The 1103323-nt window shown below is 37.2% G+C and overlaps 40 protein-coding genes and 10 long non-coding RNA genes across 102 annotated transcripts; 24 read left to right on the top strand and 26 right to left on the bottom strand.

The window, feature by feature from the left end:
• Positions 1 to 5298: 5298 nt before the first annotated feature.
• On the top strand, positions 5299 to 8025 carry LOC123871649. The gene is made up of 2 exons (XM_045915562.1): positions 5299 to 5536; positions 7548 to 8025. Exons 1-2 carry the CDS (start codon positions 5528 to 5530, stop codon positions 7986 to 7988), a joined length of 450 nt encoding a protein of 149 aa, XP_045771518.1. The 5' UTR covers positions 5299 to 5527; the 3' UTR covers positions 7989 to 8025.
• Positions 8026 to 76705: 68680 nt separating this feature from the next.
• On the top strand, positions 76706 to 103360 carry LOC123871783. Its single transcript, XR_006797346.1, has 4 exons — positions 76706 to 76716; positions 91272 to 91275; positions 92248 to 92254; positions 103203 to 103360. It is a non-coding gene; the product is annotated as an uncharacterized LOC123871783 (long non-coding RNA).
• On the bottom strand, positions 95732 to 130749 carry LOC123871782 (protein eva-1 homolog C-like). The gene is made up of 8 exons (XM_045915723.1): positions 130288 to 130749; positions 115968 to 116179; positions 112005 to 112143; positions 103577 to 103729; positions 100604 to 100747; positions 98835 to 98939; positions 98173 to 98271; positions 95732 to 96519 (listed from the first exon to the last, which is right to left on the bottom strand). The coding sequence occupies exons 1-8, from the start codon at positions 130376 to 130378 to the stop codon at positions 96038 to 96040; spliced, it is 1425 nt and encodes a 474-aa protein (XP_045771679.1). The 5' UTR covers positions 130379 to 130749; the 3' UTR covers positions 95732 to 96037.
• Positions 130750 to 186536: 55787 nt separating this feature from the next.
• Positions 186537 to 187858, bottom strand: LOC123871647 (serine protease inhibitor 77Ba-like). Its single transcript, XM_045915561.1, has one exon. The coding sequence runs from the start codon at positions 187831 to 187833 to the stop codon at positions 186652 to 186654; it is 1182 nt and encodes a 393-aa protein (XP_045771517.1). The 5' UTR covers positions 187834 to 187858; the 3' UTR covers positions 186537 to 186651.
• A 25777-nt stretch (positions 187859 to 213635) lies between these two features.
• Positions 213636 to 788819, bottom strand: LOC123871914. Its single transcript, XR_006797372.1, has 3 exons — positions 788770 to 788819; positions 603859 to 603863; positions 213636 to 213745 (listed from the first exon to the last, which is right to left on the bottom strand). It is a non-coding gene; the product is annotated as an uncharacterized LOC123871914 (long non-coding RNA).
• LOC123871910 lies at positions 219813 to 220708 on the bottom strand. The gene is made up of 2 exons (XM_045915962.1): positions 220574 to 220708; positions 219813 to 220046 (listed from the first exon to the last, which is right to left on the bottom strand). Exons 1-2 carry the CDS (start codon positions 220643 to 220645, stop codon positions 219822 to 219824), a joined length of 297 nt encoding a protein of 98 aa, XP_045771918.1. The 5' UTR covers positions 220646 to 220708; the 3' UTR covers positions 219813 to 219821.
• LOC123871902 (deoxyhypusine hydroxylase) lies at positions 220797 to 225005 on the bottom strand. Of its 2 annotated transcripts, none has more exons than XM_045915947.1 (6): positions 224632 to 225005; positions 223787 to 223963; positions 223102 to 223248; positions 222542 to 222731; positions 221634 to 221786; positions 220797 to 221602 (listed from the first exon to the last, which is right to left on the bottom strand). In XM_045915947.1, the coding sequence occupies exons 1-5, from the start codon at positions 224909 to 224911 to the stop codon at positions 221666 to 221668; spliced, it is 915 nt and encodes a 304-aa protein (XP_045771903.1). In that variant the 5' UTR covers positions 224912 to 225005; the 3' UTR covers positions 220797 to 221602; positions 221634 to 221665. The 2 variants fall into 2 exon arrangements, with proteins under 2 accessions (XP_045771903.1, XP_045771905.1); XM_045915949.1 differs by having other exon boundaries at positions 220797 to 221626; positions 221658 to 221786.
• Positions 226933 to 236206, top strand: LOC123871907 (myoglobin-like). Of its 2 annotated transcripts, none has more exons than XM_045915959.1 (4): positions 226933 to 227082; positions 232620 to 232780; positions 234439 to 234664; positions 235714 to 236206. In XM_045915959.1, the coding sequence occupies exons 2-4, from the start codon at positions 232626 to 232628 to the stop codon at positions 235852 to 235854; spliced, it is 522 nt and encodes a 173-aa protein (XP_045771915.1). In that variant the 5' UTR covers positions 226933 to 227082; positions 232620 to 232625; the 3' UTR covers positions 235855 to 236206. The 2 variants fall into 2 exon arrangements, with proteins under 2 accessions (XP_045771915.1, XP_045771914.1); XM_045915958.1 differs by lacking the exon at positions 226933 to 227082 and adding an exon at positions 231747 to 231854.
• Positions 244007 to 276087, top strand: LOC123871906 (globin-like). 3 transcript variants are annotated; one of them, XR_006797368.1, is made up of 5 exons: positions 255644 to 255783; positions 257239 to 257399; positions 257930 to 258155; positions 259364 to 260337; positions 276077 to 276087. XR_006797368.1 is itself a non-coding variant. In XM_045915957.1 (4 exons), the coding sequence occupies exons 2-4, from the start codon at positions 257245 to 257247 to the stop codon at positions 259499 to 259501; spliced, it is 519 nt and encodes a 172-aa protein (XP_045771913.1). In that variant the 5' UTR covers positions 244007 to 244305; positions 257239 to 257244; the 3' UTR covers positions 259502 to 260765. The 3 variants fall into 3 exon arrangements, 2 of the variants coding, with proteins under 2 accessions (XP_045771913.1, XP_045771911.1); XM_045915957.1 differs by lacking the exons at positions 255644 to 255783; positions 276077 to 276087 and adding an exon at positions 244007 to 244305 and having other exon boundaries at positions 259364 to 260765; XM_045915955.1 differs by lacking the exon at positions 276077 to 276087 and having other exon boundaries at positions 259364 to 260765.
• On the bottom strand, positions 269379 to 299299 carry LOC123871878 (protein Gawky). Of its 9 annotated transcripts, none has more exons than XM_045915890.1 (18): positions 298994 to 299299; positions 296617 to 296716; positions 294260 to 295270; positions 292890 to 292991; positions 291701 to 291826; positions 290070 to 290236; positions 288051 to 288623; positions 286709 to 287151; positions 285800 to 286054; positions 282576 to 282732; positions 279822 to 279944; positions 278991 to 279128; positions 278097 to 278251; positions 277659 to 277803; positions 276655 to 276987; positions 275904 to 276023; positions 275447 to 275590; positions 269379 to 274890 (listed from the first exon to the last, which is right to left on the bottom strand). In XM_045915890.1, the coding sequence occupies exons 3-18, from the start codon at positions 295053 to 295055 to the stop codon at positions 274774 to 274776; spliced, it is 3894 nt and encodes a 1297-aa protein (XP_045771846.1). In that variant the 5' UTR covers positions 295056 to 295270; positions 296617 to 296716; positions 298994 to 299299; the 3' UTR covers positions 269379 to 274773. The 9 variants fall into 9 exon arrangements, with proteins under 9 accessions (XP_045771846.1, XP_045771845.1, XP_045771849.1 ...); XM_045915889.1 differs by lacking the exon at positions 298994 to 299299 and adding an exon at positions 298122 to 298232; XM_045915893.1 differs by lacking the exon at positions 298994 to 299299 and adding an exon at positions 297933 to 297969.
• On the top strand, positions 301362 to 306175 carry LOC123871890 (transmembrane protein 104 homolog). The gene is made up of 5 exons (XM_045915931.1): positions 301362 to 301682; positions 302165 to 302377; positions 303302 to 303555; positions 304335 to 304540; positions 305222 to 306175. The coding sequence occupies exons 1-5, from the start codon at positions 301605 to 301607 to the stop codon at positions 305980 to 305982; spliced, it is 1512 nt and encodes a 503-aa protein (XP_045771887.1). The 5' UTR covers positions 301362 to 301604; the 3' UTR covers positions 305983 to 306175.
• LOC123871876 ((E3-independent) E2 ubiquitin-conjugating enzyme) lies at positions 309934 to 342617 on the bottom strand. Of its 11 annotated transcripts, none has more exons than XM_045915875.1 (25): positions 342286 to 342617; positions 340171 to 340410; positions 338771 to 339013; positions 337688 to 337802; positions 337153 to 337284; positions 336413 to 336555; positions 335809 to 335999; positions 334719 to 334865; positions 333908 to 334115; positions 332736 to 332861; positions 331274 to 331374; positions 330559 to 330694; positions 330257 to 330343; positions 329519 to 329684; positions 327685 to 327848; positions 327390 to 327479; positions 326248 to 326457; positions 325222 to 325327; positions 324419 to 324527; positions 322809 to 322898; positions 318753 to 318874; positions 317633 to 317868; positions 316847 to 317044; positions 316293 to 316443; positions 309934 to 315857 (listed from the first exon to the last, which is right to left on the bottom strand). In XM_045915875.1, exons 1-25 carry the CDS (start codon positions 342508 to 342510, stop codon positions 315529 to 315531), a joined length of 4065 nt encoding a protein of 1354 aa, XP_045771831.1. In that variant the 5' UTR covers positions 342511 to 342617; the 3' UTR covers positions 309934 to 315528. The 11 variants fall into 11 exon arrangements, with proteins under 11 accessions (XP_045771831.1, XP_045771833.1, XP_045771838.1 ...); XM_045915877.1 differs by having other exon boundaries at positions 329519 to 329675; XM_045915882.1 differs by having other exon boundaries at positions 334719 to 334838.
• On the top strand, positions 349867 to 360292 carry LOC123871885 (TBC1 domain family member 16). Of its 3 annotated transcripts, XR_006797363.1 has the most exons (8): positions 350304 to 351187; positions 353294 to 353490; positions 355509 to 356019; positions 356366 to 356510; positions 357838 to 357944; positions 358235 to 358416; positions 358717 to 359957; positions 359988 to 360292. XR_006797363.1 is itself a non-coding variant. In XM_045915917.1 (7 exons), the coding sequence occupies exons 1-7, from the start codon at positions 350316 to 350318 to the stop codon at positions 358908 to 358910; spliced, it is 2208 nt and encodes a 735-aa protein (XP_045771873.1). In that variant the 5' UTR covers positions 349867 to 350315; the 3' UTR covers positions 358911 to 360292. The 3 variants fall into 3 exon arrangements, 2 of the variants coding, with proteins under 2 accessions (XP_045771873.1, XP_045771872.1); XM_045915917.1 differs by having other exon boundaries at positions 349867 to 351187; positions 358717 to 360292; XM_045915916.1 differs by having other exon boundaries at positions 355518 to 356019; positions 358717 to 360292.
• On the top strand, positions 365031 to 366603 carry LOC123871896 (zinc-type alcohol dehydrogenase-like protein SERP1785). The gene has a single exon (XM_045915939.1). The coding sequence runs from the start codon at positions 365327 to 365329 to the stop codon at positions 366485 to 366487; it is 1161 nt and encodes a 386-aa protein (XP_045771895.1). The 5' UTR covers positions 365031 to 365326; the 3' UTR covers positions 366488 to 366603.
• Positions 366485 to 368845, bottom strand: LOC123871901 (nudC domain-containing protein 3). The gene is made up of 5 exons (XM_045915946.1): positions 368549 to 368845; positions 368038 to 368471; positions 367520 to 367705; positions 366899 to 367014; positions 366485 to 366750 (listed from the first exon to the last, which is right to left on the bottom strand). The coding sequence occupies exons 1-5, from the start codon at positions 368659 to 368661 to the stop codon at positions 366595 to 366597; spliced, it is 1005 nt and encodes a 334-aa protein (XP_045771902.1). The 5' UTR covers positions 368662 to 368845; the 3' UTR covers positions 366485 to 366594.
• LOC123871903 lies at positions 369193 to 437080 on the top strand. 2 transcript variants are annotated; one of them, XM_045915951.1, is made up of 7 exons: positions 369193 to 369605; positions 408753 to 408882; positions 430991 to 431096; positions 432431 to 432573; positions 433270 to 433367; positions 433921 to 434086; positions 436824 to 437080. In XM_045915951.1, exons 1-7 carry the CDS (start codon positions 369480 to 369482, stop codon positions 436925 to 436927), a joined length of 873 nt encoding a protein of 290 aa, XP_045771907.1. In that variant the 5' UTR covers positions 369193 to 369479; the 3' UTR covers positions 436928 to 437080. The 2 variants fall into 2 exon arrangements, with proteins under 2 accessions (XP_045771907.1, XP_045771906.1); XM_045915950.1 differs by lacking the exon at positions 433921 to 434086 and adding an exon at positions 435742 to 435907 and having other exon boundaries at positions 369196 to 369605.
• On the bottom strand, positions 440136 to 463254 carry LOC123871891 (Usher syndrome type-1G protein homolog). Of its 3 annotated transcripts, none has more exons than XR_006797366.1 (10): positions 462802 to 463254; positions 448177 to 448320; positions 446325 to 446546; positions 445344 to 445570; positions 444180 to 444340; positions 443471 to 443637; positions 442789 to 442911; positions 442375 to 442496; positions 440911 to 441719; positions 440136 to 440545 (listed from the first exon to the last, which is right to left on the bottom strand). XR_006797366.1 is itself a non-coding variant. In XM_045915934.1 (10 exons), the coding sequence occupies exons 1-9, from the start codon at positions 462822 to 462824 to the stop codon at positions 441448 to 441450; spliced, it is 1461 nt and encodes a 486-aa protein (XP_045771890.1). In that variant the 5' UTR covers positions 462825 to 463254; the 3' UTR covers positions 440780 to 441022; positions 441435 to 441447. The 3 variants fall into 3 exon arrangements, 2 of the variants coding, with proteins under 2 accessions (XP_045771889.1, XP_045771890.1); XM_045915934.1 differs by lacking the exon at positions 440136 to 440545 and having other exon boundaries at positions 440780 to 441022; positions 441435 to 441719; XM_045915933.1 differs by lacking the exon at positions 440136 to 440545 and having other exon boundaries at positions 440778 to 441719.
• LOC123871879 (uncharacterized protein K02A2.6-like) lies at positions 452615 to 457155 on the top strand. 4 transcript variants are annotated; one of them, XM_045915900.1, is made up of 3 exons: positions 452616 to 453643; positions 454216 to 454864; positions 455630 to 457155. In XM_045915900.1, the coding sequence occupies exons 1-3, from the start codon at positions 453611 to 453613 to the stop codon at positions 456934 to 456936; spliced, it is 1989 nt and encodes a 662-aa protein (XP_045771856.1). In that variant the 5' UTR covers positions 452616 to 453610; the 3' UTR covers positions 456937 to 457155. The 4 variants fall into 4 exon arrangements, with proteins under 4 accessions (XP_045771857.1, XP_045771856.1, XP_045771855.1 ...); XM_045915902.1 differs by lacking the exon at positions 452616 to 453643 and having other exon boundaries at positions 454368 to 454419; positions 454665 to 454864; XM_045915901.1 differs by lacking the exon at positions 455630 to 457155 and having other exon boundaries at positions 452615 to 454419; positions 454665 to 454753.
• Positions 480151 to 482476, bottom strand: LOC123871908. The gene is made up of 5 exons (XM_045915960.1): positions 482302 to 482476; positions 481786 to 482029; positions 481277 to 481324; positions 480888 to 480975; positions 480151 to 480276 (listed from the first exon to the last, which is right to left on the bottom strand). Exons 1-5 carry the CDS (start codon positions 482372 to 482374, stop codon positions 480253 to 480255), a joined length of 477 nt encoding a protein of 158 aa, XP_045771916.1. The 5' UTR covers positions 482375 to 482476; the 3' UTR covers positions 480151 to 480252.
• On the top strand, positions 516274 to 518471 carry LOC123871886. The gene is made up of 2 exons (XM_045915918.1): positions 516274 to 516713; positions 516745 to 518471. The coding sequence occupies exons 1-2, from the start codon at positions 516311 to 516313 to the stop codon at positions 518319 to 518321; spliced, it is 1980 nt and encodes a 659-aa protein (XP_045771874.1). The 5' UTR covers positions 516274 to 516310; the 3' UTR covers positions 518322 to 518471.
• LOC123871900 (homeobox protein unc-4) lies at positions 525980 to 582951 on the top strand. Its single transcript, XM_045915945.1, has 4 exons — positions 525980 to 526495; positions 569681 to 569853; positions 580167 to 580306; positions 581220 to 582951. Exons 1-4 carry the CDS (start codon positions 526282 to 526284, stop codon positions 581728 to 581730), a joined length of 1038 nt encoding a protein of 345 aa, XP_045771901.1. The 5' UTR covers positions 525980 to 526281; the 3' UTR covers positions 581731 to 582951.
• On the top strand, positions 657271 to 675276 carry LOC123871883. The gene is made up of 17 exons (XM_045915913.1): positions 657271 to 657413; positions 657499 to 657619; positions 658155 to 658284; positions 658900 to 659223; positions 660514 to 660661; positions 661301 to 661442; positions 662005 to 662139; positions 663106 to 663194; positions 663772 to 663860; positions 664753 to 664848; positions 665167 to 665519; positions 666079 to 666190; positions 671095 to 671238; positions 671846 to 671955; positions 672833 to 672937; positions 673191 to 673399; positions 674083 to 675276. Coding segments are annotated over exons 1-17 (2460 nt in total). The 5' UTR covers positions 657271 to 657411; the 3' UTR covers positions 674234 to 675276.
• LOC123871895 (protein FAM234A) lies at positions 682164 to 683800 on the bottom strand. Its single transcript, XM_045915938.1, has one exon. The coding sequence runs from the start codon at positions 683638 to 683640 to the stop codon at positions 682312 to 682314; it is 1329 nt and encodes a 442-aa protein (XP_045771894.1). The 5' UTR covers positions 683641 to 683800; the 3' UTR covers positions 682164 to 682311.
• LOC123871904 (suppressor of cytokine signaling 2-like) lies at positions 684691 to 767024 on the bottom strand. Of its 2 annotated transcripts, none has more exons than XM_045915953.1 (4): positions 766646 to 767024; positions 692665 to 692960; positions 691603 to 691748; positions 684691 to 688251 (listed from the first exon to the last, which is right to left on the bottom strand). In XM_045915953.1, exons 1-4 carry the CDS (start codon positions 766662 to 766664, stop codon positions 687924 to 687926), a joined length of 789 nt encoding a protein of 262 aa, XP_045771909.1. In that variant the 5' UTR covers positions 766665 to 767024; the 3' UTR covers positions 684691 to 687923. The 2 variants fall into 2 exon arrangements, with proteins under 2 accessions (XP_045771909.1, XP_045771908.1); XM_045915952.1 differs by lacking the exon at positions 766646 to 767024 and adding an exon at positions 694583 to 695262.
• LOC123871916 lies at positions 758322 to 772815 on the top strand. Its single transcript, XR_006797374.1, has 4 exons — positions 758322 to 758637; positions 762703 to 762705; positions 764001 to 764006; positions 772805 to 772815. It is a non-coding gene; the product is annotated as an uncharacterized LOC123871916 (long non-coding RNA).
• Positions 788820 to 799480: 10661 nt separating the features above from the next.
• Positions 799481 to 802372, bottom strand: LOC123871918. Its single transcript, XR_006797376.1, has 3 exons — positions 802315 to 802372; positions 802232 to 802234; positions 799481 to 799512 (listed from the first exon to the last, which is right to left on the bottom strand). It is a non-coding gene; the product is annotated as an uncharacterized LOC123871918 (long non-coding RNA).
• An 18077-nt stretch (positions 802373 to 820449) lies between these two features.
• On the bottom strand, positions 820450 to 821765 carry LOC123871913. Its single transcript, XR_006797371.1, has 2 exons — positions 821627 to 821765; positions 820450 to 820899 (listed from the first exon to the last, which is right to left on the bottom strand). It is a non-coding gene; the product is annotated as an uncharacterized LOC123871913 (long non-coding RNA).
• Positions 821766 to 821856: 91 nt separating this feature from the next.
• Positions 821857 to 822963, top strand: LOC123871911 (keratin-associated protein 5-4-like). The gene is made up of 2 exons (XM_045915963.1): positions 821857 to 822211; positions 822795 to 822963. Exons 1-2 carry the CDS (start codon positions 822051 to 822053, stop codon positions 822898 to 822900), a joined length of 267 nt encoding a protein of 88 aa, XP_045771919.1. The 5' UTR covers positions 821857 to 822050; the 3' UTR covers positions 822901 to 822963.
• Positions 822964 to 823796: 833 nt separating this feature from the next.
• Positions 823797 to 861658, bottom strand: LOC123871877 (Fanconi anemia group I protein homolog). Of its 2 annotated transcripts, XM_045915888.1 has the most exons (27): positions 861654 to 861658; positions 861461 to 861465; positions 840577 to 840683; positions 840028 to 840123; positions 839608 to 839780; positions 838772 to 838939; positions 838092 to 838202; positions 837243 to 837373; positions 836520 to 836719; positions 835082 to 835209; positions 834359 to 834570; positions 833621 to 833822; positions 832758 to 832925; positions 832229 to 832332; positions 831828 to 831985; positions 831211 to 831387; positions 830603 to 830788; positions 829586 to 829824; positions 828980 to 829156; positions 828126 to 828253; positions 827529 to 827725; positions 827115 to 827273; positions 826739 to 826934; positions 826100 to 826289; positions 825288 to 825489; positions 824565 to 824688; positions 823797 to 823995 (listed from the first exon to the last, which is right to left on the bottom strand). In XM_045915888.1, exons 3-27 carry the CDS (start codon positions 840676 to 840678, stop codon positions 823877 to 823879), a joined length of 4047 nt encoding a protein of 1348 aa, XP_045771844.1. In that variant the 5' UTR covers positions 840679 to 840683; positions 861461 to 861465; positions 861654 to 861658; the 3' UTR covers positions 823797 to 823876. The 2 variants fall into 2 exon arrangements, with proteins under 2 accessions (XP_045771844.1, XP_045771843.1); XM_045915887.1 differs by lacking the exons at positions 861461 to 861465; positions 861654 to 861658 and having other exon boundaries at positions 840577 to 840819.
• Positions 841482 to 875151, top strand: LOC123871884. The gene is made up of 12 exons (XM_045915914.1): positions 841482 to 842033; positions 844482 to 844650; positions 857805 to 857938; positions 859572 to 859727; positions 864211 to 864409; positions 865682 to 865874; positions 865978 to 866084; positions 866419 to 866542; positions 872001 to 872609; positions 873413 to 873583; positions 874371 to 874483; positions 874799 to 875151. The coding sequence occupies exons 1-12, from the start codon at positions 841876 to 841878 to the stop codon at positions 875075 to 875077; spliced, it is 2412 nt and encodes an 803-aa protein (XP_045771870.1). The 5' UTR covers positions 841482 to 841875; the 3' UTR covers positions 875078 to 875151.
• A 5790-nt stretch (positions 875152 to 880941) lies between these two features.
• LOC123871898 (actin-5C) lies at positions 880942 to 883770 on the bottom strand. 2 transcript variants are annotated; one of them, XM_045915943.1, is made up of 2 exons: positions 883664 to 883770; positions 880942 to 882406 (listed from the first exon to the last, which is right to left on the bottom strand). In XM_045915943.1, the coding sequence occupies exon 2, from the start codon at positions 882393 to 882395 to the stop codon at positions 881265 to 881267; it is 1131 nt and encodes a 376-aa protein (XP_045771899.1). In that variant the 5' UTR covers positions 882396 to 882406; positions 883664 to 883770; the 3' UTR covers positions 880942 to 881264. The 2 variants fall into 2 exon arrangements, with proteins under 2 accessions (XP_045771899.1, XP_045771898.1); XM_045915942.1 differs by lacking the exon at positions 883664 to 883770 and adding an exon at positions 882922 to 883066.
• A 13984-nt stretch (positions 883771 to 897754) lies between these two features.
• LOC123871897 (actin, cytoplasmic A3a) lies at positions 897755 to 899704 on the bottom strand. The gene is made up of 2 exons (XM_045915941.1): positions 899550 to 899704; positions 897755 to 899124 (listed from the first exon to the last, which is right to left on the bottom strand). Exon 2 carries the CDS (start codon positions 899111 to 899113, stop codon positions 897983 to 897985), a length of 1131 nt encoding a protein of 376 aa, XP_045771897.1. The 5' UTR covers positions 899114 to 899124; positions 899550 to 899704; the 3' UTR covers positions 897755 to 897982.
• Positions 899705 to 900280: 576 nt separating this feature from the next.
• Positions 900281 to 908866, top strand: LOC123871917. The gene is made up of 3 exons (XR_006797375.1): positions 900281 to 900290; positions 902162 to 902163; positions 908549 to 908866. It is a non-coding gene; the product is annotated as an uncharacterized LOC123871917 (long non-coding RNA).
• A 12676-nt stretch (positions 908867 to 921542) lies between these two features.
• LOC123871905 lies at positions 921543 to 924286 on the bottom strand. Its single transcript, XM_045915954.1, has 3 exons — positions 923628 to 924286; positions 922866 to 923049; positions 921543 to 922067 (listed from the first exon to the last, which is right to left on the bottom strand). The coding sequence occupies exons 1-3, from the start codon at positions 923696 to 923698 to the stop codon at positions 921687 to 921689; spliced, it is 636 nt and encodes a 211-aa protein (XP_045771910.1). The 5' UTR covers positions 923699 to 924286; the 3' UTR covers positions 921543 to 921686.
• Positions 924287 to 924415: 129 nt separating this feature from the next.
• Positions 924416 to 925101, top strand: LOC123871909. Its single transcript, XM_045915961.1, has 2 exons — positions 924416 to 924641; positions 924731 to 925101. The coding sequence occupies exons 1-2, from the start codon at positions 924526 to 924528 to the stop codon at positions 925029 to 925031; spliced, it is 417 nt and encodes a 138-aa protein (XP_045771917.1). The 5' UTR covers positions 924416 to 924525; the 3' UTR covers positions 925032 to 925101.
• Positions 925102 to 925286: 185 nt separating this feature from the next.
• Positions 925287 to 942766, top strand: LOC123871887 (zinc finger protein 853-like). Of its 9 annotated transcripts, none has more exons than XR_006797364.1 (16): positions 925539 to 925777; positions 927906 to 928044; positions 930539 to 930668; positions 931435 to 931539; positions 931956 to 932039; positions 932492 to 932512; positions 933480 to 933580; positions 934701 to 934823; positions 935438 to 935536; positions 936238 to 936415; positions 936539 to 936770; positions 937398 to 937564; positions 938581 to 938753; positions 939210 to 939416; positions 939872 to 941454; positions 941491 to 942766. XR_006797364.1 is itself a non-coding variant. In XM_045915922.1 (15 exons), the coding sequence occupies exons 2-14, from the start codon at positions 927922 to 927924 to the stop codon at positions 939384 to 939386; spliced, it is 1713 nt and encodes a 570-aa protein (XP_045771878.1). In that variant the 5' UTR covers positions 925287 to 925459; positions 927906 to 927921; the 3' UTR covers positions 939387 to 939416; positions 939872 to 942766. The 9 variants fall into 9 exon arrangements, 7 of the variants coding, with proteins under 7 accessions (XP_045771878.1, XP_045771881.1, XP_045771877.1 ...); XR_006797365.1 differs by having other exon boundaries at positions 939872 to 941664; positions 941875 to 942766; XM_045915922.1 differs by lacking the exon at positions 925539 to 925777 and adding an exon at positions 925287 to 925459 and having other exon boundaries at positions 939872 to 942766.
• LOC123871915 lies at positions 933913 to 940467 on the bottom strand. The gene is made up of 3 exons (XR_006797373.1): positions 940454 to 940467; positions 939060 to 939065; positions 933913 to 933988 (listed from the first exon to the last, which is right to left on the bottom strand). It is a non-coding gene; the product is annotated as an uncharacterized LOC123871915 (long non-coding RNA).
• A 3400-nt stretch (positions 942767 to 946166) lies between the features above and the next one.
• On the bottom strand, positions 946167 to 948833 carry LOC123871919. The gene is made up of 3 exons (XR_006797377.1): positions 948621 to 948833; positions 947027 to 947030; positions 946167 to 946178 (listed from the first exon to the last, which is right to left on the bottom strand). It is a non-coding gene; the product is annotated as an uncharacterized LOC123871919 (long non-coding RNA).
• LOC123871892 (chorion transcription factor Cf2-like) lies at positions 946773 to 956120 on the top strand. The gene is made up of 10 exons (XM_045915935.1): positions 946773 to 947021; positions 947914 to 948205; positions 948840 to 949034; positions 949710 to 949853; positions 950989 to 951182; positions 951874 to 952066; positions 952810 to 952906; positions 953781 to 953974; positions 954541 to 954644; positions 955187 to 956120. Exons 2-10 carry the CDS (start codon positions 947926 to 947928, stop codon positions 955220 to 955222), a joined length of 1437 nt encoding a protein of 478 aa, XP_045771891.1. The 5' UTR covers positions 946773 to 947021; positions 947914 to 947925; the 3' UTR covers positions 955223 to 956120.
• Positions 956121 to 956937: 817 nt separating this feature from the next.
• LOC123871889 (gastrula zinc finger protein XlCGF57.1-like) lies at positions 956938 to 979887 on the bottom strand. 2 transcript variants are annotated; one of them, XM_045915930.1, is made up of 12 exons: positions 979260 to 979887; positions 978838 to 979036; positions 978197 to 978363; positions 977518 to 977711; positions 973918 to 974104; positions 961995 to 962122; positions 961475 to 961634; positions 960203 to 960354; positions 959559 to 959739; positions 959216 to 959367; positions 958336 to 958479; positions 956938 to 958152 (listed from the first exon to the last, which is right to left on the bottom strand). In XM_045915930.1, exons 1-11 carry the CDS (start codon positions 979282 to 979284, stop codon positions 958345 to 958347), a joined length of 1680 nt encoding a protein of 559 aa, XP_045771886.1. In that variant the 5' UTR covers positions 979285 to 979887; the 3' UTR covers positions 956938 to 958152; positions 958336 to 958344. The 2 variants fall into 2 exon arrangements, with proteins under 2 accessions (XP_045771886.1, XP_045771885.1); XM_045915929.1 differs by having other exon boundaries at positions 956938 to 958479.
• A 1163-nt stretch (positions 979888 to 981050) lies between these two features.
• LOC123871893 (uridine 5'-monophosphate synthase) lies at positions 981051 to 984167 on the top strand. Its single transcript, XM_045915936.1, has 4 exons — positions 981051 to 981338; positions 981611 to 982085; positions 982610 to 983079; positions 983537 to 984167. The coding sequence occupies exons 1-4, from the start codon at positions 981192 to 981194 to the stop codon at positions 983867 to 983869; spliced, it is 1425 nt and encodes a 474-aa protein (XP_045771892.1). The 5' UTR covers positions 981051 to 981191; the 3' UTR covers positions 983870 to 984167.
• A 3003-nt stretch (positions 984168 to 987170) lies between these two features.
• LOC123871875 (WD repeat-containing protein 81) lies at positions 987171 to 1004147 on the top strand. The gene is made up of 19 exons (XM_045915874.1): positions 987171 to 987423; positions 987500 to 988391; positions 989279 to 989438; positions 989828 to 989987; positions 991310 to 991434; positions 991953 to 992131; positions 992955 to 995456; positions 995988 to 996163; positions 996714 to 996901; positions 997265 to 997340; positions 997413 to 997586; positions 998079 to 998239; positions 998648 to 998914; positions 999517 to 999724; positions 1000176 to 1000331; positions 1000768 to 1000902; positions 1001263 to 1001412; positions 1002371 to 1002477; positions 1002917 to 1004147. The coding sequence occupies exons 1-19, from the start codon at positions 987217 to 987219 to the stop codon at positions 1003146 to 1003148; spliced, it is 6255 nt and encodes a 2084-aa protein (XP_045771830.1). The 5' UTR covers positions 987171 to 987216; the 3' UTR covers positions 1003149 to 1004147.
• Positions 1004148 to 1013106: 8959 nt separating this feature from the next.
• On the top strand, positions 1013107 to 1015047 carry LOC123872064 (cuticle protein 7-like). Its single transcript, XM_045916195.1, has 4 exons — positions 1013107 to 1013118; positions 1013682 to 1013852; positions 1014397 to 1014627; positions 1014757 to 1015047. Exons 1-4 carry the CDS (start codon positions 1013107 to 1013109, stop codon positions 1014856 to 1014858), a joined length of 516 nt encoding a protein of 171 aa, XP_045772151.1. The 3' UTR covers positions 1014859 to 1015047.
• Positions 1015048 to 1017959: 2912 nt separating this feature from the next.
• Positions 1017960 to 1025003, bottom strand: LOC123871888 (intraflagellar transport protein 56). Of its 2 annotated transcripts, XM_045915927.1 has the most exons (13): positions 1024804 to 1025003; positions 1023994 to 1024122; positions 1023273 to 1023456; positions 1022966 to 1023021; positions 1022445 to 1022620; positions 1022171 to 1022230; positions 1021695 to 1021841; positions 1021062 to 1021185; positions 1020404 to 1020583; positions 1019570 to 1019767; positions 1019106 to 1019261; positions 1018695 to 1018801; positions 1017960 to 1018196 (listed from the first exon to the last, which is right to left on the bottom strand). In XM_045915927.1, exons 1-13 carry the CDS (start codon positions 1024804 to 1024806, stop codon positions 1017992 to 1017994), a joined length of 1725 nt encoding a protein of 574 aa, XP_045771883.1. In that variant the 5' UTR covers positions 1024807 to 1025003; the 3' UTR covers positions 1017960 to 1017991. The 2 variants fall into 2 exon arrangements, with proteins under 2 accessions (XP_045771883.1, XP_045771884.1); XM_045915928.1 differs by lacking the exon at positions 1022171 to 1022230.
• A 358-nt stretch (positions 1025004 to 1025361) lies between these two features.
• LOC123871882 (coiled-coil domain-containing protein 40) lies at positions 1025362 to 1037762 on the top strand. 5 transcript variants are annotated; one of them, XM_045915909.1, is made up of 19 exons: positions 1025362 to 1025449; positions 1025708 to 1025917; positions 1026262 to 1026374; positions 1026564 to 1026702; positions 1027046 to 1027132; positions 1027845 to 1027977; positions 1028831 to 1028988; positions 1029400 to 1029513; positions 1029698 to 1029828; positions 1030311 to 1030453; positions 1031021 to 1031121; positions 1031264 to 1031446; positions 1031887 to 1032132; positions 1032497 to 1032665; positions 1033283 to 1033491; positions 1033900 to 1034115; positions 1034542 to 1034745; positions 1035161 to 1035319; positions 1037278 to 1037762. In XM_045915909.1, the coding sequence occupies exons 2-19, from the start codon at positions 1025765 to 1025767 to the stop codon at positions 1037650 to 1037652; spliced, it is 3033 nt and encodes a 1010-aa protein (XP_045771865.1). In that variant the 5' UTR covers positions 1025362 to 1025449; positions 1025708 to 1025764; the 3' UTR covers positions 1037653 to 1037762. The 5 variants fall into 5 exon arrangements, with proteins under 5 accessions (XP_045771865.1, XP_045771868.1, XP_045771867.1 ...); XM_045915912.1 differs by having other exon boundaries at positions 1025380 to 1025449; positions 1025747 to 1025917; XM_045915911.1 differs by having other exon boundaries at positions 1025380 to 1025449; positions 1025731 to 1025917.
• On the bottom strand, positions 1031458 to 1045875 carry LOC123871920. Its single transcript, XR_006797378.1, has 3 exons — positions 1045865 to 1045875; positions 1043853 to 1044015; positions 1031458 to 1031468 (listed from the first exon to the last, which is right to left on the bottom strand). It is a non-coding gene; the product is annotated as an uncharacterized LOC123871920 (long non-coding RNA).
• Positions 1038304 to 1043635, bottom strand: LOC123871894 (zinc finger protein 723-like). The gene is made up of 7 exons (XM_045915937.1): positions 1043416 to 1043635; positions 1042095 to 1042440; positions 1041407 to 1041685; positions 1040927 to 1041125; positions 1040236 to 1040325; positions 1039594 to 1039740; positions 1038304 to 1039111 (listed from the first exon to the last, which is right to left on the bottom strand). Exons 1-7 carry the CDS (start codon positions 1043545 to 1043547, stop codon positions 1038919 to 1038921), a joined length of 1386 nt encoding a protein of 461 aa, XP_045771893.1. The 5' UTR covers positions 1043548 to 1043635; the 3' UTR covers positions 1038304 to 1038918.
• Positions 1045876 to 1047943: 2068 nt separating the features above from the next.
• LOC123871881 (lethal(2) giant larvae protein) lies at positions 1047944 to 1101127 on the bottom strand. 5 transcript variants are annotated; one of them, XM_045915904.1, is made up of 26 exons: positions 1100992 to 1101127; positions 1100456 to 1100548; positions 1074408 to 1074585; positions 1072661 to 1072907; positions 1072009 to 1072196; positions 1071503 to 1071682; positions 1071192 to 1071280; positions 1070314 to 1070433; positions 1069698 to 1069860; positions 1068985 to 1069174; positions 1061566 to 1061683; positions 1060778 to 1060879; positions 1060360 to 1060464; positions 1059563 to 1059722; positions 1059080 to 1059222; positions 1058686 to 1058830; positions 1058186 to 1058286; positions 1057854 to 1057958; positions 1057521 to 1057661; positions 1056774 to 1056937; positions 1056145 to 1056238; positions 1055546 to 1055641; positions 1054943 to 1055059; positions 1054343 to 1054472; positions 1052278 to 1052321; positions 1047944 to 1050172 (listed from the first exon to the last, which is right to left on the bottom strand). In XM_045915904.1, the coding sequence occupies exons 2-26, from the start codon at positions 1100537 to 1100539 to the stop codon at positions 1050065 to 1050067; spliced, it is 3312 nt and encodes a 1103-aa protein (XP_045771860.1). In that variant the 5' UTR covers positions 1100540 to 1100548; positions 1100992 to 1101127; the 3' UTR covers positions 1047944 to 1050064. The 5 variants fall into 5 exon arrangements, 4 of the variants coding, with proteins under 4 accessions (XP_045771860.1, XP_045771859.1, XP_045771861.1 ...); XM_045915903.1 differs by lacking the exon at positions 1100992 to 1101127 and adding an exon at positions 1100616 to 1100729; XM_045915905.1 differs by lacking the exons at positions 1052278 to 1052321; positions 1100992 to 1101127 and adding an exon at positions 1100616 to 1100729 and having other exon boundaries at positions 1047944 to 1050267.
• Positions 1048096 to 1062819, top strand: LOC123871912. Its single transcript, XR_006797370.1, has 4 exons — positions 1048096 to 1048108; positions 1058444 to 1058447; positions 1059799 to 1059808; positions 1062613 to 1062819. It is a non-coding gene; the product is annotated as an uncharacterized LOC123871912 (long non-coding RNA).
• LOC123871899 lies at positions 1062599 to 1068279 on the bottom strand. Of its 2 annotated transcripts, none has more exons than XR_006797367.1 (2): positions 1068036 to 1068279; positions 1062599 to 1062800 (listed from the first exon to the last, which is right to left on the bottom strand). XR_006797367.1 is itself a non-coding variant. In XM_045915944.1 (2 exons), exon 2 carries the CDS (start codon positions 1067660 to 1067662, stop codon positions 1066541 to 1066543), a length of 1122 nt encoding a protein of 373 aa, XP_045771900.1. In that variant the 5' UTR covers positions 1067663 to 1067706; positions 1068036 to 1068146; the 3' UTR covers positions 1064806 to 1066540. The 2 variants fall into 2 exon arrangements, 1 of the variants encoding a protein (XP_045771900.1); XM_045915944.1 differs by lacking the exon at positions 1062599 to 1062800 and adding an exon at positions 1064806 to 1067706 and having other exon boundaries at positions 1068036 to 1068146.
• Positions 1101128 to 1103323: the final 2196 nt, after the last annotated feature.

Raw genomic sequence — 1103323 nt, 5'->3', positions numbered from 1 at the left:
AACTTTCAAACGGCTGTACCGATTTTCTTAGATTATAGCTAAGACACTCTCGGTCAAGCCACCTTTCAAACAAAAAAAAACTAAATTAAAGTCGGTTGATTACTTTAGGAGCTACGATGCCACAGACAGGTACACAGATACACAGATACACACGACAAACTTATAACACCCCTCTTTTTGGGTCGGGGGTTAAAAATTGACATTAATTGCATTTGCTTTACCGTTTTGTTCATTAAGTACCTAGCAGAGAAGGTTCAGTTGTTTTGTAAAATTAAAATAAGCGTCGCTTTTCTTTTACTGCACAATGTGCCTGGAGCCTAACAAACTTAAGAACATCGTTTAAAAATAACTGTCCCGCTTAGTTATAAATCATATCTGTACACAGCATTACTTCAACACTAGAGTTACAAATGGGAGTTGTATTTACTTCTTTTGTTAAAGTTACCTACCCCTCGCTAAAGTGAGTTTTAAATGAGCTCATTTAATGAGCCCTTGCTGTCTCAACGTGTACATAACTAGCGTATTCCCGCGACTTCAGCCGCGTGGATCACACAAATTTCAACCCCCTATTTTACCCCCTTAGGGTGCGAATTTTCAAAAATCCTTTCTTAGTGGATGTTTACGTCATAATAGCTATGTTCATGCCAAATTCCAGATCGATCTGTCTAGTGGATTGAGCTGTGCGTTGATAGACAGTCAATCAGTCAGTTTTTCCTTATTATGTACCTAGATATTTAATGTTGGAATTCGTAGATCCTTTCTTTATTTCAGTAAACTTTTACCTAATATTTGACTACACTTATTACTTAAATGTTAGCTCATGTTTATTCAATCGAATGTTCATTGAAACAATTAAAGTTTTGCCAATATAAAATTCAATACAAATTCGCTACAATTCTGTAGCGAGGTTCAATATTAGCATACGCTCATGATCTAGTTTAGCAATGTGCAGAATATTAATATGATAAAATTGATAAAATCACGATAAACCCCAGAATTCGAGGATTATTTTCATCCACGACATTTAGTCCATAATGTCAAATGCACGTATGCATAAAAGCTTTTATATTCATGTGTTAGAATTTTTAAAGTGCACGGTTCATGCATATTTTATGAACACGCCATAAACTACTGCCATTTGTTTTTATGGTATAATACTTACCATTTTAATAAAATAATATGAGAATTACTCGTTATTACTATGGTGATTATCGTCACAACTGTTATTGGTCATCTTAGAAATTGAAATCCATTAAAAGCATCGTAGGACCGTGCCGCTTGGTCAGCATGGATTTAGGGTTTTAAAAATTCCGTGAAGCCCTTTCGTTTTCCTGTATAAAAAATAGGCTATGTCACTGCAAAAACTCTATTTATATCAAAACAATCGCGTCAATCCGTTGCTCTGTTCTGGCGTGATTAAAGAACAAAACAATAAACAAACACAATTTCTTATTAATACAAAGGTAGTTCAAGAGAGCAAAAAAGTACGGAAGGAGGAAGAAATATAAAAATTTAAAATTACTAATTAAAACGGAATTACAAATGAAATTAAAGTGACGCCATAATAATATCATTTTATTATAGGCTATAATGATAAATTACGACTATATTTTGGCATACATTTTCAACTATTGAAAATAATCGCTTGTATGGTACCTAACATAAGAGACAAAATAACCTAATTAACTTTGAAACATTTTAATTGCAAGTATTAACGGAACGCAAAAACGGAATTACAAATGAAATTAAAGTGACGCCATAATAATATCATTTTATTATAGCCTGAATGTTAAATTACGACTATATTTTGGCATACATTTTCAACTATTGAAAATAATCGCTTGTATGGTACCTAACATAAGAGACAAAAGAACCTAATTAACTTTGAAACATTTTAATTGCAAGTATTATTTTTGGTATTCGCTGGACGCCAAATTAACGTAAGGGTGCGGCCACACATAGTGTTAGTTTGCGGCTATTATTTTATCAATTTGTGTGTGTTTCTTTTCTTACTCTAAATCTTTTTTTTTAATATACCTACCTCTGTGTTTCTTACATAAGCTACTAATTTTAAGTTCTGTCGTACGACATACTTATCCGTCTAAAGCATGCTGGTTAGCCGCTTGTAAATGGAATTGGAATTCCATTTAAAGGTGACTTTGATGAAATTGAATTAAACGGAATATGCTGACCTAGCACCTAACTTAAATATTGCAAAAAAATTGTACAATTCTGTTGGTGGTTCAGTAAAATAAAAATAAAATCAGTCGCTAAAACTTGGTGACACCGCTATTAAGGACTAGATATTTTTTCTAATAATTTATTTAGAATTCTACGGTAGCTTCTAATTTACAGTTCAGAGTTAGCTAGCAAATATTCAGCCGCAAACGCCACCACGAGTCAGAATGAGCCTTAAGGTAATTACAGTAAAATTCACCCTGATTCCCCAAAAAAGGCCACATTTTAAAGATACTGTACCTTTTTTGTTTAACGCGGGGTATAAATTTTGCGGGGTGCGATGTCGACCCTTATCTCCAGTTCTCCCGAACGTAAGGGACAGTGCACACAAGAATTATGTCGGATTATGTCGTTTTTTCTGTTTTACAAGATATATAGGGCGAATATTGGGTTCGTCTGTTACGAATAATCAGTTTTTCCTACAACTTTGGGTCATTTTTAACCCCCGACCCAAAAAGAGGGGTGTTATAAGTTTGACGTGTGTATCCGTGTATCTGTCTGGGGCATCGTAGCTCCTAAACTAATGAACCGATTTTAATTTAGTTTTTCTTGTTTGAAAGGTGGCTTGATCGAGAGTGTTCTTAGCTGTAATCCAAGAAAATCGGTTCAGCCGTTTGAAAGCTCTTTTATTCAGCTTCTATTTCTAGTTACTGTAACCTTCACTTGTCTTACAGATAGCTATTGTGACGTAGACATTCGCTAAAAAAGGATTTTTCAAAATTCATCTCCTAAAGGGGTAAAATAGGGGTTTTAAAATTTGTGTAGTCTGTGGGGACAAAGTGGCGGGCTTTACTTTCATAATATTATTTTGATACAATATTCAGTTCGCTGAATATTCACGATTAACTATATATAACAATTATTACTAGCCCAACATTGTCCGAACATAATATTAATATAGAGAAGTTCCTCTTAGTAAGTGGTGACATTGTAAATCAATTGATAGTCGATAATTGGATTAACGATCGAACTTTATCAAAAGCAAGCTAAACTAGTGGCTCTGGATATTATTACTATGACATCTGGCGAGATCCTACTGGATCTCGTTGATTAATATTATTAATTTTACCACTACACTTTGTTGGTTTGTTGCTTTGTTGGTTTTTTGGTTTGTCCTTCAATCACGTCGCAATGGAGCAACGGACTGACGTGATACATAGGCTACTTTTTATCCCAGAAAATCAAAGAATTTCCACGGGATTTTTCAAAACCTGAATTCACGCGAACAAAGTCGCGGACATCATCTAGTAACTATAAAAATTTGTAATTTCTTAAAGCTTTTATTAGTTTGATCCGCTTGTATTTGCCATTCCGTCGAAATCGGTACATTACCTGACTGGGTTTTGGCTACTTCCAACTACCATTTGTTGTCTTATTGAGCTGAGCTTTTGCAGACACGTGTGGTTAGGATGACAGTAGATGATAACTGTATCATTATTGAACGTCTCTGATGATGGACGTGAAAAAAGGCTACTGAAACTTCCTAAAGGCATGTGGCCGGGCAGTTATGTTAGGATTAGATTTGTTGCAAATGTACACCAAATAAAACATCTGACTGACGCTAGAGGGCAACGAACGTTGCGTAGACAGATGCCACGGGTTGTCTGGTTGACCCCGAGTTTTGCCCACATTACAGGTTTGAAAAATAGTAAATCGCTAAATTATTTGTTATTGGTATTGGATTGTGTTAAGGTAGTATAAAAAAGCGCTAAGTTTCGTTCTAATTACACCCTATATAATATTAAGTTTTTATGACTAAGTTTGTTAAAAACTGTTTTACTTTTAAATTACCTATTTCATGTGTACGGTGCTTAATTGTTAGGTACATGCTATGTCCAAGATACAAATTACCCACAATTTTTAATTATAATTATGAGGAATTACTCCAATGTCTATCCATGCCTTAAAACCCCATTTCGCTCCATACGTTCGCTCTAATGAGTAAAAATATTAATAGCCATGTTATTAATTACAATAGCGAAAGTAATTTATTACATTACCGAAGCTTAATCGCCCTGTAGGAACAAGCTGGAGTCTGTACGGAGACCCAAAATACTGATTTATTTGTGAGTGGGAAAGTAACCTGTATTGCCATTGAAAAACGGGCTAAAATACCTGACACATAATATGTACATACTACATATTCACTGTGATACTAATAGTTCTTAGAATAAAAGCACTGTTATAGTTTGTAAATATAAGAGCTATATTTTGTATCTATCTATACAATTTAGCTTATCATATCAAGGACTTACGTGGTCAAATCAGAAATTAGGAGGTCAAAAGAACAATAAAGACAATTCTATCGAATTAGATAATAATATTATCAAATGTAATGTCTCGTTATAATAACCATTTTTCTAATATTTGACATGAAATACCTATATTTGTTACATTTTTATACTGTACCGTATATTGTTACAGTTTTAGGAGTTTTATATTTTATCTTATTGAGTAATTCATTTGAAATCAGCAAGCCCCTGATTTAGGCCCTAGACAAAGTCATGATTGGCTTGAAAATGAGTAATTTCAGTACGAATTGCTTTAATTCCGGAATCACCCATTGACTTCAATTTATCCGGATTTCAGGCCGGACTTTAATCGTTAAATTATTGAGGCCATTTAGTGGCATTAGGAGTCTATGGACAGGCCGAACTATACCGATGTGTGACTCTATGTATCTTCATCATCTCAAGCCATCATCGGCCCAATACTAGCACGGATCTCCTCTCAGAATGGTGGTCTTAGGCCACAGTCCACCACTAGTAAGCCATCACTATGCATCCAATTTCATTTTTTTCAGTCAATTAATCAATCAATTTATTTATTCGTATCGTTATTTATTTATATCGTTAAAATCAGTTAAACGGATGGGCCGTGAAAACGTTGCAAACAGACAGACAGCATCGCATGTATAACATTGAACATGGATTTTTAAAATGGCTGTAACATGCAGACAGACGGACTGGATGAAACTGTAAACGTTCCTTGGCTCACTATGGAACCCTAAGAATTACTGGTAAATTAAAGTTAAAACGAACACAGGCTGAGAGCAAACAATCGAAGGCAAACGCATTTACGTGCGCCGCATTCGATACGATAAAAATTGGAAAATTGTTGAACGCATTAAATTTTTAGAGCCTCGTAAAATACAGTCAAAGTTATTGGCCGATTTTTTATTTGGCGCAAAGTTGGGTGTTGAATATTCATACGTGGTTTGATGCAGGGATCAACAATCGCCGCTGTCCGAAATAATAGTTGTCAAAAGTTAATATAATATTGTAACGTCATGAATTGGGTATGTCCGCGTTCGTATTTTGTGTGATTCTCGATACACGGTTATTGGAAAACTTTATTAATGTAGTCTGTGTATTACAGACTAGCTCTTGCTCACAACTTCATCCACGTGATATAATTTATAGCGACTGCAGCACTCGGGGATAATATGGAGCCTATCTATCAGTAAAAAAAAAATCAGAATTACATGGTTTCGGAGATTACCCCTTCATACAAACCCACAAACTAATTTACCTATTTGTAATATCCTAGATAGTATAGAAGCTTACATAGAATTATGGATGAACTAGCTGACTCAATCCTACTTTGCTCTAGGCTCTAGTGAACTGAAAATATAAACATGTACTTACCTACTTGGAATTTTTTCTGCGAGAAACACTTTCTTTCGTGTAAAACTTGAATAAAATCCGTCCAGAACTTTTTAAGTTTAGCGCTTTAAAACAAATACCCGAGCTTAAAAGCCTTCACTACAGAAAACTTTATACATATTAATAAATACTTGATTATATTAAAAAAATTGATATCGTTAAATTGTATTGAACTATAATAATCAAAAATCCCGTGGGATATCTTTGATTTTCTCGGAATAAAAAGTTGCATATAAGTATTTAACTATATTCAATGGAAAAATCACATCGATCCGTTGCGGCGTAATTGAAGGACAAAGTACCAACAAACAAACACACTTTCGCATATACAATATAGGTATCGATGACTAAATATTGTACATTTAAATATAGCTAAGTGTGATGTATAATTATTGAAATCCGGAAAATGCTAGGTAATAGAAAAAAAAATCTAAAAAGAACCAACCTGTAGGTAAGGTTAGGTCACGGTAATATTATGTATAGATAATATTACCGTGGTTAGGTACTTGTTTCCATTCCAAACATGATTTTAGAATGGAACGTTTTACAAAGCGTTTTCAAAATTCTCAAGTGAACTTTATGTCAATATTTGAGATCTCGGAATATAATTACAAAACCAAATGGACATGATTTATTCTTAAAATTACGTATTACATGATCTACCGCCATTTGGCAAAGTTCCCGGAAGATATAAAATTACTATGAGCTCCTATAACGGTTTGAGGGAAATTGGAATTTGTAAATGCACTGCCTAATAGATATTGCATCATCACTAGAGATATTTGATCTGAAAGATATACTTAATCCATCCCACGGAAATGTACTTCAACTGTATCCCTACAACTTGAATTTTTGGATTTTTTGCTTTTTACAAATTAATAGATGATAATAATATTGATAGTAATCACTTAAATAGTTTAACAAAGAGTCAATAATTTAATAGTCATCACTTAAAAAAGAAGTGATGATAAGTATCTAATAATAATCTATACTAATAAATAAAATTGGAGTGTCTGTCTGTAATTTCGAAATAACTACCTCATATTAAGCTCATATGGTTATTTGAACGATACCATAACTGAATCACACGTTTTTAAAATTTTTGTCTGTCTGTCTGTCTGTCTGTCTGTCTGTCTGTCTGTCTGTTTGAAAAGGCTAATCTTTGGAACGGCTGAACCGATTTTGACGGGACTTTCACAGGCAAGTAGAGGATTGACCAGGGCGTAAAATAGGCTACTTTTTTAACCGACTTTTAAAAAGGGAGTTGTGTTTTTCTACCTATGTACACCGAAATCTCCGAGATTTCTGAACCGATTTGCGTCATTTCTTTTTTAATCGATAGAGGAACTTTGCGACATTGTTTCATAAAAAATTTGGAGTCCAACTCCTCAATCCTGATGCTGCAGGGGATCTGACCAATCCACGCGGGCGAAGCTGCGGGCATCAGCTAGTTTTATAATAATAGTACATTATTGCAAAGGCCGGGAAATAGGCAATTGCAGGTCGAGTATGAATTTGAAGGCCGAGCCATAGGCGAGAACTTCACTAAATACGAGACAGGCAATTGCCATTTCTTGCGTGTTCTTTTTTCGAAAATAATGACGATATTTCCATGCATGTTTGAGAAAAATATTTTAATTACAGGAAACCTATCTCCCAGTTTTAATACTCCTTTTTGGGATGAACGATGCAGTGAGATTGCATAAGCTATTCCAATTTTTGGATGGATTCAAATCTGAACACGACTTACAAGGATTCTTACATGTCGGTGAGGATTACGCCGTTTTTCTCCAGAAACCCAAACCCCACGATAAATTCCTAGTATACGAACTATATGAAGCTAAAAACGTTGAAGAAAATACTAGACCTAGATTACTTGCGATATCTAAAGTACCTGTTGAGTATATTAAAGAACAACTAAAAAAGTTTAGAGAGGAGTTATACGCAGCAAAGTATGTTGATAATAATATTGTACCGGGAACTGAGGTGCAAACTTTAAGGGAATGGCAGATAGATAGGGCGGTGGATCTACAAGATGGACGGATTGGTGAGCAGCCGAATATATTAAGGACTGTAGTACTGTGATATTAAAGAAAATAAAAATGAAAAATAGTGATTTTGGGATCAGATCTTTTAATGCGATACAAATAACTACTCTTCCCTGTCCCACATCCATACTAACTATACGCATTCTAATATAACATTACACGTATGCAAAAGTATGTCTGCCTGCCTGTCTACTAGCTTTTGACCAAAAGTAAAGTTTACCAAAAGTAGACCAAAGGTAACTAGCATCCCGGGTATGTTTGCCAGGTGTTTTCTTTTCATCCCGGAAAATTATAGAGTTGCTACGGGATTTTTAAAAACCTAAACCCACACGGACGAAATCGTAAGCCTCATCTAGTATATTATAATAATAATATATCAGTAAGACAAGATTTTTATGGTATGTTAGTAAAAAAGATGCCCACTAAAAAATAGTGCAGTCTAAGCCAGTTTGGTGAAAATATTATACTCTATAGAATGTTTATACGCCCCGTGAGCCACACTGTATTATGATTCACAGATGTAAGACATTTAAATATGAAGTTTTATGAGCCACCTTTGGTTCACACAACATAAGTATAAATTATAGGGTTTACGAATTCGTAACAAAGAAGTTATGCTATTAATTACGTAATGCAAGTCATCTTGATGAAATCAGTTCGCAATTACCCACTAATTATCCCTTTCTTACTGGAACACACAATTATCAAACCGACGCCGACCACGGCCGATGGGGCAGACGTGTTTTGGAGTCAAGACCTGGAAGCGAAGTGTAGACGGACCTCTAGCGCGCTCGACCGATATCCTGAAGAAGGTGGCGGGTGGATGGGAAAGGCTTATGTCCTACGAGGCATAAAGGCTGATGGAATGTAACACAATTTTTTTTATTTTATCAGATACAAGTTAGCCCTTGACTGCAATTTCACCTGGTGGTAAGTGATGATGCAGTATAAGATGGAAGCGGGCTAACCTGAAATGGGTATGGCAGTTTTATTAAACCCATACCGCTTTGGTTTCTACACGGCATCGTGCCAGAACGCTAGATCGCTTGGCGGCACGACTTTGCCGGTATAGTGGTAACTAGACCAGACCAGAGATTTAGAAATAATAAAATTCCATACCCCTGCCGGTAATCAAATCCAGGACCTCTCACTAATAAGATTGCAGTGCTTGCCACTGCGCCAGGGACAATTATCACAAACAAGATGATATTAATATATCACGTTAACCTGTTGGATCAATTTGCTATCAGCAGATTCATGAATACTAAACCAACATTCTAAGCTCCAATACAACGGGTCGGTTTACTATCACGAATGCATTTACGTACAGAATACATTTTATATCCCCTATACGTGCGGTAACACGTAGCTCGCTGATTCACTTATTCTTTGTAAAATACAAGTATTTCTTATAGGTCGACAACTTTATACCATTTTTTTTTTTAAATATTTGTACCAGGAAGTTGTGATAAAAAAGCAAAAAAGAAAGAAAAAGTGGTCAGGGAAGCAGCTACCAGTGACCCTTGGCACTGCTAGAGGTTGTTAAGGGGTTAGAATAACAACAAAGATAAAAAGTATTCACATTTATTTATCTTATATTGCAATAGGTTCACAAAAGCATACATACTTAATTACATAAATAAATAATTATATATAATTAAAATAAAATTAGTATTATTACTATAATTAAATATATAATTACAGTAATAAATATAATTATTTGGTATGTCAACAAGTTTTTTATACTAGGTATAGGCGACTGCTATTCAGTTCACTAATATTACCTATACCCTATACACAAAATTGGTCTATCCGAGTCGTCTTCTCTAATGTCAAGTCGAATATTGGAACCCACGCTAATTTTATACAGCCAAAATAGGGCTGCCAACTGTACACTAAATAAAATAGAAAAAACATTGTTCTGTTTAATGTGGGTGTACTGTACTTACTTTGCAATCAGTAGACTGAACGAAATGGACTATATTTTAAAAAATAGTCGTTTTTGGTCATAAGTGGGAGAGAAAAGAACAACATCTCTTCACTGAAATTGATCAAAAATAAGCTCCTGATCTATATGAACTTAGAATTAGATTGTTAATGGAATGTATATGGTATTACCTATACTTATTTTTGAAACAAGGCATTTTTTATGTCCTACTTTAAAAAATACAAAAAATCTGTTTTTATCAAAATAAAAATAAGTAATCTTTTTTATAAGTCTGTGCCCTCTCTGAAGGCATACTTTATTGCTTCTAAAAAAAGTTAGCAACCCTAGGTAAAAGATGGGTAAAACTATTTTTGGAAACAAATTTTGTACCAATAGACGTTTCATATTCAGCTGTACAGACTACAGGTGTTGCTTGGAAAAGGAATATACGAGCTCAATATACGGCTTGATTCATTCCTGAGTGGCCTATATGCAACATTTGATAACTTCATAGAATTTATATGAAATTGACAATATAAGATTCTATATTGATCGTATAGACAGAGAAATCATATCACTTTACGAAAATACTATGTACTTTGATACCTCCTTTCGTCTCGTTTCGTATCACGCGAAGATTAGCGCTGGGGAGGCTGTGAGGTCTATTCCCAGTAGGGATCGATTTTTTTAAAATTCTATATTGGCTCTGGTCTGGTGTGGTCTGGCTGGTTGGAGGATTCGGCCTAGGCTAGTTATGCCCCTACAAGAAAAAATGATGACTATTTGAAATCACATTATCGATACAGTTGCTTACTTCACATTTACATTTTATAATTTAGTAAACTTAACTTTACATTTTTAAGGAACGAGGTGTTGAGTTAAAACGAATGGACAAAGAGCAGCGAGTGCCAGAACTTCGTTATTTTTTAAAAGCTGAAAGTTTATCGTATTGTGCCCAACACAGGGAGGAACGTTCAATGACTATGAATTTTGGATCATGGTGGCTTCGGGAGACAACAGGTAACAAAGGTGTAAAAAATCTTACGTCAAAGTCTAATTATTTTATATTTTCGTCAGATTACAATTAGAAGACACGTGATGCATTGCCGGACACTCAGTGTCGTGGCAACCCCTGTCCAGAGGCCCTTAAAGTTTATGACTGTCTGGCAGTGGGTTCTCCCAAAGCCACCATAATCCAAACTTCATAGTTGCTGATCGTTCCTCCCTGTGTTGATAACAATACGCAGAGAAACTTTCTTTTTTATAAAATAACGAAGGTCTTGCGCTCACTGGCTTTCTCTCTATAATGTCGATTATTGAATAAGCAAAGCCCGACTTTACAAAGGACTTGTTAACAGTCATTTTCAAAAGAAGAACTCAAATAATTCACAGTTTATCGCTGCTATCCCTAGTATGAGTTTTTATAGTTCTCAAAAACGAATGTTAATAGATTGTATATATAATAGATTGTATAATAGATATTAGATTGTAGGGTATATACGATTATTTTTATGATTTTAATAGAGATATGTACCCATTATCTACATTATAATAAGTGGTTGTTTTTAGATTAGATTCGATTAGAGCTCAAGTTCATTTTACTCTGGCACCATTATATCAAAACCAAGAAAATCTAACGAAATTTTTGAGATTCACAATCTCAAAACAATGTACAGAAAAGCATGAAGGGTATAACGAGGTAATTTATATTTTGCTTAGTGTCTGACCAGTGGCTTTTCGATCTAATTCAATTAGCAAAGAGAATATAAAATCGATAGTGTCGTGGGGGAGTTTCATCGCTCTTTTATTATTCCTACCGTGTTCCTACCATTTAATGACAACGGCTGCTGAAAAAAAAAATTTAGAGGTAGGCTTTAATAATAATAATAAAATGGCAGCCATTATCAGATAAAAAATGATCTCATACCTATCTCATACAAATAGGTCACCTCTTTTAAGCTTTAGATCCGTTTCTACACCGACATTAAAATATTTATCAACGAAACGAGAACCATCAAAGTTTTCGAAATTTGCAATCTCTTACTAAGGGTATTGTACAGAAATTACAGACATGAAGCGTGTAACGAGGCAATTTATCTTTTGCTTAGTGTCCGACCAGTGGCTTTTCGATCTAATTCAATTAGCAAAGCGAATATCATAAAATCGATGGTGTCTTGGGGGAGTTTCATCGCATTATTATTTTATCATACTTTGGATGCGCTAAGTTTTTGGTAGAGTCCATAGACGTCTGGCAACACTATATATAAATAACTTGCTTATGCCCGCGACTTCATCTGCCTATAGACTATACAAAAACCTCCTATTTTATCAATTTAGGGATTAGGTAAAAATCTTTACGAAATTCGGAAACAGCGTTTACACATTGGCCAGCATTTGCCCAACGTATTGGGTCAATATGTATTGGAGAATCTTGACTCTCAACTATCAAAATCGTGAAATTATGCTTTCCATATCATTTAATAGTTTTAATGGAAGTCATTTAATTCGCGTCGGTATATAATTAAGCGGGTCTGTTTCAGCTCATATAATTATAATTTAACGTATTATGATGCTGCGAATGTCGTTTTGTCGCTCGCACACTTCAAAACGATATTGCCTCGTGTATTAAACTCGCAAATGGGGATGCAAAAGTTCATTAAATTCACACTATATTATTGCGAAAATTACGCGCGCTATCATGCTATTTTATGAATTGGTTTTAAAAACTTTTTGAAATTGAAATAATTATATTGATTAATCACAATTTATTTTTGTACGTTATTATCGTAGTAAAGCAATACATTATATTATTATTATTCTATAGGGAATCGGTAATCATTATTTGACCGCCAAGGTTGCACAGTTCGGTATTCGTACTTTCATAATTAAGGATAAAGGTAAATTAATTTGATAGTAAGTACAGGATTAGCATTTAACAAGCTGAAATGGCAATAGGCAGGTCATGTCTGTCGCAGAACCGACGGCCGGTGGATTAGACGTGTTCTGAAATGGAGATCACGTACCGGTGAGAGCAGTGTGGGACGACCTCCAGCCCGCTGGACCGATGACCTGAAGAAGGTGGCGGGGAGCGGGTGGATGGGAAGGCGGAGGACCGTGTTTGGTGGCGCGCTCTTGGAAGGCCTATGTCCAGCAGTGGACGCATACAGACTGATGAAATGGAATGGAAATAGTTACCAAATCCTAACTTGTGCAACTCATTAGACTTTAATTGACGGTCAAATTTTAACGGTAGCATAGTGTAACTTTAAATACTTGTCATGCAACTGGGCCTTAGTTTGGAAGTGCAAACGTCTTGGCTTTAACTTAACAGCTCTTGCGTCTCCATTTACTATCGCCGTCGTAATTCTATTAATTTAATTTAGTTCAGAGATTGTGTACAACAAACCTAATTGGCCACATTATCTTACTTTTTTTTTTCTCTCTCGTCTGGCACGCCCGCCAGCTAACACCAACACAGACGAAGTCCATTATCTTACTTTGTGGAACAAAAATAATAAAACAGTCAAGTGCGAGTTATGCCTCGCTTTTTTAGGGTTCCGTACATAATTATGAACATCATATTTTGGGTGTGTGAAATATTTTTTTTCCGAGCTAGAACATCGCAGTAAACCGTAAAAGAAACCCCAAACTATTTTATAAATCGTTGTTTTCAGTATTTCTTGTTTAAATATAGTACCTACATGGTACATGATATACTGAAATTTCATATTCCTAACTAGTTTCGTTTTTGAGCTAGCCCCCGTCACAGAAATGGTCTAAAACTGACAACTTTGAAGCCCTAGCATGTTTGTTATAGAGCTATAACAAGCTACCTCTTGATCACCAACTAAGAGACCACCACCTAACAAGTACCATGGGACCTATTCCACGTATTTATGCACCTTACTCACAACCTGCACGGGGAAGCTGGAAGAAATCTCTGTTTAGAGATAAGCATTTCCTTTGTACATAGATTAATTTATCATAACTTTGTAACTACAATTTTGGTACATGAAAAATAAATATTAATATAAGATAGTAAGTGATGATGTATAATAACCATAGCCCTAAATCCTAATCGCTTTCCACATTGTAGCGAAACGCAAAATACATCCTATCTATACTTGAAATTATTAATGAGCTATCATTATGCTATCATTCTATCGATAACAGCTAGCTCATAGTAGATTACTGCAAAATCACGGTGGAGCAATAATTTAAAGCTAATCCATTTAATTACAGTCAACAATTACTAATCATCAATATGAAAGCAATATCGTTCGCAAATTAGACTAGGTACGGTTGGTCATGCCTAGAATAAACATGTTATGTACATTAAATTAAGCTACATACATACATTTTGTTATGAGAAGTTAAAAAACTCAACTATTCTATTTTACTGAAACTGCCAGCAGGAATACACGTATAATGATTTACCTTATAAGGCAGTTAGTTAGGTTCGAGTCTAGCTCGTAAAAGCTAATTATAACAAGATAGGTTAAAAACTAAAACTACAACTGTTCTTAAAAACTTGTATTCAATATAAGTACATACCTCTTATCATCATCAGAATAAAAAAAATATCTTCCTTTGAAAATAGGTGCGCTAATAAGATTCCTTTATGAAAATGTTCTGTTTTTCCTTGTAAAAATTTAATTTTCTTCAAGATATCAATGATAAAATCCCATGCGCCTACTTAGCTTAATTAAATCTAAAACAGGCGCCTTATTTAATGCTCTCATAAAATTCAAGTCACGAAGACGTATTGCTGAACACACCTTACCTATTTCCCAATATCGTTAGAATCATCGTTAAACAATCATACAGTTGCTCTGTTTGATTAAATATTTGTATCCATTATTCATTCCCCATTTTAGAGCAACGAATGAACAATGCACGAACTTGAGAAATATTGTTTTAAAGTCTTGTCAAAGTTGATACCTGATGCAGTTATTCGAATATGTGTTTGTGATTAGTTGCGTTATCTGCCCGAAATCAAAACTAAGTAGGTAAAACCACCACTATTTATAAAGGTATTTTTATGTCTCTCATTAATTTATTTAGCACATTTTACCCTATTTTTAAAATTTTTTCAAAAATAACAGAAATAACAAAAAATTAAATAACAGAAACAACAAACAATAAAATAACAAAAACAATAAAAAAAATAACAGAAACACAGAAAGAACAAAAAATAAAATAACAGCAACAACAAAATCAATAAATAACAGAAACAAACGAGAAATAAAATAACAGAAACAACAGAAAACTAAAGTAACGGAAAAAAAATTGGATAAAAATACGGTAAAATGGGTCCCACTAGCAGCGGGGTGGGTTGGTATTTTATTATTAAGTAGATACTTCTTCGCTGGGTTTTTGTTTGTAGTTAGGTATTCTGGTTAAGTGGTTTTGAAGTGGCTGTGGATTAAAATTAAGAGTTAAAAACAAATGCTTTTTACAATAAAATAAAATAAAGCACAGAAATGTTTTAATAAATTTTATAACAATTACCATAATGTACAAGAATTCAAGTGAAATTATTGAAGCGATTAACAAAATATTATGTTTCGACTAATCCCTGTGTAGAACACAATAACAATCGGGTTTCAAATATTTTTACCGACTATAGGCGATCGCAATTAACGTCTTTCTCGCCCAACTGTATTATAGCTAAACAGTTGTAGTTAGAATGGTAAGTCATTATATTTCCTTTCTTTCACGCTTCAGGATATTACTTCCGGTCATGCCATACTGAATTATCATTTTATCGCGTTAATAAAATTAATAGTGCCCAACCTTCCCCACAGAATTAGCTGTAAGAATTAATGGTTTATGTGTATCAAAGTAATATTTTTTCGGCTAATATTATTGGCAAACGTTTCTTATAAACCTGAATTCACATTAAGTATGCGCCGCACGCGCCAATGGCAAGCTATTTTGAGGCATACATTCAAAACTGCTGCATATTATACTGGTAAGAATATTTTGCCTCGACCGAGGGTTGTGCGCTTACCTTTGTCGTGATCACAGATCGTGATACGTACAATGCACAGTGCACACTAGCTTCGGCTATGGAAAATACACTTGGTCGATTTTTTCCATTAATTATTTATTAATTGGTATGTTCAAGAAATACGACTCTTCCTGCAAGATATGCGATCAGCTTTGATCACAGTTATTGTTGTGATCATCACTTTGTTGCTAATAGAAGTACGAACACGTTTTTTACTATTACTAGTGATTTTAGGCTTATTTCGTGGTTTTACGACATAATAATATAAAGTAACGGTATTCACTAATTAAAATTACAAAGTTATTACATATATTTTCGTAGAACGGGCAAAATAATAACTATTGTAATAAATAAAACTACATTAATAAAGGCCTCTAAAGTACTCTAAACTAATCTCATACTTTAATTAACTTCACTCGACCCAGTAGGAGCCTTGAGCCTAAAATAATAATAAGAGACTTCGGACTATTGCGTATTATTTTCGCAATATAAATAAATGTTACTGTTCACACTTAGATGTAAATTATTATATTACATCTAAGTGTGAATAGTGACATTTAAAAGTAGGGTGAGCGATATTTATATATTATATTATATTTCCGTAGTTTGAAGGCAACTTTAGGGTTAACGTTACAGTCGCGTATAGAAATATTTGAAAAACAAGATCATCAGACGAACTTTGGTAAAATTTTCGTAATTCTTTTGGCTCTCCAGATCTTTGATAATTTCTCGACGACAGATCTAGCGTGGTTTCTTAACGGACGCTTAACTACTGTTATCTGAACAGGGCCCTAAAGCTACAACTAAACAGAAAGGGGAGCTAATTTTGTCCCAGAAAGTGATACCCAAACAGGTCGGATTTTTCCCGACAAATAATTAAGACGTGAAACGTAACGAAAGCTTCTAACGTTGTAATAAATTACTGTGGGTTGAGTGATGACACTCTATATAGCGGCGATATATTATTACGTGGACACACTTTGTTCCGCCAATGACAGAGGACACCTGTGTTTTCAGATGTGGGATAAAATACTATCTGTAAAGAAAGCATTCATTTTTCTCAAATGGAGTGTGCGGGGCGTCCCCCCCTGCACGACTCACCTCATACCCCGATTTCCATCTCGACCTGTCGCATACTATACATAAAAAATAATGGAACTCATTAAAAAGGAACGGGAAAGAAAAATATTATGAAAACGCTGTTTGTCTACTTACTTAAGGCCGCCCCGAACGCGAAAACATCCATTGAATAAAGATTCTCAGAGATAAACCCTGAATGAGATGCATCCGCGTCGTTCATTTTAAAGAGTAAATGAGAAAAATATTCAAAAAACACTTCTGCTTTCGGAGTTCCTTCCCTCATAATAGAAAACCGACACTTAGGCGTCTATTAGACGATAGTTTCCACATCTGTAAATCATAAGTGATAAATGATTGAAAAAACAGACAATTATCTAGATATTTGTCACTCAAACATCAGTCACTCTCATCATCAGTTTCCCTCTCCACTTTTAATATAGGTACCTTCAAGTCAAGAGCGAATAGTCATCTTCTGGGTAAGCGCGCTGCATCATTCCTTGCCAGCAGGTCTAATTGCAGCCAAGCACTAGTCTACAAGTAGTAGTAAGTGTAAAAAAAACATTGCATTAGACGCTTGGTTAGCCGTCATTCAGTCAGAGTAGTTATTTAGGTATAATACAAGTGTAAATTAAAAATTTATAACACCCCCGACAAGTGAAAGTTACCGTAACTAGAAAAGAGCTGATAACTTTCAAACGGCTGAACTGATTTTCTAGGATTATAGCTATCCAAAGTATCTGAGTTTTCCAAAACATCATTTTCAAATAAATAATTATGTATGGTAGGCAACGTCCATCTTGACAGCTTGACATTTGTCAATTGACATAATATTATGAACCTAACGGTTAGTTAACCTTCTTTTCTACAAGAAAACTAGAAAAGAGCTGATAACTTTTAAACGGCTGAACCAATTTTTTTGGATTATAGCTAAGAACACTCTCGATCAAGCCACCTTTCAAACAAAAAAAACTAAATTAAAATCGGTTCATTCGTTTAGGCGTTACGATGCCACAGACAGATACACAGATACACAGACACACAGATACACAGATACACACGTCAAACTTATAACACCCCTCTTTTTGGGTCGGGGGTTAAAAACTGATCGAAAAACTTTCAAATCGAATGAGAATCTTCAAGACAAGCACGCTTCACTTTAGATAGCATCATCACTTGCCAGCACGTTTGATTTCAGCCAAGCGCTAAAAAACCATCAAATGGATGCCCTGATCACTTTGTGGTGACCATTTTACTATTTTAATACGCCAGCGCTTGCGAAATGATAATGATATGATTTGTCACAATATGTATAAATAAATTTATATAGTATATACCTGGACAGCAAATAAACCGGGCCACCCGCTACCTTGGAAGTCTGATTCGATTTTCTCAAAAAGTACAAAACTTACAACTATAAAAAATGTACCTGCTGAAAGTGCATTTTATGATGATTATAATTAATGGAAAATCATTGGGATTAATCAATTAATTAAGTGTTTACTAAGCATTTTAGAAGTTTTCCAGCCATGTTAATCGTTAGTAATCATGAAATGAAAACAAAAATTAAAGCCAGAAACAAAATGTATTTTACGGAACCCTATTAAGACATTAAGTTCTACTCGTATTTGACCATTTCTTTTATGCTCATTGTTATCTTAGTTTAAAAGGTGCAAGTGCATTAATGTATAATCGTATTTTTAGTGTTAAAATTTACACTTTTGGAATTACCAGTACATAACTTATTATACGTATAAATTTGCTTATAACCGACTTTTATTATGAAGTACTGGTAATCTCTTCAACTATATTTAAAATTTTGCTAGAGTCGATTAATTTGAAATCTTTCATCGCGCCTTTTGAGTTGGAAAATTAATTTTCCTTGCAAAATTTTCCCTTTTGAGATTAGGAAGTGTAAATAAATTAAAAATCCATTGAATTATGCTTTGAACGTAATTATATATTTTTTATTACAAATTGCATAAAAGCTCTCTTTTATGGTTCCGTATCATTACTAAGTCTCCACTGCACATCCGTCTGTTCGTCTATCTGTCAGCGGGCTGTATCTCGTAAAGCGTAGGTACCTAACAGGTAGAGAGTTGATATTTTCACAGAATTTGTATTTCTATTGACGCTATAACAACAAAATATAAAGCATATTTATGTAAAGTTTCCTTTACGAAGTACTTAATCTGACATACCTACGGGCACGGAAGCTTCACACGGTTATCAAGTGCGGATAATGGATGATGTACGAGCTCGGATAAACTTTGTGCGGATACATGACTTGTTTATTTTATCCTGTTACTAATTTTTGGTAGACTAATGGTTTTGTCTCACTAGCTGATTCGTACTGGCTTCGCACTATACTGAAATATATTATAGCTGAAATATCCTTTAATAGCACATATTACAAGTGTAAATTGAAAATTTATGACACACCCGACAACTGAAGGTTACAAGTAACTAGAAAAGAGCTGATAACTTTCAAACGGCTGAACCGATTTTCTTGGATAGCTAAGAACACTCTCAATCAAGCCACCTTTCAAACAAAAAAAAACTAAATTAAAATCGGTTCATTAGTTAAGGAGACAGATACACAGATACACACGTCAAACTTATAACACCCCTCTTTTTGGGTCGGGGGTTAATAATATAAAATTACCTTTAGGAGATAGGTACTTTAACTGACATACTTATATAGGAACGGAAGCTTCACACGGTTATCAAGTGCGGATAATGGATGATGTACGAGCTCGGATAAACTTTGTGCGGATACATTACTTGTTTATTTTATCCTTGAAAAAATTTTCTGTAGACGAATATTTTGTTTTACCCTGGCTTCGCACGGATTTGCGTATTATATAAACCTAATTATATGTTATGTTATAGATACTTCGTTAAATGTTTTAAATGATTGTGAAACCCCTGTTTAAAAGTTCCGCAATCCGTAATTACAGGGGAGTCCAAGCTTCAAACCTAGAGTGAATAGGCATCTTCTAGGTAAGCATGCTCCAACCTATCATTGCTTCATCATTGCTTTTTCAAGCATCATTGTCGTCGAGCGTAAGCCTATCACGCAATAGAAAAACACAGATAACTCAGAAAAGATTTTGTATTTACTAATAAGAGAGGAGTAATAAATATATAGAGAGGAGAAAGCAGGTTCTGTAAATGAAATATTCGTTGTTTATTTTATGTGATAGAAAATTTATGGTAGGTAAGCCCATAATATAAACATTATTTTGATTTGAGGTTTTTCGGAATTTCCAGAATTTTTCCTTTACTTGTGCAGTGTGCTATAAGACCTAAGTACCTACTTAGCTGCCAAATTTCAGGATTCTAGGTCAACGGGAGGTAGGTATAGGTCCTCTTGACAGCCACTACGGACAGACAGACAGAAAATAGAGTGATCCTATAAGGATTCCGTTTTTCCTTTTGATGTACGGAACCCTAAAAAATTAAAATGTGTTCATGTACAAATAATTATTATTTTCAACTTTTAAAGTAAGATTATTAATATACAAATAGGGTATCATATGAAAGGGCTTTACATTCTAAAAGATATTTTTTTATGTATAATGGTTTTTGATTTATCGTGCAAAGTGTCGAAAAAATACAACTTTAGTACGGAACTCTCGGTGCGCGAGTCTGACTCGCACTTGTTTTTACTGTTTTGGTTTTGTAAATTATTAACAAAATAATATACCTATATATGTTAGTGATAAGATAATTGGATCGACAGCATAAACATGCTCTCCGAGGAACGGAAAATTTCGTAACCAAATAATTGTATTCACCAAAAACATTTTCTTACGAAATCCTTTAGAATTGTTATCATCCGCGCAAAACCTCGAAAATGTACCCGGGCTAAGAAACAGAAAATTAACAAAAGCAACACCTGTAATAATTACTTTGCAAACATCACGGCACAATGGTGGCTTTGTATCGTTGGTTCCTCGGCAACCAGACCTTTGTGTTCTGAGTTCATTGCTCCATCTATCTGCTATTCCCTTAATGTTTTCACCTGAATTCTTGGCACAAAATTATCCAAATACCTTCGGTTTGAATAACTTGCCTCAGTGCTGTTATTCTCGAATACTCTGTATTCGTCGTTGAGTACGCCATCGAGTTCCTTGTGCCATATTTAGTAGAAATAGAAGATGCCCGCGATTTCGTCAGCGTGGATTTAGTTAGTGAAAATATTGAGATTAAATAGGTGTAAAAAATAACGTCAATCCGTTGCTTCGACGTGGCGTTATCGACGGACAAACCAACAAATAAACACACACATTTTCAGTACCAGTTTTTTTGACAATATGGAATCAACTTTTTCATATACATTTTTATCTTTTAAGCACGCTCTACATAAATCTATTTACTATTAAGATGTCACGGTAAAATGTGTTTCATATTTTTGTCCCTGCGTAAACGTCGAAAGCTAAGCTGCCTATTTATAGAATAGCAGTTTTAAGCATTTTAAGTTGATCTTTTATTTACGCAACAGGTAAAGTTTATTTTGATGAGCAATCAAGCGAGCAAGCAAGTAATCTTGGCTAGTACAGTACAGGGCCATAATTTTTTTTTTTTTTTCAAAATATGTTTCATAATTTGAGTATGTTACATAAGGTGTATTTAAAGAAAAGTTTAAAAATCAAGGGATGAGGCAGCAGGCAGTATGGTTTACAAATTTCACTTGAAACAGCAGGTGAAAAGAGGAAAATTTCTCTTCAAAATCACTTTGGTATCCTTGCGATAAGTTGTGATCTAAAATATAAAAAGAAAAGTCCTGACTCATTGCCTCATCAACCCCCAGTCCAAACCGTTCGACTTAGATATTAAAATTTAGCGCAGAGCTTTGCTTTAAAATAAAAAAAGTTAGGAAAGGCCACATTTTTTATAATTCTCACTAAAAGCGAAGCAGTGAGCGGTCGATGAAATTTACTACAGATGAATAAATAAATAAATGACATTAATTAAGAATCTACGTACGAGTAAGTAACGCGCTTTGACTATCGTAGGTATAGTGACGCGCTTTGACTATCGTAGGTATAGTAACGCGCTTTGACTATCGTAGGTATAGTAACGCGCTTTGACTATCGTAGGTATAGTAACGCGCTTTGACTATCGTAGGTATAGTAACGCGCTTTGAGTATCGTAGGTATCGTAAGTACTTAGTTTGTATCTAAAAATTGGAGCAACTTGTGCAGTCTTGCTGCATCACTCTGCCTGAAAAGGAATATTAAATCAGCTGTGTGGGTTCGTTTCCTTCAGGAATAATTTATTCATTCACTTGCTTTTTCACTTCGTCGATTTTATGTTACCGTTATGAGCGCTAGACTTTAGAATTTTGCGTTATTTCGACTAATTATATTTATCTTTTACCAGCTGACGCCCTCGATTTTGACCACGTGGATATAAATTGTTAAAATTCTCGTGGAAATTCTTTGATTTTCCGGGATAAAAATTAGCCTATGTCATTATTCAACCTATTATATTATACCTATATCCATGTAAAAAAATTGCGTCGATCCGATGCTACGGAGCAATTGGTCAACGAGGAGTCTTTTTTGGATTGAAGACGTGATTCTAACTCGTGGCTCTCACTCATCATCATCATTATCTCAACCCGTCTCCGGGACACTACTGAGAACAGGCCTCTTCTTAGAATGAGAAGGGTATACGGCTTTACGCTATTGGATTACGGATTATGGATTGGATCCAGCTTGGATTGCGTGGTAAGTATAATACTTACCATACAGGCTAAGTGATAAGTATAATACTTACCACGCAGGCTAAGTGCGAATTGGCATAATTCGCACATTATTGACAACATTATGGATAACTCGCATGCATGCAGGTTTCTTCAGGATATTTTACTGCACCGTTAAAGCAAGTGATAAAAATATGATTGCATAGAACGCACACTTTTAAGAACATTATGTAAAATTCTTAGACTTGCAAAATTTTTCACGATATTTCCCATCTCCGTTAAAGCAAATGATAAATGAGTTGCTTAAAACTCATATATTTTAAATAACAGAAGTCTTTATAAACCTCAACATAACTTAAAATTCGTATAGTAAAAATCATGCCGTTTCCACGATATCATATTAACTTTTGACAAATATTATTTCAGGCTTTGTGAATTCGTTGAGCCGTGCATCAAACCGCGTATAAATATTCAACGTTCAACTTTGTTTGAAATAAATGTCAATTTTTTGTTGTGTCCACAAACCTTTAAAAGTTTAACGTATCGAAAATCGACAAGTTTTTGTCACAACTAGTTAAATACATGTACAGAATAACCGACATACTTTAGCTCAACGAGATGAGAACGATAGGCAGGGCAAGTAGTTCGAAAAACCGCTACACGTTGGGGTCGCAAGGTGCTAGTATGGTGATTTTGCAATTGAATTTTTGGAAGACCCTAGGACTAGGTGGACAGATAATATCAAACGAGTCGCAGGGAGCCGCTGGATTCAGGCGGCGCAAGACCGTGCCTTTTGGAAGTCCCTGATGTCTTTCGGTTTATAATGATGATGATGAATACACATGTCATCAGCAACGGTCACTATATCCTACCTACTAATGTGTGATCGACGTTTATGTGTCAAAAACAGCTGCATGTTAGAAACTGAAACTTGTGTATAGTTCCAGTTATATCCTGTTATTCCTGTACTTGAACAACAAATACAAAAATTAAATAAACATTATGAAGAAACGAAATTGTTTAATTTTTAATGAGCATTAGAAAATTAAAAAATTCTAAAGATGATTCCAGAAATGATGGCGCTTTTAAAATTACTGTGAAGCACTCCACATTCAACCATCTCCAATAACTCTTTAGCTCTTTTTGCGTCTAATGTTAAAAGTTAACTATTAAAATATATTCTTATGACTATCTTATAGGAATTAAGTATAGATCGATGGATTTACGGTAGGTATATCGCGAGGTCTTAGTTCGTGGCGAACCATTAGTAGTTTGGAGTCTTAATGTAAAACCAAAAAATTACGAGACATTTCACCGCGTTCAATAGCCTCATCGGGTGACAGAAGGGCTGGCTCATTTTTTGCGAAACGGATCAGCCTGGCTGTCCACCGCTGAAATGCAGCCAGTATTCTTGGCACCATTCCACGCGGGCATGATTTGTAAAGTAATTAGATAAGGCTAGCTTTAAGTTTTATTGTAATATTTTAATAAATACACTATCATACAGTTCAGTAGTTTTATTACATCATAATATCTTCGATACAACAGCTAAAACCATTGAAATCGAAACTACCCATTGCTAAAACAAATCCTTCAAGCCGTCCGCCGAGGAAATATGGCATAGCAGAATAAATATCGCTGGCACACAAACGCTATCAATCCTACTGAAGCTAATGCAGTGAGAAAGGTTCTTACGATTAATTTTATTAAACACGATAAAACACTTACTATTTTTATACTAGCTGATGTCCACTACTTTGATTAAAAAAAGAAAAGTTTTCATTTTTTTTTTAAATACAAATCGTCAATTCATTCTATATCACTTGTCTGCGTGTATTTAGATTTTGAAAATAATGTGATTATTTGATAAAACACTCTGATTTTCCGGGATAAAAAGTCTACGTCCTTCTCCAGGATACAAGCTCTCTGTGCCAAATCTTGCCAACATCATATCACTGCCTGGTAACAGACAGATCTATGCATAAGTCTATACCTACTAATCGTATGGATATTAAAAATATGAAACTGTGTGTGATCTCTTACCTTTTCCTGACCCATTCATTTAGATGATTTTGACGTAATTTGGTACAAAGATAGTTTTCATTTCGGCATCTGACGCAAACTATTGTTTTATTTTGGAAAATCAAACAGTTTCCACGAGATTTTTAAAAACCTAAATACACGCGGATGAAATCTCGGGTCTCTAGTAAAATATAAGAGGTATGGATGCCAAGCCCTGTAGGGGTTATGTATTATTTTATTAATAAGTATTGCGGAATTCGTGGGGCGTGGATGGTGACAGATGATTGATAGAAGCCGGCGTTACTTTGCGGAACTCCAAGTTATTTGATACGAGTAATTATAGTATCAGGAAAAACGAATATATTTTGGCTATAACCACGAGTATATTCCTAGTGTTACGTGAAACAAGTAAGATAATGACTTCTCTGGCGCATTTCTAAATTTTCTCTGGTCTGGGTCTGGTGGGAGGCTTCCGCCGTGGCTAGCAACCACCTTACTGGCATAGCCGTGCCGTCAAGCGATTTAGCGTTCCGGTACGATTCCGTATAATAACAAAAGGGGTATGGGTTTAGTAAAAACTGCCATACTTCTTCCAGGTTAGTTCGCTTCCATCTTCGACAGCATCATCATTTACCACCAGGTGAGATTGCAGTCAAGGGCTAACTTGTGTCTGAATAAAAAAAATGTGTGACTTCCCGGGTTTGATTTTCGACAAGTTTCGTTGATACGGTGATAAATAAAACCATAGATCAAAATATGATGCCTTACCATGGTAATAATCGTCCAATATTATACAAAAAAAGCATATAAAACAAGCGATGATCCTGTTAATGATAAAAAAAACATGGATTTGACTCGCTTCAGCAATAAATGGGACTGCAGTTATTTAAGTAGGTAAGTAAATAAGTAACTCAGGGTTTAATTTTGTTGTTTGAAGTTTTGAAAATGGCAACTGCTGAGTTTCTTGCTGGCATTTTTTCGGTAAATAGAACATTCCTTACCAGTGTGCAGAGGTAGATTTACTTGACTACCTATTCGAAGGGATATTCTAAAATTTTACCTACTTGAATAAAAAACATAACTTTTTCTATTTCAATAGGTAAGTAAATTTTCTTATTTGGCCACTGAAGTATTGATTTCTGTATTGTTTCCGGCCTGAACTTCGCATCTGTTTTGATCATACGTTAATGGGAAATCGTAACACGATATCCGCCCATAATTCAATAGGTATAACCTATAACATCCAATAACAGGACGTGGGGTCACCCAACGCGTGTTATTACGATCTCAGGTGTCCGTAAGCTTAGGGGTATTTGAATTATTGGAGTATCCTTTGCGTGAATACATACGGTAACAATCTGATAAACGTATGAATGAATGCAAAAGGGTGTTAATTCGGATGCATGAAACTTTTAAGTTGTATGAAAGTTTCTAGAATATGTCTGCAAAATTTCATGGACTTTGGTTGCATAATATTCAAATGAAATTGGAACTACGATTGTATGGAGTAAGTGACGGAGAGAGCCCTGTTAAAATGAATCAATAAATAATCGAGAAACTTGAGGTTTAATACAATTACCGCCGACCGAGAAGCGACTAGCTATCGACTATTTTCTTGTTCGAAAAATTTACAATCGAGGAGTCAAGAAAAGAAATAAATATATTACATAGTTGATCGCTAACTGAGACTGCCATACCGGCAAGAATGCTTTCCCTCCACTAGTTTGTCCCAGCGACAAGAGTTATCCCCTAAAAATCCCTTAGGAGCGCTTAAGGGAAGGGGATATAATATGTTAATTATTGGCATGTATAGAATAAACAATACATATTGTGAATAAATAGCAAACTGCATTTTTATGATGCGAATTTATATATTTATGTTTAAAAAATAAATAAAATCTTTACAAAGTATAATATACTGTAATTAATTATTCATCCACTATCGTTCCAAATTTGGTACGTTGAATTCGCACACTCGCTCATAACCCAGCGACAAACTACCCCAACTACACACTCGCTTCTCGTTGCTCGCCAACTTGTTTCTAGTTTTTAGCTCAACCCGTTTCTCGCTAATCATCTTCACTTTAGCTTAGCAACCGAGCTACAACGGTTACTCTGGGTTTCCTACGGATCTCCTCATTTCTGATTTTCTCTCCATCGTCGCCCGTTGAGTGGCTCTGAGCTTTCTAATGAGGCCCATAGTTAGCGACCATGTCAAGTTATACCTAAGTACACAATACATAAACAAAAAACACCCATCTTTTAACTGAAATAGATATTCACTTTCAAAACTGTAGGTACAATGTATGGATAGACAGGCGTTAATTATAGACAGGCTTCCCAAATAGGGGAGCTAAATTTATTACAAAATCTGACGCTCAACTGAGAGCGGAGCTTTTTGTTGTAAATTGATAGAAATAATTAAGCTTTAAGACTAAGCTAAGCTAACATAGCTTCGCATAAGCCACTAGAGAGATGACGTGACGTACTGATTGTACTCGGGCGGCTGCTGTGGGCATTAAGCTTCATTTACGCCAGAGCAACATAGTTCAACATTGGGGCACGACATATGACCGCATTTTGCGATCTGAATAAATAAATAAATTGTTGCTTTGTGTATAAGTTCGTATACGTATGCCATAATAAAAGCCTGCATGTTGGCATTTTATGCGACACAATACTTCATGCTTGAGCGACAAATATCTTCACTGAAACATTTACATTCACACTGTATATATAATATACCTGATTATTAAATAGATATTTAAAGCATACCTATATACATAAAGCTGATAAGACCTGGTTTTTATTGGAGTGTAGAGGAATGTTAATAAAATTGTACCTACTCGTGCTTTAAAAAAAAAATTAAGTGAGTGTCGTTGTTCAACTAATAGAAAAAGATTTTTCACCTTTAAAAAAATGTTTATTGAATGGTTGAGACAAGCGTTAATTATAGAGACACAGCTAAAAAGAGGGTTGCTAAATTTAACACAAAATCTGATGCTTAAACGAGTCGGGGTTTTTCTAGCAAGCACTTATAACGAGTTTGCGTACATCGACAACGTTTATAGATTTCGAGAATCAAAAAAAACTATTACATCACAGTAAAATTAACGACTATAAAACCAATAGTTTATCTAGTATTCACTACTGATTTATATTCTAAAAAATTATCACTTTTGGTGCTGGATGTAGATCATTCATGAACCGACTAAAAAAAATTCTTAAAACCGATTAATTCTCGACGTAAAGTTATTTTAAAGTTACGGTAAACAACGCGCGGGTTTAAAATTTAACGGATTAACGCTTCTTTAAATCGCGTCTAAAGTTTTTGTGATAGCCAATATAAATTATTCTTAACTTAACCCAGCCGGAAATCAAACCCAGAACCTTCCGGAAATACCACCACAGCACTCACCACTGTGCCATAGAAGTTATTAAAAACTCGAAATCTATCAACGTTTTCGAGAAGTGTAGTCATACTAATGAAAACTAAACAGAAATAATTAAGACACGAGACGAAGCGAAGCTGCTTTGACTGTAATAAAACACTCGAGGGTGACTGATGACACTCACTAAGTCGCCCATACATCACTCGAAGACATAAAATATTCAAGTCTTTCTCGCGTTTATTTGTTCCTGGTTCGTTAGTGCTGTGACTTTGTTACTTAATTTGCGTCAGAAAACCACCTTACCTCTTTCATCCACCTCCTTGATCGTATAAGATGGAAATGGATTGCTTGCAAATGTTATTATTTAGTCAATTTTAATTAGTTATCAGAATTAGGTTAGTAACATAATTAATCAGAATAGTTAAATAATACTAGTTTAAATTCCTACGTTGGAATCGCTAACTACCTAATGTACCGGAGATAGTAATTCAAGCTATCTGACTTCCGCAGTCATGTTTGAATATTTATATCACTAACTAACCGGGCTGATTCACCTTAAACTAACCATTTGCATAATTACATGTGACAGGTCGAGCAGTGCATATTATGATATTGGGTGCAATGTATAAAGCTGAGGTCACACCTGCGCGTCATGAACGCAGGGCGCAACGCGGGAGTGCCCATGACGCGAATATGTGAGTGCACTGCACACCTACGCGACTATTTTGTAGTCACGTACTTAGGTGTGCATGGCGTCATATACGGTATGGTATATCGCATCTGACATTCCCGCTTCGTACTCGCTTTGGTCACACAGATTTGAATGAAGTTTTAGGCGATTTAACATTTTCTAGCAACAGTATGGCACCACCACATCGGCAAGGCGACACTAACAGTGCAGATGAAGTGCAGTGTAACAGATGAAGGCGTTTCCTATACCTACTTTGACAGTACCTACGGCAATATTCTGTAGCGAGAGGTCAAGAAGCCGGCCACACAGGCCGCGTATGCGTCGCGTAAGCGTAAACGTAGCGCGTACCTTTGCGTCGTAATGTATGGAACTGTATGAAACCATGGTCTGTATGCATACCGCTTGCGTGGCGTGAACGTTCTCGTAGACGTAATGCGTGCAGTATTGTCTACGGATTCACGCGCGTCACAAGTGCATGTCACGTGTACGTGCTTGGTGTGAATCGGCTTTAAATGTATGAAAATCACTACTAACGGATCTACAGGATTTCCGTATGTAGTTAAACACCTGGAGAATATCATTGCGACGTGATTGGAGGACAAACCAACAAAAACCACACTTGCATTTATAATATGGGTAGTAGATAATAAAATGACAACGCTTAAAACCATAACCGGAAGTGACATCATATTTTTGCATACGGGCAAAATTAGTTAATTTCAGAGGTGTCGTCGGTTACGCTTTCCATCACGATCAAGTTTACCGTCAACTTTACGGCACCTTTCAGCAAACTTAACGTTAAACTTGATCGAGATAACTAGCGTTAGATTTATGCATATCTGATCCATAAGACTGGGCGATTACGCACTGCATACGATCCGAATCCGTGAACATCCGTTCCGAAGTAGTCATAGAACTATTTGTATGGTACCTTACGCACTAGCTGCGACTTCCATCATTCGAGTGCAATCTGTCATCCGTGAGATTATTTCGGATGTACCTCTGATTCAAATCTGACATTCCTTTCAACATGAATTCCTTTACATGTTTTTGTGTGCAATAAAGACTTCTATCTACGAGTATCTATCTGACATACGTAGTATATAATGATGTAGATATGTCAAAGATGTCCACTTAATAGCTTGATTTGGATTATCGAACGTATCAATGCGTAAGCAATATCAGAGTTCGGTCCGAGTTTTTTATATGCGTATTTTCACGGACTCGAATCGAATGAGAACGTAACCACTCTTTTTTCATCGGATCTCGGACTATGGTCCGTACTTAATAAATTAAGAACTATTCAAAGCTATTTTTTCTGCTATCACTTTCATATTGTCTATGTATTAACAGAAGTAAGTATATAAATAAGACGTATAAGTGATAGAGGCAGTATCTTAGGAGTACTTAGTAAGTTCTTAATATAACGTGATATGTCACGTGCGAACTCATTGATATCGGAGGAATATACTCGCGAACCCACTCAAGCTCTTGCTTGTCATCAAAAAATTGCAAAACATCACATATACAGGTACAAAATAAATAGCACATCGCAGTACATCCTCGAAGCAGTATTTTTCATCGTTTTATGTGACATATCTTTTCATATTTACAAGCCAATAAAACGTTTCCGTGGCCGTTAAAGCGACGCGAAAAGAAAAATGGCGCTTAAATAAACCGCCTTATAGATTTAAGAAATCCTTGGTCGCGTAATGGATTTTCGATGTTGCGTTCCTGAAAATGTGTTATTAATTGTTCTACCTGCCCATGGATTTGTATTACCCACTTAAAAACAGGAGAAGGTTATTCGTAGCACACTTCAAAAAAACATAGTTTTGCTTTGTGTAGATACTTTTTTTTTTAAATAGCGAGTTAACGAGCTGTAGGCGGGTCACCTGATGTTAGGTGATTACCGCCGCCCATGAAAATTTGCAGCACCAGAGGAACCGCCGATGCGTTGCCGGCCTTTCACGAATTTGTTAGTTCGCTACTTGAATAACCTATTGTTGTAATCAAGTGGGAACACCGCCGATGGGAGATGATTCCAGAGTTTGTATGGGCTTATATTCTTTTTATATTTTGTTCTTTTAATCCCAGGAAAAGAAAAGGTTTCCTTGAAGAGATTTTAAAGAAAACTTTCGACGGACCAAGTCGTAAGTAAAAGCCAGCCTAAAAATGAGAAAGTTTGTATGTTTAAAAGTTTGTTACTCCTTCACGCAACAAAGATTGAACCAATTTATGTAGTTGTTTGGAATTACATATAAATAGACTACTTTTTATACCGGAATATCAAAGAGTTTCTATGATTTAATTATATTCACGCGGATGAAGTCGCGAAATGATCTGGTTTCTAAATAAAAACTGCTTTATATTTTTAAAAGTATCATATAAAGTAAAGAGCGTGATAATATTTGCAAACGTTTCAGGACAGGGGACAGAAAAAACTATGCTAATCCGTTGAGCAAAAAGTTGTAACGGTTTTAAGCGGGCATAAAATGAATCTGAGCGGACTGGAGATATAGCGGATATAAGATTACTCTTCCGTACTCGGTTCCACTCTCTGTTTAAGTTCATTTCTCGATGAAAAATTTACTAACTGTTGGTTTAAAAATGGAATTTTATGCTAGCTACAGATGTAGCGGAATTTCGCGAGCAAAAACTTGAGTGGGATTCTGCTGCAATGTGGCGTTGAAATGTTGGGAGAGCCTCTTATTATTATAAAGCGCCGACACATGAAATTACGCAAAATTTTTGCTCAGCTATAGAAGTAAAGTAGAATAAAAACTGTTTAATCTATTGAACAAAAGTAGTTTAGTTAGTGAAAAAAGTTGAACGATTTAAGATGAATTGAACGACCCACTGATAGAGCAGGTACTTAAATTAAATTATCTTCTCTCTCAGATCCAGTCTTTTTTAACCCCCGACCCAAAAAGAGGGGTGTTATAAGTTTGACGTGTGTATCTGTGTATCGGTGTATCTGTGTATCTGTCTGTGGCATCGTAGCTCCTAAACTAATGAACCGATTGTAATTTAGTTTTTTTTTGTTTGAAAGGTGGCTTAATCGAGAGTGTTCTTAGCTATAATTCAAGAAAATCGGTTCAGCCGTTTGAAAGTTACCAGCTATTTTCTAGTTGTTTCTGTAACCTTCGCTTCGTCGGGGGTGTTATAAATTTTTAATTTACACTTGTTGTAATTCATTTCTCGTGTGATAATTAGTAGCAATCGTTCGTTTAAGAATGCAATTTTAGCTAGAGACTAATCTTGCGAAATTTCAAATTTCATAAGCAGAAAATCGTTCGCGGAATTCACAGAAAGGTTAGTTAGAAGGTGTTTATAATGACACTAAAACCAGACCGTTAAATTGTAAGAAATGAAGTCGATTGACTATCTACCGTTTAGTCATAATATCACTAGTGAGATTGTAATATCACGGCTTTGACAATATATCTGCGACATTTACACTACGCTTGATGCGTAGCGCGTTTTTTCGCGGGTCTGGAATCATCTCTATCTATTGACTACATAGCATACCTACTATATGAGTATATATGTAGTAGGTATGCTATGCTATGCATTTTTTAATTTTAATATTTCGTATTTAGGGTTGCTGGAAGAAACCTCTCTAGTAAAGACAAACTGTCGTTTTTGCGCGTTTTTTTTTCAGTATACATGTTTCAGTTTTAAGTTATAATAAATAGATAAAAACAATTTATTCATGGACTTTTAAACAAGATGTTGTATTAAAAACCATAAGTTTAATTTCTTAATACAGAATACTTACAACTTAATATAGATCGAACCCCTTACAATTCACCCTTTAGTTACATCAAAGACAAACTCGCCCGCTAGTTAGTGACAGAAGGAAGAGCGTAAGATCAAAGCGTGACCTTCTCCTATTGAATTTTGAGCATCGTTATTTAGTTGCTAAACTAAGCTTTAAAACTAATTCAAATAAAGTTAAACAGCACAACCCAACTACTTACTTCCCTTGAACTGCCGATAGGTAGCGGTTAGAGATTAGCCGAGTACCGAGTTTACTACTCGGTACTCGGCCTACATGCTCGGCAATTTTTTAACTACTCGTACTCGGCCGATTAACTCGGTTTGAATGCCGAGTATGCCGAGTATGTACCTATACCATTTTTGACTGACTTTATTAAGAAAGTAAAAATGATACTATCCACTGTACAAAGCTCACAGCTTAGGAAAGCTGTTTAAGTTTGATTTAACACTTGAACGAAACAATTGTTCATGAACGTACTAAGGTACAATAGATATATTATCATATAACACTAATATTAACTCGAAAATCGAAAATCAGCTAAGTACAGTAAACATGAATAGAGTCATCACTGATACCTATTCGTAATTTAGCAGCTCAGGCAAGAGTTTAGGAATACTCAGTCCTCTGCCCTGACTGGTAATAATCTGTTCTTTTTCTCATACACATAGCTCCTAAAAGGTATGGATGCATGTCTGTGATCGAATCCTGGACTTCCCGAGACTAACGTATTAACTTATAGACTATCACCGCTTCAGCCAAAAAAAAGATAGATGTCGGGTAAAAAAAGATAGATAATCTTTATTATTCAACCATTCATTGATATCAAATACCTAGTATTACTTATTATTAGCCAGTCTCAATTTAATTTAGAATCGATGAATTCTTCTTAGATACTACCTTAAGTAAAACTCACGAACACACATACTATAAATTTTCTAACCGAAAAACCTAATTCTGTAATTTATGTACCTACTCCTTTGAGGCGCAAAATATACAGATGAGGGTAGACAGCAAAATGGCATATTAAATTATGTGTGACGCCGAAGGTAAAGAGGGATAATCCTCAAAACTTCCCCTACTTTATTCGCCACACAGCCCATTTTTTCAAGATTTTTTCCAGATACCGCTATGAGCCTTAAAGTTTGATCGGGCAACGATTACCTACCTAGTTAACATTTTCATTTAAATTATTTCTATGTGAAAAATTTGTTAAAATTATTTTTTATGGTGGGCTACCACAATAAAAATTGTGGATTTTATACGTCCATTCAAAATAACAACCATAAAATTGCTCTAGCATCCATCAGTACAAATAAATATTTAATAAAATTACCTCCTTGCGCGTACACATACTACTCGTAGTACATAAACAGTCATAATAGGTAATACAACTTAGCATAAAATATGTTCTATCGTTATACATATAAAATCAGCACCGTGTTACTGATAGACAACGCATAGTCTAAATCTGGAGATTTGAAAAGACTCCTTGTGTGCCTAGACTGTAAAGCGGTTTTTTTTAATCCTAACAGAATCTTTACAAAACCGAAGTCCAAAAAGTCCAGTGAAAAGGCAAATTTTCATAATCTTTAGACTATTTTCCTGAGCTCTTAATTAAGTATCTAGATTGTAAATTAATAAAACGACATAGGTACCTATCTACCAAGTAAGAGGTAAATCCACTTTAATCCAATAAATCATTCTTTTTTCGACATTCGAAAATACGTTACAGTTATAAAAAGTTCATTTAAAGGTAAAATATTAAGTCAACTTTTCATATAAATTTCATTGAACCGCGCTAGCTAAGTTCAGCTCTTGTAATAATTACAATTAATGCTCACTAATGATCTCGCGGCGCTGCAGGTGCGCTAGATAAATGGTTCTCATCGCCGCCACTGCCATGTACCTGTGTATCTCTTTTAACCCCAGATAGCTAACGTTCGGGCATACCCTATTAAAGCTAACTATTAGATTCACTCCCATTCAATTCAAATATCTTTATGGCAAATATGGGTAATTGTAAATTAATAAAAGAACGTAGGTATACCCAAGTAGGAGGTTAAGCACTTTAACCAATAAATCATTCTTTTTCGACATTCGAAAATACGTTACAGTTACAAAAAATTCATTTAAAGGTAAAATATTAAGTTAACTTTTCATATAAACATTGAACCGCGCTAGCTAAGTTCAGCTCTTGTAATAATTACAATTAATGCTCACTAATGATCTCGCGGCGCTGCAGGTGCGCTGGATAAATGGTTCTCATCGCCGCCACTGCCATGTACCTGTGTATCTCTTTTAACCCCAGATAGCTAACGTTCGGGCTAACCCTATTAAAGCTTACTATTAGATTCACTCCCATTTAATTCAAATATATCTTTATGGCGAATAAAAGCCATGTTAATAATGAATGATATTATAGATAGATATAAACATAGATTTCATATAATACGCAAGCTGCTAAGCTGAGCTCTTGTAATAATTATTACAAAGCATCATTAGTGAGCTTCACCTGCGGATGCAAGTGCGCTAGACAAAATGTGGTCCTTATCGCTTCTCTTAGCATGTACATAATAGCACATAATAAATGATAAAAGCGCATAAGTTATTATGCTTTAATTAATTATTAATATGTTTATTGTTTATAGTAGCTTTAGGAAATAGCTCTTAGGCGATATGGCGATGGTTCGGGCATATTCCGCGAAAAGATGAAGATAACGCTGCTCAAGTGGCGTTTCATTGGCAGCCTGGCGGTCGAAGGAGACCTGCTCGACCAACCAACACCTGCCCGGCTAGCATAGGCAGTAGATAAAAAATATATCTCCGATTATATCCACTGATTTGTATGACATCAGTGGATATAATCGGGGGATATAATTTGTATCTACTGCCCATGCTAGCCGGGCTGGAGGAGACCATTGAAGTAAACCTAAAAAGAGTGGGACTCCATGGAACCATGCCAAGGTAGCAGCCAAAGATAGGGAGACATGGAAAACAACTGCTGCAGCCTTAAGCTCCACGAAGGAATAAAAGGATTCCATCATCGTCATCATCATCCTCATGTTTATATTATTATTATTGTTAGCCCAAACTGTCCCAATGCTGGGCAAAGGCCTCCCTTTCTTCTTTCCACCTGTCTCTGTCTAGGGATATTTACGGCCAGGCCGACATATGGGCATCGATTTCGTCTCGCCAGTATATAATAATTTAAATTTAATAATATACCGACTATATACCTACTGAAAGAGTACTAAAATAAATCTATTAAAAATACTTAAATTGTTTATCTTTACTCTAACCTAGTCATACAAATTTAAAATTAAGTATCCTCAACTGAAAATAAACTTAATCTCTTGCTAACTCTACGAATACTGCTAAAATCAGTTACTTACTAATTTTATATTCAAATTAGGTACGAGTATTCGTTTAAGCGCGTATTGGGGAGAATGTTTCAGCCAATTCCAATATATTAATGATCTCAAAGCTGCTATTAATCTCGTCGAGACCACATCCAGTCAATTAATCGTTAGAGATTCACCAATCGGAAGACGCTATTTGTAGAATTAAGTACAAGTAAAATCGCATGTTCCAGCGCTTTCCCACGAATGATTTAAATATCTCTCCGAATATATTTTAAACTAGCCGATTAATCCCGCGACTTCACCCGCGTGGATTTAGGTTTTTTGAAATCCCGTGGGAACTCTTTGATTTTCCGGGATAAAAAGTAGCTTATGTGCTAATCCAGGATATTATCTATCTCCATTTCAAATTTCAGCCAAATCCGTCAAGTAGTTTTTGCGTGAAGGAGTAACAAAAATACACACACACACACACACACACACACATACAAACTTTCGCCTTTATAATATTAGTGTGAAGTGTGATAGAATCGTTAAACATTTTATGTATAGCTGAGTTTTTTGTGGGCTCTTCTCAGGCCTGGGTGCGTTTGGAACCCTCGTAGTTTTAGTTTTGAGTTTACGTAATTAATTATCACCACTGTATCATCTTACAAATCTAGCAATTCTGACCATCAAAAGGTTTACAATAGTGAATAAATGATTTTGAGTTTGAGTTTATACGATGCAGGAAATAAAGGCTTTGTGGGAAGCTGAAAGTTCAGCCGTTTGCTTCCACGCAACTTTATAACGATGAGTCTCTATCAGCCCCTTTATTTATATCTTCTTTTCGAATAATATAACCTTTCAAAAGTTCACTGTATTACATTTTATGAAAAACAAACACGTAATACTTGTCGCAGCGAAATGGCATAAGCCGGGAATTAGTCAACTCCGTTAGGGAAATGTCTAACGCCCGGGAGATGTTAAAACGAAAACTCAATTAGACCATTTCAATAAAAAAATCTAGTGATATCATAAAATACTATTTGATAATATTACCCGATAGAACCTAAGGGCACATGAATGTCAAAAGTCTACAAAGGCTAAAGTTAGTTTAAATTAGATTAGAACATCACATTCACGTGGGCAGCGCAGTGGTTTTTAACCCCCGACCCAAAAAGAGGGGTGTTATAAGTTTTACGTGTGTATCTGTGTATCTATGTATCTGTCTGTGGCATTGTAGCTCCGAAACTAATGAACCGATTTTAATTTAGTTTTTTTTTGTCTGGTGGCTTAATTGAGAGTGTTCTTAGCTATAATCTAAGAAAATCGGTTCAGCCGTTTGAAAGTTATCAGCTCTTTTCTAGTTACTGTAACCTATATTTGTCGGTGTGTTATACATTTTTTATTTACACTTGTAACATCTCCAGGGCGTTAGCCATATCCCTAAGAGAGTTGGCTAACTCCCGGTTCATGCCATTTCGCTGCGACATACAATAAAAATAGATTGTATTAACACCATACAAACTGCTAACGACAGAAAAGTCCGCCGGGTGTTCGTGTTGGAAGTTGGAGCAAGATTAATTAGCTCAGTGAATGGCATCCATCAAGTGTTTAGGTGTGAACAGCGTAAATATATACAGTGAGACGACGTTCTTTTTGTTCGAGGACGAGTCGGCTTTATAGCACCTACTTATGGAATCGAACGAAAGCCCCACTGAGCAAAATAACTAATTAGTTCTGCTTACTTCTACCGGTCGTCATAATTCGTCCTCGTCTCATCTGAGACCAGTGGCGGACTTAATCCCCTTTTCAAAGGGGGGCTTAAAGTTTACAGGGGCCTCCAAATCTTGAGACTCATATTCCAAATCAGCCCAAAATATACTCAGTAAGTAGATAAAAGTTATTTGCAGGCCCCTAAGGATCGTTTTATGAAAATTTTGCACTCACTTCGCTCGCGCTTTTAATAACTGTGTTAGTAATATTTTCTGGTTCTTTTGCGGATCTAGAAAGCATTTCTACAGAAAAGCTCGCTCAATTCGCTTACTTTTGATGGTCACTTGTTGAATTTGTAAGATAATGATGTAATATTCCAAACGCGCCTGGGATAGAATATGGTCTGAGAAGAGTCATCAACAAACTCAGCCGAAGTATTACTATGTATAGACTTTTTCATTGACCGACTGTATCTCTTTAGGCTATGGTTAGAGTGAGAACAGCGGGCTTGCCCTTCCTAGCCATTACAGTTCCACTTTGTTTCAGTGGTGTCAGCTTTCAGCTTTTAAAACAATGGCTTCATATAGAATGTATTGAATGAAAATTATAAAAGCTGTCCCTGGACTAGCAAGATGCTGCTTGTACATTTTAAAATATGAAACCAAGTACGAAGATGTCACGTGAGTCATTTGGTGATTCAGATATACGTAAAAAATATTATGTATAATATATTATATGCAAAGAAGATTATGTTTTATACATATCTAAAGTAAAGACATTTAGTTTTACATTTGTAGAGCGCTGTCTCTTCTACTTTAATGCGTTTTTATCACTCATATATATATATTAATCATCGCCAAGTTCGAATTATATACATCATGTAATATGAACGACACATTGTATAGGATATAATATCATTTGTGATGATATGCATAATAGTTCCTTAATCTAAGATCACAACTCGCACCACTAGTTTCAATCGCCACGCGTCAGTGATAACAGGAGAGAGGGCCAATTTCTCGTATAATTGGAAAGAAGAATGGTAGGTAGTATTTGATCTATCTTATTTAAGGTAGATATTGACAGAGGGATGAAAGTTAACAGCTACTCCAAATCCGTGGGATCTTTTTCATTTTTATGTGCCAATCATTTCGTATTTGCTGGTCAAAACATTCTAAAATAAGCTTTTCAAGCATCAGCAGGAATGTCCAATATTATATTGTTATAAACGTTTATCCATAAACGTTTTCCACTTTTACAACATAAATCATGCATTTGTCACAGATTGAAATGTGTTTTCGTTTGAAGTTTTAAAGTAAAGGACGTGCAATATATCAAGCTTCTTATCGCCTACTAATAGCGTAGCTTTCTCAATCGAGTCTGATATATTATTACTAAAAGGTTTACACAAAAAAATCGTATCGTACCGGATGTAGACAAGTGCAAATTCACTCAAGTAGAGAGTGAATTCGCATGAAATAAAGGTTGCCTGTCCATCGTTATTCTATAGGATATGTTTCGGAGAGTGTGCCCAAGAACTTTTTGGCCTTGTTCCTCCTTACCGCAAGGTATCGTCAAGGTAGTTGAAATTAACACACGTACGAAGCGAACTGCCTCCTCGTTTCTATTTCTTACAACTAGGATGGAACGCTCTTCAGTTTTCCCCTCCACTTTTAATATTTACGTTTAGGTACCTTTAAGTTAAGAGTTAACAGACATATTCTAGACAAACGCGCTCTATCTTAGGCCGCATCATCACTTGCCAATAGGTCTGACTGCAGACAAACACAAATAAAAAAAAAATTATGAAAATTGGTTCAACTGTTTAAGGATTATCTATTGATGTTGACATTTTTGTATGGAACATGTTTTTTTTTCATAGAATATAGTTTATAACAATAATCACCGATGTATAACCGAAACATAATTAATAGGTACTCATATACCGTTATTTGCTTCACTCAAAATATTTGGTACAGGTATTAATACCAACAGGGAGCGCGGGGCGACCGCATTCCACCTTTACGGTGAATTCAATTTGCCATACACCGGGTGGGTGCATATTTTTGTGGCTCGCGAAAGTACGCATAAATTCCTCCATTTTAAAGCATTTTCGGCCGCTCGGTGAAAGCTTATGAAAAAATATTATGCCATTATTTTTATTTATTTTGTTATCTTAAATATTTGCACACTATTAATTTAGTAGAAAGTTAAGGCCTCTAATTATAAATTTCCATCTTACTTGTACTAACTTTCTGGCAAATAAATTATCTTATCTTATCTTATCTTAAGGTTCCATATCTTTGTCCGAAACCTAAAAATCTGGGCGGTGAAGCTGAAGTGACAACGGACAGGGCACATAATTCGAGAGCACGTTGGAGTTCCAACATACTACAATGGTAACCTTGCACCAGAAAGCGTAGGTTGGGAGTATATATATAGTTATTATATAGTAGTATATTGTATATAGTAGTATATCGGTTGGTACCTAATGATGATGATAATGTAGCTGCAGGTACGTCTGAATAAAAAAAAATGGACCTCAGGATCACTCATGTGTCTGTCCGTCTGCCACAGCTAGGTGGTACAAAGGCCGGAAATCTTAACGCAAGAGTCGACGACAACTGTATAAATGTAAAAAAAAATATCACGGCTGAATTTTTTTTTTTTTTAACAACTTTATTGCTTAAAACTATGACAAAGAATAAAATACAGGAAAGATTTACAAACAAAGGGCAACCTTATCACTATAGTGATCTCTTTCAGGCAACCCATTTTATGTAGGTAATACTAGCCGATGTCCGCGACTTCGCCTGCGTGGATTTAGGTTTTCGAAATCCTGTGGGAACTCTTTGATTTTCCGAGATAAAATGTAGCCTATGTGCTAATCCAGGATATTATCTATCTCCATTCCAAATTTCAGCCAAATCCGTGGAGTAGTTATGGCGTGAAGGAGTAACAAACATACACACATACACACAAACACAGACAAACTTTCGCATTTATAATATTAGTGTGAAGTATGATAATCTAAGATATAATAATGTCTAAATTCCTCACGAGAAATCTTTTCGTGACGTGTTTCCAAATCCGAAGCTCTTATTGTCGCCTTCGTCACCTGCGCCATTGTCAAAAGGTGGGAAATGGCAATCTGTCAGAGATGTTACCGCAAAATCAATAGCTGAATGTGGCTAAATATTTGCAAGGAAACCTTGAAAAATGTAACAAATACAGCGCTGGTATCCAACTAAGCAGAACGGAGGAATAATCAAGTGTAAATTACTTTTTGCAGTTAGCCAATTTTTAGCAAAAGGACGGTTTATTAGACGTTTTGTATACTTAGTACAAGTTTGCAATCAAAACACTATAATGCCCAAATAAATAGCCATATTACATTTTAGTTTATAAAACTGTAAAAGAATGCCAGCCATAATTTTATGATACAATTTGAGTTGAAATTAAAATTTAAAAGTTGAAGGGACGTGTTAAGCCTGACCCGTAGGCAAGGGGTTTTACCAATATTATTAATAATAAATAATAAAATAGTCCAAATATTCAGTTCGGTCTTAACATTTGCAAGACTTAATTAATTTTTAATGTTATTTAATGTTTTTAAATAAAATAACAATAGTGGTAGCTTTTATGAAAACCGTCGTTTTATCATCGTTTTATAGACAACAAAAGTTTCCAATGGGTACCTACTTCGATCTACTTACATTGTTGTTAAATTCTCGGAGATAAAATGAAGCCCAAATTATCAGAATCTGTAAATCTGCAAATGGCGTATTTTGTGAATAAAATATTCAAGATTAATTGAGTGAAGTTGGTTTCGCAAAGATTGATAGCCATTTTGAGATCATTAATAAATAATTATTACAACATTTGGATGGGGATTTTCAATTTAAATAATACTAATTAGTACCTATTTCATAAGTAAGTACCTACTTAGTGGGTAGAGTCTAACCTTTTGCTACAATAAGAAACGTTATATGTATTTTACTTCCATTGGGTGCAGAAATAGCTTCCTCGATTTGAATAAGCAAATTCATTCAAGCAAATTCGAATGTGACGCAACCACACGAGTAGATAATATACGCAACTTTAACAGGGCTCTCTCCGTCACTCGTTTCATACAATCGTAGTTCCAATTTCATTTGATTATTAAGCAACCAAAGGCCATGAAATTTTGCAGAAATATTCTAGAAACTAATATCTGTGTCTGTGGTGTTTTAGATTTTTCTAAAAATATGTAGTTTTAAAATTACAGGGGCTCAAAGATTTGCATGAAAATTTTTAAGACCACGTAACTTTGAAACCAAATATTTTAACAGAAATCTGGAAAACACAGACATAGATATTAGTTTCTAGAATATGTCTGCAAAATTTCATGGACTTTGGTTGCTTAATATTCAAATGAAATTGGAACTACGATTGTATGAAACGAATGACGGAGAGAGCCCTCTTAAGCATTTATACTATGTTCTATGAAGCTTGCTCGTCGAGACTCGAGAGTCTGGTATTGAGCTTCAATATATGTAATTAATACTAATGTTCACTTTAAAAAAATTGCATATTGAACCAGAACGCTCGAAAAAATCGGTGTAAAACGAAAGCCGGTTAAAAATAAATACATAATAATAGACTTAGTGCAATTTTTAATAGACTAAAAAAGAGCAAGTTTAATTCAACGCATATTTTTATTATTTTTATTTTTGAACGTTAATGGATTTAACAACGAAATATATGGCAGCAATTTTTTATCATATCTTCTTGTCAAATACAGTGAAATCTTATTAAATAAATAAAAAATTGGACAGCCCCACTTTTTTATGTAACATCCGTTAAGTCAATTTTTTCGTATAAAATAATATAGCCTATGTCATCCGGACCTGTACAACGAATCAATTGACACCTCATTCATCAAAATCGGCCCAGAAGTTTAACCGCTACGGTAGAACACACAGAATCTGGACATACAAACATACATAGAAACATAGACTGCCCGAAAATCATAACACTTCCTTTTGGCTTTGCCGTAGTCGGGTAAAAAACACCGGAATTAATACCTGGCATAGGGTTGGATTTGAAATTTAACAATTTTAAAACTTCCCTTATACGTAGGAAGTATCTAATACTTGTTAGTTTAAATAAAGCGAATTACAGAACTCTTCTTCCATTTCCTCTTCATATTAGTCAATCGTGTGTATGTATATTCGTATACCTTAGCAATCAAAATATTGCAAAGAAAGCTTTATTTCTATGTCGGTAAGAACTATAACATTTCCATAAATTTGTAGCCAAATATACATACACCTACATATTTCTCAGAAGCCTTTGAATAAATTTGAATAATGGTGATTCCGCATTCAAGAATATACGGTAGTTGCATGTAGGTAATTTCACTTGAATTGTCTTGACATATTATTCAAAAAATATTTTCGTCATTGTATTTTAGATTCAAAAATATATTTTTATATTCTTTAAGCTTAGCATTGGTATCTAGGTGTTTTTTAACCCCCGACCCAAAAAGAGGGGTGTTATACGTGTGACGTGTGTATCTGTGTATCTGTCTGTGGCATCGTAGCGCCTAAACGAATGAACCGATTTTAATTTAGTTTTTTTTTTTTGTGATTATAAAACATAATTGCAAGAAGCTTTAACATAGTCAATAGTAAGTTATTGAAACTATGTTTCAAAGTATGTAATATTAGTAGTAATAATGTCAATACCTATTTCGTCGCTTAGTAAACTGAAAATTGAAATCCTGAAAATTTATTTGAGATATTTGAGTCAAGGACCTTAAATGGATGGATGATGGATTGATTCATTCAACCGCAAACTGAAAGCAATATTAATAATAATAAACTATTTAAATTAAATTAATTTTAATTATACCATTGGAATAATAAGTACATAAAACTAGCAATTTGTATAATGAATCAATATTGACCCCGACTGGTGGTGAAACGAGCAATTTGTTTAATGAAAGGTTTATTTGGTACCTACTTTATAATTTTTGGACTATCAAAATAATCTGGCTGTATGCAGTATGACCACATGAGTGGATATCTATTCTGTGGTATGACCCTTTACGGTTAAAAATATAATAAAAAAGCAGCCAAGTGCGAGTCAGACTCGCCCATGAAAGGTTCCGTAGCAGCAAATAACATCATATAAAAGTTCTTGTAGTTCGTTGTAACTTTGATCGATGTTTTAATAATAGTGTATTTATTTTAATTAAGTGATTGATAAGTAAACATTATAATGAAAGGTAGATTGCGGTTAAACAATTTATGACGTATTAAAAAACTGCACCCATTACGTCTACGCGAACATTCACGCCACGCAAGCGATATGCCATGTCCTTAGCCATGTCTCATACAGTTCCATACATTACAACACAATGGTACGCGCTACGTCTACGCTTATACGCGACGCATACGCGGCCTGTGTGGCCGGCGCTTTAAGGGTGCAGTTCACTAATTTCACAAGCTACAGCTATGTACTCGTAAATATATAAACCAATAAAAAATCCAAATTACCTGCAAAAAGTTTGGCTTTCCCGAAAGCGGGGCGCACGTAACCGCTTCGCCTGAATAAATCAATGACATTTCATTTAGAGCAAAACGTGACTTCTTTTCAATATTCACAATTCATTGCAGAAAGGTAATTTCATCGTTATAATAGCCAAATATTTGAATAGGTAATTATAGTTCAGTGAAGTCTTGGTAAAAGCACGATCTAGTGAACTGCATAGCTATTTAAGTAGCTTAGACAGGTATATTGCTTAGACTTATTCACACGAATACATAAGTAATACTTATATTTATAAATGTTAATGTGAATTTTTCTATTCCAACCGTTTAACCGATTTTGATAAAATTTGATACAAAACTTTTTATTACGGAAAATCAAAGAGTTCCCACGGGATTCTTATTAAAGACCCATCTGTTTAACAGATTTTTATGCAATTTGGTGCAGAGATAGCTTGCATCCCAGAAACAGACATAGGCTATTTTTATCCCGAAAAATCAAAGGGTTACTAAATACATACCTATAGTCGACCAAAATCATAATCTTTCCTTTTGGCTTTGCCGTGGTCGGGTAAAGAAAATTGTGCCCTGAAACTATTTATCAATTTTTCTAAAAAAAATGTTAAAGTAAAGTTAATTTTATCTTTTAAAAAATAGTTTTTTTTATCTTTATTTATTTTATCTTTTAAAAAATAGCGTGGTAAGTGATCATTATGTTAAAAGCCAGCGTATTCAGTAGGATTAAAAGTTTATACGTCTCTCAATATTGAATTGAGCTCAAGTTCTACATTGTTAAAAGTTGTGACCCCCGACTGGTGGTCTACGATTTTTTGCTCTTTGCTACGATGCTTGGCGATATACCTACTTGCGAAATGTTAAACGTTTTACAACTTTGGCTTTTAAAAGTTTAATAATGATAGAGTTGCATTGTACTAGCACCTAGTGAAGCTAGCCCAGTGGTTCAGACGTCCGCCTCCTGATCGGAGGTCGGGCATTCGATCCCCGGCACGCACCTCTAACTTTTTGGAGAAAATGTTAAAATCCATCCAAGTTATAAATAATTAAATAAAACATCGTGAGAAAATCTGCATGCCTAAGGGTGAGATCTATAGAGCGCGCTCTGCCTTTGCTTAGACTTAAGAAAGAGTTAAAACGAGACAGAGCTATATCTCTCACATAAATCTGTCTCGTTTTAACTCAATCTTAAGTCAGAGCAAAGTCAAAGTGCGCTTTATAGATTTCAGCCTAAGAGTTCACCATAATGATCTCAAAGGTGTGTGAAGTCTGCCAATCCGCGCTTGGCCAGCGTGGGAGACTATGGCTAAACCCCTTCTCATTCTGAGAGGGTCCCGTGCTCTGTAGTGAGCCGGCCATGGGATGATGATGATGATTGTACTTGTGTATAGCAGAAACTCTACATTCCAGCGTAGAGTTTCTTAGCTGAGAATTGCGATGGCTATTAAAGCAATTGTACCGGTTAAGCAACGTTGACTCAAGTCGGTTACTTTGGAAATACTTATACCTAAGTTTTTTATCCGTTACAAGTTAGCCCTTAATTAAAGTCTCACCTGGTGATAAGTGTATAGAGTCTTAGATAGAAGCAGGCTTACTTGGAAGGAGTACTGAAATTTTATTAGTAAACCTATACTATACAAATACCCTTGATTTATCGGTTTCTATATGCGGTATCGTATACTGGAACGTTAAAGAGCTTGGCGGAACGGCTTTACCGGAAGTGTGGTATATAGCTACGGTCACAACCTACCACCAGATTAGACCAGGGACAATTTAGAAATTATTAAGTCGCCCTTACCGGGAATGAAACCTGAGGTCTCCCACTTATAAATCCAAAGAAATCACCACTGCGCCACGGAGGCCGTCACTTGGTTTTTATCGTTCCTTGAAAAGGTGAAAAGGGAAATGTTGCCAAAATTTTAAAAATAGTCGGCATTATAAAATGAGCGTGACGAATATAAACCAAAGACGTTTTACGTCTGTCGCATGTATACAATGGATACACGCACACATTTTTTATATAATTTCAGTTTACTTATAAAGAAAAATATAGAATGAAAATTTAAATTTGAAATTTAGATAAATAAATGAATGAATATAGAATGATTTTAGTTGAGTTATAATTTCAAAGTATTTATTTTTCTTTAATTAAATCTAAGTTTTATGAAAATTTTCACTTGATCTTGTTCAGAATAAAATTACAACTCAAAATTTAAAAAACCCCCGACACAAAAACCTCTATAAGAAAACTAGAAAAGATCTGATAACTATCAAACGTCTGAACCGATTTTTTTCATTAATAATTCGATAGATTAATATTTCGATAGATTAAAATCGGTTCATTCATTTAGGAGCTTCGATGCCACAGACAGATACACAGATACACACGTTAAAAATGTATGTTTCGTGCATACATACGTGACACTGTAATAACATATTGTCTCAAGAATAACATTCCTTATCTGAAGCGTATTGCAAACGCTTGGAAACTGCACTTCTGAACGGATCGCTTTTGCGCCTTATGAAAGGGAAACAAAGTTATAACAAGACATAACAAAGTAAAAGACGAAACCTCATGTGTTTCGTTATAATGGGTATACTTTTCCCAATGGCAAAATTTACGCCATGGCCGAAATCGATAGTGCAGAAGGTAAGTTATGGAAAATTATGGAAAATAGAAAAGCTTATAGGATTGTTTGTCTGTCTGTCGTATCTGTCAAGAAAAACCGTCTTCTATTTAAAGACCTGAAGAATGACATAGGCTACTTTTTATTCCCACGGGATTTTCAAAAACCTAAATCCACGCAAACGAAGTCGTGGGCATCAGCTATTTAGTAAAATTATGGTTTAACTCATTAATTTACCTATTATTATTAAGTACTCGATACAAATTATTAGTGCAATTAATATTAATGATTCAGGCTGGAATAAATTAACCTCTCAGTGATATTCAATTAAATATTTGCCGTCTCAGTTCGTTTGTAAGTAGTTACTAGTTCGTATATTTTGGTGATAGCCATGATAACCTAGTGGTTAACGTCCACTTCCTATTCGGAAGGGTGGGGGTTCGATCCTAGGTAGGTACGCACTACGCACCTCTAACTTTTCGGAGCTATGTGAGTTTTTAACCCCCGACCCAAAAAGAGGGGTGTTATAAGTTTGACGTGTGTATCTGTGTATCTGGCTGTGGCATCGTAGCTCCTAAACTAATGAACCAATTTTAATTTAGTTTTTTTTTGTATCAAAGGTGGCTTGATCGAGAGTGTTCTTAGCTATAATCCAAGAAAATCGGTTCAGCCGCTAGAAAATCATCAGCTCTTTTCTAGTTACTGTAACCTTCACTTGTCGGGGCTGTTTTCAATTTTTAATTTACACTTTGTAAGAATTTAAATATCACTCGCTCGGAAAACATCGTGAGAAAACCTGCATGCCTGAGAGTTCTGCATAATGTTCTCAAAGACGTGTGAATTCTGCTAATCCGAAATTGGCCAGCGTGGTGGAATGTGACCTGACTGACTGACCTGACTGTGGGTATGAGAAGGTTTGGTACAATTAACATTTTCTTATCTACCTTTCAGTGCTTTCGACAAATTCAACCATCATTTACTACAAAATAGGATAATTATTCATCCACATACAGGTAAGTACCTACTTCGACCAGGTAAATGACATAATATTTTTGAATAAGTTATCCAAGTAGCAAAACTCCGCACGTTGCAAGCGGCGAAGTTTGAGATTGGTTACCTGGAATTTAAACTAACGACTACCGGAATTATGGGAAAAGTTTGGACGACTCTCGATTTTTTTTACATTTTCTAACATCGATCACCTTGTTTGTATACTGCAGGGTAGAAGCGATAAGTATGCTCAGAGGATTTTTTAAGACCTCATCAATGCTTTTTATCAAGCACTAGCGCTTGTAAGCGAAAAAAGACCTTGTTTTTTTTACGATGTACAAACTATATTTCAGCTAAAGGCGGCTTAGCATACCAAATAAGGGTGTATACCATAGCTATACTTAATTGTTGTGGTCGATGTTACAATATCAATTTCTGCAAATCACTAAAAAGTAAGTAGAACTTGCAAGAATTTACTTGCTGCAAGTTTCTATAGTCTAGACTTACTAGAAGTCAAAATTGACTACTGCAAAGAAGGGTCTCTCCGTCACTCGCTCCATACAAACGTAGTTCGTCTTTCATTTGAATACTAACCAATCATACTCAATGGAATTTTGTAGAAACGTTCCGGGAACTAATTAATATCTATGCCTGTGGTGTTCCAGATGTCCGTTAAAATATTCGCTTTCAAAGTTACGCGGTCTTAAAAATTCACATACAAATCTTTGAGCCCCTGTAATTTTAAAACTACATATTTTTAGAAAAATCTAAAAAACCACAGGCACAGATATTAGTTTCTAGAATATGTCTGCAAAATTTCATGGACTTTTGTTGCTTAATATTCAAATGAAATTGGGACTACGATTGTATGGAGTAAGTGGCGGAGAGAGCCCTGTCACAGTATTGCCGGAACTGCAAAATGAAATTCAGTTATTCGTGAAACCAATGTACGCAATGATCTTATTATATGAAAAAGAAAAATACAAAACAATGACTGGTTAATTGGCTGAATGCAATAATTCGGGTTCCGCTATGGCAACAAAAACAATAGCTTTTGGGAGGCGATTGGCCTTATCAATCATTCTCTCCCCTTTCGGACGATCCTGTTTAACCGACGACAAGAGTCCGACACGATTACGTCACTGTTATATTACTATTTTCGTTGATCATTCGTTTTACAGTTCCAGTGGAGTCAATAAAGCCGTAAAATAGCCATTCTTAGGAAGTCCTCAGAAACTGCTCCGATTTTGATGGTTTTTTTTTTTCAAATTTTTGTTTTTATATATTATTTAAAATCAGAAACGTTTTGAAGCGGGGTGATAATTTTAATATTTTTTAATCCATATGTATGATATTTATACATGAAGTTCAGTCATACGTTACCTTCTCTTTGACAAATGACTTCTAAACACCTATGGGGAAAAGGGCCCGTTTTAAGAAAAAATACGTATTTGTTTCTTCAAAAATTTATTTAAAAAAAAGTAAGATATTGTGCCAACTTTTTACTAAGTTTCTAAGTGGCAGATGTCTTTTTAATTAATAAAATTGTTTTGTACTGACATAAAATATTCCTCATAGGTTCTCCAGTAAAGATTGCGAAACTGTACCAGTTTCATAATTTCTATATGGCTTTGACTTATCACTATATCGCAACTTCGTGCAGCTTTCATAGATATGTACGACTTTCATACAATCACTACCATTTTACGCTCTTAAGGGAGGAATATTGTAAAATTATTTCCTAGCTAACGCATTTAAACTTTAGAAGAAACCTAACTTACAAATTTCAAGTTAATATAGTCGGAAAATATTATTTTCTCATTCAAACTTTTATCTCCTATTTAATCAGCCCTAAATGGAGATTTTCAAGGAAAAATACACAAGGTTTTTATCATTTAATAAATCTATATTGTATGATTATGTATATGTGGTCTCTAATTTCAAAAATGTAGGACTTACATATAAAACTTACCTTCCTTCAAACAGGTACGTTTGACAGTGGTGACGGTGGATGTCAAAAATCAAGTTGACCCTGAATTAAGAATGTGGAAACACTTACTGTACCTATATCCACTTTACTTACAATTATATTTTATGGTGTCGTAACGATATGTCGTGTAGTATAAAAAGCGTTCGGCTTTTGTTGGAATATACTAAAAAGTGTCAGGTTAATAGAATTAATAAATGTCAGTCCAGTAAAGTTGCCTTGCGTTGTAAATCCACATAGACTAGGAGCCAGCGCGTGCCAGACCTTCGTTATTTTATAAAAGCTGAAAGTTTCTCTGCGTATTGTTCCCAACACACAGACGAACGATCAGCGACTATGAAGCTTGGATCATGATGGCTTTGGGAGATAACAGACCCTTGTCACGCAGACCAGCAGACAGACAGACTGACGGCAGAGTGACATTAAAAAAATCGGCCAAGTGCGAGTCAGACTTGCGCACTGAGGGTTCCGTACTCGGATATTTTTTCCAACATTTTACACGATAAATCAAAAACTATTATATATAAAAATCTGTTTTAGAATGTACAGGTAAAGCCCTTTCATATGATACCCCACTTGGTATAGTTATCTTGTTTTGAATATTGAAACACATTTTAATTTTTTTTTAAATGTTGTAACCACAAATTCACGGTTTTCAGATTTATTTCTGTACTTGTGCTATAAGACCTATCTACCTACCAAATTTCATGATTCTAGGTCAACGGGAAGTACCCTATAGGTTTCTTGACAGACACTACGGACAGACAGACAGACAGACAACAAAGTGATCCTATAAGGGTTCCGTTTTTCCTTTTGAGGTAAGGAACCCTAAAAAATGGGACACTAAATCGATAATTCACAAATAAAAAATTCTTCCTTAAAAATACCTACTTGATTTTATCTCGCTTTCATTTCGATCAAGTGTACTGGAGTACTCATCCCGGGATAAGGCTTGAGTGGCGTGAATTTATTGGGAACGGCAAACATTCAATAGTGGGAAGGAAAATTGTTACGAGTATGTGTGTGGTTGCTGAGGAAGAATATTTTATTTGGAACATACTTTTTACTGGGAAATCATAAAACTAGGTATTTGTGAAGCAGATCGTTTTACAATAATTTTGTGTAATATTAGGCTCAAAATGTAACTCAAGAGTAAAATGTTCTTTAAAATAAAGTCGATTAAATCTATCCCGCCTTATCCTAAAGATTTGAAAAAAAAAAACGATGTACAGTAAATAATTTTTTCTTCGCATCAATTTTTTTTCGTGGGGTGTGTTTTACAAAAATTAATTAAAAATATTAATCCTACTATTGTTTACAAAACTGATTTACAAGACGATTTCTACTGAACAATTCCTTTGGTAAAAAATATTTCCTGAAATAAATTATTTGAACTTGAGCTATTGCATAGGTATAATACAACAACCTGATTATTACTACCCATATCATAAAATGAAAGTGTGTTTGTTTGTATTGATATAGTTAAAGACCACGAGAATACCATAGGCTGCTTTTCATCCCGGATAATAATAGTCACAGTTACCACGGGATTTTACAAACCTAAACCCAAAGTCGCGGGTTTCAGCTAGTTCATAATATTTTACATACTATAAGCACACATATTACTCATGTCACATGTGATATAAATAAATTTTGTTGATTGGATACTCGTTTGCTATATTTACTTAACAATTAAAATCGCTACTCGATAATAATTACTGCTAATATACGAGTCTATCTAATGTTGAACGAGATCGTGCAACGTCCGCTTGGATTTTGGGGTCAATGATTGATTGTGGGCCCTTAATTAATCTTAGTGACGGCCCACTTGATTATAGCTCCACAATCAAACATGGGTACCTACTTATCGGGAAAACCTACATATAGAACCTGTAACTACATGTAGAACCAAGATTTTATAACGTACATTATTCCTGTTTACACTTTACCTCATCGAAGCGATTAACTCGTTGGTAGATGGATCCTTGCTGTTTCTACAGATGGCAAGAAGCAACGTTATTTTGCCGAGCCTAGGCCGAGACCGCAGTCAAGACTCAAGGGTTAACTTGTAATCGAATGCAAAAATTAAACCCTGATTCCTTTGTCCCATTTAGGTAAGATCTGCTCCAAAACTTATTTCACAAAACTATTAAATTACTTTTATTTAAAATTAAACTTTATACAAAAACCGACCTCCAGACATCATCTCTCATAGTTTATTATTATCAAGGGTCGATAGCATTGGGTTATTATCAGCGAGTTATTGTACTATTCGTCTAAATTTCGATATTAGATTGTCCCTGAATACATTACTGAATCGAAGGGTAGCGCAGACTCGAGACAAGTTAGTCGCTTGGGATGGCTTCAAAGTCGGAGAGTAGTGCTTCTTCTTTGGTTACCTCGCCAGTCTCCACCTATGAATATTTTTCTGCAAACTTCGAACATTCCTGTCTATTCTTTGCGACACGAATTAGTTCAATGGGCCTCGTAATTCCCATCCACTCTCGGATGTTGCGTAGCCGAGGCTTTTTCTGAGGCCAAACGGGCCTTCTTCCAGCACCTTTCCTCATCATATAAATAAATACTTATTAACGTTATATTAAAAAATTAATGTGGCCCTGTCTACTGTGAAAGTAAAAACTGGCTTACAGGAGACAGTGTCTTGAAAACCATCATATTGTAGGAGCTCATGTCTCCTCCATCCACAACATATGTATTATAGAAGCATCTGCCGTATTCATGCTAAAAGCCAAAAGGCGTATTTTTCAGGACTAAAAGTGCAAGAATAGAATAGAATAGAATAGAATAGAATAGATTTTTATTCAAATAAACTTATACAAGTGCTTTTGAATCGTCAAATAATTTACCAAGTTATATAGCAGCATCGAGCGCAGCATAAAATTGTGTGAGTACTAAGTAGAGCTCACGTGCTGACGTGAGCTCTACTTAGTACTTTTATCCTACTGTCAAAAACAGAGGTTGGCGCTGGCCAACCTCTGTTTTTGACAGTAGGATTTATTCCATACCCCTAAGGCGACAGAATCTTGCTGCATTTTCATTCAACAAGTGTAAATTAAAAATTTATAACACCCCCGACGATCCAAAGTATTTGAGTTTTCCAAAACATCATTTTCAAATAAATAATTATGTATTTAGGCAACGTCCATCTTGACAGCTTGACATTTGTCTATTGACATAATATTATGAACCTAACGGTTATCTAACCTTCTTTTCTACAAGAAAACTAGAAAAGAGCTGATAACTCTTAAACGGCTGAACCAATTTTTTTAGATTATAGCTAAGAACACTCTCGATCAAGCCACCTTTCAAACAAAAAAAAACTAAATTAAAATCGGTTCATTCGTTTAGGCGCTACGATGCCACAGACAGATACACAGATACACAGATACACAGATACACAGATACACAGATACACAGACACACAGATACACAGATACACACGTCAAACTTATAACACCCCTCTTTTTGGGTCGGGGGTTAAAAATGCAACTTTGGAGGTTTTTGCACCTCTTGAAGTTTTAAATGTTTTGACTGATGTCTGAGTTGACACTAAACGCATAAATTAGCCCATGATCAAATCGAATATGGCCCGTAGGTATGCAATCTGAACTAAGCATACCTAGGATTATTGCTATCAGCGTGAATTTAATTAATTTATTTGAAATCACCTATTATGTGCCTAATAAAACTACTTTTATTATTTTAGATTGCGAAAATTTTGTTTTCATTGAAGTTGTTAGCCAACTTCAAAAAAGGAGGAGGTTCTCAATTCGTCGGAATCTTTTTTTTTTAATATTTTTATGTATGTTCCCCGATTACTCAAAGACCCCTGGACCGATTTGGATTTTTTTTTGAAAGGTATACTGTGCAGGTGGTCCCATATAAATTTGGTGAAGATTTGATGAAAATCTTCGGAGATGGAGAACAGAACTCCTCAATGAATAAGAGCAAATTGCTCGCGATCAGTGTACAAGCTTAGTAGACTAGTTAGGGTTTTAACTCGGCATAGCATATTATAGTACAGTGGGGCCACTAAAATTTGTAAAAACAAAAATAAAACCGACTTCAAAAACCACAAACTTTTATTTTTGTTTTGAAAAAAATTTTTCATGTGATTATGTGATGTTATGTTTTGTTATGTGTAATTAGACTGTAACTAAATGTTAGTGATGAGACATCTGTTAACACAGTATCATAAAGGATTCCATTTGACATAAAGTGCCAAATTTTAATTCCTGGTGGGGCGCTTCGAATCAGAACAAAAAATAACTGTTCTACTTATATACTCCATTTTAGTGGCTAGACATATAAGAAATCCGATATTGGTAACACCAAAGGGTAACACTCAAAAGATACTATTACGGAAACTGTACACACTTTCAAGGGCGCGCCACAGCTTTCTTTGTTATGTCGAAGTCGATCCATTGTGTTCCAAGATCCTTGTTTGCAAAGATTTGTGTGTGATCAACACATTATGTAAACACCTTTTGTGTTACGCCTTTGTATCGAATGTCCTTCCATTTGTAAGAAAAGCTTGACCAAAATATAAATGGAAAGCAGCGATGAAGTTTTTTCCAGAAACCCCCTGATATTTCAGACTCGTTGAATCGAATGAAGTTTATAGCTGTTTAGAGTTGTGATCCCTATTCTCTGTTCTCAAACATCTAACTTTTCGGAATTATGTGCAATTCGAACAATTAAATAAGTGGTCAAGGAAAACTCTAAACTATACTAGATTGTCAGACCCAAATCTAATATGTAAGTAGTGTTATCATTTTCTGCAGTGAGCAATACTTGTAGACCTGCCATTTTAGTTAAGAGATTGTGTACAATTGTAAGTAAAGCAGAATTAGGCACAATAATGTTCACCTTGTCAAACTTTATCCACGGGCTAAGTGCTTGAAGCTGTGAAAATTTTATTGTCAAAGTGCGTCCATTACCAGTTATTTAACTTTGTCCGTTAAACTTTTGGAGTAAATTTACAGAACCATTTAACTTCCGGCAAGGTAAGGGTGTGTCTACACTGTATCGGTTCATAAGAAAGCTCAGAGCCCCTCCACAGGCGATGGAGAGAGCTACGCTTGGTGTTTCTTTACGTGATCAAATCAGAAATGAGGAGATGCGTAGAGAACCAGAGTATCTGACATAGCTTAACGGGTTGCAAAGCAGGTGGCAATGGGCTCATATTTCGAAAATCTGATTGACCTTAGGGTTCCAAAGTGCTGGAATGGCAACTTTACACTGGAAAGCGCAGCATTGGAAGACCGCCGACTAAGTGGACAGACGAAATCAAACTAGTCACAGGGAGCTGCTGGATTTAGGCGGCGCAAGATCGTGGCCTGTGGAAGTCCCTACAAGAGACTTATTTATGTACTGTAGTGGAGATCTATGGTTGATAATGATGATGATGATGAATGATTTCTCTAATGCTGAAAATGTTGACAAAACAATATAAGCAACACAAAATCAGCCTAAGTACGCGTAAGTATAATATATTTTCTCGTGGCTTTGTTATCGACAAAGACGTGGTAAAGCATAATCCAAACCTGTGTAGTGTGTAACCAAAGCACTACGAAGCGAGAATGTTAGGCGCGTGGCGGTCGCCTCTCGCGATAGTTATACAACAATAAACAAGGTAGATTATTTCGTTTGAATTTCACATATTGCTCTTTCTCAGATTCCCCGATATCCCGAAAAACTAAATCTTTTAAAACCAGATAGGTACTTATCGCTATTTTTGGCACGGATTTTATTAGTTAAATTTCACCTTTTTATATTTTTCCCTCGTATTTTTGTTGGGAGTGGATTATTACTGCCCACGCCGCTGGAAGTTTCCAATATTTCAAAGAACTTTATCTCACTTAAATCTTTTCTCGCGTCCGCGATTTGGTCACGATCTCTTTACCATGATATCTCTGATAATGTCATATTGCTTGAGTTGATAATATTCATTAAATTATATACCCATTTAAGGTATCAATAAAACCTGTGTATAGTCATATAATATAATTTTTCATTAGACCTTTTCAGGTGAAGTTGCAAATTATACTTAAGTATTTTCTTGACAGCTTGTTTCTTTAAATGTGGATTATTTCTACAATGCATGCTCTATTAAACGAGTAGGTATATATGTATTTTCATTGATCAATAGTATTCAGAGTACACAAATTTGATTGCTTATATTGTACACAGATATATACACACCTACACACATACAAACACACCCACACACATCAATACAAACAAAACAAAGAAACATTATGAATGACTAAAATGCTGGCGATTTCTATACAATAATGGCAGTTCATGACTAGGTTTTCGACCGACTTTATCTTACCTGTAGGGAGTTCTTGTATGCCATATTGTATATCGCCTGAGTTTACAACCAATGATAATCCATAGTTATGAGTGTGTTTGTCTGTCTGTTAGCTGTTCACGGCCCATCCGTTTATCCGATTTAAACGAAATTTGTTAAAAAGATAGCTTCAGCTTGCATTTCGGGGGAGGACATAATCATTTTGCCCATAGTTCCATCTTGTTTGACTGAAATCAGAGCCCAGCTTTTACACCAGTTTAGGAAAAAATTGTTGCATAGAAACACTTTTCGGCTCTGCAGTTCGAACTTTGAATTTGTGCCACCTTCCAAATTCATACCAAACATCTTATATCACCCATAGATGCTTGGCATTCTTCCACTTCCTGTTTTGCCCGATCATTTATTCCGCGTCCGTGCAAAATATGGAATCAACTTCCTTCTACAGTGTGCCCACAAAAGCTATGATAAAATATATCCCATATTCAAAGGGTGAATAAACATATTCTTTTAAAATTTCCAAAGTATTTGTAGTTCATCTGATTGAGTAGTACCTATTATATATCTACCTACTATGAGTTTTAATTAAGTCTGCTGAACACATTTTGTATATAAAAAATTATACAGTGCATCTAGTGGATTTGTAGGGAACTACAATTTGTCATGTTGTCGTTTTACGTCGACGCCAAATTGCCATCAAAATGTTTGTAGTACCTAATAAATGAAAATGACTACATGCATGATATATACATGTTTAGGTAGTATAATAATAACCCAAAATTTTTGCTAGCGTTCTGGTCACATCTTGTATATTTTAAAAACTTTTTGATCTATAAGTAACTCCGGCAAATCTGAACCGAAATCGATAATAATTTTATCCTCAATTTGGATTATTGATGTAAGAAGATGAAGTAAGAAAATTTTCAATGGACCAGAGCAAGTCACTCAGTAGTCGGGAACAATAATAAAATTTAGTAAACAGTAGACTTTAAACTATAAATTGTACCTACAGGTACTACTAGTTCTCAGAGGTGTGTGAAGACTGCTAATCTGCACTTGGCCAGCATGGTGGACTTTGGCCCAAACTCTTCTCATTCTGAGAGGAAATTCGTGCTAAGTAAGGCGGGCCTGATGGATTGATGGTGGTGGTATTATGATGATGATAATATAATTGAATCTGTATTCTTTGGGAAGTTAATTTATCTATAGCTGTGATTAATATTGTAAAGAGACAAAATTTGTAAGATTGTTTGTAGTAAGTAATCTCTGAAATTACTGAACCAATTTTAAAAATTCTTTCATCAATAAAAAGCTACAATATTCCCAAGTGATATAAACTAGGTATATTTTTTTAAAGTATATAGACTATATTCTTTTTTAAGTAGAAATGAAATCCCTGCGAAAATTGTAATAAGCTACCCATGAGGGCGGATTGCTAGTGCCTAATACACTTACTCCCGTGTAACTTATGTCTTTAATTCGCGTCTTCTGAGATTTCTATCTATTAAGCAATCCGACGCTTAAGGCGGTCTTAAATAGATCCCTCCATTCCAACCGAGTCATGTTTCTGTATTTGTTAACGAAAACGGATTGCTCAGCAAACGTATCGCGCGGACCTACAACCAATTTCCATAGGCCTGGGAGATTTTAAGGAGTTTCACCTATTCACTCTATTGTCATACAGAACGGGAGGGGAAGGTGGTGTCTTCTAAGAATGGTCGTGCAATTCATTCCAGCATACTAATCCTGGGTAAATTGAAATCTAACGCCGAAGCCTGATGTGAACTGGAATACGCTGGTTAATAATTTGTTGCGCAAATCGTCGCCTTTTTATTTTTCATTTTCACATAAATTTTTCTTGCTAATTTCCGTTCCCTTGTTTCACTTTTGTATACGAGTATAACCGCATACTTATTGGGTATATGCTTTTTTAATAATAACCAGCCTTTTTCGTGACATTGTCCGGGTTGTCTTAGGTATTTTATAGATCCCGTTGTTTGTTAAAATGCTTTCTACGATACAGTATTTAGTTAAGGCTAGTTTTAAGTCTATTGTAATATTTTCAAGATAAAGTAGGTATAACATTATTCTGGCGGGAGTGCGGTGAATACTACCTTAGTGATACCCGCGCAACCGCCAGTCCGTTGAGGAACAAACACAGGTTTTAGTGGGTGCAAGCCCCACATAACCTCTCCGTTTCCCCTGACGGAAGGGTATGCGTTAGGCATTTCCTGTGTATAAAAAAAGGTATAACATTATTAGGTCATTAACGAAAAATTTACAAATTCACAGTTTCTAACGTGCTGGGATAATTTATGAATGACCAATGTTTTTGCATAAACCAGACTTTATGGATCTGCTGAGACCGTCATTAAAATATCTACATACAAAGACATAAATTACTTTGACAAAAAGAGACAACGTCTACAGTTTTAAATGCACACATTTTGGAATACACCAAGAAATCTGAGACATTTATTTTTGTACTAGTTACAGGGCATAAAGTTGTAAGCAAAATGAGTACTGTTGCAATCTGCATTGTTCGAAACCTCCTGTTTATTTTTATTTTTTAAATTATATAGACTAGCGCTTGACTGCAATCAGACCTGCTAGCAAGTGATGATGCAGCCTAAGATGGAGCGCGCTTGCCTAGAAGTTGCCTATTCACTCTTGACTTGAAGGTTCCCATATTATAGGTGGAAGTGAAAACTGATGCCGGAAGGGCGTTCCATATCCTGTGGTAGGTACCTAGGTACTACAGTCGTGATAATACAGTCAGCAACCAAGCTAGGTTTGCACCTATCCATAGTCGCTTTTACTAGCGGGTGCAAAGCTAGCTTTGTTGCTGACTGTACAGCCCTCTACCTCCAAATGGCCCCACCAATATCTTGGTTATATAAGCCGAATTGTGGGTGGTACTTGCTCTTGACAGGGTTCCCGGAGGCGCCTTCTTGACTCCCACAAGGTTTATCTCTGTTCCTTGAGTCTTTCTCCCCTTTCTGGGGCAAACGTTCACATCACGCCGATTCCCACATGCCCAGCGGTCTGGATTCTCTCTCAAACACCTGCCCCCCGATTGTGTAAGAAAAACGTATTCATCGTTATCGTTACGTCAACAAATTCTGCTCTTTGATTGGCTGTGAAAAAAGGTAAACAGCGAATGAACCAATCAAAGGGCAGAATTTCTTGATGATAACGATAACGATGAATACGTTTTTCTTACACAATTGGGGGGCTGGTCTATGATCACGGTGCCAAGCAAGTCAAGATAGTACACTGTACAGGTACATACTATTGGACCTCTTCCAGTAGATAACGCATATCCCTGTCCCAGTGATTGATGACGTGGCATGAAGACAAGTGACGCCGGATCATCGCGGTGGTGATTGATTGCTTCGGCGTCGGCTTCTCGACGGCTCCTTGTGTTTCAGTTAATGCGCTATACGATCGATGTTCAGCCCCGTTCAGCTCTTCGCTTCAGTGTGCTTAGTATGAGATTTCACATCACACCAACATTGATAAAACAAGAGTCGAAATAAAATGTCAAAGTAAAATGAACCTAAAGGTGCTTAATTTAAAGTCTAAAACTCAGTATCATCAATTTTAATTTCACAACGTTTCTGCTTCGAGCACTGGCTGTTGATATGTGGACAAACTTGTACATTAAGCAGTTAAAGTCCATTTTACGTTAACGCTAAAGTTTCGACGCTCGAGTTCTATCAACGTTGGTGAAATCTTAAACTAAGCCTACTGACACAGAGGAAAACGGGAAAAAAATTAGTAATCTGTAATAGAAAAAAATCTGGGCTGAAACCAAACCTATGATTATGTATGTATGTATATTGTATATACATTATTGCACCACAAAACACAAATGAAACATTATGTGAGTTGAGCACAACAGCTTCGTTCTAGCGTGCCTATAGTACACGACAGGTCGAGATGGCAATCAGTCGCGTACTATACCTACTTGTGTACCTATATCTACAAGCAAAGTACTTGTGTACCTATCTAAAGCAAAGATTATATCGTGACGTCATAATAATACCATAAAAGCGTCATAATATAGTATGTGTGTATGTGTGTGTATGTTTGTTACTCCTTCACGCAAAAACTACTGGGCGGATTTGGCTGAAATTTGGAATGGAGATAGATAATATCCAGGATTAGCACATAGGCTACTTTTTATCCCGGAAAATCAAAGAGTTCCCCCGGGATTTCGAAAAACCTAAATCCACGCGGACGAAGTCGCGGGCATCATCTAGTAGTAGATAATTATGTAAATATCTTCGCTTTATCGTTAGGTATATCTATATCGTTTATGTAGATATTGCCATGATTTCCTTCCGTGTTCATAATTCGTTCGGATCCAAATATCAAAGATAAACTCCCCGAAGTCGTTCACTTAGCTTAATTAAATCTAAAATCGCCGCCCAATTTAATAGCGATCCTTATGAAATTCGGGTCACGAAGACTTAGGGCGCCTTTCCATGAGAGACGTGCGGAGTAGCTAAGACGGTGCGAGAAAACGAAGTTGTGACTTGTGACCACTAAATTTAAGTCTCAATAGCTCAACGGTTATAGGAGTGGACTGAATTCCGAAAGGTCGGCGGTTCAAACCCCAGCCGTTGCACTATTGTCGTACCCACTCCTAGTACAAGCTAGAGGGGAAAGGGGAATGTTAGTCATGATTAAAATGGCTAATATTCTTTAAAAAAAAATTTGGAGTTCTGTGCTTGTGACATATTATAACTCCGAAAAGTTAGAGGTGCGCGCCCAGGATCGACGTCGCAACCATTAGACTAATACAGAATGAACTTGAAATGAAGCCTTAATAATAGCTGTACCTTATGATGTTTTTATACCTCCACCACTCACATACCTTGCTTCAGTGAAATACTGTACACTTAGCCCTAATTGGCACGAGCGTTAAAAAAGCGTTGACGTGTGAACAGATACTTGGGAATGCATTTGTTCTATTTGAACGCTTTTTAACGGACGTTAAAAAGCTCTCGTGCGAATGAGGCCTTAGGTTGAATAGTTAACATAACTATATCCGTTTAGTACTTTTTTTATATAAAAATCTCTTATACTCGCCGATCCGGTTGATCTCGCATCTAGAGTGTGGTTGGCTGGCCAGAGTAGTGGCGATGGGGCCTTACATAATATAATATGCAAGGGACGAACAACGTCGAAGAAAAAAAAGAAAACCAATTTTCCACCCAAACTGAAATAAACTGAGCTATGACAATTAAGCAGACCAAGTATAGACCTTCGCTAAAAAATTGGTTGTCTGTAAAGTCGGTTTACTGACGATAGTTGAACGATAGTGACAACAAAGGCCGCGCTCTCGCTTGCACTTCAAGCCTTAGATGGAACGCCTCAGAGCGAGGTAACGCCGCATGAGTCATGTTTTTTCGTGCGTGCAGCCGGTTCTATCGAATTATAAGACGTTGTCACGTCAAAAACCTTCTCTTCAAATACTCGCACATCCCTGGTAGACGAGCCTTAACGCCGGACGCACCTCGCAAATTTTTCCAATATCATTGAAATAATGGCAGCTCATTATATTCCTTTTGTTTCACGCCTCAAGATATTACTTCCGGTCATGCCATATTGAAATATTATTATCATTTTATCGCACATTAATAGCGGCAGGGACTAATTGGTTGAGGGTTGATAATAGTATAGGTTGGTAGTAATAACTATTTACAATTTTAGGGTTCCGTACCTATCTCAAAAGGAAAAAGGAACCCTTATAGGATAACTTCTTTGTCTGTCTGTCTGTCGTATCCGTCAAGACTCTTCAAGGGATTCAAAACCTAGATGATACTTACTTTAAATATCTAGAATCATGAAATTTGGCGGCAAGCAACGTCAAAGTGAAAAATTTGAATTTGTAGTTACATCACAAAAAAAAAGTGTTATTTATTTACGATGGTACGAAATTTAAGGGATTGCTAAGCAAGTATAATAATACCAAACGTCATAAAAATGCGATATTAAAATTGCAAGGCCTATTGCAGATTTAATACCAAACAATGCAGCAATTTTTGATATTAGGTAGTAACTTTTGGGTAAGGTCTGACGAAATCACAAACACAATCTTTATGATAAATTATTATACTTTTATTACATATTTAAATTTATTAACTTTTACATTTGTGTCAAATAAATGTTGTTCCTCTTACGTTAGTATATTTCCGAATGTCGTCGTTTTAAAACCACTCTTACAGGTAACCTCTCCACGTTTATTAGCCACTCCCCTTTTTATCTTATCGTTATCGGCCAATCCAAATTGTACAATGAATAAACTTAGTGACTAATATACAAATCATCAAGCTCGTTTAACAAATCATCTAAGTAATAAAGATGTTTTCATCTTATATATTGATTACAAATATTATCCTTTATTATGCTACAATTCATCAACTAAAAACTATAAGAATTTTATATACAGTACGTTTATCGATCAGATGTTGAACAACTTCAGCCAATCAATGACGCCTTCTAATATGATGTTATGATTTGTTATGATTTGAGTGGCGCCAACTATCTAATCAGTAACTTCTATACGTTTATAGATAATTAAGATGGGCCAAGCTTACAGCTCGGCCATCCTGTTTTAAGCGAGTCTCATCGCTTTTAAAAAAAAAATTAAAACTTAAGTAACATGTAAACTTCACAACCAAAATGACAAAGACTTAGTTCAACAAAACAAAAAAAAATTAAGATAGTAATTAATTAAATTAATATTCTTGCTAACCTTAACTAGAAGGAATATACAGTTTTATTGATACATTGGTATTGATTATGATTGCAACTTAATTTTAGAGCACTCGCAGCAACCCTTTCCATCCGATATAATTAGAAAATAGCAGATAAACTCAATTCAATTCCAAACTATTTACCCTCGCAACTTTACCTGCCAGTCTACAGTAGCACTCAAATTTAGCCTTTAATCTAAAATTCATTTTTCTGTTCTCTTCCGCTAATATTAAAATAAAAAGATGCAGACACTCTAAATTTATAAATAATTTTTCAAAAATCATAAAGATATCAAAAATTGCGAGACCAGTAGCAACTAAAGGAGGCCTCCATTTAATCAAAGAAGGTAGGTACATGCATAAAGTCCGAAGTATCAATTATAACTCACAAGCCAATATTTTACAGGAACACTCAATAGAGATTTGGGGATGAGCATGTAAAACTAATTACTAAAAACTACTTTAAAGGGTTTCAAGTATCTCAAAATAAATTGTTAAAAGTTCTGTTCCAACTAGACTCTCCTTCCCACTAAAGAATTATATAAGAAAACTGATGAACTATATTATATAAGTCAATTATACAAATTCAAAATATGTCTATTTGTTAGGAAAATACTATTAAAGTCCGTACATACACGCATCACTTTAAAGCTAAATCTCATAAATATGGTACACAAAACGAACATACCTATTATGCTACAATTACATAAAGCTAGGACTAATTATGGTATGTAAACTACCTAGCTCTACTACATAATGTACTTGCCGAAACTCATACTGGAGGAAAAATCTTTTACAAAGTTTAAAGTTTAATCAAACAGTGTCAAACACCATAGATATCTTAGCTAGATGTAGGTATAGTTTGTTAACGAATATAACGTGTTTTGACTTTTTATATTATTGTATAGTCACCATACCTTTAAAGATTATGTTTTCTTCTATATTTATATTTAGAATCGGGAGCGATTCTTAATATGAATATGTGTAAGTGAACTTCTTGTCCTTTTGATAAAATAAACTCTCTAAACTTAAAGTTAATCGCCGCCAGTTCTCGATTTAAATCACAAAACATTTTCATACACTTTCAACGCAATAGTTTTACGCACATATTTTCTTCTTCCCTTCTTATTGGAAAATCGCGGATTCCGAGCCTTGGCGCGTCTCTCTTCTACCGGGATACATATATGATTGTCCTTATTTCCCTCCAGATCCAAATTTTTAATGACCCTTATCCTAGGGTCTTTTCCCTCCAGATCCAAATTTTTAATGACCCTTATCCTAGGGTCCACCTCCTTCCTCCTATAGGACTTTTTGTCCATAGCCCGTAACCTCGGGGCTTTTCCATCCTTTCCTTCCTTGGGACTTTGTGTCCCTGACCCATACCTAGTTTTGGGTCATCCTTTCCCTCATTTCTTCATTTCCAACATCCTTGGATCCTGCAAACATAAAACACTTTGAGTAGACCGTTCATTTAATTTTGTTTCATAAGCATCCATCATAATACAATCCGACCTAAGAGAAGTAATTTTACTTGGTAACCTAGAAAACCTATTATCACTATTATAATTTAGTTTTCTCCAGTTCCGTACCCCTCGAAGGGTGCCTACGAGACCCTATTTTCTAAACCTCTGCTCTCCGTCCGTCTGTCCGTCTGCACGTGCGTCACGGCCCGAACCGCGAACGGCGTATCGTGAACCGTGATAGATAGAGAGTTGAAAGGAACGTGATTACGGATGTATGAAAATCCTATGCCTGGTTGCTTCCAATTCAAACTTTTTCTTTTAATGCAGATTACGCTTCCCATATTTCTTACAATTACCTATTGTTTTTTTTTCTAGCAAAATCCACATTCTGAAGTACTAATGGACAATGTTAAACAAAACGCCAGGGTACAGTAGTTGCGTCACTTGTGCCTCTTAACCATATAATATCTACATGCAAAAAGAATCTTTGATTTATAATTTCACATGATACTTATATATTTTATTTTAGCCATAATATGCACCATATGGCGTACTTTGTCGTTTCGAGTAACATAAGCAGAACTACCAAATTCGACCCTGGGAACGACACAGTCGCGACTCGCCGCCGAATGATACCTATTAGTTTATCATTAATTCCTTTTCATAGAGAAAAGCGATATCAACATAATAGCAGGAAAAAATGAAATAAATATTCCGTTCGATACATCTCTATTCTCTACGACATCAAAATCTCTATCACAAGCTGATCGATCATAAAGATTAGAAGAAAGTAGGTACCTTATACATTATTTTATATGTTAACCGTAATGACCCGCATCTGTTCGATTTCCCTTTATTCGTTTCGTAAAAGATTCATCCTCGTACGTCCATCATCATCATCATCGTCATCTACATCGTCATCATCATAAGGTCACTGTTGAACATAAACCTTCCCTAGTAAGCACCACACGTACTGTCCTCAGCCTTCCTCATTCAACCCCTGGTTCCTATTGATACAAACCACTAAACCCCCCCCCATCAAATGTGTACCTATCTACATCCATCCATCATACCCAAATGCCGTGCTGGTTGATGTGATGAGCGACAAAGTGTTAACCTCTTCAATACGTCATGGAACTGTAGGAATAGCCATGGAAGACCTCCAAACCGAACGTTGATATTTTGTGTAAGTGGTCCCACGAGTCAAAAAAAATATTCTTGTCCATAAAGGAACAAGCCACGATATAGATTCTTCTATCGGAACTTAAATATTCCAATCACTGCATGTATTCCAACTAATCAGTTTGCTACCGTATATTTGAAGTTGATAATAAATAAAAATGTTAGCTTAATTAAATTCCTATGATAATTCGATTTTTGGTGCATCAACCAGCTTCACCTATTATGTAAAATTAAATATATATATTTTTTTTTAAATTACCGGCTGTACATTTTAAACTAACCTAAGCAAAATATATTTTCTTACTAATAACTTAATCTTAAAAATTTTCAAGAGGATCCTTCCGCCTCAAATTAACTCAATGATAAAAATGAACAGGAAACTTTAAATGTTGTAAAATCCAGCCAATGCTTCGTACCTTGCCTTATTAATCCAATAGGTACTTCTTTGGATTTTGTCAAAACAAAATACTTTTACTTGTTGAGTGTATAATAAATAAATAATGTAATAAATCAATTAACTGTTAAAGCTAATAACTTTTACAGAAAGCGAACCTCATGATATCTCTTATGAGTTTTAAGCGTAAAATTACCACGCCGAAAACAAAACATGAGCTGACAGTATTCTTATTTGATATACGTAATCCAGTAATACTATATCTATCTACATAATTCGTAAATATGTATGTATAGTTTGTAAGTTACTATTTCACTTTATGCTGTTTCAATGCTTTAAGTTATTATTTTTATCTTTGTCTCATTTTTTTAGTTTAGCCTCATTCTATTTTTAAACTTACTATTTCGCTATAATATTTACAAGTAACCTCATCGAAGACTACACGGTCTTCTGATAACCCAACAAGCATTTATCCAACAGCTATCGCTTTCACCCGAACGGAGGTTCCCTGAAATATACTGAGATAACAATACCTAGTCGACACATGGATGTACAAGAGCGGCAACAAGCTATGACCTCCTCTAGTCATAACTATATCTTTATGATTGTAACATTTCAAACAGTGAAAGGATGTATAAACGATTTCGTCCATAGGACATGCGCTCTAAAGAATGTTAATATAATTATCAGCAACTAAAAGCTTGAAGAAACTAATAGGTACAACTTGTCTTTGAAGTATGAAAATATGCACATTTATCAAGTATACCAGTCCATCAAACATTAAAGTACGCATTTATAAAATGATAACTCACTTATTAATCAAGATAACTACCTGTTTATCAAACCTACCCTACCAAATATAAATAACTACTCACCAAATGTAATACTTTATAACTTAAGTAAAAATATGAAACAAATGTGCATCAACCACATACATACACTCTTCAAATTCATCCATTTATCAAAATGTTATATAACATAACCATTCACCAAATCCATTATATACTTAGTTCATTAAATCGTTTAGTCAAACTTTACTCCACTTGCCACGATTGCAAATTTTCCAAAATAATCAGCCGCAAACATTGCAGCTCATCTCACTTGATAATGCATCCCTCCCTCAGAAAAACAGGCATTAGGAATGTCTTTCCAAGACGCGCGAGAGACAGCCACCGTGGCTTTTCGCGAGATTTAATCCAAATTGAACTAATGCCTAAATAAATGATTTAATTAGAGGGCGATTGCTTTTGCAACCTCTAACCGTCCAATCAAACACCGAAAGTATTCAATAATCCGAGACGTAAATAAAAACCCGTCAGAACACCGTATTTATAAAAACAGAGACAAGAAAAAGATTCCTCCTCGCAATAGATCGCGTGACATCCAACAAGTGAATTATCGACTTTATTACACAACTTATCCTCAACATGTTTTACATCATTTCCTACAATTGAAATCTTTCTATTTTAAATACCCTAACTACAACTTCATAATCCAACCAAAAATCAAACTAGATTTATCCCTCGGTCCCACATCTTTAATGCTTTTTTTTTTCTGTTTGGGTAACTAAAACAAAAAAAAATATATACTCATGTTATAAAACGTTGTCAAAGCTTTCCTGAACGCGCTAAATAAGCAAAAACATAAAATCAGGCGAAATGCCAGACCAGCCGAAAACCCTTCAATGCTTAATCATCCTAAAAAAAATTATGATCAATATTCATATTATTATCATGAGATACTACCGGCGCTCCTAAGCGAAATTTATAAGGCACCGCATTTCGATTTTATCAAATAGACTGATCAATTTCGAGAGCACAACAAACGTGGTTTCCTGAGAGTTTTGTTAACTAAATGCATATCGAAACTGAACTATCGCGAAGCGAGTCAAGCGAGCGTGAATTTTTTTTTAAAATATATTTCTGGGATAATGTCATGCCACAAACGCGAGCGTAGTGCAAAGATATTTGCCTAAAATTTCTTGCGTACAACAAAGAAAATAGTATTTTGGTAGTAGGTACTTATTATCGCGCCCTGCCCTAAGGGCAGTACTGTAGGTATATTACCATTAAAAAAAAACTTACTCTAATTTTAATAGAACATTTGCCAGGAATTTAACCCTGGTCACTATTACTTTATTACAACGGATCACCTTCATTTTTATCAATTAACATTTTATATCCCCAATCACTCAGTAACCATTACAAGTAGAGGCGGATTATTTCACTGGCAGGCGTAAAACGAAAAGCTATTTCATGTAACTTTTTCTACCTTATCCCAAAGCGGTTTACAAAAAATAATAATTTCACAAAACAACATTCAAGATGCCCAATGAGTGCTGTGTGATAATATCGCGTCACTGTGTGCTAGAAAAAGGAAAACATCTATCTATACAATGAATGCAGCAAACGATTGAACCTAAATCCAGAAATTCACCTTCCGTAAAACAAAACCACTAGGTATGTGAAAATAAATCCCTATCGTAACTCTTAACCAAACTAATTCGGCACACGATTACAAGTGTGAAGATTGAAATACCACGTTCCGTGAGATATTCACCTGTGAAATCATTTAATGAGAAATAAAACCCCGGCAGGACATAGTAGATACATCCTGAAAACTATTTAAAAGTAACAATAACGCCCATCATTAAGTAAACCACACTTTTTATATTGTTTAACACTATGTTCACTATCTATTCCATTGTACCCACGATACAGGATAACCTAGTGCGGGTACCACCAGAAACAGGAAAATTGTACAAGACTGTATTTTGTAAATAAACATTTTTCATTTTTCATTGTAAAATAAGCCTTCTAAATACCTCAATGTTATTTAAACCACAATTTGAAGGTCGATCGCATTTGTATAACCAATATACAAGATGAATTATAAACATGTGGGTAATTCTAGGTATCATAACGTTATATAATTTCCATTCCAACTCGGAGCAAAGCTTTTTAATAAAATGATAACTAAATGTAGAACAAACAAAACGAAAACCCACACAAATAAAAATAAAAAAAAAATTACCATTAATAGCTATCAATAAAAATAAAATCATGGAAAGATCCTACCCGTTTATCCAGAAATCCTTTGATGCCATGACTAGGTACTTTGATATATTGAGGCCCAAATATTGGCCTTGTGCTCCAAAATGTCTGTGGTCTACTAGACCTCCACTTCTTTCTCGTTCCTCTGTATATTTCCACTTGTTTCTCTGAGTCGTGAGCGTGACAAGAAAATATTATATTTTCTTGATGTCCCTCTTCTGACCTTTTGGGTAAGGTCTGACGAAATCACAAACACAATCTTTATGATAAATTATTATACTTTTATTACATATTTAAATTTATTAACTTTTACATTTGTGTCAAATAAATGTTGTTCCTCTTACGTTAGTATATTTCCGAATGTCGTCGTTTTAAAACCACTCTTACAGGTAACCTCTCCACGTTTATTAGCCACTCCCCTTTTTATCTTATCGTTATCGGCCAATCCAAATTGTACAATGAATAAACTTAGTGACTAATATACAAATCATCAAGCTCGTTTAACAAATCATCTAAGTAATAAAGATGTTTTCATCTTATATATTGATTACAAATATTATCCTTTATTATGCTACAATTCATCAACTAAAAACTATAAGAATTTTATATACAGTACGTTTATCGATCAGATGTTGAACAACTTCAGCCAATCAATGACGCCTTCTAATATGATGTTATGATTTGTTATGATTTGAGTGGCGCCAACTATCTAATCAGTAACTTCTATACGTTTATAGATAATTAAGATGGGCCAAGCTTACATAACGTAGTAACATAACAAACACATTACTATTCGCTCATCTGTTAACACGCTGTCTCTCGCAATGGGTAATGTAAATCAGATATTGTGGTTTGTCATCTATGGCCAGTGAGCCTTACCTATGACAGGACATGCTCTGAACACGCCCGGGCAGATGTCACGCTGTCATTGTAACATTAAACACTGCATGTTGTATTGCTATGTAACTATGTTGACGGAGTATGATTATATGAATTTCAAATGCAACGGATTGTTAAGTTAGTGCAATAAACCTAAAGTCATATTATAGGGATTATAGGGATAGTATAATTTAATGGTAAATTCCAGATTTTATACCAAACAATGCGGCAATTTTTGATATACAATAACACAGCAAACACATTAAGCCACTCAGCTGTTAACACGCTGCCTCTAGTAATGGGTGATGTATATCAGATATTGTGGTTTGTCATCTATGACCAGTGAGCATTACCTATGACAGGACATGCTCTGAACACGCCAGGGCAGATGTCACGCTGTAATTGCAACATTAAACACGGCGGGTTGCATTACTGTTTAATAATTTTTGGGGTATTATTATAATCTATCCATCTTGCTTTAACGGTGAAGGAAAACATCGTGAGGAACTGAGAGCTCTTCATAATATCTAAATGGTAAGTATGAAGTCTGCCGATCTGCACTTGGCCAGAGCGTGGTAAACTATCATAGCCAACCACTTCACTTTGGAAAGTTGTTCGAAAATTCCACTCGAAAGAAGCCGGGGTGGATAGCTAGTATTTTTATAATAAAAATGAGTAGGAACACGTTTGTTTAACCAAGGTTATTGTAAAAATTTATGATTTTTATGATGACTAAATTGCACGGAATTAGTCATCACAGATAGAACAATGTTTTGGTTATATTGATTAACTCGCAAATAAGATTTTTTGATTGAAAAAGTACCTATAGTTATATTGAATACCAATAAAGCAGTATATACTTAGTATCTATCTACAACCATGAATAATTACGAGAAAGGTTAAAACTCAAACCTCTTTCTGCGCTTTTACAGACCAAAATGCAAGTCGTGTGACAGGCCACACGACTTGCATTTCTACTTGTTGTTTGCATCGTCTTGTTTTTGTTTTTTGTATCAAATTTTCAGAAACCTTCTTCAAAGTAATGTATAATTCATTTTCATCACAGATTTCCATAATATACTTTCACATTAAATGCAAATTTATCGGAAGTTTTTAACTTATGGACTTTAAAAACTCCCGCAAAAGCAAAACTTGGGAAGTGTCAAACTTCAAGATGCCCTCGTCGATTTCCTATACAAAAACTCGTGCAAGTCATCTAAAAACGCTGATCATCTTTTAGTTGTAACGTAGAAATGAGATGATGTCAAAACATGCTTTTTGAAATTGTATTCTGGAGTCTGAGATTCTTTTTTTATAGAGTAGCGCTTAGCTGCAATCACACCAACTGGTCAAGCAATGACTGAATGAATGGTCAACTTTTAAGGTGGAGCGCGTTACCTAGAAGATGCCTATCACTCTTGACTTGAAGAACGTGGACGAAGTCGCGGACATCGTCTATTTTGTAAAAATAGCTTGAATCTCGGTCACTGATATCTGTGACCGGGACATCGTCTATTTTTATATAAGTATACTTTTTTATCCCAGAATATCGAAGAGTTCCCACGGTAAACACCTATGCGGAGGAAGTTGTGGGCATCACCTAATATTACAAGTGTAAATTAAAAATTTATAACACCCCCGACAAGTGAAGGTTACAGTCACTAGAAAAGAGCTGATAACTTTCAATCGGCTGAACCGATTTTCTTGGATTATAGCTAAGAACACTCTCGATCAAGCCACTTTTCAAACAAAAAAAAACCAAATTCAAATCGGTTCATTAATTTGGGAGCTACGATGCCACAGACAGATACACAGATACGCACGTCAAACTTATAACACCCTTCTTTTTGGGTCGGGGGTTAAAAAGAATATTAGCCATGATTTCAGTCCCTTTCCTTTAAACGTTCAGTTATTGAGGCTTATATTATTATTGGCGTGTAATCTCTCGCCTCTTTCAGACAGGTTCCGTATTTACATAAACTCATCAAGTAAAGTAATGCGGACATTCGGAGCGAGCAATAAATATGATGCAGCACCTGCAGTGCAGAATATTAAGCTAATAAATAAATTATAGCGTGACTTACTGTGACTCCATCCGGTTGGAATACGGAATAATTCCCGTAGTAAAATAATTCTATAGCTTGACCATACAATACCATATACCATACCATTCCATCACACTAATATTATAAAGGCGAAAGTTTGTATGTGTGTGTGTGTGTATGTGTGTGTGTGTGTGTGTGTGTGTGTGTGTGTGTGTGTGTGTGTATGTTTGTTACTCTTTCACGCAGAAACTACTACAGGGATTTGGCTGAAATTTGGAACGGAGATAGATAATATCCTGTATTAGCACATAGGCTACTTTTTATCCTGGAAAATCAAAGAGTTCCCACGGGATTTCAAAAAACCTAAATCCACGCGGGCGAAGTCGCGGGCATCGGCTAGTATACTAATAGGACTCTGACAACCTCCCTGGCGCAGTGGTGACCGTTGCATTTCAGTTAAAGAATTGGCAAGATTTAGCTTCGATTCATGCTAGTTTCAATTTTAAGATTTCTAAGGTCAGGTCTTGGTTCGGCAGTGGTTATTATTCTACCAGCAAGCCGTGCCACCGGTACTCATTCATTTTTTACACAACTGCCCAGAAAAAGGTGTTTAAAGTATGATGCATCAGTGTGTATGAGCATAATATGTGAGTTTTTGTTCCACCATAACTTTTAAATCTCTGAACAGATTTGGATGTAAGAGGTGTCGTTGAGATCCTTACATTATCCAGAGTGACACTAGCTATATTTTATTTTGCAGAAGAGCTATATTTTGTGACAGGGCAGCTGTGATTTTTTATATATATTTTTTAATTTAAGTACGCCTCTGTGTAGCGGCAATTTTCGTACTCAATTTCGACCTTACAACTAACTGTAACAGTATATTTTCCAAATGGTAGTGAGTTGTGACACACAGACAGACAATAGGACAAATGAACAGATGGAAAGAAAAACTTTACGGAATTATAACGAATACTCGTTTTATTATAAATCTCTAAAAAGTATCAAGCTATTTTAAACTTTGTTACCGAACGTCGCCTGCCGCATCATAAAACGCACAGCATCCCAAATCGAGTTAAAGTTCGTCCCTAATTATACGTCTGACCGATTCCGATTGTCCTTATACTCCTAGCTATCCAATAAGGAAAGTTATATTGCTTTTGTTCTCAGCGCCCTGATTAGTAGGTATTGATATTCTGAAAACATTTGGAGATTTCCTATTTGAACTTTAGCTATTATTGTATTCAAAAATGAGAACAAAAACTGAATAAAAGCTTCTAAAGTACAGACGCTGTAAAAAGCGAACTAAACTTGAAAGCATAGAATCCCGAAAGGTTACACTGGTTCTTTATTAAATAATCGACCAGCCCACTGATTCACTTACTAAGCCTGAGATTTATAGAGCAGACTTTAACTTTACTCAAACTTAAAATCAGTTAAAACGAGACAGATGTGACAACTTTTAAGTAAATCTATCTCGTTTTAACACTCTCTATAATAGATCTCAACTTTAGTGTCTAGCACTGAATGATAGCAACCAACCTAATTTTACGTGTATTTTTAATTCATTGAAAGTTTTCTATGTAAAATTGTTTTTAATACCACTCAGTGCAATGTGCAATGTGGAACCAATCAATGTCAAATGAGCACCGTGGCTATCACTCAGTGTGATACTGAGTTAGTTTTGTTTTTTTAATTTATTAATTAACAGACACAAAAAAATCCTTATAAAATATGTCTCGCCAAACTGCATCACAGTTTGTTCGCGAGTTAGCGCTTAATAATTATATCCTAAGTCGTGCCTTTAACCTCTAATGTCTAGTGAATCTTTAATTACGAATTTAAGAAAGAAAAAGAACGATAACTCTAATACTGAAGACATTCTTGATTTTTCTTAAACTTGTATGGAGATTCATAGACGTGGAAAAGGCGTTCAAGTGTTTATCATATCTGAATTTTTCTAAAGGCGCATATACGCAATATTTGGATCAGAAATATATACCAGAATAAGAAATATTTAAGAAATATTCGCCTTTTATCAAAGTTTCTATTCGAGCGTGCCATAAAACCATCGATACTGAAACTCTCTCATCTTCAGCGTGTCCGATAATGGCGATCACAACTGAATCAGTTCCCGAAGGCCTACGTCCACGTCTCAGATACAAGGGGTTCTCGGATCACGTTATAGAGTGGTTCGTGCGACGGACACTTTATTATCAGTTCACGATTGGAGGCTACGTGATACCATATCGGAGCTGGACATTTATAACGCTCAAGATTTATAAGTTTAAATGAGAGAATAACCGAGTGGACTCATACTGCTGTACATCAAAATCAATTACATCTTCTGGTGGGAGGCTTCGGCTGTGGCTAGTTACCTACCTACCGGAACAGCCGTGCCGCCAAGCGATTTAGCGTTCCGGTACGATGCCGTGTGGATACATATAGTATAAACCTAACTAGTATTTCACAAGATAATGGTGGAAACCACATTGAACTAGACTTAAAATACTTAAATATCGATTTATGATACTTACAAACAAGAAACCCTAAAGTTTGTTTTCTTGTAATTAAAATAATACATTATGGTTAGCAATATTGTTACGAGCTGGGGGTCGGGATTGGAAGTAACACATAAGAATATTATGATGTGGGCATACAAATATACCTATCACACTTCACACTATCACACTAATATTATAAAGGAGAAAGTTTGTATGTATGTATGTATATGCGTGTGTATGTTTGTTACTCCTTCATGCAAAAACTACTTGACGGATTTGGCTGAAATTTGGAATGTAGATAGCTAATATCGTAGATTAGCACATAGTCTACTTTTTATCCCGGAAAATCAAAGAGTTCCCACGGGATTTCAAAAAAACTTAAATCCACGCGGACGAAGTCGCGGGCATCAGCTAGTAAATAATAAATGTGAATTTACTAGGCACATAATATTATTACAAACATAGGTCTTAAAATGCTTTAAAGTCGAACTGTAACTAGGCGAATATACCTGTATACTAAAAGTTTGTAACTTTTGAATTTGTGTTCTCGCAATCGTGACTCTAAACTAAAGCAAGCGATAATAAATAATCTGTCTCAATAATGAATGGATTTCACGAACTCTAAACACTGAAAAATATCACACTTCACACTAATATTATAAAGGCGAAAGTTTGTGTGTATGTGTGCACATAGGCTACTTTTTATCCCGGAAAATCAAAGAGTTCCCACGGGATTTCGAAAAACTTAAATCCACGCGGACGAATTCGCGGGCGTCAGCTAGTTTCAAATAAATAAAATCAAGATGACCCAGTTTTTCAAAAGTATTTTTCAGTGATCATGAATAATAATTTTATATTTTTCAACTGAAACCAATAGTGAGGGTACTAAATCTAAGCCCAGGTCTGAAACTTGGCTTTCAATTTAAATGAAAAAAAAAAAAATAAGGATACGATGAATGGAACGAACGAACTGGTTGGAACGACAGAATGGATACAATAACAATAAATAATGATAGAGGACCGGATCAGCAGCGCCGGCCGATCATTATTCTGTTCTACTGTGAAATTGAGCGTCTCAATAAATGTATGGGGGATATCGCTTCCGTAGTATCGTAATAATATTGAGTTATTAAAGTCGTATTAAAGAGCGACACGTTACATTAATGACTCCATTAATATGGAGACACATGCCTGTTTGCGACTGCAATGTGGTATTTCAACAAGTCTAAATTAAAAATTTATAACACTCCCGACAAGTGAAGGTTACAGTAACTAGAGCTGATAACTTTCAAACGGCTGAACCGACTTTCTTGGATTATAGCTAAGAACACTCTCGATCACTTACCTTTCAAACAAAAAAAACTAAATTGAAATCGGTTTATTAGTTTAGGAGCTACGATGCCACAGACAGATACACACGTCAAACTTATAACAACCCTCTTTTTGGGTCGGGGGTTAAAACTCAGTTTTTAAGAAAAAAGATTTCTACTGAGTTTAGAAATATAGTGTGTTCTGCTGAGTTATGTCAGTTACTCTGGTTGAAATCCATAATTGTTTCCCTTGTCTACGTTTTAGTTAGTTAGTTAAATTCTAAGAATAACTTGTCGGGCACTATTTGTTTGTTAGTTGTTACTTTTATCTAACATATATTTACGATAATAGAGGCCACTAGAGAGCCTAAATCAAATAGATGAGCCTGACCCGCCTCCGAAGTGAAATGAACCGGAATCATCGCATTCCTTTTCAGATGGCCGAGATCCTAGCGTAGGTATATGTAGGTATATGCATATTGCATATACCTACAAAATAATCTTTTATAAAAAGAAAAGGTGACTGACTGACCAATCGAATAACTGACTGACTGACTGATTTATGCACACTCAAACCACTAAACGGCTCGGGCTGTTTGGCTTGCAGACAGGGGCGCCGGGTTTTTAAAATTCCCGTGGGTGCTCCAGCTTTTAATGACATACCTAGCTACTGATATTTTATTTATTTATTTCAGTACTGTACACATACTTTTGTTTTAAAATATTCAATTCAAAATAAATGAAATTGCGCGTCATTTATCTCATTAAAAGTCTTTAACTTTGATATAGAATTATTTAGATATGGTAAGTATATTATTTAGATCGCGTTTGTTAAAAGATGAGAAATATTTTAGATATTTATAGTCGTGGGTGCTGGAGCACCCGAGCACCCACGGAGTCGGCGCCCCCTGCTTGCAGATAACTGTTATGATGTATTCATCTGCTAAGAAAGGATTTTTGAAAATTCACTAAGGGGAAGTTAATATAGGGAGTTGAAATTTGTGTAGTCCACGCGAACGAAGTCGCAGGCATAAACTACATGGGTCATACTAATATTATTAATTGCAAAAGTGTGTCGGTCTGTCTCAAAAGGTAAGTCAATCAGCCTGTTTGTGTCCAATGCTGTAATAGGCCTTCCCGAGAACACGCCACCTTTCCTGTCAGTCCAGAGGGTTGGAGCTCATCTCATATTGCGCTTGCTGGTACTTGGTCTCTATTCTAGCACAAGTCTTTCCCAGCGATGTGAAATTCGGTACAGCGTTAGCTTAAATCCCTAGGAAGGACATAGGCTAGTTTTTATCCCGGAAAATCAAAGAGTTCCCACGGGATTCTTAAAGGCCCATCCATTTAACCGAATTATATGAAATTTGGTACATAGGTGCCTAAGTACCTTGCATCCCGAAAATTGACATAGGCAACTTTCATCCCAGAAAATCAAAGAGTTCCCACAGGATTTTTAAAAACCTAAATCTACGCGGACGCAGTCGTGGGCGTCATCTAGTTACCTTATAGCACTAAGAATCACTTATCATACTTCGACCTGACTCCCCGACAATATTAGTAGGATAGTCACGTTTTTGTATGAATTCAGACAAAGGTAGCCATAGCCCGCCCCCCATTTACGCTGACTGTAAATCGCGATATATATACGAGTACACGGAATTTATGTAAGTATTTATGCCCGTGTACTGGGGAGTGGGTTGAAGAGGCGTAGTAAAATTCTTTACATGTGGTTTTTTTTTTACTATTCTACTAGAAGATGTCCGAAAGATCGTCCGCATGGATTTGGTTTTTTTTTTGATTATGAGGAACTCTTTAAAGAAAGAGTCCCGAAAAAAGTTCCGGGATAAAAAGGAACCGTTATCCGTCTCCAACATGCAAGCTAGATGGTATTTTGAAAAATCTTTTCCTAGTTTTTCTACGAACTAACAGTAAGACTCACAAATACTTATAAATAGGTTATTTGAGAGTCTATGCTCGTTTTTCTTCTTTACTAGCAGCCCTGGTAACAGGCCGCCATTTTTTGAAGCACACTCGAAGGTGTCAAACGGTTCATACTATCTCTATGGTTCGTACACTCCGTGCCACACACACACAAATGCGTACAAAGTCTTCACTTTTTAAAATACAATTGAATGATTTTTGTCTATATAATGGACTTTTATAATATCTGTGTTTACTAGAAAAAATAAAAAAATCTCTCATATTGTTTTTCAAACGTTCTTATATCACTGTAGAACAAAATAAATGTCGGCTAGTGCTAGCGATCCGTTTCTTCATCAATATTTATTGTTATTGTATACATTCGGGCGCTGTGACCAGTTTATTCGCTCCATTCATGCCCGCCTTATTTTCGTTAAGGCTTTGGTGTTTGACATTTATTCTGGCGCTCGAGGTTCATTTTACTGTTGGCAATATAAAGGGAGACTGCATACGGCAAGTTGCAGCCTCAGAATAATCACTGTAACAACGAATCGAAATCAGGCGTGAGGCAGGTAGACCAACCAGGCTTTATAAACTTTTCCGAAACACTGGTAGGACCCCCATGCAAGAGACATGCAAACTCTGGAACTAGCTCCCACTCGCTGTGTTCCTCTAAAACTAGGATATGGAGCCATTCAAAGGTTCTGAGTTCAGTAAAGAAATCCTCAATAGTTGGAAGGAACGCATCGGTTCCTTCGCTGCTGCAAGTATTAATAGATGGTGGTTATCACTTATATATTTTAAGCATTTTCAGCATTATATCGCACGTCAATAGCATCAGTCGCGGTGAAAAATTAAGTTGCAAAGGCCATATCAGCGCTGACCTCCAGAATCATCAATGCGATAAGACTTTGGCTATAGATCGGTATAAAAATTATATTTTTGCTGGGTGAAACCGTGGGTTGTTGCTAGTAACTTTTATTTTAAATTTTTCAGAACAGTCAATGAAAGTCACCAGAGTATTGTAGAATATTGTCAAAAATATGCATATTGCCTTTTGTCTGTATTCAGAAACTCGTCTCACTGAGCCATAGAGAAACCTTAACATCAGAAACGTTTACTAAAAGGGTAGGTATACTCTAATAGTCCACCCGTCGGCCTTTGCCCTCACCATATCCCAAAATATCCACAAGCTCATAAAGCCTATACAGACGTGCCAAATTTCCTCTTCCAACTTAAGTTCCAACTTAGTAACTTACTGACCCTCGTATTTCTTATAACAGTTCACTAAACAAACACCTTTTCGTTATAGGTGTTACCGACAGTCCTCTGTGCAGGGCCTGCATGGAGGAAGATGCTACACAAAAAAAACTGCCATCCCCCTTCCAAGCTAGCCGGCTTCCATCTTTGACTGCATCATCACTTACCACCAGGTGAGATTGCAATCAAGGACTTACTTGTATCTGAATAAAAAAAAAACTTAGGATGAAATTTTACGCCGCACCAACATTGATTCTACTGTTTTTAATGGAAAGTTGGTTCTGTCTGTAGAACCTCATAAAGGTATACACATTAGGCTTTTATCACTCGCCTAATAACCCTTATTACGATGCTAGTAAGAGTCACAGGTGTGGTTCTTCCGCCTACAATGGCATATTAGCTGTGCTATTAGTATACGCGTCACGTTTTTCTACGAAATCTGGTCAACGTAACCAGCGATCTTCCGCATTGCCTATTCTGAAAGCATAAATACTAGATGATACCTGCGACTTCGTCCGAGTGGATTTTTTAGAACGAATGATGAGACTCGTGATCGCTATGGGCCTCATAAGAAAGCTCGGAGTCACTCGGCGTTGATGAAGAGAGCTATGTTTGGAGTTTCTGTACGTAATCATATCAGTAATGAGGGATCTTTATGGGATCCAAAATAACTGACATACCGCAGCGGCTTGTAAAGCTGAAATGGCAATGGGCAGGGCTCAAATTCGAAAAACCGATATACGTTGGGGTCCAGAAGTGCTCGAGTGGCGACCTCCCACTGGAAAGCACAGCGTTGTAAGACCCTCGAAGGTGGACAAACGACATCATACGTCGTAGGAAGCCGCAGGATACAGTCAAACTTTCGCATTTATACGATTAGACACGAAATACGGAATGCAGTTGTTTCTGTTTGATTTTGTCAACAAAATATACAAAATAAATAAATAATAATGGCTTTATTGTTTACTTAGTCTAATAAACTACATAACGCCCTATTAAATCACTATGACATCGATTAGGTATACCAATATCAGCGGACGCCAACATTTCTGAGCCACCTAAATCAAATAGATTCAGCTCAACCCATCTCCGGGGTGAAATGAGCCGGAATCGAATCCCTTTTCAGATGAGCTCAGCAATCGACGGGTACGAATACAAGGCGTTCGACGAATATTATTCCCTATGTATTTCCCGTACCGTACCGTACATTCATGTTTACCGTACATATACTAACGTACCATGTGGAATGTGAATTAATATAATACAAGATGATGTTACCCATGACTTCATCCACATGGGTGTAGGTTTTTAAAAATCCCGTGGGAACTCTTTGATTTTTTGGGATAAAAAGTTGCATTTGTCTGTTTCCAGGGTGCAAGCTATCCCTGTACCTAATAAGTTATGCCTGAAAATTCTTCCATAAAAATAAGAGAGGAATCCCTCTGATTTTTATTTTCATTCTGAATCTTACAGTTGTTTTCTGATGTTAATAATAATAACCGCGATGGCGAAACGAAAATATCACACGTCACCCATCCAGTTACCGTTTTAATTTAATGTTGCTTATCACGTATAGGTACAATCAATTGTTACTCGTATAATATTCGTAAAGAGGGACTTTCTTTAGGAGACAATTATAATTCAAACGACATGTGTCCCCTATCTTGATGCTTGACTATGAATATTCTAGTGTAGATTCTTATGAATTACTACTGTTTAACACTATAAAATTACAATTAATCTCGTAACATAAAATAACTATAAATTGAAACATGATAACTTTTTCCAGTGAATTACGCTCTCTCATTCGAATATTTGAAACAATTACATATAACAAAATAAAGCTACGTGTGTATTAATTTTGGCGGTTATTAAATACGTTTTTGTTCAAATAATACCAATAATGTAACGAATTTCATTATTCCGTTAACACCGAAATTCTCTCGTCGAAACATTTCTGGTCTATCGGGAAATAACCAAGTATTAATTTTAACAAATTAGCTCGATGTTTACTGAAAATGTGAAATGTTATATTTCGATTTGAATTCATGTCATGTAAATTATAATTGGTAGAATAGTAATTAGTTATTCTCTCTATGTATTGTTTTTGAAAATATATTGTGCAATCTTGATCATTTAATTTTCCGAATATCATTTTGACCCATTCGGTATCGAGACCCTTGGTCCCTGGGGTCCCAGCTCATAAGACTTTTTAAGGAAATAGCAAAAAGGTTAGTCGACATCACAGGAGACCGAAGAGCTGGCATTTACCTTGGACAAAGAATTAGTCTAGCTGTTCAAAGGGGGAACGCTGCCAGTATCTTCGGAGCCTTGCCTAAAGGGACTCCTTTTAATCATATATTTTAGTTATCATATTATATTTTTTAAGGTTTTTATTAAATTAAATTTATTATTAAATTTTTTTGTTATTCAATTTTATTATTTTATTATTAAATTTTCAAAACGCGTGGATTTTCAGCATTCAAATAAAGATGGATTTAGTTTACACATTTCACGGGCCTTGCCTAAGATCAGTAATATAGTTTTGTAACTAAGTAATTTCATGCTGTAATAAGAATGCTAGACCTTACCGTTTGGATGTTTTAAAAAAAAACAGCTAGTAAACAAGCTGGTCACCTGATGATTAGTGATAACCGCTGACCATGAACATTTACAGCACCAGAGGAACCGTCAATGCGTTGTCGGCTTTTAAAAAATTTGACAAATTATCCAGCAATGGTGGTCTTCAGGTTAATGGACCCAATGGCCACAGGTATTACAACATTCGGGGGAAGGGAAGGGATGGAACTGACCCTCCAGCTCGCAGCTGGAATACATGGGATGCTTTGCGTCTGGTTACGACTGGTGTGGTCGCTAGCTAGGCAGATTTGAGATAGCATCCTACGACGTAACAAACATGACATACCTCGGAGATTATGCCATGCGACACAAACACAGCTACTTATAAATATGTGGGAGTGTCAGACCCTCGTTTGCAAATCGCAGGGTGCACCACGGGCAGGTGTCGTTGACCTTGGTCACTAAAATGGACTTTGGACCACTTGCATCCCAGGTAATTTTATGTACCTAGCACAAAACTACCAGGAAGCTTTTTCATTCAGATTCACAGGTTCAAAAGCTCTTGTAAAGGCTTATTTGAATAAAAATTATTTCTATTTATTTTTCTACTAGATGATGCCCGCGACTTCGACCGCGTGGATTTATTTTTTTAAATATCCAGTGGGAACTGTTTGATTTTCCGGGATAAAAAATTGCCTATGTCAATTACAGGGACGCAAGCTACCTCGGTACCAAATTTCATATAAAAAGGGGTTTTTTTTTACCTAACATAAGTTAAAATGTACACATAATGCTACAAAAACAAAGCAGAGTTACGTATAAAAATAATCCGAAACTACGGTGTCGCCCTAAACCTATCACGGCCCTTGAGATTTTCAGCGCTATTGGCCGTGTTTGGTTCCATATTGTATCCCTGAATACATTATGCTAAACAGGACCTCAATCCGCTTGCAAGTTAAGTGGACAAATATTTTCACAACACGTTACTTCAAAACCATGTTATAAAATGTAAAAACCACACGTGGATTTAGGTCACCTCAGGAAAATTATTCTCTCATAATATTTTTGTTGAAACTTAATTTTCCATTTAATTTTGTTTTAGAATAAAAAATTATTAAATGCAAAATACGCGAAACACAAAATATAGGTGATTATAGTTTCCAATCACAGTTCAAATTACTACAATGGTGGTAGCTACATGAAGTTAGCAAGAATACAATATAAAACAAGTCGTAATTAAAGCCCCTTAAAAATATTAGAATAAAAAAAAAGTCGTAATTTAAAAATAACATGACACACTGCGCCACACGACCGCCATTTTTTTTTTAATTTTTGTTACTATGATACCCATTGAAAATACTAATAAATTAATTGTTTTTGCGATTTAGGTAACTACAAATTCACGGGTTTCGGATTTTTCCCTTTACTTGTGCTATAAGACCTACCTACCTGCCAAATTTCATGATTCTAGTCTAGGTCAACGGGAAGTACCCTATAGGTTTTCTTGACAGATACGACAGATAGACAGACAGACGGACAGACGGACCGACAGATAACAAAGTCATCTTACGGGTTCCGTTTTTCCTATTTCAGGTACGGAAGTCTAAAAAGTAGTTAAGACCTGAAATAAAATCTCACAGTAGCCTAACCAGGATTCGAATGCACTTTGATGGGTATCATAACTCTACACTTTTCCTACCTATCAGGAATAATTGAGTGATAAGTAGGTACCTACTGACAATCCCTTGCGTATGAATAGCTATCCCCTCGATGAAGAATATCCTACATTCCTTTGTTCAGATAGAATGCTTTGTGCTATCTCAGTGGCTATTATCGAATAACAAGTTCCTTATATCCTGTCTAGTTGTATTGTACCTATTGTCTGAGTCGATTTTCAGTTATGTACCTCTTTCGAAGCCATACTGACAGAATCGCAATATAATATTTTAAGAGTTACGAATATGGTGTAGTCTTTCTAAAATTGAAGTATGGTATGGATGAAGTTTCGTATGGATGAAGTTTACCATTACAGAAGACCTCATTTATTTAATACAGAAATAGCTTGCCTTCTGGAGACGAATATAGATTACTTTCACATCCCTCATAGTTAAGGAAAATAAAAGAGTTCCCACAGTATTTTTAAAAAACTGAATTCACGCAGACGCATCCTCCAGTAATTTCTATTTTTATAAATGCTATAATACTCATTTTCCTCATTTTACTGCCAGCATTGACAGCCAATATAACAGAAAATCAGTACACAAACAAAACAAAGATTCATGCAAACTTCGTAGATCCCAGCAATTTCTCCTGTAAGAAATGTAGGTATTTTCTTGTTCCACTCATTTCCATAAAGAAAAAATAAATAAAACGATCCCGCATCCGACGTTCCTTGAACTTGCCAAAATTTATTGCATCTTTTTACGTGATTACGTAAAAGGCTTCTCTGACTGACTGACCAAATCAAGGTTTAGCCAAAGTATGCTCCAGTTTCTAGATACGAAGAGCTAAGTATATTATATTGCAAAACTTAAGATAAAAAAATCTATTTCGATTAATCTCTAAGTCTAGATGTTAACATACCTATAAAAACACTACCTATTTAATAACACCTTACGTAAAGAGAAATAATCCATTGAAAAATATCAAAACATTTATTTACGCTTTCAAACAGGAAAATAAGACTTCAATTTAAACTTTACTTATTTTTGTTTATTCAAATCCTTTCCAAAAAGTTTTTGAAAAAAAAAACAAGTTTTTCAAAAAAGGTTTTCCTTCTTGTATTTAATATTTTGCTGAACACTCATTACGGCATCCCAATGGTCTGCCAAAGATTTCAAGCAATTTGAAATTATTATTAGGTTCAAAACTAAGTCTGGCTGGAGGCCAGACAATCAAACTGGAAGATATAGTTTTGGTAACTGCATGTGAATATTACGTGCTCCGTTAAGCACATTTTCCTGTCTTGTTAATGCTTTCGGAACTAATTATGCCGTGTGCCAAGTCTATGGGAACTTTTTGAGTAACTTCCAAAGGAACTTGTAAATGCTTGTATAACTTGAAACACTCTCTTCACTGGATAATCTTATAATATAGGATGTATTGAACTAAGAGCCCGGAAGGGCCAGACCTTAGTTATTTTATAAAAGCTGAAACTTTTTTTTTTTAAAGAATATTAGCCATGCTAATCACGACTAATACTCCCCTTTCCCCTCCAATTAAGCGTAAAGCTTGTGCCAGGAGTGGGTAGTGGTAGTGCAACGGGTGGGGTTTGAACCGCCGACCTTTCGGAATGCAGTCCGCTCCTCAACCGTTGAGCTATCGAGGCTCTAAATTCTCTAAAGGCTCTAAGAGACTAAATCTGCGCATTGTCCCCAATACAAGAAGGAACGATCGATCAGCAACTATGAAGTTTGGATTATGGTGGCTTTTACAGATAACAGGAAACAAAGAAGTTAAAAATTTTTCGTCAAAGTCTATTTTTTAACCCCCGACCCAAAAAGAGTAGTGTTATAAGTTTGACGTGTGTATCTGTGTGTTTGTGTATCTATCTGTGGCATCGTAGCTCCTATACAAATGAATCGATTTCAATTTAGTTTTTTTTGTTTGAAAGGTGGCTTGATCGAGAGTGTCCAAATCCAAAAAAATTGGTTCAGCCGTTTGAAAGTTATTTACTTTTTAGAAAGTTATGTATCGGGGGTTTTTTAATTTTGAATTTATGTTTTTTATATTTTCTTCGGAATCACGTCATGCATTGCCAGACAGCCAGATAGTGGGAACCCCCTGCCAGACAAGCTTAAAGTTTAATTAATTGTTAAAGTAAATCTACTACACCTAACTATAACTCTTCACCTACAGAAATCTACTATTTCAAAGCCTTTAAGGTTGTCTGGAAGAAATCGTTCTTATTCGATGACGATCTACTCTTTACAATTTTAATAACTTTTCGTAGTCTGTTCATTGTCCTTCTGTGCTGTGCTATAAAATGACCTTACTCTTAGCTGCGAAGCTAAAATGGCACCTCATGGGTGGGGCACAGATGTTGCCAGCATAAATTACTTCATACGGTATCATACTAGAATTCTTTCAACCATACTTACCCTGTCTGAACATCAGCACATAAGATGTGATAAAGGCCGGGACCGACGACACCTAGATCTTATAAAACACAAAAATGTGTCTATCTCTGTCCGTTATAGACTGAAATAATCCAACAGGTGTGCCTCAAAACCGGTTTCGTTAAAAGGGCAATAATGCGAGGTTTTTATGGGTATCTGCCAGTAGGTATATTTTATAGAAGGTATGTCAGTGGTATGTCACTATCAAACCGTCTCCAAAGCTAATATACTATAATACTATAATATACATCATATTATTGTGTAAAAATATTCCATATTTAATTTAAAATGAAATACAAGTAAGTACCTACATTATTTTATGTATGAGGCCAGTTACTTTACTAATGGACTTGTCGGGTTCGCGTATTCTTCGCCCCTAGTGAATAATGTCAACCCATTTACACACTTGCAGCATAATGCAAAACACACCATTTATGCTGTACATCTGGTACGCACTAACGGGCAATTTATGGAATACATTACATAGAAAAGTTTTAGATTACCTACTATGTTGTGCTTTACACGTATTCTACTAATATCATAAATACGAAAGTGTGTTTGTTTATTGGCTTATCCTTCACGCTGCAATGGAGCAACGGATGGATGCAATTTTTTGCATAAGTTGTAGAAAACCCTGGAGAGTGACATTCAAGTTACTTTTTACCTTAGATTAGAGTTCCGTCGTAATATTTAAAAACCTAAATGCACGAGGATGGAGTCGCGGGCATTAAACTCAATATTATAAAGAGGAAAGATATGTTTGTTTGTTTCTAACTGCTAAACTCTGAAACTACAGAGAAATAATATACGTACATATATCTAGGTATATCGAATTTCACTCAAGCGAAGCCGGGCGAATTATCTAATTAACTATACCTATTGGAAATCTATAAGGACAACTAATTATGGTGGTATCTATAAGTACGAAAACACTACAGTCTTTCCGTCGTATTTCTCTTGCTGAAGAGTATGAGTTTTCTTATAGTATAATAAAGCGTTGGGTTCCCAGACCCTTCCATATACGACTTAATTAAGGAGTACGATTGCAAGGCTTACGATTAATATCAGACTCATAATAACCGGGGCCGAAGTGTTCAGCCACCGAGGAAACGAAAGGCCAAATCATGTACAAACTAATATGGGATATGGGTTTAATAAAATACCCTACCCCTTCCAAGTTAAGGTGCCCACGCACTCGACCTGAACTGCAGCTGAACTGCGCGTCGCGTCAGCGCCCCGCACGATATTATTCTCTTCACGAGAATATCGTGTGGGGCGCTGACGCGACGCGCAGTTCAGTTGCAGTTCAGTTCAAGTGCGTGGGCACCTTTAGCCCGCTTCCATCTTAGACTAGGGCTAACTTATAAAAGATTTTTAAATATATTTAAAAAATCGGACTTTCTTAATAAGGGTTCCATTTTTCCTTTTGAGGTACGGACCCTAAAAAGGTTAAAACATAAAAGTCGTACCACTAAAAATCTTCCTAAACCTGTATCATGTCCCTGCAGATTTTCAGCGCTATTGACCGTTTTTGGTTTGCATATTGGATCCCTGAATATATTATGCTAAACAAGACCTCAACCCGCTTGCAAGTGAGCAAATTTTAAATACATATTATAACATGATAAAATAAAATATAAAATATGTAAATAAAAGCCTCAATAGCTCAACGGTTATAGTCAGCAGACTGAAAACTGAAAGGTCGGAGGTTCAAACCCCACCCGTTGCACTATCGTCGTACCCACTCCTAGCACAAGCTCAACGCTTAGTTGGAGGGGAAAGAGGAATGTTAGTCATGATTAAAATGAATAATATTCTTTAAAAAAGAAAAGCATATTATAATACCAAAATAAATACGTAAAAAGACATGAAAAATATTAAAAGTTTCGGTCACCTGGCATTATGACAAAATATTTAGTTACTTACATTTTTTTTAATATACAGACTAGCGCTTGACTGCAATCAGACTTGCTAGCAAGTAATGATGCAGCCTAAGATGGAGCGCGCTTGCCAAGTTGCCTATTCACTCTTGACTTGAAGGTACCCATATAAAAAGTGGAAGGGAAAACATTTGCAAGTTGGTCCGCACCTTGCGAACTTTTCAATCCTCTGTCAAATATATTGGATATACAGACCCCAGAGTGATAAGGTCACGTACCTGTTAATGTACTACTTACAGCAATTTCGTTTACTAACATAATCGTATGGATATAATTTTGGTGTTTAGACTATCCAATCCAATCCATAGACCTTTATTCATATCATTATGAATATCACTTATTCAATTTCGCTTTATTATAACTGCAAACTAAACTTTACTTTACTAGGCTCGTCGTCCATGAAACTTCTTAAATCGAATGGAAGTGGTAATTGGAAAAATTTCAACATCCAAAAGTTACGACGAAAACCGCTGACGCCTTACGATGTTTTGACCCTTTTTTGTCGAACTTACACAAAAGATCGGCAACCTTGTCGGCGGAACTTTGTTACGAACTTTCGGTAAGCCTTACTTGACTTTTTTAACTTAACACCCGACAAGTGGCATAAATCCATGTTAGTTTAAATAGAATTCCCCAAAATATAAACACAAAAATTTATTAGTCTATGCTAAAACGTAAAAACATAATGGTATCCTACTAATACTTAGTATAAACGTGAAAGTATGTATGTACGGACGTATCGATGTTTGTTACTGTAAATCAAATCTGTTTAAAGGCTATCAAATAACGGGGATATCAATTCCACCCCGTTTTCCCAAACCACACATCAGTTTCGGATACTGTGTAATTTATTACAGGACAACACATCATTAGAGAACACCGTCCAAAGAGATTATAGTACAGGATATCCAGTTAAGTGCTCTGTATCACCTAAGTGGCCATTATCGGATGCCTTGAGTTCCGTAGGTGTAATAGTATAAGAGTCATAGGAAATTTTATGAAGGTGCTTGATAACAATAATAGTTTTTACATCCACGTAGTTTTAAAACTTTCAATAGGTTCTCTGGTCAATCTATCTTCTATTGAAACGCGTGCTGTCTTAAAGACCACAATATTATTATCACTTTTCATCAAGTGTGATAGTAATCAAGCGTGTGCATATATTAGTATCAAACTATAATTATTCTATAATATTTTAAATGAGCGATCTTATAGATAATTAGTTTTTCAAAAACATTAATAACGGTTTGGATGAGATTTTGTATGTGGGTGTTTTGTACTTATTGAAATATTTTCCAAAGTTATCCAGATAGGTGTTATACCTAAGTTCCTACGGGAATTCAGGAATAAGATAAGTAAAGATGCTTGTGCGTGTTCCTGGATTTTTTTTTCCATTAAGACGTTCGTCCTGTGACAAGTAACACCTTTCTTTGTAACGGTAATACATTAATGTAACACAATCAAATTGTAAAAAAACCCTATGTTAGGCACATGCTATGCTAATAATGCTATATAATTAATAATCCTAGAATTACTATATTACAGTAATTCTATGACAAGCACCTTATTAAAAATCCCTATGACCTCTCAGTACATTAGTCGAATAGTATTGTATAACTGAAGTATCTAGCTCGGTGTCAAAGCGACACAGTTAGTATTGCCCGATATTACACTGGCACCCATTGAACTCATATGGACGGTTTGAAAACTAGATACTTGATAGAATTCGTTTGATATACTAGTACAAAGTACCTAGTCATTGAGATCAGACTTAGCATTAACAGTGTGCTTTGCAGGCTTTACAAGTGTAAATTAAAAAATAAACCCCCGACAAGTGAAGGTTACAGTAACTAGAAAAGAGCTGATAACTATCAAACGGCTGAACCGATTTTCTTGGAATATAGCCAAGAACACTCTCGATCAAGCCACCTTTCAAACAAAAAAAAAACTAAATTAAAATCGGTTCATTAGTTCAGGAGGTACGATGCCACAGACAGATACACAGATACACAAATACACACGTCAAACTTATAACACCCCTCTTTTTGGGTCGGTGGTTAAAAATGGAATTCGTTTGATATACTAGTATAACTAAATCACCCAATGACTAGTATAACTAATGATCTCAATGACTAGGTATACACCTTATCATTGAGATCAGACTTAACATTAACAGTGGGCTTTGTTTTAAGCTATTCAAAAGGTCGATTCACACGGATACATAATCGAATCGTACCTAACGAAGTCTGAAATTCTTCACAACCGCGGATTCGCGCGTAGTTGGTTACATATTTTGTGCGAAATATTTTTACTTACGTTTTAAACAAACATTTATATTTTGTACTAGGTAAATTATAATCTCATCCGTATCCATTGTGTATACAAATCTAATGCAACTCCCATGTCTTACAGGCTTCTTTTTAGTGGTGGTTTGGCTCAGTTACCTATACTCTGTTAAATTTTAGATTGATGGCTCGATTCGCTTCGACTTTGTGCCAATATGAATCGACCCTTAGTTTATTGACCTATTAGGAGGCTTTGCTCGGATGGAAACTCGGAAAATCAAAGGATTTCCCGAATGTGGTTGGAAATGTGGTTGGGTTAAAGGGAAACATGCACGATATTTTGAACCCCGCATTTTGTGTAATACATTTGAATTAGAATACGGTGTTTTAATTTGATATCGGGTCTCCCTAGAACAAAATTGAGATTTATATGCTGAAAATGAAAAAACATACTACTGCTTATGAACTTAAACTACAAAACACAAAAATACGTATAAATTCATGATCAAATGGCTTGTAGTATTGTTAAAGAAAAAAATCCTGACACCTCGACGTAATCAAAATCACAAAGAACGCAAATGGGAGCGCTCTGACATTATCACACCTAAATCTTTAGGGCAGCCTCTCTCAACGACGATTCCCCGGCCATTTTGTTGACTCAACCTCCTTACCTTAAATACCTTCCCAATCACTTATGCTAACAGTTCCACGTTCAGAAAACTCTTGCGGGATGTAAACTGAAAAAGAGTCACTCTAGTGCGAGTCGGATTTGCACACGAAGGGTTCCGTACCGTCATACAAGATTATTTTTAATTTTCATGGCAGCCATTTTGGAATTTTTATTATTTGTTGTTATAGCAGCAATAATAATAGAATTACACACTTTGTGAAAATTACAATGCCCCCAAGGAGAAAGAATGGACATAAGGGACAAGGAGGAGATATAAATAATTTGAAGGGAATCAAGAAGACGCCCCGTTAAAATGTCAAGAGCAAGTACCGAACCTCTCCAGCGATTCAGCCCATGTAACTGAGAGGTTCGTGGGTCTATGGGAGGGCGAGAAATGTCTCATGTTCATGAGATATACCACGCTGTCGACAGATAGACGGACAGACAGACGGACAGCGGAGGCTTAGTAGTACGGTCCCGTTAGCATCCTTCAGAACCCTAAAAAAGGATCTCGAACGGCGCCATAACAATAAATAACTTCCTCTAACGACATGGAAACAGTCCAAATGGTCTGGATTTTGAATCGATTGTTTGGGTAACGCAGTTGACTACGGTCTTCCACGACTGTCTTTAGCTTTTAAATTATTACCAAAGTCGGAAGTAAATCTAGGTAACTGCACAATCGTATGTGAATATCCTCCTTAGGTATATTTTCTCTATCAAATAAGTACTCCGCAAACGGGCTTCTTAAAGTTCAAGTTATTTTAATACATATTGTTATTGAGCCATGTTCAAGATTCCTTTGTCAATAGATAGATAGATAGATAGAAAGACTTTACTGCACACAAAAAAACACATCTAAAGGAACACAACACAGAAAGAAGAAAAACAGAAAAAACAATTGTGTGCAAAGGCGGCCTTATTGCTTAGAGCAATCTCTACCAGGCAACCTATGCATGCGTTTTTGTTGATGTCTTTATGAAGACACCAACAAAAACGCATGCAAAACTCAGTCACATCTCACTATTTGGACTAAGTAAAGATAATTAATGTAAATTACTGCAAGCCAATTAACCCACACTTAAAATTAACTTTATTGAAATAAGTAATATTCTCACAAATTCTTGTGCATCGTTAGTTCTTGAATAATAATTATTTTCCATTAGTGCGTGGAGTGATAACTGATTCATCAATTTAAAATTAAAGCTTCAAGAGTTCCAAACACGCTTTGAATTGAAAAAGCCCGTAATAAATATCAGTCGGTATTAATTTTAATTAATTTTAATGTATCTAGGTAGGTATAATATGTTTTACCGTATTGGCTGTCCATTATAATAATTCCCTTGAGTGTCTTTTTGGCTACCGTTATTTTTCCCCTAGTTTATTTATATAATGATGTTTGTTCACGCAATCATTCCTTTATCCATACTAATATTATAAACGCGAAAGTTTGTATGTGTGTGTGTGTGTGTATGTTTGTTACTCCTTCACGCAAAAACTACTGGACGATTTTGGCTGAAATTCGGAATGGAGATAGATAATATGCTGGATTAGCATATAGGCTGCTTTTTATCCCGGAAAATCAAGGAGTTCCTGCGGGATTTAAAAAACCGAAATCCAGGCGGGCGAAGCCGCGGGCATCTAGTACTTAATATTTTATTCATTCGCTGCTTGTAGAGTGTAGACCCACGCTACGCCAAGCTCTTGCCAAGTTGAATGTCGAGCTGATTTTTCCAAACTTTCTAAGCAGATCTTGCAAAGCTAAACAGTTTAGGCATCAATCAACCCAACAGTTCATCATCAACCCGTCCGCGCCGGCTCACTACTAAGTACGGGTCTCCTCTCAGAATGAGAAAGGTTTGGCAATAGTCTACCACGCTAGTTCGTATGGGTTAGCAACTTCATACACCCTTGAGAACGGAGAAGAGAAAAAGAGTTCCTACGGGATTCTTGAAATCTGAACCCAGTAGATGAAGCTGCGGGCATCATCTCTTTTCCTGAAAACGAACGTAGGGTACGTTGTTACCGGATATTCAAATACCTAGGTCCCATAGGATTTTTATGAAACCTAAACCCACGCGGACGAAGTAAGTAAGCATCAACTTATGTAAGTATTACCTACTACAGATATATTATAGATGATGCTTACGTCTTAATCTAGGTGGATTTAGGATTCTATAATACCGTGGTCACTCTTTGATTTTCCGGGTTAAAAAGTAGCCTATGTTACGATCCACGTCGATTTAGGATTCTAAAATCCCCTGGTAACTCTTTGAGTTCCCGGGTCAATTTGCCTATGTTACTTCTCTAGGTCTTTGGCCTATACCTATTCATGCAAAAAAAATCTCGCCGATCCGTTGTTGCATTGCGGCGTTCATCCATCCATTGAAGAACCAACCAATAAACAAACACACTTTTTCATTTATACGAGTATTATGAGTAGTGATATGGACTGAGCGTGCCTATACGCTCAGGTGTCCACTGAGTGCCCAAGCTTAACGATGATGATTTAAATAAAACACAATTTGTAAAATATTTTATTTCAAATAGTTTATAAAAATGTTACATCTTCCATTCATCCATTCTAACAAATATGGGCTTAGCAACTATAAACAAGTGGATATACGAATATATTTAAATAAAATTACAAATAACATTAAATTATAATTAAGTAGGTTAAGTAGGTATCTCTTTAATTGGTAAAACGTGGGTGGATTAAAACTAAGTGCATTAATATTTGATTTACACTTAAGGCCATCAATATACCTAGTAGACTCTCTAATTTTTAATCAAAGCTTATAGCAGACAACTGATAATAAATAATTCAATAGGTAATCGATCCGACGAAAGTCGGAGAAATTGAATACAGAACTCTCTCTCTCTCTCTGTATCCAACACATAAACGTTGCTCATTGCTGACGGTCGTGACCCCTTTCCATTAATAACATAATACCTAGTAGAAGTTTATTTGCCATAATAATGCGGTGGGTTCTGGTAACCCTTCCACATAACATGACTCGACTAAGCATACAATTACCACCGACGATTAGCGAGAAACGTGTTGAGCTGAAAACTAGAAACGAGTTGGCGAGCAATGAAAAGCGAGTGTTTAGTTAAGATAGTTTTGTCGCTGGGCTATGAGGGAGTGTGCGTTTATCGGACGTACTCGCACGTCCGGTTGCCGAAATATACTCATGTTGTAATACCGCGCAAACTGCGCAAGTATTTCGACCGCCAAGAGAGCGGCGCTGAATGAGTTTTAGGGGTCTGAACCCGAAGGGGGCTAAAAAGGATTCACTAAGCCTCCGCTCTCCGTCCGTCCGTCTGTCTGTCAGCGGGCTGTATCTCGTGTACCGTAATAGGTAGAGATTTGAAATTTTCTCAGAACGTGTATATCTATTGCCGCTATAATAAGAAATATTAAAAATTTAAAAATGGCCGCCATAAACATTGAAGTGTTATTTCTTCTTTATATCTAAGTGTGGTACGGAACCCTTGATGTGCGAGTCCGACTCGCACTTGACCGATTTTTTCTTTGATAGCTCTTCTTACTGCAACAAACTAGTGATGAAAGAGTTCTCGCCGATAGCATACACAGCCTATCAACTATTAGTAGGTTAGTATATTTATCTATTTTATTAACACGGGCTATTGGAAATAGTCAATAGCTAAAGTCGCTTCCTCTCAGATAAAACAGCCAGACTCCGGTTTCAGATTAAAAAATCGGTCAAGTGCGAGTCTGACTTACACATGAAGGATATAATTTTTTTTTAATTCTCATTGCAAGTCTCTACCTATTACGGTTCACGAGATACAGTCCGCTGACAGACGGACGGATGGATAGCGGAGGCTTGATAATAGGGTCCCGTTGGCACCATTCATACGGAATCCTTAAAACGCTCTTCTGTCTTAGCTCAAATATTATAGCTTTAGTTTTACGAAGTGCATTTTATCTGAAAAGATTTTTGTGACAGAAAAATCAAATACGAATTACAGTGAAAATATGTTTAAATATGTTTATAATTTTAGCTCTTTGGATATTGTGAGTTAAGCAATTAAAAGTGCACATTCACTGATCACTATATGTATAAATAAATCATTATTTTTATTTAATAATCTTTTCGAATTCTTTTAATCTATTGATAGACAAATTTTTCCTTAAAATACTACTTAGAAATATATACCTACGTCCTACATCGACTAGACGTATTTTACAAAAATATTAAAAATCATTCATAATAAACTAAATATGCTTAGATTTTTTTTTTTTCAAATAAGGCAGCTTTACTGATATTTTATTATAAAAAATATGTATTAATTTATACACTTAAATATACGTGTGGTTATGGAACTTAAATAATATATAAGGTTCTAATGACTGAAGTTAATATTATAAATAATCAATCTATCTGTAATAATATGTCGATAAGTTACATAATCAACATTGCTATTCGTTATACAAGACCATTTTGTACTTGACAAAATATCGATATATTACAGATTCTATTGATTTGTTAATTTCATCCGTAAATTATTAGGTACTGAATCAGTAAATTACATTGCCTATTTGCTTAGAGTCTATTCAGATGGGCCACGCCACAGCTACAAAAATGTTGCCACGCATGTACTGCAGATACCTGAAATCGTGTTGTTACAGCAACAAATGACTAAGAATGGTAAGCTGGTCAGCCTTTGTGGCCACGACGTCCTCGGTACTAACCACAATGTTCGCACAGCTGATAAACACGACTACAAAATTATTTGACAAATTAACAAATTGTTTCAACGAAGAGAACTTTACGTTAATAACGCATACAATTTTTTTCTTGACAACATGTTTTTTTGCTGTGGGTGTGACGTCTGAAAGGACCCTTAGGATACAATTTAATTTAGTGTTTAGCTTGATCGACGATAGTAATTAATTTTAGATTAATGCAAAAAATGTACATTTAGTGCAGTTAGGTAAAAAATCTTACCGTATATCTCATTTCACTAGATTCTTGATAAATCGTACTTTTCTGGACTTTGTCCTCGTTTTGAACGCATACAAACAAACATTATTTAGACTAGTATTAATATGTTATACTTCATCAATTTGACCATTAAATAACTAAGACTAGTATAACTCTTCACGTTTAAGAACGTGTCTTATTTACCAGTTTGGTCGATAATATTATTTAAAAAAAAAAAGATTCCGATGAATTGAGAACCTCCTCCTTTTTTTGAAGTCGGTTAATGAATAAATAGTACTGGATAAAACATCTGGTTTAATACTTGATATTATTCACTATTTATAACTTTTCAAAGTAGAAAATAAATAAAGTAAAAAAATGAAGGTTATAATAACTATTGTAACCAAATTGTTTGCATTTTATATCAGTGCTTTTTATACTGTTCGTACAATTATTACAAGTGATAACATTTCTTTATAAGTATAATAGATATTCTTTGGCTTTATAAGCATCGAATTTTATGTATGTAATATAATCGTCAAAATGTCCAGTTAAAAGCAATAGTTCCTAGAGGCTTCATCACCTCTTTGCTCTTGTTGTCACCCGTAGTAGAACTGTGAGTTTGTATAACCACTCAAGCTCTTTGGACTCATCATTATGTCTGAATCAGGTTCTTTATTACCAAATCTGGTGCTTGCATCTCTTGAATGAGTCGGTATGTAATCTACATTACCGTACATACTAGCTCCAGCACATGGATATATAGTATTCAAAGGCCTCATTGCCCTCAGCGTTGCTTTGTTCACCCCATCTCTATATAGAATCATATCTGGATGCACTGGATCATAGAAAGTTCCAGATATATGACTGACATCTACATCGTTGTCTAAATCTGATGCTGCATCGTTAAAAACGTTTGGAGCTTCTGTAGTAAACATGTCACCGTTTTTGGAGCTGCTTGATCTCTTTTTCTTTTTGTAGTATCGCACCCCGACGAAGATTGCTGCTAATATGATAACAATTATGGTCGCTATGCTTATGTAGATTAGAAATTTCAGATTTGATGATTTTGTTGACGAATCTGTAACAAATGTTTTTTTTTATTATTGGTATAATATGGTATTCTATTTGGTTCTTATGAATACAACGAATTCAGTGTTTTCTTTCTTTCTTAAAATGCGTTATAAATCTTTCTGGCAGCCCATTTCATTGAGAGAAATCATTTTCTCCTTCTCAAATAGTAGGTAGGTACTAGGTACCTATACTTTTAAAACGGAGAACTTTTCTTTTCCAGGAATTTCGCAGTTTGTAATCGGAAAAAGAAAAGTTCTCTCTATTGGAAGGAAAAAATCATAAGAAAATTTCTCGCAAAGATGCTTAATTCTACTGCTTAAATATGACATAGGCAGCTTTTTCGCGGCTTTTTGACAGTTCGTCGATGCAAAAACCACGAGATAGCATTGCTACACAGATTAGATAATATGCTTAGATCACAGATTATGAGGGTTTTACTCGTAGTGCGCACCAATCGAACGTAGTTTGGCTCTAATTTGAATCAAACTCAATTAAATTTTGTATGTAGGAACTAATATATCTATGGTTTTCCAGATTTCCGTTAAAATATTGAGTTTTAAAGTAACATGGTCTCTAGAATTCATCAGTTCCAAAGTAACACGGCCTCAAGAATTGAGAAACTTTAAAACTAGATATTTTTACGGAAATCTAGCAAATCACAGACATAGATATCAGTTTTTAAAATGTGTGACTTACAAAATCACATCGAATTTGATTGGTTAATATTTAAATGAGAACCAAACTACGTATGTGTGGAGCAAGTGATGGAGAGACTGCCGCTAAATGACACATTTCACACATTTACCTCCTCATTCATACAACAGACCTAATCTGTTATAATTTCACATAAGCAACGAACAAAATGTATCCCAATTATGATTCGCTACACAACTTTTGGATATTAAGTTCTTAAATTTTGCCAATTACACTATTGCTTTCAAAATAGTGTAATTAATTAGTAAACAATTTGTATGAACAACAATTTCTATTTACATGGCAAACTGTAAACCAAATTAGGTTTCAATCATCGGGATACAATAATTAAATTTGAATATAACATGCGGCTAACCACATCAGACCTGAATGAAAGGGCATATAACTACAATATTCAGAGAGAGGCTATTCACTAGAGATCGTGATGTCTTGCAAAATGGCCACAAAAGGTAAACAATGCTGTATGTAATTCAGTAATTAATTGGACTGCCTTTACACTGTTTATCAAAAGAGTACCCCGACAGCTCATTTGCACGATAAATCAAAAACTGTTATGCATAAAAATAAATAAAAATCTGTTTTTGAATAAACAGGTAAAGCTCTTTCATATGATATCCCACATGGTATAGTTATCTTATGTTGAAAATTAAAACACATTTTATTTTATTTTTTCGGCGATGTAACCACAAATTCACGATTTTCGGATTTATTCCTTTACTCATGCTATAAGACCTACCTACCTGCCAAATTTCATGATTCTAGGTCTACGGGAAGTACCCTATAGGTTTTCTTGAGGGACACGACGGACGGACGGACGGACCGACGGATGGACAGACAGACAGACAACAAAGTGATCCTATAAGAGTTTGTTTTTCCTTTTGAGGTACGGAACCCTAAAAAAACAAAATGAATATAAAAAACTGAACAAAAATTATTGATAACTCACCTTTATACTTTAGCCCATTCAGATTGCTCGTGGAATGTATGATCGTGGTTTGTGGAATTATATCAGTTTTCGTAGGCTTGTTCCATTTCACGACAATGTCTGAAATAAAATTCATGTAAATCGGGGATTATGAAATAAAGATCGATTTTTTACTATTACCCGAATTAAAAATAGAAATCTAGTAGATTTTACGTTAAACACCTATTGGTTTTATCACATACCCAAGAACTTATTCTAAAAAACTGGAAAGAATAATTTTATATTTATTTGTACTTTCGCCCACGTATTCTTCCGCGTGAAAGTTTTCATAAAGATCCCCTAGGAATATTTTGTCATCCTAAGTTAAAATTATCTCAGAATAGGATAGTCTCTGTGCCTTTCTTCAACATCAATTCAGCGGTTGAACCATAAAAAGGTAACAAACATCAACATACACATGGATTTATCTAGCAAATACCTTGATTAGATATATTATTTTTATTATTTTTATGATAGTGTTTTTTTACCTACACTTCAAGGAAATTTCTGAATAATTTTTAAATATCTATCAAAAATTGCAAAAAAGCCAGGATTTGATCCTGCGCCCGGGTTAGCGCCCGACGATGTATGTTCAGTCAGTACTGAAGCGACTGTTAATGCCATCTAGTAGCGATCAACTATACCTGGAGGGTCGAAATGTTCCCCAGCTTTATTTACATCATAGCGATTCGTCACCTTATCCTCTTCAGAAGCGTTTTCGTACCTGTCTGTGAGGACCCCAAGAGGAACTGTAGAAAAAAATTATCGTTAAACGCTCTCATGGAATTTTGGTCAGTATGAATCAGACCGAAAACCACATATTTTGTTTCGAACGAGTTACCTATAGTATGCGAAAGCGGAGACGAGCGGGACCAGCGGCGGTGGGGTGATTCGCTATCTCAGTGTTCAATACTGAAGATAGCCACCGAGCTCATATTTTGACACTTATTTTTAATCCAATGAAGGTTTTCTACGAAAAAACATTTTAATGTCGCTAAGTGAAGCAGCAATGTAGAATCACCCAGTAACTTGGTGGCTATTATTCAGTTTGGAACGCTGACTTAGCAGGAATGCATCATTCAAAGCATTCACATATGTCGTGATAATGTTATCACGTCATCTCTCTATAATTTGATTGGTCTGTTTCTGCATGTCTCGGCTCCGCTTGTCTTCGCTCACCCGTCATTAGCTCTCGTCGTGACAAAGCTCAAAACTAACTATCCACTGCCCATTGTTTGCTTCCTGGTCAATAGGCTCGTTTGAATTCTGAAATTAAACTATTGTTCTCTCTCTTCTCGATTGTTGTGCCGATGAAATCTACACGCATCCTATAGACACTAAGGCAGCCTTTGGAGTCGCAAATAATACCAATTAAATAATATTGAGTCACGAGTAATAATTGTTATTATATTCTAAACGGTCAGCAGGTCAATTCCGGAAAAGCACCATCAATCATTTTATTACAATATCTATTGTTATGATTGGCTGAGTTTCTGGTATTCTTGTTGCATGGTGGCAATATAGTGTGCGAGTGTCGGCCAATCAGAGGTGATTGCGATCGTCACACTGAAACTGTCAAACCACCACAGTAGAACCCTAGCTTTAGAGTGTTTGTGCACTCATTTGTATTCAATTCTTATTCATTTACGTAAAAATACGAAATCCATCAAATACGAATCGTAAAAATACGAATGAGTGCATACGCGTACGTTCATTTTGTATGGCAGCCACTTTGAATCGTATTTTTACGAAAATGAATACGAATTGAATACGAATGAGCGCCCAAACGCCCTTAGAATATAATAATTATTCACTCAGTCATCCTTAACCAAACATGGTAAAGCTGCAGTCACATCATCCAAATCTATTTAGAACTAGCTGATGCCCGCAGCTTCGCCCGCGTGGATTGGTCAGATCCCCTGCAGCATCAGGATTGAGGAGTTGGACTCCAAATTTTTTATGAAACAATGTCGCAAAGTTCCTCTATCGATTAAAAAAGAAATGACGCAAATCGGTTCAGAAATCTCGGAGATTTCGGTGTACAGAGGTAGAAAAACACAACTCCCTTTTTAAAAGTCGGTTAAAAAAGTAGCCTATTTTACGCCCTGGTCAATCCTCTACTTGCCTGTGAAAGTCCCGTCAAAATCGGTTCAGCCGTTCCAAAGATTAGCCTTTTCAAACAGACAGACAGACAGACAGACAGACAGACAGACAGACAGACAGACAGACAGACAAAAATTTTAAAAACGTGTGATTCAGTTATGGTATCGTTCAAATAACCATATGAGCTTAATATGAGGTAGTTTTCGAAATTACAGACAGACACTCCAATTTTATTTATTAGTATAGAAAATCAGCACACCCTGGGCAAATTCCAAGAATATGCAACAGAGATCTGTTTCTAAATGCATACCACAAGTGTGCAGGACTCTTAGATAGGCCCTGGTGTCTGGTCTACAGGGAGATCCGAAGGTCTTGCTGTCCGCCACAATTTGGCACTGCTGCTTGCCGTGGCAAATCTGCATCGTTGTCTTTAGCGCGTATGGTGCTGAGCATGCTGGAAAAGAATACTTTATCAGTCTACATTGATAACAACTTACACTCAACTTTAAACACGTAGGCATACGGTTGAAATTGGTATATTGAAAATAAAAATATGAAGGAGATTCTAAGGACACGCGGTGCCTGGGCAAGCCGCTTTATTTTTTTTAAAGCTGGCATCTTTATGTCAAAGTAAGTAAAGGTTAGCCTGTTATCAAGAAAGGCCCGAGCCGAAGTGCGGCCGCTTCAGCTCACTCCACTCTGCCGGTGTGCATGGCGCCTTAAGTGCTAAACGGATGCGCCGATTGAAAATCCAACAAACACTACAATTTTAATTAATAACAACGTTGCAACGTATCTATTCGATAGATTAAATTATACAGATAAATTAATCATGAATTTTGGCCGTAGGTATGTGCATAGCAACCGTAAAAATTTTCACGCACACTGAGGAAACTTATTAAAACCTCTCCAAACCGCAGTATCTTTAGGTTCTTTTTAAAACCTCATTAAGGGAGTTTCAGCAATTTATCACGTGCTTCAGACACGGTGTTAGTCGCAACGATTCAACGCTTACTTGAAAACTATGATATTTTATGCAGTCCCATTTAAACGCTGTAAGCTGTGCTTAATTACAGCGTTTTAATTCAGTCATTACATTAATTTAAAACGTATTTATGCGTTTGCGTGAATGCAATATGATTTTTAGGGGTTCGTATGTACGAACAATTAAACAGAACCCTTATAGGATCACATGTGTGTCTGTCTGTCTTTTACCGTTAACATCTAATAATAATTTTAGCAGACCTCGTATCTTCCACAGCTCAATGAGGCCTATGAGGCTCATTGTACCATATCATAACCTCAGATTGCGGGGATGATATTCACTACTTGTAGATTGGAGTAATTAGTAGGTATACGGTCTACTATGAGACATTAAACGGTAAGTTATTTTAGAATTTCAGTGACAACCGATTTAGCTAAGATTTAGAACGGAGATAACTTACATAATACCCTCAATTTTCACATACTTTTGAAAAGCTACAGTTTCCGTAGAATTACAGAACCTATACATATCTAGATACACAGGAACCACCTAGTAGCTAAATAAAAAACATAACCTTTCGGATTTCTTTCTAACAGAGTTATTCTGTCAAATCTATACATATAATAAAATTGTAGAAAAGTGGTGTCTGTACAATGGAAATATATAAAAAAAAAGTAGCAGGGGTTGTTATTATATCGATGCCGAACCCGAAATTGTAATTAATTTTTTTTTGTCTGTTTGTCTGTTTGTCTGTTTGTCTGTGTGTTTGTGCACGCTAATCTCAGAAACGGCTTATTCGATTTAGATACGGTTTTCACTAATATATTGTAGTAAGCTTCACTTAGGATTTAGTGTTTATTTCATGTCAATCGGTTCATAAATAAAAAAGTTATGTCAATTTAAAGAATCACGGCGCCTCGCGCCTGAGCGTCCGTGGCTATATAAAGCGCGAAAAGTCACTATTCCACGCGAACGAAGTCGCGGGCACAGCTAGTACACAATATAGGGCTTTGCTAAATCACTGCAGTTAGCCAGTTTGAGACATTTTTGTCAACATAATACGTAGATAATACCTACTATCTGTTATGTAACGTCCTATAAGTAGCTCTAATTGGCTTCTAATATAAGGCATCGTATTGGAACGCTAAGCCGATTGGTGAAACGGTCAGTAATTAGCCGACAGTCAAGGATTCGGACAAGACAACTAGACCAATAACCTTTTAATGAGCTTTTCCTATATTGATTGAACAAGGCATATCAGTTCAATCTTTTTGGTCCAGTGATAGATCCCTAGCCCAGACAATACAGGCTTATAACTTTTTATTTCAGAAAATCAAAGAGTTTCCACGGGATAACCTAAATCCGCACAAATCACAAAGTCATTACCGGACGGGCATTACGCGACAGATTGAGATGGCAATCGGGGTGTGAGGCGGGGGACGCCCCCGCACACAGCGCGTCACCCGTGCTCGCCCGCATCGGGTTAGCGCGGGGGCTGTGCGGGTGTGCGGGGCGTTCCCTCCCCGATGCCATCAATTGTCATCTCAACCTGTCGTACACTACAAACAGTGCCCGCGACTTACGTGATCTGCAGACTGTACCCTCAGTACGAGATTTTACTTCTCACCAATTTTGATAGCTTTCGAGAGTCGAAACAAAATAACGTCATAGTAAAATGGACCTTAATATTCTTGATTTAAAGTCAAAAATTAAAAACCATTGGTTTTAATTTAGCAACGCTTGGAGCGCCTATAAATATATGTACAAACTTGAGCATTAAAACAAGGCCGTTAAGGGCTATTTTACTTTAACGCTAAAGTGTTTCACTCTCAAATACTATCAACGTCGGTGAGAAGTAAAATCTGTGTGGATTTAGGTTTTTCCTGCGTACTATATTCACTCATTATTTATTATATACTTATAGATTGGCTTTATATACGAAGAATGTGTACTGTGCGGCAATACGTATCCATAACCATCTACCGTCACACAGTTATGCAATGAGCCTTACTTCTTTTAGATGTTATTTATTTAAATTTTTATTAAACAAAGGTTATTATGATGTTAATGAATTTTTGAATGACAAATTTGAAATAGTGAATGCAATATAATTAATAATAATTTGACATGTTTGTTACATTAAATGAATTCAATAAATTTTGCACGCCATGCTTGGCAGAATATGCGGTTCCACATAATATTTAAGACCAATGTACTTGTATATTATACCATATTCTAGCAAATAAACACTTCTTATTCTTATTCATAATCACAATCAGTGTGAAACCTTAAACTTACTGTCATCCACAGCTCCGGGCGGCAGTGCACAAACTATGGGCGACTGGTGCGCAATCCGGCCATACTGCGCGTCGTAGATCACCAGCCTGGAGTTAGGGTTGCAGGAGAACTCGACGGTTTCACCTTCGCATACTGTGCGACTGTGAAATTCATCTGCAAAGATAACATTCATGAGAATTTGTTGCTATACTGGAATTTATAGCTCAACAGGTTGTGAAGCTGAAGTGGCAATGGGCAAGACACATAGTCTATACTAGCTGTGCCCGCGAATTCGTTCGCGTGGAATAGTGACTTTTCGGGCAGCATATACTCTCTGTACGTTAAAAATGTTCGCCGTGATTCTTTAAATTGACATAACTTTTTTATTTATGAACCGATTGACAGGAAATAAACACTAAATATTAAGTGAAACTTACTACAATATATTAATGAAAACCGTATCTAAATCGAATAAGCCGTTTCTGATATTAGCGTGCACAAACACACAGATAAACAGACAAAAAAATAATTAATTACAATTTCGGGTTCGGCATCGATATAATAACAACCCCTGCTACTTTTTTTTATATATTTCCATTGTACAGACACCACTTTTCCACAATTTTATTATATGTATAGATACTTAGTCATACCGCTGGATTCAGGCATGGTGTGTGGAAGTCCCTACTAAAGACCGCCCAGCTATGGACTTCTATTACTTGACAATGATAACGATCATGATGATGTAAAGTATGATTACTCTGGTTTCGTAATCCATATAAATAAAAATGAATTGCCGAAATGTACGCGCATAACTTCCGAACGATTGCACCAAATTCGTTAATTCTTTTTTTTGTAATTGTAAGGACAAGGTTTGTATGAAAGAAAATTTGTGGAAAATCCACGGGAAAAGACAATTACGGCAGGACGCGGACGAACTCGCGGGTTACAGCTAGTACGTTTATAAATAGAAATAATTAGCCATATATTTAGCCATAAATATCATAAACCTCTCTCAAGCGACGCATGTAGGTAATAGTTTTTATGCAGGCTCTAATGGCCTAGGCTAATGACTAAACCATTAAACCCCTTTCCAACTGCTAATAAATAATTTTGTCGGTAAGATTGTAACTACCCGCGACTGCTGTCTACCAAAATCTAGTCTGATTTCCAAAATACATCGCTTACCAAAACTACTTAACCTTGAACCAAAAAACCAAAGCTAACAGCGCATTGCAAAAAACCAACAGAAGGGCTATTCTTCAAATTACTTTTGTAGTTTCCTAAATGCCTAAGGGTCAGTTACATTATGTTTTAAATATCTCTTCAATTTAATATAAGTACATTACAAAAACATGAAACTGCCCTATTCAAGAGTTCATTTACTCGCCCTTTTTCGTTTTATTGTTGAAAAATGTGATACGTCATCCACTCTACCACAATAGTAATCTCATTAATCAAGTTTTTCTATTGCTGACAGTTTTGCGTCTGACCACGGCCTAAGATTATGGTAAATGACGATGCAATCTTCGAAATGGGATGGACGAAAAAGTTTGGCAGCCTTAAAACTCTTAAATGGCTTCAACCCGCCATCAGAATATATAGGAATACTAAGTCAGAAGCACATTTTTTAACCCCCGACCCAAAAAGAAGTGTGTTATAAGTTTGACGTGTGTATCTATGCATCTGTGTATCTGTATATCTGTGGCTTGGTAGCTCCTAAATTAATAAACCGATTTTAATTTACTTTTTTTTGTTTGAAAGGTGGCTTGATCGAAAGTGTTCTTAGCTATAATCCAAGAAAATCGGTTCAGCCGTTTGAAAGTTATCAGCTCTTTTCTAGTTACTGTAACCTTCACTTGTTGGGGGTGTTATAAATTTTTAATTTACACTTGTTTCTGTTGATATAGTGGGCTCAAAGCACGTCGTTCAATCTGAAATTTGAAAGTAAGAATATGAGAGTTTAGGCCGGGCTTCTGTTTATAAATAAAAGTCAGTTTCATCAAACAGCTCTTGGAAATCCATGCTGAATATACCGAATATTTTGAATTGACGGCTAATTTCAATACAAATCTCTTGCTGAAAATTATTGGCAAGCAATGTGTACTGATGTGTACTTATTTTTTCTTTAAATATTTCTTAAAAAGTAATACTGTCACACTTGTTTTCAACAATGTACGACGTCTCGCGGGAATCTTTTCGTGTTACCTCTCATAAGATACATTATTTAAATATTTCGAAAGCTGGCTCACCCGAATGTGAAAGTGCATTGGGGTTGGAGGGGAGTATTTTGAAAAGCTATAAATAAACTTTTTTCGAATTCCGACTATTTTTGATTTCACTAAGTAACTTTTTTTAATGAATATTAGCCATGCTATCATGACTAATACTCCCCTTTCCCCTCCAATTAAGCGTAAAGCTTGTGCCAGGAGTGGGTACCACTATTGTGGTATTGCAACGGGTGGGGTTTGAACCGCCGACCTTTCGGCATTCAGTCCGCTCCTCAACCGTTGAGCTATCGAGGCTTCAAACTTTGGAACATCCCACGTACTTTTTATTTTTGTGGCTCATAAAAAGTTTATTTATCTTAGTTTTTGGCTTATAAAACGAATTTAGTGTCAATACAAAACCGTGTATGTACTGAAAACTGTAAATATTAGTTTAGTAGCCAGTATCTACTCGTTGCAAGTAAATTAGCAATATCAATTGCGGTGTAGACGACCTCAACCCTTCCGCTCCATTAGGAATACTACACCGCCAATACGTTAAAAGCACCAGGGGCATTCGTTTATCAATTACTAGACGTCTGACCGCTTTTTATTTGTGGATACCGTTCACTATTGTATTATTGAAATTAATATAATATATACGGGCGGTTAAAAGCGTTTATTTTAAAGGGAACAAACGTTGCGGCTCTTTTTCGTTGTATCTGTATGTTTTAGTTTTAATTTATTGGTGTATGAATAAATAAAAATAAATACACTTTTTGAAAGTAAGTAATACTTATCAGATTTAATTATGAAGAAATATTATATATATTATATATTGTAACAAATCCACTATTTTTTTCATATTTTTGTCCAATTTATTGTATTTTTTTTTATTTCAAGTTGTTCTGTGCTATTCAATTACCTAAATCTACAATCATAGTAAATAGGAATTTAGCTGTCTGTAAGTTTGGCTCGGGTTATGCATCTTTATGCCAAAGATGTATTAAACAACTATAGCTCCTAAGGTCAGGTGTTCCAGAAAGGCTGGCTCATTTTTTGCGAAGGGGATCAGCTTGTTTGTTCAGCGCAGATATGCAGCAAGTATTCTTCGCATCAGTCCATGCAGGCATGATTTGTACAGTAATTAGAATATATTGTTATCTAACCATAAGTTTCATTACAAAATTTTCAATTAAAATATTTTTTAAATAATTACTTTTAATTAAAATTGCATTAAAGTTACTTTATTCATTCAATTGCATTAAAATTAATTCATTCTACTTAATACCTCGCAATTAAATATCGGTTAGTGCCAAGAAAACGCAGCGTTTAACCGCCCGTCTGCTCTACAACCTATAATGAGGGCCGCACCTAGCCTCACCTACGACTTGCCTACGCCGCACCCGGGGCAGCAACCCCTATCCAGAATTTAATAACCCCGCATAAATCACAACCCTACACTCTAGTCTAACTACCCTTAACTACTAACCATCGTAAGTCAATGTTTAGTGAATCTTCCCCTTTTTTATTACTAAAAAATACTTTTCATTTTTCATGGTGATGAAAATAACGTTTTTTTATTTATCCAATGACGTCAGTCGTATCAACGTTTTTGAAAAATGCCCTAAGAATAAATCTTCGCCAAAAAATGTGAGCATTTCCCAAAACGTGTTTCTAGAAAAATACAACGAAGGACCAAGGTTTCAGTTTTTTTTTTTAAATTTTGTTACTTACTAAACATTTTTAGAAACATCAGTTTTTTTTTAAATTCTCATGTTTCTTGATGATGACTCGCAAACTAAGTTTTTAACTAACATAACCGCTTTTTAGCAAAAGGATGGCAGAAAATCGGTCACCTAAAAGATACGTGATTGGCTTGATTCCTGTTTGATAAAACTACAAAAATTGAAAAATTGCGTCAAGTCTTCAATTCGTTGACACCCCAAAGTCTAAACTAGAAAATATTACTCAAATGTCTATTAATTGAGGAAGGAAAGGCGCTATTTTCAACCTAATATCAGCAGTGTAATATTACTAATGGAACAAAAGGGTTGAAACCGTTTGCGTAGAAATTAATAATACTAATTTACTTGGAAACAACAGACTCTAATTTCTAAACCAATATTTGGTAATTACACAGAACAAGTTTGATATTACTCTACGACTGTACGCGCTCTGGTTTTATGGAGTAATGTAATATTTGAACGAGTTTTGTACGTAAACAGGAATTTAACTTGATTTTTCTTAGCGCTATTAAAACAAGCTTGCCTTTTCTACCAAAGATGTTGTACGTATTGCCTATAATGGGACGTGACTGAAACAAAAGATTTTTTAGCTCTCGTCAAAAAGGTTTCAATAGCTAAGAAGGAAGGACCTCCTATTGGAAGGTACCAAACTCATCCATCGATACACATCGTTACGCATTCATGTTATAAAGGCAATTTTAATCCAACAAACCAATAAAGATGCATTTAATAAATGCATGCATTATGTATGGTATTAATAGAATTTATACTTCCATACTAATATTATAAATACGAAAGTTTGTCTGTTCATCTTTTTCTCTGTCTATCTACGAGATTTTCAGGGCCCAGCCGTTTAACTGATTCTAACGAAAGGTTAGTTACATCCTCCGACCTGATAAGTTTTCATTCAATCCACGCAGAAAATTTTATGTTAAAAATAAATAAAACTCATGATTTTTTTATTTAATTATTCTCTTCAATAATTAATTCTAGCCCCATAAGCTACCGCTATACAAAACATCAAATCATTTTATTACTACGGCCCAAGATCCTTAATTTATCGTCTTCATAATTTGCAACTTCCTGAATATACAAGAAGGTTCAAACATCCATCAAGAGCAAACTTCAGTTTACAGCGCCTTTTCGAATTCCGCCAAATTATACAGCGCCGTCGAAGTTCCTATAATCGGATTTTTATGAGAGAACTTAGCACCTAAAGGCTGCAAAGTTCATGAATAAATAAATCGCAAATATACCATACGGTAGCGAAGAGCAGTAGAACTCTGTAGTAGTTTATAGGATTCAGGACCCTATTACTAAGACTCCGCTGTCGTCCGTCCGTCTGTCTGTCTGCTAGTGGGCTGTATCTTGTGAACCGTAATAGGAAGAGAGTTGAAATTTTCACAGAATGTTTATTTCTATTGCCGCTATAACAACAAATACTATTTCAAAATGGCCGCCACGAAAATTAAAAAAAATTAAAAGCGTTATTTCTTATACGGTGGTACGGGATCCTGCCTGTACGAGTCCGATTCGCAATTGGCTGATTTTTAGCAGCTAGTAATTGTTTACAACTTTGTTCAAGCTAATTTGTGAATCCGTTCACACATACGCAAATACAGAATAAACTTTTCTCTTCAAACTAGCGACCCCCGGCCTCTTCGTAAAATCTATAAAAGCCATCTATCTATAATCTTCTTCAAACTATAAAGGTTCCTTATTTTCTTACAGAACTCTAAGAAAAATGGAAACTCAAGACCGGGCGTAGTGTACGAGAAAATGCAGGAAAGCGAACTCCGCCTAGGTGGAATAACGCTGACTCGAAGAATAATACAGAATAAAGTTAATAAAATAAATAAAATCTTTGTCAACTAACACAAAAGAAAGAGAAGAGTGAGCTAATTTGTTTATACCTTTATTTTATTCAAAAATAAAATTAAAAACAAGTGCTGCGGGGGTCTCGATGAGGTTTTAGATGTAATTTAATTTATTTCAGGTTTTAATTTTATTATTATTATTTTTAGTTTTAATTTAGATTTAAGTTTATTTAATGAAATTTAAAATTGTTATTATACGTAATTTTGTACATTAAGTACCTAAATTTCTTTATTACATTAGGTATTTTATTTTTTATATTAGAATCTAAATTTTTATTTTAGATTTTACCTTTGTAATATTAAGGGTGTGCAGGTTGCTTGAAATGAACATTTATTTATTTATTAATTAATAACCTACCCATTTATCTAACAAACAAAGTGTCCTTGCTCATGACAACCAATCCGCGTGCGGTTTTAACGCGTCAGACACCGCACGCGAAAATGTCGCCATATACCTACGTACATGGATAAAGAGCTTGAAACTATTCCCTTTATGTTTGGCTACAAATTAACTACACTAGCTGATGCCCGCGAAAAACGTATCTCTTATAGGCTCACTTTGTTGTCTGTCTGTCTGTCTGTCCATAGAGTATCGTATGAAAGGGCTATAGCTAAAATAGATTTTCATTTATTTTAATGCATAATAGTTTTCGATTTATCGTGCAAAATGTCAGGAAAAATACCCGAGTACGGAACCGTTGATGCGCGAGTCTAACTGATATTTGGCCGGTTTTTTTTTGAAAGGTTAACAGAGCACCTCAATATTTTTGATAATGGCCTCAATGTAGGTCATGTAGGATTCATTCACATAAAAGGAAAATATCATCGCACTCACTCAACGTTAGGGTTTCTTTGGAAGAGAAATTGCGGTATTATTTAATACAGTTCCAGCATAAGAAATATCGGACGTTATACGATATGATAGAAGGAACATTTATTTTTATTCAATGTAATACTTTACGTATTAATGTCTTTGATCTCAAAGCTATCTTAGTCAGCCGTTTTTCATCTAAAGGGCCAGTTGCATATCAAACGGTTTCTTATGAATTTTCTCCTAACCGAAATAAAAATAAATAAAAATTTCAGTAGAATAATTTTACATGGAACATAGAAATTGGGACCATCCCAGTAAGTGACTAGTAATCACACTAATAATATAAAGGCGAAAGTTTGTATGTGTGTGTGTGAGTGTGTGTGTGTGAGTGTGTGTGTGTGTGTGTGTGTGTGTGTAGGTTTGTTACTCCTTCACGCAAAAACTACGGATTGAACTGAAATTTAGGATGGAGATAGATTATACCCTGGATTAGCACATAGGCTACTTTTTATCCCGGAAAATGAAAGAGTACCCACGGGATATCAGACCCTAAATCCACGCGGGCGAAGCTGCGGGCATCAGCTAGTATTAATAATTTTAGAGTTACAGTTATATAAAGTTCTACTAGTAAAGGACTAATAGCAACGTTGCTAAGTAACTTATCAACAGATTACAGATATAAATTTTGGATATACCAGCTATACTCATATAATATCCAAAACTTATTATATGGAAATAACTCACTATAGTTTAACCATTAAGATTACAGATGGATTAATTATTCAGCCGTAAAACGGCATTCCATTATGGATCACACTTATCACACTAATATTATAAAGGTTAAAGTTTGTGTGTGTATGTTTGTTACTCCTTCATGCAAAAACTACTGGACGGATTTGCCTGAAAGTAATGGAGATATTTAAATTGTACCCTGGATTAGCACATAGACTACTTTTTATCCCGGGATATCATAGAGTTCCCATTTAAAAAAAAACAGATATTTTTAAAAAACTTACATCCACGCGAACGAAGTCGCTGGCATTAGCTAGTCATAAATAATATTCGTCACTAAAAGGAATTTGCGTGTAATATGGGACCAAGTGGACATTCATAGGGACATAAGTGTCGTTTTATACGGGCCTACGGGTCGGCATTTGAATAATTCGATAAACTTTCCGGCTTGTGGTCAGAGATCAACAAAAAAGCAGGGATACTACTTTGATAATCCTTCTGAACTTAGTTTGGGGGATCTTTTGACAAGCTTTGACAACGGTTTATCGAAACGATCACTATGTAAACAACATACCTAAATGAGTTAGAAAGACTCACTAACCTACGTATTCGACTTTATTTAAAAGTCCAAGCACAATCAGTGTGACAACCATTTCGCATGTCTTTCGCAACTCTTTGTCGATACATAACTGTTAAGCTTTAGAAAGCGTTGTTCTATCCATAAACAGTTTGTACACGGCATTGTACCGTAATGCTAATCGCTTCCAATAGATCTTTATAGGAGAGCAGCAACTAGCCACGACCGAAGCCTACTAATTTGCCCTTGGGAATCGAACCCAGCACATAAGACCACAATGCCCCTCAATCAATCAATTCTTAACTACTAGGCTACATCAACGAATTTAAAGTAAGATCATAATAATTTCTAATACTTAACCAGCATAAAGATGCAGATTCTGAGCCAAAAGTGAAAGCAGGCAAATTCTAACCGAAAAGTGGTGCTTAAGTGCTATTCATGGGCAAAATATATCCGTGTTATAAAAGTAGGGATGAGTTTGAAGGGGTACTTACGTGGTCGACATTTGTAAGCCACTTCGACTATCTTCCCGACTTGAGGGCAGGGATCGATTATGCCCGGCTTGGTTTTCGTGCTGAATTCACACTGGGGCTTCTTTTGACAGGCTTCCACGACAGTTTGTAGAAGTGAATACTGTGCGAAAAATAGGTCATTAACAAAATCATTAACTAACTCAAACATTAAGTGATAACAATTATTTTTAGTTTTTTTAGTTTGCTTCCTCCGAACCGCTAGGATATGGAACGCCCTTCCAGCATCAGTTTTCCCCTCCACTTTTGATACGGGTACCTTCAAGTCAAGAGTGAATAGGCATCTTCTAAGCAAGCACGCTCCATCTTAGGCTGCATCATCACTTGTTTGATTGCAGCCATGCGCTGGTTTATAAAAAAAAATTGGCCTATAATTTTCAGCTTGGTATGAATAAGCTTCGATAAACTCTCAATATAAGGGACGTGTGGCCTAAGTAGTTATATTATCAGCGCATTTCAAACCATCCCAATTGTTATGCTACTTTAACTGGATGGGAGACTAAATCTGGACATCCGAATTTGGTTTTTACTTGAAATTGATGGGCCGTGAAAAACTAGCAGACAGATAGACACACTTTTACATTGATAATTTTAAACTGCAGCCCAAGAGCATCATCAGTGCGACAAAGCCGTACAAAGCGATAGAGATATGTCGCACGGTTTGTGTTCGGATTGCTGACCCTGCGTCATAGGCGATTATTTTCTAGTGAAACAATAATAAAATAACACGTCTACGGACACTTATCATTTTCACCCTGGATAATCTTAGATCCTGTTATCAATAAAAATATCGACCTACGAAGGCTGTTTCAAAAGGATCAGCCATGTGCTTAAGGTTTCTTTCAAATTGAAGGGTGTACTACGCTCGCTTCAATATGAAGGCAGCCAGGCCTAAATTGGGGGAGATATTGTTGTGGCAGCGCATATCGGTCGATTGCGAATATTAAGCAACGTTGATCCAAGTCGGTGATTGGATGGGTAGCCGAATTTAGATATCTAAAGGAGATCATTCTGGCTCCATACATTTTTGAGCCTTTTCTGAAAGTGCCGGCCAACGAAAAAAAATGGTACGGATCGTTAGAACTAGCCATTTGGAGTTATAGTTAATATGGCAGAAAAGTTGTAGGATTGTTCTGAACCAAGATATACAGGGTCGAAGATTCGTCATTTTCATACATTTTATTGATTTCTAAAAGTGCTGGGAAACATAAAATAATGTTAGATATTGCTAGAACTAATAATTTGAAGCAATTGTTAATATGAACCGAAGGCTGTGGGGCCATTATATGTCGTGTTATACAAGTTATACAAAAAATGAATATAGTTTGTATAATTAATTGTAACCGATTTTATGATTTTGTTATTGTTTTATACGAATTTGAATACACGTACAATTATTTTGACTCCCACGAAGTGCTGGATCAGCTGCAATGTGGACAAAATTAGTTTATACATACCTGGATTGTATGCGGCCTTGTAATACTAGGTGATCTCATCCAGCCATCTCCCAAACTTCTGCCACTGGGATATCTCCGGCGAGCTCTGTGATGAATGCACCATTTCGCTATAAGTACTGTTCACCATAGTAACTACGGGCTTGCTTCAGTCGATAGCTGCCCAAAGCAACCTGCGTCAATTCTTCTGTGAATCTAGGAAAGTCATTGAACGGATGATGTTGGCTTCCATAGCCTGGAAATGAGCTCTCCTTCTATTATAATTACATATTGTTTGTGATAACAAGTTCTGCTGAACTGTTTTGCTCACTGACCGTTCATGGATTACGTCAAGAAAATCTATCAGAACATGATAGCCGTTCAGCAATGCTGACAAAATCCTGAAATTATCGATCATGTTACTTAATGTCCGGATACAAATCCTGAATAACCCTGAGTAAACAAAAATCTCTTCCAAAGCGGTCGTTTATCATTTACATTATCCAGCAGCAAATGGTAAAAAGTCTATATTTATTGGCTTGGTCAGTAGTTAGCTGGGTTTTTATTGATGTTTTGTTACTGGCATTTGTGCCACATAACCGCACACCTCAAGAAATAAAGATTACCTCAAGATTGTTTATGGTATCTCTAAAACCATGGACTAAGATAAAAATCCATTAAAAATCTTCTATATCATTTAAGGTATCATTTAAAATCTGGGCATTGGAAGTTGCTGCAGCGTGTAGATTGCAACAAATATAAAGGCTTTTAGTGGTTTCGGAACTTGTGGTTAGGGTATGATTTTCACTGGAAAAAGTAATTAGTGATTTTCTGAAGATATATGTACATGCCTATATCTGTCTGTACATGCCCTTTATAGATAGCCTTTATTTCTTGAAGCATGCGGTTATGTAACACAAATGCTAGAAACTAGAAACAAAACATTTAAATGAAACCCAGCTAATTACTGACCAAACCAATAAATCTAAGCTTGTTAACATTTGCCGCTGGATGGTGGAAGTGATGAACAATTGCTTTAAAAGAGATTTTCGTTAGCTCAGGATTGATCAGAGTGACCGGGCATTAAGTAACGTGATCGATTATTTCAGGATCGCGGTAACATCGCTAAACAGCTATCATGTTCTGATAGACAATAACGTGTACTACAGACGTGATTTCCTTGACAAAATCCATGAACTGGTCAATGCGCAAAACAATTTAGCAGAACTTGTTATCACACACAATAATTATAATAGAAGAAGATTTCTAGGCAATGGAAGCCGACATCCTCCGTTCAATGACTTTCCTAGATTCACAGAAGAATCGACGCAGGTTGCTTTGGGCAGCTATCGACTGAAGCAAGCCCGTAGTTACTATGGTGAACAGTACTTATAGCGAAATGGTGCATTCATCACAGAGCTCGCCGGAGATATCCCAGTGGCAGAAGTTTGGGAGATGGCTGGATGAAATCACCTAGTATTACAAGGCCGCATATAATCCAGGTATGTATAAACGAATTTTGTCCACATTGCAGCTGATCCAGCACTTCGTGCGAGTCAAAATAATTGTACGTGTATTCAAATTCGTATAAAACAATCAGAACAGTAACAAAATCATAAAATCGGTTACAATTAATTATACAAAGTATATTCATTTTTTGTATAACTTGTATAACACAACATATAATGGCCCCACAGCCTTCGGGTCATAATGACAATTGCTTCACATCATTAGTTCTAGCAATATCTAACATTATTTTATGTTTACCAGCACTTTTAGAAATCAATAAAATGTATGAAAATGACGAATCTTCGACCTTGTATAACTTGGTTCAGAACAATCCTACAACTTTTCTGCCATATTAACTATTACTCCAAATGGCTAGTTCTAACGATCCGTACCATTTTTTTTCGTTGGCCGGCACTTTCAGAAAAGGCCCAAAAATAATGATCTCCTTTGGGCGTTTAGTTGTAGTTCCGTGCCTCGGAGAGCATGTCAAGCCTTCTTGCCCGGTTATTATCATTAACATCTGATGAGCTAAGGATACAAAATAGTCCCTGCTTATTTTGGCAGCGACAAACTTACGCGTTGCCGTGGGTTATGGGTACAGTCACCATAGCAATTGCAATATTTCGAATAATTTTTTTGTTAGTTTTGTCTTCTAAATATATAAAAGGGAAAGCTGACTGACTGATCTATCAACACACAGCTCAAACTATTGGATGGCTCGGGCTGAAATTTACCATGCTGATAGCTATTATGACGTAGGTAAGCATCCGTTAAATTTTGTTTTTTAATTCAACCCCTAAGGGGGTAAAAAGGGGTTTGAAATTTGCGTAGTTGACACGGATGTAAGCTAGTTATTGTATGATTTTGCTCAAAATCGGCGACACTGCATTGTCCCAACTCCCAATGATAGAAGAATAAATAATAATTATTATATTAAACAGTAGGTAAATAGCATCTTAATTAGAGTTCTGTGGTTTTCACTAACCTGCATAGTATTTGGTCTCAAACACTCCTTTTCTCCCTCTTGGTCCATGTTTAGTAATGGAACCGCCCCAGCCACACAGCCATGGCCCTCAGGCATGTTCCCATACTTGGCCACTTGAATACTGATGTAGGTTCCTATTGGACATGACAAGGAGACTATCTCGTCATCACACGCTGCTCGCTGTCTCGTTCTTAGTGTACCAGCCAGCAACTCTGTAACAATGACAGTATGATTTATAATAGAGCGAGACCCTAGGACCACCAGAGGTTCATTTTTTTGAGAAAAAATATACCCTAGTAGAGTAGCGTTTGTGTAAATTTTTAACATACGCATATCTGTTAGATTGTGACAGCGACCAATTAATATAATAGTTTTAACTTGCAACTCGCTCCAGCAATGCGCGGTACTGCAATTACTTTTATACATGGCATAATAATATTAAGTATTGTAAATTGGATCTTTGAAAACAGCAATCGCCGAGTTTCCTGCTGATTCTGCTCGGTAGAAAAGGTATTCCGAAGCAGTGGTTGATGCATTTCACTATTCAGAAATAGGTGTCTGTGAAGGTTTATCCAATAGTAGCTTATATGAAACTCTCCAGGTCTTTAATTATATCCATGCAAAAAATTATGTCGATCTTTTGCTCCTGATTATAAAGACAAACCAATAAACAAACACACTTATAATATGGATAGCTATAATAGAGTAGTAATATAAGCAAGCAATAGATGTAGAGTGTAAACCCATGTGATTAGATACCCGAGCCGTAGCCGAGGATTTTAGTAGCAGCACACACACACACCCACCCCTACAGTATTAAAATCTACAACTGAAATGAACCCCTACACTTACATAAGTCTGTACCATATTATTCCTATGAAACACTTCGCTTTATTATCCCCATCTCATAAATCTTGGCGTACTCTGCAAACACCTTTTATTCACATTATCACCCACTATTGTTTCACACGATTCCTCTTATGACTCCATTTGTTTTATCGAACGCCATGTTCTTTTGTCTCCCTAATGATGACGACGCGTGATAACTGATAAGCTTATGGTGTCTACTTTATTGACACTTGGAACCATATTATCTCGGAGTTTACTTTACGACAGTTATTGTTGTGTGAAAGTATTTTGTTACAATCTGTTCAATGAGCCGTTTTATGAGGAGTTTTGAAAGTGATTGCTTACACAACAATGTTTTTAACCCCCGACCCAAAAAGAGGGGTGTTATAAGTTTGACGTGTATATCTGTGAATCTGTGGCATTGTAGCTCCTAAACTAGTCCTACCTACTCCTAGCACAAGCCTGACGCTTAGTGAGAGAGGAAAGGGGAATATTAGTCATTTAACATGGCTAATATTCTATTAAAAAAACAAAACTAATGAACCGATTTTAATTTAGTTTTTTTTTTTGTTTGAATGGTGGCTTGATAGAGAGTGTTCTTAGCTATAATCCAAGAAAATCGGTTCATCCGTTTGAAAGTTATCAGCTCTTTTCTAGTTACTGTAACCTTCACTTGTCGGGGTGTTATAAATTTTTAATTTACACTTGTTAAATATAGTACTTGTTGGTGCCATTTTGAAAGTTCGCACGGTGTGAAAATATGTAAAGATTGGATAGTGATATAAATAATTATTACATGTAAATCGCTCGGCTATATTTCCGAGCCGTAGCGAAGAGTGTTAGAGCAACACCTACGAGTATGTACGCTTTTTAACTTTTAACTACATTTGTAACTAAAACCCCCAAAACAGCATTAAAATCAACAATTCTTTTATAAGCCCTTACACTTACATAAGTCTGCACCATATTATTACCATGCAGCGATGAGCAAAACGGTGCTGGAGAAATACCTTATCACAAAATATGTATTTCCATATTAGCTTCTTAATATAGTGTCTAAAAACACTTTTCCTTTCTATCCCAGAAACTTTTATACCTTACGGAATAAGGTTGGTCTTTATATCCGAAAATCATATTATTATAGTTTCTCTTGCTATTTTTTAAACACCCTTAACACCCTTTGTCTTCTCGACACAAATTGTAGTTGCCTGTTTATATTCAAATGACTTATAATAATATGGCTTGCATGTACTCGTGTCGCAATAAAATATAATTTCCTTCTAAAATATGAGTCCTGTTCCACGGAGGTAATTTCGAGGGAGCACTAGCCTCAGGGCAACGTGGTTTGCAGCGCTATACAGGCGTCCATCTATTTTCACTATCTAAGTTAGGCATCAATTTGATTTTATGAGGGGTACAATGCAGCACTTTGGTAGTTACGTAACACAAATTCGACTTAAGAATTCACTTTGCCAGAGTTGCAAGTAATTGTAAAACCATGTAAGTATATCTACAAGTTTTCAGCTGATGTGTTGTTTTTGAAACCCCTTGACTAGCCAGACTGTGCCCACTTTGTATTTAGCGGTGCCAGTGGGCATGTTATGTAGAAAACCTTAGTTTTTTCCATTGGTCCATTTCTCATACTCTTCTATCAAAACATGATCGAAGAGTATGTGAAAGTGGCTTAGGTATTTGCTTAAGTGTCGTGGAAGTGTTCATAAAGTAACGACGTGGTATAGGATTTTATTATCAGAAAATATGTTTTGTCAACGTGACTAACTAGACCGCGTCCACTTTCTATTTAGCGGTGCTAATGGGCATGTTAGGTAGAAAACCTTAGTTTTGTCCACTTTAATTACTCGTGCATGATCGAAGAATGTGAGAAAGCAGTTCAGGTATCTGCTTGAGTATTGTAGAAGTGGTCATAAAGTAACGACGTGGTAGGAGATTTTTATATCAGAAAATATGTTTTGTCAACGTGACTAGCTAGACCGCGCCCACTTTCTATTTAGCGGTGCTAATGGGCATGTTAGGTAGAAAAACTTAGTTTTGTCCATTTTAATTACTCGTGCATAATCGAAGAATGTGAGAAAGCAGTTCAGGTATCTGCTTGAGTATTGTAAAAGTGTTCATAAAGTAACGGGGTAGAGGACTTTAGTATCAGAAAATATGTTTTGTCAACGTGACTAGCTAGACCGCGCCCACTTTCTATTTAGCGGTGCTAATGGGCATGTTATGTAGGTCACGTACATTTTAGTAATTACGGTAAGTCGCTCGTTTAATAATCATAAGCATAACCCCTACGGCGAAACATACCTACACTTTTATTAAGGCTATATTTTCTTTGAAATATCCATTTTACTAACGAGTTTATGTATTTGCAACTGCGAGAAAAACGTTTTATATAAATGTAGCTCTAATTTTAATAGAACTAATTAGAATTTAAATTATTTTGAAGTTCTTTAGAGTTATATGTGTTTATAAAGTTTTATAAAAAAATGCGAACTACTTGCTGTTGATTTAACTAAAACTCGAACTCAAACTATCATGTATTCAAATTGGGCCTAAATCCTTCTCATTATAAGACCTGTGCTCAGTAGTGGGCCAGCGATGGGTTGATATTGACTAATTTCAGCACCATATGGCTTTCAAAATACGGATAAATTATTTATTTTTGTGGCTCAAAAATGAAATTTGTAGGTACATATTAGTACTTTACTTAAAAGATTCTGACATTGTTTCCATATCCATTCAAAATCACTAAATGCAAGCATTGTATTTTTCAATGTTTGCTTTCATAGTCCAGGAGCAAGAGACAAGGTTAATAAAACAGCCGTAGCAGTTAACTCAAAATACATTATTACTTGATGACGTGCCTAGGAGTTGTCCGGCGCGTTGCTTCGGTCAAACGTATGCTCCATATTAGATTTTACACTTACTACAACGTTGATCAAATTCAAACCTAGTAACACAATAACGTCAGAATAATACTTAAGGTCATTTATTCAAAGATGAAAATTCAGTACCATTGATATTTATTTCACAAGGCTACCACTGAAAGCGTTGCTGTATATTATGTATGGATGAACTTTAGTTTTAATTCGACAATACCAAGACCCATTTTACCGCGGAATCCGAAAAACATCCACCATCGCGAGGTCATGCGCACGATATTTTGAACACGGCTCACCAAACTTTGCTTTTATAGTCCAGGAGCAAAACACAAGTTTAAAAGAACTGTCTAAAAAAGGTATCTGTTTGAAGTGAAACTTTGTTAGTTTGGGACGGGTGTCTGAAGGCTAAAAGCGAATCTTCAAGCGAAATGAAGCTGAATTGCAATGGTATGGACTGAGTAGCGCGTATTTTTGTCCATACGAGTGAACTAGACGAAATAGAAAAATAAATCGATTATTTTCCATACATAAATGATTTTTATTTGAATCGAATATGTAATAGCTGAGGAACACGTATTTTTGGCTATAAGCAAGAGTACTGCTTATATACTGTTAAGCTTCACTCCTGTCGGGTGTCTCATGACAACACGACTTTTTATACATAAAATATCCAATACAAGATTAAGAAACATTGGAAAGATAAGTATATACAAGTGTAAATTAAAAATTTAGAACACCCCCGACAAGTGAAGGTAACTAGAAAAGAGCTGATAACTTTCAAACGGCTGAACCGATTTTCTTGGATTATAGCTAAGAACACTCACGATCAAGCCACCTTTCCAACAAAAAAAATAATTAAAATCGGTTCATTAGTTTAGGAGCTACTATGCCACCGACAGATACACAGATACACACGTCAAACTTATAACACCCCTCTTTTTGGGTCGGGGGTTAAAAAGTATCTGAAATAGATAAAAGTTCCCGGAGTTAGGTTAATGGAAATATATCCTATTTAAAAGTTGAGTGGTGACCCGCGTCACGTAACATACCTACCGAACTTTCCAAAGTTTTCGGACGTTATCGAAGCCCCGTTATCTACTTATACGCATATCCTACATCCCTTATCCTGATTACTAATGACTTTTGTAATGTCCTTTTCTTTTATAAATGAAAAATAAATTTGGACATTTTTAGGATTCGATAGTTGAACAAAAAATATGATACAAACGAATTAATGACTTTATAAAACTTAATACACCTAATTCGTCTTATTATATGTTTTCCAATATTAAACAATTCGTGTATTCCTTGAGTTATTTTTTTAATATCAAACTCAAGGTTGAGTGAAATTTCACATAGTTAAATCTTTTTCTGTTTTAAGTAATTGGCCTTCTCTATTTTTATTAAACAAAGATATTTTTTTTATAAAAATCTAGTTTTATATTTATTACTTCACATCCTGAAACTCTCTTGAGTTTGTATAGAAAACTCCAACCAGACAAAGCTCATATATTAATATTTTAAAACGTGATGACTACTTCGTACGCTTGTATGTGTAACACGCATGCGCGTAGCGATACTGACTACATACGAGTAGGTACTGGTGCGGCGTTTACGCACCTCTGGGTACAACGACACCTATTATGAACATCATAACTTAAAATTAAAAAAAACCCCCGACACAAAAACCTCTATAAGAAAACTAGAAAAGAGCTGATAGCTTTAAAACGGCTGAACCGATTTTCTTCGATTCTAGCTAAGAACACTCTCGATCAAGCCACCTTTCAAACAAAAAACTAAATTAAAATCGGTTCATTCGTTTGGGAGCTACGATGCCACTGACAGATACACAGATAGACACGTCAAACTTATAACACCCCTCTTTTTGGGTCGGGGGTAAAAAACATGGCAGCTCGTTATAAAAAAAGTCTATCGAATCGTTGATATTAAGTTTCATTACATCTAAAAAAGAATTTATCTGTAAACTAATTTGTCCTTTCCTAAAACTTTTGTAGTCAATATTTAATCGGAAAAGTTTTGCTAGTCCCCGGACACGTAGAGATTTGCCAAGTTGTACGATAATAATTATCAGTTGCTGTCTATCCGGTTATCTTTTGTCCTGTCCACTAATGATTTTTAGCTTCCAGTTTTCTATGAAAGATTTATTTTCTGTTATTCAGTAGTATTCTCAGCTTGAAGGCTTTCACAAAAAATAAACCATCACAATCACAAAAAAATCACGCTAGCTTACAGCATTCATGGTGACAAAAAATTTAAAAACTGAATACTTTTGAATTCGATTTTTTTCACTTAGGTAACTAATTTTTCATATATTCATTGGTCTTGCAAATTTTTATATAATTATGTTCTTATTGATTTTGAAATTTCCTTCAAGTTATTAAAACTATGAAGTACTGATAGTTGTTTCACATTCTTTACGCAAAAATTGATTGATTGATAAAATATTGGCTGTTAGTGTACAGTGTACACAATTTTTAACCTACAGATTTAAAACTACATTAAATTTCGTTTTTCTATTTTTGAAACCCCTATTATATACCTACTACTGTACCTACTATCTTAGCAGATAGCCCGTACGATACCCCGTAGCCCGTACGGTAGCCCGTAGGATGTCGGATAAACGAATACAATTTATCACCGGTCGAACGAAAAACTATCACGAAACCAACGTAGATTGTTCTGCTCAGTAATTTTTTCAACAACTCCTAATCTAGTTTCTACGTATAACTAAATAATGTATAGTATCCTGCAGGTATTTCAACAGTAATTTTCATCATTAAAATAATTTCTCTAAGTTTCAAATTCTATTCGAAAGCTGAAAACCGGTCTGGAAAAGTTTAAAACATATTTTCTTTTTATGAGTGGATAGGTATATATTCCAGACTAGAAAATGTAGCCATATTTTTTTTATTTAGATTTTGAAATTAATAATTACTTATACATTATATTTGTGTTCTTGTTGTAGAGTAATGCTTTATTCATTAAAAAGTTATATTCATTGGATGAATACATTTTAATGCAGACTTAAAAGTACCGCATTTGGGTCACATTCATAGTTATATCTCTCTATTCTCTTTTACCCTCGTGCGTTTCGTATCTTCTGTCTTACTCATCAGTGAAAACGAATTTTATATGCCATGTTATGAACAAAATATACGAGATCATTAAAATAATTAAGCTTATAGCATTTTTAGAAATTGCCTCCAATCGTATTGTGAAATATAATAGGCACGAAATAAGCCGCCCGTATTTCCTTCAACTTAAACCTCGTTCAGGAAAGTGAGTCTACTACCCAGTACGTACACTTCAGAGGGCACTAAACTTGTTTACGTCGCGCTTTCAATACTTCATACTGAACCTCTACGAATATGTTGACAGAAACTAAAGCTCTAAACAGATAAACTACTATTTTGATATAAGTAACCCTACTAAGATTTCCAGACCTTTGACGCTAAACTTCACATTTCAATGGAAATTTGACAGACCACAGCCAAATATATTATTTGAAGAACATAAGGATCTACAAAATTTTATTGAGTTTCATTGGTTAATAAAATCAAATGAGAACCAAACTACGTTTGTAGCAAAAGGATTAAAAATTCTTCATATTGTTTTTTTTTTAGTTCTCACATATTTTAAACATACTTATTACAATTTAATCTAGCAACAATTACATATTTTTAAATTACTTAACACAAAGACCGCTCAAATCGCGATCTTTATGGATTGAGCGCAAGTTTATCGATTGAAATTTTACGATTAGGAACGTATATTCCGTAGAAAATATTGATGAGGATTTTAACCAAATAGACATACAAATACATTTATTTTTTAAGTAAGTAAAACTTCTTTATGTAAAACGACTTTCGCACGGGAAGGCTCTCTGTTAAGTGGACAGATGACGTCAAAAGAGTCGCAAGAAATCGCTGGATCAGCGGCGCAAGACCACGGCGTTGAAGTCTGTACAAAGAAAGAGACCTTTGTCTTTCTCTTACTTTGTTCTTTTCTGTTGGCGTCTATTGGATGACTAGATTTTTTTAACTGGTTTCAACCGAGAGTTTAAGCCTTAAATACAGCCAGTCTGCTTAAGCCCTTAGCACACTCCATGTTGGCTCGAGTTAAAGGCGCACACAAATTATTGACAAGACGTGGCGGAGCGTACAGCCATAAGTCGAGTCGGCGAAAAGAAGGTTTTTTTTAGCTTAATGTTAGTTGCTCACACAGGATTTTGTATATTTCCATGAAATGTATGAATACAACTTGAATGTTAACGGCTTTGCTGACGCAACCATGCAAGAAATAACCAAGAATACCTTAACTTTTTTTGAGAAAATTTGAGAAATTATTTATTTTGTCTAGATTGGTCCAGTTTACTTGATAATATTAAAACCGTTTCTAATGAGGTTTTTCTATAAGTTACTTGACGTTTTCGTGAAGCAATGCAAGCGCAGTGAGCTCAATTATTTCATATGAAAGCAGAAAATTTTAAAGTATTTGTGTTAACACATTATATGCACGTACGTAAAAATCTATTCCATTCTATTCTATTCTATTCAATAGGTACAATAAAATGTGAAAAGACGTATCTAATATCATGAATATGAAAGACTCGTAGGTCTTGCGTAGCTATACATTGATGAGTGTGTAGCGCATTCGAAAAACTCCCGCGTAGCTCCAACGTAGCTACACTATACATCGATAAGCGTAACGCATTCGAAAGACTCACGCGTAGCTCCAACGTAGCTACACTATACATCGATAAGCGTAGCGCATTCGAAAGACTCACGCGTAGCTCCAACGTAGCTACACTATACATCGATAAGCGTAGCGCATTCGAAAGACTCACGCATAGCTCCAACGTAGCTACACTATACATCGATAAGCGTAGCGCATTCGAAAGACTCACGCGTAGCTCCAACGTAGCTACACTATACATCGATAAGCGTAGCGCATTCGAAAGACTCACGGTTAGCTATACTTACATCGATGAGCGTATTGCATTTTGAAAGACTCACGCGTAGCTCTAGCGTAGCTTCACATCAATGAGCGTTAGTGCGTTCCTATTCAGATAAATGTGCCGTCATTTACCACACCCGAATAGAGTCAACACTAAAACGTAGTCTATTTAACCAAGATGGCGTAATTCTAGGCTTTTCGGCACTAACGTCAGTGTTTAAAATGCTCTTTTTGATATGATGGCTAGCATGCGGGAAAAATTAGATAGAAAAGTTTTATATTTAGATAAACTTTCTAATCGTCATGTGAATCTAGAATGCCTTTATACTTAAAGATTATTAATATAATACAATTACATTATATGTATAAAATAGTTATTACATTACAGTTTACCAAGAAACCAGAGCTTCTAAAAATTACAAGCAATTTTTCTACAACAGAATACGGCAATACAGTCTCCTGTCAGATCTAAGTAACAATAATAAATAACCTTTGTCCAAGCCCCGATAAATTGCCGGTTGAAAGAAAAACACCACTCAGCCCTTAAGAGGGGTCTCTCCGTCACCCGCTCCATACAAACGTAGTTCGTCTCTCATTGGACTACTAACCAATCATACTCAATGGAATTTTGTAGAAACGTTCCGGAAACTAATATCTATGCCTGTGGTTTTCCAGATTTCCGTTAAAACATTCGGTTTCAAAGTTACGCGGTCTTAAAAATTTAGATACAAATCTTTGAGCCCCTGTAATTTTAAAACTACATATTTTTAGAAAAATCTAAAACACTACAGGCAGATATTAGTTTCTAGAATATGTCTGCAAAACATGGACTTTGGTTGCTTTATATTCAAATGAAATCGGAACTACGATTGTATGGAGTAAGTGACGGAGAGAGCCCTGTGTTATGTCTCCATAAAAACGTGTTTTCATGCATTCTTTCAACACGGCCATGACATAAAGGGCTAAATTCGCGGTTGTCACGATTTTAATTAATTTACGAGAGGGCGCGGCCCCACGCCTATTTGTTTCGTGTGTATGAAGTTCCGTCCGTTATTATTAGCCATGTTACTGTGCTATATTTTACTAAAATAAAGGAATAATTTTAAAAAAAAGTTTATACTTGTGGTTTACCCCGAACCAATACCTCGTACCCTATAAATTCTGGCCACCTGTTTTGTGTTAATATGTTAACAGTCCAAGCACCACAACTATTGACGGTGAAATATTCTAACTTTTATATGAAATGTGTTAAAAATAGATTAAAAAGTATGTACAGTATTTAATTTAACTGTTAGGTGCTTTCCGTATTTTTTTTTAGTATTAAGTACATAAAATTAGATTTCATATACCTACTTTTAATAAAAACTACTTTTATATACCTACTTATTTATATTATGTTAATTTATGAAATTAATTAAAGCAATACATATCCTCCTCTCTCCCTAAATAATAATAAACCTAGGAATATTAATAAATTAGTACAGCGTCAAAAGTGAAACTTAATATACCCAACCCAAATTATCGTTCCTATTTTGGCTGTTCTAGTAAATTCACTTAAGTAAAATTTTCCGTCAATTTACCCAAAAATGCGAAATGAAAATTCAAGAACCCACCAAAATAACATAAAAATAATGAGATTGCTATAATTACTTTTATTCAGCTTAACATAATAATTATTCAAGTGCCGTAACAACACCTTTACATTTTTCAACAATTTAGGGCTAGCGCAACAGACGGAGTGGAGCTGTGGAGTAATTTTTTGATTATTATTGAAACTCAACCTTAATGTGCTTTGACATACAGTCGAAATTAGTATACTGAAAACAAGACATGGAATATGCGCAACATCACCTTTATACCAGAGTAAATAAAGCTCAGTTTGAGTTGCTATCAACAAAGATGCTACGTCTCGGCTCCACCGGTGTGCGTTGCTCTTAAAATATTTTTACATAAACATAAATAGCAAGAAAACGAGTAGGTGGGGTCATAAGTGATGAGGAATGCGTCGCCGAGTTTTCAGGAATTTGTTGATCCACCCCTTGAATAACCCCATGTTGAAATCTAGTAGGAACATCACCGTTGGATATGAAGTAATTAATATAAAATTATAAATTACTTTTGGTAGCATTAATTATTATGATATTAATGTTTTGTTTACTTGGACAAAATCCAGGGTTTTGAAAGTCCTAGTGTTTAATTAAATCAAAATAGATAGGTATATATCAAACTCAATATCCTACTAGAATTTCTAGTTTATTTACCTGTAAATACAGCCACTATTACAAGATTTCCGTATCCCCTAAAGACGTTCGTGTCCAGAATAAAGTGTTGACCGTTAGAGCCAAAATACAAACGATACTTTTAAAATCGGCGACAAGCGGTTTTGTAAAAACATCGCATCTTGGTGGCTCCTATCGAATCAAAATCGCGCAATTTAGCGATCGCTTTGAATCTGAATTGCTTATTGCATTTGATATAGTATCAACATGGTAAACCAACTAGGATGATTGTATGAGATAAATCAAGATACAAAGCAAATTGGCATAACAGATTGGAAAACGAGCGTAAGTACCTAATAGAGACAAATAGAGCAATCTTCTGAAGAAGGTCCAGGCCCAAAAAAGCTGTAGTGCCAATGATGATGATAGTCAAAATGACAATCTACAAAAATCGCTACAGTTACATTATTGAATGAGTGTGAAGTGACTAAGTAACTACTCATCTTGCGATACTACATGTTCAAAGTTACAATCTCTAGTTTGAGCTTTTGTGGGGTTAGTACGAGATTTTATACCTCACCAACGTTGACAGAATTTGAACAACGAAATAATAATAATGTCAAAGTAAAATGGACCTAATGGACCTTGATTCAAAGTCGTAATTTCAGTAACATCTATTTTAATTTCTCAAGGTTTCTGCTTGGAGTTCTGGCTGTAGAAGTGATTTAACCTGATTGAATTTGAGTTTTAAACAAGACAGTTAAGGTTAATTTTACCTTACCGCGAAAATTTTGACGTTTGAATTCTTTTATCGTTTGTGGGATGAAAATATAGCAACAGTACTGAATAGCCATGAAATCGTCAGTCGCCGATACTAAAAGTGTATCGTGTGTTCAGGCCTTTACACATCATTCTGTTACCCACTCACGTACATTCTGGACTTCATTTATATTTAACTTAATGGGCGAAATTTTACAAACTACTCGTATATAACTTTTTATGACGATTTTAAAACTTTCAAAACTCCAGTTTGACGTGACGTTGCTTTTGTACTCCCCACTATAAACCCTTTGTTTGAAACATTGTTGGTACAAATTCAGCTGCTGTATGACTTACTGAATGAATGAAACAATGAACGAATATTTTTACGTATTCTATATCTACGCATAGGTATTATTCTACATATATGTTTCACACGTTTCAATAAATTATTATTCATGATAAGACCGTTTGACACTGAAAAATGAAAATTAATGTAAAAATGAATGTATTAATAAATGTTTTAATTGAACAATTGACTTGAGATAATATCGCAAGACGAGCCATTATAAACAATTTTACTATTTTTGGACTTAAATGGATTAGTGACTTAACAAGTTAGTGAATGAATGAACGAATGACCAAATGAATCCACCATCACACTAATATTGTAAAGACGAAAATTTGTGTGTATGTGTATGTTTGTTGCTCATTTACGCAAAAACTACGAGACGGATTTAGCTGAAATTTGGAATGAATACCCTGGATTAACACATAGGCTATTTTTTATCCCGGAAAACCAATGAATTCCTATGGGATTTTGCAAAACGCGGGATTTTCCTGCGCGGAAGAAGTCTTGAGCATCCGCTAGTTAATAATAATTTCAAAAATCTAAATCGCGAATGAAGTCGCAGGCCAAAACTAGTGGGTAGTAGGTGTATACGTGACTCGTGAGTGAACAACAGAGTGGCGTGTAATGCCTGCAGTATATCTTATTCCGGACACGGGCCCGTGTAAGGGAAGGACTCGTTAATGGTGGCCATGTTTACAGGTAAATAAAGACTTTTGCTCGAAGGAAACTCCTATTTTTAGTGAAAGTCTTCTGCAGTAAAAATACAGAATTCCTTTCGCAATAAATCACACTGATATTATAAATGCATTATGTTAAGTTTTAACAGTACATCTGCTTAACTGGTTTTGATGAAAGCTACTGGAAATGAAGGCTATTATTGATCCCGGAAATCGAAGTTTCTATGGGATTAAAAAAACTAAATCCACGTGGATGAAGTCGCAGGCATCATCTAGTCTAGATTATATAAAATTTCATTGGTCACTGAAGGGTTATTTCGAATTGAGGGGATTCTGTCATTTATTTTCTAAAAGTAAAAAAAAAATGCTGAACCGATTTCGATAATACTCCTGTCAAATAGTCAAAACCAAGCATCATGTTTCATCTATGAGATGAATGATATCTAGCGTAAGAAAATACTACTTAGGCGCAAGGCACGCCAGCAGAACTGAGGCGCGGCCTCTTTCTTGATGACAAGCCAAACTAAGCTTTATTTACTTCTCCATAAGAGCGACGGCGAGTGGCAAGCCCAGTCCCGCCAAAGAGCAGCGCGTGTCTTCCATGAGTTGTTTTCAATATACCAATTTCAACCCTATATCAAAGCAAGAGATGCTTAATTGCTTAAAACGCATGTAACTCCAAAAAGTTAAAAGTGTGCCGGTATCAAACCCTGGATCTCCAACTAGGAGGCCGACGTTTTAACCACTAGACTATTACCGCTTCTATATAATAAACCAATCCAATTACAGTAATAGATAACCATAAAGGGCAAAACTATTAGGTACAGTCATTAACTTCCCATAATTATCCACAACACCAATAATGTGGGTAACGTATTGACTGACCCAGATTGTCCGAGTTTGTATCTACAAGAAGACCGGAATAAAACCAGCTGTTGCCAAATTATCTATGACTTACAAGGCTGTATGGACTATGATCTTTGCCTGTATCAAAGAGAATAATTTGAACAACTATTTAAATAAATATTGTTCAGTATTAGTAGGTACTAATACTGAAGAATATTTACAAAAAATCTTTTGTAGAAACGGATCGAACCGATTGCGATGATGTTCGAACTTCGATGTCATACGGGTTTAATTAAACTGCCATACCCATAGAAAGATAATCCGCTTCCATTTTAGAATGCATCAATACTATTACTTACCACTTACCAGAACCTACCACCAGCTGAGATGCAGTCAAAGGCTGAATTGTATCAGAATAAAAAAAATATAAAAGCCTATTGAAGTTTAAAAAATATATATATACACTAGCACGGCATATCATATCTATTGCAGATTTAATAAAATAATAAAACCAACAATCAGCGTCGCGAAACAACGAACACTCTAATAAAAAAAAACAGTTGAAACTTTTTTAGTAAGTAAACAGAGTGTATCTATATACAAAGTCCAAACATTCAAACAAAACGTCAGTATGTATAGGTAGGTAGCTACAAAAGCTATCATTGTCAATATAAAGCTTCATTTTCGGCCATTCATTGGAACAAAACTAACTTAACTAACAATAATGAAGGCAATAAATTAACTGACCTAGATTGTCCGAGTTGATACAAGGCCCGGGCAACACCAGGATGCCAAAAACGAACAACGCCACCGTATTCATAGTCCCTAAAAAGTCCATTACGCAATCAAAATCACTATTCCTTCACATTATCACAAAAAATACCTATACTTAAAGTAAAAAAAAGTCAAATTACATAACAATTCATCATAATATCGAATGTTTATGGTTAAAAAAAAAAACTAATTCCACGCCGATTAAACGAACACTTCAAATTAAATTAAAAACAAAAACAACTGCGACAATATCCGAGCGTTCAAAAAAAGAACGTTGTCAGTACGCGTATCCGGACGCTAGGTACATTCCGAAAGCTATCAATCGCTTTTATAAAGCTTATCGCACATTTGCAGCCGTTTATTAGGGCTAGTGCGCACGCGACAGGCGTCAGTCACGTGGTTTTATTTATATTTGGACTGCGAACGTGTGTCCACTATGACTACAGACGTCCAACTGACGCGAGCCCCATTCACTGGTCAGCCCATCAATTCTGCCTGACGTTTGAATGAAACCTTTCTTTCCCTGGTGGGCAATTAGGGAGCAGTAATTAATGAATGCTTGAACTCTAAAGGATTGCTAAAGATGTAAGGTATTTTTTCTTACGAGAAATAATATTCCGTGAATTCTTCCGTTCGTGTTACGAAAATTACTTTCGGTACTTACTTACCGGATTTTCGTTAAATTAGAATTTTCCTATGGAAAAATATTTATTTTGCTAAGGAGTAAACATTGTGAAGCTTTCAATTAAAGTCCCCGCCTAAATCGAACTCCATTCTGCGCTCTTTTTTTTACAAAACATTATTAATATCGATAGAGATAATTGGAATGTTTGTAAAATTTGCATACCTTAATAAATACAATTAGAACACATAGTATAAGTTTACATTCAATATAAATTTAAAATACGATGTTTTAAGTATAGAACAGTATAGAGTAAGTAGTACCTAAGTAATTAGTAATAGCTCTTGGTTTGAATTTGTTATTTCTATAATATACATTATAGACATTTTATTTTTTATTTAACTAAAGTAACAAGGCCCCAAAAATTTTTCGCGGCCTACGAACAAACCTAATCTCAATTTCTACCTTATCCAATTAAATTACAAAAAGTACCTAAGTAGTCTTGAGAAAAATAAGAATATACATGACAAAACTTTTGAAGATTTATTGGGCACAGGGGTGTAAATCTTATAAATTAAGGTCAAGGTTAAGTTAACGATAACTTTGCGTTAATATGTTATTTAGTATAGCAGAGAAAAAGTGTTGTGATTTAACATAAACTTTCTGATTTGCGCTCGCTCAATCAATTTTTTTGATTAAAAGCTGTGATAATCTAGTGGTTAAGACGCCTCCTAGTCGAAGGGTCCAGAGATCCATCTCGGACACGCACCTCTTAATTTTCAGAGTTATACCTATGCGGAAAAAATCGTGAGGAAACCTGCATGCCTGAGACTTCTCCATATTGTTCTCAAAGGTATGTGAAGTCTGCCAATGTGCACTGTGTGCACTTTGCCAGCATGGTAGATAAACCATTCTAAGAGGAGACCCGTGCTCAGTAGTGTGCCGGCGATGGGTTGAATATTTCTGATTTATGATACATATGTCACGTTTTACATGAAAAGTTACACGAAAAATTACGGACAGTCTGTCTGTATGGAGATTAAATTCTGCGGAAACGTCATAAACTTTTACAATTGTAACAGATACTCCCAGTTAACGTTAACTTTAAAAGTAACTAAGGGCTAAACTCAGAAACCTAGACTTTTGGCTTCGGATAGGCGCCTATATAACTTCTTCTGCATAAAAAACTCGTTAGTCAAATTATGCGAATACACAAGCAAATAAAACGGTATTTAACTTCGTCATTGGATTGTTTCCAATCCATTATCATTTCAAATTGTATAATTTATCCTTTGGTCGCTTTATCGCCCACGCACTGCGGAAATCATAGTGATAATTATTATTCTAGTTATTCCTGTAAAATTTTCCCTTCAAATCGTTATTGGCGAATTCTAACCTACGAGTATCATTCTATCCTGCTTATATCATCAACTCATCGCTAGACCACTACTACAAGGGTCTCAGAATAAGAAGGAGCTATCAGAGTCCACCACGCTGGCCAAGTGCAGATTGACACACTTCACTACCTTTGAGAACTTTATGGAGAACTCTCAAGCATGCAGATTTTCCCCAAGATGTTTTCCTTCACCGTTAAAACAAAAAAGCCTAAGGCCTCATTCGCACGAGAGCTTTTTAACGTCCGTTAAAAAAGCGTTCAAATAGAACAAATGCATTCCCAAGCATCTGTTCACACGTCAACGCTTTTTTAACGCGCGCTTTGTATTTTCAGCGCAACGCCGGGTTTTAAGGCAACGTTTTAACGCTCGTGCGAATTAGGGCTTAATCCACGCAAACGATGTTGCGGGCATTTAGTGAAAAATAAGAGTCTCATAATTTTTGTAAGTTATATTTTCTATAATAGCTACTTACTTGATATGTGTTCTAGTTCAATTTGTTTTTTTGCAGCCTGAGGATACGAATTGGGTTTTTTTTAATCAATAAAGAATAAATATTATATTAATATCCCATATAACTAACTAACTAGTACAAAAAAATTCTTTGAAAACATATTTTTTATTGAAGCCTAACTCTCGATAATATTTAAGAAACATTCCTATTTATTTATTAAAGCTCCATATTGTACAACTTTGTTAGAAAAAATTGCGCATTACCTACGCTAGAAAAAATAAGCTTTTGCCATTCAACTTCCTCCGAAAAAGTTCTAATAGTTTCAATAGCAAACAATTCTAGAGAATAAGCGATGTAATATCGCACAAAAAGTTGAATTCCTTTTGCATAAAAAAGTTCCTTGATAAATTATGACAAATTGCGGAGAATAAAGATAACCCCGCAAATAAAAAGAGTATTTCGCTTCGTTATACGATGTTTCCAAGCTAATATTTATCATTTTTATTGGTTTAATACGTAACTGTTATTAATATTATTAAAGCTTAAGACGGTTCCTGAATCCTGATTGAGTATCAGCTTTGTTAGCTTAGTTCCTTAGCTGTGCATAGAGGTGACATTTTTTAAATAGGTAAAGATTTTGGAACCTGCATGATGCAAACTTTGTCTCTCTGGGAAATGCCCGGGAAATTTTCGAAATGTATTTTAAAAAACCGGCCAAGTGCGAGTCAGATTCGCGCACCGACGATTACACCGATACACCGTAACTCGGGTATTTTTTCCGACATTTTGCACGATAAATCAAAAACTATTATGCATAAAAATAATTGAAAATCTGTTTTAGAATGTACAGGTAAAGCCGTTTCATTAGATACCCCACTTGGTATAGTTAGTTGCCTTAGTTTTAAAACTGAAAACACCTACTAATTATTATTTGTTCATGAACACATTTTTTTGGGATGTAACCACAAATTCACGTTTTTGCGGATTTTTCTTTGTGTGCTATAAGACCTACCTACCGGACGGACAAACGGACAAACGTATAGATGGACAGACAGACAGCAAAGTGATCCTATGAGGGTTCCGTTTTTTCCTTTTGAGGTACGGACCCCTAAAAATGTTTAAAAATTTCTTCAAAGTGTACTACTTTGTTACAAAATTATAACAAGCTTAAAGCCATTCCCAGTATGACAAAAGTGCAAAGGATATAAAATCCGCACTACCATACAGTTTTCCATCCGTATCTTAACATGTGTAAATAAGGTGTAAATTAAAAATTTTCAACACCCCCGACAAGTGAAGGTTACAGTAACTAGAAAAGAGCTGATAACTTTCAAACGGCTGAACCGATTTTATTGGACTATTCCGCGCCTACGATCCAAAGTATCTGAGTTTTCCAAAACATCATTTTCAAATAAATAATTATTTATCTAGGCAACGTCCATCTTGACAGCTTGACATTTGTCAATTGACACTTGAATATTTTGAACCTAAGGATTTTCTAGTTCTAAAAAATTCTAGTTTTCTTGTAGAAAAGAAGGTTAGATACCTTCTTTTCTACAAGAAAACTAGATTTTTTTTTTGGGTTATAGCTAAGAACACTCTCGATCAAGCCACCTTTCAAACCAAAAAAAAGTAAATTAAAATCGGTTCATTCGTTTAGGCGCTACGATGCCACAGACAGACACACAGATACACAGATACACACGTCAAACTTATAACACCCCTCTTTTTGGGTCGGGGGTTAAAAATAGAGCTTTGACTTCCTTCTAACAATGTCATACTAGAATTTTTTCACCTTGCCCCTACTGTCCCTCGTCTAAAATAAATCAGAGCGTACGATACAAAGTTCAGCTCAAATTCGGGAGCAATTGGTCTCTCAGGTGACCGTTAAACTTTAAACAAATTGGAGCTGTTATTCCATGTTTCAGTTACTTTTGGAGTAAAAAAAATGATTAATTTTTTTTTTGACATCTTTCCAATAATGTATAAAATTTTATCAACCTTGCCCCTACTGTCCGAAATGAATCAAACCTTAGTACGAAGTTCAGCTCAAATTCAGAAGCAATTAGTCTCTCCGGTGACCGTTTAACCAAATTGAAGCTATTATTCCCTGTTTCAGTTAGTTTTGTTATTTTAAGGAGTAGGATGAAAATTGCTTGCTTTACCATTACACAACTTGCATGAATGCTTACTTGTACTTAACTATAAAGACTGATTTGACTTCCCGGCTTCTTCTTCAACTTAGGGCCGGTGCATACAGACGGAGTAGAGCTGAGTCTTTTGTACAATAGCTTACACTCAGTTTTATGGATTTCGATATACGGTTGAAATTACTATGATTAATATTTTTTTTTAATATTTATCTTTAATAGTAGTGAACTATCACTTTGACTTAGAAGAATATTTTAGTTAAAAACGTTAATTTAAAAAGTTACACTAGGGATTCAAAACAGGGAGATTTAAAGCAGCTTTCTGAAATAATTAGTATAAGAATCGAGTTTAGTGAAGAAATGTATCATTTAAAACATACCTACTAAATGCAAGATTAATTCAACCACTGAAGCATTCTTGATCAGATAGACATTTTCTCTGCATAAACTAATACAGAGAGCCAGTGTGTGCCAGACCTTCGTTGTTTTATAAAAGCTGGCACGTTTGGTACGCACTGGCTCTTAGTCTATAATAGTACGGGAGGCAGCGCTATAGTTGAGCGAGTCATTTTATACCGGCTGAAAATCATAATAATAATAGTTTTCCCCCAACACATAACAGCTCTGAACGTCAGCTGCTCCGATAGCGGTGGAGACAGCTGTACCGTATGTTTGTATGTTTGTACCCTATAGGCGGCTAAACCACTGATCAGATTGTGATGAAACTTTGGTAGGGTGTTCTGAGGACGCCCAAGACGGTTCCCAGTACAAAAAAAAAAAAACTATATATGTATGAATAAAAAAAACATGTTTGTTTACGTTTGTTGTATGTTTTTCGAAAGTTCGTATCAAATATTTCGTTTTCAAAGAAACTTTTTGCTTTAGTGATTGAAACAATAATTTAATACATTTTTGATCGGTCTAAAAATCATCGGAGCAGATTTTTTTTTTAAACTTTTTCATGTTGTCTCCTTTAACTCCACCGCTAGTGCGACAACAAAAATTCATTCGGCATAAAATTTCTAGAAAAAATGCAACCGGGAGGTAGTCCCGGACCATAAGCAAATTTTAGGCAGTGTCAAAACTGAAACCCGGAGTACATAGTGTTATAGGTTAGGTTCGATGTTTAAATATACTAATGGTTCCTTACATCCAATAGGATTCAAACATGTATGAAAATATTAAATAAACGAAAAATTCAACTACACTTTACAAGTAAGCTCTTGAATAATAAAACGAGTAATAACTGCTTTCTCCTGGAACAGCTGTATTTCACTCCAGCTCCAACCACTCACCATTAATAACTAGGGAACTGCCTCGGGCATTTGCTGCCCGCACCTCGGAAATGAAATTAATTGAAACTTCGAAACTTCTGAGACAATACTTGTTTTAAAGGAGAACTTAAGAAAAATCCAAGTTGCTTGTATAAAAACTTGGGTTAAGTTTACAGTTGCTTGCACATTGCTGCTGCATTGCTATACAAATCCTACTCTTTCATTGGATAGAGAAATAAAAAATTCGAGTCTGTCTCATTATTGAAAATGGGTAAACATAAAATTAATTAACATTTCTACATACTTATGTACCAATGTAATTTCTTTTTCACTTAAAACCATGAGTTACTTACAGCTAAAATTTTACAGGAAGTAGATAAATTAGAGAAGAAAATATAGGTAAGTAGCTCATTACAAGTTTTGATACCAAAAAAAGAAATCTAGTACCTACCAAAAATCCTATACATATTCCTAACTAAATACTAGGGTAGCATGGCTTCAAACAATTTCCTTTTATTTTTACAATATAAGTAGTGTAGTAGTTGGGATTTGGAAGTACGTTTTCCATGTAACTGTCGTAATATTGCTTGATCACGTCGAGAAAATTACGAAGAAGTTACAAGAAAACTCCTCGAAACCGTTCTCATCGACAATATTGCTGATTCATTTGGACGAGCGTGACTTTTTATTGATATGAAGAAATCTTGAATTGTGCTCTGCGGCTGTTTTTCTGACTGTGTTGTTTTTGGATATTGAGGCCAAATGATTTAGTTTTCCGATGGCTTGTATTAAATAAGACAATAATTGGTATAAGGGTTTATAAGTAATAAATAATATCTATTGTTACCATCTATATCTATCTTACTTAGCCGATCTAAGGTTGAAATCTATAGAGCGCACTTTGACTTTGCTTAGACTTAACAGGGCTCTCTCTGTCACTTACTCCATACAATCGTAGCCCCAATTTCATTTGAATACTAAGCAACCCCAAAGTCCATGAAATTTTGCAGACATATTCTAGAAACTAAAATCTGTGCCTGTGGTGTTTTAGATTTTTCTAAAAATATGTAGTTTTAAAATTACAGGGGTTCAAAGATTTGTATGTGAATTTTTAAGACTACGTAACTTTGAAACCGAATATTTTAACAGAAAACTGGAAAACCATAGGCATAGATATTAGGACTTTGGTTGCTTAATATTCAAATGAAATTGAAACTACGTTTGTATGGAGCGAGTGACGGAGAGAACCCTCTTAAGTCTGAGCAAAGTCAAGGTGCGCTCTATAGATCTCAGGCTGGATTCAGGCCGTGGCGTGTGGAAGTCCCTACAAGAGACCATCCCCAGCTGTGGACGCCTATCGGCTGTGATGATGATGATGATAATGATTTTGTTAAAGTCCAAAGACTTGCCTCAAGGGCAATAAAATACAAAATTCTAAAAGTGTGTAAAAAAATTCTTTCGTATTGTTTTTGCGTAGGTACACGGTAATGGTTTTTTTTTTCTCAGCAATCCTTTTCGGACTGAAGTTACGAGTAATACGAATTCAGTCGGCGTCTCGGGGATATTTATTCGGAGACCTTTTCGTCACAGTCTATACTAGAGTTATTTTCGTGAAAAAGAAATTTATACCTACTTGAAAACAGTGCGTAGGACTACGTGATTGGTAAACAGAGAAATGGCAACTATTCGAATTATATTTTTAACCCCCGACCCAAAAAGAGGGGTGTTATAAGTTTGACGTATGTATCTGTGTATCTGTGTATCTGTCTATGGCATCGTAGCTCCTAAAGTAATGACCCTATTTTAATTTAGTTTTTTTTTTTGTTTGAAAGGTGGCCTGATCGAGAGTGTTCTTAGCTATAATCCAAGAAAATCGGTTCAGCCGTTTGAAAGTTATCAGCTCTTTTCTAGTTACTGTAACCTTCACTTGTCGGGGGTGTTATAAAATTTTAATTTACACTTGTACGTTATGCACTGAAATGGATAGGTATATTATACAAGTATGATGGAAGAGATGTGCAATGTAAAATGACGGTTATTTTTTATGCCGATTCAAAAGCCCCACCGGTCACCGAGTTTATCGGGAATGAAAATTGACACTAAAAGCCGATTCACACCAAGCACGTACACGTGACACGCGCGTCATTACAAGTACCTAATCCGTAGGCAAAACTGCACGCATTACGTCTACGCGAACGTTCACGCCACGCAAGCGGTATGCCATATCTCATACAGTTCCATACATTACAACGCAATGGTACGCGCTACATCTACGCTTACGCGACGCATACGCGGCCTGTGTGGCCGGCGCTTTAGTATCAAATCTTCTTCTTATTAACACAGTGTTGAAGTGTTGATAGAGTCTCAACACTCAACACTCATTTAATTCCGAGTACGTTCAAAATGACGCTTATGCTGCAGTGCCAAAATGGCGAAAATCAAGTTCAAGAACAGATATCGGCCATCGCAGATCCAGCGTATTTGTATTAGTATAGAGGTCAGTGATTTTAGGTAGGTATATTAGGATTCACATAATATCAATATAGGTACTAGTAGGACCGATAGGTCTAAAACATGACATTTTGCGTAAAGAGTATTTTATACATAAATTATACGTCACGTGGGGAAAAGATGGTTTTTCGAAAACCTTAATCCGAGCGGTCGGAGTCGGGAGTAAAAGCTAATATTTTTATATATTTTGGCTAACCAATAACCATATTAAACATTCTTATTATTCCGTATAATAATATGTATTATAACATTACTCTTATAGAGCTTCAAGCTTGTAAGTAGTCTAATTTGGTGCTTGGGATTAGGAAGACGTATAAATTAAACCAAATATGAAGCTATTTAGCTCACTAGAAATCCTAAATTGGCCATTAGGGTATTGCAGCTGGGCACGGAATTGTATAGAAATATGGATTAGATTAATCTCATTCGCACCAGCTATTACTCGGTATAGCCTATTTTGAAATGTTTGGATCACAATATATCGTGGTGGTAGAAAATGTTATTATTGGATATCATGGAAAATGAGCTAAGTAAATCTCTATTAATATACTAATAATAATTTAAAGAGGTACAGTTTGTAAGTTTGTTGGTAGGAAGTAATCTCTGGAACTACTGAACCAATTTTGAAAATCCTTTCGTGAGTAGAAAGCTACATTATTCCTGAGTGACTATATTTTCAAAAAAATTAAACTTACTACGAAAATTGTAATAAGCTACCCGCGAGTAGCCGGGGCGAGTTGCTAGTAGTTTAATAAGTAGATGAATTCAATTCAAGCAACATCATAATTTTTTCTTTGGTGAAGAATTTCTCTGCCTACATCGTGTAGCCACGTAGCCATAATGTAGCAATATAGCTACGAGTGGGTACGTAGCATAGGTAATATTAGGGATAGGCAGCAAAATACTCACGTAACCTTAAACGTAACAATCTTTAACAGGTCTCTCTCCGTCACTTATTCCATACAATCGTAGTTCCAATTTTATTTGAATATTAAGCAACCAAAGTCCATGAAATTTTGCAGACATAATCTAGAAACTAATATCTGAGCCTGTGGTGTTTTAGATTTCTCTAAAAATATGTAGTTTTAAAATTAAAGGGGCTCAAAGATTTGTATGTGAATTTTTAGGACCGCATAACTTTGAAGCCGAATATTTTAACAGAAATCTGGAAAACCACAGGCATAGATATTAGTTTCTAGAATATGTCTTCAAAATTTCATGGACTTTGGTTGCTTGATATTCAAATGAAATTGGAACTACGTTTGTATGGAACGAGTGACGGAGAGACCCCTCTTAATTCGACGTAGTCCAAAGTGTAGCAAGGTGGCGCGTGGCGTAGATACCTATATAGTACGTATGCTCCCTGCTGTGTATTTTGCTATACTATTGTAAAATAGAAGCGTACAAGTGTAAAAATAAAGAAGAAACATCTTAATTTAATTAACGAGGTAAATATATAAAAAAAAATTAAAACCCCTGACATATTTTTATTAGATTTTTTTTTGGCTGGACACTAATTTGTATTGGTCGGATAGTAATAACCGGTCTAATAAAAAAACTAGAAAGGAGCTTATAACTTTCAAACGGCTGAACCGATTTTCTTGGATTATAAGTAAGAACACTCTTCATTAAGCGACCTTGCAAACAAAAACTAAATTAAAATCGATTCATTCGTTTTGGACCTACGATGCCACAGACAAATACACAAACACACAGATACACACGTCAAACTTATAACACCTCTTTTTGGGTCGGGGGTTAAAATTATGAATGCGAAAGAGGGTCTGTCTGTCTGCTACGTTTTCACATTCATTTAAGCGATTTTGCGGAAAATTTGTACAAATAAACCTTGCTTCCCAGGGACGGACATACGTGGGCGGTCCCAAAATGAATTGGCCTGATATAGTTCTAAGCAACATATCGATACATGTTATGTTATATCGGACAGTACGTTTATCGTGTTACTTTATATACTAAAATGCATCGACATGAAAAGCGTAGTCTCAGCTCAGCAGTGGTTTGAACATCAAGATTCGCGTGTTTTTTGGAAATGTCGAAAACCGAATATCGAAGCGTCACAAGTTTCTGTTTAATGAAGACTTATCTCCCGCCCAAATAAAAGAACGATTAGATGATGAGTACAAGGAGTCTTTCCCCTCGTATAGCACAGTAAGAAACTGGGTGAAAGAGTTTCGCTTCGGGAGAGAAACGGTCGAAGGCTTCGGCCATGACGGTCGACCGGTGAAAGTGTTCTCTCCTGAAACTATTGCTGTAATCGAAGAGGAGGTTTTAAGTGACCGCCGTTTGAAGATTAGAGTAATTGCAGCTAGACTTAGGCTCTCTAAAAGTACCATTCATCGTGCAATCCATGACCATCTTCGTATGAAAAAAGTTAGTGCAAGATGAGTTCCGAAACTTCTTTCAGCTGTCCAAAGACAGGAGCGAGTGCGCTGTGCAACCGAGTTTTTAGGTCTTTGGGACGAAAACACAAAGAATGTAATCGAGCGGCTACTTACTGGTGATGAAACTATGGTCTTATATCATGATCCAGAAAGCAAGCGCGAGTCAATGGAATGGTGTTACAAGGGTGAAAAGCCATCTAGAAAGGCAAAGGTGCAAAAATCCACCAAAAATGTCTTGTGTACAATCTATTGGGATTCTCAAGGGATTTTGATGGTAGAATTTAAAAAACGTAATACAATCGTAAACGGCGAATATTATGCTTCATTACTATATAAACTGCGAGACACGATTAAGGAGAAGCGCAGAGGCAAGTTGTCTTAAAGCGTCCTGTTGCTCCACGACAACGCACCCGTTCACACTGCCGGTGTTCCGAAGGCTGCAGTTTGTGAATGCGGGTTCACGGAACTGGAACATCCACCGTATAGTCCAGGCCTGGCCCCGTCAGACTATTATTTGTTCCCAAATTTAAACCGGGGCTTAAGAGGAAGGAAATTTTCAAACGATGAAGAATTGCAGGCGGCCGCCTTTAGTCATTTTGAAGACAAAGATTGAAGTCACTTTTATGAAGGTTTAGAGATGTTAGTTCTCAGAAGTCAAAAGTGTGTTTATATTAGTGGAGATTACATAGAAAAATAAAATTGGTTTCATCTCATTTTGTTGACTATTTCATAGCTAGGCCAATTCATTATGGGACCGCCTAGGTAGGTTATTTTTGTGCCGTTAGAGACTTCCCTCGGGATTTTTAAGAAACCTAAAGCCACGCGGATGAAGACGCGGGCATCATCTAAAATTTTAATGAAACCTAAATGAATGTTTTGAAATTTTCATTATCAAAAATTTTTTTTCCTAAAAGCATACAATATTAAAATAATTATTGTTATAAACATTTAAAAAGGTGAAATATTTTATTTTGTTTTGGGCGCGCATTTGTAGAACTTTTGACCTTTAAAATTCCGAGCGTGTTATGTTTGAATTTTAATAAAAAGTCAACAATTTTTTTTTCTCAAAGTATACACAGCTATTTTCAATGGCTAAATTTGTTCAGCTTCATAACTAAATGTGAGTTTAAATAATTGGTTTCGTTTTTGCCGTCGCTACCGTTTAGGCGAACGTTAATTGCATTCGTTATGCTTGCTTAAGTACTGAGTAAACTCCTTTGCGAGTATGAATTTTGTATTTACTGCAGTTCGCCTGCTCAAGCAAAATCTGGGACACTCTGAGACACTCGATTTTAAAGCAAAATTTATTTCCTGTTTTTTTTTTTTTGCTGTCGCTGTTCTTGGGAAAACAAGCTGATTATAATTAGCCCGTTAAACTATGTTCAGATATCAAAAATGTTACGCGCGATTTTAAATCGCTCGACACATTTTTATTTATTTATCCATTATCGCACGATACATTTTTATTTATTTATTCATTGTAGGCATAGCTCTTGACCATAATCACACCTGATGGAAAGTGCCTAAGATGGGATGCGTTTACCTAGAAGATGCCTATTCACTCTTCTTTTAAAGGTACCCGGATTTTAAATTGGTGAGAAACACAGATCGCGGAAGAGTATTCCAAACCTTAGCCATGCGTATGAGGAATGATGACGCAAAACGTGTCGTGCGTGTAGATAGAAGTAGCAAGCGGTTTTAGCGTGTGTACACAGTCGTCTGTAATGCAGTGTGGTTGCGGAATCGTTACTCGTTTTCAAAAATCTGTTTTGAAATCTAAGCCTCTAATCTCAGGTATTTCATATAATACCCCACTTGGCATAGTTTAGTAAAATTTAAACACATTTTCAAATTTTTTATGATGTAACCACAAATTCATGGTTTTTGGATTTATTCCTTTACTTGTGCTAAGACCTACCTACCTGCCAAATTTCATAATTCTAGGTCAACGTGAAGTACCCTATAGGTTTACTTGACAGACACGACGGACGGACAGACAGATAGACAACAAAGCGATCCATTTTTCCTTTTGAAGTACGGAACCCTAAAAACAAAACGTGCGAAAAGTGCTTATCTGTCTGAACTTAGCCCTAAAGTCCTTTTTATAACAGTATCTATTGGAACAATGGGCTAAGAGTGCGCGTAATTAGAACAGACTTTACGTTCAACAGCTTACAGGCACCCGCTAATAGGCTAGAATCCGAAAATCGACTATTCAGACCTCACTTGTTGCACTATTTCGTCATGACCTAGCACAAGCCTTAAAGCTTAGTTGGCGGGAAAAGGGGGAATATTAGTAAACATATTACCGCATTAAAAAATTACAAAATTTTACTTTTTAGGGTTCAGTACCGCAAAAGGAAAAAGGAACCATAATGGGATCACTTCGTTGTCTGTCTGTCTGTCTGTTTTCTGAAGTGTGTGTTAAAACAGTTATTAATCAGTTCATTAGTTTAGGAGCTACGATGCCACAGACAGATACACAGATACACAGATAAACAGATACACACGTCAAACTTATAACACCCCTCTTTTTGTGTTGTGGGTTAATTATTTCTATCGCTTACCCATAATATTAAAGTAAAGCTCATCACAGAGCATTATTAATATGCGCTAATACTATTTACACTTTAAGACATTTTCAACTCCCGCATAACATTATACAATGAATTTTAAGCTATTGTAAATAATTCAGCGTTGATTCAACGCCTTGTCAGAGCGCCATTTTCTTTGAACGCTCTCCGTGAAACCCTTTTTTCATAACACCTATTTTAATTTGGCTTTCAGAAAACTCGGAAGGATTTCTTTATTTTTCCAAATTAACATCTTAACTCAACAGTGTACCCATTATGAATTCCATCAATTTTATTTTAACACTGCCTAAGAAAAGAGTTATTTTAAATTTTATGATCTTTGCAAAATTTCTCCTTTGGCATCCTCCTTCAAAAACTTCTCTTTTGGCATCCTTATTTTTAAGATATTTGTTAGTAATTTTCCAACATTCTTTTCTTCAAAATATGTTTGACTAGCCGATGCCCGCGACTTCGCCCGCGTGGATTTAGATTTTTTGAAATCCCGTGGGAACTCTTTGATTTTCCGGGATAAAAAGTAGCCTATGTGCTAATCCAGGATATTATCTATCTCCATTCCAAATTTCAGCCAAATCCGTTCAGCAGTTTTTGCGTGAAGGAGTAACAAACATACACACACACACACACACACACACACACACATACAAACTTTCGCCTTTATAATATTAGTGTGATTTAAGGCACTGTTTATCTTCCCATCTAAGCGTCATTCAATAAAATCTCATTCCGTTTCTGGACTGCATCGGTGACATCAGCTGAGCTTTTGCTTTGTTTATCATCATCATCATCGACGGCCCACTACTGAGCACAGATTTCCTCTCAGAATGAGAAGAATTGAGGCTATAGTCCACTACAAAAAGCTGTATTGCGTGTTCTGAAAGAAAGCAATTGCATAGGTGAGCCAACTGTCAGGAGTCCAAACCTAAGCGTAAGGTTAGTTTAGCTAGAAAAAGAAATCTGGCTAATTTAATTTCAAAATGAAATAATAAAAAATTACTGATAGGATTAGAATTTTTATGCTTTAAGCTATTAAAACTCTAAAATACAGGAAAATACCTTATACTTTCGAAAAACAATTACTAACTCTGAAAGAGTTTTCGTTTCATAATTCGGCATTTCAGGTGAGTGGGTGCAGGGAAAATGTGTTGCTTCAGCTTTATTATTGGATCCATCCATCAATGTGAGGTCAGCCCGAGCCTTTCACTGAACTAGAAAAATATGGGAGCACGTCTTTTGTTCTCGTAATAAATGAATGTTATTAATGGGTACGGGATTTTTCTCAGCTATGATATGTTAATAGGTACAATACGTCCTGCATTTTACCTTAGTAGCTATTGTGAATCAGATATACTAAGGAAATGGTTTGCTATTGTTCACTGAAGCCAACGGGAATTTATTATAATTTATATTTCAGCCCTTACAATTGCCATTTAAAAACTGGTGCCGACAGGAGGTTTTTCATTGTGAGGCGAGTGAGGCAAGCGTTAGGCGACAATCATCACACTAATATTATAAAGGAGAAAGTTTGTATGTGTGTGTGTGTGTGTATGTTTGTTACTCCTTCACGCAAAAACTACTGGACGGATTGGGCTGAAATTTAGAATGGAGATAGATTATACCCTGGATTAGCTCAAAGGCTACTTTTTATCCCGGAAAATCAAAGAGTTCCCACGGGAATTTTAAAAAACCTACATCCACGCGAACGAAGTCGCGGGTATCAGCTAGTGCCTAATAAAAAGCAATGATGAGGTTTAAGGTTCAAGCGCGCGCGTTCATAGCTGTCTAGAAGCTGCCTGGCGATTCTCTCTTACCTTGAAGGTCTTTAAATTAAACTTGGCAGGAAACATGGACGCGGGAAGGTTGACAGAATTAAATTAAGTATCACATGCATTTTTTATTTATTTATTTTTTCATATTCAAATAGAGCTGCAGTAAGTAGTTTTTTTATCTAATAAAACAATGATTTCTTGCTAAATTTACGGTGACTTGTCTTCTTACTGTAAAGTTAAAATTTTATTAGTTCCAATTTAATCCAATTCTTTTTCTAAATGAAACACGTTTTTGTAACAAAGCAAACATTGTTCACGAAAATCTCATCTTTTATGGACTTTGAATGTTCAAACTGACTCAGCGTTGTTGCTATTTTTAAAGCTATTAAAGAGACGCCAAGGCCTACATAAGTCAAATCTTTATCTCGGAACTCTTTTACTGGATCGTTTTTAATCTCTTTCAACTGTTCTTTTCTGAAACAATTTCACTTAACTTTTCTAAAGAATTTTCCTTTCTCAATTTAATGGAAGTAGCAGTCCATGGATCTACCAGATGGTTGAATGTACAACTACTTGGGAGTTGGGAATGATTCTTATATTTTTATCAAACTTTGTGTAGTGATTTAGTTACTAAAATCGTAGTTTAGCCGTGTAACATAAAACCCCGATAGTCTTCAATTACTCAATGAAAATCCATAACAGCTTAGGCTTCGCTCACCAAAAATGTAACAGAATCGTAATATTTATATCTAGCTGGAAAAGTTCTAAGTAATCTGTATGCTCCACTCCCTAGCACTTGGCTGTAATCGGACCTGCTGCCAAGTCATGGTGCAGACATGGTGGTAAGATGGAGCGCGCTTGCCTAGAAGATGCCTACTCACTCTTGACTTAAAGGCACCCATAATGCCGCTAATGCTGTTCAATGACGAATTAATCTGATGAATCCGTGTTTTAATAAAGATCTCGTCGTTCTTGGTCGTATTTTTAAATATATTCTTAGAAAAAAATGTTCTTTGGAGTTGTATAGTTAAAAATAGTAAATTAAGTATATGAAAAAATAGCTAACTAGGTATTGTAGCACCTAATTATACTATATATAGCTCGATTACCACTCACTGACTCATTGACATAATTGTTCTCCTAGAAGGAGACGGAAAATGATATAATGATGTAGGGGAGTTGTGTTTGGTTTCCAAAACCCTCTGGGGAAAAATTATGACATTTCGGAAAAACAAGATGGCGGCCGATGTGATTTTTGCAGCTCCTTTGTTTTTTAAGGGACTCCGTTCAAACTCGCAATTATCAAAGGATGTAGTAAACGGTTAAGAGAATATGTGAAAAAAATTGGAAAAACAAGATGGCGGCCGAGCCGTAGCGTTTTAAAATTTTTGATTTTTCGACCCCGAACCGCGGCGCCACAGATCCGATACGGAGTGATCGAGGATAATTATTTTTTTTTTGTTTCGCCCATGATTATCCTGTATTTTGACAGAACGGGAGTGGTTTTTAAAAATTCAAGATGGCGACTGTCATGGCGGCCGTTTTGTTCGAGGTACGAAAAAACGCAATTTTAAAAGTTAAATATCTCAAAGTTGGCAACATCGGAGCGATTCGGCTTCTATCAAGCGATTATACGTATAGGCTCGAGGTATAGATTGGAGGAAAAAAATTACCCCATTTTTAGGGAAATTTCGAGATTTTCGGGAAATTGTAAAAAATTGAAATACGGACTTTTCGCAAAATTCGAGTATGAGCGATTATGTGTTATGCTTGTACAAATGACTTTTGGGTATTTTTGTTGCCGGAGACTGGCAACACTAGAATTTATCAAAGAAAAAGTGATTTTCGACATGGTCTTTTTCACGGTATCCCCTTTCGCGTGGGTGCAAGCAAGAGGAAAGATTGAAACGTCATCGGGAGCGGTATATTCTGTAGTTAATAGGAAAATTATGAAACCGTGTAAAATCTTTCTGTGAAACGAGTTGGCGGCCATTTTGTATTTTTTTTAATTTTTTGAAATTTTGATCACGTTTTTGAGGCAGTTGGCAACATTTTGGAAAGTCAGAATGTATGAATCGATTGTGTATCTCGGCTTGCAGTATGGAGATATGCAACCGGTGTTGCCACTTTTGGGGAGATTTTCGAGATTTTCAACTAGAAAACTCCTGTAAAATTTTGTATGAAAATTTTTTTTTTCACTGATGGTGTCAGATAGAAAACAAAAACTTAGTAAGCCAAAATTATGGAGAGAGCTGATGATTGAGGGTTTCGGAGACGGGTGAAGGGCCCGCTTAAGGTATTGAAGATAGGTGGAGGGTGCTCGAGCAAATGTCATTCATGACATCATCCAATTGCCAAAAAGCTGAAAAAAAATTCAAAATGACGAAGAAAAGATGGCCGCCATACAAATTTCGCCGGTGTCCAGCTCGGAGGGTATAAAAGATGGAAGTGTGGTTTCTTGGCAAGAGATGATCAGGGTCCGAAGGTCTACTCGATGAATAGAAAAAAAATTCAAAATGGCGGAATTTATTTTCCCATACATTTTGTATGGCGAATATTGAATGTCTCATTCTCCTAGAAAGAGACAGAAAACGATACATTGATGTAAGGGAGATATGTTTGGATGCGTGATATGAGTAGGGGAAAATTATGACATTTCAGAAAAACAAGATGGCGGCCTATATGATTTTTGCAACTCTTTTATTTTCCAACCGATTTCGTTGAAACTCGCAATCTTTGAAGAGTGTTGTAAACGATTGATAGACAAATTGGAATAATTTGGAAAAACAAGATGGCCGCTGTACAAATTTCGTCGGTGTCTATCTCGGAGGCTATAAAAGATGGAAAAGTCGTTTCTTGGAAAAAGATGATCAGGATCAGAAGGTCTTCTCGGTGAAAGAATCTCTGCATGCTCGCGGACCACTTTAGTGGTCCGCGCACCCACGCACCCTACTTTATTAACCTCGACTACCCCGTATTTACAAAAAATGATATGGATGTCGTTTTTAGAGTTTTCCAGGGTGCTGGTTTTGATAACGACATTCCTTTTCAAATTCAAGATGGCGAACATGCACTTTTAAGAAAAAATCTGATATGGGTGTCGTTTTATAGGTATTGCAGAGTGAATTGCGTATCTTAATAAATAAATTCTGTTTAATACAATATAGTAAAACCTAACCACGTCACGCGAGCTGCTTTAGCAGCTCGCGCACCGAGCAAAACACTAGTTATTATACTATATATAGCTCAATTACCACTCACTCACTCACTCACTCATTGACATAATTGTTCTCCTAGAAAGAGAAGGAAAATGATATAGTGATGTAGGGGAGATGTGGTCGGATTCGCGAACCCTCTGGGGAAAAATTATGACATTTCAGAAAAACAAGATGGCGGCCGATGTGATTTTTGCAGCTCCGTTGTTTTCCAACCGATTTTGTTGAGTTTTGCAAACTTTGAAGAAAGTAGTAAATGATTAATAAAAAAAGTAGAAAAAATTGGAAAAACAAGATGGCGGCCGAGCCGTAGCGTCTTCAAAATTTTGATTTTTCGACCCCGAACCGCGGTGCCACAGATCCGAAACGGGGTAATCGAGGATAATTATTTTTTCTGGTTTCGCCCACGATTATCCTGTATTTTGACAGAACGAGAGTGGTTTTTAAAAATTCAAGATGGCGACTGTCATGGCGGCCGTTTTGTTCGAGGTACGAAAAAACGCAATTTTAAAAGTTAAATATCTCAATGTTAGCAACATCGGAGCGATTCGGTTTCTATCAAGCCGTTGTACGTACACGCTCGAGGTATAGATTGGAGGAAAAAAATTACCCCATTTTTCGGGAAATTTCGAGATTTTCGGGAAATTGTAAAAAATCGAAATACGCACTTTTAGCAAAATTCGAGTATGAGTGATTACGTGTTTTGCTCGTACAAATGACATTTGGGTATTTTTGTCACCGGAGACTGGCAACACTGGAATTTATCAAAGTAAAAGTGATTTTTGACACGGTCTTTTTCACGGTATCCCCTTTCGCGTGGGTGCGAGCGAGAGGAAAGATTGAAACGTCATCAGGACCGGTATATCCTGTAGTTAATAGGAAAAATATGAAACCGTGTAAAATCTTTCTGTGAAACGAGCTGGCGGCCATTTTGTATTTTTTTTAATTTTTCGAAATTTCGATCACGTTTTTGAGGCAGTTGGCAACATTTTGGAAAGTCAATATGTATGAATCGATTGTGTATCTCGGCTGGCAGTATGGAGATATGCAACCGGTGTTGCCACTTTTGGGGAGATTTTCGAGATTTTTAACTAAGAAACTCTTGTAAAATTTTGTATGAAAAATTTTTTTTTCACTGATGGTGTCGTATAGAAAACAAAAACTTAGTAAGCCAAAATTATGGAGAGAGCTGATGATTGAGGATATCGGAGACGGGTGAAGGGCCCGCTTAAGGTATTGAAGATAGGTGGGGGGTGCTCGAGCAAATGTCATTCATGACGTCATCCAATTGCCAAAAAGCTGAAAAAAATTTCAAAATGGCGAAAAAAAGATGGCCGCCATACAAATTTCGCCGGCGTCCAGCTCGGAGGGTATAAAAGATGGAGGTGCGGTTTCTTGGCAAAAGAGGATTAGGATTCAAAGGTTTACTCGATAAATAGAAAAAAAATTCAAAATGGCGGAATTTAATTTTCCATACATTTTGTATGGCGAATATTGAATGCCTCATTCTCCTAGAAAGAGACAAGAAACGATACGATGATGTTTGGAAGATATGTTTGGGTGCGGGATGGGAGTCGGGAAAAATTATGACATTTCAATAAAACAAGATGGCGGCCTATATGATTTTTGTAACTCTTTTGTTTTCCAACCAATTTCGCTCAAACTCACAATCTTTGAAGAATGTAGTAAATGATTAATAGAAAAAGTGGAAAATTTTGAAAAACAAGATGGCCGCCGTAAAAATTTCGTCGGTGTCTATCTCGGAGGCTATAAAAGATGCAAGAGTGGTTTCTTGGCAAAAGATGATCAGGGTCCGAAGGTCTACTCGGTGGAACAAACTCTGCATGCTCGCGGACCACTTTAGTGGTCCGCGCACCCACGCACCCTACTAAATTATTATCCTAATCTACAAAAAATAATATGGATGTCGTTTTCAGGGTTTTCCAGGGTGCTGATTTTGATAATGACATTTATTTTGAAATCCAAGATGGCGGACTTACATTTTCTACAAAAAAATAGAAATGCCTGTCATTTTATGGGTTTTTTCGGGGTGAATATCTTAATAAATAAATTTGTTTTTATATAATAAAGTTAACCTAACCACGTCACGCGAGCTGCTTTAGCAGCTCGCGCACCGAGCGAAACACTAGTTATACTATATATAGCTCGATTACCACTGACTCACTGACTCACTCATTGACATAATTGTTCTCCTAGAAAGAGAAGGAAAATGATATAGTGATGTAGGGGAGTTGTGTTCGGTTTCGGGAACCCTCTGGGGAAAAATTATGACATTTCGGAAAAACAAGATGGCGGCCGAGGTGATTTTTGCAGCTCCGTTGTTTTCCAACCGATTTTGTCGAATTTCGCAATCTTTGAAGAAAGTAGTAAACGGTTAATAGAAAATGTGAAAAAAATTGGAAAAACAAGATGGTGGCCGAGCTGGAGCGTTTTCAAAATTTTCATTTTTCGATTCCTAACCGCGGCGCCACTGATCCAAGACGGAGAAGTCGAGGATAATTATTTTTTCGTGTTTCGCCCATGATTATCCTGTATTTTGACAGAACGGGAGTTGTTTCTAAAAATTCAAGATGGCGGCTGTCATGGCGGCCGTTTTGTTCGAGGTACGAAAAAACGCAATTTTAAAATTCGAATATCTCAAAGTTGGCAACATCGGAGCGATTCGGCTTCTATGAAGCGATTGTACGTATAGACTCGGGGTATAGATTGGAGGAAAAAAATTACCCCACTTTTAGGGAAATTTCAAGATTTTCGGGAAATTGTAAAAAATAGAAATACGCACTTTAAGCAAAATCCGAGTATGAGTGATTACGTGTTTTGCTCGTACAAATGACATTTGGGTATTTTTGTCACCGGAGACTGGCAACACTGGAATTTATCAAAGTAAAAGTGATTTTCGACACGGTCTTTTTCACGGTATCCCCTTTCGCGTGGGTGCGAGCGAGAGGAGAGATTGAAACGTCATCGGGCGCGGTATATCCTGTAGTTAATAGGAAAATTATGAAACCGTGTAAAATTTTTCTGTGAAACGAGTTGGCGGCCATTTTGTATTTTTTTTCATTTTTCGAAATTTTGACCACGTTTTTGAGGCAGTTGGCAACATTTTGGAAAGTCAATATGTATGAATCGATTGTGTATCTCGGCTGGCAGTATCGAGATATGCAACCGGTGTTGCCACTTTTGGGGAGATTTTCGAGATTTTCGACTAAGAAACTCCTGTAAAATTTTGTATGAAAAATTTTTTTTTCACTGATGGTGTTATATAGAAAACAAAAACTTAGTAAGCCAAAATTATGGAGAGAGCTGATGATTGAGGATATCGGAGACGGGTGAAGGGCCCGCTTAAGGTATTGAAGATAGGTGGGGGGTGCTCGAGCAAATGTCATTCATGACATCATCCAATTGCCAAAAAGCTGAAAAAAAATTCAAAATGGCGAAGAAAAGATGGCCGCCATACAAATTTCGCCGGTGTCCAGCTCTAAGGGTATAAAAGATGGAAATGGGGTTTCTTGGAAGAAGATGATCAGGATCTAAAGGTCTACTCGATGAATAGAAAAAAAATCAAAATGGCGGATTTTTTTTTCCCTTAGAAAATGTATGACGAATATTGGATGTCTCATTCTACTGGAAAGAGACAAAAAACGATACAATAATGTAGAGGAGATGTGTTTGGGTGGGGGAGGCGAGTAGGGAAAAATTACGACATTTCAGAAAAACAAGATGGCGGCCTATATGATTTTTGCAACTCTATTGTTTTTCGACCGATTTCGTTGAAACTCACAATCTTTGAAGAAACGACCAACCAAACGATTAATAGAAAAAGTGGAAAATTTTGGAAAAACAAGATGGCCGCCGTACAAATTTTGTCGGTGTCTATCTCGGAGGCTATAAAAGATGGAAGAGTGGTTTCTTGGCAAAAGATGATCAGGGTCTGAAGGTCTACTCGGTGGAACAAACTCTGCATGCTCGCGGACCACTTTAGTGGTCCGCGCACCCACGCACCCTACTTTATTAACCTCAACTACCCCGTTTTTACAAAAAATGATAGGGATGTCGTTTTCAGAGGTTTCCAGAGCGCTAATTTTGATAATGACATTTATTTTGAAATCCAAGATGGCGGGCATGCACTTTTTAAGAAAAAAATTGATATAGGTGTCGTTTTATGGGGTTTTCGGGGTAATTTGTGTATCTTAATAAAAAAAATCGGTTTAATACAACTCATAAACCTAACTACGTCACGAGAGCTGCTTTAGCAGCTCGCGCACCGAGCAAAACACTAGTTATACTATATATAGCTCGATTACCACTCACTGACTCACTGACTCATTGATACAATTGTTCTCCTAGAAAGAGACAGAAAATGATATAGTGATGTTGGGGAAATGTGTTTGGGTGAGGAAGATGACTGGGGAAAAATTATGACATTTCGGAAAAACAAGATGGCGGCTGACGTGATTTTTGCAGCTCTTTTGTTTTCCAACCGATTTTGTTTAAACTCGTAACTATTTAGGAAAGTAGTAAACGGTTAATGGAAAAGGTAGAAAAAATTGCAAAAACAAGATGGCGGCCGAGCTGGAGCGTTTTCAAAATTTTCATTTTTCGACCCCTAACCGCGGCGCCACAGATCCGAGACGGGATAGTCGAGAATAATTATTTTTTCACGTTTCGCCCACGATTATCCTGTATTTTGACAAAACGGGAGTGGTTTTTAAAAATTCAAGATGGCGGCTGTCATGGCGGCCGCTAAGTTAGAGGTACGAAAAAACGCAATTTTAAAAGTTAAATATCTCAAAGTTGGCAACATCGGAGCGACTCGGCTTCTATCAAGCGATTGTACGTATGAAATTGAGGTATAGATTGGTGGGGAAAAATTACCCCATTTTTCGGGAAATTTCAAGATTTTTGCGAAAATGTAAAAAATCGAAATACGGACTTTTCGCAAAATCCGAGTATGAGCGATTATGCGTTTTGCTCGTACAAATGACATTTGCTTATTTTTGTCGCCGAAGACTGGCAACACTGGAATTTATCAAAAAAAAAGTGATTTTCGACATTGTCTTTTTTCAGGGACGATCATTTCGCGTGGGTGCGAGCGAGAGGAGAGATTGAAACGTCATCGGGAGCGGTATATCCTGTAGTTAATAGGAAAGTTGTAAAATTATCTAATTTGCTTCTGCAAAAAGAGTTGGTGGCCATTTTGTATTTTCTTCAAATTTTCCGAAATTTTGATCACGTTTTTGAGGCAGTTGGCAACATTTTGGAAAGTCGACATGTATCAATCGATTGTGTGACTCAACCGGCAGTATCTAAATATGTAAACAGTGTTGCCACATTTGGGGAGATTTTCGAGATTTTCCCCAAAAACTCCTCCTGTAAAATTTTGTATGAATTTTTTTTTTTCACTGATGGTTTCGTATAGAAAACAAAAAAAAAATCGAGGAAAAATTTGGAAATAGCTGATGATCGAGGATGTCGGAGACGGGTGAAGGGTCCGCTCAAGGTATTGAAGATAGGTGGGGGGTGCTCGACCAAATGTCATTCATGACATCATCCAATTGCCAAAAAGCTGAAAAAAAATTCAAAATGGCGAAGAAAAGATGGCCGCCATACAAATTTCGCCGGCGTCCAGCTCGGAGGGTATAAAAGATGGAGGTGTGGTTTCTTAACAAAAGAGGATCAGGATCCAAAGGTCTACTCGATGAATAGAAAAACAATTCAAAATGGCGGAATTTATTTTCCCATACATTTTGTATGGCGAATATTGAATGTCTCATTCTCCTAGAAAGAGACGGAAAACGATACAATAATGTAGGAAAAATGTGTTCGGGTGGGGGAGGCGAGTAGGGAAAAAATTATGACATTTCAGAAAAACAAGATGGCGACCGACGTGATTTTTGCAACTCTTTTGTTTTCCAACCAATTTCGTTGAAACTCGCAATCTTAGAAGAATGTAGTAAACGATTAATAGAAAAAGTGGAAAATTTTGGAAAAACAAGATGGCCGCCGCACAAATTTCGTCGGTGTCTATCTCGGAGGCTATAAAAGATGGCAGAGTGGTTTCTTGGCAAAAGATGATCAGGGTCCGAAAGTCTACTCAGTGGTACAAACTCTGCATGCTCGCGGACCACTTTAGTGGTCCGCGCACCCACGCACCCTACTTTATTAACCTCAACTACCCCGTTTTTACAAAAAACAATATCGATGTCAATTTCAGGGTTTTCCAGGGTGCTGATTTTGGTAATGACATTCATTTCGAAATCCAAGATGGCGGACTTACATTTTCTACAAAAAATTGAAATGGGTGTAATTTTATGGGTTTTTCGGGGTGAATTGTGTATCTTAATAAATAAATTTGGTTTTATATAATAAAGTTAACCTAACCACGTCACGCGAGCTGCTTTAGCAGCTCGCGCACCGAGCGAAACACTAGTTATACTATATATAGCTCGATTACCACTCACTGACTCACTCATTGACATAATTGTTCTCCTAGAAAGAGAAGGAAAATGATATAGTGATGTAGGGGAGATGTATTCGGATTCGGGAACCCTCTGGGGAAAAATTATGACATTTCAGAAAAACAAGATGGCGGCTGATGTGATTTTTGCAGCTCCTTTGTTTTTTAAGGGACTCCGTTCAAACTCGCAATTATCAAAGAATGTAGTAAACGGTTAAGAGAATATGTGAAAAAAATTGGAAAAACAAGATGGCGGCCGAGCCGTAGCGTTTTAAAATTTTTGATTTTTCGACCCCGAACCGCGGCGCCACAGATCCGATACGGGGTGATCGAGGATAATTTTTTTTTTTTGTTTCGCCCATGATTATCCTGTATTTTGACAGAACGGGAGTGGTTTTTAAAAATTCAAGATGGCGACTGTCATGGCGGCCGTTTTGTTCGAGGTACGAAAAAACGCAATTTTAAAAGTTAAATATCTCAAAGTTGGCAACATCGGAGCGATTCGGCTTCTATCAAGCGATTATACGTATAGGCTCGAGGTATAGATTGGAGTAAAAAAATTACCCCATTTTTAGGGAAATTTCAAGATTTTCGGGAAATTGTAAAAAATCGAAATACGCACTTTTAGCAAAATCCGAGTATGAGTGATTACGTGTTTTGCTCGTACAAATGACATTTGGGTATTTTTGTCACCGGAGACTGGCAACACTGGAATTTATCAAAGTAAAAGTGATTTTCGACACGGTCTTTTTCACGGTATCCCCTTTCGTGTGGGTGCGAGCGAGAGGAAAGATTGAAACGTCATCGGGCGCGGTATATCCTGTAGTTAATAGGAAAATTATGAAACCGTGTAAAATCTTTCTGTGAAACGAGTTGGCGGCCATTTTGTATTTTTTTTTATTTTTCGATATTTTGACCACGTTTTTGAGGCAGTTGGCAACATTTTGGAAAGTCAGTATGTATGAATCGATTGTGTATCTCGGCTGGCAGTATGGAGATATGCAACCGGTGCTGCCACTTTTGGAGAGATTTTCGAGATTTTCAACTAAGAAACTCCTGTAAAATTTTGTATGAAAATTTTTTTTTTTACTGATGGCGTCAGATAGAAAACAAAAACTTAGTAAGCCAAAATTATGGAGAGAGCTGATGATTGAGGGTTTCGGAGACGGGTGAAGGGCCCGCTTAAGGTATTGAAGATAGGCGGGGGGTGCTCGAGCAAATGTCATTCATGACGTCATCCAATTGCCAAAAAGCTGGAAAAAAATTCAAAATGGCGAAGAAAAGATGGCCGCCATACAAATTTCGCCGGTGTCCAGCTCGGAGGGTATAAAAGATGGAAGTGTGGTTTCATGGCAAGAGATGATCAGGGTCCGAAGGTCTACTCGATGAATAGAAAAAAAATTAAAAATGGCGGATTTTTTTTCCCCATAGAAAATGTATGGCGAATATTGAATGTCTCATTCTCCTAGAAAGAGACGGAAAACGATACGATAATGTAGGACAGATGTGTTTGGCTGGTGGAAGCAAGTAGGGAAAAATTATGACTTTTCAGAAAAACAAGATGGCGACCGACGTGATTTTTGCAACTCTTTTGTTTTCCAACCGATTTCGTTGAAACTCACAATCTTTGAAGAAAGTAGTAAACGATTGATAGAAAAAGTGGAATTTTTTGGAAAAACAAGATGGCCGCCGTAAAAATTTCGACGGTGTCTATCTCGGAGGCTATAAAAGATGGAAGAGTGGTTTATTGGCAAAAGATGATCAGGATCTGAATGTCTATCGGTGAAATAATCTCTGCATGCTCGCGGACCACTTTAGTGGTCCGCGCACCCACGCACCCTACTTTATTAACCCTAACTACCCCGTTTTTACATAAAATAATATGGATGTCGTTTTCAGGGTTTTCCAGGGTGCTAATTTTGATAACGACATTTATTTTAAAATCCAAGATGGCGGACATGCACTTTTTAAGAAAAAATTTATATGGGTGTCGTTTTGTGGGTTTTTTGGGGTGAATTGTGTATCTTAATAAATAAATTTGGTTTAGTATAATAAAATTAACCCAACCACGTCACGCGAGCTGCTTTAGCAGCTCGCGCACCGAGCAAAACACTAGTTATACTATATATAGCTCGATTACCACTCACTGACTCACTGACTCACTCATTGACATAATTGTTCTCCTAGAAAGAGACGGAAAATGATATAATGATGTAGGAGAGATGTGTTCGGATTCGGGAACCCTCTGGGGAAAAATTATGACATTTTAGAAAAACAAGATGGCGGCCGACGTGATTTTTGCAGCTCCGTTGTTTTTTAAGGGACTCCGTTCAAATTCGCAACTATTAAAGAATGTAGTAAACGGTTAACAGAAAATGTGAAAAAAATTGGAAAAACAAGATGGCGGCCGAACCGTAGCGTTTTGAAAATTTTGAATTTTCGACCCCAAACCGCGGCGGCACAGATCCCAAACGGGAAATTGAAACTTATAATTTTTTTCTGGTTTCGTCTACGATTATCCTTAATTTTGACGGAATGGGAGTGGTTTTTAAAAATTCAAGATGGCGGCTGTCGTGGCGGCCATTATGTTAGAGGTACGAAAAAACGCAATTTTAAAAGTTAAATATCTGAAAGTTGGCAACATCGGAGTGGTTCGGCTTCTATGAAGCGATTGTACGTGTAGGCTCGGGGTATAGATCGGTGGGAAAAAATTACCCCATTTTTAGGGAAATTTCAAGATTTTCGGGAAATTGTAAAAAATCGAAATACGGACTTTTCGCAAAATACGAGTATGAGCGATTATGTGTTTTGCTCGTACAAATGACATTTGGGTATTTTTGTCGCCGGAGACTGGCAACACTGGAATTTATCAAAGTAAAAGTGATTTTCGACACGGTCTTTTTCACGGTATCCCCTTTCGCGTGGGTGCGAGCGAGAGGAAAGATTGAAACGTCATCGGAAGCGGTATATCCTGTAGTTAATAGGAAAATTATGAAACCGTGTAAAATCTTTCTGTGAAACGAGTTGGCGGCCATTTTGTATTTTTCTTTACTTTTCGAAATTTTGATCACGTTTTTGAGGCAGTTGGCAACATTTTGGAAAGTCAGAATGTATGAATCGATTGTGTATCTCGGCTGGCAGTATGAAGATATGCAACCGGTGTTGCCACTTTTGGGGAGATTTTCGAGATTTTCAACTAAGAAACTCCTGTAAAATTTTGTATGAAAAATTTTTTTTTCACTGATGGTGTCGTATAGAAAACAAAAACTTAGTAAGCCAAAATTATGGAGAGAGCTGATGATTGAGGATATCGGAGACGGGTGAAGGGCCCGCTTAAGGTATTGAGGATAGGTGGGGGGTGCTCGAGCAAATGTCATTCATGACATCATCCAATTGCCAAAAAGCTGAAAAAAATTTCAAAATGGCGAAGAAAAGATGGCCGCCATACAAATTTCGCCGGTGTCCAGCTCGGAGGGTATAAAAGATGGAAGTGTGGTTTCTGGGAAGAAGATGATCAGGATCTGAAGGTCTACTCGATAATTAGAAAAAAAAATCAAAATGGCGGATTTTTTTTTTCCCATAGAAAATGTATGGCGAATATTGAATGTCTCATTCTCCTAGAAAGAGCCGGAAAACGATACAATAATGTAGGGGAGATGTGTTCGGGTAGGGGAGGCGAGTAGGGAAAAATTATGACATTTCAGAAAAACAAGATGGCGACCGACGTGATTTTTGCAACTCTTTTGTTTTCCAACCGATTTCGTTGAAACTCGCAACCTTTGAAGAAAGTAGTAAACGATTAATAAAAAAAGTGGAAAATTTTGGATAAACAAGATGGCCGCCGTACAAATTTCGTCGTTGTCTATCTCGGAGGCTATAAAAGATGGAAGAGTGGTTTCTTGGCAAAAGATAATCAGGGTCCGAAGGTCTACTCGGTGGAACAAACTCTGCATGCTCGCGGACCACTTTAGTGGTCCGCGCACCCACGCACCCTACTAAATTATTATCCTAATCTACAAAAAATAAAATGGATGTCGTTTTCAGGGTTTTCCAGGGTGCTGATTTTGATAATGACATTTATTTTTAAATCCAAGATGGCGGACTTACATTTTCTACAAAAAATAGAAATGCCTGTCATTTTATGGGTTTTTTCGGGGTGAATTATGTATCTTAATAAATCAATTTGGTTTTATAAAATAAAGTTAACCTTACCACGTCACGCGAGCTGCTTTAGCAGCTCGCGCACCGAGCAAAAGCTAGTTATACTATATATAGCTCGATTACCACTCACTGACTCACTGACTCATTGATACAATTGTTCTCCTAGAAAGAGACAGAAAATGATATAGTGATGTAGGGGAAATGTGTTTGGGTGAGGAAGATGACTGGGGAAAAATTATGACATTTCGGAAAAACAAGATGGCGGCTGACGTGATTTTTGCAGCTCTTTTGTTTTCCAACCGATTTTGTTTAAACTCGCAACTATTTAGGAAAGTAGTAAACGGTTAATGGAAAAGGTAGAAAAAATTGCAAAAACAAGATGGCGGCCGAGCTGGAGCGTTTTCAAAATTTTCATTTTTCGACCCCTAACCGCGGCGCCACAGATCCGAGACGGGATAGTCGAGAATAATTATTTTTTCACGTTTCGCCCACGATTATCCTGTATTTTGACAAAACGGGAGTGGTTTTTAAAAATTCAAGATGGCGGCTGTCATGGCGGCCGCTAAGTTAGAGGTACGAAAAAACGCAATTTTAAAAGTTAAATATCTCAAAGTTGGCAACATCGGAGCGACTCGGCTTCTATCAAGCGATTGTACGTATGAAATTGAGGTATAGATTGGTGGGGAAAAATTACCCCATTTTCCGGGAAATTTCAAGATTTTTGCGAAAATGTAAAAATTATACTATATATAGCTCGATTACCACTCACTGACTCACTGACTCATTGATACAATTGTTCTCCTAGAAAGAGACAGAAAATGATATAGTGATGTAGGGGAAATGTGTTTGGGTGAGGAAGATGACTGGGGAAAAATTATGACATTTCGGAAAAACAAGATGGCGGCTGACGTGATTTTTGCAGCTCTTTTGTTTTCCAACCGATTTTGTTTAAACTCGCAACTATTTAGGAAAGTAGTAAACGGTTAATGGAAAAGGTAGAAAAAATTGCAAAAACAAGATGGCGGCCGAGCTGGAGCGTTTTCAAAATTTTCATTTTTCGACCCCTAACCGCGGCGCCACAGATCCGAGACGGGATAGTCGAGAATAATTATTTTTTCACGTTTCGCCCACGATTATCCTGTATTTTGACAAAACGGGAGTGGTTTTTAAAAATTCAAGATGGCGGCTGTCATGGCGGCCGCTAAGTTAGAGGTACGAAAAAACGCAATTTTAAAAGTTAAATATCTCAAAGTTGGCAACATCGGAGCGACTCGGCTTCTATCAAGCGATTGTACGTATGAAATTGAGGTATAGATTGGTGGGGAAAAATTACCCCATTTTCCGGGAAATTTCAAGATTTTTGCGAAAATGTAAAAAATCGAAATACGGACTTTTCGCAAAATCCGAGTATGAGCGATTATGCGTTTTGCACGTACAAATGACATTTGCTTATTTTTGTCGCCGGAGACTGGCAACACTGGAATTTATCAAAAAAAAAAGTGATTTTCGACATTGTCTTTTTTCAGGGACGATCATTTCGCGTGGGTGCGAGCGAGAGGAGAGATTGAAACGTCATCGGGAGCGGTATATCCTGTAGTTAATAGGAAAGTTGTAAAATTATCTAATTTGCTTCTGCAAAAAGAGTTGGTGGCCATTTTGTATTTTCTTCAAATTTTCCGAAATTTTGATCACGTTTTTGAGGCAGTTGGCAACATTTTGGAAAGTCGACATGTATCAATCGATTGTGTGACTCAACCGGCAGTATCTAAATATGTAAACAGTGTTGCCACATTTGGGGAGATTTTCGAGATTTTCCCCAAAAAATCCTCCTGTAAAATTTTGTATGAAATTTTTTTTTTTCACTGATGGTTTCGTATAGAAAACAAAAAAAAAATCGAGGAAAAATTTGGAAATAGCTGATGATCGAGGATGTCGGAGACGGGTGAAGGGTCCGCTCAAGGTATTGAAGATAGGTGGGGGGTGCTCGACCAAATGTCATTCATGACATCATCCAATTGCCAAAAAGCTGAAAAAAAATTCAAAATGGCGAAGAAAAGATGGCCGCCATACAAATTTCGCCGGCGTCCAGCTCGGAGGGTATAAAAGATGGAGGTGTGGTTTCTTAACAAAAGAGGATCAGGATCCAAAGGTCTACTCGATGAATAGAAAAACAATTCAAAATGGCGGAATTTATTTTCCCATACATTTTGTATGGCGAATATTGAATGTCTCATTCTCCTAGAAAGAGACGGAAAACGATACGATAATGTAGGAGAGATGTGTTCGGGTGGGGGAGGCGAGTAGGGAAAAATTATGACATTTCAGAAAAACAAGATGGCGACCGACGTGATTTTTGCAACTCTTTTGTTTTCCAACCAATTTCGTTGAAACTCGCAATCTTAGAAGAATGTAGTAAACGATTAATAGAAAAAGTGGAAAATTTTGGAAAAACAAGATGGCCGCCGCACAAATTTCGTCGGTGTCTATCTCGGAGGCTATAAAAGATGGAAGAGTGGTTTCTTGGCAAAAGATGATCAGGGTCCGAAAGTCTACTCAGTGGTACAAACTCTGCATGCTCGCGGACCACTTTAGTGGTCCGCGCACCCACGCACCCTACTTTATTAACCTCAACTACCCCGTTTTTACAAAAAACAATATCGATGTCAATTTCAGGGTTTTCCAGGGTGCTGATTTTGGTAATGACATTCATTTCGAAATCCAAGATGGCGGACTTACATTTTCTACAAAAAATTAAAATGGGTGTAATTTTATGGGTTTTTCGGGGTGAATTGTGTATCTTAATAAATAAATTTGGTTTTGTTCGTGATTTTTAAATTTGTTTGTTTGTGATGTAGGAGAGTTGTGTTCGGTTTCGGGAACCCTCTGGGGAAAAATTATGACATTTCAGAAAAACAAGATGGCGGCCGCGGTGATTTTTGCAGCTCCGTTGTTTTGCAACAGATTTCGTTGACTTTTGCAAACTTTGAAGAAAGTAGGAAACGATTAATGGAAAATGTGGAAAAAATCTGAAAATCAAGATGGCGGTCGAACCGTAGCGTTTTGAAAATTTTGAATTTTCGACCCCGAACCGCGGCGCCACAGATCCAAGACGGGGTAGTCGAGGATAATTATTTTTTCGTGTTTCGCCCACGATTATCCTGTATTTTGACAGAACGGGAGTGGTTTTTAAAAATTCAAGATGGCGGCTGTCATGGCGGCCGTTAAGTTAGAGGTACCAAAAATCCCAATTTTAAAACTCGAATATCTCAAAGTTAGCAACATCGGAGCGATTCGGCTTCTATGAAGCGATTGTACGTATAGGCTCGAGGTAAAGATTGGAGGAAAAAAATTACCCCATTTTTAGGGAAATTTCAAGATTTTCGGGAAATTGTAAAAAATAGGAATACATACTTTTCCCAAAATCCCAGTATAAGCGATTATGTGTTTTGCTCGTACAAATGAAATTTGGGTATTTTTGTTGCTGGAAACTGGCAACACTGGAATTCATCAAAGAAAAAGTGATTTTCGACATGGTCTTTTTTCAGGGACGATAGCTTCGCGTGGGTGCGAGCGAGATGAGAGATTGAAACGTCATCGGGAGCGGTATATCCTGTAGTTAATGGGAAAGTTGTAAAATTATCGAATTTGCTTCTGCGAAAAAAGTTGGTGGCCATTTTGTATTTTCTTCAAATTTTCCGAAATTTTGATCACGTTTTTGAGGCAGTTGGCAACATTTTGGAAAGTCGACATGTATCAATCGATTGTGTGACTCAACCAGCAGTATCGAAATATGTAAACAGTGTTGCCACATTTGGGGAGATTTTCGAGATTTTCCCCAAAAACTCCTCCTGTAAAATTTTGTATGAAATTTTTTTTTTCACTGATGGTTTCGTATAGAAAACAAAAAAAAAATCGAGGAAAAATTTGGAAATAGCTGATGATCGAGGATGTCGGAGACGGGTGAAGGATCCGCTCAAAGTATTGGAGATAGGTGGGGGGTGCTCGAGCAAATGTCATTCATGACGTCATCCAATTGCCAAAAAGCTGAAAAAAAATTCAAAATGGCGAAGAAAAGATGGCCGCCATACAAATTTCACCGGCGTCCAGCTCGGAGGGTATAAAAGATGGAAGTATGGTTTTGTGGCAAGAGATGATCAGGATCCGAAGGTCTACTTGTTGAATAAAAAAAAAATTCAAAATGGCGGAATATTTTTTTCTATACATTTTGTATGGCGAATTTTGAATGTCTCATTCTCCTAGAAAGAGACAGAAAACGATACATTGATGTATGGGAGATATGTTTGGATACGTGATATGAGTAGGGAAAAATTATGGCATTTCAGAAAAACAAGATGGCGACCGACGTGATTTTTGCAACTCTTTTGTTTTCCAACCGATTTCGTTGAAACTCGCAATCTTTGAAGAATGTAGTAAACGATTAATAGAAAAAGTGGAAAATTTTGGAAAAACAAGATGGCCGCCGTACAAATTTCGTCGGTGTCTATCTCGGAGGCTATAAAAGATGGAAGAGTGGTTTCTTGGCAACAGATGATCAGGGTCCGAAGGTCTACTCGGTGGAACAAACCCTGCATGCTCGCGGACCACTTTAGTGGTCCGCGCACCCACGCACCCTACTTTATTAACCTCAACTTTACCCCGTTTTTACAAAAAATGATATGGATGTCGTTTTCAGAGTTTTCCAGGGTGCTGATTTTGATAACGACATTTATTTTGAAATCCAAGATGGCGGGCGTGCACTTTTTAAGAAAAAAATTGATATAGGTGTCGTTTTATGGGGTTTTCGGGGTGAATTGTGTATCCTAATAAATAAATTCAACAAAACCACGTCACGCGAGCTGCTTTAGCAGCTCGCGCACCGAGCGAAACACTAGTCATTATATAATAATTGTATTATATTATCATAGCATCTATACAATGCGTTAGGACAAATTTTGTAGATTTCATTTTTCATATAAAAATATAACAATTATATTATTCCATCCTTTCCTTACGGTGGTCGTTCATTATGGAAACCTATACTTTAGACAAAAACTTTAGACTGGTTGCTTTTGTTGAACCACTGATGCAGTTTCTTCAGCCCTTTTTCGTCCCACCTCCACCTACCCTGTATCTTGTTTTTCATAATTAGTACCTACTGTTGTATCAGTACAGTACCCGACAGAATGAAAGAGATAATCAGCAGGTTTGGCTTCGTAGAGCGTCGTCCCTATCACTCAAACCTTTGTCGCTTAATTGTCAGCCTCAACAACAGAGAAGATGCTCTTAATCATACTTAGGAACACGAAGTTTACACGACTTGGATATTTTTTTTTTACTGATAGACAAATCTCCCGTTTTCCCCCCAACGATTTCCAAAATTAACATTAGCATTTTTCTGTACATCCACATTTCAAACGCCTCCAGCTTTTTACCGAAACGTCCATTGTCCAAGCTAAAATAATAATATTAGACAAGTATTTCCATAATAACGCGCAATTTTAATCTCAACAATGTTCGCGTTTCAGCAGCGTTTGAATAATTAAAGAACAAAGTTGCTATATCGTTTCAGGAACTAGTTTACAGCGATCCCGACAGACAAATTTATTATAATATACGTGTAATTCAAGGCGGAATATCCGACACCTAAATTACTTGCAGTTTAAGACATGAAGGCACTGGGCGAAATACTTACATACTTTATGAAACACTTAGGTAGTTAAGATTTCAAGGAGACCTGGATATCTCGGGAGAAAATTTATGAGCAAACCACCAATGCCGTAGTAGAGCAGCGTGAAACTACATGACTTTCTCTCTCCCTCTCGAAAAGATGGGTACACCACTTTGTACTGATATTCATATTTTATTATCCATCCATACTCAATATTATAAATGCGAAAGTGTGTCTGTCTGTCTCTCTATCTATCTGTCCGTCTGTCTGCTACCTTTTCACGGCCAAACAGTGTAACCGATTCTGACGAAAGGTACAGGATTAGCTTAAATCTCAGGGCCGGACATAGGCTACTTTTTATCCCGGAAAATCAAAGAGTTCCCACAGGATTCCTAAAGACCCATCCACTTAATCGATTTGTATCAAATTTGGTACCAAAGTAGCTTGCGTCCCATATATACTCGTACATAAATACATACATAGACTGCTAAAATCATAACCCTTCCTTTTGACTTTGCCGCAGTCGGGTAAAAATAGTAAGAATATGCTGTTGTTTTGGTCCTACACAGCTATTTTCATAATATCGAGCGATGAATACCTATCGGTTATTTTGTAAATTTATTAACTTTTCGCATTTCATATTTTGAAAAATAAATTGAATGCAATTCTTCGCGCTCGAGTCCTAGCTACAGAAAACACCCAGGAGCCTGACATAAGCCGTTGCAACGCTCGTTCCAAGTGAAATCTCTGACTAGGGTGACCATGGCAAAAAAGTTTGTCCTAAGGCCCCTTTACTGTAAAGCTTTCAAAATTTGCCTTTTTGTGGATTTATCAAACACATAAACATTGTCCACATAAAATGACAGATTTACCTTTATACCGATTTACGTTTTTTTTTTATTTTACGAATTTGTTATTTCTGAATTAAAATTTTAATTAGTATCAATATTCAACATCGCCCCTTGTTTCATTGTATTATTTTAACAAATAATTATTTTGACAATATAAAAACAATACAAAATCAGTGTTTTATTTATCGAGTCTATTAAATAAAGCTTCACAGCTACAGTATGAAGAGGTGTCAAATTTTAAGTGACACAATTCATTTCAGTTTAGTTCAATGCACCAACTATGGCGTGCTATCGCTACCTAGGTACCAACCAACCATAGGTACCTAGAAGAGCCAAGCGTAGATAAGAAAAAAGCTCTAGAGAAAGCTTATTCTACACATTGTAAGACAAATTGCTTTAAATTAATTAGCATGACAGCTACAATAAAAACTAACCACGCGTTGGCCTCAATATTAACTGTTTTTGATAATTCAATTTATGTATCGAAATATTAACAACTAGCCGATGCCCGCGACTTCGCCCGCGTGGATTTAGGTTTTTTGAAATCCCGTGGGAACTCTTTGATTTTCCGGGATTAAAAGTAGCCTATGTGCTAATCCAGGATATTATCTATCTCCATTCTAATTTCAGCCAAATCCGTCTGGTAGTTTTTGCGTGAAGGAGTAACAAACATACACACACACACACACACATACAAACTTTCGCCTTTATAATATTAGCGTGAAGTGTGAAATTTGAATCTGTAATTCAATTCATGACGTCCGTAGGTCAATTAAAACTCATGGTTAGCCCATCTTAGAGAAAAAACTTGGCTCATCCGTCGCGAAGCCGACAAATCGTTTTCTATATTTTCCACACGTCTCTGATACACATTCAATGTTTTCCTACAGAGATTAGGAAAAAGGATTCGTCGGCAAAAATCTTACCGTCACCACTATCATCGACAACGGGAACTGTAAATAATAAAACCTGTAAGAATTTAAGACACTGAAAGGTTATTACGGCTACCTATATTACGTACAATAAGAAATAATAATTCATTTTAAAATCTTTATGGAACGATTAACATACTTAGAGTTAATAATGAAATATTTACAAAACAATCTATATTAGAAACAGTAATACGTACTAATTGTATTCTTTAATAACCCTTCCTTTCGGCTTTGCCGTAGTCGGGTAAAAATCAGTTAACAGGGCTCTCTCCGTCACTTACTCCATACAATCGTAGTTCCAATTTCATTTGAATATCTAACTAGAAACTAATATCTGTGCCTGTGGTGTTTTAGATTTTTCTAAAAATATGTAATTTTAAAATTACAGGGGTTAAAATATTTGTATGTGAATTTTTAAGACCGCGTAACTTTGAAACCGAATATTTTAACAGAAATCTTTGTAGAAAATGTCTGCAAAATTTCATGGACTTTGGTTGCTTAGTATTCAAATGAAATTGGAACTACGTTTGTATGGAGCGAGTGACGGAGTGACCCCTCTTAATTATTATTTAAAAAATAGTAATAACAAGGAACGGAGGAGGAAGGAATTCAGAAGGCATGGCGCGGGACCGTGTCGTGGTAAGTCCCTATAAGAGATTTATCTCCAGTAGTGGACGTCTATCGTTTAACGATTGAAGAAAACGATCTTTAAAATTATTTCAAACAGCAAGTGCACGGAAGACAATGCTTGTATAAAATAAAAAACTTTTTTAACATTTTTTTTATTTTTTTCAATCCGTATGAACAACTACATACCCTGCCAAAGATTTAATGTAATTTTTCATTTGGAATGTATCCAATCTAATGTATTGGCTTCTTAGAATACTAGGATGCCGAATTTCACGACTCCATGAACAAACTGAAAGCGGTTTTTGAAGTCGAAACCTGCTTACTATTTAACTAAGCTTGTTTATTTTAGGGCACTGTATAAATTGACTGACTTTCTTTTATTACTTACTAGAGGATGCCCGCGACTACGTCCGCGTGGATTTAGGTTTTTAAGGATCCCGTGGGAACTGTTTGATTTTCCGGGATAAAAGTTGCCTATGTCAATTACGGGGACGCAAGCTATCTCGGTATCAAATTTCATACAAATTGGTTAAGCGGATGAATCTTTAAGAATCCCGTGGGAACTCTTTGATTTTCCGGGATAAAAAGTAGCCTATGTCCTTCCCCGGGATATAAGCTAACCCTGTACCCGTCAAAATCGGTTAAACTGTTGGGCCGTGAAAAGGTAGCAGACAGACAGACACACTTTCGCATTTATAATATTAAGTATGGATAGTAGGTAAGTAAGTGAAGTAAGTAAGTAAAAGAAAGACAGTCAATTTATACAGTGCTATCATTATCTAAATTAAGTTGCGATGCAAACTTAAATTTATTTTGTGTCCATTACTGTCCACAGCTGGGCATGGCCTTGTCCAGAGCACGCCACCACTTCTTTTACTTCATCATTGAGCCAAATTATGTCATCTTCTTCAGATAATACATGCATCGAAGGTAAAGTCATCCCCTGCCGCTTTATTCCAAGAACATATCTGTACCAGCGGCCATCATTTGAGCGACAAGCATACTGCTATGTTCTTTGTAGATATTTTATAATCTATCATGTCTATATTTAGTGACTCAACCCATTGAAATTATTAAGAATACTTTTACTGATAACTCAAAATTTAAAAAACGCCCGACACAAAACTAGAAAAGAGCTGATAAGTTTCAAATGGCTGAAACGATTTTCTTCAATTATAGCTAAGAACACTCTCGATCAAGCCACCTTTCAAACAAAAACAAACTAAATTAAAATCGGTTCATTCGTTTAGGAGCTACGTTGCCATAGACAGATACACAGATACACACGTCAAACATATAGCACCCCTCATTTTGGGTCGGGGGTTAAAAAGGGGCATGTGTGAAGACAAAGCCGTTTGTATAAATAGCGACTCTTGTTACGACGCAATAAAATACAGTTCAGCTTGCACAGCACTGCGGTCTAAAATGTAACAAATGCGTCCTTTTCTAGCGCGTAAACTCTTATCTCACTATTCTCTCTCTTTCTCTCTTATGAGATCGAAGAGAATCGAGAGCCACCGCAGGTATCTCGGGTTATCAAGTGAGCCCGATATCGCAATAGGTCACCGATGCGTCAGAAAGCCAGGTAGTAAGTCAGGAAGATGAATAGGCACCTTGTTTTATTCAAGGTATCCAAAAACTAACAAATCGTTCCATTTGCCAGCAATATTTCATCCTTAGTTACAACAAACCGCCTCAAGATTTATACAACTTGGGATCAACTTCAGCCTCTTGTATTGCCTTGAATTAATCTCGACCCAGCGCTTGCTGGCCGGAGATTTATCCCCGTGAAAATGCATTCAAAACCCTAAGACGTGTAATAAGACTGTTTTGAATTGTTCAAATATTTCAAGGCACACCTTTACTATTTTATGTCTTTTGGTGAATAAAAACTATGTGTATATATGTAGTTTGTTGTGGGCTTCTTATTAGACCATAACGCCTTTGGTACCCCTGCAGTATAATTTCATGTAATAAAAAATATGTTTTACTAACTGATGTCTCCGACTTCGTCCGTGTGGATTTAGGTTTTCGAAAACCTGAATGATCTCTTTGATTTTCCGAAATAAAAAGAAGCGGTCTTTTTACATGTATTTAACTAAATCCATGCAAAAATCACGCTAATCCTTGCTTTGTACGGCTTGGTTGAAGTACATACAAATGAAAAATATCTTAGTATAAAATCATAACAACTTATAACTTTACTAAACAAGAGAAATTATTTTCTATTTGGGTATATTATTTTTAACCCCCGACCCAAAAGAGGGGTGTTATAAGTTTGACGTTTGTATCAGTGCGTCTGTGTATCTGTGTATCTGTCTGTGGCATCGTAGCTCCTAAACGAATGAATCGATTTTAACTTAGTTTTTTTTGTTTGAAAGGTGGCTTGATCGAAAGTGTTCTTAGCCGAGTGTTAGATCGGTGATAGCCGTTTGAAAGTCTGAAAATCAGATCTTTTCTAGTTTTCTTATAGAGGTTTTTGTCGGGGGGTTTTTTAAATTTTGAGTTATGTTAATTTAAGAATTCCTTCTCTTTCTTTTAGTATTTAGATTACAATATGGCTGACACATACATATCTATCATACCCCTACATAAAAGCAGAATATAACCACCTCATAAAAAGTCTAACAATACAAAGTAAAAAAAAAAAGTTCTCTGTAAGCAAGTTCATTAGCTGTACCTATACAATGTTCTGAAAACTTTTGAAATTTGAGAACGGGTATTTTCCTATCTCTTATTTTATTTAGTAACGAATTTAACAAACAAAAGCGAGATGAAAAGAGAAGATTTAACACAAAAAGCCATAGAAATCCAATACGTCAATTAAAATGAAAAGTATTACAGATTTTCTTTTACATGGCAGCTTTGATAGAGAATTTCCCACCTAACGAGGGAACAGCGGCTTACGTCTGGTCTTTCTACAAAATATTATTTTTTGGCTTTCGATTTTAGGTATTACTTTTCAGGCTGCCTCAGTGGCTAGCTTATTTGACTGCAAATCGTAAGGTCCCAGATCAAGTCAAAAAAGGTCAAAAAGTGATATTTTTTTTTTATTTATTGAATTATTTTTAACCCCCGATCCAAAAAGAGGGGTGTTATAAGTTATCTGTGTTATTAAGATGTGTATCTGTGTATCTGTGTATCTGTGTATCTGTCTGTGGCATCGTAGCGCCTAAACGAATGAACCGATTTTAATTTAGTTTTTTTTGTTTGAAAGGTGGCTTGATCGAGAGTGTTCTTAGCTATAATCCAAAAAAATTGGTTCAGCCGTTTAAGAGTTATCAGCTCTTTTCTAGTTTTCTTGTAGAAAAGAAGGTTAGATAACCGTTAGGTTCATAATATTATGTCAATTGACAAATGTCAAGCTGTCAAGATGGACGTTGCCTAGATACATAATTATTTATTTGAAAATGATGTTTTGGAAAACTCACTCAGATACTTTGGATCGTAGGCGCGGAATAGTCCAAGAAAATCGGTTCAGCCGTTTGAAAGTTATCAGGTCTTTTTTAGTTACAGTAACCTTCACTTGTCGGGGGTGTTATAAATTTTTAATTTACACTTGTTTTTTAATGTCCCAGACACATTAACGGCCAAGAACGCGATGTTCAACGGTTACAAATGCGAACATTATCTCTGTGTTACTTGTACGGTTCAGCTAGTAACTAAAATAAAATCGAAGAATAGATTTCAACTTTGAAGTTGTTAGCAAAATAAATATAAGTATAAGTAATAAAATAAATAAGTTATTTTTATTTGCCAAATTGTGGGTACACAACAAGTTAACAATAAGTTAGCAGGTACAATCCCTTACACAATCGACTGTCACCGACGGTGTGCAAATATTTAAATTGAAATCCATACTAATATTATAAACGCGAAAGTGTGTCTGTCTGTCTGTCTGGCTGCTACGTTTTCATGGCTCGACCGCTGATCCGATTTTAATGAATTTGGTACAGAGTTAGCTTACATCCCGGAGACGGACATAGGCTACTTTTTATCCCGGAAATCAAAGAGTTCCTACGGGATTCTTAAGGGTCAATCGATTTAACCGATTAATATGAAATTTGGTACAGATTTAGCTTACGGTATTTTAAAAAAAAACCTAAATCCTATGTTATCCATACCTAAACCTAGAAAAGTTAAGTTACTAATTAAATATATGATTCAAGCTAGTCAAAAGCTAGTGTGTAACAAAACACAAACAACAGTGATAACACGTAGTCATCACGATTCACGGCACCATGTCGTAGACAGTTTATTGGTAAAATATTTGCTCTCCCTAACCACATGTTTGCTTAGGATGACTAGTTTCCAAAGTCAGCCGTTTCCCAAACTATCTTCAATGATCTAACCCCGTCACTATGTAGTTACGCCCATAGACCTAAGATTTTTCGCTTCGTACATACTAAATTTATGGTTACGCCTGTTTACTATTAACAGGGCTCTCTCCGGCACTCGTTTCTGCTCGTTTCATACAATCGTTGTTCCAATTTCATTTGAATATTAAGCAACCAAAGTCCATGAAATTTTGCAGACATATTCTAGAAACTAATATCTGTGTCTGTGGTGTTTTATATTTTTCTAAAAATATGTAGTTTTAAAATTACAGGGGCTTAAAGATTTGTATGAAAATTTTAAGACCGCGTAACTTTGAAACCGAATATTCTAACAGAAATCTGGAAAACCACAGAGATAGATATTAGTTTCTAGAAAATGTCTGCAAAATTTCATGGACTTTGGTTGCTTAATATTCAAATGAAATTGGAACTACGATTGTATGAAACGACTGACGGAGAGAGCCCTCTTAAAAGCCTTGTACACATTAGCTCGACGCTCTTGGCTAATTCATTTGGCGAATTCGATACGTAGGTATATAAGAATTCCATTGGTGACTATTTTACGCGTGCAACCAACGCTGGCTCTTTTGCGGTCATTATGCATGCTTTTCAAAAACTATCTTATCCTAGTAAAAATAAAAACTCAAAATCAAAGTTATTTTTATTTTTTTAGATGTTCCAATATTAACTATAGTAAGTAGTATAGGAGTTTGAGAAATTCAATTAACGTAAAGCTGCCAATTTGGCGTTCATTTTTTTTTTGTAAAAAAAGTCTTAAACATGTGGCAGTGTTACCGCTGTACCAAAAATCTTAGCAGCTCTTGTTCTTTATTTCCAAATGGCTTCTTTTAAAATAGCTGTGAAAAACGGAGATACGACTGGAAACTATAAGGATTCCTTGTTTTAATAAACGGAACCCTAAAAATAAATAAGGATCCCTTTGAAATCAACAAATACCGTTTACACACTTACCAGCACTCGCTAAAAAGATTAGGCTAATGTGTACTAGAGCCATAAAAGCTACGCTTATAAATTGTAGTGTGAATTCGTTTGAATACTAAACTAACTCGTAGTTAGTAGCAAGATAGGTGCAAGAACCAAAACAATATAGCAAGGTCAGCAGAAAACAGTCAGTCGCATCCGGCTCATCGAAGGAATACCGAGCACTGGGCAGAGATAAAAATTATCGCGCATGCTTACATGTCCTATCCTGCTGAATGCACTATTTTATTATACCTCTTATACCTCTTGTAGTTTCCATTTGATATGCGACCAACTGAACAAGGCTAAAAGTAAGTCTTGATGCTGATGACTTAATTCTGATGGAAAATGCATGACTCCATTCGAATTCTTGCTGAAAAATGTACCTGTCAGCTCAGCACCTCCTACGGATTGCTTCCAATAGCATTTTTCAGTGGCATTTTTTGTATTCCATACCGTAGAAACGGAAAGTCAATTTAGTAGGCTCTACGGCTTTACCAACGCCTAAGGCCTAACTAGTCGCGGTTGAAACCTGTCACCAGACAAACAGAACTGCGCCAATTTAGGAAACACAGTACCATAGATTGCTCCCGGATACAAACCCAGCACTTTTGCCGAATACCGTATATTCGTAAAAGTGTCCCATTCTGTCACCAGAGAAAACCTAGGCCTAAGCCAATTTAGGAAACATTGTTCGATAGATTGGCGCGGGATACAAACTCGACCTCCTTGCTATATTTCGTCGCAAAGGTCATCCAAACCATCCAAGGTAGATTTTTTCAGCCAATTCCTAAAACTATAAAATATGTCCTCTCTGCTATAAAATATGATCATAGGAAGCGATAAATATAATCAATTATTAGATATTTATTCTATCTGTAATCTGCCGATAAGTTACTTGGGAAAATGGTAATATTTTGTCGAAAATTGTCTACACTAATATTATAAAGACCTAAATTTTTAAGTTTATATGTAGAGGATAATCTTTAGAACTAATGATCCGTTTCTGAAAATTCTTTCACGGATAGATAGATATATCGAGAGATTACAGATAGATTGAACCGTGTATCTATGTCAGGTAACCTGCCTGCTATTCAAGCTAAAAAAAAATGGAATCTTGCGAAATCATACTAATGAAGTAGGTTTGTCATGATACGTACGGCAAAATATACCTTCCCTTCCGGAATTTTATATTGAGCTTGATTTGATTTTGGTTGGAATGTCAGGTAGCCAAATCCTTCCTGAATTGTGCAATTCCTAAAAAGGTTTACGAAACATTCACACTTGTCTGTATAAGTAACTCTCATACCGTATTTTGCAACACTTTGTTGATAAAATGCACCCTGAGAAAACATTATGCTTAGACTGCTGAATGCAAAGCCAAAAGGTAGAATCATTTCTCTAAACTTAATTCTATAATTTCAAAACAATGCGTCTCTAAGCAGTATCATAAAAATCCGATTTGTCGCGGAATAAGAAAAATGACGCCGTCAACAATTTTATCGCCTCTCATAAAACAAAATGCGTCGGCAACGCGCGCTCTGTACATTTTATTTAAATGGCCGACAATAGAATGACTCAATTTGCTGGAATAAATGTTAATTCCTTGCTTTATACAATACAAATTAACTCCCGCTCCTACGTAACGATACGGTTTTATTTTACGTAATTACGTAATTTGACTTTGTTGCGGATTTAATTGTATAATTTATATTGCAAAAATAATGGAATATAATAAACCAAAGTATCAGAGAGCTTTTAGACATCAAAGACTATAAACATAGTCGGACGGCTTGTTAATTAAGTAATTTGAAAACTAGATGATGCCTACGACTTCATCCGCATAAGTTTTAGTATTTTTATCAAATCCCGTAGAGATTCTTTGATTTTCCGGGAAATATGTAGATTATGGCCGTCCCCAGGGATCAAGCTAATTCTTTGCTTTATACAATACAAATTAACTCCCGCTCCTACGTAACGATACGGTTTTATTTTACGTAATTACGTAATTTGACTTTGTTGCGGATTTAATTGTATAATTTATATTGCAAAAATAATGGAATATAATAAACCAAAGTATCAGAGAGTTCTTAGACATCAAAGACTACCGGACGGTTTATTAATTAAGTAATTTAAAGACTAGATGATGCCCATGATTTCATCTGCATAAGTTTTGGTATTTTTATCAAACCCCGAGGGGATTCTTTGATTTTCCGGGAAAAACGTAGCCTATGGCCGTCCCCAGGGATCAAGCTAACTCAAATTTTGGCAAAATCAGAAGGGCCGTGAAAGCTAGCGGACAGACAAACAGATACGCTTTCATATTTAGCATGGATATACCATGACGTATACATAAATTATATTTCACTGGTAACTAACTGCCTACAGAACTAAACTAAACGTTGCCACCATGTTACCTATCCCACTAATATTATAATCGTCCAAGTTTGTGTGTATGTTTGTTACTCCTTCATGCAAAAACTACTGAACGGATTTGGTTGTTTGGGATGGAGGTACTTAGCTTAAACCCTTTTTTCCACGCTGAAAAATGCGTTTACGCATCCCTCCCGGAAACAGGTAGAGTATGTGGGACTCGGCGACCGGAGTACCCACTAAAACCCAACTTATACCCTGCCATAGGCTACATTTTATCCCGAAAAATCAATGACTAATGAATGATTAAAAACTTATATCCACGCGGACGAAGTCGCGAGTATCATCTAGTATGTAATAAAGGTTGTTCAAATTTCTATTTTTTGAAGTTGCATTGTAGGCCAAACCACTCTTAAATAGCGGAAATCTATAAAGTATAATAAATCTTCACCTAAAAATAAATTAGCATAATTTATAGAACAATGCTTCCCAGAATTTCAAAGCTATCACTCGGAGATGTTAATGCCTAATGGCGTGCGAAGAATTATGGCCGCCATAAACTCGAAGAAGTTTTAAACGCGTCGTTACACGGTTTAAAGCGTAGTTAAACTTGCTTATTGTTGGAAGCTTAGGGGATCCATTTGGTTCACAAATCATAACATATTATTATATTGAATTTATTATCTAAACTAGGTTTCCTGCCCTAACTTTTCTCGGGGGTATTAGTGAAAGCGTTTTCTTATTGGGGGTCCACGTTGTAAAAAAAAACCGGCCGAGTGCGAGTCAGCCTCGCGCACCGAGGGTTCCGTACTTGGGTTTTTTGCGACATTTTGCACGATAAATCAAAAACTATTATGCATAAAAAACTGTTTTTGAATGTACAATTATGATACTCCACTTGGAATAAGTTATCTTACTCTGAAAGTTTGAAATACTAATTTTATTTGTGATGTAACACACAAATTCACGATTTTTGGTTTTTTTCCATTACTTGTGCTATAAGACTTCCTACCTTTCATGGTTCTAGATCAACGGGAAGTACCTACCCTATAGGTTGTATTGACTGGCACGAGAAACGGATAGACAGACGAACAGATAGACAACAAAGTGATCCTATGAGGGTTTCGTTTTTTCTTTTGAGGCACGAAACCCTAAAAATCTATATGCAAAACTTATTTCAATGAACGGGTTAGCCCATTGGTTAAGACTTCGGTCTTCTATTCGCGGGGCACGGGTTTCAATCCCAAGACAGAAAGTTAGAGGTGTACCCGAGGGCCCACTTTTAACTTTTTCGTCTTCTAAGAATGATTCCTGAAAGGATTGTTTGTCCTGATCTGGAATTCGAAGTAACGATCTTATGATCCGCAGCCAAATAATCTACCCACCACTCCACTAGACCATATATGCACGCTGACAAGAATATTTCGCTATAAATTGTAAGTGTATAGACAGTTTACGACGCACAGATGTTGCAAGCACATTAACGTCCCATGAATATTACATACAGAGCTGAACATTCAACAAAAGGTGCCGTAAACGAACCATTGGAATCTGTATTAATAATGAAAAGACCATTTGTTTTGGACGAGAGCTTCCTTTCCGTAGGCTTATTAATATAAACTGCCTTAAACGTGATCGCATACCAATATTGCCAGGTCTGAAACAGCCAAGCGCTAGTCTATAAAAATTTAAAAAAAAAAAAATTATGACCTGCTATCGTATAGAAGCAATGGCCCAGTAAATACACAGATAGATAAACAAACAGTGACAGATAGATAAACAGTTTTTAGTCGACTCTTCCTATTCATATCGTCATCATCATTATCAACAGATGGTCGTCCACAGCTGGACATAGATCTCTTGTAGTGACTTTCCACACGGTACGCTCTTGCCCCGCCTGAATCCAGTAAATCCCTACGAAGCGCTAGATGTTGTCCGTCCACCTAGAAGGGAGGTCTTCCAACGCTGCGCTTCCGTGTATGGTCGCCATTGTAGTATCTTAGGAACCCGATGTCTATCGTTTTTTTCGAGCTATCAGCTGTGTGCCCTAAATTGAAACGTTTCCTTCGCAACCGTTTCGCTACGTCGCGTCGGTTACATTGGTTCTCCTACGGATCTCTTTTCTCCTTTGATCACGTGGAGAAACTCCAAGCATAGTTCTCTCCTTCGCCTGCTGAGTGGCTCTGAGCTTTCTTATCAGGCCCATAGTTAGCAATCATGTTTCGCATCCATAATATGTCATTACTGGCAACACGCTCTATTCGAAGACCTATTCACATACGTATATTTAACATCCAACTCGACAGAAATCATGATAGAACAACCAGTAAATGTATAGTCGCCGATAAATTCATCGGATCTCATTAATATAGTGTTACTTATATTATTTACGTACGAAAATATACTTCCAACTTATCGGGGCCGTAAAAGTATATTTGTCCGATATAATATGAACTAGCTCTTATGGCTTGTAACTTGCAGCTGGTCTCTTAGTATGCGGTTACCTTTACAAATCTTGAAGTTTGTCTTAGTGGCACTACAATTGACTAAGAAATTCGCTTTCTTTCGATTCGAGCTATAATTTGCCGAGCATCGGAGTACCTTAACATTATTTTCTATTAGTACAAATGAAACCTGTCTAACAAACACTTCAGCCTTGCATTCCCCCACAAACAAGCGAAAAGAAAATTAAGGAAAAGTAAAACAAATTTGTCACGACGTACAAGCAGAGGCATGTAAGTAACAATATTATTAACGCCGTGACAAGCGTCACGGTGCTAAATTATGACCCTTTCTCGTTCCAGCACTTAATAGGGTCGCAGAAAATAGTATTACTTTGGGCCGCTATCGTCACTGACACGTGTAGGCGTCTTCACACTGTCAGCGTGACACGCTACTAATTACATATCGGTTACATTAGTGATTTGTGAAAGACAAGAGTAAGTAACAAATTATTAACTCCATGACAAGCGTCACGGTGCTAAATTATAACCCTTTCTCGTTCCAGCACTTAATGGAGTCGCAGAAAATAGTATTACTTTGGGCCGCTATCGTCACTGACACGTGTAGGCGTCTTCACACTGTCAGCGTGACACGCTACTAATTAGAATTATCTAATGTACTGACCTTGCTCTTCAGGAGATCGGCGGTTCGAACCCGAGCACGCACGTCTAACATTTCGAAGTTATGTGCATAAAAAATATCACTTTCATTAACACTGGAGCAAAATATCTGCATCGTGAGGATACCTGAGAGTTAGTTATCCATAATATTCTGACAGGTGCGTGAAATCTGCCAAATCGCACTTAAACTAACTTGGCCTACACTGTTCTCATTCTTAGAGGAGACTTTGTGTTCAGTAGTGGGCTGGTGATGGGTTGATCACGATGAATGTACCGATATAACAGGTTACATCAAGTAAAGAGTAATTGGAGTTAAACATGAAACGGAAATTCAGGTCGGAATCAAGTTTATATCAAGACGTCTTAAAAACGCTTTCCATGTGTTAAGACCTTATTTTTGGGGTCTTTTAGACCGCTTTCGTGTAACAGTAAATGTTGGTTCCCGCTTAAATTTAGAAAAGGACCGTAATTTGTATGTCACTTAAGTACCACAAATTTTCAGTTTAATGATACTATAGAACCAAAAAGCCTTATTTATACTGCTCCTTATCGTGTTCATTGAAAATGTAAGACTATAAATTTTATAATTTGTAACTTAGCCTCCCTATGTAAATGCTTTTTTTAAGGTTCCATATTTCCAGAAAAAAAGGAACCCATAAAGGATCACTTCATTCTGTCTGTCTGTATTTATTACCAATTACCAAGTAACCAGTTATAGACGTCGACCGCTGGACATAATTTGTCTCTTATAAGGACTTCAAAACTCAAACGAAGCCTACAACTAGATACACTATTATTGAGGTACCTACTCATCAAAGTTACGGTAAGGAAAATATCTTACGTCGCGGTAAATCCAGAATATCTTGAATTTAGCATTAAGTACATACGTATTCGTAGAATTTACTCCTAAAATCTTCACGATATTGTTACCATATCAGTACTTATTGTACCATAAAGTGTAGCAGGTTAGTAAATAATAAATTAACGTCAAAGCTCCACCGCAGCGCTGTCTTAACATCGTTTAGACGTCTATAAAATATAATACGTGAGTTCAGCGCACCCTCAATATACCTAGTCACGGTATTTGTACCTAGGTGCGGTGGTAACAGACTTTATAGTCCAAGAGAGACGTGCAATTAAGACAAAGCTATTGACGTGTGATAACCTTTTTGAACCCTTGCTGCAGGCTACACTGGAGTTGTAAAGTATATTCTGTCAATTTTATTTTGGATAATTTGTGTTGTCAAATGTAACTTTTGTCCACCCACAAAAATGGCAGACTTATAACAACTGTAATCAATCTAAAATTATAAATGAGAAAGTGTGTCAATCTGTCTGTGTGTTACGTTTCCAGGGCCCATTTTCATGGAAACGTAACACACAGACAGCTTAGCCGATTTTGTGGAAAATTGGTGCAGGGATGGTTGATTCTTAATGACAGACATAAGCTACTTTTTATTCCGGAAAATATTAGAGTTATGGGATTTTATATCTCTTAATCTACTATGTATTGAACAAGTATAGCAACTAAGTTTTTCTATCTTAAGTATTTTATTTGAAAACTTATACCCACTGTACCACCTTCCTAAGTTATATTTCTTATTTGAGTTTTAAAAGATGTAAATATTGTGTCTTTTTACAGACATCTCACAATGCAACATCTTAATTTAAAAAAAATTATTATTATTATAAGCTAATTTGATGGAATCCATTGTCAATCAAATAAATCCCCAATCTCTAAGACTACGTACTATATTAAATTCCAGTCGTAAAAGGTGTGTTTTGCGAATCCATTAGGAAATTGAACAAGTAATGTTCGTTCGCCGTAATTTCTAATAGAGTTTTACTGTCGACTGTCTGCTGCAGAATGAATTTTAAACCGTAGCGCTCGGATCTACGAGTAAATCGCACGACTTCCACAATAAACCTCTTAGAATAAAGATTGATTGCTTTTGTTAAGAAAGCATTGCATTCCTTCCATACTAATAAGTTAGATAAGGTTTTGTATGATCACGTATATGAGAAGATTTTAGATTAGATTTATTTAATCTCTGTGCCATTACTGGCGTAGGTACAGTCAGCAACAATGCTGGGTTTCCACTTTGCACCCGCCAGTACAAGCGACTATGGACGGGTGCAAACCTAGCTTTGTCGCTGACTGTACACTTGGGTACAACATTTTAGATATTACGCAAATCTTTACTCGTACGAACTATTTTTTGCACCTCAAATATAAAATAGGGCCTCAACACACTACTAGTTATCTAGACACCGAGTGGCGCAAGTATACAAAATTTTCAAAAAAAAAACCGACTTCAATAAAAATAAAAAAAAACCTACTGTTTACTTTGATCGCGAGCAATAATAATTATACTTATCCATTGTGTTACGCTGGACGACTTCCATCATCAGCGAAACGTGCCGAGAGAGTCAAATAACACCATATACAGAATGCAGACTACACTCGAAGCCTTCGTTACCTAGCATCGGTGCGAAACGGACGTACACACCTATTTTTATTTTACTTATTATGTACAATTTCATGTAAACCGATTGATTAAACCATTTTCACCACCAAAAAGGATTTCTATTTTCTCTACCAGCTCTGGACAGTAGTCCTTATGTAACTATTGAGGAGTTCTAATCTGTTTTCCATCTCTGAAGATATTCGTCAGATCTTCACTTTATATGGTACCACCCTCGAATCGAAGTATACTCTTCCAAACAAAAATATATTTCCAAATCGGTCCAAGCATCTTTTAAGTAATCCGGGAACATACATAAAAAAAAAGTTTCCGACGAACTGAGAACCTCCACCTTTTTTGAAGTCGGTTAATAAATACGGTTTGCGAAGGAACTGATTTATGAATAAAATGAAATTTAAGTGGTTCATTTAATTTAATCACTAACATAGTTCATAAGACCCTGTTACTAACACTATATGGATGAAATAGTCCGAAATAAATGTTTATTATTATTATTATTATTATTATTAAATCTCTGATGCTGCCAGAATCTATCAAAATAATACCTACTCATCTTATCTGATCACATCTCTATATGTGAATAACACTCGAGTTGCGGGGAGCCGCTGGATGCAGGCGGCGCTGGATTATGGCGTACTTATGTGGCGTAAAGTCCCTATAAGAGACCTTGTCCAGCTGTGGACATGTATAGGTTGATAATGATGATGATTACTCACGGTAGCTTAAACAATAAAATGAATAAATACCATTTGCAATTTCTAAAGATACAAGTGTAAATTAAAAATTTATAACACCCCCGACAAGTGAAGGTTACAGTAACTAGAAAAGAGCTAATAACTTTCAAACGGCTGAACCGATTTTCTTCTATTATAGCTAAGAACACTCTCGATTAAGCCACCTTCCAAACAAAAAAAACTAAATTAAAATCGCTTCATTAGTTTAGGAGCTACTATGCCACAGACAGATACACAGATACACAGACACACAAATACACACGTCAAACTCATAACACCCCTCTTTTTTGGGTCGGGGGTTAAAAATGAATATTACTATTTGCAATTTCTGAAGATGAAATTGGAACTAAAGATAATAAATGAATGAGGTTGATACAAACACATAATGCAATACTAAATAATTATTCTGAGAGTAATTATTTCAAGACCACTAAGATTAGAAAGACCTGAATTAAAAGAAATAAATAAAGTAAAGAGCACGCTCAAACATAAAACTTTTACGGCAAAATCGTTAGCTCAAGGCAGCGAAATAAACAGACAAAACATGAAAACCGATCATAAAACTAGTCCACTGCTTAAAATTTTAAATTTCCTCGAGATTTTTAAGTATTTCGAGAATATTTATCCCGTGAAACTAGTTTTAATACCGTAATAATGCGTCCGAGCGAAGTTTCCTCGTCGTAAAAGAACCGTATTTTACTATTTTTGCAATTCAAAAACTTAAGACACCGCAAAACCTTCGAAACTAGAGCTTTTTATAAAGTTTTTAAACCTCCTTATTATGGTAATTGGGCCCGAATACGAGTCGCCCTATTGTCTTTGTTTTCGTGGTGTTAATAAAACCTCGATTGTTGTTGGGGCCATAGAGGAAGGAAGAATATTATAGACCATAATCTGAAGTAAGAATAAAAAGTTGATCAGTCTTCTGGCGCTGACTAGCGTTATCTTTATATCCACGACTGAATAGAGACGGTATTATTTTATGCTAATTCCGTGAGAGCATGGATATAACGCACACCACGTTTAAAAAACTCTGTGGTAAGAGGTTGTATCTATTTAGGTATTTAGTGTTTGTGTTTTAACAATGTCTATGTTACCACTTTCGTCAAAACTAACTGTCCAATTTCGATGCGATATTTCCTATCTTGGTACCTAGACATATTAATTTATGGTTTTAGGCCGATTTGTTTTCCTCCTGATTTCTGCATAGGTTTTGTTTATAATACCTATGTACAATACAAGTATCTCCTCAGAACAGCTATTTGGACATGTAAATTGTCTCACAATGATTAGCCACCAAATCACATGAAGTAGAAATAATATATCCATACTAATGCGAAAGTGTGTCTGTCTGTCTATTTGTCTGTCTGCCGTCTGCTAGCTTTTCACGGTACGACCGTTCAACCGATTTGGATGAAATTTGGTACGAAGTAAGCTTACCTACATCCCGAGGATGGACATAGGCTACTTTATATCCCGGAAAATCAAAGAGTTCCCACAGGATTTTAAAAGACCTAAATCCACGCGGACGCAGTCACGGGTATCATCTAGTTTTCTATAAAAGGCCTAAGCCAATTTTTTTTTTAAACTGCTGTACCGTTTTTGGTGCTATTTTCGCATTACATACATTGACAGACCAGGTTTACATTTCGTGTACTATGGCTGTTTCGGTGAACAATTATTAGTACATTCTACATCGACGTACGGCCGACTGTGAGCTTAATCCAACCTTTATTTTTAGATTACGTGCAACAATTTTTGCGTGATGAACATTTATTAAAGTAATTATAAAATGGAAAATATTTTCTCTCTCAAAAAATGCAATTTTATTTTTAAAATCTGCCGCCAGCATGGAGCGTAGTGTTAATTAATCACGCCACGACCTCGGGGACATCATTGCATCACATTATTTTCGAAATAAATTATTTGAAAAGTACACGGATCGGCAGTCATAAAGTTAACGAGAATCCTCAACTTAGAGGGCTGTATACAATTTATATTTTTAGGGTTCCGTATCCGAAGGGTGCTGACGGGACCCCATTACCAAGTCTCCGCTGTCTATCCGTCTGTCTATCTGTCTGTCAGCGGGCTGTATCTTATAAACTTCGAAAAAAAATCAAAATAGCTGCCATACAAATAAATAATTAATCAAATGAAGTACATACATAGTTTAGTATTTTGTACGATAGTACGGAACCCTTCGTGTGGGAGTCCAACTCGCACTTGACTGATTTTTTATTTACTACCGCTACACGACAAATATTACATGCGAGTATTATGGAACGGCACCTAAACAAAAGTGGCATAACCTTAAAAATATAATTGCTCGGGAAACGGATTTTTTCCTTAAATTTCTTTCTTACTTTATCTTTAATTTATTTTGTAAGTCACTTATGCTTCCTGTATACAGTAAAAAATAAATTTAGTGCACGAAATTCATCTTCGGCGCTTTGTGGGCTCGAACGTAACAATTCGAGAATCGTCCCGAGTGGTTGTCATGCTTAAGGCCCAGCTGGTCCGACCGTTGTATCTTAGAACTTATAGATTTCTAAGATTATCACTTCGTAAGCGTAATTCAGGCTTCATAGTAAAGGATTGAAGATACCTGTGGTGCCATCTTATAAGATCGGTGAAAGTTGCTTGAAAAGTTTAAATCACGTGATTGCTGTATTATCCTTTCGTATGGTTGTGAAAACTATGGACCTCATAAGAAAGCTTAGAGTCACTCAGCGACCGATGGAGATACTATACGTGTTGGAGTTACTATACGTGATCAAATAAAAATGAGGAGATCCATAAGAGAACCAAAGTAACGGATACAGCTCAGTGGGTGGCGAAGCTGAAGGGGCAATGGGCAGGGCACATAGTTAACAAAACCTATCGACGTTGGGGTCCCAAGGTGCTGGAATGGCGACCTTGCACCGGAAAGCGCAGCGTTGGAAGACCCCCCACCAGTAGGTGGATGGACGTCATTAGGCAAGTCGCAGGAAGCCGCTGGATTCAGGCGGCGCAAGGCCGTGGCGTGTGGAAGTCCCTTCAAGAGACTTATAATATATTTAGACGTCTATTTGTTCTTGAAGATCATGATGGATGTGAGAAGCGTCATCTAGTGTCAAAATGTAGTGGCCTCCACAAATATTTATATAGGAAACGGACAAGGGCTTAATTTTTCTTCTCAAAAACATAAGAATCCCGGCTTAGACTACGTTTGCAGTAGAGAGCTTCATATATTTTCTAGGTAAATAATAATTCAATATAGATTTATTCGTTATCCTTATAACATCAAACCATGATCAGACCCAATTATTAATGTTTGCCTTGAGCTGACAAATATAATATTTTGTCAGATATTATAAGGTTATATTTTGATATTGATATAGAATCCTTCATCGAAGTTATAGAGTGAGATTATTTTTATATTCTGGATATTAACAGGGCTCTCACCGTCACTTAATCCGTACAATCGTAGTTCCAATTTCATTTGAATATTAAGCAACCAAAGTCTATGAAATTTTGAATATATATTGAACACATATTCTAGAAACTAATATCTGTGCCTGTGGTATTTTAGATTTTTCTAAAAATATGTAGTTTTAAAATTACACGGGCTCAAAGATTTGTATGTGAATTTTTAAGACCGCGTAACTTTGAAACCGAATATTTTAACAGAAATCTGGAAAACCACAGACGTAGATATTAGTTTCTAGAATATGTCTGCAAAATTTCATGGACTTTGGTTGCTTAATATTCAAATGAAATTGGAAATACGTTTGTATGGAGCGAGTGACGGAGAGACCCCTTTTAATGTCTTTCCGTCAAATATATATTGGATCATGGGACAGCCTATTTTACGTTTTACCACAGCGCCACATTATATAATATATTATATAACGAACTATATCATATTATAATGACGTATTAGGTAAAACTAATCCAGTATAAAAATGGTATATTTTAACACGAAAATGATTTCGAAGAATACGCCGGCGTGTTTGGGGAAAACTATAATTAATTAAATCCACAGAAACACCCACATTCTCAGGTGAATTGCTAGCAAATCTATACTTATAATAAAACTGTAACTAGACGATTTCTGTACACTAGAAATATATTGTTTAGAAGTAGGTAGATTCTAATAGGTTTAACATATTGGGGCGCCAGCCAGGTAACCTCCCAGTGTGCCTGGATGCTGCTGGTCCCTTTTGGATGCGTCCGAGGGGAAGAGCAGTGTTCGGGCCGGTGCGCCCCGGTAACATGGCTAATAATTTCTCTTCGGAGATATTGTTGGCTATGGCTAATGACCTGGCAGGGGGGGAGGTTTCTCCGCGTGTCCCTCTGACTAGCAGAGGGCACAGTGGACGAAGCGGCGGATGGGACACGGGCGACGTGCGCGTCCCAAGGTCGGGGGACGCACTTCGTTGGTGCGTCACGGAGGTGCGGTGTTGGGGACCGAGCAGGTCCCCGGTGGAGGGTCTGCCTCGGCAGACGTCGCTGGCTGGGTCGCGGTTGTTTGCTTCGGCCGATCCCGTGACCCAGTCGCCAGGCGACGCGCAGTAGCGCCGCTGGGGTTTAGTGGGTATTCCGGTCGCCTCTCGGCCGGCGAGTCCCACATACCCTCCCTCAGCTGGCTGGCTGCCTCACGGCTGGCTGGCTAGCTTCCGGGGGGGATGCGTAAATGCATTCCCCAGCGTCAACAAAAAAAAAAAAAAAAGGTATAACATATTAATTTTTTATTCTATCGTTTCCGATAACAAAAAAAAACGAACATTACTTGCGAGTACGCTAGTTGAGTCAGTTTTTCGTTTAGATAGTAATTATAAAGTTTTAGAAGTTTTTTACATCCACGTGGATTTGAATTCATTTGCCGTGGTTATTCTGAAATTTGACGAAATAAAATCAAAACGAGAAAAATAATATTCATTTCAAAATTAAATAATAAATTATTTAGGTACATTATTCACAGAGACGAAATATCGATTGAAGTCGCAAGATACATAGAATATATACTACTCTGGAAGTTAACGTTAAGTAAATGTAGTCGCCAGTGTAGAGTCCACTACTGCACCAATTGTTGCCTTTTCACCAGAGATACACGAAGATATTCGGTGAGCCCATCAAAAGGATTGCGTCGCTCGTTCAACAGTCAACACACTTTAGGTAACAAAACAAGTATTTGCCCCCGGCTTCGTTGTGATAAATTCTCTAAAATAAATCGATTTTGGAATATGATCCGCCAAAGAGTACAGTAGCAGAAGACTTCTCTATTATAAAGAAAATAAACGGCTCTTTCACAGGAATCCGCTTCACTGGACCTCTTGTGTTGAGCCCATACGCCGGTGTAGTGGTGTGCACTATCGTCTCGGACTCCGTAATGACGATGGTCACTCTGTGCGCAATTTCACCAATGTATATTTTGTCTTCAGCAAAATTGTTGAAATTAGCGAAATTCCTGTCGAAAACATCCGAAAGTCCCATATTAAACAACGGCATGTTTAAAATAACCCTTGAATTGGTCGCATACCGCGGCAACTTTACCTCCACCTCCCTCAGGCCGAGCTCGGTGGCTTCCTGTTGCAGCGTGTCGAGGACATCCTTCAACGAGACTCCTCTGAGGCTTTCGAGGACATGTCTGACGTCATATCCGCTGTAAGGTCGCACAAGAAGCATGCAGTATTTACCGTCACCCCTGTAGGGCAATTCCGTGACGGAGGCGTGCAGCGACTCAAAGTTCGAGGAACGAAGCCGAGTTTTCATATACATCATGTTCGCTTTTCCCATCTCGTTGCCATCTCTATATTGATCTTGCGACGTGTCCGAAACGTTAAAGGGCTTCAACCATCGCGCAGTGAATGATAAATAATTGCACATGATCATCGTCGAATCTACGAAATCTTCGGTTCTTATCAATGTCCTGAGAGGTACGTCGTATGAGCGTAGGGTGCGCATCGCCGACCCCGCCGCTTGCTGAGGCACTTCGAAGTAGAGACGCTGAGTTATGAAGCGAAAATCATCCTCTAATCTCCTTATACTATCAGAATAAACTTTGAAATGTTCGTCATAAAAAAGGAAATTTAATAAATTTATAGCCGCGCCTTCGTTCACGAGCACTGACGTTCTCAGTTTCATGAACTCTTCCACGATTTCGCTTCGGTCCTCCGTCAGTAAAAACACCTTCGAAACTTCTTCCCAGGTCATTCCCGCCGTTTCGTACGCCATACTTATAAGCAAAGACCAAACGATATAAGGTGATATCACAACATCTCGATCTGAACCTTGCAGGGTGTGATAGAAAAGTTCGACACTAAAATTTCTAGTCTTAGAATTAAAATCTAAATCACCGAACGACGCAGAGATGAAAAATAGTAAAAATATGACCACACGCATCGTGCGTCGCCCAACTCCGCGATAAGCACGAAACCGACTGACCTCTCGTTATCGAGAGTAATAAAAAGTAAAAAGACTATCTATACTAATAAATAAAATTGAAGTGTCTGTCTGTAATTTCGAAATAACTACTGAACTATTATACTGATTTGAACTGTTATAACTGAATCTCACGTTTTTTAAATTTTAGTCTGTCTGTCCGTTTGAAGGGCCTAATCTTCGGAACAGCTGCACCTATTTTGACGGGACTTTCACTGACAAGTAGAGGATTAACCAAGGAGTAACATTTTAAGAGACTTTCAAAAATGGAGGAGTTGTGCTTTTCTACCATGTACACCGATATCTCCGAGATTTCTTTCCGTGGTACAGAAACAAGTTGCATCCCGGGGGCAGGCAATTACGGATAGGCTACTCTTGTCCTGGGAAATCAAAAGTTCCCACGGGCTTTTTAAAAACCTAAAACCATGCGGGCACAGCTGCGGGCATCAGCTAGTCGTCAAATATACCTAATACCTTCAAGTTTTATCTCTGGGATTGCCCGAACAGGAGGAAATGTTACATTTTACAAAATGGAGATCAGCAACGGCGATCGCTTTCAGGTTCACCATTTCTGGAGCTGGAGGCGGAGCAGAGCGCTGAGGACCTGGAGGTGTGGTGGAAACTGCTGCACGAGAAAATTCTTAGTGGTAAAAAGAAACCATTAACCATTGTTTTGCGTCATCATTCCTCATACGCAAGGCTAAGGTTTGGAATACTTTTCCGTGTGTTTCCTACCAATCACAATACGCGTTCTATCTTAGGCCACATCATCGCTTTCCATCAGGTGTGATTGTGGTCAAGCGCTTGCCTATACTTAATGAATAAAAAAACCTGTTTTTAGTTTTCTTTTACTTTCTTCATTAGCTACTAACTTAATTGAATTAAAAAATCAATTAAGTTAGTAGCTAATGAAGAAAGTAACAAAATGTTAATACCACATTGGCAACACATCGTTATTCCAGCGCCGTGCGATACTAAGTAGTTTTTAATCTATTTTATGCGCAACTTGTAAAAGAATTGGCCGAGAAAATTCCTAGTCGGAGCCAACTCCTCTAATTAGGGAATCTCTCATGTTCCGACCTAGATTCAGCGAAAGCATCGAAACAAAAGTGGAACTCGCGAACAAATGAAAGGTTAATGCCGAGGAGTCGCAAACTTCGGAGTTACAAAGAATCATAATTATACGAGTTACTTCATAATATAACGCTTTTACACGTTGCGGTTTACCAATTTTCTTAGGATAAAATCAGCTAATCTTCTTGGGCTCTGACTTGATTTTAGGGATCCTTGTAACTTTATCTACGTCTATTAATTCACCTAACCAGTGCTAAATTCACTTGATTTGAAAAGCACTTGTAAAAATTTATTTGAATTAAAAAAAACTATTTCTACAGTTTAAGCATCTGTATTATTACTTTCTGATAAATAAACAAGCATATCACTAATTTAAAAAAAAACATCAAAGAAACGTTTTGGCAAACCGCGATATCTAAACGAGGCTTAACGCTTTTCATAAAACTATTTATGCAAACTTGATCAAATATTAATACAGAAACCTAATTGCTTCTTTTGTTACAAAGTTGTTCACGTTTAAATTAGATATACTTCATCCCTAAAGTTTTATTAAGGATTTTGATGATTTTGGTAACGCAAGACGGATTGATAGAAGAGATTATTTTTAAAATAAAAATAGTGAGCAAACAAGCAGGCGGGTCATCGGATGTTAAGTGATTACCGCAGATCAATGAAGTGTATTTTTTTTATATTTATTTCGAAATAGTATTAAGAAAGAAAGAAAAAAAGAAGATTCATGTATTCATCTTGTTAGTAGGTTAGTAGTTTTTAATAATTGCTTAGTAATAATCGAAAAACTTCCTGTATCACGTCATGCTGCATGCATTACCAGTCACTTCTAAGAGTCGTGTGGCGTGCCAACCCTGTTTTGTACACCTTTATTACCTGTTATATCCCAAAACCATCATGATCCAAACTTCATAGTCGCTGATAGTTTCTCCCTGTGTCAGGCAGAGAAACTTTCAGCTTTTATAAAATAACGAAGGTCTGGCATGTGCTGGCTCTTAGTCTATCATGTCTGTAAGTATGCTACTCTACATTTATGCTGGGTACAGTCAGCAACAAAGCTATGGACGGACTATGCACGGGTGCAAACGTAGCTTTGTTGCTGACTGTACCTATCTGAATTTAAAGTGGTAGGTACTTATAAAAATAGAAATGCAATATTTCAAAAATTACTTACATTAGTCTAGATACACATTTAGTACTAAGTATGTTTTGCTATAGTAAACACAAACAGGGCCTTGACATAAGCTGCTGCATCCCTCGTTCCGAGTAAAATCTCTTGCTAGCAGATTATAATAATCTGGACAAATACTACCAATTTTTTTTTAGTACGTTAGTCACAAAAAAAATTGGTAGTATTTGTCCAGATTAGAAAGCAATTTATTTTGTTTTATTCATTGACAATATTCACAAATACTATAAATACTTAAATGCAAAAATTACGAAACGAAAATGTCACCCAGAACGCTGGCTGCGTTACTTCGTTGAATGGCCAGACTAATATGCTAAACAAGGTAACTCCGGTCACCCGAAGTGTCATGTCAAACAAGGAAGGAAGAATTAAGCTTTTACAAGTGCTTTTGAATCGTCAAAATAATCTACCACTGGTTCGGAATGCCGTTCTTACCGAGTAGAACCAGCAAGAAACTCGGCGGTTGCGCTTTTCAAGTCTTCTTTCAGACTCTTTTCAAGTTAAGTTTAGCACTTGTCCCATATTTCTCATGAAAGTTTTGTAACCCTACTTTGAAACAAAAAGTTGACTCGTTTGTCGCGACGCAGACAAATCGTTTTCTATATTTTCCCCACGTCGCTGATACACATTCAATGTTTCCCTACAGGGATTACGGGGAAGGATTCGCCGGCGCAAATCTCCGCCAATATTTCCCTCACGCCCGTTTCGCTCAACACTGTGTTTTCGTAAGCCTTTCTGGAGTTATGACTGTTCAAAAAATATTGACAGTAGAACAACAAACAAAATCGTGAAAGAAAACCCGATAGTTGTTTAATCAAATCTTTATGTATTTGCTAATTGTAGGTAGCATAATAGCTGAATTGTTACAATAATGGTTGGTTACAAGCCACAATCTGCCATACTTTGGCGTGCAATATTGGAATTTAAGTATTATCTTAGAATTAATACACAAATAATACAAATAGTGATTAGTAATGGCACTGCACCACATTCATTATTAAGACATTATTATCATCAACACATCATTATATTAATTTTCTAAATCAAAGCTTAGTAACTAGAGAAAAAAAAATTAATTCACTCATGGACATACCGAAGACGAGGTGAGGTACCCCTACCTACGTAAGGACCAGACTTTCATTTTTAAAATAATAAATTAATCTATTAGAATACAATAAATTACGGTTCTGCTATTATTATCCTATTGCAGCTTAAAATATTCAGAGATGTCTGTTCCTGTAATAAATAATATAAAATAAAATAAAAATGTTTCAGAGGTGACGATAGTGTTGTAACACAAGTTTTCTTAGTAGAGACTAGTGTCAAACATTTTTGTGCATGTATCAAAGAATCATATTTTCGTCTAGTTTTTAAGGAGCTTTTAATTATAAGAATATTTTTGTAGAAATAAATTGAATTGAATTACCCAGGCGTTACCTCATAACTGACTTTGGCTACCAAGCCTATTATATTTTGCATTCTTAGCTGCCCTAGTTGTTGGCTCTTGTACCGCCAGACAAAGTTGCCGGCTGTCAGCTTGCAATATTCTTACTTGCTGGACTATGCCATCAGGCTGGCTTTGGTGTAGCTAGACGGGTATGTTGTACTAGCAACCGCACGGGCTTCAATCGGCGAAAATATTTTCTTTACTCTTTATCCCGTTGAATTTCGACAAGTACGGCCTTATCTAGGTGCAAAGTACAAGGTAATGGGAATCTCTGTACAAAATTCCTTTTTTCTAGGTCCAAGAGTTTGAGGTCTGTTAGTGAGTCAGGAATTTTCTCAATACCTATTTAGATTCAATTACTGCATGCGGAACTTAGAAATCGGAACTTAGAATTCTAGTGCCCGAAAGTATGCTAACAAGAAAGAACGATAAGGTATATAGACATTTAAACAGAAAAAGGTAGTTATCTAAATATATTTTTTTAAAGAATATTTGCCATGACTAATACTACCCTTTCCCCTCTAATCAAGCGTAAAACTTGTGCTAAGAATAAGTACGACAATAGTGCAACGGGTAGGGTTTGAACCGCCGACCTTTCGGAATTCAGTTCGCTCCTCAACCGTTGAGCTATCGAGGGTCTGAAAGTATTTTCTAGTATCAACCACTATTTTTTTTTATCATCACTCGGAGAGTAAAAAAAAGAATAGATTATTTAAATCTCTATTTATTGTAATCTCGGTTGGAAATTAAAAGAAACTCCTACAGGCTCTTACTGTAATTAAAAACCTTACTGACCCGCAAGCTAAAGTAACTGTTAGAAAATTCTTATAGCAATCATTTTCTCAAGGGAAAACTAATTAATTACAAATGGCTGTTTTAGTAATAAAAAATGTAGCTAAACTTGAGTAGCAAGAACAGTGAAATGTTTCTTTTATCATCCCCCATCGAATAAAGAGGGGTGTTATAAGTTTGACCGCTTTATCTGTTTACAGCATCTTAGCGCACAAACGGATGGACCAGTTTGAATGTTGTTTTTTTTATTCGAAGACGGATTTAATCAGGTCTTAGCTTCTCACCTATGGTTGATGAAAATCCGAATGAATTAACTAAATAACAGAATTATTTAGAACTAAACTTTTATGTTCCTTTCACCTGCACACACATGATAATAAAACAAATCTATATTGATGTCCATGACCTTATATGCGGGATTTTCGCTTTGATTTTCTAGGATAAAAACCCTGTCTATATTCGTCTCCAGGATGCAAGATATCTCAGATCAGTACCAAATTTCGCCGAAATCAGTTAAACGGATGGCCTGTAAAATGTTAACAGAAGTAGACAAACAGACAGACATATGGTCTTTATTCATAATTCGTAATTCAAATACTTAGTATCACACTAATATTATAAAGGCGAAAGTTTGTATGTGTGTGTGTGTGTGTGTGTGTGTATGTTTGTTACTCCTTCACGTAAAAACTACGGGACGGATTTGGCTGAAATTTAGAATGGAGATAGATAATATCCTGGATTAGCACATAGGCTACTTTTTATCCCGGAAAATCAAAGAGTTCCCACGGGATTTCGAAAAACCTAAATCCACGCGGGCGAAGTCGCGGGCATCGGCTAGTGGATGATATAAATACAGCTTTACAATGCGGCATAAAATCTGCAAGATAACTATTTATCTGAGCACGTTTTCTACAACGTCGCACGAAACTAATAAAGCTTAACGAAGTTTTGTAGCAGTGTACTTTAAGTTGAACTACAATACTTAATGGCGTCGACTTGAGACTTCAGAAAGTAGATCAATAAGAGTTTGCAGTTATGCTGACTTGGGCCGTAGTTCGAATTGACCCTTTCCCCGACCCCGCTGACTACTTTGATTTCAGTTTTCTCTGTTAACTTCGGTATAAGAAAATAGGCCGAAGGAAAAAGTATGGAATAAGTATGGAACTGCTTTGTATACAGTTTTTGTGTTGAATTTTATTAGATTCATCAATAAAAAACCGGCCAAGTGCGAGTCAGACTCGCGCACCGAGGGTTCCGTACTCGGGTATTTTTTCCGACATTTTGCACGATAAATCAAAAACTATAATGCATAAAATTAAATAAAAATCTGTTTTAGAATATACCTATAGGTACCCTTTCATATGATACCCCACTCGGTATAGTTTGAAAATCTTACTTTGAAAATTGAAAATATTGATTTATTTGTACATGAACACATTTTTTGTGATGTAGCCACAAATTCACTATTTTCGTATTTTTTTCTTTACTTGTGCTCTAAGACCTACCTGCCTGCCAAATTTCATGATTCTAGGTCAGCAGGAACTACCCTATAGATTTTCTTGACAGACGCGACAGACGGACAGACAGACAGACAGACAAAAAAGTGATCCTATAAGTGTTGATCCTAATTTTGAGGTACGGAACCCTAAAAAGAAGAAGCGCTGGTAGGCTTTTTCACTTTACTATTCTTGAAGAGTACAGAGTTACGAAAAGATTATTTATCAGATTGTATACTTCCATTTCTGGACATAGTTTTTTTGAGAAGTAGTTGATGAGAAGGGGTGTAGATCAAGAAGACCAAGCACCGTGTGTGGTGGCGTACTCTACAAAAGGCATATAGTCCAGTAGTTACAGGTACTAAAAGTTAAAAGTATTTCTTACTTCGAGGTAAGTATATACTGAGAAAATTCGCAAATCACACACAAACATAACAAGAATTATTAACTTTTACAGGTACCGCCTAAATACGCTAGTTGAAATTTCAGGCGGTGCTTGAATAATGTAAGAACGAAGTTGGTACATAATTCCCCGAACTAGTTCCCGCAGGCCAAATTTATTGTTACTGGGAAATTGCTACATCTAAATTACCCGTGGTTTAAGATATGATTTTGTAAACAAAGTAATTTAAATCTTGGGTCAGTTTGCAGAGAAATTTTAGAGCTAAAGTGGGTGTAACCAATCTGTAATACCTACGTAGTAGGTTTGGAAGAGAGCGTTGTATTTCAAACTAGCTGATGCCCGCAGCTTCGCCCGCGTGAATTGGTCAGATCCCCTGCAGCATCAGGATTGAGGAGTTGGAATCCAATTTTTTTATGAAACAATGTCGCAAAGTTCCTCTATCGATTAAAAAAAAATTACGCAAATCGGTTCAGAAATCTCAGAGATTTCGGTGTACATAGGTAGAAAAACACAACTCCCTTTTTGAAAGTCGGTTAAAAATGTAGCCTATGTTACACCCTGGTCAATCCTCTACTCGTCTGTGAAAATCCCGTCAAAATCGGTTCAGCCGTTCCAAAGATTAGCCTTTTCAAACAGACAGACAGACAGACAGACAGACAAAAATTTTAAAAACGTGTGATTCAGTTAAGGTATCGTTCAAATAACCCTATGAGCTTAGTATGAGGTAGTTATTTCGAAATTACAGACAGACACTCCAATTTTATTTATTAGTATAGATAGTGTGGGATGAGCTTTTTTAGCCCCCGACCCAAAAAGAGGGGTGTTATAAGTTTGACGTGTGTATCTGTGTATCTGTCTGTGGCATCGTAGCTCCTAAACTAATGAACCGATTTTTATTTAAGTACTTTTTTTTTTTTTGTTTGAAAGGTGGCTTGATCGAGGGTGTTCTTAGCTATAATATATAATCCAAGAAAATCGGTTCAGCCGTTTGAAAGTTCTCATCTCTTTTCTAGTTACTGTAATCTTCACTTGTCGGGGGTGTTATAAAGTATATATGTGTTTAGATTATTCAGAAGGGGAATGAGATAAACTTTTTAAGCTAGAATTGAAATTATGAATTTCTCAATCGATCCAAACCTAGGCCCTTATAATTAAAACTACAGGTCTTTTGACTGCCATGTTATTAGTTATTACACAGCAACGACGCAAATGCTTCAAGTTGTTGATAAGTACTGCAGTTTTATACCATCTAATGTTAGGAACTCTTCAAAAGATATCAAAATATCTAGACCCGGATTCTTAAAGTCTTCAATATGCAAATGCCCTTAGCATGGGTACTTAGAGTGGCCGGGTGAATGGAGGCTTCAGATACGTGTTTCTTACAAACAAGTCTTAACGGTATTGGTAAGAACTTAGGGTGTTTGCTGTGCACGTGCAATCACTAAAACGGGCGAAGATACTACGATATTCAGTGCTGTGAGCCACAAAACATGGTGTAGTAAGTATATACTATAGATCAGCAGTCGTAAAATCGCTGTTACTAAAAGGATTGAGTAGGTATGCTAGTGCCTTTAGCCAATTATATCGTAGGCCAGTTTGTTTAATGGAACTTTAGGAAACGGCTGACATAGGACCTAGGTAAGTACTTGTCCTAAGTAAACGTGTGGTTAGGAACCTTAAATATTGTATGAACCGGTTCTTTGACCGGAATGTTCGACATAATATGGCGAATAATATGTTAGATCCAGCACTTTAATGTATTTACATGGGACGTGGCAACACGAAAGTTGAAGCAGTAACTTTTTTTATTTGTACCAGAAAGTTGTAACAATATAGAGAATAAGAAAGAAATGTGGACAGGGAAGCACTTATCTTAATAAGAGATCTCTTACCAGTGGCTCTTGGCAATGGGAGAGGTTGTAAAGGAAGTAGAATAGGTTTAGAGTTCAGTAAGAACAGTTACTTTAAAGGCACCTTAAGTGTGTAGGTAATGTTTATAGGTACCTACTACCGATTCAGAAAGCAGGACCTGCCGATACCGGCATGAAGCTCAGCATACCCTTTTCATAAAAAAAAAAAAAAAACATTTAAAATGATTTATAAAACAATAGTACATCTTTAGTTAACCCCCGCCCCAAAAAGAGGGGGGGTTATAAGTTTGACGTGTGTATCTGTGTATCTGTCTGTGGCATCATAGCTCCTAAACGAATGGACCGATTTTAATGTAATTTTTTTTGTTTGAAAGGTGGCTTGATCGAGAGTGTTCTTGGCTATAATCCAAGAAAATCGGTTCAGCCGTTTGAAAGTTATCAGCTCTTTTCTAGTTTACTTATAGAGGTTTCTGTGTCCGGGGTTTTTTAAATTTTAAGTTATTCTATATCGTGGGCAGCTCAATGGAAACCAGATAATTTCCGTGCATCTTTGTCATGAAAAAATTATTTAGTAACTAGCTGACGCCCGCGACTTCGTTCGCGTGGATTTAGATTTTTTGAAATCCCGTGGGAACTTTTTGATTTTCCGGGATAATAAGTAGCCTATGTGCTAATCTATCTCCATTCTGAATTTCAGCCAAATCCGTCCAGTGGTTTTTGCGTGAAGGAGTAACAAACATACACACACACACACACACATACAAACTTTAGCCTTTATAATATTAGTGTGATAAGCACCTACTAAGTTAGGGCAATGGCAGATCCAAGGTCTCTGTAAAGAAAAGGCAAAAATAAAATTATACCTACATAGCTATGTTGGTGACTTCTTTCAAAACTTAACATTTATAACTTTGATCTTAATGAGGTAAGTCTTTTGCCTTTTCACTGTCATTGAAAAGTTGAAAAGCAAGACTGCTTTAGAAGTTGCTCCACATAAAGAACTTTTAAAAGTAGAGAGGAAAAATTCTAAAAAGTAAGTTGACATGTTACTTCTCATAAATGGAACGGTACTTTTATTTTGGCTTTGTATTTAAATTTTATTTCCATAAAAAATATCACACTATCACACTTCACACTAATATTATAAATATGTATTTGTGTGTGTGTGTGTATGTTTGTTACTCCTTCACGCAAAAACTACTGGATGGATTGGGCTGAGAATGGCAATAGATTATACCCTGGATTGGCACATAGGCTACTTTTTATCCCGGAAAATCAAAGAGTTCCCACGTGAATTTTAAAAAACCTACATCCACGCGAACAAAGTCGCGGGTATCAGCTAGTAATCCATAAATGATATTATAGGTATAATACCTATAATATTCGTTCATTCCTCCCTGCGGTTTTCTGTGACTTGTTGGATGTCTCGGACCGTAAATAAATGTAGTAGGTACTACGTTATAAAATTTAGTAATACGTTTTTATTATTTCTTACTGAGTTTGTTCCGGGCTGTTCTCAGACCTGGGCGCGTTTGAAACCCTCGTAGCTTTAGTTTTAAGTTTACGTAATTAACTACATATATCATCCTACTAATCTAACAATTCTGACCAACTAAAGGAGTACAATAATTATAGTACCTAGGTATTTACTTTGAATAAATGATTTGAGTTTTTTTCTTTATTTTGATATAAGAAGAATTTATCAAGGCCTTTTGTAACCCAAAATACCTACTTAGATTCAGAGAAATAATCTCTCTTACAAATCCAGGACACTGTGTCAACAGTTATATGGTTATTTTTATTGATATTATAAAGAACGGTGAAGGAAAACATCGTGAGGAAACCTGCATGCCTGAGAGTTCTCCATGTTCCCTTTCTCCATGTTCTAAACCCTTCTCATTCTGAGAGGAGACCCGTACTCAGTAGTGGGGCGGAAATGGGTTGAGCATGATATTTTTAGCTCTAACTTATTTCACCAGTTGTATAAAAATATCTACAGTAATATAACTTGGTTCGAGTCCCTGACGTAGATCCCTTGAAACACAAACTTATAATTAGTGAAATGCCAATCGCTTGCCAATAAAACTTTTATAGTGCTGCTTTCAGTGACGTAAACAAATAGTACAACTTGAAACGATCAGTAACGAAGCTATAAAATCCATATTTTCTTACTGGAAGGGACACCTAAAGGCCGCTCATCACGCACGCCGCGAAAGCCTGCGAACCCTGCCAAACTAATATAAAAACGAATATAAAATGTAAATAGTTAAAAAAAAAAAAACAATAACTACGAGTAGTGCCGCAGTTTCGCGTTCACACTTCGTAACTTATTGGTATCGGTTTTGGGTTTTGGGTTTCCGGTATCGGTTTTGGTTTCGGTTTTTCGTGACAAAGGGACTCTTGCGCTTGTCATATCAAGATAATTTTATGTCTATATTTATTATGCTAAAACTGACCCAATCATAAAGTTGAAGATTAAATTAGATATTTACTGTAATATTTTTACGGAAACGTTACTATTCCACTACTGGATCCAATGTCAATGTACTGCTTAATATTAACAATTGTAGTTAAGTCCGGTATTTAGGAATAAGATAATATGTAAAATATTATGATGCAAATTATCAATACATATCATTAATTATTTATTGTAAAATAAATACTGTCAATATACTAAGATTGACATGATACTGGATTTAACATATAACATACAGTAGTCAATAGTTATTATGTAAAATAAGGAATAAGAGAATGTCTAAAATATTATGATGTTAATTATCAATACATGTCACTAATTATTAATTGTAAATTAAATACTGTCACTATACTAGGGTTGACATTATACTGCCGGATGTAATATACAGTTGTCAAGTTATTATGTGAAATAATATGTAAACCTTCCATTTATTATATCATTAATTATTGTTGTCAAATTAATAATATGTAATCCGTAAATACAATGTAACTAGTGATATTATTAATGTTAATTAAATATTGTCAACATACTGTTAGGTTGGTAGTTGGTACATTGTTGATACAATGTACCAACCTTCAAATAAATATTAAGATCACGTGACTGACGACTCCCGCCGTTGTTTGCGATGACGGTAATTATAAAAGTACCCTACCTCGACAGAGGAGGCTCATTCTAGTCTTATAATTCAAACAGTAAGCACAGTCTTGTATATAATCCAAAACGGTGAAGTCCTTCACTTCAGAGCAAACAAGGGCGGCAGGCTATACCAAAGTTAAGTATTCTTATATTTTATTATAATTAATATAATTAACAAATATCTACTATTTATTGTATGTTGTAATGGTTTTTAAAGGACGTGTGTCGTGGAGTTTCTTTGCCCTTTCTTCTCCACGACTAAACACCTTTGCGAAACGGGCGGTAGATTCATTTTTAAATAAATAGATCTATGCTGAACAATATAACAAAATACAGATAGATCTATAAAGATTAAAGTAAGAAAGATATCTGAATAAACGACAAATTATTTATTATTCTTGGTTATTTTACTTATATGTTTACTACCTACCCTCTCTTGGTAATTAATTAACTTTATCTATTGAAATAAAAGTATAGGTTAGGTTATTAATTTATTCTATTTTAGAAACCAGTCTATGATTCTTACTTTACAAAATAATACAGTAGTTGCTATGCTTGATTTTAATTGTTAAATGATTTAATATTTAGGCTTTACCTGACAAAATCATAGCTACCTACAATTTTAAATAAAGGATGGATGATAACTTTTACTAATCATCATCATTTAAGCCCACTCTGTAACCCAAAATCTAACACGCTCATCCAAAGTAATTCAATATGTATATAATGTGTATGTGAAAATAATTCAGTATGAAGTTCAAGCATAACCTTTTCTTATTTGATAAAAAGTTTATGAATCTGTATCTAGCATTACCTTTAGTACAAGACATAACTTTCCCACTTCTAATGCCATATTACATAAGTTTATTGCAAGAAGAAGTGACTTTAGACAATAGACTTACTATATCTATGAAGTATATAGTGATTGACATTAAGATGACTTGAGCTTATGGTTACATTACACATTATAACGACGACTTTATACAACAAACTTTAACTTTATCTTTAGTACAAGATTGCATACAGCAATATCGTCGATGGCTTCAACCAGCTCAGACCAATTAACACTTTCCAAGACTCAAAACAAAAAGGGAAACTAGAGTAGTACTTAAATGGGAACTATTTAGGAGCTTTATAGCATTGGCGTCGTTATAGTTTAACCATTTCGTTAAAGTTGGGGCTATACAATCGTGACCGCGAGGGGCGTTGGAAAACCACACAAACAATCTGCTTACTACTCACTAGCCGAGGCTTATGACCTCGTCTGTTTATTATTAAACTAGCTGATGCCCGCGACTTCGTTCCTGTGGATTTAAGTTTTCCTTGGAAACTCATTGATTTTCCGGGATAAATAGTAGCCTATGTGTTAATCCAGGGTATAATCTATTTTTATTCTCAGCCAAATCCATCCAGTAGTTTTTGCGTAAACATCCATGCATGTAAAATGGGTTGATCATGATGGCACCTTTGAGTTTTTTTTTAAGAATATTAGCCATGTGAATCATGACTAACATTCCCCTTTCCCCTCCAACTAAGCGTAAAGCTTGTGCTAGGAGTGGGAACGACAATTATAGTGCAACGGGTGGGGTTTGAACCGCCGACCATTCGGATTTCAGTCCGCTCCTATAACCGTTGAGCTATTGAGACTTGACAACTGAGAAGATTATGAAGAACTCTCAGGTTTACAGATTTCCTCACAATATTTTGCTAGCATGGGCAGGAGATAAAAATTATATCCCTCGATTATATCCACTGCTGTCATAGAAATCAGTGGATATAATCGGGGATATAATTTTTATCTACTGCCCATGCTAGCCGGGCAGGTTTGTAGATTTCCTCACAATATTTTACCACACCGTAAAAGCAAGTGATATTTAGTCACTTAAAACGCAAATAACTCCGAAGACATGGACTCTATGACTCGATTTTTGATCCATTTTTTTTTTGGGTTATCATACTTCATAGCCAGCTAGGTTTACAGCAATTTGCAATGTTTATAGCCCGTTTACTGGCGATTTACAGAAGAGATAAGCCAATATGTTGCGTCATGTCAATACGATTGATGATACCCGGCCAATATAATTAATGTTGTCATTAATTATTACGGGTGCGAGATTGTACAGTTCACACCGAATATTATGGGTGTCTCTCTGAACTATGATAGGGATATATTTCCTATCAATCAGGGTGACTGTTTGTACTGCTGGACATAAGTGCGCCAGCATACACGGCCCGCCGGTTTCTTCATCAGTCATCCACCCTTTTCCCGCTACCTTCTTAAGGTCGTCAGTTCAGCGGCCTGGAGATCGTCCAACCCTGCGCTTTTTTTTATTCAGATACAAGTTAGCCCTTGACTGCAAAACTGGTGGTAACTGATGATGCAGTCTAAGATGGAAGCGGGCTAACCTGGAAGGGGTATGGCAGTTTTACACGCCAAGCTCTTAGATTTCTACACGGCATGGTACCTGAACGCCAAATGGCTTGGCGGCACGGCTTTGTCGGTAGGGTGGTAACTTGCCAAGGCCGAAGCTTCCCACCAGGTAAATAGGTACTCGTACATTAAAGATAGGTGTCCTAGATGACTTTTGGTTAAGTGAATGAGTACATATTCACAGTATGCAGTATACACTGTATACACATAGTAGGTATACAAGATTATTTTAATAGTCTATCCAAAAACACAATTGCATTTTATTATGATGTTATAGGAGTGATCTCCTTGCCTTTTTGCAACTTGGTCTCATCATAAAAAAACCACCACACTCACCACAATAAAAATTCTAAACCCCTGGTGGGAATCGAACCCGAGAGCTCCCACTAATAAGACCACAGCGCTTACCACTCCACTTACCGCGCCAGGGAGGTCGCTTGCTAAGGCAGTTTCCACTCCAGAACACATTTGCCCCAAGTACCATTGGTTCTGTGACGGACATGGCCTACCTGCTACTGCTTCGGCTTTTTAATTCGTTAAGCTATATCCATATAGCTATATCGGCCAAATATATCTGATGCTGACTGTACACTTGCCCGCTTGTTGTTTAATTAAAATGTGGTTTGCACGTTAATTTTACATCTCGTATATTTTCAGTTTCAAATAGAATTTTATATTTTAATTTCAACTTTACGAGATCCAGAGGGCCTAATTTTGATTCCTGAAATTAGCTAAATTTGACGCAGGGCCCTGGGTGAAATTGGGTACGAATCCCGAAATTTGGGTCAGACTGGACAGATTGGGTCTTAGATTTATGACAGCTTGTGTTGGATTTGACTGGAAAATGTAGCTTTGGGTCATGTGGGCAAACTTATTTGAAATAAAAAAAGAAGATTAATTTATTCATCTTGTGCATAAAGTATATACAAACTTAAAATGAATTGATGATGAATGAACTACAAAGTTCTTTTTAGAGTTAAGAGGTAGGTATACTTACCAAAATGCTGATTTTGTGTTAGTTTTCGAAGTTGCACCTAAACTAAGTATGCAGTTTAGATAGCTTCGCCTTTACACATATGCAATTACCATCGAGATAAAATCACATTAAAAAAACCGGCCCAGTGCGAGTCACACTCGCGCACTGAGGGTTCCGTACTCTCATAAACTCAAAAACTATTATACACTAGCGACCCGCCCCGGCTTCGCACGGGTGGACATTTATTTTTTCTATTTTCCGGGATAAAATATAGCCTATACGGATTCGGAAGAATCCCTCTAAGTAATGGTAAAAGAAATTTTGAAATCGGTCCAGTAGTTTTTGAGCCTATTCAATACAAACATACAAAAATACAAAGGTTTCCTCTTTATAATATTAGTATAGATAAAAATAATTAAAATCTGTTTTAGAATGTACAGGTAAAGCCCTTTCACATGATACACCACTTGGTATAGAACTTATCTTACTTTGAAAACTGAGACATTTTAATTTTTTTTAAATGATGTCACCACAAATTCGCGGTTTTCAGATTTATTCCTGTACCTGTGCTTAAAACCTACCTACCTGCCAAATTTCATGATTCTAGGTCAACGGGAAGTACCTACCCTATAGGTTTTCTTGACAGACACGACGGACGGACAGACAGACAGACAACAAAGTGATCCTATTGAGATTCCATTTTTCCTTTCGAGCTACGGAACCCTAATAATTAAAAACATAATCATAATGCTTTCAAAATGCGTAAATAATAAAGTATGCGTAATAAAACTCGAAGGACAAAGCTAAAAAAAAATTATGGCTCACGCTTTTTCTGTTCAGAGGGTAGTTACCCTGAAAATATTTATTTTGCTTTCCTTCTGCATATGTTTATATACCTAACTATTGTATTTTTCAACCTTACCACTCACAAAGATTATATTTTTAAATGTGTGACACACAGACGGACAGGCGGACTGGACGAACCTGTAAGAGTTCCTTGTTTTACTGCGGATACCCTAAAACTTACATAGAAACTGCACAAAGAGTGCAATTGCATGAAAATACCTATGTTTGTTTTGAATTTTCTAGATGCTAATTAAATTAAGCTTTTATTATGCAGGGACACGTTTATGCAGCTCATTAGGCTGTCCTTAATACGGGTACTACACTGTTAGAAAGCCATTTTTTAGGGTTCCGTACTCGAAGAGTGCCAATTGGACCCTATTACTAAACCTATGTCTGTCTGTATGTCAGCGGGCTGTACCTGAGCCGTAATAAGTAAGATGAAATTTTCACAGAATAACTCTATTGCCGCTATAAAAAACAAATAATAAAAAAAATCAAGATGGCTGTCATTTAAAAAAATGTTAAAAAAAAACTTAATCTTGTATGATGGTACGGAAACCTTAATGCGCGAGTTCTATTCGCACTTGACTGGTTTTTTTGTTTACTTGAGACTTTGTTTAGATATCAGTATAGTTACTCGTTTAATTAGGTCTTCACAAACACTTGCCTCCGGACTTCGTCCACTTTGGACGAAGTACGCGAATAATTTACTATAATACTTGTAACGCCACGCCGCCTCAGCCAATCGCAACGCGCCAACGCCAACCAGACTATCCGAGTCAAGCCGAGCTGGCCAATCACCGCCTGTTACAGCCGATAACCGCCAAGACGGCCAATCATAGCCTACTGCCGCCGTGACAGCCAATCAACGCCAGCGCCATTGACAGCCGAACGCAACTCCGCCACCACTGCCGAATCCCTTCGGTGGGGATAACGCCATATAAAGCTATGCGAGCTCATTTTTATGATTATTGTTCTATCGTACGCATTGTAAGCTGAAACTATGTCTATTTGTGTAAACAAGTGTAAATTATATAAATAGTAACAAAGTAACAATAGTAATAAAGCAATGAGTGATTTGTATTAGTGTGTTTAGTGAAGTGATATAATAAATTTGGGCGATTATACTGATTTGCTCTTTTTATTTAAACCCACTGTTTCATCTCAGAAGTGGGATTAATAAAGAAAGTTATGATGCATAATCGCGCCAATTAACGAGTCGGCAAAGACATGCCATCTACTTTGTTCATCCGCAAGGATGAAACGAATCATCGTGTAAAAATCAAGCGACAATGAAGATCGTCCACTTCTGGGGCCCGGAAGGTCCTTAGAAGAGTTTTGAACCGGAGGTACATTCATCTGCAGCGTGCATGGTTTCTACGCCCGATGGCAACCTACCCTCAACTTCTACGCGTAATAACTGAGGTATGATCCATCCATTATTCCATTTCAAATAATCCCGTTTTTAATGATATTGATGCATAGTGTAATGAGGTTGATCGTGTTTGTAACCTCTACTGACCCCACCACCCTGTTGTAACACCCTGTTTGAGGTTATGAAATTAGTATTAGAGCACGCGGGTTATGATAGGTGGTCATTATACGCTCGCGGATAGTGAATGGTTTGAGTGATAGCTGAAGATAAATATAACTGTAATTTGTGGCATATCTGACCGTCAAATAAAGGTTTAGGTTTAAAGATGTTTAATTCTCATAAAAACAAAAAAGTCATTTACATAAGAACTTAATTCTAAGAAAATAAAGTTTACAATATTCGCCATTTAATTAAGTACTCATTCAGCGCATTTGTTGAAGTAATTCGCATTACTCATAGTGTGAGCAGCTAATTCAGTTTTAAATGGATTGAATGAGTGTACATTTTTTATGTGTGCAGGTATTTTGATGTACAGTTTAGCTCCTTCATAGATAAGGGTTTTTCTGCCGTAAATTGTTCTAGTTTTGGGTAAGGCAAGGTAACTAGCTCGACGAGTTTTAGTTTTAATTTTTGTAAATGTGATATTTGTGTGTATTGTTTTATTTATAGTTTTCCTAACAAAAATACACGTATTGTATATATATAACTGATAAAATAATGGCGGTGAATACTAATGCTAAAATTGCAACCGATTGATTTAGTCAACTTTTTATCGAATCAGGTAAAAACCCGCTCAACCATCCACTTTTCACGTTGCATCTCGCCGAGATACCCGCAATTTGAATTCGCAGTTTAATTCTAGAAAACGTACTTAGTGGGTTAGTAGTAGTGCTTTCCAGTATGTGGAAATTATGACCAAGTGCTACCGGTACGAAAAAGTTAACAAGTAATTCAATAAGTTAAATAATAAAAAATAAAAACTCCCGACTGCAGTTTGCGCTGCATATTTTTCGGCTCTTACATTAAATCGTATAAAATCCACCACATTGATTGTTTAAAGAATTTTATATATCCATTGACACACACGCCATCAAGACGAATGACGTATCATTTATCAAAATCGGTTAAAATTGTTGAGTGGTTATGAACTGACACAAATACATACTGATCAGGAATTAATTAAAAAAAAAAGATCTAGTATATCGGATGGTAACAATAGTTCTCAGACTACCCGCAAATTTCAACCAGAAGTTTTCCAGAAACAAGCTTTGACGCTATTAGTGTTTTTATTTGCACAAGGCTCAGTTATAGTATAAGGTTCTATAAACCTTTAAGGTTATTTTTTTCGCGTCGTCGGTGATATTCCCGCTGCAGTCATACAGACAACACGGGGTACGTGTGGGGTACCTGTAAATTATTTTTAAGGGTACAATAATATCATTTACGTCAGAATCGGTTGATGAACACTTTCAGTGTGCTCAAACCCAGTTTTGCATATAGCATGGCGATCGCAATTTGAATGTAAAATCGAATTGTTTTATGATGTTCACTTTTGAGTTTCTTGTGAAATTGATTTTCATGTGGTTATATGATTGTTATGTAATATGAATATAGATCTTCATAATTGGGGCAGACGTACTTTATAAATCGACTGGGAGCTACTTGTAGTCAAACAATAATATTGTGTTTATCTTTCTTTTCTCGGAATTTTTGGTGAGTTCGTGAAGTGCAAACGTCATCGCCTACGATGGTCACCACTGATGCTTTGCTGTGTGCTGTGTGCCTGATGCCGAGCGCGTCACTGCGAGGCACCACATCGTGGCGCGTTAACGATGCAGGGTTGCAGCCAATGGGTATCTATAAGCCGCCGCATTGTTGCCTATTTGGGGTGACATAAGCGCTGTTAAGCGTTTATGCTGTATGGTATGACTGTTCTTTTATTTTTACTAAAAGTTAGTGTTTGTGAAGTCTGTACGTGTTGTAACTTGTAGTTTAAATCACATTCTTTGAATGATTGAGAGCATAGTAAGTAGATCTTACTCACGGCTTTGGAACTGTCTCGTATAATATACAAGCCAGTGGCACAGCGTATGAGTAAATACAAATAGGTAGTGTAATGTAGGCAGAATTGGGCACTTGGAGGAAACGTAATAATAACTATTACCAGTTAGATATCCTTATGATTTTGATAATGCTTTTGTCATTTTAGAAAAAAAGTAGTGCTTGTAGGCAGCATGTATGTTACGTACTTTTGCCAACAAGCTTTCAATCGAGTCAATTTCATCATTCTACCTTAAGATTGTCGGTCCAATCATAATGTAAGTAGAAAGTTCAAGTGGCACTTTTAATTATAACCATGATATAGCTTTGTGCCGTTCATTGTTAGTCAGGTGGACCGGACGTACCGTAAGAGTTTTCACTAAGCCGACTAGACTGACGTTTTACATAATATCTTGAGTTCAGTTGGTGTTAGTATGCCTGCCTGGTTATGTAGCTTACATAGTAGGGAATAGGAATGGAATAGAAAACTGTTATTTGACTGATGATCCTGTATTACCTAAATTCAATCGTGAACTGTTTTCGGAATTACATAGATGCCGAAGTGAAGACAGTAGCCAAGTCTTACGTTCTGCAGCCAAGTCTTACTTTCTGCAGCCAAGTCTTACTTTCTGCAGCCAAGTCTTACTTTCTGCAGCCAAGTCTTACTTTCTGCAGCCAGGTCTTACTTTCTGCAGCCAGGTCTTACTTTCTGCAGCCAGGTCTTACTTTCTGCTGCCAAGTCTTACTTTCTGCTGCCAAGTCTTACTTTCTGCTGCCAAGTCTTACTTTCTGCAGCCAAGTCTTACTTTCTGCAGCCAGGTCTTACTTTCGGTAGCCAAGTCTTACTTTCGGTAGCCAAGTTTTACTTTCGGTAGCCAAATTTTACTTTCGGTAGCCAAGTTTTACTTTCGGTAGCCAAGTTTTACTTTCGGTAGCCAAGTTTTACTTTCGGTAGCCAAGTTTTACTTTCGGTAGCCAAGTTTTACTTTCGGTAGCCAAGTTTTACTTTCGGTAGCCAAGTTTTACTTTCAATAGCCAAGTTTTACTTTCGGTAGCCAAGTTTTACTTTCGGTAGCCAATTTTTACTTTCGGTAGCCAATTTTTACTTTCGAAAGCCAAGTTTTACTTTCGATAGGAGTACTTTCATCTCGTTGCTTGTTGAGAGATCTCCCTGCAAGGATTTAAGTGAGATTCCTTTTCAAGTCAGAGTAATAGCATTCACAGCTTCACGAGAAGCTATTTACAAGCTATTTTCCTTTCTACAAGCCAGTCTGTGACGGTTTTTCTTTCAAAAATGTCTCTAAAGTAAAACGTGGAAAAACAGTACAACTGAAAACGATAATAATTTATAAATTAAATAATGTTCTTTTGTTTCGTCTTGGTTTTAAAGTAGATAAGATTGCAGTTTAGATCACAGACCAATGGCATTGGATTAAAATTTTGTAGAGTTCATACTGACCACATTTTGTAAAACCATTTTGTAAGACAGCGAAAGGATATCGCTCATCAGTAGTGTAGGTACAATTTGATTATTACAGATGCTTTTGCAAAATTTGTTATTAGCCGAAAAAGATCAGTTTCGTAGAATATTATACATAATTTGCCTTATTTGGACATCCTAGTAAACTTATAAAGTGAGCATAAGAATGCTTTTACTAGTAGACATTTTAGAGTTTCCGAGTGTCGACTGATTAATAGTTAGGTATGTTTTGACCTCCATGATACTACCACGAGTCAAGTGCCTAGTCAAGCCAATCCAAGCACTAACCAGACCATGTTAAACGCGTTGTGCCACAGGTCCTAGCGAAACTGCGAATAAAATGATTGGACAAACTGTTAACTGATATTATTTGGACTACTGACAATACTCTCAATGAATGTGATATCCATAATTTGGTATTTACCTAGGTCACGATGCCATGTTACTATTAATGTAAAATTAGCGAACTCGGGATGGTTATGCGTAACAAGGCAAATGCTCGGTAAAGGATAGCAAGCGATAGGATAAAGCTAACTAATGTAACTGACAAAATTAATATTTCATTTAATTATAACAAAGGAATTTAGTTATTTAGTGGCAAGTTCCCACAAGCATTGCGATAGAAGTAAACACTGATAGCATTTACTCAGGTTCATTTTCGTAACCAAGCTGGTAGGCATTAAGAGAACTCGAAGTGTTAAGGGGTTTCGAGGCTACGAAGCTTGTACATGCCTGAGCAGACTCTTTAAAGCCATATCACAGCGCCTACGGCTCTTATATCCAACAGTGCTAACTGTTCCGATAAATAACTTGAAACCGAAGACCTTGTTGATCTATTGTCTACCAGAAAGCTAACCAAGCATTTTCCCATTGCGGGAGCAATTCATTGTTTCAGGACGGCCGAATGTAACGCCACGCCGCCTCAGCCAATCGCAACGCGCCAACGCCAACCAGACTATCCGAGTCAAGCCGAGCTGGCCAATCACCGCCTGTTACAGCCGATAACCGCCAAGACGGCCAATCATAGCCTACTGCCGCCGTGACAGCCAATCAACGCCAGCGCCATTGACAGCCGAACGCAACTCCGCCACCACTGCCGAATCCCTTCGGTGGGGATAACGCCATATAAAGCTATGCGAGCTCATTTTTATGATTATTGTTCTATCGTACGCATTGTAAGCTGAAACTATGTCTATTTGTGTAAACAAGTGTAAATTATATAAATAGTAACAAAGTAACAATAGTAATAAAGCAATGAGTGATTTGTATTAGTGTGTTTAGTGAAGTGATATAATAAATTTGGGCGATTATACTGATTTGCTCTTTTTATTTAAACCCACTGTTTCATACTACACTTAAAACTTGCCCGTAAAATGTTCGGAATGAGGAAAAACGTCAATAAGTTTTTCACTATTACCTATGGTAGGGAACTCCCCTATCGGCCAATAAAAAAAATGTTATTCGAGTTCAGTGTTTGGCACTCAACAAATCAACAAACAGAGATAACTTACATTCCGGGGAAGGACATAGGCTACTTTTTATACCGGAAAATCAAGGAGTTAGAATCTTATCAGCCACATAATTCGCCATACGAATGATTTGCCGAAATCCGATAGTGGAGCCGAAGTGGAGGTGATAGTGAAGGTAGGTGTTCATAACACAATTATTTACTAGTTTTATATTTCGAGAAAAGAAGAATGTCTTAAGGCGATAAATTTCTTACAACAGATATCATTAAACTAGACACTGGTATTAATACCTAGGTCTAGAATCTAGATCGTCTAATAAAAGAAACAATTCTAAGAGCTAAAGCAGATTTTTTGTTTGAGATCGATTGTTATCAGCCAGAGGCTGGGTACAGTAGGTATTTATCGGTCGTCAACGATAGGCGAAATTAAATTTGACGCTCGAAATTCTAACTTTTCGTTATTTATGTTACTCAGCGACCTATTTAAATAGGACGTCTTTCATCATGCAAAATGATCAAAGTCAGATAAAAAGCTAATAATTTGCTTAGGGACAAATTATTTGCGCATCGCAGTCCCCTGGGCAACCCAAAGAGACGTACATTTATCCCTCGCCGCATTAATTTATTCACGCACGTAGTCTCTTGGATGAAATATCCAATCGAAATGAAATGAAAATCGTAGAAAGGTAGAAAAATAACATCATTGAATTTTTAGTGAAAGCCAAAGCCGTAAGCCAGAAATTGATTTCGGGAGGGCGGATTATTAGGGCTAGAATTTTATACGAATAAAAACTTGCCTGACTGGATAAGGTACCTGGTCAGTGGAATTTTAGCTTTCAATCTATACATATAATAAAAGTGTAGAAAAGTGGTGTCTGTACAATGGAAATATATAAAAAAAAGTAGCAGGGGTTGTTATTATATCGATGCCGAACCCGAAATTGTAATTAATTTTTTTTTGTCTGTTTGTCTGTTTGTCTGTGTGTTTGTGCACGCTAATATCAGAAACGGCTTATTCGATTTAGAAACGGTTTTCACTAATATATTGTAGTAAGCTTCACTTAACATTTAGTGTTTATTTCATGTCAATCGGTTCATAAATAAAAAAGTTATGTCAATTTAAAGAATCACGGCGAACATTTTTAACGCACAGAGTATATGCTGCCCGAAAAGTCACTATTCCACGCGAACGAAGTCGCGGGCACAGCTAGTTTGACAATAAATCTATGGTTAACAGGAGCGCCAGCTCATTTTTTTTTTTGTACTGATACAGTGAAAGAGAAACGAACTCATTTTGAGATATTTTTATTATAAAATGAGAAAAGTAGGTATAGTTAAGTATATTAAGTACATATCCATACTTATATGTATCATAAATGCGCTAGTGTGTCTGTTTTTCTGTCTATAAGTATGTTGCTCAGAAAAAGCCTGAAATTTTAAAAATCTAGCTTAAAGTAGCAGCCATATAAAATCATATATAAATGTTTCAGGAAAACAGAGTAGGTCATATATTATAAAAGTTTTAAGAATAAGCTACAACTCATACCAATTATTTTATTAGATTTTAGGTTTTTGTGATCTTTGAATTTGGAATTTGGAGGGTGCAAGTTTTCAAATACCTTCTTTAGTGCACTCCTAAAGTACTCAAGGAATATTATTTCCTGCAAACTAAATCTCTGGGTCCACCGGTTAAGGCTATACATTTTCTGCCAGTCAGTCAATATGGGGCAAATTCGAAGATTGGTCTCGTAGTATTAACAAGCTTGATTGCTTTTGCAGAACATAAATGGTACCAATATATTGAATAAACCTATTATTTTGATAGGAATTCCCAAAATCACAGTAACAAATGCAGCGAAATTCGCCAGATTCGAGTCGCACAGGTGCTACTCGCTAACGAGCGGGCGATCTGTATTCCGTAACGATACGATACGAACGATGTACCTACTTGCCAATCGAGTGCGAACTCGTAGTCCTGCAACACTTTGCGAAAAGAGATTATTTATTCACCGACTTCCAAAAAGGAAATGGGCTCTTAATTCGGCCATTTTTTTTTATGTGTACACTGATTTTTCCGAGATTTTTGCGGGATAGCCTCTAAAAAGTTTTGGTTGCATTTTTGACAACCACCTCTCGAACTCGTATTCCTGCAACAATTTGCGAAAGGAGATTATTTTTTATTCTTGTATTTTTGACGATCTTCTGAGGCTGTGCTAATAAACAGTAAAGTAACAAATTGAAAAAAATGCGCTCCAATTGCGAACCATGATCATAGCCAATTTTTATGGATAATTTATAAACGTCGGACTTTCATGCAAACTCCATCTCCTATTTAAGAGGGCTCTCTCCGTCACTCGTTTCATACAATCGTAGTTCCAATTTCATTTGAATATTAAGCAACCAAAGTAATATCTATCTAGAAACTAATATCTATGTCTGTGGTTTTCCAGATTTCTGTTAAAATATTCGGTTTCAAAGTTACGCGGTCTTAAAAATTTTCATACAAATCTTGGAGCCCCTGTTATTTTAAAACTACATATTTTTAGAAAAATCTAAAACACCACAGACACAGATATTAGTTTCTAGAATATGTCTGCAAAATTTCATAGATTTTGGTTGCTTAATATTCAAATGAAATTGGAACTACGATTGTATGAAACGAGTGGAAACGAGTGACGGAGAGAGCCCTGTTAACCCTCTTACGGATGGTTTTTCCAAAAAACTTAGTGACAACATGTGTAAACAAAATTTGAATTTTCTGACTAACTAAACTAACAACTGAATCAGCCAATATGGACAAGTCTTTTTATATTGAAGATTGTATGGCCCACACTTTATAGATACGAGTAGATATCTCATGCTTATAGGTACTAAAGAAATTTCTTAGACACATCTTATCTTATAATTAGGCACAGTCCTTAAACGCATCTTAGAAACCTCTGCATTCGTGTGATAGGGCTCCTATCATACATTATTAGTTATTACATCGCTCTACAAGATTACTTCGGGCAAAACGTCTCATTAGGGCGGCCATTGTAATCTATTTGTATTTTACTCGTCTCCTTTCCCACCTCATTATTATTACGAGTACAACGCCGTCCCCCGGAAACTTTCGAGAAAATTCGATAAGAGATTAACAGGGCTATTGTGTCCTCAGAGGTGCGAAAAGAAACGTCTATAAGGGAAGTAAGAAAATAAATTAAATCTCGTCAGGTGCAGAACAAGATATTAAGACTGAGAGACGCCTTGGTGCCTTGTGTATAGGTACCCAATATCGATTGTGTCAGATCTTTTTAATCCACGCACATGCAAATTGTGGAACCAAATCCCTTCGGCGGTGTTCCCATTAGATTTCAACATGGAGTTTTTCAAATGAATTCCTAACAAGTGTAAATTAAAAATTTATAACACCCCCGACAAGTGAAGGTTACAGTAACTAGAAAAGAGCTGATAACTTTCAAACGGCTGAACCGATTTTCTTGGATTATAGCTAAGAACACTCTCGATCAAGCCACCTTTCAAACAAAAAAAACTAAATTAAAATCGGTTCATTAGTTTAGGAGCTACGATACACACGTCAAACTTATAACACCCCTCTTTTTGGGTCGGAGGTTAAAAAGCATGCAACGCATAGGGGCTTCTTCTGCTGTTGCAAGTGTTCATGGGCGGCGATAATAACCACTTCAGGTAACACGTCTGCTCGTTTGATCGCTATTCATCGAATTTGAAACTTGTAGGAATGTTTTTAACACAGTGAACGATAAAGCATAGAAGGCGCGTTTCTAACAATTGTCATTCGAAAATAACCACGGACCAAGAACTCACGTCTGTTTAAATCGGTTCAGGGGCATGATTAGTTCGTACCTACTGTGTGTCATGCGATACTGGCTTTTACCATGATTGGCCAAAGTGACAGTTACGGAGATTGCGATAGATGTTCACTGTCCACCACGGTAAAGATTTCGTTACGATAATGTAGCGTACGGAATATTTCTATGCCTTGTTCGTTCGCTGACTTACCATTCCATTATACTAATAAAGTTTTATCATTTCAAATCGTAAATGTCATCGTCTAACTGCCTCAACCAGCCTAAACGCTATGAAATTGAATTTTAACACACTATTATATTACCTTTATGCCGTAGGCTTAACCCATATAAAGTTACGAGCCGCTATAATTAAACTTAACGGCTTAAGTAGTGTTCATTGAATGTATTGTGAATGGGGTGAATAAATTGTACCTATGTATTCAAATTTTAGGCCTAGTTAACCCGCCGACAAAGCTGTATCGGCAAGTTTCACATTTCTATATCACCTATGTCGTTTAAATAAATATAATAATTATATCCATACTAATATTATAAATGCGAAAGGTCTGTCTGTCTGCTACGTTTTCACGGCCGCTGAACCGATTTTGATAAAAATTGGTACAGACATGGGCTAAATCCTGGGGAAGAATATAGGCTACTTTTTATCCCGGAAAATCAAAGAGTTCCTGCGGGATTTTAAAAAACTGAAATCCACGCGGGCGAAGCCGCGGGCATCCTCTAGTTTTAAATATATTAGCCATATTCCACTTGTAATCTTGCTAATCTTGGGTACGACGGTACCCAACGTACGGTACGGTTGAGTACGGTAGGAAAACTTATTTGTTATATTCTACTAATTTTCATGAAGCAGCGGCAAATCATTTAGTTTGTCGTTCAATCACGCCACAACAGAGCAAAGGATTGACGTGATTTTGCATGGAAAAAACTGGAGAGAGACATAAGGCTTACTAATGATTCCGGAAAATCGAAGAGTTGTCATTGGTTTAAAAAAATCTAGATCCACGTGAATGAAGTCGCGAGCATAAGTAATAAGAATAGGTACCTAATAAAAGCGTTATGATAATATTGTTCAAGTTAAAGCCGCTTCACACTACGCACGTACACGTGACACGTGCGTAGTCACGCGCGTAAACCCACACAGGGTTACGCATACGTCCACGCTTTACGCAAGCGGTGTGCCATGTTTCACACAGTTCCATACATTACAACGCAATGGCACGCGCTACGTGTCTACGCTTACGCAGCCTGTGTGAACGAGCTATTATTGTCAGTACCGTACAGAGAAGTACCTACTGTTGCTATAAAAAGCGAAGAGGTACACGAAAAAGGCATAGCTAACACCATTAGCAGGGGTCGTTACGCCATCGATATGCAGATCGCTCGCTCGTTAGTCTCGCTTTAAGCACCACCTGTGCCGCTGATAGTAGGTATACCTACAAAACTTTGTTACTTCACTGTTTACTGAAGCCACTGTCTTCTTTGTCTGTGTGATATGTCTCCAAGCGAGACCTTAATAAATTTTGTGATTCCATCCGTAATTAAATAGCCCTTTATTCCTCGGGACAGAACTAACCAACCCTAAGATTGTAAGCACTTGTATTTGACACAATTTGGGTCAGCCTTATTTGTAATTTTAGGTTCTCCTAGCAATAAACTAATAGCTAATAGATCTAACCTATCTATTTACGTAAGTTTTTTACCATTCCGTACGTCAAAAGGAAAAACGGAACCCTTATAGGATCACTTTGTTGTCTGTCTGTCTGTCTGTCAGTCCGTCCGTCCGTCTGCCCGTCCATCCGTCGTGTCTGTCAAGAAAACCTATAAGGTACCTACTTGCCGCTGACCTAGAATCATGAAATTTGGCAGGTACGTAGGTTTTATAACACAAGTAAAGGAATAAATCCGAAAACCGTGAATTTGTGGTTATATCATTTAAAAAAAAATTAAAATGCGTTTCAATTTTCAAAATAAGATAACTATACCAAGGGTATCATATGAAAGGGCTTTCTTTACCTGTACATTCTAAAACAGATTTTTATTTATTTTTATGCATTAGTTTTTGATTTATCGTGCAAAATGTCGGAAAAAATATCCGAGTACGAAACCCTCGGTGCTAATAAGAAATACTGGCATTTGACGTCACAATGATTTGACGTGCTTTTTTAGTTAAATCGATAATTTAAAATGGTTATTACACTTACAACTAACAAAGGACTTGGATTTTACGTATTTTGGAAGACCCTCTATTTAATTAATCACTTTAATACCGTATCAACTTTGTACTATAGGCTATTTTGCACAGATTTATTTTGCTACAAGTTTTTAAAACTTTTAAGTGAGTTTTTAAGTTTTTTTTTTTTTAAGTTTTTATCTAGGTAGGTAGGTACTTATAGCTAGTTTTGTATGAGTTAAAAAACTGCTTGCTATTATGCTTCTTAATAATATTCAAAGTTGGTAAAATGGCATAATAACTCTTCGTGACATGGGTATGACCGTAAATTATATCCACATGTAAGGGTGCAATATTAACTGGGATTGGTAGTCTCTCGAGGACACATTGAGAAAATAAACGGCATTCAATTATTTTACACGTCGCATCCTTATCTGGACCAAACATTCAATAATTACAAGCTAGCTTTCTGAATCAGCTCAGAAAACTTTTCAGTCTTTTCAGGATTCCATGCCTCATAATGAAAAAATGGAACTCTTTTTTGGGGTTGGTCAGTCTGTTCGTCCTATTTGTCAAATTGATTTTCATGAACTAGCCACTCGCCCCGGCTTCGCACGGATAAGTTAACCTATTCAAATATACCTATTTATTATAGTCCACGATAGGTTGAGATTTTTTTTTAAAAGAATATTAGCCATGCTAATCATGACTAATACTCCCCTTTCCCCTCCAATTAAGCGTAAAGCTTGTGCCAGGAATGGGTACGACAATAGTGCAACGGGTGGGGTTTGAACCGCCAACCTTTCGGAATTCAGGCCGCTCCTCAACCGTTGAGCTATCGAGGCTCTCAATTTGAGATGGCACTCGGGGTATGAGGCGGGGGGATGCCCCGCATACTTGCACGTCTCCCGCGCTTTCCTACATCGGGTGAGCGCGGGGGTGTGCGGGGCGTTCCCTCCGCGGTTGCCATTTCAACCTGTCGTATATTGTATACCTACCTACTTTCGTATAACTTTGCCACGGCAACATCGTACCGGTAGTTGTACAAAATATTCATAAATATAACAGCTAAGTATAGATATATCTATATACCTACTATGCACTCTTGCATACCTACGGGCAACAGCTATTTCGTAGAAGCTATTTTTGTGTAAATAAAAGATGATATTACAAGCAATCGCCTGTTAACTTCGCGAAAACAACTCTGTATCGAAAGTGTGCTATAAAATCGGGATTTTCTCTCCAAGACGGCATCTTAGATTGGGGTCGTGAATTAAGGATTTTGTGTTTTGATTAAATCTGTTCTATTTCAAATAACGTCGAAATTTTCCCGCTTTCAATATTTTGTACAGATTAAATTCGGAAAGATCGAGAAAAATTGGATGTTGAACGAACTTAAGCCTTTGTTCTTAATGATTTTATAATTTCTCTGCAAAGAAATTCAATGGTATCCCGAGCACAAAGCACCAATAGTAGGTACAATTTACTGGTTTTGATGCTACTACGCATGCCTAGTAGATACTTAGGCATAGCCCCTATACCCTATGGGGTAACACGTAGGTCATCGCCTATAATAGTTACCAATGTGACATACTCGTAGCAACGCTGCTGGTTCAAGTAAATGGCGAGCGTGTCTTGCAAAGTAGGGGATATCGAAAGAGCATTCTACGTGCTACGCAAGCGATATGATTTGCGTAGCACGGTGAGGCCCCGCGTAGCAAGGCAACGCTAGCTCTTTTTTTCAGATACAAGTTAGTAGAGTAGGTAGAGTGCTGCACTCCTGCGAACAGAGCGGACACCAGGCCTACAGTTTTTTTATTTTGTTGAGACATTCGGAGGAAATTCCGAACGTCTCAATGGTCCTTACAGAAGCGCTATTTGGTATAAAGAAGCTTTAGCTTTACATGAGAGTTTAAAGTATAAGCTAAAGCTTCTTTACATCGTTTAAAAACGCTGTAAACATAGACGCTATGGTTGCTAGAGTCTAAACGCTCAGGCCATTAGTCGCCAATATACCTCGCTCTACATATATTAGCTATATAGCTACACTAGTTGACCCGCCCCGGTTTCGCGCGGTTGCAGTTACCTATTCGGCATGATGCGCGCACAGATAAATAAAGACACAAAATTAAAAAAACATATTTTAGGCTCTATATCAAAAACAATAACGCTTCAGCCGATTATAATTTTAAAGAAATCGTCCAGTTTTATCATAAACACGAGTAGGCAACTATAGATATCTCAAGTTTCGAGGAGAAAATTATGAAAGTTTCCTTACAATTAATTAAGAGAACAAGCCTCTGTAATAATATTCGCATCTCACGTACCCATATCCTTATAAAATTTCAAGCGAGATATGTCAATTTACGGAGCGCGCCAAGAAAGTTATGCGTGACGAATTTTAATCCACTTCAAAATAATACCTACCTGCTTAGACCAACCAGCTAAGGAACGGAAACTGCAGTGGGCTTTTATTATACTCCAGTATCGTCCAGTAACTCAAATTACACCTTAAAATCGACTAAGTATTGGGTAGGCTTTTAAACGTTCCACGCATTATACCTAAGATGATTATGATGAATAAGTAAAATTGTGTGCACTTTCATGACTCCGTATACCTTATGGCTTATACTCACCTAACATAGTAAATACCTCGGTGCGGTGGAGAATACCGCAGAGCAGACCCTAGGTACTTCGTTCACGCACACCACAAAAGAATCTTTCAAGGCGGGGCAGTGCAGTGCATACGTTTTAGATAGTAGCATAGTTTTAAAAACATATGTAATTTGTTGCAATGATTTAATAGTTGTCATACTGCTCTGAACTGCTGCCTCGAGCTGCACGACCAATTCCACAGTGCTGCTGCTTAGAACCACAAGCCGCGTGAAGCAGCGAACGAGGACTGCTTTATTATAACTTAGTATTTTACCGTACATCGTAGCTCAAAATGATGTCTTAGACTATTGGATAGGCTTAATCGTTTTACACATTACCTATACTATAAATGATGCAGATGAGAAAGATAAGATAGTCTGTACTTGTATCGCCCCGCATTCCTTACTCGCCATACGTACATAGCTAAGTATTAGTAAATTCTTCGGTGAAGAATAGCACAAACACCCTACTTCGTTCGCGCACACCTCAAAAGAATCCGGCCGGGTATTAAGGCCGGGAGCAAAATGTAAGGTCGACATGACAATCGGGGTATGAGGCGGGGGGACGCCCCGCGTAGGATTAGCGCGGGGGCTGTGCGGGTGCTCCGCCGATTGCCATCTCGACTCGCGTACTATGCATACCTACCTATTTTCGTATAACTTTGCCACGGCAACTACCTACACTAACTATATGTTTTAGGTAGGTAACATACTATTTTTAACCCCCGACCCAAAAAGAGGGGTGTTATAAGTTTGACGTGTGTATCTGTGTGTCTGTGTATCTGTGTATGTGTGTATCTGTCTGTGGCATCGTAGCGCCTAAACGAATGAACCGATTTTAATTTAGTTTTTTTTGTTTGAAAGGTGGCTTGATCGAGAGTGTTCTTAGCTATAATCCAAAAAAATTGGTGCAGCCGTTTAAGAGTTTCAGCTCTTTTCTAGTTTTCTTGTAGAAAAGAAGGTTACATAACCGTTAGGTTCATAATATTATGTCAATAGACAAATGTCAAGCTGTCAAGATGGACGTTGCCTTGATACATAATTATTTATTTGAAAATGATGTTTTGGAAAACTCTGATACTTTGGATCGTAGGCGCGGAATAGTCCAAGAAAATCGGTTCAGCCGTTTGAAAGTTATCAGGTATTTTCGGTCTTTTCTAGTTACTGTAACCTTCACTTGTCGGGGGTGTTATAAATTTTTAATTTACACTTGTGTTATGATGGAGCCAGGCATGCACAAAAGTGTTTGGTTATTAAATAACTGCAGGTAATTTTGTAGCAATAATTTAATAGTCGTCATAGATAGAGTCCCCGCGGTTGGCCCTGCGGCTGCGGCCCGCGAAGGGCGTGTCGTACGACTTGAAGTATCGCCTGACGCGTCGGTCGCCGCGCGCGTGTTGCCGCACTGCCGCCTCGAGCTGCGCGACCAGTTCCACCGTACTGCTGCTCAGAGACACAGGCTGCGATAGGCCGAGGAATGAAGACTGTTCAGATTCCAATACATTCGATGACTATAAAAGAAATGTTTTCTGTTCAAAACTCTATCACCAGGTTTCTCATCAAGTCGAGAGCATAAAGCTGAAAGTAATATTTAGTAGTGTAGTAAGCTGAAGTGTTTAAAGATTTTCCAAAATATATTTTTTGGTTGAATCTATCAACCTACCTGTTTTAACTCTACAAAGTCTACAACTCGTAAAGTGTTGACTCGTAAGAACGTTCACTGTTTTAATTGTGAGTACCTAGCTACTGTCAACAAGAGTTTATTTTTGATCGCGTTGCCAAAACACCAATCGTTGTAAAATTTTGATAAAATTAAAATCGATTAATCCGAATATTACATAAATCATTACGAATTTTAGGATTAAATAGAAATTTTAGAAAAAGTTCAATGCTTGAGTTTTAAATTTTTGAAAACTCGTTGGTTTTTCACTGATTTTATCAACTTAGATATACCTACATTATAAGTTGTTGCTTGATACCTATTTTTACAGTCGTATTAATGCCACATACTTTTAGTATTAATTTTAATTTTACTTACCACTAAATTAAATACAAAACTAATCATAATATAAACACAAAAGTTCAGTAGATCCATTTCACTAAACTTCATATTCTTATAACATCATTTATTTTGCTATGAAATGTTGTGAAAAATAAACTGGAACATGTCCGTAACAAGACATCCATACCTATTAACTAAGTACTTCAAGAGGTTTTTACAGAAAAAATGAGGTAGAAAAATAAAATAGGTATACTTACCATAAAACTTGCATACAATTTTTATTGCATATTGAAATAAGTATATTGAACTTAAAAAAAATATAACATAAATAAAACCAAACTTCAATAAAATACGAAATGAATAATCGGAATGCTACATAATAATAATGTGATACGTGTGTATGTGTATGTACGAACATGGTACGACCAATCAAGAGCTTGTTGCGATTTACTCTAAAGGCTGATTCACCCCAATTGCGTACACGCGACACGTGCGTAGCGATGCGCGTAAACCCCTAACAAACCGGGTTACGCATACGTCTACGCTTTACGCAAGCGGTGTGCCATGTTTCGTACAGTTCCATACATTACATAGCAATGGTACGCGCTACGTCTACGCTTACGCAACAACGCAGCCTGTGTGAACGAACTATTATAATTGGTTGAAGTTACGTGTTTAACGGACATGAGTTTGTGGCCCCTATTTGGCTGACAATTGTGGAAAACGCGCCTTTTGTGCTTTGTCATTCATTGGATTGTAGTCAAAGAAAGTACTACAATATGCTTTGACACGTGTGGTGTTGCGTCGCGGAGTGAACTAGAGTGAGGAAACTCTATGTTTGATCCTGAAATCGACACTGCCAAATAGGCTAGAGGTGACGTGAAATCAAAGACACCTAGTCGTTTGATAGCCTACATAGCGTCAAATGTAGGTAGCATTTGACGCTTACCAGTGTAGGTGAAGCCTAGACGTTTGTTGCAGTGGTTGTGTTGAGAGGCGTATTGAGTATGCTTCTTGTCTTATACACCTTCAATTTTGATATTGTTAAGCGAATTATAGTGTTATATACTACACAAATAGTACTATTTTTTGTTATATACAACAGAATTAATACTATTACTGCGTGTATCAACTGTGAACTGTAAGCAGGGTATTAGCATATTGGAACTCTGGGCTGTTTTCATATTCTGACATATCCAGCGCCACCTCGCAACTTTCGCGCACCACGGGTCTCGGGTCATTTAAATACCTGAAATAATTAAAACATTCATTATTTGTGTATTATTATATTAAATATATTTTTATGACTGCAGAAAAGAAAAGAATGAAACAAGCAGAAGTCCAAAATTTTAAACTGGGTTCTCTCTCTTACGTAATTCCATGCAAATGATAGAGAGAAAAATCTCAGTGGGCGTCAACTATTTTTAGACACCAATTAATCACAACGGTGATTTCAAAAAATATTCGAAATTCAATTCGACGTTCAAAATTCAATTAGAATACATAGATTCGTTTATGATTGGTTGATGACGCAAAATGACCGTCTACTATCACCTTCAAGATAATGAAAACCTACTTTTAATTGAGGTGATACTTTTCTGTATGATTGCGCAGAAACCGTCGACAATGTCCTCCGCAAACAAAGGGGACGCACTACAGTGTCAAGGCAGTCCCAACATTACTATGAAGATGTTGTTAAATATCACGTCGATCCGGCTCTATTGCGACGTGATTGAAGGACAAACCACTTTTGCATATACAATATGGGTAGTCATTGTGATTATATTACACTAGCGACCCGCCCCGGCTTCGCACGAGTGGACATTTATTTTTTCTATTTTCCGGGATAAAATATAGCCTATACGGATTCGGAAGAATCCCTATAAGTAATGGTAAAAGAAATTTTGAAATTGGTCCCGTAGTTTTTGAGCCTATTCAATACAAACATACAAAAATACAAAGGTTTCCTCTTTATAATATTAGTATAGAAGAAGAAAATAGTACCTCTTCAATACTTCAGTGCATTCCTCAGTAGCTATAGAGCCCAATGCCTCGGCAGCCTCGTGCCGAACCATCTCATGTTCCTCTGTATCTTCCAGAGTCTTTATCAGGAATGGCACACTGCGCTCATCCTGCATCTGACCAAAGATGAACGCCACTTCATGGCGGAAAAGCGCACTGCTGGCTTTAAAACCTGAAAGTTATGAAAAGAATGTACAGTACTACAACTTTTATCGGCATCGGCAAAATTCGTTTGCGAGGAAAAGTGTTACCTAACGCCGACTAAAACTGAACATACAACAATGAAATACGGCCTTTATTGCATGACGTTAAGATTTTAAACACAAGAACAACAGAGACCCTATATCACGTCCATAATTTGCGCGTACAAAATATGGCGCGTAGGCAACATTTAATAGCAGACGGAAGCGCGGTGTGGTGCCCTATGTATCCTTAGGAAGTACCCTATAGGTTTTCACGACGGATGGAAGGACTGACTGACGGACGGACGTACGGACGGACAGACTGACAGGTACGGAACCCTAAAAATAAAGAAATCTCACCTTCACCCAAAGCATTAATACTCTCCATTGTACCCAAATTACGTAAACTAAACATAGCTCTATATCTTTCAAATAATGATTTTCTTTCATCCAGCATAGTCTTTTTAAGCTCTTCAATATTAACTTCCTTGCTTGGAGGTGCAGGATCTATGGTAAAACACAAAATCTTCATTTAATATTATGCAATACATAAGCCCAAAACAGGCAATAATGCTAATTTTGCTATACACTTACTATGCTATACACTATATTGCTATCCCTTTCACAATGCTTGACATGGAAATGGATAGCAATACATGCAGACTTGTAATTTTAATTTAGAGATGATGTACAATGCATTATTAGCCACAGCTTACATGCCTAAATATATTTTATTTAAAATCATTTTGGTACGTAATTATAATTTTGAATTCATTCATTATGAATCCATGCTTCTGTACAAATATCATAAATGCAAAAGTATCTTTGTTCTGTCTGCTAGATTTTCACAGCCCATCTGTTAAACCGATTTTGAGGATATTTGTAAAGAGATAACTTGCATCCATGGTAAGATATAGGGATACATTTTCTTCCAGAGTTCATGGGGGATCATAAAAACCTAAATTCACACAAATAATGTTGCAGGCATAAATTATACTAGATAGTATAATTTATGGGAGTTTATTATAAAAATGTATACAATTACCTATAGATGCATATCGACTTTGTGATAATTTGCTATTGTTTGTACTTTCATCCTTTATCCATTTCAGTCTTTGCAATGCTATTTGACAAGTTTCTGCGACTTCTACTGCTGGGTCGTGTTGGTACTTCTCTAACAATGACTGGAGCTCTGTATCACCGATCGCACCGAGAGCTTCACCTGTAATTCATAAGATAGAAAGTGAATTTCACATTTACAAACAGCAATTTATACCTTATTTGCTTAAATTTTTTGACTTGCAAACAAACCATGCAATTTTGCATGTAAACTTCCAAGCCTATGTTTGCACCAGATCTTATAAACTAGTTTCTTTATCACTTGTATGCAAAGATTGTTGAGCATTTTGCTTGCAAGTTACTACCTACTACATGCAAACTGCAGTTAACATGCAGGTTAACATTTCTTCTAGGTACTGAAGTTCCAAGTTACTTGCATAATTTAAATGTGGTGAATTTAAGTACTCCTTAAGTCAGCGATCATTACATCGGTGCATGGAACCTGCAGCTAACATGCAAGTTAACCTTTCTACTAAGTGCTTACTCATGCTGCTTACATGCCTAGTGTAACTGTGGTAAAATTTAAGCAAGCCTTAAGTCAGTGCTCATTGCATTGGTATGTGTGTACTAATGGATAGAGTAAGAGCCATGTCTAATAAGTGTTAAGTATGTAAAATATATCACACAATGTTAAGACAACTGGCACAATTTTGTGCTGCTTGTATCCAGCAGTTCCAGTGACTTGTTCGTGATCGTCCGGAAACGTAGATGGAGGAGGGCTCTCCCAAAGGGTTTCCAGAAAGCAAATAGAGGGATAACAGAGGAACTCACCAGCTTCATGTCTAACAATCGGGTCTTGATTTTTATCCTCCAACACACTTATCAGCACTGGTACTGCGTTCTTATCCTGCATCTGACCTAGACAGTAAGCTAGTTCGTGTTTTAAAAGCACTGATTCATCCTTAAAGCATTCGCTGATGCATTTTATAGCGCTTTCTCCGCCTAGGTTGCGAAGGGTAAAGAGTGCCCGAAAACGCTCTTTCATAGGGCGGTTTGGATCGTTTAACACTTTTCCGATGCTTTTTACGGCATCGTCACTTATTTTAACCATTTTAATGGAATATATTATTGTACCCAACCCAAATAAACTTTAAAATAAGAACAACGTGCACCATCAAATCAAATTTTTACCGAAATGTCAAATGTCAAAACAAGGTAAGTCATTACTCATTAGTCAACTGTCAATAAATTGCCCAACGATGGATGACAGTGATATTTGCTGTAATTTGACATATTATAGATGAATAATATAAATCCAGTAGACACGGGTAACATTAATATAGTAGTGGGGATTTTTTTTAGAAAAGATAAAAATTGGACTTTATACAATTTTGGGTAGCTTTGTGAATGTAAAATTTTAGACGGTACCTTTGTAAATAAAGTTTTTTCCTTTAACTATTGAAAAAAATTAATAAATCACTTTTTTTAATACTGTAATGTATCTTTTTTTCCTTAACCATAATAATAAAAAACCTGAAATATCATATAGAGTGAGTTTCTCGTGAATTCAAAAAAACATAATTTTGGCGAAGAAATTCGAAGAATAGTTATTATGGGGATATATTTTCATTTTGTATTTTGTTTGTTAATTAACTGTTATCTAAATTGAATAGCAGCACGTCAATCAGACCAACCGCAGAGATCATGAGAAAGTTTTTTTGTTTATTTTCCTTTCCTGTTTACAATATTATACTTTTATATAGTTTGATATGGAGCTACCTATATATTTTTTTGCTCAAATGCGTAAGAATGATTTGCAATATTTTTGTCAATAACAATTCAACACTTAACTACCTATAACTACTTATGCATCATTTTTATACATATCACAAAAGATCTCCAGATAGACAAAACTCATACTTACGATTTTTTAAAAGTGAAGACAAATATCTATACATATAATAAAATTGTAGAAAAGTATAGTAATTAGATAAGGCTAGCTTTAAGTTTTATATATATATAGTTAGTAGTTATATTTTCAATAAAAAAAAGAAAAGTGGTGTCTGTACAATGGAAATATATAAAAAAAAAGTAGCAGGGGTTGTTATTATATCGATGCCGAACCCGAAATTGCAATTAATTTTTTTTGTCTGTTTGTCTGTGTGTTTGTGCACGCTAATATCAGAAACGGCTTATTCGATTTAGATACGGTTTTCACTAATATATTGTAGTACGCTTCACTTAACATTTAGTGTTTATTTCATGTCAATCGGTTCACAAATAAAAAAGTTATGTCAATTTAAAGAAGCCCGAAAAGTCACTATTCCACGCGAACGAAGTCGCGGGCACAGCTAGTTAATAATATGCTTGTGTGTGCGACACGCATGCGCATAGGGGCACAGGTCTACTACTGGTGGCCCAGTAGACAGCTGTAGTAGACTGTACTGAGCCCAGGCCCCAAGTCTGGGCCGCATTGTTAACGCACTAAAAAAACCGGCCAAGTGCGAGTCGGACTCGCGTACCGAGAGTTCCGCACTCGGGTATTTTTTTCGAAATTTTGCCCGATAAATCAAAAACTACTGTGCGTAAAAATAAATAAAAATTTGCTTTAGAATGTACAGGCAAAGTCCTTTCATATGATACCCCACTTGATATAGTCATCTTACTTTGAATATTTAAACACATTTTAATTTTTTTTTTAGTGATGTACCCACAAATTCACGGTTTTTGAATTTATTCCTTTACTTGTGCTATAAAACCAACCTACCTGCCGAATTACATGATTCTAGGTCAACGGGAAGTACCCTATATGTTTTCTTGACAGACACGACGAACGGACGGACAGATAGACAGACAGACAACAAAGTGATCCTATAAGGGTTCCGTTTTTCCTTCTGAGGTACGGAACCCTAAAAATTAAGTAAATACTAGCTGTTTTAGAGTTTAGACACTCTTGCGTTGCCCGATTTGATGCACACATCACTGTCCTTGCACACTTTGGCTGAATGTAGGTACAAAAGAGCTGGTAGAGCTGCCGCAGAAGGTTTGATTTTCTTCCATTTTCTTTCTTGTGCACCCAGCTTTATAGTTTATACCATATCTCAATACATAACAAATAAACTGCTAATATGAAAGCAAGATTATCAGCTATTATGATTCAATATGCCTCGTTAGTTTCGCGACAAACTCGTACTGGATAACACGCGCCGAACCACGTGTGTCGGAAAAAACACGTGTCTATTGACCATACGAAAGTTGACATACTGACTGGATACACAAACGGTAGGTACGCTGATTTCTATATTTTTAACCCCGACCCAAAAAGAGGGGTGTTATAAGTTTGACGTGTGTATCTGTCTGTGGCATCGTAGCTCCTAAACTAATGAACTGATTTTAATTTAGTTTTTTTTGTTTGAAAGGTGGCTTAAGCCGATCGAGAGTGTTCTTAGCTATAATCCAAGAAAATCGGTTAAGCCGTTTGAAAGTTATCAGCTCTTTTCTAGTCACTTGTCGGGGGTGTTATAAATTTTTAATTTACAAGTAATCCTGACTGCAGTTGCGCTGCAGATAGCCAAAACCGGCTCAATATTGACACTGTAAAGGCAGTTACAAGTTAATAGATGTACTTACCTAATTTAATTTTTTTTTACAATAATATTTGCTTCACAAAATTAAACTGTTTCTTCAAACAATAAAAATAAATATCTTCAAAAAGCCCTGCTGTTTTCTCCCATAAAAAAATCAGACCCATGTTTTTGATGTAACGTAAATCAAGAAGTCGCAGAAGATATTTGAACTTAAGTACAAATTATTAACTCTTACTAATCCATACTGTACCAGCAATATTATGATACGAAATACTACATAATTATATTACATAATACGAAAGTGTGTCTGTCTGTCTGCTGGCTTTTTATTACCCTCCTGCTTGACAGATTTTGACGAAATCTGGTTCAGAGATAGCTTGCAACTCAGGGAAGAACAATATAAACTACTTGAAAAACTGTAAATTACGCGGTCGAAGTCGCGGGCAACGTCTAGTTTTGATCTTTTAGTATTTCCATATCTGTCTTAAAAAACTCGCGGCCGGTAACTTCCTTTACTTTACGGTTAAACTTCGACTCTCAATAATAAATAGCAAAATGGGTTACACAAATCACGATAAGTAAGTAGATAATATTAATGTTAAGTTTAGACTTAACGTTATTTAAGTTAAAACTTTAGCTAGCATAACGATAGAGGTATAATACTAAATTACTATTAAGTACTTTATATATAGATACTTTTCATTGGTGGTCGAAGTTTAACGCTCACCGTAACCTAACTTTAACCGCCCAAATACCTATCATGCAAATGAACCAAAAAAAAATTATAGTACACTCGGAAAAATAATTCGCTTGGCAGAGCATACTAATGCGCGCGTATGTATAACACACAAAGATACGACCCGATGCTATCCGATAATAGATACACTCACACTTACTACACTCACTCACACTTCTAGATAACCTTACCAGTCGTATAGGGTTGCAAATTTCACATTCGTCAACATAGTTCTGATGGCCGAGTGGTAATAGTGTTGAAGTTCTTAAATATGGCGTGAGTTCTAATCCTAGTGGGGGATTGCTTTTTTATTTTTGCAATTATTTATTTTGTCTTCTTTATACAGTCAAAATTATCATACTTTCAAACAATATAATTATAAGCAAGAAAAAACAAAAATAATAACACTTTTCTATTTTAGAAGTTATTTATTTGTCTTTTGTGCAGTTCATAAATTATTATAATAAGCAAGAAATAAATAAGACGCTTGTCAAAAAATTAACACATCAAGTTAACAGAAGGTATACAAAAGAGGAAAAAAAATTGACATACTTTATCTACTCCTATTACTCCTATAGTAATTTAAAACCAATATCGATGTGAAGTATGCTAAAAGTCGGTCAAGTATGAACGTAATGTTTTATTTACGTTTTGGGTTACTTTTAGGTTTGTGAGATGAATCAACATGTTAATTACTTAGTTAGAAATCAAAATCAATTATAACTTCTAACTGCAATAACAATAATATCACTCACAAATAGAATTAAATTAATTACCTATACTTTATTTAATAATGTATAAAGGTAGGCCACCCTCGTAAGCTATTACTTTTTGTAATCGACTCGTCATGTTAGTAACCATATTCCAGCAAGTCTATGCTGCCCCACAGAGACTCCCAGGTTGAAGTTACCACTTTATTCAAAGTATAATATATCGTTTACCTGTTGTTCTATTATTATAGTATTTTACGTCCATCCTTGTCCGACTCAAAAGATTTTTCATTATTAAAAATAACAACGTAATTACATCAGTCAAAGTTTATATATTTCATTGCAAAATGAAAGTCTATGGTCCTGGTGCAAACCATTCGTAATATTTTCTTCGTAATGTATTCCGGCCGCACGCAAATGCTTCCGCACAGTTTGTAGAACTACATTGTGCTTGGTCGCTGTCAACCAAATTTTTAAAAAGGAATCCACGCTATGCATTGCAACGATTTCTTGGTGGTGATGTGACTCCATCTTATAAGCTGATGGTTTGGGCCCAGGTCAACAATTGTCTACATGCCCCGTTTCTCCGTAGTGACAGACCCACAAGCGCACGGTATTCATCTGTAAATGATTATATCCTGGATTAATACAAAGGTTACTTTTTATCCCGGAAAATTAATGAGTTCCACGGGATTTTTAATAACCTATATACACGGGAATGAAGTCGCGGGCATCAACTAGTATTTAGTATATTGGTTACATTGTTATATTATAATGCGTCTGATTAAAAGTATTAAATGGACTAAAAACATTACGCTAACATTTAGAAAATACTAAATGCACATAAGTAAAACCATAAACATAATTTCAATACGAGTAGGTTATATTTGTTTACTTACCGATATCATCGATTTCGGTTATCGAAATATTCCGCTCAAATAACAATCTCTGCTTTTTAAACAAAGATAAATAAATGTTCCATGGTGGTGAGAAGTTCAGTAGTTATTCAGTGTGAAAAATAACACAATACACCATAAATGAATTCACTACTAGGATCTATTAATCCGCGTGCTCAAGTTCTATTTGACAATAATTTATAAAATAGGTAGGGTAGATTTAAAAAATGGGACATCAACTTGATATTGCCATTCTGTAATCTATAGGTATACCTACACCGCATAATTTATCGTTTTGTGGGTTCGAAACATTTCAGTGATGAATAGACCTTAACTGTCTTGTTTTAAAGCTTAAATTCGTCCACATATCTACAGCCAGCACTGTAAGTGAAAACTGCTAATTAAAGTCGTGAATTTTAGACGTTATCTCAAGGTGGTTTAAGGCCATTTTACTCTGACATAATTGTGCTTCGACGATCGGATTCTATCAGCGTGGGTAAGCGGCAATACTACCTAGTGCCTGCTGTGGGGAAATCAGCGAAATATGTAATTTGTAATTATTGCAAGTAGGTATGGTGAAAGGAGACCGACAATTCATTAAAGAGAGATAGGTGTAAAATAATAAGTAAACGAGTTATGCACACACATAATGCTTCGTTGTGTTGCCTGCTTACCGATTTGTTTTGCTTTGTGTACGTAATATGACTGATGTTTAATTTTTTTTAAATATGCATTTCTTAACTCACTCATATTAAATCTGAATAAAATCCATACCAATTACTGATTGCAGATGGCCTAGAAATATTAAAAAAAAAAAAAATTGGTAGCTACCTAGGTAAGTAAGTAGGTAATTAAGATTAACCGTATTTTTCTATCTCGACAAAGATTTCATTTAATTAATTTTTATTTAATAGCTATAATAATAATTAATAGGTAGGTATGTTGAAAATTGAATTAATGCTCTACATTTTACAAATGATATTTCTAATTGTGTTTTTAAATTAATTTATAAGTAATTTGTAAGCAATTTAAATGACAACTTTTATTAACAAAACACCCCCGAAAAGTGAAGGTTACAGTAACTAGAAAAGAGCTGATAACTTTCAAACGGCTAAACCGATTTTCTTGGATTATAGCTAAGAACACTCTCAATCAAGCCACCTTTCAAACAATAGTTTAGGAGCTAATCCACAGACAGATACACACGTCAAACTTATAACACCCCTCTTTTTGAGTCGGGGGTTAAAAATTAAAATAGATCTGACCACCTAGCATAATTTATCAAAGTAACTACAACGTCTGAAAAGAGATTTTGTGTGGAGGTTTTCTCTGTAAAGTAGACTTCTTTTTCCCACCGAAAGGATGTTCGTAAATTTCACTCGATTGAATTCATTGATATTAAGTATAGAGTATATTTTATTATTATTTCTCATGCAATAATTTACACAAAAACGACTTTAAGCAACTAAAACCGGCCAAGTGCGAGTCAGACTCACACACGAAGGTCCCGTAACCACGTTCAGATAGACAGACAACGAAGTAACTTTTGCATGATTCCCTAACGAAAGATTTTAAAATAACGAAAGAATAGAACATAGTGTTTAAATATACTCTATATATGTTTCTTAGCCCTCGGCTGCGATCTCACCTCGTGTTGCATACAAGATGGAAGAGGGTTAACCGGGGTATAGCAGTTTTTAATAAACCCATCTAAGGTTTCTGCTGGATTCATTCTAGAACACCGCTTTGCTATGTACAAACAAGTCCATTTTTCTAGCCAACAGGTCGGTTTAACCAGTATTTTCAGGAGACTGTTCAATATGTAGTATAAAGTTTTTATCGTCTTTCAGGGGCACTTCAGTGAATTTTCATAGTTGTGACTTTTGTTATTACCTATGTCTAAGTTTTAGTTAATAATAAAAATAATCGCCAGATGGTTAGGTATTCGAGCTTGTATCAAGCTTGTATCATTAACTATATCTCTAATAAGGTCATAATGTCAGCACGTCGATCATCAAAACAACTTTGAATAAATTGCCATTTTATCTATTGGTACCAATAGTTTAATATCAATACTGGTAGTATATCAACGTGTGTGACACTACTTGGAAGACAAATTAATCAAGTAAGTCCAAAATCTTGAGTCGTAAAAAATAAAATGTTTATTTTTCTTCTACCGTCGTATCTTTAACTTACGTGTGGACCTAGTGGGTCCACACGGACCCGGACTTAATGAAACCTATAAGAGGCTTGACTGGACCCGAAATCTATGCTATGTAAATATACATGGTGGCACCAGAACGCTAGCAAAAACTTAAGGTTATTATTATACTACCTAAACACAATCCAATGTCAATAACCTTAGTAAATAAATTACCTGATTTAGTAGTTTTAGTGAATTAGTATTTTTTAAACCCGCAATGTATAGCGTGCAAAATTCGAGTCAATACCCCACCTACGACGCGGCTTGACTCCGAGTGGCTTACCAACGTTCGTTGACCTCTAGCGTCAGTCAGATGTTTTATTTGCAATACATAATATATTGTGGACTTTTAAGAAATACAGGATTTTTTTTATTTTTTTTGTTTGGGGTTTTTTTGGTGGTATCTTATCAGTAATCATCAGTACTATCACCTGTCTTCGTTTTTGGTAGCGTTCTGGTTTCTTGTATATCACTTTAATCCTGTTTAGTTTTGACTATTTAGTGTTCAACATCTTTTAACTGACCTTTTCCTTTGGCTATGTGGTATTTCCACTTGTGGTGGACCGGTGACCTAAGCATCGTGAACTTGGTATCATGATCAGGGCGACCCAACCCCAAGTTTATGTCTGTTTAGTTTAGTGTTAAGCTGAATCAGTGGTAGCTTTTAACTGGCCCTTTTTCCTCTAGCGTCAAATGGGTGGAATGCTAAGCCAGCTGTGGTGGAGTGGAAACCCCGATGTTGTGAACCCAGAGTCAGGGTTGACCCGACGTGAAATCTATGCCGTGCAGAAATCATGGATTCCAGTATACGCCAATAATGTTGCTGTTGGCTCAGAACTTTTAAAAAGGTAAGATTTTCCTTTCGATTATTCGAGAAAACAGATAGATTAGTACCTATGATATAATTGGTACCCACCCAATTAATAGCAGCCGGCATTTTGACTCCTCGTCATCTTATTTTATTTGATTTTAATTTCTCCTATGCCCTTAACTCTGTAACTACTATTGCATCCACCAAAAGAGGCCTAGATGTATATCGATACTAGATAGCTGGCTCCCGCGACTTCATCCGCGTGAATTTAGATTTTTAAAAATTCCGAGAGAGCTCTTTGATTTTCCAGGATAAAAAGTAACTCTCCAATCCTTTCACTATGCCCATATACACATATACAAAAATATACATCGATCCGTTGCTTCATTGCGACGTGATTGAAGGACAAACCAAAAGATAACCACATTTTCACTTTAATAAAGTTAATGATTATTTCTAAGTTTTAACAATGAGTTGCCATTACATGGTGTCACTTTTTCTGTTATCCATGTGGTGGACTTCGTTCCTATTTAAATGTTGATTGTGCCCAATTCACAATAACACCAAATGAATCTCAGCAAGTGGCACACAATACCTACCTACTGTACACTGATTCAATTACATTTTATTGCTTTGGTTACAACTCACAATGGAATGTGCTACTTTAGTGCTACTATTGTAAACATTCGTCCTGCCCTATACCTAATTAATATTATAATAGGTAAATATATAATACGTTTAGAGCTATTGTAATCTCAACATCATTATTATCAACCGATATAATCCCCACTGCTGGATATAGGTTAACTTTAGAGGATCACTTTGTTGTATGTCTGTCTGTCTGTGCGTCTGTCCGTCTGTCGTGTCTGTCAAGAAAACCTATATGGTATTTCCCGTTATCCTAGAATCATGAAAGACAGGAAGGTAGGTCTTATAGGACAAGTAAAGGAAAAATCTGAAAACCGTGAATTTGTGGTTACGTCATCACAAAAAAAAAAAATGTGTTCATGAAGAAATAATTAGTATTTTCAAATTTCAAAGTAAGATACCAAGTGGGGTATCATATGAAAGAAAACAGATTTTCATTTATTTTTATGCATGATAGTTTTTGATTTATCGCTCAAAATGTCGAAAAAAATACCCGAGTACGGAACCTTCGGTGCGCGAGTCCGACTCGCACTTGGCTAGTTTTATAATATAGAAATGCCAAAACAAACACACCCGTGGGTATTCGTTTCACAGATTAGGTAACGATTTCCAATCCGAAATAAAACTTTTGGAAAGAATCCAATCTAATTCTGATTCATTTATAGAAAAAATAAACTGCAAAGATAAAGGATCCAATAGTAAATTGGTTCTGTAAAATAAGACCCTCTCATTTCCTTCGATCTTCAAAGACAATGTAGGTTTAAAATACAGCTACATTCACATATAAATCTTGAAAGACAACATGTAGGTACCACCTGGCACACACTTGACCAACTTAACTATTCATGAAACTATGTTTCCTACCAATTACAATCCGGGTATCTTTAAAACAAGAGTGAATACGCATCTTCTAGGTAAACGCGTCCCATCTTAGATCACATCATCACTTTCCATCAAGTGTGATTGTGGTCAAGCGCTTGCTTATAGTGATTAAAAAAAAACTGCCAAAAATCTTGGAAAAAACTAAACCAAATGTTTGTTCCTCAGATACTTCCGCGCGTACCCAGAAGGAAAACAATTCTTCCGAATGATAAAGGATTTAAACGAAGAACAATATGATAGCAACATACAGTTCAGAGCACACGTCATAAGCTTAATGACTTCCCTCAACCTTGCCGTTAACACCCTCAACCAACCAGAGGTAGTGGCGGTTCTGATGAAGAAACTTGGTGAATCGCATGCGAAAAGAAAGATACAGAAGAAAGATTTTCAAGTAAGTTCATTTTCATCTAGAAATATCTTTCCAGCATAAAGAGCGATTGCTAACTAAGGTATGTAATCTAGAAATGAGTAGTAGAGACCTGGTTGGTCTAGCGGTTAGCTTATTCGGCTGCAATCCCAGGACGAGCCAACGATTTCATTTTGTTTTTCTGTTACGAAATTTTCAGTAGGTATAACACAGAGTAAAGATGGATAAATAATAGTACAAGTGTAAATTAAAAATTTATAACACCCCTGACAAGTGAAGGTTACAGTAACTAGAAAAGAGCTGATAACTTTCAAACGGCTAAACCGATTTTCTTGGATTATAGCTAAGAACACTCACGATCAAGCCACCTTTCAAACAAAAAAAAACTAAATTAAAATTGTTTCATTAGTTTAGGAGCTACGATGCCACAGATAGATACACAGATATACAGATACACACATCAAACTTATAACACCCCTGTTTTTGGGTCGGGGGTTAAAAATTTACCCGAATTTGAAAGAGGCGGCTTTAAATAGAGAAGCTTTTCGGATGATGATCACGAACTTCGTTTCGAAGAAGGCACGCGATGATGATGATGACGAAAGATAGAGCGGAGGAGGAGAGGTTTTTAATCCGTAGCCCGTTGGGCATCCCCAACAGTTTCGAGTACATAGAGCAACTATTATCTGCAGTAGTAGTCCACGTAGCGGACGTCTATCAGGAAATAGGATGAACAGTATGCGCAAGCATAAGTAAAGAGCAAACAAACAGACATTTAAAAACACTATAATAAAAATTATAAACAAACGCAAATTTTTATATTAATGATTTCAGGTACCTATTATTATCATTTATATACTAAGCAACTTTCACTGATGCGTCTATATCAGAAGTGCATCAAGTTTTCCGAACGTTTGTCCAATCTATTCTTGAACTGGTTAACAGAGCTTGACCTCCTACATCCTTGGGTAATTTATTCCATATATGAATAACTCTGTTGATCAGAAAGTGTTTTAATGGATTTGACCTAATATACCTATCTTGAAAAAGTTAGTAATTAATTTCTTTCACAGGATTTAAAAGGCGTCATTGTGAAGATGTTCATTGAAGTGCTGAAACTTGATGACGCAACACTCGGCGCTTGGGTGAAGACTATCGAGTTCTGGTACAAGAACATCTTCGAAACATTAACAACTGCAGAAAGCCAGAGTTGATAACTGAATCTATACATAATATAATATGTATATTTACATATTTTAATATTTAGACTATCGTGGGCTATTTCCATTATAAGATAGGTTGTTCGGCTGTACTCACGTATTTAGTCGATTTAAACTAGACTAGTACTACTTAGACTAGTTTCGAACCGGGGTCCGTTTTCATAGGGACTCAGGACGATGTGCGTCGCGGTTGAGACTTGAGACATCGACTAAATACGTAAGTATAGTTGTAACAACCTATACTTATATCTATTTACTACATTTTTTTTTGTAAATGAACATAGAGAAGTAGGTATAGTAGGTAAGTACTTTAGTTTTTCTTAGATGACCTAAAAGACAAACTGCAGAAAACTTCTCGGAGAAACGCGTACAAGTGGGGCGCTTTATAGACCTACTGGCAATCATCGATGTATATGGATGGGCCCTTCGAAGATAAAAAACGCGCTCAAAAAGTCAAGAGAATTTGCAAAAGTCTCTTGACTTTGTCAATGACGATGACGTAAGATTCAAGCGTATTTTTGCGGACGGAATTGTATGGGAAAGGCTAATCCATATACATCGATGCTGGCAATAGGTTTTCACTCTTATCATGTTTTCATTGTCAGTTTATGTAGCCAGGTCCCATCGATTTCCTCTTAAACGGAATGTGGACGACAAAAAAATTCGTAATGAATCATGAAATTAGACGTTTACACGTGCAATTGATAGTGCAATTAATGTCGTGAAACTAATTTCGTGCCACTAATTTCGTAATGTAAATTCCGCTTTACGCATTTCAGCGAGAAGTTACTTGTTAACCGACTTCAAAAAAAGGAGGAGGTTATTACATTTCAAGTCAGTTAAAGGAAAATAGATTATAAGTAGTTTTTAAGTTATATAAGATATTAATGAAATACTAAGTACAAAAAATCAAGCAGCGTGTATAGAATAATATTATATTTATCAACATTGTGTTTTGTACTTGACCGCAATGGTCAAGTGCAAATCATGATGTTATCAAGCTAATGATAATTGATAATAATGAACCGTTAAAAATACTTGTCTTTAGCGAGTTACAGTAGCAGCAGCTACATAATTAAAAATATATATGTAAAGATATTTATAAGAATATACGATTGACTGAATTATATAATTCAATATTAAGAGGGCTCTCTCCGTCACTCGTTTCATACAATCGTAGTTCCAATTTCATTTAAATATTAAGCAACCAAAGTCCATGAAATTTTGCAGACATATTCTAGAAACTAATATCTATGTCTGTGGTTTTCCAGATTTCTGTTAAAATATTCGGTTTCAAAGTTACGCGGTCTTAAAAATTTTCATACAAATCTTTGAACCCCTGTAATTTTAAACTACATATTTTTAGAAAAATCTAAAACACCACATACACAGATATTAGTTTCTAAAATATGTCTGCAAAATTTCATGGACTTTGGTTGCTTAATATTCAAATGAAATTGGAACTACGATTGTATGAAATGAGTGACGGAGAGAGCCCTGTTAAAGTTGATTTAATCAATTGACCACTTGGACGGTAAATTGAGATAAGTATATATTTTTTGTAAATAAGTATTTATTTTAGTGGTACCTACCGAAGTATGTTTTACGTACTTAAATAATATTTTTCTATGTATTGATCAATAATTTATGTAGGTCTATACGTTTATGAACCTAAATTAATATTGTAATTAAATATATAAAATAATTTGAATTAATTGTCTGAATGGATGGAGACTATAAGTTACTATGAATATATATAAAAAAAAACTGCTGTGGAGACGTTATGATTATATAATTACGGGTTTTATATTAAATACCTACATACTTACTAATTCAATTTTATTTTTAACTTTCTATTTGCTTGGTTTATAAAAACAAAGTGGTTTTTGAAATTATTAGCAAGTCAGCAAACTACTTCTGAGTAGGTAGGTACTATATGTAGGTATATAGCAACATACATAGTATATATAATATTTCTTCAGACCCATTTTATATTTCTGACAAGTAATTCTTAAAAATTTGCATGATTATTGTTATTTGGTCAAATTGTTCAATTTACAACAATTGGTGTTTTTTTTACAATAATAATGACGAAGTTATATACTACGCAGAATCAGTGGTGCATATATAATTGTACATACCAAAATACTCAGACACGTTATTCGATCATAGTAGGTAATTTGCACTTTTTACTACAGAATGCCACTGCGCCATAAATTGATTACTCAATTATTTTCATTCTAAAAGGGATATAGTTTAGAGTTCCTTAAATCAATCTTTAATTCAAAATATTTATGATTTTGGCGTCATTTTTATGATTTTATTATTATTTTTGACTGGACTGTAATTCTAGATTTAAATAATATTACCATGTTCAACACTGCATACTAATCCTTCATCATCTTATTTATCTCCGCGTACGTACCTACCTAACTACGTACATAATGTATTCCCAAAGATTAAATATAATAGGTATAATGTTGAGACTAAAATCCAGTTGCATGCAGAACACCAATAAAAACCATTTTACTTTACGTTTAACAGATAGCTAATCATAACGTAACTTTAACCGTCTGTCATGCAACTAGACCTAAGTTACATTTAGTTAAACTATTTTTTAAATAAAAATAGAACTTAAGCATATTGTTAAGAATCATTTATTATTTTGTTAAGTAAATGACTATACATCTAACTATAATAGAGTTGTAAATAAATAGAGTGATGCAATTTTATATTTTGTCGTAAAATTAAATACCTAAAGTCTTTAAAAAAAAGTGTTTTATTTACATACCTACCTATGTATTTGTAACAACTTTTATACGCTCTAGAATAGTCTAGAAGCTGTTACTGTACTGTAAACAATAAGCACTGTGATCTTTTAGTTGGAGGTCCAGGGTTCGATTCCCGGCAGGGGGTTAGAATTTTATAATTTCTAAATTTTTGATCTGGTCTGGTGGAAGGATTTGGCTGTGGTTAGTTACCTACCGGTAAAGCCATGCCGCCAAGCGATAAAGCGTTACGATATGATGCCATGTAGAACTAGAAACCAAAGGTGGTATGGCTTCCAGGTTAGCCTTTTGAAACTGAATTTGTACATTGACAACATTGACCTGTAACAATCAGAACGCATTCGGCCAATGTGTACTAAACATACTACCTCCTTATATAATAAAAAACGGCTATGTGTACTAATCGTACTACCTACCTATATAATAAAATAAAATTGATAATTATAAAAAGTTTTTATTGTCAGGCATTAAAAACCCATATACAAATAAAAAGTTACAATAAAAAATATACGTTACTTTAAAAAGCATACACATATTACATTAAGTTAACTTAAGACTAACTGAAATGGAATGAAAAAACTCACTTCAGATGTCACATTTACAGGTAAGTATATAATCTAGATCTAGGACTAGCACCTTTCAATCAACACGTAAACTCTTGAAATGAACTCTCGACACCGACGATCCCAGCGTACTGTAGATACCTACCTATTTAGGAAATATAACCACGTTAAACATTCATGACTGCTGAATTTCGTGTCACGCTCAATTTCACCGACCTACATATTTTATTACGTGCAAAATGAGTCAGTCCTTTGAAGATTAATACATGGATTGCTCTTTGATGTTTGCTGTGTTGTAACTTATACATCTACTTAGGTATCCATGAATGCCAATGCTTTCCATTCGCATTTTCAGCGGGTACTGAAAAAGCGATACGTTTGGCGGCGCATATTTTGCGCTCTACCAAAACTTACCTACAGTTTAGACTAACTACTAATAATTTTATTTACTAAATTAGAGTTTTAGTAGAGATGTCCTAATCCATAAAATATCTAAATGCGAAAGTGTGTATCTGTCTGCTAGAACCTCTTTTTTATTCAGATACAAGTTAGCCTTTAACTACAGTCTCACCTGGTGGTAAGTGATCATTCAATCTCAGATGGAAACGGGTTAACCTGAAAATGGTATGGCAGTTTTTATTAAACTTATACCCCTTTGGTTTCAACACGGCATCGTACCGGATCGCTGGAACAATAATGAAAGTGTTTTTAAAAGGTATATTAATTTTAATAAATAATAAAATATAAGTAGTTATGTTAGGTATACAGTGTGTTTGGTAATTAGTATATAATAAAGACTACACGTACCCATGCTACTTTGATCTGGTAAATACAATGCTGAAGTAAAATGACGAAATAAAATTATAAAAATTTCCATACAAAATTTTAATTTTTTTTTATGTCCAAGTTTTCATGGCTCTAACTTGCCCTAACTTACTGAGATCGTTGGCCTTTGCCTATCTAAAGATGGCCAACGATCTCGGTGAGTTAGGGCACGTTAGGGTCATGAAAACTTTGACATAATTTTTTTTTAAAATTTTGCATGGAAATTTTTATAATTTTATTTCGTCATTATACTTCAGTATTGTATTTATCAGATCAAAGTAGCATGGGTACGTGTCGTCTTTATATACTAATTATCAAACACCCTGTATATTATGTAACTATTTGTATTAACTACCTACCTATATTGTTTGGATAACCTTGGCTTAAAGTCTATTCCCCTATGAATAAAAGATAAGTGTCGTCTATGGGACACTCCATCGATCCACAATAGCTAGACTTGACAGTTGACCACTTGGCCTCCGGCATTTTATGTACCTGTATAGACTTTATAGGGACCTGTAGAATTGAGAAAATAGGTACAGACCTACCTATATTAACCGACTTCCAAAAAGGAGGTTCTCAATTCAGTGCGTTTTTTCTATGTATGTTTTCTATTTATTTCTATTCTATTGTATGTAGATGCCTACACTGATTTCTCCGAGATTTCTGAACCGATTAACATTTTTTTACCATACCTGGTTTACAACCGTATGAGTGAGTATTCATTTTGTACCAAAAATTAAAAATAAAACATTAAAAGATGCAGAAGGGCAACATATCTCTTTAAGAGGTTATTTCTAATTTTTTTTAAATTCTAGCAGAAAAATGAATGTGAGAACATAGAAAATTATAGAAATATTAAAAACCTACTTTTAAAATTAATAAGATGTACAGCAATGGCGTGCCTAGGGTCCTAAGCCAGGATAGGCGTAAGTTCCTCTCATTACGTCTCTATATTACCTGCACACCACTAATAAAATTTATTGAAAAATAAGCATTGCGCTAGTTCAATTAATGTAAGCAGTGTTTTTATGCTTCTATGATTGGCACGCCTGTGACAATACATAAATATCTACATAGTACATTAATATCTACATAGGCCTTCTATCTACATAACTCCAAGGTAGGTTTACTAAACCGATTTTAATAATTCTTTCAGTATTAATAAACTACTTTATCCAAAAGTAGCAAAGGTTATTTTCATATGTACCTACTCCAGACCAAGACGCGGGCAAAAATTTAGTGAGTAATAAAGTTTAAAGTATAACATAGTTACCAAAATGTTTGGAACCAAACTCACTATTTTTAGATCTACATAGAACTTAGCTATAGACTTAGAACTTAGTTTTAAAATTGCACCTACGATTAGTATTCTAGTCTTTATCTGGAATTCAACACACGGCTCAGTACAATGGGTCGTTATGGATAGTTATCATCGATTAGCCAACGGCTTTGCACTTCGAATACTATAGGGGGTTATTGTTTATTGCTTGTATTGTCTAGGTACGATCTAAATTAGTGATTGTATCGCGTGCGAATATGCAGTGCAGTATGCAATTGCAATTAAAGGAATGGTCTTGTGATCGGTTTAGGCTTGCACGGGTACTGCAGGTAATGGTCAAGGATGTATGTAACAGGTGCTCTACGTTTGTAGTTCTATTGACGCAAAACAACAGTGCGAATAGGGATTGTCTTCAGACTTCATTGTTGCAATCAACGATTGATATTGACTACGCATTAGACTTCTCATTACAACCAAAAATGTTTCTGAAGCTGTTTTTCGTTTCGTAGAACACAATTTTTGTTTGGAATAGCCGTTCCATACATTCAATTCAGTGCTTGCAAAGACTACCCGTATGTTTTACTGTTATCTGTACAGGTTTTAAATAGCAGCCATAGCGTGAAAAGAAGAAACTCAAGTTTCTCTACGCATATTTTCTACTCCTTATCGCTGTGAAATGCTCCAATGTGCTCGTACGGCTGTCGTCGGCCACTCAACCGCCTGAGCGGTTGCCGACTAAAAAAATTCTAAAAATTTCTAAAAACTAAAAAATTATATTAAAGTAGGTACCCGGCTAAGCGTCGTCCTTGTCCCTCATAGCAGTGACGTTTTATCGGTCTCAACGACAAGAACCCTCTACGAAACCGTTATCTCTTTCTAAAGTTCGACAGGCAATATAAGTAGGTGAACATAAAACGAACAATAATAAAAATAAAGGGAATTGGTGTCATTCTGATCATCAAAGCATTTCAAAATTGTTTATTTATACTTCAGTGGATTTAATATTGCAGCAGTTTGAAAAGATCTCTAATGCTCGCTCTTCACTTCCACCTGAAAGTCCCTGAACATTGATTGATTTACCAAACCTCACGGATGTCGCATGCTGCATGCACCGCCCGCCCTCCCACTGATAAACTTGCAGGAAAAGCCAGCCACCAAGCAAGCCATACACCACTACGCAGTACCACTCAAATCCCAACACCACTCGAACGCCCCGATACCGGAGCATCCTCAAGAGACCTTACCAACTTACCAACCTTACAATGCCTAATTGCAATTCGACTTTGAACCTCTGAAATCTGAACCGTCCGTAAACTGTGGGACACACTCATCCACTCCGACGTGTTCGCGCCGCGTTCCTGCTCATTTTGCGCACCAGTGAAGAGCGGGTATTACAGCGTTTAATATAAAACGGGTGGCGCGGGCGCCTACACTATTAATAAAAAAACAATAAAGATTCTGATACCACTGTCGCATACCGCAATTAATTTGGACGCTTTTTGGGTCAGTAAAAGATCTTCCGTTTGCCAAGGCTTGGACAAACACAACGCGCGGTGTAGTGTCCATCGCTACTCTTAGGAGTTGTATGAGACTCTATGAAAAAAGCAATCGCTGAGTTTTGCTGGTTCTTTTCGGTAGGAAAGGCATTTCGCACCAGTGATAGATGCATTTGACGATTCAAAAGTACTTGTACATGTCCAATTGAATAAAAATGTTTTTATTTGTTTATTTAAATCATTCTCTCGCGAAGCGCGCGAAGAAACTGCGCTGCAGCGGTCGCCCATTATCGTTGTTCGGCAGTCTATCACAGGTAATATTAAATGTATTTTTCGCTACCGTCATACAGATAGCTCGCGTCATGTTGCATTTATCCAATCCCTAAACTATAAAGAATTTACAAAGGGACAGCATAGTTCGTAAAAAACGAAGGGAACTTTTGATTCAAGTAAAGAAGCCTGAAAAGGTATTGTTTTATTTACTTCAGCAATTCTTGTTGCTAAGGTAAAAAGTAGAGTCGCCATACGTTTAGGTAGTTAATGTCGAACTATCTCATCCAGATTTAAACCTGTTCGACAGGTTCTTTTTATTCTTTTACTTTTACTTTTCATAGCTTTCTATATGAGTATAAAAGTTACCTGTAGGTAGTTTTAGGGACTCTATTTATAATTGAAAGAGCTCAATTAGGCACAACTTACAAACTAGTGAAAACCCAGTAGGTGTTAAAAAAAATTACTATTTGTAGACATGCATTTTTATTGTTTTGAAACAAAATATATATTATTCTATGTCTATAATACGGGCTGTCCTAGTTTAGGGGCCAGCACTCCACGAAACGCATATATATATATACATACATTACATTTGATAAATAAATTTTCATTTCATTTCCATTGTCATGTTTTTATCAATCTAAAAGAGTGAAAACGCTACAAATATTCTAAGTAAATCTCTATCTATCTATCCAGTAGGTAAAAAGTTGTTATCTTAGTTGTAAAAAAAGGAAAAAATTGTTATGTAAATTCAGGAAAGGCATAGCCACCCTAACTTTATGTAAAAGGCACAAAATAACTTTCAGCTCACGTAACGTTTCTAATAAACTATTCCGGCACTACACTAAGGCAGGAGATTAGGCATTTGTACGCGCCCTAGCGAAGGGCGGGCGGGGGCAACGTAAACAACTGAAAACCCGACGACAGTGCTCGTCCCGCCTTCGCATTCGAAACACGTGTCACGCCGAATTTCGGCGCCACGGCCGTCCTGACATCGGCTACGCGCGAAAACTTTCCCAAAAACGCATAAAACACCAGAAATTGTGTCAAAAATCAACTAAAAAACATTGATTTCGGCTTTATTCTCACGCGGGTGGTAGGAAAAGGACGGTACTGCCGCTAGTAGTGAATATGTGGTGTTTATGTATGCAATACGTGTGAGGAATATTAGCGCCGGTCGCACTATTAAGTGACATTAGACGGCGCATATGTAAAAGGTACTAAGTACTTATATCTAGTTCTCTACTATCGTCTATCACGCTCTACTGAAGGGTGCGGAAATTGCTTGTAGCAATCAGACCGCATGCCTATAAACATTGAGCTAGACTAGTTCCTATACAAGGGCTATTTCGAACAAAAAGCTATCAAAATTAGTATGACACTGGACTTAGCTAATATAATCATTTCTATCTGTACTCTGTCGATAGGTTAGATAATACTTAGCAACTTTGTAATTTTTCAAAAGTTGTAAGGTATTTTTTTAATAAGCAAGTTTTCTATAAGTAGGTAATAGAATTTTTAAAATCGATTCAGTAGTTTTTGAGCCTATCCATTACAAACAAACAAATCCTTTATAATATTAGTATAGAGAGTATAGAAGTGCCTAATAGAGAGTATAGAAGTATAGAAGTGCCTATAGACAAACCTAGAGTCCGTGAGAGTCAGCTACGGCCATAATAACGATAAATTGAATAAATAAGGAAATAGGTATTGGCTTGTTGCAATTGTTTGCAATTTTCCACACCTGGGTACAACGTATTCCACTCGATTGATGTCGAATCGCGATAAGATTAAGTACAACTAATTTGCAGTAACATATCGATAACGCTGCTAACGATTCAGTGATTTAAACAATAGGTACGTATTTTTCCTTCCCGTAATAAAATCGTTCGGGATTTTACAATGAAACGAAACAATATTACAAAGTAAATTTCCTTGGGTACTATACTAGATTGCATAGCAGACATACCTACCATAGTCACTATATAATAAGAAATCAAAATACATCATGGGCATGGTCATAACCCGCGGCAAGGAAGGTTACCTACGACGGAAAAAGACACGTAGGTATATCTAGATAGGTAGGTACACACACTCCAAACCTCAACATGTTTCAGTTAGAATTCGAGTTTTGAAAGTCTCACACAAATTCAAATAAAACTTCCAAATTCTAAGCGGCGCGGGCGGCGACCCGAAAATTTTCCGGTCACAAAGTTTTCCGTACCCGCAGACTTTAACGCGGCGGTCTCCGTTTTCGTCGATACTAAAGTTTACTAAAATGGAATTAAGTTAGGAACGCATGGATCGAAAAATTTGAAATTAATATATAATATTTTTCATTATATCCCCTTGGATTTGGTCCGATTAAAACATGATTGGACAAACTTTCCTCGATAGAAAAAAAATCAGAAGTTTGGTCTAAAACCTTAGACTTTTGGGTTTTTCTCTTTAATGACAAAGCTCTTAAAGACGTAACTTTCACCATAGGTGTAAAACAATCAAATAAATAATTCGGTCCGATCATTTCACAGTAAGTGCTATATTTCAAATTATATTCTAAATTATTTGATTTCACGCTTCCTCGCTTATTCTTTTCAAATCGCGTACAGAGCGAGTACAAAGAATTTTCGACCCTATTGTTGAGTCTTATGGGCCGTAATTACGTTATCTTGTCAGTCATACCCGTCGCCTCAGCGCGGCAGGACCTGTTTCGGGTTTCATAAGCATTTTGTCATACTGTAATTGTACAGAATGCCATAGAGTAGTAAATTCAGTACTATGTTATAGAGTATTTTTATTTAGGATTTTCTAGATTTTAAGATAAGTTTATATTGTGCATTTATTACATTAAAAAAGTAATTATTTTAAAAAGAATGCAGTAAACAGTACATTGCAGTGTAGTGAAGCTAATATTAGGTCAATATAGACCAGGACTTATAATTTGAAAATAAAAATTAATTAATCTGAGTGCTCTATCCCGGTAGCTCAAAGATCAAAAACCAAACTTGTAAAATGCATAAGTATTAGAAGATAAGATGGAAAAAAAACTTTATTGATATCAATTTAAAGGTTTTTAGGGGAAAGTACTAATTATTATGAAAATAGGATGAGAGGAGACCGCGTATAAGCAAGCGTAGTGTAGGACGTCCTCCAGCACGATGGACTGATGATATAAAGCGGCTGGCGCTCTTTAGGGAAGGCCCATGTCCAACAGTGGACATCCACGGACTCATAATGATGATGATGATGATCATGATTATTATGAAAATGACATCCACTTTCAAGTCCGAGATGTTTATCCAAGGTGTTATAATTTTTAGTTTCTTCACTTGCTATGCAATGATATCATTTATTAGGGTTCCGTACCTCAAAAAGAAAAGCGGAACGCTTATAGGATCAATTTGCTGTCTGTTTGTCTGTCTATCTAACTGTATGTCTGTCTATCTGTCCGCCTGTCAGTCTGTTTTGTCCGTGTGTGTTGTGTCTGTCAGGAAAACCTATAGGGTACTTCCCGTTGACCTAGAATCATGAAATTTGGCAAAAACCATGAATTTATGGGTTCATTAAAAAACAATGTGTTTCAATTTTGAAAGTAAGATAACTATACCAAGTGGGGTATCTTATAAAAGGGTTTTACCTGAACATTCTAAAACTGATTTTAATTTATTTTTAAGCATAATAGTTTTTGATTTATCTTGCAAAATGTCGGAAAAATACCTGAGTACGGATACGGAAACTTGGTGCGCGAGTCTGACTCGCACTTGGCTGGTTTTTTTATGTATATACGTCACTAAGTAGTCAATAATAAGTTTGACTAAAAATTGCAGTGTCATAAATGTTTTATAGATCAAAAAAATAATCATACTATTAAATATTCCTTCAACTTAGACCTTATTGTCACAGTTTAAAAGTTGAAAATGTGCAAAACAAAATTTCATACGTACTTAATACTTTTTCTCATAAAACTAGTTCAATTTACAAGAAATGAAAGATCCTATTGTGTTTGCCTTTGTCAATACAAAGGATCTTTGTGGCTTTTGTGTTCTCACTCACGTATACTAACATTAAAATATCGATGTTAAAATATTCGTTGTAAAACTTACCTTATGCAGTTATTCTTAAAGTATACATTAAATTGTTATTAGGACGAGAGTTGCTTCGTTTTGGAATGCCAAATCAGTGTATCAATTTTTCTTGTTTTGAATCGAAAGGTAAGAACAGTAATAAAATGTAACTACTGAAATCGTTTGTTCGTAGCTTTTATAGGTTCGTGAGAAGTAGTATTGTTGTATGATAATTTGGTCAATTTACAGATCAAATTTCTCAAAATCCTGTCTTAGTGCGGGTCTACGTTATATAGAGAACCAACTGCACCTTTTCAAACTTCAAAATCCCATCAGGACCAGTCCTGGCACAATTGTTAGTTAGTGGTAGTACCTTTTCACCCCCACTTTTTTTCATATTACATCCGTTAGGTCAATTTTTTTCGTATAAAATGTAGCCTATGTTACCCGGATCTTTACGACAAATCGATTTACACCTCATTCATCAAAAGCAGCCCAGTAGTTTCGGCGCTACGGTGGAACACACAGAATCTGGATACAAACACACACACATACATATACAGACTGCTAAAATCATAACTCTTCCTTTAGGCTTTGCCGCAATGGGGTAAAAAAACAGGCTGAATTGAGAACCACCTTCTTTTTGGAAGTTGGTTAAAAATTAAAAAAGGAGCAAGCAACAGACCATTTAGACTATTTACTTTTCCAGACGTTTTAGATACTATCTCATTCAGCGTTTATGTCATCCAACTATGTAATTTGACGTCTGGCTAATGAGGTGTTCTAATCATACAGACTATTCACAATTCCAGACGTTTTGCTACTTGTGCATTCTGTTTTTATGGCGTACAGCTAAGTTGACTCTCTGCTGACTGGGTAATCTGCTTTGATGTCATCTAGCTGAATTGTCTATTGGCTTACTAGGCACTTTGCTTTCATGTCAGTCAACGTAAAATTGTCTTTTAGCGAAAAGGTAATGACCTCTTTTTCTGGATGCCTAATGATAGGCATCCAGAAAAAGAGCTCAGCTTCTGAATTAGAGAAAATAATTACTACAAATTTAAAATTTGAATCAATGGCCCGAATCTGAATATAACAAAAAAGCTATAAAATATTTTAATCTCTGTCTTGACTTTGTTCAGTATCATATAAAAACATTTCTCCAGCGCTTTGACTTTGAACCTTAACGTAAACAGTTAAGTTAGCGTATTGAATGTGTACATACCTACTTATGCTCTTTTGGAATATTTCACCTAATTAGTTAACTTTTATGGTTATTAGCTCCGAGCGGGCCGGTTTGACTGTAACCATATTGAATAAACAAAAACAAGGATTATAAACAAAACAGCTTTTTATACAACACGAAATATATTATAATGTTATCCTGTTATGGCTGCAGGTGCATATAATCTCTTTCAGGTGTTTTTGCACGCCTAGCGCGTGTGATATTTTTTTACTGTAAACGTTTTGATAATATGAAAAAATAGGATTTTACGATCTCGGTAATTAGTGAAATGCAATAAATAGTTACTTGTGTAATGTCCGTGCTAACTATATTTTCATTGAATTTCAGTTGAGTGTAATTTCTATAATCTCAGCATCTATAATAGCAATAAGATATAGAAAATATAAGATTTACCTATAAATGTAAGTAATTAGGAATGACAGTATTATCATTATCAATAAGTGAAAATTTCAGAAACTTGGACTTGTCCATGCTATAATCTTTTATCCATGTGAAGTATCTTCTTTCAAGGCCAAATGTAATGGTCACCACAGTAATGACCAAAACTGGCAGATAGGGGTTTATAATGAGAACGTTAACGTAAAATAGACCTTAACCGCCTTGTTTTATAGCTCAAATTAATCCATTCATGTATAGCCAGTCAGACAGAACCAGAAATTAAAATCGGTGTAATTGAATTTAGGACCTTAAGTCAAGGTTATTTAGGCCCATTTTAATTTAATGTTACTGTGTGTGTGTGATCTCATTCTATGAAAGTTGGTGAAATGTTAAATCTCCTACTATAATAAGCATACAGGTTGAAAAAGACACCTATTAGCATGATTGTAAATAGATCTCATTCATTATTTCTCGTTGTTGACAAAACAATAAAAGTACATTATAATATTGTTGTTTTTTTTTTTATCAGTGACTGTTTACTAACTAATGATAGTAACTTGGCAACAGTGTGCATTAAAATCCATACTAATATTATAAATGCGAAAGTGTGTCTGTCTGTCTGCTACGTTTTCACGACCCAACCACTGAACCGATTTTAATGAAATTTGGTACAGACTTGGGATACATCCCGGAGAAGGACATAGGCTACTTTTTATCCCGGAAAAATGAAGAGTTCCTACGGGATTCAAAAAAACCGAAATCAACGCAGGCGAAGCCGCAGGGATCCTCTAGTAGTATATAAAACAATATTTAACTTGTACACATATTTTTATAGATACGCAATGTTATATATTACAATAAAGTAACCCAGCGAAGTCGAATGTAATCGATTCTGATGATACCTACAGATTAATTTTTTTAAATAAATTTTTAATTATTTCATAATAAATATTTTTTATCACTATAACTTTGAATTTTAAACTTATACATAACTTGACTTTTTACTCCATCGTAAACACTGAAGTGGGGTGACGTAATGATTAAATGCAGGAGCGATGTGAAAATAATAATCTACACTGTGGCGATGCGCAACCGGTTCAGGGGCGTCTAAGAGAGATGCCGATACAATGTGTATCGCCATCTCTAGATTTGAAATTATACCTGGAATATACCGTCCCCTTAATAAGCGGCTGAACTTCCTCGTGAATATTTATGGGGTCAAGTTCGCTATGAAGCGGTCAAGAGGGTGTGTTTCCCACTCTACATAATGTAGACTACCTTACCTAGCAATGTGTAATTTTATAAGCTTGATATTAATAAGCCTGACACCCATAGCTGTTTATACAAAATCTATCAATTATAAATGACCATCACTTGAGAAAGGCTCGACCGATTTGGCTGATTTTTTTTTCATACTGTCAGGACAAGGTTTGTATGAAAGGAATTTTGTAGAAAATCCATAGAAAAAGTCGAACAGGATGGTATTTTTGTATGAAAATCGCAATAGAAATAAGAATTTCCTGCATTAGTAAATTGCACCCTTGCAAAGCCGAGGCCAGTCGCTTGTGTGAAACAAATACCGTAGTTTTCATTTTTTGGCAAAAGTCTAAACATTTGAGAAGAGGAAGGGAGGGGAGAGGTGAAAGCCGGCATCGTAGGGGTGGGAAAGAATACTACCCAAATTTATTATACTGACTAATATTCCCATTTCCCCTCCAATTAAGCGTAAAGCTTGTGCTAGGAGTAGGTACGACAATAGTGCAACGGGTGGGGTTTGAACCGGCTTTCGGTTTTCAGTCAGGTAACCGTTGAGCTATCGAGGCTATTTTTTGAGAAGATACATCTAAGAGCCTAAGTAATAAACTAAAATTATAAATGTAAAATTATATGTATCTGTCTCTCACCTTATTTGCGGCTCCAGCACTTGCCCAAACACAGACATATAACTTATGCAACCCAGAGAAGGACATAATATTAATATTATGTAGAATATTTCTCCTAACCGTTTGATTATTACCTAATCAAACGGTTAAAAATTTAAGTCCACGCGGAAGAAATCGCAGTTAACAGTTAGTCTGAAATATTTTCAGTAAACAAACACAGTTTCATTTCAATTTATATTTAGTGAACTATTGTATTGATTGCGTTGGATTGAGTCCAAAATTTCAATATCGGTTCGGAAGTATTGTTTAACCCATACATTTTGCGACAACTTGTTTTGGCACGACTTGGATATTTCATAGTAGCTAACTCGTCCCAGCTTCGCGCGGATATTGAAAATATTATATAGGGAATCTATACTTACTTATAATAAAACTGTAACTGGACGATTTCTGTACATTTAATATATTTTGGAATTTTAATCGGGGGAAACATAATTATCGATATAGACCCAAAAGATTTTTTTTTAGAATTTTTGTCTGTCTGTCTGTCTGTGCCCGCATCACGCAAAAACTACTGAATGAATTTAAATGAAATTTGGTGCAGTGGTAGCTGATAGTCTGAGTTAAAATATAGGGTAGTTTTATCCCGAAAAAAATTAGGGGTTCTTCGGGATACGGGATCAAATTTTTTATCGATTTTATCAAATCTAAACCGATTTTCACAATTCGTTTTCCTTTACAAAGATTGTACTCTCAGGTTGCTACCATGTAAGTTTGGAGAAGAAATGATGACCAGTTTCGGAAACAGATGTAGAAACTCCTCAATTGGTAATAGCATATTATACATTTTACTCTATGGAGTTATTTGAATCGCTTATCACAATTTCTTCGGGTACGGAACCCTAAATTTTCGGGTACGGGCGGTCATTGCGCATTTTGAAGTATTGATGACTTTCAGTGTATCTGTGAATATCTGAATATCTGAATTCAGATATTCAGTATCTCTGTGAATATCTGAATATCTGAATAAATTTTTGAATCGGAAATCTAGACCTGATAGATAGGTAAATATCTGCCTAAATATTTTTTAAAGAATTTATATGCATGTTTAAAATTACTGTTTATTACTTAATACTCTTAATAGTCCTCTATCCAACTGAGTAAATTCATTATTTGTCCACTAGAGCTGCAAGCCGCAAAAACCCCGAAATTTTCTCTTTCAAAATCTCTAGGTTCTGTACTTTAACAGTGACGGCCGGACAGACATTTCCGTCGAAAGATTTTATTATGCTTAAATATAAATATAGACTTCCATGATGGCGCCATAATATTTACTTTATAACACATCCAGTGTTTACCTAACATTGTCAAAAAAATTATTACATTTAGCGTAAAAGTGAAAATTACCAGTTTAAACTATGAGATAGGTGCTAAGTTTATTCTGTTTTTTCAAGTTACTGATGCTGAAAACTGTAGGCGGTCTACTAATTGAGTTAACAATAGTAAATTTTTAAATTACGTAAAGAAAAAGATGGTAAAATAAACTCACTATTACATAGAAACTATTTATTTAATGTAGGTAAAATGATGATTATAATTATGATAATATTATGATGGTAGATGATGGTGCATTGGTTCGGTGCAGGAGTTAAAAGTCGTACGAATATGATGTAAGCGTTGTCACATGGATTAAGATTTTTCAAAAATCCCGTTGGTTGGAACTTTTTGATGTTCCTGGAAAAAGTAGCCTATACCTGCGTCTCCAGGATACAAGCCATCTTTGTACAAAACTTCGTCAAAATCGATTGAACAAATTGACTGTGAAAAAAACACATACCTACAGACTTCCACATACCACATATTTTTAACTGCTGACCCAAAAAGAGGGGTGTTATAATATGAGTATATGAGTTTTAAAAAATATTTTCATTCGTCAATGCTTAACCTATCGCTTTTCTAGGGTTACGTAACTTTGAAGCCAGCCTATAGATACCTCTGTATATAATACTGTTGATCCGCCCGGCTTCGCTCGGGTCATATTTATATTTGATACTTCTGGATAAAGTAGCTTTCTAATCCATACCTAATATTATAAATGCGAAAGTGTGTCTGTCTGTCTATCTGTCTGCTACATTTTCACGGTCCAACCGCTGAACCGATTTTAATGAAATTTGGTATAAACTCGGGATACATCTCGGGGAAGGACATAGGCTACTTTTTATCCCGGAAAATCAAAGAGTTCCTATGGGATTTAAAAAAACTGAAATCCACGTGGGCGAAGCCGCGGGCATCCTCTAGTGGTGAAATAAGTAGTTATTAAAATTGGTTCAGAGTGTTCTGTTTATCGATTACGAACAAACAAATCTTTCCTATTTAATAATATAGATATAAATGACCTACAATGAAATTAAATGATAGCTAGGCATATTTTATACATGAGTATGTTAGTGCCACTATGAAAGGTGCCGCCTCGATTAGGGCGGGTTAACGCAATTAGCACGGCTCAATTTAGTTAACGTGCGGCCCATATATTACTTTACATTAACTTAATTATTATTACTACTGCTTTAGAAAAATATTTATTCTAAGTAGGTAGGTAAAGTAAAGGCAATACTTATCCTACTGAGTGTATTAATTTATTATTAAAGCGAAAGTATGTTTGTATGTTGGTTTGTCTCCAATCACGCAGTGCTATACGTATCGTCGTGATTTTTTTGAACGGATATAGGCAAAAGAAAAACAAAGAAAAGAAAGAGGGAGTAAAATAATACAACTTTTTTTCAAGTCTCATTTTTCATGTTCGGTAGATAGCCTGATTTTTTTTTGATTCATCCATACTAATATTATAAATGCGAAAGTGTGTCTGTCTGTCTTTCTGTCTGTCTGCTACCTTTTCACGGCCCAACAGTTTAACCGATTCTGACGAAATTTGGTACAGGGTTGGCTTATATCCCGGGGACGGACATAGGCTACTTTTTATCCCGGAAAATGAAAGAGTTCCCACGGGATCTTTAAAACCCTAAGTCCACGCGGTCGAAGTCGCGGGCATCCTCTAGTAGACTAAAAAGTTTCTTTGTAAAATGGCAGATGGACAGAGGAACTGGACGAAACCATAAGGGTTCCATATTTTACGACGGATCCCTAAAAGTAACCCCTAACTGAAATTGAAACACGTATTAGTACTGGTAACTTTCATTGTTAATCAATAGTAGGCACTTATTAGGTTTGTTTTTAGCAAACAACTAATATTTGGTGGGCAAATAACGCCCGCCCAGATTGTTTGTTAGCAAACGCTGCGCGAAACTCGTCATTTACGTTTCAATATTACGGAGAATGTCTAATAGTTCAACATGAATATATGAAACTAATACTTCTCTGAAAGACTGTGTTTTACATATAGGTACTGTATACACTGCAAGTACTGTTCAATATAAAGGTATATTAGATGATTTCCATTTTTAAAAATCCCGTGGGAACTCTCTGATTTTTTGACATAAAAAGTCCATGTTTATCTTCAAGATGCGAGCTATCTCTGTGCCTTTAGTTAAATTCGGTTGAACGGATGGGCCGTGAAAAGCTAGCAAACTAACAGACAAAAAGACAGACACACTTTCGCTTTTATAATAGTGTATTATTGACATATTGCAGTATGGAGGGTACCTACGGTACGAGCTTATGCACTAAAGCTTATAATGCTCGCCCAAAACACAAGCTTTCTTTTTAAAAAAGCTTGCATGATTTTCGCCGAACGCTTTTGAATATTTTTTATTCGTGTTATTTCAGTATCTTTTGTCTTTTTAACCCCCGACACAAAAAGAGGGGTGTTATATGTTTGACGTGTGTATCTGTGTATCTGTCTGTGGCATCGTAGCTCCTAAACGAATGAACCGATTTTAATTTAGTTTTTTTTTTGTTTGAAAGGTGGCTTGATCGAGACTGTTCTTAGTTATAATCCAAGAAAATCGGTTCAGCCGTTTGAAAGTTATCAGCTCTTTCCTAGTTTTCTTATAGAGGTTTTTGTGTCGGGGGTTTTTTAAATTTTGAGTTATTCAACCAATTTTTAACGATTGATGTGCATTCAAATATCTATCTTTCTTCCAATGCACCACCTGCAATGAAAATGTTCCCAACTGTAAGCAGATTTTTATTAAATAGGTATCAAAAGCGAGACAAAATTACATAAGTGGGTCTGATTTATGTAAGTTCAACAGAGTTCATGTATCGATCCACCACTTTAGTAACACCTAGGTAAGGTATTATCTTTATATCTGAATATGTTATACTAGCGGTCCGCCCCGACTTCGCTTAAGTTGAATAATAGGTATACAGGTCTATACTTATACCTGGTCCATGCCTTTGTTCATCTGGAATAATGTATCTTTCAAATGAGGAAAGAATTGATCAAATATGTGCAGTACTAATCTCCAAAGATTACCTTCATACACCCACACTCACTCGCTTTTTTACCTAATATTAAATAGCATACATATTACATATACTTAGTCAAATGACTATTGCGGATTTAAATGAAATAATACCATACGTAGTAACATATTGAAATAAAAAAGTACCATAGTAATATTTATTATAGGTACCTACTTAGGGCCGTAATTACACCTATAAGTTTTACTTACGTAAGTAGCTTACGTAATTAATTTACAACAAATATACTTACTAATGTAAATGTACCTGCTTATAAGAGTTTTTACATTAGTTTTGTCGCAAGTTAATCACGTAAGCTATACTTACGTAAGTAAAACTTACAGATGTAATTGCGGCCTAAGACATTTACATCTCGTTTCCATGAACTTTATCATTTCTGCTAACCTACCTACATGTTTCCAAGTTATCAAAGACAAGAGCTACCTGTCTAAACAAAAACCTGTCCCGATAACGGTGATTGCAAGCAGCAGTAATTATAAAACAACTCAAAATTGAATTGCATCAGTTCTTTGGTGTTATCAACGGAGAAGGGTTCAATGAACAAAAATCATTTTTTTTTAAATATTTTTTTTTAATTATTTATTTAGGACAGTAAACATCATGCTCTATTATTACCTGTGCTCGACTTTTGTGTTGATGTCTGCTTTTGTAGTTCTGAAAAGAGTTAGATTTGGCCGTAAGGTAAAGTACCTACCTATAAAGATTTTTCATATAAGTAACTGGTTGACCCGCCCCAGCTTTTCTCGCGTGGAATCTTTGAATATCCGTTTTTAGTGGAAATCTACGATACTTGATGAGACCTAAGTCCATGAACTTGAGATTTAGCATAACATACAATGGTTAACCCGGACAATTCTCCCTAGGTTTCCTATGTATATTCATTACTCACCATTCTAGCACATTGGGGCCCCAACGTCTATCGGTTTTTAACGCCCGACCCAAAAAGAGGGGTGTTATAAGTTTGAAGTGTGTATCTGTGTATCTGTCTGTGGCATCGTAGCTACTAAACGAATGAACCAATTTTAATTTAGTTTTTTTTGTTTGAAAGGTGACTTAATCGAGAGTGTTCTTAGTTATAACCCAAGAAAATCGGTTCAGCTGTTTGAAAGTTATCAGCTCTTTTCTAGTTACTGTAACCTTCACTTGTCGGGAGTGTTATAAATTTTTAATTACACATTTTCAAACTATGCGCCATGCAAATTACCACTTCAGATTCCCAACCCAATGAGTTATATCGGTTACTTTAGCTCTTCTATGGATCTCCTCATTTCTGATTTGGTCAACTATAGCCCGCCCATCCCCGGCCCGCCCGCTCTCGCCAATCCATCCATCCATCCATCCATCCATCCATCCAGTTCAGATCAGATCATTGGGCGATCCATCGCCCGCTGAGTGACTGAGCTTTCTTTTGAGGCTCATGATAAGCTACCATGTCTTGGCCTATATGAATTCTTAGGTACGTATCTAGTGTAAATATATGGAAAGAACCAGCGAAACAATGAAATCAAAGTCCCAAAGCACACAATTTCAAGTAGCGTCCCGCAACCTTATTTGATTTCCGCTTATCAACTTTATTATTTGCCAAGCAAATAGCCTTTTTCAAGGATGACAAGGCTATGGTTTAAGTATTATACCTATTATCGTTACTTACTTATTTAAAAGTCCTTTACCGTTACCATTTAATAAAGGGACTGTAAATAATTATCTTAAAAACAGGTATAAATAAATAATTGCTTAAGTACCTACTATGTGCCTTACGTAGGGATTCTTTGAACTTGGACCTACGAGTATCTCGCTGCGAGACTTGATTTTTAATTCAAGGGTGATAAAATTCCAAGAGTTCCTACATAGTAGGTAGGTACATATTAGTCTTTGTTATTCTCGATACCCGTGCTTAAATTGAAAGATAAAATATAGGCATCTTCCTCTATGAAGTCAGTTAGAAAGGCGCGGGAAAATGCAAGTTATCAAGTAATGCGGCATCAGTTTTCCCTTCCACCTATAATATGGGTAGGTACCTTCAAGTCAAGAGTGAATAGGCAACTTCTAGGCAAGCGCGCTCCATCTTAGACTGCAAACTTGTCAAAATCTATTATATTCGACCAGTGAAGTTGACGGTATGTTTCTCGTGGACAGGTGGCGATGGGCAGCTGGTTAACCTACTTCTGGTGGGGCGGCGACCCTGACGTGGCGAACCCTCACTCCGGGCTGACGCGGAGGGAGGTGTACGCCGTGCAGCAGTCCTGGGCGCCAGTCTACGCTCATTCCGTCGCTAATGGCACTGAATTGTTGAAAAGGTGCTGAATAAATTAATAATCAATTTAATTGAACGCGTGTTCGCCTTTGGCCCGAGAGGGGACTCAGGAGCCAAAGAATTATCTGATGATCGTTTGAGTACGTATTAAAAGAAGGTTTAAGATTCATAATATAATACCACCGCAAAGGTAGAGCTAGAGAGTAGCGTCCGGTTAAAGTACTTAGGTATCTTGTCAAATTCCTAGGTATTGAGTCCTTCAGTACCTACTTTCCGTGAAAAGAGTATAACAGAGATAGACAGGTAGGCTATAGTTATTCGTACTAACTCATTTCACTCTACTATAATATTAGATTACAACATAACTTTAACACTTACTCATAGATATCAGCATTTCGTAAAATTTACCTACTCTTTGTAACATCAGAAGCTGTCGCAGAGGGTTTACCCACATTCTTCACTTCTAACGATTCCTATAGGGTCTCAATAAGATATTTTCCTATATGTATATAGGGAGCCAACCACTCGCTGACTCTGATCAAACTATTAATGATTTTTGTCTGATTTTCGTAGATTATTTCGGGCCTATCCAGAAACAAAAGAGTTCTTCAAAATGGTTCGAAAGTCTTCCGAAGATGATTATGCCCAGAACCCTCAGTTCAAAGCTCACGTGATCAACCTAATGGGGTCTCTCAACCTGGCGGTGAACAACCTCAACCAACCAGAAGTGGTCGCTGCCATGATGAACAAACTGGGAGAGTCACATGGCAGAAGAAAAATACAACAGGAACATTTTTATGTAAGTCCAATATTAGATTCATAAATCTGCAGTCACAAGAACACTTCTACCAACCGGACGCTAAACAAACCAGCAAAACGGTACCTAGCATGCTTGTAATTGATCCTTTGGCCGCGACCAATACCTAACCGTTTTGACGTTTCATTAGCACGAAGATGAGTTATGAAAGGTGGTTCACCTCTCAGTATCTACCTAGGCTATTTTCCGGACTTCCCCTATAATAAGTGACTTTGCAGTTAGACTTTTTTTTCCTGATGCCAACCTGTAGTAGGTAAACAATTTGTAAAGAATGTTATTTGATTAAAAAATTTAATTATTTAGCGACACGGAAATAATAATTATTAAGTAATTAATTCAGGTTGATCACGCACAGGTGCTTTCGAAATTAATTTTCTTTTTAATCTTTAGCTGAGGGAGGTCGGCAAAAAGGTGCCGTTGGCAGCAAAAAGTTGCTGTGGGTAGCAAAAAGTTGCTGTGGGTAGCAAGAAGTTGCTGTGGGTAGCAAAAAGTTGCTGTGGGTAGCAAAAAGTTGCTGTGGGTAGCAAAAAGTTGCCGTGGGTAGCAAAAAGTTGCTGTGGGTAGCAAAAAGTTGCTGTGGGTAGCAAAAAGTTGCTGTGGGTAGCAAAAAGTTGCCGTGGGTAGCAAAAAGTTGCCGTGGGTAGCAAAAAGTTGCTGTGGGTAGCAAAAAGTTGCCGTGGGTAGCAAAAAGTTGCTGTGGGTAGCAAAAAGTTGCTGTGGGTAGCAAAAAGTTGCCGTGGGTAGCAAAAAGTTGCTGTAGGTAGCAAAAAGTTGCTGTGGGTAGCAAAAAGTTGCCGTGGGTAGCAAAAAGTTGCCATGGGTAGCAAAAAATTGCCGTGTATGCCAATAACCATTTGCCTTATTTTGTAGTTTTAGTATTTTAGTATTTTTCGAACCCGCAATCTATAGCGTGCAACATTAGGATCAATACCCCAGCTATGACGCGGCATTGACCCCGAGTGGCCTAACGAGTGGTGTAACGCTCGTTGACCTTTAGTGTCAGTCAGTCGTTTTAAAAATACAGGACTTTTTAAAAAAAAATCGCGTTTTTTGTGGTAGGTAGTGTAGTGTACCTTTTCAGTAATCATCTGAAGGTACTATCACCTGTCTTTGTTTTTGCTAGCTTCCTGGTTACATCTTGTATACTGCATGTCGAATGGCTAATCTTCAAAATGTTTTTATGCCAACAGAACTTAAAAGACGTGTTAGTGAAGATGTTCATCGAGGTGCTAAAGCTTGAAGGCGCGACGCTGGCGGCTTGGGGCAAAACGGTGGAGTTTTGGTACAAACACATTTTTGAAACGCTCAGCCAAGGAGACTCGAGATAACCAACGCAGGTTAAGTAGGAAAGATGATCTTTGACTAGATTCAAACGCCCGCGTAAAAGCAGCAAGTTGTTATTATAAATCGGGCCTAATCCGTACACCGTACAGATTTTATAGATATGTAAGTAGGAAGCAAAAAAAAGCGGTGATAGCCTAGTGGTTAAAACGTCGGTCTTCTATTTAGGGGGCCGCACTTCTAATTTTTCGGAGTTGTAAAAGGTATACGTTTGAAGGAATTAAATATCTTGTAAGAAGGAAAACATCGTGGGGAAACCAAGGGGGAAACCTGTATGTCTCAGTTCTTCATAATGTTCTCAAAGGTGTGTGAAGTCTGCCAATCAAGTGCGCGCACCTAAGAATAGTGCAACGTGGCCAAACTGATATTTTGAGAGGAGAACCGTGTTCAGAAGTTAGCCAGCGGCGATGGATATACCTACATATTATATTATTGGGAAGTTAGGTCTAAATGAGACATATTATGTCCACGCAACTTGATGTTATTGTAGCACTTTCCATTAAAAAAAAGCTTTGTATCTAATCGTAAGCAAACCCTATTTTATTTAAATAAGAATTTAGTTAGGTATTATACACTGTAAGTTAGATAGATGCCTATACTTACTACATACTATTATTATAGTGTTTTGTTATAATAGGATTTATTTTAGTCTGAGAACCCGTAGGAAATTCTTGAAGAGGAGCTTGAGGTAAAAAAGCTGACTTTACATACCTACCTAGTTCCCACCTTCCAAATTATTCCACTAACCCCCACTGACAATCCCCATCAGTGGGGATTTGTGAACTTTTCTTCCACAAATCCCCATTGACACTCCGTAGAGCTAGTGATGACACTCCCTAAAGCTTCTAGAGAAAGCGGGCACAAGCAAGAGTTGTAGGTAATTTTAAAACTTATCAGTAAGTAATTTTGCAGTTCGGCTAAAAATTCTAAAATTATTTACTAGTTTGGTTATAACCTGCCCCCTCAGCACGAAAACTTTGGGTTATAGCCTTATTTTGTAAGTGTTTACTTTAAGTTTTATAAAGCACCTCGTCAAAACTTCCCGCGGGCTCTCGAAACGTTTCTAATATTGTGTAAATATCTTGTATCGTTTAATATAGGTGCACGAAGTGTAAATATACGATGACTATCATTATGTCCTACTATCAAAGTAGATAATGTACCTACAATCTCAGTTATTGTTTATTCTAGGTCCTAGGATATTTAATCAACCATCGTAACATTTGTAAATAAATATTCCTTTAGTATTTACGAGTCTAGTTTTATTTTACCACTAGCTTTTCGTCACGACGACGAAGTGATAACTTGGCTACGTGAATAGCCGCCGAATTTCTTGCAGGTTCTTTTCGATAGGAATAGCATTCCGAAGCAGTGGTAGGTGAATTTAACGATTCCAAAGTTGGTACCTATTTTCACTTAAGAGGTCGTGATTTCGAATCAATAGACATTATCTAAAGAATAGCTACTTAGCAATAATATTCCTAAAGGTGCTTATTATTATAAGGAAGTGGAAGGTATAAAAATAAAACGCACAGTTTTTTATATTTTTTTATTTTTTTTTACAATTATTCAGATAACATACATATTATCAAACCAGCCGAAGTATGGCTAAACCCATTTATTATCTAAACTTATGAACAATACAAGAAATTGATACATCTCAAATTCACCTTAGTTTAAATATATAGATATATTATATATGCATCCGCTCTACATATAATCTACAACCTACTTATTCATAATCTAATTTTTGCATAAATTCAAAGTAAATATGCCCAAAAGAAATATTGTTGAACTATGAATATACATATAACTTTTTGGCAATTAATTGAGTATCATTTCTGTGCATAGCAAAATTAATTTTTCTTTAACATGTAACTTAGATCTTATTCATAAAGAGGCCACAAATATAACAGCGTTTCTGTCGTCAGTTCGATTATATAGGGACTTTTGTTTAACGTTATTGCCTATGCTATAAACATTACTCTTATGAAATGTAAGAAAAATATCCTTACACGATAACCGAATTAGCCTAGCAGTGCTGTGCAAAGAGTCGAGGGAGTGCCGAGTGCCGAGCGCACGCGCCGCTCCCTTGTGCGTACACTTGCGCTTACACATACACGATACGACACAACACGAACATAATCATCGAAACAACTATTTGTCTTCTACATAAAACTTTCTCCAAATGTTTATATTAAAATATGTCTACTTATTGTAACTTCTAATTAGTTACAGCCAACTTTACAAATAATTGATACATTAGACTCTCAAATAGATCTCTACTAACTATCATTAATGGTAAAAAATAAAGAATAAAATACTTCTAAACATTGCATTTTAATCACATAAGGTTTAGTTTAATTATACAATAATAACATCTTTTTAAAACCCGAACATAATAAGTATTACGAGAACGTTGATATCGTTGAGTTCTGGAATGGAAAATAGCACACTTAAATTCACTAACTGTTACACTTACATAATAATTATTGTTCTCCTGTTTTGTTTGTAGAATACATTGCTTTAGGTAGTTTCAGAAAATAACAATAAAAATATATCAACTATACGATACGCCGATAGAATCCGTGATATATACCTTAAACATAACTTAAACGAACGTTAATACAGGTGGGTGTACCAAATAACAGTGCAGTGCGTTTGGTAAGTACGGGAGAGCGATAAATAGTCGATATAGTGAGGTTACTGAACGAGGTAATACAGATATATAAGGATATGAGACGTCGAGGCGCGCGACGCTTGCTTCTCTTATTTGGTACGCGGCGGCGCGGGGCCTCGCGCGCGCTACACGCACCGTAAAGACAAGGCACAGGGGCGGCCGGGGCCTCCGCGCGCGGAGCCCTGCGCCGTGGCACTTCAAGAGAACATACGAGTTTCAAATAAATGCCGAAACAGATACAAAAGAACTTAAGGAACACTACAGAAGCAATTAAATTGCGAACACATTTGTACTACATAAAAATTAATACACAACCCTTTGCGCGAAAAAGACTGAAAAGTTCAACTTTTTTTGTCACAATGAAACAGGTAACACTTATAGTGAAACGTGGGAGATTTTTTTGGTCACGTCCGGAGACACGTCGTCGGGACGCGCGAGATATAAATATAATAATATAATTTTAAAGTACCTGTTTCATCACCAGTTAATACTACTACATCTTTAGAATTACATTTTCCCATCACAGAAAAAATCTTTTACAATATTATCATTAGTCTATTGATATCATTATGCAAAATTTAGTGTCTGCCTATATTTTACAATACGAGTCAAAATACAAGCATCGAGGAGAATTTTTTATATAATATTGCCGTAATGAGACGAGACAGCTTAAATCTATTCTAACGACTTATCGATACATAACCTTATCGATTATTATTTATATCTCGATATTGTTACAATGTATTACGTTACTGAGACATTTTATATCTAGGTTGTACTTTAACTCAAAGGTGGTACCGAAAAATATATTTTATTATAAAAAACAACGCCAATCGCTTTTATTACTTTAGAGAGAAATCGAACACTACAATACTAAAAGGCAATAATTAAGTTCTTTTTCATTATTATGATAACTTAAGCATTTTATTATATATCAAAAACCTAACACAATTATGGGTTAACGGATATGAATACAACAAAATGATTCGAATTAGAAATGTTACTCGATATGCAACGTTTAAGATCAAAAACTCTATCCTTCATACAGACCTCTAAACTGCAACGCTACAGATCTTCGGGTCAGTTTAACTCTCCCAATTTGTGATTTGGCATGCAGGTTTTTGGCATGCATAAAAGTAAAATTGATTTAAATTTTAAACATATATCGTCAATTTTCTATTTACAAAAAAGCTGAGTCAGATATTATACAAAAAATAATTACGAGCTAGGGTAAAAAACCACTTTAGTTGTCAATTAGAAAGCTACGACCCGAAGATCTTTATGAAGGCTAAAGAAAATAAATTGCAAATGGACATCGGTGGTAATGATACTTACAAAAAATGTTCAGTCTCTACGTACAAATAACGATTTAATTTTAACAAAGACCTACTATATTATCGCTTTTTTAGGGAGACCTCGCATATTAAATGGTGGGCTCATAACTACTTTTTTTTTTGTTCTTTTTTTTGTCACACACGAATGTCAATGGTCTTTAATTTAACTCCCGTACACCTAAAACGTATTACACGATACGCTACTAAGTAATAAAAATACGCAAAGCGGTATGTCTCGTCACATACATACGTGTCGATGGCAGTAGGAAACCTCTAATAAAATAAATATTCTCATCCGACTCACTGGATAATATTAAAAATATTTTTTTCTTAATCACAGCTATCAGTCTGTCAAAATTTAAATTAAGTATTTAAGTATATATTTTTCAGAATTGGATTAGTCGTTCCTCACTTACATAGGTTATTCAAGTACGATCAAGGTACAAAAGTGACTAATGCAAGACCGCCGAGTATTGGTTTGACGCGAATACGAGAGAGGTTGTACGACTAACGGAACATAGAAATTTGGTCTTTGAAGCTACGTTATTATATAAAGGATCACGCAGAGATGCGCGCGAGTTGTGCAGGGCACAAAGCTGGGCGACGCACACAAGCTTGAGGAGCAAGTTGTAAAGAGCACAGGGATGCTTGACGTTTTTCACGCAATCGAATTTGTTTGAATGAACTTGCAATCGTCGAGCATTTCACACACTTGGAAAGTGGAGACTTTGCATTAACTTTACGACAGAATTGACAAAGGCTGAGATCTATATAGAGCTCACTTTGACTTTGCTCAGACTTAAGACACTTAAAACAAGACAGCGCTAAACGGCTGGCATAAATCTGTCTCGTTTTAACTGAATCTTTAGTCAAAGTGCGTTCTATAGATTTCAACCTCAGTGTGCGTACGACATTGAAATCAAAACTGCACGTTCGTTCAGAGATGGCTAAAGGTGTTTGTGCACCCATTCGTATTCGTAAATGTACGTACCATTGTGCACTCATTTGATTCGTATATACACATCAGTCAAAATACGAATCAAATAACTGCATAGGCGTGCGCAGTTTTTATATGAGAGCCACATCGCATCGTATTTTTGCGGAAACGAATACGAAGGCACCAAAAACCACCAAAAATTATTTGCAAATCTTAGGTCCAGACGAATTAAACATCCGTTGTTTCATGCAGAGTCCAAAGGCTCAATAGAAACGACTCGCGCGCACCTATGTGTGGTTAATTTATACGTATATCGATCAAAACGGTGTGTCGATACCGATTCAGTTCTCTTAGTTATTACAGTACATGAAAACATTGAATATAAACGATTTTTTATTACACACAGGTACAACAGAGATCTAAATAAACAAAAAAAAAAGAATAATACGAATAATAACTAGTGTCGATATAATAGGATATGAATAATTAATTATGCTCGATAACAAAAAGCTCTTTTAAAGCGGTGTTCGAATGCGAGGAGACTAGAGAAAGCGGGTTGTCTTGTGAATTAGCGCGCAGTACTGGAGTCTACTGCATCAATTAGCTGTTTGGTGGGAGGGGGTTGGCCTTAACACACAATATATATACATAAACGCTATTTAGGCTGGGCGTATACTGTCACGCAAGAAACGCGACATAGTAAATTACAGTATACACTATATTCGCCCACCAACATTGCTCCGCACATCCACAACTGTCCTAAATAGTGGATAAATAGGTACACGCTGAGAGCTTGCACGATTCATTCACAGCATCTCGATTTTACAGATGATTGATAATAGTCTAACGGTATGCTAGGACTATTTAGTTATACAGACGAGCGCGTTAAGTTTCTAGACGAGCGAATTCTTCCAGACTGCATTCAATCATCTACTGAGCTACAAATGAGCGAAGCAATGTTTTTGCGCGAACAGTGAATACAGCACTTCCATCTTTTCTTCGCACTAAAATCTAGCACCAAACTTATGACAGAACAAGAGTGAAAGTTATCGCATTGACTTCACTAGTTTCTGCAAGTGCAGAGTTATCATAAGCAGAGCATGACAGACGAGTGACTGCATCGTATAGTTCTTGCAATTCACGAGCGCCCGTGAACTTTACTTGTGGTTACGTCGTTTACATGGATATTGCGTAAGTGTGCGTGCATGACGGACCAATCAGTCGCGAGCAAGCGCTCGCAAACACACACATTGATATTACTTATACAGATACGAGTTAAACACAAGCATGAGCCACACGCACTCGTGAAATGCAAGAACTATAACAAAACCTACTCTGTGCTCCGTCGCCTGCGTGTCAGAATACGCTTTAGCCTTATATTCGCTAGAGAACGAATTAAATTGAATCAAGTATTGGATTGTCATAATCAAAGAGCTCACGGCACGTCATGTCACGATACGATACGATACGAACTCAATATTTTCAACATTATTATCATTTAAAATTAGAACACGAATAAACTGGTCAAAAACTGGGTTTTCTTCCACGTTTGACGGGACGTTAAAATTGACTCAATATCATACTAAAAGCGATGTTATTACTTAATTATTATTCACTGATTGATTTTCAAACGGAGAAATTATTATAATTTCCATATTTATGTATTTATTTAATGGAACCTGAACTTTCAAGAAACAACAAAGAAGTCAACAACGTGCTGTGAGCCCTTCAACTAGGTACGTGCCATGGGAACGCAAGGTGAACGAAGCACTGGGCACTGGCACGGACCGGCACCCTCGCTACACCGGCGAGCACGTAGCAACGCTCCGTGTAGGTACTGATTCCTGTTCACTTACTGATCTACGATAACATTACATATAGCAGTTAAAAATATTCTCAGCGATCACATTTATTTAAATTATCAAATAGAGAATTTAGCTTACTTCAACATTTTAATCAATGGCCCTCTGTTTACACGTAAAGTCACTCAGTACATTATTTATTTTGTATTAATCAGTTGTTTGTGTTAACCGAGAACACCCTTTGTCTTACAGCTATATACCAATAATACAAAAATCCATTCGCTATAATTAAGGTAAATTTTAGATATTTAAACACTAAAATGTAAAATATGAAACATCCTAAATAAACTCTGATATTCCAATTTTAGGCATTAGCTCAATTAAATATATTCTTGAGTGACTATGACAAAAGAGAAATAAATGCAATACAATAATACTACCCCAACCATTCCCTTGTAAGTTGTAACATAGACGGGGTCCAAGCTGCTCGGGCCGCCTACCTACTATACCGCTACACCCACCGCTACGCTACGTCAAAGCCTTCGTTAGTATATTTGGTATTCTCTTATCGCACCACGCAACAGGACTAGAGGAGTGATTGCCTCTCTGCCGACGCCGTCTGCCGACTGCCACGACCCACGTAATTAAGGAAGACTAGTTTCTTTGTAGATATCACCTAATATGCTTCATTGTAAGACGTCGACGTACAAAAATATATATAAACAAAGATAACAAGCGAAACTTCAAAATCTTATCAAATTAAAAAGGCCCTCCTGAATATTGTACCTATCACTAATGACGACATAAAGCTAATAACGTCATCGCGATACGGTTTTTTGCTTAAATGGAAAGATGAGTTGTCTTTTTAGTATGCATCGCCTTAAAGCGCAATGGACGCTGTTTGGAGAGACAGAAAAGATGCCACTTCGTATATATTTGGTCCCTATACGAGTATGCCGCTGCAAATAAATTAATATTCTAGCTATTTCGATTGAGATCGCATCAAAAATCAAAATGCGTTATTAAAGCCGATGCAGACACCGGACCGTTGCACGACATCAAATACCCGTTTTTTTTTTAAATGAGACTACGTGTCAATGGAATTTGAACTCTGTTTCGGAGCGACAACGGTCGGTATCGCTTATCTGATGTTACAAAAACTGAGGAACTAAATTTACACCCTAACTGAGATAAGTTTCAGATGATACAAGTACGCATGTACGCGAAAACGATGCGATACCTAACAGAATGGTCCATTTGGTTGAAGATCATTAATAGCTAATTATTATTATAATGTAGTTGGCGAACGTAATTTTAAAAATTTCACCAGCGCGCCAACGAAGAGTTTTTAATAATAAAGATAAAACAAAATAAAAATAACAACAATATTATGAGCAAACTACTATTTGAAATACTTGAGCTAAAATAACACCAGAGCAGCTTGGATAGAACACCGGCCTCGCGGCCGATATAATAAATGGCTCCTATTTGTACGATCAATAGTTTGTTGTGATGTCAGAGATCCACGCAGATTATCTAAGGATATATAAACATTTTGTGGTCGTTAATGGCAATGAGACATCGACTTTGGCATACGAGTAATATCCGACCGAAGGTTTTTGTGGGAAGAACATTTCGGCTAAATATATTTTTTCGGCTTCAGCGAGTATTAGATAGAAATCTATAGAGCGCACTTTAACTTTGCTTAGACTTAAGTTTCAGTTAAAACGAGACAGATTTATGCCAGCGGTATAACGCTGTCGCGTTGTAACAGTGTCTTAAGTCTGAGCAAAGTCAAAGTGCCCTCTATAGATCTCAGTGTAAGTTAACCAAAGCTTTCGAGTCACACTCGGCTACTCACGGTCTTTAGAACGTGACTTTAAATCACGTCGTGACTAGCTTGCATTAGTCAAATATATTTTTATTGCTGTAAATTGAGAAAAATTTGATACAGCAATGCATTTTTTCCGGTTTTGGCAGAATTCAAGCCAATTTATTTAAACTTAGGTCGGACATTACATACAAGTTTACGGAACATAAGTAGTACACCCGATACACGGCCCGCGCAAACCCTCACGATACCTCCGACGGATCCTAATTCAAATAAATAAACAATATTATTAAGTTACTTAATAATTCGGGTAAACTTCATGAAAACCAAATAAATAGATAAAAATATTTACACGTAAGAATATATAGGTATATATAAATATAAAATGTTGATTTATGACATAACACTTATATAATAAAAGTAAAACGTAGCTAAGCTCATTAATGATTACACAAGGCGAGGGCGCGGGCCCCGCCGCTCGCAGTTAAAGGCCTGGACAGCAACAAAACGGGGCGGTAGCGGCGCGCGACTGATGCAGAGCGTCACAACGCGTGTATAATGCGTGCGAACTAACAAAGGGAAAGATTTTTCGCCATTTGACGTTTTAGCTAGAAAGTTATTTTGATTCAATATATTTTCATTGCGTTTTGTCCTCAAAATTCACCTTTTGTTAGTTCAGACGCATTATACGATTTGTAATGCACGGAACTATATCAGAAGTACGGCTTCAACATCCGCTCTGCAATGTGTGCGCCTTCATACAGTAGGCTTAGTATCGGAATTTACACCTCACCAACGTTGATAGAATTCAAACTTCGAAACAATAGCGTCAGAGAAAAAGGGACCGAAACATCCTTGATTTAAAGACAAAAATTCAGTACTACCTATTTTAATTTCGCTAAGTGTCCGCTTGGAGCGCTATATTATTATAGACGTTAAAATAAGGCAGTTGGACCATTTTGCTTCAGTGCTAAAGTATTTCGACGCTCGAATTACATCAACATTGGCGAGGTATGTCATACTAATTCAACAGTTCCTTAAATTACATGTTCTAGGAGCCGCGATGGACGCGTAGCCGCCGCGGGTTGTGTCTGTCCAAGCCTCGTTATTGTCTACCGCTAGCGCGGCGTGCGGCGTGCCGACCGCACAATTCGTTACACACATAATATAAGTAATCACTTCCAAGGAAACTATCAAACCTGCCATCGGTTACGGTAACGTACCACAGTTCATTGAGGCACAATCATTGGTTTTTTATTAATTGCTTTTCTTTTTTTTTCATTTTTATATAAGTTTTTTTTTTTAATTTTTTTTTTTCATTTTACTATTATTATTTTCTTACATTTAAATCTATGATAATTATTATAATTACTTTTAGGTACGTAAATTTATTCTAGATAACAGAAACGAATCACGAAAAATGTTAGAAAGTGAAGCGTGAAGCGTATTAAAATCTTTTAAGAATATAATTTCACAATATATACATATTACTGTATACGGTGTAAGATATAAATATACAACAACATAATAATATAACACAGACTAAATTGCACGTGGCGCAATTGTGTGCAGGAAATATGCAGTCCTTGAACCGAGAGGAGATTCAGTTAGTGCGGCGCGAGGCCGCTCACAACCTACGGCGCGGCGCAGCGGCGCGTGCATGACAACACACTGAATATCTATTCAAACTTTTTTTGTCCGTTGACAGCTTAGTGACATCGCCCAGGACGACGTTTATAGCGATTATCTTGAACGCGATTCTAGCGAGTAGCGATACGGAATCGTGGGCAAAGGTTTATGGACCAGCGACACATTGCTACTTACTGTACCACGACTTTGCGACTGTATCGCTGCAAAAAGTCGCGGTGAGCGATCTCGCGTTACGTTCACGGGCTCTGTCGACGTCACAGTAATTCTACGCGTGCAATTAACGTGTGAACGACAACTATAAACGATGTTCAGTCGATGACGTAAACTAGTAGAACATTGAGCTGTTTTATGAGCTATGATATGCGAACAACTGAAAAACACACTGATTACTATTAGCTACCAGCCTTTGACAAAAATATTTTTAAATCAAGGCTCTGAAAGACGAAACATGAAAATATTGCTTGGAAATCTCCAGTCATCACTGAGAACGCACCATACAAATTTAAATTGACTTTCAACGCATAATGCTTTGCTCAAGAGGATGGTAGCTAGCAGAATCCTTCAATGTCTCGACCTGTCTCTCTTATCGGATATCAAAAATATGAAGCCTTCAGTGTATTGCCATTGCACATAAGTATCGCCTAGCTAACTAGCAGAATGACTCGCGATTTCGTACCGCTCGCCGCTTTACCGACACCTTACGGCCCCTCCACACTTTGAGCTATCACACACTATATACAACATCAATAATAATCGACTATTTAAAGAGTATGTAACTGTCTTAAGCCTTGTTAAGTTACAGCAATGTGTGATGCGCCCGTATGTGAGGAGTGCCCTAACACCGCTACACCACAACGCCTATATTATGTCTCTTTATAATAACATACTCATTACTTAAGTACTGTTTACATTTAACTGACTAAAAAACTTCAAGGCATGACTTCTTTCGTCTTTAATCTATGGACAACATACTTCTACAGGGCACTGGATCCTTATACTTTCGGTTACTCGGCTCGTCTAAAAATTTTTTTTCATCGTAAAAAATGGAAAATCTTTATAAAAATTAACTCTTGAACTTTATTGCTGTAATAAATTCACATTTACGACCAGACTACTGCGTATGAGGCAACATCGAACGGTGCAGACCTGGACAGAGCGGCACCGGAGAGTTTAAAGAACAAATAAAGATGAAAACACACTGTGTAGTGGAGTCTCGAGTCACAACTAATTCAGGCATAGAAACCAGCCAATCGGAGCGCATCAGAGCGTCACGCTAGACAAGTGGCTAACCGTACTTTTCAAATGACAGTTGACAGATAAAGCAAAAATGGCGATCCCATTGAAACTTTGTACGCGTTATAAACCATTTCACTGAAACGGCTCTTTAGGTAGGGCGATTGTGGAACGGAGACATGTTAACATAAAAATCAAATTCTCCTATAAGAGGCTAGTCAAGAAAAGGCTACTGAACAAGCCCATACTTGTGTAGAATATTCAATATTTTTTTACACTTTAAGTATTCCGACTTTATTATATTTATTTAAGTGTTAAGTTTTTTGTATCATTTAATTTCAGACTAGTCATTGCTTTTGAGCTCACCCACTACGCGTCTCTCACACCTTTCTTTCCATAAACCATTCCTATTTCACAAGTTGTCTGGCAGATAAGGTTCTCAAGTCTTAAGTCCGCATTTCGTATAATCTTTGGTTGTGCAATAAAGTTAACAAAAAAAAAATCAACGTCCCTGTCACCCTCCCACAACCCAAAGCCTAGTCTATAGCTGTCTCAGTCAAACGAAAGACTTACATATATCGTCAATCGCCTTCAGTATTAAGACACACTACAATACAATAGTTTGTTTTCACCTTTACCTAATCGATTGAAAGAAACACCATTAATTGAATTGAGCTAGACAATAGGATTGACATCGGCCCGCTCGAGAGGTAGAACGCGTAACTGTTGCAAATTGCAATCATTGCGATCGTCGCAATGATTCCTATTCGTTGACATTTGGAACCATACATTAATTACGGCATTAGTTAATCGCCTCTTCACTTGTCACTGGCACATTCGCGTGACCCTCCCCTATATAAAATTAATTTAATTAAGTAATTAATTTATCCTAAGTGTTAATAATTAATATTATACTCAACAAAAAGTAGCATAAAGTATTATTATATCAAGAGTTGATATCACTTCTTATATTGTGTCGTAATTAATGTACTAATACAAATTATTCATAGTTGTAGTTATATTATTTTAGCACGGTTATGTTCAGCGAATAGAGAATTTCTTGCGAAGATCGTAATGGTATAGTTAAAAAGTTACGTAGTCTTCGAGCAAAATGCACTATTGTTGGTTAGAGTTCGCCCAATGGCTTAGGAACATCAGATCAATAACCCGTACCGAAAACTAATTCCACAAAACAATTTGGAAGATATGTCTAATCAGAGATGCGATCAAATGTGTTCCAAATACAGTGTCATCAATATCTTTGATACTCATTCTTTGGCACCTTACATTATAAGTCATTCGCAAAGTCCGCAGCGGGGCCTCTCGAAGAGGCGAAACCGACACTTTTTCCGAGTTGCATACACCGAGCCTTTAATAATACTATTCAAAATTTTATAGTAAAAATATCTTTAGACAAATATATCGTAAACTGGTCACGCTAGAACTAGTACTGTGATCGTTTGTAGTTACAAGCTGTATTTTTTTTTACATTTCTTTTTTTTTTTTCAAAAGGCGATGAAGAATATGCAACAGATAGGAGGTGGCTTCGAAAAACCGTCGAATCGGTCCCACTATAGGTGATATACGGTAATGAGAAATGCTAATATCGTTACTAATTGAACACATCATACATCGAAACATTAATCACTAGATCTACGGGTTCCAAGCGGTCGAAGAGTTCAGACGCACGACACGTTCAACCGTTCAACTTATCTCAATAGTTTGTGAAGTCATCGAGCGGAGACTCGACAAGGTACAGCGATCACTTACACCTAACTTAGCACTAAATCGTAACGTTTAATTAAAAAGATCACTGGAAGATGCTCAAAATACATAATGTACATTATTATAGTCGATTGCTTCCCGCGAGGCCGCCTCGGCTGCGCGGAGGGGCGTGTGCGATCCGGCTCGCCTCTACTAGCTAATCCCTTTACATATTGGTACTGATATATTTTGGCAGAGTATCTCTGTGGCACACCATCAATAAATTAAATAGTAAATAAAAATGTAAATAAACCTTTATAGTAACGAACATTTACAAGTGCGATCGTTGCCGTAATATATCATAGTACGCTCGTCGCAAGCTGCGACGGACCTAGGGGTACGCTTATATCTACGATCGTGTAATACCGACAGACCTACGACTACAAGTATATTATTAACAGAATATCTAAAGCATATGTCACTTTGAATAACGTTTAAATTGAGCCTATAGAAAATACCACAAATCTTTTATTAAATAGATATTGATATGGCTAAATTTAAGTTAGAACTTTATCCTTACCTATACACAAAAGTGTAATATTTAAATTACGGTCAATTATAGTACTTTATAACACTTCTCACAAATGTATGTAATATAAAATGATAAAACAATTTTCAATTTAATATATTAGGTTACCCTTACATTAATCGTATAATCTAGATAATCGTTTCATATATTAAACTTAAAGTGGCACTTGAATCACAAATACTGGAAAAAATTTGGGGAAACGTTAGCATCGGCGGAACTCGAGCGCCGGACCGGACCGGCGATGTCCGTTGACGTCCGGCGGATCGGACGGACACGTCCCGTGACGTCCGGCGGACCGGTCCGGCGTCGGCCCGCCCGGCAAGATGCGTCGGCGGCCGGCACCGCCGACCTCCTTCTTCCCACTCAGACTATACGGCTTAAAGGAATTTATCTCTACAAGAATGCACTTCGAATCTCATCCATTTCGATTTTTGTTATTCTCATTAAAATTACCAACTAATAATAAAAACTTCGATAACCGGGCGAAATGCACTTAATATTTTTTTTTATTGCTGAATATAAATATCACTAAGTGTAGAAGTTGAAAACAGGGCTCATCGAGAGTGAGGATTCAAAAAATGAATAAATAATATTATAATAATTAAATACGTTTAGGCGTATGCGACAAAATCACGATTATAAAAACGAAAGTGTCGAGTCGGCCACAAGCGGTCGTGCGACAGTAAAATATCCGGCAAAAAGTTTCTATTAGCTTTTAAAATTTGATCCTTAACGCAAACTATTAAAGTTCAATCTTTAATGGTTAATTTACAAACTTCACCAGTGGCCGTATAATTTTTGAACTCAAACGTTCGTTTGTGGCTGTCTAAACACTTTGTAAAAACACGAAAGAAACTCGGAACGCAACAGCTCGCCGGGCGAAACAGCAACAGCCCTGGAGCGCAACAAAATAAATACAGACTAAATTAAGGCCACGGGACGAGTGACTGAGGTAGCCCGCGACAACTACTCTACGCGACAGCTTACATTATTTGGTAATTTACAGGAGCCGCGAGTGCGGGCGGCGCTGTCATACCGCGCGCGCCCGCCGCTGTGACCCTCCGTACATTATATGTCTGACGTTGTATATGTATAATTCTTATGTACACTAAATAATCTACATGAACACTTACGAAACAGTAGATAATAGTATTGTGGACAGTTGGCTACGGCGGGCGCGAGACGGCGCGGCGCGTCGCCTCGCGTCCGACTCGATGTGACTAGGCGAATAAAATTAGTCCGGCCCCGTACGGGGGTCGGCGAAGCGTAATTACAACTAGACACCAGCGGGCGAGCCCCGTGCTCCTTCACAGCGGTGGCGTGCGCACTGCTCACATGCGTAAGTTCGAACGCTGTGCACGCCACTGCGTCGCATACAAGATTCCAACTCGACGCGTTATAACGCTTGTCATAATTCTCCGATGCTTTCACGGGAATTTTGCATCTGTTTGAAATCTGGTGGTACCTCCATGTGGGTCACAGGGCCGGCGGGTGGGTGTTTAGATGGACTCCCCGCCGAGGAGGTCCGGCGGCAGGAACGAGTTGAGAGAGGAGGGTGTTGCACGTTGCTCGTGCTGTTCCGGCCATAAGCCAGGAAAACCACCACCCCAGCCGTCCTGCAATGGACGTACGTCGCTTTAGAATTTAAAATCTTTATTTGTTAAACCACCACTCTCACTTTGCAAACGTCAGAAGCGTAGACAGATCAGAGAGTGATGAATGATAATAATAATAATTAATAATCTGTAGCATGTCAGCTGGGTGTAGTACAAAATGCATGAACCGATGTTGATGTATATTCAGATCAGAAAGAAAACTTTCAGAGCACCCCCTGGACATGAAAGTGACAATCGAATAAAAAAATTCGACATACCCTCTTCATGTGAGACCTTGTTGCAATGAATAGGCTAAAAAACCACAAAGTTTTTCAAAAATACCTACTACTACTACTATACAAAACTATACTATGGGAGCGAAAAATATAAATGATTAAGTAATAATTTTAATACGGAAGTAATTAGAAAATTATGATTTTTGTAAAAAATCAGTCTCTAGGCGCAATTCGTAAACAGCATTTACACATTGGCTCGGCAATCGACAATGAGCCAATTGTCATTGTTTGTTCCAACAGTTTACAATACAACAATATGCACCTGAAATGATTCAACTGACCTTGGCGCCGCCGCCGCCGCCGCGCCAGGCGCCTCCGCCGCCCTGGCCGAGGTGCTGCAAAATCATCTGCACCTCAGACTCGGCGGGCGATTCCGCGAAGATCGTAGTGTTGCTCAAAACGCAGTTGTTCAACGCCATCTGGGCCTGCGCATTACCGACAAATTATACAGAGTGTAAGTAGAACTCTCGCAAGAACGAAGACAGGTGATAGTACGGATAATTACTGATGATTACTATAAGATATCACAAAAATATGCGACAGCCACAATATCACGATCGCGTTCGCTCGCTCACTATTGGCTACAATGCAATGTTGCAACAAAAATACCATGTATCAAGCCAATCACACCAATTGCGATTGAAAAGATGATTGATGCAGGTTTTCCGGATTTGACCTACTGTGCTGAAAATAGTGGGCCAGCGTTGGGTTGACCTCAGTGATGATGATGAACCTTACCTTAGCAGCCTCCTCGCGCGTCGCGTAGCGTGCCAGTGCCAGTCCCTGGTTCAAATATAGGTGGAAATTCTGTAGAGGCCCATGCTGCAGGCACAGGGTCTTCAGAGTCGAGCCGTCGATCTGTTCGTATTATGATTGATTAAAATTTATGCTAATAATATGAAGTTTGTGAGTTAATGAGTTTGTCTATTTGGGATCATCAGAATCTACTGAACCAATTTCAAAGATTCTTTCACTGGTAGTTAGAAAGTCCAATTTTTTTGAAAGACCGCCCACGTGACAAGGATTTAGACGTGCAATAACTTGTCACCTATATAATAGGATCTGTTGGGCAACATAGCGATAGTACCCAAACAGGAACGCAATTTTTTTCTAACTATCTATCTGTGTCTATGGTTTTGTAATAAAGTACATTCAAAAATATAGACACATTACCTATATTGTTCAATGTACAATCTACATTTTACTATAGAACATTACATTTTAAGTATCAAACATTAAAAAAGTACAACTACAGTACAAGTACAAGTAAACCTTTCTCTGAACTGACCGGATTCAGGACTTTTCTTTCATAAAAAGAAAGTGAGAAAACGAACGAGGATTTGACTTTTAATAACACTTAAATTTTCGAATCATAAATAACCTGAACAAGATTGTTGTGATTATGATGAGGTAGATGCTCTTGACGATTCAAAAGTACTTGGTAAAAGTCTAAGTGAATAAAAATATTATTTTATTTGAATTTGATTACCTGAGCAGTGAGGTTCTTCAAAAGCAGCCAAGTGGACGCTTGCCAAGACGTCACAGGGCGTGAGTTCACGTGGTGTTGAGGCCACTTGGCCAAGCCTGGTGGAGCAGGGCGAGGCTTGGCGCTCCACGCGTCCATGGGCTTCAGAGCCCCAGCGGACGTGGCGGGGGGTGCATAACTCCAGGTGGATGAGGATAGGGACCTCTCACCCCCTGGTGGGGACGTCTTGCCTCCCAGCATGTCAGTGTCTTTTATACTACTGGGCAGTGAGAGTGGAGAACGGACTGAGCCCGGGGTCATAGCCGGGTCGTCTTCCACGTTCTTCATTTGGTTGCCCTGTTAAAAATACTACATATTTAGCTTGGATATTTACATTTTTAAAAAAACCAGCGCGCGGCTCGAATTGGCTTTATTGTGTGATCTGCAATAAGAATTTTCACTAACCAACAAACATTTCACAATTTACTTCCATTAGTTGCCAAGGTTGTATGTTTTTTAAATAAAAATAGGAAGCAAACGAGCAGGCGGATCACCTGATATTAAGTGATTACCGCCGCCCATAAAATTTGCAGTACCAGATGAACCGCCAATACGTTGCCGGCATTTCAGGAATTTGTTGGTCCGCCCCTTAATAACACCATGTTGTAATCTGTTAGAAACAACGCAAAAGGGAGTTGATTCCACGGTTTGCATGTGCGTGGAAAAAAGGATCTGGTACAACGGGCGGTCGAAATGCCTGGTGCATTTCGACCGCCCGTGCACCCAGGTGGTGAGGAAGAAATTGCTTGCAGTACAATGCACAATGGTATTTTCATTCAATAATCTTTTGGATTATAGTGACCAATCCACTTTAAGGATAAAGTGACTTTTTAAAGTACTACAATCTGAAGAGATAGTTAATTTAGTTATATCCAAAGGGCTGATCCACTACTAAGCGCCGTAAAGCCAGCTCGTCCGCAAACATAAAGGGCGTCGTCTTAGTGAATGTATGTTCAGCTATAACCTACCTTCCAGGGCTTGCCTGGCTCGAACTCGGGCACCAGATCATAAGCAGGCGGGTGAGTGGCGTGGGATGGCCAGGTGTCCTTGCCGTCAGCCACGTCTGCGCCAGAATCGCCCCAGCCTTCTGACGCGCGGCCCATGCCCCATGTACTGCAAACATTATACAACTTGTACACACTGGGATATAGAACCTGTTCAAAACTAATTTATAAAACCGATAAGGTAAGGAGGTAACCACTGCTATACGAATATGAATAAAAAATATTTATATTTTATTTCTATCAAATCTTTGAAAAGAGCAAGCACAGACTTTCTTGCTGGTTCTTCTTGGTAAGCAAGGCATCCCAACAAGGACAGATGCATTTGACGATTCAAAAGCGTATATGTAACAGTTTATTTGTAAAATATTTCTATTTCTACGGAATTTCAAAGCAAATACTCACGACTCAGGTTGCAGGCCAATCTGGCCGAGCTGCGGGCTGGTGGCAGACTTAGCCGTGCCAGGTGCGCGGCTGAAGTCGGTTCCTTCGCCGTCTTTGTCCAGAGACGGCAGCTTCCACTGGGTCAAGCGTGACTGCTGGTTGCCGGGGCCGTACGCCTGTTCAAACCATACAAGTTGAATAACGATCAACCAGCCCACATGATAGCCCAGTGAATAGGACGTCCACCTCCTAATCTGAGGTCGGGAGTTTGATCCGGGCACACACCTCGTAACTTCTCGGAGTTATGTGCGTTTTAAATAATTAAATATCTTGCTTATGCTTACTTTTCAACGGTGAAGGAAAACATCGTGAAGAAACCTGCATGCCTGACAGTTCTCCATAATGTTCTCAAAGGTGTATGAAGTCTGCCAATCCACCCTTGGCCAGTGTAGTAGGCTATGGCCAAAACCATTCTCACTCTGAGATCCGTTCTCTGCAGTGAGGCGACGATGGGTTGATCACCATGATGAAGCAATCAGCCTGTTTGCGTCCGCTGCTCTACATGTCTTTCTAAGAGCATCACCAAACACGGTCCTCCACCTTCGTCATCCACCCCCTTCCCGCTACTTTCTTAAGGTCTTGATTCAACCCGTTGGACTGACAACGGGTTGAATTGAATTAAATTTCGCCGCACAGAAATTTGCTGATCAATTACAGTACAGTAATAATTGCTGATTCAGTACAACGGATGGTAATGAACATACGGATTGTCAACCCTTGATGTTTAAGTAAGGCAGCCTCGCAAGCGCTCGCGAATCATGACTCGTGACTCTGCTTGAGCAAGTAGCTGCAACCGGAGTGTTGCTTCATGTAGAGAGATTGCTGATTCAGGACAACGGATGGTGATGAACTTACGGATTGTGAGTCTTTAATGTTCAAGTCACTGAAGTTGTTATGCAGCGGCGCGAGTGGGTCATGACTCTGCTTGAACAAGTCGCTGCCACCGGTTTGTTGCTTCTGCATGTATAGCGCTTGCTGGTTTGCTATTTGGTTCTGTAGAAAAAAATATACTTATTGTGTTGCTCAACTATTTTACTATGAAAAAACTGCACTTTAAGGCTCGATAATATACAAATTTTATTGTATAATCACATACAATATTTGTTTATCTTTTTTTTTCGTTTATTTTATTTTATTTATTAGTGTCAGTTTATTATCGCTTTATGTGGAAAAACTATATCTAAACACTGAGTTAAAAAGGCTTCACGGTGTATTCTCAGATACATCTCTGAAATGAAAATACTAGTATGACATTTTATAAAAGAAACTAGCTAGTATTAGTCCGGCATGTGTTGCAATGCCAATCGCGATTAATCTATTTTACGTTGATATTATGTTCACGGATTAAAGAAAGAGTGCGAATTTTGTACTTTTGTAATTTGAAAAACTCTTTTACCATTAGAAACGTACACTATTCCAGATGGTCATAAGCTATATAAAGTATGTACTTAGGATAGAATATTGTGCAGTAGGCTCTTCTCAGACTTAGACGCGTTTGAAACCCTCGTAGCTATAGTTTTAAATTCGTAATTAATTATCACCACTATACCGTACAAATATAACAATTCCGATCATCAAAAGGAGTACAATAGTACCTACTTTGAATAAATGATTTTGACTCTTAACTTTTGACAACCCGGGCGAAGTAGGGGGGGTCCGCTAGTTTACATAATATAAGATACGTACCTGGAGACCAGTAATCTGTTGCTTGGCCTTCGTAATCTGCATAGAAAACTGCATCGCGACGGACGAGTTCGGCTTCGGTATGGCCAGCGTGTGCTGCTGTACCAGGTGCTGCAGCACTTTGATCTACGACAAATTAAACATCGTGCTTATTCGGTACTTTTCACTTCTCATGCTCGTTAAGATCTTCTTTATGCTGCCAGCTGTAAGCGGACTAACACTGGAATTCATGGTCAATATAGGGGATTCTATAGATGACAATTCAGATAACATGTGATACGACCTTAGTGCATTGCATACAGACTAAATATGACATGATATGTCCTTTGAATCCTCTTAAGAGTATCCTCTAATGAAGCCCCCCATCTTGACTATGAATTCCAGTGTAAAACTAATTTTTATGCTGTCGTGTACTGTGGTTATAAGGAAAATTTAGTGCCTGAGCTTAGTCTTAACTGAGTCTCTTGTGTAACTTTGCTCCCCTGGTACTTTATTAATTTAAGCTACAGATGGTGTCACGTCAAAATGATTTACGACCTTGAACTGACACAGTGGGAGATGTATCGATCTATATGTATATTTCGCGTCTCGTTAAAATGCCTCCGACCGTATACCTGCGCAGTGGGTGATTTATCAATCTATTGCTAGTGCATACGCAATAATCAGAAGAGGTGAAATCAGCTCACCCATAGATCAGAGTCTTGAATATCACTGTTTCATTTACTTGCAATCTAAGTAAAAAGAAGAATGTATGACTCGATCATAAAACCAATTTTATCGACTTAAATATTTGCCCTCACCTTCGGCTCAGGTGAGATAAACGTCTCGGATAAAATGGCTTGTTTTATGCCTCTACTGTACAATCTACTATTTTCTCCCACTTGCTCGGAAATTGCTTCATTATACACAAAACCTTTATAAATCTACCTTTTTTACCTAAACTATTGGCTAAAGAGTTAGTTACTAATTAGTAGTAGTTAGTAGTAAAGCCATCGTGAAAACCATATGAAAAGCCATATTATAGTAGTTTCAAATATTATCGCAAAAAGACAGACAAACTCAGTAATAAAGTAGTGATATCGGTAATTTTATCGGTCTGATTCCCGAGGTCAACATAAATCCAAACAACATAAGATATGTATCAATCAACACAACTAAAGTTAGAAATGTAAAGTCGTCGTTAGATATTTATCCTTTCGTAGTAGAACGGCCCATAAAGTGATTTGCATACAATAGATAATTGGCATAACGACCCCAGCCGACTGTGAATACCGAATCACGAACAGAGATCTACTTTGAAGTGTCGAACTGAATTAAATTCAAACGATAAATTAGAAGGCCTCGACACAGGTGGTTTCCTTTCGAATACAGAGAGATTGTAAAGGCGGGTAATTTTATACTATTAAATCTTTATGATCTAAACTTATTTGCAACTTATTCAAACATGATCTAAACTTATTTGCAACTTATTCAAACAACAACCCTCTGCAGAGTTGGGCCTGGTATCCACCAGAGCGGAGATGGGCGGAGATGTATTTAGCAAACCAATCAGATTATTGTTACATGACGTGATAACTTTTTCGCATCATCTATCAGATCTATCAGTAATGTCTGGTCTGCTAAACATAAGATCTGCGCCCATATGGATACCGGGCCTTAGTTTGATATTGGCGTCGATTCTGATATTTTTCTCTTGGCTAAATTTAGAGTATCGGCATCCTTTTCTTTTTAATATTACTAAAAAAGGACGGAAGATGAATTCTAAATTTAAAAACTTAATTTTTGCACTCTACAAATTTAAACATCTGCCAAGTTTCATGATTCTAGGTCAACAGGAATTACCCTATAGGCTTTTCTTGACAGAAACGACAGACAGACAACGGAGTGATCCTATAAGTGTTCCTTTTTTTCTTTTGAGGTACGAAACCGATGACGCGATTATCCATAAATAGATGTCCGCAATCACAATTACTCAATAAAACGAAACATATTTGTATACAACATACATAAATAGGACTGTATAGCATGCGGTTTGTTTGCAAACAGCTTCCTTTTCACTGGAACTAATGACTCATGCCATCATTTACTACGCGTAATGTTACGCAACGCCCTTTCAATCTGAGCTTGTTTGTAAACAAATTATTTCGTTTATTTTTATATACCGTTAAATCTGCTTTTCCACTTGAATACAAAGGTATAGATAAGGTTTAGGGGATTTACAATATAGGGTATCTTGTTGACCTAGAGTCATGCCAGAAACGAAGTTTCACAGCACAAGTGAAGAAAAAGAATCCGAAAATCGCTAATCAAAATATTTATTTGCCAATACAAACTTACATTATTGCAGTTGAGGAGATAATTTAAGCAACAAAATAATCAGCATTCCAAGAAACCCTTGGTGCGCGAGGGTACCCGAAGGGATGCCAACGGGACCCTATTACTCCGCTGTCCGTCCAAAGGTCCGTATGTTTGTCAGCGGGCTATATCTCGTAAACCGTAATAGGTAGGGATGAAATTTTCACAGAATGTGTATTTCAATACGCTATAACAATAAAAAAAAATTAAAATGGCCGCCATAAAATTAAAAAAATGAAAGTGTTATGTCTTGTACGATGAATACACAGCCCTTCCTGTGTCCGACTCATACTTGGCCGATTTTTATTTATACGAAGGTGATGACAAGTACTTCCGACTCCTGAGTGAGGTATTTCTTAGCGGTCATGCAAGGCAAGCTGTAAGTGATGCAAGTAAACTTACTTGCTGCAGTAGCTGGTTAAGCAGGACCAGAGTCTGTGGCGCCAGCGGTTGGTTCAAGATCTGGTGGTTCAAGTACCCGGCAGAGACGGCCATTTGGATCTGTTGCACGAGCATGCGCAGTTGAGCCGTGCTAGGCTGACCGCTGCTTCCTGTTCCACTGTTGACAAAAGAGGTTTTTCTAAACTAAATGGAGGTTTTCCAAAAATAAATAAAACTAGGATCAATTGAGAATTTTGGACAGAAATAAACGTTGCTTCTTGTTCAACTGTTGACAAAAAAGGCTTACGAGGTTTTTCTCAACAAGTAGAGGTTTTTTTCAACTAAATAGAGGTTTTCCAAAAATAAATCAAACTAGGATGAATTGAGAATTTTAGACAGGAGTAAGATCTAAGCTGAGCTAAGCTTTCAAAGCTTTTTATGGGCACCAGTTGATGGACTTACTATTACTATAATAATATTATAAATACGAAAGTGTGTCTGTCTGCCTGTCTGCTAGCTTTTCACGACCTAACAGTTGATCTGATTTTGATGAAATTTTGTAGTCACCTAACATCCCGGGGACGGACATGGGTGACCGGAATTAAAGAGTTTCCACAGGATTCTTAAAGGCTCATCCGTTTGACCGATTTATACGAAGCTTGGTACAGGAGGCAAGTAGCTTGCGTCCCATAAATTGACAACTTTTTATTTCGGAACAGCAAATAGTTTCCACTGAATTCTTAAAAAAAAACTAAAGCTTTGAAAGTGTTTGTGGGCAACTGTTGGACAACAATCAAAAATCTTTGGTCTTGAACTACATTAAAAAGTGAAAAATGTAGTGCCATAGAACATTATGAAAGGGATTACTATGAAAAGAAGAAAGAAAGAAATGTACTAGGGCAAAGAATTTAGGGCATTTTAAGTATGCAATTTTTAAATTAAAAAAGTAAGTATGTAAAATTTGTTCCACAATTCCGAACAACATGCGATGGGGCAGCTTGGAAATTCATATCTAATAAATAAGTCAATCGTGTCAAGGCGATACACCCTCTAATTACTGCTGCTACATATACTTCTGTCTATTACTTAGACCAGCCAGTCTATAAGCGATAGTTTGTGCCTGCCCTAATAATTGCCTTCAATCAATAATTTGAAGGGGAGATTTTCAATCAACTTCAAAGAAATCAAACATTTTGGGGTTTCTTTCATTTTATTCAGACGTCGCCATCGCGTTGCACTCATTAATACGTTTGTATGGAGAAGCGAATAAGAAAATATTATGTAACTTTAAATCCTGGTCAGATAAGAAATGGTTACGAAATTATTTAACGTATTTGTCTAGTTTTGTCACAGGCCTTAGTATAACTTTTCCCATAAAATTACTAAGTACTAGTACCTACATAGAACACCAGTACTTCCTAATTCCGTGAATTTCCCAGGCTGCAGTGAATGAGTGTTACCAGTGCAGTATCAAAGCAGTTAATGTCATTTACTACGAACGGCAAAAAGATACCCTAACTCCCGAGTTATTTGATTTTTAACTTTAATAGTTCATTCACAAAGGCTGTGTAAGCGGAGACGTAGCGCGTACCATTGCGTTGTAATGTATGGAACTGTATGAAACATGGCACGCCGCTTGCATAAAGCGTAGACGTATGCATAACCCGGTGTGTTAGGGGTGTACGCGCGTCGCTACGCACTTGTCACGTGTACGCAATTGGTGTGAATCGGCCTTCAAACTTGACACTCATGACAGTTTGACAGTCAATGCAGAAATCTAAATTATTCAGAACTAGAGGATGCCCGTGACTTCATCCGCGTGGATGTAGCTTTTTAAGGATCCCGTAGGAACTGTTTAATTTTCCGGGATAAAAGTTGCCTATGTCAATAACAGAGACGCAAGCTACCTCGGTACCCATACAAATCGGTAAGCGGATGGATCTTTAGGAATCCCGTGGGAACTCTTTGATTTTTCGAGATAAAAAGTAGCCTATGTCCATCTCCGGGATATAAGCTAACTCTGTACCAAACGTCAAAAGTTGGGCTGTGAAAAGGTAGCAGACAGACAGAGAGACAGACACACTTTCGCATTTATAATATTAGTATAGAAGTATGGATAGAATGTTAGCAATGGGAATGACGATTGTCCGAACTTTTGTCGCTGATTCATTAATCAAAATTCAATGATTTTGTTAATTATTTTTTTATAGAATTATTGTGCAATCAAATAATATGAATTGAAATCTTGGAATACACAACAACATAATCTGAATCGTTATCTCAATAAATAAATATACAACTCTTATCTCATTTGTAAACTTAAAAATATTTTGCAATCAGCATCTGTTTCACCCAGTTAAGTGATAAACATAATTTCAAATAAGCAAGAACTTTTTCATTCAAGTTGTTTGACCAAATGCCTAGAACTACTGTTTCCTTTTTTTTTCAAAATGCAGAATGGAAGCAACTCAGCTTTTGATTTTTTTTTAGGGTTCCATACCACAAAAGGAGAAACGGAACCCTCATAAGATCACTTTGTTGTCTGTCTGTCTGGCCTATAAGAAAACCTATAGGATAATTCCTGTTGACCTAGAATCATGAAATTTGGCAGGTAGGTAGGTAGGTCTTATAGCACAAGTAAAGGAATAAATCCGAAAATCGTGAATTTGTAGTTACATCATTTAAAAAAAATTAAAATGTGTTTAAATCAAAGTAAGATAACTATACTAAGTTGGGTAACATATGAAAGGGATTTACCTGTATATTCTAAAAAAAATAGATTTTTATTTATTTTTATGCATACTAGTTTTTGATTTATCGTGAAAAATGTCGGAAAAATACGGATAAAATATCGAATAAATAATGTACGGAACCCTCGGTGCGAGAGTCTAACTCACACTTGGCCGGTTTTTCTTATTGATAATAATCAGAATATGATCCTTATGAGAGCAATAAGTGAGCGGTAATTTTTTTATACTGGGTATTGACATTCATGGTATAGAGATTTAGAAGTGTCCAATGTTCAAGACTAAATTAACCAATACCTTACCTTGGTTGGTACGTATGTAGCAGGTTGTCGTCTTCGTCTATTGTAGCTCTCATGGGGATTAAGGTCAGGGCCAAACTGCAGATTTCTAGGACTGTCCAATATCCAGGCAAAATTGACACTTGCCTTCTTCCTTCCTCTAGGCTGGTTTCCGCATTTTCTTACCTTCTTATAAGGATTGGAAAGTTCTAGAGCTCACCTATTCGGGTTGTAAGAGGGATGATGCTGCACGGAAGGCGGTGGTGGCTGGTTGAGCAGCTTCTGCACGACAGCGGGCGGCACCGAAGGCACGGTGGGCTGTGGCTGGAAGGGCCCGTGGTGGAAATGGTCGTCACGTCTCCAGCCATCTCCACGTGCGGCTACTAGTGCTTCCAAGGCTTCCTCGGCATTCATGTCGCGGCTGCGGAGCGCTGCCTCCACATCTTCCTTCTTGTAGCCCAACTCGACGAGGTATCTGCCAAATAAATTTAATATTAAGAATTCTGTTTTACTGATTATATTCATTTACTGTAGAGTCAGCTACAATGCTAGGTTAGCACCTGTCCATAGCCGCTTACACTGGCGGGCACACACCTAACTTAGTAGATATTTGTACAAATAATGTCTAGTCAGTGCACTAAGACTAAAGAAACCTTAAGAAATATGAGTTGTAACCAATATATAAATTTGAACATTGTTATGTATTTATTTAGGTCATAAAAGAAGACTTCTAAGCTGAAAAAAACTTTGGAACATTGACCTAAAAGTCACTACATACAATTAATTAGTTATACCAATGATGCCTGAGGAAAGATCTTAATCAGGCCAAATAAAAAAGAAATTACATAATGCAGAAGCCAAAGGGAATTAATACCGAATTCCTCCTAGTACAATAACTATGTGATGCCTTAGGAAAGATCTTACATCAGTTCTAATAAAACAAAAGACTATATAATCCACACAAGCCAAAGGGATAATATTTCATTTCAAATATTATTTGCTTTGCAAGCTAGAATATTCTATTCTTCCTATTGAGGCTTCCCAAAATCTGTTACTAGGAATCCGAAGAACTAACATGACCCCCTGTAACCCATACATAAGGAATAGATAAAAATAAAGTATAACCAACCTAAACTGCTTGCTGTTCCACACCATCTCCTTGGGCAGCTGCTTGCCATGGGGCATTGCGCTCTGAGGAGGCTTGGGTCCACCCCACTCTCCAATGTCATCAGGCCAGGCAGCAGGTCCACTGGGTTTTGGCTTAGGGACTGGCCATAGAGCTGGGCCAGACGCATCGGGCCAAGCAGGGACGTCTCTTTCCCCCCATCCAGTGGCGTGAGGTTCCTCCCAGGACCCGTTTCTCTGGGAATGGGCTCCCCACACCGCATCAGGCTTGGTGGGTGCGGGTGCGATTCTTTGGGATGCGGGCGGGCCTTGGGGTGCTCCTCGAGACATGCCGCCCATACCGCGTTGCCATAGTGATGTGCCGTCGTCAAAACCGGTGCCGGTACGACGCGCCGCTGGTGGGGAGGGCTCTTCCCATCCAGATGACTTGATCGGTTCTTTGGGGCCCTGATTGAAAATAAACACATATTAAACATCTAAATACGAATGCATTGCCAAGTATAAAGGATTAGGGATGTTATGGCTATATAATTTCGGATCCGGATATGGATATTGGTAAAAAATAATATCGGTTACGGTTATGGATATTAAATTATTTCGGATTATCCGATAGTTTCGGTTACGGATATTAATTTTTTAAGGAACTGTAAAATGTGAACTGATGAAGGTGTCGCATTCCAGCGGAGTGCACAGTTAATTCGTACGAGTGTAGTATTTAGTTAGACTCCGCCCTATCCGAAACTATCCAAAACTTTTATTACGGATTCAGTTACGGTTACGGATATTTTTTTATTTCGGATATCCGATAGTTTCGGTTACGGATATGGATATCCATAACAACACTATAAAGGATGCTATATTTTTTTATAATTTTTATGAAAGTGTTTTTACCTACACTTCAAGGAAAGTAAATAATTTTTTTTTAAATATGTATCAGAAATTGCATTTTCCTGGCGGTTCCACAATTATTGATATGTATTGAAAAATTATTTAAAGGACGCTAGTTGTACGGTAGTTGTATTCATAAATCTATATTATTGTATATTTATGGATAAAGCACTCATAGCACCTACTTGAACCAAATATCTACTTATCGCTATACCACTTCAACTAACTCAAAGTTGAAGTTTGGTATCCTATAATAGTGTATGCATCGGCGTGTATAAAAAATTAAACATTTTAGTGATAATAAATATGATCAATTTTGAATCTAGCAAGGACTAGTTAATTGCAAATGTGATTCTATATTAAACAACTATTAATTTACATCTAGGCAATTACAGCACAACAATGTTAATAGAAATAAATTAAGTATGATTTGATTTGAGATTTTGAAAAAAGTTTACCTGTGCACCCCATTGGTTAACACTGCTAGCGGGCATCATCTTATTAGGCCCGCTAGGATGTTGATGATGCTGGCTCCACATATCTCCATTGAGTCGCCCCGAGATTCCTCCGCGCAAGTCATGGCGCGGGTCCGCGGGCTGCTGCCTCGGGTCTGGAGTACGATGAGGGTCCAGTCTCGGGTCAGAAGGCCTGTGAGGTTCACCCCAAGCATTCCAGTCGTCTTTCTTCGGTACTGCCCATTGCTGCGTATGTTGGGGAGGTCCAGCCGGCCATTGCTGGGGAGGAGGAGCCCCCGTCCAAACGTTCCCAGTATCCGCAGCGTCATCATCTTCGCCCCATGTGCCCCCGATATTCGTCGTAGGGGTGTGTCCCCATGGAGTCTTCGAAGCGGGCTGCGGCGGAGGCTGTCCCCCGTTCCTCAAATTAGCCTCCCAAAGATCAGTTCCGAGAAAAGCACCATTATTAATACTCGGCTTCCAAGCCGGTTGGGCTCCAGCGGTGGCAGGCTCAACTTTCGAACCCGGTTCGGGGGACCCAGGCACATCCCAATTAGTATCTTGGTTCACGTGTTGCTATAAATAATAAGTCGTAATTTAAAAAAAAAAATACGACTGCCCACCAATGAGCAAACTAAAAAGTAAAATTTGAAAATGGCGCTGCCATGTTGAATTTTTTTCTTTAAAGCTAGTGTCACTTGGCATGATGTAAGGATTCTAACAACGATAACCCTGAAAATACCACACTCTTTTTTGGGCAGTCGTATAAAAATAAGGTTTCTCTCTCTTTTGTTGATTTCTAAAGAGGAATCTTTGCCAAAATGCTACATAATTCTGTCTTTACATACTGATTTATGATTATTTCCATCTGTGCTAAGAAAAGGCGACAATAAAGAACGACAATTTACAGACACCACCCAGATGCTGTAGAGAAGTGCTTTCATAAAGTGTAACAATTTATTAAGTTACATAATAGAAACAGAAGTTTATATTCCAAGCTTCTGTTGTTTACGTTTGGTAAGGTGAAATTCAAAGAGTAATTTTGGCATTCAAATGTAAATAACTCATGGCAAGCCAATCCTTCGCCCACGGTATTACATTGTTAAAATATTAAATGTGGATAACATTTACATTTAAAATCGTAGATCTGTCGTCAGTAAACGGTACCTACGAGTACAGCTACTATGTCGCAAATGTAACTAACCAAGTGAGGTAGGTCATTCAGTTAAAAATAGACCAAAAATTGCATACAGTCTGAGGCCTGTATTAAAATTTCGAAAAGGAACTCTTATAGGATCACTTAGTTGTCTGTCTGTCCGTCTGTCGTGTTTGTCAAGAAAACCTATAGGATATTTCATGAACAAATAATAATATAATTAGTATTTTTTAATTTTCAAAGTAAGATAACTATACTAAGTGGATTTTTATTTATTTTTATGCATAATAGTTTTTGATTTATTGTGCAAAATGTCCAAAAAATATCGAGTACGGAACCCTCGGTGCGCGAATCTGACTCGCATTTGGCCGGTTTTTTTAATGATATTATTGTTATGCATATGTGTTGTTTCGCAATCGCACCTTTTTTTTTCTTGACTGTATAAAATCTATAGAATACTTTGGATTTGTCATGTTTATGACATCATAATATTATAGTGTTCCAATATATACGCAGAACACGAAGCCAAAGACCTCATTTATCAAAATTTTCACAATATCAGGAGCGACAATACAATACAATGGAATTCTATACATTCAAACATTCAGTGTCAAACACATTACCCATCCTTTGCTTTGCCGTAGCCGGATAAAAATAGATACAACTCGGTCGCGCTAAGCTTGCACCTCGCTGGAATGTGGTGCCTCTCCCACTTACCCGCTCACCTCCCCGCGGTCGTCTTGTCGCGTCAGTACGGTTCGCATGCCGTACCTAAACGTCAGTGTGACGTAATCAACGCAAGGTGCAAACTTAGCTTGGCTGAGTAGTAGAAAGGATATTAAAATTGTTATAAAAGAGATACTTACGCCTCCCCAGCCATCCTGGCTGTACAACGCCTCTCGCATGGAGTTCAGCTGTTCTATTTTCGCCGAGGAATTGTTATTCGAATTCCCGTTACTGCCATTCGAAGACGGCCCGTTTGTGCTCGCGGGGTTGGCACCATTGCCGTTAGCGTTGGCAGCATTGTTTGTGCCTGCAATCATTTGGACAATGTTACTACGCTGGACACCCGATTGATTCATGTACAAGTAGTAGTGGTGATAGATCTGGGCGCAGGAACATGTTCCCTTAGCTTACTAAGTAGTCAAATCGCTTCTCGCATAAGGCCAAGACTTCCTTTACAAGAACCCGATGCCAACAAACCTAAAGCGCAGGCCATATTGGGAGCGAAGCGAAACGAATCTCTAAGTTCGTTTCACTCGCTTACTAAGGTACGAATAACTAGCTTAGTTTGGCTCTGGAACCGAAACTAACCGAACTTAGACTGAGATTAATAGAGTGCACTTTGACTTTGCTCGGACTTAAGACACTGTTAGAACGAGACAGCGTTCTACCGCTGGCATAGATCTAAGCCTAAGCAGTCAAAGTGCGGTCTATAGATTTCAATCTAAGATTTGTTTCGCTTCATTCCTAATGTGGCCTGGGCTTTAGTTAGTGTAAAAAAAATCGCATAAAAGCCTTACCAGCGCCGCACCGGCCGTGCCGCCATTTTGTGTATTATACGGCTCTACGAAGACATTGCAATCCAACATCGATCACTTATAGCAGTGATCGATGCGGCCATCTCATGTACAGAAAGCCTAACCTATGGAATTGTTCTAGCTATTATTGGCAATCGCTCGCATGAGCATGCGATGTGAATAGATCGCGCGATCAAAATGCCCAGGACACTCAATGTTTGTTCGCTAGTTCGTATGATCAATGCGATGCAATTTTCGCATGTTCATGCGATTGCTAATGAGGACGTCGTTTAAGCGAAGAACTATGCATGGTGGCGCTTAAGACATTCTTAAAGCGAACTAGCAAGTGAAAAATCAAACTTAACGCGTTTCTGTGAGACTGTACCTGCCTTTTAAGTGAGAAACATAAGGTTGTATAATAATTGATTAGATTGGACGTATCGCAACGGAATAGGTATGTAGAAGAAAGAAGAAAGTGTACGGGACCTGCAATTTTTCAGTATAGGTTCTGTGAGTAAAAACTGTATGATTGCTAAACTGTGCTGTGACCGAACCATATATTCATGACGTCAGAAAAATCCCACCAAACGCGAACAAAACAATGAAACAATTTGGATTTCAATCCCTGTTGACCTATATTGTAGTTGGATTATTTTATACCTACAAATCAAATACACAATTTTCAGGGTTCCGATCTCTAGAGAAAATAAAGACACCCTTATAGCATCACTTCGATGTCTGTTTGTCAGTCAAAACCCGTCATGGGAATTAAAACCTACACGATACCCGTTGACCTAGGATCATGAAATTCGGCAAGTAGGTATCAGTGTCTTATGAGTTATAGCAAAAGAGAAAAATCCGAAAACTGAATTTGTGGTTACATCATTTAAAAAACATTATTTCATGAACGATGTTATTCACGTACGGAACTCCTTGTGTGCGAGACCGACCCGCGCTTGACCGGTTTTTTTACTTACCATTACTTTGAGGTGCACCATTGTTGTTCTGCTGTGAATTTGGCATATTAGGCGGGGAGGATTGCCAACTCTGCGACGCTGCACTGGTCGGCGGGATCTGATTGCCATTCCCCTTGTTACTGTTCACTATAAGAGACGATCTAAATGTAATAACATCTCGAACTCGCAATTCTGATATCTAATAATAAGTTACCGTTAGTGCTAACTCAGTCGGAACGCGATAAAGATCTGCAACCCTATTCCACAGGCCCGTACGAAGCGATACACTTCCTCGTTTCCAATACGCTCTGCTAGACTATGAAATGCCCTTCGTGCTTCCGTTTTTCCCGCTAGCTATAATATCAATCAAAAGAAGAGTGAATAGGCAGCTAGGACGGCGCGCTCCATCTTAGGCTGCATCATCACTTACTATTTGGTGCGATTGCGCAATTAAGCGCAACAACACAAAAAAAAAACGACAACACTGAATAAACTGTGGAACCAACTACCTTCAACGGTGTTCACACTAGATTTCAACACGATTTATCAAACAAACCCCAGAACAGCCGGCAACGCATTGGCAAGTCCTCTGGTCACTGGTGCTGTAAATATTTATGGGCGGCGGTAATCACTTAACATCAGGTGATCCACCTGCTCGTTTGCTCGCTATATATTAAAAAACTGTTTACAGGTGCAAGATTGCCCACTCCGCAGGCAACATTGTGAAGCATGCTAGCATTTAGCTGGATGTTTTAATAGGGATGTACGACGTCACGTCGATGGGTTTGAGTGATTACCTCCAATAAGATGATCGTTCCTCAGCATTCGACCCTTACCGTGGTAGGAGAATCAGAGTAACCAATGTAGCTAAACGGGTTGCGAAGTGCGAAGGTAAAGTGGCAACGGGCAGGATACAGTTCGAAAAACCGATAGACGTTGGGGTCCAAGGTGCTGGAATGGCGACCTCGCACCGGAAAGCGCAGCGTTGGAAGAGCGCCTACGAGGTGGACAGATGAGAACAAACGAGTCACAGGGAGCCGCTGGATTCAGGCAGCGCAAGACTGTGGCGTGTGGAGATCCCTTCAAGAGACAATGTTGCTGCACTCCTGTCGAGCTCCTTACATGGTAGGTTGACGTCTATTGGTTGATAATCATGATGGATGACTCTGCCCTTCATAAAATTAAAAAAAAATGAAGTCTAGCCACTTACTGTCAGCTTGGGAAGTGGGCGGCCGCTGGGTGTTGTTCCACTGTTGAGTATTATTAGTTCCGTTATTTGTTTGGCCACTGGAATTACCACCCCAATTCGCAGCTGATGGGAAAATACAAAATTATTACTTACTATGTATCTTAATTTTTTCTATGCTAAAATCGTTAGTGGCACAGTTTAGCAATCATACAGTTGGGCGTCGAAGATACCGACTTCCGTTTGAGCGCGTCTAAAAACTTAGAATGTGAGATAGTGACTACTGGCGGACTAGAATGCTTTTAATATTAATAGCAGACTAACCCACACCTCATATTAAGTGATTATCGCCGTCCATGGACATATTTTGCACTCTGCAGCACCAGAGCCGGAAACTCAACTTTACTCTATGGCTTGGAGTTATGTTGATATTTTTAATAATTGTAAATGTGTTGATAAATGAATAGTTTGGATAGATAGTTTACTTAAAAACAATTCTTGTCGCAAAAGAGAAAATAGGCTGTGATTCTAATAGAGTACCAACTGAGGTGTGGTACAGGGACACATCAAAATACATGTGTGCAATGTGTGCAATAACTGCCCACTTTCGTTCCAACTTCTTTCAACCAACATAGTGGTGGCAATCACTTGAGTAAATAAGCCTCTTATCTATGTGATTGTCAAACTATGTTCTTAAGAGACAGTGACTTAATTGTCTACTAAATGATTAGTACTAATAAACTTACTTTTGAATAAAATTTTAAGCTTAACCAGTAGTTGCTACTGTGTTAAGGAATAATTTAATTAACAAGACAGAATGTTTACAATGTTGATTATCTTGTGTGAAAGGTTAACACAACACATAGAAAATAGTAATTTGCTATTATGTATTTATATCTCATTAAATTGCAGTACCATAGGAAAATCCTCAGATTTTTCTAGTACTTTATTGCTAATTGGAATTAATAAAAACCTGTATTTTAAATGGAGCTCTATATTATTTTAAACAACAGTGCTAAGTCTCTTAATTGTCAGGTTTAAAAATGCTATACTTTTCAGTTTCACCATGTTCTTTATAGGAAAATATAGTATTAATATTGACTTGAAAATTTAGAGATTGTGTACAAGAGAATTAGCACCAATTAGAAAAAAAAGCACTAGTACATCTAATTGGAAATTGGAATATAACTAGTAGCTATGGGCCATGAAAGTTGGAAAAGTAAGATGTAGCTCAGTTTTTACACAAAGGGGCATTGCACAATGATATATGCCCCATGCACTGCATCTCAGATGTAATCTAGCCTGAACTGTCAAATCCATTGTGTAGGTGCATCGTTTATAGTGTGTTTAAGTTTGTATGAGGAACATTATGTGAATAATAATGAGATTATTACCATTATTAGATGCAGGCGGGCTGCCCCAGCCACTGGCAGCATTGAGTGAGCTCTCTCCGCCACCAACCAGCCGTAATCTGCGTGGGACTCCCCATGAGTTCGCACCTTCAGTCTTCCTCAATTCTATGAGGATCTCATTCTCCTTATCAAGCAACTCCACCATTGCATCGAATGTTAGCTCACCGTTGGCAAAAGTCTTCACTTTGTGTGGTTGCTTTGGTGTTTCAATACTAACATGCTTCACTTTATTGTCATGGTCGGTTTCAAGAGACTTGTCGTAAGACATATTGATTCGAGTGTTCGTTTTACATATCATTTTATGAGCAGACATATGTTTTAGTAGCGTCTTGTCCGTGCAAGGCTCATCTTGTATAATACAAACTGAGGATTTAAAAGCGTAATCAGACTTGTTCATATACTCCGGCGCTCCCAACGCCATCTTATAGTTTAAGTTAAAGCTACTGAAATACGGGTCACTGTATGAGATACCCTGGACTGTTATGGCGTTAATCTTTAAAGGAATGCAGTAGTTAGGCGTATCGCCAATCATTTGGTTTTGTTGGATACTATCAACAAACTCTACATTATAAATATTATTATCTACCATTTTTACACTAACTCGCTGACTTTCATTCTTCTCTTCGACTCGCTTATAAGCACCAAATTTATTTGTGATCACCACCGACATGGAGGTGGAGTAATTACATTGCATTGGTTCGGTAACAGTATCAATATTGGAATAACAATTATCCTTAATTAAATGTGGAACACATAATATTACAGAAACATTAGACATCAGACAATTATTATAAATAGAATAATTTTCTACAATATCCACCTAGTATTATACTTATTTTCACAGATTGCATATTGTTTCGATTAAGACTAAGTAACAATGGTTCGTAGTGATGCAGTCATAAGCAGGTAGCAGTGTTTGTGCCTCTGGCGAGGGCGGGTGAGATCACCGCTGAAGCTGCTGCGGACACGCCTCAAGCCCCGAGTGGCCCAGCCCTACAACAAAACTGACACTGACACAAGGGAAACCCACTTATTCACTCTATTCAAATGGTCACAGGCATGGCTTAACACCTGCTGAACTTCATTCCTCAGAACAATGAAAGACAATCTTTCACAAAATAAATTTTCAGTAGGAAAAGCATTTGAACCAGTGATCGATGCATTTGACCATTCAAAAGTAACTGTAAAAGTCTATTGAATTAAAAAAAAATACTATTTTAATAAATTTGTTGTAGATTATAGTGAGTGAAGTTAGTAGGTGTAAAACAACACCTGTCAGCATATAAATCAGCCAGAGTACAAATTCAATCACAGAAATTAGGACACAAGTTTGGTGGTGCTAGGGGTGAAAGGTAATTTTGACAAATGACAACTTTGAATTAAAACAGAAACATAGGGCTATTTACCTATGATTTTGACATTTTAATGATTTTTGACATCTGTAAAAATTATCACAAAATCATAGAGCTTGTAAAATTTAAAGAATTGGATCTAAGTATATTATATCTGTCAAGATAGGTACTTACCAAATTACTTAACTCCCATTAACTAATTTACTTAAACATTGCAACTTCATAAGCTTATAATTAATTCATGTTAATGATGTCTAATGATATCCCCAGGAGAACCAAGGTCACTGACAGTGTGACAGACAAGTCAAAGTGGCAATGGGCAGGTCATGCTTGTTGTGGGAACAATGGATGTTAGAGCCGAAATAGACTGGAAACTGCATGGAAGTATGAAGTGTGGGGCACCGTCCAGTTCAATGGGTCGACAATATATAAAACTGGCAGGAAGTGGCTAGATGAAGAAGGCTGAGGACCGGGTGTGGTAGCGCTCATTAGGGAAGGCCTGTCTAGTTGGCAGTGCAATCTCAGGCAGGCACCTCTAACTTAACAGAGGTGCATTTTAAGCAATTCATATCAATTGCTTTAAGAATGAAGGAAAACATTGTGAGGAATTCTGCATGCCGGAGAGTTCTTCATAATGTTCTCAAAGTTGCATGAAATTCAAATTCAAATTATTTTTATTCAATTAAACTTTTACAAGTGCTTTTGAATTGTCAAAATAATGCTGTTCCTACCGAGTCTAAAAGTCCGATAAGCACTTGGTTATAGAGGCTAAATATGGCCTCAGGCTCTAAGCCCTTGTTATTCTGAGACCTGTACACATTAGTGGGCTGGTGATGAGTTGATGATTATCTCAAACAGTGGAAGTAAAGATGCTGATGATTATGATGAACAACTCTGTTGGTCAGAAAGATAATGATGATGGAATGATGATGGAATGGTGATGAATGTTGTCCAGTGTGAAGCGTACATTAAGCATGACAAACTCACCTTTTAGGACGGACGAGAGGCTGAGCTGTATATCACAGATAATGCGGGCTCGGCAGATCCTAACGAGCAGCTTTGCAGTTAGCTCGATCGTTTCACTTTTCTGCGGCAGAAGAAAATACTGGTTATTCACTCCATACAATTTATAAAATGTCAGAATCAATAACAACGTTTCCACTTATGGTTTTGGTTTTATCCTAGTTATTATTATAGGCAATCATAGAGCGATGAGGATATCACCCTGATTTAGGGTGCATTATGCTACACTTCAATAATCATTTAATGTTTATTATCATTTCAAGATCCTAGTCTTGTGACATATCTTGTGTTTGGTTATCAATTTCAAAAAAAAAAACACAAATTAATATCACCTTTCAGTCTCATATAAAAAATGCTAATAAGATTTTATACCTAAAAATTCAGCAATTCCTGAAAAAAAAATTTTGCCTTTTGTATAATAATGTTTCATGTCCAGAAAATACGAAAAATACATCAATCAATTTGGTTGGATACCTAAAAAATAGGGTTACCCTCTGAAGTTCGATTTAACCCCAAATTACGATAACTCCCTGGACCAACATAAAAAAAAAACGCCGTAAATCGTACCAAATAGTAGTCGTTTCGCCCTAAAATAGGGCGAAATTCATGAAAGTGGTAACACTGATCGATAAGGTGACACGAAGAACAAATACTTTTGAGGTTAACTCAAGGACTAGGCATAATAATCGCATAACATCACTGTTTCTCTACTCATTGGGTGAAATTTTGATGTATTCAGATAATTGACCTGACGCGGACACGCAGTTTTGTTATTATTATAACGCGAAGTCGTGAACATGATATTGCGTCGCGGTTTGACTCGATAAGCGCGTTGCTTGTAATCATATCAAATTAGTATGTACCTAGTAACTGTACCGCGATTTGCAACATTCAATTCGCCATTTAGATTTTAGGTGCACTACACACACGGACACAATACACTTTACACTTTGCAAACTTGATTTTGACGAATTCTACATTTTTACATAAAATTATTCTTTTCGCGGCAGGTTACAGATATACCGTGTAAGATAGGTACTTGTGTATTTCGGCCTTGAGACTCGATGTTGAATATCTACAGGCTCGTATATCTACGTTATATATTTATCTACTGTACCTATCTATAGAGTGAAAGTTAGCACGACCTATTAGCCAATAAACGAACAGGAAAATTAATTCTTCTTGATGAAAAACATAAGCAATCATATAAAACACCAAATCAAACCAAAAAAATTGGGAAAATATCACAGTTTTGTATGAGAAAATACAAAAAATCTTACGTGACACGAGCGAGCGCAGCGGTGTTATATTACTAAATAGAATGAGACAGTAAATTTAGTGTGATACTGACGTTCCGTTTATTAGAGCGAGACAAAAGATACGCCTGAGAAAGCGATGCCATAAATGCTATTTACGATTGAGGGCGAATTTGACCACTTATTTCGAAAAATATAGGAATGGGTGCATACCTTCGTTTTGTGTAACTGTTGGCACAATAACAATAGAGTTTTATAAAAATCAAAATCCCAAACCCCCGAGAACACGGCTTCGACGGCTGGATGGAATGATTTCGTCGTCGGGGTTCGCACGACGCACGAAGAGTTACGAAACGTAGCTTATTTTAGATGAACTCTGTCTCGGTACAAATACGCAATCGCTTACGGCTCTTTTATTTGGTCGAATAATAGCAATTTGCTTTGAATAACATATCTATACATAGTAGGTATATCTATAACTGTACAATACATAAATACCGTACTGTGATGGCAATGTAAATGTATTGTAGCATGTAGAGTTTGGTAGAGTTGAAGATCTCGAGACAGGCGAGATTACAAAAACTTTAATAGGCTTGGTCTATTGATGTAAATTGAATTTCGAAGCAATTCTATTAATTTCCAAGTGTACCAAGGTCCTACCTACCTACGACGACCGCCCTTACCTAGACTTAATACAAACGAAATTAAGTACCTAAGTAGGTACTTAAAGACACAGCCTGAAGGTGCCTGTAGCATGAAGTCTGATTCCTGAATATAGATAGTACCAGTATCATGTTGGTACCTAGGTACTACCTACCTATCTATTCCGTAGATCTACGGTATCTACCTACCTAAAAACATAGATTATTTGTTGGAATATAAGTAAGTAGGTAGGTACTTAGTACGAACTACTTAGGAAATTATTACCTAGGTAGGTAGGTTATGTTATAGATAGATAGACTACCTAGCTGCTACTGCTAGCTACACATGGGTGCTTAGGACTTAGAAGAGGAAAACTAAATGTACGTAGACCACCTACCTACCTAAGTATACATTATAATAGAATAACAAACTAGTTTCCTTACCCGTTGTCTATAGACGACAATTTTTATCACAAGAATTCTATCTTTTTATCAAAATCATTGAAATCACATTGAAATGAAGACGGAAGACAAATACGGCTTTGTGATTACAAAAATGTTTTTTTCACACATTATTTTCTAATAGAATAACATATTGAAAAGGTTTTGTACTGGCCTCAGATTTTCTACGAGACATTTAAGTAACTATTACACAGTGTAACGCGGTGGTTAACGAGCATCGCCAGCTCGACGACATGGAACTGCGCTTGCTGAAATAGAGACATTTACTCAATGCGACAAGATGAACATATTGTTCATCGTGTCGTGTCCATGATGTGTCCATTTCTGTCCGTATACAATTTACGCCCATAAAACAAAAACCAGTCCAGAAGAAGATAAAGAAGAAAACTACAGACAGGAATTATCAGGAGAAACGTGAAAAAGGTAAGAACAAAGATGGCTTTAGTGCTACAACCACTATTACATCATACATGTCTCGTATAGCCTATCTTTAGTGATATAGACTATAGTAACTAGTTATAACTAATTATGTTGAAAGAGGAAGAATATTGAAAATTATAAAAAGAAAATTCTTCCACGCAACCATGTTTCAAAGATCCAATTGCATCGAGGGGTGAGACAGGAACTATTTAATAATAGACCTCAAAAAGATGTGTTCAAAACGCTTGGTAAGCTAACATTAAGAGGACAAACGACCTAGTTCCCAAGGCTAGTACACTAAATAATGATAGTTCACATTTATCGGAGACCCAGGTGATACTGGAGTTAAGCCTCGAGTAGAAAATATCATGTCATGTATGTGTGTATGTATGTATGTACTTATATACTTTATTGCAACATAAAACACAAACGACTGGTTTGTGTTTTGGACAAAAGGAGCCCTAAAATGTAGGTACAAAAAGCCCTAAGGTTAGTGGAATCCACCTTCGGCGAAATTCTTTTTCCACCATGAACATGAACCATGAGCTGCTGGTTGATTACGGAAAAGCTTCAACAATCATTGCTACAATCTCGATTGTTTTGATTGATCAAATTTATGGTAACTAGATAGGTTGACCGGCATTCTTTCTGCGACAATGGATTTTGGCCAATAGCGAATACATTTTGGAGCATTTTGCCTTTTGCTTTATAGAGTCAGACATAGTAGTAGCATAAAGCATCAGTCGTAACTCGTATCGTATGATATAAAGAGTACTTGATTTATATAATACAGTCTTTATATCTATATCTAGCATTGCATTGGTAGGAGCGAGCAAAGCGACGTTTTCTCGGTTTTCTCTGTATAGTAACAAACAAGCATGCGCATTGCGCGCTGTGTAGAGGTGTACCTATGTAGAGCGCACGTAGAGCGTCTCTGTTTTATTAACCCCCGACCCAAAAAGAGGGGTGTTATAAGTTTGACGTGTGTATCTGTGTGTCTGTGTATCTGTGTATCTGTCTGTGGCATCGTAGCGCCTAAACGAATGGACCGATTTTAATTTACTTTTTTTTTGTTTGAAAGGTGGCATCATGATCGAGAGTGTTCTTAGCTATAATCCAAAAAAATTGGTTCAGCCGTTTAAGAGTTATGAGCTCTTTTCTAGTTTTCTTGTAGAAAAGAAGGTTAGATAACCGCTAGGTTCATAATATAATGTCAATTGACAAAATGTCAAGCTGTCAAGATGGACGTTGCCTAAATACATAATTATTTATTTGAAAATGATGTTTTGGAAAACTCAGATACTTTAGATCGTAGGCGCGGAATAGTCCAAGAAAATCAGTTCAGCCGTTTGAAAGTTATCAGGTCTTTTCGGTCTTTTCTAGTTACTGTAACCTTCACTTGTCGGGGGTGTTATAATTTTTTAATTTACACTTGTATTATCATCAAAAGAGATGGTTTATAGGGGTGGCTCTTCCCACGTACTTGCAAAACTGAATACAAAGGTTTCGAATTAAAAGTACAAAAAAATACCATGGCTAAATACGATCAGAGCTCAAAATACTTGCAAGAAGGTATTTGCTGTAGTTGTCGAATGCGTAGACCGTATCGCACGAAGACATAGATTTGTATCGCACTTGTGCGAAAAGTATTCGTTATGGTGCATGAGACGGGCCTGCCCGCGAAATTCAAATTTAATTTGGTTTTTTCCCAATTTGTAAACTAATACGACAACGTAGGCTTATGGTATTTTAATTGCGACAGTAGCAGTATCATCCTCACAGGTTTATATAAAAATCTTTTCTTGAAAGGGTTCAGTTTAAGAAATTAATTCTATATATTCCCTAAAATTGAGCAGATTCTTATTGCTAGCAGCCTTTGTTCTACAACTCTACGCCCCTTGTCAAATGTCAATGTCATTCAAGTGCCAAAGAAAAAATCCTTGTCTGACTCTGTATCTGTAGGTACCTAAAAAAAACACAAAAGAAAAATAAACCATAAACCACAAAGTGTAAAAAAATATTATAAATTATTTGTAAGTAATTTGAGTTTAGAAAATTAGATTTAATGGTAATACGAAAGTGCTACAATTCAATAAATGCGAGATAAATTTTTAATTGGTTATCTCCCTTTAAAAATCGCGTCACGCATAATGTCCAGGTGTTTATTGGTAACATGCCGCGTCGACCGTGGATTTTAAGAAAAATATTCAGGATGCCTCTCACCGAAAACGGAGATCAATATTCTATATGGGTGAGTTATAACTATTCATATGGGGTTTGTTAGTTTGTATGTAAATAACGTAAATTATAAATTCAATATTTATTGATCACAAAAACAAAATACACCTATTTTATAATTAAACTATCTTAAGGGCGAAGCGACCGACCTGCCCGCGAAATTGGTCAAGCTGGTCTCATGCCCCTTAAGTCAGTGCCTACCCATTTTATAAATACAAAAGTGTGTTAGTTTCTTGGTTTGTTGATTCATCTAGTTCTGCAGTTAAAGACCTGGAGAGTAACAAGGGCTACATTTTGTCCTGTAAATTTAAAGAGTTCCCTTGGGATGTTCAAAAACCTGAATCCATGCAGATGAAGTCGGGGCATCAGCTAGTGTTACAATAAAATTTAAAGCTAGCCTTATCTAATTATAAGTTATTCTCCTTTATATATTATAAGTTCAAGCTGTTCTGACCATTTCAGACAATGAAACATTTATATTATGGTTAATTTCAGGTTGGACTGATATACATATTCAACCTAATAGTTGGTACAGGCGCCCTCACGCTTCCAGCAGCGTTTGCTAGAGCAGGATGGGGACTCAGCACCATATCCCTGGTGTTCCTGGCCTTCATGAGTTTCATGAATGCTACATATGTGATAGAAACCATGGCGTGCGCCAATGCAGTGTTCAAGTGGAAAAGGCTGCAGTTTATTAAGAGAAATAGTGTGAGTTGATTGTTGTCTGTTAGGGCTGGTTTCCACCTAAGCAGAGTTAGAGATGTGTTCAGTCGACCAATCAGATTTTTAAGAGATGGTGTGATAATTTTTTCACACCATCAATCATATAGTTCTCTGCTTCCCTTTCAAGTAAAAACTGGGCCCCATGACGTGTGTGTCTGATAAATTAAAATGGTGTCTACAACCAACCTCAACAAAGCAAGGGAGTGCACAGACAAAATTGTGTTAGGTAGGTAGATTAGTTAAGTAAATCTATTTGTGGGACGAGCTAATTCACATCAAACAATAAGTAATAAATAAGGTTTTTTTTTTAGTCGGCCTTACAAAGAATCCACCTTCTAAAGTGTACCTACCTCAAAAGGTTTAATGCTGACTGCAAAAATTTTGCTATTTGCGTCAATAATATCTAGGCCAAACAAACAAGACATAAAAATTGACTAGTTGTCAAAATTAATGCTGATTCAAAAAATTTACCTACTTAACCATAAAAAAATACCTATTTTGTAAGAACTTTGAATATTACACTTAGCTTAGTTTTAACCAGACATAGTATGATAATAATTATATTTTCATTTCTTAACTATTAGTACTTAAAATAACAATTAATAATATTTTTTTTGTGTACTTCTTACTGCAATTCAATAAGGGTTTCAAATAAGTTTATATGTATTGTATTATAATATATTCATATTTGGCTATGGAATTTTTAAGTCCACCTTAAAAACATGCATCAATTTATAGCATTACATATTTTTTGTACCCTACCTATAGTTTTATTAGATAACTGTAATAAGTTAACGCAGTCAGTAAAACTGCGTTACTGACTGTAGTTTTTGTGATACTGAATCTAATAAAAATGCCCTGTATACTCTATAAGTTTAATAAATATACATTATATATAAAAAAATTCAGATTACAGAAAACGAATCAGACGAAGAACCGACGACTTCTCAAACCAACGAGCTAGAAGACCCGCTAGTTTGTGGCGACGTCATACCCTCGCGGTATTACAGCCTGGACAAGCGAGTGGAGTTAGGCGAGATGGCCAACCTGTTCCTGAACAAAGCCGGCCGGACTATGTTCTATTGCACACTCTGCGTGTATCTGTATGGCGACCTCTCGATATATTCCGCGGCAGTCGCGAAATCCTTGATGGATGTTGTATGGTGAGTATGTTATAGATACTAATATTAACCACAATTGTAATCAATCAGTTAAAAAAAAAAAGAATATGAGCCAAGTTTATCATGCTGGCTAATATTCTCCTTTCCCCTCCAACTAAGGATTCTAAGGAACTAAGTTTTCTTCCTTTTGTGTGTTGTGTTCCTTTTCATGTTATTGTGTGCAAAAAGATTTCATCTATCTATCTATGTCTATCTAAGGTATGATATCTATGTCTATCTAAGGTATGACAATAGTTCAACGGGTGGGGTTTGAACCTTTCGGATTTCAGTCTGCTCCTTTAACCGTTGAGCTATCGAGGCTTAAATCAATCAATCAGCTTGTTTGAGCACGCCACCACACACGGTCCTCCGCCGTCACCATCCAAGGCTGAAGGTTGTCTGCCCCAACAGCCATGGAGACATGGAGAATTCTAAAGCTAATAGAAATTATATCTCCTGTTTTACTGTGTTATAGGGGGAGCGGAAGGAGGGGAGCAGCTATCCTGGAAAATCAAAGAGTTCCCACTGAATTTAAAAAAAAAACCTATTTCTGCACAAACAGTATTATTTGGTATATGAGAGTGGTTGAAAATCGATCACTGTATCATTTTGAATAGTGTATGGGTAAAATAAAAATAAAACAATCTTTATTCAGTTGTTAAATAAACTTTCAGTTTAGTTAGAACTAATGATATTTTTAAAACATAAATGACTTGAGTCCCATATTGCGTGATGAAAAGATGATGGATTGATGGTGATATTAAATTTATTTTCTTTCACAGTTCATCAGTACCCGCAAACCTCACAAACATGACGGACTGGGATATACTACCATGTTTCCACAACACATCAGAACCAACCTACACCCGCTTTGACTGCTACAGGGTCGCATTGCTAACATTTTTCGGAGCTATGGGACCATTTGTGTTCTTCAACGTGCAGAAAACCAAGTATCTCCAGTTGTTCACATCCGGGATGCGCTGGCTTGGTAAGTAAAAGTGACATTCAATTCAGGAAGGCAGGGAAGCACTTCTTACCATAAGATTTTAAAAACAAAAATAACTTATTGATAAAAAAAGCAAAACCTTTGACGATCTCCCTGAACCAGTGGTGAGCATTGTGGTCGTAGGAGCTGTAGGGTTTGAATACCTGCAAGGGCAATTTGGGAGTTTGTGTCTTAATTATTGTCTCAGTGGGGTGATTCACTAACTCAGTGTCTAACAATTAATGATAGCCACTGTGGGTGGTTGTTTCTACTCGTACATGCTGCTTCTCTGGGTGATATTAAAATATTTTTTGTAGAAAACCTTCAATGGATTAAAAAATGTGCTCTGTGGCTATCATTCAGTGTTAGAGACTTGGTTAGCGAATCACCCCACTGGTCTGTTCTGGTGAAATGCTACGGCCGTGGCTAGTTACGTAGCTATAGACGTAGACGCGTAAAGACGCTGTCAAATTTTATTGACCAAGATGTATGGAATTGGACTTAAAAAGTCCGTTCTAATTAAATAAAATAAATAATTAATAAATTAAATGGCGCCATCAAGTCGGACAATTTTTTTTCTCCTGGGAGCATTTAGTTAAAAATTTGACCACATGCCTGGGGCCCCAACCCCGATGAAAACCCCAATGAATTGTAATATTACATAACGCGTATCTTTTATTTCAGCATTTGCCATAATGATCACAATGGCAATCCACCTGCTCATAGCAAACGGTCCTCAAGGCAAACCGCCCGCGTTCGACGTCACCGGAATGCCCACACTCTTCGGAGCTTGCGTCTACTCCTTCATGTGCCATCATTCCTTACCAGCTCTCATCAGCCCCATCAGAGGAAAGAGCCATTTAGGCTTGCATCTCGCTCTGGACTATGGATTAATAAGCATCTTCTATCTCCTTCTCGCTTTCACGGGCGCGTTCGCGTTCGCGCAACTTAACGATTTGTACACTTTGAATTTCGTTCCTACGGATAACGAAAATATATTTTTGGAAATCGTCGAGTACTTCCTAGCGTTGTTCCCAGTGTTTACTTTGTCTACCAGTTTTCGTATAATTGCGATTACTTTACGGAATAATTTACAGAGTTTATTTCTCGATACTAGCAGGTTAGAGTCGTATAATTTTATTTTGAGGAAATTATTGTTTCCGATTGTAGCTGTCGTACCGCCATTATTGCTGACATACTTTCTAGAAGATATCAGTATGTTGATAAGGTTTACTGGGTCGTATGCGGGCACTGGCATACAGTACTTGATGCCTACTTGCCTAGTACTCTCTGCTAGACGACATTGCTCGACTTTGCTCGGTTACGGTGTTGTAAATAAATATAAAAGTCCGTTTTCCAATATGGCGTGGGCCATTTTTGTGTTACTATGGTCCTTCGTTTGTATAATTTTGGTGTCTGTAAATATGTTTGAAAAGAAATCATGACACCGAGACGTTTTGCGATTTTAAAATGTAAAGCACAATGTGGCTAACAGCCGAAGTTAGTAACAAACAATCTATCCGTAATCTGTCGATAGCGCCGTCTTTTTATTTATTTATTTGTACCAGTAAGTTGTAACAGTAAAGAGAAAAAGAAAGAAAAAATGGACAGGGAAGCACTTATCTCTATAAGAGATCTCTACCAGTGACCCTTGGCAGTGCGAGAGGTTATAAAGGGATTAGAATAGGTTTTTATTTTTTACTAGCCGATGCCCGCGAATTCGCCCGCATGGATTTGGGTTTTTCGAAATCCCATGAGAACTCTTTGATTTTCCGGGATAAAAAGTAGCCTATGTGCTAATCCAGGATATTATCTATCTCCATTCCAAATTTCAGCCAAATCCGTCTAGTAGTTTTTGCGTGAAGGAGTAACAAACATACACACACACCCACACACATACACATACACACAAACTTTCGCCTTTATAATATTAGTGTGATGATTTGTCTTTTTTGTCGTAAAAAATCCTTCTGTATGGTGCTAAGACTAGAAAATAGAAATAAAGATGAATTGAACGCTCAAATTTTAAATTTTTAGGACGATTTTTTCATGAATTAACTTAGTATTTACAAAGTTGTAGCCTGTGTCAAAACCGCGCGGTCTAAGGAATTGAAATAGAAAAGTCTTCCCTGTTATTTTAGATTTAAGTTTTAAAATCGTCACAGATTTCAACCAGTAATTCGGAAATGATCATACAATTTTAAGGGCTAGGCTCTTCTCTCCATAATGTTGATTTAGGCGAAGTTGCATTTTCGACCGGTCAAGTGTTCTCAACTCCACTCTTTCTCCAGCCCGGCTAGCATGGGCAGTAGATAAAAATTATACCTATCCCCGATTATATCCACTGATTTCTATGACATCAGTGGATATAATCGTGGGATATAATTTTTATCTACTGCCCATACTAGCCGGCCAGGTGTGATTTCGTGAGCTTTGACGCGCTTCCTTCTTTTCCGTGGCAATCCTCGAAACTTTTATACCTAACCAAAGTTTTCCCTATTAGCACAGAATATAATAATATAGTGTTAGGTATATATATATTGCTAATTTAGCATAATTTTGTATTCGATAATATTACCTACATAGTTCATAATATTATAAAGGTATTTTTAAGAATATATTTTTATATTGTGATCTCTAGTTGTTTGAATGTGTTCATTTAATTTTATTGCAATTATGACGTTGATTTAGACTTAATTACACATTCATTGAGCTCAGATCAGTGTTGCAATTATTTATGTATAAAAAATTGTGATACTATTTTGAATCGAAACGCGTACAATTGCTTTTTTATTACATTCCATGTTTTACTTGCATTTTAATTTGTATTGTAACTTAAATTGGTACTCTTTATAAACGCTGTGATCTAAGTGCAAAATTAATATAATCAATGTATATTCTGTAATCTGTCGATTACTTAACAACCATGATTGATTTATTATCAAAATAAGTTATAATTTTTTTTACAAAATAAGTGTAACAACGTTGCCAAGTAATTTATCGACAGATTAAAGATAGGATTAATGATTAATTTTGGCCGTTAATTTGTAAAAAAGGTAGGTATTTAAAATTTAGATAAGGTTTTATGCATTTGGTAGATTATCCATACTAATATAATATTATAACATCTAAAAGTCTGTCTGTCTGCTAGTTTTTCACGGCCCAACAGTTTAACCGATTTTGATGAAAGTTGGTACGTTCGGGCGTTGTTTTTGAGAATGCGTGCGGGCTTTCATAAAACGATATGTCACAGAATTCTGCGAGAATTTTTGCGTACGTAATTTAGCAACATTGTCCATGTGAGTTATCGAAAGATTTCAGATAGATTGATATTTTGGCCAGGAAATGTACGCCATGAGACAAAATGACAATAAAAAATAATTATTATCAAAAAAATGTATATTCAAATAAACCTATCACGTAATTATGTAGTCTGTGTAAAATGAAATAATAATTGTTATATACTTGTACTTACCTATACATGATACAATATTGTAAATACATTGACTGATATGTGTTTAATTTTATAGTGCGAAATATTTTTACTGAATAAATTTTTATTTTGCGTGTTGTACTTTTTTTTTAATTTCTTATTAAAATAATTACCTAAAACTTAATATACGTTGCGTGCGATCCAGCTGCTGTTGTCACAGCCTTCCCTATACTTCAGAGAGAAAATTGATGATAAACAAGCGTATTTATGTACCGCAAAACAGACTCAGCGGACTCAACAGAACTACGAGGAAGTCGTCCTATCCAGTCCAGTTATCCTACTAGTTGTTTTTATTAAATAAAAATAGCGAGTAAATGAGCAGGCTGGTCAGGTCACCTGATGTTAAGGGTCATGAGACCGGCCTGCCCGCGAAATTCAAATTTAATTTGGTTTAAACTAATACAACGACTATTTAAATTAGTCGATATTTTAATTTATTTCTTAAACTGGACCTTTTCAAGTAAAGATTTTTATATAAACCTGTGAGGATGATATTGCCATTGTCGCAAATAAAATAACCATAAGCCTACGTTGTCGTATTAGTTTACAAATTGCGAAAAACCAAATTAAATTTGAATTTCGCGGGCAGGCCGGTCTCATGACTTTTAAGTGATAACCTCCTATGAACATTTGCAGCACTAGAGGAACCGCAAATGCGTTGCCGGCTGTTCAAGAATTTGTCGAATGATGCAGCAGAGATAACAGACCTAATTGCCACAGGCATTAACCATCAGGGGTAACTGGCTTTCCAGCTCACAGCCGGACCACATGAGATGTTTTGCGTGAGAGCCGGCGCACATATGGCGGAGCGCAGCGCAGAGCATGCCCGCGAAGTTTTCTAATCGTGTGACGCACTATGCGAATTTATACTAGAGAATGCGCGAGCACGCGCGGGACTGCGCGAGTATCCGCACGGATACACAATTGATTTTAGACATTAATTCAATGAGGACAATGTCGATAATTTTGACTGTGAAAAATGCTCTGCGCTGCGCTCCGCCATATGTGCCCCAGCCCTGACTGTGTGGTCGCTAGCCAGGTAGGATTCTCAGGATAGTATCCTATCCCAAAGCAGCATGATATACTTTGCGATTATGCCGTGCGGTATTAAACACAGCGACCTGTGAATGAGACTGGGAGTGCCTGTTGACAGAACTACAGGGAATTCGTCCGCAGATTCGGTTTTGCGGTATATAAACGCGCTTGGGTTTTGGTGGCATTTGACTTCCACCTAGTTGTATCAAACAACTCATTCATTGTCAAATTAATGCTGCTTCTGTTCTCAAGGTTTTCAGCTCCACAGTTTGGTAAGTATAATCATAGAAAGTCTTGAGGCGAATCTTCTAGTAGAAAGTCTTGAGGCGAATCTTCTAGTAGAAAGTCCTGAGGCGAATCTTCTAACTCTACGCCAAATATAATAGGTAGGTACCTATAGTACGTGACAGGTCGAGATGGCAATCGGGATGGGGACGCCCCGCACAGCCCCCGCGCTAAGGTCCGGTCTTCACCTAAGCGGAGCGGAGATGTGTACAGTCAACCAATCAGATTTTTAAAAAACGCCGTGATTTTCGTGTCATCTATTATCATCGATGTATATGGATAGGCCCTTCGAAGATAAAAAACGCGCTCAAAAAGTCAATAGAATTTGCAAATGTCTATTGACTTTGTCAATGACGATGACGTAAGATTCAAGCGTAGTTTTGCGGATGGAATTGTATGGGAAAGGCTAATTCATATACATCTATGTCTATTATGAACCTGATTGGTCGACTGAACACATCTCCCCTCTCCGCTTAGGTGGAGACCGGGCCTAACCCGGTACGGCAGAGCGCGGGTGGTGTGCTGTGTCTCGACCTGTCGCGAACTATACTTATATATAGAGATGTTGAAATAAAACATGATACCGAGGTTGAAGAATTATTTATTTTTATCATTATTACACGTAGTAGTCACTTATCACGTACACAAGCGACGGAGAAGCCTTCCATAGCTCAATTGACTTTGGCATGAAGTTACATCGTATTTGTGCAAGCGCCTTACACCCACCGAGGGCAATCCTATAGCACTAATGAAAACGTTCCTATTTTAACAACAGCCCGTGTGTTACCAAACTAGAGAATTGCATTACGACAATCCTAACCGATATTGGTCAATATCATAAGGCCGCAATCACATCTGCAAGTTTTACTCACGTAAATAGCTTACATGGTTAATTTACTAATATAAACACTCTTTATAAGTGTCATTTCAAGTAAAAAGATCTCTAGCTTTGGACGACAGGTGGTTGCGATGTATCTGTTGATTGGTACCGTACCGCGCGAAGGATTGACTGGCAAACAGCGCGGCGGAGCAGACACTCCCGTTTTCGCGTCACACTTCGAGTAACCAAATAGATAGAGCAAAAGCATCGACAAGTTTTAGTAAAAAAAACTAATCGGAATTTGCCTGTTTCCTTATTGGTAGCCATGCTAAAACTGTTTGTATTACGCCAAGGACATGATTAGTCAATTAGTAAACGATTAGCGCAACGTATCAAAGTTTGGTAACACTAAAATAGCACAACAGTACACTGGGTAATGTTACAAATATAATACAATTTCAATTCCTGTTGTCAACATTTACTGTAATAAACAGTAAAATGTCAACTATTGGATAGAAATCGGCGCACGGCAAAACATTTTTGACCAATTTTTATAATAAACTGACAGCAGAAATTTCATATATTTTATTTAATAGAGTATACGCGCATTGCATTAAATAAACATTGATGATAATCGGTTCTACGCAATATCTAAACTGAAATGATAGATCTAAATATTGTGCTATCTCTTTCATAATGTTTCCTGCGGAAGAGGATAACACTAGATTAGATTGTTAGTTTAGATTAGAGGCTGTGCCATAGTAGTGCTAAATCGGTTGTAAACAATCTCAAATATATCGCTGTCTCTTTCATGGTGCTTCCTGCGGAAAAGGATAGTGCTAGATTAGATCTATCAATTTAGTTTAGAGATCGTGTTTACAATCGTGCTAAATCGGTTGTAAGCAATCTCTAATCTCAAAAGACAGAGGTCTAAATATATCGCTGTCTCTTTCATGGTTCTTCCTGCGGAAAAGGATAGCACTAGATACACAACTTCTGTACTACACAGAAAACAGCATTACTTTTACACTTATTGATTTCATTTTAGAGATTCTATACAACTGTATGTTGTGAATGTTCTATACAGCAAAACCTTGCTAATATTGATGACATAAAAGAACAATATTTTTTAAACAAACTATGTAGGTACCTATGTTACAAGTTGTTTTATAACAGCGCCAAACTATTTAAACAATAGCAAATTACATAATATAACACATTATTTTACATAATATTATAAATTAATAGTTTTCACTGTAAAAACGAAACAACTAAAAAACATAATAAAAATTATAATAATTATATTATGAAGAAGAATGAGTTCTCCTAACCATACATTTCATCTCATCAAAAATCATATCATTACAGTATAATATATTGTATCATTCACACATGGGAAACAATTAAAATTCGTTTAGAAAGTTGTTTTAGGCACGGTTTATACAGAAATAGCCAATGTCGGAATCTTGCCATAATATTTGTAGCAACTTTATAAAGGACTTGACCCACTAGACTATCTATTTCCAAGCTACGGCCCGGAGCTGAAAATGCCTGATATCCAGCCGCCATAGTTTATTTTGATTTCTTTGTATTTGTAAAGTAGGGAAGTTATGCAGAACAATAAGCTATCAAATGTTTCTATATCTGTTGAGACGAGCTAATAGGGAAGATAGAAACATTTTGATTTGAGCAAATGTTCACTGTATAGCCGACAAAAGTTTGCTATCGTGTGATATATACAACTTTTCACCTCACTAGCTCAAAAATGGGCATCTTTGCTGTCTAAAACCAATCAGCCAAAGTCAAAGAGCAAAAACGACTTTTGCTCACTGGTTTTAGACAGCAAAGGCGCCCTTTTTGAACTAATGAAGTGAAAAGTTGTATGTATCACACGAAGCAAAGTTTTTGTTTCTTGTGCCTTTGAATCCCTCGCTACACTCAGGTAGAATCCCGCTCGGGTTCCACAAAAATAAACTTTGCCTTCTACAATAATATTTTCCGATATCTTTAAGCTTTCGCATCGCAACGGTTCGTTTGCACCGGCCTTTATTTCAAAATAAGTACACGTATAATGTAATAAAATAACAAGACGTCGAATTATTAAAAAAATAGACATTATTTTTAAACAAAATAAATAATAATATTATAATCATGCATTAATAATAACTAATTAATAGTTCTAATAGTAATTACAATAAAATCGAAACATTCCTATTAATTTATTTTATTACAATTTAATGAATAATATTTATTTACTGAATCGAACTGTTAACTTTCATATTATCTAGCAATATGAGAAACAAATTCGAATGTAATATGCAAGGTGAATCGACGCGATTCGTTTAGAAATATCCAAACAAAGTTGTGGCTAATTCTGTTGCATACAGTCTCTAAAGTGACAGGTGTAAATATATTACTATCTCATTCATATTGCTCCCTACGGAAAAGGATAACACTAGACCCTGTCAATTGTAGAGATTGTCTACAACAGAATCTGCTACGTTACCTATTATAATATCTATAAAAAATGGTAGGAATCTAAAACTAGTGATTGTATCTAGATAATACGAATGAACAAACCACGATTCTTATAACACTGACAAGCTGTTAGTAAAGCGAAATTAACAGTATGTATTCAAATACGACTCTGATCTTCAATGACATACGAGTAGGTCGCGTTATGGTGGGTCATGAGAATTACGAAAAAATTCAAATAATTTTTGTACCACGAAAGAAAGCTATCGATTTATATTGTTTTCCATATTTAATAACCTTATTCCGGCATTGATTTTGGATCCAATATTTATATATACAAAAAGGTTACAATATTATGTTCGATTTATAACTATTTTGGTTCATATTCGCAACTTTTCGTAAAGCGGGTCCAAAATGCCCGATTACCTTTTACAATAAATTACTTTTTCATTTTTGGTTCATTTCTAAACAAATCGATCGTAAATGGCAGGGTATTGATCAGCGAAAATACTAATATCAATAATAACAATAACGAGACCTATCACTCGCTTTCGAACATCTAAAATATATTTTCTACATCCGAAAAGTACAATCACAATAAATACTATAACTACAAAATGTTCGTATGTGTATTGGTTGTTACGTCTTTTCGCGTGTGAATCGAAACTAGCTGGACTGTTGTGATTACTGAGTATATTATTGAAAGAGCTGGCGGTTGAATTACGTACAGGATTTTATCCCCAATACTTAAAACTCTTGTTTATAAGCTTGTCAAAAACCGACTATACACCATTACCTTTTCATTACCATAACAGACAGACAGACAGACAAAAAAGTGATCCGTTATAAGGGTTCCGTTTATCTTTTTGAGGTATGGAACCCTAAAAAAGGAGTGAATACAGAAAACAATCAGATATATTTTTTACTTTAATAATACGAATTTAATGTTATTAAAGTTTGTTTTGTTTTTTAAATATGAATAAACCGTAGCCCCCAGATTTCCGGGCGAAGCCGTAGACAAAATCAAGTAATATTAAATTCAAGGCGGCAATAATCCTTACTAATATAAATACGAAAATGTTTGTCTGTCTGCTACAGTCCAACCGTTTAACCGATACAAAGATAGCTAGCATCCCGGATATAGGCTATCCGATCGATCCGGAGAAGCGCAAAGTTCCTACGGGATTTTTAAAAACCTAAATCCATACGGACGAAGTCGCGGACATCATCTAGTTTCAGAATATTTTTAATACACTTAAAGAAGTAGCCGAATTAACATTTTTAACATTTATGATGTGATTTCAATAAATAGTCAAATAAATCAGTCTGAAGATAAAATCCTTTAAACTTTACTGCCACCAGCTCCTTGGCTATTTTGCGGATAACGATTACGCTCGGCGCTCTTAACTATAAAATGGGGTTGCCAAATTCAATTATTATAGATTCATTTGAAATCGAATGACATGACTCATATTTTAATTGTAAGTAAATATCGATATCAATAATCGATTTTTGCTCTTTTACATGCAAATAATAATTAATAGATAGGTATTTTGAAATATGTAAAATATAAAAAAAAAACAATTATTTTAGTACTTAATAGTTTTCATTGAAACAATTCTAATTATCAGCGCACGATTTATACCCTCGTAAGTAATCAACTCATTTCATTTTGATCTACACTAATATTATTAAGAGGTATGTAAGTTACATCAAGGGGTAATCTCCCGAATGATCCAATTCTGAAAATTCTTTCACTGATACACAGTTACATTATCCTCGAATGCTAAAGATATTAATTACGCGAACGAAATCTCGGAAAAAGCTAGTAAACAATAAGATTGTCGTCGGCTAAGCATTTCGCGAAGGCTAGTAAGGGCTCATAAATTAAATTATTTCTTGACAAATCCAATACGGTGACTGGATTTTAGTACAAAGTTGTACTTTGCAGATACGGATATAAAATAATCTATGAAAAGTGAACCATTGCTTGTTTTATATTTAGAGCAGTATTTGGGTATGCCTTAGCCTTTAAAGCGATTTTTAAGCAGGACTCTCAATCCAGCGCGTATTTTTTAGTTTTATCTTGTTATGTAATGTATGGTGATCTGAACTAATTTGACTTACTATACAAGCAAGACTACTAATCGCCAAGGTCATAAATAAAAATCCGAGCGGCATTGTATTAGAGAGCAATAATAAATTCACTAAGACTTTTATACTAAGGTGCAATTACAGTTGTACCCAACAGACAATGCAATAAACATGCCCTGTTAAACGAACAAGTCTCATTATATTTTTTTTAATATGACTGCCCTGCCATACCAAATAAAAAAAAAACATAGCATATAAAACATCATTACAGATGATGTAAGGATTCTAAAGATATCCCATACATCCAAATCGGTTGAGGCATTTAGGAGTTATGGTAGAATAGAGAAACTCACATAACCCCCGAAAACATTATACTCCTTTTTTGGGCAGTTGTATGTAAACGTGTGAGCACTTTTTTGTTTCGAACTTTTTGTGTGTGTGTGTGTCTTGTTGTAAGTCACAAGTATAGAGTAGATATATAACTATTGCATCAAATACCAGTCGGACTTATGTCCTTTTTCTATAAGCAGGCCACGCACATTGTGTGTGTTTAAACAATATGAATGCGAAATGTACTGTAAAACGTAATAAGAGCGCATAACCGTGCCACGCGAATATGATAATTAATGTGCTAAACGAATTACGGTCTTTGACTGTACATTAGGACAGTCATGACCGACCATAGACTATGAGTGTATTTGGTATAAGTATGCATTGAGTGTTAGAAGTTTTGGCAACCCCACAAAGGGTACAATTAGTTTCTAAAGCTATCTAGTGCTACAAACTGGGCTATAAGTTGGAAGCGGGTACATTTATGTCGTTGCGACGGAGCGCGTTGCGGAACGACTCAAGCGAGGAACGTAGGGTGAGACAGAATCCTCTAGAAGCGGGAATTAATGGGTAATCCGGGGGAGGTACATCCGTGGGCTCGCCGTTGGAGAGGGCCACGAGTCCCTCCAAACGGCGGCACAGATCTGCGGAGTTAGTGCGTAAGTGTTGCAGTATTTCCTCGCGGAACGGCTCGGGCGGGTTCGCGAGCATCTTCGTCATGGATTGGACTAGTTTTAGAAGCACCATCTCGTTGTACATGCGGGAGTTTTCCGTGCCTTGTTGTGTGCCTGAAAATAATAAATTGATGTGAGTTACTGGAGGTATCTGTATAGGATGTATATAACTTATTGCAAATAGACATCTCTTTTGTATGAGGGGTGGTTATATTAGCGCACAGAACAATTGGTGTGTTTATAGTATTTCAGACTTGCATTTAAGGGTGAACCGCACTTTTGACATGACAGTTGACGTATAGAGCAAATCGAATGAGTTCTTAAAATTTACACATTACTAGCTGATGCCCGCGACTTTGTCCGCGTGGATTTGTTTTTCAAAATCCCGTGGGGACTCTTGATTTTCCGGGTTAAAAAGTAGCTGATCCAGGATATTATATATCTCCATTTCAAGTTTCAGCCAAATCCGTCCAGTAGTTTTCGCGTGAAACAGTACCAAACATAGATACACACAAACTTTCGCCTTCATAGTATTAGTGTGATACTCACCCTTCTGCTTCTCGTAGCCCGCCTCGTTGAAGTAGGGTTCGGCGTTGAGGATGAGCCCCTGCAGAGACACGATGACCTGCAGCAGCGACGAGTCCTTGCCCCACACCTCCACGCCGCGCCCCGACCACGTGCCCAGTAGAGACACGCACACCTGCAGACAGAGTAATATACACGATTACTGTACTGAAACAAGTTGGTCCTTCGAACCGGATGATTAAATATCGATAGATAGAATAGATCGATCAGTGTAACGACATCGTTACACTATCGTTATGGATCAATGGATCGACCATCGATCGGTGTGCGTCTATCAGTCCAATTATGCGATTGATGTCGATGGTTTAGGGGTCTTTAGTTACAAAAACATATTGACCGATGAGCGGTTCTTTTTTTTCTTTTTGAGGCTGTGCAACCCCTTTTGTAATGGCCGCCAGTTACTCCTCGCCAATACTTGTGGCCGCCAGTTAAAGCAGCACTTTCCTGATTGTAAGTTGATGAGCTTCGGTATGAGGTATGCCATGTATGGAGGGGATGCTATGGTAGGTCCAACATACCTTGCCATCTTCATACAGGTTGGGGTTGAGTCTATCGGAGCAATAAGAGTGGTAGTGGCACAGCGGCGGCGCGCGCGGGTACTCCCCGCCCAGTTGCACGTCGAACACGAACAGGCCGCCCTCGTACGGCGTGCGCGCGGGCCCCGCTATCATCAGCGATATGAGGTCGATGCGGTCTTCGTAGCCACGGACCCACACCTGTTGAACATGGATCATTTTATGACCTTTTACAGAAAAAAATATTTCCCCATTTTATTTATTAATATTGATAATGCGTATGAACTCATAACTTAAATCTCGCCAAACTGCGCATCAGTTTGTTAAATAGTCTCATAAAAGGTTACGCCGTGCCCTTAACTATTCGTTCATTAAGACGACGCTCCTGACACGATGAATAAAATTGATTGCTTGCGTAATTTCTATTTGAGAGCATGAGTTCATCAAAACTGGGTTCTTGACTTTGTACCCCAGGCAGGTTCACCTTGGCAGCGAAATATACCAGTTGGCGGCAGACTCATCTCTTTTAGACTTCGAATCTAAAGAAGGGTTTTTGTACTCCAGTAAACATGAAAAACTATTTGATTGTTTTTAATACCTTTCATTCAGAAGAAGAACTCTTATCGAAAAATCTTCAAAGATTGTGAACTTAAAAACACAGTTTACTATTTAGATTTTTTATCCATGACACGGTAGAATTTTCTAGAACCCCTAAAGCTCCGTTTGTGGCTTATAGACACAATTTTACAATAAGAAAAAACTCGTAAGAAACCAGTCAAGAGATCTTACCCCAGGAGGCAGATCGCTCTTTAGCAGCTTCATCTCCCGCTTAACGGCCGAGTAGAAGATCCTCGGCTCGGAAGGCTGCAGCATGGACAGACGGAACCGATGCGACGCGGGCGCGGACTCCAGTATATTGAACCCTTCTCCGTCATTGGGCTTCTCCAGTGTTGCTTCAGGGTCTATGTCACCTTCCGCTGTCGCCAATGGTGCAGTCTCACCAGCAGCTGGTGATGGTGACGGCGCTAAAACAAAAAATAAGTTAAACTTAATTTCTAGAGTAAAGTTGAGATCTACAGAGCGTACTTGACTTTGTTCGAACTTTAAGTTAAACTAGACAGATTTGTGACCTTTGTTAAAATTTTGAGTAAAGCCCGGTTTGTGTCATGAATAGGGATCTATACTAATAAATAAAATTGGAGTGTCTGTCTGTAATTTCGAAATAACTACCTCATATTAAGCTCATATGGTTATTTGAACGATACCATAACTGAATCACACGTTTTTAAAATTTTTGTCTGTCTGTCTGTCTGTCTATCTGTCTGTCTGTCTGTCTATCTGTCTGTCTGTCTGTCTGTCTGTCTGTCTGTCTGTCTGTCTGTCTGTCTGTCTGTTTGAAAAGGCTAATCTTTGGAACGGCTGAACCGATTTTGACGGGACTTTCACAGGCAAGTAGAGGATTGACCAGGGCGTAAAATAGGCTACTTTTTTAACCGACTTTTAAAAAGGGAGTTGTGTTTTTCTACCTATGTACACCGAAATCTCCGAGATTTCTGAACCGATTTGCGTCATTTCTTTTTTAATCGATAGAGGAACTTTGCGACATTGTTTCATAAAAAATTTGGAGTCCAACTCCTCAATCCTGATGCTGCAGGGGATCTGACCAATCCACGCGGGCGAAGCTGCGGGCATCAGCTAGTGAATAAATAAATAAATTATTCATCCCCTCATATAAACGTTTTATGTTAGTCATGCACAAGCTTACAAATAAGTTACTTTCTTAGTTTCATCATTGATATATAGTATTAAGAGCAAGGGGGGACAATACACCACTTTGCTGAACTCTGGACATAATATAACTTGTATTACTTGTTATGACCTATTAGTTTAATTATTATTGGCTACTGACCATTCCCTTCAGTTTTCGTGGCAGTGATGGTAGAAGCCTCCTTGGCGTCCGTATTGCTAGTTTTGCCTTCGCCAGCGTCGCCGTCTTGGTTAGCTATACTCACTACCAGTGCACCGTATTGACTGAAATGGAAAGTTAATACCTTTTGTTGTCACCATATTATTAATTAAAAAAGAATTTATATTATCTTGTTGTAACTTGGAATCTTAGCAAAGAATTAGTGAAAGAATCTATAATTATTCGTTGCGAGGCAAAAGCTTCCGATTCACCAGGGACTTTTGTCTGTCAACTTTTTGAATGCTTGTGACCTACAAGGAGAGTTAGCACGTAAGTTGTTTATCAAATTGCGATAATAGATTGTTGTGCTTGGCAGAATTTATAGTGTTTTTGCTTCAACAGTGCATATGTTATCCAATAATGGAAGAGCATGATGGTGTCAGTGCTATAGGCCCCTAATTCTGATGTTGACATTACATTTTCATTTTTTCATTACAGCAACTTGTGAGCAGAAAGTGTTACAACTTTAACGTAAGAAAGAATACACCCATTCCTAAACATATACAGCAACAGTACGCAAGAGATAGGGCATTTTGAAATTAATAAGTGAAGCAGGCACAGGCGACACAAATGAACATTTTTTTCTAAGTTTCTTGCTTAAATCATTTTTTGTGTACCATAAAAGATGGAGACCTATTTGGTTTAATTACATTAGCACAGTAGCACATGTTCGATACTAGCATCGACGAATATTGATATAAATCATTCATCACTAATTAGATCATTTACAATGTCATAGTCATGCAAACTAAACTTTATATTTGGACTTACACAGGGGTTCACAAATACGCAAAACTTACATTAAACAAACTTATAATATTAACATGTTACACTACGCGACAGATACTAGGTTCATTTAATTTTGGATTCACTCACAAACTAATATATCGAAGTTAGAGAAGTTAGTTTACCACTTTTTTTATTGAGTCATCTACCAAAATGAAAAACATAAATTAAACTAGTCAGTGGGCAAACGGGATATGTGGTGCTATTGGATTTCTAACTACTGAATTAAAAATACAATATATTAAAACAATAGACAGTAATTAATGGCTCAAAGATAGATTATTTTCATAAAAAACTACAAAAATACAAAAATAATAATGTAAAATTGTACTAATAAACTCATGAATACTACACGTCGAAAATCTTTCAGAAACTAATTATAAAAAATTTCCAGGATCAGATAAAAGACAGACATTTATAACATCTTTAAAAGAACAGACTTTAGTAAAGTGCTTCTTTTGAATTGTATTTGAGCCAGTAAATAAATATACGAGAAAAAATACTTCTTGCATTCTAAAATTAAGATGGCATAGGGATTTGTTGTAATGAATTTTCATGGGACTACCACAGCGTAAAAACAACCGGTTAGTATCGATCTTGATATGGACGATCCTATTTACCATGATTTTGAGATCTTAGAATGTTTCTAGGTTTCCTGTTTTTTGAACTATGTTTTCTGTATTTTTTCCAATTTTAGACTCAGATTTGGAGATAAAAGGGGAGAATGACCTATTTTCCTATTTTCGTCTCTTTTCTGGATTAACTTAAAAACTGTTTATTTTATTAATCCAATTGCATAATATAAAAGAAATATGATTGGGACTCTCATAAACAAACCCTTTTATTTGGTATTCACACGATACAGTTTCTAAACCTTTTTACATTTTTAATTTGCCCCCAAAATTTACCCCCAATTATTCAAAATCTATCTATGTAATAACGCGTTCTTATTTCGGGTCACAGAAATTTATTTGTAAGAATTTTCAACTTAATCTGTCTAGAAGATTCAGAGTAATATGACTGTGACAGGCGGATAGTCAGACAGCCAGATAGATACACGAGTGACCCTTTTTGTTCCGTTTTTCATTCGGACGTACGGAACCTTAAAAATAAAAGATTGTTCTGTCGACGTCTTCCAGTCGGTGTTTCTCCCCCGTCTCACCCTGTGAGCCTGCACGATTGCTCTCTCTAGACGTCTCCATCGACCAACTGTACGAAGAATTTCTTTAGGCTGTGGTACTACCCACATTTCTTTATCCTTCAACAAAATCACAATCTCCTTATATATATGAGTAATATATTGAAGAAGATTGTACTTTGAAGTTTTTTTTGGATTCAACTGAAAATTTTAAGATAATTCGATAAGTTCTAGGTAAAACGTTTGGACTCTCGTATTAATTAAATTAAAAAGCTTAAGAGGTAGGTCTTCCTTATTTTTACTATAAAATTAGACTATGACAACTCAAGATCTTTGTTTAATATAAGTGATGCGAATTTATTTTCAACGACTTGGCGATAGCATTCCAAAATGGTTAAGTTTTGACATAAAGGAACTTAACAATGCACATTTAATGACATCACGTGTAGAGAAAATCGGTTATACAAAAATAGCACAAAAACATACACATATCATATAAAAATAATATACAACATAAAATCAAGACATATAAAATAATAAAAGCAACATTGAAGGAAATCTGTACATAAACAAACCAGCTTATTGCGATTACAACTTACACACAAGATATTCTATAATTTTATAAATCCAGATATCTATAGATATCCATTTCTGATTAAAATCGCTTTAAAAATATCAAAATAAACGCAAAGACAGTTTTTCCGGCGTTTGATAATCTAATAACGGAATCAGCTGGTCGATTTAGGAAAACTTGCATCAAACACTTACAACAATTTACAGTACTCTTGTTGCAACAATGCATTGTAAGCCAATAGTGAGCGAGCGTTAACCAATCAGAGGTGATTGCGATTGTTCCAGTCGCATTTTATTGTAATCGAATCCTAGATCAAACGATGTTTATAAATCAATGACATCATACCATAGACATTTAACGGTCATATTACACGGCAAACAAAATTCGTACTTGTTGATGAGTGCGACAGAAGATACTACAGGCACCAGAGTAGAAGAGATAGATTTTAAGAAATAATGACCGACAAAGTTTTTAGCAACTAGAATGGCTACAGAACCTTATAGCTTATGCGTGTTCTGACACGCACTGGGCTTTTATATTTGTGAATCTATACATACAAACATATATCAACACCAATGTACACCTTAAGCTGCTTTTCAATATTAAATAGACCCCCATTAAAAAGAATTTTGAGAAATATTTTAATGTAAATAACGGGTATATACCACGATTAATATGATGATTTTGAATCATAGATATTTCGATTTCTACATTTTAGAGATTTCTATATTCTAGAGTTCAGGTATGATGAATTTCATCTCTCGCAGCACTGCACCGTCGTAACTAGGACTCATGCAACTGGGTCAAAATATTAATAACTCAAAATCATCACGTTATTCGTGGTAAGTACCCGTTATTTTTGTTAAAACATTTTGAAATAAGCCAAAATTATTATTTTTGAGACATTCTAACAGACTAGAAAAAAACTGGCCACGTGCGAGTCAGACTCGCACACTGAGGGTTCTATAATCAGGTATTTTTTTCAACATTTTGCACGATAAATCAAAAACTATTATGCAGAAAAATAAATAAAAATCTGTTTTAGGATGTACAGGTAAAGCCATCATATGATACCCCCACTTGGTATAGTTATCTTATTTTGAAAATTGAAACACATTTTAATTTTATTAAATGTTGTAACCGCGATGAAATTCGCGGTTTTTTATTCCTGTACTTGTGCTATAAGACCTACCCACCTACCAAATTTCATGATTCTAGGTCAACGGGAAGTACCCTATAGGTTTCTTGACAGACACGACAGACAGACAGACAGACAGACAGACAGACAGACAACAAAGTGATCCTGTAAGGCTTCCATTTTTCCTTTTGAGGTACGGAACCCTAAAAATCGCTGCAGTCGTATGCATGTCTTGTATAATATAAGTTGTATAATAAAAGCATGTCTTGTATAATATAAGTTGTAGCATTATGCATTTTGCAATGTACAGATAACCTCGAGGAATGCAAAGGATGGGAGAAAAAATAAAAATTGGCGGCTCACATTGAAAAGTGGTAGGGTAAGTTCTCTGCGGTCGCGTTTTGCTTTTTCATTAATCTGTTAAGGAATTCGGCCAGCTCTATCGGCCTTCTCCTGCGGAAAACAAATCGCCGATGTTATCCCACATTTTGATATAATACCATATCAAACCTATGATAACTTAAAACTAGAAAATTTATAACTATCCGATTATTAAGGCTACGGACAAATCTAGCGGAAAAATGCGCGGGATTTTATGGTTAAGTTGTGCCGCGTTTTTTGCGCGTTTTCAAATCGCGTCTTTGACATTTTACATAAAATGTTTACAAGTACGCTTGTTTAAAAGGTGAACGCACACTTATCCGAGTCGAACGCGCCGAACAAAACGAATTTCAGAATTCTGTGTATGAAATCTTCTTCCGATTCGAACGATTCGACGCGGGGAAATGTGCGAGGTTTCATGAGATTTTGTGTATAAATGTTTTTTTGCGAATAAATTGTGTGTAATACAGAGTTATTATTTATTTATTTAGCCTAATTTGGCATCTTGTTCGTACTAATGTGACGCTTACGAGCGTATCGGCTTCTCTTACCGTTTAAATTTTTCATATTGCGGAAGATCAGCGGAATTCCGCTAGATTTGTCCTCAGTCTTAACGAACATGAGTGGAGTGGATCGTCCACTCCAGAAATATACCGTTATTTAAGTAACACCACGTAAATCAAAATTAGTAACTTCACAAGAGAGCAATAAAACTAAGCTCTTTCCAGAGGTTTGCGTTGTTACGGGTACCGTGCACTTGCTTTTTAAATTCTTCAACAGTTTATATATGACGTTTTCTTGAATCTGACTGGCCGAAACGATGCGACTCTCGATTCTCTAGCGAAAGGCTTCGAAAAAGTTAAAACCGCCGAAAAATGACTTACGTGGCATTAAAACTAAGCGACGATACAGATATAGACGACAGAAATCATGAATAGATGATATTGAATGGTCCTTTCTATAATCTGATGGTTGAATTTTAAAGGTCCCATCTACATTTCGCTTTTAATAAAACGTAAATTGTACCACCATACTTCCACGGCGACGTATAGTTAATAAGTTACTTAATGACATTTGAAATAGTTATATATAAAGCTAAAACAAATCAGGGTTGTTGTAAATATGTGCAGCGTGCTGTGTCAAATTGCTGTAAATATTACTATTAATGTTATAAATGCGAAAGTGTGTTCGCTTGTTGATTTGTTATTCAAGCACACCACAACGAATCGACGTAATTTTTTTTTGCATAGCTAAGTTAAAAACTTGGAGAGTGACATGGGCTACTTTTATTGCGAAAGATTCAAGAGTCCCACGAGATTTTTAAAAGCCTAATTCCACGAAGTCGCAGGCATCACCACACGAGTCCCTACACACTAGCGTTTCGCATGCGTAGGCGTTCGCGCGTTCGTCGAACACATTATGTGTAGCGCAGACGCCGCGATGTACGCACCGAATCTGGACGCATTCACGCGGCACTAGCGTCACGTGGTCGTGGTGTAATAAGTTCCATAAAACGCTGCAGAAATGCTTGTGTGTAGGGTCTCTAAATAAACAATAATACAAAGCATATTAGTGTGATAATGATGTCATACCGGCTGACTTCGGCGTGCGCTTTGACAAGCTGTCGGTGTATGAGCGCGCACAGCTTGTAGCACACGTTCCGCGCACCGCCCTCGCCGTCCGCGTCCGCGACAGCACCCGCTAACAAGTGAAATGTATATTTCTATAGTGCCTGATCCTATACTCTATCCGGGAAAAGAAGCTAGTATAGCGCTCTCTCTGTTACGAAACCCCATACAAATGATAGAGACAAAAATCCCAGTGGGTGCAAACTAAACTCGAATGTTTTTTGAAAACATGCCTGTGATTGGTTGGTACCTCAAAATGGTTAATACGAACTTTTCGCATATAGAGTTTAAAAAAAAAAGAGTATATCCTCAACTGTGAGACTCTTCTGCGACTAAGCTCTCCTGCTACGTTATTCATGTAAGTTACAGTTGGTTTCATGTCAAAAGGTCTCCAATATTATACTTGTGCAGTGGGTAATATATCGATCTATATTTTATTTGGTGTCTCTTTTAAAGGCCTCAAACCAAAGAATTTAACCGAACCGATTGCAGCGCTAACATAAATTCAACAAAACAAGGGGGTTGCGGGAAGGACATAGGCTACTTTTTATCCTGGAAATCAAAAAGTTCCCGAGGGATTCTTAAAGGCCCATCCGTTTGATCGATTTATATGAAATTTGGTACAAGGGCAGCTTGCGTCCCGGAAATCGACACAGGCAAATTTTTACCCCGGAAAAGCAGAGTTCCCACGGGATTTTTAAAACTTAAATCCACGCGAACAAAGTCGCAGGTAGCATCTAGTAAAACAATAAAAATATTAATTTTACCGTTTTCTGCTGTGGCATTCTCTTGAGCAAAATTAGTTCCCGAACTTGACGATTGAGCAGGTTCGATGTTCAAAAAGAGAGATTTCTTTGGTGAATCTATTTCTACCTGAAAACGTTAAGATAATGTTCGATCACCAGACCCTGATAAATCAAAATATTTACAAAAGTTTGACTTTTTCTATTTTATTTAACTTTAACACTGTCTAGGTGTAGTTTCTACGTCGATTTCTATCAACGTTGGTAAAAGGTTAAATCTTATACTTACTAATAATACTAATAAATTTTTACTCAAAGGAACTCTTTGAGTAAGAATAACCTAGGGCAGGCCGCTAGTGTTCTTATAAGAGTGTTTACATTAGTAAAGTCGTAAGTTAATCATGTAAGCTACTTACGTGAGTAAAACTTACAGGTGTAATCGCGGTCTAATGGACACATAGAAAAACTTTTGCACATATCCATTAATATCTATCCCGCAAAAAAACCAGCCAAGTGCGAGACAGACTCGCGCACCGAGGGTTCCATACTCGGGTATTTTTTCCGACACTTTGCACGATAAATCAAAAACTATTTATGCATAGAAATAAATAAAAATCTGTTTTAGAATGTACAGGTAAAGCCCTTTCATATAATACCCCACTTGGTATAGTTATCTTACTTTAGAAATTGAAACACATCTTTTTTTTAATGACGTAACCACAAATTCCCGGTTTTCAGATTTATTCCTTTCATATGATATCCCACTTGGTATAGTTAGATTACTTTGAAAGTTGAAACATATTTTAATTTTTTTTAAATGATGTGACCACAAATTCGCCGTTTTCAGATTTATTCCTGTACTTGTGCTATAAGACCTACCTACCTGCCAAATTTCATGATTCTAAGTCAACGGGAAGTACCCTTTAGGTTTTCTTGACAGACACGACTAACGGACGGACGGACAGACGGAGAGATAGACAGACAGACAGACAACAAAGTGATCCTATAAGGGTTCCGTTTTTCCTTTTGAGGTACGGAACCTTAACTTACCTCCATAGGTTCCACAGTAACATTGGCGACTATAATGGGTTTGAAGGGCTTATCGTCCACCATGATGGTGTCGAGCTCGTCGAGCGGCGGCTCGGAGGGAGGGTCGTCAGCGCCGCCGGGCGTGAAGAGCCGCACGAATTGCTCGTGTACGCGCCTTTCGCCCGCGCGCGGCGTGCTCGCGCCGCGTTCGCGTACGCGTTCTAGCAAACCCTAAAATAAATATTTACACTAAACATTCACGTCAACATATATATAATAAATAAATAAATAATTTTTTTATTGGAAGCAGCTTACGACTAGTTTTTTACACTAATTATTAATTACAAAGTTTTAGTTAGACACTTACAACTAAAAATAATTTAAAATAATTTAGTAAACCTAACAAAACTAGCACAAATTATTATTGATCCACTGTCCCTAAAATATATATTATATTTTTGTAGTCATTAATTTGAGACAGACAAACAATTTTTATCATATGATGCTTGCAATTTCCTTCGCGTGGAATAAGGTTTTCAAATCCCGTGGGAACTTTTTAATTATCTGAGATAAAAAGTCAAACCCTAAAAGAAATATTAACACTAATCCACACCAACAAAGGTTTGTATTTTATGTCGTCATTACTTTTAGACAGAGAAACAATTTTTATCTTGCGACTTTGTTCGTGTGGAATTAGGTTTCAAATCCCATACGAAATTTTTAATTTTATCTGGGATAAAAGTAGCCTATGCCCATCTCCAGGATGCAAGCCATCACTGTTCTGAATACACATCTGCTATCTCTAAATTTCACCAAAATCTGTTAAATAGGTTATTTACCAGGAAATCAGACAGACACACTTACAATATTAACATGGAGCGCCGCGCATATAGGGTTTTACCAGCTGCATATTATCAGAATTGTCTATCAGAGAATTTTTTGTCGCACTCACTCAGCAAACATTAGAAGCGCACGACCGATCCACCAAAATTTTTACAGTCTGCTGGATCTAATACAATCTGCATGAGTATGTATTAGATGAACCTTTCGGCTAGAGTTCGAATTTTTTCAGACAGAATTTCTCATAATATGCAATTTATAAAAATATAGAGGGTTAAAAAACTATAACTATCAAGACAGTTATTACGGTAAAGCAACCTCACCAAAAAGTGGTCCTCATGAAAGAAAGTGGTTCCCATCAATCGATCCAAGAATCGACAGTCTTTGTACAGGTTTAGCAATTTCCGCATTATCTGAAAGGCAATGTTTCGTTTCAGGTTTACTAAAATCCAAAAACCATAATTTCATTACCAAGCTACTACTTGATGGCTAGTTGTGTCAATTGATTTTCGATATTATTTCAACAAGTTTAAAATCGATAGTGGTTTGGCAGTGGAAACTGTTCGGCGTTGCGCTTCGCCAGATGTACGCTGGCCATTAGTTACTTCTTGAACCAACCTCCTGGCTCTGCAGCGTAGGCTGCTTGGCGAACATCTCCTCGAGGCGTCGCATGGCCACTCGTCCGCGTTCGATGTGCGCGGCCACCCGTGGCTCCAGCAACTTTGGGACTGTAATATCTGCTGGCACTAGCGCTGTTTCCTCGCTTGGACTGCTTGCGAACACTGCGGGGATACAAAAGCGACTTTTTTTTAATAATAAAATAGCGAGCAAACGAGCAGGCGGGTCACCTGATGTTAAGTGATTACCACTGCACATGAACATTTGGTGCACCAGAGGTACCGCCGATGCGTTGCCGGCCTTTCAGGAATTTGTTGATCCGCCCCTTGAATAACTCCACGTTGTAATCTAGTGGGCACAACGCCGATGCGGAGTTGATTCCAGTTTGCATGTGCGTGGAAAATAGGATCTGGCACAACGGGCGGTCGAAGGGCACCAGGCACCCAGATGGTGAGAGTGAAATTGCTTGCGGTGGCGTGCGGTAAGGTTGTAGAAGAAGGAGGGTGGATGGCAACCTTATACGCCACCTATCGGGATAAATTGGTAGTGTGGATCCCCATTATTATTGGTCTCTGGTTGAATTTGGACAAGACCATTATGTTAAATAACTGGTCGCTCCAGGGCCAATTTTATTGTTGACGGATGATTCGAAGATGGCCAAGCCTATACATACCTTGGGAAAAATTTCCGATTGGGTAAGAAGAGTTTGTAGAAGAAGATCGATAGGAGAATACAGCTAGGCTGTGCAGCATTTGGTAAACGTCATCGAGTCTTTTCATCGCTCGTACCACAAGGCCTGAAGACAAAAGTCTTCAATCAGTGCGTCCTACTAATAACGAATCTGCGTCATCACTTACCATCAGGTGAGATCGCAGTTAAGGGCTAACTTGTAATGAAATAAAATAAAAAAATGACTTAAGGTGCTGAAATGTGGACACTGCCAGCAAGGCCAGTCTATCGACTCCAGTGCTATTCTCGGAATTTCTTTGAGGGATAAAGTTCGAAGAGAAGTGATTCGCCAAAGAACGAAAGTGACTAACATAGCTCTCAAGGTTAGTACGTTGAAGTGGGAGATCACGTGTATCAGTGAACCAATGGATGTTGGAGTCAAATAAATAAATAATCTGTATTTTTGCACATTCATTTTACATTAATAAACTTATAACAAACTTAGTTACTTCGTAGTCAGAGGTGCAAGGCTCTGATATAAAGCTATACTTCTCCCACGTGGCTTTTAATCCACTTTTTTGATCCAATATTTGTCATATCTTATTACCTGGCCAGGTAGTTAGTCCAATATTTGTCACAGTTACCTGGCTGTCGGGGCTGTTCCTTATTGGCCGACCTCGCAGGCGGCGCAAGAGGTGCAAAGCTCTGATATAAAGCTTTACGTCTCCGACGTGCCTTTAATCCACTCATTTGATCCAATATTTGTCATATCTTAGTACCTGGCTGGGTAGTTGGTCCTATATTTGTCATAGTTACCTGGTTGTCAGGGCTGTTCCTTACTGGCCGACCTAGCAGGCGGCGGCACATCAGAAGTGTGAGGCTCTGACATAGAGCTTTGCTCTCCCACGTGTCTTTTAATCCACTCATTTGATCCAATGTTTGTCATATTTTATTTCCGGGCAGGGTGGATGGTCCAATGTTTGTCATAGTTACCTGACTATCGGGGCTGTCCCTTACTAGCTGACCTTGCAGGCGGCGGCACGTCAGATGAGCGAAGCTCTGATATAGAGCTTTGCTCTCCCACGTCTTTTAATCCACTCATTTGATCCGTTTGTCATATCTTAATACCTGGCAGGGTGGTTGGTCTAACATTTGTCATAGTTACCTGGCTGCAGGGGGTGTACTTCACTGGTGGCCCTCGCAGGAGGCGGCACGTCAGGGGTGCGAGGCTCGGGCACAGAGCTCTGCGTCTCCCACGAGTCTTCCGATCCCGACCCGTCGGAGCCCAAAAACTCGCCGTCTTCGGAATCGTACTCGCCAACCTGTAAGACCTACAGGTGTAAAGCTTGACTGAGACGACTCATTGGGCAATGTGCGGTTGCGAGTGACGGAAGTTTTTTTTCCAAAAAAAAAATTTGCCACGTCAATTATGGCAATTTTGTTTATTTCATTTTGTTTATTAAATACACATTACAGATAATGAAAATAATACAATCAAGTAGTACAAGCAATGAAAAAAAAACTAGCTCCAAAAAGTGTGTACAGATGAAGTCAACAAGATAATGGACGTGTCGCCTTAGAACAACTAACTATATACACCAAAAACTAAAATTTAATATATTTTAACTAAGCATAAAGCTTGTGCTATTTGACCATTCATCTTAAATTCCTTGATTTTTTTACGTCAATTGTCACTCTGCCGTAACCCGCATTTTACCTCACAGGCCTTCTCAGTGAAATGGCATAAGTATCGAATTTTCCTAAATGTATATTTTGGTTTGTCAACTTTGTGGAACGATTTTTGTCCAAAATTACCATTCTATATATTTAATTCAAAGATATATCAGCATAAAATACACTTTTGAACATCATTTGAATATGATTCGACTTCAAAAATCAGTACCTTATAAAGATCCTGTGGCCAGCACATGCTCGTGTGTCCATCAACCCACCACACTTTGACACGTCCAGTTGGGAAATTGTCTATGACCTACACAAAAAATATACACAAATAACAATCCATACTTTATATTATACTAGCGACTTGCCCTAGCTTCGCATGGGTAGCTTATTACAATTTTTCGTAGGGATCCCTAATTTTTTTTAAATAAATTATAGCCTATGTCACTTATAAATAATATTTTCTATGCTTCAATGATGTAAATATTGAATCAAAACATACATGCAAAAGCAAATGATATTGACCTGTCCCGCAGTGCAGTTGGCGTCTTCGCCGGTGAAGTTGGCGACGCGGATGACGACGGTCCCCGGCCGGTACTGGAAGTCCGGGTGGTCTTTCAGATCATACACGCTCATTTCGCTCTCGTACAGTAGTTGTGGCCTGGGGGAAAAGTTACTGTTAACAAAAAGAAGAATGGCCGAATAGGGTATTTTACAGGCCAGAAAAAAAAACAAAAAATGTATAAACAAGATTCTATTAGCAATAAGCAATCGAAAAAATGGTCAAGTGCGAGTCAGACTCGCGCTCTGAGGGTTCCGTACTCGGGTATTATTTCGACATTTTACATGATAAATCAAAAACTAATAGTTTTTGATTTATCATATAAATAAAAATCTGTTTTAGAATATATAAATAAAGCCCTTTCATATGATATAGTTATCTAACTTTGAAAATTGAAACACATTTAATTTTTTTTTCTGTGATGTAACCTCAAATTCACGGTTTTTTATCTTTACTTGCACTATAAGAGCTACCTACCTGCTTTTCATGATTCTAGGTCAACGGGAAGTACCCTATAGGTTTTCTTGACAGACGGACAGACAGACAGATAACAAAGTGATCCTATAAGGGCGGAACCCTTAGAAGGGTAAAAATACCCTATTTCACCCAGCGCGTACAGAAACCAAATGGCATCTTCAGAACCGTATAACCCCTGAATTGTAATACTTATATACTCACACGGGATCCTCAGAGCTCGTGTAGGTGCGGTACCAGTTGACGATCGCCGTGCGGCCGTGGTGGTCCACGCGCTGCACCACTCCGTACTCACGGTGTTTTAACTAAAACAACACTTCGGACGTCATTTATATGCCTTGGTTGTACGAACACCGCTGAACTACGTACAGTGGGAACTAACTGTGAGATCTATATAAAGCGCACGTTGACTTTGCTCAGACTAAGGGCCGGCGCACATATGGCGTAGCGCAGCGCAGAGCATGCCCGCGAAGTTTTCTAACCGCGTGACACATTACTGATCAATTTTATGGTCGAAGTAAAGGATTTTTATTTTTATTTTTTTTATTTTACTACGCGAATTTCTACCAAAGAATGCGCGGGACTGCGCGCGGATGCACAATTGATTTTAGATATTATTTCAATGAGGACAATGTCGATAATATTTTGACTGTGAAAAATGCTCTGCGCTGCGCTCCGCCATATGTGTGCTGGCCCTTAAGTTTCAGTTGAAAGAAGATAGATTTATACCAGGCGATATAGTTCCTCGTTTTAACAGTGTCTTAAGTCCGAGTAAAGTCAAAGTACGCTCTATAGATCTCAGCCTTTGTCTCACCTTTCGTCTTGTTTGAGATCATCTGCTTTGTGCCTTATTCAAGACAAAATACAAATACAGTCTTAACTCTATATTGTAAACTGCTATTTAACAAAACACTCCTTGGACTTCGTCTTTGTCGGTGTTAGCCGGCGGGCGTGCTCTGCCTTTTTGGAGTGTTTTTTTTTTTGTTAAAACTGACTGGAAAGCGCTCTAAGGGGCTGCCGTGCGTATGTCGGTGAGCGCCGGCACAGACGGGGTCCATACTTGTATAGTTTAACTAACTTGTTACAAATAACTACAAACTTGACATTGGCTAATCTTTGTAAAGCCAGACGAGAGAGTAAAAAAAAACTCCTTATAACATAGAAATTGCAAAGGTTCGTTTAGTTTACATTGTTACTCTTTTAGTCTCCGTTCAACGAAAATTCATAACGCAATAAAATACACGTTCCCTTCTATTTCGCTATATAGAGTTCGAATTCGGTGTTTGTGTTGTTGTTAAGTTTGGTAAAGTTTTTGTAGGAAAAATCAGATAGATGTATGTATCTGTACCAAATTTCGTGAAAATCAGTTAAACAGATGGGCCGTGAAAACGTAGGAGACACACTTTCACATTTTATCATATCTCTATGGAATAGTATGATACTTGACTAAAGTTAGTAATTGAATAGAATAGATTTTTATTCAAATAAACTTTTACAAGTGCTTTTGAATTGTTTGGCTCCGGGCCATTGATTTACTTAATATTTGCGAACGTGAAGTTATTAGGTACATTACATGCACATATAACATGCTACAACTTTTTGGTCATAACAAAATCTTATGTGGATTCGAAAATGTATTTTGTCAAGAAAAATAAATTGAACGTACTTGTTGGTTTTCTTCAACATTAGCTGCCCCGTTGATGACGAAATCGCCCGGAAAACATTCTTGTCCATCCAAATGGTGTATCGGATAAAGTTGAGTTGATGGTATGCCCATTTCTATTGTTCCATCCTGTAAGTAAAGAAACATGCTATGCAAAGCAACTCAAATCAATGGTGACCTTGGATCCTGTCTCAATCCCCATAAATACTGAAATTACTTTGGAACAGTCCCAGAGAAATCGCTTTAGAAAACCGGAAGAGGAACAAGTTCAGAAATGCAGTTGCAATTGTCTAATGGATACAATTTCAAACATACATCCTTGATGACACTGACCTAATACTGTTTGCCAGCTTACTTCTTATATTGTATAATGGCTTTTAGTAGTGCCACACCAGCACAATGCACTTCGCCAATGTCGCGTAGAATGGAAGAGCCACAAAGGGGATAGTTTAAAAATTGGCGATACAAGATTCAAAATTACATTTTACAAACCCTGGTCATTTAACATGAGTCATGACTCATGAGTTAGGGAACTTCTAACAAAACGTCAAGGCATCGACGTCACTGGCAGGCGTGAAATGGTGGTCAAATGTTAGTACATTTGACGCAGATAGCCCTATTTTTCTATGATTTCACGTCACCATAGCCTAATCAGGATCAAGAGTTCCTTAACTCTAGTTCACTCTGTTACTGTGTTGAGAAAACCTTTTCTAGACTAAGGCGCCATCTCCACAGACGATACAATCCCGGCGATAGTCTCGCCGTGTGACAAAATTCGATACAAGCTATCACCGCCCTGTGGAGATTGGCCTATAGCGTTTGTATCGAATTTCGTGGATTCTCTCGTCCGTTTAGATGGCGCCTTAGACAAAAAGACTTTCTGAATTCACAGTTTAAGCATAAAGATTTTGGAGACCTGGGATCGTTGTTTTGAATCCAAATCTATTGATGAATATCGAAATGACGAGTGATAAATTGTAAAAGCTTGCAGAAGAATCTTCTTTACATGCCACACGACGTTGGCTCGGCTGGTGGTATGCAGTGTCTTGACCACTTGACACGGCGAAGTGGTGCACTGCGGGCGGCTCGCTTTAATTTCTTGCTGAGTAGTCTCACAGTCAGTTAGGAAGACTATCTCAAGATCTCACACCTATCCTAGTGGTATCCCTTCTTACCTGCCACACGACGTTGGCTCGGCTGGTGGTATGCAGTGTTTCGACCACGACGCGGGCGCTGCGTCTCGGTGGAGGCGCGGGCGGCGCTCTGCGGGCGGCTCGCTTCAACCTCTTGCCTCGGAGTAGTCTCACAGCCAGTTGGGGAGATCTAGCGCCTCTTCCGGACCCTGACGCTGCTGATGAGCAACGGGATGACCAGGTCGCACCGCTGCGTAAAAAAAAAACAATTAGAAAAATCTTTATACAACGCAATACAATATGTACTAAATACATGAATCAAAAGTTTTGTATACATAGTGCGGGCATTGTAAAATAGAATTAATATTTTCTTGTACGTAGTGCAACACCTCAAATAGGTAGGTCACTCAGCTTGGGTTGGGACGTTGAACCCCTCAGAGACAAACTTCTATGGCGCACATGTACTAGATGCCCCGATGGTAATTTTCAGGAGACACCTTGTTTTTGTAAAATAAGTATGTGCAACTTTATGCGCGGTTGAAATAAAGGCGCAGGGAATTTTAAAATTCCCTGTTTTAAAATGCCTGTAATGCTTATAGTGAATAAAAAACGAAAGCGGGATAAGATTTCTGCGCAGGTACGATCGACCTCAGAGTTCGAGTAGCATTTCTGCGAAACTATTGCATCAAAAACTTGTCGCACTTATGACCTTTTTCTATAAACACGCCACACACACCTAACGCATGTGCATAACTGTGCCACGCGATCATTAAAGTGTTAAACGATTAACGGCCTTTGACTATACATCGAAATTTATTTACGAAAAATATTTATGAAAGTGGTACAAGTGTACCTATCCGTGTCGCTGCCATCGCTGCTGGTGTTCTCCCAGTTGTCGGAGTCATCGTCGTTGGGGTCGGCGCGCTCGCCGTTGAGCACGCCCTTGTCGCTCGCCTCGCGCGCCGGCTCCGGGCTGCGTGTGTGGGATTTACTTAGCCCACTTTAGTACAACATGCTTTTGTTATTCAATTACTAGAGTAAGCCCAACGAGACGAGAGAAAGAATGTAAATAAACTGCCGATATTATTGCGTACTAGTGATAAGGACAGAGATAATAAAATTATTATTGTTATTGTTCTTGCATTTCACGAGTGCACGTGGCTCATGCTTGTGTTTAAGTCCATATATACGACGTAACCACAAATAAAGGTCACGCGCGCTTGTGAATTGCAAGAACAATACAGCATAAGTGGACCACAGTATGGGTTAGAGTCAATAACATTATACTATAGACTAGACATCTTACGCTTATATAAATGGCGTATATAATTCGTGCTTGGTGATGTTTTGATGAGTAAGACAATGCTCAACAAATGTGAGTGGATGTGGGTTTGACTTCCGACAGAGGCAATTCGCGAAATAGTTTCTATTGTCGGTCTGGTCTGGCGGGAGGCTACGTTCGTGGCTAGTTACCACCCTACAGGCAAAGCTGTGTCGCCAAACGATTTAGCGTTCCAGTACGATGTCGTGTAGAAATCGATAAGGCCATATTCCTTCCATGTTAGTCTGCTTCCACTTTAGACTGCATCATCACTCACCACCAGGTGAGGTCGCAACTAAAGGCTAATTTGTAATGGATCTGACATCATTCGATGTCAGATCCTAGATCGCCTCCTAAATCGGCCGGCAGGAGCAGATATGCATCTAATACATTGAGTTGCAGATTCGTATGTACCACCCAAGATTGCTCCAATCTAGGTGCCTCTAAAACGGCCTTACCGCAGTGTCGTAAGTAGATTGATTTACGTAACTGAGACTACCGATTATGTCTTTCTAAAGTTCAATGTGTATCTTTCTTGCCGGTTACTGTAACGTTGAAAAGATTTCATTTGGCTAACGTACATAGGCTTGAGATGGCATGAGTTTCCTGCATTGATTCTTACCTGATACCAGAGTCGTTCTTCTCCTCAGTAGCAGTATCCTCCTGGCTGCTACTCACGATGGGCAGCGACACGTCTCCCGTGGGCTCGATCTTGATGCTGGGACAGTTGGCCGCCTCCCGGAGAGCGTCGTCCAGAGATTCCAGTTTGTCATCCCGACCATCCACTTCCATATCATTCTGTGTGGAGTTGTGCTATATGTGTAACAAATTTTTTAGTGAAAACAAACAAAAGAAGGGACAGATGAATCCTATTTACCTAGACATACCACTGAATAGATATGCACTAGGACATATCTTTAAGTAGCCGTAATACTAATTGTATACAGGTTGTGCACTAGATCTTAGTTTTACGGCTTCTGAATAGTGCGCAAATCTTTATACAAATAGTACTACATGAAATCCCTTAAGAACTCTAATTTGCTGGGATAAAACGTAGACCACTTCGCTCTCTAAGTCTTCAACTATGTATCCATACAAAAATTAGGTCGATCCATTGCTCAGTAGCGGCGTAATTCAAGGGCAAACAACAAACAAACATACTTTCGCATTTGTAATATTAGTTTGGATATGGATGGATTATGGTTTTGGATGGATTGGATACTTACACTAACTTCAGCAGCTTTCAGTTTTCTGTGTGACGAAGCACGCTTCTTGGGTCGCGACGGAATCTGTTCTGACGAGTTAGTATCAGTCTTTGAAGATTTCTTGACGGGGCGGGTTTGTTTACGGAGATTCCTGTAGTATTTGCCTTCAAAGGGAAACACAAATAATACTGTCATTTTTGTTTTATCTTGGGCTGAGATCTATAGAGTGAACTTTGACTTTGCTCAGACTTAAGACACTGTTTAAACGAGACAGCGTTATACCCCTGGCATAAATCTGTCTCGTTTTAGCTGAAACTTAAGTCTAAGCAAAGTCAAAGTGCGCTCTAAAGATTTCAACCTCAGTGTGTCTATTGTCTCAAATTGACGTTTTCTGGGTAAGTTTCTTGCGATTTTAAAATTAATCTCTCTTTAACACTCTTACATCACGTAAGTTAAGTGGTGTAAGTGATGAGTTTCGGATTTTTCCCTTTACTTGTGCTATAAAGCATTGCTACCTGCCAAATTTCATGATTCTAGTCAATGGAAAGTACCCTTGTCTAATTGAATAAAAATATTTTGAATTTTGAATTTTATACATATTGAATCCTTTGGATGGGCCCTGACAGACAGTCAGACAACAAAATGCTTAGGGGTTTTTTTCTCTAGAGATACAGAATCCTAAAAGGTTTATTTTCGTCGGGCAGGTGACCAAGTATAAGCCTGGCCTGGTTATACTGTGGTTGGATGAGGGAGGCACTCACTCTGTTGTTTCCTCCACTGCTTCTTGCTGATGAAGGTGTCCTCGGAGCCGATGGTGAGGAAGTTGCGATCACCGACCTGCAGTGTGCACGGCTCAAACACGTTCAGGAGCTTCAGCTTCTTCAGATCTTCACCTGAAGCAAATCATAAAATTTTTTGAAACTATGCCAACATATTTTACAGTTGGAGATAATTTAAGCAACAAAATAATTATATACATATTCTTCCGAGGTACTGAATCTTTGGTACGCAAGTCCCACTCGCACTTGACCGGTTTTTAGGGTTCCTTATCTCAATACCTCAAAAGGAAAAAAGAAACCCTTATACAAACTTAACCCTCAAGACAATGAAGGGACTCAAAACCTATAGGGTACTTACCGTTGACCTGAAATCATGAAATTTGTAAGAAGTAAAGGAACAGATTTGAAAATAAGTTTTGATTGAGACGAGAAAGATTTGAAGGTTTTAGAATTCTTGTGGAACTCTTCATGTGCGAGTCCACACTTGACTGATTAATTTACATATAAATAGTTTTACCTTCGACTAGGATCTTGGGCTGCTGAGGCGCGGCAGATTCCGGGAAGTGCGTGCACAGCGCGCGGCACTGCCAGTGCACGCTCACGCTCTCCGTCACCACCGCCTCCACCGTGAACTGTGGACAGGGGCACACTTTACATTATACCCATTCATCAGCCTGCACGCGTCCACGGCTGGACATAGATCCCTATCGCGTTTGATCCTCGACTTTTTGACCACCCTGTATACCTGACATTTTATTTATATTTAATTACTTTGCAGCGCCCTAATGGGGCTTCATGTTGTAATATTATAATTTTTTTTATTATGATGTAAGACATGAATGCAAATAAATAAAGAATAGATCTTTTAGACACTGAATGACATATCAAAGACAAAGAAACTTGAGATATTGCACATACTAGCTTTTCTTTGAATGAGCTTGTTTTTAATGAATAAGCTATCTTTATATTATTAAGGTAAGCTTTTATTCTTCTTCTTGATTGGCGGCTGTGAAGGGCTCTTTCAGACCCTGTACCACATTGATTGTTGCAGACCTATTGTGATCGCCCCTATTTTTAACCCCCAACCCAAGAAGAGGGGTGTTATAAGTTTGACGTGTGTATCTATGTATCTGTGTTCTTAGCTATAATCCAAGAAAATCGGTTCAGCCGTTTGAAAGTTATCAGTTCTTTTCTAGTTGCTGTAACCTTCACTTGTCGGGGGTATTATAAATTTTTAATTTAAACTTGTATAGTTTCTGTTCAATACTGATTGCCGCTTGGAACAGCAGCAGCTTCTTGGCTACCACTAACTTTTTGGGTTTAAGTGTGCGTTTTTAAGCAAACATCCCGAAAATTCACGAAACATCCTGAGGAAACCTGCTTAATTAAGTTTATCTTAATGTTTTCAAAGCTGTGTGAAGTATACTAATCTACACTTGGCCAAAGTGGTGGACCACAGCCCAGTTTAAGCCCTTTTCACTCTAAGATTGAGATATATAAAACTAAAAACACACTTTGATTTTCGCGCTGTAGATCTCAGCTTAATAGGAGATCAATTCTCAGTAGTGGGCCGGCAGTAGGTTCTGATGATGAAGCTTACCTTATGATCATGCATCTTATGTTTCCGAGCGGCCTTCATTTCCTTGGTCATGTGCAACCAGTTGGCGTTATCCAAGGTCCCCAGAGGTCCATACACCACCTGTCCCGGGTAGAACTCTGATGAGGAGTAGGTTGTGGCCCGGCGACGACGCATGGAGTAGTCTTCCAAGGGGCACGTGTCTAGATCTGGGTATTCCAAGCGAGAACCGTCCGCTGATACTAGGCGGAGTTTACTGTGGACAGCCTGGAGCAAAATAGGATTTTTAAAATAACTAAAATATCTACGTCATAATGATTTTATGAATAATTAATACGAAAGTGTGTCTGCCTGTATGTTAGCTTTTCACAGCTCATCTGTTTAACCGATTTTAAAGAAATTTGGTACAGAGACAGTTCACATTCCGAGGAAGGCTTTTGGTTCCGGAAAATCCCAAACAAAGAGTTCCCATGGTATTCAAAAAGTCTTAATCCACATGGACAAAGATGTGAGCCACAATTTTGCATCCTTGAGATGGACGTAAGACTACTTTTATCCTGCAAAATCAAGTTCCTAATATTTCATGTCAATAAAATATTTCATTTGATATATTACCCTGATTACTTAGTTCTTAAGTAGTAAGTAAACGTGACCTGGAACAGATCACTGTAATTATAAGGTTGCCATATATTTTTAAGATGTGTCTCCTGTATTTTTCTATAACTTTAATAAATGGTTAACAATAAAGATGTTTGTTTTTCTATAACTTTAATAAATGGTCAACAATAAAGATGTTTGAATAAATAAGAAGCTACATCCACATACTATGTACATCTGGCTACATTGGCTTGCCCACACTTCATATTATTATGAAATGCAAGTTAAATATTCAATTTCATTGAAATCAATAATGCTGACACTTGCTGGCTTCTTCCACTAACCAGTAAGCTGACTCTAAATCACAATGCTGACATAACTTGATGAATGATTGACAACAATGATGAATCACTGTTTTATAATATCTGTCTCAATTTTCATTAGATAAAAATCAAGACTAAAACAATTGTTAATTCTCACTTACATTTTACTAGCTGATGCCCGCGACTTCATTCGCATGGATTTAGCTATCAAATTTCATGTAAATTGGTTGAACGGATAGGCCTATAAAAATCCTGTGACAACTTTCTGATTTTCTGGGATAAAAAGTAGCCTATGTCCGCCCTGTACCAAATTTCATCAAAATCGGTCAAACTATTGAGCCGTGAAAAGCTAGCAGACAGACAGACACTTTCGCATTTATAATATTATAGTATGGATTGCTAAGTTTATCGCGATCTTAGGCTGCATTATCACTTGCTAGTAGGTTTTATTGCAGCCAAGAGCTAGTCTTTAAATTAAAAAGTCTTTGGTCAACAGTTACTCACCTTAGAAGTCCCAACCCAAGATTCGAGACACACAGCTAGATCTGGTGTAAACTCCTCCAAGGGCTGTAGTCTCTCGCTGGCCACATTGGGGATCACATGTTTAGTGCCCACTATCTGTAAAGCGGCCGTCATGACTATATCTCGGCAGTAGCCACGCTGGGTGTCTTTGCCTGCGATAAGACGACGTACTACATCGCCCGGCATGAGCGAACGGTCCGCTAATCCCACCTGAGAATAACACTATAAAAACTGCAATGCATGCCACAAGTATATGATGGTAAATCGACTTTAAGGTTTAGACTTTGGTAGTTGATACTTAATTGTGGCAAAACTATAAACTCTTATTATAAGAACACACTTAAATATAAGTACAGTCAAAATTGGTTATAAAGACATCAAAGGATCAGTCAAATCAGTATTGATCACATTAACCATTCCAATCCATTGCAATCACTGGCATTCTTAGATTGCCTCTCTAGAATGTTGTCAAGGTATACTAAGTAAATAATTAAATATACTTGGATAAATCCAACAAAAGCAGTTAAATAATAATTTAAATAGTTTAGGATCAAGAACAACAAACAGATGAGATGAATCATTGTCTTATCATCCACCTTAAAAATTAAAAAGCAAAGGTTGAAATAGGTAGTGCAATTTGGCAGGGTTTCATGATGTTATCAAAATGTGGACCATTAACTTCCACTAGGTTGGGATTTATATATTTTTTGTGAACTAAAGGATTTGAATAGGAGGTACTTATTGGAATAAATAAAATCAAGTTCTGGATCACCAGCATTTTCTAGCTAAATAAATAAATTCAATTATTCCAAGTTTTTTTTAATGTAACATCAATTTGGTAGACTGTTAAGAAGGTTAAGAATATTATCCCTGGTTTGATTCACCAGCCCGGCTAGCATGGGCAGTAGATAAAAATTATATCCCGATTATATCCACTGATTTCTATGACATCAGTGGATATAATCAGGGATATAATTTTTATCTACTGCCCATGCTAGCCGGGCTGGTTGGTAAATTTGAGAGTATCTTGCAAGTACATAATGATAAATACGGAATCATAATCCTGCAGTCCTGGAATCCCACAGTTACATCCATACTAAAAGGTTGTTAAACCAAAATGCCCTATCTAGCATGATTTTTGCTAATAAGCTTGCATAATCAGTTCAGAAAATAAGTATAACCTGGTTGTGGCCTGGAATCATGTTAGAAGACTTATTTTGATGTGTGGCAAACTAGCAAATTGAAATTTGTGCATTTATGATAATTATTATTATTGGTTGAGAATATCTTTAATTTGAAGCCAAAATATTATTATATTTTGCCCAAGAACTCTTCTTTAAGCCCCCACCCAAAAAGAGAGGTGTTATAAGTTTGATGTGTGTATCTGTGTATGTTTGTGTATCTGTCTGTGGCATCGTAGTTCTTAAACAAATGAACCAATTTTAATTTAGTTTTTTTTTGTTTGAATGGTGGCTTGATCAAGAGTGTTTTTAGCTATAATCCAAGAAAATCGGTTCAGCCATTTGAAAGTTATAAGCTCTTTACTAGTTTTCTTATCAGACCAGTTATTACTATCCTACCAATAGTGTCCAGTCAAATTCTAATAAAAATGTGTCGGGGGTTTTATAAAATTATAATTTAATTTTACCTTGTTACAAGAAAAAGTAATTAGTTAATATTTTGAAGCACATGGTAATGTAACAATTCCATTTGTACTTGCTAAATTCAGTACATATCATACAACCACATGAATCTAGTCTTGAACATATCTGATTTTTTGAGGATAATAATTGCAGTCATTTTCAATTAAATTTCTAGCTTTTTCCGATACCAATTAAATTGAATTTAGTGTTTTAATTATGAGTACAATGATCTAGAAACATGTGGAAACATCTTAAAATGTAATTTTTATAGGCATTACAAAAATTATGATACTGTAAGGTTGATCCCTTTCGTCATAGGTACCCTCATTTTTCTAAATATTCAAAAAATTTAGGATTTAATAGATGTTTCTTTTTAAAACGCAGCAGAGCGTAAGTACTCATGTGGTTCTACGTATAAAATGATTGTAACTTTTAACGATTGGTTGACACTTACCGACTTCTCTGAAATCACCCGTTCGGTGCCTGAAGGATGCCAGACAACGCGAATTTCTCCTTTTTGTATAGGTGTTTCAATGTCGCTCTCCTGATCACTTGAGTTGGCTTCATAGTTCTCCAAAACCAGACCGAAGACCACTTGACCACGATTGTTGATTTTATACACTTCATCCTCGTAAAAATATTGAAAATCAGTTGGCGATCCTGGATTTTGCCCCGCCATATTGACGGGAATTATTTAAAGACAAGACACAAATAATTTTGTTTTTTACGTGAAAAAGTTCTTTTTGACAGCTGATTGCAATGTGTGGCGCATGAGGGCGCATGCGTCAAATAATTATGCAACGGAAACGCCATCGTACGGCATTTGCAGAAAATAATGCAAGCCGTTTCGTAATACGCAGTTTTCGTTGTAAATTTTAACAAAATTATTACAAAATCGATTTATTCGTTTATTTTGTATTTTCAACTAGGAAAGCGAAAATTCAGTGCGCTAACTGCATCGAAAATTTAAGGACAATACAATACTATATTTACAAAAAAAAAAGTTTGCAGCATTCAGCAGATAAATCATAAAATGGCGGCGATGATCGATACGACATTTGACAAAATATGTCAGTCTCTATCTGACAACTGACAATGTCTTGTGCAGTGCAGGCGTTTCCTGCGTTTTTTTTTTCTCTCTCGTCTGGCTTTTACAATGATTAGCCAATGTCAAGTTTGTAGTTATTTGTAACAAGTTAGCTAAACTATACAAGTATGGACCCCGTCTGTACCGGCGCTCCCCGACATACGCACGGCACCCCCTTAGAGCACTTTCCAGTCAGTTTTAACAAAAAAAAACACTCCAAAAAGTCACAACACGCGCGCCAGCAAACGCCACCACAGACGAAGTCTTTCCCGCGTTTGTCAGTCATTTGATTTGGTGTTGACATAGATCTCTATGATTATATTTTCTCCAAAAACCCAAAATTTTTACACAAATTCAAAATTTAAAAGAAGTAAGGAAATAATTAGTTACCTAACTACGTTTTTTTTTCAAATACAGTAATCATCTGAGCTGTAGTGTATTATTCCATTTCCTTTACTTTTATGAATAATATAGGTAAGGACCCTATCATCGATGGTTCCAAGTTTCTATCGAATAACACCATACATCGATGCACCATACCTACATAATAGTCGTTGCCTATGCTGCAGCTGGAGTGGTGTTTTATAATTCAAACTTAGGCTTAGTACCTAGGTACCTACTTTTTTATTGTGTTTTATGATTATTACTTTGATTTTACTTGTCTTTAAATTAGTCTTCATCAACATCATCATTATCAACCGATAGACGTAGATAGACTGCTGGAGAGGAGGCTGGAGATAGGAAGGTCTCTTGTAGGGACTTCGGCAGGCCATGGCCTTGCGCCGCCTGAATCCAGCGGCTCCCTGCGACTAATTTGATGTCATTATAATGTAAAAAACCAAATAATCCTAAAATCATACGTTTGATCGGAAAACGGAACGCAACCGTCAAGCTGACATGTCGCAAAATCAGCTGTTCCTTATATTTAATTTAACTTTAAGTAAATTTAAATAGAAATATGTGAAAAACCAGCGTGAAACTGTTATTAATGATAAAGTGGTTTCAAATATTGAAATAAATCGTGACATGCAACTATAAATAAGCGACACAACCAGACAAAGGACTCGAGTACAGAGGGCGGCTGCCGGGTGTTTGAAAATTAACTGCTTTAACCGGGGGAGTATTGCTTTTAGTACCTAATTTAATCTTATATTTTATGTACTTATTTGAATGTTGTTTTACATAATTAGGTTAGGTACTACACTCACAACTCTCTTATTTTCTCGACAACATCGAGCCACGCCCCTCCTCACACTAGGCAAAAACCTTTTTCCACTTACTTGACAAATAGTGGAAGTATAGTTGGAGAATAACGAATGCTGCCTCAGACAACACTAACATTACACAATACTTACTCACAACTCTTCATTTTCTCGATAACATCGAGTCACGTCCATCCTCACAATAGGCAAAAACCTTTCTCCACTTACTTGACAAACAGTGGAAGTATAGTTGGAGAATAACGATTACTGCCTCAGACAATACTAACATTACACAACACATAATAAATACTAAGTCTATCGCTAAATAATAACTTTTAAAAGTAAATAGGTACAAAGTGCACCCCATATTATGATATAATCTTTTGGTGCAGTTAGTGTAGGTGTAGACATACCAAATTATTTATATAAATTTTATCTCTCTAAGTCTGTGAATCTCTGTCCTTTTTTCTCTGTTTTCTAAGACCATTCTGTCTCCATATCTGTAAACTTTTATTCCTATTTTCCTTCACTCACATATATTATTTGGTGTGTTTCAGGATTTTATACACACAATGGCACCCACAACCAGGAGGGCAGCAGTAATTGAGGAGCAAGAGAAACTAAAAACTGCCCTCCGGGAACTGAAGTCGCTGAAACAGCTAAATGAACAGTTGTTGAGGGAACAAGAGGACAGTGAAGTTGAGTTAAGAGCCATTATTGCCAAGAACACTCAATTAAAGGCTGAACTAGCTGACTTGAACAAAGTACATACTCTGGTACTCGAGGAACGGGACCAACTCCAGGATGCAGTTGGCTCATTCAATCAGTGCATCCAAACATACGATGAGGCTCTTAGCAAGATTTCTATGTTAGAGAATGAATTGAGTAGGGCTCAGAAAACAATTGACGACCTTCAGTCTCAATTGCAAAGTTATGAAGCAAAGAACACAAATAATTTATATGACGAACTGCTCACTTCATCCTCAATAGCGCCAGTAGTGACCATTGACCTGACATGTGACAGTCCTTGTGCTAGAGATACTAACCCACTACGGAAAGATAACTTAGTAAACTTAAATAGCCATAATAAAATAAAAAAATATATTAAACTTAACAAAATTATCAGGAAAACACAAAGATTGACAAAATGTCATAAAACCTATGCAAGAAATATTTCATCATTACAAAAGGAACGTTCCCAATTAGTAAATAAGCTTGATGCTTGTTGCATATCCTTAACAGAACTGCAGAATAAATATGATGTGGATGTTCAAACCCTAAATGATGAAATTTCCAAATTGACTCAGTCTCTTCATAAAGTTACCGACCTATACGAGCTGTCACAAAAACAGGTCCATGAGCAAATACTGGCAGCGGACCAATTGTTAACATTAAGTAACTATAACATGGCTCGTTTGGAGTCATTAACAAATAGGTATGACTGTTTTCCAAATGTACCTATAATTTGCCAAAATAGCCCTACAGTGCTCCCTGTGAAAGCAGATACTTGCCCAGAGCAGTGTAGCATAGATGTCACAAAGGTTCCTTCATCAGACAATATAAATCCCTCAACTAAGCCAATAAAACAAACTGTAATTATTTCTGACAGCTTAGGTAGAGGGCTCGGCTCCATGATGAGCCATTACTTAAAGCATTCAGTGATTAATAGATGTTCCCCTGGTGCTACTTTTAACCATTTAATTAATAATTTAAGTGAAAAATCATTGGATAGCAATACAAATGTCATATTGTTGTTTGGGGACAGTTTACAAGTCAAAAAACAACAGATTGTAAAATGCATTCAAAAATTACTAATCTTACATGAGAAAACCAAATGTAAATTTGTTTTGTGTGCCTTTCCTTATTCTGGTACATTTAATAAACAACAAAATGAGAATATACATACATTAAATTTGAAAATGTATAATCTGACAAAATATTATAGCGAAGCTATTTCTTACTTTGATATTAATAGTTTTACTAATAAGTTTAGATTGACCAGTGACAGTATGCATCTTCCAAAGAGATGCAAGATGCATATTGCTTCACTATTAGCATATAATTTAAATGATTCAGTTACAAGTGTTGTAACAAAGTCTCTTGACTCTTTTACAAACCGTACGTCTAGTACTAATATTTTCTGTATTGACTCGAGTACTTCTAGTACTAATATTTCAATTATTGACTCAAGCAATAGTTTAAGTACTATTAGGAACCCTATTGCTTGTTTAAACTAGATAGTAAGACAACGGAGGAGCTCTGTAAAATGAATACTGTACATCAAAACATACAGAGCCTCACCGGCAAGGATGGTAAAAATTTTAAATCAAGAAGTAACACAACAGACAAGCAATGTATGATTAATCTTGTACACCAAAATATACAGGGCTTGTCTGGAAAAGAATATGAAATTGAACTTTTTATAAAAAAATTAGATATCGATATTCTATGCCTTACTGAGCATTGGCTCAATAGTTATCAATTAATTGTCAATCTTGGAAATTATTCATTGTCAAGTGCGTTCACAAGAAAGAAGGCTATTCGCGGAGGATCTATGATAATAACCCGCAACAACATTAATTACAAGGAACGAAAAGACATTCTCAATCTTTCGGTTGAACGCACCATTGAGCTGTCCTGTGTTGAGCTGGAGCGATATATTATAGTTTGCGCATACCGACCTCCTTCGGGTGACTTTTCTCTGTTTGAGGACGTCATGGAGGAGGCACTGAGGCGGATATGTAGGTCATCAAAAAAAATATTGATTTGTGGAGACTTTAATATTGATATTTTACTTCACACCTCCTTCACAGACAGATTACTTAACTTATTTAAAAGTTTTAATTTAGAAAACATTTTTGTTGAGCCCACACGTGTAACGGCAACTTCAGCTACTTGTATTGATAACATTTTTGGTGATTGTAAAATTGTTAAAAAATCCATTATCACCACTCTTAGATCCGACCACTGTGGACAAATGATATCTGTTCCCAGCTCTCAACAAAATATAACAAAAGTTATAAAGTATAGGCCAGTCACCACCAAAAAAGTAAGGCAATTCAAACTCAATATTTTATCTACTTTACCTACAATTGACCTTACACAGGGTGGTCCGGATGAACTCTATAAAGCTTTTTTTAGCTGTATAAACTCCCAATTTAATTGTATTTTTAAAGTCATAGAAAAAAGATTGTTTAAAAATCTTAAATTTAGTGAGTGGGCTACTGCTGGCATTTATAAAAGTAGGAACAAGCTGTTTGACTTGTATGCAGAAAAGCAATATAATTATACTCCAACATTTGTTCAGTATGTAAGAAATTATTCAAAATTATTTAGAAATGTTTGCATACAAGCTAAGTCAATTTACATAAAACAGAAAATTATTAATTCTGATAATAAAATCAAAGCAGCTTGGGATATCATCACAGATGAAACTGGGAAACGTAAAGTGGAAAATAATAAATTGGAACTTAAAATTAACAACCATATTACTGACTCCGACTTAGAAATAGCAAACGTATTTGAGGACTTTTTTCGAAACATTCCAGTTACCACTACCAGTTCCCTTAACTCGTCGCCAGCGGAAGCCTACACTCTTCTAAGGAGCAATGTTTCTGAGTGCAGTGTATTATTTAAATTTGAACACGTTACCCCATATGATATTGTTAAAGTATTCAAATCGCTACAGTACAAAAAAACAGGAGACCTATGGGGAATTTCAGTAAAAGTAATCAGCAATATTATTGATATTGTTGCTCCATATCTTGCTCTAATCTTTAATGAGTCCGTAGATTCAGGATCCTTTCCAGATCTAATGAAATACAGTAAATTAATTCCTCTTTTTAAATCGGGTAGTAAAACTGACCCAAATAATTACAGGCCAATCTCAATTTTACCGACTTTTAGCAAGATATTTGAAAAAATTATGCTCAACCAACTGATCCAGCACTTTAATCTGAATAAATTACTTCATTCGGAGCAGTATGGTTTTACTAAAGGTCGATCAACAATCGATGCGGGCGCAATGCTTTTAAAGCATATATTCGATGCATGGGAGAACTCACAGAATGCTATTGGAATTTTCTGTGATTTGTCTAAAGCATTCGATTGCGTTGCGCATGAGACTCTCTTGGCTAAATTGAACCACTATGGAATCAAAGACTCTGCGCTTAGTCTCATTGCGTCCTACCTCAGTGATCGTATACAAACTGTATGTGTAAATGATGTGAAGTCATCCGGATCAGCCTCACTAATGGGTGTTCCACAAGGCTCTATCTTAGGTCCCTTCATGTTTTTGGTATATATAAACGATTTACCATATTTCGTCCAAAATACTTGCGATATTGTACTATTTGCTGATGATACGTCATTGATTTTTAAAGTCGATAGAAATTATAATAATTTTGACGATGTAAATAGAACCATATCGCAGGTTACTCATTGGTTTACTGTTAATAATTTGCTTTTAAATGCAAAGAAAACTAAGTGTGTCGAATTCGCATTGCCCAATACTAAGACGGCAAATGATTTTAATTTAATGGTAAATAATGATATGTTGAATGTAGAAGAAACTACCGTGTTCCTGGGGATAACTTTAGATGCAAAGCTTCAATGGAACGCCCATATATCAACACTTGCTGGTAAACTCAGCTCTGCTGCTTACGCTGTTAGAAAGATTCGACAGATAACTGATGTGGAAACTGCAAAAATTGTATATTTTGCCTATTTTCACAGTATTATGTCTTACGGAATCTTGCTATGGGGTAAAGCGGCAGATATTGGAAAAATTTTCGTTTTACAAAAAAGGGCAATACGCGCAATCTATAATTTAAAACCGCGCGATTCCCTACGAGAGAAATTTAAGGAAATAGGTATTCTTACAGTAGCTTCTCAATATATTTACGCTAATATAATTTTTGTACGACAAAACATTCATAGTTACAAAAAAATCGGTGATTTCCACGACCGGCAAACTAGAAACCGTGATAGGCTCGCATATCCTACGCTCCGCCTCAGGAAAGTTGGAAAATCGTTTGTGGGAATGAGTGTAATATTTTATAATAAAATTCCACAATCAATTTTAGACTTGCCTTTACACAAGTTTAAAAAATCTATTAAAAGTATGCTCCTGAAAAAAGCTTATTATACAATCGAAGATTATGTAAATGACAAAAAAGCTTGGATTTGATGCGCTCCAGCAATACACGGCGCTGCAATTGCTTGTATACAGTATGGCATATTATTGTAAATTGTACATTTGAAAAGAGCAACCGCCGAGTTTCTTGCTGGTTCTTCTCGGTAGGAACAGCATTCCGAACCAGTGGTAGATTATTTTGACGATTCAAAAGCACTTGTAAAAGTTTAATTGAATAAAAATAATTTGAGTTTGAGTTTGATCTTAGATGTATGTTGCCAACACTGCGCTTTCTAGTGTGAAATCGCTATTGAGACTTTGGAACCCCAGTGTCTTATGATTTAAAATTATCACTGAAGCTATTTTGGATATAGGTACCTATTAGGTACCTAATTGCCTCAATTTTTGGTTCGATAGGGAAGATACTAAGGAGATCCAGGAATTAATGTTATGCAAGGGATAGTAGATTATAGTAGGTACTAATAATAGTTACTGAACATTCCTACCGATGTTTTTGTCAATAGGAACCTAATACCTTCCTACATGTATAAATTACACAATAGAGTTAATGTAAGACCATTAAGTATTACGTAAATATTATGTAAGGTAGTAATAGGCTATATTATAAAGCTGCAAGTTAGGTTAAAGATATTGAAATTTTGAAATGAGAGACATTTTAACATCTATTTTCTCAATCATCTATTGGGACAATGCCACAAAAATTTGTTATGTGCCACTGCGCAATCATAATATCTTATCTACTTAGGAAAATTAGTACACAGACCTACATGTAGATATTATAAAGTCAATTAATCAATTCAAACGCTAATGGGTCAAAGTGTTCATTGCTTGTAACAATGAGCAGAACACCGAGGGTATTGTGTCACAGCTGACGTTAGCTAGCATCGCAGCCGGCTTTACCGATCAATACCGCGTTATCAACATATTTCACTCAGTGTGGGTGTTTACATGCGCGCCGCGTAGTACTCCCACTGCGTTTAAAAGGGTTCGACGCGAGTGAGTGATAACATCAAGACGCAATATCAGAGATGTAAACCGCTATGCCTCTGCCCGAACTCATTAAACGCGCTTCGAGCTACTTCCTCGGCCTCGAGTTCGAAGATAACGAGGAACCCCCCGATTACGTGGACAATGAAATTCTATTTTGCAAGAACAACGTGTGCGTCCATCCACCGACGATCGCGAGGCACGAATTGGACATCGTACACCATCCGGGCTACTTGACGGTAACAACAAAAGTGTTTACAGACCAACACAACAAAGCCAAGCGACCAACGCTGTTCCTTAACTGGATACCAAACTCGACTCTAAAAAAATGTCCTTCTGCCGTCGAAACCAGCCCCAGCGACGAACTCTGCTGCGGTGTCAAACCTACCAACCCGCAGGACATTCCACGGCAAAAATCTCCTCCGGAAAAGACGAGGAAGTACGCAAATAACGAAAACGCATTTTCGGACTCGTCAGACACAACCAGCATTAATTCCAATTCAGATAAACAGAGCATTAAATCTAGTGACACACGGTACACGCAAAACGATACGACACAGGAATTATCCTCAAGTTCGAAGCCAACAGTAAAGTCAGCGGATTCCAGTAAGGACGAAGTATTTGTGTCATTAGATAAAGAAGACTCCAAGGAACCAGTATATGAATTTGATCGGCATGTGCGCTCGCAGTCAATGACATCAGTTAACATTACAATCTCCAACCCCAATGTCGAGAACGTCGACCTGACCCCTGATTCAGTTTCTGGGAGCTTTATGCGATCTCTGTCCTTGAGTTCATGCGACGAGGGTAACCCTAATTGGATGAGCACGCCAGAATTCTTGGCATTGAAACACAATCTGGTGTTTCCGGACAGCGTCCACAGTTCGCCTGTGCCGCAAAGACGGCAACCTTTAAAATGTCGAAGGTGAGTTCTGAGCACCTAATGAAATTTTATTTTAATGACGTTTCAAATCGTTTCCAGATTCTTTAACTGCTGACATTTCAGTTGTTGTTATGTAACTGGGTTTCCAGGCAAGTAGGTATTTTTATTTTAGATGTAGATAAATGTTTTTGGATGTTTTTGGATGATCGAGATACCTATTGCTTCTAAAATTCTATTCATAAAGAGGTCTTCTGTAAATGTTTTCTCAGTTCATTCTGGGTAGTTTCCTTTTGTTATTCGGTTTCCAATTATTAATTCTTTCGTTCCGTCCTGTCCTTCTCTCTTCCGTTCTGTCTGGCTCGAGGCCACGTGTTTATATATTTTATTTGAAAGTGCGCTCAGCTCCGCTCCGCTTCACTTCACTCCACCCAGCTCTGCCTCAGTGGAAACGCTCCCTCAGGATCTGACGAAAAAAATATCTGATCAATTTTGTTTCATTCCATGCGTTTATGGCCCACTGCACACTATACAAATCTGAAATCATTTCCAACCAAAACGATTTAAAACCGTCCTGAAATTGAGTCAAAGGTCCTTATTTTGTTCAAAACGATTCAATTATAACAGTAAAGTTTCAAAAGCATTCAGTTTTTTGCTCCTCCTGTAAAATTTTCTTTTGTACAATGAGCAATTAGGTACCTACACCATTTTGTTCACCAGCTCCTCAATTATTGCTGAACGTTTTAAGTTTACAAAAAACAAAAAACGAATGAATGGATCGTACGAATGAATGAATTCATATAACTATTCATTAGAATGGGTACGCAAAACCTTGCATGTTATCAAGCCTGTTAAAGTATGTGCATCTCTAATAGCCGTACAACATAGTGCAGTAATGTACCACAGTCCACATCCTTTCCAACTTCCTTTATAGGTACCTCTCTCTGTATCTATATCTACTTATAGTTTGAACAGAATCATCTAATATTCATCAAAAATCAAAATCGATAGTCTCGTGATCTAGACTGAGCATTCCACTATGATTCAATAGAAAAAAATTTCAGAGACGAATTGACATCGCTTTCCATTCAATATATTATCGGTAAAGCGCCCAGTTTCAAAGCTGTTTCAGCTAAAACCAAAAATACCTTGATACCACTTTGGCTTTCCATATTTACGTGTCGAAACGTAATTAAGCTCACGACCCTGCAACCCTAAGTGGTACCTATATCATTACCCCTCGCATTCCGTCAGGTCCTTATGGAATGCCTTTATTGCGGTCTAATAACGACCTCCTACGCTGGGGACGCTGAAGTATTTTAGCCGCCGCCGCCGTAATAAAATAAAGCTCAGAGCTCAGAGCTGTTATTTACGCAATGCCTATGTTTTTTTATTCCTTTTATTTGTATATTCCTGCATAGATATTATTAAGAGTGTTTTGAGTCGTACTAATAACTGTCACAGTTTAGGAATCTAGAGTCTAATGTGGCCATGGGCATTTGGCGAACGAAAATAATTTTAGAGATTAAGATTACGAGTTCTTCCAGAAGGTATGCCTTCTGTTAACTCTAAGGCTGAGATCCATAGAGCGCACTTTAAAATGAGACAGCGTTATGCCCCTGGCATAAATCTGTCTCGCTTTAACTGAAGCTTCTAGCAAAGTCAAAGTGTGCTCTATAGATTTCAACCTTAGTGTTTGTTGGTTCATCGGTCTCTCTAAATAGCCAAATCCACAGAACTCCTAAGAATAGTCTTCCTAAATCTGTGGCCAAACCACTCATTAGATTTTAGATTTAGGCATGATTTAGGTATCCTTTGTCTAAATAATTATAAAATTTTATTATAAGTATAGATAAAGGTGTATGGATAGAGTTAATGAAAATAATACAGTAGTAAGTTATGTACCTACATAAAATTAAGAACGTCACCTCGCCAACAAACTTGCCCACCAGTTTGGCGAGTTAAAAATGTAAGAGCCCTGAAAAATTAATTCAAATAAAAAAAAAAATAGCCAAACCACTTATTAGATTTAGGTATGATTTTGGTGGCTTTGTCTTGGTACACGTGCGTGTGGCTATATTATGACGTCACGACTAATTAATATATACGATAATAGGTACTTTACTTGTTGAACTTTGTCGTGCTCAACAGGTTCTCAGTAGACCTCAGTCAGATGAGGTCTCTACGGCTGTTCTTCAACGATGACAACTGTACGTGCGGGCAACTGGTTGTCGCGTCGCGGGAGTCGCAGTACAAAATACTGCACTTCCACCACGGAGGGCTGGATCACCTCGCTCAAGTGCTGCACAGGTGGCATTCATTGCTGCACAACATTAAACTCACTCCAGGTAAAATCCATACTAATACTATACTAATATTATAAATGCGAAAGTGTGTCTGTCTGTCTGCTACGTTTTCACGGCCCATCCACTGAACCGATTTTAATGAAATTTGGTACAAACTTGGGGTACATCCCGGGGAAGGACATAGGCTACTTTTTATCCCGGAAAATCAAAGAGTTCCTACAGGATTTAAAAAAAACCGAAATCCACGCGGGCGAAGCCGCGGGCATCCTCTAGTGCTTAGATAAAATTTTAAAAAATATCCCATATAACCTTTCAAAAAAAATGTGTAACTGTCCAGGCTAATAATAGTTAGGTAGGTAGTTAGGTACCTAATCTACCCATTGAAACTGTTGAACCGATTTTGATGAGACTTCTGTAAGTCTCATCAAAATCGGTTCAACATGCCTGTGCATGTGCCGAACTTTTAAAGAGCGATTTGGGTTATTTTTTGTGCCGGAATCTTTTTCTTTAATCCTATTTGGGCCCTTATTTTTGTAAAAGTATTGAACGTCAGTACCCCCATCGTTTCATCAGCTTCCACAGGAAAATTAATATTCTACACGGAACCTGCCTAAAATCTAGTTAGATTAAAATTTAGGCACGAATTTAGCTTCCATCTAATAACTACCTAAGTAATTATGTACTTATGTTAATATTTCCATCACGTCGTTGCTGAATTAGCAAGAAGTAGTTATGACCTAGAATTTGAAACTTTCATACGAGTTACATACAGCTCGGGTTCGCAGTAGGTAATAAAGAAAATGTGTCGCTTAGTATTAGCTCGTAAAGGGATTTAAACTTAGGCACTTCAACGCTCATGTTGAAGCTTTGTTGAAGCCGTTTGAATTCTTGGTTATAACTAGGTAGGTACCTGGTCTGGTACCTATTCTTCGGAAAACTCGGCTTACCGAGGTACTTACCATGATGCTAAGTTACCTATAAGGTACACCTTGCAGGTGTATGATGTAGTTAGATAAGTACCTACTACTTAAAATCTAGGAATGAGTGGGGACTTCGTCTGTGTTGGTGTTAGCTGGCGGGCGTGTTCTGCCTTCTTGGAGTGTTTTTTTTTTGTTAAAACTGACTGGAAAGCGCTCTAAGGAGGTGCCGTGCGTGTGTCGGCGAGCGCCGGCACAGACGGGGTCCATACTTGTAATTATAAGTTTAACTAACTTGTTACAAATAACTACAAACTTGACATTGGCTAATCTTTGTAAAGCCAGACGACAGAGAGAAAAAAAAAGGAATGAGTGGCGAATTACATTGAAAATGCAAGTTTTGGAAATGGGTAGGTAGGTACTTACCTACTTAGTTTATCGCCATTTTCATAAACAAAAAAATTGTAGGTACCAGTTACCTATTTCCTACTTAATTAAGTAAGTAATTGAGTAAATAATACTTACGATAGAACCAAAGAAGTACTGAATCACTAGGTTATCAGTTTTTCGTCAGCGCTTAGTGGCAAGGCTAAGCTGAGCGTGCGTCTTGATTTGTAGTAAATACATTGCGTAATACTGCCGTCCTAACAAAGAGTGCAATAAGTCGAGTTTTTGGGCAAATTGACTTAAGACCATATCCGTAATCAGGAAAATGAGCTCTATATTTTCGCCTTAGACGTCTTTTTTGTATCTTCAGTAGTTTCGGTTCTGTTGGTTATCAAAACTGCAATATGTAATATTACGATTTGTAAGTAGCTAATCATAACCGCGAATATCTCGAAAGTAGTCGAAACCTAGTTATTGCTCTCTTCGTTAGGACGGCAGAATAGTGCACTTTATTTTCTTTGGTGGGTATTTAAAAAGAATCCAACACATGGATACTTACCCAGCGTTTGTCATGCACATTTATTCGATAAACCAAATCAATATTACATCGTGCATGTTTGCTAACCTAACGACTATAAATGCCTAACGGTATCTTTGACAAATACCTACTATATTTTTAGGTACTAAGGTTCATATCATTAGTTTAAGTAAGTATAAAGAAACAACCATTTTTAAACAAAGTAGTTTTTAATAAAGCTTTTTCAGGCTCAGAGGAACCTAATTTACCGTATCGACACTTCATGGTGTGCCGACCTGAGGTTCAAAAATCCGAACAGCACCCAGAAGAAGGAAAACCACCAAAAATAACACCCGAACTTTTCTATGGCAAATTCATGAACGCCAAAGGGATCATTGAAGATGATTTGTTTCTAAGAAAATGCGTATTTTTCGGAGGACTAGACAAAGAGCTTAGGAGGGAAGTTTGGCCATTCCTTCTACATTGCTACCCGTACAATTCTACTTACGACGAAAGAGAAGTAATACTTCAGATCAGGACAAGAGAGTATGAGGAAGTGATGAGGAGACGGTTAGAAAAAATGACGCCGGAACAGCACGCAGTGTTCAGGAAAAATGTTCAAAGCGTTATCGAGAAAGATGTAGTGAGAACTGATAGAGGAAATCCGTTTTTTGCCGGCGAAAACAATTATAATGTGGAGATTATGAAGAATATTTTATTGAATTATGCTGTCTACAATCCAGCATTAGGGTAAGTTCTTCGTAATTACTAATAGGTATAAAAAATTAGTCTATAAAGTATGTCTGTTGGTAATCTTTTCGTATATGTAATTCTAATCCTGAACGTTATCTTAACTGACGTGATCTTGAATCTTATATTACTAACTATCTAGCACTTTGGATAGTGTAGATACAGCTTTCACGGATTCGCGGGCAAAAGCTTCTAAAAATGGTAACCAGAAGCAAAGCTGCCCAGCTAATAATGCACCTTTCGTTTAGGTACACTTTTACGTCAAAATATCCATTATGAAACTTCGCTTTAATGAATGGGAATTTGATTAACCTAGATGTTTTATAATTCTTTTTTATTTATTTAGGTATACGCAAGGCATGAGTGATCTTCTGGCACCGGTTCTCTGTGAAATTAAATGCGAAGCGGAAGCATTCTGGTGCTTTGTTGGCCTCATGCAGCGTGCAATATTCGTGTGTACACCCACCGATAACGATATGGATAATAACTTGGTAATTATCACTTATATCAAAACAATCTTGTAAATCTTCTTCCATTTTAACTCACAGATTTATTTATTTATTTATTTATTTATGTACCGCCCACAGAGTTACACATTTAGATTAAATACATGTTGTTCCTTAAATTCTAGGGCTCTTATACAACTCCACTTACGGGCAGTCACAGATCAGCGCTATGGCTGCAATGGCTCGTAGATTAAGCAGGATAGATGGAGCGCGCTTGCTTAAAAGATGTCTATTGCATCTTGATTTGATGTTATAAGTGGAGAGGAAAACGATACAAATTCTGGTACAAGGATACAGTGGAACCTTTTTAAATCGAATCCCGTTAGCTCAAAATCCTCTCTAAGACAAAGAAATTAATTATTCCCTTTAGATGAAGCACCAAAAACCCTTTAACTCGAATTATTTAGACGCTTTGTATAATGCATAGTGCACGTTTGTCTAGCACTGCATTGAGTAATGTACCTAGTTTATACCAGTAAAAAAGCGTAGTAAAGCCGATTATTATAAAATAACTATTGCCCAGTTTTATCAGTAGCAGATATTCCGCATCAACTACATAATCTTCAGTATTGGATTCAGCTTTCCTGGCAGTTCTATAAAAATTTCTGCGTTGCATAATAAAACCACTTAAGAAAATAATGCTCATTAAGTTCCACAGTGCTTTCATTTTACTAAGTTGAATGCTCTTTTGCATTTTAATTATCTACCGCAAGGCTACCACGCTGGCTATACAAAGAAACCTACACGACTGAATAGCCATCTTAATGAAAGCGTAGTTAGGTTTCTTTCTACAGAAATGTTTGTTCCATTATGTACTCAATATTAAACCTAGCTGATGTGCCTAAGCCTACATTGTTCAGGCCTTGATGTCTATTCTAGACGATTCAAACATTGCCTTGAAGGCATTTTATTCGGTGGGTATGGAGAGTGGAAAACAATTCGCGTGAGGAAATTATATCCGCACTTTTCTGCAATATAAGCAGATGTGATCGTGGTGCTGCAATTTGCATCATGTTAGTCAAAAAAGAGATAACAGTTTATCAGCTTTTAATCAGTATCTTTTCAATCGATACAAAGCTTATAGCTCATACACACAGGCTGCGTAAGCGTAGACGTAGCGCGTACCATGGCGTTGTAATGTATGGAACTGTATGAAACATGGCACACCGCTTGCGTAAAGCGTGGACGTATGTGTAATCCGGTCTGTTTAGGGGTTTACGCGCGTCACTACGCATGTGTTACGTATACGCAATTGGTGTGAATCGGCCTTAATGAAAGAGTGAAAGTGCAGTTTACAAATCACCCATTTCAGAGCTACTTGCGCGAGCTGATAAGGATCATGCTGCCACATTTCTACAAGCACTTAGAGAAACACGTTGACGCTATGGAACTTCTCTTTTGTCATCGATGGATTTTACTGTAAGCATCCGCATGCTGAAGATAATACCTAACTTTAATCAGATCTCAACCTCGAATAAATGATTCTATCGGCTTCTCTTGCCAGCCATTTTTCCGATCGTGTACAACTCGAAGTAGATTCTGTCGACTGATCAGTTAAGGCCATCCAGCTGAAATTATAAAGTGGTAGATTGTAGAGATTTTTCTATAACTTAAATATTTCATGAGTTAATATCTGTCGGGTAGTTATTATCTGACGGGAACTGTAAATAAATGGATTTTATTAAAAGAATCATGGTTGTTTGAACTAGGTGTTTCAAACGCGAGTTCACCGAAGCGGTGGCCTTGCGTATGTGGGAAGCATGTTGGGCCAACTACCAGACCGACTACTTCCATCTGTTCCTCTGTCTCGCCATCATTGCCGTGTATGCTGATGACGTCATCGCACAGGACCTCAACACTGACGAGATGTTGCTTCACTTCAGTTCATTAGGTAAGACCAATTACAAAGTCGCGTCGGGTTACTCAAAGGGCGGACCAACAAATTCCTGAAAGGCCGGCAACGCATCGGCGCGCGGGGTAGGTACCTACCTCTGCTGCAGCAAATGTTCATGGGCAGCGGTAAACATTTAACATCAAGTGACCCGCCTGCTCATTTGCTCGCTATTTTACTATTTAAAAAAACACCTATCAAATCCTACCACTTATCGATGTGTGAGTAATCTTGAGTGTTCCTCCCATAGTCTTTTTATATTATAACCCATTTTTAACTTTGAATATTTCACTTTTACAGCGATGTATATGGACGGTCGACTCATACTGCGAAAAGCTCGTGGTCTACTCTACCAATTTAGGCAATTGGTCCGTATTCCTTGCACATTAGTTGGGATGTGCCAAAGATGCGGTCCCGGTATATGGGATTCCACGCATAGGCCCAGTGTCGAGTGTACGGGCGCGCATGACTTTTGTGAATACGCTGTACAGTAAAGTAATTTTGTATAACGAAATACATATCGATATTTTGATATAACGATTTAAAACTATTCTATATTACAACCATAGCACCAATAATGTCACTGGGTACAAAATAATAGCTCGTTCACATAGGCTGCGTAAGCGTTGCGTAAACGTAGACGTAGCGCGTACCATTGCGTTGTAAATTGTAATGGGAACTGTATGAAACATCGCACACCGCTTGCGTAAAGCGTGGACGTATGCGGTGTGTTAGGGGTTTACGCGCGTCACTACGCACGTATCACGTGTACGCAATTGGTGTGAATCGGCCTTAAATGAAAACGCGTATAATTCACGTGTACCACAATGTGTAGGTCCGCATTCAATGGCTGTCACGTTTAGTAAACGCGTTATCAATATCAAGCATACATTAGCCATCAACGCAAACGATCCATTCGTGGCACTCGTACCATTCTTAGTAATAGGTAATTTGCGGTTGCGACCTCCAACTGCCTGAAGTTACTTATATGTTGTTGAAGTTTGCACAAGACCACTGTTTAGCGCAATTTTTGTCGCTTTAGTTGGTCTTTTTAAAAAGACTATAGAATTATTATGGATAGTGGATACGGTAAATAGATTTGGCTAAACCTTCTAGCAAGAATACGATCCATGCTTTAGATACAAAACTCTGAGCCTTTTTTGTGCCCAAATCGATATGTATTTTGATAACAGCCGACCGAAGATTCCTAAACTCCTGGTCTGAGTTAAATATTTATTTTAAATAATTATAAATATGTAGTTTTTATAATTCTTCTAGTCATGTTTTAAATTGTTGATATTTGATCTCAGCCAAATAAAATATCAGTTAAACATCTTGTATTCTTTTTTCTTTTAACGAACAAAGAATCCAAAATTGAGCTCCATGTCAATTTAATAGAAATGTAAATAAATTTAAAAAATCTTTTTGAAAACATCTTAGATAAGCACTTATTGTAGTTATAACTGATATATTTATAACTTCTTAAACAAGAGACATGGTTTTATATAAACTGTAAAATATAAAGCGTTTATTACTTAGAAGTAACAATTTAATAATTAATTACAATGAAGATACCTATGCATAGTTTAACGAATATTTATTTACTGTTTTAAAGTTAATTATATTTATGAGTAAAAATTAATATTTTAAATGTAGATAACATTATTACATGCACCATCGTTACATTAGAATGGAAACGAATAATTTTAATCAAAATGAGCATAATTTTTGGACAACTTATAACGTAATTAAATGTTCGTATTGGCGTTTATAATGAACATAATATAACAGTACAAAAGACAGTATTAGTAGTATTTAATATTAGTTGTTTGTACTTACATAAGCTGTGTTTATAATTTGTATTTTAGTAATAATCGTTGAGGTATTAATATACCTACTATTACTTAATAACTGGTTCAATGTTTTAATAATATAACAGTAAAAGGTAATCAGTAAAAATAATTTGTTAATGTTACGAAATTCTCACTAAGAATACGAAAACCATTTTAATTCGTTTTCTGTATCATTATAAAAAAATTATGCATTGTAGAAATCTTGCCTATTTGAATTGAATATTTGAATTATATAAATTCAATATAAAAAAATTTGGAACCAAGTACTTAACTAACAGCTGTTTTTCTACGCCGAGTTAGACATGATTAGTTTTTAGAATTTAGTAATTATCCGATAGGTAGCATTGTAAAGAACACGATCATTAATTCATCCCTTGCGATTTCTATATTTCTAGACGTTTGTAAGAAAAAAACATAAGAAAGAAAAAAATTAAGATGCCTGTGACCATAACCTGTGTTAAAACTTTGCGTAGCGCTACGCAATGTATTTGGTACAAATAGTTCAGTAAATATGTAAGGAATAATTAGATGCCCTCCGAAAAAAGACCTACCGTAATTTGACATAATGTATCGTTAGGGGGGCATGTCAAGAGGTCACAGGAAAAATAAAAAGGTCGCGCTGATTGCTGATTTTGAGAAATTCAAAAATGAATAAAAAAAATTTGAAATGCTTTTTTCTTGGAAACTACTGGTTTTAGGAAAAAGTTTTTTAAATAAAAATGTAGAGGGCATTGCAAACTACATTTTTTGTCATTGGAGTGACATCATCCGACTTGAAATACAAAAAGTACAGGGCGCTAATGGATCAATAAAGTATTTCAACGCTATTTTCGATAGGAAAAAATGATTTTTTTATGATAATGTAAATTGGAAAGTTGTTCGTCACAAAATTAGCTACAACTTTTATTTAAACAAAATTTTTATAATACATAACGATTCATTATGTCAAATTACGGTAGGTCTTTTTTCGGAGGGCAATTTGCAAATTGACTGAACTAAAATCATTTTACACGTTTCGACTTTTCTGTAAACTGACGGCTTGATGACGTATCGCATGCTGTATGTTGCACCATGCAGATTGGTCTGTTAACAGCGGATTATAGCAAAATTAAGCTTTTGGTTCCCTGTAAAACAAAACGAGACTAGAAAATCTTGGTATCACCTAAAATCCGCAAAGCAGTATTACCTAGTTAGATATATTTTAAACGTACCGTCGAGTCCCTTGACTTCGCCTGCTAAACCATACTTCGCCTAATTTTAAAAACATCGAAAAATCTGCTAAAGTTGGGAACCGAACAGCTCAAAACCTACCAAATACAATACTAGTGTTATCTACGGCAATACTATTCCTGACCATTTGTAACTAACTGTACAACAATAGCGACCAGAGCCATTTATCTGCTGCGGGAAGTGAGATGTTTTTTTCTACCGGTCAAAAACTTTACGTGCCGCCAAGAATCTACGACAAGTATGGCTAAATTTTATTGTAAAATAAAATCACTACTTTATCGTCTTTTATGTTGTACAATTGTTTTCAATATATCTTATGTAGATAATGAGTTACATCAAGATTTATCAACAAGGTAACTGCGGCCACCATGATGGTACCGTACTTCGCCTAACCCTAGGGTTGTGACTTAATCTTTGATAAATTCATTTGTACCTATCAGTTTTGGTGGTCAGGTCCCCTGCAGCATCAGGATTGAGGAGTTGGAATGCAAATTTTTTAGAAACATTGTCGCAAAGTTCCTCTATTGATTAAAAAAAAATACACAAATCGGTTCAGAAATCTTGGAGATTTCAGTGTACATAGGTAGAAAAACAAAACTCCCTTTTTGAAAGTCTGTTAAAAAGTTCCCTATGTTATTTCCTAGTCAACCCTCAACTTGTCTATGAAAATCCCGTCAAAATCGGTTCAGCCGTTCCGAAGATCAGCCCGTTCAAACCGACAGACAGACAATTCAAAAATTGTAATTCAGTTATGGTATCGTTCAAATAACCATATGAGCTTAATATGAGGTAGTTATTTCGAAATTACAGGCAGACACTTCAATTTTATTTATTAGTATAGATAGATTAGTATAGATAATAATAGGCACTTATCCAACTGAATACAACAACACAACTGAACAAACAAATCTTAATTTAAAAAAAAAACTGTAAAAAACTGTCTCGTGGGTTCGTACTTTGTACTGTTCAAGAAGAAAAAATATTGATTTATTTCTGTTTGTATATAAAATATAGGCAATCAAAATTTTTACTACTTACTTTTATTGTGTTATATACACTTAATTTGTTCAAAAATTATTGTTTCTATTTGTTATTGCAACATTTTTTGTTTTGTGCGCTTTCCTACCTTCTAAAAAGCCTGATTTTTTATGGTACTTCTACTGATTTAGTTTTTAAATTTAATTTTGGTTTTAGTTTTCTCATTGAAAATTTCATAAAAACTTTTAAGGATATGTATTTTTTTTTTAATGAAAACCATGTTCAGTATTAATATGTATTTTTTATGATTCCTTTACTTTTGACAACCCTTAGCAAAAAAGAACAAATGTATGGAAACAACGGCAGTTGGGTTTTTAACTTCGCCTACCGATAATTTTTTTCTAAAATGAACTTTGTTTTCTGCCATATACGTTTCAAAATGATTTTGCGGCATAATCTATAGGTCTTTCGCTTTTTCAGAGACATTTATTATAGACAATAAACATAGAAACGCTGCTAGGCGAAGTTAGGAATTGTGCCCTTACTTCGCCTAGCTCAGTCAAAACAGTTTTTGAGGCATTCTAAAAACTGCATTACTTTTCGTAACAGTCTTAATTTATAGTCATGTCTAAAGGCCACCATATATTAAAAGCAGGACTTGAAATAAAAAGCACTCTCTAGGCGGGAAGACAAAAACTGTCAAAAACCAGGCGAAGTAACGGGACACGACGGTAGGTAAAACTTTGACTAGTTATTTCTAACTCTGTGTAGGAAAGTGCGATCATATCAAGAAAACGTGTTCCGTACATATTAAAAGTATTCATAATATACTTACCTCATACGTATGTTATGCTTATGATTAAAATTAAAAATATTTGTGAACCGGGTCAAAAATGATTCAGATTGTTGTACCTACCTAGATGATGTTATGCTTGTATTTTAAATATCCAAATATTTAACTTGCGTTTTTCTACTAGTTAGTAATGTTTAGCCTACCAAAGTAGATATCAGTACCTATTTAATTTAAGAAAAATTGAAAATGTAATTTATGAAGCGCACAAGCTTTATTAAGTTCAACCGCATTTCCATAAGCATTATTTTTTTAAGTAGACAAGTACCTACCTTCTAAATTAATAATTATTACCTTGGCTACGAGGTACCTACCTACCTACCTACTTACTTATAACTGCAAAACTGTTGAATGGATTACTAAAATCTAGGTATCCCTAGTATTGAAAAAATAAACGATTAGGTAAGTACCTAAAAATGTGGGTCAAACTTATTTTCATTTCACTTTCCAATAGCTTTGTGATTTTATGACATTTTAATTCTATGTAAGTAGGTACCTATGTATGTTTCTATATAATTAGTACCAATTTATTTTGTGTTTAATTCAGTCTTAGAAGTTGTAAAATCTACTTATGTACCTACCTATTTGTTTTTATTAAGCTTTGTGAGGCTAATGGCTTTACTTTATTTCATCATCCGCACACTGTGAATTGTAATGCCTATATTCTGTGATATAAATTGGATATAATTGATCTGCTTGTACCGGGTTGAGATAAAGGGAAATACAAACAGTGTATAGTCATATCTTTTAATATATTATTACGAATATATTAATAAATGTACTATTATTACAGCATGTTAAAATGTGTTTCATTTCGTATATTTTTCTAAAGATTGACCGAAGGAAAGTGATATTGTTCCACAAACAGCTATAACACTAGTAATATCAATCAAAGACATTTATTCAGTATATAGTTAAGTTCAATAAAGTCTCTGGTAGAAGACACGAAGTTGTGTCTGTTTGTCTGTTACCTATTTACGGCGCATCGACTTAATCGTGACCAAATGTACAAAACTATGTAGAGATAGCTTGCATCCCGGAGACTAACTTCCCCCGGGGCGAATCAGCTAATAACTAGGTACCTACCTTATATTTAAGAGAATTTGTGTAGGTAGTTAGATACATCTTTGCTTACCTCCAAGAACGCGGTCCATCTCTTTCTCTAATCTCTACCAGTCTCTACGTTATAGAGTAAGAATTAAGTTCTATGGTACCGAGACAGAAAGATCTGAAAGATCTCCACATAGTAGAATCTCTTACAGTACAGTTATAGTAGAAACGAGAAACGGGCATATTTTTATAGAATTAAGGTGCTCAAGGGTTTTGAATTTTTGATCAATTTACAATACAAAAAAAAAGTTTAATAGCCGTAGGTTTTTTTTAATCGAGGCACGGAGGTATAATATCGCCAACTTTACCATTGGACTGCCCATTATCGGTAATGGATATAATTAATTAATAGAATATAATAAGTATCTCGTATCTGTATGTTTATGTTTTCTTTTGTGGAATGGAAAACAAAGAACACTTTTATATTATTTTAAAATTAGTTTTTGCAAGTATTAGATTTTTATCATTAATAGTAAGGTATTTAAATATTTTCTATTGAACCGTCGACAAAGTCTTTAACACGTTTCTAATGTTACCCGTTACCACTGTTGCTTTATGGTTAACTTGTCAATTGTCAACTCCAACTGTCAAATAAAAAATACCGCGAAAGGTCGAAGGTTATAAATTTTAATGAGTAATTTGAAATTATGTTGCAGATAAACTTAATAAAATACCTAAGTCAAAACAATCAACAAATATTGATTTGATGATAAACATTTTTGTTACCTTTTGCAATCTGCAATTCATGCTTAAATTTTATTCACAAAATCGTAGCTTCAACATCACCGCTAAACCGGTTGTTAAGGTCGCTAATTATTATTATTAATATTATGAAAGAAATTTGAATAGAACATTGTCATTGTTTGCCAGTACAACTATAAAATATAATATGATACGTCCAATGTTTTGCCGCTTATCTTTCATTGCGTGTTTCGTAAGCCTTACAATCGTAAGCGTGTGTGATAATATAAGTGCTTCACAAGAAAATTCGTCCGCAATGGCGAAATTTTTACCAAAAACTATGAGGGCTGTTGGCTTTTACAAATACTTACCGATTTCGGATCCTAGTAGTTTGCTCGATTTAGAAGTGGCATTGCCGACTATGCAGAATAATGATGTTCTGGTGGAAGTGAAGGCAACAGCAGTTAACCCTATCGATACAAAGCTTCGAGCACCGAAACCGACGATTGAAACTACGCCGCGAATTTTAGGATTCGACGGGGCAGGCGTCGTGGTGGCTAAAGGTGATGCATCAAAAATATTTAAAATTGGAGACGAAGTATTCTTCACTGGCGATTTTAGAAGAAACGGCTCAAATGCTCAATATGTTGCTCTCGACGAAGTTTTAGTGGGGCTAAAGCCAAAAAAACTTTCATTCGAACAAGCGGCGGCTATGCCTTTAACTGGAGTTACTGCTTATGAATCTCTGTATGATCGCTTATTGCTTTCCAAGAAAGATGCAGGTAAATCATTGTTAATAATAAACAGCGCGGGAGGTGTTGGCTCGGTTGCTTCTCAATTGGCTAAAAATTTAGGCCTCAATGTGATTGGGACAGCTTCACGAAAGGAAACACAAGAATTTTCTTTGGCCCATGGTGCTGATATTGTCCTCAATCACACTAAAGATTTGATTCCACAATTGGAAGCTAACGGTTATGGTAATGGAGTAGATTACATATTAGTAAACTATGATCCATATCCATACTGGGACACAATGATGCAAGTAATTAAACCCCAGGGTAAGATCTGCTTGATTGTAGACAGCAGCGGTTTGGTAGATTTGAAACCTTTGAAGACCAAAAGTTTAACCATAACATCAGAAATGATGCTCACAAGGATTATATACAATACGGATGATAAGTATAGGCATCACGAGATACTTCAGGAAATCTCTAAGATGTTGGAAAATGGTCAACTGAAAACTACACTCACTAAAGTTATGTCCCCTATTAATGCTGCAAATATGAAGGAGGCTCATAGACTTTTGGAAGAACAGCATATGATTGGAAAAATTGTTGTTACAAAGTTTGAAGAAAAAGAAAAAATCTAAATTTTACAGTGCACATGTTTAATTTTGATTATTACTTATTTACAAGCAATATAATGTATGCGCTTATGATTAATTTTAAATGGAATGCATATTAAATAAAGTTTATTTTACTTTTTGATAAGTACATTTGGATTGAACTCTTTGCCCTTGAAAGGAGAACCAGGCGCATTCCATGCCTTTTTGAGGGTTTCAATATTCCTTATTTCATCACTAGTAGGCAGGCCTTTCATCTTTTGTTCTTGATTCCATTGTAATTCATGGATCTAAAAACGATATAATATAATAATATAAAAACTAAGCAGTAGCAGTTGTGTGGTGTAACTATTAAAAAAACTGCCATAATAGAAAGTAAATAGACTTATTTACTTTTAAGTGTAAAAATAAATGTTAAATAATAATATTTACACATACCTTAGCGATATGATCTTCTGGCAATTCATTTAATGGTCTTGAACAGTCAATTTTGGAAATATCTATTTCTTCTTCTCCGTTGAGTAATTTATTCCACCAGCGTTCTTGAACTTTTTCTGTAAATTGATATTATTGATTATTTTTAGTTTAATAATATTCATAAGAACTCAGTAATATTTGAATATGAGATTTTTAACAAAATCAGACAAATTGTATATCTGAGTTTTATATATATTAAATAATGGCTTGTAAATATTGGCCCTCAATATATTCTTTCATTATTAAAAACTAGATGATGCCCATAACTTTTTCCATGTGGATTTTTTAAAAATCGCATGGGAACTCTTTCATTTTCCAGGATTTAAGTAATTTATGTTCATCTCCATAATGTTAGCTACCTTTGTACTAAATAGATGTTGCCAACAACTTTGTCTATGTGAATTTTTTGAAAATCCCTTTGGAACACAGAATCTTTGGGATAAAAAGTAGCCTATGTACTTCTCCGAGATGCGAGCTCTCTGTACCAAACATCAAAATTGGTTAAACAGATGGGCAGTGAAAATCTAGCAGACAGATAGACACACTTTCGCATTTATAATATTAGTATGGATTAAATACAACCTAAATGTATAAGCAGTCTCCCCTCACTGATGCTCCAAAAACTGTCCATTGTTTTTACTTTATATGGAAGTGTATCTTTGACAATTATATCACCATTGCGACAAGCTATGCAGAGGTCCCCAGGATTTATTGTCACTTTCAGTTCTTTCGCCGATTTTATGTCTGGTGGCAGCTTCATTGTTACATCTGGAAAAAATTAAAACTAATTTTTTTTAAAGGGATATTAGTCATGATTAGCATGACTAATACTCCCATTTCCCCTTCAATTAAGCGTAAAGCTTGTGCTAGGAGTGGGTGGTGGTTGATTTTGGGGTTTTTATTTTTGAAGTTATCAATGATTTGTTATAATAGCTATTGCAAATTGTGATGACAATTTCTTATAGATTAAATTTGTTTTTTATGTTGTTTTTAGAATCAATTTAATGGTGTGCTAGATAGGTACCTGCTATGTTTATGTGAGATAAATGTGTGCTTACTATAAGTAATTAGCTCTTCAATATTTCACAGAATATGCTCACCCAAATCCATGATAGTTTGTGCCCAAGAGTACTTCTCTCTTATAGCCCCATTATAAGATTCACTATTTTTTTGAGTTGGTATTACTGGGGGCTCATAATCTTCAGGAAACATTGTTTTATCATCTTCATTAACTTTACTGCTTTGAACAGTTCCTGCATCTTGTTTACTATGAGTACTATTGTTATTATCCCCTAACTCAATGTCTTCTAATGTTTCGTTAATTTCATCCATATTTTCATCAGCTACAACCTCCACTTCTTGTGCTACAGTGGAACACATAATCTCATTCATATCTGTTGATATGTCAGTGTTAGTGTGCCAGTTTTTAGGGTCGCATCTACGTAATACTTTGAGAACGAGCTCCTCTGCAACTCCCGGCGGGAAACCCATGTTTTTATATTCACTATCGCCAGGAACATAGTAGAAATCCGTACTGCCAGAAATAAACGAAATTCATTGTACTTTGACAGAACTTACGTTTATCTTTAATATTAAAGCGATAGGACTTACCGTCTCGCTAGAAAATTGAATATAGTAGATAAAAATCCTAATATTGATTTTTCATTGACCAAAATAGAGGTGAGAACGTCGTCGTATTTGGTATTTTCTGCAGAATCCGCCATTCCTAACAATGTCGCTTGTTAATTACTCTTTCCACTTATTAGAAAATCACAAGTAAATACCGTATAGTTACAAAAACAAGAAGCCTGCTTTTTGACAGAGTTTTATTTTGTTGTTTTATTTTTTAATTTGTTTGGTGGACTTTTTTTGGCACTTGACGTTCGATGATCGATCACTATTTGGACGTTTTGGAGTTTTGACATGGAGTTTTGACATCCTTTGACTTATTGGTCTGTGTCCTTTGACATTGAACCACAGAGTAGGTACTTTTTACATCCTACCACAGACGATTAATTGGAATAAAGTTAAAAAAAAAAAACTAGAATACGTTTATTGATTATTAAGAACATTATTTTTTCTTCGAGGAACTTCTATTAAATACGTTGATTATTCGATTGTAAACTATGAATATTCTAATATTAGTAATTATAATTTTAAACATTCATGCCTAGATTTCTACCAATGTAGGAGATTTATTGAGGCTGGTATCACGGAACCGGTTATTGTAATTTAAATTCCTGCCACTTGAGGGAGTTGGCTCGCTTTCGAAAGTTTCACATCCGCAAGAGAGCGGCAAGGCAAGACGGAGCGAAGTAGGCGACGAACTAAGAAGTCTCGCGCGCGAATTCGGTACGCTGGTAGGCGATGACCGCATTTATATGAGTTTTTATTAAATTGTGAGAGTGCTGTCGTGTTTCCCGTCCCGTTAAGTGTTTACGAAAATGCTGTATAGGTGAACTTCCCGAATAAACATAGTGTTGTGTTTGTGTCGATATACCCTATTCCTTCTACTTATTACTGTCTCTTGAAGGTTGTAAAAATGCCTTGCTCAGCGGTAACTTTGTCTATAGCGACCATTACAGCGATCGTGGCCGCTGCTTTAATGGCAATAGCATTCTCCACAGACAACTGGCTGTATGTTGAAGTTAAGCGCAACAATATACAGGTAAATATACGAAATACGTTTTTTTAAAAATGCTTCATAATATATTTTGCTTGTACCCATACCTACCCTCTTTTTTTTAACGTAGATTTTTTTTGGCAGTTGAGCATTTAAAATGTAATGTTATAACTACTTAGTTATTTACTTAAATTTAGATTTTTACGAAAACCTTGAAAAAATATATTTATAACTGCAAATAGAAGGAAGGAAAACGTAAAACATAACGTCTACCTAACAAGGAAGTATGAAAACGTAAATACGAACAAAAAACTTCTACATATGCATAGTGCAAGCATATCAGGATATATCGCAACTTGTTCATCAATTGTTTTAAAATCTTGGTCAACAAACCACAACGACCTCAAAATATGAATGAAGATAAAGATCAAATTAAGTATTGTTCATATTTTGGAACAAAATGTTGCGAAACCAATAGGTACAATATTGAAAATGTTTAGGCAGGTAGGTATCTATTGATATCATCCGTACTAAAGTCTGCCTTACTTCTGGCATTTTCAGGGTTATTCCATTTATTTATCCACCCTTAAACAGCCGTCCTAGGGCATGCCTACTTGGAAACGCGTGTTCATATTCTAGATATCCATCCCGAAAACGAAATTTGTAGGTATAATGTTAGGTATTCATAATATTTAGTCCGGAGGTACAGTCCCGGATACACGTACCTACTTATCTACACCTCAAAGTATACATATACACTCCAAAGTGACTGTTTTAACAGTAGATAAATTAACGGAATGCGTCAATTTTCGCAGCCGTAGACCTAATGTTGATTTTTACTTAATATAATATAAATTGATCTATAGAAACACATTATATTGTCGGCTATCCCCGGAAAATATTATAGTACCATAGAAAAAAGGTTAAAAAAAATTCCATAAGCTCTTTGTCAACGTAGTCGCGAGCAACAGCTAGTATTGTATATTATGTGTGTTAATTTTTCATGACATATAATATACTAACACGTTTTTATTTCAAGTCCTTATGAACACCGTTAGAGTAGACACGTTACGCATAAATATGCACGTATTTAATAGCACGAACATGTGTGGATAACTGTACTATTCCGTGAGCGACTCCTGCGCATCCATTCGTGCAGATAAAGAAACACTGAATCGATAAAAGTTGAAAAAACATGATACGAGTATGTCTGGGAAGAAATGAGGCTTTATTTAACTTATAAATCGAAGTTGATCGAAGAGATCTATGATAAGACAAAATAATAATAAAGTGATACTTAGTCACCTGAGTATGAAACTAAGTATTCAACGGAATATTGGTTTATTAAAAATTATTGGACTCGATTATAACTAATTCAGCAAAGTGATAAACTATTAAGTACTTACGCATGAGGAAATTCGTCGAATTAACAATGAGCTAATATACTTAATTAATACTAATAACCTACATAATAATAGGAAGAATAGAAGAAAGATAAGAAGGCAGTGTCGACTGTAGAGTGACATAAATGCAAAACTAATCGGTTTGGTTGAAGAAGTTGAACCTATTTATTTGAAGACTGCGTTTCAAAATGAAGAGGAGAAAAATAGCTAGTGAAAAATGAGTTTAGAATAAAATCAACTGATCAACTCATCATAGTCTCCTCTTAGAATGAGAAGGGATTGGCCATAGACGCCACGCAGCTGGCTAAGTGCGTAATTCTAGACTTCACACACCTTTGAGAACATTATGAAGAACTCTCAGGCATATAGCTAGACCTCAAGATTTTTCCGTCACCATTAAAGCAGTAATATTTAATTCCGACAAGTTAGAGGTCAAAACCCAGCATCGAACCCCCGAGTAGGAGGCCAAAACGTCGCTGCTGGAATAGTACCTAACTAATACCTATACCCAGATTAAATGCTTACCGGAAACCGGCGAAGAAGTTGAAAGGGGGAAAGACCAAATCTACAAAATTGCACGTGAACATTGTTTTTTTTTAAATCTACCTGCTTTTAAACGGTCTACCTGCGGCCGTTATTGTTTCGCGGAATATGTTTCCAGAATTGACTTGTTGATTTGGATCGTTTAGATTTTTTTCTATGGCACTATGAGAGTTCCAACTTCCAAGTCCCAATTGGTCCCAAAAATTTCATAATAACATGCCATTATCCTAATACATATAATATTATATGCATCATTTTATACGTGTTTTTGTTTTCAGTATTATCTATAACTAACTTCGTCCGCGAGGTTTAAACTTTCCATCAAATCGTTTTTACAGTTTGATACTACACTGCATCTTTATTAATTAAGTACTGCGATAAGATCAAGTGAAAATAAAAATGTATGCCCTATTATCTGAGATTGTATGCTCTTATATTGTTATATTAATTGTAAAAGTGTTTATATATTCGAAAACCGTATAATATGTATCAATCATTCAAAATCTTTAAACTCAAATCATTTATTCAAAGTAGGTACTATTGTACTACTTTTGATGGTCAGAATTGATGAAGATGATATAGTGGTGATAGTTAATTATGTAAAGTTAAAACTAAAGCTACGAGGGTTTTAAACGCGCCCAAGTTTGAAACATTTTCCATAAAAACGATCAGTCCATATGGCGAAGCCTCAATAGTTTCTCGTATCCATCTCGCATTATTTCCTCTGCATCACATACGTCTGACACATCCGGTCTAAGCTGCAACCGATGGATTTCTAATTATTAATAATGGATTTGAATTTCAAATACTTCATTTCCACTTTCCGCTTTAGAAAGTGCCGTCTGATTTGACCATACAATTTGACGATGCCGTTACCAAAATTTTTTATGTTCCTGTTAATTTTATTCATATGGTAATTTTAATCGATTTTAATAGGGAGACGATTGCGCAACATTTCGTTGGTGCAATCGATTGATTTCTGTGGATGTGAATATTGAAATTATTGCATTTTATTTCTACGGTCATACTCAAGTATTTCGTCGATGTAAGCTCGACTAGTTTCGAAGTTTTCGAACCTATCCGGGTCCTTTTTGATAGGGTCTCAGCTCGCTGCGTGTCGCGGTTAAGACTGCAACTTACTTATTTGTTTAGAAATTTGTTGAGTTTATTGTTAATAACCTACTTTTGTTTTCAATTTGCGTTAGGTATTTCACCTTAGCTCAACGACCTAGCCTTTCAGCAGCGAGGCAATTTAGCGCTATACACAAGCGCTAAATTGCCTCGTTTTGTTTGATCTCTTAGGTCTTAGACGGTGTACCTACTTACTTTTTATCCTTAAATATTAATTTATATTGGTAAGTTTTATGTAAGTATTTACCAACATAGCAATTAATTCATTTCAGGATATTTACACCGAATTCTGTTGAAATAATAAATTAATCATCGTAAAATTAGAGCATTCTTGGGGCTCGATACAGTAAACTTGCAATTTACAAAATATGTGTACCTACTTACTTTTTATCCTTAAATATTAATTTATATTGGTAAGTTTTATGTAAGTATTTACCAACATAGCAATTAATTCATTTCAGAATATTTACACCGAATTCTGTTGAAATAATAAATTAATCATCGTAAAATTAGAGCATTCTTGGGGCTCGATACAGTAAACTTGCAATTTACAAAATATGTGTCCGTATATTCCAGTTCACGCAAATGCCTACTTTCTTTTGCCGTTTATTACAATTTCTTTGAATGTTGTTAAAATCGTTATGCAAACTTAAAGAAAGTTGTTATAATGGTACAGTGATGGTCTCTGCCAAACATTTTTTTGCTTCTTTGTGCAATGTTTTGCAGAATTAACATAAGAACGCAAAGGCAGATTTTTGTTAAACCAAAATGACGACTGTTCATGACCGATTTATCGCCATGTTCTTCTTACATAATAAATAACTAAAGACCATAAAAAATATATTTAAGTAAATAATATATATAAGTAAATATATAAGTAATTTTGTTGCTCTCTCTCTATAGACGTTATTCCTCATTACTGAGGGTCGTGACCCGTTTTTCCATTAATCCTATAATGGTAGGAGTTCTCTTGGGATGATAATGCGGTGGGTTCCCAATTATTATTTTTATTGATAAAACAATTTATTACCATGAGACTTAGACAAGACATCATTATGTTCATAGCTGAGGTGATAAAACTTAGAATAAACTTAGAACTTAGAAAAAAAGGTCGTAACAGCGGGATTAGTTACACAATTTTTAAGGAGTTCTTGAAACCTGTTTATAAAAACGTCAAAAGATACCAATAAAAACACTTTTACTAATATTACCTAAGCAAGTACTAGGTATATTTAGTATGAAAACAACTGTATAGAGGTTTCTAATATAAAAATTGCATAGCTACTGTATAAGTAGTAGGTACTAAACATAAAAAAACAAAATGAGTAACCTAGACACAGTTTTACTATCTAGGTAGATAGCTGGTCAATGCTTGCGCTGTAGGTAGATACAAACGGAACGCTGACAAAAGAAACTATGACTTGGTATTTCCTACCTAGGTACCTACCTAGTACACAGTTATCCAATGCGGCTTGCATTAATTTATTTATAAACAATATTCTTAAGTTTGTTTTATCGACATGATGGAATTTCGCTGCAGTTTTCTTATAATTTTAGAGCGTTTGTGCACCCATTCGTATTCGTTTTCGTAAAAATATGATTCAAAGTGGCCGCCATACACTATGCGTGAGCATTCATTCGTATTTTACCGATTCCTATTTGATAGATTTTTGATGTAAAAACGAATACGAATTCGATACGAATGAGTGCACAAACGTCCTTTATGCAGACAATTTTAATTGCGGTTTTTTTTGTTGTAAGCTAATAAAGCACATAATAAGTAGGTGTCATTTAAAATCTAAACGCTTCCAAATAGTACCCTAATGACATACTTAATTGAATTTAAATTGAATTGAGCAGGTACCTACCTAGGTTACAGGAAATAATTTAATTTACCAGTCGGAATACATTTTCAAAACTTCATTACACCTACTCGTACACTCAGATTACTACTTAATTTAATTTTAACTACCTTGGTAATTGACTATATGCGACCAGCTACTTATGTAGATAAATATTATTATTTGTACTGAAAAGTGTAAACTTTCCAGTTTCCATCGTTATTTTTCTAATCTGTAATCTGTATCATGATATAATATTATAGTTAAGTTATAGATAAGGAAACTATGAATACAAATTACCCCCCTATTATTATAAAACATATAGACTTCCCTAAGCTATTGTCAGAAACCAAAATGGGGGTACTATATCTAACTAGGATGCTTATGTCTTACTATAGTTTCTTTCGCTAAGTTAAAGAGGCCTGCCTATAAAACACGATTAAAAGACAACCTGCTTTCTTGTGCACGCCCACTTCTCACGACTTCCTACCGAGCTGTTTGTTCTATTCCGCTTTCTTGATGCGTTAGTGACATTAGCACCGTGTTTACTTCCATTACAAAAGGAAGTAGATGCCTATGTACCTACCTATACCTATGTCATTACTCATTATATTTCTAATAATAATCATCGTCCTTCTTCGTCGTCATATTTATGAACCGATGGACGGATGTCCACAGCTGGTCATTAGTCTTTTATAGAGAAAAAAGAAAAATTCACGGAACACTTTCTTGTACCGTTCAGCGACATAAGCTTGTATTTATAAAAAAAAACTGACTGACATTGCAAATCTTCATGGGTGGTAAATCACTTGACATCCTGTTGACCCTTTGATCGTCACATTTTTTTATTTTTATTTTTAAATGTAGGGCAATGAATCATGTTAGATTTAGCTTTTCCATGTATTCAATAGATACTTACAAGAGTTCTAACTATTGAGACCAAACTTCAATCGTATACGATATATCTACTTGTGCCTATTCTTAATTAGCATTTTGGCCGACTTAAACCGAAATAACTGCGAACTTGTCTACTTTAATGACAAATTTTCATGTGGAATTGCGGTTTTAGAATTTAGCACAACTAGTTACACTGGTTTCTGTTGCGTTGAATATCGCGCAGTTTACCTACTACGAGTATATTAATTTTATAAATGACAACTACAATTTGTACAAAAATATGTACTGTTAGCCCAATTCGCACGAGCGTTAAAAAACGGCATTCCGCTGATAATACAAAGTGCGCGTTAAAAAAGCGTTGACGTGTGAATAGATACTTGGGAATGCATTTGTTCTATTTGAATGCTTTTTTAACGGACGTTAAAAAAGCTCTCGTACGAATGAGGCCTTATAATCACTGGACGGACATAAGTATACAAGTACGCTGGAAGAGGTGACATACAGAATCACAGTCATTTTTTGTGCCGCTTGGGAGCGCCAAACCGAACTTACCTACCCCGGGAATTATACGTCACGTCTTAGTATCAAATGTATGATGAGGATTCCTTGGACAGCCAAGCGCACAAACGTGTCTACCCTGTCACAGCTAGGAGTGAAAACGCGACTTTCCTCCATATTATGTTACCACCTGCTCTCCTATTTCGGGCACATCATGCGACGAGGGAGTGATAAGTTTGAAAAACTTATTGTGACGGGCAACACAGAGGGTAAAAGATCGAAAGGTCGCTCACCGACCAGATGGGCAGACCAGCTGAGGCATTCCAAGTGCAACTTTCACACAATTGCAAGACTAGCCTCCGATAGAAGCCGATGGAAGGAATTAATCCGCACGAGGTTGCAAGAACACCAGGAGCACGATCTTCAGAAACGACTAGAGAGAGAGAGTGTCAGACGGTCTTCGTGGTGACATTGGTGACAGATGTCTCATCACTATCATTTAGTTCCGAGTACGCTCACATGATGCTCACTGCAGCTGCTATCAGCGACAAAATGGCGAAAATCAAGTTGATTCAAAAACAGTTTAGCAATCGCAGGTCCAGTGTTTTTCTACGGCATTATGCCATGCGAAAGAGGTGTACTCAGAGCCTGAAAATACATATAGTAGGTTCCTACTCATCGCTAGATTTCTAGACCTCGATTGACGTGATAGTGCACGATCAACATTAACGTAGAAAAAATAATTCAACCCTGATTTTAAAAAGTTCTAACTACACTTATCTACTTGGATATACTTTCAAAGACGATAACGAAGTTACCAAAAGTTACATAAACGTTATGTTAACGGTTACTGCAAATGGGGATTGTCATAACGCAAATAGAGATTCGAATTCTTGGAAAGTGTGAATAATTTTCCTACGTTCGATCATTATCACCTTTCACGATTGCTTGTGTGTTGAGAGTTATAGTTTTCCGGCCTTTCACTAGACTGCTCTGGTCATTAATGAAGCACAGTCTAAAGTTAATGGATAATAAAATATGCTATTGTTTAGAATCACGCCGTAAAAGTTTATTTGGAAACAAAATAATAAGGCGCTTTAGGAAGTGGCCAAAATTACTAAATTTCATGTAGCAATTTTCTTATATCATTTGAAAGTTTTTATTGTCTTTATGGCCAGTACTCAAAAATCCGAATATTTTAGCATTGGCTGTTTCCCTAATTAAGTAATAATTATAAGTACTCTTAGTCATTGTCTTCGTCCTTGTCAATGTGATATTTGTCTACCGTGATTTTTATAGGGTCTGATCTACGGGTCTGATTTAGACCGCGTTTCGTCAGAAATAAATTTTGAAACTCAGTGGTGCCTTCACAAAAAACAATTTTGGTCTATTCTGGCTATTACTTTTCTGAGGCTCTTCAAGATTTAGACAAAAGTTCTAATGTAAGACATTAGAACTTTTGTCTAAATCTTTATTATTTAAGCATTTTAATGCCCTTTGAGCATTTTGCCTACAAACCGCTTCTTTTCTTTATAGGTAAGCATCAATTCTACAATCCAACCTGGTGGTTACCATTCATCGTAAGAGGGTCTAGTTTTTTTTTTTTTTTTTTTTGTTTTGCTGGCAACCCTCCGACATGATTATATATTGTATAGCTTAACACGGCATTTTTTTTTTAACCTTGTTCTGTTGCGATTGTCATGAAACAGGTTTTTTTTTGTACTGTGATTATGATGATGATTGAGGATCTAGTTTGCGAACTACCTACCTACTAAGTAAAACTACATGTACCTAAATGTATGGTTAATCGAAATGCCAGTACAAAATACACGCGTAGCAAATAATTTGCAAAAAGCTACATACCACTTTCTCACCAATCGCACATATCTACTGGTTGTAGGTTGCGAAAGTCTAATTTGTGTAATAACGCTTGCTTCGCTACAATAGGGTCACTTGGTTGCTCGTTTCAACACAAACCAGTTGCTAATGTAGACGACGTCGTTCGGTTATTATTATATCCATTGAATATTTACTATGCGAATTCTTGTAGATAGGGGCTATCCAAGTACTATGGACCTATTATAATGGTGTTAAATCAATAACTAGTTTTTGCCATATGAATTGATTCATTAAATGCCTATTATGGAAGTTTTATCTTACGTATTTAAGTACTACATATCAATTTTTCCTCTATGAGTCCATACTAAATAGGTTACCTACCCTTCGTCGATCCTGTACGTGGTCTAAAATGACCCAGAAGATTAGAGAGCCTAACCGATGTCGTACTTAATTGAAACACAAAAATTCGAATAAAAATTGAGTAAAATATCTGCATTGAGATGTTCCACGTAATGGACAAATACCTACTTGAGCAGAAGGCTGCCTTGTTTAGGTGCTCTCAGTGACAGAAAGGGTAATCAATTAGGGTTCGCAATCATCATCGGGTTAACGATGTAGGGCAGGGGTACCGTTTCTGGCCACTTTAAGAGTTTTTTCCCACTTATGCGTTGAGTGTTTTATCATTTTAGTTATCAGGAACCTCTTTTACTTTATAAGTTATCAAAAATATATTATCCTTACCTGAAAATCTCTTCTTGTTACGAAATTTACAATAAAAAAAATTTTATTGAAAAAAATGCTACAGATTGGCTTTGGAGCCATTTTTGGCCACATTTTACCCATTTGTGGCCACCCTATGTGCCAGTTCTGGCCATTACGAAGTAAAACAGCAAAAACTTATAAATGATAGTCAACCATTACTTAGGTAAATAATTATAATTCCCTTTTACAGGCTGCAAGTATTTCGCTTAAAATTTTTATCATAATGAGATAATTTATACTTATAATAGGTATCTAAATCAGAAAACAACATCTAAGGTATTGGTACTTATCACATCACTAAATTAATAACATAGACTAGGTCATAGACCTAAACAACGAAAATATTAAAAACTCAGTCTTGAATTTCCTCTAAATCAACTTAATTACCAGTAATATCACTGAATCCTAGGTCCTTTAGGTTAAATACTTAGGTATATATGTCTGGCAAATATTTCTCCATTTCCTTAACTTTGAAAAATCCTCTCTTGTTATGTTTAACAGGAGAACTTATAATTTCCACGACATCGTTTACTGTATACCAGATTTTATCTGGTCTTTCCGGCCACCTAAAAGTATTCCCGGTGGATAGTACCATAGTACTAATTTCGTATAGTCCTCTTTCCTTATTCTCAACTTTACCAGGAAAATATTCCCCTTCATATTTAATTATTACATAACAAGACTTTTTTATGTTTTTATTCAGTTCCTTATTAGAGTTTGCTACCTGACTTAAAGCTAACTCTGATTCAGAACTACTATCCTCGGTCATGGACCTTTTTCTTTTCCTCTGCTCTAAACCTTTCTTCAGTTTATTACCTACTTTAATTTCTTGATCTATCATTCTTTCTTGATCTTCATTTGGATCAGTATCACTATGTTCATTGCATTCGCTGTTACCACTTTCGATATACTCAACTTCACCATCTTCATCAGAAGACGAGATTTCTTTAGACACTTTTTTCTTTTTAGCCTTCATTTTCGTCACTTTTTTCTTTTTGTTTACTTGTTTTTGTTCCTTTTCGTTTTTTGCTGCCTCCATAATATCCCTCCATTTATTTGAAGTAAGAACTGAAGGAATGTACATTGCTTTCCTAGTATTTTTAGGTACTACTTTCCCCGGATACAGTACACATTCTCTCACTAAGTCTCTTGCTGTGCAAGTAACCAACTGTAAATTTGATGATGTTTTAGATTTTTTCTCGTCAACTTCATTTTGTATCGTAATGTCCTTCTGATTGCTGGTACCAGGATGGTTTGAAGTAGTATCTCCATCAGATTTATTTTCATTCCGAGTACCTTTATATTCGAGAGTACTTAGCGTATTGCCCTCTTGGTCACAGGTAGCAAGATACGAAGATGCGCAAGGTTCTTCTAAGGTATTGTCATCTTTGAGGACAGGACCTTCATTGAAGGGATTATCCTCATTTTGTGTGCCAATTACTTTCACGGTGTCCATTTGATTGCAAGTATCAAGAAGCGACGGGGAAGTGCAATATTCTTTGTGGGGATGGTCCTTACTTCGAGTATCTGTTTCTCTGACAGTGTTGTCTCCATCACCAGTATCACAAAAGAAGGCAGACGTGCAAGGATCTTCAAACTCTTCAGATATGGCTGTCAGGTGGGTTTGCGTGTTCGCAGTAATAGTGTCATTTTTAAAAGCCAGCCAAGTGTCATATAGCATCGATGCCTCCTTATTTCCTTGCCAGTCCATGCCTGATTCAAATGTAGTATAAAAGTCTTTGAGCAAGTTCTTATCTATTTTACTTTCTAGATATACCACATAATTTGACTCAGAAATGGTAAGCTTCTCTCTTACTTCCGCTCCGTTCTCTTTTGTTTGTTTTACAATTCTTTTGTAATTTACAAAATCGGGTCCGAATGGATACAAACCACACGTCTTAAATCCTGCTTTTATATTGTTTCCAAAAGTTTCGTTGTTGATTAGTAAAGTGTTGAGAGCTGAAGGAAGGTTAAATTTTGTGATTTCTTGACCATCGTTTTCCATACGCCACTTCCTAACGAGATTACGCCAGTTCTGTTTTAAAGGATAAAATACTGCTACATCCAAGGGTTGTAACATGTGTGTCGTGTTTGGAACTAGTGCAACCACGATTATTCCATTTTCACGACACAATGTGCTGAGTTGCATGGTCAGGTGCGATTTGTGACCATCTAGAAATAAGATTATAGGCAGTTCTATATTTTTATCTTTCAGGTAAGGGATAAATATATTCCCAATATATTCATAGAAGGCCTCTCCTGTCATCCAACCTTTGTCGGTTTTTCCAACTCCCCATCCACCTGGTAAATTTTGAACAACTTCACTACTCATCCTTTTGTACTGTAAAGAGTTAGAGGAGGTGCATACTCACCATTGGCATTCACGGTAAATAGCGTTGTAATGTTTTCTTTATCGCTACTCTTTGAAGTATCGTACACGTGCTGCCCCTTTTCAGCTAAGATGAGACCTCCTTTTGGTGCGCAAAAGAAAGAGGTCTCATCGCAGTTCCAAACTCGCGAAGGGTCTTCTAGAATTTTTTTATTTTCTGTGCCTAATAAAGAGGAGACTTCCATAAACCAGTTTCTTATTTTGTCTTCAGTAATTAATGCACGGGCTTTATTTATGTATTCGGCATGCTTTTGACTTATATCGGGATGTCTGGCCATAAATCCTTCAAACCAGGATCTTGACGGCCTATTATTTATAAAAGGTGTTTTAAGACCTCCTTTTGTGACAATTTTTTGGACTGAGTCTAATAATCCTTCTTTGTTGATTGGAAATCCAGTACGAGCACACTCTTTAATCCATACTACAATTTCATTTTCTATTTGATTTCCAAGAACAGATTGGGGTCCCACATGTCCAGAAGTTTCAGGTGCATCACCAGAAAGTTTATGTCGCAAGGTTGTTCGAGGAACATTAAAGTTTTTACTAGCAGTAGAAACCTTCATTCCCTTTTTAATTGCGTCTAACGCCAAGCCTACTTTGTGTGGTGAGTACTGAAACAATTTTTTTTTTACTCCATCTGTTTTGCTTTTGCTTGAAGAAGACATCTTTTCTAGATTCTGCAAGAAAATAATAAAAACATCACTCTAAGAGCTTCAACGCACTATGCGGCTAGCCGGAATGCGGCCAGCCGTCCGGCAGGCCGCATGTCTTGCGGTCTGCCGTACGGCACGCCGTACTCCGGCTAGCCGTATCGTCTCCGGTCCGCCGCAATGGTCAGTAGTTCTTGAATATTGCACAAGATGGACGTCGAAGAAGTTGCTGCAGTTATTTATTTATATTATCGTGGGAAGCGTCTTTGTAAAAATAAAAAAAGATTATTCCTATATCTGCATAATCAGCGCATTTGCTATCCCATATAGCAGGATTAGCAGGTCTTTCTTTAACTTCTAAAATGAACTTCTCCGTATCGAAATCCATGACGAACCCATGTGCGTGATTCACTGGAACGATGGCTGGCAACTAAGGCCAGAGGCGCCCCGCACGGCTGGCCGCAAAGTGCGTAGAGGGGATGCGGCATGCCGTAATACGGCACGCCGCAGTCTCTCGTCAACCGGAGCGGTTGACGGCCAGCCGGAAGTCAGTGCGTTGGAATTATATGATTTCATAGTAAAATAGACATGCGGCCTGCCGGACGGCTGGCCGCATTCCGGCTAGCCGCATAGTGCGTTTTAGGTCTTAACGTTAATTTACGATAATTTTAATATTTGGAAAGGTGTCAAAATCTCAGTGAGGTAGAACTTAAATCTAGGACATAATTTGCTAATTAAAATGAAAATTACCAGGCCTACCATCCGCTGTTAAGTAGGTACTAAATAATTTCTATACTTTAGCACATCTAACTAAATGATGAATAGAAACCATCAAGACCACGATTTAAATATGAACTGGCCAGAACTGGGTTTCTACGTGTGCCATTTTTGGCCATCGACTTGGCCAAAGCTGGAAAATTGCATAATATTTGCTCCATTTGTGGCCACCGGTTTATAACCTTACTTCAAATTCGCATGGCGAGCAAATTACCTGAATTATATTCAGACGACACGTTTGAGATAGACTACAAATAATAACAAACAAAAAATAAGCAAAGATTCCAGAGATAATTACAGATTACTCACGCACTGTCCTTAACGTTTTTATTAAGAAATGATCAGGTTTCACGCACATCGACACTTTATGGTTGCTAATATCTCAGTGACGTTTGACACATGACAGCTGACATCTGTGTTTGGGTTGTCATAGTCTATGTTTTCAATCACCAAATACCATAAACTTATTTAGTTGCACAGACCTTGTTAAAATCGTTTCAAAGTTGAAAATGGCCAGAAGTGGGTCAGTGGCCACAAACGGGTCCCCTGCCCTACTTGCAATAAATATTTTTACATAAATAAATAAAATAAATACCTAACCTAAATAATCCTTTGGAAGTTGTTTGTCTAATAAATACTATCTAGGAAAGATTTTATTCGATACAAAGTTAGTCCATGACTATGCAGTTTTCTGGTTGATGGATGTGGGCTTAAATTGAAAGGGGTATGGCAGTGTTAATAACCCCATAGCCCTATGTGCACTATGCAGTATAATCGACTCTTTTCCCATACGTAAACTTCAAAATCAGTTCAACGTTCCAGTGTAAAACATGCGTAATTCTGCATTCCTGAAAATATGGTCTTTGTGGTCTTAAAATACCTTAGACGACGTATAATAGAATAATTGTTGAAAAGCTAACAGGTTCTTGAATCTTGCATCTTGCCAAATTGTTAACTAATCTTTGTGTTCGCGCATTGCCTCCCATCATTGTTCTCTTGCGCTATTTCGAGCGACTTTCGTGGTTTCGTAAGGTAAATAAATGTAATATTTTAATTAATTAAGAGTGGAGCTAGAATTTTAGAGGCTGTTGGTATATCTCGTTGATTGTAACTAGTTTAAAAACAATTGTATAATGTAAGTAAATAGCCAGGTAAGAAGATTTTGAATTATCGAATATCGATATTACAAAATCATCGTAGTGGTAGGTACGTATCTACCTGCTATTTATCTACATTATAAGTCGTTATACCACGAAATAAACTTAGAAATCATTACTTAGTTTAAAAATAACAATTTTATATTAGCTCTTCTAGTGTACAATTAATTCATCGTATTCGCTATTTTGTACTTCAGTAACTTTGTTAAGGCAATGTTATACTTTTGACCGTATCCGTATAAAGCCTTTGTATCCAGCACGGAGTACGGACGATCAGATAAATATTAAATTACAAATTAGCAGATGTTGTGGAACACGTTCGCAGGTGGGAGCTATTTTTATACTTACTGTATACAATGCAGTAGGTAGGTTCAAGACTTGAGATGAAACTAGTTTTATGTACTTAGTAGTATTATGTACGATCATCTCTCTCGTAGCACCTCGTAGTATCTACAAAGTCCTTGGAGTAGGTAAAACTCCCTAAACACTGAGCTAGGAGGTTTAACAGTTTTATTGATGATGCGTAGCTTATGCCCGCGTGGATTTAGGTTTTTAAAATCCCGTGGGAATTCTTAGATTTTCCGGAATACAAAGTAGCCTATTTTACTCTCCAGGTTTTTAATATATCCATGCAAAAAATCATGCCAACCCGTGACTCCATTGCAATAAACAAACAAACAAACACATTTTCCCACTATTTAGTATGATAATTTACAGGATTTTCGAAATCGTTAGGTATATTAAACGAAGTATTGCCTTCTAAAACAAAAGGAAGTTAAATAAAATCCCTAAAGTACCTAGTTATATACCTATTTTATTAGAATTTTGAGTCGGATTCCGCCACTAGAATATTGTGATGTATTATTATAATACTTACTCATATCGAGACCATCTGACTCTCATGGAAGATTTATAATACAGAAAACTCAATGTCGTTTGTTGTATATGTACCTAATGTTAAATGTAGGGATAGATAACTGGATATGAAAACCTATTACATTATTTACAGTCAAAGACCTCGCTATAAACAGTGTTATATTTATATCGCTATTCACTTATATACCTTTTGTTACTAAGATTGCATCATCATTCAAAATAGTGTGTCGTCATTGAACATATTAATCGAAAATGATTTCCCTGTTTATAAAGCGTGTTTTAATTCGATACCATATAGGCGAAATATTTTTGCTTTGTGGATACCTACCTCTTGTAGACACTAGTCGGGTTAAAACGTTAATAATATGTTGCATGAGAACCAAGGTTAGGTAGGTACCTACTCAAAAAGCCTTTAAGAGGGGTCTCTCCGCCACTCACTCCATACAAACATAGTTCGTCTCTCATTGGAATTCTAACCAATCATACTCAATGGAATTGGAACTAATATCTATCTATGTCTGTGGTTTTCCAGATTTCCGTTAAAATATTCGGTTTCAAAGTTAAGCGGTTTTAAAAATTCACATACAAATCTTTGAGCCCTTGAAATTTTAAAACTACATATTTTTAGAAAAATCTAAAACACCACAGGCACAGATATTAGTTTCTAGTCTAGAATATGTCTGCAAAATTTCATAGACTTAATCTATACTAATAAATAAAATTGGAGTGTCTGTAATTTCGAAATAACTACCGCATATTAAGGTCATATGGTTATTTGAACGATACCATAACCGAATCACACGTTTTTAAAATTTTTGTCTGTCTGTCTGTCTGTCTGTCTGTCTGTTTGAAAAGGCTAATCTTGGGAACGGCTGAACCGATTTTGACGGGATTTTCACAGACAAGTAGAGAATTGACCAGGGAGTAACATAGGCTACTTTTTTAACCGACTTTCAAAAAGGGAGTTGTGTTTTTCTACCTATGTACACCGAAATCTCCGAGATTTCTGAACCGATTTGCGTGATTTATTTTTTAATCGATAGAGGAACTTTGCGACATTGTTTCATAAAAAATTTGGAGTCCAACTCCTCAATCCTGATGCTGCAGGGGATCTGACCAATCCACGCGGGCGAAGCTGCGGGCATCAGCTAGTATTCAAATAAAATTGGGGCTACGATTGTATGGAGTAAGTGACGGAGAGAGCCCTGTTAAAATGTTCAGCAGGCTAAAAGATGAATGATCATAGTGCGGGAATGCAGAACTAAAACCCAAAAAAAAACAATGACTCAATTAGGTGCACTTCTTACTTAAAAAGTACCTACCTAACGGCATTTTGTCTTTTTATTATATAATAAAGCTCATAAAATTCAACTTGAAAGAATAATTGTATACGTACAAGTTAGATAAGGTTTTTGAACTTGATTCTCGAGTATGTGATAATAAGGGCCGGTGTTCGTAGTTCCAACATTTGTGATGGCAGTGTGTTGGTGTATCATTGTGTGCAGTCTGTGTAAAGACTAAAGGAAGAGCGGCGGCATTGCAAGGTGATCAGGGTTCGGAACTGGTCCCGACCTGTTTTCAACCCTAAATCATATTCTATATTCTATACATTCTATAGGGTACACATTATACATACATTGTAGGATCACTTAATAAGAAAATAAAAAGTTACGTAATCTCTCTCACTAAAACTTAAAGCTTAGGTAAGTGTACTTAATAAAAAACGATTTTCTTTCTAGATAAATAATCGTAGCAAAAATTAAGTTAGTAGATAATTAATTTGTGCTGATAGGTCTAAAAGTGGTGCTATCCAGTTTATTGTCTTTATTCGCGGAGGATACATCATAAGTAAAATACGGTTATATGCCTATTTCATGACTTTAATTTATATTATCGTTGTTTTTTTCACTATTTTCCGTAAATCATTACCTACGAACGTATTTTTGATTTTAAATGTTCAGTAGGTATCCATTTAAATAAAAGTAGGTAAGAATTATTTTGGTAAAACCACTTAGCTAAGGTAGACTACGCAGGTAGGTAGGTAAGGAATTACCTACCTACCTGCGTAGATAGGTAATTCTATCTGATAGGCAAGATGGCAGTAATAAAACCGGAAACTGATTTATACCTGGTACAAAATATGGAAATACCAACACATCATAGCTGCAGCGCGTGCGCGCTTGTGTGTGTAAGGTGTAAAGGATCATCGGCATTGCAAGGTGATCCGGTCCGGCCGAGTCGCGCACCGCCCCGTAACCTCAGAGGCTCATTGTTTTTAACCGACTTCAAAAAAGGATCTCGATTCGTCGGAATCTTTTTTTTATGTATGTTCCCCGATGACTCAAAAACGCCTGGACCGATTTGGAAAATTCCTTTTTGTTTGAAAGGATATACTTTACAGGTGGTCTCAAATAAATTTGATGAAGATCTGATGAATATCTTCGGAGATGGAGAACAGAACTCCTCAACGGATAAGAATAAATTGCTCGCGATCAGTGTAATAGCTTAGTAAACCGTAGGGTTTTAATGGGGCATAGCATATTTTAGTACAGGTGGGGCCACTAAAAATTGTGAAAACAAAAATCAAAAGATAAATAAAACCGACTTCAACTTGTGGTTATTGAAATTAGTTTTATTTTTCTCTTGAATTTTTTTTTCAAGCGAGTCAAATGTCAACATGCGTTAAACCGCTCCGTATATGAATATTGATACTTAGTATTGACACTAGGATACAGAAAAAAGAAATTCACGCTGAAATGAGAAACTCCTCATTTAAAAGTCGGTTAAAAATACTGACATAGGTAACATCCTAATAATATATGTAGTCCTTTGATACGATAATTATGATGATAAGTACGCTATTGATAGAGGAAGCTGGCACTTGGCATAAACATTTCCTAAGTGAAACTTAGGTGTGGTTCAATCAAACAAAAATTCCGGATACTTGCAAATTAAATCATCATGCCCAAAATTAGCGTTGTAATTTAGAATTATCGATCATTTGTCCTAATTATTGGAAAAGGTATACTTTAGTTGTCCTTAGCTATTCTCGGAGAAACGCGTAAGCGACACCATTTGCCTGGCGCTTCAGATTTTTTAGGGTTTTCACTCGTATCAGGATTTCATTGTCAGTTCGCGGTAACAATATCCTATGGGCCGCGTATAATGCACCTAGTACTTACCTACGCGTTTCAGCGACACCCTAAGTACTACACAGTTATGGAAAAATAGATTATAGGTAACTTTTTACTTTAATTCATTTGACCAATCCTGCTAACTAACACGTAATAACCTACTCGAAATGCGAGCTTTGATCTTTATTAAACATTGACTGTCGATTAATCTTAGCACATTCCAAACCACATTACAATAAGCTGACTCATAAATGTTTGCAGAGTTAAACCACGTTAAACTGTGCAGGTGCTGTATTTTGTAATAATCACTGATTTATTTGTTTCATTTTTAGAGTTCCGCAACCGAAGGGTACCAAAATGGGACACTATTACTAAGTCTCCGCTGTCCGTCCGTCGATCAGTCTGTCTATCAGCAGGCGGTATCTCGTGAACCGTAATAGGTAGAGAGTTGAAATTTTTAACAGTGTGTATTTCTATTGCCGCTGTTAAAAAAAAAAAACAAAATGGACGCCTTGTGAATTAAAAAATACATCACTGTACAATAGGCATTTTACTAGGCATTTTTAAATGATTTTTATATACTACTCAATCAAATGGATAACGTTAAAAACAGTGAGTCCATACAAAAGACATCAACGGGATCACATGCTATCAACCAATTTTGTATTATTTTAATAGGTATTTTGAGTCTAGCCCTTTACATAACCAATAATAATTAAAGAAATATCGAAGTTTTAAAATAAAATCATGTTAAATACCTTTGTAGGTATTTAACCTACTATTCCAGTCTTCGTTTGCGGTATTTTTTTACTTATTCTTGTAATAGATTGTTTTCAGAGCGAATAGTTAATAATTATGTGGAATTTTTTTTTTCTTTTTTCACCATTAAACCGGTAGCGTGTGGTATTTACTTGCGTGTACCGTGGAATATTTTACCTTATTTTTTGTGGGCATCTAAACCGCTATGTATCTAACCTATTCAGTAGATAATAAGGTAATGTTAAAATTTTTATATTCAGTGTGATACTTTGTCTTTATTGTAATTTTAATTTTGAACCCTATTTTTGTATTCTCTATTTTGAGTTAAAACTTGGCTGCCTGAAACTATAATGTACTAATACGTATATGTTATATAATGTACTACTAATATGTATATATAATACTAGCGACTCGCCCCGGCTTCGCACGGGTGTTCTATGGAAAAGTGGTTATAATGGCTAAAATATAAATGTTTGGTTTATACTATCGCGGACTTTTTTGTGGGCATTATTGAGTTCTACAACTTTTCTATAGAAGTCAACCATACATCTCTAACCATTTAGGCAGCGTTCGCGAGAATAGTTAACGTACGGCAGTTTTTTCGACGCCTTACTCCACAATTTTCACTACCACGAAAAATCCTATCTATTTTCCGGGATAAAATATAGCCTATACGGATTCGGAAGAATCCCTCTAAGTAATGGTAAAAGAAATTTTGAAATCGGTCCAGTAGTTTTTGAGCCTATTCAATACAAACATACAAAAATACAAAAATACAAAGGTTTCCTCTTTATAATATTAGTATAGATAATATACTATGTAATATAATAAACTATAACTATAAATAATTATCCTACCTATAGTACACGACAGATCGAGATGGCAAAAGGAGTACAATTGTACCTACTTTGAATAAATGATTTTGACTTTGACTTTGGGGTGGGGACACTCGTATACCTGCTCAGCCCCCTCGCTAACCCGGTACGAGATAGCGGGTGACGTGCGGGTGTGCGGGGCGGCCCCCGGCTCATACCCCGATTGCCATCTAGACCTGTCGCGTATTATACATATTCGTTCAATAATTTATTTTTACCCGACTGCGGCAAAGCCAAAAGGAAGGGTTATGATTTTAGCAGTCTGTATGTATGTGTGTATGTATCTTTGTATCCAGATTCTGTGTGTTCCACCGTAACGCCTAAACTACTGGGCCGATTTTGATGAATCGGTTCGTCGTAAAGTGACATAGGCTACACTGTAGGACGAAAAAAAAAGACAAACAGATGTTACATGAAAAAAAGTTGGCGTCTACTACTAATTTTTTCTTGCTATTGTATCGAGTGGGATGTCAAATGAAAGAGGAGAAAATTCCGAGTTCATAAATATAAATGTTCTACAACATTAAAATATAACAAGCGACAGAAAAACAATTTTACTAAGTATAATATTTCAGCGTTTATTAAGACGATCGCAGTCGGGTTTTAGTTTTCAACTTTATCTTGTTATAATAACAATAGGTATTTTTATCATGTTATCTTCCTTAAAAAATATTTATCATGCTTTGTTCCTCATTCTAAGAATTCCTTTCACGATAACACAGGGGCTGTGTAATGCATCATCACCTACGTAGACACTAGATAGGTAAGTTCTAAGCACGTTTTTATCTCGGTTACGCTGACGGTTGGAGCGACGCCAGAGTGTCGGGCTCGTGTCTGTACTCTGTAGTACGTTATAAGTGCTAGTGTTTTTTGCGGCGTATCTGGTTTCTTGCAGGCTTCTTACATATTGTATTATATCTATTATATCGTGATGTTCTTCGAACTGTAGAAAAAGGTTAGGTATGTTTATTACCTTCCTTTATTCAATTAATAATGCGTCTGTGGTGTCTACTAATAGTATCTACTTATGTGGCATGTGTAAGTATAATTAAAGCGAAAATAATTGATTATGAACTTCGACTTATATAAAGTTTTTTTTATCAAGTATGTAATAGCGAGTAAGTGGGTCCGCTTGTTCCATTTGGATGGTTGGATGGAAGGTGGAAAAAAAACCAGGCATACAGGTGGTATATCTTAGCTGAGCCAAGCCGCGGGCGGTTGCTAGTCAAAAATTAAAAGAAAGTGATCTAGAAAATCTGAGGATGTAAGGATCTAAGGATGTAAATACATATAAGCATAAAACTCTAGATCGAAAAAAAAGTAATAGGTACCTACCGATTAACGTGTTCGCTCGCTCATAAAGATTCGATGGAAACAGAATTTGACTTTCGCCTGATGTTAATTCTCTTCCTACGAATCTAAGTTATTATTTGACCATTGTCTACTAAGTATTTCTTACTTGATTCTCACTGATTTACGAGCGTAAATATGTAGAAATGAAGGCTCATAAATCTGAGTAAAAGTAAATAAGCATAATATTCCAGTTAAAAACAAAGACAAACGTTGGATCGAAGAAGACAAATTAAAGTGTTCGCTCGCACATAAAGATGTAATAAATGTTGTTCGACGGAGACATGAATTTGACTTTCGCCCGCTGCGTGTGAGGTGTAATTATTTAAAGAGACTGACCATTGTCTACTGACTTTCGCTCTGCCGCTCGATTACGGTAAAATGACAGCTACAGTGTGACGATCGCAATCACCTCTGATTCGCCGACACTCGCTCACTATTCGCTACAAAACGGCTACAAGCATTGCTGCAACAAGAACACTATAAATTCAGCCAATCACAACAATCATTGACGATTGTACTAAGTTATTGATTGATGCAGATTTTCTAGCTCGATTACACCAAATTGAAAGTTACAATATCACATTCGCAATCACCTCTGATTGGTTGACGCGCTCACTATTGGCTGCAATGCATTGTTGCAACAAGAATACGATAAATTCAGCCAATCACAACAATTCCGAGTGTAATAATGATTGATGCAGGCTTCCGTAGTTTGACAAGACTCACGTCTGTTCTTATTACGTGTAGCTAATATTTAGTCGAGTCGCTAACGGACACTGTAATTAGGTTACACATTAATTTTTTAATGCCCGTTATCACCATGTTTATAACTTTATAAGTCGCTGTCGTAACACTTTTTTTATGCTGCGACAAATCAGCTCTTGACTGCGATCTCACGTGGTGGGTTAACCTTTTTTAGGGCCCCGTAACTCAAAGAGAAACCCTTATAGGATCACTTCGTTGTCTGTCTGTCGTGTCTATCAAGAAACCTATAGAGGACTTCCTGTTGACTTAGATTCATGAAATTTTGCAAGTAGCAATGTCTTATCACTTTCTTAACACATAATTAAATGCAAATTATTTAGAAAAAGGAGAAAACGCGTATTTGAATACAAGTGAAATTCTCTTTACTTGTACGACTTGTTTACGTAAACAAATTTTCTCTTCTAGTCATGAGTTGTCAACTTGTCTGTTCCACTGCATAATTAATTGATTCTAACGCATCTCAATTATCCACAACACCCCTAAATCAGTATCAATCAGACTGTTTGAGTCCACTGTTGGACATAGAGCTTCTTGAGATTGCGCTTATCATACAAGATCCTCCGCCTTCCTCATTCATCCAATTCCAGCTACCTTCTTAAGGTCAATCCAGCGACCAGGCATCCGGCATCTCACACTATTGCTTGCTGGCACGCGGACTCTACTCCAAAATATGTCTGCTCCAGCGACCATCAAGTCTGTGACTGACATGGTCTGCCCACTACCAATTCAGCTTGGTAATTCGTTGAACTATGTCGGTTACTTTGATGCACCTACTAATTTCCTCGATAGCCTGCTCTAAGGACACTGAGCCACTTTAATGTTGTGGACGTGGAACTGTGTAGTGTCCGCATTTCAGCTCCATACATCAACACAGGTACACACTCATCAAAGACTTTCGACTTTAGGCTTATCAAGTTATCAGTATTAGTACGAGTGTCTAAGTACTCCTATGTCAGGATCACATTTTAAACAAGCATAGTTAGTGTCGCCAACGGCATATTAGCTCCGTGAAAAACTATTAGTAAAAATATAATACATCGCAAATTGAATACAAATTAGTTCTGCTTTAATTTATAACAGTGCAAAGCAAGAGTGGAAGTGTTTGTGAAGCTAGTCTTTAACGAAATCCAGTAAAACCTGTGTTTGTAAATAGGTGGCAAGACCCTGTGATTACACACTATAATAAAAAACGTAAACAAAGCATCAAATTAGCCTCAGGCCTTGAAATAGTGCAGTGTGCAGCTGTGTTTCGACGTATTTGCGACTAATAATAATCAATCAGTGTTCAAAAACTTAGATATTTAACACAGTAAATAATTAAAAACGTATGATAATAATATACCAATTCAAATGTGGGTAGAACAATAATCACATCACGTGACCTGCCGCTGTTAGACCGGAACATCATTCTAACCAACTTTTTCGCTACATCGTACAATTCATCGGTGGCGTGTTTGGTACTGTAGCTGCCTGAAACTCATCGCACCTGGTTCGAATCCTACCTCGGACCGAGATCTTTTTCAATTTTAATTTCATTCTTACAAGTTTCTGTATACATTTAAACAATGGTTGGCACCTGTGAAGCATGCAAAGAGCAAATTATCGTAACTGTAAAGCGGATAAAATGCAATGTATGTAACTGTATATATCACTCTGACTGTGTTGGATTTACGAGCGACTCGACACAAGCAAGGACCCAGTGGAAGTGCCCGAACTGCGTGGCTGCAACACGAAAAGGCGGGGACAACAGTAACACACCGGTTCGAGCCCATGAGAAATCAAGCAAGACCCAGCGCTCGGCTGGTGCCGATTCTGTTGATACGTTGTCCGAATGTGACGTCACAAAAGTGTTACCTGAAAACTCAAAGTTACTCACTTGTTTTGAAACCATCTTAGACTCTAAGTTGAAAACAATTAAATTCGAAATAGTTGAGGAACTTAAAACCACCATCTTTGCGGAAATAAAAAGCGAAATTGCATCTTTGTCGTCTGAATTCTCCCAACTACAGGCCTCTTACAGTCAGCTCCAGACAGAAAATGACCGTCTAAAAAATGACTTACGTGTACTCCAGGACCGCATCAATGCATCTGATGACCAGGTATCTGACTTGCGCGCCCAGTTCGGTAGACAACAGCAACAGGCTAGAATTAATAACTTGGAGATCGTAGGGCTGCCTCAAACGAGTAGTGAGTCGCCAGTGGATCTTGTACTAAAGATTGCCAGGCACGCTGGCGTCGAACTCAAGCAGGATGATATCGAATTTGCACACCGTGTCCAACCACAAAAGACCGTAACGGGAAGACCCAAGCCCATTGTAGTAAAACTCAAAAACCGGCTGTGCAAGGACAATTTACTCTCCGGATTAAAAAGGAAAAAGGGCGTTTGCACGAGAGACGTAGGCATCGAAGGCGTGGAGAAAAAAATCTTCGTCAATGAGCACCTAACACCGGAAAACAAGCAGTTATTGAAAGCAACTAAAGCTCTTGCGCAAGAAAAAGCTTACAAATTTGTATGGGTTCGTAACTGCAATATTTTTTTAAGGAAAAACGAGGAATCACCTGCTCTGAACATACGTCTCGAAAAGGATCTTTCCAAAATAAAGTGATCGTACGCGTTCAACCTTTTTCGAATTATTTTTTAGTAATAAATATCTCTAATACCTGTCACACACACATGTCGCAACATACATATCCTAACCATACTCGACATAACAAATTACACACACTAATATTACATACATCATATGTACTACACACGAATCTTAGTATTCAGCAAACTAAACCATACATCATGCAGTCCTCTTTTGCATCACATACTACACTCAATAAAACAAGCATATTATATTATCATAGTAACTATAGCCAGTCCGTCTCCAAAATTCTCCTCTATATTTTAATTTATTACATTCTACCTTACACCTACCATTTAAATACGACCCATCTTAAACCACGTACCTCTTCAAAATATAGTATATTTCATTATCATTATATCTTGGTACTTACCATAACAGCCCACAGGTGCTAATCACATAGAATTACTTTACCAAAATGTACGTGGTCTGCGTACCAAAACAGAGGTGTTTCGACTAAATATCTTAAATCACGGATACGACCTCATCTTAATCACTGAATCATGGTTAACAGAAGGTATTTACGACCGTGAAATCTGTGATGATAGATACGACGTTCTTCGATGTGACCGAAACCTGGAGACATCCACTAAGAAAAAGGGCGGTGGAGTCTTATTATGTGCGCGTAAGGAGCTAAATATACAGCTGCATCGAGAGTGGACGTGCTCTGGCGTTGAATCTCTATGGGCGGCTATACCTGCTCAGTCCCTAAAAATCCAAGGAAATCGTAAGATTCACATCGGGTTAATTTATGCGCCACCAGACAACCTCTTACCGGCTCGACTTGAATCCATCTCCTCTCGCCTTGCTGAACTCGTTGCCAAGTATCCTAACGACTACATTATCTTAGCTGGTGACTTCAATCTACCAAACGTAACGTGGTCTGACTCCGGACCCACCATCCACAAACGAGGATCTGTGGAGTTACATAATGCGTTTATGAATATGATAGATATATGTAACCTATCTGGACTAAAACAACTTAATACTGTTCCCAATAGTAAACATAACACGTTGGATCTATTGTTCAGTAACATCGATTTCAGTGTAAGCCACTGCTCTAATCCTCTAGTCCCAGAAGACACGTTTCACCCGTGTCTCCAATTCAATCTCTCTAATCTGCTTCTTCGTAACACTCGCCAAAAACCTATTAAAAAACCCAACTTTTTCGAAGGAGACTACTGTCAAATCAACGAGCACTTATCTAAGATCAATTGGCACGAAGCACTCTCAGCTAAATCAATGAACGGCATGGTTGAGAAATTTTATTCCGTTCTAAACGAAACAATCAAGAAATTTATTCCAGTAAAAGTAAAGTACAAATCTAATTTTCCAGTATGGTACTCCAAACCTCTAATCCACATAGTGAAAGAAAAACTTCGTAAGCATAAACAATGGAAAGTTCACAAAAATCCCCGCGATTACGACGAGTTCGCTATTCTAAGAGCAAGACAAAAACAAATACAAAATAAGTGTTACACTTCTTACATCCAAAGTATGCAAACTTACATCGCCAGGGACCCTAAGCTTCTTTTTTCTTTCACTAAATCTCTTAGAAACGATAAAAGTGGATACCCTACTAAGTTCACATTAGGTGATACTGTATATACTGATGAAGTGTCTGCTTGTAACGGTTTCAGTAAATACTTTGAGAGTGTCTTTGCTAAACCAGCAAACTCTTACGACGCGATGAGCGACTCTAACTTGAGCTATAAAGAGTCAATCTGCAAAATCACCATTGACGAAAATAATGTACTCAAGCTTCTCAAAACTCTGAAAACTAACAAGGGAGCCGGTAGTGATGGTATTCCACCTATTTTCCTGAGCAAGTGTGCTTCAAATCTGGCGAAACCTCTCACGATCATCTTTAACCACTCCATAAACGTCTACTGTAGTTTCCCAGACATCTGGAAAGAAGCGCTAATAGTCCCCATCCACAAAAGCGGATCTAAAACTCAAATTGAGAATTACCGACCTATCTCTATCCTCAACGTAATGAGCAAGTTGTTCGAGTCAGTTATTTACTCATACATATCTCCAATCATTTCGAGATCTATCCCCTACGAGCAGCATGGATTTATGAAAAACCGTTCCACTGTCACCAACTTAGCGGTCTTCACGGACTATGTCTTGCGGAGTATGGATGAGAGACACCAGGTGGATGTGATCTATACGGATTTCGAAAAAGCTTTCGACCGTGTGGATCACGTGATTCTGCTTCACAAGCTAAGCATCCTAGGAATAAATGGCAACTTACTCCGATGGCTAACTTCATATATAAAAAACCGTATGCAGGCTGTAGTAACAGGCAGCGCTAGAAGCAACTTTATAACCATTCCATCAGGGGTACCCCAGGGGTCTATCTTAGGTCCCCTCCTATATAATGCCTATCTATATGATATTGGTAGCTGTTTTAGCCATGCACAATATTTAATGTTTGCTGACGATAAGAAAATTTTCCTTAAAATACGTTCCCTTGAGGATTGTTATCGGCTACAAGAAGACTTAAACGCCCTGAGTGATTATTATGTCAGGAATAGAATTATCGTTAACGTTAAAAAATGTCACCACATAACTCTTTCTCGTAAAACTAGCTCTATATCCTTCGACTATCATATAAACGATGTAAACATAGCTAAAGTCAAAACCGTCCGAGACCTGGGTATTAAAATTGACGCTAAACTATCGATGAATGAGCATGTCGAAGTCGTAGCGGATAGAGCCTACAAACAACTAGGTTTCATTAAACGCGTAACACGTACTTTCAGTAATATTGAATGTATAAAAACCCTGTATTTTGCATATGTTCGTAGTATTCTCGAATATGGGTGCAACATTTGGTCACCGTATTACATTATACATACTCAAAGACTAGAATCAATACAAAAACAATTTCTTAAGTACCTGGCGTTTAAAGAATTCAAAAAATTTAGCAGTTATAAAGAAGCCTGTTCGCATTACAAAATTGACTCACTGGAACTTAGAAGAAACCAAAGTGACATGATGTTGCTACAAGCTATTTTGACTGGACAAATTGACTGTCCTAGCCTGCTGTCAGCTTTCTCATTCAACGCTCGCTCCTTTAGGCCTCGTAAACCTCAGCTACTTTGCGTACCGAAATCCAATACAAACTACGCCCAAAACTCCGTACTTCTACGCCTGGCGCGAACTTACAATAAAACTTACTCAGATTTTGACCTTTTCCACCTATCCAAAATACAATTAAAAAAAGAAATAATTAAACTGCATCAGAAAAATAATAATATGTAACTATGTATTTATGATATTATAAAACTACTATTTATGAATTATAATATTTATGTTAATATCTATAATCACACACACACACATGCGCGCGCGCGCACACACACACACACACATACACACACACACACACACACATACACAATAACACTCGCTTAGTTCTGTTATAATTTATAATCTCTTTTATGTTAACTGTAATCATACTCATATATTGTAAACCCATTTGGCCTTATTTTTATATAGTTTAAAATGTAAAATTATATTAATTGTACCGCTGTTGTTTACAAATAAAGGAATAAAATAAAATAAAAAATAAAATAGTATTGTGTAAGGAGTGTGTAAGTTAAGGCATTGACATACAGGTCATAGAGGCATAAAAACACTGCTTACCCTAATTGAAACCTTTTTCATTATGCATTGTCAGTAAATAGGTGATTTATGCTTACCCTGGCTCCGAATCCTATGCACGCCATTGATTATAGGTAGTATGTACCTATTAAAAGCACGTGTGCAATAATATGGATCATTAGTAAGTTTCTCGTTAATGATTTCAATTCAATTGTAGCGAGATAAAAACTACGTGCGATGAACTCGAGTTGAAAGAACGTCTCGCTCCGATAGCTGATCACTGTCGACTTAGTATTTAATGAAAAAAAAAACATTCGCAACAAGAATTGAATCTCTTTAAGCCTTGTACAGATCACGATGCTATAATTATTGTGCCGCGTGCGGATTTTTTCATGTACCTAGATCTAGAAGTCGCTTGGCAAGCTATGAGAGGACTATGTTTGGAGTTGTGGCGACCGACCACTGTAGGTTGGTTAGACCGCGTTTTGGTCGTCGCGCAACTGTTTGTTGTGTGACGACGGTAAATCGCGGCGGGCAAATTCCAAGAATGCCACCTGCATATCGCAGCTGCGAGCGCACCTGCTAAACACACCTGCGCGCAGCCGGTAAGAACCGGTATTTACTGGCTTCTGCGTAAACAAGTACGGTGGACGGGGAAAGACTATAAAAAGGCTTTCCCCAGATTCCCAGTGTTCAGTGCGTTTCATCAGTCTACTTAGACACTCGTTGCGTCCCCTTCGTGGACGACTCGCGATAATGAATAGAACGCATTCTGTTCCATGTAAATAATTAGTTAGCATTGTAAATACAACTTTAGTGTAAATTTTCTTATTGTGTATTATATAATGTGGGTAACAATAAACCAGTGTACATAACTTTGGGTGTATCATTTAACACCAGCGGAGTCATATATATATACACCACATATTGGTGATTTCCGACGTGATTAGTCACCACATATTGGTGACTTTCCGACAATTTTAAATCAACATTTTTAATATTTGTGTTTAAATAATTACGTAAATTATTTTTAATTTTTATTATTTTTACGTAAAATTTTAAATAATGCCGGACACACAGTGCGCGAGTGAAAACGCGACTGACTCTAAACTTTTCCGGATCGGTGTTAAAACTCCACCGTTTTGGCCTGAGAAACCAAAACTTTGGTTCGCGCAGCTTGAAGGACAATTTTCTTTAGCTAACATCACCGCGGACAATACCAAGTTTTATCACGTGATCTCAGTGCTCGAACACAAATACGCGGCCGAGGTTGAGGATGTTATTGTGAGTCCTCCCTCGGAAAATAAATACGAAGTTTTAAAAACTCAGCTCATCGAACGATTATCCGCGTCGCGCGGTGAACGGCTCAAACAGCTGTTAATGAGTGAGGAGCTGGGTGACCGCAAACCTAGTCAGTTTTTGCGGCACATACGGAGTTTGGCGGGCGCCGGATATCCCGACGAATTCCTACGCACCTTGTGGTCGAGCCGGTTGCCTAACCTGCTGCAAAGTATCATTGCAATGCAGGAAAGCTTACCATTAGACCAGGTGGCCCTCTTGGCCGACAAGGTCCATGAGGCTTCGCCCGCGCATAATACGCAGGTCGCCGCCGCGTCTTCTTCTTTCGCGTTAACCCAAGTGAATAGGAAATTAGATGATTTAGCGGCGAGATTCGAAGCTCTGGAGGCGGTGAGTGGTCACCGCACCACCGGGCGGCACCCTTCGAGACCGCGCGGACGCGGCTGCGGCGCACACAAGTCGCGCAGCCGCTCCCGCGCCGACGGCCAGGTTCTGTGTTGGTATCACGAGAAGTTCGGCGCAAAGACAGCTAAGTGCAAATCACCGTGCCATTTTTTAAAGTAGCGCGGCCGTCTACGTCGGCCGCGATCCCCTACCACGAGTCTGATTCTCCCCCGTACCAAGAGTGTAATTTTGTCCCCTACTACGAGTGTAAGGATGACCCCTACTACGAGTGTAAGGATGACCCCTACTACAAGTGTAATGTTGTCCCCTACCAAGAGTGTAATTCGGTCCCCTACCATAAGTGTGATTCGGTGTGCGGTCGATTGTTCGTAACCGACGCAAAGACTAAAGTGCAGTTTTTAGTTGATACGGGATCGGACTTATGCGTTTTCCCGATTAGTTATTTAGGTAAACGGCAACGTCCAAAGACGAACTTTGAACTCTTTGCTGCCAATAACACCGTCATAGCTACTTATGGTTGGCTAAGCATTACCTTAGATTTAGGTCTGCGCCGCTCTTTTAACTGGCGTTTTATAATTGCCGATGTCAGCAAACCTATTATTGGCGTTGACTTTTTATGTTTTTATAACTTACTTGTTGATGTTCGAGGCGCTCGTTTAGTTGATAAGACTACGTCGCTTACATCAGCTGCCCTGGTTGCATCCGCGTGCGCTTACCCTAAGGTCAAAGTCGCGGTTACTGGTGATTCTAAATACCACCAATTGCTGATGGAGTTCCCTGACATTGTGAGGCCGACTGGATCTCCTCTAGAGCGGGAATGTAAACATCAAACGCAACATTTTATAAAAACTACATCTGGCCCGCCTGCCTGCTCTCGGCCGAGGCGGTTGGCGCCTGATCGGTTAAAAATAGCGAAGCAGGAGTTTGAAGATATGGTTCGCACGGGTGTCGCGCGCCGTTCTGAGAGTCCTTGGTCATCGCCTTTACATTTGGTGCCTAAAAAGGACACGGGTTGGAGACCTTGCGGTGACTACCGGGCGCTTAACGCTCGTACCGTACCGGATCGATACCCGGTACGGCATATCGCCGATTTCTCTCATAATCTTCACGGTTGTAAAATTTTTAGTAAACTAGACCTAGTGCGTGCTTATAATCAGATTCCTGTAGCGCCTGATGATGTACAAAAAACGGCAATCACGACACCTTTCGGACTTTTCGAATTTCCATACATGAGCTTCGGTTTGCGCAACGCTGCCCAAACGTTTCAGCGTTTTATGGACGAAGTCCTAAGGGATCTTGATTTCTGTTTTCCATTTATCGACGACGTACTCATCGCTTCGGTCGATGAGCCACAGCATGTCGAGCACCTACGCATAATCTTTCAGCGTTTCAACGAACATGGCATTTTGCTTAATGCTAGCAAATGCGTGTTCGGCGTTCAGGAAATAGAGTTCCTAGGCTACCTGGTTTCTCCTGACGGAACTAAACCTATCGGAGATAGAATCCAGGCCATACGAAATTTTTCGCGGCCAAAGGCTATTCGGGACCTTAGGCGTTTCCTAGGTGCGTTAAATTTTTATAGACGTTTTATTACTGGTGCTGCTAGGTTACAGGTTCCTCTTCACGGTCTGCTTAGTGGCCCAGCAGTTAAAAGTAGTACCGAAATTAACTGGACTCCCGCTTTAGAAGAAGCTTTTAACAAGTGCAAAGAGAGTATTGCTGATGCTGCCCTTCTGGCTCATCCAGATTCATCTGCCCCTCTTACTATCGTTACGGATGCGTCTGATTCCGCTATCGGATCGGTTCTCCAGCAACAAGTTCAAGGGCATTGGCAGCCGCTCGGTTTCTTCTCGCGGAAATTAACGCCAGCTCAGAGTAAGTACAGCGCGTACGATCGTGAGCTGTTGGCGATTTACGAGTCGGTTAAATACTTTCGTTATATGGTCGAATTAAAACCTTTTTACATACTTACCGATCATAAACCGATAGTCTCTGCATTTAGAAAACCCTTGGATTCGTGTTCTCCGCGGCAATTTCGATATCTTGATTTCATATCGCAGTTTTCTACGGATGTTCGGTATATCGCCGGAGAAGACAACGTAGTTGCGGACGCGCTATCAAGGACGGAGGCTATTACACCGGTAGATGGACTATTAAACGCGTTAGCTAATTCACAGGCTACAGATTCCGAATTAAGGGAATTATTACGAAACGGTTCGTCTCTAAAATTAGAAAAAGTACATTACGGATCTGTAAAATTATTTTGTGACGTTTCTGGTACTAAGCAACGCCCTTATATAACACCAGAGTTTAGAAAGATAGTTTTTGATAACCTTCATAGGTTAAGCCACCCTAGCGCCAGGACCACTATTAAATTGGTGACTGAGCGATACGTGTGGCCAGGTATTAGGAAAGATTGCCGCAACTGGGCACGCTCCTGTATCGCCTGTCAAAAATCTAAAGTTTCGCGTCACGTACATGCCCCGGTTAGCGATTTCAAACTTCCGTCTAGCCGTTTTTCTCACGTCCACATAGACTTAGTAGGTCCTCTCCCTGTTTCTGACGGGTACAGGTACTGTTTCACCGCGGTCGATAGATTCACGCGATGGCCTGAAGCAGTACCACTTCATGATATAACAGCGGAGAGTGTTGCTAAAGCTTTTATTTCCTCATGGATATCCCGTTACGGTTGTCCACTAAAGGTGACAACGGATAGGGGAAAGCAGTTTGAGTCGCACCTCTTCAGCAAATTGTCAGCAATGATCGGTTCTCAACATCTTAAAACGACTGCGTACCATCCGGCTGCCAATGGTCTTGTGGAACGTTTCCATCGACAATTTAAAGCAGCATTAATGTGTCACGCGAATGATAGTTGGACCGAACAACTTCCACTCGTTCTATTAGGAATTCGCAGTGCATGGAAGGACGATCTTTCAGCGTCCAGTGCCGAGCTTGTTTATGGAGAGCCACTCAGGCTACCCGGCGATCTATTCGAGCCATCTGCTGACAAACAGACTGACTACACCGATTTTCTTGACAGGTTCCGTCTTCATATGAAGAAGTTACAACCTACTCCCATTGCTCGCCATGGTTCGAGCAAAGTATTCGTTTTTAAAGACTTGTCAACGGTTTCGCATGTCTTTTTACGACAGGATTTTGTCAGAAGATCGTTGCAACCTCCATACGCCGGCCCATTTAGGGTGGTGGAACGGAATGATAAGTTTTTTAAGATCGACGTAGCAGGCAAAATAGTTACCGTTTCGATAGACAGGTTGAAGCCAGCCTATATCCTAACGGATAAACCAGGTAGCGTTACTCCAACAGCTGCTGTTCTACCTGCGAGGGATTCTATCGCGGTCCCTCCTTCAGAGCGACCACCTGCAGGTCAAACTACCTCTCGCTCTGGTCGCCGAGTTAGGTTCCCGGATTTTTATCGACCCTAAAGGTCTCCGGGGGGGCTGATGTGGCGACCGACCACTGTAGGTTGGTTAGACCGCGTTTTGGTCGTCGCGCAACTGTTTGTTGTGTGACGACGGTAAATCGCGGCGGGCAAATTCCAAGAATGCCACCTGCATATCGCAGCTGCGAGCGCACCTGCTAAACACACCTGCGCGCAGCCGGTAAGAACCGGTATTTACTGGCTTCTGCGTAAACAAGTACGGTGGACGGGGAAAGACTATAAAAAGGCTTTCCCCAGATTCCCAGTGTTCAGTGCGTTTCATCAGTCTACTTAGACACTCGTTGCGTCCCCTTCGTGGACGACTCGCGATAATGAATAGAACGCATTCTGTTCCATGTAAATAATTAGTTAGCATTGTAAATACAACTTTAGTGTAAATTTTCTTATTGTGTATTATATAATGTGGGTAACAATAAACCAGTGTACATAACTTTGGGTGTATCATTTAACACCAGCGGAGTCATATGTATATACTCCACAGAGTCTCTCCATGAATTCAAAATGGAGAGATCCACAGAACTGAGATCATTGACATAGCCCCAAACTTATAGCAAGTTAAATTGGCAATGGACAGACCATGTTTGCCGTAGCAGCGATGGCCAGTGGAGCTGGAAAGTATTAGAACGGAGACTACAAAAACAAGCTAACAAGTAAGCGTGGGTAGTATCAGGCACCCTCCAGCAAGATGGGGCGGCGATATAAAGAGGGTTAGGGGATCTGGTTGGGTGAAGACCGGGTATGGGGCACTCTTCAGGAAACGGACGGACAGACAGACAACAAAGTTATCATATAAGGCTCCCGTTTTTCCCTTTGAGCTACGGAACCCTAAAAAATTGCCTCATAATGTCAACGCGGCTTTAGTTACAGCAGAAATACAAACACAATAGTTGTGAGATGCGTGTATGATTCGTGTCGTGGGAATCAATAATTGCGTACCGCCTGTCGATAAAAGTGCAATGTTGAAATTGCCTTGTTGCACATACCTAATTAAGAAGATTGGTTCGTCGTTTTTTGTAGGAAATTATTAGCAATAATGGTAATTAGATCGCGGTATCACATTTTTTGTTGAATAGCCCGTTTTATGTGTCATACTTTATGTTATAATTTATTCTTGGATGAAATGTTTATTGTGTCACAAGTAATGAGTTTAGCGATAGGGCCGCGTATTGTACAAACATTTTATTATAAAATTATATTTCTATGTAAATTATCATGTACCTACCAAATCTCAACGAGTCTCAATAGCTCAACGGTCTTCCGAAAAGTCGGCGGTTCAAACCCCAGCCGTTGCACTATTGTCGTATCCACTCCTAGCAAAAGCTTTACGCTACGGAGGGGAAAGGGGAATGTTAGTCATGATTAAAATGACTAATATTCTTTTTAAAAAAAACAAAAAAAATCTGTTTAAATGTAAACTATACCTTATAATCAAAAACTGGATTTCCGCTAAATTAGACATATTTACTTACCTACTTTATGTTAGTTTGATATTAGTTCAATGGTTTTTGTACTCAACCTTGGCTGAAAATAGTCACGTGCAATTGATATGTGAAACAATAAACAATACATAATTTCCTGTTGATGAACCAAATATATCTATATTCTATACCCTATTTAATATGTAGACGTTTATGTAACCTATTAAGAATTATTGCATGTATTTTACCGCCTCATTAGAGTAGAATTTTTCCTCCAGCAAAAAATTGCGAAATACAGAAAGCAGTGAAGCAAGGTCTTCTACCAAGAACTTCGAGCTCCTGTAATTTTGAAATGGTGCGTTAACTCAAAAAATATAATACCTATAGCTGACGCCTGACTCCGTTCGGTATAATAAGGGTAACCATAAGTTTTTGGTACAAATGTTGTAGAACTTTTTGAAATGATAATCATTTCCAAATAGCTAAAATTAAGGGAAAAATATATTACGGGCGTTTTTAGATTTCCTACTGAATTCATACAATCTAGATAATGTCCACGACTTCTGCGTGGATTTAGGTCTTTGAAATCGGACGGGATTAATTGATTTTTCTGGTAGTATAAGTACATCATGTCCATTGTCCGTTTACAGGATGCAAGCCTCGAGTAGGTATCTCAGTGCCAAACGTCAAAATCGGTTTAGTAGTTGAGCCGTGAAAAGGTCACAGACAGACCGACACACTTTCGCATTAAGTTTAGTATTAGTATGAATAATCTTTCTGTTATTTTCTCCTTAGGAAATTACCAGCTTAGCTATTCAGACAGGTTTGAGGTTTCTCGTCATATAATGATTTCTACTGCGACTGGTATTGCATTCCGATAGTGTAGAAAATCTTTTTATTACTTGATACAAGACTGGTCTAAGTGCCTACTTACTTAACTAACTACTGTTTTTATTTTTCACTAGCCGATGCCCGCGACTTCGCCCGCGTGGATTTAGGTTTTTTGAAATCCCGTGGGAACTCTTTGATTTTCCGGGATAAAAAGTAGCCTATGTGCTAATCCAGGATAATATCTATCTCCGTTCCGAATTTCAGCCAAATCCGTCCAGTGGTTTTTGCGTGAAGGAGTAACAAACATACACACACACACACACACACACATACAAACTTTCGCCTTTATAATATTAGTGTGATAGTTTATGTAGGTAGAAGCTAGCTTCTACACATTGCTGCCTGCACATTTTGGTGCCTGCTAGCAGGCAGGCAGCCAGAGTGGAAGGTTATATACAGCGATATATATAAGTCAATGGTTATATAATATATCTAGAAGAGCCCACAACAAACTCGGCCGTATATGTAGTTGCATTTTCCTTAGATTACTTAAAAGAAACAATTCGCAAGAACCTTCGCACAGTAACGTAAGCTACGCGATTTACCTGGAGCTTTAGGCTTTCTGGAGTTAGGTTTTGCATCATAATGCCTGACTCCAGAAGAACCTGTCAATGTTATTGTCAGTTTGGGGTACTCGTAACAAGGTCGTAAGCATTGATTTAAGAAGAGAGAGCTCGTATGGGTCGCGTATTATATTGTCTTTATTTACATTGATGTCTTACATAATAAAAATATATAGGTATATGTATTTTGTTCGCTATATAGTAATATTAATAGTACACTTCATGCATTTCAGCGAGAAGCTACTTGTTTACCTTTTCTTCAAGATAACGAGAAACGGACTTTACTTACCGAACTTCTACAATCTATATACTTACTATACTTAAGTATACTATACATAGTACTTAAGTATTTCTTATCGAAAAATAAATAGTTAGGCAGGTAGGTACTTAGTTATGTTCAAGTAACTTATTAAAGTAAACCATATTTGGTGCGCTACTGGTTTTTACAAGGAGTGATTGATATCTACCCTCCAGCTGATGATCGTATAGTCTACCAGTGCCTAATCGAGATTCTTCTATACCTAGTATTATGTACTCGTACCTATGTACGAAATACGAATGTATGACTATAACAGATTGTACTTATAACAAAAAACTTACCTACTTAAATAATAGCTTGTAGGATTGTGGGTAGGTAGTTTTTATGCAATTTGTCCGTGGATTGTTAGAAATAAAGATCATCTACAATTAGACACCTAGATTGTTTATCAACATCCGGGATGTTAAAATTCTTGTATTTTCGCCTATACTTAATTATTATATAAATTTTTTGATCAACTGAACTAGCCTATTTAATATTATCTATTTAGGTAGGTATCTGCCTAGAAGGCACTGCTTTAGTCTTTTTGACAGATACTTATATGAATAATTTTAAAGGTGAAAATTCATATTACACTCATTACACCATAAATCATTTCCCACATAATTTTCACTTTGCAGTTAGGCATTAGGTAATATCAGATTGTAATTCTATGGTGTACCGCCATTAAAATGCTAAATAGCTGGAAATGTTACGTGTTTTTTACGGCGTAGGTAGGTACTATGGTTATCGATAGCCATGATATCGTGGCTATAATACCTTGTCAATCGATCTTCTATCACGCAGGTGGAGTCACGAGCAACAGCTAGGTCAACGCAAATTATAATGCACGTTACACAGTGAGGTAGCGGCAGCCCGTCTACTTTCTTTTCCACGTAAAAGCCGCGAAGGCACACGTAATACGTGTGTTTACTGCTCGTGACAGCTAATTTGGAATCGGACGATAACCAAACGGAATAAATTAAATATAATATTTTGAGAAAGTTTATTTAATTTACAGAATTATCTGTATAATAATAACTGATAATTATATAAAATAAACTTAAATCCTTAAATCTTAATTAAAACTAAAATAAATTAAATCAACTCTAAAACCTCATCGAGACTACCGCAGCGAGACATTGTACCCAAGATGCTGGCAGCATTACCCCTTTGGATGGCCAAACTAATTTTGTGCCTAAGGTAGCTGCCAGCTCTCGGGTCCCCGGTTGACTCGATAACCCTTTTCGAAATTTCCTCAAAAAGAGTTCGAGCCCCCGGGCCCCAAGGTCACATAATATTGAGGCTTCCATTGAGGTTTTCATATTTGCAGTGAAGCCGGAGCCTGAAGTAAGTGTGGGAAAAAATTTATGCAAACAACGCATTTTCCGTGCAAATCGTAATTTTAGTAATTTTCAAGTGACATTGACAGTTGACAGATAGAGAACAATATGATTTTCCTATTATTAGTTCAGATGCATTTTGCCTAGACTAAAATTTAGACTGCATTTTAGTAAAATGTAGCATTGAGCGCAACTTCGCAGAGTAAATTGACTCACTCCCACTCAGAGTTCAATAATGGAATTCGCATAATTTCTATTCTAACGAAGCCCATTTATAATGTTAATCATTACCGGTTTCTCACGGCTAATACCTGTTTGTAACGATCTGGCGTTCTACAAATTCCGATGACAAAGCTATCGGAAGAATTCCGGTATTCAATACTATCGGCACAAAATGGTGTATTTGTCTTAGTGCGATTAAATAAACGGAACGTGAGCTATTTGAGAAAATGCACTGCCCTGTAAACGACTTTTGTGACGTCCTTGAATGAGTGCTTTTCATAAATCTACAACAACAGGCCACAAAAATGTATAGACAGATATTACCTACTTACTTTGAAAGCGGTCAATAAGCTAAGGTTTAATTAAACTACTTATTCATTACCGACCCAATCCGGTTTCGATCTAGTGGAATTTTTGAAAATTAGATTCCTTTCCCGTCGTCCTAATATACTCGTAGGCAACGAATCTCGTACAATGGCACGATGCGTTTTCGTCGCACGATGAATTCAAACATACAGATTTCTTCAGAGTGTCCCAATAATTGAAGCTCGCAAGCCATCGCGATAGTACGATGGGTTTGATCGTCGGTTCGATAAACGTCGCATATAGTTTCTTATATCACAATAAACACTGATATTACATACTATTAGATTGTAATTAATGTCGGTCGTTGTGTAATTAGTTTTGAAAGTTGAGGATATTTGGTATAAGTATTATTTGCAAGTTGAAAACGGATATCTTGCGTTGCGCAAAGCTACATTTTTGTTATGTAAAAAAACTTGTATTGTTATTAGTAATTTAAGTAGTTATTATGTAAGCCAATTTCACGGTTGGTATATATTAATTTATTCTTACATATATTCACCTTTTTATTTTATAATTTTTTTGTAATTAACTAGAATCGATCCTAGCCTTTCTGATGTTTGTTGGCTGACTTGAGCTGACAAGATAGGTTACTTAATAGTTCGCGACAGGTCGAGATGGCAAGCGGGGTATGAGGCGGGGGGACGCTCCGCACCGATTGGCATTTCAACCTGTCGCGTACTAGGTAAATTTTGTACCGCAGTTGGGTTTGCACATAAGTAACTAGCACCTTATGCTAATTTCACGGTGCGTGGGCGCCATTCAGCACCTTGGCATCCCAAAATTCATCAGTTTTTCGAACTATGTGCCCTGTCCATTGCCACTTCAGCTTCGCAACCCATGAGCTATCTCGGTTACTCGATTCTCCTATGAATCTCCTCATTTTTGATTTGATCGCGTAGAGAAACTCCAAGCCTCTCTCCATCGCCCGCTGAGACTGTGAGCATTTTTATGAGGCCCATAGTTAGCGACCATGTTATTATAATATGTAGTTAAATTTTTATTTCGTGGTTTCAACGATCCTTTATCCTTGTTCCAGACATACGTGACGGAGAACACGGACATCAACTCACAGGCGATCCTCGAGAGCCTCAACACAAAGTACTTCTACTTCACGAGGACGCGCGGCTTGTTCCGGATCTGCTATCCTAAGGAAAGACCTCCTACGGGTAAGTTTTGTTTTAACCTGGCGTACTTACACGACGGAGAATAAAGATGTAGATTATAATCCTGCGAACATGAAAAAATCGATTCTAATTCGAACCGCTAGGATATGGGACGCTCTTCCGGCGTTTTCCCGTCCACTTTATGTAGTTAGCTTTATGACAAGAGTAAATAGATAGACATCTTCTAGGCCTAGCAACAACGTTTATCAGCAACAATGGCCTGTCGGTCGAATAAGATCTGGTGGACCAACCAATTTCTGGATTAGGTCCCCCTCAATGAATCACGTTCAGGCAGTAGCCAAAGATAGGGTTTTCATTAGAATTTATTGTGTAATTTGAAGTGGAGACTTGTTATTTTTTTAGTCTAATAAATTTGTGGATAAATAATGTATAAGGACAATAAATTAGTGCCAACGACACAGTATTCTTATAGTCCTTATATCTTCTGTCCTTCGAAGTTCAAAGAATTAAATTATTATTCGTTTGAGTTGTCAATAGAGTAATTGTTATGGACAAAAAAAGAGAACAGTTGTTACACTTACCCAATTTAAATACGCAAGTTTAGCTGTAAACAAATATAACAAACCATTTGATTAGAAAAACCAACGAAGTCAAGGCGTTTATTACAATTTGTTGAAAGTGTCCATTTCAATGTTTTCTTTAGTAGATTTCTATGTTAATCTTCAATTGAATTTTTGGTCAATTCAAGTTCGATCGATCAAAATATCAAGTTGTGCAAATAGGAAAATCCACTTATTGAGTTAGTGTATATAAGCATAAAACTGTTTCGTTTGTTTCAATATAGGTAGGTACATCAAGAAGATCTTAATCGTCTGTGTATGAAAATTGGTTTCTTTGGCGTTGCTTCATCTCCGGCCATTACCACTATATTACTATTTCTTTCCTGTTAATGTACCAACACCATAACTTATTTCCCGTAATGATTTTGTAAGGAACTCATTGCGATGCTCGGGTATTCGACTGTGCGGAAAATAAACATTATTTTAATCACTACATATATTTTATCAATTTGTCTTGTAGAAACGTAAAACAAACAGAAACATCAATCATTTTAGATAACCTTGGCAGTTACAGCAACGTTAATTTCAAAGCGCAGATATATGTAAATTATAATTCTAGATGGTCTTTTTTCACCGACTTTAGTAGTTTAATAGCTAGATAAGTTATAACATCATAAGACACACAGCCACAAAAACTTGACTTTTGTTTCATTATAATTACTTACTAACAAGATCCTAGGTGTATGATATTACTTGAAATCCTACCTATAGTAAAGTTGGACAATAAGTCAAAGTCAAAGTCAAAGTCAAAATCATTTATTCAAAGTAGGTACAATTGTACTCCTTTTGATGGTCGAAATTGTTAAACTTGTACGATATAGTGGTGATAATTAATTACTTAAAACTAAAGCTACGAGGGTTCCAAACGCGTCCAAGTCTGAGAAGAGCCCACAAACTCAGCCGGGTATTCTTTTTTTTTATTATCTATGATAGGTATAGGTCTAGGTTTTTTTATTATCTATAATAGGTATCTTAATAGGTATAGGTATATACTTACTATATAGGTAGTATGTGTCTAACTATTGTCTATTAGTAACTAGACTGAAGAAGACGTTTAAATTACAAATTGTACAGTAGCGCGTAATTTTTACCCCAATTACCTTTGCTTACAAATACTTTCATGGTAACAATTAGAACCTATTGGAGCAAGGCGTTGCATGATTTATTGACAGGGGAAATTAGCTATACTGGTGTTTACATTAATGTCTATATTTGCGTGTCAAGGATGCGGTGGTCAGAAGTAGTGTATACGGTATAAGACAGGTGTCTAACTGCACAATAAGTATTGTGTTAGCAATGCATCATGTTCATGAGTTAAGAGGGGTCTCTCCGTCACTCGCTTCATACAACGTAGTTCCAATTTCATTTGAATATTAAGCAACCAAAGTCCGTGAAATTTTGCAGACATATTCTAGAAGACACAGATATTAGTTTCTAGAATATGTCTGCAAAATTTCATGGACTTTGGTTGCTTAATATTCAAATGAAATTGGAACTACGATTGTATGAAGCGAGTGACGGAGAGAGCCCTGTTAAGACAGATATATCTATTCTGTGATGTAGAGGTATATCACCTCTATTTGCTGCAAAATCCTACATGCAGCTGCTATTTCAAACAACAGTCTATGGAACACATTTGAAAATCCTGCTGTTCTTTCAAGACTTCAAGAGCTTCATTCCCTTTCATACCACTGTAGTTCACTCTGCCACTGTAGGGAACTGATCTCTATTATACGTCCATGGTATTATTGTATGGCGATTGAGTAAATCAATACAACTTTTATGGAGTTTTATTCTGGAGTCAGACCACACGAATACAGTATTGTTAGTAACCTTTTTATGGGTTCTGTGAAGTGTGCTCTACATTTGTGTATTACACGCGTACGTTTTACACTTTTAATTTTTTTCTCTACCTACTAACTAGCAACCGCCTGCGGCTTCGCTTTCATCGGTATTTTGACAAATCCAGCCTTATTATTATACCTTGCTTACATTATAAAGGGAACCTCTTAGCATAGCTTTCTAGATCAAGAACTTTGGACTGGGCGTTGATGAGCCAATCAGTGAGTCAGGATTTTTCTTCATTGCTTTAAACTATGGTCGTAATGTTATCGCTTATTTTTGTGACTTTTAGTGACCACAATATGAATACGGTTTTAGTTAGTCTGATTATCTAATTTGTGAACAGATATTTGCTCACTGGCACATATTTTTGTATTCTTTCAGATATTACAGATTTACCCAGATTAAATTAATTAGCAGTCGGTTGTGAATCGACATCATTATGAAAGGGATATGGACCTAACTCAGATTGCATCTATTTTTAATCTAGTAATGATGGTAATTTACTAACATTTATGAAACGAATAGATGAAAAAGCAAAATTTATGACCCGTCACTGTTATAATTCATAATGAGATAAAGGTAGGTACCATCTTCATTTGTAAAATTAAATAAAAATACGTGTTTAGTAGGCGAGGTAAAGATAACTCAAAGATTTGTTGAAATCTAGGTAATATCCGCGGCTTCGCCCGCATGGATTTAGTTTGGTTCGAAAAATCCACGGGAAATCTATGATTTACTGGGATAAAAAATAGCCTATTTGTTCATGCCCACGATGCATCTGTCTCAATACCTTTCAACAAGCTTGGTTACACGGATGCACAGACAGACAGACACACTTTCGCATTATATAATTAGTATTGATTAGATTTCCTCAATAACAGTTTTTAAAACTTTCAACATAATATATAATTATAAGGAACGTATATCAAATCGATTTAAATCACTAATATTATATTTACTTCAATAGTCCAGCGTTAAACTATCTTCTTCTTCCAAACTATATGCTGTTATAAATACAGCTTTTAAATAAAGTCTTAGAAGATGTAGATTCCATTACCATATGTGTGGATTAGACGAGTAATTTATTTGGTGTCGTGCGAAATTTCTCCACGGAAACCGGTGTGAAAGGCTTGTTGGCAACAATTTAACCTGCGCTCTGCAGTTCACTGTTTAGCCTAGAACTACGCGCTATGAATGGATAATGAACTGTCGGTTATATTGACTGATTTATATTTTGAGCTAAGGACGGAGATTTCACTCTCTGTATGAAATCTGGCAATTGTATATCCCTTGCTTTAACGGTGAAGGGAAACATCGTGAGGAAACCTACATATCTGAGAGAAGACGAAGAAGAAGACCTGTGCTCAGTAGTGACCTGGCAGCGATGGATTGAGATGATGATGGTAATGAGTTAATGACATCCAGTGTTCAGTATATTTTGTTTGATAGTAAAGAATTAAAACTGGTATTTCCTTTTGCGATATTTATTTATTTCTCTATAAGGAAAGAAATCTAATTAATAGGGATTTGATATCTAGTTATGTTTATTGTTACAACATTTTTGCACATTATTTCCTGTCTTATTATTTGAGCATCTGGCGTTATGAAATTCCTTTGTAACTATCTACTTACCTATTTATTACCTTTTTAAAGAAACTGCACATTCTGTTATAATTTTTATCTAATGCACTTAAATAATTGATTTATAATCTTCTTTATCTATTTCTATAGTTAACGCACTTTTAAATTCATTTTTTAACCCCCGACCCAAAAAGAGGGGTGTTATAAGTTTGACGTGTGTATCTGTGTATCTGTCTGTGGCATCGTAGCGCCTAAACGAATGAACCGATTTTAATTTAGTTTTTTTTGTTTGAAAGGTGGCTTGATCGAGAGTGTTCTTAGCTATAATCCAAAAAAATTGGTTCAGCCGTTTAAGAGTTATCAGCTCTTTTCTAGTTTTCTTGTATAAAAGAAGGTTAGATAACCGTTAGGTTCTTAATATTATGTCAATTGACAAATGTCAAGCTGTCAAGATGGACGTTGCCTAAATACATAATTATTTATTTGAAAATGATGTTTTGGAAAACTCAAATACTTTGGATCGTCGGGGGTGTTATAAATTTTTAATTTACACTTGTTGGTTTTCAGCTTGACGTTCCATTCCATATTGCTTACAAGTTACAACACATTATAATCAAGATTATAATATGATTTAAATGTCATAAAAATTAGCCCGCAATTAGTTTTCTAATTCTTTTTATATGTTATGTGACATAATATTTTCCATGAAGGTACGGTTACGGTTTTCATCAATCCATTAACTCCTCGTGTCAGTTCAATTACCTGCATCATTCACTCTTGCGTTATGAAAATTCTTCGCAACCATTTCTCAGTTGACGTCCTACACCTGTGTTAATGACTTCAGCATTGTTCGCTCTATTTTAGCGCTAATTCCTTTTGTGCTAAAGATGAAATTGGCTAAATCAATTTTGTAGATCTTGTATTTTCGTATGACCTCTTCTCGACAGCCTTTTCAATGTTAACGCGGTTCCGCCATTTCCTTTAGGTCGTTTAAAGGTTGATTCGAAAGTAAGGCCCTAATGACCGATCGTATATTCAGTACAAGTTTCCAGTCCTTATACAACACCTCGCGACATTGCTTCAGCTATTTGGGACAATTTGAATATGATTTTAATGCGTAGCTGAAGGTCTAGGCCGAACGTGATTAGTATAACAATGTAGCTATCAATGGTAGAGTCATGTCTAAAATTAATTTGATGATAAATCAAAGAACTATGTTCTGTAAGACAAGTGATATTTCCTTGAAGTTTACGGATTCTGTTTCTTCACGTAATATTTTTTAAATCTTAAAAATTGCCACACATATACCTCTGCTTTAACAAGTATCATAATTATTTTATTATCTAAGTTCGCTGTCTTAATCGATAAATTGTGACTTTAACAGGGCTCTCTCCGTCACTCGTTTCATACAATCGTAGTTCCAATTTCATTTGAATATTAAGCAACCAAAGTCCATGAAATTTTGCAGACATATTCTAGAAACTAACATCTGTGTCTGTGGTGTTTTAGATTTTTCTAAAAATATGTAGTTTTAAAATTACAGGGGCTCAAAGATTTGTATGAAAATTTTAAAGACCGCGTAACTTTGAAATCGAATATTTTAACAGAAATCTGGAAAACCACAGACATAGATATTAGTTTCTAGAATATGTTTGCAAAATTTCATGGACTTTGGTTGCTTAATATTCAAATGAAATTGGAACTACGATTGTATGAAACGAGTGGAAACGAGTGACGGAGAGAGCCCTCTTAACAGCAACTTTAACAGTTCTTCGTCCTTGCCACTTAGGAGTAAGTTAGGTACATACCTACCTTATTTCAATGTATTGGGCGAAGTTAACGTTTGCCGAATCATATAAATGCAATTTGGTACTAAGAACTCAACTTTCGTCCTCTAAAAGAAAAATAAATTTGATCAACTAGCGTTGTTATTAATTATATTTATCTTCCTCGACCATAGCCTTCTTGTCAGCTCTAGTCTGGGCTCAATTTACGTGATTGTTTATATTTTTTTTATCCAGATACAAGTTAGCCCTTGACTGCAATCTCACCTGGTGGTAAGTGATGATGCACTCTAGAATGGAAGCGGGCTAACCTGGCAGTTTTCATTAAACCCATACTCCTTTGGTTTCTACACGGCATCGTACCAGAACGCTCAATCACTTGACGGCACGGCTTTGCCAGGAGGGTGACAACTAGCCACGGCCAAAGGCTCCCACCAGACTATAAATTAAGAAATTATAAAATTCAAAACCCCTGCCGCGAATCGAACCCGGGGCCTCCCACTAATAAGACCACACTTACCACTGCAGCAGGGAGCCCGTCTAATACCTATGTAATACATAGTATGAATCTATGTAACCAAGGCTGTACGTACTTAGATCAGTCACGTTCACATTGTCACACACACGATAAGTGATACGACATACATTTGCAGCTAAACATTAGATTGAATGCAGCAAACACGCGAATTCTTATAATAGATACCTACCTTGAAAGGCAAGGTTTTTAGTATTCAGTAATATCAACTTCCTGTATTTAAGTACACATTATTATCACAGCAACTGTATATTTAAGTTCGATCAAGTTCTGTAAATCTATTTTTAATTGATATATCTATCGCGTTATTACCTTAAACATTTATATAATTTTAATTGACATTTATCGCTTCATTTTTTTAATATCGTAAAAATCGCAAACGTTTTGCTATGTTGATTTTGTTACTCGTGTTATAAGGCAGATACTTTATCAGGGTTTGTTACTTCTAGGCGATCCAAGCATAATCCAAAATCCCAAATATCCAAAATATCCCAAGTTCCAAAATATTTTTAAGCCCTCTTACATAAGTAAGTCATTAAATAAACTTTCTTAAAACGAACCCAAATATGTAGTTTATAAATCAGATACAAATTCTAGAGCCATCTTCCTTTGATTGACTACTAGATTTCAACATGGTGTTATTCAAGAGGCAGACCGCGGATTAACAAATTCCTGAAATGCTGGAAACACAATGGTAGTTCCTCTACTGCTGCAAAGGTTCATGGTAGACGGTAGTCACTTAACATCAGGTGACCCGCCCGCTCATTTTCTCGCTATTTATACCCATTAATAAAAAAGGTAGTGTTGGTCTCTCATTAGGTTAATACAATCGAATCAATAATGCAATAAGTATATTATGCCATCTGTCTATATCTTCAATCGAATTCGATTTACTCGATTGAATTAATTAATTGTTTGTTAGATATATTAACACTGATTCTAGCTACAGTTGTTAGGCAAACAATAACAGGAACCGCGTAGGCCTTCGCCCACTCTTTCCGAATTTACACCTCGACACCGACCTTGACCTCAACGAGGTTTATACGCCTGATTATTGCCTTTACGGGTTTTCCAATTTCAATAATGAATGAAATCCTTAACGATTCCATTGTATAGAAGTTGGAAGTGAGGACCCTGATGGCAAAGTTATATTTACTGAATAGTAGAAAACAATACAAAACAACTGAATAGTAGGAAAGCAATTGATAAATAATAAAATTATTGTTGGAATTAAGCATGATAATTTTTTTACTAGGCACATTCCTACATTGCAAATTAGAAATATCAAGGAAGTGTGAAATGTTACACAGACTTGATTAGGTAATTGGGAGACTGGGAATTTTTGTGAACTCTTTTTGATGGTCTTCTTCAGTTCATATTCATACTGTCCTTTAAGAGAGTCAAACAGAAATCAAAACGGAATGTGAGATACTTACCTAATCTAAAATACATAAAATACGTGACTTTTGGACGCCCTAATTGGCTCCATCAATGATTTTGAATCGATTTAACAGTCGCATGAATTTCGATTACAGATCCGATGATACTTTCTCGATAATCGAAGAATTTACGTTTAGTATCGTTTTAAACTCACCGCTGTCAGATGAAATCTTTGTTCCACAAACCGATGAGACCGGTCCTACGAGAATAGCTTCACTATGTGCATCTCACTCATGTGAAATGGGGATGAGTAAGAGACAAGATAATACATTTTTTAATGTTAGAAAGGTCGCGGGAAACGTGAGTAAATAATGAGCAAAAAAGCTTTAGGCCTTAAACTCTTGAGAGGATGTTTGTCTTTTTTCCATGGAGCAAAAAATGTATACCAAGCAGACACAGAGTTTTAAAGATTGTAAATAGATAGCTAAAATGGAAATAGTATCCAGTTTTTGTTCAGTATTTTTGTATATTGTAGAACAGAGTCTGTATCTTTACCTTATGCATGTTCTTTGGTACGGATAATCTTCTCTGGGCCGATGTTTCTCCATTCTAACTATTCTTGCCACTGTGGAGAACAACGTGGTCGGAGTATGGCGCTTTCTTATTTGATGAGGTTAATCTTTCTTAGTTTTTAGGGTTCCGTACCTCAAAAGGAAAAATGGAACCCTTATAGGATCACTTTGTTCCCTTTGACTTTTCCCATGATCAGCAATTTTTCAAGTTTTCTGGGTGTTTATAGTTATTAGGTACCACATCACAACGGCGTCAACGCATTTGCGGTCTAAAGAATCAGAGCGAATATAAAGATCTAGAAAAGTCTGGTGTCAAAGAAAGAGTGGTCATAGATTTTCGAATGCATTTTGTGAGGAATTCTGTAAGACGTTTGACGGTTAACCACTCCATAAACAAGTGTCTAGTCTGGTATTAAGAACGCATTGATAGCTTAGTGGTGCAGCTTACCTGCTGGTCGCAAATTTTAGACTGTCCGTAGCGTTGTCCGGAGTAACACTTAAGTATAAAGCAAAATACTTTCGAAAGACCTGAACCTTTTGCCCTTTATTATTTATATGCAAGGTCTCTGACTAATTCGCTTTTCATTTAGCCCACGTGTGCAAAACACGAATCAGGTCAGAGGTTGGCACTGTCTTACAGTAGCATTCCATAAAGGCTTTTGATTCGACCAAAACTTTCAGTTTCTTGCATACATTGTTTGTGGGTTCTACTAGATTTGCACCCGACCCCGGGTTCAAACTACATAGTCATTTTCATCTTCATTCTGATGGGCAGGTTTTCTCTCTCAGGCAACTTCGTCTGTTGTGCGAGAAGTGGAGTCATCACTCTTCTTCCCGCTGGGGTCATCACTACAGCCATCTAAGCTCACTCCACCAGTCTAGAAGGCTGTTCAGGCTACTTCGGACTCCCTGAAGTGAGACTGGGGATCTCAGGTAGATCTTGCGTTGGCTGTGACTTCATAGTCCATAGTCGTGAGCTGGCTAGCATAAAGCTGCATCGTAATCTAGCTAAACTAAGGTACACTAAACAGTCGATGTATCTTCGTCCGACCTAGTTAGTTAGGCCACCATCAATTATTGTACAGTAATATATGTGTCTGTTTTGTGTCTATGTTGCCCAAATCTTAAATATATTTTAATCGTTTCATCAATTAACACGGCATTTCAAATGGCGTCAAGTGGACAGTAGACCCAAATTACCCGCCAGACGGTTATTTACTTTATCCTGAACGTTATAAAGTTTAAATTTCACAGCTCTTGTGATTTTGGAGTAAGGTCAATAGCTCTATCGAAACTTCCAAATAAAGTTCAAAAATTTACTAATAGCAGACACTGTATAAATTTCAACCTACGCATGTTGGTATCTGCTACTTCGAGTTGGTATTTTAACTTAAAAGTCCATGTATTTTAAAATAAAATTAATAGAAGACTATTAAACTAAGTAGTAGGTAGTTACATAATATTATAGATAATAAAAAGTCCCACAGTCTTAAAAATAACCCTATATACAGTGCCAGCAGCCATTTTACAATATGATTGAAGGCCTTATCAACAAGGTCAACTTTGCCTAAGATTATCCGTTATAAAAAATTGCTTGTTTGAGGTCATAAACTATGCATCATCTATTATTATAAACGCGATGATGCCATGGCATAATCGGCTTATAAATTTTATCAGTAAACACCATGGCTTTAGACAAGATACAATATATCTTTAAACCGGTTCGTAGTAGATACTTATGCGTGAAACTAGAGCAATCCACCACAGACTAGTTATACATTAATTGATTAGGAACCTACTGTGATTAGTTGCTACATTGTTAGGTATATGAAGAAGTAAAAGCCGTGATATCGGCTCTTACTTGGGAGGTCGGGGGTTCGATCCGTTCTCCCCAATGTTCTCATAGGTGTGTGAAGTCTGCCAATCCGCACTTGACCAGCGCGGCGTGGTGAACTATGGCCTGAGTCTTTCTCATTCTGACAGGAAACTCGTGCTAAGTAGTGTGCCAGCGAGGTGTGATCATGATGATGATATGAAAAAGTCAGTGAGAATCAGTTAAAATCGTTTCAATTCGTGGTTTTGCAAGCGATCGGCCCCAGTGCAGTGAATCTGAACCCATATAATGTAAAATGCGTTTTGTAACCGGCCAACGTACCGTGAAGGAATGCCGACCTCATACTTCGGATGTGCGATAGGTGAGACCTCGGACTATTTACATGCGCATTAGTTTCGTACAGTCTCTTAATATTTTTTATGTTTTGTTGCAAAGGTAGTTAAAATATTGGGTAACAAGTGCTGCATAACCTTAACGTAAATTGTGGTTAAATAATAAGCGCTATCCATATTATAAATTATGCAAAAATGCGTTTGATGTTGGTTTATCCTTCAATCACGTCACAACAGAGGAACGGATCGACGTGATTTTTTGCATGGACATAGTTAAAGACGACTGACATTATACTACGTAATTTTCCGACGACGCAGACGATTCAAAAGTACTTGGAAGAGTTTAATTGAATAATTTTTTTTTTATTTATGTATCCCGGAAAATCCTCCACATCCTGAAAACTTCCTAACTAAATCATCAATGATAACTTGCTATCTAAATTCGATGATCATAATTAATAAGTGTCTTGATTACCAGAAATATCCAACATTATTAATTTTCGTTTCCAGATCTAGAATTATTGTTTAAAAACCTCAAACCTCTTTCAATGAGGGCAAAAATCTAAACAAATTTAGTCAGTGGCTGTAATTGTGGAACAACAGATTTGTTCGTATTAATCTCTATGCATGTGTTTATGTTAATAAACGTTAAGTTATATTCGAATGATGTTCGTGACTTCATAATATTCATCATCAAAGGCATCAAACTTGTTTGTATGTCGTCTTATTATTCAGCTGATCATAAATTATTTAAAATATGTCACTCGGTTGTAGTTATTTGTTATTGTTTTTTGTATATAATGTTAATTGCTGTGTATAAATTGTTTAACAAAATAAAGCATATTGTTTTTCCGGCTTAAGGTAAATAGATACCTACCTACTTGCCGGAACAAAATTAAAATACCTCATGGATAAAGTTAGTGATGTCATTTATATTATATCCATTAATAGTTTTGTTACAGTTACGTCTTTTTTTTCTTTTATTCCTTATCTTTTACCTTTTTTATTTTTTTATTCAGATACAAGTAAAACCTATCTACTAAAACTAGAACTGAATAGGTACCTAATAAATAGAGTTTTATGAAAATACCTAAATGATGCTTTTAAGCAAATATGTAAATTTTATTAATAGTGATGACCTACCTACTACCTATTTATAATGGAGGCAGGATACAATAGAAACAATGGGTTTTATGTATATGCTGCAACTATTTATAGTGGATAAACAGGAAAAACGACGTTTGAACTCAAATACTTCGACAAATAAGTACTTGTACAGAGTTATACCATCTTACTGGAAATTCCTGAAAATCAACTAATTCCTGAAAGACCGGCATTTCATTGACGGTTCCAGTGTAGCCAGGGGCGGCCATAAATCATCAGGTGACGTGTCGTTTGCTCGCTATTTTTATTGAAAAAAATCTTATTATCAACTTATTAGTTCACAATAACTAGTAAAGATCAGTGACATTTACGACAAATTGATTTCCTAATACTTTTATCCAATTACAATAAAAATAAAAATCTTAGGGATAAAAATTTTATGTAAGACATTTCACCGCGATTAAAATAGCATTATCGGATTACAGAAGGGCTGGCTTATTTTTTTGCGCAACAGATCAGCCTGGCTGTCCAGCGCCGGATATCCAGCCAGTGTTCTTGGCACCAGTTTCACGTGGGCATGATTTGTAGAGTAATAAAATAATATATAATATTTTCTATTTAAAAAATCAAAAAAAAAAAAAAAAAAAATTTTATTGGCAAAGCGGTAGCAACAATAATTTGAGTGTACTAAGCCTGTACTAAGCATTAAGTTTAAATATTTAAATGACAACGACACACAGTGGCCCAATCCCGTTGCTCGACCGCATAGTTTACTTTGTACGTTTAGAGTAATTTACACATGGAAGTGTACCACATACCTACTGTTACGTCTTATCTTTAGCTACTTGATTTACGATAAATACCTACCTAAAGATAAAGAAATCCTAAAGACACAAAGTTTTCGTAGTAAACCAGTTTTTCTGATGACTCTGATGAAGAGTTATAAGTTACCAGGGAATATATTTCCTATGGGGTGGATGATCCGTTGAAGGGTGGCAGAAAGGAGTGGAAGAAGAAGACATGTTGTGCCGTAGCGTGGAAAGAAGAAAAATGCACCCAGCCAAGTTATAGTGTTGGAAGGTGCGTTCAATGTTTATATCGCTAACAGTTCGACATTAACTAGGCAAATTATTTTGAAGCCAGTCCGCCAGTAGGTAACCAAAATGCAAGCAAGTACCTACCAATGCAATACATTCTATTGCTACTCGTATTGTATGAAAGTAATGAAAGAAGCAATTCGTGTAGGCGATCAAGCTAACCCACCTATCAATGAATGCGTGACGCGAATCGGCACGTGATGACGAAAAACATGCTTGATCACCGATTCACGACTTGCTTGTTACTCGTAAGTCATACCTACTTATATGTTCAAGACTTTTCGGTTAGCTTTAATAAGATTACGTCAAGACATCTCCAAAAAAATTACCTTCCTACCTATGCGTTTTTGTTACTATGTTTTTACGATTGCTAATATTATTACGTAGCTTCTTCGTAATGAACTGAACTAAACTGAAATGAAGCTGTGATAGCCTAGTGGTAGGACGTCCACCTCCTAATCGGAAGCCGAAGGTTCGATCCTGGATGGGCACCCACCTCTAACTTAGATAAGTGCGTTTTAAGTAATCAAATATCATTTGCTTTAACGGTGAAGGAGAACATCGTGAGGAAATCTGTATGCCTGAGAGTTCTACATAATATTCTCAAAGGTTTGTGAAGTTTGCCAATGCACACTTGGCCAACGTGGTAGACTATGGCCAAGACCCTCATAACTCTGATAGGAGACCCGTGCTCTGTAGTGAGCCGGTGATGGATTGGTCATGATGAACGACTGTTTAGTTTTTAATTAACTATTACGTATCGAAGTTAGTTGCTATTCGTACCTATATCAACATAAATATACGATCTATATGCGCTGAACATAATATAAGCAGCTAGGAAGTCGGGATACATAAAGTCGATTGAAACTTCTTGTTTCTAATCGACTTTGGTACATTTTTTATTCATTCCTTAAAAAGAAAACCAGTCGCCATCAGCATGCCAAAAGAGTGCCGCAATTAGCAGTTGCCTCGGAAAAGTACAGTGAAAGTGACTTGTCAATAATTGGCGGGAAAAGTGAGGTGGGCGCCGCCATCTTGAATTTTCTTTCCGGACCTACCCTAGTTTAGTAGTCAATCCATTGATTCTTCTTATTTTATCAGTTTTGATTTTTTAAATGAAAATAATATTATATGTAATAAAAATAGGGAATTTTATCATGAAAATAAATCCTAATAATGTCGGCACATAGTTATACAGTTAAAATATGCTGTAGCTACTATAATTTTAATGTTTTTAAAGATATCACCTTAAATTTCAGCCCTTTGTATTTCTATAAGTGTTTCATTTATTATTGTCCTTGTATTTTTGTGCAATAAAGTGGTTTAAATAAATATCACACAAAAACTAATAGATAAACCAATTTCACTTGGGCATTTGACCTTATCTAGGGATAAGATTTGTAATATATAAAAAACATTAAAAAAGTAACATTTAAAAAATATATAAATATGTATGTACTTATATGTAACGACTGAGCAACTCCTCCTTATTTTCGTATATTTTATAAAATTAAGTATCTAATATCGTTTCAAGAAATAAGTACAAACAACAAACCAAACCAGTCATGTAATCTTTTGAACTACAATTATAGAGTATCAAATAAACATTACAATACTGTTGAACCTATCGAAGCATTAAATCCTATATTATCGTATGGGAAAAGCAGTCATGGTTGACATCATGACACCATATTGCAACGCAGCAATCGCAATAAGGTAATAGTAAAAACATTACCTAGGTACAGTATAACTCACGCAACTATAAGGTACATTCAAATTAATGGTTTTGCAACCTGTTATAATGATTTCTGCAGCGAATTGCTTGATATTGGAACGTTGACAATTACTTAACACGCAGTTGGTCTAAAGTATTTCGTAAGAATCCTGTATAGGTACAAGTTTCGGTACTCACACAATAGGTACCTAGGTATATCATGATGATAATCTATTTATTGGTTAAAAATTCTTAACTATTTCCTATAAATCGTTGATCTTGAGAGATGTTACAGCCTGTTTTTGGTACGTCCTTCCTCAATCTATAAATTGTGTTTTTGATTATTGCGTTAACTTACAAGCAAGTAACTTATCATAAACAGGTTTATAGTGTACTTTTTCTTCCTGTCTTAAATGTTTTTTCTTAGCCTTGTTTTATATACGTATACCTAGCTATAAAAACAGCTGAGCATTTCATTTCGTATAACTTTCATAGTGTTTCGTAATAACCTGCAAGAATGTTTCACGCACACATAACCTACGCATGTGATAAGTCGATACCTTTATAACTGCTTTCTTTTTGCCTATCGTTTTGTTCCGCATCGCTTCAACCACGCTTCAATTGATATAAAGTAGCTGGGTCTTTTTGATATCACACTGTTCAACGTGTTTGCTGTTGGACAGTCTTGCATTCTTAAGCCAAATACTGCACCAAACATTTTATAAACAACACTGGTTTCTTTAATAATATCGTACCTACTCATTACATTTGTAAAAAAGTACCTATCTTGTGACGTCAACCTTGAAATTCTATGAAAATGAAAACGTATCGAAATGCATGTCGTGCTTAGATGAATTGTTTTATCTTTTTAACCCCCGACCCAAAAAGAGGGGTGTTATAAGTTTGACGTGTGTATCTGTGTATCTGTCTGTGGCATCGTAGCTCCTAAACTAATGAACCGATTTTAATTTAGTTTTTTTTTTGTTTGAAAGGTGGCTTGATCGAGTGTTCTTAGTTATAATCCAAGAAAATCGGTTCAGCCGTTTGAAAGCTATCAGCTCTTTTCTAGTTACTGTAACCTTTACTTGTCGGGGATGTTAAATATTTTTAATTTACACTTGTCACAATTCATCTCTGTCAAATCTCTATGATGTCGTGCTTACGATGTCAATGTAATAGAAAAGAACCAAAGAACCTTGAAGTTGACAAATCAGAAACGATAAATTATATGTTTGAGTGTTAACAGTTAGCTGTTACTTAGATGTACATTGCTGTTTAAATATAATGGCTATAAAAATAAATATGCAAGGGATTATACATATTTGATAATATATGCCTAAACTGAAGAAAAGGTCATAGTTTCCGCTTGGTATTACATAATAAGTATGCCGAAAAACTAGGCAAATATTTATGCATATCGCTAATCTAACGCGGAAGCGAAAACAACACTTACAGATTTACTTACGCGACGATTTAAGCGTTACGTATATCATTCAGAATAGGGTATTTTACTGTAATTTTTTATTACTTTATTATAAACTAGGATAAAAATAATGACGTAAACTGAAAAAACTAATTAAATCGATCAAATTAAAAAAAAGTTATAAGCATAATATATTTCAGATCAGACAGAGATAGCGATAATAGCATTATGACGTCACTCCGTCACTAATGCCATAGTAGCTTCGTACGGTTTCATACAAAATTTCGTTTTGCGAGAAAGGGATAGAAGACCCTCCCACTCCAAAATTAAAATGCCTGTAATTTTGTAAATCTATGTTGGATTTTAATATTTTTTTCAGCCCACGTCATTATTTTTATCCTAGTTTATAATAAAGTAATAATATTTATCAAATTCAAAAGTAGGTAAATACCCAATTATTCGCCATGAAGCGCAGTAATTTTGATCTGCTGGGCACACTATATCATTGTTATTGTTTTATAGTACTGGCTTATGTTTTTCATGTAAGAATTGCATAGTCGTGGAGCAAGCGAATTTTGATACTGTTGGTGTCTCGATGTGATGATATTTTGATACCTACCGTAAGTGTTAGACGCAGGTGTGATGTTTACAACTGCTTTTTACATAACACGTCTAGTGAGAGATAATAATGCTAATGTTGTTATTAGGGAAATAGGCTGACACCATTTAGCAACTTCCGTCGAATCCTCTAATCGTTTGAATCCAGTTTTATAAATTTTACAAATTGTTTGATCTAAAATGAATCTAAATTCCTTTCTATCTTTCATTTCTTATTTCTAACTTTAGATACACAGGCAGGTACCTACTTTTAAAGATTATTTACCAGATCTTATAATGTAACACTTCAAGTTTTAAAAATCAATATGAAGATATCATCTGTCTTACTAGGTACTTACCTACCAGTTTAGGGAGATACTTAGTTAAGGTTATGTATTATTTTTTGATTAGTACCTCTCAATATCTTGTTAGTTTAGTTGTTCCATAATCATAATATTTGGTTACTGTCCTTCTTATGTTTCGTTTCGAGTTATGTTTTAGGTTATTTAATTATGTTTTATTATGAGTTATGTTTTATTATGAATTATGAGTTATGTTTTAGGATATTTGGTTTGACTTGTGTTCCGTGATTGTCAGCGATAGTATGAGTAATGAGTATTCAGTGATCTACCTATCTTCTGCATGAAAAATATCCTTTGCACCTAACCTACTTTGTTTTGTCGATTTTATTTCCCTTAGCTTTAAATCATTCGCCAAACAATTGGTCTTCTCGTTGGATAAAACGTGAGGTCATGTTGAGCACCTGCATCGGTAACTTATTGGCTCAAGAGTCACGCTCGTCACAAGGACGTCCTCGCGGTCGACGAAGACTTTCTCTAACGCCGCGCCCACTTTTGAATGCTGCAACGGACCGGGTTACCCATTTTATCCATATTTTATCATATTATGTCCATCTATCATCTGGGTACAACCTAAATTTTCGATGTAAGAGCAATACAAGTAAGGGTGGATTGCTTTGTTTCGGTAGGTATGTGATAATTGCTAAGATGTACCTAAGCATATAAGCAAGCTTGGAAGGGAGGATTTTTGTGGCAGTAAATCCTATCAGACAGTCAAGTGCACAGATTTCGGATCCAGGGTAAGCATTCATTAGACTTCCTTATGTCTATATCTTAGTTGCAAAACTAGGTACGATATGATATTTGTATACCTACTTGAATTTTAATTCTTCATAGTTTTATCACGGTTTAGCCAAGGTCGGCAAACGTAAAAGAATCCCCTTAAATTAAGTAGATACAAGATACCACATCTACCTACTTGCATAGTAGGTACCTACCTGTGTAGTACAATATCTGCTCTACGTTGGTACTAGAACTAAGGAATGAAAACTAGGTAGGGAGGATTAACTGCCTATTAGAAGATATATCGATCATCTCAAACTCTAGTTCTCTCAATGTTTCACTCAGATGAATAGATATCAACCAAACTAATGACTGGCAAGTGCATAAGCGATTAAAATAGATTGCCTTGTCATCTTTTATGTAAAGAAATTTCTAGACATATTAAAATTACTTTCTCGATTATTATGGCTTTTATGCAAATGAAACTATAGTGATATTAACATAAAATAAGATGTTATGTACTGTTTAACGAAGTTTTATATAATAACTAGCCGATGCCCGCGACTTCGCCCGCGTGGATTTAGGTTTTTTGAAATCCCGTGGGAACTCTTTGATTTTCCGAGATAAAAAGTAGCCTAATGTGCTAATCCAGGATATTATCTATCTCCATTCTAAATTTCAGCCAAATCCTTTCAGTAGTTTTTGCGTGAAGGAGTAACAAACATACACACACACACACACACACACACACACACATACAAACTTTTGCCTTTATAATATTATAGTGTGATGGTTATAAAATATGTATCTATATGTAATCAAATCCGCCATTTCGATTTTTTATTTCTAACGTAAAAAAGAAAGGCTTGGATAATACAGCTATAACCTGAGTTATATACAAGTGTAAATTAAAAATTTATAACACCCCCGACAAGTGAAGGTTACAAGTAACTAGAAAAGAGCTGATAACTTTCAAATGGCTGAACCAATTTTCTTGAATTATAGCTAAGAACACTCTCGATCATTACCTTTCAAACAAAAAAAAAACTAAATTAAAATCGGTTCATTAGTTTAGGAGCTACGATGCCACAGACAGATACACAGATACACACGTCAAACTTATAACACCCCTCTTTTTGGGTCGGGGGTTAATGAATAAAGCGTTTGTAACTGTATTGTCTGCCAATCAACAATTGGCCAACGTGGTAGACAACAACCTAAACCTTTCTTATTCCGAGGAGACTGCATGTGCTTAGCTGCAGTGGGCTGGCGATGGGTTGTATTTGTATTGCACTTAGATTATGAATAAATGAATGAATGAATGGTTATACTTTTATTGTACACCACAAAATTAGTACAGAAAAAACACATACAAAGCACAACAAAATATATGGCAATTTGGCGGCCTTATCGCTACCTAGCGATCTATGAAAATGATTAGTATTAGGCACATTTATTTATACTAATTCTGTGGTATTAGGTCTAAGGATCTTCATAAGTAGCCAAAGTCCTCGCTCCTCCAATCTCGCTATTTCAGTCACAAGGTCTGCTTGTTGAAACTTGAATTAATCAAGAGATCTAGATCAACAGATCGCTCGCGTAGAAAGTCTTAGCGGCGGACCATTAATCAACAAAGTTACACCATTCTTTGAGAAGATTAAGACTATACGATAACTATATTTACGTACCATTAATACTGGTTAATCATAATAATGTGCAGGCTTGTGTGCAGGTTGACGAAATAATAATTTGATTGGGGAGCAGATTAAAGTTTATCTATAGGCTCTTGGACTGTAGTAAGAAAGTGATGTGATGTGTCGTATAGCGGTAGTTTATGAGGCTAGAATTCATTATTTTTATTAAAGAGAATAAGTAATTTAAAAAAAACTAGATTTTTCGTTATTTTTTAACATAATTAATTACTAAAGTCCATCGATCTAAAGTCACGCCGTACGGAAGGTGATTAATGACGTCACAAGGCATAAACGACAAATATTTTTCTATTTTTTAACATTTTTTAAGATCAAATATATTTTCCCGCAGAAATTACTCTATTTTTATGTTTAAATATTTTTTAATTTGACCACAGATTGACCTGTCTTTTGCTGCTATAACAACAAATACTAATAATAATTTCGAAATGGCAAAAATTTAAAAATCAACGATTGTTGGCGGCTTTTGTTCCGATTTTGGCCACGCGCCAAAAGAGCCTTGTCAGAGTGTAGTACCTTATACGATGGTACGGAGTACGGACTACCTGTGCGAGTGCAACTCGCACTTGAAGAATTTTTAAACATAGACTTCATGGTTTACTGTAAAATCATTTAGATATGTATGTGTATCTCGTCTGACCATAGATATGTACGTCTGACGTACCTACTTACGACTTATTATGAGCAGGTAGATACTAGGTAGTAGGTAGGTAGGTACATTGATGATAATACATTATGAAAATTAACTACGTACCTACTTATTCTAGCAAGTGCCACCTTATACATAAACGTTTCATACGCGCCACTGGATACCAGGCTATGTGGGCAGAACAATGCTTGCATATTATGAGGCCTATTAAATATTCATTGTCAAAACACTGCAGTAATGATTGTTACCAACCTTGTGTTCATTTGGGTTGTTGAAGTTATTTCGAGTTCATGCAAAATTCTTGCATTTCGTTCTAAATAATACATTAGATTAACAGTGCGGTTACTTAAGTAGGTACTGGCACTGAACGACAAAGCATAGAAACCACGGTTTTAACAAAATTATTCGCAAATAGGAAACTTCTCTACCGGGATCGGGATTTGATTGAGAGACCGCCATCTCCAGTGATGTTCTGTTCTTGTAAAACTTCGGTCGTCAAGGATTATACAAGACTGAAGACATAAGACCTATTAGTAGGTAACCTATATTTAAAGACATCTTGGAAGCATGAACCCCAAGACAGTATACCTATATAGTTGAATAAAATCGCTAGCATATTTTGACGTGGCAACGTCTTATAATTCGATAGAGCCGGCTGCACGCACGAAAAAACATGACTCATGCGGCGTTACCTCGCTCTGAGGCGTTCCATGTAAGGCTTGAAGTGCAAGCGAGAGCGCGGAACGAGCGACAAAGAAGCACAATCGGCCTTTGTTGTCACGTTCAACTATCGTCAGTAAACCGACTTTACAGACAACCAATTTTTTTTACTAAAAGAAAGTGAAAATTGCACGGAAAAAAAGCTAAGCACTATAATATAATATTTCTAGGAAGCTGTCGACGATGTTAATAATCACATAGCGTTTTATTCATTAATAACTAGAATCATCCGTGAGAACTCTGCGAAGAGTAGGAAGTGGGCAACAATGGCTTATTGCATTAAAATCGCGCTCTTACCTACTTCTGCAGATCTGAATGGTAGTAAATGTGGAAATCTAGGCCTGCTTAAGATCAACTTACGATAATTATCTAGGTGACACGACAAATCATAGATACGTGCATAATACCTGCGGAGTATCTAATTAATAAGTACATACAAAAAAAGTTGGCCCTTTCGGCTATGATACCTACTTAATAGCTCGTTCACACAGGCTGCGTAAGCGTTGCGTACCCGTAGACGTATCGCGTACCATTGCGTTGTAATGTATGGAACTGTATGAAACATGGCTCACCTGGACGTATACGTAACCCAGTGTGTTAGGGGTTTACGCGCGACACTACGCACGTGTCACGTGTACGTGCTTGGTGTGAATCAGCTTAAATCTCCATCTAAATTCGGAAGATTATTCGCCGCTCTAGACTCTCGAAAATATATCTAAAAAATAATGTCCTCTCGCTTCTTCTGCTTGAGGTCTTTTAACTTTAATGCTCAAGTATAGAGGCGCCGGGATAACCTAACCCGTAGGTATAACTGGTAATCTGTGGCACAGCTTTTAAAAATAAAACTTATTTATTCCTTTTTCTCGCCCGAATTTCGGCCACGGCAGCCAATCTCCACAAAGATTAGCCCTCACTCTCATAACCGATGGGACGGCATTCCGACATGATAGGAGAGAGATCAGGCGCAGGACTGATAACACGGCTGTCCGAAGCTCGCTACGAATTAGTCTATAAGAAAAACAGATGAACTTACAAAATGATCAAGTGCCAATTTAATCGAAATAGTTCTTCTACTTCGCCTTAGTTAGGCTTTAATAGGTATATACGAATATAAACAGACAGAACTCAGCAAAGCTTTTGTGTATTTTTCTCGCAAGTAACTTAGTCATTTGGAAACGGATATTGTGAGCGAATATTATGAGTCAATATGTTGGCATTTATAAACTTGAAGTTGAATATTATTTAAATTATCATAACCAATAGTTTGAGCTTTTTGTCCCGAGTAATAATGACATATTGACCTTCTGTCTGATGCAACGATGAATCGCTACCTTTTGCGCAAGATTCGATTCTCAGTTTAGTCAAAGTTAGAGGTGCGTGCCCAGGATCAAACCCGGCCTGAACCTATATATGATTAATAATACATATATGATTTTATGGAAATTCCTCAAATCTGGTGTTCCTCAAGGCTTCGACCTGACGTCACCACCCTATACTTAGTGCGTTGCATCTTCATACCTATCTGTTAGTAAATAGTACTAACTAAAATAGTATTTCTCTTCTTTTCAGTCGAAATATACCTGTCACCGGTGGAGACGCACTGCAGCAATGTGGACTACTTCATTCCCGATGAGAACAACGAGACCAAGGGGCTGTCCGACGATGCGATGAACAGGTAAACATACTCAATTTTTACAACAAAAAAAATCTGAAGCCTGGCACTAAAGAAATTAAGTTAAAAACTAAAATAAAATTAAATCTAAAATTCTTGCCCGATGAATTTAACAATTTAAATCTCTGACATAATGAACTGATAACTGTTAAATTATTTCAAGTTGATAACAGCTAACTGTTCGATTATTTATTTATTATTTCATTTTGAAAAAAAAAAATAGAACAATTTTTTATATACTTACCTGCTAATTTGTTCGCGAAATCATTAAAATTAACGGAAAGATGGAAGTTTAAGTAGATGATTGTAGTATTCATTGTCAATAAGTAAAGTACATAGTAAACAGTTTGTTTATAGATATCTTTTACCAACCTAGGAACTAATCATATTATTTTAGTTAACGAATTGGTTGGTGATTGAGATTATTTAATAAGACTAATATTATTATTAATAGATTATTTATTGTTTAATACTTTTACAATAAAAAGCTAATGCTCTAATAGGCAAATATCCAAGTTTCTAATGGATCATATTTTAACAAATTCACACTTTATGAAAGTAACGGTCACATGTCGACGCAACAAGGCCTTGCAATAAAGAGAAGTGGGCCGGAGTCGCCAATCTGATCAATTGGTTTAAATCAATCGCAATAGGTATTAGGGACACATTGTTTTTGTTCGCGCAATTTATTGTTGTTAGACTTGTTAATGTTGCGGGGCGAACGATGACCTAGATAGGATAACAATTTTATTATATCTAGAGTTTGTATTGAGTCATTGATCTCTTGATAATTTATAAACAGATCAATAATTACGGAGTTGGCAGGATTTGAACCTCGCATCTCTCTGAGTGTCATGCCCGAAGGCCTTTGATCACTAGGCCACGGCTCCTTTATCCTTTACCTACTCTGCCTGCCTGCGATTGCCTGCCTGTGTGAATGCCTGCGATTTCATCCGCGTAGATTTAGGTTTTCAAAATCTCAAGGGACTTCTTCGATTTTCCGTCACAAAAAAAAAAACCGGCCAAGTGCGAGTCAGACTCGCGCACTGAGGGTTCCGTACTCGGGTATTTTTTCCAACATTTTGCACGATAAATCAAAAACTATTCTACATAAAAATAAATAAAAATCTGTTTTAGGATTTACAGGTAAAGCCCTTTCATATAATACCCCACTTGTATAGTTATCTTATTTTAAAAATTGAAACACATTTTAATTTCTTTTTAATGATGTAACCACAAATTCGCGGTTTTCAGATTTATTCCAGTACTTGTGCTATAAGACCTACCTACCTACCAAATTTACATAAGAGTTCTTACTATGCACTTGTGGTTTCCAGGCTACACATGGCGCGGTCCACGGTGGCGCTGTTCATCGTGGCGTTCCTGTCGCTGTTCATCGCGTTCTGGACTGGCGTGGTCGGTTGCTGGAAGCGCAGTCCGGGCAACATCACTGCCACCGCCATTTTGATGCTCGTCACATGTTAGTAACACGTGTTTTTTCAAAAAAGAATATTAGTCATGCTATTTATGACTAACTGTCCCCTTTCCCCTCCAATTAAGGGTAAAGCTTGTGCTAGGAGTAGGTACGACAATAGTTCAACGGGTGGGGTTTGAATCGGCGACTTTTCGGAATACAGTCCACTCCTCAACTGTTGAGCTATTGAGGGTATTTTGCCCCTGTGCCATTGTTTGGGATACGAAATGAATCAATATAATAGGAAACCTAAGGCTATACCTAATCATGCGGTACCGATTCATAAGGATTGATGCATACCTATTTGTCATCGTCATGGGATAGACGTCCGACATAGTGTCTCTTTTAGGGATTTCCACACACCACGGTCGTGCAACCTGAATTCAGCGACCTAGTGCAACTCGTTTGATGCCATGTTTGCCTCCGCTCCGCTTTCCAATGTGACGAAGCTATTCTAGCAGCTGATTCTTGTGATTCGTGTGATTAAACCGCACTCAAATTGCAATTTTGTAGTTGGATTGAAGTCTACAACCGTTTACACAGACCCTAAATTCTTTTAGGTTGGCTAGTTATCTAAGCACAATTTCATAGGAAAACTTGGTCGCAGTGGATAGTTCAGTGCCATTTGGAAACAGAAAGTTCCTAAATTATGTGCCTCAAGTTCGCAATTTGAAATTAAATCCTCTTCATGGTATTTTTCAGGTTTGCTATCCGCTGGGGCAATGGCGTTATGGCACGGAGTGGAGTTCTACGAAAAGGAAAAACTTGTAGGAGAAGAATATTTCCAGCAGTGGCCACACGTAAGTTCAATTCATTAGGAGTCTTTATTTTCATAGTTAGTTAACTAAGGACTATAAGAGAATCAATTTTTAAGGATATTAATATGAGTTATGATGACTAATGGATTCATTGGAACATAGTCTGATGGGCGTTTGTTTCATTGAACAACCAGTTCTTTTTACCTGAGAATCATATTGGACTTTGACAAATGATTCCTTGCTTCGATCTTCTTGGGTAAAAATAGGTTTTCTCTCGTTTCTGACTGATAGGATAACTACTGGAGGTGCTTATTCAATTTCAAATGTATCCAGTCTTCTGAACATCTATCCAACTAGTATTTACTTACAGATAATAAAGAGACATAAAATTCTGTGCCAAGTGATCTAATCTGCCAACAAGACTAAATCAGGTATAACCAAAACGAAGTCCACAGTCTATATGAAGAAAAGAGAAAATAATTACTAGACTATACTGGCAACTTTTATCACCTAAAAAAACATTCGTAGCTATTAATTTACATTTTTCCTATTGCTATTATAAACACAATATTAAGTAGTTGAACAAAATAAACAGGTGTTAAAAGAATACTCCTCGATTTGGTACGACTGGTCGTACATCCTGGCTTGGTTATCCGTTGGTGTGTCCTTCGGGAGCTCCATACTTTTCTTCTCCGCGGCCATTTGCCTCAGCAAAGAGAAACGACGTGAACAGCAAAATAATGTGCAGTATATAATGCCAGGTTAGAGGGCCGCCATTTTGGACGCCATGTTATGTGTCCGCCATCTTGTGGAAGCGGTGATTGATTAACGCTTGGCGGTGGATTTTTTTTAATTTTAAGATTCAAACTGTTGTATATTTTTTTATACGCCTTCATTGTTTTGTTGTGTATAATTTAATAATTAATTAATTATTTTTTAATTTTCATTTTATACATAATATATTTCTAAGAACATTCATACGATATTGTATAATTATATGCATATTATTTCTAATAAGATTAAATACTATGTAATTTATTTATCTATCTTCTAAGGTACCAAAGACCTTCTGAATTTCCTGTAGGTAATTTAAAAGGAAGCAATTATGATTTAAATATTACTTATCTCATATAAATGAATGTACCTATGTATATCTATGTAAGAAAATATTTATTATTTCAAACAAATATTATTATAAGTACTATACATATAATTTAATATGAAGGCAATTTTAACTTTTAACTTAGATGTAAGTATTAATATATAATGGTAAGTATCTCATACTAACAAAATGCTTTCTTTTTCTTTTCATGTTTCTTCTGAAACGTGGCTACTGCGTATAACGGACGACGGATATGCGACCGAAAAATAATAAAATAATGCATTTATAATATTAAAAAATAATGCATTTTCATAAAATAAAACGCGCTATCTTAATATCTGGTTTACGCCAACGCCATACTAACACGCTTACCAAATTATTAACACGTGGGATTTGTATATATTAAACATAACGAACTCTTCACATATTTTTTTTAAATCAATCATTAATTTTGTCTTATAAAATATTCCTACTTTATGCACATCTTGGTCACGCCAAATACTTTTTAAATAAATTGTATAAAAATATCATACACGTGTACAAAATTGTTGTATTTCATTTTTTATTGTCACAACTAAAACTGTTATTACTTCTTTGTAAATATATTATAACATCCCTAAACTAAATTTGTGAAAATATTTGAAACACAAAACACGGGATACGCACACACCAATTCAAAAATATACATTTGATCACTGCTTGTACACGATCTACCCTCATTTCTAATGAAACCCTAAAAACTAATGAAATCAATTTTATTATAATTAAAATACCCAATAAATTTGGCCACACCAATCCACAAACCTTAAACAAAACCCAAAAATGTTGATTTTGATATGTCATAATCTATTTGGTCATACTTATCCAAACGCACTCACAACTCAAACCCATCCGATACATACAAAAATTGATAAAACATCGCAATCAATTTGGCCATACTGATTTAAAAATCTACAACATAAATCCCAATAACATTTTTATGACCATCCTTTTGGTCAAACTAATTAAAACACACACAACTTATTCTGTTCGGCTGTACCAATTTTAAAATCTACACCAAAAACCCTACAAACACACTCATCTTAATCTATTCGACCATACCAAATTCAAAACTACAACATAAATCCCACTTTACACTAACATTTGTGATATTGTGTCTGCCATATTCTTTGGTCACACAACTCATACACGGCCATACTGATCAAAAAAATCATAACACTAAATTCAAATTTACTATACTCGATGATCCTATCTCGCAATCGTTTTGGCCATGCCAATTGAACCCCGCAACGTATGGTGGCCGGTATAAACCAGGTATTGCGTCAGTACTCGCGCGTGTGGTATGACTGGTCGTACATGGTGGCGTGGTGCGGCGTGGCGCTGTCGCTGCTGTCCGCCATCTTGTTCTCGTCGGCCGCCATTTGCTTGCGCGGCGAGCGCGAGAGGGAAGAGGCGCTTAATATGCAGTACCTCATGCCGGGTAAACGCTTTTCTCATCAAGCCACGTCCACACCGATACATATTTTTACTGGGAAATTCATCATATTCGGAGTTTTTTTTTCTATCGAAGCTCTCGATAGAAAACAAAATTTTCTATCGAAGTGTTTCTCGTCAATGTGGCTAGCTCTATTGTCGGTACATAATCTTTAAAGTAAACTGACGGGTCTTTTATTGCTTTCCCGTTCATAATGCTCTCTGTGGAAAAACACAGAACTAAATCTAGACCTATCGATTTATTTTCGAGTGGTTTACAAATGAATTAGCCACCTTGTCTTTTTCTATGAAAAAGGACGAGCACGACGCATTTTTTGGTGTGGACGCGACTCTAGGTTTTATTAAAAAAAAACATTATTCATTGGCTTTACTACTACCAGCGACTAGTACTAAATTTTGATCGGCTTCGGCCGCTGATTCGGTTCTACAGAAATATTTTAACAAATTGGCAGGGCTTAATTCATCGCCCATGATCTCAACCCCTTTTTTAGTATTGAAAAACTCAATGTCTGTACATAAATCTCTAATGAATGGTTTCCTGTTTTCTGGGTGCATGATGCTGACTGTGGAATGTTATTTTAAAGGTGAACGGAGATATTTTGAATCTTTAACGATAGCTAGTAAATCATTTATTTTTTACATTTCCATAATGGTTTTTTTAACTTGCAAGATAGTTAGATCTCCTTCAGAACTTAGATCTCAAAAAATTTAAAATTAGTTGTATTTTTAATTTCATAAAAAAAAAGGTACCCAATATGAGTGTTTTTATAACAATAATAATTGAGTAGAATTTAAAAAAAATCAATTCGCTTTTTACTACCTAATTCAGAATATATTCCCTTCTGGTTTGTATAGTTGTCACTTTAAGTTAAGTACTAATATATATTTTATGCGTTCCACAGTGTATCCACAAAAGCAACAGTACGCTTACGCCGGGTACCCGCCACCGCAGGCCTACCCCGGACCTTACTACCACGGCTCCCAGTACGGGCCGTACAACTACTGAGCATGCGACCAGATGAGGGACCTCGTGGCGGCGCACTTCGCCAACGCCCCCGCCCCGCAGGCACCCGCGCGCAACCCCTCCCCGCCCAACCCCTACCCCTACCACAACCCCTATCGACAACCCTCTACCTCCTCCGTCGAAACATACAACTCCCACCGGAAAATAAAAAGACCCAAACTCGGTGACAAAAAAGTCTACAGACCGGTCAGACGTCACACGCTATCGCGAATAGACGAGACGCCTCCACAGACCTTAAACCGACCGCGATCCAAATCCCTGCAACATTCCACGGATTTCTCGTCCACTAGAGCCATGATACGATCTAGATCGAACGTCTCGGCCGACACGAGTCGAAGCGTACCCGTCTGTAACCAAAGTCACGATATAGAAAATCAGATAGAAAGCATTAGTCCTCAGTACGCTGAACCAAAGGGTTTCGACTCCGGTTCCTCTGACGAAAGGCCCGCTTCTATGATGGACTTGCCGATTATGGTCCCCTTGGACCCCGTGACGGGCGCGTACATCCCTTACCCGGAGTACGCGTACTACCACGACGACGATTGCAGATTAAACCGTTTCAAGTGGAGGGGCAATAAGAAAAAACCGTCTTCCAAATCCAACAACTTGTTTCTAGCCTTCATGTACTGAGCGCGGATGTTTGCAAGGAGTTATACGAAATGGTTTACGAGTTTCGAACGAATGCCGTTACAGTGTATGACGCCACACCCATGGTATTTTTTTCTGTAAAAGTTTTTCGGGCTGTTGAGATAAAATTAATGACCGAACACCAGTATTTTGCAACAAACTGACGAATAGTGATTATTTAATTTTTTTACATAATGACAAGTAAGCATTCCCAAAACGAATTAAATTAGTTTTATTTCAATGTGTCCTAATCACGGAAATCTTTGTACACTAATAAAACAATCATACACTGCTTTTGTAATGGGTGGCCCGAATCTGGTAGAATAGGTATGTATTAAAATAGTACTTATTGGCACATTTTATAATGGCAAAAGCAAAGGTTGTTCGAGAGCAAGATGTAGGTGCTTGAAATGAAATTATATCAATTAATCTAAGACAGTCGAATGCTCAAATTAGGTATGTAGTAATATTTACTAGTAGTAGTAGAGACGCTTGGATGTGAAAATATATGGCTTAAATTAACGTCAAAAGATAAGTAAGAAGCTCAGGTTAGCAACCACATAATATACGCCTACATATACAGGTCGAATTGAGATACTCCTTAATTTAAAGCTAGTTAAAGAGTAATTTCAATCAATATTAATTTATGGTCTATGTGATGATTAAAGACATTTTGGAATGAGGGAGTTGTATAAATTGTACAAATTTTTTTGTTCAATGGAAACCAAAGTAAGGGAACTTCGCTTAATTCTAGAAGGGGTAGGTTGATATTAACTACCAATAAATATATTAAAAACAAAGCATCGAACATACTTTTGCTTTTCCTCTGATCACGGCTTTACGAAACTCTAACACCACCGTCTTCGAAACTTGACGCGTTTCCATTTTTTCGAACAAAATGTTACGAATTTAGTAAATAATATATAATTATGTATATCAAGGTGTACTTGAGAATTAGGTACTTTTAAATTAGGAGTAAGTCGTCTACGACTCCGCCATAAGTGTATCGAAAAACAAATCTTTTAGTGTTTAAGATCTTCGTAAGATGTTTTATTTTATTGAGAGATAACGGGTGAATGTTTGAATGTTTTGAATCGGAATCAGTGCCTTGGGACTAAACAATGCTCATTATACATATATGTACACATATTGAATAAGAATAAAACATATCTTATAGTAGTCTCTTGATAAAACTCTTACAATAAACAAAAAATCAAAATGGCGCCCATTCATATAAAATGACAATACTAAGGCTGAGATTTATAGGGCGCACTTTGACTTTTCTCAGATTTGAGATACTGTTAAAACAATGTAGCGTTATATTAGTATCACTGACATAAATCTGTCTCGCTTTACCTAGAACTTAAGTTGCAGCAAAGTACGTACACTCTATAGATTTCAGCATAAGAAGCAAGATAACCCTTTTTTATAAGGAGCGTGAAGAAAACCATACAAATACCTGAAGAAATTATGAGTATCATTGCCTCTCGCTCATATTTTGTGTTGAACAAGCGAGAGGCAAATAGAAACAGCGCCATCTTGAATTACTTTGTTAATTAATATGGAGTAATACCTAGTTAATTTTATTCCGATTAAGTATATATTTTGTTTTTTAAGGTAAAGCAAAGAACCGAAAGAAATAATTTTGTATAATTTTAGTATTTTTGTACAATATAATAAATAAAACTTTTCTCTTACTATTCCTTTGATTACTAAATTATGACTGATATTTATAATCCGTCCTATTTGACATAATATCGAAATCAAAATTCGCCGATTTCTTAATTAATTGTATTTAATTATCACATTATAGTCACTTCGAATAAATATTTCTGTTAGTTAAGCGACACTGTAAATTAATCAATTTAGATTTATATTGGTACTATTATTATTGGAGATTTTAGTGTATTTTCAACTTGAATTTGTATTTATAATTTCGAAAATAAAAATTGTAAAATTGAAACATGTTTTTTTTCTCAACCCTTTGATCATAGACCACAGAAACTGAGATCGAAGCAGAGCGGAGCGGATTCGTGAGGAAAATCCGTCATGGATACCACGGTCACGGGGGAGCATGGTGGTTATGTCGGACCCCTAGCGACTAAAAACCTTACGAAGTTCCATCCCACCGCTGACGACGGAGCACAAGGGACCGACAACACCGCCTACTTTGCCTTGCCTACACTTAACAGAAGCATAAATCCGAGCAAAAGCAATAAATTGCAATCTACAAGCGAAGCCAAAACAACTCCTCTACATATATTTACTACGATATATGGAACCAATACGTATTTTTCCTTTATATAGTCCCAATATATTTATCTCCTTACTTCTACTTTTACAAAATACCATAAGAGTTGAGTTAAATGATACCTAAAAAAGCGAGATATGTTTAGAGGGCACTCGATTTTGCTCAGACTTAAGACAGTTAAAACGAGGATTTATATCCCTACATAATCTGTCCATTTTAACTCTTGACTGACTGACTGAGAAAAGTCGGGTCTATAGTATATCTCAGACTAAAAATACAGTCTAGGATTCAGGTACTAAAAGAAAACACTCATTAAAAATATTTAAAAAATGTATATTTGTCTCTATAAAAATATTTAATATGGCGTATGGATGGAATGGATTGCTTGCAACATCACATCACAATAGGCTTACTATTAAAATGACTTTATATTACTGAATCAATACTTAAATTACTTTTTATAAACACTTCAAAAACGCACACGCACACAAAATAGCAATTCTTTGAATAAATACAATAATTCAATGTTTCATCAAAAGTTTAAATCATAATCTGTACCCGGTAATAATAATCAAAGCTTTATGTTTTGGTACAAAAATATAAGTAAATAAGTACTTTTAATTACTTCTAGAATAACAACTAGTTCACATAAATAGTCAGTAAAGTAGGTACAAAAGAAAACATATTATTGAATAATTGAGGGATGTTTTCATAATAGGGTCCTTTAGGGTCTTGGACTGTTTTATGAAAAGTATCTCAGCCTGCTTAGATAACTAGAATGCTGCTAAAAATATTTTTCCGCAAAAATTACTCTATTTTTAAGTTTAAAAAAATTTCGCTCGTCACCTTGTGACGTCATTGATCGCCTTCCGTAAAAATAAAGCAAAATCACGATTTTTATCTCTTTAGTAATAAAAATAAAATAAAATCGTTTTACTGACGGTCAGGGACCCATATAAATAATGAATTCATGCCCCATAAAATTACCGCTATACAAAATAATATCACATCATTTTATTACTACAGTCCAAGACCCTATTGAAATTATACATTTTTACGGAAACCTGGGTAAGTAAGCGTCTGTGACGTTGTTTCTAAAACATGTGAACATTTCATTGAGTTCGATTGTTTATATTCAAATGAGAAACCAACTACGTTTCCATGGAGAAAACTGGGGAAACTTCTAATATAATTTCTGATAAAACTACCAACCTTAGCAGTAGGTAGGTAGTAGGTAGGTCATAGGTTGACGATTTTAAGGAAAATTAAGTTTGAAAATGACAGATATAGACAATCGCAAACACCTCTGATTGAACACTCATCATTGGTTAAAATGCATTTGCAGTAAAAATATCATCAATTCAGCCAATCACAACAATTGAGATTGTAGCAATCATTGATGCAATAATGCCCAATCGACGAGCAGAATGAAGTCACGATCGCTAAAATCCGAATGCTTCTTTTTAGTAGCGCGCTAAGTTTGGTTAGCAAAATCGTCGTTACAATAACGTGTCTACAAAATTTCATTGGCTTTATTTGATTAATACTCAAATGAGAACCGAACTAGGTTTCCATGGCGAAAACTGGGGAAACTTCTTGTATGATTTCTGGCAAAACTACCTATCTATATAGCAGTATCGATCATAGGTCCAGGATGTGACAACGCATGTTTTCTCTCTTGCACAGCAGTCACCAGCTTCCTATACGGGCCGAGGGGCAAGCCAAGGGACTTCATATCGCTTTCAGTGAGGAGCATCAGCGCGTCCAGGTCGATCTGTTCGTCTTTGAACTTCTGCGTGTATTGCGCGAGGCCCCAGGCTGTGAGGAATCGTTCGAGGGAGGAGTAGCCTGTTTCGTCCGCTTCGCCTTCTTCATCTGAAGTTAACGTTGAACTTCCTGTAGAACATCATAGATGGTTTTAATGAACAGCAGGTGATACCTAATGTCGACGACTTCGTGGAAGCGAGCTAGGTAATTTGAATGGGGCATGGCAGTTTTATTAAGCCCTTATCGATTTCTACATGACAGGGTAGTAAATAGCCACGACAGAAACCTTCTAGTTATTTAGATACTTAGATTTTAAATTGAATTAGCATTTCTGAAGCAGGCGCTATCGCTTGGTTGCACACCAAGCGTAATAGCGCCTACTTTACTAATTGATCTATTTCAACTAGAGTAACCAGTGCTTTATGCCTCTAAGCTTAAGTTCTCATTATTGTAAACTGAACATTTGAAAAGAGCAACCACCGAGTTTCTGGCTGGTTCTTCTCGGTAGGAAGAGCATTCCGAATCAAAGATAGGTCCTTTTGACGACTCAAAAGCGCTCATAAAAGTAAATTTGAGTATGGAAGAATAGAATATATCTAATAAATTTTTTTTTTATTCCAATAAACTTATACAATTTTTACTTTTGAACCGTTAAATGCATCTATCACACACTGGTTCGAAAGACGCACAGTAGAAAATGGTGTCAGTGTTAAAGGTTCATCCACACATGCCGCCGGGTTCGGCCGGTGAATGTGTGGATACACCTTAACATATGATCACTTACCAGATTGTGTGGAGTTCCACTCGGCGGGCTGGTATGCGTGCCTGGCGGCTAAAGAGCCCGCTGAGCCTATTGATAACTCTTCGCTGGCCGGCAATGCGCTCAGGGTGGCTGTTATGGATCGTCTGGAAAAACACAAATTATTACGTAAAAAACTAGTGATTGCCCGCGGCTTCGCTCGCGGAATTTTGAAAACTCTATTCCTTAACTTTATTCCTTGTCTATATATTAAAGAGAACCTTTGCCATGCCAAGTGCGGCTTTAACATTATAGAGATCTCTTAAGCATGCAGGTTTCCTCACGATGTTTACCTCAACCGTTAAAACAAGTGATATTTAAACCTATTATTTGTATTTTGTGGTGCATTAAAGTATATAGGTACTTGTTGCTATAAAGTAGAGGTTAAGAATAAGCTACCTAAAAGCAACGCTCCCAAATCCGGGCCTGTCGAATATGCTAGCGGGTTCCTGCAGTAACACCTCTTGTCCGATGCCGCTGTCTTCGTTCTGCGCCGCCATGAAGTCCGGCTGACTCGCCGACCTGTGGGGCAGTGCATAGTGCAGGTGACAGACATTATGTGTGATGTGTTGGGACTCTGCTGAGTGCTGGTCGATTACCCCAAAGCTAGATATACTACAATCTCTATTGCTGTTATTGGCCTACTTTATGATAATTTTATTGCAACAGTGCATTTTAGCCACTGAAATGAACATGATATTATCGTCGCTGCATCAAAATCCGCCGGTTTTGTACCATGTAGTTCAAGAGATAATCTTTTTATCTATGTGATTTTGATGTAAAAGTAAAGCAAATTTTTTCAAAAAATTACAAGTTTACAAGAATCTCCAGAAAATTTCTGATTTTCCACATAGCGGAATTATCACGCGCAGCGACGTTATACGCGTTATAGTACGCGTGCGCCAAAAAATGACAGTTATTTTTCGTGCCCATTTGAAGCTTTTTCTGTTGTGTTTTGCATTGCTGAGAGCCGTGATGCCTTCTGATAATAGTCAAGGCTTCGATATTTCTGTGTAACTCTTATAACCCAGTGACTTATGTACGTAATGGAAGCTGGATAGAGTTTGTTTTCTAAGCCTACCTTGTAAGCGCGGGTTTCCTCGGCTCGGCTTCGGTGAAGACATCAGCGACGGCGCCGCGTTGCTGCGGGCCCGCGCCGAATGTTCCCACGTACATCACTTCTGAGTCGCGACGCAGACCGCTCAGCGAGGTTATCGATCTACGCCCTGTGGTTTCTACCTCACCAACCTAGAAAAAAATTAATAGGAATCAATTGAGGAACTGGTGAGCAAGACACTTCTCTCATGAATCTCTTATCAAAATGCTTTTTTTTCTTCAATCCAGATGTGTTTATCCCACTAAATACAAATCTGAACTAATTTTGAAGGAAAACGGCAAAAAAATGTGCCAGAAATTCGTAATTTTGAACAACACGCCAAGGTTTCAACCGCTTTCTTTCATTTGTTTGCACCTCCTGTAAAGTGAGTAAAATTTAATTTCGTTTGTTTTGGTCGCCAGCTCCTTCCTCAATTATAATTTTTAAGAACAAAAATTGGAGATCGCTAGGAATCGACAAGACCGCCAAATTACTAACTTTGTTATGCTTAGTGTTATGTACTTTGTACTTACTGTTCTACGTGGTGTACAATTAAAGTAAACCTATTGATTGATTAATTGTGTTTCTACTCCATAATAGAACAGCGGAGCGGAGTAGTTCATTTTTATTTGGGGATGTAAAATCTGTTAAAATTCCGGGAGAAAATATGGAGAGTAGGTATCAATTATAGTACCTTAAAATCATCCTTAGAAGCTGTGGTCTTCCCTAAGGTGCCGTTGCGCATTTTGCTCGCTAGAGCTTTCTTGTAGACCGCGCCTCGGCCTCGCGCGCCCGAGTTTACAGTGCCAACCAAAGCGCTGTACGTCGGTCTAGGCTGCTCTTCCAAAAGATTCCCTGAGGAAGGAACCATTAATAGGTCATTTTTAGATCATCACTATGCATAGATAAGATTATTTATTAATCTATATCTATGTTACAGTTAAAAACTCGGCTTCTATTTAGCGAGTTTTCAGATCATATAGAAGAAGCAGACTGCTTCTTTTATATGATCTATCTCTAGGTAGGTAATTGTTATCGGTTCCAACTTTTGAATTCCCTAAAAGGGTCTCTAAACTTATACAGTAGGTATTAGTTGAATAGTAAATCTTTAAATGTAAAGTAATAAAAATGCAACTATATTATTTATCAAATTACTTTTGGCTCGATCTGAGAATCGAAGCCAGCGACCAGGACCTCATCAGCCGCAATCGACCAACCAACCCAACTAACCAAGTAGACCACCGAGGCAGTCTAAATAGGGCTTTGATATACACCGGTAGGGATGGCATGGACAATGGACATTATAGTGCCGTAACGTGAGACACATTTCGTAGCAAACAACTAATTTTTTAGCAAGAAATAGTTAAAAATTATTTTGCTATAATCCGCCAACAGAAAAAATCTGTATGGTCAAACATGCAGTTACAAGCTAAGCACCGCTTACCTCCCCAACCAAGCAATAAAGCCAAGTTCCCAAGCAAGCACTGCCACCACCACTCACATGCACCACCACACAAGACTTTTCCACTACTCTCGACGCATATTTCACCCCGACACTGGAGCATCCTCAGGAGATTTCGACTTTACAATGCTGTATTGTCTAGTAACTACTACTATACTATTACTTATACTGTACTATTTCTTAAACATGCTTGTTCAGTCACACCTGATAGAAAGTGATTTGAAACGCTTCCCATTTTAGACCACATGACCTAAGAGATGGGAAGAGTTTACCTAGATGTCTAATCACTCTTGTTTTAAATTCAAATTAAAATTACATAGCGGTTGAGATACGGAATAGATAAATCTGAAGAACATACATTGCAAAATGTCTGCACATATAAAAAGTCGCACAAACCTTGACTGGTCGATCGTGTCATCTTTTGCTTCAAAGCCATCAGAACGTTGCTGGGTCTATGCGGCATCGTCGACACCTCCTCATTGTAGCTGTGATCCCATTCCTTCGTCAATTTCTTCAACTCCTTTTCTGCCATAACCTCTGCTTTACTCTGTCTCTTGGTGTATTGTTTTTGTAATTTCTCGTGGTCTTTTTTCGCTTTTTCCTTGAGTGATTTGGCTTTTTTTCTGTAAAAGCAACAATATTTAAGTATAGGCATGTTTTTGAGGTTAATTGTTGATTCTAATTCCGCATATACCAAATTTTCTTTTGCGTAAGTTGTGCTTCTCCAAAACTAAACACTTAACAAAAAAGTAGTTGATAAACGGATTCAGCAGCCCAAATAATACTAGATACGAAATATCTGATAAAAATACTTGTAAATTCAAAGAAACACAAGTATTGCGACCAATTGCGACTCTTCGGATAATTTCAAGATACGGAGATGAGATTGCATTGCACAGAAGATATGGATGAGTTGAGAGTTATCACCGATACACAGCAGTATTGATTCTATTTATGAAAACATCTGTCTAAGTCATATATCTACTGAAGTAATTCCTTGCAATTAATAACGTAACAAACTAATATAGCGAGGAAGTTTTTAGATCTTTCTTTGTAAGTATGTAGTGTTACTTACGTACTTATTTAAAGTGCTTAATAAATAAAGCTAATAAGTGAGATTTCGTTGGCGATAATAATTATATTGGCTCTAAATCGGATCGAAATGTTTGCAATAAAATTGGTAAGTATGTATTAACTTATCATTACTCTAGTTTGCCCGTGGCTTGGTCTAGGCCAAATAAGTAGTAAGTAATTAGGAAGTAGGTTATTGTCTATGCCATTGATTGCAGCTAGTTTTTGAGTGGTATGTCCATCTACATCTATTAGGCACATGTTAGTAGCAAAATTAATAAGCAAACTGTCGGCCTTTTTACTTACTTATCATTATTCTCTAGTTTCCCCGTGGCTTGGTCTAGGAAGCGCAGTATATCGTCTCTGCCATTGATTGCAGCTAGTTCTTGAGCGGAATGCCCATCAACGTCCATCGCATACATGTTGGCACCGAAGTTTATGAGGAAGGTCACGCATTCCTTGTGACCTCTAGCCGCTGAGAGATGTAGGGCGGTGTTGCCGAAATAATCAGCTTTGTCGGGCTCACCTCTATAAAAGATAATGGAAATTTATTTAGTATTTAACAGGATAGGTGAAATTATTTTCAAGCTAGTGGTAATAAAGTAGGTATTTACCTACACACAAATTGTCTATAGCTATGTCCTTTGCACCATTTTGGTTGCCTGCCCGGCTAGCATGGGCAGTAGATAAAAATTATATCCCCCGATTATATCCACTGATGTCATAGAAATCAGTGGATATAACCGGGGATATAATTTTTATCTACTGCCCATGCTAGCCGGGCTGGAAGAGATCGCTAGGTAGCGATAAGGCCGCCAAATTGTACCTATATTTTGTTGTTGCTTTGTATACTTAAATGTTTTCCTGTACTAATTTTCCAACTATATTCATTATGAAGTATATTCATTCATTCATTGTTGTTTTTTAAAAAATACGGTTTTTCCTCCGACATGGCGATCGGAGACTATTCTAGGTCGGTAAATAGTAGGTACCTACCCCGAAATGACTTTTTGCTTTTACATTTTACTCTAAATTAATATCAAGTACTTGCTGCATAGTTCGTTGGGGATAACTAGCAAGTTAACAAAGACATGTAAGTACATCTTAACAGGGCTCTCTCCGTCACTCGTTCCTGCTCGTTTCATACAATCGTAGTTCCAATTTCATTTGAATATTAAGCAACCAAAGTCCATGAAATTTTACAGACATATTCTAGAAACTAATATCTGTGTCAGTGGTGTTTTAGATTTTTCTAAAAATATGTAGTTTTAAAATTACAGGGGCTTAAAGATTTGTATGAAAATTTTTAAGACCGCGTAACTTTGAAACCGAATATTCTAACAGAAATCTGGAAAACCACAGACATAGATATTAGTTTCTAGAATATGTCTGCAAAATTTCATGGACTTTGGTTGCTTAATATTCAAATGAAATTGGAACTACGATTGTATGAAACGACTGACGGAGAGAGCCCTCTTAAGTCTTCTGTTAAGATTTCTTTTAAGATGATTTCTGTCTCAGTCAAGAAATAAATCGATCGACTTGTAATTTTAGAAAGCGTGGGCTTGCCGCTATCTAATCTTGGTATATTTTAATATTTACAGATTAGATACTTACTAGACATTATTATTTTAATTTGTAACTAGGTAATGTACTTATACCAACTTTTTATTGAAAACTACCCAAAATGACAAAGTAAATATTAGGTTAATTTTAAGCAAATTAACATATTTCTTGAATTATTTTCACATTTTATGAGTCAGCGTCTTATATCGAGTTGTCTTTATCAAATCGTGTTATCTTTAAAATCTACAAAAAATTATATTGGTAATTGATAGATAGATAGATAAATAAAACACAATCTTATTATGATAAAGAATTTTTTTATCTTGGAACATAAAATGACAAAGTAAAACAAAATAATTACTTAAGTATGTACTTACTTTGCAAAAATCTATATATAATAAAATAATTGATATTTATAAATTTTAATAAACAATTACTTTATAAGTGACTGTTAACCTGAAAATTAAGCCTAAGTCCACAAAAATTCAGCACTGTTTTGTTGTTAGTCCTGTCTACTTAGCACTTTTAGTCCTAATTCCCAAAATTAGTTATTGCCATTGATAGTTATTAATGTTATTATCTTATTTCTTACCCCCTTCCACATAACAATCTCAAAGCTTCAATGTGTCCCTCGAAGGCAGCCCATAACGTGGGGGTCATCCCTGATTCATCCTTGTTGTTGCACTCCTTCCTCGTCGCCTCCCGGAGGACTTCCAGGAGGCCATCTTTGGCTGCTCTGTAATGAAGACAACCCGTTTTAATTTACCTGCAAACCCTCGACTTTAATTCTAAATTCTAGGGTTTGCAATGTCATAACGTCGCTTTAGGTTCTAAAGTTCAACTCAACTCAAATCATTTATTTAAAGTAGGCACTATTGTACTCGTTTTGAAAGTCAGAATCGTTAGATTTGTAAGATTTATAGTGGTGATAATTAATTACGTAATCTTAAACTAAAGCTACGAGGGTTCGAAACGCGCTCAGATGTGAGAGGCTCTTATTCTAAGGATCTACAACCAAGGTAGTTTTAGTAGTAATTTAAAGCTCTCCTGTAAAGTTCATAATTGACTTCATGGCGTCACATCTTATGCGGCGATAAACTAAACAGAATGTTGCAAATACACTCTCAACACTCACTGTACATCTGCTGGACATAAATTCAGACCTTGGGAACTTTCCTGCAAAGATTTTTCCGAACGTAAGCAATCCTTGCATTTATAGTGGAAAAGATTAATGGAAATTCGGAAATAGGTGTTGGCATGATGCAATTTTTAGTTCTTCTTGTCCTTTATCCTACGCTATGTGAGGTCGCCACATGTCTTGTTCTTCCATTCACTTCTGTCATACGTCAACGCATTCTCCACCCCTATTACATACATACCTACCCTCATTCACGCAATTTATCCCCCTTTCCTCCTTCCACATGCATATTTAACATTCTTCTAATTAAATGATTTTCTTCACTCCGCATTACATGCCCATACCATGCCAGCCTATTACCCCTGTCTTTTCTAGCACTGGCGGTACTCTCAAACTTCCCCTTATATATTCATCCCTTATCCTATCCATTCTTGTCATACACAACACACATCCATCTCAACATTCGCATTATGTTAAGATACAGAAGTCGCAATTTGCACCGTAATTTGCCCAATTTTCTCTATATCTGACAAAATTGATACAAATGATAGTAATCAAAATAATTTCACCATTTCAGATAAATACCTATATATGAAAGACGCGGAAGCAATGAAAAGTGAAGCATGGCATCGTCGCGGGCGGTTACAATGGCTAATGACTTTCACCGAGATGAGGCAATGTCGCTGTGTGAATTAGACTTGTTTACGCGCACTGAATCACGCAGATTACACGCAGGGATTAACATCTGAAGCCGTGAACTGGGCTCTGAATAAACAAGTGTAAGTTAAAATTTATAACACCCCAGACAAGTGAAGGTTACAGTAACTAGAAAAGAACTGATAACTTTCAAGCGGCTGAACCGATTTTCTTAGATTATAGATAAGAAAACTCTCGATGAAGCCACCTTTCAAACAAAAAAAAACTAAATTACAATCGGTTCATTAGTTTAGGAGCTACGATGCCACAAACAGATACACACGTCAAACTTATAACACTCCTCTTTTTGGGTCGGGGGTTAATAAATAGAGTTCTTCTCAGTCGTTTCATAAGCAAAATTTACCTATTTAAAGAAGGACTGGTGCTCTACCACCAGTTCGGAATGCAGATTCTGAGTGCAGTTTCCGGGCAGGGTAGTCGTGGTTTTTTAAATTTTAGGGTTCCGTACCTCAAAAGGAAAAAGGAACCCTTATAAGATCACTTTGATGTCTGTCACTTTGTTTGTCTGTGTCAGTCCGTATGTCAAGAAAACCTATAGGGTTCCTACTTCCCTTTGACCTAGGGCAGGTAGGTAGGTTTAATAGCACAAGGGAAAAAATCCGAAAACCGTGAATTTGTGGTTGCATCACACAAAAGAAAATTAAAATGCGTTCATGAAGAAATTAGTTTACTAAATCATATACGAGTATGTAAGATAGCGCAGGCCGTCATTGACTTGCAGTGTTCTACATAAAAGTGTTAGATTACCTTGTACCTACAGAAGGTACGGAACCTTCCGTGTGCGAGTTCGACTTGCACTTGACCGGTATTTAATTACGACTCGTTTACGTCAGCTTTGTTAGCCACGAGCACCGTTTGTTGAATTAATCTTCTTCTTGTTTGATTAATTGAAAGGATTCGTCTTTAATTAATTTTTGCCGTACGATACAAGGTTACCGCGTCATTCGAAAGTCGATTTACTAATCAAGAAACTGTTATCAGCTTCTGCGATATCTATTTGCTTAGTCATTACCTTTACCATGTTATGGTTATCTAAACAGCATATTTTAGCACTGATTGTATTATCGTCATCTCTATGACTGTCCACAGCTGGACACAGGTCTCTTGCAGGGGTTTCTTTCAGGGCCTTGACTCTTGTATTGCATTTATCTAACGGCTATCTGTAACTCGATTTTGTATGTTGCTAAGATTTGCTTGATTCATAGTATATCGACCTTGTGGGGGTCATTGTTATAATGCGTAAGTAAAAAGTATAAGACAAGAATACTTTAGCCCATCGGTGCAAAGGCGAGCCTATTAGTATTATATTGTAGCATAATATTTAAGCATAAAGAGCTCATTGTGCATTGTGTTGGAACTCTTTTTTTTACCTAGTCAGTACAAATTGTTCGTAAGACCTTTGAACAAACGAGTTGTGAACTAGGTAGGTACCTATCTACGGTATTTAAAATATTTTTTGAATAAGCCAGTTGCCTAGTGTTAATTAAGTGTACTATGGTACTTACTGATTTTGAGCACACCTAAGAATATTCGCATCCTCTTCTTACGAATGTAATATGAAAAGAAAAGACAAAGTTTGACAGTTTTAAATTTAATTTAGAGCTGTCAAACCTCGTGATTTTAGTTGCCAGTCGCGATCCTATTGTTTAAATTTGTAGCATGCACTAAAATTTCTATAAATGTAAAATTAATGTTCTGTCCTTTTTTTAGTAATATTAAAAAGAATAAGATGCAGATACTCTAAATTGAGTTTAGAGAAAGACAACAGAATCGGCGCCAATGATTTTCCAGGCGGTAAATATGGTTCAGATTCAGAACTTAAGATGACTAGACGTGAGACATCGATGTACGTGAGAGCCTTCGGTTATTGACCGTAAAAAAAAGTTGCACGTAGTAAGCTGAAACTAGTTCGCGATAAATTGTGCTAAACTGACTAGTTCGCCGTTGTCATAACTATTAAGTATGTTAATTTAGTTATATTTAGTTCGTTAAAGCGTCATTCAAGTTTCTTTCAAATGTAAATTAATGAAGAAATCTGCATGGTCGTCGTCCAGCTAGATACCTACGGTTCCATATATGTCTCATTAGGATATCCATGCGCCGCCTGGATCCAGCGGCTTTCTCCGTCTCGATCAACTTGTCTTAGTGAGTGGTTAGCCTGCGCTGCTCTTTCCAGTGCGAGGGTCTCGTTCCAGTATTTTGCAACCATAACGTCTATCGGTTCTTCAAGAAATCAACAAATAATATGAATGAACTAACAAATAATATGAATAAGCTGCCGGAGAAGAACCTGAGCTTAAGATTGTCATAGGCTTAAGGCATTTAATGATAAGACGATACGATAAGATAAGGACGAAAAGAGCAACCGCCGAGTTTCGGGCTGGTTCTTCTCGGTAGGAAAGGCATTCCGAACCAGTGGTAGATGCTTTTGACGATTCAAAAGTACTTGTAAAAGTCTAATTGAATAAAAATATTTTGAATTTCGATAGATTTCTCTCAGGAATTTTCAGCTACATACCCTATTAGTTACTTAAGTTTCCTTTAAGATAATTTTGAGATCCCGGACCTAAAAACTAATCCTCATCAAGCCGGTTTCAAGATATCATGGTCATTCGAATTGACTAAATTGACAGATGTTTTAAGCTAAACTTTTTAAGGATAATGTAGGACGACATAGTGCATCTCATGATCCCAAGCCACTGTAACGTCTATTAAAACAAGATGTCTGTGGTTTCCTACTTCAAAACTTCGGGTGTTAAAAACACTCGCTAGCGCTACATTTAGTAGGCGCGTTATTTTCTGCATATAAATGTTAATATCAACATTTGAACAGTACCCAGTCACCAACACCGGTAAACTAACACCTGTGCTGATAATCGATAACGTAGAGCAAGTGAATTTGACATCTAATTCTAATGCGTTTAAGTTCTAAACGGTTTGTCAGTTACATTGCAATTCGTTTCCCTCATAGTGGCATAGTTGCTGAAGCATAAAAGTGCAGGGTGGTATTGTTGTTACATACGCCTAGTTATCATGCACGGTGAAGTTTATGGAAAATTTTTCAATATCCATACTTCCATACTAATATTATAAATGCGAAAGTGTGTCTGTCTGTCTGTCTGCTACGTTTTCACGGCTCAACCGTGTTATAAGTAGTCTATAGTCTATGTACGTCATCTGTCAATGTCACACACAGACAAAAAGAAATGTCTAGAATGAGGAGTCGATACTTAAGTCCTAGAGTCTAACGTGTAACTACTAACTAGAACATGTAATACCTAATAGAATAAAGGATCAGTCAAAGTAACAACGTATTTTATTATATGGTGCCAGAAGCGGAGCACGAAGTGACTTCGAAATATAACCATGCCCGACACTAAAAAAGACACGCCGCATGGTGGGCGACCTGAGGTGGCGACTTCAAACAGGCTAAACATCGTAGGAAACCTGAAGCCGATGAGCCTGGAAGGCAATCTGGCTGTCAACTGGAGAAAATGGCACCAAACGTTCACAATATTTCTAAAGGCAAGTGGCATTTCCCAGGAATCTGATGAAAGAAAAGTCGCAGTCTTATTACACTTCATAGGCGCTGACAGCTTGGAAATATTCAACACTTTCGGTCTAGACATCGAGAAAATCACATATAGTGCATTAATTGATAAATTTGAAGAATATTTTGTTCCAAAACGAAACATAACCTATGAGTGTTATAAATTTTTTACTACTAAACAAAAAGTAGAAGAGAGTCTGGAAGATTTTTTAACACGCTTAATAAATAAAAGTAAATCATGTGAATTTGAAAGTCTGCAAGAAAGGATGATTAAAGATATTTACATAACAAATATGCATGAAAATTATCAACATGTCAGGGAAAAACTTTTACTTGAAGACAATTTAACCTTAGAACGGGCTAGAAATTTGTCTAAAAGCATAGTGTCAGCCAAGTCTCATGCAGCAGAATTCAAAGAGTCTACTAATGTCTTCTTCCAACGTCAGTCAGTCAAACAGTCATCGTCACAGTCAAGAACAAGGTCACAGTCTCAAAATAGGAACAAATGTACTCGGTGTGGTCAAATTCATCGATTTAAGTGTCCAGCTCGCAATGCAAAATGTAGAAAGTGTCTTATTATAGGTCATTATGCAGCATTGTGTAAGTCTAAACAAGTAAAGTATGTACAACAAGAGGAAAATTATACATATGAAGGTAATGATTCAAAGTATTTGTTTGTCGGACATTTGAATTCAAGTCTATCTACAAATTCAGATTGGAGTGTCAATTTCTCAATTAATAATATAAATGTACAATGTATTTTAGATACTGGAAGTGATGCTAATGTCATGTCATATAATTTGTTTCAGTCATTAAATGTCATTGAAAATTTTTCACCTTGTCATGCCAAAGTAACATCTTATTGTGGAAATAGTATACCAATATTAGGTCAACAAAAGCTTGAATGTACCTATTATGTAAATAGTCAACCTCAGTCAAAATTAATTAATTTTATTATAGCAAATGTGTCGTCTCCAACTGTCATTGGTAAAAATACATGTTCAGAGTTAGGTCTTATTAAAAGAGTCTTTAATATTGTCAAGTCAGATGATTGTCAAAGTCTAGGTCAGAATTATGAGTCAAACTTAGTCACAAGTCAAAGTCAAAGGTCAGAGTTTAATAACTGTCTTGTTAACAACAATAATTGTCAGTCACAGTCATATGAAGGGAATAATTGTCATGTTCAGTCAAAATCATACTATATCAATAAAAATTATAATTTACAGAGTCTTTTGTCTAAGTATAAATCTGTATTCGATGGATTGGGCTGTCTACCTGGTGAGTGTCACATTACTGTCAATAAAGATGTCCGTTCCAAAATTGATCCACCACGGAAAATTCCATTCTCATTACATGATAGACTGAAGAAGGAATTGGACCATATGGAAAGTCTGGATGTCATCACCAAGGTTACAGAGCCAACGTCATGGGTGAGTTCACTTTTATTAGTCGAAAAGAAAAATGGTCAACTTAGAGTCTGTCTTGACCCAAGAAATTTGAACGAAGCGATATGTAGATCACATTATCCAATACCTACTATTGATATTGTGCGGTCTAAGCTACATGGAGCATCATATTTTTCTACTCTGGATGCCAGCAGTGGATTTTGGGTTATTTGTCTTGATACAGAAAGTTCAATGTTGTGTACGTTCAACACCCCATTTGGCCGCTACAGGTTTAAAAGATTACCTTTTGGTATCAACTGTGCCCCTGAAATATTTCATCGAATTATGACAGAAACATTCGGTGTACTACCTGGAGTCATGGTGTATGCTGATGATATTTTAGTCTACGGCAAGGATAGTCAAGAACATGATGAAAATTTACAAAGAGTCTTTAAGAAAGCTCAAGAAGTCAACCTGAAATTCAATAAAAGTAAGTGTAAATTTGGTCATACACAGGTTAAATATTTAGGGCATATATTTTCAAAAAATGGAGTGTCCCCTGACCCAGATAAAGTCCGGGCTATCAAAGATATGCCGTCTCCTGTCTGTCTCAAGGATCTACAAAGATTTCTAGGAATTTTAAATTATCTGGGAGGATTTATAAAGAATTTGGCAGAGGAAACTGAACCTCTACGTCTGTTATTAAAAAAGTCAAGTGAATGGTCATGGAATGAGAGTCATGAAGCTACATTTACACGTTTAAAAAATATTATTTGTCAAGCACCAGTTTTGTCACACTATAATGTCAAAAAGTCAGTAGTTTTGTCAGTTGATTCAAGTCAGTCAGCAGTCGGTGCAGTCTTGCTTCAAGATGAACATCCAATTTGTTATGCGTCTAAAACATTAACGTCAAGTCAGAAAAACATGGCACAGATTGAAAAAGAACTGTATGCCATTGTCTTTGGATGTATTCGATTTCATCAATATCTTTATGGCAAAATAGTCACAGTTGAAACAGATCACCGTCCTTTAATTACTTTATTCAGAAAGCCCTTAGCTGAAGTCCCAACACGTCTGCAGAGGTTAATGCTGAGAATACAGTCCTACGACTTAAAGGTTGAATACAAACCTGGCACAAAAATGTACATTGCTGATTCATTATCACGTGCAGCTTTACCCGAGTCTAGTGAAGATGAGTTGGATGAAGAGGTCATGGTTCATGTCAACATGCTAGTAAAAAACTTACCTATTTCAGAAGAGCGTCTTCAGTGGCTAGTCCAGGCTACAGAAAATGATGAATGTTTGCAGCTACTTAAGAAATACTATAAGGAAGGATGGCCTGATAGAAAGTCAGAAGTCAATAAACTAGTACTACCCTATTGGAACTGTCGTCATGAAGTACATGCTGTCGGTAATTTATTACTTAAAGGTAACAGTCTTATAATACCTACAAAATTAAGGTCAGAAATTTTAAAAATAATACACAGTGGTCATCAAGGCATTGAAAAGTCAAAGAATTTCGCCAGAGGAGTTGTGTATTGGCCATTGATGTCACATGATATACAGCAGTGTGTGGAACATTGTGAAACATGTTTGTCACACAGGAATGCCAATCCACCAGAACCTCTAATGTCACACAAAATTTGTACTTTTCCTTGGGAAAAAGTTGGAGTAGATTATTTAAAATTTAAAAATCAAACTATACTTGTCATTGAAGATTATTATTCAAATTACATTGAAATTGCTAATGTCAGTTCAACAGGAGCCAAAGCTCTGATTAATGCGCTGAAATCTATATTCAGTCGTCACGGAATTCCTGTATTTTTGAATTCGGATAATGGACCTCCGTATAATTCCCAGGAATTCAAACAGTTCTTAGCGTCATGGAGTATAACTCATACCACATCTAGTCCATACTTGCCTCGTTCTAATGGATTAGTGGAGTCTGGAGTAAAAATTGTAAAACGCATACTTACTAAATGTGCAGAGTCAGGCGATGATCCATATCTTGCTTTATTGCAATACAGAACTACACCTAGAAACAACTTACCGTCTCCGTCTGAGTTACTGATGTCCCGTCGTCTCAGAACGCTCATACCTACTGTTATAAAACATCTGGAACCTAAAGTAATGAGTCATAGGATATATAAGAAAATAAAACAACAGAATAATTATAAACAAAAGTTTTATTATGATAAAAAGTCAAAAATTTTGCCTAATGTCAAGAAAGGAGATAAAATTATGTTTAAAAAGTCACCAGAGTCAAAATGGCAACCTGGAGAGATTGTCAAAGAATGTGAGCAACCTCGATCATTTATAGTTGAAGCTCCAGACGGGTCAACATACAGGAGAAATCGTCAACACATATCTTCGCATTTTCCAAGTCCAACTAAGGATATAAGTCAAGAAAAGAAAGGAGAAAGTCCAGTAAGTAGTAAGAATGTCAGTCCAAAGATGGAAATGAGAATGGAAGAGTCTAAAGAAAGTAAAGATGAGGGAATAAAGAGAACAATAAGTGGTAGACAGGTCAAAGCCCCAGTTAGATTTCAAGATTGTATGTAAAATAATTAATCATAAGCGTTTAAGTAGATTTTAAGTTTTATAAAAAAGTCAAACCATTGTCAGTCTGTAAGTTTAAAGTAAATATTAAGTCAGTTGTCAATATGTAAGTTTTATAAAAAATTGTCACGCATTCGGTTAGTCCTGATATGTTCATAGATGATAGATATTAATGTCTTTTTAAAAAAATGAAAAAGGGAGATGTTATAAGTAGTCTATAGTCTATGTACGTCATCTGTCAATGTCACACACAGACAAAAAGAAATGTCTAGAATGAGGAGTCGATACTTAAGTCCTAGAGTCTAACGTGTAACTACTAACTAGAACATGTAATACCTAATAGAATAAAGGATCAGTCAAAGTAACAACGTATTTTATTATAAACCGCTGAACCGATTTTAATGAAAGACAGAGTTAGCTTACATCCCGGGGACGGACATATTATGCTACTGTTTATCCCGGAAAATCAAAGAGTTCCTACGGGATTCGTAAGATTCCGATTTATATGAAATTTAGTACATAGGTAGCTTACGCCTCGTAAATTGACTTTTTATATCAGAAAAGCAAAGAGTTCCCACGGGATTTTTAAAACCTAAATCCACGCTGACGGAGTTGCGGGCATCATGTAGTTGTTCTTATTGAGTGGAAGGTAAATGGTAGGTCGTGGATCGTGGGTAAAAGAATCCAATGTGTCACTATGCATGAGTGATGAGCATAGTTCAGGGCTAAAGTTTGACTGACCCTGGCTCCTCGCTACGCAGTGCGTCGACATTGGCACCGCACGGAAGTGTAAGGCTGTAGGAGACACGCTCTACGGGTCATTAAAACGGTTCAACGTCCTGAATTCGAGATATGTGACGAGTTTATTATAGTCACATTCTGGGAAATTAGACACTGGATCATACGATAGGACATGAGTTTGTCATCTAACTAGAACTAGGGAAGGCAAGTATAAAAACGCCATAGATTTTTTGCAGACGTAAAAGAATAAGGACATTTCGAAATGTAGCCAAAACTAGCCCTTTTTAACTCTCACGGACTTTTCTTATCTCTATTTTAGTGATTATATTCTCTATCAATTTTAGCCATTAGCAACTTAATTGACTGATTTTTTCGGGAATAAATGAGATTTCATTAATTAACAACCGCAAAGTTATAATAAATAGATATCATAAAAAGTTCAAGCGGTAAATAAGCAATAGAACTGAGATTTGCTTATTATGAAACTAGCTGATGCCCGCAGCTTCGCCCGCGTGGATTGGTCAGATCCCCTGCAGCATCAGGATTGAGGAGTTGGACTCCAAATTTTTTATGAAACAATGTCGCAAAGTTCCTCTATCGATTAAAAAAGAAATGACGCAAATCGGTTCAGAAATCTCGGAGATTTCGGTGTACATAGGTAGAAAAACACAACTCCCTTTTTGAAAGTCGGTTAAAAAAGTAGCCTATTTTACTCCCTGGTCAATTCTCTACTTGTATGTGAAAACCCCGTCAAAATCGGTCCAGCCGTTCCGAAGATTAGCCTTTTCAAACAGACAGACAGACAGACAGACAGACAGACAGACAAAAATTTTAAAAACGCGTGATTCAGTGTTGGTATCGTTCAAATAACCATATGAGCTTAATATGAGGTAGTTATTTCGAAATTACAGACAGACACTCCAATTTTATTTATTAGTATAGATATGCCCCTTCCAGCCCGGCTAGCATGACATCAGTGGATATAATCGGGGGGTATAATTTTTATCTACTGCCCACAATTGTTAGCGTTCGCGAAATGATTGAGTAGGTATCTATAATCTATCCCACAAACTGTATTTATTTACTCAAACACTTAGTTGCTTAGCGATTTTATGAATTCTTATTCATTGTAATCTATTTGTTAGACCATAGTTAAATCGATGTTGTAATTAGTTTTTCAACAAAATTGCAGGCTGCAACACTCTAATTACTGTCTAATTACATAATTATTGGATTAAGGTTGATGCTTTTTAGATTGCATCCGTAGTTACTCCGTAAGAAGGCTGTCGGAACATCTAGCTAATTATAGAAGTTGGATATCACTTCCAGTGTTTAACGAGAGAGAATTTCCGATTTCTACGTAACACGCACTTAACACAAAGTTGTTGAGGAAGTGTGCACTTTATTTTGATTGCCAGAAGGTTTATTTTTATTTAAATAAGGATGGGCCCTATTTTTTACGGTTTGTGTACATTCATATCTCGTTTGCTATTTGATAGGAACGTTTATAGATAAGTGGGTGAGCAGGTAGACTTTCCGTGATTGATATTATGCAAGGGTTTCTAATGCGTGCTAATGTATCCTGTCAGTCATGAATCTCATGAGTCATGACCTAATTAATAGTAGAGTCAATGAAGCCGTAAAACAAGCAATCTTAGGAAGTCCTCAGAAACAGCTCCGATTTTGATGATTTGATTCCATTATACGGTTGAACAAATAAAATCCATACTGCAAGAGACACGACGAGCAATGGATCGTTCCATGCCATGCTGGGTAGTGACCAGTGGCGTGCACAGTCTATAGCCAGGGTAGGCATAAGTTAGGTAGTTGCCTGTTTACTAGTGGTCATGATGAAAAATGATCATTGAACTATTTGAATCAGGGTAAGCAGCGCTTTTATGCCTCTATAACCTGCACGCCGGTGCTGGGTAGGTATATACCTACTCATTTACCGTGTGCTATAAACAACACAGTCCGGAAAAGAACGGGGTCTAACTGACATTGTTTTGAAAGTCTCCGGTCGAAATGGAGTTGGGCAGGGCATGTCTGTAGGATCGCAGATGACCGATGGACCCGTTTGCTACTGGAATGGAGACCACGTACCGGAGAAAGAAACGTAAGACAATCATCCCGTTGAGTTAAGATCACCAAGCTCACGGAATAGACTTAGAGGAGGCTTTGGAATCAAAACCTTTTTTAAAATCAGGCGAAGCTGCCTAGCTAAAATAATATGAAACTACAGAAACTACAGAAAGTGAAGTGCATTATCCTTGTCCTCGATTTACTTCTCACAAACCTCAGGCCTACCGTTACACACACGCACGCACGAACGCACGCACGCACGCACGCACGCACGCACGCACGCACGCACGTACACACACGCGCGCGCACACACACACACACACACACACACACACACACACACACACACACACACACAAATCATGTGCGATCAGGCCGGTGTTCCGGTAGTACTAGAAGTAGGTAGGTAATTAAATCAGTTAGTTTTTATGGAGTGTCAGGGGAGTGCTACAGATTGTAACTAAAAATCTGTGTCGCAGATAAGTGTGAAAGTACAGTAATTACTTACCTAAAGGTATTTTAAGCAATTAAGTATAATATCACTTACTTTCACGGTAGATAAAGGAAAACATCGTGAGGAAACCGGCGTACCTACCTACCTAACTGGGAGCTTTCCATAAGATGTGCAGAGTCTGCATAGACTCCGCACTAGGCCACCGTGGCGGTCTTTGGTCTAAGACCTTCCTATTCTTACATCTTATTTCTTGAGAGACATTCTTATATGCTCAGTAGTGGGCTTATGGCCATTTAAAAAAAATTAAAAATGAGCTGGCAATTTTTTTTTCATTGTTTTAATTTTTAAGTAGGTACTACAACTAATATAAGTGAATTTTTAATCTTCTAAGGGTTTATTTACGAGATTAAGAACCAGGTGATCAAAAAATAATGAATTTATCCCTTAATTTGCTGTTTCAGGGTTCCCTACCTAAAAAGGAAAAACGGAACCCTGGTACGATTACTTTGTTGTCTGTCTGTCTCTCTGTCCGTCTGTCTAGAAAACCTATAGAGTACTTCCCGTTGACCTAAAATCACGAAATTTGGTACGTAGGTGGGTATAACACAAGTAAAGGAATAAATCTGTAACGGAGAATTTGTGGTTACATGAAAAAAAATATTAAAATATTGTGTTCATAAACAAATACTAATAAAATTAGTATATTTTCTATTTGAAAAATAAGATAACTATACCAAGTAGGGTACCATATGAAAGGGCTTTACTTGTACATTCTAAAACAGATTATTGTTTATTTTTATGCCAAATAGTTTTTGATTTATCGCGAAAAATTACGGGAAAAGTACCAACCCGAGTACAGAACCCTCGGTGCACAAGTCTGAATCGCACTTGGCCGGTTTTTTTTCCGTCACTATCAAGTTATCAGCTATGCAAAAAATTAATAAATTTAAAATGTAGCGTTAAGTGAAATGCCGTGAAGCAATTAACTTAACTTCAACTTAATTACGTATGCCTAAAAATAGAAAAAATAATGATCTTTTTATGAATAGAATAATATGAAAAGTACCTGTCTGTCATTTACTCGTTTTAATTATTCAAATAAGTAGGTACTTTACCTAATTTGAGTAAAGCACGATCTGCACAACTACAAGGCACATTTTTTATGAACATTTTAATTACTTATAAAAAAAACTTAGTTAATTAACTATACCTTATTAGGTCTGACTAAAATAACATGCTAAAGTCTGTTCACTAACATAGTACCTATTGTCATACCCGCAGGCGCACTTATTATATTGCTTACCTAAGGAAAAACGGAACCCTTATTGGATCACTTTGTTGTCTGTCTGTCTGTCCGTCTGCCGTGTATGTCAAGAAAACCCTTCGTCAGTCCTTCCCGTTGACCTAGGTCCTAGAATCACGGACAGGTAAGTGGGTTCATAAGTAAAGGGAAAAATCCGAAAACCGTGAATTTGTGGTTACATGACAAAAAAAAATTAAAATGTGTTTATGAACAAATAATTAATTAGTATTTTCAATTTTCGAAGGAAGACACTGTAACTACACCAAGTGGGGTAGGTAGGTATCATATGAAAGGGCTTAATCTGTACGTTCTAAAACAGTTTTTTTATTTATTATTATGCATAATAGTTTTTGATTTATCATGCAAAATATTGGAAAATATACCTGAGTACGGAACCCTCGGTGCGCGAGTCTGACTCGCACTTGGCCGGTTTTTCACTGCCGGCCGGTTATAACACAGAGTAGACACTCATGTGGTTGTATTGTGTTATACAGTTTATGCGTAAAAAGAAAACATAATTACCTACGATTACTTATCTACCTGTGCAATAATTATTTAGCTTTTATATCGATGAATTTAATCTTATCTTCTGACGTAGCCTAGGTAATGAATAGATAATACTGAATGAGTGGATAATGTTGAATGTTCTCGTTCGTACTAAATTGTACGCCCATATTAATTAAATCTTAGGGCAGAATCAGATGATTTTATCCGAGATCCGAAATTCCATTATTATCAAGATTCATGAGCATGGTGTAGGAACCGGCAGCGACTTGGTCCGTGTGGAATTTGACTTCAAAATTCCATGGGAACTCTTTTTTACGCGACTGCGGCAAAGCCAAAAGGAAGGGTTATGATTTTATATGTATGTATGTTTGTATCCAGATTCTATGTGTTCCACCATAGCGCCTAAACTACTGGACCGATTTTGATGAATGAGGTGTCAATTGATTCGTTGTAAAGGTCCGGGTGACATAGGTACGCCGTACGAGTAGGCTACATTTTATACGAAAATAAATTACCTAACGGATGTTACATCAAAAAAAGTGGGGGACTCCAAAAATTTTTTTTGGAATCTTAGATACCTAGCTACTACCTTAGGTATTACCTGTGTACCTAGGTAGCTGTAGGTACTTTTTTTTCGAGACCCAGGATTTTACAATGCGTTGGATTTTAGTTATTTATTTACCTATAGTACCTATCTATTATTTACTTATCTACGTAGGTACCTACTTACGGTCTGTCTACTAAATTGCAAAGAGAAACTTAAGAAGTTGTAGGTACTTACTTGTGAAATCTATCTGTAGTCATGTTGTTTATATTCTAGGCACGATAATAAAATCCAAAGAAACTCATGCAAGAGTTTATTCAAGTCATTTTCGAGAAACACTTTAGTTTGTTTTTAGTAGGTACCACAGCACTGTGTAATTGATAACACGGAAAAAATTTTATTTGTAATTTTGTCACGGTTTACACTTCAATAATTCGACCAAATTTTAGTTTTTTTTTTCTATACAATTTTCTCACAAAACTTTTTTTTGCACACAATCGTAATTCGTAAATTATTATATTATTGAATACACATCGAACTAAAAGTCAGAATAATTGATTTTATTATATGTAGTTTAGTTTATACAGTAAATAACTATTGTTTATAATTTTGCACTTTCAAATTCGCTATAAGTTTTATCAATAACACCTGCTTTCTGGGAAAAGGTGAATACCTACTAAACCACTGTGAAGTTAGCAATGATTTGATTCAATGACCTTAAATTATACTAGCGCCATCTACAGTTACATAATTACATTAGAACTGTTGGTAAACCATAGACAACACAAATAACATAGGCAACAGCGACATCTGTTATTGAGTAGAAAACTTATAAGACAGCTTCGGAACAACAGATGGCGCTCTAAGTGTAAAAGTAGCTTTTAAGTACAGTCGCACACAACATTTAGGATGTGAAAATTAAATTTTTATTAGAACAATAATGAAGTAAAAGTTTAATTTAAGTAATTCTCATACTTTTGAAATTGACACACAGGTAGATACTCGCATTCGCTGTTGATTGATTTAATTTAGATAAATTAAAACTTAAAAAGTAAAGAGATAATAGGTACTGAAGTGTGTAGGTATAATACTGCCTGTCTGCTATCAATTTTACCGATTTGGCTGAAATATACAGAGATAGCTTGCATCCTGGAGAAGGACAAAGGCTAAATTTTGTCCCGAAAAATCAAAATCATTCTAGTCCCAGAAGATCGTTCACGCCCAGTTACTAATAAAATAATCATAGTGATTTTAGAAAAAAAAAACAATATTCCTATGGCCGAGAATATGAAATATTTATATATGAATATTATATTTTTATATTTGGAAGTGGTTATCTAGGCTACTCGTATTCGCCGTACCAATTTCTAAGACTAGGCCCCACAATTCACTTTTTGGCAAGGGCATTATGTGGTTGCCAAGAAGTAACAGCACTAAAAATTTAACTAAATCAGAGTTTTTGTGCAAGTGGGCCTTTTTAAAAATTTATAGACTATAGCGCTTGGCTGCAATCAGATTTGCTGGTAAGTGATGATGCAGCCTAAAATGGAGTGCGCTTACCTAGAAGATGCTTACCTATTCACTCTTGACTTGAAGGTACCTACTTACCTCTATTAAAATAAAGCACTTGTAAAAGTTTACTTGAATAAAAATACATTCTATTCAGCTATTCTATAAAAGTTGAGGGGAAACCTGATTATAAGTGCCTGAAGCCAAAACAATAAACGATAAATTAAAAGGATTATTGTTAAAAGGCAATACTGATAGCGATTCGCGATCTACCGTACTCAGCGATAACGTTATACAAATATTTGAGATCCATTAGACGATTATCGGCTAATGCGTTTCACATGTACCTCTTCAGTCATCCATTGCCGACAATATGCTGAAAGAATTGTTGGGTATTATCTTTGACACCATGCAAATCAAACTGTCATAGAATTTAACATTACTTATCTAATAGCAGAAAAAACAAACATACTTATTTACTAATCTGTTAAAGGTATCTATTCTATAGTTTTAATTACCTTTACAGGTAGTCATTAGGATTCCTACCATTTTGTCTGTAAGTATAGACAAATGAAAAGTATCTTTGAATCAACTACGCGTTGAACCTGTGTGCTTTGCGTAGGTTTTGGGAGGACATTCCAATAATTTGTTATAATTATTAAGATAATGCCTGCTTTTTCTGAATGACGCTTAGGTAAATGAATCTACAAATTTTTCTAACCACGAAGATATTTTTCAAAAAGAGTGTACCAACTTCTTCACTCTTAGCAAATGTCTAGCGATTTCTTGTGTATACCTATCTCTGGATAATAGGTAGGTATATGAATTCCAAAAGAAGTAAGTAACTAAATCATTTTTTTAAAAGGAAATAACTTTCGCGTTACTTCCTTATTTAACTTTTTACTTTTATTTTACTTCATCCACGCATAAAGATACGTATATACTCAGTAACATTGTAGTTAAGTAACTATAATTAGGCACTTCATATCCATCTACATCAGACGTACATGAAGTAAGTCTAGGCACCTATAACCAAAATCCCATTACCACAGCTTGATCCTCTCCTAAGCCTCAAAAGCAAGATTTATCGTCTCCCTACACATCAGAAACCTAATTAGTAGAGCAAACCCGATAAAATACGAAACTCAGTAATAGGTGTAATGACGTCATAATCCTGCATGATTGCCCGGCGCGATATATCTTTTTTATGCTCGTTTATCGCCCGATAATATAATAATCATATCACGCTGACAATAATGGCATGCCAAATAAAATCTACCTACCCTATATTCTGATCGACATAATGTTACGAATTTTATCGAAACAACGGCCAAACGAAAATAAACTTTACGAGAAAAGTTTAAAGTTGACATTTAGGTGGTCGTTAAAAATCGTGTCGGTCGTATTCGATTATCCAAAAATACCGAAGCTTGGAACGGAACATGAACAAATTGGATAAGTTCGGGACGCGCGGGAAAGCAATATGTTTTTATTTCTTTTTAATTTCCGGTCCGCTTTAATGGCGTCGAAATCAATATAATGGTGAGGCGGGCAGCGCCATTTTAGCATGTTGTGGTTTTGCTCATTTACCGTCATTGAGCTTAACCGACCACCCCAATTAATGGTGTCTGTGTGTTTGCTTTGAGTTATACCTAGAACATAGAGATGCAGCTACTTGTATGAGGTATCACGCCACATCACGCATCAAAAACGCACCCACATCCATGATAGTCCTGGGACTAATAAAAAGCCATGAGATGTCATAGGCACACACCAGAAGTGAAGCTTCTTTCTTACACAATAAACAATTTTCTGATGGACAGCTACAAAATTCAAAAGTAACTTGCTAGTAGATACTGAAAGAATAATTAAAATCGTATCAGTAGTTTCAGAGTTTATAGATTACAGACAAACAAATCTTATTTTTTTTTTTAATAAGTATTAGTAGGTATAGACGAAACCGCTGCACAGCCAATGTGGTGTTTCATTCGTATCCTATCCAAACCGAGCATTAAAAAGCTTCGCTTCAACATTTGTATCTTACATTTTTAATCTTGTTATATAAAGATGACGATATATTTAATTGTACATTAATTTTGAGAAAAGACTCGCCATATTTGCTCTATGTGTCAATTACTGTTATGTCAAAAGTAACTACAATTTTAGTTATACAGTGCCATCAATCTTAATATGTTCGTGGCATTGTAAGGCCTCATTCGCAGGAGAGCTTTTTTAACGTCCGTTAAAAAAGCGTTCAAATAGAACAACTACATTCCCAAGTATCGTTGACACGTTAACGCTTTTTTAACGCGCACTTTGTATTGTCAGCGCACGCAACGCTTTTTAACGCTCGTGTGAATTAGGGCTAAATGTAAATCGTTTTTGCATTAGGTATAATATGGGACGTTTTGACACCTCTAGATGGCATGACACCTCTACGCTTTTTGAAGATTATATTTTTTCAATCGGATTTCAAATGTTTACTTTAACTGTAAGTACATTAATTTTCATTAGGGAGAAAGTTTTAAGGTGCTGCTTTGACGGGTACATTTTTCTTATCTTTTTAACTTACAGAAGCGGTATTTTTACCCAAGCGATGAGAAATTTTGGTTTTATACGTTTTTTTCTATATTCTTTAATCATAAGCTTGTTAAAAGCCATGGCGACTTTTCTCACGTAGGTACCAGAATCTGAGCTTTTTAACTTTACTGTTTCAGAGAATGTACATATTTGGATTTAGTTTCATTAAATTTTCACCCTGAGGGATAAGATCCGAAATGAAGAGTTCCGCAGGAGAACCAAGGTTACTGACATAGCCAAAACTATCAGCAAGCTGAAGTGGCAGTGGACAGGCCATGCCTGTCGTAGAGGTGATGGCGGTTGGAGCCGGAAAGTCCTTGAGTGGAGATCGCGTATAAGCAAGCGTAGTGTGGGACACCCTCCAGTACGATGGACTGACGATATAAAGCGGCTGGTGGGAAGTGGCTGGATGAGGAAGGCTGAGGACCGGGTGTGGTGGCGTTCTTTAGGGAAGGCCTATATCCGACAGTGGACGATCCCAGGCTGATGACGATGATGATGAAAAATGTTTACTCGTACAGCCAATACATAATCCTTACTCTTGTAATATGTTACAAGAGTAAGGAGTATCTGTCTAGAGAATGGGTACTCCATTCTCTATAGGTATATAAAACATATACATAAATATAAAAATTAAATTGAAGCCTACCCAAGATAAGATTTCCCATGCAATTTTTCAGGTCCAGCCGTGCGACTAGAGAAAATAAATAAAAACAACTGGGGATGGAGGCAGTGCCGGTGCGCGGTGGTGCAATCAGGCGCAACAACGGCCGTAACACAACGGAATTTTAAAAGGCTCACTCTTTGAGGCTGAGATTTGAGAATAGGGATGTAAAGAGTTTAAGTTTGCTTAGAGTTAAAATGAGATGGGTGTATGTCAGAGGTATATAATAAATAAACCAATGAGATTTTATTTCGGACCCACATAAGTATGTTTATTAACCCCCGACCCAAAAAGAGGGGTGTTATAAGTTTGACGTGTGTAGGTATCTGTATATCTGTCTGTGGCATCGTAGCTCCTAAACTAATGAACCGATTTTATTTTAAATCTATGCCTGTAGTTTTTCCAGATTTCTGTTAAAATATTCGGTTTCAAAGTTACGCGATCTTAAAAATTTACATACAAATCTTTGAGCCCCTGTAATTTTAAAACTACATATTTTTAGAAAAATCTAAAACACCACAGGCACAGATATTAGTTTCTGGAATATGTCTGCAAAATTTCATGGACTTTGGTTGCTTAATCACACTAATATTATAAAGGAGAAAGTTTGTATGTGTGTGTGTGTGTGTGTGTGTGTGTGTGTGTATGTGTGTATGTTTGTTACTCCTTCACGCAAAAACTACGGGACGGATTGGGCTGAAATTTAGAATGGAGATAGATTATACCCTGGATTAGCACATAGGCTACTTTTTATCCCGGAAAATCAAAGAGTTCCCACGGGAATTTTAAAAAACATACATCCACGCGAACGAAGTCGCGGGCATCAGCTAGTATTCAAATGAAATTGGAACTACGATTGTATAGAGTGAGTGACGGAGAGAACAAAAGAGCAAAGTTTTAAAGTAGGTACGCTCTATAGATTTCAGTCTAAGTAGGTATCTATAGGACCCTGCTCTATAATTAAAGCATTAGGTAATAGGTATCTATGACTATGGGTGATGAATCGGAACAAACATCATCCCTCCTGGTTAGAAGATAGTACCTATAGCAATATGAAGAGCTAGTTCCTGTGCACTAATGGAGTTAGCGACATAACAAACAGCGCTAAGTGGCGGAAGTCGATAGATCGATTGCTCCTCCATGACTGGCGTTTGATATCTGTGGTTAGCCATTACACCTATTATATCAAGTAAGTATATTATTTAAGTAGATGTTCAATAAAGTGGTTTATTTATTCATCAACTTATAGATTAGCTATGCTTCAGAGTTTCATTTGGATAGATAATAAAGCAATGGCTAGAGACTAATGACAGAGAAAAAACTTTTTGTGCTCTCTTCACATATTTTAGGTGCGTAGGTAGGTAGAGGTACCAATAATATGATATCTAAATATTATCGAACATTCTAGGTATTTACAGTCTAACTACCTATTACTGATTATATTATTGATTAATCTAGGTGAAATAGCTTTACCCGAATAGGTATAGGTACGTTTCTGTTATAAGATAATAAGCAGGCTTAGATTTTTTTAAATCCTGCAGTATTCTTCCCGGAATAAAAAGTATCTCGAGTTGCATACATAAATTCATGGGTACACACAGACACACACACTTTTAGATAAGTATATGTAATACTAGCGACCCGCCCCGGCTTCATACGGGCAATTTTTGTAAAGATCTCTAATTTTGTTTAAATAAAATACAGCTTATGTTTTATTTAGCTTTATGTCTTAGACAGACGGAAACGTTTAAGTGCGGAAACCAGCCCAGAGAGAGAAGAAGAAGAAGCTCATGTTACTCAGAAATAACGTAGCTTTCTCTTGGTGGAAGAATTTTCAAAATCGCTTCAGTAATTCCAGAGATTACCCCTTACAAACAAACTTACAAACTTTTACAAAACTCTTTATAATATTAGTAAGCATAGATTATAGCATTGATAGTATGGATATGGATTAAAAATGCACCCTCACATTGTTATTCCTGTTACATTTGCACACCACTACTTACCTGCTTAACATTAGGTATTCGTAATCGTTTTATTGGAATGGAAAGGCCTATGTCCAGCTGTGGACGTATACAGGCTGTTGGAATAGAAGGAAAAAAAAACTTTATTATTGCAGAGCCTGTCTGCACCGTATGTACTCTGTGGCCGGCGACACCTCGATTGATTGGCCCCGATGACTCGTAAATGAGGATGATGGCGTCATTTCATATCGCCAATTACTGGCGCGCTCGTTAGCGACGTGGTTATGCACGCCGAGTTACGGGCACCGGCGATAACTTGACAAATGACGTCAAAAAACTGTAATGGAACTGTAATGGAAAGGGGGAACTATCACTTTCCTTTGACATTTAAGCTTTTACTCAAACTTGTGTCTCGCCAGTGGCGTGCACAAGGTGTGAAGCCAGGGTAAGCATTATTTAGGTAGATTCCTATTTCTTGACGAATTAATAAACAATGAACGTTGAGTTAGTTCTCCTAAGGTAAGCAGTACTTTTATGCCTCTATGGCCTGCACGCCACTGTGTCTCGCGTTAGCTTTGTATGTTTTTTTTCGGAAACTAACAGTGGAAATAAAGTAAGGAAAAAACAAGTGAAACTTAGCTAATATTACAGTTACCGAATATGCTGAAAAACGGTTCGTAAAAACTTGAAATAAAATAGTGGGTAAGTACAGAGATTAGCACTTTCAAAGGAGGTGAAAAACTGTAATGGAAAAGGGGAACTATCACTTTCCTTTGCCATTTAAGCTTTTACTTAAACTTATGTCTCGCGACTATTTATAGAAAAAAAAGTCCGCTGAAACATTTTCCAAAGCTTCTAAATGACAGACGCTCACCTATTAGCGAAATCAGAGGTGAAGAGTTGAATTGAAAAAATACGTCTATTTTATTTAAGTGTATTGGTTAATACCTATATCTAGGCGTAATATAGTGGAAAAAATACCAATTAATGCCGTCATTTTTACATTACCGACCTATTTAGGTTCTAGTAATTGGTATTTACCTAACTTAGTAAAGTTAGAATAAAAGAAGGTCTAGGCATGCGTCGCGTCACCGCGTCGTGTAAAATAAAGTAGGTAGGTAAAATCAGGCTGTCGTTTACAAATAGATAATTTTGTCTGGTTTCTACAAATAAGATAAGTATGTAGGTACGTCTGTTGTTAGGTATGTTGTGGGTATCGGTAAGTTATTTATGTTTTGTATTGTTATCTTAATTCATATTTTACTCTTTGGCTTAAGAGTTCCGTGCAAACTTCACAATAAATAACTCTTGCTGACAATTTTCATCCGTCTCCCGCAAAGTTCACCGAAGTTCACCAATAAATCCTCTTCTAAGTTCAAGTGAAAAGGACTTCGGTAGTATTTTGTATATTAGTGGCGTATACGACACGATTTCTTCACGATTCAGAGCGTAAAAAACACCATTTAAAACCTAAATAATCGCCAAAGTCACAGTTAGTGAAGTTGGAATAAAGCAAGGAACCTAGGTCATAGATTAAATGAATTACCTAACACAAAAATGAATGTAATCAAGAAATCTTTAGTAATGCCTGTCGTAGTCTCTTTTGAAATAGATATCGTGCATCATGGATATACTGAAACTTTAATAAGGAAATAAGTTTAAGACTGCAGTAATTTTTTTGGGTTTTAAGTAAGTAAGTACCTCTTTTCTCTTCGCATATCTTGTACAGGTATGCCAACAGAGAATTGCAGAATGCCGTAAATCTTTAGATTGCATGGAATGGCATGGCTTTTTCAGAAGTAGAAAACTCAAATCTTTAACGTAGACACGTCATTAATCAGTATTTCAGAAAATAAGTAAAATAATAGTTTAAATAAAAGGTCGTACATTGTAAATTAGCAGCGCAGCAAAGATTCTCCGTCTGTAACGAGTTTCAAATTGGAAAATCTACTTAGGGACCAAGTTCGGAACGCGCTTCCACTCCCTTCTTTTTCCAATTTTCTTTCTCCGCTACAAATCTGTGGAAACCTACATCTTGAGGGTGCAATTATGTGTAGTTAGTCTGAAAAAAGTTTTTCTTTTTAATTATTAGTCTTCAAAAATAATAGGTGTAGAACTTCTAGGATTCCGTATAGGTATGCTTACCTTTATGCTTTAGGTAAAGTATATCTATTGTACTCACTTAGTTTCTGCTTATCTGTATGGCATAACCACGGCAAGGAATATTCAGAGATTCGAGGTCAAAATCAAAGACAAATTTAAAATATGCACCCAGGAAATTTTACGAGAGTTTTGGTTTTCATAGAATAAAGCGCCTTGTTCAGTTATAAAGGTAGAAAACTCAAGTCTTCAACGTAAACTACACATTATGATTATGTATTTCAGAAAACCAGCAAGTTCCTATTTAATTTAAAATAATATAGTAGTTTAAAAGATCGTATGTGGTAAATTAGCAGCGCAGCAAAGATTCTCCGTCTGTAACGAGTTTCAAATTGGAAAATCTACTTAGGGACCAAGTTCGGAACGCGCTTCCACTCCCTTCTTTTTCCAATTTTCTTTCTCCGCTACAAATCTGTGGAAACCTACATCTTGAGGGTGCAATTATGTGTAGTTAGTCTGAAAAAAGTTTTTCTTTTTAATTATTAGTCTTCAAAAATAATAGGTGTAGAACTTCTAGGATTCCGTATAGGTATGCTTGCCTTTATGCTTTAGGTAAAGGTTATCTATTGTACTCACTTAGTTTTTGCTTATCTGTATGGCATAACCACGGCAAGGAATATTCAGAGATTCAAGGTCAAAATCAAAGACAAATTTAAAATAAGCACCCAGGAAATTTTCAAGAGTTTTGGTTTTCATAGAATAAAGCGCCTTGTTCAGTTATAAATGTAGAAAACTCAAGTCTTCAACGTAAACTACACATTATGATTATGTATTTCAGAAAACCAGCAAGTTCCTATTTAATTTAAAATAATATAATAAGTAGTTTAAAAGATCGTATGTTGTAAATTAGCAGCGCAGCAAAGATTCTCCGTCTGTAACGAGTTTCAAATTGGAAAATCTACTTAGGGACCAAGTTCGGAACGCGCTTCCACTCCCTTCTTTTTCCAATTTTCTCTCTCCGCTACAAATCTGTGGAAAGCTACATCTTGAGGGTGCAATTACGTGTGCTTAGCGTGAAATAAGTTTTACTTTTTAATTAGTCTTCACTTCGCTTTAATACTAAACATAGTTTTAGAATTTCTAGGATTCCGTCTGGGTACTATACCTAGTTGCTTACTTAAAATATATTATACCCATTTAGTTTCTGTTTGTCTGTATGTGACAATCACAGCAAGGTTATTCAGACATTCAAAGTCTTTTTTTAACAGGCACCATTTTACACATCTTTTGATTGTCAATTATTATCTACCTAAATCAATAGGTACTTACCCATATTATAAATACGAAAGTGTGTCTTTTTGTTCGTCTATTGGCTTGTCCTTTTTTCACCTCCCAACGGGGCAACACATTGACATGGTTAGGTAGGTATAGTTTGACATTAGCTACTTTTTATGTTGGAAAATCAAAAAGTTCCCGAAGATTTTTTAATATATTAATATATTATTCTACTTACAATTGTTACCTACTTTTTTTATTTTTGTTGATGCTGGGGAATGCATTTACGCATCCCCCCCGGAAGCTAGCCAGCCAGCCCTGAGGCAGCCAGCCAGCTGAGGGAGGGTATGTGGGACTCGCCGGCCGAGAGGCGACCGGAATACCCACTAAACCCCAGCGGCGCTACTGCGCGTCGCCTGGCGACTGGGTCACGGGAACGGCCGAAGCAAATAACCGCGACCCAGCCAGCGACGTCTGCCAAGGCAGACCCTCCACCGGGGACCTGCTCGGTCCCCACCACCGCACCTCCGGGACGCACCAACGAAGTGCGTCCCCCGACCTTGGGACGCGCACGTCGCCCGCGTCCCATCCTCCGCTTCGTCCACTGTGCCCTCTGCTAGTCAGAGGGACACGCGGAGAAACCTCCCCCCCTGCCAGGTCATTAGCCATAGCCAACAATATCTCCGAAGAGAAATTATTAGCCATGTTACCGGGGCGCACCGGCCCGAACACTGCTCTTCCCCTCGGACGCATCCAAAAGGGACCAGCAGCATCCAGGCACACTGGGAGGTTACCTGGCTGGCGATAGTTACCTACTTATTATTTTGTAATGGTAGTTGCAGCATAATAATTTGTTTTGATTCTATATATTGAAATGCCTACCAACTCAATCATTAGCCTGGATTATCAATAGTGCTACAAAAAACACTGTTGCAATTCCATGAAACTATTACGTACCTAGTACAAAAATGCATTACCCTGTCACGACAAATGTTTATTCAGTTTTAATTTATCGCACTTGTGTGATTGCAATTTCAACAACAATACAATATGTGTGAAACGAAGTGTTGTAGTCATAGATTAAGGGCTTGGTCACACAGACCATTCTGATTATATTGTACAATAATTTTATTGATGGATTCCTTCCAGTTGATCAGAAGATAGTGTAGTAAGTAGTTACTAGTTGTATTATTACATATTGTAATTTTTATGATTTGAAAACATCAACTGATGAGTTTCTTGCCGGCTCTTCTCAATCGAATCTGCATTCCGAAACAGTGATAGAGTCATGGACATAGCATAAGCGACACTAGTTGTCCTACGTGAACTTATAAGTTTTGATTTTGATTTTAAGAACGCGTGATGGAAATATGTGCAGCCCTGCGCTTAGGGCTAGTAGTTAGTACGTATGGTCTGCAAGCCAAACCAACTGCAAAATTGCAGTTCTGATGCAATTTTAGTGTTATTTTTTACACACACGCGCAATTAACGCGCAACACACGCGCAACACACGCGCAACAGCCGACCAAAGGTGACAGTGATCATCACACTTTAGCTGGCAAACTACGGCTATCGATAGTTCCTTGTATTCAAGTTGACTTCAAGGAAAAAGATTTATGCAGTCAGATTCAGGGGAAGTATCTGTATTCTGTGCGTAGGTTTACTTTCATATGCGCATAAAATTCTGAGCAGTTTCAAGTTCAGAATTCTTTTCACCCTGATGTCAACAGTATCGTCATGGCATACGTGTGATTTGTGTTTTTTTTTTTAATTTGCCGTCACGCTTTGTGTATGTTATTGCCTTATCTGTGAAACACGACTCGCGAACACAGTAGGCAGAGGGCACAGATTAAAAAATCATCCAGGATAATAAAGAACTTATCGGCTGTGAGATCTGACGCCGGTGCCTAGCGAATGGAAAATAAAAAAAAAATCAAAAAGGCGGGAACTTGATTCATAATGGCATCAAACATGGCTGCGCTGATTGCGATCTCGGATGGAGATAAGAACGGGGTGGTAGCTTTGTCCAAAGACTATGGAGAATCATGGAAGGACCCTTGATCAAAATTATTTTTGATGACAACTTTGTCGCAATGATGAGTACTGTGGACTTATGATAGGCCCCAGGTTTGATCTCCAACAGAGACTATTGGAGAAATAGTGCACTAATTGATTTCAAGGTCTCATCTGACTTTTGTCACAACTCACGAGCGATTGCAAAAATTTCAAGCGTCCATTGCCGACGCTGAAAAAAGCTATCTTTTCAATCACTCTTGTGAGTGGTCTACCGAGCGTGAAAAGATAATATTATGATCGAATAGTGTAGAGTAGTACGTCACTAGTGAATTACGACCCGTCACGTGATCTACTAGTGAGCAAGTAAATCAATCTTCTCTTAAAATATCAACATAGTGATTACTGCTAATTAAGTAAGTATTAGGGCAACAATGTACCTACTCGCACTGTTTCTTTTATAGACGCCCGTTTACCGTCTATCATTTTCGTTTAGTCTGTGGCTTTGTCTTGCGGTTGACTATTACTAGATTATAAATAAACAGGTGTTATTATTTGCATTGTGTGAAGGTGTTAATGTGTTGGGCTTAATGTATGCCAGTTGTGATGAAGCAATTATGTGCAGTCATTAAGCCCATGTATTGGGGCTAGGGTCCATTCACATTTAAGTACGTACCTACAGCCTAACTTGTACTAAGTACCTACTTATTTACTACTGTAGTGACGAAGGTATATTTTAGACTACAAACTTCTTACTTTTTCTGAAACTTCTGTAGAACTTTCGTAGACTGTCTACCGTGTGGTTAGGTAGGTACCGTTACACGGAAAGAAAAAGAATAAAGAAAGCCTTTTGAAATTGTGCGTTGCGATCAGAAGAAGATGATGAAGTGAAACGTGCGCAGTTGTCTAGTGTTGCTTATTGGTGCTGCGTTTTGCTTGCTCTTCCTGCATGTAGATTGTACTGATTGTAGGTATCAAGCGGTAAGGCAGGCTATGCCTAGACATGCTGCAATGTATAGGTATCAGTGGTTCATCATCAGCCTGTGGATTTCTACTGTTGGACATAGGCCTTCCCCAAACAGCGCCACCACACCCGGTCCTCAGCCTTCCTCATCCAGCCACTTCCCGCCAGACGCTTTATATCGTCGGTCCATCATGCTGGAGGTTATTTCACACTATGCTTGCTTAAACGCGGTCTCCACTCAAGGACTTTACGGCTCCAACGGCCGGTTATCAGTGGCATATTATAAAAATAAACTTTGTTTGTGTAAGTACCTACCTATGTTGTATTTACTGGTGTGTTAGATATATAGAATATAGATACTATATAGGTATAGATAGATTTATTTTCAGAACCTTAAAACACATTTAAGGTTCTGAAAATAAATTTATCGCCAATAAAAATTATAAACGCATTTGCCAATATTACCTATTCGTGTTGAGGATTTCTCAGAATCCCATAATAAAAATCCTTTTAGGCGAAAGATAAAAGAGTGATAGCAGAAAAATTGTTCAAAGGGTGGGAGCGCGATATTTCGCCGAAGAGACAGAAAATAAAGAAGCAGCCATGATAGAACACCTCAATTCGTTTACCACTTTACTACCTCCCCTCTTGGGTCTATATTTTAGAGAACCAGCAAAATGGGTCGCCGAATCCGATAGTCGGAGGGTTTGTGCAAGAATTTGTAAGGTAGGTATTTCGCAAAAGCTCAAAGTTATCTTCACATAATATACTTAGGTAAAAAGAGAAACTGATTATTACTACCATACTTATAGTATAAATGCGAAAGTGTTTGTTTGTTGGTTTGTCTTTCAATCACGTCGCAACGGAGGAACGGATTGACATGATTTTTTGAATGGGTATAGTGAAAGACCTGGAAAGTGAACTAGGCTACTTTTATCCCGGAAAATCAAAAAGTTCCCACGGGATTTTCCAACCCTAAAAAAACCTAAATCCATGTAGATGAAGTCGCGGGCATCAGCTAGTATACCTCTGTGTCAATGTGCACCTCTAACCATGACTAAGTACCTAGGTTCTAGAAACTTGATATAGGTACTTAGCGCATAAATTTAATTATTAACATGAAGGTTTTCTTAAAACTAGTTCGTTTTAGATAAAGGAATTTCAAAGGATTTTCAGGAGTTTTACCAGAGTGAAGCCGTACCTACCTATGGGTCGCCTCATCACTATCATCATCATCATTAATCCATCCTCAGTTCACTACTAAGCACGGGTCTTTTCACAGATTTTTTTTTTTTTTCTTTCACATCTCTTCCATCTGCAATCAGTCGGTGGACTATGAACAGATTTGAGGACCAAATATTTTCACAGAATGAGAGGGATTTTTTCATAGTTCACCAAAGGGCAAGAACGTTATGGAGAACTCTCAGGCATGTAGCCTCATCATGTTTTATTTCACCGTTAGAGCAAGTGATATGTATAAATTACTTTTAAAAAACACATAACTCTAAAAAGTTACAGGTGTGCGTGCGTGCCTGGGATCGGACCCCCGACCTCCCGAAGAGAAAGCCGACGTCTTAACCACTAGGCTATCACCGCTATAGACACTAACATGCTAACACGTAGGTAATATCGTGTAGGTACTAGGTACATATATATAATATACGATGCTTCAATAAGTATTAGGTATAACCTTTGATAGCACCTATACCTAGGTACGCGACAGGTTGAGGTAGCGATCGGGGTATGAGGCGGGAGGACGCCCCACACACCCGCAGCAGGTTAGCCCGGGGGCTGTGCGGGTGTGCGGGGCGTCCCCACCCCGGTTGCCATCTCAACCTGTCGCGCACTACCTGCTCAAATATCCGCATTGGCTCTTACACCGCAATGTTGTCTGTGGTTATTTGAATACAATAAAAACTGTAATAAAATAAACTGGCCGCAATAATTTTTATTGTAAGAAGGACCCCCGAATTATCATTTAGATGGGGAACCCCTGGCCGGCAATATGGCGTGAATTCGCGCCAAAAAAATAGATCGAAAGCCGACAATTTGACGGTTAGGTTGGGGGCGATCTTTTTAGTTTTGGAAAATTGCTTGTACTTACAGGAATCAGTTTTGAGTGGGCCTTTTATTGGAGATAAGCGATATATTTTCCAGATCCGTTTCATTTGTTTTTATTAGCTTTTTGATGACAATGGTAAACAGGCGGTTATTTACGGATTTTTTTTGGCTATATGTACTTATTCTTCTGGTACTCTTTTCTCTTAAGCAAATGTTCAGGTTCTCTGCGTTATGTAGGCAATTATTTTGCAACAAATAACAGCTGACCACTTCTATGCACAAAACAACATTTGAATTAAAGTAATAATACATATTTTTGAACCATTTTTTTGAAAATCAGCAAACGAGCTATATTTTGTAGCAATAATTTAATCATTAACTACCCACTCTTTTATAGAGAGGTCAAATAATGTGATTATATTATATTGAAAATGATAAAAAACCTGACGAGATTGCATTTTTAGGTATTAACATTCCTAAAATAAACAGGTCATTGAATAAAAAAAAAGTCTGTCTATAAATAAAGGTGAAATGATTGCCAACTATTTGAGTATTCATAACAAGTGTCGGGATTTAATACAAATATTAAATTTTAATCTAAACGTCGTCGTCACCAACGAGTATTAATGACGAGCTCCCCACAAGAAGCTATTCCCCTGAAACACATTAGTCGTGCCTGCTGTGTTTACGTAAGCGTATAATAGCGTCAGCGGAAAGCGATTTTAGTAAAAAAAACCAGCCAAGTGCGTGTCTACTCGCGCACCGAGGGTTCCGTACTTGGGGTATTGAACTGAAAAATAAAGAAAAATCTCTTTTACAATCTACAAGTAAATCCCTTTCATATGATACCCCACTTAGTATAGTTACCTTACTTTGAAAGTTGAAACACATTTTAATTTTTTTCTGTGATGTAACCACAAATTCTCGGTTTTCAGATTTATTCTTTTACTTGTGCTATAAGAGCTACTTATTTGCCTTTCATACTTCTAGGTCAACGGCAAGTGCCCTATAGGTTTTCTTGACAGACACGATAGACGGACAGACAGACAGACAACGAAGTGATCCTATAAGGGTTCCATTTTTCCTTTTGAGGTATGGAACCCTAAAAACCGGTCAAGTGCGAGTTGCAAACGAAACACACCAAAAGTTCCGCATCGTGGCGTCGTACAAGAAATGAAACACTTTATTTGTGATGCACCTAATCACGGTTTTCGGATTTTTTTCTTTAGGTAATTGTGGTATAAGACCTTGCTACCTGCCAAAAATGATTCTAAGTCAACGGGAAATACCCTCTAGGTTTTTTTGACAGACACGACAGACGGACAGACGGATAGACAGACAACGACGTGATTCTATAAGGGTTTCTTCTTTCCTTTTGAGGTACGGAACCCTAAAAATTATTGCATTTGCAGTTGCTTACATTTTCAAAAACTTTAAAAGCTTTACTACTTCATTATCACTAGCCACTTGCATTTAGCTAGAAAGAATAGCGATATGAATTAAAGGAAATGAAATCGCTACCTCTCACAACATGCCACCAGCCCATCAATTCGGCTGACTCGGTGCTCGACGTTAGCCGGGGGACGCCAAATGGAAAGAGAATCAGCCCTGATAAATGATTTCGGTACAAATGTTATTTTGATCTTTAGCGATACCACGGGATTTGTTGGGGGTGCGAACACAATTTGTTCGGTGCGCCTTTTGATTGCATTGTTATGGTGCGGATCAAGCAATTAATAGAGATTTCTGTATTGAGATTGGTTTATTAGGGTTCCGTACGTCAAAAGGAAAAAAGAACCCTCATAGGATCACTTCGTTATCTGTCCGTCTGACCGTTTGTCGTGTCTGTCAAGAAAACCTATAGGGTTACCTAGTTCTCGTTGACCTAGAATCATGAAAGGCAGATAGGTAGGTATTACAGCACAAGTAAAGGCAAAAATCCAAAAACCGTGAATTTGAACCGTGAACATCACAAAATATAAAATAAAATGTGTTCTAAATAATTAGTATTTTCAATTTTCAAAGTAAGATAACTAACTAAAATAACAACTAAAAATAACAAGTGGGATAGCATATGAAAGAGCTTTACCTGTACATCCTAAAACAGATTTTTATTTATGCATAATAGTTTTTGATGTATCATGCAAAATGTCGAAAAAATACCAGAGTACGGAACCCTCGGTGCGGGAGTCTGCCTCGCACTTGGCCGGTTTTTTTACAGTGATTTTGTAGCAGTATGCATTGGTTAGAGATATTACTTAGCAATCATTTTAACACCTTTGAGATTTGTGTTAGGTTAACCGCATTTTGGTTGCGAATTTGTATTGTACGTAAACTCTATACCTACCTATTGTTAGTATCAAACAACCATTTACGTAACAAAAGTCAAAATGTATACTTAAAGTAAATAAAAGAAAACTATTTAAATTTAACAATATTATTATTGTCTTACAAGAACATGTTATTAACAAAATAAAACTTAAAATTAATTTCTTCTGGACTAACAACATTTTTTACTAACTAATAAAATAATTTCGACTTTCTATAACTGTCAAGCTTCAAGTCGTATTGAATGGTTTACCCTGTAAAGTAAAAACAAAATGTGAAAAGCCTATAAGTACCTAAGTAGTAGGTATCTAGGTACTCATTAGCCAAACGCGTTCCGCTAATGCATTCGGCGAACGTGTACCAGGTCCATTTGAAGTTGGCGGCCAACATTGAGTTTTGTGGATTTTGCTCATAAACGCCAAAGGATTTTCACAAAATTTACACGTTGGCCAGGACCACCACTTACCAAACGAATTGGGCCAATGCTAGTTTTATGGCTCCAGCCTCCAATGTTGGAGCCATAAAACTAGCGTTTAGCTACTTAACTTCTTTTAATGGATTTCAGAGTAGTTTTCACCATAATTGAGAGCATTTCACGAGCAAGGTTTATATATGTAACATTTCCATATTCAAAACGGACCAATTCAAGATATTTACTATATAAGACAGATATTTACAAGAGGTAGATAAACTGATTGATTGGCTCTAGCTAAAGAAATTTAAGATTTGGTGTGTAGGTTTTCTCTATGGCGTAGATAGGCACGAAACTCCCTAAGACAACGTTTTCAGAAATTTCATCCGAGCGTAGCACGGTCAGATAACCTGGTATGTGTATAAGAAAGTAATCTAAATATGAACTGCTAACCAATTTGTATGCGATCCAAGCTACAGTCGTATTTTCTAGACGCGGTCCCATTAGTGGATTCATTGTGCCAAAGTATATTGTGAACCAGCTGAAAAATATATCACATTTAGACAATCATGATCAACCCATCGTCAGCCTGATTCTAGGTCAGCGGCAAGTACCCTATAGGTTTTCTTGGCAGACACGACAGACGGACAGACAGACAGACACAAGTGACATAAGGGTTTCGTTTTTACTTTTGAGGTACGGAACCCTAAAAAAAGGTTAGAAAAACTTATAGACCTAGAGAGTGACATAGGCTACTTTTTGTCCCTGAAAATCATATCCACGCAGACGAAGTCACGAGTATCAGCTAGTAAAAAGTATGGCAAGATTCTGAATTTACTTACAAAATCCACATACAAAATGCTGTAAGCAAGATGCTGGCTTGAATGATTCTGAAACAAACAAAAGTATAAACTAATGGGATAAAGGTGGGACCAATAGTTGACTGGCACCCAGTAGATGAACAAATCTAACTACGGCTTTTAGTGTATTTTTATTGAAGCAGCAACACCATATACTCGTACTTCCCTTTCGTCCGCGTGCCTTACGGGTTGAATTTTCAAAAATCCTTTCTTAGCAGATGTCTACGTAATACCTAATAGCTATCTGCAGGCCCAGCTCGACCCATCTAGTAGTTTGAGCTGTGCGTTGACAGACCAGTCGCCTTTTCCTTTTATTAGATAGGTACACCAGACTGAATTCCCTCATTGTTTTATTACATGATGATTGTCGTGAAGCGTAAGCATTTATCTTGACTAAATAATATATTTGTATCTTTACTGATACACCTATAGTATAGACCTCAAATCACCTACTTATTTGATAATTAAAAAAAAGAAGTAATTTAACAAACCCTCTATTAGGTCCTCGCTTTACTAAAAACGGCCCAACTATCATTATACCGGCGAAAATAGCAGTAATACAGTAAAGCGGCATAAGAAACTTCTCCTGCGAAGAATCTTCTTTCATAGGAATAAAGTCACTCTCTCTTCTATCACGGATACGCTCAATCTCTTGCTGAGGATAGTCATAGACTTTGTAGTCCTGTGCCTCGGGTAGTTCTCCCTTTAATGAGATTGAATTTGCAGGCGATTCGTCTGGAATTGATGAGTAAAGAATTAGATCGGTATATAAAAGCTTTTGTAACAAATGTGAGAGTAACAATATCTGCCTACACTTTATTTCATTCGGATGGGATATGAAAAGGTAGCAGATGGACAGACTTTGGCGTTTTGTTATAGTACATAGTTTAGATACATTAATATCTTTGTTTGACTAAAGTTGCCTTCAAACTACGAATTTCGCATATATATTCAGTAGTTTGAAATCAACTTCATCTTTGTTCCAAAGTTTGTAAGTATGTACTTACAATATTTTGTTTTTTCCTCAACCAAAAAACCACCAATCTCGTTTTCATCAAATTCTTCGGATGCTCCTGACATCTTTAAGTTATTTTTAATCTAATCTATTATTAAGTTCTTGGTTAAATTAATAAAGTGTTAAATGAAAATTCTACGAGCTGTTATCTCACGACAGTAATTAGAATCAACGCTTGACTTTCCTTGTCAAAATATAATTTTTTCGCTGTACTCTTGATGTAAAGTTTCTATACGAAATGAAATTATTGTTGAACATAGTTATGTAATGACTCTCCAGTTTCCACACCGCGCCGCTGTCTTCCCGTCCCGCCGCTGCCTGGATCCCTGTGACTCGTTTGATGTCATCTGCCCACCTAGTGGGCGATCTTCTGACATCATTCATAGTCATCATTCACACCTGTGTTTTTATTCTAAGACTAGCTGATGCCTGCAGCTTCGCCCGCGTGGATTGGTCAGATCCCCTGCAGCATCAGGATTGAGGAATTGGAATCCAATTTTTTATGAAACAATGTCGCAAAGTTCCTCTATCGATTAAAAAAGAAACGACGCAAATCGGTTCAGAAATCTCGGATATTTCGGTGTACATAGGTAGAAAAACACAACTCCCTTTTTGAAAGTCGGTTAAAAAAGTAGCCTATGTTACTCCCTGGTCAATTCTCTACTTGTCTGTGAAAATCCCGTCAAAATCGGTTCAGCCGTTCCGAAGATTAGCCTTTTCAAACAGACAGACAGACAGACAGACAGACAAAAATTTTAAAAACGTGTGATTCAGTTATGGTATCGTTCAAATAACCATATGACCTTAATATGCGGTAGTTATTTCGAAATTACAGACAGACACTCCAATTTTATTTATTAGTAAGTATAGAGTATAGATTCCAACACTTTCGGACGGCTCTCTTCCCGGATTCACCAACAACGATGTTACAATTGTCTACTTCTAAAATATTATGTAAAAATCTTGAATAACTTCATCAAAAAGGACCATAAAAAGGTGTACTTAAAATTGATGGCCATCGTGTTCACTAAATAAAATAAGCTCAAGATAAATAATCTATAATGTTCAACGTAACCCGACATCGGTTCCCGAGGCTGTATCGGTATCGCGTGTATCGATAACTTAGGGTTGCAAGAACGGAGAACCAAAATACCTGGTTAATTTTGAAAATTTGGTATTTATTGTGGTGTTGTCTTGGAAAATATCTTACATGGCTCATGTAGACAAGCGATTTGAGACCTTTGAGAGTTTGATAGCTACAATACAACGCCTAAATTAATAGCCAATTAATAGCCTCAATAGCTCAACGGTTATAGGAGTGGACTGAATTCCGAAAGGTCGGCGGTTCAAACCCCAGCCATTGCACTATTGTCGTACCCACTCCTAGCACAAGCTTTACGCTTAGTTGGAGGGGAAAGGGGAATGTTAGTCATGATTAAAATGGGTAATATTCTTTAAAAAAAAAAAAAAAACGATTGAAATCATCTCTGATTAGCAGACACTCTCAATATTGCCTCAAATGCATTATTGCAGCAAGAATACCATAAATTCAGCTAACCACAACAATCGAGATGGTATATTTAGCAATGATTGATGCAGCTTCTTCAAAATACAGCCCTGCTGTCAACACGAGTTTTGTATGAAATGACAACTTGCGACTCTTGCGCAAGATTTGCTTGACATTTAACCTTATAAGAGTTAATCCCTCTGGCAACCCTGTAGGCTGTGCGCGCGCGCAACATAATGACTCAATTATCCGCTTACGGGGGCGTGGCTCTGCTCTATGTCTTCATTACTAGAGATCGCTTGTTAAGGAGATGGTTTATAAGGATCTGAACCTTGAATGTAAGTTTTCATGTAAACTAACGGGACATGGGCGTTGCAGTTGGCAGGAATCTATTATTATTTATTAATAAAATAGTGGACGAGGAAGTGTCATGATTTGTTAGGGCTCATAAACGGTCTTTCGAGTCATAATCATCATCAGCCTGTGGACGCCCACTGTTGGACATAGGCCTCCTTATAGAGCGCCACCACACCCGGTTCTCAGCCTTCCTCGTCCAGCCACTTCCTGCCAGCCGCTTTATATCGTCGGTCCATCGTGCTGGGGGGCGTCCCACACTACGCTTGCTTAAACGCGGTCTCCACTCAAGGACATTCCGGCTTCAACGGCCATGGCCTCTACGACAGGCATGGCCTGCCCACTGCCACTTTAGCTTGCTAATAGTTTGGGCTATGTCAGTGACCTTGGTTCTCCTGTGGATCTCCTTATTTCGAGTACTCTGTGTGTTTTATACGAATTCATTTTCGTGATCAACTGTTTGCAGGTTTGTTACATTGGAATTTTAAGTTCTCATATTTTCTCCCACGGGTATCACAAGGTGATGACCAATTATGGTGATGATGAGTAAATGGACAGATTGTGGTTATGGCCTGATGATGAAGCAGGTAGTGGTCAGTACCAGTATGTCAGATGTAAAAAGTAGTTTAAATTTTTATTTCATACATGTTATCAGTCCATTTCTATACCATTTAGCTTCGATAGTGGCGCACACGCGGCGATCTAGGAAACTATCGGTGCTGGGAAATACACCAGATTTATTGGTAATATCGATACAGTCGTGATGGGTACTTACGGTGCAATTCCACCATCCAACCATAGTCTGCTAAGCGATATCTCCTGCGATCTCGAGTTAGTGTGACCTTAGGGGTCATGAATTGATTTTTAAAGTCCGTTTTATGATACGGCCCACACAGTTTAATGGGTGATTTTGATTGTAAACCCATTTTGCGGTCCCGTACTTCACTTGTGTCTAGGTATTATGTCTTCAGTTTTCTGAATCCGTCTGTCACTGATTAAGAATGACCAATAATATACGAGTAAACCAAAATTTTTTAAGAACAACTTATTACTTAGGTATATTATAGTAAGAATATCATCCATGGAATAAATAAAACAATGTAAATAGCTGATAAACCTAAGTTTTTCTTTTATAAAAGCCCTTCTACAATTCCTAATGAAGTCCTACTATTATTGTAGTGCAGATTAAAAGAAGATTAAACTCGTAAATAAATTAATATTCTAAAGACTAGCAACTACTTTTGGAAAAGTAACCTCATCATGAACGAGAACACAATATCACAGATCGGTATTTGTGTGTTAAAAAAATATTTTAATGTCCTGCCATATCAAAAATGGCATCATACAAAATGGTGGAACGTTTTGACAGCTGTCAGTCCCGAGGCCACGGTCAAGCGACCGTCTCTAAGTTCAATTTCCGGGCCGAAAGGGATGTGATGCCATTTGAATTTTGATTCTGCGATGATATCGGTTTTACTATGGGGGAAGGTTAAATGCTTACGTTACATATTCTCAAATTCGAGATTATCTTTAACATTCACAGGATTTAATAGGTTAAAAATTACATTTGTTGCGTAGGTATAAAAATCGAAAACTCTTAAAAGACAGTTTTTTTAAACTCATTATAGGCAAGCGCTTGACCACATTCACATCTTATGGAAAGTGATGATGTGGCCTAAGATGGGACGCGTCTATCTAGATTCAAGAAGATGCCTATTCGCTCTTGTTTTAAAGATACCTGGATTGTAATTGTATTGAATTAATCAATAAGTACTTTAAATTACTGTCAAGTATGTCGCTAACTATGGACTTCATAAGAAAGCTCAGAGTTTCAGGGGCGATGTAGAGAGAGCCATGCCTGGAGTTTCTCTACGTGACCTGAAATGAGGAGATCCGTAGGAGAATCAGAGTAACCGACATAATATGCTAAACGGGTTCCGAAGCTGTGCAAATGGGCAAGGCACAAAGTTCGAAAAACCGAAAGACGTTGGGGTCCCAAGGTACTGGAGTGGAAACCCCGCACCGGATAACGTGGCGTTGGAAGAAATCCTACTGATGGAAAGGTGACATCAAACGATTCGCAAGGAGCCGCAGGATTCAGGCGGCGCTAGACAACGGCGTGTGGAAGTCTCTACAAGAGGCCTAAGTATGTCCAGCAGTAGACGTTTATCGGTTGATGATGATGATGATCATTAACAATGCTCCTAAAGGATCATAGCATTATATTCGTCGGTAGTTACTCGTACCTACTTATTTACGAGCTACGACCTTTATGAATCTCAGACTTATAATCGAACTGCTAAACTATTGTAGCTCTTATCACAATGTCTTAAAGACCAGGATCTCGGCACAGCTTGCGTTGCACAGAATGCAGAGGCGTCATACATTGCGCTGCAGCAACGGCCCGGAACAACACGGCTGACATAAATCACGGGTGATTTATTTTTATTCGCATGCCACCTCTGCTCGACTGCATACTCTACGATACAATTTTACGTTCGTTATTCTTTAAAATTATTGTTCTCGCTATCATTTTAATAAAGATTTTTGAAAAATATTTACGTAAGTAGGCTGGTATACTCGCATCATCATTGACCCTGACTTAATAGTTAGTACAAGTAGGTACGCTGGATTTGCGATTGCCAACCTGGATTTGAAGTCGGTATGTTTGTTAAAAATATTACGTATGTTTTTGACGGGGAAGGAAAAGCGGGGACCCTGTGATACCCAATTGTGAAAAGAATTATTTTTAATAATTTTTAATTTCATTTCATTTAGGTTGAGATGTAAGTACGTTTATCTACAGCACACTTTGACCCTGAAACGAGATGGATTTATGTTAGACTTTAGATTAAGGACCATAATATAATATGTATTATGTTATGATACATACGTTTGTCTCGTTTTAATTATGAGTAAAGTCTGAACAAAGTCTAAGTGCGGTCTATAGATCTCAGGGTAAGTCTACCTTCAAAGAATCCTCGCAAGGAATTTGTACAGGGATTATTTCATCGTAGCTGGTGCTTATGTTTTTTGTGCAGAAGTATGTTGTTCTACAATGTAGGTGTTGACTGGACGTTGATGGTAGAAGCCGTTAAACAAGTCAGCGTATTGAGTTGCTGAGGTTATTGCGTGGAGGTTGTCTGTTACAACAATGCGGTACAATGAGCAACAAATCATGTAGGAGGCGTTGACGGACTAACTATCTACTTATACTTGCTTTGACCTGAAGGATTGGTTTGCGTTCCCAAGTTGCATTGTCTTTTAAACCTGTAAGGACAGTAGGTAGACTTAGGAGCCTCTTATTTAAGTCCCTATGTAATTTTTGTTACTGCTACCTACTTACTAGTTAAGTAGGTACTTATATGTATAGATTTTATTATTTAGATACTGCTGTGATCCCAGTAATTAAGTATGGTCTAAGAAGATATAGAGTAAAAGAGACTGATCTTGAAACAAATTCAGCGATGATGACTAAATAGTCATGATTAAATTTTCTCTGTCATCAAATCTGGAAAATAAGGAAATATGTATTTCAGGAGTCTCAGAAAGTCCACCGCTAAGTGGTCAAATAAGGGATGGACGATCGTATGAAAGTAGTTAAGTGTTTCAGGATTTTTGGAAATTCCACCCATCACTGAATTTCAAAAATTCTTCTAGAGCGCAGCCAGGGTTGGTCAGCTGGTTTTTAATTACTAAATGGTCACCAGACTAAACCATCAAATCAACCAGAACAAAGATAGAAATGCCAAAGCTCGACGACGCGAACGGTACAAACTCCATGCTATTTCACTATTGTCGTACAGCATCTTTCACCAGTAGGTATTGTCAATCAGCTTGTTTGCGTCCACTGTTTTAGGCCTTCTCGAGAACGCGCCATCACACACGGTCCTCCGCCTTCCTCATCCAGTTACTTCCCGCTATCTTCTTAAGGTCATCAGTCCAGTGGATTGGAGGTCATCCCACACTGCTGTATAGGGCTATTAGGTACACATAATATTACAGTATTAAGTATGTTAAGTTGGAAAAGGAAAGATTAGTCATCATGTTAAACACGGTTAAAGTTCTAATAGTCAAGAAAAGATATCAAGGATTTTAATTGGTCTCAAACTCGAGGCAGTCAACACTTATGTTATCTACCGCCTCATAAACAGTTCAACCTACTTTTTAATTGCGTCGAAATAGTTATTAATAATCATGTTTATCACAGTTATTTCAATAAACATAATTATCGAAGGCGGCGAGTTAAAAAATGAAAGGCGTTGTAATAATTTAGGAGACATTCTGTTTTAGATAACCTTCCGATAACCGAATCTTAGTAACAGGCTAATTTAATATGCCAATAGATTCTATGTGCTCATAAAGAAAGCAAGTAACCGCCTGCAAGCTCACGAAATGTGAATCTTACATGAAAATTCTCTCATGAACACTAAGGTGTTTGGTGTAAAGCTGTTTCAGGTTTTGGTCCGGGATTGGTCCACAAATAGAGAGATCTCATGTCCACCATCATATGCGAAGGAAGCTCGCTTTCTTTGGAAGGGAGAGAAACCCAATTATTTTCCCAAGTTTAGTACTGAATGGTCTATAAAATTAAAGTCAAAATGGTTCCAGGTCACCAAAGAGGCAAATGGTTGGACGAGATACCTAATAGAAGTGGATGGACAGGGCTCAAGTTAAAAGAGGCGGCTTTAGATACCTAGATTTTTTTTCGTAAAATTTATCTAATGACCGCTAAACTTCGTTTCGAAGAAAGCACGTGATGATGATATATTTCACGGTGATATATTTTGTTCAATTCACTGCCCGATTTTTAACCCCCGACCCAAAAAGAGAGGTGTTATAAGTTTGATGTGTGTATCCTATGTCTGTGGCATCGTAGCTCCTAAACTAATGAACCGATTTTAATTTAGGTTTTTTTGTTTGAAAGGTGGCTTGATAGAGAGTGTTCTTAGCTATAATCCAAGAAAATCGGTTCAGCCGTTTGAAAGTTATCAGCTCTTTTCTAGTTACTGTAACCTTCACTTGTCGGGGGTGTTATAAATTTTTATTTTACACTTGTTCATTCATTTCTCGGTCTACTTACTTGGTGGATTGTATATTGTATGTATGTAAGGGTTGTTGAAGAATTTATAGGTACTAGCAACCAATGACCAGTAAGTAATATACTAGAACACTTAAGATACGACTTACCAGTAACCTTGTATGTAGGCAAATTAATATAACTTATCTTTTGCACCTTTGCCCCAGCTTGTTTTGAGTTCTATCTATTAATAATACATGATGTTACCTACCTTATCTCCTGGTTGTTTTTTGCCGTTCGTTAATTATTAGCTTGTTCTCTTGTTATCTATTAATTTTCTTGTAAGCTTACGAATAAACAAAATGAATTCATCGCATTATGCATATAGACATGTTAGTAATTTGTTAAGTTCAAAAAACCCATTTGGCATAATGTTGAAATCAACTCTATGTACAATAATTATAAAAGGAAAATATAGGTACCTAGGTACTAGATCTATTTACCTTTAACTGACTTAATAGGTAAACAAATAACTTCTCGCTGAAAAGTAATAAGTATACCTACCTATACGCGGTACTTGGACGTTGTTATCGCCAATTGTACCTGTAACTGTAAACCAATAGATATTGAATATTAGCGGATCTAGAAATTTGAGATTTTGTATTTAAGTAGGTAGGTACTTATAGACTACAGGCCCATGTTTAAAAATGGGTGGGTCATATGAACCACCAGGTGACGTATACAGGACGATATAAGAGCATAAAATAATAAGTTTCAGCACTATGCCGTCACTTGTAAGCTGTCCAACAGAGTGCTGGTGAGAATTGAAAAGTGCAGGTAGAGTGAGTACATTTTGGTCATATATTTTTGTACGGCATTTTTACCATCGATAGATCCATGAAAAATAATAAGAAAGCGCGCAGTGCCGTAAAAAAATGGTGCGCCACAAAGTCAGTAAATGTTTTGATTTTCTGACAATTTCCGGGGTAAATTTGGTCATTTAATTCTGTACGGCACTAGTTTCATACTGTTTCAATACAGCCTCTAATCCATTATTCCGCAACGCCGTACAAAAATCATGCGACAAGGGGAAAAAATTGAGGGTAGCAACCCCCTCTCTTTCCGTGGTCCGGGGGGTAATTTGAAACAACATAAAATTAATTTATTTTGAAAGTGTTTTATGCATAGATAATATTTTTTTACATGCCGTACATTTTCGTTGGTCCAAAGGTTTGTAGGGGATGTGGATATTATATACACACCCGTTCACTTCAGTTAGACGGCATAGTGATTTTATCATATTATCAATTGTTCTCTTCAAAAATATGTTAATGCCGTACAGTATCAGATGGCCATAAAGTACTACCCTTAAAATGGTAGCGTCATTTTCATCAGCCTAAAAGATATGGTCTGCATTAAAATGTACGGCATAATTTTTTCCTAATTTATTTATCTTAATACTATTTAAAACAAGGGAAAAGCGTAGAAAATTGCTATATTTTATTAATCTATGAATATTTAAACTTTTGCAATAATTTGAAAAATTTCAGTTTTTGTATTTATCTATAATTTTTTTTAGAACAGTTTCTTTTGAACGGCAATACTATATAACAATAATATTTTACACTATCATGTTAAAAAAAAAGTTGCCGTACAGAGTCAAATGATTTTACAGCTTTAAAAATTAAGTATACCATGAAATTAAGATAATTATTGATACACATTCAAATGAACACTAATTTTTTTACGGCATTATTTTTAATAGTACTTTTGAGTGCTAGATAATGTTTTGGAACCAAAGCCGTACTTTCTCAAATCACCCCCCGGACCACGGAAAGAGAGGGGGTTGCTACCCTCAATTTTTTCCCCTTGTCGCATGATTTTTGTACGGCGTTGCGGAATAATGGATTAGAGGCTGTATTGAAACAGTATGAAACTAGTGCCGTACAGAATTAAATGACCAAATTTACCCCGGAAATTGTCAGAAAATCAAAACATTTACTGACTTTGTGGCGCACCATTTTTTTACGGCACTGCGCGCTTTCTTATTATTTTTCATGGATCTATCGATGGTAAAAATGCCGTACAAAAATATATGACCAAAATGTACTCACTCTACCTGCACTTTTCAATTCTCACCAGCACTCTGTTGGACAGCTTACAAGTGACGGCATAGTGCTGAAACTTATTATTTTATGCTCTTATATCGTCCTGTATACGTCACCTGGTGGTTCATATGACCCACCCATTTTTAAACATGGGCCTGTAGTCTATTACCTATGTAGGTTTTCTCTAAAACTCATTGTAGACTAGACATAAACTAGAAAGGCTTTTCGAAATTTCTTCATAGCGAAGCCTTCTTGAATATTGAAAAAAAACTCAATCATAAATCATAATGATAAAAAGATGAATATTTTCATTCAACTTTTCAAATACCTATAAAGATACAGTAAGGTAATAGCTAGACACCTTCCTTAACTTTTAGTTTTAACTCTATCATGTAAGTAAATAAGTTATCCATTGAAAACTGAAATTTTTGCATGGAAATCTCGTGTTTTTTCGAAGCTTGTTATCCGAAGAGATAAAAGGCGTTATTACCTAAAATTACCAAGTCCCAAAGAAGTTTATTATTCACCGATATCTAAGCATGTCATAGTACTACAAAGACACCGCAAAGTCATTGAAATAAAAAGATAGCCAACATCTCTGCCCTTTATTGCATGACCTCGGCGTCTTCATGTACCGACTACCGGTGCTGTGGGATGCATTATCTTCAGTTTTTGGGTCACGAATCAATACCATATAAACAGTTTGGCGGTACCGCCAAAGCGTTTACGGGTCACGGATTTGAAGCTCGGGTGATTGGGACAAATGATATAATTTAGGTAAGTACTAGCCGATGCCCACGACTTCGCCCGCGTGGATTTAGGTTTTTCGAAATCCCGTGGGAACTCTTTGATTTTCCGGCATAAAAAGTAGCCTATGTGCTAATCCAGGATATTATCTATCTTCATTCCAAATTTCAGCCAAATCCGTCTAGTCGTTTTTGCGTGAAGGAGTAACAAACATACACACACACACACACACACACACATACAAACTTTCGCCTTTATAATATTAATGTGATGTGTTTTATGTTTTTTAGTGTTTAGTACCAGAAGGGTGCCAATACGGGACCCTTCGTGTGTTAGTCTAACTCGCACTTGACCGATTTGTTTTTAATTTATGGACTAACTGGGTGTAATCAAACTTGCTGGCAAGTTATGATGCAGGCTAGGTGGAGCGTACCTACTTGCCTACAAGATCCCTAATCAATCTTGATGTGAAAGTTAAAAGTGGGGGACAAAACTGAAGCCGGAAAGGTCTAGAGTATGCTCTAGAGTCTAGACTCTGGCCACATGGTCTAGCGGTTCGAATTAGAAACAAGGAAGCAAATCTCTGTGTGACCCTGGAACTTCACTCGAATTACAGATACATAAAAACTCTTCGTACAAAATAGAAAATAACAATTAGTAAGTGCAAGATTATAACAGAACACTTACAGCATATTAGGTAAGGTGGGTCATTACAAGTGATGCCTTCCAGGCAACCTAAGCGCCGGCACAGACGGGGTCCATAATTGTATAGTTTAACTAACTTGTCACAAATAACTACAAACTTGACATTGGCTAATCTTTGTAAAGCCAGACGAGAGAGACAAAAAAAAAGCAAAAGTACCTACCTACTCACCTATAAAAAAGCTACGCTTAAGTACCTTCTAATGGCGTTTACTTTGTTTAATATACTTAGTACATAGTACATATTTATGTAGAATAGGTACGACTACTGATACGAGTGATGAAGATGTTATTGAATGAACATTACGAGCACATAATAAATAAATAATTAATAATAATGTGCTGCAATTGCGGTCAGAATCGTTAAGATAGCATGTTCGTTTCTAACATAGCTATAGCTTCAGTGCATATGTATACTACAAACACATATATTATTATGATAGCAATAGATATTTGCGACTATGATCTCACCACAAGATCATAGATAGATGGCAGATGGTGATAGATGTTCAAATCAAAATCAAATTAAATTATTATCTGATTGTATTGCCACGATCTCTTATACCTACTACTGTCATCCCCCCTTTTAGGCTTCGCCGCAGTTGGGCAAAAAAACAATTCGTAAAATCTTAGTCAACAAGTGTAAATTAAAAATTTATAACACCCCCGACAAGTCAAGGTTACAGTAACTAGTCCAAAGTATCTGAGTTTTCCAAAACATCATTTTCAAATAAATAATCATGTATCTAGGCAACGTCGATCTTGACAGCTTGACATTTGTCAATTGACATAATATTATGAACCTAACGGTTATCTAACCTTCTTTTCTACAAGAAAACTAGAAAAGAGCTGATAACTTTTAAACGGCTGAACCAATTTTTTTGGATTATAGCTAAGAACACTCTCGATCAAGCCACCTTTCAAACAAAAAAACTAAATTAAAATCGGTTCATTCGTTTAGGCGCTACGATGCCACAGACAGATACACAGATACACAGATACACACGTCAAACTTATAACACCCCTCTTTTTGGGTCGGGGGTTAAAAACAGCAAAAAGACTAACAACAACAGCAAACTATAGGTAGGTAAGTACTTTAAAGTAACGACCCACTCTGAAAATTATTAAAGTAAGTAAGAGGTGCGTGCCCGGGATCGAACCATGGACCTCGCATACAGAATGCTATTATCCTATTACTGCAGGGAAAAATAACTTCTTTTTAACCCCCGTCCTAAAAAGAGGGGTGTTATAAGTTTGACGTGTGTATCTGTGTATCTGTAAATCTGTGTATCTATGTATCTGTGTATCTGTGGCATCAGAGCCCCTAAACAAATGAACCGATTTTAATTTAGCTTTTCTTTTGTTTGAAAGGTGGCTTGATCGAGAGTGTTCTTAGCTTAGTATAATCCAAGAAAATCGGCTCAGCCGTTTGAAAGTTATCAGCTCTTTTCTGATGGGGGTGTTATAAATTTTTTATTTACACTTGTTATAATCATCACCGTGAGAAGTTTGTAATGTGACTTCATAATTTTTAACATTTGCAAAAGGTTATCAGCCCGCTTCCAGCAAATAAATCAGTCTAGCATCACATCCGTTTGACTAGATACTGCTATCGTTAACCTACGATAGACTCTACAATATTGTACCTAGCTACCTACCTCTCATTTGGTAATATGTATTATATTATCTCATCACTGATTAAATAACACAAGAACGAAGTGTCCTCCAATAAAAACTAACTATAGGTACTTACCAAAACCACATTGAATGCAGGTTAGCTTTCAGAATGAGTAGGATTTAGGCCGTAGTTGAAAATGCAGATTGGTATAGACTTCGCACACGTTTGAGGTTTCCTCACGATCGATGGTTTCCTTCATTGCATAAAACCATCAATATACAGGTATATAAAAAGCACTTAACTCTGAAAAGTTATAGACGCTACGAACCTCAGACTCCCCGAACAGAAGGCCAAGTCTTGACCACCAGGCCAACATTAGTAGCCTCAAACGGCACACCAACATTACTTAGTAGCCTCAAACGGCAAACCAACATTACTAAGTAGCCTCAAACGGCCAGGAAAAGCTAGTGATCAAATATTTACGCCACCTCAATAGCCGTATAAAGTCGTAGCCATTATTTTTCACTACACGGACTATCGGGCTATCTCGCAGCCTATATAAATCGCGCCGTCCATCGCCTCCGGCGCTTTTGATCTGGCACGTCCGCTTAAGTTATGGCTCCCTGGTGGCTGTCCAGCCTTTTGGTGATACATGCTGTTTACTTGCTTTACTGGCTCGTTGGACTCGTGGTTAGAATGTGCGACTGCGGATGACGAGGTCTTGGGTTCGATTAATAAGTCGAGGAATAAAGTAAGTATTGGACTTTTAATGTTGGATAGTCGTTGCTTTGCAAAAGTACATAATCCATATCCAAACTAATATTTTAAATGCGAAAGTGTGTCTGTCTGTCTGCTAGCTTTTCACGAACCATCCATTTAACTGATTTTGATGGATACAGAGTTAGGTTACCTCCCGGGGATGGAGATAGGCTACTTTTTATCCCAGAAAACTAGAAACTTTTCAAAATTCAAACAGCACAACCCGTTTAACCAATTTGACCAAATTCGGTAAAGAATTAGCTTATATGCTGAAGGCGGACATAGGCTACTTTTTCTCCGGAAAAATATCATGTTTCCACGGGAAAACTGAAAATTTAAAAAGCATGACGACTACAAAGTCGGAGACGGACCTGATCATTGCTTTTTTAAGCAGATTGTCGTCATATACACACTGTAGTCTTTGATTGTCGTCAAACTCAAGTCTATCTTGCTATTATATTAAAAAAAAAAATCATAATAGCCCGCTGTTTCCCGTGTAAGTACCATGTTCGGCAGTCATAAGCCTTCCTCTGTGGCGACGACAAGGTGTGCCGCTGAAATCCTCGTACGCACTGCTGGAGACGGATATTAGGATACTTTTCCGGAAATATCATATACTTAGTTCCCATGGATTTTTTTAAAACGAAGCTGTTAGCTAGTAAGATATATTTCAGCGAGATATTTCTTAATGAAATATTTCGCAATACGCACGCGGCTCCAGACGGCAATAGAGGAGCGTCTTGAGACCGCTCCTCGGCCATATTTCACGGGGTCGCCGAAACACACGCCGGAATGGCCCATAAAGATGACACATTACGTCCAAATACACCAATAGTTTTAATGTATTACCTACTCGTTCTATGTATGTGGGATATACTTTATTTGGAAAGGAGCTTTATTGTTGTGGCTTTGTTCAAGTGGAATTTATTTGATGACTTTATAGACGTTACCTTATATTTAATTGCACGTTTCCAAGTGGTAGTGATGGACCATTCATGGACCATGTTCACCATTGACCACTTCTAACATTTCGGAATTAATACCATTTGCTTTTTAACGTTACAGGGAAAACATTGTGCAAAAATTAAGAGATACCCGAGAGTTATATCCATAATGTTCTCATAGCTGATATTATGTAGTCTGCCAATCCGCACTTAGCCAGCTAGGTGGACTAAGGCCTAAGCCCTTCTCATTTTGAGAGGAGGTTCATGCAGTTGGCCGGCGATGGCATGGACGTTGAAATAATACACAACCTACCTCATATTGGCTTTCATCTTTACCATTGAGTTATCATATAGGTACGTAATTCATTGCAGATATTTTAATAAAATCCCATTAATTAAAAGAACACACCAATGATAAGACCCAAATGATAACCGAATCAATATCCCTTAAACGCCGCCTTAACAACACTCTTCTCGTTAATTAAACAACAGATAAAAAGAATCAACCAACTCGATTAATACCCGCCAAAAACAACTCGCATCTTAACGAATAAATAATGAGTAAGTTTCACACTTTATTTATTTGATCGTTATATTAAAAAGAGTGTAGAGCGTAGATATTAATTATTTTAGTAACAGATAGGACAGAGCGATAAAAGTTATGAACCAAGAAATAGAGGCCACTTAGCTCCTTTTCCTTCTGGTATTAATTAATTGTCAATATTTGTAGCCGAGCCGTAGCCTTATACTTACGAAGGCGTCCGATGAGGATGTCAGTTGTAGGTACTTTACGAGTAGCAACTAGCAAACTACTTTTCATCTCAGATTAGACATCATGACAGGGCAAATAAAAGTAGACATATAAGTTTTTCTCAAACTCAAGAGGTAAAGACAGAATACTTGAATACTGGGAAGGTACTAGAGTCTAGGATAAAACGTATGTTTTGGCCTACGCTAGGAGTGCCTCTAGTACCTAAGTACTATACCTACATTATAATAGTATACTTTAGTAAGTGGATATCTAAACAAAGCTGTATCTGATGCATTAAATCGAGTGCGTCAAGGCATTAGAATCTATACCTACCGGAAATGCTAACTCCCCGGCAAGTCATATCTGGTAAGGACTAAACTAAAGCGGCTTAACTCCGAGGTCTATAGTTATTCAGATTGTAATAGACCCACAACTAAGGTAAAACATAGGTACACAGACAGAGTGCAGTAGCATACGATCGCTGCTTCGTTCTTCACACTAATATTATAAAGGCGAAAGTTTGTATGTGTGTGTGTGTGTGTGGGTGTGTGTGTGTGTATGTTTGTTACTCCTTCACGCAAAAACTACTTGACGGATTTGGCTGAAATTTGGAGTGGAGATAGATAATATCCTGGATTAGCACATAGGCTACTTTTTATCCCGAAAAATCAAAGAGTTCCCACGGGATTTCGAATAACCTAAATCCACGCGGGCGAAGTCGCGGGCATCGGCTAGTTATACCATAAGAGCGTGCCTTATTAAGATATCAAATCGAAATTGTATAAAAAATATTACCGATATCATATCCGCTCTAATTTACTTCTAAGTGAAACTCTTTGGTAAAGAATAACCAAATTATCATACGTAGGTGTGAAACGGTTGTCTTTTTGGTATTAAAAATAGCGCCATTCGTTTCGGGGCTACAGTTTTTCTTTTTGTTTCATTTTTTTCGTTTCTTTTTATGCCAAAACAGGATGGGGTTATACACAATTTAAGGGGTTAGAAAGAGCGAGGGATATTAATATAAAACATGGCTGTGGTCTTGATAATTTACATATTATCTTTATGAATCTTCTTTATAAAACTGATCGCAGATTACAGACCCGTGCCGCAAGAGCAGCAAATGTCTGAAAATGCGAGTGATATCGACCTAATTCAAAGTGACCTTAAATAAACACACAGAGAAACAAGTGTAAATTACATAACACCCCCGACAAGTGAAGGTTACAATAACTAGAAAAGAACTGATAACTTTCAAACGGCTGAACCGATTTTCTTGGATTATAGCTAAGAACACTCTCGATCAAGCCACCTTTCAAACAAAAAAAAACTAAATTAAAATCGGTTCATTAGTTTAGGAGCTACGATGCCACAGACAGATACATAGATACACAGACAAACTTATAACACCCCTCTTTTTGGGTCGGGGGTTAAAAAGATAGTTATTATTGCATTTTTTCAAATTTCAAGCCTCTAGCTAGCTCGTCGAAAAGTTAGTTTAAAATTGATTGCATGTATTGAAGAGACCCCACAAGGAAGCGAGATAATAAAATCGCCCTAAAAAGGTACTTACTGCATTTAGACTCTACATTATTTCGTATAACTACGTGATTATTATTCGTAGCGTGTGCTAGTGTGCGACCAGCTTTATCTCTACACATCTTGTTTTTAATTGAGAGGCACGGCGAATGTGTTTTGGGTGCACGCGTTCATTACGGATTGATTAATGGAGGCCCGCTAGGCTACTGACAATGTTCTTTTGATTAATTCCATATTGCGAGTAGGTAATTCGTGTATGCCCGGAATCGAACCTCCGAATAGGAGGCGGACGTCTTAACCACTGGGCCATCACGGCTTGCTAACAGATGTAGTACAAATTGTATGATAGTGTTATCTCCATTTAGTTATTAGGTGTTATTTAATAGATAATATGAATGAATCGGTGTACTCACAATCAAAGGGCGGCCATCACACTCGAGTCAATGGAACGGAAGCGTGAGGCAGGTCGCGACACTAAATGCACTAAAGGCCAGCGCAAACTATAGTGCCAGCGCTACATCCCTGATAGGTACGCTACTCCATACAGCGAACTGATTTAACTACTACCGAAACACCACCCTATCCGCACACGATTTGTGTGTGTCTGTGTGTATGTGTCTGTGCGTGTGTGTGTGTGTGTGTGTGTGCGTGTGTGTGTATGTGTGTGTGTGTGTGTGTGTGTATGTGTGTGTGTGTTCGTGCGTGTGTGTATGCGTATGTGCGTGCATGCGTGCGTACGTGCGTGCATGCATGCGTGCGTGCGTGCCAAATTAAGCCAAGTCAATTAAGTGGGGCAAAATAGGTACTTATACTTAAATGATATTAAGTATAAGTAATTAGAGTAAAAAAATGCTTCGTGCCTTAGTCGGTAATGTGCGTATGACTTTACTATTAAATAGGACATAATAAAATGCATTCAATATTAAATCAATTAATATAGTACTTTACATTATTGATATAAAGTCCAAATTAGTGTGATGTTGGCTATCCTGATATTTTAGTGCAAGCTTATTTGTGCGAAGCAGGGATATTTTATTGCAAGGGCATAAGGTTAATAATCCTATGTCTTGGTTGCTGGATAAAGTGGTGCGGCGGTGTTTTTGAGTTGTTGACAATATGTAAATTAAGTAGCATGATTTATGACACAATATGTGAAATACTATTTTGTTTTGATGATAACAGATTGCTAGCAAATTGTGCACTATACCGTATAGATAGGTATAGTATGCGACAGGTTGAGATGGCAATCGGGGGGGACGCCCTGAACACCTGCACGTCACCCACACAACCCCCCCCCCCCCCACAAACCACACAACGCGCTATCCCGTTGCGGGATACCGCGGGGATTGTGCGGGTGTGCGGGACACCCCTACCCGGATTGCCATCTCGACCTGTCGCGTACCTACTATTTAGGTAGCTACTTGCTATTTATTGTATTTTTTATTTTCATTTTATTTATTTAATTGTAATCTACAGCGTTCAACAAAATTATTTAATATGTATTAATTTAGATTTAAATTTATTTATTAATTGCAAAATTGTATGTACAATGGGTCTTTATGGGATATAACAATATATAGACTACAGAATTTAAAGAAAATACCTTCGCATACGGAACCCTAATTACATCGTTTATATACCTATATTTTTTTCCATACGTCTCATCCCAATCTACTCCGATATAAATTAAACCTTAAATTGAATGACATATTGGAATTTCTTGAAGTCATTCAAACCTCCATATCCCAGTTCGATACGGACTAATAAAATTGAAATCAATTTGTTGGATTCCGTAAAGAAGTCCTTTAGTCATTCGTAGAGACTAGAGACTACCGTATTTGGATATTTTTAGGATAAGTCCAGCTTGTTACGGAAACTAAGGTATTTGAGAGACATTGTGACCCGTCTGCTCGTTTGCTCGCTATTTTTAACCGACTTCGAAAAAAGGAGGTTCTCAATTCGTCGGAATCTTTTTTTTTAATATTAAAAAATCGATTGGATAAACAATTTTTTCAGTTATATCTTTTTTTCAAAATTTAAAAAATGCCTTTGTGTAGGGGTAACAGGTGTATGTATTAAATTTTAAAACAGCCTACTTACAGTTTATAAAGTTTATTTTTAGAATGCCTGTTACACACGGACAGACGGACAGACGAACAAACGGACTGGACGAAACTAAAAATGAAAAACTAACAATGTTGATACAAATCTTTGACCCCTGTAATTTTGAAACTACATATTTTTAGAGAAATCTAGATCACCACAGGCATAGATATTAATTTTTAGAATATGTCTGCAAAATTTCATAGACTTTGGTTGCTTAATATTAAAATGAGAATAGGACTACGATTGTATGGAGTAAGTGACGGAGCGAGTCCTGTTAAGCCTCTTGAGAGCTTGTTATCCTAGTAAAGCTGAATACATGGTGTTTTTATTACAACTAAAGATATGTTTGATTCGACCCAGGCCCCATGCTGTCTCGAGGATCAAACGTTGCAGGATACACCGACATTAATTAATACTTTCAACACAAAATAACAAAGTTAAAATCTAACTACAAATTAAACATTTCAGCCTTTTTAAAATAATTCTATTTAATAAGCTCTGAAGTCTGAACCTGAACTTTCTGATAGAATAATTTTACTGATTATACTTACCTACCTACCTATTTTTGTTAATTAACTTTATTAATAAAATATTATTTCTTTTTATAACGAAATTACACAAGGTAGATTATATTTCCGGAATTATCAAATTTCGATTTTCAATAAAAATACTTTTATAATTTATTTATTTTATTTTACTATTATTAATTAAAACATTATTAATAAGGAAAAATATAATGTATCTATTAGATGCCGTATATTATTAGGTATATTGCTCTAGAAAAATATTATTATTAATATTAGCCAACATAATAAATAGACGATGTTTTTTTCTATAAAACCCAATTAAAATTCTCTATTATTACAACGAATATAAAAAAATAAACATTTTCCCCAATTTTTTATCTAATCTTGTTTTTAAGAAGCTGTAAATAGATGAGATAATTAGCACTGTACAACAATGGCAGGTATACTTATACTTCTTCCTTTTATACTATCTACTTGTGAGTTTGTTACGTAGGGGAAATTTTTTTTTTTCATCCGGAAATTGTTTGTAGGGGAAAATTATTTTTTTTCATCCGGAAATATTAATGAATCGATTCTAAAAATTCTTTCACTTCTCTCTGGGCTGGTTTCCGCACTTAAACGTTTCCGTCTGTTGTGCATTTATTCTTTCACATAATTAGACAGCCATACATTATCCCCGAGTGCTAAATCCCATGAAAAAATGTTTCTGCAAATAAAAAAATCTTGAATCTTGAATCTTGAGATTTTTAAAACGCTAAATCAACACGGACGAAAAAATGCGAGCTATCATAATTCATCTCTATCTATGCGAGCTATCATTTTATAATTTGTCAAGGTTCTTTTTCAGTCTAGTTTACTAAGTCTCTGCTGTCCGTCCGTTTATCAACGGGTTGTATTTTGTGAATCGTATGGGAGAGATTCAAAACTTTCACAAAATGTGTATTTTCTATTGCCGAACAACAAATAATATAAATTTGAAATTGAAATTTTTTCAAATTAAAACGTTATTTCTTGAACAATGATACGGAACCCTTCATGAGCGGGTCCGTCTCCCGATAAACCGATTTTTTTAATATTTTATATTTAGCTTGTACGAGTAGCTAAGTAGCCAAGTTCAATGGCTGAATCATTGAAATTCATCGTTTTTTATTAGCAGGTATAAATTGAAAAGCTATAAGAATCTCACCATGATTTTTGTGTGTGGTTTTTGCGACTATGCTACCAAGTAAATCGATTCGTCAATTTTGACTAAACATAACCAAAGCGAGATTCACTTAAATAATTGAAAAAAAGTTTCGTGTTTCTGGATTTGTAGCAAATCTATTTCATTTTACATTTGTACAATCAATCGTTTTCCAATTTAAACGTTTGGAATGTGCGTGTCCAATCGGTCAGGGTATCGACATCCATTGAGTCAAAAAAACTGCCAAGAGCGAGCCGGGCTAGCGCTATGTGGGTCCCGTAACGAAATAATGTTTTCGTTCTTAGACTAGCATATTATTATTAATATCATCATTATTTGCAAGGCATCGTCAAGGTCTGCATCCGTACGTAGTTGAAATTCCTCGAACATAAGCGAAGCGATTTGCTTCCTCGTTTCTAATCTGAACCGCTAGGATATGGAACGCTTTTTCGGCATCAGTTTTCCCTTCCACTACAACGTCATGGTACGCGCTACGTCTACGCTTACGTGCTGCATACGCGTTTGGTGTGTCCCAGCTTTTAATATGGGTACTTTTAAGTCAAGAGTGAATAAGCAATTTCTAGGCAAACGCGCCCCATCTTAGGCTCCATCATCACTTGCTGGCATATCTGATTGCAGCCAAAAAATAATTTTATTACTCGTAGGTACTAGGTACTTACTTACTTATATTTGTTGGTGTTCGGTATAAACAATGAAGAGATAAATCGATAATAGGCTTAGTTTTAGATCTAGAACTAAAAAAATATATAATAATCGGCGTAATACGTTTATAGGAGTACGCTGTGTACGTACGTAGGTAGGTAGTAGGTAATCTACCTTTGAAGGACGAACGATCGTTCGGGATAGATGCGGAATCCCAAAAAGTGTAAAAAAATTGTAAGAAATCAAACGGAAACACAGTAGTAGATAAAAATAGCTCCCGAAATTGAATAATTCGAAATCACTAAAAGTTCGAATTGATAGATGAGCTACCGAAAAAACTTTTGACGATTCACTGCCTTACATTAGTTTGTTGGATTGCTGGCTGTGAAAAATTGATCTTGGTGTTGAAATGAAATGTGATTAGGGATGCGCTAAGAAGCCTTCTTGAATCTAAATGAGTCTTGTTGGAGCTTTTTCAAAATACCTAATACGAACTTTCCTATCTTTTTGTAGTAAAGAGTCATTTGGGGCAAAAGCACACATTTTTGTCTTTTTAACCGACTTTGAAAAAAGGAGAAGGTTCTCAGTTCATCTGAATCTTTTTTTTTAGCTAGGTAAGTATATGTTAAACAAAAACTACTAAGATGTTAAACACACATTTAATGTCTATTTGTATTCGGTGTTGTGCTGTGCGGTATGGAGTAAAATAAGGGTGTTCACATGAGTTAGGTAGTAGGTATAGTATTATGACAGGTACCTAGGTGCAAGGCGGAAAAAACGAACGAAACAAACTCAAAAAAAAAAACTTATATGAGCCAGGGATCGAACCAGCTATAAATACAAAAAAATCGACAGTCATTATTTTAATAACCCCCGACCCAAAAAGAGGGGTGTTACAAGTTTGACGTGTGTATCTGTGTATCTGTCTGTAGCATCGTAGCTCCTAAACTAATGAACTGATTTTAATTTAGTCTTTTTTTTTGTTTGAAAGGTGGCTTGGCTTGATCGAGAGTGTTCTTTAGCTATAATTTAAGAAAATCGGTTCAGCCGTTTGAGAGTTATCAGCTCTTTTCTAGTTATACTGTAACCTTCACTTGTCTGGGGTGTTATAAATTTTTAATTTAGGTACACTTGTTGAAGCAATCGATAGGCTCTATGATAGTAGGTAATACTCTCTTGAATAAACATTGTACAGACCTAGGAATCTAAAGAAGACCATGAAATCTAACAATTCGTTTTCGTAATTTCGTAATAATTAAAATAGAAACACCTTTTTTTCACCCAAAGCTTTTTTTTTTAAAGTTCTGCTTTTTATCTGTTTCGATATCGACAAATCGACGCATCAAGTATAATCAGGTGGAACGTTGAGGAATGACATTTAGAAACGGTAGCGGGCTGCCCGGCAGGGGGCTGTGCTGGTCGGCCATCTTTATTTTTATTTTTAGCCCTTGTTTTGTTTATCCAGCGTCGCGGCTCACTGGTCGACGCAATCAATAAAATGTGAAGCTGTAGTAGGTACGTAGGTACCATTAGGATTAACTACATTGATTGCGATACGATGCCATCCATCGAGGCATTTTTTAGGGTTCCGTACCTCAAAAGGGAAACGGAACCCTTATAGGATCACTTTGTTGTCTGTCTGTCTATCAAGAAACCTATAGGTTACTTCCCGTTGACCTAGAATCATGAAGTTTGGCAGGTAGGTAGGTCTTATAGCACAAGTAAAGGAATAAATCCGAAAACCGTGAATTAGTGGTTAGGTACATCACAGAAAAAAAAACTAAAACATGTTTCAATTTTCAAAATAAGATAACTTTATCAAGTGGGGTATCTATCATACGAAAGGGTTTACCTGTAGGTACATTCTAAAACAGAATTTTATTTATTTTTAGGCATAATAGTTTTTTTTTTTTTTTTAAATCTTTATTTAAAGTGATTATTCGCTGGGCGAATATGCCTCTCTATATAGCTGCAATATAGTTTTTGATTTATCGTGCAAAATGTCCGAAAAAATACCCGAGTACGGAACCCTCAGTGCGCGAGTCTGACACGCACTTGGCCGGTTTTTATTTATTTATTCAGATACGAGTTAGCCCTTGACTGCAATCTCATTGTCACACGGAAATCAAACTACGGCAGTAGGCCCCCAGGGTACGGATGAAATGATGAGGTACCTATTATACAAACAATAGCCATCTCTACAGGTACTTGTTCGGTCATTTTCCATTAGGAAAATTTGGTATTTAGGAGTTAGGACCATGTCTATGATAAACTTAACATTTCTCAGCGTAGCGCTACTAACTACACCCTGCGCTATGGTTATTCGTGTGAATATGGGTCGTCAGCTAGTTGGGTAACTACTTATTTACCTGTGTACCTAGTGGGAGATTTTTAACCTATTCGATCGCGTAAAAGTTAACTGCGTTTTGTATGGAATTGAAACAGCGCCATCTAGTGACAAGAAGATGGCGCTGTTTCAATTCCATACAAAACGCAGTTAACTTTTACGCTATCGAATAAAAATCTCCCACTAGGCACACTGAATATAGATACTTACATAGAAAAGAGCTACGGTGCATACTGCATACACATAAATAAGTAGGTAGTTGATTGAGTTTAACTAATTTAAAAATTCTATTGCTTCGCCTTGCATAGTTTCGCTGCCAATGGAGGTTCAGCACAGCGGGAAGCTGTACAGCGTAAACCACGTCGGAATTAAATACGGCTACCTTTGTTGTACAACGGCCAACGTTCCGCTCCGTGACAGGCGCTGGTCGGCGGTTTAATTATTTATTTGTATTTGGGTAAAGCTCTAAGTTCTAATGTGGGATAGACGCAGGCGTTACTTTGCGAAAGGCGTTGCAATGAAACTTTGCAATCGTGCATTGACATTAACATCTCCTGAGGATGCTCCGGTATCGAAGTGAAACGTCCGTTGAGTGTGTCCTAGAAGATTTATGGGCTGTTGTGTTTTGGTAGTGTATTGCTTGCTTCTGCTTTTGCAAGAACACATAAGTACAGGAAAGGTAAGCAGTAAGCAAGCAATACTATGTAGTACTACTTAATAAGATCTCACTGTAAAAAATGTTTCTGCAAATAAAAAAAATTAAAAAAATAAGGATACTTTTGAGTAAATTGTAGCTATATTGTACCTACCCATTTCAGGATTTTCAGGTGGCGTCAAGGATATAATTTGGCGTAGTTAATTATATACAAATTAAACATAAGTACAATCATCTAATAGGAATGCAGCACGCGTGACGCAGGTCACGCGTGCTGCATTCCTATTAGGCCAGGCCTTTTATTACATTAATAAGAACCTTAAATAAAAATGCAATTTAAAAATGAGCAACGCAAATCAACTCAAGCCAATTTCGAGGGAGCTTAAAAAGCCCAATAAGAAAATTATAACAAACACGGCCCGCCGGTGGCAATTTCACACTTTATTAATGCAAGTATTGGAGCTAATTCCATCGGTTGACACGTGCCGAATTTGCTTTTCCCATAAACCGAGCACCCTCTATAAAATTCTCCCAACATGCAATTTTTACCTTTAACGCTTTGTGATATAAACTATTTTGATTTGCGATAGTCTTCGATGCAAAAATCGTGAAGGATAACACAAATATTGTGTCCTACAAATAAACAAGTTAAAGTTCAATTTACGGTACGCGAAAAGTACAATCGCGTACGAAATATTCGTGTATCATTTCCCGCCGAATTTTGACGGATAAAGCTGCAGAAGCGATTTCATAGATAAAATTGCACATTGGAGCATAGATCACAGAGTAATGTGGTCACGCTCTATGGTATTAAGTGTCAGTTATCGTCTCCACGGGGCTTAGGCCCTGTATAATACATTTTTATGTTCGTACGCTCCCCTTGTTGTAATAACAACATGAAGTGAGGTTTACTCGGATTGAATACGGTATTATAATGAAATGATTCATATTTAAGTGAGTCCTCCCCTTCGTCTGTGTGATTCGATGGTGTCGGGGACTCAGGGTTTAGATGCAATGTTTCTTATTAAACTGATGTAACGATCTTTTATTCTTAAAGACGTTTTTATTCGCCGCCTTTATCGAATGACTAGAAAATGATTTGAATGAAATTTTGTTTATATTGTTTTTACATATTATATTTTTTGTACATATTATAAAGTAAACATATAGAACATAACTATATATTTCTATAATGTTATGTATACCTACTTAATTATAAGACCAACTTATAACATCCAGTTCCCAGAATTAACCTTATCTAGAATAATCCAATGGCACTTCGTTATAAATAAAAATGATCCATACTACTTATATTATCATTCTAAACTAATATCATAAATGCGAGTGTGTCTGTCTGTCTGTCTTTTTATCCCGAAAAATCAAAGAGTTCCCTCGGGATTTTAAAGGCCCATATGTTTGGTACAGAGATAGCTTATATTACGGAGACGAACATTGGCTACGTCTTACTTCGGAAAATCGAAAATTTTCCACTGGATTTTGAAAAACCTAAATCGACGTGGACGATGTCGCGGGCATTATCTAGTATGTACCTGTTGACCATTACTCAGCTTTTTATTGAATTTGCTTATCTTTAGTTAAAAGTTTTCATATTGTTTGATTTATACAACTGCCTCTAATTAATCAGATAAATTTAAATACCACCGCTCACCATCCCATTCCCAGAGTCAACCTAATCCGGGATGAACTGATGCCAATGATAACGCGATAACAGCATCTAATAGTGGATTTATCTCCTTAATGTGTATGTAATGGCACGCCACGTGGCAGGCGCGTGCCGGCGTGCTGTCGGATTGTTTGTGCCCGGGGAATTACCGGGATTAGCACTTTACTGTGAAGATGGTGGGATCTTGTATAAAGGAGTAGGTCACCAGTCACAACAGTCACTAACTGGATGGGTGATCAACTTGATGGGTCCAAATTAGACGTTTCCGTGGCTAAAAACATTTGTAAAAAGTTTTTCTATTATATTCTAAAAAATATATGAATGTTTCAAGTTTCTAGTCTCTACGGTTTTAGGTGTAGGTACATTGATATGTCAGTCAGTCAGTTTCTCCTTTGATATAATAGTAGTTAGATATCAAGGCACGTGACATGCGCGTGTCGGCCCACAGTTAGATTGTTTGTGCGGGGAATTACCGGGATTAGCACTTTAGCTCGCGCCTGTACCGTTGTTGTTATTCGGTTTTAATTACTGATTGATCCCGAAGATATGGCCGCTCGTAAATTAGACAAAGGGATTTGCGGATATGAATAGATCTGATACGATTGTATCAATGTTGTTTTGGTTGATAGCTACATGACTAGCTATAGCCACTATTTGTCTTGCAAAAGCTGTAAAATGGTCTAACATAAATAAAATGCTAGACGATGCCTGAAACTTCGTCCGCGTGGATTTAGGTTTTTAAAAATCCCAGGGGAACTCTTTGATTTTCCGGGATAAAAAGTAGCCTATGTGTTAATCCAGGGTATAATCTATCTCCATTCCAAATTTCAGCCAAATCCATTCAGTAGTTTTTGTGTGAAAGAGTTACAAACATGTTCACACATATACTTACTTACATTACAGACAAACTATCGCCTGTAATAGGTCATATTGATGTGGTACGTTGGGTGCAAAGAGATATTACACCCTTTGCACAGGGTGTTCAAAACCATCTTTTCAGTTGTTAGATACCTAACTAAGTAGGGAGGAAGGGTATTTCAAAGTATGGTATACCTACTAGATAATGCTACGGTATACTGCTAAAATCATAACCCTTCCTTTTGGTATTGCCGCAGTCGATTAAAAAGTGAGATGCAAAATTTTTGTATCCAAGGAATTCAATATGGAAACAGACTTACTTATAGGTACTTACCTATGTAGGTATAGGACCTTAGCAGGTATATTGGACAATTAGGGAAAAAAAGCATTCTTATAGGTTACTAATTTGAATAAAAAGTTTCTAAATACTTAGGTATTAGGTAGGTAAGTAGGTGTGTACTGGGTACCTATATTCTACTGAAACTTAGTTTAATATAGTATACCTACAATTTATTGTACAAAATTCAAGCTTTCGGTAATTTGAATTCGGAGCATGGATTCCAGGCTTCAGAGTTCAGACAGGGTACGGCTAGCATGGGCGGGGAAAAAATAATTTATTGGGTTAAAAAGCGCGCGAAAATGATAAAATATGGCCGTCCCTACCAATTCACGCCTCGTTCGCTTGACGTTATTTTACCTAACGAAAAATTCCTCATACTTATTTCATAATTTTACTAAATACCAATAGGACTATAATATACTTACAAATTCCACGTAGCTAAGCCAATATTAACAAACTTAAATTGGCTTTTAAAAATAAGTAAGTAAGTTATAAGTAGGTACAATAGGATTTTGAGACATGCCATCTTACCCTTTCACTTATACAGTCAGGTGAGACTACCTACAGTCAAGGTATAATAAATAAACCGAATATCAATACAAATCTATTAGGTAAGTACCTATACATTCCTACCTAATATTCAAGCACTGAGGAATTTTGGACGAGGAGACGTCTCGAAGCTACCTGAACTTGATTAGGTACATACCACATACATATAAAAAACCGGCTAAGTACGAGTCGGACGAAGCACACGAAGGGTTCCGAATCATTGTACAAGATAGATAACACCTTTATCTAGAACTCTGCAAGTCAATAACGGTCTGCGCTATCTACTACATATACCTATGTGATTTGGCGAATTAAATTTATCGTGAACATATTTTAATATTTTTTTGTATGATATAACCATAAATTCTCGGTTTTCGGATTTATTCCTTTACTTGTGCTATAAAACCTACCTACTTGCCCAATTTCAGGATTCTCGGTCAACGGAAGTACCCTATAGGTTTCTTGACAGACACGACGGAGAGACAGACATGACAGACAGACTACAAAGTGATCCTATAAGAGTTCCGTTTTTCCTTTTGTGGTACGGAACTCTAAAAATACAATTTATAATACTTAGGTATCTTTTAATTTTTCCGGAACGCTACTGCGCGGCCGCTCCCTTCCTGTTTTTATTTATTTTTCATCGCCCCGGGCTTACCCCGATATTGTATCGCCCATTTTGTGAATTTTTATTATGATACACGTAATATATTTCCTTAAACCGATGTATTTAGGTGGCTGATGTACGACTTTGGAATACCTTATAGCTGAAATAGGTACCTACCTTCGTTGTTAGAAAATATAAACAAAATTAACATACGTGCAATATGAGATACCTACATATTATAAGATACACTATGAGATAGAGAAGACCTAAAATCCCCTACCTTTTGAAACGCTCTTAATTAGGTCTTTTAAAATACTTCTCAGTCGTTTCTTTTTCTTAATTTCATTCACTCTACCTATCTAGGTTACCGAGGCGTAGGTACATGTTTAAAAGTACGCACTGTTTCTATCACCCTGTCCCCATTACCAAAGCTTATATTTAACTGGATGGAAGAGAATACCTACCTCTTGGTATTTAGTTAGTCTATGTACGAGTTATTTGCTTTATTTGCTTGCCTGGTTTTCTAATGTCTTTCTAATATCTTGAAAATAATATAAGAATAAATATGACTGCTGTCTGCAGGGTGCACTGTTACTATGTCTTGTTTCTTTAACTATAACTTTCAAAGTAGGACATTGCAACTGGAAAACACTGTATCTACCTACATTGTCCACCCTCCCGGACATGTAGGTACCTAGTTGTAGCCTTTGTACAGAATTCCGTTGGCATACCAGACATAAAACAAAATTGAACAGCCAGGTTTCGCTGAGCCGCGTACGCCCAATGTTTACGGTTTTCCACTTACGTTTAGTTTGGTTAGCTATATTGGAGTGCGTTATGCAGAACGCAGTCAAGAATACAATTATTTAACTCTATCTGGTGCCCACGAACGTGGATTCAGATTTTTAAAATCCCGTGGGATCTTTTTAATTTTCCGGAATAAACAAGTCTTTTTAAATTTTTTTCTGTGATGAACCACAAATATACGATTTTCAGATTAATTCCTTTACTAATGTGCTATAAGACCTGCCTACCTGCCAAATTTCATGATTCTAGGTCAACGGGAAGTACCCTATAGGTTTTCTTGACAGACAGACAGACATACAGGCAGACAGACAACAAAGTGATCCTATAAGGGCTCCGTTTTATCTATTGAGGTACAGAACCCTAAAAACGGTCACTTTTTGGTAGTTAATTATTTGATCTTACTTACTCTACATAAGAGTTAAATAAATAAATCTTGGTTCTTTATTACAAATGCAATCCTTAACAGTTTCGTTTAGTCATCGGCTATCAAAACAGTGTCCATTCCTTCTCAATTCGTTTGTTACTATTGTTTTTACACCTCTTTCATGTTGAAACTATGTTTACATTATTATTTATCAATATACTTTGAATGAATGAATAAATTAATGATTTATTCAATAAAATGTAGGTACAATATGTTGAAATAATGTCTGATGAACCTTATACATTTTACCACTACCGGTTTCAGCAATTCCTGCTGCTTTATGTAATAAAAGTAGTAAGTACCTACTGTAGGTACTTAGGTAGGTATAATATGTTATTAATAATTTTGTATTACTTCTGCAAATTGTGTTTGCAATTGTGCATGGTAAGGTCTACAATCTACATCTCCAGAGGATACTCCGGTGTCGGAGCGAAACGTGCGTCGAGTGGTTTTCGGATCTGTGTGATGCTCAGTGATGGCGGTGCGAATGGCTTGCTTGGTGTCTGGCTTTTCCTGCATGTTTAGCAGTGGGAGGGCGGGCGGTGCATATCGCATGCTGCATGTTGCACAGCATATAGCAAATTAAGCTGTTGGTTCCTTGTATTCTATAAGTTTTATGAACACTAGCTTAAAAGCACACTATATATTTTTTTAAATCAAATTCTTCGTTTCCTGTACGTTGTCTATAATTAGGTACAGATTACAAAACTATTTTATAGGATTAGATGAAGAATCTATAAGTAAAATTTATTACAAAAAGCATTTGAAAATTTATAACCCTTGACTTACCGTAGTGGTATCAGAACGACCCCTCTAACAATGAAAGCAGGGCGCAAGTATTTTGGCAGATGTGACAATTACAACAAAAGTCGGTTTCGATTGCGGCTGAATGCGGACAGATAATGTTTATAAATGATTCAACAATACTTTCAACCCGTCACTGCTTCAACTCTACAGTTTGCTCTTTTTTAGCGGTACCTTTATAACATCTTTACTGGGTTTACAACACCTTTTTATTTTTTATCTTTGTAATTTTTAAATTGTTTCGGTGAGGGCGTTATAGTTAAAAAAAATTCAGCAATAGGTACAAAGACATACTTAGTTGATTTTTAATATGGCTTTAGATACTTATGTACCTACATTATTTCCTAACCCGTAAGTAAGGACATTGTCTGTCAGGTTTAGTTACACAGAACAGAGAAACTTTCTTCTTGAAAAATTTTTTTTCTTGAAAAAAATGTGTTTCGGTAAAAATGGTGAAAAATCAGTTTCAAACTATGTAATTAGCTCAAGAGTAATATTTTCCAGAAAAATATAGTAGGTATGTCAGTTGTAAATATTAACTCTTCTATTTTTTAACTAGCGACTCGTCCCGGCTTCATAAGGGTGCAATGTACTTACCTAGATGGGTTGTGTGGTTATTTTGTTATATTTCAAAAGAATAAGACATTTTGATGAAAGCTCTTAGTTAGTCGGCTTGATTTCTTCCAAGATCTTGAACAATTATCGTCATATTTCAATTTTCAATAGAATAACACCAAATAATATTAAACTATATGTAAGTATATAAACCTTCCTCTTGAATCACTCTATCTATTGATGAAAACTGCATTGAAATCCCGTTGCGTTGTTGAAATAAAAAAGATCTAAGTAAGCGTATGCAGACAGCTGGTGGGATGCGACCTTATTTTATAATATGTAGAGATTTAAAGGCTCTATTTTAATATTGAACTGTCTATAAGTTTCGAACACTGGCGCTTCCAACATCAATGATTTCATAGTTATAATAACCACCCTACAAAGTGTTGGTGATGCAGCCACAGCATTACAACGGGACAAATGTACCCGAAATAAAAGATAACCGATAAGAATAATTGAAACATGTGTCGGTGTTAGCGACAATAGTGCATTGTCTATACAACGGGTACCGGACCGCTTATCTTTGACGCAATAAAAACTGTTAACCTGGCACCTGTCACTCATAATAGAGCGAAGCGTTTAATGTTGTAAACCAGCTTTTTGAGTCTAGGTATAGGCTTCTTTGGAAGCTACACGAGAGCTCAATGAAATTAAAACTCAAAGGAATCCTACATGAAAATATTCCTTTTGATATGAAACATGTTTTTACGAACAAGATTAATTATTATTATTTTCCCCTTTTCCTAAGTAGTAGATACATTTGTTACATTTCAAAGTACAGGTAATCTGGTACCTAATAAGCGTGTTATTATTATTATATGTATAATGACACATTCAAGGGTCTCTTCGACAGCCCAGTGAGTATTGACATGTTACTTCAGTTCTTCGTAATTATTCGAATCTGGTAGCAGATTGAACTGAGTGAGAGAACTCTCTGTTTGATCCTAAATCGACGATATGTCAAATATTAGGCTATGGTGACGTGAATGGGGAAGGACAAGCTAAGTACTTTTTATCCCGGAAAATCAAAGAATTCCCTCGGGATTCTTAAAGGCCCATCCGTTTAACTGATTTATATGAAATTTGGTACAGAGGTACTTTAGCTTGCATCCCGGAAATTAGCATAAGCTACTTTTTATCCTTGACAAGTCACCGGTATCATCTAGTAGTAGGTATTCTAAAAAAAAAAGATGGCTAAAAGCAACGATCGTCAAGAGATATACAACAGGTCAAAGTGCCATCTCCCCAGCGACCCATCGTCTCTAACTGGCGCATCTGCCGCTTTACCGCCATCAACTTGTGTGTAGTTATGAGTTTAGAGTTATGGCCACTTAGATTCAATGGACCCTTTATAATAGAAGTAGCTGACCCGCCGCCCCAGCTTTACTCGAGTTAAACCTAAGTATTGCATACATCCTACAACCTAGTAGCATGTCAAAACTAAATAGGTAGGTAAGCATACTTAATAAAACGCATATAATTTATATATTTCTGATTTATTTACACAAAATATCATTCAAATCACATTTCGTAAAAATGTTTATAAAATAAAATAGCAGAAACAATCAATGAAACATGACTAACCCACTAGGACCCACAAGCAGCGGAGTAGGACCCTAGCTGCCAGTGGTCAATGGCCAGGAGTGAAGAATCTCCTCATAATCCGTGCCGTCTCAAGAAGTAGGTACTTACTTACTGCCTTCTGTATCCTGCCCTTGATCCAACAGCTAAGCGATAAACAAACTCACTATTATACTTATCTAATAATAATAAAAAAATCTGTTATTTTTTCTATGTTTCTGTTATTTTTTCTGTGTTTCTGTTATTTTTTCTGTTGTTTCTGTTATTTTTTCTGTGTTTCTGTTATTTTTTCTGTTGTTTCTGTTATTTTTTCTGTGTTTCTGTTATTTTTTCTGTTGTTCTTGTTATTTTATTGTTTATTGTTTAAAAATAGGATAAAATGGGAAAAATAAATAAATGAGAGTATAAAAAAATATTAAATACCTATGGAGTTACGTCCCGTAACTAGGTAGGTATATTAAGTATTTTTAAGTAAAATGTTAAGTTCAATATAAGTAATGTGTGGTGTTTAAATCAACACAAATAATAATTACCTACTGTGGTGCCAGCGGCGGGTGAGAGCGTCATTTTGTCTATTTACCCTAACAGGCAAAGGCTGGCGTGCTTATTCTGTAACCATGTTCACCAACATAGCATATAGGTACAACAGGGAAGAAACGTTACTAAATATAGTCCATTTTTCCTATTAGTTTGCTTACAGAATAAACAAATCGCAGAAACCTTCCCGGAGAAACGCGTAAGCGACGCGATTTACCTTCTGGAGTTAGATTTTTCACTAGTAGTAATTAGTGGCATGATTTCATTATCAGTTGGCACTTCGCGCTCGCAAGGTTGTACCTTAGACCTTGGACCGCGTAGGCACGGTAATATTAATATTACCCTGGCATAGGTATTAGGTAGGTATTAGGTAAGTAGGTATACTTAGTGCGCGACTTTAAAACGCGTTTCTTGATTACCTTTTAAGTAAAGCAAGGAAAACTAAAGAATCTATAGGCAGAGGTAATAATAGGTAATTAATTGTAAACTCTTCACTAGCCATTTCAAATTGACTAGGTAGGTAGGTACCTATACCTATCTATATTTTCTTAATCTAGAACGCATAAAACAATTACCTACTTAGCAATAGCTAGGTGCTTAATTAAGTAGCCTGGGCATTGAAAAGAGAAAATAAAAACTAAGGAGAAAGACCCCTGGAGTTAAGCTACCATAGACGTTTTTACTTTGAGTTTTGTGTATGACATTTTAAGAACAATCAAGCTACTTAGTTTAAAAATTTAAAAAGAAACTAAGTATAAAGTAAAAACGTAAAGAACAAATTAGCAATTAACAGGAACCTAAAAAACCTGGGCAGTGAAAAGAGAGAGCACGTCGAAAATAATTAGGTATTCGACTTCCAGAATACTTCCCCTGGAGTGAAGCCACATCCCCCTGAAAACCCCCCTTTTCCACCCGGGGCGGGGGAAGCTATTAAGCCAAGCCAAAACTAATTTAAATTAAATCCTAGTGAATTACCCGAGGAGGAAATTGTCGAGCGTACCCTCGGTGCTCTCAGAGATGTATGGACGGGTGGAAAAGGCTTTCAGATGTAATAAATTTACGTGGAACTACTTAGAGGATGCCCGCGACTTCGTCCGCGGGGACTTCGGTTTTTCAAGATCCCATGGGAACTCTTTAATTTTTCGGGATAAAAAGTAGCCTATGTCCGTCCCCGGGATATAAGCTAATCCTGTACTGCCGTGTAAACCCAATACACTGTAACTTGAGTTACAGTGTATTGGGTTTATAGCGCCCATTCAATTTGTCTTGCTGAGATACATACCCCAGAAAATAAATTTAAAATTTTACATCATTTGTTATGGAAATATGACTATTCCAAAAACACTGTATTTCAAGTAGATTTATAGTTTATAATGGCATGACACCGTAATTAGAATTACAGTGTCTTGGTTATACTGATCCTGCGAAACAAAAAGTTACAGTGTTATGGCTAGATGGATCGATCGGATCCATCGAGCAGCGGCATGTGCCTTGCGGGAGACCTGCGCGGGGCGAGCGGGGGAGCTCCCAAGTCAGTGGTCGCGTTGCAATGCGTATGAGTGGACGCAACCGCGAGTAGTAAAAATGAGTGCTTCTCGAAATTTACTTTTGGTTAAATTATCACAAAATAATGAACAGCATTATAACCACTCCAGCACTGCTACGATGGCGTCAACATTAAACAATGTTTTGATTGAGAAGGAGAAGAACATCGGAAACAAGGAATGTCCTGGACCTAACAGTCCATATGATCAATACGACCAGACCATCGAGCTTGACAAAATTTATATGTGTAATTCCGAGTTTTCTTACAATGAATTTGGAAATACAATCAGTCCCTTAATAACATTAAGCGAATCTCAAGTAAATGAATGTCTATCTGATCATCTCGGAGAGGACATTAACTACACCGAATTATTACCGGCCGCAGCTGCAGCTGCTGTATGTTGTAGTACTGTTGAACATCGATCTCGTACAAATGCATCTCAGATTGCGCGGGATGAAATATCTGATGATTGCCCCAGTACATCGCGTGATACTTCCCAGGATGCTCCCGAAGAAAATATACATGAGTGTCCCAGTACACGAAGAAAATATACATGAGTGTCCCAGTACATCACGTGATGAACTCCAGATGGTTTCGGAAGCTTATCATTCGCCAAAGAAGAAGTTAAAAAGAAGTCGAGATCCTAGCATCATGTTGGCCAATCAACGGAACAAGCATCCTATTAAACCACCGTGCCAAAATTGTAAAAAAAACTGTAAAGATAAGATACCTGAAATTGAAAGACTGTCAATTTATAATCAGTTTTGGAGTGTGGACAGACAACGACGACGCGATTTTTTGTCAAGGCAGGTACATAAAACACCCACGTCTCATAAAACTGCTGGTCCGAATTCACGGAGACGCAACACTTTAACATGGACACTAAATGACATAAGAGTGTGCAAAACATTTTTTTTACATACCTTAGGGTTTTCGAATGATGAAGTGGTCGTAGCAGTTCTAAGACAAAATCTTTTGACTGGAAACAAGAATCCCAAAATAAGTGCTGCACCGGATCCTAGAGGGCGTTTTACACCACATAATGCTTTTACCGAAGAGTATCAGGATGACATGAAAAACTTTATACTAAAATTTAACCCTGTTCCATCTCATTATAATATTAAACATGCTCCAAACAGAAGGTATTTGCCGATAGGTATAACTTTCACTGCTATTTACAACGAATTTAAGTTACATTGTCTAGAGAAAAATCAGAAAGTTTGTAGTTGGCCACATTTTTACAGCATGATTAAGCAGCTTAACCTTTCAACAGCAGAGATAGCTCAAGATATTTGCACAAAATGTAAAAACCACGAGATAAAGCATAAAACATTACCCTTGCCCTGTAATTGCAATGACTGTTTAGATTTGGAACAACACTTAGAAAACAAAAGAGCTTCCAGAAGAGATTATAAAATATTAGAAGAAAAATGTAATAGCTCTGAAGGACAAGATGTACTTTTTACAGTGGATATGCAAAAAGCAATTTGTATGCCACTATTAACTACTAAAGAATACTATTTTTCGAGAAAACTTGTGCTGTTTAATGAATCCTTTGTACCACCGGGAAAAAACAAACAAGCTGCCTGCGTAGTTTGGCACGAAGGTGAAAGTGGTAGGAAAGCTCACAATGTGGCTACCACATATGTCTATTTCCTTAGAAAATATTGTAGAGATGTAAAGTCTGTAACATTCTTCCTGGACAACTGTAATTCACAAAATAAGAATAAACTACTCTTTTCAGCCCTAGTAAGAATCATAAATGATAACATGACAACCATCGAAAGAATTACTCTTGAATATTTTGAGTCTGGCCATACTTTTATGGCAGCAGATGCTGTACATGCAGCAATCGCAAAAAAATTGAAGTCCAAGGGCGAAGTATACGATCTTAATGATTTTATTACGACCATAAAGACATCACGAAAAAATATGGAAGTGGATTTGATAGATCACAAAGATATGATAATTTTTAGTAACGATTCCAAACTGACATACCCCAAAGGTTTCAACATACAAAATCTCAAAGTCATAGAGTTTCGACGAAATAACCTGAACTTATTTGCAAAAAATAACTACAATGCGGATTTTACAGAAATATCCTTCTTGAAAAAAAAAAATAGTGAATGATTTAAAAAAAAAATTGGACAGTGGCAAAACTGATCTGATTGCCGAGATACCCAGAGAAGTTGAACCTCGAGGTATCAGTGACATAAAGAAAAAAGAGCTATTATCGCTTTGCAAATCTATGCCGCAATCAAGAAGATCGTTTTATGAAAATCTTATTGTGTCAGATTCGCCCGATCTTGATGGGATTGTAGATGACCACAATGACTAAAACTTTCGATTGTATTTAATTGTGCCTTATTATGTGCTATATTATAGTCTGTTCAATAAGTCAGCTTACAAAGATTTACATGGCTATTTTGCGCAGAAATTAAAAATCGTTATTTGGCGACACGTCACTTGCCGTTTAAAAACCACATCCTAGTAAATAAAATAACTTTTAATATTAGAAATTTTAATAACTTAATATTTTATTATCTGTACCATTTATCAATAATATTATAATTTATCCATGTAAACTGAGTTGTTGACCAGACTATTTACAGACAGGATTATTTTTGTTTATATAAAATATTTATCTTCCGACCCGTCCTACAAACCATCTTTAACGGTTTTGTAGTTCATTAGTTATAGGTCAGTTTTTAGTGTTAAAATTTTAATCTAGCTAGTTGATTTGAAGTCGAATTTTTTCGTTTATTGGTAACTGTACCAAATATATTTTATTTTGATTTTTAGAAACTAAAAAAGCGTTCAATTAATCTTTTGATCTCATAATCGTACCAAATATTTTAATTTTTAAAAACTAAAAAGGCGTTTAATTATTCTTCTGATCTCAAGTCTAAGTTTTTTTTCATTAATAATAATTTAATTTTAATTCAATTCGGGTTTTATTTGAACTGAAACAGTTACCTATACATCAGTCAAACCATTTATATTATGTATGTAATACTATAATGGCATAATATTATCATGACAAAAGACGCTATCTCGAAATACCGTGTTTCAGTTTAATGTATTGGAGACCTTCTTAAAACGCCAAAAAACTGTAACTAGAAACACAGTGTTTTGGTTGAACAAGTAAGCTAAGTTTCTTACGGCTTTGCTTTGACAATACACGTTTATAAAGATTATTGCAAATACATTAACAGTATTATCCTAAAACTTACATGGCTTTATCAATCATAAAAATATCTTTCGATTGATACCTAATGACACATATTTTATTTGAAAAATGTAGCTTAAATCAACCCAAATTAAAAAAAAACTTAAAACACAGTTTTATCAAAAACGGTTTTTCTAAGATACAGTGTTTTGGATTTACACGACAGTGTACCTTTCGTCAGAATCGGTTAAACTGTTGGGCCGTGAAAAGGTAGCAGACAGACAGACAGACACACTTTCGCATGTATAATATTAGCATGGATTTAATTTATTTATTACTAGCGACCCATCCAGGCTTCGCACATGTAACACAGTGCAACGTACATACCTACTAATGTGGTGACATGTGTGGTGTGTGGTGATGTGGTGGTGGTGTGGTTTTATTTTGTTATGTTTCAAAAGAATAAGACAGCATTTTGAATAAAAGCTTTCAGTCGGCTTGATTTCTTCCGACATCTGGAACAATTATCGTCATATTTCAACAAATTAACACAAAACAATATTAAACTATTTAAGAATAGGTACTCAGCTCAGCACGTATAAACCATTTTCTTGAATAACTCTATCTATCAATGACGCCCGCATTAAAATCCGTTGATTTAAAGAATGAAAAGTAGCATAGCTAGGTGACTCTTCAGGTCTTTAACGCCTCATGGAAGATATTACGTGAATTCCTTGCTCCATTCACACTTCCTTATTTAGATAAAGAAATAGGCTGAAGAAATTCCAATGAAAATGCCCCCCCCCCCCCCCCCCTCCCTATTTATCACTGTTTAAAATGACAGAATTTAAAAAAAATATCGACACACTTGCCACTTTCCACCGCGACAGTCCTGCCTATATTGCTTGCGGGCGGCGCGGCCCGAGCTTGGGGCGCTCGTTATATGTACCATTTGAATATTATCTAACTCTCCTTCACCCTGACACCCCCTCCCCCACAGGAGTTAGACAAGCGAGCCTCAACCTTAATTAATGCAAATTTGAGTGCTAACAAGATTATGAATCCAACCGCTTTTTGAGAGCACACTTAAGCTACGTGTTACTTAAATGCCTCTATCTGCATATTAACGGTGAAAAACTTGAATAATTTTCTACCTTTTGTACCTACTACCTCCACAAATTTTCATGTGAGTTGTGGGTGGCTGCGGCCTCTTATGAAAAAAAGTTTAATATTAACAATGTTAATAAGGCGTATGGAGATTGGAGACATAATATTTACCTAAGAAGATATTCCTTCGAGTAATAAGTTGTGTAGGTAAGGCAAATAGCGTCCATTTATAAGTAGGTAAGTCTACGTTTCCCTTAGAAGGTTTCTACAATTAGGTATATCTGTAAGTAAGTACTCGTATTAACTATATTTTATTCATGTCACAGTCACCATACATAGGATACCTAACAGCTGTAATAAGATCCCCTATATTATTTTAATTAGCTCAGTAAGTAGGTAAATAGAAATTTTATTGACCTACTTATACAAAAAATAATAATACTAAAGCAGGGGTGCCGAAAAATAACCAAAACCTTTGCTTAGGCAGGTAGGTACCTACCTACTACTAGATATACTTACCTAATGCCCGCGACTTCGTTCGCGTGCGGATATAAGTACTTAGGTTTTTCAAAAATCCCGTAGAAACTCTTTGATTTTCCGGGATAAAAGCTGCCTATGTAAAATTTCCAGGACGCAAGCTACCTTTGAACATTTCATATAAAAATCGGTTAACCTTTAAAAATAGCGCGGGCTCTTGGGCCGTGAAAAGGTAGCAGACAGACAGACACACTTTCGCTTTTAAGTACCTATATTAATTCCTATGGATGATATTATGAGTCACAGAACAATTGGGACCAGATTAGAATCGCGAAAAGCGATTTAGCGAGCGCTTAACCCTTCGATTCCCAGAAAGTTTGGGCGTGACGCAACACCGGCACATCAATCATAGCTATTTTAATTTTAAATCAATTGGAGCCGCGCGTGGCCGCCATCCATCTTGCTTTATCAATAAAAAACAAACATTAGCTGTGAACCAGTTAAAGCGACGAACGGAAATTAGAAACGTGATGTCCCTAGAGAGGAAAAGTTTTTGCGAAAATTTTAATTGAATGCTGATTTAATAAATAAGTAATCTAAAGTACCTAGATAGGTAGGTAGGTAAGGTATAGGTACTTAAATTGTCAACAGTGGATGTCGGTAAAACTTATTGATTTTTTAAAAGCCTACCTACCTAAGTAGTTTACCACGAAGTTTGCGAATTATCTAACGAAAATCATGATGGAACTTCTTTGCGATAGGTAATTGAATAGGTAGGTAGGTATTTAGCTATGTAGTCATAGCTGCGAGGCTGTGAGGATAAAAACGAAGAGCGGCAATTAAAATCGTGATGATTGATCATAGGTCTGTAGGTAGGGTAATTGAATACGAATTTTATGCAAATCAAAATTGTCGCATTCAGTCGATGAAATGTTGATACAAGTGTTTTGTTAAGTAGATCAGTACCTACTTAGGTCGGATTTATTAAGAACTAGCTGATGATGCCCGCGACTTCGTCTGCGTGGATTTAGTTTTTTTTTAAATCCTGTGGGAACTCTTTGATTTTCCAGGATAAAAACTTGCTAATGTCAATTTCCGGAACGCAAGCTACCTCTGTACCAAATTTCACATAAATTGGTCAAACAGATGGCTTTTAAGAATCCCGTGGAAACTCTTTGATTTTCCGGGATAAAAAACCGGCCTAGCCTATGCCCTTCGCATCCAGCGAAGGACATAGGCTAGGCCGGTTTTTTAGCTAACTACGTAGGTACCAAATTTCATCAAAATCGGTTAAACTGTTGGACCGTGCAAAGGTAGCAGACAGACAGACAGATAAATAGACAGACAGACAGACACACTTTCGCATTTGAATATTAGTATGGATGGTGAAGGGAACTAAGTACCTACTTATTGTGAGGAAAAGCTGAAATTGTAAGGTTCACTAGAATTCTTCTTCTTTGTCGCTACCATAGATTAAAGAAAGAAGTTCTTTATCTCGGTCGTGGTCGTCACCGCAGTTCTGTGGCACGCGTCTCCATTCCTCTCTGATGGCTACCTTCGTGTGCTGGGGACGTCCATCGCAGCCCACACTTGGTCTGTCCATCTTATGTGCGCTCTACCACGTGCTCACTCTCTAGTGCCCTCTAGGCTCTACTCTTCCTTGAACTACTTACTTACTTACCTACTAGACGCTCAATTGAGACATCGTCGCGTCTAGATGTCCAAAAATGTATGTGACCAAAAAAAGTGAGAATGCGAGGACGTACGTTACCTACTTATCTAAGTATCTACTACCTACTAAGTAAGTACCTACCTACTTACTCTACTTAAACTACTGAACGGATTTGGCTGAAAAGAATGGAGATAGATTATACCCTGAATTAACACATAGGCTACTTTTTATCCCGGAAAAGCGAAGAGTTTCCACGGGATTTTAAAAAAACCTAAATCCACGTGGCCGAAGTCGCGGGCGTCAGCTAGTTTCGTATAAGAACGGGTGAAGTAGAAGGCGAATGATACAGCATCAATAAAACAACTGAAGCGCCCCATTCTTGGCAGACAATAAACGTTTCGCGTCTCGCTGTAAGCCGCGGCGTAATGAGGAGTAACGGCGGGAGCGTGCATAGCCCGCCTAATGTGTTGGAGCGGGACATGCATATAATTTTTCTTGCAGAGAAAGGGGAAGGAAGACGTGCCTAAACTGAATTGGAGATGGATGTTTCATACGGTTTTGCTAAGGAATGGGGTTTTGCTTGTTTATTGGGATGTAGATTTTCTGAAAGAGGTCCAGAGTTTTTTTTAACTATCATGTCTTAATATATTTTGTAGAATCATCCAATAGGATAGGTACCTATTGTAGCGATCTGACGTAGCATTCATGTGTAGGTAAGTACCTACCTACCTACCTACTGAAGCTTTCAGGTTTCGATAAATTACCTAAAGGGAAGGGATTGTAAAGTAAGTAGGTACCGTCAATTGATGGTAAGGTACCTACCTTACTTGATGGTAACCTACCTCGTAGAAGGTACCTACCCTGTAGGTATTTAATCCTTTTTTATAACTTTTTTTATATCAAAACCTGTCTTGATTGGACAATAATTTCTTCCCATCTTTGGAATGGTCCAATCATGGCAACTTTTAAATAAAGTTTTCATTTATCTTTTTTTGTTTCAGTGTGTTGGGGCTGGGAGCTTAATGATGAAGTTTGTACCTACTGGGTATTTTCAAAATCAATTTACAATAAACAGTTCGTGAATCCGAAGCCTAGGAGTGAAGTATCCTTCAGTACCTACCTATAAGGCAAGGCAAAGGTTAATGAGGAACTTGATAGAACTTGGGCAGTCTATACTTACCTAAGTACATATATTTAGAGCATCAACTCATTGTCTACTGTTTATGAATTCCCACGTCTTAGGAGTGCAACACCCTTCCTATATCAAGAATGAGAAGTCGGAACCAGATTTTTTTTATTGGGTCATCTTACGAACTCTATTATCAAAAACTAAAAAAATTAATACTTACCGAATTGAGAACCTGTTCCTTCTTAAAGTTGGATATGTAATTAATTATGTTGCGTTATTAATAATAGGTAGGTACCTATTTAATAGTTTATCATGTATCGTCGCCTTCATTAGACTACTAATGTCTGCCTAGATACAAATTAATTGAAGTCCATTGATGGCAATCTAGAGGTCCAATCAACGCAATCATGGTCCAAACAAGGCAATTACCTAGATAAAAATATGTTTTGCTCTGAATTAAAATTACTTAAGTAGGTACCTACCTACCTAACAATCGCTCAACTTAAACTACTACTAATTAGGTAGGTAGTCTACCTAGTTAACTAGGTTTTTTATTTTTATTTTATTTTATTAATTAGTTAATTTATTTTGTGGCTCTTCGCGATCATTTCGCAAGAAATTATTGAAACTTACTGTATTAATGAAACGTTATTTCAATCACTAAAACAATTTATCCAAACACCAAGAAACAATTCCTATTCAAAAATATAGAAAATGCCAAAACCTACTAATCTTGAAAGAATCTGATTAAAAGCGCTCTAATTAAACAGTAATTAAATTGGCGGAGAAAAAGATACCGCGACATTAACTGATACTAATAAGATCGTCAAACAATTACGCTCATCCGAGAAGGACAGAGAGGGTTGCATTCCTCTCTTTCCCTCCCGCGATCTCTATTTAACTTTTAATTTATACTCATTCCTTTATATCTTTTATTGCTTCGCCCATCGCAACTCCTAATGCGCCCGAGGTGCTCCTCACACTAATTAAATTCATGCAACACTAAGTTTCCAAACACCCTCTGTAAACGACCCCACCCAGCTCCCCCCTCTCCACGCTCAACCGACCAATCACAAGCCGCACCGGCATGTGTACAGTGGGCATGGGGCGTGGAAGTGAGTACAGTCAGTGTGAGATTTCTGATAGAGCTGTCACGTCGTGTCCGGGCGGATCGTTACGCTGTCTTGACATATTTTATTATTATTTATGTCAATTAGGTTATTACTTTTTTGTTTAATGGAATAAGGAATCGCTTGTGAAATTGATTGCCTTTCGGTCGCTTATGATTCATCAATGTCAGGAATATATTTTGTAACGTGTTAATTTCGTATGATTGATTGTTTGTGGGTCATTAAAGAGCCGCTTCAATCTAGTTTTGTGCAGCATCTATTGTGCCGCACAGTAATTTAAAGTTTCATACACTATTTTTAAAATAGGTAGATTGCCCGATAATTACCTACCTTACTTACCTACCTAGGTACCTGCCACATTAGCAATGAATTAAAATTCGATATTATATACCTACCTAATCCATTTTGTTCTAATTGTGTGCGGTCATGGTAATTAGAATTATTCGACTTAGTACCTAAAGTTGGTAGGTACCTTCAAGCACAAAAGTGTCAAAGGAAAGAAACAAAAAATTGGTTAGGTAACACATCTGTTAATAAATAAATCTTAAGCTCACATAAATAAATAAAGCGCAAAGCAATTGAATAAATTATTTACCTACCTACTTATTTGCAATGAAAACGGGAATTTTATAAGCCATTGCAATTTGTTTACATTGTCAGAAAACCAGTTATCAGTATTAAAAAGTTTCTGTTTACCCAATTAAACAATAGCATTCTTATTTATATTTCATCTGCTAAAGAAAACATATGAGTTTACGAAACGCAAATGTTAACAACTATTTATAATATCTATAGGTAACTTCTTGTCGATTATCTATATGTCTTGCTGTAGCGGCGCGCCATGCGGCTAAAAAAGATTATGACGGCCCCGCAGCCCCGTATAAACGTACGACGGCCTTATAAATCCACTGAACACCTGTAAAATCATGCAGTATTAAACTCTATTTACTAGCTCGCAAGGTTTATTTCTGAGTAACCTCACCCGCCGTCTACGATATCGTTAATTCCACGTATGGCAAGCCTTAATTTATTGCCCTCTATTCAATACCCATCTGTAACTGTGAGACATAAGGTTTAATATTGTTTAGCGACGCCGTACGTTGTACTGTCGGAGGAATAAATCTATAATATGAAAGAGGCGGGGAATTAATTTGTATACAGGTGGGGGTAGGGGGGTGTCGCTCCGCCCCGCGTCGGGCGCGCCATCTCAGTGCCGGGTAACCGAGCCATGAGAGCACACTTTCGGTTACGCGATGTGTGATGTATCAAAAATATTTGACTAAGTGACAGTGACTTAAAGAGTTTTGGTGTTGATTGTACATATTATTATGACTGTTAAGAATGCGCGCCCTCGTTTGTAGTGTTGTCGATTGTCGATAGTCAAGATATCGAGTGCAAATCGGACCATGGTTTTGGAAGGCGGGCTGCCGGCGCCCTTGCAATTGTATGCGGCGGCGGCGGCGGGCCTCGCGCCGAGGCCGGCCTGGCCCCCTTTCTTACCTTTCTTTGGAGTTCCACCCCCATTTTTAACCCGTCCGAGGCTTCCTCACCCGTTGCCAACCAGAGCACCCCATGGGCCTCCGAGTGAGGATTCTAATGAAGATGGAGGAAGCAGTAAAGGTAGGTAAAGCTGAACTCAGAAAATAGATAGGTACCTAATAAGAATGATAGCTAATAAGATAAATATAGGTAAAATAGTAGGTACCAACGTAGGTATAATAATATATAAATATATCTATCTACCTAATGTAGGAAAATGACTCTTTATGCATGCTACCTAATCCAAACATAATATGTAGTCTCTCAAGCGAAAAGTAGATGGAAAGTAGGTGTAATAATTCAGTAAGTAGAACTTCCAGTAGAATCTAATTATTTGGTATGTATTTACCTACTTATCTACAATTATAATAGTCATAGGTATGCTGATTTCAGGTTTCTAAAAACGTTAAATAAAATTAGCATGAGATTTTTTTAGATAGATTCTACGCAGATTTTTTCATTATTAGAATTATCTATTTCGCTTCTTAATATTATGTTAACTACCTACTCAATAAAGCCTTAATAATTGTTTTTCTTATTTTATAACTATTTAGGGGAAAGTTGCTATGATTGGACCACTTTACTTCACGGCTTAAATTAATTAAACTAGTGATATAATGAAACTAGTTTACAAGCTATATCTGCTTTAAATTTACTTTATTGTTCACTAATATACTGAATACCAAAAAAAAATCACAGTTTTTGGAGATAAATTAATAAAACGAATTCTTTAGCAATTGCTTTCTTTGATTGCCTTAATTGGACCTTAAGGTTGCATAAATGGACTTGAACTGATTTGTACTTACCAGTCTAGTTCAAACTCATCATTCATTGCAATTTCCCATTATTTGACTGGTCTAAAGATGGGTACAAATGATGGGGACAAGGAATAGTCTATTCAAGGCTATTAGCTACTCCGTACAAAAAATGTTATAAAAAAGAATTATGTAAATTTGGTATACATAGAAGCAGGCGTTATTTTGCGGAAGTACTTGTTTTGGTTCCTTGTAGAATTATGTAACTCTACACAGATATGTTTAAGAATAGACGTTCTAATATTTAACTTATTTCTCTCAATCAAACGGAAATGAAATGAATGATGCATAATTTTTACTTTTACTAAGTACATGCAATTCATGGCCGAGTCTCATGCTGCTGTGTTATGTGGTGTTCCAGTGGTGCAAGGGGTGCATTACAACGCCTTGGCACGTAAGCGATGTAGAGGTACTCTGGCTGGTACCACACAAGTGTTTGAAATATTAAGGTGGTCCAGTGAAAGCGCTGGTCCAATGATCGCAACCCCCCCCCCCCCCCCCCCCCCCCCTTAGCCTGTAAAACCCCCCCTAAAGTACTTATATAGGTAGTTATGGACCTAATATTAGGTATATACCTTCTTAGTTCCAAAACAGAATTAGGTAGGTATGTACCTACTTAAGTACGGAACTTAAATTTAAATTTCAAAGCCACAAATAAATTAAATAACAGAAGTTAATAAAAATTCAATTAGCTTGGAATTAGAGTCAATTTTAACTAAATAATGACTCGATTAAAAACATAATAATTAGGACTTAACCTACCAGAACCTGTAATTATCCTGTAAATTAGAATAATTAGTTTTATAGTTGTTAAAAAACTTTTTACACTTACATAAGTGAAGGTGGTTGAACTTTAAAGCGGAAAAAAATCCTAGTTAAGGACGTCTTTGCAAAATGAATAGGTATCAAAATTGCACTACTACATAAGTACACTGCCCACACGCACACAGCTGCGTCAAAATGAGTGAATCGACTTGATTTTGATACTTTGATATTTTTATTTTATTTTATATTTGGTCATCTATTTTTTTTTAACAGTTTTTTTTTTAAATATGTATCTTGACAATAATACAGTAAGTAGAACAGTGCCTACAGACTAAGGGTCTGATGATGAAATATTTCACCATGACTTCTTGGCAATGAACAACATTTCCATGCTTATGAAATTATGAGCTCCTACTATGACTAAAATAATCTGAGAAGGATAGCATTACATTACCTCCCGACTTGATGAAATTGCATACTTTGGAACCTACTACTGGAACTCAGAGACGAATAGAGCTAAGTGTTTCGAGTTTGGGCTCATTTTCTTAGTCATGATGAGATCTTACCTCCGGATTTGTGGAGTGACCTGATGGTATACCTCGGAAGTCACTATTGGAACTCGGAGACGAATAGAGCTAGGTGTTTCGAGTTTGGGCTCATTTTCTTAGTCATGATGAGATCTTACCTCCGGATTTGTGGAGTGACCTGATGGTATACCTCGGAAGTCACTATTGGAACTCGGAGACGAATAGAGCTAGGTGTTTCGAGTTTGGGCTCATTTTCTTAGTCATGATGAGATCTTACCTCCGGATTTGTGGAGTGACCTGATGGTATACCTCGAAAGTCACTATTGGAACTCGGAGACGAATAGAGCTAGGTGTTTCGAGTTTGGGCTCATTTTCTTAGTCATGATGAGATCTTACCTCCGGATTTGTGGAGTGACCTGATGGTATACCTCGGAAGTCACTATTGGAACTCGGAGACGAATAGAGCTAGGTGTTTCGAGTTTGGGCTCATTTTCTTAGTCATGATGAGATCTTACCTCCGGATTTGTGGAGTGACCTGATGGTATACTTTGGAAGTCACTATTGGAACTCGGAGACGAATAGAGCTAGGTGTTTCAAGTTTGGACTCATTTTCTTAGTCATGATGAGATCTTACCTCCGGATTTGTGGAGTGACCTGATGGTATCCTCGGAAGTCACTATTGGAACTCGGAGACGAATAGAGCTAGGTGTTTCGAGTTTGGGCTCATTTTCTTAGTCATGAAGAGATCTTACCTCCGGATTTGTGGAGTGACCTGATGGTACACCTCGGAAGTCACTATTGGAACTCGGAGACGAATAGAGCTAGGTGTTTCGAGTTTGGGCTCATTTTCTTAGTCATGATGAGATCTTACCTCCGGATTTGTGGAGTGACCTGATGGTATACCTCGGAAGTCACTATTGGAACTCGGAGACGAATAGAGCTAGGTGTTTCGAGTTTGGGCTCATTTTCTTAGTCATGATGAGATCTTACCTCCGGATTTGTGGAGTGACCTGATGGTATACCTCGAAAGTCACTATTGGAACTCGGAGACGAATAGAGCTAGGTGTTTCGAGTTTGGGCTCATTTTATTAGTCATGATGAGATCTTACCTCCGGATTTGTGGAGTGACCTGATGGTATACCTCGGAAGTCACTATTGGAACTCGGAGACGAATAGAGCTAGGTGTTTCGAGTTTGGGCTCATTTTCTTAGTCATGATGAGATCTTACCTCCGGATTTGTGGAGTGACCTGATGGTATACTTTGGAAGTCACTATTGGAACTCGAAGACGAATAGAGCTAGGTGTTTCGAGTTTGGACTCATTTTCTTAGTCATGATGAGATCTTACCTCCGGATTTGTGGAGTGACCTGATGGTATCATCGGAAGTCACTATTGGAACTCGGAGACGAATAGAGCTAGGTGTTTCGAGTTTGGGCTCATTTTCTTAGTCATGAAGAGATCTTACCTCCGGATTTGTGGAGTGACCTGATGGTATACCTCGGAAGTCACTATTGGAACTCGGAGACGAATAGAGCTAGGTGTTTCGAGTTTGGGCTCATTTTCTTAGTCATGATGAGATCTTACCTCCGGATTTGTGGAGTGACCTGATGGTATACCTCGGAAGTCACTATTGGAACTCGGAGACGAATAGAGCTAGGTGTTTCGAGTTTGGGCTCATTTTCTTAGTCATGATGAGATCTTACCTCCGGATTTGTGGAGTGACCTGATGGTATACCTCGAAAGTCACTATTGGAACTCGGAGACGAATAGAGCTAGGTGTTTCGAGTTTGGGCTCGTTTTGTTAGTTATGACGAGATTATACCTTGAAACTTGTTGGAGTGCTCTGAAGATATACTTCAAAAGCCACTATTGGACTTTCGAGTCGAGTAGAGTTAGATGTTATGAGTTTGAGCTCGTTTTGTAAGTTCCAATAGTGACTTCCGAGGTATACCATCAGGTCACTCCACAAATCCGGAGGTAAGATCTCATCATGACTAAGAAAATGAGCCCGAACTCGAAACAGCTAGCTTTATTCGTCTCCGAGTTCCAATAGTGACATCCGAGGTATACCATCAGGTCACTTCACGAATCCGGAGGTAACATCTCATCATGACTAAGAAAATGAGCCCAAACTCGAAACACCTAGCTCTATTCGTCTCCGAGTTCCAATAGTGACTTCCGAGGTATACCATCAGGTCACTCCACAAATCCGGAGGTAAGATCTCATCATGACTAAGAAAATGAGCTCAAACTCGAAAAACCTAGCTCTATTCGTCTCCGAGTTCCAATAGTGGCTTCCGAGGTATACTATCAGGTCACTCCACAAATCCGGAGGTAAGATCTCATCATGACTAAGAAAATGAGCCCAAACTCGAAACACCTAGCTCTATTCGTCTCCGAGTTCCAATAGTGACTTCCGAGGTATACCATCAGGTCACTCCACAAATCTGGAGGTAAGATCTCATCATGACTAAGAAAATGAGCCCGAACTCGAAACAGCTAGCTCTATTCGTCTCCGAGTTCCAATAGTGACTTCCGAGGTATACCATCAGGTCACTTCACAAATCCGGAGGTAAGATCTCATCATGACTAAGAAAATGAGCCCAAACTCGAAACACCTAGCTCTAATCGTCTCCGAGTTCCAATAGTGACTTCCAAAGTATACCATCAGGTCACTCCACAAATCCGGAGGTAAGATCTCATCATGACTAAGAAAATGAGCCCAAACTCGAAACACCTAGCTCTATTCGTCTCCGAGTTCCAATAGTGACTTCCGAGGTATACCATCAGGTCACTCCACAAATCCGGAGGTAAGATCTCATCATTACTAAGAAAATGAGCCCAAACTCGAAACATCTAGCTCTATTCGTCTCCGAGTTCCAATAGTGACTTCCGAGGTATACCATCAGGTCACTCCACAAATCCGGAGGTAAGATCTCATCATTACTAAGAAAATGAGCCCAAACTCGAAACACCTAGCTCTATTCGTCTCCGAGTTCCAATAGTGACTTCCAAGGTATACCATCAGGTCACTCCACAAATCCGGAGGTAAGATCTCATCATGACTAAGAAAATGAGCCCAAACTCGAAACATCTAGCTCTATTCGTCTCCGAGTTCCAATAGTGACTTCCGAGGTATACCATCAGGTCACTCCACAAATCCGGAGGTAAGATCTCATCATTACTAAGAAAATGAGCCCAAACTCGAAACACCTAGCTCTATTCGTCTCCGAGTTCCAATAGTGACTTCCGAGGTATACCATCAGGTCACTCCACAAATCCGGAGGTAAGATCTCATCATGACTAAGAAAATGAGCCCAAACTCGAAACACCTAGCTCTATTCATCTCCGAGTTCCAATAGTGACTTCCGAGGTATACCATCAGGTCACTCCACAAATCCGGAGGTAAGATCTCATCATGACTAAGAAAATGAGCCCAAACTCGAAACACCTAGCTCTATTCGTCTCCGAGTTCCAATAGTGACTTCCGAGGTATACCATCAGGTCACTCCACAAATCCGGAGGTAAGATCTCATCATTACTAAGAAAATGAGCCCAAACTCGAAACACCTAGCTCTATTCGTCTCCGAGTTCCAATAGTGACTTCCGAGGTATACCATCAGGTCACTCCACAAATCCGGAGGTAAGATCTCATCATGACTAAGAAAATGAGCCCAAACTCGAAACACCTAGCTCTATTCGTCTCCGAGTTCCAATAGTGACTTCCGAGGTATACCATCAGGTCACTCCACAAATCCGGAGGTAAGATCTCATCATGTCTAAGAAAATGAGCCCAAACTCGAAACACCTAGCTCTATTCGTCTCCGAGTTCCAATAGTGACTTCCGAGGTATACCATCAGGTCACTCCACAAATCCGGAGGTAAGATCTCATCATGACTAAGAAAATGAGCCCAAACTCGAAACATCTAGCTCTATTCGTCTCCGAGTTCCAATAGTGACTTCCGAGGTATACCATCAGGTCACTCCACAAATCCGGAGGTAAGATCTCATCATTACTAAGAAAATGAGCCCAAACTCGAAACACCTAGCTCTATTCGTCTCCGAGTTCCAATAGTGACTTCCGAGGTATACCATCAGGTCACTCCACAAATCCGGAGGTAAGATCTCATCATGACTAAGAAAATGAGCCCAAACTCGAAACACCTAGCTCTATTCGTCTCCGAGTTCCAATAGTGACTTCCGAGGTATACCATCAGGTCACTCCACAAATCCGGAGGTAAGATCTCATCATTACTAAGAAAATGAGCCCAAACTCGAAACACCTAGCTCTATTCGTCTCCGAGTTCCAATAGTGACTTCCGAGGTATACCATCAGGTCACTCCACAAATCCGGAGGTAAGATCTCATCATTACTAAGAAAATGAGCCCAAACTCGAAACACCTAGCTCTATTCGTCTCCGAGTTCCAATAGTGACTTCCGAGGTATACCATCAGGTCACTCCACAAATCCGGAGGTAAGATCTCATCATGACTAAGAAAATGAGCCCAAACTCGAAACACCTAGCTCTATTCGTCTCCGAGTTCCAATAGTGACTTCCGAGGTATACCATCAGGTCACTCCACAAATCCGGAGGTAAGATCTCATCATTACTAAGAAAATGAGCCCAAACTCGAAACACCTAGCTCTATTCGTCTCCGAGTTCCAATAGTGACTTCCGAGGTATACCATCAGGTCACTCCACAAATCCGGAGGAAAGATCTCATCATGACTAAGAAAATGAGCCCAAACTCGAAACACCTAGCTCTATTCGTCTCCGAGTTCCAATAGTGACTTCCGAGGTATACCATCAGGTCACTCCACAAATCCGGAGGTAAGATCTCATCATGTCTAAGAAAATGAGCCCAAACTCGAAACACCTAGCTCTATTCGTCTCCGAGTTCCAATAGTGACTTCCGAGGTATACCATCAGGTCACTCCACAAATCCGGAGGTAAGATCTCATCATGTCTAAGAAAATGAGCCCAAACTCGAAACACCTAGCTCTATTCGTCTCCGAGTTCCAATAGTGACTTCCGAGGTATACCATCAGGTCACTCCACAAATCCGGAGGTAAGATCTCATCATGTCTAAGAAAATGAGCCCAAACTCGAAACACCTAGCTCTATTCGTCTCCGAGTTCCAATAGTGACTTCCGAGGTATACCATCAGGTCACTCCACAAATCCGGAGGTAAGATCTCATCATGACTAAGAAAATGAGCCCAAACTCGAAACACCTAGCTCTATTCGTCTCCGAGTTCCAATAGTGACTTTCGAGGTATACCATCAGGTCACTCCACAAATCCGGAGGTAAGATCTCATCATGACTAAGAAAATGAGCCCAAACTCGAAACACCTAGCTCTATTCGTCTCCGAGTTCCAATAGTGACTTCCGAGGTATACCATCAGGTCACTCCACAAATCCGGAGGTAAGATCTCATCATGACTAAGAAAATGAGCCCAAACTCGAAACACCTAGCTCTATTCGTCTCCGAGTTCCAATAGTGACTTTCGAGGTATACCATCAGGTCACTCCACAAATCCGGAGGTAAGATCTCGTCATGACTAAGAAAACGAGCCCAAACTGGACACATCTAGTTCTTCTAGTCTTCAAGTTCCTGTCGCAGCCTTCGAAGTTCACTATCAGATCACTATCATGCTCAAGAAAAAAATCCAGCTAACGATAAAATGTGATAATAGGTACATAATATTATCATTATTATCTTACCTTGCCAAAATATCAGCACAATCACGGAATAAGTACCTATAAATATCAGTTAGGGTTTTGTCGAACTATTTTGTGTTCGTACAGCGATCTTTTCCACATCAAAAAATTATAGCAACCGACGCAGAGACCACCCACGAAGGCGGCTAGCCGCTGACTGATATAATTTTGAAATCATACCATTGCCTGCCCAATATCAAAATAACCCTTAGTGCACTGTATTAAGGTTTGCGGTTGAAGCAAAATACGTGAAAAATTTATACACGATGTTTTTATTTATTTTTATAATACTATTAATATAATAATCTCACATTTTGAGGTACACATTATGTGCTAACGGAAAATATTTATTAGAAGAATAAAATCCGTACGTAAACTGAGAAAAATGTACCTAAACTTGACCCTAAATCGTTAATTCTGCGTGGAAGAGGTGAAGGAAAATCGTTCTTATAGTATCAAAATTAATGATTTTATCAAAAAATTACTCGATCTCTGGAGATAAAGGACCAATCTATTTTTAGCAATCTGTAGTTCCAATTTACTTAGTATATTTTAGCCACAAAGCGTACCGAAAATCTATACAAGTGTGCAAATACGTATAACGAAACTGAGTTTAAGCCAAAAATGTGAGAGGGCTACATTTACTTATTCACTTTAGCGTAGGTATCTATCGAGAAAGAGATGGCAATAAGGCAAGTTGGTCATTACGGCTAAAAATTAAATAATACCTACCGTGAAAGAAAAACCCAAAAAATGTTCGTTTGTTTTGGTAACAGCTTACATTTTTTTTTGACATTTTCCACTATAAATCAAAACTAATGCATAAAAATAAATAAAAATCTGTTTTAGAAAATACAAGTAAAGCCCTTTCATATTATGATACCCTACTTGGTAAAGTTATCTTACTTAAAAATTTAAAAACATTTTAATATTTTTTAGGGTTCCGTACCTCAAAAGGAAAAACGGAACCCTTATAGGATCACTTTGTTGTCTGCCTGTCTGTCTGTCTGTCCGTCCGGCAAGCAGGTAGGTACACAGCTGTACCTATTTATTTGATTTTCACAAAAAATCTAACTGCCGTGACACTAAAAATTCAGCGTGTCATGGTAGTTAGAATTATTGTAAGTACCTATAAAGGTGTGTTTAATTGTTCTGTTCTAAATATAACAAAGAATGTTATTTCATAATAAAATTATTAGTTAGTTGGTAATATTATATCAGATACCTATAGAAATTTTATTAAGGAAGCTATATTTAACTTTTTACGACATAATAAATTTACAAACCTATCTACCCCTTAATGACTAAATTAATTTTTAATTGTGTGTTAACTTTGTTACAATCTAATAAATAAAGTGCATGCTTTTATTGTTATTTTACTTATCAAGGTTGGAACTTCAAATTAAATGTGGAAGATTACGACTGCCCTAAATTTTATTTGACGACCTAAAAATTTACTAAAAAATGTGCCATAAATTGTATAAAAAGTAAGCAAGTAGTTTGTACTACATTTGTTTAACTTTTGTAAACTAATTAAATACTTACAATAGGTATATTTAGGTATTTACCTCCCTATTTTTATCTAGATACTATACATAAAGACATTTTCTTTAAAACCTTTAGCAAAGCTTCTAAGTTATTAAATTAACAAATTAGCGCTTATAGAAACTAGGAGTTAGGACCGACCGTCCGACGGCATATTCGAAACTGGACAGGAACACTGGTCACGTAGACTTAATTATATTTCTTTAAGGGTTGTAGTATATTATATTAGAAATGAACCTAATGACCTACACTTACTTCTATCACGAATTCAGGTATAAAAATTATATCGAAGATGTCATAGTTAAAATACCTACCTATTAGATAGGTTTACAATGAAAATGAAAGAAAATATTTTGAAATAATTGTTTTATTTTACTTTGGTAACTTATTTTAGGGCCGATTTTTCAATAGTTAAATAACTTTATCTGAATTTAGTTAAATTTAAGGGTGTGACAGTTTTTGTATAGGAAATCTGTCAATACGTCAAATTTATTCCTCAGATAAAAGTTATTTGACGATTGAAAAATCAGCCCTAGCTCTATTAATTAATTTTAGTTATACTTAGTAGGTAGTAAGTACCATCAGGTGACCCGCCAACTTGTTTGCTCGCTTTTTTTATTTAAAAAAAACCGGCCAAGTGTGAGTGAGACTCGCGCACTGAGGGTTCCGTACTTGGGTATCTTTTCCAACATTTTGCACGATAAATCAAAAACTATTATGCATAAAAATAATTAAAAATCTGTTTTACAATATACAGGTAAAGCCCTTTCATATGATACCTACCCCACTTAGTGTAATCTTACTCTGAAAATTGAAACACATTTTAATTTTTTTTTAAATGTAACAGCAAATTCACGGTCTTCGGATTTATTCATTTACCTACTTGTGCTATAAGACCTACCTATCTGCCTTTCATGATCCTAGGTCAACGGGAAGTACCCTATAGGTTTTCTTGACAGACACGACGGACAGACAGACAGACAGACAACAAAGTGATCCTATAAGGGTTCCGTTTTTCTTTTTGAGGTACGGAACCTTAAAAAGGACGTAAAAAGCCCCATCAAAATTGGTAGGCAGTAGGCTCGATTTAAGTTACACTTTCATAAATGACTTACTTCGTAGGCCTATAGCACACAAATTCACTCTACCTGTATGTTAACTTGTGATTCATATGGCGCGACAATAACCAAAAATTGCCGAAAATCGCGTGACCTCCATTGCAATATGCACATTCATCCCAATTCGATTTGCAGTAGCGCTCAGACAGAACAAAAAGTGTAATTGATTCATAGCGTTCCTATCATTTTATCGGTAACCAGCATAGGCAAAGAGGTCGTGAGTCTGAAAGTAGATTCGGGAAGACTGAAAATTGACGGTGGAATACGAATAAAATGACTCCGTTGCTATATGAGCAGGGTTGGCATTGTTTTAAATAAATGTTGCAATGTTGTTTTAAACGTGTATTTTTATTAAAAAACAGTTTTAAACATATTTTAGATAGGTAATTAATCATTTTTTAAACAAAAAATTTTTGTGTTTTATACTGGTTTTTTTTTCAATCCTACAGGTAACGACTAACGAGGTTTTGTCATTTTACCTACTTGCACTTACCTACTTACGTATATAATTCGTAATCAAAGTTATAAGCTTTTGCAGGCTTCTTCTAGTTTTTAATCAGAGAATAGTCAACCCAACTAGAAAACAATAGGTAATTGTCAGAATCAGAAAAAAAAAATTTTTCAATATTATGTTTTACTAGCTGATGCCCGCGACTTCGTTCGCGTGGATTAAGGTTTTTGAAATCCCGTGGGAAATCTTTGGTTTTCCGGGATAAAAAGTAGCCTATGTGCTAATCCAGGGTATTATCTATCTCCATTCCGAATTTCAGCCAAATCCGTCCAGTAGTTTTTGCGTGAAGGAGTAACAAACATACACACACACACACACACACACATACACACACACATACAAACTTTCGCCTTTATAATATTAGTGTGATAATAATATTATTATTATTGAAAAAATTTGACATTTGTCTTTATTAATGTTAATATTATTATAAATTATTATTTCATTTTTGTATACTTTTTTGGGTTTTTACCCTAAATAAAGAAAATTATTATTATTATTATTTATTTTATCTACTTACTCAAATCTATCCAAATACGGTAGGGCAGTACCAACCTATTAGAAGAAGTTTATCGATAATGCAAAAAGTGTTAATTTGGAGCCAAAGAATTTCAAAATTAGAAAAACATTAGGTTTTTTTTGTACAATTCAACTTTTTTAACTTATCCGTACAGGCTACCAACTTGGTAGGTACTTACGAATAGGTTAAAACCAACTAAGTAGATATACTTAGCACTAAAAAGATAGGAATACTTCAAAGGAACACTATCCATACTTAATATTATAAAGGTGAAAGTGTGAGCTGCCTGTCTGTTTGTCTGCTACCTTTTCACGGCCCAACAGTATAACCGATTCTGACGAAATTCGGTACAGGGTTAGCTTATATTCCAGGGACGGACGCTACTTTTTATCCCGGAAAATCAAACAGTTCCCGCGGGATTCCTAAAGGCCCATCCACTTAACCGATTTGTATGAAAGGTACCAAATTAGCTTGCGTCCCTGTAATCGAAATAGGCAACTTTTTATCCCGGAAAATAGAACAGTTCCCACGGGATCTATAAAATCTAAATCCACGCGGACGATGCCGCGGGCATCCTCTAGTTACCTATATTATGTTTAAAGTTGTATTTAAGTAACTAAGTGAGTATTCGTTTGTATAGTCATAATCTGTAAAACAATATATTTTTCTTTGAAATTGGATCTTCGGATAAAAATTATCTTTTCGTTATTAGAGCGCGACTTCATTTAGGTAATTACATATTTACCTGTATAATTCCTACTAACTATACTTATAATAATTAATTTAATCATTTCGAGAAATGTAGAGTTCCAGTTCCATGCAATGTTCAAATAATTTGGGAAACATCTAATGTAATTATGTTCTACTTATGTTAAATATAAGATTTTAGTTAATAACATAGTTCATTAAGATTTTAGTGATGTTACAACTAAAACATGCAAAATGAGTACTACTAAGAGTTATTGATACGATAAAAGTTATTGTCTTTATAGACACAATGGTTAACCTTATTTATTACGCTCATAAAAAGTGCCATTTCTTATATATTAAAATAGTGTTGTAAGTATAGAATGCGAAATATCGCTATAAATATTGTCTTTATAGATACAATGGTCAACCTAACCTATATTTTTTACTATGCTAAAAAAAATACATTAATAAAACATTAAAATAGAGTTGTAAGTTGTAACCTATAGAACGCGCATTAACACTCGTGACCGCTGTCAAAATCTGTTAAACAAAATATACGTCCGCACAATTTGTTTGCTCGGCTGCATTACAAATTCTTAATCAACTGACAAGGCCACATTATTCACGCTCAGAATTCACCGCGTGTTGATTTTAAGAGGGCTAGGCCAGATTAAAAATAATATCTGAATAAATAATGCACGGTCTACTTAGAGGTAAGTAGGTGTCTATTTTAAATCTCAGCCATAAGTTATCGTTTTTAATATTATTAAGGCATTATGCCCCGAAATTTTCGTTTGAATAAATTTTGTATTTAAAAAACGGCCAAGTGCGATTCAGACTCACGCATTGAGGGTTCCGTACCTTGAAAACATATTATGTGTAACAATTTGTTGCATAAATCATCTCCAACTACAGTTATGTAAGTTCGAAAAATACATATATTGCAAGTTAACGACTTTCCAATTTTTTTTCCTTTACTTGTGCTGTTGTCCCTTGCCAAATTTCATGATTCTAGGTCAACGGTAAATACCGTATAGGTTTTGATTTATTTGAGAGTGTCAAAATATGCGGTTTTAATGGCTTTTTTTTTAATTGAGTTCATTTAGAAGCTTGATTTTTGTACAGTTCCAAGGAATCGTACCTATAGGTAATAGGTATACCTACTTAAGTATTTGATATTAATTTCAACTGCATACCTCCATGCAGCCGATAAAGAATCGGTGATAGCGCCTCCTGTTCGGGAGATCCAGAGCGCACGCACCTCTAACTTTTCGGAGTTTATTGTGAAGAAATCTGCGCGCCTGAGAGTTCTCCATAATCTTTTCAAAAGTGTATGAAGTATGGCCAAAGTCTTTTAATTTTGAGAGGAGAGCCGTGCTCAATTGTGAGCTGGCGATGGGGTGATGATGATGATGATGATGAACTCCACTCGTTCCCGAGAAATGGACAGACACATAGACAGACAGATAATGAAGTGATTACTACCCGACTACATTGAAGCCCAAACGAGGGTTATACATAATATGTTTGACCTGTATGTATGTAATGTGTGTCCGTTCCTATGCTCGCTCGTAACTACTCAACGGCTCTATCGATTTTGATGATTAACACGTTATTACATTGGCCTTGATGGTGTGAGTGTCACTGGGTAAGTGTATAAGATTCTTAAAAAAAAAACAAAATGGCTATGCGGGCTGAAAAAGATGCAGTGCAAACCACAGTCAGGGGTTTTTTTTAACTTTTGAATTACTAGTTTAAGGGTTCTTTTTATGTTTTGAGGTACGGAACTCTAAAAAAATAAACGCCGGCAAGGTGCGAAGAGGCTAACGAGCATAATCCATATGTAAGTTATTAGTTGTTCGGTTCGGCCGCCTGCTGCGCGCGACGCTCGCCCCGCGATTGTCGATATCCAGATTTTTATCGACTCTTTTGTCGGCACTAGCGCTGAGGTGTTACCCACGAAATTAGGATGTTAAATGTGTTGTGGATGACGCATGACCACACCGCTTTGTGACTGGCAACAATTCATTTTTTATCGCAATATAATAGAAATATCAATATTTTTTATCCGTGATTTATGCAGCTGGGTCATAGATCTCTATGACTGTTAACTAGGTAGGTAAGGTGTTAGTTGTTACTGTATCTACTTTTTATGAAGTAGAATAACTTGATAGCCTGGAGGAAGTGCTTAAACCACTGCTATTACAAATGAGGATACCTATTGATATAACACCTATTGTTTTTATGTCCATTCTACTCGTAGATTGATAAACCTACTTACCTACCTACTTTAGTTTTCTTTAGCTGAAAAAAGATACCTACCTAAACAAATCGCAGAAACCTTCTCGGATAAACGCACAAGCGACGCGATTTTCCAGGCACTTTAGGATTTTCCAGGATCTTCTGGAGTTAGGTTTTTCACTCGAATCATGATTCATGATTTCATTGTCTGTTCGCGTAACAAAAGAGGCCTATGTCCAGCTGTGGCTGCTGTGGACATCTATTGGTTGTTGATGATGATGTGTTTACATTGGGTAAGTAGGTACCTATTTTCGATTTTAAGTCTAGGGCTGGGAACTAGTAGAGCGCACTTTTAATTTGCTCAGACTAAGGACACTGTTAAAACGAGACAGCGTTATAGTACCGCTGGCATAAATCTGTCTCGTGTTACTGAAACTTAAGAGGGGTCTCTCCGTCACTCGCTCCATACAAACGTAGTTCGTCTCTCATTGGAACATCAACCAATCATACTCAATGGAATTTTGTAGAAACGTTCCGGTAACTAACATCTATGCCTGTGTTTTTCCAGATTTCCTTTAAAATATTCGATTTCAAAGTTACGCGTTCTTAAAAATTCTCATACAAATCTTTGAGCCCCTGTAATTTTAAAACTACATATTTTTAGAAAAATCTAAAACACCGCAGGCCCAGTAGTTTCTAGAGTATGTCTGAAAAATTTCATGGAATTTGGTTGCTATTCAAATGAAATTGGGACTACGATTGTATGGAGTAGGTACCTAAGTGACGGAGAGAGCCCTGTTAAGTCTAAGCAAAGTCAAAGTGCGCTCTATAGATTTCAAACCTAAGTGCCCACGAGGATACAGCAGAAATTTTATAACTAGACATTGGGTCGCCCAAAAAAAAAAATTGTTTATAAAATTATTTCACTTAATTACACTAACATTTTTATCACGTCTATAAAACAATTTTAATTTATGACAATCGACTAACAATTTGCTCGCCACTCGTAAAACATGAAATATCTTCTTTAGAAGGAGCCGCGATAACCTAAGTAGTGACAAAGTATCCTTTATGACTATTACGCATTAGGGCTATTTTTGAGTGTGTTTGATAAGAAGTTTGTGCTAGGACGTTATTACTGCTTATAGTGTTAATGACCTCAAGCTATTTTACTACAGATATAAATAATTATATTCACTGACAATTTAGTACTTACCTTTTAATTTTATAGTAGAAAATGTAAGTAGGTAGATAATAGATAAACATAGTAGACCTCATAAAGTGTAGGTACCTAAATAGGTTGAATTAACCTCCTCGTGTGCCTGAGTGTTGCGGGTAATAGCAGCACCTGGGCCGGTGTACCCTGTAACCAATTTCTCTTCATGGGATCGGTTATTTATACTCCGTCCGGATTTTAGTCGGTATAGGAGTCTGACATAACCACTGTGCTCCCCCGTTGCCGGTGGTAGGTATCCATGACGGATTGTACTCACGAAAAAAAATGTGTTATTAAGTTGTCCTTGCTCTATCACTAAGTAGGTATGTATGAAAAAAGTCATTGAAAAATTTACGACTTTTGGAAGAAAACTATAAATAGGTATAGAATAGAATAGAATAGAATTAAATTTATTCATTGGATCAACATACAGGTAATACAAAACACGCTTAAAATATAAAACTTAAAAAATAAATAAAACTTAAAATATAAAATATAAAACTTAAAAACTAACTTAACTTAAACATAGTGTTGTGGTACTACTATATGTTGTGCCAACGAAAAAATGAAAAAATGTGCCATGAAAAAAATGTTGTAGGTATAGGTACCTACAATAGCTTTTGATAGTAGGAGTGATCTGGCATTTAATTTTTTAAATAGTTAGGTAAGTAGGTAGGTACCTATGTGATTTTTGTTAATCTATTTTTTTTTTTCTATAAGTACCTACACCACAAATTCTAATGTGTACCATCTTGTCCCCTATCTTTGGTCGGTACGACTCATACCAATCCCTCAATAAGGACACAATAATCTAGGTGTAATCAAGTAAATTATGAAAAAAATCCATAGGCTACGATCGCTACGCCTGCAGAAACAATAACCCAGTTTAAACAACTAGCTAATCCAACTGTGTTGAAACTAGAAACAACAAAATGAAACACTGGACCTCTTTTTACTGTCTTTTAGACTTTTTAGAGTTAAGACTGTAAACAAAAAACATTTCCTTTACCGTGTCTATACCAAAACATTGGTGATCTGTGGCTGAAACGAAAAAATTATTGTCGATTAAGCTATTTTACAGTTTAACAGCTTGTAAACAATAGACTTGTACACGAACGAACTGTCATTTGGAGCAGCTCTAATCAATTTGATTCTTCGCCAGCCGAGCGGTGAAGTGAAAAGAAAACCGGCCAAGTGCGAGTCAGACTAGCTTACGAAGGGTTCCGTACCATCGTAGAAGAGACTAACACTATGTACCTACTTTTTAATTTGCCTGGCAGCTATTTTTAAAGTGGTTTATTTTATTCTGTTTATTAGAAACATAGCTATAACAAAAAGATTATGACAGTAATAACTACAAGCCATGAAAAAACTAGTCACTCGCCAAAAAAAGTGTATAATGCAGTAATAATAACAAAGACGTGTCGCTATAGAACGATAATCCAAAAACTAAAATATAAGAAAACAGAACTAGACATTTTTGCCAAAAATCGAAAATGTAATGTACAATAATGTTAAAACATTTATCATAAGAAAAACTTATATGTTGTAGCAGCAGTAAATATACACACTCTGTGCAAACTTTAACTGTGTACCTTTTACAGTTCATGAGATACAGCCCGCAGTCGGACAGATGAATGAACGGACGGATGGACAGCGGAGGCTGATTAATAGGGCGTTGGCAACCTTCGGTTACGGAACCCTAAAAAGTTTGGCATTTCGTAATCATGCCAGTGCCTGATCTAAACTTTTTAATTGACTTTCGACATTGGCGCTTGTTGAGCTGTCTTTGAGTGTTCGTAATTACGACGAACGAAACGAATTGGACGAATGAATGAATGGAAAATATTTGCGGAAAAGTTTGATGGGAACGATTGAATTTCAAATTTTCTTTGACCAAGGCACATTTCTAGGGTTCCGTACCTCGAAAAGAGAAACGGAACCCTTCTGGATCATTTTGCTATCTGTCTGTTCCATCCGTCTGTCGTGTCTGTCAGAAAACCTATAGTTATAGGATATTTTCCGTTGACCTAGAATCATGAAATTTGGCAGGTAGGTAGGTCTTATAGCACAAGTAAAGGCAAAAATCCGAAAACCGTGAATTTGTGGTTACATCATAAAAAAAATTAAAATATTTTCATGAACAATAATTAGTATTTTCAATTTTCAAAGTAAGATAACTACCTATACCAAATGGGGTATCATATGAAAAAGTTTTAAGTAGATATCTGTAAGTTCTAAAACAGATTTTCATTCAATATTAAGTAAGCAAAATAGTTCTTGATTTATCGTGCAAAAGCTCGAAAAAATACCCGAGTCTGACTCGCACTTGGCCGATTTTATTAAAATACCATTCTACGTGCTAGTAGAGTCCTTATTATAATACCTATATTCTACAATACTGCATTATTGTAGAGTACCAAGTTTACTGTTTATAAAATATAGGTAAACTAGCTGATGCCCGCGACTTCGCCCGCGTGGATTTTGGTTTTTTAAAATCCCGCAGGAACTCTTTGATTTTCCAGGATAAAAAGTAGCATATGTCCTTCCTCGGGATGTATCCCAAGTCTGTACCCTTCATTAAAATCGGTTCAGTGGTTGGGCCGTGAAAACGTAGTAGACAGACAGACACACTTTCACATTTATAATATTAGATTGGATAGTAGGATAAATCCCCCTAAGAAAACAAACTCCTCTCGAAGTAACAAAGCTAAATGGCCTAATAAACAGAAATCACAACTAGTCAAAAGTACATCAATAAAGGGCGAGGGGAGGCCGGGCTGGAAAGGAGCAGCGCATAAATAACCGCGCCCTCGCCTGCTTTAAAGTGTAATAGTTTCGTTTAAAAAACCTTAATAACGGTCAAATAAAACACAACACGTTTTCATGTTAATAGAAAAATTAATCGTTTCTGAATCCAGTATGTTGATTTTATTATAATTTTGTAATAATTAATTTGTTTTTTATTTAGTTCTTTGGTGATCAATAATTTGCATAAATTGCAACATTGAAAGATTTCTATAATAAGTGTTTTTATTATTGTACGTACCTACCAGAACGAAAATCTAATAGTAGTAAGAAAAAAACCGGCCAAGTGCGAGTCAGACTCGCGGACTGAGGGTTCCGTACTCGGGTATTTTTTCCAACATTATGCACGATAAATCAAAAACTATTATACATAAAAATAAATAAAATCTGTTTTAGAATGTACAGGTAAAGCCCTTTCATATGATACCCCACTTGGTATAGTTATCTTACTTTGAAAATTAAAACACATTTTAATTTTTTTTAAATGATGTAACCTCAAATTCGGGGTTTTCAGATTTATTCCTGTACTTGTGGTATAAGACCTACCTACTGGCCCATGATTCCCTATAGGTTTCTTGACAGACAGACAAACAGACAACAAAGTGATGCTATAAGGGTTCCGTTTTTCCTTTTGAGGTACGGAACCCTAAAAATAGTCTTTATTGAATGTATGTAGATTTTACTATGTAGTATTTTGTAATACCTAATTAATTTCTTTTTCTACTTTAGCGTTCCATAATTTGCATAATAATTCACATTTATATATTGTGGCAAGTAACGTTTTGTAGCATTTCAATAATAGTGTTTTTAACCGACTTTCAAAAAGGAGGAGGTTCTCAATTCGTCGGAATCTTTTTTTTAACGTGTTAAGTGTATTATTTCATTTACTCTAGCAACTTTACTGGTGTCTGTGTCTTTCATATATGAAGTGTTGTGTTAGATAAACGCTTGGGCCTAAATAAATAAAATAAACTGTACCAGAAGAAAGGTTATATTTTTTTATTCCTTTTCGTGACGTAGCATTTCTATTTTTTTATTTTAAACCATAATATAATGGGTATTATAAGAAAAACTTTTCATATTGTGGCTATATGTAGACTTTAACGAATTCTTCAGTACGAATAATGGAAGAAATAATACAAATACTTAATTAAAATAATCCACTTTTAATGACTCTATTACCAGATGGTAGAGACAGTAAACAAGAATTAAGCCTGACTTTTAGGTACCTGCTTAACGAACACGCAAACCTATAAACTTATGAAATTCATTGAGAAGCAAAAAAGGAATGCTAAAAAAGTAAAAGTCATAAGCAAACGAGCAATTCTCAGTCAATCATGAAATATGATTGATAATATGAAAAAAGTATGACAACTGCCGCAAATTGCGTCCGACAAAAAATGATATTAGCCTCCATCGCCGTCAAGTGTCTTCAAGGTGTCGAATCGTTTTCGCTCGGCGTATGAAAATATAAAAACAACTTCATTACAAGTGACAAAAGGCCAGAGAAGTTGGTAATAAGGGCTAATAAGACCTATTAGTCAAGTCGTCGGGCAACGGCAAGGTGCGCAAAATGTAACCGAAACCGGGTGGCAGGCAATTTCAAGGGCCATTTCCTTACACACCCCGAACAGGGGAGTGACGGCCTCGAACCTCTAAAATAAAACCAAAGACTACTTTTATTATACAGCTGTTGTGAAATTAATAGGGAGTCGTTCTGTCCTGTCTAAACATAATATGGAGTTAGACGAATTTGATATTATAATTGACTTTGATAAACTGGCAACTCTTCACTTGCATTCGTTTTACGTCTATTTTATTCGTCTGTCTGTCGGTCTGTCTGCTACCTTTTCACGGCCCAACAGTTTAACCGATTAAGTCGTTTGGTACAGAGTTAGCTTATATCCCGGGGACGGACATAGGCTACTTTTTATCCCGGAAATCAAACAGTTCCCGGGGGATTCCTGAAGACTCATCCGCTTAACCGATTTGTATGATATTTGGTACCGAGGTAGCTTGCGTCCCTGTAACTGACATTGGCAACTTTTTATCCCGGAAAATCAAACAGTTCCCACGGGATCTTTAAAAACCTAAATCCACGCAGACGAAGTCGCGGGCATCCTCTAGTTCAGTATAAATTAACAACACGCATCGATGGTGCGTACTACACTCTTCAATAAGCATAAGAGTCTTATTTGGCATCATGTGGCAAACCAAAAATATAGGTTTATCCACTTATTAAGAATACTGTGGGTTTATCCGTGATCTTGTTGCGCCACTGACGCATATTGCGCCAACTCAATACAAATTATTAACAACGAACATCGGTGGTGCATATGCCTTTTAATTTGAAGATAACAGTATCTTGTTTATCTGTCATATTATGGTAAACCAAAAAATAAAAAATATAGGTTTATCCACTTATTATAAGAATACTGTGGGTTTACCAGTTTTATCTTTTCAGGATTTTCGGTCAAATCGGCTATACATACTTACTTACATATAACTAGTGCCTGATAAGTGAATGGTTTTGTCTTGCGTAGGTATTTATTACTCCCTTCTTACCAACATTGTTGCTAATTTTTGTTGTAAACTAAACAAAATTCAGAGGCTTAAAGCAAAATTATTAGCCACAATGCTTTAACTAGGTATAATATTAAGATTAGACTTAGAAATGAACCAGAGGACATGTTTGTTGCCTTTTTCTTTTGTAATGTTCTTGTACAGCAGGTCTGACATCTAATAATAATAGATAGAATAATTTATTGCACACAACATAGAGAATACATGAAATATGACTACATAATTTAAAATTGAATACATTTGAGTTTCTGAAACATCAATTGTAGGTACCTTGAATTAAAAGTTTGACAATTTCACTGGAATTTCGGAGCAATGAGTACACCAAATAAATATTTTATTGACTCAGCGTCACTTATCAGCCAATTTTGAACTATAAATCGGGCACATCTTGCAGCGCGCTCGACGCGTGTCAAATCGGGCGTCGCGTGCCCCAAAACACGCATTTGTCTAATTCGAAACGCTTTTTTTACTATTTACACTGTGCCGTTTTACCCGGGTCACCCTCGATCGCAATTGGTCACGGGAGACGTGGATTTCGCGCCAATATGTCCTCTAGTTTAGCGGTTTATTGGTTAGGTAACGGGGAAATTGGGCTCGGGAGGCTCCCACTGTATTGAACTTATAGGAAAGCTGTTATCTTGTTTCCTTGTGTCGTTTGCCCAGATGTCGTATTACTTCGTCGGCAGGCAACTTCTATTTTTCGATTTTTTACCCGACTGCGGCAAAGCCAAAAGGAAGGGTTATAATTTTAGCAGTCTATGTATATATGTATCTGTGTATGGAGGTGTGTATGTTTGTATCCAGATTCTGTGTGTTCCACCGTAGCGCCTAAATTACTGGGCCGGTTTTGATGAATGAGGTGTCAACTTGGATGAATGGTGTCAATCGATTTGTCGTAAAGGTCCGGGTTATACGAAAAAAATTGACCTAACGCATGTTAGGTACTTGAAGAAAAGTGGGGTTCTCCAAAATTTTTTTTTGCTATTGTATCGAGTGGGGTGTCAAATGAAAGAGAAAATTCCGAGTTCATAAATGTAAATGTACTACAACATTAAAATATACCAAGCGACAGAAAAATAATTTTACATACATAATATTTCAGCGTTTATTAAAACGATCGCAGTCTGGTCACTCTATCACATCTCTATCACTAATTTTTGATTTCCATAAAAAATTCTGCCTAGACAAAATTCTATAATTAACACGTGTATGCAGTATCAATAATTGAAATTGAGTTTCTCAAAATACCTATTCATAAAAAAATTACAGCATTTGGTCAAAATTTTATGTTAGATGACTGAGTATTTTTGTTAATAAATAAGTTGTAATCTTGTAATATCGAAGTATTTTAAATATTATAGGTATTGTTGCACGCTTTTCTGTCATCCCAGTGCAATTTATTTGCTAACCAATAGAATAGAATAGATTTTTATTAAAATAAACTTTTACAAGTGCTTTGGAATCGTCAAATAATTTACCACTGGTTCGGAATGCCGTTCCTACCGAGAAAAACCAGCAAGAAACTCGGCGGTTGCTCTTTTCAATTGTTCAATTTGCAATAATATTCTATACCATACAAGAAATTGCAGCCCCGCGCATTGCTGGAGCGAGTCAAATCAATAATTAAATAAACAAAATCTTTGACAAAACTTTTGTTCTTTTTGATAACCATGTCATGCAATTTCATTCATTCTTTGTTTTGTTCATTCATGGGTACTGTTAAAAAAAATGTCACCCCACAGAATTTTTTTTTTTTTTTTGATTGAACGTAAAGTTAATTTTACGCCTTCGTGTGTTACATGAACAATTAATATTATGGGAGTAGAAATAATTGCAATTGGTTTTGTTTTTTTTATTTAAAAAATGAAGGGATTGAAACAAAAAATCACCCTCGTATTTTTTAAACCATACAGAAAATAAATAATATGCGTAAACTTACAAATTAATTTGATTTATAATTATGGGAATTCGTTCAAACAAAGTGTTTTATTTACCTTGCTTCCTTGTGTGTTTCTAAACTTCAACTTTATTTGCATTAAAAAGTAAAAAGAGGAACAAGTGTAAATTAAAAATTTTCAACACCCCCGACAAATCATTTTCAAATAAATAATTATGTATATCTAGGCAACGTCCATCTTGACAGCTTGACATTTGTCAATTGACACTTGAATATTATGAACCTAAGGGTTATCTAACCTTCTTTTCTACAAGAAAACTAGAAAATAGCTGATAACTTTTAAACGGCTGAACCAATTTTTTTGGATTATACCTAAGAACACTCTCGATCAAGCCACCTTTCAAACAAAAAAAAGTAAATTAAAATCGGTTCATTCGTTTAGGCGCTACGATGCCACAGACAGATACACAGATACACAGACACACAGATACACACGTCAAACTTATAACACCCCTCTTTTTGGGTCGGGGGTTAAAAATAGAGAAAGTTGTGATTTAGTTAGGATTTTGCATTAAAAATCAGGTTATTGACAACCCTGGTAACGGGCCACCATTTTAAAATTTATTTTGTGGAATAAAATAAATCTCCAATAATAATTTTCAAAGAAAAAAAGTTTAATAAAAAGTTTATTAAAAGTCGATCATCTCAAAAATCGAAGTGTAGCTTAAACGTAAGTAGGCTAGATACATACCTACTTAATATTAATTTATTTGACTCTGAGTGACTTTTTGATTCAATAAATCTCTCAGATATATCCCTAGTAAAACCAGCAAATCCTATAAATAGACCGAGCTTAACAGTATTAACAGTACAAATAAATGGATCAGCTGAACAAGAATGCATAATCTCATTCGATCCAACCCTGGGAATGCCACAGAGGGTCTGAGAGACCTCGCACCATAACTAACCCTATTAAAAAAGTGGCTCCAACCCTCCCATATTAATGTAGCATAAAATTAACCCGTACGTCACGCCCGATGCGTGCAATGTTTTAAGTACGTCGGGGTCTAAGGAGCATGAGGGGATCGGTCACTTTTTTAGCCTTAAATGTACCGTAACTTATATGATAAACAAGGTGATACAAGGTGAGTTGACATTTTTTTTAACCACCTACTTTATCCTCTTAGGAGGAGTTGAATTTTCAAAAATCCTTTCTTAGAGGATGTCTCCGTCATAATAGCCACCTTCATGGCAAATTTTTTTTTACCCGATCCGTCCAGTAGTTTGAGCTGTGCATTGATAGATCAGTCAGTCGGTCAGCTTTTCCTTTTTTGTACCTACTTATTAAGGATATTATAAATTGAATATTTTAAAAGAGCAACGCCGAATATTTGCTGGATCTTCTCGGTAGGAAGAGTATTCCATACCACTTGAAACTAGATTGGCTTGACGATTGTAAAAGTGTATTTGAATGAAAAGTCTTTCTATTTCTTTTATTTGGAAAAAAGACTCTTTCCCACTAATCCCATATTGATTAAAAGACATGATATTATTTTTTTTGCTTTTGCTAGTCTGGAAATAATATATGACCTACTTATTGTGTGGTATGCAGTTTTGAAATCATTAAAAAATTAAATCTGTAGTTTACACGTGCCACCCACATACGAGTAAGTAGGTACAAGTTTCACAAAATTTAAATACAATTTAAAAAAAACTTAAATAATTGTAAAATTAAAATTATACTTAATTGGAGTTGTGTGGACAAATAATAATTAAATATCCAATTAAACGATTTCAAAATTTAACTTCTGCGTAAAAAAAAAATTCATCAATCAATCAAGTTCAACGAGTAATCGTATCGAGATTAATTAAATGGACACTGAACAAATAAACTGATTCAATATAAATTACATAATTCATTACAAAATTAATGTTTAAGTTGTATACCTGTATCAAGTTATAAATTAACTGCCTCGTTGGTATTGATGTTGATTGAACTTAATATGACCAAAGTGCAGTAGGTACTTACGTATCTACCAAAATCTAAATCTATACAAAGAAACTATGACTGACTGACTGACAGATCTATCAAGGCACAGCTCAAACCACCGTTAGGATCCGATTCGATCGGGCTGAAGGGATGCAGATAGCTATTATGACGTAGACATCCGTTAAGAAAGGATTTTTGAAAATTCAACCCCCGAGTGGGAATATTAGGGGTTTGAAATTTGTATGGACCACGTGAAGTCGTGGGCATAAGCTAGTTGTTTTTATAAAATTCATTTTCAAATTTTTCTATAAACATACTTTAGTTAAAATCACATTTTTAACCCCCGACCCAAAAAGAGGGGTGTTATAAGTTTGACGTGTGTAGGTATCTGTGTATCTGTCTGTGGCATCGTAGCTCCTAAACTAATGAACCGATTTTAATTTAGTTTTTTTTGTTTGAAAGGTGGCTTGATCGAGAGTGTTCTTAGCTATAATCCAAGAAAATCGGTTCAGCCGTTTGAAAGTTATCAGCCCTTTTCTAGTTACTGTAAGTAACCTTCGCTTTTCGGGGGTGTTATTAATTTTTAATTTACACTTGTATTTCAACAAATGGTAACGAACCTGACGCTATCAACATGTCACTCAATATTTCGTAACATAATGTAACCAATAACACCGATATCGGCAAAGCGATATCTTTGAAGTTAATTATTTAACGCGCCTCAAAGGGCAGACGATGATAATAAGTGTAATAAATCTGTAGAGTGGTGTCACGATAATGCGGCCCTTGTGGCCCGCCGCCGTACAACGCACAGGGACAGTTGGAGGGTTATAAACTTATAATTAATATACATTGTTGTTCTAGTAACTGTGATTCACTTATTACGAAAGGTACGCTGGTATTCCGTTGTTATTTCACTTTACAGGTTTTGGGGCATACAGGAGTCGATTTCTCTATCAAATTCTAATCTAAGAATTCAAATTCTTGATACAAATACATACATACATAGACTGCTAAAATCATAACCCTTCCTTTTGGCTTTGCCACAGTCGGGTAAAAACAGCCGCTGTCTTCAGCAAACAGGGTATAAAGCTTAGATTTGTTTTCAAATTAGTTTGCTGTAATAATAATGATGTACCTAGTAGTTGCAGTTGTATTATTATTCCATCAGTCTGTAGGTTTGGGTCTTTTCAAGAGCACACCACCACAGTCCTCCGCCTTCCTCATCCACCCGTTTCCCGCCACCTTCTTCAGGTCATCGGTCTAGCGGGCTATAGCTACACTGCGTTTATCATACATGTAACAAGTGAAAAATTTATAACACCCTCTACAAGTGAAGGCTTCAGTAACTAGAAAAGAGCTGATAACTTTCAAACGGCTAAACCGATTTTTTTGGATTATAGCTAAGAACACTCTCGATCAAGCCATCTTTCCAACAAAAAAACTAAATTAAAATCGATGCATTAGTTTAGGAGCTACGATGCCACAGACAGATACACAGATACACACGTCAAACTTATAACACCCCTCTTTTTGGGTCGGGGGTTAAAAATGTCGTCATACAATAAGTTTACCACAACTATTTTCTAGATAACCTTGAGTCAAATTGAGAAAATTAAGGAATATTTCCCTACCTAACCTCCCTAACTTTTCAGGTAAGTATACGGTCAGTATTGCATTAGTTAAAAATATTAATTTCCAGAAGGTGGACAATTTCTGTTACTTTTTTTAAGGAATCTAAATAGGATGTTGCGACTGAAAATAAAAAAACTAAAACACTAATAATATGATTTGATGTAGTTAATCACGTAATTCTGTTAGAGTCAGCGACAGACTAATCAAAGATAGCGAGGAAGTCAAGAGCGAAGTGCGTGATAAACGAGTCCCCGGGGACTGCGAGCCGCTGCGGCGTCAATAGATTACATGCCGCATGCTTCATTCATGGATGCGTTCATTTGCTCGTTGGATTTATTGTTTGCGAGACGAAAGAGTTTATTTTGTTATGAAATATTGGCCTCGATTCTGATGCTTTTTAGAGTTCCGTATCTCAAACCAAGGAGAACCAAGGTCACTGACATAGCCCAAACTATTAGCGAGCTGAAGTGGCAGTTGGCAGGCCATGCTTGTCGTAGAGGCGATGGCCGTTGGAGCCGGAAAGTCCTTGAGTGGAGACCGCGTTTAAGCAAACGTAGTGTGGGACGCCCTCCAGCACGATGGACCGATGATATTAAGCGGCTGGCAGGAAGTGGCTGGATGAGGATGGCTGCGGACCGGGTGTGGTGGCGCTCTTTAGGGAAGGCCTATGTCCAGCAGTGGTGATGATGATGTATCCCAAAGGAAAAACGGAATCCTTAAAGAATCACTTTATTGTCTGTTTGTCTGCCTGTCCATGAGAAAACCTATAACCGTGTGTCAAGAAAACCTATAAAGTAATTCAAAGCTATATATATGTATGACTGGTAATTTCAGGGATTCTCAGGAATTTTACAAGAGTTAGGCAGGGACACGTCAGCTACTAGGTATGTATGGAAGATACTCGTGAAGTATAACACTTGCAACCAGCGATGCAACTATCAACAGAAGTCATGAAGTAGTAGGAAGGTACACAATATTATCGCAAAGCCCGGGGGGCTCATAACTCACCGCACTGTTTTGTTCTGATCTGTTTCCAGTGGTTGGGGTGAAGTGTTTTGATTCATGTTTTTCCGCACAACAACGTTCGGGTGCATTGAAGATAAGTATGAGTAAGAAACTTCTAGGTACAATTATACAGAATGTTTCGACGACCTCCCTGGCACAGTGATGAGCGCTGTGGTCTTACAAGTAGGAGGTCCTAGGTTCGATTTCCGGTAGGGGCAATTTGGGAATTCAAAATTTCTAAATTGTCAGTGGTCTAGTCTGGTGGCAGGCTGCGGCCATGTTACCACTCTACCGACAAAGCTGTGCCGCTAAGCGAGTAGAGTTCCGGTACGTCCTTGTAGGTAGAAACCTATAAGGGGTATAAAAACGGGGGGGGGGGGGGTCATAAGTTCATCATCAATTACCACCAGGTGAGAACGCAGTCCAAGAACGTAGTAGAAAGAGTGATTAGAATGGAATCATGGGTACGGCTGGTGATGGGTTAAAGGATAAAATTCAACTGTTTGTTGCCAAACAAGTATTCATGGTGTCTGAGAATTTAAGAGTAATCATGAGTCATGAATTCAATACCAACAAAACACGATGTGGACATTTTGCAAATTCAACATTTTAGGAATTCAATATTTTTAGCCTGAAGGGGATATGTCTTGATAGAAACTTAGGAATGGGAATTATGTTTGACATCATAGAGATTTGTCAGAAAGTAAATCTAACCCCAGCCATCTCCGTGGTCGATACCAAAATGACCGAAATCACAATCTGCAGTTACCTAGTCATTTTTGCAAGGTATTTTACGGTCATTCGTTTTCAAGGCCATCAACAATGTTCCGATAAAATATTAAAATGTTATTGCGCCTTATTTTAACGGGTTAAACGTTAAAATTCCCGTGGTAACGTATAGTGTGCTATTTATCATGTTTCAATCTCCCAATACCGCGAAAGCCTGAGGCGATGCGATGCGAGAGATATTACCTCGTCAGGGTAAACGAAAAATAGTTATTTTCTATCAGCATTTTGGTTTATGATGTATCCAACTTTATCCACCTCTTCTAAGGCTGATATCAATAGAACGCACTTTGACTTTGCTTAGACTTAAATCACTGTTAAAACGAGACAGAGTTATACCGCTGGCATAAATCTGTCTCATATTAACTGAAACTTACGTCTAAGCAAAGTCGAAGTGCACTCTATAGATTTAAACGTAAGAGTGGCTACAGTCACGTTGTACATCATCTAAGAAACAAAAAAAACTCTAGATTAGTACAACTATCCAGATGGGAGCGTGGCCCAGTGATAGGGCTGATAGATAATATTGGATAACCCGCTTCCATCTTAGACAACATCATTGCTTGCTATCATCAGTTGAGATTATAGTCAAGGGCTAACTTGTATAATAAAGAAGGAAAGTAAAACAGAAAAGTGGCAGGTATATCTGTCTGTCTGTAGTATTACACTTGGGGTGTTGGTAAATGTTCACTATTTCCTTTACCGAGAACAACAATCAATAAGCCATAACAGTTATCGCTGTTCGCGGAACAGGCCATTCTTTATGCACCCATTTTGTAGTCTGATGTCTTCATTGCGACTGCCAGGGACGGACTTACACCTACCTAATGGCCGAATTTAGCGAAATTAATTTATTGCATAAGTTGAAGTTAGGTTTTTAAGGAACACAAGAGTTTCCTTTCATTTTATGTTTTTTTAAATCTCGTAGAGGGTTTGTTCACAAGTTACTTGAACATGCAACCCTCATAACAGCAATACTATCTATGTACTTATACACTACGCTCAGAGACGGATCGTGAGTTTGTGAGATCCTGGGCTAATATATATTAGGTACTTGGCGGCCTGCCTAATTAATCAACAGCTAATTGTTATTTTGTAAAAAAAACTTTTCGATAGTCATGACAGTACACGATACGCTGAAAAGATGGATATAGCCCATTCGACTGTGAATGACTGCGTTTGTGAGAAAAAACATCGAAAATAAATGGCGGGGAGTATAGTATTGTAGGAGAGAATAGCGTAATAGCGAGAAAATACAACCAAAAACAGCAATTTTTTAATTCACAATATTGTCCATTTTGTCAAACGGGGGTTTGGGGCCCTGGAAAAGCCCAATAAAGATCCGCCCATGCCTAAGTAGTAGTAAGTACGTTTAATATAATCCTCGTGAGTTTTAAATACAGCAGTGTCCATCTTCATTGACGTGGAGCAATGTTGCATTTTCAAATAGGTACTTTAGTTCCAGCTCCATCCATCATATCGTAGAAACAAAGAAGTACCTAAAAAGCACAGACTTAAAACTAACTTTTTTGTTCCAATTGACGAGTAGCCAGGTACAATTATAATAGTATAAGTTCAGATAAGGTTCAGATATTTTCGAGTTCGTCTCTGGAAAGTGTCAGTCAATGTGGTACCCACCTATTTAGGTTGAAAATTATTACTTTATTATTGGTGGTGATTTCGGAAATTAATTTCCCGGGATCGACACAAAATTATAGGCGGCACCGGTCGCCCCGCTTCGGGCGAATTTTTTACGGTATGGACGGCCATAAAATTATTTTGCGTCTAAATCAATTTTATACTTTTGGGTTTCTGCTGTCATATTTTTTGTAACGAACTATTTTCTTTGTGGTTTTATTTTATTTTGTGAATAAATTAATAGGCAAGTATGTAGTCTATATGAATTCTGACTGAGTTATTGACTTGTGCCCATACACAACAAGCTTCTCCCTTCCTTTCTCATTGCAATATTTTTTTTTAATTACCTGACTGCGGCAAAGCCAAAAGGAAGGCTTATGATTTTAGCAGTCTATGTACCTATGTATGTATGTGTGTATGTTTGTATCCAGATTCTGTGTGTTCCACCGTAGCGCCTAAACTACTGGGCCGATTTTGATGAATGAGGTGTCAATCGATTCGTCGTAAAGGTCCGGGTGACAAAGGCTACATTTTATAAGAAAAAATTGACCTAATGGATATTAGGTACATGAATGGGTTTTAGTTTTCAACTTTATCTTGTTATAACAATTTTGCTAATACTGGCCCCGCAATAAATCATTTTAACGAAGCAGGAATGTTTAACAGGGCTCTCTCCGTCACTCGCTTCATACAATCGTAGTTCCAATTTCATTTGAATATTAAGCAACCAAAGTCCATGAAATTTTGCAGACATATTCTAGAAACTAATATCTGTGTCTGTGGTGTTTTAGATTTTTCTAAAAATATGTAGTTTTAAAATTACAGGGGCTCAAAGATTTGTATGTAAATTTTTAAGACCGCGTAACTTTGAAACCGAATATTTTAACAGAAATCTGGAAAACCACAGACATAGATATTAGTTTCTAGAATATGTCTGCAAAATTTGATGGACTTCGGTTGCTTAATATTCAAATGAAATTGGAACTAAGTTTGTATGAAGCGAGTGACGGAGAGAGCCCTCAGGCGATAAAATTTATAGGTACAGGAATCGTCCAGTTACAGTTTTATTATTTTGAAAATATGAAACGGAAAATTATTATCAATATAGATTATAGACCCCAAAACAGTATTTTTTAAAATTGTCTGCCCTTGTAATTATTTTGAGTAGGAATTTTACTCTTGTGTGAGTTTCTAGGGCTGTAGCTGTAATCATTACTTACAAAATAATTAAGTGACCGAATATCGATCAAAAAGTAAACATAATGTCTTTATCGTGTATACTTATATCCGTGACGCCAACCTGCAATCGGACTCAAATTAACCAATTACTTGAACCCACACTGCACCTAACCACGCAATTACGACACTTGAGTGAAATTGGACCAATTCGATCAGATTCTTGAAAACGTTGGCGGCCAACTACCGTAATTATTAATTATTATTGGTGAGAACACTATCGATATCGGAATTGTTGACAGCACTTCATACTTATCGAGTACAATCATCTGCGAAAGTCACCTTGTAGATTATATCACATCACACTATAGTGCGTTTCATCGGATAGTACCTATGGCGTTATGTTGGCTCCCCTGTCTGTTGGGTGCTCATTGGCACCATATTGGCATGAGAAGACGCAGATTTTGTTTATTTTCATTTGATTTTCATTTCATTCATTCAGGAAAATCAAATGAAAATAAACAAAATCTGCGTCTTCTCATGCAAATATCGTGCCAATGACTTGGACAAACAGGGGAGCCAACATAACGCCATAGGTACTATTCGATGAAACGCACTATAGCTATACCTACTTAAGTATTATAAATAATAATAATAATAATAATTGCCGTGTGGCACCGGCAGAGGAGAATGTTGCCACCCCTTCTCATCCCGCGGGTGTCGTAAGAGGCGACTAAGGGATTCGGGGAACTGATATTGTCATCCAAGTTCCCCGAAATTTGGCACGCTGGCCATAGAAACAGCCTCCTCGGGGACATGAGTGGACCCCGAGTGATGTAACTACCACTCACCCCCCCCCCCCCCCCCTTTTTATGATGATGGAACACAACATAAGGAATGCGCGAATAGGGCCGCTACCTGGGGGTCGCCAGGGCGCGCCTGGAGCTGGCGCTGGGCGTAGCAGCATACGGGCCGCCAGTACCACCAGTCGACCGGCACTACCACCTAGCCGGTCGACACATCCATCATCCCCACCAGATGGCTTGGCTCCGACAGGGCCCACCAGGACCCAATCTTCGGCGCCCGCCGCTGGTGGTGTACGCCGCATGCGCTGGACTTCTCTCATGAACGAGAATGTCATGCGTGCGTACTACAGGGCGACAGGAGGGGAAACCGGACGGACTGGCTACCGAGCGGCAATGTACCGCGAGTTCCTGCTGCTCGAGCCGAATCTAACTGTCACGGAACAAAACCTGGCAGATCGAGCTCGGTATATTCAGCGTTCTAACATCTTCAACGCTGCCGAGCTCGAACGATTGCGACGTGAGGCTGTTCCAGAAGTGTCAGCACCTACCACAGTGCAAATCGTCTCCCAGGCGGAGCCTGTCCGCGAGGAGGCAACTACCACCTTACAAGATTTGCCTGTGGAGGAAGACACTGGGGAAACAGTCTCCCTGGATATAGAGCGGATGAGAAGGATTCTAGAAGAGGCGATCTCTGAAATCCGAAACGCTCCTCTAGAGAATCGTCCGCGGCTCTCCCGACTTACGCTCAATGTAGCGACGCGGGATGTCATTGAGGCTATTAACAAAATGCTGCCACAACATCTAGAGAGCAGCACTGGCCTGGGTGATACGGCTTCTATTATCTTCGGTGCGGCGCTAGCCGTGCACCGATTCATCGGTGCCAAGACTCCGGGACCGGGGCGTGCTGCTGCCACAAGGCGCAGCGCGGAACCGGCCTGGAAGAAGAGAATAGAACACCGTATCACTCTTGCCAGAGTCCTCATTGGCAGACTGCAAAGCTTCAGGTCAGGCAACACTAGGCCAAGGATTGTGCGCTCTGTTAGAGTTGCGCTGAACGGGTGTGGGGTCAGGTTGGACCAGCCCGATATTGCGCAAAAGCTAACAGAGCGCATCGACGACCTGAAGCAGAAAATCGCTGCATGGGGGAACCGCATCCGACGATACTCGGCAAGAGTCGAGCGATTTCAGCAAAATCGTCTCTTCTCGAGTGATCAGAAAAGGTTCTACAAAAGACTGGAGTGCCCAGCAGTCTGCTCTACCTCTCAGCGACCGGACCCGGCCGACCTAGTCGCTTTCTGGCGGGGGGTGTGGTCGAGAGAGGTGGAGCATGAAGAGGGCCCTTGGATTGCGGCGGTAGAGGAAGCATGTGCCAGAATAGAGCCGATGAACCCGGTCGCCATCTCTGCGGAGGATGTAGCTGGTGCAGTAAGGCGGGCTCCGAACTGGAAAAGCCCGGGACCCGACGGACTGCATCACTACTGGCTAAAAGGTTTTTCGGTTTGCCATGCGACCTTGGCTCGACAATTCCAAGAGGCTCTCGAGCAGAGGGCACTCCCGAGCCTTTTCACTACCGGGATCACTCACCTAGCTCCAAAGTCCACCGATGCCACCGACCCGGCTAAGTATCGTCCCATTACGTGTCTTACTACCATCTATAAGACACTGACATCCGTTCTGAGCCTCAAGATCTCCCGTCACATAGACGAGAATAACATCATGTCTGGGGCTCAGAACGGATGTCGGGGCGGTAGTCGTGGTACTAAGGAGCTCCTTCTCATCGACTCCGTTGCGGGCCAACTGGTCAAACGCAACCGTCGGAATTTCTCCGCCGCCTGGATCGACTACAAAAAGGCATTCGACTCGGTGCCCCATTCATGGCTCTTGAGGGTCCTTGAGCTGTACAAAGTTGACAGTGCAGTTCGAGACTTCCTTGAGACATGCATGGGGCAATGGAGCACGATCCTGTGTCTCCATGGTGAGCGGTTGGCGGCTGCCGATGACCGGATAAGGATAGGACGGGGTATCTTCCAGGGTGATTGTCTGAGCCCGCTATGGTTTTGCCTGTCTCTGAACCCACTTAGCACCCTGCTGGAGGGCTCGGGCACAGGCTTTCAGTTCCGGAGAGGAGGGACAAAAGTACCTCACCTTCTGTACATGGATGACCTCAAACTGCTGGCACCCAATGCCACCCGCCTGAAGGAGCTGCTGAGCATCACCACTGAGTTCAGCAACTCTATCAAGATGGAGCTTGGGCTGGACAAGTGTGCGGTCATGCATGTGGAGAGGGGACAGGTTACTCATTCGGCCGAGATTAGTCTCGAGCCGTCCAACATTAAATCCCTCTCTGAAGCTGAGTCATACCGGTATCTGGGCATGTCACAATCCCTAGGGGTAAAAGAGGCGGACATGAAACAGTCTGTTTGCGAGGCCTTTTTTGGCCGTCTGACGAAAATCTGTAAAAGTTATTTGTCAGGCGCCAATAAGGTCCGAGCTTATAACGGCTGGGTTATGCCCGTCCTCATGTACACCTTTGGCGTGCTCAGTTGGACTCAGACCGAACTTGACGCCCTGGATAGAAAAGTCCGCGCGACTATGACTCTCTATCGCATGCACCACCCAAAATCGTCTGTGATGAGGTTGTATATCCCCCGGAAATGTGGTGGTCGAGGCGTATTAAGCGCCAAGACCATGCATAACCGGGAGATATCCAACCTCAGAACCTACTTTGAGACGATGAGGGGGTCCCCCATGCATAGAGAAGTCATAGAATGTGATAAAGGCCTCACTCCACTATCCTTAGCCAAAACCGAGTGGCAGAAACCGGTGGTACTTAGCACCTCTGACCGGGAGACCGTATGGAAGGAGAAGGAGTTGCACGGACGCTTTTTTAAAGCTCTTAATGAGCCACACGTAGATAAAAAAGCGTCCGTGCAATGGTTGCGCTTTGGTGACCTCTTCGGGGAAACCGAAGGTTTTGTCTGTGCGATACAAGATCAGGTGGTTAAGACGCGGAACTACCGAAAGTACATTCTGAAGGATGGCACTCACGACATCTGTCGAGCTTGTCGCCATCCCGGCGAGTCACTCAGACATGTGCTTTCGGGATGTTCAGCGCTTGCCAACACTGAGTATCTGCACAGACACAACCAAGCAGCCAAAATCCTTCACCAAGAGCTTGCTCTGAAGTACGGTCTCCTGGATGAGAGGTTGCCGTATTACAAGTACACACCGGTGCCGGTACTCGAGCGCGACGGAGTCCGGCTCTATTGGGACCGGTCCATCATCACGGACAGGACTATTCTAGCGAATAAGCCTGACATCGTGCTGGTGGACCGGGCACAGTCGAGGGTGTTTTTGGTGGACATCACCATTCCATATGACGAGAACCTCGTGAGAGCTGAGACGGAGAAAAAACGCAAGTATCTTGATCTGGCTCACGAGGTTTCCGACATGTGGCATGTGGAGTCCACCGAAATCATCCCAATCGTCATATCTGCAAACGGGTTGATCCCAGTCAGCCTCGCTCACCATCTGAGGCGACTGGGGTTCCGTGGCAGTTCGCTCGCAGCCAGGATGCAAAAAGCGGTCTTGCTAGACTCGGCAAGGATAGTCCGCCGCTTTCTCAGCCTGTCGCCCTGACCCCCGGCCGTTTGGTCTCCCCTGCCGGGGCGTAATCCTCCGCCCGGTACAAATATTTATTTATGTAAATGTGTATGTAGGTTTATTTATTTTTATGTATGTAAGTATATTATATTCCCTTTGGCTTTTATATATATCTATTTTGTAACCGGGCGTGAGAGTAAGTTATATAATAATAATAATAATAATAATAATCCTTTTATTTAAAGCAACTATGGCTCAATGTGTTAGATACATACACTTAAAAACCTAATGTTAGTACCTTACCTAAACTATATTCGTGGCAACAGACAGAATTATTTACAAAGGTGGCCTCACCAACACTTTAACAATGTGTTTAAGCATTGGTGAGTCCATCTTGCTCGCAAGCATGTTCAGGATGCTGTTGGAACCTGAGCGCAGTCTTTTCAGCAGTGATGCGGACTTCTTCCGCATTATTGCAAAGAAGTCATCAGTCCGCTCGTCTGCGAACATGCCTGAGGCTGAACAGAACCGCGGCAAGCCCAACAGCATCCTAAAACCATTATTATACTGCACCCTTAGGGTGTCTATGGCCTTTTTTTAAAAGTTGACCCACAAGCTTCCCGAGTAGAAGTTTTGGCAGTATGCCTTGAAAAGCGTGATTTTTGTCTCTTTACTACATCGGGCGAACCTGCGGGCCAACATATTACATTTAACTGCCAAGGCCCTTCTCTCTCTCTCGATGTCGACATGATCTTTAAGGTCCTCCGAAACATAGTGACCCAAGTATTTAAATTGTTGCACACGTATGAGTGAAGCTCCGTTCAATGTAAGTTTTGGTTCGTATGTCACCTGTTTACGAGGGGCCTTAAATACCATGTATTGACTTTTGGTCACGTTGTATATCAGACCATGTCTGGCAGCATATTCCTGGCAGGTTAGAAGTAACTCCCTGATCGAACCAGCCGAGGGACCCAACAACACCATGTCATCAGCATAGCTTAAGTTATTCACGCAAATGCCGTCTATCCAACAACCTACTGGCTTGCTGCTGAGCTCCTCGATTAGTCCGTTAACATACAGGTTGAAGAGCTTCGGCGAGGTCAACCCCCCCTGTCTCACCCCGCACTCCAACCTGTATGAATCAGAGAGCTCCCTCCCCCACCTGACATTATTTATCTGATTTGCATACCAAAAATGCATAACACTCAGCAACTCCTGTTGCACACCTGCTTCCTCCATCTTTCTCCAAAGTATATCATAAGAAACTAAATCAAAAGCTTTGGAAAGATCAAGGAAACAGGCGTACACAGGTGTTTTTCTGCTTGTATAATATAATACAGTCTCTTTTAAGCTTAGTATCGCGGTCTCAGTCGATAATCCAGCTCGAAAGCCGAACTGAGCATCGTGGAAATCGAGCGTTTCACTCAGCTTTCTGTCAAGCAGACTGTCCAAAATCTTAGCTGTAATGGTAGCTAGCGAAATGGGCCTATAGTTGGACTTATCAGAAAGATCACAAGTTTTATTTTTCGCGATAGGGATCACTATAGTTCTCATCATATCACCCGGTAAATACGAGTGACTCACGCAGAGTGAATAGAACATTGCTAGTACCCTGGGAAGGTGAAAACCTGCGTACTTCAAATGCTCAATGCTCAGACTATCGTGCCCAGGCGACTTTCCTCGTGTCATTTTTTGAATTACCTCTGACACTTGCTTGGTAGAAAAACGCAGTAACTCGTGGTCACGATTTATCCGAGCATCGCACATTCGAGTCGAGGGCCCCAGTGGCGATGATACCCTAAAGTGATCCCTAAACATATTGGCTATTTCCTTCTGCGTGCTACAACCCGCGACACTGACTGGAAGGCTCGGCCGAACGTTCAAATTGTTTATCGACTTCCAGAATCTGGAGAAATTTTTAGCCGATCTGTGTGAAGCAATTATATCCATTTTTATTTAAAGGCGAATGTTTGTGTGTTACTCTTTCACGCAACAACTACTTACTGGACGGATTTGGCTGAGAATGGAGATAGATTATACCCTTGATTAACACAAAAGTAAGTGACTTTTTATCCCAGAAAATTAAAGGGTTCCCACGGCATCACGGGATCCAAATACCTATGTAACGTGAACGAAGTCGCGGGCATCAGCTAATTTTGTTATAGATTTGTTGAGAGTTTTATGTCGTCTGTCCATCGAATGGGAGGCTTTTCGGCGCTGTGCGTTGTTTTCACACTTGCACAGCACCTTGGGAGTCTCATAGACGCTGGGCTCCCAAGTTGTGACCCCAAGGTCTATCGGTTTTTTGAACTCTGTGGCCTGCCCATTGCCATTTCAGCTTCGCTACCCGCTGAGCTATATCGATTAGGTTTTCTGATCCTCTTACGGATCCCCTTATTTCTGATCTAATCACGTAGAGAAACTCCAAGCATAGCTGTCTCCATCGCCCGCTGGAGTAACTTTAAGCTTTCTTATGAAGCCCATAGTTAGTGACCCTGTCTTGAATCCATATGTCATCACTGGCAACACGCACTGTTGTAAGACCTTGGTCTTGAAACACTGAGGAAACGCATGAGAGTCTCTCCAACCGTGGACGTCTATCGGTTGACAATGATGATGATGATGGTGAATCAAAATGTCTCATAACTTTTCTTCTCGATTGTACGATAATATTATTACAACGGTATATATCGCTGAAAAGCTCGAGTACATCGATCGATCAGTGCCAGGTAATTGATTCTGGGAATAATATAATTTTACAATTATCAAGACTCGGGAAGACTCCGCTTGATTTCTTTATCAGTTAAATTTAGCTGTCAGCATTACGTAGGTATAGGTACCTACCTACTTATGATGTTCTCTGCGTCATATTATACATTCGTTCATCATCAACCTGGATGCCCACTGTTGGACATAGGCCTTCCCTAGACAGTGCTACCACACCCAGTCCTCAGCCTTCCTCATCCAGCCACTTTCCGCCAGCCGCTTTATATCGTCGGTCCATCGTGCTGGAGGGCATCCCACACTACGCTTGCTTATACGTGGTCTCCACTCAAAAACTTTCCGGCACATTCATGCATTAATTCTCATTAATTGCTGAGGGTCGCAATAATAGGTAGGAATTCTGCTGTAGGTAGTAACTTCAATGATGTTACCTTCCTATCTAACTCCTAAGTCCTATGTTGTGACTGCTCTCATGATTTTGACTGAATTTCAAACAAGATGTAAAGTTAATGACACAGGAATTCATTCGATTAAAATTACCGGAATAGAGAAGTGAATATTTGAAAATAAAGCAGGCATCTTTTACTTAAGATCTATAAGATAATTATTAGGCATCTTAAGTAAAATCTTAAAACTCATGTCAATGTTTTACTTAGTTACTTATGTACTTACTTAAAAATAGGTACCTAACTACCTAAGTGCAAGATAACTAAATCGAGACCATGAAAGTAAAACAAATGAAACAAACAATTAACAAAGCATTCACACCATTCATAAACTACACGAAATCAAACTGAAATAAAAAACCGGCCAAGTGCGAGTCAGACTCGCGCACCGAGGATTCCGTACTCGGGTATTTTTTGTCATTTTGCACGATAAATCAAAAACATTATGCATAAAAATAAATAAAAATCTGTTTTAGAATGTACAAGTGGATATTATGATACCCCAATTGGGATAGTTTTCTTAATTTGAAAATTTAAACACATTTTAATTTTTTTTTTAATGATGTAACCACAAATTCACGGTTTTCGGATTTATTCCTTTACTTGTGCTATAAGACCTACCTACTTACCAAAATTCATGATTCAAGGTCAACGGAAAGTACTTAGGTAATAGGTAGATACCCTATAGGTTTTCTTGACAGACACGACGGACGGACAGACAGACAGATAGACAGACAGACAGACAGACAGACAACAAAGTGATCCTAAGTGATAAGGGTTCAGTTTTTCCTTTTGAGTTACGGAACCCTAAAAAACAAAAACACAATTTTTATTTTATTCCATTATCACCATTCACCAGTAAGTATCTACCAATTACCAAGATCTATTTATGTATCTATTCAATAAGTATAAGCAGTGTATTTTTCTATTTCTATTGCTATTAAGTGGACGGCAATAGAGGGGATTTTTATCAGGGATATCAATTGTAATAAATTTATTGCTTGGCGTGATCCTATCTTTATGAGCGAATTGTCTGATCTACAGTTCTTTATTATGAAAATACTGTTCCAGTAGAATTGAAACTTATTCGTAAAAACAAAATATGTATGTAGGAAAGAATAATAAGAAAAAGTAAATTAAAAAAAACTAATATCCATACTATCAATAAGTACCTACTTTTTTTTTATTTTTTTTATTCCAATATTTTTAAGGGGTTTTTATAGGTGTCCTATATACCAGCCCCAAAGAACCTACTTATTATACCTAAATGCGAAAGTGTCTGTCTGTCATTTATTAGTTTTCACAGATCGTCTACTTAACCGATTTTGATGAATTTAATGCGCAGATAGCTTGTAGGTATTCTGGGGAAGAACATAAATTAAGTATGCTACTTTTTGGCCCGGAAAATCAAACCACGGGATTTTTGAAAACCGAAATCCACATCGAAGAAGTTGCGGGTCTATTTGGTATAAAGATCATTTGCATCCCGGAAACGGACAGATATATAGGTTACTTTTTATCCCGGAAAATCGAAGAATTCCCACGGGATTAATAACTGATGTCGCGGTTGAAGTCGCAGGCATTATCTATAACTAGTGACTAGATATACTTAGTAAACATGCCAACCACCTACTCGCATTAAAATTGTTCGTAATAAATTCGTCCCAAGTAAGTAAAACGTGTAAAACAGTTCCTATCTCAGTCGTTATTTATACCGAAACACCAAACAAAGTAGAATTATTAACTGTACGAATTTATTAACCGCGCTATACAACCCTCAAATAGATACTTAGTGAGTCCCCCATCCCCCCTCCCTAGTGACATTAAAACATTGAGGCAGACTAAATTAAAGCGCGCCAAAACAGTTCTCTCCGGGCCCAAGGCGGTCGTTTGTTTTAATACAATAAGCGTAGTCATCTCTTTCACTCTGCTCATTAGTGGGATGTCTCTGTCTCTTTCACACCCGCGTAATTTAGCTTTTCTCTTAAGGCCACTGCATAGCTCATTGATCTAGTTGGCAACTATAGAATGGAGCTTTGTAACCCTTTCCTGTAGAATTCTTGTGTCTGAATTTTTAATTAAAGTTTTCATAAGTAAGAAAACGCGTCATGAAAGTTGACATTAATCTATTGAATTCATAACATCATCATTCATAATCATCATTATTATTATTATCAACCGATAAACGTCAACTGCTGGAGATAGGTCTTTTGTAGAGACTTACACCACATTCCACGGTCTTGCGCCGCCTGAATCCAGCGGCTTTGTCTAGTTTGTCTGGTGTCTGTCTACCTAGTAGGAGGTCTTCCAACGCTGCGCTTTCCGGTGCGAGGTCACCATTCTACCTCTCACTTGGGACTCAGACGTTTATCGGTTTTTCGAACTATGTGTCCAGCCCATTGCCACTTCATCACAACCCGTTGAGCTACGTTGTTACTTTTTTTCCTACGGATTTGCTCATTTCTGATTTGATCACATGGACAAATTTCAAGCACAGCTCTCTTCTCCGCTAACGAAATTTAAGCTTTCTATGAGGCCCATTATTAAGAATTTATATGAAATTCTCAAATTATGACATCTGGAAAATCAACAATGGCAATCTGGTCAATTGTTAATGACTGGGCCGATGGACTGATTAATTTACCTGAAGAAGGTTTCGGAAAGCGGATGGAAGAGGAACGCGGAGGACCGTGTTTGGTGGCTCGCTCTTGAAAGGCATATGGCCAGTAGTGGATGCATACAGGCTGATGGATTGGATTGGATTGGTCAATTGTTAATTAAGTGTAACGCCATGTCTATTGCCCAATGATACCCTAAGCGGGTTAATAAATTAAAAGCCACAGAATAACAACGTGTTCAGCGCAACAGAAGCGTGTTCCTCTTAATGACTTCTAATTTATTTAGTTTTAAAGACAGACCGACTAATTTACGGCCGTCCCTTTCTAACCCCCGTTTCCGAGCGATGTAGCGGTCTCCCTCACGGGACCATTTTTAATTAAAATCGCCGGGAGAAAATTAGAAATTATATTCTATTTTCAGAAACCTTGTTCTGACGCTTTGTTGGAGATTATCTCCTTTTTATGAGCCCCCGGTCGCGGCTTTATTTTAACGCGCGAAGGATTGTCTAAATGGACAATGTTAACGCTGCCGGTGTCTTTTATGATTATGTCTTCATTTCAAACCTGCCTCATGTTGATTGGAAACCTTTTCGCTTTAGTAACGGGTGAGACCTTATCGCAATAAGCGTTAATCATTTTATAGTAAAACTTAACTTTATTGCTTTCAATAAAATCATTTCAAATATTCAACGCTCCAGTTATTTTATATCGATAAAAAACACAAAATGCATCAGTCATTACTTTGTATAAATTATTCCTTATTTCATATGATTTACTTACACCTACCTGCTGTTGCCTGTAACTGTAAATAATTTTATAAGAGAGATAGATCACTTTATCATCAAGTCTAATTTATGTAGTTTGTTAAATTAGGCAGCTATATTCTTAACTAGTGGTCTTATTTACATCCAATTTCCCTAATTTAAAGATAGATATTACTTTCTAGCCTATTGTTACCTTTAGGTAAGTACTTGATTTTGGTGGTTCATCTTCAACCTAATACATAGTAATTAAGGTTTTACATTGAGCCTTAGATAGAATTTATCATTAACATGCAGCTTTTATGATCTAGTAGGTACCTACGCTTTTGGCATTCGGGAACGTTAAAACCTTTAAGTATCAAACGTCCACGATTTGCGTAAGCACCTAAGTTAAATCAACTTCTAAGATTTAATTATATTAAATATTCGTAACATGTACTTAGGTACTTACCTACTTGTGTTGGTAATTTCAGATTTCTACATATATAGTAGTATTGAACTTTGACCTAAAACTCCAATATCGTTTAGCTTGAAGCTTTCTAGACTTAGATATATCTACTTGTTTATTAATATTGAATGTGGCAATCGTTGCATCGCATGAAGGAAAATGGCAGACATGTAGAGAATCAATGATGGAAAATGACAACTATTTTTGTTTCACCTTTGGCTTTTCAACTACTAACCTTTAATTAGTAAATTTTTTCCTGATTCAATGCGATTAACTTAATTTTTGTAAGGTAAAACATTTCTTTTTAAGCGTAGCTTTCAGACAATCTGTATGCAGTTATGTACCTATAGGTATTTACATCGCGCTTCATAGTACCTGTTTATAATATAATAATTTTTGTAATAGATAAGTAAGTATAGGACAATGCAGTACCTATAAGTAATAGTTACCTACACTATTTGACCGATATGAGTTATCTCATACAAACAAAACTACTTATAGATTTTTAATATCATAGTGAATAGATTGTAGTTTAAGTGTTCAAAAGAAACATAGGTAGGTACTTTTAGATCATGAGAACAAGCTGGTCTTGGCTTAGAGTTAGACGATCATTTAGATAGTCAAATGAAGTGTAGCGCAATAAAAGCTTATAAAAGTCAATTATTTCCAGGTGGCCTTGGAGATGACGACGGTGACAGCGGTAAGAGAAGAAGATCTAGGACGAATTTCAACTCTTGGCAGTTGGAAGAGCTGGAGAGGGCGTTCCTCGCGTCGCACTACCCTGATGTGTTCATGAGGGAAGCACTGGCGATGCGGTTAGACCTGAAAGAAAGTAGAGTTGCGGTAAGTTACCTAATCATATAATTTTAGACCTTATTAGCTACTCATATAAGGTAGAATTTCAACTCTTGGCAGTTGGAAGAGCTTGAGAGAGCGTTCCTCGCGTCGCACTACCCTGACGTGCTCATGAGGGAAGCACTGGCGATGCGGTTAGACCTGAAAGAAAGTAGAGTCGCGGTAAGTTACCTAATTATATAATTTTAGACCTTATTAGCTACTCATATAAGGTAGAATTTCAACTCTTGGCAATTGAAAGAGGTTAAGAGAGCGTACCTTGCGTCGCACTGCCCTGATTTACCTATTCATGAGGGAAGCACTGGCGATGCGGATAGACCTGAAAGAAAGTAGAGTCGCGGTAAGTTACCTAATCATTTAATTTTAGACCTTATTAACTACTTATATAAGATACAGTTTAACTCTTGGCAGTTGGACTAACTTGAGATAGCATTCCTTGCGTCGCATTCTTCTGATATGAAAGAACTAAGAAGTGTTGGCGACGTGGTTAGATGAGAAAAGAAGTATAGTCGCAGTAAGTAATTATACTATTTTAGACCTTATTAGCTAGTTATATAAGGTAGAATTTCAGCTCTTGGCAGTTGGAAGAGCTTGTGAGAGCTTTCCTTGCGTCGCGCGCACTACCCTAAATTATTCATGAAGGATGTACTGGCGATGCGGTTAGACCTGAAAGGAAATAGAGTCGTGGTAAGCTACCTACCTAATCATATAATTTTAGACCTAATTAACTATTAATATAAGATAGAATTCACAATCTCCATAGCCAGAGATGTGCCATTTTGGTGGTGATATTCCATTTTATTCCCATAGAAAAAGACTATTGAGATTTAACTACACAGCAATAAGTACCGGTCTATTTAAGTGCTACTTGTCGCCAAATATTTTTAGTCTGTGACCAAATTTTACTGCAATTTGGACGGAACTTATTCATGCTTGACGTCTTTATTCGTTGCACATTGGCCGTTAAGTTTCCTTTGTTATGTCTCAGTTCTGACTATTTATGTCCTGCGAAGTGCTTAAATTTTATAGTTTCAAAAGAACTGAAGAACTACTATATTTTTATTCGAAAATGTTTGAATATAAAATATATATAACAATTGAGGTGCGTCTCGATTATATTATGTATAAGTATACATAAGTGATAAGTTTGAAAGTCATATACCTCCCCACGACATAAATGCTATAGTCTAGAACTAGATGTACCATAACATAATTAGATATGAATACAAAGAAAATATAATACTATATACATATAATAGTATAATATATATTTCCATTTCTAAAGTATAAAACGATTCAAATATGAATTCAATTTTGACACTGCATGGTACAAAAAACTTATGATTTTTTATTTGCATTGAATCTTTGCAGATTGATAAGCCTGAAACAAAAGGACATAAGTACCTATAAGTAAAAGTTGAAAGGTCTTCGATGCTTCAAATACAAAATGGTATTTTACAGCTTTGGAATTTTACAGTTTATACACTGTTACTATGTGTTACTTATATTACAAGCACTATGATGTGCACTTCAAAAGAGGGTTTGGAGGCATTTTGACGGAAAAAATTATTGTAGTCATAACTCATATTAAAAGAATACCCTATACCATGAAAATTCAAAAATTTCTGAAGTGATTTTAATTGTAAAACTTGTCTCTTAAATTAAATTAAATTCTAACATAAGTCAAGAACAAGAAGAAATTTAACATAATATGTATACATCCATTTTGAATTTCCTAATAAATGGTCTCCAAGTTGCAAATTGAGAATGTCACTAAAAGGATATTCTTATTAAATCTCGAACTTCTTTCTAACGCGCCAGATTGATCCGTTCAGTGAACTGCAAAAATTGAGTGTGAATAATAAAATGGTTCTGAATGTATTTGAGGAAGCTTTGCAATAAAATACAAAAAGTCTGGGTACTAACAGTTTTTCTAAATCATTTTTACCTGAATTGAATTTTATTTTTACAAAGTATGCAATAAATACCTAGGTAAATACTTACCTATTTAGTGAAAAGTTTAAGGACTTTGGGACAAAAACTTTAAATATGATTATTACCTATCATTAGATTCATGATGTCCTCGACACATTTTGTGTAAAATTCTGTCAATAGAAATTAAAACATCAAAAGAATGTGTAAAAATAACAACTTTTTTTTTAATAAATACGGATACATTATATTACATACAGCCAACTCAAAGGGCACATAAGCCTAAGGTTTCCCTTAAATATAAATGAGAGAACGTTTTCTTGCCCTTTCCGGCCCCTTCTAAGCGGTCTTCGGGGACTGTCCATCCGCTTTTTACGCCAAATTCACCAAACAAAATTACCACTGCCTACTGGCTGGGCTATGTCAGCATTAGGTACCTATTGTCTTCGAAAATATCTAGGTTATTTTATCTACTAGATTTTAATAAAATTTAACTAGATTAAACATTACACTAGTCTTTATTTCACTTTTTACTCCAATGCCTACATGAAGTGTTACTGAAGTTACTTAAGGGACATGAGACGGGCCTACCCGCGAAATTCCAATTTAATTTGATTTTTCGCAATTTGTAATCTAATACGACAATGTAGGCTTATGGTATTTTAATTGCGACAATGGCACTATCCTCCTCACAGGTTTATATAAAAATCTTTACTTGAAAGGGTCCAGTTTAAGAAATTAATTCTAGTATCGACTAATTTGTGACAATAGTCGATACTAGAATTAATGTCAAAGAATCTCTCATGAAGAATGTATCATGTCATTTCGCGGGCAGGCCCGTCGCTTCCACATTAGCTGCAAGACTAAAAATACTGTTTTGAAGGGTAGTTTAAAGTTTTGTTTTAGCTATTTAACACTCGTAAAATAGCTTTAAGAAATCTGAGCTAGGAATTCTACTATGAATAAAGTTAGGAAAAGGAAAACGCCTTATTTACTAAGGTTAAAATTATATCCTGACCTTGTAGCAATATTTTAAGATGAAGAATTACGGTCAAAACATTATATTCTACAGAAGATATCTCGGAGAGGAGCAAGAGCAAATCTATTTCTATAATCAGTACTAACGTCGATTGTATCCAGCGTTTATCGCAGCAAATCTCGTTCCAAAAGACAGACTACGCCGCACCACTCCTAATAGTTGGTATAAATCAAAAGATTGCCATCTCGGCGGCACCCCTGGGACACGAGCGAGATGGCACGATTGAATAGCATACATTTAAATGGTCGGGTCAGATAAGGATGGCTATAGATCCCGCCGCTCCAGCCTCAAAGCGCGGCGCAGGGACGTCACAATTCGATTACAGCTCAATAAACTTTAAGTGACTTGTTTGCGTCTGTAAAGTGGATTTTTTCTTCTTTCTGATTTCTCTATGTCCCTTTTCGTTCGTACTCGTAGGCTTGGTTGAATGGAGCTTTATAGTGTTGACATTTGTTTTGTTGAAGTTAAGTATTTAATACTTTTACTTTTGTCAAAAGGCTTAATTTGAGTCTAAGTAGTTTAATTGATTTGATTTTAGAGTCCATTTTCATCATATTTCTTTTATTTATTATTCATAATATATTATGAAAACAGACACATTAATACAGCAACTGGACTTTAATAACATGATTTCTGAATGCAACATTATCATGTCACATAATACCTACCTACTTACCTAACTGTTGTTAGGTTTATAAGTTTTAACTCTTTCTGAGATTTTATTTATATTAATCTGAGACTGGAATAAATGTATCAAGTATCAACCTATAGTTATAGGTACCATAATAAATTATTAAATGCAATTCATTATGCTCGATATCAATTCAGTATAATTTATTCAAACATTTTGGAAGTCTACAGAGGCAAGAATAATGTAACATTTCACAAGGGTTCCCCGCGACCCGTTAAAAGCCCATTCTTTACCAAAAATAGCGCATTCTAATCTAATTTTATTCCTGGCAAACGTAAAACTTGCGAGAACGTTTCAGCCGAGCCGCGGTAAGCGTACAAGTATCGACTTCATTTTAAAATTCATAGCATAAAATTTACATTTATATGCCAATTTCATTCCCTAACTGAGCCTCGGCGGTTGTACACACACATCAATATTCCGCACACGCCGCCGCGGGTACAGCCCTAAAGAAAAAAAAAAGAAAAAAAAAATAGAAAATCGCGTAACATTCTCCGCTCGGCTGAAAAAAGAAAAAGCGCGAGGTTTAAATATGGAACACTAAATGGAACGCTTAGGCGACAAAATGCGGATAGAATATAAAATTTAAGGACCCGCTTCCGTCCCTGTTACACTCCTGTAGCTTCCTATCTTGTTGTCTCGCTCTGCGTATCTAACGTAAGCCGCCTTTACCGCCCTAGGCTTAGCGGTAAAAGATAGACACGAACAAGCCCAAGGGCTGCCACTCTGGGTGTAAAATATAGCACATAAATATCATTCCCACTGCTAAACAAGACGCGGATCGTTAGAAAGTGATTTAATGTAATTATTATTTCAAATGAGATGTTATTACTCCGCGGACAGTTCGTAATGGTCCTAATTATGTTTATTGCTCTTTAATTCCCTCTATTTACATTAATAGCGACCACAATAATAAAACTTGGGTTTAATTTATTTCGTTATTTATCTGTCTTGGAGGTGATTAATAAATGAAATGTAAAATCATGCAATAAATGTCAGTTACTTTAAAATCTCATAATTGACAGTAAGAATAACTGTTAAAATTGGAAACTATTTTTGAATCTTATCACTTTGTGGTGAAATGTTGCTAATCATTTTATCAAAATTGGAAACTATTTCTGAATCTTATCACTTGGTAATAAAATGTTGCTTTATTATTATTGTTTTTTCATATTAGAGACATCAAAGTAGTAAAATGCGGATTAATTTTGCAATAAATCCTAAATATGAAGGGACAGTAATTTGACATGTACCTACTTCTAAGAAAATATACTAAAATAAAAAGTCAACCATTAGGAGAACTTCTAATTGACACTCAGACTAAATAAACTTAAAAAATCGTTAAAAAATCAAACAAGTCTGGAGCTCTTATTACAAAAGAAGCCGATCACGTTGCAATGTCGTTTATGTCATCTTCATTTTTAATGAATATGTTTCGTTGCGCTTGTTCCGTCTGTCTTTTTCTCTAATCTGTGCGAGGAAATTGCACGCGTCAAGAGGCGACGTTTTCATTGCTCCTACCGCAGAAAAAGGGAAAACTCCCCCTCCTACCCCACGAGGGGAAAGTTACCTAAATACAAGTCAATGTATCGATACGACTCTTCTTATTTACGCGGTTAGGGGAGAAGGGGCAATTGTGGACACAATGCGATTTTCACGAATGTTTTTCTTTGTAGGTACGTAGGTATTTCGTATCTAGGGTTTTATAAGCGACTAGCCGATGCCCGCGACTTCGCCCGCGTGGATTTAGGTTTTTCGAAATCCCGTGGGAACTCTTTGATTTTCCGGGATAAAAAGTAGCCTATGTGCTAATCCAGGATATTATCTATCTTCAATCCAAATTTCAGCCAAATCCGTCCAGTAGTTTTTGCGTGAAGGAGTAACAAACATACACACACACACACACACATACAAACTTTCGCCTTTATAATATTAGTGTGATATCCACGAACCTACTACAGCGTTGAAGATGTAATTTGGGTTTTCTTGATTGAGCAAGAGTGATCTTTGATTGTGTCGTTTGTGATTTTGGTGCGAAAAAATTATCTTGGTAGGTAACCAAGTAGGTACCTACTCAGTGTTGTTGTAGGGGTTTTAAAAGAAGTTTTCTGGCTTTCTCGTATGCTTGTTTTATTAACCCCCGACCCAAAAAGAGGGGTGTTATAAGTTTGACGTGTGTATCTGTGTCTCTGTGTATCTGTGTATCTGTCTGTGGCATCGTAGCGCCTAAACGAATGAACCGATTTTAATTTAGTTTTTTTTGTTTGAAAGGTAGCTTGATCGAGAGTGTTCTTAGCTATAATTTAAGAAAATCGGTTCAGCCGTTAGAAAGTTATCAGCTCTTTTCTAGTTACTGTAACCTTCACTTGTCGGGGGTGTTATAAATTTTTAATTTACACTTGTATACAAACACGTTATATACAGACACGACGTCGTGTCTGTCAAGAAAACCTTAGGGTAGGTACTTCCCGTTGACCTAGAATCATGAAATTTGGCTGTTAGGTAGGTCTTATAGCACAAGTAAAGGAAAAAATCCGAAAACCGTGAATTTGTGGTTACATCATTAAAAAAAAAAAATGTGTTTCAATTTTGAAAGTAAGATAATACCAAGTGGGGTATCATATGAAAGGGCTTTACCTGCACATTTTAAAACAAATTTTTATTTATTTTTATGCATTATAGTTTTTGATTTATCGTGCAAAATGCCGGAAAAAATACTCGTGTACGGAACCCTCGGTGTGCGAGTCTGACTCGCACTTGGCCGGGTTTTTTTCAAACGTACTTAATGGTATGTACCTACTACTAATAGGTATCTGAAATATTTCAATTTGGGAAATTTTAACACTGGATTGCACAATTTTCACTTAGGTAAGTAAATACCTAGAACACGAAGTCTTGAAAAAAAATATTATCTACCTACACTGCATTACTGAAGCAAGTAAGACCGAGCGGGTATTAACGACCCCCTGAAGGCGTGGGAGGGGTTGAGGGGGTCATTAACTGGGAACGAGCGAGCCCATTACCGCCCGTTCCTATTCTATTCTGTAATCAATGTATTTCGATTAGGGACCAAAAAGTTCGCTTATGTTTATTACGTACGAGTATAAGGTAGGTAGGTAGTTAAGTACCTACCTATGTGTGGTAAGAATTTTTTGTTGAAAAAGAAATGCACATCACATGCCCTATATCATGTTTAACAAGCCAAAATAAAAATAGTAACATGGCTTGCCTCCTTAGGTTACGATGCAACCGAGAAACTTTTCGTGCATCTAAAATAAGGGCATTTTGTTACTACTTTTCATTTAGACATATAATGTATAATATGATATAATGCAACGCAATATAATTATTTCATAGCTTATTTCTTCATTTTTTTTTAATTAATTACCTACCTGAGTGTCAAATAAAAATTGTAAACGGCACTACCCACGATACAGGACTACCTACTTAGTGTGGGTACGTACCAACAGACACGGAAAAATTGTAAAAGACTGTATTTGGTAAATAAACATTTTTCATTTTCATTTTCATTTTTCATGTTGCCCATAGACATGGTAAAGGAAGGTAAATAAAACCGGTCAAGTGCGAGTCGGACTCGCAAACTAAGGGTTCCATACCAACGTACAGCTAAAAGATATACCTACCTACCTAACATTATGTCCTTCCCTACATTTTTGGGTTCCGTATCCGAAGGGTACCAACGGGATCCTATTACCATAAGCCTCCACTGTCCGTCCGTCCGTTCATCCGTCCGTCCATCCATCCATCCGTCCATCTGTCTGTCAGCGAATTGTACTTATCTCGTAAAAAGCAGTTGTGTAAAATACCTAGATTACTTAATTACTTATCGTTTTCGAACTATTCATTTAGGTAGTATGTAATTTTATTTAAGTACCTAAATGCGTTTAATATTACGGCTATTGTTATAGGTAGGTACCCTAGATTGGTTATTAAATAACGCAATAGGAAACAATAACATGTTTATTTTAACAGCGATTCCTATTAATCTTATTAATAAGTATTATTTTTCTCTTGAACAAATAGAAAGAGTCTATTGTTAATTGGTCACAGACTATTGTTTGAAATGGTATGTATACCTACAGCCTGTACGCAATATTCCTTTTTAAATAATAAAATTAGTCATTAAAATGGGCCGTGACTACACGTGGAAACTTGAACTTGCAAAATATTATTCACTTTTTAATTATTAACCACATCTAAGCAATTAAATATCGCTTGCTTTAACGTTGAAGGAAAACATCGTGAGGAAACCTGCATGCCTGAGAGTTCTCTATAGCCACGTGTTATCAATGGTCCGTGAAGTCCGCACTTGGCTATGGCTAGGCATGGTAGACTATGGCCAAAACATTACTTACTTCTATTAGTAATTAAAATGACCGCCAAACAGAACAGCTGTTTTAGAGCACCCATTTTTTTTGCCTCTATCATTTGTATGGCTTTACGTAATAGAAAGAGTGCTTTACCTCCTAACTTCTTTTCGTGGATAGAGTACAATCTATTAAACAGAAGGATATACAGATAATACCTATGCACAATAATTACAGGATACTAAATATAGGTAATAAAAACCGCCATCACTTTTCACGCTAAATTTCCGAATCTCATACATTACAAACATCTGTTTAATTTTATTTGAGTAAACCCACATTTGATGGGCACCATTAATATTTGGGCTCAGGATCGCGATGGGCAGGTCGTAAAATTTACCGAGCGTATGTTGCCTCAAAATGTACCTATGGAGATGTTAAGGATTCGGCTTATAAACCTTTATAATTTTGGGGTATAATAAAATGATAATAAAATACAAAACCTGGCTAAATTTTATGAATATTTTTTAGATTTAATTCATAGCTTTAGAAAGCGATAAGTATTTGTCATCATCATCTTTTCTATAATGTTCTTAAAAGTGTGTGAAGTCAACCAATCTGCACTTGGCCACCGACGTAAATTACTTAGGTATAGCCAAACCCTTCTCATAGTCTATGTCGCTAACCAAGTGCTGATTGGCAAACTTCACACACCTTTGAGAACATTATAGACAAGTACAAATTAAACATTTATAACACCCCGGACAAGTGAAGGTTTAACTAGAAAAGAGCTGATTACTTTCAAACGGCTGAACCGATTTTCTTGGGTGTGTGGGGAGTGGGGAGAACACTCTCGATCAAGCCACCTTTCAAACAAAAATAACTCAATTAAAATAGGTTCATTAGTTTAGGAGCTACGATGCCACAGACAGATACACAGATACACACGTCAAACTTATAACACCCCTCTTTTTGGGTCGGGGGTTAAAAACTCTTGGGTATGCAAGCTTCCTCATGATGTTTTCTTCACCGTTAAAGCAAGTGATATTTAGGTAGTAAATCTAATTCGAAAACTTAGAGGTCAGTGCCCGGGATCACTATAGGCTTTTACGGCGATGATTAATTTATTGTTACACAAGAAATAGTTGATACGTTATTTTCATTGATTATGACCAACAAGAAATGTAGGTACCTACTACCTACTAACTCACGTCACATGACAGTGTACAAAGTGTACTTAGGTACCTACCTTCCTATAGGAACCTGAATAATAAAAGCAAGGTCCTGAATTGAGACGTAAAATTCGATGCGCATGCGTTTTGGTATGCTAATAACTTAATGAAGGCGTGCCGATGCATATTTTATGCCGTCATACAACAAAAGATTCTAAGTAGAAGATGACTGTGAAACCGCACACCGAGTCTGTCAACTTGAAAGTATTCACCAATAGATTGAGTGACTGATCACTGAGTAAGTGAGCCTACTGACTCACTAACTCAGTGTCTAACACTGAATGATAGCCACCGAGCTGTTTTGACATTTATTTTGAACTAGAAGGTGCCCGCGGCTTCGCCCGCGTGAATTTCGGTTTTTTAAAATCCCGTAGGAACTCTTTAATTTTCCGGGATAAAAAGTAGCCTATGTGCTAATCCAAGATATTATCTATCTCCATTCCAAATTTCAGCCAAATCCGTTCAGTAGTTATTGCGTGAAAAAGTAACAAACATACACACACACACACACACACACACACACACACACACACACACACACACACACACACACACACACACACACACATACACACACACACACACACACACACACACACACACACACACACACACATACATACAAACTTTCGCCTTTATAATATTAGTGTGATCGATTGAAAGTTTTCTATGAAAAATTATTTTAGTATCTCTCAGTAAAGCAGTACTTAACGTAGACATACCAATGTCGAATGAGTTCGGTGGCTGACATTGAGTGTTAGACACTGAGTTAGCGAATCACCCCGTGCGAGCTTTTCGCTTGTAATGACAGGTTGAGAAGGTAATGAGATGATGGCGAGGCGTCTCTACCCCGGTTGTCATCCCAACCTGTCGTGCACTATAACAATGTTCGTCTGGTGGCAGACTACGGGCGAAGCTAGTTGCCACTTATGGCAAAGTCACCACCACAATGGCCACCAAGCGATATAGCGTAAACCCTAATAACTTTTTGACACAAACCCGAGACCTTATGGTTAGCAGCCTATCTGTGTCTAATAAAAACACAAACAATGGTAATATCAACGCTCTTTTGTCCACAGGTATGGTTCCAGAACCGTCGAGCAAAATGGCGTAAAAAGGAACACACGAAGAAAGGCCCCGGACGACCTGCGCACAACGCTCACCCACAGAGCTGCTCCGGAGAGCCCATCCCACCACACGAGCTCAGAGCGCGCGAGAGGTGAGCAGATTACAGGCCGTCCTACTACAGAGTCAGACCATAAGGCTGCTTTTCTTTCTTTCTTTTTTTTCTTTTATTTAAAAAAGAATATAAGCCATGCTCATCATGAGTAATACTCCCCTTTCCCCTCCAATTAAGCGTAAAGCTTGTGCCAGGAGTGGGTACGACAATAGTGCTTTCCCACCAAAGATATGCTATGCTATATTACCTATAGATCTCGCCTTTAGCCGGAAATCTATAGAACGCACTTTAACTTTGTTCAGACTTAAGACACTATTAAAACGAGACAACGTTATACTGTCATAAATCTGTCTCATTTTTAACTGAAGCTTGTCTGAACAAAGTCAAAGTATAGATTTCAATCTTAGTATAGTCTCAGTTGTTCATCATCTAGGTTCTAGCACCGTTTCACGTCTAAATCTTAAGAGGAAGTCAAGTTTTATTTACCCAGAAAACGTGAAGCTTCTAACCTAGATGTTAGGCATGAATGACTATATAATTTATGTAGAGTTGTTACATTGATATTTAATATTATTAAATAGGTAGATAATATTATAGGTGTACGTTTCCCTTACGAGCTCTTATAACTGCTAATTATGTGATGAAAGTAAATAGGAGTAAGAAAACGTCATAGAATATAAATTGGTTACCTATCTACATAATAGGTATTACCAAACACTGGAATCGTACGCGGACGAAGGATCTTTTCAGTCTCATTCCAAGTATTTCAGTTAAATTATTTTTTCAGTTTTGAAAGTTCTTTGATCTATCTAAAAAATACGGAAGATATCTATTATTTATGTTTCTTTTAAACTTAGTTTCAAAAACTACCCCTTATTAAAACTTGTAGCTATTGAAACCAGTCTACTTAAAATTAGGTTCTATACTAATTAGGCCCTACAATTCCCAACAGGGCGAGAAGAAGAAAGAAATTGGCAAAGGCACTTGAACGACAAGCGAGGAAGCTACGAGCGAAAGGCATAGCAGTGGACCTTGAGGCTCTGAAGGCGGAGTACCTAGCACAGCATAGAAACAGCGGACTTTACTCTGATTCAGACGGAGAAATAGATGGAGAAGAATGTATGATAGATGTAGTTGGGGGTGATTCTGAATCTGGGCCCGAAGACTTCTCCCTATCTGGAAGACTCCGTGCACCTTCAGGGACCGATGCAATCAACAATTCCGACAGTTCAACGTCAGATGCACATTCTGCAAGAAATTTCAGCCCCTTACCAGAACCGCAATCGTCCTTCTTCAAGCAATTTAGTACAGCAGCAGCAAACTTCGACAAATTCGACTTTGACTCAGGCAGAGCGGTCTCCTTAGACCTGAGTGGAAGTTCCAACACGGAGCAAGACCTGTCCAAAAACGGGGGAACAAGAAAATACAATCCTTTCAGTATAGATTCACTACTTAACACGTGAAAGTGACTTTTGTAGAATTAAGGAGGTCGCACATATCCGCAAGACTCGCAGAAGACGCATGATGTGTCAGAGTTTACTGAGAAAAATTAGGAGAATATTTCGGTTTCGAAAATTCGAGGGATAGATCACGTCAGTTCCGACGTCTACAAACATCATCAGCATTTCTCTGATGCGTTGAACCGCATCGAAGAAATGAATGACCGCATTGCTTTCGTATCTTTGACGGCACTGCGCCTCCTGCAGGTCTTATGGTATGGGTCATTAGCTCTTGGTATGCGATACCTTTAGATTATTCCTATAGAGGCTCCCGGATCTAATTTTCTCACAGACTCGAATACCCGACTGGCATTTCGTGAAAATGTTCCTTTGGACTGGACATCCATTGGCTACTATTGCGTGAGCGATCGCTTCTTTAGCGACTCATTTTCAATGAGAAACCGTGAGTGTTGGCAATTGACATCCTTATGTAGTCGGCATCCAGTTTATTCGCACGGACGTTTTTATTCAACCTGTCTTATACGAACCGCTAAGGTGTGAAATGCCCTTCCAGTGTCCATATTTCTTGTTAAGAGTGAATAGACATCTTCTAGGCAAGCACGCTTAAACTTAGATCTCATCACTGCTTTCCATAAAGCATAATAATTGGCATCAAACTCAAGCCTATATCTTGCAAAAAAGTTGAGCAACTGATTTTCAGCATTTTATGCTTAATCGATATGCTCGGGTGGCTTAGACATTCGAATGGAAGCATTTAACCATGTCATAGCTGCATAAAGAAGCTTTTAACTTCTTCTTCAGACCCTAAAGCTGCCAGAGAGGCTAGACGCTCACCCAATAGTAGCCAATTTACGCCCAGCCATACCTACTTTATATAATAATTGAATTATAATAAGTTGTAATCAGCTTCGGTAATAAGACTTAATAGGTACCAGTTTACATATCCCTTTGTGAATATTAGATAGGATTTGTATTATATAGATAGTAGTGTAAATAGTAATGATGTATATTTATATTTATTTTCATCTTGTTAATATTTTTTTTTAATTGTGGGGCAATAACATAAAAATTAAATATTCGTTGATCTTTTTTCTATTTTATTTCGTGGTCTGTAACATTTTTCTTGTTGAAACCTAGAATGTAGGTATGAAACACTTGTATATTATTTTAAATACCGACTATCTTCTGATTCGTATCTTATCGATGTTTATTTATCTACTACTAGCTGACGCCCGCGACTTCGTTCGCGTGGATTTAGTTTTTTCGAAATCCCGTTAGAACTCTTTGATTTTCCGGGATAAAAAGTAGCCTATGTGCTAATCCAGAATATTATCTATCTCCATTCCGAATTTCAGCCAAATCCGTCGAGTGGTTTTTGCGTGAAGGAGTAACAAACATACAAACACACACACACACACACACATACAAACTTTCGCCTTTTTAATATTAGTGTGAAGTGTTATACATGCATTGATACATGTCATTATTTTATTGTACAAAATCCAAAGTTCAAAGTTAAAAATGTGCAAAATAAACTTCGGCGGTCTTACCATAAAGTTTAGGTATATTGGGGACAGATTTCCCAAACAAAAACTCTCTAAGTAAATGTCAATTTATTAATGAGCTAAACTGGATAACTGGATGGATTGAAATTTTTTTATAGTGAGGCCGTTAGAAAAACGTTAAAACAAATTATTTACTTCTAATTTCATTATGAAACCAAATTAAATCGTTTTTATTAATTTAAGTTAAACACACCGCGAACGAAGTGGCAATTATTTTTTTATTTTAATTATTTCGCACCGGAACGCTTTTACACAAAAAATATTTAGTTAACACAGAGTCGTAGAAACCGGACAACTAATTATCTACTATTTACAAAAAAAAGTTAAAAGTTAGTCATTCCCGGAATTTGTAATTTTTTTTCTTTTTATTATACTTACCTAATGTCGGCCTTGTACTTAAATTATTATTTAAGTATACTTAATGTTTTAAAGGTGTGATTATTTTAGATCTCAACACATGATAATATTATCATAATAATAAGGCCGAAGTAATTTAATTAGGTAGTAGATTTACAAATTCATATTTTACATTGATCATTATACTTATATGTTTCGAAACAATTTTGCTTTGAAACGAAGTTTTGATAGTAATAGATGGCTAACCTATAGATTTTTTTTTAGTCTAAAATATTGAGATGGGACTTATAAAACAGAATTCTTCTTCTTCTTAGAAGAAGAATTCTGAAGAAGAAGAAGAAGAGAACATTCCTCTTTTCGCTCCAACTAAGCGTAAAGCTTGTGCTATGAGTGGGTACGACAATATTGCAACGGGTGGGGTTTGAACCGCTGACTAATTAGGTATACCTAACCAAAACCAAATGCACCAAAACTAGATATTTCTTTATAGTACAACTAACGATCGCCCGCGGCTACGTTCCCGTGGGAGTTTTGGAAAATTCTGCCTTATTCCTTGTCTACATTATAAAGGGAACATCTATGCAAAATTTCAGTTTTTTGGGTCCAAGGATTTGGACTGGGCGTTATGAATTAGTCAGTGCACTCACTGTCAGGACTTTTCATTTCATAGTATGGTATGGTACGAGTATCTACTTGAAAAAAGTTTGAAGAGAGGATTTCTTGGCTTACATAATAAACAGATTAGTAGAAGGCTTATTTAAGTTTATCAAGTAGGTACCTACAACATTAAAACTTTGTCCTTTCATAATAAAATCTCAATGCGAGCAAAAAAGTGTGTACTACAACACAGTTCTAACTTTTTATTTCCCAACAATTACACCCACAGTCCGTGTAAAGGCTTACATTAAAGGCGAACTAAGCAACTTTGTCCCATTAGCAAAAGCACGCAATTAACTTAATTGTCGCCATTACATGATAATTTCTCAGCTCGCACCGCTCTGCCACTTTACCGCCGACTACATAAATTGTCCTTTTATTATGCTGAATGACATTTTTGCTACTACACTCCTGTTAGACTGTCAACTTACTTCTTGTCCTGTTCGATATCTGCCATAAAACTTAAAATGACATACTTAGGAGCAGTGCAGCACATTTTTAACAGGGCTCTCTCCTTCACTCGTTTCCACTCGTTCCAATTTCATTTGAATATTAAGCAACCAAAGTCCATGAAATTTTGCAGACATATTCTAGAAACTAATAGTGTCTGTGGTGTTTTAGATTTTTCTAAAAATATGTAGTTTTAAAATTACAGGGGCTCCAAGATTTGTATGAAAATTTTTAAGACCGCGTAACTTTGAAACCAAATATTTTAACAGAAATCTGGAAAACCACAGACATAGATATTAGTTTCTAGAATATGTCTGCAAAATTCCATGGACTTAGGTTGCTTAATATTCAAATAAAATTAGAACTACGATTGTATGAAACGAGTGGAAACGAGTGACGGATAGAGCCCTCTTAACCCCCGACCCATAAAGAGGGTTGTTATAAGTTTGACGTGTGTATCTGTGTATCTGCCTATGGCATCGTAGCTCCTAAACTAATGAACCGATTTTAATTTTGTTTTTTTTTTGTTTGAAAAGTGGCTTGATCGAGAGTGTTCTTAGCTATAATCCAAGAAAATCGGTTCAGCCGTTTGAAAGTTATCAGCTCTTTTCTAGTTACAGTACCTTCACTTGTCGGGGGTGTTATAAATTTTTAATTTACACTTGTAGAACTATTTGTTTACATGTTCCAAAGGAGCGTAATAATATGTTATTCACTATGACATTAGAAAAAAATTGTAGAGGCATTTTTAAATCAATATAGAGACGTATTGATTTAAAAAAACACAACAGAAATAAATAATGAGAAAGAAAATGGTTGCATCGTAAAAACGAGTAATTAATGATTGTATAACGCGAAACCGCCGATAAGTGCGCCAATTAGCGCAAACAATATGGCGTGTGGGTTAACGTGACCAGGGTTGATCGACTCAAAACGGGACACACAATCAATACTAATATTATAAATGCAAAAGTGTGTCTGTCTATCTGTCTGCTCAACCGCTGAACCTATTTATATGAAAAGTACAGAGGTAGCTTGCGCCCTGGAAATTGACTTCGGCAACTTTTTATCCAGGAAAAGCGAAGATTTTTAAAAACCTAAATCCACGAGGACCGAGTCGCGGGCATCATTTAATGGTAAATAAGTTTCATGTTCAAAAGTCCACTTTCATACGCAGTGCCGACCCGATTGACCGTAATAATTTAACTCCGTAATTATTCACAAAATTGACTGACCGAGCCAAATCTTGTGACCAGTTTTGTTCACTCAAAAGTATCGGTACATAGTCTAGATTCACATTCTAAAGTCTACAAGTAGACAACGTAACTTCTTTTAAGTAAGTAATTCTTTTAATATGTGACTTGAGAGATTGCTTGAGGATAAGATCTTTTTTCATACGCCAAAAAATGGCCGCCCAACATATCAGTTGTTTTGAGGCTGCCATCTTTATTAAGGTGGCATAAATACGTAGCAATTGGCTTAGATTAAAAGCTCTATTTCTACTTACTATATGATATGACAAAAACGTTGTACCGGTTCATTTTCAAAAATTGAATTCCGCGCGTGTTTAATTTTACTTTAGCCATAAAAGTTAATACATAAACCGTGTTTTTCGTAATAAATGTGTCATTTTTTGACGTATCGCGTAGCTCTTTCAAGATATAATTGAAAACCAGGAAAATCCACAGGAAATTACACTACTATGTTATTTTTGTTCAACGCACTGCGTGATTCATTTAATTATTGTGCTTTTTAGTTTATCGCGGGTCATATTCGAGTCATATTCTTAAAACTTGAGGGGACCTTTGGAGAAATCAAAACACGACATATAATGGCCCCACAGCCTTCGCGTCATAATGACAATTGCTTCAAATCATTAGTTCTAGCAATATCTAACATTATTTTATGTTTCCCAGCACTTTTAGAAATCAATAAAATGTATGAAAATGACGAATCTTCGACCCTGTATATCTTGGTTCAAAACAATCCTACAACTTTTCTGCCATATTAACTATTACTCCAAATGGCTAGTTCTAACGATCTGTACCATTTTTTTTCGTTGGCCGGCACTTTCAGAAAAGGCCCAAAAATAATGATCTCCTTTTTCATTGTAGATTCGACTCAGTTTGCCTCGCCTTAATTTTCTTTTATTAACTTTTGTAACTTCGCATGTACCTTAGATACCACCATTTACCTACCTACTCTAAATTAACTAACCTTACTTTTTTTTTCTCTCTCGTGACGGGCTTTACAAAAATTAGCCAATGTCAAGTTTGTAACAAGTTAGACTATACTAGTACCGACATACGCACGGCACCCCCTTAGAGCGCTTTCCAGTCAGTTTTAACAAAAAAAAAAAACACTCCAAAAAGGCAAAGCACGCCCACCAGCTAACACCAACACAGACGAAGTCCCAACCTTATACTTTTACCTACTTACTATTACTATTATACAAAGGTATACTTAATTTACAATACACACACAAAACGCAAAATTATGTAAACTCGTGCAATACATTAGAATTTTTTTCTTTTTAAAATGATTTTTTTATAATACTTACTATAAAAATACCTACTATGTGAGCAAATCAAAATTATTTAATTGCTTTTGATTCATTTTTAAACAATATTTTATAAAATATTTTCCATATTGGAAAATCAACGAAAAGTTTACTCTATCAAAATTTATCTTTTTTTAACTTTTGGAAATTTTAAATTTTTTCATTGGGTTCGTTTCATGAAAACCTTCGCTAGTCATTTTCTTCAACTATGTTTTCGACTAGTGTCAAAATACTACCTTATTTTTTATTTCTCTATTCATATAAGAAGTGACTTTGTATGCATTTTTGGTAATGGATTATATTATTGTTATATTGTAATAGAAATAATAGACGTAGAATCACACTAATAGTTTTTACTCAGGCCTGGATCTTTGCGAAATTCGAATTGACAAGGAATTTGCTTTTTATGCAATCATCTTTTTAGAAACAATTGCATTTTAAGAAAAGTAACCCCTAGTAATTCTGAGAGGAGACCTGTGCTCAGTAGTGAGCTGGCAATGGGTTAATGATTATGATGAAAATTTAGAAGATTGTACTTCTTTTTTTTCTACTTCTTTTACGTAGGTACGTTCTTATTTGAATGTTAACTCGACAAGTGTAAATTAAAAATTTATAACACCCCCGACAAGTGAAGGTTACACTAACTAGAAAAAAGCTGATAACTTTCAAACGGCTAAACCGATTTTCTTGGATGATAGCTAAGAACACTCTCGATCAAGCCACCTTTCAAACAAAAAAAAAACTAAATTAAAATCGGTTCATTCGTTTAGGCGCTACGATGCCACAGACAGATACACAGATACACAGATACACACATACACACGTCAAACTTATAACACCCCTCTTTTTGGGTCGGGGGTTAATAAAATGTAGACACTTCTTAGAAACAAATATTTGTGTTTGTAGTTTTCCAGATCTAGAAACAAATATCTGTGTCTGAGGTTTCCACATTTCTGTAAAAATGTTTTGAAGTGAGGTACACGTTTTCAAAGAATTTGCATACAAATCTCTTACAAATCTATGTTACTTTTAACTTTTTACACACACAGATATTTGTATGATACTTATTTATTTTTAGAACGTGTCTAATGTCTATAAAATTTCATTGAGTTTTTGAAGTTTGCAATTTCATTGAGGTTAATTAATATTCAAATGAGATTCAAACTAAGTACCTACTTTAGTATGGTTAGCAATAGGGAGTTCACTGGGTTACTTTTCTTAACTTTGCGTTCAGTAACTCAATTTTAAAATGGCTACGAACATAAAAGGGCTAGAACACAGAGTACCTAAGTATCTACTTACATCCTAACTAAGCGAATTAAGCTGAATTTTGCACATGTCAAGGTCTAAGATAGAGATTATTGTAATGTATATTTTGTAGCAGAAAACGATATGTTAAGGTACAAAGTAATTAAGTTTATTTATATCTATAGAAATCAGAAGTGATACATGAATAATTGTAAATTGACTATCACAATATTATGTAGGTAAGGTGTAAAAAGTATGTTATGTGAGTAACTTATTGAATCAAAATATAACATTATTAAAACCAGTCTATTGTTTTATTACCTATACTAAAAGTTAAAATATACTAAAAGTTGAAACTAGCATTTACTTGAAATATAACTTCGTCTGCACGCATTCGGATTTTCTAGAAATCCGGAAGGTAAACATAGGTACTTTTACTTCCCGGGATATTCTAATCTAGGGAGTCAAAATTTATCTAATCAGTCTAAGATGGATACAAAGATAGCTGTATGTAGGATCTATCCATACTAATATTAAAAATGCGAAAGGGTGTCTGTCTGTCCATCTGCTAGCTTTTCACGGTCTAACAGTTTAACCGATTTTGATGAAATTTGGTACAGAGTTAGCTTACATTCTGGGGACAGACAAAGGCTTCTTTATCCCGGAAAATCAAAGAGTTTCTTAAAGGTTCCCACGGGATTCTTAAAGGTTAACCGTTATATGAAAGGTTCAGAGATAGCTTGCGTCCGGGAAATGGACATAGGCAACTTTTTCTCCCCGCAAATCAAAGAGCTCCCGCGGGATTTTTAGGAAACCTTAATCCACGTGGACGTAGTCGCGGGCTTTATCTAGGTACTTAGTTAGGTATAGACTACAAAATAATATCATCATCAAAGCATTACAGCCCTGGGTGGGCCTTGGCTTGGTCAAGCAAACTGCTATCGGGGCCGGTCAGATGCAACTTCCTTACAGCGCTGAACCCCCAGAAACCTCATGTCCTTCTCCACTCCATCAACCCACCGACCTCTAGGTCTTCCTTAGCTTTTGGACCTCTGGTTTGCTCATGCAAGATCTTTTGCCTGACTCATCATCATCATTATCATCAGCCTGTGGACACCCACCGTTGGACATAGGCCTTCCCTATAGAGCGCCACCACACCCGGTCCTCAGCCAGCCACTTCCCGCCAGCTGCTTTATATCGTCGGCCCATCGTGCTGGAGGGCGTCCCACACTACGCTTGCTTTTAAACGCGGTCTCCACTCAAGGACTTTCCGGCTCCAACTTTGCCTGACTATTTGCATCGAAACGTCAGAGAGTTCATCGAGATTTGCTCAACTGCATACAAACATCCATTTGTTCTGGTTTCACTCAGTACCGTAACAAATGTGACGGCTTGCAACGTTAATAATTTTAAATTCGCCCAAATTATGCGCCAAATAATGGCCGCAGTGAAACGCACACCGCCTTTGACACTCGATATCCGCGTCATATGCGTGAAATGCATAAATTGACAATATGCGTGACATTATTATCGAATCGAATGCAAAACGTCGGGCAAAATACCTTACTTAGCTCGAAAACCTTAAAAATAAACTAATAAATAAAAAATAAACTAACTTACACATACTTTAATTGAAATGCGAAAATGTGTTTGTTTGGTAGTTCGCTAGTTTGTCCTTCAATCACGTCGCAACTGAGCAATGGATCGACGTGATTTTTTGCATGGGTTTTTTTAATACCTGGAGAGTGACAACAAAGAGTTTCCACGGGATTTTTCGAAACCTACATCTGCGTGGATGAAGTCGCGAGCATCAGCTAGTTTTTCTTATAAACTTTTAATATTCAAATGAAATTGGAACTACGTTTGTATGAAGCGAGTGACGGAGAGACCTCTCTCAAACTATACACAAGCTTAAAAATAAATGAAAAGTGGAAACTTTAAAAGCCCACGCCCATGGCGACACCATTATAATAAAATGATTAAGTAGATATATTATCACATCACGCCGAATATCTCAAGAAATTTTATAAGTTTGCCCATACCACCTCTCATTCCCGCTTAAGGATATTTATTTCATTCCTACAAATTATTATTTTCCTTGTAGCATAGAAGTCAAATCAATAATAGATATTTGTAGCAATAAAATAGCTACCCACGTCTAAGGATAATCATCTTTGAAATATGACCTGCGATGTAATGGTTTTATTTATTTTTTAATAAATACGTGTATGTTTAAACACCTTCGTAGACTGGTTAATTGGCTGTAGGCGTAGATTGCCTGTCGTACACTATAATTTATTTTGAAAAAAATTAAGCTCATTTTTTTTATGGGTGACTAACTGGTTTTACCGGGTTTTATGCCTCTGGATGCTCAAGAAGCTCAAATAGTTCTAATGCCTGGTCATAGTGTATGTAGGAAGTTAAACTTACTGTCTCTATTATCCCTGGGCTGGAGATCGTGGTTATTCTTTATTCAAAAAATAGGTCTCTCAAAATGTCACACAAACAGAATAAATAATAATTCGAAGTGGCTCATTAGGTCTTCCAAACTAAATTTTATGTTGTTGAGTAATCAGTTTTTTGCATTTTAATTAAAATTATATATTTTTATAGTTTGTATTAAGTAGGTGAAACTTATAATTAGGCTCCGTGGGGTGTCCGTTCCTACGCAATAGAATTATACGCAGATGTAACTTACCTAATGGTAAAAGTAAAACCGTTTAATCGAAATTAAGAAATCTCAAAATTTTGCTCACCTTTATAGACAAAATACTGGAAAACAAGCCTTATTTCTTGTCATTAGTCTTAAATATCGCTATCTCCATCGGAGGATCCCTTTTACGATGCTGTAACGAGATATACATACATGACATGATGACTCGTAGGTAAGTACCTACCTAATTGTTACATAGGTAGTACCTACCTCATACCTGGTATACCTAATTTGTAATTTTTAGGGTTCCGTACCTCAAAAGGAAAAACGGAACCCTTATAGGATCACTTTCTTGTCTGTCTGTCTGTTTGTCTGTCTGTCCGTCTGTCTGTCCATCCGTCCGTCCGTCCGTCGTGTCTGTCAAGAAACCTATAGGATACTTCCCGTTGACCTAGAATCATGAAATTTGGCTGATAGGTAGGTCCTATAGAACAAGTAAAGGAATCAATCTGAAAACCGTAAATTTGTGGCCACATCACAGAAAAAATAGTTAAAATTTGTTTAAATTTTCAAAGTAAGATAACTATACTTAGTGGGGTATCATAATATTATGAAAGGGCTTTACTTGTACATTCTAAAACAGATTTTTATTTATTTTTAAACATAATAGTTTTTGATTTATCGTGCAAAATGGACGGTACGGAACCCTCGGTGCACGAGTCTGACTCGCACTTGGCCGGTTTTTAAATAAGAATAATACTTTTTTCTTAAACAATAAACCCAGTGTATTAATAATTAAACGGTATATCTATCCATTCAGCATAATTTATAATATACCAAATATTCAATACGTTCAAGTTATGCATGGATATTGCATTATAGCTCCTAATTCGAAGATAATAAATGCCATAATTATACACACATGCAGTGATGCGCACATAATATTGCTTGACATGACGTGTGTGTTACATTTAAAGTTACAAAAATGTCTTTACGGAAATTGGCTAGATCAGTACATTTCTTTCCTTTCCTAAAGTAACCTATCTCGTCCTCTCCGGGGAAATCTGGTTACACCTACGAGGGCGGCACTGAAAATTTCGGGAATCAAGGAAGTGACACTACATTACTATTTAAAAATGTATTTATTGCTTTTCGAAGTATTCTCCGCGAAATTTGACACATTTTTCCATACCATGGAACCAATCATTGAAGCAACCATTCCATTCGGAAGTTGGAGTCTCCAAAATGGCCGTTTTGTAGGCGCCCACAGCTTCTTCAGGTGATGAAAATCTCTGACCACGCAATGTATTCTTTATTTTAGGGAAAGTACAGAAATCATTAGGGCTTAGTTCGGGGCTGTATGGCGGATGGTCTAATAATTCTATGTTTTCTTGCTCTAAAAACTCTTTTGTTCTGTGCGCGGTGTGAGAACTCGCATTGTCGTGATGGAGGATGATGCGGCGGTTGCAGTTCTCTTTACGGAGTTCAGAAACGACCTGTGGCAAACAAATGCTAGCATACCATTCTGCGTTAACCGTTCTTTGTCCCTCAAGAGGAATAGTCGCAACATGGCCGGTTTTGGAGACAAACGTGGCCACCATTTTTTTTGCAACACTTCGTGAACGAACAATTTTTGTTGGCTTTAACTCATTTTCGAACACCCAAACTCGTGACTGGTTTTTGTTTCGGGTTCGTACGCGTATATCCAGGATTCGTCACCTGATACGATGTTATATACAGCATTTGAGGATCCTGCGTGGAATCTTTCGAGAGTTCTGACGCACCAAGTAACGCAAGCCGCTTTTTGCTCTTCACAGAGCAAATGCGGTATCCATCGGGAAAACAACTTTTTTACACCTAATTGTTCATGCAAGAATATTTGTATTTGACTCATGCCAATGTCTAAAGTTGCCTGAATCTCGCGGTATGTCACATGTCGATCTTCCTCAATCAGCTTACGCACAGCATCAACGTTTTCTTGGGTGACTGCAGTTTTTGACGATCATCACTGAGCTTGACACGTCCACGTTGACATTCAGCAAACCAGCGATAAATTGTGGTTTTAGATGGGGCTTCATCACCAAATGCAGAAATCATCCGGTCAACACACTGTTTTTGTGTTAAACCACTTCGAAAGTCGTAATAAATCATCGCTCTAGAATTTTCTCGAGTCAATTCCATTTTCTCAACGACTAAACAAGTTTGACAAGTGACAAGACCGAGAATCTTTTTTTAAATAAATAAATGGTATTCGATTTTTAAAACCAAGGAGTTTTCAATTAAAAAGATTTTAATATGACAGGGACAGTGGAAATATTCCATTCCCGATACTTTTAGTGCAGCCTATGTACTGCTTGACACCAAACAGTGGGTTAGTAACTTGGTAGGCAAACCATGATGCAGCGTAAGGTGGAGTAAACCTGCCCAGAAGGTGCATATTCAAAATTATAGGTAGCCTAGAAAATGGAAGCCGGAAGGGCATTCCATATTCTAATAGTGCGTAAGTACGTAAGTACCTATCTAGTAAGATACGATTATACGATATCTCATAATATAGGAGTCTATGTAATTTCTTCAAATCGAATCCCTATTTACAAATCCTACACAATCTCTAAACCAAACTTAATTTATATGTAGTTCTTTAGTAAAATACTGACTTTTTACACTGGGAACATTGTGAAAGTACTATTTTTAGACTTATCGATTCATTTTAATTAAGAGAATACGATGCAGGTCCTTACAACAAATTAATTACCACTCGGGGAATTTTTTACTTCCTAATTTCGAATATCGGTTATTTTTACTACATCGGTAAATTACCTAGAAAATTAGAATTTTGACGGATTATTTGATTATCGTTGGTAACATATCAATAATAGCTATTGGAATTTAGTTGTATCTCGTAACACGTGATACATAATTCATATAATTTGCATAATTAATAATGGATCCTCGAGGCGGGACTAACAGGGTAACTATACAATATATGAATACATAATTATGTATGTAAATGTATAGTTAGATACCTAAATCTAAGTAAATTAAAAGGATAAACTAACTGACTGACATATCAACGAACAGCTCAAAATTCAAACGGTTGAATCTAGAAACTTGAGGCCAAATTACTGACAGTCTAGTCTAGTAATAGTCTCTAAGCTAAGCCGCGGACGGACAGACAGACAGACAGACATGGTGAAACTATACCCTTGTTTACTACGGAACCCTAAAAATCGGTCAAGTGCGAGTTGGACTTGCAAACGAAGGGTTTCTACCATCGTACAAGAAATATATTTTTTTTTTAATTTTTGTGGCAGCCATTTTGATATTTTTAGTATAAGTAAATTGGTGTTATAGTGGCAATAGAAATACACATTCTGTGAAAATTTCAACTCTGTTCCTATTACGGTTCACGAGATACAGCCCATGGACAGACGGACAAACGGGCGGACGAACGGGCAGCGGAGTCTTAGTAATAGAGTCCTGTGGGCTCTTCGGGTACGGCTGAAGACGGCCGAAGTCACTGACAATTGGTGGTATAATATCCGAATTAAGCGATTTTGTCACATGAGAAATTGTAGTTGATGTTAAACATAGATCATGCTTCATTAGGTAAAGCGGCTTATTGGTTCAAGGCGATATGAAACAAAATATCATAAACCACTTAAGAATTATTTTTTTCGTAATGCGTAAGAATCTCAGTGACATGTAAATTTTTGTAACTTGAAGAAAAATATAATAAAAATCAATGAATAACAAGATAAAGTTGAAAATTAAAACCCGTCTGCGATCGTCTTAATAAACGCTGAAATTATTATCTATACTAATATTATAAAGAGAAAACCTTTGTATTTTTGTATGTTTGTATTGAATAGGCTCAAAAACTACTGGACCGATTTCAAAATTTCTTTTACCATTACTTAGAGGGATTCTTCCGAATCCGTATAGGCTATATTTTATCCCGGAAAATAGAAAAAATTTATGTCCACCCGTGCGAAGCCGGGGCGGGTCGCTAGTACTTAGTAAAATTGTTTTTCTTCCGCTTGGTATATTTTAATGTTGTAGTAGGTACATTTATATTTACGGCGCGAGCGGCAAAGATACGAGGTGGCAAAATGAAAATTCGGATAGAGTACGTCGAAATCTATAAAACCACCAATTTGCAAAACTCACGGAAAACTTTCCATCTAAAACAACGAAATGACTGGACTATTTTTGAAAGTCGCGCGGGTATGTCATCTGCCACAAGTGTAAATTAAAAATTTATAACACCCCCGACAAGTGAAGGTTACAGTAACTAGAAAAGAGCTGATAACTTTCAAACGGCTGAACCGATTTTCTTGTATAGCTAAGAACACTCTCGATCAAGCCACCTTTCAAACCAAAAAAACTAAATTAAAATCGGTTCATTAGTTTAGGAGCTACGATGCCACAGACAGATACACAGATACACAGACACACAGATACACACGTCAAACTTATAACACCCCTCTTTTTGGGTCGGGGGTTAGAAAAAGGGACAGCAGTATTCGATGAATGCTTGGTGAAATTAGGCCTAAGCAAAGCTCTGCATGTATAGGATTACAACCATTCTTGGATTAAGATAACTTTCACATCACATTTCACAATCCGAATGAATAATTCGGTATCGTTGCGTCCGACGCCGCACGATCGTTAGCGATTTCCTCTAATGCCGCTCATTTGTCCGTTTGAGTGCCTAGTGGTTAGTGAAACTGGAGAAAAATCGACCTGTTATGATAGATACACACTTACAATATTTAACGCACACTAGTATAATCTCATTATGTACTACAAAATCCACGACCATGCTAATACTGAAGATGTCTACTAGCCTTTCACGGTGCAATTTTGACGAAATTTTGGGATAGAAATAGTTTGCATCCCGGGGATGACCCATAGGCTACCTTTTTGACGTGACAACGTCTTATAATTCGATAGAGCCGGCTGCACGCACGAAAAAACATGACTCATGCGGCGTTACCTCGCTCTGAGGCGTTCCATGTAAGGCTTGAAGTGCAAGCGAGAGCGTTGTGACGTTCAACTATCGTCAGTAAACCGACTTTACAGACGACCGTTTCTTAGGCTACATTTTGGGCCTGGAAAAGCAAAAAGTTAACAGGAACTTTTGAATATCTAAATTTACGTTTCGAAGTCGCGGGCATCCTTTATTTGTACAGAGATAGTTTGCACTTGGACACACACAAAGGCTACTTACTTTTTAAATCCACACAAACAAAATCGCGGGCATCATCTGGTCGTAAATGGGTTTACAGAAAACGCAGGAGGAACTCTAAGAAGATACGAAAATTTCAAACTACTTTACTAAATATAAACGTAAAATATACGTTAGTTTACAATAATTGTAAACTAATGCATTTTTTTATTTTTTCATTTTATTTTATTTTAATTTCAAACGCAAACCCTTGCTTATTGGTTGTTTTAACTCAAACAACATACGAGACAATTAAAGTCATAAGGTGATCACAATATAAAACCCACTCCATTATAAAATAATTATTATCTCGCTTTTTTTAATTCAGTTTTTTTTTTGGGATCTTTTAATCACTATGTGATTATGCCAGATCCATAATAACCTAATAAAACTACGATCTATCTTAAACTAATACAATTACATCTCTATTATTCTTACAATAAATTCAAAAAGAGCTCTTGCGGCTGAAAAAAAAGGCCCCGCGAGAACACTGGAAAATCGGTTAAAATAATCTTTATTAAAAAAAATTGTATTAGAGTAATAACAGGCCAAGCATGTAACATATTTCTTTAGCATGACGTGAGCATTTATATGTTTCTGTATCTATCTTAATATTTAGAATGTTCACAAGTTATTAGTAGCTTGGATTTATAATGGAGTTGTTTCGGAGGCGTGGCCTACCAATTTATAATAATCAATACATTTGGGCCATAGCACTATTTTCAGTTATGTTGTTATTATGTTAGACTTTTTTGGAGTTTAAAATGACTATACTATTGAATCATTAGTGTTTTAAGAGGGGTCTCTCCGTCACTCGCTCCATACAAACGTAGTTCGTCTGTCATTTGAATACTAACCTATCATACTCAATGACATTTTGTAGAAACGTTCCGGGAACTAATATCTATGCCAGCGGTTTTCCAGATTTCCGTTAAAATATTCGGTTCAAAGTTACACGGTCTTAAAAATTCACATACAAATCTTTGAGCCCCTGTAATTTTAAAACTACATATTTTTAGAAAAATCTAAAACAACACAGGCACAGATATTAGTTTCTAGAATATGTCTGCAAAATTTCATGGACTTTGGTTGCTTAATATTCAAATGAAATTGGGACTACGATTGTATGGAGTAAGTGACGGAGAGAGCCCTGTTAAATCATCGTTGTTATGTTATGTCGTCATATTTGAATGAGATGTTGAAATTATTTAATGAATAAAAAATTGATGTCGTTAAATTTTTTTTATGATTAGGCGGTAATTTTTTACAATAACATTGAGGACGTTTAACTTTTAAAAGGGGTCTCTCCGTCACTTGCTTCATACAAACGTAGTTCCAATTTCATTTGAATATTAAGCAACCAAAGTCCATGAAATTTTGCAGACATATTCTAGAAACTAATATCTATGTCTGTGGTTTTCCAGGTTTCTGTTAAAATATTCGGTTTCAACGTTATGCGGTCTTAAAAATTTACATACAAATCTTTGAGCCCCTGTAATTTTAAAACTAAGTACATATTTTTAGAAAAATCTAAAACACCACAGACACAGATATTAGTTTCTGGAATATGTCTGCATTTCATGGACTTTGGTTGCTTAATATTCAAATGAAATTGGAACTACGATTGTATGAAGCGAGTGACGGAGAGAGCCCTGTTAAAGGTTATAATTTAATTATTATTGATAGTAACTTACAATCTTCATTATGTATCTATCAATTAATTACTTAGGTACACCTAATAACATTAAATTCGCTATAAACCTTGCAGCTTTAGTATGTATGTAGGTAACCTATTTTTTTTAAAGAAATAACAGTAAAATAACTATCTCCTACCTGCTTAATGATTTATTCTATTTACCTACCTATAGGTACCTACACCTAAATATATCCTTTAAGGAAAAGATCTTTCCAAGATGACCCATTCATCAATATAGAATCTTTCTTCAACGAAAATGCCAGAGGTCAACAGTCTTCAGTTCGGGGCTTACGATCTGTTCGCGATACCATCAGGAAATCGTCAAAAAGCATCAATATACCAGTCTGCTATAGCTGGAAAGCTGGAAGCTTCAAAGATATTCTAAAGTCTAGGTTACAAAAATCTCTGGAGCAAAAAAAAACATACTACATGACTTCTAATTGGATAAAAGACAATGTAATTACACAATTGCTATTAGCTGTAACCATAGTAAGGACATAAGGGTAGTTACACAATAGTATTGAAACCAAAAAGGTTGTATTTCAATTTATATCAATAGTCTTTTTTCTAAAATCCAGTTAAAAATTATATACTTACCAACATTCTCTTCTCTGTCATGCGATGTCCACAGCTAACAGACACAGGAACAATGGGAGATTCGTCATTCGACGGGTAAAGCCGAGGGTAAAGACTAGTCCTATCACATAATATTATGTAGGTGATTGCCATAATATTATTGTGCGATGATTGCGGCGGTTGGACTAGTTTTCTCTGAAATTAGCAGTTAAAGGTCTGGCGGGCTCCAGTCTCCACAAACAGAAACTAGATGTCACCACTGGATCTTCCATCTCTCGCTATAGATCCTGAATCGCACTAAGGAAGTTTTCTTCTGCGTTTTACTTACCTTCTATCATAACAATATACAAATTGCAAGATACGACGGTTTGACCAGCTGGGTACCAGGGGTTTTACAGCAGACCGTCGGAAAATCTTATTGTTGCATTTAAGCGTACTCATCTGTAGATATTATTAAATATTCGCTAGTTGTAAAACCAATGAAGAATTGTGGTTAAAATTACAACTGAATTTTTTTTACCACTTTATGAAAGTAAAAATTGACTGACTGTCATACTAACGTAGTACCTACAGCTCAAACTACTCAGTCTGGAAACTTAAAATTTTGCAGGTAGATGAAACATTGCTAGTTGCTACCCATATAATAAATGGGAAAGTGTGTTTGTTTGTTGGTTTGTCCTTCAATCACATCGAAGCCGAGGAACGGATCAACGTGATTTTTTACATTCAGAGTATATTTAAAGACTTGGAGAGTGAAGTAGGCTATTTTTTATCCCGGAAATCAAAGAGATTCCTCGGGATTTAGAGTCTTGGGCATCAGTTTACAGCTAGTTCTCTCTATATCTAATGTAGAGTAGACCCCATTAAGAATAGGTTGAAAATGGGTGAAAAGATCTATAAATTCAGACAGTGTCTAGTGCCTTGACAGCGTTGCGTGCAGGCGGCCTTAGCTACTAAACTAATTATAGTTTATGCAAATGAAAGCATTCATTTCCCAATGATTCAATTCAGTGCGGCGAACTTTTTCATTTAGTCGGTTATCGCTGTACATTAATCTTAATACAAACTCGGGGTGAAAAATATGTTCGTCTATTTTTTATGTTTTTTTATTTATTTATTACATAGGATTGATGACTTACTTTGAATAAGAATAGATTGCTTAAAGTAAGATACACTCACTAGCTAAAGCGATTTAGTATTTACAATTTGTGGTTAAAATATCTAATTCATTCATTCAGTTATTTTTCAAGAGCAACGAAAATGAAATATGAAAAGAGCAACTGCTGAGTTTCTTGCCGGTTCTTCTTAACATTAATTAAGTGAAGTAGGCAAAATTTACAGGTGTAATCGCGGTCTTATGTTACCTGCAAGATACCAATTACAGATTTTTGCCTTGAGCCGCCATGGAATTAAGCTAGCTTTTATGGAATTTCTGAAAATAATTGTAAAGGTCTCATCATCATGATCATAATTATCAACCCATCGCCGGCTCACTACTGAACACGGATTTCCTCTCAGAATGAGAAGGGTTTGGCTATAGTAGTGTTATAGTCCACCACGCTGCACTGGCCAAGTGCGGGTTGGTAGACTTTGCTCGGGATCGAACCTCGGACCCTTCGACTATGAGGCCTACGTCTTAGCAACTAGGCCATCATCGCTTTTTAACCCCCGACCCAAAAAGAAGGGTGTTATAAGTTTGACGTGTGTACCTATCTGTGTATCTGTCTATGGCATCATAGCTCCTAAACTAATGAACCGATTTTAATTTAGTTTTTTTGTGTGAAAGGTGGCTTAATCGAGAATGTTCTTAGCTATAATCCAAGAAAATTGGTTCAGCCGTTTGAAAGTTATCAGCTCTTTTCTAGTTACTGTAACCTTCACTTGTCGGGGGTGTTATAAATTTTTAATTTACACTTGTTTACAATAACCTAATTAAAATTTAAAATAATATCTACCTACTTTAACAAAATGCGGTCAAGTCATTATGAACAGGCTCTTACAATGGGAATGTAAGGGTAATTTCACAACGGGGAGCGCTTGTACGAATGAGCAACCGTGATACAAATCGCACCAACACGCGGCCTAACGTAATCACTTAATTATTGGGCGACACCTTAAAATAGGCGCTAGGGTTGACAAAAGTATATGTAAAACGAAATGTTATTTTTTATTCATTTTAATCGATAAACGTACAAGCTTCAATTAAAAAAATTAAAACACGTCTGCCCTGCCAAAAAACTAACGAAAAAGTAAAAAATTAAGAATATCGCCTCAAAGCCACTTTGATTGAATTTTTTCATAAAAATTATAGTCATTCCTACTTGGGATGATGTAAGGTTTCTAAAGATTCTATGGTGGAATAAAGAAACTCGAATACGTACATGAACCCTGAAAACATTTCACTCCTTTTTTGGGCAGTCGTGTAAAAAGAGAAACTTGATATTTCGCATGAATACTTTCTTTATAAGGGGAGTAAAGAAAAAAACCAGTGGATTTAGCTGAGTAACTTTCAGTTAGGTAACTTACACTTTTTGGCAACCGCATTTGTACTCTCGTCATAAAATTTAGAACATTATAAAATTTTGTTATATAAGTTTTTAAGTTATCTTGTGCAAGTGGGCTACTTGGCGGCATCTTTTTGCCGGTAGATGGAGACCAGATCAGAGACATTCTAGAAAATACAAATTTCTAGATTGTCCCTGTCAGAAATTGAACCCAAAACCCAAAATGCTCAACACTGCGCCAGAGAAGTCTTAAATATCCTCAAGGGTCAACTGTACTCACCTAAATGTTTCAATAAACGTAAAATAGCTTAAACCTTACCAAATATCAACGGGTGGCAACCCTACTATTGGTCTACGCCTACCACATTTTATTATATCAATTTGTGGCCATTCGAGGCACAATTTTTGGTCTAATTCGTTTATAATTGCAGCATCGGGACTTTCAGTTTCCACCGTCAAATGAATGCGGCTTATCTGATCCGTATAATGCGTTGAACATTAGACAAATTGGAATAATAACTTCATTTGTCATGTCAATCATACGAATTCACGTATTCTTTGTAAAACAATTGGTCATTGTTACGTTTTAATTGTAGCTAACTTTTTATCTTACTTACCGTACAGTAACCTATTTTTTATATGATTAGCGATCAAGAGGGCTTTAGCACCCCCCACTCGTTTGAAGTCGTCAGCCCAAGTGCCCACCTAGGCACTTGGGCAGACGACTTCAAAAGAGTTGCAGGGAGCCGCTGAATTCAGGCATTGCAAAACCGTGGTGTGTAGAAGTCCCTACAAAAGACTTCTGTGCAGATGTGGATGTCTTCGGTTAGTGGTGATGATGATGAGTATGCAAAATTAAACCAACAAACGGTACTTAACAATTAAAATTCAACAATAGCTAGATTTTTTTAGAACTACAAAACAATGTTTAAACTTAAAATGTTTACATAACTTTTTTATTAGTTCTAAAAATTGTTTTTTTGTACAACCCTAGTTGTTAAGTCACAAGCTTAGGACTTACGAAGTTATGCTTAGTTCATAGTTCATTTTGAATCTAGTAAAAATAAATTTAAGAATTTAAAGTAACTTATTTTTTGTTCGTGTGAAAATGTCGTAACTCACATAATTTAAGGCTTGCCCAGGAAATTAAAAAATTTGATCAGTTTTATTTAATTAACCTACCTAGCTATGTTAATGTGATTATTGTAGGTCACAGGATGTAAATATTTTCGTCAAAATATACGTCTGTCGATTTGATCGAAGATTTTTTCAGTTTCATACAACCATTATACTGACCTTTACTAATACAAGTAGCTCGGTTCATTGGACTTGCCGATCTGTTTTTGAAGAAATTTGACTATCGTCATATTGGCGCTGATAGCAGCAATGGCTGTCATATTGTGATCGTAGGTACAGGTCTCGGGTACACTCGGAGAGACCTTTGAATCAGCACAAAAAGTAACTTTCATTTTGCATGGCACTCCTTATCTAGCGTGCTTGGTTATGTCCATGTCTGTGGCCACATACCTATTCATAAATAAGTAGAGTACATTTTAATGTTGGCCGCACCAATCCACATAGAGTCGTGATAATCATAGATGTAGTTTTAAAAATAGTTTTAATATTCAGGATATGAATTGAAAAATAGGTTTAAAACAACGTAGAAAATTATTGGTTAGAGAAAATTACTCTCAACACGACACCGTCGGCTTACATATAACGAGGTTATAATATTTCACCATTTTCTACGGCCCTTGAATCCTCCTAAGTTACGGACTACAGTAGGTAAGTAATTTAACAAATACAAAATATAAGTACAATATAAAAAAGTGTAAATAAAAAATTTATAACACCGGGGACAAGTGAAGGCTACAGTAACTAGAAAAGTGCTGATAACTTTCAAACGGCTAAACCGATTTTCTTGGATTATGTCTTAGCTAAGAACACTCTCGATCAAGTTACCTTTCAAACCAAAACAAACTAAATTAATACATAGATAAATTAAAGAGATACACAGATACACAGATATGTGCACACGTCAAACTTATAACACCCCTCTTTTTGGGTCGGGGGTTAAAAAATCGTATGTATTCATCAATTTCACTACTGAGGATGGATCCTCGCACAATGAGAGAGCTTTAGCTCAAAGTCTACCATGCTGGTCAAGTGCGAATTGGTATACTTTACACACCTTTGAGAGAAATTATGGGGAAATCCAAGGTATGTAGGTTTCTTCACGATGTTTCCTTCATCCTTAAAACTTAAAATACGTGATATTTAATGACTCCGAAAAGTTAAAGAGTGTGTGCCTAAGATCAAACCCCGAACCCCCTGAAAAGGAGGCTGAAGTCTTAATTACTAGACTATCACCACTTCTTATCTACTTAGTTAATATCTACTTACTAGTAAAATGTAACCAAGATTTCGTAAGACCGCCGTTGGGAGTTGGGTCATTCCAATTAATAGGTATATCCAGTAGGTAGCTAGGTAGGTGTGGGTACCCCGTAATTGTATCTAACGACTTCCACCATTTTATAATCATAGGCGTATTCAGTCGAAATCAATTTTTCATCCGTTGAATTATCATACCAATTTGAATGTTCAACCAGTTTACGATGACCCAATAAATTAAACAGTGTCTTCTGTCTTGAGTCGGTGTTCTTTTAAGTGCTTAGGAATAAAGCAACATTGCTTATTCATAGATTATTCATGTTGAATCACTACCACTACCAATATTATAAATGCGAAAGTGTGTTTGATTGTAGGTTTTTTGGTTTGATGGTTTGTTGGTTTGACTTTCAATCAGGTTACAAAGGAGCAACGGATATGGATCGACGGATGCAGTGGCAATGGATAGCGCACATATTTTGAAAAACCAATAGGTAGAGTTGGGGGCTTGGGGTCATAAGGTGCTACAAGTGTAAATTAAAAATTTATACCTAACACCCCCGACAAGTGAATGTTACAGTAACTAGAAAAGAGCTGATAACTTTCAAGCAGAACCGATTTTCTTGGTTGGCTAAGAAAACTCTCGATCAAGCCACCTTTCAAACAAAAAAAAACTAAATTAAAATCGGTTCATTAGTTTAGGAGCTACGATGCCACAGACAGATACGCAGATACACACGTCAAACTTATAACACCCCTCTCCACTAGATAGACCGATGACATATTCAAATGAGTACAAGGAGCTGCTGGAACCAGGTGGCGCAAAACCGTGGCGTGTGGAAGACCCTACAAGAGACTAGTACTTAGTACACGTCTATATTCAGTTGACGACGACGAAAAGTTAGGACTATGTATACTATGTAGTCTACCTGGTTCTACAATGATTATCACACATAGCTGGTACTGTAGAACATGCTCGTATACCTATTTCGATTGAATTTTTACCGAATATACCTATTTGTATAGCATAATGACTATGTTTTTATCCCCCGTCTCAATATATTATCACTAATGCGACAATAAGAAAGGCGACGGCCGCGCCGGCTCGCGTGCTCTCGCGGGGTGTTAGCGCAATTTGCACGTCGCACCTCGCGCAATTTGCTCGTCAGTTCAGCCCGCGCGTTATTAACACCGTCGGCCCTTAGCCAGGTACCGATACCGCCAATGGAAATTAATTTACACCATTGAACTTTAGTAGATAAGTATTCTTTAGTTTTTTATAATCGCAAAAGCCTTCTCGGAGAAACGCGTAAGCGACGTGATTTATTCGGCGTTTTAGCCCTTCTGGAGTTAGGTTTTCACTCGTATCATGACTTCTTTATCAGTTCGGGGTAACATATATGTATGGGCCGAGTATAGTGTGCCTCTTGTGCATTTCACCGAGGAGCTACTTATTTACATTTTTAGAAAACTAAGGAGACCTAAATAATACTAAATAAAACGCGAATATATTTTGATTGCATTTTAAACCGAGTATTTTATTGTACAATATAATCACTAGGTTTTAATCCCCCGTCTCAATATATTATCACTAATGCGACAGTAAGAAAGGCGACGGCGCGCCGGCTCGCGTGCTCTCGCGGGGTGTTAGCGCAATTTGCACGTCGCACCTCGCGCAATTTGCTCGTCAGCCCGCGCGTTATTAACACAGTCGGTCCTTAGCCAGGTACCGATACCGCCAATGGAAATTAATTTACACCATTGAACTTTAGTAGATAAGTATTCTTTAGTTTTTTTAAATCGCAAAAGCCTACTCGGAGAAACGCGTAAGCGACGTGATTTACCCGGCGTTTTAGCCCTTCTGGAGTTAGCTTTTCACTCGTATCATGATTTCTTTGTCAGTTCGGGGTAACATGTACGTATGGGCCGAGTATAGTGCGCCTCTTGTGCATTTCACCGAGGAGCTACTTATTTAGATTTTAAGTAAACTAAGGAAAACTAAAGTATACTGAAAAAACGCGAATATATTTTGATTGCATTTTAATTAAACCGAGTATATTATTGCACAATATAATCACTAGGTTTTAATCCCCCATCTCAGTATATTATCACTAATGCGACAGTAAGAAAGGCGACGGCGCGCCGGCTCGCGTGCTCTCGCGGGGTGTTAGCGCAATTTGCACGTCGCACCTCGCGCAATTTGCTCGTCAGCCCGCGCGTTATTAACACAGTCGGTCCTTAGCCAGGTACCGATACCGCCAATGGAAATTAATTTACACCATTGAACTTTAGTAGATAAGTATTCTTTAGTTTTTTTAAATCGCAAAAGCCTACTCGGAGAAACGCGTAAGCGACGTGATTTACCCGGCGTTTTAGCCCTTCTGGAGTTAGGTTTTCACTCGTATCATGATTTCTTTGTCAGTTCGGGGTAACATGTACGTATGGGCCGAGTATAGTGTGCCTCTTGTGCATTTCACCGAGGAGCTAATTATTTAGATTTTAAGTAAACTAAGGAAAACTAAAGTATACTGAAAAAACGCGAATATATTTTGATTGCATTTTAATTAAACCGAGTATATTATTGTACAATATAATCACTAAGTTTTAATCCCCCGTCTCAGTATATTATCACTAATGCGACAGTAAGAAAGGCGACGGCGCGCCGGCTCGCGTGCTCTCGCGGGGTGTTAGCGCAATTTGCACGTCGCACCTCGCGCAATTTGCTCGTCAGTTCAGCCCGCGCGTTATTAACACCGTCGGCCCTTAGCCAGGCACAGACACCGCCATGGAAATTAATTTACACGTTATATCTTCCATACGTACCATAATATGCAGCCAATGGTACTGATTTTGAGGCTACCATAGATTTAAGGATGCAACTAAATGTGAGAGTATTCGCATCTTTTTCTTATCGATAAGTAAGAAAATAATAGACAACATAATATACATTTGTTTTGACGTACAAAATGTTGAAAAAGATACCTGAGTACGGAACCCTCGGTGCGTGAGTCTGACTAGCACTTGGCCGGTTTTTTTAAGTTATGAGTACCTGAGTACAACTAACAGAAAAGTTTCATGTGTTAACACGAGACTCGTTTAACTATTTAATAAGGCACATCGAAACGCAAACGTCATTATGCCCCAGACGACCACAAAAACGGACGATTACAATCCAATTTACGGTCCCAAACACTGAGTCAACACTCGGAATCAAACCCAATACGTGATGTTATTGAATCGCGCGTACACAACACCGCAACCTGACAATTTGCCCACCATCACATTCAATCATCTCTGCCTAACGACTACATATCAGCGTAGGTAGATGTTCCGACATGTTGGCTGCCGACATGGTACAACTTCCAATGTCGTTGGTCTGAGTTGCCGAACGACCTACATTCTTGCAATGGCAACTGGCAGACACGTTCCAATCACAAGGACCTATGCCATAATCCGCAAGAATCCTTAAAATATAGGTAGGTATATGTAGTTATGTAGTATATAGTTCTGTATCAAAAAGTGAAGGATTTATTCTTCGCCCATATAGCATTGATACCTATCATACATACATACATACATACATGTCGGAAAAGGCAACTAACTAATCTAATTGCACAAATTACTAAGAAGATTCCCAAGACCAACTCTACAAACACGCTCTACATAATATTATAGTTACATTTTCTGGGGCATAAGAGATAAAGAATCTAAGTAAAAACGATTATAAAGACCCTGAAACATGGGCATAAAGGTTTTCTAGTGCAAACTCTACGTTCGCCGTATCAAGTCGGGCCACGAAACCAACATAAGGACGTTACAAAAAATTCGGCAATCGGCACTGTTGAAGTGAAAAGGAAGTTGGCATGTCTGTAGATGCTACAAAGAGTATAAGCAGAAAAAAAAGTGGAACACGCTCGACAGACGCTCTCAGGAAGTCGGACAACAATAAAAAAACAAATAAGGTATAAAAGTAACCCGAGCAAATTAAGTTATAACCTAAAACACGTATGAAGCCATCATCCGAACGGTGTAATCATATTAACGACTACAAAAGGAGCGGCAAAAAACAGAAAAATTAGAGGATCGGGAAATGTGGGCCAAACAAAAACGTAACGTATCGTCTAATTATAGCTGTTGTTCCAAAAAACAATTTTATGTAGCCACGTTCGGGGCACACGGGGTCTTTTTGTTAACGATTTGCGAAGTTAATTGTTTTTGTAGTTTCTAATTTTATTTGTTTTTGATGATGATGTATTTTGACGGTTTTTTAGATTTTGGGGAACCGAGGTGCTAAAATCAGAGTGAACTAGAGTGTGGAAACTCTCGGTTTGATCCTAAATCGACGATAGGTATGTCAAATATTAGACGTGAAATCATAGAAAATAAGGCTACCATAAGCTACCTGCGTCAAATGTACTATTTGACACATGCCAGTGACGTCGAAGTCTAGACGTTTTGTTAGAATTTCCGTGAACTGTGCTAGAATGGCAGCCTGGTACCGGAAAGCGCGCAGTGTTGACAGACTCCCTGATCGGTGGACCGACGACATCAAACGAGTCGCAGGGAGACGCTGGATTTTGAAAAACTGTGGCTTTAGGAGTCCCTATAAGAGATTTGTTTCCAGCAGTACCTAGACATCTATATATTGACGATGATGATAATTGGATTTAAGCAATTTATCTAAAAATTAGTTTTAAAAGACAAGGAAAAATTAAATTTCTAAATTCAACGACCTCCGCCCACTAGACATGTCTTTCCGAACAAACGGGCTGCAAGTCGGTTTTGGTCACAACTTGATGTCATACTAATTTGATAGCTTCATAGAATACTATTTTTGTTCAAAATAGTTGTTCCATACATTTAATTCAATATCCAATTACCTATAAGTTGGTCATTATAAAGATATGCGCAATATTTATTGCGCATACGTTTATGTCTATAATCTTTCCTATACTTATAAATAATCTTCCTCGTTTTTACAAGCAAGTGTCAATAGGAATATTGATTTACAGACATGAAAAAACACAAAAACTGATTTTGTGACACTAATATTATAATTTAAGATCTCTTAATCCTCCGCATAAAAAGCGGCTCGTGTGAACGGGGTCCTGTCTGAATCCTTTATTATTCGGACGTGTATATGTTATTTTATTTTGGTTGTTCCACGATTATTATTTATGAATTATTATTATTTGAGAATTTATTATTAGCTTGGAGAGCAAGCGCGTCCTTTTCAATTTGCCACAAGGTGCTGGGGTTTTAGCCAGGTATCCGAGCTTTTTTTTCTATAATCTTCTTAGTTCCGTTTTTGAGGGTTCCGCCGTTGCAAACTAGGAAACCTTAATTTTTCGCCAAGTCCGGCTGTCCGTCAGTCTGAGAGTCACAGCCATTTGAAAATAAACTATAAGTTAGAGCTATAAAGCTGAAAAGAACAGTTATCTGTAGAACCTATTACCAATACACAGTGCCAAATGGCCATAATATGCTTACTTTACCTACTTACAAAAATTATGAAAAAAAATCAAGATAAATAGAATAAGAGAAGTAGGTACCCTACCCCTTGAACATAAAAACACCTTGTTAAACAGATATTTTCGTATCATTATGAGGATTCTTATATACTTACAGGTGTCAATAATGTCCGTAACAGCCCTGCAAGCTGAGGTAAGTGACCAAAAAATCATGCGCCTCGTAGCGTGGGAGATATTATTATGAGGACCTAAAGAATTTGTTTGAAATTCCAATGTAACAACCCTGCAAACTAAAAACTGTAAAAAAGTTTTGTGAACTTGCCAGACCGTTTGTCAAGCAGAAGAGACCATAGATACGAAGAATGAATCTATGGCAGTAAGTATTTGGTACATAGGTACCTTATTAATTGTCATGGTACCTATATGATTTAATGGATTTATCAAACACGCTGTATATTATCATAGGGATTCCCTGACAGTTATTGAAAAAAGGACTCATTTAAGAAATAATGATTGCTAAGATGCAACTACCATGTCTACGGAACCCTGATACGAATTTGGCCAGTTTTTTCTTAGTGCCGTTTTTTGACATTTGTTTTCTGCTTCTTAATTAAATTTCTGTTAAGATGCCGCAAAGTTGGATTATAATTAAATTAATATGTCCGACATCCGTGCCGTTTCGGCGGCGTTTAAAAAGAATTTCGCGAAAGGTTGACATTAAATTAATAATATTGCCACATGTTGTTTTGTTAATAAACATTATTTAAGGGATTAGGTATGCAGTGCCAGTATCATGGTAAGTATTTTAATACCGCCATCTCTATGTACGAGTCAGAATATCCTAATCCTACGAATATTATAAATGTGAAAGTGTGGATGTTTGGATGTTTGTTACGCAAAAACTACTGGACGGGTTTGGCTGAAATTTGGAATGGAGATAGATCGTACCCTGAATTACACATAGGCTACTTTTTATCCCGGAAAATCAAAGAGTTCCCGCGGGCTTTTGAAAAATGTAAATTCACGCGGACAGAATGCATAAGCCTCAATAGCTCAACGGTTATAGGAGCGGAATGAAATCCGAAAGTTCGTTCGGCGGATTAAACCCCACCCATTGCACTATTGTCATACGCACTCCTTGCACAAGCTTTACGCTTAGTTGGAGGGGAAAGGGGAATGTTAATTATGATTAAAATGACTAATATTCTTTAAAAAAAACACTATGGTAGATCATCATGGTACCCATTTGCCATAGTTTGAAGATCCCTCTCTAGTCAAAACCAAAGTCGAGATTCAATCAAACCGAAGCCAATTTGGAAAAAACCTTGAACCTTGGAAAACGGCTGTTGTTCGCTAAACTGTAATCAAATCTTTCTTTCTTATTTGTAAACTGGTAGAAGAATTATCAAAATTACACTACTCAAAAGTCAAAACATGAAAAATGTTTCATGTTTTTCATGTCTTGTATAGTGTAATTTCTTCAACTTAGTTGCGCCGTTTAAGAGTTTCCACCACAGAATTCGAAAAATACATAGAAATGGTATCTACTATCTTTGACTCCTAGTCTCGTCGATTTTTAGCAACTCATATAAAATTATTCTAAATTTAAATATGTAATTCGACATGGTTTTAATATCGTCGTGAGAAAACCTGCGTGTCTATGAGTTCTCCACAATGTTCTCATAGGTGCGTGAAGTTTGCTAATCCGCACTTGGTCTGCGTATAATTAGAGTATGGCCAGAGTGAACTAGAGTGAGGGAACTGTTAGTTTGATGCTGAGTCGACGATATGACAAATATTAGGCTAGGTTTGCCAGTGAGTCCCACATATCCTCCCGGAAGCAGCGTGGCTTCTGCGCTTCTTCCGGGTGGGATGCGTAAAAGCATTTTCCAAGTGTTAAAAAAAAGCTGACGTGAAATCAAAGGCTATTCATAGACGAAGCTTATTTAAGCGAGTTTCGAAGCCTCGACGTCACTGCCGTCTTTATTTTATTTTTATTTTATTTTTGGTCTCCAACAGCCAGGAGACATTCTCCACTTTAAACCACTTCTACACATATTCTGTATTCTGTAGTTCTCTGAAAGATGAGTGACGGGACATTATCTAATTTTTATGTTTAAAGCTCCCTTTAGCCGGCAGCCCACAGCAGATGGTCAAATTAAACGATCCTTTTACAATTTAAGTAATATTCCATAATATTTTATTATGGATACTATAGATGTAACATTTTTATGGATTTACTAAGTTTATGTGTGTTATTAATTAAAGAATAGATCAAAAAACTTAACCTTTATCCACTTACTTGTAACTTTTAACTTAGGTATAGGTCGTGTATGTTACCTACTCAACAGTATTGTCATTTGCAGTATTGTCATTTTATTTGAATATAGTTAAATAAATTGGTATTTGATTCAATCAATGTGTGAACGCCATCTTGAAAAGATTTGTTTAAATCTCAGAAATGGCTGTGACACCCGGACAGGACGGGCAGAGGGACAGACAGATAGACGGACTGGACGTTAGGTTCCTTATTTTACTACGGATCCATAAAAATGGTTATGTGAAAAATGCTAAGTAGAAGTTACCTTGTAAACTTTATATTAACGAGTTATCGCAACCCGCATCCCGGTTAAAGAACCGCAATTGTAAAGTTCGCGTAAACGCTGTTAAGTGTTTATTTCACAACAAAACCTCGCATAATGGTATCTTGATACTGAGGTATAAAACTCGTCAGTTTAACGAGAGCTTAACATATACATAGTTCGGGACCAGAGGATAATGGTCCAGCCTCGGTTCGCTATCATTTAATAAGGGATTCGAGCCTACCGACTCTACTGTAATATCAGAAAACGAACTAAGTGACAATTAAAGTTAAATTATTAAAAAAGATTTTTAATTTTTGAAACTACAAAACTAATTTTTAAGTAACAAAATAATTCCGATAGAATTTCAATAACACACAAGTGTAAATTAAAAATTTATAACACCCCCGACAAGTGAAGGTTACAGTAACTAGAAAAGAGCTGATAACTTTCAAACGGCTGAACCGATTTTCTTAGATTATAGCTAAGAACACTCTCGATCAAGCCACCTTTCAAACTTAAAAAACTAAATTAAAATCGGTTCATTAGTTTAGGACCTACGATGCCACAGACAGATACACAGATATACAGATACACAGATACACACGTCAAGCTTATAACACACCTCTTTTTGAGTCGGGGGTTAAAAATTACACGAAACAGGACACAAATGGAATGAATTTATTTAGATTTTAGCAAAAATTCGACGTAATTTGATATGTTAAAGTGTTATTCTCCATGTATGTGTGATTTCAATTACAAAAATGGAAGTGTTTCAAATATCAGGAAATGTGTCCTCCCTCAATTTTATTCTTGTTTGAATACATAATAATCTATTAGGTTATATTTCACTGGTCAACTGATTTTACACATTGTCGTGTGATCCATTAGGGAATACCTAGGGACTGATACGGTAGAATTATGTGATAATTTTAAATTGAATTATTTGTGCTAACTAAATAATTGTGAATTAATTTACAATATGTACTGTGATAATTTATTCTGATATCTCGATATTAGGAAATAATTAATAATAACATAAGTTAAGTAATTTTTGTATGGTAATTATTAATAGTAGGCTAGAGGGTAATATTTTCAGTGAATAGGTAAGCTAAGCTGTTATAAGGGAGTAATAAGAAAGTACCTATCCAGTACCATCTATTGGTATTTTGTTATTTATATCATCGAAATTCTGCATTTTTCTTGTTATTTTTTTATATTTGAACTCTACCCATACCATATTATAAATGCAAAAGTCTGTTTGTTGTTTCGTCCTTAATTCACGCTGCAGCACAGAAATGAATTAACGTAACTTTTATATGGATATATTTAAGACCTGGAGAGTATATAATCTACTTTTTATCCCAGGAAATCAAAGAATTTCTACGGGATTTTGATAAACCTAAATCCATATTAACGTACTATTTTCCCCAAGCGCTACCGACATATTTGCCTACAATAGAGCGGCACCAAATTTGCGTAGATTTTTTTGCTAGGTATCTTTGAAGAAAATGTCACTTACAGTATTCCACCTCACGGTAGCGTACTCTGCTTAATTCAGATAGCGCTCGGAGGTGTGTATTTGAGAAATTACTCTTCAGATAGGTACACACATTGTTATTGCTCATAATAAATTACCAGAGGACTGGGCCCAGTACCCCGAGGCCTTGTACGATGTATTAAGGTACCTATGCCATTATTTATACACGTATTAAGCCACCTTTGCCGATGCGTATTTCCCTGCACTTACCTACTTATCATTTGTCCGTTTGCAACATATTTAGACTGCTATAAATAAGGCTATAAAAAGATGAGTATAAAGTAGCGTGACTTTTGAGTTGACTTTATTTTTTTGTAATAAAATAGCGAGCAAGTGAGCAGGCCGGTCAGCTGACGTTAAGTGATTACCTCTAACCATGAACATTTTTGCAGCACCAGAGGTACCGCCAATGCGTTGCCGGCCAAAATATTTATATTTTATACCTATAAATCGCTCTATTTATATAGAACGCGATCAGTTTTCTTACGTAATCATAATAATATGACGTCAATACATATTACATTGTTCTTTTTTATTTCCCTATTTATTTTTAGATAACTGAGGGAGAGGGCTGGCTATCCTTAACACAGATGTAAAATATCTAGCTAGGATAGCCAGTCCTTGATCTTGCAACACTCAAAAACAAAGTTATGTTACTAATTACTAATTATCTTACTTTGTCATCAAAAATTTGTTAAGTACCAAATTGTATAATAATCTAGTCTTAGTACATTGTTCAACAGTGTTTAAATTTGTGTGTTTATGTGTTTATGTTTTGCTCAATAAAATTTATTATTATTTATAAATTTATAATATTTTTTAAGTGTGAATTTATATTTTATGCATATATTTTGTGTGTATGCATTTTGATGACAGCTGTATTGAATATTTATAAAATAAATATTTGAATTAACATACCTTACTGAAATAATGAATACAAACGGTGAATTCTTAAATAGCAGGTTCTGGGTTAAATTCCCGGCTGGGGCAGTTAGGATATTTTTTAAACTGGCTTAGATCTGGTGCGGTAAGAAGCTTTGACCGTGGTGCTTACCACTCTACGGGCAAAAATGTGTCACCAGGCACTTATTAAGAGTTCAGGTAGTACGATGCCCATAAAAATCGATATATTGATTTATATCGATTTATATAGTGCAGTTATATTAAACTGTACTACTAAACTAACTAACTAACTAAGTTATATTGAACTGTACTGCACTATCTATTTGTATCTATCTGGTTAGCCAGTTATTGTAAAGGTAGAATATAGGTACTAGGTACTCTATAGTCTAAACCCACAATTTATCTTACACTTACCATCAGGTAGAATAGTATCTAAATGCAGGTAACTTGTCGAATAAAAAATTAACTATAAATATCAGTAATATAATCCATCATAATTATTATTCTTGTTGGGTAATCACGAACAAGGTTACTACCGCCATTTCAGTCAAGAGATTATTATAGTTATTAACTGATTAACAGGGCTCTCTCCGTCACTCGTTTCATACAATCGTAGTTCCAATTTCATTTGAATATTAAGCAACCAAAGTCCATGAAATTTTGCAGACATATTCTAGAAACTAATATCTGTGTCTGTGGTGTTTTAGATTTTTCTAAAAATATGTAGTTTTAAAAATACAGGGGCTCAAAGATTTGTATGAAAATTTTTAAGACCGCGTAACTTTGAAACCGAATATTTTAACAGAAATCTGGAAAACCACAGACATAGATATTAGTTTCTAGAATATGTCTGCAAAATTTCATGGACTTTGGTTGCTTAATATTCAAATGAAATTGGAACTACGATTGTATGAAACGAGTGACGGAGAGAGCCCTCTATGTATTTAACTTCAAGGGTGACTACTGCCTATACTTCTTTTAAAGTATTGAAGATTAATATGAAGAGACATAATTTAATTAATACTCATTTACTTACCTTGCAATTATTATACCTAATATAATGATATAGGTAAGTTATCTCATTAAGGACGTCTTTGCAAAATGAATAGGTATCAAAATTGCACTACTACATAAGTACACTGCCCACACGCACACAGCTGCGTCAAAATGAGTGAATCGACTTGATTTTGATACTTTGATATTTTTATTTTATTTTATATTTGGTCATCTATTTTTTTTTTAACAGTTTTTTTTTAAATATGTATCTTGACAATAATACAGTAAGTAGAACAGTGCCTACAGACTAAGGGTCTGATGATGAAATATTTCACCATGACTTCTTGGCAATGAACAACATTTCCATGCTTATGAAATTATGAGCTCCTACTATGACTAAAATAATCTGAGAAGGATAGCATTACATTACCTCCCGACTTGATGAAATTGCATACTTTGGAACCTACTACTGGAACTCAGAGACGAATAGAGCTAGGTGTTTCGAGTTTGGGCTCATTTTCTTAGTCATGATGAGATCTTACCTCCGGATTTGTGGAGTGACCTGATGGTATACCTCGGAAGTCACTATTGGAACTCGGAGACGAATAGAGCTAGGTGTTTCGAGTTTGGGCTCATTTTCTTAGTCATGATGAGATCTTACCTCCGGATTTGTGGAGTTACCTGATGGTATACCTCGGAAGTCACTATTGGAACTCGGAGACGAATAGAGCTAGGTGTTTCGAGTTTGGGCTCATTTTCTTAGTCATGATGAGATCTTACCTCCGGATTTGTGGAGTGACCTGATGGTATACCTCGAAAGTCACTATTGGAACTCGGAGACGAATAGAGCTAGGTGTTTCGAGTTTGGGCTCATTTTCTTAGTCATGATGAGATCTTACCTCCGGATTTGTGGAGTGACCTGATGGTATACTTTGGAAGTCACTATTGGAACTCGGAAACGAATAGAGCTAGGTGTTTCAAGTTTGGACTCATTTTCTTAGTCATGATGAGATCTTACCTCCGGATTTGTGGAGTGACCTGATGGTATCCTCGGAAGTCACTATTGGAACTCGGAGACGAATAGAGCTAGGTGTTTCGAGTTTGGGCTCATTTTCTTAGTCATGAAGAGATCTTACCTCCGGGTTTGTGGAGTGACCTGATGGTACACCTCGGAAGTCACTATTGGAACTCGGAGACGAATAGAGCTAGGTGTTTCGAGTTTGGGCTCATTTTCTTAGTCATGATGAGATCTTACGTCCGGATTTGTGGAGTGACCTGATGGTATACCTCGGAAGTCACTATTGGAACTCGGAGACGAATAGAGCTAGGTGTTTCGAGTTTGGGCTCATTTTCTTAGTCATGATGAGATCTTACCTCCGGATTTGTGGAGTGACCTGATGGTATACCTCGAAAGTCACTATTGGAACTCGGAGACGAATAGAGCTAGGTGTTTCGAGTTTGGGCTCATTTTATTAGTCATGATGAGATCTTACCTCCGGATTTGTGGAGTGACCTGATGGTATACCTCGGAAGTCACTATTGGAACTCGGAGACGAATAGAGCTAGGTGTTTCGAGTTTGGGCTCATTTTCTTAGTCATGATGAGATCTTACCTCCGGATTTGTGGAGTGACCTGATGGTATACTTTGGAAGACACTATTGGAACTCGAAGACGAATAGAGCTAGGTGTTTCGAGTTTGGACTCATTTTCTTAGTCATGATGAGATCTTACCTCCGGATTTGTGGAGTGACCTGATGGTATCATCGGAAGTCACTATTGGAACTCGGAGACGAATAGAGCTAGGTGTTTCGAGTTTGGGCTCATTTTCTTAGTCATGAAGAGATCTTACCTCCGGATTTGTGGAGTGACCTGATGGTATACCTCGGAAGTCACTATTGGAACTCGGAGACGAATAGAGCTAGGTGTTTCGAGTTTGGGCTCATTTTCTTAGTCATGATGAGATCTTACCTCCGGATTTGTGGAGTGACCTGATGGTATACCTCGGAAGTCACTATTGGAACTCGGAGACGAATAGAGCTAGGTGTTTCGAGTTTGGGCTCATTTTCTTAGTCATGATGAGATCTTACCTCCGGATTTGTGGAGTGACCTGATGGTATACCTCGAAAGTCACTATTGGAACTCGGAGACGAATAGAGCTAGGTGTTTCGAGTTTGGGCTCGTTTTGTTAGTTATGACGAGATTATACCTTGAAACTTGTTGGAGTGCTCTGAAGGTATACTTCAAAAGCCACTATTGGACTTTCGAGTCGAGTAGAGTTAGATGTTATGAGTTTGAGCTCGTTTTGTAAGTTCCAATAGTGTCTTTCGAGGTATACCATCAGGTCACTCCACAAATCCGGAGGTAAGATCTCATCATGACTAAGAAAATGAGCCCGAACTCAAAACAGCTAGCTTTATTCGTCTCCGAGTTCCAATAGTGACATCCGAGGTATACCATCAGGTCACTTCACGAATCCGGAGGTAACATCTCATCATGACTAAGAAAATAAGCCCAAACTCGAAACACCTAGCTCTATTCGTCTCCGAGTTCCAATAGTGACTTCCGAGGTATACCATCAGGTCACTCCACAAATCCGGAGGTAAGATCTCATCATGACTAAGAAAATGAGCTCAAACTCGAAAAACCTAGCTCTATTCGTCTCCGAGTTCCAATAGTGGCTTCCGAGGTATACTATCAGGTCACTCCACAAATCCGGAGGTAAGATCTCATCATGACTAAGAAAATGAGCCCAAACTCGAAACACCTAGCTCTATTCGTCTCCGAGTTCCAATAGTGACTTCCGAGGTATACCATCAGGTCACTCCACAAATCTGGAGGTAAGATCTCATCATGACTAAGAAAATGAGCCCGAACTCGAAACAGCTAGCTCTATTCGTCTCCGAGTTCCAATAGTGACTTCCGAGGTATACCATCAGGTCACTTCACAAATCCGGAGGTAAGATCTCATCATGACTAAGAAAATGAGCCCAAACTCGAAACACCTAGCTCTATTCGTCTCCGAGTTCCAATAGTGACTTCCGAGGTATACCATCAGGTCACTCCACAAATCCGGAGGTAAGATCTCATCATGTCTAAGAAAATGAGCCCAAACTCGAAACACCTAGCTCTATTCGTCTCCAAGTTCCAATAGTGACTTCCGAGGTATACCATCAGGTCACTCCACAAATCCGGAGGTAAGATCTCATCATGACTAAGAAAATGAGCCCAAACTCGAAACATCTAGCTCTATTCGTCTCCGAGTTCCAATAGTGACTTCCGAGGTATACCATCAGGTCACTCCACAAATCCGGAGGTAAGATCTCATCATTACTAAGAAAATGAGCCCAAACTCGAAACATCTAGCTCTATTCGTCTCCGAGTTCCAATAGTGACTTCCAAGGTATACCATCAGGTCACTCCACAAATCCGGAGGTAAGATCTCATCATTACTAAGAAAATGAGCCCAAACTCGAAACACCTAGCTCTATTCGTCTCCGAGTTCCAATAGTGACTTCCGAGGTATACCATCAGGTCACTCCACAAATCCGGAGGTAAGATCTCATCATGACTAAGAAAATGAGCCCAAACTCGAAACACCTAGCTCTATTCGTCTCCGAGTTCCAATAGTGACTTCCGAGGTATACCATCAGGTCACTCCACAAATCCGGAGGTAAGATCTCATCATTACTAAGAAAATGAGCCCAAACTCGAAACACCTAGCTCTATTCGTCTCCGAGTTCCAATAGTGACTGCCGAGGTATACCATCAGGTCACTCCACAAATCCGGAGGTAAGATCTCATCATTACTAAGAAAATGAGCCCAAACTCGAAACACCTAGCTCTATTCGTCTCCGAGTTCCAATAGTGACTTCCGAGGTATACCATCAGGTCACTCCACAAATCCGGAGGTAAGATCTCATCATGACTAAGAAAATGAGCCCAAACTTGAAACACCTAGCTCCATTCGTCTCCGAGTTCCAATAGTGACTTCCGAGGTATACCATCAGGTCACTCCACAAATCCGGAGGTAAGATCTCATCATTACTAAGAAAATGAGCCCAAACTCGAAACACCTAGCTCTATTCGTCTCCGAGTTCCAATAGTGACTTCCGAGGTATACCATCAGGTCACTCCACAAATCCGGAGGAAAGATCTCATCATGACTAAGAAAATGAGCCCAAACTCGAAACACCTAGCTCTATTCGTCTCCGAGTTCCAATAGTGACTTCCGAGGTATACCATCAGGTCACTCCACAAATCCGGAGGTAAGATCTCATCATGTCTAAGAAAATGAGCCCAAACTCGAAACACCTAGCTCTATTCGTCTCCGAGTTCCAATAGTGACTTCCGAGGTATACCATCAGGTCACTCCACAAATCCGGAGGTAAGATCTCATCATGACTAAGAAAATGAGCCCAAACTCGAAACACCTAGCTCTATTCGTCTCCGAGTTCCAATAGTGACTTTCGAGGTATACCATCCGGTCACTCCACAAATCCGGAGGTAAGATCTCATCATGACTAAGAAAATGAGCCCAAACTCGAAACACCTAGCTCTATTCGTCTCCGAGTTCCAATAGTGACTTCCGAGGTATACCATCAGGTCACTCCACAAATCCGGAGGTAAGATCTCATCATGACTAAGAAAATGAGCCCAAACTCGAAACACCTAGCTCTATTCGTCTCCGAGTTCCAATAGTGACTTTCGAGGTATACCATCAGGTCACTCCACAAATCCGGAGGTAAGATCTCGTCATGACTAAGAAAACGAGCCCAAACTGGACACATCTAGTTCTTCTAGTCTTCAAGTTCCTGTCGCAGCCTTCGAAGTTCACTATCAGATCACTATCATGCTCAAGAAAAAAATCCAGCTAACGATAAAATGTGATAATAGGTACATAATATTATCATTATTATCTTACCTTGCCAAAATATCAGCACAATCACGGAATAAGTACCTATAAATATCAGTTAGGGTTTTGTCGAACTATTTTGTGTTCGTACAGCGATCTTTTCCACATCAAAAAATTATAGCAACCGACGCAGAGACCACCCACGAAGGCGGCTAGCCGCTGACTGATATAATTTTGAAATCATACCATTGCCTGCCCAATATCAAAATAACCCTTAGTGCACTGTATTAAGGTTTGCGGTTGAAGCAAAATACGTGAAAAATTTATACACGATGTTTTTATTTATTTTTATAATACTATTAATATAATAATCTCACATTTTGAGGTACACATTATGTGCTAACGGAAAATATTTATTAGAAGAATAAAATCCGTACGTAAACTGAGAAAAATGTACCTAAACTTGACCCTAAATCGTTAATTCTGCGTGGAAGAGGTGAAGGAAAATCGTTCTTATAGTATCAAAATTAATGATATTATCAAAAAATTACTCGATCTCTGGAGATAAAGGACCAATCTATTTTTAGCAATCTGTAGTTCCAATTTACTTAGTATATTTTAGCCACAAAGCGTACCGAAAATCTATACAAGTGTGCAAATACGTCCTTAATTTTATGATCATATTCAATGGATATACCTACATATACATTAGATACAATAAAATAATACAATATCATGGCTAAGGTTTGGAATACTCTTCCGCGATCTGTTTCCTGCCAATTACAATCCGGGTATCTTTAGAACAAGAGTGAATAGGCACCTTTTAGGTAAACGCGTCCCATCTTAGACCACATCATCACTTTCCACCAGGTGTGATTGTGGTCAAGCGCTTGCCTATAGTGAATAAAAAAAAACATCTCAACCTATCGCCGGCCCACAGTAGGTACTGAGCATGTTTCTTCTCAAAATTAAAAGGGTTAAGGGCATAAACCTGCTTATTTCAAACAAGAGACAACGATAAACAGTTACCAATTAATGATTCATAAAGTCACTCCCAATAAAATATACGATTTGTTAAAGTTTGGCATTAAAATTTATTTTCCAACAAGAAGTCAGTATAATAAGTAGGTATATAAACTTATTAATCAGACGAATAATGTGGCACTACAAATAAAGTGAGATTATATGAACGACATGTCGCTCGGCAAAAAGTTTTTGTATAACATAAAGAAGAAGACCGATTTTTGAACGAAGCCGTGGAGGTGGGTCAGCTAATCTGTATTCTATCTATATTCTATCAATCAATCATTTTTATTTGCAGTAAATGTAGGTTTACAAAGGTCTTAAAATTAATTACAGAGTATGTCCACATTTGCCATGTAATGGCGTTACAAATTTATTTTACCTGAATGATAAATATAAACTTCTGTATATTATTGTCGATAATACTCCTACTAATAATCATATTATTATTTTAATGTTGAATCGTTAATGTCTACAAAGTTATATGAAATAATAGGATATATACAAGACAATATGAGTAGGTATCACAAGATAGTGTAATAGTTACATTGCTTATGTATTTTGGCTTTAAAAAGAGCTACTGCTGAGATTTTTGCCGGCCGATCTCAGTAGAATCTACTTTCTGAACTTGAAGTCTAGACATATCATTTATTGGCACAAACTATCCTTCATGAGTAGAAGTAGTATCTAATCCTTTCTAGTAGGAAGGCGTGACCAGGAAATTTGTGAAACTGCACTGGAACATTGTATTGTAGGCTCAACCGTAACAATAAGGAGATCTTCCAAATGGGGGTCATGTTTGGCGTCCAGCTGGTCCGACAGTTGTATCTTGGAACTTGTACGAGTACATATAGTCTTCTAGGATTAATACTTCGTCAGCGTGATTCAGGTTTCATGTTGAGAGATTGAAGATACTTGTGAACTTTCTGACTTAAGTCCGTATCGTATCAACATGAGGCGACCGACACAAAACAAAAAGTCTCTAGTATGTTTCTACGTTAAGGCTGCTTAAGGTTCGCCCAACACTCTCGCACCTGATATCGGCCATCGCTTGCACGCCGCGCCCGCCCTGCCATTTATATTAGCTTTGTGCTGTACCGATCTGACATTCGCGGTTAAATGATTTTGTTGCTCATTTTGTAATATTAATCTTACATTTTAATGTTATTCACCGTAATAATATTAGCAGCAAAACTAAGCGGTAAATGTCCGAATAAATTAAGCATGAGTATCTAGTGAACTACACGTAACATTGCGCATACTTATTGCAACTGGGTAGAATTAAGGGCAGTGTTCTTCGAGTGCACATCATACAGAAGAATTTATAATTTATTTATAATTTATTATTATTTATATATAGGTATATAAGAAAGGAGGTCCCTTTCATAATGCTTCCTGCGGAAAAGGATAGTGCTAGATTTAGACCTGTCAATCCAGCTTAGACAACATTCTGTACAATAAAATTAGCCAGTAGCCACATTAACTGAGTGAATAACACTGCTGGCCTCTGTTTGCATTTACGTTCACGCGTACTCTTAACATTTGTGCACAATTATACCCATTATATAGGTAGGAAATGGAATTTTAAATTTAAAATACAAAATTTTAGTGCACTACTCTCTCTCTACAAACATTTTGCGCAAGACTGGCACCTAAAGTCACGAGGTTTGACAGTATTTTTAACTAAGTAGAATAAGTTTGTCTGTCCTTTTTTTATTATATTGCTAAGAAAAAGATGCAAATATTCCTTCAGAATCAGTACAATTGTACAGCGAAATTAGCTACATTATCTGAGTGAATAACACTGCTAGCCTCTGTCTGTATTTACGTTCACGCGTACCCTTAACATTTATGCACAATTATACCCATTATCGGATAAAACTTAAACACAACGCGTACAATAATAAAATGTACAAGAAAAGCGAACGCGGTCCGCGCGGGTCGCGCGGACCGCGTTCGCTTTTCTTCTATCGCCGTCGGGTTATTATTTTTCATTGTTATTGTTATTACGGCCAGCGCGCTTATTACAGAAACGTTACGGCACTTAACAAACTATTAAAGGTCTCATCTTAACGCCTTATTATTTTGATAAACGGACCGATTGTTCGAGTTGTGTATAAGCCTTTTTAGAGTTCCGTAATAAGCTACAAAAACTTTCAAGTCCCGCTACAGACGATGGGTCTGTCTTTCTGTCAAATAATCGAGTTTAAAGTCAAAATATGGATACTTTGACAGATGGTGAAAATTAATATAATTATAATTAACAATCTTATGGATTATTCAAAGATGTCGGATAAAATTTAATTAGCAAAAAACCGTCCAAACCTTTTTATTCCTTAAAAATGTCACTTACGGTATTTTTCGTTACGGGAGTGTACGCTGCTCAGTTCCGATAGTGCTACAGACATAATACAACTTCTTGGTACATAAACATAATATAGAATTATTAAATAACAGGTAATGCTATACTGAACCTTCGCTATGTACTGACCGTTCGCACTTGGCTATCTTTTTTCACCTCGGATAGGAAGTACCGTTTTGTAACAATGAAGTTGTATAAGCGGCTTATAAAAACAGAAAACTGATACCAATCAGTGACTGGACACTTTAGTACAATTAAGATGGTAACGTCTTTATATCGAAAGTGTCGAATCCACTGCGGGCGTTCTGAGTTCAGAGTTCCGCTTTCTGCGTTCACTGTAATATATGCTATCCAGTATACCTCTATTCTCTATACTATATACACACTCTGTAGTGCCTACACATGCCATTATGTCAAAAAAATTAATTAAATTGAGCCCATAGTAAAACTTTGAATCTGGCAAACCTCCCTATATTTCCCTCTCCCCTCCAACTAAAGGTAAAGCTTGTGCTAGGAATAGGTACGGTACGACAATACTACAACTGGTGGGGCTCTAATCGCCAACCTTTCGGATTTTAGTACGCTTTATAACCGTTAAGCTGTTGAGGCTCTAATAAGAATTGGTTAGTATTTAAATATTAAATAATAGTATCACAACTTTCTAAATAGCTAAGGCGCTAAGGAAGTAGAACTCTAGACCTCTGGCAGTGGAATGGTAACCTAAAATGGTAACGTCTAAATGTCTACGTGTTAGGAATTTATTTAACAGTAATGTTATATTCCTATTATGGAGGCTTCAAGTATGATTAATATTTTGGTTATTTGTTTAGATGTAAACAAACAATAGAAGACAAAATATGAAGCTTTATATTATAACCTTTAACTTTTTGCAATGAGGTAAGTATTATTTTTGTTTTTTGTATGTATGTAGAAATTCATTGTTTTCTTACCCTGACTCGATTATATGAGACTGATAATTTTGCACGATGTATCACTACCGTTATTATGAATGCGAAAGTGTGTTTGTTTGTTGGTTTGTCCTTCAATCACGCCGGAAAGTAGCAAAGGATTGACAAAAGTTATATGTATTTAATTACTTAAAACGCACATAACTCCGAAAAGTTAGAGATGCGTGCCCGGGATCGAACCTGGAACCCCTAACATTCCGTGTAAGAGGCCGACGTCTTAAACCACTAGGCCATTTACGCTTTTTTGATAAGTCAAAACAAATTAAAATCAAGCCGATTAATTTTTCATTAAATCAACCATGAATCACGATGCCTAGGCACTTGAATATTTAAATTAAAATTTAAAATTACAATCCATAAGAGGTAAAGCATACCGAAAGTGTTAAACATAAAGTATTGTAACTTGGAAGAGGTCGAGATGGCAATCTGGTTGCATTGCTTGCGTGCGTAGGGTAAAACTCCTTATTATCGTGGTGTTCCAACTACTACCATTTCGTGGACAAGCTGTTAAAGTTTTGAAAGTTTTGGGCGGTCCGACGCGCATCGTGCTCCATCGTTAGCGGTGGGATGTTACTTCGTGAGGTTTTAGTCAGTAGGAGTCCAACATAACCACTGTCCTCCCCTCGAGAGAAAAATCCATGATGGATTTTCCTCTCGAAAAAAAAAGCCTTTGGTAATACTACGAAAACAGGTGACTTTACCCTACTCGTACGTCTGGTCACGACACAGATCGCTGCAGCCCTGTAATTGTTAAATCATTTAAGGTAAAATATTTCTTAATACGTTTAAAACGCGCCGGGGCGTGAGATATGAATTGTAATTAGCATTCGGCGCGCCTTTTGTAGTACTTTATGGGTAAGATGGTCTTGCGTAGTTTTCTTTTATTCATAAAGTATCAATTGAGTCCAATCATTTAAGGGGTCTGTACGAGAATAATTAAAGTGGGTGTTACTTTTATGAAATAAGCATAAAAATCGGTAAGTCCGAGGCGGACTCACACACGAAAAGTTCCGTTAAGTTAAGTTAAAAAGTAAGTTTTAAGTTTAATATTTTTTATTTGCGTGGCAGCCATTTTTAAATTTTTATTATATACTAGCCGATGCCCGCGACTTCGCCCGCGTGGATTTAGGTTTTTCGAAATCTCGTGGGAAGTTTTTGATTTTCTGGGATAAAAAGTAGCCTATGTGCTAATCCAGGATATTATCTATCTCCATTCCAAATTTCAGCCAAATCCGTCCAGTAGTTTTTGCGTGAAGGAGTAACAAACATACACACACACACATACACACAAACTTTCGTCTTTATAATATTAGTGTGATTTATTCTACAGCAACAGAAATACACACTCTTTGAAAATTTCAACTCTCTACCTATTACCTCATTTAATTTGATCGTGTGACCTGTCTCTCAGATATTCCCATTTTTTGTTGATTCAATACCGACGTAAAATACAAATAGGTAGGAAAGGTATTGAATTATATTACCGTTGGAGATAATAAGCACTTTTAAGTTTTAATAAATATTGAAGAATCCTAAAAAACTGGGTTAATTTGTAACATGACTTTTTCAATTGACATAAAAAATAAAAATTCTATAAATTATAAATATCCAGAATTTAGTTCAATAAATTTTAAAATTTAATATTTTTTATCATTTAATAATAATCTATTGACAGTCTACCGTAATTCATTATCAAGGAAGACTGTTCCTACCATGTACGACTAATTTAAGATCTTTATAATGTAACGTAAAACGATTTAAATAAATTAAAATATAAAATACTTCTAAAAAAACAATCGCGGGCGCAATCTGCAACTTACAGAATTTAATACAACAATTAATTTTTATTGCTGTTTTTTTAGTGTACTTAAAAAATTAAGATATTTTCAAACACCACTGTACATTTTAATCGCTCCGCGGCTTGTATGAGACGCTAACACAGACAGCGGGCTGTAACTTCAGATTAGGGTCTGTATTTTAATGAAATTATATCATGCAGTAGTTTCACTAAACATGTTTATAAAACTGGTATAAATATGCATATTTTATCTGCTGTTTTAATTTAATATTCATGTTATAAGTTTGTACTCAATGTTATAAGGACTTAATCGTAACATTTAATGCAATATTTTATAAATAACCATTCTAGAAATACTCAAATAATATCAGTAAAAATGCATGATAGGTCATATAATAAGTCTATATGATGATAGGTACATTCATTTTTCTTGTATGATAACTCAATTCGTTCCAACTTCAAACAGCTGTGTCAAAGACTTCAACGCGTCCCTTTTGCTACGTCGTAGTACTAAAGTGAAGTAACGTCGATTTTTAACCCCCGACCCAAAAAGGGGGATGATATAAGTTTGACGTGTGTATCTGTGAATCTGTCTGTGGCATCGTAGCTCCTAAACTAATAAACCGATTTTAATTTAGTTTTTTTTTTTGTTTGAAAGGTGGCTTGATCGAGAGTGCTCTTAACTATAATCCAAGAAAATCGGTTCAGCCGTTTGAAAGTTATCAGCTCTTTTCTAGTTACTTTCCTTTACTAATTGTCGGGGGTGTTATAATTTTTAATTTACACTTGTACCTACTATCCACATTATTATAAAACGACTACCGACTATTCTTTTCTTATTATTATAAGGAAATGCATTTTTATTATAACATATTATCTAATGTGATTAACTATCCTAAATAGATACTTTAGGACTTCTTATTATATTCTACTAGCTGACACCCGTGACTTCGTCCGCGTGGATTTAGGTTTTTAAAAATCCCGTGGGAACTCTTTGATTTTCCGGGATAAAAAGTAGCCTATGTGCTAATCCAGGATATTATCTATCTCCATTCCGAATTTCAGTCAAATCCGTCCAGTGGTTCAACAAACATACACACACACACACACACACACAAACTTTCGCCTTTAGAATATTAGTGTGATACATAGGTAATGCTACAGGGCCATGATGCAGGCGTTGATTATGTAATAGGTAGGTACATATTTATCGCAGCCCGAAATATTATAGGTTAATACTATTCAGTTCTGATATTGATAGCTGTCAGCATTTGAGATCCGTAATATGTTTGCAGTGAGACAATTTCATCAGAACTAGGTAATAGAAGGTCTAAAGGTCATATTGTATTACTTAATTCATATTAAATCCATCACCATTCTGTAATCATTCGACAAAGCTGACGTATCGACGAATCGATTCACAATAGTTTGAAATAATCGCTCGTCATTCGTGAGTTTATCCGCTATCGAGGCCTTATTGATTACAACAACAGTATCGATTAGTTCTCGGAACGCTTTTTGTAAAGGATCTTTGTTATGAAATACTGAAGATTTAATCGATATGACATCGGAAATCGATTCGGTCGTTTATATTTATTTATATTGTAACTGGGATTGGACGATGATCTTTTATCTCATTGTGTCAATGGCATCCTCGGGGCAAAAATTGACTACATCTACCTACTTACAAGATTTACTATGGTGTTATCATGGTGTTATGTGCCTATAAGATGGAACAATCGATCGGCTTTGCATTTAGCTACAAAAGGTAATGTAATACATAGTTACATTGCTTATGTAGGTATTTGCAAAAAGAAAATTATAAACCGAGTCCATGAAGGTAACATTACATTATGAAGGTAACAAGCTTACCTACCTACAATCTACATTCAGTTTTATAAGATTTTAAGTTTCTAAGCGGTAACGAACGAAGACATATCAATACACTTTGAAATCATATTAATTCATAATAAGATTACCTACCTATCTATATCAAAATATAGAATAATTTATATGGAACTACCTATTTCTCTTCTATCTACTTATATGTATATTTCTGGCACAAAAAATTGCCTATGTTTGTCCCCAGAATGCAAGCTATCTCTGAACTAAATTTCCGCAAAATTGGTTTAACGGATGGGCTCTGAAAAGCTAGCAGACATACAGACAGACAATCACACTCTTGCATTTAGGTATTAAGTTTAAGTATGGATAGATACGAATTTCAAACGAAAATATTTCGGCAGACCCTCTCGACCCGTTGAATAAAAATAAAAATAATATTTCATTGAGAAAAATTTAGAGTTATTTAATTCAGAAATAATATTTTATTGAAAAAAAGTAAGGTTTTTTATTCAGATACAAGTCATTCTCACCACCACTCACCACCAGGTGAGATTGCGGTAAAGACCTAACTTGTGTCAGAATAAACTATGATATTTGATTAATCTCTACAGATTGAAGAGTAGTTTGAATAATAGATTTTAACGCGGTATACCTACGTACCATGAACCATCGTGTATCGGTATTATACCGCTGGTACGGACCACGGAGTCGGTTCACGGACAATTTGTGTGAGGCGATAATATCTTAATTACATTCAGGTTCAATTTATTAAATGCGGAGAGTTTACGTTATCTGTGGACGTCTGCTTAACGCCTCACGACGGTGTACCCCGGCAGGAGGTACAGACCCGTATTGACTAACTGCGTTTATTAATAAACTACTTAGTTTCGTCTGCGTGAACTACACAAATTTCAAACCCCTATTTTACCTCCTTAGGGGTTGAATTTTCAAAAATCCTTGATGCTTACATCATAATAGTTATTAGAATGCCAAATTTCACCCTGACCCGTCCAGTCAGTGGTTTGAGCTAAGTGTTGATAGATCAGTCAGTCAGCCAGTCAGTCGCCTTTTCCTTTTGCATAATATGAAGGTTAACTTCCGCGATTCCGGCATTAGTTTTCGAAAATCTCATGTAGCCTAGATCACTTCTTGCATAATACTCTACCTGCATTTGAAAGTCCCTTTAAATTTCCTTTCGTTTTCCCAAAGAATTTCCAAAAATCTTGCACCTGTTACATGCAACACATATGCGGTCTAAGCCGCTGGGGTTAGGAACTTGTAATAGTAGGTTCCTATTATTATGACGAAGACCACAGGACCAATAATAAAGTATTTTTAGAAATTCTACCCCTAAGCCGTAAACAGGGAATAAGACATGAAAGTTGTATAAAAGTCCGTAATTTTTAAGCTACTAAAATTGGTACACCTGCTTTTGGTTAAAAGTGAAAAAATCTTATACGTGTTTCAGAATTTTTGGAAATTCACACTCTAATTTTCGAAAATCGAGCGAAGCTGGAACAGTGCAGCTAGTCTACACTTCTACACTAATACTATAAACAGGTAAAGTATGTTAGTTTGTTTGTAGGAAGTAATCTCTGGAACTACTGAACCGATTTTTAAAATTCTTTCACCAGTCTGTAGAAAGCTACATTATTTTTTAAAATCCCTTAGAGATCCCTAGGAAAATTGCAATAAGCTACCCGTGCGAAGCCAGGGCGGGTTGCTAGTTTATTTATAAAGGTGCATTGACTTCGGCCAGCACAAAGGTGGATCGTAAACTCGAGGTGAAAATAAAAACACGCGCCGCGGAGCGAGGTGTGAAACTGTCACGGAGTGATGACTCCATTATTAGCCGGCTAAATAATAACCCTCTCTGATGTATTCATCTCTACTGTATATAGGTAATACATGTAAAATAGCAGCCTATTAATTTACCACCACTGCTTCAATTAATTATTATTTATTACTAGCTGATGCCCGCGACTTCTGGATTCACGTTTTTCAAAATCCCGCGGGAACTCTTTGATTTTCCGGGATAAAAAGTAGCCTATATGTTAATCCAGGGTATAATCTATCTCCATGCACAGCCAAATCCGTGCGTCGGTCGTATATGCACAGTGACGAATCTTTGAATTTACGTCCGCACTGCATAAAATCGGGAAAATTCTTTGGCGATTAATTTAAAATACTTGTAAAGCCTATAATATTATACCAAATTCTTCATCAAATTATATTACTGCTCACCCTAGCGTCATTATACCAGTAGTTGTTTAGCAAAAAATATATTTAGCTAGCTATGAATGGAATTTAGAAATAGAGAGAATAACAATCTCAGAGTGATTTTAAATGAACTAGAACTAAAATTTTACAGTTTCTGTGTAAATTGAGTCGCGGCGATTACAGTCGTTTAAATCAGTCGGTTTCGAAACAAGTGTTAGTTCCCTCGTGATCCAATGATTACAGTTAATAGTAACCGGCGTCGGAGATGTCTTACTCTACATAGGGTGTAGTTACTGGTTATCGGACCATTAATTATTATATCTCCATAAAAATCATAATTTCAAAAATAAAGCTTTTATTTTTAGCTCAATTTATGACCTAAATTGCCTAGTAAGACCAATTTTGAAATCTATGAAAATTTTTCGGCTATGTAAGGTACCTATAAAGACTTAGGATAAAATTATGACCAAGTTCTTTTCCAGACCCTTACAGATTCATTAGGTTCATCCCATCTCATATCTTCTTCCTATACTTTTAGGCTCTAGCTTTCTTGTTACTAGAAGTCCTGCCAAATGTTTACATTAGGTAGGTATATACAATTGTGATTTAAAACGGACTGGCAATGGTTTTCTTGTTTTTACTTTTGCAACATTTTTTTATAATTTAAGCGACAGTAAAAATTTGAACTCTCATGAAACTATATAAACCATAAAACATAGTACATAGTACAACATAGTCATTTATTTAAACATAGTAGGTACAACATAGTCATTTATTGAATGTAATCCTGAGGGCCGGTGATAGCATCGTTTACCCTGACATTCTTATCCCAGCGGGGTGCGCGCGCGCAGCGGGACGCCTCGTTATTAGCACCTCGCGGTTCAAAGCCTGCCGCCTCCCCTCCCGCCGCGCCGCGCACCCCGCACGCCCCGCGCGATCTGTCAGTCTGTCAAGTCGAATTAAGTAAGTGAAATAATTTTAATTACGATAAAGGAATCGCTCTCACGAGTCCGAATGAAGATGTTTTGCATTTCTCATTGTTCTTCATTAATTGATACCTATCAGATTTAACTTTTGATATCACACGGAAAAGAAGAAAGAATCATCACGATGATAGATCTACAAGTAGGTACCTAGGTACTTACTAGGTGCATTAAATGATTAAAGTTTTATGATAGTTTGCCGCTTATAGGTATCTACCTACCTAATTTACGAAACAAGTGTAAATTAAAAATTTATAACACCCCCGACAAGTGAAGGTTACAGTAACTAGAAAAAAGCTGATAACTTTCAAACGGCTGAACCGATTTTTTTGGATGATAGCTAAAACACTCTCGATCAAGTCACCTTTCAAACAAAAAAAACTAAATTAAAATCGGTTCGTTCGTTTAGGCGCTACGATGCCACAGACAGATACACAGTTACACAGATAGGTATACAGATACACAGATACACACGTCAAACTTATAACACCCCACTTTTTGGGTCGGGGGTTAAAAAGAGGACCTACATAATGAAATCCATGTCTGCATCTTTACCTTTACATTTCACGACCCATCCGTCAAACTAATTTTGACTTTTGGTAGGTTTTGGTAGGATGGGGCTACTTTTCATCAGGGAACATCAAAGAATTCCGACGGAATTTTCTGAAACCTATAAATGCACTCACTCTACGAAGTCGCTGCAAGGCTTGAGAATGCGTATCTACTTATTGTAGTTTTCTGTGTAGTAATGTCCACTATAAAGATTGTTACGACATATTGTAACAAGTGTAAATTAAAAATTTTCAACACCCCCGACAAATCATTTTCCAATAAATAATTATGTAGGTATATCTAGGCAACGTCCATCTTGACAGCTTGACATTTGTCAATTGACACTTGAATATTATGAACCTAAGGGTTATCTAACCTTCTTTTCTACAAGAAAACTAGAAAAGAGCTGATAACTTTTAAACGGCTGAACCGATTTTCTTGGATTATAGCTAAGAACATCAAGCCACCTTTCAAACAAAAAAAAGTAAATTAAAATCGGTTCATTCGTTTAGGCGCTACGATGCCACAGACAGATACACAGATACACAGATACACAGATACACAGATACACAGATACACAGACACACAGATACACAGATACACACGTCAAACTTATAACACCCCTCTTTTTGGGTCGGGGGTTAAAAAAAAAACAATTGATATTTTAATTGGCCTTTTATTGTCCCCTAATCACGAATCCTGACTGGTTGATAGCTCCGCCCCTCGCACGGGGCGTACGCTCAAAGATGTTCGAAACAATGATCCGACATTTTTAATTAATAAAGAGGTAAGATTTTTATGTTCCAATTGAACCATCAACCTAAAATAATCTGACCTGTAAAACGGAACAAAGCTTACATTGGCCATTAAGGCCGACAGTTTAATGTATTTTGTAATACCTAATAACTTATTTCGGTAAATGGTCAATCTATATTTTGCCTATTTTGTCTACAATCATAATTAAGTGACAAATCCTATAAGATAGACAAAAACTCCGACCACAGTATCGGAGGACTCTTGCAAAATAAATCTTTGATCTGTACCTACTAATCAATACAACCAATATATACGATTCACTTTGTAAAAGCATCAGCAAATTTTGTTACTAGGGTTCCGTAACAAATAATTTCAACATGTAAATATTCCGTCAGTGCAAGCGCACGGTGAAAATGAGTGGAACAGGCAAAGTTCACACATTTAAATATGAGTTCCACTCACGAAAGGCCAATAACGTTCATAGAGCCATGGACATCGCTGCCATGTACCTACCTACGTCCTTATTTGTAACTAGCTGATGCCCGCAGCTTCGCCCGCGTGGATTGGTCAGATCCCCTGCAGCATCAGGATTGAGGAGTTGGACTCCAAATTTTTTATGAAACAATGTCGCAAAGTTCCTCTATCGATTAAAAAAGAAATGACGCAAATCGGTTCAGAAATCTCGGAGATTTCGGTGTACATAGGTAGAAAAACACAACTCCCTTTTTGAAAGTCGGTTAAAAAAGTAGCCTATTTTACGCCCTGGTCAATCCTCTACTTGCCTGTGAAAGTCCCGTCAAAATCGGTTCAGCCGTTCCAAAGATTAGCCTTTTCAAACAGACAGACAGACAGACAGACAGACAGACAGACAGACAGACAAAAATTTTAAAAACGTGTGATTCAGTTATGGTATCGTTCAAATAACCATATGAGCTTAATATGAGGTAGTTATTTCGAAATTACAGACAGACACTCCAATTTTATTTATTAGTATAGATTGCTTCACGATATAATGGACGTTTATGAAATTGAAACAGAGCGGCCTCTTTGCGAAGCTCAATCTTATTTACAGCCGTTTCCACAAATCGCACTGGGCCCTTTCTTATTCCTTTGTTATTTATAAAGCAGTCAATTTCTAAACGTGCTTACTCTTGAAAACCGATTCTTTAAATTGACGATCTCATTGCGGCTTAATTTTGTAGTTAAAAGTAGGGGTTTTTTACACTGTATTCAATCTCCAATGCTTGAAAATAAAATAATTCCCAAATTAAAACCGTTAATGATATACAAATTTGTAACAGCAACACAGTTTGTAAATAACGCATACCGTTCTTTACTTTTAAGGAATGTAAAGAGTAAAATAAAGATTTTTTTCATTTTTTTTTTTTTGTTTTCATTTAATTATAAAATTAATTTTTATAGTAGTTAGATAAGTATACAATTAATTTGAAGATCCAAAATACACTATTATTTCATAGTTTTAAGTTTTCATTTCTGTGGGCAGTCCTTGCTGACTGGCAGTTTTGTAATTTTGGACTAAGTAAATTTATGTAATTTGTATATTTTTGTAATATTGGGGTCAAAATCCGATCGTTTTGGGAAACTGAAAATCAGGATTTTAGTATATTTAGAGTTTAAAATTTAGTAAGTAGGTATTAGGTATTAGGTTAAAATAGAATGGATTTTGGACTACGAAATCACCTTCAAGAGTAAGCCTACCATTTCGGGTTAAAGTGGAAAGGAGCGCAGATGCTCTGACGATCGTAACTCGTGAAAAAATCGTTACCGGCCCCGGCGCGAGAGGCCGACGCGCATTAAATTATTATGATTTATGTGTTTTAGTTGAGTGGTCGAGTTCACCACCTTAATTATACGTGGGGATAAGTGTACCACGGCTTAACGAACAATGCATGTTGTCTGGTTTGTCTTCGGACTAACCGTTTGCCTGCTCACAGCTCAACTACTGCCGATTTCGATTTTTTGAGATGAAATATGATTGGGATAGGGACTTATCACATTCTTCCTCACGCTTCCTAATTTCTCTTTAGAAATTTAAAGGTGAAAATGTTTTTAGGCACCAAAAATTATGGTTTTGTATTTCGGCTTTATTGAGAGTTCAATAAACAATTATTATACTTATCCTTCTTTTTCTTCCTAGTGAGTTTCAAATCCCTCGTTTGAAGGAGAGCAAGATTTTATTTAAACCTTACTTCACTTGCGAAACGTTATTAAGTAGCTATTAAAAAGGTGACTGTTTAGCTCAAAATAAGAAGAGTTTGACCATAGTCTACCACGCTAGCTAACTGTGGATTGGCAGTCTTCACACACCTTTAAGAATCTCATCAGGCATGCAGGTTTCCTTACGACGTTATCCTCCACCCTTAAAGCAAATGATACCTACTTAAAACTCACATAACTACTATAATAAGAGGTGCTTGTCTGAAACAGAACCCCGGACCTTCGACTAGGAGACCGCTATCACTGCTGATAAACACAACATAAGGAAAAACCTACTTTCGTTCCTCGTAAGGTATTAAAAATCAATGTGTCGCAAGATATCTTATTAACTTTTGTAAATTACGTGTGTATCATGGTTTCACATATTAAATTTACGTTCATTAAGACGTTTTTTGCGCTCGTCAAAGAGGCGATGAAAGTTGGTCATCGCACCGTAAACGTCCACTGTGATGACTCCATGACATTAACAGCTGCACCATAACTTACCAACCTTTTTAACTATTCACACATCCTAGCATTTTACCTAGAAACTTAAATGTAAATCTAAAATCTTCTTCATATCGTCCCTCTCTTCTATTATAGCTAGGCTTAAGAACACGCGTAGCTCAATACTCTTTTTTAGAGTTCCTTTTTTCCGGAAAAAATGGGTCCTTATAGGACCACTTCGTTGTCTGTCTTCTAGGGTAAGTATGTAGGTACCTACTCCCCGTTGACTTAGAATCATGGGTATGCAAAAACAGTTGTGGTTACACTCATCATAAAAAACGTGTTATTTTTTGTACGATGGCATGGAACCCTTCGTGTGCGAGTCCGACTCACCCTTAGCCGGTTTTTTTTTTCATTATATGCTGCTATTAAATAGGTATCTATAAACTAAATAATGCTTACCTTGACTTCGAATCCTGATCACGCCACTGATTACGTCTCAATGGCCAAGTGGACTGCTTGATTGATCCGTCTTGAACAGTCAGTACTTGAAGCAGTTTAACCGTGACTGCTACTAGCTAACCATGTTAAGCCACTCTAAAACTGCAGGTGAAGAAATGGCTAATTTCTTAAGTACAAGAAATAAATTGAAATTACTACTTCATTTCATTTCCAAAGGAGTGACACTTGGCATTTAGAATAATCCGACGGAATCCGACGTTTCTAATACAGCTACCAATAATAATAATTTCCTTTCAGAAATTACGCGTTATTTTATGTAAATGCACATACTCTAAGTAAAATGTGATAATAATAACCTTCTTAGCTGTCAATCCGATTCGCCACACAACAATCACATGGAAATTCTGAATAGAGTCCACCTTTTATTAGCTTATCTACGGAGAGCTAAATTGAATTCTAACACATAAGCTATAAAGTTAAAATTTCATTGGAGGTTCAATGTAGAAAGTATATTAAAATTAGGTTCTATATCGATAGCAGTAAGGTCTAGAATACTGTGTAGTTGGAAGCGGAGTAAGATATGAATCTCGGAGCGAGCCGGTGACCGCGCGTTATAATGACGTTGTCGGCAAAGAAGTCATTATTCATTTTTTTAATACAGTGTTTTGTTGAAACGACATTTTCACTAGCGTAATCACGATTTGTACAGGCAATATATCAAAGTAATAAAAGCCCAAGTTATTAAGGCCTGGGCAGACAAGACGCGTGTCTACTTTGATGGCAGCAACGCGGAAAGGCTACAGTGTGTCGATCATAATCCCCATCAAACCTGATTGACCGACACTCACTCACTACTGGCTACATACAATACAACAAGAATTGCCATAAATTCAGTCAATCCAATCACAACAATAATTGAGATTGCAATTAAAAAATTATGTAGCTTTTCCGGAATCGACCTGCAGTTGATTGCGGAAAAGCAGCATCAATCATTGCTACAATCTCAATTGTTGTGATCTCAACGATGCGATGAAGAAGATTCTACTAGGGAGATCTGATAAGAAAGTCGGCATTTACTCTTTTTGATCAACAAATGAGTCGCAGAAAGTCTCTGGAGTCAGGTACTTAGCGCAGACCGTGGCATGTGGAAGTCCCTACAAAGAGATCTATATCCATCGGTATGGACGTCTATCAACTGACGACGACGACAACGATGACTCTCTTTCATAAAGCGTTGTGTTTGCCCAGGCCTTTACCGAGTCCGGTAACTTGATGATTTTCAATTTGATGTCTTCATCATGTTGTTTTACTTTACAATCGATTTATTGAAGAAAATTACTTCGTTGTATAGATGGGCGATTACGGGAAATGCTTTAGCCTTAATTTGACGAGAGGATTTATAACTCGCTAGAAATTGTCTAGTCTACTTTTCCAATTAGATAGTCTTTGTTCATTGATTTTATTTAGCTGGTCGCAGAGATAGATTCCTGCTACATTAAAATGCTTGACTGAGACCATCTATAGGGTGTGGGTTCCCGGAAGGTGACAATGATGTTGAATTTCTTGATTTTGAGGTCAATTAGATCAACATACATCAGACATGAGTTGCGATATGCCCTACTTCGCGAGGTGTCTCAGCGAAACGGTATGTATACCTACTTATGCGGCGGCACATAATTTATAAGCCTTTAAAAAATACAGAATACTTGTTTCATAATCGCACAGATATCTAGCTATTTTCTTTCATAATAGCAACCTCCAAATTATAATATTTTCTATTTGTCATAATATTTACTCAACCAGTAATAATAACCAAGATGATAATAATTTTATTGTTTGTCTATTTCTGTTATTTCATTTTTGTAAACATTTTGTAAAATATGGTAATATCAAGATAAATACACATTATAATTTATATTTCATTACAAATAACATACATTTCATTACATAACGACTTGATTGATCGGTAGCTTATTATTTTGTTTACATGTTTATAATTTCCGGACTCCTACGTTCTAACACCTAACACGTACAACGTTTCGTTTAAGTTGTTTTAAATGTTAATTAAACTTGGAGTTTTTCCTCCTACTGATTAAATAATAATTGAAACGCTTTCAATTACTAGCTGATGCCCGCGAATTCGTTCGCGTGGATACAAGTGTTTTTTAAATCCCCTGGAAACTTTTATTTACCGTGACAAAAAGTAGCATACTTTACCCAATAATATGTTCGTCCCCGGGATGCAAGATATCTCTGTACCAAGTTGTATCAAAATCGGTTAAAGGGGTGGGCCGTGAAAAGCTAGCAAACAGACGGAGAGAGTTTCGTATTTAGATACTTATAAGTAATAGTATTTTTATTACCTATGGATCATAAATACTTACTGCCTTTCCGAACTGAACTAAATAATTTGGAAGTAAAAACATGAAGATTATAAAGATCACTATGTATAATTAGGTAGGTAGGCAGGTATATTAAGAATTCTTTAAACATAAAGTTAGCCAATAAATCACGAAGGCACGAATAGATTTGTATAATTATTAATTCAATCCATGTCGACTAGTATATAAATCATCTCTAGTTGTCCTCCAAGGCTGCGGAGGAAAATTTGCATATGTAGGTATATAAAAATGTTGTAACTTATATTTAAATTCTTATTGACAGAAATAAAATTGATTATTCATTATGAAAAATCACAATTTACATGTTGAAAAATATTGCTTTTCGACATGCGATAATTTGTAGTCGATTTTTACATCTATCTAGTTAATAGGATCATCATTGAATAAATATTATGCTCGATAAGGAATTTGGATTGACTAAGATGACTTCTTTGAGTACTTACCTACCTACTCCTCTCATATTATTCTATAGGTATAAATAAAGATCAATGTTTGTATGTTTGTATTCTATAGGCGGCTAAACCACTGATCAGATTGTGATGAAACTTTGTTAGGGTGTTCTGCGGAGGAGGAAATATATGAATTTAAAAAAATTGGTTTGTTTACGTTTGTTACGTATGTTTTTCGAAAGTTCGTATCAAATATTTCGTTTTTAACGAAACTTTTTGCTTTATTGAGTTATATTTTGAGCCGACTTCAAAAACTTTTGGATCCAACTCCTTAATCCTGATACTGCATGCCCAAGATTATTATGCTGATTCTAGAACTATTCATAATGAATTAATATTCTAAACACCAAGCTACGTCTTCATGATTAGACTCCAAGTTCAACTCCTCTTCCTTGGTGATGCAAGGTGCTAGCGAATTGAGTCACGTGTGAGTAAAACGCATTTATCCGAAAAGGTTTCTGCGATTTGTTTACCGTTTAAGCAAACGACGGTAAACTAAAGTGTAATAAGAAAATCTTATGCATCATAATATACATAATAGAGCTAAGTGTGTGTATTGGTATTTAAGATCACATGGTATATGGCATCGTTATTTCTTCTCTCAGGTGTGTTACTCGATAGCTAAGAAGATATTATTTCCATACTTCCAAGCCATCTTTTAGTCTATCTGTCTGTACGAGCGATAAAATGCGAATGGATCTCGACTCTTGAGAATGAATTGTTCCGTACATTGTAAAGCAAATTGTTTTTCCGACGACACGTCTAACACCCATCGATGTTTGCCATTGATTGAGCCATCATTTGCCATCCTTTCTGCTGCTTTACGCACCATACCAACTTGTATTTACTACTAGAAATAAACATCTGGACCCGTATTATTTTAAAAATAGAGATTATATTTCAATAACTCCAGGTTTTTTATTGTGGTCGATATGTTGGTATCCTTTAAAACATGTTGTCGTAACTCAGCCTACAGTCGGAAACTATCATTTGTTGTGGTTGAACACAATGTATTGTAAGTTAAAAGCTTTCAGTTTTTATGGAAATACAAGTTCGGGAATTATTGGAAGTAACGAAATTGGTTTTATTGTGATGTTGGCCATTAAACTTTCAGTCATGCTTTATGCTTTTTGGTGCGATTAAATAGTTTTTCTATGAATTTGTGATTTTTCTTACTTTGGTAGGTAATTGTATTACTTTGATTTCGTTGTGTTGATTGTGGACTATACTATTTCATTTGTTTATTTTCACACGACTGCCCAAAAAAGGGAGTGTAATGTTTTCAAGGTCGTGTACCTACCTATTACTGTATGTATTTAAGTGAGTATCTTTCTACCATAACTTCTAAATGCCTGAACAGATGTGGTAGAATTGTTGATCATCCTGAGTGACACTATGGTTATAAATTTTTCGAAAAAATCAAATTGCGGCCATTTTCAAATCAAATTTTCAATTTTTTAACTTTTTAGTTTGTTTTTAGGATGGCTTTTAAATCTTTTTAATGACGATTTGTTAATTTTCCTCATATTTTCCTCTATGAATAAAGGCACGTTTCAATTCTAGTATAAATGTAGTAGAATTTTCTCTTTGACCTACCTAATCTGTACAGACTTCCATAAAAAAGTAGTGTTATAAATGGAAAGGGTTTAATCAAGAGAAAGAAATACGACATTAGATACCCAATGACCAAACAAATGCCCTGTCGATAGGTAGGTAAGTAGTTCGATATAAATTAATCGATATATTTCGATATAAGTAATCCTATTATGAATTTTAACGACGATAATGAGATTCGACGTGTATCGATATATCTTCGTTAGTGATCGCTTAGAAAATTAAAATCCTAACGTGTAATTTAAGTTTCACTAGCGACCCAGCCCGGCTTCTCTCAGGTAGATACGACTGCCCAACAAGATAAAGTTGAAAACTAAAACCCGACTGCGATCGTCTTAATAAACACTAAATATTACAGTAAAATTGATTTTCTGTCGCTTGGTATATTTTAATATTGTAGTACATTTATATTCAGAACTTTCCCCTCTTTCATTTGACACCCCACTCGATACAATAGCAAAAAAAATTTTTGGAGACCCTCACTTTTTTCATGTAACATCATACAATTTTTTTCGTATAAAATGTAGCCCGTCACCCGGGCCTTTATGACGAATCGATTGACACCTGATTCATCAAAATCGGCCCAGTAGTTTAGGCGCTACGGTGGAACATACAGAATCTGGATACAAACATACACACATACATGCATATATACATAGACTGCTAAAAACATAACCCTTCCTTTTGGCTTTGCCGCAGTCGGGTAAAAAAGGAGTGTAAGTATCTACCTAATGTTTATTGGGTTCATGTATCTATGTGAGTTTATTCCATCATAATCAGGAAAAGCGTTTGTAATTTTTTTTTGCCACAATATGATTAAATAATATTTACAAGTTCATCTATGTTTTTCGGATATTTTAATTAACAGGCAGTAGATAAGTAGGTATCTAATCGGGTTTCATCCGACCGCCGCTCTCAGGTCTCAACATAAATCTCAGCCTTATAGCCTGTTCACACACCTATACTTATTCTATACAAATCAATTAAAATTCTATGACTTAATTGAAAAATTTAAATAATATCAAATAACGACCACTATTTAAGGAGAAGTTTACAGGTTTATTATAGAAAACGGCATCTAAGTATAGGTACTATCATCATATAGTTCTTATCTTACTTTTTATGGACTACTAAGTAAGTAAACCATAACCACGTAGAATTTATTTTAAAAAACGTGTGAAAACTCTTCGATTTTCCGGAAAATAAATTCAAAATTTTCCGACTAGCGTACGACCATTTTGGATTGCAATCTATCTCGGCAGCAAACTTCATCGAAATCAGTTAAATGGATGGACCGTATTTACCATAGGCACGGTTGTCATTCCTAATAACATAGGCTATAATATTTTATACTTATGCAAAAAACTGACTTAAAGGATTTCAAATAAAAAAAAGGGGGTCTCCAATTTTTTTTTTTTTTTGTATTGAGTAGGATGTCGACGAACGCCACAGAAAAACAATTTTATTCTAATATTTAAGCGTTTATTCCATTAGACGATCGCAGTCGGGTTTTAGTTTTCAACTTTATCTTATTTTTATTTCCTACCAAGGCCTGATAGGTAAATGGGTCCAACCTAACTCCTAAGCCCTTCATTGACAAAAAAATAACACTTACCCTTAACCCAAAAGCTCTACGCTATTAATTTATCGATAATCTCCGGCTTCACAATCTACGCCAAAAAGTTAATTTTCAAACAAAAATAAACGATAGCCTAGCACGCAAAGGTGTCACGAAAATAATTCAAACATCAAATTTATGTGTATTTAAAATGTTAATCGATAAATATTTAATCATAACGACCTTATGTTTTTATGACGAAACTGCTACTAAGTTTTGGCCGGTTGGTCGACCCTTCACTGTAACTCTAGTTAGGTAAGTATCATCATCATCATCAGCCTGTGGACGTCCACTGTTGGACATAGGCCTTCCATATAGAGCAATAGGTAGGTATAGGTAAGTATATTAACGTAAAATTATTATAAAGTCTACCTGTTTACCTCAAAAAATGTCCAGTAGGTACAATTATTTACTTAATGGCTATAAGCCCTATGCAAAGCTACGGTAAGTGAACTAGTTAAGTATGAGTACTCATGAGTAGGTGTGTATAAAATATGCGATCAGGTTTTAGACATACTTAGGTCCAATTCAGACATCCAGACATAATTTTTGATTTACCACTAGCCAAAAATCAAAAATACCCGCGTAGAGATCGATAGAGGGTATATTTTGTGATTTTTCCACGTGTCCGAAATGCTAGGTAATTGCTAAAATCTTTGACGGCCATTATTTCTGAAATAATGTATTTTTCCAATTATAACACCCCTCTTTTTGGGTCGGGGGTTAAAAACTGTACAAGAAAGACTTCATCATCATTTTAAAATAGGTAAACCAAAAGATTGTGTTTTGACTCAGGCTTTTCATATTCAAAAGAAACCTACCCTGAAAATTTATTACTAGAACAGACTCCTAAAAAATTGTTTTCAAGTTTAAGATATCATTTATTTATTCATTCATTCATTAGACCAAAGATACTTATAACATTTAAATATTTATTTGGCTAATACTTCATACTATCACACTAATATTATAAAGGAGAAAGTTTGTATGTGTGTGTGCGTGTGTGTGTGTGTGTGTATATTTGTTACTCCTTCACGCAAAAAGTACTGGACGGATTGGGCTGAAATTTAGAATGGAGATAGATTATACCCTGGATTAGCACATAGGCTACTTTTTATCCCGGAAAATCAAGGAGTTCCCACGGGAATTTTAAAAAACCTACATCCACGCGAACGAAGTCGCGGGCATCAGCTAGTAAAAGAAAAATGTCACTTTTTATTGCGTTATTAAGAACCCCTTAATATTCAGGACTTTATAGCAGGCACCAGGATAGCACAAACAGTAGCTTTTATTGTTAAAAGAAGATATAAAATTAATACCCTGTCAGCTCGACTCACCTTGCCTTAATGCGATCCCGAAGTGAAATAATTTTCTCACTAATCCTAAAAATATATCGCCCATAAATAATCACTTGTATTGCCGTCTGTCCAAACGTAACGAGTGATATAGTGATGGCCTACAAATCAGAATTAATGTATCGATTAGTAATCGATAATAATTATTTCTTTACTAAGTAGGTAGATGAGACTTATTTTAGTAAATATACACACAAAAGAACCCAAGGAAACCTGAATGTTTTTCAAAAACTCTTAGTAACTTGTGTTCATGCAGAAAATTTTCAATTTATTATTTAATATGATTTTTTAATGAAATTGTTTAATCTAAACTTTAATAAAGCTAACCTCAAATCATCAAGAAAGATAAACGTGCTGTTTTAAATACAGAACCAAATATTTAGAGTTTTGCACACAACACTCATTTCGGTGTTGTTGGTTTAGTTTTAAGATAAAAAGTAGCAAAAAATTATCTACTTTATAGATATAATAAACTAGATGATGTCCGCGACTTCGTCCGTGTTGATTTATGTTTTTTAAAATCCCGTGGGAACTCTTTACTTTTGCGGAATAAAAAATAGCCCATATGTATCCAAGGTATATTCTATTTCCATTCCAAATTTTAGCCAAATCCATCCCGAAGTTTTTGCATGGAAGAGTAACAAACATCAAACACACATACAAACATTCGCCTTTAAATATTAGTGTTATAATCTGGTTCTTAGCTTTACCTTCGTGCCTTTCCAAACTATACGACACTGGTGAAGCAACCTGTGCCCTGTTAATCAAGCCACAAATCTTTTCAGTAAATAATGAAATTAAAGCTGAGTTAGATATCGATACTTAAATTGCAGTAGGTACATCACTAACCAACATAGAGTTGAGAACATCAACTGAATTAAACACATTTGTGTAGATTAAAATACGTATAGTTAATAATGTATTAGTTGTTATTAAAATTTTTGTTTTTTTTTTTCGTGTCGGAACGAACACTTTCTCGTACTTCTTCAAAGTTAAACGGTTTTATGTCTCTATTAGTGTTAAATTCTGGATGCCCGACGCCCTTTTCAATTTATTTTAATACTACGAGTGTGATGGAATGTGCTTATGATGTTATTTAGAATTCTGCTTTAAAATAAACTGTTGATTACATTTTTTTAATTATTTATTAGGGTTCCATACCTCAAAAAGAATGTCTGTCTGTCTGTCTGTCTGTCCGTCCGTCCGTCCGTCGTGTCTGTCAAGAAACCTATAGGGTATTTTTCGTTGACCTAGAATCATGAAATTTGGCAGGTAGGTAGGTCTTATAGTACAAGTACAGAAATAAATCTGAAAACTGCGAATTTGTGGTTACATCATTAAAATAAAAAAATGTGTTTCAATTTGCAAAGTAAGACAACTAGGGTGGGGTATCATAATATTATGAAAGGGCTTTACCTGTACATCCTAAAACAGATTTTTATTTATTTTTATGCATAAGTCTGACTCGCACTTGGCCGGTTTTTTTATAGTTCCAAAACCTAGGTTCTGTTAGCTTTGCCTGAACCGCTGGAACTATTCGGGCTTTCAGTCATAAATAAAGAAGTGCGACGGTATTTCAGGATTTTCAAAAATTACACTTAAACAAAGCTAGTTATCTGTTTAAAAAAGCCGAGTCAGACTGGCGCACTGAGGGTTCCGTACTCGGGTATTTTTTCCAACATTTTGCACGATAAATCAAAAACTATTATACACACATATCATAACATATTTAGAATGTACAGGTAAAGCCCTTTCATATGATACCTCACTTGGTATAGTTACCTTACTTTGAAAATTGAAATACATTTAAATTTTTTTTTAATGGTGTAACCACGAATTCGCGGTTTTCAGATTTATTCCTGTACTTGTGCTATAAGACCTACCTACCTGCCAAATTCCATGATTTTAGGTCAACGGGAAGTACAGTGCCCTATAGGTTTTCTTGACAGACACGACGGACGGACGAACGGACGGACGGGCAGACAGACAGACAGACAACAAAGTAATACTTAATACGGGTTCCGCTTTTCCTTTTGACGTACGGAACCCAGAAAATGTAAAGTTGAGTGTAACTTCGTCTTAGAAGAACTTATTTCGAATAGTTCCGTCGCACGGAGCTTATTAACACGCTTTATGACATCACTTCCGTTTTTCATTGTCACAGTTGTTCATTTTCATTTTTCACCTCGTAAACATTATTTATTTCATTTCATTTCATAAATCTAAAGATTGTGCACTAAGTCCCAACGCAGAAAGCCGCGCGCCGCTAAAAGCTCCTTTGTAGTAGGTACCTAAGTTTGGCAAAGCTTTTATTTATATACAAACAGGTACAAAACACGGCCCGTTCTATTCCACGGGCGGTTAATTGAGCTATATAATTTGACACCTCGCAGCGTACTGAATAGCCAATTATTAATATGGGCCCTTGATTAATTATGATATCAGCATTTAATTTTCGTGTTAACACTCGCCGAGCGGCGGCCATTGTAGCGCGCCTTTGTATGCCGTGACGTTTCAATTTTGAATAAATTAAATTTCGAACGCTTCATTTTTTTCGAACCTTCGCCTTTTATACAGGTTGGAACACTGACCTCTGCTAATACAAGTACGTACGCTGGACCTGCGATTGCCTACGTGTTTTCGAAACAGTTATTTGATTTTCGACATTTTGGTGCTGATAGCAGCAGAGAGCGTCATGTGAGCGTACTCGGAACTTAATGTTAGTGATGAGACAAGGTCGTAGTGTCAACACAAAGACCACAGCGTCATAGTGTCAACACGAAGCGATAATTTTAATTCCCGGTAGGTACGCTCGATAGGCTTCGAATCGGTACAAAAAATTATTGTCATTTTTGATGGCACGCCTCTTCCAGCGACCTTGTAAGTATACCTATGTCCATTTTAGTGGGTTGGAAATTGGAATGAGCTGTGTTGCTAGTGTTTATAATTTATTACTGTGACAGAATAGATTTGTTTAAGCGTCGCGCCTTGTGGTTTAGTGATCAAAAAAGTTTGAAAATAGAAAACAAATCGCTACAAACTTTTTTTGTAGACCTCTGCATTAGTGCGAATACCTACTTATGTAGAAAGATTTTTCATTCAAACACGTTCTTAAACTTTTACAAGACCTTTTGAATCGTCAAGAGAATCAAGCACTGGTTCGGAAATCGGAATATCTTTTCTACTGAGAAGATCATGCAAAAAACTCGGCGGTTGCTCTTTTCAAAGATTTGATCCCACGCATTGCTGAAGCGAGCTGCAAGTCAAATCCGCTCTCTTTTAGCATTTAGGTATATAATTTTCGATTACCTAATAGATTTTTTTTTTTATAAAAGATTACACTCATTCCCAGGTTTGGCATTATTATAATAGGTAGGTAGGTACCTATAGTGCCACTGTTACGCACTTCATTGTAACGCCAGGACTGAAATTCTATTCGAAAAAAATGTAAATAAGTAGGTAGGTAGGTACCTACGTAGGTACCTAAACGTAAATGTAAAATAAATGAATCGACTTTCCATTGCCTGTAACGATAAAATTAAATAAAAAACAAAACAAGTTGTGTTAATAAAATGTACAGATAAAAATAAAACAATACATAAGCGACTAGTGAAATTGGTTTCAGTTAGCTACCGGCCAATGAGATTATCCAATTATCGCGTTTATGGCGGCCATTTGGAAGATGGCCGCGCCCGTTCCAAATTTGAAAATTTAAACCTAGCATTCGAATCAATGGCTTTATTCTAATTTTATTATCCAATTGTTAGGAATTCAGTTGAATGGTTTCAATGTAAATAGATTTTTATATGAAAAAGAGTAGGAATAATCGCTATTTAACGAGGTATTTTACCAATTCAAAGTTTCTATCCAATCTTATACCTACTCACTTGATCCACCAAGTAAAATTTGTAAGTTTGGATGTAAGAAGTAATCTCCAGAACTAAACATCCGATTCTGAAAATTCTTTCACTTATACTATATACCTACTTACTAGGTATATGCATTTAAGTAATTTCTATTCATTATCATTACAATCATTTTAATTAGGAATAACAAATAATTTATGTATTACGAAAATGTTCATTAATTTTAGTGTGACATCTCACATCTACGAAACAAAATGTTCGTTAGATCTCATTACATATTATGATTTCACAATTTAATTCCTAACATACGGACTGTAAGAAAAATATAGATAAATCTTCGAAAAACTTTCGTCATGACAGTGAAGCCAGATATCATCTACCTACCTAGGCAGTTTTACGTATACAACATTAAATCATTCAACCGTACATTCTACTGTTAATTTTTGATGAATACCTTTTTTAAATTACCTAGGTAAGTAGGTACTGATTTATTCTAAACTGTAAATATTTATGACGGAACTTGGATGTTATGGAAACAATAATGGAATCAAATAATAAGCCTCAATAGCTCAACGGTTATAGGAGTGGACTGAAATCCGAAAGGTCGACGGTTCAAACCCCACCCGTTGCACTACTGTCGTACCTACTCCTAGTACAAGCTTTACGCTTAGTTGGAGGGGAAAGGGGAATGTTAGTCATGATTCAAATGGCTAATATTCTTTTTTTTTTTTTAAATGAGGCGATGGCGATCAATGAATCAATGATCAGTGGCGTGCAGCTCATAGAGGTATAAAAGTCTACCCTAGTTATAATAAATCAACACTTATTGTTATTATGACCTGCCAGAAAATAAGTTCATACCTTATTGCTTACCCTGGCTTTAAACCACTGGGTATGGTGATAGTAAAACTGTTATATATACCTCTTCTAGGTTAGGCTGCATCTTAGACTGCATCGTCACTTACCAGCAGGTGCCATCGCAGTAGGCTAGCTTGTATCTAAATAAAAAAAGTCAAGAGGTGCAATTTTTTCTTTTTAAGTTAAGTAAGTACTTAAACTACTCTTCCGGCTAAATCCGCTTCTCCAGAAATGTTTTTCATCAGTTTTGGCGGTCAATTATCTATCTATTATTACCTTAGTCTGTGACCTAATGATGCTAATAAAGCAATAAACATAAATAAGATGAGGTGTCATCAGCGTCTTATAGCGTCATTTATACCTGGAGAGTCAAAACAGACGTCAAATCAATTTCATTCACGCGAGCGACTCATTAAAGTTGAATTAAAGGTGAGTTCGTGAGAACATCCACTCGTTCATTCGCTCACTCACGATCTATAAAGGCGCGCGTCCATTAGATACATCGGACCAGATGTAATGTACTTATTTAGTTTTTACGATACGATGCTCACGACTTCATTGGAGTGGAATTTCTTTTTCCGGCGAGCTAAGCCTATATAACCTATGTTTGAAAACAGACAGCTTTTTCCCATTAATATAAATAAAACCATGGATATATAGAGATTTACAGAGACTTCCGCATCTCTAACACCGTGGTCTTGCGCCACCTGGATCCAACGGCTCCCTGCAACTTGTTTTATGTCGTCTGTCCACCTAATAGAGAGTCTGCTAACGATAAGCATTCCAGTGTGAGGCAGTCATTTCTCACCTTGAGATCTCAGCGTCTATCGGTTCTTTGAACTATGTCAAGAGACTTATCAGGATCAGCCTGGCTGTCCAACGCGGAAATGCAGCCAGTATTCTTGGCACCATTCCACGCGGGCATGATTTGTATAGTAAGATAAGGCTAGCTTTAAGTTTTATTGTAATATTTTCAATAAAAAAAAAAAAAAAAAAAGAGACTTATTGTCCAGCAGTCAACGTCTATCAGTTGACGATTAAGACGATATTTGAACGAAAGTAATCCAGCAAATTATAATGTTCAACAAACGTACCTAGATACAGTGTAAGAAATTATAGTCCTACGAGCGTATTACCTGCTATTCTAAGCATTGAGTTTCCAGGCAAGCTCATTTGCATATTTTGATTTACATATATTTAATAATCAGTAGGTACGTTAGGTACGTGTCAAAAAATAAGACAGTTCTATCAATTAATTAAATATAGGTACTTAAGCACTTAATTCAAGAATAAGTAATACATTTTTCATACAATACGATATCGGATCGGATGCAAAATTCCTGTTTGTACCTATAACGCTATCGATGCAGTCATTATATTTATAGTGCCTATTGCACACCCGTCTTTATAATAGGGTGTGCAAAAATTCGTCTTTATTTAGGATCGCTAGCGCCTTGGCTTCTCTTGCCGTGTCTTGACGACATAATGACTATTAATTTATTGCAGCAATTTGCGCCTAAGTGGGACCACAAGACCGTTGAATGACCTATAAAATATGGTTTAGCGCTAATAATACGTACAGTAGCAATTTGCATATTTGTATCGAATTAGCGTGTCGATTATGTTAGTGTTTTTTGTTTTCTATTATGGTTAGTTTTACATGCTATTAAAAATCTATATAATAAAAGTTTATTGAAATAGGCCTCGAGTATTAGGTTTGAGTAGGTTTTTTTTAATACGTACTAAAAGCGCCGACAGGCTACTGGTTAAAATGTCGGCCCTTAGTTGGGGAGTCTGGGGTTCGATCCTGGACACGCCCCTTAAACTTTTCGGAGTTATTATATATAATTAAGTACTTATAACTTGATTGAAGAAAATATCGAGGAGAAACTTGCATGCCTGAGAGTTCTCTATACCTAATGTTCTGGCTCTAAAGGTGTGTGAAGTCTGCCAACCTGCACTTGGCCAGCGTGCTAGACCTATCTCCTATTAAGAGACCCGACTCAGTAGAAGGTTTTTATGGGTTGATAATAATGATTTTTGTTACATTGTAATAACTCAAACATTCATTAAACTTTGTACTTTTAATATCAAAATTAAAAATGAGTAGGTAGCTTATTTACATAAGCTGATGTCTTAATTATTGGTACTAGGTAGGTATAAAATTGTACATAGTATTTTATTATGATGCTACACGAAGTAGGCATTAATTTTTCCTATCAGCGATTAATTAAGAATTTTGACAGTAAGTAGATTATTAAAGATACTTACTAGATACAAAATAATTTAACTAAGTAACTAGGTACTGTAACTACCTGCCTACCAAGTTTTTATTTCGTTCTTTGTTACTGCTGTTAAAAAAACTAATTTGACATTAAAGAAAGTATTTTTATCTAGGTATGTATAACATTAAAAAATTGAATATTTTGATCTATAATAATTATTGTGGCATTAGATAGATAGAAGACTACATATTTATTGCACACAAAATATAACGTTTGGATGTTTGTTACTTCTTCACCCCAATATGACTGAACCGATTTGGCCGTGGAATAAAGATGTGTTTAGTTTATACCCTGGATGAACACAATATGTTACTTTTTTCCTAGAATATCAAGGCCAGTTAAAAAACCTACATCCACGCAGACGAAATCTCGGGAATCTTCTAGGGTTCAATTCCCAATCGCATGGTCCCCCTACACGTATTCTTCTGAATGTCAATCGGCACAAGTTCCCATATTAATTTCGTGTTCCTGACACCATCTGACAGCTGTAATGGGCCGACAATTTGTTTGTCAGTCGACAATGGACGCCGAAATTGAGTCGCTTTACAACCATTTTACAACTCTATTGCGTCGTAATGCTAGAGTCGTGATGTTTAAGTGATATTATCACAATAATATTGTATTAATATTACAAAATCTGTTCCTAACGACCTTCTAACATATTAAATACTAAATCTAACATATATACTTACTGAGAAATACAAGATAAATTTTAACAGCACTAAACCCCGAATATCCGCGAACTGCCGATAGATAGCAACATCGATGGATAGCAACAGATACAGTATAAAATTGTTTTTCTGTCGCTCGGTATACAGGTTAAACTAATAACACCCCTCTTTTTGCATCGGGATGTTAAAGTTGCGACTCCACTCCACTCCGTCTGTGTGCGCAAAACATGTTACGTAAAGCGACCGAGCATTCATCAATTCCCTTTGAGCTTTTGAAAATATGAATGTCTCACAAATCTTTACTATCCACAGATAGTAAAATCAATTTGTCGAACGCTATTGGTCATTATTCATAATGATCGCTCCATATTAATACTGCCTGGTTAATCAAGTTGCTCTCAACATAGCGACGGTTTTGACATTGCAAATGTTGCGCTTGATGTGCTGTCGACTGCACACCAGTTACAACACACGTTAAACCTATAACACCCCTCATTTTGCATCGGGGGTTAAAAAGACGCGACTCCACTCCACTCCGTCTGTGTGCGCAAAACACGTTACGTAAAACGTCCGAGCGTTCATCAATTCCCTTTGAGCTTTTGAAAATATGAATGTCTGACGAAACTTTAACGATCCACAGGCCGTTTTGTGCGTTCCCGTGACGTGTCAATAAGAAACCGCAACCAGGAGAGCAGACGGGGCGTGGCGTTCACAGCGTTTATTAACATGTCATTGGCGAGCATAAACATGACACGGGTGTACCGGTTTCAGTGGCATTAGCACGAGTTTGCATAACTCTACAACGTTGATAGATTTCGAGTATCGAAATGATATAACGTCAGAGAAAATTGACCTAATAGTCCGTCTTTTAAAGTCAATCCTACCTATTTTATTTTACAAAGTATCCGCTTACAGTGGTGGTTGCAAACAAAGGAATGAACTCAAAACTTAAGAATTTTTCAAGCTAAACTAACGACGTAGTAGCAAAATAATTTGAAATTTTATAAGTTTCATACTTGAACTTTGAGACCGATTCTATTATATTTGATTGGTCAATATTCAATCACTCCTCTTGAAACAAGAGCGTTCAGGTCCATTCTATTTTTTTGATGTAGTTTATCGGCTCTTGAAAACTATCAGCTTTGTCGAGATGTGCAAACCCGTACTACGCCTATCCGCCCAACAAACATGTCTAACAAAGGAGTTCTTGGTTGCCGCTTTTGTTCTGAGCCTCTTCGCACTTGTTGTCTATGATTACATTACGGTTGAGTTACAGATGGCTTTATTTATGCTTTGTTTCGCTTCGAAAAGGGTGCTGGGATATGAAAACGTAGAGACACTCTACAAACGCTGGCTGAAGTTTATGAAGTAATAGGATAGGAGTCAAAGTACGTGGGAAGAATAGGTTCGAATAGTTTACTATAGCCATCGGTGTACCAATTTTGTGACGACGAATTAGGTACCTAGTAGGACCTAGTATCTACCCAAATATGAAGTAGAGAATGTTTGAGGCATTCAATTAGTTGGGTTAAGAAATTTATGTTCTAGGCATTCTTTAAAACAAGGAGTAGATAGAAGATCACTTCTACACTGTACAATAATTATTATATTAAATCGCGTAGGCCGTAGCACTAGCTACGGTAAATTGAGTGCTAGATAGGTATATCTACACATATTTAATTAATTTTATTTTTAGTAGGTACACGACATAGATAAAAAATATTAAGTAGGTACAATTTAACATACTTAAATAAATTATTGCGAAGGCTCATATCGTGATTCGTGCTTTATTTCGAAGAAGTTTTTTTTTTTTGAAACATTTTGTTTAGGGTAGGTACCTACCTGAATGACTGATATAGAAGAAACACAAAAATTATATGAGACACATATTTTTATGCTTTCTTGAGCTTTCTCTAGGCACAAAATATAATAACCGTAAGTACACAAACATTGCGAGCATAAACCCCACCTAATAAAATACTTAATCATATATAAACACTTTCTAACACATTTCTGATTGATTACTAGATTACGATTAATTTTGAACCGTTACACAATGCACCATTGAATACAGACAGAGTAATCAAAATATTCTCTCACAAGTAGGGTGACCATGTAGGCTACGTCTCATTGCTTAGATCAATGTTGTAATTATTGCAAAAAAGGATGTGATTGTAGATTTTGTGTTACATAGGTAAGTACTTATCTAAAGTGAAGACATAAAACTAGGATAGGTACTTGGTTCACATTTGTAGAGCATAAATCATAATTATATTCTCTCCTACTCTAATGCGTTTTTATCTTTTGTCTTTCTCATCACTGAGCACTTTACCTAATTTTCGTGGCATATACCTACCTACGCCATGTAGGCACCTAACATGAACGTCTTTTGAGCGTATTATTTCTATAATATGATTTAGGTTTAAAAAAATCCGTGGACATTTTTTTTTTTGTTGAGATAAATGTCTTTAACTTCTCCTTTCAGCAAAGGTTGCCTGGTAGAGATTACTCCAAGCAATAAAGCCGCCTTTGCAAACAATAATTGTTTTTTCTGTTTTCTTCTTTCTGTGTTGTGATCCTTTACATGTGTTTTGTGTGCAATAAAGTGTTTCTATCTATCTATCTATCTTTAAAAATTCACATGCGAAAAATCAAGTCGATATATTTGCTAGGAAGCGATACCAACAAGCAAACACATTTTCTCATTTATAATTATTATTAAGTAGTAGAATTTCTTACGAAGGTTACTTTCACATGCTCACATGGGCCTAATAAAATCAAGACGAATTTATTACTGAAAGGTCAGTATAGTTACCCTAAAACCAAACGACGCTATCCATCAAGCGAGTGGTTTAAAAACGCGATAATGCGTTGTTCTTTATTAATGTAATCAAGTGTTACATTTCTATTAAGACATTAGGTACCTACTCTCGGTCCGCGGTATAACTATGTTTTAATTACAGCCCCACGGCGGGCAGCTGAGTGTGGACAATAATTACAGACTCCAGCCCGACCCGTGCTGCCTTCACACTACTCGTACAAGTAGATAGAAGGAGGCCCTAAACCCCTTTCATTTTATTAACCCCCGACCCAAAAAGAGGGATGTTATAAGTATGACGTGTGTATCTGTGTATCTGTCTGTGGCATCGTAGCGCCTAAACGAATGAACCGATTTTAATTTAGTTTTTTTTGTTTGAAAGGTGGCTTGATCGAGAGTGTTCTTAGCTATCATTTAAGAAAATCGGTTCAGCCGTTTGAAAGTTATCAGCTTTTTTCTAGTTATTACTGTAACCTTCACTTGTCGGGGGTGTTATAAATTTTTAATTTACACTTGTTGAGAAAAGACTCACGTACAAGTACCTATCGTTTTGAATTTAGAATTAAGAGTCAGGTACAAATTGATAAAATAAATAGATGCATTAGGTATTACCTCGAGTCGGGTGCTAACTTGCTCCACTGGAGAAGAACAGTTTCAGGTGTTTTTGCGTACCTATCAAGTTACTAGTATCTTACCACTGGAGTTAGTGAGAAGTATCATAATACATCGAGCCAAAATCACCAAAAATTGTTCGAGCCCCGCGTTGCCCCAACGAAAACCAAACAAAGCCAGACAACGCCAAACAGAGCCGGACAGGCTAGGGCCCATGAGTAGCCCGTCCGGCGGGCAATGGGGGGCCGGGCGCACCGCCTATGGATTTAAAGTATAAAGCAAAGGAATCACGACAACCTAGAGAGTGGACTTACTTGATTAACTGCTACAAACTATATCATATCACAAATAGTAGAATTTGATCACTGATCAGTAATTATTCTTATTATTGTAATGGATTTTGAACAAAAATATCCACCTACCAGACCTATGCTGCCTTTACATAACTTGTAGGTATAGGTCGAATCTTTAACACACTCTCCGAAATATATCCTGTAGAATAATGACAGACAGGCAGCCTCTCGAAAACAATTGCTTTCATTTCTTTTTTTTTTGTTGCTTCATAAAGTTCGTTTGAATCGAAAGAGCGCCTGCTATTTAACGTAATCAAGTGTTACATTTCTATTAAGACATCAATCCAAGGCGTCCGAGCTCTAACTATATTTTAATTACAAGCCACGGGCGGACCAGGTGAATGTGGTCAGTAATTACTGTTGGACTGAGAGCCCGTGCGGGCCAGACCTTCGTTATTTTATAATAGCTGAAAGTTTCTCTAACGATCGATGAAGTTCCAATCCGAGCAACTTTTCCGTAAGGAATAAGGACCATTATGAAAATACATATTAGCAATAGGTACATTGAGACCGGTCATTTGAGTTTAGTTTAGAAATTGTGTCCAACAGAATGAGCCACACTGTGCGCCCAACCTTATAGCCCTATAACAAGATTGGTATTAATGCCGCACTTACACAAGACACGATAAACGCACCACCGCGAGTTACATTTCATGCAAAAATATATCATTACGCATGACTTCTCTACGGTAAATGGCCATGAATTATCAGATAACTCAAAACGGTAACAACCTGCAATTTGAAGATCCCACGAGCGCGTGAAATAGAGATATTAAAGCAATTTACGGGCCCTAACTACTACACATAGTGAACTATAACTAGGCTATATCAATAAACGCTATTAGCATCGATCAACCTGAAGTATCTGTCCGAGGAATTATCTCAAATTGAGTTAAACTCGGCCACGGTAATGATAGAGGGGGTCGCCGCGAGCGCGAAACACGAGAATGACAAAAATGGCCGCCAATTCCACTGAGCCTATGAAAAAGTAAGGCTGATAGCAACAATATTTTTTTAAGTAGCTAAAGATGTTTTACTTCAGAGTACTTACTTAATTTTTGACTGAGTTAAAAATTAAAAGAGATTTTATAGAAATTTACGACCCTAACTAGGTACTACAGCTAATAAACTATAACTAGGCATTGACCAACTTAAAGTAGGTTCCTAGTTGGAACCTACTTTAAGTTCTATCTGTCTGAAGGATTATCTCAAATTCTTCAAAGCAGAGTGAACTAGAGTGAGGGAACTCTCGGTTTAATGCTGAATCGGCGATATGTCAAATATTGGGCCTATGGTGACGTGAAATCATAGAAAAATACTTAGGTATACCTTGACGCCTTCCAATGATGTCGAAGCCTCGACGCTTTGTTACCTAACAAAGGTGTTGGTAAAGGGTTGCCGCGAGCGCGAAACACGGTAATGATAAAAATGGCCGCCACTTCCATTGAGCATATCACATTACTATGAAAAATAATAACGAACTTTCAGCCAAATCGTTGCATTCATTGTGGCGTGAAGAGTAACAAATATCCAAACATACAAACTTTCCACATTCATAGTAATAATGTCCAAGCAAGTGTAAAACTCCTTTGAGGTGGTAACTTAATTCTTAATTCCCTATACTTTATCCATTATTTAATTTAGCTAAGTTGAAAATCTGTAAATTATTGAAAATATTTAAGTAAGTCTGTCGACTTTCTGTAAGCGGTATGAAGTAGAAAATAGGGAATTCGAAAATTAATAAGTAAGGATTCCGGGGAGGGATTCCGGAAGGGTCCTAACCTACCTACTTGTAAAAGTTTAATTGAATAACATTATATTAAATTTTGATTTTTTTTATTTAATATTTTGTCCTGTGAATTAATAGTGATATACCTACCTACCTAATCTTCCCGCAAGTCCCAATAACAACTATAAGTACCTGTAAATTTTCTACTTACGGATGATCGATGTAACGAACAGACAGTCAAACCTTTATTTTTAATAGAAGAAGAAGATTAAGATGACGTACAAAACTGAATGTGCGTTGCAATTTAAGTCTCGCTAACTCTAACAAAATAATATTATTACCAGTCCCTCACTAATTGGTTGCTCTGGCCTCTGAATCCAATTAGAAATGCGCGAAACGGGCCTCCCTGAATTTATTATGCAAGCTCTTGTTTAGTTAGCTGGCCGTTTTAATTGAAACGTAATGCGTAACTTGTCTGTCGGACTAATGAGTAGGTTTGAAACACTTTTGAAGCTCTACGAGTATGTTGCAATAAATTGATTTTGTAATTAGTTTTTAGCTTTCAAAGAATTACAAGTATTACATATACCTAATAATATTATGTAGCTACATACCTACGCTTAAAATTGAATATGATCACTATAAAGTATAATTAATCATAATAGTAATTTTATTATTTATGTTTGAACTTTTATTTGAATTATTTTAACGAACTTTACGTAAATGATTCAAGTAGCGCCATCTCTTACCGAGTAGACTCCTTATTTGGAAGAAGTGAATGCCATCTAATGGCGAATAGTTAAACTAACTTCATAGCATAATATTAAACAATATAATAGTTTAAGAATTTTTAAACATAAAAGTTCAATTTTGAACATAATTTAATTAATATACCACGAAACAATTTATTTCTTACATATTATATTTAAATTATTTTGTTTAGTAATTACAATGATTCAGCTGGGCAGTAGGGGGTGCTTGTAATCATAGACTTACGAATTTCCGCTACGCTCTGTGTTACTTTTCATATTTTTCGTACTGTCAAATGTCAATGTCACATTATAATTTTATAATTTTCTAACCCGCGTTTCTTTCCTAGATTTTTGTTCAATTAAAAATTACCGTCTTTTTATTTGTGATTAACTTTCGTTTACTTGTGCCCTTCGCGTCGTGGGCGTGTCTCGTGCAAATCATGTAAGTTCCTATGAAAGCTATTTTTGTTTTGTTTAGAAAGAAAGTCTGGTTGTTTTGTTTACAAGAGAAGTTTTTGCTGTTTCAGGAGTTTTCTGGACCTTAATAGTTTTGTAATACGTCGACGACAGGCTCTAGAGGATCGCATCAGCGTGTTCATTGAAAATTGCGATTGTGCTGTGACGAATATTACAAAATTGGAACGCCAAGTTAGTTATTCTTAATATCTTGTATTACATTTGGCTTTTACAGTTTAAAGGAACTAAATGGTCATACTTGCATGCTGTGCCAAGTTTTTTTCAAAATAAAGTAATAGTAACTATCTTCCATGCAATCAAAGCCTTCAGATATTTTCTATTTCACGTTGATGAAGCAGAGTGCTTAATTTATTATTATTTTATTTCATCTTGACCATGCTCATATTATGAGACTTAAGCCCAGAGCAGATGGTGTAACGTAACTGCACAGAAAAATGTTTCATGGTTTGAAACAGTGCAGTGAAACTCTCACATTAGGTTATTCATTCATTATGCAAAAACGCAGGCGCACAAAATTTGGTGAAACTATAGTTTCACGTAATTATCGCGAGACGATTTCAATCCAATCAACCAATGCTCTGTTCTAAACATGTCTCAACTAGTTGTTGGTGGGGTCATAAAAGTCTATAGATTAAATATAGCAGTCAAGAACATGCCTATTTAGTAAAAATATATTGAATAATTTATCACTGTATTGTCATTACAGGCACAAGGTTTTCTAAACCAGTTGGAATGTGATCCTTCTGAGATGAAAGACAAATTCCTTAGCTGCATGAACCAGCTGGAGGAATATAACTACCTCATAACAGATTTCAACCTTGCGATAGATAACCTTGGTATGCATATGATCCATACATCTTTTAGTTAAGGTTCTATTCTATTCTAGTTAAGTATCTATTACTAAGCCTCCACTGTTTGTCCGTTTCTTAGCAGGCTGTATCTCGTGAACTATACTTAATAGGTAGAGTGTGTATTTCTATTGCAACTATAAGAACAAATAATAAAACTTTACTAAAAGGCTACTTTTTAACCTGCAAAAACCGAGTTTGCAAAGGATTTTAACTCCAAATTCACATGGATGAAGTTGCAGGCATCATTTATTATCCATACTTAATATTATAAATGCGAATGTGTGTCTGTCTGTCGTGTCAGTTACGTTTTCGCGACCCAAGCGGGTCGCGAAATCGTCATTTTAATGAAATTTTGGTGCAGACATGGGATACGTTTTGGGGAAGGACATAGGCTACTTTTTATCCCGGAAAATCAAAGAGCTCCTACAGGATTTCAATAAATATTATGCTTCCCTGTGACATAGTACACATAAAAACTTATAGAAATACAACATTCTGCAAAGTTACAAAATCAATACTTCAAAAAATAACAAGGCTTTCTGAGAGACCTGTGCTCAGTAGTGAGCTGACGATGGATGATGTTATAGTTTTTCTTTTCAGTCACGGACACTAGTCACGATATGCCAGTCCCCCTAATACCAGTTCACGATGTACCGAATAGACAACAGAGAAGATTGCCTTCGCCTCTAGTTCCGATAAATATGAATTTAATGGATGCTCTGAGCGAACCTACACCGTCAACCTCGAGGGCTTGCACCAACAATTGCCCCCCAAGAAACCCCTCAAGAAGGAGGGCACGCAGGAATAATGACTTAATTGATTTCTCTAGTAACTCATGCTCATCGGGGAGTTTACCAGATTCAAACGATGGGCAAGAAGTTCACTCCATTTTGTCGAATGATCTCGAACTATTTACTTTGCAAGGTAAGGAACAATGATGTCATAATCTGCGTACAGGTTGGTTAGAGAATGCTGGCACGTTCAAAATATTCACACAAACAAAATTTGATAATACAACTGTAGTATAATAAGGAGTATTAAAACATGAATGTGGGTTTATATGTGTGATATAAATCCACATTTTACTAGCTAGCTGATTATCACATTGCATGCGGAGTCCACATCGAGAAGACGCAATTGCGCGCATGTGTCTTTGTCCATAGCATAAGCAGTGATAGCCTAGCGGTTAGAACGTCCGCCTCCTAATCTGAGGTCGGGGGTTCGATCCCGGGCGCGCACCAATAACTTTTCAGTTATGTGCGTTTTAAGCAATTAAATATCACTTGCTTTAACGGTGAAGGAAAACATCGTGAGGAAACCTACATGCCTGAGAGTTCTCCATGTTCTCAAAGGTGTGTGAAGTCTGCCAATCCGCATTGGGCCAGCGTGGCAGACTATGGCCTAAACCCTTCTCATTCTGAGAGGAGACCCGTACTCAGTAGTGGGGCGGAAATGGGTTGATCAGGTCTTTGTCCATGTATCATCTTGTATTTTTTCTTTCCAATTGTAGTCGGTTTTGTGGACTGAATAAAAAAAAAATCACAGCTTGCTGGATCTAATAGCTGGCGACCTAGCTTCTTATCGCATCATTACCACAGCTTGCGATTGCATCTACAGTTACAGCCATTATAATTTTTAGTCCAGATGCAAATTAGCCTTTGACTGCAATCTCACCTGGTGGTAAGTGATAATGAACGTTGCCGGCAGGGTGGTAACTAGCCACGGCCAAAGCCTCCCACTAACTTTTTTTTTTCTTCATAATAATATTTGTTTTTCATTTTGTGTAGAAGAGTACTGTAACTTGTTGATTGTCCATTTAAATAAATAAATAAATAGTTTGTAGCTTTAGTTTTAAGTTAATTAATTATCACTACTAAATCATAGTTTGACACTTTTTCACAATTTGAATAAATGACTATGTTAATGTCCTATGTAGGACTCCGTCTGTGATGGCGTTTGCTGGCGCGCGTGCTGTGCTTGTTTGGAAGGTTTTATTTGTTAAGAGTGGATGGTTTTTGTGTTAGTTGGTGTTTTTTGGTGGTGGAACTGACTGGGAAGCGCTCTAAAGGGGCGCCGCGCGTATGTCGGCGGGCGCCGCCGCAGACGGAGTCCATACTTGTATAGATTCAATAACTTGAAAATAACTACAAACTTGACATTGGCTAATCAGAGTTAAGGCAGTTTTAAAGAAAAAAAAAATGTCTTATGTATCAGACTTGGCACCAACAAGGCCACCCGTGGAAGAAATCAATCTGCCGGGACAAAGAATCTTGCAAGTGGATGCTGTGTATGCAGCAACAATTACATTTGTGGATGGACTTTGCTTCTACGTCATCACTGAGGACTTTGAGGCTGCTCACAAGTAAGTAGTAGTGTTAGAGCCTCGATAGCTCAACGGTTAAAGGAGTGGACTGAAATCCGAAAGGTTGCCGGTTCAAACCCCGCCCGTTGCACTATTGTCGTACCTACTTCTATATGTAGCACAGACTTTACGCTTGTTGGAGGGGAAAAGGGAATATTAGTTGTCATGATAAAGTTTCTCAATATTCTTTTTTTTTTTTAAACCCAGCTACGGCATACCCAAAAGGAAGGGTTATGATTTGAGCAGTCTATGTATGTTTGTATCCAGATTCTGTGTGTTCCACACTAGCGCCTAAACTACTGGGGCAATATCGATGAGTGAGATGACTCGCACCGCAAGTTTTGTGAAATGGCCCTTTTACGTGACGTCGATGCAGTAGCAAAATCAAAAATTGCGGAACCGGTAGGATTCGAACCTGCGTCTTCTGGGTTCGCGCCCGACGCTCCGGCCGCCACTGTTTCGCGTACTGCCAGTGACGTTTGTGATATGTATGTTCACTCAGTACTGAATCGATTGTGATTGCCAGGTCGACATGGCAATCGGGGTGGAAGCCTTCCCAGACCCCCCCCCCCCCCCTACCCTCGACTCACCTTATACTATGATGGCCGTGCTGAACTATACCTTACCTGGTTGTTTCAGTCTTATGATCGGGATGAACGAGTATTACAAAGATAACTCGACGGAGCTGAGCCTGGATGACGTGATGTCTTTGACGTACTGCGCCGTGTGTGAGGTGGAAAGCGAATGCTATTACAGAGCGCTGTTCATGAGACTCACTAAGGTATTTAAGTGCACTACCACTTTTATAAGTTACGCTAATGTACGGTCGGCTTCAGAATTCGAGTAGCAATTCCGCGAAACTATTGCATCAAAAACCTGTCGCAGTTTTGACCTTTTTCTACAAACACGCCACACACACCTAACGTAATTGCTTAGCCTCGCCACGCGAATGTGATCATTAATGTGCTAAACGACTTACGGTCTTTGATTGTATCTGCGCAGAAGTCTTATTTTTGAATGGTACGAAAATATCTCAGCCGGTCATAGCGCGTGTTCGTCCACTAGCATACTCCATCCACGGAAAGAAGTTAGTATGGCGTTCTCTCTGCTACGTAATGCCATACAAATGTCAGAGCTAAAGCTGAGTGGGCGTTAAGAGTCACCAACCAATCACAAACATTTTTTCAAAATGCATTCGAAATTCAATTCGAAAATATTTTCAAAAACATTCCAAATTGAATTTGGCAACAGTTTCGTTTGTGATTGGTTGTAAACATACAAATGATTTTAATATTAGTGTGATGAATTGAAAATTTCACTAAAATTCAAAAATTTGTTACCAGGAGGATATGAGCATCGCAGAGGTGTTCCTGGTGGACGTGGGTGAAACTTGGCTGGTGCCCACAAGCACCATACAACTCTTGGATCAGAGATTCTGCACTCTACCGCCCTTTGCTCGGTGCTGCCATTTCGCTGGGGTAAGTTCAATACAGCATTCAAAGTAAGAATAGGAGCATCAATGACCTCTACAATCCATGCTTAATTATAAATGTGAAAGCGTGTCTGTCAGTCTGTCTGTTTGCTAGCTTTTCACGGCCCAACAGTTTAACTGATTTTGATATTTGGTTCAAAGTTAGCTTATATCTCGGGGACAGACATAAGCTACTTTTATACTGGAAAAATCAAAGAGTTCTCAAATCAGAGATTTTATAAAACCCAAATCCACGAGAACGTAGTCACGGCCATTAGCTAGTGGTGAAATAAAGGTTCACAATGGAAATACTTTGCCTAAATGTATAACAATTTTTTTCGATATTATTAATTAGCTTATGCCCTCGACTTCTTCCGCGTGGACTACACGAATTTCTAACCCCTATTTTACCCCCTTTAGGGGTTGAATTTTTAAAAATCCTATCTGCGCGGATTCTACGTCATAATAGCTCTATCTGCCTGCCAAATCTAAGCATGATTCATCGAGTAGTATGAGCTGTGCATTGATAGATCAGTCAGTCAGTCACCTTTTCCTTTTATTAACCCGCGACCCAAAAAGAGGGGTGTTATAAGTTTGACGTGTGTACCAGTCTGTGGCATCGTAGCTCCTACACTAATGAACCGATTTTAATTTAGTTTTTTTTGTTTGAAAGGTGGCTTGGCTTGATCGAGAGTGTTCTTAGCTATAATCCAAGTAAATCGGTTCAGCTGTTTGAAAGTTATCAGCTCTTTTCTAGTTACTGTAACCTTCACTTGTCGGGAGTGTTATAAATTTTTAATTTACACTTGTATATTAAGACTGAAGCATAATATTATAAAATCTATTGAATCCGTGTGGATTTCAATGTCTGCGATATTTTTCTCGCATATCGTATACGGGAATTTGTCGAATGGAAAATCCTATACTGCATCAAAGGATTTCAGTTAGTGAACTTCATTGTATTTGTTCACAGCTAGACCTCCTGGGCCAACTGAGCACAGAACAAGAGTTGTTCATCAAGGGATACATCAACACGGCCTGCAGAATAAGAGTAGATGACAAGTATGTATGCTCGATTGAAAAGCTGAAACTGTTAGAGGATGCAAGAAAACACAGTTATTTTATTTTTTATTTATTTGGGACAGTAAACAATTACATATGAGTATAAAAACCGGACAAGTGCGAGTCAGACTCGCGCACTGAGGGTTCCGTACTCAGGTATTTTTTCCAACATTTTATTATAAATTTTATAAATTAAAAATTATTATGCATAAAAATAAATAAAAATCTGTTTTAGAATTTACAGGTAAAGCCCTTTCATATGATACCCCACTTGGCATAGTTATCTTACTTTGAAAATTGAAACGCATTTTAATTTTTTTTTAATGATGTAACCACAAATTCACGGTTTTCGTATTTATTCCTTTACTTTTGCTATAAGACTTACCTACCTGCCAAATTTAATGATTCTAGATCAACGGGAAGTACCCTATAGGTTTTCTTGACAAACACGACGGACGGACGGACGGACAGACAGACAGACAGACAGACAAAGTGATCCTATAAGGGTTCCGTTTTTCCTTTTGAGGTACGGAACCCTAAAAACGCACTAGTTGACAATTTTCCCCTATTGTTTCAGTTCATCGGAGTCCCTGGGCATATACGTGATACTTCCATCAGGGGAGACCCTTAACGATGTACTAGTGGAACGGGGCCTGGCATGCAAAAGTAAGTACTATGCGTTTAAACTAAGAAGAGCACAGATGATGTCCGGGACTTCGTTCGCGCGTCTGGTCTGGTGGGAGGCTTCGGCTGTGGCTAGTTATCACGAAACCGGCAAAGCGATTTAGCGTTCTGGTACAATGCCTGGTAGATACCAAAGGGGTATGGGTTTAGTAAAAACTGCCATTCCAGGCTAGCCTGCTTCCATCAGACTGCATCATCACTTACCACCGGGTGACATTGCATAGTCTAGGGCTAACTTGTATCTGAATTAAAAAAGACATGACAGTTTCTGCTAACTAAGAAACTAGTCGGGCTTACATCGACTAAATACGTGGGTATAGCTGATATATATGTCGCAGGTATATTGTCAAAGTCGTGATATTACAATCTCACTAGTGATATTATAATTAAACGGTAGATTGTCAAATGACTTCATTTCTTACAATTTATCGGTTTGGTTTTAGTGGCATTGTAATGTCACGGGGTCATTATAGTGGCATTATAAAAAATCTAGGTATATTATGAGTGAAGTTGGCAGTGGGAGACGTCAAACTTTCTGATTGGTCAATTCTTTTTCAACCATCGTTTTCAACATCGGAAACGGACCAATCAGAGGCGGCCTCATAATCTAACGACCAGCGAAATTGTCAAAATATCATTGCCTTACAATATCACTATAGTGTCCCCGTTACATTATAATGACACCAAAATCCGGCCGTTAAATTGTAAGAAATGAAGTCGATTGACAATCTAGTATCTACCGTTTAATTATAATATCACTAGTGAGATTGTATATCAAGGCTTTGACAATATACCTGCGACATATCCTTAACTTAAAAATGGAAATAACTCACGATAGTTTGAACATTAAAATAAAGTATGTATCCTTTTGCAGTAGAGCAATCACAACCGACGAAGGAATCGCCGGCCGTAAGAACTGGCCCTGAACTGCACGACTCGCCGCCTGTAGGAGGCTCGCTCGAAACCAGAGGTCTGTCGTAGTTGTAAAACAAACGTTTAAAACTACAGTATAAACTCCATACAACGACACTGAAGGGACTGCGCATTTTATGACGTTATTGAGAGTTGTTAAATGCAAAGAAGTATCTGTATTAGGAAAAGCTTAATACAGACTAGTGTTAGTAATTACATTAAAAACCACATTAAAATTCAAATCCACGCTCTTTTACTATTTACATGATCTTCGATTGTTAATAGGCTTTTCTCGAGCATAGATTTAATCATTTGTTTAAACTTGTGTTAAGGCTAGTCTAAAATTGACTGTTTAAAATAGACTTTACATGTATAGATCTGCCTGAACCGTTCGAGTCGACACTCATAAGAGGTCTATCTGAACCGGCCGAGGGTCAGCTCATAAGTCTGATTGAGCCTTTGGAGTCACTGCTCATAAGAAGTCCACTACCGGTAGAATCGCCAGTCATAAGCGGTCTGCCAGAACCGGCCGGGTCTTCGTCCAAAAGAGAGCCTGAACCAGCGGAGTCCTCGTCCGAAAGAGAACCTGAACCAGTCGAGCCCTCGTCCAGTAGAGATCTACCTGACGTGGTTGAGTCGTCGCCCAGGAGAGGTCTGCCTGAACTGGACGGGTCCGACCTGGATATGACCAACTGTCCGGAGTATGAAGACCCGCTTCTTGCTGTCACGGTATGTAATTTTATTACTCCCGTATCCAAAAAGCTGCCAAAGCAACTAAGTACAGTACTACCACTTTTAAGTTATGTCGATGTACGGTTGGCATCAGAATTCGAGTAGCAATTCTGCGAAACTATTGCATCAAAAACCTGTCGCACTTATATCCTTTCTCTATAGACACGCCACACACACCTATCACATGTGCATAACCATGTCACGTGAATAATATGATCATTAAGGTGCTAAACGACTTAGAGCCTTTGACTGTACCTGCGCAGAAATCTAATTTCTATAGCACAAGTCTCTGTCGTTCTTGTGTTTGAAATCTTAACATCAAACTGTAATTGTGCTGTGTTAAATTTTAGAGTTTCGCGCGAATTCGTCGTGTTTCGCTGTTTAAAGTGACATGTCAGACTTTATTTTATAATAATTTCAAATGTCTTTTGTTTGTGTAATCAAAGGATGATACACACAGATAACATTATTTCCTTCATCTGTGGAAACAGCACTGAATCTACCAACGAGTTGCACGGAATTGAATGGGGGTCTTAACGGGTATAATCTAATTCAGGGCTACCACAATCGGGATGAAATGGACATCTGCAAATATTACAAGGGAGGCCCGAATAAAACCTGTTTCAAAGGCGCGCGCTGCACTAAACGTCACGTCGCCATACACCCAGGTGAGATTCATCATCATTATCATCATTATCAACCGATACACGTCCACTGCTGGACATAAATCTCTAGTATGGACTTCCACACGCCACGGCCTTAGCGACTTCGTTTGCGTGAATTTAGATTTTTTTTAATCCCATGGGAACTCTTTGATTTTCCGGGATAAAAGGTCTTCTTCCATTTAAAAAGTAAACCCTCCAGGACTTTAACAGATCACACACATTATTAGACATCATTAGACACATGCAAAAATCACATCGATCCGTAGCTCTATTGCGGCGTAACTGAAGGACAAACCAGCAAACAAACACACTTTCGCATTAAATTATATATTATTAGAAGATGCCCACGACTTCGTCCGCGTGGATGTAGGTTTTTGAAGATCCCGTGGGAACTGTTTGGTTTTCCGGGATAAAAAGTTGTCTACGTCAATAACATGGACGCAACCTACCTCGGTATCAAATATAATACAAATCGGTTTAATCTATTACATATAATAAAATTGTAGAAAAGTGGTGTCTGTACAATGGAAATATATAAAAAAAAAGTAGCAAGGGTTGTTATTATATCGATGCCGAACCCGTTATTGTAATCAATTTTTTTTGTCTGATTGTCTGTGTGTTTGTGCACGCTAATATCAGAAACGGCTTATTCGATTTAGATACGGTTTTCACTAATATATTGTAGTAAGCTTCACTTAACATTTAGTGTTTATTTCATGTCAATCGGTTCATAAATAAAAAAGTTATGTCAATATAAAGAATCACGGCGAACATTTTTAACGTACATGCTGCCCGAAAAGTCACTATTCCACGCGAACGAAGTCGCGGACACAGCTAGTTTGTCGTGCTTCGTGCGACAGGTAGGAATTTAGTAAAACGCGAAGACGGATTGATACTTATAATTATAGTCAAACAATCTTACAAATAGGTTGTGTCTTATTGTGGAACTAAATAAACTTAATAGATAACTCAGTCGGGAGCGGCCGTAGGTAACGCGCTACAATCACAGGGTAGTTAATTGAGAATCGCATACGCATGAAGATACGCTGACTGTCCGAAGGAAGACAACTGGCCTTGGTCAGACGCCGGGGGCAGACACGGGCTCGCAGAAGGCTCGCAGACGCGTCGGACAATCGACGATGCTCGGGCGGCGCTGCGGTGCGGCGGCTCAGTGCTTGTGCGTAGGCTACTCGACAGCAGTGTGCAGCGTGGCTTGGGTAGACGGTACGAAGTTGGTAGACACTTCGCCGGTGGGGTAGCAGTCAGGTTAATAGCAGGGCTTCAGTGTAACTGTTAGAGCTTCCTGGTAGAAGGAACCCTGGAATCGAGAGAGGCAATCTTAAATGATTTGCTCAAACTCTCGTTCCATACTTTAGATGAGCCTTGGGTCGTCTGAGCCAAGTGCAGGTCGTATAATATAAAAGTGATGGAACGAGTTTACAGATTCTGTTAGTAAATATCCTATCGCAAGGGTTAGGTTAAACGAGTACAAAACAATTAGCCTAAACTTATAATTTAATAACATCACAGTTACCAACCTTAATCCAGGGTTACACAGAATTCACTACACTTATTTATTACTTTCACTTCACTCCTGCGTCGTGATTGCAGGTAATAGAAATCAGGAATGTCCCTGAACTAGGAGGATTGCTTATTTATATTAAATTTAGCGGAAATAAGGTGTAGTCTCGAGTGTTCTGGCTACAGGAAATGTTATTAGTTTGTCGGGAAAGTTTCCAGAATGAAAGACTATTGATCGACAGATGTCGCTAGCGTATATGATTAATTAAATAGTCTTGACAGATTATTTTTAAATGGAAAGCTATCTGTCGTTAGAGGTCGCTAATTTGTATGAGTAGTTTTATTTTAAAGAATGTTCTAGAAAAACTGTCATTGTTTGATTAGTCTATGTAAACTATTCTCCGACAGATGGCACTGAATGTTAATCAGTGTTGACGTTGAAGTCTGTCAATGTCAGAAATTCTTTGTCCTAGTAATGTATTATGCGACCGGTAGATGTCGTTCGTAATTGTTTATTACAATTCCGTGATTCGATTATTTTCGAATCACTACATATTCCCCTTTTTAGGTTAGGATTTTATCTAATAAAATCCTTCTACACTACCTCTAAATATCGCTAAAGTTCGAGTTAACCTTGTCATGCTTCATCTTTCGTACTATCCGAACATTCTTCAGTCATTCATAAAGCGGTGGCCATACTAGTGGTTCATCGCGTCCTAGTGTACAGAGTTATCGCGTTTGTTCGCCATGACTCGCTCTCATGTTTAGCAGGTGTTATGATTGTTGCAAAGTCCAAAATTAATCGGTGTAGTTGTCTTTTCACTGTTTAGTATAGTGGATTAACAACTTGTTATAGAAGGATATCTTAACTTTTAGGTCATTAAGATATGGACGTATTTCACCTTTTAGGTAAGCAAAATACAATTAGTTGTGTACTAGTAGTGCCTTAGTGTAGGCGTAGCATTCACCTTTTAGGTCAGTGAAGGCCAATTTTGTACTGACTTTTAGGTCATCAGCACGTTAGTGTGTATCTAGCATTATAGTAATATTATTTTTGGACTTCGCAAGGTATGTCTGTGGAATAAGTAGTGATTTTTATGTAGCGGTTGGTACATTAGTTGTTTAGGTTGAGGGTAGATGTACATAACTTACTGAGTTTGTAGTTATGTCTAGTTAAATGTAATAGGTGAGTATATGTTAGATACTGGTGTAGGTATCTGTATAGTGTACCGGTTCTAACTACTTTGTTTTGATGAACGTAAGATTGCGCGACGCGGTGTACAACCAACCTTAAAGTTCATGCATATCGCGTGATGTTAAACTTGAGTTGACTGCTGTACATTACGTGGACACTGTTTATCGGTTGTTGTTTCTTTTTTTGAATCTAGATGCATGGAATGATCATGTTTGTTTGATAGCACTTTCCGCGGCTTTATTTACGTTCATAGGTATTTGAGATTAGGGTGATTAGCTAATGAATCGATTAATTAGTTTGTGAGTTTAGTGGATAGATGTAGTCTAATTTCTTAAAATTATGCCTAGTAGGTGGTTTATAATATTTGTGTAGTTGAACTAATATATAAATATTACATAGAAAATGATGCATAATCTTAAGTTTGAGTGTTGTAATTGGTTAGTTTTATGTCTTTGACATGCCAGGTGCCTAAGTTATTACCGTCTAGGTCTGCTATGACTTTAGTTTCAAGTGCATTCTTTAGATGAGATAAGTATTTTATTGGGTAAGACATTGTGAATGTGTGTACAGTAAAATGGAAGTTAAGAGTGATTAGTGGAACACTTATAAAAGTTGGTAACTGTGTTACACAAAATATAAAATATAGAAGTTAGTACAAAATATACACACGTAGTGTATCCTGAAATTTTACACAAAAATTTCAAAATATACTCGTAACCATACACTTTGTTACGGTCAGCGTATGTTAATGCTATGCGATCTCGAACCTGTGGGTGAACTGTGATTAGGCACCTTTTTTATTCCACAATAAGAGACACAAAAATTAGAGTGGGCGCCACTGTCGCGCTTGTGGTCGCCATGTGGAAAATAAATAGACTATTAGACGTTTGGGGAAACTGAATAAACTTTTAGATAGCTCCATATTTGGAGAAACTAAATGAACTATTAGGTAGCTCATGGTAACGTAGCACTATTGCAGGGTAGTTAATACAATTAGGTTAGATAGCTCCATTATTGTGGAACTTAAATAAACTTAATAGATAACTCAGTCGGGAGCGGCCGTAGGTAACGCGCTACAATCACAGGGTAGTTAATTGAGAATCGCATACGCATGAAGATACGCTGACTGTCCGAAGGAAGACAACTGGCCTTGGTCAGACGCCGGGGGCAGACACGGGCTCGCAGAAGGCTCGCAGACGCGTCGGACAATCGACGATGCTCGGGCGGCGCTGCGGTGCGGCGGCTCAGTGCTTGTGCGTAGGCTACTCGACAGCAGTGTGCAGCGTGGCTTGGGTAGACGGTACGAAGTTGGTAGACACTTCGCCGGTGGGGTAGCAGTCAGGTTAATAGCAGGGCTTCAGTGTAACTGTTAGAGCTTCCTGGTAGAAGGAACCCTGGAATCGAGAGAGGCAATCTTAAATGATTTGCTCAAACTCTCGTTCCATACTTTAGATGAGCCTTGGGTCGTCTGAGCCAAGTGCAGGTCGTATAATATAAAAGTGATGGAACGAGTTTACAGATTCTGTTAGTAAATATCCTATCGCAAGGGTTAGGTTAAACGAGTACAAAACAATTAGCCTAAACTTATAATTTAATAACATCACAGTTACCAACCTTAATCCAGGGTTACACAGAATTCACTACACTTATTTATTACTTTCACTTCACTCCTGCGTCGTGATTGCAGGTAATAGAAATCAGGAATGTCCCTGAACTAGGAGGATTGCTTATTTATATTAAATTTAGCGGAAATAAGGTGTAGTCTCGAGTGTTCTGGCTACAGGAAATGTTATTAGTTTGTCGGGAAAGTTTCCAGAATGAAGGACTATTGATCGACAGATGTCGCTAGCGTATATGATTAATTAAATAGTCTTGACAGATTATTTTTAAATGGAAAGCTATCTGTCGTTAGAGGTCGCTAATTTGTATGAGTAGTTTTATTTTAAAGAATGTTCTAGAAAAACTGTCATTGTTTGATTAGTCTATGTAAACTATTCTCCGACAGATGGCACTGAATGTTAATCAGTGTTGACGTTGAAGTCTGTCAATGTCAGAAATTCTTTGTCCTAGTAATGTATTATGCGACCGGTAGATGTCGTTCGTAATTGTTTATTACAATTCCGTGATTCGATTATTTTCGAATCACTACAAGTTTAGTATATTTGTAATCGGTACAATTTTTTTTAAATAGATGGTTGGACGTTAGACCGAGTGCCCGTGGTGGCCAAGTACACCTCCTACCCGCTGCCCGCGCCCGGCTCGCTCCTCCACGTCTACGTCATACACATCGCGCACTTCAACCACCTGTACGTGCACATCGTGGACGACGTTGCCGGTGAGTACTATGACTGGACTACTGCTAGAGCGAGTCAGTGGGCACCCAATGCACCCCCGTCTCAGTGCGCTCAGTGGCTATCCTTTGATCACTGAGTTAACGAATCGCCCCGCATGACCTAATTATTATTATTATCCAAACGAAAAAAAACCCGCCTTCAAAAATCACAAACATTAAAAAGTAAAAAATATTTTTTGTTACTACACGTATAATAATGTATGTATGAAGTCGAGCGAGCATAATGAAGGAAACTAGGAATCTAAGTGTGAAGCTTTTTTATTTCACAATTTTTAGTGGCCCTGCACTGTACTAAAATGTGCTATGCCTAGTTAAAAACCTACTGTTTACTAAGCTATTACATTGATCGCGAGCAATTTACTCTTATCTTCACCTTTATATGGGACCACCTGCAAAGTATATACCCTTTCAAACAAAAAAAAAATTCTTTCAAATCGGTTCTGGTGTCTTTGAGTAATCGAGGAACATACATAAAAAGTAATTAAAAAAATGGTTCTGATGAATTGAGAACCTCCTCCTTTTTTGAAGTCGGTTAAAAATAAATACTAAAAATGCCATGACGTACTCTTGAATGAAGTGTTTGTTCTAGAAAGCCAATCAGTTGATAATCCCGGAGTGGTGTTACCGCCAACCTCGTTAAGGGCGCTCGTGGAGGATATGAACAGCCCGGCCACCCGGAGCACGTACAAACCTCTTCAGGTAACCTTTTGATACAAGCTTTACCTAAGGTCTATTTTTTTTATTTTTTTATTTAAAGGTTTACTAGCGATTTAACATAAACTTAATAACTATAGTAGAAACATTGGTTTTTCTGTCATGCTCAACTATGTTAAATCATTTAAAAGTAAACACTGCATGCAAATTCCGTACAACTTCCGTACTAACGTAAAAATTCCATAAAATAAAGGTCGTAGCCGACTTACACGACTCTGCTCTCACCTAACCGAATTATGAACATTCAAATAAGGACTTCACATCGTTCTCTGGTGATGCACTAAACAGTGACAACACAAAATAGCAGGCAGCGCGCGATAAGCATGCTTGCTGCAACCTTGCCATTCAATAGTTGACGTCTTGCGAACCGCACATTTCAAGACAGCGGCCCGCGCGCTGTGAGCACGGCGTCTGCTCGCTTGAAGCGTGCTAACGGTCGTCGCACTAGGCTCCACCACACGGAGGCGCGGGGATAGCGAGTAGCCTGCTAACTGTAGGCGTGGGGTCAGCGAGGTGTCTGCTATCTGTACAAGTGGTGCATACAGCTGAAGCACACAGCAGGAGCTGTGTTACAGCAGTGTCGTGTAAGTAGGCTACGACCTTTACTATCCGCAGTACATAAAGCGGTGATAGCCTAGTGGTGGTCGAAGATTTCCGCCTCCTATCGGGTACATCGACGATAAATGCGCTTGGGACAAAGTTGCTACTTAGTACAAGCATCGTGAGATAAGTGAATAATCTCCGGTATAACACGTTCAAATTAAGAAAGGAAAATCGTACCCGCCACATTGAGATTTCCTAGCTAGAAATATACTATGATTTTGATAAAAATTCTATGCATCCTCTCGTTGTTTGATACTAGCTGAGGCCAGCCACGGGCGAGCTAGTGGCAGCCCTGTACTCCCTGGACAATCGCTGGTACCGCGCCAGGGTAGTCACCTACGGACCAGCCGACCGGAACTTTGAGGTAATACTGCTCTTCGAGGTACAGGGATGAAACTGTTAACTTTCTACCTCTGAGCCAAGAACCAACCAACCAACCAAGAATTTCTTGACAGAAAAGCCCTGTGCCTAATTATTTTTGGCCCGACCCGGAAATCGAACCCAACACAAATCTCGTCATTCGCAGTCGAAACTATCTGTCAAGAGTCTACTGAAACCAATGAAACTGTAAAAAATATAATGTGCAGTGGGCTTTAAAAACGCTCCATTTATTCCAGGTCAAGTACATAGACTACGGAAACTTAATGTGGATTAGTGAAGAATCGATAAGGGAGCTAGAGCCGCGCTTCTGGTCGCTGCCGGCGCAGGCCGTGCAGTGTGCGCTCGCCGGCGTCTCGATGAAGACTGGCGACACGTCTAACTGGAACGCGGCGAAAAACGCGCTCTTGAAGTTAACAGAAGAGCGCGTGCTGGAAGCCCGAGTCATGTGAGTATAAGTGCAAGTGAGAGGGGTCTATAGACTATGATCCGGATTTGACACCCCGACCAGTGGGCCAACCCCGTGCCCCGCCCGCAGTCGCAGGCGGCGTAGCCACCACTGAAGAGGGCCATTGCCCTGACCAGTTACCCCGGGAGCCGGGAGGGTCCGTGTGGACGACCTCGAGATGATATAGACTATACCTGTATGTTCGCATTAAGGTGCATGACACGGGTCTGCTCGCGAAATTCAAATTAAATTGGTTTTTCGCAATTTGTAAATTAATACGACAAAGTAGGCTAATGGCACTTTAATTGCGCCAATGCCAGTATCATCCTCACAGGTTTATATAAAAATCTTTACTTGAAAGGGTCCAGTTTAAGAAATTAGCTCTAGTATCAACTAATTTGTGAGTTATAGTCGATACTAGAGCTAATTTCTTCTATCTATCATCTGTTTTTTTACCGACTTCAAAAAAAGAGGAAGAGTCTGTGCCATAAGAAGTCAATGCGGAGTCACAAATAATATGGAGAGTGAACGGTTCTAATTGGCACCAACCTATGTTATAATAACATACGTTAACTCTTGTATACATAATATATTCAGTAATAAACTTTTTAGTGTCTGTGGTTATTGAAGTCGGTTTTTTTTGTCATTTTTTTACATATTTATTTTTTAAAAATTGTCACCAGAGCGCGGACGTTGGACGAGATCAAGATAGAGTTGTTTGATGCCGACGGGTTCAATATCGTGGAGGAGTTGGCCGCCAAGGAGTACATTGACTTGGAGCCGTATGAGGTCGAAGACGACACCCACCTCACCCACAGAATGGTCGTACCCTAGGGGTCAGGCTTTATACGTTCCAAAATAAGACTGTTCCTATGTACAAATGGGGATCCTATTGTGTTATAGACCTCAGTAAATTTAGTATAAAGCCGCGATTACACCTGTAAGTTTTAGTCACATAAGTAACTTACTTGACACTAATGTAGACACTCTTATAAGTATATTGACATTAGAACATTTGTTGTAAATTAAATACCTAAGCCACTTACGTGAGTAAAACTGTCAAGTGTGATCGCGGCCTAGGATTATTTACCTCACAACGTTGAGAGAATTCGAATCCTAGTGTTTAAGTAAAATGGACCTTAAACGCCTTGTTTTAAAGCTGAAATTCGTTATTCGTTCGTTCAAGCAGTAAAGGTATGGTCGTAAGATTTCCAAGCGGCAACGTTGCGTAATTAAAATGGGTGTTAATGAATTTTTTTCTTTAAATCAAGGACCTAAAGGTCCATTTTACTCTGATGTTATTGTGAACATTGATAAGATGTAAAACCTCTTACGAATCCTACGGTTATATTTACTACAAATGCGTACTACGCAGAATTTTTACTAGTAAGAATATTGCCATTTTTTCCCATATTTAGTGCCAGTAAGAGAACTGGGAACATATCGATTCGATATTACTATTTTTTTTTTAAATGTTTATTTGCAATTTTATAAAAGGAGCGAAACAAACAGAAACATTTGTTATCTACAACATAATTTCGTTTGGCTGAAAAATTAATCAACCAATACCGTAATAGACATCCCATCCCATTCATAATCAAGCGACTTAAAGAAAGAATATAATTTTTACTAACTAATAGTCATAATTAATAGAAATTCTACTAAATGCTCCTACAAACGATAAACAGACTGATTTTCAAGGGTATAAGCTTAAATGTTGTATAAAAAGGAGCAAGTTCAATAATAAGACTTAATAATTGTGAGATACTCATAATAATAAATAATTATATTAAATTAAACAAATTGAATCGTCCATAGTACGCGCAAAATAAGTGCTCAAATCTGAACTTTCAACATGGCGGCTTGCGTAGGTCATAGACTAGAGAGCTTCCGAGAAGTTCAAGTATTTTGACCGTTTACAATGTTTGCTTAATGCTGGGTCAAAAATTTACGTGGTTGCCGGACATGCGATTATATATTTTTGCTTGTCGCGATGTTCGGACTATGAAGAAAAACCAGCCAAGTGCGAGTCAGACTCGCGCACTGAGGGTTCCGTACTCAGGTATTTTTTCCAACATTTTGCACGATAAATCAAAAACTATTGTGCATAAAAATAAATAAAAATCTGTTTTAGAATATACAGGTAAAGCCCTTTCATATGATACCCCACTTGGTAAAGTTATCTTACTTTGAAAATTGGAGCACATTTTTTTTTTTTCAAATGATGTATCCACAAATTCACGGTTTTCAGATTTATTCCTTTACTTGTGCTATAAGATCTACCTACCTGCCAAAATTCATGATTCTAGGTCAACGGGAAGTACCCTATAGGTTTCTTGACACACGACGGACGGACGGACATACAGACAGACAACAAAGCGATCCTATAAGGTTTCCGTTTTTCCTTTTGAGGTACGGAACCCTAAAAACTGGACACATTACACCAAAACGTTACAAGTCAGTCTCCAGCTTAAAGTCCACTTAGTCAGCGAATCGAAAAAACATGGACGATTCGGATCGGTATTTCGCATGAAGCGAAAACTAGGCGATAGGAAAAAAAAAAAAAAAAAACACTATTATTTCATAGTTTTAAGTTCTATCGGCGCTGACTGCCAATTTTTTTTTTTGATATTTTTTTAGTAATTAGTATAAGGAGGCCAATCAATTCGTTGGCGTTTCGATTCGGCTACCTAGGAGACGTACTAGGCTTTTAGGAAGTTAGTAAACTTGTTGAATTTGTGATGAACAAAAGAGTATGAAACACTTATTTTTTTAAGGTAAGGTAGATTAAACAAATGAATACTTTGTTGTGTTTTTTACTCTTAGGCACACTTGCATATGGACAATTAAAAGTTATTATAAACTGATTAATAGGGCCTAAATTTTGAGAAAGGACCATATTTGCTCTGTGTGAACTGTTATGTCAAAAGTAGGTACGTTTTATAGCGTACTAAATCGTACTTTTAACATGACAGAGCAAACTTTTAGCATGTAAAGTAAATCTAGCGAGTTCCTTCTCAAAATTTATGCATTAAATTTTATAATGCTTAGGTGTTTAAAAAGTCCATGTGCAAGGTACTTGGTGCTATTTGCAGTATGTTTTGTTATTAGCAGCTGATTCGAAAATATAAATAGTTCTTTCGATTATGTGAACTCTGTAAGGTTAAGTAATTATTGAGAGCTAGAAACTCTAATACGATGGACGATTCATTCGAAAATCGAGTTATTCGATTGTTTTCGATTATTCAATTGTTATTCGCGCCTAGCGGTGCAATTTGAGTTTAAATAGCAAACGAATTGAACTATCTGTTCCCGATTTTTATTCGATTATTTTTTGTGAAGACAAATAAATCGACTGTCGATTGTTCAATTCGTTCGTTTATTTTACAACAAACCCTCATCGCTAGTGTGAACGCGCGCTAAGCAATTTGCATTTTTTATAATCTGTTCAGGAGTAAAAGTTAGTTTAAAGAGTTGTATGCAATAAAAAAGATTATATTTTTCATTAAGTATAGTTTTATTTTCCCATTAAAGTTATAAATGGATACAGTTTAGGAGAATACATTAGAATTAAAATATTTAAAAAAAAACTGAACACTCAGCCCCTCATAAGGCACATCTAAACTTAGTGGATTCATAAAAGCCTAAGTAATATATTTGCTAATAAATTAAGTAATACATTCAATTTAAAAAAAATAGATTCCTACATTTAAATAAATAATATAATTATAATCTCATTGGAATTAACAGTTAGTTTGAATAAAAAATTCTATAATTTTCAAAAGGTACATTTAAATTTGTATTTTTTTTTTTATTAACATGTCCGTGTCGACATGGTTTCTTCGCTTTACAATAAAATCAATAACAGTCAAATAAATAGTTGCGTACGGTGTGTACATGTCGCAGGCATATTGTCAAAGCCGTAATATTACTATCTCACTAGTGATATTCTAATAAAACGGTAGATTGTCAATCGATTTCATTTCTTAGAATTTAACGGTCTGATTTTAGTGTCTTTATAATGTCACCGGGACATTACAGTGATATTGTAAGGCAACGATATTTTGACAACTTCACTGGTCGTTAGATTATGAGGCCGCCTCTGATTGGTCCGTTTCCGATGTGGAAAACGATGGTTAAAAACGAAGTGACCAATCAAAACGCCTGACGTCTCCCACTGCTAACTTCACTCATAATATACTTACATTTTTTATAATGTCACTATAATGATCCCGTGACATTACATTGTCACTAAAACCATGCCGATAAATTGTACGAAATGTAGTCGATTGACAATCTACCGTTTAATTATAATATCACTAGTGAGATTGAAATATCACGGCTTTGACAATATACCTGCGACAAACACATTACTGTGTAACGTAATCTGCAGCAATAATCGACCAATCGGAATACGATTCGAACGTCAACAAACCACATTGGACTGAAGTGTGTGTTCCAGTGGCGAAAGGTCCATGTAACCCGATTCCCATCGGCTTCCCTTTAAGAATTGGCATATAATGTACGCACTTACTACTTAGTGACAAATGTAGGGCAAAAGTTCGATTATCATGCAGGCTACCAAAGTAAATGATACTACCGTACTGTGTACGTTTATTTGACGCCTAAAAATTTATAACAGTGTCAGGGAAAATTATCATCAATAGAAAAAAGCTTCGATAACCCGTAAACATACCGGCTTGCTGCTTAGCATTCCATCTCTTTCATTTCCCTAGGAAGCGAACAAAGTCTATCTCGCTCTGCGGTGGCCAATATGGAACCACCAATTAAATGTGGCCCCGGAACGAATACGAATTCGCTTCTCTAACAGGTCAGATAAATATGGTTCATAAGCCGATGCAAACCGGCTTATCGTACCTTAAAATTAAATATTTTATTTACACTGCTATTTTAACAGGTACCTGCTACATACTACTTTTCTGTTTTTAAGGGTGATTTAATACAATCGTTTACCTACGTGAAACATACATGCGTGCTTGAATTTAAAGTTTAGTGATTGTTTGATTTTGATAATATAACAAATTGAAGTTAGCGATTTTTAATAACTAATAAGTGTAAGTTAACGGTAATTTAGTTTCAGTTTGTTTAGTGTATGTGTTAAACTAAAGACTAAAATTGTTATAGTTTTCAATTCCATATGGGTTAAGGGTGTATTTAATAAAGCAAGCAAGGATGTATATCACAGCTATATTAAAAGATTTTTACTAACCGAGGTTTCAAAATATCAGTGCTTTTTATATTATTAATGGTAAAATTGGGTCTTTAATCACCATAGAAACATCAGTGACGGCGGTGCTGATATTCTGTTAGGTTAGAACTTTTTTTGTTCCGGCTTCCCTTTTTCAGATCTGCACCCTTCGCCACTGGTGTGTTCATATATTTATGAATTATGACTGATCTCTTGAGTTCCTTTGTGTCATGAGTGACAATACTTACACGATAATGTGTTTGCACCTTCACTATACAGTATTATACCCATGTTAAAACAATGATTAACTACTTTTCGAGATTCAATTTTTGATGATAAAATATATCTTAGATTATATTCATGATATCAACATTGAACACATAGATGAAACAATCTAGTACTAGCATTATTTAACAGACAAGTTATAAGGTTTTAAAAATGTTTTACGTACATACATTGATTAAATAGTCAATACAATATAGTTAACATACACTTAACATGAATGATATTGTAGGATATGGGTACAAAATAGCTTATGTACACTTATTGTGCATTTTAATGTTTTGTATAGACAAATATATGATGACTAGACATGTATATTAATAAGTATTATAGAAAATATATAAGTAGTAGGTACACCCAGTCTAGCTATAGAAGATTTTAGAACTAATCTTGTGAATAGCATGCAATACATGTTGTTCCATTGTTAGCTAAGGATCAGCACAAACAGATAGAATGGTCTCTTTTGATAACTACCTAAACTCAGCTATATGTAGTTCCACCATACAATTTTAACTTTAAAACAAAACACGGACGGAACTAAAAGCGGAAATTACATTACGAAATTACTTTTATGCATGTTGAGATTGAATACGCACGAAATAAGTCGTTTACACATGAAATTGCTTATGAAACTAATTTCATCCCACTAAATTCGTAATGTAAACTCAACTTTAGGCACGCTTAGGCTAGCCGCGCACCGCCGCGCTGCGTTTATCCCAAGTACTTAAATAAAGCTTACTTTCAAATTGTTATCAAGAAAAACGCCAGACTCGGTCGGTGTACATTGCACCCTGAGTTGGCACCTAACAACATCAAACATGTGAACAATTGGCAGATCGTCATATGTGACGAATCTCGGGTTTTGTTGAATTTACGTACGCACAGCAAAATCCATACTAATATTATAAATGCGAAAGTGTGTCTGTCTGTCTGTCTGCTACGTTTTCACGGCTCAACCGCTGAACCGATTTTAATTAAATTTGGTACAGAGTTAGCTTACATCCCGGGGACGGACATAGGCTACTTTTTATCCCGGAAAATCAAAGAGTACCCACGGGATTCCTAAAAACCCATCCGCTCAACCGATTTGTATGAAATTTGGTACCGAGGTAGCTTGCGTCCATGTTATTGATATAGACAACTTTTTATCCCGGAAAACCAAACAGTTCCCACGGGATCTTCAAAAACCTAAATCCACGCGGACGAAGTCGCGGGCATCCTCTAGTATCAGATAAATTCTTTGACCGATTTCAAGATTTGTTGAAGTGTCCAATAAGTTTCTCTCTAACAGATTATATTGACAATACAAACAGATACATTAACAGAAAACTAGAGTTTCCAAAAAGTTTTTGTGTAAATGTTTTGTTAGTGCAAACTCATGGTAAGTGGTCATTGACATTTCTACAGCTAGACAGGGACTACTAATACAGTAGAATCTCACTGATCTGGCACTATTAAAAACCAGATGATGCTGGATTATTGGAATGTTCAGATTACAGGATTGTATAGAAAAATAAAGCATTTCATAAAGGGAATACAATGTATTTGTGCTTATGATCTACACGTTTTTTATGACTGTTATCTCATAGTTAACATTAACCTAATTGAGTTTTGTTTCTGTGGACCTTATGGTCCTTAGGTAAGGTGGAGGATTATTGCACATGACCAGTCTATGAGATTCTACTGTACTGATAAATGATAAGCTACATACAGCGAGCTTAGCAACATTTTGGCTTAAATTTACTTTTATGAAGATAATGAATGAAAAGTCTATGATTCAATTATAAATATAAATCTCTTACAACTAAACTCGCATCATTAGTCTGAGTTTGCCAGACCAGTTTCAATTGTGATAATGCAAATGGATAGATGCTGCCCTCAGTGTGGAAATCGCTTTTTAATACGGTCATCATCTTTGGGACTAAACTTGCAACGAATAGTATATTCGGCAGTATACCGAATACCGAATATTCGGCGAGGCCCCTGACCGAATAGCCGAATATTAGGCAAAAGTATTCGGCCGGATTTTAGCGCCAAAAACTTGTACAGACGTGATTGTTTCGCGCTCCTTTGTTTTGTTCTAATGTACTCATCGCTCTGAAGTTGGGATGGTCTACGAGAAAAAAAGAAGTAAACTACTTCCTAAAAATGCAGAAAAGTTAGTCTTTCTGCACCATAACCTTCCCCTTCTAAATTTTGATTATGAAAATAATTCAAATGCATAGAAAAAAACTTGTTTAATACAGAAAATGATTAAATTATGTACCTGTTTTATGTACCAATGACTACTTAATAAATGATTATAAAAGAAATGAGAACCTTACCCTTCTAAATTTTGATTACCACAATAATTCAAATACATAGAATCCTCCATTTTTCCAATTCAGAAGATGATTATGTACCTGTGTTATGCACCAATGACTACTTAAATGAATATAACAGAAATGAAAATATGAATATATACGTAATCAATCGATTTTAATTTTTCATTTTACCAATTATTTTTCTACAACAAAATATATTATTTAAGTATTCGGTATTCGGCCGAATAATATGTAGATATTCGGTATTCGGCCGAATATAATAAAAGCAGCCGAATAGGCCGAATACCGAATAGTAACCGAATATTTGTTGCAAGTCTATTTGGGACACAATTAGTTCCACATGCCTGGACTACAGTGACGGTGCCAGCATTCTAGATCTGCAGGAACCTTAGCGAGATGATCTGGAGCCACCCCGGCTCACAGTCTCCTTTGAGCTGTGTTATAAGCAGAGACCCTTTGAAAAAGAATCCCAGACAGGTTCTAATCTGGTCGATGATACTCTGACTAATTACATAAGTTCAGCCATAAGAGCTGTATAATTTTTAATGGATATCACTCATGATATTTTAAACTAAAATTTAATTATCAGTGATAAATAACTTTGGCAATTCCGATTCAAGTCTAATAACTCTCACAATTGAGGTCAAATGCCAGTTGTCATAAGGATTTGACTTCTTTGGTGTAACAGGTTCTGGTGGAAGAAAGGTACTGTAATAGGATATCAGTTCATGAGACTGGTCTCCATCCAAGTCAGCAATCATCAAAGACCGTTCCTGATAGTTCAAGTCCGGCTGACATGTCGGCAAAGGTGCTAAAGATTCAGCCGTACCTCTCACACATATCTGAACGATATCTGTTTGGCTTACATTAACATGGACATATGTTTGTATGTTATCAAATGAGACCAGAACAATCCTCTCCGATATATCATGAGCAGTAAAATTTGGGTACTTGATGAAGGATGAAATAGAAGCAATATTTATTGTCGGTTGATAGTAAAAGATGTCATCCATATTCTTAGGACTCTGATTCTGTATATTGTATCTCACTTCGTCAATCTTCAGTGCACCCTTGGCCAGGTGTGCACTGTTCCACTGTCATAATTTTAGAACGAAGCCCCGAATAGAATTGGCAAAGGAAAATGAGCTAGGCCTCATAGCATACACATAGTCCGCTGTGTACTCCCAACTAACATTAGTCGTACCATTTCTCTCAAGTAATAATTTCAAATTAACTCTGCATGAGTTTGGACATTCTCCAAAGTTCTCCACGATAAGCTTTCCTGGACCGTTTGTGAATATTTCCCTTGTGTTTCCTATATTCTTCTTCAAACTCAAATTCATTCTCTTCGATACTGTGGACACAGGAGCAGAGTGGTTCACAGATGGATCTAACTTCAACAGCATCCTATAGAGATCATTTTTGGATATTTGCCGCACAGCTTCCGAAGTGCCATTCTTACAAAGATATGGTATGTCTTCGGATTCTGTTGTTAACAGTTTGACCGAGCTGCAGTCTAACGTCATGGGGTCACCAATGATATTCCCTGTAGCTCCTGATATGATAAGCAATGAGTTGTGATTAGTATTCGGGTACACAGTTGCCACAGTGAGGAGATCGTTCACTTTATCTTTATCCATGTCTTTCATTACTATGGGAAAGTCTATAGAAGCAATGTTACTGAATATCTTCCCTTGTTTATGAATGTACCAATAATATGTACCAGATAATGGATTCAGAGCAGCTAACAAGCCTTCTGAACCTGATACTATGCAATCTTTCTGCTTGTCTCTATTCACATCAATGAGGTGACAATTTATTTCTGTTGGAATCCTGGTCTCTCTCGTGTACCACCCGACTTTACCAGTATTTCCCACAATCAAGAGAACTCCATTGACATTATCATTGTTATTTTTGTCCTCTTTCATGTGATTTCCGCGATATATGAATATAAGATTCTTTGTATTGGGTATCGCACCGTCAACGATTTGAACAGCTCCGGACAGTTCGATTTCATTGTAAGGGACTTCCCAGTTAGTGGTTTTGTCTTGCCAGTCGTTATTGCCGGCACAACCGACGTCCGGGCAAGGAATGCCGCAGAGGAACAAGGCTACAGTAAAAACACACACAAATATTGACGTTACGAAGGCGCAACGTCGCGGAAAAGACATCTTTGTCGACACGTCGGACAAAAAACTTACGTTGTCCATCGTGCTTTCCACGGTTTTATCGTTGTTGAACTCATCCATGTCACTCATGCTGTAATTCTTCGACGACTGCAGCCCGCTATTATAATCCAAATTGTTACAACTGTCCGAACCCTTGATGTGAAGAGCATTTTCTAGCTTGTGATCATCTTCGGATTCAGAATCTGTTAGTATTTGCTTAAGGGGTGCATAATTACCGCCGTTACCATTTGCTGACATGACTTGGGCTATGTTATTTTATTTCACACATTACTTACATTTCTTTTTAATTCATTTTTAAGATCAAAATAAAACCACAATTCACCTCACAATAAATAAAAAATCAATATCACCAATATTCCTCACCATAGATAATAGTAATACACTTTTTAACCATTTAGGTACCAAAGATTCAAAACTTACAGTGCGACAAGACAAGGATCTTTTGGCACTTGAATGACATTGACAGGAGGGCGTTGTTGTAGAACAAAGGCTGCCAGCAATTAAAATCTCCTCAATTTTAGAGAATAATCTAATAAATAAAATAAGAAAATGTCAATGCTGAAGTTCGAGTAAATTTTATCTAATTTGAACTGAATGAGAAATTGGGAAAGCCGTCCCTGTTTCCACATAGGTAAAAAATAATAAAAACCATTGATATGCCATAGACTTAAAGCCTATCATCTTTACCTACTAAAATACTTTACTTACCTCGTGATTAACATAGCTATATGATGCATACACATTATGCTGCATTTAATAAGTGGATATATCGTGAAGTAATGTGTACTGAATGGCTCTAATATTTAAAAACGAAACTGCAATTCAGATTTTTTTACTAAGCAACACCACATACAAGGTGAAGCGTGACACTTCACAAGATGGCGGCGTTAGTTCTGCCAGAATCCTAGTCTATGAGTTCCGACACTTCCGCCATCCGCCTAAAGGCCGGCGTACATATGGCGGAGCGCAGCGCAGAGCATGCCGGCGAAGTTCTCTACTCGCGTGACACAGTACGCGAATTTCTACTAGAGAATGCGCGCGGATGCATAATTGATTTTAGATATTATTTCAATGAGGACAATGTCGATAATACTTTGTGAAAAAAGCTCTGCGCTGCGCTCAGCCATATGTGCGCCGGCCCTAATTCCCCTATGAGCTATGACGGTACGGACGGTATGTAGCCTAATATATCCCGATTCCCGAATAATCCCGTCCACCTACCCACTGCTACTTGATTTATTATTAAGGTATCTACATAGGATTGAATGAAATCAATAAAACAACAAATTAGATCGAAATTGTATATTTTTTTATATAAATTACTTGCAGTTCTTTTCATACATTAGTCTACGAACAAACTTTCTCTATTATGTCACTAGTTATTAACATTTTTATAAAGGTGTAAGGTCTATAAAGAAATAAAACAAATGCATAAATTTGAGGCTGAAAATTTCTAAAATCTGGCTAAACTTGGTCAAATGATTGGTCAAGTTTTAAGTATTTTTCTCAAACAAAAAGTATTGTGAATCTTAAAATAATTCTAATTGAGATTATTCAAGGTACATTATTAATTCTATATTAGTGAAAATCACTAGCCAAACCCTTAGACTACACTAGACATAGACAACCATTAAATGGTATACAATAATACAACTTGCTAAATTAAGGTTTCTCGCTACACTAAATTACAATTAGAAATAAATAGGTATTAAACGAAAACGAACTATATACATACTCAGCCTCAAAAGTACCTACTTCCGTTTAATTATGGTGCGTCCACACTATATTACACATGGTATTATAACATGTTATATAACCTGGACGCACCTAAAAACAGTATACTGTATTGTTAGGGGTCATACACACCTAATCTACCTTCCAATCTGAACTAAGACTGGAATCTGGTTCAAGCAAATTGGACGGTAAACTGCGACATGTATAGTACCCCGTATATTGATGGCACATTTTGACATTACAACCATATTTTGATTCTACAGCCAAAATAAAGATTTTAATTGATCCACTATATAAGAAAAGCGTTCTCCTACCAATTCGGTCGTACACAAATCTTTATAATTATCCTTTTCAGCAAGCAATACTTATTATGAAAGAATTGATTTACACGTAAAAATAATTGCAGATGCAATCCATGATAATATTATAAATACGCAAGTGTGTATGTCTGTCTTTTCACGGACAAACAGTTCAACCGATTTAGATGAAATTTGGTACTATCCCAGAAACTCAAAGTTCCCACGAGATTTTTATAGTACCTAAATCCACGCCGACGAAGTCGCAGATACATATTATCTAGTTCTAAATAAACATGACTGATTAATAAAGGATTTACTCAATTCAATCCGTATTTTGAAAGCCAAGTCACTATTGTATATTGAATAATAATAATTTATGTACAACCAAATTGGCACCATCTTGCTAGGCTTTTTAAATTTCACTAGGACTATAGTAATAGTCCTAGTGAAATTTAAAACACCTACTACTGAACCTACTACTACTTTTTCTACTGAAAAACACTTGTTTTTAATAATAATTTATTGTATGCTTCATGTTCAATAGGGCTTTAACAACCAAATGCGATTGAACACTTAAAGTATGGTATGATTTAGAATTTTGAATAGAAATTTAGAACTATCAAAGAAAAGTTAATTGTCAGGTCAAAAATATTTTATAACGATCTATCTAAAAACTAATTAAGAATAATTGTTTCAATAAGTTACCATTAAAAACTGACATTTATTCGTTCCGTTTTCTATTGTAGTAATATTAGTATTCTTTAGATAGGAACAAAATAAAAATATATTGTGTAAGTAAGTTAAGCCTATTTATTTATATTAGTTGAGAAATAAATAAAATATAACTCTATACAAAAAATAGTGTGATGATTTTCTTAAATTAATAATGGACAAGATTAAGGCATCTATGAAACAAGCAGGGCCCCGATTCTCTGACATGAAATTCGTAATGCGCGCTTTACACTGTGTTAAGTCAAATTGGAAACCTATTCATACAATAACTGTCAAATTTGACATCACCAAATGCAGTTAGAAGTAAATTAGAATCTTTGTATATCAAAGCGAATAGAGGCCCTGTTTAATCATAATAAACAGATTATTTCTCTCATAAATAAAAATATTACACATCAGAATTAATCTACTCTTGGAGTATATGGAAACTGAACCATTAATATGTAAGTGTGATCTTTCATCCTACACAGAGTAGCATGTTATATAACACATGTTACAACTGAATTATAATATACATAACATAAATATGTTTTACTGTTTTAAAAGAGTGTACACAAGTTACATATTATTATATAATATTCTTTACGTTTTATGCAAAAAAGTTTAAATTTATTTTAATGAAGACGATATGAATATTTTTATGTGATTCTGGTGGTTACATTATATACTTTAAGGAATTCAGTCTTGCATTAGCTTTCTAATACATCCTTTCTCTATATATACAGACAGTGCAGTTACACTAAACCAAACAAAAAAAAAACATTTTACTAAATACCATATAGTTGAGTCCCATATTCAATACTTATAAATAATACATAGGTTATAATTTAACTATTACAAAGTAAATGATTGTTAGTAATTTATCATAAAGGAGCCTGCCCTTTGTATACCTAGCATCCGGTACTAGTTTAGCATTCACTTATTTAAAGTACATTATATATTTGTACACTTACACATAAGGGTGCCTTCACACATATTCGGGTATGCTGAGACAATGCAACTCATAAATGATTTTTTGACTGGCTTTAGGTTCTAGCTTTTTTGAGTCTATCAGTTGACTAATGGTATGTGCGTATGCCATATTAACTAGCATGCCAACTCAAAAGGAGTATGGTCATTTAATACAGGTACTATTAATCGGTTTCTCTGCAAACGTATATTATAGAGGGGTGTTTAATCGCTTGGTACCTTTGCCGTTAAAGTGGTAACTGGCTGCGACCAAGCGTTACTTTAGACCAGATTTGTGAAATACAGCGGCGCGAAAATGTGTGAACGCACCCCAAGGTGTGTAGATACCATGCCCAGCCTTAACATTTTTGTATTTGCGGATGCAATTCTTAGTCCATACATTGGTTACATAGAAGGCTAAATATTTTATCTAATACCCTAATATCTTCACTATGCGTCTTTACGCCTATATTACACGGAGACAGTGAGGCAGAAAAATTGAAAAACCAGTACAGAAAAATAGGTAGTGTCAATTCTAGTGTACATATTTAACATGGTCAGTGTCAATTTGGAATTAAGTACCTACTAAAATGAACGAAATAAGAAATTTGGATTTTGATGTTTCAGGCTTATAGTTCATGAATTTGTATGGATGGCCAAAGAACGAGATCAGTTTTCACTCTGGTGTCTGCAACTATTAGAAGATATTTTAAAAGAATGCTGCTGCCATGCCTCACTAGCACGCCTATGCTATAGGTTCTAAGACACAATTGGGCTACATTAGCAACTAAAACACAGATCCTTATGTTAGATCGAGTACGGGTACTCCCCGAGATAGTCTATAAGCGTTGAGGGTAAAGGCAGTAACCTGTGTTTTGGAGCACACCACAGTTTGGGCGTTAGAGGGTTCGAGTCCAAAGCTTTATGGACTGCCAGTCTTGCTGTATGGAGGAGGCTAGGCGGAGATTTCCTTAGTGGGGTCTTGAGGAGCACGGGGGAGTGTGGGCAGCCCTCGCGGTCGACCCACACAGTACCGGCCGGGCCCCGCTCACCCACCCTCGTGTAATGTTGTACCAGCTCTACGACGCATCGGAATCGCGGCATATACCTTGCGAGGGGACGGTCACAGTCTAACCTGTAAAGATAGAAAAAGAAATGTTACATTTGGTCTATAAAAATATTTAACTTATTGAATACTGAGTTTGTTGTGGGTTCTTCTCAGACCTGGGCGCGTTTGGAACCCTAGCAGCGTTAGTTTTACATCAAGTTTTCCGATAAATGCTTTTGCAGAATTAAATAAAACAAAGCATTAGTCGCTGAAGTCCCTCGCAAGTAGACATGTGATTTTAATAACAACTAATTACTGCTGGGTAGGGTTTCCAAGAATTAGTTGTTTATGGAATAAAGTTACGTATTATATTGAGTAATGCGATGTACTTTATATGCACTTAAAATGAAAAGCAATGGAGGTGTGTCACTGTTCTTCCTAGTACTGCGGTTTTTGTGCTCTGGATTTTTTTAAACTGGCCAAGTGTGAGTCAGTCGCACATGGCACCATATCCCTTTTGTTTGTACACGAATGCTAAATCGCTTGGCGACACGGCTATGCCCGAAGAGTGACAACTAGCCCCGGCCGAAGCCTCCCACCAGACCAGACCAGAGATTTAAAAATTACTAGGCCCGCGATTTCGTACGCGTGGATTTAGGTCTTTCGAAATCCCGTGGGAACTCTTTAATTTTCCGGGATAAAAAGTAGCGGATATTATCTATCTCAATTTCGAATTTTAGCCAAATCCGTTTAGTGGTTTTTGCGCGAAGGAGTAACAAACATACACACACACATACACACAAACTTTCGCCTTTACAATATTAGTGTGAAGTGTGATAGTGTGATGAAATTCCAAACTCCTGCCGGGAATTGTACCCGGGACTAATAAGACCACAGCTTTTGCCACTGAGCAAGTGAGTTTGTCATTATTACACCTAATATTTTACGCAGTACAGTAAAACCACATCGTTTCAAGTTACTTCTGATATTACGTTTAAAATCAACGATTTTATATAAAATTGTGGTTTGAAGGGAACTGATTTCGCGTATAAACCGATATTTTAACCCGTTTACGGCAATTTGCCATCGTGGTGAACTATGATATTTCTCATTCTGAGAGGAGACCTGTCCTTAGTAGTGGGCCGGATATGGTTGAAATGATGATCGTGATGGCGGCGTTAGTGTCAAATAATAAGAACGATCTTAAACCTGTGCAGTGGGTGATTTATTGATCTATTTAAAGGTACGGCGACAGTGGGATTATTTGCCCTTTTGGTTTGCCAGTCAACCTTTAGAGCGTTGCAGAGTAGTACAGCAACCATGGGCACCCATAATAATAAAGGTTATTTTTTGCTCCCTAAACTCACGGCCGTATTCACAATCATTACTATGAGGGCTCACAGTACGCTCGAACGCATAGTGTAGGTCCACCAATCAGATTAAATAAACGTGATACAGTAATCTGATTGGTGGAACCTACACTGTGCGTTGAAGTGCACTATGAGATCTCATAGTAACGTTTGTGAATATGGGTGTAAGAGTTATCACGAGATTTTTAAGTCTTCATCCACACCAAAGAACTCGTGAGCAAGATGATATTAACGCGAGCATATTTAGTACAGAGATACCAAATTGCAAAACAGCCGGTCAAGTGGGAGTGGGATTCGCACACGAAGGGGAATTATTTTTTTAATTTTCATGGCCGCCATTTTGAGATTTTTATTATTTGTTGTTATAGCCGCAATAGAAATTATGCACATTTTGTGAAACATTTCAACTCTCTACCTATTACGGTTCATAAGATATAGCCCGCTGACAGACGGATGGACGGACATCGGAGGTTTAGTTTTGTTAAAAAAACATTGTGTATATCCTCTTAGAATTAAAGTGGTAGCGAATATAAATTGGAAGGCGCTAAGATTGTTTATCATTAGCCGTATTATTACTGATAAGATAGAAGAACAGAAATATAACTGATTAGATAAGCGAGAAAGGATGTAAAACTGATATAAAAAACCTAAGATTTACAGTTCATAGAAAAGGTAATCAAGTGTCCTAAGAACATATGTTCTTAGGACACTTCTTAGGATAGAAAAATATGTTCCTACAGTCCAATATCTATAGTATCCATACTAATATTATAAATACGAAAGTGTGTCTGTCTGTTTGTCTGTCTGTCTGCTACGTTTTCACGGCCCAATCGCTGAACTGATTTTAATGACATTTGGTATAGACTTGGGATACATCCCAGGGAAGGACATAGGCTACTTTTTATCCCGGAAAATCAAAGAGTTCTTATGGGATTCAAAAAACCGAAATCCACGCGGGCGAAGCCGCGGGCATCCTCTAGTTTTTAATATAACTCAAATGTCATATTAAAATGTTTTTATAAGCATTCTAAGAAATTAATATATGAAACATTATTTTTCTAGAACATAATATAAAATGAATAATGATGTATGTATTTACATTTTTTCATTTTCTGAAAATTTTAAACCACTGAAACTATGCAAATTATTTTGATAATAAGTAGGCAAGAATTATAACTTGACAAACTGCTTTCAGATTCCAATAATAAGGCCCTTGAATATTCAAACAGTTACCGGGAAATGGAGGGCTAAATGTAAGAAAATTTACATTTTTAAATAATTCAATAGTATTGATTAGATTATTACCAGTTATTACCTACTATCACTACAAAATCAGCATTTTCATAGAACTCAGCTGACTAATAATGCTTTCTTGGAACTTGTACTGAATGAGTAAAATAACTAATTTATTAATGAAGTATTATTATCATAAGTACATATTATATTACTAGATGATTCCCCACTTCACCCGTGTGGATTTAGGTTTATTAAAAAACCTTTGGGAACTCTTTGCTTTCCGGGATAAAAGTTGCCTATATCAATTTTCCGGATGCAAGCTACCTCTGTACCAAAGTTCTCGGTTAAACGGATGGGCCTTTAAGAATCCCATGGGAACTCTTTGATTTTCTGGGATAAAAGTAACACATGCCCTTCCCCGGGATATAAGCTGACTCTGTACCAAATTTCATCAAAATTGGTTTAACTGTTGGGTCATGGAAAGGTAACAGACAGACACACTTTCGCACTTATAAAAATGATGGTGTGTCCTAAAATGGGTCCCGTTAACCTAGAAGATGACTATTCATTCTTGTTTTAAAGATAATATATAGTACTCGAGGATGCCCACGGCTTCGAACGCGTGGATTTCTGTTTTTTAAAATCCCATAGGAACTCTTTGATTTTTCAGGACAAAAAGTAGCCTATGTCCTTCCTTTCCCGTGTTGTATCCCAAGTCTGTACCAAATTTCATTAAAATGGGTTCAGCGGTTAGGCCGTGAAAACGTAGCAGACAAACAGACAGACACTTTCCCATTTATAATATTAAGTATGGATAGTTAGAAGTCCTTACCTAAAGAAGCCCTGTTCGTAGTGTAATCTGACAGACGTGGGGCCCTTCTCTGTCTGCACGGACAGTGAGAATATGAAGTTTCTGTCACCGGAGTCTCGTATCACAAAGGCTCCCACACTTGCATCTTTGAGTAAACTTCGAGCACCCTGAAAAGAGGACATACGGTTGTAAAGATTGTTAAAACATATGAAAATATTAACATAAAGCATACATCATATTGTAGATCCAATCTTTGAAGAGCAACCCCACCCAGTTTATTGCTGGTTCTTCTCAGTCAAGGTAAGGCATTGGTTCGGAAAGGCAATGTTTCGTACTGCCTTTCCTTTGCATGCATTTAACAATTCAAAAGTACTTGTAAAAGTTTAATTGAATAAAAAATATTTTGATTTTTTAGACAATAATATGCCATTGTGTTTATTTACTTATATTCTTTTGAGGGTGGGCCACAGTAACTTATAAGATCTATTGTAGCTCCCCATGTTCAATCAACTTGACTTTAGCGGTGAAGGAAAACATCCTGAGGAAACTTGCATGCCTGAGGTTTGCCATAATGTCCTCAAAGGTACACTGAAGTCTGCTAAGCCACACTTAGCTATTCTCATTCTGACGGGAGACTTGTGCTCAATAGTGAGCCGGCAATGGGGTGATGATGATGATGAACAGTATCTACAAACAAACATATACTTCTTAGCTATTATAATATGGTGCTAACAGACAAGCAACTTGTAGTGCACTAGTGCTAACTGTGTAACTAGTGCGTGGGACTTTAATTACTTGTATACATGGCATAATATTGTATATCAAATCTTTGTAAAGAGCAACCGCCGAGTTTCTTGCTGGTTCTTCTCGGTAGGAAAGGCATTCCGAACCAGTGGTGGATGCTCTTGACGATTCGAAAGTACTTGTAAAAGTCTAATATTCAATTAGAAAAATATTTTGAATTTTGAATTTTTGAACTAAGTTTTAAAATTATCTATTGGGAAAATTTAAGTTTGAGTAATAAACTCTTCTGCTTCCATTAACTAAACTCTACAATATTAAGAAAGTAATTAGCACACAAACCTGCCAATCCAAGTTCCCATAGTACCACCCTGATAGCCTCAACGCTCTGAGCGTATCCGCTAACCTCCTCAGCTCATCATTATAAGGTGATGGTATTAAAGGTGATGCAGGTGCAGCGTAGGGTGAATGAGGCAAGTATGTTGGCTGGAGGGTGAAGGGTGGTGTCGCGGGTGTCATAGACTGTGTATGTGCCTTCGCACAGGCCAGTGACACTCTGAGCTCATGCCTGCAGTTGGGACAGCAAGCGACTCCTGAAGACCAGCTGTTGAGGGGTGCGCCCACTTCCAAACACGCATCTGTAAAGATGGAAACATCATATTAGATTCAACGGTTCGGTAACCAGTTCTAGTAATGTGTATGTGAGAACTGTGCTAATCAGATTTTACCACATCTCTAAATATACTTAAGTGATACATAAAAGTAGTATGAAAAGAATAGCACCAAATAACACAGTTGAATTAATTGTGCACCTAACGTCAATGATGATTTCACAATGTGAGTGAGTGAGAAATGCATACGAGAGTGGGACAAATGCATTTCATAAGCCAAGTTGATTTGATTGTATTATACATTGTGGTTAATTCTGTTATGTACACAATCTCCAAATTGAAATGATGTCTAAGTTGAACCATGAGCAATCATTTTAAATGTTTCTTTTTAATTGGTAAAGTTCAGCATAACTGGGTCCACTACTGTTTTAGTTAGTCAAGAATAAGTAATTAGTAATAGGAAAAATTGTGTAATGCAACAGGAAAGGGGAAAATTAATTAAAGTACAACAACTAACTTCTCTCCCTAAAACTTAAACTACACTTGTCTTTACAAACATATTACACCTATTATTATATTCTTTGTTGTTCTATTCTAGATCTATAGGTAATCATATATCGATTTATCTCTCTATTATCTATGCCATAAAACATTTATATAGTAAAATTGTATTTATTTTAAAAGTTTTGGCCCTTAAAAAATCTGTTTTAGGGTGAATTTTGAAGCAAATTCCTGCCTAAGTGAACTATACATATAAGAAACTTGAAAATTGAAAAATTAACAACTTCATGTCACGCTGTATTTCACAATAATTTCAAATGTCTTTAGTTTGTGTAAAAAATGTTTTCTTTTGCCAAAAGTAGTCCTACTTAATTCCAAATGTCAATTAGCAATCATCACTTAACCAAAATCTTGAATCTCAAGCAAAATGCATTCACCTGGCCTCTCTTGTGGTGAGGTGCATTTAGAAGGAAAGGGTGGCATGAACAAATAACGTTTTCTGTCATCTGTGGAAACAGCACTATTTTAAGTTCCACCCGCCAATGAACTTCGATGAAGCAGGCTCTTAAGTAACATATTTTATTTAAAATACTGAGTAAAATTAAGTAAAAAATATGAAAAGAGGAATTAAGTAATGTGTAAATTATCAAAAAAATCCATTGGATGAAGAACTTCCTAACCTTTACTTACTTTAAAACTGTTCATCAATATCATCTATGGAAGAGAGTAGGAAAATGATTTGCCTCTCAGAACTATAATATACTGTCTAAATTACTTCTAAGAAATGTGATAAAAAACAATCTAAAACCAAAAATGATTGAAGATAATATATGTATGGACTCATCAATTAATCTAGGTAAGTTTTTGTAGGAACAATAACACATAAATAAATATGAATGGTTAATGAGCAGAATATTAATTAATCACCAGAATACCAGTAACAATTTATTATAACAAAACCTATCCCTGGTTCAACATACCTACATACCTAACCTAAGTGTTCACTGTTCAATAGTTAAAAACTTTTATTCTAAAACTTGAATAGGTAGACTGAATTGACTGAGTGAACTTAACATTGTTTCAGTGATATTACAAAGACATTAATTTCCTACAATAGGTACAGTTTAGTTTATAGTTGTAGAACTCACTTGGCGTTGGTGGTAACCTCGTTGCTATCGTCATGTTTAGAGGAGACAGCTTTGTTTCCCGTCTCTCAATCAAGCACATTTGGCGTTCACTTTTCGGTGGACTATTACGTGTACCACCCGCCTTTTCCCCGGAGGCCACGGTTTGAGAGCTTCACCAAAGCAGCAACGCAAATTCCAAATAATTAATGACGAACATCTAACATTCTATTTAACACTTTAACGCACACACAAATTCTTTAAAGCAATCCAGATGATTCACTGTGAAATGGCTAAAAATCCAAATAGTTTAGGAAAATTCACAAATTCCTCTTGCACTCAACACAAAATGTCACAAAATAATCCAAATCCAAATAACGCATCCGTGGCCGCCATTCAACGTTTTTTTTTATGACAGCAGGTAACTAGTGTTGGGCCACTTTCACAATACCAAAGATAAAATAGTTTTAGTTTATCGTGAGGTAATATAGCTCCACTTAAATACCGTAAAACAAATCGACGGAAAATTACTTTCTGAACGACCATCGATCGCACCGACGCGCTGCGCTGTGACGATTTGATGAATAGTGAATACGACCAAACGAGTCGAGCACGAAAAGTGGGGATTGTAATGGAGGACGTTTCGCGTTGCTGACTTGCCGAGCGACAACCGACTACCGAGTGATACAAAACTCGAACGTTCACTACTTCCGAGAATTCATTCACCAACCAACAACAATTATTATCCAGTTATCTAGTCGTTCGTTAGCCATCTTCATTGCATTGTTTTATTTGTACGTAGCGCACGATTCTGCGTAATCTTACATTCATGTCTATTCTACACAATTCATTCTAGTAAATAATGAATAATGAGAATAGCAAGAAGAAAATTAATAGTTTACTCTAATCATTAGAAACTTTAATTTTATTTTAATGTGTGTATTGATGAAAATTAATAATATGTCTTTGATGCTCGGTAGGTAGGTAGGAACTGTAGTAAAAAGCGCATAAGTAGGTATTTTTTAAATTTAAATCATTATCGACACACATAACCATCACAAAACAGCTACCTACCCCTACTTACCAACTTACCGAGGAAAACAATATATAAATAAATTAAAAACAAGTCAAGGTCAAGTGTGAGTTAGGCCTCGCTCTTTCAGGGTTCCGTAGGTACATAATATTATGAACATCATATTTTCGATGCATGAAACACATATTTATCGCCTTTTTATCCGTGAAAGAAAAGCCCAAAATACCTATGTTTGTTTGTTTTGACTACAGCTTCCAAACTATTTTATAAATCGTTATGTTCAGTATTTGTTATTGAAATACAGTACATGCTACACATTACATAATATACCGAAATCTCAAATTCCTAACTAGTTCAGATATATATTAGATTTTTGAGATATCCCCCGCCACAAAAATGGACTTAAACTGACGACCCCCATTTTATTTTGTAAGACAAAAAGAATAAAAGATATATTCTTACTAAAGTCAATGAGTTTTAAACAATAATACCGAGAACTCCGTTTGTACCCTTGGGTACAGATCCCTAAAAACAGTTTTAATAAAACTAGAGTCTAATAAAAGAGCCACTCTGACCGAAAAACGTAAAGTAATGCGTGACCTGGTTACTGAGTTCACTCCACTGTATCGGTTGGTGCGTGCACCTCTCGTCACGAATAGTTCTATGAAACGCTGTAATTTTACGATTTCTGTGATGATCATTTAACATTTAAAAAGTAGGTACACTTAGATAACATAGAGTTTTAATTAATTTAACCCACTAGTTAAACGTATGTATTATGAAAGTTCTAATTACCGTTATATCACACCATATAACTTTTTTTTTACACCAGGGGCGATAAAAAAACTCAACTACAACCAATCAAAATGTACCAAAAAAAACATCAATAAATAAACATATTTTTTTTGAAACACAGCACAAAATAGGCAGGTGTTCGATTCGCATTCGAAATTCAAACGTGCTATAGAGAGCGAGTTCCTCGTAGCACGATTATATTTGGCGTTCTCGGAATCCCCTACCTGCGTTGCTTTCACAGCCATGAGCCATCTGCCGCTTGCGCAGTCGCACACATTTGATACACAGCTGCTCGATCTCTACAAAGATTTATAATTATTATTACATGTTATCCTCTCAGCACAAAAAGGGCACATTCTATTCACATGTCAATATAACATTATTTAAGTCTTTCACCATTTACTGCATTCGTCACTAGCAGCTGCTGCTGTTGCATTTTTAGTCAATTTTCTTTCTACATAAAACCTCAAAGTAACACAGGTAAAATGTGAGTGTAACTAGGCATATCTGACATTCGATTTAGTTTATTTCACAGTTTATTTCAACTAAAATAGTAATATAGAACCATAGAGCATAGGTATGATCAACAGACGCACATCACTATTTAATAGTTCCCCACCTAGAGTTTCACAGTTCACTCTGTCATAAGTGATAGGTCATTAGCATTAGACAAGGGGTCATTAGGGTTCAGTGGCAGAGTGAACTAAGTATATTATAGTTTAGTGGTTCGAAATTATAGAAGTTTTTAATTGATATAGGTAAGTATAAAAAATGTAGATAAAAATGTTTATTGCTGACACCTGTGTGAAGTCCCTAAAAATGGCTTTCCGGTACACTTTGTAATATTTACACTTTTTAATATCGTAATTAGTGTATACCGACTTTACTTAGGCATGAATATAATGGACGTACCTACTGTCTGATTTATTGAGACCACAAACATGGATTAGTGCTGATTGGAAGACTTTTTTATCATTAATAAGTAGGTAGATAAAGGTAGGTCTGGGTAGAGAACCTATCTACGTACCTAACACGAGTTACTGTGCTGTAGGTTTCTCTAGTAGACCTAATTTTTTATTAAGAAAAAAAAGAACAGTTAAAGTTTTCGAGATGTGGAAACTAATACTTTCACAAGCATTTCACAAATCGAAAATTCACGCGAATTTCACCAACTTCCTTTGCGCTGGACTAACACTATGTCCACATTTAGGAGGTCACCTCGGTTCACAGAACTCGAGTCTCGACACACTCCGATTTCAATTTCTCAGAGCATACCGTTGTTCTTGGTAGCTGCCTCTTTATTTAACCGAGAGAGTTGACGATGAGTATGTACACTACACATTCCGGGAACACATTCCGATAATGGTTTCTAAGTCCGCATCGAGAGGCGAGCCGCGAGACGGATCTAAGTGGATGCAGTAATCGCTTTTGTTCTATAACGAAGTTCGAAGGTTGTGGTAGTAATAGTAGGTAATTTATATCTAAGACACTGGACAGTGGACTTGTCAGACCGCCTTTTGCTCTAAAATGCACTTTGAAGTTTGAAAAAGTAGCTAGACTATAGGTACATATTAATTTGTCCAAATATGCCTACTTACCTACTGGGTTCTTAGGCAAAGAAACTACTGCTTGAATTTTTTTAGTCTGAAGGCTTCGACCGATTAGGATTAGCTCCTCAACACCAATAGACCAATAGGACTATTACCGGCACACCATGACATAAAGATCGCTGTATAAAGATAGAGCGTACGGACCTACTCTTCATCCGAGATCCAGCACAATTTGAAAACTCCATGGACTAATTATTAAAAATTAGGTAGGATTTTATAAATCATGAGCCATGGGATTCATTTAATATAAAAGTCTTTATATTCTTTAATGTTGGAGTGTCCGCGTGCGAAGCTTTCCATAATGAGGTATTCTAGGAAGACATGGCACTCGCGGCAAGGTGCTTGAACCGGTCGCTGGCCGGTCGGTAAATACAAATAAACACACACACCTTTTGTGGCGACTGACTGATATTAATTGTGTAATTGCTGTTCGGTGTAATTATAAGTATGATTATTCATTATTCATGTGTCATTAAAACATAGCGGTACAAATTGATAATCTAAACGGCATGTACCTACTTACCTACTTAAGTACATATATAATTTTATGTAAAGTGTCATCCATTTCCATATAGAGACAAATTGTAAAGAATTGGGCGTTTGTGCACTCATTTGTATTGGTTTTCGTAAAAATACGATTCAAAGTGGCCTTCATACAAAATTCGTATTTAGACGGATTCGTATAAATACGAATCGAGTGAGTCCACAAGCGTACCTACTCGTACCAACATACATTTTGTACGACAAGGACGGCCACTTCGAATCGCAGTTTTACGATTAAAAATACATCGATGTAAGAATACGATTCGAATACGAATGAGTGGGCACGCATGCCCTTATGAATTCCCAAATAAAGTGTCACCTATTTCTATTTATTGTGAAGGATTATTAATTTCCGAAAGGCTGTAGAAAAAAGATAGTAGGTAGATATTATATCTAGTGTTCATCGTCACAATGAAGAAACAATCGCAAACCCTGAACCCGGGGGAGGCAAAGGCAGAGCAGGCAAAGGGGTAAATTTTAATCGTAAGACCTTGCCAGACTGAGGGTGGAATAGGGGTAAACCCTCACAACAAAAAAACTACATTGAGGTAGGTACCTACTAGGTACATATAACACCAAAATAATACCCACTATTTTTAACCCTCGACCCAAAAAGAGGGGTGTTATAAGTTTGACGTGTGTATCTGTGCGTGTGTATCTGTCTGTGGCATCGTAGCTCCTAAGCTAATGCACCGATTTTAATTTATTTATTTTTTGTTTGAAAGGTGGCTTGATCGAGAGTGTTCTTAGCTATAATCCATGAAAATCGGTTCAGCCGTTTGAAAGTTATCAACTCTTTTCTAGTTACTGTAACCTTCACTTATCGGGGGTGTTATAAATTTTAATTTACACTTGTTAATGCCTTATCTCAAAACATAGTTGATTTTAACCTACCTATTTATAGCTGAAATTTTATCCTGCTTGTATTATTTATATAATATCAAATGTATCCTCTAAAATAATCACCACTTTCCCAGAAATACCCATTGAAATTAACTTAATTGTATTTTTCCTAACAAATAATTCGAAAATTGTAGTTTAGATACATAGAGGAAAATTGTTTAATTCTGCGAATTCGAGATTGTTTTTGGCATATACCTACTTTGGTTAGGATAAATAAACACCTAACCACTGCGATGTCCTTTCAGCTTTCTCAAATAGTCCAAGGGAACTCTTTGATTTAGCAGAATTTCTGAGTCCGTTTTTAGAATGCAAGCTGCCTCTGTACCAAATGTAAAAATGTTTGAGAGGGTAACAACTAGGAAACAACTAACAATAGACATAGGCATTAAGAATACGTAGACAAAAGATATAGAATAAGATAAACGGAGACAATTTCCCGGATCTATGGTAGGCGCTTTTATGGATTAACTATTTATTTAGTTAGGCAATAAAAATGACGTAATATTCAGCCAAATGATAAGATTTAAAAGATTTCCTTTATTTATCAAACTGGCCTCCGTCAATAACAGTAATGATGTCATATGAATAGATAAATATAAAATAATAATTGGCCATATTATAATCTCTCGCATGATTTCACAATGCGAGCCAACTATTAAACTAACAACTATATTTTATTACTCATCGATTTTATTGGCCTCGCCTTGCTAAATCCTTCTAGGGCTTTGATCAGACTCCTAGGATATATTTTTGCTTTGGGGAAAATCTGACCAGTTTCCTGTATCGCGGGAGGGAAATCTATTGCACTTGCAGATAGATTATGTAAGATACATTCAACTTTCTGGAATAGATTGGAATTCTTCTTTGGCCTCCGCGCCGTCAGATCATATTAGGAGATTCCACGTTTTGGGTTCTAGCACGTACACGATAGTATATCCATTCTATTCTGCTGTAAGATACCTGAAAAAATCCGTATCGAAACGAAGGTCGGATAGGTGAAGCTGAATGAAGGGACGACAAAGTGAACCTTCTGGCGTAGCCCATTTAAAAATTATAACTTGAGGGGGTTTTAATTTTTTTCCGGGGACTTTTTCCGAGACGTTTTCCGGAGCTTTTTCCTGGGGGCTCTATTTCCTAAATGCATCTAATTTATAGCTAGGTATAGAATATCTATTCGGTTATATCCAACCAAAGTAAACTAAACAAAATATCAGTCTAGCCATGTCTTCGGCCGGCGAGCATGAAAGTTTAAGTAGGTACCTACAAATGCACAAGTTAATAAGTTAAAGTTCATTGTACTTACCAGTTATGAATAAATAAAAACAACGCATAAAATTTTTGCATGATCGACTGTCCTTACTAATTGTTTTATTCGTAAAGACACACCCACATTGTTAAACTTACGTCGAAACTTCTTTTGTCATCGACAAGATGTTTTCTTGAAAGCGTCGACTGCCGAGTGACGATATCTTTCTAAGAATACCTTTGTTGCTATTTCCTTTCATAATAATCGGAGTCGGGACGAAGTGGCAAAGCAAAGGTGTTAATTTAACGCATTCCACTACGGGGAAAAATGATTAATATTTTTGTTGGGCGAGTATGACAAATGGCGATTGTCCCGAGAATCGACAGCGAACGACTTTATTTGGGGCTAGTTCAGACATGGCAGAATCTGTGCGGATATCATCCGGATCTGTGCGGATATTATGCGAATCTGTGCGGATATCATGCGAATTTGTGCGGATATCTTGCGAATCTGGGCGGATATTATGCGAATCTGTGCGGATAATCTGCGAATCCATGCGGATATATCGGACCACAATACCGTGCAGCGCTACAACCACAGATTTGAGGTTGGATTGATGAAAAATAGAAGTTATTTCAAAGCATCAAACACTCAAAAGTACGACCATGGTAGCAGTACTTTTTCTATTTTGTGGTAGGGAAGACACTACGCTGAAAATAAACTAAACTTTTGTAGGTACTTTTTAATAAGTCATAAACTTATTATTTTTGAAATTAATCACTTTTTAGGGTTCCGTACCTCAAGAGGAATACGGAACCCTTATATGTAGTATCACATTGTTGTCTGTCTGTCGGTCTGTCTGTCCGTCGTCGGTCCGTCGATCCGTCGTGTCTGTCAAGAAAACTTATAGGGTACTTCCCTTTGACTTAGAATCATGTTTGCTAGGTAGGTAGGTCTTATAGCACAAGTAAAGGAATAAATCCGAAAACAGTGAACTTGTGGTTACATCACAAGAAAAAACTAATTTACTAAATCACCAAGTGTAGATTGCGCTGTTGTCATTAACTTGCAGTGTTGCACAAAAAATCTTAAATATCTTGTACGATGGTACGGAACCCTTTGTATGCGAGTCCGACTCGCACCTGGCCGGTTTTTAGCAAAAGACCGGCAGCAAGGTTTCACCGCAATTTTGATCGCATGGTTTACAATTTACATCCACATGTCTAAACTAGCCCTTAGTTACTACATAGTACATACTCGTACTAACAGCTTTTAACTAGTAACTGCTAGTAACGAAGTTAGTATGTATTTGCAATTTCTACGAATTCATTTTCATAGTGCTTTATGTTTTATCTAGTAACAAAGCGTAGGTAGTAGTTAGTAATGGGAACCTAGCTATTCATAGATAGAGTTTTCTAGCCGTGTTTCTAACAATAGATGCCTGGAGGCCTGAGTCATTTATTATTCAAATTTTTTAGTAGGTCAAACAGAACAGTACATAGAACAAGAAAATTAGACAAGATGACTTTTTTGTTGTCTAGATGCCATCATGATGTACCTAACGATTTTTGGGGCAAGAGAGCGCTCCTCAATAATTTTAACATTTGCCCCAAAAATTGTTACATGTTGGCATCTATAATACCACTTTATGTCAATAGTGACATTTTTCGATTGCGGAATGCGGTTAGATTTACGAGTACCTATTAGCAAACAACCTGATGCACGGGTGACCTTCCGAGTTTCCCCACTTTTTGGTGTACGACACCAGACACCAGAATTTGAAAACTTTTCATACAAGGTTCTATGAAGAACTTTTATGACTATTGGTATTTTTAACTCTATTTATTAACCCCCGACCCAAAAAGAGGGGTGTTATAAGTTTGACTGTGTATCTGTGTGTCTGTGTATCTGTGTATCTGTGTATCTGTCTGTCGCATCGTAGCGCCTAAACGAATGAACCGATTTTAATTTACTTTTTTTTGTTTGAAAGGTGCCTAGATCGAGAGTGTTCTTAGCTATAATCCAAGAAAATCGGTTCAGCCGTTTGAAAGTTATCAGCTCTTTTCTAGTTACAGTAACCTTCACTTGTCGGGGGTGTTATAAATTTTTAATTTACACTTGTAACTAACCTTTGAGCATTTCAGCAATGAAATGTATTGTTAGTGATTCTCTCAAATTGTTATAGGTATCTAGTAGATTAATCATAGTTTCATGCTAACTTTAGAGTTCGTACCTAAAGAAACAAAGCCTCTTAATAATATCAGATTTAAAAAAGTTTCCATGAAATCATTTTCTCGCCCGGAAAAGTGTCCGTAGAACCCAAGTACTATGAAAAATGTTGCTTGCGAGTTCTTGAGTGGGTGAAGACGTTAGTAGTTAGTCCGAAGTATATCGGTTTTTAAAAGACGGTCGTCCTCTCAAGTTTTAAGAACTTCCATATCACACTAATATTATAAAGGAGAAAGTTTGTATGTGTGTGTGTGTGTGTGTGTGTGTGTGTGTGTGTGTGTGTGTGTATATATGTTTGTTACTCCTTCACGCAAAAACTACTGGACGGATTGGGCTGAAATTTAGAATGGAGATAGATTATACCCTGGATTAGCACATAGGCTACTTTTTATCCCGGAAAATCAAAGAGTTCCTACGGGAATTTTAAAAAACCTACACCCACGCGAACGAAGTCGCGGGCATCAGCTAGTACTTGATATTATGTTACGTCTACGTCTAGTTATAAAACTTTTATAAAGTTTGCACCACACCACGCTCTCGTTTTGTTTCAGCTTTTAAAACAGTTCAAAAATAGGTCACTGGAACTGCGTCAGATTTCGTTTATAAACGTGCATCGATTTTCCAGCCTTTGTAGTTTGTAGTTTGTACCTATATTTTCAACGTTCGCTAACAGGATTAATTTGGATTTTAAGTCTGAAGTGATAGCTTATTTATTTTTAGGGTTCCGTGCCTCCAAAAGGATACTTCGAGGTACCGATTTTCCGGAAGATAATATGTAGGTACTTACCTAAATAATTTATAAATATTACGTATTTACTTGAAATTTTGCGAAAATATACGATATATCATATATGGTAGGCAATACAACCGTTATCTCAAGAAAAAAATCCAATATCTACGTCTTAATTTCAAGATTAGGTACAATCTTGGTAGTTACGCTAAAGAATTTTTTTTTTTTGATCATGACTTTCGATTATTATTATGACTAGGTAGGTAGGCTTCAACGAAAATCATACAGGAAATAGGTTACCACCATAGAAAATTCTTTGCTTTCAGGCGCCTGCTGTAATAGTCATGTATAGGGTAAAATGTGAAAATTAAATAAATGAGAGGCATGTATAGGAAATTTGTATGTATTTATTGTCTTACTCTGCATATGTTTTGCAGCATTTGAAAAAAGTATAAATAAATTCAATTACTTAGAGCCAAGACCACGTTGGCGATCTACCACGTTGTCTCATCCACCTACCTAAACTAAAACCTACTCGCCTGATTTTATCTATCTACTCTGTAACCACTTGAAATGCATATCCCGCTGATTTCGAGAAATCATGCTTCACGGTCAATGAGATCGGATTTCTTCAATAATTCGCAATGATTAATATGCAAACAATCATAATCACAATGATTAATATGCAAATAATCATAATTCGCAATGATTAATATCCACCGGAGCGCTTAATATAATCGTGATTAATATTCCGCGTGAACGCTCAGCTGTATTCCAAATACAAACACTGTAATGATATTGGGCCTCGTTACATCATGATGGAGCATTTGTAAATAGAGGTGTTTTATTAGTCGCAGCCATTGTTATGTATTTTATTACATACCTCATCAGTGCGTTATTAATATTAGGTCTGTAAAAAAGTACATTATTATACTATATATAGCTCAATTACCACTGACTGACTGACTCATTGACATAATTGTTCTCCTAGAAAGAGACGGAAAATGATATAATGATGTAGGGGAGATGTGGTCGGATTCGGGAGTCCTCTGGGGAAAAATTATGACATTTCGGAAAAACAAGATGGCGGCCGACGTGATTTTTGCAGCTCCGTTGTTTTCCAACCGATTTCGTTGAATTTTGCAATATTTGAAGAAAATAGTAAACGATTAATAGGAAATGTCGAAAAAATTGAAAAAACAAGATGGCGGCCGAGCTGGAGCGTTTTCAAAATTTTCATTTTTCGATCCCTAACCGCGGCGCCACTGATCCGAAACGGAGAAGTCGAGGATAATTATTTTTTCGTGGTTCGCCCACGATTATCCTGTTTTTTGACAAAACGGGAGTGGTTTTTAAAAATTCAAGATGGCGGCTGTCATGGCGGCCGTTAAGTTAGAGGTACCAAAAATCCCAATTTTAAAATTAAATTTTTTCCCAGTCGACGACGTCGGACCGTTTCGGTTTCTATGAAGCGGTTGTACGTATAGACTCGAGGTATATATCGGTGGGAAAAAATTACCCCATTTTTAGGGAAAATTCAAGATTTTCGGGAAATTGTAAAAAATCGAAATAAGGACTTTGTGCAAAATCCGAGTATGAGCGATTATGTGTTTTGCTGGTACAAATGACATTTGGGTGTTTTTGTCACCGGAGACTGGCAACACTGGAATTTATCAAAAAAAAAGTGATTTTCGACATTGTCTTTTTTCAGGGACGATCATTTCGCGTGGGTGCGAGCGAGAGGAGAGATTGAAACGTCATCGGGAGCGGTATATCCTGTAGTTAATAGGAAACTTGCAAAATTATCTAATTTGCTTCTGCAAAAAGAGTTGGTGGCCATTTTGTATTTTCTTCAAATTTTCCGAAATTTTGATCACGTTTTTGAGGCAGTTGGCAACATTTTGGAAAGTCGACATGTATCAATCGATTGTGTGACTCAACCAGCAGTATCGAAATATGTAAACAGTGTTGCCACATTTGGGGAGATTTTCGAGATTTTCCCCAAAAACTTCTCCTGTAAAATTTTGTATGAAATTTTTTTTTTTCACCGATGGTTTCGTATAGAAAACAAAAAAAAAATCGAGGAAAAATTTGGAAATAGCTGATGATCGAGGATGTCGGAGACGGGTGAAGGGTCCGCTCAAGGTATTGAAGATAGGTGGGGGGTGCTCGACCAAATGTCATTCATGACGTCATCCAATTGCCAAAAAGCTGAAAAAAAATTCAAAATGGCGAAGAAAAGATGGCCGCCATACAAATTTCGCCGGCGTCCAGCTCGGAGGGTATAAAAGATGGAGGTGCGGTTTCCTGGCAAAAGAGGATCAGGATCCAAAGGTCTACTCGATGAATAGAAAAAAAATTCAAAATGGCGGAATTTATTTTCTCATACATTTTGTATGGCGAATATTGAATGTCTCATTCTCCTAGAAAGAGACGGAAAACGATACGATAATGTAGGGGAGATATGTTTTGAAGCGCGATATGAGTAGGGAAAAATTATGACATTTCAGAAAAACAAGATGGCGGCCTATATGATTTTTGCAACTCTTTTGTTTTCCAACCGATTTCGTTGAAACTTGCAATCTTTGAAGAATGTAGTAAACGATTAATAGAAAACGTGGAAAATTTTGGAAAAACAAGATGGCCGCCGTACGAATTTCGTCGGTGTCTATCTCGGAGGCTATAAAAGATGGAAGAATGGTTTCTTGGCAAAAGATGATCAGGGTCCGAAGGTCTACTCGGTGGAACAAACTCTGCATGCTCGCGGACCACTTTAGTGGTCCGCGCACCCACGCACCCTACTATATTACCCTCAACTACCCCGTTTTTACAAAAAATGATATGGATGTCGTTTTCAGAGTTTTCCAGGGGCTGATTTTGATAACGACATTTATTTTGAAATCCAAGATGGCGGACATGCCTTTTTTAAGAAAAAAATCGATATGGGTGTCTTTTTATGGTGAATTTCGGGGTGAATTGTGTATTTTAATAACTCGATTCGGTTGAATACAATAAAGCTAAACATTACCACGTCACGCGAGCTGCTTTAGCAGCTCGCGCACCGAGCAAAAGCTAGTTTATACTATATATAGCTCGATTACCACTGACTGACTGACTCATTGACATAATTGTTCTCCTAGAAAGAGAAGGAAAATGATATAGTGATGTAGGGGAGTTGTGTTCGGATGGGGGAGTCTACTGGGGAAAAATTATGACATTTCGGAAAAACAAGATGGCGGCCGACGTGATTTTTGCAGCTCCGTTGTTTTCCAACCGATTTCGTCGAATTTTGGAAACTTTGAAGAAAGTAGTAAACGATTAACAGAAAATGTGGAAAAAATTGGAAAAACAAGATGGCGGCCGAGCCGTAGCGTTTTCAAAATTTTCATTTTTCGACCCCGAACCGCGGCGCCACAGATCCGAAACGGGGTAATCGAGGATAATTATTTTTCTTGGTTTCTCCCACGATTATCCTGTATTTTGACAGAACGGGAGTGGTTTTTAAAAATTCAAGATGGCGGCTGTCATGGCGGCCGTTTTGTTCGAGGTACGAAAAAACGCAATTTTAAAAGTTAAATATCTCAAAGTTGGCAACATCGGAGCGATTCGGCTTCTATGAAGCGGTTGTACGTATTAATTCGAGGTATAGATCGGTGGGAAAAAATTACCCCATTTTTAGGGAAATTTCAAGATTTTCGGGAAATTGTAAAAAATAGAAATACGCACTTTTAGCAAAATCCGAGTATGAGGGATGATGTGTTTTGCTCGTACAAATGACATTTGGGTATTTTTGTCACCGGAGACTGGCAACACTGGAATTTATCAAAGTAAAAGTGATTTTCGACACGTTCTTTTTCACGGTATCCCCTTTCGTGTGGGTGCGAGCGAGAGGAAAGATTGAAACGTCATCGGGAGCAGTATATCCTGTAGTTAATAGGAAAATTATGAAACCGTGTAAAATCTTTGTGTGAAACGAGTTGGCGGCCATTTTGTATTTTTTTTAATTTTTCGAAATTTTGATCACGTTTTTGAGGCAGTTGGCAACATTTTGGAAAGTCAATATGTATGAATCGATTGTGTGACTCAGCCGGCAATATCGAAATATAGAAACAGTGTTGCCACTTTTGGGGAGATTTTCGAGATTTTCAACTAAGAAACTCCTGTAAAATTTTGTATGAAAAATTTTTTTTTCACTGATGGTATCGTATAGAAAACAAAAACTTAGTAAGCCAAAATTATGGAGACAGCTGATGATTGAGGATTTCGGAGACGGGTGAAGGGTCCGCTTAAGGTATTGAAGATAGGTGGGGGGTGCTCGAGCAAATGTCATTCATGACGTCATCCAATTGCCAAAAAGCTGAAAAAAAATTCAAAATGGTGAAAAAAAGATGGCTGCCATACAAATTTCGCCGGCGTCCAGCTCGGAGGGTATAAAAGATGGAGGTGCGGTTTCGTGGCAAAAGAGGATCAGGATTTTAAGGTTTACTCGATGAATAGAAAAAAAAATCAAAATGGCGGAATTTATTTTTCCATACATTTTCTATGGCGAATATCGAATGTCTTATTCTCCTAGAAAGAGACAGAAAACGATACGATGATGTTCGGGAGATATGTTTAGGTGCAAGATGGGAGTCGGGAAAAATTATGACATTTCGCCGAGGACTGGCAACACTGGAATTTATCGAAGCAAAAGTGATTTTCGACATTTGTCTTTTTCAGGGACGATCATTTCGCGTGGGTGCGAGCGAGATGAGAGATTGAAACGTCATCGGGAGCGGTATATCCTGTAGTTATTAGAAAAGTTGTACAACGATGTAATTTATTTCTGCGAAACAAGTTGGCGGCCATTTTGTAATTTTTTGAATTTTTCGAAATTTTGATCACGTTTTTGAGGCAGTTGGCGACATTTTGGAAAGTCAATATGTATGAATCGATTGTGTGACTCAGTCGGCAATATCGAAATATAGAAACAGTGTTGCCACTTTTGGGGAGATTTTCGAGAATTTCAACTAAGAAACTCCTGTAAAATTTTGTATGAAAATTTTTTTTTTCATTGATGGTGTCATATAGAAAACAAAAACTTAGTAAGCCAAAATTATGGAGAGAGCTGATGATTGAGGATATCGGAGACGGGTGAAGGGCCCGCTTAAGGTATTGAAGATAGGTGGGGGGTGCTCGAGCAAATGTCATTCATGACGTCATCCAATTGCCAAAAAGCTGAAAAAAAATTCAAAATGGCGAAGAAAAGATGGCCGCCATACAAATTTCGCCGGCGTCCAGCTCGGAGGGTATAAAAGATGGAGGTGCGGTTTCTTGGCAAAAGAGGATCAGGATCCAAAGGTCTAATCGATGAATAGAAAAAAAATTCAAAATGGCGGAATTTATTTTCCCATACATTTTGTATGGCGAATATTGAATGTCTCATTCTCCTAGAAAGAGACGGAAAACGATACGATAATGTAGGGGAGATGTGTTCGGGTGGGGGAGGCGAGTAGGGAAAAATTATGACATTTCAGAAAAACAAGATGGCGACCGACGTGATTTTTGCAACTCTTTTGTTTTCCAACCGATTTCGTTGAAACTCGCAATCTTTGAAGAATGTAGTAAACGATTAATAGAAAAAGTGGAAAATTTTGAAAAAACAAGATGGCCGCCGTACAAATTTCGTCGGTGTCTATCTCGGAGGCTATAAAAGATGGAAGAGTGGTTTCTTGGCAAAAGATGATCAGGGTCCGATGGTCTACTCGGTGGAACAAACTCTGCATGCTCGCGGACCACTTTAGTGGTCCGCGCACCCACGCACCCTACTTTATTAACCTCAACTACCCCGTTTTTTACAAAAAATGAAATGGATGTCGTTGTTGGTTTTCCAGGGTGCTGATTTTGATGATGACATTCATTTTCAAATTCAAGATGGCGGACTTACATTTTCTACTAAAAATTGAAATGGGTGTCGTTTCATGGGGTTTTCGGGGTGAATTATGTATCTTAATAAATCAATTTGGTTTTATATAATAAAATTAACCTTACCACGTCACGCGAGCTGCTTTAGCAGCTCGCGCACCGAGCAAAACACTAGTTATACTATATATAGCTCGATTTATACTATATATAGCTCAATTACCACTGACTCACTCATTGACATAATTGTTCTCCTAGAAAGAGACGGAAAATGATATAATGATGTAGGGGAGTTGTGTTCGGTTTCGGGAACCTTCTGGGGAAAAATTATGACATTTCGGAAAAACAAGATGGCGGCCGACGTGATTTTTGCAGCTCCTTTGTTTTTTAAGGGATTCCGTTCAAACTCGCAACTATTAAAGAATGTAGTAAACGGTTAACAAAAAATGTAGAAAAAATTGGAAAAACAAGATGGCGGCCGAGCCGTAGCGTTTTGAAAATTTTAATTTTTCGACCCCGAACCGCGGCGCCACAGATCCGAAACGGGGTAGTCGAGGATAATTATTTTTTCGTGTATCGCCCAGGATTATCCTGCATTTTGACAGAACGGGAGTGGTTTTTAAAAATTCAAGATGGCGGCTGTCGTGGCGGCCATTCTGTTCGAGGTACGAAAAAACGCAATTTTAAAAGTTAAATATCTCAAAGTTGGCAACATCGGAGCGATTCGGCTTCTATGAAGCGGTTGTACGTATTGATTCGAGGTATAGATCGGTGGGAAAAAATTACCCCATTTTTAGGGAAATTTCAAGATTTTCGGGAAATTGTAAAAAATAGAAATACGCACTTTTAGCAAAATCCGAGTATGAGTGATTACGTGTTTGTCTCGTACAAATGACATTTGGGTATTTTTGTCACCGGAGACTGGCAACACTGGAATTTATCAAAGTAAAAGTGATTTTCGACACGGTCTTTTTCACGGTATCCCCTTTCGTGTGGGTGCGAGCGAGAGGAAAGATTGAAACGTCATCGGGCGCGGTATATCCTGTAGTTTATAGGAAAATTATGAAACCGTGTAAAATCTTTCTGTGAAACGAGTTGGCGGCCATTTTGTATTTTTTTTCATTTTTCGAAATTTTGATCACGTTTTTGAGGCATTTGGCAACATTTTGGAAAGTCGACATGTATCAATCGATTGTGTGACTCAACCAGCAGTATCGAAATATGTAAACAGTGTTGCCACATTTGGGGAGATTTTCGAGATTTTCCCCAAAAACTCCTCCTGTAAAATTTTGTATGAAATTTTTTTTTTTCACTGATGGTTTCGTATAGAAAACAAAAAAAAAATCGAGGAAAAATTTGGAAATAGCTGATGATCGAGGATGTCGGAGACGGGTGAAGGGTCCGCTCAAGGTATTGAAGATAGGTGGGGGGTGCTCGACCAAATGTCATTCATGACATCATCCAATTGCCAAAAAGCTGAAAAAAAATTCAAAATGGCGGAGAAAAGATGGCCGCCATACAAATTTCGCCGGCGTCCAGCTCGGAGGGTATAAAAGATGGAGGTGCGGTTTCATGGCAAAAGAGGATCAGGATCCAAAGGTCTACTCGATGAATAGAAAAAAAATTCAAAATGGCGGAATTTATTTTCCCATACATTTTGTATGGCGAATATTGAATGTCTCATTCTCCTAGAAAGAGACAGAAAACGATACATTGATGTATCGGAGATATGTTTGGATGCGCAATATGAGTAGGGGAAAATTATGACATTTCAAAAAAACAAGATGGCGGCCTATATGATTTTTGCAACTCTTTTGTTTTCCAACCGATTTCGTTGAAACTCGCAATTTTTGAAGAATGTAGTAAACGATTAATAGAAAAAGTGGAAAATTTTGGAAAAACAAGATGGCCGCCGTACAAAATTCGTCGGTGTCTATCTCGGAGGCTATAAAAGATGGAAGAGGGGTTTCTTGGCAAAAGATGATCAGGGTCCGAAGGTCTACTCGGTGAAACAAACTCTGCATGCTCGCGGACCACTTTAGTGGTCCGCGCACCCACGCACCCTACCCTATTATCCTCAACTACCCCGTTTTTACAAAAAATGATATGGATGTCGTTTTCAGAGTTTTCCAGGTTGCTGGTTTTGATAACGACATTTATTTTAAAATGCAAGATGGCGGACTTACATTTTCTACAAAAAAAAGAAATGGGTGTCATTTTATGGGATTTTCGGGGTGAATTGTGTATCTTAATAAATAAATTTGTTTTTATATAATAAAGTTAACCTAACCACGTCACGAGAGCTGCTTTAGCAGCTCGCGCACCGAGCAAAACACTAGTTATTATACTATATATAGCTCGATTACCACTCACTCACTCATTGACATAATTGTTCTCCTAGAAAGAGACGGAAAATGATATAGTGATGTAGGGGAGTTGTGTTTGGATTCGGGAACCCTCTGGGGAAAAATTATGACATTTCAGAAAAACAAGATGGCGGCCGATGTGATTTTTGCACCTCCGTTGTTTTCCAACCGATTTCGTTGAATTTTGCAAACTTTGAAGAAAGTAGTAAACGGTTAATAGAAAATGTAGAAAAAATTGGAAAAACAAGATGGCGGCCGAGCCGCAGCGTTTTGAAAATTTTGATTTTTCGACCCCGAACCGCGGCGCCACAGATCCGAGACGGGGTAGTCGAGGATAATTATTTTTTCGTGTTTCGCCCACAATTATCCTGTATTTTGACAGAATGGGAGTGGTTTTAAAAAATTCAAAATGGCGGCTGTCATGGCGGCTGTTTTGTTCGAGGTACGAAAAAACGCAATTTTAAAAGTTAAATATCTCAAAGTTGGCAACATCGGAGCGATTCGGTTTCTATGAAGCGGTTGTACGTATAGACTCGAGGTATAGATCGATGGGAAAAAAGTACCCCATTTTTAGGGAAATTTCAAGATTTTCGGGAAATTGTAAAAAATCGAAATACGCACTTTTAGCAAAATCCGAGTATGAGCGATTATGTGTTTTGCTCGTACAAATGACATTTGGGTATTTTTGTCACCGAAGACTGGCAACACTGGAATTTATCAAAGAAAAAGTGATTTTCGGCATGGTCTTTTTCACGGTATCCCCTTTCGCGTGGGTGCGAGCGAGAGGAGAGATTGAAACGTCATCGGGAGCGGTATATCCTGTAGTTAATAGGAAAATTATGAAACCGTGTAAAATCTTTCTGTGAAACGAGTTGGCGGCCATTTTGTATTTTTTTTAATTTTCCGAAATTTTGATCACGTTTTTGAGGCAGTTGGCAACATTTTGGAAAGTCGACATATATCAATCGATTGTGTGATTCAACCAGCAGTATCGAAATATGTAAACAGTGTTGCCACATTTGGGGAGATTTTCGAGATTTTCCCCAAAAACTCCTCCTGTAAAATTTTGTATGAAATTTTTTTTTTCACTGATGGTTTCGTATAGAAAACAAAAAAAAAATCGAGGAAAATTTTGGAAATAGTTGATGATCGAGGATGTCGGAGACGGGTGAAGGGTCCGCTCAAGGTATTGAAGATAGGTGGGGGGTGCTCGACCAAATGTCATTCATGACATCATCCAACTGCCAAAAAGCTGAAAAAAAATTCAAAATGGCGAAGAAAAGATGGCCGCCATACAAATTTCGCCGGCGTCCAGCTCGGAGGGTATAAAAGATGGAGGTACGGTTTCTTGGCAAAAGAGGATCAGGATCCAAAGGTCTACTCGATGAATAGAAAAAAAAATTCAAAATGGCGGAATTTATTTTCCCATACATTTTGTATGGCGAATATTGAATGTCTCATTCTCCTAGAAAAAGACGGAAAACGATACATTGATGTATGGGAGATATGTTCGGATGCGCGATATGAGTAGGGGAAAATTATGAAATTTCAGAAAAACAAGATGGCGACCGACGTGATTTTTGCTACTCTTTTGTTTTCCAACCGATTTCGTTGAAACTCGCAATCTTTGAAGAATGTAGTAAACGATTAATAGAAAAAGTGGAAAATTTTGGAAAAACAAGATGGCCGCCGTACAAATTTCGTCGGTGTCTATCTCGGAGGCTATAAAAGATGGAAGAGTGGTTTCTTGGCAAAAGATGATCAGGGTCCGAAGGTCTACTCGGTGGAACAAACTCTGCATGCTCGCGGACCACTTTAGTGGTCCGCGCACGCACGCACCCTACTTTATTAACCTCAACTACCCCGTTTTTACAAAAAAGATATGAATGTCGTTTTCAGAGTTTTCCAGGGTGCTGATTTTGATAACGACATTTATTTTGAAATCCAAGATGGTGGACATGCACTTTTTAAGAAAAAATTGATATGGATGTCGTTTTGTGGGTTTTTGTGGTGAATTGTGTATCTTAATAAATAAATTCGTTTTAATACTTATCAACCTAACCACGTCACGCGAGCTGCTTTAGCAGCTCGCGCACCGAGCAAAATACTAGTTATACTATATATAGCTCGATTACCACTGACTCACTGACTGACTCATTGACATAATTGTTCTCCTAGAAAGAGACGGAAAATGATATAATGATGTAGGGGAGATGTGTTCGGTTTCGGGAACCCTCTGGGGAAAAATTATGACATTTCAGAAAAACAAGATGGCGGCCGAGGTGATTTTTGCAGCTCCGTTGTTTTCCAACCGATTTCGTAGAATTTTGCAAACTTTCAAGAAATTGGTTAAAAATTAATAAAAAAAGTAGAAAAAATTGAAAAAACAAAATGGCGGCCGAGCCGTAGCGTTTTCAAAATTTTGATTTTTCGACCCCGAACCGCGGCGCCACAGATCCGAAACGGGGTAATCGAGGATAATTATTTTTTTTGATTTCACCCACGATTATCCTGTTTTTTGACAGAACGGGAGTGATTTTTAAAAATTCAAGATGGCGGCTGTCGTGGCGGCCGTTTTGTTAGAGGTACGAAAAAACGCAATTTTAAAAGTTAAATATCTCAAAGTTGGCAACATCGGACCGTTTTGGTTTCCATGAAGCGATTGTACGTATAAGCTCGAGGTATAGATTGGAGGAAAAAAATTACCCCATTTTTAGGGAAATTTCAAGATTTTCGGGAAATTGAAAAAAATCGAAATACGGACTTTTCGCAAAATCCGAGTATGAGCGATTATGTGTTTTGCTCGTGCAAATGACATTTGGGTATTTTTGTCGCTGGAGACTAGCAACACTGGAATTTATAAAAGAAAAAGTGATTTTCGACATGGTCTTTTTTAGGGGCGATCGGTTCGCCTGGGTGCGAGCGAGATGAGAGATTGAAACGTCATCGGGAGCGGTATATCCTGTAGTTAATAGGAAAATTATGAAACCGTGAAAAATCTTTCTGTGAAACGAGTTGGCGGCCATTTTGTATTTTTTTTAATTTTTCGAAATTTTGATCACGTTTTTGAGCCAGTTGGCAACATTTTGAAAAGTCAATATGTATGAATCGATTGTGTAACTCGGCTGGCAGTATGGAGATATGCAACCGGTGTTGCCACTTTTGGGGAGATTTTCGAGATTTTCAACTAAGAAACTCCTGTAAAATTTTGTATGAAAAATTTTTTTTTCACTGATGGTGTTATATAGAAAACAAAAACTTAGTAAGCCAAAATTATGGAGAGAGCTGATGATTGAGGGTTTCGGAGACGGGTGAAGGCCCCGCTTAAGGTATTGAAGATAGGTGGGGGGTGCTCGAGCAAATGTCATTCATGACGTCATCCAATTGCCAAAAAGCTGAAAAAAAATTCAAAATGGCGAAGAAAAGATGGCCGCCATACATATTTCGCCGGTGTCCAGCTCGGAGGGTATAAAAGATGGAAGTGAGGTTTCTTGGCAAGAGATGATTAGGATCCGAAGGTCTACTCGATGAATAGAAAAAAAATTTCAAAATGGCGGAATTTATTTTTCCATACATTTTGTATGGCGAATATTTTATGTTTTATTCTCCTAGAAAGAAACAATAAACGATACGATGATGTTAGGGAGATATGTTCGGGTGCACGATATGAGTAGGGAAAAATTATGACATTTCAGAAAAACAAGATGGCGACCGACGTGATTTTTGCAACTCTTTTGTTTTCCAACCGATTTCGTTTAAACTCGCAATCTTTGAAGAATGTACTAAACGATTAATAGAAAAAGTGGAAAATTTTGGAAAAACAAGATGGCCGCCGTACAAATTTCGTCGGTGTCTATCTCGGAGGCTATAAAAGATGGAAGAGTGGTTTCTTGGCAAAAGATGATCAGGGTCCGAAGGTCTACTCGGTGGAACAATCTCTGCATGCTCGCGGACCACTTTAGTGGTCCGCGCACCCACGCACCCTACTTTATTAACCTCAATATATAGGTGTCGTTTTATGGGGTTTTCGGGGTAATTTGTGTATCTTAATAAAAAAAATCGGTTTAACACAACTCATAAACCTAACCACGTCACGAGAGCTGCTTTAGCAGCTCGCGCACCGAGCAAAACACTAGTTATTATACTATATATAGCTCGATTACCACTCACTGACTCACTCACTCATTATTATACTATATATAGCTCGATTACCACTGACTGACTGACTCATTGACATAATTGTTCTCCTAGAAAGAGAAGGAAAATGATATAGTGATGTAGGGGAGTTGTGTTCGGATGGGGGAGTCTACTGGGGAAAAATTATGACATTTCGGAAAAACAAGATGGCGGCCGACGTGATTTTTGCAGCTCCGTTGTTTTCCAACCGATTTCGTCGAATTTTGGAAACTTTGAAGAAAGTAGTAAACGATTAACAGAAAATGTGGAAAAAATTGGAAAAACAAGATGGCGGCCGAGCCGTAGCGTTTTCAAAATTTTCATTTTTCGACCCCGAACCGCGGCGCCACAGATCCGAAACGGGGTAATCGAGGATAATTATTTTTCTTGGTTTCTCCCACGATTATCCTGTATTTTGACAGAACGGGAGTGGTTTTTAAAAATTCAAGATGGCGGCTGTCATGGCGGCCGTTTTGTTCGAGGTACGAAAAAACGCAATTTTAAAAGTTAAATATCTCAAAGTTGGCAACATCGGAGCGATTCGGCTTCTATGAAGCGGTTGTACGTATAGGCTCGAGGTATAGATCGGTGGGAAAAAATTACCCCATTTTTAGGGAAATTTCAAGATTTTCGGGAAATTGTAAAAAATCGAAATACGCACTTTTAGCAAAATCCGAGTATGAGTGATTACGTGTTTTGCTCGTACAAATGACATTTGGGTATTTTTGTCACCGGAGACTGGCAACACTGGAATTTATCAAAGTAAAAGTGATTTTCGACACGGTCTTTTTCACGGTATCCCCTTTCGCGTGGGTGCGAGCGAGAGGAAAGATTGAAACGTCATCGGGCGCGGTATATCCCGTAGTTAATAGGAAAATTATGAAACCGTGTAAAATCTTTCTGTGAAACGAGTTGGCGGCCATTTTGTATTTTTTTTAATTTTTCGAAATTTTGATCACGTTTTTGAGGCAGTTGGCAACATTTTGGAAAGTCGACATGTATGAATCGATTGTGTGACTCAACCGGCAGTATCGAAATATGTAAACAGTGTTGCCACATTTGGGGAGATTTTCGAGATTTTCCCCAAAAACTCCTCCTGTAAAATTTTGTATGAAATTTTTTTTTTTCACTGATGGTCTCGTATAGAAAACAAAAAAAAAATCGAGGAAAAATTTGGAAATAACTGATGATCGAGGTTGTCGGAGACGGGTGATGGGTCCGCTCAAGGTATTGAAGATAGGTGAGGGGTGCTCGACCAAATGTCATTAATGACATCATCCAATTGCCAAAAAGCTGAAAAAAAATTCAAAATGGCGAAAAAAAGATGGCTGCCATACAAATTTCGCCGGCGTCCAGCTCGGAGGGTATAAAAGATGGAGGTGCGGTTTCTGGGCAATAGAGGATCAGGATCCAAAGGTCTACTCGATGAATAGAAAAAAAATTCAAAATGGCGGAATTTATTTTCCCATACATTTTGTATGGCGAATATTGAATGTCTCATTCTCCTAGAAAGAGACGGAAAACGATACAATAATGTAGTGGAGATGTGTTCGGGTGGGGGAGGCGAGTAGGGAAAAATTATGACATTTCAGAAAAACAAGATGGCGACCGACGTGATTTTTGCAACTCTTTTGTTTTCCAACCGATTTCGTTTAAACTCGCAATCTTTGAAGAATGTACTAAACGATTCATAGAAAAAGTGGAAAATTTTGGAAAAACAAGATGGCTGCCGTACAAATTTCGTTGATGTCTATCTCGGAGGCTATAAAAGATGGAAGAGTGGTTTCTTGGCAAAAGATGATCAGGGTCCGAAGGTCTACTCGGTGGAACAATCTCTGCATGCTCGCGGACCACTTTAGTGGTCCGCGCACCCACGCACCCTACTTTATTAACCTCAACTACCCCGTTTTTACAAAAAATGATATGGATGTCGTTTTCAGAGTTTTCCGGCGTGCTGATTTCGATAACGACAATTATTTTGAAATCCAAGATGGCGGACATGCACTTTTAAGAAAAAAATTTATATGGGTGTCGTTTTGTGGGTTTTTGTGGAGAATTGTGTATCTCAATAAATAAATTTGGTTAAATATTATAAAGTTAACATAACCACGTCACGCGAGCTGCTTTAGCAGCTCGCGCACCGAGCGAAACACTAGTACGAGTATATAGCTCGATTACCACTGACTCACTGACTGACTCATTGACATAATTGTTCTCCTAGAAAGAGACGGAAAATGATATATTGATGTAGGGGGGTTGTGTTCGGTTTCGGGAACCCTCTGGGGAAAAATTATGACATTTCGGAAAAACAAGATGGCGGCCGACGTGATTTTTGCAGCTCCGTTGTTTTCCAACCGATTTCGTCGAATTTTGCAAACTTTGAAGAAAGTAGTAAACGATTAATGGGAAATGTCGAAAAAATTGAAAAAACAAGATGGCGGCCGAGCCGTAGTGTTTTAAAATTTTTGATTTTTCGACCCCGAACCGCGGAGCCACAGATCCGAGACGGGGTAATCGAGGATAATTATTTTTTTTGGTTTCGCCCACGATTATCCTGCATTTTGACAGAACGGAAGTGGTTTTTAAAAATTCAAGATGGCGGCTGACATGGCGGCCGTTTTGTTCGAGGTACGAAAAAACGCAATTTTAAAAGTTAAATATCTCAAAGTTGGCAACATCGGAGCGATTTGGCTTCTATCAAGCGATTGTACGTATAGGCTTGAGGTATAGATTGGAGTAAAAAAATTACCCCATTTTTGGGGAAATTTCAAGATTTTCGGGAAATTGTAAAAAATCGAAATACGCACTTTTAGCAAAATTCAAGTATGAGCGATTACGTGTTTTGCTCGTACAAATGACATTTGGGTATTTTTGTCACCGGAGACTGGCAACACTGGAATTTATCAAAGTAAAAGTGATTTTCGACACGGTCTTTTTCACGGTATCCCCTTTCGCGTGGGTGCAAGCGAGAGGAAATATTGAAACGTCGTCGGGCGCGGTATATCCTGTAGTTAATAGGAAAATTATGAAACCGTGTAAAATCTTTCTGTGAAACGAGTTGGCGGCCATTTTGTATTTTTTTTTATTTTTCGAAATTTTGACCACGTTTTTGAGGCAGTTGGCAACATTTTGGAAAGTCAGTATGTATGAATCGATTGTGTATCTCGGCTTGCAGTATGGAGATATGCAACCGGTGTTGCCACTTTAGGGGAGATTTTCGAGATTTTCAACTAAAAAACTCCTGTAAAATTTTGTATGAAAATATTTTTTTTCACTGATGGTGTCAGATAGAAAACAAAAACTTAGTAAGCCAAAATTATGGAGAGAGCTGATGATTGAGGATATCGGAAATGGGTGAAGGGCCCGCTTAAGGTATTGAAGATAGGCGGGGGGTGCTCGAGCAAATGTCATTCATGACATCATCCAATTGCCAAAAAGCTGGAAAAAAATTTAAAATGGCGAAGAAAAGATGGCCGCCATACAAATTTCGCCGGCGTCCAGCTCGGAGGGTATAAAAGATGGAGGTGCGGTTTTGTGGCAAAAGAGGATCAGGATCCAAAGGTCTACTCGATGAATAGAAAAAAAATTCAAAATGGCGGAATTTATTTTCCCATACATTTTGTATGGCGAATATTGAATGTCTCATTCTCCTAGAAAGAGACGGATAACGATACGATAATGTAGGGGAGATATGTTTTGGTGCGCGATATGAGTAGGGAAAAATTATGACATTTCAGAAAAACAAGATGGCGGCCTATATGATTTTTGCAACTCTTTTGTTTTCCAACCGATTTCGTTCAAACTCGCAATCTTTAAAGAATGTAGTAAACGATTAATAGAAAAAGTGGAAAATTTTGGAAAAACAAGATGGCCGCCGTACAAATTTCGTCGGTGTCTATCTCGGAGAATATAAAAGATGGAAGAGTGGTTTCTTGGCAAAAGATGATTAGGGTCCGAAGGTCTACTCGGTGGAACAAACTCTGCATGCTCGCGGACCACTTTAGTGGTCCGCGCACCCACGCACCCTACTTTATTAACCTCAACTACCCCGTTTTTACAAAAAATGATATGGATGTCGTTTTCAGAGTTTTCCAGGTTGCTCATTATGATAACGACATTTATTTTGAAATCCAAGATGGCGGACATGCATTTTTTAAGAAAAAAATCGATATGGGTGTCGTTTTATTGTGTTTTCGCGGTTAATTTTGTATCTTTAATAAATAAATTTGGTTAAATATAATAAAGTTAACCTTACCACGTCACGCGAGCTGCTTTAGCAGCTCGCGCACCGAGCAAAAGCTTGTTATTATTATATTATACTATATATAGCTCGATTACCACTCACTGACTCACTGACTCATTGACATAATTGTTCTCCTAGAAAGAGAAGGAAAATGATATAATGATGTGGGGGAGTTGTGTTCGGATTCGGGAACCCTCTGGGGAAAAATTATGACATTTTAGAAAAACAAGATGGCGGCCGACGTGATTTTTGCAGCTCCGTTGTTTTCCAACCGATTTCATCGAATTTTACAATCTTTGAAGAAAGTAGTAAACGGTTAACAGAAAATGTAGAAAAAATTGGAAAAACAAGATGGCGGCCGAACCGTAGCGTTTTGAAAATTTTGAATTTTCGACCCCGAACCGCGGCGCCACAGATCCGAAACGGGGTAGTCGAGGATAACTATTTTTTCGTGTTTCGCCCACGATTATCCTGTATTTTGACAGAACGGGAGTGGTTTTAAAAAATTCAAGATGGCGGCTGTCATGGCGGCCGTTTTGTTCGAGGTACGAAAAAACACAATTTTAAAAGTTAAATATCTCAAAGTTGGCAACATCGGAGCGATTCGGCTTCTATGAAGCGGTTGTACGTATAGACTCGAGGTATAGATCGGTGGGAAAAAATTACCCCATTTTTAGGGAAATTTCAAGATTTTCGGGAAATTGTAAAAAATCGAAATACGCACTTTTAGCAAAATCCGAGTATGAGTGATTACGTGTTTTGATCGTAAAAATGACATTTGGGTATTTTTGTCACCGGAGACTGGCAACACTGGAATTTATCAAAGTAAAAGTGATTTTCGACACGGTCTTTTTCACGGTATCCCCTTTCGCGTGGGTGCGAGCGAGAGGAAAGATTGAAACGTCATCGGGCGCGGTATATCCTGTAGTTAATAGGAAAATTATGAAACCGTGTAAAATCTTTCTGTGAAACGAGTTGGCGGCCATTTTGTATTTTTTTTTATTTTTCGAAATTTTGACCACGTTTTTGAGGCAGTTGGCAACATTTTGGAAAGTCGACATATATCAATCGATTGTGTGACTCAACCAGCAGTATCGAAATATGTAAACAGTGTTGCCACATTTGGGGAGATTTTCGAGATTTTCCCCAAAAACTCCTCCTGTAAAATTTTGTATGAAATTATTTTTTTTCACTGATGGTTTCGTATAGAAAACAAAAAAAAAATCGAGGAAAAATTTGGAAATAGCTGATGATCGAGGATGTCGGAGACGGGTGAAGGGTCCGCTCAAGGTATTGAAGATAGGTAGGGGGTGCTCGACCAAATGTCATTCATGACGTCATCCAATTGCCAAAAAGCTGAAAAAAAATTCAAAATGGCGAAGAAAAGATGGCCGCCATACAAATTTCGCCGGTGTCCAGCTCGGAGGGTATAAAAGATGGAGGTGCGGTTTCTTGGCAAAAGGTGATCAGGATCCAAAGGTCTACTCGATGAATAGAAAAAAAATTCAAAATGGCGGATTTTTTTTTCCCATACATTTTGTATGGCGAATATTGAATGTCTCATTCTCATAGAAAGAGACGGAAAACGATACGATAATGTAGGGGAGATGTGTTCGGGTGGGGGAGGCGAGTAGGGAAAAATTATGACATTTCAGAAAAACAAGATGGCGACCGACGTGATTTTTGTAACTCTTTTGTTTTCCAACCGATTTCGTTGAAACTCACAATCTTTGAAGAATGTAGTAAACGATTAATAGAAAACGTGGAAAATTTTGAAAAAACAAGATGGCCGCCGTACAAATTTCGTCGGTGTCTATCTCGGAGGCTATAAAAGATGGAAGAGTAGTTTCTTGGCAAAAGATGATCAGGGTCCGAAGGTCTACTCAATGGAACAAACTCTGCATGCTCGCGGACCACTTTAGTGGTCCGCGCACCCACGCACCCTACTTTATTAACCTCAACTACCCCGTTTTTATAAAAAATGATATGGATGTCGTTTTCAGAGTTTCCCAGGGTGCTGATTTTGATAACGACATTTATTTTGAAATCCAAGATGGCGGTCATGCATTTTTTAAGAAAAAAATCGATATGGGTGTCGTTTTATGGTGTTTTTGGGGTGAATTTTGAATCTTAATAAATAAATTCGTTTTAATACTTATCAACCTAACCACGTCACGCGAGCTGCTTTAGCAGCTCGCGCACCGAGCAAAACACTAGTTATACTATATATAGCTCGATTACCACTCACTCACTCACTCACTCATTGACATAATTGTTCTCCTAGAAAGAGACGGAAAATGATATAGTGATGTAGGGGAGATGTGTTCGGATTCGGGAACCCTCTGGGGAAAAATTATGACATTTCAGAAAAACAAGATGGCGGCCGAGGTAATTTTTGCAGCTCCGTTGTTTTCCAACCGATTTCGTAGAATTTTGCAAACTTTCAAGAAATTGGTTAAAAATTAATAAAAAAAGTAGAAAAAATTGAAAAAACAAAATGGCGGCCGAGCCGTAGCGTTTTCAAAATTTTGATTTTTCGACCCCGAACCGCGGCGCCACAGATCCGAAACGGGGTAATAGAGGATAATTATTTTTTTTGATTTCGCCCACGATTATCCTGTATTTTGACAGAACGGGAGTGATTTTTAAAAATTCAAGATGGCGGCTGTCGTGGCGGCCGTTTTGTTAGAGGTACGAAAAAACGCAATTTTAAAATTCGAATATCTCAAAGTTGGCAACATCGGAGCGGTTCAGATTCTATGTAGCGGTTGTACGTATAGACTGGAGGTATAGATCGGTGTGAAATAATTACCCCATTTTTAGGGAAAATTCAAGATTTTCGGGAAATTTTAAAAAATCGAAATACGCACTTTTAGCAAAATCCGAGTATGAGTGATTACGTATTTTGCTCGTACAAATGACATTTGGGTATTTTTGTCACCGGAGACTGGCAACACTGGAATTTATCAAAGTAAAAGTTATTTTCGACACGGTCTTTTTCACGGTATCCCCTTTCGTGTGGGTGCGAGCGAGAGGAAAGATTGAAACGTCATTGGGCGCGGTATATCCTGTAGTTAATAGGAAAATTATGAAACCGTGTAAAATCTTTCTGTGAAACGAGTTGGCGGCCATTTTGTATTTTTTTTTATTTTTCGAAATTTTGACCACGTTTTTGAGGCAGTTGGCAACATTTTGGAAAGTCAGTATGTATGAATCGATTGTGTATCTCGGCTGGCAGTATGGAGATATACAACTGGTGTTGCCACTTTTGGGGAGATTTTCGAGATTTTCAACTAAGAAATTCCTGTAAAATTTTGTATGAAAAATTTTTTTTTCACTGATGGTGTCGTATAGAAAACAAAAAGTTAGTAAGCCAAAATTATGGAGAGAGCTGATGATTGAGGGTTTCGGAGACGGGTGGAGGGCCCGCTTAAGGTATTGAAGATAGGTGGGGGGTGCTCGAGCAAATGTCATTCATGACGTCATGCAATTGCCAAAAAGCTGAAAAAAAAATCAAAATGGCGAAGAAAAGATGGCCGCCATACAAATTTCGCCGGTGTCCAGCTCGGAGGGTATAAAAGATGGAAGTGTGGTTTCTTGGCGAAAGAGGATCAGGATCCGAAGGTCTACTCGATGAATAGAAAAAAAATTCAAAATGGCGGAATTTATTTTTCCATACATTTTGTATGGCGAATATTGAATGTCTCATTCTCCTAGAAAGATACGGAAAACGATACAATAATGTAGGGGAGATATGTTTGGGTGGGGGAGGCGAGTAGGGAAAAATTATGACATTTCAGAAAAACAAGATGGCGACCGACGTGATTTTTGCAACTCTTTTGTTTTCCAACCGATTTCGTTGAAACTCACAATCTTTGAAGAAAGTAGTAAACGATTAATAGAAAAAATGGAAAATTTTGGAAAAACAAGATGGCCGCCGTACAAATTTCGTCGGTGTCTATCTCGGAGGCTATAAAAGATGGATGAGTGGTTTCTTGGCAAAAGATGATCAGGGTCCAAAGGTCTACTCGGCGGAATAAATTCTGCATGCTCGCGGGCCACTTTAGTGGTCCGCGCACCCACGCACCCTACTTTATTAACCTCAACTACCCTGTTTTTACAAATAATAATGTGAATGTCGTTTTCAGGGTTTTGTAGGGTGCTGATTATGATAATGACATTTATTTTGAAATCCAAGATGGCGGACATGCATTTTTTAAGAAAAAAATCGTTATGGGTGTCGTTTTATGGTGTTTTCGCGGTGAATTTTGTATCTAAATAAATAAATTTGGTTTAGTATAATAAAGTTAACCCAACCACGTCACGCGAGCTGCTTTAGCAGCTCGCGCACCGAGCAAAACACTAGTTATACTATATATAGCTCGATTACCACTCACTGACTCACTGACTCACTCATTGACATAATTGTTCTCCTAGAAAGAGACGGAAAATGATATAATGATGTGGGGGAGTTGTGTTTGGATTCGGGAACCCTCTGGGGAAAAATTATGACATTTCGGAAAAACAAGATGGCGGCCGAGGTGATTTTTGCAGCTCCGTTGTTTTCCAACCGATTTCATCGAATTTTGCAATCTTTGAAGAAAGTAGTAAACGGTTAACAGAAAATGGGGAAAAAATTGGAAAAACAAGATGGCGGCTGAGATGTAGCGTTTTCAAAATTTTCATTTTTCGACCCCGAACCGCGGCGCCACAGATCCGAGACGGGGTAATCGAGGATAATATTTTTTTTTGGTTTCGCCGACGATTATCCTCTATTTTGACAAAATGGGAGTGATTTTTAAAAATTCAAGATGGCGGCTGTCGTGGCGGCCATTATGTTAGAGGTACGAAAAAACGCAATTTTAAAAGTTAAATATCTCAAAGTTGGCAACATCGGACCGTTTTGGTTTCCATGAAACGATTGTACGTATAGGCTCGAGGTATAGATTGGAGGAAAAAAATTACCCCATTTTTAGGGAAATTTCAAGATTTTCGGGAAATTGTAAAAAATCGAAATACGGACTTTTCGCAAAATCCGAGTATGAACGATTACGTGTTTTGATTGTACAAATGACATTTGGGTATTTTTGTTGCCGGAGACTGGCAACACTGGAATTTATCAAAGAAAAAGTGATTTTCGACGTGGTCTTTTTCACGGAATCCCCTTTCGCGTGGGTGCGAGCGAGAGGAAAGATTGAAACGTCATCGGGAGCGGTATATCCTGTAGTCAATAGGAAAATTATGAAACCGTGTAAAATCTTTCTGTGAAACGAGTTGGCGGCCATTTTGTATTTTTTTTAATTTTTCGAAATTTTGATCACGTTTTTGAGGCAGTTGGCAACATTTTGGAAAGTCAGAATGTATGAATCGATTGTGTATCTCGGCTTGCAGTATGGAGATATGCAACCGGTGTTGCCACTTTTGGGGAGATTTTCGAGATTTTCAACTAGAAAACTCCTGTAAAATTTTGTATGAAAAATTTTTTTTTCACTGATGGTGTCGTATAGAAAACAAAAAGTTAGTAAGCCAAAATTATGGAGAGAGCTGATGATTGAGGGTTTCGGAGACGGGTGGAGGGCCCGCTTAAGGTATTGAAAATAGGCGGGGGGTGCTCGAGCAAATGTCATTCATGACGTCATCCAATTGCCAAAAAGCTGAAAAAAAATTCAAAATGGCGAAAAAAAGATGGCCGCCATACAAATTTCGCCGGCGTCCAGCTCGGAGGGTATAAAAGATGGAGGTGCGGTTTCGTGGCAAAAGAGGATCAGGATCCAAAGGTTTACTCGATGAATAGAAAAAAAATTCAAAATGGCGGAATTTAATTTTCCATACATTTTGTATGGCGAATATTGAATGCCTCATTCTCCTAGAAAGAGACAAGAAACGATACAATGATGTTTGGAAGATATGTTCGGGTGCGGGATGGGAGTCGGGAAAAATTATGACATTTTAAAAAAACAAGATGGCGGCCTATATGATTTTTGTAACTCTTTTGTTTTCCAACCGATTTCGTTGAAACTCACAATCTTTGAAGAAAGTACCAAACGATTAATAGAAAAAGTGGAAAATTTTGGAAAAACAAGATGGCCGCCGTACAAATTTTGTCGGTGTCTATCTCGGAGGCTATAAAAGATGGAAGAGTGGTTTCGTGGCAAAAGATGATCAGGGTCTGAAGGTCTACTCAGTGGAACAAACTCTGCATGCTCGCGGACCACTTTAGTGGTCCGCGCACCCACGCACCCTACTTTATTAACCTCAACAACCCCGTTTTTACAAAAAATTATATGGATGTCGTTTTCAGAGGTTTCCAGAGCGCTAATTTTGATAACAACATTTATTTTGAAATCCAAGATGGCGGGCGTGCACTTTTTAAGAAAAAAATTGATATAGGTGTCGTTTTATGGGGTTTTCGGGGTAATTTGTGTATCTTATTAAAAAAAATCGGTTTAATACAACTCATAAACCTAACTACGTCACGTGAGCTGCTTTAGCAGCTCGCGCACCGAGCAAAACACTAGTTATACTATATATAGCTCGATTACCACTGACTGACTCACTCACTCATTGACATAATTGTTCTCCTAGAAGGAGACGGAAAATGATATAATGATGTGGGGGAGTTGTGTTCGGTTTCGGGAACCCTCTGGGGAAAAATTATGACATTTCGGAAAAACAAGATGGCGGCCGAGGTGATTTTTGCAGCTCCTTTGTTTTTTAAGGGACTCCGTTCAAACTCGCAACTATTAAAGAATGTAGTAAACGGTTAACAGAAAAAGTAGAAAAAATTGGAAAAACAAGATGGCGGCCGAGCCGTAGCGTTTTAAAAATTTTGATTTTTCGACCCCGAACCGCGGCGCCACAGATCCGAAACTGGGTAATTGATGATAATTATTTTTTCTTGTTTCGCCCACGATTATCCTGTATTTTGACAAAACGGGAGTGGTTTTCAAAAATTCAAGATGGCGGCTGTTGTGGCGGCCGTTATGTTAGAGGTACGAAAAAACGCAATTTTAAAAGTTGAATATCTCAAAGTTGGCAACATCGGAGCGATTCGGCTTCTATGAAGCGATTGTACGTATAGGCTCGAGGTATAGATTGGAGGAAAAAAATTACCCCATTTTTTGGGGAAATTTCAAGATTTTCGGGAAATTGTAAAAAATCGAAATACGGGCTTTTTGAAAAATCTGAGTATGAGCGATTATGTGTTTTGCTCGTACAAATGACATTTGGGTATTTTTGTCGCCGAAGACTGGCAACACTGGAATTTATCAAAGAAAAATTGATTTTCGACGTGGTCTTTTTTCAGGGGCGATCGTTTCGCGTGGGTGCGAGCGAGAGGAGAGATTGAAACGTCATCGGGAGCGGTATATCCTGTAGTTATTGGAAAAGTTGTACAACGATGTAATTTATTTTTGCAAAACGAGTTGGCGGCCATTTTGTAATTTTTTGAATTTTTCGAAATTTTGATCACGTTTTTGAGGCAGTTGGCAACATTTTGGAAAGTCAATATGTATGAATCGATTGTGTATCTAGGCTGGCAGTATCGAGATGTGCAACCGGTGTTGCCACTTTTGGGGAGATTTTCGAGATTTTCAACTAAGAAACTCCTGTAAAATTTTGTATGAAAAATTTTTTTTTCACTGATGGTGTCGTATAGAAAACAAAAAGTTAGTAAGCCAAAATTATGGAGAGAGCTGATGATTGAGGATATCTGAGACGGGTGAAGGGCCCGCTTAAGGTATTGCAGATAGGTGGGGGGTGCTCGAGTAAATGTCATTCATGACGTCATCCAATTGCCAAAAAGCTGAAAAAAAATTCGAAATGGCGAAAAAAAGATGGCCGCCATACAAATTTCGCTGGTGTCAAGCTCGGAGGGTATAAAAGATGGAAGTGAGGTTTCTTGGCAAGAGATGATCAGGATCCAAAGGTCTACTCGATGAATAGAAAAAAAATTCAAAATGGCGGAATTTATTTTTCCATACATTTTGTATGGCGATTATGAATGTCTCATTCTCCTAGAAAGAGACGGAAAACGATACATTGATGTATGGAAGATATGTTCGGATGCGCGATATGAGTAGGGAAAAATTATGACATTTCAGAAAAACAAGATGGCGGCCTATATGATTTTTATAACTCTTTTGTTTTCCAACCGATTTCGTTGAAACTCGCAATCTTTGAAGAATGTAGTAAATGATTAATAGAAAAAGTGGAAAATTTTGGAAAAACAAGATGGCCGCCGTATAAATTTCGTCGATGTCTATCTCGGAGAATATAAAAGATGGAAGAGTGGTTTCTTGGCAAAAGATGATCAGGGTCCGAAGGTCTACTCGGTGGAACAAACTCTGCATGCTCGCGGACCACTTTAGTGGTCCGCGCACCCACGCACCCTACTTTATTAACCTCAACTACCCCGTTTTTACAAAAAATGATATGGATGTAGTTTTCAGAGCTTTCCGGGGTGCTGATTTTGGTAACAACATTTATTTTGAAATTCAAGATGGCGAACATGCACTTTTTAAGAAAAAATTGACATGGGTGTCGTTTCATGGGTTTTTCGGGGTGGATTGTCTATCTCAATAAAAAAATAACATTGCCACGTCACGCGAGCTGCTTTAGCAGCTCGCGCACCGAGCGAAACACTAGTTATACTATATATAGCTCAATTACCACTGACTGACTCACTGACTCATTGACATAATTGTTCTCCTAGAAGGAGACGGAAAATGATATAATGATGTGGAGGAGTTGTGTTTGATTTCGGGAACCCTCTGGGGAAAAATTATGACATTTCGGAAAAACAAGATGGCGGCCGACGTGATTTTTGCAGCTCCGTTGTTTTCCAACCGATTTTGTTGAATTTTGCAAACTTTGAAGAAAGGAGTAAATAGTTAACAGAAAATGTGGAAAAAATTGGAAAAACAAAATGGCGGCCGAGCCGTAGCGTTTTAAAATTTTTGATTTTTCGACCCCGAACCGCGGCGCCACAGATCCGAGACGGGGTAATCGAGGATAATTATTTTTTTTGGTTTCGCCCACGATTATCCTGTATTTTGACAAAACGGGAGTGGTTTTTAAAAATTCAAGATGGCGGCTGTCATGGCGGCCGTTTTGTTCGAGGTACGAAAAAACGCAATTTTAAAAGTTAAATATCTCAAAGTTGGCAACATCGGAGCGATTCGGTTTTTATGAAGCGATTGTACGTATAGGCTCGAGGTATGGATTGGAGGAAAAAAATTACCCCATTTTTAGGGAAATTTCAAGATTTTCGGGAAATTGTAAAAAATCGAAATACGCACTTTTAGCAAAATCCGAGTATGAGAGATTACGTGTTTTGCTCGTGCAAATGACATTTAGGTACTTTTGTCGCCGGCGACTGGCAACACTAGAATTTATCAAAGCAAAAGTGATTTTCGACATGGTCTTTTTTAGGGGCGATCGGTTCGCCTGGGTGCGAGCGAGATGAGAGATTGAAACGTCATCGGGAGCGGTATATCCTGTAGTTAATAGGAAAATTATGAAACCGTGTAAAATCTTTCTGTGAAACGAGTTGGCGGCCATTTTGTATTTTTTTTAATTTTTCGAAATTTTGATCGCGTTTTTGAGGCAGTTGGCAACATTTTGGAAAGTTAACATGTATGAATCGATTGTGTATCTCGGCTGGCAGTATGGAGATATGCAACCGGTGTTGCCACTTTTGGGGAGATTTTCGAGATTTTCAACTAAGAAACTCCTGTAAAATTTTGTATGAAAATTTTTTTTTTCACTGATGGTGTCGTATAGAAAACAAAAAGTTAGTAAGCCAAAATTATGGAGAGAGCTGATGATTGAGGGTTTCGGAGACGGGTGAAGGGTCCGCTCAAGGTATTGAAGATAGGTGGGGGGTGCTCGACCAAATGTCATTCATGACGTCATCCAATTGCCAAAAAGCTTAAAAAAAATTCAAAATGGCGAAGAAAAGATGGCCGCCATACAAATTTCGCCGGTGTCCAGCTCGGAGGATATAAAAGATGGAAGTGGGGTTTTTTGGCAAAAGAGAATCAGGATCCGAAGGTCTACTCGATGAATAGAAAAAAAATTCAAAATGGCGGAATTTATTTTTCCATACATTTTGTATGGCGAATATTTTATGTTTTGTTCTCCTAGAAAGAAAAAATAAACGATACGATGATGTTCGGGAGATATGTTTGGGTGCACGATATGAGTAGGGAAAAATTATGATATTTCAGAAAAACAAGATGGCGACCGACATGATTTTTGCAACTCTTTTGTTTTCCAACCGATTTCGTTGAAACTCGCAATCTTTGAAGAATGTAGTAAACGATTAATAGGAAAAGTGGAAAATTTTGGAAAATCAAGATGGCCGCCGTACAAATTTCGTCGGTGTCTATCTCGGAGGCTATAAAAGATGGAAGAGTGGTTTCTTGGCAAAAGATGATCAGGGTCCGAAGGTCTACTCGGTGGAACAAACTCTGCATGCTCGCGGACCACTTTAGTGGTCCGCGCACCCACGCACCCTACTTTATTAACCTCAACTACCCCGTTTTTACAAAAAATGATATGGATGTCTTTTTCAGAGTTTTCTAGGGTGCTGATTTTGATAACGACATTTATTTTGAAATCCAAGATGGCGAGCGTGCACTTTTTAAGAAAAAAATTGATATAGGTGTCGTTTTATGGGGTTTTCGGGGTAATTTGTGTATCTTAATAAAAAAAATCGGTTTAATACAACTCATAAACCTAACCACGTCACGTGAGCTGCTTTAGCAGCTCGCGCACCGAGCAAAAACTAGTTATACTATATATAGCTCAATTACCACTCACTCATTGACATAATTGTTCTCCTAGAAAGAGACGGAAAATGATATAATGATGTAGGGGAGATGTGTTCGGTTTCGGGAACCCTCTGGGGAAAAATTATGACATTTCAGAAAAACAAGATGGCGGCCGAGGTGATTTTTGCAGCTCCGTTGTTTTCAAACCGATTTTTTTGAATTTTGCAAACTTTGTAGAAAGTAGTAAACGGTTACCAGAAAATGTGGAAAAAATTGGAAAAACAAAATGGCGGCCGAGATGGAGCGTTTTCAAAATTTTCATTTTTCGACCCCTAACCGCAGCGCCACAGATCCGAGACGGGGTAATCGAGGATAATTATTTTTTCTGGTTTCGCCCACGATTATCCTGTATTTTGACAGAACGGGAGTGGTTTTTAAAAATTCAAGATGGCGGCTGTCGTGGCGGCCATTATGTTAGAGGTACGAAAAAACGCAATTTTAAAATTCGAATATCTCAAAGTTGGCAACATCAGAGCGATTCGGCTTCTATGAAACGATTGTACGTACAGGCTCGAGGTATAGTTTGCAGGAAAAAAATTACCCCATTTTTAGGGAAATTTCAAGATTTTCGGGAAATTGTAAAAAATCGAAATACGCACTTTTAGCAAAATCCGAGTATGAGCGATTATGTGTTTTGCTCGTGCAAATGACATTTAGGTACTTTTGTTACCAGAGACTGGCAACACTGGAATTTATCAAAGTAAAAGTGATTTTCGACACGGTCTTTTTCACGGTATCCCCTTTCGCGTGGGTGCGAGCGAGAGGCAAGATTGAAACGTCATCGGAAGCGGTATATCCTGTAGTTCATAGGAAAATTATGAAACCGTGTAAAATCTTTCTGTGAAACGAGCTGGCGGCCATTTTGTATTTTTTTTAACTTTTCGAAATTTTGATCAAGTTTTTGAGGCAGTTGGCAACATTTTGGAAAGTCAATATGTATGAATCGATTGTGTATCTCGGCTGGCAGTATAGAGATATGCAGTCGGTGTTGCCAGTTTTGGGGAGATTTTCGAGATTTTCAACTAAGAAACTCCTGTAAAATTTTGTATGAAAATTTTTTTTTTCACTCATGGTGTCGTATAGAAAACAAAAAGTTAGTAAGCCAAAATTATGGAGAGAGCTGATGATTGAGGGTTTCGGAGACGGGTGGAGGGCCCGCTTAAGGTATTGAAGATAGGCGGGGGGTGCTCGAGCAAATGTCATTCATGACGTCATCCAATTGCCAAAAAGCTGAAAAAAAATCCAAAATGGCGAAGAAAAGATGGCCGCCATACAAATTTCGCTGGTGTCCAGCTCGGAGGGTATAAAAGATGGAAGTGAGGTTTCTTGGCAAGAGATGATCAGGATCTGAAGGTCTACTCGATGAATAGAAAAAAAATCCAAAATGGCGGAATTTTTTTTTCCATACATTTTGTATGGCGAATATTGAATGCCTCATTCTCCTAGAAAGAGACAGAAAACGATACATTGATGTATGGGAGATATGTTCGGATGCGCGATATGAGTAGGGGAAAATTATGACATTTCAAAAAAACAAGATGGCGGCCTATATGGTTTTTGTAACTCTTTTGTTTTCCAACCGATTTCGTTGAAACTCACAATCTTTGAAGAAAGTACCAAACGATTAATAGAAAAAGTGGAAAATTTTGGAAAAACAAGATGGCCGCCGTACAAATTTCGTCGGTGTCTATCTCGGAGGCTATAAAAGATGGAAGAGTGGTTTCTTGGCAAAAGATGATCAGGGTCCGAAGGTCTACTCGGTGAAACAAACTCTGCATGCTCGCGGACCACTTTAGTGGTCCGCGCACCCACGCACCCTACTAAATTATTATCCTAATTTACAAAAAATAATATGGATATCGTTTTCAGGGTTTTCCAGGGTGCTGATTTTGATAATGACATTTATTTTCAAATCCAAGATGGCGGACTTACATTTTCTACAAAAAATAGAAATGCCTGTCATTTTATGGGGTTTTTCGGGGTGAATTATGTATCTTAATAAATCAATTTGGTTTCATATAATAAAGTTAACCTTACCACGTCACGTGAGCTGCTTTAGCAGCTCGCGCACCGAGCAAAAACTAGTTATACTATATATAGCTCGATTACCACTCACTGACTCACTCATTGACATAATTGTTCTCCTAGAAAGAGAAGGAAAATGATATAGTGATGTAGGGGAGATGTGTTCGGATTCGGGAACCCTCTGGGGAAAAATTATGACTTTTCGGAAAAACAAGATGGCGGCCGACGTGATTTTTGCAGCTCCGTTGTTTTCCAACCGATTTTTTTGAATTTTGCAAACTTTGTAGAAAGTAGTAAACGGTTACCAGAAAATGTAGAAAAAATTGGAAAAACAAAATGGCGGCCGAGATGGAGCGTTTTCAAAATTTTCATTTTTCGACCCCTAACCGCAGCGCCACAGATCCGAGACGGGGTAATCGAGGATAATTATTTTTTCTGGTTTCGCCCACGATTATCCTGTATTTTGACAGAACGGGAGTGGTTTTTAAAAATTCAAGATGGCGGCTGTCATGGCGGCCGTTATGTTAGAGGTACGAAAAAACGCAATTTTAAAAGTTAAATATCCCAAAGTTGGCAACATCGGAGCGATTCGGCTTCTATGAAGCGGTTGTACGTATTGATTCGAGGTATAGATCGGTGGGAAAAAATTACCCCATTTTTAGGGAAATTTCAAGATTTTCGGGAAATTGTAAAAAATAGAAATACGCACTTTTAGCAAAATCCGAGTATGAGTGATTATGTGTTTTGCTCGTACAAATGACATTTGGGTATTTTTGTCACCGGAGACTGGCAACACTGGAATTTATCAAAGTAAAAGTGATTTTCGACACGGTCTTTTTCACGGTATCCCCTTTCGTGTGGGTGCGAGCGAGAGGAAAGATTGAAACGTCATCGGGAGCAGTATATCCTGTAGTTAATAGGAAAATTATGAAACCGTGTAAAATCTTTGTGTGAAACGAGTTGGCGGCCATTTTGTATTTTTTTTAATTTTTCGAAATTTTGATCACGTTTTTGAGGCAGTTGGCAACATTTTGGAAAGTCAATATGTATGAATCGATTGTGTATCTCGGCTTGCAGTATGGAGATATGCAACCGGTGTTGCCACTTTTGGGGAGATTTTCGAGATTTTCAACTAAGAAACTCCTGTAAAATTTTGTATGAAAAATTTTTTTTTCACTGATGGTGTCGTATAGAAAACAAAAAGTTAGTAAGCCAAAATTATGGAGAGGGCTGATGATTGAGGGTTTCGGAGACGGGTGGAGGGCCCGCTTAAGGTATTGAAGATAGGTGTGGGGTGCTCGAGCAAATGTCATTCATGACGTCATCCAATTGCCAAAAAGCTGAAAAAAAAATCAAAATGGCGAAGAAAAGATGGCCGCCATACAAATTTCGCTGGTCTCCAGCTCGGAGGGTATAAAAGATGGAAGTATGGTTTCTTGGAAGAAGATGATCAGGATCCGAAGGTCTACTCGATGAATAGAAAAAAAATTCAAAATGGCGGAATTTTTTTTGCCATACATTTTGTATGGCGAATATTGAATGCCTCATTCTCCTAGAAAGAGACAGAAAACGATACATTGATGTATGGGAGATATGTTCGGATGCGCGATATGAGTAGGGGAAAATTATGATATTTCAGAAAAATTTGGCGGCCTATATGATTTTTGCAACTCTATTGTTTTTCGACCGATTTCGTTGAAACTCGCAATCTTGGAAGAAAGTAATAAACGATTAATGGAAATAGTGGAAAAATTTGGAAAAACAAGATGGCCGCCACACAAACTTCGTCGGTGTCTATCTCGGAGGGTATAAAAGATGGAAGAGTGGTTTCTCGGCAAAAGATGATCTGGATCCGAAGGTCTACTCGGTGGAACAAATTCTGCATGCTCGCGGACCACTTTAGTGGTCCGCGCACCCACGCACCCCTACTTTATTAACCTCAACTACCCCGTTTATACAAAAAATGATATGGATGTCGTTTTCAGAGTTTTCCGGCGTGCTGATTTCGATAACGACAATTATTTTGAAATCCAAGATGGCGGACATGCACTTTTTAAGAAAAAAATTTATATGGGTGTCGTTTTGTGGGTTTTTGTGGTGAATTGTGTATCTTTAATAAATAAATTTGGTTAAATATAATAAAGTTAACATAACCACGTCACGTGAGCTGCTTTAGCAGCTCGCGCACCGAGCAAAACACTAGTATTATATAATACTAGAGGATGCCCGCGACTTCGTCCGCGTGGATTTAGGTTTTTAAAGATCCCGTGGGAACTGTTTGTTGGAACTGTAAACGAAGCATTACGGAGTAGGTAGGTGGTTTGTCTGTGGTATTGTATTGTCTTTGCTCCTGTCAAAAGCGTTTGCGTTCTCTCTGCCTGCGGCTGACCACCGACTAACTGCGTTTTTCTGTGTGGTCCCAAATATAATATTAGTATGGATTATAGATTGTTGTTCTAGTAGGTATTTTACATAAATAGCACGTGTAACATAGTAAAAACACGAGAGCAAAATAATAAATTTAATATGGTATAATAGGTATAATGACACTAATTAAATCTATGTCATTATGCGCTTAACTATGTACAATTTCTAAGATGAGCATAAATATTTAAAACCTTAATATATTATATATACGAATATATACTTAGCATGAGTTTTCAACTGTCATCGAGGAATGGAATGCACTTATAATTTTCACTTCATATCATTTTGAAGAGCATTGTGTAAGAGCTGTAAGAAGCCATATCACTGATTGTATTAATTACTAGAGGATGCCCGCGGCTTCGCCCGCCTGGATTTCGGGTTTTTAAATCCCGCAGGAACTCTTTGATTTTCCGGGATAAAAAGTAGCCTATGTCCTTCCCCGGGATGTAGCCCATGTCTGTACCAAATTTCATCAAAATCGGTTCAGCGGTTGGGCCGTGAAAACGTAGCAGACAGACAGACAGACAGACAGACAGACAGACAGACAGACAGACACACTTTCGCATTTATAATATTAGTATGGATGGTACTATGACGATACTAGGAAGGAACACGTCATGCCACGGACAGCGGTTATCGCCGTTTCTCATGAAGTGCCGTTCCTATAACTTTATACTTAAACCTGACTCACGGGGCGAAGGCTAGCTTAGCCTTTGTTTTATTTTTACTGAGGCGGCCTTGTAACATAAGGGGTACACGAACTGGTTGAACTTTCTCATATATAAAAATATTTTTAAATTGTAAGTAATGTTCATAAATTCAAGTTTAGAGCTCTGAAGAAGTAGGTATAGTGTTGGAAGACTGGAAAACTAAGAGAATGTGAAGGTAACTGCGTATAAGCTCAGAATACAAGGTATTGTAGTTATATTACTGACGTACCAATGAATATTGACTTGTACCTAAATCAGAGTGAACCAAAGTGAGTCTTCAATAATCAAAAATTCAGACTTAATTGCGGGAATGTTGCGGGCGAAAGCCCATAAAGATTTTTTTTTAACTTTCCATTTTCATTTCACAAAAAAATATGCCGTACATTCTTTGTCCACATGATGTCCTTTGTTGAAGGTCGCCCGGCGATCGAAGTTATTTATAGTATCCCGGATTATTAACATGACGTTCCAACGTCTCGACTCCTCAGATGTATAATTATGTTGTATATTATCGTCTCGGTGAAATAAAAAGTTGATAAAGTTGCTAGGTACTAGTAGGTAGGTAGGTATACTTAAGAGCATTACATTCAGCGTGGCCAGAAGGGTACGGAATGTATAAAATGCACGTTTTGAGTTAAGTGTTCGGACCTTCGTATCTGTGGTCTTATTTTTGTATGTTTTCACCAAAGTCATGGCTAAAAAATTAGTGATATCACCAATACATTGCCAGCCTTATAATGTACGTAGTATAGCAATCACTAGGTATTTATTTAGATCCAGAAAGCCCGGAAATATCTACTTTCTCGTCCATTCAGCAAAAATTTGATGCGCTTTTCCCTAGTTTTTTTCAGCGGCGCAACAGCGTCTATCTCTTCTTACCTTTTCAGGATCTCGTTCGTAGGATTCGACACTTGACATCTGGGAACGCTGATTGCATTTCTAATCCTTTACTTAGATGGTACAGAGTAACAGAAGACAACCCTATGTTTGTTTAGATTATCCTAGGAGATACTCGACCAGTCGGCAGTCATCAAAAGTTCCATGATGTCCACTTCACACTAAAGTTAGAAAAGTGAGAAGTGAGAAGCCTATGTAATAGCCTTCTGATCTTGAGTCAGAAACTTGAGTGGGTAGGTACTTAGCTATACCTACTAGGAACCATGCGTACTAAAAACTGCAGTAGAGCCAAGTTTGAAGTCAGGGAATGCATTAGTTTAGTATTACTTATTTTCAGGCAGGGCATAGTGAAAAATAAGTACTGAGTTATTTCAACTAAAGTATGGAAGTAGTGCTTTTATGCTTGTATGAGGTGCATGCTGCTGCTAACAAGTTGTGACCATAAATAACCATTACCATACAATTAAGAATGCAATAACCGAATTTCTGACGATTTTGAACATTAATACCTATTGGTTGTGCCGTTGGTTATAGGTTGGTGTGTATGTAGTCAAACTGCATAATAAAATTATCATTTAAATCGATATTGAACTCGAAACCAGTCTAAAATCTACATACCTATTACCTACCTAGCTGTGCGTCGAACTTTTATGGACTCGCTATTTGTGCAGTAGTCAGGTTTCAAAACAAAATAATAGCATCGTTATTCGTAGAAGCAAATTCGGATGTTCCGCGAATAATCATGTCGAAGCCATCTCATCTCGTTAACTGTAACCTTAGTACGACTACTCCCGACAAATTAGATAGATTTTGAGTAAAGAGGCTAAAAATAACGGTTAAGTAAAATCCTTCTTTCAATAGCTGTTAAACAGGACTATCAATTTTGTTTCACAAAGCTTTACTAAGAGTGCTGGCTTTACATGAATGAACTATGAAGGAGTTCAAGCCTCAAAGTTACCATGTTTGTTTAATTTATTTTACTCTGTCGAGGGACGATATAGTCGATATTCGAAAACTATCAACGTTGTCGAGATGTGCGAACTCGTTCTACACCTTCTGGTCATGTATAAAAAGGTGTTTTAAATCGGCCGCTGCAAAATTTCGTGGAAGGACGGACGCCTAATAAAAATTTGAGCAGCTTTCAATAAAACGTAATTAGTTGCCGGAATCGATCGGGTTATAAAATTCGATGTTATAATTACATTTATATTGCTCGAGACTAATTGGATGGATTATATCGAATCAGGAGACTTGTTGGGAACACCAACATATGTAGAATCATATTTGCTACTAAATGATGCCCGCGACTTCATCCGCGTAGATTTAGGTTTCCTAAAATCCCGTGGGAACTCTTTGCTTTTCCGGGGAAAAAAGTTGCGTATGTCTGTCCCCGGGATGTAAGCTAACTCTGTACCAAATTTCATGAAAATGGGTTATTTTTGGGCCGTGAAAAGATAGCAGACAGACAGACTGACAGATACCCTTTTGCATTTGTAATATAACCCCCCGTCCACACACTGCCCGTGTGGCATGGGAAGAAGCGAGGAACGGAGGCAGAGACGTAGTGTGGCTGCGTTACTCGCATGTTCCTCATTCAAGCCCATTGTTTCCTATTTTGTCGGTAAGTATGCAATAGAGTGAACGTTGCCACCGTTGACGGCAATCAACGCCAACCATTCGCTAACCCGAATGGTTGGCGTTAGGGGTTAGATGATAGATAGTCGAATCCAGTACCGCTTTTAAACATCCCGTGGGAACTCTTTCCTTCCCGGGATAAAAGTAGCCTTAAGAGCCTATGTCACTTTCCAGATCTTTAACTATCTCAAACTATGCAAAAAAACACGTCGAACAAACAAATACACTTTCACATTTATAATATGGGTAGGGATATATCAATTATTTTTTATTACCTTGATTAAAGTATTTCTTATTTTTTATAGTGTTGGAGGCCGTGACCTACTGACATCAGCATTTAACTTACATAGCATACAATGTGTATACTTAGGTACTAGTTTTCGGAAAATAAAGAATCTTCCTTATCTAATTACTATACAAATCATGCCCGCGTGGAATGGTGCCAAGAATACTGGCTGCATTTCCACGATGGACAGCCAGGCTGATCCGTTGCTTCTTTATCTTTTTAATCCCCGACCCAAAAAGAGGGGTTTTATAAGTTTGACATGTGTATCTGTATGTGGCACCGTAGAGCCTAATGAACCGAATTTAATTTAGTTTTTTTTGTTTGAAAGGTGGCTTGATCGAGAGTGTTCTTAGCTATAATCCAAGAAAATCGGTTCAGCCATTTGAAAGTTATCAGCTCTTTTCTAGTTACTGTAACCTTCAATTGTTGGGGGTGTTATAAATTTTAATTTATACTTGTTTTCTCGTTGCGTTTCAAACAAAATATTGACAATCGAATTGAATTTGAATGTTCGTATTCTGTTTATTTGAAAGAGAAATATCCAAATGAAATATAATTGCAGAGCAAAACAGCGAAAGCACCATTTCCTGGCGTAAAAACAAGTCGTTTTTCACTTCAACGCCGTGTTCAAAGCCAGCGTCGTCGGAAGCACGGGAAGTGCGAGAGAAACTCCGACCGGGCGATCATTTGAACGGCTTTTATCTCAGGCTATATTAAGGCTGGCCGCACATTAGCTATAGCAAAATCAAATTCAAAATATATAATTAGTTGCTGATTGTAGGTACATAATTAAATTAGTTGTTGTTTACAATTTTCTGCCTCAAGCCACAATTTGCCATACCATGGCGTGGAAATATAAAATTATATCATAGTAAACAAATATATTTTTTTACGTAGTTTTCACTATCACGCTCTCTTGTTGTTTTTTACATGATTTATTTAAAGTTGCAGATAAAATAGAGATATTTCGGGGTCATAACTTTCGAAAAAAATATATAATTTACCAAGTATAAGTAATGAGTACTTATTCATTTTTGTCGGGCATAAATAATGAAGGAATAAATCGATTATTGGCTTAGTTTTAGTTCTAGAACTACAAATAATAGAGGAATAGACGTTCCTAATACGTTTGTATGGAGAAGATTAAAGGCAATGTGCGACCAGCCTTTTGTTACTGCTCGTATAAGACTCTAGAGTTAGACAGTAGCAGCTGCAAAAGTTACGTAATGTCCGAAGTCTCCGAACAAACTTTCATTTCTTGAGAAAGTTATTTCATACTTGTAAAGTAGGTATGTACCCATTTACTTATTTTATTTATAACTTGAGTACATACATTTTATAGCCATGTGATAAAATAATGTATACAAGAATTACATTTTTGTCATAAAAGAAGTAAAGTACCATAAAATTTCAAAATTGAGGCTAAAAGTTTTGAGTCAGAACGACTGACAAAGCTTGTCAGCTTTTCTGCTGAAAATGTTCAAGGGCGTTGTCACAAAAGCTCTGCTTGTTTCAGGAAAGCTCACATGATATACATACCTAGTTCACTTTATCTACTTACTCTGATAAATTCCAACAACCTAAGCAAATCCTATGACCATCACAACCATAGGTATATGTAGAGATACAATAATGGTCACAATTCACAGAATAACTAGTAACTTCGCTGAGTCTTGTCGAAACTTGTCACGTAATTTAGATAGGTATATAAATAAACAAGTGTAATTTAAAAATTTATAACACTTTCAAATGGCTGAACCGATTTTCTTGGATTATATCTAAGAACGCTCTCGATCAAGCCACCTTTCAAACAAAAAAAAAACTAAATAAAAATCGGTTCATTAGTCTACGAGCTACGATGCCACAGACAGATACACAGATACACAAGTCAAACTTATATTATAACACCCCTCTTTTTGGGTCGGGGATTAAAAACAGAAGCACGCAGGTAAAAACTAAAATTTCAGACGGCCTTTACATACCTATAACTCCTATCAGCTCGGAACGAAATGAAAATAACTCCGAACTCTGAATATAAATAGCGACAGAAGCTTCCTGGAAAGCGCGCAATATTTCCATTTTCCCGCACATGTTCAAAGTTCCTATGTATGACATATACTCGCATACTATAAATTGGAATAAAACTTGGAATTGGATTATGCTAAACTGGTTACGAGTGCCTTTCATGTGCAAAGAAAGAAATATATCCAGTCGAAATGAGTTGTCCTTTGTGGACATCCTTTTCATTGTTTTTTTACACTAATATTATAGAATAGAATAGATTTTTATTCAAGTAGACTTTTACAAATGCTTTCGAATCGTCAAAATAATTTACCACTGGTTCGGATTGCCGTTCCTACCGAGAAGAACCAGCAAGAAACTCGGCGGTTGCTCATTTCAACTGTTCAATTTACAATAATATGCCACACTATACAAGCAATTGCAGCCCCTCGCATTGCTGGAGCGAGTCAAATCCATTTTTTTTATCATTTACATAATCTTCGATTGTATAATATGCTTTTTCCAGGAGCATACTTTTAATAGATTTTTTAAACTTTTGTAAAGGCAAGTCTAAAATTGACTGTGGGATTTTATTATAAAATATTACACTCATTCCCACAAATGACTTTCCCACTTTCCCATATAAAGAGGTTGTAGAGGGTACGGCGACCCTAAGAAGACGGCAGCTGGATATGACCCAAGCTACTGTGCCTACGCGCAAGGTCTAAAGCCAGGGGAGTACATCCTCCAGGATGAGCTCAATGGGTATCGTCCAAGAGAAACACCGATGCAGGTTTTATAGAGTTCGCGGAACCTCTTAATATGTAGGTACAGGGCTTCCCTGCCGCTGTGGTAAGCGCTGTGGTATCATTAGTGGGAGGTTCCGGGTTCGATTCCCGGCAGGGATTTGGAATTTTATGATTTCTAAATTCTAGTCTGGTCTGGTGGGTGTGGCTTCGGCCGTGTCTAGTTACCATCCTACTGGCAAGCCCGTGCTGCCAAGCGATTTAGCGTTCCGGTACGATGCCTTCCAGGTTAGCCCGTTTCCATCTTAGCATCATCACTTACCACCAGGTGATATTGCAGTAAAGGGCTAACTTGTATCTGAGTAAAAAAAAAGAAGGCATCTAAGGACGATGACGAGTTGTGACCGAGCAAATGAGAATGAGCAAATATTCAAATGAGAATGGAGCTACGATTGTATGGAATAGGTAAGTGACAAGGTATTCAGAAATAGGAATTCCTAATTATTTCCGCTGTCAGCCCAGTCTGGGCGCAACAAATACATTGGCCTAGGACGGGGATGCAAACGGATGATCGCAAAAAGATACGCCGGTTCCCAGAAACCTCCAACCGGTCTAGTTTAAATTTCAATGGCGGAGTACTGCGAAGTCAGTCGACGGTTTCGCCTAACGAGCTGATTGAAATACTGCTTTGATCTGAATATTTCGCAAAACTAATCCTTATTCCACGCACCGCTGGGCACGGTTTACAACGGCCTTTTGAGTTTCGCCGATTTTCCTCACGAAACTCGTTTTAAAGTGGTCTAAGTTTTATAATGGAGGCAATGGAGGTAGAATCCGGAGATACTTGCCTCGGAAATGTTTATATTCTTAGGAAAAAGAACAGTTAAGTCTGTATTTACTTTTTTAATTAATAATTAATGTTTGACAAGGCCTATGGAAATGGTACAGACATTGCAAGATAAGCGTAATACATTTAATGATCCTTTAGTTATTTAGGTATATTGTACCTATCCAAAGTTTATTTCAAATAATTTATTGACCTAAAAGGCGTTAGCATGCCATATTTCAGCCCAATCCATCCAGTAGTTCGAGCTGTGCGTTGATAAATCAATCATTCATCTTTTCCTTTTATATACCTTCATATATGTATTTGCAAGTGTAAATTAAAAATTTATAACACCCCGAAAAGTGAAGGTTACAGTCACTAGAAAAGAGCTGATAACTTTCAAACGGCTGAACCGATTTTCTTGGATTGCAAGCCACCTTTCCAACAAAAAAAAAACTAAATTAAAATCGGTTCATTAGTTTAGGAGCTACGATGCCACAGACAGATACACAGATACACACGTCAAACTTATAACACCCCTCTTTTTGGGTCGGGGGTTAAAAATAGGTAGTAGTTTAGCGTGACGTGGGCGGTAAAGTGATGAACCAAGTTATTTTTATCACGCCTATCCCCTGTCGCTAACCTTACTAAAGGTCACTGTATCATCGATTACGAAAGCAAATAGCGTTGTAAACATGTGTATCAAACATGTACCTACTACCTCGTAGGTTATTTATTGCCTAGGAGAAAGCATTAACTATAAATTACGTTATAAGTACCTACGTACCTAATATCTGATCCCTAGGATAACTTTTTTAACCCCCGACCCAAAAAGAGGGATGTTTGACGTGTGTATCTGTGTATCTATTAATTACAAATTTATAACACCCCCAACAAGTGAAGTTACAGTAACTAGAAAAGAGCTGATAACTTTCAAACGGTTGAACCGATTTTCTTGCATTATAGCTAAGAAAACTCCCGATCAAGCCACCTTTCAAACAAAAAAAAAACTAAATTAAAATCGATTCATTACGATGCCACAGACAGATACACACGTCAAACTTATAACACCCCTCTTTTAGGGTCGGGGGTTTATAAAATGTGCGTAGGTACCAAGGAACCTAAGGAGAGTAATCGGCATCTGTTACAATATAAATCACCAGCTATTAAGTTGGTATTATTAAACACGGTGAAGGTTAGGTATTAGATCACCTGGCGGTCAATCCGTCTGCTCGTTACCACGACGACGTGACGTCATACCGTAGACAGTCATGTGTTATCATACCTATTGATACACTATCGGTTTGTTGACGGCTCCCCACATGCCGTCCTCATAACTAAATCATAGCCAAGCATAATACTCGTAAATATGCCATATTGGAAAGAAGTCAATGGCCGACGCGATACTGGCATTGGAAATCCCAGTCATTCAGTGGTGAATCGTAATAGCTTAGTGGTTAAGACGTCCGCCTCCTATTCGGAAAGTCAGGGGTTCGATATCGGGCAAAAAAAATATCGTGATGATGCTTGAGGCTAAAATCTATGGAGACTTTGACTTTGCTCAGAGTTAAGACACTGTTAAAACGAGACAGCGTTACACCGCTGGCATAAATCTGTCTCGTTTTAACTGAAAGTTAGTGAGCTCTATAGATTTCAACCTGAGATTGCTCCATAATATTCTCAAAGATGTGTAAAGTCTGCCAATCCATACTTGGTCAGCGTGGCGGAATATAGCCCTTCTCATTCTGAGAGGAAACCTATGCTCAGTAGTGGGCCGGCGATTGGTTGATCATGATGATGCTGCATTAGTATAGTACGCGACAGGTCAAGATGGCAATCGGCTTGGGGACGCCCCGAACAGCCCTCGAGCTAACCCGGTGCTAGACAGCGCGGGTGACGTGCGGGTGTGCGGGGCGTTCCCCTGCCTCATAACCCAATTGCCATCTCGACCTGTCGCATACTATGCCTATTACCTACTTATACCAATGGGATGGTCAGTCGATAACAGTGGACCTAATTATTATGACCTTCTTTCGATTAAACTTTCTGAAAAGTCTATAGTATGTGGAAGTCTTTATACGTTTGCCGGCATAGACTCAGGGAATATAGTACCCGGTACGAAATATTGTAGATCGACCTTTAGAAAGAGATAACGGTTTCGAAGAGCGTTGTCTCTGTTGCTGGACCGGCAAAACACCACATAGGTTTAAATGACAGAGACAACACTCTACGAAGCCGAAATCTCTTTCTAAATGTCGATGTACAATATTTCCTGCCGGCTACTGTACTTTATAGCTGGTCGTAATCTTTAAAAGAGTGACTATTTTTATCCAGCGCAGCTTCCGAGTGAAAGGGATTTCCTACTGGAGACTCGCTCAACTGGTTATTGGATTACAAATTTGCCTCCATTCAGGGTTTTTATTTCACGTTCAGTCAGGCCTTCTCGATCGTATCGTATTTTTTTCGATCTTTTCCCCTCACACTGAACAGGAAGATTACGCTCGGAGTTTATCTATCCATACTAATATTATACGTTCGAAAGTGTGTCTGTCTTGAGGTGCGTGCTCGGGATCGAACCCTCTATCTCTCGAATAGGTAAACTATGGCCTAAGCCCTTCTGATTCTGAGAGGAGACCATGTCTCTGTAGTGCGGCGGATAGTTGAGATGATGATGATACGGTTTATTACATTTTTTTTCTTTTTTAATGCAGAAAATTCTGAAAAGTCGAAACTGTGTGTGTGTTTTTTACGCCTATACCTACACTAGGGCTAGTCGGGTTTAGTGATGTTTAACTTTATCTTGTTATTATTAGATAGTTGTCTATAGTCTACTGCAGCTCTATTAACGCAGGCAGTTCCTAATGTTTAGTGAGTTTTCATAGGTAAACTAAACCTCGTAAACTTTCACGAAACAATCAAAGTTCGCGCGAAAACGCATTTAAAGTGCGGCTCTAACGGAACGCGTTTATTTTAAAAAATCGAAACGACCACGACGACTTTCCGAGAATTCTACCATGTACCAAGACCAACCGGTCGACGTCGTTCGGGGAATGCGCGAAGGTTGCCCAGCTAAAGTGGAAAGAGTAAAGGAAAAGATAGATGCAACCCTCGCGAACAAACGAGTGAACCTATATACTTGGTACTCGGAGAGTGGTTTCAAAATGCAAAGAAAAAGATTGATGCAACCCTCGCGAACAAACGTGTGAGCCTACATACTCAGAAGAGTGGTTTCAGAATTTACAGAAGAATATAGATGTAACCCTCGCGAACAAACGAGTGAAATTACTCTGAGTAGTAATAAGTAGATTTGTAACATTGACCCTAGTAGATAGCTGTGTTGGTGAGTGAGCTGACAGCTTTTGAAAATTAAAATAAATATAGTCGCAAAGTAATAATCACAATTTCATGCCAGGACACGGTAGGAGGAAAATATACGGTTACAAGACAAAAATAACTCGTACTGTCACACGATAGGCTTTTTTGCTGATCTCCATCCTTGCTGCTCTTTATTTGCTAGTTTATTTAACTAGAACTTACTTAGCTTTAAGTTGATTTTATTTTGCCTAATACTTACATTTACTTTTGGTGTACACAATAAATCATATTTCATTCATTCAATCTTTCATACCTTGTAGCGTCTATTTTCCCGCTCATTTTTTGATTACAGTTGCTGCTTCATACTACTACGGTACCTTATAGCGTCTATTAATTTCTTAAGTCTGCGACTGTAGATTGGAATAGAGCATTTATAGCCGAAGTCTATGTACGCCGAGTACTATACCTATTATTAAACCTATGTGAGTTTTATAGCCAGTTTGCTTACCCGATAGTGGTCGGATTCAGGTCGCGACCCTGCCGTGGCCATTTATAACCGACTAGCTGATGCCCGCGACTTCGTGCACATGGATTAAGGTTTTTAAAGTTTAGCCCCCTGAAAAAGTATTTAATTGAATTTCTAATTCAATATTTGTTTTTTTTTTTTAAATATTAGCCATGCTAATCATGACTGATACTCCCCTTTCCCCTCCAATTAAGCGTAAAGCTTGTGCTAGGAGTAGGTACGACAATAGTGCAACGGGTGGGGTTTTGGGTCAAAGTTCTACTCCAAATATCAAAATTTCAGGTGTAGGTATCACACTAATATTATAAAGGCGAAAGTTTGTATGTGTGTGTGTGTGTGTGTGTATGTTTGTTACTCCTTCACGCAAAAACTACTGAACGGATTTGGCTGAAATTTGGAATAGAGATAGATAATATCCTGGATTAGCACATAGGCTACTTTTTATCCCGGAAAATCAAAGAGTTCCCACGGGATTTTGAAACCTAAATCCACGCGGGCGAAGTCGCGGGCATCGGCTAGTAACTCATAATCGAAATATTACGTGCAGTGCGCTACTCATAAAAGTTTGTTTGGGTTCCGAAGGGTGCCAATGGATCTCTATTAATAAGCATCTGCTGCTATCCGTCCGTCCGTCCGTCTGTGGGTAGAGACTTGAAATTTTCACAGAATCTGTATTTCTATTGCCACTATTGCCACTATAACAAATAAAAATCAAAATGGCCGTCAAAATGGCCGTCATAAATAAAAAGTGTTATTTCTTGTACAATGCTACGGAACCCTTCGAGTACGATTCGCACTTGCCCGATTTTTTATGTTTTCTTAATAATTTACTTCAGTATAATAATGATGTTAAAAACAGGATGAGCAAAACTTGCATGCAACAAATTAAGTTAAACATTGTATCCTTACAATGATTCGTACCTCAATTTTGAAAGAATCTTTCTTGGAAAATTACTTAAACGGCCATCATTTTAGTAATTATCTACTGGGGGCTTATTGAGACGCGACTTGCGTTGTTTTGCTCTATTTTGGCTCCTGACTGTTTTAAAATACATTGGACCCCCGGTAATCCGACAAATTACAAATCCAATGATAAGATTCTATATTATGTCATACATACTCTGAAGTACAAATCATACTTCACTACGTATGACAAATTTAGTAAATTCAATAATAATAGACATGTCGGATTACAGGGGGTGCCGGATTAGACAGGGGCCGGATTACCGGGGGTCCACTGTACATAAATTGTCCGTTCTGGTTTCTACAATCTAAGTAGATTAGTGTAGAGTAGCGTGGGTACATCCATGAATGCACAAGATAACGAAGTCTCTCTCGATACTAGAAGTATCACTGGCGTCTATTTGTACGTGTAGGTATATTTCAGTGACGAGTGTCATGAAAAATGGAAGCGGGAGTCAGACTCGCGCACCGAGAGTTCTGTACTCGGGTATTTTTTCCGACATTTTGCACGATAAATCAAAAACTATTATGCATAAAAATAAATAAAAACCTGTTTTAGAATGTACAGGTAACCCTCTCATATTATGATACCCCTCTTGGTATAGTTGTCTCACTTTGAAAATTGAAAATATTAATTATATTTTGTTCATGAACATATTTTGATATTTTTTTGTGATGTAACCACAAGGTTTTCGGATTTTTTTTCTTTGCCTGTGCTACAAGACCTACCTACATGCCTACGATTCTTGGTCAACGGGAAGTGCCCTATTATATAGGTTTTCTTGACAGACACGACGGACGGACGGACGGACAGACATACAGACAACAAAGTGATCCTATAAGGGTTCCGTTTTTTTTCAGGTACGGAAACCTAAAAAGTTGCATAAAACTATTTATTTCTTGTTCTACCCAGTATTCACCCGATATTGGAATTGAATGCGATAACGATAAGTAATTTAGTACGTAGTACCTCAATATCGGAACTGTATACACTCTAATATACTGTATACTGTGTATTCGATAATTGCATCCTGTATCCTGCCTGTATCAGTGAAATAGGGTTAATTGGCATGTGATTCTCAAAACTCATCACGATCCTAGAACTAAGAGCTAACACAGACGACAGCTTTTTGTCTGTCAGCTCTTTACATTGCCTTAAAAATAAAGAACGAAAACAACTGCTTTAGTTAGAAACTGTGTTACAGTTGTTAGCGCCCACCTCCAGATAGAGAAAATTAGGTACTAAAGAAAAAAATAACAATGTTAAAAATCAATAAATATTATGTTGTGTGTGTGTGTGTGTGTGTGTGTGTGTGTGAGAACTCGAGTTCTCGGGTGAAGGCGAAGTCCCATGTTACTATTTTCGTCGACTTAATATGTCAGACCAATTATATCGTTCATCTGCGACAGGCATTTGCTTGACAAAATGATAAACTTCAAGCAGTTTAATGAATCCCGTTTCTCCGTAGATATAGAGAGATTTGGTCGACTTTTGTCGGACCGACAATCTATCGGACGTCTGCGAAAGACTTTAAGTCGAAGTGGCAAACCTATCAAGTAGTTTAATTAGACCCGCTTCTCAGTAGAGATATAAAGAAATTTCGATTATGGCTCCGAAGTTACGAAATACTAGCAATTTCCCGTGACGTTTCCGCTATCAACGCTTTTAATGATGACCAAATTCATTGAGAAAATATTAACTAACGGCATTTTGTTACGAGGGTCCAATTAAATAAATTCCATATTTGGTTTGCCGTAGCGGTACCGAACTACTCTGGCTATGATTCAATATAGTTAGGGTTGCCATCTGTAAAATATATAAACTAGTACAAAGAGATCGAAAGCCCCGGATTTTCGAGCGGAAAACTCAGTCATACCTGTGTATTCTTCTTGACCTAACAAATAAAATAAGTAAGTACCTATATATTTTTTTTAGGTACACATATTTATTTATAAAGTAAACTTTGGTGACAATGTTATCTAAAAATCAAACAAAGAGTTAAATTATGAAACCTTTTCTCTAATCATTCAAGAAATAAAAACGTTAGGTTTTTAATACTTAGCTTTATTTTTTTTATATAAACTTCACAATGGCTTCCTTATTTAAAAAGATTGTTTATGTAAAACCTGAACAGTATGTAAAACCCAGCTTGTCGGACGCTCTCCGGACGCCTCCAAAATAAGGACAAATCCGAGGAAAACCGGACGGATGGCAACCCTAAATAATATAGTTATAGCACTAACACTATCTCTGTATATTCTCTGTAGTTATAGCTAATTCTACTCGCCACCAATTAACGTTAACGAAGGAACTTAGCTTCCCTATAAGATATAATATTCTATACATGAACAAGTAAATATCTACCTACTACCTTTTTTCGCGTAGGAGGAGAAAATCCTCATGGACATCCGAATCGGAGAATAAAGATAAAAAATTAAATCGGATATGCCTATAATACCTACTTTCTATTAACACGTAATCTTGATTGATGTCATTTATTATTTACTTGGTAATAATTACATTTAATTTTATCTATCTGATCGATAGCCGGTTGTTATCCGTTTCTAATTCTATGTAATTGTTACGCAACCTATAAGTAATTATTAATTAATTTTAACAAAAATAAACCGACTTCAATTAAAATTGAGTTCCTAACTAGATACTAGGTAGGTACTAGGCCATAAAATACTAGGTAGGTACTTACCTAAATTAATGTGTTTGGTTTCAAACTAGGTATTTACTCGCGATTGTGAAAAACCGGTCAAGTGCGAGTCAGACTCGCGCACTGAGGGTTCCGTACTCGGGTATTTTTCCGTCATTTTTCACGATAAATCAAAAACTATTATACATAAAAATAAATAAAAATCTGTTTTAGAATGTACATATAAAGCCCCTTCATATGATACCCCACTTGGTATAGCTATCTTACTTTGAAAACACATTTTAACTATTTTTTCTGTGATGTAACCACAAATTCACAGTTTTCGGATTTATTCCTTTGCTTGTACTATAAGACCTACCTACCTGCCAAATTTCATGATTCTAGGTCAACGGGAAGTACCCTATAGGTTTTCTTGACAGACACGACGGACGGACGAACGGACAGACAGACAGACAACAAAGTGATCCTATAAGGGTTCCGTTTTTCCTTTTTAGGTACGGAACCCTAAAAATTAGTGGTTTAATAGTAATTTCTGATTCAAATGTGCTATTTTTGCGTAACATAGAGGTCATAACGATGGCAGAAGAATCACTTTACGAGCAAATAATACTTATATTGAAGAGTTATATTAATATACGCGATATTTATGCTTCCGAGTAGTAGGTACGTATAAACAAACAAGTTACAACAGCTTCTTCCTAGTAGAACAAGGCGTAAGCAATTATGGCTCCATAAGACTAATGCGATATTCTAGTAAGCCTTCATGCACCGATGATTTCTCAATAACATTGCATAGGTAAGTGGGCTTAGGTAGGTCATAGGTAACGAGTGATAACTTCATATTCTATAGATTGTATTATGTAAGCTACTTTTACATTTAAGAGGCAATTAATAGCCATATCATGGCTCATTTTTTGCGTAACGGGCCAGCCTGGCTGTCCAGCACGAAGATGCAGCCAGTATTCTTGGCACTATTCGACGTGGGTATGATTTTCATAGTAATTAGATAAGGCTAGGTTTAAGTTTTATTAGAGGCAATAAATCCGATATTCCAAAATGCTGTGATGGCTGTCTCGCACCGGAAAGCGCAGCTTTGGAAGAGCCCTAACACCGATTTAAAAAAAACCGGCCAAGTGCGAGTCAGACTCGCGCACTGAGGGTTCCGTACTCGGGTATTTTTTCTAACATTTTGCACGATAAATCAAAAACTAACATACATAAAATCAAATAAAAATCTGTTTTAGGAAGTACAGGTAAAGCCCTTTCATATGATAGCCCACTTGGTATAGTTATCTTATTTTGAAAATTGAAACACATTTTAAAAGACAGTCAGACAGGCAGACAGACAACAAAGTGATCCTATAAGGGTTCCGTTTTTCCTTTTGAGGTAGGGAACCCTAAAAACTAATTAGCGTTATACATATATGTTGCAACATAAATAGCAGTAGGTAAAAATGTTGAAAAAAAAATTATTGATACTTCCAAGAAGAAAGAAATCTTGTCATCAGATAATATCGTGGTTAGTTTGTCATCAATACTAAAAATCATTAGTCATTCCTCTCAAATTACAATTATCTACTGTTTCCTCAAACAAATCTGTAAAAGGTTTCGAACGAATAGTTACGCTCATATTCCATGAATTAGCCAAAACGATGAGAAGGTCAATTTTGTATCTAACTAAAAATCTTGGAACAGATTTCTTGATATCTTATCTCCGAATTGCTCGGACAATGAGTTATAGATTATAGAGATTAAAACCTTAACCATAGACATCCAAAAGCATTCACCAATATAAAAAGTTGCAATATAAAATTAATTATTTATTAATGGGATGAGGATGAGTGATACCAGGCTACTTTTTATTACGGAAAAAACAAAGAGTTCCCACAGTATTTTTAAGTAGCTTTAATCCACGCGAACTAGGTTGCGGGCTTAGAATAACCACGTGGGTTGCAGGTATTAGCTAGTAGCTAATATTATAATCAAGAAAACGAGCAGATGGATCGCCTGATTTCAGTTACTGTCGCCAATGCGTTGCAAACGATTAAAGAGTGAATATGCAACTTCTAGGCAAGCGCGCTCATCTTAGGCTGCATCATCACTTGCTAGCAGGTCTGATTGCAGCCAAGCGCTAGTCTATATAATTAAAAAAAAACCTATTCGCTCCTTGAATAGCCTCATATTGTAGTTTTGAGGGCAATACTACAGCAAGATGAATATTTAAAAATAATATCGTGTCATATGATAAAAGTAGAGACACAATTCAGGTTGAGGCAGTTTTGTGGGATATCGGTGTCTCTAGTACATGGGATCTCTCTGGTAACAACGTGTACAACAAACGAACACAAAAGGTCAAAGGCGAGCGTTACAATTCAATTCTTTTGTCCCGGACAGGATAAAAAATCTGATTTCTTACAGCAACCCTCTGAAGGTTTCCAAGGATTAATTACGCGTTCCGAGTAGCCCCGCCACCGGGCCACTCGATTCTCGGTAAACTCGAATCGAAAAAGAAGCAAAAACGGTCGGTGGGTTCTGAGAACACACGTACCTGCGCCCGTGCAGCCATCCCACCTCTGTACGCACACCATGCCTTTTGGTGTTGGCAGACATTGCCTGATTTCATCGGTTCCTTATTTATTGCTTGCGAAACAATGTTTCGTTATTTTCTCTTGGCTCTGTAATATAGATCAGGAGCAAAAATGATCTATTTGTTTTCTCCAAAAAGGTGTGCATCCTTAGCAATTCAAAGCCAACCCATAGCCACAGCTGTCAGCGATTAACGTGCGGTACAGTGCCTCGGAATCGACTTGTTAAAACGACAAATCAAAATCATCTAATAAGTATCCGTTATCTACAATCTACATCTACACTACTACAAGGCTACACCAACACTGGGGGAGACGTATACAACTATACAATCACTATTTTGCTGAAGGAAACAAGTTTTTTCCTGTAAAGTTGTTTCACTTGAGATAGTATCAGTTGGCAGTTCTCACGCGATATCCGATCCTTTATCCCAGTTTCATATTTCAAACTCATGGCAAGCCTACACAACCCCGTTTCGATCCGACGCACATATTCCTAGTGGTTGCACTTTTATAGTGAATGTCTTCTCATATTCTTGGCTATGATTTTATTTCGTTACTAGCTGACGCCCGCGACTTCGCCCGCGTGGATTTAGGTTTTTCGAAATCCCGTGGGAATTCTTTTATTTTCCGGGAAAAAAGTAGCCTATGTGCTAATCCAGGATATTATCTATCTCCATTCCAAATTTCAGCCAAATCTGTCCAGTAGTTTTTGCGTGAAGGAGTAACAAACACACACACACACACACACACACACACACACACACACACACACACACACACTTTGTGTGATCTTTGAAATGATGGCAGTATTTATAGGGCTTCGTAACGAAAGGGTGCCAACGGGACCTATTACTAAGCCTCCGCTCTCCGTCAATCTGTCCGTAAATCTGTCTGTCAGCGGACTAACCTTATCTCATGAACCGTAATAGGTAGAGAGTTGAAGTACTCAGTGTGTCTTTCTCTTGCCACTGTTACCAAAAAAACAAGATGGCAAATTTCAAAATGGCCGCCATGCAAATTAAAAAAATAAAAGTACATAGTGATGTCTTGTGCGACGGTACAGAACCCTTCGTGTGCGAGTCCGATTGGCACTTGACCGGTTTTTTGGGCATTAGTGAAAAAAGCCAACAGCCAATGAATATTGAAACTGGAATGAAAATCTAGGTAAAGTGTGGAGACTGCGTTTCATTCCCGATAATGGCATGACCGACTGTGTCCAATCAGCGGAAATTGTTTCACAAACAACCTACGTAATACCACATGCAATTTTCATTCGGATGCAAACATTACTTAATTCAAATTACCGGTTGATTCATTAATTCAATTGAAATTTTTATTATTTGCTTTGCTTACACTTTTTTCTTTCAATTACTTTATCCCTTAATTAAAGTAATCATATTGACTGAGATCTTACTTAAGAAGAAAGCAGGTTTACTTTAATTTCATATTCTTTATAGACAACTTGAGCTACAGCTTACAATACCTAGGTATAAGTTAAATAAATATAAAAATCTTTCTTTCTTCTTTCAAACATGTCACGAATTATGTACTAGTTAAGTACTACAAGATATAGGAATTTCTATGTAAGTAAAGTATAAACCAAACAACAGTGGAAATTACCGTATCGGTATGATTTGGTACCTATAAGTAGGTACAGATTATAGGCCTAAGTGAAATCCTGGAATTGGCATTTCAATCGTGCATAGGATCTGCATTCTACATGTATTATGCCACAGAGTTATGTATTACTAGAGTAGCAATATCCTGCAAAATGGTCTCAATCTGACTGGTGTACAAATTCGCTAGACGCCATTTGTCCTTTGGCACTGGACCAGTTTTTACTCTGTCTCTCAATTTTATCTTTATTGTATGATGCACCTTTTACGGCAATTAAACTATCTAGTAATTTTTATATTTGTACATGATATAGAAAATATGCGAATTAAAACTAAACTTACTTATTACTAAACATTAAATACACAAAATGGTTACAGGTAGAACACTTGTCTAAGTTATTTTTGTAGTCAGAAACTTTTTAGCAGGGTATACTAAGCTTCGGACTACAGGTCTTATCGTCAACTTATAAAGTTGGGACGCTTTTAGACCTACTTATGATGTGACGATTAGTTTGATATTACGACTAAAGCCGGCTCTACACTTGCATGTGAAGTCGCGCCGTTATTTCACGCCGTGAATGTATGCCGCGATCCACGCGTGAACTGTGTCCCTTCTACACTCGCAAATCTTCACAGTCTTGTTCGTGACTATGGACGAAACCCTTTGTCGCGGACCAAAAACCGACACTGATCGGGGAAAGGCGCAAAGCGCGAACGCGAAGGCGCGAACAACATCTACACTCGTGATTCGCAGTTGTCGCGGGCTTTCGCGGCCGTTCGCGCCGCGAGTGTAGAGCCCACTTTACATCAAGATTCTTGTGCTAAGGACTGAACGGGACTTCGTCTGTGTTCGTATTAGCTGGCGGGCGTGCTCTGCCTTTTTGGAGCGTTTTTTTTTTTAAACTGACTGGAAAGCGCTCTAAGGGGGTGCCGTGCGTATGTCGGCGAGCGCCGGCACAGACGGGGTCCATACTTGTATAGTTTAACTAACTTCTTACAAATAACTACAAACTTGACATTGGCTAATCTTCGTAAAGCCAGACGAAAGAGAAAAAAAAGGACTGAACAGCTGTATCAAGAATCAATATTGCAAAACTCCGCAGAGGAGCTAATGGCAACTCAAGAAGATACTGTACATTTTGTTACTCCGTGGTCTTACTCGATGCATTATGCACCCGTTCGATCACACAACTAAACTATGAGATAAACCATAGTAGCATTCATAGCGAGTCCATGTCGATAAGGCTTCTGGGAAGAACTGCCTACATTATGCAAGCGCGGGTGCCATAAAAGCGTGGCGGTATGACTAAAGCCTTGGATTCACCCGACGCGCGACGGAAACTGCAGGATATCATACCGAACGCGCGTGTACATGTGTATGATTTCGATGGCCTGAATTTCTAAATCGATTGCGTACATCGGTCGCGCGTACAGTTTATACAGGGACTTACAAACACCAGTTTAGGGTTTAGCTCCGTTCCTATCATAAAAGTTGTGATTGGTATAATAGCAATAACGATTTTTTGAGTTTGTGGTGTTTTTGTTGCAACAATGTAGTTTAGCTAATATCTAGAGTGGAAGTTCGTGTGACGTCGTCGATTCCGCAGTGAGTACATATCTATATAGTATAATCCGATTTCGTACAGTTTCGTATAATAAAACTTTTGTAAGGCTAATTTGGATACATTGCTACCGGGCGCCGATATCGTCGCGCGTTATGTGTGCCCAAGTCTTTAAAGCTAGGCAGTAAGGACGAGTGTTATGACGAATACATACAACAATTTATTACAATAACCGACCATAATGTTAGTTTGTAACAAAGCTTATAGTTTTAGGTGTCTTTTTATTTTCCTTTGAGGCACCGCAAACTCCTTCCTTTGAAGTTGCTTTGAGTGCAACAGATTTATTCAATAAAGTATACCTAACTACTTTACGAAAAAATATCAAAAGCTCGAAATACAGCACAATTTTATCATAATAACGATTTTGTTTATTATCCAGAGCTGAAAATATAGAATGCTGCAAAAGTCAGTTTTTTACATTTAGGTAGTTAACAGGTAAATATCTTTGTACAGGTATATGCACAGGGTAAGTATATTCTTCTTTCCGGTTCTGGATTCAGGTTACGCAAGACCGTGGTGTGTGAAAGCCCCTACAAGAGACCTGTATTCAGCTGGTAGACGACTATCGCTGGCAGGGGCGCCGACTCCGTGGGTGCTCGGGTGCTCCAGCACCCACGAGAGGTAAATAGTGGGTGCCGAGCACCCACGACTATCTAAAATAATTCTACTAGGTACGGCGCGGCGCACGGTGGGGCAGTTCCGGGAATTAGCTGGCCATAAATCGATTTCTCAAAAATGGCCATTGACAAACAAAACTTACTACCTTAGGTAATTAAGTAGACACCGAACATCTCTCCATTCCTCTAATTAGGGGTGTTCACCATTTTGTGTCAGTCTAAACCTGGGCGTCACTCTAAGTGTTCATATTGCGTTAACTGATTCAATTAAAACAACTTTTTAAAAAGTGATTTTTATATGTTAGTGAGTTATTTTTGAAAAAAATCTTAATGGATTCGATTATAACAGGTAAGCGCCCATATATTACATTTATAAAAAAGTTTGAATAACGATAAAATAGATATTTTATGGCACTTGCAAAATAATGCTTCTGTTGCGGTCGAAAAATCATCTTTTAGATACTCAAAAAGGTTTTACTTTAACTTCCCACCGAGTCCCATCGGTTTTATTCATTGTAAATAAAAACTGACTATTATCCCTAATTGAATACATCGAGATTAGCTGCGGTCTCCCGCGGAATCCATATTTTGAAGGCTATGAAGTACATAGCGGAAAATCGCCGTATTTCACAAATTTCTTTTTTTCGGTTTAAACCGGTTTTTATTTGCTTCCAGAATAGGAAGGCACTTTAGGGACTCGGACCGTAACACGTGGATTTCTTTTTACTAAAATGCAATAACAAGACTTGCCCGATTTTGATGCAAAATTGATTTATCTTGAGAGATATATTCTATCACAAGATGAATATTGTGATGAACAAAAGAAGGAAGTTAAACATAATTTCTCACGTCTAAAGTCACAATTTAAGAAAAAATGGATCGAGTCACATAAAAAGGCCCATACTTTCATTCAAAAGAATGATGAATGGTTAAAAGGAACATACGAAATACCGAGACCTAAAAAGCCTTCTTCTGGTAGACCATCAAAGTCGTTTGAAGATTCAAGTGGGAGAAGTAAACGCAGAAAAACACTCAAAATGCGTAGCACTATAGAAACAGACCACAAAACTTTATATTGAGTTGTATCCCTGGCACCCTATGTCTCCAACAATGCATAAAATCCTAATACATTGTGCAACTGTAATGGATCATGCACTTCTGCCTATTGGATTACTATCCGAAGAAGCAGCAGAGGCACGAAACAAACATTTTCGCCAGTATCGGTATTTCGCAAGAAAATGCTCAAGGGAGCAATGCAATTATGACGGCCTTAATAGGTTGTTGCTAAGTTTGGATCCATTAATATCGAGCATGAAGCCAAAACCTAAAAGAAAAAATGTGCCTCATAGCAAAGAAGCGTTGGAAATGCTTATTTCCGCTGAACTCAACACAGCAGAATGAGCACATGAGGAATCTGAACCAGACCAACTTGACAAGGATGAATTGAGCTCTAGCTCTGGTGAAGACACTTGGGATTGATCTGAATCACATTATGTTTATTTTTGTATTTTTTTATTTACCATTGCATCTTTATTTTCTTAGTTTTTGTTTTTATATTTTCTTAATTTATCATAATCACGATTTTAATTTACTATTATAGTTTTAGTGTTTTTAGTTTTTTACTATGTTTTATATAGAAATAAAATCTGTTTTGGCACTTTATGGAATTATTTGTTTTTCGTGTCAAAAAACGTTTGTTTCTCCTTCGCGGTAAAACTACTGAACCGATTTGGCTGAAATTTCGAATGAATATAGATTATGCCCTGGGTTAGCACATAGGTTACTTTTTATCTCAGAAAATCCATGGTTTCCACATGAATTAAATCAGAATTTCGACAAACAGGATTTAAAACCAAAATATACGCAAGCGGGGCCGCGGGCATCAGTTAGTTTTAAAAAATAAGTTCCCAAAATACTAAAAAATATAATTTAACCTATTTACAACACATATATGGGAGAAAATAATATTGGCCGCCTAATTCCTGGATCTGCCCCACTGTGCGGCGGTACGAAGTTCACCCAGGTCAGCTAGTACTGATATAAATAACAAAAATATAAGTAGCTAGATAGGTATGTCAATAAAATGGCTGGAGCACCCACGGGAATTTTAAAAACCCGGCGCCCCTGATCGCTGGTAATAATGATGATGATAGTGTGGGACCGCTGGCGGCTGGCGGGAGAGGCTGGATGAGGAAGGCTGAGGACCGGGTGTGGTGGCGCTCGTTAGGGAAGGCCTATGTCCAACAGTGGACGTCCACAGGCTGATGATAATGATGATGATGCTTCTTTTGCGCATGTATGAGTTGTATTCTAAATTTCTAACTTACCTGTGTCATATTATGTATGTATATGTTTTTTCAATATTTCATATCTCAAATTAGGACAAATTACAATCATACAGCTCTTAGGTATTTCTCTGCAATGTTTTCTTTGATACGAGCTTCTATCATACATAATTACACTCACCTATATACTTGTCTAGTTGTAGTAGTGTAAAGTTGGTCTTTATGTCAAAACAAATAGCTTCAGAATAGCAATAAATACCTAGGCAGTTATCATAAAAGAGTTGCTATTACGTAGGCATGTGGATTGTGGACGTAATTAAAAATTTAATGCTATAAAACAATACACATTCTACTCGGTAATAAAGGCATTCGATCATCAATGTGTGATAAACAATTGAAAAAAAAAAACTAATAAACCATAATTAAACTTTCAGAACCAATTTCCTTGGCACACTTAAGAGAAAATCATTTGTTCTTAGAAACGAAAATTACAAGACATAGAGCTAATAATGGCTAACAATAGAATGAGTGGAGAGGCTCTTAGAAGCTTAAAAATAGCTGGTAAAAAACGCCATTGTCTCTTATAGTGAAACGGAATGGTTCCCGGTAGTCGGTCCGCCTGTGTTCCCGGTAAACGGAACAATGTGCGATTGTTCGCGGTAAGGCCTAACCAATCCAATCGAGAATAGCGTAGGTGCGCTAAATGGCAACTCGATTTGAATACCATCTCGGGAGTTTATTTTTATTGAGGAAAGATATTTTTATAGAAAAACGAAAATTACAAGACATGGAAATAATAATGGCTATTACATTCATTGGTCCTATATTTTTATAGAGGTTTTTAGGGTTCCGTATCCGAAGGGTACCAACGAGACCCTATTACTAAGCCTCTGTCAGTCTGTCACCGGGATGTATCTCGTGAACTGTTACCATATGAGCTTAATATGAGGTAGTTATTTCGAAATTACAGACAGACACTTCAATTTTATTTATTAGTATGGATATATAGATGTAGATTATTAGATGAAGGCTGATAGACTTTTCTGAGAGGTTTCAATAATTTTGATGTAATTTAAATGTCGTCCAATTATACTCGTAAATAATTCATCTCAGGAATTCGATTCTTTCATGGAATTGCATTGTAAATTATTTATTGTCACGATCCACGTTCCGTAATACGGTAATTGGTTAAAAATTCTTGGAATGTTGTTTTTTGTAGCACTATTAGCGCTTTGCTACGACCGTCTGATGACAGACATCTGTTGTTCGTATTATTTCCACGACACGACATCGACTGTGCGAGATGGAATGTTGATTCTTTTGGGTAACCTTTTGGCAGCATTTTTAGGGTTCCGTACCTCTAAAAGAAAAAACGGAACCCGTATAGGATCACTTTGATGTCTGTCTGTCCGTCCGTCCGTCGTGTCTGTCAAGAAACCTATAGGGTACTTCCCGTTGATCTACAATCGTGAAAGGCAGGTAAGGAAAACCGCGAATTTACATTTTGGTTACATCATTTAAACAAAATTAAAATGTGTTTCAATTTTCAAAGTAAGAAAACCAATATAATGTAATATGAAAGGGCTTTACGTATAAATTCTAAAACAGATTTCTATTTATTTTTATGTATGATAGTTTTTGATTTATCATGCAAAATGTAAGAAAAAATACCTGAGTACGGAACCCTCAGTGCGCGAGTCTGACTCGCACTTGGCCGGTTTTTCTTTTCGAGGGTTCTCCGATGTTGCGGTCGGAGACTTTGTCTTTCATATAGGGTTCTTACTTTACAGATTTGCCTTTTTCAGCGGATTATAGTACATTAAGCTTTTGATTCTTTGTCCCAAAGGTTGTTTGCAGTGTTTGCACGGCAGTATCCATTATTGATAACAATATCATTATCAACTAAACAAAGTTAAAATACAAACAATAGGCTAACTGTTTCAACGTATCATTAAAGGAATGTTGTAACCTTTTGTTTGTATGCAAATCAGTTGGTATTGTTGCAATCTTTATCGCAATTATGATGGCCTTTCAATGCAATACCTTCATACATTCTTTAGGTTTTCTACCAGTCTTTTATTATAGTAAAAATAGGATTTGAAGTGGCCGTCTGCGTCATATAAAACGTACATACGATTATCCACGCATTTGATTCGTATTTTTACGGATCCGTACAGATACAAATCAAAGTAGTGTAGGTACAAGCGTACATTTTGTACTTATGACGGCTACTACGAATCGTATTTTTACGAAAACGAATACGAATCGAATGCGAATGAGTGCACAAACGCCCTTAAGTCGGAAAAACATAAAAACACAATATTTATTATAAAAGTTACATAAAACCATTGAATTGAATAGCTCAGTGCATAAAACAACGAAAAGATTGCTTTAGCGCGAACCCTTTGTATCTAAACCCATCGTGTAAAGATATTTTGTAATCGGACGGTCATAAAAGTTACATACAAGTGTAAATTAAAAATTTATAACACCCCCGACAAGTGAAGGTTACAGTAACTAGAAAATAGCTGATAACTTTCAAACGGCTGAACCGATTTTCTTGGATTATACTTATATACTTAGCTAAGAACACTCTCGATCAAGCCACCTTTCAAACAAAAAAAACTAAATTAAAATCGGTTCATTCGTTTAGGCGCTGCGATGCCACAGACAGATACACAGATACACACGTCAAACTTATAACACCCCTCGTTTTGGGTCGGGGGTTAAAAACCATTGAACTTATAGCTCAGTGCATAAAACAATGAAAAGATTGCTTTACCGCGAACCCTTTGCATCTTACCTAACACGTAGTCTATACTTACATATTTCTTTTTAATCTCAATTACATTGTAATCGGATATAAAAGTTGCATAAAACAACAAAAAGATCGCTTTACCGCGAACACTTTGCATCGTACGTCTACCTATCACGTAAAGATATTTTTTTTAAGAGGGGTCTCTCCGTCACTCGCTCCATACAAACGTAGTTCCAATTTCATTTGAATATTAAGCAACCAAAGCCCATTAAATTTTGCAGACATATTCTAGAAACTAATATCTATGTCTGTGGTTTTCCAGATTTCTGTTAAAATATTCGGTTTCAAAGTTACGCGGTCTTAAAAATTCACATACAAATCTTTGAGCCCCTGTAATTCCAAAACTACATATTTTTAGAAAAATCTAAAATACCACAGACACAGATATTAGTTTCTAGAATATGTCTGCAAAATTTCATGGACTTTGGTTGCTTAATATTCAAATCAAATTGGAACTACGATTGTATGGAGCAAGTGACGGAGAGAGCCCTGTTAATCTCAATTACATTGTAATCGGACAATTATAAAAGTTGCATAAAACAACGAAAGGGTCGCTTTACCGCGAACGCTTTGCATCGTATCACGCAAAGATATTTCTTTCTAATACCATTACATTGTAATCGGAGGAATTGTAATAAGACTATACTTACATTGTATTGTAGGTAATCATTACAAATGGATTCATAATGCGAAATGCTACGGTTCAGTGATAACGTTGTTTTTTAGGGTATGAAAAAGAAATCCTTATAGGATCACTTCGTTATCTGTCTGCCCGTCTGTCGTGTCATAGAATTATGTTTGGCAGGTAGGTTGGTCTTATGGCACAAGTAAAGGGAAAAATCCGGAAACCGTGAATTTTTCAAAAAAAATAAATTAAAATGTGTCATGAACAAATAATAATAATTAGTATTTTCAATTTCGGATGTAAGATAACTATACCAAGTGGGGTATCGTATGAAAGGGCTTAGCCTGTAAATTTCAGAACAGATTTTTATTTATTTTTATGCATGATAATTTTTGATTTATCCTGCAAAATGTCGAAAAAAATATCCGATTACGGAACCCTCGTTGCGCGAGCCTGACTCGCACTTGGCCGGTTTTTCTATTTATAAATATTTTTTGTTTTATATTCTTTGAACGCAAAAGTTAGAGTAGGCATAGGAAGGTAATTATTAATTATTATAATAATTGTTAGGTAGGTACTTGTTTTAATCTGAATTGGTCTTCTTTGGAAACATCACACACTCTCGTACTATACTAACAGGTCTATTCGGTGTTGCAAACGAGCGAAATTACCAACTTCTTTCCTAAAATAATGAAATAAGAGCCAGCGCGTGCCAGACCTTCGTTATTTTATAAAAGCTAAAAGTTTCTCTGCGTAATGTCTCCAACACAGGGAAGAACGATCAGCGATTATGAAGTTTGATCATAGTGGTTTTGGGAGATAACAGTATTTGTAAAAAAAATTCAAAGTATAAAGTGTGACTAGTCGTGACAACCCCCTGTAAGACACCCTAAAGATTTAAGGGTGTCTGGCAGGAGGTGTTACCGACTAATCGCATCACATTTGACTAGTCGTGACAACCTTACTGTGACTTTGGTGTTATGGTGGTGTATATGTTGTGGTTATGCTCTGGTGTCGGGGTGAAACGTGCGTCGAGTGGTTATGGGATTTGTGTGGTGCTGCGTGGTGGTGGTGCGTATGGCTTGCTTGGTGGCTGGCTTTTCCTGCATGTTTATCAGTGCATGTCGCATGCTGCATGTTGCACCATACAGATTTGTTTGGTTTAGCATATTATAGCAAATTAAGCTTTTGGTTCCTCGTATATCATGGACTTCCGCAAAATAACGCCTGCTTCTATATTTAATTAAATTCTTCTTTCATAACAACAAAGTTAAGTAAGTTGTTTGTTTGACCTATTTTTAACATTTTCTGTATTAAAAACGTGCGGAGGAGTTGCCAACAGAGCTCCAATCGATTTTCTAGACCCACACGTACCCAGTAATTCTACAGAACCCGACTACTACTATAGAAGAATAATTATCCCCCGACCAAAAAAGAGGGGTGTTATAAGTTTGACGTGTGTATCTGTGTATCTGTCTGTGGCATCGTAGCGCCTAAACGAATGAACCGATTTTAATTTAGTTTTTTTTGTTTGAAAGGTGGCTTGATCGAGAGTGTTCTTAGCTATAATCTAAAAAAATTGGTTCAGCCGTTTAAGAGTTATCAGCTCTTTTCTAGTTTTCTTGTAGAAAAGGAGGTTAGATAACCGTTAGGTTCATAATATTATGTCAATTGACAAATGTCAAGCTGTCAAGATGGACGTTGCCTAGATACATAATTATTTATTTGAAAATGATGTTTTGGAAAACTCAAATACTTTGGATCGTCGGGGGTGTTATAAATTTTTAATTTACACTTGTTATGTTTGCTTTAGTGTTTACTGCTGTCTATAAACAGTACCAGTCCAACTAAGTCTGTACGTTTGGGTACCTACCTGTACCGAGTCCTTTCCTGGGCAGTAAAATCCACTATTTAATTAGCGAAAGCCGTATTTTCCTATTATGACTCCAGCTAGGGTTGCCATCTTTAAAATCTATGAACTAGGACTCGAAAACCTCGGATTTTCGAGTCCTAGGTTCAGCCGTTTGGAAGTTATCAGCTCTTTCCTAGTTACTACCTAACCGAACCTTCACTTGTCGGGGGTGTTATAAATTTTTAATTTACACTTGTACTTATATCAATGCTGTAAGAGTAACATGATAAACATTGATGCGAGTTCTCTGTAATCGTAAATTTCATAGTATTCACACTTTGGCAGTTGCCACCGACATCGTAGGCTGCAGATATATTTTGTATCTTATATCCGTTTGATGTTTGTATTGACATAACGTCACAACTACACAAGCAATCCTGTTGCTGGCTGGTTGTTTAAAAACCGGCCAAGTGCGAGCCAGACTCGCGCACTGAGGGTTCCGTACTCAGGTATTTTTTGGCAGACTATAGCTATGGAACACAATATGTATCTGGGTAGAGTAGATAGGTACTATCATTTCAACGAAAAACTTGCTTACGATTTTACATAAGCTGTTGCCTTTCGTGGGGTCAATCGCACTATCCCCAGTGGGGATAACGAGGCATTATAATTAATTATAATTCAGATGACCCCAAGACCTCAGCGATATCGTTCGGCGCCGCCTGTAGTGTTGTGTTCCCATTTAGACCACGATGACTTTCATATGACACGAAACAATTTGTGCGATGCAATGATATTAATAACTGACTCGTAAGCGAAGAAATTATATACGTATCGAGCATTATAATATCTACCTATTTAGATACTATGCATTCCGATATTCGTATTATCTTAGTAAAACAATTGTTTGTATTAATTTGTTTCATTTATTTGTGCGCACATAAAGTAGTAACTTCTGCACCCAATAAGGCGATTCTCTATCTCTACATCGTATTCCTCATTGCTGAGGGTTGTGACCCCTTTCCCTTAATCACATAACTGTTGGAGTTTTTAGGGATTCCTAGATCCTTGCGCATACAAATCGACAGAGAACAAAATTTCGACTCATAAGTTTTTACAGCTGTTATTATCAAAATAATCAGGACCGATTGATAGAGACATGGAAGAAACTAAAAGTCCAATATTGGACCTCCAAAGCCGGCCATCCATTCAGTTATCGACTTGGTTTCGATCGATAGATTTTAAATAAGACGATAAACTTTCTCAATTTCAAAGCAGTCAAAAACTATTATATTGGGCCCCTTTCCTGGCTTTAGGGCGCGTTTCCGTAAAAGTAGGTAGGTACCTACGTGACGTAAAGAGACGTGTGTTTACGACCAATCAGATTAGTGAGAGAAGACGTAATACGGTAATACAGCTTTATCACAATCTAACAATGATCTGATTAGTCTATTGAAGGTCTCCGTTCCACTCCGCTTCAGTGAAAACACACCCTTATGCTAGCACTAGGAAGATAGATTACCCATGTGCATTTAAATTCAGAAAGCTATCCGCAGTTTTTTTGAACTGATATTCCTCTAGAAGCGTAGGACATTTAGGAAGTCCCCCATAAAGGACATTTTCCGGAAATAAAGTAAGAATTTTCCGGAAAATATCCGCAATTTTAATCTACACGTTTCCAGTGAAATTAAAAATTCATCACGCGTTCTACGGTGAAGGTAGCTGTATATTTATGTGGGTAAGTAGGTGCTGACTAGATGATAAATTCTGTGTAATGCTTAGAGCACCGTGGGACTGTACATTTCCTTCCTTCCTATTGGAAAATCCTTCGTCCAGCAAGGCAGCTTACTAACCTTTAATGATATTTTTACCCGACTACGGCAAAGCCGAAAGGAAGGGTTATGATTTTATAACGTTCAATTTTGGTTAAAACCGGCTGAGCAAATTAGGATGCAATCTTAATCAAACCATAGGTTGTAGTCTGGTTATTCACACACTAAAGGTTAACTTTTGAGACAAAATTATTCAAAATACCTAGTAACTAGATAGGTAGGTATGTAGGTATTTTAAATTTCAAGTTTTAATGTGCAAAGCCAGCAAATGTGTGAAGGGCCACCTGATGCTAAGTGATTACCGATTGGCATCTGCAGCAACAGGAGAACAGAAAACTGCTAATGCTTTGCCGAGAAAAGTTATACTTATGTAATACTTATGTTATAATTATTATGTAGTAATACCTAGTAGATAGGTAGGTATGTAGGTATTTTAAATTTCGAGTTTTAATGTGCGAAGACAGCGAATATGCGAAGGGCCACCTGATGTTAAGTGATTACCGATGGGCATCCGCAGCAAAAGGAGAACAGAAAACTGCTAATGCTTTGCCGAGAAAAGATATACTTATGTTATAATTATTATATTGTAGTAAGGTCCTCACCTGGCAGTTTGACCACCATTGAAGGTGCGCTCGGTGTATTGGGATCCAATGTAAACGCCTGGCCACGCACCACACGGAAACTCACAGTACACTTTATAATTGCCGATAATATTTCCTGAAAACCACTTTATAGCTTCTCCGTAAACTCTTTACGGCCGGCTTTCGTGGAAGCGAAGAAATTAATTTGCAGAAATCGACGTCGCCGGCGACCGTGGCAGAAAACCTCTTCCGAGAACGCGCACATTCAATTTCACTGGCCGGCCGGTTAGGTTCGTGTATCACAGTTAAGGTACGAACTCGTATATCGCGAGGAGAAAGTTCGGCGTTGCGAGCCGACGCGGCGTAGTCCCTCTTTCATGCACGATAGCCGACTGCCGCGGCCGGCTGTACTCAGTACTACCTATGGAGATAGCATTGGCACGCTGCGAACTGTTGGCGGTATGGATTAGGGTTGTCAACTTGTCCTGAAGTATCGCAAGAATATTGTAGAAGTGTTTGCAAACAAATAAAATGGTGATTGATGGTCTGCGCAGATACACAAATCTCACTGAGATCTGTTTTTGTACAATATGCATTCATATGCCTTGTGTTCTGCTTGCCTACTTGTTTTGCGATTATTGTTTAGAGGCATTTTTAGGCGTAAGGCATTTTATAATAATATGTCCATAATAGTTTGAGAACTTTATTTCATGCAAGATAGAAGAGATTTTTTGCCGTTGATTCAATACGTTACAATTTTCCCCAAAGTGGTAACCCTGATTCATAGTGCCAACTGGTGCTCAACTAACGTCATGCGCGGCAAACATACAGGATACCTTGGTGCAGAACTAACTTAAATCATTGTTAAACATGTATTCTTCATTTATTCAACCCTGGCTACTAGCAGCAAGTGCTTGCATTTGCCGATGAATCGCTCAAAGCATTTTCTCCGTAGCAGCAGCCCTGATTAATAGTGCCGACTGGTGCGCAACTCACGTCGTGCGTGGTACAAACACACAGGACACGCGCGCGCTCGCGTCGGCCTGCACTTCTCAGAACCACCGACCTTGGTGCTTCAGAACCTACTCAAGGTATTTACTATCAACTATAAATTCATCAAATTCGTCTACTTCACAAGTAGGTAGCTATTAGCTAACCATCGTTTGGCACGGTTCGGTCAATGCATTTTCTTCAAAGCAACAGCCCTGGATTATAGCTCACAGTGCCGACTGGTCCGCAACTCACGTCGTGCGAGGTACGAACACACAGGACACGCGCGCGCTCGCGTTGGCCCGCACTTCCCAGAACCACCAACCTTGGCGCTTCTCAGAACTCAGAACCAACTCAAGGCTTTGTCATTAATTTATACTTACTCATTACTATAAAATAAAATAAATAGGTACATGCGCCTGTGCAGGGCAGCTGGCATTGCTACTGTTGCTATTACGAAATAGGTGAGCGGAATACACACGGATATTATCATAAAAATTCCTTTCAAAACACCGACATGAAATTCCACTACAAAGTAAAAAAATATTTTGAACCAGCTGATGCTCGCGATCTCGTCCACGTGGATTTGGGTTTATTAAAAATCGACAGTACGCAGAGAAACTTTTCTGCTTTTATAAAATAACGAAGCTCTGGCACACTCTGGTTGTCTCTCTATGAACATAGTTTGTTGTCTATGAACTGAAGTCTGAACCTATGCAAAATATCATGTTGATAAGTTGCTCCGTTGCGACGTGATTGAAGAACAAACAAACATACTTGCGTATGTTATATGGGATCGGTAGGCATTGCCTTGCTCGATCTTTCGATCATCCCATTTCATTCAATTTGAAGGGTTTTATTATGGATGTTACTTGATGGAAGTAATTTCGGACACCGAATTTTCACCGCGCGATTATGGAAATTAGGTATATGAAGCCGCATGCACATAAGTAGGTACATGCAAACGGCTTCATACAATTTCTGTGTTACAGAATTCTGCGGGAAAATTCGCGCGGTGAAATTCAGCAGTGCGGACTTACCCTTAACAAGAACTTGAATATTATCTCTGAATATTTGAAATATGTTTTGAAAAAAAAACACATTTTCCGGAAAACCCCTCAAAAAGTATATCTTAGTACCCTCGTCGTAATAATACGTAACTGCTGTAGTATTAAAACCTTTTATAACGGTTGTTTTGTAAGATTTTATTTCTGTTTCTGTCATTAATTGCCGCTATCTATCATAGAACCCCGCCTTCCGATGCGTCGTCGTCGCGGCGCTATGAAGCCGGCAAGTTCATTCACTTCAGCTATTTTGAACTGCGGTTACTTCGTAATGTCTGAAACTCACGTGAATGAATGAACGAATGAATTTATACTATCTACACTTCCATACTAATGTACCTACTTAGTTACTGATATTACAGATGCGAAGTGTGTCTGTTTGCCTGCTAGCTTTTCACATCCCATCCCTTTAAAGGATTTCGACGACAGAGATAGCTGGCACCCCGCGGAAGACCACAGGCTACCTTTTGTCCTGGAAATCAAAGAGTTCCCCCAGGACTTTTGAAAATCGGGCATCATCTTGTTGCACAAAAAGGTACAAGGAGAAGCTGATTGACTGACAAGTCAAGGTAAAGTTCAAATCACTGGATCTATAAACAACTTTCGCATGATAGGTTCTCACAAAATCCTACTAAGAATGGATTTACAGGAATTTACACTAGCGATAAGCGAAGTCTATATATATCTAACTGTCTGCTCCATTTTGATTTTTACCCGACTGCGGCAAAGCCAAAAGGAAGGGTTATGATTTTAGCAGTCTATGTAGGTATGTAAGTGTGTGTAAAAATTAATTAAGTACTTAAAATACACATAACTCCGAAAAGATAGAGGTGCGGCCCGGGATTGATCCCCCGACCTCCGATTAGCGAGGCGGGGGACCTAACCTAACCACTAGACTATCACACACAGCTTATTGTACACAGCAAATAGATATATGTATGTTAGTCAGAAATTGTACACAAGAATTCAAAAGTTAAATCGTATGAATCGGTTCGGGAACGCGTAAACATGTAAAACTTTTCGCTGAAGAATCCAGTTTATCTTTAGATTTCCACCGAGCCCCAACGTGCTCGCGAGCTGCCCACGTTACATCGAAATAATATGAAAATGGATGCATTACTCATTGTTTTCTTCAACGGCCTTTATTTATTAATTCAACAGATTTTTCATACCTGCTCAAAAATGTTGGTAAGTAAGTATAGTAGTTAACTCCCGACCCAAGAGGGGTGTTATAAGTTTGACGTGTTTATCTGTGTATCTGTGGCATCGTAGGGCCTAAACGAATGAACCGATTTTAATTTAGTTTTTTTGTTTGAAAGGAGCCGATCGAGTGTTCTTAGCTATAATCCAAAAAAATTGGTTCAGCCGTTTAAAAGTTATCAGCTCTTTTCTAGTTTTCTTATAGAGGTTTTGGTTTTTAAATTTTGAGTTATAACTCAAACTATCAAAAATCGGTTCATTCGTTTAGGAGCTGCGATGCCACAGACAGATACACAGATACACACGTCAAACTTATAACAACCCTCTTTTTGGGTCGGGGGTTAATAAATAATATGAGTAGGTATGTAGTGAAAACTCTGTTTATTATTTTTGGAGTGAAAGCGGCCAGCGGTTATGTAACGAGGCGCCAAACGACCGTTAGGCAACAGCCGAACAACTCTCCACTTTATTTGGAGCCATTATTGTCGAAATATGGCGCTGTGCACATGTGTACGCCATCTGTCCCTGTGTACACTCGAGCATAGAAGTGTCAACCGCAATATTCTATAGGATGACCGGTAAAACGTCACAATCTCGTTGAGGGGTTGTATACACATATTGTAGGACGAGTCAAATCCTTTCAAATGGCCCTTAAACCTATTGGCGAAAATGGCTCATTTTTTGCTGAGCCATAATTTATGGTACAGTATAAAAAGAGAGATAGTAGTCCGATGCCTTAGATCTCGTGGTCAATGAACGACGATTCTTCAATATCGATCCCGGAATTGCTGGGTCTGTCTGAGGTCGTTCCTTTACTGCATCATTGCTCTGTCTAGTAGCTTCGTCGAGCCCCTGCATGTAATAACAAACTATCCTTACTCTGTGCTTGCGGTAAAGATTAGTTGGCAGTTTTACTCGTAGCTCTTCGACTCACAACACCACGGGCTTCCGATTATGCACCAGCGAGCTTTACCGGTCAGCGACCAAAATAGCTGTAATGCTCGTACGTGGATCGGAGTGGTAATTGACTTTGGGTGGTTCTACATTGCTGCTTAACGGAGTGATAGTAAAATATTTTTTCGAAGAAAACCTTTAATGTATCACTAGTCACTACACATATTGTAAATGCTGTGTGTTTATTTGTTGGTTTGTCTTTCAATCACGCAGCAACGGAGCAACGGATTGATCTGATTTTTACATAAATATAGTTGAAGACCGGGAGAGTGACATAGGCTACATTTTTGCTGGACAATCAAAGAGTTCCCACGGGATTTGTGAAATTCCAAATCCACGCGGACGAAATCGCGAGCATCAACCAAATAAAATAAATGTAAAATGAGCTCGGTTGCGCAGTTTTGAACATCTGAGTTACACACGGACCACAGGGCCTTTAGTGGAAACGCATTATCTATACCTAGATTTTATATGAGATTACACTTATCGCCACGACTGTACCCACTCAAGAAATACTTTATTCGAGGAAGCGTGGCGCATGTCACACGCATCGCGCTTCTTGGAAACTCGATTATCTCTTATTGATTGTTGCCCTACCTTCTCCTGGAGAGATCGACGTCCATTGTTACACCTCCCAGAAGTCTTCCACTTCTATTGTATTAAAATCATTATAATTGTAAGTATATAACAAAAAAACTAGGTACCTACTCCACTTGTTTATATTTTTATCTTATAAATATAAACGTTATGAAGATGTGTAGGACGTAGATGGATAAAAATACAATACCTAAGGTAAATCCCGAATAACCTACCATCCATACTTCCATGCAATAATAATAATAATAGCGAAAGTGACTCTGTCTGTCTGCTACGTTTTCACGGCTCAGCCGCTGAACCGATTTTAACGAAATTAGCTTACATTCTCCGTGGGAAGGACATTTTCTTTTTATCCCGGAAAATCAAAGAGTTCCTACGAGATTCTTAAGGGTCTATCCGTTTAACCGATTGATATTAAAGGTACAGAGGCAGCTTACGCCTCGGAAATTGACTTCGGCAACTTTTTATCCCGCAAAAGCAAAGAGTTCCCACGGGTTTTTAAAAAAACCTAAATCCACGCGGACGGAGTCGCGGGCATCATCTAGTTTCTAATAAAGTGGCGTTTGAAGATTATCAGCTGTTTTCTCAGCCGGTGTAGGGATCTCAGATCATCCAGTTGATTTAATTACCTACTTTACTTGCACTTGTTTTATGGACAATGCATTATGGTAACCTTAACGCAACGGGGGTGACTTTTACCGGTCAGGTGAAGTACAATGCCTCCAGGCCTCCAGTCCATTATCACACTATCACATCACACTAATATTATAAAGGCGAAAGTTTGTATGTATGTGTGTGTGGGTGTGTGTGTTTGTGTGTGTTTGTGTGTGTGTGTGTGTGTGTGTGTGTGTGTGTGTGTGTGTGTGTGTGTGTGTGTGTGTTTGTTACTCCTTCACGCAAAAACTACTGGATGGATTGGGCTGAAATTTAGAATGGAGATAGATCATACCCTGGATTAGCACATAGGCTACTTTTTATCCCGGAAAATCAAAGAGTTCCCACGGGATTTTTGAAAAACCTACATCCACGCGAACGAAGTCGCGGGCATCAGCTAGTTTGTCTAATAATAACCTATCCTAAAATGATCAGATAACCTTTATCTGCTTCAATACGCACTTGATAAAGTTGATGACTTTCTGACGTGCAATGGACGTCCGATTCGCCGAATTGCGTACAGTTATAATAAACTATGTCGGCCCCGTCCCGCTTGTAGCGCGGGGTAATGGATTAGACAGCTAATAGTATCTTTTCCTTGAATTTTGCAAGACTATCCCACTTTTTGTTTGCACCCGAAGAGATCCCGCACAAGCATAGAGTAGCTATAGTCGACGCATTTTAAACTGAGTCGTCGGGCAATAAATGTCACTGACAGTAGGAATGTGCACATGCCGAGGAGCTCCAGGATAAGAGGGCTCTCTCCGTCACTCGTTTCCACTCGTTTCATACAATCGTAGTTCCAATTTCATTTGAATACTAAGCAACCTAAGTCCATGAAATTTTGCAGACATATTTTAGAAACTAATATCTATGTCTGTGGTTTTCCAGATTTCTGTTAAAATATTCGGTTTCAAAGTTACGCGGTCTTAAAAATTTTCATACAAATCTTGGAGCCCCTGTAATTTTAAAACTACATATTTTTAGAAAAATCTAAAACACCACAAACACAGATATTAGTTTCTAGAATATGTCTGCAAAATTTCATGGACTTTGGTTGCTTAATATTCAAATGAAATTGGAACTACGATTGTATGAAACGAATGGAAACGAGTGACGGAGAGAGCCCTGTTAAGGAAAACTATTTTAAGAGATCAAGCACAACCTCTGATAATAATTAACCTATAGGGAGATGACACAGATGGGGAAGATACGGATGAGGATTTTTGAAGAACTAAGAAATATCCCTAGAAGAGATAAAAAAAGCCCTATTATAATGACATCATATTTTTTAAACCATCCACGATCCACGCTCTGGGACCTACCAGTGGAGTGATTCGCTAACTCAGTTTTCAAGACTGATGATAGCCACCGAACTTACCGAATATCCAAGGGTTCCTACGGGATTTATAAGGCCCACCCATTCAACACATTTTTATTAAATTTTGTATAGAGTTAGCTTGCTCTGCGGTGACTGACATAGGCTACTTTTATCCCGGAAAATTAAAGTGTCCCCAAAGGATTTTCAAAAAATCTAAATCCCGATGATAGAGCACATCATCATAATATAATGTAACCATACTACAACAATAACAAATTCATAAAGTTACTACTAATCTATAGAAGCCAAATGGCCATTGACATAACATAATTTTTGACTCATGACTAATAGCCTATCTGGCACTTACTGAAAACATTTAAATATCTCTGTATACACTCCAGTTTCGCGGTACTTACACAAAGTACAAATCATTTTATTTTCGCTAGAAGTACGCGCATTCATTTTAATAGCTTTGTCCAGTTTTCCAAACATGAATGGAATTAACAGCTTTTCTAGTTAGAGAGGATTTTTGAATGTCAACAGGAAAAGTTCATAGGTGAATGGAAAAAGCTTTTTTCTACGTCGATGTTTTTCTGCTTTAGATATTTTTACGCTCCAACGCGACGACTAATATATTGAACATATAATATCATAGAACAATAATTAGCTTCTTTGTAACTAACACACCTAACTACAACAAAATATAAAGGATTTTCTGTTTCTACAAAAATATTTTTCTGCTGTCCTTTTAAATCCATGCGTACTAATATTATCAAACTAGGCATATTAATTAGGCGAAAGTTTGTGTGTTTGTATGTGTGTATGTTTTTTACTCTTTTACGCAATAACTACTAGACGGATTCAAATTCAAATTCAAATTATTTTTTATTCAATTAAACTTTTACAAGTGCTTTTGAATCGTCAAAATAATGTACCATTTGTCTGAAAATCTGATTTGTCTGAAATTTAGAATTTAGATTATACCGTGGATTAGCACATAGGCTACTTTTTATCCAGAAAATCAAAGGGTTTCCACGGGACTTGTGATTAATGAATATGAAAATGTCACTGACCTCTACAGTATAATACGAGTACACTGGAATCGAAGGACTTCAGCAACGGGATTTTGTGAAAACTTTAATCAATGTCTACCAGACGCAGTCACGGGCAGAAGTAGTAGTAAAAATAAAAACATTGTTGATGACATTTAAAATATTATAGCCAGTAGCCAGCATTATTAAACTTAAAATGCGATTTGATTAATATGCCTAAATATTAATAGAAACCTGATTTCGATTTCGTGGAAAACAGTTAAAATATGTGACCAAACCACGACCAAACCAATCATTATTATTAGATAGCTAGTACATCCTACCAGGGCCATAATTTATTCTATACTAACTGACGCCCGCGACTTCGTCCGCGTGGATTTAGGTTTTTCGAAATCCCGTGGGAACTCTTTGGTTTTCCGGGAGAAAAAGTAGCCTATGTGCTAATCCAGGATATTATCTATCTCCATTCCAAATTTCAGCCAAATCCGTCCAGTAGTTTTTGCGTGAAGGAGTAACAAACACACACACACACATACAAACTTTCGCCTTTATAATATTAGTGTGAAGTGTGATGTGATAGAATGATACGAGTACAAACACTTCCACCACAGAATATAATCCTCCTTTCAAATATTATGAGACACTTCAAGACTTCTATCTATATCTATCTATTATACCTATGTATCTACAGGGTCAAAAAATACGCGGATACCTAATTCCGTAGCTTCTCCCATATTTTTATTGTGTAGTAGGTACCTACCTACTTTATTTTCGTTCTAGTAGATAAACTTTTTATGTTGGTATGTATAGGTAGGTCTTTACTTACTTTCAATTAGGTACTTAAATATAATAACATTACTTTAGAAAATTCATGCATGGAGAGTGCATGGAAGCTGATTTTGTTGAAATAAATGAACAAACAATTTCAATAACAAGCGTAAATTAAAAATTTATAACAGCCCCGACAAGTGAAGGTTACGGTAACTAGAAAAGAGCTGATAACTTTCAAACGCCTGAACCGATTTTCTTGGATTATAGCTAAGAACACTCTCGATCAAGCCACCTTTCAAACAAAAAAAAAACTAAATTAAAATCGGTTCATTAGTTTATTAGCTACGATGCCACAGACAGATACACAGATAGACACGTCAAACTTATAACACCCCTCTTTTTGGGTCGGGGGTTTTGAAATAAATATATAAACAATTACAATAAAAAAAAAATTATTTACTTTACATCCACATCTACGTTTTTATACTCGTAGAACCTGTTGCTTCTTTTACTCAGAACTGTAAATTGTTGTAGTGATCTTGACCGTGACCCGAATCACCTGGATTCCTTCCAAGTTCCAACGCCAATTAAGGCCACACTACACGTGTCAATTGCGTGTTAATCCCCAAATAATCCGCAAGCTCCTTGAATAGGCTACTTCGCGGAAAAGTCTAATTCTGTTGCCATTGACGTACGAATATAATCCGTCTGATTCATGCTAGTAAAATGATTTTTAGATTTTATAATTTAAACTACGATAGTGATTATTTTTACGATTTGATATTCAAATCTGAGGCAGTTTGTACAAGGTTTTTTAACTATCAATTTCATTATTTCGCGCTCGCTTCGCTCGTGCTCGTAACTCTATCTAATCATATCTTCCTCACTGTTGAGAATTGTGACTCCTACCATAAAAAGTAAACTGACAAACATTTACTTGTAAGTAAGTCCATACGACATTAAACCCGACAAAAAAATAAACAATGAAACATTACCTTTCTTGTTCTCGTTACTATAAGTGGTTAATTATCAAACAAGTACAAAAATAATGTCAATACACTTAACGGTAGGTAAACAAAACCTTATTAGTGAGTTTAAATTGGCCCTGATACTTGATAGGTTTGTTTTCTTGCAAACTGACCTCCATAGAGCAATTTGTTTGTTACATTTCCAAGATTTGCTTCTATTCACCGTAAATGTTGTCTCCACGCTTCGTAGAAATGCCCTATTAAGTTTATTGCACGTGTCCCGAGAGATTTACTAGTCGTTGAATGGCAGAACGGCTATTTAAAACATATTCATTCATAGTTACACGTCCACATGATCAAAATACAATTTTTTGACCAACATTTTCACCCGTTGCTATTTACATTGCAACATCTTTAACGCTTATTTGTAATATCTTAATCTAATCTTAGCTTAAGTTATAATTAGTATTCATAATGCATTAAAAAATATTACGAAATTTTGTCCATCTGAGTATCTGTTTATTGGTTTTTTGTTTTTATTAATTTTCATTTTGGAGTTGAATAGGTATGAAGTAGGTTGCTTTTCTTTTCAGTATAATAATATCTATTTTTATCCCATTGGGATACAAAAGACCAAAAGATCTGTTACACTAAAGAACTAAAGGAACAAAATCGTCTATTTTATCAGTTTTTGTGTCGATTGTTTATTTGTCTCTAAAACTCCAGACTTGTAAGATATACTGACTAGGTGATAAGTAACCACAGCACACACATCTAAAAATAGTCAAATAGCTACTATTTCTTAGTTTTAGTTTTATGACAGACACTTTATCTTGTCTATCACTAACGTAACGTTGAGATATCTTAGCAACAAGCGAATCGCGACTCGCATACAAACAGATCTTTAATTAACACAAAAAACATTAAATTTATCTTATCTCTAATCTCGCTGCGCGCTGAATGCAATATACGCGCTTGTAGGTCATAATGATGTAATAGATATTCAGGGCCTTTAAGAGGGCTCTCTCCGTCACTCGTTTCATACAAACGTAGTTCCAATTTCATTTGAATATTAAGCAACCAAAGTGTATGAAATTTTGCAGACATATTCTAGAAACTAATACCACAGACTCTTTGTCTGTGTTTTAGATTTTTCTAAAAATATGTAGTATTAAAATTACAGGGGCTCAAAGATTTGTATGAAAATTTTTAAGACCACGTAACTTTGAAACCGAATATTTTAACAGAAATCTGGAAAACCACAGACATAGATATTAGTTTCTAGAATATGTCTGCAAAATTTCATGAACTTAGGTTGCTTAATATTCAAATGAAATTGGAACTACGATTGTATGAAACGAGTGGAAACGAGTGACGGAGGAGCCCTCTTAAGAAAACCTGCTTATATCTTTACCGACCCTAGGTCCTAGATCTAGAGTTAAGTGTACAAAATATTACCTATTCGCGGTTGCCCGAGTCTTTGTATGATCAGTCGCAGCAGTTGGTATTTAGGTTTAAAGACATTTTTTCTTATAAAAGACTTCAGCCACTTAAATGAGAACTTATTTTTAAAATAATAAAATTAATATACAAACTTCGCCATTAGGTTTTTTCATTTAATTAAATACTCATTCAATGCATTGGTTTACTTCAAAGTGATACTCATAATGTAAGCAGCCAAATGAGTGTACATTTTTTTACCCCCGACCCAAAAAGAGGGGTGTTATAAGTTTGACGTGTGTATGTGCGTATCTGTCTATGGCATCGTAGCTCCTAAACTAATGAACCGATTTTAATTTAGTTTTTTTTTGTTTGAAAGGTGGCTTGATCGAGAGTGTTCTTAGCTATACCTAATCCAAGAAAATCGGTTCAGCCGTTTGAAACTTATCAGCTCTTTTCTAGTTACTGTGACCTTCACTTGTCGGGGGTGTTATAAATTTTTAATTTACACTTGTTATGTGTGCAGATATTCTGTTGGATTTTGCTCATTGATAGGTAAGGGATTTTCTGCCGTAGTATGTTCTAGAATCTAGAACATAGGTCTAGAGTTAGGACAACCTGGAAACTAGGTCGCGATTACCGCGGAGCTTTACCACTAGCTTTGCTTCACATAGACCGGCTGGAAGAGCACTGTTCAAACGCGCGAGAGCGGAAGAGCGCGTCATCAGAAATCATACGTAGCCGGTCGGCTCCTTTTATTTTTTAACCCCCGACCCAAAAAGAGGGGTGTTATAAGTTTGACGTGTGTATCTGTGTATCTGTGTATCTGTCTGTGGCATCGTAGCGCCTAAACGAATGAACCGATTTTAATTTACTTTTTTTTGTTTGAAAGGTGGCTTGATCGAGAGTGTTCTTAGCTATAATCCGAAAAAATTGGTTCAGCCGTTTAAAAGTTATCAGCTATTTTCTAGTTTTCTTGTAAAAAAGAAGGTTAGATAACCCTTAGGTTCATAATATTCAAGTGTCAATTGAAAAATGTCAAGCTGTCAAGATGGACGTTGCCTAGATATACATAATTATTTATTTGAAAATGATTTGTCGGGGGTGTTAAAATTTTTTAATTTACACTTGTTCACACTAACCGCGTAAGGTTTGCTCTCCGGCATTCTCAATAACAAAAGAGGTGTTAGGTAAAAATAAACCTTATTTCAACTATCCAACACTCTATTTTAATCGCTATCAAAATCTGCTCTCCGGTCCGAGCCGGTCTGTGTGAACGGACCCTAAGTGTAGATTAGAACCTCCGGTAGTTCACTTCTCTAGCGTCCGTATTCCGTTCACTGGAAGTTAATAGCGAATTTTTGCTTGTATAACTGTAAGGTGGTTCGCCGAAGCACATTCGAGTGTTGTAATTAGTAATTACCGGCACAGACAGGCCGCACTTTACCACGAACCTCATAATTACCGCCCGTACTCAGAAGTATGATGTACATACATTGTACGTATCACAAAAACGACGTTCAACATTTTACAACGTGTTTTATACCTTTTAATTTCCTTTTATGTTTCGCGAATACGATGTAATTAACTATGAATCGTAATTGTTTTCGCGTATTACAATCTTATCATTGTGTAACTTTGACAAATATTGATGTTTTTTCACGAATTAAACCTTCCGCCATGAATGAACCCACTGATTAGTGATTACATCCACGTGTTCAATAAAAATATAGCTGAGTGTATATTACAGTAATATAAACATATAAAATTACAATAAGTATGTAACAGCTGATGCGTGGATATAGGTTTTTCAAAAATCCCGTGGGAAATCATTGATTTTCCGGGATAAAAAGTAGCCTATGTTTTAATCCAGGGTATAATTTGTCTCCATTCCTTTGACCCAAATCCGTCGCCTTTATAATATTAGTGTGATAAAATATCATACACAAACTGAAGAACAGGATGAAATTGTACAATTTTCCTACGTACCCTAAACTTACAACTCTCGGGGAAACTTTAATAGTTTTCCCCGTTTGCTTAAAAGGCTACTTAAAATTACAGTTAAGTAGGTAATTATTTTAAGAGGGCTCTCGCCGTCACTCGTTTCATACAATCGTAGTTCCAATTTCATTTGAATATTAAGCAACCAAAGTCCATGAAATTTTGCAGACATATTTTAGAAACTAATGTCTATGTCTGTGGTTTTCCAGATTTCTGTTAAAATATTCGGTTTCAAAGTTACGCGGTCTTAAAAATTTTCATACAAATCTTTGAGCCCCTGTAATTTTAAAACTACATATTTTTAGAAAAATCTATAACACCACAGGCACAGATATAAGTTTCTAGAATATGTCTGCAAAATTTCATGGACTTTGGTTGCTTAATATTCAAATGAAATTGGAACTACGATTGTATGAAACGAGTTAGGAGAGAGCCCTGTTAAGGCAAATTAAAAGTATGTAAATTTGAAACTCAACCAATTAGGTAATAATGACAACATTTTTTTAAACAACTTTAATTGTTTATGTTTTTGTTATGGCCACTATACTTTCTTTTGCTGTATCCCTGCCAATAAGACTGATTGATAATGAAAAAAATCTAACCTCACATTTACCTTTACCCCATTGGTTGGTAATATGGGTAATATGCTTCGATTTTTATAATAACCCATCATTAAATGCCTACCCCAGCCACCGGTTAGCTATCGGCACGAGATAATTTAGTTAATGTACTTTTAATCACTGTATAATTATAGCGAGCAGGGACATGCGGCAGGTTACGGGAAATGCGGCGAAACCGTTTCACAGAATTCTTGTAATGATACGGCATTTTAATAAAATTGTGGACGTGGATACCTAACATTAGAAGTACTTAATAGGTACCAAGTAATAACGGTAGGGGTGTCATTAGTCTTCTAATTATGAGATTATTTCTAGATGATATCCGCGATTTCGTCCACGTGGATATAGGGTTTTTTATTCCCGCGGCAATTCTTTGATTTTCCGGGATAAAAAGTAGCTTATGTGTTAAGTTATAGTATAAGCTATCTCAATTCCAAATTTAGGCCAAAGATCCAGCAGTTTCATGCGTGAAAGGGTAACAAACGCTTACCAACAAACTTTCGTCTTTATAATATTATTATCGTATCCTACGACATCCGCAGGATGCAACGCCACAAGCAACGGCCTGGGTGGCGTTTTTTTTGCTAATTTGAAATCTACTCTCAATCACACTTTCAAACTCATAAAAGTTTTTTTTCAGTACTGCAGTATTCAGTATTCAGTTCTCAGTATTCAATTTTTAGTATTAAGTGTTCAATATTCAGTTCTTAATATTCAGTATCCAGTTCTCAATTTTCAGTATTCAGTTTTCAGTATTCAGTTCTCAGTATTCAGTATTCAGGATTCAGTCCCTAATATGAACACGAGGCCATTGAATAAAAACAGAACATAGTTCATAGTTGCACTTGTGTATTTAATCCTCGTTGCAACTTTTGGACTATATACCTGTATTTATTTTGCGATCATTGTTCCTAGGTATGTTATATTTTTTACTCAATGATAAGTTGGGTTTGTGAAGATGCCGTCCGCTTCCTTCTAACTAACCAGGAAGGAGTATGAAAGTTTCATTAAACTCATACAGTCTCATCGCTTTCTATGGTAACATGTGGTAGCATATCAGTCAAGGACAGACCAATCACACAAAATTGTTAACTTGGTATAACATTATCTGAGATGATGAAAATGGACAACAATTAGGCCTTCCGAGGATGATGACATGCGACTTTTCAATGGACGCCATTATATGTATACCTACAGAATAAATTGTTGAGTGTCTGTTAGGGCTTGAAAATCGGACTATGTTTCGGCGTCGGATTTTGATGTTGAGCGTTCCAAGTCCGGAGTTCCGGAGTTTCAAAGCTCCATTAAATAGTCAAAGTCAAAGTCAAATTGAAATCATTTATTTAAAGTAGGTACAATTGTACTCTTTTTGATGGTCGAAATTGTTTTTGTACGATATAGTGGTGATAATTAATTACGTAATTTAAAACTAAAGCTACGGGGGTTCCAAACGCGCCCAAGTCTGAGTCCAATAAATTGGATGTCATTAAATAATGCGTTTGATTTAAATATTTCTTGCACTTAAATAAATCTTCAAGTATGTGAAGCATCAGGTAGAAAAATGGAAAAGGAAAATTTATTTTACGACCTGGTAAAATTAATTATTATAGATGGTAAGTTTTTCTTTCAGATTGTTTTATGTTTTCCATCGATAAAACAATTTATGAAGACTCTGTACTGTATATATGTAAACGCTCAAAAAGCTTAATTTTTTTCTAAAAGTATATAAATCGAATCTCCGATTATGTCCACAATAACTCCGATTTTACAAACGAATCTGTAATCTTCCGAAGCTCCGGAGTTCAAACCCTAGTGTCTGTTACTCTGTCACAGATATGTAAGATATCTTATTAGTGACAGATAAGACAAAACGACCAAAGACATATTCATACAGCAAAAAAACAAAACATAAACTTTTCTAAAGCATGCAAAAAGCATCATTAGTCCGGTTAATTTAGACATAAAAATAGTGTTCAAATAACAAAAATTCCCACAGAGCCAAATATTGGTGGAGAGCTGGGGTTTACCATTACAAATAAAGTGTTAAAAATCCCCATCGATTCTATGTGTGCTAAAAAAGTTATTCGAGGTCACAATTTGAGGTTTTTTAGATTTTTCTCGAAAACGGTAAGTTTTACCAAAAAAAATTCAAACCAAAGTTGTAGATCTTAAAATTTTCTACAAAAATAGTCTTTATAATTTTTTTCCTAAGAGTTACTATTCCTGAGATATCGCGACTCTAAGTCACATATACTGGATAATACATATTTTAGGCCCTCAAAGATCAGTATTTTGATATAAAATATCTCCCAACAGTCGCTCTACTCATTACTTAAATCTCTATGCTAGGGTCCAATCACTGTTCCACGAAACATGATAGCGGTGATATTCCTCAATGAGCCAAATGCAATTTTACGGAATCGATAATAAGCGATTTTTCTTGTATTGTCTGTTTCATTTTGTCGACGTAATTTTTCTCACAACTTCATTCGCTTTGGCATTGAAGCTAAAATCTAAAGTACACGAGGCTCTATCTATCCACAGAGAGAAGTTAATATAGGGCCCTCTCTGTTACGTAATCCCATACAGAAGACAAAGACAAAAAGTCAGTGGGCGTTGAACCAATCATAAACAAAACCTATCCACGGGAAAATATTAGTACGGAAAGCATAAGCTTTTTCTCTTGGCCAGCGTCGTCAAACCTCTCTCATTCTGAGAGGAGACCCGTTTTCAGTAGTGAGCCGGTATCGAAAAATCAATTATTTTTTGAATTATTTTCTTTTATAATGAATTCTAGCCCCATAAACTACCGCTATACTAAACATCACATCATTTTACCTCAAAAGGAAAAACGGAACCCTTATAGGGTCACTTCGTTGTCTGTCTGTCTGTCTGTCCATTCATCCATCCGTCCGTCGTGTCTGTCAAGAAAACCTATAGGGTACTTCCCGTTGACCTAGAATCATGAAACTTGGAAGGTAGGTAGGTCTTATAGCACAAGTACAGGAAAAAATCTGAAAACTGAACTGCGAATTTGTGGTTATATCATTTAAAAAAAAATTAAAATGTGTTTCAATTTTCAAAGTAAGATAACTATACCAATTGGGGTATCAATGAAAGGGCTTTACCTGTACATTCTAAAACAGATTTTTATTTATTTTTATGCATAATAGTTTTTGATTTATCGTGCAAAATGTCGGAAAAAATACCGGATTACAGAACCCTTGGTGCGCGAGTCTGACTCGCACTTGGCCGGTTTTATTCCGTATTTTCACTGCTACACCAAGTCACAAACTGATAACAATTTCAAGGGAACTCTTCGCACAATCGTTGTATTTATCGCGTTCCTTGAATTAAAGATAAAAATTCTCGGAACAAGTGCGATTAATATGTAAAATAAATTAATAGTTTGCGGTATCGGCTATCGAGTCTGCCTTATCACGTGTATGACACAATTTAATGTGCCTATTACGAAGAAATTGTGGGTCATTGACCTAGTTATGAAGTAATATTAATAATATGTAACGTGAGAATAGTGTTGCGTATAATATTATGATAATAACACTAAAGTACATTGCAGATGTAACTTAAACCTTTATTGTAATTAATTGTAATATTGAGGGTTATTGACCTAATAGTATAGATAGGTACGTAGTTAATATTTATATGTAACGTGAGAATAATGTTGCGTATATAACATGATACATTAATTAGGTACTAGCCTTGAAACATTAAGTAGGTAGGTGTTAAAAATTGTAGTCATTGACCTCAATAGTTACGTATTATAATAGTTAGATATTGATAAACATGTAGGTAAGTAGCTTGAAAATATAGTGTTGCGTAGCTAGATTATGGTAAAAGCATTAACTATTGCAAAAGTATGTAAGTACCTAACTTTATTCTGGAAAAATTTTGAAAGAAAGTATACTTAGGTACCTGATGCAAAAAATCATTTTTTTGTTTCTATGTTGGTAAAAAAACTATGTAAATTTTTATGATATTAATAATTGACCCAATTGACTTACTGGTAACACGTGAGTTTGACTCGTTTTAAGTATTAAGTACTTATAGGTTTCTATCACTCACGATACTTCACTCGTAAATTCTAAAAAACCGTTGGCTATGGCGGCCAATTTTCATTCTATTATCGAAATGAATACGCTAAAAATTCCTTGTAATATTTTTTATCATAAAGAGAAGCGATAAAATATAATCTTTGACCATTCATTCCCAATCTCCGTCCAAATATAAATCGCAACGTCTCACAACAGTAGATTGATGCCCGAGCGATTCCCAGAAAGGGCAAGCGTATTGGAAGTTTTCCTCAAGGATATTCCTTGAACTCTTGGATTGACTCGTTTTATATACAAAGTTACATGACAAATTTTAAATAGTGAATGCAATAATTAATAATAATTTGACATGTTAATATAATAATAAGTTGACATTTGTTACATTAAATAAATTCAATTAATTTTGCACGCCATGCTTGGCAGAATATGCGGTTCCACATAATATTTAAGACCAATGTACTTGTATATTATACCATATTCTAGCAAATAAACACTTCTTATTCTTATTCTTATTCTTACTCACGATAAACCGTAAGTTATCATTATCAGTTTCATTCTATTATCGAAATGAATTTGCTAAAAATTCCTTGCAATATTTTTTATCATAAAGAGAAACAATCAATAATAATAATTAATTATGAAGTTCCCAGCTGTACCTACTCTCTTAAAAAGGTATCCTACAAGACAACAGAGTACTTTGTAAATATAGGAAACTTACTACATTTCCCCTCCAATCTCTCTTCCCCCAATCGAGTTTTTTGTTTTTCTTATACTTATAAAATTCTATCTGTGAAAACTTAGTAACTTTAATTTTCTTGGCTTTTTTGACGGCTTTTATTTTCTTCTGTTCTTATCTATTAACTTTTTAAATAAAACAAACTAAAATAAAATAAAACAAATATAAACTTAGATGTATATTTAAAATAATGGAAATCAGTCATGGTAGTTTAAACGCTAAAAAAGAAGCAATAAAATATGTACCTATATTTTTGACCATACAATGCCAATCTTCGTCCAAATAAATTCTCAACGACTCACAACAGTCAAGATTGATGGTCCCAGAAATGGCAAGGGTATTGAAAGTTTTCCTCAAGGACATTCCTTGAACTCTTGGGGGGGAACCACTCTTCGTAGAATTGGGCATGGAAATTAGGACCGTAACTTTTCAAAGAATTGAAAGTGCAAATACTTAGATTCCCACATTGTTGATGTTTATTTATAAGTATGTATAATGTATATAGATTTCGAAGCGCCTTATAGTAGGCGCGGAATTACCTAATTAAGTAATTACTATGATCGGAACGCTAAATTGCTTAGCGGCATGTCTTTGTCGGTAGGGTAAATAAAGCATTCCTCCAAGCCTTAAGTATAGTATGCGAGCCGATAAAAGATATAGTGATCGTCACATATAGACTCTAGAGTCTAGATGACGTTACTGAACTCACACGCACTCAACAGAGTCCAGGTGGCGGGCGAAAAACAGCTGTTCTATTTGGTGTCCATTTAAAATATTTTATCGAGCGAAAGCAACGCTTGCGTTCCAAAAAAGAGCCGAGTTTCTTTCAAGACACACCTAAAGATTTTATTTCAAAAATGTAGATAAATTTTCCCAGGCAACAAAATACATTTTTTAAACTTATACTAAGCTTATACTTTACAAATTCTATGTTATCAGGGTTCCGTGCCTCAAAAGGAAACACGGAAACCTTATAAGATTACTTTTTTGTCTGTTTGTCTGTCTGACCGTTCGTCCGTCCGCGTCCGTCGTGTCTGTCAAGAAAACCTATAGGGTACTTCCCGTTGACCTAGAATCATGTTTGGCAGATAGGTAGGTCTTATAGCACAAGTAAAGCCGGAATACTCATATTCTCACGCTACTCTTTAAGATTTTAAATTCATCCTCCCCCTCTTACTTGCGTGAGCGCTTCAACGAAGCCGCTCCTCGGGTGATGCCAGTGCGTTCGTGTGTCAAGTTAAACTCACTTGCAGTTCCCCCTTACAACACTATATTTTATGCTAAATCTTTTACGGTACTCGCAACTCGCCTTTGGAACTCACTACCTGACAGTATTTTTAAAAATAACCCTTCCATCAGCATCTTCAAACTTCGTCTGAAACAGCACTATCTTTCCTCTCTGTCATAACATATTGTTTACATATATTTATCGGTATATATTATAAGATATATTTATGACTATAAGTATATATTTATGTATTAAGGTATATATGTTTTTGTAAGTCTATTTTAATATATAAATATTTGTAAGTATATATTATAACATAATATCTACTATATTTATTTTTTATTTTTCATGATTACTGTCTATCTTTGCTGTACCTATTCTACTCCATTTACAACCTCTCGCACTGCCAAGGGTCACTGGTAGAGATCTCTTATAGAGATAAGTGCTTCCCTGTCCACTTTTTCTTTCCTTTTATTTATATTGTTACAACTTTCTGGTACAAATAAAAAAATAAATAAATAAATAAAGGAAAAAATGTGTTTCAACTTTCAAAGTAAGATAACTATACTAAGTGGGGTATCATATGAAAGGGCTTTACTTGTATATTCCAAAACAGATTTTCATTTATTTTTATGCTTAATAGTTTTTGATTTATTGTACAAAATGTCGGCAAAATTACCAGAGTACGGAACCCTCGGTGCGCGGGTGTGACTCGGCATTGGCCGGCTTTTATAGTTACAAATTGCTTTGTGTGCCTTTCCAATAAAATAAAATAAACAAGTAATTGAATAGGCCTTTAATTGCCAGACCAGAAATAATTCACCGCAGCTTCAGTGATAAACGATTTTCCACTTAAAGCTATAAAACCTCAAATAATTTATGACTCTGATAGTGTTATCAATTCACACAATACTCAATACATATTCCAGGTAGGTCTTATCGTCTACATTATACTATCTGAACATTATGTTTTGAGAGTACTTGACTTATTAAATGATATTTTTTTGATAAGTAGATATATTGGTTCCGTCTAGACAGGCATGCAGATTTTTCATTTCACGATGTTTTCCTTCACTGTAAACTCCGAAAAGTTAGAGGTAGGCATTAGCCTCGTAGTCATTAGAAGGAATATCGGAGTCCGAAGCCCTACCACGGCTTTTAGTTACCTAATAATATGTAATTGTTATTGTCATCAACCCATCGCCGAGCCGGTTCATTACTGAGCACGGGTCTAGTTTCAGAATTAGAAGAGTTTGGCCATAGACCACTAGTCAAGTACAGATTGGCAGGTTTCGCGCACCTTTGAGAACATTATGGAGAACCATCAGGGATGCAAATCTCACGATGTTTTCGTTCATCGATATAACAAGTGATATTTACGGCCGTATTCATAATCATTACTATGAGGTCTCACAGTACGCTCATACGAACAGTGTAGGTTCCACCATTCAGATCATTGTAAATTGACACACACACACACACTCACACATTGACACAGTCATCTGATTGGTGAAACCTACACTGTGCGTTCGAGCGCACTGTGAGACCTCATAGTAACGTCTGTGAATACGGGTGTTAATTGCCTAAAACGTACTTTGAAATGTTAGAGGTGCGTGCCCGGGATCGAACTCCCAAGTCCCGACCTCTAGAATAGGAGGCGGACGTCTTAACCACTAGGCTATCACGGGAAATAATGATAATACCTATTAGTGTAGTGTGAATCACACTAATATTATAAAGGCGAAAGTTTATGTGTGTGTGTGTGTGTATGTTTGTGACTCCTTCACGCAAAAACTACTTGACGGATTTGGCTGAAATTTGGAATGGAGATAGATAATATCCTGGATTAGCACATAAGTTTTACTTTTTATTCCGGAAAATCAAAGAGTTCCCACGGGATTTTGAAAAACCTAAATCCACGCGGGCGAAATCGCGGGCATCGGCTAGTAGATAATAATTTAAACTGCAATAGATAATGGTATGTAATACAATGGTATGTGTACTTAAATGTCCAACCAACTGTATATTCATATTCCATAGCCCACTATAACCCGTGCAAGCTGCATGCAATAAACTCCTCAGGGATTTGAATAGCTCGTCAAAATTGTATGATGAACTAATTCCCGCCCGTGCAAGCGTAGATTCAATTCGTCCAGTGAACGACAAAAGATAGAAAGCGCGTTTTTAACAATATGGTTTTAATTAAAAATTATTCTTGTTCTTAAAAAAATATTATTATTGTCACTCGAAAATAAGGGCCACAAACTCTTCTCATAGGTGTGTGAACCTTGACCAAATCTTTTCTTTCGGAGAGAGATCGATCGAGATCGAGAGATTGCTCAGTAGTGAGCTCGGTAGGAGCAGCATTCCGAACCAGTGGTAGATTATTTTGACGATTCAAAAGCACTTGTAAAAGTTTAATTGAATAAAAATAATTTGAATTTTGAATTTTGAATTTTTGATGGGTTGAGATGACGTCATGCGACACAGGCCGCTGACGTGATTGGTCAACTCAAAGTGATAGTTGATAATTGATGAACTACAATCGAATCGAAGACGCGTGCGGTAGAGTACAACACACACCGCGCACCATGGTAGAGATTTCGCTACGCTATAATGGAACGTACGGAATACTTCTATGGTTTGTCGTTCACTGATTCAAACTGATTCGTACACAATACGGGCTGATTGCGGCATACTGTGAAACGTGAATTGCGATAGATATAACTACCAGCAGGCTTAGTGTATGATTGCACAATGGTTTCTCGACACCGTTGATAGAGTGAGGGTAACCCTATTCCATCAGAGTAAAATAATAAACTAACTCTCGTATTTTGTCCAAATTCGTCCATACGATATGATAAACTAGAATTTTTGTATACAGAGCCTATATAAAGATACAGATACCTATAAAGAGACCTCAAGTCGCAGGCATCATGGCTCGTATACCTCTACCTTTTTTTTGTTGACGGGGAAATTTTCTCGAGATACCCGATCTCTTTGGGGAGAGATTGGGTCATGTAGGGTTTCTACCCACTAAAACCCCCTCGGTAGCCTTCTTCAGTACATACCAAGAAGCTCCGGGAAGCACAAGTGCCTCAAATGCGCGATGCCCATTTTTTTAAAGAATATTAGCCAAGTTCATCAATTATGAATAATATACCCCATTTCTCTCCAATTAAGCGTGAAGCTTGGCTAGAAGTAGGTACGACAATAGTGTAACGCGTGGGGTTTGAACCGACGACCTTTCGGATTTCAGTCCGCTCCTCTATCGAGGCTATTTTGGGCTCGTCCTGGAGGATGTACCTCCCTGTCCTCATGCATTGCATGAAGCCACGACAGCTTGTGCCGTCTTGTGTCTTTCAAGGATCACATACCTAGTATCGCACACACCTACTAAAGTTCGCGGATCGCTAAAACCAGTCAAGGATCTTTCGGAGGTCACCGTTGGAGTTCGTTCCACGTTCACGGAACGCGTTATCATAGAAATCGATATTGTTTGAGCAGTTGTGCCGGCCTTCCCAGAAACGTCAAGCAAACTATCGAGAGATGTCAGATGAGACGGGACGGCGGCGACCATTGCTTGCGATGAGAAGCCGGCTGATTCGTCATTTTAATGGCGTGTGTCAAGTTTGTTGACAGCTTACATCTAATATTTGAGTCGTTTTCATAGAACCATGAGGCTGCCATTTTGCTTGGCAAATGTGAGGGACTTGTCAGGACAAAAGGATCAGCCAGGGCCGCATCAAGTCATGTTGAGGCCCTTTTATTAACCCCCAACCCAAAAAGAGGGGTGTTATAAGTTTGACGTGTGTATCTGTGTATCTGTCTGTGGCATCGTAGCTCCTAAACTAATGAATCGATTTTAATTTAGTTTTTTTTGAAAGGTGGCTTGATCGAGTGTTCTTAGATATAATCCAAGAAAATCGGTTCAGCCGTTTGAAAGTTATCAATCAGCTTTTTTCTAGTTTTCATATAGAGGTTTTTGTGGCGGGGTTTTTTTTTAAATTTAAGTGATAAATTTTTCAAAAAGTGAAGGTGAGAGACACTGTTGTTTACCAAAATTTTATTAAGCAAATGTATCTATATGAAAAAAGATCAAAAGTTTTATAGTTAAAATATAAACGTTTCAACTCATTTAAATAAAATAACAAATATCTAAGTGATGTGCATAATAAATTTGAATAATTATGAATATGGAAACTATTGAATAACAAATACGAGTATTTACTGCGGAATACCAATTATTAGCTAACGATTATCAATAGAGGGCAAATTAACGTTAAATTACCTATGAATTTATGGAATTATTTGTGCATTATTTAAATCGCAATAATATTTAAATAATTAATAATAAGCTAGCATTCAAATTGGACGATGTATTTATTATATCTACTTGTTGTGTGGATCTAATAGTTATAAGTAAGGTTGTTTTACGTCGGTCAAGCACAAATTAAACAAGTGTAAATTAAAAATTTATAACACCCCCGACAAGTGAAGGTTGCAGTAACTAGAAAAGAGCTGATAACTTTCAAACGGCTGAACCGATTTTCTTGGATTATAGCTAAGAAGTAAGAACACTCTCGATCAAGCCACCTTTCAAACAAAAAAAAAAAAACTAAATTAAAATCGGTTCATTAGTTTAGGAGTTACGATGCCACAGACAGATACACAGATACACACGTCAAACTTATAAAACCCCTTTTTTTGGGTCGGGGGTTAAAAAAAACCAGACTGCCCGGCCGAAAAATGAACTAAAAAAATAATAAATAAGTAATTGAAGATTTTTTTTCACTTTTGCTGAGCCGTCATCCATATTGAATTTTACGGTAGGCAGCAATGTATACCTACAGAATATTACCGTGGCAATGTTGCGCTATGTTGCTCAGTTGTTTGCGTAAATAAAGCTTTATAGTGTATCTAATTAAAACATGGAATAAATAATAAGATGTCTTGTTTTTTATGGTAATAACTTTTCGTAAACAAGATAATTAACATCCTCTTATCAAATATCTTGATCATATTTTGATGAAAAACATTTGATCTTCTTGGAACCTTTGCGAATTGTATTATGTTTTTAGTTTTTACCTGTAGTTCATTTGTTAATGCTACCTATCGGGTTTTTTTATACCTACTTTTTTCGCACACAGAGCACACCCAGGTCCTTGTATCCTTGATGGCTTGATTCACTCATCTGCAGATCATCATCAGCCTACTGATTCACTAACTCCGTGTCTACTCTAGTGTAACCCTGAATGATTGCCACCGAGCTCATTTGACTTTTTTAATCCATTGAAGGATTTCTACGAAAGATTGTTTTAATAACACTCAGTGAAGCAGCAATGTAGAACCAACCAACCAATGTCAAATGAGCTGGGTGGCTATCGTTCAGTGTTAGACACTGAGTTAGCAAATCGCCCTGCAGGTCTCAGGTTTGAGTACCAGATCGGGCCAAAAAAGTGAAATTGGGTTTATCTACCTAGAAATTCTCATCAGCAGTTTATAGTTTGGAAGTTGGCAGTGTTAGACCCGTGTGACCCTCTTTCTGAGAGAGCACATTATTATGAGTGAGACGGAATATAGAGTGCACCTGTGTTGTGCACCTGTAAGATTGGCTGCGGTGGATGAAATCACGTCAAAAAACCGGCCAAGTGCGACTCAGACTCGCGCACCAAGGGTTCCGTATTTTTCCAACATTTTGCACAATAAATCAAAAACTGTTATACATAAAAATAAATTAATATCTGTTTTAGAATGTACAGGTAAAGCCCTTTCATATGATACCCCACTTGGTATAGTTATCTTACTTTTAAATTGAAACATTTTTTTAAATGATGTAACTACAAATTCGCTGTTTTCAGATTTATTCTTGTACTTGTACTATAAGACCTACCTACCTGCCAAATTTCATGATTCTAGGTCAACGGGAAGTACCCTATAGGTTTCTTGACAGACACGACGGACAGACAGACAACAAAGTGATCCTATAAGGGTTCCGTTTTTCCTTTTGAGGTACGAAACCCTAAAAAGAGACAAGGTCTATGTCTGGAGGAGGACATTTAAAGGGTGATATAATGGTGATGATTGATTATTCTACTCCGTCTATTGTGTTTATTTTCTATTAGCATTCCGAAGGTGGTAGTCATTACAAATTGCTACTGGCTGATTCAAGTGTTTGTAAAAGCCTTCTGTTGCAATCGCTCCGGGTAAAACCTAGTAGTTGTACACGTATAATGATATGGGCTTAGAATAATAAACAGGCTCTAAATACCAAGAACTTGATAGCACAAAGGAAGTTGCTCTATATAATTTTCAAATAAGTAATTTTCTTCTCTGAGTGAATGACGCCCGGATGTTCATTCTACTAGAAAAACTTTACATAGCATCAAAGGACGGGTTAAAATGTTGGCCTTTTATACAGGGACCGCGTTCGATTCTTGTCACTACCTATAACTTTATGGAGTTATGTGCTTGTTAAATAGTTAAATTCCATTTGCTTTATGAAAACATCTGAAGGAAACGTGGATGCCTTTGAGTTCGTCATAATGTTTTTAAAAGTGTGTGAAGTGTTCCAATCTGCACTTGGCCAACGTGATGTATGACCTACACCCTTCTCATTCTGAGAGGAGACCTGGCGATGGGCTGAGATGAAGATAACCCACTAAACAAAGAAGCGACGAAGAAGGGGAGGCTGGTGGCGAGCGCTTATAGCTTCACCTGGGGGTGAGCCCTAGGGCTCGTAGAAATAATTAGAGAAATTGGGTGCTAAAGTGGTGCTAAAGGGTGGGTGGGTGGGGTTTAGAAGGTGCTAAAGGTGGCTCCTGTGAGGTTTGGATTACGAATGATCACAATATTATAAAAGCGAAAGTCTTTAAGTATGTATGGAATGGATGTTTGTTACTCTTTCACGCAAAAGCTACTGGACGGATTTGGCTGAAATTTAGAATGGAGATAGATTATACCCTGGATTAACACATAGGCTACTTTATCCCGGAAAATCAATGAGTTCCTACGGGATTATTAAAAACCTTTATCCACGGGAACGAAGTCGCGGGCATCAGCTAATGTTGACAAATAGGTTGCTTGGACTTGATTAGTCCGTACGTCTCCGAGACCGTGGCTTAACCACCTGCAGCAAAGACGCTTGTTCTTGGAGGTGTGCGGAGGACCAAGTGAAGTAGGGCCAAGTCTAGCAATGAAAACTTTCAGAAGCTCTGGTAGTTCATTTGCACTGAGTAAACACTCGCGACAAGTTAATTTCTTCAAGTTTTTCCATTGAAAAGTAGACACTTCCGCAATTTCTCGTAAAATGTCTTCCGCAGTAGCTAGTGGACAGTTTCCTTAGCCTTTGAGTTTACGCAATTTCCTCGTTTATAATAAAATTACATGTTGAGTAATTTTTAAACTAAAATTACCACAGCCAACGTTATGCAGCTCAACCGTAACGTCACCAAAGCCTGAGTCATTTTTTGGGACAATTCAATGAGGTAAATGACAAAACCTATAAATGGGAAAAAATAAGCTACGCCCTCTACCACGTCAGCGGATCTTTTGTGGTTACAAATATCTATTTCTACATGCGTCGTATTCCCCCATTATTGAGGGTCGTAGTCCTATCCACCGAGAATCTTTCTGCGGAAAATAATATTGCTCTAGGTTTTTAGGGTCCCGTACCTCAAAAGGAAAAACGGTACCCTTATACTTTATAGGATCACTTTGTTGTCCGTCTGTCTGTCTGAATGACGAGGTCTAGATTGAAGCGCGCTTACCTACAAAGCACTTATTTACTAGAACTTTGCAAGACTGTGTCGATTTTTGGCAATAGGTAAGACTCACAAACTAAAAAGATACTAAGAATATGAGAATTTTGACAAGTATGAATTTAAAATTTATAACACCCCCGACAAGTGAAAAATACGGTAACTAGAAAAGAGCTGATAACTGAACCGATTTTCTTGGATTATAGCTAAGAACACTCTCGATCAAGCCACCTTTCAAACAAACAAAACTTAATTAAAATCGATTTATTAGTTTAGGAGCCACGATGCCACAGACACACACGTCAAACTTATAACACCTCTCTTTTTGGGTCGGGGGTTAAAAATAGGATTGAGCACGTGGTGGTATTTTAACCGTTTAGAAGACTTCTGAGCGGGAGTGTCCATGACTATTATGACATCATTAACATAAGGTGAGTGTAAAAATTTCACAATACTAAGCTATTGTAATAAATTCCCACCTACACGCTCCGCCTGAGCTGCACCCACGCCACGCATGTCAACGCAACAGGTTTGTAGGTTTATGTGAAAAAGTGCGTTTTATGATTATGAAGTCTCTATTTTCGTAACAAGTAGGTAGCTAGCTATAAACCTGTTTTTAGGGTTCCGTACCTCAAAAGGAAAAACGGAACCCTTATAGGATCACTTTGTTGTCTGTCAGTCTGTCCGTCCGTCCGTCAGTCGTCTGTCAAGAAAACCTCTGAAAAAATACCCGAGTACGGAACCCTACGTGCGCGAGTCTGACTCGCACTTGGCCGTTTTTTTTTAGGATAATAAAGTCTCTATTTTCGTAACTAGGTAGCTAGCAATAATAAACCTGTTTTTTTTATTACATTAAATTTAGCCCTTGTTCCTAATGGAATAAAAGCAGAAAACGTCATACGAACAAGTCAAACTATAACAAGTGTAAATTAAAAATTTATAACACCCCCGACAAGTGAAGGTTACAGTAACTAGAAAAGAGCTGATAACTTTCAAACGGCTGAACCGATTTTCTTGGATTATAGCTAAGAACACTCTCGATCAAGCCACCTTTCAAACAAAAAAAAACTAAATTAAAATCGGTTCATTAGTTTAGGCGTTACGGTACCACAGACAGATACACAGATACACAAACACACGTCAAACTTATAACACCCCTCTTTTTGGGTCGGGGGTTAAAAATAAATGATTTTTAAAGAGGCATTCTAATCAGTCCAATCTCACACCACTACGCAACGAAAGTTTCTGTGCCGGGGACTAAAAAATGTCTGTTATTAGAGTATATAGATCTCAAAACTGATTTAGAAATAACAGGATGTCGAATATATCTTAAAGACAGTTTAGACTTCAAAGATGGTATCTTGAACTCGTCTTTTAGTGAATGAGCGGAGGCGTCACGCCATCAAGATGGAATTGTCCCATTCACAGTTTTGTGGAACTGGATTTTCCTGTTTATACCTACTTATTTTTGTTGGTCAAGAATTTACCTAAGCATAACAGGATAGTTTGTCTACGTAATACCTTTTCGTGTTTCCATGACAAGCGTAAAGATTTTCCATAGTTAAACTTCCTCAAAGCCTAGACAACTAAGTTTCTTAAATATTTGTCCATAGTTATTTTGCCTACTGTTTCAATGCCTATATATTTAGATAGTTTTTTTTTTTTTTCTTTAAATCTGGCTTTACTCTGATTAGCCAATGTCAAGTAGTTTGTGATATTTTCAAGTTATTGAATTTATACAAGTATGGACTCCGTCTGCGCCGGCGCCCGCCGACACACGCGCGGCGCCCCTTTAGAGCGCTTCCCAGTCAGTTCCACCACCAAAAAACACCAACTAACACAAAAACCAGCCACTCTTAACAAAAAAAACACTCCAAACAAGCACAGCACGCGCGCCAGCAAACGCCATCGCAGACGAAGTCCATTTAGATAGATATGATGTTCAGCTGGTCGATTCCAGAAAACCTGTATCAATCATTATTACAATCGCAATTGTTCCGATTGGCTGAATTCAGGGTATTCTTGGTGAAACAATGCATTGTAGCCAATAGTGAGCGAGCGCAAAGCATCAACCAATCAGTGGTGATTGCGATTGTCACCATGTAGCTGTCAAATTACCATGGTAGGGCCCCTGATAAAAATATTTAGCATATCAGCCAGGCCCCCAAATAGCTTGAAGTGGTGCAATTCAGCATAATTAATAACTTCTTCTGGTATCAATCAATCGGGAGTTGGTGGCTTGGTGCCTCAAGTGCATAAGTTCTACTTCGTGAACCAGAATTTGATTGGTAAAAGTTTTAGCAGTTTTAAGAAATTTCTAGCACCACCTTACTTTTTTTAACCCCCGACCCACAAAGAGGGGTGTTATAAGTTTGACGTGTGTATCTGTGTATCTGTCTGTTGCATCGTAGCTTCTAAACTAATGAACCGATTTTAATTTAGTTTTTTTTTGTTTAAAAGGTGGCTTGATCGAGAGTGTTCTTAGCTATAATCCAAGAAAATCGGAAGGGGTAAGCCATTTTTGTATGATGGTAACTAAGCACGTCCGTAGCCTCCAATAAAACCGTCTTAGTCAGTTAGTACCTACTTATAGCACAGATCACAGTTTTCACGGCATGATCTAACGGACAACGGTCGACCGGAAATTGAATACTCTCGCTTTGAAAATAGAAGTTGTGAAGGCAAATCGATAGGAAAAGCAAGTTCTATAGATATAATTAAATTGTTCCAAGAACTCACCAAGGCATGCGAATAGGTAGTAGTTACATCGAAATAGAAAATAAACAGGATCCACTTTTCCTGTGTTTTTGTAGTTTGCAAAACAACTTTAATATCAATAACCGGTCGCTTCTCAGAAAATATAATTATGTAGGTCTCAATTTCACAATCCATTTTGTAGAAGAATGCCTTTAAAAAGTTTTTTATTATTCAAAATCAAATTAGTGACTGCCATCCAGCTGAAGTTCTGTAATTTTGGTTGGGAGTCTTGTAAGTGCGAGTTCCCAGATTCGATTCCCGCCAGGTTTTCAGATCTACGCGTGCTAAAGACCTACCTACCTACCAGCCAAACATGATTCTAGGTCAACGGGAAGTACCCTGTAGGTTTTGATTCCTTTTTCTTGGCGGACACGAAAGATAGACGTCCGTCCGTCTATCTGTCTGTCTGTCTGTCCGTTCGTCTGTCTGTCCGTCTGTCGTGTCTGTCAAGATAACCTATAGGGTACTTTCCGTTCACTTAGTATTATGAAATTTGGCAGGTAGGTTGCTCTTATAGCACAAGTAATGGAATAAATCCGAAAACCGTGAGTTTGTGAATAGGTACATCACAGAAAAAAAATTAAAATGTGTTTCAATTTTCACATTAAGATAACCATACCAAGTGGGGTATCATATGAAAGGGCTTTCCTTGTACATTATAAAACAGATTTTTATTTTATTTTCAAACATAATAGGTTTTGCAAAATGTTGGAAAAAATACCCGAGTACGGAACCGTCGGTACGCGAATCTGACTCGCACTTGGCCGGTTTTTTTCTAAGTCCACGGTCGCAACACACACAACACAGTCCAGTAAATATGCAAAATCGCTTGAGGATAAAGTTACATAAGTGTAAAACCTTTACTGCTTTAATATTATCTTGTCATTTACTAATTAGAAAAACCCCTTGGGGCACGCGTCTGCGCAGATGACGGTGCGAGCACGTGCTTGTAACCTATTAATCATTATACAGGCCGGTTACGCAACCCACAGAACTTGAACTTCGGGTATTTCTAAGGTTTGGACAGAGAAACCGCGTGACGTCGGCGACGCCCGATAGCAACAATAACATGGTAGTAGTCTTGCTAAATTTTATCAGAGTGAACTAGAGTGAGGGAACTCTCAGTTTGATCCTGAATAGACGGTAATGTCAAATATTCAGCTATGGTGACATAAAATCAAAGAAAAAATGCACCTACTAAAATTTGCACTAGCTGACGCCCGCGTCTTTGTGCGTGTCGATTAAGATTTTTAAAATCCTGTGGAAAAGTACCCTATGTAACTCTGCATGTCCTTAACTATATACCAACGGATACATGGCGATACGTTGCTCCTTTGGGGCGTGATTGAAGGACAAACCAAAAATCAAACACACTTTCACATTTATAATATTAGTATGATATGATATTATCATACGTCAAAGAAGAGTAATTTACTGTTCTTCTGAAATCCCACGTTTTGTTTATCCAGGCCCTAAATTGTATTCGGTTACATCATAATGTTTTTCCGGTGGGTTTACTATTCTACATTTTGTACTATAAAACTGTTGCATTAGGAAAAACCATAGGTATTCCAATTTCTTGTAGCGTAATACCTATGGGATTACAATGATGATTACAATCCTCCGATGAAGCCTAACGGTCACCGCCAATCCTTTTCCTTGTGGGGAAAATGAAAATGGTTTCTAGGTAATAATAGTGCCTATTATGGAATAACATCGTAATTCGTAAGTAAAATAATGAAATTTTACGGGAAATGTATTTTTGTCATTATTTATTATATTATATTACTTACATGTCTTTGATTCTCTACAAATTGTTAAAGTTTTTGATTTATCTACCTAAGTGTACTTATTTCATGTTTAACTTAGTACGTAACGTTGAGGTTGGCTTAATAGGTGACCTATATTATAAGCTAAAGCTCCATTAAAGAATCTGATGACAAAAATAGTAATAATAGTAAATACCTATGCTGATTTTAGTTTTGTTATATAAACTCCCAAGTAGATGATGCCCGCGATCAATGTTTATTCTTGTGAGAACTCTTCGGTTTTCTGGGATAAAAAGTACCTAGCCCATTAAAATTTCCGTACTTATATCGACAATCTGTGTCTGGAACGCAAGCTATCTCTACATAATTTGTGAAATAAATTTTCATTTGATTTTCATTTTTCATTTCATAATATTATATACAAAATAAATGATGCCTGCGACTTGCGACAACATGGATTTAGGTTTTTTTAAAGTCCCGTGGGAACTTTTTGACTTTCCGTGACAAAAGGAATCCTAAGTCTATTCCCGGGACGCAAATTATGTTAAAAATTTCAAAAAATCAAAATTCTTATAAAATTATTTTCTTTAATACTGAATTTTGGCTCCATAAACTACCGCTATACAATAACATCACAATATCATTTTCATTTTAATCTGAATTTGCAATACACGCTATGCTGTAGGTAATTAATTGCTAACTAATCCGCCGTGTAGTTAGTAACTTTATGTTATAGTTAGATATTTGTTGTTGGTAGAAACTAGAAACTAGTTTTCAGTGTATTTCATTAGGACATGCGGTAAGTAAACTACGTGTGTTCAGAATGTTTCAGACCATATTATATTTATTATTAAGTAACTTTGATACAGCTAGCATACGCATTACCTACTGAGTAGATAAAGCCCGCGACTTCGTCTGCGTGAATTTAGGTTTCTGAAAATCCCATGAAAACTAATTTTCCGGAATATGTTTTGGAGATGTGAGCTAACTCTGTGCCTTTGATAAGCCGTAAAAAGGTAACTTTCTAACAAACAGATACTTAACAAAAAGACAGACAAACTGATATACTTTACTTACTGAACTTGAGAACACTTTATTTCAATTTTTTATTTTATTTAAACACTTTATTGCTTAAAACTATGACAAAGAATAAAATACAAGAAAGATTTACAAACAAAGCGCGACCTTATCACTATACTACTAGTGCTACTTACTAGTAATACTACTAGTAAAGTGAACTCTTCCAGGCAACCCATACTTTCATATTTTGACCTTGAAATTCGATCTAAAAACGAAAAAAATTAGAGTTGGTTACTCTAGTAAGAATCACACTAATATTATAAAGGCGAAAGTTTGTATGTGTGTGTGTGTGTGTGTGTGTGTGTATGTTTGTTACTCCTTCACGCAAAAACTACTGGACGGATTTGGCTGAAATTCGAAATGGAGATAGATAATATCCTGGATTAGCACATAGGCTACTTTTTATCCCGGAAAACCAAAGAGTTCCCACGGGATTTCGAAAAACCTAAATCCACGCGGACGAAGTCGCGGGCGTCAGCTAGTATTTCATAAAAATTACTTAAAATCGCAATAATAAGTACGGGCATCGACTTCGAACACTGAGTAGTACATATATACTTTCATGGAGATTGGAACAGAAAATCACGAGGCAGATTAGTTAAGGAAAACAGGAAGAGTTAATGAGAAACATGCCTCCGGCCTTCCTCCAGCAAGCTTATATGAGGAAAATTGTTTTATTTTGAATAGATCGAAACTATTAATGTCCTACAAAGTTAATTGTCCTTCCTTACATCATAGTTGAGTCCTAAAAGTGACTCAACAGGTAAACTGTGTACTTATCTGTGACGTGGTTATTCATTAAATAATTTTGTGTTGACTGTAATAGGAATGAATAAATATCATAAATAAAGGAAACTTCGTGCATACCATCTCGATACTTTACAGTTAGTGAAACGCAAAACATACTTTTTTTCGTCTCAACAATCAATCTAAGAAACTGATTGGAAAATTGATTAAAAACAAAATTAAACAAATAATTTATTCCGATACCAGTATCTTTGTATTGATCCAAACTGTCAGAGTATCGTATTATGTTGTTGTATCGATAAATTAAAAATTTATAACACCCCCAACAAGTGAAGGTTACAGTAACTAGAAAAGAGCTGATAACTTTCAAACGGCTGAACCGATTTTCTTGGATGATAGCTAAGAACTCTCTCGATCAAGCCACCTTTCAAACAAAAAAAAACTAAATTAAAATCGGTTCATTCGTTTAGGCGCTACGATGCCTCAGACAGATACACAGATACACACGTCAAACTTATAACACCCCTCTTTTTGGGTCGGGGGTTAAAAAATAGGATTAGATCGTGCAACCCTAGTTGTGAGTTATTTATTATCTAAGAAACTTATTTAAGTGTAATTTCTAAATTGACTCCTGTCTGACTGGTTCGCATTTATAAATATTAGTATGTTATAATTAAGGAACAATTTCAACTTACTAGGCCCAAAGGTTTGGGCTGGGCGTAGATGAGCGAGTCAGTGAGTGGTCAGGACTTTTCATAATCCTTCAGGTTTAAAATGTGAATTCCTAAAATGTTGAATTCTCATAATGTTGAATTTGCAAAATGTTGAACTTCGATTTAAATAGGTAGATAACATTACCTCCAAGAAGAAGAAATGCTAACTTTATTAGAAAGCAATGAGTACTTACCTACAAAGCATATAATAAAACAACCGTAACTTATTAAAGCAATTTCAAGAATTATTCGCAAATTGGAAAGCTATTCGGATATACGTCGTTATGCGAGACCAGTGCCGTAGCCAGGGAGTGAATGTAGGGGGGTTGAACCACCAAAATACCTAATCTGTGGTTGAATCCTGGATAAGAAATGCAGTTAGGAACAAATGCCGAAAAAAGATTACCAGAAACCAGGGAGGAGTTTTTATGATTTACCAAAATTTGGGCAGCTTTGAACGGGTTTCAATCAAAAAAAATTGGCCCTCTTTAACAGCAAGATAGAATTGAATACGAAAAACGAAAGATCTCCTCTTTTCCTTGAAAATGTTATAATAAAACTTAAAGCCTATCCTCATCTAGTTACTGTACAAATCACGCCCGGTTGGAATGGTACCAAGAGTACCTTAATATCTTATTAAGAGTACCTTAATATCGCTCTTTGGAAATAAAAAAAGTTTTCTTTCTTTCTAACCTGACTACATTTCCGCTCTGAACAGCAAGGGTGCCTTTGCGGAAATGTGCCAGCCCTTCTGTCACTAGATGAGGCCATTTTTAGATAATTTTAGGGAAACGTTTTGAACAAGTGTTTATTTAGCACATTTTGTAAATAATTTTGCTTCCTGTCTGTAATTTCGGGAGGCTGAACCCCAGAACCCCTTCCTGCGTACGGCCACGCGCGAGATGCAATTTCGCAGTAATCAGTTTATAGAAAGCCGTGAGGTTCTGCGAACGTGGCACAATACGGTGACTTGCAGGAATCGCTGCCTTCTCAGTAGCGAGAGAGGTTATTTGTTTTTATTACGCGATACGATGAAGACGTTAACTGTGCCCTGTGGCAAAAATTTACGTTGCATTTATGACAAAAGTCGGATTTGTACGTCTAATATTTACTTACTTTTTACTTATTTCTTTAAATGCTAACTGATGCCCGCCATTTCATCCGCACATCAATCCGTATTCCGCATGGTTTTTACAAAATCCTGTGGAACTCATGGATTTTCCGGGATAAAAAGTAGCCTATGCCACTCTCCAGTAACTATACCCATGCGGAAAATCACGTCAATCCGTTGCTCTGTTGCGACGTGATTGAAGGAGAAACCAGCGAACCAACAAACAAACACACTTTCACAGTGATCTTTATAAAACTAACCATAATATTTACATTGAATAAAAATACAAGGGACATTTTAAAAAACCTAGGCTCAAAATGTTGAATTCCTAAAATGTTGAATTCTCACAATGTTGAATTTGCAAAATGTTGAATCCCAAAATGTTGGATTAGCAAAATGTTGAATTTCAATTCCCAAAATGTTGAATCCCAAAATGTTGGATTAGCAAAATGTTGAATTTCAATTCTCAAAATGTTGAATCCCAAAATGCTGAATTCGCAAAATAGTGAATTTTTAAACTTAAAAGTGGTGTTATTCGCAGGACACGATGATATAAGGTTGTCCTTGTGCCGCTCGATTGCCTTTGCTTAGACCTCAGACAAATCGTGTGCGGTCAGACCGGTGTTCCGGTAGTAGTGACAGACAATTAAATCAGTTCGCTGCAGTTCGCTGGTATGGAGAGTCGGGGGTGTCGTTAGACTTACATCCTATGCTATCGATACCTAACTACCAATATTGTAACAATTTCACCGCATTTCAGAATAAGCACGCCCCGCAAAATGCGGTTTGCATTGCATACGTGCCTATTATCTCGATAGCTCTGCATTTACAATGATTTCGCTTGAATCGGAAAATTGCAATTGCTAGTTCTAGTGAAATTCGAACTATAAATTATTTGTTCATAAATTGTGTGTTTCTCTTTAGGTGAAAATTTAAACTGGTCGTTATACGGAACATATTTAAAAACTACATAATATACATAGTACGACAGTTATAACAAGTGTGAATTAAAAATTTATAACACCCTCGACAAGTGAAGGTTACAGTAACTAGAAAAGAGCTGATAACTTTCAAACGGCTGAACCGATTTTCCTCGGTTATAGCTAAAAACACTCTCGATCAAGCCGCCTTTCAAACAAAGAAAAACGAAATTAAAATCGGTTCATTCGTTTAGGAGCTAGGATGCCACAGACAGATACACAGATACACACGTCAAACTTATAACACCCCTCTTTTTGGGTTGGGGTTTAAAAACTAAAAGCATCGCAGATATAGGCATAAACAAGTAAATACGAGTACCTACGTAAGATGTCCTATGCAAAATGACAATTATTATTTTTTGTGCCACCACTTTTCGTTGGTTTTTAAGATAAATTAATACAGTGCCATAACCCGCGACCAGCGACTATCTATTTTAAAATGTAAAGCGACCCACGCGGTTTTCCACCGTCCTACGCTGCGGCGGCTACAAAAGAAACACAAGCAAAAATATTACTTAACACTCTATTTACTAATACGTGTAACGTTTACAAACACAAATAACACTTCTGAGAAATGTAATTATCGTATATTTTGATCACGAGTTGCGCCGGCGCCGGCCGCGACGCGCGACGCAATTACTCGCGACGTTTTGCGTAACTATTCCTACGCTAAGCTGATTCATCGGCGAACAATATGAATTATAATTAACTTGGATTGAAAGTGCCCTAATGCAGATAACTCGCGCCAGAAAGTACAGTCGTAAACAAAATACTCGTACATCATCGAAACCAGTAACTGTACACCTAGCGCTCGAAAGAAAGAAAGTTTCTCCGCTCGCTGCGAATCACCATCCTTTTGATCGGTAGTTCAGAACGTTACTATTCAGTTCTTATTAAATATTTTTTTCTACGAAGAAGAGATGCGAGGCAATAAATATTTCTTGATAAGGAATACAATTTAGGAAAAGACAGCGGTTAAAAGCTCCGAATTTTTCATTTTGGTCTGTCTTCACAACATGATTCAGTGTAATTTCCATCATTTAAAACCATTAATGTATAAAACAAAAACTATTGGTTATTTAGGTTTACTCGCGACGTTTTGCATAACTATTTCGAAGCTAAGCTGATTCATCAGCATGTAATATGAATTATAATTATTTTGAATTGAAAGTGTCCTAATGTGGATAGCTCGCGCTAGAGAGTACAGCCGTAAAAAAAATACTCATACAAACCTGGTTGGCTCTACTAACTCATAGATCAAACAACTTAACAAATCTCCCTCGTCCGTTATCTGTGCTCAAGCCCATCCCATGTAGCGCCCGGGCTTATATTGCCACTAGTGATCGGAAATCGTGGTGCAAATGGTGCGATTATAAAACAATGTTGGAAAGCAAATAGCCCGTTTACATCTCTTGCGATACATGTCGATTGTCGACTCCGTGGACCCGGGAGTGAAAAGTATTTTTAGGAAGCAAGGACTTTACATGAGTAAAAAAACTCAACCTTGTTGTTAATTCAAATACATTTTAATTTAAAGTGAGAGCAGCGTTGGAGACGTCGCGAGAAGTTTTGCGAGAATTCAACAATGAAAAACATTCAGTGAAAATTTAACAAATGCTTATCTTAAAATCAATGCAAATCAATGAAAATCGCCTATATTGGCGCACTTTTCTTTTCAGCTGACTGTACTTGTACATTATACATAGCGATATGTGGCAATAAGTCACATAATGTATGTTGAGGAAGATCACTAATTTGTCTAGACTAGACCCTGTAATCGTGATCAGTATAATATAATCCTCTAGCTTGCTTTATTAATAAACATTAAACTCGAATTAAGTAGGTAGATACTTCACAAGAAATCGTGAGATAAATGGTAGACGTAGGTAACTACATCGTAAAATTCACATTTTATATGATAACTAGAGGATGCCCGCGGCTTCGCCCGCGTGTATTTCTTTTTTTTAATTCTGTAGGAACTCTTCGATTTTCCGGGATAAAAAGTAGCCTATATCCTTCCCCGGGATGTACCCCAAGTCTGTACCAAATTTCATTAAAATTGGTTCAGCGGTTGGGCCTTGAAAACGTAGCAGACAGGCAGACAGACAGACAGACACACTTTCGCATTTATAATATCAGTATGGATGATATGACTATCATGATGGAAGCAACTTTGAGGCATTAAAAAGCAAGAAACAACATGGATAAGTTTTTAATTAAAAATATATTTCTGGGATGAAGAAGATATATAATTAATCAAGGAAGAACGTTGTTTTTTATTTGCTGAGCCAAATACATTTTATATTCCGTATGGTAAGGTTCCGTAGGGAAATCAGGAAAAACAAGCAAGCAATAGGTACGCACCGTCACCATCAAACAGCGGCACATAATATTAAATCCTGTAAAACATTCTACGCAGAGACACGTAATCCACGCTATCCACACTATTATAAATGCGAAAGTATGTCTGTTTGTCTGTTACCTTTTCACAGTACATCCGTTAACCTATTTTGACGAAAGTCGAGGATAGCTTACATCCCGAAGATTGAAACACGCCACTTTTTATCCCGAATATCAAAAAATTTCCACGGGATTATTAAAAACCTAAATCCATAATCTAGTGGCCTTACAGCAAGTAATTTTCCTTGTTTCTATTCTTGCAATTCCTGTTTGCACTACCTAATGCTTGTAATCTAATAATAATGGCATGATTGGTTTTCCGGAAGGCATTACCATTGATTACAGCCAATTTTCTTTTTGCTTTCAACTCTTCGGTTTTACTTCTTATTTACCTAGCCACTAGAAAGAAAATTGTGGATATAAATATGTAACTTATTCAATTACGAAGAGCTTTCCTTACTTATTTGGCTTTACTTACCGCTAACACCACTGACCGTTTAACATAAAACAATTTTTTGAAAGTAATAAAGTCTGGCAAGGAATCCGCGAAAAAAAATTGTCGTTCAATCCTATTGTACCTTATTTACGTATATAAGTTGTGTGAAGGTAAATTTTAGCAGCAATGTTTTAAGTGTTAGTTTAGTTTTGAAGCTAAGTACGTGTAACATCGACTCTGCTAACGGTTTCTTGGAAGAAGACGAAAAACAATTCTATAAAAACTTCTAAGTAACGGAAATCTTTAGGCATACAATAATTCCATTGCGCAAAGATATAACACGTCTACGCATTGTTTAAACAATTCCTAAATGTTTATTAGCGTCAGCATTACGTCGAATTGTGAATGGAGACGATTACAACGGGTTATTTTTATTGTAAACTATGTTCGTCACATAACAGGGCTCTCTCCGTCACTCGCTTCATACAATCTTAGTTTCAATTTCATTTGAATATTAAGCAACCAAAGTCCATGAAATTTTGCAGACATATTCTAGAAACTAAGTAATATCTGTGTCTGTGGTGTTTTAGATTTTTCTAAAAATATGTAGTTTTAAAATTACAGGGGCTCAAAGATTTGTATGAAAATTTTTAAGACAGCGTAACTTTGAAACCGAATATTTTAACAGAAATCTGGAAAACCACAGACATAGATATTAGTTTCTAGAATATGTCTGCAAAATTTCATGGACTTTGGTTGCTTAATATTCAAATGAAATTGGGACTACGTTTGTATGAAGCGAGTGACGGAGAGACCCCTCTTAGCGAACTATTTCTGATCATATTGACGCGCGTGAACGTCATTTCAGCAACGAGGTCAACGGAAACTGGTCACGGGGTCGCGAAATTGTCAAGTGACTAACGTGAATTGACACGAAAGTTATTATTGTAACTATAACATTTTTTGGATTTATGGGTTCCGTACCTCAAAACGAAAAATGGAACCCTAATAGGATCACTTCTTGTCAGTCTGTCTGTCGTGTCTGTCAAGAAAACCTATAAGGTACTTCCCGTTGACCTAGAATTATGAAAGACAAGTAGAATAGATCTTGTAGCACAAGTAAAGGAAAAAATCTGAAAACCGTGAATTAGTAGTTACATCACAAAAAAAATTAAAATGTGTTCACGAAAAAATAATTAGTTTTCTTTTTTCAAAGTAAAATAACTATACGAAGTGAGGTATCATATGAAAGAGCTTTACCTGTACATTCTAAAACAGATTTTTATTAATTTTTATGTATTAACATTTTTTGATTTTTCGTGCAAAATTTCGGAAAAAATTCCCGAGTACGAAACCCTCGGTGCGCGAGTCTGACTCGCACCTGGCCGGTTTTTCATTTGCAATAAGGTAAGGCAAGCGTTATTTAAAACAAGCTGATGCTAGTGACTTCAACCGTGTGCGACGTGATTGAAATTTTTTTTTCTTGGTTGAATAAATATAGGTTTATAATATTGAAAAAAATTAAATATACATATTTACAGGTTAACAAATGAAATTTTTCGGTTGAGTGCTCACCCTGGCAAGGGAGAGCGGTAAAAATTCGTAGAAGCGACGACAATTGGGCCATTTGGAACGCACTTCCTACAATTTGCCGTGGGAAGGACCGTCGGATGTGACTGTCGCGAGCCAGAAATTGAGCACCTGGTGGACTGCTTATAAAAATAAACTTTTTAAAGCAGTGTTACAAAATGGAACCTTTATAGGATTACTTTGTGGTCTGTCTGTCTGTCCGTCTGTCGTGTCTGTCAAGAAAACCTATGGGGCAGATACTTCTCATTGACCTAGATTCATGAAATTTGGCAGGTAGGTAGATTATAGCACAAGTAAAGGAAAAAATAAGAAAAACGTGAATTTATGGTTACAGAACAAAAAAAATGTGGTCATTAACTATTTATTAGTATTTTTAGTATTTTCAATTTTCAAAGTAACATAACTATACCAAGTGAGGTATCATATGAAAAGGCTTTATCTGCGTATTCTAAAACAGACTCTCATTTATTTTTATGCATAATAGTTTTTGATTTATCGTCCAAAATGTCAGAATAAATACCCGAGTACGGAACCCTCGGTGCGCGAGTCTGACTAGCACAGCCGGGTTTTTAGAAGCCACCACCTTCGTCTGGTCGGCTGGAAGGCTACCGCCGTGGCTCACTTCTGAGGACAAATCTCTTCTTAGAATGTGAAGGGTTTGGCCATATGAACTGCACACTATACATGTTTTTAGGGTTCGAACCCAAAGGGTGTTAACAGGATCCTATAGGAACTAAGCCTCCGCTGTCCATGGCCGTCCATCTGTCCGTCCGTCTATCCGTCTCTCTGTTAGCGGGCTACATCTCGTGAACCGTAATAGCACGTAAAGCGTAATAGGTGGGGAGTTGAAATTTTCACAGAATTTTTCTATTTTTGCTATTTAACAGCAAATAATAAAAATTTCAAAATGGCCGCCATGAAAATTTAAAATTTAATTCTTGTAGGATGATACGGAACCCCTTCGTGTGCGGATCCGACTCGCCCTAGACCGTTTATTTTTGTTATTCTTCTAACAAAATGTTAGGCACATCTGAATTCGTACGGTGAATGCATAGCCGCGCGCTCGCAGGCGGTTCCGTGAAAATGCGCCGGAAACAGCGCAATTTACCCGCCTTCCAACTGCACGTGACACGTGCATCATATCTATCCATAATTCATAATGTAGACGAGCTATTTTGGCCTCTAGCTCTTGCGTGTAAGCTTCAGGATTGTGTATTACATTTTCTTTTTAATAAAACAACTTTGTGAGCGTGTGAGTATTTAACGGCACCTCTAGAACCAAGAACCAATTTTTATTTAAACCGATTTTAATTTAGGTTTTTTGTTTGAAAGGTGGCTTGATCGAGAGTGTTCTTAGATATAATTCAAGAAAATCGGTTCAGCCGTTTGAAAGTTATTAGCTCTTTTCCTTCTTTTCTAGTTACTGTAACCGTCACTTGTCGGGGGGGTGCTATAAAATTTTTAATTTACACTTATTAGTTAACGCATCATAGATACTAACTCATGCGAGTTGGAATTTTCCTTACAGAGATAGTTTCCATCCCCGAGAAGGACATAAGCTGTTTTTTTTTCAGGAAACCAAATAGTTTCCACAGAATTTTTAAACCCTATCCACGGGGATGAAGTCTTGGACGTCAGCTAGTCAAAAAATAAAAGAAAACAACATGTAATAAACAACCTTTATTTAATCAGAAACGCTACTGTGTATAATTCATCAGAGATCTTGGTTACATGCCAGTGCCAGAGTGGTAGTTGTAGCACGGGCCGACGGGCGAACAGCAGTAGCCTTGCACGCAGGGCACGCAGCACCTGCCCCGGGGGCGCTCGCAGCCGCCCGGACATCTGGCGAACGTGCCTTGATTGAAGTCACGGTAACAGCCGTATTGGGTTGGCATTTTCTCGAACTTTCTTTTTTACAAAGAATTATAATATAATTTTTTTGTTATTTTGGATAGGATCGATAGGATATTCACGACTTGCTTATATTGTTTTTGTATTATTGATGAAAATATAAGTTTTTGAAGTTTTTTGACAAATTTTGTTAAAAATTGAGAGATGCTTGAGTTTTTAAAGGCACAGGTTTATATTATTTTTGGTACATAGTCCAGCCAGCAGCCAGTATTTTTGAACAATGATTGGTTGAACCTTAAGTGGGCTCTACACTCGCGGCGCGAACTGCCGCGAAAGCCCGCGACAACTGCGAATCACGAGTGTAGATGTTGTTCACGCCTTCGCGTTCGCGCTTCGAGCCTTTCCACGATCAGTGTCGGTTTTTGGTCCGCGACAAAGGGTTTCGTCCATAGTCACGAACAAGACTGAAGATTTGCGAGTGTGGAAGGGACACAGTTCACGCGTGGATCGCGGCATACATTCACGGCGTGAAATAACGGCGCGACTTCACGTGCGAGTGTAGAGCCGGCTTTAAAGGCACAGGTTTATATTACTTTTGGTACATAGTCCAGCCAGCAGCCAGTATTTTTGAACAATGCAATGATTGAATGATGGGATTGAATGATTGAATAGTGAGGGCCATAGACCACGAAAAAGAGTTTTGTTCTTATTACTGGCCAAAAAATTATTTCAAGTTGCTTAAATCCATCAATCATAATTCTATGTCAGTTTTCACACGACTACAAAAATTTTGGCTGAAAAAAGTTCCGAAAATTCAGAAAAATATTGGTTGCGTCAAATTTTTTTCCTAATTTGCCCCCTTCTTTTTCAGGATGCCTGTTTATTATGGAGGATTCGTGGGGGGTCCCCACGGAGGCGGCTATCTCCTGTACTCTTATCAGCAGTGCAACCCGAGCATAGGGGGTTGCGGACCCTGTGGTCCTTACACTTCGTCCTGCTAACATCCTTGCTAACATCAAGTAAATCCATCAAACTAATATCTATACTAATAAATAAAATTGGAGTGTCTGTCTGTAATTTCGAAATAACTACCTCATATTAAGCTCATATGGTTATTTGAACGATACCAACACTGAATCACACGTTTTTAAAATTTTTGTCTGTCTGTCTGTCTGTCTGTCTGTTTGAAAAGGCTAATCTTCGGAACGGCTGGACCGATTTTGACGGGGTTTTCACAGACAAGTAGAGGATTGATCAGGGAGTAACATAGGCTACTTTTTTAACCGACTTTCAAAAAGGGAGTTGTGTTTTTCTTCCTATGTACACCGAAATCTCCGAGATTTCTGAACCGATTTGCGTAATTTTTTTTTTAATCGATAGAGGAACTTTGTGACAACTTTTCCACGGGATTTCAGACCCTAAATCCACGCGGGCGAAGCTGCGGGCATCAGCTAGTAGTTCATAAATGCGAAAGCGTTTTCCTTACCTTCTCACGGCACTGTCAATTGCTGACTTGCTAACCTGATCTTGACAAAATTTGGCTCAACGATTTCTGATATTTAGACAGATAGGTAGTATCCTGTGGATACTAAGTGATCCAGAAAGATAGAGTTCCCAAGTATTTAATTCACGCGGCGGAGTCGCGGGCTTTAATTAGCTTTTAGGACTTTTCTTTTTATATTTTGTGATAACCCACAAAAGTATTATAATGATGTTTTATTCAATTTCAGCTTCCTCTTACATGCAAACCGCACCTACACTCAAACATTCTTAAAAAAGGAAATTCGAAGAAAATGTTTTTCTAAAACAACTCTAATAATATTGTGAAAGTTCTGTAATATTGTAACTAGTAAATATTTGGTCTAATATACCTGATTATTTTTCATATAAGTAGTTTAAATGCAATCACACCGACCGGCTTGAAATGATACCTAAGTAATTGAATATACTTAGGTAGGTATATCTTTCCTTACTTTTATATTTTTTTTATGATAGTGTTTTTACCTACACTTCAACTGGGTGATATTACTGATTGGAATACTACAATAAAATATGCATAGGTACATAGATTGGAATCCCAGAACACAGTGGCGGACTAAAGCTGCTATTCCACCAGAGATGTCCTATGCTATATTGCTATTGACGTGTGTGATATCCACCAATCATTTTCATTGCTCCACATAGCATTGGTGGAAAGGACATCAACGACTTTAGGCTTGGTGGTCAATGCTGCCGCGCAATTAGTTCCTCTGTCAACCTTTAGTTCACGAATGTACGAAATAATTCTTATAAAGCTCTGTATGAAAAAAAGAACGTGACGTCAACAGTTCGGTAGTACGTTCAAATAGCTTTCCAAAATCCCCAGACCACAATTCATATGGATGGGGGGAAAAAATAAAAATTATACTATTCATAATTTTCGTGGAAGGCCTGAACCGTTCGCCTACTACAGGATTCTATGAAATGTTACCCCTGCAGTGTCGAAACCAAAACGCGTGAATTCAACAGAAATGAAATATAATTACAAGAGTTCAACGTAAATTGGTTTATGTTTCGAGGAGACAGAGGCGCAAAGTTTCGTCGAATCGAGGGTAAAATGGAATGGTTTAGGCTCACGCAATGTTCTGATATTTAATTTACTGATATTTTAATTACGTACATACACTAAATAAATAAATCATGTCACTAGAAGAATGTTAAATATGTATGTGTAAAGGAAAAAAGCTCCTCTTTTTTCTTTTGGCAGACCAAAGAAAAGGATGGATTGCGTGAAAGAGGATGTGTGTAAAAGGGGTAGAAAATGCGTTGACGTATGACAGAAGTGAGTGGAAGAAAAATACATGCTGTGCCGACCCCACATAGCTTGGGATCAAGGACAAGAGAAGAAGAAGAAGATCTAAATAAATAGATCGACGCATCTATTCATCCATGCGCATGATATTACTATATGCGTCTAAGCTTGGCAGATAGCGCGTCACCAACCCACCACAGAATAGAACAGAATAGAATAGAGTAGAGTACAGTAGAGTAGATTAGAGTAGAGTAGCGGAGAGTAGAGTAGAGTAGAGTAGAGGAGAGGAGAGTAGAGTAGAATAGACTAGAATAGAATAGATTAGAATAGATTTTTATTCCAATATACTTTTACAAGTGCTTTTGAATCGTCAAATAATAATTTACCACTGGTTCGGAATGCTCTTCCTACCGAGAAGAACAGCAAGAAACTCGACGATTGCTCTTTTCAATTGTTCTATTTATAATAATATTCCGTACTATACAAGTAAAATACAGGATTTTTTAAGATTTTTATTCGTAGTTTTTTATGGCACCTTATCAGTAATCATCAGTTCCATCATCTGTCTTCGTTTTTGCTAACGTTCTGGGTTACACCTGTATGTACCGGTACTCGATCTTCACTCACGAATACGTCTGCCCTAACTGCCTTCGGTTATAATGTTATGATATATTACCTATTATACAATAAGACATGATATGATGATGATGAGATGACATAATATTATTGCTTGGCCACACCATTTTTGTTTGCTGATCCTCTGGCCTGTTTCGGTAAGGTAACTTCACTTTCGTTTTCTGAAGGATTTCCTTGTTGCGGATTCTATCCTTCAAAGATACACCCACAGATCTCTTCGTTTAAAAATATTCTTTACTCACAACTAATATAACAAGGAATTTAAAATTGTTGCCAAATTCCTCGTTCAATATTCTGAGAAGTTGTTTAAATATGGAACATTTTTCGCGAGCTTCGTCGATCTATTTCTAAGCATACGTCTAACTTACGATATTTATACATGTACAAACTGAACAATAAATTACAAGACTTCTAGTAAGAGAGAAACTCACTGAATTTATAAAGTTAGTACCTACCTAGGTTTAAATTTGAACTACCATGAACTATCGTGACTGTCGAGTAATTTCCATTACAAATCTAGCTGATGCTCCTCAGCCACCCTCATACGACGCGTTGCGAGCTAAGTCCCTATAAAAACCGGCCAAGTGCGAGTCGGGCTCGCGCACTGAGGGTTCCGTACTCGGGTATTTTTTTCGAAATTTTGCATGTTAAATCAAAAACTATTATACTTACTTAAAAATAAATAAAAATCTGTTTTAAATTGTATAAGTACGTAAAGCCCTTTCATATGATACCCCACTTGGTAAAGTCATCTTATTTTGAAAATTGAAACACATTTTAATTTTTTTTTAATGATGTAACCACAAATTCGAGGTTTTCATATTTATTCCTTTACTTGTGCTATAAGACTTACCTACCTGCCTAATTTCATGATTCTAGGTCAACGGGAAGTACCCTATAGGTTTTCTTGACAGACGCGATGGACAGACAGACGGACAGACAGACAACAAAGTGGTTCCGTTTTTCCTTTTGAGGTACGGAACCCGAAAAAGGACCCCGGTTCGGAATTAGTCGGGCTTACGACGACTAACCACGTGAGTACAGCCGGGAGCATCGTTATTTGTAACTAGCTAGGTACCTATCATGCCTATTCCACAATCCACATACCTACACCGAGGCGTTAGAAAGTGCTTATTGCTTACAACCAGCTGACAGCAATATTTCGCAGAAGTTGTCCTCAATTAAACTTCAAACTGTAATTACTTAGCAATAAATACCTACCAGGAATCCAAATTCCCGGTAAATACAGATATTCATAACAGCATAATATCGGCACTACTTTTTAGCTGATTTTCCGAATGCACAGCTGTCATTTTCGAAAAATTTGCGGGTTTCAGTTATGGTAGGTACCTACTGAAGTATGGAAGATAGCGATTCAGCAAGGGACTAAAATGAGCCATTTCATACGAGATGTTTAGAAGAATTTAACACGATGAAACAGTGATACTTATGTGTAGCACGCGACAGGACGAGATGGCAAACGAAGTATGAGGCAGGAGGACGCCCCACACACCCGCACGTCACCTGTGCTGTTAGCGCGGAGGCTGTGCGCAGTGCAGGTGTGCGAGCGTCCCCAAACCCCACGGCCCACCCCGATTGCCATCTCGATCTGTCGCGTACTATCACTGGCATGGATTTACGTACCTAATTACTACAATGACTTCTATGTATTGACTTATTATAGATAAAATGAACCCATGTAAACATTACTTTAGGGCAGTCGTGTAAGAAAGCTACGTTTTTAAGTTGTTATCATAGAGACTTCTCCACTCCATTCCGGAGATCTGTGCGACCTAAAAATCAGGAATTCAGAAGTTTTCCCAGCACACCGGTTAACAAACTGTGGGTAGATATGCAAGAGATACGAGCTAATAGCAGTAAAAAACGTTTCTCAGTAATATCAAGTCATTGCGTTACACCTAGAATTGAGTTTCCACATAAATAATTAGCATACTACATACTAAAAACAGATGCGCACAAAAAACGGGCATCCGATTCACTAGAAAAGCGATGCAGTAAAAAATGTGTTGCCTAACCCACCGCCGACTCTTGCAAAAATCGTATAACAACATGGATATTTAAATGTTAAGTTAGTGATAGATAGGATAAAGTGAGATTAAGATGGCGACTAAAATAAAATTGTATCGTAGCTACCTAGATCGTACATAACTTTCGTAATTGAGTGCGTACTGCCGAGTACCTAAGTACGAATAAGATCTGCACTGTTCCAGTAAAATTTATTTTTATGCATAATAGTTTTTGATTTATCGTGCAAAATGCCGGTTTTCTGTGCTTACAGTAGAAATAAGTTACAATAAAATGCGCTTTTTATGATAACAACAAGATAAAGTTGAAAAAAACCCGACTGCAATCGTCTTAATAAACGCTGAAATATTAGAGTAATTTTTTTTCTGTCTCTTGGTTTATGGTAATGCTGTTGTACATTTATTCTCATGAGCTCATAATTTTTTCCTCTTTCATTTGCCACCTCACTCGATACAATAGCAAAAAAAATTGTGGAGAGCTTCACTTTTTTTAAGAAACATCCGTTAGGTCATTCTTTTCGTATAAAATATAGCCTATGTCACCCGGACCTCTACAACGAATCAATTGGCACCTCATTCATCAAAATCCGCCCAGTAGTTTAGGCACTACGGTGGAACACACAGAATCTGGATACAAACATACATACATAGACTGCTAAAATCATAACCCTTCCTTTTGGCTTTGCCGCAGTCGGGCGAAAATCACAAGGAAACCCTCTAATCTAAAGAAAAACGCTACTCTGAGTTGTCCCATCTCTATGTAAAAAGGATTAATTACCCAGTAAGAAATTTACATGCGATGTTGAAAAAACTTAATCGAGTTAGTTGATGTAAGATGCCGTCCGTCAGTTAATCTTTATAAGGTTAGAGCGTGGACCAATGCAACCGTTCCATAGCATCGGGACCTGCCTTAGCAGATTCTGACCGGCAAATTGATCAAATGATCAACGTGTGATAATTTATAGTGATGTTGATAGGTATGCGTGCATTTTTGATGCCTTGTGGCTCCACAGAAAACCTGCACATTACCTGTGTTGGGAAAATTAGCACAGGAATGGCAAATGCTGATTGGACACGTAATATTTTTTTTTTCAAATTAGTACCTAGTCTGTAGGTATACATACCTATATTTCTATAATAATTGTGGTTTTAAATTTAAACTTTATTTCTATTAAAAAGTTTCAATGTGTGGCTCTTGCATTATTCCTTCTTATTTAGTTATAATAGTGACTCATATAAAAAGCCACATAGTTTTACAGGGGTATCTAATATTTCGTCATAACTGTGTAATGCTTGCGTCATAATATGCTTATGTAGGCATAACATAAAGTTGTAACTACCAGTTGTTTGGGACGACCTTTATTTAGAACAGCGGTCTAGAAAATCGAAATCACGCTGTGCGGAGAGGTGATGTTCTTTCAACCTTAGGAGTTTCAACTAATTAAGGAATATGAGAATTAAAAGGCTTTTTTATTTTTATTCATTTTATTGAGTTACTTAGTAGCTGTAGAATCCTTCGTCTGTGTTCTATTAGCGTCATCTTGTGTTTGTATGTGGAGATTTCGGAAGAAAATGGAACACGATGCCACCTCCAGGCGAGTTGAGCCGCCTTATTGATGATGAAAGGGTATTGTAAAATATGCACTAACTAAACATCGGAATTACCTAACCATGCTGTAGTCTAATTAATACCTACATTTCTACATCCGTTGTAGTTTTTGTTATTTCCAATTACTTAGATACAAGTTACAACTAACTACTAGTGCCTCTAGTGGAAAGCTCATAAATTGCCAAGGAATTTACTCTTGTGTCATTCTTAACATTTCCCGTTCATACTTAACTAGCGACCCACCCCGACTTCGCACGGGTAGCTTAATACAATTTTCATATGGATCTCTAATATTTTTGAAAATAAAATAAAAAATCACTCAGGAATTATGTAGCTTTCTACTGGTGAAAGAATTTTCGAAATCGGTTCAGTTGTTCCAAAGACTATTTCCTACAAACCAACTTACAAACTTTACCTCTTTATAATATGAGTATCTATATACTTAAGTGATACAGTAGGGATTTCCTCTACTCTATGAGCTAATAAAATAATATCCACTAGATGACCTGCCCAGGCTTCGCTTCGGCCACCGAGAGGGTTTTAATGGATAGAAATTCCACATAACCCGATCGGGTATTTTAAAATTTCCCCCTCGTTAAAAAAAAAGTAGTAACTATATGCTACTAGCTGATACCCCCGACTTCGTTCGCGTGGATGTAGGTTTTTTAAAATTCGCGTGGGAACTCTTTGATTTTCCGGGATAAAAAGTAGTCTATGTGCTAATCCAGGGTATAATCTATCTCCATTCTAAATTTCAGCCCAATCCGTCCAGTAGTTTTTGCGTGAAGGAGTAACAAACATACACACACACAAACATACAAACTTTCTTCTTTATAATATTAGTGTGATACGCAATATACGTATTAGGATGATGACAATATACCCATTCCCTTATTACCTAAGCGTGGAGCTTACGCAAGTTTCCGAGATTTAATCCATTCCGTGGCAGGATGTGTTGAGTATGATTTTCACAGGAATTTAACATAAATTATTTCCAAGGTTCCGATATTAGATTACAAAGTCGTTGAGAAGTTGAGATCATACTGCTACCAGTAACAATACCGTGTCATACTTATACTGAGTTCATAGAGTTGGAAATGTGACTAAGCAAAGTTAAAGACTATATCATATTACTTCCACTAGTGTATTAGATTGTTCATACTACTTTTATAAGTATACTTAACATTATAAATGCGAAAGTGTGTCTCCCTGTCTGTTACTTTTCAAGGTCCAATAGTTTAACCGATTCTGACGTTTGGTGAACGGTTAGCTTTTATCTCGGAAAATCAAAGAGTTCCCACGGGATTCCCAAAACCCATCCGCTTAAGCGATTTATATGAAATTTGGTACCGAGGTAGCTTGCGTACCTGTAATTGACATAGGCAACTTTTTATCCCGGAAAATCAGACAGTTCCCACGGGATCTTAAAAATCTAAGTCCACGCGGACGAAGTCGCGGGCATCTTCTAGTACGTAATAATTTTAAGAATTATCACGCAAACTTTTGTAATGTTTTACAACAGCTAAGGCCGGTCTCAAACATCCGGAATCTCATTCGGAAATCAGAATAAATAGAAGCATGACCAATTTTTTTTAGCATTACAAAATAATGTGTTCCTAATTTTTCCCCTAAAGAATTAGGAAAACGTACAATGGAACATCGTTGATTTGAACTTTCTTCTTGTTGTCAGTTGTAGATAGGTACTTTTTTGTTTTTGAATCAAGAAAACCAGTCTACTAAATACATCAATCCTCCAACTAGGTAAAATACAAAAATGTTTCTACATGGTTTCTACCTATGTCCGTTAGACTTTGAAACCATCCAACCGATGTGCCCCAAACCGGTTTCAAAGAAAGTTTATGAAAAACAATAATGCGAAGATAGTTTTAGACCACTAAAACAAAGGGACATTCTGTTTTTAGCGTATAATATGTAGTTGCACACGCCGCGTATATGCCTAGTAATTCGATAAAAATTCTATATTGATGACTACATCTATAGAGTCGCTAAAGTTAGGTTTGTGTACCGGCCAATAAGTAGGTACTGGCATGTTCTTCTATCAAAAAAAGTTTGAAATTTTCGAATTCAAATTTAGAAGAAAGAAGAATGCTGCCATAAAAATAATTAATTTTCAGTTTTATATTGACCTCTACACAGAGTACATTATTTTAATAAAAAAAACCTGAAATTTTGAAAATAAAGTTAAAAAAAAATCACAAAATTACCAAGTAAAATTTATTGTTAGAATACAAATTTTTTTAAAGTGTAATAAACAGTACCTATAGTGAAAATGGTGTGTTGCGGTCCTTTTGGTCCCGGTTGCGGCCCGTGCGGCCCCTGTGGGCCATGTGGCCCTTGCTGTGGCCCATGCGGCCCCTGTGGCCCTTGTGGTCCCTGTGGCCCGTGTGGTCCCTGTGGCCCGTGCGGCCCTTGCCCTAGACCGTGCGGTCCTTGTGGTCCATGCCCTTCTCCCTGTTGCGGTCCGTGCCCCAGTCCATGCGGTCCGTGTCCTAGTCCATGCGGTCCGTGTCCTAATCCATGCGGTCCCTGCTACAGTCCGTGCGGTCCGTGCTCCGGTCCATGCGGACCATGTGGTCCATGCCCTAATCCATGCGGTCCGAGCGGTCCGTGCCCTAGTCCAAGCGGACCGTGTGGCCCATGTTACGGACCCTGTGGTCCGTGCTGATGTCCTGTGTAACGTCGGATTGGAGCACGCTGACAGCGACGACGTCAAGTTGTGAATTTGAAGATGTTGGTGAATGTTAAAATTTGAATAAAATGTTTGAATGTACCTATCTGTTTTTCCTTATTTTACCAAGTAGGTAGGAACCAATAAGTTCCCTATACTATCGTTATTCCTCGGGTAACACGAGGCTAGTTTTACAATCTAGATTAGGATAGTAAGATTGCAAGTAGCCAGGAAGCTAAACTCACTCCGCACAACAAGTTTATGATTAGACCGAATTAATGAAACTATGTCTACAACTCTACAAACAATTCCAACTCTCAAATAAAACTCTACAAAATTCAAACTCTACAAATAATTACACAATAATAATATATGTATATAGCAATAGATATAAATGTAGGTATATACTAAGTAGTTTTAAACATTTGTAAACTAACGATTTTATTAACTAACACTGTACAATACATAACATATGAACACACACACATACAAAACACAATTGTACTTACTAACAAAACTAACATAAAATAAAGGTAAAAATTGTAGAATAAATAGCTATATAGTTGTAAGAAAACCTATTGTACTTAAAGATAAGGAGTAAATAAAGGCATAATAATAATAATAATAATGTCTACAACTCTATACCCCACCCCCATTCTCTACCACCATGTAGAATTCGTCAGACCTTCTTAGACAGTAGAATTCCTCACGGAGCTAGAGATTAGTGCCGTTCTTATGGCCTGAAAGGTCCGATTCCCCGAATGTCCACTCCCTGGTAGGTCCAGACTCCAGATCCCCATGAGTTCCTCAAACGTCCAGTCCAGTAGCCAAAGTAGTGTGCGTACCCTTAGCGAAGCCCTTGAGCTTAGTGGTGTTCTTAAGTTGAGGATTTCTTTTGTATGGTTATTCAGTTTGTCCGTGTTCCCTGGAAGGTACCATGGGTATTTTTTTACCTGAGTTCCCTCCGAGAAAAATACAATGCTACCGAATTAAAATGGTAGTTCCTCCCATAATCCTTGAAAGGTACCGTCCCTCCGAGAAATACAATGCTACCGAATTAAAATTTTAAAAAACCTTTAAAAAAAAACAACCGACTTCCAAAAAATCCAGGTCTGTGCCGAAAGTAGGTACTTATAATTTTTTTATGAAATCATCTATACTATAATATAGATCAATAAAATAAAACTATCACTGAAATCATACTGAAATATAGTTTATTGAATCAAATTGCACATCGCTGCCTGGTACTGACAATACAGTTTTCTCTCAACAAAAATCAAAACACTAGGAATCATTAGGAACAAACATTATGCACGACTGAGATCTAGAGCCGAGAGCGAATTTTGCTCAGACTAATTATTATTTATTAAATGCAAGACACAAATCTGTCTCATTTTAACTGAAACTTAGTCTGTGCAAAGTACGATTTCAGTTGAGACTAGGATCTTCAAACTATCCAGCTTGTGTATCAGCAGGCCGGTCTGAAACGCCAGCTATAGGTGCCGAAGGGCTTGCCGCATGGTCCTATGCACACGCCGCAACACGGGCCGCAGAACGGCGCCGGGTAGCTGCACCCACACACCTGGCCACAGCACGGGACTCCACAGGTTGGCACGCCAGACATTTTATACGGATTGATGATCTGAAAAACGAGTTTTTAAGGTTTATTTTAGGGTTCCGTACCTCAAAAGGAAAAACGGAACACTTATAGGATCACTCCGTTGTCTGTCTGTCCGTCGTGTCTGTCAAGAAATCTATAGGGTACTTCCCGTTGACCTAGAATCATGAAATTTGGTAAGTAGGTAGGTATAATAGCACAAGTACAGGAATAAATCCGAAAACCGTGAATTGTGGTTACATCATTAAAAAAAATATTAAAATGTGTTTCAATTTTCAAAGTAAGATAACTATACCAAGTGGGGTATCATATGAAAGGGCTTTACCTGTACATTCTAAAGCAGATTTCTATTTATTTTTATGTATAATAGTTTTTGATTTATCGTGCGAAATCTTGGAAAAAAATACCCGAGCACCCTCAGTGCGCGAGTCTGACTCGCACTTGGCCAGTTTTTATTTTGTAACAAAACAAACTGCCTCGTTTGATTAAGCCGAGGTCAAGTCTGCAGATCGGACCAAAAGTTATTTGGAATTTTAGCCCATTTGAGGGTTTTCAGTAGATTTCATACAAATATTTGAGGATTGTGTAGATAGTAATTATTGCCCAGCAGCACACATTGGGTCAATGTCTACTGGATCCTGTCGGCGCAGATAATGATCAGGTCAATATTGTTTTGGGTTTGCCGCAGGTACCCCCAGATATCCCTGTGTGAGTAGGTATAGCGAAAATACATAGGCAAGTGTCTACTTACGTATTTTTATATATTTACTTTTTTTAGGGAATTTCACTCTGATAAATTTTAAATCACTCCGATCCGAAAAGATTTTCCAATCGAAATTATGAAAATACTTACTTGGAAACATCAAAAAAGTCTTCTTTGACATAGAATTTTCTTTTTTTCCAGAGAAGGTAAAAGAGGTTTTCGTATTCATTTTTAATAAAAATAAAATTAAAAATGGGTACGAAAACCTCTTTTCCTATCCGATCCGAAGTACATCGATTGTTTTCTTGTTTCCCAAGAAAATGTATATTTGCTGTCAATTCAGAAATAACTTAAAAAATTCCTATACAAAATATACATACCCAAAGTTGTTTTATATAAAAATTTAGAAATAAAAAAACACTGCTTTCGTAGTTTTTTTCATGATCGTGGAAGACCTCAGTAATTTGAAAGTATGCCGGTAAAATACGCCTGCCTCGGCTGCCAGGGCCCGATGGCCGGTCCCTGCGGCCCTCTTGCTTCTCGAGTGGCCCAATGCGGCGTGGGACCCTGCTGTGTCCACGCGATAGGCGCTAACTGCAAGGGGCCCTGTGGAGAGATAGGCGTCATACATGGGTGAGTACATCATACTTGTGGCTAGCATCCATGGTGGCTAGATAATATCTGTTCGAATTTTCATTCATGCATACATGTGTAGGCAATCACAAAGTAGGAGTCCAATACGTTAGTAACATCAATCCGTACGGCTCTTATAAATAAATAAAATAAATAAATAAATAAATTTATTTTATTCGGGACTATGGTTATAGCGCAAACACAGAACACAGAATGAATACAAATACTTATACTCATAAATAAAACTTAAATTCCTAAAACTTAACTTACTGAGCTTTGACAATAAAAAATAGCAAAAACGCATTAATTATACCTTTCTTGGTGATTTTAACCAGGGCTAGAGCATCCCGAATCAGCACTGACCAGCTTCGCGCATCGCCAGCGAGAAACCCAATCTATTTTCCATTCCATTCCATTCCATTAGCCTGTATGCGTCCACAGCTGGACATCTTTTCAAGAGCACGCTACCAAACACGGTAGCGCGAGTCCTCTCGTCCACCTGTGCTCAGTAGTGAGCCGCTGATTGCCAGCGCCGCAGTCTATCGTTGACACAAACTCATGATGACATGATTGAAACTTGCAGGGCTCGCGGGGGCATCGCCGGGTCGTACTTCAGCTGCGGTAACGGGTGCATCGGCGGCTGTACCGGCGGCCTGTGCGGGAGCTGCTGCGGCCCTGCGTGTGGCTGAACTACAGAACACTGAATTGTGAATATCATAGACGTTCTGGAGGTCAATAAATTGTCTACTACCCCATAACGGTCTTTTTCTTCGAATGAACTCATACGGCCGTATTCACATTACTATGAGGTCTCATAGTGCGCGCGATCATTGTAAATTGACGTGATTCAGTCATCTGATTGGTGGAACCTACACTATGCGTTCGAGCGCACTGTGAGACCTCATAGTAATGATTGTGAATACGGCCGTATGGGTTTCTGATACCCATATTCACAGTAATGATTGGGAATATTGGTATTAGACTTGATATCCATACCCGAAAATACGGCTTTTTAGTTTATAGACGCTAGTAAAATGGACGTAACATGTATGATTTAATGTCTTTGGGATTAAGGCAACGGATTAAAAGCTCCAAACGCATGAGGACTGCGCTGCGCGACGCCTGTCACGTTCAAGTGTCAATTGTACAAGTGCGCCTTGCTCCATTCAAACTTGTATAAACTACTAGATGATGTCCGCGATTCCGTCCGCGTGGATTTAGGTTTTTAAAATCCCGTGGGAACTCTTTGATTTTCCGGGATAAAAAGTACATCTGTACCTTTCATATAAATCGGATAAACGGATGAGCCTTTAAGAATCCCGTGGGAACTATTTTATTTTCTGGGATAAAAAGTAGCCTATATCTGTTCCCGGGATGTAAGCTAACTCGGTACCTTTCATTAAAATCGGTTCAGCGGTTGAGCCGTAAAAACGTAGCAGACAGACAGACAGACGGACACACTTTCGCATTTATAATATTAGTATGGAAGTATGGATATATGCCGCACCGCGTCGTGCAGCGCAAAATATGAGTTTGGGGGGCTTTAATTTATCAAAAAAAGCAAACAACATTGTATGAAAATAAGTATGTAATATATTTTTTCTTCTATAAGTAATATCTCAGGGTGGCGCTTATAAAATCAATGAGTAATATCACACACACATTTCACGAGAGTCTCCTATGCTTCGTTGTAGAAGGTCCTGCATCACTGTGGTCGCTGACCTCGCCCTCATCGTCGCTCGCACCAGACAGTACCACGGTGTTGGCATCGTTGATGCTGACATCTGGAACAATAGGGTATTTTACCCTTTTTTGAAAAGTGTCTTGGTAATTTAATCCTTAGGTGGTAAACTATCAAAAAAATTATTCAATCGATTTATGCAATAAGATGCATTTAAATTTTGTATTACAAATTAAAAAAAAGGAGATTAATATGCTGTCATCATAAATAGAATATAATATAGTTTTATTCAAGCAAACTTTTACAAGTGCTTTTGAATCGTCAAAATAATTTACCACTGATTCGGAATGCCGTTCCTACCGAGAAGAACCAACAAGAAACTCTGCTGTTGTTCTTTTCAATTGTTCAATTTACAATAATATGCCATACTATATAAGCAATTGCAGTCCCGCGCATTGCTGGAGCGAGTCAAATCCATGCTTTTTTATGATTTACATAATCTTCGATTGTATAATATGCTTTTTCCAGTAGCATATACTTTCAATAGATTTTTTTACTTTTGTGAAGGCATCAGTTGATCTACGGCCTTAATCCTATATGTTCAGCATTGGATTGATAATTTTCAGCTTTTCCGAAGACTGAAAATCATGAATATAAATCTGCGTATCTTACCATTATCGGCGTTATCATCATCGCCAGCGGTGACCTCTATCCCTGCTCTTAACTGCGGAGAGTTTTTGACTTTGATTTTGAAGTCCCTCGCCTGACCCTCCGGCAGGTATTGTTGGAAGTTTATCTGCAAATTAACAAGTTTTTGTAACCTGATGTTACGAACTAAGCCGCCATCTCTACGGAAGAGAGAATCCGAGAAGCCGTGTGACAAAATTCGATACAATACTATCGCCGCGATAGTATCGCCCTGTAGAGATCGGCCCATAGTCTAACACTGAGATTAAGTTAAAACGAGACAGATTTATGTGAGAGATATATCTCTGTCTCGTTTTAACTCTGTCTTAAGTCTAAGCAAAGTCAGAGTGCGCTTTATAGATCTCAACCTAAGAGCCCGTGAGGGCTAGACCTACGTTATTTTATAAAAACTGAAAGTGTCTCTGCGCATTGTCCCCAACACAGGGAGGAACGATCAGCGACTATGAAGTTTGAATCATCGTGGCTTTGGCAGGTAACAGGTAACAAAGATGTATAACATTACTCTCCAAATATGTTAAGTGAAGGTTTAAAATAAACTAGTTGTTGATATTATGAAACTTTTTTCTACATTTCGTATTCGTGTGTACGTGTGCAAATGTGGTCGCTTGAGCGATGAAATTTTGTTCGTGACCTGTCATCTACCTACTATGATAAATCTATGCCTACCATACAATTTTAAGTGCTCACTTTAACTTTGTTCCCAAACAGTATGACATGCTTGCAGAACTGTTCCCTTTCGAGCACTAGTCTCGGGTTGAGTTTCGTACGTCGCAGAACTTTGCTCGCCGTCTCCTCTTGTTCCGACGCCTCTACCACGTATGTGATCAGTGCATCCGTCGCTGGGGACAGCTTTTTCCCCGTGAACTTTAAGAGCCTCTCTAGTTCCGGTCTGTAAAAAAAATATTAAGATTTCATATATGAGTTGTGTGAACGACTCCGCAAATTAGGTCCTCAAAGGGAGGTGGCTTATTAAGAGCTTTTGGACCAGTTAATAAGACAATATACCGACCAGGATAGATTACAGTCAATAACAAATCTATTCTGTTGTGTGCAAGTAATCAACATTTTTTTAAACTGATATGCGGGGCTTCGTCCGCGTGGATTTGGGTCTTTTAAAATCCTGTGAGAACTTATTATTTCAGCAGCAAGTAATCTTTGTAGCAAATAATTGATTTCCGCTAATTCGTACACCTGAATATAGATTTTTAAAAACCCCGCGGGAATTCTGACTTTCCGGCACAAAAAGTATCCTATGCCCATTTCTGGGATGCAAGCTATTTCTGTATCAAATAGGCTGTGAAAGGTAATAGACTGACAGACACATTTTCAAATTCAAATAAAAAAAATATTTATTTGAATAAATGTGGATAGGTGCACAGGTATAGTGTTACAATAATTCTTATGGTATCACCACAAATAGTCATATCTTGGCGGTCTTAAACAAACATACTATAGGACTGTTTCGTATATAGGAGTGTGGTAAATGTTGTGCAACTCACCGCACAAACTCCGCCATGTCGGAATCCAACGTCTTGATCATGGAAGCGAGGATCGAGAACATTCTGACGCATATGCTGAGTACGCGGTCGCTGTCGCCGCCGATGCTGCAGCGCAGCTTGGCCGCACTACATGACCAGCTGGTCAACTGACACAGCTGCAGTACTATGGACTTGTAGAGCTCTTTGCGCTCTGCAACCAATGAGCGGATATTGAACCAAGCACACAGTTAATTTAAGCATCTACAAAAATTCAGGATACTTAATACTCAAAACTTAGTTTAAGCTAAGTTGAAGCGACCGCTCAAGGGTGTACACATTGCTCAGCATTTATTCAAATTATGAAACTTCTCAAATTCTAAAGTAGTTGCAAGAAGTTCCGTTTTTTTCCTAACTACGCTGGTCAAGTATGGATTGGTAAACTTCCCACACCTTTGAGAACATTATGGAGAACTCTCAGGCAAGTAAAGGCAAGTGACACTTAATTGCTCAAAAACCACGTTCTAATTTTCAAGTGTGTACAAATTTTCAGTCATGTGCGTACAAACAGCAATAGGGGCGTTGCATTGCAAGAAGTTCCAAGTTTTTCTATTAACATATTATATGAAAAAAAATTCAAGTTATTTAATTCTCAAAACTTACCCCGCTCTAATCTCTGCTGGTGCGATTGTACAGCTATACTGATAGCTTCGGTGAGATCGCGAGCTCTGTTTAGGGAGTGCTCTGTGCATTTGAAGCGGCTACTAAGGTGCGCACACACTAGACCGAGCGCCGTGTGACCGGTATTAGAGTTTATTGTGGGGAAATACGACTGCGTATCGGCTGAGCTGCTTTCTTCCTGTCAAAAGAAATGGCAATTTTTGAAAACTTATCCTAACCAAATTTTATTTATTTTTAGGGATTAGTTAATGCTTGATCAAGACAACACTTTTTATTGTTTTAATTTTTTAATGTTGAATACAAGTTACATACAAGTTACATTCAAGTTACATACATGTTACATACAAGTTCTACTTACGTCTATAACGCCCAGTGCCGCTGTCAGGTCTGTCAGCACATCGACCAGCAGCGTCGCCTCCTGCTGCTCGCGCTGTGCCGCCGTCAGCAACGGAGACAGCAGCGGCAGTATCTCCGGCTGTTTGCTGCGCCGCAGGTAGTCCTCTAGATTTACTATCATCTGAAAACAGAAAAACTATAAATAATGATGGTGTTGACGAATGCGATTACGATGAAAATGTGATGAAATTGGTGATAGCGAATCATAGTCGTGCGTACGAACGTGCGTAGGTGTGTGCGTGCGTGCATACGGATGGGTGGGTGCGTATGCGTGTATGCGTACATGTGGTTGCGTATACGTATTTACGTGTGCGTGCGAGCGTGCGTAATAGTGTTGTTAGACTACATTTTGATATGTGAATAATAATGGAGTTACCCTATTAAATGCGTCGCAGGCAAGCACAGGCGTCTCCAGCAGCACAGTAGTTATTTGCACCAGCATACTGAAGATCTTCTTTCCGATCAGATCCAAATCTTCCTCAGCTCCTTCCGTTTCCAACTTCTGGAGCGAGTCGTATAACTTTTCGATGATTTCTGCTAGACATTTTGACTCCGGTTCTTCGGTTGTACCAGCTAAAAAAGTATTCAGGCTAGGAACAAATCTAATTTTTTTTCGACGTCTTGTCTGCGTATGGTACTCCCCTAACAATACATGTTAATGTCAAATTCTGGCGAATAATATATTCTTTTTTATCTACATTTTTGAGGGAACCTCTGTGCAAAATTTTCAGGTTCAAGGATTTGGGCTGGGCGTTGATGAGTCAGTCAGGACTTATCTTTATATACATACTATATTTAGATATTGATCGTAGCTCAGCCGACCGATTTTTAAATCCGCAATATCGGAGCAGTTGTTTGAATGCAACGGAACGCTACGACGATTTGTCATAATAATTCACCTATAGCTCGAAACTCTTTAAGGAACAGTTGAACCAAAAATAAATCGTAAAATGGGCAAAAAATAAACTCTTACTTATTCCTTTGAGGACACTCTCAGTTTTCAACGAGTATTTTGTCGAGAGCACCAACGTCAGACACACTTTGAACAGTTCCAGGCACGCGTGTGTCGTGTGCTCGTCGAAATCTCTCATGTCTTGAAATCTATGCACAAATAAAAAGCCAATACTTATAACCATACAATGGCTTATTCCTTTTGGCTCCTGTTTCAATGGCCCATTCCTTAAGTTTACTCCTAAAAGCTTTCAGATAGCCGTTTTTTAACGATTAATTGGGCAACAGCGCATCTCTTATACATCAACGTAGTGATACAAAGGACGTACTAGCTAACAGTTTGCTTATTTTTGGCAATGCAGACTTGACGCAACGCAGCGCAAAAAAAAAAACTATCAGACGTTGCTTTAGTAACACCAAAAAAAGACCCAGTTTTCCTTACCGTGTTCCGTGTTTATTTGGCATATTAATTTAAGAACTAAATTGACAGGTCTAAAAGAAGTACTATTCTTTTTCGCAGCTAAGGATATGAAAGCAAAACACTACTTTTAGAGGTACCAATACTAACCTGGAAACGCATCTGTTATACATCAACGTAGCAATGTTAAGTACGTGCGTGCTAACGGTTTGTTTGGTAGTTTCTCGGGCAGCGCAGACTGGGCGCAGCACAGCGCAAACAAATGGAAACTTTACTTTACTTTTGACAGACTTGACTTTTAGAACTCCATAAAGGTCCGCTTTCCTTACAATCGTGCCTATTCGATATACGAATCGATTCGATATAGAACTAAATTGCCAGGTTTCAAAGCAATGCTATCCTTTACAGCAAGAAACATTGCGAGAAAGATAGCAATACATTGAACCACCAATACTGACCTGGAAACGCATCTGTCATACATCAATGTAGCGATGTAAAGTATGTGCGTGCTAACGGTTTGCTTGCTAGTGTTCTCGGGCAGCGCAGACTGGACGCAGCGCAGCGCAAACAAATGGAAGTCCCTTTTGCCGCGTATTTCATTACGCTGCGATATAGATGACCATAGTATAGTTTCACTAGAATAAAAATCATATGTATGAAATTGGTAACTATATTTTACTAACAAAGTTTTAATTTAAAATAATAAAATTTGAATCAGATAAAATCTTTTCATCTCTGAAAATCAAAACGGGATTTTTGAAAACCTAAATACACGCGGACAAATCGAGCGAAGCTGCTAGCGGTTGCTAGTCCATACTAATATTATAAATGCGAAAGTGTGTCTGTCTTTCTGTCCGTCTGTCTGTCTGTCTGTCTGCTAAGTTTTCACGGCCCAACCACTGAACCGATTTTAATGAAATTTAGTACAGATTTGGCATACATTCCGGGGAAGGACATAGGCTACTTTTTATCCCGGAAAATTGAAGAGTTCTTACGGGATTAAAGAAACCGAAATCCACGCGGCTCCGCCCGCGGGCATCTTCTAGTAAAATATAAATGTGTACCTGTACAGCAGTTCCAGAATCCGCAAACAAAACGGCAAGTCCCACAAACATGGCAAAGGCTTGAACGGAGCGGCTCTGTCCTTCACCAGATTGGCGACTGTGGTGGTGCTCTTGCCCTTCCCTTTCCCTTTGCCCTTCGGATCTTGTTGCGATTTCTGCGACTTTTGTGACTTTTGCGTTTTCGACGTCTCCCCCGTTTCGTTTAATGATTTGTTTTTCCTGCCTACTTTTGGTGAGCCCTGAAATTGATTATTTATTTCTAACTGTGCCATCTTGTTTGTTAACTAGGCGAAGGGTGTAACGTTTGGCAGACTTATATTTCACCATTTAATTATATCAGTATTTTACCACTGAACCGCAAGACATCGGGCGAGTTTCCATCCTTATGTAGAGGCATGCAGCCTCTTTTAAGACTGGCAGCTGCGATGAAAGCAACTCACTTTGCAGCTGTCACTTAGAACACGATTTGAATTCAGAACGATTCGAATATCCTGCTGGCCTTGGTGGACCCCGGGCAGCACATTCACCAATTCACTTCAAAAACATCAAGACCGCAACACCTCGGTCTAGCATCAAGCTCCGGCCCTCGTTTTTCTACCACAGTTTTAATTACTACTACCAATAGTTCTACTACCAATCACAATCCAGGTATCTTTAAAACTAGAATGAATAGGTATCTATTCTTAGGTAGGTAGGTATTCTAGGTCCCGTCTTATGCCACATCGTCACTATTCATCAATGTGATTATGGTCAAGCGATTGCTTATAATTAATTTAAAAATATAGATATTTACAATTTTTTTTATTGCCAATTACCTCATTAGATTACACGTTCATTCGTCATCGTTGATCGTTACTCATTAGATTTCATGACATATATCAACGATGACGAATCTCTATAGAGACGATCGTTACTCATTAGATTTCATGTCGATCGTTACTCATTAGATTTCATGTAATAAGAGATTTCTTTAGATATGTTATTCGTAGGTTTGGAGTGATAAAAAGTTGGGGATACCTTAGTGTTGTCCATCAGTTGATTGTAAGCGCGGAACAAAGAGTACACAGAACCAGCGTAGCTGCTGAACGCGTTCCACTGCATTATGCGGTGTGCTATGAGCGCCTCGAGGCACTGAATTACTTGCTGTACTTTCAGGCTTTTTGCTCGAGATTCCGGCGTTAAGTCTGTTAGGCCATGTTCCTCCTTGAGAAACAATGACAATCCATATTATATAATTAATATATATTATAAGTACGCAATCAAACATTTTTTTACACAGACATTTGAAATTACATATTATGAAGTAAAGCGTGACATGAAGTTGTTAATTTTTCAATTTTCTAGTTTTTTATATTGTACGCACAAAGTTGTCTCATTATTTGCTCTAAAATAGAGATTTTTCAAGGGCCATAACTTTTAAAATGAATACAATTTACTATATTAATTGTTGTAAGGCATAGATAATGGAGAGATAAATCGATATATGGCTTAGTTATAGATCTAACGTTCTATTCAACAACAATTCTATTCTAGAACAACGATGAATAGAATAATAGGCTCAATACGTTTGTATGGAGAATCGCGTAAGAAGTGTACACTTAAGTTATCATTTGTTTATAACTTACTAAATCAACTAGACTCAACCAGTCGCTTCCGCAAAGCTTCTCCAATATGTCAGTCAGTTTTTTCCGCAAGTACACCGCACCGTCGTCGCTGGGACTCTGCAGGACGTCCTCTAAGTCCTCCTCCTCTATCGGCTGGAGGAACTGTGCTATCGCGAATAGCAGGTGGCCTATAGGCTCCTGCGAAAAGTAAAAATAATCTTAAAACATCAAATTGGGCGAAAGAAAAGATGAAATAATTGCAAATAGTATTATTGGCTATTTCATTAATCAAATTGATCATGCCTTTTTGCATTCCCACACATTACATATATTATTATTTATTTATTTAATAAAATGTAGCTACAGTATTCCAACATATTGATGTTCAAATACCAGATGGAGTGCTTTGACACCCGTACTAGGGAAACCTGTGTTACGGGCAAACTGAATGAAAAATCGCAAAAGCATTTATTTGTTAAAAACCCGCGATTCAGATTAACCACACTTTGCGAATTCACACAAAACTTACAATTAAAACTGCGCCAGATCCCTAGCACAAATTTACGCTTAGTAGGGGGAAAATGGGAATGACAGTCATAATTAAAATGGCTAATATTCTTGAAAAAAATGATACTTACAACTAAAACTGCCCCAGATCCCGTCATTTGCACACATTTGTCGAGTAGCAGTGGCTTCTCATTGTCCTCTTCCGGCAGATATTTGAAGAGATGCTCGTACAGTATTTCCAAGATTGCCTCGTGGAGTACCACCTTGTCTTTTGTACACTCGTACAATCCTGTAAGATTACCTTTAGACTTATTTCGTTTTAGCATCTTTAATAGAGTGAATTGGCATCTTCTAGGTAGGTCTTGCTCTCAAAGTGGTTCTACATTGTTTCTACTCAAGAAGAATGTCTCCCTACCGAGAAAATCCAACAAAAAACTCGACGGTTGGTCTTTGCACTCAACAGAATAAATAAATAGAGAATATGTTATCGAATAGAATATAGACTGAAAATATTAATATATTTAACCCTTGCCTCTGTATAAAACTTTTTTAACAGCAGCATCTTGTACGAGACAGCGTCGCAAAATGGACACAACTTCCAAGCAAATTGTTTCATTCCGCATTCGTGATGTTAGCCTGGATCAGAAAATGAGAAAAACATTCATATGATTTCTACCTTAAAGCAGTGGGTGGACGGAAATCCCCTTGCACCCACTGGTGGGAAAAGTCGGTGGGTGCACGGGTCTTTCCCCAAAAAAACCAGTCAAGTCGGACTTCCAGACGAAGGGTTACCATCGTAACCATTTTCAATTTATTTTGTAAAGTACCTGTAATTCACGGTTATTGAATTTTTCAGAGAAGAAACTAAACTCTCTTATCTTCTCCTATCTTAAGAAACTAAACTCTCAGAAACTCGTGGAGGTATCTACAGTTGGAGATCATTTGAACATCAAAATAAATTATTACAAGTAGCCTTCGCAGATACAGAACCCTTTGCAAGAGAGTCGACTCGCACTTGGCCGGTTTTTTTCTGTTTCTTTTGGAAGCAAACGTTAACTTACGCAGTTCCTTGGTTAGTAGCGTGTATATCCACACTGAGCTGAGTTAGGTACGAGTTCGCGCTGTACTGGTCACTGTTCTGACTTCGAGATAGAGGTCCTTTAGATAGCTTCATCTCTTTCAGTACGGTCAGAAATCCAGACAGCGCTAGACAGCGGTACAGGGATTCCCTGTTGACGTCAGTGAAGTTTTAACAGCGCGTCAAACAAGTCAAAAAAGTCTACTTTACAGGAAAGTAATAAAACTGTATAAAATATTCGTTGGCAACCCTTTATGTATAATATTAGCTGATGCCCACGACTTTGTTCCCGTGGATATAGGTTTTTTAAAAATCCCGTGGGAACTCATTGATTTTCCGGGATAAAAAGTAACCTATGTGTTAATCCAGAGTATGACTATCTCCATTCCGAATTTCAGCCAAACCCGTCCAGTAGTTTTTGCGTGAAAGAATTACAAACATCCAGACTTACATACAAATTTTCGCTTTATAATATTAGTAGGAATATAAAAAAGGATTTAAAATGAAGTTATTGACGAAATAAAACACGTTAATATGATTCTGCATGATCGAATGAAAGCGGGTGAACTATCTACATCGAATGGCAAATGTGAAAACTCGCCAAAAATGACATCCCAATTGCTGATTGGCTGAATTTATGGTAATCTCATTGCAACAATGCATTGTAGCCAATAGTTAGCAAACGTCAACCAATCAGAGGTGATTGCGATCGTGACATTGTAGCTGTCATTTTGCCGCAATCGAGCTGTTGGTCCACTGAGCCAGCGTGGCAGAATATGGTTAAGCCCTTCTCATTCTGAGAGGAGACCCGTGCTCAGTAGTGGACCGACCAAGGGTTAATCATACCTGGAATACAGCCCCTTCCTACACACCATAACAAGGGTGTCTCTGACTCTAGTACTGAACGAGATGAGCGGTCGCACGGCCGCGTAGGTTTGCGCCGCGTGCGTGTAGTCGCCCACGGGCTGGCAGCTCTCCAGTATCGCGCTCAGTTGCGGACAGCGCTCTACCGACACCGGCGTCAGTCTGCACAGGATGTGCAGGCAATCTGGAAGGTGCATTGCCACTAAAAACACCAAACATGGAAAACGTCTCCCCAAAGCTTCCTGGTATTTAAATCTACCTGGTAAAATCATCGCAATCCATTTTCTACCTTACAGGTATTGCAAAACGAATATACAGCTCTACAAGCCATTTTCCGTTGAGCTTAAGGGACATGAAACGGGTCTGCCCGCAAAATTCAAATTTAATTTGGTTTTTCGCAATTTGTAAACTAATACGACAAAGTAGGGTTATGGCACTTTAATTGCGACAATGACAGTAAATCATCTTCACAGGTTTGCATAAAAATTACTTGAAAGGGTCCAGTTTAAGAAATTAGCTCTAGTATCGACTAATTTGTTAGTCGATACTAGCGCTAATTTCATACAAATCGCGAAAAACCAAATTAAATTTGAATTTCACGAGGAGATCCATCGCATCCGCTAGTTAATAACGTCGTGAATAGATGCGCAATGATTTTACGAGTGAATGATGAACGATGAATTTTGAATGAATGAATGAATGACTATTGATATAAGTTACCTGTATACTGTTGCTGGTTAACCCCCAAAAGTCTGTCAGCAAGCTGAGTCAGTATGTGGCCAGCGGTCTCTGGCTGTGCTTTACTCAGCCGCACCAATATCAACTTTCCATATGACCAACATGTTTGAGCCGTTGGCTTTATACGTGACACAGACAGCAGAGAAAACGCTAGGTTTATTAGACCGAGTACTGTGTATTGGCGGTGATTTGTACTGAAAAAGATATAACAATAAAACATGTAAAAATATTATTTAATAAATAAACTGTAGCTACGTAATAATTTGGCTACAAATAAATATTCCAAAAACAGCAACTAATGAATAATTGCAAAAATAATTATTCAGCAGCTATAAGTAAATGACTTATTTTTCAACATTCTAACCCATTACTTTCACGAGTAGGTTGAGAAATTTTGTGTGAGATAACTCTCTCTGCTGCATTGCATTCCTCATTCCTGCAGGTTGTGATCCCTTTCCATTCATCACGTAATGGTAGGAGCTTCCTTGAATAATGTGGTGGGTTCCCAGACCCTTCCCCATTCAACTTGACTAGAGATTTGAATTTTCTTTGGTTTAACTTTCAATTTAGGATTGAGATATTATATTTGTCAGATAAAAAGAAAACTATATGCATCATCGTGGTGCAAGCAACGTACTAAGAGTCTAGATTAATTCTAGCTGAAAAAATCACTTTAATATTTAATTAGAAAAAAGTATGGATCACCTCTCGTTGGTAAGTATTTTGAGTAATTTGGACACGTCCACGTCTGGCATCTCTGAGCAGCGTACCCACGCTGACTCTTTCCTTCGTAAACCGTCTAGTACATGAAATTCTATCGCTGATTTTATAGCCTAAAAATTATACATAACCCTTACTAAAAAAAAAAACAAATCATTTTGACTGAATGGAAACTTGAAAAAGGTTGATAGGATATGGGGTGGTGGGGGATAAATATATAGGGTGTTATAAGAACGCTAGCAAAAACGAAGACAGGTGATAGTACTGATGATTACTGATAACGAGCTGATGTTTTTTAAAAAGTTTTTTAAAATCCCGTAGGAACTCTTTGATTTTCCTTCCCCAGGATGTAAGCTATCTCTGTGCCTTTCATCAAAATCGGTTAAACTGTTGGGCCGTGAAAAGCTAGCAGACAGACAGCTGATAGACACACTTTCGCAATTATAATATTTATAATTAACTAGATGATGCCCGCAGCTTCGCCCGCTGGGTTGGTCAGATCCCCTGCAACATCAGGATTGAGGAGTTGGAATCCAAATTTTTTATGGAACTATGTCGCAAAGTTCAAAAGGAACAAAATCGGTTCAGAAATCTCGGAGATATCAGTGTTCATAGGTAGAAAAACAACTCCATTTTTCAAAGCCAGTTAAAAAAGTAGTCTATGTTACTCCTTGGTTGATCCTCTACATGTCTATGAAAGTCCCGTCAAAATAGGTTTAGCCGTTTGGAAGATTAGCCTGTTCAAACAGACACGACACTTTAATTTTATTTATTATGCCCGCAGCTTCGCCCGCGTGGATTGGTCAGATCCCCTGCAGCATCAGGATTGAGGAGTTGGAATCCAATTTTTTTTATGAAACAATGTCGCAAAGTTCCTCTATCGATTAAAAAAAAAATTACGCAAATCGGTTCAGAAATCTCAGAGATTTCGGTGTACATAGGTAGAAAAACACAACTCCCTTTTTGAAAGTCGGTTAAAAAAGTAGCCTATGTTACACCCTGGTCAATCCTCTACTTGTCTGTAAAAATCCCGTCAAAATCGGTTCAGCCGTTCCAAAGATTAGCCTTTTCAAACAGACAGACAGACAGACAGACAAAAATTTTAAAAACGTGTGATTCAGTTAAGGTATCGTTCAAATAACCCTATGAGCTTAATATGAGGTAGTTATTTCGAAATTACAGACAGACACTCCAATTTTATTTATTAGTATAGATTTTAGTTGTAAAATAAGTTTAAAGTTTATTCCAGTGTAGTTGTCCCATCCGTATAATATTGTAATGTAATGTTTATATCAAAGAATGTGCAGCACTCAGACAAGTCTACAAGATTAAGTGTTAAGAACCTATGTAATTATCTATGAGAGTTATAATGCTAAAATTTAAAAAAAAAATGTGTAAAAATGAATGAGCTCAATTGACTTACGTCCAAGCAAGCAGTTCTAAAATTAGCTCCCTTGTCCGATACAGCAAGCGCCAAGTCTATGAGGAAGGGAGACCTGAGCAACTGTATTTTGGGCCACTTTTTTATGTGTTTGCGTATTATTTCCGGGTCCGCGGCGCCTTGTGTGAAGTGGTACAGACAGGTCGAGAGGCACTGACTTAGCTCTTTTGTGCTGTGTTCGACTGAAATAATAAATACGTGTATGAATGTTTCTATTGTACCCCACAAAACCAAGAAACGGCCAAGTGCGAGCTGGACTCTCACACGAAGGTCTCCGTACAAGAATATGTTCTTCTTTTTTTAAATTATATTCCGGACATTTGGAAATGGTTATTTCTTCTTATAGCAGCAATAGAAATACACTCTCTGTACCTCTAACTATTACGGTTCATGAGATACAGCCCGCTGACAGACGGACAGACTAGGAACCCCTTAGTACCCTTTGGGTGCAGAACTATAAACAAGATATATCATCATCATTATCAACCGATATCACTGTTGGACATGAGTCTTTTACACACCACGATCTTGCACTGCCTAAATTCAGTGGTTTCGTGCGATGCTTGGATGCAGTCTGTCCACCTTCCAACGCTGCGCTTTCTGGTGCGAGGTTGCACCTTGGGACCCCCTCTATCAGATTTTTATCCTGGACATGCATTCCAAACTTTAGTGGTTCGTATCAGAAATATTGAGTGAAATACATACCTATATCATCTACATCAATAGTAGTAGACTCGGAGTCCTGCTGCGGTGGCTCCAAAGTGTTGTACAACTTCAAATTGAAGTAATTGCTCAGATGGGACAGTACTATTTCCAAATTATCCACCTTGCATAATCTGTATCCAATGTATAATCAGGACCAAGTTTAATGAGGATCAATCACAGTTTAACAGCAATAACTAGCTTATGCCCACAACTTCGTCTACATAGACCCCTAGAAAATTCAACCCCTCAATTGATTGAATTTTCAAAAATCCTATTTTAGCAGATATCTGCGTCTTAATAGCTATCCGCATGCCAAACGGCACGATTCATTCAGCTGTGCGTTGATAGAACAGTCAGTCAGTTATCTTTTGCTTTCATACACTTTTTTATTCTGATATAATTAATATATGATACCCCTGAACCAATTTTAATAACTCTTTCACTATTAAAAAGCTACTTTACCCAGAAGAGAACAAGAGTGAATAGGCACCTTCTAGGTAAACGCGTCCCATCTTAGACCACATCATCACTTTCCATCAGGTGTGATTGTGGTCAAGCGCTTGCCTATAGTGAATAAAAAAAAAAAGTAACATAGGCTATAAATTATTACGCATATACCGCTTACGAAGTCACAGACAAAAGCTAATCCATACTAATATTATAAATGCGAAAGTGTGTCTATCTGTCTATCTGCTAGCTTTTCACGATCCAACAGATTGACCAATTTTGATGAAATTCGTTACAGAGTTAGTTTACATCCTGGAAGTTGACATAGCGGGATTAAAAAAAACTAAATACACGCGGACGAAGTCGCAGATGTCATCTAGTTATTAATAATGTAATACTAACTTCAGTAATTGGTGAATTACTGGAGGCAATGTGTCAGGCGGTAGGTCCACGATGTGTGAACATAGTTTATTCACCACTTGTTTGAGCTCCGCACGAGATAACTGCATGTCCCTGAAAAAAAAGAGTTTTCTCATAGTATACTAGAATTAGATAATGTCTTACAATTTCATCCACTTGGATTTAGGTTTTTAAAAATCTTTTGGGATCTAACAATATCTAGCAGAACTGCACATTAATATGTCGTAACAAGAGTTGCTATTTATTTAAACATCTTTACAGAGTGATCAAGTGACGTGTGGCCTAGTTGTGACAACGCGTATCAATCGATTGTGATTGTTAAGCAACGTTGACCCAAGTCGGTAATTGGATTGGTGACTGTAGAGGTCCGAATTTGCCCTTATCGTTTTCTTCGTGCCTCGGTGAGCGCGTGAAGCCATCAGTCCCGGTTATTATCACTCACATCTGATAATAACTGTCAATTAACCTAAGTCGAAATCTCGTTTTCTTAGTCGAGTTGCATACCGAAGGATCTGGTAACCCACCGCATTATTATCCTAAGAGAACTCCTACCATTCTAGGATTAATGGAAAGGGGTCACAACCCTCAGTAATGAGGAATAACAACTAAATAGAGAGACAAAGTGAGCTTTCTAATATTAAGTATTCTTTGATAATACTTACTTAAACATAGTAGCAAGTTGCACCAACTGCCGCTCAGTCCAGCGACACTGGCACAAAGTATGGACACATTGTATTTTGAATTCCTCCCCGGACATCTCTGTACCACAGTGCTTAATGTTGTCATGTGACGATATAGTGTACAAGCATTCTGGTAGAATATCTTTCCAACTGAAATAGAGAAGATTATGTAAATGATAAAAGAGCGTGGATCTGACTTGCAGGTCACTCCAGCAATATACAGGATTGTAACTACTTGTATACATGGCATAACTGGTTGTTTTGGGTAGGAAAGGCATTTAAAAGTATCTAAAGTTTATTTCTTCAGAATATATCTATTTCTATTTCTATTTATTTTACACATGGGTGTGAGAGTAAGAGATACTATAAAAACTAGCTGATGCCCGTGACTTCATCCGCATGGATTTACATTTTTCAAAATCCTATGGGAACTCTTTGATTTTGCGGGATAAAAAGTAGCCTATATGTTAATCCAGGGTATAATCTATCTCCATTCCAAATTTCATCCAAATCCGTTCAGCCGTCTTTGCGTGATTGAGTAACCAACATCCAAACATCCACACTTTCACATTTATAATAATACTAGCTGATACCCGCGACTTCGTTCGCGTGGATGTAGGTTTTTAAAATTCCTGTGGGAACTCTTTGATTTTCCGGGATAAAAAGTAGCCTATGTGCTAATCCAGGGTATAATCTATCTCCATTCTAAATTTCAGCCCAATCCGTTCAGTAGTTTTTGCGTGAAGGAGTAACAAACATCCAAACATCCACATTTATAATAATATTTATTAGGATATAGGGATTAGTAATAGTCTTACATCATATTAACATCGCTATCTTCAATGACAGTTTGCACGCTTTCACTGCTCCACCTCACCAGGTCTGCCACAGGCAGTCGGGGCAGTTCTAGACAGACTCTGCTTATGACATCCCCGCAGTGTGCAATGGATATTGGCTCACTTCTTATCTTACCCAGCACTACATCCACTATCTGCAACCAAGATACAGAAACATTAATGATTTTTTTTTTCATTACATTTTTGTGAGTAATCAAGAGGATGGGTACTAGTTGGTGAAAAACCTAGCCCATGTTTGGTCATAGACACTAAACAGACCATTTAAAGATACTAAAAGAAAATTCATAATAATGGAAAAATCAGTATTAATAGCACTGAAAAGAAAGCATTTACTTAATAAAATAAGTAATATCAATAGGTAACTAGTAACTAGGTACATACCTTAGATTTGGTTTTATCTGGTAATCCATAGAAAATGTATTCTAATAAGTACCCCCCATCGCTCTTCAAAATTCTTTGAGGTAAATGTTGTAATATCTATAAATTAAATAATAAAGTAAAAATTAGACTGGCTGTTTAGCAAGGAAATGAAGTCAATATGGGACTTCATCCCTTAGAGTTGTTATTCAGGCTCTATGCAGAATGACATGGTGTTCAAAGGGTGTTTAATAATAATACCTGCCTTTATAGAAATTTAATAAGTCCATACATAGAGAAGGGACACTGGCTCACTATTCTGATTTTTCAATCATGTCTCGTAAAATTTAGTGTTTTTCAAGATATTTTTTCTGAAATATACCAATGTACCTGAATGTAATTCTACCTTTTGGCGCCATTCATAATAAGTACTTAAATAAACTCTGATTTTCACAGTACACTGTGAAAGGATCAAGGGACCTTATTCTAGGAAATTATAATTTTAATTAAATACCAGACAAAAGTTTATACTTAAGTACTTGTTCCTAGTTCTGAGCATAATTTCTGACTCACCTGTGCGATGTTTATATTACAATATTCACTTAATTTTTCGCGACTTTCCTTGTCAGAACCGAGATTTTTAATATTGGAAAATATTTCACTTGCTTTCTCCATTCTATTCTTAGGGATTTCGAATCACAGTTTCAAATATTTATAAAGTTTATATAGCTAACCAAGTTTTAAGCCGGTAGGTATCCTTTTTTTATTTTTTTTAAATATAAACAAAGTCGTTCAATCCGTCATCTGATGGTCAATCCGTCAATCCGATTGGCTGTGGCTGCAAGTACCAAAGAGAATATAATCACTACGTTTTAGTACTCTGTGCTGCAAGCCAAACCCGCCAGAGCTACCAGAACTCTACTCTGTCATGTTTGCCGAATGCCGACGCTTGCCGTATGTTGTTTGTCACAAGCATGAAGCACGCTCATAAATTTTATGGGAGTGCGAGGCGTGCTTTTATGGTATACTAGCTGATGCCCGCAGCTTCGCCCGCGTGGATAAAAAAAATTACGCAGTTTAATTACGTAGCAAATCAGTTCAGGAATCTCGGAGATATCGGTGTACATAACTAGGTAAAAAACACAACTCCTCCATTTTTAAAAGGCGGTTAAAAAGTAGCCTATGTTATTCCTTGGCTAATCATCTACTTGTCTTTAAAAGTCCCGTCAAAATAGGTCCAGCCATTCCGAAAATTGGCCCGTTCAAACAGACAGATAAAAATTTAAAAAACGTGTGATTCAGTAATGGTATCGTTCAAATAACCATATGAGTTTAAATGAGGTAGGTAGTTATTTCGAAATACAGACAGACTGAAAAATTCGAAAAATTACTCTGTGGTGCTAACGATGCTTGCTTTATAATATTATGTTGTTTGCCACAAGCATGAAGCGGCTCCGAAATAATGTTTGACTAAAATTGACAGCGACTAGTGACGTCATCACAGTTTGTGTTTAGCGATATAAGGAGTGAGGCGTTACGAAATTTTATAAACTAACTTCGTTGAATTAGTTTATTTCTTCTGCGTACCAATGCTGTACTACGGTTTTTTTAGCTCTATCCTACCAAACAATCGTGTTAAACGTTGTCGACTAGACTAGGTTATTAACAAATACAAATCGTAACGTATTATTTTGGCGGCATTGCTCGAAGTCACAGAAATAGATTTCTTGTGCAATAATCTGCGTGTTTGATGTGTTTTTCATTGAACTTTCGACCTGCGAAAGTGAGTAAAATATGGTCAGTGCAAGTGTTTGAAGATGCTAAACTAAAATTATAATATTTGTGGAACTTGGTGGTGTAACAGTTAAAAGGATGGAGAACCCAACAGTCAGTGAATTGAGGTCAAGGTCCCGATCCAAAACACCCTTCTTACGCTCAAGCTGTGACCGTGAGAGCTGTACAGAGGGTGGGGAACACACCCATCACAAATCTGGTCGAAAAACCCCTCTAAGAAGAAGCACACCCATCAAGTAAGAATTGCGTTCATTTGTTTACGACACATTCTTTAACCGGTACGGCACTAACCATACCTATGTAAACAATATTGATAGAATTCACCTAATGTTACTCTTCATTCTTCTTTATGCAGCAGCTTGAATGGCCTCACAGGTAGATTACTGGTAATGTAGCATTGGTGGAGACTACTATAATTCGGAAGCATAAACTAGCCCAGTATTCTGCCTGGTGTCCTATGGCAATTTTTCAGTACATATTTAAAAAATGCTATATGCTTTTATTCAAAAGTTTTTGACTATCTGATGGAGATGTGTATGCCAAGCTTCTTTAACAACCTAAGACAAGAAATCTGTAGAGAGTATTTAGACTTTACTCAGACTGAAAACAGAGTTAAAACAAGCAGGCATACATAGGCATACTTTGACTGTGCTAAGTCAAAGTATGTTCTATACACTACATTTCAGACTGAGTATTATAGAATTATAGAACTTGCTCAGGCTCTGCCTGTTATTTTTAAATAAGATTTAATAGGTGTATCAGAGGGAACTAATTATGTTTCTTTGCTTTTCAAAAAAGCAGCTTGAAAAACTGTTGATTTTCTTGCGAACAGTTTTGTAGAATGTGCTTTCAGAACTAGTGGTAGACTCATCATGCCTTCTTCAAAACGATGTTTGGCGTTTCTCTATTTAAAGCTGCCTCTTTTAACTTTGAGTAGCAGTGTCCATCCCTTTATATTGTCTTCTTTGGCAACTTTTGGCCTTTAATACTTCCTTTCAAACTAATCTGGGGAATGACAATTGAGCTCTTCTCTGTAAATGTCTAAACAAAGTTAGCTTTCTTCATATTATGATAGTGGGCATGATAACTTATAATGGAAGTTATGTAGAGTAGACTTGTTCTGAGGTAGAGTAGACTAGTTTTGAGGTTATCATAAGTGGCACAAGTTATCCTATATTATAAATATATTTCATTCCAAATATCTTTTTAACCCCCGACCCAAAAAGAGGGGTGTTATAAGTTTGACGTGTGTATCTGTGTATCTGTGTGTCTGTGTATCTGTGTATCTGTGTATCTGTGTATCTGTGTATCTGTCTGTGGCATCGTAGCGCCTAAACGAATGAACCGATTTTAATTTAGTTTTTTTTGTTTGAAAGGTGGCTTGATCGAGAGTGTTCTTAGCTATAATCTAAAAAAATTGGTACAGCCGTTTAAGAGTTATCAGCTCTTTTCTAGTTTTCTTGTAGAAAAGAAGGTTACATAACCGTTAGGTTCATAATATATGTCAATAGACAAATGTCAAGCTGTCAAGATGGACGTTGCCTAAATACATAATTATTTATTTGAAAATGATGTTTTGGAAAACTCAGATACTTTGGATCGTCGGGGGTGTTATAAATTTTTAATTTACACTTGTTTGAAGTAGAGTATGTTATGCATTTCATTTATATTAAGTTAGTAAATACTTACTTACCTCACTACTAAGTGAATTTTATTTATTGACTGTTATTATTTAAGATTTTTAACTAATAAGATAGCTACTTTGTCTTTGTGTTCTATAGGCTATAAATAATATCATGCAGACAAAGTCGCGGGCAAAAGATTGTGTTCAATAAAGTATTTTTATCTAAACTATAGATTCTGTAGTTTACCTTAAAACAGGTTTCTTTCCAAACCTCCTAATAATAAACATTTTTACCATAAACAGAATTTGTGTACTTTGATGTCATGAAGGCCACGTTGTGACTTGTGACATCACCCATCCCATGGCTACTATAGAGTATGACCTTAACACACAAAAACGTTCATAAAAAATGTTTGTGGTTTTCATTCAGTCTACTTATTTGGGTTTTTAAATACCTATACAATGCTATTTGAATTTAACCTGTTAAGTTAGTACTTGCCTTCATTTGGCACTAGGTTAAGCTATGGATCAAGAAAAGAAATACTTATGTATCATAATAAATTACAAGCCTAATCACACTATCACACTAATATTATAAAGGCGAAAGTTTGTATGTGTGTGTGTGTGTGTATGTTTGTTACTCCTTCACGCAAAAACTACTTGATGGATTTGGCTGAAATTCGGAATGGAGATAGATAATATCCTGGATTAGCACATAGGCTACTTTTTATCCCGGAAAACCAACGACTGATCTTTAATTATATTGATGCAAAAGATCACATTGATGTGTGATACATACATGCATACTTGATAGCCTCTGTTACTTCTGGATAAAGTACCATTAGACAATGGTGAGAGAATTATTAAAATTGGTTCAGTAGGTTCAGAGTTTATTGAGTACAAACAAATCTTTCCTTTTTATAATATTTTTTCTGATTGTTTGGGGGTTATGTAGGGCACTTCAGGCCCTGTATTACTTTGCTTGTTGCAGATCTATTGTGGTTTTAGAATAGTTTCTCTTTTTGTGTTTAGATTTGCTTAACCCACAACTTTATTACAGACAAATCGAAAAAATGAAGGCTGCAGAGTCCATCCAAGTGATACCGGAGGATCCGCCGGCGCACCGCACGCGTCAGGCCACCCGCCAGTCTGAGCTCGTCAAGACATCTGATTATTCCTCTGAGGAAAGCCTTGACAGGTTGAAAGGACATCGGAAAGAAATTTATCAGGTAACTACCTATTTTTTGGCATGAATAAGGAAATACTGAAACATTTCTTAAAAATTAAGAGCTTCTTTAATATTGAGTGGCAGTTTTATAGTTAATTATAACATTACTAGATGATGCCCGCGACTTCATCCGCGTGGTGTTGGGGTTTTTAAAATCTTGTGGGAGCTCTTTGATTTTCTGGCATAAAAAGTTGCCTATGTCAAATTCCGGGATGCAAACTACCTCTGTACCAAACTTCATATAAATCGGTTTGGTTTTCCCTTGGTTTTCCAGATTATTATATGATAAAAAGTTGCCTATGTCCTTCCCCAGGATGTAAACTAACTCAGTACCTACTTTCATCAATATCAGTTAAACTGTTGGGCCGTGAAATGCTAGCAGAAAGACAGATAGACAGACACACTTTCGCATTTACCTCAAGACAGATGATACAACCAGTTACATCTGTTTATCACCTGTTAATCATGTAATACGTCTATAGATCAACATTTTGATGGGTTGGTATTTTGCACCTGTTTGAGTTGGTGTGGCCTTGTTGCAAAGGAAAGGCATTATGAACCAGTGGAAGATGCATTTGACGAATCAAAGGACCTACTAGTAAACGTTTATTTGATAAAAATCTTTCTATTTCATTATCATTAACATCTGATTATATTCGACTAGCTGATGCTCGCGTGGATATTAAGATGGAAGCGGGCTAGCCTGGCAGGGGTATGCCAGTTTTTATTAAACCCACACTCCTTTGAGTTCTACACAGCATTGTTCAGGAATGCTAAATCGCTTGGCGGCTTTGCCACTTGGGTGGTAACTAGCCACGACCGAAGCCTCCCACCAGATTATCAGTTGACTGAATGCAGCTTCAAGTCCTCTGCAAACTTGACGATAAAGACCGTGTATGGCCAGCTACGACACCTGTGTAGTTGTAAACAATCGAATATTGAAGCCACATCGCTGGATGTCGGTCACGCTCCACTCAAGGTCAATGTCGCGTCGCGCGCGTAGGCGCAAGGATACACATTTGCATGATGTATTCTAGTACGAGTGAATACTAGTAGTGGAAATTATACGACAGCTGCACTTTACCGCATACCATTGTAATTTATTTAATCGTAGCTTTTTTTGCCGTCATTCGCAATGTTTCGGCTGGTTTTAAAATTGTAATCCATACAAAATATTATATTAAATGCGATAGTGTGTCCAAGGTACTGTCTGTCCAAGGTAAAAGCGTTTCACGGCCCATCCGTTTAATCGATTATAATGAAATTTCGTACTGAGATAGTTTGCATCCCGATTCCCGGGGAAGGACGTATGCTTAGACATACTTTTCGTCCCGGAAAATCAAAGAGTGCCCATGGGATATAAAAAATCTAAATCCATGTGAATGAAGTCGCGGACAATCATCTATTTTATACAGAGATAACTTTATCCTGGAGGCGGGCATAGGTTGCTTTTTATCCCGGAAAATCACAGCTCCCACGGGATTTAAAAAAAACCCCACGGGGACGAAGTCGCGGGCATCACCTAGTCTTCTCTACTATGCTAGAAAAAGAACTCATGGACTTTATCAAGACGTATCAACGCCCAATCCAAATCCAAACTCTTGAAATATTGCACAGAGGTTCCCTTTACAGTGTAGATAAGGAATAAGGCTAGATTTTTTGAATTCTCACGGAATAGGTAATAAAGAGGAATATTTTCACCAAGTGAAGCCGCGATTTATTTATTAATTACAATCAGAAACATGCTATTTGATTTATTTTTATAGATTGCCTTATATTTTAAATTTTCATGCAAACTTAATCATTAGGGTGACCAAGCTTTTTGAATTTTCCGGAAAGTTCCGCTTTTCTACAAACACCGTGACATTATGCCAAGAGCGTCTGATTTCCATGTCACACTTAGATTATATATATTTTTTTTCTTGCCTATAGGAATTTGTAAATAGTTTAAAAAGTATTAGTATACTGGACATACCTAAAACTAGAAAAAGTAAACATCAGTTCCTAAATAGTTAAGGACGTTGTTAATTGTTATCTTATCGCTTAAGTAGGTACTTATATTACAAGGTGATAAGATTTATGCGCATCTGTACAACAGATAGATTAAATATATCATTGCCCATATTCTAAATGCGAAAATGTGTTTGTTTGCTGGTTTGTCCTGCAATCACGCAACGGAGCAAAACGGATCGACGCGATTTTTTTTGCATGCATATAGCTAAAGGCCTGGAGAGTGACATAAGCTACTTTTTGCCCCAGAAAATGAAACATTTTTCATGAGATTAAAAAAAATATCCACGCAGATGAAGTCATCAGCTGGTTGTAAATATGTAATTTATTCAATTCTTAAAATTTTTAATTTTAAAAAGTGTAATGTAAAGTGTTATGATAAAAGTTATCGTACTTATTTATGTCACATAAAAATACGTGATATCCTTTTTTGTTGATACCTGAGTAACTTAACTCCATATTGATGCTATATTCTGTTGCAAAAATACAGGACTAACATAAGTTTCATGTATTTCATTATGGGAATAATACAGAATATCACATTATTTTTAGTCTACATGATATTTAGTTTAGTTCTTTGTGTAAAACTAATTGAGCACTCAGTTTCAATCATTCTAAAATAATCATTAACTTATCTTACTTAATTTTGATATAAACCAGACACCAATCACGTAAGAAGCATAGACCAAATAAGCACTCCCAGTACATTCAACTTTAAACCGCCAGCGTCCTATCCTAATTGAATAACAATTATACTGTACCATAAATAACAATCACTCTTAACCGACGCCCACTCTTAATAGACGCTTTCCTTTTCAACCAGCGACTCTTATTACATCAGTCCCCTTCGAGAGTATATTTTGAATGCGTACGCTATGAACACAAGAGTAAATTAAAAATTTATAACACCCCCGACAAGTGAAGGTTACAGTAACTAGAAAAGAGCTGATAATTTTCAAACGGCTGAACTGATTTTCTTGGATTATAGCTAAGCACACTCTCGATCAAGCTCCACCTTTCAACCAAAAAGAACTAAATTAAAATCGGTTCATTCGTTTAGGACCTACGATGTCACAGACAGATACACAGATACACACGTCAAACTTATAACACCCCTCTTTTTAGGTCGAGGGTTAAAAATAAAGTAAAGCAATTTCTAGAAAAATAAAATTCATTGTGAAAACCCTGTTTTTTTTTTTCAGTTCAATGTCGATAGATTTCAGTGTTCTTACACTGGTCATGTTTAATCAAGACACCAGTGAAATTACGTATAACACGCTAAGTTAATTAATTAATAAAAAATATTAATCTTTTTATTTTAGGAAAATACACTAAAGACTAGACAGTGAGGAGGCTCACCGTTAATGAACAGTAAATCGCTCAAGAGTCCGCGCCGATTCAGCGCTCTCTGCTAACATATCTATGCAATTCATTTTTCCGTTTGCGTAAGATTTGTACCTGGACTAAAGTTTTCCAACAGAGATGTGTGTGTTAAACCTAATTAAACCCGGAATTTTTGATTTTCTTAACTCTCATCTTAACTGTGCTGGAAAAAGTGGTCAATCAAAATCTTTGCGTTCAATGTTTAGCTTAGCTGTCCTACACACCTTTCAATATGGATGGCACGAACACTCTGGCACAGATTTCAACAAATCAACGTCGAAGGAGATCTCATAGAAAAGAACCGCCTTATGCGAAGGCGTTTTTTTTATGAAATCTCCTTTAAAGACGGCTGCCTGAAACACTGTGAGTTCTGGTTCTTTCATGTAAGTTCTATTTACTCGACTTCGATTTTAAAGCATTTTTTTAAAGTAAGTGATCATATTTACTTACAGTTCTGATTAATATAGTTAACTGTTAATTTATTTATGGCGGACGTCCGGTGCTTAGTCCCCATCAAGTGCAAACTTCCACACTATAGTCACAGCACAGCTCACGTGAACTAATAGTATTATTGGTTTCAACAGGAAAGCAACATTATGCATAATATAATTTGTGGTTGTATGAGTTATCGTGTAACTATAACTGTATAAGCTAGATACATACCAACCAACATGATAAAAATCGTTTGGCATGATCCACTACCCAAAATTTTTTTTTATTTCTCAAGCCGTCTGATCTGTAGACTGTGGTAAAGGCTATATGTAACTTCCGATCCTTTTGCTTAAATTTATTTTAACTTAACTGTATAATGTCAAATTGCTTCGAACAAATTAATTAGTACGTCTTCCCTTTGAAGTTCTTGTTACCAATGACATAAAGAAATCTGTTCATGTGTTAAGCAGCATCCATATATTTAAGGCATCTGGCTTTTAACAGACTGCACAACTTGACACAACTAAAGTAAAGTGTCCAGGAATAATGGTTTTAGGCTTTAAGCTAGCGATATTGTCACATGAATACCTTCTCCAGAAAATTTCATTATCTCTTTTAAAGAACTCAACTAATATGATTTGTTAGCTATGCCAGAGTGATCTAGGCATATGCTTTGAGTATTTATAGTTGGATATCGACGTGATTACGGTTATTTGAGTTTGAAAAAATCAATGTTTTGATAATTCTAATTTAAACTTTTCAGATTCTACCCAAAATTCAAGCCCATATACAAAATCACGAAAAACTAGATGATTTAAAGAAATCTGATCAACTAACTGCCATTGTAATCTAACCTTTACAGGAAAACACTAGTCACTAAGGACCATAATTATGAGGAAAACGTAGTAAATCCAAATATAACTGAAAACGAACTCCCGCGTCGGTTTATTTTTAAATTAGCCGCCCAACACATATGGGCATTATTATTTCTACCCATCTGGGTTGAAACAGTCGCGTACGTTGCTAAGATTCGACTTTTGAGTTGGATTCGTTCTGAATACCTAATTCACGGAATACGATTTGGGATTCAGTCTTGACCTAGTTTATCGGTGTTTTATTTAGACACGGACACGGCCATGTGAGGTAGGTACGTCTTATTATTAAATTGCCATGGTGATGAGTGAAAGAGCCCGCACTGCGATATCGATAAAATGTTTGTTTTACCCGAAGGGCGAGATGATTAGCCGGCTGTGCAAGGTCAGTTGAGTGTTGATAAGAGGTGAATCACCATTCGTCAGTAAATCGTTTGCAATCAGTACTTATTGAACTGTGCAGTTGTTTATAAATACGACTAGTTAGCATGACCCCTTCATCAGAGTATCCAAAAATGAAATTAGTCTCAAAGAGTTGAATCTTAAAAGTATTTCTTTTGTTTTAGATTATTTTTATTCAGTGTTTCAAAGTGAGTTATTGATAATATTTTAATATTCACCCTGAAAAATAACTCATTCAAAATTGTGTAGACTAACTTTTATAATGGTACCGATTCTGTTATCTTTTTCTAAACTATATAGAGTATCTGCATCTTTTTCTTTTTAATATTGCTGAAAAAGGGCAGAACATGAATTTTACATTTAAAGATTACATTTTAGTACAGTCTACTTTAAACAATAGGCTCGCGATTGGCAGCTAACGTTACGAGGTTTGACAGCTCTAAATTAAATTTTAAACAGTCAAACTGTATCTGTCGTTTTCATATTACATTAGTAAGAAGAGGATGCGAATACTCTAAAAAGTTGTGCTCAGAATCAGTACCAATGAAGCTCTTATTTGATCGTATATAAAATAAATTGTTACAATTCTGTTATGCAGTCCCCAAACTAAATTGACGGCTCTAAAATAGTACTATCCTTTTCCTGAAAAGGCATTAACTTGGTTGGTATGGTTAAAGATTGTGTACAATAAAACAGAATTATCTAGCAACAATCTAACTAATCTTAAGTACTCAAACGAATGCTGTTTAAGAAATTCTGGAAAGAAACATGTAGTTTTAGCTATGTTACTTTAGTTTAAGTTTGATTAACAGTTCACAGCTTTTTATAAAGAAATACCTTAACGCGGCGGTCTCCGTTTTCGTCGATACTAAAGTTTACTAAAATGGAATTAAGTTAGGAACGCATGGATCGAAAAATTTGAAATTAATATATAATATTTTTCATTATATCCCCTTGGATTTGGTCCGATTAAAACATGATTGGACAAACTTTCCTCGATAGAAAAAAAATCAGAAGTTTGGTCTAAAACCTTAGACTTTTGGGTTTTTCTCTTTAATGACAAAGCTCTTAAAGACGTAACTTTCACCATAGGTGTAAAACAATCAAATAAATAATTCGGTCCGATCATTTCACAGTAAGTGCTATATTTCAAATTATATTCTAAATTATTTGATTTCACGCTTCCTCGCTTATTCTCTTCAAATCGCGTACAGAGCGAGTACAAAGAATTTTCGACCCTATTGTTGAGTCTTATGGGCCGTAATTACGTTATCTTGTCAGTCATACCCGTCGCCTCAGCGCGGCAGGACCTGTTTCGGGTTTCATAAGCATTTTGTCATACTGTAATTGTACAGAATGCCATAGAGTAGTAAATTCAGTACTATGTTATAAAGTATTTTTATTTAGGATTTTTCTAGATTTTAAGATAAGTTTATATTGTGCATTTATTACATTAAAAAAGTAATTATTTTAAAAAGAATGCAGTAAACAGTACATTGCAGTGTAGTGAAGCTAATATTAGGTCATTATAGACCAGGACTTATAATTTGAAAATAAAAATTAATTAATCTGAGTGCTCTATCCCGGTAGCTCAAAGATCAAAAACCAAACTTGTAAAATGCATAAGTATTAGAAGATAAGATGGAAAAAAAACTTTATTGATATCAATTTAAAGGTTTTTAGGGGAAAGTACTAATTATTATGAAAATAGGATGAGAGGAGACCGCGTATAAGCAAGCGTAGTGTAGGACGTCCTCCAGCACGATGGACTGATGATATAAAGCGGCTGGCGCTCTTTAGGGAAGGCCCATGTCCAACAGTGGACATCCACGGGCTCTAATGATGATGATGATGATCATGATTATTATGAAAATGACATCCACTTTCAAGTCCGAGATGTTTATCCAAGGTGTTATAATTTTTAGTTTCTTCACTTGCTATGCAATGATATCATTTATTAGGGTTCCGTACCTCAAAAAGAAAAGCGGAACGCTTATAGGATCAATTTGCTGTCTGTTTGTCTGTCTATCTAACTGTATGTCTGTCTATCTGTCCGCCTGTCAGTCTGTTTTGTCCGTGTGTGTTGTGTCTGTCAGGAAAACCTATAGGGTACTTCCCGTTGACCTAGAATCATGAAATTTGGCAAAAACCATGAATTTATGGGTTCATTAAAAAACAATGTGTTTCAATTTTCAAAGTAAGATAACTATACCAAGTGGGGTATCATATAAAAGGGTTTTACCTGAACATTCTAAAACTGATTTTAATTTATTTTTAAGCATAATAGTTTTTGATTTATCTTGCAAAATGTCGGAAAAATACCTGAGTACGGATACGGAAACTTGGTGCGCGAGTCTGACTCGCACTTGGCTGGTTTTTTTATGTATATACGTCACTAAGTAGTCAATAATAAGTTTGACTAAAAATTGCAGTGTCATAAATGTTTTATAGATCAAAAAATAATCATACTATTAAATATTCCTTCAACTTAGACCTTATTGTCACAGCTTAAAAGTTGAAAATGTGCAAAACAAAATTTCATACGTACTTAATACTTTTTCTCATAAAACTAGTTCAATTTACAAGAAATGAAAGATCCTATTGTGTTTGCCTTTGTCAATACAAAGGATCTTTGTGGCTTTTGTGTTCTCACTCACGTATACTAACATTAAAATATCGATGTTAAAATATTCGTTGTAAAACTTACCTTATGCAGTTATTCTTAAAGTATACATTAAATTGTTATTAGGACGAGAGTTGCTTCGTTTTGGAATGCCAAATCAGTGTATCAATTTTTCTTGTTTTGAATCGAAAGGTAAGAACAGTAATAAAATGTAACTACTGAAATCGTTTGTTCGTAGCTTTTATAGGTTCGTGAGAAGTAGTATTGTTGTATGATAATTTGGTCAATTTACAGATCAAATTTCTCAAAATCCTGTCTTAGTGCGGGTCTACGTTATATAGAGAACCAACTGCACCTTTTCAAACTTCAAAATCCCATCAGGACCAGTCCTGGCACAATTGTTAGTTAGTGGTAGTACCTTTTCACCCCCACTTTTTTTCATATTACATCCGTTAGGTCAATTTTTTTCGTATAAAATGTAGCCTATGTTACCCGGATTTACACCTCATTCATCAAAATCAGCCCAGTAGTTTCGGCGCTACGGTGGAACACACAGAATCTGGATACAAACACACACACATACATATACAGACTGCTAAAATCATAACTCTTCCTTTAGGCTTTGCCGCAATGGGGTAAAAAAACAGGCTGAATTGAGAACCACCTTCTTTTTGGAAGTTGGTTAAAAATTAAAAAAGGAGCAAGCAACAGACCATTTAGACTATTTACTTTTCCAGACGTTTTAGATACTATCTCATTCAGCGTTTATGTCATCCAACTATGTAATTTGACGTCTGGCTAATGAGGTGTTCTAATCATACAGACTATTCACAATTCCAGACGTTTTGCTACTTGTGCATTCTGTTTTTATGGCGTACAGCTAAGTTGACTCTCTGCTGACTGGGTAATCTGCTTTGATGTCATCTAGCTGAATTGTCTATTGGCTTACTAGGCACTTTGCTTTCATGTCAGTCAACGTAAAATTGTCTTTTAGCGAAAAGGTAATGACCTCTTTTTCTGGATGCCTAATGATAGGCATCCAGAAAAAGAGCTCAGCTTCTGAATTAGAGAAAATAATTACTACAAATTTAAAATTTGAATCAATGGCCCGAATCTGAATATAACAAAAAAGCTATAAAATATTTTAATCTCTGTCTTGACTTTGTTCAGTATCATATAAAAACATTTCTCCAGCGCTTTGACTTTGAACCTTAACGTAAACAGTTAAGTTAGCGTATTGAATGTGTACATACCTACTTATGCTCTTTTGGAATATTTCACCTAATTAGTTAACTTTTATGGCTATTAGCTCCGAGCGGGCCGGTTTGACTGTAACCATATTGAATAAACAAAAACAAGGATTATAAACAAAACAGCTTTTTATACAACACGAAATATATTATAATGTTATCCTGTTATGGCTGCAGGTGCATATAATCTCTTTCAGGTGTTTTTGCACGCCTAGCGCGTGTGATATTTTTTTACTGTAAACGTTTTGATAATATGAAAAAATAGGATTTTACGATCTCGGTAATTAGTGAAATGCAATAAATAGTTACTTGTGTAATGTCCGTGCTAACTATATTTTCATTGAATTTCAGTTGAGTGTAATTTCTATAATCTCAGCATCTATAATAGCAATAAGATATAGAAAATATAAGATTTACCTATAAATGTAAGTAATTAGGAATGACAGTATTATCATTATCAATAAGTGAAAATTTCAGAAACTTGGACTTGTCCATGCTATAATCTTTTATCCATGTGAAGTATCTTCTTTCAAGGCCAAATGTAATGGTCACCACAGTAATGACCAAAACTGGCAGATAGGGGTTTATAATGAGAACGTTAACGTAAAATAGACCTTAACCGCCTTGTTTTATAGCTCAAATTAATCCATTCATGTATAGCCAGTCAGACAGAACCAGAAATTAAAATCGGTGTAATTGAATTTAGGACCTTAAGTCAAGGTTATTTAGGCCCATTTTAATTTAATGTTACTGTGTGTGTGTGATCTCATTCTATGAAAGTTGGTGAAATGTTAAATCTCCTACTATAATAAGCATACAGGTTGAAAAAGACACCTATTAGCATGATTGTAAATAGATCTCATTCATTATTTCTCGTTGTTGACAAAACAATAAAAGTACATTATAATATTGTTGTTTTTTTTATCAGTGACTGTTTACTAACTAATGATAGTAACTTGGCAACAGTGTGCATTAAAATCCATACTAATATTATAAATGCGAAAGTGTGTCTGTCTGTCTGCTACGTTTTCACGGCCCAACCACTGAACCGATTTTAATGAAATTTGGTACAGACTTGGGATACATCCCGGAGAAGGACATAGGCTACTTTTTATCCCGGAAAAATGAAGAGTTCCTACGGGATTAAAAAAAACCGAAATCAACGCAGGCGAAGCCGCAGGGATCCTCTAGTAGTATATAAAACAATATTTAACTTGTACACATATTTTTTATAGATACGCAATGTTATATATTAGAATAAAGTAACCCAGCGAAGTCGAATGTAATCGATTCTGATGATACCTACAGATTAATTTTTTTAAATAAATTTTTTAATTATTTCATAATAAATATTTTTTATCACTATAACTTTGAATTTTAAACTTATACATAACTTGACTTTTTACTCCATCGTAAACACTGAAGTGGGGTGACGTAATGATTAAATGCAGGAGCGATGTGAAAATAATAATCTACACTGTGGCGATGCGCAACCGGTTCAGGGGCGTCTAAGAGAGATGCCGATACAATGTGTATCGCCATCTCTAGATTTGAAATTATACCTGGAATATACCGTCCCCTTAAGTAAAGCCCTTCACACGATCTCGTAAGATTTATAAGCCGATAAGGGTGACGTTATCTTCATTGTATTCAAATTTCAAACTGATACCGCTTTGTACTGAAACGTTTCTTGGCGTACTCTATACAGGTCACCGAACTAACTTCCTACTTCTTTATGTTTACCCATTTTATTTTTATTCTGTTAGAAGATGCCCTCAACTTCGTTGGCGTCGATTGAGGTTTTATAAAAAATCCGTGAATTAAAACTCTTTATTTTATATGTATAGAATAAAAGTAGCCTGTGTCTCCCGGTCTTTAACTATATTCATGCAAAAAATCACGTCGATTCGTTGCTCCGTTGCGGTGTCATTAAAGGTTAGACCAACAAACAAACTCACTTTCACACTATCACACTATTATCACACTCACAATATTACTTACTAGCATATTCGTCTTATCTGCTACTCTTCAAAACATTGAGGAAATTGATAATTTTTTCAATCGCGTATGACTAAAATTGGCAATGAAAACGTCACATTTTAATTATTTGATTATTATTTTCAGTTAATTTAAAATGTTATCTGCCAAGTAATATGTCTGTTCGTACTCATGCTCATTTACCTACTCGGTTTTTAATTAAAGTTATGATAAAACGTAATTAGCTCACGCTCATAGGGTAACTATAAACTTTTCCTTGTACTTGTGTTACAGTCAGACACATGGTCGGTCAGTCTTGAAAAATAGGCATTTATTTCTATTAAAACAAAAATTTTAAATTCGAAACATTTTTATTTAATTAAACTTTTACAAGTTCTTTTGTATCATCGAGTGCATCTACCAATGGTTCGGAATGCCTTTCCTACCGAGAACAACCAGCAAGAAACTCGGCGGTTGCTCTCAATGATAGAAAAATATTGGTTAATCTCAAAAAATACAGGGCAGAAATATTACTAAAAAGACGCAGTTGTAATGTAATAACTGTAAACTTAATAATTTACTTATTTATTTATTAAGTAGCAAAATGGCTAGGTTGTCAGAAAACCCAATAAAATACAAACATAACATTTCGACCTATTCCTTCTCACGTAAAATATGCACGTTATAAATCTATACTAATAAATAAAATTGGAGTGTCTGTCTGTAATTTAGAAATAACTACCGCATATTAAGGTCATATGGTTATTTGAAAGATACTATAACTGAATCACACGTTTTTAAAATTTTTGTCTGTCTGTCTGTCTGTCTGTCTGTTTGAAAAGGCTAATCTTGGGAACGGCTGAACCGATTTTGACGGGATTTTCACAGACAAGTAGAGAATTGACCAGGGAGTAACATAGGCTACTTTTTTAACCGACTTTCAAAAAGGGAGTTGTGTTTTTCTACCTATGTACACCGAAATCTCCGAGATTTCTGAACCGATTTGCGTCATTTCTTTTTTAATCGATAGAGGAACTTTGCGACAGTGTTTCATAAAAAGTTTGGAGTCCAACTCCTCAATCCTGATGCTGCAGGGGATCTGACCAATCCACGCTGGCGAAGCTGCGGGCATCAGCTAGTTATACATATACTATAGACACGTGCGTATGAACTCAAATTTGGTGATTCGAATCAATGTCATACTTTAACTGAACAAACTGTATTCGTTAATGGCCTGTTTCACAACTTCCAAATTTTATGTATATAATGAATAAAGACGTTATGACAGTTTTTGAATACAAATCCCAATAGGGAATCTGTCAAAATGTCTTTACCCGTTGGATAAAGTTTATCTGGTGTTTGTGAAACAGGCGCTTAGTATTTGAACTTTAAGTACAAGTTAGGCAAATAACACTTCGCGTTGTGAAGACAAACACTGTCATGTGTGTGCTACCTAACCCTTAAAAGTATTTTTTGTTATTTAAAACAAGAAATCAATGTTGTTGCATTCCACTATGTTAGTTAGATTGATATGTACAATTGTAATTTAGGTTACGATGGGGCTGGCGTGTCCGTGTCGGACGAAAGTCCCAAAAAAATTAAGATTAAAAAAAATCAATGTAACACAGTTTTTACTTTCACAGGAGACAGGGACCTCTCATAGGTATATTTGTTAAATGATTGAAGATTAATGAACGAAAACAGGACATATCCGGTGTTTTACAAAATTGATGGTCTCCCTACTGCTGACTCATTGTTCTCACTATGTTCGTAATAGCGATGCAAGCATTGCCTTTACATAAGTTTACGCTTACAAATCTTATAGCTGCCCTGATGACATCATGACAATGACTCTGGCACATTTTTTGTTCATACACTTTTTACTTGACGATTGAATTCTTGGTGTACTGTGTAACTACTTTTTGCTGAAAGCTCGATTGAAGCTATTCTATTTCTAAGGCAATCGTTCCACGATGAATGCGTGAGAATGCAAAGAGGGTTGGAAAACTAAAACCTACTAATAGGTACATGAGCTTAAATTCATTGAACCCTGTGCTAGAAAATCTTCAGAGCTAAAGATCTGTATGGAAGCGATGCGATCGCATATTTTTTTATTTGCTCAAATAGGGTACAAAAGATGGTCACATTTCCAATGACAATTTGTCAATATATATGATGATTTTAATCCAGATGCTTTTGTCCACAGAACGAGATAAACACTCAATATGAGCGAGTATCGACAAGCACCAGTTCACAACGTTACAGCACAAGCAGCACGCTCGCCGACCTCCCGTTTAGCCCCATACAGACGAACACGTCACATAATGTGACGCAAGACAGGTAGGTCTTTATCCCTGTATAGGCTATATGCTGCTTTAAGCCCTGCATGGTAATAGAAAAAAAACAGCACATGATTTTAACAGTGACGTAAAACGGATCAATTATACGTAGATTACGACTATGTTACGGCATGACTAATATGGCATTCTTAATAATTTCAGTCATAATAAACAAGGTAAAGACAATCATTAATCAATTCCTTATAAGAGTACATTACGAAGATTTTGATTTTATTGTATCGCGAGGTGTGAAAAGTAGAGTATTGAATGTATTTTTGTCTTGGGCGCCCCTATACCTCGCGCTTCACTCAGGATTCTAGATAGGTACAACACCTTCGCCACGCCCGGGTGATACTCCCGATTTATCCCGGCACCCGTAACGTAAGACATCGCACTACCGCCATGTTGAATAATCTACTAATTATCCGCATCCTGAATAGTCCCATATCGTAGTTTTAGGGCAACACAGCAGGTGGGACCCGGGTCCACTATTTGCAAGTACATAAAACAAGCGATTAACTTATGTTGAGGATAAAAAAGCATCGAGCGTGCGTATTCAATACCTACGTACGACAAAGTTGTTCGTATGCGTGTGATACAAATTCGTATCCAAAGTGCGCTCGGCCTCGTACGTGAAAGAAACTCGCGCGCAGATAAGTTTAAAATTGTAACGCTATCTATGCGGTGTAAATTTGGCAAATATCCAACTTTTTGTTGCACTTTATAAATTATCTTCTTTGTTAGGTGTTAGACTAAATACATACTATTCTATTAGTAATATCCATTCGCAAAGCAAACTACAATGAAAAATCCGTTGAACAAGTAAGTGTCTGCACCTTTCTGTGATTGACATAAACATACATAAATAATTAAACAATCATTTGGGATCCGCGTCCATTTTATTGCCCTTTAATAGCTAATTTTACTGTTGCTAAAGGTCATTAGTTACTGAGAGATGTTTTTATATAGTGTATGTTAGCACTTTACTATTGTCACACTTGGTGTAGTGACTACTCAGGCTACATGGCATCCTATCAAACGGAAAATTGAATCCACCCCCGGCCAAAGCCTGAACAAACTTTTCTTTCATGCACCTTTTTAGGGTTCCGTACCCGAAGGGCCGAACAGGACCCTATCACTAAGCCTCCGCTGTCCATCCGTCTGTCTGTCAGCGGGCTGTATCTCGTAAACCGTAATAGGTAGAGAGTTGCAATGTTATTGTTATGTAAAAAAATGTTATTTCTTGTACGGTGGTGCGGAACCCATCGCGTGCGAGTCCAACTCGCATTTGACCGATTTTTATTGCATGATATACTCCTCTTTCCTCCTGCTTTCAAAAGCAATTACTCCCTCAAGTTTGAAGATTATGACCCTCCGATATCCCCTACGATAATTAATTATTATTAATACACTTTCCACGATGTTCCTCCTTTTCTTCTTTTCAAAATCATAAACTAAATGCCTCCCTAGTTCAAAGTAATCGTTAATAGGAAGTGATTCAGAGTCTCGATAGCTCAACGGTTGAGGAGATGACTGAATTCCGAAAGGTCGGCGGTTCAAATCCCACCCGTTGCACTATTGTCGTACCCACTCCTGGCCTTACGTTTTGAAAAAAAAAAATCTTTGTTTACCAGGTCAACCCGCTACAGTAGTCCGGCTCACAGCGCATGTTCGACGGACAGCTCGTTCGCGGAACAGGCGTTGGCTGATACGAGCATCCTCCTGGAGCGCGAGCCCACTTTAGAACACCTGCCGTTCCGCCTCTACAAGATGGCAGGAGAATACTGGAAGTAAGTACTTTATGTCTACTTACCAACACCATCATGGATACCGTTCAGATGCAAGCTGAACATTGACCAGCCTTTTAAACATGCCTGTCAAGCACTTGGCGTTATGCAGAGTATGCATGGTGATAGCTCGTTTGCTGAACAATAGCGATAACAGATGCCAGCGTCCTCTTAGAGCGCGAGCCCACCGTAGAACACTTGCCGCCCCGCCTCTACAAGATGGCAGGAGAATACTGGAAGTAAGTACTTTATGTCTACTTACCAACACCATCATGGATACCGTTCAGATGCAAGCTGAACATTGACCAGCCTTTTAAACATGCCTGTCAAGCACTTGGCGTTATGCAGAGCATGCATGGTGATAGCTCGTTTGCTGAACAATAGCGATAACAGATGCCAGCGTCTTCTCGGAGCGCGAGCCCACCGTAGAACACTTGCCGCCCCGCCTCTACAAGATGGCAGGAGAATACTGGAAGTAATTACTAACTTATGCCTGCGAGTTGCGACTTTGTCTGGTTGGCCTACACAAATTTCAAACCTCTATTTTACCCTTTTAGCAGTCGAATTTTTTCTTAGTGGATGTGTACGGCATCATGCCAAATATCACCCGATCCGTCCAGTAGTTTGAGCTGTGCGTTGATAGATCCAGTCAGTTAGTCAGTCACCTTTTCCTTTTAATATTATAATACATTTAGATTAGATGGAGGTAGGGATTTAGGTTAGGCAATCATGGATATGAAATACGTTTTCATTTTCTAATAAATGGTGTAAGTACGAAATAGGACACCATAATACCTACTCACTATTATATTTTTTACTGTTTTGTCGTATACTCGTTCCGGATAGTAATTTTAGCGAAGGACGCATGCTAATATGGCAGCAGGTGTAAAACTTCGGTACAACTACGAGCAACTGGTCTGTGTCAATTAATCCGCACATCTGGTCAGACAGACATGTGCTAAATAACCAATGAAAAAATCTAATTGACTTGTAACAAAGGTCCAAAATACCAAAAGCAGTACAGGTGAACAAATATTTAGAATACAATATGCATTTAAAACCTGAATTACGAACAGCTGCTTGTGCTCGCATGTAGAGCCCTTGTGCATTTTTCTGTTCGGAGTGATTCCCTAACTCAGTGTTCAACACCGAATGATAGCCACCGAGCTCATTTGACTTTCTTTTTTTTTTTTTAATCCTTTATTTATAGGCTTTTACATTTATGACTTTCTTTTAATCCATTGAAGGTTTTCTACAAAAAAAAAACCCGGCCAAGTGCGAGTCAGACTCGCGCACCGAGAGTTCCGTACTCGGGTGTTTTTTCCGACATTTTGTTTTTCCGACGATAAATCAAAAACTATTATGCATAAAAATAAATAAAAATCTGTTTTAGAATATACAGGTAAAGTCCTTTCATATGATACCCTACTTGATATAATTATCTTACGTTGAAAATTGAAACACATTTTAATTTCTTTTTAATGATGTAACCACAAATTCATGGTTTTCGGATTTATTCCATTATTGATGCTATAAGAGCTACCTACCTGCCTTTTATGATTCTAGGTAAACGGGAAGTACCCTATAGGTTTTCTTGACAGACACGACAGACGGGCGGACGGACAGACCGACAAACAGACAACAAAGTGATCCTATAAGGGTTCCGTTTTTCCTTTTGAGATACGGAACCCTTAAAAATATTTTAATATCACTCGGTGTAGTCAGATTTGGATCTGTTGAAGTTCAAGGGATCGAGATCAGTATAAATGATAAAGGAGTCTGCAATATTCGTCAAGCCTACATTACATCTCCTTGGGTTTATAAATAAATAATTTATCACTATTTGTAGTATCTATGAATTACTTTTAAATGAGGTTAATGAGGTATGACGCAAATTCATTTTGAAATACACAGTAAAAATTTTAAAAGTAAGTACTTTAGAAATTTCCACGAAAACAGACATTCCTAATTCTGAAATGAACTAGGAATATCTGTTTTCATAGATTAAACAGATACATACAACCGTACAAAAAACTAACGTCGGTTAATCCAATTAACCAAGCTGCAGGTCCAAGCTTTAGGTTTTAAGGTCGGCTTTATACATTTATTTTTTATGTGCTACAAAAAGTTTAAAACAAAACACAACAAAAAAACAATAGTAGGAAATTTTGAATGGAATTAAGAATATTTGTTTTCGTTAAACATGCAGCATAATCTTTGCACAAAATTTATTTCCAAAGGTGGGTAAATACGAAATAAACTGCCGCTACCATTATTCAATGTCAAATTCAACACACTTTGTCAGTTGATTCAAATCGTTGAGTTGAAAATGGTGCAATTATAAATGTTTTAATACAATCAAATGTTTTAATCGAAGGTTTTAACGAATTTCTTGTCTCTCATGTAGTTTTAACTTTAACTAAGTAATTCAAATAGGCTTAAGTTAATCGTAAATATGGATAACGTAGTGAAAATTGTTGACGTGGAGACTGTGGAAGAAGTGTACGTGTTAAGGTTTGTGGGAAATTGTTACTTTGTTCTTTCGTGGAAATTTTGATGGTGGATTAACGTTAGACAATGTGCTGTTAGCAATGTGGGCCTAGCACAACGCGTATTCAGAGAATCGTAACTTAGTTTTGGATACACGTTCCCACCACGTTCCCCTTTGGCCGAAAACTATTATGACAGTTGGCCGGCCACACCTTTGAGAAAACATTATAGAATATTTTCAAAGGTGTGTGAGCTCGAAAACCGGCCAAATGCGTGTCAGACTCGCGCGCCGAGGGCTCCGTACAACAGTTGCATTTTTTCGACATTTTGTATAATAAATCAAAAATGCCGTGTAAGGAGTATGGGTTTAATGAAAACTGCCATACCCCTTCCAGATTAGCTCGCTTCCGTCTTAGACTGCATCATCACTTACCACTAGGTGCAGTTGTAGTCAAGGGTTAACTTGTATATGAACAGAAAAAAAAACTTCCAGTTTAGTATAGGTTGCTTTGGAGGTTAGAAATATTATGTGCTTTTGAATTTGTTTCAATATGAGTTAGTAGCAAACAAATTGGCGACAAATCCCGGTATAGAAAGCAGATAACCATTTCTATTATCTTTAGAATTCTGTGGATGAAAAAATGCCCTGACTTACTCGTATCTATTCTGAAGATTATTATAAACCTTTGCCTTGAACACCTTTTGTTTATGTTAGTTATGTTCAAGACGTATAAAGTTAGAAAGTTGCAACAATACAAACAAAAAGCACAGCTCGGCGTGGCGTACTTTACTAGGGCAGTGTGATTAAACACAGTTCTATATTTGCAGCTTCGCAAATGTCACATGAACACTGCGTTCGTTTAGTCGGGAACTTCGAATATAACAAAGTTAACGAGTCTTTTGAATTGTACTGTTTGACATTAATTTCTAGTAGTGAAAAGTCAGTCAAAATCCACATTATAACAGTTAAAAAACTTATATTATATTTTTTTACTGTGAAATGTTGGACGAAAACTTTGGTCAAATGTTTAATTTTAAATATTTAGAGAATTACGGTATTTTTTGATAATTTCTAGTAGTCAAAACCTGGTCAAATGTTGGTCGCGATGTCTTGATGTTGTTGACACAACTTTACGGGTTTCAAACTGTGTAAATAAAAGTTGTGTGTACTCTTTCGTCGGTGGTTGGGTTTTGTGTGTTTACGAAATGCTTGGAGTTGATATCTCTGTGTGATATTGTGAAAGATGAATCAAGTTATGAGGTACTTTAAGTTACTTAACACCTATACCTACCTAACTAAACACACAGATTTTAGATACAAATTGTGGGTATAATGTTATAATAATATAATAGTTTCAAATACCGTTTCTTACAAATGAATAAAAAGAAATTAACTTTGAAAGCCTAGAAGTCTTATGTAGTACCAATGTAAGTATGCGATTGGTGCCCAGATTCATTAGTACAAATATCTCTAAACTAAATAACTATTTAGATTTAAAAGTAGTGTTATCCTTTTCCACGGGGAATATTATGAACTGAATAGCATTACTTTTAAACTTCAATTAAGACATTTTTGTATGACAGAATGGAGTAATGTAAGACAAAATATGACACTTAGGCACCTTCTTTCTTATTTCTGGGCTGGTTTCCGCACTTAAACGTTTCCGTCTGTTGTGCGTGACTTAGGCCCAGTATCCACCTAAACGGAGAGGAGAGGAGATGTGTTCAGTCGACCAATCAGATTCATAATAATGACGAGAAAACATTATCACGTCATCTTTTAATAATAATCTTATTGATTGACGGTACACATCTCCCCTCCTGTCCGCTTTGGTGGATACCGGGCCTCAGGCACCTATATCATATTAATAAAAAGTACCGAAAATATTCTGTAGAGTAAAATGTACTTATTCAGTTTTTTTTTTTTTTTTTGACAAAACCTAAAACAAATAACAGCTACATATTTTGTTATCAAATAAAACTTCCTTCTTTTCAGCAAATACCCTAAAACGGACTACACATATTCGCCTCTGTCCCGCGACCGTGTGGAGCTGGCTCCAGGACAAGTCGCGGTGCCGAACATGTCGCGTCGGTCGCTGTCGCAGTTCCGCATACAGGGGCCCAACACTGTGGACGAGCCTGATATGCCCGTCAAATCTGTTTGGAAGACTAGCACGGTCCGGAAGAGATTTACTGTAAGTGCCTCTTTCCGTAAGACAGTCTTGTCGCGTCGGTTGGTGTCGCAGTTTCGCATACAGGGGCCCAATACTGCGGACGAGCCTGATATGCCCGTCAAATCTGTTTGGAAGACTAGTATGGTCCGGAAGAGATTTACTGTAAGTGCCTCTTTCTGTAAGACAGTCTTGTCGCGTCGGTTGGTGTCGCAGTTCCGCATACAGGGGCCCAATACTGCGGATGAGCCTGATATGCCCGTCAAATCTGTTTGGAAGACTAGTATGGTCCAGAAGAGATTTACTGTAAGTGCCTCTTTCTGTAAGACAGTCTTGTCGCGTCGATCGCCGTCGCATTTCCGCATACAGGGACCCAACACTGTACACGAGCCTGATATGCCCGACAAATCCGTTTGGAAGACTCCAAACTCCAAAGACTGGATCAGAGGCCGGATGGGTTCGTAACTAGTCGGGCTTACGCCGACTAAACACATGAGTATAGCTATATTTATAAGACAAAATAATCACTCAGCATTATGAACAGTGAAGCGCGCTCCAATAAAACAACAAAAATCGTTAATTTTACGACTTACATCACTTGCAAGACATTATTCTGTCGATTGACAGACCTTGGACAAACCAGTATGATAATCTGTAACGAATTTTTGCATAATATGACATACGTGTGTATTCAATATACTCACTCACTGGTAAACTATTTGGAATAATGTTAAACCAAGTTACATTTTTGATCTGCCTTATTTTTCATTTTTTGCAAAATTTTTGAGTTTGCCTGCGTTGCTCTGCACAAATGTTGTACCTACCCTCTGTGTTTGTGAAATAGCTCAAAAAATAAATGGGATTTTCAGGAAACATGTAAAGTTTTGCATTTTACAGCAATACTCAGCTTTACAGCATAATTTAGCACTGTTTTAGGTTTTTTTGCTTGGAAATGCGTTCAAATTTGTATTCAGTGTTCGGTATTATAAATTAGGTTCGAATTTTACAGTTTTAGACAGTTTTCCTTGAAAATGAGTTAGGATTTGTATGCAATGGACTTAAACTTTTTATCCCGGAAAATCAAACAGGGTACCTACTGTTTGATTTTCCGGGATCTTTAAAGACCTAAATCCACGCGGACGAAGTCGCGGGCCTCCTCTAGTTAAAAATAAATGTCATATGAGCTCGGTGGCTATCATTCAGTGTTGATAACTGAGTTAGGCAATCACCCCGCTGTAGTATAATTACACAGTTGTGTCGTCTGTTCCTCATATTTTCATTTATTCTTTCTTTCAGACGGTAGATAGTTCGGACGATGAGTCCGCCTACGTCCGCAACGGTGCGTACACTAAAGCGGACGACCGCTGGTGGATCACACGGCTGCTGGCGGCCCTCGTAACCGCCGTAACCACCGCTACCAGCAACGCGTACAGGAAGGTTGCGGGGCCTTCGCACAGATACCCGTACACTGACCGCAGACCTGCCCAGAGTATGTCACTTTCTTTATTTTTTGAAGTAAAACGCCAACGTTCATCTCGAGTTGAGTGTTCTGTAAAAAATTCGCGCTCACTTCGCTCGTATGAACTCTTCAGGTGGCATAGCATCGCGCGCAGCGTCGGTAGCGGTGGCGCCGTTTTACTGGGTGTACACCATCATCAAGACCATTGTGACCACCACAGTCACTACTATTACTGAAACTGTAAGTTCAAATCTCACTTACGTAATTTTTAAGTCAATCAAATGATGAGAGACATCATCTGTCAATGTCAGGCACTAATGCATAAATGTAGTCTTCACCTAGCGAAATGTGTACTGCACCCGGAGGAGGTGAAAACATTTGGCCAAGAAGCTGCTGCTGTTCCTGACAGTAATCAGTATTGGTCAAGAACTGTAAAACGATGGCAATCACAATAGATCAGCAATGGTCAATGTGATACAGGGTCTGAAGAGCCCTGCATAGCCGCCAAATCAGCAAGAAGAGAGTGCCCTCTCTGTAATTCACTCTGCTAATACCTGTACTATGTACATTTTAGATATCGCCGAGTGAGGTGAAGCAGTCTCAGGCATACGGTGGCCGGCACATGGAAAAAGCCACCCTCAAACGTCGCTGGTGGCCGTGGATACTTCTGTTGCTACTACCTGCTTTCGGATATGGATGTAAGTTGTTAGATATTTTTTATTTTTGAGCGTATTATTAGGGAATTTCATCCTAAGTTTATTGGACCCCAGACGACCAGTCACTGTTATCCTTACTTATTATAATGTGTTTTTATGGTTCCATATCTCAAAAGGAGAAAAGGAACCCTTATAGGATCACTGCATTGTCTATCTGTCTGTCCGCCTGTTGTGTCTGTCAAGGAAATCTATAGGGTACTTCCTGTCGACCTAGGATCATATAATTTGGCAGGTAGGTAGGTCTTATAGCACAAGTAAAGGAAAAAAAATTGAAAACCGCGAATTTGTGGTTACATCACATAAAAAAAAAATTAAATGTGTTAATGAAAAATAATTAGTATTTTCAATTTTCAAAGTAAGATTTAAATGGGTTTTATGATATGGAAAGGCTTTATCTGTACATTGTAAAACAGATTTTTATTTATTTTGATGCACAAGTACTTTTTGTTTCATCATGCAAAATGTCGATAAAATACGACTGTAGTAAGGAACCCTCAGATACAGGTTAGCCCTTAACTGCAATCTCACCTGGTGATAAGTGATGATGCAGTCTAAGATGGAAGCGGGCTAACCTGGAAGGGGAATGGCAGTTTTTATTAAACCCATACCCCTTTGGTTTCTACAAGCACTTGGCTAGTTTTTTCATATCTTGTTATTATTAACACTAATTCCTTTCAGTGCACTACACGTATGAAAACTACGAACATCTAGCTATGCCGAACTTTACCGATTTCCACCTAGATTTAAAAGAGTTCAAAGCGAATCTACCAAGTATAACTCTACCCTCTCTACCGGACATTACCCTACCGAATCTACCGAGCCTACCATCTCTACCATCGTTTAATCTATCTATGCCCGATATTAATATAACTCTGCCCGACGTAACAGACCACTTGCCAAGTTCGCCCGAAGTTAGAAAGGTATATAGGGAGTACAAGGATGTGGTACAGAATACAGTGGCTGATGTTACTGAGCACTTGTCGGTAGTTGCTGCTAGTTGTTGGGAGGAAATGCGAAGATTTTTTCTTGGGGTTGGCGGGTGATTTTTTTTTTTTTTTTTTTGGTGTAAGCACGATGGTAAAGACTAACTTATGTAATACTTAAATAAAACTATGTTAACTATGTCAGTATGTATTGTTTACATTTCTTTTTCTCAGATTTTATTGATTATAATTTTTAACTCGAGTCCCGAAGTCAATTGATAACTCGAAATACGTCTTGTAGTCATCATAATCAGGGTTGTTATGGATGCAAAAATGTTGACGTTATGCGGATACGGATTTCAGGATTGTTTTAAGGTATTGCAATTTTAAGTATGTAAATAAATGAAAATCGATTTGATTTTAATATGTTTTACTTAATAAAATTTCATAGCCTATAGAGGGAAAAAAAGTTGTTCACGCACGAGGCACGCACCACTCTGGCCCCGCATCCATAAATCCGCATCCATTAATTGATGCGGATGCAGATGTCCGAATTAATGCGAATATACCGCATTTGCGGATGCGAATATCCGTAACACCCCTGATCGATTCTACCTATTATAAATTGCGGAAATCTTTTTAAATTCATTTGATCTCAATTTGGCCAGTCACGAAAATGATTCGTTTACAAAGTATTGTAACAAAATATTTTGAGTACAAAATAATTATACTCTTAAAATATTTTATTAATAAATAATTTCATAAGCTTTAAACTTGATTAAAATAATCAAGAAATGTAAACGATTACTAAGGAGACTATTTTTTAAATGTGAACTTTATTTTAATGCTTTAACATTATACTTTATGTGTACTTAATAAATAGTCAGTTAGTATAATGCGTCCGAACTAACAAAGGGAAAAGTTTCCGCCATGTTGTAAGTTGTAACGTCTTAGCTAGAAATATATTTTTAATATATTATATTTTCTATGGATTTTGTAGGACGAATTTTCAATTGATTTTATGGGACAAAATCCATCACTACCCATATTATAAATATGAAAGTGTTTGTTTCTTGGTTTGTCCTTCACGCCCCAACAAAAATAGGTACGATTCGATTCGATTTGGTGTATGGATACAGTTAAAGACTTGGAGAGTGACATAGGCTTTTTATCCCATAAATATAAAAGCTCCCACGGGATTTTAATAACCTAAATCCTCACGGGCTATCAACTGGTTGAATATTTTATATCTTGAATATGAAAGTGAATCCCTATTTCCCTTGGTCACGCCATAACTTGAGAACGACCGGACCAAATGGTACAATACTTTTTTGTTGATTGTAATAATTGTAAGGACAAGGTTTATATGAAAGATTTTTTTGTGTAAAAATCCACGAGAAAAGACAGTTCCCGTGGGACGCAAACGAAGACAGCTAAAATTTAAAAATATTTAAATATATTTATAACTAAGATGTTACATATGGCGGAAATGTTTCCCTTTATGTTCGGACGCATTATAAGTTAATTCTCTCTTTCATATAAAATTTATTTAAGTTTCGTTTAAAGTTTTATTTATTGTAAAATATATTTATTTGTGTTTAAATGCAGTACAAATTTTAAATACTCTATGGTGCTCCCCAGAAGTTTATAAATGTTTTATAACATAGCACAGATTTATATTATATTATTCTTATAGTGCGTTTCATCGAATAGTACCTATGGCGTTATGTTGGCTTCCCTGTCTGTTGGATTGTCATTGGTACCATATTGGCATGAGAAGTCGCAGATTTTGTTTATTTTCATTTCATTCATTCAGGAAAATCAAATGAAAATAAACAAAATCTGCGTCTTCTTATGCAAATATGGTGCCTATAACTTGGACAGACAGGGGAGCCAATATAACGCCACTATACTATTCGATGAAACGCACTATACTTATTTATATTATTAAATTTTTGGTCTTTGCTTTGCTTACTTTTGATGACATGGGGATGGGGGGATCTAGATAGTGATTACGTCAGCACACATATCGCAACCCACACATTGTCTATGCAGAAAACGAAATGCATTTTCGGGGATTCCTACAAATAACGAATGCGTTTAGTTACTCGCTTAGAACTGAGTAGGTGAATTACCGCGCGCTATTTACTTGTCTAAATTGTTTCCGTCAATTTATTGTTTTGTTTCGGTACGGTTGACGATTTGACGTATTGTAAGCAAAGCAATTCAATCAATCAATTGTGCCAATGTTTACGTAAGCATGGGGGGAGGGGTAAGAGCTTTGCTTACTTTTGCTGACGAGGGGGAGGGGTGGGTTAATAATTACAAAAAATCTGCTTACGTAATACTTGAACGGCCCCATAGAACTAGCCACATAATTGTAAAACTTTAAAACTACTGTGTGTGAGCACTTCTTGTAAGCTGTTATTACCTTAATCTAGCTCATTTAATATACCTCCAAGAGTACAAAATATTTATTTTCATAACCTATTTATTACTTTAAAGTACAATTAATTGTACTATTTTGTTGTGCTATTTAATGATTTTATGCTTTCTTGTAATATAAGAGATATATCTTTTATAACAGTCATTTTTTCTTTACAATTTTATTGATGTACTTCATATTCTAGTGACATGATTTATGCTTGCTGTTTCAAATCTTGAAAAACTGCTTCAAGTATTGAAAATCTCAACCTTTTAACTCACCATTTCTTTTTTAATTTATATTAGTTTTTAAGGTTGTGTGCCAGGTTTGAGGCAGCATATTGTAGACAAAGGACATTATTCACTGGTCATACTATTTCGGGTTATTATTACATAAATGTTTATCTAATAACCAATGTTATAAAAGTAGAAACTGACTGACTGATTGACATATTAACATACAGCTAAACCCGCTGCGTCTTGAAATTTTTAATGCAGACTGCGACTTAAAGGTAAGGTAATTAAATTCACAAAAACGCAGCGGCAAGACATTCAGAGTATATTATTCTTAAATATTTTTGTCATCATGACATGTTTATGTGATTATGACTGCGATTTCATTATGGATTTAGGTTTTTTTAAAATCCCGTGATATCTCATTCATTTTTCGGGGTAAAAAGTAACCCCGGGATGCAGGCTGTCTCTGTGCCAAATTTCGTCAAAATCGGTTAAACGGATGGGCCGTCAAAAGCTAGTATTTATAATATTAGTGTGGATCCAATCGTTTATAGACAAAAAAAAACTATAGTTAACTACTAAAGGTTGAGTATGATCCCAGCGATCCAAACTTATAATAAAATAAAATAAATCTAAAAGTTATTAATTGTTGACCGGCAAATAAGTAAGCCTTATTCGGATAATGTCCTTAGTTTTTAAGATAATTCGGTGTACCTAATTTGAAACGCGATGATGCCATATATTTGAGTTTATTTTTTATTTTCAATGGATTTTTTTATAACTTATTTGGTTAATTAAGAAAACTAACACTAGTCTAAAAATTTTTTTGAGAGGCAAGCCTAATTTATTTTTGTTTATTTGACGTTGGTTGTTTTTTAGTAATCTAAAAATACAACTAGGATTGTCAATGCTAATTTAATTCGATTATTTTATTTAATATTTTATGATAATACAAAAAATTAAGTCACAAAGTATCACCTGTTTTACAAATTACTTAGATTTTAATTAATATTAAAAATAAAAATGGTTTGGCTTAAATTAAAAGTACCTAACGAATTACTTTTAAGTTTATTTTCCTTTAATTGTATGTATTGATATTATTGTACCTACTGTAACTTAAAAGTATAGCGAATAACTGAGTAGGCTCCTGCGATGGTGGAGCGGTGCGGGAGGGTGACAGTTGTCACAAGTTGACCAATCACAGAGCTCTCGCGGGACTTCGTCTGTGGTGGCGTTTGCTGGCGCGCGTGTTGTGACTTTTTGGAGTGTTTTTTTTTTTTTTTTTGTTAAAACTGACTGGAAAGCGCTCTAAGGGGGTACCGTGCGTATGTCGGCGAGCGCCGGCACAGACGGGGTCCATACTTGTATAATTTAGCTAACTTGTTACAAATAACTACACACTTGACATTGGCTAATCATTGTAAAAGCCAGACGAGAGAGAAAAAAGAGAGTTCTCGCGTCACGGCATCACAGCCCTCCCGCACCGCTTCACTACCGCAGGAACCTACTCAGTTACGCGTTATGCCTTAAATTAAAGTATATGCTATTTTTTGATTGAATATATTTCTTTTTTTGGCATGCATTGCGTGTTTTCCTTACACCTATCCCACATTTTTATCCCAATTCTTCCCTGCAAATTGTGTAACTATCAGGGAAGGATAGAGTCACCTATTGAAAGTGGATGTACTACGCAACACTTTTAGGTGAGTCAAAGAAATATTATTTTTACGTAAAATTTATTCTCTGTCCTTCCCTGCTCTCAAATTTCCAATTTTCATTTTGAATTTCTTTTTAAACTATGTGGGAAGGACAGGAAAGCATTCCACTTTATTTAAGCTTGTTTTTTTTTATTACAGATTACATGTACAAGGACGAAATTATCCCAAGAGAAGAAATAATTGACACATATGAACCTCCAGCAATAGTGCAAGATGTGGATTTAACCAAACGAATAGCAGCCTTAGAAAATTGGGCGTTGAACGTAGATACGCGAATCAAATTCTTCGACCAAAAACTGTCCAAATTAGACAACTTAGAAATCCAAATAGAAGAGTACTCCTTCAAGCACTTGCAACAGAATCTCATCCAAATCTTAAGTGACAATAGAAACAGTGATGCATTAGCGGCGAAACTTAAGAATCACTTCGACAGAAGCTACGTTTCGAACGATCAAATGGAAATACTGAGCCGTGAGGTTCATGAGAAGCTGATAAACTCCTGGAAACCTGGTATTGATGAGGATGGGATGAGGAGAATCGTTCAGGAGTATCTGTTGACGATCGAGAAGCGACAAATGGAGCTCATTGTTCAGAAGGTCAAGGAGTATGTAAGGGAGATTGAGATAAGACCTGTGGAGATGAGGTCGGATGTGGACTTTGAGGGTATAAAGAAAATGGTTGCTGGCATGTTGGAGGTGTATGACGCGGATAAGACGGGCCTTGTGGATTATGCGCTGGAATCTGCTGGTAAGTGTGCACTAGTGTTATTATGGTCAAATTACGGCATTCCGAACCAGTGGTAAATTATTTTGACGATTCAAAAGCACTTGTAAAAGTTTATTTGAATAAAAATCTATTCTATTCTATTCTAAATAGCAGCATCCAAAATGATCTGTCAAGTGTTAGTCATAGTCACATGCACACGAAGGTTCCGTACCATCGTACAAGAAATAACACTTGTTTATATATTTTAATGGCGTCCATTTTGAAATTTTTATTATTTTTTGTTATAGCGGCAATTGAAATACTGACAACTGTCTAGCTAATACGGTTCACAAGACAAATTGACAGACAGATGGATGGACAGTGGAGACTTAGTAAAAGAGTCACGTTGGCACCCTTCGGGTACTGAACCCTAAAAGTGCAATAGCGTAGTGGTTAAGACGTTGGCCTCCTAATAGGAGGGTCGGAGGTTCGATCCCGGACACGCTCCTCCAACTTTTCGGAGCAATTGTTTTTAAGCAATCAAATATCATCCCAACCCAATCAATTCTTCTCATTCAATCATCCAAGTCGAAACCTTCTTATTCTAATAGGAGATCCGTTCTCAGTAGTAGGGTTTTTAGTGTGTTCCTTCATTTTTTACCCGACTGCGGCAAAGCCAAAAGGAAGGGTTATGATTTTAGCAGTCTATGTATTTCCTCCAACATGACGGTCGGAGACTGTTGTTGGTTGGTACTATGAATGGCGTTTTCTTTTCTGCCTACTTGCTGCAGTGGGTTGACGATTGGTTAAGACGAATGAATGAACATAATTTTGGTATCTTCCAGGTGGGCAAGTGATATCGACGAAATGCACGGAGCTGTATCAGATCAAGACGAAGCAGTACTCTATCCTGGGCCTGCCAGTGTGGTGGGTGTACACGTCGCCCCGCTACGCTCTCACGCCGGGCGCCATGCCCGCCGAGTGCTGGGCCTTCCAGGGCTTCCCGGGATACCTAGGTTAGTATACAATAAAGCCAGCCGGGCGATTCAGAACACTCGATTCGAACGAACAATATCGAACGATAACTTACCGAATCGAGTGTTCGGCAGGTTGGGCTCAATTGGCCACGTGAAGCGAGATATACAACGTGTAAGCAGAACGCTACCAAAAACGAAGACCGGTGATAGTACTGATTATGGAAATGGTATACCACAAGGAAACGTGATTTTTTTTAAACCTGTATTTTGTAAAATTTCGCAATGTATTGCAAATAAAGTGTCTGACAGACGCTAGGGGTCAACGAACGTTGCGTAGCTAGGTGCCGTTAGGCCAGTGCCGCGTCTTGACGGTCCATTGACCCCGAGTTTTGCATCCTATACATTGCGGGTTTGAAAATACTAAATCACTAAAACTACAAGTATAAATGGTTAATTCTCAACAGCTCAAAGGCTCTAGTTCTTCGTCTTATTTTGTTAAATGGCTTTTAGTAGTGCCACACCAGCACAATGTACTTCGCCAATGTCATGTACAAGACTCTTGTCCTTTTCAACATCAGTTGAAGGTTCTTGGTGTTAAGCTGGCCATATACGACCAAGTTTAGCGTCAAGTTTGCGGCGGACTTAAAGCAGCGTCCAGTCAACTAATATGATAGCCATACTCCGTCACTTTTACCGAACGCCGCTCCCGCTTCAAGCCTGCTGGCAAATTTGATCGATATATTTGATCGTGTATGGCCAGTTATACGGATCATAGGATCAAAATACGCTAACTTTTTCTCCATCTATATTTAATTGTAATTTGCAGTGATACGTACCTACGCCATCATCGAAGTGACTGGCTTCTCGCTGGAGCACATGTCCCGCTTGCTCGCCGTGGAAGGGAAGATCGAGTCTGCGCCCAAGAACTTCTCTGTTTACGTGAGTTTCGTGATTCCTCATACAATATTATGATACCTAGTACAACTAGGATTTTTTTGGAAATTAAATAATTGAACTAATTAGGTATATCCCAAATGAGATCATTAGCCACCAATTTTCCACATGAAATATTTCAGAAAAAAAACCTTATTATGTGCTATCATACTATGTATTGTTTGTTTTTAAACCTTTGCTTCTACTACTAAAAAACTTCTTTTCACTTTCTACACTTAAAGTTTAAGAATATAAGTTAATGTTAAGTATAAGCTAATGTATATCTAAGAATAAAATATACATTAAAAATTATCCTTTCAGGGTCTACATGGTGAATTAGATCCTGAGCCACATCTGTTTGGAGAATACATGTACGACGCCAATGGAACTTCCATACAGTATTTCCCAGTTAAATACCCCAAAACCGTGAACATCGACGGCGTTGAGTACCCAGTCGCTTACGACATTTTAGAACTAAGGGTTGAGAGTAACCATGGCAACCCTACTTACACCTGCGTCTACAGATTCAGAGTTCACGGTAACCCACTCACAGATATTCGAAGCGCAACCGAAGACAGCATAAGAGATAGTGAGACCTAGCAGAAATTTCTAGAAAAGTGACATTCAACTTTGTGTATCTGTAAAAGTGACCAGTGACAGGAATTGAGTGACTAATAAAACGTCTGGCTACAATACAAAAAGTAAGAAACTAGAAAAGTGACATAAGTGACATTCAACTCGTTGTGTATCTGTAAAAGTGACCAGTGACAGGAATTGAGTAACTCATAAAACGTCCGGCTACAATACAAAATTGTGTTCAATGTATCAGGTAGAACATTCCTAGAATAGAATATCATACTGATGTGGCCTTAAAACTGCAAACTATGATTAATTTTAATGGTCTAAAGTACAAAATCTGAGTGTTGACTTAAATTTTAGTATTTACTTAGAGACTAAGCTGAGAATTGTGTGTTGCATGTGGTCGTAATTGAACAAAAGGAGACTTAACTTACTTGAAACGAAACATTGACTAAGTGTAAATTTTATTGACGAAACCTTAGGTTTAGTGTTATGTAGTAAAAAGTCTCAAGTTTAAAAATGTAATGTAAAATTAAATGTTCATAATACAATAAAAATCTCAAAAAGAAACTTTGAAACAGTACAAACATGTTGACCAGAAACACATAAAATTTTATATTAATTTTACCTTTAATAGTGAGCGTGACATTTTACAATTGCTAAAATTTTAGATTTAACACAACTTACACAGGAGGTAGATTTTCGAACATTAGTTTCAGTTTGTGTTAGTATGTCTGTCTGTATAAAACTTCAGGTGATATTTTTTTTAAATGTTAAACCAGAAATCAGATTCGAAGCAATGCAAAACATTATTTCTAAATTGTTACGAAGTATACTGAAAATTGTCTCCATTCTCCGCAAAATACTGTATTTGTGTGGAACATAGCAGAAATATCTACAAAAGTGACATTATACTCTTGCTAGGATGTCACTTTTGTAGAAAACATTAGTCTAGTCTAGTGCATCTGTAAAAATGATCAATGACTCAAAACGTCCAATTGCAATGTAATTTATGTTCTTTCAAAAAAAATAGAGAGCAACAGGCGGGTCACCTAATGTTAAGTGATTACCGCTGCCCCATTTGCAGCACCAGAGGAACAGCCGATGCGGTCTATTCTTCAGGTGGCACGTTTGTAAGATAGGATATCATGTTGATGAACAAATTCGCCGCAAAATCACGTGGCTTATTTTTTATTTTGCTTGACACAAAGTTCACTATGCTGTGGGGATAAAGTTCAGCAAACTTTGAAACATTTTAGAGAAGATAGACTTGTTGATTAGCTTCGACTCTGCCTCAATATGCCTTGAGCCTTACATATTTTGTTCAACATTATAACAATATCGAATCCATGCCCGGCTATAGATACCGCACAAAACCTGTTATATGCTTAGTTGCTCTCGAGTACTTTTTATATTTTAATGTTTTTAATTTTAATTATTTAATTAAGATTTTAACTGTTAATATTTTAGCGTTTTAAAATGCGTAAGACAAGGACCATTGAGCCTAGTGTATCAAATATTTGAGTGTTAGTTTTTTTTTCACTCATCAAGAAATTATCATACAATAACATTAACAATGTGGCATAGATGTAATAATTCTCAAGCATGCCATTTCTATATTTTAAAGTGTAATTTAAGCTATTATTAAATTCTTACTTTTTTTAAATTTATATCAAGAAAATTTTCCATGGCTACAAGTACAAGAAATCAAATGGGGTCTTAATAGCTATGCAAAATTATAAATATGTAGGTCAATTAGTTTCTAAGTTATTGGGAGGGTCGAAATTAGCTTGAAATAAATTTATACACTGGCATGCCAATGCGTCGCTTGCCGTTCTTTATAGAAAATAGACGATGCCCGCGACTTCGTCCGCGTGGATTTAGATTTTTATAGGTCCCGTGGAAACTGTTTGATTTTCCGGCCTAAAAAGTTGCCTATTTCGATTACAGGGACGCAAGCTACTTCGGTACCAAACATACAAATCAGTCACGTGGATGGGTCTTTAGGAATTCCGCGGGAACTCTTTGATTTTCCGGGATAAATAGTAGCCTATGTCCGTCCCCGGGATATAAGCTAACCCTGTACCAAACGTCAGAATCGGTTACACTGTTGGCCCGTGAAAACACACTTTCGCATTTTTAATATTTGTATGGATTTGTCTTATTAGAACTTGACTAGAACACACTGGCAGTATGTCTACTGTCTTGTTAAGCTGAATTAATGTTGCATGATAATTTCTCAAGCAAAAACTTAGGCCTGTTGGTCCTTGTTATAATAATAATTAATTATTTTAATTTAGGTTAATGAAGGAACTAGTCCAGTTTAGAAGTTAGTAAGTATGCCAAGCTACACTTAAGTGTTTTGTCTCAAACTAATGTAGTTTTAAAGGAAGCCCATCGTCCGTGCTAACTTGAATCTTCAAAATTTAGGTTAAGTTTTTGAGGTTTAGTTACGAGTTTTTTTTTTTTCGCTTTTGCACAACATAGTGTAGTTTAACTTATTTCTTTATATTTTCATAATGAATTTTTCGTTACCATACTTTGTCCGCGAAATATAAATTAATATAGCGCTCTCTGTTACGTAATCCCATACAAATGATAGAGACAAAAATCTCAGTAGGTGCTAACTACTTTGAGCCACCAACCAATCACAAACATGTTTTCAAAAAATATTCGAAATTCAATTAGAAATTTCGTTTGTGATTGGTTGGTAACTCAAAATGGTTTACGCCCCCTGAGATTTTTGTCTCTATCATTTGTATGGGATTACGTAACAGAGAGCGCTATATTAATTTCTTTCCGCGGATAGAGTATACAAGCAAATAGCTTATTAAAACAGTTTTCAAATCCTTAATTTTGTTTTCAAAGGTGAGAAACCTTCAGGCAGCTTATTAATTTATTTTACCTATTTTGCAAATGTCTTATTAAAATATATTATTGATGAATTCATTAGTCCTAAGATTTCTTTTTAGTTAACAAGTTACCACTAACTTTGTATTTAATATAATTGCTTTTTCATTTCTTGTCACTTTCAGTTTCTATAAAAGTGACCATGCAAGTTTTCAGTATGTTTGGTATGTTTCAAAAAGTTAAGATATATTTCCTCAGTCTACAAAGTACTTATTTTTTACGTTATCAGTTTCTAAAAAGTGAAGATACACTTTCTCAGTTTATAAAAATTAATTTTTTTACACTTTTTTCTACTAACAATGACGACGATGTTTTTTTTTAAATATTGTTTGTACGATTTATATAAAAATTGAGACTATACAAAAATTAACTTTTCAACAATGACCTCAATAGTAACATGTTGACTAGTATCAAAGTGCCAGTGGGTTGCCAACATTTTATGGACAGTCAAAAAAAGAAGGCAACAACTCTTGAAATTGTAATATTTTCAGTTTCTCAGAAGTACGTCATCAACTTATTAAAACTCTTAATTTGCAAAAACATCTTTACCTATATATTTTTTCCGCTGAAATAAAAAAATGGGGCCGGCTATAGCTATCCTATGTAAATAATTTTGTATTGAAATTCTGACTGATTTTGTTTTATTCAGTCGTAATTGAGGAGTTTGTGATCAAAACGGTGTAATAACGATTTGCACGAAATCAAATTTTACAGTAAGAGCTGAATGAAAGCTGTTAAAAGTTTCCTGTAATTGTACTGGACTCAATTTTAACACAGTTTTAGGCTGTTTTGCCTAGAAGTCAGTTCATATATGTATTCAGTTTGCAATATCATAAACTTTGGGCGTAGTTTGTGACCAGTTTAAGGCCATTTTGCTTGGAAATGAGTTCAGACTTGTATTGGATTGCCGAAAACGTTCGGATTAAAGAAAAAAGTACTTACTTTAATCAGAAGTGTAATTATACCGTTTTGTTCGCCAGCTCCACTATTTTTACATAATATACAAAACAAATAAATTATGTAATAGTGACTTGTGCGTCCCTATGTATTCTTTTATTTATTTATTTTATTGTACATACAAAGTCACAGATTTTAACTACATTTTAACCTTATATTTTAATATACTACATTTTATAAAATATCGATGAATTTTTTAACTGCAAAGGTACTTTTAATCATGTTCCGAAATAAACTTTTATATAAAACTTAAAACTGTGGTTATTATTTTTAAATATCTGCATTCTCCTTCCATTTTGAGAGAGCCTCAATAGCTCAACCGGTAAAGGAGTGGACTGAAAACCGAAAGGTCGACGGTTCAAACCCCGCCCGTTGCACTATTGTCGTACCTACTCCTAGCACAAGCCTGACGCTTATTTGGAGAGGAAAGGGGAATATTCATCGATGTATAATTAGTCATTTAACATGGCTAATATTCTTTTATAAAAATAAAATTTGTCTATAGGTAGGTACCTAGTGGAAGACTTTACAGCCGCAATGTCCTCTGGGTTGGGTGCACAATGCACATTGGCTTATTTTGACGTCCCATGCAGCCATGGCATCTAAAAACATCAAGACTACGGCAGCTATGAAACGCTTAAGAAGTTTACACACCTACGCACTGAGTAGCTAATTAGCTGATGTTTAGAAATCAATAGACGTAGATAAAATTGGGCGGCTTGTTCCGCACCGAGTGATAACTTGATACATGGATCATGTTGAAGTTGCCGTTACTCAGCTCGTAGGTACATACATGTATACAACTGCAAGCTAAGTGACTCATGAGTCATGCGTTATTCAATGTACTCTGTGGTCATGAGTCACTCAGCCCTCAAGTGTAGGATATCTCTACGTTCGACTGCCCATACAACCCTGGGGTGTATCGGTGGCTGCTGCTAATTAGCCGCCTCAGCTGCTGAAAAGAAGAAGGTATCGCTCAGGCAACGATTTTCTTCGCACCGCTTAAGTCATCAATGTAGGCCTCCTCGTACGTCGATCAAGTTTAACGGCTTGTTCCGTGCCGCGCAAAGCGAGCTTATCTGTGGCGTTGTCTCTGATAAAGGTTCTTCAGTCTGTTTTGACATCCTCTCAATGAACTCACGCTCAGCGCTTGTGTGTCTGTACGCACCTTTATAACACATCACACGATGTATGCTTACGAAATGAAAGTTTATTCATTTCCGTTACATTACATACATATGCATAATTCATGGGATTCGATTAAAGAAATCTCTCGTCTTGTAGGCAAAAAAGATACAGTACGTGCGCTTATAACGGAAATGGGCTAAATCGGTATTTTATAGTAGGTAAATCTATGAGCTAAGCCCTAGCTAAGCTAAGTAATTAAATTGTGTGGATGCATGTGCATGAAACTAAGAAGTCTTAGTTTCATGCACATGCATACCCAGTACACAATTTAAAATTTGACCTGCAAACTAAACTGATTCGAATCAGTTTAGCTTGCAGGTTCAGTCTGTTGTAGGTAGGTATGCCCTTATTGGAATATCCAAATTCCAAATAGATCGATAAATCACCCACTGCGCAGGTTTAACTTTGATTTTTCTGACACAAATAAGTACTTCGTAATTCGTGCTTATACCCACAGCTACAAAAAATTTCATTAAGTGACTACCTATGTTGTCCTATGGTACAGCTGATAAGTAGAAAACAAACACATATCAGACCTGTCTCTAGCTTCTACAAGTAGTGCAAACTCAGATTACAGAACAACTTTCTGTATTCTGAGAATGCGAAGTTACCACCTACCTACTGTAATAATGGAAGCCCTAGAATTTAATAATTCAGATCAGAGCACCACACATGGCAGAATACGCCTCGTATGCGGCGTCGTAGCTATTTTTGGAACCTACGCGCCCTCCCGTACGATCTATTTTGGTACATGGGTCAATGTCGAACATTGCTCTCGCTGCTATCGAATGCAATGTTCGATATGCGGTCAAGGTGAAAAGAAAGACAGGTTAAATTTTTCAGATTTTTTTTCTTATTTTTTATTATATTTTATAATTTATAAATGACCTAGTAAGAAAGTAGTCTTATCCGTTTCAGCACATACAATCATCATTCATGAGATTACAAAAGATCCTTTGGCGAGTGCAGTACCTCGGCCGGCGGTCGAGGCGCGCTCGCGGCGCCGCGCTCCGTCCTGCCGTCACTATTACGATTTAATTACAATAATATCTTACGTACAATTAAATTAACGGAGATTACAAGCCTGAGTGTTTGAGCAGCCGGCGCGGGCCGGCCGGGCCGCGAGCCGCTTGGTGGCGGCGAGGCGGCGCGCTTAGAAGCACTTCCTGTGCACGATCGAGGGACCAGACTCGTCGTACTCCTGTTTCGAGATCCACATCTGCTGGAAGGTCGAGAGGGACGCGAGGATGGAGCCTCCGATCCATACGGAGTACTTCCTCTCCGGGGGAGCGATAATTTTAATTTTCATTGTCGAGGGAGCTAGGGCTGTGATTTCTTTCTGCATTCGGTCGGCGATTCCGGGGTACATCGTGGTGCCTCCGGACAATACTGTGTTGGCGTACAAGTCCTTACGGATGTCGACGTCGCACTTCATGATGCTGTTGTAGGTGGTCTCGTGGATGCCGCACGCCTCCATCCCCAGGAACGAGGGCTGGAAGAGAGCCTCCGGGCAACGGAACCTCTCGTTGCCGATGGTGATGACCTGTCCGTCGGGCAGCTCGTACGACTTCTCCAGCGAGCTGCTGGACGCGGCGGTGGCCATCTCCTGCTCGAAGTCGAGCGCGACGTAGCAGAGCTTCTCCTTGATGTCGCGCACGATCTCGCGCTCGGCGGTGGTCGTGAACGAGTAGCCGCGCTCCGTGAGGATCTTCATCAGGTAGTCCGTGAGGTCGCGGCCGGCCAGGTCCAGCCGCAGGATGGCGTGCGGCAGCGCGTAGCCCTCGTAGATGGGCACCGTGTGCGACACGCCGTCGCCCGAGTCCAGCACGATGCCGGTGGTGCGCCCGGACGCGTACAGCGACAGCACGGCCTGGATGGCCACGTACATGGCGGGCGTGTTGAACGTCTCGAACATGATCTGCGTCATCTTCTCTCTGTTGGCCTTGGGGTTGAGCGGCGCCTCGGTGAGCAGCACGGGGTGCTCCTCGGGCGCCACTCGCAGCTCGTTGTAGAAGGTGTGGTGCCAGATCTTCTCCATGTCGTCCCAGTTGGTGACGATGCCGTGCTCGATGGGGTACTTGAGGGTGAGGATGCCTCTCTTGCTCTGCGCCTCGTCGCCCACGTACGAGTCCTTCTGGCCCATGCCCACCATCACGCCCTGGTGGCGCGGGCGGCCCACGATGGACGGGAACACGGCGCGCGGCGCGTCGTCGCCCGCGAACCCGGCCTTGCACATGCCGGACCCGTTGTCCACCACCAGCGCGGCTACTTCCTCGTCGCACATTGTGATTTACTCTGAAAAACAACAAACACCCTATTAGTTAAACGATAATTGACGACTAAACACGAAACGGGATCGATCGGTTAACTCTCATTAGATGGGGTCTTGTCATCACTAAAATCAATACTACAAGACCATAAATAGCTCGAGTTGAGATCACCCACGCCGCACTAAGTGGGCGATGGAGTGGCGGGCCATATAAGGCTTTGTCTGCGCGAGGCTACTCGGGGACGTGGCACGGGCGCGCGACACGGAGACGGGCGGTAAAAGTCGAGCGCGAGTTTCACTTCGGTTACTTTCTTTTGAGTTTTAATATTGATATCAAACCACTGCATTATAAGTATCGCAAGACTCGCAATTAGCGAATTTCTCGACCACGCCCTACCGCAACCGGCGTTCCCGGTATCCCGCCCGGCGGGCGCGCGGCCCCGCTCCGTGTCACTGACCGCGCTCACTAATTACACTTTGATCTTCACAAAACACTACAACTGGGCACTAATCACTAAAGATGCACATGTGATAAACTTACTTTAATTTAAATAGTCCTATTAAATAAATAAATTAATATCGCTATTGCACAGCCTCGGTTATGCTGTACGACGCCTCAGCTCGAGCTCACTTCGTGGAATGTTGGCGGACGAGGGACCCGGAGTATATAAATGAGGCTGGTTATCGGGGCGCCCCTACCCGCGATCCCGCGGCCGCGGCGAGCTCTCCACCAATCACAGGGACCCTGAGTTTTCGTTACCATATATGGTATTGCGCTGCATGGAGCCTGCGCGCGCCCCTCGCCCCGCGGCGTCGCCCGTCGCCGCGAGCCGGCGTTGATAGCGCGCCGTGTGATAACGACATCTCACATTGGCCTTTGGGCTCCGAGACATTACACGGCCGGTTCGTCTCGACGTCTCATTACAATCCAGTTAATACATTAAACACTTGCATACAAACAAACAATAACGAAGTGTTTAGTGCAGTAGCGAAAGTAAATAAAAATATTGATCAATATTGGCGTCGTTCCAAACACGCACAGATGTAGATTTTGCGAGCCAAGCGCCATGCAATAATGATTCATGGTGAATTTATTGTACTTGCATGCTACATGTCTACATAAATAGATACGAGTAATTACTTAGTTACTTTTATGATGAGACTTTGTATTTCTAAGGAGCTCGTAATAGGTGCCTATCTAGTTCTTTATTTATTTTTCTATAATTAGGCTTTGCTGAAAAATCAATTTTATTGTGATCAATTACTGTGATAGATCATCTCACCTGAAGGTTATAATATGGTCTGACAAAACTGAACACAATAGGCAATACGTGAGACCGGCCGGTCGTTTGTCGTCGTTCGCACGCGGAGGTCGATTCGCTTCAACAGCTATACTGTGTCGTGTTTTGCTGAAATATGATCCACGCACTCAACGAAATCCCTCACCACCAATTTATTAAAATTTTTAATTCATCCAAGCCTCTCAAAAAACCTAAATCGATTGACATTAATGACAAGCATTTTTCATAAATGGAAATTGGCTTTTGTTCTTTTTCTGCACTCATTTGGCTTGATGACCTCCTTGGTACATTATTATCTTTGGTCCTGGCTCGGTGCAAAACCGACGGTTTACCGTATATGGGCACGGGATTCTGATTGGCGTATGCTCGCAACGGTCACTATCTGTACACAACGGGCAAAAGCACACATGAAGCTTTTTTCAGTGTGTGTGTATTTCATTCAAATAATCCAATATCATCGTCTGCTTTGGCCTCTGTAGCAAAGTAAAGTGGCTAAGTTACGGAGGGTCTGCAAAGCGTAGACGACTGTATAACTTGAGGGTGTATTGGTTTCATTCAGGTTATCGTCTCGACGCGTGCCTTATCTGCAACTGATTGTAATCACGTGACTGTTCCCGCATACCGGAGGCACGCAGTACATAATGTGCATTCCTTTCTGATAACGTTTCCTTTGCTACCCACCTATCTAGTTTTGGCCACTAAACGCAGAGTTCAGCCGTCTGGGAATTGAGACATGTTCTAACATGTAACGGCTGAAATTAATGAAGATAATCATTAATCAGTAATCAATCTATCTGTAATCTGTCAATAAGTCTTAACAACCTTAGATGGATTAGTCTTCATTGAGCTCCGGGAGACTATCTTTATTCCAAGTTCACGATGCATTGATTTAAAGTAATATAATAGTCTATGTAACAACGATGTTTTTTTTTCAGAAATTGTATAGTTTCTTGGGTCTCTTTTGACAAATAGGTATCCAACTTTCGTATGCATATGTAACTTATCGACATATTGTAGATAGATTGACTATTGATTTCGCCTGCCTTGTCTAGTCATAAAAGTTGATTCGTACTTCAGAATATAATTAGTCTAAAAGCCCTATAAATTACACTATGGGGCAGCGCCTGTGCAACAATGTCATGATACCAATTACAATGTCCTAGCCATCGGACCTATAGCGGCCCAAGGGGCCAATCTAATTCGTCATGACTATTTTGGTTAATACGTAGTAGGTAGGTAGGATCTATTTTTTAACACGTTTTTATTTACTTTTTACTCGGTTTCTTGTCTGTCTGTTTGTTTGATATAAATTTTGCAATCAATTTTATAGGTAGGTATATACTAATAAATAAAATTGGAGTGTCTGTCTGTAATTTCGAAATAACTACCTCATATTGAGCTCATATGGTTATTTGAACGATACCAACACTGAATCACACGTTTTTAAAATTTTTGTCTGTCTGTCTGTTTGAAAAGGCTAATCTTCGGAACGGCTGGACCGATTTTGACGGGGTTTTCACAGACAAGTAGAGAATTGACCAGGGAGTAACATAGGCTACTTTTTTAACCGACTTTCAAACAGGGAGTTGTGTTTTTCTACCTACGTACACCGAAATCTCCGAGATTTCTGAACCGATTTGCGTCATTTCTTTTTTAATCGATAGAGGAACTTCGCGACATTGTTTCATAAAAAATTTGGAGTCCAACTCCTCAATCCTGATGCTGCAGGGGATCTGACCAACCCACGCGGGCGAAGCTGCGGCATCAGCTATCGTAGTATAAAGTACTTATGTATCTACTAACTTCCCGATGAGATAGATCACATCGATGGATAGATCAGCTAGAATTTAAACGTAGGTAGGTTGGAAGTTGGAATTGGATGACAATGCAAATTTCTGTAACTGGATGCAATGATTTCTTGTCTATTTTGTGAGTTTTTCTTGTAGGTCTGTTAGTCGAAAAAAGTTTGCAATCGATTTTAAACTGACTTCTCGATGAGCTAGAGGCATAAGAGTCCTTTGAGGAAATATCTATAGGTAATCCTACCTAATTCAACGATTTTAACTGATTTTAACCTATGCTCTGTAGTTTATCTAGATACAGTTAACTATAGTATCCTACCTATTTTACAAGTTCTACAACTGATTAGAGTCATTGAGTGAGTCAGTGTGGTATGGCGCATGCGGCATGCGTACTACGGCGCTGAGTCAGCCCTTGCTTCGGAGATTGCCCCTCGGTGAGGGGTCATTACTTATAATTGGACGGTCAAGGACATCATTTCATTTTATCCGATCTATATCCAATATTATAGGTTATTATAGGTGTAGCCTGTAGGTGATGCCAGCGACTTCATCCGCGTTGATTGGCATCAGGGTACGCCCGCAATGCGAAATTTCGCCGCGCGATTTTTCCCTCAGAGTTCTATTTCTCGCAAGTGCGTGAGGCCCCATACAATTCCATAGGTACAGACCTACTTAACTACTTATCTATGCCACAGAAATCTGCGGAAAAAATCTCGCGGTGAAAATTCGCAGTGCGGGTATAGGTTCCCTAAAATTCCCGTGGGAACTCATTGATTTTCCAAGATAACTGGAATAGGGGAAACTGCCATACACCTTCCCAGGTTAGTCCGCTCCCATCTTAGACTGCATCATCAATTCATCACTTAGCACCAGGTGAGATTGCACTCAAGGGCTAACTTGTACGGTGTACCTACATACTCGTATCTGAATAAAAAACATCGTTGCATATGCTATCACCTTTGCGCGTACGGCATAATGCATACAGCTACGATACAGCTTACCTTTCTATCTTGTGTAGACATGCTCCTGTGTGAACTAGGCGTTACGGACGCTAGCAACATCCGATCTTTCACGTTGCAGCCATTTACACAGTTTTTAGGGTTCCGTTCTCGAAGGGTTCCAACTGCCAACGGAACCCTATTATACTAAGCTGGGCTGTATCTCGTGAACCGTAATACGAGGTAGGTAGAGAGTGAAAATTTTCACAGAATGTGTATTTCATATACTTAACAACAAATAAATAATTTCAATATGGCCGCCATGAAAATTAAAACGCATTAAAAAGTATTATTTCTTGTACGAGGTACGGAACCCTTCGTGTGCGAAGCCGTCTCACACTTGACCAATTTGTTTTAACATTTTAATATGTACATTCTAAACAATATACCTACAGTCATTCCGTAACGCATCCGTTAATAAATGTATAAAACAAGTGTAAATTAAAAATTTTCAACACCCCCGACAAATCATTTTCAAATAAATAATTATGTATATCTAGGCAACGTCCATCTTGACAGCTTGACATTTGTCAATTGACACTTGACTATTATGAACCTAAGGGTTATCTAACCTACTTTTCTACAAGAAAACTAGAAAATAGCTGATAACTTTTAAACGGCTGAACCAATTTTTTTGGATTATAGCTAAGAACACTCTCGATCAAGCCACCTTTTAAACAAAAAAAAGTAAATTAAAATCGGTTCATTCGTTTAGGCGCTACGATGCCACAGACAGATACACAGATACACAGATACACAGATACACAGATACACAGATACACAGATACACAGATACACAGACACACAGATACACACGTCAAACTTATAACACCCCTCTTTTTGGGTCGGGGGTTAATTATGAATAAGTAATACATATATTATAAAATAACTAGAATAATTTTTTTAAGGAGAACGCACATAGCCACATGAAGTGGACTGCAGCAGTCGCACTGGGCGTGGCGTAAAAATATGTTATACTTAGCTGATGCCCGCGACTTCGTTCGCGTGGATGTAAATTTTTAAAAATAAAACAAAATTAGAAATCCAAATGTGAAGCTCACCTGACTTCATAGTTTATACCTAGGCACATTACACGTGTAACTAAACAAAAATTGTTTAAGTATTACTTTTTAGTGCTTGTGGTTTTTGAAGTCGGTTTTATTTTTTTTTCTTTGTGCTTCTTTCTAGTTACCTACCTACTTGAGATTGGCGAAGTTCTTTGTGCTGATTTAGCACCGTGCAAAACCATAAATTTTTGAAAAGTTGAAAAACCAAAAAAGGTTGAAAAGTTCCTGTAAAAATGACCGCCTACATTCTCGTAAACGCTTCCTAAATAATGAAGCGTCAAGCTAATTATATTATCCTTTAATTTTTAAATAGCGACTTTTTTTCATTGTTTTATGCTAAATAATATAAATTGTTAAAATGGAATCATAATTTTTTTTTTACTTTTTAATTTACTTATTTTTATTATCTTTAATTACAGTTTAGATTTAAGTTTATTTTATAAAATTGCCAATTGTTATTCAGAAATAAACATGAAATAACTTACTAAAGTTGAATCATTTTCTAAGTCCCATTTTGATTTTTGATATAAAACATAAAATCCAAAAGACCAGATTAAAAAAATGTTGATCAATAAAATTAATTCCTAAGTAGCTAAGTGTATGAAGATATTGATAAAATTATTGTCTCTCTCACACAGTGCTTCTAGGGCGCTACAGTTACGATTACGTTTCTTTTCAAACACATAATATTATGATGATACAATATCATGATATAGGTAATAATCATTTATTATGTATGTATGTATGTATGTTAATTATTACGTACTTTATAAGCCCTATTGGTATATACTGCATAGATAGAAATAAAGCTATATGTCTATTGGAAGTTAAAAATAAAATTTTAAGGAAAATAAATCAATTATTTTATTTCCTTTTTAGTAATCCCATGAGTCACCATACGTGCCTATCAGAAGGATGTGAGTACGCGGTACATTGAATTGCAAATACTTAGTACCTCCATGGAGTATACGTCAGGAATACATATCACCATATCGTGTATTGGAATGACTCATTATCATATTGTGTTTAACTTTAATGTTTGCAGAGCCTTGAATGACGAATTATTTCCACTTCCACAATCTGTAAATTATTTCTTAGTATGTATTATCATCGATGTCTTGGATAAGAGTAAGGTTAATATGCGGGAGTCCCTTTTATACAAGGAACTGAAAGCTTAATTCGCTTTAATCCACAAAAACCGACAAAACAATATGCTAGGTACAACATATAGTATGTACCTATGCGATATGCACCGCCCGCCCTTTACTACTAAAGAAGCAGGAAAAGCAAGAGTACCTACCTACTTATCACACTATCACACTAATATAATATTATAAAGGCGAAAGTTTGTATGTGTGTGTGTGTGTATGTTTGTTACTCTTTCACGCAATAACTACTCAATGGATTTGGCTGAAAGGAGATCATTATTTTTGGGCCTTTTCTGAAAGTGCCGGCCAACGAAAAAAAATGGTACGGATCGTTAGAACTAGCCATTTGGAGTAATAGTTAATATCGCAGCAAAGTTGTAGGATTGCTCTGAACCAAGTTATACAAGGTCGAAGATTCGTCATTTTCATACATTTTATTGATTTCTAAAAGTGCTGGGAAACATAAAATAATGTTAGATAGTGCTAGAACTAATGATTTGAAGCAATTTTCATTATGACCCGAAGGCTGTGGGGCCATTATATGTCGTGTTATACAAGTTATACAAAAAATGAATATACTTTGTATAATTAATTGTAACCGATTTTATGATTTTGTTACTGTTCTGATTGTTTTATATGAATTTGAATACACGTACAATTATTTTGACTCCCACGAAGTGCTGGATCAGCTGCAATGTGGACAAAATTCGTTTATACATACCTGGATTGTAAGCGGCCTTGTAATACTAGGTGATCTCATCCAGCCATCTCTCAAACTTCTGCCACTGGGATATCTCCGGCGAGCTCTGTGATGAATGCACCATTTGGTTATAAGTACTGTTCACCATAGTAACTACGGGCTTGCTTCAGTCGATAGCTGCCCAAAGCAACCTGCGTCGATTCTTCTGTGAATCTAGGAAAGTCATTGAACGGAGGATGTCGGCTTCCATAGCCTAGAAATGAGCTCTTCTTCTATTATAATTATTGTGTTTGATAACAAGTTCTGCTAAACTGTTTTGCGCATTGACCAGTTCATGGATTTTGTCAAGGAAATCACGTCTGTAGTACACGTTATTGTCTATCAGAACATGATATCTGTTTAGCGATGTTACCGCGATCCTGAAATAATCGATCACGTTACTTAATGCCTGGTCACTCTGATCAATCCTGAGCAAACGAAAATCTCTTTTAGAGCAATTGTTCATCACTTCCACCATCCAACGGCAAATGGTAACAAGCTTAGATTAATTGGTTTGGTCAGTAATTAGCTGGGCTTCATTTAAATGTTTTGTTTCTAGCATTTGTGTCACATAACCGCATGCCTCAAGAAAGAAAGGCTATCTATAAAGGGCATGTACAGACAGATACAGGCATGTACATATATCTTCAGAAAAGCACTAATTACTTTTTTCAGTGAAAATCATACCCTAACCACAAGTTCCGAAACCACTAAAAGCCTTTATATTTGTTGCAATGGAACAATAAGCTACACGCTGCAGCAACTTCCAATGCCCAGATTTTAAATGATGATGACCTTAAATGATATAGAAGATTTTTACTGGATTTTTATCTTAGTCCATGGTTTTAGAGATACCATAAACAATCTTGAGGTAATCTTTCTTTCTTGAGGTGTGCGGTTATGTGGCACAAATGCCAGTTACAAAACATCAGTAAAACCCAGCTAACTACTGACTAAGCCAATAAATCTAGTCTTTTTACCATTTGCTGCTGGATAATGTAAATGATTAACGACCGCTTTGGAAGAGATTTTTGTTTACTCAGGGTTATTCAGGATTTGTAACCGGACATTAAGTAACATGATCGATTATTTCAGGATGTTGTTAGCATTGCTGAACGGCTATCATGTTCTGATAGACAACAACGTGCATGCACGTGATTTTCTTGACGTAATCCATGAACAGTCAATGAGCAAAACAGTTCAGCAGAACTTGTTATCACAAACAATATGTAATTATAATAGAAGGAGAGCTCATTTCCAGGCTATGGAAGCCAACATCCTCCGTTCAATGACTTTCCTAGATTCACAGAAGAATTGACGCAGGTTGCTTTGGGCAGCTATCGACTGAAGCAAGCCCGTAGTTACTATGGTGAACAGTACCTATAACCAAATGGTGCATTCATCACAGAGCTCGCCGGAGATATCCCAGTGGCAGAAGTTTGGGAGATGGCTGGATGAGATCACCTAGTATTACAAGGCCGCTTACAATCCAGGTTTGCATAAACGAATTTTGTCCACATTGCAGCTGATCCAGCACTTCGTGGGAGTCAAAATAATTGTACGTGTATTCAAATTCGTATAAAACAATCAGAACAGTAACAAAATCATAAAATCGGTTACAATTAATTATACAAAGTATATTCATTTTTTGTATAACTTGTATAACACGACATATAATGGCCCCACAGCTTTCGGGTCATAATGACAATTGCTTCAAATCATTAGTTCTAGCAATATCTAATATTATTTTATGTTTCCCAGCACTTTTAGAAATCAATAAAATGTATGAAAATGACGAATCTTCGACCTTGTATAACTTGGTTCAGAGCAATCCTACAACTTTGCTGCCATATTAACTATTACTCCAAATGGCTAGTTCTAACGATCCGTACCATTTTTTTTCGTTGGCCGGCACTTTCAGAAAAGGCCCAAAAATGTATGGAGCTAGAATGATCTCCTTTGGAATGGAGATAGATAATATCCTGGATTAGCACATAGGCTACTTTTTATCCCGGAAAATCGAAGATTCCTTCGGGATTTTAAAAAATCAAAATCCACGCGGGCGAAGCCGCGGGCATCTTCTAGTCACATCACACTAATATTATAAAGGAGAAAGTTTGTATGTGTGTGTGTGTGAGTGTGTGTGTGTGTATGTTTGTTACTCCTTCACGCAAAAACTACTGGACGGATTGGGCTGAAATTTAGAATGGAGATAGATTATACCCTGGATTAGCACATAGGCTACTTTTTATCCCGGAAAATCAAAGAGTTCCCACGGGAATTTTAAAAACCTACATCCACGCGAACGAAGTCGCGGGCATCCTCTAGTTTCATATAGATTTGTATGTTTTGACGGCATGTAGCGAATCAAGTTTGTGGTTCCTAGTACATTCGATAAGTTTTGTTTTTAAAACGAATTAAAAATAGAGGACGTCCTAAATCCATCAAGTTAATTTTTTACACGGGATTTTCAAGTTATGCTGGTTACAACATTGAGAAACTATTGACCTAAGTCGGTAGTGCGGTTGGGTAATCTATTTTGAAGGTCCGAGGCCAAAAATATCTTGATTGATGACACTTGCCATCGAATTTACAACAATCTTCCTGACACAGTTTGTTTTGTGGCAGAGTGGTGCACGCTCTGCGAGAACTCCGGGGTTCAATTCCCGGCAGGAAAAGTTTTTTTTTTTGTTCTCGTCTGGCTTTACACTGATTAGCCAATGTCAAGTTTGTAGTTATTTACAAGTTAGGGAAACTATATGTATAAGTATGGACTTCGTCGGTACCGGCGCCCGCCGACATACACGCGGCGCCCCTTTAGAGCGCTTCCCAGTCAGTTCCACCACCAATAAACACCAGCAGAACACAAAAACCGGCCACTTCTAACAAAAAAACACTCCAAAAAGTCGCAACACGCGCGCCAGCAAACGCCACCACAGACGAAGTCCCAGGAAAAGTTTTATCATTTGTAAACTTTGTACCTAAACTTAATTGTCTTTGGTCTGCTCTAATAGGAGGCTAGTTACTACAGTTATCCCAACGGCAAAGCCGTACCACCAAGCGATTTAGCGTTCCGGTACGATCCATGTAGGAACCTATTGGGAGGAGGTGTTGGTTCAATGAAACTGCCATACCTGTGTACTTACCCTTTGTTAGCCCACTTCCATCATGCATTGTTATTTACTTACCACTAGGTGAGATCGAGTGCAGTCGAATGCTAATTTGTTATTGAATAAAATTAAAAAAAATGTTTCGAAAGCATTATACCTTATATATGTATACTATTCAATTATTTTGTATTTAATAAAAAGTACGGTCTACCTTTCATACAGTTTTACAACTTTGATGTCTAGTCAAACTTTCATCTCAATTAGTTCCACGGTTCTAATTTTGTGAATTTGAATAGGTAGATCTCACTAAATCTTTTTTATTGCGGGCAGATTTTTAAATCTGTTCATAGTTAAATTATTTTTATTGGACAGGAAAATATAAAAATTTAATTAAAACTTTAGCAAGTAACTATAAATAAAATATTTACAAAATTATACCAAGAATAATGCTAAGATTTAATTTATTATTATTATAATAAATGTCTTTGTTCACGAGTTAGATACTTACTACTATATTATATATATTATATACTAGGTAACTAATATTATAACCAGCGAAACAAAAGGAAGTTCGAAATTTACAATGCATGGCAATTATAAAGACCTAGTTTTTTTTAGCAAATAAAATGATCTAAATAAATAGTTAAGTACCTACCTCTTCCTTAAGTTCAAATAAATGGATAAGACTAAAGTTACCCACTTATAGTATAAGTAGGTACCTACTTAGGTAACTGCATTTACGCTCCATATAATCTTTTTCACTAGGAATTAGGATTTCCTATTTTATTATTAAAGAATAATTAATACCTTTATACATACTTATAGGAAATCTTCGACTGTGACGCCAATAATTGCCAACACGCAGGCCATCGTACGAAAGAGTATTTTTTGTGTCAACTCCGAAGCTCGAAAAAAAAAAGTAGACTCTGTTCAAAAGCCGGTCATAATAAAGAACCCGTCGCCCCTAGAAGCACGGTAATGGTATGTATATATAATAGATAATATTACCGTGCTAGAAGGGTTGGCTAAACAATACTGTTTCTGAACCTGTTGCGGATCCTACTATCCTGTGTGGCATCCTATCCTGTATGGAATTAATAATAAATAATAATTATTGGGTTTTTCGTAAACTACTTTTATAGTGGAATGATAATATGGGTGGTTATTCTAAGGATTATATCTACATAGGTATTTCAAGAAAAGAAAGCTTTTATATGTGTATCTAGTGAAGTACCTATACCTTTAGGTATACTTTTTTGGGTTCCGTACCCTAAAAAGAAAAACGGAATCCTTAGGTATAGGATCACGTCTGTCTGTCCATTTAAATCTACCAAGAACCAAGAAGAGAAGTTATTAGCGATTCCCTATATTCGAATAACAAATTATATTTCATAGGCGATTACTCAGACAAACACGTAGATTATGCGACTGTTTTTTATAATAATTTTTAAAGATTAATTTTGATCAAAATATACATAAAGTAGATACCTACTTAGAAATTATAATTAACTCTCAGTACAACAATGGCTTAAAATAAAATAAATTAATTAAATTAGGTAATTAGGTACTTAAATACACCAAAAATAAGACTGAAGCACATTTTCTTCGCTGGTAATGTTATGTTAGCCCTGACGCCTCGGGCGAGTAAGGCGGGAGTGTACCGTCGACATTTCAGTCTAGTCGGGACGGGAGCGCGAGACATCGATCGCCCCGCCCTTGACCCTCGCGTACCTTACGCGGTGGGATCTTCTATGCATGTGGGTGAATGCGGGAGCTATATTAAGGCGTACCGAAACCACGAAACAGTATGCCTTGGTAGTTGGTACACAATCTCCTCAAAAGCCTCAATAGCTCAACGGTTATAAAGGACGGAAAGGTCGACGGTTCAAATCCTACCCGTTGAACTATTGTCGTACCCACTCCCAGCACAAGCTTAACGCTTAGTTGGAGGGGAAAGGGGAATGTTAGTCATGATTCAAATGGCTAATATTCTTAAAATCTTCAATCAAAGTTCAGAGATGCACATCAAATTGGCAGAAACCTTGTAGTCTAAACTAAAAATAGATTTTGTACCTGGATCGTAAAACATATACCTACTTAGATAGATCGTATCCTGATTTTTAGGGTTTCGTACCTCAAAAGGAAAAAATAAACCCTTATAGGATCACTTCGTTGTCTATCTGTCTGTCTGTGTGTCTGTCTGTCTGTCCATGTGTCCGTCCTACATAGTACATACTTACCTCCTCAATCTTCATCAACCTATCGTGCGTCGGCTCACTAATGAGCACGGGTCTCCTCTCAGAATAAGAGTTTGTCCACCACCCTGGCCGAGTGCAGATTGGCAGACATCACACACCTTTGAGAGCATTATGGAGAACTCTCACTGTATGCCTACCTGCAATCTATTTAGTGGTTCAGTAAGACGTCATCGGCCTCTTAATTATACGGGCGGTCGGGGGTTCGATCCCGAACACGCACTTCTAAGTTCGAACGTTTCGGAGTTATGTGCGTTTTAAGCAAATAAATATCACTTGCTTTAACGGTGAAGGAAAACATCTTCAGGAAACCAATGCCTTCTATGTATTCATTGCAGGAAACCATACTTACCCACCTACTTAGAAATCTTCGAATATTTAGGCCGCGCGTCGCCGCCCGGACTGATAAACAGTTTCCAAGGTAGGGAGTTCCCAACACAAACTGTTGGCGCATATATTGAACAACTTACAGCATCCTGAAATAGAGATGCACACTGACGTCACGCGTGTAGACGAAACGTAGACGCGGGTGTGGCGCCCTAATTATAGATTTGTAATCTCGTCTACGCCACTACTACTGGGCCAGCTAAAAATATGTGTACAACGCCTAGTAGACATGTTCCTAAACAGTGAACATAGATATCCTGATTACTTCTGGTAGGACCAGATTAACCGACATTGTCCAACAGGTTGCGAAGCTGAAATATAGTAATGTATTCGGGCATACAGTTTTTTTTAAAGAATATTAGCCAAGTTTATCATTAAGCCTAATATTCCCCTTTCCCCGAAAAAATCTGAATAATAAGAAAATAGTTCAAATAAAGTACAGTAAAGTTCCAACAGTATTATAAATTATACTTAGGTGTGTATTTATGTAAGTATTTATCTTCGGGAAAACATTGACAAAACTACTGGAATATAGGTAGGTACTGTGTACACGCTGTTTTCCTATAATTATTACAAACATCAACCGCAATTCAGGACAAAATCAATTATTTGTTTATTTTCCTTGGTATATTTTTAACTATGACACATAAGTCCTAATTTATTTGTAGTACTTATTAGGAAATAACTAGATTTTACAAGAGGAAATTTGTTTTTTCTCGAGGAACAAAATAAGTAGGTACCCAAACAAAAACAAAAATCCCAGACTCCAGAGTCCAGACAGGCTTTTTAATCAGAGCTCTGAAACCAATAGGCAAACAGACGTAAATTCGCATTATAAGTAATAATGCTCAACTTTTGTAATAAGTATTATATTTTATTCAAATAGGAATATGTAATTAGGTCGAATTAGCCTATTAAATCTATTTATGCACATCTCTAAGCTAACTTAGAGGTTAAAAATACTGCAAAGGAGTAGGTAGTTCGACTATCCTTTTCACAAAGATAAAGATTATTGCACTTATTTTAGAACAGCTGCTGCTGTCCATCCATACGTCCATACTTATTATTAGATATGAATGCGAAAGTGAAATTTTGATGAAATTTGGTACAGAGTTAGCTTAAATCCCGGGGACGGACATAGGCAACTATTATCCCGGAAAGCAGTTCTCACGGGATTTTTAAAAACCTTTAAACCACGCAGACGAAATCGCGGGTACCTTCTAGTCTATAGTTATTTAATTTTATGTGCAATTGAGCTACCAATTAACAGTTAATTGGTAGCTGTAATGCTGAGAATATCTAATAGAAGGTAAATATTTCCATTTTCAGGATACTTAATAACTTTACGATGCGGCATAAAATTCTGGGGTAAACGACCATGAGGTTTTTGCACTTTTGCCTTTAGCCTTACCTAGCTCCTCAGTCCTGTCTGCTAATATGGCCATCACTTTTATGACGTGCACTTTGGTCTTAAATTCTTCATCGCTACTAAGTATTTTATGGCAAAGTCATAAAGAAGTCTGCAGTAACTTTCGACGATCAGCAGTTTTATGGATGTTCAAAAATCTTATCATCTCATACATACATTACCTAGTCCTAGACAGTTATTTATTTAATTTATTAGTACCTATTTTATTTTATTAACCCCCGACCCAAAAAGAAGGGGTGTTATAAGTTTGACGTGTGTATCTGTGTGTCTGTGTATCTGTGTATCTGTGTATCGGTGTATCTGTGTATCTGTGTATCTGTCTGTGGCATCGTAGCGCCTAAACGAATGAACCGATTTTAATTTTCTTTTTTTTGTTTGAAAGGTAGTTTGATCGAGAGTGTTCTTAGCTATAATCCAAAAAAATTGGTTCAGCCGTTTAAAAGTTATCAGCTCTTTTCTAGTTACTGTAACCTTCACTTGTCGGGGGTGTTGAAAATTTTTAATTTACACTTGTTTTTTATTTTTATTTATTTTACATCTAATTGGAACGACAGTGCCACTTACACTAACTAGATGACTAATGATAAATTATTAAACAAACACAAACCTATACCTACCGTATTCAGTAGGTTTGTAAGTATACATAATGAATACAGCGAACGAATGTTGATTATATTATTATTCGCTGAATAAGTAAAGTAACGGGGTTTGTGGAAAAATGTTATTCATCTGCCTGGTATTCGATTAATTAATACCGACACGTTAGGTTTGATAAGTATAATTTTAGAGCAATCACACTAAATATTATAAAGGTGAAAATTTGTATGTGTATATGTTTGTTAGCTACTCGTTCACGCCACAATAACTGAACCTTTGACTGGAAATGTAGATTTGTAGATTATGATACCTAGGTATGTATCATAACAGCTAATACCCTGTAGGTACTACCTAACTAACGCTGAGTTCGAAACAAGTTCAAAAATTTAAGTGGAGCTTAAACTAATTTCAGTCTAATGAAACTTCACTTAAATTAATCTCCACTTTCTTTGTTTCGAACAACTTCGCTTAACTTGGCGTAAGTAAACAATATTTTTTTGGGGGAGTACATCGAACTGAGGAAGTAAGAAAACAGCTGCTCTTTTATACCGGCATATAAATAATTTTTTTTATTAAAAATGTTAGTTACTTTAATAAATAAATTAAATTCTTTGTCAATTTTACGTAATATGCATATTACGACACCTTACAATCTATTTAAATACTGAACTTAAAATATAGATCACAAGCGTAATTTGAGCCACCCGATTGGGACGTTGGTGTGGGGCATCATATTGTTTTAGGACTAGTCTTTCTTGGCGTTTAGATTTTAGAAGCACTTCCTGTGGACGATTGAGGGGCCGGACTCGTCGTATTCTTGTTTCGAGATCCACATCTGCTGGAAGGTGGACAGAGACGCAAGGATGGAGCCTCCGATCCATACGGAGTACTTCCTTTCCGGAGGTGCGATGATCTTAATTTTCATCGTGGATGGGGCGAGGGCGGTGATTTCCTTCTGCATGCGGTCGGCGATTCCGGGGTACATCGTGGTACCTCCGGACAGCACTGTGTTGGCGTACAGGTCCTTACGGATATCGACGTCGCACTTCATGATGGAGTTGTATGTGGTCTCATGGATTCCATTGGCTTCCATTCCCAGGAACGAGGGCTGGAAGAGAGCCTCCGGGCAACGGAACCTCTCGTTGCCGATGGTGATGACCTGTCCGTCGGGCAGCTCGTACGACTTCTCCAGCGAGCTGCTGGACGCGGCGGTGGCCATCTCCTGCTCGAAGTCGAGCGCGACGTAGCAGAGCTTCTCCTTGATGTCGCGCACGATCTCGCGCTCGGCGGTGGTCGTGAACGAGTAGCCGCGCTCCGTGAGGATCTTCATCAGGTAGTCCGTGAGGTCGCGGCCGGCCAGGTCCAGCCGCAGGATGGCGTGCGGCAGCGCGTAGCCCTCGTAGATGGGCACCGTGTGCGACACGCCGTCGCCCGAGTCCAGCACGATGCCGGTGGTGCGCCCGGACGCGTACAGCGACAGCACGGCCTGGATGGCCACGTACATGGCGGGCGTGTTGAACGTCTCGAACATGATCTGTGTCATCTTCTCTCTGTTGGCCTTGGGGTTGAGCGGCGCCTCGGTGAGCAGCACGGGGTGCTCCTCGGGCGCCACTCGCAGCTCGTTGTAGAAGGTGTGGTGCCAGATCTTCTCCATGTCGTCCCAGTTGGTGACGATGCCGTGCTCGATGGGGTACTTGAGGGTGAGGATGCCTCTCTTGCTCTGCGCCTCGTCGCCCACGTACGAGTCCTTCTGGCCCATGCCCACCATCACGCCCTGGTGGCGCGGGCGGCCCACGATGGACGGGAACACGGCGCGCGGCGCGTCGTCGCCCGCGAACCCGGCCTTGCACATGCCGGACCCGTTGTCCACCACCAGCGCGGCTACTTCCTCGTCGCACATTTTCTGTTAGTCTGCAAGAGAAAATTATTATATTAAATCTCACATCGATCACTAACTACCTACTTAACGTTACCGCGTACCTAAAGTGATTTAAAACTTAAACAATCCCACGGGCAAGAAAACTCTCATTAAAAAGATCGGAACCGATTAAAATCAACATTCACCAATTCCGTGAACATGTAAATTGTAAGTACAAGATTTTAAATTCAAATTCCAATTTCACACAAGCTTTATCACTTCACTGTGTTAATTTAAGCAATTACGTAACCCAATTACATAACCGAAAAAGATTAATCCACGTCATAGGCACAGCCGCGATACTAAAAATCGATAACGTAAAAATCAAAACACTTTTAATTTCCGAATTAAAAAATAAATTTAATTGTAATGAAAAGAAAATAATTATATATAATTGTATTCAAATAATTAAACTTACTTTTAAATTAAGTTACAAAATAAAGTAAATGCGACAGCCGCTTCGTCCAGCTCTCTGAACCAAAATGAGTAACGGACCGAGGAGCATAAACTATATAAAACCGTCTTATCACAGCTCATATTATCGGTGGCAGCGTAATATCCCACCAATCACAAATTTCGTTACCATATATGGTAAAGTGTATCCACATGTGATTAAGGCGATGGCTTGATAAGCAGTGGTAATAACACTTTATCATTGATAAAATGTGAAGTGATAAGTGATAACGAGGCTGATTTGCCGAGCCTCGTGGAATGTGCGCGCGCGCTAGCCGAACTGAGTCGCACCGATAAGGCGAAATGATGTAATCTACCATGGTGGACTGGACTACCTATTCAATGATGCGCGTATTAGCAAATGTTTATAGCTTTAAGAAAATAAACGTTGTTTCGTTGAATTTACGACTGGTTTTGGATGAAAATACGAAAATGCTAAGGCACTTTATAGCGTTCTTTTTTGTATAGAAACATGTTGGCCATTACAGTACACCTACAAATGAAACAGAAATAACAACAGAAAGATTTTTTCTTCCGGCTGAGAAAAATATTAATTTTGTCAGGAATTATTATAGTTTTAAAATTTTAATTTGTTGAAGATTATGAGGAAGCATGATTATTATAGTGAATTCCTGTATGTCATCGATAACAATCGAGATATCAATTAAATACTTAACAGTTCCTTACTGAAATAAGTAAGTACCTAGTTAAGTGGATTTTTCAAAAAAGTGAATTTTGGAAAAATTGAAATCTCCAAAATTATCTGTGATTTTCATCCGATTCATCCATAGGTACGTAAAACAGCTGATGGTAACGAACAACAAAATAATATTAGAAATACAGATAAAAAACAGAGTTTACATAAGGGGTGATTTCGGCCTCCCATGGTTCGACATTGAAATTCGACATGGTTTAGACTTTAGATAGCCACACACGAAGATTCTGTTATTTTTAAAAAGGTACCTAGCAGAATTTGTTGCTGTGTTGCAACCTTTTTCAGTTTTGCAGTTTTCTTCATTGAACTAATAATTGGTATCTACTTAGGTACCATCCATCTACGTATGCATAATTTTATCATGTCCAGTTTTCTCTCCAAATAACATTTTTTCATCATATTGGACAATGTCAAATTATAAAGTTATTCGAAAAGTAGCCGAGCTTTGCTGCTTAATATCTTGTATATCGTCAATTTCTGAACGGCAAGGCATTCGTTCGTAGACTTCTCTGTCTATTAGTTTTAGAAGGAACCTAGGTTTTCCCAAGCAATAATGTTCCCGCCTTGTTGGCCTACCATTACTGCCACGGTCTAGCTCATCTTCTCTTTTCTTTCAATTATGGCTTCCATATATTTCTGGATTATCACCCAATTCCTTTTCTCCTCCAGCATTGCACTTATGAGGCACTCCACTCTAAATTCACATCAATCATATCCCAACTCGTCCAAGACATTCCTTCCTTCTTCCTCAAACTGAGGACAAGACACAGTGTATGTTCTGCATCGTGTATCGGTTTTTTAATCTACCTGCATCAGTAGAGTTATGACTAGTGAAATATTACCAGTATTCATCTAATAACAGTGTGTGACCGTGTTTCGAGGCGCTAATTGGTGTCTGAAGCCGCTCGGAACACATTTCACCGCAGTCTCGGAAACACTGCACTTTCTCTATGACTCCGCATTTTTATCTAATTACCGGCATCGTATTAACCTATATCTCGACTAGACTTAATTTTATTCATCTGAATTTAAGTTTAGTTTTTTGATAGTTTTCTTCTTCTTTTCCTTTATCATTTTTATTTTCCTTTATCATTTTTAGGTCCAGTTGCATGACAGGCGTTTAAAGTTACCATTAGTTGTCGTTAAACTTTGAGCACCAATAATAAGCAAAGTGCAGTTTAAAAGACAATGTTCATACTTCCATATCTGGTATTGGCAACAGTGCTAACTCGGTAGCATACTAATATCTAAACTGACTAAATTCAATACCTACCTAGTATCTACATGCTAGTTGCTACCTACTATACTTTTCCTCAGGGAAGTGTGTGCGACACCCACGCGACAACTATAATTTCGCTCACTATTTTTAACCGACTTCCAAAAAAGGAGGAGGTTCTCAATTCGTCGGAATTTTTTTTTATCAACCTCTGTAGTCGGGTCTTCTTGCATTGTCTGCATAAAAACTTGATGCTTACAATTTTTTGCATAGTTTTTAAGTATTACCTATACTTATTTAATCTTGAAACCTACCTTGTCCAATATTTTTTTACTCTCGTTTTACCTTGCTATGAAAGTCCATTAGAAAGAGACACGTTCTCTTACAATGCACTTTATTTATATATAAAATACTTGACTTCTTTAAAATTGTTAATGTTCAAAACATTTGGCGGACTCACTTTCTTATAATTATGTGATATAACGTAGTTATTAAGAGTAGGTAAGTATTTTTTATTTCAGTTTCGGATATGGAAGCAATTTATAAGCGAAACCTTTAAGGAAATACTTTTACTTTCGATCGAATTCTTGACTCTTGGGAAAACAGTGAATGTGACGGGCCTACACTAAAGCACAGCCTTATAAAGCTGTCGAAAGGTTACTCGAGGTTATTATAATTGTGTGTATGTGTGTGCCTACCTACCGCATGTGTAGGTAAAAAAGCCGTGATGATCTGTAAAAAGGCCTTCGAATCCTGAAGGAATTCGAAGGTTCGAATCCTGTCCAGGCAACTCAGAATTTTGCTAAAAAGTTTACGATCGAAGAAGTTACATATTTGATCAAAGACTATAAGTATAAAGTAGGTAGGTACTAATTATCTACCAAGTACTAGTGCATATTATCAGCGCTCCTTGTTGCTGGGGAATACCTAAGTATTTCCAGTTTATCACGCACTTAGCGGTGAAGAAAAAAATCTCTCAAGAACTTCAGTGTCAATGAAGAAAATCTAAATATAAAAATAAATATTGTCTGGCCCCCAAAATGTACTAATGCATGGTGAACCTGAACTCATTATCATATTGGAGCTCAATTTTATAATAGGCTGATTGAAAAAAAAAATATTGAATCCAAAATTTGCCTATGAAATTAGCCTAACAATGTAGCCTAAGGTTGCTAAACATAATTTTAGCCATAAATTCTATTGCCATAATAATATTTATGAAACACGACGACTTGCTTCTATGACAAAATCGTTGGAGGTCTTTATGACTAATCCTTCGTTAACGACTTTTGTTGACTTGAAGAGAACAAATTAGACAAATGGCCTAAAATAAAGCGGGGCACGTCTCAGCTGTTGTCATACGTCGGTATATTCCGTGAGTCATGGCATTTTAAGCCTCCGAAAAGGGAAAACAGACCTATAAATCTACGTCGAAATCTATGAACAATAGTGTAAGCTGATGCTATGAGAATGAGGTAATCTTATAATGGCCTGGTTGAATCTGTCATAGGATCACAAACTAGGATAGAGTTGGAGAGATAAAAGAAATGCCAGATCACCTTGGTTTACCTAGATTCTAGGACTAGTCTAGATGATCGAAGCTAAGCCATATAACTACAGGGCTAACCGGCTAGGTTAAATTCTGTGTGCAGTTAATTTAAAAGCGTAAAGTAATTGACTCATTTGTTACTTGGGTGGTACGATAGGTATTAACTATTAACTAAATACTTGGTATTAACTTAGTACTGTGCTGAAGGACATGCGCGAGCGAACCGAGCTCATTTTTTTTTATTAATGTAAATTCAATTCATACACCACCAAAAAATTGCTTACTAACTATTCTTTCTTTTTTTATTTTACAATTCTATTTTGATGATTTTGGTAACTAAGGTTTGCTTAGATCAAAGTAAGTTAAAAATATATTAAGTATAGTTTAGTCTACCTACACTTGGTTAACTAGGTACTATGCCGCAATTACACCTGGTTTACACACGTAATTAGCTTACGATTTGCAAATGTAAACACTCTTGTAAGTAGCTTCTCCTAATTTCTAACAATAACAGCTAACGCTTCTTCTGTACTCCTGTCGAAATAGGACACTTCCTATACATTCTGAACGAATGGTAAACCTACCCTGCCGTAGTTAGAGTAATGTTATACACAAATATAGCTTGCAGTCTGCGTGTATCGATCCCTGCACCCCTGTGCAACGGCTGATGCGTCATCCCACTGAGTCACCCCACGCCCTTACTTTCTACTGATAACGAATCCGTTCTGCACCACGCATTACTTACCAGTATACAACTTAAACATTCTCAATTCAAAGCATATTTTATTCGAAGTAGGACCATTGTTCACTTTTTGAGTATCAATTATTGTTCAATTCCTAGGATAATTAATGATGTCATGGTGATAATAATTAATTACATACATATACTAAACCAGAAATTAAAGCTAGGTAGGCAATAGGTAGGTACCTACGAGGGATCCAAATGCGCCGAGATGTAGCCCAACAAACTCAGTCGGGTATATTAATTGTTGTGATATAATTTTGTAAGTAAGTATAGGTATCTATTTATAAAATATGCAAAAGTGTATGTCTGTCTGTCTGCTAGCATTTCACGGGACATCCGTTTAACCAATTTGCCGTGGTAGGAATGTAAAAAAAATACGTAAAATACTAATTTTATTATTGTATAAGGCAGTGATAGTGAGTCATCACGCGAGTTCTTGTTATCATGATTCATCGATCGGTGACGAAAACGTATCTATTGAGATATTCGATTTCGTTTCCACTACAAATTACAAACACGTCATTGAAGATTCATCATATCAGTTTATTTACTACTTACTTAATTCTTAAAATTCTCAAAGCATTTAAGTAAGTCGTTATACCTATAAAGTAGGTATCTATAACAACTTTATAAGAACAGCTTAGCCAGCGTTAAATCTTGTAACATCTAACAAGTCACGAGTTTGGGATTTATTGTAATTTTCTTACGTTTTGGTTGATAACTGCTGAGTCACTGGGTAGGATTTCTTTATAAAAAAATCGGTCAAGTGCAAGTCGGACTCGCACCATCATTCAAAAAATAACATTTATTCATTCTTTTAAATTTTCATGACAGCCAGTTCTAATTTTTATTATTTGTTGTTAAAGCGGTAATAGAATAACAGATTCTGTGAAAATTTCAACTCTCTACCTATTCTGGTTCACAAGATACTTTCCGCAGACAGACTGACGCGGACGCGCGGACGGTCGGACAACGGAGGCTTAGTAATAGGGTCCCCCTGGCACCCTTCGATTATGGATTACGGAACCCTAACAAACAACGAGAGGAGCGTCGTTCGAGCAAGGTTTGAGTAAAGTCAAGACTCGATAATCGAGAGCTCCGAGACATTCGCAAAGTCGTTATAGACAGAGAGCCAGCGCGTGCCAGACCTCCATTATTTTACAAAAGCTGAAAGTTTCTCTGCGTATTGCCCCCAACCAAGGGAGAAACGATCTGCAACTTGAAGTTGGATCATGGTGGCTTTGGGAGATAACAAGTAATAAAGGTGTAAAAAGTCTAACGTCAAAGTATCAAGTCTAATCACAACAGTCTATCACACTAAATTATAAAGGCGAAAGTTTGTGTGTATGTATGTGTGTATGTGTATGTTTCACGCAAAAACTATTGTACGGATTTGGCTGAAATGAATGAATGAATGAATTTTTATCCTGGAAAATCAATAAGTTCCCACGGGATTTTAAACAAACCTATATACGGGCAAACGAAGTCGCGAGCATCAGCTAGTTTACTATACTTATTTTCTTCGGAATAGTAGTTATTGGAAATCACGTCATGCATTACCAGACACTTAATGTCGTGGCAACCCCCTGCCAGAGGCTCTTAAAGTTTAAAAGTTTAAGGGTGTCTGGCAGGGGGATGCCACGATACTAAGTGTCTGGCAATGCATGACGTGATTTTCAATACTATTCCGAAGAAAATATGAAATACCAAAGGTCTGGCACGCGCTGGCTCTTAGTCCATTAGTAAATTGAGAATCGTGCGGTTTGTGCGTGTCATCCAAGTTCAATAAACTCGGGTGGATTCCACAATACATAAATATATTGTGTGTTACCAGCACCCAGCCACCAGACCCGACCGTTTTATGGGCCAGCGACCTCCCAGAGCGAGCGTCTAATATTTTTATTACTTGCAGCTTATACTTAATATTAAAATTAACATGTGTGAAAGTAAAATAAGTCTGTAAAACTGTACCCCGAAACTGTTCTTGAGAATCTGCGTTGAGAACTGCAAAAAACCGGCCAAGTGCGAGTCAGACTCGCGCACCGAGGGTTCCGTTCTCGGGTATTTTTCCCGATATTTTGTAAGATAAATCAAAAACTGTTATAGGTCAAAATAAATAAAAACCTGTTCTAGAATGTACAGGTACAATGTACAGGCCTTTCATAATATGATACCCCACTTGGTATAATAATAGTTATCTTACTTTGGAAATCGAATAACAGTTTTTGATTTATTGTGCAAAATGTCGGAAAAAATACCCGATTACGGAACCCACGGTGCGCGAGTCTGACTCGCTCTTGGCCGGTTTTATTTATGTGGAATTACAGGCAGCGCTGCAGCCGGGTTGCCTCCGCGGCTTTGAAGGCGCCCGCGCCGTTTAATTTAATGACGGCCATTTAAAAATTGTTATTATTTATTGTCATAGCGGCAAGAGGAAATAGAAATACACATTCTATGAAAATGTATACTCTCTACCTGATTACGAGATACATTCCGCTTACAGAAGAAACCGCTCGAGCGGTCGGACGGACAGACGGACGGACTGCAGAAGCACAATATCTACTCATGTGGCGGAGGTTTGGCGCCCTACAGATACAGTTAACCCTGCATATTGGTGTTGTACTTAGTAAGTATCGATATCAATTTACGCTGCAAGGTCGAGGCAAACCGCTCGCAAAGTACGCGTGGCCCAAGTTCATTGATCGTAATGCAGTTGGTAATAATACATATGATTAGTTTACTTCGCCACGCATGGCTTGCTAAACAACTATTATTAATTCTACTAATACGCAATTGGTGTAATATTCGGCACTATTTTGCACGCTTCAAATCCTTTGTAATTAGGTTATTAGGTTAAATAGATGATTCGGTAAGCGATCGATTTATTCAGTAGGAAGTTAGATTAGAGATAGAAAAAAACTTTGTGACTTTTTAGGGTTCAGTGTCTAAAGGGTAAAAACAGAGCCCTATTAATGTCCGAGTGTCACAGGTCACTAGCTCGTAGTCGAAATGATTTACAAAGCTGAAATTAAAAAGTCGTGTTTCTTGTACATTGGTACGGAACCGTTCACGAGCGAGTCGAATTCGCACTTGCATTTATTTTTAAACAAACGTCCCAAAAATTGTTGGTGCTATTTATTTAATTTATTTATTTTTACATGCACCATGTTATAAAATAACAATAATAAATCCAGTAAAAGTATATTATATGTAGTAACCATTGAAAATGCTTATCTCTAAACAGAGATTTCTTCCAGCTTCCCATTCAGTTCAAAGTTCATAATTTCGATTAAAACGGTAATTCCTGAAATTCCTTCTAATGTTTCCTGCCAAAGGCCCTTTCTTTTGAAAATCAACAGAAGAAAAAGTCCCTTCCCTGATTTCGGCAAGATTTTTTGCTGCTTTTCGATTCGGCAGATACGAGTACCTCTACCTACCTTAATCGCTTCACCCTTTTGAAAGTTTTTGGAAAAAGAAAATTAGAAGAAAACTGCAGTGTAAAAAGGGTATTTTAATGGTTATAATTTAGGTACGTAAGTACCTAGGCTTCCTTTCACTACGTACAATAACATTTAACTTGACGCCCCAAACGGATAGCTAAGAAATATAATCATCTCAAGCGTTTTGCATACAAAGAGGATCTCATCCGCTGTAATAATTTAATATTCAACCGGCGTTCATTACCCATTCGCTCTCCCGTTTTATATTACAAAGTAAAATGTTCCATTCGTCTGGCGTCGTCCTATTTCAAGTTTGCCTTCGTAAGCAGTTAGCCCTCTAAAGGCACTGGAGAAACCTTAAAAGGCGTACAACCGCGCAGGCGCGTCGAATCGCCATCGCGCCTTTTTCGGAAGTATAACAGAAACCTTGGACTGCCTGTAACCAGCTAACTCAAGCACTATATGTATGCCTAAATAAGACTAGATACGAGTTTCTATCGCGAAATCATAATAGAACAATTGTAGTACATATCTCAGAAGTCGCAAGACTCAATGACGTCGCGTATATATGGCGTTTTTGTCGCTAATTGCTAACCTACATTCCCACAATAGGAGAAATGTCGATATCTGTAATGACTCTGTCACGTGCCTATTCATAGTCCATAGTTCACATAATAATCTATGTTATTCTACCAAGTTTAATTATAACAGTTAACTTTTTTTACAAATTAATTGATAGGTACATCATCGTGAGCAACCCATAGCCGGCTAACTGGTCTCGGGTCTCCTCTCACAATGAGAAGGGCTTAGGCCAAAGTCCGCCATGCTGGCCAAGTGCAGATTGACCTTTGAAGAAATACTGTAACTACGTCATTTACGTTGGTACATAATAATTAAATGTGATTGGCAGACTTTGAAATCAATATGAGAATTGTCTGATATTTTCTTTCACCGTTAAAGCAAGTGAATAGGTTATTATTATTTTATAACTGCTTACAACGCACGTAGGCTTCACATAGCTCCGAAAAGTTAGTGCAGTATTATATTCAGTTTAGTTTTGAACTTTATCTTGATTAAAAGATATCACGAATGAAGAAACAGGGAGAGCATTTGAAAAAACATTTGGATAAGTGGGCGTGATAAGTGTTTGCGTTGATATTTTTGCAGTAACCATAAACGTTCAGATATTGACTGGAAGCGGGACGGAAGGAAACGCTACGCGACGGTGTCAAGGCGAAGCGCAAGACTCGCAAAACATCCTTATAAGTGCATGGTTTTATCTCTCACCTTGGGTATGAGTTAACCTCTCGTCTGTTATAGGTATTAAAAATAAATCTCCGTTGTCTGTGTGAAATGACGTCACCTGCGCGCGGGAAGTGAAATTCAAATTGACATACCAAGCAACGCTTGGTACTTTGAACGAAATGAATGACTGTTTATTGTTCGTTATTTATCTGTCTATATTATAATATTAGACTTTAAACTCTATTTCAAGACCAATAAAGCTTAAAATCCAATAAGAGAAGGCAAGGTAGTATAGACATGGATGGCATGGATCCATGACAACACAGACAAGCCGCCCGCAAGGATCCATGCCAACACAGACGAGAGGTTAAGTGAGGTTGCTTTATATGTAAACAAAGTTTCCCTATTTCAATATACTATATGTAATAAGTGACATATTTCATTCGTAGGAACAACCCACCACTAATGAGTAACAAGTGTAAATTAAAAAATAACACTCCCGACAAGTGAAGGTTACAGAAACTAGAAAAGAGCTGATAACTGTGAAACGGCTGAACCGATTTTCTTGGATTATAGGTAAGAACACTCTCGATCAAGCCACCTTTCAAACAAAAAAAAAAACTAAATTAAAATCAGTTTATTAGTTTAGGAGCTACGATGCCACAGACAGATACACACGTCAAACTTATAACACCCTTCTTTTTGGGTCAGGGGGTTAAATATTCCTACAGAGGGAAAGCAATGCATGACCCCACCAAGCGGTTATAATATTTAATTCATAATATTATTATGGGCGAAATCACTGAAGGGCGCCCGTTCGGACTTCGGAGGCAAGTAGTGGTAGGTATTTCCTCTTGGCGTCTTTTTCCTGGGCGCCACTTCACGTCCCTTACTCCCTACTGGCTGCCAAAATGTTTATTTCATATTTGGAGGTTCGTTTGGCTAATAAGTTTAGCCACAAGGTTATTTCCGTAAATATTAAATCATCCCACGCTTACGCACTCGTGCAGACTCGATCACTTAATCAACTTCTGCCACCTCTTGTCTTGTTTACAAAAATATTTAGCAAGATTTTGCGATATTCGTAGGCGGGATTTCCTAGATATTAGGACCATGGACCCAGAAACCAAGCTTTTTTATTACTAAGCATAATGGGTAGGTACCATACCATAATATTAAGTACAAAATATACAAATATGATTACATACTTATTTGAAAAGGGTTCGAGGTCTGGAATCTGGACTGAAGAATATTAAAATTCACACCTAATACGGCGCTTTATCATTGGTAGCCAGTCGATGGTCAATACTCAATACCCATAGTAAGTACCTAGTAACTGTTACTAAAGCCAGTTTAAACGTGAGATCCTATACCAAGACACCCAGCAAAACTTGTATGAGCAGTAAGAGCCACAAAGCATTTTTCAATAGGTAGGTACCTACCTACCGAAAATGCAAGTTACAGATTCAGCCACATCTACTGCATTAATGAATAATGCAGTGGCAAGTTCCTTCAGTTGCTTCAGTTGCTGTTAAATATTACAACTTCTGGGATTGGATATGTTTCCATTGCGCGAAGTTTGTATCCAAAAGGAATAGCAGTAAAAACGTAAGTGATAAGAACTGTTAAAAACGAATTATCATCTTCATGGCTTTATTATAACAGTCCTTGACTTAATTTATAATATTGTATTGAAATGTTGCGAACACTCCTACACCCGATGAATTCCTTCGAACTTCGCTCATCAAATTCGGCCAATGTGCCAAAACCAGTTTCAATGAAATCCGCACTTCAAATAATTTGGGCCTCAGCTTAGGAGCTCCATAGAAGAGCTTTAAATCGAAATAATGTACCTACATCGGTCGATTGTTATCGTTGTACCTAATAAATTCTATCAGGTATTACCTATCTATACATATAATAAAATTGTAGAAAAGTGGTGTCTGTACAATGGAAATATAAAAAAAGCAGCAGGGGTTGTTATTATATCGATGCCGAAACCGAAATTGTAATTAATTTTTTTTTGTCTGTTTGTCTGTGTGTTTGTGCACGCTAATATCAGAAACGGCTTATTCGATTTAGATAAGGTTTTCACTAATATATTGTAGTAAGCTTCACTTAACATTTAGTGTTTATTTCATGTCAATCGGTTCATAAATAAAAAAGTTATGTCAATTTAAAGAATCATGGCGAACATTTTTAACGTACAGAGTATATGCTGCCTGAAAAGTCACTATTCCACGCGAACGAAGTCGCGGGCACAGCTAGTATTATATTATATTTCGATCTATACCTACCATAACAGACATTGTATCGATTGTAAAAAGGCTTTCACGGGAAGGTAGATAAAGTTTTAAGCTTTTCACAACTTGAAAACCACACGAAGTTATTCCTATAATAGCCCGTCAAGCGCAAACCAAGTGGCTCCATTTAAAAGAATGACGCATTAGATAGACCCATAAAAATATTAATCAACGGTCAGCAAACCAACATGGCTGCCATAACAAATGCGATGTCTTTGCCCTCGACTCCTCGAGTGTGTTACAACTTCCATGTCCGTTACGAATTTAAATTCGAATCACAACGATTTTATTTTGGCTAGCGGACATGGCCAATTTGGTGGAGTTTTTGCGCGAACTAGGAAATGGATGTAGGTACCTAGTAGGTATCTAGCAGGTAGATGGGTGCCCTAGGAAATTGGAAAATAAAGGAATCTTATTTTTATACTAACCTAACGACTTTTCCCATAATTATGTAGTTAAATAATATTTTATTTGCTCAATTATTCCACATAATTGTCAAATATCAATGCGAATATGGGTAAGCAGTGGAGATGTTACAAAAACTAAAAATTAAGTCGACGTGACTTGATTTTTAGTCTCAATATTTTAGTTTAGTTTACTTACGATTTGGTACGTTTTATTACTTATTAGTAACTAGGTAGTAAGTAAGTAGGTACTTAAATTAGTTTTGCGAGGTAAATACCTATTTACTACGTATTTTCTCGACAAACAAGGCAAGTAGGTAAAAAAATAAAAATATTGCTCAGCCTTCGTCTCCTTATTTAAAACATAACCTTTGAAAATTACATATCGAGAAAAATGCTTGTTGCATTGCATGGAAGCAATCCACTTTACATTCAGCTGACAAGATAGTATAATGGTTGATTACATTGATACTACATTATTTGAAACACTGGCTTGGTCCCGCGACTTTGTTCGCGAGGATTAAGGTTTTATGAAAATCCTATAAGAATTTCACAAAATCCTTCTTACTGAAGGTCTGCGTTATTATTAAGCTTGTAGAGGAAATCCATAGGCACTTGATAGTCAGTCAGTCGGTTGTACTCCTTTTTCTATAGGTTTTGCCTTTTAAATAAAATAACGGTTGTATATTTTCTGACTGCATATTCTCAGTAAAATCTACATAAAACAAATATTTTTCACATTCAAGAAACACCTTAGTGGCACATAAATTAAGCTGTTTTAAATAAGCATATTCACTTCCATGAAGTAATTTCTTATTAATATAACTAGCTGATGCCCGCAGCTTCGCCCGCGTGGATTGGTCAGATCCCCTGCAGCATCAGGATTGAGGAGTTGGACTCCAAATTTTTTATGAAACAATATCGCAAAGTTCCTCTATCGATTAAAAAAGAAATGACGCAAATCGGTTCAGAAATCTCGGAGATTTCGGTGTACATAGGTAGAAAAACACAACTCCCTTTTTAAAAGTCGGTTAAAAAAGTAGCCTATTTTACGCCCTGGTCAATCCTCTACTTGCCTGTGAAAGTCCCGTCAAAATCGGTTCAGCCGTTCCAAAGATTAGCCTTTTCAAACAGACAGACAGACAGACAAAAATTTTAAAAACGTGTGATTCAGTTATGGTATCGTTCAAATAACCATATGAGCTTAATATGAGGTAGTTATTTCGAAATTACAGACAGACACTCCAATTTTATTTATTAGAAGAAGTTATGGTATCGTTCAAATAACCATATGAGCTTAATATGAGGTAGTTATTTCGAAATTACAGACAGACACTCCAATTTTATTTATTAGAAGAAGTTATGGTATCGTTCAAATAACCATATGAGCTTAATATGAGGTAGTTATTTCGAAATTACAGACAGACACTCCAATTTTATTTATTAGAAGAAGTATAGATAATCGATGACGCGATGATGGACTAACTAAACAAAACATCGGAGTCTTAAAATTCTTGAGGCGTCGCGTTGACCTTGTGGAAAGTCGTTTGTTTCGAATTTTGTACGTTCCATTGGCTTGGCTTGCACGTCAACCGTTACATCATTGCTTTGACGACATGAGGCGCGTGTAAAGTATGATCTACGGGAATGATATAATATAATTACCACCATAGTATCTAAATGCCGCGATGAGTAATTTAGACGTCGTTTTTAGAGTTCCGTACCAAAATGCAAAGGAACCCTTATGGTGTGACTGTCTGTCGCAGGTGCTTATTTAGTTACTAGCTGATGCCCGCGACTTCGTTCGCGTGGATGTAGGTTTTTAAAATTCCCGTGGGAACTCTTTGATTTTTCGGGATAAAAAGTAGCCTATGTGCTAATCCAGGGTATAATCTATCTCCATTCTAAATTTCAGCCCAATCCGTCCAGTAGTTTTTGCGTGAAGGAGTAACAAACATACACACACACACACACACATACAAACTTTCTCCTTTATAATATTAGTAAGAAGTAAGAAGTAAGATTGACTTGAAAGATTTTTTTAAATAATGCCTGCCCAATCTTCAACCTTATTGCAGCCTACCTACCTTACCTACTTACTTTATAGGTGGTCCTACAATTTGATTGAACCGAGAATTGTAAAAAATATGTAAAAGTACCTATCTACCTACTGGTTTTTCGGTGTTTGTTCCATAACAACTCTGTATTCGCTTCAAGCCAAATAAGATTTTTAAAATTCAGGCCGTTTGCCTGCCTTGTTACGCAAAAGTCAATAACTTTCACTCATAAAGTAAAATTGCACCTTTGAATGCACGTATGAGTTGCATGCCCAATTTTATAAAACTTGAAATAAAATAAGTAAGTAAGTACCTACTTACCAAATTTGTTAAATTTATTGCGACAAAAATACGACTAATATTCGTAACATAACTTCAAATGATAAATTAAACAACATTTTATTTTGCAATTTTTTGAATCCTGTTTTCCCATAGGTACCTACTTATAGTGAAGATGACACCATGATACCAAGTGCTAACATCATTAGCGTGGATTGAGGTTTTTAAGAATCTCCTATCTCCGTCTTCAAGACGCAAGCTAAGTAAGTATCTGGTTTAGCAGTTAAATAACCATACCTACTTTACTGAGTATAAAAAGTAATAATTAGAATTAATTAAATAATAAATAGGTGATAACTGCGCGATTTTCGGTAGAATGTTTTACATTCAGTAATTATATGTAAAAACTGTTAATTTGTAATGTATACCATTCTAATATATACGATTCAAATAAAAAGCACAGCTCAAGTGAAATTTTAGACGCTCTGCAAGTGAAATAATTTGTCAAGAAAGTTGGTGGGCGCCTGCATAATTAATTGAGTAGCGATATTTAGATGAGCTCTAGCTATTTTTTTGTAACTAAGTACAACATGCTGCTTAGCAATTCATCATTACTTTATGCAATTCATTCCACATTGATATCATTTTTAGAGTTGACATTCTTTACTAGTTAGATAGGTAGGGAGTTTGATTTTATTGGTGCAAATACTACTATAGTACGCGATAGATCGAGTTGGCGATCGGGGTATGAGGCGGGGGGAGGCCCCTACAACCGCGCTGTCCCACACTGGGTTAGGGGTCCCCACCCCAATTGCCATCTCAATATATATTATATATTTATTTTCATGTACCAAAATTGTAGTTACAAAGTTAAGATAAATTAAGCTATGTACAAAGGAAATGCTTATCTCTAAACAGAGATTTCTTCCAGCTTCCCCGTGCAGGTTGTGAGTAAGGTGCATGGACCATAGATGGAATTAAGAAAAAGCTTTGAATAAGTAATAGGATCCTAATGTAAAACTTTCAATAGTTCTAAAAAGGTAACACAATAGAAAATATGTAATTGTAATAACGCCCTGACCGATTTTTACTGTTTACTAAGAAGGTGTATTAGAAGATGACACGCCACTGCAGACACGCGATGTGTTTCGTATTTGCTATAATTTCATACCTAGGTACTTGTTGAATAATTTCAAACGAAATTGACTCGAAAAATAGTTTTAGACTAAAAAGTTGAAATATTATTAAAATTTAATTGAATAACTTTAAATCAAAACTTCGGTCCGGTAATCCAAGTGCCCTTTTTGGACTAAAATTAGAAAATGAAAAGTTAGTTTATTCATATTCCTGGTAGATTAGGTATATCTTAGTCATAGAAAGTCCTCATTTCAAATAGAGACTTGCTTATAGTCAAGTTTAGTTAACTAATTAATACTTTTGTTTAACCATTAACAGATTTTTGACGAATTCCTCTCTTTTGAACTTTGAGACATAAGTACTTAATTCATCAATGCATTTGAACAATGTTATCTATTTCTTTCGTTATGAAATAAATAAATCAATAAAAGACGGACCACACGGACTAACTTTATACCTTCCTACCAATTCTGAAAAGATATCTTCTCATGGATAAAAGTATTGATAAATCAAGCTCACGCTTGAGCAGTCTCATTTGACGTCATTTTTGTGAAACTACACGCATTGCTATTTTATGCGTCTAGTGTTTAGACTTTAGGTAGATAAATATTGTCACGTCAAACTATCTATACTAAAAAAAAAAAAAAAAACTATCTATACTTACTAATAAATAAAATTGGAGTGTCTGTCTGTAATTTCGAAATAACTACCTCATATTAAGCTCATATGGTTATTTGAACGATACCATAACTGAATCACACGTTTTTAAAATTTTTGTCTGTCTGTCTGTCTGTCTGTCTGTCTGTCTGTTTGTTTGAAAAGGCTAATCTTTGGAACGGCTGAACCGATTTTGACGGGACTTTCACAGGCAAGTAGAGGATTGACCAGGGCGTAAAATAGGCTACTTTTTAACCGACTTTCAAAAAGGGAGTTGTGTTTTTCTACCTATGTACACCGAAATCTCCGAGATTTCTGAACCGATTTGCGTCATTTCTTTTTTAATCGATAGAGGAACTTTGCGACATTGTTTCATAAAAAATTTGGAGTCCAACTCCTCAATCCTGATGCTGCAGGGGATCTGACCAATCCACGCGGGCGAAGCTACGGGCATCAGCTATCTATACTAATAAATAAAATTGGAGTGTCTGTCTGTAATTTCGAAATAACTACCTCATATTAAGCTCATATGGTTATTTGAACGATACCATAACTGAATCACACGTTTTTAAAATTTTTGTCTGTCTGTCTGTCTGTTTGAAAAGGCTAATCTTTGGAACGGCTGAACCGATTTTGACGGGACTTTCACAGGCAAGTAGAGGATTGACCAGGGCGTAAAATAGGCTACTTTTTAACCGACTTTAAAAAAGGGAGTTGTGTTTTTCTACCTATGTACACCGAAATCTCCGAGATTTCTGAACCGATTTGCGTCATTTCTTTTTTAATCGATAGAGGAACTTTGCGACATTGTTTCATAAAAAATTTGGAGTCCAACTCCTCAATCCTGATGCTGCAGGGGATCTGACCAATCCACGCGGGCGAAGCTGCGGGCATCAGCTAGTTGTAAATACAAATGAAAACTGCTGACTTTTCGAACAATCCTTTCTAGTAAGTGCACTCTTGGCTATATTTATATGACATGTAAAATTGTACTACTCCGAGACTTTAATTCACTAGTAAAGATATGTTTCAAGTGAAAATTACGTATGGTTAAATAAAAAATAAATAAAAGAAGGGCGTATTTTAATGTAGATCATCATTCGACTCTTTGCTGCATGCGAGTATGCAGATAAAAGGTAGGTATAAAACAAACTTGAATCCGTGTCAGTTTTCTTCTGAGCTGCTCTTGAAACAATGTGGCATCAAATGTATCCATATTGCAAACAATCTCGGTTCTCAACGGAGACTCGCACGTGAAAGTAAAAGAATATGTATGAATAGAGAAAGTATAGTCACTGTGAACGATACGAAAGCAGCTTCCATATTCTAGGGAACTTGCTTATGCTTAATAAACTCTTTATCGAGAGTCGAGACGAGACGTAGCCATGACGCGGAAACATCCGAAAAGTAAGATTTCTAAAAATTAGCAATTAAAAGTAGGTAGGTTTAGGCGAATTAATTATGAACAAACTTAGAATGTTTGTCGGATGTTGTCTAAAACCTAAGAAAACAAGCCTAAAATAGAAGCTGAACAAGTTAAAGAATTACAAATATTTTGAGATTGTTATTGAGTTTTAAACTCGAATTGCTATTGAATATTACCATCGATGTAATATTACCTTTGCCTACACAGTGTAGGCAAAGGTACCACACCTTTCAGTGTAGGCTACACTGAAAGGTGTGGACTGTGGAGGAGTATGGATGCAGGATATTACGTGTTTTGTTTGTTAGCTTTAGAAACAACTTTTTAGTATGTGCAGTGCTCAGAAGAAACCAATATTGTTATCTTTTTGTTGAAATAAATAAACAAATATATTAAAAAAAATAGTAGTCTAAAGGGATAGTTTCAGAAAAGCTTCTGAAATCATGAAAATTCCCACAAGAAACAATTTAAACTACGGGGAAAGGAATCATCAGAGGTGAATGTAAACATTTCTATAAATCATCATTCTATACAGGTATCAATATGAGACATGTGAAGTCACATACATAAATTAGTATCTAAAAAACGATCTAAGTAGGTACTAGGTACCTACCTATTGAAAGTTTGAGCGAATTTTTAACCAGTCCAATTTATTTGCACGGCTGTTAGCCGACCGTTGAACTTTTTATCTTTACACTCTACACATGAGAGTCATCTGAGAAAGTATAAATTAAAAATGCATCATCATAGGCACTGTACAAATGACTGAATATCTCAGTTCCATTTCAATAATTTGATCGTAATGGTAACTGTAATAAGCCACGAACCCTCAAAGGTGAAAAGATGAACTTGATAGTAAAATCTTATTCATTAATGAAATAATCAAATTAATTAAACCTATATCGGATTCAATTCCTAAGCGAGCAGTAGGTACAAACCAATATTCAGTGTCAAATTCGTGGTATTCGACGGATCATTATCTTTATCTCGTAAATCAATTAATTTAAAAACGCAAAGAAAACGCATTGATTAGTAATTATATTTTACTAGTAACGATAACAACACCTCAAGACGTATTAAATAATAATTCTGGGCTGGTCTTTTGTCATCAAAACTTTGACATGACTAAACTAAAAGCAGTGTCAATTATTATTTATTTTACGCTTATGACGACTTTAGTTTTAGTTGTTCATGACTTTGTAAGTATATTTTTTTTAATCACCTTGATTTAATGTATGGTTTTGTTAATCTAACTAATAGATCTATGCTGGAGTAGTAAATTTTACGGGCCATTTAACAATTGGTAGCTGAATGAACTATTAAAACTATTATAGACTGATATATATAGGTCACGGTACTTTCCCACGCCCTGATACTAACAATGGTCGAAGGAGTGGATCAGAGCAGAATCCTACCATATTTGGCTCGAACACCAAGCGACAGCCGTCAGAGCGGATAAGCAGCTTTACGCACCGATGCACTTGGTAGGCTACTACGCATCTATGATTCGTGTGCAGGGCTGGCAGGCACTAGCGATGGGCGATTCATTCGAATTACGATCGAACTATTCGATAGTTGCTATTATTCGATAACAATCGAACAACAACCAAAAAACAATCGCTGGTTTTAGACTGTTCAAAAGTAGCATAGCGCGTGGCTCTGGGACAAATGAATCGATAAATCGAATGCAGTTGGCAGCCTTCCAGTCTGGTACTGATAATAATTTTTAATCGCTTTTTAAAAAAAAAAGAATATTAGCCATGTTAAATGACTAATATTCCCCTTTCCTCTCACAACTAAGCGTCAGGCTTGTGCTAGGAGTAGGTACGACAATAGTGCAACGGGCGGGGTTTGAACCGTCGACCTTTCGGTTTTCAGTCCACTCCTTTACCGGTTGAGCTATTGAGGCTCAATCTTTATATTCATCATGATCAACCTATATCGCCAGTCCACTACTGAGTATCCCTCTCCTCTCAGAATGAGACGTGTCTGGCTATAGCCGGTACACCACGCTAAATAAACAAGTAATTGTTAAATGATTCGCCAGCCCTGAGTCTCGGACATTAGTGAGATGTGATGTACTAGCACTAGCAGATGCTAACGGAATAACGTTAACTTAATAATTTTTAATTAGGCACTAGGCAGTAGCAACAAACTCTCTCTGCATTTTTATTTAATAGCGCAACGTCAGCTGATTCGGACGGTAATCCGTTATAGAAAGATACCTAAGTCTTTATTCCAATGAATATTTACGAGTTCAAATTTTTTTCTTCAGCAATGGCAATTAAATGCGATGTGGACTTCATATAGACAAAAAGACATTGCTAATCCCAACATTATGATATACCATAATTATGTAGAACTTAGACATTTATGAATTTTTATTGTACCAGTACCATCAGCCTGTCAAACAGATTCTACCAAGAAGAAGCTTACAAGCAACTCATTAATAATTTTTTCTACATTAATCTTATTCTTCTTAATAATAATTTTTTAACCAAGAATAAGACTAAAACTATGGTCCTACTTACACGCTATGAACGCAGGATGCACCCACGACACGAACCTATACGCAGAGGAACAGAATCTGCCACAGTAATTGCAGTGGTCGCGTAGGTGTGCATGGCATTAAGTTTCCTTTCATATTAAAAGACAGATTTACGCACAGTCAACGCAAACTCAAAAAATCTAAAGAACATCTTAGACACTAAGTTTTTTTTCGTAATTCATTAGGCATAACTACCTAGTTATTTTAATCTGGTTGTTTCTGGCACTCCGCGGCCCACAGTTGACAAATACGGCCGCGCAAGCTGAGGCCATCTGCCGTGTCTTATAGCCAATCATGCTGTGTCTTATGGCCATTCATGTTCATGTTCATTTGAGACTTGAGAGCCATCGCCTTGTTTGGTTAGGAAATTGCTTTAGTGTATATATTCATGTGTGCTGTAAACAGACTCTCGCAGGCAGGTCATTGTAGAAAGATTAGGTATAGGTACATAATAATATTGTCTAATGTCAGTCCCATTTCCAAAAGAAAATAGGTAAGTACATACAATATATTTTATGTTTCCATTTTACAAAAAATTCAAGCAGAACTAAAACTAAACTGAACTGAACTAAAAGTTTAAGAACTTAGTAACTAGGTACCTTTACTCAGTTTAATTATAATGTTTGGGTAGGTTTTTATTAATTAGTAAGTAAGTACCTACTTAGATAAGTAATTATTGTTAATGACTAAAAATAAAGTCAATCTTATTTCAAAAATGTAGGTATACTTAGTAACTATAACTACTTACCTAATTAACTTAATAATTAATAAATACCTATTAAACTAAATAATAATTCGATCTACGAACTTTCCAAAAATGACTTGTTTTTTATTTAGTCTTGCTTTCATTTTGCTTTCGTGAACTCCTTTTTAGGTACAAAATGTTTATTCTATTTTACATGGTGCCATTACCACTTAAATTAAAGCAAAAATGATAATATTATAAAGGTACTAGCTGTTGCCTGCGACTTCGTCTGCGTAGAATTGCTGATTTCCCTTGAGATTGAGGTTTCCCGTGCGGCCAATTTTATTTATAACTAGCCGATGCCCGCGACTTCGCCCGCGTGGATTTAGGTTTTTCGAAATCCCGTGGGAACTCTTTGATTTTCCGGGATAAAAAGTAGCCTATGTGCTAATCCAGGATATTATCTATCTTCATTCCAAATTTCAGCCAAATCCGTCCAGTAGTTTTTGCGTGAAGGAGTAACAAACATACACACACACACACACACACACACACACACACACACACACACACACACACACACACACACACACACACACACACACACACACACACACGCACACACATACAAACTTTCGCCTTTATAATATTAGTGTGATTAACAACAACCTAATTGCCGATTTTCGTGTCCCGAAATTAAAAAACATAGGACTTTCATACAAACTCAAGCCCCTATTTTACCAACTTTGGGTAGATTTGGATTTAAAAAATTCTAACCTGATACTAACGCCCTAAAAGAAACCTATTTTCAAAATTTCAAGCCAAGATTTCAAGCTTGTAAAGGTATAAAGTCCGTGAGATGAGACGAGAAGAGCGCCTTATCCAATGGAACGCCAGCAAACTAAACTGCGAGTAGCGTCCCTGACCGTGACCTCGATCGTGCTTCAAGAACAACCAAGCACGTTTCTCAAGTTCGACTGACGCTCGTCTTTTTATAAGTAGAACAATTTTTTAGCAGTCGTTTTAATAAATATTAATATTATAAAAGTGTCTGTCCGTTGTCTTGTTACCTTATTCAAATTTCAGCCTTTCATGATTCTAAGTCAACGGGAAGTACCTACCCTATAGGTTTTCTTGACAGACGAACAGATGGACAGACGGACAGACAGACAGATAACAAAGTGATCCTATAAGGACTCCGTTTTTCCTTTTGAGGTACGGAATCCCAAAAAGCAAAAACGGAATAAAAAAGTGAGGTTTTTATGAAATAAGGATTGCTACTTTTTATCGATTAATGTAGATAGGTATATCGATAAAGTTTTTTAGAATAAAATAAGAGTTGAATCTACCTATCTAAATCTATCATGGATGAAGTTCAATCACGGTAAATATACTAGTAGGTATGTTTTTATGGAAATTTAGGCAACGATGAAAATAATAATTATTAAGTATCTACATAATATAATTTATAATTTTTATTATTCTGGTAGGTAATTAAAAACATTAATTAAGTATCTTAGCTTTCATTTATTCAAATTAGCTTCAGTAGGTAATAACTATTTTATTTCGATGTCAACGTAGGTATAGGTACAATATTTTTCCTAATAAATCTCACTTTTGGGACACAAAATTTGACCCTAAAAACTACTTTTGTTTCTTGTACATCACGATTATGATACATTGAAAGAACATCTTCATTCTACGAAACGCTTTCCTTGCGTGGGGCGACTTGCATTTGACCGGTAATTTCAAGATCATATTTTTTTACTAAATTGATAACAAAATTTTTCAATTTTGACAGTTTACGTTTTAGCAATTGATTTTGTTGGTCCAATTTTTTTATTTTATCTTGATGACGTATTCTTTCTTTTTGTAGTTTTTTAACTTGAGCTTTCAATGAAACGTCCTCATCAGTATCATCGAAGATTGGTTTTGATTCTGACATGTCATCTCTCACTGGTTTTGAGTCGGACACGTCATCAGCTAGTGGTTTCGAGTCTGAATCGTCATCACTTTCTGATTTTGCGTCTGATTCCTCATCGCTTTCTGATTCAACGGCCATGGGCTTTTTATCCTTATTCTGAAAAAAAAAAAGTTTTGACTAACCGCAAGTTTAAGGTAGATAAGCATTTTGGTAATTATAACATAATCATCCCTTCTTTATCATTGGTGATTCGCCTTTATCTTTTTTTTTTTTTTTTGTTGACGCTGGGGAATGCATTTACGCATCCCCCCCGGAGGGAGGGTATGTGGGACTCGCCGGCCGAGAGGCGACCGGAATACCCACTAAACCCCAGCGGCGCTACTGCGCGTCGCCTGGCGACTGGGTCACGGGAACGGCCGAAGCAAACACCGCAACCCAGCCAGCGACGTCTGCCGAGGCAGACCCTCCACTGGGGACCTGCTCGGTCCCCACCACCTCCGGGACGCACCAACGAAGTGCGTCCCCCGACCCTGGGACACGCACGTCGCCCGTGTCCCGTCCTACGCTTCGTCCACTGTGCCCTCTGCTAGTCAGAGGGACACGCGGAGAAACCTCCCCCCCTGCCAGGTCATTAGCCATAGCCAACAATATCTCCGAAGAGAAATTATTAGCCATGTTACCGGGGCGCACCGGCCCGAACACTGCTCTTCCCCTCGGACGCATCCAAAACGGACCAGCAGCATCCAGGCACACTGGGAGGTTACCTGGCTGGCGTCAAGAAGAACTTCTTCATATTATAAGGATTGCGTTTATCACATTATAGCTGATAAACATCAGTGTTAGGATTTTCCAGCTGTCTTTCTTTCAATATAAGTAAAGGTTCACACCTAGACCACAATATTATACATAGGTACTAAGTATCCTATAGGTACTCTAGGAGTTCAAACAACTTACTTCACAAGGTAATGATCCTTTTACTAAACAAGCTCGGCCCGTTTTGCCAACTTTAATATCTTTCTTCCTGAAATGCTTTGAGCATAACTTCGACGCACTAGACGGAAGCCAATCATTTTCTCTGCGTTCTTTTTGGACAAATTGTATCCATACTTTACGTGTTTTGTTACCCACTGGAGGAAACCTACAAAGAAAAGTCATATTATTATGTTCTTATTGTATATTATTATTAGTCCACCATTATCGTTACTGATCATCAACAAGTCTCCGACCCACTATTAAGCACGGGTCGTCGCAAAATGAACAGGGTTTATGCCGTAGTCTATCACACTGGCCAAATGTGGACTGGCAGACTTTACATACCTTTTTGAGCACATCATGGTGAATTCTCAGGCATGCAGGTTTCCATGCGATGTTTTCCTTCACCGTTAGAGCTAATTTTAATGTTCAAAACGCAAACATAGCACCAAAAAGTTACAGGTGCGTGCTTGGGATCTAGCCCAGGACCTCCCACGAATCTCGGAATAGCAGGCCGACAACGCTAACTGCTAACACCGCTTACATTATAGGTAGGTAGGTACGTGTACATTATTAGTCTCATAATATTTTTTATCGATAAATATTTTAATGAATCACAAGCACATCACTATTACAATTCTTAAAATACTAGTAACAGCAAAGAGCGTTCTACACAAATCAATGACAATCAGAATCAGATTGTTCAAAAAATTCTCTTAACATTATAATTAGGTTTATACTTACGAAAAAAAACTCCAGTTAACTTCAGGACCACCGGACCGAGATTTACAATATCGCAATACGCAAGTGGGCATAGCTGTTTGTGAAAACAATTCAGTTTCTGCTTAAAAAATGTACGCGCGACCGCTTAAGTTAACGATTAACATAAGACTGAGAAATTTGTGGCCAATTGGCCATTATTCCAGTTGCCAATTGGCTTCAATTGGTGGACAAATCAAATCAAAGATTGAGAATTTGAGACGCAGGAAACGTTTTTGTATTCACTCTGACATCTTTCTGTCTCAGTCTATCTTTAAAGAATTTATTGATTTCGTTATTTAACTTTCTACAACTAACGCCATCTAGTTGATACGTAGGTAGGTTTGCATGTAAGGCCTTTAACTATTTCGTAGTATTTTATTTACGCATACGATCTAAAGTTTGCATATTACATAAAAGTGCACTAGAAAATTGATTTGTATAACTTACAACTAGTTGAAAATGTACCTAGCCTTTTTCATTTGTTGGACAGCGCCATCTAGTAGTGTTATAGGTACCTATACATCTTAGGTTGCCAGTCTCATATTATTAACAAATAACAGCTATTTGAGATTATAATACAGCTAATATTTTGTTTTTAAAATAATATGATTTAATTTTCAAGTCTTTCTGGTAAGAATTTTATTATTTATTATTTACTTCCCCTTTTTGTTTTATATTTTTTCTTCTATATCTATCTATGTCGATAATCCGTGGCAAATAGTGTTGCTAGTTAAAAATTGTCAGAAAGATAAAAAAATAAACAGCTGTCTTCTGTCAAACTGAGTGGTGTCATTTGCTTGCTCACCTCACCTCAAGTGTTCATCAAAAATACCTACCTAATTTCATAAATTGTTTCAAGTAGATTTTGCTATTTGCTTGCATGCCAAACAGTATTTTTCAAAAACAGATGACTTTTGGGAACGACAGCACGCTCAACTGGAACTCTAATATTGAATGCAATGGCCATCTTATATTTAGAAATATGACAGGAAATAGGTACACAAAATTCAAATAATACCCCATTATCTTGTTTACTTTGGTAAATTGAACAGTCTATCTAATGCCTATGTGTTTCCTCATTTCAGAAAAAGGTCTCGAGAAGAGGACGCTTGTGAATTCATGCCTCTGTCAAAAAGGATTAACAACTTGCATATCAACAATAATTTGACGAGTCCTATACCTCAGCCTTCAGATTCTAGTCAGAACAGTGCCATAGCAACAGAAAATGGAATCTCATCTCCAAGTCCATTATCTGATACCGAAAGAAGACCCAGCTATGATCCTGGGATCAACTCATCAGACAGTAGATATTACTATGAAAATAAGTTGTTGTTCGAATTGCACTTAGAAAGGATACAAAGATCTGGGCAGCAATTCCCTTTTTAATTAACATTAGGGTAGTGTAATTAAAATTTTGTTAAGCCTATTATTAATTAAATACGTGTGTTTAAATTATTATTTTTCTTTTATTGCCCTAATGAGAAAAATTAAACAAAATTATTCAGTGATAGGTACTTAGCTTTAATTACTGCACTTGCAGACTGCACTGCAAGTGCAAGTTTACATTACAACTTGGCTTACAAAATCAGCATGGCATTGACCAATGACCAATCAGCAATCACATTGTATTAGTGCGCCACCTGGCGTCAAGTTTTCTAAACGCTGAAATAGTAATGGCGGATTTCATTTGTTGTGTGACAGGGAACGCTTTTATTTACGTCGCTTCTAATGAAACATAAATTTTATATTAAGTTATTATTAATTAATTATGAAAAGTTAATTTTTTGGTGGGTGTAATTTATCAACGGTGTGTGGTGAGTAAATGAATGTCGAATAATCTCGTAACGTGTGAATATCCGTGACCTTATTTTGGAAGCGGTACTTTGTTATACCGTTAGACGGGCGCGTGGCCGTCCCTGAGTGTTGTCGCGAGAGTGCCGGGCGAACCGAGAGGGCCGTACAACCCCTCCTCTCGCGATTTTCCTGGCGGTGGTGGAAGGGAAGGAGTCGGGAGCGGGAGTGATTTGGTGTATCGAAAAGCATATGGAGGGGATCCCGCATCTTGGTGGGGATGCGAATCGCGCCGCGTGAATCGGATGGTCGATGGACACTCAGCTGGGCAAAAGGAACTGGTAGGGGTGAACAACCTTGTATCTTCCGTACGTTCCGCCTACAAACGGATACAAACGAAAATTTATGAATTAAAACACGAGACAAAATCCCTCCATTGCGTAACTTCTGGGGCTCGTACAAAAACGGCCATTTGTAAGAATTTCTTTGTCTCGTTCGCTGCATGCTGTGTTATTACAGTCACTCGGCCTGACCTTGTATCAAAGTTCAAATGTCCAAATTGTTATTTATGTATATATAAACCTATCGAACTATCACAATTTATTAAAGATACATAGTAGGTGCAATTTAATAACTCATGCAGTCCATAACTTTTATTTTTACATAAATAACGTCACAACTGACAAGTCATAAATCAAAATAAAACACCGCATGTAATAAAAATATATTTGTCAAAGTTGATATGTTGCAAATTAAACTCAGGCGCCTCACTTCATGGAAAATACCCAATTGTCAAAATAAAAAAAATTAAGGCGCGCAATTTTAACATGCGACATCTCAATTCTAAAGGCAAACCAACGCGACTGATCGCTAAAATTACAAAATACAATCGAACAGCGAGTTACGTATCGCAGATTAATTAAAAGTTAAAACTATTCACAAGTACACACACAAACACACACGTACAAATCCAAAGTAGGTATGTAACAAGATGATTACCCAACTAACAGGCTTCCTACAGTAACTGAACCACAACCACACCTCGCCTTGTGAAAGTACAGCAAAGAGAAAGTGAGCATCAAACCAAGTCGAGTAACTATACGAACATACACTCGAAACTGCGCACAGCCGAACAGACTAAACCAGTCGAGAATCGGCTCGGCTCTGCACAAAAAACTTTCTTTAACCCACTTTCTTCATAGTTGCGATCATCGGTGAGAGGCGAATCTCGCTCGCTAAAATAATTTTAGTGTTTCGTGCTTGGTAGTCGGTAGTGGTGTGCCCTGGCCCCTACCATCGTTCCCAGTGTAGTCCCGATGGCCGGTGGTGGGATCGCGTGGGGATACGGTGGTTAGTGACTCAAGTGGGACAGTGGTTTCTTTTCACCCGCTGCGGCCGAAAAGTGGGTGAACAATGTGTGATATGCAGAAAATGCCCTCAAGAGACGATGCCTCTTGGTAGGGGACAAATTATTTTTCATTAATATTATTTTTCTCTTAATTAGGTACCTATCTAGGTACTTAGTCTGTAATTTCTATACCTAACCGAAGTAATTTGCAAGCTTTAAATGCTCATACAGAAATCAGAATATCCACTTGGAATAAAAACAAAATTGCAAATCTATTACAGGGTACAGGCTAGCAACATTAATTTTAACTATGAGAATATCTTAAATAACAATATAAAGTTGTTTTTAAGATTTTGAGTTATGTACATTTTTTACTATAAAATTTTGTGTTGCTTCAGTTTTCAATGCTGTTATTTTAATACCTGAGTAAAAATTAAAATGGACTAAGTCAGCTAAAAGTTGCATAATAATTTAAAAAATGATATGAGACCGTACATATCTGATCTCCAAACCACTGATAAACTTTCCACTTGCTATTCAACGAGCAAAGCTGACCTATGGCAAAGACTTAAACAGTCTAACTAGCTATCTACTAAAATATCAACTTCAATCAAATATAACTTAAATATTTAAGATAAGTAGATAATAATTATGGTAATGCAATAATTAATTATTATTTAATAAATAAGAAAGTAGCAACTAATAACTAATTTATTAGCATCTCCCTTGAATGTTGTAACTTTCTCGAAGAGTTTCTTATTACCTACTAAAGAGACCCTCAATAACTTGAACTTATAATAGTTGAGTTTTCCTGTTCACAATCAATGAAGATATTAATTAGAGGTCATTAAGGATATTCCAGATATCTGTTATAATATCTAATTAGGGTGTAAACATCAATAACAAAACTTTCCTTATAAAATAGAAATTTAGTATTTTAGAATGTAATTTTCCTTAGAAATTAATATATCAAGTATATTATATTATCAGAAAATGAAATTTTCATTAAATGAACTAAGCAAGTAGGTATATACTAAAACATGTTAAGTACCTATGTTTTATAATATAATTTTACTAAAAGTACCTGACAAGTAAATTAAAAAGTAAATATTTGTTTTCAGTGACGAAGACTCCGAGATGAATTTTGCTGCGTTCCAGGCAGTTGGTGCTCCGGGGACTCACTTCGTGACAACTGGGGGTCAAATGCCTGTAACGAAGATACAGCAGAACATGACAAATAATGGAACTGCTCTGTCACAGGTAGTGGCCCTCTCACTTGAGGATATACCTTCATATCCAGATGCCTGCGATAATTCTACCAATCAGCTGTGGGCTAGCGACCTTGGCTCAACCCTTTTCATTCTGAGAGTATACCCGTGCTCAGTAGTAGGCTGGTGATGGGTTAATCATCATGATGATGATAATGATGCCCATGACTTCGTCCGCATGGATTTAGGTTTTTAGAAATCCCATGAGAAGTCTTTGTTTCCGGGATTAAACAGTAGCCCATAGGTACCCATCCCTGGGATGTAAGCTAGCGCCGTATCAAATAGATGATGACCACGACTTTGTCTGGGTGCTAAACCAATCATTTTTGAATAATCCCGTGGGCACTCTTTGTTTTTAGGGTTCCGTACCTCAAAAGGAAAACGGAACCCTTATAGTTTCGGGATAAAAGTAACCTATGCCCATCCCTGGGATGCAAGCTATCTCTTTACCAAATGTCAAAATTCGTTTCATAGATGGGCCATAAAAAACTAGCAGATAGACAAACAGACACACTTTCGCATTTATAATATTATTATTCATTAGATTTTGTTTGCAACTTCGTCCGCATATCTGCCGTCCTGTTTTTAAAAAGCGGTTAACTGCAAACAGTAATTTTTGAGTTACTTCAAAAATCACTTTAGAAAAACTGATGTTACTGTAAAAGTTTTACTAGGTAACTGAAAACCTTAGTCCTGCGTAGCATTCTTTTTTAGAAAGCCCAGTTTTTTTTAAATATCACTTTTTTTGGGGGTAAGTAACTCAAAACGACTTTCAGATTTTTCATATATTCGGTTGTTTGATAATAATTAATTTATACTTAAGCAAAGCTAATAAAGCTTTCCTTTTCACTTTGTATGGAATGTTTCCTTTTTATTATGTCTATGGAAAGCGAAAGAGACATCATGCTTTCATTCCTGCCAATTTAGTTTCGGTACCTATATACATAATACACGTACCTAATTTTAATCATACTTTATATATTAGTTAGTTTATTGCCAATATTTGAGTCAGAAGTGTAGATATTTAACAATAACAAAACACTTGAAAATATTTTTTAGTAAGTAGGTAGTACTAAGTGTTTTCCAACGTTTAAAACTTTTTCATATCATAAATTATGTGTAGTCAAACTGAATTATCTATAAGTATTGTACTTACATCGAACTAAAATTAATTTTATAAAACTAAATTTAGTTTCGCCTTATATTAATTTTTTCATGTCAAATAACAGAACATGCTCTACTAATACTCTATCCACGGAGAAAAGTTAATATAGGGCTCTCTCTGTTACGTAAACCCATACAAATGACAAAGACAAAAAATTCAGTGGGGATTAACCATTTTGAGTGACCAAATCACAAACAAGCTGTATCCATTTGTTTTTTCGGATAGAGGTCATAAAAGGTGAGAGTTCAACCACTACCAATATTTTGATTAGTTTAATCTAAAAATATCATTCAAAGGTAGCTTTCAGGTACTAACCTACTGTATTGCATAATAATATTGCAGAAATATGGCTATGTGGTCAAACTTTCACTTCCGCAAATCGCAACTATAGATTTTTCTCACGAGAAACAAACCTATTGTTTAAAAAAAAATCTGACTAGAATTCAGTCAGATGCATGAATAAAATAAATGTACGTTACCTACATTTTGATATTAATTCATGCATTTTGATATTATTATAAGTAAACGTGGCAGGTGAGAAATGTAACAATTACCTAGGTACTTGTTTTTTTTAAATATGCAAATTCCTAAAAGGCCCCTTTTCTAGCTGTTGAATGACCTTGCTGTTTAAAAAGGGGTCTTTTCTAGCCATTGACGGGTGCCTTTGTATTTTATTTATCAGGGATCTTTTCAGACTTTATTTGGTCCGATATTTTGCCATCTGTCGTGACGTCGATCCAAAAACTATCGTCTCTATCGGTCGTGATCATCAATCATCATTTTTGGGCTGATGTAAATCACCGCATAGTGGTTAGGTTATACTTATTCAGTTGTATATAAATCTCTGAACAAAATCAATGTATTGACATACTTTTCACAATATTATTTGTGGAAGAGGATATAGCACTACCACATTTTGTCAATTTACTTAGGAGATTTATTCATCAGCCCAATAATAATGCTTGACGACTCGAGGCATTAATTTTGATGGTATAGGGCCTGGCACAGTCTACCTATGCCGTCCATAATATACAGACTTGATTTGCCAGTGGACATAGTCCATAATACAGAAGTATTGTACCTAGTGCCCATCACTTTAAGTTTATTGCCCACCTTTTTAATAGATGTGGTGTAAGACCGATTTGGTTATACTTATAAGCCTATCTGTGAGGCTCCTTAATAAGTATGGCAATACCAAAAGATAGGCTCTATTTTTTTTTTTTATTCTTTATAAGTAAGCGCTTGACTTGAATCACACCTGATGGAAAGTGATGATGTGGTCAATCTCAAATACTTAACCATTTCGAAATTTTCCTTACAGGTGGTGGGCATGGTGGGCGGAGTGAACATGGGCGATGGCGTTCAGTACTTGCGCACGATCGACGGCAGTTCGCTTCAGGGCACGCCGCAACTTATATCCGTGCCTATCGCTTTGCCGGGGACTAAACCCGGTACGTTACCTTTATCTATCATCATCATCACTAGCCTATGAACATCCCTTGCTGTCCAACAGTTGCTACTGGCTTTCCCTTATGAACGTCATCACACCTTCAGGATAAGGCTGATGACAATCCTTTTCATTCTGCTATTTTCAGCCATCTTTATGTAATAGGGCTTTGAGAACCAAGAAAATAAGATTCGTTTTACATTATAGCATTTTGATTCTAGTTTATGGCAGTCAGCAGGGTCAGCTTACAAGTGAAAATTTAAATCTATGAAATAACAGAGTTTTTTTTTTTTTGGATTTTCAATTTATCTGTAATATCAAATTGTAATAACAGTAAATGATAAAACCTAATTGAAATCACAAACAAAAGTAAATACTTTTGATTTTACTGTAATTAAAAAAAAAATTCTTAATAGTTAGGATTACTTTTACATAGTCAATAAACTAGTACATAATGGACGATAAGAATTGAATTTTATTGCGATTGTTTTAGAGTAGATATAATTTTGTTTCCTATAAAAATTTGCATGGTGTTGACGCGGCTTTTAAATTTTTGCCCACCCCTAAATTGCCCAATGCAAAAATTCAACAACCCATGTCGTACTGGATCTCGTAGACTCGTCGTAGATTATTGGAATTTGCTAAATCGGGCACTACGCTTCTGATATTTCCAGAGTGAATTAAAAGTTTTCTGACAGATAATTTCTGATAAATTCTTGCCGGCTTAAATCAACTAAGAAGCAAGTTTTTAAATTATATTCTTTTCACAGGAGATCCTCAGCCGACCGTGCAAATCCAAGTGTTGAGTCCAAACATGATGCAACAGCAGCAGCCTAAGTACCAAATGCAGATACCCATCCAGGGCTTCCAACAAGGTTTTGCCATTACACAAATTAAATTAATTCCATTCAAATAAATAAATAATTAATTAATTGGAGTAATTAAATAAAACTAAAATTAAGTAAACTGAATTAATATAAACTAAATTAAAAATTAAAATAGTAAACCAAGTTTTACTTTAGTCCGGCGAAATACGTAATTTTAGAGTGCTAAATAATTATAACTCAATATAAAATAGGTAAACTTAGTTTTGGCTATGTCCAAGATAAGTCAGTTTTACTAAAAACAAAAATTGAGTGAATTCATTATTTTAGTTTAGTTCTAGAAAACTAAGTCATACCTAACTCAAAATAAGGTAAACTAAGTTTTGACTTTTTCCAAGATAAGTCAGCTTGGAGCGAATTAATTATTTTAGTTAAGTTCTGATGTCTGACAAAGGAACTTTTTGCAGGTGGCGCTGTTCTCACATTAGCGTACTCGCCAGACGCGAATGACGGCGGTGGAATACAGCTTATTGGAAACTCGCTGCCTGAAGGTTAGTTTTCGACTACAATTAATATCTATTACTATGCATTAGGTAGGTAGGTAGGTACTAATAAAATTTTAGTGGTTTGAGGTTGAGATCTATAGAGCGGCACTTTGATTTTGCTTAGACACTGTTAAACCGAGAAAGAGCTGTACTGCTGTCTCGTTTTAACTGAAGCTTAAGTCTGAGCAAAGTCAAAGTACGCTCTATAGATTATAGCCTTAGAGCCGTGGCTAAAGCGACTCACTTAGCCCTGGCTCTAAAAGCACTAAAATTTCACCGTGTATACAGGGTTAGTTTAAAAGTAGTAATAACTTCGAAGAAAAAAAGGATGCCTTTCTCTGAGGAATTCATTACTCAAAATATTTAGTTTAGTTAAATATGTATATTCATGAATAATATCTACTTAATAGAAAAAATTGTAGCTACTTATAAAAAAATAATAATGAATTTATGTTCAGGTACATACAGGATGCGAACAGGTGATTAGACTTTGTTAAATAATAATATTTGTGTTCTAATTTTGGCACTATAATATTATGTTCACCTGTCATTCATGTTGTTTTGCACTTTGTCTAACTTTTTACCCAACCACCATCATTCAAACCTATTTTAGAAATATTGTGACTAAAAATAATAATTCATCAATTTATTTGCCTTAATTGTCGTTGGTACCCCAGAGAGGAACCAAAACTAAATTAAATGTCAGTTGATGAAATAAACTAAGTTTCAATGAAGTTGATGAAATAAACTATAGTTGATCTACTTCAACAAGAAAAGTACGTAAGATATAATGTTAGTCTTCGCGAGTTCTTGTCGTGATATCATGTAATTTTGTTTTATTTTTTGTTGTTTGCATCCTCTTTTATTAATCACTAGCAACCCGCTCCGGCTTCGAACGGATTTCTTATAACAATTTTTGTAGGGACCTCTAATTTTTAAAAATAAAGTATCGCCTGTTACTTAGGAATAATGTAGCTTTCTACTGGTGAAAGAATTTTCAAAATCCATTCAGTAGTTCCAGAGATTACTTCCTACAAACAAACTTACACGCTTTACCTCTTTATAATACTAGTATAGACAATACATCTGATAACTTGTAAAATCTTTAAGGACTGATAATATATATGTATTTGTGTTGAAAACGATGTACCTAATTTTTAACAAATAGGTACTAAAAATAATTGAGTATCAAATAGAAATAAAATTAACACATTTTTCTCTGCGCGAGTGTCTGCCTAGTTCTTCTTTAAAAAAAACTTTTTACCGAAACTTTAAAATTATGTTGAAAGACGTTAACACTGACACGAGAGGGCTTAGTACAGAAAAAACCACTAGTTTTTTATGTAGGGGTTTTTTCGCAAAGCAAAAAACGTCAGCCTGTCAAAGAATAGCTCCTCAAAACGGCGTTTTAGGCATTTGAATCAGGAAACAATATATATTGTCCAGGTCTGCAAATACTATCCGCGTTACCGCAAGAGATGCAGCTCATTCAGCCGCAACAGGCGCAGGAGAGCAAGGAGCAAGTGCAGCAAAACTTGCAGCATCAGGTAGGTACATTTTTTTTCTCTCGTCTGGCTTTACAAAGACTAGCCAATGTCAAGTTTGTAGTTATTTGTAACAAGTTAATTAAACTATACAAGTATGGACCCCGTCTGTGCCGGCGCTCGCTGACATACGCACGGCACCCCCTTAGAGCGCTTTCCAGTCAATTTTAACAAAAAAAAAAATACACTCCAAAAAGGCAGAGCACGCCCGCCAGCTAACACCAACACAGACGAAGTCCGGTAGGTACATACTACACAGTAGATACCTGTGTTTCCATGTTTCATACTGCTTGTATATAGAGTAATTGAAATTTGTTTTACTATACACCATCATAAAAAGAAACATAAGAATAAAACATTACACAGTAAAAAAAGTAGTACAATTTGGCGGCCTTATCGCTTTCAAGCGATCTCTGTCAGGCAACCACGTTAGGATAAAATGACTAGTGAGAAAGGGTAAAAGGGTGTATGTAACAAGGAAACCTATGTGTTGTTAATGTAGAGTATGTAATCACTACGTTCTGCTTGTGCGCCGTGGCAGTGAGTTGAGAAGTCGAAGTCAAACTCAATCATTTATTCAAAACTAGGGGATGCCCGCGGCTTCGCCCGCGTGCATTTCGATTTTTTTAGATCCCATGGGAACTCTTTGATTTTCCGGGATAAAAAGTAGCCTATGTCCTTCCCCGGAATGTATTCCAAGTCTGTACCAAATTTCATTAAAATCGGTTCAGCGGTTGGGCCGTGAAAACGTAGCAGACAGACAGACAGACAAACAGACACACTTTCGCATTTATAATATTAGGTACCATTGTACACTTTTTGTTTATCGATTGTTGGATTTGTAAGATAAGGGCGGTTACGCACTCATCCGATCCGAATCGAACGACATATTTGTATGGTAGCTTATGGACTAGATCCGATTTCCGTCATCCGATTTTTCTCCGTCATCCGTGAGAATATCTCGGATGTGCGTCGGATTAAAATCGGACATATGACGTAGATAGGTCAAAGGTGTCCACTGAATAGCTGGGATTTACTAATTTCTTTCCGCGGATAGAGTATTCCTAGGGGGAAGGGAAAACTCACCAAATGTTCTCTAAATAAAATATTTTTGACTGTGCAGGTATACATAACGCCGAACAATCAGATAATAATCAACGGGCCGGACGTAAAGCCACAGCTGATCAATAATAACCCCGAAATTACGAACGTCGTTATCAAGGAGGAGTGTGATGAGAATGACGATGTGAGTACCTTTTTCAATCCTGTACGTTCGTTTTACTTCACGAGTGTGTTACGGGCTTCCTAAATGGCCAAGCAAACGGCAAGCTTGCCGTCATTTTTAGAACCTCAAAAAGAAAAACGGAACCCTTATAGGACGAACGGATTATTTTGTTGTCCGTCTGTCCATCTGTCCGTCAAGTTCGTCAATTGACAGATACGAATTGACGGGGGTACTTCCCGTTGACCTAGAATCATAAAATGTGACAGGTAGGTAAGTCTTACAGCACAAGTAAAGGAAAAAATCCGAAAACCGTGAATTTGTGGTAACACCACAAAAAAAAATTAAATGTGTTCATGAACAAATAATTAGTATTTTCAAGTTTCAAAATAAGATAAATTATACTAAGTGGGGTATCATATGAAACCTGTAAATTCTAAACAGATTTGTATTTATTTTTATGCATACGTAGTAGTTTTTGATTTCGTGCAAAATGTCGGAAAAATACTAGAGTACGGAACCCTCGTTGCGCGAGTCTGACTCGCACTTAGCCGGTTTTTTTTATAAGTTTAGAATAGGACCACTATGTTACCCGCAATAAAATGATTGATTGATTAATATGTTATTTTTGTATTCAGGAGAGTTCTCAAGGCACAGAAACAAGTGAGAGCATACCGTGGCAGCTCGGCAGTTCCTCGCAGGACCTAGTCAAATATCTCAACACATTACCTCCGCAAGTAAGTTTCAGTTTGAGTTGATTTTTATGGTTGCTTTTCTATTATTTTTAATGCATTTGGAATTGGATACTACACTGCAATTCAAGGCTAGAGACAGATCTAGTGGAATTCCGCGTGCGATATTGTGCTATAATGTTGACTAAAGCCGTGCCGCCAAGCGATTTAGCGTTCCAGTACGATGCTGTGTAGAAACCAAAGGAGTATGTGTTTAATGAAAACTATCATACCCCTTCCAGGTTAGCCCGCTTCCATCTTAGACTGCATCATCATTTACCACCAGGTGACATTGCTGTCAAGGGCTAACTTCTATTTGAATTAAAAAAAATGTTATAAAATAGAATAGAAATATTTTTTATTCAAATTCACTTTTGTAAGTACGTTCGAATCGTCAATGCATCTATCTCTGGTTTGGAATGCCTTTCCTACCGAGAAGAACCAACAAGAAACTCTATGGTTGCTTATTTTAAGGATTAAGGGAGCGCCATATTTATTATCGCGGACAAGAAACAAAAGAAAAATTACCCGCGCATTTTTCCGCTCTCGATATTGCTCTAGATTTGTCTCTAGCCTTACTTTGATCATAATGTCAAAATTCGGAAATCGTATTTTTGTCATTACAGCAGGTAACAGGTGTAAATACTCGTACTCATTTGTTTTGTGTTGTTAGGGCATAATTAAAAATGTTGTTATTGTTGTTACAGCAAAATTTAGAAGTGATGCAAATGTTGTTACAGCAAACACAAGCCCTCCCCGCCTCGCTACAACAGTTCCTCCGCCTTAACCCGGCCGATGTGAAGCGAAACGAAGTTTCCATTGACGTGGAAATGACGACGGATGACGACAAGAAGAATATTGTTATAGAAACTGGGATGGACGAAGGTAGGTTCATTTTTTTAATCAATGGTTCAAAGTCTGTTTCAATTACAATTTTTAAGAACCCACAGACTAACCTACATTTAATCCTCTAAAATACAAGCTTAAAAAGTCTAACTCCTCTTGCAGAGCATGATGCCATGCCAATCCAAAACAAAAAGAAGAAGAAATACAAGAAGAAACCCCCAAAACCCGCGCGACCAAAGCCAGGACAAGTCGTTATAGCGACTGCAGCGGACGGGACACCCATCTTCTGCTGCCCCGAATGTAACATGGCGTACCCCGAAAAGGAACAGCTGGAGATGCATCTCTCGGTCCACAAGATCGAGAGGCGGTTTATTTGTGGCATCTGTGGCGCTGGGTAAGTGTGACACCATCTTATTAATGACGTTACAGTCTTAGAGAAGTCGTTATAGCGACTGCAGCAGACGGGACACCATCTTCTGCTGCTCAGAATGTAACATGGAATACCCTAAATAAAAAAAGACTGAAAATGCCTCGATCCTCATAATCCAGAGACGATATATTTACGGCATCTGCGGCGTTGGGTAAGTGTGACGTCATAATCTTAGACAAGTTGTTATAGTGACCCCAAATATAACAACTGAAACTGAAAAAGAAACAACTGGACATGCATCACTCGGTCCCACAAGTTCTGAGCTTGGTGCACAAGATCGAGAGGCGGTTTATTTGTGGCGCTGGGTGGGTGCGAAACTATCTTAGTTTTCAGTGACGTCATAATCTCACAAACCCCTAATGATTTCCTTATTTCTGATCTGATCGCGTAGAGACACTCCGAACATAACTCTCTCCATCGCCCACCGAGAGAATCTGAGCTTTCTTACGAGCCCCATAGTTAACGACCATGTCTTGATCCGCATGTCATTACTGGCAACACGCAATGGTCTATCACCTTGCATTAAAATAATGCCAAAAAGAAGCCAATTATAATGACTGTTGTGTAAAAAAAGGTATCTCTTGGTTGCAGACTGAAACGCAAAGAACACTTGGAGCGACATAAATTGGGCCACAATCCGGAGCGGCCGTACGTGTGCGGGGTTTGCGGGAAGGGCTTCAAGCGGCGCGAGCATCTCAACTTGCACGCTGTCATACACTCCGGCGTCAAGACTGAGATGTGCGGGCAGTGTGGCAAAGGTACTGCCCTGTCCAACTGCTTATCCTAGTTGTACTACATAGTGCCTTCCAGATACAAAAGGATCACTCTGCAAAGATGTTTAAAAATAGCGACTTTCCTTTTTTCTCTCTCTCCCTCCTCGCACGTAATGCGCACGTTTCAATTAAAGTCAGCTTCAGTGTTTCAATTAAAGTTGGCGTCAGACCTCGTTTAAAGGACATTTGCACCATCCGTTTATTGCAGGATAAATCATACCAAAGACGTAGTGCAATACATTGAGTATAGAAACATTCAGATGTTTGTACTTGTGTTGTTCGTACTACAAAAAAAAACTGTACCTCGTTTGCAGTATAAACAATGAGTGAATGGTTCCATACTCAGTGAATGCGCTACTACGTATTTGGTAAGATTTATGCTGTAAAAAACGGATACTGCAAATGCTATGTGACCGGAGTCTCAGAGTCTGTATGTGATTATAAAAATATACACTTAAAACGTGAAAACCCCTTTAACATGGCAAGTTTTTTTTGCAGTATTAATTTTATAGAATACGTAGTGATGCATACACTGAGTATAGAACTGTCCACACGGTTAACACTATGTTTTTTGCAATTGAAATTAAGTTTCCCCGTGAAAAAAAAAACAGTTTTTTTAAAATAACCAGATCTGTTCTGAATTGCAACCTTTGTTGCCATCTGTTCTTTTCATAATTGTTTTTCCATTCGTTTTACCTGAGGACAGGACTTAGTTTGTAGTTATTCACAAGTTATGGAAACTATATGTATAAGTATGGACTCCGTCTGTACCGGCGCCCGCCGACATACACGCGGCGCCATTTAGAGCGCTTCCCAGCCAGTTCCACCACCAATAAACACCAGCAGAACACAAAAACCGGCCACTTCTGACAAAAAAACACTCCAAAAAAGCACCGCACGCGCGCCAGCAAACGCCACCACAGACGAAGTCCACAGGACATATTGCAATTTCACAGAAAACGTAACCGAACTTGGGGCTTATCATATATTTTCATCATCAGGTTTCTACCGCAAGGATCACCTTCGCAAGCACACTCGCTCGCACGAGTACAAGACCGCGCGCGCTCACAACGAAGGCGCGGACATGAAGACCACGCACACGACCACCAACAACAACGTCACCACCAGCATCACCACCGGCTCCAACACCATGATGCCGGAGATTACTATACACGTGAGTTTATAGCTTAACACCACCCCCGCAAGAGTACAATTTGCGGGTGCTCACAGTAACATTAGATTTTCGTAGTCATTTCTAAACCTATCATTGCGTAGTATGACAAACTCAAAGCATTCATTCATATTGAATACCACAGTATAGTTTTGACTGTCAATAATTGTTGAATTTGTACGAGAATGATGTAATGATGATAACAACTAATTACGAAAACTTAACACTAAGGGTGAGATCTATAGAGCGCGCTCTGCCTTTGCTTAGACTTAAGACAGAGTTAAAACGAGACAGAGCTATATCTCTCACATAAATCTGTCTCGTTTTAACTCAATCTTAAGTCAGAGCAAAGTCAAAGTGCGCTTTATAGATTTCAGCCTCAATCTACGAGGTTCACGTAAAGGTACAAGTCAAAATTTCAGTGAATCTGGTTAACTAGTTATTTTTTAAATTTTACAGGTCCCAACAAGTTCGAACCTCCAAGTGCCCGTTCAAATCAACATCCCCCAGCACGTGATGTCGTCACTTGCCCTCGCGCAGGCTGCAGCGGGCGGCGCGCAGCACGACGCCAGCGACGCGCACGAGCAGCTCAACGCGCACGCGCAGATCGACGCGCTCCTAGCGCAGCACACGTGACGTCACGGCCGGTGCGGGCCGCGCTCACAGGTGTGTGTGCAAAATGGAGACTAGTATGGCGATTCCGGAAAACCTGCATCAATCATTATTACAATATTTATGGAATTTATGGAATTCTTTTTGCAACAATGCTTTATAGCCAATTATAGTGAGCGAGTGTCAACCAATCGGAGGTGATTGCGATCGTCACACCGTAGCCGTCATTTTAGCGCAATCGAGCCCCTGGATCAGAAAATCCGCTCGACGGCCACTAAACCCGCGATAATGAGCGCACTTACACATAGAAGCGTCCATACATGCGTGCGCATGCGAATTCAATATAAGACTTAAGACGAAAAGATCCTGCAAAAAACTTTCGGTATTAATCTAATATGCGTTAATACCGCAAGTTTTTTGTAGAATTTTTGTAGAATATAAATCTGACCGAATATGGAGTGGAGCATACACTAAGTATTAAAGTTTTTTTTATTCTTTTCTCGTTACAGATTTCGACACACACTCCAAAAATGAGAGAAAATCAAGTAAGGTTGCTTATTTCCGCTTAGCGACGACATACGTCATCAATTAACGTATGTATGGGTATTGTAAGTCTGCATACAATCTTTCACTTAAAACATGGTAAAAATGTAAAAATCCTGTACATTTAACTGAAAAAAGTAATGTGTGCTGTATATAAACTTAATCGAGGCTTTTTTCTGAATCGTGGGAATTCAGCTATCCGGTTCGAAGGACCATAAAAGTAAGGTTAAATCACGTTACTTAAGTGTATTGATACGTAAGCTGTATTTTCTAGGTATTATGTACAGTTTAGCTAGCCAATACGAAGGCATCAATGTATGTGCGCGGCAGCCTGTGTTAGTACGAAATATAATCGTGTGAATTACTTTCATGCGATTATCATTCATATTCGATATAGCGAAAAGAAGGGCTAGCCCACACTTGGTAAAAAGCGCAGAATTATTTTCGCATGATTTTTTATCGTCCTAATGAATGAGGTCTAGTCCACACTGCGAACAAACCGTGCGATATTTTATCGAAATTCTGTATGACATGGAATTATATAACACTAAGGTAGTTTAAAATTCGCACGAAAAGTAATTTGTGATTTGATATACTTACATATATTGGACTATTATGGTGTGGATTTCGCTTCGCGTGAAAGAGATCGCTCGGCCAAATGGCGTAGTGCGATCTGATCCTAAACCAAACACATAGCTTCTAATTTGCAATTACATATATACTTGCGCGTTTTCGTAAGATCGATTTTCAAGTATGAAAACGTTAAAATAATCGCGCGAAAATATTTCTAGTGACTGCTGGTGTAATTTATAAGAAGGCAGTCTACACGTTTTAGTGTTAAGAACTGTAGAAAAATATTGTACAGATTGGATAATTGACATGAGTTCGTCGTTATAAAAAACCGTAGCTCATTGGTAGTGATACATTTAAAGACAGAACCAACAGAATATTGGCTTTATTCAACAATAAACTTAGATTAAAGGAAACAATAAATATTATATGTGACAGACAGATATTAGAATGACAATATCATAATTCGAATCTTTTAAATAGTGATCGAAAACCTAAACAACTAACAAGGAGGTCATATCAGGTACGATTTAATATCAATTTGACGACTTACTTTAGACGCAATTTTTTGCAGGCTAAATTTTACTACCAAAACTTAGTGGCGCGTACATTGAGTATGAATTAATAAATTGGTAGGTAACTCATAGTCATGTCATTGGCTGACTGTTGTAAAATACATACACATATCAATATAAGCAGTGTACAGTGATTAGAAATAGTAAAAGTACGAAACGTGTTTTATATTTTAATGTATGTAAATTTTTTGAAGTTTATACTTATATCTGAATTAATATATTTTCATAGATCTGCCAGTTGAACTGTTTGACATTAGTTAAATTTATCATACTTCTCTTTTCATTTATATTTATCCCAAAATTAAAACGTCGTACCTAATTAGGTACATATTCCTTTTTGTAATGAATAAAAAGTAATATTTTATGTGTATTGCCCGGTATGGATTCATTAAGCTGTATAAATGGTCCATCGTATAGCGAGCGGGCAAGGTGGAGTGAAGGACTAAAAGGGCTTATTTATTTATACTATAATACCAATAACCAAGTGATAGTGTAGTGACGCATGATTGTACCTGAAGGCTGAACTCGAAACGGATGTGAAAGGTAGCGGTTCCTGGGTGTGTTGTCATATGAACCCAACACATATATGCTGTGTCCGCCTACGCTGCGCTAAGGTGCCAACGCACTCGAACTGAACTGCAGCGGCACTGCGCGCTGCGGCAGGCGCGCTGCCCATATTCTCTCCAGCCGCGACGCGCGGCAACGCTCTAGTTCGATATGCTCCATACAAAATGATAGAAATAATATTCTGACTCGATGTGCCGCGTAGTGCAGTCTCGTGCAGTGCAGCTGCAGTTCAGTTCTAGTGCGTACGCACCTTTAAGGTGGCTACATACGTAACTGCAAACGTCATGCTGTGGCTGATTTATTCCCGCCCCTGTTGGTTTGTTATCTCATTGGGCTATGAGAATGTATCTGAGCTTACACTTATTCACTAAGTATAAGCTGCAGCACCACCTGCGTTGTCGGCCAGTCCCCGTTGGGGTTGGCCGCTGTGGCCGATATTCCGTTTGGATGACATTATTTTAGCGTTTAATCTATCGTGACATTATTCACACGGCATTAATACCGCACGTTTTTTTTGCAATATAAATCTTACCGAATACGTAGTGGAGCATACTCTGAAAATAGAACCATTCACACGGTGTAGATACGTTTTTTGCAGTACGAACAACGCGTGAATGGTACATACTATACTCAATATATTCGCTACTACGTTTTTGGTAAGATATATTCTGCAAAAAACGCGTGTTGAAAATGCCGCGTGGACTGGGTCTAGACTTTTTTTTAAAAAGAATATTAGCTATGCTAATCATATCAATTACTCCCCTTTCCCCTCCAATTAAGCGTAAAGCTTGTGCCAGGAGTGGGTACGACAATAGTGCAAACCCCACCCGGGTTTGAACCGCCGACCTTTCGGAATTCAGTCCGCTCCTCAACCGTTGAGGTATCGAGGTTTTAGAGGAGACTACTGCGTTTCGTTGTGTTTATGCGCTGCATTCATCCGCACTAAGGAATCTCTACCTTTATAGGGTTTTAAAGGCCGGACTGCATTAGAGCAGCGCGGCACGTCGCTTCACGTCAAAATATCCTCTCGGAGGCAACTATGCCGCGACGCGTAGCGCCGCTCTAGTGCGACATGCACCATACGAATGATTGAAATAATATTTTGACGCTTTGCGGCGGTGCAATGCGGTCCGGCCTTTAGTCCGCAGACTGCAAAGTTTTTCGATCCATTTGGATACAGTAGGTATTGCAATATTTAAAAATGACAAAAAGTTGTTGAACTTCCAACTTCTCATCAGACGATATTACGCGTCAGCTTTAAAAATAGATATAATTTAATGTAAAATTGAGTTCGAATTATATTTTTGTACTTAGCTATAAGCTTCCAGCATTCTCTACACGATCGAGAACATCGCGGCGACGCGCTTGGGAATATTATTTCTTTCGTTCTTTTATACAGGCTTTACAGTTAGATACATTAGTTAATTCTTAAAACACTGAAGATTTCTTTTTCTATTCATTAGAAACCATTTCCAACAATAATAGTAAGTAGCGATTCATATGATAAAACCATTTTACCAATTTTGCTAAATAGTCTAAATATGAAGTATATGGTGTGTTTTAAATTAAAATTGCGCGCTTTTTTTATTCACGTTTTGCCTAAATAAGAATGGAGGGGCATGTAATTATATTTTAGAATATCTCTACTGCCGTGGCCGCTGCGATTCACTCACTCGTGTAGACACCGCCTTAGGGCATCGTTTGATTATACAGACTTTAATCCGAACAATTGAATTGAGGTGCTCTTAAAGTGTTGTATTCTAAACGTTTTTGTAAGAATTTTGTAGAGAATTGTACATTTTAGTCAATAAGTCATATTAGACGCTAATACCAGTAATTAATTAACGAGCACAGACTAAAGTTAAAAGTATAGACTGGTCCTTACTCCTTAGAAGAAATATAAAAAACAAAGCCGGTTACTAGTTGCATTGCATTAATCTCTGCATTGCGAGTTTACAGTTCCTTCTCTTTCCAAAGCCCCACTCTTTGTCTTGAAAGTTCCTGAACCAATCGACATATTTAGGTGGATAGTTGTTTCACACTGCAATTGGAACGCGAGTGAAGGATGGGTAATATTACATACCAATGTGTATTGCTACATTATAGCTAATAGAACAAGATTGTCAACCAAACAAAGATATTGCGGTTACCATAATAATTGCATTCAAAATTTTATGGTGCAACCATACTGTGACATTGCGGTTTTTGCGATGCTTTGTTGGGTTGTCGAAGTGTCGAGAAGGAAAGCTAAATTAAAAATAAATCAAGCAGTTTACATTATCGTCATGTAGTACTATATAAGTGACACGTATACGCTGCTTCAGTTTTAGGATCACGTTTGTCCTCGAGGACTCCATCTATGTTTTTACTTTAGTCTATGTTTTACTAAGTCCATAAGCGGGAATGTTTTCCATTTTGTCAGTGTAGTGTTTTGTAAGTAGATACTGTAGTTTTCTATTTATCAGTGCATTTAGGTTTGAGTTTTTGAATAAACAAAACGCATAATAATGATTGCATACACTGATACACTAAAGTCTGTTCATTAACATAGTCGCTACCTAACTTTTGTTTATTTATATTCGTATTTTACTACAATAACCATAACAATAATAAGGTATTCGTATTCTATTTTATTCTTAGAATATGAAATATTTATTTAACAAACACATTAAAAAATAATAAAATAAAAGCGAAATAAAAAGGGCGCTGCCGTGTAGCGACTCTATGTTAGTGAACAGACTATACAAGAGATGTAGGTATAAGGAAAGTGTATTCGGCTTATTGGGCAAAGCAATGACATCCGTGGGGGAACCAGCTAAACGGGTTACGAAGCTGAAGTGGCAATTGGGTTGGGATGATGACTATGCAAAAATAAATTATTATTTCTTAGGAATTATTAAATAGAGGGTCTTCCAAAATTAGTAAGTCCACGTCCGCTGTTAGTTTTAAGTTTGCTAATCATTTTAAATTATCGATTTAACTCAAAAAGTACATCAAATTACGTCAAACGTTTATGACGTCACATCTGTGTATTTTATACAAGCTATGCAAACCTTTTGACGTTTGATAAAAAGTCGCTGATTTGACTAGTAGTCATCATCCCTATTGGCAGGGCACAGAGTTCATCTAAAACAATACCTAGGACTTCGTCTGTGGTGGTGTTAGCTGGCGGGCGTGCTCTGCCTCTTTGGAGTGTTTTTTTTTTGTTAAAACTGACTGGAAAGCGCTCTAAGGGGGCGCCGTGCGTATGTCGGCGAGCGCCGGCACAGACGGGGTCCATACTTGTATAGTTTAATAAACTTGTGTTACAAATAACTACAAACTTGACATTGGCTAATCTTTGCAAAGCCAGACGAGAGAGAAAAAAAAAACAATATACCTAGCTAAATTCTCCAGGTGCTAGAATGTGGCTCAGCCGATTTTCATGATTTATGGTAGACCGTACGTCATTAGATCGGAGGATCGTGTGTGGTGGCGCGCGGAATTTTTCAATAATATTTAAATTCATAAATTCAGAATCAAGCCAATTTTATTTCATTTTAATTGGAATTATTTTCAACACATTTTGTTGTCCCATACACATTTGATAAGAATTTCTACACATATTTATCGTTAACAGGGCTCTCTCCGTCACTTACTTCATACAATCGTAGTTCCAATTTCATTTGAATATTAAGCAACCAAAGTCCTTGAAAATTTGCAGACATAATATTCTAGAAACTAATATCTGTGCCTGTGGTGTTTTAGATTTTTCTAAAAATATGTAGTTTTAAAATTACAGGCGCTCTAAGATTTGTATGTGAATTTTTAAGACCGCATAACTTTGAAATCGAATATTTTAACAGAAATCTGGAAAACCACAGGCATAGATATTAGTTTCTAGAATATGTCTGCAAAATTTCATGGACTTTGGTTGCATAATATTCAAATGAAATTGGAACTACGTTTGTATGGAGCGAGTGACGGAGAGACCCCTCTAAAGAGTCTTAAAACAGACAACACACGAAACGTCATTTTTGTTTGTGTCCGGGATCAAAAAATAGACTAAAGGTACACGTTTGTGTAGGCTTTAAAAAGTAAATGAGTTTATTCAAAAATTTACTCTTGATGCACTGTAAAATTAAAATGTTCGAATTTCTCTTGTAATTACAACTAGAGATAAAGTTAACCAAGTTAGATTGTTATTTTTATACATTTTTTTATTGTGTAGTTTCAAGTATTATAACTGTAATTGTATAGAATGATAAGTGAATTAGCTTCCGTTGAGGAAGTAAATTGTAATTTTTTTGTATGAAAATTTATTTGTTAATGATGATTGATGAGATTAAAAAAATAAAATTACTGATTTTTTATGTTTGTGTTTATTTGTCTTGTCTTATTCCTATCATTAAGTAGGTAGGTATGAAGCTAATGCAACTAGGTATCAATATAGTCAAAAGTGGAATCAACTTGGAACTGAACCCAGGACTTTTTGATAACAAGGTGGATATTTTGCACTGCAAGAACTACCCACCAGAGATGCCAAAGTAGGGGTTTGGATTGTCTGAAACACAATAGGTACCTATATAATACAGTAGGTCTGTACTGTACTATGTACCTAGTAGGTATAGGTAGGTATCTATCTTCAACCAGGTTAGCCCGCTTCCATCTTAGACTGCATCATCACTTACCACCGTGAGATTGCAGTCAAGGGCGAACCTGTATCTGAGATTCAAAAAAGGCACCATCGGGTCTCATAGACAGATCGGTTGTACTTACCTAGGTACTATTATAATTATTCCACGAAGTTTTATTTTTAAAGTTGGTTATAGTCAATATAATATTTAAATATTGGATATCTACTCGGAAACACTAGCTAAACGATGTGGGACGCGACCTTTAGAATGAAATACAAAACTGCGAACAGAATTTGACCATGGATTCTGTGGAACCAGGGACTTACTCATAAGTTTTAGAGATTTCTCAAAAATATTCGGCTCATGTTACATGTGAATTTAAATTTTTTCTAAAGATTAAAGTCTAACAGGTTTGCCTGTTATAGTCCACTAGGTAGTAGGTAAATAATCCAAAAACAAAACTCAACGAAACAACAAAAAAAAGTAGAGTAGTTACGTACTCCCGTCCCGGGCTAAAACATACTCGGACTTCACCCATCCCCTCATCGGATAACACGATTCATGGTGTTTCCAATACCCATACCCACGGAGGGGACGTGGAAATGGTGCGAGAAACACGTGTAGGCAGGGTCGAGACGTCGGGCCCTATCCGTCCTACCTCTCTGCCGACCACCACCGCGCATGTACCAACCCCCCGCGCAAAATGTCCGCGCATCATCCCAAAACGTATTTCTGCCACGGCCAACTAATAAAACGTTATGAAAACCCACTATCGCACCAAAAACAAGGTAACTATTCTTATTTAATTCAATGTTCATAAGTTTTATGTCCGTTTCGTGGTCCAAAACTCTGATTTGTGTTCGATGGTGTGGGAACCCGGTTAAAAATAAGTTAAGAAATGCGAGACTGGGGTATGGGTTAGGCAGAATGGCGGGGGTTGAGTCAAGCGCCCTTCGGGGCCGCACCCTTTTGTTCGCGTTACCTAGTAGCGGTTGACAAATGCCGCTAAAGCTTGGGGGACTAAACAAGTCGTAAGCTATCAGTATTTTAAAGCAGTAAAGCTTAGACGGCCTTGTGGACATCTGAATCATGGGGATGAAAACGCTTCAGTGGATATGTGGTGACTGCCAACGTAATGTCACATCCGTGGAAGGCTCAGTGTCCGCGACATTGGATAAAAGCTGCAAGAAACCCGTCGTAGTACGAACATGTAACACGGAAACCAGAAAATTTTATCGGTTAATGCCATGAACGTCTCAAGTGTCGATTTGAAAGTCAGACTTAAAATTGGGTGCTCATGGTCACTCATATTTCCAAAGCAGCGAAACCTATAAATACTTAATAGAGAATGAAGGAGGAAATCGTGCTTTGTGGAAAACGTACATAACGGGCGACCAATAAGAAAATGCCCTCTTGAAAGTCCTAGGTCTCGTTGGATCTAATACGCTATTAAAGAATTTCAAGCTCTCGGAGAAGCCGATTGGCAACCAAGCTTCTTCTGGTTTCGGAGGCCCAAAATTCATTATGTAGCCAAGTATCTACTTGATAAGATTGGCTGGGCAAAGTGGACTAAAACATGCGGAAAGAAAACCCCTAAGCTGAAACCAAAGAAGAATTCTATTTTATAAATACCTACCTACCTAGCTAGTGCAGCAATGATGATATTTAAAATGTTTACAGATTTAAATCAGAATGAATTTCGCACCGTTCACGGGGCATATCCCCACAGCTACGGCGATCCCCACCATCCACCAATTTGCCGCCAAGTTTGGGTATGAAGGCAGCGGTACCGGCAGTGTGGTTCAGGAAACCAGGTACCAAGCATCGGGTAGTGGAGTGCAGTTTGCGGTAGCGCCAGCTGCGGGGGTGACGGTGGATGGAGTGAAGTTCCGTCAGGCTGAGAGCGTGGTGGTGGTTAGCAATGCTCAGCCGGGAACGGTGACGCTGGCTGGGATTGCTCCTATTCATACAGGTGAGCATAACTATTAACTACTCTTTAGAGCCGCGATGGCTCAACGGTTGAGGAGCGGACTGAATTCCGAAAGGTCGGCGGTTCAAACCCCACCCGTTGCACTATTGTCGTAACCACTCCTGGCACAAGCTTTATGCTTAATTGGAGGGGAAAGGGGAGTATTGGGCATGATTAGTATTAATAATATTCTTAAAAAAAAGTAGGTAAGTACCTACTTACCAACCTAATTTTTGATTTTAATGAACTTTGCAGTCACCTATATTTATATTGGCAAACTTATTCCACAATCAAAGGACCTAGCTAGGTCTCTCGGTTTTTTGAACTATGTGCCCTACCCATTGCCAATTCAGCTTCGCAGCCCGCTGAGCAAAATGTCAAAAGTCAAAATCATTTATTCAAAGTACCATTATTGTACCTACACCGTTTGTTTGTTCGATTTGTTAAATTTGAAAGATGATATAGTTGTGATAATTAATTACGTAAACTTAAAACTAAAGCTACGAGGGTTCCAACGCGTCCAAGTCTGAGAAGAGCCCACAACAAACTCGGCCGGGTATAAAAGAGCTATGTCGGTTACTCTGGTTCATTACCACCGTTACCACCGTTTTATATTGACTTGTTATGCCATTTGCAGTGAACGCAGGAGTAAAATACCAAAGCATAACAGCAACGTCCTCCACGGTTAACGTGGGTAACATCGCCTATGGAGGCACTGGGCAGGTCGGGTACGTGCAGGAGACCGTGCTCAAAGGGGAGCAGAGGGACAAGCGGGAGTACCGGGAGGAGCTGCACCATGATCTGATGGCGTCTATGATGCAGCAGCACCAGGGTGAGCGGGTTTTTTTGAAGCTATCCATAGCATACTGAAGCAGCAAAAATCATCAACCCATCGTTTAATTGCTTAAATCTTACATATTATTAACTTCGGAAAGTTAGAGGTACGTTCCCAATGCGTTGGAATCCAATCCCTGACCTCCTGAATAGAAGGCCGACGCGACGTCTTGACCACTTAAGTAGGCTATCACCGCTCAAAAAATAGACGGTTTAACTTAAAACTCCACGAACCTTCCTCTCCCCTGACACAATTACTTAGAGAGGAAAGGCGAAATTAGCCATGCGGATTCTCTACTTATTTTTAAAAGAGGCCATCTACATTAACCGCAAGTGTTATTTATCAGGTTTTGATGGATGTTTATAAAAAAAAAAATTGGTTGTCTGTAAAGTCGGTTTACTGACGATAGTTGAACGTGACAACAAAGGCCGATTGTGCTTCTTTGTCGCTCGTTCCGCGCTCTCGCTTGCACTTCAAGCCTTACATGGAACGCCTCAGAGTGAGGTAACGCCGCATGAGTCATGTTTTTTCGTGCGTGCAGCCGGCTCTATCGAATTATAAGACGTTGTCACGTCAAAAGCAGTAGGTACCTACTTATCAAGTATATCTTCTTTGGCCTTATCGGTCTTACAAATTGAACCCATTTTGAATGCTGGCTTAATTTTTGAACAGTAACTCAAGCGCCACTGCAACAAGGCACTCAGCAGTTGCTGGTCGTGCTACACGAACCCAAAGACGGTGCAGCATTGGCGCGAGCCATCAAGCAAGAAGGCCGGATCCAAAGAGATGGGACCAGCGTACCAGCGGAGTTTATTAGTAAGTTCAACAGCTATAACTAAAACCAACGCCAGCCTCTGTAGAAAATAGAAGTGCCGTGATTTATTTCTTTCAATGTTATGTAGGGGTGTCTCTTACTCTTAGGCAGGGAAATAAGTCTAACAAGTGTAAATTAAAATTTATAACACCCCAGACAAGTGAAGGTTACAGTAATTAGAAAAGAGCTGCTAACTTTCAAACGGCTGAACTGATTTTCTAGGATTAAAGCTATCCCAGCTATCCAAAGTATTTAAGTTTTCCAAAACATCATTTTCAAATAAATAATTATGTATCTAGGCAACGTCCATCTCGACAGCTTGACATTTGTCAATTGACATAATATTATGAACCTAACGGTTAGTTAACCTTCTTTTCTACAAGAAAACTAGAAAAGAGCGGATAACTTTTAAATGGCTGAACCAATTTTTTTGGATTATAGCTAAGAACACTCTCGATCAAGCCACCTTTCAAACAAAAAAAAAAGTAAATTAAAATCGGTTCATTCGTTTAGGCGCTACGATGCCACAGACAGATACACAGATACACACGTCAAACTTATAACACCCCTCTTTTTTGGTCGGGGGTTAAAAAAAGAATGGCTTCACGCAATAGGCAATTTCAGACCTATCTTTCCAAAAAATTTTTGGATTGTTTTGTGATGAAAAAATTCTGGGTCAAGAGGACTTCACATAGTTAAATCAAACTAATTTGAGTTAGGCTGAAATTTCATAGAGCGAACTTAGTTAAATAATTTCACTTTGGTCAGACTTAAGACGAGATGGATTTATGTGAGAGACATGACTCCAATGGGACGTGTGACTTGGGGCGCGTTTGGAACCCTCGTAGCTTTAGTTTTAAGTTACGTAATTAATTATCACCACTATATCGTATAAATTTAACAATTTCGACCATCAAAAGGAGTACAATTGTACCTACTTTGAATAAATGATTTTGACTTTGACTTTGACCAATAACTCTGTCTCATTTGAACTCCAAGTCTGATCAAAGTCACTGTACTTAAGTGTAATATGACTGACGTGCTCTAGCCAGGAACTGTTTATATCAACTTACGAAGCCATTGCCTTTCAGATTTTTGATGAAAGGATTCAGAATTTAAAATGTTCTTTTTCCCAAGGTATCGGCGATGTCACAGACACTTCAACCTGGCAGACCCTGGGCGGCGGAGTGGCCGACTACCTCTCAGCGCTACCCCTACCTCTCCACCATCTGCTGAAGTATTCCACCTCATCTGCGGACGGCAAACGAGACGAGCCCACCATAGTTACCGTGGCGACCAACTCCTTGCCACCCATGTCTACTTTGACTTCGGTAAATCCATAAAAATAGTAATAATACGTTTATGGTTAAGTCCCTAAGCATGAACCACTTACGGTTTACCTTAAGAGTTTTAGGGTTCCGTACCTCAAAAGGAAAAACGGAACCCTTATAGATCACTTCGTTGTCTGTCTGTCTGTCGTGTCTGTCAAGTAAACTTATAGGGTACTTCCTGTTGACCTAGAATCATGAAATTTGGCAGGTAGGTAGGTCTTATAGCACAAGTAAAGGAAAATCCGAAAACCGTGAATTTGTGGTTACCTATATCACAAAAAAAAAATTAAAATGTGTTCATGAACAAATAATTTAGTATTTTCAATTTTCAAAGTAAGATAACCATACCAAGTGGAGTATCATATGAAAGGTCTTTACCTATACATTTTAAAACTGAATTTTATTTATTTTTATGCATGATAGATTTGATTTATCGTGAAAAATGTCGCCAAAAATACCCGAGTACGGAACCCTCGATGCGCGAGTCTGACTCGCACTTGGCCGGTTTGAAAAAATAGCGAGCGTCCGGATGTTAAAAAAAATTACCGCCGCCCATGAACATTTGCAGCACCAGAGGAACCGCCGATGCGTTGCCGGAATTTCAGGAATTAAGTAGTTGGTCTGCTCCTCGAATAACCCCCTGTTGTAATCTAGTTGGAGTTTTTTTCCTTACTTGGTGTTGCTCTTCTAGGTTCCAACAAACGTAGTGAACAGCGTGGTGGTACAGACGGCGACCATAGTGAACCCGGCACCAAACAACACCATCAACACCAATGTCAATGCCAACACCATCGTCGTCCCCAAGAAGAAAAAGAAGAAGAAAGTGCTCAAAGAGAAGAAACCGAGGCCGAAGCCAGGGGAAATTAGACTGACCACTGCTTTAGGTAAGACTTAAGCATCTATCTTTGTTTTTTTTTAATTAACAATATTAGCCATGCTAATCTTGACTAATACTCCCCTTTCCCCTCCAATCAAGCGTAAAGCTTGTGCCAGGAGTGGGTACGACAATAGTGCAACGGGTGGGGTTTGAACCGCCGACCTTTCGGAATTCAGTCCGCTCCTCAACTGTTGAGCTATCGAAGCTATCTATCTGTATTATTTTTACCCGACTATGGCAATGTCAAAAGGAAGGGTTATGACTTTAGCAGTCTATGTATGTATGTATGTAGGTTTGTATTTAATGTGTGTTCCACCGTAGCGCCTGAAATTCTGAGCCGATTTTGGTGATTGAGGTGTCAATTGATTCGTTGTTATGGTCCGGGTGACAGGCTACATTTTATACGAAAAATCGACCTGGCGGATGTTACATCCAAAAAAGTTTTGCTATTGAATCGAGTGGGATCTCAAATAAGAGAGAAGAAAGTTCTGAGTTCATAAATACAAATATAATAGGTACAATATTAAATTTGAACAAAGAGACAAAAACATATTTTTTTACTATATTTCAGTGTTTATTAAGGGAAGTAGTTGGGTTTTAGTATTGCAACTTTATCTTGTAACTTGTTATTGGGGAAGTTATTACCTAATTGCCATTTAAGGTTGTTCTCCAGTCAACGTATAATATAATGTTTTCGAGAATGGCGGCATTTATGTCTTCCTAGGTACATTTGATGTTTGCAAATTGCAGATGGGAGCACACTCTACTGTTGTCCAGAATGTCACATGGCGTATCCAGAGCGTGGACTGCTCGACCAACATCTTGTAGGACACACTATGGAGCGGAGGTAAGTTATTCTTATACCTACTTACGCTTTATTTGTGCACCGCAACCTATAACAAGTGTAAATTAAAAATTTATAACACCCCCGACAAGTGAAGGTAACAGTAACTAGAAAAGAGCTGATAACTTTCAAACGGCTGAACCGATTTTCTTGGATTATGGCTAAGAACACTCTTGATCAAGCCACCTTTCAAACAAAAAATAAATAAATTAAAATCGGTTCATTAGTTTAGGAGCTATGATGCCACAGAAGATACACAGATAAACACGCCAAACTTATAACACCCCTCTTTTTGGGTTAGGGGTTAACAAGATAGTATACCTTTTCATTCGAGAAAAGGAACGTATTCAGCTCTTTACAGGCATCCACAGGGTTTATCTATGTTAGTTCCAAATCCCCCTAATTACAACCCCTCGTTATTATGATACCGACTCCAATTAATAATAATCAACTTTCGACATACCTAACTCCGATGTAAAGTTCCAAATTGTTCGCTTACCATTTTTCTCCATCCTGATGAAAGTTGTAGTCATACAGGCAAGTAGGCTACTTTGCAAATATGAAGGTACATGAAGGATAGCTAAATATCTACCGCTGCTACTGAAGTATGCAAAAGTTTGCTAGTAGGTACAGTATATGACAGCACTTACTTCCCATCTTTTCGGTTCTGAGGTTTGAACGTAGATTTTTAGTTGTAGTTCTACTCGGTCGCGCTAAGTTTGCACCTCGCTGGAATGCGCCTCTCCTACTTGCCCGCTCACCTCCCGCGTACCGTTCGCATACCGTACCTACCTATGTGTCAGTATTACGTTATCGACGCGAGGTGAAGTTTGACCGAGTAGTACAGGGCAATCTGTTAAGATCTCTTTATCTTCAGGTTTATTTGCGACATCTGTAACGCGGCGCTGAAGCGCAAAGACCACCTGACGCGCCACAAGCAGTCGCACAACCCTGAGCGGCCGCACGTTTGCTCCGTCTGCCTCAAGGCCTTCAAGCGCAAGGAGCAGCTCACTCTGCACTTCATCATACACTCGGGCGAGAAGCGGCACATATGCAACGAGTGTGGGAAAGGTGAGTTCGAAGAAAGAACCACCAGCACCAGTGGCGAATGGTGGTGGAGTGGGATGGGTAGTCTAATCAGCTCCGGGTTTCGGGTACCCATACCTATTACAATAGGGTTAGAAGAGAAATGCCAACGAAACAGTAAATAAAGCCAATTTGAAGTTGGAGCCTCCGAAAAAACTGGCCAAGTGCGAGTCAGACTGGCGCATTGAGGGTCCCGTACTATTACTATAGTACCCGTACTAATTTCCGACATTCTGCAGGATAAATCAAAAACTGTTATGTATAAAAATAAATTAAAATCTGTTTTAGAATGTACAGGTAAAGTTCTTTTATATGATACCCCACTTGGAATAGTTATCTTGCTTTGAAAATTGAAAACTATTTGTTCATGAACACATTTTAATTTTTTTTGTGATGTAACGACAAATTCATGGTTTTTAGATTGTTTCCTTTACTTTAGTTTGTTTCAATTATATAGGTATCTATTCCGCACATCCAGAGTAGGTACTTAGAAAACGATCGAGACTGTCATCTCAAGTTCAATCAGTTCAGAGTTGATCTTTCTGTTGCAGGCTTCTATCGCAAGGATCATTTGCGGAAGCATACGCGGTCACACATCGCGCGGAGAGTCAAAGCAGAAATGTCCCAGCAGTCCAACACCCCACCTCTTTCACAGGTATTTTAAAATATTAAACTGATTCCAATCGTCAGACGATGACGATGATTTCCGGTTGGGGTTGTAATTTTTTTAGATGCTTTAGAAGATAAAAGAGACTGACTTCCTCTTACCAAAGCAAAGCTATACAGTTGATCGCAAAACAAATCGTCCAGTCTGAAATCTAAATACGAATGGTACCTTTTTGCAATAAGGCCGCCTTTGCACACAATTGTTTTTTCTGTTTTCTTCTTTCTGTGTTGTGATCCTTTACATGTGTTTTTGTGTGCAACAAAGTGTTCTATCTATCTATCTATCTATCTTTTTGCTTGACGTTAAGTTTTTAAAAACACAAGATCAACAGAGACTCGCTATCTCATAATTCGAGTGTACAAAACTGTGTGTTCGTAGGCAACAACCAATATAGCAGACGGACGCGCGCTTTGATTGGCTGAGATATTTTCGCGTCATTCAAAAATAAGATTTCTGCGCAGGTACATTTAAACAGGTAACTTAAAAAACAGTTGGCCATTAAGCCTAATAATTATTTTTTCTGTTTTTAGCAAACTGTCCCTGCCCCAGCTCTGGAACCATCTTGACCCGATGAAAAGAACGACTTGCTGACACTCATCGCAGCCGCTAAAGACGCTTTTTGACAGTAGGTCTACCTCTAAATTAAGGAAAAATGTTTCCGTGGTGTTGAATACAGTTATTGTCCCTAATTTTATTTGTAGTTAAATCGATGACGTGCATTAGTGTCCGACCGAAGGTCAATTTCTGGCCGAAGCCAAAATTAAGGGTTTAATACTACTAAAAACTTCTAGATGGCTAAAAATAATAAAATAATGTTTTTTTTTATTGTAAACAATAACCTTTGTTGAACTCACGTGGAGATAATTCGGTTTTATTGCACTCTCGCACATTCGTATCAGGTCGTTCAATTTCGGCCTTCGCAAAGATTCGGCTTCGGCCAAAAACTTTGGCCAAACCTGGCCGAACGTGGTTTTTGGTGACACTAAATGTCATAAAGTCACTGCAATATAAAATTATGGGCTCTACCTAAATTTTCCATGACATGCCAAATATTTTTCATATGAAAATTACAGAAATGGGATGCGTAATAATTTTAAGTTGCTCGATAGTTTTTATTCTTCATTAAAATGTCACATACACAGATAAAGAGAAATAGGCGCAGCAGACAAATAAGACGCACATATTGTTAAAAAACTACATTTTGTATCTGAGAATTTTTTGAAAATGCTAGTAGGTATTTAGTTTTTATTTTAGATTAGTTTAAAACAAAAGTTAGAATCATGTTTTCCAGTTATTATATTTCACTGTCTTGTTGAATTCTGATACTAATCTAGAAGATAGGAAAGCTTCAAAAATTTTGAATTAGGTAGGTACCTACTTATGTAAAAATGGATTCGCCTTTGTAAATATATCGCTATTGTCGACGGAAGCATAAATTTAAAATGTGATAATGTTAATAAAATTTTGTAGGTATATAGAGAATTATTTTATTGTTTTTAAAATTTAGTATCTGTGATGAATTTTTTGTAAAATTTATTATTATTAAAAAATTAAATTATTAGAACTTTACGTGTTATAAAGTTTTTAGAAAATATTTTTGACTTGTCTACTTTTATTTAATTTTTAGGGAGTATTAATAAAATTTCGTTCTTTTTAATATTAGTAGATATTATTAGTTATAATATGATAAAGTACAAAATGTTTAGAGTTATGTACTTTGTTTAAACCAAAACTGTTTAAGGTATACATACTTAAATCACAATTTAATTGTGTAACTTGTTATTAAATACTTTTAATGGTAGCTATAAGTAGTTTATTTATTTATAAATTAGGTGAAAATACAGATTAGAATAGTTATTGAGATAAGAGTTCTAACAGATCTAAAAAAATATCTTTATAAAGTCGTATCCAACGAACTCTATGGGTAATTTGATCACTGAAAACATTGAAAAGTACAACACAACACTTTGGTATAGTTAGCGACAGGTCGACATGGCAATCGGTGTATGAGGGGAGTCGAGGAGGGGGGACGTCCCGCAAACCCGCGCTTTCCCCCACCGGGATAGCACGGGGGCTGTGCAGGTGTGCGGAGCGTCCCCACCCCGATTGCCATGTCGACCTGTCGCGAATTTTACGCCTTGTCGATTGCATAGACAAAAAAATTGTTCTCTCCAATATTTTTTGTAAAATACATTAATATGCAATAGAAAACCTAGGTGCTTCCTTACTGTAAGCTTTCTTTATTAAGAGAAAATTGAAATGAAATAAAACATTTGAGAAAATCGGTGCAAAATATTTTATTTTGTACTTCATGTTACACTTTTGAACTTACAAATAAGATCACAAGAATCGCGTAGAGACAAGAGGAACTTCGAAGATAAAAACAGATAATTTTTTTGGTACAATTGCATGGCACCTTAATATATATAATTATGTACTTACAAAATCTCGAATTTCGAGGCCATGTTTCACGGTTTTGTTTGTAAAAATATCAAATACTAGCTAAATGCCCGCGATTTCGTCCACGTGTTAGATTTTTGAAATCTCGTGGGAACTCTAATTTTCATGTATAAAAGTAGCCCATGCCACTTTCCAGGTCTTTAATCATATCCATGCAAAAAATCACACCAATAGTGTATATGCCTAACCTACGCTGTGGCATTGACTTCGGGTAACCTAGTTGCGGAACGTTCGTTGACCTCTAGCGTCAGTCAGATGTTTTATTTGCTATATATTGCGAACTTTGAAAAATACTGGTTTTTAAATTTTTTTTCGTAGTTTTTATGGTATCTTATCAGTATCTAAAGTCGAAGAAGCTTTCGCTTAAAAAGGATTTTCTACAGGAAAATGTGAAACAGGCCTCACAAATTTTAACTAACTACCTACTATAAAATCGCTGACGTCATTAATTTTAAAGAAATGAGAAATATATTTTGTGACAATCGTAAAATTGTTATTATAATATTAAAACCTTACTTTCCTTCTAAGATATGTACAAATTTCAAACACAATTAAGTTAAATAATTATTATCAAAAACACTAGGAGATCATAATTAATATAACTATTAATTTAATTTGGACCCACACGTACCGATGGGAGTGTTCCCGCTCGCACACTCTTTAGCGTCTTAGCTCGGATCAATAACCATGCATGCGTGAAATTTAAAAAAATAAGATGGAAAAACATTATCGGACGCGATTTTTTTTAGATATCTACGAGTAGATAGTGCACTGAACTGTGCAAACTATCGGACGTAACCTTGAGCGCTCGGACGTCCTAGAGTTATCTCACAAGCCGCGTTCCAAACGATTCACACCAATCAGTCGCGTCTTACGGACGCGTCTAGTTTAATTAATTTTTAACTGCGAAATTTTGCTTCGTGATTTTTCACAGGCTACTTTAAGAAAAATAACAGTTGTTACATAGGAAAAGGCTATTTACTTGATTTTTCACACGCTACCTGTGAAATGGTCCACCTCTAGTAGCTGCTGAGACTTTTTTTTTAAGAATATCAGCCATGCTTATCATGACTAATACTCCCCTTTCCCCTCCAATTAAGCGTAAAGCTTGTATCAGGGGTGGGTACGACAATAGTGCAACGGGTGGGGTTTGAACCGCCGACCTTTCAGAATTCAATCCGCTCTTCAACCGTTGAGCTATCGAGGCTTAAGACTAGACTGAAAGCTGTTACTGCATAATTTCCTGCTGATGTGTGGCTTGCGGGTCGACGGTGACGGTCCGCTCGCCGCTGCCCAGAGACATCACCATCTGGTAGGGGACCTTGATCTGCAGCGGGACGCGGAGCTTCGCGTTGGACGGCGCCTGGAAATAAAAAATAATTCAATTGAATTTCTTATTCATCCACGTCACGTTGACCCAAAACCAAGGGTCAACATTTTACACCAAACACTAAAATTACAGGTTTGTAACTTTTTGAACATTTAGGTTACGTTTTGGATTTCCCCATACTATCCCAGTTAAAAAACCCGGCCAAGTGCGAGTCAGACTCGCGCAGAGGGTTCTGGACTCGGGTATTTTTTCGACCTTCTGCACAATAAATCAAAAACTATTATGCATACAAATAAATAAAAATCTGTTTTAGAATGTACAGGTAAAGCCCTTTCATATGACACCTCACTTGGCATAGTTATTTTACTTTGAAAATTGAAACACATGTTTTTTTTTTAATGTAACCAAAAAGTCACGGTTTTTGGATTTTTTCCTTTACTTGTGCTATAAGACCTAACTACCTGCCAAATTTCATGATTCTAGGTCAACGGGAAGTACCCTATAGGTTTTCTTGACAGACATGACAGATGAACAGACGGACAGACAACAAAGTGATCCTATAAGGGTTCCGCTTTTCCTCTCGAGGTACGGAACTCTAACTACAGGCTTGTAACTCATTTCGTCTCCGAGTTAGAGACTTGTGACACGCGGGCGGATGGACGGACAGACAGCAGTGACATTAATAGGGCTCCGATTATACCCTTAGGGTACGGAACCCTAATAATCCTAAGAACCATAAGTTATAGATATGTTGTAATGCGTAACTTACTCGTATAGTGATCTCGGGTTTGACTTCTTTTCTGGGTGTTTTGAGCAAGTTGATGGGGAAGAGGTCGGGGATCTCCTTGCGCGGCCGCGGCCGCGTCTTGAACTTCGCGTGCACTATCATGTGCTTCTGCAGGTGGTCTTTGCGGTAGAAACCTGCAAGACAAACTAAAGGTTTAGCGTCCCGTAACAGAATGGTAAAAAAGGGACCCTTATGGTCTTTCACTACCAAAAAAGTTATAGGTTGGTTGCTCAGGGAATACTTAACGGCCTTATTTTATACCTGCTACATATTAATGACATTTGAATGAAAACATAACACAAAACCTACATAATACAAAACTCACCTTTCCCACAGTCGGGACAGAAGCAGGACTTGATGCCGGTGTGGACGTGTAGATGAATCTTGTAGTGGTCTTTTCGCTTGAAGGGCTTAGAGCAGAACTTGCAAACGAACACGCGGCGCGGTGTGGGTATGTGGGCTTCTGATTCCACTGATATGTCAGATGTTGGCTCCTCTACAACCACCTAAAGGAATACACTAATATAAGTTAGATAAGTTAGTAAAAGTTTACTAGATAAAAACCTGACTAATACGAAAAAAATAACTAATCTACTTCCTAGCAACCAAATGAAAAAAAAGCCTAACAAGCATTTTGAAAAATAGGCAAAACTTGGTCAAGGACCAGACCAGAACAACGATACATAATATATTTTTTGTTGATCCTGGCAAAAACTCGCCCAATAAAAAGTCTGGAATTTTTAACATCAGAAAAATTTAAGTAGAAATACTAACTTATAACCATAAGATAAAAAAATATTAAGATCCAATTAGTTAAGGTTTTATACGCATACCTCACAAATTAATACATTAATATTATAATATGTAATATAGATAATATTATACAATCATTTTAGTCCAGTTTGGATATGTCTCTACCTGTTTAAAGAACAACGAAAAGTTTAGTGCTCATACTTAGTCCTTGCTTACCTCAACAAATTCAATGGGATTATTTTCTTTCTTGGCTTCCGGCGGCGGACTCTGCGGCGCTTCTTCGTAATCGCCGTTTTCGCCGTTCTCGCTGGTGTCGTAGTTTACCCACTGACAACTATGTAGCTCGAATTGCTCATTGGTCGTGAACCCTGAAATGGAAAACATGATGTTAATAAAAAAAGCTTTTCAGGGTTCCGTAACCAAAAGGTGCCTATGGGACCCTATTACTAAGTGTGGTTTTACAGTGACGTTTTCGCCAGCGCGGTTGGTAAGCGTCTCTTGAATCGTTACATAGTCGCGCGGATGGCTCGCGCTGACGGCAATTCGGTCACCGCGCTTATCACCCGCGCGCTTACCACCCGCGCGGACGGTAAGCGTCACTGTAAAACCAGCCGCCTCCGCTGTCCGTCCGTCCGTTTGTCAGCTGTATCTTGTGAATCGTAAGAGGTAGAAAGTTGACATTTTTACGACAGCAAATAATGAAAATATCAAAGGTCATGAAAAAAAAAATTGTGTTATTTTTTTGTACAATGTTACGGAACTCTTCGTGTGCGAGTCGAACTCGCATTTTACCGATTTTTAAATATGAAATAGCAAGTTAACGAGCAGGTGGATTACCTGAAACTAAGTGATTACCGCCGCCCATGAACATTTGCAGCATCAGATTCCTCAGGTGCTGCAAATGTTTGTCAATGTTTGCCAATGCGTTCTCGGCCTTTCAGGAATTTATTGATCCGCCCTTTTAATAACCTCACTTAGTGGGAACACCGCCGAAGTTGGTTCAACAGTTTGCATGTGCATGGAAAAAAAGTTCTGGTACAACAGGCTGTCGGAGTGCACCAGGCACCCAGGTGGTAAGGGGGAAATTGCTTACGGTGTCGTGCGGTGTGGTTGTAGAAAAAGGAGGGTGGGATGAGGTCAAACAGCTCCTCAGAACGCTGCCTATTATAAAGGCGAAAGAACACGCAAGGCGAACTTACATCTCTGCGGTGCTGGCTTTAATTTAATCAACGGTAACATTTATGTTAAAATTGTGTTATATATGCATAAATTTTGAAAAGGCACTCACAATATTTGTTTTATTTGTCGATTTTAGTGAAGTAAGTAAACCAGGGGTAAACTGTATTTTTGATATGACAGTTGACACATTTAAAGAAATATGGCGAGTGCGTGAAAATGTATGTATGTACTCCTAAACTCTTCTCATTGAGAGGAAGACCCGTGCTCAGTAGTGCGCCGGTAGTGTGTTGATAAGACAATGTCACATACCTTCGTTACACCGGGAGCACCAGATGGCATGCGGCTGCTTGAGGTGGACATTGGCGTGCACTTTCAAGTGCTGTTTCCTCTTGAACTTGCGATGACATATGGGACACTCGTGCGGCCTGCTCTCGTCCGACTTCTTCGGTATCAGGATGGGCATGGGCGTCTGTCGAGTTTAAACCCTGAACTTAATAATCTTTTTTTCAACAAACTTTCAATAATCAATAATCTTTTTTTAATAAACTTTTTTTTTTTGATGTCTGTTCAGGTCACGTATACACCACTATCTCTACTTTTTAGTTACCATAAAAATTTAAATAAAAACTAGCTGTTGTATGATACAAAATAAATGATGCCATAAATCCACGTGAATTTAGGTTTTTTAAAAATCCCGTGGGAATCCTTTGATTTTTCAAGACAAAGAAGAGGGAAAAAGTTACGTAGGTACATGCACCAATTTTTTTTAATTTATTCCTTTCGGATCCGAAATCTCCACCATTTTCGAAGTCGTTTATAACTGACTCACCACCACCTCAACGTCGATCTGGTCCCCCAGCAGAGCTTTGAGCTGAGAGATGCCTTCACTGCCCGCCTCGTGCGAGCGGATGTGGACTAGGTTCACGTGCACCATCATTTGGTCCTCCGTGTGGAATGCTGCGAACAATAGTGCTAATGAACATCTGACCACAAATGACTTCGTTGGCCTAAGCAGGGGTAAGCACTGTGGTCTTATTAGTGGGAGGTCCCAAGTTCGATTCCCGGGAGGGGTTTGGAATTTTAAAATTCAACCGTGGCTAGTTACCACCCTACCGGCAAAGTCGTGGCGTCAAGCAATTTAGCCTCCCGGTACGATGTCGTGTAGAAATCAAAGCCGTAAGGGTTTAATGAAAACTGCCATACTCCTTCCAGGTTAGCCCGCTTCCATCTTAAACTGCATCATCACTTACCACCAGGCGAGATTGCAGTCGAGGGCTAACTGTATTGAATACAAGATAAAGTTGAAAACTAAAACCCGACTGCGATCGTCTTAATAAACGCTAAATATTATAAAAACACTTTTTTATTAGTAAAATACTTTTTTTTAATGTAACATCCGTTAGGCCAATTTTTTTGGTATAAAATGTAGCCTATGTCACCCGGACCTTTACGACGAATCGATTGACACCTCATTCATCAAAATCGGCCCAGTAGTTTAGGCGCTACGGTGGAACACACAGAATCTGAATACAAACATACACACATACATACATACATAGACTGCTAAAATCCCTTCCTTTTGGCTTTGCCGCAGTCGGGTGAGAAAAAGACTTCAACATCTTAAGAGGAGTTTATTCGTAGTGCGCTTCATATAAATGTAAGTAGTTAGTTTGGTTCTCATTTGAATATTACTTATTAACCATTCAATCTTAACGTTTGTAGATACATTAAGAAACACTGTCCATAATATTATACCTCGATGATGTCTGTTTGTTGGTTTGTCCTTCAATCATGCCGCAACGGATCGACGTGATTTTTGCGTCATACGTCATAGTTAAAGTCGTGGACACAGGCTACTTTATATTCCAGAAAATCAAAGAATTTCCAAAGGTTTTTTAAAAACCTGAATCCACACGGTTGAAGTCGCGGGCATCAGCTAGTGGTCGATATAGTCGTATCTACCTATCGTGTGTACTGTGACCCGCATAACCGGATACACTTGGACCCCTCTTGGTCCTTTGTACGCCCCCTCCCTTTAATCCTCCCCCTAGATTGCTAAGCGCTCACTCCAAGAGTCTGATTGAGCTTTCAGGTTAACAGCGCTGTAATCCCTGTCGGAGTTAGGTCACTGTTAGAAATCTATTTGCTTTCTAGCTAATCCGTTAAGTATACAAGTACAATACCCGTTACGTTTGAACAAGGTGTTAGGTAATGTCCGTAACATACTAGCCAGCTGAGGTTAGGAGTTAGGACCGATGTGCAGATGAACCAAAAAAAAACAAGTGCTAGTCCGGCCTCGTTCATTTAAGGTTCCGTACATAATAATGAACATCATATTTTGGGTGAATTAAATATTTATCTTCCGAGCTAGAACATCGTAGCAAACCGTGAAAGAAAATTTCAAAGAATGTTCATTCGTTTTGGTCCTAGATACAAACTTTTTCATAAATCGTTGTATTCAGTATTTGTTGTTTAACTACAGTAGGTGTATGGTACATAATATACCGAAATTTCATATTCCTAACAGGTTTAGTTTTGAGATATCCTCCGACACAAAAATGGTCTAAAACTGACGACTGACGGCCCCCATTTCTGAATTTTTTGGGATAAAAAATAAAGAATATAATGTTATAATATACAATGTTATTCGTACTCTAATCTCTACTTCTCGTTTCCGTGAAAAACTTGATCATAATAATTTCTAGTTAAATTAAAGTACGAAAAGTTAAAAATCATTTTCCGTTAAAAATCGCATGTAAAATAACATGTAAAAATGATATTAATTTCATCATATTTCTTCAACCGAATTCCAAAACTAGTTCTCAGTCAGGAGCGTAGGTATATATTAAAAAAAAAATTATGCCAAATATAAATAAATATTCACTTTTAACATACAAGAACCCTTCTTGGCAGTCGATAATTGAACGTTCGAAGTGGTACACATGTTCTACAATAGCTAAACCATGAAAGGGTCGAACCACGGTCGAAAGGGTCTTGGCATATTATCCACCCCCCATTGTACACCCCCCAGCCCCTGGTACATGAATATGAGCTTAGGGTAGCTTTGTTGCTACGTGAATTATATTTCAGCCTTTAGTAAAGTAAAGCTCTTTAGAAAAGTAAAGCCAGAGAGAACTAGAGGGAGGGAGTTCTCGGTTTGTTCCTGAATTGATGATTAATCAATACTAATATTATAAACGCGAAAGTGTCTGTCTGTCTACCTGTCTGTCTGCTACCTTTTCACGGCCCAACAGTGTAACCGATTCTGACGAAATTTGGTACAGGATTAGCTTTTATCCCGGGGACGGACATAGGCTACTTTTTATCCCGGAAAATCAAACAGTTCCCATGGGATCTATAAGCCGAGTCGGGTTTTTGGTTTAATATGATAAAAAATCGGTAAAGTGCGAGACGGACTCGCACACAAACGGTTCCGTACCATTAACACTTTCAATTTTTTAATTTTTATGGCGGCCATTTTGAAATGTTTATTATTCATTGTTATAGCAGCAATAGAAATACGCATTCTGTGAACGATTTTCGAGATACAGCCCGCTGACATTCAGACAGCCAGATGGATTTAGTTATAGGTCCCTGTTGGCACCCTTCGGGTACGAAACCCTAAAAAGGCAGGAATAACTAATACTTATTTGATGTAGGGGACGTGGGAACACTAACGAACTCTTTGGATGCCCCAGCAGCGTTTACCGTTGAGCGGCAAAAGGGGGGAATAATCCGAAAGGTCGCAAGCACCCCTTGAGCTATAATATTGTCGTACTCTAGAACAAGCTTCAGTAGGTACGACTTATAGTATAGGTATATTTTTATACAAATAGCAAACAAGTATATTATATGCTTACTGATCCGCCCGGTTTTGCTCGGATGAACTTTCATATATACATACACATACATTATATAGTAAAGTAGTTACCATTCGGTGACAAAATTATAAAAATCGGTTCAGTAGTTTCAGTGCCTATCGATTACAAACAAATCTTTCCTCTTTATAGGGTAATAGCAACCCGCTCCGGCTTCGCACGGGTAGCTTATTACAATTTCCATAGGGATCTCTAATTAAACAAAAATACTATCACTTTAAAGATAAATCTATGATAAAATTGCTCCAAATATTTCATGATAGGTACATTGAAATAGTATGTATTTGATATTGATTTTAAAACTCGTTCAGCGTTCACGGTCCGTATTGCCTTCCTTTCTCCTGTTTTTGATTTGAAAGCCACTTTTCTGGGAACATCAATTTCTAATAACAATTCAAACTTTTTTGCCCTCACCCTCCAAGGGTACAAACCCTTGGACAGGTAATTTTTTTTTTTCAGTACAATATTATATGTATGTATTTATTTTTATAACGGACTGTAGGGTGGGTTTTTGTTGTGTCCCATTTTTTTGGCCAACTTAAGTACTCGTTATAAATCTTATTTTTTAACCCCCGACCTAAAAAGAGGGGTGTTATAAGTTTGACGTGTGTATCTGTGTATCTGTCTGTGGCATCGTAGCTCCTAAACTAATGAACCGATTTAAAAGTTTTTGTTTTTGTTTGAAAGGTGGCTTGATCGAGAGTGTTCTTAGCTATAATCCAAGAAAATCGGTTCAGCCGTTTGAAAGTTATCAGCTCTTTTCTAGTTATAGTAACCTTCACTTGTCGGGGGTGTTATAAATTTTTAATTTACACTTGTTGACAAATAATTTTATTTGAGCTGTGTGGAATCTCTAAAAATATAGATTGGAGCCAAATCATCAGTCCAATTAAAGAAAAAATAAATAAAAGTAAAACAATTAAAACGTATCTAAATCTAAACAGGGCTTCTCAAAGTGGGCGGCGCTGCCCACCAGTTGGTACTATTGGTTGGTATGTTACCTAATATTGAGTATAATTTATTCGAGCATTAAATATTGGTTTGAGAACGCTTATGTTAATCTGTAGTCATAAAAACTATTTTCATCATATTGTATTTTTATTTTTATCTGTCTGCTAACCTGCACTTGGCCAGCGTGGTCGACTATCGCTAAATCCCTCTTTTGCTGAGAGAAGAGCCATTCTCAATAATGAGCTGATGGGATAATGCTCACTATATCAAAGCAGAAATAGTATATTAATGGCCTTTATTTGGTAAACATATTATTATAGTTTTAAAATCTACACAAAATATACTTAATTACCCACATCTCAGTCGGTCGGTCGGTAATTACCTAGTTTAATATACCTAAATGAAACTGACAATAATAAAATTTAATTTATCTAATAACTAGCTACCCGTCCCGGCTTCGCACGGTTAGCTTATTACAATTTTCGTGGGGATCTCTAGTTTTTGAAAATAAAATATAGCCTATGTTACGCAGGAATAATGTAGCTTTCTACTGGTAAAAGAATTTTTAAAATCGGTTCAGCAGTTCCAGAGATAATTTCCTACAAACAAACTTACAAACTTTACTTCTTTATAATAATATAATATTAGTATAGAAGTATAGATAAACATAAAACTATCAGAAGCAAGCAAAGCATAGAGACCTTTTGTAATTTTTTAACCTTTTTGGTTTTAATAATAAATTAGTGGGCAGCGAGCTCGGAGGTTTGGAAACCTATGCAACAAGCTAAAACTCGATGAAGCATACAGATTCTACCAAAGCCAACAATATTCAACACTAGCTGTGCCCGCGACTTCGTTCGCATAGAATAGTGACTTTTCGGGCAGCATAATGTTCGCCGTGATTCTTTAAATTGACATAACTTTTTTATTTATGAACCGATTGACATGAAATAAACACTAAATGTTAAGCGAAGCTTACTACAATATATTAGTGAAAACCGTATCTAAATCGAATAAGCCGTTTCTGATATTAGCGTGCACAAACACACAGACAAACAGTCAAAAAAAAATTAATTACAATTTCGGGTTCGGCATCGATATAATAACAACCCCTGCTACTTTTTTTTTATATATTTCCATTGTACAGACACCACTTTTCTACAATTTTATTATATGTAAATAATAGATGATCGATATAAAATACTAGCCGCTCGTATTTCGCTCGTCAGCTCAAATATCTAGCGAGCAGGCGACCTTCGCAAGCCCTCCCCTACTTTGTGGCGATCCCCATGGGTCACAGCGAGGGGGAAAATGGAGGGGACCGGCTGGGTCGATCGAGGGCTTGGGATTGAATTTATTTTTATATTAGGGGGATTTCAAGTTGACGGTTAGAAGGTGGGGGACTTTTTTTTACGGACGAGGTATAATTTGAACCGATTTCAAAAATGGTGAAGGTTATCCCTACTTATCTATATGTGCTTACTAATATTATAAATGCGAAAGTTGTCTGTCTGTCTGCCAGCTTTTCGCGGCCCATTCGTCTCACCGATTTTAACGAAAGTTTGCATGTCGGCGATGGATATAAGCTACTTTTGTCCTTGAAAATCAAAGAGTTCTACGAATTTTTTGAATTGATCAGGATATACTTAAAGACCAGGATAGTGACTTTAGTTTATCCCGGAAAAAGAGTCCCCACGGGATGGGACTTAATTCCACGCGGACGAAGTCAGGGGCATCATCTAGTTATTTATAAAATCTGATGTTACGGTAGTATTATTAATTCAATGGTCACTAGTCTACCGAGATTTTTGGATCGATTTGCGTAAAAATCATTCATTTATACGATGGACTTAGTGCGCTAAAGTTAGAATAAATCATGTTTCAATACAATCGTTGATTTATGTTTTATTTAAGTTAAAAGCTCCTAAGCTTGAACTTTTGAATGTTAACAAATTTTCAAGGTCTTATTAGCATTTCGACTTATACCGATCGTTATTATTGAGGCTTGTTCATATACTACCTATCCTTGGCACCATATTATTCGCACAGCCACCGCTTAGATATATGTCTTTATTTAAAGAGGAACCCTTTCTATTAATGACTTGATGGTAAGGGTTTTCTTGGGATAGTAATGCCATAGGATTTCTTGTCCTTTTCTATAATATTATAGGTTTAGAAGTTAGTTTATTTTATGTACGACCAAGGCAAAGGAGCCTACGCATCGCTTTCCACCAACAAGCTCAGTCTGTACTTGCATTATCAAAGTGTCTTATATAGTGTAAACTTGAGCGTTGGCCATGTCTGAACTGTATGATCGTTAAATTGTGCCCAGGGGGCCTGCATAGTTATGAGCAGCCGGCTAGGCGTAGGTACTATCTAGGTCATAGGGTCGGCCTGTTGACTCGTGGGCCTAGGTAAGCTCGTTCTACTGAACAATACTATCTGCGAAATTTTACCACGCTATTTTTCCTGCAAAATTCTGTATTAACATGCGAATTGTATGAAGCTATTCGCGCGTATTTTTTTTCGCGCGTGCTTGCGGCTACATATAATTTCTGTCACATAATTCTGAAATAATCGCGCGGTGAAATTCAATCAATACCGGCTAAGCGTTAGTTCTGTATTTCTAGACTGCTAACAAAACTTAAGCAAGGGTATACATGCTGTTTCTAAACTGTATGATTGTTAAACTAGGCTAATGGTAATCCCTGGGAGGCCTAGCTCTAGTATTGAGCACCTGGCGCAGGTGTAAAGGTCGTAGCGAGGCTATAGGCCCAGCGTGACGATTTGTGGGCTTAAGAAGTAGAAATATTTTTTATTCAAATACCTACTTTTGAATAGTCCAATGCATCTAACACTGGTTCAGAATGCCTTTCCTAACTAGAAGAACCAGCAAGAAACTCGGTGGTAGCTTTTTTCAAAGATAAGCTCTAATGAATAATGTCTGTTATAGTAAAACTTAAGCAAGGATATACAGGCTATTTGTGTACTGTACGGTTGTTAAACTATGTAAATAGTGATACCCGGGAGTCCTTGCTAGTTATGAATAGCCGGCGTAGGTGTATAGGTCCGATATCTAGGTCGTAGCGAGAGCCTGTCGACTTGTGGGCTTAATCTCTATAGAATTCGTCTACTTTAGGTTTCTGAACTGTATGATTAATAAACTGTGCTAATAATGATACCCGGGAGGCCTAGCTAGTTATGAGCAGCGTAGGTGTACCTATAGGTCGATATCTAGGTCGTAACAAGGGGATGGGCCAACCTGTCGACTTGTGAGCCTAAACTCTAATGAATACGTCTCCTTTGTTGTTTAAATACCCTACACTGTTAAATATTACAGGTTGAATTAAACACTTAAGTGCTAAACAACTTCTTGCAGCTATATCGGAAACGAGAGCTGAACGTTCATTCACAAGAATGAGTTATAGATTTTATTACCACCGCCACCAGAGGAACCGCCGATTCGTTGCCGGTCTTTTAGGAATTTGTTGGTCCGCCCCATGAATAATCCCATTTTGTAATCTAGTGGGAACGCCGCCGATGGGAGTTGATTCCACAGTTTGCATGTTGCGTGGAAAAAAGGATCTGGCACAACGGGCGGTCGAAGTGCACCAATTTCATCCTCACCAGCTGGGTGGTGGTGAGGGTGAAATTGCTTACAGTAGCGTAATTAGTGACATGGGCATTATGGGCAAAACGGGTTGCACGTTGCAACCCGCAATTGTTTTTTTAGCAACCGTGTCTAGTACGTAGTACCTACTACTAACTAACTACTACTTTTAAGTGTGGAAACCAGCCCAGAGCGAAGAAGTAGTAGGTATTACTAGATAGGTTTTACGTAGGTTAATTACTTATAAGTACATCGTATAGTTCGTCAGTATAAACGTTTATACCTAACCTTTAAACGTGAAAGGATGCTAAATTCCTTTAGAGACCTTCTCTCGACCCACCCAGTAGGTAAGTAGAGGTATTCTGAAATGTCATCCCTTGGGAGATCAAAGGATAAGGGGGGTGAGGGGCCTACGGATGCCAGACTGAGCCTTGGAATTTGTATTACTAGGTCTTCTTCCCCCATCGTAACTTACTACATATAGACAGTAAACAAGGGTTTGCTTTGCTTATGACATTATGAAACTTAATCTTCGGAATTCAGATCCTCGTAGTTGTTTTTTTTTATATGTAATAAAACTCGAAATATAATTGTTATTCTTAATAGAATATTTCGATCCTTACTTACTTTGATACAAACTTACATTGATCTTAGGGCGCCTTCAAAGTCGAAAAAGTGCCGCGCATATAAATAAAAACTCGCGATTGCAGCGCTACACCTGTACTTTGCGGCAAAAAAGGCGCCCATAAGTTGAAATCTACATATAGAGCGCACTTGGACTTTGCTTAAAGTTTCAGTTAAAAAAGTGTCAATAAATAAATAAAACGAGACAGATTTATGCCAGTGGTATAACGCTGTCTCGTTTTAACAGTGTTTTAAGAGGGCTCTCTCCGTCACTCGTTTCCACTCGTTTCATACAATCGTAGTTCCAATTTCATTTGAATATTAAGCAACCTAAGTCCATGAAATTTTGCAGACATATTCTAGAAACTAATATCTATGTCTGTGGTTTTCCAGATTTCTGTTAAAATATTCGGTTTCAAAGTTACGCGGTCTTAAAATTTTCATACAAATCTTGGAGCCCCTGTCATTTTAAAACTACATATTTTTAGAAAAATCTAAAACACCACAGACACAGATATTAGTTTCTAGAATATGTCTGCAAAATTTCATGGACTTTGGTTGCTTAGTATTCAAATGAAATTGGAACTACGATTGTATGAAACGAGTGAAAACGAGTGACGGAGAGAGCCCTGTTAAGTCTGAGTAAAGTCAAAGAGCGGTCTATAGATTTCAACTTTAGTGTCGACGAAAATGGAGAACGCGCACACATTAAACAAACCTCTTCTTTTCACAATTTAGTACCTAGCCAACATTGTACGTGACATTTTGACTTTTAGCAAAGTTACCCAACTGATCCTCATTGCGCAAGAGTCGCGGCCTTGTTTGTATGTCGCGGGTTCGAATACCGGTTAGTAATGCAACACTGATTTTCATTTCATGGGTACATAGGTATACCTATTATGTATTGCAAACTTGTACGAGTGCTCAAAAGTACCTATTCTCGGAATTCGAAGTCAATTTTGAATAAAAATATTGATTTTGGATAATATTTAAGGTCCCGTACCCGAAGGACGTCAACGACACCCTATTACTAAGGCCTCGCTGTCCGTCCGTCCGTCCGTCTGTCTGTCAGTGGGCTGTATCTCGTGAACCGTAATAGGTACACAGTTGAAATTTTCACAGAATGTGTAGGTATTTCTATTGCTGCTATAACAAAAAATAATAAAATAAACATTTCAAAATGACCGCCTAAAAATCAAAAAATTGTACAGTTATTTCTTTTACGATGATGCGGAACTCTTCATGTTGACACATAGAGCTACAAGTGTAAATTAAAAATTTATAGCACCCCGGACAAGTTAAGGTTATAGTAACTAGAAAAAACTGATAACTTTCAAACGGCTGAACCGATTTTCTTGGATTATAGCGCAGAACACTCTCGATCAAGCCACCTTTCAAACAAAAAAAAAAACTAAATTAAAATCGGTTCATTAGTTTAGGAGCTACGATACAACAGACAGATACACGGATACACACGTCAAATTTACAACACCCCTCTTTTTTTGTCGGGGGTTAAAAATGGCGAGTGAGATCTCAAAATGTACGCACTATAGCAAAAGAATATACAAAGACGCGGGCAAATGAAGGTTAGAAAAAAAAGGAAAATCTAATTCTGGGCGCTATTTTTAGTAAGCAACTTTTTTTGCGCGAGTTTTTGAGACAAAGTTTTTGTAAGCCTCCCAAAAATGTCTTGAGGCGGGCTAAGGCTTCTGCCCCTTTGTTGAGTCTTGGGGAAGGGAGTTTTTTGTGATATCTACACAGCGAAGGACGAACTACGTAAGGGTGGGTATTATCGTTGGGAAATGGTAAAGCTCTGTATCAGGCCCGTTTATCTTATCGCACCTATTGTTACATATATTTAAATCATATAAAATAAATAAAAACTGAGTTACCTACTAATATATCAAAGTAAAGTTCAAATGTATAAGTATAGAAATGTGAGATTTTGCATGTAGGTTTTATCTATAATTCGTGGGAGCTTGAGTTATAGATAAGAAAGGATTTTGAGAAATAAATCGCGGGAAAAAGCAAATAGTAGCTTTCTTGCAAAAAGGATCAGCCTTGCTGTCCAGCGTGAACATGTAGCCAGTATTCTTGGCATCATTTCACGTGGGCATGATTTGTACAGTAATTAGATAAGACTGGCTTTAAATTTTATTGTAACACTAGATGATGCCCGCAACTACGTCCGCGTGGATTTATGGTTTTAAAAGTCCCGTGGGAACTCTTTACTTATCCGGGGTAAAAAGTTATTTAAGTCAATTTCTAGGACGCAAGTGCAAGCAAAGACGCTGTGTACCATATAAATCGGTTAAACGGGTAGACCTTTAAGAATCTCGTAGAACACTTTGATTCCGCGATAAAAAGTAGCCTATAACCGTCCCCAGGATGTAAGCTAACTCTGTTTCCATCGAAATTGGTTAAACTGTTGGGCCGTGAAAAGCTAGCAGACAGACACACTTTCGTATTTGTAATATTAGTTTGGATTATCAAATCTTGTTGAAGTAATATTAATAGCAGAACATTAGCGACCTTGTTGGTAACTCGCAAGTAGTGGGTCTGATACCGGTTTGCGCAACGCTGCCTCTCGCCTAATGGGGGGAAGGGTCAGGCCGGCGAGGTGAGCTTACGACCTTACGGCTATATTTGAGCGACGTACTTATATATACATACGAGTTACTTTCCACTGCAAAGCAGCGGCTTATTAAATGTTTTTTTTAAATACCATTACAATTTACAAGTTAGCCCTTAACTGCGATCTCACCTGGTGGTAAGTGATGAAAGCCTACGATGGAAGCGGGCTAACTTTAAATGGATATGGCAGTTACTGTAGGGGAAATAACATTATGCAGATGCCAGCGTTTCGCCAAGTTGGCTTTCTGTTGAAATGATCTGGTGGAGTCAATTGATCCCCGCTCGCCGCGTGCACTTAAATGTCTCGTAAATTTTTTTTGCCACTAAGGCTCCATGACGCCACGGTCTCCACAGCAAACGGAACCAAAATACAACTCTGGATGAGAGAGGCATACTTTACATACTCACGAGGTATACTAGAAATACATAGAACGCTGTAGAGCGATTCAGCGAGTCTCTAACAGAATTTTTTTTTCTCTCTCGTCTGGCTTTACAAAGATTAGCCAATGTCAAATTTGTAGTTAGTTGAACTATACAAGTATGGACCCCCATCTGTGCCGGCGCTCGCCGACATACGCACGGCACCCCCTTAGAGCACTTTCCAGTCAGTTTTAACAAAAAAAAAACACTCGAAAAAAGGCAGAGCACGCCCGCCAGCTAACACCGACACAGACAAAGTCAACAGAAATTACACGTAAGAAAGACAGAGAAAGATGACTCACTTTTTGATGATTCTTCTCATGCGTCCATCTGTGTATCTTGTTTATCATTTGGAAGAAGAATAGTACAAATTCAGCCAATCACAACACAGGCTATAGAGCGAAATAGCGAAACTCTAACAGGAATTACACGTAAGAAAGACAAAGAAAGATGACCCACCATTCCCGCACTGTTCGCATTTGACCTCCTTCTTCTTATGCGTCCAGCTGTTTATCTTGTTTTGCAAATGGAACAAGAATACCACAAATTCAGCCAATCATAACACAGGCTGTAGAGTGAAATAGCGAATCTCTAACAGGAATTACACGTAAGAAAGACAGAGAAAGATGACTCACCTTTCCCGCACTGTCCGCATATGACCTCCTTCTTCTTATGCGTCCAGCTGTGTATCTTGAGATGGTCTTTTCTCTTGTAACTTTTTCCACACTCGGTGCACAAGTGCGGTCTTGAACTGTCAAACACTCCGAGATCCTTGGGAAAGTCCTGCGAGTAGTCCATTGAGGAGTCATTTCTCTCATCCATCTGAAAGAGAAGAGAGTCTTAATAACTAAGCTCTTGTTTTTACATGACTGCTGGAAAAAATTAGTGTAATGTATTCAGGGTTCATGTATGTATGTAGGTATGTAAGTTTCTTTATTCCACCGTAACTTCTAAATGCCTGAACAGATTTGGAGGTCGTTAGAATTTATATATATCGAGTGATACTGGCTATAATATTTTTGGAAAAAATAGCATGGCGGCTGTATAGCGCCATTTTTAAATGTGTTTTTTCTTTGGCAGGGCAGTCGTTTTTTTGATTTGTTTATTGTGACTTGATATGGATATCTATGGTACTTTATTCGACTTATTTCAGGCTGACGGTTCCAAGTTCCAATTCAATTCTCGTTGTCCCCGTTACCCGTGTCTCCGTTAACGGGGACAATGGGAATTGAATTGGAACTTGGAACGAAGACGTTACGAAGCAAGTCGGGAAATCTAAGTTTCTAGACCCAGCGTTTTGAGTTGTACGTTAACCTAATTTCTGAATGCTTGTATATACCAGATACCTATTACGAAACGCCCACCAGAGTCAGACAAAACAGGAGTAATTTTGTATAACAGTATTTCATAATCTGGCGACTTACTTAATGAGAACTGCATTCGAGGAACTGGCCTCCTACCTACATTAGACCGTATACAACAGTGTGTAGAACAGGTCGTAGTTATAATAACCGGTATTGAGGACTTAGCGTGCTCACCGAGGCACGAAGGGGGAAACATCTGGGGGAGAAGCACCTATCTACCTACGTACCTACTCAAAATACGAATAATTTAGTTGCGCTGAAGTGGAGCAACCCTTTACAAACAATCTTCAAGTACCTACCTAATCCTTAAAATTCTTGGTCTTAGAACCCAAGAAGTTGAATGATGATAGTCCAGTCTAAGTAAAATTTTACCTAACGTAGCCCGCAAATACTTAAGTCTCAAAAGTATTTTGAGAAAACAATCATCATCATCATCAACTCATATCGTCGCCAGGTCACTACTGAGAACTGGTCTCCTCTCAGAATGAGAAGACTTGAACGAGAAACAGGAGAGCCAGTAGTTCTAGTATGCTTACGCTGTGGTACCTACTTAGTACGTACTATTATGAGAGAGATAAGATTTACTTACGCGATAAAAAGAGAGGCGTTTATTAAATTTTGGGCCGCAGCGCAGTACGACCTGAATTGCGCTTTATTGCGTCGTAACAAGAATCGCTATTTACTTAACCGTATTTGCGGAGTGATGCTTCTGTAACTGGAATGGAATGAACTTTAGAATCGCTATTCGTTGAACTTCATGAAAAATTTTGCGATTATATACCTACCCAAGTCCCTGATTCTTGCCTGAAATTGGTCAAGCGCACCTATATTTTTGCCAGATAAATAGTTAGGTATATAAGAGAAACCTTTGCCGGTATGATATTCTATATAAACTTGGGTAACTATGTCAGCAGGCTTCTCTAGCCCGAGGGGAAAGGGTGGGTCTTCCCCCTTTCCCCCTTTGGAACCATTTTGGTCCGACCCGTGTTCGGGTAGAATTCTCCACATATTCCAGTCGAATCAGGATAAAAAAGGTTAAAAAAAAGCTTGGAAAGGATAAAATAGGTAGGGTACATTTAGAATTAGAAGGATGATACTTCATATGAACTAGCTGACCTTTCCCGGTTTTGCGCGAGTGGAAGTTTTAAAAATCGGTCAGGGGGTGAGATTTCCAAAAAATCCTTAAACACGTATATGTACTTCTCCATTTTATACGGATATAACGGCGAAAAATGACGGCGTTTCATACCAACTTTCATTTACTGTTTAACCCTCTTAGGGATGCGATTTTCAAAAATCGTTAAAGCCATATGATGAGTATTTCATTCAAATGCACTTATCAAAAATCTACCAAAAATATTTGCTACTTGAGAGCCTCGGCCTATTTAAAATCAGTTAAACACAGTTATAATGTGACTAATGCGAAAGTTAGCTACATTTTCACGGCCCATTTTGATGAAATTTTGTACAGATATAGCTTGCATCATGGAGACGTGGGCTACTTTTTATCGCGAAAAATCAAAGTCCCATCATCGAGTTCCCAGGGATTTTTAAAAAACATTTTACGCGGACGAAGACGCGGGCTTTGTCTAGTCACTTTATAATTAAGGCATATTATGCAGTATAATTTGAGACATGGTCGCTAACTAGCAGTGTTGGAAGACCCCAATAAGTGGGCAGACGACATCAAACGAGACGCAGGGAGCTGCTGGATTCAGGCGGCGCAAGATCGTGGCTTGTGAAAGTCCCCACAAAAGACCTAAATCCAGCAGTCCATCTATCGGTTGATGATGATGATGATAAGCAGAATGAGGACAATAGCGTCATGAAAGGAACTGCCTGTGGTGCCTATTTCCTGCCTTTCATAACAATGATAATAATATGTTGTTACGTTAATTTCTACAATTATAGAACACAATAGAACAATAGTCTATATCTGCATTCTGCAGCTTAATACTAGTTTGCTAAAATCTTGTGTCGTGTATAAAAGCGTTTTCACACAAGTAGTAGGTATAGTTAAAAAAAAAAACCGGTCAAGTGCGTGTCGACCTCGCACACGAAGGGTTCCGTGCCATCAAACAAGAGATAACATTTTTTTTCCTCTTTTTTAATTTCCTTGGCGTCAATAGAAAAATTTCAACTCTCTACTTGTTACGATCCATGAGATACAGCCCGCTGACAGACAGACAGACCGTACATAGGGTCCGTTGGCACCCCTCGGGTATGGAACCTTAAGAATAAAGTAAGTAGATTGAGTAGATTAAATTCGTCAAGCAATCACTGCTAAAAGGCCATGACATTGTTTGAAAGTCACTTTCAAATATCCTTAATATGATAAGCGGATTTTGTACAATCTAAGAATAATTTTGTACTTTTATGAAGTGTGAAGAGGATTTATATGAGACTTGCTGACATTCAGACTCAATTAAGTAATTTTTTAAAATTCCGATACATTAGCCCTTGACTGCGATCTTACCTGGTGATAAAGCCGGCTAAGTTGGAAGGAGTATGGCAGCTTCATTAACCCCTTAACCTTCATTAATCCTGTGATACTCTACGCGGTACCGCAACCCTAAATCGCTTGGCAGCATAGCTCTACGGGTAGGATGGTATCTAGCCATGGCCGAATCTTCCCATCAGATAAAAATTATTAAAGCATTTTGTGGGATTCATTTTTGATTGAATTTTTGTGCTTGGGAGCTCGGGTACATTTTTCATACTATGAAAGGCCGCCCACTGTAGACGACATTGTACGAGTAGCCGGGAGCCGATTCAGGCAGCCCAAGAAAGTACTTACAAGAGACCTATGTCCAGCAGTGACCGTCTATGGGTTGGCGATGATGATGATGATGACAATGATGATACACTTACCTCCATGGAAGTGTCACAATGGACCCCACTTTGCACACTGGCGATGATTGGCTGGATGTCATCAAAGTCCTCCATTTCCTGCTTGAACTCCATCTCCGATTCGGTGAGGTTGATGTTGTTCTGGTCCATGAACTGGAGGATGTACTTGTTGTGGGTTTGGAGGTGCTTCTGGAGATGGTCCTTCCGGTAGAATGCTAGAGAGACGCCCCAATTAAACCAACTAATTTCTCTAACCATACTCTATCCACTGAAAGAAGTCAGTATAGCTGCCTCTCTGTTACATAATCCCATACCAATGATAGAGACAAAAATCTCTGTAGGAGTTTGCTAATTTAAGTCACCAACCAATCACAAACATGTTTTTAACATAAGTTAAAAACAGTAACACTATATAAAGTTTGGAAATACTATGTTTTTTGCAACAAAAGTTTGAATATCTTTAATTTTTTCAATTTTGCAATTGAATGATAGGTTTAATCATGCTTGATATAAAGCAATGATGTCTAGATAAAGCACTTTTTTTTCCTATTTCTATTTACCATTGCCTAAAACACAGAAGGTAATCAAGCATATATATAACGAAAATTGATTACTTAAATGGATTTGTTATCTTATAAGACAAATACAAGCTAGTTTATACCTAGTCTTAAAATAGGTTATAATAATGCAAGCAACTTACACTTATCACAAAGTGAGCAGCATAATGCCTTGTCTCCTTTATGTATTGAGCTATGTATGTTAAGGTGCTCCTTTCTCTTGAATGCCTTGCCACAGTCCGGGCAGATGTGCGGACGGTATTCTGTATGCTCTTGCATGTGTCTATCTAGGTGCTCTTTGCGTTTTAGACTGAAACAAAGTTTCTTGTCATAGTGTGTCCAAAAAAACATGTAGAAAGTGTCTTCGACTATAAACTGTTAAGTATAAACTAAATTAAGTCAATGGATTGATTCTAAGTTCATGTATAAGATTGGGTTAGTATAATATTACATATTAACTATCCTCATAGGCTAGATTGTAATTTTAGTAGAGTACTGCTGTCAGTACTTTATGATAAATAAAAAAAATAGTGTTTGCAAAACAATACTGTTGTACAACCATTCAGCTAATCAATTTAGTGTTCCAATATGATGCTGCGAACAAATTGAAGATGGCTATGCATTTAATGACACTACCACACACTTTCCAAGTTAGCCCGCTTCTTATCTAAGACTGCATCATCACTTACCACTAGGTCTAATCGTAGTCAAGGGCTAAATTGTATTATAATAAATAAATAAAAACAGAAAATTAAAAAAAAAACACCTAAGTCATAAGCCTTACCCGGTGCCACAAACAATACACAGATATCTATATGTATGGTAATGCGAGTACAGATGTAGTTCTAACTTCTCCTTTTCATCGTACTGTGCAGAACATTCCATACATGTGAACTGTTTCACTCCCTCCTTAGTGGTTATGGTTGCCAACTTTCCCTTCGCTATTAAGGCCTTTTTTAACATCAACTCCATGGAGTCTGGATCTGGTTTGAGTAAAAATAGGAATTTTATTACGAAACACTAGTTTTTTTTTAAAGTAAAAAATTCTTTAGTATCGTTGTCATTTAAAACTCCTTGAAACGATAATGCGACATTGAATAGAGAAAACACAAAATAAATACATTTTATTGTAGGTAGAAAAATACATTAGTAACTTTTATTTGACTGTAAAAATTCATTTTTATCATGTTTTCAATTTTCAATTACCTTCTACTTGATCTTCCAGGGACATCGAAGTAACCTTATTTGGAATACTTTTAAAACTTTCTCAAAACAGAAACAAAAAAATTACGAGGTCACAAAGTTTCCCACACTTGCGCGGCGCGTTATTGAAGTAAAAAAAGAACTTGAAATAGCAAATCCCTTCCCCTACCGTTCGCAACCGCCAAAGGCTCCCCTCCGAATAGGGTGACTACCCTTTGTCTACCCTTACTACCCCTACGGAGGGCGGGGAACCCCACTTTAGTCGGTTTAGGAGGGTGGGCTAAATTTTGCCACAACATCGATTCAAAATCTACCTGAATTCTAAACGAACCAGCTTAAAGCGCACAGACATTTCATAACAATATTTACGCACAATATTGAATTTTTAAAGCGAAAGTTTTTTGATATTTTTACACTAGTACACTTTTAGTTTTTAGGCGCGAAAAAGTTCACTGTGTCCATTTCATGTGTTGAAATGTCCTAACAACGTCGTTTGTATTTCACACGCATGTTTTTCACTATAATTAGGCGATAGAAAAGTCCTTGTTTAATCACAATTTTAATACCAAACAAAACAAAAACGCTACTGTAGGAAAACGTCATTCGCCCCCTCAAACAATTTCAATTTGAAAAGTTGAATGATTTTGTCATTGAAATTGAATGAATGAGACATGGGAGTTGCTTGATGACACATGACACTGACAGTTTCATTATTCCATTCATTCAGAGAACGTTCCGTTCATTAATTAAAAGTAAAAGAAGTTTGTTGACGGCCACAAGTTTCATATTTTAGTAAAAAATTCTTGCCTTGAAAGTGTGAAAAATATCATGCCTCTAGTTTTTGAGACACACACTAACTATTCAGGACCAATTTTTAATGGAAGTATCAAGTTTGCTTTCGGTAACTGAAGTAGATAACCTAACCTAAGTTCTAACTTAACTAGTTAGCTATGCAGAGAAAGAAATCTGATCAGAAATCACTCCGACTCTACGTAGTTTGTCTGAACTCTGACCTATCAGTCTACTACTCCAAGTCTCCAACTCCTACCTAAGTCCTAGAGTAGTAATTTAGTAAAGAGCAAAACCAAAAGCTTGCGGAGGCATTATTATTAGTCTTGTATTGATTGAATGAAGCGAAAATTATCATTAGCGAACCGTTAGCATTATGCATTAATTATGGAACTTAAAGGCTAATGGAAACGCCCCACTAAGAGAGTAGTATATTCCTTGCGCCCCACGCTTGTGGCAAACAACAAGCACTGGCAAATGTGTGTATAGTTGTTTGCGTATGCTTGCCAACGCTTTGGAGCGTTCCGATTAGCAGGCAAACCATCTGTGGTGTTTACCGATGCTTGCTGTTTGTCAAAAGCATAGAGCGTGTCCATAAAAACTTCACTAGTGGCAAGAAACTTGCTTTTACTAAACAACCAGAAATGATCTATGACAACCAGCTGTGTGACAAGAAGATGGCGCTGTTTCAATTCCATACAAAACGCAGTTAACTTTTACGCGATCGAATAGGTTAAAAATCTCCCACTGGGCACACTGTTGTGGTGAGCTAAACATAGGAAAAAGGTCACCCTGTATCCATCCTCACTTTGGCTTCTTCATCGCTTTGGCGGGTAACATGAACCGTGTGTACGAACCATTAGCGTCACAATATTTAGCAAGGATTTCAAAACGTAATCATTCGGTCATAGACCACAGTTTATAAATATTTCAGTTTCGCCATGGTTTCACCAATTTTCATAATTCATTCACTTTTCATCTTTTCATTCATTTAATCTGACAACTTCATCTGTGAACTTCATTTTTGACCTTTTCTTAGAAAATATATTTTTCGATTATTTTAATTAAAAAAATATTTAGATACAATTAAAACAAGATAAAGAAAATAAGTTAACATAACATTTTTAAAGAAAAAGAAAACTAGAGATGGATATAAATCATAAATTGGAAGAATTGGCTCTGAGCTTGCATCGAATAGATGCGATAAAATTTGGTGACTTCATGACTAAAAGTGGGATAAAAACACCTGTTTACTTCGATCTGAGGGTTATTGTCAGCTACCCGAACGTTATGGTAAGGATTATTGTATTTATTATTTGATGAAATATCAACTGAACCACTGCACAGTTTTTAGGTTATGTTTACCTTTTAGAACATCCTTATTATTATTGATTAATGACCACTGCTTTAAAATAAAAGAACAAAAAACAGTTATAGGTCTCCTGTAGAGAATTATCCCGCTTGCTTGCGAGTTGTTCGATTTCATCTCCCCATCTAAAATAATATTATGACATACTTAGCTGAAACTTCACAAAAAAATTGTTTGAATCTGTTTTCTTTTCCAGGAATTGATATCCAACTTACTTTATGATTACGCGATCAAAGACAGTAAATACGACCATGTTTGTGGCGTGCCATATACGGCATTACCTATCGCTACACTATTGAGTGTTAAAACCAAGAAATCTATGTTGATGCGACGTAAAGAAACCAAGTCATACGGAACTAAGAAAGCGATAGAAGGACATTATAAGCAAGGAGAGATGTGCCTTATTATTGAAGATGTTATAACCTCTGGTTCCAGTGTTATGGAGACGGTTACTGACTTGAAAAAAGAGGGTTTAAATGTTGAAAATGCAGTTATAATATTGGATAGGGAACAGGGTGGAAGGCAGAATCTAGAAGGAAATAAAGTACAGATTAAATCATTGTTTACTATGACTGAATTGATCAACATACTTGTTAAGAATAATAAAATAAGTAAACAGATGGGAGCTGATGTAGTCAATTATTTGAAGAATGTTCAAGCACCTGCAGTGGGTTAGTATATAATGTACTTCAGGTTTCATAAGAGAAGCTGGCAAACGAAATTGTGTAATTGCATGAAATAGAATTGTACAGAAGGAGCAAAAAACTGAATGTTAAAACTTTATAGCAATTCTACCATTTTGATCAAAACCATGAACACACTGAGGACAGTTTCAGGCTATTTGCTTGGAAATGAGTTGAAGTTTGTATTCAGTCATCAAAATCATGAACTCCATTTAAGTACAGATTTACTGTTTTCCTTGAAAACGAATTCAGATTTGTATTCAAAAAGCCAAAAACGCCCAGATTTAAAAAGTATTTGGATCAGAAGAGTAATTACACTGTTTTGTTTACCAGCTCCTCATATATTAGCCTGATGTCCTGTTATGTTTAGATTGGGCAATTTTTTTATATCTATTGAAAAACAATGAAGTTTTAAGGTGGGGCATGGTTGCTTAGTTACTTATAATATGAAAAGGTGAAAATTATAAAATTTTAAAATCAAATTCTTAATTTGTAGTTTCTTTTACTTTCAGTTCCTGAGGTAGACAGAGTATCTCTTCCCTATGAAGAAAGAGCACAGTTAACATCCAACTTGATAGCAAAACAACTCTTCACCATCATGGCTACAAAGAAAACAAACCTATGCATATCTGTAGATCTTACTTCATCAACTAAAATACTGGATCTACTACAGAAAGTCGGTGAACATGTATGTTTAGTCAAAACACACATTGACATTATAGAAGATTATACTGACAACTTTACAGTTCAACTAAAACAATTGGCACAGAAGTTTAACTTCCTAATATTAGAAGATAGAAAGTATGCAGATATCGGCAATACAGTGGCGTTGCAATATTCAAAAGGGTTGTATAAAGTCGGAGACTGGGCTGATTGTGTGACGGTACATTCTTTGCCTGGTGAAGGGATATTGAAAGCTCTAAGTGGTTCTGCAAAAGATGTTCATAAAGGAGTCTTTCTGTTGGCTGAAATGAGCAGTGAGGTATGGTTATTTTTACTAACTTTTTTATTTTGTATAGTTCAATGAATAAATTGATAATTATTATTATTTTAGAATAGAGTAGAAATATTTTTTATTCAAATGTAGTCTTACAAGTGATTTTGAACTAAATACACATGTATAGCCACCATAGACACCAAACTTCTTGAATTCTAAGTGGTGACAAAAGCATTAGTATTAAACAGATATCAACTGAAAGTGGGAACAACGGATAGAACTGTGCACTCCACATTCACTCTGCCTATTCATCACAGGGTGCAGTTAAGGGGCTTTGTATAATATTTTATTGTGTGTAAGGGAGAACTTTACAGCACTCAAGAAGTTTGGTGTCACCTATACTCTAAGATTTCTTTAAATGATGTTTGCTGACTGGAATTGTATTGTTTTTTTTTGCAAAACATGAACTGATGATGATAACTTATAATTTCTTTATCTCCAGGGAAACCTTATCACCCCAGATTACACTGAAGCAACAGTCAAAATGGCAGCCAAATACCCAGAATTGATAACAGGATTTGTTTGCCAAAAGAAAACCACATTCAAGGATCCTGGCGTAATCCAACTAACACCAGGTGTTCAACTGGAAAGTTCAAAAGATGAACTTGGTCAAGTATATAATACCCCAGAAAAAGTGGTGCTAGAAAATGGTGCTGATGTCATAGTAGTAGGAAGGGGTATTGTAGCGGCCAAGAACCCAGAGCTTCAAGCTGTTGTTTATAAAGATACTCTGTGGAAGTGTTATATAAAAAGAATTTCAGGCAAAATGGAATGAAGAAAAATTAATATGGTTCATATTTTGTATAATAATTCACATTATTTTTGATTAAGATTCTATGTAGTATTAAGAGATTGAACAATAGTTGCTTTTTGGAGGTGTTTTATATATATAGTTTCAGAAGTTTTATCAAATGTAAAGCGCAAAATAGTTAAACAAAAAATTAAACAAAAGGGTGCTAAATACTGTTTCCACTGTTTGCTAGAGAAATATTATTATCTTGTACATTGATATAACATTTATACATTCCTGTTTTACTGTAATAGTAATTAAAAGTAGTTTATTTTTATATTTAAAATAAAAAAGAATGTGTTTTAAATAAAAGCATTTTAATTTTTATTAATTTAAGACCTATTACCAGTAGCAATGAAATGTCTGAAATCCCATTATGGTTATGCAGAAATTCCTTTCTCCAGAATGAAATTATGAGAATTTAACAGACTATGTAATATTAATAAAATTATTGACATTAAAACTTGTACAATAAATAGGTACATAATCAAAATTAATGAATGATCAAAAAAGTGTTCAAATTGTGAATTTTCCACGTAGGTACATTTTATTCGTGGGTATACGGTTCAAAAGAGTAAGAATCCAGACAATTAGCAGTTATTAAAAAAAAAAATCGTATTGCCAGCTTAAAGAAAAATCCCAAGATCAAGGGTAACCAACGATAACCGTAACAATCAATAAAAATCACTTAGGATAGTTTAAACGCTTAATAAGGTCACTAACAAAGATTTATAAAAAACTTCGAGTAGTTTAAAACAATTACATGTATGAAACAGATATTTCATAATATGTTGTTACTTACTAGGTACACTCGGAAAAATAATTCGCTTGGCAGAGCATACTAATGCGCGCGTATGTATAACACACAAAGATACGACCCGATGCTATCCGATAATAGATACACTCACACTTACTACACTCACTCACACTTCTAGATAACCTTACCAGTCGTATAGGGTTGCAAATTTCACATTCGTCAACATAGTTCTGATGGCCGAGTGGTAATAGTGTTGAAGTTCTTAAATATGGCGTGAGTTCTAATCCTAGTGGGGGATTGCTTTTTTATTTTTGCAATTATTTATTTTGTCTTCTTTATACAGTCAAAATTATCATACTTTCAAACAATATAATTATAAGCAAGAAAAAACAAAAATAATAACACTTTTCTATTTTAGAAGTTATTTATTTGTCTTTTGTGCAGTTCATAAATTATTATAATAAGCAAGAAATAAATAAGACGCTTGTCAAAAAATTAACACATCAAGTTAACAGAAGGTATACAAAAGAGGAAAAAAAATTGACATACTTTATCTACTCCTATTACTCCTATAGTAATTTAAAACCAATATCGATGTGAAGTATGCTAAAAGTCGGTCAAGTATGAACGTAATGTTTTATTTACGTTTTGGGTTACTTTTAGGTTTGTGAGATGAATCAACATGTTAATTACTTAGTTAGAAATCAAAATCAATTATAACTTCTAACTGCAATAACAATAACATCACTCACAAATAGAATTAAATTAATTACCTATACTTTATTTAATAATGTATAAAGGTAGGCCACCCTCGTAAGCTATTACTTTTTGTAATCGACTCGTCATGTTAGTAACCATATTCCAGCAAGTCTATGCTGCCCCGCAGAGACTCCCAGGTTGAAGTTACCACTTTATTCAAAGTATAATATATCGTTTACCTGTTGTTCTATTACTATAGTATTTTACGTCCATCCTTGTCCGACTCAAAAGATTTTTCATTATTAAAAATAACAACGTAATTACATCAGTCAAAGTTTATATATTTCATTGCAAAATGAAAGTCTATGGTCCTGGTGCAAACCATTCGTAATATTTTCTTCGTAATGTATTCCGGCCGCACGCAAATGCTTCCGCACAGTTTGTAGAACTACATTGTGCTTGGTCGCTGTCAACCAAATTTTTAAAAAGGAATCCACGCTATGCATTGCAACGATTTCTTGGTGGTGATGTGACTCCATCTTATAAGCTGATGGTTTGGGCCCAGTTCAACAATTGTCTACATGCCCCGTTTCTCCGTAGTGACAGACCCACAAGCGCACGGTATTCATCTGTAAATGATTATATCCTGGATTAATACATAGGTTACTTTTTATCCCGGAAAATTAATGAGTTCCACGGGATTTTTAATAACCTATATACACGGGAATGAAGTCGCGGGCATCAACTAGTATTTAGTATATTGGTTACATTGTTATAAATTATAATGCGTCTGATTAAAAGTATTAAATGGACTAAAAACATTACGCTAACATTTAGAAAATACTAAATGCACATAAGTAAAACCATAAACATAATTTCAATACGAGTAGGTTATATTTGTTTACTTACCGATATCATCGATTTCGGTTATCGAAATATTCCGCTTAAATAACAATCTCTGCTTTTTAAACAAAGATAAATAAATGTTCCATGGTGGTGAGAAGTTCAGTAGTTATTCAGTGTGAAAAATAACACAATACACCATAAATGAATTCACTACTAGGATTTATTAATCCGCGTGCTCAAGTTCTATTTGACAATAATTTATAAAATAGGTAGGGTAGATTTAAAAAATGGGACATCAACTTGATATTGCCATTCTGTAATCTATAGGTATACCTACACCGCATAATTTATCGTTTTGTGGGTTCGAAACATTTCAGTGATGAATAGACCTTAACTGTCTTGTTTTAAAGCTTAAATTCGTCCACATATCTACAGCTAGCACTGCAAGTGAAAACTGCTAATTAAAGTCGTGAATTTTAGACGTTATCTCAAGGTGGTTTAAGGCCATTTTACTCTGACATTATTGTGCTTCGACGATCGGATTCTATCAGCGTGGGTAAGCGGCAATACTACCTAGTGCCTGCTGTGGGGAAATCAGCGAAATATGTAATTTGTAATTATTGCAAGTAGGTATGGTGAAAAGAGACCGACAATTCATTAAAGAGAGATAGGTGTAAAATAATAAGTAAACGAGTTATGCACACACATAATGCTTCGTTGTGTTGCCTGCTTACCGATTTGTTTTGCTTTGTGTACTTGTTTTCCAAATATCACGAATATTCTAAAGATCGTCAAATGTTTTATACTACAGTATAAAACTGAATATTCCAGCTTTTCATAAATACTTCAATCTATAATTGGACAGTTATTTATTTAATGAAAAATATTCTGAATTTAAGAAAATACAGATTAGAAGGGAGAAAAAATTAAATGTTGACAACATTATCAGATCGATCTGTCACTAAAAATGTCATGTCCAAAAAGTAACCTCGACTCTAAATAAAACAAAACAAAGAAACCAAAACGAGAAATGGATAAAATATCTAAAGAACTAAATATAAACAGTAAAAATATTTTTGTGACTTCATCACCGACAGTATTCGCGGTCGTCGTCCACAATACTTGGCTAAGAAAGTGGTTGAAAAACGTTGAAATTGATAACTGTGTGAATAACTTGGATTTTACTTTGCAACCAGGTGAAAGTGTACCTTATCCGTGGAAAAAGATATTTATAAGGGTATGACGGCGTCCCAACGGTATATTATTACATATTTTTTACAGTAACTAGTATTTATTTACAGTATTTGTTTTAGGTACTAGATAAAAAGACATCGAAAGTTTTACCTTTGCCTCGATATAAGTTAAATGAAACGAATGCAGAGACGCCTCTTACGTTCTCGCAATTACTACAGTATGTATCACAAAGCAATCAACGAAACTTATGGAAGGAGTCTTATAAGAAATACTGTCAAAATGATAGCAACAAGGAAAGTACCATAGTGAACCTTTTAGAACATGATCAGCTGTTAACAGAAGTTCTAATAAGATTGTATGGCTGTAATATAATTAGAATAAGGTCTGATGGCAAATTTACTGAGTACAAAGATGTTACTGGCAAGCAGGTGTCTAAGTCATATGATACCCATGTCAATTTATTAGCAGCTATGTACGTTTTAGAGAGCGACAATAACTATTTTGTAGTGTACAGGGGACATTACGAGAATAATTTATTAGATTGCCTTAACTTCAGTCCACATTTAATAGATAAGACTTATGCTAGAGGTTTACTCATTGTTTATCAATTGTTGAATGTGTCTAAAGCTTTGTGTGACCGAGGACTTAGTTTGGGAACTTTAACTCTCCGTGATATATATTTGTCGGAGGATTTGTGGTTGCAAATAGTACCACCGATAGTAAACAACATACACTGTCTGGATCCGTCATTGATATGTGAACAGAATCGCAGTAAACAGAGTACGAATCAAAATCAACCAATCAACAGTCAGAATACACCTGAAAGAGGGGAGGAATGGTGTTGGCGCAGTGATGCAGTACAACTAGAGAAGTTATGTATGCTCTGGGTGAAAGGGAGGATATCTAACTTGGATTATTTGCTGCATTTGAATGTCCTTGCTGGTAGATCCGCCCATGATCCTCAGTCACATTTTATGGTTCCATGGGTCACTGATTTCAGTTCCAGATGTGGTAAGATTACTTCTTATTAGTTGACTTTATCTGTGTGTCTTTATTAATCCTGTGGGAACTCCTTGATTTCCTGGGATAAAAAGCAGGCTATGTCTCCATATCTATCTCCATATATATATCTCCATGCAAAGCATCACAGATTTGGTGCTCCATAGCAGCATAATTTAAGTATAAATCAACTTTTGCATTTATAATATTGTTGGTGATTTTATGACAGTAAAATTGTGCTAACAATGCATTTAACAATGCAACATACAGTTGTAAAAATTGAATTATTGTTAGAAAAAGAGCATTTTTAAATAAAATATGTTCATGCAACATCCTATATTTGAAGCCGGTCAGGTTGGTTAGTTTCCTATATCTACTGTAAACATCATTATCAATATCTATATAATTTACATCTCAGCAGACATTTCTTGTACAAACATTTGATTTCCACTATCAACATTTAAGTAGGTACATAATTTGTATTTATTTTCTTCAAGCAATAGTTTAACCCATTGATCAAGCTGCATCCACACCAATTAAATTTTCGTCAGTGTAGAATTTCAAAAGCCACCTAAAACTCACATTTTTGTTGGAGTATGGCCAACCTCAGAATTTTGAATTTGGAACGATTTCGAATTCGATTTTGAGTAGGTATTACGCTACAATAGTGCAGTAGTGAACAGAGAAATATTCGCTTTTGCAACACACACAATACAGTAATGTTCGAAGTTGTATAATTATTTCTTACAAAAGCACAATGTAGTACTTGCAGTTATCATGTTCATAATCTCCTTTATAATATTAGTGTGATTAGATACTCGAATCTCTTTCTTTTTCTTACTCCTGTATTGGGTTTAGACTAAAATAATAAGCAGACTCAAGATATAACATTTCCGCAGGTCGCAATTGGCGAGATTTAACCAAGTCGAAGTATCGTCTGAACAAAGGCGATCGTCAGCTGGACATGACTTATGACGTCACGAGTACTAACGGCCAGATCCCGCATCACGTTACGGACGCATTATCTGACATCACTTGTTACGTTTACTTAGCACGCAGGTAAGGAATGAACTTTTATGGCTAGTTCACACAGGCCGCGTAAGCGTACACGTAGCGCGTACCATTACGTTGTAATGTATGGAACTGCATGAAACATGGCATACCGCTTGCCTGGCGTGAACGTTCACGTAGACGTAATGCGTGCAGTTACGTCTATGGGTTCACGCGCGTCGCTACGCACGTGTCACGTGTACGTACTGCATACGCAATTGGTGTGAATCGGCCATTAAGCGAACAAATTATTATGGGATGTGTCCGTAGTGTGTGGGTATCCGCGTGCACTGTTTGGACGCGGCTTGCGAGATATCTATCGCAGTATAAAATTGTATGTACACCTATTTTGATAAAAAAGTCATTCTTGGATCATTTTCTAAAGGTATTTTTTGCAGGACTCCAAAGGACACCCTCTGTAAATACGTGCGCAACAAATGGGTGCCAGCAGAGTACCCTGCATCAATACAGCGCATGCAGGAGTGGACGCCAGACGAGTGTGTGCCAGAGTTCTATACCGACCCCACTGTGTTCAAAAGTATACACGAAGATTTGCCTGTAAGTGCAGTTTTGATACTACGACTCTATCGATAAATATTGAATTCATTTCATCCATATTCAATATTCATACTATACTTATAGCCATATTCTGAAGCATGTTCGTAGGTGTCATGTTACCTACAGTGCGTAAACACCGCGCCAGTACATATTTATCTATGTACCTACTCTATCCAATTATGCGCATGCGTGTCACACACAAGCGTACGAATTTGTCTTCGCGTTTTTTTTTTGAGCTTTGCTCAAAGATATTATATATCTTTGAGCCATACATACTATTATAAAAATTAATGTTTGTGTTTGTTTGTTCATTACCGATGCGCTCGCGCACTCTGGGTCAAATTGAGTTAACTCTGGTTATTTTGGTACAGCTATTGTCGACACTTGTGTGAAGGTTTCTGGCATACTTACCGTAATGTGGCGCATGAGTCATAGCATTCGATTAAGACTGAATCGTGGCCTACACACTTTTATCGATTTACTTTTATTACATACGATTTTGATACTTTTGAGCTGGCTACCTCATTATATTTTCCAATTATTTCCGTAATGTTAACGGTAACTAACTAATTGCGGATATTTAAACAAATTCCGTGAAACCACCGTTTCGCTAGACAGCCTTCGATGCATGCGCCGAATTAGTTATCCGCTTTAAAAAATGTGGTATTCCGTATGAAACTATCGGAGAAATATTCTGTACTAATAATCTAATTTATAAGCGCGCAAAAATTTCCAAAGTCTCACGGCTTATGAGTACAGTTCCCAGGGTTAAGGAGTTGGGACTTCGGTCGGTACTTGGTACCTACAATGCATACTATATATACCTACAACATCTTAGGCAGGTCCAACAATTTAGATGGGCCCTGCAGCATCACGATTGAGGATTAATATTGTGTTGGAACCAGAAGTTTTCATGAGATCATCTCGCGTGTTTCCTATATCAATTTTAGAAAATCACGTAAACGGGTCCTTTACAATTTAATCTAAATAGGATCCCTGAGTAAAGTCGTTTTTACACAAAAAACTTGAAAGATTCCGAGCATAGGCCCAAGGTACCTATTACTGAAGCGTGAATAATAATTCCAATTAGAAGACCAGTTTTTATCGTAAACGAAGTTGATACGCTTGTAGCACCGTGTTTGACATTCGATACTCGATAGCCCCTATCTCATTTGTATAGCTTCAAGGAGAAACACATTTATATTGCATTTATATACACATGCACATCATATTATACCTATTTGCCAGTGCAAATGTAGGGTTGGTATTAGGTATTTCAAACGGGCAACTTTGAAAATATCCACTTCTGTAATGTATTTCAGGATTTAGGTATTCCGTCCTGGGCGACTTGCGTGGAGGACTTTATAACGAAGCACAGAGAGGCTCTAGAAAGCACTTATGTGTCAGAGAATCTTCACCATTGGATTGATATCACGTTTGGTTACAAGTAAGTTTTCTCCCACTTCCGCGGAAAATATGAACAATATCAGTATGACCATCTTTCATTACATCCAAAAAAGTGGAGACGATTTGTTTCTTTCCTATTCAGTGTGATATCAAATGAAAGAGGAGAAAATTTTAAGTTCATAAATAATACGTATATGAATATAGTACAGTAGTAGCAATGCCGATCGACAGAAAAACAATTTTACTATATACAAGTGTAAATTAAAAATTTATAACACCCCCGCAAGTGAAGGTTTCAGTAACTAGAAAAGAGCTGATAACTTTCAAACGGCTGAACCGATTTTCTTGGATTATAGCTAAGAACACTCTCGATCAAGCTACCTTTCAAACAAAAAAAAAAAAAATTAAACTCGTTTCATTAGTTTAGGAGCTACGATGCCACAGACAGATACACAGATACACACGTCAAACTTATAAAACCCCTTTTTTTGGGTTGGGGGTTAAGAACAAAGTAAGATAAAAAAAAATCAAGTATTTTACTTAGTCTATATATCGTAGGCTCTCTGGTTCAGCGGCAGTGAAAGCAAAGAACGTCTGCCTATCTCTGGTAGACGGCCACACTCATACTAGACGGGGAGCGACCGTACAGTTGCTGACCGCACCGCACCCGCCGAGACGCATGCGTTTGCCGCCGCCCGCACCTCCCAGACTGCGGTGGACTGCCCCTAGAGATGCCAGTAAGTATTCTTAGGGTCCAGGGCACAGACATCTGCAGACTGTGCCATGAGTCTGTCGAGACTCCGATGCATATAGTCTGCTTTTGCCCCGCTCTAATGCATAAATGTAGCATCCACCTAGGAAACACATCGTATACCCAGAGGATACTACTTCAATTCCAGTCAGAAAAGTGCTGCTGTATCTGGCGGTCACAGGTTTTGACGAGGAATTATGAAGTGGAGGCGATCACAATGGATCGGAGACGGTGATGCAGGGTATACAGGAACCCATGCATAGCCCAAATTAATCAAAATATCTTTAATTAAACTTATGCAAGTACTCTTGGATCGTCAAATGCCAATGGTTCGAAATGCCTCTGTTCTATTAATGCCCTAAACACCTTTTCATCATCATAAACTTCAACCGAGGGACGCCCACTGCTGGACATGGACATAGGTCGTAGGGATTTCACACGCGACGATTCTGCGCTGTCTGAATCCAGTGGCTCCCTGTGAGTCGTTTGATGTTGTCTATCCATCTAGTGGAGGGTCGCTAACGCTGCGATTTCCGATTGAGGTCGCTATTGGTATCCAATGTCTATCGGTTTTTCGAACTATGTGCCCTGCCAATTTCCACTTTAGCATCCCAACCCCTTCATATTATTAAAAAGCCTCCCCCTTTTTTGTACTTCCTTAGAAAAGTTTTCAACCATCTGGGCACCATGTACGAAAAAATGATTTTTGAGAAAATAAAACAATACTTTATTTTTGTAGATGATATTGAATTTATCTGAATCGGTAAATAAAACAATAACCAATAAAACAATTTTTTTTCAATTTTTAGAAAAGTATGTTCGCGAAAGCTCGGATGAAATATCTGATGAAGAAGAAGAGTCCAGCAGTCTTCCCCAACATATATCTAGATTACACGTCCCGTCCCAAAGAACGCGTCGACACAAAAGCAGCACCAGAGCTCGATCTCTATGTAAGAGCCAAGAGGAAGATGTTTCCAGCATCGAAAGTAGGGCATCCTCCCACTCAAGGCATTACAGAGTACAACGATCAGAACTCGGCAAAGGAGTGATATACTTACCCAAGGAATACAACCCTGCAGCCACAATACAGGCTTTGGAGACTTTGGACAATTTCCGAACAAAATGCTTCTTCAGCAGCGCCGAAGATAACGCGAAACATAAAGTTAACGTTACTTTAAATCTATGTCCCGTCCAACAAGAATCAAAGGAAAATGAAACTACCCGTTCCAAAGATGTGGTTGAAGAGACCGCTTTCACTAATCACATGTTTTTAGCGTCCTACGATCAGGGGTATTTGAAAAAAATCAGCCAGGACAATAATTTAGAAACTGTGTTAAAGGAGCGAAAGAACAGAATGTTTAATCCTAGATACACGACAGATGCAGCCATTTACAAACAGTTCGTCACTGAAAGTAGACGACAGGACATGTTAGTGATTGGGTGCCTTATCGTTGAAATATTCCTTCACACCTACATGCGTCCATTAAGATTAGCTAACGAAAATTTTGTAGAAAGATACAATAGCTGTCGCACTATACTGAAGTATAACATTAATTCCATGCCAAAATGTGCGAGCTATATCGCGTGCCTTCTTCTAAACGTTAAACCGCCCAGTCTGAGTTCTAACAATGAATTATCTCTCAACACAGAAGATTCCAGGAAAAGAATAATTGTTACCGACAAGGGATTACCACCGCCCACTCCGTCCCAGTTATTGCAACCATTAATAATGCAGCATTTAATACCGTTCCCTCAAAGTTTTAACCTTTTATACAACCTTTTAGGTACTTTACATGAATACGATCTTACTGGAAACGAGTTGCACATTTTGTACACTTACGAATGTGACGGGACTCAGTGCGAGAAATACCAAAACGTCGACAAAACTAAGCTGTATTTCACACAAAAAATAGCCGAAGGAAAGATACAGGCGTGTATCACCCATTTGGGAGTGCTATTAAATCAAGTCACTAACGATAATCAGTTTAATATCCTTGATATATTCTTGCAACATTACATTAAACTACTAGAAAATAAGGACACATCGGTTCTAGCCGCTTGGCACTTGTTTGATACAATAAGCAAAGTGCTGGGGCCTGCTGAGACAAATAATAAACTTTTGAGGCACATATTAAATCTCTACGAAGATGACGATTATGTTTATGACAAATCAGAGCATAAATTGACCGATGTTGACGCAATAACCAACGCAGGGTTAGCTAATAAACAGAAGTATGTCAAACTTTACCATCACATATTTCTTCTTCAATTGATGGTCAGATTGGGTCTTCAATGTTTCTTAGACAATTTCACCCAACATTTGGTAGAAGCTGTTGGTGGTTACAAAGATGCGACTTCAGAAAGTGGATCTCCTGGTCATTTATGTCACAACCGGGCAATACTAAACAAGAAACCGAGATATTCTGACGATAATCTTAAAAATGCCTTAACGTCAACATCTGATATCTTTTCACCGGACACCTCTTACGGTTCCGAACATGTCGTAACGCCAAACATTGATAAAAGTATGTCAGAAGTTAATGAAGTATTGAAAGATAAGGACCAGGATAACAGAAGTGAAAATGAGTTATTTCATTTCGAAAACGATAAAGATAGAAATCCTAGTTGCAGTAGCCGAAGCAAATCACCGTCAGGATCAGTGGATTCAAACACTATGATCAAGGACTCTAATACTTTACAAACTCCTTCTCCGGCTGCAGATTATATATCTCCTGGAAACTCAAGATTCTTCACAAACTGTTCATCACCAAACTCGAAAGAAACTAGTGTAGTTATCATAAAAGACGAGAATCAAGACGTATTACCTGATTCTAATAAAGCGATGTCACCAACTATCGATATACCGAAACCCATGTTTACCAGCTACTTCCATTTCGCTCACGAAGTGTCAAATTCAGAGGGCAATGTTGCTGAATCAAAGAATGGGGAACCTATACGACAAATTAAAAGTTTAGATCTAGGAAGAAATGCAGAAAACAAAACAGTTGAGTTCCAAATAAAGGAAGAAGATCTTGAACAACCGTGTAACGATAAAAGTGGTTATAAAATATCGGATATGAGTTCTGAAAGCCTGATTTGGTTGGCTCATAGATTGGGGCCGGTGCTAACATGTAGATACATCACAAGGAATTTGCTGAAGATGCTAACTCTGTGTTATATTGGGAAAGAAAATTTAGCGCCATGGGAGGGGGATGAAAACGACGAATTCGATGAGATATCTATAGTGAACAGCAAAGTAGTGGGCGACAAAAACGCTATGAAGGTTATCAAATGCCTCACTTCTATTGTAGGTAAGTAATTTTAACTTTGTATTGGATACGTATTTCCTTACCTTCTCCTCTTTGAATTCATTTATTTGATTTGCGCCTTGTGAATCTCGTATGTCCACAAAATAGTTTTAATTTTCTCAAAAGTTTAAAATTTTCTTCAAACTGTTTGGAATTCGCCAAATCTCCAAATCAATTGATGAAGTCAGTCTTAATGGTTTTATTGTCAGAATAGTATATTTGTCTACATTTTTGAGTAAACAGAACTTGCCTTTTCTTAGGCTTTGGACATTTGGTAAAGGTCTAAATTGACAGCTAAACCTAATTCTAGTGATAATTTCTACATGGACATACGAAGTTAGTTTTTTCTAGAAGCTCCACATTTAGATCGATATGTGAAGGCATTCATAGTGTCAAAATTGTGTTATGTAACTCTAAACACTCATTTCGGGATATTCAATGGATCTTAAACTTGTTTTTAGTTGACTCCATAAACTGAAGTCTAATTTCTAGTATTTAGTTGCCTGACTTTGTAAACTATAGTCTCGTTTCCAGCGATGTACGGCGAGCAGCTAATAATATTCCAATATCTCCCACACATGGGCGAGCTAATAGCGTCGTGTCGACGTCGCTTGTCCGCGCCGCTGGAGGGCGGGGTGGTGGCGTGCTTGCAGCTAATCAAATACCTCCTGCCTTTTATGTCCGATGCCAAAGTTATGGAGCAATTGCAGGTAGGTTATTCTTGTTGTATAGAAGCAGGCGTTACTTTGCGGAAGTCCATGCTGGACAATATGTAATCTACATATTGTAACAGTTATAGGTATACAATGTTAAAAAGTTGGTAAGAACGTACGAATAGGCATGACAACCCCTGTCCTAGTAAACACTTTGTTCGCGTGTTGTTTTAGATTCACTTTTAAAGACCTCCCTGACAGTGCTGAGCGCTGCGTCTTATAAGTGGGAGATCCCGGGGTCGGGGTCCCGGCAGGGGCAATTTGGGAGTTTGTGATTTCCAAATTGTGTCCAGTCTGCTCTTCTGCTTAGCTGGCTTCTGCCTCTGGCTCTTCTTGCTAGTTAACACCTTACCGGCAAAACCGCGCCGCGAAGTGATTAGCGTTCCGTTGGATGCCGTGTAGAAACCAATAAGGGGTATGGGGTTTAATAAAATTGCCATAACTCCTTACAAATTAGCCCGCGTCCACCGTGAGGTCGCTGTCAAGGACTAACTTGTAATGGAATGAAAAAAGATCAGTGCACTAAATTATATGAATTCTTTTTAAGGACACATTTCTGAAAACAATCCTCCAACCGGCGCTTCGCTTAGCGTCAACAACGCGGTGCGCGTACCCGAGCGGCGCGCCCGCGCGGTGTGCGCTCGCTCGTAAGCTGCTAGACGCGCTGCACGTGGTAGCGGTGCGGATCGGGCCCGAGATGACCAGGAAACACTTGTGTGTGCCCGCTCTACAAAGGTATGAGGAGATTCTATTAAAGGTATTAGCATTAAAGACTCTCCGCTTAATAAAACTCTCTTTATTAAAATACCAATGAAATACAGACTTTATTGTTTGACGTTAAGATTATAAACACAAAAACAATATTACGAACGAGATACTTGTGCACGTGTTACGTGATTCGGACGTGCAAAACATGGCGCGTAGGCAACAACCAATAGCGGACGGACGCGTGCTATGATTGGCTGAGATATTTTCGTGCCATTCGAAAATAACGTTACTGTGCAGGTATATCGGCGTAACTTATAAAAGTGGTACCTTTAACACTAAAAATATGTTTTTATGACTATTATGATTATTAACTTAAGTCTTTTCTTTCAGATTTTTCTTAGCTTTCGACAAAGCAACGGGTAAAACAGATAACTGGCCCAAACAAGACGAAAATAATGTCGACAAGGTATATTGAGAGTTAACAAAAACTTAAAATGTATTTTTAAAAAAGTTTTTCAAAACTACCTTCCCTTTTCAGTCTTCCGAGCAGGATTCCGCGGATTCAAAATTAGAGGGATTTTTAGAAATTTGTCGTGACGGCAGCACGGCAGAATGGGCGATAAAGGACGGTAGAGTTGTGCGGTCCGATTTGCCCGAACTAGCTTGCACGCCGCCATCTTTTAACGACCGATGTGACGTCACTACATTGACCGTAAGTTAATTTTATAGTTTAAAATTTTCAAAGCCATTATCCTTGTCTTAATTTATTTACATACTTTGAAAGATAAATATATTATAAAACTAAAATAAATTGTTAGTGTGCTATTTCGTATTATAAAAGTGCCTTGCGTACGTGCAAGCGTGCTTATATGTGTGTGTGTTAGCGTGCGTGCGTGTGTGAGATGTCACAACCAAAAGTTGATTGGAAATAAAAATATTATTGGATTTTTCCCGGTAAAATTTTGGACAATACAAGTCGGTAGCATCGAGTACGTCAAAATGTGATGCGTGATTTCTTTGGCGGCAGTCATAGTGTAATTTTTTGTTTAATTTTCGTTTTTTATTCACTACAACTCTACCTAGCAACGCTCCCGGCTATACTCGGTGAAAATATAAATCCTCTTTATTCGCTATCCTGTGGGAATACCAAAATTCCACTAGTTTGTCGAAAAATTGAAGTTATTAGTAAAAAGTGTATCGACAGGTGCAAGAGGAACTTCTGATGGTATTCGACGCCGAGCTAGCGTACCAGTCTTACACGACCTTCGCTAAGTTCATCGGCACCGACACACTGGAGCGGTGCCTGAAGAACAGCGAAACTATACGATCACTCTGTTCCAAGTACAGACAGACGCATATGATCAGGTAAGTTTTAACATCATCCCACGATCAACCCATCGCGGCTCGCTATTCCTCCGGTTCTCCTCAAAGTGAGAAGGGCTTAGGCCATACTACGACATGCTGGCCCAGTGTGGATATTTGGCAGACATTCATACATCTTTGAGAACATAACGGAGAATCACCTCACATTGTTTTCCCTCACGGTTGCCGCAAGTAATATTATCGTTTTCTACACGGCACGCTAAATCGCTTGGTGGCATGAGTTTTCTAGTAGTTCTCAAGCCTCCGACCAGACCAGACCAGAGACAATATAGAAATTATAAATTACCAAATTGCCGTTGTTAGGAATCCTGCTTTTAAGACCACAAAGCTCATCACTGAACCAGAGAGGTTGTCAAAATTTGAATAATCTAATAAACAAATTTATTCCAGCTCACCGCTCCACATAACGCGTCAAGACAAGCGTTTCCAATCGTCCCTAAGCGATGAACCTCTCAACAGACGAACTATAGACATCATTCCGTCTAAACCTGACCCGGCGGTCGACCATTTGTCGAACTCCAATAGCTTTGGTTCCAACGTCACCTTAGTTGGCAACAGGATAGATGTGTCGAGTGACGCTTGTTTGGGCAGCGGCGGACAGGTGGACGGCTTTGACGTTGTGGCGTATAAGATGGACGCTGGCATTAAGAGCGATCGGTAAGTAGTGCCAGATCTGATCGCCATTTTTTTACTAATGACTGCATTGTTGCATTCGGCGTTGTGGGTAACTTGCTGTAGGTATCCTGATATGAGTCGAAAAAGTTGATCGCTTTGTTGTTTATAGGAGACCCTTGATAGTATGAACACCCTTGGTTTTGATAATTTTTGTCCTGATAAATTGTCGCTTTGACAAAGCTGGAGATGCATTAAAATGCAATTTTTTATTATATTTATTTAGGAAACTTTATTGTACACACAATGTTTATACAGAATTAAACATTAGTAGTAACTATACTAGAATATTTTCCAGTTGAATTTCTTTCCTGCAAAACTAAAACTACCTAATTATTGCAATATCAAACTGCAGACCGTCGACAGTAAGTCGATAGCTTGTCAACAAATTTTATTTTTATTTTATGAGACAATGCTGATACAACGAACGCCTCTGATTTAGGTCATTTTTTTCCTAACAAACTGCCTGAATTTGACAAAGCTACCTTTCTAGCTTTGTTTTTTGAAAATAGAAATGTAGTAACAAGAAATTTTCTCACTGATCTTCCTTGCAAAACTAAACTTGCCCCATTATGTCTCTTCTCTAGACATCTCCGCGGCGATTGGCTCATTTACTGGGAGCACGAGATCGGCCGTGCGGACAAGCAAACGCGGTTTAACCTCAAGCAGATAAAACTGCAGACCTTCGCAGGACATACCCACTGTGTCAAGTCCATACACTGTCTTGACAATGAGAACAGTTTCATGAGCGGCTCCAAGGATAAGACTGTTAAACTATGGTCTTTGAGGAATCAGGTAAACGATTAAGGTTTTAAATACGAGGTTTTTAGCGAATGATGTGGTATTTTGCCAATAAATTACAATCTTTAACATTAATTTACTAAACAAAAAAATCCTAGCATAATTCTTATTTTCAATTTAAAATACAGTATTCAGTGCTCATGCCTGTTAGTCAACTGTGCAGCTATAAATACTACTATAAAGACGTTATCTATTGTTGTTAATAAAGTTAATATTTCACATCATTTGAAAATGCAATCCAGCCTGTTATTGATCAGATTTTAGTGGTAAATTGATCATATTTACTCAGAACTTCAAATACATAAATATGTGCCTGTGTAAGAAGCTACAATCTGCATAACTGTGCGTTAAAACAAAATGCTAAACTAAAATCATGTCAAAATCATTAGTTACATAGTTTAACGACTGTCATAGTATATTCTAATAGTGAATCATCTTTTCTAAGGGCGATGGCAACGCAACCACACAATGCAACTGGACATACACGGGGCACAAGAAAGGCGTGTTATCTCTGACGTTCTTGGAGTCGCTTCGTTTGGCCGTCTCCACTGACTCTGTAGTTCACATCTGGGATCCTTTCATGGAGAGTGTGGTGTCACAAGTAAGTATATCTACCCATATTATAAATGCAAAAGTGTGTTCGTTAGTTGGTTTTTCCTTTAATCACGTCGCAACAGAGCACGCGATCGATGTGATTTTTTGCATGGGTATAGTTTAAGACCCAGAGAGTGGCATAGGCTACATTTAATCCCGGAGAATCAAAGAGTTCCCACGGGATTTTGAAATACCCGCGGACGAAGTCGCAGGCGTCAGCTAGTAAGGTTATAAGGTTTTAAAACCCCATTGCCGAACGATTTAGCGTTTAAAGAGATGCACTCTGTACCTTTTTGTTTGAACATTTGTTGCTCTGAAATTGGTTAAATATAAATTTTTTGAGTTAAATGTAGTATTTTGTTCTAGATTACTTTTTCTTGTCCACGTGTTATTATTTACAGATTCTGTTGTTTTCTATTAATATAGCTAAAATATTTTTGTAGTTAGACAACATGAAGGCGCCTGTAAGCATAGTGCGCACATTGCCCGGCCCGTCTTGCGCGATCGTCGCCGCTACCACTGACGCTACGCTGAGGATCATAGATGCGCGGGCGCCGAATTCTTCGCACGAGCTTAAGGTATCTAATATGATACGGTAGAATGAGTTTATGCATGAAATCAAAAACTATTCTCAAGTCCAAATTAGGATAGAATGGTCTAGTCACTTACCTACATGATTCCAAGATTTATGTTTCTTGCAAGCTAAATAATAATCCGAAGGCATCCAAACCACAGCCTTGTCACAAACACACATTTACACAAACTGATTGAGTTCAATTTTTTTTCGTTTTAGCTGAAGTGAAAAGCTCATTGCCGAATTTATCAAAGAGTTGCAGTTAACTAACTTTATGTGTATGATGAACCAAAGCTGAAGCATTACATTTGATATGAGACTGGAATCAACGCCTTACCATATCAGTGTTATTTTAATTCTGTAGGTGGTGAGCGGGGGAACGTCGTTCATTCGGTGTATGTGCGTGAGTCCGGGCGGCGCGTGGATCTGCGTGGGGCTCTCCAGCGGCCTGCTGGCGGCCTTGGACACACGCTCCGGCGCTCCCAAGGCCGTCTGGAAGGCGCACGATGGAGAGGTACCTATTGAGATGTTTCTGTAGGTGGTGAGCGGGGGAACGTCGTTCATTCGGTGTATGTGCGTGAGTCCGGGCGGCGCGTGGATCTGCGTGGGGCTCTCCAGCGGCCTGCTGGCGGCCTTGGACACACGCTCCGGCGCTCCCAAGGCCGTCTGGAAGGCGCACGATGGAGAGGTACCTATTGAGATGTTTCTGTAGGTGGTGAGTGGAGCAACGTCATTAGAGGGATGGAGTGGAGGAACGTGGATAAACTCGAAACGAATACTCTTATGTACTTGGCAACTATCTGTTGAAATAGCCTGCCGTGGCCGAAATTCGGTCAAAAGAACATTCATACTTTTGAAATTCTCTTTCTCGCTTAGTAGTCTTACTAACAATCTCGCTTAGTAGTCAATAGCAACGGTTATAGGAGCGGACTGAAATCCGAAAGGTCGGCGATTCAAACCCCACCTGTTACACTATTGTCGTACCCACTCCTAAGTCCTAACACAAGCTTAACGCTTAGTTGGAGGGGAAAGGGGGATGTTAGTCATGATTAAAATGACTAATATTCTTTAAAAAAAATAAAATTCTGGGTGTTTTAGTATTGTAATGCGAAAATCTCTTTCTCGCTTTTTGAAATTTTGCCGCTAAGGTGTGAAATGCCCTCCGAGCGAAGCTCTAGCTTCTAGAAGCGCTCTCTAACCGAGACCTCATCATTGCTGTTTTTCTCAGGCACGACTGTCATCAAGCGCAAGCCAATCTCACAATAAACAATAAAAGAAAATTTAGAGCCTCAATAGCTCAACCGGTGAAGGAGTGGATTGAAAACCGAAAGGTCGACGGTTCAAACCCCGCCCGTTGCACTATTATCGTACCTACTCCTAGCACAAGCCTGACGCTTAGTTGGAGAGGAAAGGGGAATATTAGTCATTTAACATGGCTAATATTCTTTAAAAAAAAAATTTTTTTTGCGCAGGTATTACGGCTAGCGGCAGTGGACGACCACAGAGTTCTGAGCTCAGGCCTGGATCAGGTGACCGCTTTATGGAATGTTGACGATGGAGAACTGATTGCGCATCTCAAGTGAGTATTTTTAATGTATTCTTTCTGAATTAAAGTGCCTGTGGCTTTGCTCCCGTGGGAACTTCTAAAAATCGAGCCTTTTCCCTCGTTTACGTTATAATAAAGGGAAACTCTATGAAAAATTTCAGCTTTTTAGATCTGAGGTTGATATCTATAGAGCGCACTTCGACTTTGCTTATACTTAAGTTTCAGTTAAAAATTTCCAATATTCAGTGTTCTTTGTCTCCATTATAAAAGGAAACTGCCAATTTCAACTTTCTAAATCCAAGGCTACGCGTTGATGAGTCAAGACTTTTTTATTAGCCGTATACGGCAAAGCCAAAAGGAATGGTTAAGATTTTAGCAGTCTATGTATTTTAAATTTATTGTAATAGTTACCACAGCGTCAAAGATCTGTTGCTTCAACTAATGTTTTCTTCTATTACATTATTTTACACAGAGGCAGCACCGAGCCCGTCCACTGCCTGTCCGTGTATTACAACGAACTAATATCGGGAACTACGAACAATCGTATTGGAGTTCACACGTCCTTGGACCAGGAGGCCTCGTTCTCCAGTACTAAGCTACGATCGGATACGTTCAAAGGAGTCCTTACTTGTATGTCAGTGTTACCGCTAAATAGGTTACTGTTATTAGGTAGTGATAATGGAACTATAAGTTTGCTTTGCTGATTCTATTGCCGGGAACTTCAAACAATAGTATTGGAGTCCACTCTTCTTTGGACCAGGAGGCCTCGTTATACAGTACCAAGCTACGATCGGACTTGTTCAAAGGAGTCCTTACTTATATGTCGGTGTTACCGCTAAATAGCTTACTGTTATTAGGTAGTGATAATGAAATATGAGTTTGCTTTGCTGATTCGTTTGTCGGGAACTACGAACAATAGTATTGGAGTTCACATTTATTTGGACCAGGAGGCCTCATTCTTCAGTACTAAGCTACGATCGGATACGTTCAAAGGAGTCCTTACTTGCATGTCGGTGTTACCACTAAATAGGTTATTGTTGTTAGATAGTGATAATGGAACGATAAGTTTGCTTTAAAAACTATACCTACCTATAAACTAAATTAAACTATAGAAATATATAAATAAGGGTCTTTTAAATTTTAAGAGTACAACCCATTAATATCTTAAAACCCATCTTCAAATTTAAGGGACTCTTAATCCCTAAATATTTAAAAACACCTTGCTCAAACTATGAGTGTTTGTATTTCCAACCATTTTAATTTTGGCATTTGTAACTTCCATAGCCCTTCCATTGCATCATCACCTACCACCAGGTGAGATTGCAGTCAAGGGCAAACTTGTATCTGAATAAAAAAATTAAAAAATTGCGTTTCTGGTGGGTTACGTCTAAACGCTGTCAGACCAAACAAACTTTGACCAGTTATAAGTTACTCCATAATCATTCCATAATATCAATACAGCATAATAATTATGTAGATGTATAAAAGTAAGAAACTTAAGTACATATTAGTATAGTTTTAAGTTTTATATTACATTGTGTTTATAGAGCAATAATATAATATTGAATAATAGCCTACCCATGGGATGAAGTTAGTAACCAATGTCAGATCCAAAAATCTAAGTGGACGCTAACCATTTTGAGTCACCAACCAATCCCAAACATGTTTTCGAAAATATTGTAAATTCAATTCGTTTTTTTTTTTTTCAAAAAACATTCGAAATTCAATAACAAAAAAAATTGACCAAGTGCGAGTCAGACTCGCGCACCGAGAGTTCCGTACTCGGTATTTTTCCGACATTTTGCACGATAAATCAAAAACTATTATGCATAAAAATAAATAAAAATCTGTTTTAGAACGTACAGGTAAAGCCCTTTCATATGATACCTCGACTACCCTAGCCGTCTGCCACACAGTAGTAGACAGATGGACAGGCAGACAGATAACAGTGATCCTATAAGGGTTCCGTTTTTTCTTTTGAGGTACGGAACCCTAAAAACATTTGAAATTCAACTAATGATTGGTTGGTGACTCAAAATGGTTAACGCCCACTGAGATTTTTGTCTCTATCATTTGTATGGGATTACGTAACAGAGAGAGCTACACTAACTTCTTTACGCGGATCGGGTATAGTTCTATCGATAGATGAATTTTTTATAAGTACCTAATTGCATATTTAAAAGTACAAATACATTGTTACCAAAGACGTGAAAATGTACTTCACTTGGATTAATATTTTTTTTTAATAATTGACTAATCAGCTGACCGGACACTAGAGCCGCAAAAGCCGCAAAACGCGATTGACAATGAAAGCATCGGACGAGTCGAAGAACTGTGTTTGACGTTAGCAGCAGCCGTCTTCTTTCTTCTTTTCTTTTTTTCTCTGGGCTGGTTTCCGCACTTAAACGTTTCCGTCTGTTGTGCGTGCGTTGCCTCTCCCCGCCGAAGTCTTCACTCCAGCCATCCAAGCTCGCTCCTGAAGCCGAGTAGACCGCCCAGGTTGCCGAAAGATTCATGGAGTGAGGTTGGGGTTTCCAAATGGTTACACTTACCCATAAGCAACCGTATTTTTCGTTCGCCGTTAGTACATAAGGGTCTATTCATTAGATCAGCTCGGAGAGTATCCGAGAACGGTTTTTCACACTGACCGGAGCCCCTCGGCAGCTGGAGCACGAATGATCAACCAAGCTGACTCAGTTGGCAGGTCGAGCGCGGAACAGCAACCAACCTCCTACTCTTTCATTCTTCCTTCTATTATTTAGGTATTGTTCGAACTTTTAGTACCTACTTACCTACTAAAAATGCTTTGCGGTCTAGTGTGCAATCAACTGGGGTCCTATAGTATTGACTTGGTCACAATTTTCTATATTTTCATTTCTAAAAAGTACATACTCTTCTTTCAATTGTAAAAATACGTTAACGTTAATTTTTCATTAAATTTTTTGAGTTTCGAATCGTTAACCTTATCGAAGTAAGTACCTATAGAAACTGTTAGAGATATTTATCAATTATAATTTTTTAAATGAAAGACATACTTTATGATTTTTATATTTTAACAAGAGGCTTCAAAATAGTTCAAATTACATTCCAATAATAATGTTTTCTATATTGAAATTTTTTTAAACATAATCAACATGCGATAATATGTCAATCGAAATCTAAAACAATAATATATTTAAAATATAAGGATTTCTTAGTCATAAAGCACGTTCCTTTTATGATATAAGATCGCACGACTTTAACATTATTATTTAATTTTAAGATTGTACCGATGACACTCTGGTTTTATCCTACTTAAATACATTTGACATCTTAGGATCCTTTATATGTTACGGGACCCTAAATAATTAAAGCCAGCAAGTTAAGAATTTGAACCATGTGTGAACTATAATGATTTTATAAATATATTGTCTCAATCATGAAATTGTATGAATGTTATCGTTTGGGCTGAGCGCACATTAAATATAGCGTCTCAAAAGAAACTTAAGCTTCCTACGCCATGCGCCATCTTAAGGATCACACCTGCGAGCTAAGTTCAACGAGTGGCTATTTAAAGAACCACGTACAAACTCAGGTGTGGACCCTCTAGAAATGTCGAAAAATCCATTCGCCCTCCCCATAAGTGCAGGTATGACCCATAACCTGTGGGTTTGCTGTACCTACTGTGTTATAATGTAAAGTACCTATGATATATAATATGTTTACTTGTGATATTACGAACAAAGATTTTAATTGATCATTCTTTATTTTAATGTGGTAAGTTTGGACATAATAAGTAAATAGAGATATTATACTACAAGTTCTTGTAATTATAAAGATATTATGTATTATAAAGAACACATACAAATTTTAGATTATTATTTTATTGCACAGTGCCAAAAGGAGTTTATAAACAATATAATAATGACTATAATTTTAATTACCAAGATTGTATTAATAAAGACCGGCTTACGTGCTCTGTTCTTTTACAAAAAAAAAACAAATGCAATTTAATACCCAATTTAACCTGTTGTTGGTTCAATGCATTCTGTTATGTAAGTATGTATTTTATGTAAGTATTAAGTTATAGAGAAAAAAAATCTTGTATTCTATGTAAAAAAATCTCAGGTTTGCTTTTGTTTAGTTATACAATTTTTATACCCAATGCAATTTAAAGTAAGCAGAAAAAAATATATTTAATAAAAGTGATTATAAAAGCTTATAACATAGTAATCAATATGATTTTTAGTCATTCCAGTTGTAGTAGTAAGTTGTAAAGAACATTAGCTCTTTCAGTAGGTGTTTTAGTACTGTATAGAAGTTTTTTTTTGTAAGTAAAGTATTTTAAGAAATTATGGTTGTGTTTTATTTTGAAAAAGTAAAAATCGTTTCCAACAGAGAAGAGCAATATTCTAAATATTTTGTCTTCACACAAGTTATAATAAACCTATATACTTACTTAATATGGCAGTGTCTTAAACAGTACTAGATTATGCACTCGATTTCAACTTTAGTTTTTTTTAAATCTTGTGGGAACTCTGACTCTGAAGACTTAGGAACTGTTTCAACCCCGTGCCTCAGAGAGCACGTATTACGTAAAGCCTTCGGTCTTCTGATTTCTCTCTTGTCCTGTCGGATTTCCGTCCCATCAAGCTATGAGAGTGAAGGAATAGAGAGTGCAACTGCACACTTCATTATCTTTCGCACAGTTGGCTAATATTCATGGAGATTAGCCGCAATGGCCGAAATTCGGTCGAAGGGACATTATTATGAATGTATAGGTACTTACTATGTAGTTACAAAGAAAGACTAAAGAACCAGATATAGCTTCGGATTTGCATTAAGTAGGTACCTAATAAGAATACCTATCTCATACGCTAATCTCAAATTGCGAGGTAATATCGAAACTTGTCTTTTGCGAAATAGTGCATCTAAGTAGGTTATACCGAGTTTGTAACCGATCCAGAGGTGCGATATATAAATCTCACAAGAAGAATTGAGATCTCATAATGTTTGTTGTCTGTCAAGAAAACCTATAGGGTACTTCCCGTTGACCTAGAATCATGAAATTTGGCAGGTAGGTAGGTCTTATAGCACAAGTACAGGAAAAAATCCGAGAACCGTGAATTTGTGGTTTACATCACAAAAAAAAAGATTTTAGAATAAAACAGATTTTATTTATTGTTATGCATAGTAGTTTTTGATTTATCGTGCATAATGTCGGAAAAAATATCCGAATACGGAACCCTAGGTGCGCGAGTTTGATTCGCACTTGGCCGGTTTTTTATTTAGATACAAGTTAGCCCTTGACTGCAATCTCACCTGGTGGTAAGTGATGATGTAGTCTAAGATGGAAGCGGTAGGGCAGTTTTTATTAAACCCATACCCCTTTGGTTTCTACACGGCATCGTACTGGAACGCTAAATCGTAGGGTGGTAACTAACCATGGCCAAATCCTCCCACCACACCAGACCAGAGGTTTAGAAGTTATTAATTTCCAAACCCCTGCTAGGAATCGAACCCAGGACCTCCCACTAATAGACAACTGCGCCAGGGAGGTCGTCAAACCTATTCTATGCGTTTCAATTGAGAAGACAACCATCACAGCTCCGGCGCTAACCGGGTTAGCGCGGGTGACGTGCGGGCCGTCTCCCCGCCTCATACCCCAATTGCCATCTCGACCTGTCGCGTACTATATGCACCTAGACCTATCTACCTACATTTCTAATAGGTATCGTGATTACCACATAACGAATGGAACTTCATTTGCTCAAATTATACACCCGACACATAGACGGGCGCGGCCGATATGAAATTTAAACTAGTTCGCACACATGTTCTGTACCTAGCGTAGGTAAGGGTGCCTCCACATTTGTTCGGTGCGGTGAAGCCAGGGGAGCATAAATTGATTGAAATACCATGCTTGCTAGAATATGCCTAAAAGATCTATTTTATTTGCATTTCAAAGACCTCCCGCAGATTATTTTATTAAACATTAAGTACAATTACAAAATTAGATTTCTTGGTCAATATATTGTTGGTGAGTAGGTAAGTACATAATGATTAATTGAAAATCTTATGAATCTGGCACAGTGGTGCGCACTGTGGCATTATAGAATCTGAATTTTTTCCATGCATACAAAAACATAATGTGCCATCATGTATGCAAAAACATAATCACACGGTGGCATGTCAGCGTCACAGTACATAGGACGCGCGAACGACATTAGTGGGGCCTTAGGCTAGTTCCTGGATCTATCTTCGGGTAGAATTATGAAAAAAACGGGCTGATTGAGGACCACCTCCTTTTTGGAAGTTGGTTGGTAACATACAACCAAATTGACAATATAAATTGCATGCCATTAAATAAAGAATAACCTCCCGTACATGTGTGGAGATACCACTATGTACCTAGGCAACCTAGGTATTGAATGTGTCCTACATTACTTGGAAATGTTCCCTCTGTCTTAACTCGACGTATGCGACCTGAACTAATGTTTTAAGTGTTGTATACCTACCTACTTACACTTAACTAGAACGATTGCAGATAATAATTACTTACCTATTTATAAGTTATTTTAGTATCGTCCTCCAGCACGATGGATCGACGATATAAAGCGGCTGGCGGGAAGTGGCTGGATGAGGAAGGCTGAGGACCGGGTGTGGTGGCGCTCTATAGGGAAGGCCTATGTCCAACAGTGGACCTCCACGGGCTGATGATAATGATGGTGATGACGATGAAGTAATTTTAAAGAAACATTTTATATAATATGTTCTTAGAAAAATATAGCTAGGTGCTTACTTTGCTAGCGGGCTCGCCTTGTCTTCGTTCGAGTGGGATCTTCGAAAATCAGAGGTGAGCGCTGTGGTCTTCGGCCGTGGCTAGTTACCACCCTACTGGAAAAGCAGTGCCACCAAGTGATTTAGCCTTCCGGTACGATGCCGTGTAGGAAGTAGGAACCAAAGCACAAGTTTAATAAAAACTGGCATACCTCTTTCAGGTTAGCCCGCTTCCATTTTAGACTGCATCATCACTTACCACCAGATGAGATTGTAGTTAAGGACTAATTTGTATCGGAGTAAAAAAAAGCATGCACTTAGGGAAACACATCGTACACGCTGAGGATGGCCACGGATCTTTAAAACTCTTGGCAATTACAATGTATCAGAAATCAAGCACTGATACAGGGAATCTAAGTGGACAAAAAAAGGACAAAGCCCAAATACCTACCAATTTTCATGAATAGTTTTAACTTAAAAAATTACGACTTTGCATACAAACTTGTGAAACGCTTTTTTTTTCATTTTAAAGCCAAATCATAATTTTCGTGGTTATTAGCTTGAAAAATAACGGACTTTCCGTGGGTTGCCTCTGAACCTGACTTGATCCCGTAGAGAAACTCCGAGTATAGCTTTCTTCATCGCCTGCTCAGTGGCTCTGAGCTTTCATATGAGACCGAAAGTTAGCGACCATGTCTCGGATTTGCACCTATGTCTTATCCCTGGCAATAGGTACCTACTTACTATTCGAAGACTGCTCTTTAGGAATGCACTCTGATACATTGTTTATAATATACGGTACTTATGTAGTGATAGGTAATAACAGTACCCACCTATCTGATTTAAGTTGCTTTGTGAAATACGACTTGGACCTTTCGCCTGCATGAAATACTGTTAGAAAGCTGACAGTGCCTTCCGTTCATTGTTACGTTATTAACTTAAGGTGGATGCGACGGGTCTGCCCGTGTAATTCAAATTGAATTTGATTTTTCGCAATTTGTAAACTAATACGACTTGTCTTTGAGTAATCGGGGAACATACATAAAAAAAAAGATTCCGACGAATTGAGAACCTCCTCCTTTTTTTGAAGTCGGTTAAAAATCTACTAAAAGTAGGTATAAAGTATATAAAAGCTTATGATCGCAACTTCGTCCGCGTGGACTACACACATTTTAAACCCCTATTTCACCCTCTTAGGGGTTGAATTTTCAAAAATCCCTTTTTAGCGGATATCTACAATATCGTAATAGCTAGGTATTCTGCATGCCAAACTTCAGCCCGATCTGTCCAGTAGTTTGACCTGTGCGTTGATAGATCAGTCAGTCAGTCAGCTTTTCCTTTTATATGTATACTAGATGATGCCCGCAGCTTCGCCCGCGTGGATTGGTCAGATCCCCTGCAGCATCAGGATTGAAGAGTTGGAATCCAAATTTTTTATCGAACAATGCCACAAAGTTCCTCTATCGATTAAAAAAAAATTACGCAAATCGGTTCAGAAATCTCGGAGATATCAATGCATAGGTAGAAAAAAACCAATTCCATTTTTCAAAGTCGGTTGAAAAGTAGCCTATGTTACTCCTTTACTTAGGTTCAGCCATTCCGAAGATTAGCCCGTTCAAACAGACAGTCATTTCAATTTTATGTATTAGTATAGATTAATTAAAAGCAATCCATCTAAAGATTGGGCCTATGGCGACACCTAATCGTTATTCGATGCAAAATTGAGATTGGACTACTTCTTATAAAAACCACCAACATACTCTAGGAGCTTAATATATTACATGAAAAAGGATATATGTCACTTTTAACACCTTCCAGTCAAGTCTAACGGATACGTGTTTATTTGGCTCAGCTCTCTTCGTACCTACTGCCTAAAATGTTAACTAAGTATCAGTCCTCGTACAGTTTAGCAAACACTTGTACGTACAGTGTACTAAAAGAGCCTCTACCGCGGTAGTTTAGCAGTTACAGTGTGACTTATTGACAGAAAGGTATTCACTTACTATTGGCTACAATGCATTGTTGTAACAAGAATACCATAAAATCAGTCAATCACAACAATGATTGAGATTGTAATAATGGCTGATGCAGCTTTTCCGGAATCGACCAGATAAGCTCCAGCCCCACCACATACACGTAGTTGTGCTTTGTAGGTTTTATAGGACTGTGTTTCTATTGGCATTAAGTATTTTTAACCCCCGACCCAAAAAGAGGGGTGTTATAAGTTTGACGTGTGTGTCTATGTACCTATCTGTATATCTGTCTGTGACATCGTAGCTCCTAAACTAATTAACCGATTTTAATTTAGTTTTTTTTTGTTTGAAAGGTGGCGTGATCGAGAGTGTTCTTAGCTATAATCCAAGAAAATCGGTTCAGCCGTTTGAAAGTTATCAGCTCTTTTCTAGTTATTGTAACCTTCACTTGTCGGGGGTGTTATAAATTTTTAATTTACACTTGTTACATAGTAAGTAAGTAAGTGCAAAGAGGTAAGTAGTTATGGGAACTCTACCTGGGGTGCGTTTAAGGGTTTGATGAAACTAAAAGAAACGGTATATATTTATGATTGAGATCTATAGAGTATACTTTGAATTACTCAGACTTTTCTTAGGCTATAGAGCGTTCCTACTTTGCTTTTATTCAGACTTAAAACAGTAAAACGAGACAGATTTCTGTCTGAAAAGTCTGTCTTGTTTTAACTGTAAGAAAAATCTGGAAAAAACCAAAGCACGTTTTAAACCTAGATCTCAGGGATTTTATTTTCACGGCAGCTCATATTAGGACGTAGTCATCCGTGATCAAATGCTAAACTCAACTGTGTGGTAACTAAACTGCGGTGGTGGTGATTTTATAAGGCCTAATTGGCCTGTCAAACATTCGTCACCTTGGACTAGTGTTGGATTAGTGTAATATCCGTTTCATTTATCTAGATGGCCTACAAATTAGTACTTATACATATAATTTAATGATTTGTAGAAATAAATAAATGGTAATCCGATAAAAAAAGGATTTTTGAAAATAGGGGTTTGAAATTTGTTAGTCCATGCGGAAGAAGTCGTGGTCATAAGCTAGTAAAGATATAAAATGATAAGTGTTTTATAAAAACATATTAATGGAAGAAAGATAAATAGCATTTAGGTTGAGATGCAAGGTGTTTCTACTTTGGCAGTATTCGTCAACAGCTGGCAAGCGACTGGCCCTATATTAGATTTCAACGCGCACGCAGCTGCTGTGGTAAATCTTTAACTCGATAATGTCCATCACATACTGCGGTCTATGTCAAGTAGATTGAGCCGGGAGTCTGGAATTTTTGAAAACAAAATATTCATATACTTACGTAAACTTTCATAAATAGCGATCTCTTCCATATAACCTTAATATACTACGGAGAAAACGAACAAATGGGCAGTGTTAATTATTTATGTGCGTTTTAAGCTATTACATATTGTTGCAGTGAAGGAAACATCATGAGGAAACCTGCATGCCTGAGAGAGTGCCATAATATTTTCAAATGCATGTGAAGTCTACTAATTTGCACTTAACTAGCGTGGTGGATAGGCTTTAAACAGGCCTACGAAATCTCTTGCTAAGTAAGACCCAGCGGCCACCAGTTAATAAGTTTCTCCTTTTATATTTCTCAAGAGATCTAGGAATTTGTCTCAATACTACTTACTTAAGCCCAGAGGTTTTCTCGACTGTCTCCTATATATGTAAGACTAGAACTGGTACAATGTTACAAAATGCACCCCTAATCCATATATTATACTTTCATGCGAGGGCCGTACGTAGGGCCCGCGTATCCTTGGTTGCGAAAGTGTATCAAGTGTCCACTCCCGCGCAGATATATACCTGCGTGGGGCCCAAGGTGCCATAGTGTTTCAGATCACACCACCGCACGCGATAGACATGTACGCTAAGGTACCTAATTTTTTTTACTATACAAAATTGTGTTTATCAAAATTTTATTTTAATTTTATTATATTAGAATTTTATTTTATTTTACCTAAATCGATTTTAGTTTTCGATTTTCTAATTTTTTGAAAAAATATTTATTAAATTGAAATAAGTTGTAGGATATTAATTTTGCGAGTTTTATAATAGCATACCTAAATATCTTAATTTTATTTTGAATCTTACCCAATAGCTTAATATGCATTATGGATACAAGAGTAAAAAAAATCTCTTAGGAAAACTTTGATATAAATAGTTAGGCTTTTATTAGCTTGATAATAATTTATAAGTGAAAAGAAGAATTATCTTAATTACGTAATCATTTTGGATAACTTTGTAATGTACCTATCTAAATACTTAAAATCTGATTCTGTTGTACACGTCTCTAAACTAAACTGAGAGGTAAATCGAGCATCAATTGCAGAAAATTATAGCATTAGAATTTGACTTGATTGATTTTTAATTTAGTTTGGAGACTGTGTACTTGCAACAAAATTAGGTATGTTTCCCTTATATTTGACACCTGCCAGTTATTAATCGTATGCTGCGCGTGCGCCGTGGCGGCGGCGGCGCCCGGGCTCCTGGACTACGGCTACGCGGCGCCCGCGCTCTCGCACTCGGTGGTGTCCGCGCCCGTGGCTGTCGCCGCGCCGGTGTACAAGACCTACGCGGCGCCGGTAGTCAAGGCCGTTGCTGCTCCGGTAAGTACCCACCTTTTTTATGTTACCTGGGGGAAAATCTTCTAAGATACCTGACGTTCCGGGGAAGACGTAAGGTTATGTAGGATTTTTTTGCTATTGAAACTCTCTCGCTGGCTACCCTCAACGCATTTTCGGAGGCTCCGAGATCTCTTTATGAACACATTGGTGCCCTCGTTTGAGACCAAAGACGTGGATTTCTAATGAGATAGAGATAAGAGGAAGAGTTTAAGCAAAAGAAAGAAAGGCATTTATTAAATTTTAGGCTACAGTGCGAGCTGAATTCAATTGTTTTGATGAGCTACGATGAGTCTTCCAGGCAATAACTTTTCCTTCAAACCACATAAAACTTTAAAGTCAACTAAAATGTGCGCTTCCCTGCCCACTTTTTTTCTACCTTTTTCTTATTACCTACGTGTTATAAATTTTTAGTATGAATAAATAAAATAAATGAAACCTTAGCTACCTATCTACTTCATTATAGTAAGGGGTCTGCTTCGTGATTTCTTTAAACCCATTAATGGAACTTTTAATTTTTTGCGCGCAGGTAGTACGCGCTGAACCTATCGACCCCAACCCTGCGTACAGCTACGCGTACGGCGTGCAAGACCCTCACACCGGCGACCACAAGGACGCGCAGGAGACCCTACAGAACGGAGTCGTCCACGGCTCCTACAGCCTGGTGGAGCCGGACGGCCACCTGAGGAAGGTCACCTACACCGCTGACAAGATCAACGGTTTCAACGCCGTCGTCGAAAGGACCGGTGGCACTCACGCGGTAAGTAAAGAAAACGCGGTATTTAGATATAGAACCTTACGTGGTATTCTAAGTAGAGTTTTCAGTACCCGCACAAAAGTTCCTGGCTCTCTTAAAATGAGTACCTTCATGTCAAATGTTCTTTTTCAGGCGCCCGTAGCGATAGCGGCGCCCGCCCACGTGGTGGCCGCGCCCGCACCCATCGCCATCGCAGCCCACGCGCCCATCTCCCTCGGCCACGGCTGGCGCTAGTCACTCCCTCTAACATACTTCACTTGATGCACCGCTGACGGAGAAACGGCTGGAAAGGACTCTTGACTTCAACGCGAACTTCAGACAATGCTAGTTGGGTTAGCAGACGATTCACACCATATCAATTGTTGGCGACTTCTGGCATTGGACTTTAGTGCAGCGAAGCAAAAGCAATGGGCTGATAAGACCCCCGAGAGTATTATAGGGTTGAAGGCTTACAACGAGCGTTGCTCCTAGTATTATTAATTTATGTTACTGAATGAAGAATTATTGTATTGTGGGGGATGTTTTGTCAGCCTATTTAACGAGGAAAAGCTATAGGAATGCATGTATTAGTTTCTGTAACCGTTTTCTGCTGTGTAGAAAAGGTTGGAAAGACGACGTTATTTTTCTTTGGATTATTAATGGAAGCGATGTTATTTTTAATGATGGTGTCCGGATCGTAGTGTTGTGTTGTGAGTTTGTCCAGTCAGCGGTGCAGCAGGGTCGATGACCTCGCCCGTGCGCTAATGTATAATGTCCTATTGTTTATTTATTTAGTTCTGCTTTGACTGTTGCTACGGCTGATCTTGACGCGTTGTATTGCATACATGTAAATATAATGTGTACTTAGGTTTAAAATAAAAACGCCATTTTTTACGATAACTATTGTTTTATTTAGAACTGGGATAGCCTAGTGATTAAGATATCCAGCTCCAATTTGAGAGTTCCCAAGCACAAAAAAAATACCCATATAACTCAGAAAGTTACAGGATAACTGAGTTGTGTGTTTTTTTAAGCAATCCCGTCTTGCAAGCAAACACAAGAAATGTAATCATGTGAAGGAAAACATAGTGAGAAAACCTGCATGCCTGAGAGTTCTCCATAATGTTCTCAAAACTGTGTGAAATCTGCCAATCCTAACCTAACCAGCGTGATGAACTATGGCCTAAATGCATCTCATTCTGAGAGGACACCCTTGCTTAAGTCACAGGTCGGCGATAAGTTCAAAGATAAGATAACGATGATTGTTTTAACATAAATGAGGCGAGGTAACTTTCTTATCTATAATTTCACAAGCGGGACGATTCTTATCTATAATATCATAAGCAGTTGTTTTTCCATAAGTAGAATTATTAAGAATATTTTGTTGACATCAGAATCAGAAGTGGGATTCAAGCCATAAGAAATACCTAGGTACACACATTTGCGCATATGCACACAATTGGGCTAAGCATTTTTCAACCTAGTTTCAAGTCTAATAAATAACAGAATAAGTGCAATACCCAACTTACCAATTATGAGTGGCATAGATTACATTTAATCACATAATTGTGTAACTATCTATTGACTACGTTCAAAGGATCTTAAAAAGGAAGAAATCGGCACTTTACAAAACTAATCTAAGCGTACTTAGATACAAAGAATCAGGTCACGATTTGCCAACTTCAAAAGTAAATACCTATTCGCAAGTATTTTTATGTATGTTGAGCAATATAAACTCGCATTGATCTATAAATTGTAGAAATAACTACATGATACTTTACGTGCTGATACCATGATAATATTGGTACCATGTGATAAAAACTAGCTAGGCATTCGATATGTGACCTTAAATGGTGACAGCCAAAGAATTAGGACATAGGTGACTTGGTCAACCAGTTAAATCGGCCCATAATTGTACTCTGTTTTTCAATTAAACATTTTTTCTAGCCGTATTTCAAAACGCCTTAAACTAATTGGTATCAAATAGAAACGACAGATTGGTAAATGTATGTCAGAATTAAATTATTTTAAAATAACAACTCAGTATTTTATTTTCAAAATACAATCTATCAGTTAAGCTTACTTAACTTACCAATTAGCAAGTTAACAGTTACTAAATTGTTAATTAAATATTTAATTAATATAAAAATATTTTGAGAATTAAGTAAAACTTCACTTGAGAAGTTGAAAGTACCTACCATGGACCAAAGCATCTAACTTCTAAACTAAATGGTTTTGTACCTTTTGCGTTGCCTTTGGCAATATAGAAATTTTATAATAAAGGTCAGCTGTTAAAAGAAATTTAATTAATTTGCCTCTTTTTTTGCCCGGATCGGCTGCAGGGTCCAACTTGCAGAAGAATGAACCAGTTGATCTTCAGCTTTTGTCAAAGACCGCGAAATTTCCTACAGGTAAGTATGAATCCATATTATTAAAGTACCAATTTCGTTAGATACAAACTTCGTAACTATCCAACGAAATTGGTGCATTTAATTTAACTTTAATTAATGCTATGATTGGGCAACGAACGTTGTAAATATATATTTACTCTAAAAGGAGCCCGCAATCGGAATCTATATCCAATCGGTAGAAACCAGTCGACCCGGTGCGAAATTTTTGTACGGAATAAGAGAGGAATTCTAGTTAAGTAGTTTCCGTTTTGAACACGATATATCTTAGGACCTAATAAGTCCCTACATACATCATTCATCGGCTTAGCAAGTGCCGTAAGGTCGTCCGTGTTTTGAGGGTTCCGTAACAGATTAGGTATTAAGTCTCCGTTGTCCGTCCATCTGTGTGTCAGCGGGCTATATTATCTACTGAACCGTAGGTGGGTAGAGAATTGATTTTTTTGTGTATTATCTCTATTATCTCTTTCTATTATCTGTCTATTATCGCTAGTGTTTTATTCAGTGTCTATTATCTTCTTATATTGTCTAGTGTCTATTATCGCTTTCGCTAAAACAAAAATAATTAGGAAGGAAATATTACTTAAGAATAACAAATTTCGGTATATTAGGTATCACATACTTAAAACAACAAATGCTGAAAGCAACGATTTATGAAACAATTTGTAAGCGGTGACCAAAACAAACGAATATTTTTTGCATTTTTTTTACGGTTAATTGCGATGTTCTAGGTCGGAAAAGAAATATTTCATACATCCAAAATGATGTTCATAATAAATATGACGGAAACCTAAAAAAGCGACGCCTGACTTGCACTTGGCCAGTTTTTTTATTTATCTTGATACGTCTTTGCTTGGCGAAATTACAGGGTTCCAACTTTATCTTAAAAAAAACGAAAGTACATTTTCAAATTTTTATTTACAATTAAATAAGCACTTAGTAATTACATATTTATTTTAATAAGAAAATATATAATACGTTTACACTTGTATCCTATTCTGCTGCGCCCACCGCGCGATGGGCCGCGCTATATGCTCAGCGCGCGGGTGCGCCCCCGGCCCGCGCAGCAAGGCCAGCGCCTCGCGCAACTGCACCGCAGCGTTGGGAGCGTTCGCGGCCGCCAGCTGGGCGCAACCACACACTGCCCCGCGGAGGCCTTCCCACATCTCTGGACCGCCGTCGAGTCTAAGTATAAAAGTTATAAGTATAGCGCATAACTGAGTAGGCTCCTGCGGTAGTGGAGCGGTGCGGGAGGGTGACAGTTGTCACAAGTTGACGATTTGTACTGAGGTTTCGCGTCGCGACTTGTCTGTAGGATAGGTTAAATATTAATCTTATACCGTAACGCCAGGTAGATTAATAGCTGAATACTGAAACTTAATTTGTATACTCAAACAACAAATTAGGTGCATAGGTTTGTTCCAGTCGCATCCAATACTCGGGATCCTGAGACGCCTCATTCCTGACGCGAACTGTGGCGCTGGGTTTTTTAGTGGGTATCCTGTGTGTAGAGTGAGTCTCGCATACCCGCTTTTGTGCACGATTCGTAAGTACACTTCCCCAGCGAAACTAAAAAAGGGGACCTTTCAGGTTAACCTGCTTCCATCTTGGACTGCGTCATCGCTTGCCACCAAATGTGATCGTAGTCATGTCTGAATTAAAAAATGCACCTTGGCCACCTACCTGTCGAGCATGTGAAAGGCTTTGGCAGCCACCAGGAATTGTCCCATACGATAACTGTCGTTGGCCACCAGCTGTAACAGCGCGAAGCTGTCAGGCGTTCCTGCGGACTGGAAAACGAAAAATCTTTTATACCTATTGATTATTGTCTTCTGTAATAAATACCTTCAAATCGTCTATTCTTTGCTTAAACTCATTAGTTTACGTTCGCGCCAGAACCTGTATTGACGTTGTGTGACGATTAACTAGACATAACTCTCCCAAGCGTAGTAACCTTTTTGTTTATGACGTGGTAGCGTCAGAGGCCGGACAGGTACGTGAAGCACTGAGCGCATGTCTTTGTCCTGAGTGTTCCGTAAATACTCCTCAGCCTCACGGTAGAAGCCTGCTACTATTTATGCCAGGGAAGATTACCTTGACGCAAATCTCCCAAGCGTGGTGAGCTTCCTTGTTCATAACCTGACAGCGACAGAGGCAGGCCAGGTAGGTGAAGCAGGAGCGCATGTCCTCGTCCTGGATGCTCAGGAGACATTCTTCAGCCTCGCGGTAGAAGCCTGTAGCCACCTTTGCCTGAGGAAATAAGATCTCATACTAGATGAGCGAGCTTTACTCGTTTAAGAGACAATAAATTATTATGAAGAGGTATTTTCAGAACTTTCACAAGAATAATTTTAGACAAAGAAATATAATGATTATATGATGATTATATTATGATTATATATTATTATGATTAATATATGGATGATAATAATGTTCTCATACCCGAATTTTCGAGCCACGGCGGCCGATTTGATTTCAACGACTAATCAACTACTAGAAGATACTAAATTAAAGCAGTAAAGCAAATACGTAGAAGATATTGTTGAATGAAGGCTCACCTGAGCGTAGTTGAAGTTGAAAGTGTCATCGTTGACAAAGAAGCTCTTGATAGAATTGAGGTAGACCAACACTTCCTCGAACTGCCCTGCCAGAAAGTAGGAGGAGGCCATGCACTGTCGTCCTGGGATGGTGTCGCACTCTGAAGCCGAACTGCCGACCAGGTGGAAACTCTGCTGAGCCAGCTTCATTTGTTCCTCCTGGAAAATACTCTCCAGTAATATCGAGGAAGTGGGAGGACTCCATCTTAGTGCCTGAGACCAAAGTCTACGAACAGTGCGTATTGTCAGTGATGACATATCGTCAGGTTTCTTGCTGGTTCTTCTCGGTAGGAACGGCATTCCGAACCAGTGGTAGATTATTTTGACGATTCAAAAGCACTTGTAAAAGTTTATTTGAATAAAAATCCGTCTTTGGTGGTCCGAAACGCGGTTGCTAACTATATAGGTATCTTAAGGAAGCTCAGAGTTAATCAGTGGATATTGCCGGTAATGAAATAAAGTTGTGTACGGGCTGTTTAGGTCAAGACTGTTAGTCTTTAGCAATTCTGAATTTTCGGTGGTAGAGTCATGAGTGATTCTAACGCTAGAATGTAGATTCTACATTAAAAATATTTCCACAAGAATGACATAATATAAAACTGAATTTTTGAGAAACATTAATAGGTAATAGAACTCCACGTCGAGTTTTTAAAAATCCATATTTAGGAATTGTTTTGGAAAAGATTTTCTTTACCGTGCGGGATATATCCGGGCCAAATTGGACTGGCCTTGGAAACATGATCGAGTACTTTCTTCCATTTAATCCATTTCAGTTAGTTAAAATAAAAAACTTACATCCCCAGTCTCATTATAAAGCCGTACAGCCACCACAGCTCTGAGTATGTAGTGCAACGGTGACGTAGGTTGAAGAGGTTCCAGCAACGCACGAGCTTCTAAAGGTTCACGATGCCTTAGCCTATAGCCAGCCAGGTTCAAGCGGGCTTCTGGTACCACGTCGACTAACTCTGGAAGCACCTAACAAAAACTATAGATGAAAACTAGTGAACACAGGTGTTTCTGCCAGCCAATTAACTTTCCCGCTCTTTTTCCGTCCTCCGCACCACACCTCACGCAATTGTGAAGTCTTGTAAGTGGGAGGTTCTATTTCCGGCAGGGCCATTTGAGAGTATGATTTCTAAATTTACAGTGCGGTAAAAATCTGGTATATTTGAGAAATAGTTATATAATAAATAAGGCCTACCGACAAAAACGTGCCCAGCGATTTAGGTCCTGTACAATAGAACACATATTGTTTAGGTAAAGTTTTTGATTGGTATGATTTTAAAGTTTTTAAGTTTTAGTTAGTGAGGGTAAACGACAGTCGAGAAGCACAGCTAAGTACAATATAAGGCTTTTGAAGAACAATTTTAAAAAGGTTAGTAAAATGATTTTAAAATGTAAATTTTTTCTGATTTAGCAACACAAAAAGTCATTGAACACAAGTTATAATTACTTTTAAAGCTCCCTCCCCATTTCTGAATACAACTAGATTATGCTTGACCAAGTCCTGTCCAAACGTATGCTGGTCCGAGGATATTTGTTTCAGTTCATTTTCAGCCGCCTTTCCATTATATAACCTGGAATTATCGTACTTTTACAAAATTATAATGGAATTTCATACCTAGTAGAGAGTTACTTATTTTTTTTTTTAAAAGAATATATTAGCCATGTTAAATGACTAATATTTCCCTTTCCTCTCCAACTAAGCGTCAGGCTTGTGCTAGGAGTAGGTACGACAATAGTGCAACGGGCGGGGTTTGAACCGTCGACCTTTCGGTTTTCAGTCCACTCCTTTACCGGTTGAGCTATTGAGGCTCTATTATTCTCAACAAAGCAGCTGTATTTTTGGACAAACTAACTAGTTGGCTCCGGCGACTTCGTCCTCGTGGATTTATCTTCAAGGCAGATTTCAAGGTAAGAGTAATAAGTATCTTTTAGGCAAGCGCGCTCCAATCTCGACCTCATCATGCATTATTATTGTGACCAAATTCCACAAGCCTATTTTGCAAAAAAAAGATAGATTTACTGTGGGAGCTAAGTTGTCTGTCAGTCCCGGTCACAGACTATTACTGTTTTACATTCTCACCGGAAGAGATTGCATGCTTTCAAGTTCCCAGCAACTGTCGAAGTAGGGTGCTGCGCTAGATACACACCCAGAACTTCTTGAGATACATCGTAGTAGTCCAATTTGTAGTAGCATAGTGCTACGTAGACATTCAAAGCCATGTATGTGCTAAAAGAGAAGTAGGTAAGCTCTGAATAAAAGTAAATATTTTTATTCTTTGTACCTTAGAAGTACTACCTCAGAATGCATAATATGACATTATACAATTGATATAATATTGAATATAAATATTAAAAATTGGACGTCTAAAGTTGCCGACGCTACAACTGATGATTTAAAATCCAAATTGGACTAAGTAACTCTACGTAGGAGAACCAGTTCTAAAAATATGTAATGTCTTAATTTTTTATGTAATTATTAATAGGTACACGTATTCTTAAATACTTCTAATTAACTAAGACAGCTACAATAATAAAATTAAGGAAATTTTATTGCACCTAGGAATGTGCGACAAAACTTTCAACCAATCCATATCATTGTTTTCATATCTCTTGTAACTGTAAAAAAGTTGAACATTAGGTAAACTTTAAAAGTTAAAAAAGATCCCTGCGGCGCTGATGTTTTATAAAACTACAAATGTCTAAAAAACCGCGAAAAAATGACAAAAATCGACTACAGCGCAGTTTGAATATTAGGGAAAGAGGTTTGAATATTAGGACTTGTAAAGTCTATCGTAACTCATAAGTAAAAGCGCAATGGGAATAAAATTACCGTCTCTCCAAAAGTAATTTCTTATAAACGTCAATGGCCTCCTGGTAATGAGCGCGTAGATAGTGCACAGAGGCCAGGCTGAGCTGGTCTTCTGGCACGTCGCGCAATGTTGCGTGCGCGAGCATCAGGGCTTCCTCGTCGCCTAGCTTATGTGCCAAGTGGAACTGCAGGCGACACTGGAATTATAGCCGTCTGTTACAAATCACCTCCTGGGTGAAGAAGTGCAGAGTACACGGAGCCCAGATTATGCTGGTTCTCTGGCACATCGCATAACGTCGTGTGCCTGTATCAAACCTTTACTGTTACCTTTCGACAACAGGCCTTTCGGCCTCCCTGGCTCAGTGGTCTTAGTGGGAGGGAATTTCATATTTTCTAAATTTCTGGCCTCGTCTGGCTTCGGCCGTGGCTAGTTACCACCCTACCAGCAAAGCCGTTCCGCCAAGCAATTTAGCGTTCCAGTACGGAGGCCAGACTGAGCTGATCTTGTGGTCCGTCACGCAACCTTAAATGAAAACACCTACCTTAAGTGGACACTTGGGTGCTTCTTCCACGGTATCCTGCGATTCTTTGTACATGCCTGAAAAAGAAAATACTTTGGACCTAGTAAAAACATTTATTACACAGAATATAATGTGCTGCCTATCTTTGTGCTTAGCCATAATCCTCACAAAACATTTAAAGGACCACCGTAAAACAAAATTTTTAAATAGGTCTGTCTACTTGGTACAATTATATTTTACTCTTTAAAAACGCTCGTCGTATTATATTCTAGAGGTATATCTTCTTTTTCTCTCATTCGTTAATTATTTTTAAAGATCAATCGCTCACCTAAATAGAAGTAACACACAGCAAGATCCAGAGCAATATTGTCAGAAACACGCGCGTCGAGTTTATCTCTCGCCTTCACTTCAAGATATTCGTCCAGTGCTCGCTTGTACTCTCCCAAGTGGAACCAGCACCATGCAGTCCATACAGACACCCACACGTCTACGTTGCCTTCGTGTTTGAGGAACTGAATCGGAAAAATTATGTGAATTCTTGTCAGTTTTGGGTTTGCCGCTTAAACCATTTCAGTTAGTGCTACGAATAATAAAGAGTTGATGCTTTTAAGCAAACACGTTAGAAGATTAACAAGCTTCATACAACAGTTCAACCGATTTTGATTAAATTTGGTATAGAGTTAGCTTACATTCTGGGGATGGACATATAGACTACTTTTTATCTCGGCAAATCAAAGAGTTCCCACGGGATTCTTAAAGGCCCATCCGTTTTACCGACTTAGGTATATATGTTGACATAGGCAACTTTTTATCCCGAAAATCCAAAGAGCTCTTACGGGATTTTTCAAAAACCTAAATCCACGCGGACGCAGTCGCGCAGGCTTTGCAACTTGTAGAAAATATTGGGACAAAGAGACGCAGGCCACAGAATCCGAAAAGGCACTGCACAAAAACCTCCAAAGTTATGCTCTCCATCTCCATACCTACTTATCTACTCAGTCTACTTAGGTACAGATTTCATAATTTGGCTAAGACTATAAAACAGAAACCTCAAGCATAGTGATAGCTCCAACATAATCCCTTTTGAGAATGAAGTCTTCGAGTTCAGGAAACGTTTTCTTTGCAGAACTACTGCCGCTTCCTCGACTATCACCCGCTGGTTTGGATCGGCTGAGAATCTATGAACAGAATAACTACCTACTTAATTGTCATATTCCATTCCATCAGCCTGTATGCGTCCACTGCTGGACATAGGCCTTTCCAAGAGCGCGCCACCAAACACGGTCCTCCGCCTTCCTCATCCACCCGCTCCCCGCCACCTTCTTCAGGTCATCGGTCCAGCGGGCAGGAGGTCGTCCCACACTGCGCTTACCGGTACGCGGTCTCCACTCCAGAAGACGTCTGCCCCATCGGCCGTCGGTTCTGCGACAGACATGACCTGCCCATTGCCACTTCAGCTTGCTAATCCTTTGAGCTTTGCGGTCGCTTTTGTTTTTCTGCGAATTTCCTCGTTCCGGATTTTATCCCTGAGAGTGATACCCAACATAGCTCGCTCCATAGCGCGCTGAGCGACCTTTAGTTTGTGGACGAGGCCAACTGTCAGTGTCCACGTTTCTGCTCCATACGTCATCACAGGTAGGACGCACTGATTGAAGACCTTAGTCTTAAGGCTTTGCGGTATCGACGATTCGAAGACCTGACGTAGCTTTGAATTGTCATATTGAGTGGATTTAAAAGTTCACGATAGGTACTGCCCGCCTTGCCATGGACTTGGACGTAAGAAAAACTTAGGGGTTTTATCATGTTTTATGCATGGATGCTGAACATCGCTATAGGCTAGTACCTTAATGCAAACTTACCATGGTTAAAATGAACACACACTCAAGATCAAGATATATATTAGGTACTCTAGAGCTCAAGATGGTTTTTCTTTTTAGAAAATTTAAAATTGAATTGACTTAACTTGACTTTTGAATGTTATGTTGTCTATAAAGTTACCATGACAACATGAATTCGTAATAATATGTTACCATGGGAACGCAAAACAACTAATCACTGAAATTGACATGTAAGTGCAAGTACGCTGGAAAAGGTGTGCCTTACAGAATGACTGTTATTTTTTGATTTCGATTCGAAGGGTCCCTCCGAGCGTACCCACCGGGAATCACAATTGTCACTTTGCGTCAAATGGTCTTCGTTCACTTTATGTTGATGATTGTCTCATTAGTCATCCTTTAGTTCCGAGTACGCTCACATGACGCTCGTTGTTGCTTTTAGCGCTAAAATGGCGAAAACCAACTCGTTTCAAAAACAGGTCGGCAATTGGAGGTCCAACATACTTGTGTTAGTAGAGGTCAGTGTAAACCACGCTTTTGGTAACCATAGCAACTTAACAAACAAGTTGTTGTCCAATTGTTGTCAAAATATTATGGTTGTCAAGCATCCAGCGACGATCACCAAAAATTATTTGATAAATCGATTTATTTCATATATTTTTCAATTTGTGTAAGTTGAGTTGGTAGTATAGTCTCCCAGTTCAGGGTCCCGGCTGTAATTATGCTGAGCTGGATCCTATTTTTGGGTTGTGCCACACATGACAAAATTTATTTCCACGTTTCTTCTGCTTGAGGCTTTAATGCTCAAGTGGAGTGAAGCTTTTGATAAAGAAGCGCTTGGATAACTAATTTTTAGACATACCTAACATGACGTATTGTGGTGTGTGGCACAATTTAAGAATAAACGTTTTTCTTTCTTTCTTTTTAGGGGGTTTCTTTCTTTCTTATTAGATTCTGGTTAAAATAGGAACGGCTTGTATTAAAAATGGCGGACATGCAATGTGCTTGTACAAAGGAAGAAGAGGAGTCAAGTGAACCGCTACTTCCTCACTGCGTCTGCCCGAGGGATGATCACGATATCGTCATTCACGAAGAAACCTGCCTTTTTTACAGGAACGAGACGATGATCTATGAGAGAGTAAGAATGATTTTTAAATTCAATAATCAATCCTTGACTGTTGGATATAAGTAGGCGTTACTTTACGGAAGTCCATGATATACTTACAATCAACCATTTCAGGACATAAACCTATAGACTAGATCTATCTAGCGTGCTCCGGTGTCGGAGTGAAACGAACGTTGAATGTGTTCTAGAAGATACCCACGACACCATTAAGACATACTCTCGACAAAGTGTTAAGTGTTGGTGGTGTGTATTACTTGCTTTAAGCTTGTAGTTCCTCGTACCAATATCATGGAGTTCCGCAAAGTACCTTCGCGTCTATCCATGCAGAAGATGGTAACATGCTCACTATTTGACAGGAGGATGCGTGCGATTGCGTGATCCCTGGAGATGAAGATGGTGTTTGCAGATGCTGTGCGTGTCCTATCGACCAGTGCAAATGCAACAGAGCGGGGAGAGAAGCTTTTGATGAGTAAGTTGGATCTTCTTAGTTAAATCTACCTTTCGAACCGTCACGTACCTACTAGGTACCATCAAATATACTGTGTTCAAATATATTAAAGTTTAATTTTGGGACTTATTTCCGGTCTGATCATATTCCTAGATATAGGTACCTACCAGACGGCAGAAACGACAGAATTTCAAACCGAACATCTTATAGGTGGCGCAGCAAGAGAGACATTGGGGCGATGCCAGCTGTTTTGGACTCTACCCATCCCCTGATGAAGCGGTTCCAGGAGACGCTCACACGGTTCCTGGAGAAAGAGAACGCTCTTGCGGAGGACGAAATTATTAGATTGGTATATTTGATACTTTTAAATTTTACAAGTTACCGAGTTTCATGCTACCGGTACCGCTTACCGATAAGCACATTGTCGGACGACCAGCTGGCCACTGGAGACTGGCCACTGGCGACCACTGATAGACGTTGGTGTCCCGAGCTGCAGAAATACGAGAGAAACTCAAATCCACGCGGATGAAGTCGCGAGCATATTAGCTTGCTTATTGCTAGCTTATAATATTTATTAGACAAGTATACACATCATGCTCCTGTTACGGTAATTTTCTTGGCGATACTGTAAAATATGCCCAAAATTGACCGAAACTGCAGTCGAAATTGAAATTTGAAATTGAATTTTACAGCGTGACGAACTCCGGCTCAGCAAGCAGCAGTATGAAAAAGATCTTGAAACTATTTATCGGAATGACCACGACACTAATGCTCAAAGAGTGAGTTTTATTTCCATCCCTAGATACTAAGTAAATGCGGTCTGGTTCTAACATAAGCAGTGCAGAGAGCAGAGCATTCAGATCGAAAACTAATCCAAACTAATATTAATAAAATTGCGAAAGTGTGTATGTCTGTCCATCTGTCTTTTCAACCAATGAATCTTAACGAAATTTGGTACTGAGATACGAGTAACTAGCATTCTGACGGTGTAATCTTGGAAATTCAAAGAATTGCCACGGGATTTTTCACATACATTGATCACGTACGTACGCACGGTCATCAGCTAGTTTAGTCTATTACCTAAATAAGAGCTGACGAACGGAACGTTGTACGTCCTAATTACAATCACAATTCTGATCAAAATGCTTATTTTATTCCGGATCTTTTTAGCCCACTGAACTCATTTCTAAGCAAGAAAATGAAATTGGGTCCAAAATTAATCGTGATTTCGGTCACTAAATACTAACGTGAACTGATTTCCAAGCAAAACGGCCTAATAAAACTGTGCTCAAACTGAGTCCATGTTTCGTGATTTACTAAAAATCAAAACAGTATAATTACAGTAAAGTTTCAACAGCTTCCATTGTTTTTTGCTCCTCCTGTAAAATGATACATCGTTCAATTACACCGTTTTATTTGCCAGCTCTATATCAACGCCTGCAACACGGCTCGTCTGTAAATTGTGATGATTAACAACCAACTGTGTCTAAGGTAATGATCGAGGAGTATGAAGCGTCGTTGGCGAAAAGGACAGAAGAGCGCCAGCAGGCGGAGCAGCGGGCTAAGGAGTCCAACGACAAGTATAAACAAGCTAAGGAGAAGTTGGAACAAAATACTATAACTGGTAACCACTCACTTCAGAAACTTCACAACCTTGTTCCCCCTTCACCGTTTTACCACAGAACAGCGAGAAACCGTGAACGTTGACACCTTTATGTGATTGTCATTTTCTTCTTTCTGACTTACGGTAGGAGGGCACAACATGTCTTCTTCTTCCACTCCCTTCCACTCACTCTCCTCTTTTTCCCTTCCAAGTCATATCACTAGAATAATGTTAAGTGTGCATTACTTAACATTATTCTAGTGATATGACTTTCATTCCTCTGCATTATATGCCCATACCATGCCAGCCTATTACCGCTCATCTTTTCTACTACTGGCGCTACTTTCAAACTTCCCATTATATTATGTTCATTCCTTATCTATCCATTCTTGCCCCACCACACATCCATCTCAATATTCGCATAATTCGGTCGCATGTACGAGTACCCTTATGTGATTGATATTCAATCTACTTGTAAGAGACGTTTTTGCTTAATGTTTTTAATACGAACCGCTAAGGTATGGAATCCTCTTCCGGCGGCGTACTAATACTAATTAACCTAAATAACCCTAATAAGTAGGAAAGGCATTCCGAACCAGTGGTAGATGCTTTTGACGATTCAAAAGAACTTGTAAAAGTCTAATTGAATAAAAATATTTTAAATTTGAATTTGAAATACTTCAAAACAAGAATGAATAGGCATCCTCAGGCAACACGTATATCCTGGTGGTACGATAAATTTTAGACGCTGTAAGCTAAAAGATAGGTTTTAAGACTAATTTCTGTAATGTAAGTAAGTATTGTGTTTAATATGCGTTGGATCATCAAATAAAAATAAATTCTATTGTATTCTAGTTGAAGACGCTTGTTCTAGAACGGGAAGCATCGGAGGAGCTGGAAGCGTTGACCACGCTCTGTCGGCAGCTGGAAGCGTGGCGCGAGGAGACGGAGTCCGACCTCACCGTCAACCAGCGCATGTCCGACAAGATGCGAGTCGAGAAGAAGACGCTGGCCGATGAAAAGAGACAGCTGGTATGTTATTGTTACTCCTATTATTTGGTTTCTTATACGACTACGGCGGATATGTCAAACAATTTTACAAAATAGAGTATATAGTAGGTATATACCTCAGAGTGTAGAGTCAGTAGCAATTTAATACATCGATGGCAATAATATACCTACCTAGCTATAAGTAAACTTATCTCCTTATCACTAAATTCGGCGTAAATCTGTCAACTTGTATGGCAAACAGTATTCGTAAAGTCCAGATTCTAAAGGCGCTGTTAATTGTCCTTATTATACCAACTTAGGTTTAGTTATAGATACCTTTTTCGTAATAGGTAGGTATTACCTATTTCTAGTTAAATACAGTGATGAATTTTCAGACAAATAAATTGTCCGTAAAAAGCTTTGGCATGTACCTATTTACTTGTTTGATTACAGGACACGATCATCTACAGCCTCAGTAATGAAGTTTGGAAATTAGAATCAAAACTGGAAATGTTCCAAAAGCAGTTGGAAATCAAAAACGTTGAAATGGAAAAAGTTAATGATAAGGTAGGAACTTCTTGTTCTTTAGACTATTTCTCCAATTGCATTAATTTTAAGGATTCCGTAGCCAAATGGCAAAAAATGGAACCCTTATTAGACTTTTGCGAGTTGTGGTAAATTTTTTTTCCGGTAGACATGATACAGTACAAATATTCAAAAAAACGAAACTAAAATAAGTAACATTGTTAAGGTGACAGCGTATGCAGCAGAATTGGAAGACTTGGAGTTAGAAAAAAAGCGTCTTGTAAGCCTTTGGAACTCCGTGCTAGTAAATATTCAACAACGGGACAAGGCATATGATTCCGTCCGAGATGATTACAGGTAATACATGTGGTTGTTAAAGGGGCGGATCAACAAATTCCTTAAAAGCCGGCACCACATTAGAGGTTCACCTAACCGATTTTCACGTAATTTGATACAGTGATAGCTTATATTCTAGAGACAGACATGCAATCCTATTTATCCCAGAGTATCATATTTCCATATTTCCAATCATAGTTATCATATTTCCAATGGGATTTCCAAAACCTAAATCTTATTTTCTGGAATATAAAGTACCTACCCTATAGGTATCCGTCGCCAGGATGTACTAGGAACATATTTACCAAATTTTATCAGAGAAAAAAAAGACAGACCGACACACTTATTATAGGTACCTATTTTTATAGATTTATAAGTATTCCTACAACGTCAGAAAACTCCGTACATATGTCAAATAACAACATTGCCTGATACAGATAACAGATAGATTAAAAATAGAGACAACTTTAGTTATAATTTATCAATGTAAATTAATTACGTAGATCTCTACAAGAAAACTACCGCACGCTGTTGAGCAACTTGGAGATAACTAAGAAGGTGGTGATGGAAGAGATGAATAAAGGGAAGGAAATAGCTATGAACAAGGACAAACTCACGTATGACATCAATAATGCTAATAAGCTGTGTAAGGGACTTTGTTCTATTAACACTCTAATTATTACACGATTCGTATTAAGTTGAAAGCGATCTCGTAGGTAAGCAAGGAATAGAAATTGAAAGATTTTTTATTCAACTTAACTTTTATTGGGTGTGTATCTATCCTTAGTTCGGAATGCCGGCACTTTCAAGAAGAACCAGCAAGAAACTCGGCGGTAGCTCTTTTGAAAGATTCGATAAGAGCTGATAATAAGTAGACTGGAAATAGGTGCTAACTGCTAAGTCTTTTGTCTGTGAAATTCCAAAAATTCACAGACAAAAAAAAATTTTGGAACACCTGTTCCAAAAATCTGGACAAATCTACGGACAAGATTTTTTTTAAATTAATTGCACATAGTACGTACTAAGTCTAAATTATGAAGTTCAAAAGAGATTAGAGATTTCAGAACAACAAATAAACTTCTATGTTATTATTATTTTGTATGATGAATACTAAATTTCAGTTCTTTATTTATTATTATTCCGCTAAGTTAGTTTTCCGATGAATAGATAGGCATAGGTGTATGGAAATTTTAAATAATAAAATATTTTGTAGTTGAAGCCGAGGACGCGAAACGTTTAGCACTGGAGGCACAAATAAATGAACTGTCGGAAGCTATAGAGATGACAGAACGAGACGAGGAGCTTATCAAATCGGTAAGGATGATAAATTAAGTGCCTTTTTCAGCTAAGCTTAGCCTGGTGCAATATACCTACCCGAACATTATTCGTTTTAAACACGTTTTAAATTATTTGGACATTTTCAACTAAAATTATTTTTTTCTTCCAAATTCTCCAGGAAAATCAAGCAATGAGGAACATATTAAAAACCACGGAAAATGAACTACAACATCGTACGGAGCAGAAACTGAAGCTGGAAAACGAAATCCTGAATAACATTCAGGAGTGTCTGCTCAATGACAAAGCAGTGGAGTCTATGGCCAACGGAATTAAGAAGATGAGGGAAATGTCTAGGAAACAGGTAGCTGCAGTTTTATTTTATACTTACAATAATTTTTTTATAGGTTGCCAAAGTATTGCAAATTGGTCAGTAAGACTAGTCACTGAAATCACCAGAAAATATTTATACAAACCATAAAATATTATAGTTTACAAACCTGAAAAATGTTACAGAAGAAGCCGAATTTTCGTCTTATTTTAGATTACGTGCCTAATCCATTTCCATTTACAGCCAATCAATCCCGTTTCCTACAAGCGTTAAGATTACCTATAAACAGAAGTTTTTACTTTTTCAGGCTTTTTAAAACTTTTATTAGAGAAAATGCAAAATAAACTCGTGGCTTACAACAAAAAGTGCGATTTCTGATACAATTCTTGTACTCGCTTGTACTTTACTCACTTTCATAGATTATTTCGATCCTTATAGAACAGGATTTCTGACCGAGTTTGATATGTTTTTAGGAAATCTCTCTTATGGCAATGGAGAACCAGCACGCGAAAGTGATGCTAGACATAGAAGTCCACCGCAACAGAGAAGCTAGAAACAATGCTTTACTCGAGGAGAATCTAGCTAAAGTGAGAGAAAGGGAGAAAGAGATCGAGGCCCTCCAAGAGGAGTACGAACAGAAGATGCTGGTCATCATGAGGAAGCAACGGGAGTTGGACATCATTGTTAAGAAGTATACTGCGCTGAAGGAAATATTTGATGTTAGTAAATACGAGTAAATAATCAAATAACTATCAAGTTTGAGAAATAAAACGTTGTAGTCGCAAACAGACGATATTACTTACATGATGAAAAACCTTTAGCATCAATTTAAATGTACAAAATTAAAACATAGAAAATGCTCTTCAATTGTTATGTCTTTATCATTTTTGGGATCCAATATTACCTACTTGGGAAACTTTATTATAAGCAACGCCATACATTTGAATGAACCCACTGCGTTTTGTGTTAAAAAAAATACTTTTTGAGAAAAAGTAAATCCACTCCTGTCTTTAAAACATTACTCATATGCTTATCACTTGTCCCAGTACTACTGAGTGTTTTAGTATAAATGTCTTTGAATAGCTGAAGTCCCCTCAAGAGCGCAACATCGAGGAGTTGGAGCAGCAGATCAAGGGCTTGCGCGAGCGTGCGGAGGGCATGCAGGCGGAGTGGCTGCGGCTGCAGGGCCACGTGGTGAAGCTGACCGCGCAGCATCATAAAATCGTCGCGGATATCAATCTCATTAACAAACGTAAGGTTCTTCCTCCCTCCAACTATTTTATCACTAGCCGATGCCCACGGCTTCGCCCGCGTGGATTTAGGTTTTCGAAATCCCGAGGGAACTCTTTGATTTTCCGGGATAAAAAGTAGCCTATGTGCTAATCCAGGATACTATCTATCTCCATTCCGAATTTCAGCCAAATCCGTCCAGTGATTTTTGCGTGAAGGAGTAACAAACATACACACACACACACACACACACACACATACAAACTTTCGCTTTTATAATATTAGTGTGAAGTGTGATACAAAGCACATATATTACCTACTTAGCAGTTGAATTCTCCAAGAGTCAGGATTACTTAGTGAAGGTGACCGCACAGCATCATAAGATCGCTGACATCGTGAGTTCACGTGAGTTCCTTCTATCACTTGATAGACATCAATCAGATCAGACCAACATCAACTGTCCGAAGTTTCAACTCTTGGATGAACGATACGCGATCGCACAGGCAACGAAAGAAAAAAGATCACACAATCATTTTTTTAAGTTGTAAGTTCTGCATCATAGGCTAGTTAATCAATAAGTAAGTATAGATAAGTTAAACTATCATTTAATTAGTTAAATTAAATAAAATTGCCCCACAGAAATACAGATTTGTGAGCAGAAAACAATGCGTATTCAAGCGGAGACGGAGCGTATAGACCAAGAGCGGGCGCGTGTGGATCGCAGTCTGCGTGACTTGCGCGGCCGGCTCGAAGTGCTGGAGCGCACGCGCAAAGAAGCCGCCGAGCGCAACCAGTTCGCGCAAAGAGCCAACCTGGCTGTCACGCACGAGTATACCGCTAACCTAAAGGTAAGCTGTGTGCAAAAAACATCTAAGTGGCAGTAGGTATCTACCTACGAACCTCTCCCTAGACAAAACAAAAACCGGTCAAGTGCGAGTCGGACTAGCACACAAAGGGTTCCATACTATCATACAAGGTTAGTTATATACTTTTTAATTTTTTTCTTAATTTACATGGCGGCCATTAGGTACGTATTTGTTGTTATAGCGGCAATATAAATACACACTGACTACTCTCTACCTAAGTATTACGGTTCATGAGATACAACCTACTGACAGTCAGAAAGACAGATGGACGGACGTACGGGCAAACGGATGGACAGCGGAGGGTTAGTAGGGTTAGTAATGCCCATTGGCATTCGGGTACGGAACCCGAAAAATTAAGTATGTTATGTAATTAATGTCTTTTGTTTCCAGGATGCCGAAAGTGACATAATTCAGTTAGAAGAAGACATTGAAGCTTTCGAAAAGGAAAAGATGAATCTTACGCAAGAGTTGGAGAAAGCGCAACGGGAAGCGCTCATCTGGCAACGGAAGGGCATCTTGGCGGTGGACCTCAAGAGGAACATCCAGAACGCCAAGTCCGCGGCTGGTGAAATCGGCCAGATGCGAGCGGAGATTCACAGGATGGAAGTAAATATTCCTACTTATTTTAACATTAGCTGATGCCCGAGACTTCATCCACGTGGATTTAGGATTTAAAAATCCTGTGGGAACTCTGATTTTCCGTAATAAAAAGTAACATAAGTCATGTTACTTTTTAAGTCAGCCCATGCAATAAATCACTTCGATACATAGCTCCGTTGCAGCGTGATTATCCGTAGCTCGGTTGCGGGGTGAAAACCAGCTTCCTTGAGAGGTCAAAACCAGCTTCCTTGAGAGGTCTCTATAATATTCTCAAAGGTGATTGATGTGTTTATGATTTGCACGTGGCCAGCGTGTTGGACTACGGCCTTAACCTTCTTTTATTTTAAGAGGAGACCCATGTAGTGATCGTCGTTGGGTTGAGAAAATGATGATGTTATGAAACTTGGCATGAAAAAACATTCATTCCCTTAGGTTCGTAGGGAACAACTCCGCAAGACTGGGGAGAAGTTAGCTGAGGATCTGGCTTTGTACGTGACGCGCAGGGAAACGGCGATGGAGAAGAACCGCGCGGCCGCCGCCGTGGAGAAGGCCCACGGGCCCTCGCCGACAACGTCCCAGTCCACTTACCATCACAAACTGAGGCTCGCTAAAGCTGACGTCGCTAGGGTTACTAAAGTAATGTTTCAGAGGTTCATTTTTCGACACTTTATCTTATAAGAATTACTTAAGCATAATTCTATCCAATATAAAGAATCCTGAGAGTTCTCTAAATTATTCTGAAACAGTGTGTGAAGTCCGCCCTCGGTTGCAATCAGACCTGCTGGCAAGTGATGATGCCAGCTTAAGATGGTGTGCGCTTGCTTGCTTAGAAGATTATTCACTCTTGACTTTTTACCTATATCAAAGTGGGGGGAAAACTGATGCTAAAAGGGCGTCCCATATCCTAGCGGTTCGAACTAGAAACGAGGAGGCAAATCGCTTCGTACGTGTCCGTGGGATTTCGACTATGTACAAGTGCATAACTTAACCGCAGGATAGAATACCTATTAGATAAGTAGAGGTTATGAAATAAGATTGTTTATCTGTCCAGGACTTAGCAGAAGCCAAAGCTCACTTGGAGGAATTGCAAAAAGAGCAAGAAAGACTGGACCACGATGTATCGAACACGAGCGCCGCCAACGCGCAGCTTGAGGAAAACGTCGCGAGCTTGCTGCGGGAGTGTCGTGAGGCGGAGAAGCACAAGAAATGGGTAACGGAACATTTTATACTAGGTCCAAGTCTGACCAATTTTTCAAACGGGAAAAAAATATTCAACCGAGTTGGATATTGTTTTGAAACACGGATTCAGCAGTAGGTAGGGGAAGTCCGGGAGAGTTGAACCGCTTTTTGCTTAAAGTGTCGTATTTTCTTATAAATGAGGCTTAGTGATTCAATTGTAATTATAAACAGTAGCTTATTTATTTAGGATTACTTATGCATAATTACTTTTTCGAAATTATAATACTGAAATATGTTATATATATTTGAATGAAAAATGGGATTTGGGTCAACTCTCCCCAACCCAAGGGACACTTGAACCGGGGTCTGGGGAGAGTTGAACATAGCATTTTAAAGGGGAAAATAAAAACATTTTGTAGCTTAAATTACAGATATATTAAACAAAACATCACAAAATGAAAGTAAATTATAAATAAACATAGCTATTGCTTTTCTTATAAAGAAAAAACCGATGTGAGTCAGACTCGCGTACTCGGAAATTTTTTCCAACATTTTGCACGATAAATCAAAAACTATGATACATAAAAATAAATAAAAATCTGTTTTAGAATGTGCAGGTAAAGCCCTTTCATATGATATCCCACTTGGTATAGTTATCTTATTTTGAAAATTGAAACACATTTTAATTTTTTTTTAATGATGTAACCACAAATTCGCGGTTTTCAGATTTATTCCTGTACTTGTGCTATAAGGGTTCCGTTTTTCCTTTTGAGGTACGGAACCCTAAAAAAAGAAAATTTCAACATATTCTTTAACATTCCATAATCAACATAATTATTAAACATTTCGCCAACAAAGTTAAATATATAACGTTTTTTTAATCAAATTTGTTGGTCTTTCTTAACCTTTTCATCAATATCTTGTGTAACTCCTACGCATATCTCATTGACGTAATATCTTCGGCATAAACCACATAAACTTATAGTCATAATTTCTTCTGATGTGCAAACAAAACAATACCAACGATCATTCACGTCAGGAATTCTGCAAAATCACTATTACTGGAACTATCAGCGTACCAACATCTTCACATACGTCTTCACACTCGGTTTCACTATCATCATTAACATTTTTATTTTTTTAGCCTTTTCCAGTTTTCTTTCTCTGGGCTTTTTGTTTCGAACCTTGTTTAGTTTTCAAAGTTTTCTTTCTAAATTTCTAAATTTATTAAATAAAACTTCAAATTTTCGCATACAAACACTGTAGAGGGAGACATGAACAACTGGTCATATCTCCCGCACCCGCCATGGTTCAACTCTCCCGCATATACTACTTTGACATTAAATTTTACTCACAGAAAAAACAATCAATCTTAGCAAAAAATACTTAGCACATGTCAAACTACAATAATCAGGCAGTACAATAGTAATAACACACAATACGTAACTCTATAAACACAGCCGCAATCTCAAAAATACATAAATTAATAAAATTTACTCCGTCGTAACAAAAACACTTTTCCGAGCCTGATAGCCAAACAAACCGGCCATTGTAAAAAATGGCGGCGTGCTGGTTATTGGCCTCCCACGCTTTACCAATGACCGTCTTGACGTTTCATTAGCGCGAAATTTAAGCTGAATTTTAAAAGGTGGTTCAACTCTCCCATCTGAGCAAGTCTCCCGGATTTCCCCTACCTATACCTACAACCTTGATAGCTGCTAAGATTAAACCTAATACTAGCTTTTTACGTTGACTTTATCCACCTTACAGATTCTGTTAGAATTTCTCAAAATATCTTTTTTGATGAAGTCTCCCTAGAGAGAAGAGAGAGAATACGGGATAAGTTAGATTGACATCATTAGCCGTGGTTTAAACTTTAAACGGACTAGAGACATTCCAAGACCGTAATGTAGACAGAGTGATGTAGTTTCAATCCCTCTCGAAAAACTGTTTGATATGTAACTACTTATAAGAAATTTCATTTTGCAGCTCCTTGAACGAGTGGTTCGCAGCCAGCGCCTAGGTAGCGAACTAGCCACATCGATCAAGCGTCAATCTGTACGAGTGAAAAAGTCAAAAACCACCGTTCTCACAGAATACAACCAAGCACTCGCGCTCAACGAGCGACTCAACTACATAGTCCAAAAGCTGATGAATGAATACCCTCACTTGAGCGACAAGCTGGAAACTATAGCGAACACCTTGAACATACACTCGCCGACAGGGTCGCCTAGATTCTTCGAGGATGATTGCGTGTGTGAAGAGCCAAAGAAGCCATGCGGGTGTGTAGGAGAATGTACGGGTACGTGTCGCCAAGAAGCCCCGGAGAAACTCGAAGTTGGTCATGATGACCAACCTGAATGAGTGAGACAGTATGGCTGAGATCTATAGAGCGCACTTTGACTTTGCTCAGACTTTTAGACACTGTTAAAACGAGACAGCGTATTCCGCTGCCATAAATCTGTCTCGTTTTAATTGAAACTTAAGTGTAAGCAAAGTGAAAGTGCGCTCTATAGATTTCAGCCTTAGATTGAGATCAACAGAGTGCACTCTTACTTTGCTTAGACTTAAGACAAGAGTTAAAACGAGACAGAAATATGTCTCTCAAGTACGTCTCTTTTTAACTCAATCTTAAGTCTGAGCAAAGTCAAGGTGCGCCCTATGGATCTCACCCTTAGACCTACCACACCGGTAGTGGAGTTAAGCAACGGGTGTCTTCTTGATAACAACTCTACGGCTTCCTATTACATGAAGATGGAGCCGCATTGGCTTTAGACCGTAAGTTAGTGTAAACAAAAAGAATCGCATAATATGAGCCTTAGCGACCGTACTGCTAAGGCGGTGTTGCGATTGTATGTCGATGATCGATGTTGAGAAAACAATTAATTTGTCATACCTGTGATTTGCAGTGTCTTGTTAAAATAAAACAAATATTAAAAACTTCAACATTTTTATTTACAAAACTTAATAAAAACTCTTAACATTACATAATTATATTATTCACAATTTTCTAAATAATTTACAAATATTTGGTCCATAACCCATTAAATTAATATAATACATCAATGTTTTAATATAACTTTGTGCTAACCGACTCGAGGAATACCTAACTATACATATATTATTAAAATAAAAGAAAGAAAATTCATTTGTTTGTGATGATGATTAAATTATTATGACACCCAGGTATAGTAAAGTTTTAAAGATACCCATATTGTAAAAGTCCAATTTTACAGTTAGTTTGGTGCGCTCTCTTGCTTTGGAGTAGACAGCTCCTTTAGTTGCGTCGAGGACGGGGCGCTGGTGCGTTCGTGGCGCTTGCGGTGGTCGGAGCGCTTGACAACTTACTGTTAACTTGAAAGCGTTTACGAGTTTCCGAATTGACGTGTAGTTGCGTTGAGGTGTTGGTTTGTGGATGTTACAGTTAGTTTGATGCGCTCTCTTGCTTTTGCGGAATGGACAGCTCGTTGAGTTGCGTGGACGCGTCGAGGAAGGGGCGTTGGTGCGCGGTGCGCTCGTGGCGCTTGCGGTGGTCGGAGCGCTTGACAACTTACTGATAACTTGAAAGCGTTTACGAGTTTCCGAATTGACGTGTAGTTGCGTTGAGGTGTTGGTTTGTGGATGTTACAGTTAGTTTGATGCGCTCTCTTGCTTTTGCGGAATGGACAGCTCGTTGAGTTGCGTGGACGCGTCGAGGAAGGGGCGCTGGTGCGCGGTGCGCTCGTGGCGCTTGCGGTGGTCGGAGCGGCCGAAGGCCACAGCGCAGTACGCGCATGCGTAGCGCTTTTCCTTCGTGTGGCTTATCATGTGGATGCGGAGGTACCTGTGTTGAAGTTAAAGTCTTAATTCATCATCAAACATAAGGTTTTTGTTTGCGGTCGCAGTTGATCAATCTTTTATGAAACATATCGATCTGTTGTTATTTAGCAATTTCATGTCATATATGCTTGCTTCATCAACAGATTAATAATTCATACTAAAAATCATAAATGCGAAAGTACGTCTGTCTATCTGTAACCTTTTCACTACCCATCTGTTTAACTGATTTTGACAAAGTTTTGTATACAGTTAGTTTGCATTCTGGGGATGGACATAGGCTACTTTTTATCATCAATAAAAATCAAAGAGTCCCTTTGGGATATTTAGAAAACCTAAATAATATTATAGTTAGGCCTAATTTGTTAAAGCCGCAATTTGTCACTCTCAGTTATCACTAGACTACAGACTATTGTTCATATAACATATATCATATCTGTTGAGGGTTACTCCAAAATAAATAGCCTTAGTTTAGTTAAGCTTGTTTACCCAGGTTTCTTGAAGGCCATGTCGCACAGTTCACAGCGGAAGTCCCTCGTGTCGCTGTGGATGAGGCGGTGGTTCCTCAGTATGGTGGTGGAGCTGAAGCACTTGTTGCATTCCGGGCATGAGTACGGCTTCTCTTTAGTATGACTCCTGGAATTAGATGTCCCAAACGTAAATAAATATTACAGATCGAGCTTTAGAAAGAGATAATGGTAGCTTCATAAAAGCGCCCTCCCTGTCATTAACAAGCGAGTGTTAGTGGCGAGTTACGAGGCCACATCGATCAAGTTAACCGTCAAGTTTGCAGGTTCTGTACTGTATAAAAAGCGGCCAAGTGCGAGCCAGATTCGCGCACTCAGGGTTCCGTACTCGGATAGTTCCTTTCGAGGTACGGAACCCTAAAAATTGAATAATTTAACAGTTAAAAGCCGATTGTTTTAAGCTCATCTTAATGGCAAAATAAAAAAGTTATGACTCATAAGACAATAGTCATAAGATTCAAAATTTAACTATACTTATTATTGCCACTTATTAATAGGGAGATTAATCATTGTCTGGCTTAGTGTGAAATCTGATTACAACAAAAAATAAGAAGTGCTGTTAAGAAATAAAAATAAAATATATTGTAATGGTAATGTTACTTACCTTAAATGGACTTGTAAATGATATTTCTTGAAGAACCTTTTTGAGCAAACTTGACACATATGCGTCTTCTCTTTATCGTGTACTTGCCGTCTGAAATGATTAACTTAATATTAGCTGTACTATGCTATAGTACCCGCCAAACAAATAGTCGTCCCTGAACATAGCAAGACGCATCACAATAGAGAAACATCAGAATGGACAGGTGGTCGGTCGACCACACAGCACATAATATAAGTGTGGATATTGCCTACTAGGCATCAGCAGACTTGTTTGGTGTGGTGCAAGACTTACTTGTGTGGTGTAAGACTTACTTGTGTGGTGTAAGACTTACTTGTGTGGTGTAAGACTTACTTGTGTGGTGTAAGACTTACTTGTGTGGTGTAAGACTTACTTGTGTGGTGTAAGACTTACTTGTGGGGTGTAAGACTTACTTGTGTGGTGTAAGACTTACTTGTGGGGTGTAAGACTTACTTGTGTGGTGTAAGACTTACTTGTGTGGTGTAAGACTTACTTGTGTGGTGTAAGACTTACTTGTGTGGTGTAAGACTTACTTGTGTGGTGTAAGACTTACTTGTGTGGTGTAAGACTTACTTGTGTGGTATAAGACTTACTTGTGTGGTGTAAGACTTACTTGTGTGGTATAAGACTTACTTGTGTGGTGTAAGACTTACTGGTGTGGGGTAAGACTTACTTGTGTGACAACAAGGCAATGTTGTGTTTGAAGTCCTTGTCGCACATATCGCACGCGAACGGGCGATCCTTTGTGTGTCGGAGCATGTGCAAGTCTCTCTTCGCCTTCGAGATGAAGCGCTGTCCACACGGCACACACACATACGGCAAGTTGCCAGTGTTGTGCATAGTGAGTTTGTGACTACGTAGATTTACAACCTCTACAAGTGTAAATTAAAAATGTATAACACCCCCCGACAAGTGAAGGTTACAGTAACTAGAAAAGAGCAGATAACTTTCAAACAGCTGAACCGATTTTCTTGGATTATAGCTAAAAACACTCTCGATTAAGCCACCATTCAAACAAAAAAAACTGAATTAAAATTGGTTCACATGGTTTAGGAGCTATGATGCCACAGTCAGATACACACGTAAAACTTATAATACCCCTCTTTTAGGGTTTGGGGTTAAGAAGGCTATAAAAAATGAAATGTTAGCTTACTTTTACCACATTCATTACAGTGTTCCTTAATTCCCAAATGTTTAACTTTGTTGTGTCTATAGCGAGCACTGTATGACGCAAATGTTTTATCACAGACTTTACACTTTATCCTCGTCCGTTCCCCCTTAGGCCGATGCAACTGCATATGTTCAACCAAGTTCACAACAGTTTTACCGCACTCTTCGCATATCTTCTCTCGTTGTTCTGGTTCTTTACAACGTTTTTTTTTTACTTTTACTTTTTTTCTACCTTTACATTTCTTTTTGGGACGGGATCCTTCTGAAATGTGAAGATATACATTAACCACAGGTATTATAAAACTGATAAAACCGCAGATAGGCAATGCTCATACACTTGTATTTTAAAACAAATACACTAAATTGGGACCTCCAAAGCTGGTTACCCATCCAGTTAGTCTCAAAGCTCAACGGTTAGGGAGCGGACTGAAACTCGAAAGGTCACCGGTTTAAACCCCACCCGTTGCCTATTGTCGTACCCACTCCTAGCACAGGCTTAACGCTTAGTTGGAAAGGAAAGGGAAGTTACTATCTTGAATTAAAGTTGCTTAACAATTGCAATCAATCAATGCTTTCTCACAATTAGAGAGCATTGCTCAAGTTACATGTGACAGGTAATTTAAAGTGAACATAGTTTAGTTTTACTTCAAATAAAAAATGCAAATACTTACTATTTTCTTTACAGTCTTCAGTGCTATACTCATATTTTATTTTCTTTATAACGCTAAGTAGTTCCTCATCTGATGGCACATCATCTATACTATTTTCATTTTTAATATCAAACTCTATCTTGGTAAGCGAGTCCATATCATACCCATCATCAGAATATCCGTTGCTCATTTCCTCACATTTTATATTGTCCATATCAATCACCTCAATTTTAGAATCCTCTTCATTTTGATGACTTCGTAAATATGCATCATTTTTTAGTGCCAGTGTCTTGAATTCGTGGAATGATATTATTTTAATGAAGCATTTATCACACAACTTTGTTGTTACTTTTGAGTCTGGTGAAACCTTAAACATGCCAAGATTGGGAGCATATTCTAAGTTATCATCAGCATTATTATTAACTATAGGATGCCCGTGACTTCATCCACATGGATTTAGGTTTTAAAAGATCCAATGGCAACTGCTCTTAGATTTTCCGGGATAAAAAGTAGCCTATGTCCTTCCCCGGGATATAAGCTAACTCTATACCAAGTGCAGATTGGGAGCCTTCACACATCTTTGGGATTATTATGCACAACTCTCAGGCATACAGGTCTCCTTACGATGTTTTCCTTCGGCGTTAAAGCAAGTGATATGACTCTGAGGTGAATTGGAGGTGCATGCGGATCGAATCCCAGATCCAACTAGGATACTGATATCTTAACCACAACAGAGTTAAATTATATTATAGCATCAAACACACAAACACACACACACAAAGACATGTAGACCACAATTTATAGTCAAGGCTGAAATGCATTTGCAAAAAAATTCAGACGACTATGCTTAAAACTTAAAGTTATTTTTTACCAGATGATGTTCTTGTGTATTTTAAAACTCATTTTTCAGAAAATTTATGAGTTTTAGACCTATGTCAGCTATCTCAAGAATGCAAGCTATCTTTGTATATGAAATAGTGACACAGAAAGATACACTTTTGCATTATTTTAGTACGGATAAATTATCAGCTTTCTTCATTTTATTGTTTAATATTAAAGTTTGATGTAATGGGTACTGAATCACTGAACAAAACCAACTTGTGGATGAACACAAAAATCTTTTAAATAATACATTGCTTGCATAATTTGCTAGGCATATTACTCTCACTAAAGTCAAACAATTAATTAATAGTACACTATTTACAACCTTTTTAAGTCATGTAAGATGTGATTAAAATTTTAGCATTTCGTAACATAAGGTTAGCTAAAACCTAAAGATCTTGTTAAAATACTTATTTACTAATGTATTTATAAAGTTTCAGGAGTTTAAATGGTTTTTTACCTGAATATTCAAGCAAAACAACATTATGTCCCAGTAACTTTTCTTGTCCCCTTTCAGTTCTTCTGATAGTTGTGTGATGTCTCTTTCGACTGCCTCGGTTAAACATATTCGACAAACGTTCATTTTTGCCATTTTAATGAATTAAAACTAATTTTATGAAGATTTCTTCGTGATTTTGAACTTCTCTATAGATTTCTGCCACTTTTGAGTTTTGTTTATGTGTCAATTGTCAAATGTCAATGTCAAACAGTGTTGCCAGATGTCGAAAGTGTTTTCTCGTACCAATGGATGTCAAATATTTCTTTATTTTTATATATGTTAAAAGTTACTTTCGGAACATAATCTCCATGGACCTATTATAATATAATCTCGTACAACTTTTTTAATGAAGATTAGAGTTAAAAATTTAAAAATCTCCTAATATCTGCATTTTACACAGTCCTGCAAATTGCTAATGCGCGTGGCCGCCGTTTTAGTGACGTCAGCACTAGACTGAAGTTTCGAGCTGATGGTGTTTTTTATTTATTTCGGCTGACGTAAAAATGACGTCATTTCGATGTGAATGAGACATGGTTCCAGCGCAATAGCGATTTGTGGGACCTACTAGCTTTCGATTTTTTTTTTCTTTTTTAAAAAGGATATTAGCCATGTTAAATGACTAATATCCCCCTTTCCTCACCAACTAAGCGTCAGGCTTGTGCTAGGAGTAGGTACGACAATAGTGCAACGGGCGGGGTTTGAACCGTCGACCTTTCGGTTTTCAGTCCACTCCTTTACCGGTTGAGCTATTTGAGGCTCAAATAGTAGGTATATTCATTCCTTGAAGGCGGGGCTTTCAAATTAAACGAATAGTACAGTAATTAATTCGCCATCTAATTAATAGACATTTTAATACTATTGAGTATTGACTATATTAGGTTACTATACTAGGTTGATGTAATGAATCTAGTGATGGGCTTAGTCTTATTCTTTTTATTAGATCTTTTATTTTATTATTTTCATTTTGAAATTAGTTGTTGAATTGTTGAATATCTCTTTCAGCATCACCACACCACACAGCACACTACAGCAGTCCGCTGCTACTTTTCCGTGACGGAAAAGCTAAGGTCTTAAATTCTGACTTAAGATTATAAATGAGAGCCCAATATTATTTATAGCATTTATTTTCATGTAAGAATATTGGATACAAATCGCAAATGTCGTATCAAATTTTAAAAAGACCACAATAGCATGGAGAAAAGTGTACAGTGAATAAAACAAAGAAATCTGGACGTTTGACCTCCACACGTTTTCAGTACAATTGGGACTAATATTAAAAAAAAAGCATTTCTTAAAATAAAAAAATAGGCAGGCACATTCAACTTATAGCTAAAATAAAATCATTATAACTAAAACTTATGTAATCAATCCCCTCGTATCAACGAAATTGTGATGTCTTGTCGCCTGCATATGCATGCAACGTTTTTATCGAATACTGTTAAGATTTTATGTACATACATTTTTTAAGTCCGAAATTACGGCAAATTAATTATTAAAGTAATAATACAGCTGCCATCTCGTCTAGAATATGATAAAATCATTAAAATGCATAGATAAAACACCTTAAATTCACAAATACGGACAATATTTTTTATTAAATAAAATAAAATAGAATTAGCAGTGCTGCCGTCCTATTTCTAAAAAGCGGTTAATTAACTGCCAAAAGTAGTTTTTGAGTTAGGTACCTATGGTCAAAAAACTGAGAACTAAAAAAAAATACATACCTAGAAACAATTGGCAAGGACCGAATTAGATAGTCGTATTTTTTCGTAGCGTTAACAAAGTAGCGTTATGTTAATTTTAATAACGATATCCAATTATCCATTAACGTTATCTAGATGTTATTATTATTAATACCGGTGAAAGTAACACTAGTCATACCGGTAATTATACACCTCTATATTTCTAACGATGCACTGCACTAAGTAACATCTTTAGAGGTGTAAAAGTAACGAAAACGAGCGTACCCGTATGCATTCGTTACTATAACAATTAGGACTCGTTACTTTCGTATCGTTACTCGTTACTTTTGATACCACGTAAGATGAACGAATCGAGTCGTATTGCGTACGACAGTATGATGTCGCGGCGTCCGCATCGCAACATTCGTAATTTGTAGAAAACATACTTAGGTCTACATTACATACAAAGCTGCGTAAGGTGCATTTTCTCACTTTTCCGTATTTTGAACCAGACGTGTGTTTAAGTTATTCTCAATTTAGTTTGATTTAATAAGTGTAGAACTACAAGTGAACTGTTGACGGAATCTAAGTACTAAAATATTAAAATTGAGCTTGAGCTTGAGCTTATGTTAAATATCTATACTAATAAATAAAATTAGAGTGTCTGTCTACAATTTCAAAATAACTGTCTCATTATTAAGCTCATAATATGGTTATTTGAACGATACTATAACAGAATCGTACGTTTTTAAATTCACCGAATGAGCGCGCCTGCGCGTAAAACATACGGTTAGCAAACATTTCAATACACGTATCTACGGTACTTGCGTGAACCGAAACAGTGTAGGAACGGCCATACGACGAAAAGTGCGAGTAACGAGATGCATTTGTGAGTAACGTTTCGGTACTCGGTAATGGCGCACCCGTTACTCAGTAACGAATACATACGGTTCGCTACAGCTCTAAACATCTTCACTCCATAACATATTAAGCTTATAGCATCGACGCACATTTACTGGATGACGTAACGCAAGTGTAACGAAATGTTTTGGTAGTTTTAACGTTAATTTAGTAATTGTTACCGTCCTTGGTTTTTAGTTTGGTTGTAGGACAAACATTACATGTTTTTGGCAATAGCTCACAATAGAATTGGTAGCTAGCCGCTTTTTAGCAAAAGGATGGCACAGTGCTAAAATTGTGTACATTCAAACACACATTACTTTATAATTTACTAAATTATTTACTGAATATACAATATAATTAAAAAGAAATTATAAATAAGTACCTAGGGGTAAAAATCTTGTATTAAGTATTCGTTAAAATTGGCAATATCATTACCGGTTTATAAAAAAAGAAAAAATTATACTGCTTGGTATTTTATTCGTCGTAATTAACTTTTTCTAGCATTGTTCCCTCTCGCACAGTGCACTTTTCAACTCTGACGCAAATTGAGTAGGTTCAAACTGTATTATAAGGCCTACCGTTTAACTGATATAGTTGAGGTTCTGAGTAGCTGCGCGGTGCGGATCTGTACGTCCGTTCTGCAGTCCTATATCTAAAGAGCCGTTAGCTGAAAAACTGGTTTTTCGAGTTATCGCCAAAAAAACGTGAGAATTTTCAAAAACTAATGTTTCTAAAAAATAATGCTACATAGAACCAAGGTTTTAAGTGTGGCCCTACATAGAATACTTTTTAGAAACATCAGTTTACTTAACTGTTTTTACAGTTAACAGCTTTTTAGGTGTAGGACACCAGCGTTACACTAAAGCCGAAAACGAAATATCGGACGCGGATGCCAGCCGCTACTTGTAGGTTCTGGATAATACATATTACACTGAACTTTGCGGACGTATTCGAGTCCCCGGGCGTCCGAGAAATATCTCGTAAGCCACGTCCCAATCAACTGTGCACACCTAACAGTCGCGGCTTACGGACGTGTCCCATAGTTTGTTTCCGCTTCGACGATTGAAGTAAGAGAGAGCGCGCAATGCGGTGCGGCCAGTTGCGGTGCGTTTTAAAATCCGTAAATTTGAGTTGTAATAAATCAAAATCCCGTGCGGAATTAATTCCGCAGTGTGCGCGCTTCTATGTAGTTCTATAGTGCACAGATTTTGGGGAGAAAAACGTACGGAAATTTACTGTGGTGCGCGCTAGCTCTAACAGCTAAGCCGAATTTCGGCCACGGTGACCAATCTGAACAAGAGAATGGACGAAAATATGCCCATAGTAATTCTATAGTTGCAACTTGCAACAGAGGTGAAAATAAACTTTTGTTTTGTCTCTCCGTGCGAAAAGGACCTTATTAATATGACAATCATGCTAGTAAATTGGTAATTTTCCTGATATGCCTTCACAATAATACCTAACAACTATATTTTACTATCATTATTATATTCTAGTCTGAATTACTTGTCAATTTATAAAATACTAAACTACCTAAATAAAATTCTCTTTATTAAAAAAAATAAATAGGCACATTACATTCGCGCAGAATGTTTGAAAGAATTCCAACTTAAACTAAGTTGTTACAATAATATTTTTACCTTTTTTCACTTACAAAAAAAAAACAATCTACAATCTGATTGCAGTATTGCTAGCTAAAAACTGTTATGGCTCCGGTTTTTGTACTTAATTAAAACTGGCTGATTAATACTCATATTTATCAACAAAAGAGTTTTAAGTACCAAAATTTTTTTTTTAAAGAATTAATTAAATAAGAAAAGACACCAGCAATCAGCATGCGTTTCAAAGTGTACTTCATTTATAAACGCTAAATACTCAACCAAGCTAAAGGTTAACCTAAAGAATATAAAATGCATTTATTTAGTTCTTATAAAATAGCGGGCCTTAGAAATACAGATTAAATATACAAAATGTTAAATTGCTTGTTGTTGATATATTTTCAAATAAGTCAGTATAACTAGAAAGGACGATGCAGTATTACTGTAAGAACGCTAATTTTTTGACCATCTGTCAAGGACCTTAGTATGGCAAAGTAAACATAGCGGAAACATAATGCACGTATTCTAACTAACAAAGTTTCACTCACTTATATTGAACACAGTTTAAAGAAATTCGTCACAATAGTATATATTATACCCTTAAGTTGAGACCTATAGAGTGAGCTTTGACTTTGCTCAGACTTATGACACAATTGAAACGAGACAGCATTATATCTCTAGGATAAACCTGTCTCGTTTTAACTGAAACTCAAGTTTGAGCAAAGTCAATGTACCTACGCATCTATAAATCTGCTTTACGTACGCAACTCTGCCTAAACGTCAAATCGATCTTAGATGAAGTTATGACTGACAGAACCAATTAGTTATTCTTTACAATAGGTCTAAATTCCTCCTTCGCTGATGTCGGTTGCGCGTATGAATACTCATTGTGTGCTAAAACATTTCGACAATCAAAGGGTATGAATTTGTTAGTGATTCTCTCAAATTGGTATAGTTTTAGATTTAACTATAGTTTGCTTTTAACTTAGTTTGTAACGATGCGGCTAGCATATAGGTCACCTTTGAAATATCAGATTAAAAAAACACTGCGACTCTGGCAGCGTTAGCTGTTAGTAGTTTCTTTTGTCTGTTTTATTTTATTCGGTTGGACGCGCCACCAACATAAGCGTTGGAGGAATCAGGCTTCAGGGCGGGTTTCAACTGACGCGGAACTAGTAATTGCAGATTCCTGTAGGGCCTTTTCAGTAGAACTTGCGTTCTAAATCGGCTAGATATTAAGTTAGCTTACATGACCGGAACCTTTAAATTTTGATAACATAAAAAATATCATTTATATCCAGATTGGTTTAAACGCACTTTTAGGTTGCCTATCCACTGGAGTATTGTTCGGCAAACATTGAAGTGATATAATTTTAACGTGCCATCAATAATCTGATTGTTCCACTGAAGACATCTACACCTCTCTCCGCGCCAGTTGACAGGCACCCTTATGAAGGTATATTGTATACTGTTAGTATACTGTAAGTTGAAGACAATTACATTTAGAAACAGTACATTGATGCATTGTGATTATACAATTTCGATACTGTACAAAATCTAGACCTAGCTTCGTGGAGCGTAGAAAAACGACATTACATTTAAAATATGTGGGTCACTAAAGTTTACAATAATGTCATATCGGTGTGAAGTAGATATAAAAGATATACCTGTAACTCTCACAATGAAAGTCGAGTCCAATAAAAAACACGTGAAAAGTTGCCGTACATAAGTATTCGTATTAAACGTGCGCACACGCATATATACATTGCGTATACGCAGAACTGAAATACTCGATATGTCTTGCATATTTACCAATTAAAAAAAAACAAAATTAAATTTAAAACAGCACAAAAAAGTAAACACAGTGAGCCAGTGATTATTGAAAAAAAGTTCAAAAACGAAAACCCGACTAATCTTCTCAAAAACTCCATCACAGAGCAACAGTTTATATTTTATTATAACATATATTTTAATATATTTTTCGGAATCTAAATTATTTTTTATGATACAACCTCGATCCATTTACCTCAAGTATATTGTTTTTCGTGTCATACTTTTCTGTTATCCGCCATATTGAATTTTTCATTCATAGAGATGCCAAGGGAAAGCTAACGACACTTCATCAGAATAGAATGAGTAGTTGGGCAATTGTAGTTATAAACTGATGAACACATAACTGTAAAATTCGGAACCCTTCTGGGAGTTGGGTACTATTAGGCTGGCTTTATCCACACAAATGCTCACTTTGTTAAAAAAAAGGTTTTTCTCGATGAGTAAAAGAATATTATGCTACTACGACATGTTGCGGCAACCTGTTAAGATAGTACGCATGTGTGAGTAGCGTTTTCGCCTCAACTATCATTGCGCGAGTTATGCTACGGGTAATACCGGCGACATCGCCGCGGCGGGGTGGGCACGGCGTGCAGGCTAGGACTCGGCGGGCGGCACGGGCACGGCGAGCGGCGAGCGCTGGCGGTCAAACATCTCGAGGATCAGCTTGGGGTCGGTTCCGGCCGGCACCGTCACGGTGCCCGTCTGTGGCAGACCGCACTATGAATACCAGCGCACGCTCTTCTCCGCCGCGCGTGACGCCCGCTTGTGTTTCGGTTGGGTTTCTATTGGTTCGTCCGCTATGACATTTAAAAGCGAAACCAGCTTGAAACTAAGAGTAGGCCCACACTGCGAAATTTCACCGCACGATTTTTTATGACATGGAAATTGTATGAAACAATTCGCGCCTATTTATTCACAAGTGCGTGCGGCTCCATACAATTCCATATGTCACGAAATTCTGCTGAAAAAATCGGGAGGTGAAAATTTGCAGTGCGGGCTTACGCTGAACTTCTAAAACACTGGAGTTACGTCTGCCATCTGCCTTTGTATTCAAATTTCAAATAACAACAATAATTTTAATAATTTACGCAAGTTGAAAAGATACACTTAGGCTCAGATCTGTAGAGTGTACTTTGACTTTGCTCAAGTTTTAGTTTATGCCAGATCTATGCCATGTGTTTAAGATTTTTGCCAGCGATATTACGCTATCTCTTTTTAACAATGTCTTGTATCTTTTCAAGTTTACGTAAGTTTAGAGTTTGCCATTGTGATTATACAAGCGTTAAAGTAATGTCATTTAGCATGAACAGGCAAAATATTGAATCTAGGCAGATTAACGTACGTCAGGTTTTTTAACACTCTTTTTAACTAACCCTTGCATGATTTTTCTGACGAGGACACGAGCGGACGTCACAACACGGCGAAGTTTTATTATGTAGAGCACACATTAGTTTTAGTTAATTTTCAAGAAAAATTATCACAGTAGTTAAAGAACACGTTAGTCAAACATTTTGTTAAAGCGAATCGTCACAGTACCCAGCTCTTAGATTAAGATTTACAGAGCGTACTTTAACTTTGCTCAGACTGATGTTTCAGTTAAAACGAGACAGATTCATGCCAGCAATATTCTCTTTAACCATGTCTTAAATCTGAGCAAAAGTCAAAGTGCGCTCTATGAATCTCAACCACAGTCTCAGTCTAAACAACTTTTCAGTCAGTTAGTAATATTTGGCATTGGTAGTAGGTTTTCTTAAAAAATAACAAATGGTGCTTTATTTTTCTAAAAATTTAACCAAAATCAATTTCAAGTAATAAGTTTTTCAATAAAATCTTTTTTTTTCTTGGAAAATTTTGTATGAAACATGAAAGTAGAGTACTGAGACGAATTGCATTATTCAAAGTTTTTTGCAAATATAAAACGCTGTAGAAAGCTTAGGATTAAAAAGAAATAAGGGAGATAGCATGCATAAGGACTTAATGCCTTATGGAAATAAGATATATACTTCGTCCATTTTACTATTTTCTATTAGACACTTTGGTTGATGTGATACCTACCGGGATTATTGTACTTTACTGTTATAAATGTTAATATCAATGAACTGTAGCATTCTATTTTTATAATTTTTTTAATTCAGGCTAGTAGAACGATTGCGATTGTCACAATGCGATAATTCACTGTAAGATCGAGCAAACGTCAAATAGAAAATAATACCATGGAACGAGTACAGTGCCACCAACTTATCTCTTCAGGTGGGCAAATTTGGAACTAGAGCCGCGTCAGCCACCATTTCAATGTCGGGGATATCAGCTAATATTGCAATATAGTTAAGCTATATTGAATATTCACAATGTTGAAAGTATTTTAATTCCGTTTTCTTGAATTTTCAAATTAGCAATATCAAATTCTCGACTAGCGACGCTGTCACCTGCGGGCGATACGCTGACTCAGTGTCTGACACTTAATCATAGCCGACGAGCTCCTTGCTTTGCTTTTATTGCTGTATTGCGCTGCTGCTTCATTGTGTGATACTAAAATAATTTTTCATAGAAATCCTTTAATGGATTAAAAATCAATGTCAAATGACCTCAGCGACTATCTTACAATGTAAAACACTGAGTTAGCGAATCAGCCGGGCGATTCAGAACACTCGATTCGGTATGTTATCGTTCGATAAGATGTCTTTTTCAACGTAAGATCAATGAAAAATACCCTTATACGAACGATAACGTTTTGAAACGCCCGGCTGTAGGCTGAACAGATAAGTTGGTGGCACTGTATATAGATATTAAAGCAAAGTGTGAGGTACCTCGATGCGAGTGATGACTCCCTCCTCGCGACTGTGCTCTATAACTACGAACAAAACACAAAGCGCCCGTCAAACATACAGAACGTACGGACATGTAACGAAAACATAATAAAATATGGTATATAGTGTGTAAAACCAGCGGCACTGCATGATGGTTAGACCCCGTTGTATTGTCGCATTGACAGACGACAATTTTGACTTATAAACATTATGACAAGATACCATAAAAAAATATGAAAATCGACAAAATAACGACCATAAACAGATTGGGGGCAAAAAGACAAATTCTGTATGTATTTATTTATTTTTATTTTTCATGTACAAAAATTATAGTTACAAAGTAATAATAAATTAAGTTACAAGTATATTCTCCTACGTACAAAAATATTGCCATAATATATCTTCATGATTTTAATTTGAAAGCCTTGTTATAAAGTGCCATCATACGGTGCTGCAGGTGCAAGCGAGGTAGGGTAGGCGAACATTTTTATTCACTTAGTAAACATTATAAAAGCATTAAAAATAGAATGGATATTTTTGTGGGGATCACGGAAATTAAGTGACTTTATTATAACCAATTTTAATGCAATTTTAATATTTTTTAGATTGATTTTTAAAAGGTTACATTACAGTTTTATCTGCTGAAGGTTTTAAGGATAGATTTAACTTCAAAGCCAGTTGGACAGTTTCATAGTTATTTTTTTATGGTAATGTTATAAAAAATATATCTATAAGAAGCTTATTTTTTACAGTCGAAATTAAGTAATCAATGTATCTGTGATCTGTTGATAAGTTACTTTTATTTTAATTTAAAGAAGCTTGGCTGCAATTACACCTGGCAAAAGATGAGGCAGCCTAAGGTGGAGCACGCTCGGCTAGAAGATGCCTATTCACTCTTGAGTTGAAGGTATCTATAGTAAAAGTAGAGGAGAAAACTGATATCGGAAGGGCATTCCATATCCTAGCAGTTCGAATATTAAAAATGAGTTACTTAGTACAATTTATCACAAATAACTTATCGACCAATTATAGATAGAATGATTTTATTAATTTCGACCGTGAACGATCTATAAAACAAAAATATTTAAAAATAAAGCATAAGTGAGATTTTTTAGCGTAAAGCTTGAAAGCTCAAATCTCACTCACGCATAAAATACTTGCATGTATGCATGCATGTAAGCTACTTCAATGAAAAATGCATACAAGCATTTCTATATGGGCATTTGAAGTACTCTTTTTGTATGTAGGTAATTTTAAATCTTTACTTGCTTCATTCATGATTTATTCAATTTAACTACTATAATGAAATAAAAGTTATGTTTTTAAATAAAATATTTTTCAATTACATTTTTGTGTAAACTGTTAGCATTTGGTCAAGGTAAGTATTAATAATAATAATTTTAAGATGTACTTCAGGATGCATTTAATGATTTTTTTTACTAAAACAGATTCTGGAAATATCTTTAGTACGTGAACGGATACAAGCGCGCGCTGTAAGCCGCGACCGGCATGAGGCTATCTATACGCGGCCGACGAATTGCTTATTATGGAAATGGTTACTCTCACACACTTGACGCGCACAACGCTATAGTGCATTTCCAAAATAAGCATTCGTCGACCGCGTATAGCGTTATGCCGGTCGCGGCCTACAGCGCGCGCTTGTGTCAGCTAACGGCCCACAACCTAAAATATTTTTTGAATAGTTTGATTTTGTGAAGTGTTATTAATAAAAATAATACCCAGCTGAGATTGTTGTGGGCTCTTCTTAGACATGGGCGCGTTTAGAACCCTCGTAGCTCTAGTTTATGTAATTAATTATCCCCAATATGTCATCTTACAAATCTAATAATTTTGTCTATCAAAATGTGTACAATAGTACCTACTTTGAATACACGATTTTGATTTGATTTTTGCTCACAGACCACAGCCTTAAATATTTTTTGAATAAAAATAAAAAAAGGTACTTGGGAGCAGGAGAGGGATAAAAGTGGCTTAAAAAACTTGGTCAAAGGACGACTTCCTAAGTGTCAACAAGGTTTGGGGGCGAGGAGTGGTCATGACTCACTGTTGTCCGAGGCGACATTGTTGGTGGTGGTGGTGGTGGTAGTGGTGGTGCCGCCGTCCGCGCTGCTCTCGTTCACGGTCGTCCGCGTCGTCGTCTTCACCACCATCGAACTTGTGTTTACTTGCGAGTTCTGAAAGCGGTGGAAACTTCCAAGTTAGCCCGCTTCCATCTTAGTCTGCATCATCACTTAGGTACCACCAGGTGAGATCACAGTCAAGGTGTAACTTGTATCAGAATTAAATAAATAAGAACTATACTCATGTTTAGGGTTTTATAGTAAAACAAGGAATCTTTATAGTTTCGTCGAATCAGTCTGTCCGTCAGTGTGTCACAGCCGTTTTGAAAATAAACGTAAAAAGCTGAAAGGTTGAAAAATACATTCATAGCAGTTTACCGAGAGACACTCAGTGAGAGAGTGTACTCCGACGCCTTTGATCTCGTGGGAAATGACGATCATAATGACTCTGCCATATAGGTCCCGGAATTACCGGGGCCGTCCCGGGTCGCTCTCTTACCGCACGATTGCTGTCTAGATGGCTTCGTCGAATCTCTGGTAGGTAACACACTATCCTTAATCTGTGGTCATAGCCAACCAATTACCTGCAGGTTAATGTTTAGTTCGGGCGCCTCGGCCGCGTGGTCGCGCACAGAGTCCACGGTGATGTCGCCCGATGCTGCTGTCACATCATGCACGGCTTCCGCTACAGCCGGCTCTTCCTGTATAAAAGGGTTCTGCATGAAATATGTCTCGTGAAAAGTGGTACGTGAACGTGGGGACTAGCGGAGGAAGATCTCCATGATATGTCGTGGGAGTGACAGCTGTATGAGGCTCTTCGGTGCGCCCTGCTGGACGGGGTCGTTCATAAGAAAGGTTCAGTGTACAACTATGTTCCTGACGCCTCGGAAGAAAGCTTCGGTAAGCTAAGGAGTTCGAGCACCAGTCGCACAAGATACGCAACAACTCAGCACTGTGATCATGCACCGTGAGGCACACGGATATCTGCATGATTATGTAAGCCTGCTCCAGAAAGGAGATAAAAACTAAAAAGACGAGCGTCTTTGGTTTTAAATTTTTTAAAAAAAATCTTACCTTAGACAAGTGTACTATAGTGTATGTATTGTATTGGCTACGACTACGAGTGTGCTCTAGAATACCTTGAGTACCGCGTGAGATTACCCTTGTGTATACAAATGTTTACCCACTCTGTGTTCTCCGTTGGTGAGCGGCGCGTCGTCGCGCGCGCCGCGCAGCGCCGCCGCCCACGGCGACAGCAGCACGTGGCATTGAGCAATGGTCACCTGGAACAAATACGGGTATTTCGGAGAGTGTTCTCAGGAAATTTTCGATCTTACCGAGTTTGCAACTTTATGTCGACGACTTTCCATCTAGGTACATGCACGAAACGTGTGACATCACCTGGATCACACGTGAAAATCATCGTCTTGCATTTTATGCGTGTTGACGCTTATGATGCAAGACATTATGCTGAGCGTACATTTCTATGCTGTTTTTATCTGTGGAACCAACAACAAATAAATTCATTTTCTTTCTTTCAAACGTTTTGCGTCATCATTCCTCATACGCATGTCTATGGTTTGAAATACTATTCCACGATCTATTTTCCATTAATTCAAATCTGGGTATCTTTAAAATAAAAGTGCATGGGCATCTTTTAGGCAAACGAGTCCCTTCTTCTCCTGCTTCTTTTCTTCTCTGCTTCTTCGGCCAGATAATCTCTTTCCATCAGGTATGATATGGTCAGGCTTATGCAAATAGTAAATAAAAAAAACAATGTACCAACCTTGGTAGCAGAAAGTGTAATCCTCTGCAGTTCTGAAGATGAGTGTAAGTAGAGAGCTTCGCCACGTTTCGAGAAGCACAGGCTTGAAATGCCACTGCAATAAACAACATTTCCAAATGAATAAAAGGGTTTTGAACTGTAGATTGGCTTGCATTTGATGTAGTGTCGGACCCAATCTACAGCTTCACCCATCTTCAGCCAAAAAGAGCCGAAATCATATCGAAGCCGAAGGTTATACTCTATCCACGGACATAAGTTAACATAGGCCTTTCTCTGTTATGTAATCTCATATAAATGACTAAGACAAAAAACTCAGTGGGCGTTAACAATTTTGAGTGGCCAACCAATCTCAAACAAATCTATGACGCAAACATTATTTAAAAGAATACAATACTACGCCGCCTATTATACAAAATAATAATCTATTTTGTTATACATTTTTATGTAATTTGGTGCACAATAAAGAATATTTTACATTTAATTTTGCTTACTTGAAAATATCCCTATCCTATAAAAGAGGACCCCAGAAACTAGTCAGGCTTACATCGACTAAATACTTGAGTAGAGCCGTAACAACCTATACTTATAATGGAAATCACTTACGGTAGTTTAAACGTTAAAATACTCACTTGATGTCCTCCTTGCGCACGGCAGCCGCGTTGAGCTGCCGACGCAAGTCGGGTGACAGCACGAGGCAGTCTCCCAGATTCGTGAGACAGAGCAAGCACCATTCCCGATGTCTTTCCGCGCCGTTTCCGCCGCATTCGAACCACGCGAACGCTGTGCGTCGCACCTGAACAAAGTTTCATTACACGTTAAAAAAGGAGAAAATCCAGCTGGTCAAGTGCGCAAGCAAAGCTTACAATTTCACTTGTTGTGATTGGCTGAATTTAAAGTATTTTCGGTGCAACAACATATTTTAGCCTATAGCGAGAAAGTGTCTAGTAATAAATCAGCAGAAGTGATAGCGATCATCACACTGAAGCCGTCAAACTACAGCAGTAGGCCCCCAAGTCAAAGATGTGATCGTAAAAGTTTTATAACGGAGACAAAGAGTAAGGTCAGATTTTTCTAAACCACAGTATACACACGTTGCTGGTGCGCGTGTTGTGCCTTTTGGAGTGTTTTTTTGTTAAGAGTGGCCAGTTTTTGTGTTTCACTGGTGTTTTTTGGTGGTGGAACTGACTGGGAAGCGCTCTAAGGGGACGCCGCGCGTGTGTCGGCGAGCGCCGGCACAGACGAAGTCCATACTTGTATAGTTTCCCTAACTTGTAAATAACTACAAACTTGACATTAGCTAATCTTTGTAAAGCCAAACGAGAGAAGAAAAAAAAAAAGGTTCAACCAAAGACAGTATAGACACATAAGACACATACCCTAGCACCCTCGTGCGCAGTCAGCTTGTACTTGTGGTGCGGCTTGAGCGCCGGCAGAGTGAACACTTTGAACTGCTCCTCTGATGTGATCACTACGCGGTGCGTGCCGCTCTCTGGCAGTGGAGACACGCCGCGTTCAACCTGAGGTGTGATGTAAATTAGGCTGCGTAGGTTGTAAATGCATGACCTACTCGATATCAGATTTCGTTTACGAAAAGAACAAGAACTCGTACTAAGGTTACATACTAAAGTAGAATTTGTCTGATAAATTAAAAGTTAGGCATTATAAAAAAAAATTAAATATTATTATAATGAAATTTTTAGTAAAACTACCTCCAACGGGTCTGGCAGGGGAACAGCGGCGCCGTCCAGTACTGTGATGCCTATTACGGGCGCTCGGTGTTTAAGTTGGATTTCCTTCGCTAGTTGACACGTCACCTGCAATCAAAGCATCAGTTAACCGTTATGTTATGAATGCGAAAGTGTGCTGTTACGGCCTGTCTGTTTAACTGAATCTTTAGTACAGAGATCCCCGGGTATTTTAAAAAGCTCAATCCATGTGGTTCGTCCACCTCCTATAAAATACCGATAAGCTGGCAACTTTACGGGTTTCTTGTCAAAAATATTTTTTTAGTCTGATTATATTTGGCTAGCCAAATACTCACCGGATCTTCTTTCCGTTTGTTGGTGTTGGGAACGTTTATCGTGAACGCATATACGGTTCCATTGTTCGTGCCCGCCCATAACGTCGGCGTCGATGTTTGTGCTGCAACAATAATCATATTTTTAATAGGCTATTTAGTGGATATAGGTTCTTTTAAAAATCCCGTGCGAACTCATTGATTTTCCGGGATAAATGTGTTAATCCTATGTGTTAATCCAGGGTATAATATCCATTCCAAACAGCCAAATCCGTCCAGTAGTTTTGTAAATGATTGTCAAAAATGTTTTTGTAAATCTCTCTTTGTAACTAATCCTCCTTTATTTCAAAGATCTATTCGACAGTGGGAAAGTCTTTTCTGTGATGGTAAAATTTTAGTATTGCTTGAAAATATAGCCTTTTTCACGTTGCTTCACTTAAAACTACTCTTTTACTGTTACTACTATTACCAGAAGACTACTCTTTTTGCTGGCTACAAAATTCAGTAGTAATACGCAGACTTACTGCTGATAAGGAAGGTTCTGGCGAAGTAAAGGCACCGGACCATCGAGCCGAACGCATCGTCCGTCGGTCTCGCCTCCACGGCGCGTTCTACGGGCTTCACCTCTGCATCTGCTTCACTTATTTTCTCCACTACTCTTTTGGCTGGCTGCAAGTAATGAAAACATGTTATGTATGTAAATTACTTTCTAGTAGTGTTTTCTATTAAAGTATTTTGTTTTCTTTCAGCATTTATATAAACACCCCTAGATTACCAACTTATTCTTTGGTCAAAATCTTTGAAATACGTCTTTCACGTGACGTCATGGTAAATTCATTATACACACACACATACATACACACAAACTTTCGCCTTTATAATATCATAGTGTGATAGTATGAACATTGGATGTTTTACTTGTGTTGGTGACGTGGGACTAGCTGAAGTGGTGGTTTGACGCCGTTGTGATCTGCCCTTCCGCAGTCTTCTGAACGATTCCCTGAGGGACTTTTTGAAGGATTTTCTTCTTGAAATCGGCGTATCGCCAGCACCGGAATGATCTACGAAAACAAAAATGTTTTATAAGCAAACAGAAGTAGCAAACTTATTTTTTTTTTGGTGGAAAGGGTACGCGGCGATGACTTCAAAATTTATAGTTCAGATTTTGGTCTCTTGGCCTTCACATTCATGAAACAAATTCAACGGACACTTGTATCTTCACTCTTCAGAACTGTCTCTTGGCAATCAGTTATCTTGAAAAGGTACGACCCTACGCCGACCAAACAATACTAGATAATACTGGTTAATTTCTGCCCTTGTATTACGAAGCATATTTCGAGAGTGAACTAAGCGCAGCGCCATCTAGCTAGATGATAGAAAGTTAGATGGTAGGTATCTCACCGTGTGGGTTGAGCGTGCACTTGTGAGTGATGGGCGCCACGCGCAGCGCGTCGAGCAGCGCTAAGCCGTGGGCGGTACCCACGCACACTACACCCCACTCCCACTGCGCCGCGAGTGCCGTCACTGCCGCCGGCGGCGATAGCTGGCCTACTGCGCTGGCCTGCGAGACAGGATAATCAACTTCATTCAATGCACTGATCACAGCAGATTAACTCTATACAAAGTGCATTATTTAGTGAAGATAAAGTACATTATTTTACTTTGTAATATCTATCCATCTTAAAAATGGTAATATATATATTCAAAGCAATAAAAATTGAGATTCTGTACACAGTTTCCGGATAATTTTATCAGGCGCACCATCTCGCTTTGTTTTTTATGACTATGGAACTCTACCAGTGTTTAAGTAAAGCCTTATTCTTAGGGTGGTTACGCACTCGTCCGATCCGAGTCCGTGAAAATACGTTCCGAAGTAGTTATAGAACTATTTGTTTGTTTTACGCACTGGATCCGACTTCAGTCATCCGTGAGAATATCTCGGATGTGCCTCGGATTCAAATCGGACATATGACGTAGATATGTCAAAGATGTCCACTGAATAGCTTGGATTTGGATCAGATTAGCGCGTAAGCAATATCCGAATCCGGTCCGAGTTTTTCTATCCGTATTATCACAGATTCGCGTCGAATGAGTGCGCACCCGCTCTTATACTAAAAGTACTACCTGTAGTAGGTAGTTCTATACTAATAATCTATTAGAGGAAATATCACATTTATAAAAAAGAGTAGAAGTTTTACCTGATAGCCTGCAGGGAATGTGAGAGCACCGGAACGCAGCGTCAGTTGGTCGTGCCCCTTCCACACGAACCCGTCGCGATCTGACACGATGTTCACAGGAATTGACTGGAAACAATAATTTTACTAAAAAAACCACACTACAATATGATGACATATATGATACATGAGCCTCATAAGAAAGCTCAGGAATTTGTCCACATGATCATCAGAAATGAGGATATCCATAGAACTAGAGTAACCGAAATAGCTTAATGGGTTGCAAAGCTGAAATGGCAATACCCAGGGCACATAGTTAAAAAAACTAGTCTATCGCTTCATAATGATGATGACAACATAATAAGTGTTTGTTTTAAACGTATAATTGTTTTGACTTGATTAATGTTCCCAAGTCAAATTATATGAGGGAGTTACAATTTACCTTCACTTCCGCAGTACTGGGCGATGTCTTCAAGCTTGCGATCACGATGTGGCCGGCCGCTCCGCCAATGGTCAGCATACCGGATAAGGGGCACAGCAGAACCTACAAAGGAAGTTTTGTTTGTGAAGTGAAACTTCTGTAGGCATGTCACATGAGAGTCCTTCACATCATTTTTCGGACCGAAGTACGTTCGCGTTACTTTCTCTTGTGCTTTCGTTTTACGCCGTAAAATTGCCGCCAAACACAACAACTGTTTAGAGGCCGCCATCTTTATTTTTCATCGTTTTAAAATAGATGTAACTAAACAGTGCTTACTGGATCATGTGACTTGAGAAATAATATACATATAAATAGAATACAGAGCAGTGTCCCTTCGACGGCAGTCGTTTTACTATCTCTCATCTGTATGTGTGTGTGTGTGTGTGTGTGTGTGTGTGTGTGTGTGTGTGTGTGTGCGTGCGTGCGTGCGTGCGTGTGTGTGTGTGTGTGTGTGTGTGTGTGTGTGTGTGTGTGTGTGTGTGTGTGTGTGTGAGATAGAGAGAGAGGAGAAGAGAGTGGGTGAGAGAGATAAAGAGAGGTGGGAGAGTTAAGGGGTTGGGAGGGGGAGAGGGAGAGGGAGAGAGAGAGGCATTTATTAAATTTTAGATCACAGCGCTGTCGACTCGTGCTTTGTTTAACAAGAACCGCTAATTATTCAAACGTCTTTGTGGAGTGATCTCTTTGTACCTGGAAAGTACTATTAAATATTCTGTGATATCACTGAAAGAGTCTTCTAAAATGTAACTTACTCGTTTGACGGCGAGCCTTGGATCGTCGCTGTAAGGGTCAAAGGTACCGATCCTGCGGAAGGGCGGCCATTCCTCTTCATCGTTCTGGCTGTCATTGTTCTCGCCTATTTCTTCACCACTGCAGAATACAAGTATATTATTGTTATAACAATTAGACCATTACTGAGACTCAAATCCTTCGAAACTTATTAATACTTATGCAAATAATCACTTTTAATACCTATCTTTCAAATAATACTGCAGTAGGTAGTAAATACTACATATCAAGCTTTAGAAAGAGATAATCGCCAGCGTCACTATCACTCATATTTCAGTAGCCAGCAGGAAATATTGTATATCGACCTTTAGAAAGCGATTTCGCCTTTCAGTTTCGTAGAGCGTTGTCTCTGTCACTCATACCTATGCGACGTTTTGTCGGTCTCAAAGACAAAGACAACGCTCTACAAAACCGCTATATCTTTCTTAAGGTCGATGTTCAATATTTTCTGCCGGCGCGGATACTGTAATTGAATTTTGTTATCGACTTGTCAGCATCGATGATAGAGACAACGCTCTGCGATGCCGATTATCTCTTTCTAAAGCTCGATATATTTACTGACGGGTACTGTACTGATATTTAATAAATAGTACGGTGTGCTTTTTATACGTATTTTATTGTGCAATGATACTTTAAACGTTTGACTTATGTAGTTCGAAGACCACAATTTTATACTACAATTTGAAATTGATTTCACATTCTTTTGCATCACATCTACTCTTATAATAAAGAATTTTGTCAGTTTAATAAATTAAAGATGGCCAAATATGTTATGTTGATGACTGAAAACTTAGATGACTCTATATTACGGGTCCTACCATGCAACTAATCTAAACACACTGAGAAAATGGTTTCTTTGTAATGAATTAAAACAATAATTTTACCTCGCAGTCGATCTTTTCAGGCCACTTCGAATATAGTAAGCAATAAGCAAAAGATGAAACGGTTAGCTACATTCGATGCAAGCCTATCATCGCTAGCTTAGGTCTAAGGTACTAAGGTTCTTGTAGTTGTTGTTGTTGTTTATTTTAGTGGCTTTTTGTTGTGCCACACAGCACAATTCACTTCGCCAAAGACGCGTTGTTTGGAGAAAACACAAAGGAGGCTGAACAGTTTATTTACACCCAAGTCTTTTCTGGACAATCCCAGTCCGATTTGTGGTAACTGGACTAGATGGGTTATGATGTTAGTAAATAACCTACAACAACACAAAAAAAAAATATTATGTACATGTACTTACATAAACAATAATATATACAGAATATTTTAAACTTAATAGATTAACAAATTTACAATTTTATTTTGTTAGACTTAATATATTTACACAAAAATTTTACATAGGGACTAAACACAAACATTAAGAGACATTCAACACTTAGGGGGCGAGGGATCTTAGTAGGGAGAACATCATAAAGTTTATATACAAGTCTTGGACAGGAAAAGAGGATATGGGAGGGTGACCCTTCATCCAAACCGCATTCGCACAAAGAGTGATCTCTAATTCTCAGTTTGGCCAAATGGACTGGAGTGCAAGAATGCCCAATACGTAACCGGGTGATAGTTGAAGCAACCCAACGAACCATATTTTGATGAAAAAAGAACCACGGTCTTCGAGGAATTTCAGATTGCAAAGAAGCATAATATTTACCTTTAACCGATTTTGATTCAATCCACAATGTGTTCCAAGAATTAATAAGGTCAGTTTTTGCAAGAGCTCGCAGATCCTGGGAGTGATTCTTAAAATATGTTAGAGAACCTGATTCAGTGGCGAGCTTTGCATAGGAGTCTGCACTCTCATTACCTTTTATACCAGAGTGACCTGGGATCCATGCCAATGTAACAGAGAGACCTTTTTGATGACAGGAGTATAGAGTTTCTTTGATTTTAAAGATGATGGAGATCAGAGCTTTACTACGGAAGGGATTTCCTTTAAGTGCTTGCAGGCAACTTAAAGAGTCGGTCAGTATAATTGACTGTTGTACGTTATGGGACTCTATAAAAAGGGTAGCTTCTAATATAGCAATAGACTCTCCTGTAAATACCGATGTTTCAGGGGGGCATTTGTATTGAAGGACTATCTTGTATTTTGGAATCCAGCAGGCAGCACCAACACAACCATTGTTGGATAACTTGGAGGCATCTGTATATATTGCTAAGGAATCGGACCAGTTGTTTTGAAGTATTTCATTAAATTTTGCATTTGCCTCACTTGTGTCTTTATGAAGACCTAGACTGGCAATCGAGGGGTTATATGTTAACCCTGCAAATGAGGAGGAGAACAAGGGGAGTTTGGGAGAAGAGTAGAGTGGATGTGGCAGTTGAGTATATTTGACAAAACTTTTTAAAAGGCATGGACGGGTATGGTTTGGCCTTAAGACGGAGGAAAGCTTATGAAGCTTGTCCAATAAAGGATGGGAAGAGAGTTGTAATACTTTACAGATAAAGCGATCACTGAGATATTGAGCCCGTAGAAGTCTAGGAGGGTCAACACATTCAACTTGCAATACATTGGTGGGAGAAGATTTCATGGCCCCAAGAATGAGCCTTAGGCATTTATATTGAATTTTATTTAATTTTTCTGAAGCCGACTTATTTATAGGGTCTAAAATAAATAATCCATAGTCCATATGACTACGGATTATGGCGTTATATAATAACTTTTGGGTGTAAGGGTGGGCACCCCACCATACCCCTGACAAGGCTCGCAGGATATTAATATTGCTTTCACATTTACGGGTAACATAGTCGGAGTGAGCTACACCGTTCAGCCTGGAGTCTAGAACCACGCCAAGAAATTTGGTTTTGCATGCAAGAGAAATGTGTTGATCCTCAAAGATAATATTGGGTATTGGAATTTGTCTTCTTCTTGTGAAGATGACTGCCTTGCACTTATCGATTGACAGTGTAAGCCCATGATCTGACAACCACTGGCCTAGATAATACAAAGCAGAGTTCAAACAGGTAGAAATTTCGTCCATGGAGTTGGAGCTGGCGTACAAAGCTATGTCATCTGCATATTGCAGGATGTTACAAAAACTTTCAACAGACATTTCAAGATCATAGGTGTAAATATTGTAGAGCAGTGGGCTCAGAACAGAACCTTGAGGGAGACCTTTCCAGACCATTCTGGGGGGAAGATTTAGGGATTTAGTTCTCACCAGAATGGTTCTAGATGAGAGAAGATTGCATATTATTTGAGTTAGTCTCGGTGGGATGCTCAGCTGTTGCAGTTTCTGCCTGAGTACCGGGAGAAGAACGTTATCATATGCTGCTGCAATATCTAGGAATACACCCACAAGGTACTCTCCTTTAGCTAGGGCTATTCGAATGTCTGTTGAAAGAACTCCAAGGCTGTCCATTGTACCAAGGCCCTTTCTAAAGCCAAATTGAGACTTGGCAATTAAGCCTCTGCTTTCCATTATCCATTCCAAGCGGTTTTTAATCAAGTGCTCCATAATTTTGGCCAAAGTTGAAGATAGGGCAATCGGGCGGTAAGCATTTGGGTCAGAAGGATCTTTACCAGGTTTCCTAATGGGGATTATTACTTGCGTTTTCCAAGGTCCCGGGATGATTCCTGATTCTAGAAACCTGTTTATCATGTTAAGAAAGCAGTGTTTCGCTTTATTGTTAAGTTTTACAATAAAGGAATATGGGATACCATCTTCCCCTGGAGTTGAGTCTTTAAGGTCCGAGAGAACACACTGCAACTCCAAGAAACTGAATGGGGCATCCATAGTGTCTGAGGAAGTAAGTGTAGTTAGATGAGGACAGGAATATTCGCATGGAACAAATGGTGGAGCAAGTTTGTCAGCAAAAGCATCTAACCAAACAGATGCGTTATTGGAAGTTGGGTCACTAGAGGAGACAGATTGCCGGTATCTTTTCATTCTATCCCATACCAAGGTAGATGGGGATCGGGGATCCAGAGACTCGCAGAAAGTAATCCAACCTCGCTTTTTCTTTTTTGATACCGATCTCTTGAATTTGGCATCGGTGCGCTGGTATTCCAAAAAGTTTTCACGGGACATTAACATCGTGTAGGAAATTTCTGCATCTTTACGTTTTTTTATTAGGTTGGTGCATTCCTCATCCCACCAGGGAGGAGATGCCATAAAATCACGTTTAGTAGTTTTGAGTGGTATATGGAGGTCGGCTGAATCTTTCAAAATTTTGACAAAGTTATCGTAGTAAAGAACTGTACTGTCTTCATCTGATAAGTTATCAATAAGAAGGTCAACTGATTCCGCAAAAGCAGACCAGTTGGCCTTGTTAAGTTTGTGTTTAAGAAGGGGATTAGGATTATACTGTGGAATGGATTTTTGGGCTATGTTGAGTAAAATAGGGAAGTGGTCACTACCGTGGGTACTTGGGAGGGTTTTCCAGGAGGTAAGAGAAGCCAAAGAGGGAGAGCAAAGAGATAGATCGACAGCAGTTTTAGGATTTTGATAAGGATACACTCTTCTTGTTGGAGAGCCATCGTTAAGAATGCAAATATTTAATTCATCAAAAACATCCAGCAAGAGAGTGGAAAATCCGTCACAGGAATGGGAACCCCAGGACGTGTGATGAGAGTTAAAATCACCCATCACGAGTACCGGGGGGGGGAGAGAGGAGAGAATAGATTTTAAGTCAGGGATAAGAGAGGAATGAGGATGTGGAATATAGAGTGAAAGAAAGGAGACATCAAGGGCTCTCACAGCAACAGCATTGAGCTGATGAGAGTGAGGCGGGAGGGAAATAGAGGAGTATGCAAGGGAGCGCCTAACAAGAATAGCACTACCTGCATATCCGTCATCCCTGTCATCCCTCAGGCAGGCAAAGCCTGACACCCTGAAACGAGAGTCCGGCAGGAGCCATGTCTCAGAGATGGCAGCGACAGCGGGCTTATGTTTATTAAGAAGATGAATAAGTTCATGTTTTTTTCTTCGTACACTTTGGCTATTCCATTGGAGTATCTCCAGGGAAGCCATTATTTAAGACAGAAGCGATTTTGATGATAATTTCAGCAACGTTGGACGGTGGAGGGTTTTGGTTTATCTTTTCCAGGATATTGGTAAGGGATTTGGTAAGTAGAGATATATTATTATCATTGGGTTGTAGAGCATAGGAGTGATCGCGTTCTGCATTCAGAGCGCAACCATTAGGTGTGGAAGAAGGAAAGTTGTGGATGATGTCCTGATGGGCTTGCCTATCGTACCCCTTTGCAGGTTGGGGTCTGGGGCGAGGGGAGCGGGTGACAGTTTGTTTGTAAGATTTGGACGGGGCTTGTGTAGGACGAGGTCTAGCAGGATTAAAAATGGGAGAGTATGCAGGAGCGGTAAACATTTCTTTAGCCATATCTGCATATGAGCGGCGAACGGGAGGGAAGCGGGAGGAGGCATCTTGATATGACAAATTTTCATCGGACATGACAAGTTTTATAGATTGCTGCCGAGAGTGTTCAGGGCAGCTCTTATTTGTAGCCATGTGTTTACCACCGCAGAGTAAGCAAGTTGCATTCTCAATAAGTACTTCACAAGTTTCACCTGAATGAGGTTGGGAGCATTTAAAGCAACGAGGTTTCGATCTGCATTGAGTTTTTATGTGACCAAACCGGCAGCAATTTAAACATTGGATGGTGGGGAGACGGTAGGTTTCCACGGGAAGAGATGTATGATAGGAGAAAATTCTAGGAGGGAGAGTTTGTCCTCTAAATGTTAAAACAATAGATTGGGTTGGAACCCAGGTCATAACATTGTCTAATATGTTCTTGCGATTTAAGCGTCGGGCTTTAAGGATCTCCCCGCAGCCTACAGGGAGCTCCACAGAGTCAATAAACTCGTCCAGATGCCAGTCTACAGGTACACCTCGGACTAATCCCATGCGAGTGATGTTAAATGTGGGTATATATGCAATGTGCTTGGATATGGTAAGTATAGGGTTTTCTAAGAATTCATTAGCCGCTTGACCACTTGCAAATTCAACTGAAACTTTGTTTCTACCAACATTCTTCACGCCGTCGTTAAGAACTGACCTTATTTTGTTCTTGTGAAGGAACTGGCCGAATTTGATCGCTCTCATAGAAGCGCCGGCTGAAGGGTCGGACACTTCACGGGATACGTACACTACGAAAGGACCTTTATCATCTTTTGTATATTTTTTTGGGGAGTCTGAGAGTGAAGGATGGAGGTAAACGGATTGCATTGAAGGGGCTGTCGAGCTTGGCCCTATTACAGTTTTTTTAATGGACGATGGAACTTGATCGTTATCAATTATCGGGATTGCTCGTTTAGTACCACGATGGGTTGATTCTGAGTCCATAGATATGGACTGCGGGCTATCAATGGGGTCTGACATGACGGTTACATTTTCACCCGGATCAGGAGGTTTAGGCGGAGGATCGACCTCCATACTCGGTTTTCTCCCTTCACCAACACTTAATCTAAATACTCACGTCCAGACACCAACTAATAAATTGACACAACAGTTAAAATTACGCAAAACCTCACTAACACGTGTTTTCAACAACACAAACGCCAGCAAAGTCAAGGTTCTTGTATGGAAAACAATTATGTTTTTGGCAAATTAATAGAAAAGTCTATGGAGTCTATGGTTATTTTATGGGCATGAAGATAATGTTTTTTTTTTTCTTAAAACAGATTTTGGACAATATGGTACATGTATTCGTATTTGGCATAACTCAGTTACAAGCTCTGTAGAATGTTAAAAGTTAATAATCTTCGATCCACCGATTAGTTTAGTTTTGTTCTTAAGTAATTTCCAACAAATTGAGGGTTTCAATTTTGTTTAGTTTTAATTTATAAGGTGTATTCTGTTTCTTTCCTTGACTTCGGAAGGGTACCTCTCACCATTTAGCACCTAAGTTCGACAGTTTTAGACATTCGGAAGCACGACTGACTGCCTAAAACTTTTACGCTATGGGCTAAAATGCACAGTTGTTGATCAGTAACACACAACCCATCACTAGTCGGCAGTATAAGCCGTTCTGACGTCTCCGGACTCTCCACGATACCGCCGGAGATCGACCACGGGCTTTAAGAGTATACTTTTTCGGTTTGCTTATTTGTATTGGCCAAATTCGTTTGCGCCGAAAAGCACAACCTAACACCGAATGTACGCCAGCGAAATAAAGACCTTATCGCTTTGTGTTAAGATTTATACACAAGAACAACAGACTCATGCTATCTCGCTCATAATTCACGCGTTCAAAACAGCGCATAGGCAACAACCAATAGCGGACAAACGCGCGCTATGATTGGCTGAGTTATTTTGGCGCCATTACAAAATGAGATGCCTGCTGTACAGTACTACAACTGATAAAAGTTGTACTACAACTTATAAAAGTTAACTCTATAGTAATAGTAATTGAGTAGAAATCGAACCTGAAAAGCGTAGCAGTGGTGTATTTATAGAGCGGAGTCATAACCACGCCGGTGACGTCCCAGAAGCGCACGGAGCCGTCCTCGTGGCCTGTCAGCAGTATCTGCCGCTCCGACGGCTCCGGACTCTCCACGATACCGCCGGAGATCGGCCACGGGCTCTCCGAGTATACATTCTCGGTTTGCTTGTTGCCTATAGGAAGTAATTTTATTCTAGTTCAACAACATACAAACATACAACAACAATGAAGGGGCTAATAAATTTTTCAAGTCCAATATAGAATCTTACATTAACAATAGAGCTAATTTTTATAGCGATTGTGCAGGTACAACTGAATTAGCCACATAACTATTCATTATCCACATTAAAAATGCGAAAGTGTGTTTGTTTGTTGGTTTATTCGTTTGTCCTTCATTCACACCACAATGGAGCAACGTATCGGAGCAATTTTTTCATACCGGAAAATCAAAGCGGGATTTTAAAAATCTAAATCCACGTGGACGAAGTCGAGTGCATCATTTAGTTTAGAGAACCATCATAAGAAAGAAAATAACAAGTCAAGAACAGGAAACACAATCAAAAGTAGGATACAAAAGGCAGCCTTATCGCTTATTAGCAATATCTACCAGGCAACCTTTTAGGTATAAGAAAAATATGAAGAGGAATTAGACTGCAGGTGATGTCTAAAACGCAGAAATATGTAGGATTCACGTACCTGCAGCAACAATATTGTCGTAGACATTATCAGCAACATTGTCAACCAATGTCGCGGTGGTGACTGCGCATGCGTGCACCGACACTAAGTACGGCAACCGCAGAGGACGCCATTTCTCGTCACAAAGGTCAATGACCACAAGTTCTTCTTCAACTAACACTACCTGAGAACAGGATAGAAAGACTTTTTACACCACTCGCTCGACAATACCTTATTACAAAGGCAAAGTACGTCCGTCAAAAGGAAAAACGGAACCCTTATAGGATCACTTTGCTGTCAGTCTGTCCGTCGTGTCTGTCAAGAAACCTATAGGGTACTTCCCGTTGACCTAGAATCATGACATTTGGCAGGTATATCATGTAACAAAAAATTTAATTAAATTTCAATATTCAAAGTAAGATAAATATACCAAGTGGAGTATTATATGTAAGGGCTTTACCTGTACATTCTGAAACAGATTTCTATTTACTTTTATGCATAATAGTTTTTGATTTATCGTGCAAAATGTTGGAAAAAATACCCGAGTACGGAACTTTCAGTGCAGAGTCTGACTCGCACTTGGCCGGTTTTTTTAATGTGTGTTGGCGCTTTTTTTCCTTTAGAAAATAGAACTAACCAAAGCAGCTGCAACTTGGTTGACGGTTTGCATCTGTATCTGAGCGGGCGTGTCTGGTCTTTCTTCTTGCAGCGGCACCCCGTCGGGTGGGACGGGCGTTGTTGTGAACAAATCGATTACCTAAAACGAAGAGGCTTTGATTAACATAATTTAATAAAAGTTTTCACTTCCTCGTTTCTAATATGAAATGCTTTTCCATTCATTCTGCTGCTTCCATTTTTCCACCAGCTACAATATAGGGACCTTCAAAAAAGAAAAAATGCAGCATTTAGCCAGGCGCGCTTTACCTTAGGCTGCATCATCACCTGCTATTTGGTGATTGCATTCAAGCGCACGATGGACCGATGATATTAAGCGGCTGGCGGGAAGTGGCTGGATGAGGAAGGCTGAGGACCGGGTGTGGTGGCACTCTTTAGGGAAGGCCTATGTTCAGCAGTGCATTTCCACAGGCTGATGATGATGATGATGATGATTCAAGCGCATGAATATACAGTTTTGGTCAACAAAATGGTTAAAGGATCAATTGCAGTGCCAGTTCCTCCAACATAGAATAGAATAGATTTTTATTCAAGTAAACTTTTACAAGTGCTTTTGAATCGCCAAAATAATTTACCATAGTGCTATGTTAACCATAGTGCTATCTTTTTCACATTGTTCCCCGCCAAAAAGGATGGCATAACTTTTTGACCTGTTAATTTATTAATTAAGAGATTGTGTACAAACAAATCAGTCAATTTCTGAACTATATAGACAGGTCTAAAAATAATGCTATCCTGTTTTGCCAAACAGTGTCAAAAAGGTAGGTAGTTGAGATTGTGTAGAAGCGAATAATAGTACTATTATTGTTATCTATTTGTGATAATTTCCAATATACTTACACGGCTCGTAAAATCGAACGCAACATGTTTTTCTCCCTGCTGTACTGTGACTGTATATTTGTCTGAATAAGGTGATCTTGGCATGCCACCTGAAAAGGACAGTTAGATCATTATTTTTTATCCAGCCATTCAAACCAGAAGGCAAATTAATTACTAACTTAATATATCGTTCATAAAACTGTGCATAATCAAGGTTAAGCATATGTTAAGGGTGCCTGTGAAATGAAGCCAAGCGGATCAGAGACGGTTCCTTACTTGTCCTTAATGATCAAACTTTGGAAGAAAAACCTTCACACTATTCATAGGCTTACCTGCATATATGGTGATCTCTTCGCCATCCACACTAGTTCTGTTAAGAATCTTAGTAATGGACTTGCAGGGGTAGGGTCCATATGGCGTAACTGGTTCCTTTAGCGGTCTATCACTGGCCGTACTCGCGACCTCCCATGTGACGTACGAGCCGTCGTTGTGTGATGATGTGAAGTGTTCTCCTATAACAGAAATAGGTACAAATGAAAAGCTGGTCAAGTGTCAAAACAAGCATAAGGTAGAGTTCCTTAGGCATGTTCCTTATTTTTTACACATACAGTAAGTTTTTTAAGATACTTTATCTAACCAATAAATTTGTCGTTTTGACAGATTTCCAACACAAAAAACTATCATAACGTCTTTATTAATTAGATAAAGTTTATCTGGAACTTGTGGAACAGGCCCTAAGTGAAACTGTGATTTTATAAATCCATAAAAACGAAAAGGAACCATTTTTATTCAAATTGACTTTAACAAAGCTTGCAGTAAAAAAAGATTTTATTCCTACCTTCATCATTCCAGCACAAGCTTTCCAATTGTTGGTTACACACGATAGTATGAGTGGGCGTGGACGTGACGCGGTCCCAGAGCACTACCAGTCCTCTGTTGTAGCCGATGAGAATTCGACTCGGAACCTTAGGATGTTCACATACTGCTTCTACAGCACCAGGGTTCAGCTTGAAGTCTTCGGGGCAGCTGGAAAAACAAGTAGTGATATTAGAGTTTTTGATAAGCTGTGATAGCTAAGGTGGCTAAGATGGATGTTTCCTGTTTGTGGGTCTGAGGTACGATTCTGGGAACAGACCTCTACTTTTAGAAGTTATGACTTGCGTTTTAAGCAATTAAATATCACATAATTTAACGGTGAAGGAAAACATGGTGAGAAAACCTGTATACGTGAGAATTCTTTATATTGTTTTCAGTGGTGTGTGAAGTCTACCAATCCGCACTGGTGGCCTATTTTTAGCCTAGAAATTCATTCTGAGAAGGATCTACACTCAGTACCGGCAAAGGATCATGATTAATCACATGCTTATTGATTGATTAATAGAAAATATTATAGAAAAAATGTTATTATTCTGATTAGACCCAAACAGGAACTGAAGCTTGCTATTCAAGCTTATACATTCAGCTTTACCAAAGTATTTCTTTTCACTTACTTTTGCATAACAACATCTTGGTAAATAACATCTTCGTTGATCGTGAAGGCGTTGCAATCGAGGGTGTACAGGTTTCCTCCCTCTGTACCCATAAGGAGGTTCTTGCCTGAAGATTCCACGCATAACGCAGAGATCTTCTTGTTTTTGCCTTCGAATGCATGGGATTTGAGCTCCACAAGGGATTTCTCGTTTATCTCCCATAAGTGTAGACTGTTGTCGTCGCAAAGTGATATTAACCGACCAGTACCTGAAATCAATAATGATGAATTTTTAATAACAAAGTTGTAGGGAAGAAATCGACTTCGTGTTCAGCTGCTCTCAAAATAGTATGATTTGTTACAGCACTACCTATATTATAAATGCGAAAGTGTGTTTGTTTGCTGGTTTGTCCTTCAATCACGCATCATTTTTTGCATGGTTATAGTTTAAGAACTGAAGTGACACAGGCAACTTTTTACCTCGAAAAATCAAAGGGTTCTCACGGGAACCTAAATTCACGCGGCCGAAGTCGCGAGAATCAGCTAATTTATAATATAGGTCATGGCTATTGTAACATAATATGGCCTCAAAAGACTGGCAAAAAATTTTCTCAAAAGGCAATATGTTGGTAGTCTTGCTCTTGACTTGTCATATAAGTGCTAAGAGTTTAGGTTACATGGGAAAAAATCCCCTTGCTTCGCTCGGCGAAAATATGGAACCTTTCTATTCCATAATTGGTGGGAATTACGAAAAATGCGGCATTATTCCTTGTCTACTTTATAAAGTAAACCTTTGTACAAAATTTACTATTAAAATATCTTCTATTAAGTATTTGTATTTGTATTTATTTATTCTTCGTTTCAGACTTATAAAAGCACTTACGAAAGTCAAGATCAGTACAATACACTGAAAAAATAAGTCTACCAAATTGAGGTATAACTATGCTAGATATAACTTGCTATCAAGCGTTTGGGCTGGGCATTGATTAGATTAGATTTTCGATACTTTAACTAGGTACCAAAGAATAATGGGTAAGTATTACACTGGTAAAAGTGTACTCAAGTCTTAAATACACAATGTTAGATTTCAACTAAACTTTTGGTGTGCGGAAGATCGCCGTGGAAATTCCTATTCTGTATGTTTGTCATTGTTAAAGGCCTGAGTAAGACAAATATCGACAATTTGATGACCAAGGCCTAATATACAAACGTCGTATTGTACTTTAGACTCTGTAGCTCTAACCAACCGTGTATGCTCACGTTAGGTGCGGTTACTACACTATTTGATACGCGGATTGCGGACACGGTCTAGTAAATTGCAGACTACTAATTTTTTCGCACATATATCAGCTGTTTGAAAAACATGTCCAACTCGTAAATGTGAAAAATGTATGCGAATTCAAGAAAATATGGCTATCCAAACTTTGAATTAATTTTCTCTGAGAAAGTATAACAAACGAATTCATCAGCGTGGATTTAGGTTTTAAAAATCTTGTGAAAACCGTTTTTTCTGGGATAATAAATAAGAGTAAACGGATAGACCTTAGAAAGATAACAGGCAGTAAGACGGACGGACAGACAGACTTTTTCAGCCTTTCTCAAGCACCGTTTCCTGGTATCATCAGGTCGTCGGTCCAGCAGGCTGGAGGTCATCCACTGCGCTTACCGGTACGCGGTAACCTCTCCAGAGCATAACTCTGCGTCATTTCAGTGATAAGACCTGCCCAGTACTCACTATCACTGTAGTTTGCTAATTCTTTGAAACATACCGGGTATAAAATGTATCTGTGTGACTGCGGAGTCAGGGTTGGTGTGTTGGCCATACAGCTCGACGCCAGGTCGGCCGTACACTTTGAGGGCACCAGTAGCTGTGCCGAGCGCTGACAACCTCAGTAAAGGGTCCCAAGCGAGCGCTGACGCTCTGTGTGGAAAGCCGTGTTGGACTGTCTGTGGACAAGGAAAAAAAAAACGATATCATCTGTGTCTATACAATTAAAAGGAAAAACTGTTACATACACGTACAGTTCTAACCACTAGGTTATGTTTTCTTTGAGTTGCAATTTACCCTAAATAAAATGCTAGAATTATTTGTAATTTTTATACTGTACGTAAATTGCTTTACGCTAAAGGTTTGTACGTAGAAGCTTATTAAAAAAGTGTGGAACAACTTTTTTTTACATATTGGAAGTAGGTATTAACAACAATGGTGTGTAGAGTCACGATATGGACAAAAATACCAGATGCTATGACTCAGCGATCCAGTACAGGGTATTACTTGCACTGTACATGAATTCAAATTAGGTGTAGGTAAAGGAAGATGATGACTTCAAGTACCGAGTATAGTTGAAATATCATGAACTACTTATGTATTCGAATACATATTTTTATGCAATGACTTTGTACCTACTTAAGACAATAGACATGTTACGTTCATAGCTGCATATGGCGTACAATATACCTAATAATTCATGCTCGGTGATGAGTAAGACGGAAGATATAAACCGTACGAGAGTAGAAAAGATAGCGCTCTATAAATGTGAGCCAAGTGAATAGGTAGTTTGAAGTATTTTATATTTTATACATTGAAATGCAAAATACAATACACAACTTACAATAAAATACAATACACAACTTACAATTTTATATATATCACTTTGTATTTTATATTATTTATGTCTGTCTCAACGTTCTATTGAATGTTGATGTGGTAACAAACGCCAGGAAGTAGGTACACGATGTAAATATTTAGTCTAATTGACGTAAGATGCCGTGTCAAATGATTTTAATCAGCCAATAATGCTTCTGAGGAATGAATTGTTTATAATTTTACTAGCTCATGAACGCGTTTTCGTCCGCGTGGGTTTAACTTATACAGTAGCCTAGATGTCACTGTCAAGGTCTTTAACTATAGTCATGTAAAATATCTCGCCGATCTGTTGAAGCAAAAACCAATAAACCAAAATGACTTTAAGGGCTGCTTATGTTTTCAGCAAAGTAAGGAAAACTAAAGTAAGTACAACTAAAAGTAGGTAGGTATCTATACGCTGTAAGATCGCGACTTATAATATTATTAACATATAAATACCTACTGGAGCTCTTCGCGGTAGTAACCGAAGAAATGTAATTGCAATCGAATTATACTGGTTTGGAGGGTCGCCAATTGTAACTGTTAAAAACTTTTGAATTAAAAATTAGAATGATTATTTTCGATCCGAGTGCTAAAGTACCAAAAGCATTCTCTTTATTGTTTTTATCAAGAAAAACCTATATAATATATTCGCTATAGTCAATTTAGGCCATAATCCATCATGCTGACCAAGTGCGGATTGACAGTCCTTATTATCAGGTAGTTTTAGTGATTTAGTATATTTAGCGTACAAAACTCGGGTCAATGCCCCACCTACGATGCAGCACTGACTTCAAGTGACCTATTTACGGAACGTTCGATGACCTCTAAAGTCAGTCAGGTGTTTTATTTGCAATATATTGTGAACCTTTAAAAATACAGGATTTTTTTCGTAGTTTTTTTTAAATGGTATATTATCAGTGATCATCAGTAATAACACCTGTCTTCGTTTTTGCTAGCGTTCTGGTTACACCATGTATACAATTTAATAGGTTAGGTACCTTACCAAGTTACATAAAAATGATGATACATATATCATATTGCTACATTAACCGAGTTGCGACGTTACTACGTGGGAATTTTTCACACACAAAACTATATTTTGCGCTGTTTTGATATTATGTTATTAAAAGCTAGTCATACATTCTGCGAAATATGAATGGACAATGTATTATGTAAGCATATTATTACTAGTGCTAAGACTGCTGCGCATACCTACTCGTATATAGTTGGTTTTTGTAAAATGTTTAGAAATAGGAATTTTTGAAAACTGAACTATCCCACGAGTCGCGGAGTTCATATCAACATTATTTAAAAATTCTCATTTTGTATCATATTGGTCTGCAATAATTTTTAACCCCAGACCCAAAAAGTGGGGTGTTATAAGTTTGACGTGTGTATCTGTGAATCTGTCTGTGGCATCGTAGCTTTTAAACTTATGAACCGATTTTAATTTAATTTTTTTTGGTTTGAAAGGTGGCTGGCTTGATCGAGAGTGTTTTTAGCTATGATCCAAGAAAACCGGTTCAGCCGTTTGAAAGTTATCAGCTCTTTTCTAGTTACTGTAACCTTCACTGCTCGGGGGTGTTAATTTTTAATTTACATTTGTTACAATCTCAATTGTTGTGATTAACTGAATTTATGGGATTGCTGCTGCAACTATGTATTTTAGAAAGTAGAGAAAGAGTGTCAGCCAATCAGAGGTGATTGCGATCGTAACACAAGCTGTCAATTACCGTAATCGACCCCTGTATTTCACGAAAAGGTTAATAATGTGAACGCGTGACTTCCCAAAAAGTCCCGTAGGAAGGATATTTCGGGATAAAAAGTAGTCTATGCAATCTATCTCCGAACAAATTTCTTCAAAATTGGTTTAACGGATGGGCTATGAAACCTAACATCTCCTACAGACAGACAGAAAGACACACTTTTACATTAGCATGGATACTAAGTTTCTGTAGATATCTAAAAAATGTGACTGACTGACTGATCTACGAGTATCAATGCACAGCTCAAACTTGCACGGATCAGGCTGTTTGGCATGCAGATAGCTATTACGACGTAGACATCCGCTAAGAAAGGATTTTTGAAAATTCCAACCACTAAGGGGTGAAATAGGGGCATAGTCCACGCGGGCGAAGTCGCGATCATAAGCTAGTACCTAATATAAATCAGCCGAAATAATATCACGTGCACGTTAAGCTTAATGTAGTGTATGTGTAAACACAAATGAATGTTAATGTATTCTCTTATCACGGGCTAACGCGTTCGAGTTTGAGCCATCATCAACAAAGTCTGCCGTAAATATTTGTTTTATCATATTGTGTGCTTTTTATCTACACCAATTAACATATTTCCACTTCTATTCAAAGATTTAGAGATAGCTAAGGCACTACTTCTAATTTTAAAAGTCTCTATTTTGTAACGCCTTTTCTATCATCATAATCATCATTATTATCAACTGATAGACATTGTTGAAAGAACTTGTAGGGATTTTTAAATAAATGGAGTTTATTAGATACCAATAACAATTATTATCAAAGTCTTCAATACATACACACACACACACACACACACAAACACTCACGCACGCACGCACGCACGCACGCACGTACACACACACACACACTACTTAAGATACACTTTTCTTTATTATATAATAATTTGTAGGATCAAATTATTATTTTTGTTAGGCATATAAGTCTATATTGTTAGGTAATTAGTAGATAGTTGTGATAATTAGTTTATATATTACAGGCAATTAAATCATAAATAACCAGAACAAATTAACCTTGTAATAATTGTACCCGGAGTCCATAAAATCTAAGGTGCAGCCTGGCGTCATCGTTATCATACGATAGTCGAATACGAGTAGGTTCAAGATTAAACATTTTATTGATAGTGTTCATGACCGGCTGGTACATGTGCACCGAAACCTCGGCACTAATGGACCGGTTCTGTCCCGTTATAATAGCCTATCTGGGGATTAGGTTGCTATTTTGAGAAGTAGCTTGGGTAAATGGTTAACCGATCCTTTCACCAAAGGTGGCCTGTAAGAAATCGCTTTAGCAATAAGGCCGCCCTTGCACCTTTTGTATAGTTTTAAAGTATCTATGTATTGTTATCGTGCAAGCTATCTCCGTACCAAAATTCGTCAGTATCGGTAAAGCAGAAGCGGTAACAGACACACTTTCGCATTTATAATATTAGTATGGATAGGACGAACTTTATCTCTAAATTGTGATCATAAAATAAAATATACGAGATGATTCAATAAAATTTACAACAATAAAGTTGTGCACGTTTCATCCACGATTGGCATACAGTATTAAATTAGCGGGCGCGTTATTACGGAATAATTAGATAATGCAAATAATGCCTCATTCATACATAAACCGGGAGGATGACACACCGCGGAATTTAATCAGTTCGCGTCAATTAGAGCGGCAAACTGACAGTTCTCTATTATTTAGCATCCTCATAATGTAACGTGTTCGTGTTAATAACTGGATTGAATGCTCTGTTTTTACCGGACTACGGCAAAGTTTTTTTTAAATAGCGAGCAAACGAGCAGGCGGGTCACCTGATGTTAAGTGAGTAGAGTACCGCCGCCCATGAAAAGTTGCAGTACCAGACGAACCGCCAATGCGTTGCCGGTCTTTCAGGAATTTGTTGGTCCGCCGTTTTAATAACCCCATGTTGTAACCTAATGGCTAATAGTTTCGGCACAGAACAGGGAATCAGCTTATTACTAAGGGTTTCGAAACGAACTTCCTTCGTAATTTTTTAACTATTTTGACGGTAATTCACTTTAGTTATCATTTATTGTCACGGTGCACGGGCGTGCGACGGGCGTAGGCATCATGATGTCACAGACCGCAGTAGCTCGGTGCCGTACGACAGCTTTCGTTGCCAAATGACATCATTTTGCAGAGTGCACAATTTGCTCGCTCAGCCGTCTTATTACTGCGAGGTTTATTCGCTTTATTGTTATTTAACATGTACTTCCTTATGGGAATGAATAAACGCGCAAATACTTATTTTAGATTTGCGATGCATGTAATGCGCAGGGAAGAAAATCATGTCACTAGAAGAATTTTGAATATGCATGTGGAAGGAAAAAAGAGGAGAGGAAGACCAAAAAAAAGGTGGATGGATTACGTGAAAGAGGATATCTCTTCTTCTTCCTGCGTCGCTTCCTCAATTTTGAGGATCGTGGCTCCCCTTTGACGCAATCCGAAAGAGGATATATTATTGTTTAAAAGGGGTAGACAGTGTGTTCATTTATGACAGAAGTGAGTGGATGAAGAAGACATGTTGTGCCGACCGCCCCACATAGCGTGGGATAAGGATAAGAAGAAGGATATAGTGTCACCAATAGTGTCTCAAACAATGATTGTTGAGACATTTGTCCGGTTTGAAGGACCAAATGAAATATTAGACCAGCGGTAGTCCTATCGCTACTTTGACAACTACAGCATGGCGATCGCAATCACCATTGGCTTGGCACTTACACTATTCGCCAAAATGCGCTGTTACATCGATGCACTGTTGCAACTTGCAGCAATAATACTTAGGTACTTGACAGTGCATTTTCGCCAATAGTGAGAGTGAGAGATTGTAGCACTCAGATTACTAAAGGTTTATAGATCAATTAATTATCAGGTTGCTGCTCATCTAAATCCTCTTTATTGGACTTAAGAAGAAAAAAAAGAGGAGAATGGTGGACACAGAGATTTGAAAGGAGGACATATTCCTCGAGTACCCTCGAGGTTAATGAGGAAGGATTTTAAAATATTCCAACAGGCTCTTTGAAAAACTTAAATCCAAGCTGACGAAGCCACGGGAATAAGCTAGTCAGGACTCAGGAATAATTTAATTTTCGGTAAAGACACAAAAATAAGAATGGTAAAGATTTTAAGAATTTCGCTTTTATTAAAACGGTCTAATTAAAAATATGAATTTGCGACAAAAGGGAATTCATTTTTTAATTTACCGAAGCCGTAGACTTCCCGACAGCCGTCTTACACAAGTTAATGTAATCAAGGGGGCTTATAAATTACCGAGAGGGGCGAGAGAGGGCTTATTGTTCACCCCTGTACAAATAAAACACCCCTTTTGATGTAGTAACCCAATTATGATAAACATTTTATTATAATCGACTTGCTCTTGTATATAATTGGCTTACTTTATACAGGAATGTTATTCAAATAATTCAATATGCTGATGAAGGTAGGCTAGATTATAATACATAGCATAGTTAGTAGAATTACTTTGTTTTGATTATGTTTTATTTATATTTTGTTCCTAAGAGATTCTAAATAATCCTAGGCGATATTGGATTAGTTATAGAGATTCTTTAATGGCTATAAAGCCCTATAACTAGATAAATGGAAACTCTAAGAAGTGGCAAAATAATAATGAAACTGGGAATGAAATAAAACTGTTACATCGATTACATCAACGGTTAGGTATCAAAATAATAAAACAGATGATTAAAACAATAATAAATAATTTACTATTGTGATAAGGTTACAAAATTAGGAACGCGTCATATTGTTTCTGCATGAGAGGTACCTATCGACAGGCTTCCTGCGCCGCTTCCGGCCAGCGACCGGACAATGTGCGACACCCGTCCATTGTAACCATATACCACATATACCTACCATAGCGACGTGATTATAATCGTCATCGAGGTACGGCCCATTCACACTGACACATCCGATTCTTTGCCGGAACTGTATTTTGTAGGATCCGACCTTGTGGCAATAGTATTCCAAAGCACGCATTCACAACAGCATACGATCGCAGAATCCAGCAAGAAAACGGATCCTGTTAAGTTATATGATTTTGCGACTACAATACGGTACGGCCTTACCTACTAAAAATGCAGGATCCGATTTAGTGGTAACAGTATTTTTATACACGTGTTCACACAAGCTAGGATTAAGGATCTCGAAAAAAAACAGAACAGCAAAAGTGCGGGCGGGAAGATTTCTGGCGCCGAAGACGCAGGACGGCCGTGTGAACACGCTATCCAGTTTTGCAGGATCCGATAAAAAGTAGATCCGACAAAACTTGACGTTGACGACGACGTATGAACGGGGGGTTACCATACACCTAGCATAACGACGTGAATATAATCGTCATCCAACATCCATTGAGGACTGTGCCTGTGTCGAATCCAATATGGGTATTTACTCATGTATAGACGCGTGGTGCATACGTAAGATAACTCTGATGGCTCATCGACGCAAAGTGAATCTTAGCTTTTGCAACCGTCTCTTAGTTGCGAAAGATGCGGTGCGCATCTTCAATGTTTTGAACTTAGTGTAGGTATGTACCTAATAAAATCATCTTCATGAACCCATGGCCGACCCAATACTAAGTATGGGTCCCCTGTCAAAATAAGAAGGTCATAGTCTACCACCAGCAAAATATGGGAATTGGCAGACTTCACACATCTTTGAGAATGTTATGGAGAACTCTCTGATATGGTTTCAGAAAGATATTTTTCTTCAACGTAAATATTTTCTCTAACAAACAGTGTTTCTTCTTTGATCTAGCACCTTCCAAGATTTCATTTCAAGGCATAGTTGCCAGACGACTTCAAAGTTAAGTAGATATTCACAAACGATTTCTAATTGCAAGAAGTAAGTTGCTAATTGCATCATGGAACCTAATTTAGAAGCATCGTCAATCATTAAGCATAAAAAACGCAATAAAGAAATTATCTATAATATCTTATATCACTTGAAAAAGAAGCATTCAAGGAAAATATTAAATTTCATGTCCGTCACGTAGTAATTACAACACGGCATTATATTATAATGAATCATTTACTGATAATCATCACAAAGACCGTGAACTTGATCGCTGAGGCTACAATACAATACATTGCAGAGTATAGTCTATACATATAATAAAATTGTAGAAAAGTGGTGTCTGTACAATGGAAATATATAAAAAAAAAGTAGCAGGGGTTGTTATTATATCGATGCCGAACCCGAAATTGTAATTAATTTTTTTTTGTCTGTTTGTCTGTGTGTTTGTGCACGCTAATATCAGAAACGGCTTATTCGATTTAGATACGGTTTTCACTAATATATTGTAGTAAGCTTCACTTAACATTTAGTGTTTGTTTCATGTCAATCGGTTCATAAATAAAAAAGTTATGTAAATTTAAAGAATCACGGCGAACATTTTTAACGTACAGAGTACGTACTACACACCTCGCGCCCGAGTGGCTATATAAAGCGCGCTGATTCCACGCGAACGAAGTCGCGGGCACAGCTAGTAAGAAATAAATATCTTTAAACGATACGGTTCTACTATCGGTAAATGATCCGAATTCGGGCCGGCAAATCAATTGGCCACCCCATTCGGGAGACGGCGAATATTTTGTTTGGCGAACTTTTAAATTTTGGGAAATCAGCCAGCCGGCAGACGCAACAGTCTGTGACAGCGTATAGTTTTTCCTGTGGTGTGTTAGACAAAAAAAAGATTTAAAGATAAAGGTTTAGCGCGAATTCGCTATCATCACGATCATTCGATAGTGAGGCCGAACCATAGATGTAGAGTCATCTGCGCAAACGCCGGCGTTTACTACATATCTACTATGGCTGTAGTCGCTAAGGATACGTATATCGATAGTTCCTTTATGTAATGATAAATACCTAGGAAAATCCACCGACTATTATGTGTGACAATTTCCATTCATTACTAGAACAGGTTTTTAAAAATGCCGGTCAGGTTTTAAACAAGGAAACGGCGAGCACTTTACGTTTGTATTAGTTTTTAAACATTCAAATATTAGAGCTGGTATTGCTTTATGCTATCTTGGCAATTGTTGTGATTGAGCAATCCATTCAGCCAATAACAACAATTGTAGTGCTACTGTAAACTGTAAAATTTAACCTAAGTATTACAAAATGGCTACCAATTAGAATACGAATATTTATTATTTATTTATTGATTTCAAAAGAAAAAAAATCGCAGGCTACGATTGATTGCTTTAAATTGTATTGTCTTAGACGAACTTAGATTCAAAAGTAAATTCTTGTAAAATTTTAGTTGAATAAAAATAAATTTTCTACTTATATCTATCTTAGCGTCACACTAAAGCGTGTTTTGATAATATCAAGGGTGGGGAAAAAAGTTTTAATCTAGGCTAGGAACACGTCTAGTTCTGCGAGTCACGGAAGTCTACGAGCAGAAAAACGTGCGCAAGAAAATTCTGAACGTTTCTATAATTTTTATGATAGTGCCAGTGCTGAAGTTTTATCTCTTGTTGATAGTTGAATAATCTTTTCCGCGCAGATTGACAAAACTTTGTGTGCGGAATGCCGCTAATTTGTCCTTAGCCTAAATGTAAAAAAAATTACCAGCTGCAAAAAAAAAAATTGGCGTAGACCTGCGGCTAACTTCACTGAACTGGGTAATGTTTGTAGCGTTTTACCAACGTATAGAACATGAAGTTGAATAAGCAACTCGGCAAATTCGATTTTGATTAGACGGTGTCGTCAGATTCGAAAAAGGTGCGGCCACCTATCAGCTGTTGGAAAGTAAGTCTAGAAATTCCAGTTACCCTGGATTCTATGCTATCAGTTAACATGTCATGACAGTTTAGGTAGAAAGTGACTTCATATCCGTAGCTAGAATTTATATTGATAAGAGCGAGTCACCGAATACCTACAATCGATTTTGTTGATGACTGTCGTGATAATAATAGTTTGATCTTTGCGGCGACGATAAAATATCATAAAGGTTAAGTATAAAAACACGTCCTAAAATCATATTCCAACAAAATTCATGATGGAAATATGTGATGCTTGTTGCTCTGTACTATCCTAAAATATAAAACCTTTAAAATGTTTGTACTTATGACAGTTACAGGCTTTGAAACCATCCAACCGGTGTGCCCCATACTCGTTGCATTAGAAAGGCAATAGTGCGAAGTTGGGTTTAGATGGTTGTATTTTATCCGATAAAATATTGTCTTGACGTAGAGAACATTAAAAAATATCCCTGTATTGTTTTAAAAAAAATTCACACTAGTTAAAAAAGCAATGTTACCATCAAAGCATAAGAGATGAATCAAGTTTTGATAACCAGTTTAAGAATATACAATGTCGCTCCATAGTATGACGAAGACTACGAATTACTCAACAATATGATTATGATATGCTTAAAGGTAAACAAACTAGGTAATCGATTTGGATGCTTCACAAGTCCCGTTAACACTAGTGAATGGAGTAGCGGGTGCCTATAGAAACGTCAATGTATAGGTTGCGAATACGTCAGAAACGTTCACAAATAGCCTGGTTATGGAGGCAGGTGACTGTGAAGGCATTTGTGTGACTCATTGTACCTGGTTTGGATAGAGGCAGAGCGCCACTATTAGTTTTTCCTGTCCTAACGACTTAATAGACAAACGATTTTACATTACTTAAGTACTTTTAAATGAAAGCACCTTCGGCTTCTGCATCGGTCAATACGCACTTGCCAGCGTAATGGTCTAACCCCTTCTCATTCTGAGACAAGATCCGTTCTCAGTAGTGAGTCGGCGATGAGTTAAGATGACCTTTGACTTAAGTAAAGGACTTGCTGGCAGGTCTGATTGCTGCCAAGCGCTAGTCTATTTAAAAAAAAACAAGCGTTTATATAGGCGATGAAATTTACGACTGTACACAAATGTGGATATACGGGTATGTAGAGATTGTTATCGAAAACAAAATATAGCGAACGATGAAACGAGCTCAAATATGTCGATAAAACTAAGTCAAATAACCGACAACGCGGTAGGACGAAGAGAGGAAGCAATTTTATCTGTCTTCATGTTTTAACTTTTAGTAGCAGTATGAAGAGTTTTGTTGAATATAAATAACCTACCTAACCTTTCTAAGAAAAATCATTGTTACGAAAGTACTTGAAGTCGTCTGGTAAACGGATACAATATACCGTTGAAACATCCAATCATAACCTCGATGATAACCTTTGTACTTGAAAGTTGAAACTAACAGCTTTGCATCTCGCTCACGTCTCAGCACACAAAATTAATGCGGTTTTATGGAAACGAGTACTTTTGTTGAGAGGCGCATGATAATATTATAATGTCATGATAAGTTGAATTGAACAATTTTCAGAAAATAGGATAATCATCATCAGATGAGAGCTATTGTCAAGTCGTAGTCAAAATATTTTTGCCATCCATAAAAGGAATTGTACACAAAATCTAAAACATGGTTCGAAAAATCGATAGACGATTAGGGAAGTTGCAAAAAACGTCACACTGGAAAGCGCAGCGTTGCAAGACCTCTCACTAGGCATAAATACGACATCGCATCGTGGGGAGCCGCTGGATTCACGCAGCGCATGACCATGGCGTGTGGAAGAATCTACAATGGACCGAAGTTCAGCAGTGGACGTCTATTGGTCGATAATGAAGATGATGACTGCCAAGATTAAAAGAATGAGAAGAATATTTCGTTCTCTAAATAATATAAATTGTGATCATTTATAAACCCAAATCTGTGTGTAGTCCAAGGACTGATCGCAGATAGAAGACAGGAAAACAAATCTCTAAATAAACTCGCGGCTTGTTGAACTAAACTGAATCATAAGCCTGAGATGTTGACATCAAAACAATACCAATGAATGGATGTGAAAGTGAAAATCAATTCTCTCATGCAGTGGGTATTATGCATTATGCAATCTGTAGGAAATGGAGCAAGCGTTCTCGACACCAGTGGCGGAACGATTCGCGGCTGTCATTGAGAATCTGTTTGTGCGGAAATATTACTCGGAACCTAGTTACAAAATTACGAATTACTGTTGATTAATTATTTTATATGCATAGTTTGATTTGATCCCGTGTAGAGTTATGAATTTAATCTATGTAATCTCTGTATCATGTCAAGTTTTCCTTCACCGTTAAAGCGGGAGATGTTTTTGCAGCATAGAAAGTACAAAAACATACTATGGCAGAACATTCCAGTGCTAGCTCATGCATGGCAAATGATTATCGCATACTTATGCGGGCCCTAAAGTTGGCCCGACAAACAGTTATCGCGATAGCATACCTGCACGTCCGAATCGACCTTAACAAAGGCGTGTAACACCTCTCCGCCATTTAATAATGTTGAAGCTATTGGCGGTTTTAAATCCATGCCTTTTAAATCCATGCCTATACTTATAAAAATTACAAATATGTACTAGCTTTCGTGTTACAGTGCTAACTTACATACCGGCCCCAAGGACAGACATAGGCTACTTTTTGCCCCGGAAAATCAAAGAGTTCCCACAGAATTTGTAAAACCTACTCGTAAATCCACGTGGATGAAATTGCGGGTATCGCCTATTTGGTACAGAGATGGCTTGCACCCCGTATACGGATATAGGTTACTTTTTATCGCAGAAACTTTCTTATCGTTTAAATGATCCTTTATATTGCACTTATTAGGATTTTTCGATAAGTTTACGTAATACTGTACTTCTCTCTCTTACTCTGAGAGGAGACCCGTGCTCTGTAGTGAGCCGGCGATGGGTTGCTCATGATGATGAATATTGCATCGTGATCCGTGTTGCATCACAGTACCTTATGTGTGTGGTACATATTACAGTATTGTACTGACCAGGGTGGTCAGCTGTCCATCACACAGCTCCTCGTTTGCACCATAAAACCATTACGACCCCATGATTTTTACGAGCGAACGGCAACAGGCAATCCCGTGATCGTAATCGTAAATCTATCATAAAACTCACGAATCAATAGCTAAATTGAGCTGGAATGTTGATATGCTCGGCGTATCAAACGAGCAAAATGGCAGGACCGATTTCCCAATCAAACAATGCCACAACACCAATTGGAGGCTAATCATAGCTAAGGAACAAATGATTTTGCGACAAAACTAGCAAATCGCTAAACACAGACAAAATACTCTAAACAAATCCATATCCATACATCAATGCTTATATCATAAATGGAAAAGTGTGTTGTTTGCTAAACGAGGAACCAATCAGAGGTACCTACCTACCTATGGGTTTAAAGAAACTCTTTAAACCCATGCTTCTGATTGGTTTCTAGTTTCTAGACGGCACCGTACCGGATAAATCGCCTTGCGGCACGGCTTAGACGGTAGTATAGTAACTAGCCACAGATAAAGTCTTCTCAACAGTAAAGCCATATTTTCAAGCAATCTTTTTAGATAGGATTCTCTATATCACTACTACTTCACTATCATATTTGTCAATATCTTTGATGCATTCTCACACCGTATAAACAGGATTCGATAGGCGTTTGGATATAAAACAGGCGTTCGTCGAACCTGCTGCATACGGCTTCTAAGCCCCTGGATGCAGGCGGTGTTCGATAGAGCAGTCTCTATGGGGCTTCAATTATAAGGCTCAACTGCACTCGGTGACAATTTACCCTTTTATATCCGCCTTTATTATAACACAGTAGAATTACCTGTGCACCTTAATGAAATGCGTTTCTCCCGCTCTCTCGCTAGGTCTCTCGTATCAATTTCTCTCGCTCGCAATGTGATTTCATCGACTTCAGGTGCACAGTTAATTCGACCGTGTTATACAATAAAAATGTGCCAATACGGGTTACATAATGTAATAGATGCTCTTGATGCACCCAAAGCGTTAGGTAACTGTCACAGTTCAAAAAAAACTTTAGAAACTGTACGTTATGCTACCAGATTATTTTACGCAGCATCTCTTACAATAGAAACCGCAACGACACAAAATAAAATTGTACTGAATAATAAAATATGATTTCCAATTTTTCATTGAAACACAAATATTGATTTTATTAAAGTTTTGTTCAAAAAGCGATTTCTTTATTCTATTTAATAAAAAGTATCGTAATGAAAAAAGTATCGGCTGAAAAGTGAATTGGAACTGTGATATGCAATAATAATAAAATTATTTATTACCGATATTAAAAACTTCTAAATGCGATCCAAATAATAATTATAATTACCTTTTGTAACAATAGTCAGGTAAAATGCGTGAGAATTTACATATTATTCTTTTAGTTTATACTTTATGATATTCTTAAATTTCTTTATGATATTTTTAAAGGGCAGGTTGTTTTTCGTGATCGCTATTTCGGTCCAGTTTCTAAGGAGCAAACGCTAAGACCTTTAGAAAAAACCAGACTCGAATATGTAGAGGTAAACGATTCAAATGACCTTCGGAAAGGTGAGTGTCCGATCACAAAGGAGTCCAACTATCTATAGAGTATGGGATACGTTGTTCGACTTCTATTAATCATGGAGTAAAAAGCTTCGGAAAAAGTGCCAGAGCATTTTGTATGTACGTACTACCTAAAAGACTAATATAGATAGAAAACTACCTAGGTGAAGACAACAAAAGTACGTGAAACTGTATTAAATCTAAATTAGTTTTTTATTCACTACAGGGACACTGACGACTTCCCTGGCGCAGTGATAAGCGCTGTGGTAAGACCAGTGGGAGGTCCCGGGTTCGATTCCTGACAGGGATTTGGAATTTTATAATTTCTAAATTTCTGGTCTGGTCTGGTGGGAGGCTTCGGCTGTGGCTAGTTACCACCCTAACGACAAAGCCGTGCCGCTAAGCGGTTTAGTGTGCCGCTACGATGCCGTGTAGAAACCAAAGGGGTATGGGTTTAATGGAAGCTGCCTTACCCCTTCCAGGTTAGCCTGCTTCCATCTTAGACTGCATAATCACTTACCACCAGGTGAGATTGCAGTCAAGGGCTAACTTGTATCAGAATATAAAATAAAAAAAGTTAATTGAAAAACATTAGATACCTATTTATGTTTATAATATTTAGCGTAAGATTGAACAATGAAAATTTCCACACAACATTTCCGTTTATTTTAAACTTTACCGATGTAAACATTTCGAATCATAATATCTCACGTAGTGTATAGCGACCCGTGTAAATATTAGCACAAACACCTTTAGCACACCGATGCATTCACATGCGGTAGAGAAAGATTAACGCCTTTATAGCGTAAAAAACGAAGGCAACGCTTCTTCTGGGGCGAATCCTGTGATATCGATTCACGTCATATTTACCATAAAAATGCATTATCATTCGAACTGAAACAACATGTAAATCAAAAACACAAATGTATGAAATCCAACTCCGTAGTGTAAGAGGAAGTGGTTCTAATTCAACTTGGAAGATTTGACCCAAACAAACAAACTAGCATACAAACAAAACATTACAAGTTAAATAAAAGCTTTAATAACTCAAAATTTAAAAACCCCCGACATAAAAACCTCTATAAGAAAACTAGAAAAGAGCTGATAACTTTCAAACGGCTGAACCGATTTTCTTCGATTATAGCTAAGAACACTCTCTCGATCACAAAAAAAAAACTAAATTAAAATCGGTTCATTCGTTTAGGAGCTACGATGCCACAGACAGATACACAGATACACATGTCAAACTTATAACACCCCTCTTTTTGGCTCGGGGGTTAAAAAAAGGTATGGCCCGTTGGAATTTGGAGTTGGTGTGCTAAGGAAAATCTGAGACAAAGTTGCGATTAATGCAGACGCCGGGATCCAACACGCGTTAGAGTGAATGAACTCAGGACACGGGGCTTATCGTTCGCGGGACGATATCGCGGAAATCCTATCAATATACACCGCAAAATTTTCAACTGAAGTGATAGCTTATTGGTTAAGACGTCTGCTTCCTGCTCGGAAGGTCGGGGGTTCGAACACGCACAATATCACTTGCTTAAAGGAAAACATCGCGAAGAAACCGACATGCCTGAGAGTTCTCCATGTTTTTAAAGGTGTGTCAAGTTAGTCAATCCGCACTTGGCCAGCGTGGCTATGTCCAAACCCTTCTCATTTTAGGATGAGACCCGTGCCCAGTAGTGAGCCGATGATAAGTTAATGATGATGAAAATGTTGAACTGAAAGCGGTTTGATTGGCGGGTAACGGAATTCGGTATTAGGTAATTGATGAAACAATACAATGTACCTAATTTTAAAGTGATTAGCAGAAACGTACTATTAGGTTTAATTATTAATGATGCACTGACGCATGTTGAAAGGAATTCTACGAATTTTCATAAAATATGTAAGTTTAGATTTACATTTTGCATATCAGTCAAATAATAGCCCACAGTCTTGAGTGAAAAAACGGGTCACAGAAGTAAGCGTAAATCTATCTATACTCCGTTTCCTTTAATTTTTTAAAAAGATAAACCAATCGCAGAAAGCTTCTCCGAGAAACGCGTAAGCGAAGCGATTTGCCCGGCAATCTATACCTTCGGGAGTTAGGTCTTTCACCCGTATCAAGATTTTATTATAAGTTCGCGGTAACAAAGTCGTATAGGCCTCATATAGTGCGCCGCTTAAGCATTTCAGCGAGAAGCTACTAGTTTACTACTACTACATTTTAAGTAAACTAAGGAAAAGTAAAGTAAGTATGGAGGAGGTCAATTGAAGCAGACATTAAAGGAGTGGGATTCTCGTGGAACCTTGCCAAGGCAGCAGCCAACGATAGGGAGACATTTGAAACTACTGCTGCAGCCTTAAGTTCAACGAAGGAATAAAAGGACTCCATCAAGGAAAAGTAAAGAATAATTGTATGGACCATACAAAATGATAAAATGAGGATCAATTGGACTAGATACTAAACGAAGGCCATAACTGAAACCCAAAAATAAGCGTTCTATAATCTTGATGCTGGAAATAAATATGAAGACATCACCTAAATTGCACAAATTGTACAATCAGCGAATGAGTGGGCGGTCAGCACAACATGGGACAGGCCAAAATAGGAAATACCACCCTCGAGAATTACGCGAGTGTCCCGAATGTGGCTCATAACTAAATTGACGACGGTCTTAGAGGAGGAAATCGTGGGAGACTGGCTATTCAGGCAACGGCTGGGCCTAATGGAGGTTAAGATGTTTGCCCCCGGCATAATGAGTCTCGCGCCTTGTTTGACGCAACTATGCTACACAAATTGGATGAGTTGCAAAAATCTACGCCTGGTTTGGTAGGTAAAACATGTCGATAGATTCAATTAGCGGCTTAAATTAATGTACTTACATATTTATTTATTTATTTATTATTTTAAGGTACGCCCACAGCATGTTCACAAAACACTTAAAAATACAATAGTATAGTCTTATTCAGTGTGACACACCACTTACGGGCACACACAACTCATGCAGGTAACACAATGTAATATACATGACCGATCGCATAATATTAGTACATAATAAATTTGGAAAGCTCCGAAGGATAATAAAACAAAAACAAGATAATATTAACAAATATTACCTAAAAATAATGACTGAATTTACTTATTTCTAAATATTTGTTATCAGTTTTTAATTATTAACTACGCAAGTAATTGTCAGCTACATATGCAGACATATGTAGCTGACAATTACTGAGATTAACCTTGGAAGGTAAAGTTTTAGGCAAGAAATAACCTGCCGGGCAATATTGTAAATGCAATGCGTAATTGAAAAATCCTGCTGTTCTCATACAGGAAAAGTAAACTAAAATTACAAGTTTGGATAGACGAAGAGAACTGTTTTGCATTATAAATCAAAATAGTCTTCGAAAAAGTGCAAAATAATGACGATAATGATATAATCGAAGTAGGTAATACTAACATATTTTCTTTGTGACATTATACCCAAGTCTCAAAGAACTTGAATCAAAACATCGATTCGTATCGATCAATCTAAATGAACGAAATGGTTGAATTCTCGTCTCATTGAATCAGCACGTCCAATTGAAGCGTCGAGTTCACGATAACGCGTGCTCGCGATTTTTATTGCATCTAATTCTAATGCCCGTAACTCGTAATGAACTGTGGCATCTGTTCAGCGTCGGCTATACAAACGCTGAAGTGTAAGCGTCTGTCGGTTTTATTATTGTTTCAGGCTCCAGCTATCAAAATTCATGGCCTGCCTTCAAGATGTATTGAAATTTAAAATGGTATAAGAGTTGACTTCTGATGAAACAGATTACTAAATAAATAACGAACTCTACCTTTCTATCTAGAATGTAGTTTGATTCCGTTAAGTTCATATTATTGTAAATTGAACAGTTGAAAAGAGCAACCGCCGAGTTTCTTGCTCATTCTTCTCGGTATCGACGGCATTCCGAACTAGTGGTAAATTATTTTGACGATCAAAAGCACTTGTAAAAGTTTATTTAAATAAAAATTTATTATAAGTATTATCTATTCAGACTTGTATCAGAGTTAGTTGCCGTATCTATTAACCACTTTATGAAGTTGATAATAAATGTGTAACTTAGTCAAAATCTCATTTTCTTACTTGAGTGAACCCACCGCATTAATACTTCAAGAGAACACCTACCATTATGACTGTAATCTATGGACTAAAGGTGCCCACGCACTTGAACTGAACTGCGCGTCGCGTCAGCGCCCCGCACGATATTCTAAGCGCTGACGCGACGCGCAGTTCAGCTGCAGTTCAGTTCGAGTGCGTGGGCACCTTAATGGGATGGCGTGACGACCTTCAGCGATGAATACGACTCGATAAAGAGAGATGAAAGTTTTTAAAATTGCTCGTATACAAGTAGGCAGGTACAACTACGAGGTTTTATAGAATAATTTCAGTGGTGTGTGTGTTTATTTCGAAGGGCAAACGCAAAACAATGTGAATGACGCAATAAATACAAACGCAATGACTTCAAAATGCTAGAAATTTTCCTATTCATAGAAACTTGCAGAATAGTTTTCGAAGTCCAAAATCGAAACTCCTTAGTAACTGTTTTCCATATTTTTCTTTACAAACAATTTCCTAACATCCATTTGGAGCAGGAGCTTTTTATAAAAAGCCTTCGAGGGTTTCTATAAGAGGGTTCCGGGAAAATACATCACTTTTTCAAAGAAGCATTAATACGCCTGAAAATAAGTTATGAAAGCAATTTGTGATATTTTTATCGGTTACCTGTTAAAAACATTATTTATTTAACTTCAAAGATTTTTTGAGACAATATACTGGAGTAGATTGGCGAATAAGAGAGTTTATTTTTGAGACTCTTGTCTCTAAGATTCTGAATAAGTAACCTATAAAACAAATCTATCACTTAAAAAATAAAAATTATTATCATTGCAGTAACATTCATTAGGAAGAGAAACATCAATAAAGTTTTTAATAAACAATACAACCTAATTCTATACCAGGTACCATGAATGGGGATTCTATATAATGTTTTTTTTTCCAAGTAACTTTACAGCTCTGGGTTCTAGCTCTTGAGCCTAATTACACATTTAAGCGGTTAGGCAACACAACATCATTATAAAATAATATTAGAGGTATCAAAGTTGACCACGTTACAATAAAAGCAAGGCAAATAACTGTGTTCGCATGAGGAATGTAGTCACGTCTATGATTATAATAGACCGGGCCAGTTAGAGACGAGTCGATGGTGAAGTTGAATTGTTTTCCCATTAGTTTTTATAATCCAATCAGGCTAAAAAGTTCATAACTGTAAGTTTCTTGCAAAACAAGTGTACCTACCAACTGTCAATATGAAGACTCATAAAGATATAATCGATGTACAAAATGATATAAATGAAGCTCAAAATCATAAATATTCAAAATTGCTACTTAACCAATAGATAGCAAGATCTTAAATGTATCTTACTACAATATAATATTTAACTAACAATAAGATAACTTATCAATAACTTAAGTGCACTAGGAAAAAAAAATGAAGGAATTTCAACATCTGAGCGAAATGTGATGTAGACGTAGAGCCATTCAGCGAAGTACACAGATCTTTGAAAAGAGTCTCGAAGGACAGAAAAAAAAAATTCGAAACAAATATACCTACTCAGAGGACTGAGAGATTAAAAAATTAGTTTACCCAGTTGAACGACTTATCTGATTTAAAAATATAACAAGAAACCTAATGGACGAAACAAAATTAGTATAGAACATATTCACAGGTATTCCACGCTCGAGTGAAGAAACAGGTTTGGTATTTAAGGCATCCTAGCCTAGTACGGCGTCTAATGACTTGAGGAACTACACCAAACCTGAATGCAGACAATCTGCGTGTGGCCAATAATAGAATCGTGCTGTAACCAATGTGTCAATCAACTATATCTTGGATTAATGAATCCTGATTGACGGAATTAATTGTGGTATGGAATGTCGCCTGTTTATCGGTTTATAGAGTTCCGTATCGTTTATTTTTAATTTGTAGAGCTAGGCGCTTGGCTGCAATCAGACCTACTGGCAAGTATGAATAGAATAGAATAGAATAGAATAGAATAGAATAGAATAGAATAGAATAGATTTTTATTCAAATAAACTTTTACAAGTGCTTTTGAATCGTCAAATAATTTACCACTGGTTCGGAATGCCGTTCCTACCGAGAAGAACCAGCAAGAAACTCGGCGGTTGCTCTTTTCAATTTATGATACAGTCTAAGATGAAGCGCGCTTGCTTAGAAGAAAAAGGAACCTTATAGGATCACGTTGTTGTTATCTGTCTGTCTAAAAAGTGTTATTCATTCTTGTACTGTGGTATGGAACTCTTCGTGACACGACGCGTGACTCGCACTTGACGGGTTTTTTATCGGATATACCTACTTTGGAGGTACATTCTCCTGAACCTCCTCCTCCTGTACCTACTCAGGAACGAAACAACCTTGTTCTTTTTTCACCGTTCTATTTTTGAACGTTCTGTTTTCCGAGAGATTTTGAACGTTGACACCCTTTAGTCGCGTTTCTGATACGAACCGCTAAGGTGTGGAATGCCTTTTCGTCGTCCGTGTTTCCTGTCAAGTATAACTTAAATACCTTAGAGGCAAGAGTGAATAGGATTCTTTAGGCAAGCGCGCTCCCGGAGGAAGCAGGTCAGCTAGTACTGAATAATTTAGCTTCGGAAGTAAGAACTTTCATCCAGATTCTTGCTTTCATAAATTTTTCAGGCCTCGGACTACTTAATTTATTCGAAGTCAAAGCCTTATTTATAGTAAGTACTAGGTAACATTGTACAATTTTGATAATCAATTGTTAAAGTAATAAAATTGATGTAATGGTGATAATTCATTAGAACTTGAAACTATGAGGGTTCCAAACGCGCCCTGGAAAGAAGAAGTCCACAACAAAACTCAGCCCACAAGAAATTCATATTAAAATACATTGGACATTTAAGTCCAAGTTATTTATACAGTATAATATCATTGTCAACTATGCAATATTTTTTTTGGTGGAGTGAACAGAACTAAGAAATTTTGCTCTGCCAAATAGCTAACATTAACCTTGACATATCCAGTAAGCACGCGAATAAAATACCCTGCAAATGTAGCTGAGATAAAGCACAGAGTTTAAATAAGGTTACATTGTTTTCATTGAATAGACCTACTCCACGATAGTAATTTTAAATCCACTGCTTTGGCAAAGATTACGAATTTTATCCACTACGAAATAACGAGATTAAAAGAAAATATTAGACAAGTGTAAATTAAAAATTTATAACACCCCCGACAAGTGAAGGTTACAGTAACTAGAAAAGAGCTGATCATTTTCAAACGGCTGAACCGATTTTCTTGGATTATAGCTAAGAACACTCTCAATCAAGCCACCTTTCAAACAAGAAAAACTAAATTAAAATCATTCATTAGTTTAGGAGCTACGATGCCACAGACAGAACACACGTCAAACTTATAACATTTTTTGTGTCGGGGGTTAAAAACAAAGGCTGACGAAGGCTTTATTGTAAGTGCTGTAGTTTTTCGCTAGTTATTCTCTCTAAGCTTATCATATCTTTGTATCTGCGGCAAGTCGCGTCTTCCTGAACGAGACTATATAAGTGGAAGTTCGATAGTGAAACTGAAAAACTTTGTCTCAAGAACTAGCTGGTGTAAGAATTTATTGATTCGCTATCTAATGAAATGTAGCGTGGTGTTATCGACAATGATATAATTAATGGCACGGGCGAGGCCGGGCGCGGCACTTTACTGCTCGACAAGATACGATAGTCCTACAGCAAACATGAATAGGCTTTACACAAACGGAATATACAATAACTAACTTTAAAAGTGGCGGAGACGGTCAAAGTGATACAGGGAATTCAAGGACCTGCACAGCCCAAACAAGTAGAAGATATAAATATAACAATCGGCTGGACTCAGGTGATTAGTCAAATTAGGCCCGACTAGTTTCGAATCCATCAGGGGTCCTTCGCGCCGCAGAGGCCCTTTGAAAAAGGACCCCAGATCTAAGATTATGGAAAATTCTTAGCCCTGAATATTTTTTGAAGAAAACAATCAAATAAAGAGTCATGAGTCATGACAATTAATTTCAATGACCGCTGAATTCTTCAATTTTGTTGGTAGTAGACGCTTAGCTTCCTAATTTTTCCGAAATAGCGAGCAAATGAGCTGGCGGGTCACCTGATGTTAAGTGATTACCGCCGCCCATGAACATTTTTCAATTCAAATCTACGCTCAATGGTAAGGAGGTGAACTACATAATTTATTGAGTAATTTGTATTATTTATTATAAGATTTAACATAAAAATATTCTGCACCAACAACACCAAGTAATGGCCTCATACTTTTAATCAATAAATGAGTATTTTCGGCAAAGAATAGTATAAAAGATAATAGGTGAGTATATTTCTAATTCTATGGCAATACCGTTGAAAAATACAAACTCCCATACCTACAGAGGGTTATCGATCGTGATATCGCTATCAGTTTATCACTTATCGGCTGATAGCCGCCAACGCTCCGAACAATGTTTGTACTGGCCTCGAAGTTATTACTCCAAAAAAGATTACCACATTCAATAAATAAGCAACGTACCTGGTAAACTAGTACTTATTTGATAGGTACTTTAGTTTTAAAGGGATTAGTTATACTGCCTGTATATATACGTATAAAACTAACTAGCTGATGCCTGTAACTTGGTCCGCGTGGATTATGGTTTTCATAAATCCCATGGGAACTCTTTGTTTTTCCGTGATACTCTCCAGGTTTTTAACTACATATATCCATGTAAAAATCACGTCTATTAGTTGCTCTGTTACAACTGTTCTGAAATATCAACCCGGCTAGCATGGGCAGTAGATAAAAATTATATCCCCGATTATATCCACTGATTTCTATGACATCAGTGGATATAATAGGGGGATATAATTTTTATCTACTGCCCATGCTAGCCGGGCAGGTAGGCAATAGAGTTGTAGAAAGGTAGAGGAGAGATTTTTAGGGTTCCGTAAGTCCGAATGAAAAACACGGAGCCCTTATAGGATCTCGTGTGTCTGTCTGTCCATTCGTCACAGCTTATTTGCTCTGAACCTACTAAACCAATATTAAATTGGGCACCTGCCTCTAATTTTCTATATGTTTAAATCACAATTATGGAAAATTTGGGAGCGGGCCGGTTATCTAGTTGATAAATGATAAGCAAGTAAGGTCTTAGGAGTGATTTAACTGAATGTAAACAACTATTTATCAATTTGAGTATGACAACTTAAAAAAATATATTGAGGTTAAATAACTAATTTAATATTTTAATTTTTTATAATAAAACAGGTTAGCCCAAGTCTATTCAGTCCTTATAAACTATGAGAGGGTACCTACCTACTCTCTACTAAATACTTCCTATTAACATTATAAACGCGAAATTTTGTATGGATGGATGGATGGAAGTATGGATGTTTCTTTCTCTTTCACACAAAAAGTACTGCACGGATTTGGCTGAAAGGAATGGAGATAGATTATAACTTGGATTGAAACATAGGCTACCTTTTATTCCACAAAATCAATGAGTTCCTACAGGATTTTTAAAAACCTACATCCACAGGAATGAAATCACAGGCATCAGCTATATTTAAAAGGAAAACATGACTGACTGACTGACAGATCTATCAACACACAGCGCAAAGTACTGGACAGATTGGGCTGTTGGGCATGCTTATCAATGGCTATTATGTAGATATCTGCTAAGAAAGGAGCTTTGAAAATTCAACCCCTAAGAGGGTAAAATAGGAGTTTGAAAGTGTAGTCCACGCGGACAAATTCGGGCATAAGCAAGTTAGTCAGTCTATAAGATCCAAGAAGTAATTTGTTATTTATTGACAAATAGTAAATACCCAGGAAACAAAGACATTATGTATAGGCATGGACTATACAAGTGTAAATTAAAAATTTATAACACCCCCGACAAGTGAAGGTTACAGTAACTAGAAAAGAGCTGATAACATTCAAACGGCTGAACTGATTTTTTTGGATTATAGCTAAGAACACTCTCGATCAAGCCACCTTTTAAACAAGAAAAACTAAATTAAAATCATTCATTAGTTTAGAAGCTACGATGCCACAGACAGATACACAGATACACACGTCAAACTTATAACACCCCTCTTTTTGGGTCGGGGGTTAAAAATACAATTTACTTACAATATGTCATGTTATACATTCTGAGAGGAGACCCGCTCTTGGCCCAGGGATGGGTTGAGATGATGATGACAATGTGTTTATATTATTAATTATAATATAATGATTGGCCATATCGCAATGTTGACCAAGTGGTTATTGCATAATATTATGGTTTTAATTAATAACTACATATTTTGCTATTAAAGTAATGAACCTTTTGACTTATTAATCTAGTAATTAACTTCTATAGATTATAAAGCAATTAGTCAACCCATTATTATAACATCATACAAAGAAATATGTATTTTTGTACAGAGAATTATGAGTAGTATAGTATATTTAAATAATAACCACAGCTGAAAATAACTACAATCATTAGTTAATAACCACAGAATATAGCAAGAATATAACCACAGAGGATAGCTTAGTGGTTAGACATCAGCCTCCTATTTGGGTGCTCTGGGGTTCGATTTCAGACACTCTTTTAACTTTTCGGAGTTAACCGTTTTAAGCAATCTTTAACCAATATGCTTGAGAGTTCTCCATAATGTTCTTTCGCCCTCACCCATGAATGAGAACATTCTGAGAAAAGACCCATGCTCAGTAGTGGGCCAGCAATGGAGTGATCATGATGGTGATAACCGCAGAGACTAACAGAAATTATTACTGCAGGAAAACATAAAAACCCAGTGGAAGCGTAACTAAATATAATAAAAGAGTTTCATAATCACAACTCCTATGACCATGATCCAATTTTACTAAAACTAACGTTGTAATGTAAACTGTAAAAATGAGCGATCTAATCTCAAAGTAAATACCTTTAGGGCCCAACAAGATAAGATACTGCCTCGCTTATTCAGGTTAGTGATTGCAAAGAAACTTTTATGATCACCCAGATAAAATAGGTACTTCATAAAGGGTATTGCTCATTCAATGAAGCATTCATTGCTTTTAAGGTGGTGTGCATCTAACTTTATAGGAAATTGCAGAAAATGTATCAAGAGTGTGATAATAAATAATACTATCTTTTGTGCATGACTATTTTATGCACATCACCTAAAGTACTACTAAAATCCTACAAGTTTGCCATACATATAAACCATTTAGGCATATCAACCCAAAAATGGCTGTTCTAAGTGGTATTTGTTCCAACTTGGTATCAAAAACCATGATAGCTCAGCTAAAATAAACAATACATATATAAATAATTTATATATATATTTATAGCCCATAGCACACAGGGATAACATAGCTAACTATCAGTGAAAGAATTATCAGAATCAGATTATTAATTCTGGAGATTACCCGCTATATCTCAATTTACAAACTACCTCTGTATCTACTACTGACTGACTGATATCTAATAGAACTTACTTTGACCTTACTAACACAAAATGTGACAGAATTAAGTAACAGACATAAATCTGTCTCATTTTAAATCAAAGTCCAAACAAAGTCAAAGTATTTTCTATAGATCTCAGCCTAAGAGTGGACTTTAAAGACCTCAGACCTTAAGTGAGTGGGACTCTCATGGAGCCCTGTCAAGGCAGCCCTCTGCCTGCCATTTAAAACTGTAACTTTTGCAGCTCTAAGTTCCATGAGGGAATAGAATGACTCAATCATAGTAAGTAGTATTATGTTGAATTCATTAAAATCACAATTCAACATCTTAGTAAAGTATTAATGAACATTAACAATGACTGTTCAATAAATAGGACGATTAAAATAAAATTAAAGCATGTAGGAGTTGCTAATCTAAAATTACTTGCGACTTACCTTGCGAAAGGCAAACAGTTCATTTTGCAGTTTCTGCCTCTCAGCAGAGGGCTGCTGGCCCTTCCCGCGTATAAACTTTAGCATCCTGCCGGCCTGCAACAAGACAACCACTTAGCACTTACACAGACACTGCAGAACATACAAACAAACACAACTCTACCATGTTTTCATACTAGGCGCACAGAACCACGAACAAGTACCCCGACCGGCACCGACAAGCCGACTGATTACTGACATGCAGTCTTGACTACGAAGCGCCCCGTACCCTGCCGCGGCATTGTCACAGTCGCACCCAGATAAAAACATTACTTGTTCGTAAAATCGCTAGATAACCGGCGATAACAGATAACACTTCAGATATCACATATTATATTTAGTACACTCTAAGTACACCAAACTTCTGTAGAACTCGGGAGATCCTTGTCTTAAGACAATCGGACAACGCCTGTCGGACAGGTTAGCCGTACCATTGAACTCCAGATCAAGATATGAATTTCAGTGGGTGTAGGGGCTAAACCTTAACCCATTTTACGTACCTGAAGACAACAGTTTGGTAATTTTTAGTTATAAAATCCAAAATTAGAGAAATGACAGGTACAACGGCGTCAGAAATACATACAAACACTATAAAACACACATAATTGATAATATCCATGAACGCACGCACACCCACACTACCACCACACTACGCCATTATGAATGTCATGACGTCATTGACATAACAAGTTTGCAATGCTGCCATATCAATATACAAACTTTCCCAAATCCTTCAAATCAATCATCCATAATTTAATAGTGATGCATTATCGTCCTTGACATTTAGATTTACATATTTTTACTTTTTGATTTTTTGGGATGAAAAATTTTACAATTTAATCGTTACCTCGCTCAAACTAGTTGCTTACATAATAATTATTCATTTTGGTTTAGTTGAAATAAATATACAACTAAAAACACTATGCTCGAGATGTACTTCTGAGCATAATATTAAGTATAAAGTGTAATTTTGTGTTCAAAATATCAATTCATAAGTTTCAAAAATTTTGCCTGCAAGAGTTAGGCTCCACTAATGTAGGCGTTATTTTTTGTGCTTGCAACACCGATTTCGTTCAGAAACTTTTATTAAAAGACGTTATGCGACTAATATAAAACCTCTTATTTAATTATATTCCTATGATCAATTTCATATTTAATCAATAAACATCAATATTAGATTAGGGATAGAATTTCTTCCTTTTAACATTCCATTCTCCCGCAGACATTTTTCATGCATTTTCGATCTTAACCACAGAGTACTTATTATCTTTACTCTATGATTTTTACAAAAGTTCCAGTTTCCGGTGTATGGCGTCAACGATGATAGCGCGAAACTTTGAATTGTTATTTAGGTATGCTTTGCATAAGCTTTGCATTAATTACTTCATTCTTATATTTTTTCAAAATATTTATTATATTACAAAAAAAATAACGAGATTTTGATGGAGCATTATTGAAGTAATTTCAATCCGCCCTGCAGTAATATGTTGTCAAATACATAATCGTTATATCGGAATTAATTCAAATAGCACCACTCTGTCTCTCTTTTCTTAATTTCTTATTTTTAGGTAGTTAACTCAGGAAGTACCTACAGTTGGCGCTATGAAAAAAGAAACTCTGACCTTAAGCCTGTGCAGTGAATGATTTATCGATCATAAGTTGGGCGCGAAGCCAGGAGTGTCTGTGTCGCCCTTATAAGTTAACCTACCTTTTGCTTCCTAGGTATTTGAAACTACGATGTCTATCTCTCTGAAGATATACCTAGTTATAATAGCTCTATAACGCACAAAACAAGCAGGTAGTCCAATCTGAAGTAGGAATATGGCGGTTTGCGCAGACCGTAGACCTAGTGTTAAATATCTACATAAGCCCAGCTGAGATGTGTTTTTCCTGACTACGGGTATAAAGCCAAAAAGAATTGTTATTATTTTAGCAATCTATGTAGGGATGTTTTTATGTAGTAATCATCAACATCGTAGCGCCTGAACCACTGAATCGATTTTGATGAGGTGTCAAATCGATTCGGCTACCTGCGCAAACTGCTTTGTTGCAACTTCGGATTTGACTACTTGTTACCTACCATTTCTATTACAGTGTTAAGAGTTCTGTGGTAATATCAAACTAGTAATAGTGATTTATCGAGAATCTAGTATCAAGAAAGCCAAACCACGAAATTACATTACAGCAAGCAAGACGTTATAAATTGAATGAAGCCACATCACATCTGCGGGATGTTCTGATTTAACGTTGCTTGGATGGCGACGTAACGGATTCGACGTGATTTTCGAAATATTTATTATTTTTAAGACAACTAAGACTGACTTCATCGACAGGAGTGATGAATAGGCAATAGGGATGATGCTTAGTTAAATCAACAACTTTTTATGAAACGTTTAGGAATGAATACTTCCCCGGTACTATATTTTAACTTTGTAACCCTTAATCCTTGTGTCAGTTTAGGTTTCCATGCCGGCCATTTTGAAATTCTTACTATTTGTTGTTATAGCGGCAATAGAAATACATACTCTGTGAAAATTTCAACTCTCTACCTATTACGATTCATGAGATACAGTCCGCTAACTGACATATGGACGGACGGACAGCGAAGGCTTAATAGTTTAGTCCTGTTGGCATCATTCTGGTATTTGTATTCATAGATTTGTCTATACAAACAACGACAAAACTATGTTTTTACCCGCCAGTGTAAGCGACTATGTGTGGGTGCTAAGTCCTAGCTTTGTCGCTGAGTCTACGTTAAAAATGATTGTCGTGTCGTTCCCGTAGCTTTATAAAGGCGTCTCCACAGATACGCAGGTTGCCATGGTTACATCG

Source organism: Maniola jurtina, chromosome 14 (assembly GCF_905333055.1).
Source record: "Maniola jurtina chromosome 14, ilManJurt1.1, whole genome shotgun sequence".
Lineage (NCBI taxonomy): Eukaryota > Metazoa > Arthropoda > Insecta > Lepidoptera > Nymphalidae > Maniola > Maniola jurtina.
Note: the sequence above shows the minus strand (reverse complement) of the source record. Positions and strands in the feature narration are given on the sequence as shown.

Coding starts and splice junctions, on each gene's coding strand:
- LOC123871899 (XM_045915944.1), bottom strand. CDS start 1,067,662: ATGAGAGCGATCAAATTCGGCCAGTTCCTTCACAAGAACAAAATAAGG.
- LOC123871896 (XM_045915939.1), top strand. CDS start 365,327: ATGATACGTCCAATGTTTTGCCGCTTATCTTTCATTGCGTGTTTCGTA.
- LOC123871886 (XM_045915918.1), top strand. CDS start 516,311: ATGGCGTCAACATTAAACAATGTTTTGATTGAGAAGGAGAAGAACATC. Junction 516,714..516,744: donor TGCTCCCGAAGAAAATATAC/ATGAGTGTCCCA, acceptor AAGAAAATATAC/ATGAGTGTCCCAGTACATCA.
- LOC123871884 (XM_045915914.1), top strand. CDS start 841,876: ATGGAGAACCCAACAGTCAGTGAATTGAGGTCAAGGTCCCGATCCAAA. Junction 844,651..857,804: donor ATCGGAAAGAAATTTATCAG/GTAACTACCTAT, acceptor TTTTGTCCACAG/AACGAGATAAACACTCAATA. Junction 859,728..864,210: donor ATGGCAGGAGAATACTGGAA/GTAAGTACTTTA, acceptor CCTTCTTTTCAG/CAAATACCCTAAAACGGACT.
- LOC123871908 (XM_045915960.1), bottom strand. CDS start 482,374: ATGTCAGGAGCATCCGAAGAATTTGATGAAAACGAGATTGGTGGTTTT. Junction 482,030..482,301: donor TGAGGAAAAAACAAAATATT/GTAAGTACATAC, acceptor CATCAATTCCAG/ACGAATCGCCTGCAAATTCA. Junction 481,325..481,785: donor AAGCGAGGACCTAATAGAGG/GTTTGTTAAATT, acceptor TGTTTGTTTCAG/AATCATTCAAGCCAGCATCT.
- LOC123871898 (XM_045915943.1), bottom strand. CDS start 882,395: ATGTGCGACGAGGAAGTAGCCGCGCTGGTGGTGGACAACGGGTCCGGC.
- LOC123872064 (XM_045916195.1), top strand. Junction 1,013,853..1,014,396: donor TCAAGGCCGTTGCTGCTCCG/GTAAGTACCCAC, acceptor TTTTGCGCGCAG/GTAGTACGCGCTGAACCTAT. Junction 1,014,628..1,014,756: donor GGACCGGTGGCACTCACGCG/GTAAGTAAAGAA, acceptor GTTCTTTTTCAG/GCGCCCGTAGCGATAGCGGC.
- LOC123871895 (XM_045915938.1), bottom strand. CDS start 683,640: ATGTCAGCAAATGGTAACGGCGGTAATTATGCACCCCTTAAGCAAATA.
- LOC123871888 (XM_045915927.1), bottom strand. Junction 1,023,457..1,023,993: donor GAGCTATCACTATGCTTGAG/GTTTCTGTTTTA, acceptor TTTCCGATTCAG/TTCCTCAAACACGAAGGCAA. Junction 1,020,584..1,021,061: donor ATGGGGAGGGAGCTTTAAAA/GTAATTATAACT, acceptor AGTTTTTGTTAG/GTGCTTCCAGAGTTAGTCGA.
- LOC123871902 (XM_045915947.1), bottom strand. CDS start 224,911: ATGGTTAAAATAAGTGACGATGCCGTAAAAAGCATCGGAAAAGTGTTA. Junction 223,249..223,786: donor AAGTCGATATGCATCTATAG/GTAATTGTATAC, acceptor GTTTTACCATAG/ATCCTGCACCTCCAAGCAAG. Junction 221,787..222,541: donor TGCACTGAAGTATTGAAGAG/GTACTATTTTCT, acceptor TAATTATTTCAG/GTATTTAAATGACCCGAGAC.
- LOC123871900 (XM_045915945.1), top strand. CDS start 526,282: ATGGTTTTGGAAGGCGGGCTGCCGGCGCCCTTGCAATTGTATGCGGCG. Junction 526,496..569,680: donor AGATGGAGGAAGCAGTAAAG/GTAGGTAAAGCT, acceptor AATTATTTCCAG/GTGGCCTTGGAGATGACGAC. Junction 569,854..580,166: donor TGAAAGAAAGTAGAGTTGCG/GTAAGTTACCTA, acceptor TTTTGTCCACAG/GTATGGTTCCAGAACCGTCG.
- LOC123871885 (XM_045915917.1), top strand. CDS start 350,316: ATGCCTCTGCCCGAACTCATTAAACGCGCTTCGAGCTACTTCCTCGGC. Junction 356,511..357,837: donor ACGATATGGATAATAACTTG/GTAATTATCACT, acceptor CACCCATTTCAG/AGCTACTTGCGCGAGCTGAT. Junction 358,417..358,716: donor GCTTCACTTCAGTTCATTAG/GTAAGACCAATT, acceptor TCACTTTTACAG/CGATGTATATGGACGGTCGA.
- LOC123871910 (XM_045915962.1), bottom strand. CDS start 220,645: ATGAAGTTTAGTGAAATGGATCTACTGAACTTTTGTGTTTATATTATG. Junction 220,047..220,573: donor GTTTTGTATTTAATTTAGTG/GTAAGTAAAATT, acceptor TTTCTTTTATAG/TCATCGAATGTATTGGAATC.
- LOC123871909 (XM_045915961.1), top strand. CDS start 924,526: ATGCCAAACAGTATTTTTCAAAAACAGATGACTTTTGGGAACGACAGC. Junction 924,642..924,730: donor AGAAATATGACAGGAAATAG/GTACACAAAATT, acceptor TCCTCATTTCAG/AAAAAGGTCTCGAGAAGAGG.
- LOC123871887 (XM_045915919.1), top strand. CDS start 925,749: ATGGACACTCAGCTGGGCAAAAGGAACTG. Junction 932,513..933,479: donor TACATACAGGATGCGAACAG/GTGATTAGACTT, acceptor TATATTGTCCAG/GTCTGCAAATACTATCCGCG. Junction 936,771..937,397: donor TGTGGCATCTGTGGCGCTGG/GTAAGTGTGACA, acceptor TCTTGGTTGCAG/ACTGAAACGCAAAGAACACT.
- LOC123871893 (XM_045915936.1), top strand. CDS start 981,192: ATGGATATAAATCATAAATTGGAAGAATTGGCTCTGAGCTTGCATCGA. Junction 981,339..981,610: donor TCAGCTACCCGAACGTTATG/GTAAGGATTATT, acceptor TTTCTTTTCCAG/GAATTGATATCCAACTTACT. Junction 982,086..982,609: donor TGTTCAAGCACCTGCAGTGG/GTTAGTATATAA, acceptor TTTTACTTTCAG/TTCCTGAGGTAGACAGAGTA.
- LOC123871907 (XM_045915959.1), top strand. CDS start 232,626: ATGGGTGGAATGCTAAGCCAGCTGTGGTGGAGTGGAAACCCCGATGTT. Junction 232,781..234,438: donor GGCTCAGAACTTTTAAAAAG/GTAAGATTTTCC, acceptor TTTGTTCCTCAG/ATACTTCCGCGCGTACCCAG. Junction 234,665..235,713: donor TACAGAAGAAAGATTTTCAA/GTAAGTTCATTT, acceptor TTTCTTTCACAG/GATTTAAAAGGCGTCATTGT.
- LOC123871647 (XM_045915561.1), bottom strand. CDS start 187,833: ATGCGTGTGGTCATATTTTTACTATTTTTCATCTCTGCGTCGTTCGGT.
- LOC123871876 (XM_045915875.1), bottom strand. CDS start 342,510: ATGGCGGGGCAAAATCCAGGATCGCCAACTGATTTTCAATATTTTTAC. Junction 337,285..337,687: donor GCCCAAGATCCTAGTCGAAG/GTAAAACTATTT, acceptor GATTTGCTTCAG/GTGAAGATCTGAAGAAGCTG. Junction 336,000..336,412: donor TGAAAGCTGCTGAAGTTAGT/GTAAGTATCCAA, acceptor TTACACATATAG/CACAACTCCACACAGAATGA.
- LOC123871877 (XM_045915888.1), bottom strand. CDS start 840,678: ATGGAGAAAGCAAGTGAAATATTTTCCAATATTAAAAATCTCGGTTCT. Junction 840,124..840,576: donor GTAATATAAACATCGCACAG/GTGAGTCAGAAA, acceptor TTTAATTTATAG/ATATTACAACATTTACCTCA. Junction 839,781..840,027: donor CAGATAAAACCAAATCTAAG/GTATGTACCTAG, acceptor TCTTGGTTGCAG/ATAGTGGATGTAGTGCTGGG.
- LOC123871782 (XM_045915723.1), bottom strand. CDS start 130,378: ATGGACTTTTTAGGGACTATGAATACGGTGGCGTTGTTCGTTTTTGGC. Junction 103,730..112,004: donor GGCTTACAAATGTCGACCAC/GTAAGTACCCCT, acceptor TTATCTTTGCAG/ATGAATTTCACAGTCGCACA. Junction 96,520..98,172: donor GAATGGGCTAAAGTATAAAG/GTGAGTTATCAA, acceptor CATTTGTTACAG/ATTCGTCAACAAAATCATCA.
- LOC123871878 (XM_045915890.1), bottom strand. CDS start 295,055: ATGTCTAATGTTTCTGTAATATTATGTGTTCCACATTTAATTAAGGAT. Junction 279,945..282,575: donor TTAACCAGCTACTGCAGCAA/GTAAGTTTACTT, acceptor AATTTGTCGTAG/ATCAAAGTGCTGCAGCACCT. Junction 277,804..278,096: donor ATTGGCCTGCAACCTGAGTC/GTGAGTATTTGC, acceptor TAATGTTTGCAG/TACATGGGGCATGGGCCGCG.
- LOC123871901 (XM_045915946.1), bottom strand. CDS start 368,661: ATGGCGGATTCTGCAGAAAATACCAAATACGACGACGTTCTCACCTCT. Junction 367,706..368,037: donor ACAAACTATCATGGATTTGG/GTGAGCATATTC, acceptor AATTTTTTCCAG/ATGTAACAATGAAGCTGCCA. Junction 366,751..366,898: donor CAGAAGATCATATCGCTAAG/GTATGTGTAAAT, acceptor TATCGTTTTTAG/ATCCATGAATTACAATGGAA.
- LOC123871911 (XM_045915963.1), top strand. CDS start 822,051: ATGCCGGTAAAATACGCCTGCCTCGGCTGCCAGGGCCCGATGGCCGGT. Junction 822,212..822,794: donor GAGATAGGCGTCATACATGG/GTGAGTACATCA, acceptor TGAAACTTGCAG/GGCTCGCGGGGGCATCGCCG.
- LOC123871903 (XM_045915951.1), top strand. CDS start 369,480: ATGCCTTGCTCAGCGGTAACTTTGTCTATAGCGACCATTACAGCGATC. Junction 433,368..433,920: donor ATTTCCAGCAGTGGCCACAC/GTAAGTTCAATT, acceptor CAAAATAAACAG/GTGTTAAAAGAATACTCCTC. Junction 434,087..436,823: donor TGTGCAGTATATAATGCCAG/GTTAGAGGGCCG, acceptor TGCGTTCCACAG/TGTATCCACAAAAGCAACAG.
- LOC123871892 (XM_045915935.1), top strand. CDS start 947,926: ATGAATTTCGCACCGTTCACGGGGCATATCCCCACAGCTACGGCGATC. Junction 949,854..950,988: donor CGTACCAGCGGAGTTTATTA/GTAAGTTCAACA, acceptor CTTTTTCCCAAG/GTATCGGCGATGTCACAGAC. Junction 952,907..953,780: donor GGACACACTATGGAGCGGAG/GTAAGTTATTCT, acceptor CTTTATCTTCAG/GTTTATTTGCGACATCTGTA.
- LOC123871883 (XM_045915913.1), top strand. Junction 663,861..664,752: donor ACGGGGCCTGGCATGCAAAA/GTAAGTACTATG, acceptor ATCCTTTTGCAG/TAGAGCAATCACAACCGACG. Junction 671,956..672,832: donor GCACGTACAAACCTCTTCAG/GTAACCTTTTGA, acceptor GTTTGATACTAG/CTGAGGCCAGCCACGGGCGA.
- LOC123871875 (XM_045915874.1), top strand. CDS start 987,217: ATGGATAAAATATCTAAAGAACTAAATATAAACAGTAAAAATATTTTT. Junction 987,424..987,499: donor GGAAAAAGATATTTATAAGG/GTATGACGGCGT, acceptor TATTTGTTTTAG/GTACTAGATAAAAAGACATC. Junction 1,001,413..1,002,370: donor GGAAGGCGCACGATGGAGAG/GTACCTATTGAG, acceptor TTTTTTGCGCAG/GTATTACGGCTAGCGGCAGT.
- LOC123871904 (XM_045915952.1), bottom strand. CDS start 694,661: ATGTGCTTGATTGAGAGACGGGAAACAAAGCTGTCTCCTCTAAACATG. Junction 692,961..694,582: donor GAGGTTACCACCAACGCCAA/GTGAGTTCTACA, acceptor CCATCTTTACAG/ATGCGTGTTTGGAAGTGGGC. Junction 688,252..691,602: donor TACGAACAGGGCTTCTTTAG/GTAAGGACTTCT, acceptor CTATCTTTACAG/GTTAGACTGTGACCGTCCCC.
- LOC123871905 (XM_045915954.1), bottom strand. CDS start 923,698: ATGCCCACTTGCGTATTGCGATATTGTAAATCTCGGTCCGGTGGTCCT. Junction 923,050..923,627: donor GTTAACTGGAGTTTTTTTTC/GTAAGTATAAAC, acceptor TTTTCTTTGTAG/GTTTCCTCCAGTGGGTAACA. Junction 922,068..922,865: donor AAGGATCATTACCTTGTGAA/GTAAGTTGTTTG, acceptor TTTTTTTTTCAG/AATAAGGATAAAAAGCCCAT.
- LOC123871889 (XM_045915929.1), bottom strand. CDS start 979,284: ATGTCCCTGGAAGATCAAGTAGAAG. Junction 974,105..977,517: donor ATTGTGACACTTCCATGGAG/GTAAGTGTATCA, acceptor CTTCTCTTTCAG/ATGGATGAGAGAAATGACTC. Junction 961,635..961,994: donor AGATCGACGTTGAGGTGGTG/GTGAGTCAGTTA, acceptor TAAACTCGACAG/ACGCCCATGCCCATCCTGAT.
- LOC123871894 (XM_045915937.1), bottom strand. CDS start 1,043,547: ATGGCAAAAATGAACGTTTGTCGAATATGTTTAACCGAGGCAGTCGAA. Junction 1,041,126..1,041,406: donor CTGTAATGAATGTGGTAAAA/GTAAGCTAACAT, acceptor TTACACTTGTAG/AGGTTGTAAATCTACGTAGT. Junction 1,039,741..1,040,235: donor CATTTACAAGTCCATTTAAG/GTAAGTAACATT, acceptor ATCTAATTCCAG/GAGTCATACTAAAGAGAAGC.
- LOC123871891 (XM_045915933.1), bottom strand. CDS start 462,824: ATGACTACAGATAGATTTCACAA. Junction 445,571..446,324: donor AAACTAGAGAATAATGATAA/GTAAGTAAAAAG, acceptor TTGCTTTTACAG/AAAAAAAGCCAAATCACTCA. Junction 441,720..442,374: donor GTGGAACTCCACACAATCTG/GTAAGTGATCAT, acceptor GATGTTCTACAG/GAAGTTCAACGTTAACTTCA.
- LOC123871897 (XM_045915941.1), bottom strand. CDS start 899,113: ATGTGCGACGAGGAAGTAGCCGCGCTGGTGGTGGACAACGGGTCCGGC.
- LOC123871906 (XM_045915955.1), top strand. CDS start 255,703: ATGCTCTATTATTACCTGTGCTCGACTTTTGTGTTGATGTCTGCTTTT. Junction 255,784..257,238: donor GAGTTAGATTTGGCCGTAAG/GTAAAGTACCTA, acceptor TCTCGTGGACAG/GTGGCGATGGGCAGCTGGTT. Junction 258,156..259,363: donor TACAACAGGAACATTTTTAT/GTAAGTCCAATA, acceptor TTATGCCAACAG/AACTTAAAAGACGTGTTAGT.
- LOC123871882 (XM_045915909.1), top strand. CDS start 1,025,765: ATGGCGGACATGCAATGTGCTTGTACAAAGGAAGAAGAGGAGTCAAGT. Junction 1,026,703..1,027,045: donor AGGACGAAATTATTAGATTG/GTATATTTGATA, acceptor TGAATTTTACAG/CGTGACGAACTCCGGCTCAG. Junction 1,033,492..1,033,899: donor AGTATACCGCTAACCTAAAG/GTAAGCTGTGTG, acceptor TTTTGTTTCCAG/GATGCCGAAAGTGACATAAT.
- LOC123871879 (XM_045915899.1), top strand. CDS start 452,806: ATGCCCGACACTAAAAAAGACACGCCGCATGGTGGGCGACCTGAGGTG. Junction 454,865..455,629: donor CAACCTGAAATTCAATAAAA/GTAAGTGTAAAT, acceptor TACCTATTTCAG/AAGAGCGTCTTCAGTGGCTA.
- LOC123871881 (XM_045915903.1), bottom strand. Junction 1,072,908..1,074,407: donor ACAGATACATTTTATACCCG/GTATGTTTCAAA, acceptor TATTGATTTCAG/GTACTGGTCGGTTAATATCA. Junction 1,054,473..1,054,942: donor AACTAAACATTAACCTGCAG/GTAATTGGTTGG, acceptor CACCGCTTTCAG/AACTCGCAAGTAAACACAAG.
- LOC123871890 (XM_045915931.1), top strand. CDS start 301,605: ATGCCGCGTCGACCGTGGATTTTAAGAAAAATATTCAGGATGCCTCTC. Junction 303,556..304,334: donor TCCTTGATGGATGTTGTATG/GTGAGTATGTTA, acceptor TTTCTTTCACAG/TTCATCAGTACCCGCAAACC. Junction 304,541..305,221: donor ATCCGGGATGCGCTGGCTTG/GTAAGTAAAAGT, acceptor CTTTTATTTCAG/CATTTGCCATAATGATCACA.